At 42.8% G+C, this 1153433-nt stretch overlaps 2 protein-coding genes, 2 long non-coding RNA genes and 1 pseudogene across 6 annotated transcripts; 1 reads left to right on the top strand and 4 right to left on the bottom strand.

Annotated features, from left to right (window-relative positions):
• The first annotated feature begins 65142 nt into the window (after positions 1 to 65142).
• TAFA4 (TAFA chemokine like family member 4) lies at positions 65143 to 175980 on the top strand. 3 transcript variants are annotated; one of them, XM_028129178.2, is made up of 5 exons: positions 65143 to 65198; positions 67861 to 67976; positions 159840 to 159995; positions 170291 to 170415; positions 175573 to 175661. In XM_028129178.2, exons 1-5 carry the CDS (start codon positions 65185 to 65187, stop codon positions 175582 to 175584), a joined length of 423 nt encoding a protein of 140 aa, XP_027984979.2. In that variant the 5' UTR covers positions 65143 to 65184; the 3' UTR covers positions 175585 to 175661. The 3 variants fall into 3 exon arrangements, with proteins under 3 accessions (XP_027984979.2, XP_027984978.2, XP_054585631.1); XM_028129177.2 differs by lacking the exon at positions 170291 to 170415 and having other exon boundaries at positions 175573 to 175980; XM_054729656.1 differs by lacking the exons at positions 65143 to 65198; positions 67861 to 67976; positions 159840 to 159995; positions 170291 to 170415 and adding an exon at positions 114750 to 114793 and having other exon boundaries at positions 175573 to 175980.
• Positions 95098 to 95687, bottom strand: LOC103297457 (60S ribosomal protein L22-like 1; annotated as a pseudogene).
• On the bottom strand, positions 108242 to 109695 carry LOC129152137 (uncharacterized). The gene is made up of 2 exons (XR_008558858.1): positions 109394 to 109695; positions 108242 to 108533 (listed from the first exon to the last, which is right to left on the bottom strand). It is a non-coding gene; the product is annotated as an uncharacterized LOC129152137 (long non-coding RNA).
• LOC114227300 (uncharacterized) lies at positions 112917 to 114413 on the bottom strand. Its single transcript, XR_003613346.2, has 3 exons — positions 114350 to 114413; positions 113635 to 113765; positions 112917 to 113020 (listed from the first exon to the last, which is right to left on the bottom strand). It is a non-coding gene; the product is annotated as an uncharacterized LOC114227300 (long non-coding RNA).
• Positions 175981 to 346139: 170159 nt separating the features above from the next.
• TAFA1 (TAFA chemokine like family member 1) lies at positions 346140 to 857249 on the bottom strand. Its single transcript, XM_008146267.3, has 4 exons — positions 857132 to 857249; positions 458441 to 458581; positions 351626 to 351750; positions 346140 to 346157 (listed from the first exon to the last, which is right to left on the bottom strand). The coding sequence occupies exons 1-4, from the start codon at positions 857247 to 857249 to the stop codon at positions 346140 to 346142; spliced, it is 402 nt and encodes a 133-aa protein (XP_008144489.1).
• Positions 857250 to 1153433: the final 296184 nt, after the last annotated feature.

The following is a 1153433-nucleotide window of genomic DNA, read 5'->3' as shown; positions in this document are numbered from 1 at the left end:
CAACGAACATAGGGGTGCAAATATCTTTTTGAGTTAGTATTTTTGTTTTCTTTAGAAAAATAACCAGAAGTGGAATTGCTGGATCCATACAATGTTCTATGTTTAATTTTTTGAGGAATTTCTATACTGGTTTTCATAGTGGCTATACCAATTTACATTCCTGCCAACATGGTTCTCTTTTCTTCACATCCTTGTCAACACTTGTTATTTCTTGTCTTTTTGATAAAGATTCTAACAGGTGCGAGGTGGTGTCTCATTGGGGCTCTGATTTGCATTTCCCTGATGATTAAAGATATGGAGGATGTTTTTATGTACCTGCTGGCCACCTGTATATCTTCTTTGGAAAATGTCTATTTAGATCCTCTACACATTTTCAAAACCAGATTTTTTTTTGCTAGTGAGTCGTATGAGTTCTTTATATATTTTGGATGTTAGTCCCTTATCAGATATATGATTAGGAAATATGTTCTCCCCTTCAGAAGGTTACTTGGAATTTTGTTGATTTCCTTTGCTGTGAAGAAGCTTTATAAATAGGTCCCACTTATTTATTTTTCTTTCTGTTGTTTTTGATTTTACTGTCAGATTAAAAAAAATCATTGCCAACACCTAGGTCAAGGAGCTTACACCTATGTTTTCTTAAAGGAATAATATAGTTTCAGATCTTATGTTCAAATCTTTGATCCATTTTGAGTTAATTTGTGTGTGTAGTGTAAGATAGTGGTCAAGTTTTATTCTTTTGCATGTGTCTGTCCAGTTTTCCCAACACTACTTACTGAAGACACTGCCCTTTCCTCATTGTATGTTCTTGGCTCCTTTGATATAAATTAATTGACCACATATACATGGGCTTATTTCTGGGCTCTCTATTCTGTTACATTGATCTGTGTCCGTTTTTATGCAACACCATACTGTTTTGATTATTATAGCTTGCAATATAGTTTGAAATCAGGGAGCATTATTTTCTTTCTTTATCAAGATTGTTTTGACTGTGTGTGTGTGTGTGTGTGTGTGTGTTTTGCGATTCCATACAAATTTTAAGATTATTTATTCTATTTCTTTAAAAATGCCATTGGAATTTTGATAGAGATTGGATTGAATCTGTAGATTGCTTTGGGTAGTATGAACATTTTCACAATATTGATTCTTCCAATCCAATAAACTTGCTTTCCTTTTTATTTGTTGCTGTTAAAAAGTCTTACTAAAATGTTAGAATGTTCTGAATTCCCCAGGGGCAAAACAACTCAACGTGGAATCTTGTTGATTAAGACCTGGTGGAAGTGTCGCCCTGGGAAAGTCACCATTTCCAGCCTCACATCCACTTCTTGATACTCTCCGCCTCATTCTCTGCAGCCTGGCCCTATAAGCCAGTGCTAGTTTGTTTAGAGATCCATATGTAGAAGAGAGATACTCTTGAATTTTTCAGACCGATTTCAATGTGAGGATGATGCAATCCAAACATGGCAGGAAATTGCCAAGTCCTAGAAAACAAACAATTTGAAATCTGTTTCATCTCATGGCACCTAGAAGCATGGCCACTGCTCCCTCACATGTTTTACCTCAGTCTCTCTCTGCTGACAGAGCACATCATGTGCAGAGCTGTAATCCTCGCTTGGCAGTCTCATTCCCTGCCATGGCTTTAATGAGTATCTCCCGGAGTCTAACTCGATGGTGATCATATCCATGCCCCAGCATAGATCTTTCTCTGATACCCAAGGTTCTGAGGTAACTTCGAGCCAGGGAGGATGCAGTCTCAAATTAGAGACTTTCTAGCTTAAGGAAGATCAGATAGGTTCTCTGAACCTCGGGTTTTCATCCATAACATGGAGAGAATGAAGGTATACTAATGGAGTACAACAACGAGGAACTGAGATAATGTAGGTAAAAGCCCAAGATGTGTGAGCCGTTTCTTAGTTGGATGCCCTTCTCATACCACAGCTTTTCCAGGCACTGGAACTCCCAGTAAACTGAATCAGCAACTCACTGAGCCGCTGTGAGAGGTGGTGTGGTCTCAGAGCCCAGCTTTCTCTCTGCTCTGACCTCCTGTCTCTGTTGGCCGGCTTCTTCATCATTTCAGCTGCACATTGCCACAGTGTCTGTCATGTCATGTTGTCAGCTGCCTCAAGTAAATGCTCAGTCCCTGGAGCTCCCATTTTTAATTCCATGAGAAAAAGTCTGAGCGGCCCAGGCCACAGTCAGAGGGATTGGATGGATGGACAGATCTTGGCTTAGGAGCCCACAATAACCTAATTAGCTGTTGTCATATGGATTGCTCCATCAGGGCAATGGGGAGGCAGCCTCCTGAAATGTGCAATAGGAATTTATAGCCTGTGATAATGGCGGGACTGCATTCACCTCCCCTGCCCCACCTGGGCATCTCAGACGGGCTTGTGAAATAAGCTGGGACAGATTTCTTTAATTTGAAGCAAGAGGATGGATAGTTCTTGTTGCACTTAGGGTCACATGGCAGGAGGATATAGCTTGGAGCTTTTGAAGGGCATCTTCCCTACCTTACGGAAGAATTCTCCTCTTAGTAAGAGAGAATGAGGCCAATCAAAAAAAAAAAAAAAAAAAAAAAGCTAGGAGATGGGGAAGGCGTACGTACACATTCATGCCCTCCCTTGTGCACCAGTATCCAATGACACATCTGGAACATCTCGGTGACATGAACAGACAGCTCTTTTGGCCTATGTCAATTTGTGTTGAGTTTCTGTCACTTACAATCAAGGATTCTGGCCAGCACACCTTTTCACAATGGGGTGTTTGGCAGACAGGCAAATGTCTTGTACTGCGACTTCCTTGAAATCCAGGAGATTTGAGGTCTACTGCTTAGATTTGGCTTCCCTAGTGCGTAAGTCCCGGATCAAGAGTATTCCAAAGGTCAGATGTCCAAGTGAAGCCTCTTAAGCCCTACTTGAACATTAATGACCGTTTACTAAATAAAATTGTTCCAAGGTTGAGGCAGAAAATTCACGTCCAAAAGTAAAAGTTCAATGGCATGTGGTTTTTGTTGCCTGCATTAAATAGGGCAGGTGGAAAGAATGTTGGAATAAAACCAATACTTACTTTCTGCTTTCGCCAAAGGTCTGCACTGGAGGCCTAGGGAGGAAATGGTACAGGCACGGGCTGAAGGCATAGCTGCTTTCCTACCACTAGTTGGCTACAATATCAACTTGGCATGATACAAATTCAGCATGTTCAAAACCCACGTCCAAAGACAGTTGACTGTTTCCCCCTCTTCACTACCATCTTTCTCCAGGTTGAGTTTTTTCAGGGGAAGCTGAGTTGGTAAATGGGAAGGAACCTCATCAGTTACTGTGATGTCAGGCGCTGCCCCTAAGAGTTGCAAAGTTTAGAGGGAAGAGAAAATTAACAGTGGAGCCAGGCTAGGCTCATGGTGGGTTATGAAAATGATTGCAAACCCCACGTTTCATCACAATGGCATTCTCATCATCCCAGCGCTGGGCAAGCATTTCTGCCAATGGACTCACTTCTAATTTCACAAATGTCAGCCCCTTCTTGACTTGTTGTTCCCCACCTTCCTGATTTTGCCATATGCCTAAATTATTACCACAATATATTTTTTTAATTGGAACCCAGGAAGTCACTGGTTTGATGTTGTTGTTTAACACCCCCCCAATATACATTAAATAAATTACAACTATTAGGCAAATTCTTCTGTGTTTCAGCTAAAATTATTTTGTAAACCATCTATGGGATGCAAACCCCAGCTTGGAAAAGACTGAGTTACCATATTCTTCCTTGTGTTGCTTCACGAATGTTTTACAAGTATGGGAGGGTTGCCGTGGAAGCTCTGTATCTGGATGTCATTAGCAGAGTTCAGAAGGTCTTGTGTCCGAGTCTAGAAGGGGAGAGCCAGTAACTGTTGGTGGAGCACAGGGGCTAAGAAACAGCGATTTCTTGTTTGATATCCCCCCTCCCCCCCCTGCTAGACTGGCAGCCCTGTGAGGGCTGGGTCTGTGTCTGTCTTGGTCAGTGAACCCTAGCAGGACACAGAGAGCCTGGCCCACGTACACCCTCGTAAGTGTTTGTTGGAGGAGGAAAGTGTGAACTGAATCAGGTCCCATCTGGGTCATCCAGGCGCTCTTTGTAAGTTCTTTTTAAAAAAATATATTTTTATTGATTTTTTTACAGAGAGGAAAGGAGAGGGATAGAGAGTTAGAAACATGGATGAGAGAGAAACAATGATTAGCTGCCTCCTGCACACCCCCTACTGGGGATGTGCCCGCAACCAAGGTACATGCCCTTGACCGGAATCGAACCTGGGACCCTTGAGTCTGCAGGCCAACGCTCTATCCACTGAGCCAAACCGGTCAGGGCTGTAAGGTCTTTGAGTTCAGGGATTACGAATGTCTTTTAAAACTGCATCTCAAGCGCCTAGCACAGTGTTAGCACACATAAACCAAATGTAAAAATGTTTTTATTTATACAAAAAATGTTAAGTCTAAGTATGGTCATTTCTGTACAAATTAAATCACATCTCACATGTTAAACTTTAAAATGTTGCCACTTGAAATTGATTTAGAAGAACTTCTGTTGTTTCAGAATTTTAAACTATGGTAAAATACACATAAAATTACTGGCTTAACCTTTCCTAACTGTACAGTTCAGTAAATTCCCGGTCCTGTACAGCCATCACCACCATCCATTTGCCATACTCTTCTCATCTAGCAAAACTGAAGCTCTGGCCCCATTAAACAGGGACTGCCCATTCTGCCCCCCCTCTCTCCCCACATCCTTTGGCTACCACCATTCTATTTCTATAGCTAGGAATTTGGCTCTTTTCGGGACTTCATATAAGAAGACTCATACAGTGTGTGTGTGTGTGTGTGTGTGTGTGTGTGTGCGCGTGTGTGACTGTGACTGGCTAATTTCACTTAGCCCGATGTCTTCAAGGTTCATCCCTGGTGTAGCATGTGACAGGACTTCCTTTTCATTCTTACTGTTCCATTATATGCACCCACCGCATTTTGTTTACCCAGTGGGGTCAGTGGACACTTGGGTTTCTTCCACCTTTTGTGCGTGCTGCTGTGAACAGATGGAAAATACCTGTTTGACAAAATTTTACAATGAATTCATACAGGAATCAGTGACAGGATGATGTGACACAGGACACTAGCAGTCTTCTGTGTAGCTGGGGAAATATGACCCGCGGGGAGACGGGAGGCATGGGGAGCTGAGGGACAGGACGGAGGGAGGAGCATTGCCTGGGTGGTGGCCCAGGCTGGTCTGGCTGGAGCTGGCTCCCCCGCCCCGCTCGGTGCAGCAGCTCTGTGTGACCTCTGCCCCAGGGGTTCACAGTCCTCCCATTTGCACTGGGCGCTGTTCTTCCCGGGCGTGCGCTATTGAGGCCGTTGTGGTCAGCGAGGGGAGGGAGTGAACCCACCTGCGCCTTCCACAGTGAACTGCGGGCACCTTGTCTGAGTGCAGGCGGTTAAAGGAGCCTGGCTGCGCCCCCAGGCAGGAGGCGCTGACAGCACAGCGAAGGCTGCCTTCCTCCGCAGGCCGCAATCGGGTCCAAGGAGAGCTACCTCCCGTCTTTTCTCCACGGCAAGTGCCTCAGCTTTCTCCCTGGCCAGGCTGTGGGGAGCCACCAGAACAGAAAGTGATTCACCCAGACAAGCGGAAGCCATTGGGAGGGGCACCCTCTCGGGGGGAGGTCTGGGGGTGCCTGTGTGACCGGTGGTGTGGCCCGGCCCCCAGCCTTGGTCCGGCAGGGGGTGTCGCGTTCCCGCTATTTGAGGGGGGGCAGGGCGCTTGTGCTGGGAGCTGCCCATGGATGAGCTTTGGGGGTATGACAAAGGAGGCGAGCTCTCGCTTGACCCACATTTCCTCAGAGGCTGCGGGAAAACAGGCTGAAAAGCAAAAAATGTAGCCGTTGTGTCATTTATCAAAGTTCTCCCGGCTCCCAGTTTGAAGCAAGGGAAAACCTAGTGACTATCTGGGTGGAAAAGTGAACTTGAAAGCCAGAGGGCCGGGGCAAATGAAAACAGTTAGAACACAGCGCTCTGAAGATTTCAAAGACAAGTGCCAGGGAACAGACCAACGCTCTTTGCTGTCGCTCCCGACCCTCGCCCAAGCCTCGCAGGCACAGAGATGGGCTCTCGGCATAATTCTGCCATTGGATGGTGGTTTCAAGCGCGGGCATTTTACTTACCCTCTTTGGAGACCCAGTGTTCTCATCTGTAAAACGGAGATTCTAGTAAGAGCATTTATTTTGCCGGGTTATCCGGATAAGAGTCCATGCGAAACTCTGAGCATAGTGAGCGCACACAAGCTCCCAAACAATGTTAGCTATTCTTCCTGTTAGTCTCAAGTCAAAAGCACACGCAGAGTCAGCACATGAGCACTGGAGAGTTCAGCACTGAAGCTTCACTTGCTAAGAGGCTTATACCCAGGCCTGGGAGAGCTGCAGTCAGCCGTCAGTGTGCTGATGGAGCCTGGGCCACGCCCAGGGGTGTTCTGGCTGTTACACACGTGAGGAAACGAAGCACAATGTCCATGTCACGTGGTGTCACTATCTTCAAATACAGAAGCACATCAAGGAGTGGTTGTGTGTGTGTGTGTGTGTGTGTGTGTGCGCGCGAAAAATCCTGTTGGCACGACCTTCACAGGTTCTTACACAAGAAGATAAATAATTTGACTCCATTTTTATGAAAAAGACATTGATTGATTTTGCACAACCTCAAAGGGTGTAAAATGGGTGGCACAGAGAGAAAGAAAGGGTGTTATGGAATGAATGGCAGGATATTGTCTTGCAAGAGATTGTTGTCCTGCCTCACCAGGTGGGCCACCTCCCATTCTTTTAATCCTCTAGCCTTCTTTCCTTTCCTTTCCTTTCCTTTCCTTTCCTTTCCTTTCCTTTCCTTTCCTTTCCTTTCCTTCCCTTACTTTCCCTTCCCTTCTCTTTTAAGTATGTATTCTGCTTTGAAATCATCTTGTTCCTGTATTCGTTGATTTGTTTACGGCCCACCTATCCCATAATGACACACAAAAGTCTCATGGGAGCAGGGCGCACACCTGCCTTGTGTGTCACCACACCCCAGGGCCTGGCACACAGCAGACTTCTGATAAATACTTGATGAAGAAATAATTGAATAATTGGGGCTCATTAGTTTTTTTTCTTATATAAAATTTGTTTTTTTTTCTTGTGGTGAATAAAGGTTAGTACATCTCAATTCATCACAAAAGCCATCAGGTCATTGGAAATGTGTAGATGAGTCACTTAACTGTACCATCTTACCTTAGAAACATGCTTGTGTTAGTCTGCGTGGGCTGCTGAGACTAGGTAACACAAGCTGGTGCCTTGAACATCAGAATGTATTGTCTCCTAGTTTTGGAGGCTAGAAGTCCAAGATCAAGGGGTGGGCAGGGTTGGTTCCTCCTGAGGCTGAGAGACAGAAAATCGGCTCCATGCCTCTCTCCTCTGCTTGTGGTTTGCCTGCAACCTTTGGCATTCCTTGCCCGTAGCAGCAGCTCCCTGATCTCTGCCGTCACCTCACATGGCATTCGCCCTTTGTCTGTGTCGGGCTCCAAATCTCCCCTTTTTATAAGGACACCAGTCACCTTGGATTAGGGCCCACCCTCATGACCTCATTTTAACTCGCTCACCTCTATAAAGACGCCCAATCAGGACAAGAACGTTTTAGTGCAGGAAAACTTGGAGCTAAGAAACTCAAGTCACACCGAGACCAGGCCAGAACCAGGCCTGACTCAGTGTGGGATCACCACATGTTTGGTGAATGAATGAATGTGGAGTTCTGCACGACCCGCTCCCTGAGCTCCTCCGTCTTTGTCCACATGTTCCCTCTCAGTGAGAAAGGGCCCGGGCACCAGGTTGAAGACCACAGCCTCCTGCACTCTCCTCCTTCCGCACTTGATTTCTCCCCGGGACACGCCCCCCACACTCTGTGCTTCTCCCTGGGAGCAGGAATTCCTACTGTTTTGTTTTCCTCGTGTACATCAGCCTCTGTGGCAGGGCCCGACACAGAGTAGGTCCACAGTTCCATGGAGTGAACCGGGTCCAACGAGAGCTGTGCACCTCCTGCGCCCAGCGGCAGGCCTGCCCGGGATCTGCCCTTGTCCTTCACAGCATCTCCACGCCCTGCCTCTGAGGTTTCATTCCCTCCCAGACTGGCGACAGCTCGGGAACAGGACTGTGTCTGGCTGCAGAGCCCGCTTTGATAATAAAAGAGGAAAGGACTGGAAATGTTAGATGATAAACAAAATAAGATGGTGTGTGTGTGTGTGTGTGTGTGTGTGTGTGTGTGTGTGTAGGGAGAGCAGAGGGGAGGCCTGCCATGGATTGTTCAAGCAGGAAGCTCAGAGAAGGGCAAGTAGACCATGGAGTGCAACTAGGGCAGGATGACGAGGAATGTCATGTCAATTGGAGTGAAAGATGACAAGGCAACCAAGGACAGTGCATAGCAGGTGGTACAGGGCAACGCCTCTCGAACTTCATGCATGCCCTAGCCACGTGGGGATCTTTCACAAGGAATTCTGATTCCAGGTGGGGTCGGAAAGTCTGCATTCCTAGCAAGTTCTCAGGGGATACCGCAGGGAATGCTTCCTGGGTTCAAATCACACACAGCGACCACTGATTGACTGCGCGACCCTCAGTCAGTGACGGCAGCTCTCTGCCCTCGGCTTTGTGATCTGTAAGACGGAGGTCAGGTGAGGTTTTCTCTTTGGAGTGAACACTATTTAATGTCACCGATTAGTAGTACTTCACTCGGGGAAAGGAGGAAAGGAACGAGGGTTTGGCATGAGGTGCCAGCCAAAAAAGGCTTAGCTGTGTTTTTATAATTTTTGGAAGGCGAAAATACTCAGGCACAGATGAGTGCGGGCTTTCCTCCTCTCCACGCAAACGAATTACATAAGAAGCCAGAGGAGTCACGCAGGTGCTCCGCTCAAGGGCGGCTCAGGGAGCCTGTTTGCGAACGGCTTCGGGTCCTCAGATGGAGACCGGGTGCACGTGGATTTCTTTCCGTTGCGAGTCCATGCTCTCCCTCCTGCAGGGCTCCCCGGCTCGCAGGCTTTCAGAAGGAGCACCGGCACCTGCGGAGCGGCGGCCGGGAGAGGCGCGGGAGCGGAGGGTGGGTGCGCAGCCACACGGCGGGAGCAGGACGGGCGGGGGGTAGGGGGGGGGTGGGGGGGGTGGGGTGGGGAGGCCACGTGGACCACCGGCCGGGCGGGGGCGGGGCCCGCGGGTCCAGCCAATCAGCGCGGCCCCCGGCCGGCCGAGCCCCTCCGGAGGGCTCGCTCCGCACTGCTCGCTGCGCGCTGCCCTGGACGGGGCGCCCGGCCGCGGTTGCCTGCGGGCTCCGGGCGTGGAGTCGCGGACGCCGCTTCTGGAGACGCCGCTCGGGCGCGGCAGTTTCGGACTTGTCTTCCCAGAGACGCGGGAACTTTCTGCCCAGGGAGCCTGGAGGCGACGGGCGTCCGCGGGGAGGCGGCACCGGCGCGGAGGTCAGTGCCTCGGCCTAGAGCGCAGACTGGGCTGCCGGGTGAAGCCGAGCAAGAGGGCTGGGAGGGGGAAGGAGGGTCGAGAGGAGGGGCTGGGGGCTTCGGACCCCGTGCTCATCCCTGTCCCTGAGGCAGCAGCTGCCTTTAGGACCCAGACCGCCTTGGCTCGGCTCAGGCAGCCCCCCACCCCGTCCTTGGCGTGCGGGGAGCTGTGCCGGAGTTGGCGCGCACCCCGAACTTGGGAGCGGGGCTCCGAAGTGAGGAGGTGTGGCTGGGGACGGCGGTGGCTGCTTCCAACCTCGGGGGTCCCGCGGGCCCTTGGCCCACTCCGGGGTGCTCCGCGGGCCGGTGGGAGAGGGAGGGCACACTCGCTGTAGCGCCTGCGTTGGCGAAGCCGCCTGGGCTGCTTCCCTCGGGCTCCACCCGTGGGCCCCGTAGGAACCGGCGGGGTTAGCGGCTCAGCCCCCCCCCCCCCCCCCCCGACCCTGGTCGCAGGCTCTCGCCGCGGGCGCCGCTGGCCGCCGGGAGCGCACAGCTTCCGCGGGTGGAGAGCGGGAGCGTCTGGAGTTCTCTTTCCCGGGTGCCCGCCGGCCCGGGTGTGTCTGTATTTCTTTCCCTCTTTTCCAAACCTGTTTGCCTCATTGGCCCTGCCCACCCGACTCTTGAACCCGAAGCCCCGCGCTCACCCTCGGGGAAGATGGGACGTGGGAAGGCTGACGTCCCGCCGCTCGGGAGGCAGCCCACGCCAGACGCTGCTGGGTTCTCTTGGGTCAGTATCATTGAACGTTTTGGGGCACACGGACCCCTCTGAGGACCCTCTCCGAGCCGTGAACCAACTCCCCCGCCAAGATGTGTAAACACGGGTTCATTGACTTGCTGAGACCTACTATGTGCCTGCACACCCCCTGCCAGGGGTAAGGGACCCCACTCCCACCGGGAAGCGTCTGTGTCCCTGAACCTCACAATGGCCGTCCCTCCGAGACGGGAGAGGTGACTGTGATGTGACACCACCCCGGAGCGTGGGGATGGGCAGGCTCACAGCCTCCGTCCGGTTCTTCCTCCAACTCCCGGGTCCCAGGACTGTCCCCAGCCGGAGGCCCGCACCTGCAGACACGGCTGGCCCCCTCGGCGCCACTTGCTGAGTGGTGACAAGCTGAGGGCAATTTGTCCATGTGTCTGAGCCCTGTTCAGGCAGGGGCTGGAGTAGAAAAAACCGCTGAAATCATTTAGGAACTCCCCTTCCACAATGGAATAAATCAGCGTGTCCACTGAGTCATCCGAGAACAGATGTGTGTATGACTAGAGAGTCTCCCACAGCTTGTGTGGGTTTTACAGCGAGACGCATTTCTGCTAAGTTTGGGTCATGAGTCGGTGCGCAAGCCCAGCATCCCTGTGGACTGGCAATGCAGCCCCTAACGAGGCAGCAGGAGAGCAGCCTTCAGCGCCTTGTGACTAACGGTGACGGCGGCCTTGTGACTAACGGTGACTAACGGTGACGGCGTCCTTGTGACTAACGGTGACGGCGTCCTCCAAACCGGCCGCGTGAGCCGGCATTGCGCGTTAGGGCAAAAAGGGCTCTTCGTTTGTGTGGATGTTGCGGGGTCAGTATTGTCATAGTTGAAGCTGTATTTGGTTTCCTTTCTCAGTCTGTCTCAGTTCTGCGTTGCCTGACTTCACTGTCTAGACTCTAGACCATCCTCATTACCCTTTGACACTTTAAAGTTTATTGAGATTTTAAGTCATGATTTGGCTTGGCTAGTTTTGCTCATTAAAGAGAAGAAAGTTACCCTTCCCAGAAAAGCAGTGACTGCAACTCACTTTTTTTTTTTTAGTGGCTTTATTTATTTATTTATTTTACTTCTCCCTCAACATACAAAAACTTAACAAATATTTCTACTTGATTATTGAATATTTCTTATTAGAAGTCATCTCTCCATATTTCTAATACTGGAATGTTCTAGGTCACTTGAATTTCAGTACTCATTTATTTGGCCTTTTTAGAGACGTGTATTGTTTGATGACCTAGTTATGTTTAGTCACACACACACACACACACACACACACACACACACAGATTCTTTGCTTTATCCCATTACTACCCTTCCACAGCTCATTCATTGTTACACTTAATATACTTTGTTATGTAAATGATGAGCGGAGGCATGATATTAAAACTACATTCACTGGGGATTTCCCAGGCCATGACATCATCACCGGCCAATCCTCACCTGATTTGAAGTGCATCGACAAAAGTCACATATCGTATTGAGCCAGGGTTTCTGCATTGCCTGTGATGAATGAACACAGGAGGGAAAAGTCTTTTTGGCTCTTTCCAATCCTCAATTAGCTGTCCAGTTGGAGAGTTTTGGGGGTTTCTATACTAAGAAGCTTAGCTTAATAATAAAATTCTCAGATTGCAGCTTTTTAAAGATCGTTTTAGACTTTACATGAACACATTTCCCCTCTCATGCCTTCTTCCTCGTTGGGAGTTTTCACCCTGCATTTGGCTCAATTTGTTTATGTACATGAGGAGCTATCATAGTACATAGACTGGCCTTTTGATTTTTTTGTCCTTAATAGATGGAACGTCGAGGGGACGGACTAATTTGTTTGTGTACATGTGTGGGTGCCGTCAGGTGTTGGGTGTGAAGCTGCTAGGATTAGCAAAAGGACTTCAGCTCCTGAAGCCACTCATAAACTGGCCAGGCAGGAGGTCAGGCAATAGGAACATGGTGTCCACAAGGGGTTGGTGAAGTGATCATATTAACCACGTTATAATTACTTGTTTTGAAAATGTTATGAGGAAGCTCAAGCTGGTCCTAGGTGGCCGGTGGGCTCGGCTGTCCACGGAGCTGTGCTTTGTAAGTGACACCACGCGGCTGGTGATCTCAGCAACCCAGCTCTCACAAGTAATTGACTTTGGCTCCCATCCTATATAATACAAGCCTAATATGCAAATTGTCTGTCCGGGAGTTTGACCAGGAGTTCAACTGCTCACTATGATGTGCGCTGACCACCAGGGGGCGGTGCGGAACATGGCAGGCGTGGGTGACACGACGCTGGCAGCGGGCAGCAGTGGAGGCGCTGCTGGCCCCAATGGGTCCTGACGGGAGCGGAACTGTGGCAGGAGGGTGGAGCAGGTTAGCGGGCGGTCCCAGGCCAAGGCGGGAGTGATCAATCACCCCGCAGATGGTGACCAGGGGTAGTGGTGGGGGGCGGGGTTGCTGCCCGGCTCCCAGGTGCTGAGGGAGCCGGGGGGGGGGGGGGGCCCAGCCCCGATTGATTGCCCCGCAGGCAGGATGGTGAAGCAGGTGAGGGGTTGGCGCCAGGCCATGGCAGGGTGCCAGGTGGGAGTGCGGGGCTGCGAGGATGGGGGCGCAAGCTGGGGCCTGATCCCCGCAGGCCACCCCGAGGGACCCCACCCATGCACGAATTCGTGCATCAGGCCTCTAGTCTATTTGATATTTGTGGGGACAAATAAAGGTAACTTCCTGTTTTACAGTTGCCATACAAATTAAATCCATTTTCTTCCCTAAAGTCAGTTAAAATGTTTCTTTTGTGTTTCTTTTAAAATTAAATTAAATACAAAAATTAAAAAATTTATTTATTGATCCTAGAGTGAGAGAGCACGCGTGCACACACAGAGAGAGAGAGAGGGAGAGAGAGAGAGAAACATTGATTTGTTGTTTCACTTATTTATGCGTTCATTGATTGCTTCTTGTATGTGCCATGACTGGGGATCGAACCTACAACCTTGGCATATCGGGACAATGCTCTAACCAACTGAGCTACAGGCCAGGGATTCTTTTGTGTGTGTGTTTTTTTAAAACATGAATTTAATTGCATAATCTGGTTTAAAGAAAGACTCAAAGACTTGCAGAATTTTAAATCTGGAAAGTCCCTTAAATTCTAGAAGATGCAGGGTAGGAGGTGTGACTTGAATCACGTTGGTTGTAAATGAGCTGGGCTTTAAACCTGGGGTCCTGGATCCTCGCCCAGCGCCTTTCCAGTGGAGACCTGTGAGAATGACTTGTGATGGGCAGGGCCCTCATTTCAGCCGGCTCTGCAGGGGGCGACAGCCTCCACGTCTTTCACTCTCAAGGCTCAGCGGAACCCAGCTGAGGATTTGAGGATGGTACGCAGCAGCAGCTCGCTTGAGTCACCTCCTAGTCGCTGTCTCCTTTGCAGTTACAACGGAGACATTTAAAGGGGAGGCGGCTTTGGGGGAGGACTGGGAGGAATGACTCAATTTGGACCTTTGAACACATGGAAAGACACAGATGTTAAAATAATGGGGAGGCAGTTTTAGGTAATGATTTAATTTACTTGTGAAAAGAGAACGCAGAGTTAATTAGTGTGTGATAGCCTCCTTTTTAACGTTTGTGCTTTTTAGTTGCTGTTAACCCAAACTAATGATTTGGAGGAAAAGCCTCTTTACTGCATGGTTGTGAGTAATAGGAATGGTGTCCTCCATTGTTTAACACGGCGTGTACGCCAGGTGTAGGGTGTTGATGTTAATGAAGCATCCTGGTCCCTGGATGGCTCTCTCCACATGGGAGATGAGATACTGATTTCCAGTCATGAATCTGAAAGCACATTGAATCTTTTTAAATCACTTTTTTTTTAAATTCAGAAGATGTCAAATTCAAAATTATTTATGCTCATGCTAATGGCTTATTTATAATGAGCATAAATAATTTTAATTCAGAAGTATGCTAGTGTCAAATATTAGGGAGTTCTTATTAATAAAGTGGTAAATAAAAAGACATTATATTTAGGAAGATAGTAAAGATGTGGCTAATTTGTCTGCTTTTATGAGATTGTTTGTAATATTGCTAGTGCAGAAGAATAAAGTATCCCATTTAGAAGCTATGAAGATACCCTTGTATTTCTTATAAAGAGGAAACAGTGAAATAAAAATGTGGCATTGCCTACGAAACGAGCTGTGTTGGCTGTTAGTGCTGTAAGTTCATTCCAGACTAGACAGCAGTTGAACATTCTGCAGCATTTGAACTGTCTTAACTAAAACTGTGAAGTATGGTAGCAATCAACTCAGGTAGAAACTGCTGTTTGGCTTCTGTACTTATTTGTTTGCTAAAACAATAGAAAGTTATTTAGATTTTCTGAACTTATGTATGCTATCCCAATCCATTGATGATGGTTTGAATATCCCATTGATTGTGATCTCACTGGTCATCGAAGCACGTTCTTCTGGGACCCAGGACAGCTCAATTATCCTAAATTGTCTCAGTAGCTACAGATAACGAGTTTCGGTTGACTCAGTGGTCCCAGAATCAGAACAGACCCTAAATTGCCTCAGTAGCTACAGATAATGCATTCCAGTTGACTCAGTGGTTCCGGAATCTGGACAGCACAATTATTCTAAATAGCCCCGGTGGTCCCAGATAATGTGTTTCTGTTGATTCAGTGATTCGTAGATACTTTAGATAACTAACTTGCTCAATTTCGCTTCTGTAACTGCTTTGCATGAACCAGGTTCCTCATTCTAGATCCAAAGATGTAATCCATACCTTTGTGATATTCTGCCAATATAAGCCAGATGTGGCAAGCTGTTCGGGACTGCGAGATTTGGAGTGCTGAATTGCTCCCTTGTATGCAGCCGGCTTTTAATAAATGACTCCATAATTCGACTTCTTGAGGCATCCTTTGTAAGATGGGGGTACACTACAACAAATGGAACGGTCAGAAGCGGGAGTTATTATTAGCACTAGTTTTTCAATGACCACTGTGACTGCTTGAATTCTCTTAGCGTCACGTCTATGCCATATGTCCTAAAATGTTCTCTGAAAACTCATGGTTTTATTTCTTTATTTTCATTTTCATACCACTCTTGGCTTACTTAACCAGGAAAATGTTGGTGAGTCCTTGGTATACCATAGGTACCTTTGGGTCTAAAACTGGAGACTTAGATACAGCTTGTAAACTGACCCGAGGGTCTCCAGCGGGGCTTCGCAGCGGGGCAGTGGGCTCCCTGAGGGTGCCCCGTGGTGTGGGGAGGCCCTGGGTGGCTCTCTGGTGGGCGGAGGCCAGAGATGCTGCTAAACATCCTACAGGCCACGGCCCGGCCCCCGCAGCAAAGACTGTTCGCCACAGCGTCCGTCCTCAGTGCTGTGGCTGAGGCCCTGCCCCGGGCAGCGTGTTAGGCGCCCAGCCAAGTGGCTTTTCCAGGGTCTGCAGCCCTTGTTTCTGGCAGGGAACCTGCCTCCGATGCGTAAGCCAAAGCCCTCTAACACTCTAGGCTTCTGTTGTGCAGCCACGGCCAGGGTGAAGGCCCCTCGGTGGCCGGGGAACCCCGCGGTCATGCAGGCGGCCTGCACAGTGGGGACCATTTTCCGTGCATTTCTGTGAGACTCAGGTCTGCTCTGAGCCATTCCCTGAAGGATGACTAACTAGTAAAAAGGGCTATATGCCATTCTTTTCCATGGCTGTGTGTTATTCTAGTTAAACATTTGTCTTAATATTCATCATAAAACATCCCAAAGTGAAAAGGGTTGTGAGTTCCTTTTTAACGCATTCCTTTGTGCCAGAGACAGCCAGTGTCCCAGTGTCACGCCGGACGGAGCCCGCAGTCCTCCCTTTTGCACTGTATGCAGTTTACACTTCCAAGTAGCTTGGAAGCCACAGGTAGTTTGCACAGTAGGGTGCTTTGTTAGGGCCACCCCAAGGACATGTGACTGGGTGCATTCCCGCAGGTATTCGTGGGCAACAAACCTCTGCGGTCTCTGCGGTTTAAGTCATCTGGCAGCCCCTCCGGAAGCAGCCGATTGTAATGTGAACATCTGTCACCTCTTCTCTGCTTCCGAACTGATTATGCGGCCCGGCTTCGCGCCGAGACACACAGCTTTCTTCATCTATAGTTTTGGACTAATTCCTTCTCAGCACACGCACACACACAGACAGACACAAATCAAAAGAGCCTTAACATTGGTCAGCATGGCCCGGTCCTCCCCGCATCAAACTCAAGCTTTCGCATTCTGTCCTGCCCTCTGTGCTCCGTCTGCTAGGAGCCTGGCTCTCCATCAAAGCTGGCGTGGCTGCGAGTCTGCCCCTTGGTACCAATGTTGTTCTCAATGTGCTGAACTCCCACCCACCTCAGAGACCTAGGGGCTGATTGGCAGCTGAGGTTTGGGAAACTAGCTGGTTAACATCCCCAACGAAGCCACGTAGTACTAACAGGGGCGCGGTAGGGGGAAAGCGTGGGTGGGCAAGGAGACATTGAAATGGAATTGGACCTTCTGTAGCAAATGTCTATCTCACTAGAGTTTTCTGCCGGTACTTGCTGTTTTTACATTAGGGGATATTTGTCCATATTTGCTTTATTGACCTTGCCAAATATTATAGGAGCACCAATAGCTGTCATCTGTTGACTAAGGTTATTGTTGGGTCTCGCACTAATAAACATTCGAAAGCTGTGGTGAAATATAAGCAGCATAAGATTTACCCACCCAATCACTGCCAAGTGCACAGCTCAGCGGCAGGAAGCACCTGCACACTGCTGTGCGACCGTCGGCAGCATCCAGCCACAGGACTCCTTCATCTTGCAAAACCAGAATTCTGTTCCCATTGAACAACAATTCCCCATCCCGCTCCCTCCAGCCCTGCAGCCACCATTCTGCTCTCTGTCTCGGCCAGCTGAGCTGCTCTAGGCCCCTCATATGAGAGAAGCCACACAGTATTTGTCCTTTTGCTTCTGGCGTATTTCCCTGAGCGTGTCTTCAGGATTCATCCATGCTGCAGCGTCTGTCAGAATTTCCTTCCTTTTTAAGGCAGGATCAATTCCCGTGTGTCTATTTATCACACTTTGTGAATCCATTCATCCATCGATGGCTACCTGGGCTGCTGCTACTTTTTGGCGATTGTGAATAATGTGGCTATGCACACAGGTGAACGCTTATCTGTTTGAGTCTCTCTTTTCAGTTCTCTTGGGAATATTGTCATAAGTGGAATTTCTGGATCATATGGTAATTCTATTATTACTTTTTTGAGGAACCACCATACTGCTTCCTATAGTGGCTGTATTATTTTACTGTATGTTTAGGTACTGTCTAATTTACCCTCCCACCCCGGCCCTACAGGGTGGACTCAGCCGCCTCTCCTGTGCATGGGGAGGGTCAGGCACCAGGATGGAGACACACAGGTAGCTGTGGCAGAGCCATGATTTGAACCCGGGCAGTGTGGTCCAGAGCCAAAGCTTGTACTAGATCATTCATTCTTTCAATTCAAGAAATACTGACCTAGAACTGCTCATGCATTTGGCTCAGGCCTAGGGGCGGGGAATAAGAGATAAATAAACATGTTTATCCCAAGGAGAAGCTCTACAAGTCCTCGTCTTGCCATACTGAGGAATTTGATTGAGACCTGGAGTTCCCACGAGTCAAACACTCATTGTGAAATTGGTATTTTATCAAAATAAATGTACACTGTGGTTATTTTGGCTGCTGATATCAGTTCTGTCTCTAATCTTCTGCAGTTAATAGCCATGCAACCATGGTTTTTAAAATGCCATGCCAATTTCTGCTTCTCTTTGGAGTTGGGGGGATGAGACAGTTCAAAGAAAGAATCAAGATCAAGATCAGCCTTAGGTGAGATCTGAGTGAGCACTGCGTTTTTACTTCACAGAGACAGGGGGCATCTTTCCCACCAAAAACACAGAGCGGTGGCGTTCTTGCCGAGGATGGCACGCTCGGTCACTTTATAGGATGGACAGTGGACCGATGTGGTGGTGCTGAGTCCTTCCCAAGCGCCTGTGTGTGTCATTGCTGTGACTGCACAGCGGAGCAGGCTCTGCTGGATGCGACGCACAAAAGCACGATGTGAAGACATTTCCTTAAATACACTCGAAATTAACGTCCGCACAAATGGGTATCGGATGGGTGTTCTAATTGGATTCCGAAGGCCTGGAAGTAAGCCCGCATCCTGTCTGTCAGATGTGTGCAGCTCATGTGCAAGGTTTCTGTGTTACTTAGAGGAAAATGGCCAATGCTTGGAACACATCATCCCATGTTCCTCCTGGGTGAGGAGGGGGAGCAGAGAATACATATAGGTTAGCTCACCATTGGTAGTGGCCTAGCATATTGGTCACCCTTTTACGTTGGTGTTCTTTTTTTTGGTTTTTAATTTTTTTCTTTTCTTGCCCCTCAACCCCCATGGTGTTCTTGATAGCAAGAAAAAGTTGGCTTGTCTTGATCTATAAAGGAACAAAGCACACTAATCATCCTACAAAAGTATTAACCAGGAAGGAAAATAGTCCTCAAGTCTGAAAGGTAAGGTCACCCTGAGAAAAAGGACTGGCACGATTCCTAGAAAACTGCTTCTTCAAGACATTTTGATTCTGAATTTACTCTTCGCGTTTACAAAGGACTCAGGATCCCAAGTGCAAACCAAGATTCCGGTTTGATGTGCAAATATGTCTGAACCGTAATGTAACTAGACATGAACTTACAAGCAGTTGACTCCATCTATGTTTGAATTTCACAGTCCTCATTTAATTAGAAGTAAGTAACAAGGGGAGACGGATGCAGGATTTATACCGATTGCAAGTTTCTTCTGCATAGTCTGGATCTTTAACATCTATTTCATGTTGTCAGTCTGGCTTGGCATGCGTGTTCCCCAGTTCCAGTGTTATTGCAATTCTTAATGTTGTCACCTAGACCAGCGCATCAGAATCCCCTGGGGCTCCCGCCAGCGCCCCTGCTCATTAAGTCAGGAGGGAGTCCGAGGATTTACACTTATAACAAGTTCCCACACTCTGCCCAGGCTGCCGAGCCGGGAACAGACTTTGCATAACTAGTTCATTGTTCAGAGGTAAACATTTTTAATATGGAGATTTTTGTAAAACAATATTGTTTTGAGTAGCTTGTGAGTTTCTCATTTTGTAATATGCCGAATGCTTGTCTAAATACTATGATTCTGAGGATAAATTTAAATGACTCAGCCAAAAATACAAATTACATATTGGGTTTTTCAGTGTTAGGTATGAGAAACTGATTTTGAAAATGTCCCTAAGTCTTATTTATTTATTTACCCCTTGCCTGATGATATTTTTCCATTGATTTTTTGAGAGAGTGGAAGAGAGAGGGAAAGAGAGAGAGAAACATTAATGTGAGAGAAACACATCGATTAGTTGCCTCTTGCATGAGCCCTGACCAGGGCCTAGGCCAGGGAGGAGCCTACAACCAATGTAAGTGGCTTTGACTAGAATCAAGCCTGGGACCCTTCAGTCTGCAGACCAATGTTCTATCCACTGAGCCAAACCAGCTAGGGCCCTAAGTCTCTTTTAGAGTATAGGGCGCATTTTCTGTAGTGGAGGACATTTAAAATAAGAATCACACAGCTGATTAATTGGACATTGAGGCAGTTTTGCTGCACATCTATACTAATAAAGGCTAATTAGACTGGGAGACCTTCTGGACGTCCTTCCGGACAAAGCCATGGTGGTGGGGCTGAGGCAGAGGTGGTTAGGGGCAATCAGGCCAGGAGGGGAGGGCAGTTAGGGGCGATCAGGCTGGTTGCGGGGGGGGGGGCAGTTGGGGGTGAGCAGGCCAGCAGGGGGAGCAGTTGGGGGCGAGCAGGCCGGCAGGGGGGGCAGTTGGGGGTGAGCAGGCCGGCAGGGGGAGCAGTTGGGGGTGAGCAGGCCAGCGGGGGGTGGGGGAAGTTGGGGGTGAGCAGGCTGGCAGGCAGAGTGGTTAGGGGTGATCAGGCAGGCAGACAGGTGAGTGGTTAGGAGCCAGCGGTCCTGGATTGCGAGAGGGATGTCCGACTGCCCTGGGATCGGGCCTAAACCAGCAGTTAGACATCTCCCAAGGGGTCCCAATTTGGAGAGAGTGAAGTCTGGACTGAGGGACAACCCCCCCATGCACGAATTTTGTGCACCGGGCCACTAGCAGTACATAACCAGCATTGCCTTCTTTAGTCATATGGCTAATGTCTGTATTGACTAGGAAAAAGCATGGCTTCTGTTTCCATGTACTTTTAAGTCTGATGTAAATTTTAATCTGAGCAGCAAGTGACACAGGAATTTTGTTTTGTTTTGAGTTAAGACTCAGCAGATGTTAAAAGCTGATGTGGATTTAAGGTTTCATCCATTCTGGGAATAATTGAAGATTTAGGCAGGACCAGAAGATGGAGTTGTAGATAGAATTATAGGACTTGAGGAGGTATGGTAAGTTTTTGCACAGATGCCTGGCTTATTGAATTCTCCTGATGTATGAAGGGATACATTATCTTCTGTGTTTGCTTAAATGAAAAGCTTTTAGTGGATATTAGTTTGTCTTGCTATTTAAAAAATGTGAAGTTTGCCAACCAAAATCTCTTCGGAATAAAGGCAAATATAAAGAGTTTGAAAAATCTTTACTCATTTTTAAAAACTGAGGTTTGCAAGATTTTTAAGAGATAGAATGACTAATAGAAATGTGTGGGTGTTGGCAGGAAGGTGGCAATTGCCAATTACCAAGAGCAATGGATGGTCAGTCATGAACCTCTGCGGTCCCAGAGCTGAGTGTTAATTACACGGCTGGTCTGCGGGGCATGTTGTCAGGACTAGGTTTGCACTAACAATCTGTCCCTGTTGTCCCTTCAGCAGGTTCTCACTGTGGTCATCTCGGGCCAACTGTCAGGATGCTGCAGATCTCCTCCCCGCGGCCTGCCGTTGGCTCTTGTCCCCCAGCACTCAACTCCAGACACTTAGAAGATGAGGCTTCCATGTTGAGAGTCAGACTAGGGCAGGACAGGCGAGAGCTTACAGGGAGGACTGAGGAGAGAAGCATCCAAACAGCAATACTGCTCTAATTTTATTTATTATGTATGTGTGTATGCATTTTTAACCAACAAAGGATATTTTTTTCCATTGATTTTTAGGGAGAGTGGGAGGGAACCTGCAACTGAGGCATGTGCTCTTGTGCTCTTGACCAGAATTGAACCCGTGACCCTATGGTTCGAGGGATTGTTGGGGATGGGCAATGCTCTAACAACTGAGCCACACTGTCCAGGGCTGCCCTAATATTTTAAAAAATATATATTTTATTGATTTTTTACAGAGAGAAAGGGAGAGGGATAGAGAGTTAGAAACATTGATGAGAGAGAAACATTGATCAGCTGCCTCCTGCACACTCCCTACTGGGTATGTGCCCACAACCAAGGTACATGCCCTTGATTGGAATCGAACCTGGGACCCCTGAGTCCGCAGGCTGACACTCTATCCTCTGAGCCAAACTGGTTAGGGCTGCCCTAATATTTTTTAAAGAACAAATATTGACTTAAAAAAACTTCCATGGTATTTGACTTAGAGCACAGCCTGCTGTGTATGGATGGTGTTCTCTGCCAGCTTGGAATGGCAGGTCAGTGTTATCATAGCCGCTTGCATCAGTCACAGTACAGGATCACAGTCACAGTACAGGAGCAGCTTTGTGGAAGCCCCACTGGTAACGTGCAAGTTCTAAAAATAATAGTAAGATCAGAGTTATAAAAAGTAAAGGTCCCTTAATTATCCTTCCAACCCATATATACACTGAGTGGCCAGATTATGATGATCTCTGAACGCATAATAATCTGGCCACTCAGTGTATATCCTATATAATAAAAGGCTAATATGCAAATTGTCCCCTCGATCAGGAGTTTGACCAGCAGGCAGGCTGGCCAACCGCCCATGTTCCCTACTCCTGGCCAGGCTGGCCGGACCCCACCCATGCATGAATTCATGCACTGGGCCTCTAATAAACAAACAAACAAACAAACAAACAAATAAACTATCTAATAAAAGAGTAATATGCAAATTGACCATCACTCCAACACACAAGATGGCTGCCCCCATGTGGTTAAAGATGGCTGCCCCCATGTGGACACAAGTTGGCTGTCACAAGATGGCCAGCAGGGGAGGGCACTTGGGAGGGACCAGGCCTGCAAGGAAGGGCAGTTGGGGGCGATCAAGCCTGCAGGGGAGGGAAGTTAGGGGTGACCAGGCTGGCAGATAAGGGAAATTGGGGGCGACTGGGCCTGCAGGGGAGGGCAGTTAGGGGCAAACAGGCTGGCAGGGAAGCAGTTAGGCATCAATCAGGCTGGCAGGTGAGTGGTTAGGGGGTGATCAGGCTGGCAGGCAGAAGTGGTTGGGGGCAATCAGGAAGGCAGGCAGGCGAGCAGTTGGGAGCCAGCAGTCCTGGATTGTGAGAGGGATGTCCGACTGCCCGTTTAGGCCCGATCCTACCGGGATCGGGCCTAAACGGGCAGTCAGACATCCCTCGAGGGGTCCCAGATTGGAGAGGGTGCAGGCTGGGCTGAGGGACACATCCCCTGCATGCACGAATTTCATGCATCAGGCCTCTAGTATGTGTGTGTGTGTGTGTGTGTGTGTGTGTGTGTGTGTGTGTATATATGCACTGAGTGGCCAGATTATTGTGTGTTCAGAGATCATAATAATCTGGCCACTCAGTGTATATTTATTGTTGACAATATTACAGATGTCCTCTATTCTCCCCACCTCCAACTCATTTCTAACACTTCCTCCCCAGACATTATTAAGAGTTTGGCTAATATCATTCCAACACATATTTAATTTCTTTATCCTTTATTATGTACCTTTGATGAGTTTTTAAAAAAATCTTTATTGTTGAAAGTATTACAGATGTCCCCTTATTTTCCCCTCATTGTTCCCCTCCACCAGTTCCTGCCCCACCCCAGACCTTTACCACCCTATTGTCTGTGTCCATAGGTAATACATCTATGCATATAAGATCTTTGGTTAATCTCTTTTTGCGCCTCCCCTGTACCCCTTCCCTCTGAGATTCGTCAGTCTGTTCCATGTTTCCATGCCTCTGGTTCTGTTTTATTCCTCAGTTTATTTTGTTCATCAGATGCCTTGTTCATTTGTTTTGATTTTTAGATTCAACTGTTGATAGATATGTATTCATTTCCATTTTATTATTCATGTTTTAAATCTCTTTTCTTCTTCTTCTTCTTCTTGTTCGTCTTCTTCTTCTTCTTCTCCTCCCCCTCCTCTCTCCTCCTCCTCCTCCTCCTCCTCCGAAAGAATATTAATGAATACTCAAAGAATAATCTTCTTAAAGAATACCTTTTTCTTGTCTTTGAAGCTCTTTATCTGACCTTCATATCTAAATGATAGCATTGCTGGGTAAAGTATTCTTGGTTGTAGGCTCTTGCTACTCATCACTTTGAATATTTCTTGCCACTACTTTCTAGCCTACCAAGTTTCTTTTGAGAAATCAGCTGACAATTGTATGAGTGCTCCCTTGTAGGTAACTATTTTTCCTCTGCTGCTTCTAAGATTCTCTTAACCTTTGGCATTTTATTTATTTATTTATTTATTTATTATTTATTTATTTTTAAATAAATTTAAAAAAAAATATATTTTATTGATTTTTTTACAGAGAGGAAGAGAGAGGGATAGAGATTTAGAAACATCAACGAGAGAGAAACATCGATCAGCTGCCTCCTGCACACCCCCTACTGGGGATGTGCCCGCAACCAAGGCACATGCCCTTGACCGGAATCGAACCTGGGACCCTTCAGTCCGTAGGCCGATGCTCTATCCACTGAGCCAAACCGGTTTCGGCAACCTTTGGCATTTTAATTAGGATGTGTCTTGGTGTGGGCCTCTTTGAGTTCCTCTTGTTTTGGACTCTATGTGCTTCCTGGACTTTAAGTCTATTTCTTTCACCAGGTAGAGGAAGTTTTCTGTCATTATTTCTTCAAATAGGTTTTCAATATCTTGCTCTCTGTCTTCCCCTTCTGGCACCCCCATAATGTGAATGTTGCTATGCTTGCAGTTGTCCCAGAGGTTCCTTACACTATCTTCATGTTTTTTTATTCTTTTTTCTTTTTGGTCTTCTGATTGGGTATCTTTTGCTTCTTCATATTCCAAATCATTGATTTGATACTTGGAATCCTCTACTTTATTGTTGAATTCATATAAATTATTCTTTATTTCAGTTAGTGTATTTTTAATTTCTACTGGTCCTTTTTCATGTCTTTGAAATTCTCACTAAGATTCTTGAAAGCCTCACTTCAAGTTCTTTGAAGCTCTCATTAAGATCCTTGAGTAACCTTATAACCATTGTTTTGAACTTTGTATCCAGTAGTTTGCTTGCTTCCATTTTCTGGAGATTTCTTCCATCCTTTCATTTGTGACATGTTTCTTTGTCTCTACATTTTGGCTGCTTCCATGTGTTTGTTTCTATGTATTAGGTAGAGCTGCTATGTCTTCTGGAATTGGTAGAGTGGCCTTGTGTAATAGGTGTACTGTAGGGCCCAGTGACTCAGCTCGCCACCTCCCTCCCCGGTCACCTGAGCTGGGCATTCTAGTTGCGCCCTGTGTGGACTGTGTGCACAGTCTTATAGTTGAGACTTGATTGCTGTTGGTATCACCGGGAGGAATTCACCCCCAGGCCAATTGGCTGTGAAGACAAGCTTTGACTTACAGTGGAAGAGATGCTGGAGACACTCCTATGGAAAAGGCATTGCTGCAGTGAGGCATTGGTGCTCACTGAATCTTCCCCTTGAGTGTGTCACTTGTGGATGTGTAGAGTTGTAATCTGGTATGGTCTGAAGCTGTCCACTGGGTGCACTGGCTCTGGGGCCTCCTGGAAGGTACAGAGTCAGCCACTTCCTGGGGCCACCAGGCAGTAGCTTTAGAGAGATATGTAGATGTCTGCTACTTGTATTGGGCTTGGAAGTGCCCAAGTGAGGCCCCACTGTGAAGCAAGGCAGGCTGCTGCTGGTGCTAGGTCTTGGGCCTTTTATTGATAAGTTTGGGGCATGCTGACACCAGTTGCTGCTTGTTTGAGAGATTTTAGGAATTTCTGAAGCCTGAGCCAGGACAGGCCATTTGTGTGGAAAAGCTGCTGCAAACATCTTGGGTGGGGCTGAAAATTGGATGGGGCTGGATTTTTGGGGAATCACCAGGCAGAGTGAACAGTGTGGACTGTACCCATGGAAACTCAGATATGGCTGCAAGTCAGCTCTTTGATGTGGGAGGTCTCAGCATAGGAACAACGACCCTTGTGAGCACTTCCATCTGGGACAATGCAGTCCCCAAGTTCCTGGGCCAATGTCAGAAATTTCAGTTCCACCCATATATCACTGCATTCCCCAAAGATGTCACTTGGCGCTGGAGCTCAGAGGAAGCAAGCAGGACCATGTAAGTTTGTGTACCAGCCCTTAAGAGGAACTGCCTGGGACTCCAGCAACCTCAGTGTCACTCAGCCACAATCCCCGCTGGTTTCTACAGCCCGAAGTTATGGGGACTTTAATTCCCAGCTCTCAAACCATGGGCTTGGGGTCTGGTGTGGGGATAGGACCCCTTGCTCCTCACGTGAAGTCTCCACAGCTGAGATATTCCTCCCGATTAAAAAAATGCTACACATGGGTGTTGGAACAGCTCGTTCCATGCCTTCACCCCTCCTACCATTCTCGATGTACTTTCCTCTTTATTTTTCTAGTTGTAGGACTTCCATTTAGCCAGTTTTCAGGTGGTTCTGAATGATGGTTCTGTATTTTAGTTGTAATTTTGATGTGGTTGTGGGAGGTGACAAGTATCAGCATTTTCCTACTCCACCATTTTTTTCTCCTTCCACACATATTTAAAATATTTAATATACACATGTCTCAAAGAAATCCAAAGGGGAAGAATGGACTAATGGTGTCTGCTGGACCTTCTCTAACCATTTGAAGGTGATTTGTCATTGCTCTCTGATCAGCAGAAGTAGGAAGCACAGCTGGCACGAGGGTTCCTTTTTCTCCACCTCCTCTCCAACACTTGCTGTTTGTTGATTCTGACAGGTCTGAGGTGGTATCTCATTGTGGTTTTAATTTGCATCTTTCTGATGATTAGTGATGTTGAGCATCTTTTCATATGTCTATTGGCCATCGTATGTCCTCTTTGGAGAAGTGTCTATTCAGGTCAGAGGGTATGTTTTAGAGTATCAGGCTGCTTTGGCAATGCATCCAGAAAATGGGGAGATGCTGACAATCTCTTTCATCATTATGTTCTCTTGGAATTAAGAGATATGAACTCCAGAACAGGTCAGGCCCTGAACATTATAAACAAGCTTATGAGTCCCAACAGAACTTTCTGTGATGGGGGAAATACTCTAAAATGTGCGCTGTCCACTGTGGTAGCCACTGTTCCATCTGTGGCTGTTGAGCAGTTGAAACTGTTAGTGATCAAGGAACGAATTTTAACTTTTATTTAATTTTAATTGACTTAGCTTTAAATTTAAATAGCCATGTGTACATAGTGGCTACCATGTCCGACATTGTGGGTGGAAAGTATACACCATCATAGAGGCACAGCTGCTACCTAACTTCAGTCCCAAAGTATTTCAGAAAGTGGCTTGTGGAAAGTTGGAAGTGTATGTGTTTTGTTCAGTAAAAGGCCCAAGAGACTCTAACTGAAAAATAGAGAAATAATCTAATGAGAACAAGACAGCGTCCTTACGATTGATCAGAGACTGTGCTCTGCCCTGGCCGGGCTGCCTGATGGGACTGCACAGTACCCAGGCCCATCTTTGTAACGTGAATTGATGGCTATGTAAATACAGCCATTAACCTGAAGCGCCTCAGACAGCTCCTTGAGCGCTGCGGTTTTCTTGCCCTTGAAAATGCTGGTTGATGGATGCCAAGATATTAAAAGATTTTTTCTTTTCCTTTAACTCATTGAAGAAATGTACCTTCTAAGTTGTAGGCCAAAGGAGCCAGTGAAGTCAAAGGCCCCAGGGTGTAAATACTGTGGCAGGGTTTTGGGCTCCCACTCTTGTATTAGAGGTATTTGGAAGGTTCACTCTTAATTAGGAGAAACGGGATCCTGTGTATTTGGAGGTGTCTCTTATTTTAAAGAATACACAAATGGAGTTGTACTTTGAAAGCACTGATTAAAGGAGGTTTGTGGAAAACCTGCTTTTAAAGCAAAGGGTGTTTTATAATTCTGGAATTTTATTTATATTTTAAAATAGTGCACCTTGCCATTAAAATAACACATTTTCTATCTTTTCTCAAAATGCAGTTTTAGAAGTGGGTTGAGTGGGGATGTCGAGGCAGGCTAAAGACGTACGATTCCTGTGTTGAAAATGCTTTGGGTAGTAGGAGAAGCGGAAGTGGTATTATAGGAGGGTTTCCGGTAGGCAGATTTTCTCCCTCATGTCCTCTGAGTCACTCCCCTGTCACTCCCATGATCACACTGGCCATCTCTGGTTCCATAGAGCCCTCAAAACCCCTTCCTTCGTCAGTGGCTGTGTACTTGATGCTCCATTCCTTGGAGCATGGGTCCTCTGTTTGGTTTTTCTTTTTTCTTTTGGTTGCCTCTTCTCATCCTAAAGTCTCAAATGTTACCTGGAGTATATATATCCCTCACCTACTCAGGGCAGCAGTGATGTGGCCTCCTATGAAGCACCGTAGGAGTTTCCCGTTGCTGACAATGTGGAAATGCTTTGAAAACTGCAGCTCAGTGTATACGTGCGTGTTGCAATTATTCCTGAGGTTCTGCCAACGTGCAGTGATCTTCCATAGGCTGGGCATCGGTGTGAAAACACGGAGGTGGGAATTCGGAGTTGGAGCTGCCTTTTGTGATCCTAGGGAAAATGCCATCATTTCTCTGAGCTTTCATTCTCCCTCACTGACACTCAGGGGTGGAAGGCTCTGATTCTGCTCGGGGGTTTGGATGAGATAGAAACGCCCATTGTTTTATAATTAAAATTCACAGAAAACAAAACCTGAAAACTCAAACCACAGAACACCTCAGTCTCATAAGTGCCGTTGAGGTATTGTTTACATCTGAAATACGTTATGTTCACATGACGAGGAAGCGTGATGAGGAAGTATTATGTGAACTGACCTGTCTGAGAAGAACTGTTCAATCTGAGAAGTCCATGTAGTGAGGAATGGGACCTTCCAGGATGTTGCAGTGGAATCTTCTGGGGGGTTCCCGAGGTGATGGGAGACACCATGTTGGAGAATCTACCTTTCTTTCATCTTTGCTGGTCCATCTCTGCACAAAGTGGATATACACACACAGGATTGTGGGAGAGATGCTAGAGATCCCTCCCCTTCCTTCATAATGGAACCCCGATTTCTAGTCACGCACATACTGCACAGAATCAGGACTGGGTTTTACAACCTCTCTGGCCCTAGGGTGGCCATATGAGATATATGTAGAGGTGTTCGGTAGTATTTCTGGGGAGTTTTCCTAAAATTGAGGGTGGAGCCCTCTCTAGATCTCTTAACTCCTGGAATGTGAAGTGACATTTGGTGCTTCAGCAGCTGTTTTGGACTATGAGATGCCCCTGAGGATGAGAGGCTGATGGGAAGAAGGCAGAGCAGAAAGATGGAAGCAGCCTGAGGCCCCGATGACTGTGTGGAGCTGAAGTACCTCCTTGCCTGCCTACCACTAGACTTCATTTTTTTAAAAGAACAAGCCAATTCGTGTTGACACCTTTATTTTGTAGGTGATTGCTACATGCAGTGAGGTGAAATGATACAGGTGGAATGCAGAGACAAATGAGGTTAGGACCTTACCCTTAATGAGTTTCTATTGCGGTGGAAGGATTTATAGTCTGTCAGCTGGAATCTCCTTTGGGTTATGTGTAGACGTAACCTGAGTGTTGGGAAGCAAACTCACAGCACATTTGGAATCGGAGGTATGAGTACTACACAGGTAGAAGCTGAGGGCCATTCCTGGAGGCTCAAACAGGGGCAAGAAGTGGAGAAAACTGCCCAGGTTAGTAAAAGCCATCAGAGAATTCTTCAAATTGCCAGTATTGACGTTAGTTGCAACTTATTTTCAAATAAATTGAAGTCTTTTTCGTTTGATGTGTTTTGACAGGAAATGTATATTTACTGCCTGAAATGACCCCAATTGCTGAGCTCTGAACCACAGTGTTTCATAAATGATTAACATTATACAGAGCCAATAGAAGCCTCCCAGCCGATCTTCAGCGGCCTTCCACAAGAAAGAATTTCTTATAATTGCAACGTATTTACCCAATTTCCAAAAGCACACATTTTCCCTGGTAGGTTTTGAACTTGTCTGTCAAAAATAGTTATTGCTTCTGAAGATAGAGAAATAGTTATGTAAAATCTAAGGAGATGAACAGATAAATTCAGTATATCTTGGTCAATTTAATATTTATTGAATGAAGATAGAACTTTCTCATAAGTTTCTTCCTCTATATATTTCTCAAGTGCCTATTTTGCATAAGGCGGTGGGCTGTGTACGATTCTTGATTCTAATATGGATTTCATATTCAGTGAGCTTTCTGTCTAAGGGGAGATTCAGCTGCAATGGATAGAGGAGGAAGGATATTCCATGTGGAGGAAATAAGCCTATTGAAAGTTCAGAGGTGGGGAAATTCACTTTCCATCCCCACTTGACAGTTAAACCTTCTCATTAGCTAGTTAGAACTGCAGTTATTTTCTACTGCTACCTTCCCAATCATAGCCTAAATGTTTATCTTTAAAGACACACTAGTGGTGTAACCAAACCCAAAACACACCAAAAAAAACAAAACAAAACACTGGAGGTTTGGCTGCCTGCCACAACAAATGCCAAACTTGTGAGGCAGGTGATGGTGCAAAAGGAAAGAGGTTTATTCAGGTCCCACAAGAGAATGGTGGTCTCCTCTCTCAAAGGCCATCATTCCTGCTCAAACCTGGGTTCTTATAGGGATAGAGCCGGGGGGCGGGGGGCGCTTTTTTTCTACCCAATTACCTTGTTAGCTTCCAGTGTGCTCAGGCACCTTGCTAGCTGTTGGTGCACCCAGGTCCTGTCCATTCATTTTCTAGCTTTCGGCTACTCAGTATAAGAAACTCCTTGGTGCCATCTTGGCCAATGGGGTAGACTCCTGGGAGCCCCGACTCCAGGGTAACAGTGGTTTGAAAATAGAGCAGGATTCTACAATTGGTTGATTTTAAGCAAGACCTAACCTGAGTTCAGAATAAACATTCCAGAAAAAAAAGGACAATTTTACTATGTGATACAGGAACTAACTCATGATGCTTGCTCATGATGGTTCATGGTTGTGTTGTCTTCTGTGGCAGGGACCTCCTGATCAGGCCGAGGTGCTAGTGGGTCAGTGCACAGAACTTGCACACATGCTTGCTGTGTGCTTTGTAAAGTCAGAATTTGCAGCTAAGGGGCTAATCATGGTGGGTATTTGAGAACAGCCTCTCAGTGAGAGAGGATTAGGAGAGTAAGGAGACTTTATAACAAGACAGGGTTTATCTGTGAGAGCTGGTCAGCGCTCTTTCTGTAAATGGCCATGTGGCAAATATTTTAGTCTTTGCGGGCCACATGGTCTCTGTTAGAACTACTCACCTCTGCTGCTGCCACAAGAAAAGAGCCAGATACACCCATAAAGGAAGGTGCAGGGTGTGCTCCGATGGCCTGTGGTTTGTGGACATTGAAATTTGAATTTCATATAATTTTCATGTATCAAGAAATACTATCCTTTTGATTTCCCTCAAACATTTAAAAATGTAGAAACTGCCGAAACCGGTTTGGCTCAGTGGATAGAGCGTCGGTCTGCGGACTGGAAGGTCCCAGGTTCGATTCCGGTCAAGGGCATGTACCTTGGTTGCGGGCACATCCCCCGGTGGTGGGGGGTGTGCAGGAGGCAGCTGGTCGATGTCTCTCTCTCATCGATGTTTCTAGCTCTCTATCCCTCTCCCTTCCTCTCTGTGAAAAATCAATAAAATAAAAAAAAAAATGTAGAAACTATTTTTAGGTTATAGGTTAGCTGGCTTCCCTGTGCCCTCTGTTCTCGTCCCTGCTGGTCAGCGTTGTTTTGCAGCTCCCTTGGGCCACCAGGAGGAGGCAGAACTGGGTGACTTTTAGAAAGTGGGGTCTGGAGTCACGTGGCTGCAGCCCTCACTGTCTGCGCAACCCTGGGCCAATAACGGGAGCTTTTTCAGGTGTGCTCATCAGTAAGCGGGAAACTGCCAGGTAAGAATTAGATGGGAAATGCTGTACAGCACACCACACAGTGCTCAGTACAGGAAGTTGCCATTAGATACAAGCAGCCATTGCATTTATTACTTACTAGAGGCCCAGTGCGCAAAATTTGTGCACCGGTAGGGTCCCTAGCAGCTGCTGATTGCTGGCTGGGGTCTCCTTCCCTTCCCCAGGCCGACCCCACCCCCTGGTTGAACTCCTGGATGAACTCCTTGTTGAGGGGACAATTTGCATGCTACGCTTTTATTATATAGGATTTTGGTGGTTGCTACTTAAAATGAGTGTCATTAGGCAATTGAAAAATCACTGAGCACTTGAAAGTCTCCCCATGTTAATTCCTCTAGGGCAGACAGTTCCTTAATAACTCAGCTGCTGATCTCTGCGAGTATAATCTGGCTGGGGACATATTTTGGGGGCAAGGCTCCTTCTCTAAGGGCCCTCAATGTCGCCTTTCCCAGCAGCCTCCTGTGCTAGGGACCTATGCAAATACCTGGAACCCGCAAAGTGAAATCACAGTGGTTTAACATCCACCCAGAGAAAAACATAGGAGAACCCACAGGATTTCCTTTGATTTTGTTCATCTCTAGTGGCTTCCTGAAGCTTGGAGCGGGTATTTTTAGGGCTCCCCAATTTTTAGGCTGTAACAGAAGAACAGCCGAGTTTGATCTCTGGGTCTAAAAAGAACAGCCACGAGTCTGAGAACACTTGAACCGGAGCCAGCAGCACTTGGGTCCTCCGGTTCCCAGCTGACCCCGTTATCCACTCTCTGAGTGCAGAGTGCGCGCATGAGTAAGAGTGGATTAAGGGCATGCTGCTTGCTGGCTGGGCCCAAATGCTTTGAAAATGCATCGATGGTGAGGAGGGAAACCAGGGGTGTTCATTGTGCGAAAAAAACCAACCACCCAATATAGTGTTGCTCATCCCACTTCGCATTAATGCTATCGTTTTGCATTTAATTAGTGGCTGGTAGTTAGCCAGGCATCAAACATTCTGGCCCTGGCCTTCATCACGCAGTCCTGCCCCCTTTCTTTCTTTTGATGTGCGATTCTGCCAGCAAACAAAAAGCCCGATTCCGTGGGGCTGCTGAAGGTGGAAGGGGATTTTGGTTTGCAGATCTTTCCCCGTTTCATGATTAAAAGGGCCCTGGCAGGTGTAGAAAAGGAAATTGGCTCATCTGCTCTTTAGGAGTGGGCTTCTCTTTAATGTCACCGGAAGTGGGAAACAGACAACAGGGCAAATAAGGTGATATAGGTTCGGGAAGCTCTGAGCCCAGACCCAAAGAACCACAGAGAAGGATCAGCAACTCGCTTGAACGTGGTGGATGAAACATTGATCCAAGGGGCTTAGGGGAGGAGGTGGGGCCTCCGAGGCTCGGCTCGGATAGTAGAATGACCACACAGCACTCGTGGGCTGGCAATCTGTGCCTGGCTCTGTGCCTCTGCCTGGTATTAAGCCCTTTCTTGCTAATAGGGCCCTGAGCCGAGGCAGCCCACCCGCTGACCTGCAGCCCAGCACACATACCCTCCCTGGAGGCTGGCGGTGCTGCATTTTTCTGTTTACTGAGGTAAATTAAGCAATCTCCCCTCTCTATGTCCTACCTGCTATCCCAGGATTACAAGTGAACTTGTATTTTGCCTGTCTTTGGTTATTGGTTTCTGGTTTATTTATAAGCTGTGCAGTGGCTGGTGGTGTTCAGCACATATTTGTTGAACAAATAATTAGTTTTGGGGATTCTGCTGTGCTGGAGACATGCTCTCTCTTAGGCGATCCCTCTCTGAAGGTCTAGTTTCCAGTTCTGGTTGGGGTGTGTATGCATGAGTATGTGTGTGTGTATGCACGTGCATGTGTATGCATCTCTGTGTGTGCATTTGTATGTGTATGTGTGTCCTCATGTATGCACATGTGTGTGTGTGTGTGTGTGGCTTTAGGCAAACCAGTTAGCTTCTGTCCCAGCTTCTGTTCTTCCATCTGTAGAGCAGGGTTGACCCACCCACCCTCTGGGAGGCTTTTAGTGTAAGCGAGCCAGCATGGGCACCTTGTCCAGCACAGTGCCCGCCATGCAATGTCTCTGTTAGGTCTCTCTCTTTACCCTTGCAACTAAGGTCCACGGGGAATGTAAATCTTTTAAAAAATAACACTTGGCTCTAATTCGATAGCACCTTTTAATTGTTGATATTTTTTCTTAAAAAGATGATAGAGATGGGGGAAAGCAGTTGAGAAGTCTCCCAATGCAGTCTCTTATAGGGAGAAATGGATTATGGGGGATTAATCTTCACAGTTCACATTATCGATTGGCGTGGCATAATTGCTCTCCTCTTGAATATCGGCTGCAACTGCACTCAGCAGCAAGCTGCTCAGAATGGGAACAGGGCCCCTACCCTGTTCGGGCTGCAGTTACTGAAATGTGAATTCAGCAGAGGAAAAAGAGACAGTGTCTGACCCTCTTGTTGGGAATGCAAAATTAAAATGGACAAATATTTCAGACAAAAACGATCCTCAAATTATTTTTACATGCTTAGCAATTTAATAAGAAGTAAGAGTTGATATCAATATATGTAATAGCCCAAGCGACCGTTATGACTGGTCGCTATGATGCACACTGAAAACCAGGGGGCAGATGCTCAACCCAGGAGCTGCCCCCTGGTGGTCAGTGTGCTCCCACAGCCAACCTCCCACGGCTGGCCAACCTTCCTGGTCCCTCCCCCTAGACTGGGCGAGACGGCCCCATCGCTGGCCAGGCCAAGGGACCCCACCTGTGCACGGATTTGTGCACTGGGCCTCTAGTTTATCAGTAAGTGCTAAGCACTGTGTCACCCTTTTAATGATTCCTTTTTAAGACAAACCTCTGAGGTTGGGATGATGGATCTGATTCACATAGGACTGGGTGCTGGATTAGTGTGTAAAAGAAAAATCATATATGGTGAGAATTGTTCCCTGAAAGATCCCATAAAGTATTTGTGTGCACAGTTCTGTGAGAGAATCCGCATCCCCAGGGCCTGGGCATTGCTGAGCTACTCCACAGGAAGGAACAAAGGAGCGCTTACATGCAGGAGTCCGGTATTCAGATTTGTTGAATAAATGAATGTTGAATGAATTCTGCTGATAACTGACCATGTTCTATAGAGTGGATGACTGGTTGAGAATTCTTAAGTATTTCTCTGGCTTAAAGTGTTGCTTGCTTCTCTTTTAATATTAAGCCTCTTTAACCTAAATCTATCCTACTAGATTTGTTATTTTGAGGTTTAAATGTCATTGTGGAGACAAACCGGATCCTGGTTAAATTCTAAAGTGGGTTTGTATGTTAGATGCGCCTCTAATGTTTCTATTGAAGTATCAGTGGCCTCATCCTACATAATAAAAGGGTAATATGTAAATTACCATCACTCAGCTATGCCCACGATTGGGCCAGCGGGAGGCGCAGGGGGCGGGACTCGGGGTGGCCGATTGGGCCGGCGGGACGCTGAGCTCGCGTGGCCAGTGCGGTGACGTGAGCTCAGCGCGGTGACGTGAGCTCAGCGTCTGTGCCATGGCTGTGCTGTGGCACAGAAGGGGCCTCTGGGGCAGCATGTCTGGCGGTCCCGGCTGACGAGGCGGCGTGGGTGGGCAGGTGGAGCGGCTCCCGGGGGAGGAGTCTGGCGGTGGTCGGGCCACAGGAGTGCGCGGTGGCGTCCGCAGAGGACGCGGGTTTCCGTGCAGCCCGGGCCGGCTGAGGGAGGGCTCATGAGGGAGCCGGAAGGCAGAGGAGGTGGCGGCAGCCCCAGCCTTCCTTGGTGGGAGACGAAGGCAAGACCCCGGCCTGGGCTCCGGATGCCGGAGGACCACGACCCTGCCCTGTCGCGCCCTAGGGGCCCAGGGACTTTGGAGCCGCCGGCCACACTGGGTCCTGACCAGTGGACAGACAGCCAGCTCCCCCGCGATCGAAAGCGGGGAGCTGTGTGTCTGCTCCAGCACCAGCGGAACCCCTGCCATCAAAAGCAGGGAGCAGGCTGCTAGCAGTGTCCGCGGAGCGTGCTAGGCTTTGCGGGGCAGTGGATATGGGGATGGCAGGTTAGGGGACCCTACACGTGCATGATTTAATCATGCACTGGGCCTCTAGTCTATAATAATAAAAGTGTAGTATGCTAATTAGACTGGACAACCTTCTGGACGAAGCTGGGGCTGCGAGGGAACCCTGGGTCCCGGGTGCCTGCCGGTGGCCAGAGGGAAGCCCGGTCCTGGGTGCCAGAGGGAAGCTGGTGCCAGCAGCTTGGGGAAGGAAGGCCTACTCTTGCATGAATTTCGTGCATTGGGCCTCTAGTTTTCATAGAAGAGAAGCTGGAGTGTGCTGACTTGCTAAGGTCATTGTCACAGACCGGCACCAGGTGGCTCTGCATGATCCCCCCCACCTCCTAGAGTTCATACCTCTGTGGAATGGTCTTCCCTTGAGTGTGGGCTGAGTATGGGTGGGATCTGACCTGCTTCTGACCAGTGAATACAGCAAAGGTGGTGGCATGTCATGTGTGATTGCTTCCTTATGTAAACACTACTTGCTTGCAGGCTTGCTCTGGGCCAGTGGTCGGCAAATTCATCAGTCAACAGAGCCAAATATCAACAGTACAATGATTGAAATTTCTTTTGAGAGCCAAATTTTTTAAACTTATACTTCTTCTAATGCCTCTTCTTCAAAATAGACTCACCCAGACCTTGGTATTTTGTGGAAGAGTCACACTCAAGGGGCCAAAGAGCCGCACGTGGCTTGCGAGCTGCGGTTTGCCGACCACTGCTCTAGGGCTCTTCTTTTTTTTGGTGTTTTTTTGTTTGTTTGTTAATCTTCACCTGAGGATATTTTCCATTGATTTTTAGAGAGAGTCGGGGGGGGGGGAGGGAGAGAGAGAAACATTGATGTGAGAGAGACACATTGATTGGTTGCCTTCACACATGCGCTGACCAGGGCCAGGATGGAGAATGCAACTGAGGCATGTGCCCTTGACCAGAATCGAGCCCAGGACCCTTCAGTCCTTGGGCCAACACTCTATCCACTGAGCCAAACTGGCTAGGGCTAGGGGCTCTTCTTAAAGGCTTGGAGACTTGAGTAGGCATGCTGAGGAATCAGGTGTGGCAGGGAATGCAGGTGACTTCTAGGGACTGGGCCAGCTCTGCTGAGAGCCAGCACCCCCCCCCCCCAGAGCTCGCAGCGCTGCAACCACAAGGATGAAGGTCTGAGTGTGGCCAACAGCCATGCCAGTAGGGACACGGACTCTGCCCAGTCCAGCCTCCGGGTGAGCACCCAGCCCTGGCTCACACCTGGATCGCAGCCTCATGAGACTCCAAAGTAGAGCAGCCAGCTAAGCCAGGTCCAGACTCCTGGCCCACAGGAACTGAGGTAATAAGTGTCTGCTGTTTGAAGTCATAGCGATTTGTTTTGCAACTGTAGATATCTAAGACTAGAGGCCCGTTGCAGGAAGATTCCTGCAATAGGGCTTCCTGCTGTGGTCGCCGCCCCACCTGCTTTCCTCCATTCTACCCCGGCCCGCCTGCTTCCCTCCCTTCTCTCTGCCCCATCTGCTTCCCTCCCTTCTCCCCCGCCCCACCTGCTTCCCTCCCTTCTCCCTGCCCCGCCTGCTTTCCTCCCTTCTCCCCCGCCTCACTTGCTTGCTTCTCTGCAGCTTTGCTCCCTTCTGCAGCGCTTGGCTTCTTTCTACGCTGTCTTCAGTCTTTGCTCTGGCCTGGATATGCAAATTAACTGCCATCTTGGTTGGGTTAATTTGCAAACTCTCCCTGATTGGCTGGTGGGCATGGCTTGTGGGCGTAGCAAAGGTACAGTCAATTTGCATGTTTCTCTCTTTTTTTATTTTATTTTATAATAAATCTTTATTGTTCAGATTATTACAGGTGTTCCTTTTTTGCCCCCGCCCATAGCTCCCCTCCACCTGATTCCCCACCCCACTCCAAGCCCTTACCCACTGCCACTGGAGTAAGATTTTCATCCATAGGTGTAAGATTTTTGTCCAGTCTCTTCCCGCACCCCTCAGACCCCCTTCCCCTTGAGAATTGTCAGTCCACTCCCTTTCTATGTCCCTGATTCTATTATATTCACCAGTCCATTCTGTTCCTCAGATTTTTTATTCACTTAATTTTTAGATTCACTTGTTGGTAGGTATGTATTTGACATCTTTTGGTTGTTCATAATTTTTACCTTTACCTTTTTCTTCTTCTTCCTCTTCTTAAATAATACCCTTCAGCATTTCATGTAATCCTGGTTTGGTGGTGATGAACTCCTTTAGTTTTTTCTTGTCTGTGAAGCTCTTTATCTGACCTTCAATTCTGAAGGATAGCTTTGCTGGGTAGAGTAATCTTGGTTGTAGGTTCTTGCTGTTCATCACTTTGAATATTTCTTGCCACTCCCTTCTGGCCTGCACAGTTTCTGTTGAGAAATCAGCTGACAGTCGTATGGGTACTCCCTTGTAGGTAACTAACTGTTTTTCTCTTGCTGCTTTCAAGATTCTCTCTTTGTCTTTTGCCCTTGGCATTTTAATTATGATGTGTCTTGGTGTGGTCCTCTTTGGATTCCTCTTGTTTGGGGTTCTGTGTGCTTCTTGAACTTGTAAGTCTATTTCTTTCACCAGGTAGGGAAAGTTTTCTGTCATTATTTCTTCCAATAGGCCTTCAATATCCTGCTCTCTCTCTTCTTCTGGCACCCCAAAAATCCAGATGTTGGTATGCTTAAAGCCGTCCCAGAGGCTCCTTATGCTATCCTTACACTTTTGGATTCTTCTTTCTTTCTGCCTCTCTGGTTGGGTGTTTTTTTTTTTTTTGCTTCCTCATATTCCAGATCTTTGGTTTGACTCTTGGGGTACGTTGATCTACAGTTGAGTTTTTGTATATTCTTTATTTCAGACAGTGTATGCTTAATTTCTGACTGGTCCTTTTCCATTTTTTTTTGGCATTCTCATTAAGGTCCTTGAAGGTCTCTTCAAGTTTCTCAGCGGTTTTTAGAAGATTCTTGAGTAACCTTATAAATGTGGTTCTGAACTCTGTGTCGTCCAGTAGTTTACTTTCCTCCATCTCTCCCATTCATGACATGCTTCTGTGTCTCTGCATTTTGGCTGCCTCCCTGTGTTGATGGAGTGGCTTTGTGTGGTAGGTGACCTATAGGGGCCAGTAGCTTAGCTTCCCCAATCACCCGAGGTGGTCGCTCTTGGCACACCCCTTTGTGGGCTGAGTGCAAAGTCTTGGTGTAGTTAAGCCTTGATTGCTGTTGGTACACTGGGAGGAATTGACCTCCAGGCCAATTAGCTGTGAGGACCCGCTGTGTCTATAATGGAAGAACTGCTGTGCTGGAGACATGCTTATGGTGCAGGCCTTGTTTCAGTGGGGCTTTGGTGTTCACTGAGTCCGCCTCCCGAATGTGTCACTTATGGATGTGAGGAGTTGAAATCTGGTGTCTCATACTGACCACTAGGTACACTGGCTTCTGGATCTCCAGTGGGGTGCAGTTCAGCTACTGTCTGAGGCCACCCTGCAGGAGCTACAGCGAGAACCACAGTCCTCTCCTCCCTGCTTGGAGCTTGGAGGCTTTGGAGCTGTCTGCACTGTGTTGCAAGTTTGCTAGGTTAAACTGCAATAGAGAAGGCCATCATATGCAAAAGCTGCTGCTTGGAGCTTGGGTGTGTTTGTAGATTGTGTGGGGCGGAGTCTCAGGGCGTCACTAGGCTAGGGCATGGCAAACAGTGATGGCTGGCAGTGAGCCGTCTCTGCCTCTCTGACCACGTCCCTGCGTCTTGTGCCCCAGCACAGCAAACAATTATTCTTGCATGCAGCTCTGCAAGCAAGCCAATCTCACTTTCCAACCCAATGGCAGACAGTCCAGCTTCTCCCCAGAAACTGGATTTCAGAGAGATCGGGAGCTTGTCTCTCTTCGGGTTGAAGAAAGCAATGCCCGCCACCAGCCGGGATCCGCCACCAGCCCGTATCGCGCGTGCGCCCCCGTACCTCAGTTTTTCAGCACTTGTGCCCTGAATGCTCTTTCCTCTTTCCATCTAGTTGTCGAACTTCCACTCAGCCAGCTTTCCCGTGGTTCTGGGTAATAGACGTTTTGTCTTTTAGTTGTAGTTTTGAAATTGTTGTGCACGGCAGCAGTTTAGATGTTTACCTACGCCGCCATCTTGGTTCTCTCTCCTCTCTCTTTCTAATAATCGCATGTTTCTCTTTTATTAGATAGGATAGTCACACAATAGTGAGTGTCCGATTTCAACCCAATCCCAGCTGATGGTGGATGCAAGGCTCTGAGCAGATCTGGAAGGACGTTAAAGGCCAACTGGTCCAGCAGCCTTTTGGTGGATGCCCGTATCTTCCACAATATCCCCCGCAGGGGGGCAGCCAGCTCCCAGGGGACTCCTCCAGACTGGGGAGTCCACTGTCTTTGGAAGCATTTGTATGCCATGTTTCATTAATTGACTGATTGATTGATTGATTCCTGTTTCATTGATTGATTGATTCATTTCCTTGTTCAATAGAAGTGCGTCCTGAAGGCCTCCTTGGTGCCAGGCACTGTAGGTGCTGGGCAGTGACTACAATGGCCATGGGCCCTGCCTATAGAGGTGACATTGTCACAATTATGAATAATTATTTCTCCACGGCCATGACTTGTATTTTACTGTAACTTCTCCAAGTCCTAGTTATGCCCAATGGGCTTCAAAGAATATTTCTAATCTCATTTCCACCAGACAGCACTTTTAGCTGTGCCCCTGAGTCTTCTCTTCAGGCTGCTGTCCTCCCAGTTACTTCCACTATTTGGCATGTGCTGCCTAGTGCAGTAGCCAGAAGTAGCCACAGAAGTTTCAATTGATTAGAATTAAATAAATCTAGAAATGTAGCTCCTCAGCCATATGAATCATGTATGAGAAGCTCAGCAGGCATGTGTGGGTGGAGGGCCTGGGGACTGTGCGTCTGGGCTGGGCCAGCATCCTGGTCACAGATGCTGAGCGAACCCTGGTGTGTCCATGTCATCCTTAAATTGAACTCAACAACATAATAGCCTTCATTCTGGTGGAACTGTTTCAGAGCATAACTGAACAATCCCTTCTAGTGTTAACTAATATACTTTCATTAATAAAACATAAAGTCAAAGTAACCTTTTGAGCAGCCATATTGTATTCCTTTTTTTTAAATTCAAAGATAGTTAAGATGTTTGCAAGCATTTTTTCTCCGTGGGCTGCCAGAGAGCAGTGTCTCCTCAAACCTCCACTCTCCCACTCCTGTTTATAGACCAAAGCTTAATATTTTGCATTTACCTCCAGAGAATTCCTTCTGTTACCTTTCAGTGGATTTGGTCCCTTTATTGGAACATTTTCTATTTTGCTTCTGACATGTCAGAATCGTTTTCCTTTCTAGCTCAGGTCATCCCCAAATTTGAGTGGAATGCTGGCAACATCGGCATCCAAGTTATTGATAAGAGGATGAGCAGGCGGGGCTCTGGGCAGAGCCTGGTGCCTACCACCGGAGGCTCACACTCTGCATGGACTTAGCCAAAATTAATGAGCACTTGGGAAGGAACACTGGTCCTGGGAATTTCAGCCTACTTATTTTCATTATGGCTAGCTGGTATTTCTTTTTATTTTTGCATCAGAATGTTGTGAAAAATTGAGAATATCTTGCTAAATTTCAGATTTTATGATCATAATGGCCCACGTCAGTGAGCCTGAAGAAAGGGAATGAGCATTGCCTGCTGTGAATTATTCTTGGTGACTTTGTGCTGTTTCCGAGTAATCACTGCTGCCCCATGTTCATAATGACAGTCTAGGATTCTTTCCCCGCGAGAGCTTGGCACTTCCTATGGATTTATGATGGGCAAAACCTCTATTTTTATCCCTTCTCCAGGTTTCTTCAGAGTTTGCTAACGTTCTTGCCACCTCACCTCGTGCCATCAGTAGCAGGGGCTTAACTCACCGGGCGGGAGCCTCAGACTCATTTCGAGGCAAGGCCCTGGCAGCTGAGCACGGATTGGGGATCTCAATTCCCGCCACAGCGGCTCCCTGACCCTTCCTGGGAAGTGTCTCATCCCTCAGACAGAACAGGGGCGCAGCGGGCGCTGAGTAATCTGCTTGCTGTCACCGCTCCATCACAGCTCCCTCTCTGCGCAGTAGACCTTTGTCTTCTTGTTCTCCTTGCCCTGAGCACAACAATAATAGCCTTTTGTAGTTCTGCGGGTTTCTGCTGGGCTCAGCTCACTCTAGCCCTTGCCTTCCTGACACTCTGTCAGGCTGAAGGCTCTGCATTTGAGGATCCAGGCGTCCGTTCTGCAAAGCCGGGTGCGAAGGAGCTGCTGGAGAGGAAGCCGCTGTGCTGAGAGCGCACTTGGTGAGTATCTTGGCCTCCACCTTCTGTTCGGAGGCTGCGCGTTGGTTTCTTTGCCGACTTTGGGTCTTAGAGGAGGATCAGTTTCTCTAAACCTTCTCTCCCTTGCCTCTTCTCTCTCTTGGCTAAAACAGCTTTATGGAGACCCTTTCACGGTCAGTGGAACACACCGTGGGAACGGGTTTTCACGTGGCAGAGGGTTCTGAATAAGATTCGGGGGCCTCTCTGCAGGCACCGTGGCCGAGTCAGCTGCGCGTGAACACGGATTTGACAGAGCCCTGGAGCTTGTGGTGAAGAGGACTCTGGAATCTGGCCTTTGCTGGTTCAAACCGCAGCTTCCCTGCTTTTTGGCTTTATGGCCATGGCCAAATCGTTAACCTTGCTGTGTCTGAATTCCCACTCAGAAGGCTGTTGCAAGACTTGAATGAGTTAATTCATGTAACAAGTGTTCAGCATAGTTGATGCTAAATAAAAGCTCTCTAATAGCAACGATTATTATTTGCATACCGAGTCTCTCCAGGCTAAAGGCCCCGGATAATTGAAATTAAAGGGCAGTCAGCTGGCAAGATCTTCAATGCTAACGCCCAGGGAGGGACATGTGAAATCAATACCGGCTTTTCTCTTACGCCAATCAATGTATCATCGTCCAGGACACGAGAAAGGCACGGAGCTGCAGAACTCCCTGGCGTCTTGAGGAAGGACACTGGTTTTTGGCGGAGCATGGAGCCTGCGCCCTGTATCATACCTGGCCTGCTGTGCACACAGAACATGTCACTTCTCATGTGCCTGTGCCACTTGCCCCTCGTCAGCTCTTCCTCTGACGTGGAATGACACTGGTTTACTTTTGTTTTGTCCTTTTCGAATTGCCCTGGGACTGCAGGCAGTTGGGGGTTTTTGCTTTGGTGAACACTGTTAACCTCCAAGTTCAATGGTCTGTGGATGAAAAGGTGGTGAGAAAAAAGGAAAGAAATCCTTTGGGTTAGTGAGAAGTCGGCTTGAAGAGATGGCCCTATGCATTGTACAGACCCGTCCCCATCTGGAAACCAAGCCCACATTCTGCTTACTCCCTGCCGATGGGAGCTCCCGGCCCCAGGGCGCGGCACTGCCAGCTGGCTCCTCGGCCCCTCAGGGCGTTGCAAATGTTCCCTCTAAAAGCTCTTCCTCACATGGCCCACAGCCGGCCCCTTCTCACCATTCAGGGGCCAATTTAAAGCAATACTTCCTGATGCCCCTTGCTAAGTCATCCCCTCTCCCTCTTCCCTTTCTGCATCCCTCTTTCTCCTGTTCTTTTTGTCAGGATCTCGAATACGCATTTGTCAGCTGGCTGCCGCAGGTGCAGGCGGGCAGGGACCTTGCCGTCCTGGCCATCGCTGTGTCCCAGTGCCGAGCACAGAGCTGGGGCTCAGGAATAGTGGGTGAGTGGGTGAATTTTAAAATTCAGGGCAAGCCACTCCAGAAGAGAAAAGCTCACATTTCTCGTTTGCCCTGGGTAGCAGGTGCCTGTGGCACCTCGAGTCATGTCTCTCAGTCCCCCACAGCTGCAAGGACCATTGCGAACAAGTCCCGCGGTTAACTTGGGGCCGGGGGAGGGAGGCTGGGGGTCCAGCACGAGGCAGCAGCTCAGGCTGCCCAGTTCTGCCCCTGGCGCCCTGGTGTAGAGCAAGGGCAGCCCAGAGGACCTGGGCTTCTTGTCTTTGCTGGAAACCGATGAGCACATGCCCTCCCCGCCTTCCCTTCGGTGGACAATTCTGTGGCCCCTCTCTACGTTTCTTGGGAGGCCCTAGTAGTGGAATCCCATGGCCCCCTCGGCGTGGCTCACGGCAGAGACCTCGGTCAGGCGCCCCGACATCCTGGTCTGGCTGTGCTGCGGGAGGACCCGCCCAGGAGCCCCGGTCATGGCGACCACTTCACTGGTTGCTGCCTGCCCTTCGTCAGCGCCTGCATGGACATGTGTGGTGTGACTTGGGACCCCTTTATGAACCTCCTTATGAACGGTTGCCTGCTTATGTCTTCTATCTTTCTCGGGATGACCAGGCACTCTGGGTTAACTCTAGGATAACTCTGTTATCCTAAGGAGCTTTAAAGGCAGGCCCCTTTCCTTGCTGAGCCTCAGCCTCCGGCCTCTCTCTTGCACACATGGTCGCGGAATCCGTCTTGCTGTTGCTTTCCGGGGCCGAGGGCATTCTCAGCCCTGGCTCTCAGATGGCAGGAGCTTTCAGAGGTGCTGGCTTTGGAAGAGACTTTCTGTGGGGCAATGAGGCCATCTCCTCGCTTGCAAGTCGGAATACGTTATAGGTAGTGGCTGCGAGAAGGACTGGAGGCAATGGTGCTTTCCGGATAGGGAAACCTGTGTTTCGTTTTGTTTTTCTTCAGCCTTCCAAAATTGTTCTGCAGCTGTTTTCTGGTGCTTTTGTGATTGGTCTATGCCTCACACAGAAGTAATCGCATCATCTGTCAGTTCTCTTCCAAACTGCTGGTGTCAGAACCTGCAGAACTGATGGGCGAATGGTCTGGCTTACGCAGGGTGGGAGGGCAGAGGGAGAAGGCCGCCGTACAGTGCACATGAAGGCCAGCTCCTAGCATGTGGCTCCTTTAACCTCTTCTGTGCCGTGGCCCCACGCCTTAGGTGGAGCTGTGGGTCCTGTCTCAGAATAATGTTTTGCTACACCTAAGCGTAAGTGTAGAGGATGACAAAGGAAGCCAGCTACTGAGATGGAGTGGTCAGAACATTAAGAAGAGCAGATCCATGAACGGAATCACTTTGAGGCTGAAGTATCACAAACGGTACCGTGACCGGAAAATACCAGTGGTTTCTAATTTTGACCAAGTCACAGGGACTCCAGAACAGCCTGTGGTTTGTCGCTGACACTTACCATGGAAGGAAAGGATGCGTTTCTAATGGAGGTCGGTGACAATAAATATGCCAGTTTTGTTCTCATCCCTGTGCAGGGACTCCTGAGTGTACGTGTCCAGAAAGCCCAGATTTGGAATCTGTTCTTAGGGTGGCAGTTGTTACGGGGGTGCTGACGGTCTTGTTTATAGGTGGGGGGACCCTCTGCTCAAGCATTTGCCTCATGAGAGATGCTCAGCCAATGTTGGTTGGAGGAAGCGCTGCTAGCACCATGCTTGCCCTTACCACACACCAGATAGATGTTACGGATGGGGTGAGGATGCTGGGATGTTGTCTCTCAGGAGTCCTGCCTCTGCTTTTTTCTTGTTCTTTCATCTGTTACAGAAATGACCATTGATTGGGAGAAGCAATGATGTCTGAAATTACTTATTAGATTGCAAATACTTTGCAAAGTGATTTTACTGACTTGGTTTGCTGGTTTCTCGAGTAGGGGCTGTTTGTGGATGACTCCTTTGCATAATGTTGTGACAAGAACAAGCCTGCTTTTTGTTTTGACATCACGTGTTTGGGTCCAGTAAGGTTCCCATTCCCATATACAAGTATATGTGCACACGAGGTAAATCTCCTAGAAGAGAAAGCCCCAAAGACAAGGGTATAACTAGAGTTTGCATACACGAAGTGAATGTACAGGCATTGTCTGAAATAAAGTGGTGGGGGTAAAAGAGAGGGCAGTGAATGCCCATGTTCAGCTGAGGAGAGGCGGTGCTGTGCAGTGGTTAGGGGGGCAGACCTGGAGCCCGGGGCCACGTCCAGGTCTGCCACGTGGGCGAGGCGCATCACTTCCCTGCATCCACGCTTCCTCCTCTGTGAATGCGTAGTGACTGCAGCTGCCTTAGAGCAGGTGGGCAGGATGAACTCTGTGATGCGGTCCAGAGCCAGACATGTGCATGGACTCTGGAGGTGCTGGTGGGTGCTGCTGGCACTCATGATAGCTGCTCATATTAGCAGAGGTGCCGTTTGCAGAGGCCTTCCTGGCACCCCAGAGTCGTTCATTGATTCAATAACTATCTATTGAATGCTTGGTACATGCAGGCTCTGTGCTAGGTCCTCTGCTAAGGGCTCAGATGAAATGAGGTGCTGAGAGAAGACACCTGATCCACACCCTCATGGAGCTTAAGGTCTTATGGGGAAGACCCACACATGTGTAACAATGCAATTGTGAAGAATCAAGAGAAAAATACTAAAACTTAGAGATTTTACTTAGTAATTAAGAGAGCTTCTTTGAAGAGCTGATAGTTTTCTTGAGATATGAAGATTGAGCCAGAATTATTGGGTGGAGGATCAGAAGAATGTGTGTGCCTCTGAACAATAGGAATGGCATGTGCAAAGGCCCTGTGGCAGGAAGGTTATAAAGGACTGGAAGAAAGAAAGAGCTGGGTAATATTGGAATTTCATTGTTTCGGTTCCCTCTGGTGCCAGTTACTGCAAATAGTTTGGAAGTGATTATATGGTAGTGTCCCCTTATCTGCAGTTTGCTTTCCACAGTTTCAGTTGTCCACAGTCAAATATGGTGTGAAAATATGAAATAGAAATTTCAGAAATAAACAATTCCTAAATTTTAAATTGAATGCTGTTCTGATTGGTGTGATGAAATCTTGTGCTTTCCTGCTCTATTCTGCCCGTGACGTGAATCATTCCTTCGTCCCATGTATCCATGCTGTATATGCTTCTTGGCTGGCACTAGTCACTTAGTAGCCATCTTGGTTTTCAAATGGCTGTCGAGATATTGTGGAGCTTGTGTTCAAGTCACCATTATTTTACTAGTACTTCACAACAGCCTCAAAGTGTAAGAGTAGTGATGCTGACAATTTGGACACACCAAAGAGGGATATGCTTTCTTTAAATGAAAAGGCATGTACATAGAAACAATACACAGAGGGAGAACCAAGACAGCGGCGTAGGTAAACGCCGGTACTCACTGCCTCCCACAGCCACTTCAAAATTACAACTAAAATACAGACCAACCATCATTCAGAACGGCCCGAAAGGTGGCTGAATGAAACTCCTACAACTAGAGAAGTAAAGAAGAAATCACACTGAGACTAATAGGAGGGGCAAAGGGGCTCTGAGTATCAAATCAATGATTTGGAATATGAGAAAGCAAAAACACCCAATCAGAAGACAAAAGAAAAAAGAATCCAAAAATATGAAGAGAGTTAAGGAGCCTCTGGGACAACTTCAATCATACCAGTATTCACATTATGGGGGTGCCAGAAGGGGAAGACAGAGAGCAAGATATTAAAAACCTATTTGAAGAAATCATACAGAAAACTTCCCCTACCTGGTGAAAGAAATAGACTTAAAGACCAGAAAGCATAGAGAGCCCCAAACAAGAGGAATCCAGAAAGGCCCACACCAAGACCTGTAATAATAAAATGCCAAGGGTTAAAGACAAAGAGAGAATCTTAAAAGCAGCAGGGGAAACACAGTTAGTTACCTGCAATGGAACACCCATATGATTGTCAGCTGATTTTTCAAAAGAAACTTTGTAGGCCAGAAGAGATGGCAAGAAATATTCAAAGTGATGAATAGCCAGAACCTCCAACCAAGATTACTTTACCCAGCAATGCTATCATTTAGATATGTGGGTCAGGTAAAGAGCTTCACAGACAAGAAAACGGTATTTTTAAAGAAGAATATTCTTTAATAAGGGTATTCTTTAAGAAGCAGATGAAGAAAGAGGAGGAGGAGGAGGAGGAGAAGAAGAAATAAAAAATATGAACAATAAAGCGGAAATGAATACACATCTATTGACAATTGAATCTAAAAATCAAAATAAATGAACAAGGAATCTAATGAACAAAATAAACTAAAGAATAAAATAGAACCAGAGGCATGGAAGCATGAAATAGACTGATGAATCTCAGAGGGAAGAGGGTAGGTGGGGTGGAAAGAGATTAACCAAAGATCTTATATGCATACTAGAGGCCTGGTGCACGAAATTCATGCACAGGGGTGGGGGGTGTCCCTCAGCCTAGCCTGCACCCTCTCCAATCTGGGACATCCCTCTCACAATCCAGGACTGCTGGCTCCCAACTGCTCGCCTGCCTGTCTTCCTGATTGCCCCTAACCACTTCTGCCTGTCAGCCTGATCACCCCCTAACCACTCCCATGCCAGCCTGATTGATGTCTAACTGCTCCCCTGCCAGCCTGTTTGCCTCCAACTTCCCTCCTCTGCCACCTGGTCACTCCTAACTGCCCTCCCCTGCAGGGTTGATCGCCTCCAACTACCCTCCCTTGCAGGCCTGGTCCCTCTCAACTGCCCTCCCCTGCTGCCATCTTGTGGTGGCCATCTTGTGTCCACATGGGGGCAGGATCTTTGACCACATGGGGGCAGCGATATTGTGTGTTGGAGTGATGGTCAATCTGCACATTACTCTTTTATTAGATAGGATAGAGGCCTGGTGCATGGGTGGGGGCCAGCTGGTTTGCCCTGAAGGGTGCCCCGGATCAGGGTGGGGGCTCCCTTGGGGTGTGGGGCGGCCTGAGCGAGGGGCCTGTGGTGGTTTGCAGGCCGGCCATGCCCCCTGGTGACCCAAGCGGAGGCCCTGGTATCTGGGATATATTTACCTTCTACAATTGAAACTTTGTATCCTGGAGCAGAGCCAAGCCTCCTGCTTGCTCTGTGGCCAGCAGCCATTTCTGTTTGGATTTGTTTACCTTCTATAATTGAAACTTTGTAGCCTTGAGTGGAGGCTTAGGCCGGCCAGGGCAGGGGAAAGCTTGGCTTCTTCTATCGCCTTGGAAACCCAAGCCTTCCTCCTACTTTCTTCATGACTGTAGCCATCTTGGTTGGGTTAATTTGCATACTTGCTCTGATTGGCTGGTGGGCGTGGCTTGTGGGTGTAGCGGAGTTAGGGTCAATTTGCACATTACTCTTTTATTAGGTAGGATATGCATTACTTATGGTGCAGACAATAGCATTGTATAGGCCTGGGGCAGGGGGGGTAAAGAGGGACATCTGCAATACTCTCAACAATAAAGATTAACCTTTTGCACTCGGATGTCGAGTGTGACTCGACACGGTTAGCATTAGAATAAAGGAATCGAGAAAAAAGCAAGAGAGTGCAAAGGGTTAAAAAAAGAAAATGCTTGTATGTATAAGGAAAAACCCAGCATGTATAGGGTTCAGTACTATCCATGGTTTTAGGCATTCACTGGGGGATTTGGAACATATTCCCTGCAGTTAAGGGGAGCTACTACTATTGTTTTCTCTGTGATGCAACCTCATCCCATAGTTTTCTTATTCATGTATATTTTCTTGTTTGTCTGTCTCCCTGTGCTAGAATGTAAGCCCCAGGATATCTGGAACCTTGTCCATTGTTTGTCCATGCCCAGCACCCAACACAGGGCCTGATGCAGAAGAGTTGATAAAGGATAGTTGTTGAGGCTTAAAAAATGCCAGCAGAGTAAGTGGAAGCTACACTGTCACTCTCCCAGGACAAAACTGGAAATATAACTAAAATATAGAAAAACCATCCTTAAAAATCAACTGAAGACTTGCTGTAGAGAACCCTATAACCAAGAATGGAAAGTGGAGACCTCATAGAGACTGGTAGGAAGTTTAGAGATGTGAAAGGTCTGGCTAGGCACCCACATACAGCAGCTGAATGTCTGGAGGGATAGCTCAGCTGTGGGAGATTCCCACTAAGAACTCTGAGGAATAAACCCCAAGCTGGGCTCCCCAGCTCAGAGCACCAGAACTGAGAAACAGGCCCACAGAACATCTGGCTGTGAAAAGCAGCAGGGTTGCTGTCTGCCAGCCAGAGATGGCTGGGAATGCAGGCACCCTCTTAAAGGCCCAACTCACAGAATTTTGTGTGCAGCCACTCACCTTGGGCTCTGGCAGAGGGAGTTCAGAGTGGACTGGAGTTGTGTTTGGGGTGTCCAGGGTTAGGGGCTCTGGGGTTGGAATTCTGAGGCCAATTCCCCTGTTTTCCTGTGCTGAGTCATTTCCTCATGCTGCAGAGGACATCTTTCCCCTGTGGACCTTTGCTCTCCATGTGCTTTTTGCCTGGGAGGAAGGCACTTGCTCCACCCTGTGTCCAATAGCTTGAGGCAAATCAAGTGCAGGTAGAGACAGGTGTCTGGATGTGGGGGCCTGATGCGCCGGGGGCCAGACATGGCGGGGATCTCCCTTTTCCACGTCCCGCGAACCGGTTCTAAATGGAGGCGGCCAGGGATTGAGAAAACAATAGAAATAAAGAAAATAAGACGCAGAAATAGATTCATGAAGCTGGGAGCCTGGGTGGATCTTTCTGTGCCTGGCTGAGGCCACAGAACTGATCCAGACTGCAAAGCTGAGGCTTTTTTATAATCAGGGACAAACAAGGCAATTTACAATGTTCTTGTAAGTTTCACTTGTTTTGACAGCACTTGCTGCCCCTCCCACAGCCCACTAGCTACCCAGGAAAGATCTAGGGAGCAGTTACAGGATCAAGCTTAATTATGCTTAGAGGACTGTGCCCTCCAAGCTGGGACTTGTTTGTGACTTTGCCAGCAGGTCAGTCCGAGGCTTAACCCTATAACTGCTTCCTACATCTGGAGGCTTTGAGTCTTTGCCTGATTTCCTTCTGGGCCCAGGGCTAGGAAAAACAGAACCTGGTGCACATCTTGGTTCTTTCCAAAGACACCCAGCCCCAGTAGAGGGAGCCACAAGCTGTGGATTGCTGATAGCTCCAAACAGGATACTCAGGGCCAGTCACAAACAGCGTCTGACATTGTCTTGCACTAGAGATTGGGAGGCATGACAGATCTACCCAATACATAGACACAAACCAAAACAGGTAGCCCAAATGGGAAGAAAAAAACCCCCACATAAAAACCCCCAAAACAATACAACTCCAAATGAAAGAACAAGAGAATTCTCCAGAAGAAGAGCTAAACACAGTGAAGATAAGAAACTTATCAGATATAGAATTCAGAATAATGATTGCAAAGATGCTCTAATAGCATGAGAAAAGATATATTAACTCTGAAAATAAACCAGTCAGAAATAAGGAATGACATAGCACTAATAAAGAACACATTGGAAAGAATACACAGCAGAATAGGGGAAGCTGAGGATCGGATCAGTGAATTAGAAGACAGGGTAGAGCCTGGCTGGTGTGGCTTAATGACTGAGCATTGACCTATAAATCAGGAGGTCATGGTTCAATTCCAAGTTGGGGCAATTGCCTGGGTTGCAGGCTCGATCCCCACTGTGGGGCATGCAGGGGGCAGTTGATCAATGATTCACTCTTATCATTGATGTTTCTATGTCTTTTCCTCTCCCTTCCTCCCTAAAATCAATAAAAATATATTTAAAAAAAGAAGATGGGGTTCTCAATCAGGGAAGAAAAAAACAATATAAAAAAATCAGGAGGACAGCTTAGGGGAGCTGAGGAACAATATGGAACTTAACAATATTTGCGTTATAGGAGTGCCAGGAGGAGAAGAAAGTGAATAAGGGATAGAGAATGTGTTTGAAGAAATAATGGCAGAAAACTTCCCTAACCTGGTGAAGGAAAAAGTCACACAAGTCCAGGAAGCACAGGGAGTCCCAAGGAAGAAGAACCCAAACAGGCCCATGCTGAGACACATAATCATTAAAATGCCAAAAATTAAAGCCAAAGAGAGCATCTTAAAGGCAGCAAGAGAAAAAGCAAATTTTTACCTACAAAGGAGCTCCCATAAAGCTGTCATCTGATTTTTCATGAGAAACTCTACAGGTCAGAAGGGAATGGCATGAAACATTCAAGGTAATGAAAAGTAAGGATCCAAAACCAAGATTACTATACTCAGTAAGGCTATCATTCAACAGAGATGGTGAAATAAAGAGCTTTCAGACAAGAAAAGGCTAAAGGAGTTTATTACCACCAAACCAGCACTGCAAAAAATGCTAAAGGGACTGTTGTAATGAGAAGAAATAGAGTGATAGAAATGTATGCATACAGAATTAAAATGGCAATAAATAAATACCTATGAATAATAACCTTAAATGTAAATGGACTAAATGCTCCAATCAAAAGGCATAGGTTAGCTGAATGGATAAAGAAACATGACCCAATTATATGCTGTCTACAAGAGACCCATCTCAGAACAAAAGACACACACACAGGATGAGAGTGAAGGGATGGGAAAAAATTTTCCATGCAAATGGAAACAAATAAAAGCTGTAGTAGCAATACTCATATATGACAAAATAGATTTCAAATGCAGGCCATCACAAGAAACAATAAAGGCCACTTTATAAAACTAAAGGGATTGATCCAACAAGAGATTATAACTCTGGTAAACATATATGCATCCTACATAAGAGCACCTAAATATATAAAAATCTTCTGGAGGACTTTAAGGGAGAGATCAACAGCAATACAGTCATAGTAGGGGATTTTAACACCTTGCTGACTTCACTGGATAGATCTTACAGACAAAAAATTAACAAGGAAACAGTGACTCTAAATTACACAGTGGATCAGATGGGTTTAATTGACATTTTTGGAACACTAGAGGCCCGATGCATGAAATTCATGCAAGAGTAGGCCTTCCTTCCCCCAGCTGCTGACACTGGCTTCCCTCTGGCACCTGGGACCTGGGCTTCCCTCTGGTCACCGGTAGGCATCTGGGACCTGGGCTTCCTTCTGGCTGTCGGCAGGCATCTGGGACCCAGGCTTCCCTCGCATCCCCGGCTTTGTCTGGAAGTTTGTCCAGAAGGTCATCTGGAAGGACATCTGGTCTGATTAGCATATTACACTTTTATTATTATAGACTTCACCCCAAAGCTGCACAATATACATTCTTCTCAAGTGCACCTGGAACATTCTCAAAGATAGACCACATGCTAGGGTACAAAACAAGTTTCTACAAGTTCAAGAAGATTGAAATCATATCAAGCACTTTCTCAGATCACATAAAATTAAAAATAAACTACGGTAAAAACAAAAACATTAAAACATATGGAGGCTAAATAGCATGTTATTAAACAATTAATAGGTTACCAATGAGACCAAGAAAGATATAAAAAACTTTCTGGAAACAAATGAAAATGAACACACAACAACCCCAAACCTCTGGGACACAGTGAATGCAGTCCTGAGAGGAAAGTTCATAGTACTACAGGCCTACCTTAAAAAACAAAAAAAAATTAATAATAAACTATTTAACCCTACAACTTCAAGAATTAGAAAGAGAACAACCCCAGAGTTGGCCAGAGTAAGTAGAAAGGAAGGAAATAATAAAGATTAGAGCAGAAGTAAATGACATAGAGACTAAAAGAAAAAACAGTACAAAAAATCAATGAAACCAAGAGTTGCTTCTTGGAAAAGATAAATAAGTTTTTTGAACCATTATCCAGATTACTCAAGAAATAAAGAGAGAGGACCCAAATAAATAAAATCAGAAATAAAAGTGGAGAAGTAACCCCTAACATCACAGAAGTCCAAAGATTGTAAGAAAATAATATGAACAACTATATGCCAACAAGCTGGATAATGTGGATGAAATGAACAAATTCGTAGAAAAATACAATCTCCCAAAACTGAATCAGGAAGAATAAAAAAACCTGAATAGGCCAATAACAACTGAGGAAATAGAGGCAGTAATAAAACAATTCCCAGCAAACAAAAGACCTGGTCTGGATGGCTTCACAGGGGACTTTTACCAAACATTCAAAGCAGAGCTAACACCTATATTCCTCAAACTATTCCAAACAATCCAAGAGGAAGGGCCACTTCCAAGCTCTTTTTAAGAGGCCAGCATTATCCTAATTCCAAAACCAGATAAAGACACTACAAAGAAAGAGAATTACAGGCCAATATCCCTGATGAACATAGATGCTAAAATCCTCAATAAAATATTAGTAAATATAATCCAGCAATATATTAAAAAGATCATACACCATGACCAAGTGGGATTTATTTCAGGGATGCAAGGCTGGTATAATATTCACAAATCCATAAACGTGCTATATCACATAAACAAATTGAAAGACAAAAATCACATCAATACAGAAAAAGCATTAGATAAAATTCACCCATTTTTGATAAAAACTCTCAGCAAAGTGGGAATAGAGGGATCATATCTCAACATAATCAAGGCCATATATGACAAACCTGCAGCCAACATCATACTCAGTGGTCAAAAATTAAAAGCATTTCCCCTAAGAACAGGAACAAGACAGACAGGGATGTCAGCTTTCACCACACTTATTCAACATAGTATTGGAAGTCCTAGCCACAATGATAGACAAGAAGAAGAAATAAAAGATATCCGAATTGGAAACATGGAAGTAAAACACTCATTATTCGCAGATGACATGATATTGTACATAGAAAACCCTAAAGACTCCACCAAAAAACTACTAGATTTAATAAATAAATTTGGCAATGTAGCAGGATACAAAATTAACACCCAGAAATTGATGGCATTTTTATACACCAATAATGAATTCTCAGAAAGAGAAACTAAACAAACAATCCCATTTACCAATGTAACAAAAAATTTAAGATACTTAGTAATAAACTTAACCAAGGAGGTAAAAGACTTGTACTCATAAAACTACAGAACATTGAAATAAGAGATAGACAGTGGTTCTCAACCTTTCTAATGCCATGACCCTTTAACACAGTTCCTCATGTTGTGGTGACCTCCAACCATAAAATTATTTTTGTTGCTACTTCATAACTGTAATTTTGCTACTGTTATGAATTGTAATGTAAATATCTGTGTTTTCTGATGGTCTTAGGCGACCCTGCTAGCGGTAATATTTACATTACGATTCATTAACAGTAACAAAATTAGTTATGAAGTAGCAACGAAAATAATTTTATGGTTGGGGGTCACCACAACATGAGGAACTGTATTAAAGGGTCGTGGCATTAGAAAGGTTGAGAACCACTGAGATAGAGGAATACTATACTGTGTTCATGGATTGGTAGAATTAACATCATTAAAATGTCCATACTACCCAAAGGAATCTATAGATTTAATGCAATCCCTACTAAAATACCAACAGCATATTTCACAGGTCTAGAACAAATACTCCAAAAATTTATAAGGAACTAAAAAAGACTGAGAATAGCTGCAGGAATCTTGAGAAACAAGTACAAAGTTGGAGGATTACAATACTAGATCTCAAGTTATACTACAAAGCCATTATACTCAAAACAGCCCAATACTGACATAAAAACAGGCATATAGATCAATGGAACAGAACAGAGACCCTAGAAATTGAACCAAATCACTATGCTCAATTAATATTTGACAAAGGAGGCAAGAGCATACAAAGGAGCCAAGACAGTCTCTTCAATAACTGGTGTTGGGAAATTGGACAGATACATGCACAAAAATGAAATTAGACCATCAACTTACACCATACACAACAATAAACTCAAAATAGATAAAAGACTTACATGTATGTCATGAAACCATACAAATCCTAGAAAAAACCATAGCCGCAAAATCTGAGACATCTCTTGTAGCAATATGTTTCCAGATGCATCTCCTAGGGCAGTGGTCGGCAAACTCATTAGTCAACAGAGCCAAATATCAACAGTACAACGATTGAAATTTCTTTTGAGAGCCAAATTTTTAAAACTTAAACTTCTTCTAATGCCACTTCTTCAAAATAGACTCACCTAGGCCGTGGTATTTTGTGGAAGAGCCACACTCAAGGGGCCAAAGAGCCGCATGTGGCTCATGAGCCGCAGTTTGCTGACCATGGTCCTAGGGCAAGGGAAACTAAGGAGAAAATATACAAATGGGACTACATCAAAATAAAAAGTTTCTTCATAGCAAAAAGAACCATCAACAAAATGAAAAGGGGGCCCACTGTATGGGAGGACATATTTGGCAATGATACATCTGATAAAGGGTTCATATCCAAAATATATATGGAACTCATACAACTTAACAGAAGGAAGACAAACAATCCAATTACAAAATGGGCAAAGGCCCTAAATAGACATTTCTCCAAAGGGGATACACAGATGGCCAAGAGGCATATGAAGAAATGCTCAAAGTCACTGATCAGAGAGATGCAAATTAAAAAGATAAGTTAAAACCTCACACCTGTCAGAATGGCTACCATCAACAAATCAACAAATGACAAGTGCTGGTGAGGATGTGGAGAAAAGGGAACCCTAGTGCACTGCTGATGGGAATGCAGACTGGTGCAGCCATTATGGAAAACAGAATGGGGTTTCCTAAAAAAATTAAATATGGAACTACCATTTGACCCAGTGATCCCACTTCTTGGAATATATTCTTAGAATCCCAAAGCACCAATCAGAAAGAATGTATGCACCCCTATGTTCATAACAACACCATTGTAAAGCTAAGATCTGGAAACAGCCCAGTTGCCCATCAGTAGAGTGGATAAAAAAGCTGTAGTAATTTACACCATGGAATACTACACAGCAGTAAAAAGAAGAACACTTTGAGACAGCATGGAGGGACCTGGAGAATATTATGCTAAGTGAAATAAGCCAGTTAGAGAAAGACAATTATCACATGATCGCACTCATATGTGGAATCTAATGAGCAAAGTAAACTGATGAATGGAGTGGATCCAGAGACAATGGAAGCATGGAACAGAGTGGGGAGTCTCAGAGGGAAGGTAGAAGGTGGGTGGGTGGGAAGAGATCAACCAAAGAACTTGTATGCACATATGCATAACCCATGGACACATAGGGTGGAGAAGGTCTGTGCCAGGGTCGGGGGTGAGCTAGAATGGGTCAATGGGGGAAAGGGGACATATGTTATACTTTCAATAATAAAGATTTAATTAAAAAAAGGATATTTGTTGAGGGAAAGGTGCCGTGGTGACCAGGTGAACACGGAGACAGAACGTGGAAGATTGTGCTCAGCTCTTCTGTGTGTCTCCCACGTGTGGGCAGCCCCGCCTCCTCTGTCCTCTCCCTCCTGCCTTTCTCCAAGTTTAGTGTGGGTTCCTTCAGTATCTCTTCCACCTCCTCCACTAAATCAAATCAGAACAGAAGAAAGCAAACCCACACACGTACAGCTCTTTGCCCTTTGACAACAAACCATGAAACAAGTGAACAAAAACAAAAGAAAAAAATCCCAAAGCACCTTTACTCCTTTCCCCACACACCCCTCTGCTTGTTTCACTCGTCTGCGTTGTTGTCTCTGCCAGGAAGTTCTCCAGGGTTACAGTGGTCCTTGCAGATCTTGACATGATTAAAGGTCTTTATTTTTATTATTCCAAACGGCAGTGCCAAATCTTATTGACTGACTTTCTTTGTTGCTCCATGTATGTTTGTCTTTTCCAGTTCAATTGTCACTTCTCGATGGATATAAATTGGTCGTATTGATTCTCCCCAACATGTCCTGGTATAAAGCCAGTGCCCGAATGCTTTCAGTATATACAGGCTGAGTATTCTGAGCATCTTCAAATCGCCTGGGAGCGTTGCTAGATTGTAGCATGGACTTGTGCTACAGAAGTAATAGGGGAAGCCAACAAGTACGGAATCACGTTATGCTCTTGTGTTTATTGTGTGTAGTATTCATATAAACAATTACCATTTCATTTAGAAGCTATGAGTATATTTTTAAAAATTTAAATGCCACCCAGGGCCGGCCCGAGGGACAACCAAATGTCTGAACAAGCAGGCTGTGTGGGGCGACCAGGTCGGCAGAGGGGTTAGTGAGGGACATTTAGTGTGATATTGTTATTTAATTATATAGTATCTTATGTTTATGTAAGGATAGTTATATTTTTATTCTATTTATAAATATGGCTTTATTAAAAAATTAAAACATAATAAAAATGTAGTTAATGTTAATACTGTCAAAATACTATTTTTTTGCCACAGGAGGGCACTGTTGTCAAACAAAAGATGATTTTAAGTTGAAAATTTAATAAAGGTTTAAATTAAGCTTTTAAGAATCATTTATGCCATTAATGGATTAATGAATTAAAATGGCTAATATTATCTGCAATGGGCATTGTCTTCTTATTTAATCCTGCTGCAGCTGAATTGACTGTGTATGTATGTCCATGAGCTGTGTGTCATTAATAGCTGAGTCACACTGTATTTTTCCTAAAGTGCTCTGAGAGTTACAGCTGGAAGGTGGGCATTTAGCTGAGCCATGTTAGTTCACAGGTGAGGAACTTGTGGAGCATTGTGGTAAATGGGAGTGAAACTAGAGACTACTTAACAAACACATTTACACCCACGTGTGCAGGGCATCATGCTGGAGGTTACGGCACAAGAGAAATGCAGTATCTCCCCTCCCTCCCGAGGCTTGTCTGAATTCTGGTTATGCAAGCGAAATGATGAAAGCAGTAGACGTGCTGTTATTGGTTTTTATGCACAACTTTATTTTTTATGAATATTCTTTTTTCTTTTTTTTAATATATTTTATTGATTTTTTCACAGAGAGGAAGGGAGAGGGATAGAAAGCTAGAAACATCGATGAGAGAGAAACATCGACCAGCCGCCTCCTGCATGCCCCCTACTGGGGATGTGTCCGCAACCAATGTACATGCCCTTGACCTGGAATCGAACCTGGGACCTTTCAGTCCGCAGACCGATGCTCTATCCACAGAGCCAAAACGGTTTCGGCTGAATATCCTTTTTTCTTTCCATTTTATTTTGTGTTAGTTTTGGTGTACAGCTTAGGGGTTAGACAGTCATACTTTGCATAGTGTTCCCCTCAATATTTCCAGCACCCCAACTGGGACTATACATAGTTACTGCAATAGTAGTGACTCTATTTCCTTTGCTTTACTTATATCCCCTTGACTTTTGAATATTCTTTATGTGGAATTAAATGATCACATAAAAACATTTTAGATAAAAGTTCAGGTGCTTGGCAACCTGTGGGAAGCCTCTAAAATATGTTGGCTATTATGTTAAATAAAATCCTTGAACACTGTGTTTTGATTATTTGAGTAATGAGAAATGAGAGGAAATTTTCCAATTAAAACCTGGTCTAGTGAAAAGAAAGGAAGCCTCTGCAGTGAGGATAATTGGGCCTTGAGAGACTGATGGCTGAATTGCCATTACCGCTCACATTTGTACAGCCCAGAACGGGGCAGTTCCCCTTGGACCACAAGCTGTGGAGTCGCAGGGGGCGTCCCTGGGTTGGGTGAGTGCATTTGACTTCCTGGAACTTGCTCTTTTGTATGTAGGCTCCCAATGACCATGGCCACTCAGGGATGATTGCTTTTGGGCTCTTCATGGTCAGCGGGAGGCTGGGGCTTTTCCTTATTACCAAAATGCACTGTTTGCCCATCTGCCAAAAGAAAGCAATAGCTCACTGCATTGAAACTAGTGCAGTTTTAGGACTTTTGCTGTTCTTAAAGTGACAAGAGTGTGAATCTTATAAAAATGCAGTATGCTTTTTAATTTATTGAAATCATCGCCGACTGGAAGAGCCTTTTAAAAGAACTCTCTACCACTAATTTAGATGAGACGGCATTGGTAACACTTGAGATGCCATTTACAAAATTCTTTGATATTAATAGACACGGTCATCTTCTTTAATGGCTCATTTATAACAGGCGTGTTGTAAAGTGGTTCAGTAGTAAATTCTTCATAGATGTTTTCACGCAAGCAATAAAAAAGCAATTTATTGCCCTTTGATGTGGCTCATTGGCTGAGCGTCAAACTATGAACCAGGAGGTCATGGTTTGATTCCCAGTCAGGGAACATGCCGGGGTTGTGGGCTCAATCCCCAGTGGGGGGCGTGCAGGAGGCAGCCAATCCATGATTCTCTCTCACCATTGATGTTTTTTATCTCTCTCTCCCTCTCTCTTCCTCTTTGAAATCAATAAAGATATATTTTTAAAAAAGAGCAATTTATGACAGGTATGTACCATATTCTGGCAGAAAAACGTGCATGCTTTAACATGTGATGTGAGTGTGCTGTAAATTGCAAAGCAATCCATGTGGATGATGTGAGAGCTGAGTGGGGCTCCAGCCGCGTATCAGTGCTCGACAGACAGGCACAGCAGCAGCACGCTCTCAGTACGAGGAGCTCGGTGGTCCTGGTCTTATTTCAGAACAAGTCTGTCGAGACGGGTTGTAGTGGGTTTTGCATACTTTCCTGGAAAAGCTGAAAATTTCCGGGAGACAATTCACTGTGGTGGTGTTACTTAAGCCACTGGAGATGGACACACCTTTTCTCGTTTCCGTCTGAAGAAATGGTGAGTTATCTTACGTAGGCAGCTTCCAGTTGTTGGGTACCACATTGCTTCGTGAGACCATCGTCTCACCCCTTTCCACTCACGAACTCTTTTCCACTCCCCAAATGCAGGAGCTGGCTTATTGAACGGTTCTCACTTCTAGCACCTGTGTCTTGATTGAGTAGAAATTAGTGTGGAGAAATGACAGTCTCTAAACTTAGGGGCGTGACTGTCACCTCATTAGCTGTTCGAATTATTCCTGCTTGTGACCTGAAGTCACCAGGCATCCCGGTCGGTCCTTCCCCGGCGGTCAGATGAAGTGATGCTGAGTCGGGCAGTAGCTGATTATTGACCCTCTGAGGCGGTGATGCCAGCGGAGCCTGCGACCTCCCCGAGAGGCGGCCGGAGGGCAGCGCTGTTCAGCAGCGTGAGGTCTGTGCTTTGCCTGCAAACCAGTCTGCTGGCTGTTTGTTGCAAAAATGCTTCTGAATGGGAGTTTGGGGGAATGAGCGTGAGTGGACGCACGGAGGAAAGTCCTTTTCCTCTTTGTTCCAGTGTTGAATTCCTTCCCGAGCTCAGCTGCCTCGCGCTCTGCCTCTGCGTGGTGGGTTTTCACGGGAGGATACTTTTTCTGTTGATCTTTTAGAGTGGAAGGGAGGGAGGGTGAGAGAGGCAGAGTCACACACCGCTTGGTTGCCTCCTGCACGCTGACCCCGAATTGAACCCGGGATCCTACGGTGCTTGGGCCAACACTAACCAGCAAGCCACATGGGCCAGGGCTCTAGAATTCTTGCTTGTTTGGTCTTCATTAGAAAAATGATGTAAACCTTTAATGAATCTGCAGCAAATCAGAACCACTGTTTTTCACCAGCTTTTCAGAGATGGCAAAACTTATATAGAAGTTAATATAAAATATCTTAGGTTCCAAGCCAGAATCTGGTAGCAAATTCAGCCCAGTAGCCTATACACATTTGTCCACAGAGAGAAGTTTCATCTATATGATCAGCATCTTGAATTCCAGAAGGAAGATAGATTTATTTTCAGTTTATTTACTAAAGCATGAAAGGGGACTTTGGAGATAATGTCTACAACTGAAACGGTAGGTGCCTTGTGCTGGGTGGCTTGAGTTTGAGTCCTGACTTAGGCACTTGCTGCCTGAGTGACCCTGGGCAGGTCACTGCTCTATGCCTTACTTTCCTCATCTGTATGTCAGCATATAAATAACTCCTACCTTTTAGTGAGTTAATATTTTACAGTGCTTAACACAGTGCTTGGCCCATAGTAGGCATGATGTACGTGCTTTCTAAATACAAACAAGCCTTCTCTGGGGCTTGGTGAACACTCAGAGAATGAATTAACCAGAACACTCCAACTCTCACCTCTACTCCTTGTTTAGCATCGGATATTAATAATCATTTTAGAATATCTTATCAACTGACGCCTTATAAGTAAATATTTAATATCTTATTGTGATATGATTTCCAACTTAATGAAAAGTTGAAAAAATAGAAAAATAACTCTTATATACCCTTCACCTGGCTTCAGCAATTGCTTACATTTTGCTCATTTGTTTTCCCATTAATGAATTAATGAATTAGTTAATTTTTCTCTTTTCCCTTCCTTTACTTTTTCCTCCCTTCTCTCTCTTTTCTCTCAGAATCATTTGAAAGTTGGAAACATTTGACCCTTTATGATTAAATATTTCAGGCCTTTTTTTTTCTATTTTAATTTTATTTTATTGTTTAAAGTATTACACATAGTAGTATATATATCTCCTTTTTTCCCCCCATTGACCTTCCCCCAGCCTCCCCTACCCCCTGTCACATGCCCTCATCCCACTCCCCCCAGTGTCTTGTGTCCATTGGTTGTGCTTATGTGCATGCATACAAGTCCTTTGGTTGATCTCTCCCCCCGCCCCTTCCTATCACTCCCCAGCCTTCCCGCTGTAATTTGACAGTCTGTTCAGTGCTTTACTGCCTCTGTGTCCATCTTTTTGTTCATCAGGTTATAATGTTCTTTATTTTCGATAAATGAGTGAGATCATGTGGTATTTTTCTTTCATTGCCTGGCTTATTTCACTTAGCATTATGCTCTCCAGTTCCATCCATGCTGCTGCAAATGGTAAGAATTCCTTCTTTTTTATAGCAGCGTAGTATTCCATTGTGTAGATGTACCATAGATTTCTGATCCACTCATCTGCTGATGGGCACTTAGGCTGTTTCCAAATCTTAGCTATGGTGAATTGTGCTGCTATGAACATAGGGGTGCATATATCCTTTGTGATTGGTGTTTCTGGTTTCTTGGGATATATTCCTAGAAGTGGGATTACTGGGTCAAATGGGAGTTCCATTTTTAGTTTTTTGAGGAAACTCCATACTGTTCCTTTATGATTAAATATTTCAGGTCTTTTTTTTTTAATAAGAAGGACATTTTCTTTCCTAACTACAGAATAATGATCAAAATCAGAAAATTTAATGTTGACACAAAACTAATTTAATCTATCATCTATATTTAGAATTTGTTAGTTGTCCCAATAATGTCCTTTATAGCTATATCTGTATGTATTTGTTGTATGTATTTATGTTTGTGTGTATGTATGTATATGATTGTGTGTATGTTCGCATGTGTGTTTGTGTGTATGTGTATGGGTGTATGTGTGTGGTGTGTGCAGTTCATTCTAAGGATAACTCTGTGTGTGTGTATTTTTCGCCCAAGATCCAATGTAGGATCAAAATTGCATTTAGTTGTTATTTGTCTATCCTTTATTTGAGAATATTCCTTACGTGTGTGTATATACATATGCATATATATATATATACATGCATGTATCTTAGTGTATACACACATATCCTTCATGAACTTGACACTTTTTAAGAATATAGAGCAATTCTGTTGCAGAATGCTCTCAAATTTGAATTAGTCTGATTTTAATTCATGATTGGATCCAGGTTTAAGATTATTGTGTCTTACAATTTTGAAAGGAACTGGGATATTTCATCACTGTAGGCTTTTAGAATGACAATGAGAACTTGATGCTGTACGGATTGGTGTGTGGAGGGAGGTGGGTGCAAGAAAATGGACATGAGCGAGATTCTGAGGGTGCTCACCTATACCGAGTAAGTAACTATGTCCCCAAAGAGTAACCCTCTTAGGGAGCTGTCCCGCTGGTAGTGCAGGCAAGTAGAGAAACAGAAAAGAAAGGTGAAGCCTCTGCATTTGTTCCTTGGTCAGAAACCCGGTGTGCGCAGCGACGTAGATGAAACATCCGAAGCATGGTCCCCGCCTCGGCAGCTCAGAGTCACTTGGTACCAGGACACACGAACAGGCATTCGCTCCTGTGGCAACAGAGGGACCATCTCCACACAAGGTGGGAGATGCAAAGCGTAGCCCGCCTCCACATGCTGGTCTTTTTAATTCGTTCTGAGAATTAGTGGACACATGAACAGTTTTTTTCAGTCTCGATATGGTCAGTGTCTCTCATCATTGAAAATATTAGACAAGTGACTTCGGAAGCAGACTGGTAGGAAGGGCAGTGCTATTGCTGGGACACAACAGAGAGAAATGAAGTGACGGGAAGGGAATGCTTTTGGTTTCATGCACAACATTATTGGCGGTGTTGGGCGTGCTAACATTGGGAAATGACAAGAAAGAGTTACTCCTTTTCCCTAAGTGTCAGGGTCTACTGTGGGAAGTCTGACTGAGTGAGTTACTGCTCAGCCTAAAATTAAAGTCCTGCTTTTGTGTCTGGCATATGAACCATTAGGTCACATTTCTTCTCACTGATGGATCCATGTTTTAATGAATTGAAAAAAGAATCCCCAGTGGCTCTTTTTGTGTGAAGAAAACAAGATAAATATTAGGTAGGAAAGGTCAATCTGGTTTCCAATATTGTGGGGAGTTCATTATGATGGGTTCTGATAAATTATACTGTGTATTTCTTTCCGATAAGAGAAGGTCACATTGTGCTCTTGGGTGGACATCAGGACAAACATATTTAATAAAGTTGCGGTGTCTGGGAGATGAACACTTGCAGTGTTTTTGAATCCCTTATATTTATACAGTGACAGCCACTTTCCTCTGGCTGAGCTGATCACTCACGGTCTCTCTCCTGCAGTCCCAAAGGCCACCCGCCCGCTCCTGAACGTGTTCTCTAGGCAAACGTGCGTTTATCTTCAGGGATGTCTACAGAAGAGAAAAATCTCAGCTGTGCTTTGGGGAAGATTTGTAACGGGCTAGGTGCACGAAATTCATGCATGGAGTGGGAGGTGTCCCTCAGCCCAGCCTGCACGCTCTCCAATCTGGGACCCATCAAGGGATGTCCAACTGCCCGTTTAGGCCCAATGGCCTGGTCACCCCCAACTGCCCTCCCCTGCAGGCCTGGTCACCCCCAACTGCCCTCCCCTGCTGGCCCGGTGTGGTAAGAATAATTTTTATATTGTATTTGCAACTTTAATATCTACTGACACACATGATTATTTCTCGTTGATCTTCACCATGGGAGGGACGTATTTAACTTAGCAACGTTAAAAGTGGTATAGTTTCACGGTCCGTTTTTTGTTGTTGAGATGCCTTTGGTTTAGCACCATCTGAGTTCTCTTTGTGAGGATGTTTTTGCTGAGGAGCAAAGGCCTTTTAGGTCTGGGCACTAAAGGGGCGTGCCGAGTGTCAGTTATGGTACTGACAATGCCCTCTGGATTTTGGTATGGTGTTTTCTGCTGGAACCACTTTTGCCCTCTGCCTCCCATCAACACTTTTCCAAAAGCGTTCTTGCTGATGGTTTAGCATCATCTTTGGGTTTATGTCTCAGGCAGCCAGGAGGTCAGATCTTCGTGCTGGCTCTTCCACTGCTCTGTGATCGTGGGCAGGTTGCAGAGCTCTTGGGAATGGATCATCCCCAATTCCATTTTCAACCCTTGGTTAAGGAAACGAGAGAGTGGAAATTTGCATCATGAATGGTTTTGGAGTCTCGGCCAAATTTTGAATGTCTTTGCTGTTGAGGAAACTTTTACTTTAAAATTGTATTCTGTTACTAATATGTGGCTCGTTAGTGAGTGTGGGATTTTGTATACTCCCCTTCCCCGCCGTGTACTTAGGACACTTCACAGACGTATATGTGCTTGGCTGTGTACCACTTGCCTGAAACTGCAGTCGTAATTGTAAAAAACATTACTTTGCTACTGGAAATTTGTATCATTTCAACATGAAAATGCTAATGGCTTCCTGTTTTCTTCTTTTTGAAATAGGTCTTCCAGCTAAGATAACTGCAGAAATGGCTGGTCCTCGCTACAAATGGGAATTGTAGTCGCTCCGAAATACGTCCTGGAATAATTGTGTTCCCTGGAACCAAATCTTATGAAGTGTCCAAGGTAAAATAATTCTACCACTGTCTAGAGATGACATCGTTAGAAGCACTAAGAATGCAGCAAAAGGGAGTATCCTGGAGTTGATGATTCTTTATAAAAGCCTTCCTTTGCATTTAATTTTTGGAATTTGGGGAATTCTAGTTTTTTAAATTTTAGTTCTCATCTTTGAAATTATTTCAGTTTGAAAAGCAGTGTTCTGGCTTTCAGTGGGGTATGATGTGCGATTTTTAAGATAAACCAGTTTTGTTTTACGTTTGGAGAAAATGTTCAGTGGAGAGAATTGAAGCTGAAGAAGCACAGTAGGTGAGAGGCCAGGAGCCCTTTATTGGGGGCTGGATTATTGGATGAAACGAGGAATTGCTCAATTGTGGCCCCTCCTCCCCAGCTCTCTCCAGGAATCATGGCTTTATGAAGTCACTACTTGTTCTAGGCCCTGGGCCTTGCTGCTCCTCAGGAAGAGTCACCCACATAAGAAGGCGGAGCAGGGCTAGCTCCTGAGACCGGAATGGCTGCTCTTGAGACTTTTGATTTGGGGTTTGTTGTTAGGATCTCGCTGGGAAGACAGAGCCATTCTGAGGATGTGGGGCAGAGAGAACTGAACCCAGGGAACTGCTCACACATGTGGCAGGAGAGTCAGGGAGGTCAGTCTGCAGATAGGGGGCAGCCCCAACCTTAGCAACAGTAGGAAGCTGCTCCCATCCAGGGCTGGAGGAGCAAGGAAGGAAGTGTTTGCGCTCCTAGGGAAGGGACCTTCATCGGGAGCTGGCACATGGAGAAGAAACGGCCGGCTCCGTAGGTGCTGCCCAAGACAGAAGGCTGCTTCAGAGGTAAACTGAGTCTCAAACCAGTGAGCAATATGATACCTTTTCAATAAGATCTACTTGACTAAATTATGAGAGGGAGGGAGGAAGGGAGGGAGAGAATAAGGGAGGGAGGGAGGGAGGGAGGGAGAGAGAGAGAGAGAAGAGAGAGAGAGAGAGAGAGAGAGAGAGAGAGAGAGAGAACGCTTGGCAGAGTGGGCTCCTGTAGATGTGCCCCCCAGCCCCAAGGCTGTGTCCCCTGCAGTGCAGAATCAGGGTCCTGGTTGAGGCTCTGTGCACTGGCAGGCGGTTCCTAGACCCGTCCTTCCTTCCAGGGCTCCCTCAGGACCCTGCCCCAGGGTTACCCGGACAGAGTCCAACCCCATGAGCCATGTCTTGGTGGAGTTTGTACATCTGCATATGAAGAGTGGGTTCCTTGGACCCACGGCGGTGGATTACATTATCAGGGACCCCATGGGACCCAGGCCAGGCAGAGCCTATACCGCCGCAGTCTCTGATGCCAAGTGCCCTGACTTTTACTTGAAAAAGCTAATTAAAAAAAGAGCAAACAAAAAGCTAATCAAGTTCTGATTTCCCTATAATATAAAAAGGGGCAGGAAATTAGGGGGTGGTGTGCATTTTTTCCCCAATGGGTTTATTTTTAACTCTTGGTTTAAATGTTGTTGTGTGTTTTTTTTGTGTGTGTGTGCATTTTTTATAATTTCTTTTTATTTACTTTTCTGGGTTTGTTTTAGAATAGACCACACAACCACATTTGTGAACTGAATTGTCTTTGAACAACTGTTTTGATGAAATTAATTGAGTTTATTTATTTATTTTGTCAGGTTTATTGAGATGTATTTATCACATAACATTGTGTATGTTTGTACAACGTGTCCACTTGATGTCTGTGAGCTGCAAAATGATGCCACCGTGGCATCAGCTGCCTCCTCCGTCCCTCTCGCAGACCCTTTTATTGTGTGTGTGTGTGTGTGTGTGTGTGTGTGTGTGTGTGTGTGGTGAGGACACTGAAGACCTCCTGTTTTAGCCACATTCACCTGTATGAGACAGTGTCATTAGCTGTAATCCTCATGCTCCATATGAGATCCCAAAACTTGTTCATTTCATCACTGGAACTTTAATCCCTACATCTCGCCATTTGCCCACTCCAGCCCCTGCTCTCACCCCTCTGCTCTCTCTTTCTGTGGGTTGGTCTTTTTTAGATTCCACATATACGTGGTATCATAGCGTATTTCTCTTTCTCTGTCTGACTTATTCACTTAGCATAATGCCATCAAGGTCCATCCAAATTGAGGGCCTCAGGGCTGAACAATATTCATACATATGTACACGCTCCGTCTTCTTTATCCATTCACCTGAGATGTCCATATGAAGTTCATTTCTATTCACCTGTACTTGCCCATATTCCCACCAAACTTTGAGATTCGTTTAATAAGCTACGAGGCCAGTCTTCTAGGATTCGTAAATAGTTAACGAAACCAGGACAAAGCTCTTGGGCTGGGTGTGAACATTCTGTGGTTTCTTTCAGGTGCAGAAACCTGTGTAATTGCTAGTATTTGAATTCCCTCTCGGTGTGCAGCTTTCAAATCCTGTGATATAAAATGGTACGTGACCACCTGCTCTGTCAGGCAACCCGAGCTGCACCAGGGGGATCCATAAAGAGACTTCTCACCCAGGCATGTTGCTAACTCGGAAAACTCTTAGTAATAAAAGGTGTTTGTTGAAGATTGGGTTACTGCACAGCGCAGCTGAGCTGTGATCAGCCCTCAGCCCTCTCCCCTGCACTGTGCTTGCCACAGAGCCGGCCTCACGGGCTCGCCCTGCCCTCTGTCCTTTCTCTCTAGGATGAGAGATTCTGTGAAGGCAGTGTGGCCGCTGCACTGGCTCCTTCTGGCCTCCGTGTTGGTCGTCTGCTGTGAGCTGATGTCCGCCTCCAGCCTGCACCCCCGGGGACTCGCAGGTAGGCCCTTTAAACCTTACGTGCTGATGAGGCCAATCAAGAAAATCCTTTCAGAGTCAGAGTCCACGTTGGACCAGGTCATGGACAGGAGCTCTTGGTGGCACGCAACTCACCAGAGGGAGCGGGAAGCCCAGTGGAGTCAGGCGTTTAACGGTTCGGTGCCAGAGTGTCCTTCAGGCACCTCGGCGCTCCAGGCTCGCCTCTCTTTGCCTTTCCTGAGTACACTTCCATTTTTGTAGTGATTTCAAAAAGGAATCCAGAAAAGCAGCAGCACTTTATTACTTTTTTAGTAAGTACATGAAATTCATCTTTATTTTTCTTTTTTAAACAACTCATAAGTTTATTTATTTTAAATTAAAAAATTTTTTACTCTTTCAATTACAGTTGACACTCAAGATTATCTGAGTTTGGGGTGTACAGTATAGAGGTTAGACAGTTCAATAATTTAAGAAGTGGTCCCCGTGAGTCTAGTACCCACCTGACCCCATACACAATTATGACAACATTACTGACTGCATTTCTTATTACTTCACATTCCTGGCACTATTTCGTAATTACCAATTTGTTCTTCTTAATTCCTTCAGCTTTTTCACCCAGTCCCCCAACCCCCTTCTCTGGCAGCCAGCAAAAGATAGTTTGTTCTCTGTCTTTTATTTGGTTTTGTTTGTTTATTTTGTTCTTTAGTTTCCAAATATAAGTGAAATCATATGACATTTGTCTTTCTCTGTCCAACTTATTTCACTTAGCACAATACCCTCTAGGTCAGTGGTTGGCAAACTCATTAGTCAACAGAGCCAAATATCAACAGTACAACGATTGAAATTTCTTTTGAGAGCCAAATTTTTTAAACTTAAACTTCTTCTAACGCCACTTCTTCAAAATAGACTCGCCCAGGCCATGGTATTTTGTGGAAGAGCCACACTCAAGGGGCCAAAGAGCCGCATGTGGCTCGCAAGCTGCAGTTTGCCGACCACAGCTCTAGGTTCATCCATGTTGTCACACATTCTTTAGTTATGGCCGAGTAGCACTCCGTGTGTAAATGTACCACAGCTATCTTATCTCCTCATCTACTGGTGGGCCCTGGGCTGTCGCCATGTCTGGCTACTGTAAATGCCGCTTCGGCAGCACTTCATTTGTGTGCACGTGTCCCCGCAGCCTCATCTGAAGGCAGAACATCTTTATTATGAACTTAAAGTGTACAGGGCTCTAGCAAAGGGAGCTTCCAGATAATTCAAGGCCCTTTTCAGATGTGAGGAAAGATGATGGATGGTTGTTTTTTTTTTTTAAAAAAAGAAAGTAAAGCAAAGAACAGGACTGCCCCTTTGCAGGGGACCTAAATGGAATGTCTAAAATTGTAGAGACTCATTCTGAAAATTTCTAGTGAGACCCATGTTTATACTTTGCTTATTTCTAAAGAAAGATTAATAAGTTATGCATCTCTCTGTGTTTCTCTCTGCTTTTTCTTGTTACATATATGTTTAAAGTGATACCCACTTGGAAACGCCCTAATGAATTGCATTTTCCTGAATAACTTACATTTATCAGTAGACTCATTGCCAGACAATTAATTGTCTCTGCTTTGGTCATTTGAGGTGACAGTCCCAGGCACGTTTTGACTTCTTAGTGAAAGAGTGAAGCTTGAACCAAAATCCATGTAGGTGTCAAAACTATAAAGTCCTTCAAAAGGTCTTGAATATGGAGTTTATTAGGTATCCTTACCCTCAAACATAGCTTTCTCCTCAGTTATTGTGAGAAATGTTCACCTATCTGAATTAAAATAACAGACTCGGAGACAGAAGTATGACTAAAACGAGAGCGCATTAGTTCTCGAGAGCCGGTGTCGGTCTGGTTATACAGGCACCTTTGGGGCAGCGATCACAGCCTATTTATCCCCAAGGTGCGAGAGTCCCTCCTCCGGCTCCTCATTGGCTGAGTACTACGGGGTTAACAGTTTCCTCATGCGTCACCTAGGTCTTGCTGTCTCCCATTGGGCCATTGAAAAATGGGCGGATGCCTTTTCTAGTTGTCTCCACCTCCTCCTGTCTAGTTGAAGCGGGTGCCTGAGGTGTGGGTGTGTAGGGGAACGGGAGAGGGGGGAGTGAGGGTGGGAGGGAGGGGCAGGTGGTGGATTTCCACCATGATGCTGGCCCACATCCACAGTTCTTTGTTCTTCCATCCTTTTCCCTCCTCCCTACATTCTGTTAGCCCTGGGGAGATTCAGTAGCAGTTTCCATTAAAAGTTGACTATGCTGGAGATGGATCCCAGAGGCCTATTTCCTATAGTTATTCTTATATTTTAGGTTAAGACATACTTTTAGGCTCAAATGATTTTTAAAATCTCTCATGACTCAATTTTCATTCCTCAAGCTACAGTTTCAAGAAGACAAGAAAAGTAATGGTTGACATTTTAAGGAGTCAGCATACAGTCCCTACCATTTGGCTGCTGGAAGGCGCCCTAGCTGGTACTGTGCTGTGTATTTCCATGAGCTGCTTCTCCAGGATGGATGCTTGGTGTCGCCAGTCTTACCTGTTCAATACACATCTCTTTCCTTGGTGCTGCTGAGAGTCAGGCTGGCAAACAGGCCAATTCAGTGGGAAGGTTATCAACGGCAGGCTCCCGAATTCCCAGGAACTGGGCTCGAGAGATTGTGCTGAGAGTGACTGAAACTTGAAAGAAACAGGGGACATGGTTTTAAGTTTTATCTGTGTGGCAATCTTCGTTTCATACCATAACCCTTTGGGTTTGGAAAGGTAGAACTATAGGGACGGATACAAATGACGATTAGAATGATATACACTAGACACGTGGACTATGTAGACTATGTCTTCCATGTAAGCAAATACTCGACAGCAGTGGCGGGGAGGAGAGGGGGTGAGAAGTCAGGAAAACCTGGCAAAGTCCTGCTGAAGAAATTAAATTTCACCCCCGAATCTCTAGATGATTTTGTTTGGATGGTCATTTCATGTCCTCTGGTTTTTGTTTTTTCTTTGGCTTTTGGGGGGTTCTTCCTGCTTTCATCTTTGGAATGTAAGTCCCTCTCCTTTCCTCTTAGCAACCATCAAAGCAACCAGGACAGGTTCCTGCCTGCAGGGGCCCTGCTCTCTCACTGGCTGCGGCTGCCCGGGCCTCCTCACTGCGCTGGGCCTTCTGCTGACAGTGCACCTGCTGGGAGGGAGGGTCCCTGATCCCACTGGGAAGTCCTGCTCCCTTACACGTTTCTTAAGCTATGTCCCTGACGCCTGAATAAAGTGGTGCCAAGTGAATACTTACATTAGGCTGATTAATGTGGTCTATTTGTCACTATGTAATCAATCATGTCCTTTTCTGCTGGTGGTATAAACGCCAAGCAATATAGGCAAGTGTGGAAGGTACCCTCTTAACTCTCTTTGATAATGTTTTAGGGTTCTCCAGAGGAGACAAAAGGAGATAAAGGCATATCTCAGACACATTGTGGGGTCAGTTCCACACCCCACAATAAAGCAAATATCACAATAAAGCAAGTCACACGAGCTTTAGGTTTCCCAGTGCGTGTAAAAGTTATATATATATACATACATATACTATACTAGAGTCTGAGTGTGCAATAACACTATGTTTAAGAAAGCAGAACATATCTGACTCAAAATGGTAACCATCATCCGAGCCTTCAGTGGGTTGTAATCCTTTTGCTATTGGAGGGTGTTGCCTGGATATGGAGGAGAAAATGAGTTACCTGCAAAGCACAGTAAAGTAAAGCTCAATAAAATGAGGCTCATCTGTGTGTATGCGTGCATGTGTTTTGTATGTGTACATGTGCACACACACATGTGCACGAGTCTATGCATGTGCATACATTTGTCCATGTGCGTTTATATGCATGTTTGCATGAATGCGCATGCACGTACACACATGTGCACATGTTTACATATATGGACATATATGCACACATATATGCACACATGTATATGCATGCCTACACATTCATGGACGCATATATGTTTGCACTGCGTGTATATGTGTATGTGTGTATGAATGTGAATGTATGTGTCTCTGCATGCATGTGTGTATGTGTATATGTGTGTATGTGTACATGTGTATGTGTGCAAAGACATTGTAAGTCTGGCTCACACAACTATGGAGTCTGGGAAGTCTAATGATCTGCAGTCTGCAAGCTGAGGACCCAGGAGAGCCAGCTATGTGGTCCCAGGGCCTGGGAGCTGGGAGTTGATGGTGTAGACTCCAGTCGGAATCTGAAGGCCTGAGAGTCGGAGCACAGAGCTCCACCATCAGAGAGGTCATCCTTCTTCCACCAGGTCCTCAGCGGGTTGGATGAGGCCCAGCCACACTGGGGAGGCTCATCTGCTCACTCTCTCCACAATGCAAATGCTCATTTCTTTCAGAAACACCCGCACACACACCCGGAGATATTGTTTGAGCAGATATCTGGGCATCCCATGCCCAGTCAGGTGGACACATAAAATTAACCATCACCACTATCCTTCTAGAAGAAAGGAATGTGTATACACATGTGTGTGTATGCACATGTATGTCTCCTTGCATCCTGTTTTGTACCTTAGTTCCCCCCCCCCCCCATTTAACAATGGAGTTTGGGGATCTTTCCAGTTAGTACTTATAGATCTGTCACTCTCTGACACTGCATAGTTGTCTGCTGTGTGGATGTGCCATGAATTACTAGATCTCTCCTACGTTTGGTGGGCGTTGGGCTTGTTGCCAGACTGGTACAAACATTTATGTCCTGGCTTCAGTGAGGTCTCAGGGGTGAAGCCCTGAGTTCAGGTGCGTGGCAATGTGTTCGGAGAGCAGGTGGATTGCGGTAACAGACCAAATCCACAAAGTGGCTTAAACAAAAGAACTTGTGTTTTTCACTCTAGAGCGCGGGGCGGGGGGGGGGGGTGCCCCTGGGAGGTCCCCCGACTGCAGTGCTTTGGGAGCCCACACGGGTGGCAGCTCGCTCATTTCCCACCTGTGGCTTCCATGGTTGTCCTGAAGTGGTCTCCATTCTAGCCAGCTGGGAGGGAAAGGAGAAGGGAGGGCACACCTGGGAGTGTTAATGAGCCATTGGCCACACCTGAATGTGGGCGGATGGAACACAGCTGTGGGCGCAGGGGAAGGGGAGCGCATGGATGTTGGTGAGTATCCCGGCACCTCTGACACAGCACGCTAACCTGTTACCAGGCCAGAGTGCCTGCAAAGCTGTTGAACTTATTTATACTTCCACCAACGGTAGTACATTAAACCCTCAATTTTGCAGACCTCACTTTAACAGACTTTGGATTTAATGGACAAAATTTCTGGTCTGTAGGTCATGTGTGAAAATTAATACCCTGTTAATTTTAAAATGCTTTTAATCAAGATTTGCATATAATTAAATTAGCAGGGTTTTTTGTTTTTAATTCACTGTTATTTTTAACACACTTTAGCAAATAGGCCATATGTTGGAAAAAACTTATAATTTCACCGACATAAATAAATATTACATATCTACAACTATATCTGCATATTTAAATCCAAGAGTCACCACTTGTAAACAATGTTCAGTGAATGATTAGCACGTGAGTACACCACATCACGTGCATGGTAATTGGTTCTGTTGTCATATTGCGTGACTTTGCAGCAGTTTTAACGCGTGCTAGCTGATGTTACCACATGTGCTAAGCCCCAGGGAGTGCATTCGTTTACTCGCAGTGATTGGTGAGTGCACAAATTTAATAGAACTATTCAGTATAAATTTAAAACGACTGTAATGCATGTAGAAAACTTTTGTGAAATTAAACTTTTCATACATACTTCATTTAATTACACAAACATGTCAACATAAGTAAAAACAGGTAAACTAGTTTATTAATTTTTTAACATGTGCATTTGGCAAACCTACTTTATTACATAACGGACTTTCATATTTAATGGACACCCCTACCCCGAATTAGCCCATTACATCGAGGTTTTCCTGCACTACAATGCCGGTCCCACCATCAGCTCTGGATGCTGTCATGTTTAATTTTTGTATTTTTTTGCCAATATAGTAGTGTTTGATTTGTACTATTATTATTTGTTTTTTACTGAAAATTTCTTTAATGTGCTGGTGAACTGTTTGTTCTTCTTTGAGCTATTTATCCTGTATTCATTTTTTCTCTTGGCTCTATCCATTGTTTACTTATCATCTGGCCAAAGCTCTGTACATGGAGGACAGTAGAGCACCTTGACCATCCCTTCCTGTGCTTCCTGCCCCTCCTCCCACCACTGCATTCCTGGGAGGCTGCCTGTGTGTGTGAGTGTGTGTGTGTGCGTGTGTGTGTGAGTGTGTGTGTGTGTGCATGTGTGCGTGTGTGTGTGAGTGTGTGTGATGGGAGAGAGTTAGGGGTGCTATAAATTTCCCCGAATGACCTTCAGGAGAAGAAGGTCGTGACGCTTGCAGTGGCCAGGTGGTTTTCTTCCTAGTGTAGCGCTCAGCTGCTGGGAAGCTCAAGCGCCAGAATCCATGGGAAGCCGTGTACCAAGACGCTGAGAAACTCAGATTTTGACTTGACCGTGGTCGTCTCCAAGGGAGCAGGACAGCGGGAGCCAGCTGCAGAGTAGTTACCTGTGGAAGCTGGCGTGTGAGTGTGCAGAGGGCCTCACACTGTCCCAGGGCTTTGTGGTCATGCTGGTCAATTGAAGGAGCAGTGGCCCAGGAACCCTAGGTGGAGGCTTGTTGGAATCTTGGATTAGACCAGGGGTCCTCAAACTTTTTAAACAGGGGGCCAGTTCACTGTCCCTCAGACCGTTGGAGGGCCGGACTATAGTTTAAAAAAACTATGAACAAATTCCTATGCACACTGCACATATCTTATTTTGAAGTAAAGAAACAAAACGGCAAAAACACCCGCATGTGGCCCGTGGGCCGTAGTTTGAGGACGCCTGGTCTAGAGGAATGGCTTGTTGATGGTTGTGCATAAACGAGATATTTACAACCCACCCCCTGAGACAGAGAGAAGGGAAGAAGGGGGGTTCCCCCTCAGCGTGAGGAGATGGAGGTTAGGTATGGATTGGTTTCATTCTAGGTCAAGCATTAAAAGGCAAAACCAAAGCAAAGCCTGCCGAGTTTCACAGGTGGGGTGTGGGAATCGTTCTTTAAGGTAAATGGCATTGATAAACTTGCCCAGGAGTCCAGAGGTGGTATTTGTAAGGAGTGGGAAAACACAGTAGTCTCTGTTGTTTTTAAAATTCTACCAGACATATGACTGGTTTGGAGACCACATGGACTTCTTAGCCTCAAACTATCGATAAGGTGAAGGGGCCAGCTGGCAGGTTAATTTCTTTTAAAGGAAGCCAGAGCTAACTCATTTCCTCAACTAGCAATTTGCCCTTTATTCCTTTCCTCCCTTTCTTTTCCCTGTAACCAGAGTATTTCCCCGCAAGAGGGCAGCAAACATAAGCAAGTGAAAAGATGCTGGCAATTTCAGAACCTTGAGCCACGTGGAATCAGTCGGTTAGGGATCTATCTGTGTGAAAACTTCACTTGACGTAGACCTGATGAGTTTTGGACATGATGCACCCCACATCCCTGAGATCTATCCCTAGGAACACTGGCACTTCAAAATCTTTCAGTCCCTCCTCTCCCCCCACTCCCCCCAGAACAGAATCGAAGCTACTTTTCTGATGTGGCTGAGAGAGCTGGGGACTTGGGTGCTCTGGTTTACAAGTTCCTTTCAGTAGTTCCGCTTCCCAGGAGCCTTCATGTGACTTGGTCTGGCATGCTTCAATTCCACCAAATGCCCTGGTGCCTCGCTACTATTTAGTATAATCCATTTTGGGGTAAAGTCTCCCATTTAATATATTCTATTCAGGTGTAAAGGCCCTGTAAAACGGGAGACACTTGGGAATGAGGCAGTAAATGGAATCAGGCAGTGGACCTCAAGAAACAAACATAATCCTGCTTCTGCACATCCTGCTGTGTGTCCTTGTCTAGGCCACTCAACCTCTCTGAACCTGCTTCATCTGTAAAAACGATCTCTCTATGTGCTCTGCCTTCTGCTTTTGATAGAGGCTCTGTTTCTGTGCAGGTTCTGTACTGTTTAAATTCATGGACACTTAGGTTTTATATTTTCTCTATTATAAATGATAATGCAAAATATGAATGCTGTGTTGGTGTGTTTTGGTGCACTGTGTTATTTTGAACAGGATAAATTATTTGTAAAGTGGTTTTGCCTCAAACTTCAGGGCCATGTTTCTGTCCCATCTAATGGCTGAAATTTTGTAGGAATCTTGTAGATACTTTTGATTGGAATGATTATTTTAGCCCTAATTTTCCATAAGAAACTTCTATTTCTTTCAAAGACAACAATTGGGTGGGGAACATAACTTCTACTATAGGTTTGTGTGAGGCTTAAATGTGATGTGCTATTTGTGAAAACTTCAAATAATAAAGCTGCATGTGTAAGCTGCTATTTTACTTAGCAGACTAAAATGAATTGTACTGTTACAGATGGTTTTGAAAAATTATCTGCCTGCATTGACTGATTTCTGGCAGCAGGGGGCGGGCAAGGCTTGGAAGAGCTAAACCACAAGGGCCCTGGTGTATTGCAGGGTTGTCTGGAAGGAACCTGGGCACCACACATGTAATTTTAAGTGTTCTATTACCAATTAAAAAGGAAAAGGAAAGAGGTGAAGCTAATCTCACTAATATATTTTATTTATCCTAATCCAAAATATTCCAGCACTTGGCACTAGGCCCATGCAGCTGGAGGCTGCAACACCAGCTAACAATTGGGTTTTAGCATTACTTTCTGAAAGACTAGAACGAGTTATTTGATTGGCCAATCATAGGGCACAATGTCTTATATCCCTTCATTTTACTTCTTTTTTTATGTTGTGTTTAGTTTTTTAAAACTAAATGACAACTAACACATTTAGGGAAAGTGCAGGTAAGTGGAGTTTGTGGTAATGTTTCCTAATGAACTGCCCATGCGATCATTTTTTTGCAAGAAGGTATTTTTAGAGAGAAATGGCAAAATAGCTTGAAATAGTGTGTGTAATCTCCGTGTTTAACAAGAAGGGAAAGGAAAGAGTATCCGAGGTATTAATACTCGGCCTCTCAGCTCAGCTGCAAGTTCAAGGCCCGGTGCTGTGGCAAGGCCGGGGTGCGGCACATCGGACAGTGAGCTGCGCTGTGGCTTTCCCCCGGGAAGGAAGGGAAGGAAGGAGGTTTCCCGGCAGGAGTGCTGAGCCCCAGTTACTGCCTGAGCCTGAGCCTGAGCCGGAGCCTGAGCCTGAGCCGGAGCCGGAGCCGGAGCCTGAGCCGGAGCCGGAGCCGGAGCCGGAGCCGGAGCCGTCCTGCAAGCCCATGTGCCTCCGCCCTCCCTGAGTGAGAGCAGGCCTTGGAGAGAGTTCTGGGCAGTTAGGAAAAGATGCCCTTCCCCTTGAGAAGAGCATTCCTCTTTCTTCTCTCAAGCCATGAACTTCCACTCCCGTAAGCAAAGCCTACAGTTTGGGCTTTAAAAAGCCATGGCCAGCCCGGCCGGTGTGGCTCTGGTTGAGCATCAACCTATGAACCAAGAGGTCATGGTTCGATTCCTGGTCGGGGCACATGCCTGGGTTGTGGGCTCAATTCCCAGGGCGGGGGGCATGTAGGAGGCAGCCAATCCATGATTCTGTCTCATCTTTGATGTTTCTATATCTCTCTCCCTCTCCATTCCTCTCTCTGAAATCAATAAAATATATTAAAAAAAAAAGCCATGGCCAACATCACATCTGAAGGTCAGCGTGGTACAAGGAAACCAAACCTCTGTCCCACGCCAGGGAAGTAAACTCATAGGCAAAATGATGCAGGAGGGGTCGTGGGGCAGGAAGAGCAATGAGGTTTGGTGTTGTCTTAGGTGTTATCTGGATGCTTACAATATTTCAGCCCATATGGTGGTCTCAGAACAGCACCCTGCAAATTCTTCTCCTTCTTCCTTCTTCCTTCTTCCTTCTTCCTTCTTCCTTCTTCCTTCTTCCTTCTTCCTTCTTCCTTCTTCTTCTTCCTTCTTCTTCCTTCTTTCTTCTTCTTCTTCTTCCTCCTCCTCCTCCTCCATTATTATTATTATTACTAGAGACCTGGTGCATGAAATTCGTGCATGGGGGGTTGTCTCTCACCCCAGCCTGCACCCTCTCCAATCTGGGACCCCTCCCCTCGGGTGATGTCCGACTGTGGGATTGGGCCTAAACCGGCAGTCGGACATCCCTCTCACAATCCAGGACTGCTGGCTCCCAACCGCTCACCTGCCTGCCTGCCTGATTGCCCCTAACCGCTTCTGCCTGCCAGCCTGATCACCCCCTAACCACTCCTCTGCCAGCCTGATTGCCCCAACTGCCCTCCCCTGCCTGCCCTGATTGCCCTAACTGCCCTCCCCTGCAGGACTGGTTGCCCCCAACTGCCCTCTCCTGCTGGCCTGGTCAACCCTAACTGCCCTCCTCTGCTGGCATGATCGCCCACAACTGCCTTCCCCTGCTGGCCATCTTGTGACCACATGGGGGCGGCCATCTTATGTGAGGGTGTGATGGTCAATTTGCATATTACCTCTTTATTATATAGGATTCCTCACCCAAAGAAATTTCTCCATTAATTTTTAGAGAGAGTGGAAGGGAGAGAGAAAGACATCAATTGGTTGCCTCCTGCATGAGCTGCAACCAGGTTCCCGGCTGGGGAAGAGCCTGTAATCGAGGTACGTGCCCTTGACAGGAACTGAACATGGGACTCTTTGGTCCACAGGCCGATGCTCTATCCACTGAGCCAAACCAGCTAGGACTGGAAATATTATTATTGAAGGGGCACTCAAAAACCGAGTTATAAGGATTAAATGATTGTGCGAAGACTATGCACAAGTTAAAAACAACCCCTCCGAATGCTGTGTGCCATCATACTTATGTTTTAGGGGCTGTCTGCAATCAGATAAGCACTAGAACCAAGTTAAACTGGGCTGGGAGGGCTCAAGGGTGGTGGGCCTCTCCAGCTGGGCTCACTCTTCCATCTCTCACCTGCTGTGGAGAGAGTCCTAGGACCCCAGAGCTGGCAAGGGGACAGTAGAGAACATAGTTGCAGGAAAAAGAATATGAGCATGAAATGAAATGAGTGGATCCAGTGTTGTCAGGAGCTGCTCACTTCTCTGTAGTTTGTCCCTCACTTTGCACAGCAACCTGCAAAAGGTCTGGCCCTTAACACAGTAAGCAGGGCTGGGGGTCTTGGACAACTTGAACTTGGTCGGGAATGGAGCACAAGGTTAAGATTTGTGTCTTCTCCCCCTAAATCAAACACAGGTATAGACTTCATTATTTGGAAAACATTTGCAAGGGATGGTGGGAGTCATTTCTTTCAAGAGGAGTTTTTTTTTAAAAATACGTTTTTATTGATTTCAGAGAGGAAAGAAGAGGGAGAGAGAGCTAGAAACATCAATGATGAGAGAGAATCATTGATGGACTGCCTCCTGCATGCCCCACACTGGGAATGGAACCTGCAACCCAGGCATGTGCTCTGACTGGGAATTGAACCCGTGACCTACTGGTTCATAGGTCGATGCTCAACCACTGAGCCACACTGGCCGGGCTCAGAGGAGCTTTGAAGCCTGGTTGGATTTGAGTCAGAGAAGTTGCTATTTTCTCGCAGGTGTCCTGCAGACCAGGGGCGGGCAGTGACTCCTAACTGGGGATTTTGCATGTGTTTGACCTGTTGCTGGTCAGTCACTTCCGATAGGGAGCAATAACCATATGTAAAGTGACAGAGCCAATTAACCATTTTTCTAGTGTGTGTACCTTTAGGGCACCGTGTAGAAATCTGAATTACCCTGACTACTTCAGCATTTAGGTCTCCTGATGTGTGAGTGTGTGTGTGTGTGTGTGTGTGAGTGTGTGTGTGTGTGTGTGTGTGTGTGTGTTGTGTGTGTGAGTGTGTGTGTGTGTGTGTGTGTTTGTGTTTGTGAGTGTGTGTGTGTGTGAGTGTGTGTGTATGTGTGTGTTTGTGTGTGATGTGTGTATGTGTGTGTGTTTGTGTGTGAGTGTGTGTGTGTGTGTGTGTGAGTGTGTGTGTTGTGTGTGTGAGTGTGTGTGTGTGTGTGTGTGAGTGTGTGTGAGTCTTTTCCTGAAGAAAAGATCAGTCTGTGCCTCTTGAACCTGTGTCCCGCGAGCCTGGCGTTTGACTCCGCGTCCTGCATGGTGGAACTGGACTGTTTCCTAAGTGGCTGAAACCACAATTAGAACCCTATTAATTTTAGAATTTGTGATGATCCTGTGATGATAGGGCTGACATTTACCCATGTGCTGTCTGTGAAAAGAGACTTGCTTTGCAAATAGACAGTGTAAACATGTTTGCCTGGGACCTGTTTAAGTTATCTTAAAAAACTGTCAAGTGCCTTAGAAGCATTTATTTAACATGAAATTAAAATGCTTGTGCCTTTGTCTGTGAAGTCCTATCTGTGTGAGCTAGTGAATAACAAAATTATTTAAGCTCTCTGGGCGCCACCCCAGTCTGTTTATCCTGGAAACTGGTGTAACAACATCCCCTATTGGTGTAAAAACATCTGAAAGTGTTTTTGTGAGGTTAAAATGAAATAGTTTATATGAAGTGTTTGGTGTTATGTTTGGGACTTAATACATTGATTTTAATTAATTAACTAATTCAAAATTTTATCTTTATTATTAAAAGTATTACAAATGCTCTCTTTCCTCCCATTGACTCCCCCACTCCCACTCCCACCCCCTCTCCAGGCCCTCACCACAGTATTGTCTGTGTGCATGGGTTATGCTTATATGCATATGACTTCTTTGGTTAATCTCTTCCTGCCCCCACCTTCCCTCTGAAATACATCTGTCTGTTGCATGCTTCAATGTCTCTGGTTCTATTTTCTTAGCTTGTTTTGTTCATTAGATTCCAAAAATAAGTGAGATCAGGTGATACTTGTTTTTCTCTGTCTAGCTTATTTCACTTAGCATTGTACTCTCCAGGTCCCTCTATGCTGAGTCTATGCTGTCTCAAAGGGTAAGAGATCCCTCTTTTCTACAGCTGCATAGTATTTCATTGTGTAGATGTACCACAGCTTTTTTTTCCACTCATCTACTGATGAGCACTTGGGCTGTTTCCAGATCTTAGCTATTGTGAATTGTGTTTCTGTGAACACAGGGGTGGGTATATTCTTTCTGATTGGTATTTCAGGGTTCTTAGGATATATTCCTAGAAGGCTGGGCTGAGGGACACCCCCACTCCCCCGTGCACGAATTTCATGCACCGGGCCTCTAGTTGTAGTATAACTTGATATCTAGTATTGTGAACCCTCCAACTTTGTTTTTCTTTCTCAAGTTTGCTGTGGCTCTTCGGGGTCTTTAATGGTTCTATATAACTTTTTTGAGTATTTGTTCTATATTTGTGAAATATGACATTGGTATTTTAATCAGGATTGCATTGAATTTATAGATTGCTTTGGGTAGCATGGACATTTTAATGATGGTAATTCTACCAATCCATGAACATGGTATATTCTTCCACTTGTTTATATCTTTTTTTCAACATCCTGTAGTTTTGTGGGTATAGGTATTTTACCTCCTTGGTTAAATTTATTTCTAAGTATCTTAATTTTTTCGTTGCAATGGTAACTGGGATTGTTTTTAGTTTCTTTTTCTGAGATATCATTATCATCATTGGTGTATAAAAATACCATCAATTTCTGGGTGTAATTTTGTATCCTGATACATTGCCAAATTCATTATCTCTAGTAGTGTTTTGGTAGAGTCCTTAGGGTTTTCTTTGTACAATATAATGTCATCTGCAAATAAGGAAAAGTTTACTTCCTCCTTTCCAATTTGGATGCCTTTTATGTGTTTTTTTCTTGTCTGATTGCTGTGACTAAGACTTCCAGTACTATGTTCAATAAGAATGGTGAAAGTGGACATCCCTGTCTTGTTCCTGTTCTTAGGGGGAATGCTTTTAGTTTTTGCCCATTGAGTATGATGTTGGCTGTAGGTTTATCATATAGGGCCTTTATTATGTTGAGATATGAGCCCTCTAGTCCCCACTTGCTGAGAGTTTTTATCAAAAATGGGTGTTGTGCCTGGCTGGCGTAGCTCAGTGGTTGAGCATTGACCTATGAACCAGGAGGTCACAGTTCGATTCTCGGTCAGGGCACATGCCTAGGTTACAGGCTTGATCCCTAGTATGGGGGGTGCAGGAGACAGCCGATCAATGATTCTTTTTCATCATTGATGTTTCTATCTCACTCTCACTCCCCCTTCCTCTCTGAAATAAATAAAAATATATTTTAAAAAAATGAATGCTTTTTCTGCATCTATTGATATGATCATGTTATTTTTGGCTTTCAATTTGTTTATGTGATGTATCACATTTATTGATTTGTGAATATTATACCAGCCTTGCATCCTTGGTATAAATCCCACTTGTTCATGGTGTATGATCTTTTTAATATATTGCTGGATATTTTGTTGATGATTTTAGCATCTATGTTCTTAAGTGATATCTGTAATTATCTTTCTTTGTAGTGTCTTTATCTGGTTTTGGGCTTAGGGTAATGCTCATGAAAAGAGGTTGGAAGTGTTCCTTGGAATAATATGAGGAGGATAGGTTTTAGTTCTCTTTGAATGTTTGGTAAAAGACCTCTGTGAAGCCATCTGGTCAGGGTTTTTTTTTTTTTTTTTTTGTTTGTTTGTTTGTTTTATACTGCTTCAATTTCATCAGTTGTTATTGGCCTATTCAGGTTTTCTGATTCTTCCTGATTCAGTTTTGGGAGATGGTATTTTTCAAGGAGTTTGTCCATTTCATCTACATTGTCCAGCTTGTTGTTCATAGTATTTTCTTACAATCCTTTGTATATATCTGGTGATAGTTATTACTTCACCTCGTTTGTTTCTTTTTTTTTTTTTTTTTTAAATATATATATTTTATTGATTTTTTACGGAGAGGAAGGGAGAGGGATAGAGAGTTAGAAACATCGATGAGAGAGAAACATCGATCAGCTGCCTCCTGCACACCCCCCACCGGGGATGTGCCCGCAACCAAGGTACATGCCCTTGACCGGGATCGAACCCGGGACCCTTGAGTCCGCAGGCCGACGCTCTATCCACTGAGCCAAACGGGTCAGGGCGTTTGTTTCTTATTTTATTTATTTGGTTCCTCTCTTTTTGTTTCTTGATGAGTATAGCTGAATGTTCACCAATCTTGTTTATCTTTTCAAAGAACCAGCTCTTGGATTCATTCATTTTTTTATTGTTTTTTGAATAGTCTCTATGTCATTTATTTCCACTTTGATCTTTTTAAAAAATGTATTTTTATTGATTTCAGAGAGGAAGGGAGAGGGAGAGAAAGGTAGAAACATCAATGATGAGAGAGAGTCATTGATTGGCTGCCTACTGCACGCCTCACCCTGGGGATTGAGTCCTGACTGGGAATTGAACTGAGACCTCCTGTTTCACAGGTTGATGCTCAACCACTGAGTCACGCCTGCTGGGCTCCACTCTGATCTTTATTATTATTTCCTTCCTCCTACTTACTTAGGGTTTTTCTTGTTCTTTTTCTAATTCTTTTAGGTATAGTAATAGTTTATTAGAGCTTTTTTTTTTTATTTCTTGACGTAGGCCTGTAATGCTATGAACTTCCCTCTCGGGATTGATTTTGCTGTGTCACATAGATTTTGGGTTGTGTGTGTTCATTTTCATTCATTTCCAGGAAGTTTTTGCTTTCTTTCTTGATTTCATTAGTAACCCATTCATTGTTTAATAACATGCTATCTAGCCTCCATGTGTTTGAATGTTTTTGTGTGGTTTTATTGTAATCAATACCTAGTTTCATGCCATTGTGATCCAAATAGATGCTTGATATGCTCCATGTTCAACCCTCTTGAACTTGTAGAATCTTATTTTGTGTCCTAACATGTCTATTTTTGAGAAGGTCCCGTGTGCACTTATGAAGAATGTATATTCTGCAGCTTTGGGGTGAAATGTACTGTAAATGCCAATTAAATCCATCTGTTCTAGTGTGTTGTTTAAGGTCTCTATTTCCTTGTTTATTTTTTGTCTGGAAGATCTATCCAGTGATGTCAGTGGGGTGATAAATTTTCCTATGACGGTATTGCTGTCAATCTCTCCCTTTAAGTTCTCCAAGAGTTTTTATTTATTTATTTAGGTGCTCCTATATTGGCTGCATATATGTTTACCAGGGTTATATCCTTTTATTTTATCTATCCCTTTAGTATTATCTACTGGCCATCTTTGTGTCTTTTTATGGCCTTTGCTTTGAAGTCTACAGTATTTTGCCAGATAGAAGTATTGCTACCCCTGCTTTAAATGTCTTAGAACTCTTTGCCCCTAACCCAAGGTCACAGAGGTTATTTTCTATTAAATGTTTAGTTTTTGGCTTTACATTTAAGTCTGTGATTCATTTTGAGTTAATTCTTATATATTATGTACTAATGTATTTTTAGTAGGTAAAAAACATTGCCTGTTATAAATTCTCCATTTGTTATTTAGGTGAAGTTGCTGAGGGAACTTGAAAATAACAAAATCATAGATTTACTTTTAAATAACTTAGGTATTTTAATAAGCAAGACTGATAGTTCCACACTAATTAGTGTGAGTTAGTGAGTTAAAATAAAGGTATTCGCTAATTTAAACAATGCAGCTTTTCAGATAAGACTATTTTAAACAGATCACATTTGTGCATCTCTAAACAATGAGAAGAATGTCAGTCTGGAAGCCAGGAGACCAGCTCTTCTTCAGACCTAGACAATCACTAGTTCTGCAGAGCATGACAGATTACTGTGATAAGCTGTTTAATGTCTTGGCCTCAGTTTGTACAGGAGTAAAGCATAGCGATTTAGGTAGTGTTTAAGTTCACAATGTGTAGATCTGCCCTTGACGGGTGGGGAGATTCTTACAGTTCCTCATAGACACCTTGGTACCAGCAATTGACTAGATTGTCCCTCATCTGTATTTGTCTCATTTTTCAAGCATGTGTTGTTGATGGCATTTTGATGGAGAAAATATAAATGAACTTGAAAGGGCTTTGATTTCTATTAATGCTGTGTCATTTATGCATTTTTGTAATCAAAGAGTACAATGGTGCAACCACTATCTGATTGAAAATATACTGTGAACTTTATTCTTTTTTAATTTTTTTATGTATTTTGTTCTTTATTGATTAAGGTATTACATATGTGTCCTTATCCTCCCATTGCTCCCCACCCCCCACTCATGCCCTCATCCCCCTGTTGTCTGTGTCCATTGGTTAGGCTTATATGCATGTATACAAGTCCTTTGGTTGATCTCTCCCCCTTATCCCCACCCTACCTTCCCTGCGAAGTTTAATGGCCTGACCGATGCTTCTCTGTCTCTGTTTTTGTTCATCAGCTTATGTTGCTCATTATATTCCATAAATGAGTGAGATCATGTGATATTTATCCTTCTCTGACTGGCTTATTTCTCTTAGCATAATGCTCTCCAGGTCCATCCATGCTGCTGCAAATGGTAAGAGTTCTTTTTTACAGCAGCATAATATTCCATTGTGTAGATGTACCACAGATTTTTAATCCATTCATCTGCTGATGGGCACTTAGGCTGTTTCCAAATCGTAGTTATGGTGAATTGTGCCACTATGAACACAGGGGCGCATATATCCTTTCTGATTGGTGTTTCTAGTTTCTTGAGATATATTCCTAGCAGTGGGATCACTGGGTCAAATGGGAGTTCCATTTTTAGTCTTTTGAGGAAACTCCATACTGTTCTCCACAGTGGCTGTACCAGTCTGCATTCCCACCAGCAGTGCATGAGGGTTCCTTTTTCTCTGCATCCTTGCCAGCACTTGTTGTTTGCTGATTTGTTTATGATAGCCATTCTGACAGATGTGAGATTGTACCTCATTGTCGTTTTTATTTACATCTCTCAGATGATAAGTGACTTTGAGCATGTTTTCCTATGTCTCTTGACCTTCATTATGTCTTCTTTTGAAAAGTATCTATTTAGGTCCGTTGCCCATTTTTTGACTGGGTTATTTATCTTCCTTTTGTCAAGTTTTATGAGTTCCCTGTAAATGCTGGAGATTAAACCCTTATTGGTGATAACATTGGCAAATATGTTCTCCCATGCAGTGGGCTTTCTTGTTGTTTTATTGATGGTTTCTTTTGCTATGCAAAAGCTTTTTATTTTTATGTAGTCCCATTTGCTTATTTTCTCTTTAGTTTCTATTGTCCTAGGACCGTGGTCAGCAAACTGCGGCTCGTGAGCCACATGCGGCTCTTTGGCCCCCTGAGTGTGGCTCTTCCACAAAATACCACATTCTGGGCGAGACTATTTTGAAGAAGTGGCATTAGAAGAAGTTTAAGTTTAAAAAATTTGGCTCTCAAAAGAAATTTCAATCGTTGTACTGTTGATATTTGGCTCTATTGACTAATGAGTTTGCCGACCACTGCCCTAGGAGTAGTATCGGTGAAGAAATTGCTTTGGCATGTGTCTGAGATTTTGCTGCCTTTGAATTTCCTAGTATTTTTATGGTTTCCCGTCTTATGTTCAAGTCCTTTATGCATTTTGAGTTTATTTTTGTGTATGGTGTAAGTTGGTGGTCTAGTTTCATTTTTTTTTTTTTTTTGGCATGTATCTGTCCAATTTTCTCAACACCATTTATTGAAGAGACTGTCTTGTCTCCATAATATGTTCTTGCCTCCTTTGTCAAATATTAATTGAGCATAGTGATTTGGGTTGATTTCTGGGTTCTCTATTATATTCCATTGATCTATATGTCTCTTCTTGTGCCAGTACCAGGCTGTTTTGAGAACAGTGGCTTTGTAATGCAGCTTGATATCTGGTATTGAGATCCCACCTACTTTGTTCTTCTTTCTCAGGACTGCTGCAGCTATTCAGGGTCTTTTTTTATTCCAGATGAATTTTTGGAGCATTCTTTCTAGGTCTGTGAAATATGCCGTTGGTATTTTAATGGGTAGTGCATTGAATCTATAGATTGCTTTGGGTAGTATGGACATTTTAATGATGTTGATTCTACCAATCCATGAACATGGTATGTTCTTCCATCTGTTTATGTCTTCCTCTATCTCTTTTTTCAGTGTCCTGTAGTTTTCCGTGTATAGGTCTTTTACCTCCTTAGTTAAGTTTATTCCTAGGTATCCTAATTATTTGGTGCGATGGTAAATGGGATTGCTTTTTTAGTCTCTCTTTCTGTAATTTCTCTATTGGTGTATAGAAATGCCACAGATTTCTCGGCATTAATTTTATATCCTGCTACCTTGCCGAATTCATTTATTAAGTCTAATATTTTTTTGATTGAATCTTTAGGGTTTTCTACGTACAGTAGCATGTCATCTGCAAATAAGGACAGTTTTACTTCTTCTTTTCCAATTTGGATGCCTTTTATTTCTTCTTGTCTGATTGCAATGGCTAGTACTTCCAGTACTATGTCAAACAGGAGTGGTGAGAGTGGGCATCCTGTCTTGTTCCTGTTCTTAGGGGAAATGGTTTTAGTTTTTACCCATTGAGTATGATGTTGGATGTGGGTTTGTCATATATGGCTTTTATTATGTTGAGGTATGATCCTTCTATTCCCACCTTGTTGAGAGTTTTTATCAAGAAAGGGTTCTGGATTTTGTCAAATGCTTTTTCTACATCAATTGATATGACTATGTGATTTTTATCTCTCAAGTTGTTTATGTGATGTATCATGTTTATTGATTTGTGGATATTGTACCATCCTTGCATCCCCAGGATAAATCCTACTTGGTCATGGTGTATGATCGTTCTGATTTACTGCTGGATCTTATTTGCTAGAATTTTGTTGAAGATTTTGGCATCTATATTCACTAGGGATATTGGCCTGTAGTTCTCTTTCATTGTGTTGTCTTTATCTGGTTTTGGTATTGGGGTGATGCTGGCTTCATAGAAGGAGCCTGGAAGTGTGCCTCCCTCTAGAATTTTTTGGAATAGTCTGAGGAGGATAGGTTTTAGTTCTTCCTTGAATGTTTGGTGAAACTCCCCTGTGAAGCCATCTGGCCCCAGGCTTTTGTTTGCCAGAAGCTTTTTGATGACTGCTTCAATTTCTTCCATAGTTATTGGCCTATTGAGATTTTTAGGTTCTTTCTGATTGAGTTTTGGAAGGTTGTATTTTTCTAGGAATATGTCCATTTCCTCCAAGTTGTCTAATTTTTTGGAAAAGAGTTGTTCATAGTATTTTTAAACAATCCTTTGTATTTCTGTGGGGTCGGTTGTTATTTTGCCTCTTTCATTTCTGATTTTATTTATTTGGGTCCTCTCTCTTTGCTTCTTGGTGAGCCTGGCTAGAGGTTCATCAATCTTGTTTATCCTTTCAAAGAACCAGCTCTTGGTTTCATTGATCTTTTGTATTTTTTTTTTTTTTTGGTGTCTATGTCATATGTTTCTGTTCTGATCTTTATTATCTCCTTCCTTCTGCTCACTCTGGGCTTTTCTTGTTGCTCTCTTTCTAATTCTTTAAGTTATAGAGTTAGATGATTTACTACCATTTTTTTCTTGTTTTTTTGAGGTAGGCCTGTAGAGCTCTCAACTTCCCTCTCAGGACTGCTTTCATTGTGTCCCACAGATTTTGGATTTTTGTGTTTTTATTGTCATTGGTTTCCAGGATGTTTTAAATTTCTTCTTTGATCTCTTTGCTAACCCAATCATTGTTTAATAGCATGTTATTCAGCTTCCAAGTGCTTGTAATTTTGGATTGTTTTTATTGTAGTTTATTTCTAATATTATGCCATTGTGGTCTGAGAAGATGCTTGATACGATTTCAATCTTCTTGAATTTGAGGAGACTTTGCTTGTGACCCAGTATGTGGTCTATTTTTGAAAATGTCCCATGTGCACTTGATAAGAATGTATATTCCATGGCTTTGGGGTGAAATGTTCTGAAGAAGTCAAGTCCATCTGCTCTAGTGAGTTATTTAGGATTGCTGTTTTTTTGCTGATTTTTTGTCTAGAGGATTTATCTAGTGATGTCAGTGGTGTATAAAAGTCCCCTACTATGATTGTATTGTTGTCGATCTCTTCCTTGATATCTTCCAGGAGTTTTTTTTTTAATGTATTTGGGTGTTCCTGCATTGGGTGCATATATGTTTATCAGGGTTATATCCTCTTGTTGTATTGATCCCTTTAGTATTATGAAGTGGCTTTCCTTATCTCTTGTTATGGCCTTCACTTTGAGGTCTATTTTGTCAGATATAAGTATTGCTGCCCTAGCTTTTTTTCATTTCCATTTGCCTGAAGGATATTTTTCCATCCCTTCACTTTCAGTCTGTGTGAGTCCCTTGTTCTGAGGTGGGTCTCTTGTAGACAGCATCTATATGGGTCATTTTTTTTTTTTTTTTTATCCATTCAGCCACTCGATGTCTTTTGATTGGAGCATTTAGTCCACTTATGTTTATGGTTATTATTGATAGGTACTTGTTTGTAGCCATTTTTATTTTTTGTGCCTGTGTTCCTTCTTACCTTTTTATTTCTTCTTTTTACACCAGTCCCTTTAGCATTTCTTGCATTGCTGGCTTGGTAGTGATAAACTTCCTTGGCCTTTTTTTGTTTATGAAGCTTCTTATTTCCCCTTCAATTTTGAATGATAGCCTTGCTGGATAGAGTATTCTTGGATTCAGTCCCTTGCTTTTCATCACTTTGTAAATTTCCTTCCATTCTTTTCTGGTCTGATGTGTTTCTGTCAAGAAGTCATTTGATAATCTAATGGGAGATCCCTTGTACGTAACCTTCTGTCTCTCTCTTGCAGCCTTTAAAATTCTCTCCTTGTCCTGAACATTTGCCATAGTAATTATGATGTGTCTTGGTGTGGGTCTTTCCGGGTTCATATTGTTTGGGACTCTGTGCTTGTGTGACATTTTTCTTCCCCACATCAGGCAAGTTTTCTGACATTATTTTTCATATAGGTTTTCTAACCCTTCTCTCTCTTCCTGTTGTTCTAGCACTCCTATTATTTGTATGTTGCTTCGTTTCATGTCGCATAGCTCCCTTAGGCTCTCCTCCTGTCTTTCAATTTTGTTCTCCAATTGCAGTTCAGTTTGGGTGTGTTTTGGTTCCCTGTCTTCTAATTCGCTAATTTGGTCCTCCGCTTCTCCTACTCTACTGTTGAAACTTTCCATGGTGTTTTTTTTTTTTTTTATTGCAGCTATATCATTCTTCATTTCTTCTTGATTCTTACATAAGTTGTTGATTTTTTCATCCATCTGGCTTATGAACTATATGACCCTTATTCTGAATTCTTTTTCTGACATATTGCATGCCTCTGTTTCACTTAGCTGCTTTTCTGGTGATTCCTCCTTTTCTTTCCTTTGGGGTTTCTTTGTCTACTCATTTTTGTTCTCATCGATGGATCTAGACGTCGAGTCGTGCAGGGGCTGTTTCTTGGGTGGCAGTGGCTCCTTGGGCTGCTGTTGCTCCTGGGGTAGTTGTGGCAGAGGCTGCTCTTCAGTTGTCAGCAGCTCCTCTGGTGGGTCCTGTTTGCAGCAGTGGTGGTTCCTCTGGCTGCTGGGGGTAGGCTGCTCATGAGGCTGCTGCTCTTTGGACGGGGGCAGGCTGCACATGGTTGCTGCTCCTCGGACAGGGACAGGTTGCTTGCATGGCTGCTGCTCCTTGGATGGGGGTGTACTTCTCACATAGCTGCTGATCCTTGGATGGGGGCTGGATGTATGTGTCTGCTGCTCCTCTGATGGGGCGGGCTACTCATGAGGCTGCTGCTCCTCGGATGGGGGACTGACTGCTTGTGTGGCTGCTGCTCCTCAGGCATGAGTGAGCTGCATGTGTGACTGCTGCTCCTTGAATGGGGGTGGGCCGCTCACCTGGCTGCTGCTTGTCGGACGGGTGTGGGCTGTGTGTTGCTACTGCTCCTCGGACTGGGGCAGGATACTCGGGCAGCTGCTGCTCCTCGGATGGGGGCGAACTGCTCGCACAGCTGCTGCTACTTGGACTGGGCAGGATGCTCAGGGGCTGCCACTCCTCAGATGGGGGTGGACTGCTCGTGCAGCTGCTGCTCCTCAGATGGGGGTGGGCTGCTCATGTGGCTGCTGCTCCTCGGACTGGGGTAGGCTGCTTGGGCGGCAACTGCTCCTCGAATGGGGGCAGGCTGCTTGTGGAGCCATTGCTCCTCAGACAGGGGCAGGATTCTCACACAGCTGCTGCTCCTCAGATGGGGGCAGGCTGCTCGCGCAGTTGCTGCTCCTCAGACAGGGGCGTGGGGCAGGCCACTCACACAGCTGCTGCTCCTTGGACAGGGCCAGGCCACGTGAGGCTGCTGCTCTTCAGCCTGGGGTGGGCTGCTTGCAGGGCTGCTGCTCCTCGGCTTGGGGTAGGCTGCTCACGTGGTGGCAGTGCCCTGGGTTTTCTCCAGGGATCCTCTGCCCTTCCCAGCTGCAAATTGTCTCACCAGCTGAGTCTCCTTCACCAATTTGGGGTGGATGTTATTCGTTTCAGCTGCTCATTCTATCTGCTCCGGGACAAGGCTCGGGACACATCTGTCTATTCCACCACCATGTTGTCCTCTGTGAACTTTATTCTTACCAGGAAAATGTCTTCTTACTCATGTGAGCTGGGGAACCTCCAGCTAGATGAGCTTCTGCTAAGGTTCGGTCAAGCTTTGAGTTCTGACTGTGGCTAGTGGGTTTCAGCATTGCTCAAATGTCAGTTTGTTCAGATGGTTCTAGCCCAAGATGACTAAATGACCGGCCTTTGCCCCATGGCTCCTATAGTGTCCCTCACTGTGCTCTGTCTGTGCTGCTGATGGCTTGGAGGGGGCACGATGGTAGAGTGAGGATATCACTATTAGAATATATTTGTAGCTCAGGCCCTCCTTGAAGAGTAGAGCTAGAATCCTTCTCCATGAATATCCTGTAATATGTGCTAGCTTGGAAACCCTCAGGAACATGTTAATAAACATGTTGATTATGGCAAAAAGAAACATTCCTGTAAGGACTGCCATGGTCCATAAGCTGCTATGGCCTGTTTTCAGTAAGAGCTCTATGTCTACATACACACATGCACACTCCATAAGTGACATTTACAGATTGCTTGGGTTTAGACTGTTTTAATATAATTGATTTCCTCTGCAATGTTTTTGAGTTTTATTTTATGCATTTACAATATTTGTTTTGAGAGGAAGTTTGTAGGTTTCACTATGACATAAAAAGATGAACATTTGCTGTGAGTGTTTGCAACTACATCTTAGCCAACCTGCCCTTAACAACTACCCTAACTTCCTAAGGTGGGCATCTGGTGGCATGGTCAGAGCCTATTTCCCCACAGGGAAGTGACTGGATGCTGGTCTGCCTTGACCTCAGGTGTCAACAAAGATAAGGTTACCTGTGGCCAGCTGGGACAGGGATAAGAGGAAAAGTAGGTCAGCAACAGGCAGACGTGAAATCAGTGACATAATATTGCAGTATTGGGACATGGAGCTTATGTGTGACCAGTTTGGAGGACATGAGTAACATTTTTGTTGCAGCATCTCCCAATGGGGTGCCCAGTAAACAATCTCCATTCCTCACATTTGTCTTCTGAATTTGTCCTTCCAGTACATGGGAATCGATGACAGTCACAGATGCCATGATTTTCTGGTGAATCCCACCCCTTTGGGGAGAGAAGAGTAAATGAATACTTGGAAGCTTCCAGGTGTGGTGTCTTGGCTGAGGACATAGAGGTGGGCCCAGGAGAGGTGGGCGGAGTCCTCTAGGACGGGTCCTGGCACAGGTCCTCTCTCCTGTTTGGGTCCTGCGTGGAGCCTGTGCATCAGTCTCTCCCCACTGGATGTGCATGTCTTTTGTAGCCTCTATCATTGGGTAAGAAAATGACTTGTGTCTGTCTTTCTTCCAAGGCAAGAGTTTCTAAAGGAAGGCACAGGGTCTTATTTTTGTATTGTAAGGACCCGGCACAGTATGATTAAAAATGCATACACACACTGAATTACTGAAATGTTAGAGTATTTTTTCTCCTACAATAAAATTTCCCAAGGTCTTTCGTCTTGGCTTTTCAGGATACAAGTGAGAAAGATTTTCCCATTAATTCCTGATAGTGAAGGACAAACCACCAAGACGCCAGTTGCTGTGAAAGATTCCACAGTGAACACTCACCACAAGGGAGTCCATTCTGAGGACTGGACATGTAGGTTGCTCAGCATCCACTCTCCCAGAACTGAAACAAAACAAACAGCAGAAGAAATATGTTGGTGATGCCGTGACAGTGTCCCTGCATGGGCCTGGCCAGGAATTTTCCTGGATGTAGGGATGGGTGGCGGGTCGTGGGGGGAAGGGTGCATATGTAACATTACAAAACTAACAGCTCCGGCCATCTGCCTTTCTTCTTTACAGTCCCAGAGCTGAGTGAAATGCCTTCTTTGAAAAGGAGGAATTTGAAGGAAAAGATTTTTGAAAATGGTTTCTGTGCTTCGCTTGAGTATGTGATCAGCGTCAGGTGTGGGACCCACTGCTAAGTAAGAGCTGTGGACTTGAGCTTCTTTCAGAAAGCGCGTTACCCACCAGGGATTCAAGCGTTAGGCATACAATTGTAATTTTGTAGCTTTCTAAGAAAACCTGGTGCTAGGAGGCCTAAAAGGTGGGTATTTTCACTTACAATTGAAATACTCGATTCTCCTTTTGTGAGTTAGTGTTCATCTGGTTGGTGAGTGCTCCCACTAAACCATGGTGGCCACCATGCTGGTGCTCCTGCCATTGCTGCAAAGCCAGGCAGTTCAGGGTTGGTGTGTGGTTGGGAAGTCTCAGCCGAAATTATTTTCATTATTTCCCAAGTCTCAGGCCATTAAACAACTTGGTCAAGAGGCCAGGAAGAGAAATGGCATTCTCGAAATATTATTAGCATTTTGCAGTGAATGCTAACATAGTACATTTACAGCTGATTAAGTTTTCTCTCTGTTTCATTATGGATTATGACAGGGATTTTGAGACTGAGTTCCATTAAATAGTAAATAGAATCAGCAAGGTCATTTTCTTCCTGACCAAGGGAAACTTTGCAGGAAGAACACATGAATTGGGAAGAGGTTTAGTTCAGTGTCTCACGGGGTATGAGGGAATCAAGTTTTTTCAGAATTGAACAAATATCAAACAGATATTTGCAATGAAATGTGGATATTACCAATTACTTATTGCCAGTGATTTCCCACCCCCAGGGAAAATTTGATTAAGGTATGGTTTAGGGCAGAGGACCAAAGCAGTGGTCCACAGATAATTTAGAACCACAGATGTGTTTTGTTTGGCCCAGACTATGTTTAAAAAGTGTTTTTAAAAATGATTGCATTGTTTGAAAAATCACAGGATTTTACATAAAAAGTCAGATTTGGGGAAATACTGTCCCCTCCCCCCTCACTTTGTAACAGTTTGCTGCAGCTGAGTGTTGGCTGCCCCCAGCAGATGGGGCAGTTTTCGTTCTTTATGTCACCTGCTTCCCTCCTTTATGTTGACACCCTTTACCTTGCAGTATAAGCAGTTAACTTTGAGAGACTTGACTCACGTGTTCTGGAATGAATATTGAAAAGAACTGAAGATTTTATTTCAGATTTTGTGCATCTTTGTCATTTTATAGCATAACAGTTCAGTTTTTGGAATCAAAAAACAGTTCTGGAATCAAAATTTCCTGGAAACAAGTGCTGGTTTCTTTCAGATTAGTTGTGTGACCCAAAGCAGGTTACTTAACCTCTCTGAAAACTTGTTTTATCAGTTAACTATCAGTTGTATTTACCTTATAAGGTTATTGCACGGATTCCATTTGCATCTGAATGAATGTGTATCTATTAACTACTGACACACAAACATACACACACCAGTTAGAATAGTGCCTTGTTCAGGCTAACACATCAAATATTTTTATAAACAAGTTGATTTAAAAAGAAAGTTTAATTGGTAAATAAAGGGTATTTCTCTTCCCTTTCTCATTGGCTGAGAAAGGCAAGAAGTAATGTTTTTGCTTCACACAGGTGGTCCTTAAATGGCAGGTACACTAGGTTGATAGCATCTTTTTGTTTACAGATTGCTATGTTTTTTATTCACTGATAAACTGAAAGTCTATTTCTAGATGATTCTTTATCTTGTACACTTCATTTGTTTTATTAGTAACCAAAGCCTGTAAAGAGTGGCTTCATCTAGTCCCCAGACTCAGATCCATCTTCATCCTGACAAATCTGAAAGTAATGAAGTTCCTAAGTCTTCTTGTCAGATGCAACCACATGAAGGCAATTATGAAGACTGTTCTTAAGGTATTTCTTGGTAATATATTTAAAATACCTTTTAGAGAACTGTTTCTCAGAAACAACTGTGATTTTATTCTTTTTAAAATATTTTTATTGATTTCAGAGAGGAAGGGAGAGGGAAAGAGAGATAGAAACATCAATGATGAGAGAGAATAATTGATTGGCTGCCTCCTGCATGCCTCCTACTGTGGATCGAGCCTGCAACCCAGGCATGTGCTATTGACCAGATTTGAACCTTGGACCCTTCAGTCCACAGGCCGATCCTCTATCCACTGTGCCAAACTGGCTAGGGCTGATTTTATTCTTGAAGTATTCAATGTAAACAGCATTCCAAAGATTTCCAATTTTTCCATTGACTTTAACCTTCTCCCATAGAAAGCGTTCAAGATTTCAATAATTAAAATGCCATATTCTACTGAATGAGTAAGGTCCAAACCAAACTTCCAAGTTGTCCTCTTAGGATTCTTGACTTTTGGAGCCATCTTGAATGTAGTCCGTGTGATCAGGCTAGGTTGATAGTATTATTCTATTTTCACAAAGCTACAACATGGAGATTTAAAAGTTCATGGACATTGTCCTGTTCTTGATAACCTTCCAAGCAGTAGGACTTGAGGGGATGGTACTTGTATAAAGGATGCCAGGTATTCCCAGGAAGCACTTTGCATGGTGGTCTCCATACTCCACTTGAGGATCTGGAGCTCATGCTATTATGACTGATAAAGTGAGTGAGATCTGACCATCTGCAGAGGGAAGAAATGGCATATTGTGGTGATGTTTGGTGTTTGATAAGCAGGTGGCAAAACAGAAATCAGATTTAAATTTCTGGATGATGGAATGCGATGGAGATAAATAGGCCTGCTCTAGTCTTTATATCCTCTTTTGACTATAATCAGAGGTTAATATATTGTAGTTTTTTCAGCTTTACCCACTCCCTCCTTTCTAAAAAAATGTTGTTGGCTCCCAAAGATATTTAGTGCTAAAACTCAGTGTTGTTTAAGTAGTTTTTGTGTCTGGAGCTTTAACTCAAGGAAAATTAATGACATTTAACTATTGTATGTGTGTGTGTGTGTGTGTGTGTGTGTGTGTGTATAATATAGTTAATATATTGCATTACTTATATATAAACCATAAAAAAGGACCAGTCAGAATGAATAATGACATTTAACTATTGTTATTAATAATTAATGACATTTAACTATTGTATGTGTGTGTGTGTGTGTGTGTGTATAATATAGTTAATATATTGCATTACTTATATAAACCATAAAAAAGGACCAGTCAGAATGAATAATGCAATATCTGAAATGAAGAATACACTAGAAGGAATCAACAGCATCTTAGATGAAGCAGAGGATCAAATCATTAATTTAGAGGACAAGATAACAGCAAGTACTTAAGCAGAGCAACAAAAAGAAAAGAGAATTTCTTTTTTAAAGTAGGAAAGTCTAAGGGACCTCTGAGACAACATCAAGTATAACAACGTCCACATTAGAGAGATACCAGAAGGAGAAGAAAGTGAGCAAGTATCGAGAACATGTTTGAAGAAATAATGGCTGAAAACTTCCCTAACCTGATGAAAGAAATATTCACACAAGTTCAAAAAGCAGAGTCCCTATCAAGATGAACCCAAAGAGGCCCACACCAAGACACATTATAATTAAAATGGCAAAGAGAGAATCTTAAAGCTGCAAGAGAAAGACAGTTACCTACAAGAGAGCTCCCATTAGCTGTCAGTGGATTTCTCAACAGAAACATTTCAGGCTGGAAGGGATTGGCATGACATATTCAAAGTGATGAAGAGCAAGGACCTACAACAAAGACTACTCAGCATTAAGGTAGGCCTGTAATGCTATGAACTTCCCTCTCAGGAAGCAAGTTGGGTTGTGTGTTCATTTTTGTTTGTTTCCAGGTTACCTTTGATTTCTTCCTTTACCACATTGTTGACTGTATTAATTCATTGTTTAATAATATGTTATTTAGCCTCCATGTGTTTAAGTGTTTTTGAGGTTTTTTATTGTAATTTTCACTAAAGGTGAAATAAAGAGCTTCCCAGAGAAAGCTAAAGGAGTCTCTTACTTCAAACCAGTATTGCAAGAAATGTGAAAGGGCCTTTTTTTAAGAAGAAGAAAGAAGAAAAGAAAAAAAAATACATAGAGAGAAACATAAGTATAAAGAATAAAATGAGGGACGGGGGTGGGAGTGGCCAGGGAGGGGTCGATGGGGGAAATAGGAGACATATATAATACTTTAAACAATAAAAAAGGAATAAAATGGTATCTATCAATAATAACTTTAATGGGGGGGGCAATGGGGTGATAAGGACACATATGTAATATCTTAATCAATAAAGAAAAAAAACTTTAAATCTGAGCAGATTAAATGTTCCAAATAAATGAAGAAATCATGACCCATATATATGCTGTGTACAGGAAACTCATCTCAGAACAGATGATTCACACAGATAGAAAGTGAAGGGATGGAAAAAAAATATTCCATGTAAGTGGAAACAACAACAAAAAAAGCTGGGATAACAATGCTTATATCAGACAAAATAAATTGTAAAACAAAGGTTATTATAGCAGACAAAGAAGGACATTACATAATTGTGAGAAATGCTCACCTGTCTGAATTTAAATATCAAACTCAAAGACAGAAGTATGGTGAAAACGAGACTTTTAATACGTTCTTGAGAGTGAGTGTCCATCTGGTTGTACAGGCTCACACAGAGTAGCGATCACAGCCTATTTATTCAGTCCCTCCTCTGGTTCCTCATTGGCTGAGTACTAACAGGGGTCACCTGTTTCCTTATACATCACCTTATTGTCTCCTATTGGGCCATTTAAAAAAATTGGGCTGAGGCCTTTTCTAGTTGTCTCCACCTCCCCCTATCTAGTTGAGGCGGGGACGTTGGGGGTTTCCACCATGATGCTGGCTCATGTCCACAGTTCTTTGTTCTTATATCTTCTTTCCTCCTCCCTACATTCTATTTGTTCTGGGGAAATTTATTAACCATTTCCATGAAAAATTGACTATGCTGGAGATGGATCCCAGAGGCCTATTTCCTACAATAATACTACAGAGATTAATTCTAAAAGAGGATATAACACTTGTAAATATATATGCACCCAAAGTAGGAGGGCCTAAATATATAAAGAAAATTTTGGTGGACATTAAGGCAGAGATTGACAGAAATACAGTCACAGTAGGAGATTTTAACACCTCATTGAGATCAATGGATAGATCTTGCAGACAAAATAGTTAACAAGGCAACAGTGACCTTAATTGACACATTGGACCGGATGGATTTAATTGATATTTACAGAACATTTCATCCCAAAGCAGCAGAATGTACATTCCTTTCAAATGTATGTGGAACATTCTCTAAGATAGACCTGATGATAGGACACAAAAAACGCCTTGATAAATTCAAGAAGGTTGAATTTTCAAACATTTCCCCTGACCACAATGGTATGAAACTAGAAATCAATTACAATAAAAAACCTCAAAAACACTTAAACACATGGAGGCTAAATAACATATTATTAAATAATGAATGAATACATTCAACAACGTGGTAAAGGAAGAAATCAAAGGTTACCTGGAAACAAACAAAAATGAACACACAACCCAACTTGCTTCCTGAGAGGGAAGTTCATAGCATTACAGGCCTACCTTAAGAAGCCATAAAAATCTCAAATAAAATTCTCAAATCTATCCCTACACATAAAAGAACTAGAAAAATAACAACAAACAAAGTCCAGAGTAAGTAGAAGGAAGAAAATAAAGATTAGAATGGAAATAAATTATATGGGAACTAAAAAAATTATAAAATGATCAATGAAAACCAAGAGCTGCTTTGAAAAGATAAACAAGATTGACAAAACTTTAACCAGACTCATCAAGAAAAAAAAGAGAGAATCCAAATAAGTAAAATGAGAAATGTAAGGGGAGAAGTAACAATTGACACCAAAGAAATATAAACGACTATAAGAAAACATTATGAACAACTATGTGCCTACAAATTGGACAACCTGGAGACATGGATACATTTCTAGGAACATATACTCTTCCAAAATTGAATAAGAGAATCTGAATAGAGCAATTACAACTAATGGAATCAAAGCAGTAATAAAAAAAACTCCCAGCAAGCAAAAGTCCTGGACTGGATGGCTTCATAGGCGAATTTTACCAAACATTCAAAGAAGAAATAATACATATCCTTCTCAAACTATTAAAAAAAAAAAATTCACGAGGAGGGAAGACATACAAGATCATTTTTCAAGGCCAGCCTTATCCTAATTACAAAACCAGATAAAGACACTACAAATAAAGAAAACTATAGGCCAATGTCCCTGATAAAGATAGATGCTAAAATCCTCAAGAAAATATTAGTAAACTTGACTCCATTGTATATTCTTGCCTCTTTTCTCAAATATTAATTGAGCATAATGTCTTGGGTCAATTTCTGGGGTCTCTATTCTGTTCCATTGATCTGTATGCCTATTCTTGTGCCAGTACCAGGCTGTTTTGATTATGGTGGCTTTGTAGTATAACTTGAAATCTGGTATTGTGATCCCTCCAAACTTGTTCTTTTTCAAGATTGCTGTGGCTGTTGGGGTCTTTTTTGGTTCCATATAAATTTTTGGAGTATTTGTTCTAGGTCTGTGAAATATGCTGTTGGTATTTTTAAAAAAATATATTTTATTGATTTTTTACAGAGAGGAAGAGAGAGGGGTAGAGAGTTAGAAACATCAATGAGAGAGAAACATCGATCAGCTGCCTCCTGAACACCCCCCTACTGGGGATGTGCCCGCAACCAAGGTACATGCCCTTGACCGGAATCGAACCTGGGACCTTTCAATCCGAAGGCCGACGCTCTATCCACTGAGCCAAACCGGTTTCGGCTGGTATTTTAATAGGGATTGCATTGAATCTACATATTGCTTTGGGTAGTATGGACATTTTAATAATGTTAATTCTACCAATTCACGAACACAGTATATTCTTCCACTGGTTTATATGTTCCTCTATCTGTTTTTTCAACATCCTGTAGTTTTTGGAATACAAGTCTTTATCTCCTTTGTTAAGTTTATTCCTAAGTATCTTAATTTTTTTTGTTGCAGTGGTAAATGTGATTGTTTAGTTTCTCTTTCTGAGAATTCATTATTGATGTATGAAAATGCCATAGATTAGGGGGTGTTCATTTTGTATTCTGTTGCATTGCCAAATTTATTTGTTAAATCTAGTAGTTTTTGGGTAGAGTTGTTAGGGTTTTCTATGTACAATATCCTGTCATCTGTGAATAATGAGAGTTTTACTTCCTCCTTTCCAATTTAGATGTCTTTTATTTTTTCTTCTTGTCTGATTACTGTGGCTAGGACTTGAATAAGAGTGATGAAAGCAGACATCTCTGTCTTGTTCTGTTCTTAGGGGAAAGGATTTTAGTTTTTGCCCATTGACTATAATGTTGGCTGCAGGTTTGTCATATATGACTTTTATTATGTTGAGGTATGATCCCTCTATTCCTACTTTGCTGAGAGATTTTTTATATATATACTAGAGGCCTGGTGCACAGAATTCGTGCACAGGGTGTGTGTGTGTGTGTGTGTGTGTGTGTGTGTGTGTGTGTATGTCCCTTAGCCCAGGCTGCACCCTCTCCAATCTGGGATCCCTCTCACAATCCAGGACTGCTGGCTCCCAACTGCTTGCCTGCCTGCCAGCCTGATCACCCCCTAACCACTCCCCTGCCAGCCTGATTGATGCCTAACTGCTTCCCTGACAGCCTGGTTGCCCCTAACTGCCCTCCCCTGCAGGCCTGGTCACCCCAACTGCCCTCCCTTGCAGGACTGATTCCTCCCAACTGCCCTCCCCTGCTGGCCATCTTGTGGTGGCCATCTTGTGTCCACATGGGGGCAGCCATCTTGTGTGTTGGAGTGATGGTCAATTTGCATATTACTCTTTTATTAGATAGAATAGAGGCCTGGTGCATGGATGGGGGCCGGCTGGTTTGCCCTGAAGGGTGTCCCGGATCAGAGTGGGGGTTCCCTTGGGGCGTGGGGTGGCCTGGGCGAGGGGCCTGTGGTGGTTTTCAGGCCAGCCATGCCCCCCGGTGACCCAAGCAGAGGCCTGGGCAGGCCAGGGCAGGTGGGAAGCTTGGCTTTCTCCATTGCTGGGGGCAACCTTAGCTTCCTGCTCTCTCCAGCTCTGTGGCTGCCTCCATTTTTGTTGGGATTTATTTATCTTCTATAAATTGAAACTTTGTAGCCTTGAGTGGAGTCCAGGGCTGGTCAGGGTGTGTGGGAAGTTTGGCTTCCTCCATTGCTGGGGAAACCCAAGCCTCCTGCTCACTCTGTGGCCTCAGCCATCTTGGTTGGGTTAATTTGCATACTCACTCCTGATTGGCTGGTGGGCGTGGCTTGTGGGTGTAGTGGAGGTACGGTTGATTTGCATATTACTCTTTTATTAGATAGGATTTTTAAAATTTTTTACAGAGAGGAAGGGAGAGGGATAGAGAGTTAGAAACATTGATGAGAGAGAAACATTGATCACCTGCCTCCTGCACACCCCCCACTGGAGATGTGCCCACAACCAAGGTACTTGCCCTTGACTGGAATCAAACCTGGGACCCTTCAGTCTGCAGGCCAATGCTCTATCCACTGAACCAAACCAGTTAGGGCTTGCTGAGAGATTTTATCAAAAAATGAGTTTTGAATTTTGTCGAATGTTTTTTCTGTGTCTATTGATATGATCATGTGATGTTTGTCTTTAAATTTGTTTATGTGATGTATCATGTTTATTGATTTGCAAATATTGTACCAGCCTTGCATCCCTGGAATAAATCCCACTTGGTCATGGTACATGATCTTTTTAAATATATTGCTGGATTTGATTTGCTAATATCTTGTTGAGGATTTTAGTATCTATGTTCATCAGGGATATTGGCCTGTAATTCTCTTTCTTTGTAGTGCTTTATCTGGTGTTGGAATTAGGGTAATGCTGGCCTCTTTAAAAGAGCTTGAAAGTGTTCCTTCCTCTTGGATTTTTTGGAATTGTTTGAGAGGTATGAGTGTTAGTCCTTCTTTGAATGTTTGGTAAAACTCCCCCGTGAAACCGTCCAGACCAGGGCTTTTGTTTGCTGGGAGCTTTGTGCTTACTGCTTCCATTTCCTCAGTTGTTATTGGCCTATTCATGTTTTTTGATTCTTCCTGACTCAGATTTGGGAGATCATATTTTTCTAGGAATTTGTCCATTTCATCCATATTGTCCAGCTTGTTGACATATAGTTGTTCATAGTATTTTCTTACAATCCTTTGTATTTCTTTGGTGTCAGTTGTTACTTCAAAATTCTCATCTGTTACACTGAAGATGATATTCTCAAACTCAGTGTATTGTTTTGCCAAGTACAGCATGTTGGCAGTATGGTTAATGGGCTGGGCACAGTCATGGTTCCCCAAAGCGGCAGGTCCACGTCCTAATTCCTGGCACCTAAGAATTCGACCTGGAAAAAGGGACTCCACTGATGGGATTAGTTTAAGGGTCTTGAGCTGGGAGACTGTCCCAGATGATCCGGGCGGGCCCAGGGCAATCAGGATCCTGCGGGTGAAAGGGGAGGCGGGAGCGTCAGGACCTGGGGATGCCATGCCAGAGCAGGGGTGGCAGTGTGAGACCTCGGCCTTTGCCGAAGGCAGGGGAGCAGGAGCCAAGCCACGTGGGAAGCTCGGAGAAGCTGGCACAGACGTGGAGGTGGCTTCTCCTAGAGCCTCGAGAAGGGGCACAGCCCTGAGATGCCTGCTCTCTAACCGGGTTAGAGCCGTGTGGACTCCTGAAATCCGCACGTAAGATAGTGATTGTAATGTTCTCAGCCACCAGACTTGAGGTGATTTATTACAGCAGCAATAGGGAACAAATACAGTAAGTATTTAAAAAATGATCGGTATTGTGGTTATTTTTTGAGAACCTTGGAGCAGCCAGGTAGCCTCTCTGGGCTGGGGCTTCCTCCCGCGCTGCAGGCCTGCTCTCTGCAGGGAGTCGTTTCCCAGCCGCTCGCCCGTTGCGGGGTGTCACATGAAGTTTGTGGACTGATTTCATAATTAGGTTTTTAATTCATGAAAGAAATTGTATTTCAACAAAGGAAACCCATTATATTGACATAACAGTTATCAAATAGTTTAAAATTGTGTGATTGTGTTAAAATGATTCCTCAGTAACACATTAGAAACGATTTTGTGGCAGGCCTGGCACCTACTGTCACTTTGCAGTCATAACGCGCATAAATGGCATCTCAGCAGACCTGCAGACACCGAGTGTGAGATGGCATGTCCCCGCGGCTCCTGGTGCCGGGTCGCAGGCGCTGCTGCTCTGTCGCGTGTCGTTGCCTGTGTTCATCAGCAAGTGCCGGGCTTCAGCTCCAGGTTAGTGGAATGAAGATGTAACTCTTTCCGCATCCAAGTTCCACTCACCACGCCCTCCCCCACCCCCGCCTCTCAGATCTGACAGTGGACCCTTTGGGGCCCCAGGACCTCAGGTCTGACTCCCTGGGAGGGGCATTGTGGAAAGATCACAGGGAAGTATAGCGACACCTTAATACATATACTGGGAGTCAGTGTGCGCTGTCTGTCAGCCCTCAGGGGGACTGTGGATGAGGAACTGACTGCTTGGCGTCCTCTGGGAGGGGCCAAAGCCATTCCTGTAAGTCTCCACTTAGCTGATTTGGTCCTCATGGTTTTTGACATTATTTGTAAAGATAACTGGCCAGGAGAGAGAAGGTAGCACATAAATAGTTTTAGGCTAGGGTAGGGTGGTAAGTATGAAATTAATTCCACATAAGCAGAGCATTAAAACACAGTGAAAGGAACAAGCAGTGTTATGAGAATTCCAGTGAAGTTGTTTTTTTGGAGATAATTTTGGATAAATAACAGTAGTTAGGGAAATTTTCTTGCCTACGAGTGAGTAAGAAGGTGCAGTAAATTGGCTGACCTTTGTCACTGAGCAGTATAGACAGCTGAGTTTCAATCAGGGTCCATAGACGGCGGCTTGTTAGCATATCAAGGGCTTATTTGGTGTTAGGCTTAAATCTGACATGTTGCCTTGCACATAGTAGGCATGCAAATGCTTGTTAAATTAGTTTGAGTCAATAACAGTTTGCATCCTATTCACTTTGTGGATTACACTTCCTTTAAAAGTCGATATTTGTTTTCACTGGATACTTTAGAAACACAGCTAAGGCAGCCACAGCAAACAGGTAGCTTTCAAAGCTGCCCTCACCTGCCATACACATAGAGTGAGCATCACACATGCTTCCTTGCTAACACGAGGCTCAATAGGAGCAGAATTACCAGCAGAGCTGTCTGTAGGCGGCTTCCCCTGCAGATTTACCAGGAGGCACTTGCAAATATCTTTGTGATGATGGATTTGACAGATGTGTCTTTAATTAGAAGACAGAGAGCTGTTAGGTCTTTACATGGCTTAAACATGTCAATAGTTTTTCATTTTTTCTTTTGATAAAAAATTATATTTGGGTAAAATCTCCTTCATGAAGTGTAGTTGGGAGTGTGGCCAGGGGTGGCTAAAGCCCTCACGTGGTTCATAATGCCCACCATCCCGGACTTACATCCCCAGAGAAGAAATTAAGTGGGTTGTCCCCATGGCCCATAAATCTACAACTGCCAGTCTTCTAGCGGCCTTGACGCTGTGTCTATTTCCTCAGCATTAGTTTTCATAGCTCTGACTTTGCACCTGAATTAACAGCATGGTATTTTGCCAGTGGTTCAACAGTTATTGATTTTTGGCACACTTTTCCACCATCAGTCATTGTATGAATGACATTATTAGTGAACTTAAAATATATTTCAATTTTTACGGATTGGCTGTTCAAACAAGAGCACAATAGTGAGTGAAACTATTGGCTCCTACGTGCTCACGAAGCCCAGAGGTTCCGCATACCAGCTCAGGGCCCCTTCACGTGACGGGGCAGTTTGTAATGCCCGTGTCTCACCGACTTTGAGGTCAAGTTCCTCACATTTTGTTTAATTATGGAGGGTTTACATTGTTTCTACTTTTGTACATGAAGTGGGACTTCAATAATATTGCATGTCTCATTATTTCAAATCTGTATGTTTCAAAACTACAAAAAAGCTACCAAAGGATATTGGTGACAAATGATATTTGTAGACAAATAGCTATAAGCTGCATATTGTTATAGTGAACTTTAAATTTGTGTCCAGATTATTTTGCTGCTCTGGGCTTTCACTGCAGTGGTGAACTAAATCCGGAACTCGCAGTTCAAACAACATAACTGATTCTGGCTCGTACTGATCCAGAGTGCTGCGTGTCCAGGGTTTTAATTTGTTGTTTAAAATGTTCAAATCCACACGACTACCCTATTAGAGTAAAATACCCACAACTGGCTTGTTCCCGTGTTCTCGTGGTGAGGGCATTCCTGGGAAGTGATCGTAACTAGGTAGGTTGATCCAGTTATTGCAGGTTTGAATAGGATTTGAAAATATCTGCCGCCCCTCCCCGCTGCCTCGCTGACGTCATGCTGGGTCACGCAGCTTGCTTTGGCCCGAGTGGAACTGACACGGGCGCCTCCTGAGCAAAAGCTTCACGTTAGTGGGGTTATTGTGTTCTCTATTCCTCTGTCATGATGAGGGTCAATGCTCCAGATAAAAGCCAGCCCCTCAGCGTGTCCTGGGATGAAAGTGACCGGAGCCCTACGCACTGTCCCTGTTCACCTGGGCCGTGTGCTTCCTTCTGTGGGAAGTTCCAGTTCTGGCTGCGGAGCCACACTCAGGTGCTCCCTCCAGGTGTTGAGAGGAAGAAATGATCGCTTGGGCTTGTGAAGATGGGGTTGGAACTGTACCATATGGGAAAACGTAGAGTTTGGAAATAGAGATGAGAATGGGCTTTGCCACAGGGAAACCAGAGAGGTCAAAGGTATGAAGATGCGACTGGGACTGCTCATGACCTATTTAGGGGAAAAACGTAGATTTGGGGTGGCTCACCCAGAGGGCTCGAGAAAGCAATACATGATCCTGGGAGGTTGGTCTGGATTGGGAGCACTGGAAGGCAGCTGGAACTTCACAGGGCTTCTGAGAGGAAGACATCAGTGCGGTTGCATTTCAGGGTGGCGGCTGCAGCAGCGGGATGGATAGAGGGGCTTCAGAACAATGGGGGCCTCTTCTAGGGGAGGGGCTTGCTCGTGGGTGTGGGTGGTTCTCGGCTCTGCTTCCTGCACAGAGGCTCCCTCTCCCCCATGATGGTTCCTGAACCTCTTCCTTTCCTCCCTCAGACCCGTCAGACGCAGCCCCCTTTTTCCTCATAAATACTGACTGTACTTCTATACTGTCCCAAGTCAAAATTCACAGGGAATATAATCTCCTTATACCCATAATTAAAAAACCCTTCGATATGATGCCTTGCCCTATTATAATGCAGAAACGAAAAGGCAGTGCTAAAATGCTCTGTGGTTCAGTGTGCGGACACTCAGGCAGGACAGTGCCAGGGGACACGAGGACTTCACCAGATCATCTGCAAGTCGGTGCAGAAAAGAACGAGGCTCAGACCTGCAGCCCAGATGGACTTCTCATACCTTCTTCTCCACCTGAGTGTCTTCCCTGGGACACACACACGGCAGAGCAGTCACCCACTAACCCGCCGACCCACCACGGCAGATTGTTGTCTCTGTTATAGCCCTGGAGTGCAGGACGGCCACATCTTTGTGACTAAGTCAACTTTGCCCAGGACAGACAATTATGGACAGGAATGTCACACTCTCATCATTTCACCTATCAAATCAACCCCTCCTCCTCTCATTTGGAAGAGAGACTGTGAGAAGGCAGCAGTTTCAAACCAGTTCTGTAGAAGCACAGGGAGGGGAAGGCTGTCCTCTGGATTATCCATCTCTGCGTTTCTAGTCATCTAGCACAGGTCATAATGCGCATTGCCACCAGACCCATGGAGCTCACACACATGTATTTATTGAAGCCTGTTAAGTACAAAATATGATGACAGGCTGCAGTAGATATAAAATAAGCTACCTTTGTAGTTCACAACGAGGGGGATTGTCAATAAAGACATTTTTATGTTGCTAAAGATCTTTATTATGTTATCCTTTTACATGTACCTATTTCAGGTACAAAAATAGGTACCAGGGAACGGGGGAAAGGTCACAGGACCTAGAGAATCGTGGAAAGTTGCACTTGGGCTTCAGCAAACTTCGCATCCGAGTTCTCACCTGCATTGCACAGCTCTTCATCTTAACAGTGAGCTTGGTTTTTGACAGCACGTTTCCAAAGAAGAAAGTGTCAGGTCCAGCCTGACGATTGAACCGGGCTGAGGTAGGGAGGTGGGAATTGAGAAATAGAAAGAATAAGAAATAAAAGCAAGAGAAACAACAGCGGGGTCAGGAGGTCCAGAACTCTCAGGGAGCTCTGGCGACTTTTATTAGTAATACAGTGCTTTTTATACAAAAGACACTAAGCAGGGAATCACTCACAAGGAAAACATTCTTTGTTTCTCTAAAATCACTACTGGAGGGATAAGTTGAAGGACAGGTTTCTTGTTACAATAAATCTCACTGTTGGATACATATTTCTTGGTAAGCCATGAAAGTAGCTCTTATCCTACTGATAGTAGTCATATAAACAAACCCTGGGAAAGCTCTGTAGGCAGGGGCTGCTCTCGTTATACTGATTAAATTGTCATCCAAACAGGCCTGGGAAATCTGTGTGGGTAGGGTGCCAGCCTTGCTAGCCCCTACAGGTGCAAGGACTGGGTCAACTTATATCTGGCTCCCACAGATCCCCCTTCTCTGTTTTTTAGGCTACTAATAATAAAAGTAAAATTTAAATATTAATAACAAAGCTCTAATATTAAAACAATGCCAATGCAAAATTAAATTATATACATGTTACTATTTTTAAAACTTGAATGTTAAGAGCAAAACTATGGCTATTAAATAATAATAAAACAATAAGAGAGAAATTAAAACTATGGACATATTAATATTTTTAGCTACTAAATGAAAGAAAGTCTCTTGTGTTGCTGGTGTCCCTGGTGTATATTTATTTAGAGTCTTTTGTTTAGCTGCATAAAACTTTGTAGAAGACTGGCAGCTAATAGATGCTAGTATGAGCAGGAACATGGTTGAAGAAGTAGCTTTAACTTCTTGCTTCTCTACAATCTGCTGCACTTCAGTCGTTAACTTCTTTAGATGACTCTATGTTGGCACCTTAGTCCTTTTGAGTGAAGGGTCACAGGAGCTTGTCTGAGTCCATTGTAGTGATACACGTAACTCTCTGGCACCCGAATTGGCTGCATTGCTCCTTCTGGAAAGATATAAAACACAACCCCTTGCCCTAACTGGTTTGGCTCAGTGGATAGAGCGTCGGCCTGCGGACTCAAGGGTCCCAGGTTCGATTCCGGTCAAGGGTATGTACCTTGGTTGCGGGCACATCCCCAGTAGGCGGTGTGCAGGAGGCAGCTGATCGATGTTTCTAGCTCTCTATCTCTCTCCCTTGCTCTCTGTAAAAAATCAATAAAATATTAAAAAAAAAACACAAAAAAAACCTCTTCCCCTTTTTTTGTTTTTTAGTAAATGATTATAAGAGTATGAATGGTTCTTTCTATAATTGAGTGACATTCTTCTGCTAGATATGATTAGGTTTAAGTCCTTGGGGATTTACCCCTAAAGTTGGTATAGGAAGGTGGATAATATACTGAGAACATTGCTTCTAATAAAATATGAAAATTGTTATTCTCAAATAATATTTTAAAGACTGAAAATTAGATGAAAAGTTCCTTTGAATTAGTATGCTCTATAGTAGCTATTCTAATAATTTTGTTATACTTACTACATAAGTACTATTACTATAGGTTGATGGGCTTCGTAGTAAAATCTGTTAAGGTATAAATAAGAGCTTGTATTTCTACTAAAATATAAGGGGTTTGAAGGACTTTCGTTTTCTGCTGTAATAGATCTAGCCTTTCTAGAATTGGATTTATTTGTAAAAATGGTTAATGCTTGAGGTAATGATTTTTTTTTTTAATGTGGTAGTTAATACTATTCCCTATGTTAGAAATAAAGTAAGCCCGTAAGCCAGGGTTCCCGGTAGAATATAAAATATTAAATATTTTGACTTTTATGTAGAAGGGTGTGTACACATGATCTGGAAGTACGTATACTGACCTTCCTTGTCCTTGGTCCTGGGTAACTTGTAGTAATTTACAGCTGCTGACTGCTAGTATGGTAAGGCGTCTTTACTGTATTTATTTCTGGACTATTTTACCTTTGTTCTTGTGGGCCACTGCTTACTCTGTGGCTGGAATAGTTCTATTAGGTCTTCTCTGGGATCCGTTGTTGTAGGAATCTATATGGGCTTTTCTGGAAATATATAAACATATTCTCGACCAAAGGTTAATAAAGAAATATTTTTTTGTAAATTAGATTTGGGATCCTTTTGATTTTTGTCTAAACAATTTTCTTTTGGCTTATTTTGATACTATAAGATTTTATGGGTGTTCTGTTATTAATATTATAAATGAGAATTAATATTTGAGTAAAAATTTTAAAGTAATTAAGGCGTGATGTAATTTAGGGCTACAGTTTGAAGGTTAAGCCTATAGGCGATTAGCTAGCTATATTATAACTACTTTTATAGTAAGGCTGACTACTAATTTACTTTTAAATTTAACATTTTAATAACAATCTTAGTTTACTCTGTAAATATTAATGGAAAGGATTATTTGTATCCCTGAGAAAGCTATGAGCATTCTTGGTGTTAGGCTGGATTTAGATATAGGGCAGCTGCTGTTAGCTACGTCTCTGTTATCTGGGTGCTGATCTGAGCTGGGAGCTGGGCCAAGTCTCTGTCTGTTACCTGGGTCCTAATCCGGGCTGGGCATGGGAAGCATGAAGCAGCCATGGGGCAGGAGACCTCCCTCAGAAGGGGCTAGAGTTCAGGCCCCTGTAATGTTGGGGGGGTGAGGTTCTGTGCCCCACCTCTGTTGACCCCCAAGTTCTCTCCTGATGGCCCCTCTGCGACTGTGCCTGTCTTAGGTTGTTCCTCCCCTGAGGAATCTTACCCGTCTTTGACTAACCAGCCATCCTCCGGGGCCAAGCAGGGTGATGTGAGGTTCAGTTCTGTCTCCTTGGTAGCCTATGCCCCCGTGGCCTCCACGCCCAGTGCCTGCCTTGGGATCCCCTCGCCTGCTGGCGGGGCCCTGGCATTGATTACATATCTTGGGGAACCCAGGTTTCTTCTCTAGAGAGGGCCCAGCTTACACCAGTGGGCAAGTGACAGATCTATGGTACTAGCCACTATGAGCCTTCAACCTCAATATGAACAGAGAGCTCAGGCAACAGCTGCGGGCAATTGCATTGTGAGAAGAGGGTCCCTCTTGGCAAAAAGGGCAAGAGAGGCCAATATAGAATGCTCAAGTGCCTTTCCAGGGGGCCCTTCACACAGTGGAAGGGATTAAATCCTTTTATGTCCTTTTAAATTGCTGCTAAATATTTAAAGAATTAGATTGTAAGTTTGTTCTGGATAAATGTAAAATATGCCGTAGTAAAATATTAAAAATTGTAATGATATTGTAGAATTATATTTTGTAAGGATATACTTTGCTCTAGGTATGGTAATTTAATTTTAGACTGTTAATTTCTTTTAAGAGAGAACAGACTTTTGAACATTTCGGGGCCCAATGAAATATCCAAAAGTCACTTTTAGTATTGAAATAACTTGGAAAGATCAACCAAAACATAAGACACAATCAATCAATAGATTTAATTTTTTATGAGGTAAATTTAAACTTTACTTTTTATTTGCCAGTAGCTTTGCTGGGGGAAGGGTATCTACCCCTTCCTCTATTAACAAAGGGTGTAGCCAGTTATCTGGGCTACTTAGATCTTTATAATTAATATATTATTTATATTTTAACTATTTCTGAGATTCAAATCTAATTCTAATTATTGTAAAGCATTTACTTTGGACAAATTCTATAACAGAGGCAAATTTACTTATATTCTTGAAGGCTTTAAAAGTTAACTTTTTAACACCCTTTATTAGTATTTTAAAAATAACTATTTATTATGGAAATGCGAATCTTGTTGCTGGAATTAGCTTGAATTTCTTTTAAGAAGACTTTTTCGCCGTTTTTCTTAGGAAAAAGAACCAGTTCTGGGTTTTTTATTTCTGTAGCCCTTGTAAAGAGTTAAGTCTAGTCTAAGACCTATCTAATATCCGAAATCGGATCGTGTGCACATTTTGCCTTATACTAGCTTTTTCTTTACACGTGTACAGGTATCCTAGATGTATTTCTAATTTTTTTAAAAACTTTTTTTTTTAATGGCAAGAAAGAAAACTTTTAATTTAATATACTAGGAGAGTGGGCATCTATATTGGATCGTTACATGTCTCTCCCTTCCCCCATATCCTGCTTACTTTAGGGGAAGCATTAGTAACAGATCTGGCCGAATTTCTTTTTATGCTTAAAAGATAGATAAATCTTAAATTTTTTCTTTCTTTTATGCTGTCTGAAGTAATAACTTATACCTAATTTAGCCAAGATTTGTATTTCCCTGTAAGTTCTTTTATAATTCTTAAATGTAACTTTAAGTAATCTTATTGTAAGTAATCTTATTGCGGGAGAGCAGATAGCTGTGCCCTCTCCTGCTACTCCTGGTGTAATCCTTTTATAGTTAAACTGCTTTTACCTAGTAAAAAGCCAAACGTCCCTTTAGGAGTAGGTCTATATACCCCTGTAGGGATGGCTTGTGGTCCCAATTCTGGAGTTAATATATCTTGCCCCATGGATCCAAGGTCCAAGCTGGTACTTCTAGGGGTTGCTCGGAATAACTCTTGTATCCGTTTTGCTCCCCGGGGCAGGCTGGATGCTGCGCAGCCAGCTGGCCTTGAGGCGGCACAGGGGCAGGAGGGTAAACAGATAGTGCCCCTATTATTTGCCGGGGCTGAGCTGGCCCCTTTCAGGAGTTTCCTGACTGCTGCTGAGGCAAGGGATTTCCCTGGATATCTGTCTTAGATTTACACACATTTGCCCAATGTTTTCCTCTTTTACATTTAGGGCACAGTCCAGGTTGTTTGGGACCTCTGCTATTTCTTTTATTAACCCTTTTATTGGAGGGACACTGCTTTGCTATGTGTCCTGCTCCTCCACTAGTGAAACACTTGTGTGTTTGACTTTTCCCTGTGCTGAACTGTTGCTGAAGAATTCCTTCAATGGTGGTTCCCTTTAATGCGGCCGCAATGGCAACTCCTTGCATATATGAGGGACCAATATCTGCACAAATGCGGATATCTGAGAGTCCCTTTCTTTGATAGGGCAGCAATGCAGCTTGGTAGGCAGCGTTGGCATGTTCATATGCTAGCTGTTTAACTGTTAACATGCCAGCCTCTCTATCCACCACTACTCGGCCAACAGCCTGTAATAGCCGAGAAACAAAATCCTGATACTTTTTATCTGGCCCTTGAAGATGTTCATGCCTGAGATCTAAACAATCCCGTATCAAATTCCATAAGGAAAATGCATCCTGAATGAATTGTAAGAAATTTTTTACTTGCTTGTCATTAACTTTAATTCCTTTACTGTTGAGCATAGACTTTAACATTTGCCCATAAAGGGCATTTTCTCTAGATTCTAACTGCCCGATTTTACTCCCGATTATCAAAAAGTTGCTCCTCCCTTACCTTATCGAGTGCACTCTTTATCCGGAGGAGATCCTCACCGTCTGCTTCCCAAGTCCTCAGGTCCCTGTTCGCGCGCCAATTGTCAGGTCCAGCCTGACGACTGAACCGGGCTGAGGTAGGGAGGTAGGAATTGAGAAATAGAAAGAATAAGAGAAATAAAAGCAAGAGAAACAACAGCGGGGTCAGGAGGTCCAGAACTCTCGGGGAGCTCTGGCGACTTTTATTAGTAATACAGTGCTTTTTATACATAAAACACTAAGCAGGGAATCACTCACAAGGAAAATATTCTTTGTTTCTCTAAAATCACTACTGGAGGGATAAGTTGAAGGACAGGTTTCTTGTTACAATAAATCTCACTAGTTGGATACCTATTTCTTGGTAAGCCATGAAAGTAGCTCTTATCCTACTGATAGCAGTCATATAAACAAACCTGGGAAAGCTCTGTAGGCAGGGGCTGCTCTCGTTATACTGATTAGTTGCCATCCAAACAGGCCTGGGAAATCTGTGCGGGTAGGTGCCAGCCTTGCTAGCCCCTACAGGTGCAAGGACCGGGTCAGCTTATATCTGGCTCCCACAAGAAAGCACCTGAAACTCTCCTGCAAGTTCTGTATTGTGAGTGCGGTCATTTAATCGGAAGAGAGGCTGGCTCCTGGCCGCGTGCTCTGTGTTACTCTGTGTTACTGTGCAGAAAAGCTGCGGGATGTCCCACTTGCTCAGCACTCACTGTGGGAAGAAGGGTTCCCACCCCTCTGTGTGTGTCAGCAGGTTCTCCCTCTGGACTGGGCTGGTCAGCACTTGTGTTTTGGCTGCTCTTCAATGCAGAGCTTACGTATTTATGGTAACTTCAGCCATCTGCTGCTCTACCACCATCAGAACAAAGAACAATTTTCAATTCAAACGAAGCTCATCACACAGAAGAACGGTCACAGTCTTTATCTTCCAGTGCACTAGATTTTGTAGTTGTAAACTCACACTGAGTTATTACACACACACACATACGCACACGCACACACACACACACACACACACACACACACACGACCAAAAACCAACGTGCTGCCTTTTACTTCTGGGCCAACGCACAGGGCTCTAAAGATGACAGAGATTCATTTTGACCTTCTGATTTAGCATGTAAATTAGGATACTCGAAGCAGAAGGCTCCATATTTTTTTCCAGTTCATGTGTAATGCCAACAGATTGCTGTGAATCAAAATGGGACACTTAGAAGCAGATAGCATTTATAAAATGTTAATTAGAGAAGGCAAAACTGCACATCAAAGTTAGCTAACTGGTGATATCAATTAGCATAGTTTTCACTATTGTTTAACACCACCATTACCATTTGGTACCAGGGTAACAATGTAATGTACCCTCCATCCTGGTATTCTGAAGAACTTGGGGGGCGTTGGCGTGTATCAATATTCCCCAATTGCCTTTACCGGTAGAGACGCTGAAGCTCCCCGTGCTGCTTGGCACCTGCCTGTACACAGTAGGTTCGGGCTCTGGCAGGCAGCTGCAGTCACGTGCCACTTAGCAGCGGGGATGCATCCAAGCAGTGTGTTGCTAGGCAGGTCCATCATTGTGCGAAATCACAGAGGGCACTGACACAAGCCCAGGTGGTCTGGCCTGTTGCTCCCAGGCTACCAGCCTGCCCAGCGTGTTGCTGCACAAGACCACGAGGTGAAGTCAAGAGATGATGACGCCATCTGGACTCAGTAAGCACGAGATGTGTGAGGCCGCTGCCTGCGCAACACAGCGCAGTTTCTAAAAGTAGAAATAACCATAAAAGTACAGTAAACACATAAACCAGCAGCATAGTCATGTATTGTCATGATCAAGGATGATGTATGTGCTGAACCTTTGTACGACTGGCGGAGCCGTAGGTGTGTTAACACCAGCATCACCACACACCCGTGAGGAACGTGCTGTGCTGTGGCGCTGGGAATTCTTCAGTCCCATTGTAATCTTATGGACCCACCATTGTATATGAGGTTTCTTGTTGACCAGAATGTTGTTATGAGGCGCATGACTGTGCATGGAATTTTTTGTAAATAATTTGAATGACTGGGGAATAGTTCAAACTGTTGGGTTTTGCTAATAGCTCAAAACCAAATGGGTTTCTCTCCCCATTTATGATTAGGTTTTCTTAATTATGTAAATCAGAGGTTTGCAAAGTATGGCCCTTGGGCTAATTCATAGCATCTTTCCATAGGGCCCATGAATTAAGAATATTCTTTTACATTTTTAAATGTTCACATTTTATCCCTGGCCGGGTAGCTCAGTTGGTTGGAGCGTCGTCCCAATGTGCGGGGGTTGCAGGGTCATCCCTGGTCGGGGCATGTACAGAGGTCAACCAATGAATGCATAGATGGGTGGAACAACAAGTTGATGTTTCTCTCTCTCTCTCTCTCTCTCTCTCTCTCTCTCTCTCTCTCTCTCTCTCTCCCCTCTCCCCCTCTCCCTTCCTCTCAAATCAATAAAATAAAAAATTTAAATTAAATATTCACATTTTTTTGTTTTGTTAATCCTCACCTGAAGATATTTTCCATTGATTTTAGAGAGAGTGGAAGGAAGGGAGGGAGAGAGGGAGGGAGGGAGGAAGGGAGAGAGAGGGAGGGAGGGCGGGAGGGAGGGAGGGAGGGAGGAAGGGAGGGAGGGAGAGAGAGAGAGAGGGAGAGAGAGAGAGAGAGAGAGCGAGAAAGAGAGAGAGTGAGAGAGACACATCGATTGATTGCCCCATGCATGCGCCCTGACTGGGCTTGGGATCAAACCTGCAACCCAGGTATGTACCCCTGACTGGGATTCGAACCTGCAATCCTTTGGTGCATGGGCAGATGCCCTAACCACTGAGTATACTGGACAAGCAAATGTTCACATTGTAAGTGATTATTTAAGCATGGATATAATAGCCTTGATTGTGCTGCTTGGCCCTCAATGCCTACCATATTTACTGTTTGGTCTGTTAAGGGAAAGTTTACCACCCTCTGATCTAGATCATGGTGATAAATAAGACTTGGCCTAACTGAATTGCCTGGCTAGATAAGTGGAGGCTAAAAATGCCTGCTGAGCCAAATTCACATTCAGTCCTCAGACATTGGTCGGCAGAGCCCACCACAGGTTGTGCTGTGAGTGCAGAAGCTTCAGGAACTAAGAAGCTTCTCAATCCAGCTTCACATACACGCCTCTGAAAAGAGATACACGTGGTTCCCAACCTGGACCTTATGTTCCCCTTGTGCTCCCCTCTCCCCCCGTCCCCCTCAAGGCTGCAGCAAAATGCACAGGGACTCCAGACCTCATGCAGAGCTACAAGGTGATGGTCAATCAGGCAAAGACAGAACACAACAGGGATACGTCAGCAAAACAGCCATTCTCCTACTATTCTGACCAGTGGAGGACGGCGTGGCGGTTCACCTGGAAATCTGCATGCCAGTGACCCTCCCGCAGCAGGTCCTTGATAATGTCCTTTCCTTCAGAATCGTTTTATGTGGGTGTGAGGGTGATCTGGCTGTCACATCTGTCACCCCCCTGATCGCCAGGGCTGGGCTGGCTGGCGAGGTGGGTGTCCCCCTCCTCCCTCACCGACCCACCCGGGTCCCTCCCGAGGCTGCCTGCTCACCTTCCCCGAGAGGAGAGGCCTTTTCTTCAGCCCTGGGTACCCCACAGCTGCGCTCCCTGCTAGAACCTCCCAAGAAGCTCTCAAAATCGTGTATGATGTGGATGCAGTGTCTTCAGAACGTAACTCTTGTTTATGTGAATTAGCCTGTGGTAAAGCTGGTTTCATTATGCGTCCTTTCTCTCAAAGTCGCAGAATCTACCAACAACGCTCAGTGAGGATTTACTGTACATGGAAACAGGATGGATTACATTTCCTGTCTCCATAAAACTAAAACCAATATTCCTGGCATGGCCAGTGACCTCTCCTGGGACTTAAACCAGAGCAGGTCTGGCTGTGAGACTCCAAAAAGGGCGTGGCCACGCGGCTAACGGGGCTCCTTCAGAGCAGGCCCCTGTGGCCCTCAGATACCGGAAAGCCCAGTTCGCTTTGCTCCGTGGAAGCGGGGGCACCTGCTCTGGGCCCTCGAGGCTCGCCACACACCCATGGCCCTGGTGACAGAGCTGATGTCCCATTGTTGTGATCTCATGCCTTTGCCTTCTCCGTAGCCTCACTTGCAATCCCGTGTCTCATTAGTGATGATTCCAACTCACTTCTTCACGTGCTTCGGCTCTCATTAAGTGCGTGGAACATGTACCTGGCAGAACAACTCACCCTCCTTTCTTCCTTTCCACTCTGACAGACTTTCTCACACGCCTTAATGCGATTCTTCAGAAGCAGCCTCCTCATTCTGGGGCCAGGCCCCGGAGAGATCAGAAGCAAGCGTGGGCCAACCCGTCAGCTGACTGTGAGCGGGAGGCAGAGCCACTGGGCGGCTCAACCTTTTCATACAAGCAGGAGGACCCACCCCATGTTTCCATCGGTTTTGAAAAGTTTGATTCTACAAGTGATGCTAGGATAGTATCTACAAGAAAACTGGCTTTATACCACAGACTTAATTGTTTAAAACAACACCAATTGACCAGTTTAGAGTTGTTGAGGCAAGAAGTTCTACGATGCGGTGTCTGCACTGCTGGGGAAGATTCACTTCCTGACTTCGTCTCTCCTGCTTCACTTGCCACTCTCTGACTCAGCATACTGCCTCCCTTGTATAAGGACCCTTGTGATTACATTGAACCCATCAGAATCATCCAGAATAATTGTTTTGGTTCCAGATTTTTAATTTAATCACACCTGCCAAGTCCCTTTGCCAGGTGAGGCAGCATATTCATAGGTTCTGAGGGTTTAGAGGTGGACATCTGGGAGGCGGTGGGGGAAGAGGTGGCTTTATCCTGTCTGCCAAGCATTCCTAACATGGTTCTGTTCAAAACCCTTGGATGGCTCCCTGTTGCTTAGGAACTATTTTCAAGATTTGTCTTCCTTTAAAAGAAAACAAACAAGGACTACAATAAAACAGACTACGTTCCCTTTGTACCCTGATTATCAGGAAGCTCAGTGACATGTTTAAATTTAATAACAGTAACCATGTTGATATTTAAATGTGCATATTTTATTTTATTTTTTCAAAATTTTATTTTTTAATTACAGTTGACATACAATATTATGTTAGTTTCAGGTGTGCAACATAGTAATTGGATATTTGCATAACTTACAAGGTGATCACCTCAATGAGTCTAATATTCACCTGGCACCCTATATAGTTGTTATAATACTAGAGGCCTGGCGCATGAAATTGTGCATCGGTAGGGTCCCTAGGCCTAGCCTGCGATCAGTCTCCAGTCCTGCCCCACCGCCACCCACCCCGGTTCCCCGTGGTTCCCTGTTTGCCATCAGCAATCAGAGCCTTCAGGCCATGGGGAGGGACCAAGAAGTCTGCCTTCCACCTGCTTGCTGGTCCCCAGTCCCTCCCCCTCACCACCCACCCTGGTTTCCCCTGTGGTTCCCCATCGTCCATCCAGTGATTGGAGCCTGCAGGCTGCGGGGAGGGACCGAGAGGTGGTCAATGCATCTCATAGTGACTGGGCCCAGGTCAGGGCTCCTGCAGGAGGCAACCAATTGAAGTGTCCCTCTCACATTGATGTTTCTCTGTGTCTTTCCCTCTCTCTTCCATGCTCTCTAAAAATCAATGGAAAAACATACTCAGGTGAGGGAAGAAAGAAAGAAAGAAAGAAAGAAAGAAAGGCCATATCCTATGAAAGACACATCTTGAAAATGCCTAAAGAAAGTTGTTATTTTTTTGTGCTGAAGGGACTGGACTCTGTGTTGATGAAAACACCTTGGTGGCTGTGGCAGCTGGCAGTGGCAGCAGCAGCGGGGGGATGGGGGCGGTGCCTTTCCCTGATCAGCCTGGTCGCCTCCTGCAGAGGGAGGTGAGACTGCGGCTAAGCCTTCAGTAGGACATCCCCTGAGGGCTCCCAGACTGTGAGAGGGGACAGGCTGGGCTGAGGGGAACCCCCCTCCCCACCCCCAGTGCATGAATTTTCATGCACCGGGCCTCTAGTTGTAAATAATGCTGCAGTGAACATAGGGATGCATTTTTTTTTTTTTTAATTAGCATTTTGGGTTTCTTCAGATAAATACCCAGAAGTAGAATTGCTGGGTCCTTCTTTGTTGCTTGCCTATAGCCTTTGTTTTAAAGTCCATTTTGCCTGTTATAGGTATTGCTACCCCATATTTTTTTCATTTCCATTTTCAGAAAATAGCTTTTTCCATCCCTTTACTTTCAGTCTGTGTCTTCCGATCTGAAGTGGGTCTGTTGCAGGCAGAATATGTGTGGATCTTGTTTTCTTATCCATTCAGCTACCCTGTCTTCTTATTAGAGCATGTAATTAATTTAGATTTAAAGTAATTATTGATAGGTATTTAGTTACTGCCATTGTTATTATTCATATATTTTTTCTAAGTCTGGTACCCACCTGACACTATACATATTGTTGACTGTTTTTCCTATGCTGTACTTTACACCCCATTGACTGTTTTGTAACTACCAATCTGTACATGGTCCCTTCACTTTCTCACACAGTTCCCATCCCCCGCCCCCCCCCCCCCCCCAAACACACACCTTCCTTCTGGAAATCATCAGTTTGTTCTCTGTATATATGAATTTGTTTCTGTTTTGGTTGTTTGTTTCTTTGTTCTTCAGATTCCACATATAATTGGAATCATATGGTATTGGTCTTTCTCTGTCTGGCTTATTTCTCTTAGCATAATACCCTCTAGGTCCATCTATGTTGTTGAAAATGGCAGTATTTCATCCTTTCTTATGGCTGAGTAGTATTCCCTTGTTTATATGTACCACATCTTCTTTATCCAGTCATCCATCAAAAGATACTTAAGTTGTTTCCATGTGTTGGCTATTGTATAAATTGCTCCAATGAACAAAGGGGTCCATATATCTTTACAAATAAATATTTTAAAATTTTTAGGGTAGATACTAGAAGAGGAATTGCTGGGTCATATGGTAACTCTAGTCTTAACTTTCTGAGGAAGCTCCATACTGTTTTCAAAAGTGGCTGTACCAGTTTACATCCCACCAGCAGTGAAGGAGGGCTCCTTTTTCTCCTCAGCCTCTCCAACACTTGTTATTACTTGTCTTACTGATAATAGCCATTCTGTAAGGTGTGAGGTGGAATTTTATTGTAGTTTTGATTTGCATTTCCCTAATGGTTAGTGAAGTTGTACATCTTTTCATATATCTGTTGGCCATTTGTATGTCTTCTTGGGAGAAGTGTCTGTTCAGGTTCTCTTCCCATTTTTTTAATTGGATTGTTTGCTTTTTTGCTGTTGAGTTGTATGTGTTCTTTATATTTTTAGATATTAACCCCTTATCAGAGGTGTTGTTTGCAAATATCTTCTCCCATTTGGTTGGTTGCATTCTTGTTTTGTTGATGGTTTCTTTTGCTATGCAGAAGCTTTTTAGTTTGATATAGTCCCACTCATTTATTTTGCTTTTTTTTCCTTTGCCTTTGGGGTCAAATTCGTAAAATTCTCTCTAAAACCAAGGTCCATACATAAGTTCAGACATATGTTTTCTTCTATGTAATTTCTTGTTTCAGGACTTATATATAGGTCTCTGTTCCATTTTGAGTTCATTTTTGTGTATGGTGACAAACTGCAGTCTAGTTTCATTTTTTTTTTGCATGTGGCTTTCCAATTTCCCAGTACTATTTATTGGAGAGGCTTTCTTTTCCCCATGGTATATTTTTGGCTCCTTTGTTAAAAATTATTTGTCCATATGCATGTGGGTTTATTTATTTCAGGGGTCTCATTTCCATTCCATTGGTCTCTCTGTATGTGTTTTGTCAATATCATACTATTTGGTTAATGTAACGGTAGTAAAACTTTAAGCCAGGCAGTATGATACCTCTGGTTTTGTTCTTTTTCTTCAGGATTGATTTGCCTTTCGGAGTCTTTTGTAGTTCCATAAAATTTGATGATTTTTTTGTTCTATATCTTTAAAAAATGCCATTGGTATTTTGATGCGGAATAGATTAACTCCATGTATTGCTTTGGGTGATATGACCATTTAAACTATGTTGATTCTTCCAATCCATGAACACAGAATATCTTTCCATTTCTTTGTGTCTTCTTTAAGTTCTTTTAAAAATTTTTTACAGTTTCCAATGTGTTGGCCCTTTACATTCTTTGTTAAGTTTATTCCTAGCTATTTTATTCTTTTTGTAACAATTGCAAAAAGGAATTGTTTTTAATTTTTTTCTGAAATTTTATTGTTAATAAGTAGCAATGCAATATATTTTTGTATATTGATTTTGTATTCTGCAACTTTACTACATTTGTTTATTGTTTCTAGTTTTTTGGTGGAGGGTTTTGTATAAAAGAATCATGTCATCTGCAATTTTACTTCTTCCTTTCCAATTTGGATGCCTTTTATTTCTTTCTCTTGCTGATTGCTCATTAGAACTTCCAGTACTATCCTATATAATAAAAGCCCAGTGACCATAATGACCCGAATGATCAGAGACCAGAACCGCCATGGCCCCTCGCTGGGCTGGCCCCACCCCCCAGCAAGCTGTTAGGGTGGTCAGGTAGGCAGGAGAGAGGTTTGGGGTGATCAGGTAGGCAGGTGAGCAGCTGGAGGCGATCAGGTAGGCAGGCGAGCAGCTGGGGGCAATCAGGTAGGCAGGTGAGCAGTTGGGAGTGATGAGGCAGGCAGGCAGAGCCCCACGATCGATCACCTCTAAGAAGGAGACCCAGGCCACAGCCTGCGGAGGGACGCAGGGCGGCTGCCATGGGAGGCACTGGTGGCAGTGGACACTGCAGGGCGGGGCTGGTGCTATGGCGGCTCCTGAGTGGGCATGGCACCTGCAGCCTGGCCCAGATCCCAGGGTCGCAGCCTCTCCCCGCAGCTTCTGCAGGGCTGGACTGCTACTCCTCCTGCTATGATGCCTGGGCATATCCCGGACCCTTCCATGACTGTGGGCTCTCTGCCAGGGCTTGGCCCCCTGACCGGACTCTCCAGCTCAGCCCTGACTGCAGAGGAGCTGAAATGCGCTGACATCCACAACATTGGGACCATGATCACCCCTTTGCACTTCCTGGAGGTGAAACTGGGCAAGAGGCCTCAACCTGTGAAAAGTGAGCTAGACGAGGAAGAGGAGCAGAGGAAAAGGCACTGGGGAAAGAACAAAGTGGTGGCAGCCCCATGCCAGAACAAGAAGGAGCAGATGGAGTTCCTGTAGCGGGTATCTGAGTGCCTGGAGCTCATGAATGGGGAGCTGAAAACCCAGATGGAGGAGCTGAAGCAGGAGCAGCAGCAGCTCATCCTGATGCTCAACCAGTGTCGCCCCACCTGCATCGTCAGGACCGACAGCGTTAGGACCCCGACTTAGAAGGCAACCTACTGCTGAAGTAGCTGGAGAAGAAGTGACCATGGGCTGGGAGGAGCAGAGGAGGAGGAGGGTCCCAGAGGGATCTTCCTTGCTGCATGAAAAACTCTTCAATGAGGCTCAGCACAGCGAGCATCGGCCAGGTTTTTTTGTGAAACTCAGATCAGCCACACCAGGGGAAGAAACCCAGGCTGATGAAACCCAGGACCAAGTGCTGAGACCAAAGTAGTCCTGGGCGGGGGGCTGTTCTGCCTGGAGCCAGGCTTGCAGGAGGCAGGACAGAGGCTCTGGGCTGGAGAGACGCCCAACTAGGCAGCTGTGGGCACTTCTTCAGCCTCTCCACCAGGGCACCCACCCAAAGGACCTCCAAGCAGCCAGGAAAAGCCATGAGTTGCAACCAAAATTAGGCTGAGTATGGAATTCAGAGTGAAACTGCAATCTGCTTACCCCAGCCCTGACCCTGACCCTGACCCTGATGCAAGGCTGGAGAAGGGCACAGTGCCAGGCCCTGCTGAAACCACCCACTATGGTCCAGCTCAGTCCTGCCCGAGTGGCAGCCGGGGCGCACCCTCGCTGGCCCTGCTGGAGTTGCTGTGGGTACGAGGCACGGGTGCCCTTTCAAAGCACATACTCACTGAATGTTTACAGACTGGCTGTCCTGGCAGGGCTTTCAACTGCACATGTTTTTTATACTTTCTTTTTAAAAAAAATATATTTTACAAATAAGAGATTTTATACAAGCAATATATAAATCGATTTCTATAATCACTCAATGTGATACAGTATAAATATGCTATGGTTTGTTTGTTATGAACAGATATTCAGCAGTTATGGCCATTGCATGTAACTTCTAAGTACTGTAGTCTCTGGGTGTTGGGGGTAGCAGGGGTGGGGTGCGGTGCATTTCCATCATGGTAAACCCTTCATACTACTCAGTTCTGTATCACTCAGTAAATATTACTCTTACTTAAAAAAAAAAAGAAAGAGGGAGGCCCAGGCCGGCCAACCCATCGCACCCCACGCCTGTTGCCTGCAGAGGGAGGTGACCAGTGGCAGGGGATGGGGGGGGGGGGGGCAGCGCGGCATAATGGCAAGCAGTGGCAGCAGTGGGGGCGGGACCAGAGGCCTGCAGCCAGGGGAAGGAAAGCCCTGATAGGCCCTGATCTCAGGCCAGGCCTAGGGACCCTATCCAAGGGGTCCTGGATTGTGAGAGGGTGCAGGCCGGGCTGAGGAACCCCCCTGAGTGCATGAATTTTCGTGCACTGGGCCTCTAGTGTTGAATAACAGTGGTGAGGGGCATCCTCATATTGTTCCTGATCTTAGAGGAAGAGTTTCAGTTTTTCTCCACTGAGTGTGATATTGGCTGTGGGTTTGTCATCTATGGCCTTTATTATGTTGAGGTACTTTCCTTCTATACCCTTTTATTGAGTGTTTTAATGATAAATGGATGTTGCATATTGTCAAATGCTTTTTCTGAAACTCTTGATATGATCACATAATTTTGTCCTTTGTTTTGTTAATGTGGTGTATCACATTGATTGATTTGTGTATATGGAACCATCCTGTGCTTCTGGAATGAACCCCATTTGATTGTGACATGTTTTCTCTTTAATGTTTTTGTGGTATTTGATCTGCTCCTATTTTGTTTAGGATTGTGGCATTTGTATTCATCAGGGATATTGGTATGTATTTTTCTTTTATTGTGTTATCCTTTCCAGTTTTTGGTATCAGGATAATGTTGGTCTCATAAAATGTATTAGGAAGTATTGACTCTTCTTCATATTTTGGGAAGAGTTTGAGAAGGGTAGGTATTAATCTTTTTTGAATGGTAGAATTTATTTGTGAAGCCATCTAGTCCTGGACTTTTACTTTTTGGGAGATGTTGTTTCAGTTTCCTCACTGTTGATCAGTGTATTCAGATTTTCTAATTTTCATGATTCAGTCTAGGAAGGTTGTATATTTCTAGGCACTTTTCAATTTCTTCTACGTTATTATATTTGGTGACATGTCTTTCATAGTATTCTTATATGATCCTTGGTTTTTCTCTGTATCTGTGGTAACTTTTCCTCTTTCACTTCTGATTTTGTTTACTTTAGCATTTTATCTTTTTTCTTAGTGAGTCTAGCCAAAGGTTTGTCAATTTTATTAATCTTTTCACAGAACCGGTTCACAGTTGCATTAATTTTTTCTTTTGTCCTTTATTTCATTTAATTGTGCTCTGATTTTATTACTTTCTTCCTTCTGCTTACTCTGGCCTGCTCTTGGTCTTCTTTTAGGTCTTTAAGATGTGATGTTAGGTTGTTTATTTGGGATTTTTCTTGTTTCTGGAGATAGCCCTGCAGTGATAAAAACTTCTCTCTTTTTACTGCTTTCACTGCATCCCAAAAGTATTGCCATTCTCCTTTGTCTCTATGTATCTTCAATCTTTTTTCTTCTTCTTTGACCCAATCATTCCTCAGTAGCATGTTGCTTAATCTCCACGTATTTGTGGTTTTCATTGTTTTCTTTTTGCAGTTGATTTCTCATTTCAAAGCATTGTGGTTAGAGAACATGCTTGGTGTGATTTCATTCTTCTTAGATTTGTTAAGGCTGGTTTGTGCCCCAGCATATGGTCTGTCCTGGGGAATGTTCCCTGTGCGCTGAGAAGATGTAGAATCTGGTGTTCGGGGACGAAAGGCTCTGTAACTGTCGATATGTCCATTTGCTTTAATGTGTCAGTTAAGGCAGATAATTCCTTATTGGTTTCTTTGTTGGTTCACATTCAGGAATGGGGTCACAGCATGCTTTCTGAGGTGTGCCATGTGTGTTACCCCGTCTACATCTGCTGTCCATTGCTGGCACTGATGTCTGCTGGTGCGCTTCCCCTGCCTCCTGTGAGATCCACACACGGTGTAGAATTCTGGGAGCGATGATGTGAGGACAGGAGGGGGCCAGAGAGGCGGGACGAGCTCCAGAGCGGGGAGAGCAGACCTGTGGTCCGTCAGGGAAGAAGAGAAAGTCGTCTGAAGGACAGGGCTGTCCCTGTTACTTTTATTTTTTTTTTTTAAAATATATTTTATTGATTTTTTACAGAGAGGAAGGGAGAGGGATAGAAAGTTAAGAAACATCGATCAGCTGCCTCCTGCACACCCCCCACTGGGGATGTGCCCGCAACCAAGGTACATGGCCTTGACTGGAATCGAACCTGGGACCCTTGAGTCCGCAGGCCGACGCTCTATCCACTGAGCCAAACTGGTTTCGGCAGTCCCTGTTACTTTTATTTGAGGATGAGGGTGTTTAAAAGTCATTTGTATATTTAACTTCAATAAAATACAGCAATCTCTCATACCATCTGGTTTATAAATTACAAGAGAAGAAATGAAAACAGCTAGGTTAGAAAACGCCTGCCCCTTTTGTTCATGATTCGACTCCAGGAATGGGGAGGTGGGGGGAGTGATGGAAATTACTTGGTGTCACCTTCCCTTAGCTCGTGTTCATGGACCCTGACTCCTTATCACAGGCGTTCCACATTTTCATCAGTGCCCAAATAAATCATCACCTGCCCACCGAGCTTAGTAAAAGACACACAAAGTTTCAAGAAAACCTTTTGTTCCAAAGAGAGGAGTTTGGTCAGGATCCTAGCAGCTCTCGGTGACTAAAAGGTGCTTATGTCCCATTGATTCTGACAACCACCCACTTTTTGAAAAAAAAAAAAAAAAAAACTTAAAAAAAATTTTCACCTGAGGATATGTAATATTGGTTTTTAGAGAGAGAGGAAGGGATAGAGAAAGAAAAACATCAATCAGTTGCCTTCCATACCCGCAACCTAGGTGTGTCCTGACTGGAATCGAACCCGCAACCTTTTAGTGTACGGGAGGATGCTCCAATCAGCTGAGCCACCTGCCAGGGCACCTGCTGTCCACTTTTAATGGTGGTTGGGGATGGTGTGAGTGGAGCAGCTGTAAGTTCCAGAGTCTGACATGCCGTTGTTGACACCGTCAAACACTGTGCGGCTGCAGCCCGAGTTTCCTGATAGATCGGCAGGTGAAGAGATGGTGGTTTCTGAATTTCACGTTATCTGATTTGGAATCCCTCTTTATGTGCCTGCATTTGATTCATTGTTTCAGAGTGAATTAAACTTGCATGAGCGATGCAATTTTTATTTTTTTGTTCAGACCAGAGTATTGGATCTCATTTGCTTTTCAGGAAGCAAATTGCTTTTATTATTTTTATTGACAATTTAAAAAACCCATAACTCAAGCACAGCAATAAAAGCGGCAGCTCGCCTTTTAAAGAACTGGCTCCAAGTCTCCCTCATACCTTTCCTAAAAGATCGTAATTGTTCTCCCTGAAGTTCCGCTGTCACAGGACAGAGAGCATTGGTTCATGCTAAATGTTTTGAATGTTCTCTTGCTCATATAAAAACTCAAAATTAAAATGCCAATTTTGCCATTTAGCTTTATGACTAATCATTGCATAAGTGGAATTGGATTTCCGAATTGGACTGCCTAACTACAAACTATCAAATAGGATTGCTTATCTGAAACAGTTTGCTGCAAACCCCAACCCTTGAACCAAACTTCAAGCAAGCAAATCCAACAGAGGGCATTTTTCAGTAGAGCAATGATCATCTGAGTGCAGTTCTCAGATGTTCTCTTACTTCTGCAGTCTCCTTAGTTGAATTTAAAAACAATAGTCCATTCTCCTTTTCTATTTAGTAAATGTTGGGGTCATCTTTTTCTGAATTGAATCAGATGATCTCATTCGAAGGTCTAGTTCCCAGCGTGGGATCGGGGTAAGTTGGTTCCTCCTCTCGTGCAATCAGAGAGTTATTAACTGCCTGTATTTGCCTGCCAGCGTTGAGATGCTTTGTGAAGTCAAGAATAATAAAAGCAGAAACAGGGAAAATGTAATCCCACTATTAAGAGACAGTATAACCCCTTGATCTCCCAGAGCAATAGCGCAGCTGTACAGGGATAATGAAGAGAATGAGGAGGCTTTTTCCTGTGTGTAGATGGCCATCCATTTAATAGAAATATGAAAGTATCAAACTCATCTTATTCAGTGTTTGAGATTTGCTTGAATTCAAGATGAAAGGTCTGAGTTTCATTAGGAATAGAAGCGAAATTGTATCTATCTTCAGAGCACATTTTAGCCGCAGTAAGTGGCATTCTTTTAATCTAGTTAATTTGAAAACATTTTAGATGAAAATTATTGCTGTACAAAGAAAAATAATTACAAAATGATATGGGCAACTTTAGACCAATTTAGGAATCCAGATGATATTCATCAACCAAAAGAGGTCAAGAGAGCATAAATCAGTCTGATTTTTTTTTCTGAAGCTCTGAAAGCTGAAAGGGGATTATCTTTGTGATATGAGTGTCATATTTTGAATTTGAAATAAAGTTATACTAGTGTTAGGAAAAGTCCTTCATCCTACTGTCTCTTGTACAGGTTTGCAAACTTTGCTGCATTTCCCAGAGGAGCTTTGAAAACTCCTGATGTCCAGCCACACCCCAGACCATGACTCGGCATGTGTGTCACCAAATTGCAGACTTTAATTCTGTCTCTCCTAAAAATGTCTCCTTGGTTCATTGATGAAAATAATGATTGCCAATGAGTAAGTCCATATAAGTAATGATAGCTTATGTGCGCAACTAAAAATTACAAATAAGATTAATAATTGATGATGATGAATTAAGGATTCTTTATCAATCTCTTTCCTTGATAACTAAGTACTATTTAATAATGTGGTATTGGTCCAGCATTTCATTTTATGAGTAAAATGAACTTACAAGAATAGATATTGATGGCATGTTTCTAAGTAAATTAATATTGTTTAATAATTTCAGAAAATCCAGACAACAAGCGAAATCCATTGGTAGGCCATTAATGTTGAAAGTGCTATGGCTTTTCTCTCAGTTGTAGGGTTTTGTTAGAATCTACATCTCTGCCTTGGGGTACTGGGGTGTGATTGACAGCAGGGATTGTAAGCTATGGCTTGTGGGTTATGTTTGGTGCTCAGCCTGCACAGTGTTTTGGTGTCTGGGAATATCACATCAGAAATCCCAATTTTGGTTTCTAAAGCAGATTAGCATCCCTGTAGCTGAGAAACTTGCTCACCGAGATAGGACTCTTACTTGTTTCGGTGCCTGGTTAGGCCATATGGTCACTTGTCTCATTTACTTTGTAGCCTTTGAAGCTTGAGATCCCTGCTTCACACAAGGGAATGAGGCAGAATATGGCTTACTACTTGGGTGTCTGGTCCTCCTGATGGATACAAGCCTTATCTTTTCTCCCCATCACCCTCTCTAAATGATGGCTTCTTCCAAAGGGCAGTGTTGTCCTTCACTGTATTAGTTTCTTTGGGCTGCCATAACGAAGTACCACAAACTAGTGGCTTAAGACAGCAGAAATTCGTTCTCTCCCAGGGCTGGAGGCTAGATGTCCGAAATCAAGGAGTTGACAGGGTCATGCTCCCCACTTCAGAGCTTTAGGGGAGGATCCTTCCTTGCCTCTCCCGGCTTCTGATTGTCCCAGGGGTTCCTGGCTTGCTGCTGCAGCGTCACAGTCCCTGCCTCCATTGTCACACTGTTTGTCTCTGTCTTCACATCACATTCCTCTTCTTATTTACAAGGACACCAGTCATACAAGGTTAGACTTTATTTGAACTTTATTATATCTGCAAAGATCTATTTCCAAACACAGACACACCCATAGTCACTCTGGTTTAGGACTTCAACATATCTTTTTTTTGGGGGGGGGCACGATTCAACTCATAGCACCTGCATTGAACATAGAGCAAGACCAGTGTGACCATTGGCTCCTGGGCCATGTATTACCAGGCGGTTAGGGTGGAGCCCTTTTGTGGACCATGCGGCCCACGATCAATCCATATTAAGGCGATGACTCCAGCCATGGGAACCTGTGTTAGTTCTTTACCAGGTTTCTTCCTCTTTCAGTCACATGTCTCTCTGAGTTTCCATCCATACGTATCTGCCCTCCTCCCACTAAGTCACTAACACATCGGACGTTGTCATAAATACTCGAAAAGAAATCATTATGCTGGTTGGCAGGGGGCATAGATGCCAGAGAACTACAGTTACAAGCAGGTTCCGAGGCTCACTTCATGGCTTCATTAGTGCTGAGCTGGTACACAAGGAAGGGAGATCCTTTCAGTTTTTCACTGCTTCTGGGTAATGCTTTTTCCACTTTGCCCAAGTTTGCAGACCAGTGGTTGCAGCTATTTTGCTTCATTGCTGTGGCATTGTAACAGATGTTTCCTGCTTCTGAAGCTCTGCATTAGGTGTGATTTAAGGTCATTCGCACAATTACTTCAGGGAATTCCAACTCTATCTGAATGTGACACGGATCTTCCACCTGATAATTTATTGTGAGTCACTTAAGTATACTTGGCATGATCCTTTTCTTCAACACACAAAGGGTTCTTATTTGTTAAATTATGAGCATTCTCACTTTACCCTATCTGATCATTTATTTTAATTGGTGTGTTTAGATCATTTATATTTAATATAATTATTGATATATTTTGAATTTAGGTCTATCATTTTATTTATTTTTATTTTTTGTTTGTCACTTGTGCTTTTTGTTCCTTTGTTCCCCTTTCTTGCCTTCTTTTGGGTTATTTGGACACCTTTTAATACTCTATTTGCTTTAAAAATTCATACATATTTTTTAAACTTTATTTTATTTAATTGAGGATGAGGGTGGAGAAAAATAGACTATAATTCCCAAATTATTCACCCCTTATGTTGCTTCTCATTGATAAAGTTCCAAATTTCCCTCTAATATAAGTTCCATTTATCCTGAAGAATAGCCTTCAGCATCTCTTGTAGGGAAAGTCTGCTGCAGATAACCTGTGATCTCATTCTATCGGTGTGAGGTCACCATAGTTTCACTGATGTGTGTGGGTATGTGTTGAGTATATGTGTTTCTTTTGCTTCCTGATCAAAAACAAAGTTAATTTTTCCACTGGGTATTTCTTTGGTGCCTACTATGTGCCTGGCACTGATATCTATCACATAATTGATAAAGCAGTGAACAAAAAATCTTTGCCCTCGAGGCCTACATCAAGTAGGTTGGGAGATCGCCAACAAACAAACAAATAGGGCAGAGTGTGACAGATGTCATGAGTTCTATGGAGGAAATCGGAGCAGGGGCCAGAGATGGACTTTTCAAGCATGTGCTCAAGTAGGACTTCTCTGAGAAGGGAATGCTCAGTAGAGACTTAAGTCAGGGGAGGGAGCTTACCCTGATGACAGCTGGGGGAGAAACATTCCAGGAGAGGCAACAGCAAGAGCAGATGCTGAGGCAGAAGGTGGCTGGCATGTTGAGGAGCAGCAGGGAGAGGCCAGGTGGCCATGGTGGTGAGGGAGAAGGGTGGTGAGGAATGAAGTAAGGCAGCAGATGGGTGAGGCTGGGGCCACAGGGGTGCTGCCGTGAGGAGGTGGAGAGAATCTGCATGGCATTTCTGTTGGGAAAGCTGTGTTTGATTTTAAAATGGTCACTCTTCTGGGGCCATAACAGGGATCAAAGCACCTCAAATACCTAGGACTCATCTCTAATTGAAATTGTAAATGCCACCTAGCACTGTCAGATAAGCTTGAGACAGACCAATGAGTTACATCTTTTGGCTTTTAAATATTGATTACTAAAAATTAATTTTCAAAGGCACCCTGATTCAACTCCCCCTCGACCCCCGCCCCGTGGGCCAGAATCAGGTTATAAGTAGCCAGTTTCTGAGCACAGCATGGAAGCTTACAACATCATATTTTAAGGAAAACAATGCACTTGACCCTTGAACAACAGGGCTGGGGCGCTGACCCCTGTGCAGGTGAAAATTCGACTGTAACTACAATCTGCCTTCGCCTCACGGATCCCAACCATGGATTGAAAACAGTAGTTTGTGTGCAGATCGCTTTAAGGTGATTCGTGCCCCTCTGGCTCTGTTGTTTAATTTGAAGTTGTCGTCAAGGACTGTGGGCCACAGTGCATCACTTGGTGAAAAAACATTCTGCTTGCAGGTGTGGCTCCTGTGGTGTGGAAGAGCTGTGACCTGCTGGGTGAGGCACGGGGCTCCAGTTCTAAGTGGCTCAAGGGCGAGCCGCCGTGTCGCCGGCCATGCAGCCTCCGCCCTCGTGTCCCCTGCACGCAGGCTTTGGACAGTCTGACTTTTATTGCGGGAGAGGTTTATTACACTCCGCACAGCTCCCTCCACAGCCTGTGATATAATTATGATTGTTATCTTATCATTTGACTCGCTCCCTTTCCCGAGATGCAGCCTCCGGTGGAAATACGTGACGGGAGGGCGCTGGCTCTTTCTCCTTCTCAGCCTAATGGATGAACAGCTGGGAGTTAATGAGCTTTTAATAGTGAGTGCAGGGGGTTAGTTTGTTGCAATTTTAGTCTCTGCTGAATACCCTGAGGTCTCATTGTTTTTCTATCTTCCCTTAACATTAGCTTTATTGATACCTGCAAACACCTGTTTAAAATTCACCCAGCATGGAGGGAACATCTTTCTCTTTGGATCACCTTGGCCTCAGCTGGCTCTCCTGTAATTAGGAGGCCTCTGTGGAACTTCGTGTGAGATTTGTGTCTTCATTTTTAAGAATCTCAAAATATGTAATATTAGATTAAATTTTTATTTAGCACAGAAACGTTAAAAAAAAAGCATTTGCACAAGCTTTTGTATATTTTCTAGACCCATTTTATTCTTTCTGCTTTGATCTAGGGAAAAAATACGACAAAAGCCTTCCTCCACTAATACATTTTATAGCAATGTTCTTAGCTTTTATCTCTCATTTACCTTTTCCCCCTAAATTAAATTTTCATCAGACACATTTGTTGTAAATTCTGGGTCACAAAATGATTTCTTATCGCTAAAAGGATCATGATTAGCAATAATGCCTAACTGTTACACAGTTTATTACCACTCTATGGAGCTTACAAATCACTTTCATGTGGCTGTGTTTTCTCAGTATTCACAATTCTCTGGGGAGGGGAGCCGGGCAAGTAGTATTACCATTTTACACAGCAGAAATCCAAGGTACAGTAGATTATTAGTCAAGGTGAAATGGTGATAAGAGCTAGTCCATGCACATGGTAACATTGAAACGGTTCAAAGGTTATCCAAAAGTTCCCCTACCTTGAGGTTAGCCATAGTTAACCTGCATTTTTTCCAGTAGTTTTCCATGTATATCCAAACTTTAAAAAAAAAATTAAATTCTTTACTGTTTAAAGTATTACATATGTCTCCTTTTCCCCCCATTGACCTCTCCCTGGCTGCTCCCACCCCCCAGCACATGCCCTCACCTCCCCCTACTGTCTGTGTCCATTGGTTATGCTCATATGCATGCATACAAGTCCTTTGGTTGAACTCTTAACCACCCCCCACCCCTGCCTTCCCTCTGAGGTTTGATGGACTGTCCGATGCTTCTATGTCTCTGGATCTATTTTTGTTCATAAGTTTATGTTGTTCATATTCCACAAATGAGTGAGATCATGTGATATTTATCTTTCTCTGACTGGCTTATTTTGCTTAGCATAATGCTCTCCAGGTCCATCCATGCTGTTGTGAATGGTAAGAGTTCTTTCTTTTTTACAGCAGTGTAGTATTCCATGGTGTAGATGTACCTCAGTTTCTTTTATTAATTTAAATTCTTTATTGCTTAAAGTATTACATGAGTCTCCTTTTTCCTCCATTGACCTCTCTCCAGCTGCTCCCACCCCCCAGCACATGCCCTCACCCCTCTACTGTCTGTATCCATTCGTTATGCTCATATGCATGCATACAAGTCCTGTGGTTGATCTCTTACCCCCTCACCCTCCAACTTCCCTCATAGATTGGATAGTCTGTTCAATGCTTCTCTGTCTCTGGTTCTATTTTTGTTCATCAGTTTATGTTCATCATATTCTACAAATGAGTGAGATCATGTGATATTTATCTTTCTCTGACTGGCTTATTTCGCTTAGCATAATGCTCTCCAGTTCCATCCATGCTGTTGCAAATGATAAGAATTCCTTCTTTCTTACAGCATAGTATTCCATTGTGTAGATGTACCACAGTTTTCTAATCCACTCATCTGCTGACGGGCACTTAGGCTGTTTCCAAATCTTAGCTATGGTGAATTGTGCTGCTATGAACATAGGGGTGCATCTGGTTTCTTGGGATATAGTCCTAGAAGTGGGATCACTGGTCAAATGGGAGTTCCATTTTTAGTTTTTTGCGGAAACTCCATACTCTTCTTCACAGTGGCTGAACCAGTCTGCATTCCCACCAGCAGTGCACAAGGGTTCCCTTTTCTCCACATCCTCGCCAGCACTTGTCATTTGTTGATTTGTTGATGATAGCCATTCTGACAGGTGTGAGATGGTACCTCATTGTCATTTTTATTTGCATCTCTCGGATGATAAGTGACTTTGAGCATGTTTTCATATGTCTCTTGGCCTTCTGTATGTCCACTTTCAAAATGTCTATTTAGGTCCTTTGCCCGTTTTTTGATTGGATTCTTTATCTTACTTTTGTTAAGTTGTATGAGTCCCCTATAAATTTTGGAGATTAAACCCTTATCAGAGATAACAATGGCAAATATGTTCTCCCATGCAGTGGGCTTTCTTGTTGTTTTGTTGATGGTTTCTTTTGCTGTGCAGAAGTTTTTTTGTTTTGATATAGTCCCATTTGTTTATTTTCTCCTTAGTTTCCATTGTCCTAGGAGCTGTACTGGTAAAGATATTTCTATGACATATGTGTACTGCAGTTTTTTAATCCACTCATCTGCTGATGGGCACTTAGGCTGTTTCCAAATGCTAGCTATTGTAAATTGTGCTGCTATGAACATAGGGGTGCATATATCCTTTCTGATTGGTGTTTCAGATTTCTTGGGATATATTCCTAGGAGTGGGATTACTGGGTCAAATGGCAGTTCCATTTTTAATTTTTTGAGGAAGCTCAATACTGTTTCCCACAGTGGCTGCACCAGTCTGCATTCCACCAGCAGTGAAGGAGGGTTCTTTTTTCTCCACATCCTCGCCAGCACTTGTCGTCTGTTGATTTATTTATGATAGCTATTCTGACAGGTGTGAGATGGTACCTCATTGTCCTTTTGATTTGTATCTCTCGGGTGATTAGTGACTTTGAGCATGTTTTCGTATGTCTCTTGCCTTCTGTATGTCTTCTTTCAAAAAGTGTCTATTTAAGTCCTTTTCCTATTATTTTTATTGGATTGTTTATCTTCCTTCTTATTTACATCTAACTGTCCTTTACAGTTCTTTATCATGAGTTCCCTATGCACATCCAAACTTAACTACTTTTTTATTTTAATTTTAATATATTTTATTGATTTTTTACAGAGAGGAAGGGAGAGGGCTAGAGAGCTAGAAACATCGATGAGAAAGAAACATCGATCAGCTGCCTCCTGCACACCTCCTACTGGGGATGTGCCCGCAACCAAGGTACATGCCCTTGACCAGAATTGAACCTGGGACCTTTCAGTCCGCAGGCCAACGCTCTATCCACTGAGCCAAACCAGTCAGGGCTCCAAGGTTTTTTTTTTTTTTTAATTTCTTTATTGATTAAGGTGTCACATATTTGTCCTCATCCCCCCATTCCCATCCCACACCCCTCCCCACGGATGCCCCCACCCCCCTGTTGTCCTTAACCATTGGTTAGGCTCGTATGCATGCACACAAGTCCTTTGGTTGATCTCTCCCCCCCTACTCCCACCCTCCTCTACCCGCCCTCTGAGGTCCGACAGTCCGATCGATGCCTCCTTGTTTCTGGGTCTGTTCTTGTTCATCAGTCTATGTTGTTCATCATTTTCCCCTAGATGAGTGAGATCATGTGTTACTAGAAATATACTTATAAGAACCGAATGTGAGATGAGCAATAATAGTTATGCTGACAGGCAAATGAATCAGTCTGTAGTGAGTTTCTTTCTGGACCAACAGTTCTTTTGAGACCCAATTTCAATGTAATTTCAATTACCACCAGTTCCTTATGTGTACATGTCGGCACTGACTTTTCAGTTCTGGATGGTGGACAAATGGTGGTAATGCAGGTCCGACTCCCTCTGGTTTGGTCTCGCCTGGACCCAGGGGCGCGCGGCCTCACCCAGGCCCAGGACCTAGCCTCACCCGGAGGCAGGGGCGTGTGGCCTCTCCCGGACCCAGGGGTGCGCGGCCTCACCCGGGCCCAGGACCCAGCCTCATCCAGACCCAGGGGCATGCGGCCTCACCCGGACCTGGGATCCAGCTTCACCTGGACCCAGGGATGTGTGGCCTCTCCTGGACCCAGGGGTGCGCGGCCTCACCCGGACCCAGGGGCGCACGGCCTCACCCGGACCCAGGGGTGTGCAGCCTCACCTGGACCCAGGGGTGCGCGGCCTCACCCGGGCCCAGGGGCGCACGGCCTCACCTGGACCCAGGGGTGCGCAGCCTCACCTGGACCCGGGGGCGTGTGGCCTCATTCGGGCCCAGGACCTAGCCTCACCTGGACCCAGGGGTGTGTGGCCTCTCCCACCCAGGGGCATGTGGCCTCACCCAGGCCCGGGACCTAGCCTCACCCGGAGGCAGGGGCGTGTGGCCTCTCCCGGACCCAAGGGTGCGCGGCCTCACCCGGGCCCGGGACCCAGCCTCATCCAGACCCAAGGGCGCGCGGCCTCACCCGGACCTGGGATCCAGCTTTACCCGGACCCAGGGACGTGTGGCCTCACCTGGTTCCAGGGATGCACGGCCTCACCCGGACTCAGGGGCGCGCAGCCTCACCCAGACCCGGGGGCGTGCGGCCTCATTCGGGCCCGGGACCTAGCCTCACCCGGACCCAGGGGTGCATGGCCTCTCCCACCCAGGGGCATGTGTCCTCACCCAGGCCCGGGACCTAGCCTCACCCGGAGGCAGGGGTGTGTGGCCTCTCCCCGACCCAGGGGCGCATGGCCTCACCCGGACCCAGGGGCGCACAGCCTCACCTGGACCCGGGGGCATGCGGCCTCATTCGGGCCTGGGACCTAGCCTCACCCGGACCCAGGGGTGCGTGGCCTCACCCGGGCCCGGGACTCTATGTTTTTTTTAAACACAGAGGAGAAAGCTATCATTCTGTCCTGTAATTTGCTTTATTTATTTATTTATTTATTTATTTATTTATTTATTTATTTATTCCTGCAGATGGAAATGGAGCATATCTGATGCCAGGCCTTGCAGGTCTCCATCCTCAGTCATGGGGACCTTGCATAGTTTATCTAACCTATTGATGGATAGTTAGGACAGTCCCTATTGATAGACAATTAGGTGACTTCCAGTTTTTTGGTGCTGTGGAAGAGTATTGGCCTGACTAGCCTTGTACATGATCTCTATGTATTGCAAATATTCTTGTTTTTAGACAAATATGCAAACTACTAGAAATAGAATTGCTGAGTTATCAGGTATGCACATTTAAAATTGATACATATTTTTTAAAAGTGTCCTAATACTCAATTACACTATATACACAGTATAACAATGTATATGAAAGATTGTGCCTTCCCTCACAACTGTTCTAATACTTTACATCATAAAGCTTTTTTATTGCCAATATCAGTTGTTTTAATATGCATTTCTTTAATTATTAGTGAGGTTGAACTTCTTTGCATATGTTTATAAGCAATTTGTATTTTATTTCCAGTTCTCTGTTCATTCATGATTCTTTGGGTTTTCAATGATATTTTCTTATTGATTTTAAGAACTTACTAGATATTGAAGAACTAATCTTTATCTGTCCTGTTGCAAATATTTCCCCCAATTCATCATTTGTGTTTTGACCTTTTTTTCATTAAAATTTTTTTTTTTAAATTGCAAGGGTGAACTTGGGAAAGTTTGAAAAGCAAAATGAAGAAATTTTAAATCTCCATAATCCTGTCTGTTATTTAGTGACAACCACTTTTGTTATTTTGATCCTAGAGGCCTGGTGCATGAAATTTGTGCCCTTGGGGGTGGGGCTTAGCCTGGTCTGCACCCGCTTGCCATCCGGGAGCCCTCTGGAGATGTCTGACTGACTGCCACGGAGGCGGGAGAGACTCCCGCCACCACCGCTGCTCTCGCCAGCCATGAGCCTGGCTTCTGGCTGAGTGGCACTCCCCCTGAGGGAGCACACTCACCACCAAAGGCAAGCTCCTGCATTGAGCGTCTGCCCCCTGGTGGTCAGTGTGCATCATAGTGACCAGTGGTTCTGCTGTTGGGTCGATTTGCATATTAGCCTTTTATTATATAGGTTATGTTCTTCATGTTTTTTTCCTGTGTGTGTAAATTGGTTTTCAAAGTTTATTTTATATTGCCATTTCTGCTGCCACCTGGAGTGGCAAATAACTAAGTGGGAAGCTCTGAGACTGATTCATCCACCTGTTTGTGTCATCTCCCTCTTTATATTTTCTTTAAATAGGCAAACCCTGAAGTCCCGGCAAGGATCCTTTTCTTGTTCCTTTAAGTTTACTCTGGAAGGTGGCAAGTGGGCCTCTCTTGTTTGGTTTTTGGTCACAGTTTTTAAAGCTCCCAAGCTGGATGGAGCACCTCTGTCTGTGTTTATCTGTCTGATTCTGACATTGTCTGCTTTTTAAATTTTTTTTATTGGGGGTATAATTACTGGATCAGTTATAAAGTATCTCAGCTTGCATTTTATAAAGTCAGGTTTATTAAGATAATTTACAAAACACAATCCCCTTTTAAAAATGTACAGTTTGATGAGTTTTGATAAATGTATACAGTAAGTATAATCATCATATTTAAGATACAGACATTTTTATCATCCCCAAAATTTTCCTCAGGCACATTTGCTTCTTGCCACCGCTGATCTTATTGCTGTTCTTATAATTTCATGTCTGGTTTGACATATAAATGTCATTCAGCAAGTAAACTTCTGTCTCAGGTTTCTGTAGTTAGCACAAGGCATTGAAGATTCGTCCATGCTGTTGTGTGTGTCAGTAATTCATTTTTATTGTTGAGTAGTGTTTCATTATCTGGATATACCACATCTGTTTATTCACCAGGTGGTAGGCATTTGGGATGTTTCCAGTTTCTCAGTAATAGGGGAAAAGCTGCTATAATCATGCACACACAAGTCTTTGTGTGGAAACCAGCTTTCATTTCTCGGGTTGCTGGGTTGTATGGTATGTGTATGGTTAACTGTCATAAACTGCAAGCTTGCTTTCCAAAGTGGCTATTTTGGATTTCCACCAACAATGTCTGAGAATTACAGTTGGTCCACATCTCACCGGCAGTGGGTTTTGTCACATCTATGACTAGCCATTCTCACAGTACCTAGTAACATCTTGTCACACTTTTAATGTGCATCTCTCTGACAACTGTTGATATGTTTATGTTGGCCATTCATAAATTTTCTCTTCAAATCTTGTGCCTATCATTGTGGCAGGGGGAGGAAGTGTGTGGGGTGTTGGTTTTTTTTCCTTATTATTTATTGATTTGTAAGAGTTCTTTATATATTCTAGAGAACAGTTCTTTATCAGATATGTTTTATTTTTCCCAGCCTGCTATAATTCCATTTTCAAGTGTCTTTTGATGAGCAGATATTTTTAATTCTGATGAAGTCCAGTCTATCTATTTTTTTAATACTTATCCTGTCATATACATTTTTTTATTAAGGTATTATATGTGCACATATCTTACCATTGCCCCACCCCCACTCACCCCCCAGTGTTTTGCGTCCATTGGTTATGCTTATATGCATGCATACAAGTCCTTTGGTTGATCTCTTATCTCCCCCACCTCTCCTTAACCTTCCCGCTGTAATTTGACAGTCTGTTTGATGCTTTACTGCCTCTGTATCTATCTTTTTGTTCATCAGTTTATAATGTTCTTTATTATCCACAAATGAGTGAGATCATGTGGTATTTTTCTTTCATTGACTGGCTTATTTTGCTTAGCATAATGTTCTCCAGTTCCATCCAGGTTGCTGTAAATGGTAAGAATTCCTTCTTTTTTATGGCAGCATAGTATTCCATTGTGTAGATGTACCACAGTTTTCTGATCCAGTCATCTGCTGACGGGCACCTAGGCTGTTTCCAAATCTTAGCTATTGTAAAATGTGCTGCTATGAACATAGGGGTGCATATATCCTTTCTGATTGGTGTTTCTAGTTTCTTAGGATATATTCCTAGGAGTGGGATTACTGGGTCAAATGGGAGTTCCATTTTTAGTTTTTTGAGAAAACTCCATACTGTTTCCCACAGTGGCTGCACCAGTCTGCATTCCCACCAGCAGTGCATGAGGGTTCCTTTTTCTCCACACCCTCGCCAACACTTGTCATTTTTGATTTGTTGATGATAGCCATTCTGACAGGTGTGAGATGGTACTGCATTATCATTTTGATTTGCATCTCTCGGATAATTAGGGACTTTGAGCATGTTTTCATGTGTCTCTTGGCCTTCCTTCTGTCTTCTTTCGAAAAAAACCAAGAAACAATGGTAATAAATTACCTAACCCTACAACTCAAAGAGTTAGAAAGAGAGCAACAAGAAAAGCCCAGTGTAAGCAGAAGGAAGGAAATAATAAAGATCAGAGTGGAGATAAACGACATAGAGACCAAAGAAACAATACAAAAGATCAACAAAACCAAGAGCTGGTTCTTTGAAAGGATAAACAAGATTGATGAACCTCTAGCCAGGCTCACCAAGAAGCAAAGAGAGAGAACCCAAATAAACAAAATCAGAAATGAAAGAGGTGAAATAACAACAGACCCCACAGAAATACAAACGATTGTTAAAAAATACAATGAACAACTCTTTTCCAACAAACTGGACAACCTGGAGGAAATGGACATATTCCTAGAAAAATATAACCTTCCAAAACTCAATCAGGAAGAATCTAAACAGCTCAATAGGCCGATAACTATGGAAGAAATTGAAGCAGTCATCAAAAAGCTTCCAGCAAACAAAAGCCCGGGGCCAGATGGCTTCACAGGGGAGTTTTACCAAACATTCAAGGAAGAATGAAAACCTATCTTCCTCAGACTATTCCAAAAAATTCAAGAGGAAGGAAACTTCCAAGCTCCTTCTATGAAGCCAGCATCACCCTAATACCAAAACCAGACAAAGACAACACAAGGAAAGAGAATTACAGGCCAATATCCCTCGTGAACATAGATGCCAAAATCCTCAACAAAATTCTAGCAAATCGGATCCAGCAGTATGTCAGAAAGATGAAATACCATGACCAAGTAGGATTTATCCCAGTAATGCAAGGATGGTACAATATCCACAAATCAATAAAAGTGATATATCACATAAACAAATTGAGAGATAAAAATCACATAGTCATATCAATTGATGCAGAAAAAGCGTTTGACAAAATCCAACACCCTTTCTTGATAAAAACTCTCAACAAGGTGGGAATAAAAGGATCATACCTCAACATAATAAAAGCTATATATGATAAGCCCACAGCTAACATCATACTCAATGGGCAAAAACTAAAACCATTTCCCTAAGAACAGGAACAAGACAGGGATGCCCACTCTCACCACTCCTGTTTGGCATAGTACTAAAAAGTATTAGCCATTGCAATTAGACAAGAAGAAGAAATAAAAGGCATCCAAATTGGAAAAGAAGAAGTAAAACTGTCCTTATTTGCAGATGACATGATATTGTACATAAAAAACCTGAAAGACTCCCATAAAAAAACTAATAGAGTTAATAAATGAATTCAGCAATGTAGCAGGATACAAAATTAACACCAAGAAATTTATGGCATTTCTATACACCAATGGTGAACTTTACACAAAGAGAGACTAAAAAAGCAATCCCATTTACCATCGCAACAAAAAAATTAAGATACCTAGAAATAAACTTAACTAAGGAGGTAAAAGACCTATACGCGGAAAACTACAGGACACTGAAAAAAGAGGTAGAGGAAGACGTAAACAGATGGAAGAACATACCATGTTCATGGATTGGTAGAATCAACATCATTAAAATGTCCATACTACCCAAAGCAATCTATAGATTCAATACACTCCCCATTAAAATACCAACAGCATATTTCACAGACCTAAAAAGAACTCTCCAAAAATTCATCTGGAATAAAAAAAAAGACCCCAAATAGCCACAGCAATCCTGAGAAAGAAGAATCAAGTAGGAGGGATCTCAATACCAGATTTCAAGCTGTATTACAAAGCCACTGTTCTCAAAACAGCCTGGTACTGGCACAAGAACAGACATATAGACCAATGGAATAGAATAGAGAATCCAGATATCAACCCAAACCACTTTGCTCAATTAATATTTGACAAAGGAGGCATGAACATACAATGGAGTCAAGACAGTCTCTTCAACAAATGGTGTTGGGAAAATTGGACAGATACAAGCAAAAAAATGAAACTAGACCATCAACTTACACCATACACAAAACTAAACTCAAAATGGATACAGGACTTAAACATAAGATGGGAAAACCATAAAAATACTAGAGGAATCCTCAGAGAGCAAAATCTCAGACATATGCCGAAAGAACTTCTTCACTGATACTGCTCCTAGAGCAATGGAAGCTAAAGAGAAAACTAAACAAATGGGACTACATTAAAATAAAAAGCTTTTTCACAGCAAAAGAAACTATCAACAAAACAACAAGAAAGCCCACTGGATGGGAGAACATATTTGCAAATGTTATCACTGCTAAAGGTTTAATCTCCAACATCTACAGGCAACTTACACAACTTAATAAAAGGAAGATAAATGATCCTGTCATATACATTTTTAAGAGTTCAATTCATTGCTCAATCTAAGTCATTCAGCTTTATCCCTATTTTTTTTTTCTAAAAGTTTTATAATTTTAGCTCTTATTGATTTGCCTGTTTTTAAGTAGATGTTTACATCTATGTTTATGAGAGATAGTGGTTGGTAACTTTCTTTGCTTGCAATGTTTTAGTTTGGATTTAGCATCAGGGTAAATAAAATGAGGTAGTAAATGTCCCCTCCTCTTCTTTTTTATTTCCTGGAATGGTTTATGTAGAGTTGGTATTAATTATTCCTAAATATTTGGACAATTTCAGGAGTGAAATCACCTAGCATCTAGTTTTCTTGGTGATCATAAGTCTGGTGCTGCCTTGAGTTGTGAGAGTTGTTCTAGTGAATTATCCAAGCTGAAGGGCTTGTGGTAACCTGTGAATCTGAGCCCAATTAGTAAGTGTGGATGACCTGGGATCTGAAGTGGGGGCGGCTGTGTGGAGGGTTTGACCCTTAACTGTGAGGTGCACTAACTCCAGGTAGTTAGGGGCAGAATTGCATTGCGGGCCACCCCAGGCGGGTGGGAACAGAGCAGCTGGTCTTCCAGGGGCCACTTCCCTGCAGCAGGAGATCCAGGTGCTTTGTTGGGAATGACTGAGCTGAAGTCAACAGGGACTTTTTCTTCTTGTAACTGGTTTCATTTAGTTCTCATCTGAAACTCTTCCTCATTTGTAAAACTTTATTGGAATTTCATCTCTTAATGAGATGAATATTGGGAAGGGGCCTTTCATTGTCACCACATTTCGAACTTCCTTTTGTTAGGTATTGCTCTAGACATGTTTCTCCTAGTGCCACAGTGAGATGATGGGCTGCAGAAAAATTACTCTTCTTTATAAAGTGGGAGAAGGTGAGCAGGGTCTGAGAGCAGGCATGCATGTGCCTCTATCATAGGAACATCCTCTATGTTTAGGTACAAAAAAATAATGCATGGAGAATAATCTGGAAAGTGATTCCCTTGGCAAGTCTGTGTATTCCAGAGGTTCACATCCCCAGTTGGAAAGCCTGTGTATTCCAGGGGTTCACATCCCCAGTTGGAAAGCCTGTGTCTTCTAGGGGTTCACATCCCCAGTTGGAAAGCCTGTGTATTCCAGGGGTTCACATCCCCAGTTGGAAAGCCTGTGTCTTCCAGGGGTTCACATCCCCAGTTGGAAAGCCTGTGTATTCCAGGGGTTCACATCCCCAGTTGGAAAGCCTGTGTCTTCCAGGGGTTCACATCCCCAGTTGGAAAGTCTGTGTCTTCCAGGGGTTCACATCCCCAGTTGGAAAGCCTGTGTCTTCCAGGGGTTCACATCCCCAGTTGGAAAGTCTGTGTATTCCAGGGGTTCACATCCCCAGTTGGAAAGCCTGTGTCTTCCAGGGGTTCACATCCCCAGTTGGAAAGCCTGTGTATTCCAGGGGTTCACATCCCCAGTTGGAAAGTCTGTTTATTCCAGGGGTTCACATCCCCAGTTGGAAGTCTGTGTATTCCAGGGGTTCACATCGCCAGTTGGAAGTCTGTGTCTTCCAGGGGTTCACATCCCCAGTTGGAAAGCCTGTGTCTTCCAGGGGTTCACATCCCCAGTTGGAAAGCCTGTGTATTCCAGGGGTTCACATCCCCAGTTGGAAAGTCTGTTTATTCCAGGGGTTCACATCCCCAGTTGGAAAGCCTGTGTATTCCAGGGATTCACATACTCTAGTTGGAAAAGTCCTGTTTCAGTACATTGGTTAACAGAGCTTCTGCTTCACTTACTTTCATGTTTATAATTGCTTTATTTTCTTTAATTATAAAACCAGCCCTTGCTTATTCCAAAAATTCTTTTCCTTGCTCTCATTTCTCAGAGATAGTTGCCGTTAGCAGTGGAATGTTATACTAGATTTTTCCTGGCCGTTTCATAACATTCTATCACCAACTTGTCCTGGGTGGCCGCAGATTTTCCTGTCAAATTACTCAAGTCTGGAAGCTGGCGTTCAGCTCAGCCATTCCCACTCCCAGTCCAGGTTCTCCCTTTGTGACAGAGCAGGTGGGAGAATCCGTTTCCTCCCAGGAGAATCATGAGAGTTTCCATTTGGTGTTTCTGCTTGTCGAGCCCAGAGGCATCTCTCCTTTCCTGCTCTGTCCCGAGCCCCAGCAGAGGACTGGGCACCTCATAGGGCTCAGAAGATATTTGTCTCTACAACTAAGGTCCCAAGTTTGTCCAGCTGAATGTCCTGTGGCCACAATGGTCTTAATTTCTATATTGTGACATCTCCATTGGTGACTAAAAGCCAAGGTGGGGCAGGGATAGGGAATTCTAAGGGAAATGCTAGGAATACAGGGCATGTTTTCCAAAGGTGGTGACTGCTCTCATCTCATGACATCTTGTTTTCAGTCTTCTCCATCCTCTGTTCTGTGTCTGTGCAGCGAAGGCCTGAGGATGCCATAGGGAACACCACGCAGACAAAATCAATGCCTTCTGAGATGAGCACGGGGGGCGAGGCTTCCCTTTGAGGGGGGTATTTTATTTATGTGTATTTTCTGTGCTGTGCAGGAGGGAGGGAAGAAGGGAGTTGAACCAAAGGAAAAGGGAAATAACAGCAGGAAGAAAGTCACTCCAATCTGCTGCCTTCTGTCTCTCTATGGGCCGCCAAGTAGTTTCAGCTGCAGAACTGTTGCAAACGTGGTTTTGTAGTCTATCCCTTTTATAATGGAAAGGCTCTGGCTGGCTGTGTCCTCTCTTGTTTACAACTTTCTTAAAAGCATATTGAATAAGAATAAAAATGTGAATTTAAACAGTTACTCTCCAGATAAAGTTACTCATCCTCTATGGCGATCCCACGGCAATCAGTTGTTTTAGGAAAGAATTACCAGAAGGCTTGGAACCGTGTCCACGTGAGCTAATTGGGGAAGTGAGGACCCAAGGCCAGCCTCTTACATCTTACAATCCCGTCAATATTTTAAGTCATCTTTTTGTAAAGAAAATATGCAACCTGATTGCATGTTCAGAATGTAGAAAAGAATTAAGAAACAGTTTCAAATTTCCCCACTTATGAAATACTAGAGGCCCAGTGCATGAAATTATTTGTGCATGGGGGGAGGGCTCCCTCTCCACCCTCTCCAATCTGGGATCCCTCTCACAATCTAGAACCACTGACTCCTAACTGTTCCCCTGCCGGCCTGATGCCCCTAACTGCTCTGTCCTCCTGGCCTGATCCCCCTAACTGCCTATCTGCTGTCCCCTCCTGGCCTAAACCCCTTAACTGCTCATCTTCTCTCCCTCTCCGCCCCTTCAGACCCCGATACAGGAGTGCTAAGAGCTCTCCGCCGAGGAGGTCCTGCTCTGTCCTCACGCCCCCACCCCCTCCGGGCCGGGTGGCGTGGCAGGCCTGCATGTGCCTCTGTCAGGAGCGGCCTCCACCTCTAAGGCAGCATGATGTTAGCACTGGGAAGGCCTGTGCACACTGTCGCTGGGGGCGGAAGTCCCCGCCCCTGTCCCCGCCTATCAGCTCCTATGCATGTGCAGCCTGTTGACCAGTTATGACTAGAACACCATTAGGACCAATTAGCATATTACTTCTTTATTATATAGACTAGTGACCCAGTGCACAAAATTCGTGCACATTAAAAGGGAATTAATTAGAGGAAATATTTTAATATTGCTATTTACCCTTTCTCTATAATAGAAGTGTCAGAGATGAAAGAAAATTAGTAAAATGTATATGAAAATCTTCCTCCTGTCACTAAAATGTATATGAAAACCTTCCCCCTCCTGCATGCGCCACGGGAACCAGAGTCAAGTCCCGCCCACTCATGTGCGCCTCAAAATTGTGTGAGACCCAGACCCGGCTGGCCCCACCCCCGTCAAACCTCGCCAGGTGGGGGGCGCGGCCTCAGGTTGCCTGGACCAGCGTCGGGGCGGGGGACACAGCCTGAGATCTCCCGGCCCGGGCCAGGGGATGTGCCTTGAGGTCCCTCGTCAAGCCCTTCCAGGCGGGGGGCGTGGCCTTAGGTCCCCTGGCCTTGCGCTGGGGCTGGAGGCGCAGCCTCAGGTCCCATGGCCAGCGCTGAGGTGGGGGGTATAGCCTGAGGTCCCCCGTCAAGCCCCGCCAGGCAGGGGATGCATCCTGAGGTCCCCCGTCAAGCGCTGCTGGGTGGGGGGGCATGGCCTTAGGTCCCATGGCCCAGAGCTGGGGTGAGGGTTGTGGCCTGAGGTCCCCCGTCAAGCCCTGATGGGTGGGGAGCACGACCTGAGGTCCCCCAGCCTGGCTTTGGGTTGGGGGGATCAGCCTGAGGTCCCCTGTCAAGCCCCACCAGATGGGGGGCACAACCTCAGGTCCCCTGCCCTGGCCCAGCTCTAGGCAGCCTCAGGTCCTGCTAATTGCACGTTAAGGCTCATTACAGGATCCCCACCTCCGCTGTGGGTGCAACCATCTTGTGTTATGGAATCCCTGCCTCCGCTGTGGGCGCAGCCATCTTGTTATGGCATGACGGTCAATTTTCATATTCTCTCTTTATTAGATAGGATGTCTCCAAGGGCACTGAGAATGGCATCTGGCAGAGAGTGCTCTGTATCTAAGTGCTGGTTAAATAAGTCAAAATGAACACCTTCCATCTACCTGCCCAGACACAATGGGAAAGGAAATGATCAGCCACTGACCAGGATTAACAGACAGCACAGGGGGCAGTGTGTGCTTTTCTCTCTGGCCCATTTCTCTCTTAGCCAGCTCCACTCTGGGTAACCCAGTCTCATCTACTCCAATCCATACCTTGAAACTCTAAAAGAAACTCCCCATGGAAGTTTCAGCTACAACCTCCCACTCATTGCATGGGTCTCATGTATATAGATTTAGTTTTCAAGATGGAGCTTCAACAAAAATATTCCCCACTGTTTAAAATGGAAATGGCCTCTCTCGGGTACTAAGCTGTTGAACAAGGCATCCTCCTGCACCGAGTTAAAGAAGTAAGTTTGCCACAAAGCCACTAGTTCTTTATCTGTTCTCAGCTTTCACTTTTTCCCATCTAGCAACACTATATTGCAGTTGTGATAATTGTGATGGTTAATTTTGTATGTCTGCTTGACTAGGCCATGGGAATGCCCAGATATTTGGTCAAACGTTATTCTGGGTGTTTCTGTGAGGGTGTTTCGGAAGGCATTTGAGTAAAGAAGATTGCCCTCCCTAATGTGGGAGGGTCTCATCCAATCAGTTGAAGGTGGGAATAGAACAAAAGGCCTGACTATCCCCTGAGTAAGAGAATTCTTCCTGCTTTAGAACTGGGATATCAGTCTTTTTATGCCTTTGGATACAAACCCAAATAGGCTCTTGCTGGTTCTCAAGCCTGACAGCTTTTCAGCTGGAATGACACCAGCAGTTCCCTGGTCTCAGACCTTTGGGCTCAGACTGGAGCTAAACTGTCAGGTCTTCTAAGCCTCCAGCTTGCAACTCACCCTTTGGATCTTGGGTCTTGCCAAGACCCATAACCAATCAATCACAATCTCTCCATCTCTCCTCTCTCTTCCCATCTCCTTCTCTCCCTTCCCATCCCCCCTCCCCAAACCTCCCCTCTCCTCTATTCTCTCCATCCTCATTCTTTATATCTACTTACATCCTATTGGTTCTATTTATCTGGAGAACTCTAATACAGTGTTATAAAATGTGCTGCTCAAACAGGTATAATCAGTGTGTAACCTGTACTGGATCCTTATCTTCTGCCATCATGCTTTGGACATTTTTAAGTACCCGCTTCTGAGTTCCTATCTCCTAGGCCAGGAGCTGTAGACTACAAAGAAGTAAGGAACACGCGTGTTCAAAGATCATAGTCCAGTGCCAACAGTACACACATCTAGAAAAGGCCGTTTATGCAGAGCCCCATAAACACTCGTCAAGTGGGAGAGCGGTTTTCAGTGGGAAGCTGAGCCGTGTCATGACCTGCCAAGGGGGAGACACCACATTGGCTGTAGTTGGGGTGATATTAGCTACATCACTCCTCCTGCCCCTTGTTCTGTGAGAATATGGACGCTGTCTGGGTTCAGAGCTCACCTCTTTCTAATTTCTACTTGTGCGACCTTAGGTAAGTCGATTTGTACATTTTGTTAAATGTAAAACAAATAAAAATAGCACCTGCATCGTAGCACTTTAGTAAGATTACACAGGGTAATATTTGTAAAGAATTTAGAACAGTGCCTGCAAGTTACCATATTTTATTAAATCCCAGATGCTGTCAGTTGTGAGACAAATTGCTGTTATGTGTATTTCTAACAAAAAAAAGCAATGCCAATTGTGGTAAGGTGCTATCGGTTGTGACACCTCCCAACAGGTTAAAAAATGAACAAATATGTACCTTAAAATCAGTAAAATACCATAGTGGGTGCTGTAAAATGAATAAAACCCTAGACCAGGCAAACTAATTATTCAGAAAAGTTTGAATAGAAAAAAAAACACCACATTTAATTTGCATTTGTCAGTGGTTATCTAGATAACAACAAAATTCTAAGCAAACTATCTCGTATAATTAAAGGCTAATATGCAAATTGTCCCCTCCACCAGGAGTTCGACCAGGAGTTCGACCAGGGGGTGGGGCTGGCCAGCCAACCACCCACGTCCTCTCCCCCTGGTCATCCCACCCCCATCAGCCCTGATCAGGGCAGGCCAGCTGGACCCTACCCATGCACGAATTCATGCACTGGGCCTCTAGTATTATTAATAAATGTCCCAATCACTTCTTGGCTATTCTAGAAGTTTCTAAAGCATATTTCTTTTATTTTTTAAATCAGGTTTAAAGCTGCTTTCATTCTAGACTCCCTGGGGTCACTTAAAATCGAATTAAGGCATGATGGCAATTATGGACTGAATGTTTGTGTCCCTACTCCTGCCCCAAACTCATATGTTGAAGCCCTAACCCCAATATGACTGTATTTGGAGACACGGTCTGTGAGGAGGTGAGAAAGGTTAAATGAGGTCATGAAGACAGGCCTAATCTGATAGGGCCGGTGTCCTTACCAAAAAGGGGAAGTGACCCAGAGCCCTATATCCCTGTGCAGAAGGTTAGAAGGTGCGGCTGGGAGCCAGGAACAGAGCCCTCACCAGGAACGGAATTGGCAGTATCTTGATCTCGGCATCCACCCACCAAAATGATGAAAAATTAATTACCTGTCGTTTGAGCCACTTGGTCTGTATTTTGTTATTGCAGTTTGAGCAAACTGAGACAGTGGCTGCAGGGAGGGCTGTCGGTGAGACAGGACCTGGGATGAATTCCCGCTGCTCCCCCCCCCCCCCCCCCCCCCCCCCCCCCGTGGCTAGTCAGCTGTCAGGAATGTTACCTCAAGTGCTTATTTTCAACTGGAGGCCAGAAAAGGATCTCCCACCAACTCTTCCCAGTCCTTGCTTTTCTGCTTACTCAGAGCTAAAGCCCTGGGTTACTACTGACATTGGAATTACTATTACATTTTTTTTACAGTTGCATACAACTACCTATGGGAAATCAACACTCTTGTTGTGAACATTTGATTAAGTTTATATTTTAACCAGAGGCCCGGTGCACGAAATTTGTGCACTTGCGGTGTGTGTGGGGGGGTCCCTCATCCTGGCCTGGGTCCTCTCACAGTCTGGGAGCCCTCGGGAGATGGCTTAGCACTGCCATGGAGGTGGGAGAGGCTCCTGCCGCTGCCGCTGGGCTCGCCAGCCGTGAGCCCGGCTTCTGGCTGAGCGGCGCTCCTCCTGTGGGAGTGCACTGACCACCAGGGGGGCAGCTCCTGCATTGAGCGTCTACCCCCTGGTGGTCAGTGTGTGTCATAATGACTGGTCATTCTGCCATTTGGTCTATTTGCATATTAGCCTTTTATGCCTCCAGGATCATGCCAAAACCGGCTCTCCAACATCCCCTGAGGGGTCCCAGGTTGCAAGAGGGCACAGGCCATGCCGAGAGACCCCACCGGTGCATGATTGAGGCCAGGGAGGAGAGCGGGAGGTTGGCCAGCTGGGGAGGGACCATGGGAGGACTCCAGGGCATGTCTGGCCTATCTCGCTCAGTCCCGATCAGCCGGACCCCAGCAGCAAGCTAACCTACCAGTTGGAGCATCTGCCCCCTGGTGGTCAGTGCACATCATAGCGACTGGTCAACTGGTCAACTCTCTGCCCCCTGGTGGTCAGTGCACATCATAGTGAGCTGTTGAGCGGCCTTAGCATATCATTAGCATATTATGCTTTGATTGGTTGAATAGACAATCAGACACTTAGTATATTATTCTTTTATTATATAGGATTACTTCTTTCACATTTATGCTTTCTTGTGCAGCAGGTTGAACCTCTCACACTGGGGTTGCTTCTCTGGGAACTGGTTCTTCTCTTATATGTTTTACAAATGGAACTTCCCCTTAGTATTTGTTTTCACCAGTCACTGAATTTTGCTCCCACCAATATTTAAGATAGTATGACATGGAAGGGCCAGAAAAAAATTCAGAATAACATAAAGCTTATTTTGTGGAAGGCCTGTCTTTATGGATGGAAAGTCAGAATTATGGAATATTTCTAAACTGGTTATGTGAAACACATTACCAAACAGCAGGCGCCAAGGAAATCCTTTCCCAGCGGGAAACCCTGCAGAAACCTCTCCTAATGAGTGATGCGATTGCTTGTAATTCACAGAATCATTTATATGTAAATGGTGTATCTGAGAAGCGTGAGGGTGCTCAAAAAGGTTGCCTTTTATTAATCATTTCTAAACCTTGCCTCCTCTGCAGTCCCGTTTATGTTGCTTTTATCAGAGCAAAACTCAGTCCCTGCATCTTGGTGCAGCCAGAGTTGGTAGTTTAGTTATTTGTTGTCATGCAACAAATTAGCTGAAATGTTAGAAGCTTAAAACAATCCACAAGCTATTTCACATGGACTGTGAGCATCAGGATCTGGGAGTGGCTCAGTGGGGTGGGCCTGCCTTGTTGGTTGGATTCCAGTTGAGCTGTTGCTGGTGGTGCAGTCTTTGAAGACTCAGTGGAGGATGGTGGTAGGTTGCACCTCCATTCACTCCGATGACTGACTGATGGCAGTAGACTTCAGTTGTGGGCCCAGCGGCCTCTTCATAGAGCTACACACAACATGGTTTCCCCAGAGTGAGTGGTGAGCAGGCAAGTGAGTGTGCTGCTGTCTTTTATAATCTAACATGGCAGTGACAGCCACCACAGAGCAGCACCGGCCAGTGGGGAAGGCAGTCTGCTTACCAGCTCACTTCCGGGACGTTGGCTGCAGACCTCAGTTTCTTGCCACACAGGCCTCTCTCCAGGGCCTCTCTTGCCATGCTTTCCCTGGAGGGCGTGATCTGAGGTGCACCAAGTGGCCACCCAATCTGGAAGTGACGTGCCATCACTTCTACTGCCTGCCCTTCATCATAGAGACAAGCTGTTTCCATGTGGGAAGGGATTGCACAAAGCTGTGGATACTAGGAGGTAGGATGGTTGGGGGCTGAGATGGTGGTTTCACAGCTGACCTTGCCTTGAGCAGTATGACAGACTCATACAATGGAATGATTCATTCAGGGTCAGCCACGAGGAACATTCCACTTATTAAGATAAGTTCTCTCTTGGTTCTGCAGTCTCCTTTTCCAATAAATTCTCTTTGGATTAATTTGGCTCGGATCAGTTTCTGTTGTTATAACAAGAGACCCCTAAGTAATAAAATGTATTGTGATATAAATTAAACAACCTGCTCCCTGTTACAAAGTGACTGCCCTGGAAGTTCAGGACCTCTCTGACAACACATACAGGTGTTCCTCTGTTATTGACTGTGTGTTCTCCACACTGCTTTACAACCCCAGGACTCTGTTTATAACTGGTCATTGTACTTCTTAATCCCTTCCCCCTTTTCACCCAGCCCCCAACTCACTCCGATCTAGCAACTGCCATTTTGTTCTCTGCATCTCTGAGTTTCTATTTTCTTCATTTATTTTGTTTTTTAGATCCCACATACAAGTGAAATCATATGGTATTTATCTTTCACTGTCTGACTGATTTCTCTTTATTAAAATCAATTAGTAACCTTCATGATATCTGCAAAATCTGTGCCATGTGAGTAATATAACATAACCATGGGTTGAATCTTTTGGGGGCCGAATTTCTTTCTACCACAGGCTCATAGAAGTTATTTGCACTATTCTTGAGAGCTTTAAAAAATGTTCAAACTTACCTTTGTTGTTTTTATATGGAAAACAAAACATAGCCACTGTAAAAAATATCAAACAACCCTGAAAAATGCATGCTGGAAGAAGAAATGATCAAATGATCACTGAAGTATCATCTTCCTCACTGTGAATTCTTTCTTTAAAAAGTTTTAAAAATTAAAATATAGTTAATATACGTAACATTAGTTTAAGTTGTACAATATGTTCATTCAGCATTTATATGCCTAATAAGGTGATCACCACAATAAGTCTAGTAACCACCCAACACCCTACAAGGTTATTTTTATATTATTGACTCTATTCCCTATGTCTTACATTATAGTCTGTGACTTACTGATTTTATAACTGGAAATTTGTACCTTTTATTCCCCTTCATGTTTCTCACTCTTCACCCCATCCCCTTCCCCTCGGCAACTATCAGTCTGTTCTCTGTCTATGCGTCTGTTTTTGTTTTGTTTGTTTAGTTTTTGGATTCCACATATTAATGAGATCATATAGTATTTCTCTTTCTCTGTTTAAATTCACTTAGCATAATACTCCATTCATGTTGTTTCAGATGTTAATATTTCATTCTTTTTTATGGCTGAGTAATATTCCATTGTGTGTGTGTGTATGTGTGTGTGTGTGTGTGTGTGTGTGTGTGTACCACATCTTCTTTATCTGTTCATCTACCAGTGGCCACTGAGGTTGCTTCCATATCTTGGCTATTTTAATAATGCTGCAGTGAACAGAGTGTGCATGTATTTTTGAATTAGTTTTTTTATTTTTGATAGATAGCCATAAGTGGAATTGCTGGGTCACATGGCAGTCCTATGTGAGGAACCTCCATACTGTTTCCCATAATGGGTGCAACAATCTACATTCCCACCAACAGTTCCTGAGGATTTCCTTTTCTCTACATTCTCAACAACACTTTTTTTTTTTTTAATAGCCAACCTGACAGGTGTGAGGTGATTTCATTGGGATTTGATTTGCATTTCCTGATGATTAGGGATGTTGAGCATCTTTTCATGTGTCTGTTGGCCATCTGTATATCTTCTTTGGGAAAATGTCTATTCAGGTCCTCTGTCTAATTTTAAATCAGATTTTTTAAAATGTTGACTTGTATGAGGTCATTATATATTTTGGATATTAAACCCTTGTTGCATGCGTCAAAATTGCAAATGTATTCTGCCATTTAGTGGGTTGCTTTTTAATTTTGTTGATAGTTTCCTTTCCTTTGCAAAATCTCTTTAGTTTAATGCAGTCTCATTTGTTTATTGTTGGTTTCATTGCCCTTGCTTGGGGAGACATACACAGAAAATTATTACTAAGATTGATATAAAAGAATTTACTACTTATGCTTTATTCTAGAGTTTTATGGTATCTTGTCTTACATTTAAGTCTTTAATCCATTTTGAGTTTATTTTTTAAAATAGTGTAAGAAAGTGGTCTAGTTTCATGTTTTTGCATGTAGCTGTCCAGTTTTCTCCACACATTTATTGAATAGATTGTCTTTTCCCCATTGTATGTTCTTGCCTCCTTTGTCATAGATTAATTGACCATGTGAGAGTGGGTTCATTTCTGAGCTATTTATCTTGTTCCATTGATTTATGTGTCTACTTTTTTGCCAGTATCAGACTGTTTTGATGACTATAGCTTTGTAGTATAAAATCAGTGAGTATGATACCTCCAACTTTGTTCTTCTTTTTCAAGATTGCTTTAGCTATTTGAGGTCTTTTGTATTCCATATAAATTCTAAGATTATTTGTTCTAGTTCTGTGAAAAATGCCATTGGTATTTTGGTAGGGATTGCATTGACCCTATGAATGCTTTGTGGGCAGTTCAGACATCTAACAATACTCTAAGCATGGTGTACCTTTTCATTTATTTGTGTTCCCAGTTTCTTTCTTCAATATCTTATAGTTTCCAGTCTTTCACCTCCTTGGTTAAATTTATTCCTGTGTATTTTATTATTTTTGATGCAATTGTAAATGAGATTTTTTTCCTTGATTGCTCTTCCCAATGGTTTGTTATCCTATATAATAAAGAGGTAATATGCAAATTGACCCTTACACCCTCGTGTCACAAGATGGCCGCCCCCACTTTGTCACAAGATGGCCACCACAAGATGGCAACCCCCACATCATCACAAGATGGCTGCCCCATGTCATCACAAGATGGCTGCCCCCATTATCACAAGATGGCTGCCACAAGATGGCCACCCCCATGTTGTCACAAGATGGCCACTCCCACATCATCACAAGATGGCCAGCAGGGGAGGGCAGTTGGCGGTGACCAGGCCTGCAGGGGAGGGCAGTTAGGGGGGACCGGGCCTGCAGAGAAGGGAAGTTGGGGGTGATCAGGCTGGCAGGGGAGCAGTTAGGTGTCAATCAGGCTGGCAGGGGAGCGGTTAGGGGGCTATCAGGCCAGCAGGCAGAGTGGTTAGGGGCAATCAGGTAGCCAGGCAGGCGAGTTGTTACAAGCCAGCAGTCCCGGATTGTGAGAGGGATCCCAGATCAGAGAGGGTGCAGGCTGGGCTGAGGGACACCCCCCTCCCCCAGTGCATGAATTTTGTGCACCAGGCCTCTAGTTAGTGTATAAAAATATAACTGATTTCTTTTTTAAAAATATGTTTTTATTGATTTTAGAGAGAGAAGAAGGAAGAAGGATAGAGAGATATAAATATCAATGAGAGAGAAACAGCGATTGGCTGCCTCCTACACCCCCCCCCCCCCCCCTCCACACACTGGAATTGAACCAGCGACCTCTTGGTTCTTGGGTTAATGCTCAATCACTGACCCACACTGGCCAGGCCACAACTGATTTCTTTTTTTTTTAAAAAAATATTTTTATTGATTTCAGGGAGAGGGAGAGATAGAAACATAAATGATGAGAAAGAATCACTGATCAGCTGCCTCCTACACACCCTACACTGGGGATTGAGCCCATAACCCCGGGATGTGCCCATGACCTGAATCGAACCCAGGACACTTCAGCCCTTCAGTCCACAGACTGATGCTCTATCCACTGAGCCAAACCGGCTAGGGCCACAACTGATTTCTTATATGAATTTTGTGTTCTGCAACTTTGCTAAATTCATTTTTTAGTTCTCACAGTTTTTGGTGGAGTTTTTTAGGGTTTTCTATATATAGTATTATGTCATCTGCAAATAGTGACAGTATAATTATTTGTAGTAATCTCTTATGATTCCTTGTATTTCCGTGGTGTCAGTTGAAACTTTCCCACTTTATTTCCCATTTTATTTATTTGAGTCCTTTCTCTTTTTTTCTTATTATTCTGGCTTAAAGTTTATCAAAATTTTTTTTCTTTTCAAAATAACCAGCTCTAGTTTCATTGATCTTTTCTATTGTTTTCTAAAGTCTGTATTACATTTATTTCTGCTCTGATCTTTATTATATCCTTCTTTCTAATAACTTTTGGCTTTGTTTTTCCTTTCTTTTCTAGTTGCCTTAGGTGTAAGGTTACATTTGTTATTTGAGATTTTTCTTATTTCTTGAGGTCGGACTATATCGCTATGAACTTCAATCTTAGAACTGTTTTTGCTGTGTCCCATATATTTTAGAATGTTGTGTTTTCACTTTCATTTGTCTTAAGATATTTTTCTTTTTCTTTGATTTCTTTGTTAACCCATTAATCATTAAGTAGCATATTGTTTAGCTCCATGTGTTTGTGCTTTTTCATTTTTTTCTTATAATTGGTTTCTAGTTTCATACCATTGTGGTCTGAGAAGACACTTGATATTATTTTATTCTTAAACTAGTGACCTGGTGCATGGATTCATGCACATTGAAAGGAAATTAATTAGAAGGTGGCTGGTGGGGTGGGACTGGGTGAAACCAGCTGAACACACCCTGGTGCCAACCTCCCACTGTCCCTCCCTGGCATCTGCGGAGTGAGTGGGGTCCCTCTGGCAGGTGGGGCCCTCCACCTGGCCTGTGGGGATTGGGCCAAAACTGGCTCTCAGATATCCCCCAAGGGGTCCCAGAGTGCCAGAGGGCACTTTGCAAAGTTGCCGTCGTACAGGGTGTGGAACACAAATGCAAGTGTGTAGTAAACCAGATTCGGGGCCAACAGTGCCCCAGCAACAACATAACCCACGGCCGAAGGTGGAATCACGCGGCCCCATGAGGAATCGGGCTCCCTCCTCTCTCGTTTTGGGGTGCGTCACCCAAGAACCACTGCTGCCGTCACTGCAGCTCAGGGGCTCCTGTGTTGAGTGTCTGTTCCTGGTAGTCAGTATGCATCATAGAGACTGGTTGGATAGTAGGAGGGACACTTAGCATATTAGCCTTTTATATATATAGATTAATTGAGAATTGTCTGTGGCCTAATGTGGTCTATCTTAGAGAATGTTCCAGTGCTTCTTGGACTTGGATGCCTATTTCCTTTGCCAGGTTAGGGAAGTTTTTGTTTCTGTCCTTTTCCCTCTCTTCTCCTGGGACTCTATAATGCCAATGGTAGAATGCCTAATTTTGTCTCAGAGGTTCCTGACACTCTCCTCATTTTTAAAATGTATTTATTTTTGGTTTTCCAATTCGGTGATTTCCACTATTTTGTCTACCATGTCGCTGACCTGTTCTTCTGCCTCATATTTGCTATTGATATTCTCTAGTATATTTTTCTTTAATTATTGTATTATTTAGTTCTGATGTTTTTATCTTTGTTGAAGTTCTCCCTGTCTTTGTCCACTCATCTCCCAAGTTTGGTGAGCACTCTTATGACCATTACTTTGAACTTTTTATCTGGTTGATTGCCTGTCTCGACTTCATTTAGTTCTTTTCTTAGGGTTTTGTCTTGTTTTCTAATTTGGAAGAAATTTTGTGTCTCCTCATTTGGCCTAAGACAGTGGTCGGCAAACTCATTAGTCAACAGAGCCAAATATCAATAGTACAACGATTGAAATTTCTTTTGAGAGCTGAAAATCGACTTCTGCGCATGGGCCACGAAGTTTCAATTGCACTGTACATGCGTGCCCGCACGTGGTATTTTGTGGAAGAGCCACACTCAAGGGGCCAAAGAGCTGCATGTGGCTTGCAAGCCGCAGTTTGCCGACCACTGGCCTAAGACTCTGTTTCTGTGTATTAGGTATGTTGCACGGTATTGGAAGAAGGACCTTTTGTATAATGTGTCCGTGGGGCCAGTAGCGCAACTCCCTGGTCACCAGGGCCCGGTTTTCCAGGGCATCCCCTGTGTGGGCTGTGTATGCTCTTGTTGTGCTTGGGCTGCAACTGTTGAGGGCACTGTGTTTGGTGGGCTGGTCTGCAGCTCATTTGTCTGATGGCCTGGCCTGCTGAGGGGTAGTGGGGGGTTGGGCTAGCCTCTGGCCTGGCCTGCTGCCACTGTTGCTGGTGTACAGAGCAGCCTCCAGGGTGGATGGCTGAGGCCTGGCACTACTATTGTGGGTACATTGGTGCACAGGGTCTGGCCCCTCAACCCCACTTTGGGGATGTTCCCAGCCATCTCCAGGAAGTGGGGACAGAGCCCCCAGTTTCCAGGCCGCCTGGGCTGCCACTGAGTTCTAGGGTGGGGAGCAGAGTGCTGCTTTGGAAGGTGGTTGGCTGGGTAGGTCCTCAGGGGAATTCTGGGTGGAATGGTTAGGAGCATAATGGAGAGTGTCAGGCAGGTTGGAGAGCAGAGAGCAAACAAAACAAACAAGGAGAGAAAGCCACTCACTATTGCCTCTGTTCCCAGAGAGAGCCTACCAAATCCCTCCAGCGGTCACCCTAAAATTAGTCAATATATCTCTTTCGCGAATGACCCCTGTGCTTTGACTCAGAATGAGTGACTTGTGCACAGACCCTGGGAGGGAGGGTGCTCATTTTCCCAGAGCCCTCAGTTTCTGGAACACAAGCCTTGCTGGTTCTCACAACCAGATGTTAGGGGCTCCTCTTCCTGGAGCAGGTTCCCACGCTGGAGAGCCCGAGGTGGGTCAGATGCCTCACTCCTCCAGGCGGCCTCCAGGTTGTGATATCCCTCCCACTGTGGAATGCCTCTCTGCTGACCCCTCACCCATCTTAACGTGGCTTTTTCTCTATAGTCTTGGTTGTAGAGAATCTGTTCTGCAGTTAGTTTTGATGTGTTGGTGGGAGGAGGTGAGCCCAAGATCTTCCTGCTCTGTCATCTTGACCTCACCTCCATCCTCTGACATTGTTATATACAGCCTATATAATAAAAGCCCAGTGACCATTATGGCAGAATGACCAGAACAACCAGTCGCTATGATGCGCATTGACCACCAGGGGCCAGATGCTCAATGCAGGAGGAGGGGGAGGTGGGTGCAGTGAGGCCTGGAGGCACATGCTATGGCCCAGGGATCCCAGGAACCGCAAGCCCAGAGCTTGCTTTCCAATAAAAAAAATAAATTGGGAAAAAAAGCAGCTGATGCTGCCACCCTGGGAAGAACGGCTCCAGGAGGGAAAGGCCTCCCCAGGATCCACCCAGCCTGGCTGGTGCGCCGCGGGCTTGTGGGGACTCACTGGTGACGTGCACGCAGTGCAGCCTCTCCGACTCCAAAGCCGGTCACACCGACAGGTGCTCCCTGTCCAGCTCCATGGTGGACGCAGCGCTGCAGGGCCACCTCAGCTCCGACTTCCAGCTTCTGGCTTTCTGCCCGCCCCTTCATATACTATGTGTGCTTGGGGTCGTGGCTTCGGCCTCCCCAGCCAGTAGCACTGCAGCACAGCCTGAGAGGCAGCAGGACACAGCCACCAGGGCTGGCTGGGCATTGATTTGGCCACTGACTGACGTCCATATGCAGTTACACTGTGTGTTTACATTTGTAGGGAAGCAGGGAAGCCCATTCCTGCCACCCGCCTCACCTTCTAGGCTAAGAAAGGCCTGCTGAACTCCGTGTTTTCCCCCGTCCAGAATCAAAACCTCTTGGAGATGCATGATCCCAGCGATGGTCCCCAACATACACTCGGTGTCACTGTCACAGACATTCCCAGTCATTACAGCCATTCCTTAGCCTGCAGTGCCCTGCTCCACCCACTGCCACTCCTCACCTGTCTCCCCCTGAGGACCACCTTATGTTACCTTATCTGAAATGTGAGCATGATCTCAAACGCCTGCTGTCAATAGCTCCCTTGCCCTACCTTTCTTCCTCTAAAAACCTTGCATTTTAAGATATTTGATTGATTTCAGACATGGAAATAGAGATAAAAGTATCAGTGATGATAGAGAATCATTGATTTGTTGCCTCCTGGGATTGAAACCTCTCCTGGCCTCTCCCTCTACCCCTCCCCCGGTCAGCAGGCCCCCAGTGGTGGCGAGGCACTGAGGGAAGGAGGGGGGAGGGGGGGAACTGTGGGGTGGTGGGGTGCTAAGGGCAGCGTCGACGTTTGGCGTCTGTTCCTTCTGCACCCGGCCCGGTGACCATCACCTCCTCTCCTGACTCTGCCAGGGCCTTCAGGCTCTGATCGGCCTGGCCCTGATCACCCGCCAGGCCTAGGGACCCCACCTGTGCACGATTTCTTGCACCAGTCCTCTAGTTTGCATGTGAAATTGCACCAAAATAAAAAGTTGCAAAGATTCTTAGGCAGCATAGTATGTTGGAAAATGTAGCCATGGCATCATTCTTGTTCTTGGTGATGTCCTTTCCTCTTAATGGCCTTGGGTTTGTTTTTCTCCCCCATTACCTACCAGGTCAGCATCAAGTCAAGCAGGGGACCTGTGAGGTGGTTGCTGTGCACAGGTGCTGTAACAAAAACCACGTAGAAGAGCGATCACAAACAGTCAAGTGTTCATGTTTTCCGGGACAGGTTGCCGGCACCACTCGGGCTCAGCCTTCCTGTGTTGAAGGTAAGACCTTTCTGGTCTGTTAATCTAATATTGCAGGAAGGGCCTACAACTACCAAGAATCTCCCAACTTTACTGTCTTTGCAATGCAAAGAAAACTAGGTTTATTCTAGGTCAGTGTTACCTCAAAAGTGAACATAAATATAACTCCACAAATTTCATAATTAGTAAGGTAGGTTAGTAATGATGTCTCTTATGAGGTACCAGTGGGGAGTTCCATTACTGGACAGTCAGGAAGACGTGCTTTGATTTCTTCTGACCCACTATCCCATCTGCTTCCTTAGGCACTCTTCTTCCTGCTCTCAAACCCTGGACTCAGCCTGGTTTTCTCACCTTATATTAATGTTATAGGCAAATATTTCCTTAATTTCTAGTTTATTATTATTTTAACAAACATTATAAAGCATCTTCTTTGGTGCAACTTCTCAGAGAACAATTTGGGATTGTGTATTACTCATTTGTTGTTTCCAAATCCTAGCAGAATACTATGCCTAGCAGAGTGAATGATTCCTTTTGATGTCCTGCCTTTTCCCAGGAGACACCTTGTTAGAAACATGAGTTCCCAGGAGAACAGCTATGAGCTTAAGTCTTGTAGAGTTTCTCTACAGTTGCATGAAACCTCCCAGAAAATGAACTCTTTCTGTCTTATCTGATGCACATGTAAAGGTTGGCAGTTAAAGCACATATGCACCCACACACAGACACACACGCACACAGACACATGCCCACACATACGGACACACGCACACAAACATATTCTTTTTTTAAAAAAATATATTTTATTGATTTTTTAGAGAGGAAGGGAGAGGGATAGAGAGTTAGAAACATCGATGAGAGAGAAATATCGATCAGTTGCCTCTTGCACACCCCCTAATGGGGATGTGCCTGCAACCAAGGTACATGCCCTTGACTGGAATCGAACCTGGGACCCTTCAGTTCGCAGGCTGACGCTCTATCCACTGAGCCAAACCAGTTAGGACCATATTCTTAACTGCAGATCTATTGCACAATCGAAAATAATAGCTGACTTCCTCACCTCTATCCTCCAGGCACATCTTTATGGGCTGTTTGCTCACCAGTGGTGTTGTATCAGCGTAATCTCAGTTACTCTAAAGCTGGAGAGGGAACATGGAAAATTTCCCCTCAATGTTTCCTTGTCAGAAACCCTGAGAGCCAAATGTGTTGCCAAATTCAGGTGTCGTCAGATTTTTATGAAGGTAACATAGTGCATATACCATCTATTACATAACAAACCCTCTGTCTTCTCCAGTTGCACCCCATAATCACAGATATTAATATTTCTACAGTGAGGTGCATGAATAGTCATGCAGAATGGGGCAGGTAGGATGAACAGCTTCATGCTAATTCAAGTCAGGTTTTGCTGCCATCTTACAGAAATCCTTTTCATTTTCAGAGCTTTTTGGATTTGGGGATTATAGGTAAAGGATTGTGTACCTGTAAAAAAAAGGTAAATAAAGATCTTTAACACTAAAAATGCATTTAAAAGAAATTTGCTAAATTCCTATATCCCCAACTGGGACAGTGTATTATGTATTTCCTCCATCAACTGCAGCCAAGTCATAGCCATTCTGTCTCCTTGCTCTCTCAGGCCAGTCCACTTTTCTCCACCCCACTGTCACCCCCACAGTCGAAGGGGCAGCACCACATCCTGCTGAGCTTACTACCCCCCAGGTTCCATTCCCCACCCTGTAGCAAGAAAGATGCTTCTAAAAAACAGAACTGATGATGTCACTGTTATTCTTGAAACCACAGTTTGGTGACTTCCAGCTGATTGAAGAATAAAATCTATCTTTGGCTACTAAGTCTTATATATCTAAATCATGTTTTACAATAATCCAAGTATTTTTATTTTAATCCTCACTTGAGGATATGTTTATTGATTTTAGAGAGACAGAAAGTGGTGGAAAGAGAGTGAGAGGGAAACATCGATGTGAGAGAGCAACGTGGATCTATTGCCTCCTGTACGCACCCCAGCAGGGTATTGAACCTACAACCTAGGTCTTGCCCTAACTAGGAATCGAACCCACCTCCTGTTGGTGTATGGGCAATGCTCCAATTAATGGAGCCACCTGGCCAGGGCAATACTCAAAGTGTTGGTACCTGGAAAATAGGAATGGCATAGCAATTACTATTAGCATATTTCTCTTAGTAAAGGGAACATTAATACCTTACCCTAAACTAGCTTGTTTTATATTTGGGCAAAATGCCCTTTGGCCACCACCCTAAGGCTACATTTATCTGTTTGGACAATATATTTTTCTGTATATATGTGTGTTTAAGATAGATTTGTGGAAAATGTGGTAGATTTTTAGATGAATGTGTTGTACACAAATGGTATCACATTGGATACTTCTTAATCCAACCTGCTTTAGTCAATAGATAGGCCATAATGTATACAGCCGTTCTTATACTGAAGGGATGTTTTGGTTGTGTCTGTGGCAAATCAGCAGCCTCACCAGCTAACTGCCTGATTTCCCTAATGTCATATGGTCAGGAGGTGATGGGGACCGATTATTGGGTGTCTGAGCTGAGTGTGTGCAGCAGAACCTTCTGTGATGATGCACGTGTTCTCCTTTGCATCTCTGCACCCACATGTCATGATGTGCGTGTGTCCAGGACGATTGGTAGTGACTAACCACATGTGGCCACTGATTATTTGAAGTGTGACTAATTCAAACTGAGCATTTGAAATATGACTAGTACCAATTTAAATGGAAACTTTTGACTAGATGTGCCTAGTGCAGGGTAGGTTTTATGTAAATATATAACTTCAGAGCAACGTTTGTGGCCAGAGAACACCCAAACTCTGAAAGCTGGGTTGTGATTTTGTCTGTGTATTTCTGTTCCCTGCACCTGGCTTTGCCTGGCAAACAATTGGTGCTCAATAAATGTTTACTGGATCAAAGTCACTGAGGAGGTAGGAAGTTGTAGTTCAGGCTTTAGTTAGGATATATTTCTGTTTTCACATGCCCCTGATCTTCTAGTCCTTATCTGAATATATTTCCATTAGGGCTTTTTAGTTTTACCTGCTTAATCTTTATCCCATAATAATTATGCAGTATCATGCTGCTAATTGGCTTGTGGAAAGACCTGGTCTCTGCTGATAGGTTCCTCTTCTCTTATTTGTCAAAGGAATAGAGAGTTCCTCTGATCTTATTTGTCAATAAGAATAGAGAGGATCTGAAATATAAAATTCATTTCAATTTACATTTAAATTAAAACAAAGGTGAGAACATGTTGGAGCAGGCACTAATTAATGTTGGCATAGAAAGTGGAACAGCCTCATGCATTTTTATTAATCCACACCTCATTTTTTTTCATTGCTTTTACATAAAATTATAGCTTTTATAAGTTAAACAAGGAGAACAATTAGTTGCCCCCCATCAAGCTTTTTTATTATAATGAATTTATGAATCTCCCTGAATTATTGAAATGTGTCTTTAATACACATTTGGGATTTGGGAGAAGGTCTGGGAATTACTTGATTGAAGCTATGCTTACTTGGGTCCTGAAGCAGACAATTGTTCAGCTGGCCAGCATTTCCCCCTTTGAATCTTCTCCTGCACTCACAGGCTGTTCAGTGGTGGGAACTGCATTCTACACATTTATCAAAATACAGCTCTACAGGGATCATGCTGAGTGGTTTATGATAAAATGAGATAAACGAGTAGTACAATGAAGCTTAATTTATTTTTTCAAAGGGAATGCTTTCTAAACAGTGAGTTTAAAAAGATTAATAAGACAGGCTTAAGAATGGGAGGCAGTTACTTTATAAACTTTTTTATTGTTTTTAAATATTTTTGTTGAGCCGAAACCGGTTTGGCTCAGTGGATGGAGGGTCGAACCTCAAGGGTCCCAGGTTTGATTCCGGTCAAGGGCATGTACCTTGGTTGTGGGCACATCCCCAGTGGGGGGTGTGCAAGAGGCAGCTGATCGATGTTTCTCTCTCATCGATGTTTCTACCTCTCTATCCCTCTCTCTTCCTCTCTGTGAAAAAAAAAATATTTTTGTTGATTTCAGAGAGGAAGGGAGAGGGAGAGAGAGATAGAAACATCAATGATGAGAGAGAATCATTGATTGGCTGCCTCTTGCACGCCCCTACTGGGGATCAAGCCTGTAACCCGGGCATGTGCCCTTGACCGTTATTGAACCTGGGACCCTTCCTTCAGTCCGCAGGCTGATGCTCTATCCACTGAGCCAAACCAGCTAGGGCAACTTTTTTCTTTTTTTTGATGATACCTGAATTTTTCTGAGATGTCGGAACTCGCTTGCTTTGTTATGAGGGTTACTGTTCGCACTGGAGGCGATGTCTATAGCTCTGACTGTGTGAGATCCAGGTCTGTCTTACAGCTGTAATTTCCCAGGGGTTTCTCATTGCGTGTGGTTTCCCTGGCACTTACGATGAAGCTGGGTTCTGGGCTTTCTCCGGTCATCAGGTGAATGCCAGCAAGGTGTACTTTGCAAAAGCACTTTGTGAGCTGAACGAATGTATCTGGCATGTGTGAGTTCATTCATCAACTTTTAATTTAGCACCTTGGTGCCTGGCGTGTCCTAGATGCCAGGGGAGGATGGTAATTAGACTCAGGTCCTGCTTTCAGGGAGCCCACACTTGACTCAGAAGATGGACAATTGAATTCTAGACGGTGAAGGGCTCTGGGCAGCGCAGAGAAGGGGAGCAGTGGTGAGACTTCACCAGGTCGGAGGGCTCTGGGCAGCGCAGCCACGTGAAGCACATGAGAACAAGAGGGGCCACCTGGGAGGTGGAAGAAGTGCAGTCTGGCTTGGACATGGCAGGGGACAAGCCTGGAGGTGTAAACAGAGCTGTGGGTATTCGAGGCCTTAGATACAATCACATTTTAAAATTTAGTGGCCACCTGCTGGGAATTTGTATTCTGGGTTGGATAAAGCAGTGGGTGCCAGTAAAAAAGGGCATGAAATGCTGTGAACAAAGTTCATTAAAACAGTCCAAGATTTCTGAGAGCGTAGGTTTCCAAGCGTTAGGCTTGTGGCGTTGCCCACGGTGGGGGCATGGAGTAGGCGTCTTTTAACGAGCCCCAGTTTAATGAGGTCTGATGAACAGCTAAGCCTCTCATTTGGGCTGAGTATCCTATATAATAAAAGGCTAATATGCAAATTGAGCAAACAGAGGAACGACCGGTCACTATGACGTGCACTGACCACCAGGGGGCAGACGCTAAACACAGGAGCTGCCCCTGGCTCATGGCTGGAAAGTGCAGCAGTGGTGGCAGGAGCCTCTCCCGCCTCTGTGGCAGCGCTAAGGATGTCTGACTGCCAGCTTAGGCCCGGGGTGTGGGCCTAAGCTGTCAGTCAGACATCCCCTGAGGGCTCCTAGACTGTGAAAGGATGCAGGCCAGGCTGAGGGACCCCCCCTACTTTTCCTCCCCGCCCCCCCCCCCCCCCCCCCGCCCTCCAGTGCACGAATGTCATGCACTGGGCCTCTAGTATCTAATAACCACAAATAATGGTTTTCAACCAGGGTTGATATCCGACAATGTCTCGAGACACTTTGGGTTGTTACCCTGGGGTAGAGGGTGCTACTGTCATTGGGGAGGTGGGGGCCAGGCAGGCTGCTCAACATCTAACAAGGCACAGGATAGACTCTCGCAATAAGGGATTATTGGCCCCAAATGTCAATAGTGCCAAGGTCAAGATACCCTGCCATAGAGGTCCTCACTCCAGGGGTATGTACTTGTGTGAGGGGGCACTTGGCCGAGGAGGACAGACCTGATCACAAAGGGTCCGGCTCTGCTTCCCACCATGCCTCGCAGCGCTCCGTGCACAGTGTGGAATGACAACAGCGAGTGTGGAGCGGGAACAAGTAAGATTCCCGCAGCAACATCGTAGTGCTGTCACGACTGCGTTTGTGCTTGCTACCTGTCAGTCAGGTTGGCATGGCTTTTTGTCTTAAAAAAGAAAAGAAATACACATCGGCAGGGCTTGCCACCTAGCAATCCTAAACATTAATAAATGGCTTAATTTTTTGAAGAAGATTGTGAGTGTCTTGAAATAACAATGGTGACAGCAAAATAGCTAAAGCAGAAACACAGAACCTCAGAGAGTATTCTGGTGGCTACTTCCATTTTCCAGATGATATATAATCCGGGAAGATGTTTTCTGCATCTTCCTGTCCATGTGTCAGTGTGGAAATACATCTTTCTTTGGAAAAGCCTTAACTCTGTGTAAGTACAACTGAGCTAAGTCAACAAATGGGAGGCCAGCCCTTGAGCAGCGAGCCTGTTCGCTGTTAGTCTTATTCAAAGGTGGGCTTATCTAAGTAGCTACATAAACACATATTGTAAGGTGTGTTTAATGGGATGATGTTTGAGATAAGGGATTTAAAACAACCCAAACCTTCAATGTATTTGATCCATCAGAGAGCAAAGAAAATGCACCCGAAGCAAACTACCTGATTGGACACATTACTTTTCCCCCTGGAACATTTATAGAAAGTACCAGTCACTTCCGCAAAACCAGGGTCTCACTGTCTTTTTCTTCCTTTCTGCATAAAATTTGAAACTTACTGCAGATTGGCATCTTTATGGTTTCATAAGTAAGGAAGGCATGAGGCTTTTAAAATAATTAAAAAGAAATGGAAGTGGCAAGACATTCTCATTTAAAGTATGTTATGATATCAACAGAAAAAAAAGTAAGCCTCCTACAGATGTATTTCCTGTGGGCACAGGCTCAGGTAAGGGGGCGGCGCTCTGCGGTCCTTTTAGTGTAATCCTACTCCCTTCCTCGCCTCAGCCTGGCCCTGCACAGTGTGCCCAGACCTTCAGCCCAGGCTGTTCAATCCCCTGCTCACCCCCAGGGCACACTCTTGGTTGGTCCGCACCTAGTGAGCTCCTTAGTCCATCTTTAATTCATAAAGGAATGTGCAGCTTTCATTTTGGCTCCTGTGGTGGCGCTCATGCCTGTCTTTTCTGAGAGAACATTTGCTCCGAGTCTTGCACATGAAGCTCCGTCGGGGAGCAGGCACCTGCTCGGGCACCGCCCTCCGTGCGCCCTGCCGGTGGCAGGACAGGGCTTGGGCAGCGGAAACACGCTCTGTCCAGGGGAGCTCGCTCTCTCGCGGAGGCTCCGTGAGTCTGTCTCTGGAAAGTCACTTCATGTTTTCCAATCAAATGAAAGAAAACTGGTGAGTAATTTCATAAGAGCTTGATCGTATATACTTCCTTCTTTTATTTACTTAAATAAATTCTATGTAAATCTTTAAACAAAACACTAGGAAAACAATATTCTTTTCTGTAGTTAAGAACTGGTATGTTTTTTCTATGCTGAATGCCTGAATCAATCCATCATTTCTCCTCCTCCCGCGCCTTTGCGGGGGCCGGCATGAGAGTGTTCCTGGTCCCCAGGAGTCAGCAGGAAGCACTGACATTCCTCTGCCGCGAAGTGGAGACAATGTGATGCACTCTGTTTTCCTCTGCAAAGGATGGATTCCCAGATTCCTCCCCGCACTCACCCCTTTGGACTATACAGCGCTCTGACAGTCCTCGGCCTGATGACCCTTCTGAGACTCACGCCTCACCTGTTCTTCTCTTCCACACCCCTTTCCGCCCACATCCTTTCCTACTGCCTGCCAAGCGCACTCTGCTTCGGCGCAGGTTTCCTGGCTCACTGCCCTGCCATCCTCACACACTGCCCGTGGCTCCCTCCTGCGTGGAGAACCCGGTTCAATCTAAACCCGGCCTCGGAGCCCTGGAGATGGCTTTCTAGACCACCCTCCTCGGCTGAGTGCCCGGCACGGCCTTGCTGACCCCTCCCTTCGGCCGCGTGGTCTGCTGGCTTCCAAGGTGGCCACTCACTGTCCATCTCTCCTCCTGCCCACAGGACAGGTCACTGACCACGTGCTCATCCAGGCTTCTTCTGACTCGCCCACGTGGCTCTGATTCCTCTGAAGAGGATAGAGTCCCCTGCTGAGGGAAAGCCAGGGGCTCGGGAACAGTTTTAAAGATAAGATAAAGTATTTTGGATTCAGCTTTAATGCTATATAAATATAACTGAGCTCTGTCAACATTTATGGAACTTCTCCAGTCCTGCGGATGGTATTTTAAGTTGAGGGTTGAGAACCATCTCTTACTTGTCTTTATATCCACTTGGGACCAACCCAGGGCATTCAGGAATAATGACTCAGTGGCAGCTCTATAAACTTGGCCAGACGCTGGGGAGCACTTGTTAATCTAAGCTGTTGTACAGTGTGGCCTAGGAGACAGATGGGTGGAGAGAGAGCACCAGAATCGAATACCTCCTCTCTCATTTAACTCACGTACCAAAAGCCCTGGTGTTTATTCCTGCAATCTTCTGCTTCCACTCCCTGCTTCTGACGGTTGTTGGGACAATAGAAAGAGGAACAGTAGGCAAAAGTGCTTTGAAATGACAAAACTCCATCTAGTTTGAAGATGAGAGTATTGTGATATCTGGGGCTGGAAAGAATACATGTTCTCAGGTTCCCCCAATGTGTCCAGTGGCGGTCTCTCTCTCAGAAAAAATAACCCATTCAGCTACGTTCCTTCTCAGTGTTGGCGCCTTCTGATTTAACTAGCAAGTGGTTATCCCAGATCGCAAAACGGCCTTACTCAGGTTATTGGTTTTGATGGGACTGATGGGATAGGAGCTCAGGATTTGGCCAGAATCAAGAATGGTGGCCACTTTTCTGCATCAGGGTAGACGCAGTGTCCGGCCACCACAGCTGATAATGAAACCGTGCTGTGCCCTCATCACACTGCACTACAGTCGCCTGACAGAGGAGCCTGCATGTACTGGCTCGCTGGGTCACCTACTTTCATCCCTGATTCCACACTAGGGCTTGTTTCCCTAGAGATCCCTGGTGTGAGGGAGCGGCTGTATACAGTGGTGGGCAAATGGAAGCATACAGTTCATGTGGAAAATAATACAGTAATTAATAAATAGCAATACAAGAATAAGCTCTGTTTCATGTACTCACACCTGTAGACCTGCTTTCGCCCACCTGTATTTCCAGGTTGGAGCATGGGTGCAGGGTCAGACTGCCTCCATTCAATGTTGCTTGACTCTCTTCAAACTATGTGACTTTGGACACGTCAATATCTCTGGGCCTCAGTTTTCTCTTCTCTGTAGAATGCAAGAAGATAATTTTTAACTTCAGAGGTACAGCTATGTTGAAATTAGAAAATGCAGGGAAGCCAATTAGCATGCCAGGCCCTCAAGAAAAGGATTTATAAAGATTTGCTTGAACTTGAATTTCAAACTTCTCAGGCAGCAGTAGTTTAAGTGAAATCCAATGGAGGATGTTTTCTATTAGCGTTGCTGTTTCAACAAGAAAAACAGGGCTAAGATCCTCTCTATTTCTTCCCCCACCCTCCCAGCTTCCCGGCCCCAGCACCCTGTCCGGTACCAGCCTATTGGCTGGGCTCACCCTTAAAAACCAGTCACAATCCTTTTGTCCTTTGATTCTGTGGGAACAACCAGCCAAGTTGATGGTACTTTCTTCTTCTGCTTCTAAACTCAGAGAACTGGGGTGCTACTTTCTGCTCCATGGGCTTAAAACACAAATGCTTTTATTGGTCGATCCCTGCAGGCATGGTGAGGTAAAAGGAAATGAACTCACAGGTGAGCTGGCTAGTCTAGAATGTGGGCATTGAGGGGCTATTGGGGCCCCCTGTGTTGCAATGCTCAGCACCAGCTGGGAAGGATGAGGAGATGAGCACCGCGTGGGTTGGAAATGTTGACTGCTGTTAGTCTTTGCTATTGACAACAAAAAAAGGGTATGTATGGGAGTGGGGTGGGGGGCAATGGGAGATATGGACACATGTAATACCTTAATCAATAAAAAAAAACTTGAAAAAAATGTAAATCTAAACAACAACAACAAAACCATTAAACATAACTTTGCACCATCAACATACAACCTACCACCAAAGATGAGGACCGCAGTAATAGCTATCGCCTTCCGAGAACGTAAGGGACTGCCCCAAAGCCAGCCAAGACTCACATGAATTAGCTTTATCCTTGACATCCTGTGGCGAGGTTCTATTTTCACCCCCAGTTTACAGATGAAGAAAATGAGGTGGAGAGGAGTCAAATAACGAGTGCAATGTCACTTGTAAAAAGTGTCACAGCCAGGTTCAGACCGAGGCAGGCCTGCCCTGAAGCGTGAGATCTCACTAACTCCACATGTCAGTGAGGCCGGTGTGCTCCTCTGTATTGAGCTTCCCGTTATCCACATCTGCAGGAAGAAGCAGTGTCACACGCATTATTCGGCCTTTGTCTTCCAGCGTCCATCGTGGTTCAGAAGTGGTGGTGTCACATGGATCCCTGTTTGGAAGGAGAGGATTGCAAAGTGCTGCCAGATGACTCAGGTTGGGCCTGTAGCAGTGGCAATAAAGTCAAAACTACAAAGGCAAGTACAGACAAAGCAGCCGCATGGGGCAGCCTCAGCACTATTAGCCATGGCCCCCTTGGTGTTATCTGGCCATTGGTTAGATTGGCAGACTTGTATGGGCAGTGCCACCCCATCTGTGACTTTGGCCTTTCTGGAATGTCCTTTCCCCAGCATAACTCTTTATGTCAGACTAGAGGCCCAGTGCATGAAATTCGTAGGGTCCCTAGACCTGTTCGGCGATCAGGGCTGATGGGGCCTTCTGGCTGCCTGTGGGGGCTTCCCTTTCCCAGCTGCTGGCTGCTGGCTGCTCGCTGCTGGCTGGGGCCTTCCTTCGTTCCGTGCCGCCCCCTGGTGGTCAGCATACGTCACAGCGAGTGATCGAACTCCAGTCTCCCGGTTGAACTCCCGAGGGGACACTTTGCATATAAGCCTTTTATCTATATAGATCATATTGAACAGTGACTAGGACAAATAAGCTGATGTAATATTTTATATCCAGGGCAGTGGGAGGTCATGGAGTCATTGTTGGTGGCGGAAGGAGGTTAACACTCCCATCATTTCTAGGGCTCCACCTCTAAGCCAATCCCAATCCACTTCCAACCTATGTAAACTCTGTGTGCTTGCCAAGCACACCTCACCTTAAAAGAATTCCATTGTCCTTTTCCAAGCAGCCCCTTTCAGCCATTTCCCTAACCCCTTCCTAAATAAAAATTTTGGAGTTACTGATGACCTAGGGTCGTACATCCATCAATGGTAAATTTTTTCCTTCACTGTATTTCTTGTAGACTAAGAAATGACATTTCAGGAGATTATACATGTATTGATTTTTACATTTAAATATGAAACAAGACCATGATCATAAGCCATGTTCCAGAAAAGAATGTTTCTAAGTAGCCTCTTGCCACAGCACTCCCTCTCTGTTTATGTGCGACCAGGGAGGGCATTTGCAGGAAGCGAACCTTCAGGGGCATTTTGGCTGTGTGTGGGGGAGATGAGTTTGCTCTCGCTAAATCCTCAACGGAAGTGACATTTCATTTGGCTCTTCAGAAAGTGGTAGAAACATAATACAGTTCCCTAAGCTATCATGATACTTAGCTGCTTTTTTTTTTTTTTTTTTTAGTGATATGCCACCTGAGAATAATCTCAAAGTCGTAAAACTTTGTTTCCTTTATTAATCCAAGTCAGTGCGACTTGGACTGCATAAAACATTTTATGTCTTTTATGGATCTTATGCAGATGCAGTAACTCATTTGTGGAGCTGTGGCCAGCTTCTGTGCAGAGCGTGGCACCCACAGAAACGATTTCTGTTTCTTAAAATCAATGCTGACCTCACGCCGCAGGTGAGACAGGGGTCCTGTGAAGGCAGAGCTGTGGCCTCCCTGGAGGAGGGGTATCAGCTACCTAACAACATGGTTCCCACTTTCCTTAGGCGGTTCATCCACGACAGCGTCAAAACAAGGAAGGGCTAAAAAGTAGGCTTGTCTACAGTAAGCGGCCTATGTCAGAGTTTTATTTTCCTTTAAATGCAAATAAGGAAAGAGTAAGCAGTTGAGACATTAACAGCCTTAGGTGATGGTATGGGAATGAGAAGGGATGGTTCCCGAAGCCGTCATCTGTTCTTTCCCAAGCACAAAGGTTGGCATTCAGTTTATTCTACCCGTGGGATTTTCAGGGTCCCGAGAGATGGTGCTTTATTTCTTCTTGTGGGAAAATATAACTGTCTCTGCAATCCCACCTCCATTGTCATTTTCTTTATTCTGAGTTGCACTGCCTTCTCGGTGCCATATTAAGTGCCCGATGTCCGCTTAGCACCAAGGCCAGCCATTTGCCAGGACTTTCTGTTATTTGAAAATAGAAGTAAATCATACTGAATTTGGAGAATTTTCAGATTTTTACAACATCTACTAAGGGTGAAGTCATCTTTAGAGCAATAGTTCTCAACCAGGGGCTTTTGCCTTCAAGGGGGATATCTGACAGAGTCATCTGGTCCCAGGGTCATTAGTGCTGAGATTGACGACTTCTACATTAGAGAACAGTCTATATTTTCAGTAGCTCTTTGCAAGCATCCTACCTGATCCTCCTACTTCATTTTGATGGTTTCTGCTAAGTGTCTAAAGGTTTCCAGTATTTTACATTGGACAGCCAGAGGTAGGAGTTAGGAATTTAAGCAACAGGGGCATTCTCCAACATCTCTGTCAACCTCACCATCCAATCTAAGATGACCAGGTCCTCCTGGTATTGTCCTCAGTGGCCCTTTAACGGGTGGATCCCTTTCTCTCTGTCTCCTGGGCTGTCGCCTTGGGCCATCTTCATCCTCTTTTGCTACCATGTTATAATAGTTTTGGTATCCATTGCTATAGAAAAGTCATCTTGGGAACTTGTTAGAAGTACCCTGTTTTGAGCCCCACCCCTCGGATATTCTGGGACAATCAGCCTGGGTCGGGCCTAGAAAGCCACACTAGCAGAGTTGTTGGGGTGATTCTGATGAACAAGCTGGATGCAGGAAGCACTGCTTCTGTGAGCTCCCCACCTGCCCACTGTTCTCCCCTTTATTTGGCTTCTCCTCTGCCACCCAAGTTACCTCCCTGCCCAGATTCTTCCCTGATGAGAGACCATTAATGGGTTCGTAGGTAACAGGTGGAAAATACAAAGTATAAGCATTTTGGGAGGAACCTTCATTTCCACCCACCCAGTAGGCTGTGTGTCCATGCCCATTGCTTTTTTCTTCACCCTCCTCTAATCCCCCCCACCGCCACCTTCTTCTAATATTCCTCTTGTCTTTCCAGGTCCAGCTGAGATGGCTTCTTTCCCCTGGGTCTGGTCTTCCCTCATCCCTACGGCCAGAGCGTGAAACACTCGGTCCCCTGTCACAGGACAGGGGAGCTGATGTTGGCATGCTAGCACCCTGATCCACCAACATCCCAAAGTCACATGGACCTTCCTTGTTCAGTCAGCAAAACCAAGGTTTTACAGGAAAATAAGTCCTAAAGAATCTTCCCACCCTCAGTGTAGATGGGCTCCAAGATGAGCTGGGCATGGAGAACGAGCTTCCTTAAGGAGGATGCTTTTGAGAGTTACATCCTAGACATAGGTCAGCTCTTGGCTGTAAACACTGTTAGGTCGTCTAGAGACGATGGGGCCTGGAAAGAGCCATTTCCCGGTGTCAGCCGCATGCCGGGCACTGGGCCTTTCTCTTCAGGTCACTGTCTCCACTCTTCACGGCACCGGAGGCGAGCAGGTGCAGTTCCACACTTAGCAGACGAAGAAGCGAAGACAGACAGTCCTCCCCATCTCAGCAAATGACCAACTCAGTCAGGATTTTCGAGCCAAAGACTGATTCCTCTTTCTGTCACATCCTTTGTCCTATTCGTCAGAAGTCCTGCTGGCTTTGCCTTTCCTCATTTCAGTCAAAGCGAGTCCTTTAAGTTGCATCTGGCCGTGCGCTCCTGTGCCATCTTTGAAGCACAGTCAGGGGGAGGTCACATCCCGTGCCTGGACTGGGCTCCTTGCAGTCACCTCTGTCTCCACCGGGAAGGCTCTTCCTGCAGAGTCGGCACTCCCGCCCCTCCTGCAAGCGCCTCCCGACATCTCCTTCCCTGACCACCCTCTGCACAGCAGGCGCCTTCCACCCTCCTGCCCAGTCTGTCTTCCTCACCGATCGACTGTCCGCCATAGCACATGCCACCTTCTGACAGACCATTTGTTTGCCTGTTTGTTCAGTACTTTCCTCCAGGAAAGAAGTCAGCGAGCTATGGCTTGCCAGCCCTGGCCTCTTTTTGGAGGGCCTCTGAGCTAAAAAGGGTTGTACATTTTTTAATGGTTGAAAAAGTAGGAAAGAAGGAACATAATATTTCACAACACATGAAAATTCTTGAAATCCAAATTTCCGTGTCCATAAATAAAATTTTATTGGAACGAAGCCATGGCCGTTAGTCAATATCATGTTGTCTGTGCTGCTTTTGTGTATGAAGGTGGAGTTGAGAGCTTGTGACAGCGACTGCGAGGCCTGCGCAGGTGAGCATGCTCACCGTGAGGCCCAAGGGGAAAGCGAGCCAGCCCTGCTCCGGCGGCTCCGGGAGGACGGCCGGTGTTTGCTCCGTTCGCTGCAGTGTTCCAGCGCGAACCTGAGAGCCGTTCTATTGCTGATGCATAAACAAAGGCCTCAGTCAGTTAACCGGGAACCTGGGCTTTGAATAAAACCTGGTTGGATCTAAAGACCAGCCATGGTGACTATGCTATCAAATAACATAATTTACTTTGAAAATATTTTCCTGGTGGAGGCATATTAAAGTCCTAAGGTTTTTGCCTTTTCCTTCTAGCTGGTGTATTGATTAACCTGATTAACCTGTAAAATTTCTTATCTAAAAAAATCAAACTATAGAAACTGCTGGTTTGTTTTCTTAGATTTCAAGTGATGAGCCTGGGTGTTTAAATGAAAAAACAACAACAAACTTTATATATATATATATGTTTATATATATATATTTATATATACATTTTTTATTGATTTCAGAGAGGAAGGGAGAGGGAGAGAGAGATAGAAACATCAATGATGAGAGAGAATCATTGATTGGCTGCCTCCTGCATGCCCCCTACAGGGGATCGAGCCCGCAACCCAGGCATGTGTCCTTGTCCGGAATCGAACCTGGGACCTTTCAGTCTGCAGGCCGATGCTCTAGCCACTGAGCAAAACTGGCCAGGGCAACAACAAACTTTTTAATGTGTGTATCTTTCCAGTAACTACAGCAGTTTCATAAAATAACTTCTTTTTTAAAAATGCAAGTTAACTACATTAAAAAATAACAAAGGCAACATTTCGGTCTTGACATATGCTGATTTTCATCGGCATTCATTAGACAAAATTCCAGCACCATTAACAAAGCACGCTCAGCACGTGCGAGTTAGCCCCATGGGCCTCGCATGGGATTTTTGTAGCTCCACAAATACAAAGCGAGGACACATAATAGCACGCGTGGGAACCTTTGTGCATGTTGTCTTTGCAACCTACAAGCAGGAAGCGTAAAGGATTGAAGAGCTGATTTGGGGAGGTTGGTTATGGGTGAAGGCGCAACCTGCTAGCCTGCACACAGTGGCAGACGGGCGTGGCGGTGTGGGCAGGAAGGAGTATGTTCGGGGGCATGGGGCATTGAATGCTTACTGTTTAATTTGTTTTAGGTCACCCGGTAGCAAAGGGAGGTGTTTCCATCTCGGAGGAGCGACAGCAGGCAGAGCTTGCTTGGGTCACCGTCCTGGCCTCCTTGTGGGAAACTGTCTTGGATTTCAGCAACTTCATCTGGGCCTATGTGTGCTGCGAGGAGTGCACTCAGTTTCCTGCCTCTGCCCCCTCTCTGCTTCATCATTTTGTTACATTGAATTGTGACAGGGGCTGCTGCACAAGTGACAGCCTGCTGGCGCTCTGGGAACGCACCTCCACGGAGCCCGGGGAACGAGGAATGCACCAGCCGCGGAATGGGCCGCCCTGGAGGACGAGCGGCCTTTACAAAGGAATGTGGATATAGGTTCCGCTCAGCCTCCTCTCTCCTCTTTGACCTGTTCCGTTAGCCCTTGCATTAAAGTGGTTTGAAAGGGATCTAAGTAACAAAACCTACTTGCAGATGTAGGTTAATGAACGCTGATTCACTAGTGACGAAGACTTATTTCATAAAACTTGAAGAATAGCAGGACTTGCTGGGGTTATTGTGTGTGCATTTTACTTCTGCTTTTGATGATTGAAATGTTTTCTATTTTAAGTTAGATTAGCAGAACTGAAATGTGGTATTTTAACTTCAGTGCACCGTTGTGCTGAGTGCTAAGGAAGCAGAGCGACTCTGATGTTATATTGCCAAAGCTTTATCGTGACATATTCACCAAAGAAAGAAAACCTCCTGGGCTTTGTATGGCTAATGTGTAGTCACAGAGGTAAACCATTTAAAATGTGAAATAGGCTCAGCCGGTGTGGCCCAGTGGTTGAGCATCAACCTATGAACCAGGAGGTCACAATTCGATTCCCGGTCAGGGCACATGCCCAGGTTGTGGGCTCGAACCCCAGTAGGGAGTGTGCAGGAGGCAGCTAATCGGTGTTTCTATCTCTCTATCCCTCTCCCTTCTTCTCTGAAATTAATAAAAATATATTTCAAAAAATAAAGTAAAATGTGAAATAGTCTCTGTTTAGATCCAGAGTGACTTCTTAGATCCAACTTGTCAATCATATTAACATATTTTAACTCCTAGACAGGAATCTTGAAATGCTGAATTTTTAGACTTTAAGTGATTTACTCTTAACATAGCTCTTTCCCTGCTTGTTAGTCATTTTATTTCTTTAATTGGAAGTAAAGCCTGATTCATCTTTTTCTGGTTTGATGATTTTGCAGCAGTCGTGTCCCCACATATTCCCAGAAGCTGTTGTGAGGAAATAGACTGCAGGTGAAAGAACTGACCCAGATTTTAAATGCATAATGTTATAAGAACACACATACTACTATAATGACATGGGGTAGGTGGTTTTATATATTGAGAAATGCCAGAAACATACTTTCTGTACTATTAGTGATCCCTGTACTCCCACAATTATGGGAAAGTAGCACTATAATGTTTAAAATAGTAACAATTGCATACATTTAATTATATTCTTGCAAAAGGAATCAAAATAGATGATATCCATTTGTTCACTAAGTTTTGTTTGAATTTGACTGACTGAACGCTTACCAGAATTGTTACTCTGATATTAGTAAATTCATTCTGCTGATGGCTTATGGCATATAAGTTTTTGTGATTATTTTATTGCCTTGTGTTAACATCATAGCCTTGCAAATTTCAAATGTAAAAGTGGAAAATAACTTTAAAAATAATATTTAATGTTGGGTATGTGAACTGTATGGAAAACTTCAGACCTAAATATAGATTACCATTTTATTTCTTCTCCAAACCTATGTAGCATTAAGGAGATAAAATCTAGGGAGATTAATTAAGTTTAGGCACATTTAGGATGTTTTATGCATACTCCGCTGTCTTCAGTATAAGACCGCCCCCACCCCATTGCAAAAGAGAGAGTTAAAAAATAACTACATTTTATAGTACATGAAACAACGTCAGTCCTTGCCCACACATTAGATCTTGTGCCCCAAATAAAAGCAAGTGAAAATGGCACTGCCTCACCCCGAGGCACATTTCCAGGGTGGAAACTACTTCCAGGGGATAAATGGTCCATTTGGGAAAATGGCAGGTATCAAAGTGGCCACTGCATCCATTATTGCTCCAAAGCATGCTGTTTGCCTCTTTCGTAAGTTAGCCCTGAAATGGGGCTTCATGAGGAGCATTTCAATGTTATCATTTCTAGCCCTTTTCTCTTGGGAAGTAGAGAGGACACTCTTCGATGTTTTCCAGAATTTAAAGCAGAGATAAAGGGAGTCAGGAGGCTTTCAGTGCTGCTGGCATTAGGCCCTCTAACTGCGGCCCAGGTGGTCTCAACACCCCAGATGCTTCCATTCTTACACTTGCAGGCCTGAGCTGCCCAGCGAGAGCCATCAGCTCAGTCGGGTCTCCCCGTAGGATCGGGGCCTCCCAGACCCCTCACCTGCCCCTCAGTCCAGGTTTTCGGCTCTTCCCCAAGGACACCTGCCTAGTGCCTGTCCTTAGGGAGGCGGAACTCTGTTCACACATCACATTCAACAAACACTTCATGAACCTTCCCAAGGCCCCACTAAGTCGTTGGGGAAGTTGTCTACCCTCATACACACAAGTCCAGTTTTCTTCTCAACCGGGAGGGCTTATGAATATTCCTATTGTATAGAAGAGAATTTAGGACCCAGTAAGATGAAACCTGCCCATACTCATACAGTTACTACTGGAAGTTACACAATGAGGAATCATGAAAAAAGGAAGTTGTAGATTTACCTTCCTTCGAGCATTTCTTAAATGACATACACGGCCCTGTGTTCTCAGTGTCAGGACAACGGGCTAGCCTCGCGGTCCGGCCAGTGTCTGCCCTGCTCCCTCAGGTCGCTCTGTGTATGTCCAGCACCTGAACTCTTTGCCAGTACACCCAGGAGGAAAATCATGCTGACAGTATTTAAAATTGAGTAAAATACACACTGTTGAATTTCGACATGAACTTAAAAGAGTAGCTGTATTTTTTACTTATTAAAGGAGAATATTGGCCTGGGGTAAAATGAAAAAGCATCGAACTGCTCAGCAGTTGGACTTGGACCAGGAGCAGCTCTCAGGTTGGATGCACCGCTGTGTGTGGACAGAACCCGGCCCTGCTCTCTGGAGCCTCTGCTCAGAGCCCAGCATGCCACATGAGCATCCGAGGTCTTTTGAAGAAATGCTGTAGCAATAGTGAGCCCTGTTCCCCAGGTCGACACCATCAGAGGGAGAGGAGACAGCAGCCCCTCCAAGGCCTGAACTCCCAGTCCAACAGGATGACCACTGGGCCAGCTCCCGCATTTGAACTTTTGCCCACACTGTGGACTTTTTGGAAGGAATGTGTTGGTGCTCAAGGGTGATAAGTGACTCCTGAAAGTGTCAGTGGAAATAGCCTATTTCACACATAAATTCTCAAAGATTGGAAAAATGTGTGCACAGAATTCTTTGTGATGGGCTTTTAGGGACCCACTGACCAAGGATGAACCCAATGCTGACTTCACCACTTCGGGTCTCTCTGAAATAGACAAATCACTAGTAAGAGCTGCATTAGGGGATGCCAGACCGCAGCTGTAGGTCAGGACTGTCCTGCCATTTCTGCAGACAGGTTCATAAGGACACAGCCATGGTTTGTTCACGTGTCGTCTCTGCTGCTTTGGCAGTACACCAGCAGGTGGGTTCTCTCAGCAGAGCCACATGGTCCTCAAGGCCTAAATACTCTCTGATATTTTACAGAGAGGTCTGCTAATTCCTGTTCCAATGGTGGCAGGACATGGAGGTCTTCATGAGTTCCTGGGAGCACTGCAAGATAGTGACTGAGTTCAGGTGCCGAGGCAAACACTCTCCAGAGCTTTATGAAATAGGCATAATGATATATATACCTCACGGGAGTTTTTCTTTTTCATGAATGCCATTAAAAAAATCTTTATTGCTGAAAGTATTACACAGGTCCTCCTTTTCCCCCCATTAACTTCTTCAGCCCACCCACCTAGCCCCTCACCACCCCATTATCCATGTCCACCAGTTACATACAAGTTTTTTGGTTGATCTCTTCCCACCCATTCTCCCCTGCCTTTGAGAGGTTTCTCGTTTTGATTTGCTTCTCTCAGATGATTAATGTCTTTGAGCAGTTTTTCATATGTCTCTTGGCTTTCTGTATGTACACTTTGGAAAAGTGTCTATTTAGGTCCTTTGCCCATTTTTAAGTTGGATTGTTTGTCTTCCTTTTGTTAGGTTGTATGAGTTTCCTATATATTTTGGAGATTAACCCCTTATTGGATGTATCATTGGCATATATGTTCTCCCATGTAGTGGGCTCTCTTGTTACTTTGTTGATGGTTTCTTTTGCTGTGCAGAAACTTTATATTTTCATGTAGTCCCATTTGTTTATTTTCTCCTTAATTCCTATTGTCCTAGAAGATGTATCAGTAAACATACTGCTACAAGAGATGTCTGAGATTTTGGTGACTTTTCTTCTAGGACTTTTATGGTTTCATGTCTTACATTTAAATCTTTTATCCATTTTGAGTTTATTCTTGTGTATGGTGTAAGTTGGTGGTCTAGTTTCATTTTTTTGCATGCACCTGTCCAATTTTCCCAACACCATTTATTGAAGAGACTGTCTCTGCTCCATTGTATGCTCTTGCCTCCTTTGTTAAATATTAATTGAGCATAGTGGCTTGGTTTGACTTCTGGGTTTTCTGTTCTGTTCCATTGGTCTATATGCCTGTTCTTGCACCAGTACCAGACTGTTTTGGGCACAGTGGCTTTGTAGTATAACTTGATATCTGATATTATGATTCTCCCAACTTTGTTCTTCTTTCTGAAGATTGATGCAGCTATTTTTGGTCTCATCTAAATTTTGGGAGTGTTTGTTCTAGGTCTGTGAAATATGCCATTGGTATTTCAATAGGGATTGCATTGAGTCTATAGATTGCTTTCAGTAATATGGACCACATAACACTACAGACCTACCTCAAAAAAACAAAACAAAACAAGAAAAACTGGTAATAAGTTATATAACACTACAACTAAAAGAATTAGAAAGAGATCAACAAGAAAATCCCAGAACAAGTAGAAGGAAGGAAATAATGAAATAATGAAGATCAGAGCAGAAATAGATGACATAGAGCCAAAAGAAAATATACAAAAGATCAATAAAAACAATGTGCTGCACCGGCATGGCCAAGGGTGAACCTGAGTGGGGGTGGCTGAAAGGCTTAGAAAAGGCAGACAAGAGAATGAAAGCTGGGTCTCGGTGGGACACTGCTTCTCTGAGAGACAGCGATGACACCCACAAGCCGTGTATTTTATAGCAGATGCCACGAGGCAAAGTAAGGGCGTGATCAAGATGTTTACAACATTCTCATGGGTTTCTATCCTACTTAACTACATGCACCGGAACTCTATCAAGCCTACATTACTCAGGCACATGGTGTTCGGACCATAGGTTCAAGCTTACAACTGTAGCTGTTGGCTATAATTGTGCTGGGAGGGCTCTGCCCTCCAAGCTGGGACTTGCATATGGCCATGAGAGGACTGTGCCCTCTCATTAGTCCAAGGCTTGAACCTGTCCAAACTCTGTAGCTGCTCTCCACAAACAAGAGCTGGTTCTTTGAAAGGATAAACAGGATTGATGAACCTCTAGCCAGACTCAACAGGAAACAAAGATAGAGGACCCAAATAAAAAAAAAATCAGAAATGAAAGAGGTGAAGTAACAACAGACACCATAGAAATACAAAGGATTAAAAAAATACTATGAATGATTTATTCCAATAAATCGGACAACATGGATGAAATGGAAATATTCCTAGAAAAATACAACCATCCAAAACTCAATCAGGAAGAATCAGAAAACCTTAATAGGCCTATAACTACTGATGAAATTGGAGGAATAATACAAAAACTCCCAGCAAACAAAAGCCCTGGTCCAGACAGATTCACAGGAGAGTTTTACCAAATATTCAAAGAAGAACTAAAACCCATCCTCCTTATACTATTCCAAAAAAATTTAAGAGGAAGGAACACTTCCAAACTCTTTCTATGAGTCCAGTATTACCCTAATTCCAAAACCAAATAAAGACATGACAAAGAAAGAGAACTACAGGCCAATATCCCTGATGAATAGATGCTAAAATCCTCAACAAAATTTTAGCAAATCGAGTCCAGCAATACATTAAAAAGATCATACATCATGACTAAGTGGAATTTATTCCGGGGATGCAAGGATGGTCGATTATTTGCATATCAATAAATGTGATACAGACAAACATATTGCAAGACAAAAATCACATGAGTATATAAATTGATGCAAAAAAAGCATTCAACAATATCCAACATCCATTTTTTATGAAACCTCTCAGCAAGTGGGAATAGAGGGATCATACCTCAACATAATAAAAGCTTTATATGACAAACCTACAGCCAACATCATACTCAATGGGCAAAAACTAAAACCATTTCCCCTAAGAACAGAAATAAGACAGGGATGCCCTCTTTCACCCTCTTGTTCAACATAGTACCAGAAGCCCTAGCCATAGTGATCAGACAAGAAGAAGAAATAAAAGGTATCCAAATTGGAAAGGAGGAAGTAAAACTCTCATTATTCACAAATGACATGATACTGTACATAGAAAACCCTAAAGATTCCATAAAAAAACTAACAGATTAAACAAATTAATTTGATAACATAGTAGGATACAAAATGAACACCCAAAAATCCATAGCATTTTTATATTCCAACAGTGATCTCTCAGAAAGAGAAACTAAAAAAAAAAAAAAAAAATCCAATTTACCATTGCAACAACAAAAAATTAAGAGACTTAGGAATAAACTTAACCAAGGAGGTACTCTGAAAACTATAGGACGTTGAAAAAAGATAGATATAAACAAATGGAAGGATATACCATATTCATGGATTGGTAGGATCAATATCATTAAAATGTCCATATTCCTTACAGGAGATTTTTAAAAGAATTTTGTGTCAAAAAAACTGTTGGCCTGGTGACTGGCAGTTAATAAGCTCTTGATAAAGTTGTGCCTCTTATGAGAATTTGTAGTCTGCGAAGTCACCTCATACAGAAAGAGAACCACATAGCGGAGCATTGCCTCAAAACTTGAATGTAAGTTTTAAGTGGACACAACTGACAGAAAATTGGGGCCACATAGGACTTGATCTTAATATTTTCTCCTTGTTTGCAACTCAACAAGAACTCTGACAAAGCAGAGCTAGGACAAGCTCAGCAAGCAACTCAAGGAGCATAGCCTCCCCTTGGCCTTGGCTGTCGGTGCGGTAGCATGTTGCAGATGCTGCACTCACTTCATGGACAAGTGGGTGTCCTGGCCCATGATACCCATCAGGGAAGCTGGAGTAGCACTCGAAAGATGAACAGCTTGAAGGCCTCCTGACCTGACTCTGACCTGGGATGAGAAAGGCAGCACATCCCCCCCAAACACCCTTCGTTCAAGTTTGTCTTGTAAAGTAAGCCCCATCCTGCAGTCATGTGCAAGGAAGTGATCATTTCAAGCTACAAAGTAATGTTGTAAAGAGAAGCTTTGAACAAAAGAGCCCCTTAAATAATTGATGAACAGCTGCTGAAGCATGGTGGGAAGTCTTGGCAATATTGATTTTGGGCTGTGAACACAAATGTCTAATCACTATGATGGGCTCTGAAAGCTCATGCTTTTGGGTTTTCCTTTTCTGTCTGGTGCTGTGGATATTCATAGCCTGGTTATATGTCAGGAATACGAACTACTGTCTTCATGTTCATTTGGACCCCTGCTCTCTGTGAATAGGGTCCCTGACCTACCCTTTAATTATCAGCATTGATTCTCTTAATGAGGAGTTATCAAAATAGTTTAAGACACTGAATAATTAATTGAATGACTGCAATTAGCGATCAGGGAGTGGGAGCAAGCAAGTGAACGGTGGTCTTCTACTTCCAAACCTGAAATCCTAGTCTCCGTAGTTCAGTTTGGGTCTGAACTTCCCCGCCCTCTTATTGAATTTCATCTTCACCTTTGCTTTGTCCGACATCTAGTATTTTATAGCCATTCAGAGACCATCATAGAAAAAATATCATGCCCTTGCTTTTTTAGCATTGCAGTAACTGGTAAGAAAACATAAACAATAATCCATAGCTTCCCTCTCGAACACTCTCACACAGATCAATCGAGTGGACTGGTCAGGTCAGTGGCATGGCTGAAATAGGAATCAGGATAATACTTTGGAATGTTTAAATATTTATGAGTGCCATCTATCTGACAGAAGACTGAAACTGATTCTTAATGCCACAGTAGAGACACTGCAGTGGAACCACTAAGTCTCAGCTTGAGAACAAGTTAGTGACAACTCTTGCAACTGTCCAAGTCAGAAAAAATGGTATTTGATGCTGCCATGTGCTATTTCAATCACTGTCTTTCTGATTCACTACTTGAGCACAGCTGAAGAGCAGGGATGGGAGGAGATCTTTAAAAGATGCTGTGTCTGATATACTCACGGGAAAGGGACTTTGCCTGCAGAAAAGCAATGTAGATGGCTCTGATTGGGTGATATACACACTTGGCTGTAGTTAGAGAGAGGGAAGTAGATCGAGATTTCAGTGTGATTTTGGAGGGCTCTTGTATCACTTCTGATGAGACAGAAGACTAGTGTGGCAGGTTTCCCCCACTTGTTACTCCATTCATCTTCCTGTGGTTTAAAGAGACATGTGTTGGTTTCTCTTTTCCCTCCTTTCATCTCAAATGCCAAAAGGGGTCCAAAGTGCAGAGCATTCTGCTCAAGCTGAGAGTATGGCCTGGAAGGCCGATCTACTCAACAGAAAAATATTTCAAAAAATTAATAGATTTGACTATATAAAAAGCCAAACCTGTACGTGGCAAAATCACACAAACCAAACTAAAGGTCAAATTGGAAACCATATTTACAGCTTTTATGTCAGGCAAAACCTTAATAACCACCTAAACAAAGCTTTTACAAACCAGTCGTCAAAAGATGAACACCTCAATAGAAAAGTGAACAAAAGGAATAATAATTCACAAAAGAATAACTACAGAAAGGCCAGTTTGCAGTTTTTGATGACTAGTTGGGGTTGAACAGTCTCCTATGTATCAGTGTGGCCGATATTAAAATGAAAGAGAACACTAAACAGCAGTGGCAGGGTTAGGGGTACACTGCACGTATTGCGTATCAAGAGCCGTAGGAGTATAGTGTTTCTTAACTCAAGATTTCTACTTATAAGAATTTAGGAATTAAGAGGCCAAGTGGCATGAGCAAGAATATAAATCACAGAATTGATCGTAAGAGCAAAAAATTAGAAATCCTACACAACCATCCGAAGGGGCTGTACCTAGGTTCTGGGCAAGGTGCATCCCATTTACTGCTGCCAATCACGAGATCCCTGGGCACAGCAATCAGTCACCGCAGAAGCCTCGATGGTGGTGAAGGCAGACTAGCTGGAGACCTTAAGACTTAAAGAACCAGCATGAGGGCCTGGTTTTTGTTTTTGGTGTTTGTGTGTGTGTGTCCTGTGTACCCAGCTGGGGTGTTTAAGAAGCCTGCAACCCAGGAATGGCAAAGTGTGCAAACCAAAAAATAGGTTCCCTAAAAAGCTGCTTTCTTTTGCACGAATTGCTAAAAAAGGGGCAACCCAAGAGGTCATGAACCTTTAACCATATCTACCTGTTTGAGAGAACACCATCTGCAGCCCCCCTTTACCCCAGTGGGTACGGCAGCAGGGGAGTCACGCTCCTCGCACACAGTGAGTCTGTCCACCCTTGCAGGGCCTGTGGGTGAACTTGGGCTTCATCCCCTCTACAGGAACAAGGTGACACCTCCAGGTGTGTTAGTGCAGAAAACCCCATCTTCCGTCCCCATTCTGCAATAAAAAGGCATGTTTCCCCCTTCCTGCCCACCCCAACCACCGCTGAGGGTTGACTGCTGTCATCTCTGTGACAAACAGCTGGGGTAGAGAGAAGGGCACTGCCAGGCTTTATAAACCGACATTTGAACCATGATATACAAGAATGAGCCAGGACATGCATTTTGAACCTAATAGGTTGACTAGCAGATAAAATAGAAGTCTTAAGTAGGAACCAGAATGTGATAAAATAATATTCATTATGTCCAGGATATATTCCAAAATTGCTCACCATATCAAGAAAAAGAAAAATCTTAACTCAAATAAGAAAAGAGGTTTACCGGATGCCAACACTGTGATGTAAGATATTATTATTGGAAAATCAGGCAGAAGTTACATATAAATAAACACTACTATTATTGTAATTTCTGTGAGTCAAACTATTTCAAAATATAAAATCTTATAAAAGAGGGAGTGGATAAATATGTTATGGCATCTCTAGGCTTATTGTTATAAAGACATTGAAATGGTATTGGTTTATATTGAAACTACCTAATATAACCCCATTTTAATAAAAACACATGCATAGATCTCATATATGAAAGGGGAGGACAATGTGTGATTTTAAATTCCTTCTTTACAATGTCCTTCTTTGAGACAAGTTCACTAATATATATATCCTAAATAATAAAAGCCTAATATGCTAAGTGTCCGGTCGTCCAGTCATCTGTTCAACCAATCAAAGCGTAATATGCTAATGATATGCTAAGGCCACTCAACCACTCACTATGACATGCACTGACCACCAGGGGGTAGACACTCGGACCGGCAGGTTAGCTTGCTGCTGGGTGCCCTCTTGCAATCTGAGACCCCTTGGAGGATGTCGGAGAGCTGGTTTCAGCCCGATCCTGCAGGCCAGGCCAAGGGACCCCACTGGTGCACGAATTCATGTACTGGGCCTCTAGTATATACTAGTATATAATCTCTTATTGGGCTCCCTTCAGAAATTCCCTTGACTTATGTAGTCATTTTAACCTAAACTGAGTTATTCCAGGGCAGGAAGGACAATCCAGATAGCTAGGAATGACATTCTGTTTGACAGTTAAAACTCTTTGGAATGATTACTCTCTTAACTAGGTTTTTCAAATGTAAGTCCCACCAACCCAAAGATGTCCTGTATTAGAATGTTTGGAAAGAGATTTGTGTAGCCATCAAAACAGACCTATTTTCTAAGGGATTCCCAAGTTCTAGGTTTTGATGCAAGCCTGAGATATCTATGGCTCTACTGTGTAGGAATTGCTAGAGATTAAGGGAACTGATAGTTATTGAGCACCCACTATGTGTAAGGGACAACCTAAGAATGTGCCCATATTTTCCAGAGGAAAATACTGGGTCTTAGGAAAACTGAACAACCATCTCTAACACTCACAATCAGTGTGATAGCTGAGATTCACACCCATTCATACCTCCCTCGTCTTTCTCAGAGGTTTGCAATCTGAGAGAAAATGTTAATGCAGAAAGCATAATCATCCTCAGGGCCTTACAGCTCGAGCAGACCCCACCCCCAGGGAAGCCATTGTAAAAGTAAAGCCATACCAGGGTGGTTATGTTAGAAGTGAAAAGGAGACTATAATCAACTTTGTAATTACAGAAGACTGTCCAGAACTGGGAGTTTGAGTTCTTAGAAAGTAAATAAATTTAAATGAGAGTTACTTAACTGGAAATTTGATAAGCTACTAATTGATTTTTGTAAAAAAGACATTATGTGAAGTACAGTCAGCAAGAATGATAAAACAAAGAAGTACGCGTCTCAGCGTTTAATGGAGCATTATCCCAATTGCCAAGACGCTGTCTCTAGCAGAAAATAGGAACCAGCAGGATGCTATTAGACAGAAGGAGTTTGTTTTTCATGGCTAAAAGGAGAAACGGGCAGGGCCCCAGGGGAAATGGCTTCTGGTTTTGCACAGATGCAAGTGATGACCCATTGCCTTCTGACCTGACTGCCAAACACAGGATTTCCTTGGCCACTCCGGGGTTTCTTCAGGGTGAAGAAAGACGTCCCTTAAAGCTGGGCCACTGCTCTAGGCAATGGTTCAGAAAAAAAAAAAAGAAAAAAAGAAAGGACCAAATCAAGGCCTGGGAGAAAAAGAGGCATATCTCTAAGAGCCTGGAAGCCATATGTTTTTTCAATAAATATTTTCGTTCTACTTTCTTACAATCTTTCTCTAACAAAGGATAATTTCCTTTAAGTTTCTATCTGAAAAGGTCTTTTAAAAAAGGTAGGAAGTATTGTGTTATCATGAGCAACATCAAATCAGTTCTAATGACTGCATTTGGAATGAAAGTATTGGAAGTACAAATTATAAACCAAGAGTGGTTTTATGTCATCCCCATGAAAGGATCCTAGCGGATGTTGATTTACTGAATCAGAGTCAAGCCTTTGTTTGTAAAAGTACCTAACGATAAAATTGGACATTTGATCATATGTAATGTTTGAGCCTTGTTTTAATTTTTCAATGAATATGTAAAAAAATAGTAACTCTTTGGTTCACAGTTAAAAAACAGATAAAAAATATATTTTAAAACAAACAAACAAACAAACAAAACCCAGAAGGGGTCAAGAAACACAAAAGTTTCCTCTGCCTTTGTTTTCCTCTGACCTTTGGAATATCTGTGGGTGGTACAGTCAGTTGCAAGAGTTGCCTTTCTACATCAGATGTGTTCAGTAGGTACATTGATTCAGTCATTCAGAATACTTCTGTGCGCATCTAATTGGAGGTTAAGGTACTACCACACATCAGCTTCAATTTTCCTGCTGTTTTTATCTTCCCATTGTATCTGAAATTTAGTTGTCCAGACAGTCCCAAGATACTGAAGAAGATGTTAGAATCTAAGATGTTTTGAAGGAGAGGAAGATCATCCCCACAAAACTTAACTGTTAAATGACAGTGACCATGTATATGGGAGTCTATTTCTGGATTCTCTGTTTTATTCCATCTATGTATGTGTCTATCCCTCCACCAAACATATAGTCATTATTACTATACAATAAGTCTTAAAATTGATATCATTATTCCTTCTACTTTATTCTTATTTATCAGAATTATTTTTAACTATGTCATAATGGAATGTTGAAAATCTAGTCCCACCAGGGTTAATGGTTCACTTTGGATTTGCTTTTTAAACCTTTTATTTAGAAACTAGAGGCCTAGTGCACAAGATTCGTGTACTGGGGGCGGGGGGGTCCCTTAGCTCAGCCTGCACCCTCTCACAGTCCGGGACCCCTTGGGGGATATCCGCCTGCTGGCTTAGGCCCAATCCCCTTGGGCCTAAGCCAGCAGTCAGACATCCCTCTCACAGACCGGGGCTCTTGCAGTCTGAGCCCATTGCTCCTTACTGCCCCCACCACTTCTCCCCCCTGCTGCCACAGCAGAGGTGGGAGAGGCTCCCGCTACCACCACTGCACTTACCAGCCTTGAGCTCAGCTTCTGGCTGAGCTTTGCTCCCCCTGTGGGAGTGCAGTGACCACCAGGGGGCAGCTCCTGCATTAAGTGTCTGCCCCCTAGTGGTCAGTGTGTGTCATAGTGACTGGTTGTTCTGCCGTTCGGTTGATTTGCATATTACACTTTTATCATATAGGACTAGAGCCCCGGTGCACGAATTCGTGCATGGGTGGGTCCCTTGGCCTGGCTGGTGACAGGGGCCAATAGGGGCTGTCTCATCCAGTCTGGGGGAAGGGACCATGGGAGGTTGGCTGGCAGGGGGAGGTAGGCTGTGGGAGCACACCAACCACCAGGGGGCAGCTCCTTCATTAAGCGTCTGCTCCCTGGGGGTCAGTGCATGTCATAGCTAATGGCCAGTTGTCCGGTCATCTGGTCATCCAGTCGTAACAGTTGCTTAGGCTTTTATATATATATAGACTAGAGGCCTGATGCACGAAATTCATGCAAGGGGCTCAGCCCTCGCAGCCCTGGCTTTGTCCAGAAGGTCTTTTGTCTGTCTGGTCTAATTAGCATATTAACACTTTTATTATTATAGATAATTACAGGACTTGCAAATTTAACACAGAGAAATGCAGTCCTTTCACCCAGATAACCCGCTGGTTCTGTTTTACATAATTACATCACAATCTCACACCAAGAGAACATAGCCTTAGTACAATGTTTGTGTGTATAGTTTTAGATATAAACTATGCCATTACCACAAAGATCTCCCTCACGTTATTCTTTTTTTTTTTTTTTTTTTTTTTTTTTTTTTTTTTAAGTTTTTTAATATTTTTATTGAGGTATTATATGTGTACATATCTTACCATTACCCCCCCCCCACCCCACACCCACACATGCCCTCCCCCCCCCAGAGTTTTGCGTCCATTGTTTATGCTTACATGCATGCATACAAGTCCTTCGTTTGATTTCATAACTCCCCCACCTCTCCCTAACTTTCCCCCTGTAATTTGAAAGTCTGTTTGATGCTTTACTGTCTCTGTATCTATCTTTTTGTTCATCACTTTATACTGATCTTTACTATCCCTAAATGAGTGGGATCATGTGGTATTTTTCTTTCATTGACTGGCTTATTTCACTTAGCATAATGTTCTCCAATTCCATCCAGGTTGCTGCAAATGATGAGAATTCCTTCTTTTTTATGGCAGCATAGTATTCCATTGTGTAGATGTACCACAGTTTTCTGATCCAGTCATCTGCTGACGGGCACCTAGGCTGTTTCCAAATCTTAGCTATGGTGAATTGTGCTGCTATGAACATAGGGGTGCATATATCCTTTCTGATTGGTGTTTCTAGTTTCTTCGGATATATTCCCAGGAGTGGGATTACTGGTTCAAATGGGAGTTCCATTTTCAGTTTTTTGAGGAAGCTCCATACTGTTCTCCACAGTGGCTGCACCAGTCTGCATTCCCACCAGCAGTGCACGAGGGTTCCTTTTTCTCCGCATCCTCGCCAACACTTGTCGTTTGTTGATTTGTTGATGATAGCCATTCTGACAGGTGTGAGATGGTACCGCATTGTTGTTTTGATTTGCATCTCTCGGATAATTAGTGACGTTGAGCATGTTTTCATGTGTCTCTTGGCCTTCCTTCTGTCTTCTTTTGAAAAGCTTCTATTTAGGTCTGTTGCCCATTTCTTTATTGGATCATTTATCTTCCTTTTATTAAGTTGTATAAGCTGCATGTAGATGTTGGAGATCAAACCTTTATCAGTGATGCCATTTGCAAATATGTTCTCCCATGCAGTAGGCCTTCTTGTTGTTTTGTTAATGGTTTCTTTTGCTGTGAAAAAGCTTTTTATTTTGATGTAGTCCCATTTGTTAATTTTCTCTTTAGCTTCCATTGCCCTAGGGGCAGTGTCAGTGAAGAATTTCTTTTGGCATATGTCTGAGATTTTGCTACCTGTGGATTGCTCTAGTATTTTTATGGTTTCCCGTCTTATGTTTAAGTCCTGTATCCATTTTGAGTTGATTTTTGTGTATGGCGTAAGTTGGTGATCAAGCTTCATTTTTTTGCATGTATCTGTCCAATTTTCCCAACACCATTTATTGAAGAGACTGTCTTGACTCCATTGTATGTTCATGCCTCCTTTGTCAAATATTAATTGAGCATAGTGGTTTGGGTCAATATCTGGATTCTCTATTCTGTTCCACTGATCTATATGTCTGTTCTTGTGCCAGTACCAGGCTGTTTTGAGAACAGTGGCTTTGTAATACAGCTTGAAATCTGGTATTGAGATCCCTCCTACTTTATTCTTCTTTCGCAGGATTGCTGTGGCTATTCGGGGTCTTTTTTTATTCCAGATGAATTTTTGGAGAGTTCTTTCAAGGTCGGTGAAATATGCCATTGGTATTTTAATGGGGAGTGCATTGAATCTATAGATTGCTTTGGGTAGTATGGACATTTTAATGATGTTGATTCTACCAATCCATGAACATGGTATGTTCTTCCATCTGTTTACGTCTTCCTCTATCTCTTTTTTCAGTGTCCTGTAGTTTTCCGTGTATAGGTCTTTTACCTCCTTAGTTAAGTTTATTCCTAGGTATCTTAATTTTTTTGGTGCGATGGTAAATGGAATTGCCTTTTTAGTCTCTCTGTCTGTAAGTTCACTGTTGGTGTATAGAAAGGCCATAGATTTCTTGGCGTTAATTTTGTATCCTGCTACATTGCCAAATTCATTTATTAAGTCTATTAGTTTTTTGACGGAGTCTTTCGGATTTTTTATGTACAATATCATGTCGTCTGCAAATAAAGACAGCTTTACTTGTTCTTTTCCAATTTGGATGCCTTTTATTTCTTCTTCTTGTCTAATTGCAATGGCTAATACTTCCAGTACTATGTCAAACAGGAGTGGTGAGAGTGGGCATCCCTGTCTTGTTCCTGTTCTTAGGGGAAATGTTTTTAGTTTTTGTCCATTGAGTATGATGTTTGCTGTGGGTTTATCATATATAGCTTTTATTATGTTGAGGTATGAGCCTTCTATTCCCACCTTGTTGAGAGTTTTTATCAAGAAAGGGTGTTGGATTTTGTCAAATGCTTTTTCTGCATCAATTGATATGACTATGTGATTTTTATCTCTCAATTTGTTTATGTGATGTATCACGTTTATTGATTTGCGGATATTATACCATCCTTGCATTCCTGGGATAAATCCTACTTGGTCATGGTGTATGATCTTTCTGATGTACTGCTGGAGCCGATTTGCTAGAATTTTGTTGAGGATTTTGGCATCTATGTTCATGAGGGATATTGGCCTGTAATTCTCTTTCATTGTGTTGTCTTTATCTGGTTTTGGTATTAGGGTGATGCTGGCTTCATAGAAGGAGCTTGGAAGTGTTCCTTCCTCTTGAATTTTTTGAAATAGTCTGAGGAGGATAGGTTTTAGTTCTTCCTTGAATGTTTGGTAAAACTCTCCTGTGAAGCCATCAGGCCCCGGGCTTTTGTTTGCCGGAAGCTTCTTGATGACTGCTTCAATTTCGTCCATAGTTATTGGCCTATTGAGCTCTTTAGATTCTTCTTGATTGATTTTAGGAAGGTTATATTTTTCTAGGAATATGTCCATTTCCTCCAGGTTGTCCAGTTTGTTGGAATAGAGTTGTTCGTAGTATTTTGTAACAATCCTTTGTATCTCAGCGGGGTCTGTTGTTATTTCACCTCTTTCATTTCTGATTTTGTTTATTTGGGTCCTCTCTCTTTGCTTCTTGGTGAGCCTGGCTAGAGGTCCATCAATCTTGTTTATCCTTTCAAAGAACCAGCTCTTGGTTTTGTTGATCTTTCGTATTGTTTCTTTGGTCTCTATGTCATTTATCTCCGCTCTGATCTTTGTTATTTCCTTCCTTCTGGTTACAGTGGGCTTTTCTTGCTGCTCTTTTTCTAGCTCTTTGAGTTGTAGGGTTAAGTAATTTATTACCATTGATTCTTGTTTTTTGCAATAGGCTTGTAGAGCTATGAACTTCCCTCTCAAGACTGCTTTCGCTGTATCCCAAAGATTTTGGATTGTTGTGTTTTCATTGTCATTTGTTGCCATGATGTTTTTTATTTCTTCCTTGATCTCTCTGGTGACCCAGTCATGGTTTAATAGCATGCTGTTTAGTCTCCAAGTGTTTGATTTCTTTGGATTGTATTTATTGTAGTTGATTTCCAGTTTAATGCCACTGTGATCTGAGAAGACGCTTGATATAATTTCTATCTTCTTGAATTTGAAGAGACTTTGCCTGTGACCCAGCATATGGTCTATCTTTGAAAATGACCCATGTGCACTTGAGAAGAATGTATATTCTGTGGCTTTGGGGTGAAATGTTCTAAAGATGTCAATTAATTCCATCTGGTCTAGTGATTCATTTAGGATTGCTGTTTCTTTGCTGATTTTTTGTTTAGAGGATTTGTCCAGTGGTGATAGTGGGGTATTAAAGTCTCCTACTATGATTGTATTGCTATTAATCTCTCCCTTGAAATCTTCCAGGAGTTTTTTTATGTATTTGGGTGCTCCTATATTGGGAGCATATATGTTTACCAGAATTATTTCTTCTTGTTGGATTTCTCCCTTTAGTATTATGAAGTGGCCTTCTTTATCTCTTGTTATGGCATTTACTTTGAGGTCTATTTTGTCAGATATAAGTATTGCTACCCCAGCTTTTTTTTCATTTCCATTTGCCTGAAAGATATTTTTCCATCCCTTCACTTTCAATCTGTGTGAGTCTCTTGTTCTGAGGTGGGTCTCTTGTAGACAGCATATATATGGGTCGTGTTTTTTTATCCATTCAGCTACTCGATATCTTTTGATTGGAGCATTTAGTCCATTTACATTTAAAGATATTACTGAAAGGTATTTGTTTGTGGTCATATCTATTTTTGTGTCTATATTCCTTCTTACCTGTTTATTTCTTCTTTTTACAGTATTCCCTTTAGCAATTCTTGCATTGCTGGTTTGGTGGTAATAAACTCCTTAAGCCTTTTTTTATCTGCAAAGCTCCTGATTTCCCCTTCAATTTTGATTGATAGTCTTGCTGGATATAGTATTCTTGGATTCAGTCCTTTGCTTTGCAACACTTTGTATACCTCCGTCCATTCACTTCTAGCTTGTTGTGTTTCTGTTGAGTAATCATTTGACAATCTGATGGGTGTTCCTTTGTAGGTAACTCTCTGTCTCTCTCTTGCCGCCTTTAAGATTCTCTCTTTATCATTTATATTTGCCATTGAAATTATGACATGTCTTGGTGTGTGTCTTTTGGGGTTGATCCTGCTTGGGACTCTCTGTACTTGCGTAACTTTTATCTTTCCCATATCCGGGAAGTTTTCTGTCATTATTTCTTCAAATAGATTTTCTAATCCCTGCTGCTCTTCTTGTCCTTCTGGCAGCCCTATTATACGCATGTTACTTCGTTTCATGTTGTCCCGAAGCTCCCTTAGGCTTTCCTCCTGCTTTTTAATTTTTTTCTCCAATTGCTGTTGAGATTGAGCTTGTTTCTGTACCTGATCTTCTAACTCACTAATTCGGTCCTCTGCTTCTTGTAGTCTACTGTTGAAACTTTCCATGGTGTTTTTGATTGTAGCTATATCACTTTTCATTTCTTCCTGATTCTTACATAAGTTGTTGATTTTCTCATCCATCCGATGTATAAATTCCACGACCATTACTCTAAACTCCTTTTCGGTCATGTTGCAAGCTTCAGTTTCACTGATTTCCTTTCTTGGCGACTCCACATTTTCTTTCCTCTGTGAGTTATTTCGTTTCCCCATTCTGGCTATCACCAGAAAGCTCAAGCTTCCGTTTGCGTGGACCTGGGCCGTGTGCTGTGGGGACTTCACTCCACCCAAGTTTCACTGAAGTGCTCTGACACTAGGACGTGTGGCTGCCTTTGGTTGGTGGGAACCAGACTTGCCCAGGGTCAGTGTCCCCAGTGTTCCGTGTGGTCTCGTGTGCACACTTAGATTCAGGGGCCCTGTCTGCACCACACTGTTGGTATGTGCCGAAAATGAGATCCTTAGCAAGTGCCAGGAGTCAGAGTTTCCCTTTGTCTGCACCAGGACTAGAGTGTCAGAGTCTCTGTTGCCTTGTGCGGTTTCTCGTTGAGACTCAGGGTCCCTGTGTGTGCATGCACCAACAATTGGGGTCGCTGGCTCTTAGTGTGAATGCGCTGTGAGTCAGGGATCCCAGGCAGCTGTGTCCGGCGTGACAAATTCCCTGAAGTGGAGCTGCGACCTGTGTGTGCTCTCTCTACTGAGCCAAACCGGCTAGGGCGCACACTCTTGATTTCCTGAAGGTGAGCTGGCTCCGTGCACTCTCCCGGAGTCCCGGAAGGGGGGCGGAGTCTGTCCTGCGCGCCAAATTCCCCCAAGGGAAAGCCCCTCTGTGCAAGCACTAAGATTCCCTGAAGGGAGAGCTGTGACCCGCAAGCCAAATTCCCCCAAATTCTCCGAAGGGGTGCCCTCTGTGCGCACTGACAGATTTCCCCAACAGGGAGCTGATTCTCTCCTGTGCGCTCTCGCGCGCGCCAAATTCCCTGAGGGGGAGCGAGTCCCTGCGCAAAGCTCTGCGGCTTGGGCGAGAGGCGGATCTATCAGTTAAAATGGCGCTGTCTGCGCGCCTGCGGGGAGGGGGTAGGCTCTTTGACTCACGGAATTCTGCCGGGACGTCTGGATTTTTGTTGTTTGTTGGTCTGAAGCTGTGATAGCAGTTCTCTGTCCCCAGTGGCTGCAGGGTCCTGGTTTGTGTCAGAAGCCAGGATCCGAGTCTCAGGCAGCTCTGTTTCTCAAGATGGCGTGGTCTCCGCGTCCGCAACAGCCGCGGAGATGTGTCCGCTTTGTGCGCGGGGCTCCGCTGTCTAGGACTGCCCGGTTAGGCAGCCCCTTGGAAGACGTGCAGAATCTAACTGACCCTAGCTCATACACACACACACCACACACGTCTACACTCTCCTCTATGGGTTCCTCACTCACACTCTCTCTCTCCCTACCTTCCTGCCGGTCGCCATCTTTTTTTTCTCCACGTTATTCTTTTTAATGACATCACTACCCCAGACATCCATCATTCTTAACCCTTGGCAACCACTGATATACTTTCCATCTCTATAAAAATTCAGCACGAAGCCCTTGAGATCCACCTAAGTTCATGTGCCAATGGTTTTTTCCTTTTATTGCTGAGTAGTATTCCATGGTATGAGTGGACCACAATTTGTTTAGCCATTCTCCTATGAAGGTACAGATTGTTTCCAGTTTTCAGCTACTACAAATAAAGTAGCCATGAACAATCATATATAAATTTTTGTGTGACCCTTAGGTTTTCATTTCTATGGTACAAATGCTCAGGAGTACAATTGTTGGGACATATGGTAAATGAATGTGGTTTTTTTTTGAAACTGACAAATTATTTTTTGAGAGTGACTGTACCATTTTACATTCCACAGGTAATGTATGTGAGATTCAGTGTCCTCTTCAGTACTTTACCAGTATTTGTTTTTAATGTTGAGTTTTGAGAGTTCTTTATATATTCTAAATATGAGATCCTTTGTCAGATATCTGATTTATAAATATTTTCTCCTAGTCTGTAGCTAATCTCTTAACTGGATCTTTCATAGAGTAAAAGTTTTAAATTCCGATGAGGTCCAATTTATTACTATTTTCTTGAATAGGTCATGCATTTTGTGTCATGTCTGACAACCTTTCATTAAACCATTTCATTTGTCCCAGGCTGTCTTCTGTAAGTTTTATAGTTCTGTACTTTCCATTTAAGTTGATGATCCATTCTGAATTATTTTTTCTATAATGTGTGAGGTTTAAGTCAAAGTTAATTTTTTGCCTATGATGCAAACTATGTGTTGAGAAGACAACCCTTTCTCCATTGAATTGTGTTTGTACATTGTAAAAAATCAGTTGGTCATGTATGTGGGAGTCTATTTCTTCATTCACTGTTTTATTACATCTATCTATGTGTCTATCCCTCTACCATATAGTCATGATTACTATACAAAAAATCTTAAAATTGTTAGCATGATTCCTTCTACTTTATCAGAATTATTTTTAACTATTCTAATTCCATTGCCTTTCCGTATATATTTTGGAGTATTCTTGCCTATCTACAAAAATATGATTGTGTTAAGTGTATATATAGGGTGTCCCAAAATATGTATACACATTTTGAATAATTAATTCCCATGGGTTAAATCTGAAAAGAAAGAAACATCAATTGAGCTATCTGCTGTAAAGTGTGTATACATTTTTTGGGACACCCTATACTAATTTTAGAAAATTTGACTTTTGCTAATTGGTGTCTTCAAATCTATGAACATGGAATATCTCTCCACTTGTTTAGGTGTTTTTTATTTCCTTTGTCAACATCGTATAATTTTCATCATTCATATCCTATACAGGTTTTGATAGATTCACATTTAAGTATTTCATGTTTTTGGAATAATTTTAAATGGTATTTCATTTCAAATTTTATTTTCCATGTGTCTATTGCTGGAATATAGAAATATATTTTTTTGTTATGTTGATCAAGCGTTCTGAGACCTTACTGAACTCACTTGGAAGTTCTATGTTCTAGGAGTTTGTTTTTTGTACATTCTTTGGGATTTTCTACGTAGAAAATTTTCTACGCAAAAAGAAGCAATCTTATTTCTTCCTTTCTGATACTTGTCTTTCCTTTTATTTTCTTTCATTATTACGTTGGCTAAAATTTCCAGTGCTATGCTGAATAGAATGATAAGGGCTTGGTCCTTGCTTGGTTCTGATGGTAGGGGACACACTTTTAGTCTTTCACCATATAGTATAATGATATTTGCAGGTTTTTTGTAGGCACTCTTTATCAGACTGAGTTTACCTCTGCTCTTTTTTTTCTGAGGGTTTTTATCACAAGGTTTTTATAGGTATTGAATGTTGTCAAATGCTTTCCCCCACAATGACTGATATAATTTTGTCCTGTTTCTTCTTTAACCTGTAATAGGGTGAATTATATTGATTGATATTTGAATACTATAACAATCTTAAATTCCTGGAATAAACCGCAGTTGGTCATCGTAAATATTTCTTTTCACATAGTACTGAATTCCATTCATAAACATTTTAAGAGGACTTCTGTTTTGCCTTCCTGAGTGATGATGTGTAGGTTCACTTTTTTCTATTGCCTTCGTGGGCTTGGTATTAGAATAATAACTAGCTTCATAAAATAAATAGGAACGTGTTCCCTCATCTTCTGGGAGAGGTTATTTAGAGTTGGTGGTAACTCTCCTTTGAGTGTATGGTAGCCTTCTCTAGTGAAAACATGTGGGCCTTGGATCTCCTGTGCACACCCATTGGCTTTCCCAAGTATGGCTTTCTCCGGCATGCGGTCTAAGATGCAGATGAGACAGGAAGAAAAGCCCGGAACTCACTGCCTTGTTCCCTGGATCACAAGCTTCCTGGCTAGTTGGCCTTCTTCTTTATGCCATACTTTTGCCATGTTTGTCCAGAGTTTTTATCTGTACTGATAGGGGTAAATAAGGAAAAGTACGTATATCCAATAATACCAGGAGTGGAAGTCTCCAAAAAGAATTGAGGCTGGTGGGTAGCCAAGAAGGAAAACGTTTAGGAGAAAGGGGACAAGATAGCAAATTTTCTTTTCTTTTTTTTAAAATGTATCTTTATTGTTGAAAGTGTTACAGATGTCCACCTCCCCCCCCCCCCCGCCTCCTCCCCCCCCCAGTGACCCTCTATACTCTACACCTGCTCTCCCCTGGGACATCTCACTTGTCTGTGTCCATGGGTTGTGCATATATGCATGTAAGTTATTTGGTTAATCTCTCCCCCCAGACCCACCCCGCCCCCACCTTTCCTCTGAGATTCATCATTCTGTTTCTTGCTTCTATGTCTCTGGAACTATTTTGTTCATTAGATTCCACATATGAGTGAGATCATGTGACACTTGTCTTGCTCTGACTGGCTTATTTCACTTAGTGTAATACTCTCCAGGTCCCTCCAGGCTGTCTCAAAGGGTAAGAGATCCTTCTTTTATACAGCTGCCTAGTATTCCATTGTGTAAATGTACCACAGTTTCTTTATCCACTCATCTACTGATGGGAACTAGGGCTGTTTTCAGATCTTAACTTTTATAAATTGTGCTGCTATTCATGTGTGTGTGTGTGTGTGTGTGTGTGTGTGTGTGTGTGTGTTTATTGATTTCAGAGAAGTGAGAGGGAGAGAGATATAGAAACATCAATGATGAGAGAGAATCATTGATCAGGTGCCTCCTGCATGCCCCAATCTGGGGATTGAGCCCACAAACCAGGCATGTGCCCTGATTAGGAATTGAGCCATGACCTCCTGCTTCTTAAGTCAATGCTGAACCACTGAGCCACACTGGTCAAGTGCAAATATTCTTTCTGATTGATATTTTTGGGTTTCTTAGGATATATTTCTAGAAGTGGGTTCACTGGGTCAAATGGCAGTTCCATTTTCAACTTCTTTGAGAAACTCCATACTGTTTCCTTAATGGCTGCACCAGCCTGCATAGCACACTAGCAGTGTACTGTGGTTCCTTTTTCTCCACATCCTCGCCAGCACTTGTCATTGATGGCAGCCATTCTGGCAGTTGTGAGTTGATACCTCATTGTGATTTTTATTTTAATCTCTCTGATTATCAGTGACTTTGAGCAGTTTTTCATATGTCTCTTGGCCATCTGTATGTCCACTTTAGGTCCTTTGCCCATTTTTTAATGGGATTATTTGTCTTCTTTTTGTTAAGTTGTATGCATTCCTTATATATTTTAGATATTACCCCTTTATCAGGTATATCATTGCCAAATATGTTCTCCCATAAAATGGGCTCCCTTTTCATTTTGATGATGATTTCTTTAACTGTGTAGAAGTTTTTTTATTTTGATGTAGTCCCTTTTGTTTATTTTCTCTTTTGTTTCCCTTGACCCCTAATAGGAGATGTATCAAGTAAACATATTGCTATAGAGATGTCTGAGAATTTTATGCCTATGGTTTTTCTAGGATTTTTATGGTTTCATGACTTACATTTAAATATTTTATCCATTTTGAGTTTATTCTTGTGTATGGTCTAAGTTGGTAGTCTAGCTTCATTTTTTTTTTTTTGCATATACCTAATTTTCCCAACACCATTTATTGAAGAGTATGCTCTTGCCTCTTTTGTCAAATATTAATTGAGCATAATGGCTTGGGTTGATTTCTGGGGTCTCTGTTCTGTTCCATCCACCTATATGCCTGTTCTTGTGTCAGTACCAGGCTGGTTTTTTTTTTTTTTTAACACAATGGCTTTGTAGTGTAATTTGATATCTGGTATTAGGATCCCTCCAACTTTGTTCTTCTTTCTCAAGATTGCTGCAACTATTCAGAGTCTTTTTGGGTCTATATAAATTTTTGGAGTATTTGTTTTAGATCTGTGAAATACGATGTTGGTATTTTAAAAGAGACTGCATTGAATCTATAGATTGCTTTGGGTAGTATGTACATTTTAATGATGTTAATTCTACCAATCCATGAACATGGTATATTCTTTCACTTGTTTATATCTTCCTCTATCTCTTTTTTCAATGTCCTATAGTTTTCTGAGTATAAGTCTCTTACCTCCTTGGTTAAGTTTATTCCTAAGTAAATCCCACTTGGCTATGGTGTATGATCTTTTTAATATATTCCTGGATACGATTTGGTAATATTTTGTTGAGGTTTTTAGCAATTACAGGGATATTGGCCTGTAATTCTCTTTCTTTGTAGTGTCTTTATCTGATTTTGGAGTTAGGATAATTATGACCTTGTAAAAAGAGGTTGAAAGTATCCCTTCCTCTTGGAATTTTGGAATAGTTTGAGGAGGCAAGGGTTACTACCTCTCTGAATGCTTGGTAAACTGTGAAGCCATTCTGATGAGGGCTTTTGTTGTTGTTAATTCTCACTTGATATTTTTTCCATTGATTTTTTTTTAGAGAGAATGGAAGGGAGGGTGGGAGACAGAGAGAGAGAAACATTAATGCAAGGGAGACACATCAACTGTTTGCCTCCCACTACACCTGAACTGGGGCCAGGGATCAAGCCTGCAACCACGGTACATGTCCTTAATGGGAACTGAACCTGCAAATCCTCAATCTGTAGGCCAACATTCTAACCCAGGCGTCCTCAAACTACGGCCCACAGGCCACATGTGGGTGTTTTTGCCATTTTGTTTTTTTTACTTCAAAATAAGATATGTGCAGTGTGCATAGAAATTTGTTCAGTTTTTTTTTTAAACTATAGTCTGGCCCTCCAACTGTCTGAGGGACAGTGAACTAGCCCCCTGTTTAAAAAGTTTGAGGACCCCTGCTCTAACCACTGAGCAAAAATGGCTAGAGGTCTCAGGGAGTATTTTATTGCTGCTTCAATTTCATCAGTTGTCATCAGCCTATTCAGGTTTTCTGATTCTTACTGATTCAATTTTGGAAGATTATATTTTTTTCTAGAAATTTGTCCATTTCATCCACATTGTATAGCTTATTGGCATATAGTTGACCATAGTATTTTCTTACAATCCTTTGTATTTCTGTGGTATCAGTTGTTACTTCACCTCTTTTGTTTCTGATTTTATTTATTTGCATTCTCTCTCTTTTTTTCTTGATAAAGCTGGCTAAAGGTTTATCAATCTTATTTTTCTTTTCAAAAAACCAGCTCTTGGTTTCATTGATTCTTTTAGTCTCCATTTCACTTTTCTCCTATTATCTTGATTATTTCCTTTCTTCTACTTATTCTGGGCTTTTCTTATTGTTGTCTTTCTAATTCTTTAAGTTGTAGGGTTAGAAGTTTATTAAAATCTTTCCTTATTTTTTGAGATAGGCCTGTACTGCTATAAGCCTCCCTCTTAGGACTACTTTCCTTTTGTCCCATAGATTTTGGGTTGTTGTGTGTTCATTTTCATTTGTTTCCAGGAAGTTTTTTTCCTTCTTCTTTGATTTCATTGGTATCCCATTCATTATTTAATAACATGCCATTTAGCCTCCATGTATTTGAGTGTTTTTACTGTGGTTGATTTCTAATTTCACTTTGATCCAACAAGATGTTTGATATGATTTCAATCTTCTTGAACTTGTAGAGACTTGTTTTGTGTCCTAACATGTGGTCTATCTTTGAGAATGTCCCATGTGCACTTGAGAAGAATGTATATTCTACAGCTTTGTGATGAAATGTTCTGTAAATGTCAATTAAATCCATTTGGTCTAGTGTATCACTTAGAGTCTCCATTTCCTTGTTCATTTTTCATCTGGAATATTTATCCAGTGAAGTCAGCAGGGTGTTAAAGTCCCCTACTATGACTGTATTTCTGTTGATCTCTCCCTTAAAGTCCTCCAGAAGTTTTAAAAAAATATATTTAGATACTCCTATATTGGGTGCATATATGTTTACCAGGGTTATATCCTCTTGTTATATCGACCACTTTAGTATTATGAAGTGGCCTTTATTGTCTCTTGTTATGGCCTTTGTTTTGAAGTTATTTTGTCAGATATGAGTATTACTATTACAGCTTTTTTTCCCCATTTCATCTGCATGAAATATATTTTTCCATCCTTTCCCTCTCATCCTGTGTGAATCTTTTGTTGTGAGGTAATCAAGGCGTGACCAGGGTTGTGGTCCCTCTGGAGGTGCAAAGGGAGAATCCATTTCTTTCCTCTTCTAGCTTCTGGAATGCTGCTGGCATTCCTTGGCTTATGATCGCATCATTTCACACTCTACCTCAGTGTTCACATGCCTTAAGTCTTCTGTGTCAAGTCTCTCTCTGCCTCCCCCTTATAAAGTCACTTGTGATTACATTTTGGACTCACCCTGATCATTCAAAATAATCTCCATATATCAAAATCCTCAATCACATCTGCAAAGAGCCTTTTTCCTAATAAAGTAACATTTAAAGGTTCTAGGGAGCAGGACATTGTTCAGGCTACCACCGTAGGATAAAACACTGGTTTTGCATGTGGATATCTAGTTGTCTCAGCACTATTTTGTGAAAAAGCTATTATTTCCCTCACTGAAGCACAGATACGATTCCTATTTTCATCACCAGGCCATGTCTGCATGACTGAAAACTTGAATATTGATATTTGACAAATAATAAATCCAGACAATATAATATTCTCATCCCAAATTAAAATATATTTATGAGCCCTAGCTGGTGTTTGGAGCTTTGAACTACGCACCAAAGAATATGATTCCCAGTGAAGGGCACATACCTGGGTTGCAGGTTAAATCTCTAGCCCTGGTCGAATGCATGTAGGAGGCAACCAATAGATGTGACACTCTCGCATCAATGTTTCTCTCTCTCTCTCTCTCTCTCTCTCTCTCTCTCTCTCTCCCATTCTCTCTAAAAATCAATGGAAAAAATATTCTCAGGTGTGGATTAACTAACAAAACAAAAACATATATTTATGAGTGGAGTAAATCCCTGCAAATCAATTACAAAAGAGCATCCTAAGATGTATCATATTTAGCTGAGGAGGCATGAAATTATGTGTTAGAAAACATTTGACAAGTATTGAGTTTTCAAGATTCTAAGATTACTCCTGAGGTCTCAGAGTGCAGGGCAGGGAAACTGGGCCCATTCCAACATACAGGTCTCACAACAGGAAAATTGAGTGTTAATTGATTACTTGCTGGTCCTGGCATGAAGCAGTCTGTAGTAGAGTCCAAATGAATAAATAATCAAATCCCTGCTATAAAGTAAGGAATGATAGATTGTGCAGTAATGTTGAATTATCAAGAAATGTTGTTGTAAGCTTATCTGGTGCCAGGTCCTGTGCAAAAGGATTGACCTATGTTATTGTATTTATTCCTCAGAAATGACACCATGTAGTGATTGAAATTATCCCTGCTTTAAATATTAAGAAACGGAGGCTTTGAGCAGTTAAAGAACTTGAACAAATGGAACATTCTCTCTCTGATTCCAAAACTCTTCTTTAAGTACATTTTGCAGTTTCCTCTGCCAATACCACTGTTTCGGTTTGCCTGGAAGTTATACTGTGTGTCGAATGCTAGTGATGCATCAGGCTTACTGACCAGTCTCTTGGGAACCTGGGAAGCCTAATGATGCTCCCAGAACTGAATGGATGATCATATTGAGTTGCCAGAAATGAGAGACTGTGGATTCTTTGACCACATGAATTACTGGTTGTTGTGGGGCGGGGGGAAGCAATGCCTCCCTGCTTCTTGCCCCCTGACCCCTGAGTATAGACTGTCATTGCTGTGGGAGGTTCTGGGAGGCTAACTGCTGTATGAGCTCAGAAAACCAAAAAAACTGTGCCAGGAAGAATTCTAAAATGTCCTCCAAACCACACTGCCCCCCATGTACTCACCCTGTACATTCCCCTCCCTGTGTGTATGGACAGACTTACTGTTTGCTGAGAAGAGCATATGTAAAGAAGCTGAATGATGCTTGGTGCACAGGAGGCTGTCCTTGTTCAAGAGTTGTGGCTAAGGCCACAGCTGAAGAGCTATCTGGAGGGATACTATGCACTAAAATCAGGGGGAAGAGGGTGCTACCTCCCTGCAGCACTTCACAAAGGCCCTGCTGCGGAAGAACCAGCTCCTCCCCACTCAGCCTTGCCATCCCGCAAATAAGAGAAGTTCAGCAAGAACAGCTCTGGCCTCGACTTCTCCCAGGGGTATGTGGTGAGAGGTAGCCCCTCTCTCTGGAGTCAAGAAAAGCCACTTCTAAAGCTTAAGAATGACAGGACTGCTTTGTTCATGTTGGGTACAGGCTGGAGACAAGAGATGCTCTCTTAATGTTGATGAGATTCAGGACTGAACACTAATGGGGCAAAGAGGAAAAAAGATCAGAATGACATTTAAAAACAATACAACCAGGATTGAATTGCAGTACAAATCCAAAAATGACCATTGGACTAAGTAGAAAAACATCTAAAACTCATGGAATTGGGATGAGAGACTCAAGGAAATGTTATTTAGCTGGGAATGAGTGGGGGAGTTTTACATATGCTCCTTGAAAGAGTATTATTAGGAAAAGACTTCCCCCTAAAAGTCACCCCTAAACTTGACTCTTTAATTGAGCTGGTCACACCAGGACGATGCTTGGGATGTAGCGCTCCCTGATGGTCTTCCCAGGTGCTGCAGCTGGTGAGGTGTTTCAAAAATTGGCTCATGAATACTCTTTGCTTCCATCCTTTAAGCTCAGAGTTGATGAAACATAAAGTTATCATTAAAAGGGAGTGTGGGGGATGCATTTTGATATTCTTAGAGTATTCTAGTTTTATAATTAATTCATGGATGAGAGACCATTATTCAACAGCATCCAGAAATGTGGGAATTATTCGTTTCAGACAAGCATCCCTGGTCCTGTTATAGTTTTTTATTAAAATGAAAACTTACCAAGTTTTATTCCTTAGTATATGATAGCTTCATGGGCATTTAAAATCAGCTAGTTCCATTGTTGGGTTTCTAATTCCAGGGCTTATAATACTATTTTTTTTTTTTTAGTCAAACATGACATAATGCTAGAACTCTTGGAGCTAGCAAAGATGATAAAGTGTTTTAGCCACAGCAGGTGCTCTGCAAAATCCTTTATTAAAAAGAGCTGCCACACACTGGCTCAGAGTGTGATGGATTATACAGAAATTAAGAGTGACTCTCTATGAATTTACAGCATTAAGTTTTGTCTCCTAATTAAAGCAACAGGAATGGCCCCCAAACACAAGCTGACTGGTGCTGGACAAGAGTGATTGTGTTCCCCAGGAATCCAGAGGAAGGATTCTTGACCCAGGGTTCTCACGATGAGAGCGCTTGAATTAAACCATGAGCTGACAGCAAACGGAAGCTGGCAGCATTTAATTAAAAGCCTCCCTTTTCTATTATACTTTGACTTCTATTTTCAGTTTGATATGTGGACATTTTCAATTTTTTATGTGTGTGATTAGACTTCATATGGTAGTTGTCCTGTTGTCAAAGTAAAAAGTTGGGGTGGCCCCTTCCAGGCATCAGGAGGGCTCACAGAGTAAGTGCAACTGTGATGCGCTTGCTAGAAGGGAGGCCACGTCTCAGAGCTCCCCATTTGCTGGGGAAGGAACCCCATGATGTCACAGCTGACCCTTGAACGACAGGGATGGGTGGTAGGGTTCAGGAGCACCAACTCCCTGCACAGTTACATACACTTTTGACTCCCGCAAAACTCAACTACGAATAGCCTATTACAGGAAGCCTCACCAACAACATAATCACTCGATTAACATTTGATTTGCATGTTATGTATATCACATGCTGCATTCTTGCAATAAATAAGCTACAGAAAAACACATTTTATTGAGGAAATCTTAAGGAGGATAAAATACATTTGTAGTATTGCACATATTTATTTAAAAAAATCTGCATATAAGTGAACCTGTGCAGTTCAAGCCTGTGTTTTTCAGGGTCAACCCTACCTTATTAAGTTCGTCCTTGCACAGAGGAAATGAAGGTATGCGTATGTCTCCTGTAGGAGGGATTTAATGAGTCGCAACTGTGATAGAAAAACAGACAAGTATACTTTTCTAATCCTTGGGAGATAAAGAATGGGGGGGGGGGCATGTCAAGTGGATCACGTCTGGAATAGAATTTTCAGAAAAAATAATGTAACCAAGTGATTGACTGTGCTGCTACACAAGCTCACTTCTGATGTTTGTTCTCCTCCTAACTGTCAGTAAGGTCTTCCCCACACGGACCCAAGAGTGGGTCCATCATCCAGCAGATTTATAGCCTCCTTTTCCCTTCCAAACTCTGAGCAGGACAAGAACAGGAAAACGCACACACACACAACTCATGCATACTTCATACATCCCCATACACACACACAGCAGACTTTCTCACTGTTCCTTAAATACATCTGTATTTCCCATCCTGATAAATTGTTGTTTTAATTACTTTTCTCTATTAGGGTGAGTAATGTTATTAGTAACAGCATGGACTCAGAGCCAGGAAGCCCGTGTGTTCGAGCAAGGTGACCTTGGGCAAGTCACATCACTAAATCTTTTTTGCAAAAGGGGGAGGTCAATAGTGTCTCTTCTCAAACAGTGGTTCTGAAGATGAAATGAAGCTATGTATGTATGTCTAGCATATGGAATACTATAGCTTACTACAAATGTATCTCATCATCCTTAAGATTTCCTCAATAAAATTTTATTTTGTCTAGCTTATTTTTTGCAAGAATACAGCATATAATACACATAACATACAAATCAACTGTTAATTGAGTGTTTATGTTGTTGGTAAGGCTTCCAGTAAACAGTAGGCTATTCATAGTTGAGTTTTGGGGGAGTCAAAAGTTAGCTATGAATACTATCATTATAATTATCATTGAACTGGGACATGAAATCACTCAAGCTAATAAGAAATTACATTTGCAGAGGAGAAACCAAGATGGCGGCCTAGGTAAGCACCTAAACTGCTGCCTGGCATAACAATTTCAAAACAACAACTAAAAGACAGAACAGACATCATTCAAAACCACAGGAAAGCTGGCTGAGTAGAAATTCTACAACTAGAAGGAAAGAGAAAAGCTCACGGATCAGAGGAGCCACAAAGTGCTGAGGTACGGAGATGCACGCACGCAGACAGGAAGGGCGGCTGAGTGCCTGGATGTCGGGAGGGGAAAGGAAGCCCCCGACTGCACTGAACCCCAGTTCCGACTGCACTGAACCCCAGTTCCGACTGCACTGAACCCCAGCTCCAGCCGAAACCCCGTGGACCCAGGCTCATACAGGTGGAGTCTAGAGTGTAGAGAAAGGCACATGGAGACTCGGAGACTCAGAGACTCGGGGGAGCCACAGCGGGCAGGGGTCTGGAGGCGTGCGTATGTGAGTGCGCACAGAGAGGTCTGACTGTGGAGGTTGCCACAGGCTTTCCATAGCGGAAGGAGTTTGGAAGCTCCTGACTGCACTGAATCCCAGTTCCGACTGCACTGAACCCCAGTTCTGGGCAAGCCCCTGGGGGACCCACATTTTTACGGGGGGAATCTGGACTGTCAGGGGGAAACTCAGGGGATCTGTGGAAGGCAGAGGTCTGGAGGCACGTGCGCAAGGGCAGGGCTGACGGGAAGCCAAGACTGTCTGCTCAGCCCTGAGACTCTGCCCCATCCAAGCTGAGCACAGAGGCTTTTGCAATTTTGCAAGTCTGGTCCTATAAAGCTGTCTCCAGCACAGAAGGTCTCCTGGCATAGACACAGCTGATATTCACAGCCAATTGGCCTGGAGGTCAATTCCTTCCAGTGATACCAACAACAATCAAGACTTAACTACAACAAGGCTGTATACACAGTCCACAAAGGGGAGCACCAAGAGTGTCCACCTCAGGTAACTGGGGAGGCTGACCCACCGGGCCATATAGGAAACCTAGCACACAAAGCTACCCTACCAACTCAGGGAAGCAGCGAAAATGCAGAGTCAAAGAAACAGACCACAAATGAAAGAAATGGAGGAGAACAAACGATTGGATATAGAATTCAAAACCATGGTTATAAGGTTTTTCAAGAATTTCCTAGAAAAGGCCGATAAATTTAACGAGACCCTCGAGGATATGAAAAAGGACCAACTAGAAATTAAACATACACTGACTGAAATAAAAAATATTATACAGAGACCCAACAGCAGACTAGAGGAATTCAAGAATCAAGTCAAAGATTTGAAATACAAAGAAACAAAAAACACTCAACTGGAAAAGCAAAAAGAAAAAGAATCCAAAAAGTTGTAGATAGTGTAAGAAGCCTCTGGGACAACTTCAAGCATACCAACATCAGAATTATGGGGGTGCCAGAAGAAGAGAGAGAGCAAGATATTGAAAACCTATTTGAAGAAATAATGACTGAAAACTTCCCCCACCTGGTGAAAGAAATAGACTTACAAGTCCAGGCAGTGCACAGAACCCCAAACAAAAGGAATCCAAAGAGGACCACACCAAGACACATCATAATTAAAATGCCAAGGGCAAAAGACAAAGAGAATATTAAAAGCAGCAAGAGAAAAACAGTTAATTACCTACAAGGGAGCACCCATATGATTGTCAGCTGATTTCTCAACAGAAACTATGCAGGCCAGAAGGGAGTGGCAAGAAATATTCAAAGTGATGAATTGCAAGAACCTACAACCAAGATTACTCTACCCAGCAAAGTTATCATTCAGAATGGAAGGTCAGATAAAGAGCTTCACAGACAAGAAAAAGCTAAAGGAGTTCATCACCACCAAACCAGTATTATATGAAATGCTGAAAGGTATTCTTTAAGAAGAGGAAGAAGAAAAAGGTAAAGATAAAAATTATGAACAACAAATACATATCTATCAACAAGTGAACCTAAAAATCAAGTGAATTAAAAATCTGAGGAACATAATAAACTGGTGAATATAATAGAATCAGGGGCAAAGAAAGGGAGTGGATTGATAATTATCAGGGGGAAAGGGATGTGGGGGGTGCGGGAAGAGACTGGACAAAAATCATACACCTATGGATGAGGACAATGGTGGGGAGGTAAGGGCAGAGGGTGGGGTGGGAACCGGGTGGAGGGGAGCTATGGGGGGAAAAAGGAGAAACAATTGTAATAATCTGAACAATAAAGATTTATTAAATTAAAATAAATAATAAAGTAAAAAAAAGAAATTACATTTGCAGCAGCAGAAATTGGTAATAAATTACAAAACTCTTTCAGGAAGTCAAGGAGATGCCTCTTTCTTCATATTATACTTCTCTTTTCAATCGTCTTAGTGTTAGGAATGGGTGATGTCAGAGAGAGAGGGTAAGACAAATGGGAGGAAAAGTGGAAAAAATGAAACAGTGAGGAGATGAAATAGAGGGGGAATTCCAAGATGTAGGGAAGGAGAAAGAAGGGGGTATGTAATTCTAAAACTACATTCTTATGTTTTCCCTCAAACCAGCAGCTTCTCTAATGACTGTTCCACTAATTTTAGTGAGGCCCCCAAATCCTGCTCACATGCTTTTGAAATCTCCGAATACTTTCCTATCACCATGATTTTAACGGTGTCACTGCTGGACCTAAAAATTCTTTCTCGCTATCAAAATCCCACCTACTAATTAACCTATTCTCTCCAAATCACTGACTTCTCAGAATCCATAGTCCAAGGATGAAAAATAGAGTCAGACTCAGATACTGACTCTCCTGGAGTGGTGATGGCCACCTGCATTTCTCTGTGGAAAAGATTTCTGAGGCCACGTCTGGACTCAGACCTGGCACATGTTGAGTCTGTTTGAAGCGTGGGGAGAGGGAGTAGAGGAAGGATTGCCAGGCACAGCTGTCCCTCTCTGGACCATCACTGTCCGTGTCATCACTGTAACTAGTTGTGAGTTCCATCCTTCATGAGTTCACTCTTGTGTAAAATCATGTCAACTATCACTCAGACTTTTTGAGGAATTCACTGAAGAATTCTCTCTCTCTTTTATTAACAGTTCCACAGGAATGTTGCACATGCAGGAAATATTTGTATGTTGAGTGATTGACACCCAGGAGCAGAAATTAAGGTGTTTTGAGTGAGTATAGGCAGCCACAGGACAACGCTTCGTTTCCTCTAGAATTTTTCCCCCTCTAAACACGCAGAGTGTGAAACCTCCCCAGCTCCCTTGGTGCTTTTCAAAGGAAGATTCACATATATGGCCCGTGTGGGGAAAAGAAGACGTGTCTGCAGCAGGCTGTGGAATTAGTCTCCGGAACACAGAATTACTGAATCTGTCTCATTCTGCTTTAATGGTCCCTGCCCTGAAAGCCACTGGAACAGAGGCCAGGGAAAGGCAGGCCTCTTGAAAGGGAGTGCACATCACTCATCTACACAAGGGCCTCACCACAAAGGCTGTGAAAGCCGGCGTTCCCAGCTCAGCGTGGCAAGACTCGCAGCTCACCTGGAAAGCAAGCCACTCCTCACCAGGGTGCCATTTCACCTGCCCTGTTCCCCAGCGCTTCTCTCCTCGGGTTCATTAAAAGCCACAATGAACCAACAGGGCAGGGGCAAGCTGTCAAGTCAGAATAACTGTGGCAACCTTTGGGCTGCCGGATGTCTGTGAGAGAGAGACAGGCGCTAGGCTGGGGTTCACAAAGTGAGTGTGTGTGTGAGTGTGTGTGTGTACGTGTACAGTGAAGGTGCAGATGGGATCAGCTCAGTCCCCTTATCTTCTCAGGATCAAGCCGGAGAGGAATGCATTCATCAAATTAATGACGGAGATGTTGTTTGGGCAGCTCTGACAGGCTAATGGCTAGAGAAGTGTGGATGTTCACTCCTAAGGGCATGAAGGCATTTACATTCTTCAGACTAGATCAGGGTTTCTCATCCTTGGCACCGTTAACAGCCTGGGGCCGAGAACTCTTTGTTAGAATGGGGCCGCCTTGTGCATTGTAGAATGTTGAGCTGCATCCCTGGCCTCTCTACCCACTAGATGCCGGTAGTACCCACCCCTGACTAGTGATAAACAAAAGTGTCTCCATATATTGCTAACTGTGCCTGAACCGCTGGACCTGACCTTTCTCTTTGATCTGGGGGTGAGAGAGACATCAAATCAACACAGGATGGCTTGGTGACATGGCTTGACAAATTACATACATTGCATTTTATCACTCCGGCATTGCCTTAAGAGAAATTTGTACCTGTCCCAAACGTTTGTATTTAAAATGTCTTTAGTGTATTAAATACTTGCAAATAACATAGGATTTTAATTTTGAAACATATCAGCTGACATCAATCAGAGCATTTTCATGCAGATAGAAATATGTATTCAAACACAATGAAGTTATAACTATAAATCATGGCAAAGCTGGCAGCATAAATTGGAAATGAGTCTACAAAATAAATGAAAACACAAAAAAATTATAAAATGAGTATGTCCCTTCCCACATCCTTTTTTATTATTATAAATTGGAAAAAAGAGAAATGCATACAGTGGGAGTTGGATATTCAATACATTCCACCTGTCAAAATACACTAGCACAAATAAATTTATGAGCAGGTGTAGCTAACTGCTATTGTCATTAATCTGGGTTTGTAAACATCTTGACTTTCCAATGAGAAGGTGAAAAATAAATAAATGAAATCCTTATCATCATTAATTGAATGACAAAGCAATGTCAAAGATGTACTATTTGACAAGCTTTCTATCAAAATCTTCACACCTTTCATGACCAGGCATTTCTTCAATTTGTTTCCGAGTTGGCTACTCATTAATGCATTAGATAGACATGATGTGAAAAGAGGACAAAGATGGCCCAAGCTGTCAAGAAGCTGCCCAGATCACTGATGTAGTTTCTCCTGACAAAAAACAAGCCGCTAGTCAAATTGTTCTTGCCAAGTAAATTGACTGTTAATTTGGCAGACGTGGGCTTGAATAAAGGTTGCTTTAAGTATAGTTCTTATCACTAGGAAAATAGGCTTAGAAACTCACAGTCACCTCAACATTATACTTAGAAGATTGGAATTTGAGTAAGTTGTCCTTTTATCAAATTCAATCATTACATTTATCTTTCCCATTCTAAAGCAGGGTTATTGTCTCTCCAAGTTAGATGCGTTTGCAAACTTCCACCAGCTCTCTTGTGCTCACAGTTGAAGTCTTCAGTTCTTTTTCATTGTAAGGAAAGGCTTTCTACTTCAGTGGAAGTTAACTGTTTTATTAATGCATTTTATTATTTTGCTTGATAATCAGACACCTACACCAAGCAATTCTGCACTAAATTGGCGCTCTGCTCACACTACTATTGTAAAAGTCAAGCCTCTGTTTGCTGAAGTATCACCCATGCCTTTATTCCAAGTGTCAGTCGATGAAGATACTGATGGACTTGCCTTCTTTACAAAACACAGCCAGCTAGTCCCGCTCATTGCTGCTAATAAGCTGGGGACAATGGAGGGTGCTTTATTTTGCTGGCTGATGTTAACGTGAACCTTACAATGATCAAATGACGAGTTAAAACTAGTCCATCTCCCAGGTTTAGCTGAGAGAACATGGCCCCTATAAGCCACCTGGCAGTGAATCCACTCTTCCTTGTGCTGTAGCTATTTGAACGTAACTCTTATTAGTACTTAACCAATGGCATTTTTATTATTTGTTTCCATATCTTTCTCCCCTAGCTGATGGTGAATTACTTGAGGACATTGAACACATCTTATTAATTAGTTTATCTCTGAGATTTCATAACACTTAGCATAATTGCTAGTATAGTCACTTGTCCAGTGTCTGTCTTCCCTGCTAGACTGGTACTAACGAGAAGACATTGGTGATAATAACATAATACTTACATGTACTTAAAGTGTGCTAGACATTGTTCAAAACAGTTTCTAAAATCAATGGCATCCTATTTAATCCTCACAACAATAAATGAGGTAAGTGCAACTGTAACCTTTCTGCTATCCTGGAGAAGCCCGGCATTAAGTAACTTGCTTAAAGTTATCCAGTGGCTAAGTGACAGGGATAGGATTTAACCCATGCAGTCCAGCCTAGCGGAAATGAGTCTTCATCATTACATTAAAAGGCCTATTAGAATCCTCAACAATATTTGGAAAATGAATACAAGAAGGAAAAAGGAAGAAAAAAAGTGAAGGAATGAAGAAATGAGCAAATGAACAAGGAACAGTTAGGTTGTCATTAAATGTTTCTAAGAACTGAACAATAGAATCTAAGATAAATTAAGTATCATGAAAATGGAAAAAAAAAACAGAAAAAAAGGTTTTTAAAACAGTATAAATTATAGCATCCAAATGATAAAACATTATATTGCTATTAAAAATGATATTCTTGAGCAACTTTTTATGGCATGCAAAATTGCCTATGCTATATTGTTCAGGGAAAAAGAATATAAAACAGCATATATCAGCTCTGTTCAATAGAAATGTTATGAGACACAGATTTGAGTCACATAAGTCATTTTAAATGTGCTGGAAGCCATGTTTAATTTTAAAAAAGTTAAAATGGCTCAATTTTAATAATTTATTTAACCCATCATATTTTCACTTTAAACATGTAATCAAGTTTAAAATTATAAATGAGATATTTAATATATTTTTCATAATAAATCTCAGTCTGGAGTATATCTTTAAAAAAAAGACTATCCACACTTCAAATGCCCTGAGGCCACATGTGGCTAGAGGCTACCACACCGGACGGTGCAGGTATAACGGTATGATTCCCACTAAACATAGTCAGTTGGTCAGCCCATCCATATGCCTGCATAGGACACTGTCGGCATGAAATGCATTAATATATTCACTGCACTTATCTTTGGGCTGAAGAGATGTGGGCACTTTTTCTTCATCCTTTTTGATTTCACTTATGCCAGTTGCTTAGAAAAGCAAATTCAAAGAGATAGAAAGTAGAATAGAGGATACCAGGGTCTGGAGGGAGGAGACAATGAGGAGTTATCATTTAATAGGTACAAAGTTTCTGTTTGGGGTGATGAAAATTTCTCCATATAGAGAGTAGTGATGATTATACAACATTGTGAAATACCTCATGCCTCTAAATTATACACATAAATGGTGAAAAATACGTCATGCCTCTAAATGGTTAAAATGATAAATTTTGTATACATAAAATTATATATATAAAATATAAAAAATATAAATACTCCCTCCCCAGTAAATCATCTTAATTAAAGGTGAAAGACTCAAATGCTGTCCTCCTAAACTTGGATACAGAAAATGATGGCTTTCATACCATTCTATGAAACAATGTGGTGGAGGGCCTAACCAGGGCAATAAAGCTAGAAAATAGGGTAAAGGCATGGGTGCTAAAAAGGAGCAAGTGAAATGTGTGTCAGCAAATTACAGACTGAGTATGCAGAAAATACTAGCGAATCCAAACAAAGGCTACTGGAACTAGTAAGTTAATGTAGCAAGGTCAGATCCCAGGTCAATGTACAAAAATTAATCGTATTATAATATCGTAGCAAGAATAATCGAAAATAAAAATTTAAAAATAACATTTACTGTAGCATCAAAAACCATGAAATACATAGAGCTATGTTTATTAAAATTGGCACTAGGTATGTATACAAGATATGAAAATAACAAATTTTCCTGAGAGAAATGAGAGAATACCTAAACAATCAGAAAGATATACTATGCTCCTGAATTAAAAGAGTCAGAATTTTAAGACATTCTCATTAAACAGATGCATGGAATGCACTCCGTTAGGCTAGATTCCTTTCCTCAGTGCAATGTTTGTGAGATTCCTCCACAGGGTAGCCATATGTTTGTACTTTGTACCTTTTTGCTACTGAGTATAAGTGTGTGACCACATGTTTCATTTTTCTTGGGTAAAAAACTAGGAATGAAATTGTTTCATATACATGGTGGGGCAAAAGTAGGTTTATAGTTACAAATATGCAAAATATACAAATTATACTGTGTTATTTTTTAATACAAACAACTGTAAACTTACTTTTGCCAACCCTGTAGTATGTGAATAATTTTCTTTAAGAATTTACTGCCAAACTGTTTTCCAAGTGGTTTTACATTTTGCCTTCTATCGGAAATATTTCAGGATTCTAACTGCTCTATATTTTTGCCAACACTTGATATATATGAACATTTCTTTGTATGGAATTCTTGAGAAGGTAAATTTAATGGTGACAGAAAACTGGTAAATGTTTGTTTTGCTTGAGGTGGTAGAGGCTGAGTGTAAGGGACACAAAGGAACATTTGGAGGAAAAGAAATAGTTTTTATCTTGATTGTGGTGGTGGTTAATGGGTTATGTTGGATCAAATCTGATCTAAGTGTACACTTAAAATATGTGTATTGTAGTGTATGTAAATTTACTTCCAAAAAGTCATTTATTAAGAACCCAATGAATGTTTTTTTACTCAAGCACTGTATTGGAGAGTAAAGCATTATTGCAGCAGACAATTGTGACTCATTTTTGGTCATAAGTGAATGTCCCCCTCTCCTGAGTTGATAAATTCCTTCACCTGGTAAATGGCATCCTCCTAGCAGAGGATCCTCACCTGCAGTGTGGGTACGGGGTGGACGGGTGTGGCCCAGCACGGAGTCCTCTAACCTCCCACTTTGAATTCGAAGTTTGCCATATGATGAAGCCAAAGCAGCGCAGAAACCCTTGGAGAGGTGGCTGTGGACCAGTTGCTCCCAGTGTCCGGCACTGATTTGGTCAGTGGTGCAAAGCGCAGTGTGTCTGTGCCTGGCACTGAAGCACTGAAATCTTTGTGTGACAATCAACCTAGCAACAGAAAGCCGCCAGGAGGCGCACTGTCTCCTGGACCAAAAGGAAATAAATACCTCTGACAACATCAGGAGTCCGGATAGCACTGGTCAGGCAGATCTACTGGGGTCCCTATCAACAAGTGGTCAGGGAAATGGCTTCTTTTTCTCACTGTGCTAGAGACTTCATCCATGCCAATGACACCTGGGCGGGCTGGCAAGAGGAATTCAGCCATCACAAGCACTCAGCTTGGGAAGCACTCTCAGTTCCCCACCGGCAAGGAAGATCCCACCACAATAAGTGCTTTTAAATATTGTTAAAGTAAGTTCTTCAAACAGAAAGAAAATGGACAATAAAAGAAATCTTAGTAAACTAGGAAGGAAGAACAACAATGGCAACAGTAGAAACAACAGACATACGACATACTATTCTTTTATTTACAAGTCACAGAAATCTTATTTGAAGAATGAAACAAAAACTATAATGCTATTCGTTACTCACAACAATGAAAATTTAAAATGGGAAGGTAAAGGGACCTAGATGGAAGTAAGTTTTCCACAATTCACTTGAAGTGGCAAAATGTTCATTCCAGTAGACTTTGATAACTCATATATTGAAATTGTAATACTCTGCACAAACACTACAAAAAATATACAAAGGGATATACTCAAAAACATTATAAATAAATCAAGATTAAATTCTAAAAAAATTCAAATGACCCATAGGAAGGCAAGTAAAGAGAAACAGAGAAATGAAAGCCAGAGGAGACAAATATAAGAGAAATAACAGAATGGCGGACTTAAGTGCTAGCATATCATTACTGACCTTAAATATAAATGGTCAAAATATACCAATCAAAAGACAGAATGACAGAGTGCATTTTAAAAATGCACAATTCAACTATATGCTGTTTATAAGAAATTCACTTCAAATTCAATGATATAGGTTGTTTGAAAGTAAAATGGCAAAAAACATATAATATAAAACTTTAACAAAAAATACATGTGGCTATACTAATATCTGAGAGTGTAGATTTTTAGAGCAAAGAAAATTATTACAGACAAAATGGATATTGCAAAATGATAAGAAGATTAGTCTATCAGGATGATATAATGATCCTAAATGGGTACGACCAGATGCCAGAGCCTCAAAATACCCGATTCAAAACTGACAGGACTGAGGAAGAGAGAGAAATTCACAGGAGACTTTAACACTCTCCTCTCAGCATCTGATAGAACTACTAGACAGGAAATCTGCAAGGATGTAGAAAATTTGAACAGCTTACTCGACAAAATGATCAAATGCATACATCAGCAGAATATACATTCATTTAAAAATATATTTGTATTGACTTCGGGAGGAAGGGAGAGAGAGAGAGAGAGAGATAGAAACATCAATGATGAGAGAGAATCATTGATCGGCTGCCTCCTGCTCGCAACCCAGGCATGTGCCCTGACTGGGAATCGAACTGTGACCTCCTGGTTATTAGGTCAACATGCAACCACTGATCCAAGCTGGCTGTGCTATACATTTTTTTTCAGTATCATGGAGAACTCACTTAATGTCCCGAGCCATAAACAAACCTCTATAAATGTGAAAAGTTGAATTACAGAGTGTGCTCTCTGACCATAATGGGATCATTAACAGAATGAAAATGGTAAACAAACACTAAAAAGTGTAGAAACACTATTAAATAATCCATGCATCAAATAGCAAGTTTCAAAAGCAATTAAAAATTGCATAGAAACGGATGAATATAAAATGCAACATATCAAAATATGTGGGATAAAGCTAAAGCAGTGGTGAAAGGAACACTTATAGCACTAAGTGCTTACACAAGAAATGAAGAAAGGCCTCACAAAGTAATCTAACCTCACACCTCAAAAACTAGAAGAGGAGGAGCAAAACAAACTCAAAGCAAGAACAAAGGAACTACTAAAGAACAGAGAAAGGTAAACAGAAAGAAGTCAATGCAACAAAAAGATGATTCTTTGAAAAAAATAGTGTACCTGATAGCCTCTAGTAAGATTAACAAAAGTAAAAGGAGGGATGATACAGGGAGAATATAAAAAACGAAGCGGCAGACAGATATCACTGAAGACCCGCAGCCATTAAAAAGATAATAACAGAGAAGCAATTATAGAAATGGTGGCAGAGTAGGTGGATCTTTCCTGCACCTCCTTCCAGAACCAAGCTGGAAATAAGCCTAAACTGGGGAGCATCCACCCTGAATGACAACTGAAGAGGAGACTTAACAGGAAGGGCAGAAACCACCTCAAGGCTGGTAGGAAGGGTGGTGTGGCAGGAGGGGCTGGATCAGCACCTGTGGGAGGCAGGCCAAGGGTGAGGAGTAATATCTCGTGTGTGGGGGGTTGTTTTCCCTGAGAGGAGTGAGGCCTGGACCCCAGGTTGGCACCAGAGCCGAGAACAGCAGCCCCTGTAACATCTAGCCATGGAAGGCGAGAGGCTTCTATCTGCCAGGGAGAGGAGACTGATGGAGATAAAGCCACTTTCAAAAACCAAAACGAAACAAACAACAAACAAAAACAGAGTGCAGGATTTTCATATGCAGCACCTACCTGAGGCTTCAGTGAGCGAGATTGGTGGTGCAGACTGGAGTCTCCTGATAAGAGTTTGAAGCGGGAGGCATTGGGGGCGACATGGAACATCAGTGGCTGGGAGACCTGCACTTGGTCATCCCCTTGTCACAGTAGCCATTTTTCTGAGAGGCACAAGCCGCTTCCAGCAGGAACAGCTGAGGAAAGACAAAGATATCACCTTCAGGGATACAGCTCACCCCACCCTCCGGAATCCTGCTCACCCAACCATGCATCTCACCCCTGCTGAGGGGAAAGCAGCAGAGGCCAAGCCTACAGGTCTGGGCATTGACAGGGGGTGTCAGTGCCTGGCTTTGGTATGGGGCCTTTCCCTCCACTGCTCTGTGAACCTGACGCGTGCTTCCCCCTCACATGAGCGCTAATAGAAACTCCTGGCTTCCAGCAGACCCCACTGGACTGAATGTAAGGGGCTCTGCCCTGCCAAGGTCAGGGAAATATTCTGGGGCAGACTCAGACATGTGGCTCTGGGACAGGGGAACACATCTCCCATCTTCCACAACATCTGATCAGCACCCACCCCTCACGGGAGACCCAGAGATCTCATCCTCCTGATTCTGCCAAAGGTCCTGTTAGAAAAAGTCAGTTTTAGTGACTAAGTCTGACAGCTGGCCTGCAGGTGGAGGCGGGCAGAGGCAGATCGTGAAATGCCATGGGATGTTTGCTGCCATGTCTGTGGGCCACATGCTATTAACAAGCCAGCCTTACAGCTCAGCTCCTCCCATGTACAGTCCAGCCCTATGGAGGCAGCCACAAACTGTGGATCACTTGAAGTTTAGAATAGGTTGCCAAGAGCCAAATGTGGACAGCTTCTGAGAGTGGCTAGCACCGAAGTCCCTCCCAAGAGACCTAGAGCCGGCATATGAAACAGTGAGAAACCTAAGAGCAGGATCCAAAGAGAGCTCCCAGCAGGCAGTAAACTCTGCCAAGACAAACTCCACTTCATTGTTTTTTTCATTATTTTCTCTTTTTTATTGCTTCGTTATTATTTTTGTCTTTTTTTCCTTCCATATCTCTTATTTTTCTATTTCCTTTTCTTACTCTATTTTTCACTGTTTTTCCTTTATTAAATCCTTTCTTTCTTATTTCTCCTTTTTTCTTCCCTCTTTTATACATTTTACTTTTCTTTATTTTTATTTGTTCTCTTCCGTGTTTCCATTCATATTTTTTCTTTCCCCACTTCTTCATTTTGTATTTTATTCTTTTATATTTATATTTATTCTAGTTCTTTTTTCTCTTTCCTAATTCTCTTTTCTTTTGTGGTTGTTGTAACTGTTGGGGTGTTTTCTTTTGTAAGTTTTGTTTATTTCTTGTTTATTTTGTTGTGTTTTATTTTGTTCTGTCAGCTGTGGCACAACAGCTCACACGATGTGGTTGGGGTTGAGCCTCACAGACAGCCAACCTGAGAGGAGATCCTATCCATGAACCAGACAAAATATCAAGACTCAGTTACAACAGGTGAGCCCAAAAACTCACACAAGGGACATTCCAAGAACACTCAGCTCAGGTCAAAGAGACTGCACCACTGGCTCCTACAGGACACTTGCTATATAAGGCCACCCCATGAAGACTGGGAGGCATAGCAGTTCTATCTAATACACAGAAACAAACACAGAGACAGTAAAATGGAGAGATAAAGAAACAACCCCCAAATGAAACAAAAGGAGGAATCTCTAGAAAAAGAGCTAAATGAAATTGAGGCAAGCAATTTATCAGATATAGAGTTCAAAATAATGGTTATAATGAGACTCAAGGAATGTAGTGAGACTTACAAGGAACTTAGTGGGAACTACAGCAGCATGAAAAAGGAAATAGGAACCATGAACAAAAATCAGTTGGAAATAAAGAGTACCATATCTGACATCAAGAATACACAGAAAGGAATTAAAAGTAGATTGAACAAAGCAGAAGATCAAATCAATGACTTGGAAGACAAGGTAGAAAAGCACCCAATTACAGCAGCAAAAAGAAAAAGAATTAAAAAGCATGAGGATAGATCAAGGGAACATTGGGAGAACAAGAAATGTAACAACATCTCCATCATAGGGGAACCAGAAAGAGAGCAAGGAATCGAGAACCTGTTTAAAGAAATAATGACAGAAAACTGTCATAACCTGGCAAAGGAAAATGTCACACAAGTTCAGGAAGCACAGAGACTCCCAATCAAGATGTACCCAAAGAGACCCACACCAGGACACATCATAATTAAAATGGTAAATGTTAAAAACAAAGAAAGAATATTAAAGGCAGCAAGAGAGAGTTACCTACAAGGGCGTTCCAACTAGACTGCCAGCTGATTTCTCAAGAGAAACACTTCAGGCCAGAAGGGATTGACATGAAGTACTCAAAGTAATGAAAAGCATGGATCTGAAGGCAAGACAACTATATCCAGCAAGGCTATCATTAAACTTGAATGCAAAATAAAGACCTTCCCAGAAGAGGGGGAAAAAAAGGCTAAAGGAGTACATTACTACCAAACCAGCATAGTAAGAAATGTGAAAGGGACTGCTTTAAGAAGAAGAAGAAATCAGGAGAGAGAGGAGAGAGGGAGAGGGAGAGGAAGGGAGAGGAAGAGGGAGAGGGAGAGGGAGAAAGAGGGAGGGAGGGAGGGAGGGAGGGAGAGGGAGGAGAGAGAGAGAGAGAGAGAGAGAGAGAGAGAGAGAGAGAGAGAGAGAGAAATATAGGTATAAAGAAAAATGGCAATAAATAAGTACTAATGAACAATAATAAATGTAAATGGAATATGAAATGGCTGGGGAGTAAGTGGATGCTGTATGGACATGCTACCAGAACCAAACTGGAATTACAGCTAAAATACAGGAAAACTTCCTGAATAATCAACAGAAGATTCGTGGGACAGAACCCTGATAACTGAGGACCAAAAATGGAGACCACATAGAGACTGGTAGTAGGGGCGGAGGCCCAAAAGGGCTAGTGGGCTCCCACAAACAACTGAAGTTCTGTAGGGATATCTCAGCTGTGGGGGTTGCCACTGAGAACTCTGGGGTCTAATCCCCAAGCTGGGCCCTCCAGCAGAGAGCACCAGAACTGAGAAGGGTACCCACATAATATCTGGCTGTGAAAAACAGCAGGGTTGCTATCTGCCAGGGAGAGATGGCTGGAAAATCAGTTATCCTCTTAAAGGGCCAATGCACAAAATTCCCTGTGGAACCACCCAACTTATGCTCTGGTAGAGGGATGGCAGAGTGGACTGGAGCTGTGTGAAGCCAGGATCAGGGGCTTTGGGGTTAGAGCTCAGAAAGCAGACACTCCCGGTTTCCTGTGCTGGATCATTCCCTCACTCTGCGGAGGTCATCTTTCTCATGCAGACATTTGCTATACAGGCACCCTTGCCTGTGGGGAGGACGGTTGATCCACCCTATTGTAAAATACCTTGCCCCATTGGGGCAAGCCCTTTGAGAGACTGAGAATAACATTTAGCCTCCAGGCAGAAGCAATTGCCCTACCTTGTTGAAAAAAACTATTGCCACATCTGTGGATGATTACCTGAAGGCAATTCAGGACAAAATCCTATTCCTCTGTAGAAAGAGGGGGTTTCTGGAGGCTTTGAATCTTTGTCTGATCTAGTCAGAAATAGCGTTTGACACTAGAGATTGAGAAGCATAGCATTTCTACCTAATACATAGTCACAAACCCAAACAAGCAACCAAAATGAGGAGATAAAGAAACAACCCCCAAAGGAAAGAACAAGAGAACTCTCCAGAAGAAGAGATAAATAAAATGGAGTTCAGAATAATGAAGGTAAAGATGTTCAAGAGCCTGAGAAAAGATATAGTAACTATGAAAACAGAAATAAAGAATGACATAACACAAATAAAAAATACATTGGAAGGGATACACAGCAGATTAGGGGAAGCTGAAGACTCAATCAGTGAATTAGAAGACAGGGTTGAAAAAAATCACTTAATCAGAGAACCAAAAGAAAAAAACAATTAAAAAACAGGAGGACAGCTTAAGGGAGCTATGAGACAACATGAAACGTAACAATATTCGAATAGCAGGTGTACCAGAAGAGGCAGAAAGGGAGAAAGGGATAGGGAACGTGTTTGAAGAAATAATGGCAGAAAACTTCCCTAACGTGGTAAAGGAAAAAGTCACACAAGTTCAGGAGGCACAGAGAACCCCAATCAAGAAGAACCCAAGCAGGACCACACCCTGACACATCATAATTAAAATGCCAAAAATAAAGGCAAAGAGAGAATTTTAAAGGCAACAAGGGAAAAGCAATTTGTTATATACAAAGAAGCTCTCATAAGACTTCCAGCTGACTTCTCATCAGAAAATCAACAGGCCAGAAGGGAATGGCATGAAGTACTCAAGGTAATGGAAAGCAAGGATCTGAAACCAAGATTACTATATCCAGCAAGGCTGTCATACAAAAGGCTGTCAAATAAAGACCTTCCTGAACAACAAAAGGCTAAAGGAATATATCACCACTAAGCCAGCATTACAAGAGATGCTAAAGGGACTGCTGTAATTAGAAGAAAAAGAGAGAGAAACCTAGGCATACAAAATAAAAATGACAATAAATAAGTATCTATCAGTAATAACCTTAAATGTAAAATGGATTAAATGCTTCAATCAAAAGACAAAGGGTAGCTGAATGGATACAAAAACATGACCCAACTATATGCTGTCTATAAAAGACACACACGGGATCAGAGTGAAGGGATAGAAAAAAATTTTCCATGAAAATAGAAAAGAAAAAAATCTGGAGTAGCAACACTCATATCCAATTAGAGAGACTTCAATATGTAGGCCATCACAAGAGACAACAAAGGTCACTGCATAATAGTAAAGGGATTGATCCAACAAGAGGATACAACCTTGGTGAACATATATGCAACCAATATAGGAGCAACTAAATATATAAAAAAATTTCTAGAGGACTTCAAGGGAGAGATTGAAAATAATACAGTCATAGTAAGGGACTTTAACACCCCACTGACTTCACTGGATAGATCTTCCAGACAAAAAATTAACAAGGAACAGTAACTCTAAAGGACACACTGAATCAGATGGATTTATTAGACATTTATGGACCATTTCACCCCAACACTGCAGATTATACATTCTTCTAAGTACAGATGGATCATTCACAAAGATAGACCACATGTTAGGACACAAAACAAGTATTTACAAGGTCAATAAAGTTGAAATCATATCAAGCATCTCAGATCACAGTGGAATGAAATTAGAAATCAACTACAGTAAAAACACCCAAAACATTAAAACACATGGAGACTAAATAGCATGTTATTAAACAATGAATAGATTAACAATGAGGTCAAGAAAGAAATAAAAAAATTCCTGGAAACAAATGAAAATGAACACATAACAATCCCAAATCTCTGGGAACCAGCAAAAGCAGTTGTGAGAGGGAAGTTCAGGGGCGCAGAGGATGGGCACTACAGGCCTACCTCAAAATCAAGAAAAATCAACAATAAATAATTTAACCCTACAACTTAGAGAACTAGAAAGAGGACAATGAGAAAAGCTGAGAGTAAGTAGAAGGGAGGATATAATAAACATTAGAGCAGAAATAAATGACATAGAGACTAAAAAAACAACAACAAATACAAAATATCAATGAAACCTACAGGTGGTTCTTGGAAAGGATAAACAAAATTGATGAACTGTTATCCAGACTCATCAGGAAACAAAGAAAGAGGACCCAAATAAATAAAATAAGAAATGAACACAGAGAAATGACCACTGACACCACAGAAATACAATAGATTGTAAGAAAATACATGAACAACAATATGGCAACAAGCTGGACAATGTGGATGAATTGCTAGAAAAATACAATCTTCCAAAACTCAGTCAGGAAGAACCAGAAAACCTGAATAGGCCAATAACAACTGGCGAATAAAAGCAGTAATCAAAAAGCTCCCAGCAAACAAAAGCCCAGGTCTAGACAGCTTCACAGCAGAGTTTTACCAAACTTTCAAAGAAGGACTAACACCCATATCTCTCAAACAATTCCAAAAAATCCAAGAGGAAGGAACACTTCCAAGCTCTTTTTAAGAGGCCAGCATTATCCTAATTCCAACACCAGATAAAGCCACTACTAAGAAAGAAAATTGCAGGCCAATATCCCTGATGAACATAGATACTAAAATCCTCAACAAAATATTAGCAAATCAGATCCAGCAATATGTTAAAAGGATCATGCACCATGACCAAGTGGGATTTATTCCAGAGATGCAAGGCTGGTACAACATTCACAAATCAATAAACATGATACATCACATAAACAAGTTGCAAGACAAAAATCACATGTCATATCAATAGATACAGAAAAAGCATTTGATAAAATCCATCACCCATTTTTGATAAAAACTGTCTGCAAAGTAGGAATAGAATGAACACATCTCAACATGATAAAGGCCATATAAGACAAACCTACACCAAACCTTATACTCAATGGAGAAAAACTAAAACCATCTCCCCTAAGAATAGGAACAAGACAGGGATGTCTGTTTTTATCATTCTTATTCAACACTAGGGGCCCAGTGCATGAATTTGTGCACCTTGAAAGGAATTGTGGGCTGTGAGGCTGTGGTGGGCATAGGGGTGGTCTCGGCCCATTCTCTGCGCCCCTGTCCAGTCCCTCCAACCGCAGGCCCCAGTCCCCTGTCTGCCGGCAGCCATGCTCCCGCCACCACTCTCATGCACTGAAGGCGCCGGCCCTGCTTGCATCTGCTGACAGCACGAAGTTATTGGGGCCGGCGCCAGCAGTGGGTGTGAGTGGGGCTGGTGCTGTCAGCAGGTGTGAGTGGTGGCTGCTGCCCCAATACCCCCTCAGGAGCAGGGGGAGGTGGAGAAGCCCTCAGGGCAATTGGGACCGGCAGTCGCCACTCGCACCTGCGATGGTGCCCAGCGATAAGGACCGGTGCTGGGTGCCGGCAGCAGGTTCAAGTGGTGGCTCCATCACCGGCAGTGGGTAGGAGCAATGGCTCTGGCACCAGCAGTGGGTGCAAGCAGGGCCTTTGTTGACAGCAGGTCCGAGCGGGGCTGCTGGCCCCAATCACCCCACAGGAACAAGGGGAGTTGGAGAAGCTTTGAGGGGTGATTGGGGCCGGTGCCAGGTGCCAGCAGCAGGTGTGAGTGGTGGCTCTGATGCTGGCAGCAGGTGCGAGCACCCAGTGGAACTGCGCTGGAACAAAGAATTTTCAGTAACCACCAGAGGCTCACCCTGATGACAGCGACTGGTGCCCCTCTTTGGTCTGGCGCCGCTGGTCACCTGCTCCACCATTCCGCTGCGGCCAATGCCTGCCATGTTCCACGCTCTGCACCTGCTGCTGATGCCCATTATGTTCCACTCGTGCCCCCTTGTGGTCAGCACACATCATAGCGACCAGTTGTTTGGTTGTTCCGCTGTTTGGTCTATTTGCATATTAGGGTTTTACATATAGAGATAGTACTGGATGTCCTAGCCACATTGATGAGACAAGAATTAAAAATAAAAGGCTTCCACATTGTAAAGGAGTATGTAAAACTCTCATTATTCACAGATGACATGATATTGTACACAGAAAATCCCAAAGACTCCACCAAAAAATGACTAGATTTAATATATGAATTTGGCAATGTAGCAGGATACAAAATCAACACCCCAAAATTGATGGCTTTTTTGTACATCAATAATGAATTCTCAGGAAGAGAAATGAAACAAGCAATCCCATTTACCATTGGAACAAAAAGATTAAAATATTTGGAAATAATCTTTTTTTTTTTTTTAAATAATCTTAACCAAGGAAGCAAAAGACCTGTATTTGTTTAACTATAGGACATTGAAAAAAGAGATAGAAGAAGATATAAATAAGTGGAAGAATATACTGTGTTCATGGATTTGTAGAATAAATATAATTAACATGTCCATACTATCCAAGGCAATCTACAGATTCAATGCAATCCCTATTAAAATACCAATGGCATATTTCACAGATCTAGAACAAACACTCCAAAAATTTATATGGAACCAGAAAAGACCCAGAATAGCCACAGCAATCTTGAGAAAGAAGAACAAAGTTGGAGGAATCACAATACCGGATTTCAAGTTATACTACAAAGCCATCAAAGCAAAACATCCTGGTATTGGCACAACAGCAAGCATGTAGATCAATGGAACAGAACAGAGACCCCAGAAATCTACCCAAGCCATTATGCTCAATTAATATTTGATAAAGGAGGCAAGAACATACACTGTAGTCAAGACCATTTCTTCAGTAAATGGCGTGGGGAAAATTGGACAGATACATGTGAAAAATGAAACTACACCATCAACTTACACCATACACAAGAATAAACTCAAAATGGATAAAAGACTTAAATGTAAGCTGTGAAACCATAAAAATCCTAGAAGAAACAATAGGCAGAAAAATCTCAGACATCTCTCATAGCAATATATTTACAAATACATCTCCTAGGGCAAAGGAAACTAATGAGAACATAAACAAATGGAACCACATCAAAATAAAAAGCTTCTGCACTGCCAAAGGAACCATCAACAAAACGAAAAGAGAGTCCACTGCATGGGAGAACATATTTGGTAATGACACATCTGATAAAGGGTTAATATCCAAAATATATAAGGAACTCATACAACTTAACAGAAGGAAGACAAACAATCCAAGGAAAAAATAGGCAAAGGACCTAAATAGACACTTCTCCAAAGAGGACATACAGATGGCCAAGAGGCATATGAATAAATGCTCAGAGTCACTGATCATCAGAGAGATGCAAATTAAAACTACAATGAAGTATCACCTCACACCTGTCAGAATGGCTACCATCAACAAATCAACAAATGACAAGTGCAGGCGAGGATGTGGAGAAAAGGGAACCCTAGTACACTGCTGGTGGGAATGCAGACTGGTGCAGCCATTATGGAAAACAGTATGGAGTTCCTCAAGAAATTAAATATAGAACTGCCATTTGACTCAGTAATCCCACTTCTAGGAATACATCCTAAGACAGTGGTCGGCAAACTGCGGCTTGTGAGCCACATGCGGCTCAGGAGCCGCGGTTTGCCGCTCTGTTGACTAATGAGTTTGCCGACCACTGGGATAGGGGCTTAATCACAAGGAACAACAACAGCCTGTAATTATTGGAATCGAGAGTCTAGGTCAGTGGTCGGCAAACTCATTAGTCAACAGAGCTGCAGTTTGCTGACCACTGTCCTAAGAAATCCAAGATACCAATCAGAAAGAATGTATGCACCCCTATGTCCATAGCAGCACAATCTACAATAGCTAAGATTTGGAAACAGCCCAAGTGCCCACCAGTAGATGAGTGGATAAAAAAGCCATGGTACATTTATACCACGGAATACTATGTAGCAATAAAAAAGAAGAAGCTCTTATCTTTGAGACAGCATGGAGGGACCTGGAGCGTATCATGCTGAGTGAAATAAGTAAGTTGAACAAAGACAAGTATCACATGATGTTACTCATATGTGGAATCGAAGTAAAAATAAACTGATGAATGGAATGGATCCAGAGACATGGAACAGAGTTCTGAATCTCGGAGGGAAGGCAGGGGAAGGTGGGTCGGTGGGAGATAAATAACCAAAGACCTTGTATGCACATATGCATGGTCCATGGACACAGACAATGGGGCGGTGAGGGCCTGCACCTGGGAGGTGGAGTGGGCTGGAGGGGGTCAATGGGGGAAAAAAGAGGATATATGTAATACTTTCAACAATAAAGTTTTATTTAAAATATACATAAATGGAATACTACATGGCTATAAAAAAGAAAGAGTTCTTACCCTTGTGACAGCATGGATGAACCTGGAGATTATTATGCTACACAAAATAAGCCAGCTAGAGAAAGACAAATATCACATGATCTCACTTATATGTGGAATCTAATGAAAAAAATAAATGGATGAATGAAATAGATCAAGAGACAAAGAAGCAAGAAAAAGACTATCGAATCGCAGAGGGAAGGAGGGGTGGGTGAGAAGAGAGTAACCAAAGAACTTGTATGCATATATGCATAACCATGGACACAGACAATAGAGTGGGGAAGGCCTGGGGTGGGGGCTGGTGCGGGCTAGGGGTCAATGGGGACAAAAGGGGCTGTCTATAATACTCTCAACAATAAAGATTTAAATTTAAAGTAAAAGAAAAGAACAGGAATAAGACAGGGAAGTCTGCTTTCATCTCTCTTATTCAACATAGTAGTGGAAGTCTTAGCCACAGTGATCAGACAAGAAGAAAAAATCAAAGGCATCAAAATTGGAAAGGAGAAAGTGAAACTGTCATTATTCACAGATGACATGATAGCATATGTAGAAAACCCTAAAGACTCCACCCCCAAAAATAAAATACTAGATTTAATAAATGAAATTGGAAAAGTAACAGGATACAAAATTAACATCCACAAATCAATAGCATTTTTATACACCAATAATGAACTCTCAAAAGAGAAACTAAAAATAAAAAAAATCCCATTTACCATTGCACAAAAAAATTATGATACCTAGGGGTAAACTTAATTAAGGGGGTAAAATACCAGTACTCCAAAAACCACAGGGTATTTTAAAAAGAAATAGATGCAGATAAACATTATATCTCATGTTTAGCTTATTCTAGAGCTCAACTTTAAGCCTCTATAATTTAATACCTTAATAATTATTGACATATGTAAGATGTTTTGCATACATTACACATTTAGAGTAAAAAAGACAAGATTAAAAAAGTCTGATTTTTCTTTTCTGATCTTATGCTGAGGTGACTGGTTCAGTGGTGGGCAAAGTTGGTTTCGTAGAGAGAACAATTATAAGCCTCTAAGGAATCCGTAAATGGTAAAGTTGGTCAAAAAGTAAAATACTACAAAGGCAGTTGCTATTAATTTTTAAATAATTGCTGGATCCCAGTTCCATTAGCAAGAAGCGACATCTATAATCTGCCTTATTTGAAAGGGCTGAACTTCAAAAACAGATGAAGTCTTTTTAGTTTTTCATCTCAAAGATAATTAGCTTGAAATATAGGAGAAGAGAATAAATCACAAATACTGTTATTTCAAAGACATTTTCTGTCACTTGTTCCTGATTTGGTAGATGTCTTGATGCATAAAAAGTAATGTTCCATCTGTGTGCAAGTTTCGCACATTTTATTCAGAAATACCATTCTTACAGGGTAGCCCCCAGGTGATCATTTCCAAGGTTCATCTCCTCTCGTGTGGCCGTTATTCAGTGATTACTTGGAACCTCACGAGTATAAACAGCAAATAAGAAAATGTGGTAAAACTGAGAAATATCAGGAGGTCAAAGACGAGGCGAGGGACTTTTCTATACAAGCTTGAGTGATGGTTACTTCAGTTCTTCTTGCTGCTTCGAAAGACCAGGAGCCACTCCTGAGCCTTTCACCCTGAGCTCTCACCCCCCCACTCCCCCAGAAGGAACCTCAAGAAGATATATATGTCTGCCTAATAGTTTTAAGCAAGGTTTTTAGCCAGTATAGCAACATGGACATCTGGGCAGTACTTGGAAAATTGAAATAAACATTTGTCCACTAAACCCAAAGTTTGCCTTAAAAGATTATGCTTCATCTTACCGTTTCTAGCAAAATCTCTCTCAGGGAGACCCTGAACAAGGTCCAAGTCCATGTTCCTCCTGTGGCTTCACCTGGCGTGTGCATGTATCATGTCCCTTCCTAACTTGCTCACCCTAAACATTTATTTCAGCCATCTAAACAACCACTTCTAACACCACTCACTAGCAATCACAAAATACCAAACGGAGTAATTTCCAGTTTGTCACGCCCATTGTGCTGACAGCCACCCATGGACAGAAATGCTGGTATTTGAATCCTATGATGGACAAGGAAGGGAAATAGTAGCATATGTTATTTACTTTGGAAAATCATCTACCCTTTTCAAAATTATGGACTCTGGTTGAACATTTTTTAATAAAACATTTCTAAGCCTGATCAAACTTCTGGAAAGTTGCAATAAAAGCCTGCCTTTTGTACTGCTTCCCATGTTTGCTTCATTACTATGAGAAAAAAAATGTTAGTCCGAACATCTCATCGGTCTGAGAACTGTAGCCATAGACAGTTCATAAAATGCAAATTGCTTCCTGGTTGGATTCCTTATTTGCATGTGTACCACACCCACAATTGTTCAATTTGCATTGACTCTGTACATTTTGTGCTCAAATCTTATATTCACTGGGCTTGGAGTGGGGGTGTCAGTAGATGGTGGTGGAAGGAGTTGTTTTGAAATAGTTTGAGTTAATTTGAGATTGCTTATTCAGTAGGTAAAAAAACTACGGCATTGCAAAATATTAAATTATTAAAAAACACTATCTTACATGTCCTCTTCTTTTTTTGAGGTGTAATTGACCTATAACATTGTATTAGTTTCAGGTGTATAACATAATGGCTCGATATGTATATATGTTGTGCAATGACCACTACAATGTCTAGTTAACATTCATCATTCTACACAGTGACAATTTTTTTTCTTGTGACACACATGTCCTTTTCTGACATCACTGGTACTTATATTCAACCTTCCAAATTCACTGTAAAGGCTGTACCAAGTGAATTCTCTCCCTGTATGGATCAGATAGAATCATTGCCTAATCACCTATTTGAGGTGTCTGTGTGAAATGCAAAACTGATCTGTCAAGGTGAAATTGATCTGTGCAAATCATGGTGGCAACTCCAAAGCAGTTCAGTTTTTTCTGTGTCAGAGCTCTCACCACCATAGCACTTGCCCAACTTGCTCTTAGCACAAGGTGTCTTCTTGACAAAGGTTTTCTGTGGGTGGCAGGTTATCCTCTTGATATCTACACGATCTGTTATCTCCTATATGAGATAGGCCTGCAGACTGCTAACACGACAAACACCCACATATCCAAACACAAGCTTTGGCATTCCCTGTCCTGAGGCTCAGGGTAGAGTGTTCACCCTGACTTGTACACTAATAAGTGGACCTACATTTAGAACAATCTCTTATAAATCCCAAGTGATTATGGAGCAGGGTCTCAGGACACGGATGTATTCCCGTGTTCTTTGTTCCTTGACTTCAAACCCATGGCACCTTCTTAGTTTCTATACCAATTGTCATGTTAGCAAAGCTTGCCAGGGCTTCAGTCAACCTCAGCTGTTGCCAACCTCTAATGCTCCCCTTAAAGTGAACTTCCCCCTACCCCCATCACCTACAGGGGAGTAAAGATGCATTGCCAGCTCCCAGATCCTCATGCTAAGCACAGTTAGGGAAGGTATTTCTGGGAATGCAGGAGCCATTGTGAACACCGGAGCCAATTCTCAGAAATTGACTTACACTAAGAAACTGACCAGAGTCACCTGGGGCAGGCACTGGCCTCCTCTGCTTCTCAGGGCAGCTCAGGAAAGTTCACTGGTTTTGTGTTCTTTTTATTACCTTTTTAAGTATGCATTTAAATTTTTTAATTGAATGTATTGGGGTGACATTGGTTAATAACATCATATAGGCTTCAGGTGTACACTTCAACCATAGATCATGGTGACAGAGAGGGTGCGCTCTGAGCCGCTGTGATCTTCACCATGACAGATGAGAATAAGATGGATGGATTGGTGATAATTCTGTTGAAGAAAATGATGATTGATTCTGCTATGTTTGCTTTAGCAAACCCTCAAAAGGAGAAAAATCCATCGCAGTAAAAGGACTTCTTAAATACTGAGTTTGGGCTAATCACCTTAAAGCGATTGGACCAGGTGGATTCATGTTTTGATACAAACAACAACCTACTATTTATCTTGGTGTTCAGAAAATACACTGTTTTTTTGTTTCAATATGATTCTGTCTTTATTTTTTTCTGCCTGTACCTTAACAGAAGCAAAAACTTATTTTTTAAATGGTCAGCTGGTTCCCAATTACTGGCTGACTGAGCCTTATGTAGACTAGCTTAGTCTCTCCAAGGAATACAAAATGATCCCCTAAAGGATTCAATCTAGATGAAAAAGGAAAAGTTTTATGCTTAGAAACAATTAGAGAACAATTGTTTCATGAATATTTTAGAATATCATTGCATTGTAGGCCAGCCAAAAATTATTTCATAGAATGTGAGGAATTGACCGTTGAAAGCTAAATAAAATCTAGATAAGCATTTTACTTATGTACTTATTTTAACATTTGGCTAGTTACACCTTAATTTACCTGGTCACATGCCCCTCTCCCCGCCTGTAAAAGTGAGCCTTAAACTTTAGGAGTATTAGAGTCATCTGGGGAATGTACTAGAAGTAGTTTGGGGTACTGTCAGCTATTTATGTGCCTTGTCACCTTCAGAACCAGGTATGAGCCTTTCCTTGAGTTATATCATCTTAAGAAGATAGGCAGGAATTGTAAATAGCAGCAATTTATCTTCAGAAGTATTAATTTATCTCTATTTATAACAAATTAATTGGAAATCTATTATTCAGATAAAGGTCCTGACTCTGGGTTGTTCACTTAGGATAGCTGCATAAGGGTCTCTGATGAGTTGCTGTTGAGAAGGGAGGAGATGCAGGTATGTGATTAACTGGACAGCTGGGTCAGGGAGAGAGGGGGAAGGGTCAGGGAAATTGGATGGGACCAATTTATGGTGGGAAGTGCGAATACTGTAGTCTCTGTGGGGCTCAAGTCCTGACTCTGCCACATCCCAGCCATGTGACCCTGCACGAGGTCCTCTGCTTTCTGGATGTCAGTTCCTTAGATAACTGGTTATTAGCACTGCTTATCTGAAATCAGTGTCAATATGAGCAACATTTACTCAGAAGGTTTGCTATATATGTTAAATAGGTGGAATAGAATGAAAGTCAATTAGACTTTATGTATTAAGCTTATTTTTAAATTTTCTAATATCTCATATCATTGTTTATATTTCATTGTATCATTAATAATGCTTACATGCAATACATAGGTAGCATTTTCAATATATTTTTTTAAAATTTTAAAAAGGGAAGAAGTGAATGTAATTTCTCGTGCCTTATCCTGAGGTTTTCTAGATCAGGAGTTGCCATATGTGCCCCAGGAACCTGCATTTTGGAAACGCTCCAGACTTACAACATAGATGATGCCTGAGCTGCCTGTTGAGAACTAGTGTATATGCTCCACATTTCTTACTGCAAAGAAAGTACCTTTCTCTTCTGGATATCCTCAGTGGCTAGTATAGAGCATACCACAGAGTAGTTGCTCAGTAAACATTTGATGAATGACTAAAAAGATGAACAGTTGAGTGAAAAGGAATATTAATCCAAATCAGAGCTCTCAGCCTCAGTGGTATTGACATCCTGAGTCACATAATTCTTTGTAGTGATGGTTGTCTTGAGCATAGTAGGGTGCTTAGGAATATCCATGACTTATACCCACTAAATATCATTGGCCCCCTCCAGTCGTAACAACCAAAAATATCACCGGGCATTGCCATATATCTCCTTGGGGCCAAATCATGCCCAGGTTAAAACCACTACTGTAGACTGATGCAACAGCATAAGAGAAAAGCCCTCGCATAGTATGTGGCACTTAACGTATTGAACGAACACTGATGCCATTGCTTAGTACTATTTTGGATGTTGAATCACTGCAGATAAATTGGAGGAAGCTCATATTTATACTTTCTAAATGAAAGGGTTATGTGGTAGTTCTGCAAACCTTCTTGTAAGGTTTGATAATTATTTTCTCCTTCAGAATGGTTATCTGAGAATGGTCATAAAAATTAATTTGATTTTGAGCATCTCTAGTGGGTGTCTGATCCTTAATTAAAAAAATGGTATGTGGCCCTGACCGGTTTGGCTCAGTGGATAGAGTGTCGGCATGTGGACTGAAGGGTCCCAGGTTGGATTCCAGGTCAAGGGCATGTACCTTGGTTGTGGGCACATCCCCAGTAGTGGGTGTGCAAGAGGCAGCCGATCGATGTATCTCTCTCATCGATGTTTCTAGCTCTCTATCCCTCTCCCTTCCTCTCTGTAAAAAAAAACAATAAAATATTTTTAAAAAAATGGTATGTGTTATAATTTATCAGTGTGATTCCTATTAAATCAGTGGGGGCGTCGATGAATAAATCCATACACAGGACTTGAAAATGTAACCTCGGATGTGATCCACTTGTTATATTCATGAGAATTAGAATTGATTGCCTGTGTATGCACACATTAACTTCTCCCTCTTCTTTAAAAAGTTAGTCACACATGTTTTGCAAAAGGAAACCACTTTGTCAAGAAAGCAAATAGCAGCCCTAACTGGTTTGGCTCAGTGGATAGAGCATCAGCCTGCGGACTGAAGGGTCCCAGGTTCGATTCTGGTCAAGGGCATGTACCTTGGTTGCGGGCACATACCCACAAGGACATGTACCTTGGTTGCGGGCATATTCCCAGTAGGGAGTGTGCAGGAGGCAGCTGATTGATGTTTCTCTCTCATCGATGTTTCTAACTCTCTATCCCTCTCCCTTCCTCTCTGTAAAATAAATCAATAAAAAATATTTTTTTAAAAAAAGCGAATAGCAAAATGAAATATAAAGCATTAGTGTTATAAACTTTACTAGTAGCCCGTTTGCACGAAGATTCGTGCAATAGACCTTCATTCACCTGGCTGCCTGCACCAGTTTTCTGCCGGCACTGGGGACCCAGGCCTTGGCTGTGGCCACCGCCTTCTGCCTTCTTTCAGGGTCCGGGCTTGGCCCTGGGCAGTGGCCTTGGGCTCGGCTGCACCCAGCGTCCCTGCTACCCGATCTCAGGAGCCAGCCGACCCCCAGGTCGGCTCGCTCCTGCGATCTGCGAAGGCACCCCGCTGGCGCCCAAGGCCGGGAAAGCCTTGGGCTCCGCCACACCCCAGCGTCCCTGTGACCCGATCCCAGGAGCGAGCCGACCCCCCAGGTCTGCTCGCTCCTGCGATCGGAGCAGGCACCCCGCTGGCGCCCAAGGCCGGGAAAGCCTGGGGCGGCTTTCCGGGCCTTGGGCTCTGCCGCACCCCAGCGTCCCTGCGACCCGATCGCAGGAGCGAGCCGACCCCCCAGGTCGGCTCGCTCCTGCGATCGGAGCAGGCACCCCGCTGGCGCCCAAGGCCCGAAAAGCCTGGGGCGGCTTTCCGGGCCTTGGGCTCCACCACACCCCAGCTTCCCTGCAACCTTTTCCTGGTGGGCGTGGTTGATGGGCCTGGCTTGGTTGGTGGGCGTGGCTTGGGCGTAGCGAAGGTGCGGTCAATTTGCATATTTGTCTATTATAAGGTAAGATTTTCACTTCATTCTTTAAACAAATGGTCACTTCTATAGTTTCAACCTAACATTAGACTTTCTCTGAGGTCAAGGGCAACTGACAGCAAAGGCTATGATTTGAACTACAAGTAAATGTGACTTTGTACTCTCCTCCTTCATGGGAAAAGCGAGGATTAATATCCTCATAGAAGCACATGGATCTCCAGTTCAAATTCTAAAGCAGAATTCTGACTTTTACCTGGTGTTCAAAATAATGAGTTGGGGGCTTTAGTATGGTAGTTATAAAGAAATACTAAATAGAGAATCTAACTTGAGTTTTGCCCAAATTCTACCGCCACAACAACTCCTAACGTAACAGCATTAACAGCAGTTAACAACAATAGATACAAGACCACAAAACACCCATCTCTACTACAATAATGATCATTACAAACTTCTTCTCTAAATTGCTATTACTACACATACACAATAAGCACTATTACTACTGCACAGACACAATAGCAATAGCTATAAGGACAATAACAACTCTTCTATTATTTCTACTATTCTTCTACTACTGTTGAAAGACTGTATTGAGAAACCACTACATTCCATGGACTTTAAACAATCCTATGAGGTAGGCATAATAACTCCATTTTCCAAAACTGAGGCTCACTAGTAGAGTTTGACTAGTGTGCTCACTGAATGCAGTTAATGAGGGTCCCACGTAGTCCATTCAAGGTGTGATTCTGGATCTCCAGTTCAATGATGTGCTGCTATACACCACTAGGGCATCATCTTTCTGCAACTTGATCTCTGTTTACTGAATGCAGAAGACAATCAGATGATGTGTAAGCAGTTCCCTGTATTCCTTCTCAGACTGACTCTTTCACTGCATGATGTGAGCTCGGAGCAGCATGGAATTCCATAGTGACATTAACTGAATGTTCAAATGTGTTCTCTGGGTTTACATGGGGACAACTGGCTATAGCTATGACTCAAGCCAACAGTTGCTAATTAAATTTGTCCTCTCTGGCCAACAGGACAATGTTGAGATCAGGATCCCCAGTGTCCATACCAAGGCTGGTGATAAAATAGGCCATTTTGTTTGAGTTTTTAAAAATGATGACTATGGAACCCCCCATAATATAGACATTGTTGAAAAACATGTGCCCTCAGGAAGAAAGCTTAGGGAGGATTAGAACCAGGAAGAACAGGATCAAGCCTGTCTAGGAAGAACAGAATTGTGAATGACAGCAATAGTCCTCCTAGTGTTGTTTATAATAGCAAAACATTGGATGCCATTTACCCACCCATCAGGAGGGGGCTGGTTAAATTAATTATGAAACCTCTTACAACGCACTGCTGCACAACCACTAAAAGGATGTCTAGGGGACTTCTGATCAAGATGGCAGAGCCAGTAAAGGCTGTGCTCGCCTCCTCCCATGACCACATCAACATACAACTAAACTACAGAGTGACCATCTCTGAGAACCAGCCAAGTCCAGCTGAACGGAAGTCCTATTACAAAGACATACAGAAGCAGCCAGGTTGAGAATGGTAGGAGGGTGGAAACGTGCAATGGGCTGGCTCCACACGTCCATGTGGTGTTAAAAATCAAGCGAGCTATCTCGGCGGTGGAGGTCCCCTCTGAGGAGCAAGGGGACCTATACCAAGCCCCACAGCCCCGGGTACCAATGCCAGGAAGAGAAGTCCCCATAACTTCTGGCGATGAAAATGGCAGGCGTTGTTACTAAGTGAGACAAAGGGCATTCCAAGCATTCCTCTAATGCCCATGCCAAAACTGAGACTCACTCACTCTGAACTCCAGCACTCAGGCCGCAGCTCAAACAGCCCCAGGGATATATGGGGAGAAACTAAATTGTCGGGCTACAGGGTGAGGGCTGGAGAGGCAGCTTTCTCCAAGACAGAAGTGCTGGCAGAGGCCATTCTGGCAGTGCGAGGTTTTAATATGCATCTTTCTGATGACTAGTGAAGAGAATTTTTTCATATGCCTATTGGCCATCTGTATGGCCTCTTTGGAGAAGTGGGTCCTTTATTCATTTTAAAATTGGATTGTCTTCCTTTTGTTGGATTGTATGAGTTCTTTATATATTTTCGAAATTAACCCCTAATCAAATGTATCATTGGCAAATATGTTCTCCCATACAGAGGGCTCCCTTTTAATTTTGAGAATGGTTTCTTTTACTGTGCAGAAGCTTTTTAGTTTGATATAGTCCCATTTGACTATTTCTTCTTTTGTTTCTCTTGACCTAGGAGATGTATCAGCCAAAATCTCACACGTAAGATGTCTGAGATTTAAAATTTTTTATCTTTATTGTTCAAAGTATTACAGATGTTCTCCCCCCGCCCCCGCACACACACACATTGACCATTGACCTCCTTCATCCAGATCCTGCCTCCTCCCCAGGCCTTTCCCACATTATTGTCTGTCCATGGGTTATCCATATATGCGTATAAATTAATTGGTGAGATTTTACTGCCTATGTTTTCATCTAGGATTTTTATGGTTTAATGCCTTACATTTAAGTCTTTTATCCATTTTGAGTTTATTCTTATATGGTGTAAGTTGATGGTTTTATTCCATTGTATGCTCTTGCCTCCTTGTAAAATATTGAGTGCAATGGTTTGGGTCAATTTCTGTTCTGTTCCATATATCTATATACCTGTTCTTCTGCCACTACCAGACTGTTTTGATTACAATGGCTTTGTAGTATAGTTTGATATCCAGTACGGTGATCCCTCCAACTTTGTTCTCCTTCTCAAGATTTCTGTGTCTATTCAGGGTCTTTTTTGGTTCCATATAAATATTTGTTTTAGATCTGTGAAATATGCCATTGGTATTTTAATAGGAATTGTGTTGAATCTATAGATTGCTTTGGGTCATGGACATTTTAATGATGTTGATTCTTATAATCCGTGAACGCGGAATATGATTCCACTTGTTTGTATTTTTCTCTATTTCTTTTTTCCAAGTACAGGTCTTTTACCTCCTGGGTTAAGTTTATTCCAGGATATCTTTTATGTTGTTGTTATTACAATGATAAATTAGATTGTTTTCTTAGTTTCTCTGAGAGTTCATTATTGGTGTATACAAATTCTATTGATTTTCAGATGTTAATTTTATATCCTGCTACTTTTCCTAATTCATTTATAAATCTAGTAGTTTTTTTTGGTATAATCTTTAGGGTTTTCTATGTACAATATCATGCCATCTGCAAAGAATGAAAATTTTACTTCCTCCTTTCCAATTTGATGCTTTGGATTTTTTCTTCTAGTCTGATCACTGTGCCAATACTATCTATACTAATAAAAGCCAAGGTGGCCCTCGCGCCCTCGTGTCATCACAAGATGGTCACCACAAGATGGCCAGCAGGGGACAGCAGTTGGGGGTGACCAGGCCTTCAGGGGAGGGCAGTTGGGGGCCATCAGGCCGCCAGGGGAGGGCAGTTGGGGGAGATCAGGCTGGCAGGCAGAAGCGGTTAGGAGCAATCAGGCAGTCAGGCAGGCAAGTGGTTAGGAGCCAGCAGTCCTGGATTGTGAGAGGGATGTCCAACTGCCAGTTTAGGCCTGATCCTGCCTAAACTGGCAGTTGGACATCCCCCAAGGGGTCCCAGATTGGAGAGGGTACAGGCTGGGCTGAGGGACAACTCCCCCTACTGTGCATGAATTTCATGCACCGGGCCTCTAGTGTTGAATAAGAGTGGTGAAAGCAGACTTCCCTGTCTTGTTCTTATTCTTAAGAGAAACACTTTTAGTTTTTGGCTATAGAGTATGATGTTGGCTTTAAGTTTGTCATATATGGCCTTTATTATGTTGAGATATGATCTCTCTATTCCCACTTGCTGAGAGTTTTAGGAAAATTGGGTGATGGATTTTGTCAAATGCTTTTTCTGTGCCTATTGATATGATCATGTGATTTTTAACCTTTATTTTGTTTATATGGTGTATCCCATTTATTGATTTGTGAATATTGTATCAGCCTCGCATCCCTGGAATAGAACCCATATGGCCATAGTGTATGATCTTTTTAATATATTGTATTCAATTTGTTAATATTTTGTTGAGTATTTTAGCATCTGTGTTCATCAGGGATATTGGCCTGTTATGTTCTTTCTTTGTAGTGTCTTTGTCTGGTTTTTGGAATTAGAATATTGCTAGCCTCATTAAAAGAGCTTGAAAGTCTTCTTTCCTCTTGAATTTTTTGGAATAGTTTGAGGAGGATAGGTCTTAGTTCTTCTTTGAATGTTTGGTAAAACTTGCCTGTGAAGCCAACTAGTCTAGGACTTTTGTTTGTTGGGATTTTTTTTTAATTTCTGCTTCAATTCATTAGTTGTTATTGGCTTGTTCTGGTTTTCAGATTCGTTCTGATCGAGATTCTAGCAATCTGTTCATTCACTCAGGTTGTACAATTTATTGGCACAGAGTTGTTCATAGTATTTCTTTACAATCTTTTGTATTTCTGTGGTGTCAGTTGTTGCCTCACCTCTTTCACCTCTGATTTATTTATTTGGGTTGTCTCTGTTTCTTGATGAGTCTGGCTAGTGGTTCATTAATCTTGTTTATCTTTTAAAGAACCGGCTCTTGGTTTTATTGATGTTTTGTATTGTTTTTTTTTTTTTTTTAGTCTCTATGTCATTTATTTCCCCTCTTATCGTCATTATTTCCTTCCTTCTACTTACATGGGCTTGTCTTGTAGTTCTCTTTCTGGATCTTTTAGTTGTAGTGTAAGATAGTTTATCGCAGATTTTTCTTTCTTTCTTTTTTTTTTTTTTAGGTAGGACTGCAACTTCTCTCTTAAGACTGCTTTCACTGCAACACAAAGATTTGGGGTTGTTGTGTGTTCATTTTCATTTGTTTCTAAGAAGTTTTTGATATCTTCCTTAATCTTATTTCTAAGCCATTCACTGTTTAATAACATGCTATTTAGCCTCAATATGTATGAATGTTTTTGAACATTTTTTATTATAGTTGATTTCTAGTTTCATGCCATTGTGATCTGAGAAAATGCATGCTATGATTTCAATCTCCTTGAACTTTTGTGTCCTAACATGTGGTCTTTCTTTAAAAGTGTTCCATGATGCACTTGAGAAAAATGTATATGCTATAGCTTTATACATATAAAAGCTATCCAATCACTTCCTCTCTTTCCCTGGGCTGTGCTGGCTGAAATGGGCTTTCTTTCTCCCTAATGGAGCCAAAAGGTCCCAGGACACACTTTTCTCTCTCCAAGACAGTAGCCCAACCCAGAGACATAGCCACAATGCCTTTGCTCTGCCTTGCTCCCTTGCACCCCCTCACCACTACACCAAGTAAAAGGGGATAAAAAAAGCAACACTACTTGACACTCCAATCTCTCAGCAGGACAGATTTAGGGTTTTTATTAATTTAGGGTCTAATGTCCTGTAAATTAATTTAGGGTCTAAATTACATTAGACATTAATTTAGGGTCTAAATTATATTAGCACATTAATTTAGGGTCTAATGTCCTGTAAATGTCAATTATATCCTTCTGATCTAGTATGTCATTTAAAGTTGCTGTTTCCTTGTTGATTTTTTGTCCATTGATGCCAGTGGGGTATTAAAGACCACTACTATGACTATATTGCTGTCTATCTCTCCCTTAAAGACCTCCTAGAGTTTTAAAAACATATTTATGTACTCCTATATTGGGTGAATATATATTTTCTAGGGTTATATCCTCTTGTTGAATTGATCCCTTTAGTATTATGTAGTGACCTTCTTTGTCTCTTGTCATGGCCTTTGTTTTGAAGTCTATTTTGTCAGATATACGTATTGCTATGCCAATTTTCCTTTCTCATTTCCATTTGCATGGAAAATTTCCCCCCACCCCTTCACTTTCATCCTATGTGAATCTTTTGCTCTGAGGTGGGTCTATTGTAGGTAGCATATATATGAGTAATGTTTTCTTATCCATTCAGCTATCCTTTGTCTTTTGTTTGGAGCATTTAATCCCTTTACATTTAAGGTTATTATTGATAGGTATTTATTTTTTGCCATTTTTTTCTTTATGCCTATGTTTCTTTTTCTTCTTAAAGCAGTCCTTTTAGCATTTCTTGCAATGCTGGTTTGGTGGTGATACAATCTAGCTTCCTTTTTTGTCTGGGAAACTCTTTATTTGCCCTCAATTTTGAATGGATAGAGTAGTCTTGGTTTCAGATCCTTGATTTTCATTACTTTGAATACTTCATGCCATTTCCTTGTGGCTTGCAGTGTTTCTGTTGAATAATCAGCTGATAGCCTTATGGGATTTCCCTTGTAGGTAACTGACTATATCATACTTGCCTGCCTTTAAATTCTCTCATGTCTTTAACCTCAACATTTTAATTATGATATGTCAGGGTGTGGGTCTTTTAGGGTTTATCTTGATGGGGATTCTCTATACTGCCTGAACTTGTGTGATTTTTTTTTTTTTTACTAGGTTAGGATGTTTTCTGTCATTGTTTTTTCAAGCAGGTTCTCTATTTCTTGCTCACTTTCTTCTCTTCTGTATACTAACAACAAAAATTCATAAAAAGAAATGAAATAAACCACACAATTCCTTTTGCAATTGCAACATAGAGAATAAAATACCTATGAATAAACATAACAAAGAATGTGAAAAACCTATATACTGAAAATTATAAATCATTATTAAAAGAGATTGAAAAAGATACAACAAAATGGACAAATATCCCGTTTTCAATGGATTGGAAGAATCAACAGAGTAAAATGGCCATATTACTCAAAGCAATATACAGATTTAATGCAATCCCCATCAAAATTCCAATGTCATTTAAAAAAAATAGAATGAGAAATCATCAGATTTGTATGGAATCACAAAAGACCCTAATAGACAAAACAATCCTGACAAAAAAAAAAAAGAAAAGAAAAGAAAAAAAGAACAAAGCTGGAGGTATCACACTACCTGACTTCAAATTATACTACAGAGCTACAATAATCAAAACAACATGGTACTGGCAGAGAAAGAGACACACAGATCAATGGGCATATAATTGTTGGCAAAGGTGTCAGAACATACAATGAATAAAGATAGTCTCTTCAATAAATGGTGCTGGGAAAACTGGAAAGCCACATGCAAATGAATGAAACTGGAATACAGTTTGTCTTCCACTTACAAAAATTAATTCAAAATGGATCAAAGACTTAAATATAAGGCCCAAAACAATAAGTGGCATGGAAGAAAATATAGGTGCAAAACTTATGGACTTGGTTGTAGAGAACATTTTATGAACTTGACCCCAATGGAAAGGGAAGTAAAGGCAACAAAAATTAATGGGACTATATTAAATTAAAAAGCTTTTGCACAGAAAAAGAAACTGATAACAAGACAAAGAGGCAGCCAACCAGATGGGAGATGATATTTGCAAACAGTAGCTCTGACAAAGATTTACTTTACAAAATATATAAAGAACTCATGAAAATTAACACCAAACAAATGACCCAATTAAAAAGTGAGCAGAGGACTTGAAAACACACCCCTTCCTTCCCCCATGGAACTATTCTCTGTGGGGGTGTTGGGTTCTGGCTGTAGTGGTTTACACCAACATGTGTTGAGGTATTGCCCATTGCTTGTAGGAGGGGGTATGGTCACTTCCTCTCTTTCCCTGGGCTGTGCTGGCTGAAATGGGCTTTCTTTCTCCCTAATGGAGCCAAAAGGTCCCAGGACACACTTGTCTCTCTCCAAGACAGTAGCCCAACCCAGAGACATAGTCACAATGCCTTTGCTCTGCCTTGCTCCCTTGCACCCCCTCACCACTACACCAAGTAAAAGGGGATAAAAAAAGCAACGCTACTTGACACTCCAATCTCTCAGCAGGACAAGTGCCTGAGTCCTCTGCACAGTCCATAGAAGCACAGATTTCCAGCCCAGAGCAGTTCCTCTTACCTGTGGTTACATCAGATATATGAACAACAGAAATTAGAATAATAACAAATGAATAAAGTAGATAAGGAAGATCAATTTAAAAAAAAGAGAGAAAGAAATGAAGAAATAATGACAGAAAACTTCCCTGACGGTGGGAAGAAAAACCCCCACACAAGTCCAAGAAGCATATAGAGTCCCAAAGAAGAAGAACCCAAAAAGATAAACACCAAGACACATCATAATTAAACTGGCAAACATCAACGACAAAGTAAGAATCTTAAAGGCTGTCAAAGAGAGACAGAAAGTTACCTACAAGGAATCTCCCATGAGAATATCAACTGATTTCTCAACAGAAACACATCAGGCCAGAAGGGAATGGAATGAAATATACAAAGTGATGCAAAGCAAGGGACTGAATCCAAGAATACTATACTCAACAAGGCTATCATTTAAAATTGAAGGTGGAATCAGGAGCTTCACAGACAAAAAAGGGCTAAGAGAGTTTATTACCACTAAACCAGCAATGCAAGAAATGCTAAAGGGACTGATGTAAAAAGAAATAGAAAGGCAAGAAGAAACACAAGCATAAAGAATAAAAATGGCGACAAACAAGTTCTTACCAATAATAACATTAAATGTAAATGGATTAAGTGCTCCAATCAAAAGACATAGGGTAGCTGAATAGATAAGAAAACATGACCCATATATTTGCTATCTACAAGAGACCCACCTCAAAACAAAGGATTCACACAGACTGATAGTGAAGGAATAGAAACAAATTTTTCAGGCAAATGGAAATGAGAAAAAAGCTGGGGTAGCACTGCTTATATCTGACAAAATAGACCTCAAAGTAAAGGCCATAATAAGAGATAAGGAGGGCCACTTCATAATACTAAAGGGAGCAATTCAAAAAGGAATAATTCAACAAGAGGATATATTAGTAACTCTGGTAAACATAAATGCACCCAATACAGGAACACCCAAATACATAAAAAACTTCTGGAAGATATCAAGGGAAAGATTGACAGCAATACAATCATAGTAGGGGACTTTAATACCCCACTGACACCACTGGATAAATCCTGTAAACAAAAAATCAGCAAATAAATAGCAAGCCTGAATGACTCACTAGATCAGATGGACTTACCAATAATTGACATCTTCAGAACATTTCACCCCAAAACTACAGAATATACATCCTTCTCAAGTGCACATGGGGCATTTTCAAAGATAGACCACATATTAGGACACATGCAAAATCTCTTCAAATTCAAGAAAATAGAAATCATACAAAGCATATTCTCAGATCTCAATGGCATAAAATTAGAAATCAACTACAATAAAAACAATGAAAAAAATCAATCACTTGGAGGATAAATAACATGATATTAAACAATGATTAGGTTACCAAAGAGATCAAAGAAGAAATAAAAATCATCCTGGAAACAAATGACAATGAAAACACAACAATCCAAAATCTATGGGACACAATGAAAACAGACCTGAGAGGGAAGCTCATAGCTCTACAGGCCTACCTCAAAAAACAAGAAAAAAAATGGTAATAAATTATCTAACCCTGCAACTTAAAGAATTAGGAAAAAAGCAACAAGAAAATCCCAGAGTAACCAGAAGGAAGGAAATAATAAAGATCAGAGCAGAAATAAACAACATAGAGACCAAAACCAAAACCAAAACAAAACAATACAAAAGATCAATGAATCCAAGAGCTGGTTCTTTGAAAGGATAAACAAGATTGATGAACCTCTAGCTAGGCTCACCAAGAAGCAAAGAGAGAGGACCCAAATAAACAAAATCGGAAATGAAAGAAGTGAAGTAACAACCGACCCCACAGACATACAAAGGATTGTGAAAAAAAAAAAAATGCTACGAACAACTCTACTCCAACAAACTGGACAACCTCGATGAAATGGACATATTCCTAGAAAAATACAAGCTTCCAAAACTCAATCAGGAAGAATAAAAAAACCTTAATAGGCTGATAACTACTAATGAAATTGAAACAGTAATCAAAGAGCTTCCAGCAAACAAAAGCCCTGGACCGGATGGCTTCATAGGGGAGTTTTACCAAACATTCAAAGAACTAAAACCTATCCTTATCAGATTATTCCAAAAAATTCAAGAGGAAGGCACAGTTCCAAGCTCTTTCTACGAAGCCAGCATTACCCTAATCCAGTGGTCGGCAAACTGCCGCTTGCGAGCCACATGCGGCTCGTGAGCCACGGTTTGCTGCTCTGTTGACTAATGAGTTTGCCGACCACTGACCTAGACTCTCGATTCCAATAATTACAGGCTATTGTTGTTCCTGGTGATTAAGCCCCTATCTCAGTGGTCGGCAAACTCATTAGTCAACAGAGCGGCAAAGCGAGGCTTTCGAGCCGCATGTGGCTCGTGAGCCGCAGTTTGCCGACCAGTGCCCTAATCCCAAAACCAGATAAAGACACTACAAAGAAAAAGAATTACAGGCCAATATCCCTGATGAACATAGGTGCTAAAATCCTCAACAAAATTCTAGCAAACTGGATCCAGCGTTACATTAGAAAGATCGTACACCATGACCAAGTGGGATTTATTCCAGGGATGCAAGGCTGGTACAATATCTGCAAATCAATAAATGTGATACATCACATAACAAACTGAAAGACAAAAATGACATAATTATATCAATTGATGCAGAAAAGGCATTTGACAAAATTCAACACCCCTTTCTGATAAAAACTCTCAACAAAGTGGGAATAGAGGGATCATACCTCAACATAATTAAAGATTTATATGACAAACCTACAGCCAACATCATACTCAATGGGCAAAAACTAAAACCATTTCCCCTAAGAACAGAACCAAGACAGGGATGCCCTCTTTTCCCACTCCTGTTCGACATAGTACTGGAAGTGCTAGCCATAGCGGTCGGACAAGAAGAAAAAATAAAAGGTATCCAAATTGGAAAAGAAGAAGTAAAATTGTCATTATTCATAGATGACATGATATTGTACATCAAAAACCCTAAACATTCCATCAAAAAACTACTAGACTTAATAAATGAATTTGGCAATGTAGCAGGATACAAAATTAAAACCCAGAAATCTATGGATTTTTTATGCACCAATAATGAACTCACAGAAAGAGAAACTAAAAAAAAAAAAAAAAAAATCCCATTTACCATTGCAACAAAAAATTAAGATACCTAGGAATAAATTTAATAAAGGACTTGTACTCAGAAAATTACAGGACGCTGAAAAAAGAGATAGAGGAAGACATAAACAAATGGAAGAATATATTGTGTTCATGAATTGGTAGAATCAACACCACTAAAATGTCCATACTACCCAAAGCAATCTATAGATTCAATGCAATCCCCATTAAAATACCAATGGCATATTTCAAAGACCTAGAACAAACTCTCCAAAAATTCATCTGGAGTAAAAAAAGACCCCGAATAGCTGCAGCAATTTTGAGAAAGAAGAACAATGTTGGAGAGATCAAAATACCAGATATCAAGCTATATTACAAAGCCACTGTTCTCAAAACTGCCTGGTACTGGTACAAGAACAGACATATAGATCAGTGGAACAGAACAGAGAACCCGGAGATTGACCCAAGCCATTATGCTCAATTAATATTTGACAAAGGAGGCAAGAGCATTCAATGGAGTCAAGGCAGTCTCTTCAATAAATGGTGTTGGGAAAATTAAACAGATACTTGCAAAAAAATAAAACTAGATCACCAACTTATACCATACACAAAAATAAACTCAAAATGGATAAAAGACTTAAACGTAAGATGGGAAACCATAAAAATCTTAGAAGACTCCATAGGTAGCAAAATAGCAGACATATGTTGTAGCAATATTTTTACTGATACAGCTCCTAGGGCAATAGAAACTAAGGAGAAAATAACAAATGGGACTACATAAAAATAAAAGCTTCTGCATTAGCAAAAGAAACCATCAACAAAAGAACAAGAAAGCCCACTGCATGGGAGAACATATTTGCCATTGTTATCTCTGATAAAGGTTTAATCTCCAACATTTACAGAGAACTCATACAACTTAACAAAAGGAAGATAAATAATCCAATCAAAAAATGGGCAAAGGACCTAAATACACTTTTTGAAAGAGAACCTACAGAAGGCCAAGAGACATATGAAAACATGGTCAAAGTCACTAATCATCCGAGAGATACAAATTAAAACAACAATGAGGTCTCATCTCACACCTGTAAGAATGGCTGCCATCAACAAATCAACAAACAACAAGTGCTGGCGAGGATGTGGAGAAAAAGGAACACTCTTGCACTGCTGGTGGGAATGCAGACTGGTGCAGCCACTGTGGAGAACAGTATGGCGTTTCCTCAAAAATGCATCCCAAGAAAACAGAAACACCCAGCAGAAAGGACATATGCACCCCTATGTTCATAGCAGCACAATTTACAATAGCTAAGATTTGGAAACAGCCTAAGTGCCCATCAGCAGATGAGTGGATTAAAAAACTGTGGTATATCTACACAATGGAATTTTACACTGCTGTAAAAAAGAAGGAATTTTTACCATTTGCAACAGCATGGATGGAACTAGAGAGCATTATGCTAAGCAAAATAAGCCAGTCGGAAAAAGATAAATATCACATGATCTCACTCATTTGTGGGATATAATGAACAACATAAACTGATGAACAAAAATAGAACCAGAGACATAGAAGAATCGAACAGACTGTACAACTTATGAGGGAAGGCGTGGGGTAAGGGGGTAAGAGATCAACCAAAGGACTTATATGGGCAAAACCAATGGACACAGTAGGGGGGGGTGAGGGCTTGTGCTTGGGGATGGGGGTGGCAGGGGAGAGGTCAATGGGGGAAAAAGGAGGCTCATGTAATACTTCAAATCATAAAGAATTAAAAAAAGAGAAAAAAGAAAGGAAAAAGGAGAAAGTGAAGCATAGTGGTCCCTCCTTTGGAAAAACTGCCGTTTGAAACTGCTGTTTGAACTACTCTGTTATTCTTAGACAGTCTCTTATTCCGAAGGTCAACTCTGTTATTTTTAGACTGTAAAATAACTTCGTTTTTTGTTTGAATAGAAAAGACAAACTTAACTGTCTGACCTTGCAAGCTAGCCATCTAAAGGGGCTGATACACTCTATTAATTCACATATTCTGCCAAGTGTTTGTTCATCCAAGGTTATAGGAGTTTGATTAGATATAATATGTACTCAAAGTTACAAGTTGTCTGTATAGATATTACAGGTGTTTGTTAGATATGATATGTATTCAAGGTTACAAGCTGTCTTACACAAAGAACTAGAAGGATATAAAAAGGAAATACTCCCTTCTGTGTTTGTTCAGAATTTGACAGAGGTAATCTGCTCTGAACCTGCACGCAATAAAGATGACTCCTGACTAATTGGCTCATTAGGCGTCTTGTCCAGCTCGCTGATTTGCAATACAACAAAAGGAGAAGAAAACAGGAGGGGAAAAGAGAATTGAGGAAGAAAAAGGTGCAAAAGAAAAATAAATAAAAAATAAAACCAGCCGAGTTTTAACGCTGATGGGAGCTGGCTTAGAACCCCACTCTTCTGTTCTGTCAACTCTGGGCTTCCTGTTAGGTACTTAGGTGCCAATCACTGACCAGCACTGCCTTTTGGCTTTTAGCGCCTGCTTGAAGCTCCAGGCGATCCACCGGCCCTCTGCTTGTGTGCCTCCACAGGCCTTGGCTGCAAGCGGGCCGGGCCATCTGCCCTCTTTGCCTGTCTGCCAGATGCCAATCTAATCACTCAGGCGTCTGTTTCTGACAGGGCTTTAGGTGGTGGTACGGGGCGGGGGGTGCTGTTTCGCTTTCAGGGAATAGGAGGGGTGTGTTTTTTTCTGTCCCAGAGCTATGCGTCCACCAGTGGACCAAATATGACTCTGCCCTCGGCTGGACAGAGGTGCTTGCATGGAGACCGGTGGGGCCAGCTGGGACCCGGAGTTTTCATCAGAGTGGTTGCTAGAGTAGTGGGCTGGATGGTCCCTCCTCCCGCCGGGTCCCTGAGGGCTCCTTGGGACTGTTCAGACCCCTAAGCTTGGCCTAGCCCGATTCCGCAGCTAAGCTCTCAGTGCAGGGAGTGGTGGGCTGTATGGCCGAGGGCGGGCGGGTTTGATTCCTTCACCTGGCCTCTGGGTGTTGGGAGCAGGTACTCCTCGCAGGGAGAATGGCCATTTGGGTTTGGAACCCTATGAGCGACCCGATGCTGGTGTCCTGGCTACTGCTTTTCCCAGTCTCCCGCCCTGCTCCCCACCCTCTCCCCCTGTCCCCAGACACCTCTGCGCCTCCCTCCCTGCGCCAATGCCTCGGTGTGTAGTTTCCAATGAAAACTCCTGTGCTCTGGGTTTAGAGATAAAAAAGAAAAAAAAAAGGATAGAAGGGAAAAGGCAATGGAAACTGCGGCGCCCTCAATCCCCGCCACCAGCAGTCTGGCTGCCGGCCCAGCTGCTTGGATGACACTGCGCTGCGGGTGGCCGGGTGGCCGCGCAGTCTGGGGTCGCGCCTCCCGGGTCCTGAAGTGCTGACCACCCTGGTCCGGTCACCTCCGGGCAGTGTCCGCGCTCCTGGAGCAGTTCTCCCAGGGCTCAGCCGCCTCCTCCCCGCTCCCCACCTCTCGGGATCTCGCCCTCCTACCCGCCTCCAGGTGCCTTCTGCTCCTCCTCCTTAGCAGTCACCTCCTCAGCGGGACCCCAGTTGGAAATTCCAGGTGCATGTTCCCCAACGACCTTGCATTTCCAGCCGGGCCCTGGGGCAACGTGCCCGGCAGGCTGGCCTATTCGCTGCCATTTCTCTCACGTCCTAGTCTCTATGTAAAATGCCTTTCCAAGGCAGGTGTCACTACTCTGACTAACGTGGCAACAAGAAGTAGAGCAACAAAGACACCTGCCCACCATCACGCAGCTAGTGAGAATCAAGCTCATCATGTTCACGTGCACAGAATTCAAACGACTCTCCTATTCGGTGGAGACGTGAGTGAGTGTTGTCCCCAGAGACTCAGAATATATTTTGGTATATTTTCAGTTCTTGATTAAATGTCGGTGGTTTGATTGCTCATCTGTTTTAGTCTGCTCAGGCTCCTATAAAAGACAGCATAGCCCGGGTGGCTTAAACAACAGGACACTCTCCTGGCCTCATCTCAACCGAATTACCTCCCAAAGGCCCCGTCTCCAAATACCATTACACTGGGAGTCAGGGCGTCAACGTATGGATTTTGTGGGGACACAAACATGCAGTTTATAACATTGTCCTATCCTTCCATCCTAGTCTCTGGCTCTCATCTGACCTCTCCTGAACCCAGGCTTCCTTTGGCAGGCGTGTTAACCCCGAGAAGGGAGAACTGGCTTTGTGGAGGGGGTTTTGGCTTCCTTGTCCAGCAGCGCCCACCTCTTGGAGCCAGAGGCACGGAGCTACCCTCTCCTTACTCACCTTCCGCACACTTCATTCCAACACATCCCAGCACATGTCAGCTAGCAACTGCTGTGAGCTGGATTCCCAATGAACTTTCCCCGGTGAAGAGGAGGGGCACGGCGCCTCCTTACTCAATTTGCTAAAACGCCTCATTTGGTGTCTACTGAGAGTAACAGGCGTAAGGTGCTGGCGAGGCTGAGGAGATTAACAACTTGCCTTGGGTTATCAGCTGAATTTCAGCCAGAAATAAATCCTGTCCTGATGTCTTGGTCCAAGCCATGAGATTACTCCATCTAGTCTGGAGGCGAGGATTTTTTGCCTTAGTGTCGTGCAGCAAAATGACTCTGACGAATGCATGTTTTGTGTGTTTCAGGGTTTGGTGAATTTATGAGTTAGGATTACGGGAGAAGGATGGCTTGCTCACTGTCACCAGAAATTGTATAGTCAAGGAGAATACGATGGAGCCGGAGCACGGTCCTCATCCTGAGGGCAGGTTGCCACCCTCCTCCCGCCAGGGGACCTTTGGCCATGTCTGGAGACATGATTGATCACCAGGATGGAGGGTTAGGATTACCATTGGCATCTATCTATTGGGCAGAGGCCAAGGATGCTGCTAAGCATTCTATAATGCACTGGATAGCCCCCTCCCAACAAGGAATTTCCTGTCCAAAATGAAACAGTGCTGAAGTCTAAGGTAAATCATAAGTAGAAAAAAGATGCCACATGTGCTTCTGATTGGCTGGAACGTTCCTTAAGCTCACACAGGAAATGCCCCTCTCTCTGGCAGAGGCTGCTGACAAGGAGCCGAGTCCTGTGTTAGTTTCCGGTGGCGGCTGTAACAAATTGCCACAAACTCGGCTTAACCAACACAGGGTGTCACGTGACACGTCTGCGCAGAAGTCTCACTAGTCCCTCTGGAGGCTCTGGGGCAGAATCTCTCCCTTGTCTTTCTCAGCCTCCAAGCCGCCTGCATCCCTCAGCTCTTGGCCTTCTGAGTCAGCCACCTCATCCCTCTGACCTCTGCTCCATCGTCACATCCCTGACTCCATCTTAGAGGACCCTGCTGATTACCCTGAGCCCACCTGGATAATCCAGGAAAACGTTTCCATCTGAAGACCCTTAATTTAATACCATCTGCGAGATCCCTTGGCCATAGGAAGGTAGCATATTCACAAACTTGGGGGATTTGGATATGGTTATGTTTGGGGAACCATTGTTTTGCTTCCCACAGTCCCCCTCCTCTGCTAAGAAGATCTACAGACTCCCTCTGATTTCTGAGACACCTTTGCCCCAAACTCCCTATATTACGAGAATCCTGTGACTACAACAAAAGCAGTTCTAGGAAAACAAATCAAAAACACACCCCTAACCCCTCCCCTCAAAAGACGAATCTCCTAAAGAAGTTTCTGGCCACTTGTTCAAGTTACTAAGCACATAAGAGTGAATACAGCAATAATTATAATTTTAAGATTCCAAGAAGGTGGTAGAGTTGAACCATTGTTTTTGGCTTCCATTATTTCTTCTTTATGTAGATTTGCAGTAAACATCCTTATTTTTAAATTTGAATTTCTAGTAGTCTTTACTTACTCAAAATTTCCAGGAAAACAGCTACTATTTTGGTCTAGGTTGGTGTCAATGTCCAACTCAGTCCTTCAGGGCCTCCCAAAATGCAGATGTTGAATTTCAAGCTCACTACAACAGCGTTCCCTATGGGGTCTGTATTAATTTAACTGATCTGAGCAGCTACATGTTCACCATTATGCTTTGGAAGGCAAAGTGGGTACCAAAGACATGCCATTCTCCCAGTGGTCAAGGAACTTACCATGTCTTTACTGCCACCTATGGAGTTTGGAAATTAGAACAAAATTCAAGCCAATGGAGTGAATATTTATGGAGCATGTACTCTACACCACCTTGGCATAAAACCCCAAGATATGAAGATAAACACACTAATGCTTCTCCTGACTTGGTGCCCAGAAGAGGTTTGCCTTAGTCTTTCTCATGAGTCTGTCTTTGCACAGGAAGTCCCATACAGCAAGCCTTCAACTTGTCTCCCTTCTACAAAAAGTTACATCTCTACCTACACATGACATCGTGCAAAGAAAATAGTCATTTCCCCGGCAATTGAGCTTTCAAACCCTACGATTTCTCTTATGCTCCCTTTTAAGAAAATGCCCTGGCTCTCAAAAGCACAGACCTCAGTTTGAACCCGAGTTTGGCCCCTTAACCTAAAGGCAGCCAGACCTTGGGCAAGGCCTTTACTATCTCCCTGTTTCACTTTCATTTATAAAACGGGGTTAATAAGGTTCCAACTAGAACACTTTAGTAAAGACCAGGACCAATGCTGGGAAAGTGTCCCCAGGAGCAGACACCTAGCGGGTGGCAGGTTAGTGACACTTGTCACATCGGCCCCCTTCTGCCTCTGGTCACTAGATGGCTGCTCACCTGTGACTGACCCATTGGAAATCAGCTCACAGGCATTTCTCCCCCATGGGCTCCAAAAAAGATTAATATGCAGACCCGTTACAACCGCCAGCCTCCTCAGTTCACATGTGGAATAATATTTTTGGATACCTTTAAATGTAACCCACTTGTCACATAATTGAAGGCTATAAAGCCTCCACTTAAAAAAAAATTATTACCCAACTGAGTGTTTTCTGGAAGGTGCTGACTATAGTTTTTAAAGCTGTTATAATGGGGTCATTCTTCACTTTGGACATGGTCCCTCATTTCCCTACAGCCACGGGGCTGGCCACACAGCTCACTGGGAGCTTCCACCTCTCTCCCTTCCATGCCGGCACCTCCCGTTTGGTATCATTTTGCCTGGAGAAAACAATGATATCAGCATTGTTGAGCCACCCCATGCTTCTAGAAAAACTGAACATTGGCATCTTCATTTTACGATGCAATATCTATATGGTTTTGAGTTGGTGAGAAATTGAGGGCCTGAATTCCAGCTCTGCCACTGACTAGTTGTGTGGCTTTGGGCAACATAGTTACCCTTTCTGCACCTCAGTTTACCCATCTTCGGAATGGAGATCATGGTAGAACCTCGCTAATAAGATTTTGTGAGATTAGACATAGTACTATAGTGCCAAGTGCATATGCTATTATTATTTTGCTGCAATTATTATAAATAATATCATTATTTATTATTACTATCACACTACTATACTTTATTGATTTATGGTTGGAAAAAATTTAGCTGTTCAATGTAAAATGCTCAGCATAAAGTCTGACAAAAATAAATTCTTAGTAATGCTTTATAAACGTTTTTATAACTTATTTATAAACATTAACTAATTATGCACCCCTATGTTCATTATAGCGTTCCTAGTAATAGCGAGAATATAGAAGTGGTCTAGACATCCAGCAATAGACAAGTGGATAGAGAAGATGTGGTACAATGTAGACACAATGGAATATGACTCAGCCATAACAAAAACGAAAGCTTGCCTTTATGACAACATGGCTGGACCTAGAGGGTATTATTCTCAGTGAAATAAGTCAGAGAAAGGCAAGTACCATATGGTTTCACTTATATGTGGAATAAAAAAAAAATCAATGAATAAACAAAACAGAAGCAGACCCATAGGTATAAAGAAAAGCTGATGGTTGCCAAAGGGGAGGGAAATGGCGAGAGAAATAAAAAAATAAACCAAAAAAATAAACATTACTACCTTAAAATATTTTAAAAAATCAAAAGGATGGAGAGCACTGGCAAAATAATTATTTTTAACCTCATGTCTTTTTCTATTAGAATGAGACTTAATTTAAACATGCTTTTTCCTGCTCTTTTTTTCTTGTTTAAAAATTATTTTTTTTAAAATTTATCTTTATTGTTGAAAGTATTACAGATGTCTCTTGCTCCCCCCCACGGACTCCCTCCACCACACTCTCGCCCCCTCCTCAGGCCTTCTACCCCACTATTGTCTGTCTATGGGTTATGCATATATGAATACAAATTCTTTGGTTAATCTCTTCCTACATGGACCCCTCTCCCTTTGAAATTAGTCAGTTTGTTGCATGCTTCAATGTCATTAGATCTATTTTGTGCATCAGTTTATTTTGTTCATTAGGTTCCACATCTAAGTGAGATCATGTGATACTGGTCTTTCTCTGACTGGCTTATTTCGATTAGCATAATACTCTCCAGGTCCTTCCATGCTGTCTCAAAGGGTAAGAGATCCTTCTTTTTTATAGCTGCATAGTTTTCCATTATATAAATGTACCACAGCTCTTTTATCCATTCATCTAGTGATGGGCTGTTTCCAGATCTTAGCTATTGTAACTAGCACTGCTATGAACATAGGGGTGCATATATTCTTTCTGATTGGTGTTTCAGCATTCTTAGGATATATTCCTAGAAGTGGGATCACTGGGTCAAATGACAGTTCCATTTTTAATTTTTAAAGGAACTCCATATTGTTTTCCATAGTGGCTGCACCAGTCTGCATTCCCACCAGCAGTGCACTAGGGTTCCCTTTTCTCCACATCCTCACCAGCACTTGTCATTTGTTGATTTGTTGATGGTAGCCATTCTGACAGGTGTGAGGTGATACTTCATTGTCATTTTAATTTGCATCTCTCAGATGATCAGTGACTTTGAGCATTTTTTCATGTGTCTCTTGGCCATTTGTATGTCCACTTTGGAGAAGTGTCTATGTAGGTCCTTTGCCTATTTTTTAATTGGATTGTTTGTCTTCCTTCTGTTAAGTTATATGAGTTCCCTATATATTTTGGAGATTAAACCCTTATCATATGTATCCTTGGCAAATATGTTCTCCCATACAGTGGGCTCCCTTTTCATTTTGTTGATGGTTTCTTTTGATGTGCAGAAGCTTTTTAGTTTGATGTCGTCCCATTTGTTTATTTTCTCCTTAGTTTCCCTTGTTCTAGGAGATGTATCAGCAAACATATTGCTACGAGAGATGTCTGAGATTTTTCTGCCTTGGTTTCTTCTAGGATGTTTATGGTTTAATGATTTATATTTAAGTCTCTCTTTTTGATTAAAAGAAAAAAGAGAGAGAGAGCTCATTGGTACCTGCTCTCAGGTCTGGTGGGACAACACTGATATAAATGGATCATAATCAAATACGGGTCAGTGCACTGAGGACAAGGGCTCATGTAGTATGTAAGTGTGGAGGGGAGTCACAGGCTCCCAGGCATCCTAACTCCAGCCATAGCAACATTTGTTCTTTTCTTCACTTTTTAACAAGCTATTTCCTGTGCCAAGAATGCTCAGATCCTCTACTGCCTGGCAAACTCATGTTTATCCTTCAAAACCCAGTGAAGCTCCAGCCAGTTTGGCTCAGTGGATAGAGCATCAGCCTGCGGACAGAAGGGTCCCGGGTTCGATTCCGGTCAAGGGCATGTACCTTGGTTGCAGGCACATCCCCAGTAGGAGGTGTGCAGGAGGCAGCTGATTGATGTTTCTCTCTCATCAATGTTTCTAACTCTCTATCCTTCTCCCTTCCTCTCTGTAAAAAAATCAATAAAATATATTAAAAAACAAAAAACAAAAACAAAACCCAGTGAAGCTCCAGCCAGTTTGGCTCAGTGGATAGAGCATCAGCCTGTGGACAGAAGGGTCCCGGGTTCAATTCCGGTCAAGGGCATGGACCTCAGTTGTAGGCTCCTCCCTGGCCTGGGCCCTGGTCAGGGCTTGTGCAGGAGTCAACCAATTGATGTGTTTCTCTCATATTGATATTTCTCTCTGTCTTTCCCTCTCTCTTCCACTCTCTCTAAAAATCAATGGAAAAATATTCTCAAGTGTGGCAAACTTGGGATTTGAACCCAGGCAGTTATTAAACAGAGATGATTTTTTGTTGTTAATTCTCACCTGAGGATATTTTTTCCTTTTTTTTTTTTTTTTAGAGAGAGTGGAAGGAAGGGAGTTGTGGTGGGGGGAGAGAGAGAGAGAAAGAGAGAGAGAGAGAGAGAGAGAGAGAGAGAGAGAGAGAGAGACACATCAATTGCCTCCCACATGTACCCTGACTGGGACCAGGGATCAAACCTGCAACCCAGGTATGTTCCCTTGACCAGGAATAGAATGAACAACCCTTGTGTGCAGGCAGATGCTCTAACCACTGATATCACTGGCCAGGGCTAACCAGAGATCATTTTGTACATTTGGCCACAGGATTCCCCTCCCTCTAAGATCTATCATGAAAATGCCTCTGGTGTGTCATTGGCCATGCTGAAAGGCCAGCTAAATTATCTAGAGCCAGGCAAGATAATAAGATTATTAAATGTGGTCCCTCTCCTTCCAGGTAGCACCCCATCTGGATGGCCCAGAGAAGATGGGAACTCAAAATCCTTAATAAACGGGATCCCTCAGCCTGGAATAGCCATGCATTAAGCATCAGTGGAAAGGAGTGAGACACCTACTGATCCACACAAACTGGCCCTTTAACAAGAATAACTAAACCTTTGAATTGTTTTGATGGCAATTTAAACAACTTCTATTCAGCTGCAGCCTCACTCCTTTCAGAGGGAAGGTCTTACTCATACAACTTAACAAAAGGAAGATAAACAATCCAATCAAAAAATGGACGAAGGACTTAAATAGACACTTTTTGAAACTACAGAAGGCCCAGAGACATGAAAACATGCTCAAAGTCACTAGTCATCTGAAAGATGCAAATCAAAACAACAATGAGGTACCATCTCACACTTGTCAGAATGGCTATCATCAACAAAACAACAAACGACAAGTGCTGGTGAGGATGTGGAAAAAAAGGAACCCTCATGCACTGCTGGTGGGAATGCAGACTGGTGCAGCCACTGTGGAGAACAGTATGGAGTTTCCTCAAAAAACTGAAAATGGAACTCCCATTTGACCCAGTAATCCCACTTTAGGAATATATCCCAAGAAATCAGAAACACCAATCAGAAAGGATATATGCACCGCTATGTTCATAGCAGCACAATTCACAATAGCTAAGATTTGGAAACAGCCTAAGTGCCCATCAGCAGATGAGTGGATTAAAAACCTGTGTTACATCTACACAATGGAATATTACGCTGCTGTAAAAAAGAACTCTTACCATTTGCCACAGCATGGACGGACCTGGAGAGCATTATGCGAAGTGAAATAAGCCAGTTGGAGAAAAATAAGTATCACATGATCTCACTCATCTGTGGAATATAATGAACAACATAAACTGATGAACCAAAATAGAGCCAGAGGAAAAAAATATTTTAGAATATAATAGAATAATACTGTTATTTGCAGATTTTTAATATTTCCTACAAGTTTTGTGATATACTATGTTAGTACAGTTTTGGTAATATTGTAATTAAAATATTTTTTCTTGATATATTAATTTTTATTGCATGTAATATATTTAAAATCATTTTTCTTGAAATAATGTTTATTGCATGTAACATTATTATATTTAAAATAGTTTTTCTTGAAATGTTAATGTTTATTGCATGTAACATTATTATACTTAAAATCATTTTTCTTGAAGTATTAATGTTTATTGCATGTAACATTATATTTAAAATAGTTTTTATTGAAAATAAACAAAAAGAAAAAAATAAAATAACTAATAAAAAAGAAGGAAAGTCTTAAAGGGGAGAACACAGCTTCTTATATGAAGCTGAAGTGAGAGATTACATTCAATTTCTGGCTGGAGCTGCTTTAGTTTGGGGGACTGGCTGAGAGAATTCAGGAGCTCCTAGAGCTCAGAGGCTGGGCGACTCGTGCAGTCTGCTAGGTGTGGAGAGCTGCTGTAGCCAGCTCCATAGCAGGAAAGATCGACCATATTATTCTTAATGGATACCGTTCACTGAGCATTTACTAAGTGCGTGGCCCTTTCCATACTAATTCTCACTGAATCCTCACACCAGTTATCTAAAGAAACTAGACCCGCTTTCACCATTTCCCAGATGAGGAAACTGAGACACAAAAGCTTGAAAACTCCCATGAAACAGTGTCCTAACTCCATCATTGCTGGTCTAATTACTCAGACGCAGCAGCTAACCATGGTGGAAAGAACCAGATCAGAGGATGTTAGCTCGCTGGGGAGGTTTAAGAGATGGCTTTCTGGTGTTCTCACCTCTACAACGAGGAGTTTGTATAGAAAACATCTTTGTTTAGTCACTTTGTCCTTCATCGAGGTGTCCTGAGGAGCAGAGTCATCATAAAAGTCACTATGCTTGGAAATGTAAGGAAGAATTCCAATTAAGGCAACTCCTCTGATTTCTCAACTATTTGACTGAAAAGATTAAAGCTGGAATAAATACTATAAAATACAAATTCAGACCGTCTTCACTAAGAAAGGTATGTCAGCATAACTATTATTGCTCGTCTCACATTCAGTTCTTATTAGTATATATCTAGTGACATATGATCTCGCTCATCTAGGGGAAATGATGAACAACATAGACTGAGGAACAAGAACAGAACCAGAAGCAAGGAGGCATCGATCGGACTATCGGGCCTCAGAGGGAGGATAGGGGAGGGTAGGGGGAGGGTGAGGGGAGGGGGAGAGTTCAACCAAAGGACCTGTATGCATGCATATAAGCCTATCCAACGGTTAAGTTCAACAGGGGATTGGGGCATGCGTGGGGAGAGGAGTGGGATGGGAATGGGGGGATGAGGACAAATATGTGACACCTTAATCAATAAAGAAATTAAAAAAAAAAAAGAAAGGTATAGATTGGCTTCTGGCACTGACAGTTCTAGAATAATTGTACACGAGTTACAACAGCTGATGTTCTATCTGCGTACTACTGTATCATCAACAACAGAGCTGCTCAAACTTTGGTGGGCACTGAGTCACCCAGAGGCCTCGGGAAAATGTAGATCATTGGGCCCCTGCAGAGTTCTGACTCAGGAAGTCTAGAGTGGAGACCCCACACTTAGCGTTTCTAACTAGTTCCCAGCTAATACTGCTTCTGCTGGTCAGGGACCAGGCGTGGGAAACCACTCCTCTTGAGGCTGTGGTATTTTCCGGTGAGGCTGAAAGGCACACACATGTCACCAGAACCAGAATGGTCTCCTCTGTCTGCCATCTACAGAATTGCCTTCCTCTTCGGGCTCTGCATTGTGCTTAGCTGCTCCTCTCTATATCGGCAGCCAGGACCCCACTTCCTCGCACCCCACTTTACAGGGGCTAAGAAAGCAGAGCTGCTCATTCTCCCAGAAGTTTCCTGTATGTCTGTGGCTCTCATCTGGTCAGATGCTCATCCTTGAGCCAATCTGATGTAGGCCAATCAGAGTCTCTGGAAATAAAAGCTTGAGGTGAAACACATGGCTGAAGAGGGCTGAGGGCTGAATTCTCCAAAGAAAAATCAGGGACCTGTTTTTTTTGGGAGTGCGGTGGAGATAGATATTGAAGAAATAATCAATACATTCCCACATTTTTGAGACATGGTTGAGGTCCCTTGAAAAGCTGGCCTGGGGCCAGAGCTAGCCCTTGCCCTACAGGTGACTTTGGAATAGAAATTCTTATGGGAGACCCACCTTCCTCCTCTGAGAATCCAGCTGTGCGTGTGTGCACTCTGCTCTATCTGCCTCACTTATGAAGTGGTGTCCTGTGCTCAAGATATTTTTATCTCTTCCTGCTGCCATGGCTCCCTAAGCACTAAGATAGAAAGAGACCTTACGGTCAAAAGGTACAAACTTCCAGTTATAAGTCCTGGGGATGCTGTGTACAGTATGGTGACTATAGTTAATAACACTGTATTGCATATTTGAAAGTTGCTAAGAAAGTAGATTTTAATATTTCTCATCACAAGAAAAAAGAAAAAAAAACTGTAACTATGTGCAGTGATGGGGTAACTACACTTATTGTAACTATTTCACAATATATACATTATAAACTCATTACCTAAAATTAGTACAATACTGTCCTATATAATAAAAGCCCAGTGACCAAAACAGCAGAACAACCAGAGACCAGAATGACCATGGCCCCTCACCCCAACCAGCCCCCCCCACCCCCCCAGCGAGTGGTTAGGGGCGATCGGACGATCAGGCAGGCAGACAGAGTGGTTAGGTGTGATCGGGCAGGTAGGCGAGCAGTTAGGAGCCAGTGGTCCCAGATTGCAAGAGGGATGTCCACCTGCCAGCGTAGGCCCTATCTGCAGGGATCCCTGTGGGATTGGGCCTAAACCGGCAGTCGGACATCTCCCAATGGGTTCCAGATTGTGAGAGGGTGCAGGCTGGGCTGAGGGACAACCCGTCCCCATGCACAAATTTTGTGCACCGGGCCTCTAGTATCTCAATAAGAAAGAAAAATACATTAAAAACTGGCAGTGCAATCAATCTATAAGGCTGCAAAAAAGTCAGTTATTTAAAAATTTTTATTTTTTTCAATTACAGTTTAAATTCAATATTATTCTGTATTAGTATCAGGTATGCTAAATACAGCATAGTATTTAGACAATCATGTACTCTACAAAGTGGTCCCTCTGATATTTTCAGTACCCTGGCCCCATACATAGTTATCATAATAATATAGACTATATTCCCTATATCAGTGATGGGCAACCTTTTGAGCTTGGTGTGTCAAACTTCGCCAAAAAACTGAGCATAACTCGAGTAGTGTGTCACTTTGAGGAAAAAACTAACTCCAAGACTCTAGTTGCAAATGTTTCATCCTCAGGAGCAGCAAATGTTTCATCCTCGGCATGCGGCCGCCTCAGCGGCCGCGTGTCATCAAAATGGCTATGCGTGTCAGTGCTAACATGCGTGTCATAGGTTCGCCATCACTGCCCTATATTGTACTTTACATCCCTATGACTGTTCTGTGAGTACCAATTTTTATATCTTAATCCCTTCATGTTTTACACTCAGTCCCCCAACCTCCCTCCCCTCTGGCAGTCTGTTCTCTGTATCTATGAGTCTGTTTCTATTTTGTTTATTTTGTTCTTCACATTCCATATATAAGTGAAATCATATGGTATTTGTCTTTTTCTGACTGACTTATTTCACTAAGCATAATACCCTCTAGGTCCATCCATGCTGTGTCATAAATGGTAAGATTTTGTTCTTTTTATGGTAGAGTAATATTCCATTGTATATATGTGCCAAGACTTTTTTATCCACTATGTTGATGGGTGCTTGGGTTGCTTCCATATCTGTTGTAAATAACACTGCAATGAATATTCTTTCAAATTAGTATTTTAAATCCTTCTAATAAACATCCAGAAGTGGAATCACTGGGTCATAAAGCAGTTCCATTTTTAATTTTTTGAGGTAAATCCATACTGTTTTCCACAGTGGCTGCACCAATCTGCATTGCCACTAACAGGGCACGAGGGTTCCCTTTTCTTCATATCTTCACCATCACTTGTTGTTTGTTGATGCTAGCCATTCTGACTGATGTGAGGTGATATCTCATTGTGGTTTTAATTTGCATCTCTCTGATGATTAGTGACTTTTCATATGCCTATTGGCCATTTATATGTCCTCTTTGGAGAAGTATCTATTTGGGTTTTCTGCTCAATTTTTAATTGGATTGTTCTTTTTTGTTGATGTTGAGTTTTATGAGTTCTTTAAAAAATTTGGATACTTTCCCCTTATCAAATGTGTCATTGGTGAATATTTTCTTCGATTCAGTAGGTTATCCTTTTGTTTTGTTGATAGTTTCCTTTGTGGTGCAAAACCTTTTTAGTTTGAAGTAGTCCCTTTATTTATTTCTCATTTGTTTTCCTTACCTGAGGAGATATATTAGAAAAAATAATGCTAAGAGAAATGTCAGAAATTTTATTGCCTATACAAAACTCAAAGTCTTAAAGCAGTAGCCATAGCCCTGATATGATTGGGTGTAAAGATAACTCATTTCTCAAATCCAGGTAATAATTTCAGCAACAGGTATCTTTATTATCATGCAGCGCTGAAGGAGCCACAGACCTCTAACCCACTGTCAAAGCTAGAAGGACAAATGCTTCACTGTAGACAGTGCTTTGGTAAAGGGAAGATTGCAACCAGCCTCCACTGTTTATTGCGCCTGAGGTCACCTTCTTGGGAGGCAGCCTTAATGGTCACAGATCATGCTAGGAAGGGTTTTATATGTAGCTTTTTACAGAGGGGCAGAACATTCCTGTCTGTTATGTCTCCCAGTTTCCAGGTCTCCCAGGTAGACCCATGCCAATACTGGGAATTCTTGATATTATTAGGTCCTAATTCTCCAGGACCTAACATATTGCTTGATAAAAGTGAGAGTTCAAAATGAAAAAAACAAACACTTTTAGAATATTTGTCCATTGTGGTTGGACTTGGGTTTCTACTTGACACTCCTGTAGACTTGTTATTCATTCATTTCTATACATGAAGTGTTCAGTCAGCCTATTTGGCAGCTGCTGAGTCATTGACCACCAAATGTCAGAAAGCATTTTTGGGGCATTCGAGTGACTGGAGGATGGAATGGCCCCAAGGAGGGAAGAAAGACGTTGTGTCTCAGAGTCATTTCATTTGTATAATAAAAGTCATGACCTCACTTTGGACCACAAACTGGTGAAATTAAAATTTAGCAAAATAAAGATAACAAGAACAACAATAATATTTAGTATTTTTGATTATATACTTTATACATTTTAGCACTTTGAGTGTTCATCATAACAATGATAAATAATATTCCTATTCCTATGTCATAGATGAGCAATTAAGCAGAGTTTTGGTGACTTGCCTACAGTTGCATAGCTAGAGCTAGTAAGTGGCATATGCTGCTTTCATCTCACATTGGCAGTTCTCAAACTTTAGCAGGCAACAGATTCCCCTGGCATGTTTGTTAACCACACAGATGCTTAGGCCCTGTCCTCATGTCTCTGATCATGTAGGTCTGGGATGGGACATGAGGATTTGTAGTTCTAAATTTACAGGCAGGGATGATGGATTTCCAAGGGCCACACTTTGAGAACCATGGTCATAGGTAGATAGACTCTGGAGTTTACACACTTAACAAATTTGAGGTGAAAAGAATATCCATTGAGAAATTGTGACGTGTGATTTGAATTTTACACTTTGCACTGCTGGCATAGAACCCATGTTTGTGCCCAGGTACAGGTCATTTTCTCTCTCACTTCCAAGACCACAAGCATTCAAATTGTGCACTACCTGATCACTTTGTGTAGATTTCTCACAGCTGTAATGCAATGTTGACTTTTCTTTCTAGATTATTCATTCCAAGAGTAATTTGTTACAGAAGCCTAGGAGACCTATCTCTGGTGGTCATCAATCACGACTGGTTAAGTAGAAGTACATGCAGCTTAAACGAAGGACAACTACAAGCTGGGGAAGGATGGTGGCCCTCTGAAATCTGCTTTCCACTTTTTGTTGGCTGTATGGCTGGTCAGTTAGATAAAAACTTTCCCAGCAGGGGCTTAAAAATGGTGGTGGAGTAAATGGCAACTCACAGACATGCTCCCAGAACCAAATTGGAATTACAACTAAAATACAGAATAACCACCCTGAAAAGTCAACTGAGGACAGGCTAGAGAAAACCCTGAAAACCAAGGACGGAAAGTAGAGACCACATAGAGAATGCTAGGAAGGGTGGAGGCATGGAAGGGCTGGCAGGGCTCCCACAGAAAGCAGCTGAATTTCTGGAGAGATATCTCAGCTGGGGCGGGGGGGGGCGGGGGCGTTTGCCACTGAGAACTCTGGGGTCTAATCCCCAAGCTGGGCACCCCAGCAGAGAGCACCAGAACTGAGAACATATATCTGGCCGTGAAAAGCAGCAGGGTTGCTGTCAGCCAGGGAGAGATGGCTAGAAATGCAGGCACCCTCTTAAAGGGCCAATGCACAAAATTCTTTGTGTAGCCACTCACCTTGTGCTCTGGCAGAGGGAGGGCAGAGTGGACTGGACCTGTGTGAGTAGAAGCCAGGGTTGGAGTATTTGGGGTTAGAGCTTGGAAAGCAGACACCCCAGTGTCCTGTGCTGAGTCATTCCCTCAAGCTGTGGAGGTCATCTTTCTCAGGCAAACTTTTGTTATCCTGCCATTTTGCCTGGGGGGAAGACAGTTGACCCACCCTATTGGAAAGTCCCTTGCCCCACCCTGTGGAGTTTCTAAGACCCATTAGAGACTGAGAATAATAACTAGCCTCCAGACAGAAGCAATTGTCAAACCCTGCTGGAAAACCTCTCACCCCACCTGTGGACAATTGCTTGGGGCTACTCCAGACTTAATCCAATCAGTCTGCAGGCAGAGGTTATTCTAGAGCAGTGATGGCAAACCTATGACATGCATGTCAGCACTGACACGCGTAGCTATTTCTGATGACACGTGGCCGCTGAGGTGGCCGCATGCCGAGGATGAAACATTTGCTGCTCCTGAGGATGAAACATTTGCGAAATAATGTTTTTTTCCTCAAAGTGACACACTACCCGAGTTATGCTCAGTTTTTTGGCGAAGTTTGACACACCAAGCTCAAAAGGTTGCCCATCACTGTTCTAGAGGCTTTGAATCTTTGCATGATCTCATTAGTCAGAAACATCAATTTGGGTCCCTGTTGTGGACATCATCCCAGACTGCTCAGCCAGGCAAAAGCCAGCGGGATCCCAAGCACCTGCAGCTGACACCTGTGGAACCAGCTCCTTGGGGGAAGGAAGTACAACTCAGAACAGGGTCAATCAAGGTGTGAGACACAAGGCAGACCCAGCCTCTGGGCTAAGGAGTCTCTGACCACTGGACAGCTGGCATGACAACATTGGGGTTGAACCTCACTGGCAGCAAGTTGTAGGGGAGATGTGCCTCAAATGGCACATCAACAATCAAGTCCCAATTACAACAGGAGAACCCAAACATGCACACAAGGGGCATTCCCAGAGCATCCAGCTCAGGTGAACAAAGAGACAATACCACTGGACCCCTCAAGACACTTTATACATAAGTTCATCCCCAAAAGACTGGGAGGCATAGCTGTTCTATCTAATACATAGAGGCAAATACAAAGAGACAGCTAAAATTGGGAGACAAAGAAACAATCCCCAATGAGAGAAAAGAAGGAATCTCCAGAAAAAAAAAGAACTAAATGAGATGGAGGCAAGCAACCTATCAGAAATAGAGTTCAAAGCAATAGTTATAAAGATGCTTAAATAACTTAGTGCAAGTTACAACAGCATGAAAAGGAAAATAGAAGCCACTAACAAGAACCAGAAAGAAATGAAGAATGATATAACTGACATGAAGAACACACTGGAAGGGATTAAAATTAGCTTGGATGAAACAGAGGACAGATCAGTGATTTGGAAGACAAGGTAGAAATAAATACCCAATTAGAGCAGCAAATATAAAAAAGAATTCAAAAGCAGGAAGGTAGCTTAAGGGAGTTTTGGGACAACATGAAATGTAACAACATCCGCATTACATGAATACCAGAGGGTCAGAGGAGGAGCAAGGAACAGAGAACCTATTTAAAGAAATAATGACAGAAAACTTCCCCAACCTAGTGAAGGAAAATGTCACACAAGTTCAGGAGGCACAGAGAGTCCCAATCAAGATGAACTCAAAGAGACCCACACCTAGACACATAATAATTAAACTAGCAAATGTTAAAGACAAAGAAAGAATCTTAAAGGCAGCAAGAGAGAAACATAAAATTATATACAAAGGAGCTCCCATTAGAATGTCAACTGACTTCTCAAGTGAAACACTTCAGGCCAGAAGCGAGTGGTATGACTTACTCAAAGTAATGAAAAGCAAGGGCCTAAATCCAAGACTACTGTTCCCAGTGAGGCTACCATCTAAAATTAAAGGTGAAATAAAAAGCTTTCCAGACAAAAAAAAGGTTAAAGGAGTACATTACCACCAAATCAGTAATGCCAAAAATGTTAAAGGGGCTACTCTAAGAAGAAGAAAAGGAGAGAGGATCATAGACATCCTATATAATAAAAGTCTAATATGCTAAGTGTCTGGTCATCTGGTTGTCTGTTTAACCAATCAAAGCATAATATGCTAATGATATGCTAAAGCCTCTCAATCACTTGCTATGACGCGCACTGACCACCAGGGGACAGACAGTCGACCGGTCGACCAGTCAATATGACGTGCACCGACCACCAGGAGGCAGATGCTCCAACCAGTAGGTTAGCTTGCTGCTGGGGTCTGGACCATCGGGACTGAGCAAGATGCGCTGGACATGCCCTGGAGCCCTCCGGTAGTTCTTCCCTGGCTGGTCAACTTTCTGCATCCCTCCCCAGGCCCAACTGTGCACCGGTGTGGTCCCTCGGCCTGGCCTGTGCCCTCTGGCAATCTGGGACCCCTCAGGGGATGTCGGAGAGCCAGTTTTGGCCCTATCCTGCAGGCCAGGCCTAGGTATCCCATTGGTGCATGAATTCGTGCACAGGGCCTCTAGTAAAGAAAATAAAAATGCCAAAAAATAAATACTTATCAATAATAACCTTAACTGTAAATTGATTAAATGCTCCAGTCAAAAGACATAAGATGACTGAATGGATAAGAAAACATGACCCATATATATGCTGTCTAAAAAAGAATGACCTCAGACCAAAAGATGCACACAGACTGAGAGTGAAGTGATGGAAAAATATATCCCATGCAAATGGAAAGGAAAAAAGAAGCTGGAGTAACGATACTCATATCAGACAAAATAGACTTCAAAACAAAGGCCATAACAAGAAACAAAGAAGGACACTTCATACTACTAAAGGGAATGATTCAACAAGAAAATATAAGCCTTGTAAACATATATACACCCAATATAGGAGCACCCAAGTAAATTAAGAAACTCTTGATGGACTTTAAGGGAGAGATTGACAGCAATACAGTCATAATGGGGGACTTTAACACCCCATTGACATCACTGGATAGATCTTACAGAAAAAAAAAATCAACAAGGAAGCAAAGGCCTTAAATGACACACTAGAGCAGATCAATCTAACTGACATTTATAGAACATTTCACCCCAAAGCAACAGAATATACATTCTTCTCAAGTGCACATGGAACATTCTCAAAGTTAGACCACATGTTTAGGCACAAAACAAGTCTATACAAATTCAAGAAGATTGATATCATACTAAGCATCTTTTTGGATCACAATAGCATGAAGTTAGAACTCAACTACAATAAAAAAAACTAAAAAAACACTCAAATACATGGAAGCTAAATAGCATGTTATTAAACGACTAGAGGCTCAGTGCACAGAATTCATGCACGGGGGCGGGGATCCCTCAGCCCAGCCTGCACCCTCTTGCAAGCAGGGACCCCTTGGGGGATGTCCAACTGCCTGGATCAGGCCTAAACCGGCAGTTGGATATCCCTCTTGCAATTTGGGACCACTGGATCCTAACTGTTCACCTGCCTGCCTGCCTGATCGCCCCTAACCACTTTGCCTGCCTGCCTGATTGCCTCTAACCACTCGCCTGCCTGCCTGATCACCCCTAAGTGCCTCTGCCTCGGCCCCCGCACCCAGGATCCAGGCTTCCCTCCCTCTGGCCGGCCGAAGGCAACCAGGACCTGGGCCGGCTTCCCCCGGGCCGGCTGCAGGCACCCAGGACCATAGGAGGCTTCCCCTGGGCCAGGCCCAGCTTTGTCAGGAAGGACATCCAGTCTAATTAGCATATTACCCTTTTATTAGTATAGATGGATGGGTTACCTATAAATTCAAGGGAGAAATTTAAACCTTCCTGGAAACAAATGAAAATGAACACACAACCACCCAAAACCTATGGGACATGGCGAAAGCAGTCCTGAGAGGGAAGTTCATGGTACTACAGGCATAAATTAAGAAACAAGAAAAAGGACTAATAAACTATCTAACCCTAAAACTAAATGAACTAGAAAGAGAACAGCAGGAAGAGCTCAGAGGAAGTAGAAGAAAGGAAATAATAAAGATCAGAGGAGAAATAAATGCATAGAGACTTTAAAAAAGTACAAAAGATCAATAAATTCAAGAGCTGGTTCTTTGAAAAGATAAACAAGATTGATGAACCCCTATCCAGACTCACCAAGAAACAAACAGAGAGGACCCAAATAAACAAAATTAGAAATTAATAATAATGGACACCACAGAAATACAAAGGATTATAAGCAAATACTATGAACAATTATATGCCAACAAACTGGACAACTTGGGTAAAATGGACAAATCCCTAGAAACATACAATCTTCCAAAACTCTATCAGGAAGAACCAGAAAACATGAGTAGGCTAATAACAACTAATGAAATTGAAGCAGTAATTTAAAAACTCCCAGCAAATAAAAGTCCTGAACCAGATGGATTTACAGATGACTTTTACCAAACATTCAAAGAAGAACTAACACTTACCCTCCTCAAACTATTCAAAAAAATTCAAGAAAAAGGAACACTTCCAAGCTTTTTTTTTTACAAAGCCAGCGTTATCCTAATTTCAAAACCAGATAAAGATACTACAAAAAAAGAAAATGACAGGCCAATATCCCTGATGAACACAGATGCTAAAATCCTCAACAAAATATTAGAAAATCAGGTCCAGCAATATATTAAAAAGATCATACACCATGATCAGGTGGGATTAATTTCAGTGATGCTAGGCTGGTACAATATTCACAAATCAATAAATGTGATATATCACAAAAAAATTGAAAGATAAAAAACACATGATCATATCAATAGATGCAGAAAAAACGTTTGACAAAATCCAGCATCCTTTTTTTTGATAAAAACTCTCAGTAAAGTAGGAATCATACCTCAACACAATAAAGGCCATATATGACAAACCTACAGCCAACATCATACTCAATGGGCAAAAACTAAAAGCATTTCCTTTAAGAATAGGAACAAGACAAGGATGTCTACTTTCACCACTCTTATTCAACATAGTAATGGAAGTCCTAGCCACAGTAATCAGACTAGAAGAGATAAAAGGCATCCAAATTGGAAAGGAGAAAGTAAAACTGTCATTATTCCCAGATGACATGATACTGTCCATAGAAAACCCTAAAAACTCCAGGAAACTACTAGAATTAATAAATGAATTCGGAAATGTAGCAGGATCAAAATCAACATTCACAAACTGATGGCATTTTTATACACCAATAATGAACTCTCAGAAAGAGAAACTAAAAAAAGCAATACCATTTACCATTGAAACAAAAAAATAAGATACATAGGAATAAACTTAAACTTTTGCACTTGGATGTCGAGTGTGACTCGACACTGTTAGCATTGGTAGCAGCTCGAGAAAAAAAGCAAGCGAGTGCAAAGGGTTAACCAAGGAGGTAAACAACCTGTACTTGCAAAACTATAGAACATTGAAAAAAGCAATAGAGGAAGATGCAAACAAATGGGAGAGTATACCATGTTCATGGATTTGAAGAATTAACATCATTAAAATGTCTATACTACCCAAAGCAATCCATAGATTCAATACAATCCATATTAAAATACCAATGGCATACTTCACAGCACTAGAACAAGTACTCCAAATATTTATATGGATCTATTAAAGACCCTGAATAGCTGCAGCAATCTTTAGAAAGAAGGACGAAGTAGGAGGGATCACAATACTGGATATCAAACTATACTACAAAGCCATTATAACCAAAACAGTCTGGTACTGGTACAAGAACAGGCATATAGACCAATGCATCAGAACAGAGACCCCAGAATTTGTCCCATAACATTATGGTCAATTAATATTTGAAAAAGGAAGCAAGAACATACAATGGAGTAAAGACAGTCTCTTCAACAAATGCTGCTGGGAAAACTGCACAGGTACATGAAAAAAGATGAAACTAGACCACCAACTTACACCATAAACAAGAATAAAATCAAGGTGGGCAAATAATTTAAATGTAATGCATGAAACCATTAAAATCTTAGAAGAAAACATAGGCAGTAAAATCTCAGACATTTCTTGTAGTAATATGTTTATGGATACATCTCCTAGGGCAAAGGAAACTAAAGAGAAAATAAACAAATGGGACAACGTCAAAATAAAAAGCTTCTGCACAGCAAAAGAAACCACAATCGAATTGAAAATGGAACCCACTGTATGAGAGAACATATTTTCCAGTGATATATCTGATAAGGGGTTAATATCCAAAATATATAAAGTGATTATACAACTCAACAAAAAGAAGAAAACAATCCAATTAAAAAATGAGCAGAAGACCTGAATAGACATTTCTCCAAAAAGGACAGACAAATGGCCAAGGGATGCATAAAAAAATGCTCAAAATCACTAATTATCAGAGAAATACAAACTAAAACCACAATGAGATATCACCTCACATAAATAGTCAGAATAGTCAGAATGGCTACCATTAAAAAATCAACAGACAACAAATGCTGGTGAGGATGTGGAGAAAAGGAAACACTAGTTCACCGCTGGTGGGAATGCAGACTGGTGCAGCCACTATGGAAAACAGTGTGCGGTTTTCTCACAAAATTAAAAGTGGAACTTCTGTTTGACCCAGTGATCCCACTTCTAGGAATATATCCTAAAAATCCCCAAACACCAAACAGAAAGAATACATGTACCCTTATGTTCATAGCAGCATTATTTACAATAGCTAAGATTTGGAAACAACCCAAGTGCCCATCAGTAGATGAATAAATAAAAAAGCTGTGGGACATTTACACTATGGAATACTATGTGGCTGTAAAAAAGAGGGATCTCTTACCCTTTGGGACAGCCTGATGGACCTGGAAAATATTATGCTAATGAAATAAGCTAAACTGAGAAAGAAAAATATCACATGATCTCACTTATTTGTGGAACGTAATGAACAAAAGGAATTGACCAACAAAATAAGACCCGAAGCAGGGAGGATTGGAACAGACTGACATACCTTGATGTGGGGCTGGAGGGGAAAAAAGAGATACACCAAAGAACTTATATACTTAATATAGGCCTGCAATTTGTGCACTGGGGGTGTGTGTCCCTCAGCCCAGTCTGTGCCCTCTCACAGTCCAGGACCCCTTAGGGGATGTCTGACTGCTGGCTTAGGCCTGCTCCCCCCAGCCAGCAGTTGGACATCCCTCTTGTAGTCCGGGACCCCTCGCTCCTTACCATCCACAAGCCTCCTTACCGCTCGGCTTGCTGCTCCTTAGTGCTGTTGTGGAGGTGGGAGCCTGGTATCTGGCTGAGCGGTGCTCCCTCTGTGAAAGTGCACTGACCACCAGGGGATAGCTCCTATGTTGAGTATCTGCCCCCTGGTGGTCAGTGCACATCATAGTGACCAGTCGTTCTGGTCATTCCACCATAATGGCTGTTTAGGCTTTTATTATATAGACTAGAGGCCCGGTGCATGAAATTCGTGCACTCGGGGGGGGGGGGGGGTCCCTCAGCCCAGACTGCACTCTCTCACAGTTCAGGAGCCCTCAGGGGATGTCCAACTGATGGCTTAGGCCCACTCCCCATAGGGAGTGGGCCTAAGCCATCAGTCAGACATCCTTATTGCTGCCGCAAAGGTGGGATAGGCTCCCACCACCACTGCTGCACTAGCCAGCCATGAGCCTGCTTCTGGCTGAGTGGCACTCCCCCTGTGGGAGCACACTGACCACGAGGGGACAGCTCCTACATTTAGCATCTGTCCCCTGGTGGTCAGTGCGTGTCATAGCAACTGGTCGTTCTGCTGTTTGGTCGATTTGCATATTAGCCTTTTATTATATAGGATAATGTCTTATTATGGGCAAGGCCTCTAATTCAATTTTTTCTTAGGTAGTTAAAAGGAGGGGCAGAATTTTCACTTGAGCCTGAAGCTAAAATTTCCCTTAGCTCAAAAATCTGCATGCCACTGAGACACATCCTGGTGAGGCTCATTCTGAACCCCCACACTGTTCTATTACGTGTATAAGTATTGGGAACCATCTTATCTCTTTAGTGAAAGAAACCTTTTGTTATGTTACAATGACCAACTTTATCTCATGAGCTGTGTTTTGTCTTCAAGCCTGTATCCAGTATTCATGCAGCAACTTCAGCTCTTCTGTTCAATATTTACCTGGCATATCTTTTATTTTATTTTCTCTAAATCTTTCTAGATTTTTATGTATTAGATAGGAATAGCAAATGGACACAGTCTGGCGAAGGCCTGGAAGGGGTGGGTGCAGGGTGGATGAGATCAATGGGGAAAAAAAAACTAAAACAAAGGGACATCTGTAATACTTTCAACAATAAAGATACATTTTAAATAAAGGAAAATATCTTAGTTGAAAAGAGTTTTTATGTGAAATAATATAAGTAATTACTCTACACTGTACTTTATATTCTCAACTCTCAAAGAGATATTAATTGACCCTATGTTCACTGACTGCAGGACTGACTTCTGCCACACTGACCCAGCACTGACTGTCACGGGGGCTGCGATCAGACCTGCTTTTCTCTCCTGGCCTCTGTCCGGGTCTGATCACAGCCCCCTCAGCAGTCAGTGCTGGGTCACTGAGGCACCTGCAGTGTGGCAGTCAGTGCTGGGCGACCCAGCACTGACTGCAGGACTGACTTCTGGTGTTCGGTCAAGCCTTCAGTCGTTTTGGACGTTACAGACCCTGGCTCTTTATATATATAGACTAGAGGCCCAGTGCATGAAATTTGTGCATGGGCGGGGAGGGTCCCTGTGGAATTGGGCCTAAACTGGCAGTTGGACATGCCTCTTGGAATCCAGGACCGCTGGCTCCTAACTGCTTGCCTGCCTGCCTGCCTGATTGCCCCTAACCCCTCTGCCTGCCTGCCTGATTGCCCCTAACCGCCTCTGCCTTGGCCCTGCACACAGGACCAAGGCTTCCCTCCTCCAGCTGGTTGCAGGCACCTGGAACCGGGGTGACTTTGCCCGTGCTGGCTGCTGGCACCCAGGACCAGGGGCAGGCGGCTTTGACCCGGTGGCAACTGTAGGCACCTGGGACTGGGGCGGGTGGCTTTGCCTGGGCCGCAGTTGCAGCCACAGGCGCCTGGGACTGTGGGTGGGCGGCTTCTCCCGGGCCCAGCTTTGTCAGGAAGGACGTCCGGAAGACGTCTGGTCTAATTAGCACATTACCCTTTTATTAGTATAGATATGCGTAGCCCATGGACACGGGCAATAGGGTTATGAAGACCTGGCAGGGCGGGGTTAGCAGCTAGGAGGAGGAAGGGAAAGGTGGAGAAAATGGAAGTTATCTGTAATACTATCAACAATAAAAAATGTATTAAAAAATAATTTCCCAGCTTTCTTTGCAGCTTGTGTGGTGGCCATGTGATGAACTGCTTCCCAGATGAGATGAGTGCAGCTTTCCTGTTATTTTCCTTAGAAGAAGCTCGCTTGCCTTGAACGTCCTTGTGAGGACGTTCCCTTTCTGTGAGCTGGGCTGTAGACAGGATAGCCGCTGGCTTTGATCTTACAGAGGATGACAGAACACAGGGGAGGGCACAACAGGCAGAGGAACCTGGGCCTGAAAGAATGTGGCGCAGAGCTTTCCTGTTGCCTGGGCCTCACATCACTAACAATTTTATGGGAGGAAAACAATCTTTATTTAAGTCATTGTGCTTTAGGATAGTTTTGTTGTTGTTGTTGTTGTTACCAGTCTTTGTAATCACTAACAATAATGATATATTATGGTATATATTAGTTACCTAAAATTACCCAAATGTAGTGAGTTAAAGCTAGGAGTAATTTATTATCTTACATTTTCTGTGGTCAGAGTTTGGGAGTAGCTTAGCTGGATGGTTCTGACTCAAAGTCTCTCATGAGGTTGTAGATACGATGTTGACTGGGGCTGCAGTTATCTGAAGACCTTCTTGGGACTGAAAGATCCCTTTCCAAAATGACTCACTCATATAGTGATGGGCAGGATTTTTCCATTCCTTGCCTCTTCTTAGGGCTACTTGAGTGCCCTCCCAATATGGTAGCTGGCTTCTCCTAAGGTGAGTGATCTGAGAAATATCAAGAAAGAAACCACCATGCTTTTATGAGCTAGTCTTGGAAATTGTACTTCATTTCTGCAATGTCTTGTTGGTATACAGGACAGCTCTACTCAATGTGAGAGGGACTGCACATAGGAGGGGTTCACTGGGGTCACCTGAGAAGAGTGCCATCACTGGCATGAAACGATCTCCAAGATAAACTCGGAGCAAGTAGGGCGTGAAGGGCAGGCACAGTCTGCTGCCCTCTGCTGTGGTGTGGGCGACATATACATAATGCCCGGACACACACACACACCTCGAGGCTCTGAAAGGACACCTAGCAAACTGTCGCTGTTAGGGGACTACTGGTGCGTGGTAGAAGATTATTATCTTTTATATCATTTTGCACAGTTTGATCTATATATTTACTTGTAGCCAAAGTTTAGCAAAAACATTTTTGTTAAAAAGTCAAACAGTACCAGAATAAAATAACAAAGCAAACAAAAATTGCTGTTCAAACCTAAGTCCAACATACAACCATTCTTAAAAAGCAAGCTAATATTAGATTTTGATGTTATTCTTTTTCCCCCTCAGACTAATAACTCACTATGAGTTAACTAGTATGAATTTTTCTATGTAAAAAGCAGTTTTTCAAAGTGACAACTTCCTTGGAGTTATTGTCTTTGCTGTAATGAACAAATATTTGGAAGTAGAAGTTGGAAATGCAGGAAAATCCATAGCATCATCAATAGCAAATGTGTCCAGTAGGCGGAAATAACAAAGGAACGTAATGAACTCCATATCTCACTTTTAGAAAACATTCTTTTATGTCACCAAAGCCATTTAAAATGCTCCTAATTGATATCCTTGTGTCTTGAAACAAAGCAGCCCATGTCTACAAAATCACAAAGTTGTTTGCAAGCAATGAACACACTCTGTTTCCTGGAAAGTTTTACTGGAAGTTTATGTAGATTGTATTATTCAAAAGAAAAAAGGGAAAATTTTGCCCAGTTGGTGTGGCTCAGTTATTGAGGGTTGACCTATGAACCAGAAGGTCACAGTTTGATTCCTGGTCAGGGCACATGCCAGGTTGTGGGCTTAATCTCCAGTAGGAGCCATATAAGAGGCACCTGATGTTTCTTCCTCTCCCTCTCCATTCCTCTCTGAAATCAATACAAATACATTTTAAAAAAGAAAAAGGGAAAATTTTTAAATTTCTAGAACAATTAGTTCTAGACAACAATTCTGTGTTTAGGAGCCAAGGGTTGGAGGGTGATTGGGGTTCACATAAAATGCATGGGGAAAAGTGGAAGATGGTCAACTTTTTTTCCCCATTTGTGACCATTCACAGCCTTTTAGCCACATCAGTGCATCTCAAATGATCTGTAGTGAGCAGAGCTTTTAAAACTTTCTTACCCATGCTGTGGCCAATATACAGCTCATGCCACATGTGACTCACCATGTAAGTTAGACAGCATTCAACCCCACCTGTTTCCTTTAGAACAAAGTAAGTCCAGTGAATACCTGCTGAGATGTCATGGCAATGTCAAATTGCTCTGGAAGTTTCTGAAAGCATACTTGCCCCTTCTGTACTGATCATGGCCCAGACCTGGTCAGACAGTGCACGAAAGACATCAATCACCGTGCCAGACATTGAATGATATTGAGCTAGATCACAGAAAGTCGGTGGGTAGGGTTTGGTCCAAATAAAGTATGGGTGGACCTCTTTGTCTCATATATACTGGGGACACATTTTGGGTTGAATTATATCCCTGGAAAGATATGTTCAAGTCCTACCCGCTGGTGCCTGTGAGTATGACCTTATTTGGAAATAGGGTCTCCTCTCAGATGTAATCAAGTTAAGATGAGGTCATACTGGATTAGAGTGAGCCCTAAATCCAATGACTTGTGTCCAAATAAAGAGAGAGAGAGAGAGAGAGAGAGAGAGAGAGAGAGAGATGAGCTGAAGAAGGCCGAAGAAGACATAAATTGTTGCTATGAGCTGCAAGACAGAGAAGACCAAGGATGCTGGCAACCTCCAGAGGCCATGAAGGGGCAGGGCAGGGCCCTCCTCCTCCACAGCCTCCAGAGAGAGTCCTGCCAACACCTAGATCCCACACTTCCAGCTTCTGGAACCATAGAGAATACATTTCTGTTATTTTGACACCAGTTTGTGATACTTTGTCACTAGAGTCCTAGCAAACCAACACGTATACCAACAGTGGATCCCGTTAAAAAACATTTTAACATGAATTAGGTTAAAAAAAATTATGGCCAAATAACTAACAAAAAAAGTAACAAAGTTAAAGATTAATCTCTATAACATTTCTCAGGGCTTTTGACATAAAATTAGCAGCTCCAACTGACTCTCTCTTCCCAGAAGGTCTGTCGAAAAAGTTAGGCTCATTAACTCGACTGACATAGCAACTCTATGAATTAGGACTATTGCTCTCCCCACTTGAGAGATGATGAAACTGAGGCATAGAATGGTTGGATGACGTAGATAACTGGTGAGGAGTGATGAAGCCAAGACTCAAAGCCTGGAAGTCTGGGGCCGGAGTCTGGCCTACCCTGCATGTCAGGGGGCCCCGGGGGTCTCTGCTCTTCCAAGGTAAGGGCAGGGTTTTGTGTGCAGAAGAGTCATAGGATGACTGCTCAGTGGGAAATGACTGCAGACTTGTCAACAGACAAACGTGAGAGTATGTTAGGATTCAAGCCTGGCATGTGCCCCGGGAAACTAATTTCTCAGTGGCCTCCAGTGGGCAAACATTTAGAGAGCTGAACAAGTTTTTTAGTATCTAGATATTCCCATTTGGATTTGAGCTCTGAACAGGGGGGCACATTGGTTAGTGACAAATACAGCCTGTCATAAGCCTAAGAATAAACCAGCCCCAGCAAATGGAAGAAGAAGCTAAATAACTGGACCGTGAGAACTGAAGAGAAACGGACTCAGCTGTGAAGAAATGGCACGATTGTGAGTCACACCACGTAGCCCAGAGAGGGAGCTCATTTTAAAAAATGAACAACACAAAAGGAATCAGGGAGACCCTGCGGGGAAAGGGAAGGAGAGTGAGATGTGGCCAGAGAGAAGCATTTCAAAGTTCACTCTTCAGAGAGAGTGACATGGGGATGATGGCAAAGGAATAAATGATTATGCTGTTGGTGTTAGAAAGTCAAGATCAGTTTCCCGCTCTCAGACGATGACCTTGCTGCTTATTTCATTGAGAATCTGGGAGCAACCAGAAAACAACCCTCCTGTCTCACCCTGGAGCTACCCCTGCCTGCAACTGACCCATTGTTTTTTCCTTTTCTCCTGATGTGGGGGAGGAGCCATCCCCTCTCACATGTGGTCCCTCCATCTGCCCCAGAGGCCTTCCTTCTCACCCACTCCCACTCCGGGGTTCTCCTCCTGTCACCTTCCTCCTTCCATTTTGTGTCATTATTATTATTACTAGAGGTCCAGTGCACAAAATTCGTGCACTTGTGGGGGAGGGGTCCCTCAGCCCAGATTGCGAGAGGGCGCAGGCTAGGCTGAGGGACCCTACCAGTGCATGATTGGGGCCAGGGAGGGACACAGGAGGCTGGCTAGCTGGGGAGGGACCATGGGAGGGCTCCAGAGTGGGTCCAGCCCTCTCGCCCAGTCCTGATTGGCTGGACCCCAGCAGCAAGCTAACCTACCGGTGGGAGTGTCTGCCCCTGGTGGTCAGTGCACATCATAGAAAGCAGTTGAGTGGCCTTAGCATATCATTAGCATATTACGCTTTAATTGGTTGAATGGCCAACTGGACGACCAGACACTTAGCATATTAAGCTTTTATTATATAGGATTATTTACTCTCTACAGGATCACACCAATGAGATTATAACCATACTGAAATATTGTCATCCTTAAAATGCTTTCCCTCAGCCCTCTCCCTCCCCTAGCCAGAACCCCATTTCTCTTTTTCCCCTTTAGCACAAGAATTCTTCATGCTCCCTTTTCCCATTTCCTTATGTCCAATCTATCTTGAAAACACTCCGGTCTGGCTTTTGATCCAGACCATTCCACCAAATTACCCCTGTCAAGCTGGCAATACTCTGTCTTGCCAAATCTAACAATTTCTTCTCTGTCTTCATCTTGCTCCACCTCTCAGCACATTGCCATGACCGATCACTTCTGTAAGCACTTTCTCTGCTGGGTTCCCGGAACACCCACCTCCCCTGGTTTTTCTTCTGTGCACTGGCTGCTTCCTTCCAATCCCTCTTTCCTCTGACCTTGAAAAAGTAAGGCTTAAGCCTTAACATGTTCCTCTTCACCTTTATACTTTGCCCCTTTGGGCTCTCATCTAGTCCCATGGCTTTAAATCCCATCTGCAAGTTGTTTTCTCCCAAATCTGCATCTCTAGCCTTGATCTTTCCCCCGAGCTCTAGGCTCATACATAGAATCACTTCCTTGACATCTCCCTTTGGCTCTCTAACGGATACCTTGCCCACAACCTGTCTACAATAGAACCCTTAATCCCACCCCCCCACCCCCGCCCTCACACCTGCTGGTGCAGGCTGGGTCCTCTGGAAGTAAATGTTGAGCTGGAGTTTGGGGAGTAGGGGGCTTATTGGGGATCAACCTCTGTTGATGGGAAGGGGGAGTGCAGTGAGAAACAGGATTGAGAACACCCTTTGGGGAGTTGTGGAATGCACATGACCCATTAGAGTTGCCCCGCTTTGGGCCCGGCCTTTATCAGTCACTGGATTTGGGCCATCGCAGAAGGGTGCACTCTTGGAGGAGGCAGCTGTCTGGGGCTGAGCAAGCCACTAAAGCAAGGTGTACCTCGGACGCAGCGCCTTTGTCATCCCTACAACCACTCTGCGTCACCGGACAGTTTTCCAGAGCATGTCGCCTTTGTGTTGGAGCTTAATGCAGCCCACTGGGAGTCCAGGCATTTTGCTAATTTTGGATACTTTAACCCTTTCCACTCGCTTGCTTTTTTCTCGATTCCTTTATTCTACTTGGGATTTAATTTTTTAAATACCCAGATTTTACAAAGCGCAGCAGTAGAATAAAAAACTGGAGTTTCTTTTCATACAAACTTATTTATTTGGATTTTTTAATATTTCAAATTATTGATACATTCAAAGAGTAATTTTAATCTCAACATCCGAGTGCAAAAGGTTAACCCAGGCTACAAGTGTTCTTTGTATAACATTAGGACACTATTTTCTCCACTCACTCTGCACTGGTTGTGTTTGTGATCTCCCCGCTGCCACTATCTACTCTATTTTATTCTAAAGATATTTTTAAAGGCCCATTTATGACACAGAAGCTTTGCAGGTATAAGGGTCATATGTCCAGAAATAAACAATCTGTGTATACAGGCAAGTGGACATTAAATGTAAGATATTAATTCTGTACAGGGGCCTTTACAAGTACAAACTAGAATTGATTGAGGATCTTTCAGGTTAGGTTTTCCCCAAATTATACTTGGTTGTTCAAAATGAAGTAATTAAGAAACTTGTAAGGACATGTATATAAGGAGATTCCTTATTTTCAGAATGGTGAGTTTTGAGAAAAATACCTGCCTTATATTCAGGCACATGTTATTTAAGACTATGTCAAACCAGATAAGATCCGTCACAGCGGTTGAAGGAAACCCTACTCTGTATACTGACTGCAATTCCTCTCAGGCCCAAACAACAAACCACTTCGCTTCAAAGCAGCGCATCTTGAGAAAATCCTGCATTTCTGTTTCAGCTCTATTTCATTTTCCACATCAAGTTCCCCTTGAAAGCAAGTACCTTGTGGAATAAGTGACAGACCCTTATTTCAAGGCACAGACTTGAGGGTTCTACAATATGTGGGCCCACATCACCAGTTTCACATTTTACCGCCTGCTCCTAGAAAACTTGGCCTGTTCTCCTCTATTCCGGGGTTGCATTCCCAGGGAAATTATGGATATTTCTGCCACCGCATCCTGGTACCTCATAATTTGTCAGACCCTCAGGACCATATGAATATAGAATTGAGAGGTGCACATGTAGAGTAGGCATTATCCCAATTAGTAAGTTTTATTTTTAAAAAGTTCAACAAATGAAAAATTTTAAGCCATTCCATACCCTTTAAAGCTTTGTATCAAAAGTGATGTTGTTTTCTGCTTCCTTCCTGCTCTTTCCCCAGGTTCACTCTGCTGCCTCCTCCTGAGTGGTTAAATGAAAGTAGCATCACAGCCCTAACCGGTTTGGCTCAGTGGATGGAGCATCGGCCTTCGGACTCAAGGCTCCCAGGTTCGATTCCGGTCAAGGGCATGTACCTTGGTTGCAGGCACATCCCCAGTAGGGGGTGTGCCGGAGGCAGCTGATCAATGTTTCTCTCTCATCGATGTTTCTAACTCTCTATCCCTCTCCCTTCCTCTCTCTGTAAAAAATCAATAAAATATATTAAAAAAAAAAAAAAGCAAGTAGCATCACAAATGGGAACTGGTAGGATAGTTCATCTTTCTCCCAGGATCTCCCAGGATGGCCTGATCCCGTGGCCCAGCACGTGGACTACCACGTGGCATGCTGGGCTCACCACCACACAGCCTCCTGTCACATGACTTGCTCCCCACTTTGTTACTCTTCCTTAACACCTTTTGGCTAAAAAACTAGCGCCCCCCTCCCACCCCCGGTCATTATTACAAAACAACCCAAAGAACATGAACTATTTATTTATTTTTTAAAAAATATATTTTATTGATTTTTTTACAGAGAGGAAGAGAGAGGGATAGAGAGTCAGAAACATCGATCAGCTGCCTTTTGCACACCCGCTACTGGGGATGTGCCCGCAACCAAGGTACATGCCCTTGACCGGAATCGAACCTGGAACCCTTGAGTTCGCAGGCCGACGCTCTATCCACTGAGCCAAACCGGTTTTGGCATGAACTATTTATTGACTACATATTATGCTTCAGGGTACTGTATCTAAACTAACTTCTGTGAAGTGGATACTATAATTAAGCCTATCTTAAAGATAAAGAAATGAGGCTTAAGGAAGTTAAGGAATTTCATAGACAAAGCTATTTAAGTGGAAGGCTTGGCCTAGCTGCAAAATTTACACTCTTGACCTCTGCATGTTTCAGAGCTAAAATACACCCAGCAGATTCACTCTTCCTGGCGCCTCGTTTTCAGGACAACACAGTGGCTGACCAGGGAGGCAGAGTGACGCATCTGAGGTTACAGAATAGTTGACCAGGATCATGGCCTGGATCCTTCTCATTTAAGTTCAGTGGTTCAGGTACATTACGATGCTGCCTCCAATGTAATTAGGATTCTAGGAAATAAGGGACTCATCGCTCACACGGGCTTTGATTCAACAAAACCTGACTTGAAATTGTAGTAGTGTTATGTACATGCAGACACTTAGGAGAGAAAGTAGTGACTGTTTAGTTCCAGTTACTTTTCAGCTGCTTTTCATTCATTGCTGTCAGGCTAAATTGACACCTTTCAGTGATGCCCATATCAAATGCTTTCATTGACTTGGTGTCGTGGATGTTTGAGAACGACTAGGAGATAATCCATTTCACTTATCTCATCTTCTAGGACTTGACTCTAACTCTACCCATCATATCTGTTTAGAAAAAGAGACCAATAGTCACTAACATGAATTCTTGACATAGTTTGCATGTCGCATCTTAATGCTAGTTTTTCAAGGATAAATAGAACATTTTCTCCCTCCAAGCTTCATCATTCTCTATATAATTATCTATCTATCTATCTATCTATCTATCTATCTATCTATCTATCTATCTATCTATCTTCTATCATTTCTGTAATGGTCAGGTAAGAAAACAGATTCATACACTAAACCAAGTGTGGTAAAAGAATTGCTTGTCTTATATACTTAACTAGGCCTGGCCAGTGATCAGGGCTGATTGGACCCTTCTGGTTGCCAGTCAGGGTGTTCCTTCCTTCCATGCCACCCCCTGGTGGTCAGCGCACGTCATAGTGAGTGATTGAACTCCCAGTCTCCTGGTCGAACTCCTGAGGGGACACTTTACATATTAGCCTTTTGTATATATACTAGAGGCCCGGTGCATGAAAATTCATGCACTGGAGGGCCAGCCCCTTCTCGCAGTCTGGGAGCCCTCAGGGGTGGGAGGCGACCCAGCAATCAGGGGAAGGCGATGCCCGCATCGCACCTCTGCTGTTGCCACTGCCGGCAGTGCAAGCCTTGGCTGGCCCTGGTTACCTGAGCCTCTGGCAGCCCTGGGCAGCAGGGAAGCCACCATCGGAGGCTTGCCTACACCTCAGGCCTACCCTGGGCAGCTGGGCAGCTGGGCAGCCACCATCCGAGGCTTGCCTGTGTTTCAGGTATTGGCTGGGCAGCCGCCATCTAAGGCTTGCCTGCACCTCGGGCTGGCCCTGGGTGGCTGGGGGGCTGAGGGCGGGTCTGGCTGCACTGCATGCCTGCCACCCCCCTGGCAGGGCTGAAAGGACTGGTGGACTCCAGAGGGGTTTAGGGGATTGAGTGCTGCCATCTTGTGGCTAGGGGCACTGCCATCTTTGTGAAGGTGTGACGGTCAACTTGCATATTCCCTCTTTATTAGATAGGATAGAACTAGAGGCCCAGTGCATGAAATTCATGCATGGGTAGGGTCCCTAGGCCTGGCTGGTGATCAAGGCCAATCATTTTCCTCCCTCGCCCTGCCTCCCTGCCTCTTCCTTCCCTCGCCACCCGTGTGCCACAACCATGTGGTTTCCCCCATCTGCCACCTCCTCTTTCCCTCACTCCCTCAGCACCCCGCTGCTGCCGCTGGTCGTCCGCCATAGTGAGCAATCAAACTCCCGGTCTCCTGGTCGAACTCCCGAGGGGACACTTTGCATATTATCCTTTTATATATACAGATAATAGACTTTCTGTGCACTTTGATTCAACTACATTTTTTTTTTTTTTTAAATCCTCACCCAAGGATGTTTTTCCATTGTTTTTTTTTTAGAGAGTGGAAGAGATACGGAAAGACACAGAGAAATATCTATGTGAGAGAAACACATCTCTTGGTTGCCTCCTACACGAGCCCTAACCAGGGCCTGGGCTGGGGAGGAGCCTGCAACCGAGGTACATGCCCTTGACCAGACCCTTCAGTCTGCAGGCCGATGCTCTATCCACTGAGCAAAATTGGCAAGGGCTGATTAAACTATGTTTTTGTTAGGCTTTTGTTAAAACATTTTATTGAGTCTAATGCAGAATTTCATAACCACTTCTGAGCTTCACTGCCAAACCTACAAATTAAAAAAAATTAACAAGGACAGTGCCTCCATGCAGTGGTGGCATTAGAGGCAATTTCACAAAGTATGCCACAGATTTTGATCTACAAAACTTCACTAACAGATTGCCTGGCTGTAGTTTCAATTCTTATTTGCCATGGTACTGATGCATATTCTTTTCCATGGAGGAAACAAATGATTGTGCTGAAGAATAATTTGCCACCTCTTCTAGTGGAGTTTGATAGAACTATTCAAGGCCATGTGATTGATGCATTATTTATAAACTACAGCACTAATGTCTGGCAGCAATGCTATTGTTAAGGGTCTATCAGCTTTTCCAATAGATTTTATCCTTTTTCCTTCCTGAGTGTGGATGACTTGCCCATTTTAAATTATAATAAGTGCAAACTTGGTGATGAGAATGACATTTTACTAAAAAAAAAAAATTACCAGTGTCTCAGTAGATAGCAAAGAAAATTGTCCTCTCCCCAGTCATGTTTAAATTCCCAGGCATACAAAGTTTGGAGGCAAAGGAGTTGGAATAAGCATATATTTTCTCAAAATAAAACCAGATAACTTATTACCAAGGAGAATGATACAATATGTTTTTCTATAAGATTTAAGGTAAGATGAATGCACAAATAAAATCCTGAGCAAGCTTACTCTCTCACCACCCTTTGCACATTTATAGGGATCATGGTCCATGTCAGACCCTTTAAACTACCCTTTAAACTCTCTCTAAGGAGAATTTCCTAACATTCCCTTTACCAACACCCTGAGCTGCCCATTATTAGGGTGGGAAAATGTGGTGCTCCTATAGGCAGCATGAGTCAACCACAGTGTCCCTCTTTGCTGCTGAACCTGGCTTGGTCAAAACATACGCACCCCTTGTTAGTTGTCTTGCATTGATGTTCTTTGAGGATGCAGTCAGCTACTTCCATTTCATAGGAAGGGCAAGCCATTTTTTTTTAAAGTTACATGATCAGGACTGTAAGCAAGGTCTAAATTCTATTTCAAATCAGTTTCAAAACTGTCCTAAGCTCTGTGGAGATGGTGAGGAAGATCATTTAGTACCCCAGTGCTCAATTAGCTCACTAGACCAGATCTCCTGCCTTTTTAGAGGACAGTGCCTTGTTCATGACTTTAAAGATGCTCAGTGAATTGTAGGAACAAATAGGATTTGGACAGACAGGCTATGCCCTGGGATTTTGGTTTAAAAAAGTAGCTAGATTACATCAGAATTACTTGAGTTTTCCTCATTGTGTCCCTAATCCTACTGTCACCTAGGCCATCATCATCTTCTACCTGGAACAAGGAAATAGCATCCTAACTCATGGATTCTTAACATGGGTTCGTGCATAGAAATCAGGGGTGGAGGTGAAGGGGGTCGTCCATAAACTTTGATGGAAAAATATACACCTTCACTTTTACTAACCTTTTTATAAAAAAAACAGTATGTTTTTATTGATTTTAAAGAGAGAGGAAGGGAGAGGGACAGAGATGACAACATCAATGAATCGAACTGAGGACTTCTTGGTTCATGGGTTGTCACTCAACCACTGAGCCACACTGGGTGGACCATTTTTACTAACTTTTAGTTGAACTTGATCATTTCCTTCAATTATGTCTGTATGTAGCAAACCACAATACTTCAGGCAGAGTCTGTAACTTGTTTCCAACAAAAATCACAGAACTTTTTACACGTTACAGATGTTGAAAATATCTTGAAATAATCTTTGTGCTCACCACATCTTTGAAATTAGAGTGGATCCCAAGAGATTCAGTTATTTAATGTCATATATATCCTATCTAATCAAAGAGTAACATGCAGCCCTAACCGGTTTGGCTCAGTGGATAGAACATCAGCCTGCGGACTGAAAGGTCCCAGGTTTGATTCTGGTCAAGGGCATGTACCTTGGTTGCGGGCACATCCCCAGTAGGAGGTGTGCAAGAGGCAGCTGATCGATGTTTCTCTCTCATCGATGTTTCTAACTCTCTATCCCTCTCCCTTCCTCCCTGTAAAAAAATCAATAAAATATATTTGTTTTAAAAAAAGAGTAACATGCAAATTGACCATACCTCCACTAGACCCACAAGCCATGCCCACCAGTCAATCAGGAATGAGTATGTAAATTAACCCAACCAAGATGGCTGCAGCCACAGAGTGAACAGGAGGCTTGGGTTTCCCTGGTAATGGAGGAAGCCAAGCTTCCTGTACACCCTGGCTGGCCCAGGCCTCTGCTCAATGCTACAAAGTTTCAATTATAGAAGATAAATAAATCCCAGCTATCAGGGCCTCAGCTTGGGTCGCCAGGGGGCGTGGCTTGCCTGAAAACCACCATAGGCCCCTTTCCCAGGCCTCCCCATGCCCCAAGGGAACCCCCACCCTGATCCCGGACACCCTTCAGGGCAAACCAGCTGGCCCGCACCCGTGCACCAGGCCTCTATCCTATCTAATAAAAAGAGTAATATGCAAATTGACCATCACTCCAACATACAAGATGGCTGCCCCCATTTGGTCAAAGATGGCTGCCCCCATGTGGACACAAGATGGCTGCCACAAGATGGCCAGCAGGGGAGGGAAGTTGTGAGTGATCAGGCCAGCAGGAGAGGGCAGTTGGGAGGGACCAGGCCAACAGAGGAGGGAAGTTGGGGGTGACTGGGTCTGCAGGGAAGGGCAGTTGGGGGGGACCCAGGTCTGCTGGGGAGAGCAGTGGGGGGGGGGACCAGGCCTGCAGGGGGGGGGGACCAGGCTGGCAGGGGAGCAGTTAAGCATCAATCAGGCTGGCAGGGGAATGGTTAGGGGTTGATCAGGCTGGCAGGCAGAAGCGGTTAGGGGCAATCAGGAAGGAAGGCAGGTGAGCAGTTGGGAGTCAGTAGTCCTGGATTTTGAGAGGGGTGTCTGACTGCCCGTTTAGGCCCAATCTTACCAGTATCGGGCCTAAACGGGTAGTCGGACATCCCTTGAGGGGTCCTAGATTGGAGAGGGTGCAGGCTGGGCTGAGGGACACACACCCCCATGCATGAATTACATGCACCGGGCCTCTAGTATACACACACCCACACCCACCCCCCCCACACACACACACTGAGTGGCTAGATTATTATAATCTCTGAACGCATAATAATCTGGCCACTCATTGTATATCCTATATAATAAAAGGCCAATATGCAAATTGTCCCCTTGACCAGGAGTTCGACCAGCAGGCAGGCCAGCCAACTGCCCATGTCCCCTCCCCCTGGCCAGGCTGGCTGGACCCCACCCATGCACGAATTCATGCACTGGGATATATATATTAGGTAAGATATATATATATATCTTACCTAATAAAACAGTAATATGCAAATTGACCGCACCTTCGCTACACCCATAAGCCACGCCCACCAGCCACGCCCACCAGCCACGCCCACCAGCCATGCCCACCAGCCAATCAGAAGCAAATATACACGTTAAACCAGCAAAGATGGCGGGGGAGAGGGCAGCACCCATGCCAGTGAGATCCAAGCCATGATGGTGGACTGGGGCAGGCGGTTAACGCCCGCAGCTGGCTGCCCAGGTCCGCCATCACCGATCGCAGTCGGGGCAGGCAGCATAGGTTAAGGCCTGCAGCCGCCTACCCAGGTCCACGATCAGGGATCACGGACCAGGGCAGCTGCCTAACCAGGTCCATCACCGATCATGGACGGGGCAGGCGGCGTGGGTGGATTAACGCTCGCGGCTGGCTGACCAGGTCCGCCATCACCGATCGCAGACCCGGGCAGGCGGCGTGGGTTAACGCCCGCAGCCGCCTGCCCAGGTCCGCCATCACCAATCGCGGACGGGGCAGGCGGCGTGGGTTAAGGCCTGCAGCCGCCTGCCCAGGTCCACGATCAGGGATCACGGACCAGGGCAGCTGCCTAACCAGGTCCATCACCGATCGCGGACCGGGGCAGGCGGCGTGGGTTAATGCCGGCAGCCGGCTGCCCAGGTCCGCCATCACTGATCTCGGACCAGGGCAGGCGGTGTGGGTTAACGCCTGCAGCCGCCTGACCAGGTCCTGGATAAGGGCTTCAAGTCAGCCATCGCCAGTGGCAGCTGACTCAAAGCCCCTATCAGGGATCATGGACCAGGCAGGCAGCGTGGGTTAATGCCTGCAGCAGGCTTCCCAGGTCCCCGATCACAGATCCAGGTGGCGTGGGTTAGCACCCACAGCCATCTGACCAGGTCCACGATCACGGATCACGGACCAGGGCAGGCGGCATGGGTTAGCACCCGCAGCCGCCTGCCCAGGTCCCCGATCGCCTAACCCACAGCCATCTGACCAGGTCCCCGATAGGGACTTGGAGTCTAGCATAACGAAAAGAATAGTCAGCAAAAGCAGGAGACAAGGTTTCATAAGTTCTCCCCCAGGTCACCACTGTTCTCTTATACATTTTAATTATCCCAGACTTTGCATGATGGGATTTGATTTGAATTATGCCTGATAGAGATTACATGGCATGAATTGTAGGCTCATTCTTTCTTTTTGTGGTTGCCTGACTGAGAAAGGCCTTGGAATGAGAGAAGGCACTTTTATTTTCCTTTTTCATTCTTTAGAGGCTGAGGAATTACAGTTATATGAAGAACTTAGTGAGAGAATGAAAGTCTCATGCTGTATTTTTCTGTAAGTTTTATCATGTGGACTATCAAAAACTTGGTGGGATCCTTTTCAAGAGGTGTTACAAAAATTATGTTGGAATTAACATTCAAGAGTAAAAGGAGAGAAGTGAGTGGTGGGTAAAGGAAAGAACTTTGTCCTAGAAACCAAATAGAAGCCACATAAACCTTCAGATTCTTACTCATTGTGCTTTGGAGGTATTAAAGGATAATTTTTAAAAAAGTTAAAATCATGACTTACAATCTGTATAGATAAAAGGCTAAGTGACCGACATTTGTCCATCCGTCCGACCAACTGGTACATATGACGCACTGGAAATATAAAAATAAACTTTGACTCGCACACGTGCCATACATATAAAGCTCTCGCTGGCGCTAATTTGAATGTTGCATTTGGTGGGAAAGTTCTTTTCAGAGGGGATTTTTGTGTTGCCATGCTATACGATTGGCCATAGTACAAATAAGTTTTAAAGTACTGTAGTGTTTGGGGATGTTTCAGACAGTTGTCTCTTAAAACAAATATGAGATCAGAGGATTCTGCTTATAGTGAATGGTTAGTAAAACTTGGAGATGGCAAACTTGATAGCAGTTTTCATTTAGGAATGGATATTATTGAAATTCCCCATTAAATGATTTTTAATGGATCTATTATTTAAGCCATCTTTGGAAATAGTATATCTATAGATAATATTAAAAATATATCTAAACATGCAATTCTTTGTTCAAAAAATGAGCACGTTCAAAAATTAAATGAAGAAATTTTGGATATACTTGATGGAGATTTTCACGCCTATTTGAGCGATGACTCCATTGACTCAACAGATGATGCTGAAAAGGAAAATTTTCCTATTGAATTTCTTAATAGTATTATTCCTTCTGGAATGCCGTGTCATAAATTAAAATTGAAAGTGGGTGCAATCATCATGCTATTGAGAAATCTTAATAGTAAATGGGGTCTTTGTAATGGTACCAGATTTATTATCAAAAGATTGCAACCTAATATTATCAAAGCTGAAATATTAACAGGATCTGCAGAGGGAGAGATTGTTCTGATTCCAAGAATTGATTTGTCCCCATTTGATACTGGCCACCCATTTAAATTAATTCGAAGATATTTTCCTGTTATGCCAGAATTTGTGATGACTATTAATAAATCACAAGGACAAACTCTAGACAGAGTAGGAATATTCCTACCTGAACCCATTTTTGGACAAGGTCAGTTATATGTTGCTTTCTCTCTCACTTTTTTTAAAAGTATTTTTTAAAAATATTTTATTGATTTTTTTTTACAGAGAAGAAGGGAGAGGGATAGATAGTAGGAACATCGATGAGAGAGAAATATCGATCAGCTGCCTCCTGCACACCTCCTACGGGGGATGTGCCCACAACCAAGGTACATGCCCTTGACCGGAATCGAATCTGGAATCTTTCAGTCCACAGGGCGACGCTCTATCCACTGAGCCAAACCAGTTACGGCTGTTGCTTTCTCTTGAGTTCAAATAGCATGTTACGTTAAAGTTAAAGCTGTAAATACTTTATCTCAAGGGAAATTAGTCAAGCACTCTGAAAGTGTTTTTACTCTTAATGTGGTATACAGGAAGATATTAGAATAAGTTTAATCACTATCAATCATTATTTGCATCAATGTTGTTTTTATATTATGAGTTTGTTATTGTTATATCAGTTTGTTATTGTTATATCATTTTGTTATTGTTTACTTATTAATAAATTTATGTATTATTTTCATATACATTGCACTCATTTCCTTTTATCTCTCACACTTTTATTATAGAGAAAGGGCAAATAGCAATATTAAAATATTTCATCTAATTAATTCCCTTTCAATGTGCACGAATTTCGTGCACCGGGCTACTATATATATATACTGAGTGGCCAGATTATTATGCTTTCAGAGATCATAATAATGTGGCCACTTAGTGTATGTATGTGTGTGTGTGTGATATATATATATAATTTATACTAGAGGCCCAGTGCATGACATTCATGCACTCGGTGTGGGGGGGGGGTAGTCCCTCAGCCCAGCCTACACCCTCTCACAGTCTGTGACCCCTCAGGGAATGTCCACTTGCTGGCTTAGGCTTAGGCCCACTCCCCGCAGTTAGACATCACTCCAGGGGTCCTTAGCGCTGCCACAGAGGTGGGAGAGGCTCTTGCCACCACTGCTGTGCTCGCCAGCCATGAGCCTGCCAGCTGTGAGCCCGCCAGCTGTGGTGAGTGCAAAGGTGGTGGCAGAAACCTCTCCTGCCTCTGAGGCAGCACTAAGGAGCAGCAAGCATGGCTTCTGGCTGATCAGCGCTCCCCCTGTGGGAATGCACTGACCACCAGGGCATCTCCTGATTGAGTGTCTACCCCTTGGTGGTCAGTGGGTGTCATAGCGACCAGTCGTTCTGCCATTCAGTCAATTTGTATATTATGGTTTTATGATATAGGACCGTGGTCAGCAAACTGCGGCTCGAGAGCCACATGCGGCTCTTTGGCCCCTTGAGTGTGGCTCTTCCACAAAATACCATGGCCTGGGCGAGTCTATTTTGAAGAAGTGGCATTAGAAGAAGTTTAAGTTTAAAATATTTGGCTCTCAAAAGAAATTTCAATTGTTGTACTGTTGATATTTGGCTCTGTTGACTAATGAGTTTGCCAACCACTGATATAGGATATGTATACACACACACACACACATATATGTATATATACACTGAGTGGCCAGATTATTATGATCTCTGAACGCATAATAATTTGGCCACTCAGTGTGTGTGTGTGTGTGTGTGTGTGTGTGTGTGTGTGTGTATGAATTCATGCATGGGTGGGGTCCGGCCAGCCTGTCCAGGGGGAGGGGACATCGGCAGTTGGCCGGCCTGCCTGCTGGTCGAACTCCTGGTTGAGGGGACAATTTGCATATTAGCCTTTTATTATATAGCATATATACTGAGTGGCCAGATTATTATGTGTTCAGCGATCATAATACATAATAATCTGGTCACTCAGTGTATGTGATATATATATATATATATATATATATATATATATATACACACACACACATATATATATATATATATATTTTTTTTTCAGCAGCAGTTTCTGAGATATTCACACAGAGCTCTCAGTTCTACTTTGCCCTGGCTCTTTCCTTGGGGTGGAAACTTGTCCTCTGGTTATTTTCATGACTTCCTTCTTACTTCCTTAAGGTCTTTGCTCAAATACATCTTTATCAGGGGGTCCTTCCCTGACCACTTTATTTAAAATAACATCTCCAACCCCATTTTTTTCTTTATTGATTAAGGTGTTATATATGTGTCCTTATCCCTCCATTGTCCCCCCACCCCCGCTCGTGCCCTCAACCCCCTAGTGTCTGTCTCCATTGGTTATGCTTATATGCATGCATTCAAGTCCTTTGGTTGATCTCTCCCCCTCCCCCCCATTTTTAACAATTAATTTTATATTCTTTAATTTTTCAATTACAGTTGATGCACACCATTCTCATTCTACTTAACTTGCTCCCCCTCTGGACTTCAGGAACTCGAGTTTGTGTCAATATAATGGATGGGTAAATAATGTGTCAATATAATGGATGGGTAAATAATGTGTCAATATAATGGATGGGTAAATAATGTGAGGAAAATGCACAGGTAAGACAAAGCAATGGGATGCCCAAGGGCCAAGGGAATGAGTCTTACTATCTCTCCAAAGTCTCCTCTTCCCAGCAGGAAAACTCCGGTGTTCTTTGTGGTCTGACAATAAGCCAGGTAATTTTACCTTGGTCCTCAGCAAGGGGAATTCTGGGAGGTCGGAGAAAAATGAGCATGTGGCTTTGGAGAATGAGCCCTGAAGTAATTGAGCTGGGATGAGCTACATAATCTTATAGGCCCATGTTTCTCAGCTGCAAAAAGGGGACAATAACATTACCTAATCCTCAGGGCTGTTCAAGAGTAAAATGAGATAAGGCAGATAGGAAGTGTAGCTCAGGGCCTGGCATGAGGCAAGTGCTCAGAAAAAGGTTAGTTGTTGCCACTGTTATTGTTGTTTTTATTATAGAAATAAATCATTTATCTACTATGCTGTAAGCTTTAGACCAGGAGCCTGCAAAAGTCTTCATGAGGGTTGTGAAGGCCAAATACTTTCAGCACAAACATATCTAGATTTCTCTAGAAAGGAGAGTGTGATAAACTCCCTCCACCTCCCATCCCATCTTCAGTTATCAAGGTGAAGAGCAAGGGGACTGTGAGGTCTGGGGTGGTAAACAGGCACATAGCTGTGGCTCAGCACAGCAGAGAATTGTCAATTTCACTGACAGACTAGGGGACGATATTTGTCCTCACTGGATCAAATGTATTGTGGAATAGAATACATAGAATTTAACTATTCATAAATTTTAGAAAGAAAACACTAGAGTTCAAAGAAATGTCTTGCCATGAAGGTTTAGAATGATGCGCCAATGTTCCTTGACATGGCTTTGACCTGAAAGAAGACTGCTCATGGCTGCTGATGGGTGGTGTTGAAGGGTGCAATTTCACATAAGTGGAGAAGCAACAGTTCTGCTTACAGTTAACTGGACATCAAGTTTTTCTGCAACGTGTGCTGAAATGCCCAGAGATTCTGACTCAGTGGGTGAGAGGTGAGACCCAAGAATCTGCAGATGTAGTAAGCATACTAAAGGATTCTGATACAAGTGGTCCAAGGCCCATTCTAAAAAAGATGGAGTGAAAGGAAAGAAGTTAAAAAGCAGGCCTCTCAGCACATCTCAGCTGAACTCTCCTGGACCAGAGAGCATCAGGATTTAGTGCAAACTCCAGAGGTAACAATAAAGAGATGCATTCCCATGGTGTATCTTTGTATCTCCAGCCTTGGAAACCTGTGTAGTGATGGGAGGCTAGTTGAGGTTTAGAGATCTTTACTATCTCCCCATTTGGAGTCTAGCTCAGATCCACTGCATGTTCTATGATTAATTCATAGTCCTTTGTATCTTGGAACACAGTTTGTTCTATCCAGTAATCCACAAGTGAGTACTGAGTTGTCTCTTGGAATTCTGGAATTAGAAGGATTCTAATCTTGTAATCTAGTGTGCAAATGCTAGCAAAGAAACAAAACAGAGTGTGGTAGATTAGAATATTATTAAGTAAAAATCACTTGTTTTCACCCCTCCTTGGAAATAGTATATTTTCCAGCCATATAAATGTTGGGTTTGACCTGGTGACCTTCTTTAGCTTATGTAAGGTGGATAGATGTGTCAGCATGTGAATTCTAAGCTTATACCCTAAGATCCTGTATATTCCTATCTATCACTCCATGATTAGTTTTCTGCGGTTGCTGTAACAAATTACCACAAAATGAATGGCTTAAAACAGCAAAATTTCCTTTCCCCGTTCCAGAGGCCAGAAGTCTGGAATCAAGGTGTCATCAGCAGGGCTGTACTCCCTCTCGAGTTTCTAAGGGAGAACCCTTCCTGCCTCTCCCAGTCTTGTGGCTCCAGTGTTCCTTGACTTGCAGCTGCATCACCCTAATCGCTCTCACCTGCACATGGCCTCGTCCTCTATGTGTCTTCTTCTCTTCTGTCTCATAATTATAAGGACCTTTGGTCACTGGGTTTAAGGCACTTCAGGGCTACAAATCATAACCTCATCTGGATCTCCTTAATTATATCAGCAAAGACCCTTTTTCCAAATAAGATCACTTTCATAGGTTCAGGGGGTTAGGGCATGCACATGTCATTTGGGGTTGGGGGTCATATTCAACTCACTATATTCTGGGAGCTTCTGGTGAGAAGTACGTGCCCTGTTCTCCATACGTGGGCACAACTCACAGCATGAATAAGAGCACACCAGCTGATCTACAGAAACTTGAACAAGAGGTAATGCTGATATACGTGAGCACAACTCACAGAATGAATAAGAGCACAACAGCTGATCTATAGAAACTTCAAGAAGAGGTAATGCTGATTCTTGTGTGCCACTGAGAATTTATGGTGGCTTGTTATGCAGCTAAGGCTGACTAATACACCAGGTATGAAACATGCACCCACTTATTTTACTTTTGGAGAAAGGGAATTTGTAAACTATGTCACAGACAGAGAAACAATAAGAAGTGACTTTGGGTCCTGAAAGTTATTAGGGAGGCTGGATTTTGGCTCCCGTGCCAGATAATTTACCCCCAGAGTGTCCTGAGAACATTTATTCTGCCAACTTGGAGGTTGGGGACAGAGGAAGTGATTTTTGTTCTCCTTACATGCTTGCTTCTCAATAAAGCAACCTATAGTTGCAAATAGTGGTATAGCTCCTTTGGATAATTTGCATTTTTCTTTAGAGAGAAACTGACTTTTGGAGATCTGATTAAATGTATCTTGCCACAGCACACTTTTAGTTGAATATATACCAGCCTTGATTCAGCCATAAGAAAGGAGTTATTAGTCAGATTAGGGAAAGTAATGGATAAGACTGTGAAAAATGTGTTTGCCACCAAGCAAACACAAGGCAATAATATATAGGAATGGTAGAGGCACTCAGCAGTGGAACAAAATTACAGCCTCACTTACAACCCATGGTCGTTGCCCATGGACTGAATTAAATAAGACATTTATGCATTTTCATAGCAACCTGTATAAATAGCTACTGCAAAGTCTGTGCACTGAAAGAAGGGACCAGATTCTGTTCAACTTTGTGTTCCAAATACTTGGCCTCAAGCTTGATACTGGAGCATATGGTCCCTAAGTGATAAATGGACACACAGAGCCAGAGTTAACTTCTTAAAATGTAAGAACTCTTATGTCACCCCTCTGCTCCCACTTAAGCCAGAGATAAATTCAAACTCCTTTTGATGATTTTCAAAGCCCGACATAGTCTGACCCTGAGCTCCCACTCAAAAGTCATCTGTCTTCTCTTACTCTACAAATCACTCAATCTTCCCCAGCCCCACAGTCTTCCCCCTGTTTCTCAAACTCACCAAACTTGCTTCTGCCCCAGGACCTTTGCACTTCACAACTCTACCCTATTGCTCATCCCTGGGATATCTCTCTGGCTCATTCCCCACTTCCTTGAGGTCTATATTCAGGTTCCCCTGTTGGTTTGGCTTTCTGTGGTCACCACCATATATAATATTTCAACTACCTACCTCACTCCCCAACACATCTCTTCCATTTACTGCTGTATTTATTTAAATTGTCATTGTTCTTAACTAATATAACAACGAACATTGATATATTCACCTCTCTCTCTAGCTAGGCTGTAAGCACCCCCAATAACAATATTTTTATATTTTTTTGTTTATTGCTTTATCCTGAAACAGTGCCTGGTAGAGAGCAGTCATACAACACATGTTTGTTAAATGAGTGACAGAGAAGCCGTTTGTACCACACAGTGGGTAATTTCATAAACAAAGAATGTGCCTTGGCAATGAGTTCCATTGTCCCCACGCAGGACCAGGATGTCTCTGCAAAGCTCACTGGAAAGCAGCTAGTCTTAACCAGGTGAAAGGTGCGCAGCAGATAACTCCTCCAGTTGTTTGTGAGGATCGGACCTGACAGCTGGAATAATAACCTACTTGGTGCCAATGTGCAGCGTTGAGGCAGCACGTGTGTTTTAGCTCAATATTGCACATCAGTCTACAACTTTGTACTGGTCAAGAAAACAGCCAGGTGAATTTTGTGAATTATTTATTTATGTATTTATTTAGTTAATTCTCACCCAAGGATAATTTTTCCCCATTGATTTTTAGGGAGCGGGGAGGGGGAAAAGTGAGAAAGAGAAACATCGATGTGTCTCACATCGATCGGTGGCCTCCCGCATCCGACCAGGTGGGGATCGGATGTGCAATCCAGGTACATGTCCTTGACTGGCAATTGAACTCATAACCCTTTGGTGCATGGACTGACACTCTAACCATTGAACCACACTGGCCAGGGTGAATTTTCTGATTTATTAAATGTGTATCCTTAAGATAAAATAATGGATGCATTAGAATGTTTTCTGCCTGCTGCCTGAGTCTTAAGAAGAAACCTCGTGAGAGATAAGCCCTCCTTACCTCCATTCCAATACATTGCCTTGGGAAAGGGACTTTAAAAATCTCATTCTTTCCTTGTAGGAAGAAGTAGAAAGAGAAACTCTAAATGTTCTGAGCTTTGGAAGAGATTGTGGCTGCATGTTTGCCAGACTAACCTGCCATTAGAGCAAGGATCTAAGAACCAATGTTACCTCTTTGGCTTTCCCTGGATGGAAAAGATGGGGGCCCAAGTGGTTCAGAGAGTGCAATGAACATAGACTTCTCCATAGGTCAAACCAAGCCCTGTGGGAAGGAGCCTCAGAGCCTTGTCTACTTCGAGGGTCTTCTATCTTGGGTCAGGGTAGGAGAAGTGAGGGGGGCTGAATATTGGCAATGTGTGGGCAAGATGCCTTAGGCACATTTCTGGTGTAATTCTCATTACAACCTCACTAGGCAGGTAATATTATCCCAATATGCTGATAAGCATCAGAAGGTTAATATAACGAATTAATTATTATAATTTCATTTTTACCAGTTGGGAAACATTTGTAGTGAATTTAGATAACTTGTGCAAAGCCAAACAATTGGAAATGACAGAGCCATCGTGTGAGCCTGGCTCTTTCTCTTCCCTAGTCCTTGTCACTACACCCCACTGCCCCGCTGGCAGCATGAGAGGAGTAAATTTATAGCACCTCAAAGTAATAAGTTATTACACAGAATATAGCACATTGTAAAAGTCGTTGTATAATAATGCCCTTACTGGAAAAAAGTTTCAAAAGAGGTTCTGGATAAATTCTACTATGTAATAGTTTCATACTTCTTTATTGAAACTATGTGTTCTATTTTATTTACCTCTCTAGCTGAATATTCTTCCTCTCCATGCTTTGCATGGACATTTAATCCGAATCCTACATATTTTTCAACACCTGCACAACTTCCTCTTTCCTTTGAAGCCATCCTATTTTTACTCAGGAAATTAGATACTTACCTCTTTATACATGCCTTTGGGAGCCAGGGTTCTTCCTGATTTACTACTATGGTTCACAGTATACACCTAGAACATGGCTTTAAAATAAATTTATGAAAGTAGTTTGCAACCTTATGCGCTAGACTCTCGATTCCAATAATTACAGGCTGTTGTTGTTCCTTGTGATTAAGCCCCTATCCCAGTGGTCGGCAAACTCATTAGTCAACAGAGCTGCAAACGGCGGCTCGCGAGTCGCATGTGGCTTGGGAGCTGCAGTTTGCCGACCACTGTGCTAGAACAAACAGGAGCCAGAGCAGCTCTGTGTATATCAACAAGCACCCAGATCAGCACCACGGAGAGCGGCCAGGCCTGCTAAGAACCTCACCATGTGTGAGCCTGGGCTTCATCCCTCTGACAACTGTGTATGCCCTTCTAAAAAACGGTCTCACTTGTTACTAAGAAGGTACAGGTTAAGTATAAGAGATAATGTACAAGGCTGGGGATTTTTACCCACTGAGAATATCAGATGCACTGAGCAATGCTTTGGCTGTCACAACTCACATCAACACCTGACATGGAATTCAAAGAAATGCCCTCTCCACACGGCAGAGGAGGCAGCTTTGTAGAAGTGAAGTCACACAGGCGTCGGAGTCAGGAGATCGGGGTTGTAATCCAGTTATGCTGTTCTGTACAGTCAATGTCACTCACTGGGCTCAGTTTCCTCATGTGTAAAATAATCACATTTTCTTTGCCTACTTTGGAGGGTTATTCTGGCAATCTCTCTCTATATAAAACCCTAATATGCAAATAGACTGAATGGTGGAACGACTGAACAACCAAACAACCGGCCACTATGATGTGCGCTGACCACCAGGGGGCACGTGGGGAACATGGCAGGTGTCAGCAGCAGGTGGCAGAGTGCAAAACATGGCGGGCGTCGGCTGCGGTGGGATGGTGAAACAGGTGAGTGGGGGTGCCGGGGAGAGCCTCTGGGGGTTACTGAAAATTCTTTGCTCCCGCATGCCGTGGCCCTGCCCCGTGCTTGCACCTGCTGCTGGTGCCAGTCCCACCCGTACCCGCTGCAGGTACCGGAGCCGCTGCTTGCACCTGCTGCTGGTGCCCAGCGCCGGTCCAGATCGCTCAGCGGGTGCGAGCAGCGGCTGCCAGCCCTGATCGCCCCTGAGGACTTCACCTACCCCTGCTTCTGAGGGGTGATTGGGGCAGCAGCTGCCACTCGCACCCACTGATGGCGCTGGCCCCAATTGCTCCGCCCCAATCGCTCTGTGCTATCAGTGGGTGTGAGGGGGGCCAGTGCCATCAGTGTGTGGGAGCAGTGGCAGTGGGAGTGGGGCTACTGGCAGACAGGGGACAGGGTCCGCAGTGGGAGAGGCCAGGCGGGGCATGGAGGATGGGCTGAGACCCACCCCTGTGCCCACTGCAGCTTTGTGGCCCACAGTTCCTTTCAAGGTGCACGAATTTGTGCACTGAGCCCCTAGTAATATAATAAGCATATTATGTATGATTACTGTATAAACATAGTTTAAACTTTTTTGAAAAAGTAACAAAATTCCATAACTTTTGTTACAACAATCTTAATCCTATAAAGCCCAGCATGGACTGACCAACCAGCTCATTAGACAACTGTAATTGTGTGGGCAGAGGATATTTAAATTTACCACAAATCAGAATTCTTTTAAATAAGTCATTATCTTATTTCTGGTTACCTACGTACTGGCAATACTATGAGAATAAAATTTATAAAGGTTCTTTTTTTTTTTACTTTTTTTTTTTTTAGGTGAATTGAGAGGAAAAATGACTCCATGTTTAATGTGGCTACTTCTCAAGTCAGCATTTAAGATCCTGCCTTGAAAACCTTACTAGAAAGTGAAAGTGAAACCATGCTAATTAGAATAATGGGGATTTATGAGAAAATGCTTCCTGGGACAGCTCCTCCGTGAAGAATGCACCATGAAAGTGATAAAGGCTTTCTTCTCCTCTTGGGGAAGATGGAAAGCTGTGCTGAGGACTCTGAAGGATTTATCAGGGACTGATATCAAGAGACAGTCCCCTACCCTTCAGTCTCTGTGTCACTCTTTCTTTTCATGTGTGTGTGAACACACACACACACACACACACACACACACACACACACACCTCTGCAATGCCCTTTGGGACACATTTCCCCTTTAAGTGTGCCTGCATGGGCATGGCCCTGCCTGTCAGACAGAGCTCCCCAGCCCTCTTTATCACCCTTTTTGTTGCTCCTCCTGAGAAAAAGGAACACTCATTTTATTGTCAGATCCTAGGATACTTTAGGACAAATTTACCAGTGGATGGAGCCACTGCGAATTCAGAGTTTATACACAGGTTATTGACTACAGTATCCAGCTCAGGAAGTTGAATGTTAAAATGGACTTTGAATTAAAGCAGATTCTTACTCTAGAATTTCTCTCTAATATCTGTCTCGTGTCTATAAAACTAGGTCTCCTCTACTAGTCAGATGATGGCATAATACATTCTATTGGTTCACCCCCCCGCCCACCATGCTGGGTTTGAGTTTCTCCTTTGTTCATACTTTGGGTTCTGAGGATCACTTGCAGCCCTCAGGAAGCAGGGTATAGGTGAAAAGGTCTAAAATACAAAGTGATAACCTCTCCCACTGTGTTGTGGAGACACAGCATTTGCAGTCTTTGGCTGAAGGAATTAGTGGGCGTGAGTCTGTTACTTATCATTTTGGACTTTATAAAACCCTTGTGAAAGCCCTTCTCTCCACGCTGGACTGCAACTGGGACTCTATGACATGGGCTATGCCACATGAGAAGAGAAAATGCCAAGTTCTTCCTCCCCCTCCCCCCAGTGGCCTCTTCCTGAAGGACACTGACTAGGAGACAGGGCCACATGCGTTTCATCAGCCATAACCGTTGGGTGCGGTTCTCTCTCAGCTTTTCTTCTTCATCTTACTTCCAAGATAAGCACACACCATCACTGGAGGAATCTGGTAAAATGTATATTCTCACTCAGTAGTTTTTTGGGAGACAGAGAATCTGTGTTTCTCACTGGGTCTAACGTCTGTGGCCCCCACACAGGCAGCCCTGGGTTTCAGCTCAGTCCCCAAGGGTGCAGTCCTTGCCAGGAGCTCAGGCACAGATCCACCTAAAGCCAATTGGTGTTTTGCTTTCTTCCGCTTCCATCTTTTGTATATATAACTCCCTTAAGCTCTTTTTGGGGATGGTTGATTGGAAAGGTAGGTAGGGTCTCCTTGTAAATACCACATTGATACCTTCGGATGTTACCACTATTCTTGTATTCCACTATTCTATTTGATATTCTAGATTTAAAATCGCAGTACTTACTATCCAGAGGATGATGGCCAGTGGCCAGAAAGGTGTCACTGTAACTTTTCTTCTTTTTCTTGAGTTATGTTTACGTTTCTGAAGACATCCAGTCTCCATGGAAGCCATTATCATTCAGTTGCTGATATTTTTGGAGCTTCCTGTGCAGAGACTGGTAAGAGCTTTTTCAAACTAATGGCACCTGAATTAGAATAACACTCACAAGCACAGCTTTAAATACAAGTGGGAACTCATCAAAACTACAGAGGCACATTCGCTTGCTTACTCAGGCAAGCAGGGCGATGGAGGATTATTTCTCTTGGGCTGAGGATGTTAGCAGCCTCTCTTGAGTACCTGTTCTTTGATACCAGTAATACAGGATAGTTCTTCCATAAACATTACTGAAGAGTTGCTTCATGTCAGAGACCCTACGGAAGTAACAAAGACAAATAAGACAAGTGCCTATGTTCCAGAGATCTAAGGCAGGCCAGAACTAACTCATTAATGCCATGAGATTTTAAACAATTTAGTTGGCCCTTAATGTATTCATCTAATAAGTATTTATTAAGCCACAACCATGTGCCAGGCTAAAATTGTGAAAATAATAAATTTAGTCCCTCCTTCAGTTGAGCTTATTAGATAACCAATCGCAGGAATAAACATGTGATGGCAAATTCATATGTCATGAAGGATAGATGGGCTTCAAGGAAGAAAAAAGAGGAATGGGGCACAGGGAGCTGCTCTGAGGAAGGGACACTTCTTTCTCCGGAGACTTCAGGGTGAGGGGTTTGCTAGGTAAAGAGAGGGCAAAAGCAGTCCAGAAACAAAGGAGAGAAGGTACTGAGGCCCCCAGGCAGGAGCACACCTGTCTCATCTTAGAAATGAAGGCAGGCCAGTGGACCAGGGGCTGCGAGGGGGAGGAAGAGAGCAGAGAGGTGAGGCTGGGCAAATAGGCAGAGGCAGCTTGCATCCAGCGCCTATAGGACCTTCTATGAGTCTACACTTTCTTCTAGGTGCAGTGGAGAACCACACGATCCATTCTGCATCTGAAGATGCTGACTGTGACCACAGACAGGAGAGAGGCAAGGCTGAGGGGCCCGTAGGAGTTGTCAATGGGGTCATGTTCATCTTCTTTAAGAAGTTTCAACATTGAAGTGCTACAAGTCAACTTGGACACAAGCGTGGTCAGAATGTTTCATTCATTCATTTGATAATCTCTCTATATAAAAGCCTAAGCAACCATTTGACAGTTCAACTGGTAGCTATGATGCAAACTGACCACTAGGGGGCAGACACTCCAACCAGTAGGTTAGCTTTCTGCTGGGATCTGTCCAATTGGGACTGGGCAAGTTGGGCCGGACATGCCCTGGAGCCCTCCTGCGGTCCCTCCTGGCCCCAATCGTGCACCAGTGGGGTCCCTTGGCCTGGCCTGTGCCCTCTTGTAATCTGGGACCCCTTGGGGATGTTGCAGAACTGTTTTGGCCCAATCCCTGCAAGCCAGGCAAAGGGGCACCAACAGTGCATAAATCCATGCACCAGGCCTCTAGTTATATACTAAGTATCTCATATGCTGGGCACCAAGGAAACAGAAGTGATTAAAACAGACAAAAATTTCTAGCTTCTCCCCTCATTTCCTTCCTTCCTTCCTTCCTTCCTTCCTTCCTTCCTTCCTTCCTTCCTTCCTTTCCTTCCTTCCTTCCTTCCTTCCTTCCTTTCCTCCCTCCCTCCTTCCCTAGAATGTTAAGTGGTTCTGTGTGCTACACAGCCTATTAAGAGCTTGTGAATACTTCTTTGCATGGAGATTTCTTAACTACACATACCCATGGTGAATCAAATCCATTAGTGATTAACAATTACACTGGGGTATAAATGTTACTTCCTATAAATGTTTATTATTATTATTAATTATTACCAATTCCTTGCTGTCCTCCATGCTCTACGATCAGGTCTTCTGAGTGGATGTGAGTTGGAGAAAGAATTTTAAAGCATGTCCTCCAGTGAAGAGCATGGGGTTTAGAAATGACCTAAATCTATGCAATAAATCTTGTTATCCTTTTGGACAAGGGCAACACCCTAGGTGCTGGGGGATTTGAGTTCCCATTCCCATTCACTATTTGTAAATTGTAACCTTGGGTAGCATGTTTATTTTTCTCATGTATAAGGTAAAACATTGAATTGTATAATCTCCAAAGCCCCATTCACCTGTAAATTTCTTCTGTGGAAGTCAACATGGGATTTGGAATCAGAGGACCTGATACTGCTCACTAACCTGTGACCAGTTTCCTCATCTGAAAACACAGAGATAAGTGATGCCCTCTAGAATTGCAGACCTAGCACAATTTTAGCACAATGCCTGGAATTCAGGAAGAATTAAAAGCTATTTTTTTAATGGATGACTACTTTCTATCTTGTGAAAATTAAATGAGATCAGGCATAAGAAATTTGGAAACTATATAGCACTGCTTCAGTAATAGTTCATATACTTATTATTAACTTAAATTAATATACATATACATATATATAACATATATATGTGTGTATATATACTAGAGGCCTGGTGCACAAAATTTGTGCACTGAGGGAGGTGTCCCTCAGCCCAGTCTGTACCCTCTCCAATCTGGGACCCTTCGGGGGATGTCCAACTGCTGACAGTCGGACACCCCTTTTACAATCTGGGACTACTGCCTGCCAGCCTGATCATCCCCTAACTACTCCCCTGCCAGCCTGATCAATGCCTAACTGCTCCCCTGCCAGCCCGGTCACCCCCAACTGCCCTCCCCTGCAGGCCCAGTCACCCCCCAACTTCCTTCCCTCCCCTGCAGGCCTGGTCGCCCCTAACTGTCCTCCCCTGCTGGCCTGGTCACCCACAACTACCCTCCCCTGCTGGCCATCTTTTGGCAGCCATCTTTGACCACATGGAGGCCACCATCTTGTGCAAGGGCGTGAGGGTCAATTTGCATATTACCTTGTTATTATATATATATATATATATATATATATATATATATATATATATGAGCTTTCTTGTGTTGTGGGCTGAGTATGGATCTTTATCTAGCATTATTTGTTAAAATGAGGGTATGTCTCCAAATTCCTCAGCATGCATTACAACAGCAGAAAGTAAGGCTAGAAAAAATGAGTGGGTATGCCAGTTAATGAGCTATTAAACTACCCATCAGAAACCCAGAAACTCAGAGGGAGTCCAAAATAGCAACTTCTGCATAACCAGCCAAATAATAAGCTACATTTAAGAGCCAGCAATCCATTCTTAACACGCCTGCAAAATAAACTAAACAGAAACAAAGCCAGCATTGGCTCAGACTTCCCTGTAAGGTAACTTTATTCATCATCTTTAACATTTCCAATTTCCAGGCAACAGCCTCCTAACATGGACTTGCAGGTTTGATATGAGAATGACAAGTAGTTTAAAATATGAAAAGTTGCTTCTGTTGCAGAGTATTTGTCTTAGGTTGGAATTTCTGTAAAATGGTGGCTTGGTTTCAACCTGCCAATATTATTATTATTATTATATTATTATTATTATTATTTAAATACCAGGGTGATGGTTCGCTTTTGTCCCCACCCCTATCCCTGCACTCTAGTTTTTCAACTTTTGCTTTCCCATTCTCGAAAGAGTTGTAGGGGGACCCACCATAGTTTGATTTGGTTTGATAATCCATAGAATTCCCATGTTTTCCATGAATAATTTCTCTCATTGAGAATTACTTTGAGTTTGAGGTGGATTTCAATGTTCTCAAAAGACTAAAAAATCCTTAGGCATGTGATATAATGAAAGAAAATTGCCTCCTATTTCTGCTCCAGTTCTTCCAACTAGAATGCAGGCCAGTGGAAAAGCTGGAACAAAGGCTAAGCTAAGTAACACTCCGGTTCCAATATTCACTATTTCTATATTGCACCAGGAAACTTGCTGTTTGCCTCACAGAGTGGCTGGAAATGAGAGAAGGGAAAGATGCTGTGTAGAGGGACATGGAAATAACAACTAGTATTTTATCAGGGAGCGGTGGGACCAGATATTTTATTAGTAAGAACAGCAGCAAAAATAGAAGCAACACCAATAACAAAGTGACTACCATTTAACTGAGTGCCTACTAGGTGTCGGCTACTATAGAAGGTCAGTCAGATACATCAACTTGCTTATTGCTTACCAAAACCACGTGCGATTATCACAGGCGAGGAAGTGGAGGTAAAGAGACGTTAAGTGATTTACCCAAAGTTATGTAACCAGAAAGATATAAAACTGGGAAACAGGTATGATAATGGCACCTACTTAATAGGATTGCTGAGAAGAAATAATAAGATGATGCAGCTAAAGCACTTGTTACAATAATTTATCAATAAATTCTTTTCTTGCTACTAATGTTAGAACAATTATCCTCCAGATGGACAAAAGAGGGCGCCTCAGAGCAGGTTGTATCAAGTTCTCAAGTTGATACAATTTGAATGGTGCTTTTAAGTGATATTGTTTGAAAACAGAACAAAATGATATCAAACTACAGGGGCTCAGTTTATTGTGGCTGCTCCTCAATTCTGCTGTGCACTGTTTGGTCGCATGTTGGTCTCATGGTCACTTTAAGAAATGTTGAATGGGCCATCATGGTGTCACCGGAGGAACAAAGTGCCGTCCGGAAGTTCTGTTCACAGGACCTCTCAGCTCATACTTGACTTGGCCATCCTCCAAGCATGAGGACCTGGATGTGCTCATTAGTCTGGATTGGTAATAAGTATCATTCCGGGAAATCTTTTTGTGAGTCCTAGACCTGTCTGGATGCAATAACTTAGGACATACATACGGCTCTCAGGAACTATCAGAGCTTTCTTTGACTGTGAAATTTTGATCAAATGCTAGGCGGGGAGTTTTGTACATGACAATGTCAACGCCCAGGTGGTATTGTCCCAGGAGCAATTACTGCTGTTGGGAATAAAAACAAGCCAGTGGCACTCTTTATTTCAGCAGTTCCCAGAAGGGATGTCAATATTCCTAGTGTACTGTGAGTTCTTCACACGTTTCCCTTCACATTTTGGTCAGTGTGTACGATTAATTGTTGCCACAGATGGGGGTCCATGACATGATGGTGATTTCTGCCAGATGAGAGGCTGTGCTGACTGAGACTTAGAGAAGAGCCTGGGGAGCAGAGAAAACCTGCTGACAGCGAGGAGAGGCTGATCATGGTGGCAAGTCAGCATCAAGGAAAAGTGTGGTCTCCTCAACTCAAGAACTTTGCCGTGTGGATACTTTGCTACTTTAGGGAAGTACACTGGTCTAAACCAGTCGGCATGGGATTGAAGGACAACCAATGTTATTTCTGTAGACACTGTGAAGCATTATTCTATTTTAATAGAATTGTGCTCCTTATTACAGGCTTATCTATTGTTGCTTTGAATCTCTTGATGCTTTCATATGTGGCTAAAATTTCTGACACTTTAGTTGTTGTGAATCATTATGTTAGCACCACAAAACCTGGTGTTTTAAATGTTGGAGGGAAAGAAACTCAGTGTTTACCCCGTGAATGAAGTCTAGGACCTATGCACTTACATATGGAATGGGCCAGATTCTCAGGAGAGCTTTGCAATTTGATGAAGCACAAAAATATCTGAAGAGTGGCAAGTTTGGAACTTCCTTATATTAAAAAGTGATAAGAAATCAAATGCCCTAAAATAACAAAGAATAATATGCAGCTAATACAAAATGGCTAGACACAGATTTGAGGGGTAGAGTACCAGTGGTTGAACACATATTTGTTGAATAGACAAACAAATGAATGAATTAGTCAATGAATAACCCTTACCATATATTGTGGATTTATTATGTATCATACATGTATATAATCTTATTTAAGAAAGCAGGTATTATTATGGCCATTTTGCCATTAAGGATATAAAGCCAGAAATTAAGTAACTTGTTCAAGGTAAGATAGTAAATTATACCCAATCATCAAAACCTATTCTATAAAGCCAAAATTTAACCTTTGGAAAAGTTAAACCTGGTCATGCCATTCTACCACTAAAGTCCTAAGATGGTTTTCTCATCACACAGATAATAATATCCAACTACTGAGCAGGGCCGAGAAAGTTCCACATGATCTGGCCCCTGCCCACCTCTGGGTCCTTATCTTTTCTTGCTTTGGCCTCTTCCTGTTTTTCTAACCATCCAAGCCTGTTCCTGTCTATGCTTGCATTTGCTGTGCCATCTGTCTGGAATATTCTATGCCCAAATCTTTCCAATTTTATGCACAAATGCCACCTCTTATAAAGGCATTTAGTGGACACCATATCTAATTGTATGTTTTATTTCCTTGCCTTAGTGTTAGTCACTATATGAAATTTGGTATTTTGTTTACTTGTTTATTGTTTCTCACTCCCAGTAGTATGAGAGCTTTAGATTCCCTCAGTTTTATCACTGCAGCCCTAGGTTCTAAAATAATGCATGACACATAGTAGGAACTCAATGAATTTTTTAAAAAATGAATTCATCCCCTGAAGCAAAGACTGAGTGCTGGTTGTAATCCTAAAAATATTTTTTTTGTCTAGAAGATAGATTATACCTTGAAGGGTTAGGGAGGTGAAAAATAAAATGTTGTTACTTTAAGGAAGCACAAGATTGATCAAGGAACATAATACCCAGCCTGTAAGAATAAGAGAGCGAAAAGATGACGTTGAAACAGAATTGAGAGGGCTGAAAATTTGTGGTTATATTCCTGCTGGTCGGGTTAAACTTCATGATCTCAAAATGGTGCTGGTAAAAATGGATTTTGGTCAAAGTGAGCTGATGACAAATTTGGCCACAGGGTCACAAGGCAGACATAATTTTCATGTAAACAACCTTTCATAGCAAGGGCAGTATCTTATTTGTGAGTGTGATGCCAATAAAATATCTTAAAGGGCTGCAGAAATTTTGGCCAGACACAGAACTATACAGTCCCTAGCTAAGTTCAAGCCACCACAGAATTCAGAATGTGTCTTCTGAGTGTCAACTTGTAAACCCACTTCTAAAGTTTTAGAAGATGACAAATCAATTCCCATTCAGCTACTCACCCCAAGGTTAATGTATCTCTGCAGCACGATCTCCAAGATTCAGATGTAGTTTGGGATTTTAACAGTTATTGTTTTGGGTTAGAAGTAAATCTAATGAAGTGTGAGTTGGATCTCATCTGATTTTGTCATTTACATTGAATTTAACACTCCCACTAAACGCATTTCGAGTAGCCCACCTTAAATGGATGTGATCTATTTCAATGCTCATTCTTCCTCCTGATGGTTTAATACAGCTGAGTAACTCCCAGGGCTGTGGTACAAATCATCAGTGTTGCTCCCTGCTGCCAGTGCTGGGCTGTGCATGATGTAGCTGGAAATTGACCTTCTTATACACCTCTCCACTTCTACCACTGATCCTTATTCCAGAGGTGATCGGGAAACCCAACAGTTAACTCTCCCCTGAGGGTCTGCCCCCATAGCCCATGGAGGGGAGGGTCTTGGCAGAGGTAGGATGTGTGACAGATGGGAACTAGAAACATCTGTTTCCTTTTATAATTAGAGCTAGACAGCTGTGAGAAGTCATTTAATGCTGCAGGGTAACATTATGCAGTAGTTTCTGGTTTCCATATTGGGTAGAGCATATTGGCTAGAGCATATTGGCTAAGGTATAACTCACCCTGATCACTTCCATTTTCCCAGGTGAGCTGGTTACTGCCAAAGGATAAGGCAAGGCTTTTATTTTACGTTTTCAGGATATTTGCATGGACTTGACTTCAATAACCCATTGCTGTCACATCCAAAGCATGGGAAGAATAGCTTTTTTCTACACCCATCCAAGTAAATGTTAGAGATCATTATTTACCTAACGTTATTGCATAAGCAATTGGAGAATCCAGATCTCTGTTGAGAATGAATGTGCCAATTTAGAAAGTGGAGTGAGTAACTTTGGGCAAAATATCCTCTTTAGATTTTAGGAGATATGATATTCTCTTTGTATAAATCAGATTAAACTATATTAATTACAAAGCTCTGTTTCTTTCTGATGTAGATTATATAGTTTGCTCTTCCAGGAAAACAACTACAGTTTACTTAATCAAAAAGACAGCAAAAGTGGACCAAATGTCACCCTAATCATTTATGATGAGTCTGCCATGTGCTGGGTCCTGCACTAGGTATTATAGGGAAGTCTCACAAAGTCAAGTCCTTTAAGAAATGAGACAGCTGAGTGCTTTTGCCCATGTCCGACTGCTGGCAGGAGCAGCACTAGGACTTGAAACCAAGTTCTTTCTGACTCTGAAGTCCAGTGTTTTCCTGACATCCATTTGCAATCAAGTTCTGGGATCCTATCCACCAGCAATGGGCTGGTTCCCTGAATAGAGAAGCCATTACTGAGGTGTGGCCTGCAGTATCCTTCTCAGGGACTAGGGCTTGGTGCAGTGGGCACCAACATACTCTGAGGGCCATCTTAATGCCCATGAGTATACTCATGTCTATTTTATTTACTAAGTTATTCCTAGCATATGGCAAGTATTAGGTGTTTGATACATAATTGGTAGCATAAGTGAATGAATGAACAAACAAGCAAATGGCTCACACAAGCAGTCTAAAATACTCTCCTCTGTAAGAAGTTAGATGACCAGTTTTGAGGCACATACATGTCAAAAGCAAGAAGCAACAAGAATACTGTTAGTTCAGGTTATTGTCTGCCTCAGTAATTCTACAAATCTTTGCATAGTTGGCTCATTCTTTCCCTTTAGAGTTCATCTCCAATGCCCACATCCTCAGAGCTGCTTTTCTCTACCCTGCCTAGAGTTTGCCTCATATCTGGTCACTTTTTGTCTTCCTATCCTGATTTATTTTTTACTAGAGGCCCGTTGCACGAAGATTCATGCAATAGGCCTTCCTTCCCCTGGCTGCCATCACCAGTTTTGCTCCAGCACCTGGGACCCCGGCCTTTGCTCCCGCCGGAGTCTTCAGTCTTCGCTCCAGGCGGAGCACCACTCCTGTAGCTTCCTCCACCCCCTGTCCTCCCCCTAATAGCAGGTGTCCCGCCCCTCCCGGCTGCTCCACGCCTGCATGCGTGCTGCCCAGAGGCCCAGAGAAGCTGGGGGCAGGGCTGCCGCCATCTTGGTCAGGTTGATTTGCATACTCACTCCTGATTGGCTGGTGGGTGTCGTGAAGTGACGGTCAATTTGCATGTTTCTCTTTTATTAGTGTAGATAGAGCTCATCAGCTAGGCTGTCCTGATTACTCATTCATTTCCTTCCTTGTGTGTTGTTTGTTTTCCACCTTTAGAAAACCAGCTGACACCTTGCTTGTTTTCACCACTGTCTCTAGGGCCTAGGCACACAGTAGGCACTAAATTATATCTTGAGTCAATGAAGACAAGTCCTGGAAAATGGGTTCCAATCAGGATTTCAGAGGTCAGAGTCTAAGAGGAGGGGCAAGGTCTAAGAAGCTGAAGGTTAATTAATACAACAGCACACAGTGGATCCCCTGAGGCCTCTATACCCATCCCACTGGGAGTTGGGGTCCTGTATCTCATTACCAAATCCTCTTTTAAAGCTATCCTGCTCTCCAGTGTCTCCTCACCACAAGACGGATTGGATGGGACTGTTTCCATACCTTGACCTTTCAAATTATTAATCCCTAATTGAACATAGGGGTATGCTGGAACAGATTCAACAACATTGACCTCTCCTGACCACAGATCAAAGGAGATAGTGTCCAGCTGACCCTGGCTGGAGAGAACTGAGCCTCTTGGAGATACAGCATTGCTCCTGTGTCATTCTTTGAATCAGTGCACCCACCATCATCGTCTTCTCTCTGACCACTGCTACCATTCCGAGCCTTTCGGTGTCCTTTTATAAAATCCTTACAATCACCCCCATTTTACAGAGAGAAAACATGGAGGCCCAGAGAGGTGGGAGAGCCTGGCCCATGGTCATCCCGCCCAGAAGCAGCACTGGAGGAATTTGAATGCAAGTCCATCTGACGTCAAGGATCATCCTTCTCCACGTGGACACATCCATGAGCTGCTGCACACTGCCGGGTGCTGAGCTCTTCACTCCAGCCCCAGGTGCACCCAGGGACAGAGGGTGGCCTTCAGCCTGCTTCAGTCTGTCCTTTTAACACCGTCATCACAGTTATCTCTGCCTTTTCCTTTAGCTGTAAGCTCCCTAACAGCACAATCATTATATCTAACTAGTTTTGAGGCCATGACACTGTGAAGTGGGGGTTAGATGATGAACAAGCCCCACCTACTATCGCATAGTGAGATGGTCATTTGGAAATGTTCTCACTCCCCTATGCTGTCCCCTCAGTTGATGGCTTCTTCTCCACTTCTGGCCCCGGCGCCTGTCTCACCCCAGTTTCAACCAACGAGTTTAAGCAAAGTAGGTCAGAGGCAGCCACCAGGCTGGCTCAGTCCTGGGCTGGGGATGCCACTGTCCATCACCGCTGGGCTTTTGCTGAGAAATACTGCAGGTTCAGGGGACGTCTGGCATTTTCTCAAAGGCACAGTCTGTTTCCCAAGGCAGGAAGGGGGATTTGTCTGAACCCAGATAGCCCTTGAGATAGTCTGTCTGGAGCCTGATGAGCTAGGAACAAACAGGATTGTGTCAGGAGCAAGGTGAATTGATAATAATCACTGCCGACCTCTGCCAAGTGCTCATTAAATGCCAGTGTGCGCTTTATTCAAGCTCCCAACATAGATTATTATTATCCCCATTTTCCAGCGACTCGGAGATGGGAGGCATTTTCCCAAGGCCACACAGCTGGAAAGTGGTAGAGGTAGGACCTGGGTCCAGATACTCCTCAGTAGTGGGTCTCAGTTGGGACAGTTTTGTTTCCCAGGGGACACTTGGCAATATTCGGAATAAGATTAGCTTTTTATTTTAGAAAAGTTTCATATTTATATATTTCAAAGATACTGAGAGAGTTCCCATATATTTATGTCCAGTTCCTCCTATTAATGACAGCTCTCATCTTAGTAATTAGTATGGTACATTTGTAACAATTAATGAGCCAATATCAACACATTATTATTAAATTATATACTTTACTCACTTGTCCTTTGTTTTACTCTGACATTACTTTTCTGTCTCAAGACGTCATAATACATTCACTTCTCCATCTCCTTAAGCCCCTCTTGCTGGGACAGTTTCTCACACTTCCCTTGTTTTTGATGACCTTCGCAGTTTTGAGAAGTGCTGGTGAGACATTTTGTAGAACATTCCTACGTTTGGATTTGTTTATGTTTTTCTCATGATTGGACTGGGGCTGTGGGTTTTGGAAAGAAGATCATGAAGGGCAAGTGTCATTCTCATCACATTGTCTCAGGGCACGTACTGTCTACATTACTCATCGCTGTGGATGCTGACCTCTGCCACCTGGCTGGGCAGTGCTTGTCAGGTTTCTCCACTGTAAGGTCACTCTTCCTACCCCCTCTCCAGACCATATTCTGTGGAAGGAAGTCGCTATGCACAGCCCAGACTCAAGGAGTGGGGATTACAAAGCCTCCTTGAGGGCTGGGTAGCTACATACATTTCTTTGATTTATTCTGCACAGGAGATGTGTCTACTATCCCCATTTGTTTAATTATTCAATTATTTATCTATATAAAATTGGACTCATGAGTATTTATTTTATACTTTGGGTTCCAACCCAATACCACTTTATTTTGTTTCTCAAATTGTTGCACCTTGACCACGGAGAGCTCTTTAGTGACTCCTGGCCCTTTTAACATCCTACCATTTTGATGTGTGTGTGTGTGTGTGTGTGTGTGTGTGTGTGTGTTTTGATAACTTCCCTTTTTTTTTTTTTTTTTTTTTTTAAATATATTTTATTGATTTTTTACAGAGAGGAAGAGAGAGGGATAGAGAGTTAGAAACATCGATGAGAGAGAAACATCGATCAGCTGCCTCTTGCACACCCCCTACTGGGGATGTGCCCGCAACCAAGGTACATGCCCTTGACCGGAATCGAACCTGGGACCCTTGAGTCCGCAGGCTGACGCTCTATCCACTGAGCCAAACCGGTTTCGGCTAACTTCCCTTTTTTTACAGTAAGTGATGCCCTGGACTCACCTTGTGTGTTACCTCCCCAGCCATAGATGCAGCCATTTCTCTGGAAATATTTTTGTCATGACTGGCGGAGGGCGCAAGTGGCATGTAGTGGGTAGAAGCTGGGGGAAGCTGCTAAACAACTTGTGATGCACAGAACAGCTCCCCCTCCACACACCCAGCAAAGAATTATCTGATTGAAAATGTCAAGAGTATTTAGGCTGAGAAACCCTGGTCTATTTCCAGAAGTTAATATGTGTCATCTTGACTCTTTAACCAAACCTGAGTGAAAATTAGGAAAGGTGGGGACACAATCCATGGATATCATACACTGTTCCAATAAAAATGAAACTATCAGGCTGATTCTAAGATTGTTTTCTGTTTGCACAAATTTTTATTGAATTTGAACAATGAGATATATTTGACAAAGGAGGAAGAATTTTTATTGTTATTTTTAAAAGTAATTTCTTTTTTAAAAATTCAACTTTTAGAGAGAGAGGAAGGTAGAGGTAGAGAAACGTCAATGTCATTAATCAGCTGTCTTTGCAGGTCCCCTCCTGGGGATCAAGCCTGCACCAGGGCCTGTGCCCTGACGGGGAATGGAACTCATGAACTTTTGGTGCACAGGATAATGCTCAACCAGCTGTACTACACCATCCAAGGCAGAAGGATTTTTAAAGTAGAACCCATAAGACAGAATGAACAATGAATGAAAACATGAATTTAGCATTTGTTAAATTAAAAATAAAAGTTTATTTCTTTGGGCAGCTCAATTACCTCTCCTTCTTTCCCTTCTAGAAAATTCTCTTTTGTAGGGAGAAGTAAGACTTTTTTTTTTTAATTTCTTTATTGATTAAGGTGTCACATATTTGTCCTCATCCCCCCATTCCCATCCCACCCCCCTCCCCACGCATGCCCCAACCCCCTGTTGAACTTAACCGTTGGATAGGCTCATATGCATGCACACAAGTCCTTTGGTTGAACTCTCCCCCTCCCCTCACCCTCCCCTATCCTCCCTCTGAGGCCCGATAGTCCGATCGATGCCTCCTTGTTTCTGGTTCTGTTCTTGTTCCTCAGTCTATGTTGTTCATCATTTCCCCTAGATGAGCGAGATCATATGTCACTAGATATATACTTATAAGAACTGAATGTGAGACGAGCAATAATAGTTATGCTGACAGGCAAATGAATCAGTCTGTAGTGAGTTTCTTTCTGGACCAACAGTTCTTTTGAGACCCAATTTCAATGTCCACCAGTTCCTTATGTGTACATGTCAGCACTGACCCCTCAGCTCTGGATGGTGGACAAATGGTGGTAACGGAGGTCCGACTCCCTCTGGTTTGGTCTCGGCCGGACCCAAGGGCACGGCTTCACCCGGACTAAGGGGCACGTGGCCTCACCCAGACCCAAGGGGCGCGTGGCTTCACCCGGGCCCGGGACCCAGCCTCACCCGGATGGATCCAGGGGCACACGGCCTCACCCGGGCCCAGGGACCCAGCCTCATCCGGGTCCAGTGGCGCGTGGTCTCACCCGGACCCGGGGGCGCGTGGCCTCACCCGGGCCCAGGGACCCAGCCACACCCAGAACCAGGGGCGCGTGGCCTGTCCCAGACCCAGGGGCGCATGGCCTCACCCGGATCCAGGGACGCGTGGCCTCACCCGGACCCAGGGGCGCGTGGCCTCTCCCAGACCCAGGGGCACGTGGCCTCACCCGGACCTAGGCGCGCGAGGCCTCACCCGGATCCAGGGACACATGGCCTCACCCGGACCCAGGGGTGCATGGCCTCTCTCAGACCCAGGGGCACGTGGCCTCACCCAGGCCTAGGCGCGCGAGGCCTCACCCGGATCCAGGGACACATGGCCTCACCCGGACCCAGGGGCGCGTGGCCTCTCCCAGACCCAGGGGCACGTGGCCTCACCCGGACCCAGGGGCGCGTGGCCTCTCCCAGACCCAGGGGCACGTGGCCTCACCCGGGCCTAGGCACGCGAGGCCTCACCCGGATCCAGGGACACATGGTCTCACCCGGACCCAGGGGCGCGTGGCCTCTCCCAGACCCAGGGACACGTGGCCTCACCCGGACCCAGGGGCGCGTGGCCTCTCCCAGACCCAGGGGCACGTGGCCTCACCCGGGCCTAGGCGCGCGAGGCCTCACCCGGATCCAGGGACACATGGTCTCACCCGGACCCAGGGGCACGTGGCCTCACCCGGGCCTAGGCGCGCGAGGCCTCACCCGGATCCAGGGACACATGGTCTCACCCGGACCCAGGGGCGCGTGGCCTCTCCCAGACCCAGGGGCACGTGGCCTCACCCGGACCTAGGCGCGCGAGGCCTCACCCGGATCCAGGGACACATGGCCTCACCCGGACCCGGGGGCGCGTGGCCTCTCCCAGACCCAGGGGCATGTGGCCTCTCCCGGGCCTAGGCGCGCTAGGCCTCACCCGGATCCAGGGACACATGGCCTCACCCGGACCCAGGGGCGCGTGGCCTCTCTCAGACCCAGGGGTTCGTGGCCTCTCCCAGACCCAGGGGCACGTGGCCTCACCCGGGCCTAGGCGCGCGAGGCCTCACCCGGATCCAGGGACACATGGTCTCACCCGGACCCAGGGGCGCGTGGCCTCTCCCAGACCCAGGGGCACGTGGCCTCACCCGGACCCAGGGGCGCGTGGCCTCTCCCAGACCCAGGGGCACGTGGCCTCACCCGGACCTAGGCACGCGAGGCCTCACCCGGATCCAGGGACACATGGTCTCACCCGGATCCAGGGGCGCGTGGCCTCTCCCAGACCCAGGGGCATGTGGCCTCTCCCGGGCCTAGGCGCGCGAGGCCTCACCCGGATCCAGGGACACATGGCCTCACCCGGACCCAGGGGCGCATGGCCTCTCTCAGACCCAGGGGTTCGTGGCCTCTCCCAGACCCAGGGGCACGTGGCCTCACCCGGGCCTAGGTGCGCGAGGTCTCAACTGGATCTAGGGACACATGGCCTCACACGGACCCAGGGGCGCGTGGCCTCTCCCAGACCCAGGGGCACGTGGCCTCACCCGGGCACGGGACCCAGCGTCATCCGGGTCCAGGGGCACATGGCCTCACCCGGACCCGGAATCCGGCTTCACTTGGACCCAGGGGCACGTGGCCTCACCCAGACCCAGGGACGTGAGGCCTCACCTAGACCCAGAGGCATGTGACCACACCCGAGCCCAGAGGCGCGCAACCTGGCCCGCACCCGGGTCCCAGCAGGGTTTCGTCTTCTTGATCCCAATTCCTGTTGGTCAATTCCCTCTCAGCAATTCCTTCGGCCATTTTCCCAGAGCTCCAGGACGGCCGCTGTAGAACTCGTTGGGTGGCGGCTCGGCGAAGCTCCGGTGTGCCTGGTGCACGGCGGCGGGCTGGTCCGGTGTCGCTGCGTCGGCCCTTGGGTCTGCAGCGGTGGCCGGTCGCCGAGCTTGCGCACCTGGCCACTTCCGGGGCATTGAGATTCTTGAAGGACTTGGAGGTCAGCAAGCGCGGAGTCTCCCACCCCATGTCTCATAGGGGCTTGTCTGTCCATGCTCGGCAGCCAGTGGAGCCGTCCCCTCAGCTGGAGACCGCCGGGGGAACTGCGCCGAGCACGTTCCAGGCCGCCATTGTGTCGCCTGAGCCGTAGTTCTTAAAGTGTGGTCTTTGGGTCACCGGCATCAGCATCATCCCGCATACCCCTCTTTTATTCTAGTTGTAGAGCATCCACTCAGCCAGCCCTCTGGTGGTTCTGGATGGTGTCTGCTCTGCTCTCCTGTCGTAGTCTCAAAGTTGTTGTGGTAGGCAACAATCAGGCTTCCGCCCTATGCCTCCATCTTGGTCCTCCTTTGTATAGTTAAGTCTTGATTGTTGTTGGTGTCACTGGGAGGGCCCTCTTTGTCTATAAAGGAAGAGTTTCTGTGCAGGAGACACGTTTATGGGCCGGGTCTTGGTGCAGGAAGGCTTTGGCGCTCACTGAATCTGCCTGTTGAATGTGTCCCTTATGCGCGTGGTTGAAATCTGGTGTCATCTCCCACAGACCACTAGATGCCCTCGTTTCTGGGTCTCCAATGGGGTGTAGATCAGCTACTGCCTTAGGCACTCATCAGGGATTACAGCAAAAACTGTAGTTTCCTCCTCCTGTCTGAGTGGCCCTGGAGCAGTCCGACTAGAACAGCAGATCATCTGGTCAAGCTGCCAGAGGGCAGGCCACCCACATGCACAAGCCATTGCTTGGAGCGCAGATGCGGCTGCAAGACTTGCGGGGCGGGTCTTCAAAACGTGCGGGGCGGGTCCCAGGGCGGGGCGGGTCCCAGGGCGGGGCGGGGTCTCAGGGCGGGGCGGGGTCTCAGGGCGCCAACAGGCCATGGCAAGCACTTAACCTTTTGCACTCAGATGCCGAGTGTGACTTGACACGGTTAGAGATTAAAATTACTCTTTGAATGTATCAATAATTTGAAATATAAAAAAATCCAAATAAGTAAGTTTGTATGAAAAGAAACTCCAGTTTTTTATTCTACTGCCACACTTTGTAAAATCTGGAGTATTTAAAAAATTTAATCCCGAGTAGAATAAATGAATCGAGAAAAAAGCAAGTGAGTGCAAAGGGTTAACCTCTCTGAACTCTGAACACTCACTTGTAAAACTGGGCTAATTTAGCTACCTCACAGAGTTGTGAGAATTAAATAAAATGACAACTATCCTATCTAATAAAAGAGAAACATTCAAATTGACCTTATCTTTGCTACACCCACCAGCCAATCAGGAGTGAGTATGCAAATTAACCCAACCAAGATGGCAGTGGCCACGAAGCTGGAGCGAGCAGGAGGCTTGGGTTGCCCCTGGCAATGGAGGAAGCCAAGCTTCCTGCCTGCCCTGGCTGGCCCTGGCCTCACTCAAGGCTACAAAGTTTCAATTATAGAAAATAAATAAATCCCAGATCCCTGCTTCCAGCTGGCCCTGGCCTCCACTCAAGGAGGTGCTGAAAAAAGAAAAAAGAAAAAAAGGAGGTGCTGGGAGCTTGGGTCGCCGGGGGCCGTGGCCAGCCTGCAAATAGCCATCAGCCCCTCACCCAGGCTGGCCAGGCACCCCAGCAGGACTCCCACCCTGATCTGGGACACTCTTCAGGGCAAACCAGCCAGCCCCCACCCATGCACCAGGCCTCTATCTATACTAATAAAAGGGTAATATGCTAATTAGACTGGGAGACCTTCCAGGAGACCTTCTGGATGTTCTTCTGGACAAAGCCATGGTGGCAGGGCCAAGGTAGAGGCAGTTAGATGCCAAGAGGGGAGGGCAGTTGTGGGTGATCAGGCCAGGATGGGATGGCAGTTGTGGGTGATCAGGCTGGTGGGGGGCGGGGCCATTGGGGGTAAGCAGATCAGCACGGGGGGCCAGTTGGGGGCAAGCAGGGCAGCAGTGGGGGTCAGTTGGAGGTGATCAGGACAGCAGGAGGGCAGTTTGGAGTGAGCAGGCCAGCAGGGGGCAGTTGGGGGTGAGCAGGCTGGCAGGGGAGGCAGTTGGGGGTGAGCACACTGGCACGGGGGACAGTCGGGGGTGAGCAGGCCAGCAGGCAGAATGGTTAGGGGCAATCGGGCAGGCAGGCAGGCAGGTGAGCAGTTTGGAGCCAGCAGTCCCGAATTGCGAGAGGGATGTCTGACTGCCAGTTTAGGCCCGATCCCTGTAAACCAGCAGGACATCCTTCGAGGGGTCCCAGATTGGAGAGGGTGCAGGCTGGGCTGCACCGGGCCACTAGTGTAAATATAAAGCACTTTTCATAATACTACATGTTATAGATGACCCATAAATTACACTGATCAAACCTACCTCTCTGTATACATTATACTGATATGGTGAGTAATAAATTTCTGAGAAAAGGTCAAACTCAGATAAGTTAGTCCATGACTACTGATCTTGGTTTCTTTATTTATAAAAGATAGCAGGACTAGATGATCTTTAACCTTTCAGAGGTGCTAAAATCCTATGATTCTATTAAATATGCAGTTAAATAATGAACATTAGGTACTTATGAGTGATATACATACATACATAAATGCTATTACTATTGTTTATTATAAGGATGGTCATAAAACTTATCTATTCTCATAGCTCCAAAAGAGAATGCACAATTTCCAGCCCAAATTTTCTCTTAATCTCCCCTCTTTGTAAGCCACTCCTTGCTTTGTCCCGCCCTAGCCAGGAGACCTGGGGATGCAGATCTGGTAAAGGACAGAGCAGAGCAGACCCAATGAGCACAGGCGGAGGAGTAGGACTTGGTGAGAGGCTCAGTGAACCTCCACAATGAAGCCATGTGGGAAGACGGAAGGCTGGGTGTGCAGAAGGTAGAGAGAGGGTGGATAGTAGGCAAATGAGAGCTCCAAGGAATTTCAAGCTTGTGGAGAGAAAAGGAAAGGGCATATAGTAAATGTTGAAAGTTTTGAATTGGATCGCTTGGATTATCTTATGAATTTAGGTAAACGATGAACCTTTAGTTTGAATTTCCAACAAGAAGATGCAACTGCTTGCTCTACTGTCTTAGTCCATTCAGGCTGCTATACCAAAATACCACAGACTGGAGTGAGTTATTTTTGCTTTTGTGTAATTTTAATTTTCATAGTTTTTTTGCTTAAAAATTTCAAACAGCTTAGAAAATGAAATTTTTCATAATATCATCACAGTTATAGTGTGGTGTGGATTTTCCAATGAAATATCTATATCTATATCTATATCTATATCTATATCTATATCTATATCTATATCTATATCTAATCTATATTTATCTATACACATACAAACACACATATAATAGTATCACACTACACAAATGTTTATCAACTTACTCTTTTCACTTAACAATAAATCGCTCCTGGCCATCTGATTTCTTTTTCTTTTTTCTTTTTAAATTGAATTTATTGGAGTGACATTAGTTCACAAAACCACACAGGCTTCAAGTGTACAATTCAACAAAACATCTGCACACTGCATTGTGTATCCATCGCTCCAAGCAAAGTCTCTCTCTGTCCTCTTTGCCCCTAGCCTCCATCCCCTTCCCTTCTGGCTATCACCACACTATTGTCTGTGTCTGTGTGTTATGTATATACTAGAGGCCCAGTGCACAAAATCATGTATGGGTAGGGTCCAGCCCACCCACCCCGATTGGGGTGTGGGGGACTGACTGGGGACAGGGCCGGCCAGGGGCAGGGGTGGGGGGTGGTTGGCCGGCTGGCCCCACCTCCTGGTCACACTCCTGGTTGAACTCCCGGTCAAGGCGACAATTTGCATATTAGCCTTTTATTATATAGGATACTTTTTGGCTATTCCCTTCACCTTCTTTGATCCAGTCCCCCACCCTCTCCCCTCTGACAGCTGTCAGTCTGTTCCATGTATCCATGACTCTGTTTCTATTTTATTTATAAATTTACTTTGTTCATTAGATTCCACACAGACTGAGTTTCTTATAAACAGCAACAGTTCTTACAGTTCTGGAGGTTGGAAGATCAAGGTGCCAGTATTGATTACTTTTTGGTGAGAGCGCTCTTCCTGTTTCATAGCTGGTGCCTCCCCATGGTGGAAGCGGTGAGGGAACTCTGTGGAGTTTCCTTTAAAGGGCTCTAATTCTGGGTCCTGGCCAGGAAGCACAGCTGGTTAGAGCATCAATCCAGTATGCCAAGATTGTGGGTTCCATAGCTGGTCAGGACATATATGGGAAACAACCAGTGAATGCATATGTAAGTGGAATGATCTCTCTCTCTCCCTCCTTCCCTCCCTCCCTCTCTTTCAAATCAATAAATAAAAATTAAAAAAATATTTTAAAGGGCCCTAATTCCATTCAAGAAGGCTCCACCCTCATGAACTAAGCACCACCCATAGGCCCTGCCTCCTAACACCATCACATTGGGGATTCAGATCTCCACATAGAAATATGGAGGGGGGCACAAACATTCAGCATCTACTTTGCCACTCAGATATCTAATAAGCATTTTAACATCACCTATCTAGAAGTGATGTTATCTTCAGAATATTCCCCCAAACCAGCTTTCCTCACTACTGAAAGATTTCCTGTATCAGCAGTAGGCAACTTGATTCTCTGAATTGCTCAGGACAAAGTCTTAGAGTCCACTCTAAGTAAAAGGGCTGGGTGTAACCTTTCTCCCACACTAATATCACATAATCAGGACATATTTTGACAGTCCATTCTACTGTCAGAAGCCAACCAAATTACTTCTCAGAATAATCAGAATCTGATTATTTCACACCACCTCCACTATGACCACCTTTGTCTGAACCATCATTGCCTGGAATAAAAAAAAATAGCCTCATAGCATGTTTCCTTGTGGCTGCCTCAACACACTAGAATGAAATGGCCAGCATGTAAATCAGGTTATGTCATTTCAGAGCTAAAATCTTTAGTAGCCCTCCACCATGCAAAGTAGGATAGTTAATATTATGTGTCAACTGGGTCACTGGGTGCCCAGGTAATTGGTCAGACATAATTAGGTATGCTTCTGTGGGTATTTTTGAGTAGGGTTAACATTAGTATTGGTGGACTGAGTAAAGTGGGTTTTTAGCCCTCACGGAGGGGTCCTCATCCAATCCATTGGAGGCCTCAATAGAACAAAAGAGCTGACCTTCCCTGAATCACAGAGACGTCCTCCTGCTGGACTGCCTTCGGACTGAGTGAGACCTCAGGCTCCTCCCTGCCTTCATATTCAGACCAAAATGTTGGCTCTTCCTGGGTCTCGAGCCTGCTGGGCTTGAGACTGGAACTGCACCACTGGTCTCCTGGGTGTGCAGCTTGCCAACTGCAGGTCTGGGCACTTAGTCTGTACAATCACATGTGCCAATTCCTTATCATCTCTGTCTCTCTCTCTCACACACACACACACACACACACACACACACACACACACACACACACAGCTAGTTCAGTCATTTCTATTTCTCTCTAGAATGCTGAATAATGCAGAAAGTAAAAGCCCTCAGTAGGGCTTCACATATGTATAAGGCCCTGCACAACCAGCCTCTCTACCAGCTGCTCAGCCCTTTAGAGCAGGGTCAGCCACAGGCCTGTTGTGTGTGGCTGCTTTCACACCACAGTGGCTGGTGGCAGAACTGAGCGGTTGACATGAAGACTGTATAGCTTTCAAAGCTGAACATCTTACCACCTGGTCCTTTACTGGAAAAGCGTGCTGACCCTGCTCTATTCTCACACTGGCCCCTTGTCATTTTAAGAAAGGTGCAGCACTCTCCCCCTCAGGGCCTTGGCACTTGCTCTTCTCTCTGCCTGGAAGTGTCTTCCCACAGATACCTGCATGACTCCCCGCCCCTCCCCACCCGCCCCCGCCTTCCTCAGGATTTTGGCCAAAAGTCATCATCTCAGAGAGGCCTTCCCTTCCCAATACTCCCGAGTCCCTTTCCCCCATCTCACTTATCATCATCTAAGTTAGTAAGGATTTATTTATTTAGATTCTCACAGGCTCTTCTCCACTCAGTGTAGACCCCATGTGACCGTGCTTTTGTTTTTCACTGTCCAATCACTAGTGCCGTGAGCAGGGGCTGGCAGAAATATCCAATAGAAATGCTGAATGAGCTCAGGAACCCATCTTCATCTCTTCCTAGGCTGCTGAACTTTGTCCCCTGAATAAGATACCACAGCTTGAACCACATGGTCACAGACTCAGTAGGGCTTCATATGTTAATTAGCCCATGTAAGTGCGGATCAGCACTGAATCACATGGAATGAAATAGCAGTCTGAACAAATAGATATGGAAACATATTTCATTTCCTCAGAGAACACAAAAAGGGCAAATGTATACTTCGGGCATCTCAAAAACTTTTCTCTTAACATTTTTTTTTTTTTTATCCTTCTCCCACTCTCATAGCATGTGTCATTCCTTGCTTACTCCCCGACTTGCCCTGAAATGACTACATTGGCTTTTCCTGTTCTATTATCTTCAGATCCTCTTCCATTTGTCCAGACCATCTCAGCTCTAATCCTTTAATTCCATTTAGCAAGCAGGAGTGGCAAGAAGCAAAACAGAGGTAAACCTCAAGCACAGAGACTGTGGACAAAAACGAGTCTCATGAGGAAGAGACATTTGTCTCTTTTGTTAAACAGCCACTCTGAGTCTGCCGGGCACCTTTGCATGGTCACTGCGCTTCCTGGGAGCAGATATTCACGAGCTTGCATATGGTGGATGAAGGAGGGATTGCCAGGATGTGGTGACTTTTCTCTGAGAACTTTCATTATATTCTTATTTAACTCTTTGCATATTGTTAAGAGCCAACATATTTATGTATTTCTTTCCTAAATGCAGTGCCACACCCTTCTCTATAAATATGGACACAGCCATAAATGATATATATGAGACATCTATATCTAATATACATAATATATATGAATCAAAATATGTGTATTGATACCTGTAATTTTAGGACTTCTACATAACCCCAAGTCAGAGATGGAGAGGTTAACTATAGAAGCAGAGTCAGAGAGAGACAGAGAGAGTGAGAGTCAGAGAGGCAGACCAAGACTCAGAGATGCAGTGCTGCCGGCTTTGAAGGCGGGGAAGGAGCCACAAGCCAAGGATTGCAGGCGGTCTCCAGGGGCTGGAAAAGTCAGAGGAGCAGAGTTTCCCTAGAGCCTTTGGAATGAATGTAGCCACTGACACCTGGATTTTATCCCAGTAAAGTGTATTTTGGACTCCTGGCCTCCAGAACTGTCAGATAATAAGTTCGCGTTATTATTTTTTTTAAAATATATTTTATTGATTTTTTACAGAGAGGAAAGGAGAGGGATAGAGAGTTAGAAACATCAATGACTGAGAAACATCGATCAGCTGCCTCTTGCACACCCCCCACTGGGGATGTGCCCGCAACCAAGGCACATGCCCTTGACCGGAATCGAACCTGGGACCCTTCAGTCCGCAGGCTGACGCTCTATCCACTGAGCCAAACCGGTTTCGGCAGTTCGCGTTATTTTAAGTGCTAAATTTGGTTGTAACATAACACAGCAGCAGTAGGAAACCGATACGGCTTCTTTGGAGTCAGAATGGCCTGGTTCGAATTCCCACTGCCACTTCCTGATCATGTATGTGTATCACTTGGCTGAGCTCTGTTTTGCCAAGCCTCAGATTCCTTCCTATGCCTAATAATAACACACGTCATAGGCTGCCTATCAGTACAGTGCTGGGCTTGCAGCATGCACTTAACAAAGATGAGCTAATTAGCCGATCCTTGACTAAAGCCCTGAGGCCTCCATAGGGACATTCCAGGAAAGGGGCATCACATCACAGCAGGTAGGCTACAGTGAAGACTTTGCTGTAGCTGTGATCAAACATGCAGGGTGGGGAGAAGTCAAAATGTGAGGCTGAAGGGGTGGGAGAGGAGCAGACTGTGAATGAAGTGTCCACTTCACCTGCTTCGTTAGAAAGCCAAGAGTGATCTTTAAGAGAGTGAGGGCTGTGGTGAGTTTGAGTATTTACAGAGATGGTTCTTTTGTGGGTACAGAGTATAGGAATGGAGATTTGTTTGAGGGAAATAAGAATGTAAAATGCCCTGAGTCTTACAAGTGAGGATGATTTGAGTACTTACATTGTGCTAGGTACTGTGCTAATTGTTTTCTGAAGTTTATCTAATTTAATGATCCCAACAACCCTATAGCATATTACCTTCGATGTACAGAAGGAAACATGCATACTTAGAAAGGTTAAATGACTTGTCCAAGGAGTAGAGAGAGAATTCAAGCCTTCTGATGCCAAGGATTATTGTTTTACCTACTGCAATTTTCCACTTCTGTCTCTGTAGTGCAAACTTAGGAGTAAAGCTATCTTTTGATGAAGTCCTTAAAAATACTAGGGCTCCATGAAGAACCCTCACTCTATCCATTCAATTCCTTTCTTTCTAGATCCATACAAGAGCCAGTATCCAGTGTAATTGTATTTCTATGAGCTCATTATTGAGTCTAGGAGACATATATGCTAGAGACTACTTAACAATGAACATCTTTATTGTTGCAAATTTTTGCCCTCCTCTGAATCTGGAAGATAAAATAATAACCACTTCATTAAAGTGCATCAGAGGGAGTATCTGCCTTGCTGGGTGCAGAAGATGTTGTGATAGTGACTTGAGATCTTTGCGAATGTGGAATGGGTGAGATACATATTAGTGTAAGACTCTTGAGTTATGGGAATTGTATGAGGTATACTTTATTAGGAATTGTTAAGAACTTGCCCACCTTCAGTAATATTCCTTAAACAGCAAATGTGCCAAACCCCAGATAATCAGGACAAGAAAGGAAAGTCTGAAATCTGATTTTGTACATTTAAGGCCAAAAGAAGTTGAAGAGTGACATTAAAGACAAGGGATGACACTTGTGATTCCTAATACCAAAACAGGTAGGCTAAGTTGAAAAAAGAGATAGGGAGGAGAGTAAACATAGAGGCAGAGCGATACGGACAACATTGTAATGGGAATTTAATGTCCAGTGTAATGATTAGAAAGAGTTCCTGAGTCCCTCGGGGCAGTAAAAGGGCTGGGTGTATCCCATATAGGTAAATTGGTAATACCAGGAAGAGATTTAGCTAGTTGGTAGCTAAGCATCTCACTTGTGAAAAATCATGTAGCTATCTGAAGCTTCTCTCTTACTAAGCCAATGATTCATCTTAATAAATATTTGGTGACCAAGATTTTACTGTTATGTATAAGCTAAACACAAAGTCAGACCCAGCTGGTGGAAAACCAAGCTGAATGAGTTGTAGGGCCTGCCTGCCTTCAAGAGCTGACAGTTCATGAGTTGCAGACATTTAGTCCCCACTTCAATCTTGCCTTGGCCCTAACTTTTTGGAGATTTCCTCAACACATTTCTAAAACTATTGTCTCATTTGGGCTAACCTATAGAGCTGTTTTTGAACAGAGAAAACACTTCTCGATCTTATGAGAAGAAATGAAATACTAGCACATAATTTATTATGATGTATTCTTATGAAAGACACATTTCAATAAAAGGTAAGAATGTCATCTGGAAAAAGCAATGTTTCCACATGAAATATATACATACAAAGTATTAAAACATTAAAATGTGGGCATTTTAACATGGAAAATCTAAGAAGGTATGTTTCTTATAGAATTAAGAAATATGGTTATGAAGGACACATAAGCTTTTGTCATCTCAGTTCCATACTCTATGGGGGACCAGTCCTCCCATTTTCTACATGATTTGTGCATGGCTGTTTCTGCTCTCAGAGCACAAGAAGAGCATGTAATCAGTTCTGGCCAATGTACCCTTCTCTCTGGCTGTACTGACTGGGGCTGGATACTCAACTCAAATAGGCCATTCATAGTTTTCCTTGGACATTTCTGCTGGAACTTTGGAGAACATGCATCCTCTTATACTTGAAATTAAGAAAGACTGACATACACATGGGAGTGCTGTCATCTATTCAATTATATGGCAAGAAAAATAAAAATGAGGCCAACACATATTGGAAGTAGAACTAGAGATGGAGAAATAAAGACAACTGACTGTCATCTAAGCCCCCAAATCTATAATTCCCAACATGTAAATATCTTCTATGCCTGTGTCCACTCGTGGACTTCCAGCTACAGGAAAAGAATTGAAAGACCAAAATCACATGATCATATCAATAGACCCCCCAAAAAGCATTCGACAAAACCCAACACCCATTTTTAATAAAAACTCTCAGCAAAGTGGGAATAGAGGGAACATACCACAACATGATAAAGGCCATATATGACAAATCTACAGCAAACATCAAACTAAATGGGCAAAAACTAAAACCATTTTGCCTAAGAACAGGAACAAGACAGGGACGTCCACTTTCACCACTCTCATTCAACATAGTACTGGAAGTCCTAGCCAATGAAATCAGACAAGAAGAAGAAATAAAAGGCATCCAAATTGGAAAGGAGGAATTAAAACTCTCATTATTCGCAGATGACATGATATTGTACATAGAAAACACTAAAGACTCCACCAAAAAACTATTAGATTTAGATTAGACTTAGTAAGTAAATTTGACAATGTATCAGGATACAAAATCAACACCCAAATATCAATGGCTTTTTTTTATACACCAATAGTGAATACTCAGAAAGAGAAACTAAACAAGCAATCCCACTTACCATTGCAACAAAAAATTTAAAATACTTAGGAATAAACTTAACCAAGGAGATAAAAGGCCTGTATTTGGAAAACTACAGGACATTGAAAAAAAAATAGAAGAAGATATAAACAAATGGAGAATATACCATGTTCATGGATTAGTAGACTCAACATCATTAAAATGTCCATACTACCCAAGGCAATTTACAGATTCAATGCAATCCCTATTAAAACACCAATTGCATATTTCACAGATCTAGAAAAAAATACTCCAAAGTTTATATGGAATCAAAAAAGACTCCAAGTAGCCACAGAAATCTTGAGAAAGAAGAACAAAGTTGGAAGAATCACAATATCAGATATCAAGTTATACTACAAAGCCACTGTAAACAAAACAGCCTAGTACTGCCACAAGAACATGCATATAGATCAATGGAACAGAACAGAGACCCCAGAAATCAACCTAAGCCATTACGTTCAATTAATATCTGACAAAGGAGGCAAGAGCATACAATGGAGTCAAGACAGTCTCTTCAATAAGTGGTGCTGGGAAAATTGGGCAGATACATGCAAAATAATGAAACTAGACCACCAACTTACACTATACACAAGAATAAACTCCAAATGGATAAAATACTTAAATGTAAGTCATGAAACCATAAAAACCCTAGAAGAAACCATAGGTAGCACAATCTCAGACATCTCTCATAGTAATATGTTTATGGATACATCTCCTAGGGCAAAGGAAACTAAGGAGAACATAAACAAATGGGACTACATCACAATAAAAAGCTTCTGCACAGCAAAAGAAACCATCAGTGAAAGAAATGTGAGCCCACTGTGTGGTAGAACATATTTGGCAACCCATCTGATGAAGGGTTGATATCCAAAATATATAAGGAACTCATACAACTTCACAAAAGAAAGACAAACAATCCAATTGAAAAAAGGGCAAAGGACCTAAATATACATTTCTCTAAAGTGACATACAGATGGCCAAGACACATGAATAAATGCTCAAAGTCACTGATCATCAGATAGATGCAAATTAAAACGACAATGAGGTATTACCTGAAACCTGTCAGAATGGCTACCATCAACAAATCAGCACATGATAAGTACTGGCAAGGGGGGGAAAGGGAATCCTAGTACACTGCTGGTAGAAATGCAGACTGGTGCAGCCATTCTGGAAGACAGTATGGAGTTTTCAATGTTGCAGCACCTATCAGTACTTCTTATCATACCAAAAAGAGTGAATTAAATTATAATGAGAAACTAGCAGCTTGTAGGAATTTTAAATGTGGCAAATCTTCAGTGCACAAAAATTTTCAGTGATTGTGAAAAGCAAAAGAATGGTTTGAACCTTGAAGCTTTCTCCCAACAACCAGATCAGACCCAAAACAAGCTGAGCATTTCATTCTGGAAGGAGCTTATTGAATTAATAGGACAAGTCAATTAATTCAATGCTCTGTTGCTTCAGGATAAAACACAAAATGGAAAAATGTGGAGCTCTTTACCGAATTGGGATCAAGAAGCCAAGGAGACTGAACAAAACATCCTTCTTTGTCTTAGTCTGAAAGAAGAACTCAGCATGGCTTCTGCTATGGAATAATGGTGTTCTTCCTGAAGTTACTTGTGAAAGGGCTTCATTTGGAGGTAGGGATTATAAGGGGTGATTATGTTTATATCTATATATACACTGAGTGGCCAGATTATTATGATCTCTGAATGCATAATAATCTGGCCACTCAGTGTATATCCTATATAATAAAAGGCTAATATGCAAATTGTCCCCTCGACCAGGAGTTCGACCAGCAGGCAGGCTGGCCAACCGCCCATGTCCCCTCCCCCTGGCCAGGCTGGCAGGACCCCACCCATGCACGAATTCATGCACTGGGCCTCTAATATATTTATATATACACTGAGTGGCCAGATTATTATGCGTTCAGAGATCATAATAATCTGGCCACTCAGTGTACATAAAAGCCTAAGTGACTGTTAGGACTGAACGACTGGAACGACCAGAACGACTGGAACGACCAGAACGACTGGAACTACCAGTTGACTAGTTGCTATGATGTGCATTGACCACCAGGGGGCAGATGCTCAATGCAGGAGCTGCCCCCTGGTGGTCAGTGTGTTCCCACAGCCAACCTCCTGCAGCTGGCCAACCTCCCATGGTCCCTCCCCCCAGCCGGCCATTGTCCCTTTCCCCCTGGCTGGCCCTGATCACTGGCCAGGCCTAGGGACCCCACCTGTGCACAAATTTGTGCACCGGGCCTTTAGTAAAGTCATAAGAGTGGGTCCCTGATCCGATAGAATGAATTTGCATCATGAGAAATGACATGAGAGAGCTCACTCTCCCTCTTTGCCATGTGAGGACACAATGAGAAGATGACTGTCTACAAGATAGGAGGTGGGCTCTCACCAGGAACTGCAGCAGGAGAACCTTGATCTTGGACTTCTAGCCTCCAGAACTGTGAGAAATAAAGTTCCGTCATTGAAGCTTCTCAGTCTGTGGTATTTGGTTATGGCAGCCCATGCTGACAAATACGAAGGTATTCTGTGTAGAGCTCTGGAGAGGAGGCTGTGGTGGAGACCAGCTGGGGCTCACCAAGTGGGTCCTTTCTGCTTCCTAGGCACCCAGCTGGACTGCATTTCCCAGCCTCCCTTGCAATTAGGTGTGTACATAAACAGAGCTTTGCTACATGGAATATGGGCTGTTGTATTTTCTGTCACTTCCCATAACACCTCCAGACCAGACCTCTGTGTTTACTCTCTCTTCCCTGCCTGCTGGTGGGGCTAGAGGCTCAAATGGAAGGTTTCATTGGCCAGACATGGCAGGGCCTCTCAAGTCCCCAAACACTTGGTCTATGGATAAAATTCAAGGAGTCCATGAGTCTGGTTAGAAAAACCTTACCTCTACATTTTCATGAAACTCGAACTTAAATTTAGCATTGCCTTGTATTATGAATGTAGTCAACTAACCACAATAATTTAAGCACTACCTATGACTTTGTCTCCTAGAGAAATTATAGATATTTCAAATCACATTATAGTTGTTGCACATATTTAAAATATTTTTACACCTAACATTGCTTTAAAATTACAATAGTTATTAAACCTGCTGCTAGATTTTGTGAATTAATGCTTTAATAAAAAGGCACATATATTACTACATCACATATAAAAATATTTTGATTAGTGAATTTTAATAACTTTCTTTAAATTTTTTGTTTTTTATTGTATGTGTTTGAAATGTATTATCCTGAAAAAGTGTTGACAGATGTCACCAGAATGCCCACAGGGTCCAAGGCACACAAAAATCTCAGTGCCACTGGGAAGGAGCCTGTGGCATGAAGGTGAAGGAAACATTCTTTGGGTTACCCACGGAGATTTTGAGGTGTTGGTTACATCTGTTAGTCTAGGGTCTACACTGTCCAAGACATGAATGCGCAAAGGCTTTGTGGAAAGGGTCAGTGAGTAAATATTTGGGCTTTGCAGGCCACACAGCGCCTGTTGCAATTATTCAACTCGGTCCTTGTGAGAAAGGAACCACAGACTATCTGTAAATAAACGGGCTGGCTGGGTTCCACTAAAAATTTATTTATAGACTTTGAATTTCTTATAAGTTTGATATGTCACTAACATGATTCTTTAAAACTTTTTTCAACCATTTAAATATGTAAAAACCATTCTTAGCTCACGGGCCATACAAAAACAGGCTGTGGGCTGTAGTTTGCCAACCCGGATCCAAGACCTGGGGCACATGCTACTCTTGGAAGGATTAGGAAGTATAATTGTGCTGACTGTTGAACTAGCTGGATCACTTCAACAATGTTTGCCTCACTGGAGACATCCCTGAATGGCAGGCAATCTGAAGCTATTCTGCATTTTCTACTCTTCATAAATCTAAACACCATCCTAACACCACACGCCCTTAATGTTTAGATGAGTGGTTCTCTACCTTGGTTGTGCTTATTCTACATACTTTTCTAAATAGTATGGGGGGCATTTAAAAATATACCACAGTTGGGCCTCACACGGGACCCATTAAGTCAGAATCTCTGGGCTCTGAGTCTGCACACTGGGACCTTTACAAAGCTCCCTACTGATCTCATGCACAGCCAGCGAGAGGACAGGACGCTAGTGCCCAGGTGCTGAAGCTAAAGCTGATCACGCAGTGTGTCCCACAGTGGGATGGGGTGGGGAGCAGGGCAGGGGGGGGGGCGGGGAGGGCAGGGAGAACAGGAACAACACTCCAGGGTCTTGGTCTTCACTTTATTTCATTTCTCTTAGGTTTAAAATAGCACATGTCATTTTGGTTAAATAAATATAAAGCATCTTTCTTCTAACACACATCACCGGGCCAGTGGTACCAAATATGAATGACTGGAATGTGTGGGGCCTCTTGCCCAGAGTTTGAAAACTGGTGGTTTAAGAAATGGTTTAGCCATTTGTCCTTTTCATTTTTTTCTGCTTTTTTCTATTTCATTTTTTCCTCTCTCTCAGCTTTTGCCTCCATCCTTCTTTCATCATTCCCTTCCTACATATACAGGGGGGGCAAAAGTAGGTTTACAGTTGAGAGTATGTGAAATACAGAGTTAATAAAGCCATTGTCATCATCATAGCCTGCGTTTCTTTTTTCATAGACCAACTGTAAACCTACTTTTGCCCAACCTATATTTATTGACCTACTTTTGCCCAACCTATATTTGTGTTCCTACTAAGATTTTTCTCCACGTCCCGAGGTTTGTTTTGTTTTGCTTGTGTATTGTTTTAGTTTTTCAATTATTTTCCAATGTTGAAAAAGAGAGATTTCACTGAGCCGTTAGAAGAGTTACCAGGCATCTCCATGTGGGGACAGCCAGGTATAGCTGAGTAAAAACACGTTGGGAGGCATGTTCTTTCTGCTCAGCTGCATTCATGCCACTTCCAAAGGTTTTCACCAGGTTGACATTTGAGCTTTAACCTCCTACCCGAGTCACTTTTTAAGAAAATTATCCTATAATCTGCACTTGTCCTCTCACACCTACAATTAAGGGACAGCTTCTCACATGAGAGTGAGAGTCTGCCACTCTCTGTGTCAGGGCCTGTGAACTGCGGCTCACATGCCACACCTGGCCCACGACTTCTATCTGTGAGTTCCTTTGTAAGTACATTCTATTGGTTACACCCTGTGCCTCTGTTCATGTGTTGTCTCTGTCTCCTTTCATTCTGTCATGGGAGTTTAATGGTTGACTTTGCAGGCAAAGGTTTGTTAACCCATGATTTACCTGTTTGGTGTAAGAAACTTGTATACCTATACATCTGTTAAAACCTGGCTGATTTCACTTTTAGCTTTTCATTCCGATGTTTCATACTATTGTGGCAGCCCGTTAGCAACCCAGCCAGTCAGCAACCCAGAGGGTCCTGCCTATCTGTCTGGAGGTGCAGCCTCAGGAATGGGGAACACATGCAGTGGTGTGTTACTAGCACCTATTGCTATTCTTGTAATGAAATATCTTTTCCTTTATATTAATTCAAGTCATGGCCATTTTTCCAGTCAATTGTTTCTTCAAAGTGTAATTAAAGAAACATTTTATTTCCTCTTATTATGTAAATGTTACCTTAGTCGAAGAATGAAATAATTGCTTGAGTTTTCAGCAAATTCCTACATATCCCCAACTTCCTGGAACCATATGTGTAATAGGCACTGTGATAGATGAAAATAGCTGATGGCTGAAGGGTATTAGACCACAAATACTATGATTGCAGCTAATTTGGAACATGCTTAAGATACTATGCTTATTTTATGTCTCCAGTCAGTAGGAAAGAGATTTAGCTTATTGGGTTAGTGCAAAATGCTTGACAGTGGCAAGATACCTACCATGTGGCTTAATCCTCTCCCAGGAAAAGCTAGACTGACCTGAAAAAATTTTTTTAAAAGTATCCTCTTTTATCCTCTCCTCTACCTCTGCTCAACCTAAAAGGACTTGTTACAATAAGATTTGTTCTCTATAAGGTTTTCATTTACTCTGTAATACCTTACAAATTTCCTCCATCCCAGAGAATCAAAATTTTGGTGGGCTTCATGAACTGTAGTTCTAATCAAGAGAAAATATACCAAGCTATAATCCATGTCCGTTCATGCCATGAAAATATTCTGTGCAAATATTCTGTTGATTCCATCCCACATTTGTGTTTTCAGTTATACCTAGAAGGAGCCTAAGATTGTTCTCAAGACTGTGATGGGAGTAATGATAAATAATAATAATAATAATAATAATAATAATAATAATAATAATAAGGCTTAGCTTTATTAAGCCTCAGTATTAAGAACCATGTAGTCAGAAGACCTAATATCTCATCCCAGCTCTACCATCAAGAAGCCCTGGGGACCTGGCAGATGCTTTACTTACCTGGGTTGTGTGTCCTCTACTGTGCTGTCTGAGAGCTCACCTCCAACATTACTGTGACTTTGGATGAGCCCAAATGAGAAGCAAGAGTGTTAGAACTTCGTAAAGCAGTCTACAAGAGAGAGAAGTTCTTGATTTACTGCTCAGGCAGCCCTTGGAATTCCTACTGAAGTTCCTCTCCAGTTTGCCATTAAAAGTCCTTGGCAAGACCTCAGTAAGTTTTAGTTGGCTGAAGGGCAGTTTGAGCTTAAATCAGGAAAATACATGCAAAGAATTAAAACACATCAAATGTGTTTACTTTCACAAAGTCTTAATAAAAACTCATTGGCCATTTTGGAGGATGTTGGCTAAACACCTCAATATTATGAAAGCTGATAAACTAATAGAAACAAGCATTTATCACACCTTCTTATAAAATCTGTTCCTGTGGATAATGATGAGGAAAATTCCTCTTTAGAGAACTATTCCAGCTAATAAATAAAAAAGGAATGGTGGAATTTAAAATATCACTATTTTTAACTGCTAATAAATTAATGAATCTGAGCATTGATCATCAACAACTGATAATCATTGATGATCAGTAACATTATAAAAACACACAAGCAGACATTATAAGCCTCTTAATGGCAAAATGCAACATGAATCTGATCAAGCCTCTTGATCTAACTACTAACATAAGAAATTCAAGAGACAGAGAAACATTTTTTAAAATACCACAGCCATGTAATCCATAAAATGATGACTGGGAAAATTCTAAAGGACAGAGACATCCACTTACTCAAAAAAAGTTTCAAGGAAAGAAATTAAAAGTTTAAGTGGAAAGAAACGTAGGAGACATATCAATAAATTGTCATGTGTAGAATATATTTGGATTTTGACTGAGGAAATTTACTGAGAAATTTTAAGATGATCAGAAGAGCACAAATATTACTGACTTGATATTAGTGAATTTTAATTGTTTATTACGTTTGGTAATCATATTATGATTATGTTTTAAAAATATGCATTATCTTTTACAGTCTGATATTTTAACAGATGAAATGAGATGACTTACTTCAAAATAATATGGGGTAGGGGTAGTTGAGGATGTGGATGAAGGAAGATGGGCTGTGTAATACTATTTGTTAGAGCTGGGTGATGCCTAAACAAGGGTTATTACACTATTGTATCTACTTTTGTTCATGCTTCAAATTTTCTATGTGGGGGGTTAATGGAGGGATGAGGACACATATGTAATACCTTAATCAATAAATAAATTAAAAAAAAGAATAAAAAAAGTTAAAAAATAAAAAAGAAGGAAAATAACTGCAGCCTGGAACAAGAACAGGCCTAGGAATCTTCATGTGTGATCGGGAGCTTTGGCCTCAGAGCTGGTAGTTGTAAGAGCAGACAGGGCAGGGTGAGGGCCTGAAAGACTAACTTTCCTATCAAGTGCTTAAATTAGTTTTAAATTAGATTTGGAGAAGCCAACTCTGAAACCCATATAACTTCACTCCCCCTGCGAAATCCCCGTGTCTCTCATACACACCCATATCTCTAATGTCAGTACAATCTGTTAAGTGTCTCAGAAGATATAAAACATAATGACCACTGTTGCCTTAAAATTGAAAAACTCTTCCTAATGGACTGTTAGCCTTCCTCGAGTTTCTCTAATAGTGTTTGATCTGACCCACATTTATTCTTTTAGATGCAACTTAAATGTGAAATGCTGAGTGGTCAATTAGAAAACCAGATTTCACTTTATTCAAAGAGATTAACTGTATGTTCAGATTGAAACATTTCACCAAAAGAGTTTTCTTTCCAGTGCAGACTTTGCAGTGCTTATGTTAGGAGTCAAATGGAATTATTATTATTGAAAAATACAGGGCATGTCTCTAAGCCTACTATGGAATTTAAAAATTTCCATGGTGTTTAGGAAGAGAATGGCATCCTATATAATAAGAGCCTAATATGCTAAGTGTCTGGTCAACCGGTCGGCCCTTGAACCAATCAAAGTGTAATATGCTAAGGCTGCTCAACTGCTGGCTATGATGTGCACTGACCACCAGGGGGCAGACAGTCCAACTGGTAGGTTAGCTTGCTGCTGGGGTCTGGCCGATCAGGACTGAGCTAGATGGGCCAGACATACCCTGGAGCCCTCCTGGGTTCCCTCCCTAGCTAGCCAAACTCCTGTGTCTCTCCCCAGCCCCTATCATGCACCAGTGGGGTCCCTCGGCCTGGCCTGCACCCTCTTGCAATCCAGGACCCCTCAGGGGATGTTGGAGAGCCGGTTTCAGCCCCATCCCACAGGCCAGGCTGAGGGACCCCACTGGTGCATGAATTTGTGCACCAGGCTTCTAGTTTTTAGATAGAATGCCTTCTTTTCTCCTCTCTTTGTTCTTATAGTCAATATTTAAGCTAAATAATTGTTTTATCAAAATCCCACCCCACAAATGCCGATGGCTCCAGTGGCTCAGAAAACATTCTCTCGCTGAGGCCGCCATGACCAGCGGCTGGAATACCACTTCTGAGAAAGGTTGGGTTGCACTGCTCTTCTAAGTTATTCTGGGAATATATTTTATTTTGAAAAAAAATTGCAAATAAACATGGAGTATTTTGAGACTTCCAGATTCTCCTTGGAACCATTAGAGACATCGTTGTGTGAGCCAAAACTTGGGTTAGAAATTACTTGGATCCTGGTTTTAAGCCTGGAGTTTGGGAGGGACCAGTTCATGAAAAGGAAAACTGGGAGGATTCTTTGAAGTTTTGGTGACACCAGCAGCCCATGGCACCTCCTCAGCTCTGCAGTCAGCTACCCAGTATCGCCTTTGAAGCCCTTCCCTTGTCTTGAGGCTCCCTTAACTGCTGTTTTTGATTAAAAATAAATAAGGATAAAATAAAAAACTTTTAGAGATGGGAAACATCCTAAATAGCTTGGAAGTTTTTGTTTTGTTTGTTTGTTTCACCCTTTACCTCAAAACGTCATTGAAGTCCTTCCTGAGAAACCTCATTATTGAACCATAAGGGATGCTGCAAATTCTGAACAATACTGCATATTTTGATAATATTTATTTAGAAAAACCCCCAACAGGATCCCTCTAATATTTCCTGGGTCCATGGACAGGAGAGCTTTGTGCGCTGCTATTGTAAAAGTCATGGGCAGGGAGGGAGAGGCAGGAGAAAGAACCAGCTGAGAGAGCTTGAATCAGCCTTGAACTGCTTAGGTGGTGGCTGATTGTCAGCTGGGAAATAGTAAAGCTGTGGTGCGAAGTATTTATACATTTAGATTATTTTTGCTTACACTTTCAACTACAGTTCTCCAAGGGCCAGGCCTTCCTCTCCAGGGCCACATGGAAACGTGTGGAGGGATTGCCTGCTTGTGACAGGCTTGTGGGATGCTCCGACCAGGTGGTGGGCTGCGAGCAATGCCATATGTCCTGGAATGCGTGAGATAGTTCTGCTCCAGGGGGAATTATTAATGATGTGCTGAATATTAATATAAGTAAAAAAAAGTGTTTAGAATGAATTATTAATGATGTGCTGAATATTAATATATGTCAAAAAACTGTTTAGAATGACCTGAGCCCAGAAGTATAAACACTGATACAAAAAGAAATTTTTGTATGTTTTTTTTTTAATTGGGGCATAATTAACATTCAATAAAATTCACCCCTTTAAAGTAGTGTAGAAGTCAAAGGGTTTTAATATAGTCACAAGGTTATGCAACCATCCCCACTACCTAACTCCAGACCATTTTCATCCACCTCAGTCCCTTTTCCTCTAACCCCTGGAAACTCATTTTCTGTCTCTATAGATTTGTCTATTTCAGAAATTTATATAAAGGGATCATATAACTTATACTCTTTTCCCTCTGGTTTCTTTCACTCAGCATGATGTTCTCAATGTTGCAGCCCCTATCAGTACTTCATTCCTTTATGCGGTTAAAAATAAAATATTCTATGGTATAGGTAAGCCACACTTTGTTTCACCCATTCGTCAAGCCATTTTGTGTTGGTATGATTTTGATATGTACTAAAATCACTCAGCAGTGCAACTAAAGTGTGAATGGGGGAAAGAGTGTCCTGTTTTGTTTTGTTCTGAGTTTTACAAAGAACACGTCACCATTATAGAAAAATCACATGATTGTGGACTAGAGTCAACAAAAAACTTGTATGTTTCAGTTTTTATTTACAGATGTTGCATTCTTTGTTTTAAATATACATGCCTATTCTTTTACTTAGTCCATATTTTAAGATATAATTTGTCATCATTGAGGTAAATTCCACTTTTATTAAATCTAAACTTAGTCATTATAAGTATGCTCTAACCTTTAAGTGTTTCATTTTATCTTCTGACATTATGTGCCAGAGTACTTACTTATTTAAAATTCACATAAGTATTATTTTATTATAAATTTATTTTATCTGTTTATTTGTGAATTATGTATATTTTTTGGAATTACATGTATGGAGAGGTTATATCACTTACGAATTTTGTTTCAGAAGGGTAACATGTTGTCCAAGGGGGTATGGAATCTCTCCGGGTTGATAATCACTGTATTAGGGGCAGGATTATCTTGTGGAATGATGTCCCACTACGTAGGTCACACTTTTTTAAAAAATGGATTTTGTGTCCATAGAGGCATTGTTCAGAACCGTACTTTATTTGGGACAAGTGATTTGTATTTTGCTGTCAGACTTCAGGTAAATTTCCTGCAACCATAAATTAATTACCAGAGGATGTGGAACCTTTTGGTTAGCTAGGACTGTTCTCATTTAATGATTTTCTCCCACAGGAAGAAAACAAAACTTGCAACAGAGCCAGGGAACATCTTATGGTCTGTTATCCAGACATCCTTGGAAGGCGTGTTGAGATCACAAGCAGCAAGTTAAAACTGAAATGTGAAATATAGTTGAGAAACTTTTGTCTAGATGAATTTTCATTTATTGATTATTCCACTACCCATACGTGTTATTGTCTTTTAAAATCTAGTATATAATTAAATGGCATCTATAATGTGGTAAAATATTATAAAGGAGGTGGAGACATCCTGGCTAAAATACTCAGTGACTTGCTCATTGTTACAATTTGAGCCAATTCCTACCTTCAACCTTTTTGTTTTTACCTATTTGTTTTTTATCTGCTTCCCTGTTAGCAAACTTCCAGCTGGTTAATTCTTGCGGTTATAGTTATTCCTGCCTGAACATCCTGAAGTCTTTGGCCAGGCTCCATGATGAAAAGCTGATACTTATTCTGAAATTCCTGAGACTCTAAGTCATTTCCATCGTCCTGCCGGGACTGCCATCCCTGGCTGATGAGCGATGGAGCTGTTTTGCTCCAGGTGTGGCCTACTTACTTTGAAGGTACAAATGCTGCTGAAATTGGGAAGGAAGACCTATTTTTGCTGGTGATCAATGCTTCTGGGGCATTTAAGGGACATCTCTAAGTCTGGTATGGATATAGGCAGTTTGAGTTGCTTTTTAGAATTTAAGAATTCGTTGCATCACAAGCATCTGACATTACAGAGTATCTCTAATTCTATTTTCACTGTATTGAGAAGGAATCAGACTCAGATAATCACACATTCTGAGTAGTACAAGATTCTTAGGCATGAATCCTTCTACATATGGCACTACTAAGAGTTCTGGTCTATCTTTGAATACCATTCATAACAAGAAACTCACTAATACAAAAGCCTACTGGGTAAATTGTTCTTATGTCAAATTGAAATATGTTTAGTTATTGCATGCACTCTTCAGAAACTAATTTAAATGAAGCTTTTTATTCTTGGATCCATTTATTCTTTTTCCATGAATCTAAACATTATATCCTTCAACCGTTTCTAACCCTCATAACTGGGTTGTATTGCCTATTTGTTTGAATTTGATTTAACCTTGCTAGGTAGTTGCTGATCATTTGACTGTAGATGATCTGAAAAATTGGTCTGCATACCATATCTCTCTCATACGGTTGATAATAAAACAATGCACAGGACACGGCTGGGGCAGAACCCAAGATTCTGCTACTAGAAATCTTTCTCCAGGATACAATTATTCCACGCATTAGAAACATTTGAATGCGGCTATTCATTATGGTTATGAGCCTAACCAACTCACATAACTTTTTACTATCATCCAACCTTCTCCATAATAGACCGGGGTCAGCAAGCTTTACAAAGGGCAGAGAGTAAACAGTTGGGGTTTTCTGAGCATAACATTTCTGTTGAACTATTCAGCGTTGTGTGTAAAAGCAGCTGTGGCCAGCCTGTAAACAATAGCACTTTATTCATTTACAAAAACAAGCCACAGGCCAGATTTAGTGTAAAGGCCACAGTTTGCCAATACATTGCTAAAGTCTAGACCTTTTTCATGAATTAACTTTTTAAAATCCTTCAAACCAGTTAAAGAAGACAGTGAGGCTAATGAAAAAGGTGCCTGGGATGATTTTTTCCCCAGTGAACCCAGGTGGGCTCCTGGTGATCACTGTTTCCCTAAGTATTTACACAAGTTTCTTAAACAATCCGCTCTGGAACCTTGTCCTGGGCTCACTTCAGGGCGGCTGGTCCACAATTTTTAGGCTCCACTTCCTCTTCCTTAACAATTTCAACTGTACTTGCCCACTTTACCGGTGAGTTGGATGTAAAAGGGGGCTTGAACGGTCGTAACTCTGCAGTAACAGGGTTCCCTGTGAATTTGGTTGGGCGATTAGCCTGGATGACAAGAGAGCTGGATGTAGGGAAAGAGTGGGCTGGTGACGACATCGTGTGTAGTTGCTGAAAATTGTCTTTCACACCAGCTGGCTCAAGCTATTAGCAATGCAGGTTCCAGATAAACATTTGGACACCAGCAGGGTAGGGTGCCTTCTCCAACATGCAGTTACTTGCTTGTGTCAATGGTATTGCTTAAATCTAGGTTATGTTGGCGTTTTCCAGTGGCTTAAAAACATCAGCAATGGTGATGGCAAATGGGGATTTCTACACAGTTGAGCAAGGATCTGTTTGGTCTTTGAGCTTTCTACAAAGAGACAATAAAATAATATTTTGGCTCCCCACCCCCCTAAGTTTGTTTTTATGTTTGCCTTGAGTGGGCTAGCAATGACACAGGGAGCTTTAAGTGACACGCAGTAGGAGTAATCTGAGAATAGTAATAATAACAATAGTTTACCCACTGCTTTCTATTTATAAAACATTTTCATTTTTTCCTATTTTCCTAGTCCTCTCATAACCTTAAACTTTGTACAATGATCTCTATTTTACAGACATGGAAACCCAGAGAGAGAGGTTACAAGCTGGTCTAGGTTGTAAGTGGAGGGCAAAGACTGGGACATGTGGTAGGGGGCTCTTTGGCTTATAATTGTAGGGCTCTTTTCCACAGAGCTTATACACAGAGCTGTCCAGTCCTGAACTGTGAGAGGAAGAGAGGAAATATGAAGGTGGGGTGAGTGGCAGGGGTGACTCGGAGAAACCTCACAAGCTTCTTAATCTGGCCATCTTGAAGAGGAGCCAGGTCAGGGACTAAGAAGTCAGCAATTCACAGGTGTGGAAGGGTGTGTGCGGTGTGTGTGTGTGTGTGTGTGTGTGTGAGGTGGGAGTAGAGAGAAGAGGCTGTCTTGATTGGGCAGCCAGTACCAAGCGTTCTTTTAACTAAGTGTACACACTTCTCACATGTTTCAGTACCTGCTGTGGGGTCCACTTCCTTCCATTCCCTACATTTTGCTCCCACACTAGCTTGGTGATTCAGAGTTAAAGTCTGTTGAAGTTTAATCCATATACTCTATTGCAGTACAGTGGTTGGCATTTTATTGCAAACTTAGCGTGCCCCCATTTGAGGACGGCTGATGTCCACTGATATTCCATAGCATTCTCAGTGACCTGCAATCTAGCTTCATCTCCATCACTTTTTTTTTTCTACCAGAGGAAGCATGTAAGAATGAAATTCATGAGAATAATGTAATTTTAGGCCAGGTTTGCAAACTGGTGTCTAGTAAGTAGAATAGAGTGTTCAGACATATCTTTTAATAAAAGTTCAGTGGGTTATAAACTGTAAAAGTTAGATATTTCATATAAATGTATAAGTTTCTGGTTTTCAAAGAAAAAAAACAACACAAAAACAAACCCAGAAGAATTGGGCCACACCGGCTCCCTAATGCTGCATGGCAACAATGGGCCAGGTCAGACAGTGGCAGCTGGAACCTTGCAGGGAGCTTGGTCTCTACCCTCAGCACTGTGTGCTGAGGCATTGCCAGGAGAATCTCACTAACTTGTGTCACCGGGCTATCTCCTGTAGGCATGTATGCCTTTTAGGCTTTGTTTGAGAACTACCCTTAACCGAGTACGAGCCCTTCAAAAACCCTTCCAACCCACTCCATGGTGTTTGGCACACATCCATGTATCATGGCCTAATCATCGAGAATGACTGCGTTCAGGAAGGTCTGGCCTCAGATCTCCCTCATGGCATGCATGTGGAACTATTGGGTTACAGCTTCTCTAAGCAGGTGGGAACTAGGATGGGATAAACATAACCTGGTCTATAAATATAGTCAGTTATGGTAAGGGTCCTGGCTTTCATATTTGGTAACCAGTTATTTTTAGTAATGCAACTAACTACCAAAATAAAGAAGTGGGAGCTTAACATTTTTGTCATAAAACAAAACTACCTAAATAAGTAAAATAAATGAGAACCACTGGTGGGCCACCGAGATGAGCATGCCGCAGCATCCAGTGATATGTCCCTGAGATCGCCTATGAGGAAAAAGTCCTGGCCTACTCAGCCTAAACCCTGTTACTAGCAGGGGTTTTGGGGTACTGTGTGCAGGCAACTGATAGCCCCCCTTTCACTTTGAAGAGTGAACATGGTCTATTCCTCACTTTTGCGCGTGCCCATGGCTACTAGGATCAGATACTAGTCCCAGGTCCCCAGATTCCTTAGTAGTGCCTTTTATTCTACTTTGTGATATTTATAAACTAGATGGATGTGATTTGAGCCCTAGAATTTTCTAGACACTAATAACTCCTTTATTTAGAAGGTAGAAAGCTCACAAAAGGAGACATGATACACTTCTTTTATCCATCAAGCCCTAATAGATCCTGAAATGGGGCTGTGAACTTAAAGAGAAACTCATATTTTGACATGATACGTAACTTTCCAGGAAGGAGTGCATATGCCAGGTAGGTGAGGGATGTGCATCATCATATAAACATTTTTTATAACTTCCATAACTTATTATATCAGTGACAATGGCGAGGTGGCATAATATACTGCACTATAAAATCACTATATTGCTTTCAGAAGGTTACATTAGATTTGATCAGAAAAAGATGTTGAATTGTGTATCAGTGAAAACATTCTTCATCGTTCTATCGTGGAAAAAAAGCCAAGCAGTAAAACTTCTCAACGTGCTTGCCAAGTCCATTAATACATAAATCTAATCACACAAAAAAGTAAAAAAATAACCTTTATCTTACTCAAAAGTCTTTGTCTTATGAAAATAAGTCATATTTTCCTTTTACCCAAGAGAAGGGCTCTGGGAGAAACCCTTTGCATTTGCTCTAAATTTGTCATAACATTATTCATAGTATTTGATGCACAAGCTCACGATCAACATCAGTCATACCACACTGAGTTCTTTATTACCAGAAATACATAGTTTTTAAACCATAAATGTTCAGATTCAATAGGCAGATGGTAGCTACTGAATTCCCCAAACTGGCGCAAGTTAAATTTAAACACAAGTTGATGGTTCACACATTTGTGTAAGAAACTTGGATAAATCTGAATTGAATTTGATGACAGTTATAAATATTTGAATTGTTTAATTGAATGGTTGCCTGATCCTGATGTGCTCTTTTTTATGCTTCTCCCTTCTTGAAGGTCTTTCCAAGGGTGACACTGCACAAGTGACCAAGAGGAAATGAGCTAACAGACCTGGACCTCTAGATTAGCTCTTTCATTGACTTACAGGCTCTGGTTACAGAATAGAAAAAGCTGCGAACTCCACGAATGGTAAGTTTTTAGGAGGGTCTGTATGAGTGAGGCCATAGAGAAGAGAATATCCTTTTTCCTTCTCCTTGGATGCTCATTCAGGACCAACACTTCTAAAAGGGCATTCCAGGAAACTCATATCATAGGAAAGGCCACTTGATCAGGGAATTCGGGGTAGTAATAATGCTTGCAGAGTTTTTATTTAGTAGAAATAATCTTCATGGTGGAGCAGTTAATCTTATTTAAGAAGGTTAAGAGATTTTATGTAAAAATTCACATTGATGGTTCTCTTGAAAAATTAAAGCTATAATAATACAGCTAATCTAGCCTAACACAGAAATAATTTCTTGTAGCTTCTCATTAGGCAGAAAATGAGCTCTCCATTCATCAAGTGGCCACTCAGCACTTCTGGGAGATTTGTGCTTGGCTCCTCTGGTCCAGGCTTTCCTGAGGACACACAATGTCTTTTGTGCATTACAGGCTCTGAAAATTCCCTCAGTAAACATGTCTATTTTATATTGTGTACAATTTTCCCAAAGTACATTTGATTATGTAATTTCTTGGAATGTCTGTGCTCTAGACAATTCTTTGAGTTTTTAGTTACAATTTATACTTTAAAGTGTCCAGATGAAAGTCAATTTCTACTATATTACTTGGTACTTAAATGCAAATAATTCTTATTTTCTGGTATCAGTTTTATGTTACCTTCTGACAAATATTTGTGAAAGCAATTAGAAAGCTTAAATTTTGCAATGAAGATTTCATTTGCATTTTTGGACGATTTTGTAAGCATTCAAGGTGTAGAATCAATCTGTCTAGTTAGAGTGTTTACACATTCAATCAGACCTCAAGCTACATGGCAGAGATGAAGGAGCTTCTGGATTTAACCCAAGGTTCAACATTAAAACGTCCAGATGAGGGGACCCACCATGCTGCTGATCTAATACGAGGCTCTCACAACATGCGTTGCAGAAAAGGCTTTGGAGAAAAAACCAGATATACTTGCATATGTATATGGTAAGTAATAGGAGTGTATAGTACTATTATGCTACCCCCGTAAACTAGAACTTAAGTAGGTATTTCCTTCATGTAAGCATCAGCTGAGTAACTTTCAAAGAGATGGGCAATAATTGCTTTTTTTGGAGGTGGGCCCCATATGTACCATTCAATTGCTCACTTTGAAAGCCCCCAAAATGGTATTTGACTTTTCATCTTGCTGGCTGAGGACACTGCAGTTATAATAATGGGTTTCTGGTTTTTCCAATGTTAGGGTTGGAAAGCATGGCTTTTATGGCTGCAAATATTTCATGGGAAAAATTCTGACTGACTACAAGTCTCTAAGTGGGGTGTTCTCTGGATTTGGTTGAAATGGATTCAGGAAAAATAAATGGCAAATAAAGAGGACAAGTAGGTTTAGAAAGAAGTTATTTATCATTTTAATAGGGCTGTCCAACATTTGGTCAACATAGATTATTCTGAAACCCAATTGCTTTAATGGTCTTCCTATCTAACCAGAGAGATCTGAATACTCTTAGAAAAAGCAAATCAAACATAGAAAAAGATGCCATGATGAGACTTGTTGCTACAGCACGGTATACTTAATGACGCCAGACTTTGGACTTAATCAAGGGCATTCCTGCAGTCTCGGACAGCTGTACAAAGCCTCAGGACACTGTATTTACAGGACTTATTAATACAGGGATCCATATTCCACCACAACTCCGCCAGTCTTAACAGCGTGGTGGAGCAGCAACCTCCAGCATCCTCTCGTTCTTATCTGTGTAAAAGTTAGTATTCTAAAAATATTTTCCTGGAAGAGGTTAAAACTGTTATTATATATCAATTGAATATAAAGTATGGTTATGTAAGCCAAGCTTGCATGCTACTATTGCACAGGGCAGACAGCAATAAAGCAGGACGCGTACTTCCTTGGGCATCTGGTACAAACAGAAGGAAGCTCTTGATTCAGTATTGTGACGCCTCAGATTCCAGGAGTCCACGGGGAGCTGGCCTTGCAGTGTGAGTGCCCTGCTGAACTCTCAAAAGGGCACATTTTCCTCGCCAACAGCAAAAGAAATGACAACAAAAAGCAACAAAGCAAAGCATCTAAAACTCAAGGTGATACACCAGCTGTCTCAAACTGTGGCACTGTTCATTTCTTGAAGATAATATATAATATTTCAAAATATTATATATACATATATTTCAAATGGTACAAAGTAACTATAGATCCATATCAGAAGACAGTTGCTCATTCTTCATAATCCCCATTATTTTCATTGAGAAAACCCTTTTTTTCCCTGGAACCCACTTTCCATGGTGTTGGCCAAAATCTCCAGGTCTTCCCGTTACAGGACACTTCATGATACGCAGTAAAAGCACTGTGATTATCTGGTAGCCAGTCAAAGTGCAAGTAAGAAATCCATTTGGCTTGTAATGTGCTAGATGTTTTAAATTCTTAAAATGTATTTTCCACAGAGTTGGTTTTCCTTTATTACTATAACAAATGCTTCTGTTAGGTTCTTGGGTGAATCTGAAACCAAAGAAAGAAATACATTTCAGGAATAAAAGAACAAAATGAAGTTACAAAATAAGGTGACCGAGCAGAAGATTGAGAACAACTTGAATTATTAGGATGTTGATTTTTTAAGGTGATCTGAAGTGCAAAATGTTAATGTTTAGAGCAGTAGTTCTCAAATGATCATCCCAGGACATTGACAGACCACCATATTTTTAAAAATCAACTTATTAAATTGATTTTGCCACAACTAAGGAGACAGACTCTCTGAGCCTGGTCTGACTGGCACTGGCTTTATGGGCGTGAGACTATGAAGTAGCACAGAGTCTACTGTGCTGAAAGGGCCCTGCGTTTGGTTTGATGACCTTTTGCTGCCATCTTGAAATTATCAATTTTTGAAAAGGGACCCTATGTTCCCATTTTGGACTGGACTCTGCACACTATGCAGTCAATCTGTGTCTGATTAGAATTTTAACCCAGTAGGTCATTGTCTTTATCATGTTGGCCTGTCGGAAGATGTAGAGGGGTATCATAAGGTGAAGACATTGCCAAGGTTCTAGGACAAAATACATTTTTCTTCATCATCTCTTAATTCTGTATAGTATTAGAAATCGAGTGTCTGAGTACAGGGAGTATATTTGGGAGTACTCTTGAAGCTTTTGAGTTAGGTAGGGACAGTAATAAAAGACTGTATTCAAATGTGGAATCTACAAGAAATCACATATTTATTTTTTTCATCCTCTCCATATAAATAACAGATCCTTCCAAAGCTTGGTTTCCTACATTCCAGTGGCATTTATCACTTTCTGTTTTCATTTATCACTGTCTTTTTTTTTTTTTAATCAAAGGAGAGAGAAAGTGACATTCACAAAAATAGCCTTTGTTTGTTTGTTTGTTTGTTTCTACCAACCCATCACCCTTACCTCCACCACCCAAACTTGGTTCCTATCCTCCATGGAAGACCAGGGGCTCTGCCATGTCCACCATCACATCCTCAAGACCTTTATACACTAACTTCAGATAGTGGAGGCTTAAATATACTTATTGGCTAAAGAAATGAATGAGTTCACTTGGACCTAGGGGTTATTGTGAATCTGTGTTAGGATAAGTTGGTTCATTCTTCCTTTCTGCAATCTCCAAACCTCCCCTCGCTCTCTCTCTCCTTTCTCTACCTCTTTTGCTACCTCACTTTTAAAATATTTAATACAAAAGGAAATGGAGATCAGGATTGTACAGGATTGTAAAGGCTCTCAGAGCACATCAGACCAGGTGGAATTCTGAGTGAGGAAGATGAACTATATCAAAGCTGCTACTTTATCTTTTCAATAATATAAAAAAACACCATGGAGATATGAATGCCGTGGGAGGGTCAACATTAGGAGGATGGGCCAGATTTGTGTTGGGCTGATCACATAAAACAGGCATTTGACCAGATGGCGATTGTAGTTAGGTGTGCAATCTGAGTTCTGTTCGCTTGCCCCTTTAGGGGAGGAAATTTGATTCTGCATTATGCTCTAGCTTGATTTTCTCACTGTTTGAAAGACATTAACATATGGGGTTGTAGGAAGCCCAAAGTTGCATGACACTTCCCCAGGTATTATACCAGATTATATTTTGCTGTTTTAATCCACTTATTTTTCTTTCCAAGTGTCTTTGATTTTCTCCCCATTTCTTTTCTTTCCTTTTCCTATTCCCAAACACCCAGTGTTCACTTTTCACCTGTGAATTATTACAGCGTTGCCAAACAACTTATTTCCTCTATGGAGAGGTCTGTCTTTCTAAATTAAGCTATTGTTCCTGCATACACCTTGTAGAGATTTGTTCTTCAATGTATGAGCTATTGCCTTTCCAACTTTCAAACTTATATTTTTGATATATGAGTTTAAAGAAAAGAAATAAACCAATAGGTCTCTGAAACCATAGGAAAAATCTCTAGTTAATATCTAAGTTGGGTATTCTTGCCATAAACTACCAACAAGTTAATTTTAATAAAGCAATTGAAGCAACGATCAAGCAGGGACAGGGTTAAAATTCCGCCCTGAGACTTCACCCGCCTCTTCAGGAGGTTGTCTATCACCAGCTTTCTTCTACTGGAGGCTTTCTATAGGCGGCATTCACTCAGGGAGCTTCCTCCTTCCTTAAGATTTATTATTTCAAATCTCCTGACAGGAACGCCCTTACATAATTCTACCCATCTTCCTTCTGCATTATATTGTCACCCTGATCTAATTTCCCCAAAGTTTTCCTTCAGCTTCTGGCCTGCTATTCTGGCTATTCTCAATCGGGGGTCTAGGGGTTTAAATGAAACAGTGAATTTCTACTCTATACCCTTTTAAAAAAGAAACATCATAAAAATATCAATTAGATTACACTCTGAAGCATCTATCTGCACTTCAAAGACTGCTGGGAATTTTGGCTTAGATGCTTATTTGGGAAGTAAACCCTCTAATAGGAAGACTTTGGCAAAAACAAAACTATGTAGGAAAAAACAATGAGGTACCAGCAATCTTTTTTGCAAACATCTTTAAATTGGAGTTACTTTTTAAAATTACATGTAAAGGAAACTCTCAGTTGTCATTAACAATCTGGGTATGTTTCTTCATTTTCCCCCCCGTAAGGGCACCCTTTTTGAACCAGTCTTACACATAAGAACAAAAATGGTGATTTTTCTTTATTTTCCCCTTCACTTTAATGAGAACTTGAATAATTTTTTATACTAAAGATCACTTCTTAGTTAAGAACAGAAAATAAAACGTGATTCAAATTAAAGTACATCTGTGAATTTACCTCTTTCAAAAGTTAGATTGCTAGAGTCCATAGTTGAAGTCTGTAGACATATCATTCTCTAATGGGGAATAATCCCCATTAGAAAAATTGGTACAAAACCTATTTCCAGAGCAGATGATCTGAAGACTCTTGTTGGCATGGCATTTATACACAATGGAGAGCTCCTGTATGCATCATCTGGGCTTAAATTATGCCTTTGTGTTTAAAAGTGTGGTGTGTTGTTTTTTTTTTTCGTTGTGAATTTCTTGATCAGGAAGGGAGAGAATTTGTAAGTCAGTAGGAATGTCTGAGTCCTCTCAATGTTTAAAAGTGCAGCCTTGCCCGGCAGGCGTGGCTTAGTGGTTGAGCATCGACCCTATGAACCAGGAGGTCACAGTTAGATTTCTGGACAGGGCACATGCCCAGGTTGTGGGCTCCATCCACAGTGGGGGGCGAGTGGAAGGCAGCCAATCAATGATTCACTCATCACTGATCTTCTGTCTCTCTCTCCCTCTCCCCTTCTCTCTGAAATCAATGAAAAAAAAAAAAGTGCAGCCTTTTTCTAGTGTCTTCTTTTTCCTTGTCTCCAGACAGACATGAGAATTCTCAGCTGAGTGGTGTGCCACGCACAGGGCTGCAGAGCTGTGTTTCATTTCCTCACTGGAGGTGGATTCATGTTGTGGCTCTGCTTTCCAACCCATGGCAAGGGCACCTGTTCCTCTCGTACACTCAGCTGTCTGGGCTGCACTGTGCCCACCCAGGGCAGTAGCAGGCACAGCGCGCCCCAGCCTCCATTATTACCGAGAGGATTCTGCGCTCTCTACCCTGATGCCCGGAATGTCTAGGATGTATTTACAACATGCCTGGTGCTTCTCCAACATACTCTACAGAAGGAGAGAAAGTCCCATGGGCACAGCAAGGTGGCATTCACAAGTTCTGTTTTGTTTGTTGTTTATGTTCTAGCTTCCAAAGAGTCTCCTACTTGGCACTCTTGGAATTTCCCGTATTTAAATCCTGAAATAACTTGACTTGCATTATTGCTCTTTCCTGAGTTCCATGTCTGGAGGCATCATGAGAGCAGGGCTTACCTTCAGTAAAGGGTCACCTGTTATCATTTGGGATTGGGACAAGAGATTTGCAGAAAATACAGGGTGGGCAAAGGTAGGTTTACAGTTGTAATGAAAGTAATGAACACAATAATTAATAAATAAGAATGTAAGAATAAACTCTGTGTTTTGTGTACTCACAACTGTAAACCTCCTTTTTCCCACCCCTGTACATCAGCAACATTTAAAAAATAATGGTGATCAGATTCCAGTCATAATTCTGCAATTACACTGGCCATATGCAGAGTAGCTTAACACTAACTTGTAAGGACATCTTCAAATTATTTGATAAAATCATTTTTCAGGCAAAATGTAACCAAAGGAAACCCCGAAAGCCACTCTCCACCAGGTAATTGAAATGGTTTCCATGGATAATTTGCACGAACCAGGTTTCTTTCTGTAGGTGTTTCTTGGGTAGATGTTTCACTGACATGAAATTCGAGAATCCAAGCTGAGCTTTTTGGGTGCTCAAAAATGTATGTTAAAAAGCTAAGATGGTTTAGAAATCTCTCCTGGCTGCAAGCCAGGGAGGTATGGCCATTTACTAGCTAATGTGATCAGTACAGGCAACTAAATTTGACAGGCAAAGCATCTCCACTTATTTTATATATGAAAAAAATAAGTGATTAAAATGGTATAATGTAGAATTACTTTTGTTTTCTGCATCAAAAAGCTGCAAGAACAAATTTTATTTTTTGAAAAGATAATGCTGAGAAGAAAGTTCAGGTAAGACTCACAATACAGGAATTAGATTCAGAGGTACTTTTAAAATTTGAGTCACCCTTTTGGAAGATTACAAGGTCAGCATCTTGGGATTTATAATTAGTGGAGATTCCTTTAAAAAATATCCAATACATTAAAATACACAAACACCTAACTACCAGGGCTGATATCCATGTAGTACAGATATATGTGACCATACTGGTTGTTAAAATAGTAACATTCCTTTGTACTGTAAATAAATAGATACTACCTTAAATGTTTTGAGTACCCACCCTCCCCTTACCCCCTTCAGGACTCCCAGATCTTATGGTCCAGGTTATAGTAGGTCAACAGCTGGCCTAGCTGGGCCTCTTCCTCTGCTCCAGCATTGTGACACCGATTCTCACCGGTTGGGTAAGCCCCTCAATACAGGTTGTTACATATTTTGAAGATAACTTCTGATTTAACCAGAGAAATCAAGGAATGATTATTCACATCACAAAAACCTTTCATTTCCCTATGAAATCATCATAGAATTCCTTTAAAGAATATGTACTTAAATGTAGACCTTTTCAACAAACTATGTGGACAAATTAAACATCCTCATTTCATTATCTGAGCACCATAGATGTTGGACGAATTGTCCAAGTAATGGCCTCATTGCAACCTAACTGTATTTATGAGCCAAGAGCAGAAACACTAAACTGCTCAGTATAGAAAAGTTAAGTTAAATCTCTAGCTTCTTGCTGATGGCTGGACACCGGTCAGAACAGTAAAGAATGGTTTCTGTCGGGGAAAAGGCTTCCCCCGCTCCCCTGTTCAAACCTTCCCTGGATGATATTTGTACAACACAAAGGAAGACAGCACACTTAGTAACATGCATGAGACATTTGAAATTAATGAACTTACTCTTGTGGTCTTAATTTTATTGCCTGTAGCGCACATCCATCCGGAATTATCAGGGAGTGTCTTACATTCTTCTCCCTCAAGACAAGGCTCCATCTCACACCACCATTTCCCAATCACTATGGAGGCTGTTCAAAAACAGGAAACAAGTGTTTGCAATTCACTCAAACAGCCTGGGCACTGCTGGGGCTCGCTCGCGGATGTAGTGCTCTCTGAACCAACCAGGTCTTCTTTACCCTTCCACGGTTGGCTAACAATGCTCTATTTAGAAGATAAGATTTAAATTTATGCCTTACAATGCAAATATAATTATGTCATATGGTTTCATCAAACAGCATTTGGTCAAAAATCCCCCAGTATGATGAAATGATATGGACTGGAAAGGCTTAATTTTTGGAAGAAGTTTTATCTTGCTATTTTTTTGTAAAATCAAAATCGTGTACTATTTCTTTCCAGTGAAGGGGACAAATTGCTAATTGCTGTTCAGAATGCAGCCATTTTTTTCAGAAAGACCAGTTTATCCATCCAGCTTTAGGGTTTATTCCCTGGCCTAGGGCCTGTGAGAATTTTAACGGCCTACAAAAGGGAAAAAAATGAATGGATGGAAAGTACAAAAGAAAACCTGCAGAAAAAGGAGTAATAATAAGTGAAAATATTGTTTACAGTCAAAAGTATATTTGATGCAGGCTGTGTTTTCCACTGAATATGTTTGACTTGATGTGGGTGAAACTTTCAAAAGTTGAGTCCATGATGGAACATCCCTACATTCCCGGCCACATCGGGATGGACCCGGGGAGGAAGCTGGCAGGGAATTTAGGGGATGTTGACAGCCCACTCTTTTAGATGATGAGGTTTTACACAAGCACTGGCTTATTCACTCAGCACAAGTGAGGAAGCTCCACATTTTTCTCAGTGCCTGGAGTGCAAGCCCTCTTGTGGGCAAGAACCAGTCATTTCTGCAGCTCCCCCAGGCACTGGCTGTCACAAATCCTGCTCAGCTTTTCTTTCTTTCTTTAAAAAAAGAAATATATATATATATATATATATATATATATATATAAATATATATATTGATTTCAGAGAGGAAGGGAGAGGGAGAGATATAGAAACATCAATGATGAGAGAGAACCATTGACTGGCTGCTTCTTGCATGCCCCCCACTGGGGATCAAGCCCACAATCTAGGCATGTGCCCTTGATCAGAATCCAACCCAGGACCCTAGAGTCCACAGGCCAATCCTCTATCCACTGAGCCAAACCATCCAGGGTCTGCTCAGCTTTTCCATTCAAAATCTTCAAAGCATCTGATTGGCTGATTTGCAGAACTTAAGTCTAGCCCAGGGGTCCTCAAACTTTTAAAACAGTGGGCCAGTTCACTGTCCCTCAGACCGTTGGAGGGCCGGACTATAGTTTAAAAAAAACTATGAACAAATTCCTATGCACACTGCAAATGTCTTATTTTGAAGTAAAAAAGCAAAACGGCAAAAACACCCGCCTGTGGCCCGCGGGCTGTAGTTTGAGGACGCCTGGAATCATCACTGTTAGGCACATTCTTGCCCCTCCCTGGGGTTTTCCTGTTATTCTCCCTGTAGGTTTCATGATTAAGGGTGTTGGGCTCCTAGGAAACAGCCTCACCCAGTTTCTAGTGACCGCCCCCACCTGGCCCCCACCTGCACCTGGTCCCACTGGCTACTCTGAGGGACCTTAGAAGAGACATAAATATCCTGCTCCCCCTCCTCTGCCCCGCTGACACCACACCCTGGTCTCCGCCCGCCGTGAGAGAATGTGATAAAATTTCTTAAACTCTCACAGCATCTCTTGGCATGGCTCCTTGGGGCAGGCACCTAACCGTCACTATTCACTCCTCGCATGGGAGTCTCCATCATGATGCTTCCTTCTCACAAAAACAGAGAAACCAGGCCCTCTGTTAAGGTCACAGAGCAGTAATAGAATGAGCAGAGAAGAGCCTGCAGGGAGGAGCGGGCGCTTGACCCCTCTCCCCAAGGTCATCATCTCCTGCTGTGGCTGTGCCCTCCTCCCAGCAGGCACTCAGGTTCCCTCCTTCAGTCTCCCTTCCTCCGAGTCCAGTCTTCCTCAGTCTTTGAGTGAAAGTGGCTGCAGGATCACATGTGTCTACCCTCTTACATGGAAAGTTACAGCTCTTTTCAAGGGTAGTGTATTTGTATTTGATTTGTGCTTTATCTGTGGGTTGGACCAAACCACGTAAAATGTGACCCATTAGACATGGCAGCCCAGGAAGTCAGACCCTCCTCACAGCCCTGTCCGCCCACATCCACCACACGTTTCCGGGAAACTCGAGCAGCAGCAGGATGTGAATCCAGGACCCCCTGCATCAGGACAGGGCTCAGGGACGACCCAGTCCTGGGGAAAGAGTTCTTATTGATGTGACTTACCAGGTGACGATCTATCTATATAAAAGCCTAAGCGACCATTGCAACTGAACGGACGACAGAACAGACTGCGTGGGGTGATCCGGCCAGCACAGGGGTTAGTGAGGGTCGACCAAACGACTGAGCAGCAGGCTGCATGGGGTGACCCGGCCGGCAGGGTGGTTAGTGAGGGGCGACCAAATGACTGAGCAGCAGGCTGTGTGTGGTGGCCAGGCCGGCAGGGGGGTTAGTGAGGGGCGACCAAATGCCTGAACAGCAGGCTGCGTGGGGTGACCAGGCCGGCAGGGGGGGCAGTTGGGGGCAACCAGGCTGGTGGTGGGGAGGCAGTTAGGGGCAATCAGGCTAGCAGGCATAGGCAGTTAGGGGTGATCAGGCCAGCAGGGGGCAGTTAGGGGCAACCAGGCTGGCAGGGGGGCAGTGAGGGGTGATCAGGCCAGCAGGCAGGTGAGGGGTTAGGAGCCAGTGGTCCAGGATTGTGAGAGGGATGTCTGACTGCCAGTTTAGGCCCAATCCCTGGGCCTAAACAGGCAGTCGGACATCCCCTGAGGGTTCCTGGATTGGAGAAGGTGCAGGCTGGGCTGAGGGGACCCTCCCCCACCCTGTGCACAAATTTCATGCAACAGGCCTCTAGTATTAAATAAGAGAAGCATATATGTTGGCAAGGAGGGAAACTCATGAGGTGCTGAAAGGAATACCCCCCCAACAAGGCCCAGGGGCGCAGCTGGAATTCCTGCCGACAGGGTTTCCGGGCGCCCACAATGTGAGCCCCCTCACTGTGCTGGGTCACACAGGCTGTCACCTCCACACTGTCCACTGAAAGCCCACCTAATATTTCAGCATTCCTGCCCTGCATCCTCGCCATCGAGAACGGAACCCCCTGATCTTACTGCCTCTCACAGCGCCATGGGGAGCCTTCGTCACCCCCTCCCTGCAGAGGCGCAGGGACACTGGTCAGAGGCTGCCCTCCTGCCTGCAGGGCCCTGCTCCCTTCTAGGCCACCCTCTGCCCCCTCTGAGCTGACCTGCTTCGTTGCAAGCTAACCAAACTGTTCCTCTTTCTCTGAAGAACACATATCTTCTCACTGATAACATAGACCGTGGGAAAAAGAATACGCAGAGCACACGTATCCCCTTCAACTCAAGACTGTGGAGACCCACGGGCTCATGGGGGAAGAAAGGGCTTTCTAAGAGTAAAAACGCCTGCAGGCCTGCCGTTCACTCTGAAATCCCGTTACTGCGCTCTGCACAGCGCGCTGCTTGGGCCCTGCCTCTGGCCTACCAGCATCCAGCTCATTCTGGTTTCCCTCAAGATGCCTTTGACACTCTCGTGTCTGATTTGTACATGACAGGGTCATCTGAATATGTCTCCTCATGCTCCAGGTCAAGTTGTGGTCTTCAATCCTAGTTATTTTCATAACTCATATACCCTGCACTATCTCTAAAAAGCTTCACAAAGAGAGGATTTCAAAATTCCTCCTCTTCGCCCAAACTGGAAGCTACATAAAACCTTTGGTTAACAAAAAGGAGCTAATATTCATGCTATTTAACCATTTTTGTAATATTTTTCTTATGAATATATTTATCATAATAAAAATTTAATATTAAAGAGTCTTAGATGTCTTGAATTATAATAAAAGTGATAAAATGATAACTGACTTTTTTGTAATCTTTTTATATGTTTCTGTGTTAGGTACTTTAAAAGAATTATTTCAGTCTTCACAGCAACCTCAGAAAGTGCGGAGGACTCTGAACCCATTCTGCAGATGAGAAAGCTGAAACCCGTGCCCTAGCCGACAGGGAGGAAGTGCAGAGTCAGCACTAGCACCCAGGCGTGCGGGACCACAGCGTTCCCGGTCTCATCCTTCTAAGGCTCACGCATCCTAGTCTTGTGTTTAGGGTTCACAGAGTTAATAAAGCATTTATTGACCGCTGGGTGGATGAATGAGCGCTCTCTGCTCTATTACTGTGGAAAATAAATTTCACGTCAACACACTTGTGGAAAAAGAAATACATTTGGTTTCTTGTAAAATTAAGTTAATTTAAAAATAATTCAGGCAAGAAGGCAGTTTATATTATGCTTAGTTCTTCCTAGTCTGAGTTACACATGGCTTAATTTCATTAGTTACAGCATTTTAATAAAATTCCCACTAGTGAATATGTTTGGAAGCCATGAGAAACTTTGGAGGTAGATGCATAATTCTGTAAAAACTTCCCTCCATGAGAAGAACCAAGTTAATGAAATTATCAGCTGGAAACCCCTCTCTCTTATCTGTGGCGATTACAAATGAGGGTCTTAAAGGTGCCTTTAACCCCGGGGTTCTGGGATTTGCTCGATGACTGTGCCATGTTCAGAAAAATAGCTGATCTTCAACTTTTTAAGGAATGCTCAGCTTTCCTTCAGAGAGTCTCAAAACCACTAAAGCCACGTTCATCATGAGACTCAATTTCACCGTTACACGGAGTCACATTGCTGTAGAGAAAAAAGAGAGACTAAGGGAGAATCAATCTGTCTTTCAGGGATAACCCTTAAATAGGCACAAATCCTTTCTATCTTATTGTTGGTCGCTTGGAGGCATTTTCCCGTGGGAACAGAACAGGGTACTAATAAGCAGTGGGTTTAATACATACAGCAAATACACACTGCATTATCTAAGAAGTGGAGTCCCTTTCTATAATTTCAATAGAAATAATGTTTGAGTTTTAATTCAGTACTTTCCTTATGTAAAGCACTCCCCAATTTGCAGAGACTATAAAATAAGAAACATGACCTAGCCCTGTCCTCAGAGCTTACACTTCAGCTCAGGCGTCTCAACATGGGCACTATAGGCTTTGAGGCCTGCGTTACCGTAGGAGGCATAAAGGAGCCAAGTGCTGGGCCAGCAGCAAGCCCTGCATTGTGCCAGAAGAGCCGGCTCCCAGTGGACAGCAGCCTGAGAAAACCTAAACAAGGGAGCTCTCAAAAGCAAGGTGCTTGAGCTTAATTTATTTTATTTTAAATTTTAATTTTTAAAGGAATGGTAAGTCACTAAAGATTCATATTTGGTGAGCAAAAGGAAGATCTGATTACAGGGGTGGTTGGGGAAGCACTAGCAGAACATCCGGCATTAGTATATTTACAGTGGATATTGCCTATCATCATCACCTTGGCAGTGACGGGCAAGACGGAAGGAGACAGAAGCTGGCCGCTGAAATGTCAGTAGGCACCACAGCTTCAAACAGAGAAGGGATAAGGGCTTGACTTTTGGACGCCTGCTCTGCAGTGGTGAAGAATGGCAGAGTTACAACTGAGGGAACATTATGGCCAGTAACTCAACCCCCCAACCACGTTGGACTCAGCCATTCGCTCATGTGCCTGCCTACTCGCCAGGCAGTGAATGCCTTGAGGATCAGGCTGCACTCATCTTTGAATGGCATAGAATATGTCAAAACTGGTTTGCAACTTATAAATGATTAAAAAATGAAACAAAACAAGAAAGAAAACATAGTGCCTGTATCAAAGGATGGTGAGGACCACATGAAAAATGCATGCGAAGCACCAGCAGAGCATCTGGCATTAGTAAATGTACAATAAATTTTAGCTATCATCATCATCATCAACAGCAGCAGCAGCAGCGGCCTCGTGGTTATTACTCTAAAGAACAAAATCACTCCAAAAGCTGAGAAGGCATTCATCACAAAGTTAGAGAGTAAACCACTGTTCTTCGATATTATGCCAAACTCTTAGCTCACTTCCATGACTTATGAAAGTTGCAGCATAAATTAAATGGTTGAACATACCATTTCATTCATGTTCCCAGAAGTAGGTTAAAAGTACATCAATCAAGAACAAGTTTAGGCTCATTTTTGTGCAACCTGTCATGCAATTTAAAGCAGTGGCTGGAACTCCACCAGCAGGGACTGGGCCGCTAGCTCTCTAGCCTCCCCTTTGCACAGGTGGTTGGAACAGGTGTTATGATGCTCTTTTCAAAAGACCTGCAGTGGCTCTCTGTGTGTTACTGTCTTCATCAAAGCAAGCAGAAAATCAAAGGCATTGAATACTACGCCTGCAGTCATTCCAAACTCCCTCTTTGCTCTGAGCACACATTTCAGGACAGGATTTATACAGAGGCACGTGTAAAGATTGAGGCTAAGCTCTTGGGCATGGGATAGAAGAACCTGGGTTGGGATGTTAACCCTATGACTTCCTGGCGGTATGTCTTGGGGAAATTCCTCAGTTCTAGTATCAGGTTCCAGAGTTATAAATGGAGTTGAAAATCACAATGGCTTATAGTGAATTGTAGATGAGATAAAGTACTTAGCATAGTACCTAATAAACTTGATACTCGACACATAGCAATTATTACTATGATTTATCTATACACTCTCTATCCAGCTATGTATGCATCCATACAATTACTGTTTTAGATAGCTAATGCCTTATCTTTAATGGAAGCTTATACTAATTCTTGGATGTATACATTATTATTTTACTGATTAGACTGTATTTCTTTGTAGGATTTACAATATATTTCTTTTTATTGAATTTATTGGGGTGACATTAGTTAATAAATTTATGTAGGTTTTGGCTGTACAATTCTACATCATCTGCATATTGTATTGTGTGTTTGCCACCCCAAGTCTAGTCTCCTTCCATCACCATTTATTCCCCTTTTACCTACAATATTTCCCAAAGTCGTAACAGCTGATGATGGGGTTATTGGCATTGCTCTCCTATATAGATTCAATGCTTTTCAAACTGGGACAATTTTATGTTGGTGAGGTTGCAGGTGAGGGTGTGGGTTGCAAACTGGGCAGTATTTAAAACCAGAAGATAAGTATGATACAATTTTCTTGAATGGTAGTTTTTTTTTTTAAAGTTATTTAAAGATAAAAATTATATTTTATTCATTCAAAAGTTATTTGCTAGTTGCTGTGCTGGGAATAAAGACAGTTTATATTCTAAAGTGGAATGCAGTCTCTTATTATACTAAATTTACTGATGCAATAATATATACTGAAGAATAGCGATACACAACAAGTTACAATGTGCTATAATGGAAACTAAAAAGCGTATGTGATTTAGGTTGTCAGGGTGATGGTGGTAAGAGAAGCTCTCATTGATAAAATAATTTCACAACTAAGTAATCAACAAAATAATTCCTATATTAAAGCATATATGCACATAAATAAGGAAAAGGCTAACTTCACAGGAATTGGAAATAAAACGCAAAACATAAAAGAAATCTCTTACTTGTCATGGGTTGTGCCAACCTGTCTTATCAGAAGGCAGGGGTACAGTTCCTTTTCTTTGACAAAAGCTGTCTGCTCTGGTGAGAAGGAATTTTTAGAGACTTTTTCCAAAATCAGGGAAGTGTTCTTAATTCCTGCCAATAACAATACTCTTCTTCTTAAACTGAACACCAGGGCTGGAGCCCCTGGCTTATTCTGCATTGTCAATACAGTAGTCCCTCCTTATCCATGATTTTGCTTTCTGTAGTTTCAATTACCTGGGGTCAACTGTGGTTGAAAATACATGAATGGTATTTATTGAAAAATACACATATAAGTGAGCCTGCACAGTGCAAACCCATGTTGTTTCAAGGTCAAACGTGTATTTTTATAATTGCTGTATTTTATTATTAGTTATTTTTGTTAATCTCTTACTGTGCCTGATTTATAAATTCAACTTATCATAGGCCTGTATGTATAGGAAACACAGAATATGAAGGGTTTGGTGCTAATAGTGGTTACAAGAATCCACGGGGGGTCTTGGAGTGCATTCCTGTGGGGAAGGGAGCTGTCTGTACATGCAAATTCTATCGCCCCATCCACTCATAAGTCAAACACTGGATGCTTGTCTTGCTTTCACTAAATTGATGATTTTATTTTAGAATTAAATTCAGCACGTTTTCTTGCATTTGTATAGGTACATAACTTTCACATATGGTCAAAAACAAAAAAACTATGCATATTAAGTAAGTACCCTACTTCACATTCCCTGTCTTTTCATATTTAACATTCTGTCTGTATTTAAAATATTTAAGTGTGACCTTGAAGTTTATAATAGATAGTAGTTTTTTTGTCGAGATACAAACATTTTGATGTTCTCAACCACAGAAATCTTTACATTTTCCTCCATAGTTCTAAATGTAGTATATATTCTTTTCTAGAATTCAAAGCATACTGATTGTCAAAAGGAAAATATACATCACCCATAATCCCATTAGGTGGAGGTAGACTGTTACATATGTTTTGCCTCAGACTTTCTCTCTGACTATTTTTGACGCAGCATCCAGAATGATCTTTTAAAATGCAAATAATTTCATATCACTTCTCTGCCTAAAACTCTCCAATGGGTTCCATCACATAGAATAAATTATAAACACCTTATTACATATCCTTCAAAGATCCATGCTATTTGAACCCTTCCATCTCTTCGGTTATGTTTTCTACCATCCCCACTCCACTCCACATTTTTTCCCAATCTCTCCACCCCTTGGAAAGGAGGAACTTTTTAAAATTTGTAAATTTTAAATTCATAAGATCTAGTAGTAACCTGTTCCTTTTTCTACATTTCCTTATTAAATTTCTTAACAAGTGATAAAACAGAAGCAGAATATTGCAAAATCAAAATCACTTTTTGTTTGATAAAGAGGTTTGTCGATCTCTTATTTGGCTCATGCTCTGACTTGGGCATGTTCTTCCAGAGTTGACATTGACCTAGCCTAAATTCAGTTGTGCCTGTTTAGAGTGTTCTTTCTTGATCATTTACCTAAAATAATCCACACCCACGTCACCCTGCTACTTTCTCCTTCTATCCTGCTATGACTTTCTTCATAACAGTACTACTACCTGAATTCACACATTTTCAGTTTACTTGGGTATTTTTCCTTCCCTCCCACTTGATTGTAAGCTTCATAAGGCTCGAACATTGTCTTCCCAAGTGTCTATAACAGTGCTGGCACATAGTAGGTAATCAATATTTATTCCTAAAACAGTTGAATAAATGCATAGACCAACACAATTTGTAATATAAATTTTTTATAAAAGTAAGATTATATAGCATACTGTACTCTAATTTAAAAACCTAACCACAGAATCATAAACATTTTTCCTTGACTATAAATGAATTAAATGCATCATTATTTTAACACCTGAATAATATCCATAGCAGGACTGTGGATTTATTTATTTAACCACTTAATTTAACCACTCCTTTCCTAGTGGAAATTTAAGTTGTCATTTTTGTGTGTATGGTTGGTGGTTAGTTGGTAGAAAGAATGCTTGTATAAACACCCTTGAACATATACTCTTTGCAAGTGTATTTAATTATTTTTCTCAGAATGAATTACAAGAAATAAAATTTCTTCAAAGGGTAAAAAGGGATATAAGTACTAAATCCCTTTTTACCCTTGAAGAAATTTTATTCCTTGTAATTCATTCTGAGATAGTAATATTATCCTCCAGAAAAATTGTACTAACTGCCATTTCCACCAAAAATACCCACTTCTCTGCACAGCTTCATCAACACTGAATTCCTAATGATGTTAGTGAGGTGTGGATTTTTCTTTTTCTTTTGGGGATATGGAAACATGTGGCTTAGCCAGCTGGTGAACCCAGCCAACTGCCAGCCTTCAGAGTTCATCTTGTTTATATATAGAGCAGATCTAATATAGCAATAAAATCTCAATTTCTTTGTGAATAATTTCTTCTCAAAGAAATTCAACTGATATGAAGGGAGAATGAAGAGGTCAAGCCTAGTGGAGGCTCTAAGCCAGGGGTGGGGAACCTTCTCTCTGCCAAAGGCCATTTGTATATTTATAACGTAATTTGCCAGCCATACAAAATGATAACTTAAAAAGTAGCCAGCTATATTTGATCAAACACATAATTAAATCACCTCTAATGCCTTGGCAGGGCCAGACCAATTGATTTTGTGGGTCTTAAATGGCCCGTCGGGCAGACCTTCCTGATTTCAAGTCTAAGCCAAAACCAACAAGCCAACCAACTAACTAAAACGTGCCATATTTGATGCCTTTGTGTAAATGAATGTTCCAACAGAATTCCTATCTTTTAAGTTTAGCCAGCTCACTGTGGAGAATCCTGCAATTTCAGAACAGAACTGGAATGCCTATCATGTGGTTGTCACTTCTCTTTTTTTTTTTTTTAAATCTTTATTGTTAAAAGTATTACATATGTCCCTTTTTTGCCCCATTGACCTAGTCCTGCCCGACACTCCCTCCCCTCAGGCCCTCACTGCTCCATTGTCTGTGTCCATGAGCCATGCATATTTGCATACAAGGTCCTTGGTTGATTACTTCCCATCCACCCACCCTCCTCCACCTTCCCTCTGAGATTCTGCACTCTGTTCCACATCTCTGGATCCACTCTGTTCATCAGTTTATTTTGTTCATTAGGTTCCACATATGAGTAAGATCATGTGACACTTGTCTTTCTCAGACTGGCTTATTTCGCTTAGCATAATACTTTCCTGGTCCTTCCATACTGTCTTAAAGGGTAAGTGATGCTTCCTCTTTACTGCTGCATAGTATTCCCTGGTGTAAATGTACCAGGTATTTCTTATCCACTCATTTACTGATGGGCACTTGGGCTGTTTCCAGATCTTAGCTATTGTAAATTGTGCTTTCTGATTGATGTTTCGGGTCTCTTAGATATATTCCTAGAAGTAGAATCACTGGGTCAAATGGCAGTTTCATATTTAATTTTGTGAAGAAACTCCATACTGTTTTCCATAATGGCTGCACCAGTCTGCATTCCCACCAGCATGCACGAGGGTTCCTTTTTCTCCACAACCTCGCCAGCACTTGTCATTTGTTGATGATAGCCATTCTGACAGCTGTGAGGAGATACTTCATTGTCATTTTAATTTGAATCTTTCTGATGATCGTGACTTGGAGCATTTTTCATATGCCTCTTGGCCATCTGTATGTCCTCTTTGGAAAAGTGTCTATTTAGGTCCTTTGCTCATTTTTTAATTGGATTGTTTGTCTTCCTTTTGTTAAGTTGTATGAGTTCCTCATATATTTTGGATATTAACTCTTTATCAGATGTGTCATTGCCAAATATGTTCTCCCATAGAGTGGGTTCTATTTTCATTCTGTTGATGGTTCCTTTGGCAGTGCAGAAGCTTTTTATTTTGATATAGTCCCATTTGTTTATTTTCTCCTTAGTTTCCTTTGCCCTAGGTCCCTAGGAGATGTATTGGTAAACACATTGCTACAAAAGATGTCTGAGATTTTGATGCCTATAGTTTCTTCCAGGATTTTTATGGTTTCATAATTTACATTTAAGTCTTTTATCCACTTTGAATGTACTCTTGAGTATGGTGTAAGTTGGTGGTCTAGTTTCATTTTGTTGCATGTATCTGTCCAATTTTACCCACACCATTTATTAGAGAGATTGTCTTGACTCCTTTACATATTCTTGCCTCCTTTGTCAAATATGAATTGAACATAATGACTTGGGTCAATTTCTGGGTCTCTGTTCTGTTCCATTGATCTATATGCCTGTTCTTGTGCCAGTACCAGACTGTTTTGATTATGATGGCTTTGTAGTAAAACTTGATATCTGGTATTGGGATCCCTCCAACCGTGTTCTTCTTTCTCAAGATTGCTGCATCTATTTGGGGTCTTTTTTGGTTCCATATAAATTTTTGGAGTATTTGTTCTAGATCTGTGAAATATGCTGTTGGTATTTTAATAGGGATTGCATTGAATCTGTAGATTTATTTGGGTAATATAGATGTTTTAATGATGCTAATTCTACCAATCCATGAACATAGTATACTAGAGGCCCGATGCACGAAATTTGTGCAAGGGGCTTGGCCCTCACAGCTGCGGCAGCCCTCATAGTTACACTAATCTGATTGTGGGTATAAAGAAGAGCTCCCAAATGGCTTTGAATTTTAAATAAAAGGGAAGATAAGGTTTAAAAAATGATATTTACAAGGAAGATTTGAGCCCCATGAACCTCTGTATATGTTTTGTTGCTAAGCTCTCCATGTTCTTACAACTTTAGAGGCATATATTTATATCCAAGTATTTCCCCAATTTGAAAAAAGTACTTTCTAAGGTCATTAGATTCCATAATATAATTTTTGCTATACTTGCTAGAGATTTGTTATAATCAATTGTCAGTTAAGTGCCCTTCCCTCTTTTCATATATAAATTAATAAATTTTATAGTTATTGATATGTTGAAATACCACTTTTTGTTGATCCCACTTTGCAACTGATCCCAAATTAAATTACTCACAGAAAACTCTTGGCATCAGGTTCTTTTGTGAAACCAGTGCTTACACAGTCATAGCAGCAATGGGAATGTTGTACACTGATTGTAAGGTCTTTCATTTTAATCTCACTTCCGCTAAAGAAGATTGACATTAATAAAATTTAAATAGAAAATGCATTTCAGATGCCAGCTGTTAAAAGGACTTTTTCAGCCTAATGAAGAGGTGTCAATTTTCTCTACTTTATTCAATAAATTGTGAGTCATTTTCTAAATGGATTAGATTAAAGAAAAGTTCAGACTCCCCATTAGATGCTCTTGGCACTGATGGAGACTTTAGACCAGGGAGAAAGAACAGGATCTGTGAAACCTCTTAAGCCTCTTCAGATCTATAAAAACTGTTAGCAAGTAGGAGAGAAATATCGCTAACCCTGAGCTCAACTATTGTCTTAGAAGCCATATCCCAGGGAATTGTTTCTCTTATTTTATTAGGATATTATGGTTGGTTGGCTGAATTATAACTGAGAACATGGGCATCTTAGGAGAGGTGAGGCCTGGGTGAAAGCTTATGGCTCTCAGTGCTTTGTCTGCCTCTCTCATAGGTGCTTGTTAAGATAAGAGAACAACCAGCTCTAAAGCCATTGCACACATGCAGTCTCTGGGGAGACTTTGATGCCTTCAGGTTTATTATAATAACTAGAGGCCTGGTGCATGAAATTCATGCATGGGGGGTGTCCCTTAATCCAGCCTGCACACTCTCCAATCTGGAACCCCTCAAGGGATGTCTGAATGCCCATTTAGGCCTGAATATGGGATTGGGCCTAAATGGGCAGAAGGACATCCCTCTCACAATCTAGGACTGCTGGCTCCCAATTGCTCGCCTGCCTGCCTTCCTGATTGCCCCTAACCGCTTCTGCCTGCCAGCCTGATCACCCCCTAACCACTCCCCTGCCAGCCTGTTTGTACCTAACTGCCCTCCCCTTCAGGCCTGGTCACCCCTAACTGCCCTTCCCTGCAGGCCTGGTCCCCCACAACTTCCCTCCTCTGCTGGCCCAGTCACCCCTAACTGCCCTTTCCTGCAGGCTTGATTGCCCCCAACTGCCCTCCCTTGCAGGCCTGGTCCTTCCCAACTGCCCTCCCCTGCTGGCCTGATCACCCACAACTGCCCTCCCTTGCATGCCTGGTCCCTCCCAACTGCCCTCACCTGCTGGCCATCTTGTGGTGGCCATCTTGTGTCCACATGGGGGTAGGATCTTTGCCCACATGGGGGCAGCCATCTTGTGTGTTGGGGTGTTGGTCAATCTGCATATTACTCTTTTATTAGATAGTATAGAGGCCTGGTGCATGGGTGGGGGCCAGCTGGTTTGTCCTGAAGGGTGTCCCAGATCAGGGTGGGGTTCCCTTGGGGCATGGGGTGGCCTGGGTGAGAGGCCTGTGGTGGTTTGCAGGCTGGCCACACCCCCTGGAAACCCAAGTGGAGGCCCTGGTACCTGGGATTTATGTATCTTTTACAATTGAAACTTTGTAGCCTGGAGCTGAGCCAAGCCTCCTGCTTGCTCCGTGGTGGTAGCCATTTCTGTTGGTATTTATTTTCTTCTATAATTGAAACTTTGTAGCCTTAAGTGGAGGCCTGGGCTGACCAGGGTGTGTGGAAAGCTTGGCTTCCTCCATTGCCGGGGGCAACCCTAGCCTCCTGCTCTTCCAGCTCTGTGGCTGCCGCCATTTGTGCTGGAATTTATTCATCTTCTATAATTGAAACTTTGTAGCTTTGAGTGGAGGTTTAGGCCCTCAAGGGCAGGCGGAAAGCTTGGCTTCCTTCATTGCCGGGGAAACCCAAGCCTCCTTCCTGCTCTCTGTGGCTGCAGCCATCTTGGTTGGGTTTATTTGCATATTTGCTCCTGATTGGCTGGTGGGCATGGCTTGTGGGCGTAGCAAAGGTACAGTCAATTTGCATATTATTCTTTTATTAGATAGGATTAGAGGCCAGGTGCATAAAACTTGTGCACTGGCGGGTGGGGGTCCCTCAGCCCAGCCTGCACCCTCTCCAATATGGGACCCCTCGGGGGATGTCTGACTGCTGGTTTAGGCACGATCCCACATCGGGCCTAAACCAGCAGTCAGATATCCCTCTCACAATCCAGGACTGCTGGCTCCTAACAACTCGCCTGCCTGTCTGCCTGATTGCCCCTAACCGCTTCTGCCTGCCAGCCTGATAGCCCCCTAACCACTCCTCTGCTGGTCTGATTGATGCCTAACCACTCCCTGCTGGCATGATTGACACCTACTTGCTTCCCTGCTGGCCCAGTTGCCCCAACTTCCCTCCTGTGCTGTCCTGGTTGCCCCCAACTGCCCTCCGCTGCTGGCCATCTTGTGATAATGTAGGGGCGGCCATCTTGTGACGACGTGGGGGTGGCCATCTTGTGACACAAGGGTGTGAGGGTCAATTTGCATATTACCTCTTTATTATATAGGATTGAACTTTAGAAAGCATAACCTGACTATCATGTGAGGATGAAATGTGTAAATCTTGATCATAGAGCATGTTTGGATCTAATTTATTTGTGTACATGTTTGAAATGGCAAGATAACTTTATAATTTGTTATTTTTGTAATTTCACAAGAACTGCCCAATAGCTCCTTGGCATATTCCTTCACCAACCAATGACCTGAGAAATAGAAAATGACAACATACTGCTTTCTCTATTTTCCCTCACACAATGGAACACAACTAGCATGGTTATTTTTGTGGAATTGTCTAGATAGTTTAGAAGAGTTTAGCTTTACTTATCAGAAAATATTAATAGACTATCTGCTCTATGTTTAGCACCACTTACTACAGGTAGTATGAACTACATAAAAGCATGCCAGGGCTTTTACATATGCATTTCAAAGTATATAAATAAATGAGAAATAATGTAAGGTCCTTATTTTTAAATACTTCACTTATATGTGGAATATAAAGAATGAAATGAACAAATAAAACAGAAATAGATGCAAAGAACAGATTGATAGATGCCAGGTTAGAAGTTGGGGATTGAGTGAAAAATATGAAGGTATAAGAACTAAAATTTGGGCCCTGGCCAGTGTGGTTCAGTTGGAGCATTGTCCCCTAACCAAAAGGTCATAGGTTTGATTCCAGGTCAGGGCACATATCCAGGTTGCAGGTTCAGTCGCCAGTTGGAGTGTGTACAGCAGGCAACTGACAGATGTTTCTCTCTCATATGGATGTTTCTTTTTCTTTCTCCCTCTCCCTTCCTCTCTCTTTAAAGAAATCAGTAAAAACATATCCTCAGCTGAGGATTACAAAAAAAAAAAAAAAAAGTAAAAATTGGCAGTGACAAAATAGTAATGAGGATGTAAAGTACAGCATAGAAAATACAGTCAGGTGGGTACTAGACATATTGGGGGAATCACTTTGTAAATTATGCAAATGTCTAACCACTATGCTGTAAACCTGAAGTTACTATAAAATGTCAACTGCAATTAAAATATAGAAAGAAAAAAAAACCTGCCAACATAGATGGGAAAAGAAAACTCATAATAGTGGCATTTCGAAAGTTATTTTGTTCATGTCAATAATGGTATCTGGAAGCTAGAGAACCGAAGAAGACGAGGAACATAAACACAGCAATGTTTCAGATGTATCCATTGCAAAAAGTTCGGAATTCTAGTTCTACTGCCTCGAGCTAAAAATCCTCTACTTTTCTGCCTGAACAATACTTCTCTTTAAAAAGATTATATATATATATATATATATATATATATATATATATATATATATATATATATGTAATATTTCAGAGAGGAAGGGAGAGGGAGAAACAGAAACATCAATGAGAAGAGAGAGTCACCCATTGGCCATCCCCCGCATGCTTTACTCTGGGGATCGAGCCTGAAACCGGAGCATGTGCCCCAACGGGAATTGAACGGTGACCTCCTGGTTCATAGCTCGATGCTGAACCTATAACACAACACTGGCCGGTACTTCTCAATCTGAGGCCTGAGGATCTCTGAACAGGTGAGGAGAGCTGTAGTTGTGATGGTTTGAAAAACTTCCTGCAATAGCAATAGTGACTTAGTTGTGCTGATTCATTTTTATTTTTAGTATTTACCTTCTATTTATGTCAGTAATACTAATTTCCCATTTTTGACTATATAAATGGCCACAAATTCTTCCTCTATCTCTATCCACCCCTTTGCACAGTGACTTTGTCTTTCCTCCATCAAGAAGTGAATTCTGTTTCCCCCTCTTTTATCTACGTTTGGCCACGTGGTTTGTCTGGCCAGTTAGGCATTAGCAAACATGTGCTGGGGGCTTGTTGCTCTTTGGAACCCTGGACTGGCTGCCATGGAAGGTCGCATGGAGCACAGTGTAGCTATCCCATCTGAGGCTCTCCTGCGCTAATAACCTGCCAATCATCAGACATGTAACTGGGGTCATCCGAGGCTCCAGCTCCACAAAGTTGATGTTGGCCTGATCCTCAATCATCAATCCTCCTACTTCCTGTCTCAAATACTTAAATGACAGCTGCACTTTCAGTGACTATCATAAAGGAAAGTTCAGGAAAATTGCTGCAATGCTGGCACTTATGTCATTGAACCGATGTCAATAGCCAATAACTCCAGACTTCTTATATCCAAGAAAAAATAATGACTATTAATCAAGGTACTGTAGCTGAGGACGCTTGCCTAACTTGCCACCTAAGTAAGACCAAGGGCGCTCAGTATACTAGTATGTATTTGTGGACTAACTGAATGGGAATGGATTTAGATATGTGACTGCCCCAAGGCCAGATCACTGCCATTTCTATCCACTTCTGTAAATATTCACTATGACCAAAGAATGTTTTTTGCTTATTTTTTTGCATTTGAATTAAAAAATTCAGATCACCTGTGGCCTATAAACCATCCTGAGAGTGGCTTTCTGCTCTCATTCTGTGTCTCTCTACTTTGCATGCACAACCACACTATCCTTTACCACACACAGATGCAGAAAGTACAGAACTGGCACAGCTGTATGTGAATTAGGCATCTCCGGAGCACTTCAGTGCCAGAGGTAATGCTGAGCTCCTTAATTACAATCCAGATATGCTCACAATGGAGTGACAGTAACTGTTATGGTCTAGAGAAGCTGAATTCAATTTTACAAAACGATTGAGATTCATTTAGATCTGATGCTATTGGGTCAGAAGAGGAGAACATGTAGAAATCTCTCTCATGGTGAAGTGTCTTCTGAGGCTTGCTGTAGCACAAGAAAGAAATTTGGAGAGGACTAAAAATCGGCTATAAAAATATAAAGGAATATATAGCAACTAAAGTAAAGGCTTTTACTACTTATTTATTTATTGTTTATTTAATATTGTTTTCTGCCCTAAATGTAGAAGCCAAAAATCTCTCTCTTCCTGAGTATGAGCCATAGGGTAATTATGAAAATCTTTTTGAGTTGGTAATATTTAGGAAGAAGACAGGTCTAAAGAACATTTTTTTTCTTTATAGAAATTCTGTTCTGAGTTTTAAGTTGACTCTAGCCCAAGTGGCCGAGTTAAAAAACCATTTCAGTTCACTTTCCAGATGACAACTTTTCTAAAAAAAAAAAAAAAAATCACCAATGCAATATGACTTAATATGAATTCTGCGTAAAGCCATACTACTTTGTTGGGTCATAAGACCCCTTTCTACAAAAAGAAATATATCATAATTACTTCCTTTTAATTATGAATTTGAGTACACACCTTTTCTTGAGTCATGTCCCCCTTTATGCAAAGAGTAAATCATATATAGTATGCACATATCCTAATATCAGCTCATTTCTGAAATGCATGATGGTCTGCAAAGTAGTTGGTGCTGAAGGATGAGGCAGCCGTCAGTCACCTTTTAAAGAGACCCTTCCTAAATTGTATTTTAGACCAAGAAGTCATGTTTTGTGAAACATATACTAGTACACACATGTATCAACTCATTATTTGGGACTAGAATAATTGATATTCAAACATTTTTTAGTCTTATATTAGTATTTATTGCTAAGCTTGTTGTCATGTAAAGATCCAAGAAGCAGCCTTTATAGACAAAAATTAATCTGAAACCAGTGTTGTTCTCATCTGTTATTTGTCCTCTCCAGCAACAATTCCACTTCCCCACTCCCCTGATAGTAATACTTGGATTGACCTTTAGGGAAACAATGTTTTCTCACCTTCTCAATTTATATGGTCCTGTGACCTAGTTCCAACCTCTGTGCCTCTCCCCTTCATTGCCTCAGTGATTGGTTCAGATGTGAATAAAACTAGCCAATGCGTTAATTCTAGGACTTTGATTGACTCCTTTGAGAAAAAGAAGCTCTCTCATGAGATTGCTAAACTGATTAGTCAGATTTGAAGTGTCCAGGTCTCCCACATAGAGTGGTCCTGCTTGAGAATAAGTACAACATATACGAAATCACAGTCAGAAGATGGTGACCAAGAGACCAAGTCTTGAGCTTTCTTCAATAGCCTGAGTCCAAGTGTATTTGCAGTTAACTTGATATTGGGACTTTTGATAGGAGCCCACTACATCTTCTGTTTTGCTTAAATCAGTTTGAATGGTACCTCTGTAACTGACAACTGTTAAGAACCCAGATTAAGCCCTAACCGGTTTGGCTCAGTGGATAGAGCTTGGCCTGCAGACTGAAAGGTCCCAGGTTCAATTCTGGTCAAGGGCATGTACCTTGGTTGTGGGTACATTCTTAGTAGGAGGTGTGCAGGAGGCAGCTGATCGATGTTTCTCTCTCATTGATGTTCTAACTCTCTATCCTTCTCCCTTCCTCTCTGTAAAATATCAATAAAATATGGTTTTTTTTTTAAAAAAAGAACACAGATTAACATAATTATACATGGTTTTGAAGAAAATAGGGGTATTGCGAGCCTTATTTAAAAGCTTATTATTTGAAATAAATTGACAACAATCTGTTATATATACTCACCCAGACATACACCTATTATATGGATTTCTTAAGCGGTGAATCATTACAGTGATGTTAAGAGGGAACTCTCTGGAGTCAGATTCCCTTGCTTCAAATCCATAGTCAGATACTGCTTGGTCTTGGAAAAAGGATTAATGTCTTTCTACCTGTTTTCTGATCTCTAAGATGGTAATAATACTAGGACCTAGCTTAAATGATTGTACAATTGGAGGGATTAACACACATAAAGCCCCAGACCAATGCCCAGTACAAAAACCTTAACTTTTGTTGCTATTATACAAGTAAGCATCAGCTGACCTCATCCAGATGTAATTCAACTAAACAAAACTGTATTGCACTCCTGGTACTGTGCTGGGGCGAAGGACCAACTGAATACATTTCAGTCCATGCCTTAAGGAGCTCCTAGGCTAATAAAAGGGATTATAATGTACTTGGAATCGATGTGGTCTGTGCAGCGGTTAACAGCCTGAGGTGGATGGTCTTAACCCCGAGCGACTTTGACTTGGGCCTTTCTGAACATGCAGACATTCAAATGGAATGGCCTCCAAATCCAGGCCGGCTGCCGTTACAGCAGGGCACAGAAAGGCCACCTGCAGGAGTCCTCGGGCCCCGCCTGGCACGACCACACCAGCTCTCTGACCACAGCTGCAGAAGATGCTCTGAAAAGCTCGAGGCGACGATGGTGCTGTTTGGAGCCCAACACCAACTATCTGGACTCAATGCTTTCCTTTCTCAGGCAGTTTTACAAGAAAAAGCCATGCAAGTGATACCAGCTGTGATGCCATCCTCCCCCTAAAGATAAGGACCATCTGAAGCAGAATGAACCCCCAGACAAAAATCACTTGGATAGCAAGAGTCAGTAGGAGAAAGATGTCCTCCCCAGCGTGAGGGAATGACTCAGCACAGGAAACGGATGGCTGCCCTCCAAGCTCCAAGCCCAGAAGCCCCAACTCTGGACTCTACTCACACAGCTCCAGGTTACTCTCCCCTTTTTCTCCCAGAGCCTAACGTGAGTGGCTGCACATGCCATTTTATGCATTGGCCCTTTAAGTGGGTGCCTGCATTTCCAGACATGTCTTGTTGACAGACAGCACCCCTGCTGCTTCTCATAGCCAGATATTCTGTGGCTATCTTTCTCAGTTCTGATTCTCTGGGCTGGGAACTCAACTTGGGGTTTCAACCCCAGAGTTCTCAGTGGCAATCCCCCCCCCGCCCCCACAGCTGAGATACACCATCCAGTCTGTCAGCTGCTGTCTGTGGGAACCTGGCCAACCCTTTCACGTCTTCACACTTCCTACCAGTCTCTATGCGGTCTCCACTTTCCATCCTTGGTTGTTGGGGTTCTCTCAAGCTGGTCTTGAGTTGATTTTTCAGGGTGGTTTTTCTGTATTTTAGTTGTATTTCCAGTTTGGGAGAGTGTCAGTGTGGCTTCCACTTACTACGCCACCATTTTTAAGACCTTGATTGCACTTTTCAGGTTCAAAGCGTGCAGGACGAACTTTTTTTCTGAGTTTTGCAGCTCCAGTCTCATTTCTGGAATGCCTGGTGCCTCCTCTGGGCAGGCCAGCAGCCACTTGGCTTATACAAAAAATGACACCATAGAGAGTCACTCACCAATGCATTCTACTACTCTTCAAGCCAGCACATGTTTGAGAAATGGTAGCCAGTTTGAAAAACTGGTCCCTCAAAAAGAAAGCACGGGCATCCAGATTAGAGGAAGAGAAAATAGCTTCTCAAAAGGGCTCATGGAGCGACCTCCACATTCTCTGTTGTTCCAGAAGCCAACTCACTGCAAGAGAAACAGGAACACATGCCCCTGAGGGCAACAGAAGGACTTGGGCTGTGCAGACAGCCCAGCAGTATAGCTCTTTTCCCAGCCAAGACTCAGAGAAACACAGTAGTTCTCCATTCAGCATGGTGGAAGACAGCCTCGAGTTTCCTATGAAATCACATGAGGAAGGAGAGAATAGTGGGCAGTGCTCTCCTGGTAACCTGCCTGTGAGAGATCCTCACCCAGCTCTTTGCTTCTGGATGATTTGTCCAGCTCAATCTCGGGGTCTACAGTAGTTAATGATGTTGGGGACAAACATTCAACCAAAGACATTTAACCACAAGAATCTTATTTCTACAAGAACAGACACTGGGATACTAATGGCATCAAGACAAAAATTATTATGATTTTTTTTAAATAAAATACCTGGGGTAGGAAGCATAAAGATAACCATTGCTAATACTAAGGACAACAAAATGATTCTGTTTATTGAGACCATTTGGCAAAAAAGTTTAGATGAAAAAATGGCACCACCTACCCACAAGTTTGGGAGGAATGGGATGTTCCTGTTGTGTGATTGTAGGGTTACCTGCAGGGAGAGAACACATCTTGGCTGTCAGGTCCTCCTCTGTCACTGGATTTGAATTTCCTCATCTCCGGAAGTTTCTACATACATTCATTCTAAATGATTCATAATTTACAGATAATTTATTTCATGTCCATGGACATTTATCCTCTCTCACCCTTAGAGGTTACACTGGTACACCTGAATTATCATCTTGCCAGCCAGAATGGAGGGGAAGAGTCAGGAATGGATGTACATCTTCCTTCATTTTAACTTATAAGAAGTCTCTTAGATCTCCATTGGGTCTCTTTAGTCTACCATCAGATAGACCTTTCTCCCACAAACTGGATTATTCTGAATTATTTTTCTGAGCTCCCAGGAAACTCTCATGCTGTCTTTCCATATTGTCCTAATGTTGCATTTTTCAGTTATAGGGTAAAAAAGTAATGTTTTCTGTAAGATATGAACAGTTTTTTCAGTATTAGCTACCGGTGATACCTACCTCTAGGGTACATGGCCCTGTTTGTCCTAAGCATTATAATTAGCTTTTAGAACTCCTTCATGGCTCTGGCCAACTCAGTCACAGATGTGAAGTAGATGCCAACTTGTGTCCTACCACTCCTGTAGTTAGACTCCTGCGTGTCCGCATGCATCTTGTGTGGTGTGTAAAGGCAGCAGGGATTTCCCTACCCAGGGATTTCCCTACCTTCAGCTGTCTGACTGGGAGCTGTGAATGAAGCTCTCCAGCCTGCGGGGCCTTTCTGGAAGAAATTTCTTCTCTACTTAACAAAATAATAGCTTGAACCCTTCTTTTTTTCTCATATTGATGAGTAGAAAATCAACTGCCCAGTTTGAAGCATAGAACATAGATGTTGAGGTTCTTAAATAACCACTTTCCTCTCTGTTTCCCTTAGATACTTGTGCGATGCTTCATGTGAATAGTTTGTTAATATTGTTGTAAAGTATTATATTGTATGATGTGAAGAACATGTCATTTTATTATACTCTGTTAACCTATAATATATTAGACTGCTACTTTATCTAAAATGCTTTGAGTTGCATAATATATCTTGGCAAATTTTAATACCATATGTTATGTAATAAGTGTGTAATTTTGTACTTGCAAAAGCTGCTTCTTACTTTTAAAGTTGGTTTTTGATGGCACTGATAATGGACATGTATGACGTCCACATTGTCAAAAAAATATCATTCTCCAATAGTTAATAATCAAATAAAACATTTATGGAATTCTTATTGTGGGCCAGGCACTGTGCTCCGTGAATTGCATTGATTCTATAATTGAATCCTGTAATGGTCCTGGGATGTGAGCACTATTATTATCCCATTTTAGAGAGGAGGAAATTAAACAAGGCTGTATAGCTTGCTCATGCTCACGGGCAGAATTGTGAATCAGAGAAGCAACTCCCTCCAGAGCTTATTAGAGGTTGATGTCTGAGATAAGTGGCGAAGGGTGCAAAGTAGAGTTGGGTGATCTCGGTGGAGACAAAGCTGTGCACAGCCCCGAGGTGTGGGCTGGAATGCTGTATTCTGGGAACTATTACTGATTTGGCATTCTGGAGCAAAAGTGCATGTGTGTTTGTGAGTGAGTGAGGGCAGGTGAGGCTGGGCGTATTTTAAGTATTGTGAAATTTTTTCAGTCTCCTTCATTAACTAGGCTTTACTTAAATGCAGTTGCTGTACCAAGCATGTCAAACTCAAAGGCTAACTCGGGCCAAATAAACAAGGCATGTAGCCTGTGGGCTGGAGTTTGACATGCTTGCTGTGGCCAATCAAAGATGCAACGAGGATATTGGAAATGATCACTTTTGACGAGAGCAAGTTCTCTCTCATCTCAAGTAATGCTGTTTCTCCATCAGATGAATTTCTCTTCCTGGGCCAAGGTTCTGTGTTAAAGTGCAATTTAGTAGACTCTGGGAGTGAATTAATTCTTTTGGCAGAAGCAAGCAGTCTGCCCTCACCAGACATTTCCTTCAGTTTACATCTCCATCAGAGGTAGCCCGGAGGAGGCTTGCTCAGCGTTTGTATCACTCCTCCTATTGCAGACTACTTGATTACAGGATTCGGTGTTATTTAGTGCTGTATCTGTAATCACCTCAAATGATCTTATTTATCATCAGTGCTGTGACTCCTACACACGGACACAATGGAATGATCTCAATTGCTCTCATTTCTTCCTCTCCTTCTCTGCTATTGTCTCTTCTAGGAGCAGGAGGGAGAAGAACTAGTTATGTCCCCAGAAGCCACACAATATCCTGGCTGCTTTCAATCTAAGGCCACTTTTACTTAGGTTCCATAACTAGACACATTAATTGAAGAGATAAAGAACTAGACATATTAATTGAATATGTAAATAAGTGAAACTGTAAAATATGAACAAGCTACAACATAAGTAGCTTAAGTTTCCCAGCTAGCACTCAGATTATAAAATGTATAAAGCAAGGCAAACATTACTTGAAGGACAGCTCAGTTTCAGCTGTGCCTCCATGATGAAAAAGCACAGACTGAGAAGTCATCTTTCTGGTATTTTAAGACACACTTAATCACTGAATTGGGAAGACAGCTTCCAGTACTTGAATGTCCAGGAAAAATATTAAGCAATCAAGTTTTATCAGTGATGACCAATAAAAGAGGAAAGCTAACTTCAGCCCTAAATTTCATTATTAAGATGGCTTGGGTGACCTCCAATATTCTTTAAAAGACTGATGGCCTTAAATGCTTAGGATTCCAAGAGAAATGAATTTTGAAGATAAAATAGGAAATAGTATATCATGGTAAAGATGCACAGAGGTACTCTCTCACATGAACAGAGACCAAAGTATATCTATCTGCTTTTATTGATCAAAGTGAATAATGGGAATTGCATTTTGAAAACGAATGGCCAGGGTAGCTTGTAAACAATGCTTGGTTTCGACATTTGAAACTCCCTGGGCTACTCCAAACTTTATAGATAAGAAAGGTAATGTTCAAATTTATGTAATTAGCTCAAGTTACTGACTGGCAGAGTTAGAATACAAATACAGGCCACAAATTTTGATGTATATTTTATTCTATCATGCATGTTTGAATCAAAGGTTTGGTGATACCAGCATCAATTTATAACATAGCTATTGTTTCGACATACCTAGCAACTATCTGCTACCTTGTCTTCTGGCAATAACATCCTAATTTTCCTTTGGGAACTAGGGGTCTCACAATGTTAGTCAGATGCTTCAGATGGAGCTGACCCCATCCCATGAAACAGAGATGGCACATGACGAGGCTTGTCCAATCAGGTCACTCCATCTCCATGTAGACTAAAGTTTGCTGCAAAAAGTTAGCTATTCTTCCCCTTGAGAAATAAAGTCTCACTTCCCTCGTGCTGAACCTCCGATGGCCCTGGTGCTTTGCTTGACCAAAAGAACGCAGCAGAGTGACATCTAGAATTCCTTAGAGTAGGTCATGAAAAGCCTTGCAGCTTCCACCCAGGCTCCTGGGATGCCTCTCTGGGAGTCCTGAGCCATCTCCTTAGGAGACACTGGTCTTCAATCGATCCATATAGAAGATGGCTATGGGAGTGAAACTGTACTTCTGATAGTCGGTAAAGGAAATTGCAGAGAGCCAATGGTACTAGTACCTAATTTTGTAAAGGACATTTTCTTAAGCTGGCTACTCATTATTCTTCATTTGATAAAATAGTATCTACTTTAAAAAGTTAGTGAATGCAGTTTTTGGAAGTGCTCAGTTCTATATTGTGAAAGATAAATCTAAGTGCAATAAATGATGAAAGAAGAAGAATGAAGTTTATAAGCAAATGGACAGGCCTGGTCACCATGGCTATGCTCTGAGCAGCGCTGTGAAGTGGGTGAGAGTCGCCTATGAAGTCAAATGTAGGATTAGTGAAGCTTTGACTAAGTATGTAACTTCTTAACCTTGGTGTCCACTCTCATCACATGGGAATAACCACAGTGTCCCTACCTCAGAGTTCTTATGATGATTATATATTAAACAGTTAATACAGAAGGAATGGGGAAGAGAACCTGTCATATAAAAGTGCTATATGCATATTATTGATGATGATGATGACCATCATTATCACTTATATTACTTAGACCTATTTCTGGTGTATAAGAAATGCTCAATTAAATGTTGACTAACACTAAAATTATCTACTGTAATTCTAAAATGATATATTTGATTTGAATTTGAGTAAGTAAACTACCAGTATATGGATAATAATAAAGGCAGACAAGTGATTTCAGTTAATTATCTATGCTAACTAACTACCAGGAAAAGGTTGAAAGATGATAAGTTTGGTAAATATTATTTGTATTTAATAAATAGTATTCTTTTAAAATTTAATATATATCCAAACATTCTTAAATTTAGAGGAAGAGATCATTAGAATCATTTTACAGCATAAAATAACCTCATGATACTTACCAAGCACACACCCTATTCACTCTATTCAATTAATTTAGGTTGTATGGTTTAGATATAAGGACAATTGTTACCTTTTCTATTGTATTTCTAATTGAGCTTTAGAATAAATAAGTTATTTCAATTTGTCTACAAGTAGAAATATATGATAAGAAATCTACTAAATCTATGAAGATAATTACATTAATAACATTTATGGCAACTGCATTTGCTAATAGTAATATTTTCACATTTGTCTTCATGTTTAAATTTATCATCTCAAAAGGCTGAGCCTTATTTCCATATTTATTGCTATCCAGATATTTATATTATATGTTTATTTAAAAAATAGCAATGGATATAATCTTGAATATGAAAAGCAAATGAAATATGATTGCAAACGCTCTAATGAGTTTTTTTCCCTTTCAGAGGCAAAGTGGAGAGATGCATTTACATCTGAGTCTTCTTAATATACATTGTGGAAAAGCAATACAATTGATACCTGGCCTTTCTCTTGTTCTTCTGAATAAGTAAGAACAGATTGAAATCAAAAGGTATAAAATCTTAAGAACTGTAATGAGCTGGTTTACACCAAGGAACACATTTTAAGTTTACATTTACCTGATAGCCAAAAAAGGAATAACTTGTCTATTTCTTTCCTTTACTCTTTGGTAGAGCCCAATAAATCTGTCACATTTCTGTATTTTTACTTTTGTTTTCTTTATTTTTCCCCTTTACTGTGCAAAATGGTACAGTAGAAAGAATTTGAATTGGGAGTCAAATTCTCCAGTGTAAGTCTGCTCTCTGTTGTTAATTAACTGTCACCTGATTTGATTTACTCAACTTTTTTTTTTTTTTTGGTCTCAGTTTCTTTATCCTTAGGAGTGTGTGAACTCTAAATTTTAGATGCATATAAATTGTGGTAATATTCTATGGATAGTAAGGAGCATAGATGGGGGAGGCTAATGCCCTGAGACATGCAATTGGGAAATGTTATGTTGCGCCCCGTCAACCATGGGTGGGTCTCTGGGTTAGCACGGATGCAAGCAGTTGTTCAGGAGACAGGAGGTATTGTGTTTCTCGAGGTGCTATAACTGAGCATGATTTCTCACTTCAGAAAACTCCACTTTTGAGTGGAAGGGAAAACATCAAAGCCGAGTGTGTGTGTGCATGTGTCTGTGTCTGTTGTGTGCACGCATGTCTGTGTATGTGTATGTGTATGTGCGCATGCACACTCTATCACTTCATCACCTGGAAACCTACTGGTACCAGGCAAAGCCCTAAGCGCTGGGGTGCAGAGATGGCCAGTGCATTGTCTGTTCTCTTCCCTCATGTTGCTCAGAGTCTAGTGGGAGAGACAACATAGTGAGTGAGCAGCTGTGGTTTAGTGTAGTAAGTCCTATTGCAGAGTGAGTGATGGACACTAAAGCAGCACAGGCGAGAAGCCCAGACTCAGCCTGGGAGGGTGATTTCAGAAGATTTCTGTTCAGAGACAGTAACTCAAAGCAGGACAGGAAAGAGCGCTGGAGGCAGAGGGCCAACCTGCGCAAATGCCCGACCATGAGAGGAAGCACGGAGCAGGCACACAGGGACAGATCCTAAGGGTCACATAGGCACAGCAACCGCATTGGACTTCATTCTGAGAGAACGGGGACTCACGGGTGCATACAGTATGGCTCTTTCCGGCCATCAGTCCAGAAGGGGGGTACACTAGTTGTAATAGCCTCAAGAGCCAGGTGCTTCAGCACAATGGGTCCAGTTCCCTTAAGCCTCATTTACTCTCTCCTGCCCTCTGGTGTCTCTTCTATCCTCTGCCTCCCAGGTGGTGTCCACATTCCGGGCCCTTACCGTGCTTTTCCTTGTGTATTTTCTATCTTTCTCCGAAAATGATTGAACTGATAAATCACTTTCATGGAGTAATGGCTGGTAATGATTAGATGCATTACCTTTTCAAGAGACTTTTGTTTTAAAAACAATTATGATTATAATAGTGATTTTAACTATGTATCCCATTTTTCATTGTCTTTACTAATCCTTGCTAATAGGCTTATCCACTTTTTACATGAGTTAAATTGAAATTCAGATAGTACTTGGAATCTTCTTTTATTCACATAAAACTAGGAATGTAATTTTTTGTCTTCACAGTGGCTTACCTAGTGAGAGAGTGAATGTGAAATTCCAGGAAACAGGGCTACAGGGGAGGTACACCTGGATTGGACGCTGAAGGAAATCTGGCCATTGTCCTTCAACTACATCCAAAGCTGCCTGTCCCTCTACCTTTGTGAGGGTAGAATGAACATGAAATGAACATTACATGTACTGGAGACATCTCACTGATTGAACGTGTGTCCTTTCTTTTCCCATAGGAGCACACAACCAGACTCTCCCAGGCTCCTTTGGTAACTTGTTTGTGTCAGTTAAACACAAGAGTATATATTAAGCACCTAGCACTGCACCTGAAATGTACCAGGTACTCAGTAAGTATTAGTTCTTCTCTTTTATGCACACAGACTTACAGTGACACATCACCACCTACACACCTATGTGACTGCGGTGAGGATGTTTGACTCTTGGGTCAGACAGACCAGAGTTGATTTTGGCCTCACGGCTGATCCTCAAACACACCCACTGCGCTCCTGTCTCCAGACCTCTTCCTTTGCACCTTGTGCTGCTTCCTTCACTTCTCCCATGCCTTTGCTTGGCCAACTCTCCATATCCTAGTTGTCACTCAACTCTCACTTGCTCTATGAGCTTTATCTCTACTACTTTATTTAATATTATTAATTACCTCCCTTTCCCCCAGCACTGGGGATCCAACATAAGCTATTCTATTTTTTCACTTTTAATTTCCAAATTTAATATAGATTATTATCAATATTGGGTGTTTTTTATTTATTTATTTTTTGGTCTGATTTCCCCCATTGGAATCCAAGAATTTCAAGGATGAAGGTCTTTTGTATTTTATTCATGGATGTATTTCAGGTGTTCAGGTCTGTTCCTGGCATAGAGGAACAAACATATTCTTGAATGCCATGATAATTAAATGAGATAATGAAGATCTTGACACCCAATGAAAGCTCAAGAAATGTTATGGAGTTCTTACCATTTGCAACAGCATGGATGGACCTGGAGAGCATTATGCTAAGTGAAATAAGCCAGTCAGAGAAAGATAAATATCACATGATCTCACCCATTTATGGAATATAATGAACAACATAAACTGATGAAAAAAAAACATATCTAGAGACAGAGGAACATTGATCAGACCTCAGAGGGAAGATAGGGGTGGGTGGGGGTAAGGGGGAGAGATCAACCAAAGGACTTGTATGCATGCATATAAGCCTAACCAATAGACACAGACCACAGGGGGGTGAGGGCACGAGTGGGGGGGATGGAAGGGGTGTAATGGGGGAATAAGGACACATGTGTAACACCTTAATCTATAAAGAAATTTTAAAAAGAAATGTTATAAAAGATATAAAGGAAAACCCAAGACTTCTTTCTGGACAATTTGGAATTTTCCATGTTGTTATGGACTGAATGTTTGTGTACCCCCAAAATTCATAGGTTGAAGCCATACCCCTATTGTGGTTGTATTTTAAAAAATATGTTTTTATTGATTTTTCAGAGAGAAAGAGGAAGGGAGAGGGATAGAGAAATAGAAACATTGACCAGCTGCCTCCTGCGCAGCCCCTACTGGGGATCTGTCCCACAACCCATGCATGTGCCCTGACCAGGAACTGAACCAGGGACCTCTTGGTTCATGGGTTAGTGTTCAACCACTGAGAAACACTGGCCAGGCTGTGGTTGTATTTTGAGTGAGTTATTAAGGCTAAAGGAAGTCATGAGGCTGGGGCCCTGATCTGATAGAATTAGTGTCCTTACAAGAAGAGTCACTGAAGAGCTCACTACATCTCTCATGAAGGGGCAGGCACAAGCCAAGAAGAGAGCCTTTACCAGAAGTCAGAGCCTTGATTGTGGCCGCCCAACCTGTATAACTGTAAAAAAATACATTTCTTTTGGTTAAGCTGCCCTATCTGCATATTTTGTTATAGCAGCATGAGCTGATAAATACATAGATGTTTAACATTTTTGTATATTTTTGCAAAAGGGAGCATACTTTTGAATAAATATTGCTTTGTAATAATCTGATATCATGTTCCTTGTGGGGTCAAAGCACTTTTCCATGACTTGGGTTATGTACCTTCACCATTTCCACATGCACTATAGGGGTCACACATTATTTTATATTTACTGCCATTTTGCATGTGGATAAATGGGCTCAGAGTGGGTAAGAGGTTCATATAAGGTCACATAATAAGGTAGTCTAAGAAACTGGTGTCTGATCCACAGGTGCCTTCATCACACCACAGTGCTTCACCAGGCTGAATCTACTCCTCCAGAAAATATAACAATTTTAGAGTTTAGAGAGTTTGCGAGCCCAAAATACTTTAGTCTAACAATATCTGTTTCTTATTATAGATACTGCAGCTCAGCTGAATGGTATGTTTAAAGGGTATGATAAAGGGAGAAGAGCTGAAAAATTCTAGCTATTAGTTTTTTGTTTGTTTTTATCCTCACCTGAGGATATATTTATTAATTTTAGAGAGAGAGGATGGAAGAAAGAGATGAAGGGAGAGGGAGAGAGAGAAATATCAATGTAAGAGAAAAACATTGATCGGTTGCCTCCCATAAGCACTCTGACCAGGAATTGAATCCTAGGTGTGTGCCCTGACTGAGAATCAAACCTGAAACCTTTTGGTGCATGGGATGATGCTCCACACAACTGAGCAAACTGGCCAGGACATCTAGCTACTAGTTTTCTGCAAATTTGTTTGCTCTGATGTGACTAACTGGTAATCATTGTTTATAATTTACAAAGAATACTACTGATCACATTTTTTCCATATAAATATTATTTCAACAAACCTTTTTCTTTATGTCAGTAACACCAGTAGCAAGAATATCTTCCCTACACTATCTCATCATTGCTATCAGCCTATGTTTGTTATTTGCTTTTGAGCAGATCATCTCATTTTTAGTGCAATTTTGGGACCCAGAGTTGGTTCTATGATGAGGTAAGTTAGATGAGTGACGGTAGGGTAAGTCCAGACAAAAGATGGTCAACAGGCTTTAACTCAATTTCTAACCCAGTCACTGTCTGTGACATAGAGTTTAAGATTTCAAAGCTCAGTCTCACCCCGACGAGAATGAGTACTGTGACTGATTATCCGTGTCTTCCATTGATGAGAAGGGCAGGATGGCAGTCTGAGAGCTCTAGATTTGGAGTGCATGGCCTAGAACTTCAAATGTCCAAGATTCTTCCTGGATCTCAGGCTTTGCATGCGGCCATAGAAAATACTGTATCAGTCCAGAAAAACAATGTAGAGTATTTATGGCCATAGCAATACATGTTTCTAATTCATTTTCAGTATGGCTGCCTTGAGGAATGATTCAAATGAAATCAATGGGTATATTTCAGTCGTTTCAAAAGTAAGGACATTTTCAGGAATGTTTCATCTGCCAAATTCAATGAAATGGTCACTGTTAGGTACTAAGAGCACGCTGAAAAATTAACTTCCATGAAGAATTTTCAAAAATGTATAACATTTTCTCAGTGTAAGAACAGTTATTTCACCCTGAATTTTTGGGCATGAGTAAGCCAATCAGGAACCAACCAGACGACAACCAAACACAGACCAGTGGAGCTCTGTATTGCTTTGATTATGTCCAAAGAGGGTTTAAACCAGCTCTCAGATACTGGAAATTACCCTGGGGTATAAATTGAGAAAGCATGTTTTCTACATGTGTGGTGTGTGGGGACACACCCTATGGTGACCGCCAATAATTCACATTCTTGTACAGCTCCCTCTGCTTGAGTGTGAGCAGGACTGTGACTTGGTTTTAAGAACTAGGATATGGAAAAAGGGGTGGAGAACCCTTTATGTAAAGAAACATGACGTTGTTTCTTTACATAAGACTCCGTTCCAGTAGACTGGGAGAGTCTCCTGCTGGTCTCGAGGAAGCAAGCCACCACTTTGTGAACAGCCTGTGGGGAGGAACATGTGGCAGGAACTGCAGGAAGCTTCTAGGACCTGAAAGTGGCTTTCATCTGGCATCCAGCAAGAGGCGAGGGTCCTCTGCCGGACAGTTCCCAGGAAATAAATGCTGCCAACAGCCTGAATAAGCTTGAAAGTGGGTTCTTCCCTCATCGAGACTCCAGATGAGAACACAGCCCAGCTGGCTCTTCGATTGCAGCCTGGTAAGACACTGAGCAGAGGACCCAGCTGAGTCAGCCTGAATGCCTGACACACAGAGACTTCGAGTGAACAAGTGTTTGTTAAGTTGCTAGGTTTGTGTAATTCATTACACAAGTAGAAATAGAAAAAAGAATATAAGGCGAGTAAGAGGAATTTAAAACCTGACCTTTGATTTTGAATAAGGTGATCATAAGGTTATAGCCATCCTCAAACGTTAACAAGTGTGAGAGAACCCGTTAAAAGACACAAGCAGAAGACATTGGATGGACACAGCCTGTGCCACTTGTGACCGTCCTCTGGGCAGTGCTTTCTAACCTTTTGTGTTTGCCGAACACTTTTAAACACTAGACATTTTGGCTAAACGCTTGAAAGGGTTAAACTGTTTTGTTTCTGCAGTTATTTCGTTGCACTCTCGGCATCCTCCAACCCTGTCGCTGTTTGAGTAGATCATTTGCTGCCCGGCTCTGCTCTCGCACATGCGCAGGAGGAAGCTCGGCCGTATTTCAGGGACACTCTCTGGCCTTTGCGGCCTGCTTGGCAGAAGGCAGTGCTGCTTCCCTTTCACTTGCATCGACATGCACTCTGACTTTTTCACCAGCCCGCACATTTTATAACCCCACAGCTTTTTCGTGTAACCTTTGTTTTGGAGGAGGTAAGTTCAGTCTTAGCAGGAGTCATTTTTATTGCTTGGTCACATTTTGATCCTTTGAAGGGACTGTGTAGACCCCTGTGGAGTAGCACAAGTCTGGAACCATTATCCCTGCTACCCTTGCAGAGACTCTCACTTTTAAATAGCCATTGATAGTTTTGTTGATCCGATGGGGGACATTTTAAAGCTTATTGGCTTACACGTTAAGGGTTGGATGGCAAATTGTAGTAAAAGGGTAAAGAAAGGATTGATAACAACAATTCCAATTTGGTAGAAGATTCCCCCCCCTTTAGACTCAGATGTGAGAACATTTGGAATATAATCAGCTGACAGGGAAAGCTGCGGGTCTGTGACTGCTTTGTGTGGAGCAGGTGAACTTAAATCCGTGGGCAGTCCCAGTGGCAGGCGCTGCAGGAGCAGTGTGTCCGCCAGGCTTGGATCCGGTTAAAATCCTGGTCAAGATGCTCAGGGATGCACCCTAGTGCAGGGATGGCCTCACAGGGCTGCAGCAGGCTGATGAGGACTTTAAGAACAGTTTATGCTTAGAACAGCTCCGGGTAGGATGGCAGTGCAGGAGCCTGCCATAGTTCAAAACCAAGGCCGAGCAAGCAGCTTCCCTCCAGCTCAGCTGGTGAGCCCCGCAAGGACTCCTGGCTGCACAGGAAAGATCCTTATTAAAAAAATAGAGGCCCATGCACTGGTAGGGTTCCTAGTGGCTGCTGGCTGCCCGCCAGAGCCTCCCTCCCTTCCCCCGGCAGGCCTGGCCCCTGGTTGAACTCCTGGATGACCTCCTGGTCGAGGGGACAATTTGCATACTATGCTTTTATTATAGAGGATAGGATACCCATGCTAAGGGAAGTAAAGGCAACGTTAAATGAATGGGACTATATAAAACTAAAAAGCTTCTTCACACAAAAGAAACAAGACAAAAAGGCAACCTACCAAATGGGAGATGACATTTGCAAACGACAGCTCCAACAAAGGTTTAATTTAATATATAAATAACTCATAAAATTTAATACCAAACAACCCAATTGAAAAATGGGCAGAGAATCTGAACAGACACCTCTCCCAAGAAGACATACAAATGACCAACAGTTATGTGAAAAGTTGTTCAACTTCAGTAGCTATTAAGGAAATGCAAATCAAAACTTAAAATGACACCTATTAAAATGGCTATTTCCAACAAGACAAGTGATAAGAAGTATTGGAGAGGTTGTGGAGAAAAGGGAACCCTCATTCACTGCTGGTGAGAATGTAGACTGGAACCACTATGGTGATTCCTCTAAAACTTAACAATTTTACCATACAACCCAGCAATAATGCCTCTCCCGAGTATCTACCCTAAAAACTCAAAAATGTTTTCATAAAGATATATGCACCCTGTGTTCATTGCAGCACTATTCACAGTGGCCAAGACATGGAGACAACAAAAGTGTTCTGTGATGTGATGATTGGATAAAGAAGATGTGGTGAAATGGAATACTACTCAAGCATAAGAAAAGACCAAATATGCCATTTGCAACAACATAGATGGACCTTGAGAACATCATGCTAAGTGAAATAAGTCAGGCAGAAAAAGCTAAGAACCCCATGACTTCACTCATATGTGGGATATAAAACTGAAACTCATGGACACAGACAACAGTGTGATGGCTTCCAGAGGGAAGGGGGGTGGGGTTTGGGGGTTGGAGAGGGCCTAATAAATGGTGATGGAAGAAGTTTGACTTTGGGTAGTGGCACACAGTTCATTATACAGATTTTATACAGAAATGTACACTTGAAACCTACATGATCCTATTAACCAGTGTACCCCAATAAATTTAATAAAAATAAATAAATTAAAAACATGTCTGTGAGACTAAGGGGATAGTTGAACTCCACTTGCAAAGTTCACCCTCTGCTGTTAGCTTGGTTGCACATAAATAAGGCTAAAATCTTTTCCTTGTCCCTTTACCACAAACATGCATATATAACCCTTCAATAAAGACAGCAATCAATTACGTATGCACTGAAATTCAGTTTGTTGTGCATTATTTTTTCCTGTGATTGTCAAGTTCATTAAGATTATATGATGGTTATGCTATAATAATGATCATGGCTATCTTTGACATGATGTCATCATCATCATCAACTATTTACTTAATCATTTTAGCAGCATTGAACATTTAGTTCAAATACAAAAATAAACCCATTATTGCCACTTCACTGGCTTCTTTTCCAAAATATGTAATATTAGAAAATGATGCTTTCTTCTGGGAAAATGGACACACATTTGTTTTTGCCAGAAAGGCCTCCCTATGAAGAATGATTTTTAAAAAATTGTTATGGTAATATTCACACAACTAAGACATACTATATTAGTCATTTAATTTTTAAATATGTTTTTATTGATATTTTAGAGAGAGGAAGGGAGAAGGATAGAGAGATAGAAACATTGATGAGATAGAAATATTGATCAGCTGCCTTCTGCATGCCCCCCCACTGGGGATTGAGCCCCAAATCCGGGCATGTGCCCTGACTGGGAATCGAACCTGTGACCTCTTGGTTCATTGGTTGATGCTCAGCCACTGAGCCACACCAGCCGGGCCATATTAGCCATTTTAAAATGTAGAAATCAGTGGATTTTAGTGCATTCACAATGTGCAGTTATCACCATTAACTAACATTTTCATGATCCCAAAAGGAAAACCTGTACCAATGGGCTTCCATTCCCCTCCATTTCCCTCGTAAGAACTATTCCATTAGAACTATTTTGTGTTTAAAGACAGTTCTTATTTCTGTGTATTCTAAACCACAAGAAGACCCAAATTTATTTTTCTAGCAGACAAAGGAATAATTATAATCATTATCTGTAAAATGGAGTTAATAGTAGGGTTACTGGGAGGATTGAGTAACTTAATATGTTTAAATTGCTTAAAATATTGTCTTAAATATTTCTCAGTCAGTGTTGTTATCGTTACTCATTAATGCACAGCAGTGAAAGTGATGGTTCAACAATTAAATGAAGCCATGCTATCCTCTGAAAAGTCTTTCTACTTTACTGACTCAGTAAAGAATTGGCATGTGTAAAGGCCCTGCCTGATCAGTTAGCCTTCTAATTTCCTAAAGATTTTCAGAGTATTTTTCTTCTTGCTTACTCTGCTCCAACCATGTGGGTTTCTTTTCCTAGAACTGATCAAGATTTCCCTGCAGCTGGGATGTAGTGCCGGCTTTTCCCTCTGTGGGACTGTATCCACACTTCCCCTGGCTGCTTGCTCCTCTCCTGGTGGAAATTTGCTTCAACATCACTCGCTTGTGGATGCTTTCCTTGCTATATGAGACCCTCCATTATTAACTTCCATTTCCACTCTTTTTTGCCACACAGTGAAATGCTAGCCTGGTTATAACCTGCACTTACTTATTTAATTCCCCATGGACTACCGTTTGTTCATCCATCAGTCTCTGGAAAGAACTGATGTTTAGCCCACTGTTTTTCTATCATGGTATATATTTATTAAATATTTTCTAAATAGATATAACCTTCAAATCGTATCAATTTCCATTTCTGGAAAGTTGAGTTATGTAAGTATTTATAAATACAACTAGAGGCCCAGTGCATGAAATTCATGCACAAAGGGGGGGTTCCCTCAGCTCAGCCTGCACTCTCTCCAATTGGGGACCCCTTGGGGGATGTCCGACTGCCGGTGGGATTGGGCCTAAACCAGCAGTTGGACATCCCTTTCGCACTCTGGGACCACTGGCTCCTAACTGCTCACCTGCCTGCCTGATTGCCCCTAAATGCCTCTGCCTGCCAGCCTTATCTCCCCTAACTGCCCTCCCCTGCTGGCCTGATCTTGCCCCAACTGCCCTCCCCTGCAGGCCTGATCTTGCCCCCAACTGCCCTCCTCTGCTGGCCAATTTGGTTCTGATTGGTCGGTTTCTATGCCAGCTTCAAAAGCCCCACCTCCTAGGCAACCATTGGCTCCCCACAGCACCCAGATTTGGTTATGATTGGTCGGTGTCTATGCCAGTCAGCGTCAGAAGCTCTGCCTTCTAGGCAGCCATTGATTGTTCACAGCACCCACATTTGGTTCTGATTGGTCAGTTCCTATGCCAGTCAGCATCCAAAGCTCCACCTCCTAGACAGTCATTGGTTCTTCACAGCACTCACATTTGGTTCTGATTGGTTGATTCCTATGCCAGTCAGCATTTCTGGGCCTATCTCTGGGCCTGATCAGAGAGGCGGGGCTTAACAGCAGCCCCCCCGTAGGGGCCAGGAGAGAAAGAAAAGTCCAGCTGCTAGTGAAGCTCAGAAAGAAAGAGGGAGGGAAAGAGAGAGGCAAGTACTGATCAACAGCTGCCACTGAGGCTGTGGATCAGACCCTGACTCTCTTTCTGGGTCTCAGCCCCCTGGGCAATCAATGCTCGGTCACCAGGCTGCAGCTGAAGGACTTCCGGGTTGGTCATCCTTGGTCGTGATTGGTTGTTACAACCCTGATCTTTTATATATTAGATTACACACGATTATGTTTTATACACTATTACAGTAGGTGCCATTAACTCATATTATAGTAACACTAGTGACCTGGTGCATGAAATTCATGAACAGGGGGGCGGGGGTGTCCCTCAGCCTGGCCTGCACCCTCTCCAATCTGGGACCCTTCGGGGATGTCTGACTGCCGGTTTAGGCCCAATCCCAAACCAGCAGTCGGATATCCCTCTCACAATCCAGGACCACTGGCTCCTAACTGCTCACCTGCCTGCCTGCCTAATCACCCCTAACCACTCTGCCTGTCAGTCTACTTGCCACCTATTCTCGCCCCCTGCTGGCCTTCTCACCCCCAACTGCCCCCCCCCACTGGCCTGATTGCCCCCAACTGCCCCCCCTCCATCCTGCTCATCCCCAACTACCCCCTGCCGGCCTGCTCACCCCCAACTGCCCACCCCCACCAGCCTAATCACCCCTACTGCCCTCTCCTCCTGGCCTGATTACCCCTAACCACCTCTGCCTCAGCCCCACCAACATGGCTTTGTCTGGAAGGATGTCCGGAAGGTCTCCCGGACTAATTAGCATATTATCCTTTTATTAGTATAGATTGTAAAATTATTATGTATTCCTTTGCATGTTTTATTCCCCTTTCTTCTTAAAATTATTTGAAATATGAGTCCTATTGTGTCTTGGTTATGGCCTGAATTCACTTAAGGTGAGTTTTCACTTTGCAGTGTTCATTTTATATAGTAATTCAATTTTAAGTAGAGTCAAGAAAAAAGGAAATTAAGAGTAATATATCTAAATTCTGTACTAGACACTTGAAGGTTCTGAGCTTCCTAAAATAATACCCTTTTCTTTTTATAGCTGAATCTCCATTTCCTTTGGAGAATCATACCATCCCTACTCCTCAACCATATGCTTCAGGAGTGGACCTGTGGTTCCTCCTTGCCAATCATGAATCACAGTCTTGGGGTTACAGTGATTGCTCAGATTAGGAATTGGCAAACTTTTTTCTGTAAAGGAACATATAGTAAATACTTCTGCCTTAAAGTTCACATAGTCTCTGTCCAACTACCCCACTTTATCATTATATCACAAAAGCAGCCTAGAGTCTAGGCCTAGACAATACGCGAACAGTGGGCGTGGCTGAGTTCCAGTGCAGCTTTCCTGGCCCCTGGTGGTGGACCGGACATCTGTGTGAGCTGGAGTCTCTGTCCTGGCTGAGAGCCCTGCTCCACAGGTTGGACTGGCATTGCTTAGCAACAAGGTAAGGGCAGAGATGGAGAGACATTGGGTAGATAATTTTATGCCAATTTGGCAAGTCATTTTGTGCTGTGAAATGTAATCATAATTTAGGCTTGTATTGTGTAACTCCCTTTCACTTTTATGCTAATTCATTCTTAATTGTATTCTATAGAATTGTTGGTCCATGACAGATTGGCTATTTTAAGAAATAATTAAAAAATCTTTCATGAAAGAGAATTTGAAAAGCACTGGCATAGGAAATAACAAGAGAAGCCAAACTCATCAGCCCAAACCAACCTGATCCCAAGAATTATATAAAGAGACTCCTTTCCCCCATCGCACAGAGACCCAGGAAATGTGAGCCGGGCACTGTCCGGAGCCTCCTCAAAGAGCCTCGAAGGCAGACAGCGACAGCGTGTGGGAAGGCACGACCCAGCGGTGGACAGGGATTGAGCACAATGATGTCAGTGGACGCTCCGCCTTGATAAAGCCTGCAGTTGACTGGTTACTGGTTGCTTGTGTTTTGTCTGTTTTCCCAACAAAGTTTTACCACCTGCCTCTACTTGTATGTAAGCCAACAAGTGTCTCCTACCCCTTTTTTAAAAAGCCAGTTTGAATTGTTCTCTGTCACTTGTGACCAAGAGATTCCTGACAAGTACACCTTTTCTTGCTTTTGCTTCCATTAACTCACTGTAAGATATTGGAAAGTCACCTCCCTTATTCATATATTCATTTCTCCAAATAGAAAAATCATGGGGTTTTGCCAAATAATACCTTAGTTCTATTAGAACTTTAAACGTTTTTATTACACTCACATTTTTATGGTTACATTGAATATATTTATGTTATAAATTTAAAATGCAATTAAAGAATTTTAGTTTGTGTGTACTCTAAAAAAGAAAACCACTGAGTAATAAAGAAAAAAAGCAAAAATATCCTCCCTCTTGAGAATTCAAGATTTGGTTGTCATGTTGTTCCTAAAATATACTAAGAATGATATGAATGCTTCAATGAACAGTGATTTTAAAATCAACATACAGTTTCCATGGAAAATACTGCCCAGATGGTCCTGATGCCTCTCAGTTTGACCCTGGCAAATAGAATTAGTATAAATGAAAATTCTGCGTGGATCTCAAAGGATATTTTAATACCCAGGCTGCTTTATGAGCTTTGGGAGAAAATATATGTCTTCGATGATTTCTAGTTTCCAGTTTAATGACATGGAGTTGGCCACTGTGGTTTCTATCAGGATAAAGGAAAAAGGTGGTTGCAAAAGCAGAGAGGAAAGGTACTTCTAGGCTCCAACCAGTACATGTCAAAAATGCTGTTTGCTGAGACAGGCTTCCTAGCTCTGTTTCTCAGTTAGCGTTAAAACACCTCATGGACTCGTAAAAGTCCTGAAGCCCATTTCAAAGTCAGTCGCCCTGGCGGTGCGCCCCGCAGACAAGGCAATGCTTCAAATGTCCCTTCTGCGTGGTGGCTACTAGAAGAGTTTTCTCTTAAAAAAAAAAAAAAAGAAAGAAAGAAAGAAAGAAAGAAAGAAAGAAAGAAAGAAAGGAAGGAAGGAAGGAAGGAAGGAAGGAAGGAAGGAAGGAAGGAAGGAAGAAAGGAAGGAAGGAAGGAAAGAAGGAAGAAAGAAAAGAAAAGAAAAGAAAAGAAAAGAAAAGAAAAGAAAAGAAAAGAAAAGAAAAGAAAAGCCACCAGAAAACTTTGGAGACACTATGATCCAAATAGTCTTTTGAAAATCCTCCATTTGAATCAGGTGCCTCTTAAATCACTGTCCACAGAGATCACCTTTCCCTTTAGGGTTGCGCTTTTGAAGGAAAACTCTCTGGTGCCCTCAAGCTGTCTGGCATTTTCAGTGACATCTTGGGCTCTGCAACTGCCACGCTTTCAGTCAGGGGCCACCTTGGGCCTTTTTTCTGAAAATAATAAACATCTCTGCTTTAGAGGGATGCAGCCACTTGGAACCCTGAGCCACACTGCACCTTTTCTAACTTGGTGCTCAGATTCTGCACACCTGCAGACCTGTGGTTGGCCCCCAGCACCTGTTTATTTCTATGATTTATAATCCAACTCTGTAGATTACAACTATCCTTGAGAGTGGGGGCATTAACTAATTCATCCTTGAATCCCAGTGCCTGGCTCAGTATGTGTGGAACGAAGGATTACAAAATAATAAGAATTATCATGGACTATTCTCTTGTAGGTGTTGTCACAAGTACTTTTCATACTTCTAAACCCCATGAATAAACCCTATTCATATGCCCATTTTACAGATGAGAGAACAGGCACAGAGGATTAATTTTTCCAAGATCCAATGACCACCAGTAATTGCTGAACCAGGATTCAAATTCTGACTCTGAATCTCTAAACTATTTCACTGTACCGAGGACTGACCCTCACATCTCTGTTAGAGAAGTGTACTAACTACCAAGCAATGGATTGGTGATCAGAGTCAGCGACAGGTGATGCTCTCTAGAGTAGCATCAGACCCAAATAGATCCTTAAATTATTTGGCTACCAATTGAGGATCCCTATCCAATGGTGGGTGACTCCTGAGTATTTCTCCACCCCTGCACCACACCCTAGCCCAAGCTATTATCCTCTTTCTGCACCATAGGCATATCTGCTCACATGCATACCTCTCCAATCCTTTTTATACGCAGTAGTCAGAGCCATCTAAACAAAGACACACACAAACACACCATTCTATGTCACTTACTTACTTTAAAACCTTCACTGTATTCTACATGCCCTTAGGAAAATGTCCCAATACTCCCCTGAGTGTGGAAAGTCCTTTGTGAGTGGCCCTGCTCACTTTTCCAGGCTCCTCTCAAGTGTCTTCCCTGTGGCCAGCACAATCTTTCAATTCCCGGAGGAGGCACACTTTCTCCTAGCTCAGGACAGATGCTCAGGCTGAGTCTTCTGCCAGGCACACTACCACCTCATGCTTCTGCTGCCCAACTGTGTCACTTTGACCTGCTGACACACTTCTACTCATCCTTCCTTTTGGCCTCAGCTTAGCCCTAAAGGACTTTCTGGGTACATCCCAATCTCAGATCACATTAGATACCTCTAATTTATGCAGCATAGCCTTGTCTTGCTTTTCTATTTTTAAAACTCCCATTGTACCCTTAAAATTACTCATTGAATATCTGCCTGCCTTCTCCATATTCCCTTTTCCATATCTATCAGAAGTTCTGTCATATTGCTGACACTCATAGTTGTTGAATGAGTTAATGAAAATATGATAAATAAGTAAACTTTTATTACTTCTAGGACCTTTACCTTAGAGATGATAATGAGTCTAAAGCATATCTTAAAAATCTAAATAGTTGGTAGCATACTGGATTAGTATATCCAAGAACATTCCTAAATGGTTTTATAATAATAGCTAATATATGCTAAGCATATACTATGTAAAAGGCATTGTTCTAAGCAGTGTACAAAGTGGCCATTTTTGTTTTGGGTTTTCGTTGGCTTTTTCACAATGACCAAGTCAGAGATCTTTCTACTTTAAAAGCTGGTAAGAATCAACAATGCTACCAACAGTAGTGACAGTGTTATTGCTGGTAGTAGTAAAGATAATGGTGAAGACGATGGTTGTGACAGTGGCATGTTGTGGTGGTTTACTGTATGTTATGTCCTTCAGACGCAGCATAATCATATGTGGTTCTAAGGACCACGTTATGAGATAGCTAACATTGTTACCCACAGCACAGAGATGAAGAAACTGTGGAACAGCAGGGTTAAGCAATTGCTTACATTTACTTAGATAATAAGGGCAGAGTCAGGATTCACATCAATCCACTCTTTAAATTTCTTTTTTATTTTTCAATCACAGTTGACATTCAACATATTAGTTTCAGGTGTACAGGACAGTGATTAGACAGTTCTGTAACTTACAAAGTGATCCCCATTAAATCTAGTGCCCATCTGTCACCACCACCACATCAATCCATGGACAATCAGAGCACATACTCTTGACCACTGTGCTTGACAATATCTTTTCCAGTTTCCTATTGTTCAAAATTTGGTAGCTGAAAACAAGAGAATATCTCAGTTTTATGAGTTGACTGGGCTTAGCTGTGTAGCTCTCGAGTGGGCTTTCCCAGGTGATTGCAGTTGATTGGGGTCTCTAATCATCTAACGCTTGGCTGGGCTGGATATCCAAATGGCTGACTTACAAGGGCTGACATAACTGTTGTCTGGGAACTCTTTGAGACTGTTGACTGGAGGACCAACACAGAATCTCTCCTTATGGCTTGAACTTCTCCCAGCACTGAAGCTGGATTTTGATATGAATCATCCCAACAGGAACTTTCCATGTTACCATGGAAGCTGCAGGGTTTCTTATGACCTGGTCTTGGAAGTTCTGACTGTGACTTCTCTCACACCACTTACTGGTCAAGCAAACACTAAGGATACTCCAAGTTGAAGAGGAGAGGAATTAAGCTCAACATGGAGAGCGGCAGATGTGCACTGAGAGGGAAGGACCGGATGAAGGTTGGCTCAACAACCATCTACCTCAACATGCTATCTTTTCCTTATTTACACTTGGTGCTAATAATCTTTAACACTGGTCATGCCCAGTACATTGCCTGCCTCCTTCCAGGGCTCAAGGGAGATCAACTTCAGGCATCCTTTAGACAAACCACAGACACAGTGATATTTGATTTTAGAAAATCTATTGTTTGTCTTTTTTTCTTTTTTCTTTTTTTCCTTTTGCTTGAGGGAAAGAAGATTCACTCTCATTCTATTTCAAGAGGCAAGTGGGAAAATCCTGCAGAACAAACAGGAGCACTTCAAAGAGTGCCTCTTAAATCACTGTCCACGGAGAGCACTTTTCCCTTTAAGGCTGAGCAGGAAGTTCCAAGTTGCCTAACTTGTTTTGATGTAAATTTCTTCATCCTTTTCCTTTCTTTCTGCATCCACATGGGAGCCAGGGGAGCATGTGTCTTTCTGCACCCCCCAATCAACCCGGGTTGCTTTAGATATCTGTCCTCAGGCTATGCCTGCAGCAATGTGGACTCTGGATGGCATTGAGAATGTGCCCTCTAATCCAAAGAAGTTGAGGATGGCAGTTGGTGAGTTGAGAAATTCAGTGAAAGCAACAAATGAGAAGTTGATATACACACCTCAAACACATTTCAGTGAAACTTAAAACAACTAAATGTACAATTATTTGCTAATTTTTAAATGTAAGGCCAAGGACTTTCCCTGGATTAAGAGTCCAGATTTTGAGGTTCCAATTAGTCAATCTTTCATGACCCACATTTATTATGCATCCTCCTTGATGTCCAATTTTGTTTATTTTAAAGTAAAATGAGAATTTTAAGGCAAAGCACAGATTACTTCCAAGTTTTTAAATGATTTTCCCCACATGCCAAAAGATGTTTCTCTCTTATTTAGCTTTTCTAAATATTAAATTACACACTTTATATACAATTAAATTATGTATTTCAATAACATATACAACAAGCATCAACAGGCTTGGACACAATCTTGCTAAGTATACAATTCAATTGGTGAGAACAGAAGTACTCAGCTGAACTGAAAGTGGTCTACTTGTGGGGCTGGTCTCCATCGGGGCTCATGGAGGGTAAGGAGAGTACCCGCTCCCTGTGCTTTGGCTTTTCACTCTGTCACTTAACCTCACTGAAAATCAGTGTCCACAGCCCAGAAAGGAACCAGCATGGCCCTTTTGTGATGTCCTGTGGAATCCAAGCCCAGTTTAAACAAAAATTATCATTTTTAAAGCAGATTCTATGTGCCAGGCACTGTTCTGAGTGTTTGACATGCTTTTTTTAAAAAAATGTATCTTTATTGATTTCAGAGCGGAAGTGAGAGGGAGAGAGAGATAGGAACATCTACACTAATAAAAGAGTAAGATGCAAATTGACCATACCTTTGTGACACCCACCAGCCAATCGGGAGTGAGTATGCAAATTAACCAAACAAAGATGGTGGGTTAATTTGCATACACAAGCTCCGAGCAGCTGGGAGCAGGGAGGGATGCTTGCATTCCACACCGCCCTGGGCCACTCCGGGCCTCTGGGTGGGAAGGTGAAAAGGTGGCTCTGGCCCGAGCGAAAGCGGTGCCAGCAGCCAGGGGAAGGAATGCCCATCCTTGCACGAATCTTCATGCATCAGGCCTCTAGTCAATGATAAGAGAGAATCATTGATTGGCTGCTCCTGCACATCCCCTATGGGGGGATGGAGCCTGTAACCCAGGCATAGGCCCTTGACTGGAATTGAACCTGGGACCCTTCAGTCTGCAGGCCAATGCTCTCTCTACTGAGCCAAACCATCTAGGGCTGACATGCTTTATCTGACAGTATCCATATGAAACCCCTAAGAGGTAGTGCATCATTTAGGACCTGAATAAGCTGCTAGTGCAAGAGTAACAGAGGCTTAGAAAGACATTTAGTTTTCTTGTAAGGAAATAATAAAATCAAACAGCCCAGGGTTTGGGTGGTGTCATTAGGAGTTCATCCATCACGTGTGACTTCCCTTTTCAAGATTATTGCATAATCCAAGATGACTAGTGGTGTCTTCACATCTGTTTTCTGGCAGCAAATGGTAAAAGGGAAGAAAGTTCTCTGGGAGATTTATCTAAGATCTACAACTTACATTGAAAAAGCCACACTTCTGTGATGGAGTTAGTGTATTTGTTAGCTGTGCAATTTGATACTTGACATAGAAACTGATTGGGCAGCAGCTACAGACAAGGACCCAGATGGTCCTTGTGACTCTCTTTGTTTTGTGGAGCAGGGAAATGAAGTTCATCAAGGTAAGATCTTGATCACCAGAGTAGTGACAGATCTGACATAGAGACCAAGTGTGGTGTTGTTTAACCCTTACCACCAACCTAGCAAGGTTGATCATAGCTGTCCTAATTTTTAGGAGACTCAATTTTAGAGAGGTTAGCCCACAAACAATTACATGTAAAGTAAGATTAGAGACTGTAAGGGAATCCTGGTTTACCAGATCCCGAGGTGGAAGCTCCAAGCCAGTATACTGTTGTGGCTCCACTGGGTGCTTCTGGGAAGAGTGGACAGAGTCCAGATACAGCCTCATCCTTCTGTGCGTGAAGCCCCCAGGCATGTTGCTCAGTGCCCTAAGTATTACACATTTACAATATGCAATTAGCAATATGGCTCATCCCCCTTAAACCTATTTTCAAGCTTTCTAATCACTAAGTATTCAAATTTGCCTGATCATAAAAATCACTAAAGTATTTGTCAAAAAATAAATTCCCAGGTTCCCTCCTCCCCCCTCCTCAGGATTATAGTCAGGAGATCTGGGGTAGGGAAATCTATATTTAAAAAATGCCCCAGTTTATCCTTATGATAGGCTAATGTGGGAAATATTTACATGGTTAATCAAATTCTGTCTCTGTTAGTGCTGAGTTCACAGGGAGCTTGAAGGTTTTTTGTTTTTTTTTTTAATGTTTTTCCTTCCAACAAAAACAACAACAGCACATTGTTGCTTATTATTTATCTACTGTTTTACCAGTAGATAAATGTGGAAACATCACAAGCAAGCTATAGTTCCAATTCCAAAGTCACTTATGTTGAAACTTCAGGATTAAAAAGCCATCCATGAATAAAATAAAACATGAAAACCTACAACGAAACAACAGAAAACTCGAGCAAACCCTCTTTTCTGATTCATTCATGGGTTTCTTCTTTCATTCCCGGAGAAACCAGAAGGACCCGGGAACAAACTAGGAACCGCAGACTTAAGCACCACTTCACTCAGGAGTTCTCCCCGAAGCCTGGCTTCCCTGACTCACCGCCTTCCCTTTGAGGAGAGGGTCCCAGCGGCAGACACCTGCTCTGAGGGCTTTGGAAAAGGCTTCATGCAGAAGAAGAAGGCTGCTGGTCGGAACAGAAGAGGGGCGGAAGAGGCAGCACTTAATTCATCGAGGCTTAGTCACCAGAGGAAAGTTAGTTTTTACACCTTTCCAGGGAGCAATGCAATTGTAACAGGAGGCCCACGTGGACCTGGCTCTACAGAGCAGGCAATACACAGAACAGAAAACATATCGCCCTCTAATTTTATCTTTTGTGCATGTTCCTGTTTTTTTTTTTTAATCTAATGTTCATAAAATATTAGTACCAAAGTATATAGTCTACTAAATGTAGACTGAGTAAATGAGGAAGTGTATGTAAATTGAGAGTATGCTCTCGAGTTTGCTAACTGTGATGTAGGTGATCAACTCAGTTGGATACAGAACAATGCTTCATCTTTGAGGAGCTTCTGAACCACATGGAAGGCTTGTTAAAATGCAGATTTCTGGGACCCACATCCAGAGATTCTGATTTGAGAGGTCTAGGGTGAGGCCCATGAAATTACATTTTTAACAATTTCTCAGGGGTGTTCTCACTGCTCATCCATAAACAACACTTAGAATAGCAGGATTCTGGAGCAGTGCTTACCATAGGGTTTGTTCTCAGGATCCTTTTCTATTTTTAAATTGGTTGAGGAACCCCACAACTTTATTTATCTACTGAAATCTATTGATACTTACTGAATTAGAAATTAAAACTGAGAAAGTTAAAAATATATTTATTTGTTAATTCATTCAAACATAACAATAATAAACTCCCTATGTTAACATAAATAACATATTTTAAATGACAAATAACAATATTTTCCAAAACAAAATAATTAGCAAGAAGAGTGGCTTGTTTTGAAGCTTGTAAATCTCTTTAATGTCTGCCTTGAGAGAAGAAAGGTATTGTTACATATCTGCTTCCATACTCATATGCTTTGATATGTTGTTTAGCGTAAGGTATATGAAGAAAATCTGGCTTCCCATAGATATGTAATAGGAAAGAGAGGGAATATTATCTGATGATATTATAGTATCGTAGGGCCTTAAAGGTGATTGTGGATATTCTTTGATGTTCAGAATGCAACAGGGTGTCGTTTCTTAAAGTTTAATTGCAATGTAGCTGTGAAACCATATCAATAAATTTGAGAATTTGTTCAATGTCTCACTTTGAATGACCTCTTCATGAAAAATTCTGTAATATCATGAATCATTCACTGGAAAATATTGGTTCACTGAGTTAAAAAGATTTTATAAATGTTGACTTACTATACTATACTATATTAAAAAGCACAATAGTTAATATCTATACTAATAATAGAGGAATATGCAAATTGTCCAGGATGCTGTCACAGTAACAGTAAAGACTGAACAGCAGGCTGCATGGGATGACCAGGTCAGCAGGGGGGTTAGTGAGGGATGACCAAATGACTGCAGTTGGGGGCAACCAGGCTGGCAGGGGGGCAGTTAGGGGCAACCAGGCCAGCAGAGGGGGGCAGTTGGGGACAACCAGGCTGGCGGAGGGGGGGGGCAGTTAGGGGCGACCAGGCTGGCAGAGTGGGGCAGTTGGGGGCAACCAGGCCAGCAGGGGGGGCAGTGAGGGGTGATCAGGCAGGCAGGGGGGGGAGTGAGGGGTGATCAGGCAGGCAGGCAGGTGAGCAGTTAAGAGCCAGCAGTCCCAGATTGTGAGAGGGATGTCCGACTGCCGGTTTAGGCCCAATCCCCAGCAGTTGGACATCCCTGAGGGGTCCCGGATTGGAGAGGGTGCAGACTGGGCTGAGGGGACCCCCCTCCCTTCCCGTGCATGAATTTTGTGCACCGGACCTCTAGTTGCATACCATAAAATCTTTTAAGTATTGGAAATCTCTCAAGTTTAAGTTTTCAAAAATTTTAATTTTTCACTTGAAACTTGAACTTTGTCATGGGCAGAGTGTTATCAGTTGTTTTCCTTGGATGTGGTAGGCTCACTTTTTTTCTGGAGAAAATGTCTGCCCAATACCAAACCAGAGTAAGCATGGTTTGTGAACTTATTGCTTAAATAAAAATGGCATTCCATAAAAAAGGTGTTACTTCAGTCCTTCTCCTAGAGAATAAACTTTGTATAAACTTACCGTTTTATCACACTTAAAAGATGTATGTTCAAAGGTTTAGATTAAATAAATGAAAACTTTTTACTGCTTTATTGATGGCATTCTTAAATAAAACTGGCATTGTTTTATTTTTACCATGAGAATGTGGTAGTGAATAAAGCAAAGGTTAGTGATATATTTTGGAAAAACTGCCTGAATTTATGCTAAAGCATCAGCATTTCTACCCAACATTGCTTTTGCATCGTTGGTGCAAATGTCAACACAACATAAAACGTATTTTGTTGTTATTGTGAAATTAGTGTTGAACACGCAGAAACACATAGTCACCATGAAAGGGTCGTAGGAGACATCAAGGATCTACAGATCGCACTCTGACAACCACTAATCTAGAGAATAATAGTGAGGTGACATTGTAAATTGAACTTGGCTTGTAGACATTTGCTTTGGTTATCACAGTATTTAAAAATAAACTGAATTAGCTATAAACATTTACTAATCAGGAGGCTTCCTATTAAAATCTGGGTTCTAGACTTTTCTTCATAGATAACACAGCTGATACCATTGGTTCCCCGTTCCTTCATGGTGATGAGTGTTGGCTACCACTTTACATGAGGCAGGCTCTTCCAAGGTGCCATTGTTTCCACTCAGCTTATTTCATTTATTACATTCACCTCCCCGGCACAATGCAATCTGAGTCTGTAAATCTGGTATGATGATAACATGGTGAAAAGCAAAGGCTTTGAGGTTAGATATACAAGAATTAAAAACTCAACTTTTCTACATACCATATTTTCTGGCGTATAAGACGACTTTTTAACCCAGGAAAATCTTCTATACGCCCAGTTGTCTTATACGCCGGAAAATACGGTACTAGCCATGTGACTTGTGAAGTTAGCTCACTCTTTCTTAGTCTCAGTTTTCTTATCATCTAAATGGGGTTGATAATATGATAACATGAAAGTTGTGAAGATAAAAGGAGATTAGGAAAGTAAAGAATTTTCTCAGTCTGTCAAATCCATAGTGCACACTACATATTAGTTATGTCACTAATGCCACCTTTTTTGGTAGAGAAAGAGAATAGTTTGACATTGACAAAAGTTTCAACATATAAAGGAATAAACATACACTTCTACCTTCACAAATATGCCATAATTTGTGAACCTTTTATAAGAAAGCATAGTTAATTGGCTGTGAAAAATTAAAACCATGGACATAGTTATGTTCCTTTTGTCAAATTTAGAGGTTTTAAATAATAAAAGAAATTCACAGTGTGTTAAAAAAAATCTTGCTGGTTTCTGACTGTAATTAGAATAACCTGAACTTTTCTGTAGAGCACTATGAAGCTTCCAAAATCTTCCCTGACATTATAATGTTTTGGATTTAGGTCACATTTCTGGGCAATTGACATTCTCTCTTATTTGCAATTAAATTCTGAAGTTTTCAAACACTCTGTGTCTTCATAACATTTCCATCTTTTCATAAGTTTAAGAATGACCTTGCTTGGGTTAATTGGATCCCAAAGGGCTGTGATTTCTGGTATTAAACCATTTCGTCACTGGTTTATTGTCAAAACTTATTGGAAATAAAGCACCACAATAACCTCATATTTAGTTTTACTAGTAAATGGCTTCAAAAATAAACATACCAACAACACATAAGATGATGCCAAACCGCCTCTGCAAAGCTGTGTAATGCATGGGCTATGATGCCCAATGGCAGTCGGATGAGACACAGGTAACTCAGTTGTCCAAATGCCCAGATGTCAAGACACCTGGGTATCTAATGTACTGCTTACCTTTTATAAGGGTTGTTGCTATGTTGACAACATTAAACAAGGGTTCGTTGCACGGATTTGAGAGGTCACCATTGTTAAGTGCTTTGCTATGTGCCATGCATTGTCTCTGACAACAACTACCATACAAACAGCCTATAAAAAGGTGAGTTACTATCCTCATTTGATATATGAGAAAACTGAGGCTTAGAAAGATTAAGAAAGTTTCTGCAAATCACTGAGCTAGTAAATGGCAAGGCTGAGATTTGAGCCCACGTCTATTCGATTTCCAAGCCCAGGCTTTGGTGTGGCTTAGGGGCTGTAAATGGGAACACTTCCAGGGGTGAGGCCAATGGCTTGCATTTGTGAACTGTGTTCTGTCTCAAACCACAGGGAGAGGCCAGACTTGTATGAGGAACTGGAGGTTGCGTGCCTTGACTGACAGCTTTCAAATCCAAAATTCTAAAAAGCACTGTGTAGGCAAAACAAAACAGAATCTCCTATTGTTCCCAGTTTTTTACTTTGCTGCTCTGATATAAATAAAAACAGAGCAAAAAAATACCATACATATAGGTTTCTCTTTTCATTTAGCAGCTAGTTGTTTAGGCAGCTGAAATCTGTGTTAATAAGAACTTAGTAAAGGAAGGAAGGAAGGGTTTCTGGTTACTGACTGGGAATGTAACACAGGCTCAACTTCTTAAAGCAGTGCCTGGAGTGGAATCAGTGGAATCTCCTCTTAAATTTTTACACTAGCTTTGCACTGTCTGAAATGCGCATCTCAGTATTTAAAGTTTCCCAGAAATTATAGTCCAAGGTGCTAACCAGTGGAGAAGTGCCCTCAGGCAAGCGGCCAAGGTGGAGGTCTGAATCATCTAATGAATGAACAATTGGGCATTAAAATTTAATTGACTTGATATACAATTCTTTATGAGATAGACACAAAGGCCTTTTACAAAGCTATCATTTGCCTACATTTATTGGAGTGTCAAGAGACAGAGAAGAATAAAAATATCTTAGACACTAACTGGTAAATGTGGGGAGTACAGACTGGGTTTTCACATAGAACCTAAGAGTGGTCCAGTAATTTTCACCAGGTAACCAGTTTTGTTATTCAGACCCTAACTTTGTCAGTAGGGGAAAATGGATCGACTGACTTTTTCTAATTCTCTAAGGAAGCCAGTGGCAAAGTAGGAAAAACATTCAGATTTATTGAGGCCACTGTTACATATGTACTGTGGTTTGGGATAGAGCAACTTAATTCATACAAGTGGTTATTTCTTAAAAAAACCCCACAAAAAACTGTCTAGAATTAAGTTAAACATCTGGTAGAGCCAGCTGGTGAGTTACAACATTTACGTTCTTCTCCAGCTGGCTTCTGTGTGATAAGGTCCTGGAGTTGACTATCAAGAGAGCTTTTGTAGCCTGTGGAAATCGTTAGGAGAGGACAGTTATTGGTTCTGGGTGGATTAGAAGCCCTACAGGCTGGGGCTGCAACCAGTGAGCCTTTCACTGCTGCTTCTTCAGTGTACAGAGAGAGCCTCCTTCACCTGGAAATTTCCACAAGCCCTGGCTCTTTGCAAGAGCATGTGTTCTCAGAGAAAGGAATGAAGGGAGGGGTTTAATGACCCGGGGTATAATTTCTGCCTTGTAATGAAACCCCAGCAAACAAATTGTTTCTCTTTCCCTGAGATTTTAAATCCAATTTTATTTGTGGTTTCTATTTAAATTGAAAATCCTGTAGCATCTCTTGCAAAGTGAAATCAATCTCTTTAGAAACAGGAGGAGGAGAAGGGAGAAGGGGAGAATGGGGCCAAGTATATGTAGATTAAAACTTGTTTCTTCAAAGATTTTGAAATATGAAAATGTAATACTGCCTTTAAGATTAATGATGGTTCATTGGGACAGACCCACGCTATTTAGCTGCTTTCCTGGGTGTCTAATAGGCATCTCAAACTTAATATATCTAACCCCCAAATTCCTCCTCTTGCTTCTGCCCAGCTTCATTCTCTCCTCAGCTTTGCTCACTCAGAAAATGAAACCAACAATCTGGTTGTTTGACGAACCCAATCCAATCCAGTAGCCCTTTCTCCACCACACACCCTAGATTCATCTTGCTGCTGCTATGACCCTGGGCCATGCCCTTCCATCCAGATCCCTGAAATGGCCTCCTGTCTGGTCCCCTTGCTTCCACTCTTACTTTTGACCAGCCATTCCCTACCCAGTAGTCAGAGGCTCTCTCTAAAACTGCACTGTCCAGCATGGTGGCCACTAAACATAAGCGACGACCTAGTCATGGAAACGTGGCTAGTTCCAAATGAGAAGTGCTGTACTCATAAGTATAAACTATCTACTGTATTTCAGAGACTTAGTGCAAAGAAAAAGTAATGTGAAATATCTCATTAATAATTTTTATACCAATTACACGTTGACATAATATTATGTATGAGTTTGGATGAAAGAAAATGCAAGGTGCAGCAAAAGTAGGTTTACAATTGTTTATATGGAAAAAATAATAATACATAATAATACAATAATAAACTGTGTTTTGCATACTGTGAACTGTAAACCACTTTTGCCTCACCCTGCATATTATTCAATTTCACTTACTTCTTTTTGCTTATTTCTTTGGCTACTAGAAAATTGAAGATCTTGGGTATGACTTACATATTTCTATTGGACAAACATTATTATAAAATATGTCAGATCATGTTACTTAAAAATCCTTTAATGGCTTTCCATGGCATGAAATCCAAGCTTCATACTACAGCCCATAGACCCGTAAGTGACCCATCCCCTCATCCTGTTCTCCTCTACAAGCGCTAGGCTCTAGTCACACTGGCCTCTGGCTTGGGTTTTCAGTATGTGAAAGACATGCTCTTCTTAATGTCTTTGCTTTGCGATTCCTTCTGCTTAAAAGGCATCTCTCCCAGGCATTCACCTCTCTCAGGCCCAAAGAACTTTCTTTAGAGAGGTATTTTCCATCCCAACTATAGTAACCCCTGACTCCTCCAATCTCACCACCCTGCTTATCCTTCTTCATAACAACCCGCATTATCTCAGATTATCCTGTTGATCATTTGTTTTATGTCTTCTTTTCCCACCCAGTCACACTCCACCTCAACTGAGTCAGAAAGCAAGGCAGTGTGTGCTAATTAACTTCATATCCAGAGGCTACACCACAGCCTATTGTGTGGCAAGTGATCAACAAGCACTAGCTGAACAGATTAATGGCCAATCTGTGAGAGAGGCCTGTGCCCCTGAAGCATTATAGACCAGGTGTGGGCAAGCTATGGACCCCACCTACCCATTTTGTATGGCTCCCCCACACAGACATGCTTATTTGTTTACATATTATTTATTGGTTACTTCCATCTTACAAAGGCGGAGTTGAATATTTATGAGAGAGACCATATGTGGCCTCTTGGCTGATAAAGCTGAAAATATTTACCATCTTGCCCTTTAAGAAAAAGTTTGCTGACTTACAAGATCCTTTATGAGCTAGACATTGTCTCACCAATATCTGCTTAAGTCACTTTCTCTGTCCCATTGTGTGCTGCAGCCAAGCCAGGTCCCAGGCTGAGCACTATACTCACCATCTTCTCCCATGTTCCATTCACTGGAAATGTTTTTCTTTCCTACATCTGGCAAAGTCCTATACTCATTGCAAGAGACAACAGAAATGAACCAAACTAGTTTAAGAAAAAAGTTGAATTCAGTGATTTTGTTAACTAAAAACTTTGTAAATAAGACTAATATTTGGTACCACCAGGACCAGGGTTCAAACTATGTCAACAAGATCTGGTTTCTTTCTTTCCATTGCTGTATTCTTCCTCTGTGTTGATTCCAACCTCAGGTAGATTTTCCACTTGTGCTGCAAAAAGGCTTCAAAGAGATCCCAAAGCTGTGAGGTTCCAGAAGTCCAAGGAAACTGTACTTATTGGTTCCAGTTGGACTATATGTCCATACCTGATCCCATCACCCTGGCCAAGAACTAGGTTAAATGGCTCAGAACTAGGTTAAATGTCAGCCAGCTGAGTGTAGACAGTTCCACCAGAAGGCAGAGAGTAGGGAAGGTGATCCTCCCGAGGAAAGTCAGGACTTTGTAACCAGGAGAATCAGGAAATGAAAACTGTGTGGCAGAAATCATGGATGCCTACTCCCTTGTCCTCTAAGTCTTAGTGGAAAGGTCATCATCTTCTCTGGGTTCTTCACTGATTCCTTCACCACTATTGTAGCTGAGTCCTACACCCATTCTTGTCTCCCGAGGCCCTGGACCTTCCTCTCCATCAGGACGGCTCACACTACATGCTAATAACTGGTCAACTTGCTTCTCTTGAAACACAAACTTCCAGCTTCTTGAAACAGGACTTTGCTTTTTGTATTCACAATATCCAAACACAGTGCTTGGTTAAAAGGAGTCTGAAAAATTCTGAACAAATGTTTATAAATCTGTACTTTATCCACTCTTTTCTTGAGTAAGGAATAACTCAAAGGTGTTACTTTAGGAAGGTTACTATGGTAGTGATGTGTAGGGTAAATATGGGAAGATTGCAGCTACCAGGCCATTACTATGTTCTGGTGTGAAATGAAGAGGATGAGAGCAGGGGTTGGGTCATGGCAATAGGAAAAGAGATGAAGAAACTTGATGTCTATAAATTTAGAAGTTAGTTTCTAGATCAGTGATACACAGAGAGATTTTCTAGACATCTTCTAAATCATTGATCAAAAGCTTAGACTAAATGTAAAATGCTACTGTTTATTGATAACTTGCCTATGGGCTAGCCACTATGATATATGCTTTATATAAATTAACAAATTAAAGTCTCTTGATACCCTTCAGGTAATTGTTATTCTAATTTTAGAGATAAGGAAAGAGTTTCAGCAGCATTAAGCAAGCTGTCCAAAGTCATGCAGTGAGTTCGAGTAGAATCTAGATCTGAATGAATAGCTGTCTCCAAAGGTTACACTGTTGATAAAGCCAAAAGAAGTGTGTATATGTAGTCACCCAGTTCTTCTTAAACTCTTTTAGGTCCCAAAATGAGTGGCTTTGGAATTAAGAATCCATACTAGTTTTAACCATTTGAGCAAGACATCAGTTGTTTCTGGTAATATTTTTCAGAAAAACCAACTGACTAAGACACACACTGTTTATAGACTCCAAAAGGTCTATTGTCATATTAAGGTCTCAGGAGATCTCCCTGATGGCAACCAGTAAAATCAAATTCAGATCTGGTCATGAGTTGAATAAAAAGTCATTACTTCATTGTCATGGGACATGAAAAGAAGTATTAGGTCCAGCAATCAAAGAGATATTAGAACTCAATCATGAAGATTCAAAAACCTAACTGTTTATAAGGTGGACAAGCTTATAAGGGATTCTTATACTAGTAATACTTATGTCCTCATTATTTGCTATAGGACGTAATAGTTACTGTCCATTGATTGGATTTCTGACTCATTTATTGTTCTCAAAAAGTTCACAATGTAAAAGGAAGAAAAGAGATATCTGGAATCTTGAGGATTTCACAGGTTCATAGAATGTAAGAGCTGGAAGGGGCATTCCAGGTAAGTTATGTTCTCAAACTTCAGTCTGCTTCAGAAAGACCTGAAGGACTTTGCTGAAATATAGTTTACTGGACCCTAACTCTAGAGTTTCTGACTCAGTTGATCCTGAGCAGACCCTGAGAATTTGCATTTATAACTACTTTCCAGGTGATGCCGCTGTCACTGGTATGCAGAACACACTTTGAGAGTATCTTTTTGCAAATGAGAAGTAGAAAACTTGTCCTAACCACGTTAACTAATGTCACAGCTGAAAATGAGGCACATGATAATTTGTGGGTTCCTCTCTAAAGTGGACATGAGTCTGTATGAGCTCGTGTGTATGTGCACGTGTGTGAATGTCTATGTGTGCTCCTAAGTATGCATTTACTTATGTTTTTGGCCTGTGAAGCATCCTTTACTCCTCTTTTCATCACATGCTTCCCCTCCTCTTAGTTCCCATGATTTGAGTGGAGGTGATATCATGCCCACCTGCAGAGACAAGCATGTAAAAAAGCCTGGAAATATTTTCAGAATTTATGTAGCCCCTCTGATTGAGCATGTACATTTTTCAGAATCTATCCTACAAATATAATCTCATGTTATATAGTAAATATATTGAGTATGGATGTTTATTCCAGCATTGTTTTAATAAGAAAAAACAGCAAAGAACCAAAATGTTCATCAAGAAGAGAGTGTTTAGCTGAATTATGGTTGATGCTCCTGATGGAATTTTATGGAGCTTTTTAAAAAAAATAACAAGAGATGAACTGACATTGAGTCCTGAAAATCTTGCAGATGCTGAAAGAGCTATAATATCTAAGTGAGAAAAAGCAAGATATAACACAATGCATAGAACTGCCATTTATATAGAGTACAGCAATAATTGTATTCACATAAATATATACATAACACAAGCATACATGTGTGTATTGCACTGTGTCCTTGTAGGGTTTAGTAATATAGATCTTTCTCTCTATATATATGTATTATACATATATAAACATACATACACAATGTATGTGGTTGCATATTTAAATACTTCATAAAACTATTTTTTGGACTCACTCATAATATAGAAATACAGATTTTGGAATTTGCATATATGACATGTATGTATTCTTCAGGAAATCATTCACTCACCTAAATGATATGTTTAAACTACTCTATACTTACATGTTATACTTACAGGTTGTCCTGGGCTTAAAAAGTCTAGTTGCTTCAAAGTGGAACAGAAGTTGAGGACCACTTGTAATAATGTCTTAGAATGATAGGGACAATCTACGTAAACTTATATTTATTAATCATTTATCATAGCTTATAAACTACCATGGTACAAAGATGATAACAGAATTTGAAGGAAGAATTATTTTTTCAGCTTTCAGCATTTTATAGGAGGTGATTAAATATTCATTGAGAAAAAATTCCATGTTTTGCAGCCTCTAAACCTTACTGAAAATAATTTTTACTTGTCTTTCTTTTTACTTCCCTCTCATTCATGTTATAGACATTACTAGATTTTTTTTTCCTCAAACAGATTACTGAAAGCCTTGCCAATCTGTCCTTTAGGAAGAGACTGCTGACTTTCTGATCGAAGAGTGCGAGAACACCAAAAAAATATTCGCAAGTGTCCTGACCTCATTATATGCATTGCTGAGAATTTGCCTCCACTCCTCTGCCAACTTGCCACACCGCATTCTGATTTGTTAAACCAAGACAGCAACAAAGTGGGGCATATATATGGAATTACCAACTGCTGCCACTGTCATCTATGGGAATTCAAGAATCAAAGAGAATGTGCTCATACCTCAAGGACCAGCTTCAGTCTTGCTTCCTATGAGAGCCCTTCTAGCTCTAAATTCCATTCTATGATTGAACCCCCCCACCCCCCCACCCTTTTCTTGTGAATAAAGCATAAGATCCAAAGCTCATGAATAGACAATCCCCAAGCCACAGGCAGAACTGTTAAAACTCAAATTAAAATGAGACATAGACACAATCATATATCAATAGGATTAAAAAGAAATCCCAATCCTGATAATACCTTGTATTAGCAAATTATGTGGAGCAATTTGAATTCTCATTCATTGCTGGTAGGAGAATAAGTTGGTAGAACCTCTTTGTAAAATTATCTAGTAGTGTCTTCTAAAGTTAAAAATATGCATATTCTTTTACTCGGAAATTTCACTCTTAGATTTATATCCAACAGAAATACTCACATATGTTTGCCAAAAGACATGTATAAGAATGTTTATAAATGTATGATTTGTAATAGTCCCAAACTAGAAGCTACTTGAGTCCCCATCAAACTTATAATAAATCAATAAAATATGCTATGCTTTTTCCTGTGGAATACTATGCATAAATAAGAATAAAGAAAAAAAATTATTATGCATAACACTAGGGATGGATCTCACAAACAAATTAAGTTTAAAATGCAGACATAGAAAAGTGTATAGTATACATATTCATTGATATAAAATTCAAAAAACAGTAAAAAACTAATATATGGTGTTAGCAGTCAGAATAGTCAATGTCCTCGGGGACAAGTAGAAGTTGAAAGGACACATAGAGGGATCTGGGATGCTGATAATGTTTCTTGCTGTGAGTGCTGCATAAGTGGGTGTATTCACTTTGTAAATGCCAGCAGCTTTTTAGTATGTATGCTATACACTGATGACAACCACACAACACAAAAACAACAATAAAACAGTAGCTATTGCAATAGAATTTATTCATTTCACCATATTTCCAATATTTAAAATTCTAAAAACTATAACTATTCTAATAGCTATAACAATTTCCAGGTTAGAAATGTTTTACACCTCTTTTGCAAACATGCGATCCTCCCAATAAAATCCTATGAATTTGAAAAGACAGATGTTAGGAAATAGTTTACTCAAAGCTAATTTAGGTGGGGCCCCAGGTTATACCATGTATTATAGCCTTAACTATCCAATGAACATCGGGCATGTAAGCTATCCTAAGCCAACTTAGAAAAATTGCATTTATTGGGTTTCATTAATTATTTGAAAATATTCATTCTTATGCCACCTCTTCAGATATGTAGTGAATGGGGAATAGATATAAAATTTAAAATGGTTAAACCTGAGTTATTCACACATTTGCATACCACTTCAACTTCTCCAGTGCCTGGTCTCTGTATTTTTAAAGTCTAGTTGAGTTACATGCTCCCTTTTTGTAACTTTTATGCCAATAGGACCAGTTCCAAGCACTTTCTCACTGAGTAAAATGGCTATTGGTTTCTGAAGCCCATGGCTATCAGACTAAACAGCTTAAGACCAGACCCTTCAAAATGATGAGCCAGTTGCCCAGTCCAAGTGGCTCAGTTGGTTGAGCATTGTCCTGTATAACAAAAGGCTGCTGGTTCGATTCTGAGTCAGAGCACATACCTGGGTTGTGGGTTTGACCCCTGGTTGGGGCATTTATGGAAGGCAACTGATCAATGTTTTTTTCTCTCTCTCTCTTCATTCCTTTCTCTAAGCATGCCCTCAAGTGGGGATTAAAATTAAAAAATAAATAAAAAATGACAAGCCAAACTTAAAAAGTTGCTCTAGAGGGTTAGCTAGAACCTTTACACATTTGTTAGGGGATTTTCAATTCCAACGTCAATGGTAAACTCAAAGGAAAAGAGCTTCTTTGATACAAAGTAGGACCTTGGCTAGTCAGTTCAGCAGAACTCCCAGCTGCGAGAAACTCTCCACGTTCCTAATATTCAACAGGACAAGTATAGTCATATTGACAGAACAGAGCCACACTAATGTGATAAACAAGAACTTTGTCCCAGGAGTCAAAGTTACCTTTGTCATTTTCAATGCTTCTCTTTCTTGTACTATTTTCCCCCTCTGCTGGAGACGGTATCTTAGTGATGATTTATTTGGCTCCCTGTGTCTTAATCTCTTGCATGCCTTTCTATTTATGACCTCTTTCTAAAATTTTTCCCATAAAAAAGTCATAGTAATGATTGGAAATATAGTTAGGGCAATAATTTTCAAGGATTTATGAAACCAAATGCCAAAGCTGCATTATATCTATGTAAACTCGGTTCACTTGACAACCGCTGCTTTCCAGAATCTGCCTTGAACTATTTCTAGTTCTAGAGACCAAGTCTGCACAATGAGTCCAAACCTTACTTAGTGTGACTCTGGTGGCTCCTGCCAAATAGCCTCTAAAGCATCTGGATGTGGAGAGCCTTCTGACCGCTGAAGAGCTCTGTCTTGATTCCATGGATGGTGCAGCCAAGCTGCCATAATTGTCAGTAATGAGGCAGGGGTGTGGACAACCCTGAGGCAAAGCCTCAGGTCCTCAAATGATGGAGCAGACAACCCCTGTTCCTAGTCCCTTCCGAGAAGTGAAGCAGCTTGGAAAAGTGATGAAAATACAGTTTCGGGAACCATGTAGATATAGATCCTAAGTAATTTTGTCACTTAATCTCATTAGCTTTTGTTTCATTGTCTATATATCAGATCAATAATACCTCCATATTAGCATTATTATGTTAGAAAGCACCTATGTCAAGTGCCTAGGAAATGGTTTGGCACTTAAATTGCAGTCCAGGCTTGTAATGATAGATCGGCATTTTATTTCTTTAGGATGATACGTTTTCTTGAAAATGCACCATTTCATGTTAGGCTATAAGCTAATCCACTTGCCCACGGTGACTTTCTTCTCCATTAAACCCTTCTTCATTCAACAAATATTTACCCCACACCCTCCGTGTTTCAGATGCTTTATGTCTGGAGGTTTAGAGTAGAACAAATTAGAAACTAGTGGAGAGGAGGTAAAGAGTAAATAAGCACACAAGTAAATAAATGAAATGATTGAAGATTATGATAAACTCAAGGAAGAAAATAAATAACAACAATAGCAAACTCTTTGATAGAGTAACTGGGGTTGAAGAACGAGTATGCTAACTCAAGTAGGGAAGATCTTTCTAGAGTCTGTTCTGTGCCTGTAGCAAACTGGAAGCCAAGCGATCAAGACTTAGAATAACATTTTCTTTGCTTGGCGTTACTTGCTCCCCTAGCCTACCAAGGCAGACAGACTGCAGACCTGATCTCAGGTCACCATTCTACCTTTGGTCACTCCTAGTTGATAAGGAGGCAAACCAAACAAGTGAGGCTGATGCCAGCTAGTGGCAAGTTTCATTATGGAAACAATGCTACCCAGTAATAAGATCACTGGATCCTTAGTGTGAGGTGATAAATGCTTTACATGAAAATAGATGGGAAAATAAAGAAAATGCAGCTGAGAGTTGTATTTCCTGGAACCCCATTCCCCATGTGTTTCCTGGTTAGCTACAGTCAATGAGAAGCATTTGAGAGAGTTGGGGAAAGTGGAAGAGAAATAGAAGCCAAGGTTCTCTGATGGCAGTTTCAGATCAACAGCTTTCCTGGGATACTGGGATACTGAGGGTCCCATGCAGCACGATCATGGACAGTGGGTTTCTTTATTGTCTGTGGATTCTTCTGGACATCAGCAACATTGATCTTGAAAGCAGCTGGTATCATTGGCTCCTATATATATATATATATTATTTTGCAATTACTTTATGATTTCCTGAAAGTGGTCTCCTAACCATTTCCTCACTTTTTCCACATGAACCCTCTTGTCAGTTATGTAAGCCTGTAATTCCTGTATGAAATGACCAGCTAATCAAAATATCTAGAGTGGCTTTTCTTTTTCTTTTCAAAAATTGAATGATATACCATTCCTCATTTTTATGCTATTGATTTCCATAAAATTTTATTATTGAAAGTAATTTATCAGATCAGTAGGCATTTGCTTAAGAGTAGCTATCATTCATTGGGGATATACAATGTCCCTAGGCATTGAACTACTTGCTTTACATGCATTTTATTATTTTTTAATTGAGATAATTACATATTAACATACAGTTGTAAAAAACAATATGGAGAGATCCCATGTACCTTTTAACGTTTTGCCAAACTATAGTACAACATCACAAACAGGATACTGATGTTGATATAATCCATTGATCTTATTTAGATTTTCCCCAATTTTACTTGTATCCGTGTGTGTGTGTGTGTGTGTGTGTGTGTGTGTGTGTGTGTGTGTATTTTGTTCTCAACCATTTGAGCATGTTATAGGCTCATGTATCCACCACAGCCGTCAGGATACCAAACAGTTATTTCCATCATCACAAAGACTTTATATGCCATTTTAAAGTTCGACCCTTACAGTGGATCTAAAGATGCTATTATTATCTCCATGTTCTAGGTAAGAAAACTGAGGCTTAGGCAGCATAAATCAATGATCCAAGGTTATGTAACCAATAAGTAGTAGGGCCAGAATTTCAATCCCAGTTCTTTAACAGCTGGCCCAGTAGGAGAGCTGACCTGCTTCTGTAAGACAGCCAGAGAAGCTTCTAGTATCTCGCTGAATGTCTCTGCCTTTTCAAAACAGAAAATAGCAGAAACGGCCTTCAAAAGCAGCCAACAAATGGTGGATGAATTATGCTTCCCCACGGTTAATCTGCTTCTTTTCCGTTTGAAGAGCAATTGAGTCTCCTGACCATGTCTTACCATTTTTTTTTTCTTTCAACATCCTATAATACTAAAACAAGTCAATACTCCAAATGCATTCTTCTCTCTGACTTCTTAAACCTTGGCCAATTCTTAACAATTGCTTGGAAAATAGCTCTAATTTGAGGCATTGTGGCATATTTCTCCCTCCCTCTTTCTTCTATGCTTTCTAATGAACCACCACTTTGAAAAGCAATAATTTGACACCTTGTGGAATTAATTTCTTACTAGAATGATATAGCAGTTGATGAGTTGGCAGTTTTTAAAGTCACGTAGGCAGCAAACATATGTCTTTCTTAGAGACCAGATCTGAAGATAATAGGAAAGTGCTGATAATGTGGTCCCATGCTGGATGTAGCTAACCAGTGAAGACGCCTCATAAATCTCAACAGTGTTGCCAACTCTCAGCTATTGATAGTAATAGGGGTCTAGAGAGCACAGATACTGTAATTGAAATCCACTGATAATCTAAAAACTTCATTTTATCCAATAGTTTCAATGCCCTCTTGGGCCAAGCTCTTGACAGGAATGGATACTAAGAGATGTGAGTTTCATCCCTTTCTTCCTGTCTTGTCACAGCTGGCAGTGGAGGCACCCAGCCTGGGAAAATGCAAAATTCAGGAAGCAGAGCCTGTCATTGAGAAGATGGGAGTGTAATTTGGCTCATGTCTCATAAATACAAAGAACCTCAATTTAGACTTATGAAAACATCTCTAAATAAAGTTTTATACACATAATCACAGAGGCACAATGTAGGATTGAAAGAAAAATATGTTGTTCATACATAATTACACTTATATGCCATTCCTAAATCACCATCTCCCTAATCTAGATACCATGCATTATTTTTTTTTATATTTCACATTGTTATGGTGTGAATAATGCAATTTTACTGTTTCTTTCATTTTGCATCAAAAACTAAAATTTGTTAAATATATCTTTAAGCTATTATAAATATTTGAAACCCTGTTTTAGTATCTCCTGACTTTTTTATGTATCAGGGATATCAAAAAGTGGCAGTGGCCTGTAGTGCTAGGAGAAAATGTAAGAGAATTTATGAGGAACTGGATAATCATTTCTTAACATCACAGTAAGGTATATAGTTATTTTTACTTTTCAAAAGATAGAGGATATCCATTATATCTTTTTTTTTTTTTTTATATTTTTATTGAGGTATTATATGTGTACATATCTTACTATTACCCCCCCCACCCCACACCCACACATGCCCTCCCCCCCAGAGTTTTGCGTCCATTGTTTATGCTTATATGCATGCATACAAGTCCTTCGTTTGATTTCATAACTCCCCCACCTTTCCCAAACTTTCCCCCTGTACTTTGAAAGTCTGTTTGATGCTTTACTGTCTCTGTATCTATCTTTTTGTTCACCACTTTATAATGTTCTTTACTATCCCTAAATGAGTGAGATCATGTGGTATTTTTCTTTCATTGACTGGCTTATTTCACTTAGCATAATGTTCTCCAATTCCATCCAGGTTGCTGCAAATGATGAGAATTCCTTCTTTTTTATGGCAGCATAGTATTCCATTGTGTAGATGTACCACAGTTTTCCGATCCAGTCATCTGCTGATGGGCACCTAGGCTGTTTCCAAATCTTAGCTATTGTAAATTGTGCTGCTATGAACATAGTGGTGCATATATCCTTTCTGATTGGTGTTTCTAGTTTCTTCGGATATATTCCCAGGAGTGGGATTACTGGGTCAAATGGGAGTTCCATTTTCAGTTTTTTGAGGAAACTCCATACTGTTCTCCACAGTGGCTGCACCAGTCTGCATTCCCACCAGCAGTGCACGAGGGTTCCTTTTTCTCCGCATCCTCGCCAACACTTGTTGTTTGTTGATTTGTTGATGATAGCCAATCTGACAGGTGTGAGATGGTACCTCATTGTTGTTTTGATTTGCATCTCTCGGATAATAAGTGACTTTGAACATGTTTTCATGTGTCTCTTGGCCTTCCTTCTGTCTTCTTTTGAAAATATTCTGTTTAGGTCTGTTGCCCATTTTTTTATTGGATCATTTATCTTCCTCTTATTGAGTTGCATAAGCTGCCTGTAGATGTTGGAGATTAAACCTTTATCAGTGATAGCATTTGCAAATATGTTTTCCCATGCAGTGGGCTTTCTTGTTGTTTTGTTGATGGTTTCTTTTGCTGTAAAAAAGCTTTTTATTTTGATGTAGTCCCATTTGTTAATTTTCTCTTTAGCTTCCATTGCCCTAGGGGCAGTGTCAGTGAAGAAGTTCTTGTGGCATATGTCTGAGATTTTGTTGCCTGTGGATTCCTCTAGTATTTTTATGGTTTCCCGTCTTATGTTTAAGTCCTGTATCCATTTTGAATTTATTTTTGTGTATGGTGTAAGTTGGTGATCTAGTTTCATTTTTTTGCATGTATCTGTCCAGTTTTCCCAGCACCATTTATTGAAGAGACTGTCTTGACTCCATTGTATGTTCATGCCTCCTTTGTCAAATATTAATTGAGCATAGTGGTTTGGGTCGATATCTGGGTTCTCTATTCTGTTCCATTGATCAATATGTCTGTTCTTGTGCCAGTACCAGGCTGTTTTGAGAACAGTGGCTTTGTAATAAAGCTTGAAATCTGGTATTGAGATCCCACCTACTTTATTCTTCTTTCTGAGGATTGCTGAGGCTAGTCGGGGTCTTTTTTTATTCCAGATGAATTTTTGGAGAGTTCTTTCTAGGTCTGTGAAATATGCTGTTGGTATTTTGATGGGGAGTGCATTGAATCTGTAGATTGCTTTGGGTAGTATGGACATTTTAATGATGTTGATTCTACCAATCCAGGAACATGGTATGTTCTTCCATCTGTTTACTTCTTCCTCTATCTCTTTTTTCAGTGTCCTGTAGTTTTCTGCGTATAGGTCTTTTACCTCCTTAGTTAAGTTTATTCCTAGGTATCTTAATTTTTTTGGTGCGATGGTAAATGGGATTGCTTTTTTAGTCTCTCTTTCTGTAAGTTCATTATTGGTGTATAGAAAAGCCATAGATTTCTTGGCGTTAATTTTGTATCCCGCTACATTGCCGAATTCATTTATTAAGTCTATTAGTTTTTTGATGGAATCTTTTGGGTTTTTTATGTACAATATCATGTCATCTGCAAATAAGGACAGCTTCACTTCTTCTTTTCCAATTTGGATGCCTCTTATTTCTTCTTCTTGCCTAATTGCGATAGCTAATACTTCCAGTACTATGTCAAACAGGAGTGGTGAGAGTGGGCATCCCTGTCTTGTTCCTGTTCTTAGGGGAAATGGTTTTAGTTTTTGCCCATTGAGTATGATGTTTGCTGTGGGTTTATCATAAATAGCTTTTATTATGTTGAGGTATGATCCTTCTATTCCCACCTTGTTGAGAGTTTTTATCAAGAAAGGGTGTTGGATTTTGTCAAATGCTTTTTCTGCATCTATTGATATGACCATGTGATTTTTATCTCTCAGTTTGTTTATGTGATGTATCACGTTTATTGATTTGCGGATATTGTACCATCCTTGCATTCCTGGAATAAATCCTACTTGGTCATGGTGTATGATCTTTCTGATGTACTGCTGGAGCCGATTTGCTAGAATTTTGTTGAGGATTTTGGCATCAATGTTCATGAGGGATATTGGCCTGTAATTCTCTTTCATTGAGTTGTCTTTATCTGGTTTTGGTATTAGGGTGATGCTGGCTTCATAGAAGGAGCCTGGAAGTGTTCCTTCCTCTTGAATTTTTTGGAATAGTCTGAGGAGGATAGGTTTTAGTTCTTCCTTGAAAGTTTGATAAAACTCTCCTGTGAAGCCATCTGGCCCCGGGCTTTTGTTTGCCGGAAGCTTTTTGATGACTGCTTCAATTTCTTCCATAGTTACTGGCATGTTGAGCTGTTTAGAATCTTCCTGATTGAGTTTTGGAAGGTTGTATTTTTCTAGGAATATGTCGATTTCCTCTAGGTTGTCCAGTTTGTTGGAATAGAGTTGTTCGTAGTATTTTGTAACAATCCTTTGTATTTCGTCGGGGTCTGTTGTTATTTCACCTCTTTCATTTCTGATTTTGTTTATTTGGGTCCTCTCTCTTTGCTTCTTGGTGAGCCTGGCTAGAGGTCCATCAATCTTGTTTATCCTTTCAAAGAACCAGCTCTTGGTTTTGTTGATCTTTTGTATTGTTTCTTTGGTCTCTATGTCGTTTATCTCCGCTCTGATCTTTATTATTTCTTTCCTTCTGCTTACACTGGGCTTATCTTGTTGCTCTCTCTCTAACTCTTTGAGTTGTTGGGTTAGGTAATTTATTACCATTGTTTCTTGTTTTTTGAAGTAGGCTTGTAGAGCTATGAACTTCCCTCTCAGGACTGCTTTCATTGTGTCCCATAGATTTTGGATTGTTGTGTTTTCATTGTCGTTTGTTGCCATGATGTTTTTTATTTCTTCCTTGATGTCTTTGGTAACCCAGTCATGGTTTAATAACATGCTGTTTAGTCTCCAAGTGTTTGATTTCTTTGGGTTGTTTTTATTGTAGTTGATTTCCAGTTTTATGCCACTGTGATCTGAGAAGATACTTGATATGATTTCTATCTTCTTGAATTTGGAGAGACTTTGCCTATGTCCTAACATATGGTCTATCTTTGAAAATGACCCATGTGCACTTGAGAAGAATGTATATTCTGTGGCTTTGGGGTGAAATGTTCTGAAGATGTCGATTAATTCCATCTGTTCTAGTGAGTCATTTAGGATTGATGTTTCTTTGCTGATTTTTTGTTTAGAGGATTTGTCCAATGGTGATAGTGGGGTATTGAAGTCTCCTACTATGATTGTATTACTGTCAATCTCTCCTTTGATATCTTCCAGGAGTTTTTTAATGTATCTTGGTGCTCCTGTATTGGGTGCATATATGTTTACCAGAGTTATTTCTTCTTGTTGGATTTCTCCCTTTAGTATTATGAAGTGGCCTTCATTATCTCTTGTTATGTCCTTCACTTTGAGATCTAATTTGTCAGATATAAGTATTGCAGCCCCAGCTTTTTTTTCATTTCCATTTGCCTGGAAAACCTTTTTCCATCCCTTTACTCTCAGTCTGTATGCATCCTTTTTTTTGAGGTGGGTTTCCTGTAGACAGCAGATATCTGGGTTTTGTTTTCTTATCCAGTCTGTTACCCTGTGTCTTTTGATTGGGGCATTCAATCCATTTACATTTAAAGTTATTATTGATAGGTACTTATTTGACGCCATTTTTATTCTATACCCCTGTGTACCTTCTTTGCTTCCTATTTCTTTCTTTTTTTTTTTTTACAGCAGACCCTTTAGCATTTCTTTCATTGCTGGTTTGGTGGTGATAAACTCCCTTAGTCCTTTTTTGTCTCTGAAGCTCCTGATTTCACCTTCAATTTTGATTGATAGCCTTGCTGGGTACAGTATTCTTGGATTTAGGCCCTTCCTTTGCATGACTTGGTATATTTCATTCCATTCCCTTCTGGCCTGATGAGTTTCTGTTGAGAAATCAGTTGCTAGTCTGATGGGGGTTCCTTTGTATGTAACTGTCTGTTTCTCTCTGGCCGCTTGTAAGATTCTTACTTTGTCGTTGGTGTTTGCCAACTTAACTATAATGTGCCTTGGCGTCGGTCTTTTGGGGTTCATTTTGCTTGGAACTCTGTGAGCTTCTTGGATTTGTGTGGGTTTTTTCTTCCCTATATCAGGGAAGTTTTCTGTTATTATTTCTTCAAACAGGTTTTCTATTCCTTGCTCAGTTTCCTTTCCTTCTGGCACCCCTATTATCCTGATGTTGTTTTGTTTTGTATTGTCCCGAAGTTCCCTTACGCTCTCCTCAATCTTTCTAATTTTTGTTTCTAGAAGCTGTTGTAATTGGGTATTTTTTTCCATCTTGTCTTCTAGCTCACTTATGCGGTCCTCTGCTTCATCTAGTCTACTCTTGATGCTTTCTATTGAGTTCTTTACAGCAGCGATGTCATTTTTCATTTCTTCTTGGTTCTTCTTCATTTCTTCTTGGTTCTTACTCATATTGTCGAATTTGTCTTCCATCCTTTTCAGCCACTTTATGACCATTTCTCTGAATTCTTTCTCTGATAGGTTGTTTGCCTCTAAATCGTTTACTTCCTTTTCTGGTGATGCCTGCTTCTCTTTCCTGTTTGGGCTGTTTCTTTGTCTCCCCATGGTCTCTCTTCTCCGGATGTCTGGTTATATAGATTTCTCTCTCTGGCGTTGATTTAAAGGTATAAAATACAACACAACCAGGCACAACAGACAAGGCACTGAACAGAATTGTATTCACGATATTAATAACCTCCAATAAAGGTAACCACCAGAGAAAGACAAATTAGGGAATAGGAGTGGAAGAGGGAGAGTAAAAAGAAAGAACAACAACGAAGAAAAAAAAAAAAAAAAAAACAAAGAGTGTGAATCTGAACTTGGGAAAAGAGCAGAAAGAAAGAAAAGAAAAAACAGAAAAGAAAAAGAAAAGAAAAAAAAAGTAAGAGAGACAAGAATGATACTAAGAGAGAAAAGGGGAACAAACTATATATATGGGGAGTAAACTCCACTAGAACAACCACTATTCCCAGCAAATTCCAGCAACACGAGCCTGGAGATTAATACAAACTGCAACAGCAGCTAATATCAAGTGAGGCAAGGGAAAACAAAAGTAAAAAACAAACAAAAACAAAGCAAACAAAAGAACCAACCAAACCAACAAAAAGAATAATCAAAACAATCTCATAAAAAAGCATAAAAATTCAATCTAATCAACATTCAAGCAAACAACAACAAAAGGCCCGAGAGAAAAATAATTTTTTAAAGGTAACGTAGAGAGAGGTTTGTATGGATTTGGAGCAGGGGGTTGGGAATTAGATATATAAGTAGGGTGAAGTTTTAGCAGGGAGTAAACTGAAAAAGTAGGGAAAATCTAAAGCCAGAAAGGGTTAAGATAAACTGGGGACCAAAAGGGGAAAGGTTAGGAGGAGAGTGATGGCATAATTTTAGCTTTGAGATAGGGTAAAGCGATTGTAAGGGAAAGATGCAAATCGAATGTAGGACACTAATCCAAAAATAAAAGAAAGGGAAAATCTAATGACATTAAAAAAAAAAAAAAAAAGTAAAATAATAGTAATAATAGTGCTGATTGAAAATAAAAATGTAATAATTAAAAAGGTGAAAATCAAGTGAGGAAAAAGAAAAAAAAATATTAGTTTCTTAAGTAAAAGATGCAAAAAATGAAAATAAAAAAATATGAGAATAAAAAAATTAAAAAATTGAAAAAAGAATTGAAAATTAAAAAATAGGAAGACTAAAATGTGCTAGTAGCGGCTGTCATTCACTTCCTCTATTATTCTGTTTGGTACGCCTTTTTCCCAGTCTGGGCGGTATTTCAGTTCAGCTTCATTCCAGGGCTCCTCAGTGTTGGAAGCCAGTCCTGCTTTTTAAGCCAGCCCTGTCTTAATTTCTCGTATTTATTTTTGATTACACCAGAGACAATTAGCGTTTCAGCCCCTGGGTGGCAGTGTTTCTGAATTGACTTCCGGGCCTCTCTAGCTCTTTTTTCTTTTTTTTTTCCCCCTTCTATGGCACTCACTACCAGTTTGTGGAGGTGTGTGCCTCAGAGCTGCCTCTCTGATGGTCACATGCAGCTCTGGTCCCCAGGTTCCGAAAAAACACCTTCCCCCTGCAGTCTTTCAGGGTTTCCACCTGGGTTTACCTCTGTATTGGGCTTAGCAATCAGAGTCGGAAAGAGCCCAGGTGTGCGGACCATGGGTCTGTGCCCCAGACTAAGGAGCCTGCGCTCCTTTGAAAATTCTTAGTCTGACCCTCCTCGTCAGATTAAAATGAGTTGCTTTCAAGAGGTCACTTCTGTTAGCAGCTCAGAAGACCCCCCTCCTCATTCACGGATCACGGCAGTTCCAACTGCCGCCGATTTTTCTAGGCACAGACCTCCCGGCTCCTGCCGGTCCTGTGGCTGCCGCACTTCCCTCACCCAGTGCTTCCCTCACCCACCGCGGGGATCAGAAACCGCAGCTTATTTCAGACAAAATCTGACCTTTCCGTGGTGCAGTGAAGAGTTTCTTTGAATCCGAGTGTTTGCGCTGATAGGGGACCGGTGGTCTGGTGCTCCCAGCAGTTCAGTGTTTGCAGTTGTCGCGGAAAGTCAGGTTTCCCCTAAAATCCTCCTTTCCTTGCAAGATGGCGAGGCGCCCGGCGAGCCCTCAGCTCCAGGAGGGGACCCAGCCCCTGTGGGTGCTGCGCGGTCAGAGGAACACTGCCCAGCACTCCCCCGCCTTCTCCTGGAGTTTAGCTGTCCCTTGGCTTGCCCACATACACTCCCTCTGCGAGCCTCTGCTGCTCCGACTCTCCGCCCCAGGAACAGACTCCAAACCCGACTCTATTCCGTCGCCATTTTTTCCTCTCCCCTTTACCCGCTTTTCCATTATATCTTTACTATGATTAATATAAAGTTTATGGACATCTCTAGATTTTGAAATATTTACCCACCTATAAGCATGGCATTAGTATGGTTGTTTAATAGTCAAACAGGTAGTGTTAAAATAAAAATATTGAAATTAAGGCATGTGAAGCTTTGGTAAGACAAAAATATAAATATATTTTGTTCATCAGTATTTATCAATAGGATAAACAAGTAGCTCAACATTTTGGATTGAAGTATGAAGAACTGGGAAGACTCAAGTTTTCATCCTATATAATAAAAGGCTAATATGCAAATCGACCGAAAAGTGGAATGACCAGTCGCTATGATGTGCACTGACCACCAGGGGGCAGACGCTCAATGCAGGAGCTGCCCCTCTGGTGGTCAGTGTGCTCCCACAGGGGGAGCGCAGCTCAGCCAGAAGCCAGGCTCATGGCTGGCGAGCGCAGTGCTAAGGACCCCTCAGGGGATATCCGCCTTCCTGGAGTGGGCCTAAGTTGGCAGGCAGACATCCCTTGAGGGGTCCCAGACTACAAGAGGGCACAGGCCAGGCTGAGGGACCCCCTCCTCCGCAGTGCACGGATGTTGTGCACCAGGCTTCTAGTATTTAAATAAGATCCAATTTTCAAGGGTTGTGGTCTTTGCCATGTCATCTACCTTCTCTGACCATATGAAAAGTAGGGATCATAATATTTACATTTCAGGGTTGTAATTTAAGAGACTGCACATGTATTATTATATCAGTGAGGATTCCTGGGTTGCATAATAAAAACACACAATCTCCAAATCTCAGTGGTTTGAAAAAAAGGTTTATTTTCTCCCTCATGTGTCCACTGCAGGTGGCTGAGGTACCTGCTCCATGTCATTGGGCATTAGACCAACAGGGCAGCTACCACCTGGAACAGTGCCAGCCACAGTGGCAGAAGAGACACTCTCTGTAGAGTTACCTATCAGTAAATGATACTTTTCTGAAAAGTGAAACATGTCACTTCACTCACGCCTTTCTCACTTTGAGAGTACCAGGAAGTGCATAAACCTCCTATATACCCAGAAACAGAGGAAGAAGTGGAATATTTGGGAGCCATTTCAAGTGGAGAGCTTGACACACTCAACAAATGGTAGCTATTACCATAGCAATACACACTACAATCAATTCTCAATTCTATATAATAAAAGCCTAATATGCAAATTGACCGAACTGTGGAATGACCGATGGAACGACTGGTCGCTATGATGCACACTGACCACCAGGGACAGACGCTCAATGCAGGAGCTGCCCCAAGCCTGCAGGCTCCAGGGCAACCAATGCGGGTGCCAGCAGGGGCCCCCCAATTGCCCCACAGTCACCCTGCAGAGGGAGGCAACCAGCAGTGGCCATGGGGTGATGGGGAGGTGGGGCAGGCAAGTGGGAAGTGCCAGTTTGGCCAAGGCAGGTGCCAGCGGGGGCCCCCTGATTGCCTTGCCAGTTGCCCCACAGATTGGCCCTGATCACCAGCCCAGCCTAGGGACCATACCTGTGCAAGAATTTCATGCACTGGGTCTCTAGTAACTAATAATTGCCTGTCTTTTGATATAGTTGTCTATGCAGAAAGACTACCTGCTATTTCCCCCTCCACCAAATAGGTTATCCTCCTCTTCTTTTGGTAACCAATTCTCCAAGTCTTAATCAGCTACATAGCTTCCTAGCCAAAAGACATTTTCCAGTCTCCTTTGCAGCTAAGAGTATTCATCTAAGGGCAAATGGGATACAGTTGGAAATGGTTGTCCTTAAAACAAATGGTCATATCCTTCCCCATCTTTCCTCTTTCCCGCCGGGTGGACTATAGCCCTGGTGGCTGGAGCTGGAGCTGTTCCCTTGTCTCACAAGGTAACTATGTTGTTTTTAAATCCTCACCCAAGGACATGATTTTATTGATTTTAGAGAGAGAGGAAGGGAGAGGGAGAGAGAAAGAGAAACATCATTGTTCCTTTCACTGTCAATTATGAAGAACTGGACCAGTCTTAGCAAATTTACACACAGGTGCATCAAATTAGAATGCATTTGGCTGCAAGTAACTGAACACTCAAATTAATAGTGACTTAAACATAAAAGACACCTAGAGATGTCTAGACATCAATTTTGATGCTTTTTAAAAATCTGTAATCTCATCATTTTGGATTTGGTAACTGTATGGTTACTAGATGGCTGCAGCAATGCCAGTTACCCCTAATGGTACTCAAGGCATAGAGAGGAGATAGGACTCCCATTAGCTCTATTTTTTATCAGAAACCATTATCCTTTATAGAAGTTTATCACTGGTCTCTGCTCCTTTCCCTCTCATCCCACCCCACAAGGAATTTTCTTTAGTGTCTAGAAAAAAGCCACATGCCCTCCACCAAGCCAATAATTAACAGAGAGACTGGAATGACTATGGCTTAGGGCCTCATTACTCACCTCCTGGGGCTGGGGAATGAGTAGCCCTTCCCTTAGCAGACTGATGTAAAACCAGGCTCCTATAGATGAAGGAAGAGGGGGGAAGCAGAGTCTGTCTCACAGCTCACAAATCTGATTTATACTCATCCTGTACACTCAGCAAGTCATGTAGCTCCATGTTTAGTCTAAATACAGCAAGTCCTCACTTACTGTCATCAATAGGTTCTTGAAACGGGTGAAGCAACATATAACAAAACCAATTTACCATAGGCTAATTGACATCAACAAGAGCTAAGTTCCTAGACTTCTCTCAGCACTGTAATGACAGGACTTTGAACAAAACCATGTCAAGGACTTCTTGTATATAGAACCACATGAGGAGGTAGAGAGAAAGGATACTTCATAGCTGCTCTGCCAGACGCTGTCCATTTCTTTACCCACACAGCTCCAGCAAATAGACCAGTGCCTGGCACAGGGTACGGGCGCAACAAGCGAACAAACAGTTGGGTGATGGTCATGGTATTTGAAGCTCATCTCTACCTGGCTAAAGGAAATGGCATGGAATCATTTCCTTTGCCCATGAAAATGAAATGACATCCTACCTCATCCAGAGTGTGCTGGTCAAATTTATGAGTCAGGTAAAGCACAGTTGTTGAAATAAAGTAAAAAGCATAAGCCTATCCATTTACTGTTTTAATCCATTTAGCTCACTGAATTTGTCTTAAAGCCAATATCCTCCCCCCCTTTCTTTTGGTAACAATATGTATCTTATTCATGATGGCTATTCCAGAGGCTATGGAATTGCCTGTTAAGCTGTGGCCCATAATTCACCAGACATGGCTCAAAGAAATAAAAACTGAGTATCAATCCTACAAAAAAAAAATTGTCATCAGATTTTAACTTCACTTAGCATGTTACCCGACATCACCTGGCAAGGCTTGCTCTTGGGTATGAGGACATGCTCAGTATTTTTTATTGAACTCCTTCTATATAAATCTGCAAGCAGATTCAAACATGGAAATAGAAAAAGAGTTTTCAAGTGACAAGGATGGAGAAGATAAGTAATATAATTCAATTGGCAAGAGTAGTTGGGGACAAATCCAGGGACAAAACCAAAGTCATCAGACAACTAAAATTCCCATTTGCTTGTCAAGAAAAAGTGCTAATAAAAAAGCTAAGGAAAATGAAACCTTTGATAGAAACCTTGTAAATGTCTGCATTTGAAAATGCAACTTGTTCACATCAACCCCTGGATGACACAGAGGTTTCTCCATTATGCTCCAGGAAATAGATTCTTGCTAAATAACTTTAACTTTTCTCTGGCATCTATTGATTATATCCATAGAAATTAAGAGGAGAAGGCAATTAAGTTTAAAATTTAATAGTGCTCTGCTGCTGTGAATTTAGTGGCTGACTCAATCAATGCGTCACCCTGGTTGGAAATCTATGCTCCTTTCCATGCGATAGAAAGCTTTACGACGGCCTTCCAGCTAAAATTATAATAATCACAAGAAACCGAAGAACTAAGAAGCAGGCACCATACAAAGATGTGAGAGAGTGACTCCCACTGCCTGCAACAGTTTAATCCATATTTTTAAAGAGGCCACTTAAATGGAAAATTACAAATCTTTGTTGTTTTGTTTATCTTAGTACTTTCCAATTTTGGAATTAACTAAATGGTACATAAGTCACACTCATAACAAAAGGTACGTTTTCAGACCCATGAGAGCTAAAGTATATATGTGCTATACAATTTCAACTTGCTTGTCAGGCAATGAACAGAAGTTCTGGGTATATGCCATGATTTAATCTGAAAAATACATGGTTCTTTAAAGGGAGATTATTTCATTTGCCCTAAGATGTTAGTATATTAGATAAGCCCAAAGCTTAAACAGTTCAATCTATGACAATAAACTTTCCTCATGATACAATTCAAGACAAAACTAATGGTAATTAGATGTAAGTAACTAGAATATCTTACTTTTCACAAAATGTATCTGGAATCTGTTATCTATTAGATTTACCTAGCTTTTCTTTTACATTATATTTTATTAAAATTAAATTTATGTATATAAGGAGTCCCCCAAAATGTATACACACACTTTGAATAATTATAAAGGCAGTGTTATTAAAATAAAATTCATTTTCAAAATGGAGCTATCAGCTGTTAAAGTATGTACACATATTTTTGGGACACTCTGTGCATGTACATGCATTTATTAATATTCCAAAATACAAGAAAAGAATAAAACAAGAATCTTCTATTTCCTTAAGTTTCCATTTTTACCTACCAATGTATTGAGCGTGTTCCCAATGTCTTCACAAGTTCCCTTTAATGGCCAAGACCTCTTCTGCTATTAGTGCCTCATGACCCCAGACTCTCCTCCTGCAGCGCCCTGTGATCTGCCAGCTTTTGCTCCATGAACCTCCTTGTTGCAACCCAGAAAACAGCTTGAGGAGTGAGTGGTTCTTTCTTTTCTCCAAAGGCATTTGCCCATTATGCATTTACAGCCATAGGTGTCCCCAGAACAGGCTGTCACAGCAAAATTCACCAGAAAACCAGCAGAAGTGGGTGCATGTGTCCTGCCTGAGCCACAGAACAACACCCTGGAATTAGCACCATGTTTCCAGGGGAAGGAAAGCAAATGGGACCACAAGGGCGACTGCCTCCTGCTTGAGAACAGGTGAGCAGAATAACTGAGAGCGGTTTTCGTTTCTAACGACATTGTGATGACATGCTGTGGGAGGTGTGTGCTCTGTCTTGCACGAGAGTTCCACAAAACCACAGAGGCCATTGTTACGAAATGGGGATGTGGGGGTCAAGGCCTTGGTCCTTCTTCATGCTGCCACCCCCACCAAGACTCAGCCTTGAGTGGGAACAGCCAGGGAAACTGAGAGCAGACTTAATTAATGGTGATAGGAAAACAAATTGGGTCACAGCCAGGCCCCCTAGCTCCTATCTTCACTTGCACGTGTACATAGTGCAGCATTGCTAGCAGGGCCCCTTCAGGATATCCTGGCCGGGGTATTTGTCTTCTTTCTCTTCTCTATTTTGGGCCCTGGAGCAGCTCATCTTTTTGTTTTATATCTTGAATGTTGGAGAAAAATTTTATCTCAAAATGTCTCCCTCTTTTTAAATATCTATATTAAAATGAAAAGTTTCTGGTATGGTGGTTCTCCAGGTGTAGTTCCCAGACCAGTAGCATCAACATCATCTGAGAACTTGTTGGAAATGCGCATTCTCAAGCCCAGCCCACTCTACAGAGTCAGGAATTCTGGAGGTGGACTCAACAACCTGTGTGTTCCCAGCCACTCAGGGTGCTGCCTCCTCTTGTTCCTGGCATCTGTGTGTGTGAGTATCCATTCTCTGTTTCTGGGCTCCAGGTCAGGAAAGAGCAGGGGATGCTTTGAACCTAGAACGTGAGGAGGAAGTAGACATTCTCCCAGAGATCTTGCCTTTGAATGTTATATTTAAAACTCTAGGTCAACTTCCTTTCCTGGGCTGGGTAAGCTCCTGCTGCCATCTACCCTGTCCCTTATTATGCTAAAGGTCTGTGTCTTCTCTGGACCTGGATGACAATATATTATATAATAAAAGCTTAATATGCAAATTGACCAAATGGCAGAATGACTGATGGAATAACCAGTCACTATGATGCATACTGACCACCAGGAGGCAGGTGTTCAATGCAGGAGGGGCCCCCAGCCCGCAGGACTCAGGCCAGCCAAGGCGGGTGCCAGCGGGGGCCCCCTGATCGTCCCACCCTGATCGCTGGCCAGGCCTAGGGACCCTACCCGTGCATGAATTTTGTGCATTGGGCCTCTAGTTGAAAAATAAAACTCCTTTATTCATGGAGAAACCAGACACCAGGAAGAGAGTGGTGAGGAGAAATAAAGCCACCTCGAACCGAGTTCTTCCACAAGGGGAGAAAGTAGAGCCTTAAGTGCATTTATTTATACCTATGGTTAATTATTGTATGATCTTAACAATCAAATATTAAAAACACGGCCCAAATGGAAAGAGAACATCACTTTTCCGTGCTTTCTAGAGTTCTTGGTATCTCTAATTACACATGACAAGTTCACCGTTATTTATCATGTTCTTTTATTTTTATTACTTTTTAAAATCTTTCTTGTTGAAAGTATTACATATGTCCCCTTGTATCCCCCATTGACCCCTTATAGCCTGCCCTGCCTCCTGCTCCTGGCCTCCACCACTCTATTGTCTGTGTCCATGGGTTATGCCTATATGCATGCAAGTTCTTTAGTTAATCTCTTCCCACCCACCCACCCTCCCCCACTTTCCCTCTGAGATTCCACAGTCTGTTCCATGCTTCTATGTCTCTGGATCTATTTTGTTCATCAGTTTATTTTGTTTATTAGATTCCACATATGAATGAGATCATGTGGTACTTGTCTTTCTCTGACTGGCTTACTTTGCTTAGCATAACACTCTCCATGCTGTCTCAAAGGGTAAGAGATACTTCTTATCATTTTCTTTTATTTCACTGGGGATTATATTAGTTCTTGAGAATTTGACTGGGGCATCTTAAAATGAAAGTCTTATATGAGCAAATAGAGAATTAGGGAAAGAGCAACAATGAGATTTCTTTGTATTGATCTTATCACTCATTTAAAAGATGAAATAATACTTTCTATCAACTGCAAACACTTTCATTTAGCTCCCATAAAACAGTATTAGTTCCATTTATTTTGTCCTCAGAATCGGGATATTTATTCAATTCTCAGAACTTGCATTTTGTAAAAATGAACAGTCAAGGGTGAAGCATTGCTTACTTCTCTTGCATGCATTTAGAAATAAAGAGAACAAAAAAGTAATGTCTTTGAACTCAGTCCCTGTTTAAAAATTCTCATTTCTTTCTCTCTAAAATATAGATTCTGAACCCAAAGTCAAAGTATAATAATACATAAATTTTCCTATAATTTCAAGTACTCTTAATATTCTCAAACATGTCTATTATTTTTCGTGTGTTCTTATCGATTGTTGTCCTAAAGGGTGGGGACTTATTTCTTGTAGTGAATACTATAATGTGCCTCCCAGACCCCCTCAGGACCAACACACTCATACTCCCAGGTCTGTGCTGGCCAAAGGCTCACGGGGAACTTACTGGGAATTGCCCTCAGCTGAAGAGAGTTTCCTTGTCCAAAGTCAATGTCTGGCAAATGTGGGGATGAATGGGCCTGGTTCCTTGCCTAAGGGAGAACAACCCTGAAGGGCCCCCTTGTGGAATGGCTAAGGCTTTGTTCTTTCTGTACACAGCCCAGCTCCTCCCTCTGCCCACCTGGCCCCACCTCTCCCACAGGTGTTGATCCTGAGGACATCACCCATAGACATCCTGAAAGCAAAATTGCCTTAGAGCAGTGGTTGGCAAACCGCGACTCGAGAGCCACATGCGGCTCTTTGGCCCCTTGTGTGTTCTAACACCACTTCTTCAAAATAGACTCGCCCAGGCCGAAGACCGACTTCTGCGCATGGGCCACAAAGTTTCAATCGCACTGTACGTGTGCGCCCGCACATGGTGTTTTGTGGAAGAGCCACACTCAAGGGGCCAGAGAGCCGCATGTGGCTCATGAGCCACGGTTTGCCGACCACTGCCTTAGAGTATGTTTCCCAGGGAATCCACCCAAGATATTACTAAATATCAGGATTTACCCTTTCCTGTAGGAGAAGTGAAAGTTTTTAAAAACCAAACAACACTCTTTAAAAATGTCTCTACTACAGTTCTATAATATTCTCATGCTAGTGACCTACCTATAGAGGGTTGGCACATAAGACATCTGGAAATGTCCTCAGAGTAGTTTCCATTACATTATTTATTCCCAGTTGAAAAATCTATAGAGCCTCTTAGGAAGACTGGGTGAATGATAAACCTAGAATCAAAATCCTGATTCCTAATGTTGGATTCTGAGTTAATGACTTTGGACAAACCACTCAACTTTCCTGAGTCATCTTGGAAATGATAAAACTGTGAACAGGTGAGTGAATCTCTGTGCAAAGCAAAGCTGTAACTTTGGCTTAGCAAACAAATATCCATCTATTAATTCACACAGCGTGCTGCTGTTGTAGAATAAGACCAGATCATTAAATGCTTCATGGAGTCCTCTCCTTACCCAAGAGTGATAGGGAAAACTACTTTAAAGCACAGTCCATGGGAAAACATCACTCAGCCTGTTTGTTAAAAAGTGCCCACTGAGCCAGGTTGACATAGCTCAGTGGTTGAGCATTGACCTATGAACCAGGAGGTCATGGTTCGATTCCTGGTGAGGGCACATGCCCCAGTCGAGGGCTTGACCCCCCCGTGTGGGGTGTGCAGGAGGCAGCCGATCAATGATTCTCTCTCAGCATTGATGTTTCAATATCTCTCTCCCTCTCCCTTCCTTTCTGAAATAAAAAAAAAAAATTAAAGTGCCTACTGAATCTGAATCACTGGGAGGTGGCATTAGGGATCCAGCATGTTCAGTACACATTCTTGGTAATTCTCACTCACCCTGCATTGAAGAGTTGCAGAACAGGTTGGGTGTCAGGGCTCAAGGAGGGAAAAGAAGGCGTGAAAGACCACCTGTTTGGATTACCAACAATGGCAAAGGATCGCCACTAAGAGCTCCTGTGAGGATGGATCAAATTGTTGTACACAGCATGGGAACAGCCAGAGATTTACATACTTAGAAGCTCAGGAATGGGCTTGGAGGTAATAAACTCTATTCATTCAGAACTGGGGCTGTGTCAAACAGGATCCAGTGAAGGAATGCAGGTATTGGCTGCCAAGTTCACAGTAATGCAACAGCTGACATTGTGATCTAAGGCTGGGGGAAGGGCACTGAGACCAGTTGGAAGCTGATAGACTAGTGGAATTGGGAGGGACCAAAGGGGTCACAGTGGTGGTAAAATCAAGTTCAGTAGAAGTGACAAAGAAGATAAAAGGAACAAAAGTTTAAAGACAGACAAGAACATTTAAGAGACAAAAATACATATGGCAACTCAATTTCTTGTAAAGATAATATAATGTTAGAAGCCCGGAAAAGCTGCCACAATTCTTTTGCAATTCCTGGGTCAACTACAGTAGATCTCATATTTTGAAGCTGCAGAATATTCATTTAACAACACAATTGCAATCACTGCTATAAATTTACAAGTTGCAATATGTGCCCCATTGGTACCGAACATCTGTTAACCTGCCTTTACTTCTATGAGATGTGCAGACTTAACTTTTCATTTCAGTATTTCTCCTGAAGCTTTATTTACTCAGAGGCTCCCGAAAGTGAACATCATGTTTCCATCAGAGAGCCAAGGTGAAGAGCCACAGAGTCAGTGCATCTTTATCAACAAAGAATAAGCCCCAGGGGATTATGGGGAATGTGAATACTTCAACTGCAATGTAAACCTTGTAACTAATTATCATTTAAATCATGGGGTTGATAAACAACATCCTAGGAATAACGAATATTCAGTTTGACAACTAGTTCATTACATGTTATCTAACGCAATGTTGACATATTGCTTTTTGTCAAATTATTCGTATGCCAGATGCTTACTAAAAATCTGTTGCCCATTGCCAAGTGGCCTAGCAGCACATTTTTCTCATGCTAACTATCTGGTTAGCATTGGTAGTCTGTGCAGAGAATATATCATGTATAATGGAGGACAAAGAGATGCACCCACAATGCCTGTTGCCACCCCACACTTCCATTCACTTGCCTGTTCAAGCCAGCCCATGTACACCCCAGCCTCTCATTTGGGGAATCAGAATGCGCCCGTCTCTGAGTGTAGGACTGCAGCTTGCATTTGATCAGATGGGAATGAACAGTGGAGTGAAGAAGACTTACGTGTATAATGCGCACCCCTTTTGCCATTTTGGAAACATGCTGTATTTTCTGATTGGAGACATTTTCACATCCTAATATAGGACTTGGCACAAATTCTGTGAGGGTCTGCAATTCTGAGAGGAGTCTGCAAGGACTTTCCTGTCAAGACAGAGGGCTTGGGTCATCACCTCTGACCCACTCAAACCCCAGCATTCTTAAAAAGATTTTGAAAATCTTGAGTCCGGTAGCTCTCAAGGTTAGCAAGTACTTATGTCTCTAGAGATGAATGCAATTTTTCAATCGTAGTGAAAAAAGCAATGCCATAGCTGTGAGGAGAAAAAAGGGAGTATCCAGCTACATGTAGTATTTCAGATGAATTACATTATTCAAAAAGGCGAGCAGCTGAGCCCGTGATTGACAACTACAGTATTTGACATTTACAATTCCCTCCGCAGGGATATTCAGAATCGATTGAAAAAGAATGCAGTGTGTAGGAACTACTCAGGGGTACTTTCAGTAAAACGCTTTAAATAATGACTGTCTAAAGCTTGTGAAACACTGTGTAAATGTCAGAAACACATTAAATATGTTAAATGAACATGTTCGATATCTAGAAAAACACACAAGTGATTTACAATCAATTTCCCACTTGCGAGGAATGTCTCCTGATGGAAGACGAAAAGGTCCTTTCTGATGGGCACACCAACACAAAGCCTTCATTTTGGCCCAGGATTTAGACTCACATGGCTGCTCACACACAATGGGGCCATTTTCTAGAGCAAACTATGTGCTGTGGAGCTGAATAAGCATCGTGATGAGGATGCCTCCTCTGGCTGCGTGAAGATGGTGGCAGAGCATCCCACTAAAAGTGGGTGAGAGAAAGGAACTGGCTTCTGGAAGTTAAGTTTGGAATCTCTGCCCACAGTCTGTTGTCTTTCGGGCTTTCTCTGCTCTTCCTTCCACCTCCAGACTCTCCACCATCATCCATGCATGCATGCATTTTGTCCCTTTATTTGTTCCCAGCCCTTAGTCCCTCCTCTGGCTTCTCGTTCTTTCTTGGGTGACCATCTGAAGTACTCTCTCATAGGCCACCTGGAATCCTTCACAGTTCTCTCTGCCATCATGCGTGGCCAGAAAGCTGCATTAAATGCAGAAACAGCATTAAGCCCATCTTTTCACCATAAAATGTCTGTTCCCACCCCAGTTAGAGCTGTCCTTCAGTCTTCTTATTGGTTAGCAGCCTCTGCCTCCTTTTGGAGTGATCGCTGCGTATTCCATACCTCCCCCTCTCTCCTTCAGCCCTCACAACTCTCTTGACAGCTGGCTCTGACCTCTGTCTCATGAAAAGTGTGCAACTCTTTTGTCCTCTACAGAAAACTTCCTTTAAGTCTTATTAATATGTTCAAGTCTTTACCATTGTAGGTCCTAGTCAGTTTCTAGTCTCCCTTCATGAATAACATTTTTCATGTATTCATTTAAACAATGCTTCTTGAGAGCTTATGAACAGTGAGGCACTGTAGCTCAAAGAGCTATTTAGACTCACAATTTGTATTTCCCGACTGTCCATTCATTGCATGAATGGAGTGATCAGATATAATTTATATTTCAATCTGGAAAGGAAGTGCTCCTGGGACAGGATTTGGAACAAGAAATATAAACTTAGTCATCCTGTTTACTACCCACTGCAATCTGGAATGATGGTCTCAGAGCAATGAAATCCAGAGCCGGGACTCTGCAGCTCGAGTGAGATCAAACTGTGGCTCCATCATTTACTCGCAGTTTTTTCCTTGGGAAAATCATATAACCTCTCTGTCCCTCAGTTTCCTCATTGTAACCTGGTGATAGCCATAGTACCTATTTCATAAGGTTATTGTTTAAAGTAAATTAAAATGTAAAGCACTTTAAGCTCTGTCTGTCTATAGTAAGTGCTATAGAATTATTATTATCTGGCATTGTCCTTATAATTATACTATGATTGCTTTCAGAAAGATTTTTAATGAATCCCAAATATCCCAGTTGAATGGACTTTCTTCTCTTCATCTCTTATTGCATTTGATACTTTTTAAAAATTGACTTCTTTGACTTCCATTCTACTCTCATCTCTGGACTCTCTTCATTCATTCTGTGTTTCTATCCTGGCTTCATTTCATGAGTTCTACTCTTTAAATGTGCCATTCCCTGGGCTTTTGCCCATGAACCATTTTTGAAACTCGGGCTCTCCACAGTGATGGAATTCACTCTCATGGCTTCACCTACCAACCATCTGCTGCTGACTCATTAAATCTGAGGTTTAACTCAGATCTCTGCGGATTTCACACTTACATACTCAACTTTCTGCTCAATATTGCTACTGTGTGTTCCAAATTTTCCTCCAACTCAACATGTCTAAACCTGATATTTTCTGTACCATAAATATGTCATTTCTGTCCTATTCCTTTAGCTGATTGAACCACCAGCAGCCTCCCAGTACTAAGGAGAAAGCAGGGACACCATCCTTTTCCTGTTAGCCTCAGAGTCAATAAGTCATGAACCCTGTTATTGCATCGCCGGCGGACTGTGGAAATGCACCCCTCCTTTGGCATCATAGTTTCAACTCTCTAATTATTTCTTGCTTCGATCATAGTAATCACTCAACTGTTCTCCCTTCCTCCAGTTTTGCTCCAAGAAATCTGTCTCCATGAGTCCACCAGTCCATGCTGTCCATGGCAAGAAGAGCTATACACTCAAAATCAAGCTTCTGGTAAGTACTATGAGTGAGTGAAGCTGGTTAGAATAAGAAGTGAAATATTGTTTTTCCTATTTTTTCTCTAAATATGTGGTCTGACTTCTACTTTCCCATTTTTAAAAATATATATTTTTATTGATTGCAGAGAGGAAGGAGAGAGAGATAGAAGCATCAATGATGAGAGAGAATCATTGATCAGCTGCCTCCTGCACCTCCTACACTGGGGATCCCAGCCACAGTCCAGGCATGTGCCCTGATCAGGAATCAAACCGTGACCTCCTGGTTCATAAGTTGACACTCAACCACTGAGCCTTGCTGGCCAGGCCACTGTCCCACTTTTGACACAAATATGAGTACAGAGAAATGTTTATTTTCTCTAAGAAGAATGTACTGTAAGTCTGATGATAAATGGGCACACTCTTATAATTCATTGGGCATTGGCAAGGAAACAGAGAGTAGCGTAACTAAAGCTAGGTCCAGTCAGTCAGCTAGGCCAATAGATGCCACTCGGACTATAACTCCAAGATGTTGAATCTTTCTTTCTTTCTTTCTTTCTTTCTTTCTTTCTTTCTTTCTTTCTTTTCTTTCTTTCTTTCTTTTTCTTTTCTTTCTTTCTTTCTTTCTTTCTTTCTTTCTTTCTTTCTTTCTGGAAAGGTAGTCACCAGCTTTTTAAATATAGGAAGAATTTTTAAAAATTCAATATAATGGCCAAATATACGTAACCTAGATTTTTCCAGATGGTCACCAATTTGTAACCTTTTTCTAAAACATAAATTTGCACATATAAATCACCTAATCAGAAGGTATTTGGGCCTCCCATCTCCTATAGAATATGGTACAAGATTTTTAGCACTTCAGGTCAGAATTTTCATGTTCTGGCTCCTATCTCTCTCCTCTTATCTCTCAAAAATGTCTCTCATCTCTAGTACATCATGCTTTGGCAATGGCAAAATGAGTCTCATTTTCTGCATACATAAGCCTGTATCTTATTTCTATGCTACTTGTTATGCTGTCCCCTCTACGTGGAACATACGTATTCTTTCTTTGCATGACTAATTTCTATTCAACACTAAGGGCCAGGTGCATCACCTCCTACAGGAAGCCTTCCCTGAGTCTACCCTGTACATTTCCCTCTCACTGTGCTTCCCTCGTGATTTTGTAATGTGCTTGTCTTTCCCACAGTAGACGTCAACCTTCTTGAAGGTAGGGTCCTCTCTCATTCATGTTTATACCTTAGTATGGAACCTATCCCAGTATAGGCACATAATAGGCAATCAATAAAATATTGTTTTTAAACAGTATGAATGAAAGCTGAATAACAGGCTACTTAAATTTTTATACACTATTTTGCAGCAGGTTTTCAAATAATAATCAAGTTATCCTAGAATTAATCATGGTTTTTACACCTTATAGAATCATTTCCAACAATGTTTTTTTTTTTTCTGCTGCTTTATATCATCCCTGTAAGAGGTCTATTTCTATTTTGCAGTGCGAAAATGAAAACTCAGGGAGGGTAGAAGACTTGTTAAGGTTATACAATTACAAAGAAGTTAATAAATTCTACTTCTGCCTTTCACATCCACTTTTCCCTCTACAACATCAGAGCCACTCTTACTATAATTCAAAGATTCAGTGGGTAGACTTCAGAGGGTCTGTGACCTTAAATGGGAAAAATTACACCTTTACTTTCATTAACCTTTAACTAAAATTTAGCATTTCTTTCAATTATGTGAGGAGGCAACAAACCACAGTAGAATCAATAGAACCTATGACTGTCACCATGGAAATCACAAAGATTTTCGTATCCCAGGAAAAGGTGATGCAGTCTTTGAAATAGTATTTATGCTCTTCATTATTTCAAAACGATGGCTGCTCTCAGACTCACTGATGAATCTTGTTATTTGCTTCATTAATGAGGAAGCATGCATCTTTCTCTCTTAAAAATTTACTACCAATATATTTTAAACACTGGATTTCAATATATTTGACTTTCTACTTACCCCAGGTCTTTGGGTTTATACATTTACAACATTATTCTGAGAAGGGATCTGTGGGTGTTACAAGACTGCGAAACACTCTGCACGAAACACTCTGTAGCCCCGAGACTTCTTGTTGCGGTGCCGGTGCCTTCACCAGGAGTTGCCCCAGGGAGGCCGAGGCCTGTCCCACTCCCCTGCTCTCTCTCGCCCTCCACATGGGCTGCAGGCTGCGTGGGCTCCCGTCGAACCCTGCCACGTTCCCGTACTGAATGTGTGTGCCCGGCAAATCACTGAGCGCTGTGGGTTTCCTTCCCTCATTTGCACCTGTCTCGTAGGATTGTTGCAGAATTGGCCAAGTTAATATATTTAATGTGTTTAGGTCTGTGCCTGGCAACTTGTGCTATATATGTTGATTCTTCTGATTACTATTTATAACATTCTTTCCTTCCGAGGCAGAGCGCGGCTTCAGAATCCTGCTTAAAACCGCCTGCAACAGCCGCCAGCCCCTGAACAGAGGTGGCCGGAGAGGAGGACAGGGTTGTCAGTCTTGTTTTCATTCAGTTTTCGGCCGGGGCCTGCTGCTAGGTTTCCAGTTACACCACCCTATGCAAGCATACACGTTTTTATTCTCAACTACCATACACACTCATCTACCGTCGCCTCTATCTTTGAAGTGGACTTGGGCCTGTTAATGCTCAGACCAGAAACTAGAGCGCTTAGGAGCGCTGGTCGCAGGCACCGGAGCAAGAGCAGACCAGAGCCTCCCTGGGAACAAGCGCTCCAGAGCCAGGGCTGCATCGTGACTGGGTCCAGTGGTCACACCCAGAAAACTCTGGGGCCTTTGCGGAGGGCAGAGCAGAGCAGCTGGCAGTTAGGTCCTTAGTCCACAGCTCAGTCCTGGCGCAAGCGTTCATGAGTGGGTGAACTTAGGGAGTCCCCTTAGCTCTCGAAAGCTCAGTTTCCCTTCCCATCGAATTAAATCAGCCTTCTGGTACTGCCACAGGCGGCCAGGATGTGCTGGAGGTGGCACGCATCAATATAAGACCCTCTATTGCACACTTAGGGATACTCGGCAAATGCTCGTTCCCTCTTCTTTACCTCACCTTTAAAGTAGGGGACATTATTCCAATACCATATACACCCTTTAAAAATGTCTCATTTGATGGGACAGCAAATGACCCGCCACCACCAAAGAGAATCTAATCCGATTCCTCACCCTTTCCTCTTGGAGAGGCTCAGAGATGCAATAGACTGTGCTGAGTGCCGTGCAGTCATCAAGCCGAGAAGTCAGCGGAACGACACAGACCTCGCCCCGACGGCTTCCCTGCACCGGAGGGACCTCATCCAGTAGCGACTGCATCCAGGCACTTTGTTCTGTGCCATGGACGCCCGTTTCCCTTCTCGAGCTTCCGCGGCGGATGAGCGGGCATGTCTACCCAACTGGACACGCAGGGAACCATTCCTCGCCTTGGTGGAGCCCCTTTGTCATCGCAAAAGGGAAAGCTAACCACTGTGTCTTTTCGAAAGATTCGAGGTAAAAATTGACTTTGTGATTCTTTTTTAAATAGAAGTCTTCTATGTATCTAGTGGAAATTACACTGAAGTGTGTCATTCAATTCCCTTTAATGTTCAATCTTTAATGACAGAGATATATAAATTATTTGTCCTTATAATTGTGCTGCTGGTGAATCCCTAACTCAAGGCAATGAAGGGAGCTCCTAGGAGGTACAGATGGGAGGGAAGGGGCCAGGCCTCTTTCTGTTCCGTTTCACATTCGCTTCCCTATTCTTTAGTCAGGGGCCAGCAAACTTTTTTCCTGTAAAGGAAGATAATAAACGTTGTTGGCTTCGCAGGCCATATGGTCTCTGTTGGGATGCTTCATCGCTGCCACTGTAGTGTGGAAACAGCCACAGACATTGAATAAACAAATGAGAGTAGCTGTGTTCCAATAAAACTTTATTTATAAAAACAGATGGTGAGTCAGACTGGGGTGCAAGCTGTAGTTTGCCAACCTCTGCTTTAGGCTAGTGGATCTCAAGGTGGGGTCTCAGGGCAGCAGCTCATTTGGAGACTTTCGTAGAAATGCACATTCTAAGCCTCGATGTACAGAATCACACACCTTGGTGAGGAGGCCCCGCGCTGGTGGACTAAGAAGCCCTCTAGGTGAGTCAGATGCATGAGAGCCACTGCTTCGCCTGCAGGACCACGTGTTGGATCCAAATATAACCCCCTCAACCCAGTTTACAGCTAAAACTCATTTCAAAGGGTTTTCATGCTGAATGCTAATTTTAATGTCTGCGACTGCATCAGCATTTATATGTTTGTTCAATATAAATTATCCATGGATAATTCCTCAGAGAAAATTAGTTTGCCCATACTTCACTGCATAGATCACTTGTTCATTTGTTGACTAATTAAAACAATAATCTTGTAAAGCAGATAATCCTTCAGTGCTAAATCCTACAAAGGTGCACATAAATTTAGGTCAAATTATGCACTGTTTGGTACAGTCAGGCTTTCTTCCAAATGGATTGGGGTGGTTGCTATTACTTTCACAAAAGGCACAATTAAAAATGGCAGAAATAGATGATGTATTATACATATATTTTAGTAAATCAGCTACTTTTACAGTAAAGGAAATAAAATGCTCAAATGCAAAGTTTATAAAGCATAAAATGCCTTAAAGATATAAATATAAGCATGTCCAAGTCTTGTCTAATTATCACTCAATGACTAAAAAAACTAGACACAGATAATGACTACAATTATCAAAATAAATTTTAATTCTCATTTTAAATTACTGCACAGTTATTGGCTAGATAAACACATTATTTAAATATATCATTCATTATAACAACTTCATTAAACAGGTGCTCTCTCAATATCTTAAACATAATAAACTGAGAAGAAGCAGCATAATGTTTGAGATTATAGGAGCTGCAAATAATAAAGGTGGAATCTGAACCCAGATTCATCTTAATTAAAAAGAAGAGCTGACAGCAATAGCATTTTATACTATGTATAGATAGCAAAATATTTATATTCTTCCAAATATTCTCAGGGAGATGTAGTTCATTGGTCAGCTCCTCACTAAAGATCGGTACTCCCTTCCACGGCTGGCATTGTTACTGGGAAGCCCAGACAAGGACCACATTTCCCAGGCTCCCTTGGTTTTGGGCAGTCATGTGACTAGTTATGGTTTATGCCTTGTGAGCTGAAATGATGTTTCATATGAGGGTGAAAGCAAAGAAATAAAGCCGACTTGAAAATAGCTTCTAGGAAATAACACTGAACTAGATTAGTGGTGGGTAAACATTATGGGGAAAATAGGTCAGGAGTCTTTAGTGTTTTAGGAAACTGTATTGCCCCAATGACAACAAGCTCAGATTAAAAAAAAAGGATTTAGCTGTCTGAGCTACAAACTACCCTTGTGCTCCCAGTTCAGTATGAGGGAAAGGTACGCTGTGAAAGGTGCAGCACCCCGAGGAGGGCACAGGCCTGAGCCTCCCTTCAGATGAAACCAGGAGGTTATGGATGAGGAAAACCTACCCGAGGGCAGAGGCAGCTCCATGGAGGGCATGGACCCGGAGTTCCTCCCACACACAGGGCAGGGGTCCCTACAGTGTCCTTTGGGCAATATTTCAGATTGTTAAGAAATGGTGACCACTGTTTCTTTTCTGCTCTTTCCTGCTCTGAATGGGAGTTTTTAAACTTGATTCTGCCCTGCTCCAACACCCATCTAGTTAGTACTAGTATGTGGGTGGGTGAGGGGTGATTCCTCATGCTATGGAGGCCAGGTGAGGAGGAGGAGTCTCATCTGCACTGGGTGGGGAAACGGTCTGCCACCTGGAGAGCCTGGACTTGGGGCTGTTTTGGGGGAAGGGGAAGGTGTGTTATGTGCACACGAGATATTTGGTGGCTGGAGACAAGTCCTGTGGAAGAGGCAGTGTTCTTATTTCACAGAGGAAGGATGTGACAGGGAAGCAGCTGCCTTGCACAGACTGTTTTTCAGCTCCCTTGCAAAAAGGTGGGGCCACTCACCACTGGGTTGTGAATAGAAGTGATGTGGGTCATTCCTGGGCCCATGTGGATAAAGGTAGATGGGCCTTCTCCCCTGCCTGCCACTTGGTGTGGATGCCTCAGTAGCCGTATAGAGTCACAATACAGAAGGGTCATGGTTCCCAGAGCATCACATGGAGGAGAGCCACCTGCCATTCAGTATGCGGGAACCAGTTCTCATATGAGCAAGAAGTACACTTCTATTATGTTCAGTAACTGAATCAAGAAGCTGGGGTTTACAGGAGTATATCATCAAATTACTGCTCCTCTATCCTTAGCAGATGTCTGGTGGAGAGAAAGACTTTAGGAAAGATTGCCTGTAAAATACCTAATCATTTCCCTTCTATAGGCACTAAAATCTATTGCTGGTTTCAGTCAGACTAGCTGAGTACTGATTCCTGCACCAAGTAATTCTGCATACACCATCTATAGAATTACTTTTACTGAATTGTGGGAGGCCATCAGCCCACTGCGAGGAATGTTGGCAAAGTATCCCATGAATTTTGTGAGACAGGTTCCCCTCCCCCATCTTTCTCCCTCTCCTCACTCATTAAATACTAGTGGCCCAGTGCACAAAATTCATGCGGGGGAGGGGAATTTTGTGCACTGGGCCACTAGTATTGCCCAGCCTGCACCCTCTCCAATCTGGAACCCCTCAAGGGATGTCAACTGCTGGTTTAGGCCTGATTCCTGTGGGATTGGGCCTAAACCAGCAGTCAGACATCCCTCTTGCAACCAGGACTGCTGGCTCCTAACTGCTCACCTGCCTGCCTGCCTTATTGCCCCTAACCACTCTGCCTGCCAGCCTGCTCACCCCCAGCTGCCCCCCTGACAGCCTGATCACCCCCAACTGCCCCCCTGCTGGCCTGCTCACCCTCAACTGCCCCCCTGCCTGCCTGATCACTCCCAAACCCCCCCCCCCACTGGCCTGATCACCCACAACTGCCCTTTCCTCTTGGCCCCTAACCGCCTCTACCTCAGCCCCAACACCATGGCTTTGTCCAGAAGAACATCTGGAAGGTCTTCTGGAAGGTCTCCCAGTCTAATTAGCATATTACCCTTTTATTAGTATAGATAGAGGCCTGGTGCATGGGTGGGGGCCAGCTGGTTGGCCCTGAAGGGTGTCCTGGATCAGAGTGGGGGTTCCCTTGGGGGGTAGGGCAGCCTGGGCAAGGGTCCTGTGGTGATTTGCAGGCTGGCCACGCCCCCATTGGAGTGAGGGACACCACTGGGGACAGTGCTGGCCTGGGTGAGGGTCTGGGGCAGTTTGCAGGCCAGCCATGCCACCATGGGGTAAGGGTCCTCATTGGGGGGGCATGGCCAGCCTGGGTAAGGGGCTGAGGGCCATTTTCAGGCTGGCCACAACCCCTTCAGAATGGGGGTCCCTGCTGGAGGGCCTGGCCAGCATGGGTGAGGGGCTAATGGCTGTTTGCAGGCTGGCCACACCCCCCAGCAGGGACCCTCACCCCATGGGGGCATGGCTAGCCTGGGTGAGGGGCTGAGGGCCATTTTCAGGCTGGCCACACCCCCTTCAGGGTGGGGGTCCCTGCTTGGGGTGCCTGGCCAGCTTGGGTGAGGGGTTAAGGGCCGTTTTCAGGCTGGCCACTGCCCCCAGTGAGGACCCTCACCCCGATGGTGGCATGGCCAGCCTGGGTGAGAGGCTGAGGGCCATTTGCTGGCCCTTCCCTCAGTGGCCGGCCCAGGCAACCCAAGCCTCCCACTCACTCCGGCCTGCTCCGTGGCCACTGCCCACAGGCCCCTCCTTCAATGGCCAGCCTAGGCGGGCAGGAAGCTTGGCCTCCTCCATCGCTGGGGTCAACCCAAGCCTCCTGCCTGCTCTGGCTGGCTCCGTTGCCGCCACCATCTTTGTCCTGCTAATTTGCATATTCCCTCCTGATTCGCTGTAGGTGTCATGGAGTGATGGTCAATTACCATATTACCCTTTTATTAGATAGAATGTATTTAGCTGTACTAATATCATGCCTGCTATTGGGGTGCTGGGATGTGATGAAGATGCTACTATTTTACACAGTGTCCTTTTTATTTCAATGTGGGAGACTTCTCTTTGGCATTCTCTCTCTCCTCACCAGTTGCCAGAATTAAGCTGAGAACCTTCTAAATCTTGTAACCAACCTTGTTTCCCTCTGTATTGTCTACTACAAGGCTTAAAGTCAACCTGTGGCCCACTGCTGGCATATTCACAGCCTCCATGTGTTCGCATCCCTCCAGCCTCTTCTTCTGTCTCCTCCCCTATTTTCCCTGTACTCACTCCTTTCAGATCTATACTAGTGGCCTGGTGCACGGATTCATGCACATTGAAAGGAAGTTAATTAGAAGGTGGCCGGTGGGGCGGGACTGGGTGAGACAGGCTGGACAGGCCTTGGAGCCAACCTCCCCTGGTCCCTCCCCAGGCAGCTGCACCTGGGGCACAGCTCAGCAGTAAACCAGATTCAGGGTGGACAGTGCCCCAGTAACAACATAACCCATGGCTGAAGGTGGAATTGCACGGCCCTGCGAGGAATCAGGCTCCCTCCTCTCTGGTTCCAGGGTGCACCACTCAAGAACCACCGCTGCCAAGTCACAACAGCTCAGCAGCCCCAGCATTGAGCGTCTGCCCCCTTGGTGATCAGTGCACATCATACCTACTGGCCAGTTGGACAGTCAGATGGTCACTTAGCCTTTCATATATATATAGATAACATTTCATCTTTCCTTGCTGGGAGGGTTGCATCCTTGTAAGTTACCTTTAATCTCTTCTGGAATATTTATAAGGGGAAAATGAAAAGAACAAAAACAATTTTCAGCACTATTTAGAGTTTCCTGATGAAGTGGTCTTGGCTCTCCCTGTGAATGAGCCATTGGGTCAAGTCGCAAAGACAAGCATCGGTCTCTCTGAGTCCCAGCATTTAGTAACACCCAGTGCTTTGCTGTTCATTGTCGAAGCTCTATGATTATTTAATTTCAACTTTTCAAAGAGAGGCCTATTTGTTCCAATCTTTGTGTTAAATTCAAATCAGAACCCGAATTTGGAATGTACTCTGAGCAATTCTGTAATTTATTCTATATTGTACACTAAACACCTGCTTGCCTCACATTTGGAGACTACGCTATTAGATCATCAATTAATGAAAACTTGGCTCAAATTTTAACATTAGCCTGGAAGGCAAGAAAGCAATTTGGCCCCAACTTGTCTTTCTAAATGTTTTTCCCCATTATTCCCCGAAGCACCAGCCAAACTAATTGGTGCCCTTGAAACATGCATTATGGTTTTTATCTCTATGCTTGTTTCTCTTGTGAACTGCATCTGGGTTAAGAACAATAGCTTACATTTACGGAGCACTGGTCTGCCAGGTATTGTAAATCCCTTTATTGCACTGATCCTATCAGCTAGATATTTATTATTTTTTCTCATTTTACAGATGAGGAAACTGAGGGCAGATAAAAGCTGAATTTCTTTTGTGTCTATATTACATGTTATCCTTATCTTGCTGTGTGGGATGTATCCATGTAAGCCAGCATTTATAAAATGTTTATAAATGGAAAATTAAAAGACCAAAAATAATTCCATTTCCAAAAAGAGCTGTAATTCCAACCCACCCTGCTTATGCTCCCCAAATAAAATAAAATCATAAATAAATAAAAATTGAAGAAAAAAAGAGATAATGCTAATAAAAAAGAAAAGTACTTTTGTTGAAATGTATCCATTTTATAGTAGGATGGCCATTCATAGAATATGGTCTGCAATATTACCAAAATAAAGTACCCATTATTTAAAAAAAATTATTATAAACCTGAACAAAATTTGTCTAAAGTTTATTCTTATACATAAAGAGTCAAGTAGTTATAAAATAAAGCAGCCCCTAACTATTATTCCATCTCCCCTCTCCAGAAAAAAATCTCTTGGCTTCTTCTAGCTTATTCTTGTGGAATTCACTTCCATATCTCTAAATAATATACTTCTTGATTTTTTTCCAATTTTAGGCATGCTATTAACTTCCTGCTATGGGATTTATTTCTGTCCCCACTATCACCCTATCCCCACTATGTGTGAGCCATCGCTCAGTACAAGTATAAGTAACTTTCATGAGATTAGTATTCAGTGTAAAAACTATTTAGAGTTGAACTATGTTGTAATAAACTGATTACATTTCCTTTTCTGCCAAAAAAAAAAAAGATGAGATGTCCAATAATAACCTGAAGGAAGAGCCTGGTGTTTGGAAGTATGGATTAGGTTAGATAGGAGCTGTTTGGGTCTCTGAAGCCATGAGAATAAATGAATGAAGTCACCTCCAGAGAGTGTCTATAGTAAGAAGAGAAATGGCAGCCCTTATGTGAAGGCTGAGAGAAGACCAAAGTCAGAGGTAAGCCAGTTTGTACCTGATCTTGAAGGAAATGTACCCTTCTTGTTCCATTATAAAATTCATCATCCATATGAGATCTTTCAATCTTAGAGATGCTGTGTGCACACCAAAGAGGCACTTGAAAAATGAGTGTTTTCTCTTACTTGGACTGGCATTAGAAGATGATGTTTGTTTTTAATATCTTCACTTTTGAATAGAAAACAAGCACATCTCACTGAGAGCGTGAGATGTTCAGGCGACAGCAACCATGTGGATAACAGTGTGTGCGGAAGGTAGTGCTATGAAAAAGGCAACCTAATTTGCTTTGCATTGGCATTGTCTGAAGTGTTAGCATACTGCTTTAAAATCTGCTTTCAGACTCCACATAGGGAGAGTTTCTTCTCAGTAGAGGGCTCTCAATGCTGTCTCATCACACGTACAATCCAAGTTGACTTACCATCCAATTTCCCACAGCAGATCCCAGCACTGCTGCCTTTTCTAAGTATTTTACTGAAATATCTCACTTTTAAAAACTATACTAGGAACTGGAGATACACAGCTCAGTCACAACACTACCGCTTGGCCCCTGACTCTTAAGCCTCCTCTTGAATATGATCTTACTGTTCTTTGGATGTCAGCCACAATGGCTTTCTCCCAAAGTCTCTATCAAAACCCAAGACTTTCCCCGAGGCTGTTCTCTTTCCTGGAGTCTTCACCAGCTACCTTGAGTCACACCTCACATCTCAGACCTTGGTCACTTCTTCACAGAAGTCTCAGCTTTCCAGCCTCCTTCAGATTCTGTTATTACATCCTTTCCAAAGCCCGAGTTCTTTTCCTTTTGAAGTACAGTTTCTACGTGTACATCTTTATGTTTGATTAGATTAAAGTCTGTCTGTCCTGCTGAGCTGTAGGCTCCACAGGTGCCAGGGGCTATCTCTGCTCTTCGTTATGTGATCAAGTGCTTGGCACAACTTCCGGCACACAATCCATGTCCTGAAGATAATAGTTGAATAAATGAACATTTTTTTTAAAGGTGAGTCTCTTTAGCAGAGAAGATCACAAGTCAACAAACTATTATAGTACTTTGTGATCAGTTACGATAAATGTTGTTCAGGAGGATGTTGCTCTGCAGAGGAGAGCATCTATTAGCTTTAGGCATGGTGGGTTGAGGGAGGACCTCTGGAGTTGGAGATGCAAGTTGGGAAATAAAGTCAGAGTTAATTGAGGACACATTTTAATTAGATAAGAGTCCAAATTATGGCAGTATTGAAATTCAGAAATGGTGAGAGGTCGATGGGTTTGAGATATATGGGACGTGGGTGATGATGGTATGTATGCTGAAGGGGGTGCTTAAGTAAGAGTCTAGCATACCTGAACAGCACTGTCCTTCTGCAAGGAAGGGAATACAGAAAGTGAACAGGTACTCTGCACCTTTCCTAGCCAGGCTTCTGATGCTGTCTCCTACCTGTCTTGTCTAGAAGTTCTTCTTTGGGGCCCCAGAACTACTGCTACTGTGTCCTGGATGAAATAACGTAACCTCTCTAAGGCATCAGATTCCTTCTCTATAAAACGGAGTATTAATAGTACCTATCTGTAAGGCTGCTGATGTGAGAAATGACCTGGAGTAATAATACAAGCAATACACAGGGTCAGCACACAGTAAGGGCTCAATAATTATAACCCAATACAACTAGTAGTTTTAAACTAGTACTTTAACTATAGTTGAGAAGACCATTGCCAGCTGACCTGGACAGACTTCATCTCCCTAGTTTCTAGAGAGAAAGAGAAAGAGAACAAGGCAGTTAACTAAGGAGAGCCCAAGAGGAAAGGTGACATTATCAGCGAGACAGAGCCATGGTGAACACACATGCCTGACCCAGTTGCAGCTGCCTAGAGGCCTGCTATGAGCCACATCTGCTCTTGGATTTTGAGGCCCTAATACATTCTCACATTAACACTCTTTTTATTTGAGCCACGACCAAAAAGGCTTAGATTCCTCGCATCCTGAGAATGTTGATGAGAGCAGCATTAGCATAAAGCAAAATTATTTTATAGTAAGAAGGAGAGCATGAATGACAACTTCTAAGTTGGCACATGTAGGCAATTCTACATTTGAAGGAAAATGACCTACCTTTAAGGGAGTGGCTGGTTAACCCCCAATCATTTTACCACCCTAATATTAGTTGACATTGAAATTAAGTTCATTGAATCTTACCATTAATTTTTTAAAATAATGCAATAATGAAAATGTCAAATAACACTAGGGATTATAAGTGAAATAGTTACATTGGGGAAAGTGAGAATGTTCCACCAATGTCCTAGTTCCATTGGAGATCTTAATTCCATCTAGCCTTGTGTAATTGGCACATGAAATTTCCTTTCGATGTCCATCCCACCCAATAGGAGCCCAGGTCTCTCCTCTGGCTTCCTGGGTTTTGTAAATGTCCTGGGGTCACCTATTCAGGATGAAATGTGAAGGGGGCTTAGGACACTGGTGGTTATGATTCCTGTTGGACAATCAGTGCGCCATTTGCTATATGCTATTCACGGGTGGTCTAATTGGAAGACAACCAAAACGATATGAAGAGGGAGTGCTGAGCTATCACACATAGTGCTCTCTTGGCTGGCAGCTGGAGAGGTGGTCTACCAGGGGTGACACGTCTCTCTGATGGTGGTGGCAGAGAGCCTTTGCTCCAGTGGGCCACACTTCTCCTACTCCTGTGGTCCCTGCTCCCTCACTCACACATCCGTAATAGTCTGAGGGTAGGAAAAAAGTAATTCTTCAATTTATGTCTAAGTATTTAAATGGGTTTGAACTTAATCACCAAATATTTGGGTCTCTGTTCTTTGGTTAGTGGGTAACTAATGTTTCATTGTTTTGGCTTGGGGTAGACCCTCAAAAAACTCAAGGAGCTGGAAAGGATGGAGGAATACACCATTAATTTTCAAAATAGTATCCATCCTCATGAGTGTCTACACAGCCTTAGCTGAAATGACCGGCATCTTCCACATAGAAATATACTGATATTCTCAGCAGCTTCCAGTGCTATTGCAGGAGGACAGGGCTATAAATTTACCTAGAACTGTGAAATAACAACAAGCCTCACTTGTTATTCGTATGGAAAGAACATAAGTAACACAGGGTCTGAAATCTTGCCTTGTCTAGGCTGGAGCCCAGCTAGAGGGCTGGGAACTGACTCCTTAGATTTAGAACAACATTTCCCACCCTTTCTAAATAGAAAAAAAAAATGAATGAAGTGCTCTCATATCAGACAAGAGCCGGCCTTTGAATGGAAACCAATTGTTATGAATGTCAAGTTCCTTGGATGGAAACCAATGACTTAGGGGATACTTTAGGGAAGTTTTCTTGTTGATGAATTTGGAATTATTGTAACCAAGTACATTGCAGCTATATACATGACAGGTTTTGTGTGTGGCATGCCATGACACCATGATATCTCTCTGTCTCTCTCTCTTCACACACACACACACACACACACACACGACAAACACATCATGACAAATATTTGTACAGAGAATTTTATACCTCCCAAGTGACCAGAAAGATGGGCTTATGATGGAACATACTGTATTTAGGCCTAAGTATATACACTAAATATACTTTTATATATAGTTTCCTCACTGAAGTGACATCAAAATCTTTATATTTCTTATATAATATCAAGATTAATTAATCTGATCCTGCTAAGGAAATTCAGGGTATTATACATCCAATAACTGTTGCTAAATAAAGTTACTACCAATAGATATAATGCATGTAATTTGTATTATGTTCCCCAAACATCCAGTCTCATTACAAAATTTGGTATTTCTCTTCTCTCCTTTTAGTGAATCAAATAAAGAAAAGTAGCTGAGTTTGCATGTATATAGATACTTTCTGTAATATGCACAGAAATATGGGAACAGTTGTTCCTTCTGATAGTTGAGATATGAGAGTATTGATGGGGGAAGGAAAAAGAGGGGGCTACTGATATTTTTATATTTTCTTTGCTATTTTTGTATACATGCTTTTATTTCTACTTATACCCAATTATGTGTATTATGTTTATACTATACAGAATTTTTTTCCAAAAAAAGTTAATTTGCTTATTAACTTGAGAATAATAGGGGGGACTGTGAGTCAGAAGCTATCCATCCTGCTGTCTTCAGGAATCAGGCAGGTAGCATGCATGTGCCGGAGCCAGGTATGGTCATAGGAGTGGTGAGCCTGTGGGAACGGAGAGGCACACAATGTAAAATTTCCATCACTCTGCTGCCCTATGGCACAGGCCTGAGGGTGGTGTCTGCCAGTGGGCTGTGAGCTGGCAATGGCTGCGCTACCCTATAAAGGAATGACATCCACTCTCAGAGGTAGGGGACCAGCTGAAGATGGAATTCGCACTCTTTTTATGATGCGAAGGAACAGGTACAGAGACTGACGTTTAGTATGACAAGCTGTGTCCGTTCTTGCATGTCCTTCATCTCATTCCTCTTACTAAAGCAGGCTTCCTAATTCCTCTTACCCGGGCAGTGTTAAGTGTCAGGTAGGAAGCAAAAGAAAATTCATATGTAATTCAGAAATTATGCCTGAAAAATGCCACTGTCTTCTAATAAAAATGACTGGATCTCCTTTCAGAAATGCCTCCTGATAAAGCCAACTGAGCTTGGCATTCATAACAAGCTAGAACCTTCCTTGATAGAACAAAGCAAGTGTCAAATGAAGACCGTAGGAAGGGAGCAAGGAGCACTGTTGTGGCCCATCCCAGACCCACCTACATGATTCATTCCCTGGTATTTCATTGTGAGGGATGGCAAGTAACAAATGGCAGAACCAAAGCAGGCCCTCTTCCCTTCCCCGAAAATGTGTCAAACCTGCGACTAAAAATAAGGGCTTAAGCTTCTCATGTTGTGTTTGCTCAGGAAGGTCTCTAGATGGTTCCAAACTACAGCCGAGTCTGCCATGTCACTGTGACATGAGCCTGCATGCAGTGTCTGGTCAGCCAGCCTGAGGGAAAAGCACTGAGCTCTTGGCACATCGTTAGCAGCCAGCCTGGGAGACGTACAAAAACACTTCGAGAGACGAAAACAGAATGTCCTCTATCTGGTCGGTACCAGCTTGGCCCAGAGTCTTATGCACAGGACACTGGGTCTGCAGGATGCATTACAGAAAAAGGCTCTATCATCAAATATGTGTACTTGATATATTGGTGGATCACTTAGTAAAATATCTGATTATCTAACCACCATGCTGTACCCCTGAAACTAATACAACCTAATATTTAATGTAAACTGTAATTGAAAAAAAAATTAAAAAGAAAACAACGTTTGAAAAATACTGTGTTCAAACTCCTCAAGCTTCTTATCTGTGGAACATCTCAAGTCCTTATTTGCGATCATGGTTTGGAAGCTAAGAAGGGGTTATTTCATGCCATATTCGTCATACACATTCCACAGTCTTTTACAGAGAACTGGGGCTGAATTTCAAGTTTCCTCCGATTCCCAGGCCTTTTCTCCACCACATCTGTCTTTAAGGAATATGATGGTATGTGGTCAAGAAATTTTTGTCATGGTATTTCCATGGGAAGGAATGATCTCCAGAAGCATTTTTTTTTTTTTTTTGCAGAGATTTTGGTTCTTAAATTGTATATAATGTACTTGAAAAAAGTTGCAGTCTCCTCTACTAAATAAAAATTCATTATAAGCTGTGAGCCTGAGTACAAACAGTTGTTTGGAAGGATGAATGAAGCAGTTTTATGGATAGATGCTTTAATATGTCTTCTCAGTGTCTAGTCTCTTACTTCTCCCTTTTGTTATCCTTCTTTCTGATCTTTCCTTCCCATGTCCCTGTCTGTCTTCTTCCTTGTGTGTCTGTTTGTCTTCCTGGGTTTAGCCTTGTGCATCTTTATTTCTGTCTCTCTTGCTCTGATCCTGGAGGCTAAGTATCAAGAGCAAGGAGAACAGTGTCTTGACGTATTGTGGGTTTGTTTATTCGTAGAAATAGGTAGGATGGCTTTCTCATTATGTCAACTGTACACTAATAGTTAAAATCAGAAATCTGGGGTTTCCACAACTGAAAATTAGAAAGTACTGTGCTGTAAGTTGACCTCTTCTTATGGTTGCCTTAGGCTGGTTACCCAGTATAAAAAGACAAGAACACCAAGGAAAGTTTGCTAGCCATCAGAGTCATTAAAATGGTCATAATTTACACTGAATGGGAAAGAAAGGCCTATAAACTTATCATGGGGATTTCTCTTAATTAGGTTGATACTAAAATCCACCATTGAACAAAAAGACCTCCTTTACTAACCAGTAGTTATAATCATTTTTTCATATATTTCTCTAAGTTAGAAATAGACATAAAAACTGAAATCATATTTACTAAAGTGCTTCTAATGACTTTATGTAGGGTAATCAATCAACCATCCTCAAGGCACAGAAAGGGAAGAGGCAGGTACTGCCCAAAGTAAAGCATGGTAGTTCCGGAAGTGTCCACGTGGTTAGACTTTCTTCCTCTTTTCAGAGCCCCTGGGATAGAACCTGTGGATGTTAGATCCCGGTCTGGCTGTGATTGATAGTCGGAGACCCTGGAGTCAGGGAGCCCAGGCGACCTCCTGGCTCTGCCACTGCGGCTGCATGGTTTTGAGCAAGCCTCCAAATCTCTGTGCCTCGCTTCTTGATGGGTAAAATGGAATAATGGAAGGATATACCACATGGGCTTGGAGTTAGAATTAAGTAAATGTACAGACTTTAAGGACTTGGAAAAGTGGTAAGCCTTCAAGAAAATGTTAGCCATTATTTTTATTATTGTTATCATTATTGTTATTAATTATATTCCATTATTTTTAAAACTTTGAGATAGATATTCTATGCCATTACAGATCAATTAGAATAATAAAGCATATTTTTAAAAGCCTCCTGGAAATTTATGTTTGTTTGTTTTCCGTATCTGCTTGGAAAAGGTCTTCCCTAAAGTAAATAATTATGTTTTGAAACACAATCTCTTGTTTGTGAGCTTTTATTTTATTTTAAGTTTAGTCCTTGGAAAGTACAACTGACCTGGGAACAACGTGGGTTTGAACGGTGTGTGTTCACTTATATGTGAACCTTTCATATCCATCAGTTTCACATCTGTGGATTCAACCAACCACAGATCGAAGAGTAGTTTTGCATTTCCAACCATGGTTTCCAACCATGAATCTAAAATACAGCTTTTGGTTCTTGGTTGGTTGAATCCACAGTAGTGAAGGGCACACTGTAGAGTCAAAAGTTATACTCAGATTTTCAGCTACTTAGGGCTGGGGTGGGGAAGTGGTGGTGGCACCCCTAACCCCAGCATTGTTCAAGGGTCACCTGTAATTGGAGATTAATAGAAGGCTGTACATTATAGTTTGAGTTGGTCTCAACCAAAGATATTGAGTAAGGTGTGTCCCACCTCCATTTTGGGTTACAGAATAATTAAAACACAACAAGGTGTGAATTCTGTATAATAAAGAGGTAATATACAAATTGACCATCACTCCAACACACAAGATGGCCACCCCCATGTGGACACAAGATGGCTGCCACAAGATGGCCAGCAAGGGAGGGCAGTTGTGGGAGATCAGGCCAGCAGGGGAGGACAGTTGGGAGGGACCAGGCCTGCAAGGGAGGGCAGTTGGGGGCAATCAGACCTACAGGGGAGGGCAGTTAGGGATGACCGGGCCTGCAGGGGAGGACAGGTGGGGGGAATCAAGGCCTGCAGGGGAGGGCAGTTAGGGGTGACCAGGCTGGCAGGGGAGGGCAGTTGGGGATGACCAGGCTGGCAGGGGAGGGCAGTTAGGGGTGACTAGGCTGCAGGGGAGGGCAGTTGGGGGCCACCAGGCCTGCAGGGGAAGGCAGTTAGGGGTGACCAGGCTGGCAGAGGAGGGCAGTTAGGGGCAATCGGGCCAGCAGAGGAGCAGTTAGGCGTCGATCAGGCTGGCAGGGGAGTGGTTAGGGGGTAATCAGGCTGGCAGGCAGAAGCAGTTAGGGGCAATCAGGCACACAGGCAGGTGAGCAGTTGGGAGCCAGCAGTCCTGGATTGTCAGAGGGATGTCCGACTGCCTGTTTAGGCCCGATCCCGGTAAACGGGCAGTTGGACATCCCTTGAGGGGTCCCAGATTGGAGAGGGCGCAGGCTCGGCTGAGAGACACCACCCCCCAGTGTACGAATTTTGTGCACTGGGCCTCTAGTTATACTATAAAGACATATTCTTTCAGTATTGTACTAGACCCAAGTCCAAGGTATATTGCTTTTTATAATATTTACCATGAGTACCCCCAAATTTATCTTGTTGAGTATGCTTTTTGCTATTTTCAGTCACTAGCCAATAGAATATCATTTTAAAACTAAAATTCACTACTTAAAAATTTCTCCAAATATCATAAATCACACTTTTAAATAAGTTGCTAAGATTGTACTGCAGAATTTATGTCCCATTTAAAATAATCTGGTTTCAGGTTTAGAATCTTAATCCAATATATGCCTATTTTAAAATCTTTGCTGTTCCTCTGCTTTTGAAAATACTGTAGAAATTGCCACTGACGTACGATTTCAGAGGAAAGCGAGTAACAGCAATCAGAACCCTTGCCATGGGAAAGGCACCAGGTGTGACAGATTATGTTCCGGACAAATGTGCTTCACGGACCAATAGCTGCTGTCAAGGGCAGCGGCTGGGTCTATGCTTCCTGGGCTGAGGAAGGGAAGCGCACAAAGCCCTGTCTATGCACCAAAGTGGGACATAGATAAACGGTGGTGATCCTCCCTGAATCTATGTGGCCACTAACAATCATGTCTGAAGAGTGTGTATTAAGTTTCATCATATAGTAGATGAAACAAGCTGTTGATAAAACAGTACTACAATATTTTAGTTTAATAAAATACATAGTATATGAGTTTCTCTTTAATAAGGGGTTAAGCCTGGAAAGAGGTGTACATGTTACCTTATAAAGCAATGATAATCTTTGAGCAACAGTGTTATGGGTGATTTTAATGTACAGATGCATTTTTTTTTTTTTTTTTTTTTTAGTTTTCAAGATTCCTAAAATGAACATGCATGTATTCCTGAATATGGCATTCACTATATCCAGGGTAAATGGTTAGAAGCAATTCCAAGAAAATATGATGACTAAAATGCCACTGTGTTGAATTAACATAAAAACAGGACTTCGTGAAGCAATGCCTCCTCCTAAGCATGACCAGCATGCATTTGTGAAATGGGAAACAGAGACCGCCACTTAGCGAGCACTGGATGGAACCGGCCATCATGCAGAACACTGTGTACACATGACTCCCTTAATTGCGTGAAGTAGGAACAGTTATTATCCCCATTTACAGACCAGGAAGCAGGTTAGAAAAGAAATGTAACTTGCCCACGGTCATGGCTGTTTACTTTCACAGTTCATGATCTTAATTACTGTACTAGAAATATTAATTTACATACACACTTCAGCTTTAACCTGCATGTAGAGATCTAGGCCGTTAAGTCCATTTTGATCACAGCAACACACAGACTTGCCATACATGCCAGTGGATTCCAGGAAACGAGCCAGCTGGAGACTGGAACACTTTATTCTTTGACTTTCACTTGGAAGATAGAGACTAATAGCCCTCGTGCCCGAACCTACCGTCCTAAGGGTTCAGAGTTTCCCAAGTCAAACAGACCTGCTGTGAGAGACAATGTTACCATGACATGGCTTAGCTTCCACAGAATGAGGGCCAGCGGCCATTCCCTCTGCCAGCAGACACAGGCATCCCTCTTGGAGCCTGGCATCCAAACCCTGAAGGCAGTTATAGCTCTCGGTCATTAGAGATAAAAATGAACTGAAACAAAATGGGATTTATCGTTAACAGTCTCAGGGCTTTCTTTGGCAAGAACAGGAAAAAACCATCATGGTTTTATGTTTATTGGCTTCTAGGACCAAGAGTTTCCTGTGGTGAGAGGGTGAGACAGCTTTTCTGGTCTAGCCGTCTGCCTTCCCTGCACTGGAGGTGCCTCATCGTGTTGACTGGGAGCTAGAAATAACCGTAGTGCAGGTTCCTCAACCACAGCTCCACTGACATCTGGGGCTAATGGTCTGTGTGGGGGCTGTCCTCTGCAGTGTAGGATGTTCAGCAGCATCGATGTCCTCTACCCACCAGATGCCAGTAGCACCCCCTTAGTTACAACAAATGTCTGGACTGAAATGTCTCCAGACATTGACAAATAAACCCTGAGGATCACCCTGATGGAGAACTCTAGTTCACAGTGTGTTTCCTCTCCTCACTTTTTTACATCCTTAAAAAATAAATAAAAGCTTGACCTTCCCATAGAAGAGAATGGACAACTGCATGCCACATAAGTTTGTTCATTTGGCTGATTGGGCAAAGGTTGGCATGTGACCCACGCTGGGCCAATCATATTTAGTGTTTTTAGAGAAAGCATTTAAGACATAAACTGAGTCAAATATATTTGGGTTATACCATGATGCTGAGGGAGGTCCGAGTAGGCACAATGGAATAAGAGCCTCACACTGTCCTTGAGTTATGGGGAGGCAAAAGTTAAAATCCTTGAAGAGGGAACCGGTCCACACAAAGGAGAATGAAGGAAGCGGGTCAGAAACAAAGCAAACCAGATGGAGAGTTTTTGAATTCTTCAGGCAGCTGAGGTTTGGCTGAATTTCCTGTGACTGGGTCCCCCCGAATTTATCTATTTTCTTAAAAAATAACTTCATCTTTACTTGGCCCAGTTTGAGAGAGTTTCTCTTACTAACTACATCATGATTCATAATGAAAATACGTAACATGAGCCCATCTGGAAGGTGTTTGTTACCATCTCTCTCTGGCGGTAGAAGAATGAGCCTTGAGCCAGAAAAGTCAAGTTCCAATTCCTGCTGTGTGACCCTGAGCATGTGACTCACTGCTTTAATCCCGATTTTCCGACTGAAGTTTGGAGATCAACTCACACGTGGCTCCAAATTATAAAAGCTGAAGCTATGGTCCCTTTGAACCTTGGACTCACGGTTTGATAGACCATATAAAATTGCTTTAAAGATGGTGCTCAAGACCTAGTATTTTTAGGTCAGTTACTCAGAGATCAAGAGTTAGTTAAGCCCAGCTGGTGTGGCTCAGTGGTTGAGCGTTGACCTATGAACCAGGAGGTCATGGTTCCATTTCCAGTCCGCACACATGCCCAGGTTGTGGGCTCCATCCCCAGTGGGGGTTGTGCAGGAGGCAGGCGATCCATGATTCTATCTCATCATTGATGTTTCTATCTCTCTCCCCCTCTCCCTTCCCCTTTGAAATCAATAAAAAATATTAAAAAGAAAAAGAGTTAGTTGAGCTACGACTTATCAGCCATGAGACGCTGAAAATTACTTAACCCTTCTAAGCCTCAATTTCTTCATGAATTGCATGAAGGCAAGTGTACCTGGCCAAGGGGTCTCTGTCTCCTGGTCTCCAAGCCCTGGCCCATTTCCACACTGAATGCAAGGGCTGATGTGCATAACCCATAGGTTATCATGGGAAATTTTGAGCTTAGATTGTGGCCAGAAAGGTCATTTCAGCTTCTGTATTGTTCTCTTGGATCACGCACTCTGGGGGAGGCCAGATGCCATGTTGTCAGACGCCAACCTTCTACAGAGAGGTCCCCTGGCAAGGAGATGGGGCCACCTGCCCGCAGCCAGGCGAGTGAGCTGTGTTAGAGCCATCTTCCAGTACCAGGCGGCCGTGACTGCAACTCCAGGAGAAACCGTGAGCCAGAACCAGCCAGTGAAGGTGAATTCTTGACCCACAGAAACTGAGATAATGTCTGCTGTTTAAAGCTGCTAAATTTGGGGGTAATTTGTTGCAGAGCAAATAAACTACTGCATGAGAAGTGTTTAGGACAGTGCTTGGCACACTTCTATCATGAATGTATGTGAAGCACCCAGCTCATAGTAAATGCTCATTAAATATGTGTTAAATGAATGTTAGGTATTGTTTTCTTCAGTACCATTATCACCCTCACCATTGTATGCAACCTCAATCCAAAATCACTTCCCAAATGAGCTGGACTCTCAAATGTCTTCTCTAAAGTTGTTAAAATAAAGCTATTTAAAAATGTGATAGCCCAAGAAACAAGAATTCAAAATCTATTCTGAGGGCTGGCATTTACTCTGGAAGCGCCTTGTTCACTATCCTGAACAACACTGAGGTGAAACAGAAATATATGTTATGCCCAGTGAGCCCACCCGAGGTGAGCACCGGGGAGAGAGGTGACACCAGCGACTCACCGTCGACACAGGAGGGCCGGTTTCTGGTGGTCCCGGCCACTTTCCCAGGTAGACAGGAGCACTTGACCGTCTGCGACCGCTCCTCGATGCGGTTCTTATTGCAGCATCTGTGCGCAGCGATCACTTCACACGTCCCTCCTTCTGGCGAGAGAGAAAGAAGAGGGGATCTGATGAGAGGATTCAAGCGGCCAGGTATGCCCATGGGGATCCCTGAGGAAGGCTGGGGAAATGATGTAAGGGAGAGAGATGATAGAAATAGCCACCCTGAGATCCAATTCCTAGGAGATTCTTTCCACCTGCTCCATGTGACATGTACAGGTACATGTAGACACAATTATGTACAAGGTCTGTGTGATCTTGGCGAGGACAACAGCATTGCAGCAGTACACTTCAAATGCAACAAAGGCACCATGCAGGGCCCTGGGGAGGGCGACTGGGCTGACGCGCTGAAAGGCCAGCGCAGGGAACGCCTGGGGCTGCCCCAGAGGAAGGGGGCCTGACTTGAGTGCATGACACGATGGAGCTCACTCCTGTGTTACTCTGATGTGCGATTCTCTGCGCTCCCGTTAATGGCCAGCACCTGCTCCTCCAGGGATTCGCGCCTGCAGAGGTGGGAGAACTGCCCAGCATTTGTCTCTCCCTCCCACTGCCTGCCCTCTCTCAAGGGGGCTCAACAGAAATCTAACTGGGAGTCATTTCCCAAACCCAGGTCCATTCCAGAAATTATGGGAATAATCGCTGGGGAATATAGGTCTATGCTGTGAATGGCACTTCAGACCACAGACCGAAGCATTAGCTTCACCGGTTGCTGCAGGTCAGCCAGGCATTCATCAGCGTTTCTTGGCACCTAATCACGTCTGTCCCTCTCCTCTGGCTTCTGCAAGGCTGCGCTGCCGTGACTGTGGGGTTTGGTGAGCCTTCAGGTGGGCCTGTCCAGCCTGCAGGGCAGCCAGTTCCCAGGGGACATAAAAGTCACTCCAAGTGACCCAGAACCAGAAATTATCTTCCCCAACATCAAGCTTTGCATTTAGAGAAACTGTTTTTCTTTTGACAAGAATCGGCCATAACATTTACGATTCTTGGCATTTAGGATTCAGTTGGCAGAAATGCATCACGCATTTGCTAAGCAACCATTATATACAAGTTACTGTGTTTTAAACTGTATAGGAGCACTTAAAAAGAAATAAAAAAAAGAAAAAAAATCATTGATAAAGGAGGAGGCAGGAAGAAAGGAGCGAGGACTGAAGCAGCTCCACCTGTCCTAAAATGTACAGTGTAATCAGTGCTGCTCAGTGCAGTGTGGGGGCTGAGGTGGTCTGACTATTTGTCCTACCCACTAATGATATTCGACAAAATCTGGAGACATTTTTAATCATCATGACTGTGAAAGATGGATGACACTTTCCATCGGTTGCCTCCTGTACATTCCCCAACCAGGAATCGAACCCACAACCTGGATATGTGCCCTGACTGGAAATCAAACCGTGACCCATCAGTGGATGTTCCAACCAACTGAGCCACACCAGCAGGGGCACATCACTATTTCATTTAATATGTTGCTCAAAATATTCCAACTTTGGCCATTGTGAGCTCTTTCAGGTGATTTCTGTGTATTCCTTTTTCCCCTTTTCTTGAGCACTTCCTTACTTTCTGGTCCTACGAGACCCTCCAGATTTACCTCATTTATGTCCAATCCTGGTCCTAGAATCAGCCATTTCTCTAAGGAGACTGTCATTTAATAATATTAAATACATTATTTATATTATTAAATTATTAACCAGGGGCCTGATGCACAAAATTTGTGCAAGGGGCTCGGCCCTAGCAGCCCCGGCTTCATCCTGAAGGTCGCCCGGAAGGATGTCCGGAAGGTCGTTCGGCTGCCTGGTCTAATTAGCATATTATGCTTTTATTATTATAGATATTTAATAATATATTATCTTATTAATATATAATAGTATTAATATTAAATAACATTATTAATTTAATATTATTAAAATAATTTATAATTTTTCAATTAAAGTTGACATTTATTATTATACTAGAGGTCTGATGCATGAAATTAGTGCCTTGGCTTCGTCCAGAAGGTCATCCTGAAGGACATCCAGAAGGTCATTCAGCTGTCCAGTCTAACATATTACCCTTTTAGTATTATGATTAATTTCAGGTGTATAACTCAGTGATTAGACATTTATATAATTTACAAAGTGACTCTCCCAATAGGTCTTGCACTCACCTGACACCATACATAGTTATCATAGTTATTAAGATACTACTGATTATATTCCCTACACTGTGATTTACATCCCCATGACTATTCTGTAACTGCCAATTTTTACTTTTTAATCCCTTCACCTTTTTCACCCAGCCCCCCTAACCCTTTCCCATTTGGCAACCATCTGTTCATTCATTCTATCTATGTGTTTGTTTCTGTTTTTTGTTTTTTTATTTTGTTTTATAGATTCCACATTAAGTGAAATCATATGGTAGCTGTCTTGCTCTATCTGACTTATCTCATTTAGCATAATACCCACTAGGTCCATTTATGTTGTCACATAGTGAGATTTCATTCTTTTTTATTACTGAGTAAAATTCCATTGTCTCTATGTACCACATCTTCTTATCCAATCCTTTTTCAATTGGAACATTTCATACATTTATATTTAAGGTAATATATAGTTATATAGAGATATGCCTAATCCATTTACATTTAAAGTAATATATAGGTATGTAGTTACTGCCATTTTATTAATTGTTTTCTGATTGTTTTTATAGATCATCCCTATTACTTACTAGAGGCCTGCTGCAAGAAATCTGTGCAAGAGTAGGCCTTCCTTTCCCCAGCTGCCAGCACCAGCTTCCCTCTGGCACCCGGGATCCAGGCTTCCCTTGCAGCCCTGGCTTCGTCCAGAAGGACGGAAGGATGTCCGGAAGGACATCTTCTCTAATTAGCATATTACACTTTTATTATTATAGATTCTCTGCTTTTGCATGTTGATGACTTTTTATAGTGTTGTATTTGGATTCCTTTCTCATTATTTTTTGTATATCTCTTGTAGATTTTTGGTTTTTGGTTTCCATGTACTTCATGTATACCAAGCTACATCTATAATAGTCTATTTTAAGTTGATCATCACTCTAAAATTGCTACCACTTTAACTCACCCCTTCCATGTTTATGTCATTATTTTTTACTTCTTTTGTGTGTATTTGTGTGAATTCTTTAATTTACTGTTAAAATTATATGTGATCTTCTTACATTTGCCATTTAAAAACAATGTTTTTATTGATTTCAGAGAGAGGAAGGGAGGGATGGAAACATCAATGATGAGAAACATCATTGATTGGCTCCTCCTGCATACCCTCTACTGGAGATCGAGCCTGTAACCCTGGCATGCGTCCTGACTGGGAATCGAACCATGATCTCCAGGTTCATGGGTTGATGCTTAACCACTGAGCCACACTGGCTGGTCCCTACATTTTCCTTTTAAGCTTTGTAATAGATTTAGTATTGGTTGATCCACTGCTTTTGTCAGTGAGAATTATTTTTTTTTGCGATATTTTCTTATTTATAGTTTAATTTTTTTTCTTCTTAAAAATGTCCCTTTAAAAATATTGGTTTGATAGTGATGAACTCATTCAGCTTTTTCTTGTCTGTGTAGCTCTTTATATGTTCTTTGATTCTAAATGATAGTTTTTCTGGATAGAGTTATCTTGGTTGTAGATCCTTGCTTTTCATGACTGAATATTTTGTGCCAATCCCTTCTGTTCTGCAAAGTTTCTGTTGAGAAATCAGGTGATAGCCTAATGGAAGCTCCCTTGTAGGTCACTGCTTTTCTCTTGCTACTTTTATGATTTTCTCTTTGTCTTTAATCCTTGGTATTTTAATTATGATTTGTCTTGGTGTGGGTCTCTCTGTGTTCATTTTGTTTCGGACTCTGTGATTTCTTGAATTGTGTGTCTATTCTTTAACTGGCTAGTGGAATTTTTTGGTCATTATTTCTTCACATAGGTTTTTCAATTCCTTTCTTTCTCTCTCTCTCTCTCTCTCTCTCTCTCTCTCTCTCTCTCTCTCTCTCTCCTCCTTCTGGGATCCCTATGATATGAATGTTGTTACACTTAGAGTTGTCCCAGAAGTCCCTTAAGCTATCCTTATTTAAATATATTTTCTGCTACCTTGTCTACCAAATTGCTGATTTGATTGTCTATTTACTCTAATCTGCTGTTGGTTCCATATGATATATTTTTAATTTTAGTTATTGCATTCTTCATTTCTGACAAGTCCTTTTTTATGCTTTCCATCTCCCTTTTTATGCTTGCTATCTCTTTGTTGAAGTTCTCACTGAGATCACCTATCCTTCCTCTAAGTTCATGGACACTCCTTATTAGCTGTATTTTGAACTCCACCTCTGGTAGATTGCTTGTCTCCAGTTTGTTTAGTTTCTTTTCTGGAGTTTTGTCCTGCTCTTTCATTTAGGGCACGTTTCTTTGTCTTATTTTGGCTTTCTCCCTGTCTTTGAGTCTATGTCTTAGGTAGATCTGCTATGAGTCCCAGTATTAGCAGAGGAGCCTCACGTAGTAGGTGTCCTGTGGGACCAGTGATTCGGTCTCTCTAGTCACCTGAGTGAAGTGCTCCAGGAGTGTATCATGTGTGTCAGACTTGATTGTTGCTGGCATATCAGTGGGTGGGATTGACCCTTAGGTTGACTGTCTGTGAGAATGGGCCATCACTATAGCAGACAAACTTTTGTGTGGGCGCTTACCCCATGGAGTGGGATTCACTTTAGCAGGCTCTGGTGTCAAGTCTGCCTTTGGGTGTGATGTTTGTGACATTAATTGGGTGGTCTTCTTGTGTGGTCTGAAGCTTGCCACCAAGTATATTGATTCTGGGGCATTGGGGTAGGGACTCTGGTTAAGGCCAAGTTTAGCCACTGCCTGTGTCCAGTCCAGGGCCACCTGGCAGGAGCTACAAAGTGATCGGCACTTGCTAGATGCCTATGCTGGGCTTGGAAGTGCCTGGGAATGGTTATGCTGTGAACTGAGACCACCTGACACACTAGTACAGGGCTCAGGGTCGCTTAGCAAGAGGTATGGAGCCTGCTGAGGCCAGCTGCTGCTTGTTTGGGTTCTGGGATCTTTGAGAAATTTAGGAAAGTCCACAGTGTGGGCTCAGGCTATTTGCTTGTTTGGATTAACTCTTAAAGAGAATCTGTGGATTGTGTGGGGCAGGTATTCAGAGAATTACCAGGGTGGGGCAGAACAGTGTTAATCAGGTTAATGCAGACTCAGATTTGGTGACAGCCTGCACCTGCAGGTTGTGTGGGGTGAGGGCTCAACAGAGAAACAATGGTACCTGCCTGAACCTTGGTCCTAGAGAAAACAGCCCTGCCAAGCCTTCCCTTGAAACCAGACAATTTAGTTCTTCCCTGTATGTTCCTGATGCTTTGTGGATGCTTTCCCTTCACTGGAGCTTAGGGCCAGTGTCTGTGAGCTAGTGAGTTTGTGTGCAGGCCCGTTAAGAGGATGCCTGGGTCTATAGCAGTCCTCTGCCTCATCTGGAAGGAATCCCTGGTTTTCATCTTACTGTTGTGGGGACTCCTCTTCTTGGCATTGGTGCTCTGAGCTGAGGAGCCCAGTGTATGACTACTGGGATCTTCCCAGCTGAGATATCCCTCCAGATTCTTAACTGCCACATGTGGGTGAGGGACCAGCTGGTTTCATGTCTTTACTCCCAGGCCTCATGTTGCTTCTTCTTTATATGCTTACTTATAGAACTTCTGTTCAGCTAGTGTTTAAGTGGTTGTTCTATAATCTACACTAATGAAAGAGAAAGATGCAAATTGACTGTACCTTCGCAATGCCCACCAGTCAATCAGGAGTGAGCATGCAAATTAACCCAACAAAGATGGCAGGTTAATTTGCATATGAAGGTGCCAGACAGCCAGGGGCAGGGCAATGACATAGGCATTCTGCACCGCCCCAGCAGCTCTGGGCCTCTGGGCAACATGGGGAGGCAGAAAGGCAGCTCCAGGCCCAGCAAAGGCAGAAAGGCAGCTCTGGGCCAGAAGGAAGGCAGTGCTGGCAGTCAGGGGAAGGAAGGCCCATTCTTGCATGAATCTTCGTGCATCAGGCCTCTAGTTTAGTTATAATTTGGATGTGGTCATTGGAGGAGGTGAACCCAGTGTTTATGAAGTATGCCATCTTGACCAGAAGTCCTAGTCAGGGTATTTAAAAAACACACACATTAGAATAGATGGAACTGAAATAGCATTTAATTTGAGCAGGCTTCCATCTCCAGAGAGATACCTTATTCTATGTTGCAATGCAGCACAAATGGGTATTTTAAAGCCAGTAATTGATGTGATCTGAATATTGCTCTAGTGTGACCAACTAGGCAACTGTTTTCAGTAGTGGTTAGACAAGTGCAAGGTGCCAGAGGAAACAAAAGGCCAATCCATGCAAGATTCTGAGCAGGAAGTAAGGAGGCTTGAACTGGATGGTTGAAAGAGAATCTCAGTCTCACCACATGCCCATCATTGGGATTAGAGTTAATGGAACAACAGTGTTAATCACACATTACACTCTTTAACACAGACACCTACAATTAGGTCACTTTAGCTTGTTATTGTCAGCTGCAAGTTCCCTCAGTCAAGTCAGTAATAGCTGGTTCTCTACTTCATGAAAATACCACTAATTTAGAAGTAACCATTTGACTTCAATACAAGACTAAGCAATGTTTATGACTGAAAACAGCACAAAGCTTATGAAAGGTCCAGCTCATATCTTGAATCTTATTTGATTTACAGTCAGTCCAGCAGACCCAGTGATAGACATGCAAGACTGTCTGAGTTACTGCACTGAGTTAAATAATATGAACAACAAGGTGGCCACGGAAGCCCACAGTCAGTCCCTCCCAGCACAGTTGTGAATGAAGAAAAGGGGCAGCTCTGTGTCATCGCAGTGCCCACTGCCATGTAGGGAGCTCAGAAGAGGGTGCTGGGCACTGCGCTTGGCACTTGACCGACATTATTTATAAACCTCACAACAATTGTACAGCTATTGTCCCACTTTACAGCTAAAAACCTGATGCTCAAAGGGATTGAAAAACCTGCTCAGTATCACACACATGTGACTCTGGTGTGTTTGACTCTAAAACTCATACTTTTTTTGCATCTTATCACAACTAATCAGTCTTTGTTGATGAAACATTCCAAAAGGAAGTCTGACACTTTGCTTAGAATGGTGATCAAGGTTAACTAACCAACCTGCCCTCCCCAACCCCCCAATCAAGTTTTGACCTCATTTGCTACCACCCTTCTCTCTGCTCCAGGGACATGGGTTTGTTTGAAGGCTATGGCCTAAACATGATGGGCACGATCCCTTTTGAGGGTTGCTCTAAACCCATGAGGTGTTGCTCTGAATAGTAGGCATTTTGGTCTTGACAAGTTGAACCCTGCACCTCTTGGGGCACCCTTCTCACAGATCTCTGGCTCATTCTCTCACTTCTACATATTTGCCCAAATACCTTAGTATCAAAGGCACATTGATCACCCTATTAAAATCATAATTCTCCTAGCCAGCATGTTGTACTATGCCTCATCTGCCCTCCAGGGTACCCGTAACTCTCAAATATAGTGTATAATTTATTTATTAATTATACTTATTGTCTGTGTGTTTTTCCCCTGGAATATAATCTTCTTAAGGATACTGCTGTTTTCTTTATTAAACATTGTCTGGCATATTATTAATAGGGTTTAAAAAGTGCTTTTAATACATATTTCATTTAATCTTCAAAATAGTTCCAAGACAGAAATGGGACTCTTGTTATCCCCATTTTCTAGTGAAGATGCAGGCTAAGAACAGCCAAATGGCATGGCCATATAAGTAATGATGACAATAATAATATTATAGGAACTAACCATTCATTGAATATTTACTATGTGTCTGACATCATGGTAGGCACGTTATAAATCAATGCATTTTTTGATCACATAAGCCCAACGAGGTTATGATTACCCTCATTTTATAGAGGAGGCAACTGAGGTCAAGAATAGCTTAATCATTTGCCCACATTTTACCTTGTGAGTAGCTGGCCACATCCAGACCAAAACCCAGATCCTCTGACCACATACACGGTGCTCTTTCCCAGTCCCACCCTGGCACTCATGCTGCCATTTCTCTGAAAGGGAAGGAGAGCTCAGTGACTGGGAACTGACAAGTACTCCATTTTCATTAAAACCTTGTATATAAAATCAATGACGCCAGACCACATTTTCCTCAGGCTCATGAATGATGGATCTGCCCACTGGAAGCTAGAGAGGTATTGCTCTAAATAACAAGCTCATGTGGTCATGCCAAGTTGAACCATGGCTTCAATTATACCTACTGCGCAGGTATGCCAATGTGGAGTCCAGACCAGTTCTCAGAAGTCCATGGGACCCTCACATTTAGAAAGTCTGATTAGAGCCATCATACTCAAATCTCCTGATCCCCAAGGTTTACATTTGTGACTGACATAGCCATAGCTGATCAGAGAAATTTAACCTTTCAGTCTATTCTGATGGTGAAATCCAGTGCTACTGATTTGTGTTGACAAAATAAAAATACCGGATTTCAATAGGACAAGGCTCACATCTTTGGTCTTTGATCAGAAGTTTTCAAGTTATGCTTGTGGGGCTCTACAGATTATCTGAGGGGGTTCAGTTACATCCACGGGAGGAAAGAACAAAGCAGCTCTAGTTATTTTATTATTGACCTTCAGTATAATAGTCTATTCTTCTGTGATTGCTCTGCTAAGGAAAGTGAAAACAACTGTACGCAGCTGATGTCAGCCCCCTAACACACTGACAAGTATTTGTTGGATAGATGGATGAATCAATGGATGGATGGATAATTGAACAAGATGAAAAATAAATTATAAATATGTTCTGGATCTCTGCATATTCAAACAGTATGGAACTATTTCTTGAGAAGGTTGAATGTCTTTGGTATAGCAGTGTAGAATTACTTTGTAAAATACATTCCCCCTCCAAATTCTATCTGAGTTTTACTTCTTGGCTATATCAACAGCCCATATTTACTTTGTCTACCTAAGACATAGTGAGAAGCTAATCAAATTCTGTAAAAAGAAATAAAATTCTGGACTTCTATTATAATCACAGGGATATAATTTCTCAAAGACACTTTGGAACAGACTTTTTAATTTTTTAAATATATTTTTACTAGAGGCCTGGTGCATGAAATTCGTGCATGAGTAGGGTCCCTAGTCCTGGCCGGCGATCAGGGTCGATCTGGGCCTTCCAGCTGCTGGCTAGGGCCTTCCTTCGTTCTGCACCACACCCTGGTGGTCAGCACACATCATAGTGATTGATCAGTGTCCTGGTTGAACTCCCACGGGGACAATTTGCATATTAGGTTTTATATATATATATATAGATGGATTTCAGAGAAGAAGAGAGAAGGGGAGAGAGAATGAACATCATTGATGAAAGAGAATCATTGATCGGTTGCCTCCTGCATGCCCCCTCCTGGGGATTGAGCCCACAACTCAGGCATGTGCCTTTGACAAGAATTAAATCCAGGACCCTCAGTCCACAGATTGATGCTCTATCCACTGAGCCAAACCAGCTAGGGCTGGAGCAGACTTTTAAGTCTTACTTACCCACTGTCCTCATTTGCTGGCTGTTTGAAAAGGGGGACTAGAAACCAAAGCATTCTGTAGATTTGTCCCCAATAAAAGCAAAGTAAAGTTAGGTTTGTCATAGCTATTTCTGAGAACTAGAAAAATGTCCCTTAAACATATTTTATCAGCATTTTAAAAATTACCTAGGTAACTGTTCTTTGGAACCTAATTGTAAAGATCATTGTAAAATCATAAAATTATTTGTCATGTAGAATCCTTTCAGACTTTTCTTTGGCACCAATGTCAGTCTATTCCCAAATTTTATTTCAATCTAGAAATAAAATTATTTCAAGATGATCTGTGACCATCAAAGCAAAAATCATTTAAGTGCTCAGGAAATTGAGCTTCCTGTTTTTGCTTATGGATTATCAGTAAAATGGCTTCCTTTCTGGATTTTACCCAGCATCCATAGATCCAGCAAACAAGACAGTGAGGTAACCTACAAGCTAATGGCAGAGAATGTGTGCAAAGAATAAGCCAGTATGGAGGTTGTCCATACTATTCAGAGTTTTCAGATTATTGTTTCTGTTCTCACCTTCCTTTGTCTATAGAAAACACATCTCAGATAAAATATAAGAAATTAGTTTTATACCCTAAAACTAGCCTTATAAGGGGTCCCATTGTTCTTTCATATTAGAAGGTAAGTATAGTAATTATCTGGCCAATGCAGGCTAATCTGAAAAAATTAGATGTGTTAGATGGACATCAGTTTCCAAGTTCACCCTCCACCACACATTTTAAGAATGATTGTCTTGCTTCTCCTTTGTCCATGTTCCCCCAGGCAGTGATGGGAAGGTTCCCTGCAGGGATGCTCTGCTAGGCATCTGTCCACGTCCCCTTCTTTCTTTCTCTTTGGTTTGTCAGAGCTCTGAGTACATTATGAAAACCTATTTTTAACAGGAAAGAAAGTTTCTAATATCCAAAAAGGGGGAAAAAGACAGCATTTCAAGATTATTCCTGGCAGCATCAACTCTCTCAGAGCTGGAAAAGTTAAGAAAAATGCCAACCCCAATATGCTTCTAGCACTGATACCTCCTTCCCAGCTCAATGTATCATTGTCTTGCCCTCTTCAAGTGAGGAAACATAAAGAAGATGAATTAATAAGGATACTATTTTCTTTAAAAAGAGTCAACACTGATGAAAATTATATATCACAAGAGCCCTGGTTCACCGGTTTGTGCACCAGTGGGGTCCCTCAGCCTGGCCTGCAGGGATAAGGCCAAAACCAGCTCTCTGACATCTCCTAAGGGGTCCCAGATTGCGAGAGGGTGCAGGTCAGGCTGAGGGACTGCACTGGTGCACGATTGGGGCTGGGGAGGGACCATGGGAGGGCTCTATGATGTGTCTGGCCCATCTGGCCCAGTCTTGATCAGCCAGACCCCAGCAGCACGCTAACCTACCAGTCAGGGCACCTGCCCCCTGATGGTCAGTGTGTGTCACAGTGACTGGTCGAACGGTTGAACAGTCGGACACTTAACATATTAGGTTTTTTTTATCCTATATAATAAAAGGCTAATATGCAGATACACCAAACAGTGGAACGACCAGTCGCTATGATGCACACTGACCACCAGGGGGCAGACGCTCAACACAGGAGCTGCCCCCTGGTGGTCAGTGCACTCCCACAGGGGGAGCGCTGCTCAGCCAGAAGCCGGGCTCATGGCTGACGAACACAGCAGTGGTGGCAGGAACTCCCACTAAGGACCCCTGGGGGATGTCTGCCTGCCTGCTTAGGCCTGGTCCCCTGGGAATGGGCCTAAGCCGGCAGGTGGGCATCCCCAGAGGGGTCCCAGACTGTGAGAAGGTGCAGGCCGGGCTGAGGGACTCCTCCCCGCAAGTGCACGAATGCCGTGCACCAGGCCTCTAGTATAGGATAATGGAAAGGAAAGATGAGGTTAGGAATTGGCAGGCAGATGGCTAAAAACTTGAAGGTTGGCATCATGAAACAGAGTTTGCCCCCCAGAATAAACATCTAATAGAAATAGCTTATATCAGCCAACTGAATTGCTCAGAGCTACAAACTGGATCAGCCATTGAAGAATGAACACTTGTGGGAAATTGCTAATATCTAATCCTTTTCATCTGCCAGAGAAGTTGACATTCAGTAGTATATTTTGGTGTTGATGGTTTCATGTCCATGACTGAGCATAGCCAAGCAATTCAAAATTATTACAACACCAGCTTTTCTGGGAAAGAAGATGCTAGAGAAGAATGTAAAGTATGAATCAAAGAAAATTATCTTTTAAAAAAGAAATAACATAAGTCTGTACATTTTTTTTGGCTCCTGTATTCACTATATAGGTTTTCTTTAGGTGGTCTCCTTGAACCCCCATTATATGACCCTATAACTTCTCATAATTATACCAGAATAATAATCACAATGCATTATTTTAGCATTTTTAATAGTGTTTTACTTTACTTATAGAGGGTAAGGCCAGCAATTTTTCTGTTTCATCAATTTATCCCAAGTACTGGGTCCAGTTCTGTTCTATAAATTTTGTTGAATGAACCCATTTCCTAAAGAGTATCTCTTGACTCCCATTGTATGCTTTCAACAAGCTGACCTTTTGTGGTGTGCCTTCTGGAATAACCGGTACACTGTCTGCCTGTCCTGTTGGGCTGGACTCTTCATGATAGTAGAGACCACATCCTGTTTACTTCTTTATCCCTAATGACTGGCATAATAGTAGACAGGCACATATTTGTAAATGATTAAATGATTGGTTGATAAGAGAAAGAAAGAAAGAAGAAAGAAAGGAAGGAAGGGAGGGAGGGAGGGAGGGAGGAAGGATGGAAGGAAGGAAGGAAGGAAGGATGGAAGGAAGGAAGGAAGGAAGGAAGGAAGGAAGGAAGGAAGAAAGGAAGGAAGGAAGGAAGGAAGGAAGGAAGGAAGGAAGGAAGGAAGGAAGGAAGGAAGGAAAGAAGGAAGGAAGGAAGGAAGAAAGAAAGAAAGAAAGAGGAGGAAGGGGCCCTGGCCAGTGTGGCTCAGTTGGTTGGGTGTTGTCCTATGCACCAAAAGGCTGCAGGTTTGATTCCTGTCAGGGCATATGGCTGGGTGGCAGGCTTAATCCCCAGTGCAGGAGGCAGCCAATGGATGTTTTACTCTCACATGAATGTTTCTCTCTCTCTCCCTCTTCCTTCCTCTTTCTTTAAAAATCAATTTTAAAAAATATTTAAAGAAAAAGAAGGAAGGAAAGGAGTGTGAGGGGAGAAAGAGGAAAACAAGAAAAAATAAGAAAAGGAAAAAAAAGAAATATTGTGGGAAGAGATCAACCAAGTAACTTGGGTACATGAATGCATAACACATGGACACAGATAATAGTGTGATGAAGGCCTGAGATGGGGGCAGGGCCAGGCTAGAATGAATCAATGTGGGGAAAGAGGGTAAGTAATGCTTTCAACAATAAAGATTTTTAAAATATTTTTAAAAAGAAAAGAATAAAGCTTAAACATCAATTAATTATTTAGGTGGAACTTTCCCTGAGTATCCGTATGTAGTCTTTTCAGAAAACAAACTTGTAGCTTTTAGAATGAAATGACCTTTTGCACCTTCAAGAAAAATCAACTTGAACATTGGTTTGGAGCAGAGCCAAAAGGTACAAATAAAAGCATTTTATTCTAAAAAAAAAAAAAAAGACTGGAAAATGAAACAGCAATTAAGAGAAATCATAATGAGACTTCAGTCTTTTCAGTCCTAATTAATAGTTAAGTCAGAACATACCTACTCATAGACCAACTTTTCAAGGAAATGTATAAAATGTGACTAAGGATGTTAAGCCTGACATGATTATTCAGATGCTTGCATTTTCATTTTATTGCAATGGTTCCTTCCTTTAAAAGCTACTACTTGTGAGACAAAGCACAGATTTCTGAGATTCACTTTTATGGGATTTCTGGATCAAGGCTTTATAAATAGCTCTCTTAGAATCTATTCTAGCAGATGTCAGGAATGCATATTTAAGACTGTGTTAAAAATGCTTTATTGACCCAATGGACTAGAAGGCAGCTCCAAGTGTCTTTGTAAATCATCGGCAAGAGAGACACTAATGAATATTTAAGCATGTTTTGGTCGAGGGGGGCAAAAATGGCTGCTTGACTTGTTTATGCTCTAGATTAAACAAATCATCATCTTCTCCTTTCCAGCGTTCTGGGATACATAGAAGACAGACAAAAGTAAAAAAAAAAGAAACAAATTCTGGGTCGGACAGCCATGTGGGAGGCAGCACAGCATAATGAATAAGATAACAGGTTCTATGATCTCTTTGGTAACCCAATCATTGTTTAATAGCATGCTATTCAGCTTCCAAGTGTTTGAATTTTTTTATTGTTTTTGTTGTAGTTTATTTCTAATATGAAGCCATTGTGGTCTGAGAAGATGCTTGATATGACTTCAATCTTCTTGAATTTGAAGAGGCTTTGCCTGTGACCCAATATGTAATACCTTAATCAATAAAGAAAAGAAAAAAACAGGTTCTAGAGCAAGGCCATCAAGATTCAAGGACTGGATCTGCTGCTTCCTACTGTTTTCCATTCTTCGCCTCAAGGATCTCCTCAGTTGGTCAAATGTGGGTGATGATAACATTAACTTCACAGAGTTGTTTTGAGGACTAAATATCTATGACAATTAAATAACTATAGGCAATGATTATAATAATATCTGCTTCAGAGTAGGCACTAAAAGATATTCTGCTGTTAGTAATAATACTGGAAACATCATTTTTGACTAGATCATGAACTTTTTCTCATGCCCATTTCCCTACTCTCACACCAGGCCGATGGCTGGGGAACTGTATTTAGACCTCACTATCCCTCTAAAATAAGATTGCTAAAAGTAATATACACCATAATACACTCAACACACAATGCCTAAGTCTCTTCTTTATATTTTTGAAAAAGAAAATGGCTTACACATTGGATATCTTAAGCTTTACTGCAGAAACTCTTTTTAGTAACTGCACTAACAACATGGAAATAATTTTTACTCAAAGATGCACTAATGAGGTTACAAAAAGAATATCCTTGATTTTTTCTGGTCTTTAAATACTTCAGAACATTTGCTCTTTTCCAGTAAGGATGCCTTGGATAGTATAGGGAGGGGAACCCAAGTAGTGGTTTGAGTATCAGACTACTTTTGTGCTATTCTCAGCTCTGCCTGAGAATTTTGTTAAAATAATAACATAACATCTTCATCTGGCTATTTCTGCACACAGATTTGCTTGCCTGAACTAGACTTGCCTTCAGTACACTACAAATCAATACAACCACAGAAGTGACTTATTGCCCAGTAAGAAAAGTCACTCAAAGGCTTGGTGGTGGCCGAAACAATGGAAGGGGGAGCTTCTACCTCAAAATGCAGTATTTACCTGGATGTAAGATCTGAAAACTAAATCACAGCAGTGCCTCCAGCTTCTTTGGGCCATGGTCTAAAATAAGTCTGTATTCTCTTATTGTGATTATGGAAAAAGTTGGAATGAAATAAAGCTAATAAAATATCTGCGTCCATTATTCCCCTCTAAGGTGCAAGGTTCTCAATCTACATCCCTCTTGGATCTCGCCCAACTCTATGCTTCAACCAACATCACTGGTCCAGCTGGCGATAGTTTATCAAGCTTTACTTCTTCGTCACTAGCCTTTAAGGCTGGGAACAATGTGGAAACGTTTTCTAGAAAAGAGGCAGGCCATCCATCCTATTTTATATAAGCCACTCCTCAGGTTAGATTAATTTTCCTAAAATTATCTGAAACACTGCCATGAAAGGTTAAATATATTAATATATAAATAGTATTTCAAATAATCAATATCATTTGAGTTGCTAGCTGGGTGACTTGGAGAAATTTGTAATCTCTGAGCCCTGGTCCCTTGTGAGTAAAATGCCTAACTTAAAGGATGTTTTGAGCATTATATATTGTGCATTAAACATAATTAATACATCAGGTAGCACACAGTAGGTACACTATACATGAGAACTGACATTCTTATTAACATAAAAATGAAATCCAATTTCAAAGACGACACTGGAGGCGGTTACAGTCTGACATGAGTTTTGATGGAAGGACTGAATTTTGAAAGCTTGGACAATGGAGGAATTTACTGTAAGGCCTCAGGACCTGTGAAATGTCTGCACTATTCCTGCAATGATGGGTCATCTAATGTGCTTTCTACATTGCATCCTTGCCTTATCTGCTCTATGTCTCTATTCATTTTTGTTCTATGTTTCTTGATGACATCTATGTAATGGCATATGAGCAGGGATACACTAAAAGAAGGAAGCCCAACAGTAATTATAAATTTTTAAAAATTCTTTTAAAATGAGATTCTTCTATTATCTTCTACTGCTGACTCATAAACTGACCTCAAATTATAAGTCCTTTGGTTTCGCTTGTAGGCAAACCACATGAAAATTTACAAATGTTAGAGTTTCCTTCTATCTATGGGCTAAATTACTTGCAAATTCCTAAGTAAATTGTTAAGCATTATGGAAATAGGTTATGCAAACACTAAAATTAGTATTTTGCTTATAGCTACTGAATTCTATAATTAAAGGTTTTGTGAAGAAAGTCTCTACAGTATCAACGGCTGGGGTTTTCTAAGTTCCAGAGAGTCCACATGTGGTAGAATGGTTGAGTATAGTGTTTGAGATTGGATTTTGGAGCCATACTGACTGGGATTAAATACTATCTCTATCCTTCATGAAAATCATTTAAATTTTCTGTTCTTAGCTTGTTCATCTGGGAAGTGGGAAAATAATAATACTTTCATAATGAGGTTGTTATGGGGATCAGTGAGCGAACACTGGCAAAGTCCCTAGACGCATTCCTGAACTATGTTTGCTCTTCATGTTCTTGCTATTATTAATTTTAGCTGTGGTAGCAGTTAGGGCTTCTAAGTTATATCTCTGGCTCTCCTCCTCCTGGGCTGTGGCAGTTGCTAGTTGTCTTAAGGGATGTTGGGCCACATGATTATTGTTAACAGTAGTAACGTATCACTCCCTTGCTGAGCTTTGAATTCCCTATGCAAGGACCCTCTAGGGCTCTCTTCCTGCTGGTGTGGCAGCCAGTCATTCTGTAGATCAGGGCTCAGCAAATTTTGTCTATAAAGGTCCAGACAGAAGGTATTTTTGGTTTTGTTGGCCATCTGGTCTTTGTGGCAACTACCAAACTTTGAAGTTGTAACATAAAAGCAGACATAAAAAATATGTAGACAACTGAGTGTGCTTGTATGCCAATAAAGTTTTATTTATGGAAACTGAAACTTGAAGTAATTATGTGTCACAGATATTCTCCTTTAGTTTTTGCCAGCCATTGAAAAAGTAAAGACCATTCTTAGCTCAGGAGCAGTACAAAGCAAATGGTGAGCAGATTTGGCTGATGGGCCCTAGTTTGCCCACCCTATTTTAGGGCCATCTGCTCCAGCAGTTCTAGACTAACTCCTACAAACACAACCCCACTGTTGAATCAGAATGGGCATGGTGCATGTTCAAAAAATAGACCTTTGTTGTTTTAAGCTAATTCGATTTGGGGTGGTTTGTTGTTGCAGCTTAACACAGCCTAATCTGACTAACATATTACTCTTTAAGATGATGAGAACAAAAGAGGTATATTACCTCCTTATGAGTGTTTAAGTAACTTCTGTTAATATGTTTAATAATAACTAGGGAGGAACCATCTCCAAAGCTATGACATACAGTTATTCCAATCTATGCCTTCTGTGAAAAAGTAGAATGAAATGAAGCTGCTTAATGTCCTCCTTCATGCATATACCTCACTGAGCCAAGTATCTGGCTCTTGTCATCTTGGCATCTTATCGGTTTAGCAGAGAGGTCATAATGAAAATATATATTTATTTATGTCATGAGATTATGCCTCATAGCCAGGGAGATCAGAAAACACACAGTTAGGGGGAAAGAACGTGAACAGAAACTGATTTGTGTTGCACACTGTAGAAGTCATTAACTATGACTCAGGCAGAAAAACTTATTAGTTCTCTTTTTGACAGTGATGACAATTTAATAGTATTTGGCTCTACCAAGTAACATAAAGCGTCCGGAGGCACTGAAAGGGGCTGTTTGTCAAGATGATAAACAAGGTTTCATTTTCTCCCTGGCTGCCTGGATGTGATCAGAAGTGTAAGGCCACCAAAATCACTTAGCACTTAGTCTGGCCACCAGCAGACGCTGAGCCACCCAGGACCATCTGTGCTTGCATGAGCTTCACTTAATGGACAGGCTCTGTGTAGGCCGGCACAGTGGAGGTGTGTTTGCATGAGTGCTGGAGCACTGGGCGTTCTGTTGGGACTTGGGGGCTGAGGGAGGGGTGTTCGTCCTTCTAGAAATCCTGCTCTCTGGGAATCTCATGCTCACTCATTTCAAACCAAAGTGCTATTCAGCCTTCTGGGTTGGATAAAGCAGACTGGATAAATTCTCAGCATGCCAGGAATGGAGAATGAGAATTTTTAAGAATAGTAAGAAACACTTAGATAAGTGTGAGTTCTTACTATGGTTACTATTGTTATTGCTGGCTGCGGCAGTCATTAATGCCATTAATCATTTCTACTCTGTAGGAGGCTCCTGTTTTTTTCTGCCTGCCTAGCAAGCACTCCCACTTCTCCTGGCGACTGTTCTGTGGATTCCTTTGGGGAACCTTCTTCTCCTTTCTCAGCTCATGGCTTTTGGATGGTGCTGTCCCTGATGCAGGAGAGGACACAAGACTCAAGACTAGCTAAGTGGATCATGCATTCTCCAGTGGCCATGTGATTGCTACAGGGGCTGGTATCTGGCTCACGTCAGGCACAATGAGATCTCATGGTAAAACATGTATTATTTGGAAAATGTAATTTTTCTAGAAGTGTTTCTAATGAAAATACATAAATCTGAAACTTGCCATTATCATAGCACCAGGACAGAAAAGCTACAGATAAATAGCGTCAGCAAAGAGGGAAGCCAAGCGGAGACATGCAGCACTTCCTGGCATCGTTAGTAGGGCTACTTGATGCAACTTCACCGAAGCTAGACCGGAACTTTAGCCAGTACATGCTTTTGTTTTTTTAATTGACTTTGAACTAGATTTTCTGCACTTGAAATAAAAAGAATCATGCAGTACACTTATACGAAGGTTTCAAGAAGATTCTCTGCAATTATCTTTCCTTTTGTTCTATGAATTGTGTTATAGGCAGGGCCCTATGGGAGGTGCCAAAATTAAGCCAGATATGCCTGTGTACGTGCCACCCTTCCACGGAGGCCTCCTTAACGTCCCTTAGGTCACTCACTTCTCCTCCTGCCCACTTTAGACTCTCAGAGCCTTTTCCACCTCAGCACATTAATGACGGTAATTTTACATGTGTTTGTCGAATATTTTTTATTATTGTCTACTTCTTCTACTAAGTAAAAAGCTCTAAGAGGCAGGGACCGTATCTGCTTGTAATGACCATGTTATCCTGACTGCCGAGTGCAGTGCCTAACTTGGGGAGGAATTCTGCCAACTCAGTACTTCCCTTCTTCCTTTTCATAGATCCAGAACAATCGTTTTGATCAGAGTGGCTATATGTTCACACATTCAAAATAGGATTCTGTTCCCCTTACAGCCACAGATGGACACGTGACGCTTGTCCATGGGACATGAATGGAAGTCTGCTGAGGCTGTCTAGGAAGACTTTGCTTTCCTACATAATAGCAGCTCCTTCCTATTTACTATGTCCTGCTTCTTCCTGCCTCGCATGCAGGCATGGTGGCTAGAACCACAGTAGCCATCTTGTGCCAATGAGAGAAAAGAAGGTCAAAGAAAAAGGCCAACAGGATCATAGCACCCTCTACCTAAGAGTGTTGGGCCACTGAGTCAAAGTCACCAAACCTATACCTCCAAACTTTTTTAGGTGGGAGACACAAAAACACCTGCCTGCCCATCTGTTTAACTCACCATTCACTTTGAGTTTCTATTACTAGCAGTCCGGATATATTGGTACATGCAATAAATACTTTTAAAATGTATGAATAAATAAAAGGGAGGAAGTGTCCTTGGCTTCAAAGATCTAGTCAGGGAGTTAAGACAGAGAGAGAGAGAGAGAGAGAGAGAGAGAGAGAGAGAGAGAGAGAGAGAGAGAAATCAATACTTCAAAGTAGAAAGCCCTCCTGACACATGTGAGCTGGCAGCTCTAACACTGCTGGCCGTACCTCTGAACTTCTTATCTGAGGGTGTCAGTGTATTCTGTTCCTTTCATTGTGTTTGCTTTAGCCACTTAGAAGTCTGTGGCTCTCTTCTCATGCCATTCTCCCACTCCCTGACACCAACTGGCATCCAAAATCTCGCTTCCATTCTGGCACTCGCACCTGGAGTTAGGCACAACACTGACCTCTCCTCAGAAGCCAGCTGCAAACCGGGTGCTCAAACTGCCCACACCTCCATCTGAGTTGGTGATAAACTTGGGGTTCTCATGAGCCCTCCTCAGGATCAACCATTTGCTTGAATGGCTCACAGAATTCAGATAGGAAGTTTATTTATGCTTCTGCTTGATTACAAAGGATACAACTTGGGACTAGTCAATGGCAGAGATGCATGGGACAAGGCATGGCAATGGAAGGGGGGGTGTAAGTGCAGCTTCCATAGTCTCTCCAGGTACTGCCACCCTCCCAGCACCACAATGCACCAGCCCAGCAGCTTTCCAGCTCTCCAAAGCCTGTTGTGTTATGGAGGTTTCATTAGTAAGCACGATTGATTGAATCATTGGTGATTAACCCTCCTCTCCAAAGGGGGCGGGTGAGGATGATGGTTCCAACCTTCTAATTATGCCTTGGTCTTGCTGGTGACCAGCTTCTATCCTGACACTCTCTATGAACCTCTGGCCACCAGTCACTTCATTGGCATAGAAAATATATTCTTATTACTTCAGAGAGTCCAAGAATTTTAGTAGTTTTGTGCCAGGAACCAGGGACAAGACCAAATATTTTTCTATGATACAATAGGAATGAAGCTTTAGTGTTCTAACATTGCATAGTAGTGCCCCTTCATCTGTGGGAGATATGTTCCAAGACCCCCACAGATGCTTGAAGCCTCAGATAGTACCGGACCCAATATATACCATGTTTTCCACTGTACCTATATAACTATGATAAAGTTTAATCTGTACATTATTCACAGTAAGATATCAAGAACAGTAACTAATAATAAAATAGAACAATTACAATAATATACTGTAATAAAAGTTCTATGAATGTGGTCTCTCTTTCTCTCAAAATACTTTACTGTACATAATGTGTGCATAGCATAGATGCACTGGACAAAGGGATGATTCACATTTCACCCAGGATGGAGAGCGACAGGGCAAGATTTCATCACCGTATTCAGAATGGCTTGCAAATTAAAATTCATGAATTGTTTATTGCTGGAATTTTCCATTTAATATTTTCAGACCACAGTTGACTGGGGGAACTGAAAGCTTAGAGAGCAAAACCAGGGATAAAGGATTGAATTTAAAAAGTCATATAGGCTCTGGCCAGGTAATTCAATTGGTTGGAGCATCCTCCTGGTACACCAAGGTTGCGGGTTCAATCACCGGTCAGGGCCCTTATAGGAATAAACCAATGAATGTATAAATAAGTAGAGTAACAAATCTATGTCTCTCTCTCTCTTTCCCATCCTCCCTCTTTAAAATAAGTCAATAAAAAGGTCCCATAAAGAAGCATTGTCAGCACATTAATGACAATTGTACTGAGAACTACAATAAGTTCTCAAACTGGTAGTCATTTTTGTTACTATTATTGTTACTATAACTAACCATTATTGCTCATATCCTTTATTATGAAGTGAATGGAATTTTATTATACTAATACACATATGGGTCTGCAAGAATTGTTGAATGTCTCTAAATTTACTGACAGCAGTTGGGAGAATCAATTAGATCCTGATTTTCTGAGATATCTACTGCAGGCGAAGTCCAAATTATTCACCATATTGATTCCTAGCAATGTATAGTTAAACGATCAGTTGAATTGATTCATCAACAACTGGATGGTCGTGTCTGTGTTGTTGAGAAATCCCAAACAGCTAAGCCATGAAAGGATTGACAAAATACTCTAGTGAAGTCTCCTGGGTTAGTAATCTGCCCAACATGGTTCAAATCCCAACTCCACTGCTTATACAGGTAAACTGGATCCATTTCTTAATCCCTCTGAGCTTTGTAGAACAGGGAACGGCTTCTTCATAAGATAACTGTAAAGAACAAACGGAGCAATAACATCTCAGTACAGCCTGACCCAACTCGTAAGACTGTGCAGTCCTCATCACTTTTGATGTTTTAAATATATTGACTGACATGAATAAACTCTTCCAACTCTAAAGTGATATAAATTAGACCTTCACATTTTGGCCAAACAATATTGATTAATTATGTCTTTTGAGCAATGTAGAAGCAATGTGTAGAAATAGATTAATTTAGATTAAAACTAAAATGAAAATAGATTAGGTTAGACTGAGATAAATTTTCCTACCTAATGTAAAAGAATGAAGTCTATAGGATACATGTTAAACTATTCCTTTAGAAAAGTCATATATAAAGAATAACCCTGCACTTGAGAAGCCAATAAGAAAAAAAAAAAGATGCCAATTTGGTTAGATGCCAATTTGTCAGCAAACATTTTATGAGTGATAATCTGAGAAGTGGAATATGGTTACTGAAGTTTTAAAATCCCTGAAGAAAAGTCATGTAAGTAAATGATGAAACAACATTATGGAAAAGCTGGCCAAAAGGTACATAAATATCATCCTAAAGCCAGAGTTTTCTTCTTCACAGCAAATCGTTTTCAGGTTAACGGGGCCAGCGTGGGAACTGAAGCTATTCAGGAGGCTGCTCTGCTCGTTCCCCATTCCCACTGCAGTCAGTGGCGCAGGAAACACTGGGGCGCTGTGTCCAGGCAGCATTGTGAGGACCCAAGGTCTTTACGGAACGTCCTATAGAAGGAACCTTTTTCTCCTTTGTTCTCCATAGTTTCGCTTTGTCTCAGCCCAGGGTGTTTTCCTTCCTACTCAACCACTCTTCGCCTTCTTGTCTTCCACCTCTAATCCCGCTGCTCCCCTTCCCTTTACTCAGCGCACCTGTTTGGGCAGTTACATTAGCAATATAAAACAGCAGCCAAGAAAACAGAATCTGATCATTCAGGGTGCAGTGTCACACTAAGTCCTGGGGTTAATTTAACAGAATCTTTGAATAAATACACTTCCCTTCAGTTTCCTTACCTGTTAAATGAAGTTGATTTTTAAAAGCTTGTAAAGGAGTAGGGAGAGCCATAGCCAGTTTGGCTCAGTGGATAGAGTGTTGGCCTTTGGACCCAAGGGTCCCAGGTTCAATTCAGGTCAAGGTCATGTACCTCAGTTGCAGGCTCCTTCCTGGCCTGGGCCCTGATCAGGGCTTGTGCAGGAGGCAACGAATTGATGTGTTTCTCTCACATCAATATTTCTCTTTGTCTTTCTCTCTCTTTTCCACTCTCTCTAAAAATCAATGGAAAAATATACTCTGGTGAGGACTGAAAAAAAAGGAATAGGGAGAAAAGAAAAAGGTAATCAAAATTAGCCTAGAAAGAAAATCATTAATTCTATCGTTGGACTGGAGAGATGCTGACAGTGCAGGAGGCAAGAGAATGAAGACTACGTGGGGTGCAGTAGACACAGGACAGCCCCCTTGCTCACTGCAGGGCATTCCTGAGAAGAAAGGTGGGGTCCCTCCCTGTGAACGGCTCCTCATTTGCTATTGGCGCTAGCTCCCTCCTTCCCAACCATATGTGTTTGAATTAAGTTCAATGCATGCGGAGAGGCACATCTGTTTTTTGTGTCCAGAGATTAGAGAAACAATCAATTTTACTCTATTATTATTATATTTTAAATTTTAGCAATAAAAATTGTGGTACTTTGCTTTCTATCTGACATGTTATTTAAAGTACCTACATAACATTCTTAATTTTGCCTTTTGACCCACAAAGTCTAAATCCTTGCTATCTTGCCCTTTACAGAAAAAATTAGCCAATCTCTGTTCTGAATTCAATGTCTATCTTTGTCCTTAGGCACTGGGTAAGGGGTGACAGACAGAAGAAAATGAACATTTTTGTTGCTAAGTGAAAAAAGCCTGATGTGTCCCACCCTTCCTCTGCCTCAGAAGGTGCCTGTAGCCATGGGAGCAATGGTGACCACTGACACTGGACATCAGAATGGTTCACTTTTCCAGACTCCAGTTCTCTCAGTCCCACAGCAACACTAAGACTTAATCACTGTTATCGTCCTCATGTGACCGGGACAGCTGAAGCTCAGCAAGACTTAGTCAAGGGCACAGTTCGTGAGAACTGGAACTGAGGCCTAAGGCAGGTCTTCCATCTACAACCATGATGGCAGTGAAGTGGAACAAAGCCATCCTCTGCTCTGGGCTAAACTTTTTAGCACTTATTTATTTCATGCCGGGTATGTCTGGTTGCCTGGGAAGAGTTTTGGGAATTACAGAGCATAGTTAGTAAGCCACTTTGAAGTGGAGAGTAAGGTAGAAGTGAATATATAAAAAGAGAGATGCTATGTGGAAGTTTTTAGAAACTCAAACAGAAGAATGAATATTTTATTAGTCCTTAGCTAGTAGTTCTAGGTACCCAGGCATATATGTGGCTTTCATCTGTGTTTTAAACAATCATTGCTTCCTTCCAAAAATAGTTTGATCATTTGCCATTACTGAGTTAGGCAGAATGCAACAATGAAATATCCTCAGTTTAGCCAGAAGGACAGACAAAAAAATTCAATACAATGATAGGAACGATGTAACTTGAGATGCATCTGAAAGGGAACCTAACTCCAATTTAGTGGCTGGAAGAAGACATCTAAATGCTTTAACCTGAAAGAATAGCAACATTTCTCAAAGAGGACAAAGGAAAGTTGAGGATTTCCCAGGGGTAGCATTCAAAGAGGTTTTGCCCTGAGCAAAAGGGCAAGCAGTTGGTTTGGTTGGAGACTAGAGGGCTGAGGACAGTGTCGAGGTAGGTGCTGTTAGAGATGAGTACAGGGGAAGCATTGAAAAGACAACCTGGCGCTGAGCCACCAGAATCCATGTAAAATGCTCTCAGTGTATTCTAAGGACATTGAATAAAACGCGATAAAGGGAGCAGTGTTTTAATAGAATTCTTTCAACTTCTATGGAAAAGTGGGGAAATGTTAACAGCCATTTTTTTTAAAAAAGAATATAATTTGGCAGTATTTACCTATATTTAAATGGATTCCATTTAACCCAGTATTATTCAATTCTAAAAGTCTCTTCTACCAATATTCTTGTAAAGTGTTACAAAACTCTATGTACAAAGATATTCAAAGCAGCCCTATTCATAATAGATAGAAAAATGGAATAGTTGTTAAAGATGATATAAAAATGAATAAAATATCTTTAGTTACAAAGAAGCCACCCTGATGAAAGTCTTTTCCTATGGTAAAAACTATAAGCTTTACAAACCCTGTGACATACCAACTAAGTTGAAGCTGTTGGAATAATTGAAAAATCAAGGTGAACCACATTATAGTTTTAAAACTAACTGCACATAAGATCTCCTTGATTCAAGGGAGAGATTGTCTAGGTAGATTTTTCAGGATTTCTACCTCCAAGTATAATTTTTAAAATATGGACTTGTCTTAATCAACATGTATCATGTGTTAATTAGCAGACCAACAATTTTATTTTTAATTAAAATTTAACCTGTATCTTTTGACCTATGGTCAGAAACAGTTCTCTTATTTTCATTGTAGAAATAAGTTCTCACGAAAAGTACAAATAGAGTGACCTGTATCATGGTTCATTAACTTTGCAATAAGCAAACCCTTTCCCAAACCACCAATATGCAATGACACTCTTGGGTAGTTTCCCAGATAAGTATCACTTAACAGTAAAAAAAATTATAACCTAATTTTCTACAAAACAGATTTTTGAAGTAAAGCTACAGACTGATGGCTAATCACCTAGAGATCTATACTATGTTGTAATAGAATTGTGGACTAACTATTAAGGTTTAGAAAGACTATTTCAAAGGCTCCTTTTGCCCCTTAAATTTATATCCCCACCCCCTACCTGCCACACAAAAGCAGATGGCCATAAACTCTTTAAAAAGAAGCACATCTTTATTAAGAACTAGAGGCCCATTGCATGAAGATTCGTGCAAAAATAGGCCTTCCATCCCCTGGCTTCGCTCCTGGCCGCCTGGGAGCCTGCAAGACCTTGCTCCCAGCGGAGCACCGCTCCTGTAGCTCCCTCCACTCCCCGCCCTCCCCCTCATAGCAGGCATCCCACCCCGCCTGGCTGCTCCACGCCTGCATATACAAATTAACCCATCTTTGTTGGGTTAATTTGCATATTCACTCCTGATTGGCTAATGGGTGTCATGGAGGTGTGGTCAATTTGCATATTTCTCTTTTATTAGTGTAGATGATTTGGTTTGTAGAGTTGTTTGCCAGTTCCCTATATTTTTTTGGAATATAGCCCTGCTATCTACATCTGAAGATGATTGAAATTTATTAGGGAGAGCAAACAAATAGGATGCTGGTGGTTGCAATCTACAAAGAAATTCATAGTTGAGATAATTGCTGGATTCAGCAAGAAGTTAGTGATGGAGGTAAATGTTAGATATGACATATTAGAAAAAAGTGCACGAGTGCAGGTGGAGAAGAGGCTAAGCCACACAACAGTTTACAAAAAAGTCTTACACTGACAGTGCATTCAGAATGAGGCCTCTGTGTGACATGTTTATTGAAAATGCTAATGTGCTCTTAGGCTTGATTAATAAAAGTTTCATATCAAGTTTAATGAGTCCAACCTGTTTTTCTTTACATCATACTACCTTTTTATAAACATAAGGTTTAAATCCAGATTGTAATGTGCATTCATTCAGTGGGTGTCCCTCTCCCAGCTGCTGATCAGCATAATTTGTTCTCTGCATATCTCAACATTTTGTAATGTGAGTTAAGATATCAGGAATTTTATCTGCTTTCTAAAAATAACACTATATTAAAATATTGAATATACCTTTTCAAACTATAGAGAATATGCTTATTATGTGATTAATGATTCATAGTCATTTATAAAATAACACAAGTTCCTTTAGTAGAATGAAAAATTGTGAGTTTGACTCTCAGAAATTAGTGATAATGATATAGTCAGAAAGGTTTTAGATACTTTAATGAATACAATGGTAATTGTCCTAGACCTGAATGCAGTCCACATTACTAAACACCTTCCAAAGCTGCTGTGGTCTCAGAAAGCAACCAAGAGCTCCTCCACTTAAAAAAAAATAAAAAAAGGGAGAGAGAGAGAGAGAGAGAGAGAGAGAGAGAGAGAGAGAGAGAGAGAGAGAGAGAGAGAGGAAGGAAGAAGGAGAGAGAAGAAGGAAGGAAGGAAGAGAAGGAAGGAAGGAAGGAAGGAAGGAAGGAAGGAAGGGTTTTTCATGTCACTGTCAGAAGTTGCAGGTACTACCGATGAGCCCCTATGGAAACCCTTCACTACAGCAGAGAATCTACAAATGATGTTCTGAGCGAGAGGAGGAGAAAGACTCTAAAAAACCCAGAAAATCTGAGACAATAGATCAACCTCATGCACCTTCATGCTTTTTTTTTCGCCAGCACCCATCATAATGCCAGGCACAGTCACTGTGGAGTAAATGTTTGTTGAAGGCTGAACACAAGGTGAAGTCAAGAGTCTCCAATGAGACATAATTTCTGTGGCATGCTGGCATACGTCATCATGCACAAAAGTTGCCTGAAGGGCACTATTTAACATAAGAAATCATATATAAATACAAGTCAATACAAATTAGGCTTTATAAACATTTTATTTAAAAGAGAACCTTAAGGAGATGCTTTTATGTAACTGGGAAACTCCAAAAACCACTTTACAATCAAACAATGTTTTTCTAGTACAGAGAAGATCAGATCCATAAGGAACCTAATTATCACTGCAAGTGCACAGTCTGGATTTATAGCCACCAGAATTTTTAGTCCTGCTTTCAGCCAACAACAAAGATGGCTTTTGAAGTTGTAGATTTAAGATTCATGCCATCACTCTTCTTGTGCTTAAGGGATTCACCCGTAAGAAAGTTTATGGAGTCTATATGCAGACAGCAAGAAAGAAACATTAAGGCATAGTGTCTATATTTAATTTCTTACTTTGCAAAGAAAATTCTGAGCACAGTAGCAATCTAGATGTAGGGCAACTAAGTGTATGTATTTCCATATCAAACCAACACTAGAGAAAAATCTTTCATTCTAAACTAAAGAATCTTGCAAATTGATCTCATGGGAGAATTTTCCTAGGATATAATTCTTATGCATATAATATATTTCAAAAGTGAATCAGAGAGAAATGGTACCTTCTAAAGCCAAGTAAACTTCTGGCAGTTAAGCTTCAGACATGTGGCATTCAACGGGCTCACGCCTACTAGTGGCAGAGCAGTGTGCCAGCATGCCACCGTAGCGGCAGAGGAGACGTCTAAGAGGCCGATAGGAAAGAAGGCCAGTCTACAACGCTAATTCACCAGCTACACAGCTGGCCTTCTGCACGCAATACTGTTGGTGAAGTCAAATAGTTCCATCCTGGGAAGAGGAGGATGGTTGTCAATAAAGATGGCGGTATGAAAACATACCTGTAGCCAGGTCAGCCTGTCCTGGGCTTGCTGGGCTAGGTCAAGTGCAGAGCATCCTGCATGAGTTCTCAATGCAGGCGAAATAGAACTGATTGGCCTGAATATGGGCTTTTCAAATATGTATTCTTTGTGCCATCTGCATATGATATTAGATACAAAGTCCAACAGTAACTAGTAACCACCACAGTTACTATACACCATCAAAGAACTATCTAGCCTAAGCTGAGAAATATGATTAGAAATGTGTACTGTGGAGTCTAATAAAAGAGGTTCAGGTTCAGCTTTGTCAGTTATTGTGTGAATTTAGAAATTTTATATAATAACTATGAGCCTTTGCTGCTTCTGATGCACGGAGGTCCAACAATAAGAACTACCTAGCATTCTCCACATAAGTGTTTAGCACAGTGCCTTGCTTATAGCAGAGGTCAGAAAACTTTTTCTGTAAGAACCAGACACAGTAAATATTTCAGCTAACCCTCAGCAGCTGTGGGTTCCCCCCACCACTACTCAGCCTGGCCATATAGCGCAAAAGCAGCCAGAGACAGTCTGAAAATGAATGGGTCTTAACAGAGCATCTACAAAACTAGTGAACTGGATTTGGCTCTGAGGCTCTAATATATAATGGCCTGTAGACATGCTTAATAATAATATATGAATGACCCTAATGATACCAAATATTTGAATTTGCTGACAGTATGGCATATACTACGCTGAGTGCTTCACATGAATTAGCCTATTCAGTTGTCATAAAGTAGAAACTATTACTGTCTCCATTTTGACGAGATGAAACAGACCCAGAGACATTAGGTAACCCACTCACAGTTCCACAGCTAAAAAAACAAAGGGACGGGCTGCGGACTCTGTCTTCTTAGCCACTGGCTATGATGTTGACTATTATCTACCAGCTTCTCTATTAGAATGCAATGAAATGCCAGGTAAGTGCCAGCTTGTAATTGCAGTTCAAATAAAACACTAATGTGTTTCAATTTTGAAAAGATCCACTATTTATGATCATGATAAAGATTAGGCAGGTAGCAAATTTAAAAGAATTTCAACTTAGATTTCTCTTTGATTTCTACCATCACTATGTAGTTTTCTTGAGAATGTGTTCTACTGATAAGTCATCATGTAGATTATCTCAATGTTGTGAAGTTATTTAAGAAAATTAACTCATGGTGCCATTAATAAAGATGGACGGGGCTACTCTAAATTATTTAGGCAAAAGACAGCTTTAAGAATAATTTGTTACGGAGTACACAAACAATGTGTAAGTGATGATTCAGTTAAAAACACATAATAAATTGATTGACAAAGGACTTTACTGGTTGGCCAGGATTTATCCTAGGGAAACACCCTAGTTTTTACAGTCATTGGAAATGCTTTCAAAATAACAAGCAAACGATTTTACCTTCTACAGGAGACAATGCGGAGGGCAGTTCTTCCTCTGATCCTCAGAACAGACTACGCACACATTAGCTCCTTTCATTCTCGGGGAAACCCTGATAAGGTAGGCTCCACCGTTATTCCATTTGCCAATGAGGAGTGTGAGGTTCAGAGAGGTTAACTTGCCAAAGCGCACATAGTTAGTAAATTACAGCATTAGGAAGCAAACCTGATATTAGATTCCAGGTATAAATGTGAAGACACCTAAACTCTGCACATGTCATATAATTGATAGAGATTGAGAACAGGGGGCTCAGAGGTGCATGTCCTGCTTCAGAACAGAAGACAAACAAGAGAAATGGAGTGAAAGGTCAGTGAATCACATCATCTAATTTGGAAAGTAGTCCAAACAGTCACTGGGCAGTGCCTTTAAAAATTGATAGATGCGTGGGCTGCTGGTCCAGAGCTTCTCATTCATTTTGGACTGGGGTGGTGCTAAAAGCAGAGACTTCACCCTCACCTGGATGAAATTGCATCACCGGGGGATCTTTATACATGAGCATGTAAAAAATGAACTACAGCACCGGTCTTAAACCTGGCCACACATTTGAACCACTTGTGTCTGTAAAGTATTTCACACAGAGCCTGATACATAGAGAACACTAAAATGAATATTAGCTGTTATTGTTAGCTAAGAATGTTAAAAATGATAAAGCAGATTTCATAACTGTTTTACTAAATTGAGTTAAACAAGGAAAATGATTCATAGTGGTCCTTGGAAGTCATTTCAAGTTGTTCTGACATTGACTTTTCCCAGCCATCAGAGTTGATTGGGCTTATTTATATACTAGTGGCCCGAAATTCATGCATGGGGTAGTGGGGTGTCCCTCAGCCTGGCCTGCACCCTCCAATCTAGGACCCCTCGGGGGATGTCCGACTGCTGGGGATGGTCCCTGTGGGATCGGGCCTAAACTGGCAGTCGGACATCCCTCTTGCAATCTGGGACTGCTGACTCCTAACTGCTCACCTGCCTGCCTGCCCAATCGCCCCTAACCTCTCTGCCTGCCAGCCTGCTCCCCCAACTGCCCCCCCAACTGGCCTGCTCACACCCAACTCCCCCACCCCCGCACTGGCCTGATTGCCCCCAAATGCCCTCCCCTACCAGCTTCATGGCCCCCAACTGTCCTCCCCGGCCAGCCTCATGGCCCCCAATTGCCCTCCCCTGGTGGCTTCATGGCCCCCAACTGCCCTCCCCAGCTAGAGGCCCTCTGCTGTCAGGAGGCCCTCCCTCTGTGGCGGGGCACAGAATGCTTGCCTCATCGCTGGGGCGATGACGCAAACGCCCCGCCCCCCTCTCCCCGGCCGCTCCATGCCCGCTGCCCAGAGGCCCTCTGTGGCTGGGGTGGAACGCTTGCCTGGTCATCACAGCAATGAAGCAAGCATTCTGCCAGGCCCCTCACACTGCCCGCTCTTAGCGGCCGCCTCCCCTGGGACTGAGGGACTCCAGCAGGGCTGAGAGGACTGGGCACTGCCATCTTGTGGCTATGGGTGCTACCATCTTTGTGATGGAGTGATGGTTAATTTGCATGTTACCCTTTATTAGATAGGATACAGAATATATATATATTGTAACTACCTAATGTCAAGGACAACATCTAACTTATCTCCTTTTTGCTCAGTGACTTGTATGGAATAAGTACCCAATATTTTCTCACCAAGTTGACTGCCAATGTGCTTTATGTAGGTAAGCCAGAACCTATGATCTTAGTGAACTACATTTTAATCAAAATAGTTTTAGAAATTATTTGCAGGGCAATAGAAAGTCCTGACAGACATCATCATATGGTAACATCACTGTCTGGAGTAGGGTACCCAATGGAAAGCAGGCCTGTTTGGAATAAGAGGAAGCTCTTGAATTCAATGGCAATGGCTGATCAGCCTGCAGAGTGGGAAACAGGAGGCAAGAAGGCTATTCAGATTTGGGAGGTTTAGAGTTTAGTTGGGAGCACTGACAAAAAATCCATAGAGTCATGTCAAAAGAGGATCTTCTACAAAGATTTGGTTTGGATAAGATCAGTAATAAATGAATTTATCCTCAAATACAACTATTCTGGAATGTGATTAGCCTAAGGAGAGTTAACAATGCTATTGCCAAGAGAGAAAGATGATTGAGATAATGCGTTCCTTTTACTTTTCCACTGGAGGATAATTTTGCAGGCAAAGAGATAAGGGATGTTCAAAGTAATGGGATCCATAAAGAAAGTAGAGAGACAGAGCTCCTGAGATCCTTGAGATAATAAAAAAAGGCCAAGCAGAACTTCCCAGCAGGAATGGGGACTTTTACCTTAGAAGAAAGCATAATAAGTAACTTAACCAGAAGACCTGGAAGTAAGTGATTTTCATCAATACAAAATCATAAGGTGAATGCTAAACATCATGCTGACATGCCAAGGTGATTTTTGGAAATAGATGGGATGCAGCTATATAATATGGAATGGTTATAAGAATTAAGTAATGTAATGCATAAAGGCATACTGAATTATTGAGTGCTCAGAGTCAATTTACTGTAATAAATATTAGTCTGTTAAAACCTTTACAATCAGTGACCTTGTACTCTAAATTCCACTTTGTATTTGCTTGTATACAGCAGGGATAGTTTTCTTTTTATAAGTACACTAGAGGCCTGGTGCACAAAATTTGTTCTCTCGGGGGGGGGGGGGTACCTCAGCCCAGCCTGCACCCTCTCGCAGACCAGGAGCCCTCGACTGATGGCTTAGGACCGCACCCCGCAGGGAGTGGGCTTAAGCTGCAGTATGGCCTCCCTCTGCAAGAGGTAACCTGTTCACCGGCCAGCCCTGCCCCCCATCACTCCGCCACTGCTGCTGGTGGCCTCCCTCTGCAGAAGGCAACTGGTGGGGCAATTGGGGGACAGCACCAGCTGGTGAGTGGCTGGCCCCACACCCCGATCGCCCCCCCCCCCACCGCCGGTCACCGCCCCCTGCCCTCCCAATTGCCATCCCCTCCCTCTGCCTGCTGGCACCTGCTTTGGCTGGCCTGGTGCCACCCACTTGCCAGCCCCACCCCCTGCTGACCCATCATTACGCTGTTCTGTCGATTTGCATATTAGGCTTTATATAGGATATAAGATAGCACAATGGAGAGTGTTTACTCTGCTGAGAACTCGCACTCCTTTACTCCCTTCTTTACTGAGACAAGTCCCTTCTGCTCTGCTCCTTTCAATGTTTACAGTGCAAGCAGCCATATTCCTAGAATCTGCCCCTGCTCCACTAGTTCAGTTGATTGGCAGGACTGAACAACTGACCCACTCTGGACCAAAGGGTCCATCTCCACCCTCTGGTTGGTCTCCTGAATAATTGCATTTAATCACAGAAATGGTGGATGGCTATGTCACCATGTGGGGTGTGAAGGAGAGAAAGCCAGTCTGCAGAGTGGAGAGATGCAGGGGAGACTGTCTTGGGTCTATTTCTGAATCTTAGATGCATTTCTGCCCTCTGGTCAAGGAGACACTGTATATCTTTATAATAAATTTCCCTCTTGTGTTTTACTCTTGCTCAAGTGGCTTTGCATTCCTAGCAAACAAGACTGAAATAATACAGAAATGGCTTTAGCTGTTTGCAGAATCCATTTACTTTTACTTATGAAAAAGAGTCCTAACAAATGAATGTTTCCTCGGCAGTGTGACCCAGGTTTTCAGTTGGAATTCTGATAAGCATTTCCCTCACATTGTGGTTAGATTTGAAAGCCTGATCTCAAATGAAGATTGGCATAGCTGGTCTTCCAGACGGTGATTTGTGTCTCGGTATAAAATGAAATGATTTCTGTCTGTTATGGTAGCTCTGACACCCAGATTTATTGCACAGCCAGAGTGTGCTGGTGGCTGCTGCTAAACTGTGCTCCACAGGTATTGTTGGCCAGGGCTTCAGCGGGGAAAACAGCGGGGCTGGGGACTATGGTATAACGGCAAACAGGTTGGAGTAGATTGCCTGGATTTAGGCTTCTGCTTCTTTGAATAGCCTGAGCCACTCTTCCTAAGCTTATGTGCATGAAAATAAACAGAATGGTATTTTTTAAAAAGAAATATGCCCTGAGTGAACTAGTTACTGGTTCAAATCTCACCTCTGCCACTTACTGGACTTTAATTCCATTCCTCACAATTTCTGAATTCCAGTTTCCTCATCTGTGAAATGAAAGTTATACTATTTTCTTCCCTTACAGAATTATTATAAGTAACACTGTAAGGGCTGGGTAACTACTGGGAACACAGTTGTTACTGATTGTTATTAGGCCAGAGGGAGTTGCTAGATTTAATTCATTTTTAATGCATGCATTTATTCATTTATTCCACAGACTGCTTTCTATATTAAGGCTGGAATTGCATCAGTGAAAAAAAGTGACACCCATTTCTTTATTTTTTAAAATATATTTTTATTGATTTCAGAGAGGAAGGGAGAGAGAGATAGAAACATCAATGATGAGAGAGAATCATCAATCCATTGCCTTCTGCCCTCTCTTCCCCTCCTCTGCCCCGGGAAATTGAGCCCACAACCTGGGCATGTGCCTGACCTGGAATCAAATCGTGACCTCCTGGTTCATAGATCGACGCTCAACCACTGAGACATGCCAGCTGGGTGCCCATATCTTCATGGTGTTTATAATTCAGTGGGTAGGAGAGACATTAAACAAACATAATGGAAGATCAAGCTTCTTGGTTTTTGGAGACTCTATAAGATAAACACAAGGTCCTATCTGAACACTTAGTGGCAACTGCTTGCCTTCATTTTAAATGCAATGTGTATAATCATACTTTTTTTTTTTCCTTCTCATGCTCATTCTTAACCCATCTGTATGAGGGTTTAGTCATTTGGGTCATTTGCTCTTGGCCACGATTTGCAAGGCACGGGTCTGTATCTTCTTTTGTAGGCAGCACCATGGTACTCAGCAAATGAGAGTGGAAACTTATAATTTAAAACTGGAAAGATAAATTACCTGTGAACTTTACATTTTGAGGGAACATTTTTTTCCCACTGAGATTGGAGCCAAACAAAACCATCTCCAGTGGGAGATTTGCCCCAGAACAGATTGGAGGCCTTGAACACTGGCTTCCTTTATAAACCTGGACAGTTTTTCAAATAAGTTTTGTACTTTTCAACAGATTCCTAGGTAGAGCTTCTTGTTGAGGCTATTCCCTTGTGCGTTCCCTTTGTTTTAATCACAATTTTCTTCAGTGCTGGATTTATTTTTTCACCTGATTGGTTGTGCTATTTCATTTTATTAATTCAACCTTTGCTGTATGCAGGTCTTCACAGGCATTCTCCAAATTGTGTTTTTCCAATTCAGCTTTCATTTGCCACTCTGACAACAGGCTATGCTCCTTTATGTCCTGAAATTTCTTTACTCTGCAATTTTGGATCACGTGCTGGTTCTATACTAGGCCATTTGTTTTGTGATTAGCAATTAGTAAACGTGGCATTTTGGGAACATGCCCAGAGGAACACAAAGATTGGTAGTCCATCTCCAGAGCCACCTGGCTCTCCTCCTCAAAGTGCTCATTAACTCGGAGTTTGGGCTTCCCTGCTCTCAGTTTCTGGGACTGAATCTTCCTCATTAGATCGGCATCCATGACAGTCTTGCTCTGTACTTATATGTACATTTTCAGCTGTCCCTAACTGTCACATGGCCACCAGGGTCCAGCGAAGCCCCAAATAGTGCACAGTTCTGTTCTTCTCCTTGGGTTTTCCAGACCAAAAAGTGTCAACACTGCCTTTTTTATATTTCAAAAGCAAACAGATGACACCTAATTTTTGGGTTTCTTTGATGGCTTATCTTCAACCTATGGGGCATCTTAAATAACCTAAATATTATCCTATCTTATCTAATAAAAGAGTAATATGCAAATTGACTGTCACTCCAACACACAAGATGGCTGCCCCTATGTGGTCAAAGATCCTGCCCCCATGTGGACACAAGATCCCACCACAAGATGGCCAGCAGGGGAGGGCAGTTGGGAGGGGCCGGGCCTGCAAGGGAGGGCAGTTAAGGGTGACCAGGCCAGCAGAGGAGGGAAGTTGGGGGCTATGGGCCTGCAGGGAAGGGCAGTTGTGGGGGACCCAGGCCTGCAGGGAAAAGCAGTTGCAGGGCACCAGGCCTGTAGGGGAGGGCAGTTAGGGGTGACCATGCCTGCAGGGGAGGGCAGTTAGGGGCAAACAGGCTGGCAGGGGAGCAGTTAGGCATCAATCAGAATGGCAGGGGAGTGGTTAGGGGGTGATCAGGCTGGCAGGCAGGAGAGCAGTTGGGAGCCAGCAGTCCTAGATTGTGAGAGGGATGTCCCAGATTGGAGAGGGTGCAGCCTGGGCTGAGGGACACACACCCCCATGCACGAATTTTGTGCACTGGGCCTCTAGTAATTTAGATAAAAGTGAGAGAAATAGATGACACATTTATGAAATATCATATATGTTACACCACAATTTCAAACTGCCTACAAAGTATTAGTGCATCAGATATTCCCTTGCCTCAAGCTTTTTCAAAGTTTGAATTAGTCACAGTCGAATTTCACATAAGAATCTAAATATCTGGCTTGGCTGGAGTGGCTTAGTAGGTTGAGCACCATCCTGTGCAGTGAAAGGTTGGTAGTTCGATTTCAAGTCAGGGCACATGTCAGGGTTGTGGGTTCAGCAGAAGGAAACAGATCAATGTTTCTGTCTCCTTTCCTCTTTCTCTAAAATCAATGAATATATCCTTCAGTGAGAATTTTTTTAAAAAATAATCTAAATTTCTAGTTTCTCTGAATAATATCAGAATTTTTGGAAACAATGGGTCTCTATACCCCAAGGGGAGTAATAAACTTGTGTTGAAGATGACTAGTAACCCCATCTTAAATAAAAATTTGGGCACTTTGGTTATTTTTTAATTTTCTGCATCTTGCAATATCTGAACTAGATGATTTTAAGCATTTTCATTAAAACCCTGAAAAATAGTACTATTTGTAGTTTACCAATGAAGAAACAAGATTCAGGCTTGGTTTCTAATACAAATGAACTTGTGCTTAATTTTCTCTTAACAGAGGACTGGATGAGGAAAAATAGTGTTTCTAGCTCCCTTGGCCTGTTAATGTCTCTTTTTCACTTATTTCTAGATTATTATACTACTTTAGTGTTTTAGTTAAAGGTAAAGTAGCCAAAAGCTAAAGGAAGGAAAAGGAAAAATGGTGTTCTGAAGATTATATCTCTCAATATCTTCTTTAATTAACCCAGAAGATGCAACCACATAATGGCAGTCAATTAAGTTGATAAATAATTTTCTCTCTCTGCAGGACCAGGCTGGGCTGTTGGTTCCTTCATTGGCCAGAAATTTGAACTGACTGGTGGGTATCTTAGCACCTATGTACGGAGAACGGTGACAGCATCCATTCTAAGTGCTCCCAACTTTCTCCCTGGCACTCCACTGCTTACTCTCTGATTATGGAGTCAAGACAATTAAAACACAAAAAAGGAAGAGGCTTAATAAAAAAAGCACACAGACATTCTCCAATTTTCTAATAATATTGTTGTGGCTTGGACAGAAAATTTTATGAAGGCAATATTTAATTCTTGTAAGGCTTTGACGTCACTTGCCTTCTACACCCTTAAAAAAATCACACCATTCCATTTATAGCATGTATTTCTTTAACTAGTCAACAATTCATTTAGATTTTTGAAATAAGAGTTCAAATACTTTTTTTTAAACTTTGGTTGGTTGAATTCAGGCTGCAAAACTTTCTTTTAAATCGATGCTCTATAATTTGAAACAAGTATTTATTAAACTATTAAATCTCTTGAATGTTTTTAAAACATATGGGTTGTCCTATTTTCTTTTTTATTGTCTTAAGGGAGAATTTCTCTGGTATTTTGAAGGTATGATACCTGCAAATATTTTGAGAATGAACCTGGTTTTGTCTTAATAAGAAATCTAGAAATTGGAGCTCTTGTTTAACATGAAGAGTATTGGAGAAATAATGTAAGAGGCAGAACCAATTTATATTGAGATTGAAAACAATGTGAGAATGAATGATGGCAAATCCCTAAGTAATGGAGGATTTAAATGGAACAAGAGCTATAAAAATAGAATTGGTAAGGGAGAAAGATTATTCAGAAAGCAGATAGGACAGTCCTTTAAACTGCAACTATTGTTGGCTAATAACCAATTGGATGAAGTGGATGACATTAACAATTTTAAAATTTGGGTCTAAAACATTCTGTCAATTTTAAACATTTGTTTAAATACATATACTTTCATTGCAGGGATGATTTTTTTCAAAGAATAAAAAAAATCACTTTATTTTTATACAATTAGTTGAACTTCAGCATTAATGTATTTGCATGTAATGTAATCCAATACATCACCTTTTTAATATCCACTATGAGAGATATCCTGATCAAAGGATTTGTCAAAAGTTCATCTCAACTGTTACAATGGTTGCTGGTCTAACAGCTTTCCATAACAAAACAATTTATATACAAAACAACTTATATACTAGACTCTAGCTATATTTTTATTTGGTACTAGAGGCCCAGTGCACAAAATTCGTGCACTCAGGGCGGAGGGGTCTCTCAGCCTGGGCTGCTGGAGCAGGCCTAAGCCATCAGTCGGACATCCTTCATGCTGCCGTGGAGACAGGAGAGGCTCCCACCACCGCTGCTGTGCTTGCCAGCCATGAGCCCAGCTTCTGGCTGAGTGGCGCTCTCCCTGTGGAAGCACACTGACCACCAGGGGGCAGTTCCTGCATTGAACGTCTGCCCCCTGGTGGTCAGTATGCATCATAGAGACTGGTCGTTACACTGTCTGGCTGAAACCGGCTCTCTGACATCCCCTGAGGGGTCCCAGGTTGCGAAAGGGCGAGGCCAGGCCGAAGGACCCAACTGGTGCATGATCAGGGTCAGGGAAGGACATGGGAGGTTAGGCAGCTGGGGAGGGGCCGTGGGAGGGAACCAGGGCATGTCTGGCCCGTCTCAGTCCCGATTGGCTGGACTCCAGCAGCAAGATAACCTACTAGTTGGAGCATCTACCCCCTTGTGGTCAGTGCATGTCAGAGTGACTGGTTGACCAGTCAACTGTCTGCCCCCTGATGGTCAGTACACATCATAGTGACTGGTAGACCAGTGAACTGTCTGCCCCCTGGTGGTCAGTGCACATCACAGCAAGCAGTTGAGCAGCCTTAGCATATTACCCTTTGATTGATTGAACAGTCAACTGGACGACTGGACACTTAGCATATTAGGCTTTTATTACATAGGATGTGTGTGTGTATTTGCGCATGTACATGATAGCCTGATGTTCCAGAATGTCTTTTCTCTGACTAGGCATGTGGCATTGAAGTTACAAAACCCCCTTTAGAGAAGGAAAGTCTTTGCCATAATGAAACACACATTATATGTTCTGATATCCGAAGTTAAGATCAAGTAATAGAATGAAACCATCAACAAAACAACAAGAGAGCCACTGCATGGGAGAACATATTTGTCAATGTTACATCTGATAAGGGATTAATCTCCAAAATGTGTAGAGAACTCATACACTTTAACAAAGGGAAGATAAACAATCCAATCAAAAAATGGGCAAAGGACCTAAATAAACATTTTTCAAAAGTGGACATAAAGAAGGCCAAGAGGCATATGAAAAAATGCACAAAGTCAACTAATCATCTGAGAGATGCAAATCAAAATGTCAATGAGGTACCACCTCACACCTGTCAGAATGACTATCATCAACAAATTAACAAATGACAAGTGTTGGCGGAGATGTGGAGAAAAAAGAACCTTCATACACTGCTGGTGGGAATGAAGACTGGTGTATGGAAAACAGTATGGAGTTTCCTCAAAAGATTAAAAATGAACTCCCATTTGACCCAGTAACCCCACTTCTAGGAATATATCCCAAGAAATCTGAAACATCAATCAGAAAGGATATATGCACCCCTATGTTCATAGCAGCACAATTTACAATAGCTAAGATTTGGAAACAGCCTAAATGCCCATCAGCAGATGAGTAGATTAAAAAACTGTGGTACATCTACACAATGGAATACTACATTGCTGTAAAAAAGAAAGAACTCTTACCATTTGCCATAGCATGGATGGACCTGGAGAGCATTATGCTAACAGAAATAAGCCAGGCAGAGAAAGATAAGTATCACATGATCTCACTCATTTGTGGAATATAATGAACAATATAAACTGATGAACAAAAATAGATCCAGAGACATAGAAGCATTGAACAGACCATTAAACCTCAGAGGGAAGGCAGGGGAGCGTGGGTTGAGGGGGTAACAGATCAACCAAAGGACTTATATGCATGCATATAAGCATAACCAATGGACACAGACAATAGGGGGGTGAGGTCTTGTGCTGGGTGGTGGGGGTGGGATGGGAGAGGTCAATGGGGGAAAAAGGAGACATAGGTAATACTTTCAATAATAAAGAATTTTAAAAAATGAAATAAAATCTGGATCTGTAGTTACTATGTGTGTGATCCTAGGAAAGTTAATAAGAATCTTAGGAAAGAATCTCAGTTTCCCCACCTGAAAAATGGCCCTATACATACTTCACTGGGTAATTCATAAGACAACACATAGGAAGTAATAAGTGTAGTGCTTGCCTAGTATGTGAGAACTGCTACAATGCAAATAACTGCAATTATGATTTCTCTTCCACCCCATCCCATGTCAGCTTTGTGGCATGGTTAAGGGCATGACAAGCCGATTGTCATCCAAAATAAAGGTTCTATGTAGCAGAGACTCCACAGCCAGATGTCTCGGTCCAATGTCCTGCCTCAGCTCTTTCTGTGTGACCTTTGAGAAGTTACTTAAATTTTCTGTACCTTAGTTTTCTCATCTACAAGATGAAATTAAAAATAATATTTACACCATAAGGTTGTTGTGGAGATTCAGAAGTTAATGTTAAGGTTAACATCTGTGAAGTCCTCCAGTTAACACCTGCATTAAGCAGTAGGTCAGTGTTATTTTTGTTATTTCATTTAATTCCACCGCAAATTCATTCTAGCAATACAGAATTAAAGACTACCCTAGAAAACTGTATGTTTATAGGTTACAAACTCATATGCCTCAGTTTAAAAGATAAAACATTTCCTTAAAAATACATGTATCACCTGAAATGCATTCTTCTCCTCATTATCCTTACCCTCTTTATTAAATTTTTTGTTCTAAATATCTCTTTATGGTGTTCTTCTTATCATTTGGTAACTTATTTCCTGAAATTTTAGAGACGCGCCTCTTGAATCAGATACAACAGGTAAACTGCAAAGTGCATGTTAATTGCTATGGATCTCTGTTTCTTAAAGATCTCTGCTGAAACCACTACAAGTGCATGGAAAGTACTCAGATCACTCAGCCTCTCCCTGGAAAATCTGAACTCTGCAAATTGGGCCAGAGCCCAGGAATCTGAATTTTAAGGGAACAGTGCAGGGTATTCTTCCTGCTGGCTCCCTCTGTCCCAACAGCCGACTTGGAGCTGAGGAGAGATGGCAACAAGGCCTCCAGTTACACTTCATACATGTTTCCCCTCCTGTTCTTACTGGTACTAGTTTCATCCCCAAGGGGACAATTTCCTGTGAGCAATTACCCTCAAACGCACTGAGAAATCTTCATTTTCCAGATTCCTGACCTCTAGTAGCTCATGTTTTCAAGCACCCAAAATCCATCAGCTGGAAACAGTTTCCGTGGCTTGTTGAACAAGACAAAGGCAACGAGACTCCCGAGATTGCAGAGAGGAGGAAAATAGGTAAAAATCTTGTGTTGCCATCACTGTAACCTTGAGAAATGCAGCGAGGCCACCTGTATCTTAGTTTGGGTGGCCATAAGGAAAAAGCCAGCACTTTCTTTCCTGTTTGGATGCATTGGAGAATTTTATTGTTTATACCAAGCAAAAAAAAAAAAAAAAAAAGAGCCAATACTTTAAAAAGAAGCAGGATTGCCCTAGCTGGTTTGGCTCAGTGGATAGAGCATCTGCCTGCGGACCAAAGGGTCCCAGGTTTGATTCTGGTCAAGGGCACATGCCTGGGTTGTGGGCTCAGTCTCCAGTAGGGTGTGTGCAGGAGGCAACCAATCAATGATTCTCTCTCATCATTGATGTTTCTATCTCTCTTCCCTCTCCCTTCTTCTCTGAAATTAATAAAAACATTTAAAAAAATAAATAAAAAGAACCAGGATAAGAACCAAGGTAGGTCTTCTAAAGAAAACCTGGCAAAGGCTCTTTATAATTATAAACATTTTTCTTGTTGATGTTTCCTTCAAATTGCTTTTTCTCAGGAAATACTTATGAGGAGTAAGGATTTCTTAGACTTGGTCTGGATAGAGACAACATAGCCTAGAGGTCAGGAGCAGGCCATGTTTCCATGACCTTGTTATGAGACCATTATGAGAAAAGCCACTCAGCTTCTCTGAAAATTTTTTCCCATCTATCAAGGGGGAACAATACCATCAACCTCATAAGACTTAGTATAAATTGATTTTAGATTTGTATCCAAAATCTGTATCTCACTCACTCTGTGAACTCATGTTTGCTCTCCTCTTTCAGACCAGGTTTCATGTGTAAAAGGCATACACCAGATGCGGGGAACCAATTCCAACATGTCATATAATTACAAGAGTTTCACCAAAAGGTTGGTGAAGCTTGGGGGCTCAACAAGGGCTGAGCCACATATGTAGTTTACCTGTTGAAATGGCTAAATGGCATTTCCCCCAAACCTGAATAGGATTATTGATTGCTGCCAGACAGCTCAGGGCATCTTAAATCTGCATGTTATTGCCTCCTGTTGGCCAAACACCTGAACAGCGGTAGGCTATTCCCCAAACTGACAATGCTTCTGTAAATTCTACCCTTTGATACTTTACCTTTGAAGTGTATGTCTCCACCTTGCCTTAGGACAAATTGTGTTAATAAATAGCATGGGGTCCTTAGACAAGGGGTAGTCGGTAGTCTTCAGTTCCTTTAGCTGAAGCTCCTCTGACCCCCAATGCCTTTCAAAATTATCTTTTGTCTTTGGACTCCTTCTTAATCTATGCATCAGCTCCTTTCTCCAGATTGCTGAACACTTTGTAATGCTGGGACAAGAACCCCAGCTTTTGCATGACAAATAAATGAAGTGATGTACAAAATCACCCAACACCAAAGGACTTGTATGCATGCATATAAGCCTAACCAATGGACACAGACACCAGGGGGTGAGGGCATGAGTGGTAAGTGGGGGGTAATGTGAGGATAAGGACACATATGTAATACCTTAATCCAGTAGTCAGCAAAATCATTAGTCAACAGAGCCAAATATCAACAGTACGATTGAAATTTCTTTTGAGAGCCAAATTTTTTAAACTTAAACTTCTTCTAACGCCACTTCTTCAAAATAGACTTGCCCAGGCCATGGTATTTTGTGGAAGAGCCACACTCAAGGGGCCAAAGAGCCGCATGTGGCTCGCAAGCCGCAGTTTGCCGACCACAGCCTTAATCAATAAAGAAAAAAAATCACCCAACACGGTAGGTTACCAACAACGCATGCTCACAAAATGTTGGTTCTTATGCTCTCTTGCTTGTGTCTCACCCGAGTCTGGTGGGTTACTGTTTATTCTTGTGCAGCACTTACTGGAGACAACCAAAGGATACTGACTACCCACCTACACTTATTTAAATACTTGGAGACTATTGTGAAATCCTTCTTCAGACCTTAGTAAATAATTTGAGTTTTCAGTGAAACTGTAATTTGTCATATTACTTCCTTAGCATAAAATTGTACCACAATTTTATCCATCATCATAATAGAAAAGACTGGAAACAACATTTATTTCTTATGAACATTAAACTTATTAATTTAAAAGGCTCTTACCAGCTCTTTCTAATATTCAGTGAATAATAACTGATATTAATACATTTTAGTTTTTATTAGAGTACTATAAAACTTTTCCCATGGTTGCGGCATATTGCCAACATGCTAATGTATGGTATAGTCATTTCTGTTGTAGCATAAAATGAAAGCATTTCCATATGAGTCAGTGATTTTAGCATGGTTGTGTCTTCATGGGGCCAAGCTGTGAATGTAAATAGTGGCATGTGTCATGCTTACATATATAGACAGTATTTCAAATGACTAACTGCTAGAATAGTACTGGTACCAATTTGTGAAATTTTCAACATGCTGAAGGGACACTTGTGATTTAAAAAAATCTACATTAAATGACATACCCACTGAGTAACTAACAAGGTGAATTTTGCCCTTTTGTTTCTTCTCACAGCCCCCTTGTGTGTACATGTGTGTTGGGTAACAAGTGCAGTAGGCACCCTGTTCTGGGAGGAACACCTGACTTCGTTATGCCAATAGTACTTCCAGGATGCCCTAATGCAGACCATGTCCCATATGATGGCTTCAACTAGGCAAGCAGCTTCCCAGGGGAGAGACACCTGTGCTTTACTAAGGATGGACATTGCTGGCCATAAAAGTGTCCTGTTTGTTAAAGTGGTTGCTCAAAAAGGATGCTGTTAGTGGTACTGTCAATGGATTCTCCTCCGGGTGTTGTAGGCTTCTATCGGGATCTGTTGAGTAACGTTGTCTGCCAAATCACCATGGCATTTAGTGTTAAGAGGCATGGGTTTGAAGAGCCTTTGAAGATGGTTATTTACTCTTACTGTTCAAGGGATCAAATCCACATCAATTCTGCAATTATAACTGTGAATAACAGAGTGACACTGATTGAATATGATTTGGGGTCTAAAAAACATACCCAACTACCAACAAGAATGTTGAACCCATGAACCCTCTTAATGTAAGAGTTTATGGGCACAAAGAATTGAATTTTCTTATTCAATTTATCCATGTTTTGTTAATGTGTCTCAATTAAGGTCCCTACTAATGGAGTCTACCCATGGCTCATTATGAACATAGAAAGACTGTCCTTTGATGGAAAAAAGTCCCCTGCTATGACATTGAAATAAAGTTCAGCACCAGCCATGATTTGTAGTCCATGAAGACATATTTGGTGGCTGTATTTCTTCCCTATTGCTGTTGTAACAAATTACTGCAAACTTGGAGGTTTAAAACAACACGCACTTATTATCTTCCAGAAGTCCAACCTGGGTCTCACCAGGCCAACATCAAGCTGTGGGCAGGCTGTGTCTTCCTGCAGCCTCCAGGGAGAATGATTTCCTTGCCCTGTTCAGGTCCACCTGGACTCCTGGACTCATGGCCCCTTCCTCTGTCTTCAAAACCAGCTGGGCGTTTGAGTTCTTCTCACAACATATCACTCCAATCTTCTCTTCTGCCCCCTTTTCTGTTTTTAAAAACCCTTGTGATTACACTGGGCCCACCCAGATAATCTAGGACAACCCCACCCCACCATTTTAAAGTCAGCTGAGCAGTTACAAAACAGACATGTGGATATAAAGCACAGCATAGGGACTAAAGTCAGTAATATTGTTAATAACTATGCCAGGTGGGTACTAGACTTACCAGGGGATCACTTTGTAAATTATATGAATGTCTAACTACTATGCTGTATACATGAAACTAATGTAATATTATCAATTGTAATTAATTTAAAAAAATTAAAATTAAGTCAGATGGCTAGCAACCTTAACCTTACCTGTAACCTTAGTTTCCCTTTGCTATGTAAGGTGACGTAGTCACAGGTTCTGGGGATTTGGAGGCAGACATCTCTGGGGAGCCATTATTCTGCCTACCACAGTGTGAACCCAAGAGCTACTGGGAACTATTCTGCAATTTCTGATGACTATAATTTTAGAAATATTTGCTTTTTGCCAAAGAACATATAAGAAGAATTTTACATACTAGCACCACGTGTGAAAAGTAAAAAAGGAGATGTGTCATGGACAAGGATCCCATAATTGATATGTATCTGGCCCAAGTGTAGGTAATGGTATTATTTATGTTATCAATCAGATTCATGCAAGAAAAATACTTTTTGATAAAGTGGTGAGGCCCAATTATATTTCAGTGGTGGATTGGCCATACTTTGATAGGACTCCCTAATAGTTCCTTATGTTAAAGCAAATTCTGCTTTAGGCAGGATTAAAGGTGAATGGAAGTCTGAAAGCAGAAAATCAAGCAGACTACTCAATGGGTGCCAACACCTTGAATGAACAGTTATGGCAAGGTTATTGTCTCCCCCATAATGTTATCACAAACTTTCTACAACTATACCTAAGAACCATAACAAATCACTATTGTGCCAAAGGAACTGTGATTCTGAATATCTAAGTTTTATTTTAAAGAAGGAACAGCATTCACTCTTCAGCAATAACTGCAGCTGAGGCCTGTGGTGGCTGCAGGGATGGGGACAGAGAATTGACAGAGTTGTGGGTAGGGAATGAGGGTGATCAGGACAAAAATGGGGTCAGTCCATGTTGTGGGGGAAAAATAACATATCCATATGATGGAATAATGTCCACCATTTTCTAAATGAAGCCGTATTCTGTAGTGTTTGAAAGAATCCCTCAGTTACCAGCTGCATATCCTTGAGAGAGTTACTCGACCTCTCTAAGCTTCAGCTTCCTTGCCTAAAAATAGGTAATACCTTGGATTTATTAAGATGTTAAAGATATAACTGATGTAAATATCTTCACATGGAATCTGAGACTTGGTATGTCCTCAATAATCACTGGCTGTTTTGGGCATTATAATTTTGAATGTCATTATCTTCTATATATATAAAGAGGTAATATGGTAATTGGTCCTAACAGCGTCCCTGTCATGACCGGACAACAGGCTGTGCACACACAGGAGCTTCTGCCCCTAGTGAAGGCATGTGCAGGCCTGCCCAGTGCTAATGTCACGCTGCCTTGGAGGTGGAGGCCGCCCCCGATGGAGGCACGCACAAGTACAAGCTGGTGGGCAGGGACACAGACAGGGGGGCCTGTTCGAGCCGCCGCAGTGCAGCTTGAGCAGGCCCAGAGCAGACACAGACATTTTTTCATGGTGAAGGGACTGGAGTCCGTGTTCATGAAAACACCTTGGTGGCTGCAGCGGCCGGCAGTGGCAGCAGCAGCAGGGTGATGGGGATGGCACCTTCCCCTGATCAGCCCAGTTGCCTCCCACAGAGGGAGACCAGACTGCAGCTTAGGGCCACTTCTCAAGGGGAGCGGGCCTAAGCCATCAGTAGGACATCCCCTGAGGGCTCCCGGACTGTGAGAGGGGGCGGGCTGGGCTGAGGGAGCCCCCCCTCAGTGCACAAATTTCATGCACTGGGCCCCTAGTCAACTTAATAAAAAGATATAGAATGATATCCAAGATTAAAAAATAAGAAAAATTAACATTAGAGCTAGAACAATTCCATTTTGTTTTGTAAGAACAGCTCAAAATTCTATATACAGAATTGATGTAAGTATAGGAACTGTCTGAAAATACACACATCTGGTAATCATAATTCTGTCAGTAGGATCATATACACATTTGATTGATTTTCAGATTGACCATGGTAAGAATAAACAGCTTTGCTGGTTGATGGCTCCCTGAAAATATCACCAAAACTATCTGCTAATAAGACAATTTACTTAAGAAATAACATAATACTTCTTTAAAAACTACAATGAAGCACACAAACCAGCACATAAAGTGTGTCTAAGTAATTTGTGTAATATTTCAAGCCTTCATCATCAGATATATCCTATCATCTTTCAAAGGAAAATCCTCTCCCCAGTTTCAAAGATGTAAAATCTAAAACGAAATGGAGAATATTCCTCATAATTCCTTGGGAATCTGAACCAAAACATTTGAAAGTGCACAAGCAGAAGGAACATTTACATCTGCAGCAGGGCCCTTCCTCCCTCGGGCTGCTGTTTGCACACCAAACAAGAATCAGAACGCTTGGAAGGATGCAGTTGCCAACAGCCACTTCCTCCCCTGGTGCTCGGTCTGGGTACGTATCTTTAACTAACCAAGTGTTTAGCTGATTACAGTTTCCTACATGGTTGGCTTAGCAGAGACACTTACAGCGACTGCTGTGGGGAGCTCTATCTTCAGAATAGCAGGGGTGGAAATGACCTAAAAGTAAACAAAGCTTATCACAGCTTCTAAAGGAATTAAATGACAACACAAAATTAAAAAAAATAATGTCAGGTTCCGAATCAGCCAAGTGTTACCTACCTTTCATATATAGATTCTTACTTATCTTTTAAAGAACAAACAGACCTTTTCCTCCTTGGCAATAATTAGAGTGATAGCCAACATGTACGCAATGAGCACTTGCTTTGCTGCATGAAGATGGACAAGGTCCACTGAAGTAAGTTGAGGGGGAAAAAAGTTATTGGTCAATTTGTACTTTTTGAAGCGTTAACTCAATTTCATTAAGTAAATTGTCACTTAATCCTTGTGTGTTCTTGGAGACATTAAGAAACAAATGTTATAGCTATAATTCTTATCTACCAAGAAGTGCCAGTATCATTGGGAAGGGATACACTGGGCATCTTTATCCTATATGACTGTGGGGAGATTTAATATGGCTCCAGCAGCAAAGGCGTCTGGGAAATGTTGGACTCTGTTTAACTTTCTGTGACTGTTTAACTCTCTGTAGCCTCAGGTTTGGCTGACTACCCAGAAAGCCAGAACGCCACCCTAATAAACATCAGGCCCAGGAAGGAGGTACAGAGTGTGGATAACTGCCGGGCGTTATCTGCTAACTTAGAAATACATTGTTCTTTCTGGTGGTCTACGTGACCACCCACCATGTGCTTTTACTATCAACCCCTACAGAAAAGAGAGCCCATCCAGGGAGGGGTGCGGGTCTCCTCCTGCCCGGCCACCACCGGGAGCAGCTGCCCTGCCCATGTATGGAAGTTGGTGATAGTTTTGGTGATATTTTATGAATTTAGAGGATGCGACGTGTCAGTTCTTCAGACTTGATCCTGAATTTAGACTTTTGGGGCTTTCTCCCAACAATGACAAAGGCCATAGTGATGTCCACCCTTAACTATTCCGCTCGCTGGTCTTATAAGCAAGGAGACTAGGCTGGGAGCACAGTTTCAAACACTGGGAGCTAGAGGTGCAGTTTCCAACACTGGCCGCACCAGCTTCTACATCTGAATTGTTAAGCAGGTTAAACTAAATCTTCAAAGAATGCTCAACCTAGTAAACTCATAAAGAGGGGGAAACAAAACAGAAAAGTATTTAAGAATAAATAAAGTGGCTACAAGAGTTCAATGAGATGGTGCATTGGTGTTCTTAGCAAAGTATCTGTCATATGTAATAATCCGTATTATTAGGAGTTATGAATTACAATCAACCTGAGTAAAAAAAAAAAAATCTGTATTGGGATTCTGTATGAATCCCCTTTACAACCTCGGGCAGCTCACACAAGCTCTCTCAGCTTTGGTTTCCTCAGTACGAGGCCGGTGTGAGTAGCCTCCCCTGAAGGATGGAGCTAGGAGCTAAAGGAGATCATGTAGGCAAGGCATTTAGCTCGAACCCAGTACATGGCTAAGTGCTCACCGATGGCAGCTCTTGACATTGGAAAGAGGCTGCTCTTTGGAAGGTGGGCACTACGTGGCTGCTTCTCTGGACTGTGTCCCCGGCTCTGCTGTGTCTGTCCCTCAGCTAAAGCATGGCCCCGAGCATCTGTGCGTCCTGGTTTGTGCCAGACGCTGAGCTGAATTTTGTTCCCTTACACTCACAGCCACCCTCTGGGGCAAGTTGTAATTGTACAGCTGGGGAAACTGAGCCTCCAGAACAGTGCTTTGCCTGGGGCTGTGCGTGAGGCTGAAATCCAGGAGACAGTGGCAAGTGAGCTTCATACCACTCATCTCAGTTTCTTCTGTTTCCTGCTCCATGCTTCCTGGATCGACCTTTCCCAAGTACCAGATTCAGAAACACGGTGCAAAATATCCCCTTCCATGCTTTGGCCATGGGGCTTTCTGTGATGATGGACGTTCCACGCATGTCCAATAGAGTAGCAGCTGGCCACTCATGGCTATCTATTGCTGTTAGCACTTGAAGTGTCGCTACTGTGGTTGAGGAGCTGAATTTTAAATTCATTTAATTTTAAATAACAGAGTGAAGTACTGACACAAAGCTCACGGCTACCAATGCGGACAGCCAGTCTACAGTATCTCCAGTGGTCAATCATCCAGTCTTGGCTGGGACAACGTAAGTGACAGGTAGCTCCTCACCTGACCAGTGGCCTGTTCAATTGTTTTCTATCTCTGGATGGAAGGAAGACCTTCATTATGCTGAGCCAACATCGGTTTCTCTCTAACTTTTACTTACTTGGTCTAATCCTACTCCTTCCCCCTCCCCGAGTGCTACATGAAGTATGCTCAGTCGTTTTCATACAACAGTATCCCCTGACACTCTTCACCATGTACCGACCTTCAGGGCTGTTTTTGCAGGCTGTGGTGGGGATTCAGCATACTGGGGTGGTGATATTCTAATGATGGTAATGGGTATCATCATGTACTAAACTCTTACTACAGGCATTGTTTTGAATCCTTTACATAGACTAGCCTCCTTATCTGGTAGAGCAACCTTATAGACTAGTTCCTATTACTTAGCCTGATTTGAAGACAAAGGAACTGAGACAAAGGGAAGTTGAGCGAACAAAGTCATTGCCCTTCAGGTGGTAAAGCTGGAATTTGAAACTGTGTAGTTAGAATTCTGGCTTTTCAAGGAATCAAAGGAGCGTGACCATTACACTGCATTGTTTGGGGACTTGGGGCTTAGAACTCCTACATTTAGTAAGAGAGGGTTTAAAAAGAAAGCATGATAGGCTCAGCCTGCAGGTGCCTTATGTCCCCCCAAATCCTGGCTTGACCACAAACACCACTTCTTCTAATGACCACAGTGAGAGGACCTGGGGAAGTGGCTCTTTGTCCAGGGATTTCAAAGCAAAATAGCTCCAGAGGCCGGAAGTCCAGGGACCTGGGTAAAGTGGGCTGGTTATTTAGATGTGTCTATTCTCTCACACTTGGTCTGCCCCTTATTTTCTTCCTGGAAGCATGCTGTCCTTTCAGGGGCTTTTGCTTTCTCACTTTTCACAGAGATATGAGCACAATGCATGTTCCGTAGCCTCTTGACGGTATTGCTATTGGAGGTGCCGGAGAACTAATGACTATTGTCACTTGGCCCTTTGTCTGGGACACAGTGGACGTAGGAAGACTTTGGCAAACTGGAGGGCACGTGCTTCGCCAGCTGTGCGCACACACGGCGCTTGCCACCTGAGTTTTCCAGGGAAGTGTGAAATGCAGATGTTTTATGTGAAATATTTCCCATTTTAAATATTGACAGTTAATTTAATTAAAATGACCCTGTACTAAATGCACAATGGTATCCTAGATTAGATCTTGGGATAGACAAAGGACACTACTAAAAAAAACAAAAAAAAACTAACATCCGAATAAAGTCTGGAATTTAGTTTGTTAAAAAGTCAAAAAAGAAAAAGAATGACACAACTTGAGGGTCAGTTAACCTTTTGCACTCGGATGTCGAGTGTGACGGTTATTGAATGTATCAATAATTTGAAATATAAAAAAATCCAAATAAGTAAGTTTGTATGAAAAGAAACTCCAGTTTTTTATTCTACTGCCGCGCTTTGTAAAATCTGGGGTATTTAAAAAATTAAATCCCGAGTAGAATAAAGGAATGGAGAAAAAAGCAAGCGAGTGCAAAGGGTTAATGCATATGTGGACTATGGGCTGCCCGTTGGTCATACCTAATCCGGCCCAAGGACCACATGTGATGGGAAGCCGAGGCCCAGGGAGTAAAGACACTTTGCTCTCCCTGGCCGGCTGGCTCAGTTGGTTGGAGCATCACCCCATACACCAAATGGTTCAGGTTCGATTCCAAGATGGGGCACGTAGGTGAGGCAACTAATTGATATTTCTCTCTCACATTCATGTTTTTCTCGCTCTCCCTTCAATAAAAACATACCCTAAGGTGAGAATTAAAAACAAAAACAAATAATAATAAAAAAAAACTTTGTTCAAAGCCATATGAATCAGTTGCTGTGTTCTATCTTGAACCTCCATTTTCGTACTGCTCAGGCCCGGCCTGATGATTCTGGGATTATAAGAGCACTGTCTCTTTTTCCATCCACCCTGGGATGAAGTAAACGTATGGGTTTCGCCTGGGAAGTTCCTCACCCGAGGTAAGACATTATGTGACCAATATGCTGTGTCACTGGCTATGATGAAGACGTTTCCTTTTCTTGCCCACTGGCCTTCCTCCCCGCACTGCCCTGGCTTGGTTCTCCCCTTTACTGCCTTTTTCTGAATAGTTACACTTTTCTTTTACTGCTCCCACCTCCCGCAGCCACGCTGTGAAGCCAGCTAATGAGGCAGATCGTGGCTATGAATACAAAATGATGTGCTTATCCACAAACCTAGTTCAGAAACAGGCTTCCATTAAAGCAGCAAGCGACGTGCAAATCACCAAACAGGAACTGTTCCTAGAGTGTTCACGCCACACTGGCCACATTACATGCCTGTGCCTCTGAGCAGAAAGCGGTTAGGCGAGGGCCACCTATACATGGAGAATAAGACATGTGTGTCTTCACTTAAACAAATGGTGCAGGCTTGTGAGCCCATCCTGACAATGTGATTCTGAGGGACCTGAGGGGACTTAAGAGAAGAGCTACAGACGTCCTGTTTGTCCAAAGCGGGACCAAGATGCTCAGGTGCATCGCATTAGCAGTGAGACTCAGAACTGAGGGAAAAGGCGGAGCCAGTGAGGGACAGTTCCAGCCCAGGAGAGCGGCCCGCAGAGCGCGCTTTGCTTCCACTGGGCTCAGTTCAGGCTGCACTGAGAAAAGGCATGGTTTTCCGGACAAACCAGCCAATTCCGGACAAACCAGCCGATTCCGAGTGTGCGGTCACTGCTGCTCCCTGGGCCCAGCGCGGCTGCCCCTGCACTCTCCTTCACTGCGCACGGTCAGACCTGGGAGCAGGCGTTTGAGTGAGGTTCTGAGGCTGCCTAGTTGGCGATGGTCAGAAGCAAACGTGGGCCTCTGGCTGTCCTCACTGTCCCCTGTGCCGCCTCCAGGAAGTCTTCCCAACTGCCGGCTGTGCTGCTCCCCAGTGTCAGGCTCCGCAGCCTTCCCTGGTTCCCTGCGGGGGTGGCAGCACCTGCCTGCCCATCCTCCATGCAGGCGCCTCCTGTGTCGCCTATGCCTAGTATACATCCTTTCTCCTTAATACTCAGGAGTTCCACTGTCCACACTGAACTCCACTTCATATACTCAGCCATCCTCTGGGTGGCGTTTCCTCTGATTTACCTGATCACAATAATCACTGCAATTGCTTAATGAAGGCCCAGATCCCAGGGCCACCCTAGATCCTAAGGGTCGTAATGTTCAGGAGAGGAGCGTTCATAAGCATCCGAGTGGACCCCTGCCATCAGGGAGCTTCGCCACTTTACAGCCACACAGCTGCCGGGTGCCAGGTCCAGGGATTTGGATTTAGTTGATCTGGAGCACGGCCTGGACATCAGGATTTTAAAGCTCCTGCGTGGTGTGGCTGGGCAGCCACGGTGAGAAGCCCTGCTCTCCGGGCATAGGGGTGAGCCATCTATTGAGGAGGAATGCTTTTCTTCCAACTCACTAGCCAAATCTGACAGGGACCACGCGCCGCAGCACGGAATTCTCCTATGGAATTCTAGAGTCAGTGCTCCGCTACATGGGCCTACTGGTCCTTTATCAAAGTCCTCATTTCTGCCCTGAGGTGAGAATGCTGAGGCCAGAGAGGCTAAGTGGCTGGTCCACGACCACCCAGCGAGTTACTAGAAGGCCCAGCTCAGCGTTCTTTCTGCCACAGATAAGCAGCCTTTTCCTCAATGCTTAATTGTGTCTGGAATAAATGTTCTTGCATTTATTGACTGTTCTGAAGGGGCACCCTGCTGCTTTTCTGTTAAAAAGAAGCTTAAATTACATCCAACAGGTAAACAGAAAGAGCCATTCTTGTTCTTGTTTTATGGGAACAGTTTTGCAACTTCTACCCACAGAAGAAATACCTTGGGACCTGTTACGAATGCAGATCCTAGAAGATTGGCTCAAGAAATCCCGTGGCCTAGGAATCTGCAGTCCTATCCCATCATAAGCATGTGTCCCGCCCACCCCATAATTCTGAGAAGGTCTGTCTGATCATTTGATTCCAAATAATGGTTTAAAATGAAACATCATCTAGCTCTCTTCATATATAGCAAAACATTTGACATTCATATTCCCCAATTTGTGCGAATATTAAACTCTCAGCTCTTCTAGATCAAAGATGAGATCCAGAGCTTCTAAAGTGATGCTCGGTCGGTCAGTCAGTCTAATCACTGGCTGAGCACATACAAACCCTTCCTTACTGCAGCCTTGCCAGCCATACTTTGGCGCACCAGAGTTTAGAAATAAGGTTTGCTAATTGTGTACCAATATTTTTTGTATATACATGTGATTCAGTTTACGTCCATTAAACCAGTCACAGACTCCAAATCCTACCAAGGCCAGAGAAATACTGCAAATGAATCAAGCTGACCAGGTTGGGTTTCCTAGGCTGCACTGAGGACCCTGGCACATTGCTCGCTCATGCTGTGTCTGGAAAGAACAACTGGTGTTTGTCTCCAGGCTATCTGATGCAGTGGCAGTATGAGCTTATCTTCTGGTCTCGCCCAAGAGAAGGTGATAATCTAAATGAAGGGTCCACAAACTAAGACCTGAGAGCCAAACTAACCCCCATTGCTTTTGCAAATAAGGTTTTATTGAAACACAGCCACATCCTTTATGCACATGCTAGAGGCCCGGTGCACGAATTCTTGCATGGGTAGGGTCCCTCGGCCTGGCCAGTGTTGGGGCTGATGGGGATCATCTCACACAGTCCCGATCAGGCCAATCAGGGCTCGGTGGTTGGCCAGCCAGGGGGGAGGGACCACGGGAGGTTGGCCGGCAGCAGGAGGTTGGCTGTGGGAGCGCACTGACCACCAGGGGGCAGCTCCTGTGTCTGCTTTCTGCCCACTATGGCTGAGATAAGCATTTGCAACTGGCATAAGGGTGAGCCTAACGCATTTCCTTTCTTTTTCTTTACAGCTCAAAGTTGTCTGAAATTTTAAAATGCCAGTTCAAATTTAAAAACACTGCATGTCCAAATAAAACAGATGCTAAAGAACAAACAATCATTACTGTCCACGTTTCCTCTTGTCTGCATGGATGGGGATATGACTCTCTATGGTAGAAAAAGGTTGTTTATTTATGTAACACCCTTTCATAAGGGAATACATGAGCACAGAGTACTGTGATACTTGGAAATTTGTAGCAACTAGAAATTATTTTCTTGCAGAAACAAAGAAAAAAAGTAGGCACAACAGACTTTGAATTTGAAGACAATAGACTGATTTTTTTAAAAAAATCCTTTATAATAAAAGCCTAATATGCTAAGTCTCTGGTTGTCAGGTCATCTCTTCAACCAATCAAAGCATAATATGCTAATGATATGCTAAGGCCGCTCAACCTCTCGCTATGTCAGGCACTGACCACCAGGGGGCAGACGCTCCAACCAGTAGGTTAGCTTGCTGCTGGGGTCTGGCCAATGGGAACTGAGTGAGATGGGCCGGACATGCCCTGGAACCCTCCCGTGGTCTTTTCCCGGCTGGCCAACCTCCCACATTCCTCCCAGCCCCTATCATGCACCGGTGGGGTCCCTTAGCCTGGACTGCACCCTCTCGCAGTCAGAGTGCCAGTTTCAGCCTGATCCTGCAGGCCAGGCCGAGGGACCCCACTGGTGCATGAATTCATGCATCGGGCCTCTATTAAGATAAAAATGTTCAATTTAGATAATAGAACCTGTCGGAGAATCTACCTCAATTTTTATGATGCCCTGGGGAAAAAACAGCAAACTTTCCTGAATACATAGATACAAATTCAAGAAGTTTCCACGAAAAAAATCAGTCCTCTATAAAGGAACAAGAAGTAGGTTGGCATCAACCTTCTAATAAGGTTTTAACATGAGAAATCTGGTTTGTTTCAGAAGCAAACGCCTTCTAGAATTCTTACCACCTGTGTTTTACAATTATTAAAAGCCATTCCTCTTGCTTTCCCCCAACCCTCTGTTTTATATGCGCCCTTGGTCCTTTGCCTTCAGTTTTCCAACCATGCTGCTTCCATCAAGGTGCATGGTCCCTGTGCTGCTGGGATTGCTGTGATTCACTCTCACACTTCACGTTGAGTTCTTGGGAAGAAAGCAAGTGTCATAAAGAAGCTTGGGTTGAAATATTTCAGAATTCTACCAAGATGGAAATCCTCTACAATTCACCAGTGTTTCAGGAGCTAAACTTCAATCTAACTTATTAGTTCAGAACAAAAAGCCTGATTTGGGTCTTACTACCTACATTTCCTTTTCTAACCTCTCAAATGTACCCAAGTAATAAAATTTGCAAGATAGGTGTCAAGTAGCCTCAAATGGTGTTCCAGCCCTTGATTTGTAACTCAAGAGACTTAGAAATTAGTCTGACTTAGAATTGATGAAGCCTTTTATCATCGTAAGCATAGGGGTAAATAGAAATAATACCAGTTTCTATAGACTTACTATGCACAAAGCTCTGTGTTGAGCATTCCACATACATCACCTGATTTAATTCTTACAGGGGATTAGCCCCTCTTCTAGGCAATGGCACCGAGCTCTGCAGAGGGTAAGTAACTTGTTCTAGTTGATACAGTTTTCCAGGAGCCCCGTGGGGGTCTGTTTTACAGACAAGGCATGTAAACGCTCTGAGGCAAGACCATCCTGGATACCTGGCAGCAGTGGGACTCGAACCCAGATCTCTGGACTCCGGTGCCCTCTCCATAAGGCCAAGCCATTGCTCACCTGGAATTCCAGCCAGCCATTCCAAACAGAGAGAAGCAGAAGCACCTCAGCTGGAGCGCAGCTGTGGGAGATGCTCCCGGGAACAAGTCTCAGGGAAGGACAGCAGCGGACCCTCCCAAAGGCAGGGCCTGGTGGCTGTTCTAAGGCATGGAATGTGACTAAAAAGTGCCAAAGCTGGTGATTTGAGTGCAGGGATCACCAAGCTGTGGTCCGATGGGCCACATCCAGCCCCATGGCCAAATGCATCCTGAAACCTGCTGCTGTGAATAGTTTTATCGGAACGCAGCTGCAGTCATTTGTTCACACGTGCCTGTGGCCGCTTTCATGCTGCAGTGACAGAGCTGTGTAGTAAGTTACAACAGAGACCATGTGGCCGCAAAACCTAACATATTTACTGTCTGATCCATTACAGAATAGCTCCCAAGCCTGTTCCTGGGGCAACGCTGACTGCCAGGAGAGTGGCATGGTGCTGTGCCACAGGGCACCGCTCCCAGCGTGACCCAGCGGGCAGCGAGCTCCCTGCTCACAGGAACACAGTCCCACCTCTCACCCGGGGGCCTGGAGAGCCCTCCCTCCGTGGATGGAGAGGGAGAGAGCGGGAGAGACGGAGGCTGAGTGTGGGGCTGAAGCATCACTCCAGGAGCCCACCGAAGGGTAAAGCAGACAGCTAGGATTTGCAGAGTATGTTCAAGGGAAGGAAACTTTGTACAGCAATCCACAGTGAGGACCGTGCTTCCTGCAGAAGCACAGCGCTCAGAACACTGCCTGTGAAGATGATGTGTAAGAACAGCCCTGACGCAGTAACTGCATGCCTCCGTGCAGATGCAGGAGAGGAGAGCCAGGCCCCGCTCCGGGGAAGCACACGCCCTGAGGTAGCCCTCCCAAGGCAAGGGCAGGCCCCTTCTCTCAGAGATCTGGAGAGTTCTACTGGGATTTGTTGCCTGCTTCCCACAGTCTAATCATTTTTGTGCAAGGCTATCTACACCAAAATGTTTCAGTTCTTTTATTTTCTCGCAGCCTGAACTCAGAACCCGGGGAGTTACCTCACACAGATCTTATGTCATGACAGCAATGTCACCAGCCCCCCTGCTGCCTTTACCGCTTGCACGGCTTTACCCCAGCACGCTATAAAAATATATGCGACATATAAATAAATGATACATGCAATTTTATATTTATAGCATATGTCATAATATAATGGAAATACAAATTGTTATATAAAATATATATTGTAGGTATATAATACACATTATTCTGTATTAAATGTATTTTAATACATATTATTCATATAATATATAATTCATTTATAATAAAGTAAAACATAAAGTATACAATATTATATTACATACAATAGAATAAATATAAATAATAAATACATAAAATATTATGTAAAATAAAAATATAGATGTCTGTGTCTCATGGAGGAAAGGAGTTGGAAAGCTGGGAGAACACATTTAAGACTACAGAACACTGGTCAGAAAACTTGGACTTGCACAAGTTATTCTGTGGATTCAAAACTCTGCAAGCTGCTTTGGTGTTTAAATGAGATCATGTATATCAAGTGCTGTGTACAGCAATGGTCAGACAATAAAGTTTCAAAATGTTGGATACCATTCTCAATGACTTTTCTGCTGTCTTTATGAAAACCGTAAGTTAAGGACCCCTCCAAGCGCTGCCCCGGAGACTGTGACTGTGGTGGTGGAGCTTCTGGGCTCACAAAGCTGGCTTTCACTTGGGGGCCACCCCCTCCCCTCTACCTTTAAAATAGCTTCTCAATCAGACAAATCCGGTCTGTGTGCAGCAAGCAAGGCCCCAAGGAAACTGTGTAAGAAGAACAGCAACCAAGCAGCCAGCCATTCCCTCTAGAAAAATCCCAAGCAGGCTTGGCTTGTAGAGCCAGGTATGTACTCAGCAAGCTGTTTTCTCCTGCCCACTTCCCCACCGCTGTCTCTAAGAAAGAGAATGAACATTTCATCATCAGGTATCCTCAGTACCTCTTCTCACACCCTTTCCTACCTCCCTGCCAATTGGTACACATTTCCAACAGGTACTACTCTTGGTTTTCCAAAATCTTCATTAAAAACATTACAAAATTACCACCTGGAAAACACACACTTTTTGCTGAGGCCTACTATTTTCCCCTCGCTCTCATATGATTTCCAGGCAAGAGCAAAAACCTGAAAGAGAGGCTAACCTCCTGGGCCTACTTGCCAAGCTTCAATGTCACCCCACTGTTCATGTCAATGTCGTGCTGATTCCTCACATCCTCCTCTGCCTTTTAACACCTCGACTGCTCCTCAACACGCTTCTCCTTTCCTCAAGTTCGAGGAGTCTCCTGTGTAACATAGCAGCTCTCAATGTTCTTGCGGATATGAGGGAGGGAGTGGTGATGAGCCCTGGATTCCGGTTTCTCCTTCTATCTGGCCCTGGTTGCCCACTTTGTGTCAACTCACTGTGGCCCCTGTCTTTCTGGTAGGTCTGTGGGAGGAAGCAGGACACAGTGTGTCTCAAGGAGTCACCTGTTCTTCCGGTCCAAAATGTGGCTCGTCCAGACCCTGGATGGAGCCTGTTCATGAAGGCTAACATTTTATAAGAGTCAACGTGACACCAGTCTTCTGAGGTCTAAATATGAATGAGCAATTGATTTCACTTTTTTATTTTAAGAACGGTAAAAGAACTTAAATTATTTCTCACTCTCGTAGTCAATGATTCAGAGCACAATTCCTACTGTTGAATAGCCTGTGTTACTTCACCTCCTTATATCTCAGTTTACTCATCTGTGAAATAGGAACAAGTAAGGAACCTAACTCAGGGCTATTTGAAGATTAAATAGAAGTTATGACAGAAAACGCTTCGTGAAGTGTCCTCTAGGTAAAGGCTCTGTAGATGTTTATTACTGCCTTCCTCCAGACCTCTGCTACCAGGTGGGCAGACTGGACTAAAACCTAGAAACACAGACAAGAAAACTGACCTAGCTCAAGTGTCACAGCTAGTTAGGGGCAAAGTCAGGGCTAGAATAAAGGTTACCTGATATCCAGGTGAATCTGACCATTTGTAGTAAGAGGACAACACTTATGCCAATGGATCAGACCTGGAAAGCCTGGCACATTAAGCTATCTCACACACACACACACACACACACACACACACACACACACACACACACCTATACTCCAGAATTCCTTAGTTGTTTCTTCAGGGTGTGTGCTGGGCCCAAAGAGTACTTAACATTATTAAGTAGTTAGTACAAACAACTTAGTAGGTATTTATGTCTGAATAGCTTAGCAACCATTTGAAAATATAATATATGTAGTCTCAAAGATAAAGTATTATAAAATATGTCATATTTTGTATATATTAAAATAACACAAATATTTTACACATTTATGTATTTAAAATATTTACATACTTAAGATACATATGTAACATATATACATATAGAATAAATATATAATATGTAAATATAAAAGATTTCAAAATAATATTGCTGCACAACTGTTTAGACATTGGAGTCAGATTAGACACAATCACTCTTCTTGTTCCACATTGATTTTCTCATGGAACGTGCTTTTAATCTCAGCAACTGCTGACAACCCAGCTGTATAAAGATTAGACATCATCAATAAGCAGCAAAATTTATAAAAGATATATAGTTTGAATTGAACTACCTTGAGCTAGCAGTTGCCCTAGTGTTCAAGAGATGTCGAGTGTCATTGATCCTGTAGCACTCTGTACAATTAGTGTAGTGCCCAGGGGGCCCTCAGCACACAGTTTGAGAACCTGGACTTAAGCACTCTTAGCCTCATTGTTTTTACCTGCAAATATGGGGAGGCTACTATCTATGTGAGAATAGAATTAAATAGTGAAACTGCCATGCACAGAAACCAGTGGGACGCAACCTTCAGCGTGCATAAGAATCACATGAGTTCACTTTTCTAAATGAATTACTGGGTCTCTCTCCCCAGAAACGCTGTCTCTGTAGGCTTGGGGATTGCCTTCCCAGAGTCCGCATTTTAATTCTCACCAGGAGAGTTATATGCAGGTGATCTAAAGACTACACTTGTAGAAAAACTGCTTGAAATCTAAGATTGACTTATTTATTTGGGATGCATGAAAATGCCAGCAATTTAGAGAAGAGAGTTGAGTTATGACAGTTTCTTCTTAATGGGTAATGAGAAAGCTCAGAATGACTCCAGTGTCTTGGTAAGGAAATCTCTCATGCAGTTCCCTGGGTAATCAATTTATAGATCCTCACCCACTTCTACACGGGCCACCTGATGGCACTGTGTTTAAACAACTAACCTATAGGAAATCTGGTCCATGAATAAAGAAAGCCCATGAAAGGAGAAATGACACTTGGGGTGTATGAAGAATCTATTATTAAATCGTAAAGGCTGCACTGCATAAAGGGAAATTATTGTTATTAGATTCCCCACAGAGTACACGGAGCAGCAGCTCAGACTGTAAAGGGAGGTTGGGCCTTTGTGGTGCCCGGGCGCTGGGCACGAGGGAGGCCGACTTTGCCTCTGGAAGGATATTTGCCGGCAGCATAATGCCAATAATGGGGGCACTATCAGATCAGATGAAGGGGAGGCTTTTATTCTCCACAGAACTGAGCAGTGATGAGAGAAGCACTCTGGGAATTTTCCCTTTAGATTAAATATTTGAATCACAACTGTCTGAGACAATCATATTCAGCTCAAAAATTACTTTGCTATCTCAAGCATACTGAGAATAAAAAACACTTTCGATATCACAATTAAGACATGAAAATCTCCTTTTCTGTGGAATTTCTATAGTTATGAAAAGAAAAACATATATTTGAATGGCACTTAAAGTTCTAGCTGAATTTCACTAGCTCCATCTTGCTGTAAAAACCAGGACTGAACAAGTTCGCAGCCTTTGGAGCTGATTAAAGATTCTGCCAAGCTCACATCAGCTCTCAGCAGGATCGGGAGAGAGAAACAAAGGCCAACGGACCACCACTCTGTCGTTCTGCACGGAGGTAGCGAACATTAGGTTCCTGGAATCTTCTTACGTTCACTTCCCGAATGGCCTGGACCTCAAATTCCACTGGCATACTGTTACCAAGCCTTGGAGGCCAGAGGCAGCATTGTTTTGTGGGTTTGCTACCTTTATCTTATTTTTGCCAGGATCAGATGTCATTTCTTTGGGGTCCCCCAATGCCCCCAGCTTTTAGAAGAATTGGTTAAGAGGATGGAGACATTCCATGCTTCATAGCTCAGCTAGTCTCCCAAGTGCGGCAGCCTTAGGAGAAGGTGGTAACCATTTAATAATGCATTTGCTTTAGCAAGATGCCCTCACCCAACTCTCAACTCTCATGCTGTTCCTTCCCAAACCACCTTGAGACTAAAGGCCTGATATCGGGTAAACTGTCACTTCATGGCTCCTCTTTGCCCTTTTAAGCCCCAGTCAAAGTGAACAATCAGAATTTCTTGCTATTACACTCTGGTCTGCCATCTCTGGACCTTGCCCCTGTGACTCCTTCTACTCTTGAAGACTACTCCAGTCTTTCCCAACTTCTACATGTTAACATCTTACTCATTGTTAATGCCCCCTCTTCCAGGAAGGCTCCCCTGACTCCCCAGCACCTCCACTGAAGAAGTCTCTGTTGTCTTGGATCTGGACCCATAGCACTGATCTCAATGTGCCCAGCACTTTCTTCCTAATAGGATGGAAATATGGATATTTCCATATTTCCAAGAATTATGTCTTCCCCATTAGATTATAACTTTTCAAAAGGTCAACTTCACTTTGCATCCTTTTAAACATATGAGACAGGGCCCATACCATACTATGAAGGAAGACTAAATGAATTAATGAATTAGAGAAAATAATTGATATGCAGTTAGCCCTAGAAATTCTTCCAAGGCTCTAAGGAGTCTAAAGTGTACATGATTGAGCGCTCCTGTTTCTGTGCAAGGAAATAATAAGGGAAAGGACTAGGCGGAGAACACAGCATGTGTGGTTACCACTCAGTCCTGAGCTCAGGGGCAGTGGCTATGAGAGGAGACCAGTGCAGAGAGATAGTTCTGCAGGAAACTGTACCTTGTTTAATTGCTTTGCTTAATACTTGACAAAGAAGGGACTCTCTTTCTCCACCCAATTCCGATCATTTTACATGGAAAAGGCAAGAAGCCATTGCTATATATCCCATTGACCACATTACTTAATGTAATCAGCACAGTCAGATCCTGGTTTCATGTAGCCCGTAGTCCCCTCAGATGGAAGTCGCAGGCAGAAAGGAGACATCCTCTTTGGCCCTTGAAACCTTGGCTGTGCAAGTTCAATGAGGACATTCATTTCTTTCTTATACCATGAGAAACATGTAACCGGTGATATGTGGTAATATCATTCTAGACAAGTTCTCATGTAGAATATGTAATTTGCATGGGCAGCGAAAACAGTGCCCAGTGCCTTGTTTTCAAGGCTTTAAGCATAATATTTTCATATTGGTCTCAGAAATCACTTAAGCCTGAAGCATTGTTTTGATGCTATATGAGAACAAACTCAAGAGATATGAAAGAATAATAATAAAAACCTAATATGCAAATTGTCCCCTCGGGAGGTCGTTCCACCGGGAGTTCGACCACTCACTATGACATGCGCTGACCGCACTCTAGACAAGAGAAACAAAGGAACATGGTGGGTGTCAGCGATGCGCTGCAACCTCTCTCCAGCTACCTGGTGGCGGGGGTGATGGGGACAGAGATGCAGTAAGAATGTGGGGTGTCTGCCAAGCTCACTCTCACTCCCCCTGCTACTCTCCCCCAGGATGCTAGGCCTCCCATGCTAGGGAAGCCCCTGTGTTCAGGTGTTGGGCGCCCGCAAGGAGCCCGCCCCACACCGTGTGGATTCTTCCGGGTGATCTGGGCCACAGCCACTGAGACCACAGGGGCTGGTCGGGCTCCCCATGGGTTCATGCAGGAGTCGGTCTGTGAGGCTGGTTGGGAGAGAGAGCACACTGCCTGCCTGGCTTCTGTGCAGTGCTGCTGGGAGGCCCACACTGAGCCCCGGCCCACCACATCTGGCTGCATTCATAGCATCTCCACATGGGACTCGGGCACTGTGACTCAGGCAGAATGGGGGCGGGTGGGGGCCCAGTGGCCCTGGTGCTGCCTAGGGGCCAGAGGTCAGCTTGGACCTGCCCTTCCACACCAGATGCTTGCATTTTGATCGCCGGCCAGGCCTAGGGACCTACCCGTGCACGAATTTCGTGCACTGGGCCTCTAGTGAAAGAATAATTAGAATAAATGGAATAAGAAACTTCTCAATGGGACAAATATTATTGTTATGTTAGGAGAGGTTTCTGGGAGCTGGCTCATAGCAGAATTTTGTAAGCTGGTTGGATAGCCAGCTTGGTTGGATACCTTGGTAAATTGAAAGTGCCATGGTGGGAATATTTATACCTTAGAAATTGGCAAACACTACAAGTCAAGGCCTTTCAAAGCCTTCTTCTTTCTGTCTGTCTTTTTTTTTTTTTTTTTAGAGCTGGTTTACCAATACACCACTGAGTACAGGCCAGGACAGTCATAGTTTTTGAAGAAAAAAAGTAGATATATATTTTTATTGATTATTTTTTCCTGAAATATCTACATTAAGAACAACATTGGTGACTACATATTTAAAAACACTGATCATTTTTCAAGCAGACCTATACACATTGCAAAAGTATGATTCTATTTAGGACAAGAGGGTTAAAAGTCACAGCTCTGCCAAAATAAAGCATCAGAAATATTTTTAATAAAATGCCTTTTTAAAAAATTATTATTTTTTTTTAAATTTCAGAGAATAAGGGAGAGAGAGATAGAAACATCAATAATGAGAGAGAATCATTGATAGGCTGCTTCCTGCACACCCCCCACTAAGGATAGAGCCCACAACCCAGGCATGTACCCTGACCAAGAATTGAACCATGCCCTCCTGATTTAGGTCGATGCTCAACCACTGAGCAACACCGGCTGGGCTAAAATGTGTTTAATACACAAATTTCCTCTTTTTATCTTGTAGTATATGTAATATCTTCAAAGAATGAATGAACCTTAAATTTACTTTCTCTGTCAAATTTGGTTGGACATTATCATTCATAATGTCATAATCATCTGTAAACAGTAATCGACTGAGCCCCTGTTTCTAATAATACAATTCTCTGTCTCTTTACAACTAAGTTTTCTGGGGTAAAAATGCTATAAAATGATAAAAGAGATGACCAAATAAAATCCTGGTCTGTTTTGTAGATAAATTCAGGTCTTTTAATGCTTTGCTCATTAGAATCAAATCACATGTCTTTGACAGTGAGAAAAAAGAAAGACTGTTTTGATGTATTTAATCATTGCTGTGATGCGTCCCACCCCTGCCCCTCGCCCAGGATTCACACTCGCCTCCACACTTCCCAGCACCTCAAGAGCCATTGTGAGTTTCTCTTCTGTCCCTGACCCTGCCTGTGAGGACACTGTGCCCTAGGAAGCCTTCATCCTTTAGCCTGAGCCCCAGAATGAGAAACATGCACAGGCTTGAATGCAACCTCTGGCCTGGATCCACGCTCGGACAAGGCTAGCTGAGATCACTCACCTACCCAGGCAACTCACCTATCCAGGTGTGGACAATAAACACTGATTTTGAGCTCTGGACTTCTGTTTGTGGGTCTGTTTGTTTTTTATTGATTATTAGACAGAGAGGAAGGGAGATGGAGATAAAGAAATATCGATTAGCTGCCTCCTGCATGACCCCTACCAGGGATCCAGCCTGCAATATGGTGGGCATTTGCCCTGCCTGGGGAATGGAACTAGCAACCTCTGGTGCACAGGGTGATGCCCAAAGCCCTGAGTCACATGGTCAGGGCAAGCCCATGAGTTCTGACATAATTTGTTATGCAGCAGTATAGTAGCAGTAGCTGATTAATATAGTTACCAGACATCAGGCAGGAATAGAAAGTATTTGAACCTTTCTTTGTGACCGTTTACATGAATCAGCCTTGTGCAGGTTTTGGAATAAGGAAGCAAAGGTTTGAACCCTGGTCAATTATTTACAAGCACACTAGCCTCCATTTGTCATCCATAAAGAGGACAAGAACTTCACAAGTTTCTGGTGAGGATGTACTGAGAATCCTCACCACAAAATGACCCATTGCAAAGGGCTTGACCTGGAATCTGGCACACAATAAAAACTCAAAAGTTGAAAGCTATAAGCATTATTTTTATTAAACGGCATTTATTGAACATGTACTATTGACAAGAGCACTAATACTAACTGAAATCTGATAAAGAAAGCAAAAAGCATATTTGGTTTGGAGTCAGAAATCACTAATAAAACAAAATCCTTTGCACGGCAGCGTATTCGATATTGACCGTAGAACAACCAAAGGCAATTGTTTTGGGATTAAACAGAGGTTTGGAACAAAACCTTATTTTTCGAATGCCACTAGGTAGTGATCATATCAAAAAGTCTGTGCATAATCTAATGGATGAGTTCCACAAGTAAAATTAACGCATGGCCTTATCTGAGTGTTGTTAACAGCGGGCACTACAGATCCATAACAGGTCACCCAGAGCTCACCAGGGAGGAGAGTTTTCAACCTGAGCATGCACAACAAACACAAGTGCCCACATCATTAAATGACTCCAAGCCAAAGACCTTAAGCCTTGTGCTTGAACTCAGGCTAATCTAATTTGACAGCAACGCCCTAAGTGATTAGAAAACTCAACCGTGCTGTCTTCCGTGAATTAATGGAGTTGCTGGGGACTCGTCTCAGGCATACCCTAATGCCTTTTTTTGGGTGGAAGAGAGAAGACGGTAAATAATAAAGAATGTAAAGTTCAGGTGGATGCAGACCTCACTTCAGGTAGTAGCGAATCCCCTCAGAAGCCACAATGTCCCCACCCATGTACCTGATACCATTTCATGATTACGTTCAAAAGGCAGGACCTCCACTGGTCCATGTTGTCAGACATTAGAGGACACAGACTTACGCAGAAGCTGATTTAAAATGCATATCCCGCTCAGCAGCCAGGTGTCCTACTCCTCGAGGCTCGGGGCTGGAGTGAGCCTGGGACCGTGCTTCCCCGTGTGGTTGTCCAGCAGATAGCCTGAGGAACGTACTTGGAGGAACATTGACTAAGCTTAGAAACTAGTCGTCTGTTGGCCGAAGATGTGTTTTCTTTGACTCACAGATTTGTTTTATTTGGTGGTTGCCAAAAGGTAGGAAATGTCACATGAGTAGATTTCCGAATTTTCTTTAAAGTTAAGTAGATAGGGCAATTCCTGAGCCAGGTTTCTGCATGACAGAAACAGCCTGAAAGTGAGTAGTATGGCAAGAAGGTCAGTTAGAAGGATCTGAGAGCATGAACATGAGAGATTGAAGGTACTGCCCTCGTAGGGCAGGATGCCAAAGCAAAGACTTTCAGGCTAAAAGCCCAGATCACTTGGGATTATAATAATCATAGTCAACGTTTAAAGCAGACATGCAATGAGCTAGACCTTCTGCGAGATGTTTTACACACATTGTTTCTAATCCTTACCCCACCCTGAAAGACAGCTATTACGTTCTTTATTATAAGACTAGAGGCCCGATCACGAAATTCATGCAAGGGGCTCAGCTCTCACAGCCCTGGCTGCATCCAGAAGGTCATCCGGAAGGACGTCTGGAAGGTTGTTTGGCTGCCCAGTCTAATTAGCATATTACACTTTTATTATTATAGATTAGACAGTCAATAGTCAGAGAAATGAAGTGGTTTACCTAAGATGCACAGCTGGCCAAGGGTGGTGCCGGCTGCACGCCCAGGTCTGCCTGCCTCCGGGGCTCCCCTGCCTTAATGATCCCATGCTTTTGGGACTCAGTATATTAAGGAAGAAGAGACGTGCGGGACAAATGTTGAAAGCAGTGGGCTGGGACTCAGTAATTGTAAAGGAGGTTTACAAATCTTAATTTGACAAAGCAACTAAGAAATGTTTTCCATTGCCAGCAATATGTGTGTGACTTTCTTCTTTCTTCTTAAGGGCATTTTTGTTTGAGCAAATAATTAAAAGACAACTTGGTGTTTGCTCTGGCTATTGATACCATCCATTATTTATCCTGTAATTTTTAGTATTAATGGAATTTCTTACAAATTTGGAATATGATTATGTGTCTTCCAGTGCCATTATGTGTGTTTGTATGTGTGTGTAAAACCATATGTCTTAAATTTTGTAGGATACCCTCAAGTTAAAAAAAAATTGGTATCATTGTGCCCATAAACCATTGGAATGACCTAGAAATTTTAGTCATTCAATACCTAAATTCCATCCTAAGTCAACTGTTTTAAAACTAAATGGTGCACAAAATTTTTAATAAGATTATGTGCACTAACCACAGGTACAGAAAAGTCAGTCTTTTTGGATAATCCCTTCATTGTTTGCCATTTCTTAGAGTTAGAAATGGGAAGCCATGTAAAAACCCAAAGTGGAAGCCAAAATAACTGAGTTCTAGACTTGATATTCCTGTTCTGGAAAGAAAGTGATTACCTTATTTTATGCCACTACAAATAAGAGGATTGGAAATAACTTTCACAATCGTTTTAGCTCAAAACTAATCAATTTAAGAATTATTAGCTTATTCTCTGAGGAGAAAGACATATCACTTGGAACTCTCTTGTAAATAGAAAGTATGTAACTAAAGCTTTGAGGGAAATATATTTTTTGTGAGACTTGTGAATAACTATGTTCATGCCCTCCTTTTTAAAAAAGATTATTATTTTTTATTACAGTTACATTCAATATCATGTTCACTCCCTTGAAATTAGGGATGCCCATGGGACTAGTTATGGCTGATGAAATATGATTAAAAAGTGCTCAAGGTGCTTAACTGATGGCACTCAGTGTCCCAGCCTCTCACTTCCTGTCCCTTGGATGGCTCAGCTATGACATGGTTGATCCTCCAGTGACTAGGGGTCCCTAGTGACTCACGGAGCTGAATATCTCAGTGCACTCGCACCAGGCATATAACATGTGTAAGACATAAAACAAGAGGAAGACATGCTTCTGGGATTTTAGAGTTAATTTCTTTCCAAAGCAAAACACCAAAGTGTGGTATATGATCTAGCAGTATTGGTATCCTTTGGGAAGTTATTAAAAATGAAGAATCTCACTTATAAAGGTTACACTACGTTGTACACCTGTAACTAATATAATATTACATGTCAGCTATATTTTTAAACTGTGAGAACTACACAGATGAAATTGCCTGTCTTCAAAAATTCAAATCTGGTAAGGGATAAAGATATTTAACTATTAAAAATAGAAAATGTCAGTCACTTTGACTAAGACTATTAAGGCAGTCTTTCAGTTAAATACCTCTGAGCCAAATATCTCCTAAGTTAAATAAAACAGACAAACAAAGCAAAGTTGGGAGGCTTAGTAGTGAGTTACACCGGATTCCAATCCCAGTTCTAAGGCTCACTATGTGTGACCCTAGGCAATTTACTTAATTTCTCCAAGGCTTAATCTCCTCCTCTGGGAATAACGATAACATATCTTGTTTCATAGGGTTGTTTTGGGGATTAAATGTGATAATGCATGTAAAGCATTAGAAAGGCTCGGTAAGTGGTCATTATTATTATACTAGTAGCCCGTTTGCATGAAGATTCGTGCAATAGACCTTCATTCACCTGGCTGCCTGCACCAGTATTCGGCTGGCACCTGGGACCCAGGCCTTGGCTGTGGCCACCACCTTCTGCCTTCTTTCAGGGTCGGGGCTTGGCCCCGGGCAGTGGCCTTGGGCTCGGCCACACCCAACATCCCTGCTAAGGATCGCAGGAGCCGACCCCCAGTGGTTTCCTGTGATCCGTGCAGGCTCCCCGCTGGTGCCCAAGGCCGGGAAAGCCACCGCCCGAGGCTTTCCCAGCCTTGGGCTCCGCCACACCCCAACGTCCCTGCAATGGTTTCCTGGTGGGCGTGGTTGGTGGGCGTGGCTTAGTTGGTGGGTGTGGCTTGGGCGTAGCGAAGGTGCGGTCAATTTGCATATTTGTCTATTATAAGGTAAGATACACTTGAAAGGAAAATGAGATTTAAACAAGGTGAAGTAAAAACATGTGGAGAAGACCTGAGGTGTTCCTTTCTCCAGAGCCCCTTCCTTCCTTCCTTGGTTACTGCTGTTCTCTGCTCTGTAAGTAATGCATTTTCTGAGGTTTGGTGAGGCAGGCTCCCTTGCCAGTCACTGGGATGGGCACCAGAGTCAGCCTGGTCAGTCTGAGGACTCTCTCGGGGTCAAAGGGATTGCTTCGGGGAATGGCATGTGACACAAATTGAACTGGAATCTAATATGATTTTTTTTCTTATAAGACCACTGGTAAAGAAAGGCTTCTTTAGCATCTGGAACCATAGGAGGATGTACCATTCGCTTCTTTGTTCACCTTACCTATGCTGTAGGAACAAAGGCAGTTGCAGTCAGAAAGAATTAGGCCAACACCCACACATGAGTTGAGCTGAAAGGTGGAGAGGGAGTCTATGGCCAACCTTTGTTTGAGCCTCTGCACCCAGCTGTCCTGCAGTTAGCTACTCATGATGCGTCAGTACTTGAGTTCATATATGTATGTATTTACCTACGTATTGATTTTGCTTAAGGAAACTTGAATTGGGATTCTGTCACTTTTAACTTAAAAAGCCATGACTAATGCAAAATTTAGCACAGAACCAGTTAAATTAACTCGTTTACACAATTCTAGACTCACAAGGCATGAGAACCTGCTATTTCTCCTTCTCTCTGCACAGTCTCATCATAAACACACTGGCACAGGCTGTCTATGGTTCCCATTCCAACTTACACATGTCAAACTCTTCCAAAAGAGTATAGGCCTTCCCAGCAGCTAGTCCTGAAGATGTGTGCCTGGGGCTCCTAGAGAGACGATAGTCAACACCTGAGACTGAAGGCATTAAAAACCAAACAAAAATGGAAAACAAATGGTTTTGTTTGAATACAGCAAAAAAGCCCTGGTAGTCAAGAACTGCATCCCTGAGCTTTCTAGCCAGTCTCCAAGGTGTCATTAACCACCACCACCTAGTGCAGATTTATCCTGTGGCAGAACTTGCTTTGAATGGCTTTGTGGCTCAAGTGATGCATGAGGGGCAGAGTGTGGAGGCTGATGGGCCAAAAATGGTAGAAGAGTCTTTAAGAGTGGCCACAAGCAAGATTCCGTTCTACTCCTCCAAGGGGGCTTGAAAGAAGTGACTAAGGGCGTAGATAGCTCATAGTGCTTAGCAACATCAAGATTATGTTGTATTTTTTCATTTTGCACAAATCTGGAACAAACTTGCATTTTGTTCTTGACTTCCTACTTGCTGTCACCCCCTCCACTTCTTTGTCATTGTTTCCTGCCATTAAACTCTATTTATTTGGTACAACTTGATTTTATTTCTTTGTTCTTTGGAGCTGTAAGGATATGTACACATTCATTAAATATACATATAACTTGTTCTCTGAAATGAACAAAAAAAGAACGTATAGAAACCAGGGTTATCTGTGAGTTGATGCTCAAGCAGAGAGAACTCCAAAGTGAAGGGCACAATAAATACTGGGTACTGAATCCAGGCCTCATGTCAGCTTGCTGGTCCATGCAAGTCCCTGGGAAATGTCCTAAACAATTTGTGATAATCCACTGAAGTTGAAATATGTGCAGGGCAACCACACAGTGCTTGTTAATACCTCTCAGAAAACAACCAAAATGCTTAGACTAGCAGATACTTTCCCCAGCAATTTCAGCTCAAGGGGCTTCAAAGCAGTAGAGTATCTACTTTTCCCAAACACAAATCGGAGCCTAAATAGGATCATCAAGAAGAGACTGTCCTTCTGAAACTGGGGCAGCAATTGCCATGTTCAATAAAAATAGCATCTTACCCAACATCAAAAGCAATTTTATGAAATTGGTAATTTCAACACGCCACATAGCCCAGGCCAGACACAGAAATGTGTTTGTGAGAGTAGCACAAAATCTCGGTTGGTCTCCAACCAGCTGATTCATGAGAACTGCAGACAGGTAGGAAACAGAACAGTTGAGGCTAGATTTCCAGGGGAGCCAGATGAGAAAAATCAGATTCTAGGCATCATCAAAGATTAATATATTTTTTTTATTTCTATTGATTTGAGAGAGAGGAAGAGAGAAGGACAGTGAAACATTAATGTGATAAAGAAACATTGATCAGTTGCCTCCCATAAGTGCCCCAACCGAGGATCAAAACTGCATCCTACGTATGTGCCCTGACTTGGAATTGAACCTGCAACCTGCTGGTATATGGGACAATGCTCCAACAATTAGCCACCCATCCAGGGATGAAGAGTAACATTTTTATATCAATGGATTTATAGTTCAATAACATATGTTAGGTAAAATAAGCAACAAACATGTCCTTGAAAATATGCCCTACTTAAATAATTAGCACCCCTATAATCAATTAGTAGTTTCAATACCAGATGCATCCATGTAAAATTTGTCTTATATTATAAAAATCCATCGTAATAATTCTCAAGGATTAGGAGAGTGCCTAGTTTGTAGATTGGTCTACTTATTTCTCCTTATGGAGACGAATGGTAGAGTAAGGCAGCCCTACATCTTGCTTTAAATGACATGATTCATTTGAAAGACTTCTTCAATGAAAATTTCTATCATTAATGAGAGGTTAGAGGTTTTTGTGCATTTCAGTTAATTGCAAACAAATAATATGGAACTGTATACAGAACAATAATAATGCCCAACCTTACTCCCTTTTGAGTTCAGCATTGTACCAAGGGTTTATATAAATTAACCAATCTAATCTTCTCAACAAGCCTATGAAGTTATTATTGATATCTCTACTTTACTGAAAAGAGAATTAAAGCATATTGATGTTAAATTTTTTACCACAGTTTAATGTTGCTAATAAGCAGTTAAATCAATACTTGAACCCAAGTTGGTCTAATATCAGAGCTAATACTTAACTCATATTGCCTCTACTCAGTTATACATTCACCTTAGTTTCAAACTTTGGTAAAAGTTGTTTCTTGATAAAACTCTAGATGGTATCCTGAAATAGTCACCTTGTTAATATCCAAATACCTTGAAAGAGGTAGCAGTTTGGGCAACATGGTCTATAGTCAGAAGTTAGAACTATATGTTTGAAGATGTCTAACTGTTTTAAAGCTTTGGGTTTGTCACATAAAATCTCTTAGCCTCCATTTCTTCATCTTTTTAAAAGGAGATGATAATATATATTTACCAGATCTGTGAGGATTAAATGAGATAATATTCACAAATATCTTTGGAATTGTATGTATCCAGCAATAAGAGCTCTTTTAATTCTAATATTTTTTCTTTCTGCCATGAACACTCTTTTATACTTCATGATTAAAACTGTATATATCAGAAACCCAAGATGACATTAAACTAGGTGGAAATTATACTCATTTCTTCCCAGGACTAAACTGGAATTACACTAAATTATAGAAAAATCAACTTGAATAACCATTTGAAGACTAGATGAACAGAAGTCTTATAACTAAGGATTTACAAATGCAACAAGGGCATCTAGCCCTGCACCCACCTGTGGCAGTTGTGAATCCAGAGGGATATCTCTGCTGCAAAAATACCTCCTGAATAGTGAGAGGTCTCAACCCAATGCTGGGTTTCCCAGCCCAGAGCACCAGAGCTGGGAAGAGGAGCCCACATCTGGCTTTGAAAACCATCAGGGATTCTGTCTGCCAGGGAGAGACAGGTGTCTGCTAGACACACTCTAAAAGGTAGGTGCACAAAATATTGTTCATGGCTATAAATCCTGGGCTATAGTGTAAGAAAGGTGGCTCAGAGTGGACTAGAGTCATCCTGAGAGAGACTGGTTTGCGTGGCTTCAGGGAAAGGGTTGAGAGGTAGCCACCAAAGTCCCTGTGCTAAGTCCCTCTCTCACGCGCTCACAGATGCTACCTTTTCCGGATCCAACACTTCCCTTCATACAGTATCAGTGCAGTAGCCCTACCTTCCCAATGCTCTGTGGTCCTGTTCTGCCAAGCTTATCCCTGTGGAGGAATGTGCAGGCTGAGGTCATCCTAGACCCACAGTTCAGACCTTCTTGGAGGGTTCTTAAGGAGGCTTGGACTGACACAGGGAGCATTACAGATGCACAGAGAGACTGAGTTTTGGGGCTCTAAGGCAAGGATTATTTTTCCCTCGCATTATCTACAGGACCAACCATTCCTATGCAAAGCCCTCCCTCCACATGGCCAAATATTGGTCTATTTTAGGCTGCTAAACTCTGCTGGCTTCCTGTTGAGGATTCCCTGAGACTTCACCCCACTACAAAGGACCACAGGCTATAGGCAGTGGCAGCTGGCATTGGTGTACAGTGGAACTTTTGCTGAGTGGCCTCAGACTCAACACTGGTGATGAGTTTGAATCTGTATCAAACTGGCAAAAACTACTCAACCCTATCTGGTGACTGAGAACCTCACACAACTTGTATACTACCAGAAGCTCTTTCAGGGAGCCTTGGGTCCTTTGCTGACTTGACTCTGGGCTTCATGCTCATGAAAACCAGCCTTTATGTGAAGCTTGGCACTTCCAATGCATACCCAATCCCATCGGAGGAAGTCACAAACTGTGAACTGCTTTGTAGCTCCAAATAGGTAGCCTAGGGCCAACCACAGGCAGCATCTGACATTGACCTGCACCTGAATTTCTCCCAAGAGGCCCCAGCACAAAAACACTCAGTGGCAAGCTTCAGACTATATCAGAGCATGACCCAGTTAGCTGCAATAGTGGCATATCCAAAGGGGGGATATCAACAGACATCAGATCCTGCTGGGATGAATTTCACGTTGTGGGGTCAGCCCCCACACAAGAGATCACATACTGTGGTAAGGGTCAATCCTCATAGTCAGCCTGCCTGTGGGTCAAACCAAGGATGAGCCAACAGCAATCAAAACTCAACTACAACAGGAGGGCTCACATAACCCTCACAAGGAATATTCCTGGATTACCTTGCTCAGGTGATAAGGGAGACTGTGTCATTGAACCCCACAGGACACCTACAACATAAAGCCACCCTACAGGATTGGAAGACATGGCAGATCTAAATATTTACAGAAAGAAATATAGAGAGGCAACCAAAATGGGGAGACAAAGAAACATACCCCAAATGAAAGAATAGGAGAAATCTCAGAAAAGCACACAACTAAATGAAATGGAGGCAAGCATTCTACCAGATAGAGTTCAAAAAAATGGTTATAAGGATACTGAAGGAACTTAGGGGAAGAATGAATGAACTCAGTGAGAACCTCAACAAAGAGATAGTAAAAATTTAAAAATAACATAAAACCATTAAAAAGGAACCAGTCAGAAATGAAGAATACAATATCAGAAATGAAGAATACACTGGAGGGAATCCACAGCAGATTATATGAAGTAGAGGATCAAATCAGTAACTTGGAAGAAAGGAAGCAAATCAGAGCAGAAAATACCTACTCAGAGCAGAAAAAAAAAGAATTAAAAAAATGAGACCAGTTTAAGAGATCTATGGGATAATATAGAATATAACAACACCTGCATCATTGGGGTATCAGAAATAGAAGAGGGAGAGAGCAAGGGATTGAGAACCTAGTTGAAGAAAAAATGACTGAAAACATCTCTAACTTGGTATAGAAAAAGGCACGCCTTTCTGCCTTCCCAGGCTGCCCAGAGGCCTGGAGTGGCTGGGGCAGTGCATAACACCTGCATTGTCGCCATGGCGTATGCAAATAAACCCGCCAGCTTTGTTGGGTTAATTTGCATACTCACTCCTGATTGGCTGGTGGACGTTTGCAAAGGTACAATTTGCATCTTACTCTTTTATTAGTGTAGACTAGAGGCTTGGTGCATGAAATTCGTGCATGGGTAGGGTCCCTAGGCCTGGCTGGTGATCAGAGCCAATTGGGGCCTTCCGGTTGCCGGTGAGGGCCTTCCTTCCAGCTGCCAGCTGGGGCCTCCCTTCCCTGGCTGCCAGCTGCCAGCTGGGGCCTTTCTTCATTCTGTGCCTCCCCTGGTGGTCAGCACACACCATAGTGAGTGATCAAACTCCCAGTCTCCCAGTCAATAGATGACATGTTAGGCCACAAAATAAGATTCAATAAATTTAAGAAGATTGAAATTATATCAAACAGCTTCTCCAAAATATGTATATATATATGCCAATATCCCTGATGAGCATAGATGTAAACATCCTCAACAAAACATTAACAAACTGAATTCAGCAATATATTAAAAAGAGTATACACAATGAACAAGTGGGATTTATTCCTGGGATGCAAGGTTGGCATAATATCTGCATATCAATTAATGTGATATACCACATAAACAAAATGAAGGATAAATATCATATAATATCACTGATGCAGGAAAGCATTGAAAAAAATCCAATACCCACTTATGATAAAAACTCTCAGGACAGTGGGAATAGAGAGGACATTTCTCAACATATTAAAGGCCATATATGCCAAACCCATAGTTATCATCATACTCATTGGGCAGAATCTAAAAGTATTGCCTTAAGATCAGGAACAAGACAAGATGTCCATGTTCACCACTCTTAGTCAAGATAGTACTAGAAGTCCTAGTCACAGCAATCAGACAAGGAGAAGAAATAAAAGGCAGTAAAAAGTAAAGCTGTCATTATTTGCAGATGACATAATACTGTATACAGTAAACCCTAAGGACTCTACTAATAAACTATTAGAACTGATAAAGGAATTCAATAAAGTAGCAAGATACAAAATTAATATTCAGAAAATTGGTTGCACTTTTATACACCAGTAATGAACTATCAGAAAGAAAAACTAAGAAAATAATCCTATTTGCAATTGCCTCAGAAAATAAATACCTAGGACTACATTTAACAAGGAGGTAAAAGACCTGGGAAAATTATAAGACACTAGAGAGAGAGAGAGAGAGAGAGAGAGAGAGAGAGAGAGAGAGAGAGAGAGATTGAAGAAGATAAACACTTAAGTGGAAGTATATACTGTGCTCATGCATAGGAAGAATTAACATCATCAAAATGTCCATACTATCCAAGCAACATATAGATTCAACACAACTCCTATCAAATTCCAATGGCATTTTTCACTGAACTAGAACAAATAATCCAAAAATCCAGAGGGATATCTCTGCTGCAAAAATACCTCCTGAATAATGAGAGGTCTCACTATTTATATGGAACCATCAAAGACTCTGAATAGTCACAGTAATCTTGAGGAAAAACAAAGTTGGCAGTATCATGTTAGCTGATATCAAACTATACTACAAGGCTATAGTAATCAAAACAGCATGGTACTGGCATAAAAACAGACACATAGACCAATGGAACAGAATAAAGAGCCCAGAAATAAACCCACGCCTATATGTTCAATTAATATTTGACAAAGGAGGCACAAACATGCAATAGGGTAAAGACAGTCTATATTAATAAATGGTGTTGAGAAAATTGGATAGATGCAGATTAAAAGAGTGAAACTAGACCACCTTTTTACACTATACAGGGTAGGGCAAAAGTAGGTTTACAGTTGTTAGTACACAAAACAGAGTTTATGCTGCATTTTACATCTCTGTGACTATTTTGTAACTATCAATTTGTACTTCATAATCCCTTCACTTTTCTCACCCAGTCCCCCAAACTCCTTCCCCAATTAATAATTGTTTTATTTTCCATATGAACAACTGTAAACCTGCTTTTGCTCCACCTTGTACACAGGAATAAATTCAAAATGGATTAAGACTCAAGACCATTTAACTCCTAGAAGATGGCATAGGTAGTAATATTTATGCAATTAATCTTAGCAATATTTTCTCTGATATATTTTCTGGGACAAGAAGAACAAAAGCAAATATGAACAAATGGGACTATAACAAACTAAAAAAAAGTTTTTGTATAGCAAATGAAGCCATCAACAAAACAAAAAGAAAACTTACTGAATGGAAACAGATATTTGCCAATGCTAGATCTGATAAGGAATTAATATTTAAAATTCATGAAAAACTCATACATCTCAACACAAAACAAACAATCCAATTAAAAAATGGGCAGAGAACCTGAATAGATATTTCTACAAAGAGGACATACAGATGGCCAATAGACATATGAAAAGTTGCTCAAAATAATTAATCATCAGAGAAATGGAAATTAAAACCACAGTGAGATACTATTTCACACCCATCAGAATGGCTATCATCAATAAATCAACAAACAAGTGTTTTTGAGGATGTGGAAAAAAGGGAACCCTTGTGCACAGTTGGTAAGATTGTAAAAGAGTCCAGCCACCATGAAAAATAATATGTAGGTTCCTCAAAAATTTACCTTATAGTTCCACTTCTGATTATATATCCAACAATTCCACTTCTGATTATATATTCAAAGAAACCCCAAAGACTAATTCAAAAGAATATAGGCACCCCTATGTTCATTGCATCATTATTTACGATAGCCAAGCTTTGGAAGCAACCCGATTGCCCATCAATAGAGAGTGGTAAAAATGTGGTGGTACATATGTACACAATGGAATATTACTCGGCCATAAAAAAGAATGAAAACTTACCATTTGTGACAGTGGATAGACCTAGAGGATATTGTGCTAAGTGAAATGTCAGTCAGAGAAAGATAAATGCCATATGATTTCACTTACATGTGGAATCTAAAGAACAAAATAAATGAACAAACAAAACTTAAACAGACTTAGAGATATAGAGAACAAACTGATGGCTGCCAAAGAAGAAGTTTGGGGGACTGGGTGAGAAAAGTAAAGGGATTATGAAGTACAAATTGGTAGTTACAAAGTAGTCACAAAGATGTAAAATACAGCATAAGAAATATAGTCAGTAATACTGTAATAACTATGTACAGTACCAGTGGGTAATGGAAATATTGGGGGGGGGAATACTTTGTAAAGTATATGATTGCCTAACCACTATGCCTTTCACCTGAAACTAATACAAAGTAATATTGAATGTAAACTGTAATTGAAAAATAAAATTAAAAAAGAAGAAGCAGCACAAGAGCAGACATACAGATCAATGGAATAGAGAATCCAGATATCGACCCAAACCACTATGCTCAATTAAAATTTGACAAAGGAGGAATGAACATACAATGGAGTCAAGACAGTCTCTTCAATAAATGGTGCTGGGAAAATTGGACAGATACATGCAAAAAAATGAAACTAGATCACTAACTTACACCATACCCAAAAATAAACTCAAAATGGACACAGGACTTAAACATAAGACGGGAAACCATAAAAATACTAGAGGAATCCACAGGCAGCAAAATCTCAGACATATGCCAAAAGAACTTCTTCACTGACACTGCCCCTACGGCAATGGAAGCTAAAGAGAAAATAAACAAATGGGACTACATCAAAATAAAAAGCTTTTTTTACAGCAAAATAAACCATCAACAAAACAACAAGAAAGCCCACTGTATGGGAGAACGTATTTGCAAATGTTATCACTGATAAAGGTTTAATCTCCAACATCTACAGGCAGCTTATACAACTTAATAAAAGGAAGATAAATGATCCAATAAAAAAATGGACAACGGACCTAAATAGAATCTTTTCAAAAGAAGACAGAAGGAAGGCCAAGAGACACATGAAAACATGCTCAACAGTCACTAATTATCCGAGAGATGCAAATCAAAATGACAATGCTGTACCATCTCACACCTGTCAGAATGGCTATCATCAACAAATCAACAAACAACAAGTGTTGGCGAGGATGCGGAGAAAAGGGAACCCTCGTGACTGCTGGTGGGAATGCAGACTGGTGCAGCCACTGTGGAGAACAGTATGGAGTTTCCTCAAAAAACTGAAAATGGAACTCCCATTTGACCCAGTAATCCCACTCCTAGGAATATATCCTAAGAAACTAGAAACACCAAGCAGAAAGGATATATGCACCCCTATGTTCATAGCAGCACAAATTACAATAGGTAAGACTTAGAAACAGCGTAGGTGCCCGTCAGCAGATGACTGGATCAGAAAACTATGGTACATCTACACAATGGAATACTATGCTGCCATAAAAAAGATGGAATTATTACCATTTGCAGCAACCTGGATGGAATTGGAGAACATTATGCTAAGTGAAATAAGCCAGTCAATGAAAGAAAAGTACCACATGATCTCACTCATTTATGGATAATAAAGAACATTATAAACTGATGAACAAAAAGATAGATACAGAGACAGTAAAGTATCAAACAGACTGTCAAATTACAGGGGGAAGGTTAGGGAGAGGTGGGGGAGATAAGAGATCAACCGAAGGACTTGTATGCATGCATATAAGCATAACCAATGGACGCAAAACACTGGTGGGTGAGGGCATATATGGGAGTGGGGGAGGGGGGCAATTGTAAGATATGTACACATATAATACCTTAATAAAAAAATTAAACAATTAAAAAAAGAAGAAGCAGATTCTGAAAAAATAAAAGTGTATATATCTTTTCAAACATCAGATTCTGATAACACACTGGCCATGTGGATGCGGCTGGTAGCTGAGGGTGGCACTACTGAGCAGGTTCATTCAGAGTAGCAGCACGCGTGTGTTGAGTGCAAGCTCTCAGGCAAACATGCCCTTGACTGGTATGAATAGATAGATAATCCGAATGAGAAATAACTATCTGGCACTGATATGATTAGTGAACCCAATAGATTCTCAATGGTTCTTATTCTGTCTGTTCTCTTGTAATACCTCCCACCTTCCCAGGCTTAATTTCCAAATTAATTATCAGCAACACAAGGCTACTGAAAGAAACCAAACCTCACTTTAAACAACCACAGATACTTTTAAACTCAACCGTGCTACAAGGGACACGTCACACTTGGCTTTACTCAACACCAGCAGCAGCAAACAGGATCACCAGTGTTCTCTATTAGCCAGGACCCTCAGCTCCGTGTTTGTCATGTGAAAATCAGTCACTTCAGGAAAACAGCATTTGGGATTTGGGAGCATAGTAAATTTCACTAAACCCTTTACTTACATTTTCTTTGGAATTTCCATTTTCTTGGATTCTCAGACATTTTAACTTGTTCTCAGTCTATTTTAAATGACCTGTTTCAATAGTTAAGACAAAAAGTTATGGCATCTATTGCCTTATCATGAGCCCCTCTTCCTGCAGGTCCCCGGCCAGAGGAGTGATTGAGAGCTTGGGATCTGGGGCGAGGTCTGTTTCATCACTAACAAGGTGTGTGTCATTAGGCAGATTACTTAACCTTGCTCAAGTCTGTTTCCTCACTCAAAACAGGGAGCTCCAAAGAGACTTTAGGAGCCTCACAGCCTTATGAGAACTGAATAAAGTGATGAAGAGCTCAATACCTGTCACTTATTACACATGGTTAATATAACTGTGGATCTCAAAACTGCAATTGTTTTATCCCAAAGTTTACTGTGGTTGCAGCTCAAGTGGAGCAGATCTGGCCCTAACTATTAGGTCCTGTGTATAAACAATTTCATGGGACACCAACCAACATCAGATATAGCTACTCTGTGACCATGGTGGAGATAAAGAAAAAGAAACCACTGTCTAACCGTATCTGAGCACAGACTAAAACAAGAACATGACCCAGGCTCCCCTTTGCCTGCCTAATATGAATTACTGTTATGTCTTTACTAATTACTGCTTTAGCCCCACTTTGTTATTCCCACCTACTTATAACAATTGTCAAGATACCCAACCACAGAATTGTTTCTACTTTCTGAAAGTGCCTAATCTAGAACAAAATCAGGAAACCTCTCCCAGATACTTAACAGCCAAATCCTGTAATAAGCCCTTCCTCATGCCCTCTTGTTGCAACTCCTTACACTTCCACAAGGAGCGCTGTCTTCTCTGTAAAAGGTCAAGTGCCCAACTTTCATTGACCTCTGATATTCCTGATATTCTCGTTGTGTTCCTGGTGTTAGTTGATAGTATCTTCAAATATATATATTTTTTGAATTGAGGATAGTTTTAAAAAAATTACTATCATTTATCTATAGCCATAATCCCTGGGGGGGAAAAATGCATTTATCAGCACTTTCCCTCTCCCAGCAAATAAGCCCCATAAGACTAGAGTCAATATTATTAGGTTAGTGTTATGAAAAAATCTCTAAATTGTTCTTATTTTTCCTACTTTCTTTTAGACTAGCAAAATCTTATCCATGGGCCAGCACTGCCAAGAAGAGATGTGGATTTGGGGAACTTAAAGCTTATATGATTTGGGGGTGGGAAGCTACTTTAAAAAAGTACAAAATGCAGGCAGAAAAGTTGATGGTTCCTAAGAATGAGAAAAGAAATACAATAATTCCTTGGTCTTGGAGAGTTAGTTGCCCTTCTCCTGGTATCGTTTTAGACCCTTTATCTGAAATGCTTAGGTAGAAATGGCTCTGGCTGCAATCTGGCTTCCCATCCAGAACACAATGTAGGGGTGTGTGCACATGGGGGTCCCGAAGCTAACGTTTCATAGGAAATTCACCAAGTGCTGGCATTGGTAGGCATTGCCTTAGTCATGCAGCTTCTGCGAATTGTTTTGCAAGAACTGAATTCCAACTGATCTCACAGATTAAAGGACTAAACCAATATTTGTATCATTTGGTTCACCTTCACCAGGTGACAGTTGGTGATTCTTCCCATTTCCTTTCAGCTTAAGACACCTATGGGTATGTTGGCCTTGGAAAATGATAGCTTTGATGGCCAAAATTACCTAGTTTCACATACAAAGACAGGCAATTCAATAAAATTTGTGCAGAGAATTGTCAGACACAGGCCTGTGATTAATTCAAAGGTTCTCACTTCCTTTCTTTATAAAACTCAATATTTTATTTTGTTTGGTTTAGTTTCTAAATCCCCTCAGTTTTTCTTTACATTTGTGCTGGCTCCTATTTCTTGACTCTTAACCGGTTTCCACGTTTTGGCCAATTGCATCTATTCATCTCAGTGAATTTTACACAGCTGGGTAGGTCTGCAGGTGGCAGCTAATGTGTTATGCAGGTGGCTGCATAAATCCAGATTCATTGCTTTTGGAGGAGACAGCATCCCTCCCTGAGGTAGATTTAGTTCACCTGGATCTTGGGCAGACAGCCCTGGTCATACTGAAGCCAATGTTTAAGGTGAGATGATAGTTGACAAAACTGCATGAGGATTTTATAAAATATTCCGTTTTCAAAACATCTTTCAATATAAGCAATGGAACATTTTCCCAGGAATTATGAAGATTACAAAGCCCAAATGGCCCCGATTTTCCTGGAGGTGGTGAGCTGTGTGGTGTAATGGGAAGGGCATGATACGAAGGGCCAGATTCTTAACTCTTGTTCAAACTCTATAACTATATGAACTTGATTGTAAGCCATGGAACTCCTCCAAATTTGGGGTCTCTAATACAGTAGAGACTCTTCCCCTGATGTTTTGGGATTGTGAGAATGAGCTAACATAATGACTCTCTGGATTTCTTGATAAAGGTGTATCTTTCTAGAGCATATGATAGTGGTGAGAGGAACAGGAAGACATGGGCACCAACTCAGCAAATCTTCATGAAGCATTCATTTTACTTTACTTAAAGATTGAGCTTCAAGTAATTTAATTAGGAAATACGTTAAAATATTATTTTTTGTATTAAAACAATTATAAAGTTTGAAGCAAACTGTGGATACTTTCAATAAAAGTATAATACAAGATTATGGAAAAATTTCACTTACATATGTAATTTTGGCTTATGGCCCCAGACCCATGAAAATTCCTTTGAATTTATAAAGTACTCTCTGAGGTTCTAGAACAATCCTAATTTATATATGTGACTGTAGATAAAGATCTCTCTGCTTTTGGGAATGGGCATGTAGCTGAAGTGCATGGGAACATATTTTAAGATGAAAAATATATCTTTTATGACTGACATTCACCAGAAAGAGAAGAAAGTGGTTATCTGTATTTAGTGCCTTTCAGAAAACCTTGACGATTGTAGTTGGCTATTTCCTTTCAAATGGCAGACAATGTCTTCCTGTGGTTTTCATGGCATCCAAGTCAAGAGTAGGTGGACAGAGGTGATGAAACGTAGAAGGCACAGTGGGAGGGGTGACAGGAATGGACAAATGATGGGTGGGGGCTGTCAGAGAAGCAGAGCCCAGGTCAGGGAAAGAGGAAAGGATAGATAAACAAGGGCACCAATGGTTTCCTTTCAGACAAATACTTAGAAAGGTTGCAGCCTTCTGAAAATCCCTAGCAATTTTTTATTTCAGTCTTGTTTTCTTACATGCCATTGTTTACTCGTGATTCTTAGATAAACCAGAACTGATTTCTTACATCTGCAAAGTATAAGGAGTAAAACAAATTAAATATTTGGTTCTTATGTGCTTAATATTTGAATTTACTTATTAACATAATTTTAATATATTTTTCTTCCTCTCCACCATCAAGGGGAATATTGATTAAAGAAACTCCCACATGAGATAACAGGAGTAACAGCTAATTTACTGAGCACTCATTATGTGCAGTCACATGCATTTAAATCTTGCATCTAACCTACGAAATAGGGGCCATAGTATCCCCATTTTATAGGATGACCAAGAAGGATGGTAATAATGCCAGCTAATGTTACAGGAGGTTTCCCTGGGTTGAGCAGTGCTCTCTCTAATTGCTTTTGTATATTAGAATACATCTATGTCATTAGACCTAATGAGGCAGATTGTATCATCCCCCATTTTGTAGAAAGGGATCTAAGTAAAGAGAGATTGACTGACTGGCCCACATAACACAGCCAGCGAGGGGCAGGGCAGAGGTTTGAACCCAGACTCTATGGCTTTGGAGCCCATGCTTGCCACACGGTCTATCTTGTCCCCAGTGTGGAAGGATGGGCGGAGGCAAACGGGGTCTCCCTGGCACCTTCTGTCCCAGTTCCTGCGGGGAAGGGCCGCTAGCTGACTGGAGACCTGGCCACTCCTGGACCACAGCCTCCGCTCAGGGGCACCTCCTCTGAGCGCCAGGCACCCGGACTTCTGGGTGAGTGTTAGCATGAGACACCTTCAGATCAGGCAGGCTTTCATCAGAAAGCTGGCCACCGGGGTGAGAGCCCAGGTGTGAAGGGAAAATGGAGGTGGGGATTGGCAGTAGCAGGAGGCCACCTCTGGCCCTGGGTCCGAGGCGGCCGGAGGAGGCGCTTTCCCGGGGCTGTGGGTGGAAGGTGGAACCATGGCAGCCCGCCCACCGGGTCTGGAAGCAGGAGGGGGTGGGCCTGTGCAGGGGCAGCGGGGAGAAGCGCCCATCGCCCTCCTACTTGTCTCCACGCCCCACTGTCTGATCCCAGCTGGGCAGGAGCGAGGGAGGCCAGCCCGAGGCAGACCACACTGCCCAGAGCAGAGCAAGGGAGGGGCGATGCCCCTGCGGGGAGACCAGGCCCCACGCGGTGGGCACATCCCCCTCAGAGGGAAAGACACACAGGAGCCACATTGTGGCCACGTACCCACGCCTGTTCTCAGCGTGGCTTTATCAGCAATAAAGCTAAAATACTGTTATAACCTTCATTTGTGTGATAGCTCTCAACTGACTTGGAATTTGGGCGACAAGAAAGAAAAGCTAAAGTATTCTCCATCCCCAACCCAAATGGTAAAACTAATCGTTAAATTGTAAGCACTGAATGATTTGTGTTGTTTTTACACACACGCGCACACACACACACACACACACACACACACATATTCAAACTGGACACAAAGCATTCAGGTGAAATCATCACTTTAGAAGAAACACTGTTTTATACTATTCTCATTACTTGCTTTATCAAAGCGAACAACCATTCTAATGTTGCTATGAAAATACCAATTATTTTTATGATAATGAGGACTTTAAATAGCTCAGTAGGATAAATTAGATCCAAACTATGGCTTAGCTGGTCCCTTCCATCTGTGGAATACTAAACTAGAATGAAGGATTTAATCCTTTTAATATGGAAACGTGTCTTTAGAAGTATAAAGAAGAGAAGATATTTCTCACTCAGTTTCACGCATGATGAATTACTTTGGGGAAGGGGATGTGAAAAAATAAATTTCCCTTAGGGACAACGCCCAGAACAGATGTAAGCTTACTCACAATCCTTAGTGGTAACAAGGGTAGACCCAGCCATGCATGTCCGTGTCATAGATTGGACAAAACGTGACTGCTTTGTTATACGCCACCCACCTTCCTTGAGGCCATGGAGCCTCTAGGTCAGGGCTTCTCAAACGCAGTTATTAACCTTTTGATCCGGATATTTGTGTGCTGGAGTGGGGTGCTGCCCTTTGTGACACAGGATGCTTCCTCACCCTGGCCTCTGTCCATGACATGCCACCAGCACTCCCGCCCAGGGCGGGCATCCATTTCTCCAGCCTTCATCCCGTGTCCCTGGGGCAGGAGGGAGGGCGGCAGAATAGCACCGCTGCGATGACTGCTCTGGAGATGCACAGTGACCTGTTTCACTTACCTTATTGTTGGCTGGACTGTTTGCTAGGTTTGTTGAATTAGTTCAACCTTTAGCTTTAAAAATCATAAACATTTTACTGGATTGTATTAGTATAGAAGTAATACCCAAGGACCAAATCTTTTTGTGGGATTAAATCGTTTTCTAACTACCTTTTAAATGTCTTTAAAGTGAACCAAATTTTAGTTTCAATATGCCTAGTGGGACCCAGGGTACCTCAAGCGCACAGTGGAGAGGATCTATGTGCTGAGAATGAGCAAGCAGGATGGGGAGAGGAGGAAAGAATAGTGTCCAGATAAGATGCTGGCTCTGAGCTTCCTGCATCAGAGTAATTCCTTTAAAAGGTGGGCGTTTGTTCATGTTATGAATCCTGTTTCTAGCTATGAATTTAAATATTGGGACCTGCTCTTTTTAATAGTAGGCGCATTACATGACGTGCCACGCCAGCCCTTGGGTGTTTTCAATGCTGCGCCATGATTACCCTGCCATCCCACCCCTGACTCTATGTGCCAGGACCCCTTCAAAAGATAATTTGGCGATAAATTATCAAAATCACTTCTTTAGATCGAGTCACTAGCTTATCGAATACTCTAATTGTCATCTTTGGGCGTCGCACGCGGGTCAGGGACATGCATCCTCTCCCTGGTGAACTCAGGAGGGCCCTGCAGCTTGCTCTGGCCAATGGAGTGTGGGCAGAGGTGTGTGTGTCACTGGGGTGGGGCTCCAGCAGCCAGCACATGTTCATCTGTTCTCCTTCCCTCCGCTGCAGTGGCTGGCCACGCCCTTAAGAGATGTTGGCCCCTTTACCTGGGTTGTGGGAGGGAAGCTACATAGAGTGAAGTGGCAGCTGACACGTCACCTGAGAAATGAACCTTGGCTGCGGCAGGTAACTGAGACATAGGCGTTGTCTGTTGATGCAGCAGAATCTAACCGACTCTCACTAACCTACCAATTTATGGCCTCTCCCTGGGGAGAAGAAACCCTATGTAACCCCCCAGTGATTTAGCACGAGAGATGGAACCTCTAAACACATGATGTCTGCACTACATCCAGAAACAACGATCTTTTCAACAGATGATTGGAATCCCTTTTTCTAATAATCAGCTTCTCAGCAACCATCTCTATAGCCATCCCCTCCACCACTCACCACCAAATTATTGCCTCTTCATGTGTTTAATATGACGAAGTTTATGTCTTATCTGGTACCACTTATTTGAAATGTTGACTTGGCTTTGTCATTTGCATACCACCATCACAATGTGATGGAAAAAATGAAGAAGGAAATATTGGAGGTATAAGGCAATTTTTCCATTAATCAAAACTTATAAGAAATATTCCTTCATTAACTATATTCTCTACTTTTCCCCATATCTCAAAAAAGCAGAGCAAGAACTGAGCCACTGAATTCCAATATAGACACATAGTTCGACTTCCCAGATTCATTCCAAATGTTTACAGAGACCTACTATGTGTCAGGCACTGTTATAGACATTGAATTCCCCAATACCTAGTGTAGCATCATCAGACATGTGCAAAGTAGTCAGTAACTAGTTTTTGAAAAAATTTGGAACTTAGTGACTCTGGCATGTACTCACCCCCTAAGAAAACCTATATCGTTTTCAAAATGATTTTTAGACCCATTTCTTTCCCTTCTTTAAAAGAAAATGCCAGGAAAAGGAGAAAAAGCCAGACCACTGCACGTTAGCGACCTAAAAGGCAGAACAGTATGAACAACCCAAACATTATCAAGGCATTTTTCAGAGGGAGATTTAAATCTAAAGCAACATGAAGCAGGATTGATAAAGAATTGGTTCTGTTTGCTTCCAGCCTGCAAGTAAGGCTAAGATATCTTAGGGCAGGTGACTTTTCCAAGCCAATACAATTCTGTGTAGCCATTTTGATTGTTTCTAAGGTCTCCATCTCCTCACTGCCAGGTATTTTCCGGTTTTGTCAGGTTTAGTAGCCAAGTAGTAAAATGCATATGTAAAATAAATTATTTCAACATGTGCATTAGTAGGGTTATGGAACAAAATAGTCTCTTCTCGGCTTAGATTAGTGAATCCCTCCTTTAATTACATGGGAGAGGTTAGAAAGTCCTTACACACACGCCTATTCTCTGGGGATTACCTGGCCCTGAAATGTAATGAATCTCCTCTCCGTGCCTTCATTCCACACTGTGCGCCCGAGCCAGGCTTCCTCCTTCTTCACTCGTGTTCCTCTGACCTCCCTCACTGTGACCACAGACCTGGGGGGAGTTTCCTCAGCTGCCAGTGATGGCTAGCTATTGTTAAACCATTCATCAAGCGCATTATCAGCTCACAAACATGAGATCTCTGCGTATGCTTAGCCTTTTCCATATACAGCAGTCCAAGTAGTACATGGATGGCATCTGTCAATGTTGACAAAAGTTAAATTTCAAAATACTCTGAACAATTAAGGCTATTCCTATGGAGCCTAAGCTACAAGTATACACAATTTGCATACTGGGCTTACAGCTGTTTCAACAGGAGCTGATTGCTGTGGTTCATTAAAATGACTTGATCTGTCAGAGACTATGATAATTGAAAGTTTGCACGTAAAATGAAGTGTAGCGAAATTTTTGAGTTTGAAAGCCGTGCACACATGGTGTAAGAATAAAGTGAGGTGAGGACTGTATCTTCAGGAGAAATCATCAGGCTTGTAGAGTGAGAGCTGACCATTCAGTCAGTTCCAAAGGGCTTCAGGGCAAACCCAGTTCCCGTCCCAGCAAAGCTGGCTTCCTTTCCACGCCCAACTCAGGGGCGTGGGGTGGCTCAGGTGCACCATTCTCAGCTGTCAAGTAAGTAAGAAATCATTGATTATTCTTCCCTCAAGATCATGAAAATCAAACTTTCCAACCATTTTTTAAGTGAGTTCCACTCTTCTTGTAGGAGAAAATGCCAACACATGTCACTTACCAGCTCCACTGCGCACCTAGCTTTTATGATTCTGGATTGCAGTGATAGACCAGCAGAGCTGTGGAACTGCAGAATCCATCCCACAGGAAACTGTCAGAGGCAAGTTTTAACACATAAAAAACATCTCATGTCTAACTGATGATTTTTCGATATATTTTATTCCCTTAGTCAATGAGTTCATATATCACCATCATAATCATCACTATCTGACTATCCTGAGACCCAAGAATAACTGAGACAGTCAGGTTTCAGCAACACTTTCAAAATACGGGCCTGAACATGCCTTTACGTGATCTTTGTGCTGAGCTCCTCCCATCTCATTCAAGTGCAGGGGCCAGGCTGACCTCTCGTCATATGTCATGTATTTAAGAACTTTTGAGACTCAGTATAAAAGCACCTGCTAAATGCACTTACGAATGCAGTTCTAATATCAGTAAAATGGGGCCTCTCATTCCATGACTGGTCGCCATCATAAGAAGGGGCTGTGTGTGCCCAGCCCGCACTTAGGCGACTGTAATGATTTCTCCTTCACAGATCAATCCCATCAAAAGAGAAATGTGTGCATTGTTTTTATTTTATTCAATGATATGTAGGAAGAATTATTTGCAGACAGAATTATTTGTGAACTTGAACAGCAGGAGAATCAGAGCGTGGGGGACTGAGGGAGAGACAGGAATGACTGGATGTCAGCAGTGGGACTTTGCTGGAATTGCTGCAAAAAGGCAGGCGTTCATTTCCTTAGAATCAGCATCCAAATAAAGCTCATCTTTCAGCATCTGACCAACTCCCCCATGGACAGGAGCAGGTGTTCTATTGGAATTTTCTAAGGAAACGGGCACACGCCTACTCTCCCACCTGTCAATGATTGCTATCTAATTGGACCAGGTGTTCAATACCAAGGGTAGTTTCTTCCTGAAGAGCTTCCATCGGCTATCAGAGGAGAGACAGTGATCAAACAGCAAACTAGACAAGCCCCCAACACCTAGGAAAGTAAACAGGAAGCCTGGATTTTAATCCTATGCACACACTATGCAGTAAAAATTGTACTTTCACTTAATGTTGGAAACAGATAAAAATCCCTTCCTACATTTCTACTTATTTCTGTAATCAAACAAGCAAGGCAGGATGGAGACTTCTGCAGGCTGCTATTCACAGCCTTTCTTAGAGCAGAACCTTCCTACACCCCCAGCCCAGAGGCTCCTATTGAAACGGACTTGTACACATATAATACCTTAATAAAAAAATGGGAAAAAAAAGAAACGGACTTAATCCAGCCCCTTAAAGTAAAGAAAGACCCACCAGAACAGCGCATGACCCAGCCACAGTGCCTGATGTAGGCCAAGCATGTCAAACTCAAAGGCTAACACGGGCCAAATAAACCAGGCGTGTAGCCCATGGGCCATGAGTTTGACATGCTTGATGTGGGCAAATGACCCAGGCCAGGCTATTTAGGGCCAAATAGAGTGAGTACAGGGGCTTTCTTTATACTTTTTTCAGGGTAGTTGTATATAGTTGTGCAGGTTGCACACTGAAAAATGGCATTAGAGCTGAAAAGGTACCATTCATATTGATTTATTATAATTGTTTTGAGATTTTTTTCTTATTTTTATCATAACTTTGTTAACTCCAGCATAAGTGATTTGTATATTGATCTTAATTTTTTGGCATATGATGCAAGGTTTTGTTGTTCTAAGAAAATTAATATTATGAGGACAATTTTCCAATAGACAAAAGCAAAGGCTGTTGTTCTAACAGTATATATATATATATATATATATATATATATATATATATATATATACTAGTAGCCCATTTGCACGAAGATTCGTGCAATAGACCTTCATTCACCTGGCTGCCTGCACCAGTTTTCTGCCGGCACCAGGGACCCAGGCCTTGGCTGTGGCCACCGCCTTCTGCCTTCTTTCAGGGTCCGGGCTTGGCCCTGGGTGGTGGCCTTGGGCTCAGCTGCACCCAGCGTCCCTGCTACCCGATCAAGGCTGGGAAAGCCTAGGGCGGCTTTCCCCGGCCTTGGGCTCTGCCGCAGCACCCCAGCGTCCCAGCGACCGGATCTCAGTAGCCAGCCGACCCCCCAGGTTGGCTCGCTCCTGCGATCGGAGCAGGCACCGTGCTGGCGCCCAAGGCCAGGGAAAGCCTAGGGCGGCTTTCCCCGGCCTTGGGCTCCGCCGCACCCCAGCTTCCCTGCAACGGTTTCCTGGTGGGCGTGGTTGATGGGCGTGGCTTGGGTGTAGCGAAGGTGTGGTCAATTTGCATATTTGTCTATTATAAGGTAAGATACACACACACACACACACACACACACACACACACACACACATACTAGAGGCCCGGTGCATGAAAATTCATGCACTGGAAGGGGGGTCCCTCAGCCTAGCCATTCCCCTCTCACAGTCCAGGAGCCCTCAGGGGCAGGAGGCGACCCAGCAATCAGGGAAGGCAACACCCCATCACACCTCTGCTGCTGCCACTGCTGGTAGCGCAAGCCTCGGCCAGCCCTGGTTACCTGAGCCTCGGGAGGCCTTGGGCGGCTGGGAAGCCGACATCCAAGGCTTGCCTGCGCCTCGGGCTGGCCCTGGGTGGCTGGGGGGCTGAAGGGACTGGGCGCCGCCATCTTGTGGCTGAGGGCGCTGCCATCTTTGAGGGCGGGGCAGTCAATTAACATATTCCCTCCTTATTGGCTGTGGGCACTGCCATCTTTGCGATTGCATGAGGGTCTCAGCATATTCCCTCTTTATGAGTTAGGATACTTCAGCCTATGAAGAATAAGCAATATTGAGAATTAAGAGACTGCACCAATTTAGCATCATCAAACATAGTGTGTGATTCTAAGCAAGGAGCTTAACAAGTAGATAGGTTCTGGAATGCAAGGCAATGGTATACTTCCAAAATTATTCACTTTTAAATGTATTTGTTTAGCATTAATTTGGTGTGATGTTTTGAACAAAATTAGTGTTTTAAGCAAAATTATGAGAAACCAAATTTCAGCACACAAAAAGCATTTAAAGCACTAAAAGAAATAAGAAATCCTATCTAATAGAGATGGAATATGCAAATTGACCATCACAAAGATGGCAGTGCCCACAGCAGAGGCAGGGTTTCCGTAACACAAGATGGCTATGCCAAGTTCCTGTAAGAGCCTTAATGAGCAATCAGCAGGGACCTGAGGCTGCACCCCCCGCCCAGTGGGGCTTGACAGGGGACCTCAGGCCATGCCCCCTGCCCTGTGGGGCTTGACAGGGGACCTCAGGCTGCACCCCCCACCCCGGCACCAGGGGACCTGAGGCTCCATCCCCTACCAGGCGGGGCTTGACAGGGGCCCTGAAGCTACACCACCCACCCAGTGGGGCTTGACAGGGTATCTCAGGCCATGTCCCCCACTCAGTGCTGAGCCGGGGGACCTGAGGCTGCACCCCCCGCACGACAGGGCTTGACGGGGGATCACAGATCATGACCCTGCCCAGCGGGGCTTGATGGGGGAATCTTAGGCTGTACCCCCCACCCAGCACGGCTTTACTGGGGACCTCAAGGCGTGCCCCCCAACTCGGCCCAGCCTGGGGCACCTCAGGCCATGCCCCCTGCCCCAGCACTGGGCCAGAGGACCTCAGGCCACGCCCCCCACCCTGGCGCCTGGTTAGGGGACCTGAGGGTGTGCTGGGGGACCTGAGGCTGCGCCCCTCACCGGGAGTCAGGTCTGGGGACCTAAGGCTACACCCTCCACCCAGTGGGGCTTGACGGGGGCCCTGAGGCTGTGATCCCCACCTGGCACGGCTTGACAAGGGTGGGGCTGGCCGAGTCTGGATCTCACCCAATGGAGGTGGGGTCAGCTGGGTCTGGGTCTCCAGTGATTTTGAGGTGCCAATGGTGGGGACTTGTCTCTGGGTCCTGTGGCACACCCCAGACTCTGACAGGTGAAAAATTTTCATATACATTTTACTAATTTTCTTTCATCTATGACACTTCTATTACAGAGAAAGCGCAAATAACAATATTAAAATATTTCCTCTAATTAATCCCCTTTTAATGTGCATGAATTCCATGCACCGGGCCACTAGTTCTATATAATAAAAGTGTAATATGCAAATCAACCGAATGGTGGAATAATCAGTCGGTGGGGGTTGGGGCCGGCAAGCTGGCAGTGCCAGGCCAGCCAAGGCACTTGCGAATGGGCAGAGGGAGGGGACGGTGATGGGGGGAGATGGCAGTGACCAGCGGCAGCAGAGGGGCAATGTGGGGGGGGGCAGAGGGGGCCGCATTGGCTGGCGCCACCCCCTGATCAGCTACCCGGTCATCTCCTGCAGAGGGAGGCAGGTGGTGGTGGCAGCAGTGGGGTGATGGGGGTGGTACTGTCCCCTGATCAACCTGCCTGGTCGCCTCCTGTAGAGGTAGGCCAGATTGCAGCTTAGGTCCACTCCCCATGGACATCTCCTGAGGGCTCCCAGACTGTGAGAAGGTGCAGGCCAGGCTGAGGGGTCCCCCCGCCTGGAGTGCACGAATTTTCGTGCACTGGGCCTCTAGTATTTTGAATAAAATGATGTGTTTAAAAAATATGTGAAATTAAAGGTACATAAATGTAAAATATTTTAGCATTAACATTGACTCCTCCAGCATAGAAAATATTAGATTCATTTCAAATATGAATACTGCGATTATACCTTCTATGTTCCAGAATTAATTTTAAAATACTTCTTACCCTATATTTTCCATTAAGTATATTACCTTTAAAATACATTTATAATAATTTATGATACTGTTAGATGAGATGTAATTTAAAAAATTACAACGAACATGACTACTCTGACAATGTAAAATATGAACTTGAAATTGACCTGGGAACATAGTAAGAAATGTGATTCTGAAGGGACATCAGTACATGAGGAGCTAAATTTAAACATAGTTTTCTAATATTTAGAATGTCTCTCATAACCTTACTGAAATATTCATAGTAATTATTCACCTGAAAATTTCCAATGCTTTTATTTTAAACCATTTAGGATATATTTCACTTAGTCAATATTGGTCACTAGTCAAGAACTTGACTTCTCAAAATTAAAATAAAAACAACTTAGAGTTTCCACTCTCACCAGAAAGATGTGCTGTCTGTGACAGGGGTGTGGGGGCATGTGTGGGGAGGGGTGTGGGATGGGGATGGGGGGGGTGAGGACAAATATGTGATACCTTAATCAATAAAGAAATTAAAAAAAAATAAAAGATGTGCTGTCTGTGATTAGATTGTTGGCACAGATAAGCTTTGACACTATCATATTTTGATTTTCTGAAAGGAAGACAAATAATTGTTTTATACCAATTAATATATAGTAGTGTCTTTGGATTCTTAATTTTTGTGATTAAAATTTACATTTTCTACTATGCAATTTTCGATAGTATTATTTGTGTTCCTTTCTATAGTGCTGTATGTATGTTCCAATAATTATTTTTTCTAAATCACATACAAACTTTGGCGATCTGTTTGAGAAAGGGCTACCTTGTCTGATTTTACGACTGTGCCACAGGAGCTGGCAGGAGCCTTGGCTACTAGGGACGCGAACTTCCTCCTCCGGTGACATAAAGGACAACACAGGTGCTGGTGCTGCCAGGTGACCCATCTGCCACGTGAACACCAAGGAGGTGGAGTGTGGAAACTGAGGGGAAAATGGGGCCTGGTGACATCATTTGAGCACTAGATCCAGCCTCTTTAAAGCCACCCCTTAATCTGTTCAATTCTGTGGGCTAATTCATTCATTTATGTTACTTTATATTTTCACTTAAGCAGATTTAAGTAGACATTTCTGTCACTGATCACACACACAAAAAAATATGAAGATGCAAGTCCCACAGGGAGTGTTTATTCACAAACAACCATAGGAATGGTCAAAGGAGAAAGGGATAGGGCAAGTTTAGCTTTGAATCCCCCATTGTGGGTAACCTGGTTTCTTTCCACATGTAGAGATGATGGTTAATGACATGGTTTTGCTGTAGGATAGGCATAGTTTCAAATGCCTCTTGGCTACTCACTAGTGCTATGGCACAGAGTCCATGTGAGAAATTCGCGAGATAATTTAAGCAGAATACCTTGCATTCAGTAGGTGTTCAGTAAACGGTCATCATTATTAGCGTTTATTTCTTTTTTTTCTTCAAGATACTAGGTATATTTGTACATATTATGATTGATTACTTATTTTATTATTGAAGTTGAAATTTATTATTACATTTGACAAATATTCCTTGAGTGCCAGCAGTCTGCTTGGTTGTCCTGGTGAATAGGGTGGACAGTGCTCATATTCCACTTTCACATAGCTTATGTTCAAGTGGGTAAAAATGAACAAAAAAGCAAATTAACAAATCAAACTTCAAAGATTGATAAGCACTATAAAGACAATAAAACAAGGTTGTGGATTCAGATGTACTGGGTAAGGCATACCTTAAACTGGGAAGACTTTTGAACTTAGATATAGATGATGAGGAAGGATTAGCCATGTGAAGATCTTTGAAGAGTGCATTCCAGAACATTCCAGAGAATACTCAAGGCTCTGAAGCAGCCCTGGCACTCTAGGGACAGGAGGAGAGTGACATGGCAGGCCGACGAAGGAATCCAGGTGATACGGATTAGAGTTGTGTCAGGAAGAAGATTCTTAAAGCCAAGGAAGCTAGGTACTAAATTAGGACTTGATTTTAGAACCACCAGTGCTTTTTGATCTCCTGCTACTCTCCGAGGTGCGTGTGTGCATGCGTGTGTGTGTGTGTGTGTGTGTTGTTGTTGTGGAGCGGATGCGAGTGAACGACCACTGGAGCCCAGACCAAATTAAAATTTAGGGAGCCTTTATTAGCCGGGCGGCCGGACGACCCGGCGACTGCTCTGCCATTCTCCATGCTAGGAGACCAGAGAGCAGCAGCGACCCTTTGTGTAGGACCGCTTTTAAGCCCATTAACCACATCTGGTTTTTGCAGAACAAGTAACCCAAGACAAAACAGTTTTTCCCAAGCAACGTCAGGATCATGCCAATGACGACCATGTTATTCACAGGATCATCCTGTTCTTCAGAAAGCTGACTGTGTTCTATGAAAGAAGGCTATGTGCTGGGAAGGGGCCATGAGACCATATCTCAAGGCTTGGCCTGGTGTCAGCACCGACAACTCTATCTGGGGCATAGTCCACGGCCTCTCTGGAAGCATGCTCAAAAATTCCCACTCTCCAACATTCCCCACTGGTTTTATGTACATGAGTCAAATCATTGACTCTTTTGGGTCATTGTTGGCAAGGGAGTTATATTGACCCATGAGGACTATAAGCTTGATATCTTAAGCTGGGTGTGATGAAGCCACGTCGGGATCCTGTCGACCTTGACTGCTGTGAGGGTGGTCCTTTCCAGGTAGGAGTTAGTCCTTGTGTGGCAAATTTCTTTACCCACACAGAGTCACCAGGGTGGAAGGATGGACCAGATCAGAAGTTGGTATACATGCTTCTGGACTGCTTTCTGGGTAGACTGTAAAGCCTGTAAGAACTTGAGTAAAGATTGGTTATGGATTTCAGCTTTTCTAGATTGGGTTTCTATGTAAGCTGGTGAGGTGGGTAGGTCAGGGTCTGGAAGAGTCACTAGAATCTGTAGAGGCCCCACTGGTTTTAGGGCAGCCTCCTGGGCTGCTTCATCTGCAGCCTAGTTCCCTCTTGCTTCTGGGGAGTCCCCTTGTCTCACATAGGTAGAGATGGAAAGACTTAATTACATCTGGTAGTTGGCCCATTGTCCTTGCTCTGCTCATATCTGCCTAACTGCCTAATATATTACCTCAAGGATCCTGGCTCTGAATTCTTTTAGGGAAAATGGACGTCGTTAGGCTCTTCTAGCTACTTCCTGCTGAGGCGGGTCAGAAGTTTCTCTCAGAGCCAAGAGATCCTTGCTGTCTGTCAGAGGGACAATGAGGCCTGGGCACAGAAGGAGGTGGGCTTGTGACCTGGCGGAGACAAACTGTAACAAATGGTCTGGTGGAAGGGAAAGAAAACCCTTCAGTTTTAATAACTAATATTGAAATAGAATTTTTCTCCTCAAAATTACCTCTATGTTTATCAAAAAAGCCAAATCAAGATTAATTTATCTATTGCATTTAATTTGGCCTGATTGTTTGCATAAACATAACAAGAATGGTAACTGACTACCTTTGCCGGAATTTCATGATTGAATCTTAATGTGCCCCATAGGGCCAGGAAGCCAAGCCATCCAGCTGCCGTCAGGCCTGCCTGTAGTACCTGCTGAGTTAGGTGAATCCTCACCTGTAGTGGCTCTACCTGGGCCCATGCCCTAGGCTTTAAGGCCCATCTCAGTAGCCCTCCTACTCATCGCGGCTCAGAGTGCTTGGGGGTCCCGCAGGGACGCAGAGGCGCCCTTATTGCTCCCCTTCTACTCTGACCAACCGCCAGTGATGGTAGGGTATGGGCCTGATGCTCCAGCACCAGCTATTTTCAGGGCTACCAAGCAGGATACCAGGCTTTCTCCGTGGCACTCTTATTGGCTTCAAGTCTTCAGAGTTCAGGCAGGGCTCTTTAAAACATGATAATCCAGTCAAAGTTTCTGGTTAATAAAACTACTATTGGAAACCGGTCTTATTGTATTTATGCAAAGAAATGTATTGCCAAATTTATTAAGTATTGCCAAATTTCGGAGGAATTGTATAAGGAGAAAAATATACTGACCTGCTTTAAGATAGAATTTTCCTTGCCAGTCCTTTTTACGGACTTTTCAAATTATAAAAAACAGTAATTGTTAGATTTCTTTTATTAGTCCCTCCCTAAGTACTTTGGCATAATTATTTACCCTCTGTTTAGGGAGGTAGAATGCAAATTATTTACTCTTCCTGGCTTACTGGCCTGTATTATTTGATTTCTTTACAACATATCTCTTCTCCTTCTTACACCTACACAACCTTCTATTGAAACAGATACTTCTAAATTAGCCTTTAAACCTTCTTTCTATGTCCTTTAAAAATGCATAACCATGCCTCAGACCTTCTACTCAGTATTCCTTATTCTTTGTAACCTCAATCCTTTAATGATTCCTAAAAACTAAACAGCCAGAATTTCTTAGGCCTTCTGTGATAAAACTAAGAGCTGGTAAAAATATTTCCTTTTGAGAGACAGATATTTTTAAAACTTAAATATTAAAGATATTATATCTTAAAGTTCCTTTGCTGAATATTCCAACACCGCCCAAGAAGTACCCAGTAACCCCACCCTGCCAGGCTCAGTCTTCATGTGCATTGGAAGGTTAAAGAGAAGAAAACGGGCAGAGGAAGATCCACTGTGTTTTGCCAGCAGAGTTCAGATAAGCAAGAAACCAAGGACGCCAGCAGAGCTGGTTGTACCCAGCAAAATCAACAAAAACCTATCTCTCCCTGCTCTCCCCCTTTTCTGCATTAACCATTTACTCTGTCCTTAGCAGGGGAAATAAGGCAAGCGGTCTGAGATTCTGTATAACTAGGCTTTTTACACTTAAGGAACAACTGTTCTCCCTCCCAGATTTTCCTTCTTTACTCTAAGGTCCCAGAGGATCTCAACCTTCACCACTTCTGATATCTCCAACCATCCCCTGTCGCCCAGCCTAGGGCTTCCCTATCTCAGCAGGCTGAGAGTGAATTCTACCGCCTCTACTCTTTCTGACATCTGCTCCGGAGAAATTGCAACCCAACAAGTTCCCTCTTGCTTCTCTGGATTGGCAACCTTCACAAATTAACCCTAGAATTCCAAAATTTCAATTTAATACAGCAAATTCACTAATCAGAGCAAACTGAAACCCTTACTTATACAAACATAGACAGAAATTTTTATTAGCTAAGTGGGCTGATTCCCTCTCTGACGGAGAACAAAAGACTCTGAGAAAAAGGTGTCTCAGCAGCTGCTAAAGACTTTTGCATTCTGTCAGAGCAGGTCCGCCCTATCTTTAAACAAATTAAACAACAGAAAGAGATAACAAATACTCTCACACTTACATTTATACACCAGACAGTCTGAGTTTTTGAATTCTGGGGAGGTGATCAAGCTCCCCCTTCCACTCACAGGGATATGGGAAAGTTGGCCATTCCCGCTCACAAAATTTCTGTAAATCAAAAGCATTAACGGAGGCTCCGTAATCATCCGCTCGCCGCTTGAATTCCTGAAAATTTTTCAAAAAACATTGCAGGGGAGTACAGACAGAAGAACATGAAGCAGACTGACCCATTCTAATGATAGAGACAATTAGACCACAATAACACAGAATAACAAAGACAATGACAACCAACAGGATCGCCGGGCACCGTCGTGCACCGGGATCTGGTCTCGGAAGTTGCGCTGCGTCCAGCCTTCCAGAGACCCCAGATGGGCGCCCACAGAACAGAACCAGAAATAAGTTTCTTACCGGTAAGAACCAGATCCAGGTGGCTCCTATCAGAGTCAATCAGGAAATTTAGCAGACAGGGTTTCCGAACTCTACCAGTCCTGGGGCTGAGGCACGTCTCTCAGAGATCTCCCCCTGGGTTGGAGAGTCCGGGGACCCCGGTGGGCTCCGGTCACAGGACCAGTCAAAGGCTGGTGATCTCGCTGGGGCCTCCAAATGTTGTGGAGCGGATGCGAGTGAACAACCACTGGAGCCCAGACCAAATTAAAATTTAGGGAGCCTTTATTAGCCGGGTGGCCGGACGACCCGGCGACTGCTCTGCCATTCTCCATGCAAGGAGACCAGAGGGCAGCATTGACTGTTTGTGTGGGACCGCTTTTAAGCACATTAACCACATCCGGTTTTCGCAGAACAAGTAACCCAAGAGAAAACATTTTTTGTCACGTAACATGATGATCATGCTAATGACCACCATGTTATTCACAAAGTCATCCTGTTTTCCAGAAAGCTGACAGTGTTCTGTGAAAGAAGGCTACGTGCTGGGAAGAGGCCATGAGAGCCTATATCAAGGCCTGGCCTAGTGTCAGCACTGACAACTCTATCTGGGGCATGGTCCATGGCCTCTCTGGAAGCATGCTCAAAAATTCCCACTCTCCAACAGTGTGTGTGTGTGTGAGAGAGAGAGAGAGAGAGAGATAGGGGGGTCTGGCTACTTACTACCTTGTAATAGCACCTTGTTTCTCCTTTTCTCCTGTGTGGCTGATAAGCATATCATTCGGTGGAAGTTTCCCATGAAGGTGTGGGGGTAATGGAAATTGTTGAATACAGGATACATCACGAAGTTTAATGAACAACCTGGCAAATTAGAAGCCTTTCTTTCCTGCATTGTTATAAGGGCATCCACTTAGTACACTATCCATTTTATGTGGTCTGCGCAGGAAATAGCAGATTTATTGGGAAAGGCAGGGGGAGTACATGGAAAGGAACAAAAGGAGGAAAAGTATTTCTATTTTACTACTAAATGCAATAAGCACCTCTTTAAAAAACAGGATAAAAACGCAGAAACTTGGAGCACGGCCACTCGAGGGGTGGCAGCATTTTAAGGAGCACAGAGTGCAGCAGAGAAGGTGGAATGTGGGATGTCAGACGATGCACGTGAGACAACCACCTTAGGTAAGAGCCTCCCTCGAGCCTCCGAGTCACATGACAGTACTGGTTTGTAAATCCTGAATGTTTTATCGTTCTGAGACTCATTTTCTTTTCTTTTTTAAAAAGGGCACACCAAACATTTATTTTATTTTAAAATGGCTATAAATTACAGATTGTATTTTTTATGTTTATTTAATTTATTGAGGCAATATTGGTTAGTAAAATTACACAGGTTTCAGGTGTACAACTCTATAATACATCACTTGTATATTGTATTTTATATTCACTACCCAAGACAAGTCTCCTTCCATCTCCATTTATCTGCCCTTTACCCTCTTCTACCTCCCCCACCTTCCTTTCCTTCTGGGAATCTATGAGGGTTTTTGTTTGTTTGTTTGTTTTTTGTTTTTTGCTTAATCCCTTCACCTTTTTCACCCAGTCCCCCAGCTACCCTCCCTTCTGACAGCTGCCAGTCTGTTGTCTGTATCTATGGTCTGTGAGACTCTGTCTCTTTTGTGCTTGTCAGTTCATTTTTGTTCACTAGGTTCTACATATAAGTGAAACCATATGGCACTTGTCTTTCTCTGGCTTATTTCAATTAGCTTATTTTCAAACTAGGAATTGAATATTCCATTCAGATCACCTATGATTACCATACTTGGTATTTGGGGGATGGATTACACATCTTTATTTAGCATTGGTAATATTAAAAATGAGCACTTTCTCTTAATTTTTTTTTTAACATTCTAGAAGGCTACCATAGTCATATTAGACTCCACTCAATTGACAAGGGCAATTATGAGTCTCGGTACAATGACTAGCCACTTCTTACTCGTCTTTACATATTCCTAACTCGAACCTCACGCTCAGCTTCTCACATCTCCTCGTGGCATCCTTCCAGTTTGGGGAAGCAAAGGCTCGTGAATTCTTCAACTGCCCAGATAAAACCAGCGGCTCAGTCAAAGGAAATGTCCGGGCACACTGCACATTTCCATCCCTTTGAAATGTTTGCCCTGCCAGCTAACGAGGTAAGAATTAGATAATAAAGTTAAAATGCAAAAATTATTTCAAGGAAAAGTGGAGGCAGGTTTCCCATTAAAGCCACTAATGAGGACTGGACACCGCCATCCATCCAGGATCTCTGAGACAGTTAATCATGTTGCCACGTATGGTGGAATGTTGCCGCTGAGTGTAGCAGATCATACCATCCAAGCATCTACTGTGGAAACTGTAGAATGTGCAGCTATCCCATAGTTACACTGGAGAGGACCTTACCCAGAGACCACGCTATAAGCAATGAGACACCAGAAAAGTTATCCAAGCTGCCCATCTTCTTTCTCACTTTGAACTCCAAGATTAGGCAAATATTTCCACCAAGCTAACTCAAATAATTCCTAACTTTTGCATAATAAGATACAAATAAATATACTACATAATTTGTTTTCTTCATTGTATTTTAAAATAGACTTTGGTCTTAGAAAATGTGAGATGAGAAATAATAGCTAAAGTTATCAGTGTTGATTAAGCACATTGTGATATGCTGGGCAATGTACTAAACCTTCAACACATATTATCCCAATTATACTATTATTACTAGCATTTTATAAATGAAGAAACAGAAGTTCATAGAGTTTCATGGTTTTCCAAAGTCATTTGGTGCAGCTGGCATTTGACCAGTCCCGGCTAGCTCTAAAGATCATGTTAATTTTTTAAATATATATAGATTTTTATTGATTTCAGAGTCGGAGGGAGAGGGAGAGAGAGAAAGAGACATCAATGATAAGAATCATCAACCAGCTGCCTCCTGCACTCCCCCTACTGGGTATTGAGCCTGCCACAGGGCATGTGCCCTGACTGGGAATCTAATCATGACCTCCTGGTTCATGGGTCAATACTCAACCACTGAGCGACACTGGCCAGGCAAAGATCATGTTCTTAACCACTATGTAATGCTGCCTTGGAATGTCACCAAATATTACAGAAAAAGGTGTGCAACTATTGGGCAGAAAGTCGTTGAAAATATGTGAAATAAGTCATCACTGGTCTCATGGGGAGCATGAGGTGAGGCTGGTGCTGGAGTATGGACTCGAGAAACCCCTTCTCCTGTCCAGTGAGGATCCAGCATCAGAATAGCAACCCAGGGAGTGTCGCTACTGCCCTGGGCAGCCTGGCCCACGGAAGCCCGAAACTCTGATCAGACGCTGCAGACACATAGCACTGTGGTTGGGATGGCTTTTCAAATTACGTGGTTCCGGAGACCAGCTGTAGCTCCCTGAGGTCTGGATCCCTCCAGTGGCAAGACTCAATGAATCTGTCTGAGATCGAATTTAAACTGTCCAGTCAAAATATATGTTTGATAGCATATAAATTCACACACACACACACACACACACACACACACGGATGTTTGTCAGGCCAACATGGGTGGTGTATTGCTATAACCCCCAGGGACCTAGAGTGCCTATTACTTCCTTGGAGAAAGTGATTCTTTCAAGGAATTTTCCTTTTCCCCACATCTTATTATAGGTGGGATTGTACCCCCACCCCCTCAAGAGGTGTTGAAGTCCTCAGCCTGGAGCTCCTAAGTGTGACTGCCCTTGGAAATCAGCTCTTTGCAGAAATGGTCAGGGAAGATGCGGTCATTGGCTGGGTTCTCGCCCGCTATGACTGTCCTTATGCAAACGTGACAGCCCAGAGAAACAGACGCACAGGAGAACCTCCGTGAGGTGACGGAGGCGCAGACGGGGAGCTGCGCAGCTGCAGGCCCAGGATGCAGACCTGGACGGCCGCCAGAGGCTGGGGGGAGGGGGGACTTCCCAAGTCCCAGAGGGAGAAGGCCCTGGGACAGGGGTTCCTCCTTCAGCCTCCAGAACTGTGGGAGGGTGGCCGTCTCTCATGCGAGCCCTCAATTTACGGTGCTGTGCATTGCAGTCCCAGACAGAATACAGCCTTTCGCCTTGTACTTTCACTCCAGTGTGCATGAAATGAGTCCTGATGGGATGCCCATGTCGTTACGAGATCTGCTCTTGTGAGCCTTTGCCTGGTCAGCCAAAACACACAACGGATGAAAATACCTAAACAAGGAAATAAACTTTCCTGGGCAAACGTTTCCCCCAGTGACTTCACTTTCACCTCCTCGTACGAACTGACCAATAATTCATTAGCTCCCAAAGTAATTTTATGTTCTTGGTTCTCCATTGTAAAACGGTGACCTTCCCGAATCACTCATCAAGTTCTTCAAGTAGGAAGTATGCTCTGTCATATCTCAGTGGCTGTTTGCAAAGAATACACTGTAACAATGTTACACCAGGTTCCCTCGCTTCCTGGGTAACCATGGGATTGGTTACCACTCCATTGTTAGTACAAATCCCCATACGAGGTATTTTCCTCCACCTTCATGTACATCCTGATGTGTGGAGGGAGCACAGGGCAGGCGGCAGACCCACCTCCCACCCTTCATTCACATTATTTAGAAAAGCTACATACCGAAAAACGAGCAGCAATACAAATATCTATAATAATAAAAGCGTAATATGCAAATCGGCTGAACGGCTGAACAGCAGAATGACCTTCTGGATGAAGCTGGGGCTGCGAAGTCCTGCTCTTGCACGAATTTTGTGCATCGGGCCTCTAGTAAAATGATAACCAGGAGTACCTTTTAGCTCAGTTAAGATGTAAAGGAAACTTCAAGAAGGTCTCTCACTGTGGTTAGGTATTTGCTTGTATTGACTTGGGCTTTAACAAGTAAAACGCTACGTGTGACATTTGAATAGCTTATTCTAAATGCAAACTTCTTAACATATGCTCACATCAGGCATCTATCATTTAAGTCACACAGAAATTGAAAACTTTCTACTTTAATAGGCGACAGGATGAAAACAGGGTTAGAATGCTCCCGTGTGCTTTCATTTTGCCATGTTTAAATATCCCATTTCAGATTTCTACATTTTGAATAGCTCTGCCTTACTCTTTGTGGGTAAAACTGTTACCGTACACTTCAATTTCCCACTAATGTAATGTCTACGTTTGTTAAGCAAACAGTATATTGTGGGAGCAGCCCTAATATTTGAAATTCTAATGGGTGTGTTTCCAGGGTAACACAAAGAAATAAAAAGCTTTTATTATTTTTTTCTTAAAAAAATTTTTTATAAGGAGGACTGTGGTTCTCTGTTTTTCAAATACATGTCTGCTAACTGCCTCTTTGTGACATATTTTTGAATTCTTCTTAAGAATTTCCATAACCAGGAGAATTGGACCAAAAGGTATTTTCTTTATCTCTCTTTAGACAGAGTAAGTGGCTAACTTTGAAGGATTAAGTGAAGGCCAATTAAAAGGCATTTCCCCCCAAATCTCACTCCATTTGGAAGGGTCTTCACTATGCCTATGAATTTGGTTAAAGCACTGTGATTCTAGAAGCTTCCTTGAGGGGAGGTGGGGGGGGGGGCTCGGGAGTCTGGAAATCTACCCCCGTGAGCTCCTCCTGCAACCATCGCCTCTCCTTCACCACGTCTCATTTGATTCTCACAATAATGCTGGTGACAGAAGTGGCTACATTGTATTGAGTAGTTACCAGGGACCAGGCACCTTGCTACATACTATGGAGGAAACAGGCAGTCCTCCTGTTACCGGAGAATTACACTCCCCACCCCTCCTGGGAGTGAGGTAGTTGAATTATCTTCAGAAATGAATTTTCTAGGACTCGCACAGGAGGGTGGGATGTGGGAGAAGGCTTTACTGGCATGGAGTTACATGTCCCGGCTTCCACTGGCCTCTGCCCCCGAAGCCAGTCCTAGAAAAGGTGCCGCTGGGGTTTCAGCAGAGCCAGAAACAAGGGAGGGAACCCTTCCACTCCTTTCCTCTTAAATAATAACCAGGTCAGCCCTAGCCGGTTTGCTCAGTGGATAGAGCATCGGCCTGCAGACCAAAGGGTCCCGGGGTCAATTCGGGTCAAGGGCACATACCTGGGTTGCAGGCTCTGCCCCAGCCCGGGCCCTGGTCAGGGCTCCTGCAGGAGGCAACCAATCAGTGTGTTTCTCTCACATCGATGTTTCTCTCTGTCTTTCCTCTCTCTTCCTCTCTCCCTAAAATCAATGGAAAAATATCCTCGGGTGAGAATTAACAACAACAAATAAATAAATAAATAAAATAAAATAAAATAAAATAAATAATAACCAGGTTATTACAATGGCATCTCTCCCAACAATCCTTGAGGTAGGTTATTAATAGTTCCTCACTTTAAAAATTAGAAAGCTGAGGTTCAGGGGTTAAGTAGGTTGCCCAAGATTATATGCAGCCAGTAAGCACTAGAACCTGCATTTGGGGCCTGAATCCTTAGTCCCGTTTTATAAACTGTAGCTAGAGAATACCATTTTCCCTGCTGGCTTACATGGTTAGCAAACGTCCGAGGGGAGATGGGGATTCAGGTCTCCCTGGCTTCCGCTCTCGTGGCCTTTCCTGTAGCCTAGACTGCCGCCTCTGTCCCATTCATTCCAAAGGGTTTATGGAGCCCTGGCCAGTGCGGCTCAGTTGGTTGGGCGTCATCCTGTGCACCAAAAGGTCATGGTTCAGTTCCTGATCAGGGCACATGCCCAGGTTGGGGGTTCGGTCTGCATATGGAAGGCAGCTGATCGATGTTTCTCTTTCACATCAATGTTTTCCTCCCTCTCTCTTTCCCTCTCTCTAAAATAAATAAAAACATTTAAAAATAATAAAAGAATCTAGCTTTTTTTTTAAAAATGTTTACAGAGTACTCCTATGTGCCAGACAATGACCTAGATGTGGGCATGTGACAGTGAAGAAGGCAGACAAGAACTCTACATTCTTGAAATTTATTTTCATGTGTGGGAGAAAATGATAAGTAAATGGATGAATGAGAAAACCAGAGATTTAAAAAAAAAAAGCTGTGAAGAAAGTAGAAAGGGTGATGTATAAGTGGCTGGGGAAACGTATTGCCATTGTCACCCACACCAGCACATAAACTCCACTCATTTTTCGGAGGAGCTAGCTGGTATGTGTTCTGCATAAAGAGGTCATGATTACCTCGGATGGGAGGGACCAGGGCATTCTTGGAGTAGAAAGTCCCTCTTGGGCGTGTGCCTCATGAGAGATGCTCAAAGGATATGCATTGAACTTGACTGCCTTGCTGGGGAACTCTGCCATCGCCAAAGCAGTAAGACCACTGGGCTGGCCTGAGGACCCACACCTGTGTGTTTCTAGTAGTTTCATTGAGTTGAGGTTTCATGTAATTATTATGTTGGCCTTTCGAACTCCACCTGAGAATATTTATTTCTTCCTTTCAATGAGGATCAAAGAAAACATCTACTCTTTGGTAATGGCCATCAAAAGTATCTTAAATGAATTTAGGTTTGTGTTAAAATATATATTTTTAAGAACAATTACAGAATAAATTCTGAATACATTTTGTTTATCACAACAGAAAGAATAACAAAACAAAAATGAGTAATTAACAAAAAATGGACTCGTATAAAATGAACTAAAAATACAAAGCTGAATAAACCTACCAAAAACATCTCTAAAATATGGCCTTGTAATTAATCCTATCATTAGGAAACATACTCTCTTTTTCAGCTTGGCCTGGACGGTGAAGTTATGGCCTCGCTTTCCCAAGTAAGCACCACGGCCAGTCACCTAACAGGCTCCCGCCAGTCTCCAGTGTTGGCTGAGTCTTCAATGCCCGTTTTTAACTGCTACGACCCCATTATCTTAAATTGTTCAGGCGATGCTCTCTTGGATTTACGTAAATAAATTCCTCTTTCCAGGGCGAGGTGTACTCCCGCCTTGGACTTGGCCGTACTTTTCCTGCTCGCAGCCAGGTGGCCAGTCTGCTCCCCGCCATCTGATAGCGACGCCCCAGGCTACTTGCACATCAAGCGGCTTCTCCAGGGCTTTCCCCAGACGCCCGTTTTGTGAGATACATTGTGTCTTGTTTGTTTTGGCGTAGAAAGCTGCTCAGAGATTGTGCAAGTGAATTAAAGCTGCAGCGTTCATACAACGGCTACTATGTGCCTGGGAAAGGAAGAGGAACTCGTGTGAGGATACAAAATGATCTTCACCATCTATTAAGTGAAAATAGAGAGAGGAGAAAGAGTTTATATAAGTGAGCTAACTTTTATCTGAGGTGGAAAAATTGATTTTAAAGTTGCTTGTATTTTGAAGAAGAATGAATGGAAGGAAAACACAAGAAAATAATAAAAGTGACTATTTATGGGGTAGGGAACAAGATGAATTGGGGAGTAGGGGTTGAAATGTCTCAATGAGTAGGTTTTAATAGTATTTTGGGTTTTTAACCATATGAATGGATTACCTTTTTAAAGGATGACAGATCTTGGTGGTGGTTACATGAATCTATGCATGTGGTAAGATTCCATGGGCCTGTCCACTAAAGAAAGAAATGTGTGCATGTGGAACTGCTGAAATTTAAGTCCAGGCTGCAGTTCAGTTAACAGCATCTCACCAATGTCAGCTTCCTGCTTTTGAGTGCTGTGCTACGTTGGGGTAGAAAGATTTCATTGGGAGAAGTTAGGTCAGGGCTATGTGGGAACTCTGTTTTATTTTTGCAACTATGTGAGCCTCATATTACCTCAAAACAGAAAGTTAAAAAGCCAATTTACAAAAAAATAACTAAGATTTGGAAACAGCCTAAGTGCCCATCAGTGGATTAAAAAGCTGTGGTACATCTACACAATGGGATACTACGTTGATGTAAAAAAGAAAGAACTTTTACCATTTGAACAGCATGGATGGACATGGAGAGCATTATGCTAAGCGAAATAAGCTAGTCAGAGAAAGATAATTATTACATGATCTCACTCATTTGTGGAATCTAATGAACAACATAAACTGATGGACAAAAATAGACCCAGAGACAGAATCATTGAACAGATTGTCAAACCTCAGAGGGAAGGCAGAGGAGGGGGGTGGATTAAGAGATCAACCAAAGAACTTGTATGCATAAAAGCATAACCAATGGACACAGACAATGGGGGTGGGGGTGGGTGAAGGCCGGGGAGGGGGGGCGGGGGGACGGGAGGAGGGCTGGGAGAGGACAATGGGGTGAAAAGGGGACATATGTAATACTTTCAACAACAAAGAATTTTAAAAAATAAAAAGCCAGAAGTTACAGAGTTAGCTCAGAATTTCAAGGAATTAGCATTAGTAAGAAATGAAATAAAACAGACTTCTAATGCAATAGGTAAGAAAAAATAGGTACTAACTAATATCTAACTAATATGTGCAAGAAAGGGGGATCTAAATAGGAATCCAGGAGAGAACTCAGGGGCAGGAAGAGAGAGGGTGGGTGCTTGGGGTATCCTCAGAGAGCCCCGAGCTCTGCCCCTTCTCCCAGGGGGCCCTCTCTCTTCCCCACCTCTCTCTCTTTGCCTCATTATTTCTTCCCGCTAGTGTCTCCCTGCCCAAGGTCTCTTTTCTGTCTTCTCTCTTCAGCTTCCTGTATTATTCTCAGGTTCCGTCTCTGTGTTTTGTCCCTCCTGCCTCTCCTTAGCCACCCCGCTACAGGATTCCATCACCACACAATGCCTCCCATTTCATCCTTGCTCTTCCTTCCTGCCCTTTCCATTGGGTTTCACTCGCTTGTCCTCCACGCTCCACAGTGCTTCTCAGCATGTGACATCCACAGCCATTTGTCCACGCTCCTGACAGCCCCTTGGTCCCCATCCTACATCCCCGTGGCCTCTCACTAATGGGATATGTTGGGTCCCACTTAAAGTTCCTGCAAGAAGCATCTGAGTGGCTGCTAGACTCGCACCCACCTCTGGCTGCTGAGATAGTTGTGTTTTTGTCTCACTCTGTGTATGTCAGGGACAGTGGGCCCAGGCTCTCAGGGGACAGGCCCAGCAAGAGCAGTCATCTCGCCTGGCAGATGGGAAGGACTCACAGAGAGACAGGGGGACGTTCGCCAGGTCTCATTTTGTCAGGGAGGAAACCTCTTTCTTACTTATAAACTGTTCAGAAAGTGTAAATAATAGGATTGCAAGAAACTATTTGGATTATAGCAATATCTGAAATGCTAGACTTAACTGAGCTTGTTGTAATTGATCCAATTAAGTTTCAGAGTAAATAGAAACACCACTTAGAAAGAATCAAAACTTTTCAAGGAGTAAAGCAAAAGAAGAGATATAAACTTCTAGAAACATTTTACATAATATATTTGAAGACTCAGAAACTTCAAAAAATAAGGATCCTCACAGCCAATTGGCCTGGAGGTCAACTCCCCCCGAGTGATACCAAAAGCAATCAAGGCTTAACTACAACAAGACTGCACACACAGCCCACAAAGGGATGCAACAAGAGTGTCCACCTTAGGTAACTGGGGAGGCTGAGCTACTGGGCCCTGCTAAGACACCTAGCACACAAAGCAACTCCATCAACTCAGGGAAGCAGCTAAAATGCAGAGACAAAGAGGCAGGCCACAAATGAAAGAAATGGAGGAAAGCAAAAGACTGGATATAGAGTTCAAAACCACAGTTATAAGGTTTTTCAAGAATTTCCTAGAAAAGGTCGATAAATTTAATGAGACCCTCGAGGATATAAAAAAAGATCAACTAGAAATTAAGAATACACTGACTGAAATAAAAAATATTATACGGAGACCTAAAAGCAGACTAGAGGATCACAAGAATCAAGTCAAAGATTTGGAATACCAAGAAGCAAAAAACACTCCTCCAGAAAAGCAAAAAGAAAAAAGGATCCAAAAAGTTGAAGATAGTGTAAGAAGCCTCTGGGACAATTTCAGGCGTACCAACATCAGAATTATGGGGATCCCAGAAGAAGAGAGAGAGCAAGATACTGAAAACCTGTTTGAAGAAATAGTGACAGAAAACTTCCCCCACCTGGTGAAAGAAATAGACTTACAAGTCCAGGAAGCACACAGAACCCCAAACAAAAGGAATCCAAAGAGGACCACACCAAGACACATCATAATTAAAATGCCAAGAGCAAAAGACAAAGAGAGAATATTAAAAGCAGCAAGAGAAAAACAGTTAGTTACCTACAAGGGAGCACCCATATGATTGTCAGCTGATTTCTCAACAGAAACTATGCAGGCCAGATGGGAATGGCAAGAAATATTTAAAGTGATGAATAGCAAGAAACTAAAACCAAGATTACTCTACCCAGCAAAGCTATCATTTAGAATTGAAGGTCAGATAAAGAGCTACACAGATAAGAAAAAGCTAAAGGAGTTCATCACCACCAAACCAGAATTATATGAAATGCTGAAAGGTATTCTTTAAGAAGAGGAAGAAGATGAAAAAGATAAAGATAAAAATTATGAACAACAAATACGTATCAACAAGTGAATCTAAAAACCAAGGGAATAAAAAATCTGATGAACAGTATTAACTGGTGAATATAATAGAATCAGGGGCATAGAAAGGGAGTGGACTGACAATTCCCAGGGGAAAAGGGGAGTGGGGGGGGGTGCAGGAAGAGACTGAACAAAAAGCGTACACCTATGGATGAGGACAGTGGGAGGGTAAGGGCAGAGGGTGGGGTAGGAACCTGGTGGAGGGAAGCTATGGAGGAAAAAAAGAGAAACAATTGTAATAATCTGAACAATAAAGATTTATTTAATTAAAAAAAAAGAAACTTCAAAAAATAAGATATCACAAAGCCCATTGAGTTCAGGAAGATCTCTCTATAAACTTTCTTTTCCATTAGATCATTGCTCAAAGTGACTGGCAATATTACCTATTCCACTGAGGAGGAGTTAGCGAGAATAGAAAGGTGGAGCACAAACCAAATTCCTAATGCAATAGTTCCCAGATTTACTGTCCATGGGAAAGTCTAACAGAAGATGTAAAAGACAAAGATGTCTGTGCCCCACCTTGATCTGTGGATCATGACCTTCAGGAACGGGGGTAGGGGGGGGGGGGGGAAGGAGGCCTTATTCTCGGATTTATCTTAAATTTCACCAGGGGTTCAGGGTGAAGATTCAGACAGAGACTGTTCTAGAACCATAAGGATGAGACCCCACATGAATTCCTGGCTTTCCTAAGAGAACTGAAGGTCTGAGGAGTTCCACAACCTCAGTTAATGAAAAGAAATACCCGATTAGAATGGGTGTTGGATTAAAGACCAGATCAGATTTCCATTAAAGACTTAGAATAAAGATTAAAAGGTACATATCTGTGGCAGAGCCTGCTGAGGCCTACAGGTCTGGCCCCTGCTGCCCCAATGCATTGCCCTGCTACACACCTGCCTGCCTTCTGAGTGTCAGCTATATGGCTGTACTTTGATTTATCTGAGTGCGCCATGGTACCTTCTATCTCAAAGCTCCAGCACATGCTGTTCCACCTGGAAGGCCCTCTCCCTTCTCACTCCTGCAGCCTAGTTAGCAGTACGTCATTCTGTGGATCTCAGTTCAACCCAAGCCTTCCTGACCTGCTCTCTAACTCCCCATGCTGGGGTTCTTGTCCTGGCATTATGAAGGGTTCAGCAAACTGGAGAAAGGCTGATGTGTAGATTCAATAAGGAGTCCAAAGATGAAAGATAATTTTGAAAGGCATTGGGGGTCAGAGGAGCTTCAGCTAAAGGAGCTAAAGACTACTCCTTGACTCAGGACCCCATGCTATTTATTAACACAAATTGTCCTAAGGCAAGGTGGAGATAATACACTTCAAAGGGTAGGGTTTCAAAGGGTAGGATTTACAAAAGCATTGTCAGAATAGCCTACAGCTGTTCAGGTGTTTGGCCAACAGGAGGCAATAACATGCAGATTAAAATGCCCTGAGCTGTCTGGCAGCAAATGATTATCCTACTCATGTTTTGGGGAAGTACCTTTCCAGCCGTTCCAACACGTAATTACATATGTGGCTCAGCCCTTGTTGAGCCCCCCAAGCTTCACCAACCTTTTGATGAAACTCTTGTAATTATGACATGTTGGAATTGGTTTCCGGCATCCCCACACACTGCCTTCCTCCCCAGCACATGCAACCTGTTTCCATTTCAGTATTTGATGGACAGGTCTCCCCGGTGACAAGCTCCCTAAAGACAGCAACCACGTGTGTTTGTTCATCTTTGTATCGTGAGCTCCTTGCACAGTGTCCTACGGACCCATTGTTTGTGTCCCCTGAGAACTCACATGTGGGAGCTTGAACCTCTCATGTAATGGCACTCAGAGGCGGGGCCCCTGGGAGGTGGTTAGGCCACCAGGCAGAGCCCTCATGTGGGAGAAGTGCTCTTGTAAGAAGAGGCGGAGGAGAGATGACTGCACTCACTGCTCCCTGCCCCCCGGGGAGACAATGAGAACACAGCCATCTACGAGACTGGAAGAGGGGCTTCTCCAGGAACTTGACCTTGCTTGTACCCCGACCTCAGGCTTCCAGTCCCAGAGCTGTGAAAACAAAGTCCTGTCCTTTCAGCCACCCATTCCATGGCTTCTGTGACAGCAGCTCACACCCAGACCGCAGACGCTCAGTAACTCTTAGGCATCTGCATGGGGAGGCTCACAGGTGGGTACTTGTATGTGGAAGCAGGAAGAACTTCCATCTGGACCATCAGTTCAGCAGAGACCTCGGGCAGGCTGGCTGAGAGCCAGTGCAGGGGAGGGTTGAGAGGGTGTCTTTATGAGCCCTTAACAATCGCGTGCTGCCGTGTTCTTTTCAAGAGAAACCTGAGTACATAAAGTGGACTCTATCCTTCTGTGGCCGTTGAGCATGAAAGCACCCACATGATTTTCATTACATGGCAAGGTAATGTTTGGGATTATGTGCCCTAAATAGAGATTATAAAAATACAACAGAAATTCATTTAGGGGTTCTTGGGAGCAATTCAAACAGAGAGGCTAAAACTGAAATACAAGAAGATACGCACGTGGAGAGACATGTCTTATTTTAAAAGCCGTAGAAGGGAGCAACAATCGTGGATGTCACATATGAATCCAAACAAAACGTTCTGAGGGCCGGCAAATCCAAACTGCCAGTGCTGACTGGTGCTGGCACCAGCTTACACCAGCCCTGCAGGGAGCTGCGTGTGATGGTGTGGAGTGGCTATGACTTGTTGATTTCTCCATATTAATTCCCAGAACCCTTTGCCTTGTATAAGATCACTTTTTTCACACGTATTGATTTTTATTATAAAAGTAATACATGTTCTTTGTTCAAAACTGAAATACTAGGGAAGCCTTTGAAATGAAACAGGGAAGTTTCTCTTCTTTACATCCCTCTTTGTGGGGTAAACAGTTTCAACAATTTGATGTGTATCTTTTCCAAACATACAGACATGCACACACACACACACACACACACACACAATATCTCACTTTCTACTGTGTCCATTTCACTTAATCTCTTCTTCAAAACATTTTAAAGTCTATTTTTATTTTAAGATATATATTGAGAACTTAATAATCAAAATGAAAGCATAGATTTTTATAAAATGATTCCTTTAAGGAACAGCCTAAGTGCTGAGTGGGTAAAAAAGCTTTGGGACATTTATACCATGAAATACTATGCAGCTGTAAAAATAAAAATAAAAAAGAAGGATTTCTGGCCTTTTGAGACAGCATAGAGGGACATGGAGAGTATTATGCTGAGTGAAATAAGCCAGTCAGAGAAAGACAAATACCATGTGATCTCACTTATTTGTGGAATCTAATGAACAAGATAAACTGATGAGCAAAATAGATCTGGAGGCATGGATACAGGAAACAGACTGACAGCTGTCCGAAGGGAGAGGGAGAGGGGGACTGGATGAAAGAAGATGAAGAGACTAGCCAAAGAACATGCATGCATAACTCATAGAACAGGCGTCAGTGTGGTCATGGCCAGAGGGAAGGGGGGCTGGAGACTGGGTGAAGGAGGGCAAAATGTGTGTGTGTGTGGGGGGGGGGAGGGGATGGGAAAATCTGTAATAGTGTCAACAATAAAAATAAAGTTAAAAAAAAGAAGGTAGCCACCCACTAATCCTAGCTTTGGAATTTATAACCATCAGTGGCAGTAGAGATGATTTCTGCCTCTACCAATGTAGAACCTGATTCAAAATCACTAAATAATTGACTCTCACCATATTATTAAATTATATATACATTAGGCTTATTTTACAGCCTTTTTGCCTACATTATCTCATTCAAATCTCACAATAAATTTATGAGCTCAGAGAGCTAGGTAAAGGGGGAAAACTGAGGCTCAGAGAAGGCAAGTGAGCTGCACAAAGACACAGTGAAAAACGGGAGAGCCCTGGCTGGTGGTGCGCAGTTGGTTGGGGGGCATCCCAGGCACCAAAAGATTGCTGGTTCGTGGTCAGGGCACGTGCCTGGGTTGTGGGCTCAATCCCCGGTAGGAGGTGTGCAGGAGGCAGAGGATCTCTGTTTTGCTCTCACATTGATGTCTCTCTCTCTCTCTCTCTCTCTCTCTCTCTCTCTTAAAAAAAATCAATAAAAGTCTTTAATAATAAAATGGGAGTGACAGGATTCAAATCTAGAGCTTCTGACTCAAAATTCACATTCTTTGCTGTAAACCTGGACTGTCTAACATGACAGCCACTAGCCACATGTGGCTGCTGTGCACTTGAAATGTGGAATCTGTGTCACCCAGGAACTAATTTTTTAATTTTATTTAATTTAAATGTAAAATTTTAAATGGAAATCTATATATATAAAAGCCAAGTGACTGGGACACTGGAATGACAAGAACGACCAGTCGCTATGACACACACTGTGGTGGCCAACCAGCAGGATCAGGGTCCCAATCGCCCTCCTCCCCCAACCTCTCATGGCCCTGGCCACCAACCTGGCCTGATTGGCCTCCATCGGGGTGGGCCGGCTAGACCCCACCTGTGCATGATTTCATGTGTCGGGCCTCTAGTATAAAATAGATTTCCTCTAAATACAACTTAATTGTTTTGGCAAAACTGCATTTTACTTTTACCATTAAAAATTTAGCATTAGAACATAGATGTATTGTGTCATAGACCCATTGGATTTCAAGATTAGTATATAATTCAGAATCTCATTAATACAATTTTATAGTGAGCACAGGCTGAAATAATGTTTTGGACATATTGGATTAGCTACATGATTACAATTATTTTCACTTTGTTTAACTTCTAAATATTTGATGACATGGAACTATAGTATTAACCATGTGGCTTGCATTTACTTATTTTGGGTAATGTTGCTATAAATTACACTGTCCTGTCAATTTCTTGGCCACTGGGAGAACCGTGTATAGAATATTGAAATGTGTGCTCTTGTTATTTGGTGCACCCTTCCACAATTAGAGATGTGCTAAGTGTTCCCTAAAGCAGGGGAGACCCAGCCAGGGTCAGGTCAGAGGCAATTTCCCTAACTCTGGAGGATGTCTGGGTAATGCTCCTCTGAATGTGTTTCACTGCAAATGAACACAAATCCTAAATCTGAATCGATAGCTTTGCAGATCGATCCTCGGTGCTTTGATCAAGTTCTGCTTCTTTGCCTTTTTTTGACAAGGTTCGCTTTTCTCCCTGACCTTGTTCATAAGAGGGCTGGAGGGAGCCGTCCCTCCGTCGGCCTCGAAATGAAATGAAAGGGCCTTTCCCATTACCATTGACCTGGAAATTGCTCTTCAGATCCCCTTAAAGTCTCCAAAGGTCAGCTTCTTTACCTTTGCTCCCATTCCACTGAAAAGCCTGAACCACTAAATAAACACAATGCTGTATGAAGAGAGTAACAGCTCACATCAGTGAGCCCATGTGCCGGGCACAGTGCTGTGTCCTGTCCTGTGCACTGTCTCATTGAGTTCTTCCGGAGACCGACCTGCCAATACCAACCGCAGGAGTGGGAACAGACAGTCCGCTGGGATCATTTATCCAGAAAGAGGCAAGGGTGGGGTCTGAGCGCTTGTTCACCTGCTACTGAGTATATTCTGTGAACCACTGCACTCCGGTCAGTCCACAGGATAACACGGGGTTTTAATCTGGGTCCTCAGATGCATGTCAGGCAGCACACGAAGCGCCTGAGGCTGTTGCTCCATTTGTGGGCGTGCTTGCGCCCTGGGGAGAGGACCCGTCGCTTCATGCGCTGTGAAAGCACCCACTCAACGAGGAGGCCTTACCCACCTTTGTCTGCAGAGCAGTGACTTCCGGGGAGCTTTCCTGGCTGTCAGGTGTTTGTCAGTACAAACCTAAGGCATGGGTAACGCCATCCTTTTGAACCAAGAGCTTAAAAAGGTACAAGATTGAATATGCGGCTCTTTGAATTCATGAGGGAGTGGAGGGAATTAATCAATGAAATGCCTCTTAATCCCACCTGTGGATGGGAATGAGGAGGCAATTATTTTTCCCTAGGAGCGCTCACAAGCTGGGAAGGAAGAGAGAAGCAAAAGATTATGCAAATCCTTACATATAACTCCAACTACATGCATATGAGACTCTCAAAAGTTTTTAAACACTTGGAAGCTGTACAGTAAAAGAGCAAAAGAAGACTGGGGAAAAGACATAGAAAGGATGGAATGGGGAGCACGGACAGATGTCTGGTCCTTCTTTAAGTCACTAGGTAGGCAAGTAACTAACTCCACATAGCTACTAAGAACTATATGTACATAGGTCAACTAAATGTGGTCTGCATATGCTTAATTGCATGTTTAGAATATATAACATTTAGAGTACATAAACATGCAATATGTGTGACAAAAAAACCACAGCTGATACCTAGGTTGATTTTGGCTGGGAGAGAAAATAAATATGAGAGTATATGACATGGATGAAAATTAAAACCATATTTGTACCAATACAGAAATAACATTCTCAAGATTTTAAAGGATAAATTTCCCTGAAGTTTTGCTGAAATCATTGTTAGAGTCCTTACAAAGTTACAAACCAAGGGAATCAGGCACATTTTCCAGAATCTCAAAGAGCCTGTTTACCATCAAGTATGAGCCCCCTATCCGGGGAACTGGACTCTCTATTATTTCCTCGTGGGCCTACCTCCAGCCGACTGGCTACCTCGATTTCCCTCAGAACAAACGATGAGTACATGCTGTTCGCATCCTCTTGTGTACACATGTAGCTAAACTGTACAATAAACTTAGCTAGTCTAATCCCCAACACATGAAAAACCATCTCTTCTAAAACCCCTTCAGCAAATGCTCCAGTTCTCCTTGTTCACCTCCCTGAACAATGGTTCTGCTACCTCATATTTTACCTCTAACTTGGTCTGCATTGGATTAAAATTATCTCATTTATGCAACCACTCCCATATATTTGTGAAGAAAATACTGTATGTATGACTCTATATTATCGCCCCACTAGAAAATTAGCTTTTAACTTGAAGAAATGCACTTTATTTCTGTTATTTCTTGTACGGCAGTTGACCCAGGATTCTCTAAATAAACATATGTTTATGGTAAGGAAATAGTTAGTCTATGGAACTTATGGCTTTAAGGAGATAAACATCATTTTGGTTTCTAATACTTTAAAATTCCTTGAACAGAATCCACGTTCTTTCTGTGGGGGATGGCCATGTTATGTAAATTTGCACTCCCTTCGGTGTAGATCCTTCTCCGCCTTCACTCCAGTTATGCAATGACTTCTTTTCAGAAGATTCTTTCAATACTGGCACTTAGGGTGGGTAAGAGTATGGGCTCCACAGGCAGACAGACTTGGGTCAAAATCTACCTCCAATATCCCACAGCTGTTTGGTTCTTGGACATCTTACTTGGAATCTATGGAGCTAATTTGTTGCTGTCGTAAAATGGGATCCACAATGTTGCTCACCTCCTGAAGCCATTGTGAAGGCTCTGGGGCTTAGCATACCACTAGGCAAGTGAAAGTACTCCCTGCGTGGAAGCTGCAGCACTGTCATCCAAAGCGCCTGCTAGATTGCACCTAGTTACGTTTTCCCCATTCTACAGGTGAGAAAAAGAACGTTTGCAAGAATATATAGTTAGGAAAGGAAAAGTGGAGGAAAAAGGAGGGATTGTTTTTAAAAGAGAGGTTCAATTCATTTTGAGTTGCAGTTTTAGATGTATCTGTTGACATAGTTGATAATGTAATTTTTTGTATAATTATTTCTCACATGCAGGTCATAGGTTACATATTAATAGTTAAACATACTGGGAAAGTGTGCATTCTTCATGAAGGAGCAATATAGATGTCAATTAAATAGCACATTAGGCATGCTTTTGACTTATGTGCACAGAAGAGAATTGCTACCATAGGAAAGAGCTTTAACTCCTGGAGAGTCAGGTAATTAGGGAGCTGTCAAAACTTGGCAGGTATCTTGTAGCAGTTGGTGTTCAGAATAGTTCTGGCTGCTCCTGTCTGAATGGGATGAGGTTAATATTCAGCTTCAATCAACAAAGGTTCAAAGGGGACAATTTAATTATGACTCTGTAACTTCTTAATTTTCAATTATTATGACATGGTGGTAACTGCCCTTGAGAAAGAGCTTTTAAAAGACATTTTTTTTCACTCACATAAGATTGCATAAATAGACACATTTGAATAACAAGTAAAGTTTACTGGTTCATGTTTTTTGAGTGTTGCAGTAAAGCAATAAAGTCTCTGGTGTGTGTGTGTGTGTGTGTGTGTCTGTGTGTGTGTGTGTGTGTGTTTTAATATATTAACATGGTAAATTAAAGACCCATTTTTCCTAAAGTTTATTTCATAGAACATTAATGAACTTGTGCAATCTTAACAGGTCTTACTTTGAGAAAAAATTTTTATGAAATAATAAACTTGAGCCCTGGCTGGTTTGGTTCAGTGGATAGACCATCGGCCTGCAGACTGAAGGGTCCTGGGTTAGATTCTGGTCAAGGGCACATGCCTGGGTTGTGGGCTCAATCCCCAGTGGGGGGCATGCAGGAGGCAGTCCATCAATGATTCTCTCTCATCATTAATGATTCTCTCTCACCTTTCCTCTCTGAAATCAATAAAAATATATTTTTAAAATATAATAAACTTGAGATATATTGGGTTAAATAAAGCCAAACAAGTATTTATTTCAGAACATCTTAGATTTAAGTAATGTATATAATAAATCATCAGGGGAGTTAGTATATAAACTATTCCAAATTACTTGATAGGAGTATCCTTACTTTATTTTTCTATAATACTTTGAAACTAGAGTTCAATGGAATATTCTCTGGGTTTGGTTTAATGAGCAAAAATCCTGAACTCAGGGTGAAAGCACCCAGGAACTCTAATTCTGACACCGACATATTTACCAAAGGCAAGTCCATTGGTTCATTCATTCATTTTCACTTAGATGAGTCAATCACACTCAATACAATCACTCACCCAGATGCTCATAAAAAATTAAAGGACATCCATAATTGATCTTTTTCTCTCACCTCCCATCAATAAAATTTTAAAGTTCAACTTCTGAAACATATCTTAAATCCAACCACTTCCCTCTATTTTCACTGTTAAAACTCAAATCTTAGCCATGATCATTTCTCACCTGAAATATTGAGGCAGAATATTCAAAGTGCTTTCCCTGCCTCAACTTCTATCCATCTTCCACATAGCAGCCAGGGAGGTCTCAATAAAGTATGAACTAGCCCATGGCCAAGCCTCTCCTAAGAGCATTCCAGTGGTTCCCAGTGGCTCCACACCATCACCAAAACAAAGTTCCGGGTGAACGTGATGCTAACAATGAAGGACAAGCCATAAATCTTCTAGGAAGTAGTAGTGCAGGCTATTGTCCTGACTTTGGGACAGGGAGAAATTTTTTTAAATAGGATTAACAAAAACAACACAGCAGAAAAGTTTGGTAAATTGACTACATTACAATTAAGAACTTGTATTCATCAAAAGATATATTAAAAGAGTGAAATTGCAGTCTACATAATAGGCTTTTGTCACCATATACACTAGACAGAGTATTCATATCTACTGCTTATAAAGAATGTGCATAAACAACACCTATAAATCTTATGAAAATGGAAACATCCCAATAGAATAAGGGCTAAAGGCATGAACAAGGCACCTTAAAAATATACTACTATCTTGGCCATGTCAGTGGTTATACACTTTTTGATATTTCATTGAGCTGTACACTTATGGAATGTGGTTTCCACTTCAATATATGTGACACAAATTTACATATCCAAATAGGTCAAGACAGGAGCTAACGTCCTTGGAGACTGAAGTAACTTGACCTAGTTTTAATACTTAGTTATCTCTGCAATGGTCTTTACAAAGCAAGTCATTCTTTTCTTGAAAAACATAAGACATATTTCATTTTTTCTATAGGGCAGTGCTAGCAGAGCCTCTGGAATAAGAATCGCATCATTATGTAAAGCCCTAGCTCTCCATCTCACGGAGCAGTCATTACTAAGTCATTGAGTCTGAACGTACAGTAGCATTTAATACAGATGGAGGGCTCACTGTTGTGTTTTGCATAAGATGAATAAACAAAGAATCAAAGAACAAGGGGCATTAATATTTAAGTGCGGTATTTAATTTGAGAAGCAGGACGGGGAGACATTAGCATTGAAAGCAGATAGGGGGAAAATGTCTGGATGAGAAATGGAGACGAGGCATCATAAAAACGTGGGCTAGGTAAGAATACAAAGACAAAGAATCCTGGTCTCCCTTGACAAACAGCCACTAGCTCAGTGCAAAGGTGACGTGGTCATCCCTGGGCCGATTCTCCAGTGAGCTGAGCCACAGGATAGAAGTTTCTGGAGTCAATCTGCATTTTAATTGCCTAATTTCTGCGTTTGCCAGCGAACCCAAGGATAGCTCCGTCTTGGCACAGCTGTTTAAGAACTGATGACTGTGGCGATGCCGGGGCTCACGCGTGGGCCTAGGCCACGCTCCACTTGGCAGGGTGAGCCGCAGCAGCAATGCGGGAGCAGGATTCCCTCGCGGGGCGTGGTCTTCGCTTCTGCTGATTCCGCGCTGGAAACCGCCAGGGACCCGCACCCCGCAGGAGGGGCCACCCCGACCAGAGGGAAAGGGCGTGGGAACGAGAGCAAAGCAGCCTGCGGACCCAGCACAGGCCTCGCCTGGCACCTGCACGGGCTCCAGCACATGGTCCCGGGAACCTGGTGTGAAATAAGCAATCGACCGCAGGCCTCCCACCATTAGGGGCCTCTAAGAAAAACAGACATCAGACCCGAAATCCACACCAAACCAAGACCTTCCGGACAGGGGAAGTGAGGCGAGATGGAAAATGCCCTTCCTCCCAAGGAAACGAGCAGGTATAACTAGATTTCACCAATGGCCTCGCCTCGGGGCGCGGTGGAGCGAGGGACGAATAGTTCTAAGCGGCAGAGTTAAAGGCGAGTGAAAATAAATAGCTGCGTGCTCTTAATCCTAGGAATGGTTTTCTGCTTTGTGGTGTGAGATATCCTGTAGGGAAGGGAAGTAACATTTGCTTAGTAATTGCAATGCACCAGGCATCATGCAAGACCTTTTACGTAGACAGAGCCCTGAGTCTAAGTAGGTCCTCACTAAAGTACTTCAAGGTGGCTTCCATTACTCCCGGTTACTGAAAATGAAACTGAGGCTCAGAGGCACTTAGGAGTTTTCACTGTAAGTGCTTAAGCCAAGAAGCACCCAGGAATGTAATAATGCCAGGGAGTTTTAGCACAAGGAGGATGGAGAACATATTAAATTTAGGAATAATATAAAAATTGTGTATAATCGATTCTAAAAAATCCTTGAATTACCCACAAAGTAGGGCAAAGTGGCTTGTTGCATATAACAATAAACAATAATACTTATGGATACCAAAGCTTGAGCATCATTAAGTTAGGCTAAAAGAGAGAACAAAAGGCATCATACGCAGATTTGGGGCTCTCTGTCCTTTTGCGTTTTAAGGTGATTATAAAGCCTCTAACGGTGAAATACCACTCCTGCTTGTGTGCTGGTTTACTCATTTGGTTTAAGGAACAATCCTCCATAATCATAAAACCCTTCACATATGTTTGTTCTGAGAATTTTACAAAATAGTGAAATCACTCACAGCTGCAGGGAAAACAGTCATTGTACAAAATCAACCAAAATGTAAAATGTGTATGCAATGCCATTTTTTGTATTCCTGCTGTTCTGTTCATGAAACTGAGGTTCCGAGAGAGTAAATGTGTGCCCAAAGCTCTAATACATGCCAGGCAAGGAAGTGAACCCGATTTATCTAGCATAAGCTCCAAGTTGAAGTCCCTTTCCACAATCAGGTGGCCAGTGCGTTAGCCACAGCAGACCTGGAATCAATTCACCTGGAATTGGACATAGTCTCATTAAAAAGGTGGGGGAGCTTATCCCTAAAATCACTGTGCACATTGGGCAAATACTTGACTCGCTCGAGAATGAAGGCCCACGATTCTCCTATTTACAGACAAGATGCTTTGGGAACGCTCTTTCCAGCCTCGATCCCACGATGATGCTCATAACATGGCTCTCTAAGAGAGCAGGACGTGCTCAGTCAGTTGTACTCAGGTGTGGATCCCATGAGTTTGTTCTAACTGCACCCCTTTCCTTACACTCAAGAGGCACACCGGAATGCCAGGTAGTTAAAATAGCATCACTTAGGAAAGCTTAAAAGTTCTCAGTTTGGATTAAGAAGCGAGTCTTTCACAGATGCCTATCTTTTAACTACTATTAGAGATTATTTTTTTGTGACACACCCATAACTTCTGTGACAATGAGACTCCTATATGGACTTTAAGTGGGCAAACATGAATCCTTTGAGGATAAACTAAAGAAGAGAGAAGAGTGTTGGACTTCTCAGGTTTAATCCCAAGTCTGTTTTTAGTTTCCTGTTAGACCTTGGGAAACTTAGTTCATCTTTCTAAGTCACAATTGTCTCATCTTGTAAAATGAGGATGAAAGTCATGCCTACTTATTAAGGTTGTGGTGAAGAGAATAAGATAATATACATAACAAGCTTAGAACACTTAGCACATGCTATTAAATCTGATGAGTATTTCACTTGGGATAATATTCTCAAGATCCACCTATGTCAGACAGAAAAAGTTAACCATATGATTTAACCCATATAGAGGACATATAACTAAAAACAACAAATAAACCAGTAAAACAAACAAAAATTCATAAACACAGACAACAGTATGGTGGTTACCACAGGGAAGGAGAGGTAGTAAAGGGTAAAGAGGGTCAAATATGTGGTGACAGAAGGATTTTGGGTGGTGAGCGGCAAATGAAATATATAGATGATGTATCATAGAATTATACAGTTGAAACTTATGTAATGTTATTAACCAATGTCAAACCAATACTTTTAATTTAAAGGAAAGAAAGAATAAAAAATGTGATGTATAAGAAATAGAAGATGGACAAGAACAATTAGAGAAATAAGAAGAAAATGTGAGTATAACTTGCCAATGTATACCATTAAGAGACAGCAAATTACAGACTGTCAAATTACAGCGGGAAGGTTAGGGAGAGGTGGGGGAGGTAAGAGATCAACCGAAGGACTTGTATGCATGCATATAAGCATAACCAATGGACGCAAAACACTGGGGGGTGAGGGCATGTATGGGAGTGGGGGGGGGCAATGGTAAGATATGTACACATATAATACCTTAATAAAAAAATGAAAAAAATAAAAAAAGAGACAGCAAATTTCAGCATTAAAGAGGCCGCCCATGCACTGACATGCTCTTAAAATAGTTTTATTACCCTGATGCACAAAGGTGTGCTTAGAGTCATTCTGATGAGAAGGAAAGGAGGTAACATCAGACATGGTCATAAGGTCTCACAGCATACTTGGGTCAGAAGAGATTCTTCTGTAAGTATGGGACATGCGTACCTTTGCTTTATATCGTATCAGGAGAAGCAGCATCACCTGCTCTCTGTGCGAATGGTGCTGGGACTGAGAAACAGGGCATGAATTCCAGTCCTACAATGTATTTGCCGTGTAAACTTGGGCAAGTCACTGAACTATCTCTGCTTCTCAGTTTTCTCATCTGTAAAATGGGGATTAATAACTGTAACTACCTCCTAAGGTAGTTGGGAGAGTTATGAACAAAGTACACAGGACAGTGCCTGATTCAGGTTCTCAGTACCAGTTGTCCATGATTATCACCACCAGGAAGAGGAAAGGAAAGAGAGCAAAGTGATTGCATTCCCTTCTGGGGATCAGAAACAGTGATATCTTATTCTAACGGAAATCAAAGAGGCAGAATAATGGTGCTACAAATGTATCCACTCTTTTACTTTCCTGAGCAGTATAAAACCTTCCCCTGGAAGAAAAAATACAGGCAAATACTCCAACAGATAAATCACATCAAATAGAGAGAGCACCTCCGTGCCTTTAACTGAATTTTAGAGCTGATGGCAGACTCTATATGAACAATAGCCCAGATAGTTGAAGATTCAAAATGTAAATTCTAAGTTGGCTGCAACTCACCTACACCACTGTTGTGCTATAAATAAATAGAAGTAAATATTATAATTGTATTCTCTTGGTCTTCTTTCTCCAACAATCACTATATGCTTCATTAGAATGGTTAATGTATACATTGGTGCCCAGAAAAATCCAAACATTAAATCACTAATTCTGGGACTTGATGTCACAGCATGTTTTTTGCATTTCTGATTTGAAAAACACTAAAAACATAATCTTAATAGGTATACAGGTAATATCAAGGGCAAAGGGTGTAGTGGAAAAAGCACTAAGTCAGAAAATGAGGATTTTATTCTCATAACATCATTCATTTTTGTGTAACTTTAAGTTGTTTTGTAATATATAAACCTGCCAATTTTTAAAGCCTCAATTTACTCAACTGCAAAACCTCATATGAAACATTTATTATGTCTATCATATAGTGCTATTGTAAGAATTTAAGCTGATAATGTATATAAACTTTAAAATACTAACATCTTATAAAATACTTTATTAGAAATTGTGTGGGTTTCCTGTTCCATAATTATACTACAAAATACTAAGAAATAAGTTGCATAACAGCATCAAAATATACCTCACCATGCCACTGAGCGCCAGGGAAGACAAAGCACGGCCACTCTGTCGACGCGGAGGTGGAGTTCTTTAGTAATGATGCGAGGCTGCCGGGTTTGTACCCTGTGTCCCTTTAAAAACACAATGTCCTGCTTAAGCTCACTCTTTTCCACCTGAGGACTCTCCTGATTCACGTACAAGGCTGCATTCATCACGACATAGAATGTTGAGGCTGCCTAACAGTGAACCACAAAGCAGGGCAGCAGGAATGCCACTAACTTTGTAACTTACAAAGAGCGATTGCCCGCCGGCGCTGTTAAAGAGATCAATGGTATTGAAAGAAAGAGCTGTGGTGAGCCCAGTATTGACCATTGAAAAGAGTGATGGACAATTACAGTCCTGTCCAAAACCAGTGTTATAAAGGTCACTGCTGAAAAAAAGTCTCAGTTCCCCCTTTTAAAAGTCCTTTTATGCTTGATTACATTTCCTTTTCCTCTCCATGATTCTGTTTTCTCATGTGGTTCCTTCAGAATATTAATGACAGTGGATAGCACCCTCCAGCAGACTAAACATATCACTTACATTATTAGCATTTTGTGATTTTCACAACCTCTATAGGAAGCTGAATAGAATGAGAAGTTGGGAAAACACGAATGCTGTGCAAGACTGCAGTTGGCCCATTACTTAACATGCAAATACTAAGTTGTACATCATTAAGACTGCAGTAGAAATTCCCCCAAACTCAAGCATGAAGCAAGTTATGCTTCTCAGGGTGGTGTTCATTTCCCCACTGTCACATGTGCTGTGTAATGGACACGTTATGTTATATTTACAATCTTAGCTAGTAATCAGGAATACAACCCACGTGCAAGTCCCATATTATGACTTCACTAGAGGCCCAGTGCATGCAATTTGTGCACTGGTAGGGTCCCTAGCAGCTGCCGGCTGCCGACCAGGTACTCTCTCCCTTCCCCTGGCTGGCCCCGCCTCCTAGTGAAACGCCCAGACCCCAGACGAACTCTGGTTGAGGGGATAATTTGCATACTGTGATTTTATTATATAGGATGTTACTTAGAAAAACATCACCTTGCTGTTTACATGCTTTAGTGAGATTTTTTTTTTTGAAATGGGAAATTTTCTATTAAATAAATATTTTAATTTAACTTCCCAAAGGAGAAAATAGAGAAAGAGAAGAAAATATGTTTTTCTCTGACTTCCTATAGGTGTTGATAGTGCTTTATTCTCTGTACGTCAGGTCTAGAAAAATAGGATCATCTCCGATTCAACTCCTGACTCACTCCGGCATGGCCTACAGCACCGGAGCAGCCATGTAAAAGGTCAGTGCAAAAGCCTGTCTTGATAAGGGGGGTGTTTTGAGGAGGGACAAGATGAATTCAAGTAAGAACACTGTGCATCACATCTATGGCATGTAATCTAGTGACTTCAACACTTACTTACGTTTTGACACAAGAACTGACACAAAAGTTGTCTGAAAAAGGTTCCCAGGGCCCCCTGAAAACTCAGTCATCAGAATTTATCAATATAGGACCTTGAAATGTGAATTTTAGGAAAAGTCTCAGTTCAATATTTTGCAGCCAGTCAGGTCTAGTCTGCAGAGTGACATTTATACATCTTTGAGAGCAAGGGACCCCTTGTTTCTAGATGAGACATAGCCAGTTAATTTCGCTTCACAAGCCTTCTCTGGCAGTGACCATTGGGGACCTAGATACTCAAATTTGGTCCTGGACCAGCAATGTCACCTGAAAGCTTGTTAAAAACGCTGCATCTCGGGCTCTCCAGCATGAATGAATCACATCTGCACTTCAACCCGAGCCCACTGACTGCCATGCACACTAACTTTTGGGATCACTAGTCTAGAACAACGATAGCAAAGTAGGACATGGAGACAGGCACGATCAGCATCACTTAGCTTGTTAGAAACCAGAATCATAGGTGCCATCTCAGACCCACTGAATGAAAGAGAACCTATGGGAAGGATCCAGGAATGTGTTTTCATAAAGCGATGCTTTGGCATGCTGCGGTCTGAGAACCGGTGGTCTAAAGCAGCGGTTGCCAACTGGTGGTCTGTGGACCACTGGTGGTCCGTGAGGTCCACAAGGTTGGCGACCACTGGTCTAAAGCACCGTGGTAAGAAGAGTTGTACAGGTACACCGGAGCTTACTGCACATTAACCCTTTGCACTCACTTGCTTTTTTCTCGATTCCTGCTACCGATGCTAACCGTGTCGAGTCACACTCGACATCCGAGTGCAAAAGTTTAATAGCATCTGCCCAGATGCAGAAGGGGAAACCTAAAGAGATCCATCCCACCTCCTCATCATCTCTTCTCTAGATAGAAAACTTGATCCATAGAGATGCAGCTTTAATACTAAATACATAGATTTGGGAAGAAATCACATTGATAGTAGGATGAGAAGTTAAAAAAACAACAACAAGAAAAGTAACAAAAATGAACAACCAAACCTTTTTCTCCTCCTTCCTCCCTCCACAAACTACTTAAGAATAAAACTCTGATAAAACTCAATATAAAAGTTGAGTGTTAGGGGATGGCAGGAAAAATAAGAAACTAATCAAACCCCATGCAGATAAAACAAGTGTGGCGATATCTTGGTAATTGTTGAAGCTAGATGATGAGTAATGGGAATTTATTACACTATCCATTCTAATCTTGCATTTGTGAAATTCTTTATAACAGATTTAAAAATAAATCCACCCAGAGATACATTATGGCCTATGTAGTTAGAATACATTAATAGATTGATAACTTCCACTGTTGATGAAAGTGGGAAAGAAGATTCTCATACACTGTTGGTGAGCATGTAAATGATTATGACCTTTTAAAAGGCGATTTGACATTTACTATTAGAATGTTTTAAAATGTTTCACACATATTGATCCAGTAATTCCATTTCTAGAAAGCTTATCTACAGAAGTCACCCCTTTGTGTATGGATACAGCACAAAGATGTAGTTTATTATATTTTGTTTAATTTTATTTTTTAAAATATATTTTTATTGATTTCAGAGAGGAAGGAAGAGGGGAGAGAGATAGAAACATCAATGATGAGAGAGAATCATTGATCCGTTGCCTCCTGCATGCCCCCCACTGGGGATCGAGCCCGCAACCCGGCATGTGCCCTTGACCGGAATTGAATCTGGAACCCTTCAGTCCACAGGCTGAAGCTCTATCCACCGAGCCAAACCGGCTAGGGCTACACTGTAGTTAATTTATAAAAACCTCAAATTGGAGAAAGCCAATGTATTTACAAAGATGGGACATTTTAATAAATATAATATGCTCATTGTGTGGTCCATTGTATAATTACCAGTATTACTTTTACCATTTATTACTGTACACTTTTTTATTTCTAAAAGACACATGTAAATATTGATCTGGAATGTTGTCAATGATAGACTGTTGAGAAAAGGAAAATGTCTATAATATACCCTTTTAATGGAAGAAAAAAGCAATCGTAATGCTCATACATGTGGCTCTCTGTATGTACGTAGGCAAACATCTGGGAGCCGAGTACTAAGTGGTTAATGGCTACCTTCGGGAAGGAGTGTGTCTACTTTTAGGAGGTTTATCTATCAGTTTCTACTGTACAATTTTGGACCAGTTTCAACTTTTGTGTCTTGGCGCATGTGGCACAGCTCCAGTCAATGAGGTAAGTGTCACTGGGAAAGCTGGCTTATGAGGGCACATTCAGGTGGCCTCTGCCTTTAGTTCTTCGCCCTTCCTACCCTCCTCCGTTTCTGAACCTGGATGAGGAATCCCTTCTGTTCTGTAAGCACTTCTCAGCAATGGTGCGCTGGAAAGCCAGAAGGCCGAGGGCCCCAGGGAGCTGCGGACTCCTGCATGGGCCAGGACTGGTTCTTTTTGAAAACTCCTTCTTAAGAAAACGTTGTTAATTTGCTTAAGTTAATGCTCTGTCACTCACAGCCAAACAATTCAGGACCAAAGCATTTCGTAGCTCTGCCGGTGCTGAGGTACACCTGTGGGATGTAGGGCACATAAATGCAGTCAGGCTGCCTGAAGACGCCCCTGGACATCTGGTCCAACACGAGCCCCCACCCGCAGCCCGGGCCGGCACATGGTCTCACAAAGGAGAAAATGCATCCACAAGAGAGTAATGTACATGGCTACCTCTAGGTTGTGGGATTATGGATGTTCTTAATTTCCTTTTGTGTACTTGCCTATATTTCTGAATATTTAAAATCAGGGAAAAAACTCTTTTGTAAAACTTGTTAAGCCTCTACAGGAAAGCTGTGTGGTGAAGCTGAATGACAAAGTGGGGCTGTGTTACTCCACACATCGCAACATATTGCAAATAAAGCATTTTTCTCCTCCCTTTTCCCGCTACCAACTACTTAAAAAATAGAATAAAATCCTGATAAAACTCAATATACAAGATGAGTATTAGTCTGATCACCCATCAGGATGATAAAGGAGGTTTACTCTACAATTATATTACATATTTATGAAGAAAAATTTTGAAAGTGGTTTCTTTTACATTGATGGATGTCTCAACACTAACCATAAAGAATAATAAAAAATTAAGCATCTTTGTTTTGCTGCTGCTAAGAACGCATATATGATGTACAGAACCTCAATCCCGGGGACGCATTTATCATTCCTCTCGGGAAAACCTTGCACACAAATCAGCGGAATCCCTCCGGGCTGCTCGGCTTCGGGAACCTTCTATTGTGTCCTGGGTTAATCCGTGCACAGCAGAGTCCCGGCCCGCGTGGCCACACAGGACCATTTGCGCGGTGGGCCCTGCCGGGCGCCTGGCCCAGGGGGCGGGCAGCGCCGCTCAGCAAGGCCCAGTCCCTCCGCCAGGAATTATTCGGCCCAGATGCCAGGTGATGAGGCTAAGAAACCTCTGCTTTATTTTATTTCTTTACTTTTTTCCTTTTTTTCTTTGAGAAACCTCTGCTTTCCACTTGTTTTCTCTGTCCTGTAGTTTTTAGGTTGTACCCAGGCCCATAAGAAATTGGACTGCGTTGACTTTCTGGACCTTTTATCGGGTTGGTAGCTTACTAATCGGCTAATTGAGTTTCAGCATCTGAACGGTGTTTTGTTTTGTTTTTGTGTTTGTAGTCGCAGGGCTTTCACACTACACACGTGGCTACTTTATCCCAGGGATCCCTTCACGCAGCACGTTTTGACTGGTGTCTGGGAGCTCCCGGACGTCGCCCAGGCGTGGCGGCACAGAAGTGGGTGACCCCGCACCCAGGCCCCGCATTGCCCTGAAACAGAAATGCCCCGATTCAGCAGCAGCAGGCCCTGACCGATGATGGGTGTGGGTGTGGGTGTGGGTGTGGGGCAGGCACTCCAGGGAGCTCCAGCCCAGGTCCCACTCCCAGGGCACCTTCTCCTGCTCACTGAACAGACCCGCGGTGCCCCCGGTCCCCCCCTCCCCGCCGCACTCTGCGCCCCGCACCCTGCCTGGGAAAGCTCTAGCGCCAACCTCCCTCTGCAGGATCTCCCCGCGCCCTTCAGTCCGGGCTCTGCTGGGCCACCTTCGGAGAGGACGCCTCTGACCACGCCCGCGGCTGTCCCCTCCAGGCTGCCTCCGCCCCCTGTCCTGCTCCAAAACCATCGTGTGTACTTGTTTATTGTTCGTCTCCACAACAATGACTTTTTATGGCTCTTCCAGGCCTTGGCTGGGGCGACTTCTGAGGAGGGGGTGGCCTCCTGGAAGCCCCCTTCCCCTCCCGCTTTCCAGCCGAACTGGGCGGCTCTGCTCCTCCTTCTGCGCACCTGACTCTGGGCCTCTGGACTCCCCTCGGCCTCGCACTGGCTCTGCCCACACCGGGCTGACAGCTCTTCACCCTCAGCATCCTCTCTAAGCCGTTCCTCCACCACCCAGGAGGCCGCCATGCTTCTCTCCAACCTGTTGATTCCATGTCAGGTATGGCTCCCTTGGCCTGCCTCTCCCCTTGGCTGCGCTCCTGTGAAGGAGGGCCCTAGTTTCCTGGCTCCCTGATACCGCCCCAGGGCCGCCTAAGACTCCCTTACTTGCCTTGGCCTGTGTGGCTCAGTTGGTTGAAGCATCCTCCCATACACTGAAAGGTCGTGGGTTTGAAATCAGGTCAGGGCACATACAGGAGGCAACAGATTGGTGTTTCCATCTCACATCAATGTCTCTCTCTCTCTCTCTCTCTCTCTCTCTCTCTCTCCTTTCCTCTCTCTAAAAACCAATAAAAAGCATGTCCTCAGGTAAGGAAAAAACAAAACAAAACAAGATTGGCTTATTCCATCCTGCAGACCTGAAACTGGTTTTTAAAAATTAAAATTTAGTAAAACCTTTAGTAACAATTTTATCATGTCTATCATGTCTGCTTTTCTGAAGAAATACTAACTTTATAGACCGACCTCTACTGTTTCTGCAAATTGCATGTGGACTATTGCAACAATAACAATAAAAATGCAAACAAGGTCTTTGCTAATAGAATAATTTCTAGAGAATATAACTAAACAAGAGAGAGAGGAGAGAGAGAGAGAGAGAGAGAGAGAGAGAGAGAGAGAGAGAGAGAGAGAGAACAAAGAGGCATAGGCTCATTAAACTGAAAGAGTCCACAATGGAACTTCTGGCTAAGGCGATGACACACCAACCACCACACCTGCGAGCCTGCACTTATATGTGACCAAGACGCAAACACCAGGCCCCTCACCACTTCTGTGAGGCCTGATGATAGGATTCATGAACCGTGTAACCGTTTATCCCCCAAGTCCTCCCAGTGGAAAAGGTTGCCTCCCACAGTGAGCCAGGCAAACTCCTGTGGCAGCCCAACAGGCAGGGCTTGTCCTTGAGAATATTAGTTGCAGAAGGAATTTTGCAAACCACACTGTGAAGCTCTTGTTGACTTGCTGGCATTGAATCTGCAGACAGACATGAACTTTAAGTTTTTTTCTTGGATGAATTGGCATCCCACACTGTTGTTCCTCTATAAATTCACCATTTTTATCTGAACACCAGAAAGAAAAATGTTGAAGGAAGTTTGGAAAAATTTCTCTTTCGAATCCCACATTTAATAACACTTGCATCATATTTCTTTGTAATCTTTTGCACTTCATGAAAACCATCAGCCTAAACACCACAGAGTGAAACTTAACATTCATGATCTGGATTTAGGAAATTCATAGTCTGGATTTGGAATTGACATTTCATTTTTGACTAAGTGAACCATTCTGAATGTAAAATAGAGAAAATAGCACCATTTCAAGGCCAGCCAACTCCCAGAGTTCTCTGTAAGACCTACACTACTTTCTCAATTCTTTGGCCCATCAATATCCCCACATTTCTGCCTTTGGGGAAGGGCTGGGAAACTGGGCAGAGCATCCTACCCAAGCCAGTGGAGGGGGTGGAAAGTTTGGTGTGGCTCTGGGATATTTATACACTAGACTAAAATGTTGACTCAGGAGAGTCCTAGAGATTACATTCTACATGCTCGTGTTACAGTGAAACTGAGTCTCAGAGATGGAAAGAAGTGTAAGCACATCGCATAGACAGGGGTAAGGCTGAAACACTTTTCCTGTGCATTAGACTGTCACCACCTAGGTTAGCCCACTAGCATCTCTTCTCTGGATTTCTCTAGTAGCTTTCTAAGTGGTCTCTCTACTTCTACTTTTATTTTTTTCCAACCTGTGTCTCTATAGTAGTAAGAGTGATTTTAAATTATAACTTACTAGAGGCCTGGTGCATGGATTCATGCACCGGTGGGGTCCTTTGGCCTGGCCTGCACCGTCTTGCAATCCAGGACCCCTCGGGGGATGTCGGACTGCCAGTTTTGGCCTGATCCCCACAGGCCAGGCTGAGGGACCCCACTGGTGCACGAATCTGTGCACTGGGCCTCTAGTATGGATATTAGATCTTTGGTTAATCTGTTCCCACCTCCCCTCCCCCTTCCCTCTGAGATTCATCAATCTGTACCATGTTTCCATGCCTGTGCATTGAGTGTCTGTCAGTGCGCATCATAGCTACCAGTCGAACGAATGGTCACTTAGGCTTTTATACATATAGATATCACTCTAGTCCCTTGCAAGAGTGCCTCAAGGCACAAAAGAATAATACAAGCTTTTAACAACACTACAAAGTCATGTAAAATCTGCTCCCTTCCTTTCTCCAATCACATATAATATTACTTTCTCCCACTCACTATGCTTCAGCTACATTATTGTGCAGTTATTCTAACACCAAATAATCCAATCAAAAAGTGGGCAGAGGACCTGAAAATACACCTCTCCCAAGAAGACATACAAACAGCCAATAGATATATGAAAAGATGTTCAACATCACTGGCAATTTTGGAAATGCAAATCAAAACTACAATGAAATACCTGTTAGAGTGGCCATTATCAACAAGACAAGCAACAAAAAGTGTTGGAGAGGTTGTAGAAAAAAGGGAACCCTCATTCTCTGTTGGTGAGAATGTAGACTGGTACAACCACTATGGAAAGCAATCTGGTGATTCCTCAAAAAATTAAGAATAGAGCTACCATATGATCCAGCAATCCCACTCGTAGATATTCACAAAGATATATGCACCCCTATGTTCATTGCAGCATTATTCACAGTGGCCAAGACATGGAATTAACCAAAGTGTCCTGTGATAGAGGACTGGATAAAGAAGATGTGGTACATATACACAATAGAATACTAGTCAGCCATAATAAAGGATGAAATGACACCATTTGCAACAACAAGGATGGATCTTGAGAACATTATGCTAAGTGAAATAAGTCAGACAGAAAAAGCTAAGAACCATTTGATTTCACTCATATGTGGGATTTAAAATTGAAACTTATGAATACAAACAGCAGTGTGGTGGTTGCCAGAGGGAAGGGGGTGAGGGGAGAAGAGGGTCTTAACATAAGGTGAAAGGAGAAGATTTGACTTGGGTGGTGGGAATATGGTGCAATATACAGATCTTGTAACATAGAAACCCACACATAAAACCTAAATGTTCATGTGGCCAATGTCACTCCAATTGGGAATATGGAAATTGACCCTCACGCCCTCACAAGATGGATGCCTACGACCAGGCCAGAAGGGGGGTTAGTGAGGGACGACCAAATGACTGTGTGGGGTGACCAGGCCGGCAGGGGGGTGGCATTTGGGGGTGACCAGGCCAGCAGGGGGGCAGTTGGGGGCGACCAGGCTGGCAGGTGGGGCAATAATGGGTGAGCATCCGGCTGGGGGGACAGTTAGGAGCGATCAGGGCAGCAGGGAGGGGGCAGTTGGGGATGACCAGGCCAGCAGTGGGGGCAGTTAGGGGTGATCAGGCCAGCACGCAGAGGCAGTAAGGGGAGATCAGGCCAGCAGCGGTGCCAGTCAGGGGTGACCAGGCGGGAAGGCAGGTGAGCAATTAGGAGCCAGTGGTCCAGGATTGTGAGAGGGATGTCTGACTGCCAGTTGAGGCCTGATTCCTGGGATCAGGCCTAAACTGGCAGTCAGACATCCCCCAAGGGGTCCTGGATTGGAGAGGGTGCAGGCTGGGCTGAGAGGACACCCACCACCTGCATGAATTTTGTGCACTGGGCCTCTAGTTTAATAAATAAAATGTTAGAAATAGTTGAGTTCTTCAAATATATTCATATCTAACTCACCCCAGGGCCTTTGCACTTGCTTTCCCCTCGTTCCTCTTTCTCTCCTGCACATGGTGAAATTCTTTTCATTATATATCTTAGCTTAGGTTGCTAATTTCACTCATTACCTCCTTTATAGTCCTTGCTATATGAAAACCAGACTGCCCCCATTAGTGTTACTTCTGTTTCTCTTGATTTCTTTCTTTACTTCATAACATGTAGCAGATTGTAATTATTTTTGTGATACATTTTTACTCTCTTCCCCCGGTGAAAATATAACTGCTGTGTGTAGAACAGAGCAAGGGACAGAGTGGCACTCAGTTCGTCCTTGCAGAATAAAATAATAATGTGACTTAATACTGCATAGCCAACTGCATGAAGATGAAGATATTAAAAATGCAATTTTAATATTTTATCAATTTCAGCCACTACCAAATCATTGCTTAGCCTAACACAAAGGTTAGCTCTGCTTCAAAAACATTCAGCAGTTTCTTACAGCACATAAAAACAAAAGCTACCAAAATGCTTTACTGAGAGTCTTAAAGTTTTAAAGTCTGAGAGCATCCTCAAGATCTTGTCTGAATCTTGTTTCAAGTTGAAGAAACTACATTAGCCCAGACAGTGCCACGGACACTGCTTCCTCCCCTAACCTAACATCTAGTCTGTTTTTTAAACCCAGTTTCTCAAAAACAGAATAAAAATACCACCTCTGACTTACCCTGAATTCTTATTCCATTCACTGCATTCGCAACATATACCAACTAGCCACACGCCGACTCATCACCAATTGTGCCCTTATAATATGCCAGGTCCAGAATTCCATGTGTGTTTGTTTTTATTCTTTATTGTTGAAAGTATTACATAGGTCCTCCTTTCCGCCCAATAACCTCTTCCAGTCCTTCCCCTCCCCAGGCCTCACCACCATTGTCTGTGTCCACGGGTTATGCAGCTATGCATACAAGTTCATTGGTTGATCTCTTCCCACCTATCCTCCCTGCCTTCCCTCTGAGGTTCAACAGTCTGTTCACGCTCCTATGTCTCTGGGTCTATTTTTGATCATCAGTTTATTTGGCTCATTAGATTCCAATTACATGTTTTATGGGTCTTACCTTATTTTGTCCTAACTCCTCATGCTTTAGATCACTTGTCTTAGTCACTGATGGGATGAGGAAACTGAGGTTTAGCAAGTGAAGCTGGCCCCCAGGTAAGACCTGGTCAGGCAGGAGTACAACCAGAGGGCAGGTTGGCGCTGCCATAGATGGTTTTAAAGTCCCATGCGCTACCTCCTTGAATGGTGCTCCAGTGCCCACAGGAGCCACGTAGTTTTTCAAAGTATTGTGCTTTTTTACAAAAAAGGCTGCTTTTTACCCAGTGAGAATAAGGCTCTTTTATGTAAAGTGATTTTTATCTTTGGCAGAAAGCAACTGCAATACAAAGTCAGATTTCACTCTGCTCCGAGCTTGGATCTCCCTGTACATCTCCATAGTCAATAGGATTGGGCGAGAGACTGTTTCCTGAGCATCCATTATAGTTATACAGTGCAAATGGCTCTGTACCTGAAAATCACTCACCCACATTCCCATCCTATGAGTAAAACATTCTGGCTGGCATCCCATCCATTTTTGAGGTGAGTTAGCTATTCTATATATTCAAAAAGTATGTGTGTGCACATGCACACACACACACACATACATGTGGAGTAAAAGCTAATATGGAAAGTATGAAATACAGGCAGGCGTTATCTGAACGTTTCCCCTCCCCATCTTCTGAACTACTTGCTCTTTGGAAGCTATAAAGCATTTGCCCAAAACACCTTGTTTCTGACAGACATTCGGGAATGCTGCTGCTCCTCTTTGTTGCAAAGCCTTGGACACTCCATCTTTAAAGGAATATACCACCTGTAGTTCCTTCTGGATCTTAAACATCAATTGTTCTCCCTACCCACAATTCATTCTTCTTCTTGGAACAGCACCCGGTTCTGCTAGGAAGTCACTTCTGTTGCTTTCTCAGTCATGGGGCTCCCATCGAGGGGCTTCTGAATATATTAAAAAATAACTGTGGTTCACATGAGATAACAGTCATATTTCTAATTACAAGTGTAGGCAATGCGAGAGATTTTGGAATATTTACTTACTTTCTTACTGGATACAACCATGCCACATGTGACAAAAATCACCTCAAAATATTAACAGCTCATGTTTGAAACTCCTAACTGTATTCTGATGCTTGCTAACCCCTCACTGAGGCCCTTTTGCAATCCCATTAGTTAATTACTAACTTTATCCCCATTATAAACAGGTTTAGTGAGGTTAAGTAAGGAAGTTATGGAGCAGAGATTGACCCACTTCTGCCTGCTTTCAGAGGTCTTAGCCCTCCATTCTGTATCACAGCAGCTGGGATTGGATGTGGTTCCAGCAGTGGGGAGAAGCCACAGCCTGCCCAGGGTTGGCACTGGATTATTTCTTAATGAGGATCTGAGTGCCATTTCCAGCAGGGCCTTCGGCTTTGTTAAAATTGGTTATGTCTAAAAGCAGCAAGAATGAATGGATCATTGTCTTGAGAATTCTCAAAGCATGGTTCTCGGGCCACCGTCATCATCATCTCCTGGAACACTGATGGAAAGGCAGGTTCCCAAGCCTCGCCCTGGATTTGCTAAATCAGAATCTGCATTTCAGGAAGATCCCTGAGTGATGCAGATGGACATTCCATTTTGGGAGGGACTGGTCTGGAACCGGCTCTCAAAGCCTGGTCCTTGGACAGCAGCATTTGTACCAATGGGATCACATTCTAGAGGTGGAAGAAGGGTAGGAGAGGGAGGGAAGGAGGGAGGGAGGGAGGGAGGGAGGAAGAAATATCTGCATTAGGTGGAAACTCTTACAGGCCTGATGCAATGGGTATTGGAATTAATGTTAGTTCAGTCAGGCAAGACAGCTTAGTGTAATGAGTTCGTGACAGCCGCTCTGAAAGCTTACATCTTTTTTAATTATCATGATTAGCCAGCTGACTGGTTTCTTCCCAACAGCCTGGGTAAGCCCCGTTGGCAGCCCTACAGCACTCGCATAGGAGAGCAGGGTGGAAATGCCCATCAGGCAAGGGGATATTTTTAGGTTTCTGAAAGAAAACCAAAGGGCTTCATTTGACCCTCTTCTCTGGGGTCAGGGTGTCTGGCCTCTCCTATGTTCATCCATTCTTCTTCTATCCCTTTTGCCTTTCATTTCCTTTGCCAGATTTTCTCCTAGTGGATGTGGGGGGCGGGGAAGGGGGCGTGGGGCGTGGGGCGGGGGGCGGGAGGTGATGACAATGCCCATCAAAGAGAGGTCAAGTAGCACAGGGAGAAAATATCTCCAGGACTCTAATATTTAGCTGACAATTGAACTGCCCTCCCCGCCCCGCTCCTCAGTACCCACAGTGCATTGAGTCGTGGGGGCCAAGCAGTTTTGATCTCTGGTTTGGATCTGCTAAACCTCAAAATGTCAAAGTTTAGGCAACACCTTAAAATATATTTCCTTGTGGAAACTGAAATGCTGCCGTCTCGCTTTTATTTTCTTCTATCCTGACCTGGCTGTCCGTTTTTAGAATATTATCTTTTGGAGCCAAAACTTCGGGCATCTCCTCAGAATAAGAGGGCCTATAATGGCAGTTGGATACCTTAGCACTTTATTTTGGGAGCTGGCGCTACAAAAGAGAACACCTGACTGAGTCTGCAAGCAGGCCTCCCTCCCAGCACCCCTGCAGGGGGAAGCTTCAGCACTGAGGACAGCGCAGGGCATTGTCTGCGGGGCCCAGGCCAACAGGCCCGCTCTCCTAATGAGCTCAGGAGCTCGGCCGGCTCCTGAAGGAAGTTACCTTCGCTGGCTCCTGTTCAGGCAACCTTAATCATATGTGACAATTGTCTAGCAGACATTTATCTCCTGCTAGCGGTTTTTCCATCGCAGACATAAGAGGAGTCACAGAAAAAGCACTCAGAGGGAAAGAAAAGGTAGAATTGAAAACCTCATACACAGAGAGGAATATGAAGCTTGGACCTCCCCACCTAATCCCTTAAATATGAAAAAAGAAATTTCTTCCACATCCAGTGCAGGTGGAACACAATTTCCAGGCGTCAATACGGAAGTCTTACCAGAACCAGCGGTCCCTCCATGCGGGACAAGCCCACAAGCGTGCTACCAAATCACTGAGCCAGGGGTGGTGGGAAGCCTGCCTCTGGAGGGGGGCAGTTCTGGGGCCACTGGGTACCCCAGCTCCAGATCCCACGGCTGCACTTCACACCCTGGCTTCACACCTGATTTCCTGTGTCACTTGCGCGAGTCACGAGAGCTTTGGGAGATTGGTTTCCTCGTATGAAAGATGCCCACCATCGCCCAAGACCGCATTATTAGAATAAAATCACACGTGTTATGTGTTCAGTGTATATATGTTCAGTCAGTCCGAAATGCTGTGTTCTGACGGTCCAGTTTGCATAATGGGTGGGAATAAACCTGTGCCATTCGTTGCCAGGGGAACTCAGCTTTCTCTCCTTAAGGCCCCAGGGCAGGAGGGTGATTTGCATGCCGGAGTCCATCCCTGAGAACTCGGTCTTTATTAGCACCCAAAGCCTCCACACCTCTGGCAGTATTCACGGATAATGTGAGTATATTCATCCATAGAAGCCTCTTTTCGCTTGACTGAGCCCAAGAGCAGACGTACCTCATTAAAGGCCAGCCAGGCAGGGCCAGTCAGAGCTTCAGACTATGGAACAAGCTAATGACAGCCACACACTTCCCCCCTGGGACCGGGCAGCATGCCTAGAGGGGGCTGCAGAAGACAGACACCTGCTGGCCAGGGCAGCGGATTCTGTGGCGTCCCTTTCCCCACCCTCTGCGGGTCCCGTCGTCCCCTGCACCTGGGATCTGAGCCTTCCAGGCTCCAGTGTGGACTCTGCTCTGTGTCTCTTGGGCCAGGCCCACTCCCAGTCCACATGCAATAGTTAGCAGCCGTATGTGCTAGAAATGCAGGTTTTCAAACTTGAAACAGGTCTTAGTGAAGGGAGAACAGCATTACTGTGCACACAGAGATGAAAAGGTTAAATGAGTTTTTGTCTGTGAGACACAAGCCAAATGTCAGCATCACTGATGATGACACTGAGGGGCCGAGGTTAACTCAGGCAGCCTTCTGGTAAAACAGTACCAAACCTTCACCTCCCCAGCTCTTTTTTATATCACAGTCTCATTCTTCTAAGCCAGAGATCAAACTTCACTCTCCACTGGCTGAGGGACACCTTTGTCATAGGGTGTAGCGGGACACCTTTGTCATAGGGTGTAAAGGCTTAGCGCCACGAGGCTGTCAGATTGCACTGCATGAGAAAGGTGACAGCCCACTCTGTCTCAGCTAAGCCCCCACGGGGCCACTTCCCTTTCAGGCCTTCCGTACCTTGGATGCTTGCTTTTCTCTGCAAAGGAGATGTCTTCTGTCCTGAAGCGCAGCAGCCTGGGCCATGCATGGGAATAAGCCTAATCTAACAGCACCCTTCAGTGCAGGAGCTCAAGACGCTAGCGTGCCACTGACCATGTGCATTTTCCCCTTAATATGCAGAACTTTTACTTCCAGGCGCACCCCTTTAAGGGACACGTGCAGCTGTGCCAGGCCCGAGAAGCAGCCCGGAGGCGGGAGCAATGTGCAGAGCTCAGGCTGAGGGACTCGGGGCTCCTGGGACAGTTCAGAAACCAGCCCCCCAGACAGCTCATGTGAACTGGCTGCAGAGACCGCTCTTCGGTTCCTGTGACTTTTCTCAGGCCGGAGGTGAACCCAGTCAGTCCAGGCTTCACCTGCATCTGTGCCCCAGGAAAGCCTCTCCCTGGCCAGGCAGATCAGAACATCTTTCTGAGGCTTCGGGACACACAGAAACCCCACTGACACACGGAGTGTGCTGGGGCCGAACCGTGCCAGGGGCAAGTAGAATGGCTCTGGTGGGAGGCTGGCCAGTGTGCTAAGCCATCTTTAATTAATCAGGGAGCGCCCTGGTGATGGGGAGTCACTTTCACATGACAGGACCTCCCAAATCAGCTGGAAGGTGGAAGCAGCAGGGCTGGGGCCCTCGGGAGTGCACAGCGAGAATAGCGCAAAGCCAGTTAGATTCCTAGCAAGAAATGAGTAAGACCAAGAACACGAACTGGGCAGTGTTAATAGAGCTGAGGAAAGTTAAATCTCCGTGATCAGAGCCTCAGGAAGGGTTTTTGATGATACTCTTTTAAAAAGACCTTCCGAGTTAAATAGATCCATGATGAGGTGAACATAAAAATTGGGATTATGGGAATTTTACTTAATTGAATGTTTCTTGCATTGCTAGTTAAGCAGCATATGATTTTCTAACTTCAATATGACATCAAAATGCTCCAAATTTGTATTACATTTTCATACAAATATGCTAATTTTATATGGAGAGACGTGTTATTAAAGCAGATCTTAATAATTATCAATAAAATCTTAACATCTTTTTTCAGTGTTTTTGTGGTATAACTAGCAAATTGTAAGATACTTGAACTATTCAACACAATGATTTGATAAATATCTATGCATTGTGAAAGAAGAGCCTGTGGAGTTAATGCACACATCCATCACCTCCCACACTGACAATTACACATACCCTGTTATCAGCTCCAGTCACCATGGTGTACATTCCATCCTCTCCTGCTGAGAAGTTGGAAACTCTGCCGCAGGGAGTGGGGTGGGGCCGAGAGTCTTAATTTCTAGGGAGCTCCCAGGCGCTGCTGGTGGTCTCTGGGCAGCACTTGGAATGGGAAGGTGCTGGGATACTTTTGAGGCTATTCCAAGGAAACCAAATGGACTAGGCTTCCAATTAAGAAACCAATCTCCTTAGCTGTTGTGTAATGCTGGGACCACACTAGGAACACTGACTTTCCTGTGCTGTGGCCTTAGCATTCATTATCTGCAGTTTTGATGGGAAAATATTCCCTGATCACTTAGATTCACCATGACAACCAGTTAAACAGAATGACTACAGTAACATAACAGTTTCTTATTCTTCTGAAAAAATATTTAAAAGGTAGTTTTAAAATATGTAAGAGTATTGAAATACTCTAGAGTGAATAGAAAGAGGCAGGCTAGCATGCTCAGCATATTCAGAACAGTCAACAGCATGGTACCTGACCCTGACCCTGGGAACCAGCACCGAGCGGGGCAGGGCGGGGCGGAATCCCTGCTGCCCCAGTGATCCCTGTGCACTAACCAAGGCCAGTCCTGCTTTCTGAACCAACTGAGCCACTTCAAACATTGTTTTAGTTCAAAATACTTTTGGATTTATAGAAAGGTGCCAACATAAGAGAGCTCTTGGATACTCTTTACTCAGCTTGCCATAATATTAGCATCCTAGATAACCACAGCACATTTGTCAGAACTAAGAAATTAACATCGACATAATACTATTAACTAAACTACACACTTCATTTAGATTTCATCAGTTTTTCACCTTTATCCTTTTCAGGATCAAAAGAAAAGGAGGAGGAGGTAGTAATTGTTGGGATAAAGAACTGAAGTTTGCAAGGATGTGTCTGGTTGGGGCATGGCAGGCTGAAGGGGTCAATGCCATACGCCCCCAGCCACTCCCCTCTTTCTCTCTTTCTCTCCCTCTCCATCACTTGGCATTGCTTTTTTCTGAATTGGTTTCAATTTCAGAAAAGATCTCTCTGGGAGGTAGTGACAATGGCCACCAGCCATTCCAGGTCTATTTCCCACCATGTCACAAAGTTCCAATGAAAAGCAGCATCCTGCTTCCCAGGAGGATCCACAGAAGTCCTGGGATCCAGTTCCTCAAGCCCAGCTTGGCCACCGCTCAGCCCTGCACCAAGTATGTGGTCCAGGAATGGCACGGCTGCCCTCTCCTTGGCCAGGCCCGGGGCATGGGAGCCCCATGACTGAGAAAGCAACAGAGGTGACTTCCTAGCAGAACCGGGTGCTGTTCCAAGAAGAAGAATGAATTGTGGGTAGAGAGAACAATTGATGTTTAAGATCCAGAAGGAACTACAGGTGTATGTTCCTTTAAAGATGGAGTGTCCAAGGCCTTGCAACCAAGAGGAGCAGCAGCATTCCCGAATGTCTGTCAGAAACAAGGTGTTTTGGGCAAATGCTTTATAGCTTCCAAAGAGCAAGTAGTTCAGAAGATGGGGAGGGGAAACGTTCAGATAACGCCTGCCTGTATTTCATACTTTCCATATTAGCTTTTACTCCACACGTGTGTATGCGTACATACCCACACATGCATATACTAGTACACTCCTCAAGTGTATAAAATAGCTTATTCACCTCAGAATTGGGGATGTGATCCCAGAGTGCCTTGCTCACTGGATTGGAATGTGTTTGAGTGATTTTCAGGTACATAGGGATTTGCAGTGTGTTTGTCATTCCTTGTTTTTCATGATCTAGAGCAGTGATGGCGAACCTATGACACGCATGTCAGCACTGACACACGTAGCCATTTCTGATGACATGCGGCCGCTGAGGCGGCCGCATGCCGAGGATGAAACATTTGCTGCTCCTGAGGAAGAAACATTTGCAAAATAATGTTTTTTCCTCAAAGTGACACACTACCCGAGTTATACTCAGTTTTTTGGCGAAGTTTGACACACCAAGCTCAGCTCAAAAGGTTGCCCATCACTGATGTAGAGAGTTGGAAGAGGCATTTTGTACAATGACCTTAAAATGGGGTTTGTCTGATGTTTCCTCATGAGGAGGCTGGAGTTATGAATATGGGGAAGAATATCCTCCAAGTGAGTTGTCTTTCTTACCACATCATGTCATCAACCTTTTATCATTAGTATTAACCTTGATTAACATGAACTGGGCTGTGTTAATAGAGCTGAGGAAAGTTAAATCTCCGTGATCAGAGCCTTAGGAAGGGTTTTTGATGATACTCTTTTAAAAAGACCTTCCGAGTTAAATAGATTCATGATGAGGTGAAAATAAAAACTGGGATTATGGGTCAGGTAGGGTCTTCTAATTTCATCCACTGTAAAGTACTTTCCACCATTTTTCCATTTTCATACTCTATTCTTTGGAGGCAAGTCACTACCTTCAGTCCATACTCCAGGGGGAGGGTAGCCACTTTTTAGAGAGATCAAACAGTCCCTTTTTATGTCCACTGTGTGATGATACATCATTTCCACATTTGTAAAATGGTGATTCTAATTGTAATTAACTCAAAAGGTTATTGTGAGGATGAAATAGGATCATGAGTATTGTGCACTTAGCTCAGTGCTTGGCGCATAGTAAGGTTTATTTGTTCATGCATTCATTGATTCTATAGCTATTTATCGAGCACCAACCATATAACCATGTCTGAGGCATTATCCTGGGAATCTGGATTAAAAAAACAAAACAAACAGACACAGTCCCTACACTTATGGAATTAACTGTCTATTGGGGAGAGGGAGAAGGGGATGTACCCACTGATAAACATAATTCACATCCAATCTCCAATCTTCTTTCCCCACATTACCTAGCTTGATTTATATTCTAATTAACTTTCCAAGCTTGCAACCTACAGTTGGATTTGCCATCCTCCTCTTCCACAGTTTCCAAACAACATTCTTCACAATTATAAGGGCATGTGCATTAACCTACATACAATACTATGCACATTAAATTTTTTTAAATTATAAATGCAATGCTTTCAATTATGTCTTTATGTCTTAGGGTAGACACCCAAGTTTTTTAACAGAGAGAGCTATTAATTATCTGACGAGAAATTATTCTCTCAAAAGGACAGTAGCAGCACATAAATGATACCACTGGTCAGCAGGATGTAGAATGTGACTTTATACAGGAGATAGATATAGTTATCACATCACCCCCACTGCCAGTGTGGTAACTGAGGTGCAAACATGTTAGGCAATGCACAGTCAGTCATGCTCTGAACCAGTATGACATATTTCAGTGCTCAGGGAGTTTTGGTCTGAGAGAACGCCTGGCATTTTTCCTGTGGCTAAAGGAAGATAGTTGAGGTTGAAGAACAATATTTAGAAAATGTGGAAACTCTTTTGCAACTGGGCATTAGGAACTGGGCCAGAGGTCATCCAAGACCAAATGAAAATAAAAAGTCCTGTATTTTACTCCACATTAAAAGAATTGTTATAATGCCCTAATTTAAATGTAGCCAGAGTAGCTGTCCAGCTTGATAGTAGAATCTAATATTTGGAAAATGTTTCCATGCGATTTTCTGGCTTTGATAAGTAGTGTGTATTGTGGCAGATAGACTACTATTCTGAAAGAAAACAATGCTAGTAAGTGGATTCATCAACAAATTGAATCACTAGTAAATGGATTTATTAATTCCTCTTCTGTTAACTAAAAGCATGTTTGTAAAAACTGAAATTTTAGGTTTTTGCAGATTAACTGCCTGTCAGCCACAGAAAGTGGACTAGTCTTTCACTTCCTGTCAGCCTGCCTCCAACCATCCCCTCTGCAGACACGTGAGATAAAGAAAATTCTAAGCATCTCCAGGTCCCTTTAACAGGTATGTTATTATCCCTCACAAATCAGACATAAAACAACAACAACAAACTACAAAGATATATAGCATGGCTTTAGTTTTACTTTAGCGATCCCCTGTGCTGAATGGACATATAGGCAATAGTTAGCTCACAATACCAAAAATACAGAGGGGTATATAGGCCCCTTCCCAAGAAATGTCACAATTAAGGAAAAATACTGGTGATTGCTGATCTTACATTGAGACCTTAAATAAGGCATTCAATTCACAATACTTCTTTGATACACTGAAGAGTTGGCAAATGTTTTTCACTATCCAAATTTAATGATTACTTGCAATCAGAACAAAGCCAATAAATGTAAATAGATTATGTTTTTCTCTATTAGACATAGATCAAATTTACAAAATATGGGTTCATAAATTGGAACTAGTAAAAGAAAGATAATAATATTTAATAGAAGGTCACTTGAGAACTAATGGATTCTCTTTGTTCCTTCTTTACCCAGTCAAATTTTATCAGATCGGATCACTCTATTTTAATAGTTTCCGATTGTAAAACCCAATATCTTTTAGTGACAAGTAATTCATTACAAAATGTATTTTCTCCCCACTTTTTCAATAAGGCCAAGTGATTGCCAGTTCCAGGATTACTTTTAGTGAGAGGATCAAATTAATATTTCTATTTATTTATTTATTTTTAAATACATACACATACACACACACACACTGAGTGGCCAGATTATTATGACCAACTGATGTTTGTAGGCAAATTAGCCGTACACTGCATCGTATGGGATATGGAAGCTGAAGGCATGTTCGAACACCTTTGCTGTCTGCAGTTACCAAGATAAAACGTCTCCAATTCACACAGGAACACAAGGATTGGACAGTCGAGCATTTGGAAAAAGGTCATGTGGTCTGATGAATCACATTTCCAGTTGCATCATGCAGATGGCAGAATGAGAATTTCACGGAAACAGCATGAAAGCATGCACCTCACATGCATGAGTACAACCTTCAAGCTGGTGGGGGCAGTGTTATGGTTTGGGACATGTTTTCCTGGCATGATTTGGGCCCTTTCATTCGTGTGGAACAACGTTTCAATAGCACAACATACCTAAGTATCATTGCTGATCAAGTTCATCCTATCATGTTGATGGCGTATCCCAATGGAGATGGCTTCTTCCAACAAGACAATGCGCCATGCCACGGTGCTCGTATTGTGCAGGAGTGGTTTCAAGAACATGAGGGAGACTTTACCTTGCTTAGGTGGCCCCCACCCCATAATCACCAGATCTCAATCCAATTGAGCATTTGTGGGACGAAGTTAAAAGAGCCATCAGGCAGCTGGTTCCACAAACATCAAATCTCACAGAACTGGACAGTGCTCTTCATCAGGCATGTTGTCAGATTCCTTGCATCACCTTTCACATCTCGTGGAATCAATGCCAAGAAGAATTGCCGCAGTATTAAAGGCAAAAGGGTGCCAAATGAAGTACTGATGGGGTGGTCATAATAATCTGTCCACTCAGTGTGTGTGTGTGTGTGTGTGTGTGTGTGTGTGTGTGTGTATGTTTTATTTCAGAGAAGAAGGGAGAGGGAGAGAGAGAGATAGAAACATCAATGACAAGAGAGAATCATTGATTGGTTGTCTCCTGCACATCCCCTACTGGGGATTGAGCCCACAACCCAGGCATATGCCCTTGGTCAGAATCGAACCCGAGACCCTCAGTCCACAGGCCAACACTCTATCCACTGAGCCAAACCAGCTAGTGCAATATTCCTATTTAATGCACTATGTAGACTAGCATTGTGGATTTGGCTTGCTGCAAGCAAGATTAATTTGGCATCTCTGACCCATCACAATATTTCATTACTTCCTTCTGGCTCCATGAAACCATGATCCTTGGTAGAGTTGAGTCAAACCTAACACTGCAGAAGATCACTTTCAGAAAACCGGGACTAGTTGTGGTAGACCCACTGATAAAATCTAGGGTTATTTGTCCCTACATATCTTTAGCTTTCATTCACAAAGGTAATAGCTAGCCATCATAGGGTCACTTTGGTTCCCATACGGTTGGATTTTAGCAGGAGTATATTCAGAAAGTGGCCTCAGTAATTGCAGCTCCTCTCCTCATCATGATGGCATATGGAAAAGGGTTTTACTTAAGGAATTTATGCAAATGATGGCTTTAAAAAAGTCTTTAGAGATTTGACTGAAATTTAGATAGGCACTAACTTACATTCATGAAAAAGTTCACTTTGAACCTTTCATCTCCACTAACAATTACATCAATGTTGATTAATTGATTTTCATACTTTCCCGTAACTATTTTCATTATCTCCATTGCATAACCCAATGTATGTTGAATTTTATATTTTGTCTTTTATCCATTTTGATGACCAACGCCTGATATGTATCACACTCATTTATATAGAGAATACAGATATAGATGTAGATGATATAGATATACAGTATCTTATATAACTTTCAGAGCCCCTGGTAATTTTAAAAATGTGTCTAATAGGTGTATAGCTTCTATAAGGTAGGAAGAACTAAATCATATCACAGTTGCCCCAGGATAATGAACTTAGTTTTGGAACTAGCGTCACACAGTAATGACCTTCAATCAACATCAACTGATATTAGAAGGGGTGAAAAAAGAGTTTCAGCCTCATAACTCTGTTATTTATAACTGATTAGACAGAAACCTGACATTCTAACTTAATATTGTTGGCCAAGAAAAGTATCATGATAAAACTTTTCTCCTGGGTTTCAGAAACTGCATTTTGTACTGGATAGCATTTGTGCCAAGTCTGCCAGGAAGTCGAGACACACCTAATCATCACCTGCCATGCTTCTCCAATCCGGTGAGAGAGAAAACATCAGCCCAAGCAAGTTCAATGGCAATGCAAAGGAATAGGTAAGCATATCATAAAATCAGAGCTAGAGGAATGGAGAGCAGTAAGAAATGATGTTGAGCCTGAATAGTCAGTAAAGGCTTCCTAAAAGGGTGAGGTTGGAGGTAGATCTCAAGGATTTGGTGATCACAGAAGACTGGACAGGAGATATTGGAAGGAGGATTCAGGCACACAAGAGCATGGAGACAGGATTATAAAAGATATGTTGATCTGATAAGTACAGCAATTTAACTGATACAGGGCACAACTTACAAATGGCAACCTCAAAAGTTCACCTTTATTAAGTGCTTTCTATGTCCAGACACTGCTCTAAACATTTTTACATATATTAATTCATCTAGTCATCACCCCAGGGATATGAGATGATCATTATTCCCTATACTTTACAGGCAGCCATAGAGATATTAAGTAAGCAGTCAGCATTATAAGGTTAGTAAGTGGTAGAGTGGGATTTTCAATCCCAGTAGTTTCAATCCCCCAATCCCCACTATTCTTAACTATTGCCAAAATATGTGTCAGCCTGCAAGGACAGACAGGTTAACCATGACACCTGTGGACGTCTGACCGTAGAGATTGGTGAAGACTGTACTGGAGCTCATGCTGCATAGAGAAAGGGCAGATGCTGCTCCGCTTCAGCCTTGTGGGAAAATGGGGCCAGTATTCTCAGATCTGATTTTTTAAAAAGAGAGTCCAGTCATCTAATTCATATGCGTTTTCTTTTAAGGAACATATGGTCAAAATGTAGCATGCAGATGACCAGCTAGAGATGTGGAGGAATAGGAGGGTTGAGATTGAAAAGGTAGGCTGTTACCCAATTACTAAGGGTTCCAAAATCTGGAGAAGATGAAGTGTGCACAGCTCGAAGTTCAAATAAGACCAATGGAAAAGAAGGACTTGGTATTTTCTACGGTCCATGGTATTTTATAAGAGACTAGGGGCCTGGTGCACAAAATTTGTGCACTGTGAAGGGGTCCCTCAGCCCAGCCTGCCTCCTCTCACATACTGGGAGCACTCAGGGGATGTCCTACTGATGGCTTAGTCCCGCTCCCCATTGGGAGTGGACCTAAGCTGCAGTCTGGCCTCCCTTTGTGGGAGGTGACCTGGCTGATCAGAGGAAGGCGCCAGCCCCATCACCCAGCTGCTGCAGCTCCTGCCAGTCACTGCAGCTGCCCAGGTATTTTAATCAACATGGACTCCAGTCCCTTCACCATGAAAAAATGACAACTTTCTTTAAGCATTTTCAAGATATGTCTTTCATAGGATATGACCTTTTTTTATTTTTATTTTTATCCTCACCTGAGGATATGTTTCCATTGATTTTATCCCTTTCCCTAAGATCGCAGGCTCAGCCCCTTCCCAAGCCTAAAGCTCCGCCCCAGGCTTGGGAAGGGGTTCCCCCCTGGCATCTCGGATCATGGGCTCCACCCCTTCCCAAGCCTAAAGCCTCCACCCCAGGCTTTAGGCTTGGGAAGGGGTTTCCCCCCCAACCCTCCAATCACAGGCACAGCCCCTTCCCAAGCCTAAAGCCTCAGCCCGATGGCTGGTTGGGAGTGACCTGGGTGCCGAGGAGGTTCCTGGGACCCAGGTATGTATGCAAATTATCTGCCATCTTTGTTGGGTTAATTTGCAAACTCACTCTGATTGGCTGTGGGCGTAGCGGAGGTACGGTCAATTTACATGTTTCTCTATTATTAGGTAAGATAATTAAGTGGATCTATGACAGAAAGGGAAGATTTAGGGAAAGTTGGATCAAGGAATAATATGAGAAATAAATCCAGCTGAGATTTTGAGTGTGGGGATCTCAATAGATGAAGTTAGTTTTAAGGGCTAAGCTTACTAATAAAAGCAATAACAGAGCATATATACTACATGAAATTATCTACTGAGTAACTGAAAAGCTGTGCTGTGGTTAAAAATAATTAAGGCTTCCAAATGTGTTATATCAATGAGCTATTTAACATCTCTTTAATTTCATTTTCCTAGCAGGTGAGTCATGTCACTCCCCTGCTGTCACTCATGCATGGCTTCCTATTTTCCTCATAAAGAAATCCAGAGTCTTTACTTGGCCTACAAGTCCCTGGACACCGATCCTAGCTCATGTCCTCCTACCCGCTCAGCACAGGCCTTTCACAGAGGCCAGGCTCTGTTCTTCACAAACACCGTTTCCTCCTCAGGACCTTTGCACATGATGGTTTCTACGCCTAGAACACCTCCCCCTGTGCTCACACCATGGCTTCATTTAGGTCTCTGCTCAGATATCATCTCCCTGGTGCCTTCTCCATCACCAACTGCTTCTCCTTTCATTTCCTGTCTTTCTCCCCCACCAGAAGCAAGCCTTTATTTTCTTCATTGCTATACCCATAGCACCTAGAATACTGCCTGGCCTTGAGTGGGCATTCAATGAATATTCACTGAAGGGTATGAATGAATGAGAAAAAAAATGCCAAAAGAAGGGAACAATACAACTTCTACTAGAGAAGTGGTATGTAGGTTAAATGACACTGTAATACATGTAAAGCACTTAGCACAATGCCATAGCAAGCATTTTAAAAAGTAGCTGAAAATGATAGGAGATATTAAGATGGAGGCAGGGAACTGGAGATGAGCCTTGGAGTTTGTAGTCTGAGATTGTGAACAGGCTTCTGAGCAGCTAACCTGTGCCCACTGCACCCTGTCACCACATAGACTCTCACTGGTCTGTCATCTGACTTGGGAGACTTTTAAATGTTATCCAATGAGAAGTTGATTGGTCATGACAGTGTGTCATAAACAAATAATCTATTTTGTTTTCTTTCTTAAAGATAATCTACAAACTGCCACTTGTTGCTACTTTGCTGATAAATTGGAGATTTGAGAATGGTATGGCATTAAACTAGAAGCAATGGGAAGTCTAAAGAAAGCAAACGCCATTCTATCATATGTACTGTGATTCTTCCAGAAATTACCATTGCATTACCATAATAAGATAAATAGGGTTCTTTTTCTGATTTTTATGTAATTACACCCTTTATGAATAGTAATTGACTTGAAAATAGATCCTTGTCCTACAGGGTCAAGCTCCAGGGAAGAAGGAAATTGCTAGAAAAAAAATGACAAAAGGATCATTTAGGTTTGCCCAATTTAGCTAGAAAAATCCTTTTCTTCTCAGAATTTCTAGCTGAATCCCCACTCAAGCAATTTTCATTTTGCCTTAGGGGCTGCTTGCCTGAAAAAGAAACAGTAGGTGGGAATTTTGAAGTATGCAAGGTATCTTGTAGCTGAGTCTGTGGATGTTTTGGGAACAGAATTAGTCTTTAGAGAAAAGGCAGTGCTATGGGTTATTCCTAGGAAGCCTGGACAGATGTGTTGGGGCTGCCCTTGGGATAAAATAGGCACCAGGACCCAGGTTGACTAGAAATGGAACTCCTGGTGTAGTTCCCAGACCCCTAACACTGAGCACTGGCGAATTGTACCTTTTGGAATACTATAAGCAAGTATGACTGATTAGTTCTGAGATCATTTTCAAATAAAGCCAAAATGCCCCAACAATAATTACAGACAACATGTGCTTACCCTCTGCCAGGTCCTGTGGTAGCAAGCCTCTGCAGGTATATCATTGTTCTCCACATTGGACAGAGAAGCGAACTGAGAGCCAGTTTTGCCCAGGGTTACACAGTTAGCAGGTGGAGAAGTTTAAATTAGAATTATGACACTAGACAATGAGGCAGGAATGTGACTACAGGTGAGGAAAGTGTGTAGTTATTCACTGAAATGCTTTTTCCCCAAATGAATTTATGCTTTAATATTAATAAAATAGCTTTGGTGTGCATTTGGGAGACAGAAAGCTGAGAGAACAATAAATGCTTAGAGAGCCCTTTTTCATTGTTTGATGTTATTCAGGTAGGTGGCCTTTGGAGGGTCGGTGACTGAGACACATACATGCATCATGCCAAAGTCCATCCTGGAAGACACTCACAAAATACCCCACAAATCTCCTCGGCAGGGCTCCACATGGGGAGTGCTGTGCTTTCTGCTTCTTCATGTCTCAGTGGAGCATGGGCCTCAAGAGGGCTTTTCCTTTTCAACTTTCTTTTTCTTTCTGGTTCCTTCTTGCTCATAGTCCTACCTCCTCCGACCCTGTGCCTGTCAACTCCAGCCTTGGAGGGTGGGTGGTGGAGAACAGCATGTGGATTTGTCTGCTGAGCAGCCATTTCCCCTTTTCCATGGACAGAACCACAATGTGCTCAGAGGAAACACTCCAGTGTTCACACAGGGGACAAACGACATGGAAATCAAGCCCTGGCAACTGTAATTCCCCCCCAAACCAGGGAACTGAGCCTCAGTCTCATTCTCCCAAGTAGAATTGCTGACTTGGTGGGAAGGTTCTGCCCAATAGTGAATCCCACAATCAGTGAAATAGGAATTTTTAGGGGGATATAGGCAGGTTTAGGGAATTTTTAGAATTGGGGTCCATGGAAAAACACAGGGCTACCGATGGGCGGAAGGTACATCTCCACATCTCCATAACACAAGGAAGCCAGGTGCAGGGAGCAGCAACAGTTGTATTTACATAAGACAAGGGAGCTGGAAGTAGCCAAAAGGTCTATATTTACAAAATAAAGAAGGAAGAAAGCCCAGAAAGAAAAGAACAACTAGGGAGGAGGTCATCACATGTCCCATGTGGTGTTTGACCTTTGAGTTCAGAAGTTGCTATAGTGACCAAATCAAAAAGGGGGATAGTGGCCAATCAAGGGGATATCAGGACACAGGAACTGCAGTCTCTATAAACCATGGAAACAAGAAGTTGGTGGGACCCTTTCCCCCTCCCCACGTGGGAGTCCATTCTGTGGGGCTTTTTCCCTCTCCCCACATGGGAGTCTGTACTTGTTCTTCAATAAATCTCCACCTTTGCTATACTACCCTCTGTCCCTGGATTCATTCTTTGACTTTGGTGGACAAAGAATCCGGGTTCCAGTCCAAAAATTCCATTTTATCAGGGCCTGGGAGAGATCAAGTCCTAACAAGGTCATGCAGCTCCTGGATCTGCATTGTTTCTGGATTAGTTTAGTAGTGAGTTACTACATTATTTTTTTTTTTTTTTGGTGCTTAGCCAGTTTGAGTTGTTGTTTTTTTAAAATATATTTAATTGATTTTTTTTTACAGAGAGGAAGAGAGAGCGTTAGAGTGTTAGAAACATCAATGAGAGAGAAACATCAATCAGCTGTCTCCTGCACACCCCCTACTGGGGATGAGCCAGCAACCAAGGTACATGCCCTTGACTGGAACCGAACCTGGGACCTTTCAGTCCGCAGGCCAACACTCTATACACTGAGCAAAACCTTTTTTAAGGAAGGTGGTTGGGTGGGGGTATCTTCTGACGGCATGCCAACATCAGGAAGATATTTACTCTGATGTCTGGATTCAGTCATGTGATAAATGATAGATTCTCCTTTCCCCAAACTGGTGGGCGGAGTATGACGTAACCTGCACCTGCGGCCTGTACATACCTGAGTACCTAACCAGGCACCTTATATGGACTATACATTGAACCACCAATCAAACCAATCAGCACCTGCCAAATACCCTAAGCCCTTGTCCCTAAGTACCTGAGTGACTAACTATGTACCTTATATGGACCATACATTAAGCCACCAATCAGCGCGTGCCGAGTACACTAAGCCCCCATTCCTTCCCATTCTTCCCCTCAAAAGGCGTGTTCACTTCTGCATGGATTGCTGTTATCCCCTTTCGAGACAGCCCGGCAGGTCTCTTTCCCCTAATAAAGCCTGTAATCCTGGATTTCAGCTCCTGATTGATTTTATTAATAAACTTTTTTATTTCCAAGAGACTTATCTCATCCTTAATCTTTTCTCAATAATTTAATTTTATTTATAGAAACATCAAGCCTAACGCAAATTGAAATCTTCTCCCACTAATTATCTCAATCATGTCGTTTTATCAAATGTTTTCACTGATTGGGTCTTTTTAGGGTTTTGTATTAACCAAACAGGGAATTCTTAGATTTATAAAACAGCCCACCCTCAAATGTTACAAATAAATCTTTATATGATACTAGAGGCCCGGTGCACAGGTGCACAAAAATTCGTGCACTGGGGGGGGAGGGTCCCTCAGCCTGGCCTGTGCCCTCTCACAGTTCAGGCACCACTCCCATCACCCCGCCACTGCCACGGGGCCTCCCTCTGTGGGGGGTGACTGGACGGGCTGATCAGGGGACGGTGCCAGTCCTCCCCATCTCCCCTCTGCTGCTGCTGGTCGCTGGCCCCCCTACTCCCCACCCCCCCATCACCATTCCCTTCCTCTTCCCGCTGGTACATGCCTTGGCTGGCCTGGCACTGCCTGCTCGCTGGCCCCGCCCCCGCCGACTGGTTATTCCACAGTTGGGTCAATTTGCATATTATGCTTTTATTATATAGGATTGCCACTGCATAACAGTTATTAGAAATTATTGTAATAAATATTTTAATATTTTACAATAATTTTAGTTTTTCTCTTTAACAAGCATGAATTGAAAATCAGTTATGTTCTAAAGGCTCACATTCACCCTAGTTTTAATATTCAGGTCCTAAAAGGATACTAAAATTAGACTTAGATTTTCTCCTCAATAGTTTTGCAACCAAGTACTTCTGACGAGGGTCATCCTTAATTCTACCCTTTAGCCAGTAGTGGTTCGATATTCAAATTATCTTCAGTTTATACAGAATATAAACCACAGCCTGAGAATTTGTCATTTTCCCAAAGTTACTGCATTTCTTAAAAAAGACAGATATTCTTTCCCCCACACACCAATGAAGAGAAAAAATGATCAGACCAGATGATGAGGGCTTAGTGTAGAACACCGCAGAGCTCAGAGCCCAGGGTGCCCACCAGAGTCGGTAGCATGAGCAACTTCAGGTGGCTTCAGGCAAAGATTGTCATGAAACCAACAAGGTTCTAAATGTATTCCATCTGAGGAGGTCAGCCGGATTTCAGGAATCTGGATCTAGGAAAGGTGGTAGCACTGGTGACATTCTGAGACAAGAAAAAATAGTCATTCTTGCACGTCTTTTTTTGTTTTTGTTTTTGTCCTTAAAGCCTATGAAGAAATTAAAGCACTCCTAGCGTAAAGAGAGTGAAGCTCCTCCTCAGAATACATGTGAAAGGAAGAGATTTAGTTAGTATCTGAGTGGGTATTCCAAGTGGACTTTCTTCAGGAAGATACACAACAAAATTTTCTTTGTTTTGAATCACTCCCATCTTCCAAGATCCAGGGAAGGGTAAGAAAGGAGGGAGAGATAAGGTAAGAGGTAAATAGGGTGATTGGAGGTTTTAATAATAGTAATATAACAACTTATATTTATTATATGGCATTTTTATAATAATCTTATGTAATTTCACTGCATTCTTACACCCTGAGGTAAGAGTCATTATCATATGGCACATAACTGGCAAAGAAACTGAGAAAGCAGCAATCTCAGTAACATCAGTGCCAGTAGTTGAACCCAAGGAACTTAATTCCATTTACCATCCTTCTGAATCCTTGGTACCTACACTTATCCCAGTTTACATATGGGAAAAACGAGGTTTTGCTCATTTTCCAAGTATTGAATTCTGGCATTATAGCTAAGATTCCAGTCAATCTGGGCAGAAACAAAGCTGTGGTACCACTTCATTGTTGTGCAGCAGTGACTCCTCCTTACATTAGGGGGAGTGCTCTGTCATTTGGGAAGTCTTTCACTGTAGAGTCTCATTTCATATTGACAACAGATCGGTGAGGTCTAGAGCTATACCTCATTCTACAAAAAAGAACACTGATAGCAAGGGTGGGAAAACAGACTGGGCAAGAGTATTCAAGACTCTTTTTCTTGGTTCAATTTCATTTCCTCAAGAAAGTCGGGACCACTTTGGAGGCAGAGATGCCTGGGGATCAGGAGCATTGCCTTAGGATGGAGTGTGAGATTCCAAGGCACACCTGGCTAATTTCATTATCTTATAAACTCCACATCAAGGTATGGAAACAGAAACCACAACAGCAGAGGAGAGTACCAGACACAGTTGTTGTCTCTGGAGATAGAGCAATAAAACACACAGACTCCCTGTTCTCAGAGAGCTTCCATTATGTAGACAATTCTGTGCTAGTTTTCATCCACGCCTCTATCTTGCCACCTGCCTTAAATGGGCCTGCTGTGGGTTTTTGTAAAATGCCCACATGTTTACTCTTGCTTCCAAAAGACCAGCCCATATAATTCACACAAAAAAACAAACAAAAAACAATACAGCCTAATCCTCAAGAGCAAAGCATTTGTTTTCTCTGTGTTCTGCACTCACAAGATGGCAGGGTGAGACTGGGAAGCTGCTCTGGGTCATTCAGCAAGTAATCAGATGCGGAAGCAAAGCCATTTATCTTCTGATTTTGCTCTATCCCCAAGATTTTCTATTTGCAAACAGTGACCAGATATTAAATGTTTATGAAAGAAAGTAGAACTATGGTTAAAAGCAATCCCCTACCAATTTCCTTCCAAGCAATGGATAGCACTAGGTGACCCTTTGGTTCACTTTGCTTTAATATGCAACATCTAAGCAATCCTCCATGAAATGGAAAGCAGCACATTAGAAATATATGTAAATTGAGGGTGTGACATGTAAATCACAAAGAAATCATTACTGCAGGGTAATGTCCGAGAAAATAGCCTATCAAGACTCTTACAAGCAATTAGATAAGGAAAGGCATCCTTAGCTACGTACATGACCTTTGTTAAAAATCAACATGGCTCCAGAAGTTCTGTTAAATAAAAACTGAATAAAAAAGAACAAAAATACCTTAGATGTTCTGTTTGTAACTATTGCATGACAAAGAATAACGTTAAAAAATTGATTCTGGCGGGGGCGGGGGCTGGAGGGTGGGGGGAGATGGCTACACTCTGAGGAAGTTCCGTCTGCTTGCTCCCAACACTGGACTGGACTGTGGCCATTCTGCAGAACATTCAACATGAAAAACTAGCTGAAAGAAAAACTGATAGGAAATACTGCAAGAGGGGGTCATGGAAAGAAGATAGGAGAAGACATGGAGTAGAGGTGGCGACAAGGGGGCACCAGTGACCCAGACAAGCTGAGGTGTTGGAAGGAGAGGAAGTGCCTGTGCGCCCTTCCTACAGCTACAGGTGCCACCCGAAGGCAAATCTGTTGAAACCACCTTGACTGGGACCAGATACCCCATAGAGCCCAGTTCCCGGGGGAAGGGAAAGCAGCCAGAACAAGTAAATTCAAGGCGTGAGCCCTGAAGCAGACAAGCCTCGGGGCTAGGGAGGCCATGCCCTCCAGACTACTTGGGGATCCACTCTGCAGGGCTTCAGCAAGGGCCAGGCAGAGACAGCAGCTGGGTGGTCTGCACCAGAGAACAGCCGGGGAAACCTGAGACCCATACCCCAAGGGACCAGATACAACAGCATAGAAGCAAAATCCAATAAGCTTCAAAAATAGCAGACCCAAGAGGGATTTTTGCTTGTTTGTTTATCTGTCTGTTTGTTTGTTTGTTTAATGTTTTTATTGATTTCAGAGCAAGGAAGGGAAGGGAGAGAGAGTTAGAAACATCAATGATGAAAATAAATCATTGATCAGCTGCCTGGCTGCAAGCCCCCTACTGGGGATCCAGCCTGAAACCCAGGCATGTGCCTTGACTGGGAATCCAACTGTGACCCTGAGCACACCAGCTGGCCAGGTCTTTTTTTTTATTTGTTTGTTTGTTTTATTTTTTTATTTGTTTGTTTTGCTTTTGTTGGGTTTGAACATTCTGTCTCTCTCTTCTCTCTTTTTTCTCCATATTCTCTAAATGCTATTGTTTATTGTAGTCTAATATTTTTCTTTCTCATTCTCTTTACTTTTTGTTAATTCTTATTTTTAATTAAATTTTTCCTTATTTTCTTTACCTATTCTATATTTTATTTTATTTACAATTTTTACTTTTTCAACTTATTATTATTGTTTCATTTGTTATATTCTGTCTTATATTTTTTATACTTACCCTATTTCTGGTCTCTTCCTCCTTTGCTTTCATTTTCTCTTTTATTTATTTATTTTAGTTTTCTTTTTTTCTTTTCTCTCCAAATTCTTCTGGTCTCAAGTCTTCTAGTATTCTTTTTTTTTATGTCTTGTTTTTCTTTGTTTGTTTGGTTGGTTGGTTTTTAGTCTTTTTATTGAGGCTGTTGTTTTATTACTGTTGGTGTTTTGTTTTTGTTTGTTTATTTTTTATTTTTTTCTCACTGTTCTTTTTGGCTTGGTATGGCTTTGTCTTTGTTTTGTTCTGTCAGCACCTGTATAATAGTTGGCTTGACATGGTCAGGGTCAAGAATCACAGTCAACAAGCCTGAGGGCTGAGCCCAACCACAAAGAGAACAACAGCAACCACAATGGATATATTGACAGCAAATAAGCAACGGAAAAGATGTCCACCATTATGAGCCATTAGGGAAATGCAAATTAAAACATAACACGATATAACTAGACACCTGTCATGATGGCTGAAATAAACAATCGTGATCAGATAAAATGCTGGTGAGGAGTCAGAGACACTGGATCACTCATACCTCTTTTGGGAATGTAAAATGGTACAGCCACTTGGAAAATAGCTTGGCTGTTCCTTTAAAAACTAAAAATGGACTCAGAAATTGCACACTTGGGTATTTTTCCCAGAGAAATAAAAAGCTCTATCTTCAGAATGTGCATCTCATCTTTATTCATAATAACCAATAACTGGAAACTACCAAAATGTTTCTTAATAGGTCAATGGTTAAACAAATTATGGTATATCTATACCATGAAATATTTACTCAGCAATATAAAGGTGTGAACTGTTGATATATACAGCACCCTGGACAAGCCTCAGGTAAAATATGCTGAGTGGAAAAAGTCAATCTCAAAAAGTTAAATACTGTATGATTTCACTTATATTTGTGGAATACCATAATTATAGAATAGAGAACAGTTAGCAGTGCGAGGGCTGGGGATGGGAGCAGGAGTGAATGAAGTTTACACATGATGACGTTGCATTGGTCTGCACTCACACACAGTTCTGTGAATCGGACTATGTTGATTTCCTGGGATTGATACTGTACTACAAACATGTACAAGGTTAACACAGGGGGAGGCTGGGTGAAGGGAGCATGGGGCATCCTATCTAATAAAAGAGAAACATGCAAATTGACCATACCTCCGCTACGCCCACAAGCCATGCTCGCCAGCCAATCAGGAGCAAATTAACTCAACCGAGATGGCGGTTAATTTTCATATCCAGGCACAGAGCGAAGACTGAAGACAGCGTAGAAGGAAGCCACAGAAGGGATTGAAGCTGCGGAGAAGCAAGCAAGCGGGGCAGCGGAGAAGGGAGGGAAGCAGGCGGGGCGGCGGAGACCTCTGCAGGAAGCCCTATTGCAGGAATCTTCCTGCAATGGGCCTCTAGTCCCTGTATATTTTTATTACAACTTCCTGTGAATCTATAATTATTTCAAAGTAAAAAGTTAAAAACTATGCTGACTTTAGTATTTTAGGTAAGTACTTTAAAGCCCTCCATTTCATGTAAAATCCCAGCATAAAACCTGTGCTGTTCTGGAGAAGAAATATCAACTTAAAATGCTTCCCAGGAAATAGGAGACAGAAATGGGGTTGTTTCATCACATTTCTCCCATTACACACATGGTTACTTAAGAGTCACCATATGCTGTGTTACACACAACACATACATCAAGAGATATTTTATGTAGCCTACATCAAAATTGCAGTTTATATAACAATATATGCCTGTACTCAATTCTCACCAATAACATTGAAATAGGAAAAAGAAACCACATTTTCAGTTCTATAACTACATTTGTGATGTTAGGCAAGTCACTTCAGCTTTCAGAATATCAGAATAGTTTTCAACATGGCAATTAAATGAGGTAATATTAGAGATTCTAACTATAATTAAATAACTAGAAATGAAAATCAATCAAGTACTAGAGAAATATATTTAATGTACAGTAAAACCTCATTAATTTAGGCTCCACTCATTTAGAACATGTAACAACTTAGGGTGGTTGCTTTATATATCACTACTTTTAATGTTTAAGAAAAGAAGAGTTTTCAATATAAACAAATTGTGGAAAGAAGTATCTAAGAAAAATATAAACAATAAACTTTACAAGCTCTCATGTGTGTGCAAGAAGGGAGGGGTTTATTGGGAATCCTTCTTACCTGTCCATGGGGTCCTGGGGGACTTAGGGTAGTGCTGAAGCAGGAACTAAACCTTTACACGAGATTCCCCTCAGCCCATTTATGCCAAGAGAATCCCCTACTAGCTCCCACCTGCTACCCTGGAAAGTGTCTCCAGCTGGCCAATCTATGAGCCTAGCCCTCAGCTGTATTACTGCACATTCAGACAGAGAAAGGGGTGTCAGGCCAAAACCCAGGCCTTAACAGGATTAAAACAAATTGACATGACAAAATGACAAAACAAACTTTCTGGACCCAAATTTTTATGGAGCACTACTCAGAAAATTTGCAAAGCTGCAGAAGTTTCCATTACCAATTTTGCAATGTCTTTTTCATACTCCATTCTTCCTGTTAGTCTTGCTTTTCACTTTGGCTCCAAAATCAATTGGGCTTTTTGGGCTTGGCACTCTAATGGGGAGGAGAAAATAAAACCTTCCAATCAAGCATTGCTTTGTGTCTGATGCCCGTGTGCTTACCACACTCTTTCCTCCATCCATTCACCTAGCCGTTGCTCTTCTAAAAGGAGTCTCAAAGAAGTATAACAACCAGTTCACAGGAAATTAATATACAACAATATCACACCCAAGTAATGATGGGAAAAGCACATTCATTTGGAGTTTAGGGTTGTGTTCTTTGTTTCACTCTAAAGTACTATCTCTCTTTGCACTGATTCACTTTTAAGCTGAAATTTTTTTTTTTAATTTATTGGTTTTGGAGAGGGGGGAAGAGTGGGAGAGAAAGAAACATCAATTTGTTGATCCACCTATTTATTGCATTCATTGGGTTGATTATTGTACGTGGTATGTGTCCTGACTGGGGATCGTACCCACAACCTTGGCCCATTGGGATAACGATCTAACCAACTGAGCTATCTCGCCAGGGTTTAAACAGTTTACTTAGAAGTCATGAAAAGATGACTGTGCAACATAGTTTCTTCCCCTAGGTGGTATTGTCCAGAGAGCCTTCAAAACAAAATCACAAGGAAATCATATTATTTGTCCAAAAACATCCCCACAATATAATTGTACCATGTCAGGGTATGCAGGAAAATAACACCAAAGATCACCAAGCAACTACTCTATTCTTTTTCCTTCCAGTTAAGTCTGTAGTAAACAGACTTAAATTATTTTGTGCTCTTTCCAATAGGATTAAGTATCAAAACTCTTTATATGAAATTGGCAATTTTATGAAGAATACACATACTAGTACTTATTTCACAACCCCAACTTTTTCTTTACAGCTGATAACTGATCCTGAGGAGGAAACTGGTCTTGCAGAATTTGTTATCTAAATGCAGAGGCCATGGAACTGTGAACAACGCACTGCCCTGGCGGGGGAGGGTTGTTATGCTGGTGCCAGGAAGGACCATGTGGCCTGACACCTGGGGGCCTTCCTGCAGGGCCACGAAGGGGGCAGGGGGCATATCTGCAAGACAAAGACCCCAGCGGGATATACATAGACAGGCTCTCTGCATGTTTCTTCACTCTGATTTGGAAATTATTCCCGGAGTAAACTAGTGTTACTAAACGGGGTCCCTCTCTTTCTCTAGGAAGCATGCTTGGTATCTCTTTGGTCTTCTGTAACAACCTGACCATTGTGAAGACATAGAATTTCATACTCAGACAAGTGACAACTATTCTGTGATGGTGTATAGCTGTGGAGACCTTTTCCCCTCTGTCAATCAGAGGAAGGCATGAGGCTCTCCACACCAGAACTGAGTTCAGAGCCTCAAAGCTTTCTTTGGCAGAGGTAGGTGTGGCCAAATCTCAGGTATTTAATACCTCTTATAGTTCTGTGTTCCTGGTTCAGTTGCTTTCTGTCCCTGCAGCAAAGCCTAGACTAAGAAACAGAGATGTGTCCACTTTTTCTCTTGGCTTTACAATTAATACAAGACTGTCCATGCGTCCTCTGGGAAAAGCTCTTTGTAAAGACGCACAGCAGCTTCAGAAAGCACGTTGAGGCTAAAGGAGGGATGCAACCAAGACTTGCCCTCTCCTGGCCTCGGTCTTCCTTGCTCCTTTCCTCAGGACAGTGCTAAACACTGGAGGCTCAGATTCTAGGACATACATGTGTAGGTCACAGAGTGGACCTTGCTGGCCAGAGGGCAGAGCTGCTCTGTAGTCAGAGGTCATGTACGGAGACACAGTGTGTGCAGCTGGAGTGAAACCGAAGGGCCCTGTGATGTTCTGAATCAGATGTCTCTGGCTTTCTCTTCTGTTTCTCTGCTCTCACAAAGTGCACCAATGGCAACAGCCTGAGACTGGTGTTGGCATTTAAGAGAAAGGGAAAATCCCTGGGCCCCTCATTAGTAAGAGTCCTCCTGCCTTGCTGTTTTGCACATGCTACCATGTTCATAAGCAACTTCGCCTGCTCATCTGTCTCATGAGGAGATACCATAAAGTGGGGTGGGATAATTGAAGAGAAGATATGAGTATTTCAAGATCCTTTGGCATAACATATACATGAGCACTCCATTGCCTTCATCATTTTTAAAAGCATAGTGGAGGGAGCACTGAGCTGGCAGTCAAAAGACGAGGCATTCTAATCCCAGCTCAGATGCAGACCTGGGCAACCACTTCATCTCTGTAACACTCTGTTGCCTCATTTGTAAAATCACCCATTTTACTCAAGAGCTGCTGTGAGCGTCAGAGTTCAGAATGCACAAGGAAGCCTTTTAGTGGTAAAGCACCCTTTATTTGAAAGGTGTTATCACATATTTAAAAGACAAGCTCATTCCCAATGAAACCATCTACTTCTATCTGTGAATGTGCCAATGAGGTGTCATGGGGATATGGGGGCTGCGAATGGTGCTGAGGCTTTGGGATTCAGTTGATCCCTGGACCAGTTGCTCTCAGTGGCACAAAAGAAGGGGATGGCCTGGTTCCTTTGCCCCTGACTAAGCCTGCTAACTAGGTCTCTGAGAGATTAGAAGTTACACTAAACACTTCTTGAACTCCTCTATGTGCGACTTGAGAACTAAGGCCTGGGCCAATTTTCAAATACAAGTAATGTGTCTTCATGGTGACTTGTTATTTAGGGCTGAGGAAAGGAGGAGTGCAATGCACACAGAATTTAGATGCTTCTCCTGGGGAAAGAGTTGAAGATTGGAAAAAATATCTTTTTACCAAACATTAGGGAAGAAATAATATTATTTGTTTTACTATAAATTGGAAATTCAGCACAATTAACTGAGAAATATAAATGTAAGCACCTTAGTTATAAAGTACCTCTCTTAGGAATTGTCTCGTTTTCCAATAACCTACTGGAAAATTCAAGGACCGAGGTCTAACTTCGACAGTTATATCTGGTGCTGTTTGCCATTAACACCTTGACACCCTAATCTCCTATTGAAGTTCATAAGTCTTTATATTATGAACTTCATACCTGTTCCAGTTACTGTGTAATTTCTTTTTTTCTAACTGGATCCTGATTAATACAATATCTTTGACTATACTTTTATTCTTACAATGAGAAAGGAATATATTTATGATTGAACAAAAACCAGCAAAGCAAAATTTTAAAGCCAAAAACATGTGTAAGTAGGATAAACACATGCCAATTATTTGTTTATTTTTATGAGATAGTTTGCCTCTAAAATGTCATTCCTCAGAATGTCATGGGTCTTATTCACGACCACATGAATTCATATATACATGCCTAGTTATCCATGTGCATCTGATGTGTAGGTAACATTTCAAACAAACCAACTGGGGGTCTACTAGGTACCTGAGGATCAATAGTCTATGTTATGTATCCTGTCTTACAATGCTAACATATCCCCTGTGATATTACTCAGTGATTTACTGTCTAGTGAACACACTCTAACTTTGATTAGAGCAGCTAATTCATCTCTGAGACTTCTGTTGAGGCCACATTAAATTCAGCACATGTTTTATGAGCTCCTATTGAGGTGCTGTTAACTATCCTCCACAAAGGGTTTCATGATCATGACCTCATGAGAAGATGCTACATTCTCAACTTAACTCCTCTAGGAGGTCCAAGGAAGCAGGTTAAGTGATGACATGATGGCCTCCTCCATGAAACCATATTTTGTGACCAGACAGGGAGAGTCTAATGCACACTTAGTTTCAGAAATAATTAAAATCCACTTTAAGATGTTCATTTTCTTGTGAATAATTCTAACTCATTCTGCATATGACAGACTGCAGTTGAAATATGTGGTGCAAAAGAGATGCATCGGCAACTGCACTCTGTGTCATTCTCCCCATCATGCACTTGGTGAGCTAATATCAGTCTCCTGAGTAGGTTGAGTCCATTAACATCTCCTTTCGGCCCATCTTGTTGTTGCTATGACCCTGTCACAGAGCACTTCAACCAATAATGAAAGGGAGTGAGTTCTATTGGTCTTAACACAATACTTGGATTTCAGTAAGAAAGCTATTTTCTAATTCTAGTAATGATAGTAATTTATAATTTCATTCTGAATGAACTAATTTATGAAAATATGTTTTTAAAACTATAAATTATTGAAATTAACCTATAACCAAAACAACATTGCCATATTTTTTTTAACAATAAACTTAGAATATTATCCTGTATGCCCTGAGGAATTAGAGGTGTGTCTAATCAAGCAGCTCTGGGACTCCCACCTTCTTATAAAATGATCTCCCCCTTGGCTCTGCTTCACTCTGAGCTTTCAGGTATTCAGGCTTTAGGGAGCACCAACCTTGTACAAAAGGATAGGTTGGTTAACGCGGCTATGTTATGCTGGTTTTACTACTAATAACTAGAGCCATAGTTATTAATATAATATTAATACTATTAATCAAGCCTCCCAGTTGCAGATGCCAAAAACCCAATTCAAAGCAACTTTAAAAAATGAGAGAAATACATAGTTGTCTTATTGGAAAAGTCCTGGGGTGGTTCTAGTTTTAGAAATGGCTGTAAGAGCTCTATCAGTGAATAGAGTGTCGGCCTGTGGACTGAAGGGTCCTGGGTTCAATTCCAGTCAAAGGCACATGCCCGGGTTGCAGATTCAATCCCCAGTAGGGGGCATGCAGGAGGCAGCCAGTCAATGATTCTCTCTCATCATTGATGTTTCTCTCTTCCTCTCCCTTCCTCTCTGAAATTAAATAAAAAAGAAAGAAATGGCTGTAAGATACCCAACCCATGTGATAAGGACTCCAGCTCTTGTCATATCTCAGTTCTACTTTGCTCAGCTTTATCTTGACTCTCAAGAAGTTTCAATGTGTGTGTTGGTTCCTGAAATCTCCACATTTATACTCTCCCAGCGTTCAGTGCAGTTAAGAGACAGTTCCCAGTTTTCACTGGGCTACTATGGGTCACAAGACGCTTGATTGATCAGTCATGCCAAAGCATAGGGTAAGGGCAGCAACAACCAGATCATAAAGACCCCCAGAATCTCTGGGGAAAATGGAAATAGGTGATGGACAGACATAAAAGTTCTCCATTTGTAGAAGTTGCTATTTATTTCAGCTAACAACTAACCTATAAGTAATATTTCATTCACACAGTACCACCTTTTTCTTAGAGTCATTGTATGTGATTTACAGATGAGACAGTTGGGGCTCAAAAAAATTAAATAACATGCCTAGGATTTTATAGCTGGCAGGTGTCAGAGCTGCTATCAACATACCTTTAGCTGCTGTCAATATAATAGAGACAAAGCAATTACTCCTGCAGACCCCGATCCATTGAGATATGATCTCCCAAATGCTTTTCATGACTAATGTGCTGGGAATAGGAGGGAAAGGTGATTGACTCAAAATGCTTCACTTAGCTTGATTTGAATAAAGTAAGATTTCTAACCTCACTAGCTGAACTCAAAGTCTCTCAACAAAGTTGCCTTATTTGAGGCAGTAAAATACTTAAGACTTTTGCAGAAGGAGTAAACACTCTTCACCTTGAACTAATATGATGAAAATGCATATTGGCCTGTAAGAGCGAGACCTTCAAAACTCCAGTATGTGTGTGTGCATGTGTGTGTGTGCGTGCGCATGCACATAAGCATGTACATATGTGCACACACAAGGTGGGATAGAGAGTCAGGAATGATTCAAATGTTTATCCTAGACAACTGAGTCTTCATCTGTGCTCCTCATCCATTCATTCCAGTGTGTTTACTGGGCATGGACACTATACCAGGAATTCAAAGCAAGTTGCACCAAATAGACACAAAATCTACATCACTTGCAATAAACATGACCTGCTCTGCTGCTTTGCCTTTAACCATGTGATTTTCAGGGACTGAATAGTCAGAGGAAATCCAAGTACATTTATTGGTAATACCAATTATGCTGGGATTTTGGGGGGAAGGGGGATGATTCCAAGGCTGAAAGTAAAATGTGGGAGAAGCTAACTGTTAGTGAAAAATGTAGTCAAGGATGATTCCATCTGGGGAAGCCGAGCAGAGCTCTGGTGGGCTGAGTGAAGTCATAAAGAGAGAATCCAGAACAGTGTCACTTGTGAATGAGTCAGGAGCCAATCATTTTGGGGAAAAAAAAATACACAAAAAACGGTAACTATGGCTTCCCAGCTTGTTGGAAGGACTGGTGCTTTTTTGTACTTTAATCACACCAGAGCTGATGGACCCTACATGCTGTCCTTTGAGTTAGCACTGACAGCTTTATCTCCAAAAGAGAAGGTACACAGCATGTGAGCTTTTCCATTCCTCCCTCCCATGCGTCTTCAGGGAATTTTAACGGGAAAGAAACCTAAACCTGTCTGCTTGGAAACCTGCCATAGAAGGAGCTTCCCTTGGCGACGTCTTACAACTTCCCTCATCGCTGGGGAGTCTGCATCTAGCTCCCTCCTGTCCGAGGCCAATTCCAAATGCAGTTTCCAAACACTTGCCACTGCTGTTCTTTGATTTCACTCTCCGATGCAGATGCCATAGTGGGGAATCTGTTCAAGCAATCACCACCGGCGGTAACCCGCAGAAAGCTCAGCTGCGGGATGATCTGTGTATACTCCCCTGCCCGGGGCTGGAGTGCAGAGGGTTGGTGCTCTTCAGCGAGGCCAGCCTGGCTCGGAGCAGCGAGCCAAGCGGCAAGCAGCCAGGGCCTGCTGCTGGATTCCACCACTACCCCGGCTTTCCAGCCCCTCTCGGCCTTTCCGCCTCCTCTTTCCTGCCAGTGTTTTCCTCATCAGAAAAATGGGAATGCCTTAGTGCTCTAGGCATAGGAGTTAGAGTGAGCATAATGATAAAAAATCACAGGGAGATTTTTCTGTGCCCTGTAACCTCTGTTTCGTCATCCTGGGAGTCGAAGCATAGAGCACCCCATGAACCCTTGTTATGTTGGTTAAGACGTACAGCCTTTCAAACATATAGTGGCAAAACCTAGAGTATCGTTGCCTGGGCTGAGCGTGAGAAGATAGAGGACTTCAGAGAGTCACAGGAATCTTTTGGGGATCATGACGGCAATGTTCTAAAGTTGGAGAGGGGTGATGGTGGCACACTCTATGAATTGACTAACAACCACTAAATTATACACTTACAACAAGTGGATTTTATGGTGTGTACATTATATCTCAATAAAGCTGTTAGCAAAAATAAAATGGATTAAGGGATGGATGGATTGTGTAATAAAATATTAATTGTGCAAGCTAGGTATTGGTCATGAATGTTCATTCTAGAATTTTGTAGTTTTATGGGCATTTAAAATATTTATAAAATGCCAGATAAAATATGTGTACAAAAAACTGGTATCTGAGCCCTGGCCAGGTGGCTCGTTTGGAGCGTCGTCCCATACACAAAAAGGTTGTATGGTTCGATTCCCAGTCAGGGCACAAATCTGGGCTGTGGGTTCAATCCCCAGTTGGGGAGGGTTCCGAAGGCAACCAATCAATGTATCTCTCTCACATCCAGGTTTCTCTTTCTCTCTCTCCCCACTCCCTTCCTCTCTGTAAATAAAGATCAATAAAAAATACATACCCTCCAGTGAAGATTAAAAATAAAATTGGTATCTGTGGGCTTGTTGGAAAGAATTGAGCCCTCCACTTTCCACATTTCTGAGTAAATATACAAACACATATATTTAAATAAATAAGGATGTGAACAAACCCTTACTGTCTTTGAGAAAAAATACACAATGTGGTAAGATACTTGTGATTAGAAATGGCCCGCACTCAGGAAGTAGTGAATGAATGATACTTAAACAGTTACTGCTAAGCCAGGACCACAACTCCCGGGCTGTTCCAAGGACTGCACAGACATCTTCACGTTCAGTGGTCGAGGCAGGCACTATAAACATCTTCATTACATAGAGGAGGACGCTGAGGCTCGGGGATTAAAGGACAGTGTAAGTGGAGGAGTTAGGAACGGGAACTTCTGACTTGAAAGAATACACATTGCAAACTGTTCACAGGACACTGATCACATTTTATGAGTACGCCTCCCGCCCCGACCAAGAAGTATAATTAACAATGTAAAAAAACAAAACTCAACTATCTGTGATACGATTACTTTGGCCATATTGTAGTTCCAGTCTAAGATTCTACATTTTCTATATTAGAGAAGTATTTTTGCATCATTTGAAAAAAACACGCACACAATATGGTGTTTTGTGCCTCTACTTAGATACTGTGGGGTATCTCCCTCTACCTCAGTCACAAATCAAGGAGAAGGGTAGATTGTAGAGCAGCAGGTATGTTTTCGAACAAGATATTTGAGCAAGAATTTGCATTTTTTTTAAGTTAGCATATAAGGATTTATTTTACATGTTTATTTTATAAAGTGAAACTGTTGTTTTTGAACCATGAAAAAGATAAGAAAGAGCAATTGAAAATCTTATTCACCTGTTTAGTTGCCAATGAAAAAAGCAAGTGAGAAAACATTTAGTATGACTTCCAAATCTACTCTAACATAAAATGTCGCTAAGACTATTTGGTTCAGAAATCTAAAGTTAATAGCCAAGCCCTGGCTGGTGTGGCTCAGTAGTTAGCAACCAATTGATGTCTCTCTTTCCCCCTTCTTCCTTCCCACTCTCTCTAAAAAAATAAATAAATAAATAAGTAAATAAATGAATGGAAAAATATCCCCAGGTGAGGATTATCAAAAAGGTAGCCAGTATTTCTTGAATTTAATGAATATTAATCTACTGGTTTATCAAAAGTTGAGTGGGTTGCCATATTTGGAGGGAGCAGGAAGTATAGGGGTCATGGGTTTAGAACAGGAGAAATGAGTGGGGAACTGTCTGGGGCCAAATGTGCTCTTCTGGGGCAATCCTTTACTTTTACCCCCTCGCTGGCTCTTTTTCTTTTTTCTTTCTCCCAATCCTGCTCCTTCTTTGACCTTCACTTAACCTCAGATCTTTGAATAAGACTCCATATAGGCAGAGGCAGGGTGCCACCGCGTCTGTTTCCCTTGCAAGTTTGACATCAGATCAGATGGTTTTATTCCAGTCTAGTGTATTTCCCAAAGCAGGTGTTACTAAGAAGCAAAGAAACGCTGCTTTCGTCAATGACTTCTGTGTATCCTGAGAACTAGTTAATGTTGTCTCTAGGCAGTAGGACTGGAGAGACTAGGAGAGACCATGGGAATAACCTTTGCTCTTGATACCTTAATAGGATAATAGGAGAGAGGGGCAGGTGAACAAGATACTTACCAACCAGTCCAGCCAGAACATATGAAAGAAGTAAAAGTACAGAGCCACATGTTACTGCTCCATAGGACAAAAAAGATACAGTAGGAATGTATTTATTTCCTATAGGAAGATTCTTGAGTCTGGTTATTAGGTAAGCTTGATACACTACTAGTTAATATTTTTGAGGGTTTGCCACCCACCAGGTGATGTGATGCTTTAAGTGCATGATCTCAATTCACTTTCACAGTTACCCAGCAGGTCTCTCCTTCTACGGTTTCCATTTCTACAGATGAGCAGACCTCAGCTACACCTGCTGAGTTGGGCTCTGTTCTACCTTCCATCCTGGAGGGAGGCCTAGCTGCGAAGTGGATTCTATGCTTGTCAGCGTGTCTCCAAGTTTAACCCTTTGCTGTTTCCTCAAAGGCAGCCTCTAAACTAAAGATGTGCTCAACTCTAAGTTACAGCCAGGGACAAGCATTTCCTTCTAGGGAATCACTTTTCATTATGATGCACAGACCTTGCCCCATGGAGCCTATGTGGAGGGGAAAAGGATCATTTTAATAAAGTGAAAAATCCCAGATGATCCAATACTGAGTGATAAATTCACACCCTATTTGGAAATGCACCAAAGATTTGAGCCAGATCTAGAGAGAGAAAGTTGATATTTCTGACCAAAGTTGGGAGGAAAAAAACCAACACAACACTTTCTTGTAGAACACAGAAGTGACCAGCATTATTATTTTTTTCATTCAGTCTTTCACTTAATTTCTTCCATTACATTTGGTGGCCCTTTATCATTCAATATTTTCGCCAAATTGCCACGCAGGGCCTTGCTGTGTGGGAGGTGGCATTCTGAGTTTGCAGCATTCCTCCTCCGGGTTCACCTGGAGGGGCTGTCTCCTCCTTGGCAAGGCTTACAAGGACCTGGCCAAATTCCAGCCCCCATAATTATCTTCTAATCTGCCTTCATTCACTCTCCTCATTTTTCATGTACTGTTCTTAACACAGTTTAAACCACAAATTCATTGCTTTTTAGCAGGAAGGGAAATTAATGGAGGTACTGTGAAATTGTCTGATAACATGTGATTTATTTTTAGCTCTACTCCTGTTTGATGAAACCTAAACAAAGATTTGTAGGATACAAGCTAATCCACATTAAAAATATTTTTATATGAAATACAGAAAAATTACATATAAGTTAAATATTATTCATTATATTCAATATTTGCATATAAGTTACACCTACTAGAAATGTTTGGCTCTGTTTAAAAAATATTGACATATTTAAATACTGAGCCTCAGCAGTGCATGACCTGACTCCAACTGGCAGCAGCTCATTGTCCCAGGTGTATGCATTTTTAAAATTTTATTTTATTAATTTCAGAGAGAGGAAGGGAGAGGGAGACATAGAAACATCAATAATGAGAGTCATCAATCAATCGGCTGCCTCCTACATGGCCCCTCACCTGGGATTGAGCCCTCAATCTAGTCATGCGGCCTGACCTGAAATCAAACCGTGACCTCTGGTTCATGGGTCAACACTCAACCACTGAGCCACACTGGCCGGGCCATGTGTATGCATCTTGACGCCCCCATGGTAATAATCATCCTCCAAATGATAGAGGCCTGGCCAGCTTTTCTTATCTGCCCTGCACTACCTTGGGCAGGGCTGGATACCCTTTGCTCCTCGGAACTTCTAGTCCCTGTCTGGTGGCACTCACTGGTAGTTGCTGCCTTTTCCAAGAATAGTTTTTTCAAGTGTGTGCAAGGGGTGTGATAGAATGAAAAACACTGGCACCGGGAGGGAGCTGAGCTGGGAGGGACCAGTATGGGTCTGGGACTTGGACCAAACTGGCCAAATCACTTTTGAGCTTTGTTTTTTCAGACTTTAAAAGAAAGATAATAATTCATACTCTGCCTACATCTCAGTTGAAAGTCTTACATAATATAATATACATTTTTATATACATGAAGGTGTCTTGCAAAGTGTACTGTACAATGGAAGTTAATGTGAAGAGGAGGGCAAGGCAGAGGGAAGAAATGAGTTGGCCTCCTCTCCCACTTAGATCACAAGGTCCTTAAGGTCAAGGAAGATACATCTCAAGTTTGATTGTTGTTTGACCTCGTGTCTCTTAGGTTGGGACCTCACAGAAAGGCAGATAGCGACTGGATTAAATGGCCAGGGTGCAGTGTGGGAGGGCAAGCAGACATCTTGAAATTTTATGCATATGCCCATATAAAATCATGTCCCTAAGAAGCACGAGAGTCATTCATTTGAACATGAACCAGAGGGACAGGGAAACCAAGGCTGTGATAACACAGTTATCGCTTATCCCTCTCTGTTGATGAGCATGAAACCCTCTGAGCACATCGGCTGCTGTGAGCAAAAGCACTGCGCCTGCCACGTATTTATTTCATTTTGAGCCACAGCCCAACCCTTATGTTCAGTTGTGTGGTGGAGAAGCACTAAGGGACATTGGGAAAGGCAGACCACTTGAGACCAAGAAAATCACCACATTTTCCCATCTTTGAACATAAAGTTGAACTCGGAAAACGGGACTCAATTTCAATTCTCCTAGTGACTGCATGCCAAGTGAGCGTTTTGATATAAACATGCCTTTTTGTGAAATTACTTTTTTAGTCATGTCTCTATTCTATGCTACAAATGCATACATAATAATATATTTTCTCTTCATATTGCTAGATGGTTTGCAAAATATTTCCATATGGATTATGTTTGTTTGATGCAACAGCAATCCTGAAAAATACAGGTCTCATTGTTGCTTTCCTTTCACAGAGGGGTTATCTGAGGCTTGGAGACATTAGGAAACTTGCTCAAGATCCATAGTTGCAAAGTAAGAACGCAGTCAAAAAAGAATTTAGGATGTGGAATGTGAGGCTTAGAGAAGTGAAACAGACTGCCTAGGTCTCATAGTCAGACACAAGACTGGAACCTAGGACACTGGTTCCGCACCCTCTCTTACCCTGTAGGGTGGATGCCTGGTACAGGGCCTGTCACATAGCAGGTGCTCAGGAAACATGTATTTCCTACCACTATAGGCATCCATGCCCTAAAGCAGAGAGAGCAGACATTCTTAGAGATGTGACCTCGTCAAGGTCGCCAGCTGGCCCTGCTTCTCTGGCACCATATTGCCACCACAGGTAGCAACTATAAGGCCATCTATTTTGACTGTGGCTTTCAATGGATTCCTCTAGTGTGAAGAAGTTTATTTTAAACAGATGAGTTCCTATTATTTGTTATGAATATATGGGCATAGGATCTACCTGTGGGAAGGTATTATAGGTTGTTGAAACTTCCTCCTCATACCTCTGCTTGCACATGAGACTACAATGGGTTAAACCCAGTGACATAAACTGCCACCCAAGGTTCTTTAAAGGACAAACTTGATGTAGCGCCACACCTCAAGGTTTCCGAAATGCGAACACCAAGGAGCAAATCACAGGCCCACTCGCTCCTGTCTTCTACCACCGCCCCCACTGCAAGCCCAAGATCCCCAATGTCTATTGTTGACTATTAACATGAGTTACCAAATCACTTGGGCTAAATGTCTCATTCCAGAGGTGGGGAAACTGAGGCCCAGAACAATGAAGGGAATTTTTAAAATTGACAGCCTGTAAGTTGGCCTCCTCTCCCACTTAGATCACAAGGTCCTTAAGGTCAAGGAAGATACATCTCAAGTTTGATTGTTGTTTGACCTCGTGTCTCTTAGGTTGGGGCCTCACAGAAAGGCAGGTAGCGACTGGATTAAATGGCCAGGGTGCAGTGTGGAAGGGCAAGCAGACATTTTGAATGTCAGGCTTAGAGAAGTGCAGCAGACTGCCTAGGTGGCCCGTCTTCCCCACACCGTGTACTGTCGCTGGTAATGACAGCCACAGGACACAGCGTTTTCAAGACAGCAGCACACATCTCACTACTGCTCTGATTCCGGATTCCGAGAATCAGGGTTTGCCACAGAAACTCAATATAAATCAGCATCCTCCTTAACTTAGATTACACTTAAAAAAAAAAAAAAAAGAGGATTAAAATGTGAAATACTGTGATTTCCTCTGTCCGAGCCTGGGCGGACTGGAGCGCGCTCTCTAAGGTCTGATGCTGGCTGAGCGAGTGGGGTCAGAGCCGGGGAGGAAGGAGCCCGTGGAGCAAGCGGCAGTGCTGGTCTTAGTCGAGTTCTTTGTACCGTCTTCGATTTGCCTGCATCTACCTTTGCTCACTAAAGGGGACTCAGATATGCATTAAAACCTTCCTCACAGGTTTCAGATTGTATGTGGAATGTGAGCAGCAAACCAGAAAGCATTGTTCTGTGGGAGACACAGGGCACCTACACTGCTGGCTGCTGGCCAAGGCTCACATGGTGGATGACTATGCAGTTAGTGCTTAGTGAATTTTACTCTTATTGACTCATTCTGGACAAAGAAAACAATGGATTAGATTTAGTCGAATTAATATATTGGATGCAGAGGCATCCACATGGCGCTATGGACATATGTATTCAGTTTTAATTACAGAAGTTAAAATAAAACAGATGAAACCCACAAAACTTTGGTCAATCTCAGGTTTCGGCCCAAGATCATTAATAATTACATTCTTTCTGACCGGCAGCGTCATGGTCCGGGCTAAATAAGCAGTATTTATGAGACCCTGCCATTTGTCTAAGTCCCCTATCCCGTCAGTAGGCCTCGGGGAAACCCTTAGATGAGTACATGTTTAAAATGTCTCTTGGGAAGCCTGGGGAGCTCTCAAAAAATGCAAGTCATCTACCTCTTTGTAGGTAAAATCTGGAAGAGCTAGGTTTTATGGTGATGATAGGAAATGTGCATGTGTCTTATGTGCATATATCTACACATATACATCCCTTGAAGAAAATTAGGAATGGTGCCCTAGCCGGTTGCTCAGTGGTTAGAGAATTGGCCCACAGATTGAAGGGCGGCAGGCTCAATTTTGGTCAAGGGCACATACCTCAGTTGCAGGCTCAATCCCTGGCCCTAGTCAGGACATGAGCGGGAGGCAACCAATCAATGTGTCTCTCTCACCTCTATGTTTCTCTCTCCCTCCCTCTCTCTCTCTCCCCTTTCTTCTACTTTCTCTACAAAACAAACAAACAAACAAACAAAAACTCTTTGGCTGAGGATTAAAAACAATAACAAAAAAATCAGAAATGGCTTTAAATTTGCTGTATTTCTATGGCCCAGCTATCCTGATTGTAAAGATTGCCTGACACTACTGAATAGCACCCTGGGTAGATAGCACTTAGTGCAGCGTTTGGGACCTTACAGCCATTTATTGGAAGAACCCTGTGAGTGGAAGTCCGGCTTGCTCATTGGCAGAGATTTCCTCTGAAGTGTACATGGAATGTTGAGAGGTTTGGTGAGCTATCTCACCTGGAAGTACTCTGGAGGTGCCTACAAATTATTCCACAGGCCCTGGAGGAAACCAGACTGACTATTTCCCATGGGAGGAGTCCCACCCACCCTGATCACCTATGTTAGCCCTCACCTCCAGTCTTCCAAAGGGACATCAAGCCTCAAAGAATAAAAAAATGCCAAAATGAAGGAAATTCCATAACATGTGAGTCATATTTTAAAAAGCGATACTCCCCACTCCTTAGAAAGAAAATTCCTAAAATGTGACTCAGAGCAATGATTCCCTTCATCACAATGAGGGTTTACTTCACTCCGTTGTAAGGAAACAAAGATCCTGTTCAGGTAAACTCTGGAAAGTTAATGCAACAAGTAGGTACTGAATACCCTCCAGGCTGTGGGGCGAGAGGCATGGAAATACGGAGCCAAGCAGCCCGACTTTTCGGACAACTCAAACTCAGCAGCGGCCGGAGAGGGAAACAATCACGTAAGAGACCAACTCTCGTGGCCTCACTTTAAACTCTGCAAGTAAAGAGATAGCGGGGAGGAGACAGGACGGACACTCCAGTGCTTTTCCACCTGGCCTGGGATTTATCTTGTGAAAAGAACAATTATCTAAAGGCACACTTTTTTCTCAATGACGTAGATAAAGGTTCTTTAAAGGACAAGATAAACTATGTCAACCTGTATTTCTTAAGCGTGTTGCAGTTCCTCTAAAAACACACAGCATTGCATGCATTAACTTTTCACTTGTAAAACAGAACTACGCACTTAAATAAGTCAGGTTTTCTCTTGCATTCCTTTCAGTCTCAATAAAATCATGAAAGTAAAATGAAAGAGTTAGAGGATTTTTGGCTTACTCAGGACCACCAGTTATTCATCTTGAGAGAATAAGCTCTCCACAGTGGCTCCCAAAGCACTTCCAGGTGTCATTCCCTATTATATTTTAGTTTTCAAAAAATACACCACGAAATCTCATTCTCCTAGACAAATAAGTAACTTTTTTTTTTTTTAGAGAGAGAGAGAAGGAGGGAGAGGGAGAGAGAGAGAGAGAGAGAGAGAGAGAGAGAGAGAGAGAGAGAAACACTGATATGAGAGAGACACCTGGATCTGCTGACTCCCCTTCACACCTGCCCAGGGACTGAGCCCACACCCTAGGTATGTGCCCTGACTGGGAATGGAGCCCTCCACCCTTCAGTGTATGGGACGACACTCCAACCAACTTAGCCACACCGGCTAAGGCATAAGTAACAATGTCTGTGTTCAAATTATATGAGAAATATTATGATTTCTATTCATACATCTTAAGAAATTAAAACAAAACAGCACAATCACATTGTATTTGTGTGTCGGATTCATTGAATCTCCTCACTGTTTGTTTGTTCATTCTATTTTTTCTATTTAGATACCCGACTACTGGAAATACTATTTAACATTCTTTGAAGTGATTTTCAAAAACATGAATATGCTTTTCCTCTTTCACTTAGACTCTTTTTTGCTCCCCCTCCCTCCCCCACCCTCCCACCCCCATTGCATAGTGGAATCTCTCTGTCTGGAGGTAGAGGTAGGAGGGTAGTAGGTGTGTAGATACAGAAGCAAGATAGGGAGAAAGGTAATGCTTTGCTTCTAATGTGAAAGAAAAAATTGATGTTGTTACAAAACAATTGCCTTACAAGCCCGGCGATGTTCCTGAGAAAATAGAACTGAAAATGATTTTATTCCTCCTTTAATATATCCACAGGCCAGCTAGTGTCTCTGTGTTCGGTCTTCAAGACAGATCCGGACAAGGAAAGGAGTAGGCCTCAGGAACACTGGGAAGAATAGACCAGAGGAGAGCAAACTGGTCCCAGTGATCTTCACTCATGGCCAAAGCCAGTTCCCGGGGAGCAAATGAGAAAGGGCATCAAGCCCTGGAAAAGATGGTCACCTGGACCATTTCCCACACCAGTGTGAGGACATCGAGTAGCAAGAGGGCAGGTGGAGGGAAGTCCTGGGGCTTAGAATTCCTGAGCCACACTTGACCTTCGTGTGGGAGAGGCTGGATTAGAAGCCGCTGAGGGGGTGAAGGGAGCTTTCTGACAAGGGTGCTGTAGCAGGAGGAAGGAAGCTCTGTGTCTGGGCTCTAAAGCAAACCATTGAAACCCGTCCCAATGAAGGTCACAGCCAGTTTGGAGCATGGGAAGGCAGACTCAGCCAGGGAACTCTCCCTAGAAACACTGTTTCAACTAACGGATCAGACCGGCCTTAGACCTGAGTGGACATTCCACTAGAGTTGTTTTTTCACTTCACTGATGGGTGGGTAAAGGACTTAGGAAGAAGACTATGTTAACTATAGATGAATTAAAGAAATTACACCTCCTCTGCACCTTGCAGTTGTAGTGAGTATTAAATCTGTTACTCTGCTCTGCTCCCAGCCTCAGCACAAATGCCCCACACCTGGGAGAATGAATCACTCCCAGTAACCACTTCCTCATCTGGTATTCACAAGATCACTTTCCTTCAGCACTGACTTCATTCAACCCTGTATTGCAGACAATATTTATGTATCTAAGTCAGAAAATTATAAGCTCTTTGAGAGTACCTAGCCCAGTGATCATATAATATTTTGTCTTATTGAGTTAATAAGTCACTGAATTTAGAACCTAATGGCATTCTTTTCCAATTAAGAATGTTTTGTTTCAAAGGTCTAATTGGTGACTTGCATAATTAAGTGAGCCAAGTAAAACTTACAAATCAATTTAGCATATTACATCCACAAATAATCGGAGAGGGAAAAAATCTTCCTATGCTTTGCTACCTATGGTACCTCTTGTTTTTTGTTTGTCCAGTTACGCACAAGGGCTCCTTTTTGTTCTGGTAACAAACTCTAATCCCCAGACTCATAGCCAGTGCTGAGCCACACTGGATATGTTAAAGGAGGAATAAAATCATTTTCAGTTCTGCCCACACTGTGATGGTGCCCACTCTGGTGCATACACCTGTGGAGTCTTCTCTGAGAGGGCGCAGGGTCCGTGAATACCCAGAAAGCATTCCCTTGATTAGGTCACTAATCCAGTGACTGTGAGATAATCAAAGGGAGACTGTCCTGGAGGAACTGACTGAATCAGGTGCATCAGAGGTGCTCTCTGGAAGCCCAAGAGAGCCACCGTCACGCGGGAGAAGAGGGGCCTCCTGTGAGCAGCCCCTGGCTGGCAGCCAGCGAGGAGCGGGTCACAGGGAATTGGCGTGTAGGCAGGACCAGGGAGAGCTCAGGAAGGCACCGTGTTTGTGCACAGCTGCCGCGGGCAGAGCTGAAAGAAGCATGAGAGATACTGCACTAGTACTTCTTCCTAAGTACCATGCTTTCTAGATTCTGTTTTGCTATTCAATAATGCGGGTATTAGTAAACTACATTCACAGGTGGATTTCACTCATTTAGATTTCATTTAACTATAGTTCTTGTCAAATTAAAATACTTTAAAAAGTGTCTTTCTGAGGAAAACTGTTCTGGAAAGGAGTATGAATTCATTTCTTCAGGCTGTGCTTAAGATTTATTTTTTAAAGATATAATAGCTACAGCCATACTTCCCTGGTGATAAAAAGAAATCCCCAGTAATCCCTCTGAAATCCTAAAGGGCTAACATGGAAGGTAGAGGATTTCCAATGGTAAGTTACAAATCTTTTAGAGAACACCTTGGGATGAAATAATGTCAGGAAAAACGAAGCATGCTTAGGAATTCAGTAGTACTATCAGAAAGCCTTCAGCGAGCTCCAGGATCCTTGGAAGGGTTTTACATCTGGGGTGGAGAAGATCAAATGAAGATGTGCTGGTGATGGTCGTGGGCAGTTAGAACTGCAGTTACCGGAGCTCATGGCTGTACACTCAAAGCTGGAGAGAATGCAGGACCCACACTCAGTGCAGCCCAAGCCTGCGAGCCCCACACACAGGCTGCTGCACACAGACCTCCCGGGTCTCGGGCAGCCACTCCTCAGGTTAATGGAGCAGAAACCGGCTCCGTGTGCTGTTGAGCTACATAAACTTTGCTCTCAGCCACTCCAGGGGGGAAGCCGCATCGCCCTTCTATCTGGATGCACTTCCAATACCTGAAACTGGATACCAATTGAGCCAACCTTGGAATTTAATGAAGACACAAAGACACAGGTACAAAGCTATGGGACAATGAGAGTGATGCACACGTGGCAAACAGCCTACAGCTGCTCCTCACGCCCCACCCACTCATGGTAACTGGGGAATTAATCTCTCCTTTGAAAACTGTGATTAATTAACCTATATGCACAGAAGTCACATTTGATCCCCTGAAACATGTCATTACATCAAAGCATGCTATAACTAAGACTTTGGAGCAACATTTATATCTTAAAGTCATGTGTCATTCGTTGTTCAGGACATGATCTGAAATCTGTGTTTATTTAAATACACAGAAATGCAAATCTTGGGACCCTTCATTGAGATTCTACAGTTGGGACCAGAAGGCCAGAATTTCTTACATTGAGATAGTGTTGGAAAATTGAAATGTCAAATCCTGTGGGATGCTGATTAAATCCCCCAGGGAAATATTGTCTAAACAGCCATCCACATGAAGACCTGAGCACGTGGTGAGTGCTTGGACGCTCTCCCCAGAAAGTCGCGTCACAGCAGAGCCCCTGGCATGTAATGGTAGAGGCTTACCCATCCCCTTGAAAGTTCATTTTTTCACAGCTAAATACCCTTCAAAATGAAAGTGAGAATGATAATAAGAGGTAACCTATCAGGCAATGCAGAGGGTTATGGTGAAGGTCACGTGAGATAATAAATACACTTATCTCAGGTAATTGTCAGAATGAAATAAATCAGTTCAGGTAAGATGTTTAGAATATACATTATCTGATCATACCAACTCTCCATTTTTTAACAAAACTAACTTAAAAAATATATATTTCTTTATTGACTTCAGAGAGGAAGAGAGAAGGAGAGAGAGATAGGAACATCAATGATGAGAGAGAATCATTGATCGGCTGCCTCCTGCAAACCCTCCACTGGGGATCAAGCCGCAACCCAGGCATGTGTCCTTGACCAGAATTGAACCTGGGACCCTTCAGTCTGCAGGCTGATGCTCTATCCACTGAGCCAAGCCGGCTAGGGCAAACAAAACTAACTTTTTAAATAGTATTAGATTAACAGAAAAATAATGAAGATAATACAGATTCTTACATACTGCACACCCAGTTTCCCCTATTATAAATATCTCACTTCAGTATGGCACACTCGTTATAATTAACTAGAGGCCTGGTGCATGAAATTCGTGCACAGGGGGGGGGGGTTGTTGTCCCTCAGCCCAGCCTGCACCCTCTCCAATCTGGGACCCCTCGAGGGATATCCGACTGCCTGTTTAGGCCAGATCCCAGTAGGATCGGGCCTAAATGAGCAGCTGGACATCCCTCTCACAATGCAGGACTGCTGGCTCCCAACTGCTCACCTGCCTGCCTTCCTGATTGCCCCTAACCGCTTCTGCCTGCCAGCCTGATCACCCCTAACCACTCCCCTGCCAGTCTGATTGCCCCTAACTGCCCTCCCCTGCAGGCCTGGTCCCCCCCTAACTGCTCTCCCCTGCAGGCCTGGGTCCCCCACACTGCCCTTCCCTGCAGGCCCGATCGCCCCCAACTTCCCTCCTCTGCCGGCCTGGTCACCCCTAACTGCCCTCCCCTGCAAGCTTGATCGCCCCCAACTGCCCTCCCTTGCAGGCCTGATCCCTCCCAACTGCCCTCCCCTGCTGGCCATCTTGTGGCGTCCATCTTGTGTCCACATGGGGGTAGCTATCTTTGACCACAAATGGGGCAGCCACCTTGTGTGTTGGAGTGATGGTCAATTTGCATATTACTCTTTTATTAGATAGGATATCAATATGGAGTCATGAATACATATTTTAAACTTTGGATTACAACCCCTACTACTTTATTTTGTTGCTCCAGCTTTCCTGTCTAGGTTTGGTCATTCAAAGCTCTCAGTTGGTGCCGTGTCTGACTCGGGCAATGTGGGGTGTTTTCTTGTTGTGTGCACATGCTTACTTTCTGGAACTGTGAGGTAATCCAGGCTCATCTTGTGTGTTTTCTGCCCCAGTCCTTGGATTAGCTATTTCTCAAGAGCCCTGGGTCCTTTTATTAGATAAAGACATTAGGAACCAAGAGCTGGGCCCTACATGGGCTCACGGCTCCTGCAGGAAGATAGATCTGTGCAGAGCAGCCCACGCACATACACACTTACCCACACTCCTGGGGGCACACCTTCATCAACCAGAGACAGTGTTTACATATAGGTTGTTTGGTTTTTTTTTACCATTTGTTTTACAAACTCTACTAATTTCCAAAATGACTTGTCAGAGTTGTTTTCCCCAACTCCATCCAATGAGACTGTTTTGTATATTTTAATATGGGTTTTTAATTTTTGTCATATTCTGCATTCATTCAGGATCTCCCAGGTCTAAAATGATTTTTCTATTTGCATACATTAAGATTTACTCTTTGTTTCTGTAAAGTTCAATGGGTTTTGACAAATGCATAGTGTAATTTATCTACAATTACAGTATCATACAGATTAGTTTCACTGCCTTAAAAAAAAAATCCCCTGTGCTTGACCTGTCAACCTGGTGCCCTCTCGAATCACCGGAAAACACTGATCTCTTTACTGTTTAAGTCTTACCTTTTCTAAAATACCATGTGGTTGGAGTGTGCAGTGTGTAGCCCTTTCAGACGGCTTTCTCTCACTGAGCAATATGCATTTACGTTTCCTCTGTGTCTTTGCATGACTTGAGAGCTCATTTTTTATAGCTGAACAATATTCCATTGTGTGGATATAACACCATTTGTTTATACATTCACTTGTTAAAGAACATCTTGGTTGCTTCCAGTTTGGGGGTGATTATGAATAAAGCTGCTATAAACATTTATGGGCAGGTTTTTGTGTGAACATAAACTTCCACATCCGTTGGGAGTGTGATTGCCGAATAACATGGTAAGATATGTTTAGCTTCATGAGGAACTGCCAAACCGGCTCTCACAGTGGCCAGCGGTCCTCAGCCCACAGCAGCAGGAGAGTTCTGGCGCCTTCACGTCTGGTCAGCGGTTGCTCTGGTCAGGTGTCAGGGTTCTAGCCCCTCTATGGCCTGTTGTCATTTATTGGCTATTTGTCTTGCACATATTTTCTCCTGGTCTGTGGTTTGTCTGTCCATTCTTTTAATAACGTCTTTCACTGAGCAGAAGCTTTCATCTCAATAAAGTCTAGTTTGTCAGTATTTTCTTTCATGGATCTTGCTTTTAGTGTTGTATCTAAAAACTTACCACCAAACTCAACTCCACCTAGATTTTCTCCAACCCTCCATTTCACAAGAATTATATATTACTTTTTTTCAGATGGCAACATTAGGATGTGAAGAATAACTTGGCCGAACTAACATAGCCTGAATTTCAACTCGGGTGGTCTGACCTCCAAATCCTGTTTGTCTCTTGAGGACCCTGTTGTTCAGTGTGAAGATTAAAGATAATTCGTGGACAGCACCCCAGGCACGTTGAGTGCAGTTCAATCTACTTTCCTCTATGATCATTGCTGTTTTGCTTTTGGTGTTGTAGCTCCTCTTAGGGGTGCACGCGACCTCAGGTTTGGATTTCAGTGATAGCTCACAGAGAACCCTCCTTGGCACACTAGACTAGCGACGCGCCACTGACTGTAAAGTCGTTTTATGGAGCTTTATACCGATGTGATTAAATAATGCAGAAATCTGAGTGCCCTTCATGTCACAGATCAGCAACAGTGCATACAACCTCAGAGCAAACCATCACTTTCTTCCTTTATCAGATGCCTTAGCTGAGGCTGTAGAAGCCCTGCCTGCTCCCCGAGCTCTCTCTTCCCTTACCTCCTTCAAAGGGAAACATGTGGCATTTATTATTTAAAAGGCAGGGCAATGGGTTCTCTTATGAGTGCCATAAATAATCAAAGACAGTTTGTAAGAGCAGGCTGGGAACATCCTGCAGAGCGTGTTTTAAGGGCAAACTGAAGCAGCTGACGAGAACTTCAGTCATTTCTGTATCTCTTGCTGTGTGCTAGGCACAGTAACAAGGACTTACTTAACACATGTTACATACTTAACCTCAGTTACTGTTAATATGTTTGTTTTAACCTTTTGCACTCGGATGTTGAGTGTGACTCGACACGGTTAGCATCGGTAGCAGCTCGAGAAAAAAGCAAGCAAGTGCAAAGGGTTAAAACCAGGAAACAGGCCCAGAGAAATTAAGTAACTTGGCAGGTGAGAAAGAGACTATGTGAGGATTTGAGTTCTGATCTCTCTGCCGGAGTCTGTGCTCTGGAGCACTGCTCTCCTGCCCCCGCAGCCGTGTGGCGAGAAGGCCAGCCCTCCTCCACACCAGCTTTCTTGCAAAGGGAAAGACCTCAGAGCACCTCAGGAAGGGAATGCGAGGATTTTGGAAGACTACTCCCAAAATGTTACCTATGCCACATGCCCAGGAGAATAACAAAGAATCATAGCCTCTATACACAGAGCTCGATGCCTAATCAGTTTAGCAAATAAGCTATAGTGTTCCAAAGATGCACGACAGGCTAAAGAAATTATTGTTTCCTACAAATTGGAATAAGAAGGACACAGAAGTGTCTGGATCGTTGAATGCTGAGTTGTCAATGTATGTCAAGGCATAGACCAATAGCCTAGCTAATCTATTCTTTCTAACAAGCTAATCTGAGAAATCAATGCTAATGTGTTTGACTGGGATAGTCACAATTGGTTGAGAAATAGCTTCAATGCAACCCACTGGTAGAAGAGCAGACACATAGATACCCAGCTGATATTGGGAACATTACCTATTTGAAGACAATTCTTTTTATATAGTTACATTTTTTTTCTGTATAATAATGCCCATCTAAGGTGAAGACAGGAAAAATTCAAATACTTCTTTTAAAAAATTAAAGTCAAGGTTGAATTGACTCAATATTGGTAGAATGTGCTAAGCAGAACTTTCCGGATGGCTCTAATAATACAAAGATTTAAGCTGCCACACTCTTTGGTTTCAAACATTTATTGTGGATATAATTCCTAAACTGAAGGTTATTATACAGAAAGATATGGCATGTGACTTTTCATAATTTATCAATCAAATTACCCTGGACCTGTAAGTTGGGCATCTTCTTGGCTGGGTGTGGGATTAATAGGATCTACAGGCTTGATGGCATTTCCCTTAACATTTCAATCTTTCATGGATCCAATAACCTACCCCCTTGCCTTGTAAGAACTTGGGGAGTAGAAGAAAGGAAAGAGAAAATATCACTTTTGATAACGACACCCTGACTTCCTTCTGGAGTATTACTTCTCCAAATTACACAGTGCCACGCTAGATCAGTGAGCTCTCAGCTGAGATTGTTTAATATTAAACAGAATGATGCAAAAAGGAAGAAGCAACAGGGGTGAAGCCCTTCATCCCACAAGTGGCGACTGGGAGAGAGTGTGAGCTACATGCTGCATCTTACATCACGGACACCTGCTGGTTTTTGGTTTGTTCTTCTTCCTGAAAGTTGTTTTTCCAATATTCCCTTTAACTTCCCAAGTCTCCGGGTAGTCAGTCACCCACCACATTCATTCTCTATTTATATTAGCTGGAGTTGCTTTCTTTTTTAGACAACAAAGTATAACTGATCATATCACCCAACAGAATCAGGTACCAATTTCGGTTGAAGTGCAGGTTTGTGTCATATTTTTTTCTGCCTAAAATGGTTTCATAAATACCACCATTTGCAAGTTAAGGCTGCTAACCCTGAGGAAGGTTACTGAGGGAGAATGTGGAATGAGCTGCTACAGATGACAGTTCCCCTCTGGCTGGGCTGTTGTGCTGCAACCCCATCTAGCTGCTCAGTGTATAATTCAACCACGGGGCTGAGTGCGCACAGGCACAACCAAGTAAAGATGCTACCTGGTGAGGGACAAACATCTCCAGAGCAGTTATCCCCTTTCTCCAGCCGTCCCACCATTGCCTCAACTTCTCACTTTGGCTGGCCTCAGTTAGACAGATTTTTAAAAAGTGGCTGACACATCATATGAATAACACTAAGAAAAGGAGCTCCAGGTACAGCACAACTCTGAAACAGAGTAAGTCTAAGAAACTGTGATCCATGAATAAATGGACACATGTGTATCACATCATGTAAGTGATTTGTGGTTTTAAAATGTTCTACCAGCAGGAGGAAGAAATAGTGAAGGACATGTGGACCTATAAAAAGACAAAAAGAGGAATGAAGATAGCAACAGTTGAAACTTACCATCCATTTGCTACCTGGTGGCAAGACTAATCAACCCAAAACATAAAGAACAGCATGTTTCTTTTTCGCTGAAAACTTCTTAATGGCTCCCACAGCATCTAGAAGCGACCCGGCACCCTGTGTGTCCTGGCCTCTCCCTCTCTCCAGTCTACTCTCTTGCACCTCTCCTCTGCTCACTGTGCTCAGCCACTCCCGTCTTTCTATCAGCTCATCAACAGGCCACTCTACTCCCCTAATGGTTCATGCCTTTGCTCTTTCATCTCACTTTCCCTCCCCCCAACCCAGCTCCCCATCTTTACAGCACAGGTTCCTTAGTCACGCTTTTTGGTCTTGGGTTAAAAGTTCATTTTTCATCTGTGGTTGCCTGATTCTGTGTAACTTCCACGTGCCAGTGATTTGCTATGTCAGTGATATTCATTTTCAAAAAGATGGTCATTGCAATGGCTTTTTACCCGTTACCATCTCTCCGCCTCGATTATAAGCATCACGAGAGCGTTGCTCTGTCCATTCAGTTACCACAGCATTTTTGGTAAATGACAGAATGATAACCAGCAAATAGTAGAACATCAGGAAATATTTTAAAATATACAGATTCAAGCTGATTCATGTGCAATCAGGCAGAATCTGAATGTGATATGAACTGATTAATATCAGTTCAGAATCTACTCTTGGTCACATCCTTCGAGCCAGGAAAATGATCTAACAGTTGAGAATAAATACAGCAAATATACTTTGTAAACTAAAATGATATCTCTACATCTGATGATCATGTTCCAAGATGGCCCCATTGATTCTCGCCACCTGTTCTTCATGCCCCTGTAAGACTGAATGGCATAACCAGTAAGAAATTGCCAAAATGGTGATGCGTGATTTCCAAGGAGAGGTGATCACATAGAGAGCTCTGGCTGCCAGCGCTGGCCTGGCTCACGCACTCTGAGGGAAGCCAGAGGCCGTGCTGCTGGGACTCCAGCAGCGCCCGGGGAGGCCCAGGTGTGCGAACGGAGGCCTTCTTCTCCTACCAGCAGCACCTCCCCAGCCAGCTGTGCAAATTATCTTAGAATCAGATCCTCTAGCCCCAACAAGCCTTCGGATAACAGCAGCCCAGGCATCATCTTGACTGCAACCTCCTGAGGCACCTGAGCTGCAGCCGCACGGCTCAGCCAGTCTCGGAGTTTTGAACAACAGAGACTGTGTGAGATAATAAATGTTTGTTATTGCTTTAGCTTCAGGGTGCTTGTCACACAGCAATAGGAACCAGTGAACTACCTCATGGTTTCCGAAACATAGTATATGGGCAGCACAGTGGCAGCACTGGCAGGGTGGCCACCTGAGTGGGACTGGGGAAGGAGGGGGCATGGGACAGGAAAAGGACTCTGGGCTGCTCAGTCCCGCTCAGTCCTGCTCAGCTGGGCAGTGAGGCTGGACCTCAGAACTGGCGCCCTCACTGTGCCAAGCCAGAGGCTAACTGAAGCTGGCACAGTGGAACTTCCAGGGGGTTCAGTCTCTGCTAGTTGGGTTGTCCCATGAGACACTGTCGCCCGCGGAGCAAGTCCCAAGACTAGACTCATCAGACGTCGCCCTTGTGCCTAAGGAATGTGTTTAATGTGGGGGGTCATGGAGACCACGCCCGGCCTCTCAGGATGGGCCTCCGAGTGATGTCTCTAACAGCACCTTTCATTTTAGAGGGAAGACCCTATGAAATAGGCGTGTGGCCACTTGATTTTCCAGACTGGAGTCGAGATATTTGTGATGAAACCTCTAAGTTAAACTCGGTTTCTTCAGTTTTTGATAACTGAATTACACTTCAAAGGTAAAACAGATGGAAGGTGTTAAATAATAGAAAAATCTTCAAAAATAGGACTTGGTTGTAATAGGACAGGTAGTTTCAATCATTTTCTCCTGTTTTCTTTCTTTCAGACACAAGCTCACTACAAACCCAGGGCAATAAAAAGAAAAAAAAAATAGATTTGTGATAGACTGCTGGTTTCAAATCATGTTTAAACATGCTTAAGAAAAAGCTAAAACTGATGTTGCTGCGTTTAAAAGATCAACCCAGAATTTCAGCTACTGTGGGTTTTCCGTCTAATGGTCTGGACTATGTATTTTTTGAATTTCAATCTGAGACAATATATTATATATAAATTGTGTTGGTTTTTATACTTTGCATTATAGCTGTATCTGTATTAGAAAACAAAACATTAAATTCTCTAGCACAGCAACAACATAACATGAACAATATAAAGAAAAATCTTAGAGATGTTGGAGTGTATGTTGATAGAAAGATAGTGTTCCAGCAATTCAAAAGGCAAAACAATACTGCAATTGTGAATCATCGTCCAATCAGGGACTGGAAGGGCAGGGAAGAGACGGCTGATACGATGCTGCACACGAAGGAGGCAAATGGATTGGTTACGAAGCAAGAAGGGGCAGATCGAGATAACACGATGTGCCATCCTCTGAACTTAGTTTGCCGATGAGAATCACAGCATTTCTGGGCTTTCCCTGTGTTATGGTGTAGGAGTCTTGAAAATGGCTGCTACACAAAGTAACATTCCAGATGGAGGGCCAAGTGTGCTCCTGGCTGTGAGTTTTCTATCGCTGCCTCACGAATTTCTCAGTTTAAACAATGCCAATGCACCACCCGCAGACTGTGTCAGGGCCTGGCCGCTTCCCGCCGGTCCTCTGCTCGGGGTCTCACACAATGTAGTCAAGGTGTTGGCTGGCTACGGCCTCGACGGGAGGCTGCACTGCACACATCTGCTCCCAAGCTCCCTTGCTGGCAGCAGCATGACTGAGGTCCCCGTTTTTTTTTTGCTCGGTGTCAGTTGGGGACCTCAGCACCTACAGGTCACTCTCAGGTCCTTTCCACATGGCCCTACTTATTAAATAGTATTAAAAACAAACAAACAGGAGGTGTCTTCAAAGCTGTGAATTTTTTAAGAATTTCTGTCTCTGACCAATGGACCCTCTTTTAAAGGGTTCACCTGATTAGGTAAGGCCCACCAATACTGCAGAGGAGGGGGTTGTTCCAGGCATGCTCACTGGAGAGGGGGAATCTTGAGGGCCATCTGGGAACTATGCTTACCACACAGGCATACAGCAGGAGAACATTCTGTGCAGAAGGGTGGTGTGAGCTAAGGCATATATGTGCAACCAAGAGAGCTGGCTTGGTCCTTTTTTGGCTACAAGGCGATGAGCTTCCTGGGACACTGAAAAGATGGAGGTTCTAATATTGATCAGGGCCACTGACACTGCTCTCTGCTCAGAACAAGAATTAGGCACTGTTGGGGCAGAGTTCAGCTCAAGAAGGAATCTAAATCTTTTGAGTCATTCCTCCCAATTGGTGACATATGAGTGACTACAAAAGGGCAGCGACTCAGAGAGGACTCTGGTTTTCCCCCAGATGTGGCAGGACCTCAGCTGCCCAGAAAGAGGTCTCTGAAACTATGTGCCCCGGAGCGGACTCGGGGCCAGAGAACAGCTGTGCCCGCAGACACTGCGCCCCCTCTGCTTGCTGTGACCGGCTTGCCGAAAGGAAGGTGAAGCCATGATCCAGTTCCTGGAGTGAGCTCCAATGTCACAAATAAACGCAGGCTGGGCCTCCCGAGGCCGCAGCTCCCCCCCGGAAAGGACCAGCTTTGTATGGGGCTGGGTCACGGGCAGATGGAGAGCGAGCTCCCTACCTCCGTGTCCTCTGCAAGGCAGTGTTTGGCAAACTGTCTCTCAGAGTTAAAAAAAAAATAACTCGATCTTTTCTTTTTACCTAAAAATAACAATAAAACAGACAAGGTTTACATTAATGTGGATATGAAGCCAAACAGAAAAGGGCCTGTCTTTTCTAACAATCTCTCAGTCTCTTGTTAGTCTCTGGCTGCCGGAGAGCCCCTTCCAAGTGCCCGCACTATGGGCTGGGCTGGGCTGGGTGCTAAAGGAGCGTCATTTACCAGCTGCGTGACCTCGAATAAGAACTTCATTTCCCTCCTTCGCCTCCTCCTACGTAAAATCAGGAAGATAAGAGTGCCTAACTCCTAGAGCTGTGATCATCACATGAGATGCACATCCATGGTGCCCGGGGGACAGTGAGAGCTCGGCGAGTATTAGGCACTGCAGCTGCTGCGGGCGCTGCTGGTGCGCTCAGCATGACATGCGACGGGATGTGTATGGCTGTAAAGTCATTGCCAGCAAATTACTTGTGATGCTCAGTTGGCGGTTCTCACACCTGCGACACAGAGTCCCCGGAAGGCTTGAGTCAACACAACTGCTGGGCTCCATGTCCAGAGTTTGGGATTCCGTGAGGAGTCTGGGAGGGGAACCTGAGCGCTGAGGTGACATGCTCATGTCCCAGTCTACTCTGTGAAATTTGTCATTTCACGAAGTGATCAGAAAACTAGTCAATCCAAGTGGTTGCCTGATATTTTACTGCTCAGGTAACCCTTTCATAGGGATTATATTTTTCACTTATTTGAGTCTAAGTGATGGTCTACAGAAACAGTACCAGTTTTAATTAATCGTGACATTTTAATGTAATTTAATTTGGAAAACACACAGAAAGTGTAGTATGTAGGATCTTGAAGTTCTGCTTCAACAATAATAAATTTATGGCAAAATAAGCCAGTCAGAGAAAGACAGGTATCCCATGATCTCATTCATATGTGGAATCTAATGAAAAAAAATAAACTGATGAACAAAATAGATCCAGAGACATAGAAGCTTGGTACAGGATGACAAATTTCAGAGGGAAGGTGGGGGTCGGAGGGTGGTTGGGAGAGTTTAACCAAAGAACTTTATTGCATACTAGATGCCCGGTGCACAAAATTCATGCACGGGGAACGGGGGAGGGTCCCTCAGCCCAGCCTGCACCCTCTCACAATCTGGGACCACTGGCTCCTAAGCACTCATCTGTCTGCCTGCCTTATCGCCCCTAACAACTCTGCCTGCCTGCCTGATCACCCCTAACTGCCTCTGCCTCAACCCCCACCACTGTGGCTTTGTCCAGAAGGACGTCCGGAAGACATCAGGTCTATCTGATCTAATTAGCATATTATCCTTTTATTAGTATAGATATGCATAACCCATGGACCCAGACAATAGTGTGGGGAAGGCCTGGGGAAGGGTGCACGGTGGAGGGGACCAATGTGGAAAAAAGGGGACCTGTGTAATACTTTCAACTATAAAGATAATTTTTAGAATAACAACAAATTTATGGTCTTGGTTACCAAAAAGTAACCGCATTTAGTCAATAGTGGGCAGTATGCTCTTTTTTGTTTTTTTCTAATTTGGGGCTGAAAATATACCTGTTTTCTAAAAACGATTAATCTTACAGTTTTGTAACTCAGGGTAGTCCTTACCAGGCTACTTGTTATTAACCTTGACCTCAAACCTTCAGTTTCGTACATACTACATATATAACGTTTCTGGATTTTATTAATGTCAAACTACTTGGCCTTCTTGGGAAAAGTACCCCTATCATTTGTCAGTGTGCTATGGATGTGACTGACCCCAGCTCCCACCATCTGTGGGGACCATGTGACCTGGGGTGACCAATCAGTGCACTCCATTCTCCTGACTACAGGGACAGGTTCTGGTATGGGCACAAGCCCAAATTGGTCTGATAAGATACAACATCAGCACTTGGGTTGGGACCACTCTAAAAAGTTTTCTTGGGCTCGAGGTGAGTCAGGAGCTGGGGAGAGAGACCTCGCCAGGCAGCAAGAGTGGCCAGGGCACAGCAGAGCCCAGAAACAGAGCTTGACCAGGGCCATGTTGGACAGCTGTGTCCAATGCCACCTCTGGCTGTGATATCATTTGATTCATATCGGAGAGTGAATACATCCTCTTGTTTTGCATAAGCTGATTTTTTCCTATGTGGGGTTGACAGAACCCTGAATAACTTCATATGGAAATTGTTGTATTTTTATAGAGCATGACTAACTTAATGTTAGCATATTGTTGATAATATTTTGTAGCATTTCATAACAAAATACAGACATATTAAAGAGAAAAAAGACATTTATTTATTTTAAAGCTGTCCACTGGTTGTCGTGTTATTTTTATTTTTTTATTTCCTGAGGAAGTATTGTATTTTCTGCAGTAACAGAGAAGTAAGTTCGAATCAGCCATTATCCTACTACCTTAAGAAGCACGGCATGTATTTTTTTGTGTGTGTCGTAATGTAAGACATGGTTTAAAACCTACCCACGATTTCTTTACTACTCACCAAAGACTGCTGGTTAGTCATGTGTAAATCTGTGATTTTAAAATAAAACGAATAACAAAGAATTAAAACACTTAAAATCACTCCACTCTCCATTTGACACATGGGATGAAGACGAAATCGCAGACCACTTCCTTAACCACAGGCTTGTGGGCAGGGTAGCTGTTCTCTCTTCCCCTGCAGAAGATTCCAGGCATTAGGACCCCAGAATGCGCTGGTGTGTCCCTGAAACTCAGGGCAGCTGCAAAGAGAAGCTACGCAATACTCCGTTTTGGCCTTGCTCCGGCTCATGCTTTACTACTTCACAGGTTTTCTTATGAGTGTGAGGAGGACCAAGTCTGTGATTAATTGCTCTTTTTATTTCATCTCTCCTTAGGTGAACAGCAATTTTGTTTTTCCAGGATACAGCTTGTAATAATTATATTTCACGTATAATCTGTTCCTGTGGAAATTCACATCAGCTACACACAAATGCAGTGGTTTGAAGAAAAGATTATCTTGGGACACTTTCCAATCTCCATGAGTCCAATGTCAAGGCTACGGTCACCCTGGCCCGGTTATAGGTACTCAGCGACCAAACACGGATAACAGCGGCCAGCACGCTGCTCTGAATCCCCCATTACGTCCCAGGGAGACGAGTGCTCTGCCCGGAGTCGGAGGGGAGGCCTGCTAGGCCCCGGGCGCCCTCGCAGTCACCCGCCTCCTCTCGGGGCCTGGGACAGCCTGGTCCCAGCGGGGCCTGGCTGCGATGAGAGGCCGTGAAGGGAACACAGCTGGGGCCTCGTGCCACCATGATTTCCACTGGGTTTATCGACTAAGAGTTTCAGTTCATAAAGCACAGACCCCTGTTACTGAGCTGGTTTAAATCCTCGCAGGAAGAGTGGTGCATCTAGAAATCACCCATGCCTTCTAGAATCTGGTAAAAGGGAATTTCTGTTGCATACTTTGCACTCCTGGGTCAGTAAGTCCCGGTTCACCTCGGGCCTGCCCGGTTAGGCCATGTCCGTGCATTCCATACAAGGTCAGCTCTGTACTGGATGTGGAGCCGCAATAGCCAGTCTACTTGGAATTCTGGGACGGGATAGGATTTACGAGATGGATAAGGTGATGCTAGAAGGGCAGGGGAAAGGAGTTGGGTTTGTAGGGCATCTTGGCGGCCAAATAATACAGTGGGGAGAGGCTCTAGGAAGCCAGATCCTAGTTACCCCAGGGATTGGTCATCAGCTCACTGCGCGGCCTTGAGCAAATCACTTCCGTCTACGAATCTGTTTGCTCTAAGGGACTTGGAAAAGTTTATCACTGGAATCAAACAAAACGCTATACAGGAAGCTCGTTAGAGGAACGCAAGGAGCATCTGGGCTTCTTGTTTTATTTGCCTTTCCTTCTGGGCTCTGCCGGGCCCCGGTACCCCTTCCCTGCCCCAGGGGTGGCACGGGAACCGGGCTGACCTGTCCGAGTATCTCTCCTTCCCTCCCTCTGGACACTGTTAGTGCTTCAGAGGTAAACAATATCACAAAAGAGCCAATCAGAGCCACTTCCGGAAATTCATACGGGTATAGGGGATGGAGAATTGGACTAATTTTGGGAGGACCACTAGCTATAAGGCCTCCTAATGACCATATTTACTACCAGATGATGAGAGTCTAAGAATTAAGCTAACACAGAGAAAAACAGAGATGAAAATGAAAAGACAGCCGGGCCAGTGTTGCCCAGTGGTTGGGCATTGACCCAGGAACCAAGAGGTCACTGTTTCAATCCCGTCAGGACACATGCCAGGGTTGTGGGCTTGATCCCCATCGATGTTTCTATCTTTATCCCTCTCATGTCCTCTCTCTCTAAAGATCAATAAAAACACTGAAAAAATGGAAAGAGAGAGGCAGAATCCAGGTTATATCATTAGGGTCTCTGGAGCCAGCTATACCTGAGGTCAGGTCTATCCCCCTAGATTTCCCAAAACATAACCAGATAAGCTTCCTTTTACCTCTTGAGATCATTTGAATAGGGTTTTGGTCACTTGCTACTGATTAAATTCTGATTACTACATCCAGAAATTACGGTATTTAATCTCTAGAATGGATTATGATGCTGCAACAAAGTAACTGCTCATTAAATAGGTATTGAATATATTAATACATGCTATGAATGTTTCTATGATTCTAGGAAATGTACGTATGTCCAATATTTCCATTACATTATTTACATTAATTGCATTTACATATTTACATTACTGCATTGCATTATATTATTAAGGAAGATGTAAAGACTTTCACGTTTAATGACTACGCACCATTCCTTTACTCATTCACTGAGTACTGACTGACTGCTAAGCCCTGAGATACAGTACTGAACAAAACAGACAAAAACGTCTTCACCACTGAGCCAATATTCTAGCAAGACCTGACTTACATTATATTTAATTACATCTAATTCAAGTCTTAGAAACATTCAGTCCACTTATATTCAGGAACAATTAGACCCAGAATGCAAAATAACACTGTGTAACTTATGGACCTCAGCTTTCCAAACGCTTTTCTTTTACCAGCGAATTTGGTAACAAGTTAAGTTTTGAATAAGAGCTCCTGCTGGCTATTTTGACAAAGATATCTTCATGCTTTGTGTGATTACACATTTCTGTAGGCTAATTTTGAGTAGCCCCTATGAACTACAGTTAGTTCACTGCCAGCAAAGCATTTTTAAAAAGAATCAACATTTCCTTCCCTATAATTCGTTGTTGCCCCTGAATGCAGACCCTGTCCTGAATTTAAGTTGTTGCCTGTTGCAATGCTCAGTGCATGTCCTGAAACCCTGTTATAAAGTCTCCCAGGCAACACGCAGGTAATTCCAAAAGATACACCTGATCCAGCAAAAGCACATCCTCCATACCATTCTCGTTTAGTTCTCTTAAATTTCACCATGTTATTGCTAAGAAAAGCAATCCAGGATGTCAGGGAAAGCTTTCTCCAGCAGAGCATAAATGTTCTCTTTAAGGGCTAGGGAATTTTTCATGCACTGTGCTGGCGCCTCATGCTAAATAAACTAGCGCGTGGCAACACCTACCTTATTAGTCAGTACACATTCATACACACTCACCAGTTACTGCTGGGGTGTAGGCATGAGTCCAGGCTTCCTGACTTCAGCACTACTGACATCTTGGGCCAGATGACTTTTGCTGGGTGGGACAGTCTTGTGCATTTAGGATGCTGGGCAGCATTCCTGGCCTCCACCTACCAGGTGCCAGCAGCATCCTCAGTTACAACAACCAAAATTCCTCCAGTCATTGCCAGTGTGCTCCGGGAGCAAATCTCCCTGGTTGAGAACCACTGGCCTATAGGTACTGATGTTTAGAAATGGAAAAGTTATAGCCTGTAGTTCCAGATAAGACACAGTAGTAAGCATCTACTGTATATACAGGAAGTTCTCAAAATAATTATTAAACGAGGATGTAGAGAAGCCCAGTAGCAGTGCCCGGGGATAGGGGCAGAATAAAGGAACAAGGAGCCTCATGGTGTGTCTGCCCAGGGCGTGGACTTCCTTTGGAGGATCAGGAGGAAAATAAGCAGTTTAGGTGGTAATCAGACCACCCATGTTTATATTTAAGCAGATGTACATGTATTACAGGGGAAACCCAAATTAAGGGGAAGCTTGAAAGGAGACTTCCGAATGCTGTGGGCTATTTTTGGAGCTCTGGCCCCAACCCCTTGGAGCACACATGCCCCTTCCCCTGCCATCATGAGAACAGAGGAAGCCCATGAGCACCCAGAGGTGACTAGCACCCAGGGGACCCGGCACTTCAAACAGGACTTCAGCACATGAAAGGGCTGCATTGAAAGTGACTACTGCAGAGAAGCCTGGGAGAAGGCAAGGACCACTCCACGAGGACGATGATGATGATGATGATGATGATGATGATGATGACAATGAGGACCATGATGGCAGAGCATCACGGGTAATGAATACTTCCTAGGTGCAAATCTCTATGCTATGCACTTTCAGTACAGAACCTCACAAGGGACAACTACTGGTGTCATTGTCACTTCAAAGGAGAGGAAACTAAGGTTTCAAACATTGAAGTTCTGTGTCCCGAGTTACACAGCTACCCTGTTAGTTTCCCAGGTCTGCTGTTACCACAAATTTAGTGGCTTATAACAATAAATTTGTTTTCTCACAGTTCTGGAGGCTAGAAGTCTAAAATCAAGTTGGTAGGACCATGTTCCCTCTGAAGCATGCAAGCAAGAATCTTCCCATCCTCCCTGCCTCTTCCTGCCTGCTGGTGGTGCCAGCAATGCCTGGCATTCCTCGGCTTGTAGCGGCAGCACCCCAAGTCCTGCCCCCATCTTCACACGGCCTTCTTCCCTGTGTGTCTAACTCCAAACTTTCCTCTCCTTATAAAGACACCAGTCCCCTTTGAGTCACTGGATTTAGGGCCCACCCCTAACCAATATGACCTCCTCTTAACTTCCTAACATCTAAAGATCCTGTTTCCAAATAAGAATTCCAAATAAGGTACTGGGAGTACAGACCTCAGCATATTTTTGGAGGGACACAATTCAACCCACAACAGCAAGTAAAAGAAAGAGCCAGGTCTCCCGATTATTTAGCAAGTGCTTATTTATTAAGAAACACTAACTATATGCTAACAAATTTCCTAAGTGGGTTCTAAGTATTCATTCTGCTGATCTCACATGCCTGAGCCCCAGGTACTATCATTATCCCCAATGTTCACAGGGGATGCCCGAGGCACAGAGAACTACAGAATTTAGCAAAGGTATCCCGAGTCTGAACCTTACTCACTCCACAATCCTGACTTCCCAATTTGCACACTGAGTTCTAAATTACAATGGAAGCATCTGATATAATTGGGGGTTCCTGCAGGTTAAAAATATATCTGTGAGTTCAATAATAAAAGAGTGTCTAGGTGATAAGATACAAGACTTATATCAAAACGCTTAATTCTTTTTGTTTTGTTAGCTCAGCTAGCCCATAAAGTCACATTTAGTCCTGATTACTCCATTACCATTTTAAAAAGCGGTATCTCTCTCTTAAGAATTTGAGGAGTGCATTTATTGAGTATACCCAGAGTCTACCTATGTTTCGCTCATCCAAAAATAATATTCTTGACCTCGTTTATTATTCTGTGGGAAGCCTAACTCAAGTCCTGGTAAAAGGCCTATATTAGTTACAAATGACAAGCCTATTACATTCAGTAGGCTCCTGGTTTATAGTATTTCTGAAAATAATTTATTTCTCATTTCATATTTCTAAATGATTTACTGCATACAAATATTCTTAATCCTTGAAATAACATTTTTTCTTGAGTGGACATTATGTGGTAAAATAAAATTATATTGCTTGATCATATGATTTTGATAGAATTTTTGAGCACAGTATATTTTTGATAATCATAACCCAACATTTGCTGTTTAATCAATAGTCATCTGCTTTTCCATTAGCACATCTATAAAGGTAATTCTCTGTAAAAGAAATTACCTTAGTAAAATCCTTTTAAATTTTTTATGGTGGTTAAAGAGTTCTAATTTGGACATTAGTATAAATCTAAGTGGCAGAGGCAATGGAGACTCCCATTTAAGGATACTTTAGCCATCAAGGTGGACTGGAATATCGCTCCCAATGCCTAACTTTCTCCCATGATACAACTCACATGCCCTTTGTCATGTGACATGGTAGTGACTCCCTTTACTGAGGCAGAGTAAACACCCCTGTCCCATTGACTTTGAGCTAGGCCACGCTGCTTGCTTTAACCAGTGGGAAGAAGTGACAGTCTTCTAGTTCCAAACCATGATTTTGGGAGGCACTGCAAGATTCCACCAGCCTTTGCCACAGGAAGACCCTAATTCAGATCTTTCAGCCCGAGACTTAAAATGAAGACATTAAAATGGCCTAAACTTGACTCAAAGCCTGACAGACAGCCTAGCCCAGACAAACTTGGCCAAGACCAGCTGAACCATAACTGAACTGCAAGCCCCTGAACCTGTGAATCAATGCTTACAGTTGTTAGAAACTGGGATTTGGAGATTGCTTGTTACACAGCATTAGGGTAGCAGAAACCTTCCTAAAACAGCCACCATTTCTAGTAGATATAGAAGAGAACTGTTCATTTCTTATAACCTAGCTTTAAACATCGGTAACCTGGGTAAACTGAAAAACGGAGAAAACAGAATTTCTGTAAATAAAATCATGTTTTCCTACTGACTTAGCTCATCATTTCAGAGATGTTTTTTGCCTGGGGAAATATGTGGCCTCCAAAATGATAATGAAAGCCACACTCTCAAGAATGCAGCAGATTCAACAAACAAAACTCTGCCTGGGTCCCATTCATGACTGCAAGAAATGGTTGAGCATCAATATGTGCTGAGGTGAGAAGGTTCATTGGAAGAAGACGTAGTCTGGCTTTTTTGTTTGTTTTAAGTTTCAAAGGTAGCTGTTTTAAACAAGTTTTCTTTCTATAAATTCTATTTAACTTGTGGGTCCCTTTCTTGACATTTTTGGTAAAAATGTTGAAACTAGAGCACAGTGCTTTACTATTTCTTTTACTTGACATTTAAAACACATTTTTTGCTTTGTTTTGTTTTGTTTTAAATACTCACTTGAGGATACACTATTTAAAATATATATATATATTATAAATATATATATACATATATATATATATTTATTGATTTCAGAGAGAAGGGAAAGGAAGAGATAGAAAGATCAATGATGAGAGAGAATCATTGATCAGCTGCATCCTGCATGACCCCAATGGGAAGTGAGCCCACAACCCTGGCATGTGCCCCAACTGGGAATCAAACCATGACCTCTTAGTTCATAAGTCAGCACTCAACTATTGAGCCACACCAGCCGGGCCTGAGGATATTTTTCCCTACTGATTTTTTTTTTTTTACAGAAAGTAAAGGGGAAGAATAAGGGGAGAAAGAGAGAGAAACATCAATGTGAGAGAGACACATTGCTTGGTTGCCTCCAGTTCGCACCCTGACTGAGGCTGGGGATCAAGCCTGCAACAGAGGTACATGCCCTTGACCTGGAAATGAATCCGCAACCAGTGGGTTCTCAGGCAGACACTCTGACCACTGAGCCAAACTTAACAGGGCTAAAAAACATTTTTTTTTAATGCAAAAGCATTATGGCTTTATGTGTTTGAATGATAGGGAAGAACCCAAAATAAAAATAAAATATCTGTCTACTACCAGATCCCATCCCCCAAGCACCACAGTTAATAGCATGACATACAGAATTAAGACTTTTTCAAGATGGTATTGTAGGTAAACATGGTACTTGCATCCTCCCACAACTACATCAAAATTACTGGACTCCAAGGATATACAGGAGAAGCCACTTTGAGACTGGTAGGAGGCACAGAGATGCAGAACAAACTGGTCTCACACCCACATGTGGTTATTAATAAATGAGAGGGATATTTTGGTTTTGGAGGACCCCCTGGAGGAGTGAGAGGTCTCAGTTCCACACCAGGTACCCAACCCTGGATTCCAGGACCAGGAAGAGAAGTCCCTATAACTTTGGCTATAAAACAAGGCAAGAATTGTGGCTGAGGGAGACAGAAGCTGCTAGAGTCCCAGGCAGTTCCTCATAAAGGGCCTGCACATGGACTTATTCGGACTCACTCCCTCTGAGCTCCAGTGCTGGGGCAGCAGAGACATAAAGAGAAGAATTGAATTGTCTGGTTTTGGGGCGAGAGTTGGAGAAGTAGTTTTCTGCCAAACAGAAGTGCTCGCAGAGGTTATTGTTGCCGTTCTGAGATCCCCCCATCACACAGAACAGGCAGGCAGGCACCTTATCTTAGTCTCTACCAGCCTGGTTATAACTGTTCACCCTGTCCTGATTATTCCCTGAGACCTGCCCCTCCAAAATTGCAGGCCCACCCAAGTCACTTCCAGTGGCTTTTCCAAACAAATGGCCTGTCTTGGTTATTCTTTGGACTTTCCTAAATTCTCTGAGCAGTTCACAAACCCCAAACAAGGACTATCTGGCTTAGACATGCTAAGTGGCCCCAGGCCCAGCACTAGTGGTACCCAGATGTGGTTTTCAGCCTGGCCTCTCTCATTCACCCTCAAGTCCAGCACCAGTAGCAACCATCTGCCTATCACTTTGTAGTTGTGCTGAGAGGCCCTGGCAGGAAATAGTCAGTGGCTGCCCTCAGCTGGCACCTTCTGGGAGACCTAAGAGCCAGCACACCAGGTAACCAGCTTCAGACAACACGGAAGCACCACCCAGTCTCCTTCCACAAGCAACACATTCAAGGAGTGGACTTGGCACTCACCAGAGCTCTGCTGAAGCAGGTTCTTCTCCATGAAGTCCTCCCCTGCATAGCAGATCTTATGCTGTATTTGTGGAGAGTCCTCATAGCTGATCTGCTTCGGGGTCAATGTCTCCTATTGAAGTACCAGCAGTAATCAAGGCTCAACCACAACAGAGGGTTCACCCAGTCTACACAGGTTGTGCCCATGAAGTGCCCAGCTAGAGTAATCAGGAAGGCTGTGCAAAGGGTTCTCCATGACCCCTACTACATAAGTCACCTTATCAAGACTGGGAGACATAGCAGACCTACCTAATACATAGAAACAAACACAAAGAGGCAGCCAAAAAGGGGAGACAAAGAAACACTCTCCAAAGTAAAAGAACAAGAGAAAATTAGAAAAAGAACTAAATGAAATGGAGGCAAACAAACTACAGGATACAGAGTTCAAACCCATGTTTACAAGCAGACTCAAGGAATGTAGTGAGAACTTCAGCAGCATAAAAAAGGACATAGAAACCATAAAAAGAACCAGTTGAAAAGGATGAATACAGTAACTGAAATGAAAAATACACTAGAAGGATTCAAGAGCAGATTAGATGAAGCAGATAATTTAATCAGCAATTTGGAAGACAAGGTAATAGAAAACACCCAATAGAGTAGCAAAGAGAAGAAAGGATAGTTTAAGGGATATCTGGGACAACATCAAACATAGCAACATCTGCATCATAGGTATATCAGAAGGAGAAGAGAAAGATCAAAGGATAGAGAACCAATCTGAAGAAATACTGACTGAAAATTTCCCTAACCTGGTGAAGTAAAAAGACACACAAGTCCAGGAAGTACAGAGGGTCCCAAACAAGATGAACCCAAAGAAGCCCACATCAAGACACACACGCATCATATTTAAAATAGCAAAGGTTGAAGACAAAGAGATCTTAAAAGCAGCAAGAGAAAAGCAGTTAGTTACCTACAAAAGAGTTCCCATAGGAATGTCAGCTGATTTTTCAACAAGAACTCTGCACGCCAGAAGCAAGTGGCACAAAATGTTAGAAAAATTATAAAAAGCACAAACCTACAACCAAGATTACCTAGCCAAGTTATCATTTAGAATCAAAGGACAGATAAAAAGCTTTTCAGACAAGAAAAAGCTGAAGGAGTTTATCACCATCAATCCAGTATTGCAAGAGAGAGAGAGAGAGAGAGAGAGAGAGAGAGAGAGAGAGAGAGAGAAGGACCCAGGAGTTCCATTTCAGGGTATTTATCTGAAAAAACCCAAAACACTAAATTGAAAAAAACACATGCATTCATATATTCATTGAAGCATTATTTACAAAAGCCAAAATATGTGAGCAACTTAAATGTCCATCAATAGATGAATGGATAAAGAAGAAGCAGTGCTGATATATAATGGAATATGACTCCATCATAAAAGAAATGAATAAAATATTGCCATCTGCTACAACATGGTGGACCTAGAGGCTATTGTGCTGAGTAAAATAAGTCAAACAGAGAAAGACAAATGCCATATGATTTCACTTATTAGTATATGTGAATCTAAAAAATAAGATAAATGAACAAGCAGAATAGAAACAGACTCAAAGACACAAAGAACATTTTGATGGTTGCCAGATGGGAAGGAGGTTGGAGGATGAGTGAAAAAGGTGAAGGGATTAAAAAGTACAAATTGGTAATTACAGAATAGTCATGGCAATATCAATTATAGCATAGGCAATATAGTCCATAATATTGTGATAATTATGTATGGTGTCTGATGGGTACTAGTTTGATTGAGATTATCACTTCATAAGTTATATAAATATCTAACCCCTGGGTTATATACCTGAAACTAAGATAATAGTGCACACCAGTTATAAATGAAAAATAAAAAATTGGTTAAAATTTTAAAAAGACTTCCAAATCTTTTGTTACTCTGATGTACACTGAGGTTTCTTTTTATTTCGCAGCGTGCGGCAGGCACTGTGACTAATTTCGCATGCTTAGAATACTTGATTGGCTCCTCATCCCCACAGGATAGAGCTCAGCATCTTTCATGAGGTTTAAGAAGCCCTGCACGAACTGCCTCAACTACCATCGGGGCTCCTCCCCAGATATGCTCTATTTTACTTCATCCTGTTTGCTTTGCATCCCTCCGGGACCTTTTGGCTGCATCCCTGTCTTCCTGAGGTAACTCCTAGGAAAGCTTCAGTTTTCAGCTAATCCATCACAGCCTCCAGCACCACACATTTTACTTTCTAAGACCAGATACAATTCCTTGCTATACTCTCCCAGGGTATCCTTTACTTCTTTACTAAAATGTTCATTATAATTTTAATCATATTGTGTACTTTTACCTCCAACTTTATGGTGGTATAATTGACAAATAGAACTATAATATATTTAACCTATTGCACTCGGATGTCGAGTGTGACTCGACACGGTTAGCATTAGAATAAAGGAATCGAGAAAAAAGCAAGCGAGTGCAAAGAGTTAAAGTATACAATGTGATGATTTGATATACATATACATTATGAATGGTTCCCATAATCAAGTTAATTAACATATGCATCATCTCACATAGTTGCCTTTTTAAAAAAGAATGTTTAAGATCTACTCTCTGAGCAAACTGTAGAGTGTACAATACAATTTTATTAACTAGAGTCACCATTCTGTACTTTAGATGCTCAGAACTTATTCATCTTAAAACTAAACGATTGTTGTTTATTTTTAATCGCAGTGATCCCCATGGCACATAGTAGTCACTCGATAAATAGTTGGGCTACAGTTAACAGAACTCTCATAGCCCAAAAGACCAATAGTTAAGAATTACAACTTTGAAAAGGAAAGGGAGGCAAAAGCAAAAGCACAAAAATGAGAACATGGAAGGAGTCCCTGCAATGAGAATTCACCTTACAACAGTTGAAGCAAAGGACATGCAAGATTCATTCAACAGCTCTTGTGACACTGAGGAGATTAATAAAACACCATCCATCAGCTTACATTCCAGATAATGACTATATCATCAGGCCTCCTAAAATGCCCCGGGTAAAGAACCAAGTTCCTGTTATTGTACTGATTATGGTCCTGAGAATATTTACACCAAACCTACAATAAATGGAATTTACTGATCATGTTGTCACCTTAAACCTTAAGGCTTAAGGCAAGCCGTGGCCCTATTGTGAAGGGTGTCTCTCCCATTTTTTGATTCTACTATATTTGCTGTAACTAAAAAAATTTGTGGCAACTATAGATTCAGACTTAGCTGATGAGTTAAGTCTAATTTATAGTTTGAAACCTGACCTATCCATATGCCTTTCCTCAGATATTTCACTCCATCAGTTCTGCAGGTAAACACACTAAACCCAAACCAACAGAGACACAAAGAAAGGGGAAAATAATTGGATACAACTTCAACTTAGCAACTTTAGTAAAACCACAAGTTTCAGCCTCAATGATTCACTTTATTTTGACTCTAGTCATGCTTTCCCGCTGCTTGAACAGGCTTACTAAATGCTTCCGAGATGATAGTTCTACATGTCCTGTGGGAGATGCTTTCAAACTCTAAAAGATGCTACATAGAGTACACACTCATCCCTTTGTTATTGGGGATTCCAGGGGAGGGATATCAGAAGAGAAAGTACCCATACAACTAAAATGTGTTGTTACATTATGTTTGCCACTGATTTTTTTTTAAATTGAAAAACAGAACAAAACAAAACAGAAGCAAGATGGACACTCCAGAGACTCATTATAAAACGGCATCGCTCCTCCCTCCTCTGTGTGTAGCCTGCGGACCGTGCACCTGGGCCTTCCTCTAGGGTGTGTTTGAAGTCTCCCCACAGGTGAGCTGAGCCAAATCTCTGAATTAAACAGCTGTGTTGATGAGCTTTTAAGTTTTTATAAATCGTAAGAACTATAGTACAGTGTGGAGCAAAAGTAAGTTTACATTGTTCGTATGGAAAATAATACAATAATCCTATATAATAAAAGGCTAATATGCAAATCTACCAAACAGCAGAATGACTGGTCACTATGACGCACACTGATCACCAGGGGGCAGACGCTCAACACAGGAGCTGCCCCCTGATGGTCAGTGTGCTCCCATAGAGGGAGCGCCACTCAGCCAGAAGCCGGGCTCACAGCTGGCAAGCGCAGCGGTGGTGGTGGGAGCCTCTCCCGCCTGTGCAGCAGCACTAAGGATGTCCGACTGCCTGCTTAGGCCCGCAGGCAGTTGGACATCCCCAAGGGCTCCTGGATTGTGAGAGGGCGCAGGCCGGCTTGAGGGACGCCCCCTCCCTGAGTGTATGAATTTTGTGTACCGGGCCTCTAGTTAAGAAATAATAATATAAGAATAAACTCTCTGTTCCATGTAGTCACAACTATAAGCCTACTTTTGCCCCACCCTGGGTAGGCAGTACCTGAAGTCACTAGGATGTCAATGTGAGGGAGAGTCATTTGTTAAGATTGTACCTTGGTTCCGGTACTTCATTTCACTCGGACTTTGGTCTCACTGGAAGTTCATATTACTTTGTATGAGGGAGAACCAGATACATATTAAACTGGGAATAAATGAAAATTTTGTATTTCCCTGGTCCATAAAGATGTATTAAGAAACATATTAACAGCCCACTGGTGACTTTCCTATTTGCTCTCACAAACTCCTCCCAGCACACACATTCACCCGCGGAGGCAGGGTGGAGGCTGTGGCTCCAGGTTGAACGTGCAGCAGGAGCCCAGGGCTGTCTGCGGACGCTGCTGCCTCCGCAGGAAGAGCCAGCCACCGGGCACAGCCACCGCCTGGCACGGCTGCCCGCGCCCAGCACCCCTCGCACGTGGTCTGCAGAACAGATTTTGAGAAACAGAGAGCAACAGGGTGACACTCTGAGAGGGGACTTTCCTCGCATCAATAGTTCATCTTCAGGAAAAAAACCGTGAAAATCCATTTCTAAGACATGAGTGAAGTGCTTCAGGAGACACCTGGAGGTGTTTTCCCAGGGCGCTGTGTGCCCTGCAGCGCCCCGCAGTGGCCAGCCCTCCACGGCAGGCACCGGCTGCAGGCAGTGAGGCTGGAGACCCTGCCGTGGAATTAATCACGCCTTTCACTGTCGGGCAAGGTGGCCACGAAAGAATCTTTTGGCAACCGACAAGGAATGCTGGAGGGGAAAACAAAAGAATGACAAAACGTTGGAACCCGTTGCATCTCTTTCTGACACCATCCAAAGGCGAGAGCAGGCTGGCTCTACATGACGAATAGCGGTTCTTTTGACAGAGTCTCCTCCAGCAGGAGAAAGACAGTCACTCACCCGCTGTGGCTGATAGAGGATCTCTGAAGCTCACCAGCCGCCTCTGTTCTAACGTATGCTCACCAGCCGACCTTCTCCCCTGTCCCCAGGTTTTCAGAGTTCACTCACACACCCGGAGCAATTCCCTGGCGCAGAGATGACAGTTCCAGCGGTGCCCATAGGAGTCACCATGGGGAGTGACGGGAGCAATGCGCATGGCAGCTCCTTTCATGCCAGGCCCTTACCCTGCACGGTCCCATTTCATAAGCCAAGCAGCCCCGAGGGAGATGTGATTATGATCTGCATTTTAGAGATGAAGAAACTGAGGCTCAGAGAGAAGGAATGATTTGAATGAAGGTCGCTTCAGGCTGTTCAATCTGACCATAGAACTTGCTTCCCGTGCTTTTCAGCTTTCTCCCCTTCCCTGAGCACCTGCTGCTGGCCCGCTCTGTGACTGTCGGAAGGGCCAGGCTGGGCGTGGAAGCTCCCCGGAGCCGATGGAACCAGCGAGCTGGCTAGAGCTCTGAGTGGCAGCCGTGCTGACATGCAGAGGGTGACTGAAATGGGTTGCCAACCCAGAGCTGATATTTAAGCTGGGAGGACAGAGTCCGGAATTGATGAGACTGATAGTAACAACAAGGGCAGGTTTGAATGTTATCACAGGTCAGGATGAAGCATTTAAAACAGAAGTTGCTGTGTGCGGCTGTATTTCCTTTGCCAGATAACAGTGACATGTGTGCGTGTGTGGAATTGGGAAGGCTAGGGAGGGGCAGGCCTGATACTTACTGTGTCTGCGCATTGTTTCTTCTTTTTTAAAAAAATATATTTTATTGATTTTTTTTACAGAGAGGAAGAGAGAGGGATAGAGAGTTAGAAACATCGATGAGAGAGAAACATCGATCAGCTGCCTCTTGCACACCTTCTACTGGGGATGTGCCCGCAACCAAGGTACATGCCCTTGACCAGAATCTAACCTGGGACCCTTCAGTTCACAGGCCGATGCTCTATCCACTGAGCCAAACCGGTGAGGGCTCATTGCTCCTTCCTGCTGTCGTTAGCTAACTGTGATTGAGCACCTGCCCTTGTGAATATGGTGATAACAGGATGAGGCCCCACCTTCAGAGAACTTCCCTTCTGTAAGTTTACCTGCCAAGACTTTAGGTCCCTCTCCAAGGATTTTATTTGGTGTAAACCAGCCCCTGAGAACATGATCGCCAGTGGTGATCCAACTTGCAGATCTGAGTGTCTAACACAGACTACAGCCTGGGCCCGGGAACACCTGGTCGTGGTCACCAGCTTTCCCATCTCGTGGCACACACCTGGCACCACCTCCTCAGGAAAGAGAAACAGCAGGCCACAAAGAATATACCTGACCAAGATTATCATGAATAATACAATTTAACCAAAAGCAGCCTCACAGAAAATGGTGGCCAGTGTTAAAAAGCCATCATTCCCTCCCCATCATGGGTCTGTCCTCAGTGAAAAATAAACACACACACACATGGAATTCAGAGTTAATAAAACCTACTGTGCTTTCCCTGCCGACCACTCAATAACTGATGGGAACATAAAGACTGCGTTGCAAGGTCAGGGCTGCACCTGCACATACTAACACAGGCATACGCCATGCTGTTTTCAAGTGGTTACATAGACTCTATTTAGAGAGATTGCTTGAAAACAGGAAAGAACTTTAAAATAAAACATGCAGAATAGGTGTAAAGGGAAAATAATCCATTTTAAAATATTTTATTAAAGCCAAATGACTAAAAAATAATTAACTTATCCAGTGAGGTGGGGAATCAACATTGCCAACTTGTTCTTACCTATAGTCAGGCAAGCAAGGCAGCAGAAAAAGCATTTGACAACATCTATTTATAATAATAAAAAATCAACAAAGTGGGTATAAAGGGAATGTACCTCAACATAATAAAGGCTATTTATGACAAACGCACAACAAACATCATGCTCAATGGTGAAAAGAGGAAAGCGTTTTCACTATGATCAGGAACAAGACAAGGATACCCACTCTCACCACTTTTATTGAACACTAGAGGCCCGGGGCATGAAAATTCATGCACTGGAGGGGGCGGATCCCTCAGCCTGGCCTGCCCCTCTCACAGTCTGGGAGCCCTCAGGGGTGGGAGTTGACCCGGTGATCAGGGGAAGGTGATGCCTCATCACACCTCTGCTGCTGCCACTGCCGGCAGTACAAGCCTTGGCCAGCTCTGGTTACCTGAGCCTCAGGTGGCCCTGGGCGGCTGGGCAGCTGCCATCCAAGGCTTGCCTGGGCCTCAGGTCTGCCCTGGGTGGCTGGGGGGCTGAGGGCAGGTCTGGCCACACTGTGCACTGCCACACACTCCCCCTCCCCGGCAGGGCTGAAAAGACTGGGGGACTCTGGTGGGGCTGAGGGGACTGGATGCCGCCATCTTGTGGCTATGGGTGCTGCCATCTTTGTGATGGTGTGATGGTCAATTTGCATATTCCCTCTTTATTAGATAGGATAGTATTGTAAGTTCTAGCCATGGCAATTAGGAAAGAAAAAGAAGTAAAAACATTAAAATCAGAAAAAAAGAAGTAAAAATGTCACTATTTGCAGATGACATAATACTATGTGTAGAAGCCCAAAGATGCTACCAAAATAATTGTTAGAACTAAGAAATCAATTGTAAAGTTGAAGAATACAAAACTAATATATGAATATATATGGAGTTTGTATATACTAATAACAAACTATCAGAAAGAGTAATTAAGAAAACAATCTCACTTACAATTGCATCAAAAAGAATAACATATCTAGGAATAAATTGAACCAAACAGGCAAAAGACCTACACACTGAAAACTATAAGACATGATGAAAGGAATTGAAGAAGACACAATTAGATGAAAATATAGTTCATGTTTATGGATTGCAAGAATTAACATTGTTAAAATGTCCTCACTAACCTGATTTAAAGATTAGATGCAATCCTTATCAAAATTTCAATGGCATTTTTCACAGACACACAATAGTGATGCTAAAATTTGTATAACGCCACAAAACTCTTGATTAGCCAAAGCAATATTGAGCAAGAAGAACATAACTGGAGGTATAACACTCCCTGATTTCAAACCATATTACAAAGCCATAGTAGTCAAAATAATATAATATTAGCATAATAGCAGACACATGGATCAGTTAAATAGAATAGGGAGCCCAGAAATAAATCTAGATATATATCAACATATATTGACAATTAATTATTGACAAAGAAACCAAGAACACACAATAGGGTTAGTCTCTTTAATAAATGGTTCTGGTAAAATGGAACAACATACGCAAAAAATAAAACTATCTTAAGTTATACACAAAAGAAACTTAAAATGGATTAAAAACTTGAATGTAAGATCTGAAATTATAAAATTCCTAGAAAAAAGCAAAGGCAGTACTCTCTTTGACATTGGTCTAGCAATATTTCTGTTCTTTTCTTCAGGATATGACTCTAAAGGTAAGGGAAACAAAGGCAAAAACAAACAAATGGGACTACACCAAACTTAAAAGCTTCTGTGTCAAGAAGGAAACCATCCTATCTAATAAAAGAGTAATATGCAAATTGACTGTACCTCCGCTACACCCATAAGCCATGCCCACAAGCCAATCAGGAGAGAATATGTAAATAAACCCAACCAAGATGGCTGCAGCCATGGAGAGCAGGAGGGAGGATTGGGTTTTCCCGGCAATGGAGGAAGCCAAGCTTTCTGCCTGCCCTTGCAGGCCTAGGCCTCCACTCAATGCTACAAAGCTTCAATGATAGAAGATAAATAAATCCCAACAAAAATGGCTGCAGCCATGGAGCTGGAGAGAGCAGGAGGCTAGGGTTGCCCCTGGCAATGGAGGAAGCCAAGCTTCTGCAGCCCTGGCAGGCCTAATTCTCCACTCCAGGCTACAAAGTTTCAAATGTAGAAGATAAATAAATCCCAGATACCAGGGCCTCTGCTTGGGTCACCAGGGGGCGTGGCCAGCCTACACACCACCACAGGCCCCTCGCCCAGGCTGCTCCACACCCCAAGGGAACCCCCACCCTGATCCGAGACACCCTTCAAGGCAAATCAGCTGGCCCCCACCCATGCACCAGGCCTCTATCCTATCTAATAAAAGAGTAATATGCAGATTGACCATCACTCCAACACACAAGATGGCTGCCCCCATGTGGTCAAAGATGACTGCCCCCATGTGGACACAAGATGGCCACAACAAGATGGCCACAACAAGATCGCCAGCAGGGGAGTGCAGTTGGGAGGGACCAGGCCTACAAGGGAGGGCAGTTGTGGGCAATCAGGCCAGCAGGGGAGGGCAGTTGGGAGTTTCCAGGCCTGCAAGGGAGGGCAGTTGGGGGCGATCAAGCCTGCAGGGGAGGGCAGTTAGGGGTGACCAGGTCGGCAGGGAAGGGCAATTGGGGGGACCCAGGCCTGCAGGGGAGGGCAGTTTGGGGTGACCAGGCCTGTAGGGAGGGCAGTTAGGGGTGGCCAGGCCTGCAGGGGAGGGCAGTTAGGGGCAAACAGGTTGGCAGGGGAGCAGTTAGGCATCAATCAGGCTGGCAGGGGAGTGGTTAGGGAGTGATCAGGCTGGCAGGCAGAAGAAGTTAGGGGCAATCAGGAAGGCAGGCAGGCAAGCAGTTGGGAGCCAGCAGTCCTGGATTGTGAGATGGATGTCCGACTGCCCTTTTAGGCCCAATCCTGGTGTGGGCAGTTGGACATCCCTCGAGGAGTCCCAGATTGGAGAGGGTGCAGGCTTGGCTGAGGGACACCCCTCCCCCCGCCATGCACGAATTTTGTGCACCGGGCCTCTAGTCATGAAAATAAAAAGGCTACTTACTAAATAAGAGAAAATATTTGAAGTTTATACATTCAACAAGAGTTTAATATAAAGTATATATAAAGAAATACATAACTCAACAACATAAAACAAACATTTTAAAAAATGGGAAGATGATCTGAATAGACACTTTTACAAAGAAGATGTACAGATGGCCAAAAGGCACTTGGGAAAATGTTCAACATCTCTAATTATAGATAAATATAAATTTAAAAAAAAACACACACAAAGAACTGTCACTTCACACCTGTTAGAATTGCTAATATCAAAAAGGTGAAAAAGTAACAAATGTTTGAGAGGATATGGAGAAGAGGGAACTTCTCTGGTGGGAATATAAACTGCTATAGCCACTATAGAAAATAGTATAGAGATTACTCAAAAAATTAAGACTAGAATTAACATATGACCCAGCCATTCAACTTCTGGGTATTTATCCAAATAATACTAAAACACTAATTCTAAAAGATATGTATCTTTATGTTCATTGTAGCGTTATTTAAAACATCTAAGAAATGGAAACAAATTAAGCATCCATTTCTAAATGAGCAGATAAATACACTAGAATAGGTTTCAGCCATAAAAAAAGAATCAAGTCTTGCCATTTGAGACAACATGGATATACTTGAGGATATTATGCTAAGTGAAATAAGTCAAATGGAGAAAGACAAATACCATATAATGTCACTTATATGTGGAATCTAAAACAAAAACAAACTCACAGAGAACAGATTGGTGGTCACTAGAAGAGAGGAGGGCTGGAGAGGATGAAGTGGGTGAAGGGGATCAATTGTATAGTGATGGATGGTAACTAGATTTACAGTGGTGATCACTATATAAAGTATACAAATACCAAATTATAGTGTTGTACCTGAAAATGTATGTAATGTGTATACCAAATTTACCACAATAAGAAAGTGCTCTTCTACTTATGTTGGTTGATACTGGTGTTGCATTTCGTAGTGATATGAAGTTTTCTTTTAAACTAAATTCATTTAAGAAAAAAAACAAATAGAGGAAAAGCAACATATTAAGGAAATATTAGTACAAGTGCTATTAAAGTAGGGCAAAACCAGGCAAAGGGTATGAAAACTCCAAAGACAGGTGAACACAAGTTTAGAATATATTGTAATTTTCACCCCCAACCAACCCCTTTCAGTCACAAACGCCTCCTACCCGCTTTCCCAGCCATTAAGGTTTCCCAGGTTTCAAATCCACTTGCTTTATTGACTCTGGCCCCACGATGAGTGTTGCTGTTTGGAAATGTCCCTTCTCCTTCTCCCTCTCCTTGACTTCCCTTGCTCAGCTCCTATTCATTCCCTAAGGAGCCCTCCAGTGTCACATCTCAGAGCCACCCTTCCTGCTGTCCTGATGCTGATTAGGGCATGTGCATGGCAGGGCATGTGCAGATGTGTCTTCCTGATGGCCTGGGGGCTGCACCAGGGCAGGGCCTGGGAGACAGCTATCTGGGCAGAGTCTCTGTCACTCAGCAGAATTACATATTTATTGATTTGAATTGAATGGGGGCAAAACAGCATCCCAAGCAGGAAATGGAGTTTATAGCAATGGTTTTTCACTTGGAGGGTGCAGAGGACTTCGTGGGTGCTGCTGTAGAATGCCCTTCCCCGGGTTTCTGCCCCTGAGAGCCTATATTACTACATTGGATTCAGGGGCCAATGATTTTTAAAGGTAAAATGGTGGTCCATGCGCCACTCTTAGAAATATTGACTATTCATATAATAGACAATATCTTTTGGGCCTGATATCTTTCTTTTTCCAAAGCAATTCCACATGAGTAAGTAGTTAATCTTTGTTCATTTACTCAAATCTAACATTTATTCAATACCTGCTTTGTTAGCAAAGGGGAACTTCATTGGAGTTAGTCAATGGTTTTGACTTAGGGATAGAAAACAGAGGTGTCTCTCCCCCCAACCCCCACCACAAATACCTTTGGAGCATTTTTGGATTATTTTCTTGGAGTAGAAAATAATTTTTATATTTAAAAAGTATAAAATCAACTCTCATTCTGTTTTTCTTATACACATATGCGCACACACACAGTTGTGTGTATACACACAGAGCTTATCATCTTACTAGTAAATGTGAAGAATATGTTGGTATTCCTTCCAGCTAATGTGTTTTCAAAATATGAACCCTAATCATTTTCCAAGCCTCTAGCTCTGCAAGGCCCATCGCACTTGATATCTGCTTCCATGTCTGCTTCCGGGCAGGATTTAGGATGAGATCGCTGTCATGTGTCTTGTGGAGGCAATCTATTTCATTGGCAAACCCATCTTTCATAAATCATCTGAGTTACAAACGTTAGTGTCGACTCCGTCATTTGGTTCCTTATTCACAGCAATTGATAGAAAAGTTCAGGAAGAACAAACATGTAAGGCACTTTTTACTGTCCAGTTCCTCTTGAGGCAGATGAATGCAAAATGTCATATTGACATCCTGGAGAAAAGCAGCTTAATGTTGGTGTTTGAATAAGATATTTAAGTTTATTGTTCAGGTAATGGATTAGAAGCAATTACATTAAACTGTGATGAAAGGCAATATCTTTTTGAGTATATTAGCTTTGCAATACAGAAGACCAAGATTAGCTCATTATCCCTCATTGTGGTTATCTCTAAAGCACATGGCATTATACTATACAATTGTGCATTCATTTTCCCTGACATGTTAACTACAGTTATGACTGTTCTGTCTGCACGGATTCCCGTTCTCAGAGAAAAATGAAAACTATAGAACTGACTTTGCTCTAAGTAGAATAATAGAACTGCTTAGTAGCAAAAATGCTATCTTAATCCCCTGTGTTACCGAAGTGGGGTTTGAAATCACCACATAGAAAATGAAGGAAAGGATAGGCCCTAAATTCAAAAGTGATGCCTGACCAAGGGGCTGTTTCAGGTGGACTGCAGAGGCTGTGCAATGATCATATCACCTTGTCTGTCATGGTTGAGGGCAGCTAATGAATAGTAATAAAGGATAAACAGGATCCAATAGAGTCTTCCAAATTATAACAGTTCAAATCAGAAAGTCTTCCTTATGCCAAAAATACAGTTCATTCTCAAAATGGGAATTGGACCAGGCTGTTAATATGCACCTCACTTAATACCTCACTTGAGACAGTGCATCTGAAACCTAATGACTTGCTGCAGTGCTCTAATGCATGGCGATGCTTGCCTCCTGGTTCATTATTTCCTGATGTTATGACATTACTGTCCGATCCCAGAGCGTAATGAGGAGCTCGAGATCTTGTATTATCACTTAATGAAGTCTAATTAAGAATCATTAACCTTTGATCTACTCTGCATACTTAACAGACAATCAGTGGTCCTGGAAAAACTTTAAAAGGTGAAATTGGGCAAAATTAATCAATGGATTTTTTTTTTTGAAGAGTGAAAGCTCTCTCAGACCACCATTTTCTCTTAAAACAAGGGCCAAGTGATAATACTGATTGATGATAAAATTACATACACACCCCTCAGGTCAAATGTACTGAAAATTGCAAGAATTTGATGACGGAATAATTATTTGAGAGGGTTTGTAGAACCAACAGATAATACAGAAATAGCATTTTGATGACTTATGTTTTTAGCAGTTCATCTATAAACTGGACCTAGATACACATTATATTTCTTTTTATTTTCAATGAGTTCCAACCCATATTTATCACCACCATATGCATTAAATGTAAACTATTTTCATAAAATGTAACTTTATTATTAAACAAGAAATTGAACTGGCCAAAGTAAATGTATATAATACATAAAGCAATGTACTTCTACAGTATAAGGTTTACAGAAATGCAAAGTTTATATAAAGAAACGGTTTTAGGTTTACTAGACATTACATTATGAAACACATTGAAGTATGCTTATGTAAATATCATTAAGCACTTTAAAAGTATGTTCAAGTTAATCTGGAAGATTCAGTATTCTATAGGAGCAGGGAAATTAATAACAGAGGTATAAGTTGAAGCAACAACCTCACACTAGTAATTCTTAATATCCATTTTGATATTTGAATATGTGAAGCTGTTAAAGTAGTTTTGAATAGCCCTGGCTGGTTTGCCTCAGTGGATGGAGTGTTGGCCTGGGGACTGAGGGGTCCCAGGTTTGATTCTGGTCGGGAGCACATGCCTGGATTGTGGGCTCAGTGCAGCTAATCAGTGATTCTCTCTAATCATTGATGTTTCTATCTCTCTTTCTCTCTCTCCCCTTCCTCTCTGGAAGCAATAAAAATATATTTTAAAAAAGTAGTTTTGAATAAAATACAACTGCATTGTATGTAGCATTTACAATTCCTACATCACAGCCTCAGAAGCTAAGACACGCTGCACAGCACTCTATGTCTTATTGAGCACAATAACTGGCTCAATGCAGGTGCTTCTACAGAGCTCGCTGACTACAGAAATGAACAGTACGCTGTTTCCAGCAGAAAAGGGGACAGTGAGCAACCCACTAAGGATTCCATAGCTTATCCTACAGAATCACATCCGGACCTTAGAAGATGTGGTAGCCCTGCTCTGCCCCTTTCCAACTCGTTGTCGCCCTATTTTACAGACCGAGGAGCTGCGCCCCCCTTCTCCCAGTGCTCCCGAGGAGCCCTCCAGAGTCTGCGTCTTTTAGCGGGCCCCTCGGGGAGGTGTGGTCTCAGAACTTACCATGTTAATAGTTCCCAACAGTTTTGTGTGTGAGACATACTTTTGATCATCAGACTACTTGGAAACACATCTGAAGGGTTGTAAAAAAAAAACAATAAAAAAAAACAAAACAAAAACTCAAACATCACTGAAAAAGTAAAACTTATGTAAGCAACATTTCAGTCTTACAGTCATCTCACCATAGGTCACCCTTTATTCATTTGATAGTTACTGTGCACCCCAATATCAGCCACTGTACTAAAACTACAGGGAATAGGAAAGTTCACTGCCTCAATTTATATAACCCCAAGGAAAGTTCCTTGGAAGTGCTAGTCAGTGCACCATCTTTCTCTGAAGTAATAAGGTGTATGATTTATCTATTGCGGCACAACAAATTACTCTGAAATTTCACAGCTTAAAACCACACAGAGTGGGTAAGGTGGGTGAAGAGCATGCAGGACGCTGTCCTCCCAAGTTTCAAGAGCCTACCTCAAGCAAAGTCGTCTTATTTAACCTAAAACCCAATTCAAAGCTATTCCTGCTTCGCAGATGCATATCATCAAGCTCATTCATCTGAAAACTAATAATGGAAAAGTCTGGCATTGTGGGGCTGCAGACTGGCTGATGTTACTTTGGAAACTTGACAGAGAAAGCGTTTCCAATGTTCTCCAGGGGCAGAGTCGTAAATCAGTCCTTGAACAAAGCACTAGATAAGTGCTTGTTATCACATAATTACTTAATAATTCAGCAACACGTGGCGTACAAAAAAGAAAACCCGCAGTTCAATGTTTACAACTTCAGTTACTCTAAAAGTCCAAGCCTAAGTAAAATGAGCAAAAAGGAAAGATAAAAAAATAAGCAGAAAAGACCTGGTGCATCCCAGACGCTCCTAATGAGACTTCACTTTCCCTCGGTGACACTGGTGCCCTTAGATGGCCTCCTGAAGGTCATTTAGTCTACAGTGTCATTACGGCCTAAAAATCTTCCCCCAGAGAGGGGAAAACCAGAGAAACATGATGATCTTTACATGTATTTAAATTTTAAAAATACCGTGTTTTCCAGCAAGGAAGGTGGGGAGATGTAAAATATAGTTTCCCTGAAAATACATTATGACCTAATGAACTTATGAATAAAGAGGTGAGTTTCAAAGCAGCAGTAAGTGCAATATTGAGTGATTCTGCTATAAAATGCTGCACTTACTACATAAGTGCCTTCTGAGCGTCGCCTCCCTGATATGTGAAAAATGAAAGCATCTACTACCTCAGAATTCGTCAGCTACACAGGGGTCCCCGACATGGAAGTCCAGGATGTCCCCTGTAATCTGGAAGGGGAAAATTCACAACATTCATTGGCTTTCAAGCCATTCTCCAGCGATAGCTTGAAGCACCTCCTTACAACATCAACCTTATAACATCTTTTCTTCTAGGGCTTCTCCCTACATTCAAAATGGAACCTAAACTTCTGTGTAAGCAGGGGAACAGAGCCCCATGCTAACCTGCCTTTGTTTCCTGCTCCAAGTCAATCCCATCAGTCTGCCTCCCCTCCCTCTGGTGTAGCCGGCTGGCCTTCTTCAGATCCTGTGAGAACCAAACTCTTTCTGCCTCAAGGAGCACACACGCACTCACCCTTCAGCAGGAATGCTGTTTCCAAGCTGGTCTTCCAAACACCCTTTGCCCCTATATTATCAACATTTTATTTTTTATTTATTTTTTTAATATATTTTTATTGATTTTTACAGAGAGGAAGAGAGAGGGATAGAGAGTTAGAAACATCGATGAGAGAGAAACATCAATCAGCTGCCTCTTGCACACCCCCTACTGGGGATGTGCCCGCAACCAAGGTACATGCCCTTGACCGGAATCGAACCTGGGACCCTTGAGTCCGAAGGCCGACGCTCTATCCACTGAGCCAAACCGGTTTCGGCAATTATCAACATTTTAGATGCTGCCTCCTTAAAACCTTCTCTGAACACCCTGAACTAATTATCACACCCCTCTCTCCATTGTCAATTTTCTATATTAATCCCTTGCTTGCTTCCTTCCTAACACCTATCATAATTCATGATTATTTGCCTGATGACTTCCTTCCACCAGATTATTCGCTTAATGAGCAAGGGACTCTGCCTACCCTGTTCACCATTGTACAGAGCATCTAATCAGTGTGTCTGAAATAATGAAAACAATGGCAAGTATGTGGAGTATGAGTAACTGAATGAGTAAATAAATGACAAATTGCAAGTCCATTATGATTAGTCTACTGAATAACTTAACATAATAACAGCTACCATGTACTAGGCATTGTGCTTTGCAGGGCTACCTTTTTACATTTGATAACAATCCTCTGAAGTAGCTACTATCATCACCATTGTGTTACAGAAAGAGAAACCGAAGCTCAGAGTCTTACAGTTATTTGCCCGAAGCCCAGATAGTGAAGAGAGAAGGAACATCGTTTAAACCCAGTTCATCTTACTCAAGAGTTCCAGCTTATAAACAGTCCCCACACCATTGATATTGAGTCCCTTGTTGAAAATCGGGAGTTTCTAATTATGTAGATTGGTACTACATTTTAGATAACTGCCTAAAATCATATTTGAACTTGTACCCATGATGACAATGCACCTAATCACAAATCGATTCTGATAGGAACTCACTCCTGGTATGTTCTTGATTTCTACAGCTGGAGGGCTCAGGATGCACTGCTTCTCTCTTCAAAATAGCAAAATGACAGTCAAGGAGCACAGATCCTTGGGATTTTTTTCCCCTTAGTGAGATTTTCCCTTTTGCCACTAGCTCTGTATCTATATCTAAGAGAAGTCTAACGTAAATAGCAGTTTTCTAAAAAACCTGAATCTAATATTTTCTGAGCAATGGTGTTGATTTACCAATTAAACAGCTCAGAGCAGTTTGCAGGAGCATACCTTGGCATCTCCTTGGTAGAAATATACTGCCAACTGAGGAATTCCCTGCATCCTACTCCAATGGAATGTTACCATTTATGCCTAATTAGAATTACTCTTTTTCCTTTTTAAATTGCATTCCTATGCAGATTTGTCCTCATTTATGTAATACTAGAGGCCCAGTGCATGAAATTTGTGCACTTGGTGGGGGGGTGTCCCTCCAGCCAAGCCTGCACCCTCTTCAATCTGGGACCCCTTGGGGGATGTCCTACTCCCGGTTTAGGCATGATCCTGGAGATCAGGCCTAAACTGGCAGTCAGACATCCCTCTTAAAGTCCAGGACAACTGGCTCCCAACTGCTCACCTGCCTGCCTGCCTGATTGCCCCTACCTGCCCCCCTGTCAGCCTGATCACCCCTAACTGCCTCCCTCTGCAGGCCTGGTTGCCCCTAACTGCTCCTGCCAGTCTGGTCACCCCTTATTGGACCTCTCTGCTGGCCTGGTCACTCCAACTGCACCCCCTACAGGCCTGGTTGCTCCTTACTGCCCCCCCCACTAGCCTGGTTACCCTCAACTGCCCTCCTCTGCCAACCTGGTCACCCCTAACTGCCCCCACCTGCTGGCCTGGTCACCTCCAACTGTCCCCCTGCCAGCCTGGTCACCCCCAAATGCTCCCCCACAGGCCTGGTTGCTCCCAACTGCCACCCCTGCTGGCCTGGTTGCCCCCAACTGCCCCCTCGCCGGCCTGGTCACCCCCAACTGTCCCCCCTGCTGGCCTGATTGCCCCACGCAACCTGCTGTTCAGTCATTTGGTCATCCCTCACTAATCCCCTTGCTGGCCTGGTCACCCCACGCAGCCTGATGTTCAGTTGTTTGGTCATTCGTCTGGTCATTTAGGTCGTGATGGCCCCTGGCTTTTTATATATTAGGATAAACAGTGGCACCATCTGAGTTACTGTAATATTTACAGTTTAAGTAAGGCCTATGAAGACATCAGTGAAAATACCAGTTCTCAATGATCTCTAGTCCATAAAACATCTTAATTCAAGAATCAGATGAGTAGGACAGCAAATCATAAACAACCATATAAATTTCCCCTCATATTCCTACCAAATCTGGCAAATAATCTACTCCCAGGTTGAGCTTTTGTGCTGAGTTTCATCCCAAGCACAACTTTACAGCCGAGTTATAAGCCCCTAAATTGCTGATACAACTTTAATTATCGCTATGCTGGCGACACCGTTCTAATGAACCCTGTGCTGCTTGATGAGGCTGGGATCCCAGAAGGAGCATTGTCTAAATATGCAAACGCACTGGTCAGGCTGTAGTGGGCTATCTGGGGGATAGAGCATTGGTAAATATGTGTGCATGCGAATGTGTGTGTGTGCAGCTTTTAGTGCAAATGTGAATTATGTAAATTGTAATGAGTATAAAATAAAAAAATGCTGATACCAGTTACCATCATAAAAATACACTTGAAATAATGCTAATCCGATTTAAAAATGTATCAAGATGAAAAAGGAGACAAAATGTTCTGTAATGGTATTTATATTTACACTAGAGGCCCATATGCATGAAATTCATACAAGAGTAGGCCCTCCTTCCCCCTGCTGCTGGCACCAGCTTCCCTCCAGCCCGTCTTTGTCTGGAAGGATGTCTGGAATGATGTCTGGTCTAATTAGCATATCACCCTTTTATTATTATGGATTATTTCCTCTGTTGGCATTGCCAGCAATATTTTGGCTTTCAAACTGAAATATCAGGCACTTCTCAATTCCTTGCAAACCAATGCTTTTCAAAATGTAATGTGTTCACACAGCACAAGCCGGTTAAATATCAGATCTGGATCCTGGATGCCTGGACTGGAGCTTTGCTTGATGCATTTCTCATAGGTGCTTGGTATGGGATTTCTACAGGAGACTCGGGTCACCACTGTACTTTTAAAAATAACATTCAAAAACCACTTTGAAAATATGTTGGGTGAGAGATTCATACCAGAAATATATATTTTCTCACAAGTCAGAAATATTATTTGTTTTAAGTTAAATCTCTCTAAGTTATTATCTAAACATTTTTAAGTAGTGATTCTAGTACTGTTTCATAAAACTGAAAAGCTTCTGAAAATTAATGGCTTTGGAAGTGAAGGGAATGGCTTAAAAATACCATGGGGAAAGGCAAGCAACCAGTATGATACATCACATTGCTAATTTAGAAAAAAGGATTCTAAGAAATATCAAAGTTAATGCTGAGGAGACAAAAAGCAGCATAAAAGCAAACACTTATAGATTTATAGGCCCCATTCCTCAAATGTACTCTCATAGGAAAATGAGTCTCAAATCCTGCAAGGTTCTGAAGTGTTGAGGTTTTCAAAATACAATCTCTGCATAAGTATGTGGACCCTTACATATTTAAAAGCAAGCTGAAGAGAAAACAAGGCACCCCACAATATGTATTTCCCTGGTTCTCTTTTTCACCTTTAAAGTCTGACAACTCAATACGACCACATTTGCTGTTTTGCAGCGTGAGGATATTCCATTGCCTCCAAGGAAAGTCAGAGGGGAATGGTTGGCTCCAAAGCTAGAGTCCTTAGGCTCAATATGAAAAAGCATTGCAGTCAGGCCGGTGTGGCTCAGATGGTTGAGCATTCACCCATGAACCAAGAGGTTATGGTTTGATTCCTGGTCAGGGTACATGCCTGGGTTGTGGCTCGATCTCCAGTAGGGGGTGTGCAGGAAGCAGCTGATCAATGATTCTCTCTCATCATTGATGTTTCTATCTATCTCTCCCTCTCCCTTTCTCTCTGAAATATATATATATATTTTAAATATGTATATATTTTTTTTAAAAAAAAAGCATCGCAGAGGAAATATTAGGCCATATTATGTGACCTCAGATTCCAATTTATACTCTGAAAGAAAATCCCAAAATAGTAAACACAGAACACTGCCATTAAGCTAGGAGAGTTTGCTCAAAATATGTACCTTTATTCCAATGCTCTGGGAGAATAAAAAATCAACCGCCACAAGAATGTGAAGAGGCCCTTCAGAAATGAATGTATGTTTCGTCCTATTTATTGGATGAATTACATCTCCAACTTGTCAGCAATCACATATATTTCTAGGTATGAACTGCCACTCAAGTATTTGCAAAGTGGCTTTTGAATGACATATGTGATTCATAACTTTGACATTAAATCAAATGAAATGTTAGTGATAAAGCAACATGCAGACTAATGGAAATTCTGTGCACTCAAATTTGGTGGTGATTCACATAGTTTATACTTTACCTTTCAGGAAGAGTGCAATTTTCCTAGGGAGAGGAGGAATGCAGAGGGTTCAGGGAAGATATTTAAAGGACATAGAGGACTGTATTGAAATAGGAAATCCTACACAGGCACAGCTCTGAGGTAGTGCAGGCTGGGTTCCACACCTCCTCAATAAAGTCAGTGCTGTAGAGGCCTTAGAGCCACGCAGCTGAAGAACACCATCCAGTTGGGTGAGTTTATAATATATAAAAAGATAAAGTCAGATTTGCTCCAGTTGGGGTCCCTCTGGTCTCTGTGCCTCTCTTCCTCCCCCCACAGTGTGACACCTGCTACACCTGTGACAACTCCTGAAGGTGACACCCAGGAGTAGGCTGTTCCACCATGGGTCTAACCCTCGCCCCCATACTTTACTCCAGACCTGTGAAATGATTTGTCAAATAGCACGCATGTGCTTGCTGAGAGAACTTCAACCAGAATTCTAGCTGGTTTTCCTCGGGCCCCAGCAGTACTGAACCAAAATACTGCAACACCCCCTTGACAACACAGCTAGTGAGAAGGTTGGGGAAAGCATTTTTTCCAATGTACACACCAGGGCAATGATTTAAAGACATATTACTTAGGAATTTGAAAGGATTTTTAAGAAAAAAAATAATAGCTTTATTCAGATATTTAAATAGCATGAAATTCACCACTTTAAGGTATAAAATTCAGTGGTTTTTAGTGTATGCATGGAGTTGTGTAACCATCACTGCTATCCAATTTTAAAATATTTCATCACCCCCAAAGGATACCTTATATCAACTCACATCAGCTGTTCCCTATTCCTCCCCAACACCAGCCCCTGAAACCACTAATCTATTTTCTGGCTCTATGGAATTGCCCCTTCTGGACATTTCATATAAGCAATATTATGTGGCATATTTTACTGACTTTGTTCACTAAAAATAATGTTTTTAAGGTTTATGCATGTTATAGCATGCAGCAGAACTTTATTCCTTTCTGTGGTCAAATACTCACTTCTGTGTATAAACTGCATTTTATTTATCCATAGAGCAGTTGATGGACATTTGAGTTGCTTTACTTATTGGCTCTTATGAATAATGCTGATGTGAACATTTGTGTACAAGTATGGGTACACAGATCTGAGCCCCTCTGCCAGGGGCTGGACCTTCTTGAACGCCAGGTGGTAGACAGAGAAGACATGAGAAGTTGTAGGTATATAAGGGAGTCTTTATTGTAGGAACCAGTAGCCAGGTAGCCATTGCTAACAAGGAGCCACTAGGCAAAACAGCTTCAAAGTAAAGTCCCATAAGTAGGTAGCTGTACACCGGCTAGGTAACAATACATCTTTCCTACATAGTAGCAGCCTCTGTACTGATAGCCATTATCTGAGCAGCCGAATGCTGCTGGCTGGTCAGTAACACATCTTCCCCATAATGCAGCTAGCCCCATACTGGCTGGTCAGTGGCAACTATATATGACTTAAACAAGAGAGGCTTTTTGCCAAATAGTAACCTCAGTCTTTTGGGTTATAGAAGGGCATGCTTGCACAGTCTAGATTGCTGCATCCTTGACCTGTGTATAGAATCTTAGCCTTGGACACCCTGATTAAGATTTCCACATTCAGAGTGGCCTTGAACATCCTGTGTACTCTGAGGAAGGTCTCTACACTTCAACTAGCCTTGAGCATCCAGTGAACTCTGACATGGTTCCCACAACAAGAATTTATATGGACTTATGTTTTTAGTTCTCTTGGATGGACACAGGGAGTGGAGTTGCTGGGTCACATGGTAACTCTGTTTAACATTCCTAGGGACTGCTCAACTCTTTCCACAGTGTCTGCACCATTTTACAATCCAACCATCAATGCACAAGTGCATGAGGGGTCTAGTTTCTCTACATGCTTCCCAACACTTGCTATTGTCATTTTTTAAAAGTTTAACTATTTTAGTGGGTATGAAGTAGACCTCATTTTGATTTTCATTTCCTTAATGATTAACGATGTTGAGCATCTTTTCATGTGCTTATTGGCTATTTATAAAGATTCTTTGGAAAAATGTCTGTTTAAATCCTTTGTCCATATTTAAATTGAATTATTTGTCTTTTAATTATTGAGTTGTAAGAATTCTTTATATATTCTGGATGCTTATTAGGTATATGATTTAAAAAATTTTTCACCCATAATGAAGTTTATTTTCACTTACGTGGTGGTATCCCTGGAAACACAAAAAGTATTGCTAATAATAAGTAATCATTGATAAAATCAAATCCATCTATGTTTTTCCTTTTCTTGCTTCTATTTCTCATATCATATCTAAAAAACTATTGCTTAACAGGCGTGTGGAATCTTTTTTCTGCCAAGGGCCATATGGATACTTATAACATCATTCGTGGGTCATACAAAATTATCAACTTAAAAATTAGCTTTCTATATTTGGTCAAACATTTAATTAACTCGCCCCTAATGCCTTGGCAAGGCCAGGCCAAATGATTTTGAGGGTCTTATATGGATCAAGGACTGGATGTTCCCTACCCCTGGACCTAACACAAGGTCACAAAGATTTACTCCTATGTTTTATATAACAGTTTTATAGTTTTGGTTCTTACATTTAGTTCTATTATTCATTATGAGTTACTTTTTTAAAAAAATATATTTTTTGTTGAAAGTGTTACATATATCCCATTTTCCCCTCCATTAACCTCTTCTAGCCCGTCCCCGCCCCCGGCCCCAGGCCTTCACCACACGATTGCTTGAGTCCATGGGTTATGCATAGGTGCATATGAGTTCATTGGTTGATCTTTTCCCACCCCCACTAAGGTTTGATAGTCTGTTTGATGTTTCTGTGCCTCTGGGTCTATTTTTGATCATTAGTTTATTTTGTTCTTTAGATTCCACATATGAGTGAGATCGTGTGATAATTGTCTTTCTCTGACTGGCTTATTACCCTTAGCATAATACTCACTGAGTTACATTTTTACATGATGTGAGGGAGGGGCCCAACTTCATTCTTTTGCATTAAGCATTACAGTTGTTGAATAGAAGGTCTTTTCCCCCATTGAACTGATTTTCACCCTGGTGAAAATCAATTGACCATAAAGTAAGGGTTATTTCTGGACTCATTACTAGTGTGTGTGTGTGTGTGTGTGTGTGTGTGTGTGTGTGTGTGTGTAATATTTTATTACATACTAGTGGCCCAGTGCACGAAATTTGTGCAGGGGGCGGGGGTCCCTCAGCCTGGCCTGCACCCTCTCCAATCTGGGACCCCTCTTACAATCCAGAACCACTGGCTCCTAAGTGCTCACCTGCCTGCCTGTCTGATGCCCCTAACTGCTCTCCTTCCTGCCTGATGCCCCTAACTGCTCCCTGCTGGTCTGATTCCCCTAACTGCTCTCCCCTCCTTGTATGATCCCCCTAACTGCCTATCTGCTCTCCCTTCCTCTCCGTGCCTTCAGACCCCGGTGCAGGAGTGCTGAGAGCTCTCCGCCAAGACCCAGCCCCCGTCCTGACACCCCCCTCTGGGCTGGGCAGCACTGCAGGCCTGCATGTGCTTCCGCCAGGGGGGTCGCCATGGCCCATCCTGACGCCCCCCTCTGGGCCTGGCGCGGCCTGCGCGCACCTCTGCCAGCAGGCCACCCCCAGCAGCAGCCTCATGTCCTGGTGGCGCAAGTCCCCACACCTGTCTCCGCCCAGGATCTCCTGTCTGCACGTGCCTCCATCAGGAGCGGCCTCTGCCTCTGAGGCAGCATGACGTTAGCGCTGGGCAGGCCTGCGTGCTTGCGCTGGGGGCAGAAGTCTCTGCCCCTGTTCCTGCCCACCAGCTCTTGCCTGTTGACCGGTCATGACTGGGACCCCCGTTAGGACCAATTAACATATTACCTCTTTATATTTATAGATTATATTACATTAACATACATATTTCCATCCTTACACCAGAAACACAATGTCTTCTTTGGGCTATTTTCTGTCTTTGCATTTCCATATGAATTTTAAGATCATCTTTTCAAATTCTGCAAAAGAGTTGCTATGCCTTGGCTGGGTAACTTGGTTGGTTGGAGTGGCATCCTGCACACCAAAGGGTTGAGGGTTCAATTATTTCCGGTCAAGGAACATACTTAGGTTGTGGGTTCAATCCTTGGTCGAAGCTCATAGAGGAGGCAACCAATCAATGTTTCTCTCTCACATTGATTAACATTAATATTTCTCTCTCTCCCCTTCTCCTTTCCCCTTTATCTAAAATTCAATGAATATGTTCTCGGGTAAGGATTAAAAGAAAAGTTGCTGGAATTTTTATAGAGATTATATTGAACCTATAGATCAATTTGGAGAGTATTTTCCTCTTCATGATATTAAGTCTTTCAATCATGAACATGTTAGGTATTTAAGTTCTTTCAATGATAGTCTGTAATTTTCTGTATATAAGTCTTGCACTTCTTTATTAAAATTTATTTCTAAGTGTTTTATTCTTTTTGTTGGTGGTATTAATGGAATTGCTTTCTTAATTTTATTTTGGAAGTTCTCATTACTAGTATGTAGAAATAAAATTGATTTTTATATTGATCTTGTATCCTGCAACTTTGCCAAACTCATTATTAGTTCTAATAGGTTTTTAATGATTACTTAGGATTTTCTCTATCAAGATCATGTCATCTGCATTTAGAAATAGTTTTACTTTCTCCTTTCCAATCTAGATGACTTATTCCATTTTCTTGCCAAATTTATCTGGCCATAATGTCCAATACAATGTTGAGTAGAAGTGGTGAGAACAAACATTCTTATCTTATTTCTGATTTTAAAGGGAAAAGCATTCAGTCTTTGGCTATCAAGTATGCTGTTAGCTATGGGGTTTTTGAAGAAGTACTTTATTAAGTCGAGAAGTTTCTATTTCTAGTTTTTTGAGTGTTTTTTTTGTTGTTGTTTTGTTTTTTATGAAAGGCCATTAACTTTGTCAAGTCTTTTTTTTTTTTCTGTGTCTATTGAAATGATAATGTGATTTTTATCCTTTATTCTATAAATATGGAGTATTATATTGATTAATTTTTTATATTAAATCAATCTTACATTTTAGGAATACCAGTAAATCCCACTTTATCATGGGATATAATCCTTTTAATACTTTCCTAGTTTCTGCTAACTAGTATTTTTATTCAGGATACTAGAGGCCTGGTGCATGAAATTCATGCTGGGGGGGTGTCCCTCAGCCCAGCCTGCACCCTCTCCAATCTGGGACATCCCTCTCGCAATCCAGGACCGCTGGCTCCTAACTGCTCACTTGCCTGCCTGATTGCTCCTAACTACTCTGCCTGCTTGCCTCCAACTGCCGCCCCTCCGCCGGTCTTCTCGCCCCCAACTGCCCCTCCTTGTCAGCCTGATCGCCGCCAACTGTCCACCCCACCAGCCTGCTTGCCCCCATCTGGCCCCCCTTGTGAGCCTGCTCACCCCCAACTGGCCCCCCTGCCAGCCTGATCACCCCAAACTGCCTTCCCCTCCTGGCCTGATCGCTCCTAACTGCCTCTGCCTCGGCCCCACCACCATGGCTTTGTCCGGAAGGACGTCCAGAAGGTCTCCTGGAAGGTCTCCCGGTATAATTAGCATATTACCCTTTTATTAGTATAGATTTGTGTCTTATTCACAAAGGATATTGATCTTTATCTGGTTTTGTTATCAGAAGGATACTGGTCTCATAGCATGAGTTGGGAAAAATTATTTTTCTTTTTATTTTTAGAAGACTTTGTGAAGGACTGGTGTTCTTTTGTTAAAATTATATTTCCTGGCATTTTATTTTAGGGGAGTTATTTGATTATTAATTTAATATGCTTACTTCTTATTGGTATATTCACAGTTTCTATTTCTTCTTTAGTCACTTATAGTACTTCTTTGTCCTTCTAGGAATTTGTTTATTTAATCAAAATTATCTAATTGGTTTGCATATTAATTATTGATATTATTTTCTTACTATCCTTTTTAGTTTTGTAATAAGGGTAGTGATAAGATGTCTTCTCTTCTTCTCTTGGTCAATCTAGCTAACAATTGGTGTATTTAACTTAGAACCACCTCTTTTTCCTTATTTTTCTAATCTATTTAAATTATTTATTCTATAGTTATTTTTTCCTTTTGCTTACTTAGATTTAGTTTTTCTCTTATTTTCCTTATTTCTTACAGTGGCATTTAAAATCTTATTTCTTCTTTTTAAATATAAGCATTTGTCACACCTGCTTTCATGGCATTCCATCTTTTTGTGTGTTACATCTTCATTTTGATCCATTTCAATGTATTTTCAAACTTTACTAGTGATATCTTCTTTGATCCATTGACTACTTAGGACTATGGTGTTTAATTTCCACATATTCGTGAATTTCCAAAATTTTCCAATGCGGTTGATTTATACGTTTATTCTCTTATTGTTGGAGAACATACCTTGTATGATTTTTATCCTGTTAACATTTTGAAGTCTTCTTTTATGATCTAATACTAGAGGTCCGATGTACGAAGATTCGTGCAAGAATGGGCCTTCCTTCCCCTGGCTGCTGGCACTGCCTTCGCTCTGGCCGGAACTGCCTTTCCGTTTTCCCATGCTGCCCAGAGGCCTGTGGTGCCTGGGGTGGTGTGGAAGCATCCTGCCTGGCAAGCATGCCGCCCGGCCCCCAGCCGCTCGGTGCCTGCATATGCAAATTAACCCTCCAACTTTGTTGGGTTAATTTGCATACTCATTCCTGATTGGCTGGTGGGCATCGCAAGGTATGGTAAATTAGCATGTTGCTCTTTTATTAGTGTAGATATAGACTATCCTGGAGAATGTACCAACTGTAATTGGGAGAAGAGTGTATTCTGTTGTTGTTGGGTGGCATGTTCTATAGACGTTTGTTAGGTCTAGCTGGTTTACTGAACCTTTCAAGTTTTCTATTTCCTTATTGTTCTATCTATTATTCATAGTGAGGGATTGCAATCTTCAACTGTTATTATTGAATTGTCTATTTTTCCCTCCAATTCTGTCAGTTTTTGCTTTATGTGGGTTGGGTTTCCATTGGGAGGTATATATGTATTTATTATTGTTCTGTCTTCCTAATGGATCTTTATCATTATAAAATATCTTTTCCGCCTCTGGTAACAATTTTTGCTTGAAGCCTATTTTGTCTGATATAGCAGCTCCAGCTCTCTTTTGTTTATATTTGCATGACTTGCCTTTTTCCATACAAACACCTTCAACCTATTTGTGTATCTTTGAATCTATAGTGTATCCCTTGAGAATATAATGTAATTGAATTACATTTTTCTCATCCACTTTGCCAATTTCTGCCTTTTGATTAGAGTATTACCTCCATTTGTATTTAATGTACTTACTGATAAGGTGAAATTTATGTCTACCATTTTGCTATTTGTTTTCAATGACATTTCATTTTATTTCATTTTGTTTTCTCTAGTCTTCCATTTCTGCCTCTTTTATGTTAAATAAGTATTTTCTGGTATACAATTTAAAACCTGTTGTTTCTTATATCACATTTTTAAAACATTTCTTCTTAAGTGGTTGTCCTGGGATTACAACTAACAACTTGACTTAATCTATACTGAATAAATATCAATTTAATAATATAGAAAAGTCTTACTCTAATCTCTTCCCACTCTTTTGTGCTACTATTATCACAAAAACATCTTTGTTCATTATAAGCCTGATTTTACACCAATTTCTTTTAAATCTGATAGAAGAAAAAGTTACAAAGAAAAATGCATTTATACTCTATTTTATATTTACCTATTTAGTTACCTCTATCAGTGTTCTTTATTTCTCCGTGTGGATTCTAGTTACTGTCTGTGTCTTTTTTTATTTCAGTCTGAAGTGCTCTTTTTAGTATTTCTTATAGGAAAGGTCTGCTAGTTATAGTTTTTCTCACTTTTTGTTTATTTAGAAATGTCTTACTTTTTTGTTTGTTTGTTTGTTAATTCCACCTGAGGATATTTTTCCATTTACTTTTAGAGAGAGTGAAGAGAGAGGGACAGCAGAGAGAAAGAGAGAGAGAGAGAGAGATCAATGTAAGCATATTGATTGGTTGCCTCCTGCATACACCCCTACTTGGGGACCAGGGAAGAACCTGCAACCCAGATTTGTACCCTTGACCGGAATCAAACCAATGAGCCGCTGGTGCACAGGCCACACTGGCCAGGGCAATGTCTTACTTTCTTAATGTCTTAATTTCATTTTTGAAGTATAACTTTTCTGGATATACAATTCTTAGTTAACACAATATTTCTTTCAACACTTAGAATATATCATACTGCTTTCTAGCCTCCATAATTTCTAATAAGAAATGAATTTTTTGAGCAGCTTTTATACATGATGAGTTGTTTCTCAGATTCTCTTAAGATTTACTCTTTTTATTTGTCTTCAGGCAATTTGACTATATGTCTATCTGTGGGTCTATTTGAGTTTATGATACTTGGATTTCATTGAACTGCTTCAATGTGGAGACTGATGTTTTTCATCAAATTCAGAATTATTTATGTCATTATCTTCCAATATTCTTTCTGCGTCTCCCCATCTTCTTTCTTTCTTTTTCTTTTATAAATATAATATATTTTATTGGTTTTTTTACAGAGAGGAAGGAAGAGGGATAGAGAGGCAGAAACATTGGTGAGAGAGAAACATCGATCAGCTGCCTCCTGCACATTCCCTACCAGGGATGTGCCTGCAACCAAGGTACATGCCCTTGACTGGAATCGAACTTGGGACCCCTGAGTCTGCAGGCTGATTCTCTATCCACTGAGCCAAATTGGCCAGGGCCCCATCTTCTTTCTTGACTTATTTATTCTTTTCTCTTTAATTGGCCAAACTGGATGCTTTCAATTGACCTATATTCAAGTTTGTTTGTTTTTTTCTGCCAGATAAAATTTGTTGTTGATCCCTCTAGTCAATTTTTCTTTTCTTTCCTTTTTTTTTTTTTTGGGGGGGGGGGACTTTTTAAATTAGGGATTTTTATTTGGCTTTTTCTTTTATAATGTCTATATCTCTTTATTGATTACCTATTTGGTGAGACTTTTTTATAGTTTTCACTAATTCTTTAGACATAATTTTATTTAGTTAAACATATTTTAATAGCTTATTTAAATTCTTCATCTAGTAATTCCAATGTTTGTACTTCCTCTGAAATATTTTTTATTGACTGGCCTTTTTCCTGTGTAAGGGCCATACTTTTGATTTTTTTTATAATTGGACATTTTAAATATATAATCTGGCAACTCTGAAAATCATGTGTCTCCCAATTATCCATATTATTTTCCTCTTGCTACTGAAATAAATTATCACAAATTTAGTAACTTAAAACTAAAATTTATATACTACATATATAATTTTACATTCCTGCAGGTCATAAATCCAAGATGGGTGTGATTAGGCTAAAACAAAGGTGTTGGCAGGGCTACGTTCCTTTCCGGAAGCTTTACAGTAGGATCTGTTGTCTTGCTTTTTCCAGCTTCTAGACATTGCTCAAATTCCTTCACTCATAGCTCTATTCCATCTTCAAAGTTATTAATAGCTGTTTGAGTCTTTCTCACATTTTATCACTCTGACACTGAATGTTTTTTCTTTCGCTTTCACATTCAAAGAACATTGGACCACCTATATAAATCAGGATAACCACTTTAATTTAAAGCCATCTGTTAGCAATCCATATTCCTCCTTGCCAGGTCACAAAACAGATTAACAATTCCTGGGGATAAAGGATTAACAATTCCTGGGGATAAAAGAGATGGACGAGTTTGGGGAAGAGGCATTACACTCTCTACCACAACTTCCTGGTATTTGCTGTTATTATTGTTGGTTGGTTGGTTTGATGAATTCCTGATCAAACTGCCTAAAGTCTGGTGTGTGTGTGTGTGTGTGTGTGTGTGTGTGTGTGTGTGTCTCCACTACAGTCTCTGCTTGATCTGCTTAGCTGTCAGCTAGTGATTAGACAGAGGTTTCCTTAAATGGCTTGAACTAACAAGTCTCCCCGTCTTTGCCAAGGGACAGTGTGTTTTAGGGACTTGCTTCCAGTGCTCTGGCTTTTACAACTCTGCCTTTGCTTTTACTTCCCATCTGTGCTGAGCCTCAGCATCAGCCAGAGATGAAAACTTAGGGACTTCCTAGTTTATCTCTGATATGACCACAGTCCTGTGCATGTGTGTTGCCTTCTAGACATTTGCTAGAGCATTTTAAAATGTTGGAGCATTTGAAATGCCTATATGGCTAGCTCTTTCCCCAGTTTTTCCTTTTAAGTTTTTGCATTAAATACTTGTATCACTGCCTCAAGGAGCTGCAATATTAAACAAATACAGATGAAGGTTAAACAAATACACCTTGGGAATAGAGCTGTTTGCACAGAGACTCAGGCTGTATAAAAGCTACGCCCCCCCCCCCCCCCCCCCCCCCCCCCCACACACACACACCAAAAAAAAATAGTGAAAACTCTCTAGGGATGGGGCTTTTCAGGGAATTCCAAAACTATACTTTCGCCCCCTCCTGTGGCTTACATACTGTTGGTTTTCACAAAAATCATGTTTGCAAGGTGATTAGTTGTCAAGGCTACTGCAGATCTGGGAAAGGAAGAAAGGAATGAGGCAATTTAAAATATCACAAAGCTTGCTTTTCCTACCAATTTTCTGCTGCTTTTCTTGAGTAAGTGCTCTTGGAATTGTTAACAAGCCTTCAGCTTATCTCCAAAGTTCTGTAAAATGTGATGTAAGGCGTTTTTGCAAGAGTTCTCATTGCCTTTATTGAGGAGCATATTTGGGAGGTCCTTACTCTGTTGTTCTGGAAGGACCTTCAGAAAGGTTTTCTTAACTTTCAGAATCTACGTTTTCTGCAACTAACATTATCTGTTATTACCAGGACATTAAACTTTCAGACCAATCATTGAAGGCAGCCAGAAATATAAGTTGCCTTTCTCTACCTCACCACCATAATCCTTTCTTCTAAAACCCAAGTAACAACTAATTTTTCTCTAAAATCCTTTATATAACCAACAGAGTGAGTGAGATACAGGTCATGATCATCATGGAGTTTTGCATGCATCCAATAATTTGAAATTCTTGCTTGTCTTTGACGATAAATTTTTGTATTTGTTATCTATGTTTGACTAATTACCACAAAAATGCATTGACTTAGAATAATAATTACCATGTATTAGTCATAAAATCCTATCTATTAAACAACTATTCAGGGCTGTGAGGCCAAGTAGCTATTGCTGCACAGTTTCTGTGGGAAACAAAAGAATCTACTTAGTTGGATGATTCCAGTTTGGGTCCTGCCATGTTGCAATCAGTGTTGACTGGGTCTGTAATGAGTCACTTCCAAGGGGATTCATTGCAAGGCTGATAACTTGGTGTTGGCTTTTATCCAGGGGCCTAGTTTCCCTTCCACATGGGCATCATAAAAGGGTTGTTTAAATGGCATCAGAACATGGCAGCTGGTGTCCGCCACAGTGAGTGATCCGAGAAAACGAGGAAGAAGAAAGAGCCAGTGCCTCTGATTCCCTAGCTTTGCAAGTCATGGATCAGCACATCGGTATAGTCGGTTGGTCACAGAGGCCAACTCTGATTCAATGCGGGAAGGCCACAGACATGAACACATGAACCACTGAAAACCATGGAGGCTAACTACTACAGTACCTAAATGCTTAAGACTCTGTACAGGACATAAACTTTTATAAATATGACCCACCCCTTAAAGAAGTGCAAATCTGTTGGCAGAGGAAAAGGTATATGTTTCAGTAACAGCACTACTACCACAGGTAAATGGGTAAATGTTGTGTCATAAGTGAAAGAAAGATGATGTACTCTGAGAATTCAGAGAGGGTAGGGATTGCATCTAGCACCCATTATAGGGGTATGAACTAAAAGAGACTCTTGGCTATGAGTGAGCTGTCAGAAAACAATTTTCTATGTTCTAGTCCCAATGAACCAATAAATCCCTTTTCCAGAAAATATATATATACACTATATATATATTCAGAAGCAGATTTAGACTCCTTGAACTAAACTGTTGTTAAATTTAAAAACAAAAACAAAAACAAAATACCTTTCATGGTGAATGAGACAACTTCAAAATATCAGGAATAATTTTTAGCTAAACCACTGATACCAGGCTTTATGAACCACAGTTATAAACACCCATCAGGATCTGAAGAAAACCAGGGTCTTGTTAATTTCATTCTTCCTAGACTGGAATAGAGATTAGTCAAATGTAGCTTATAACCAATCATCATCTAAACTGTGACTCTTTCCAGAAATGTAGTTTAACTACTTCCTTTGAAAACTGGCAAATGTATACAACAGAGAATGAAACTGTGATTACTATATTATCTGATTAACATTCTAAGTCTTCATTTCAGTGAGTAATTTGCTCTAACAATGTTAAGTCTGTTAAACTTGATTCGTAGGCACTTACTCATCATATTTTGAAAACAAAGATCCTATAGTTAGAGCAAATGCCACCAGGTGAGGAGGAATGGAGCCTATACAAGGTACAGTAGTTCCTATGATTTGCTGTTGAACAAAACAGATCAGGCCTATTTTTGTATCTGAAAAGAAGTATATTAGGACCGATAAATAGACAAAAATTTCTAAATTCATAGTAGTAGTCAGTTGTCCCTAAAATAAAATAAAAACCTAATTAAAATAGAAAAGAAAAAGAACTGTTAAAAAATAGAAGACATTGTCCCTTGACCAATGACAATGATAGTGACCTTTAGACCTACCTCCATGTTTGGCTTTTCAGTTTCTTAAAAAAAAATGTTTATGTGGATTCTCCTTAATTTTTAAGCTCAGATAGTTTTATTAAATCTTTCAACGTAGGTTAGGTGTACTTTTGTGTGCTGAGATTTCTCTAGTGCTCTTGTCAGAAATGCAGATTCCTGCGACCCTACCTCCAGAAAGGGTGACTAGGTGAGTCCCTCCAATCTGCATTCCACCTCCTCTAAGGTGACTTCAAAGCAGTTATTCAAGGCCACACTGAGCATTAGAGAGCTGCTGCATGGGAACTGTGCTCTCAGCGCAAAGAAGGAACATCCTACATTTTGCTCCAGCTGACCCAAGTTCATGTCCCAACCACTGACCAGCCAGGTGACCTTGGGTAGTTCCCCTAACCTTCCTGGACTCCTCTGAATCGTGGTAACACCCAGTCCTGTGTGGTGAAGACAGAAGAGGCCACATTAGTGAACCGAAAACCTCCACCAACGACAGTAAGGATCATCTCTCAGAGGAGGCATCTGCCAGAGGCGGCAGTGCACATCCTTGATCTTATTTTTCATTCAGAAGATGTTTCCTGCGTGTCTGCTCTGTGTGAGGCGCCAGGCGGGTGCACTTCCCCTGGCCTGCACACAAGCCCGCACGGGGCTTTCAGGACCCACAGATGGGCCGTTAAGTGGCCAGCTCTTCCTGAGGCCCTGCCCCATTTGATATGCAGGCCCCTCCTCTGACCTCAAACTGGCACCTCTGCAGGAAGAAGGCCGCTCCTGGCCATCCGGGAGGGTGTTTTCTGGCATCGTGGGCTTCACCAGGGAGGGGCGGGCAGATGGCTGCACACGCTCATTGTCCATGTCGGGTGGCCGGGCGCCCGGCTCTGCGCTGCGGGCCAGCGATGCGGGGCGATGCTGCTGGCCGCTCCCGCTGGCGGTGCCCGCGGCTGCTCCGGAAGTGGCTGCCTCCGGAGGTCCCAGATGGCCAGCTGTTTAGGTCCTAAGTCAGCGGAACACATGTCTTGCTCATGGGACGGGACTGGTCTGAAAAGGCTTCAGAGCGGGGCCGCCTGACAGGTGAGGGACACAATGCACTAACAGGAAGGACAAAGCGCCCTCAGGGTCGGTGGGGAAGTGACTCAGGAAAGGAGAAACTCTGAAGTGCAGATGGATTAAAGATCCCCTTGCTTAAAACCTACAGGTGTCTCCAGTCTCCATAGGCTACCCGTGGTCGGCAAACTGCGGCTCGCGAGCCACATGCGGCTCTTTGGCCCCTTGAGTGTGGCTCTTCCACAAAATACCACGGCCTGGGCGAGTCTATTTTGAAGAAGTGGCGTTAGAAGAAGTTTAAGTTTAAAAAATTTGGCTCTCAAAAGAAATTTCAGTCGTTGTCCTGTTGATATTTGGCTCTGTTGACTAATGAGTTTGCCGACCACTGGAGCCAAACCTTTTCCCCGGCAAATAAGACCTTCACGATGGAGTTCCACCTGGCCTATGTGGTCTCGGAGTGTGGCGCCCCTGGTGTCATTCCGGTCCAGCACACCTGCCTTTGCCTGGCTTTCCCTTTCCATCGGGCGTCGCTGGCCACTCCTCTGCTCCCACAGCCCGGCCAGGCTGGACTGCTGGCCCCTGCAGGCAGAACGGACTGCCCTCCTCAGTGCCCCCTCATTGCTTTCACCACGGAAATATTTCCCCTTAGAAGCACTGATAGCATTATTGTACTCAGTTATTTTATTTGTTTCCTAAATCTTTATTAAGCACATACCATGTGCCAGATACTGTACTGGATGCTGCCATAGAGCAGTTAACAAAACAGACACTTGCCTCCCAAGCTTAACTACCTGCCTATCTCCTGCCTTCCTGAGAGACAAGAGGACAAGGTCTTTATCTGGTTAGTTCATCACTGTGTTCCCATAGCCTTGAACAGTGCCTGGCACATACACAACACTTACTCAGAGAATGACTATTTGCTGAGTAAATAAACCTTTATTTTAATAGTAAATGTTACTCTAGGATGCTGGTGAGATACCTTTTTTGCAGAACAGACTGCAGCCAATTTGAGGGTAGAGGCCACATCGCCTTTGCCTGAGGCATGAAGCAGATGTACTTGAAGACATAAAACCATCTACACCTGTTGTTTTAGTCACATCCATGCATTTTATATTCTGAAGCTAGTTGGCCAAATTAGACAATCATTCTTCCTGAGACAGCTTAAGATTGAAGTGTTACCCTAAGAAGTCTTTTTCTAAATATAGGACTTAAGACAGACGTAGGAGTGGGCAGAATCTGTGTGTGTGTGTGTGTGCGTGTGTGTGTGTGTGTGTGTGTGTGTGTGTGTGTGTGTTGGGGGGCGTGGTCTCATTACTGCTGGTTAGGCAGCTTTGCTGGAGGCAGAAAGGGCTTTGGAAGTTCCCACCTTATAAGCATCAAGATGGCTGCTCGTTCACCAGCACTTTTCGCTGTTAGAAGTGATGGTTGATTCATGGCGTCACTCATCAGGTAGAAAGTGAGATTCTGAAATCCCAACTGTCTATGATTCTTGCATAAAACAGCATAGACTTGTGGGTTATCTACTTGTTTTCTTTGTCTTAAATTTATTTTTCAATTACAGTTGACATACAATATTGTATTAATTTCAGGTGTACAACATAGTAATTAGACCAAGTGATCACCCCAATAAGGTTAGTCAATATATTGACTATAGTCCCTATGCTGTACTTTACATTTCCTTGACTATTGTTATTTCCTTGACTGGCAACTTCTAATTCATAATCCCTTTCACCTTTTCACCCACCTCCACAACCTCCCTCCCATCTAGCAACCACCAATTTGATTTTTGTATCTGTGTGTTTGTTTGTTCATGTATTTTGTTTTTTGGATTCCACATGTAAGTGTAATCAGCTGGCATTTGTCTTTCTCTGTCTGACTTATTTCACTCAGCACAATTCCCTCTAGATCTACATATCTTCAACTTCCCTTTTGGATATTGCATGTGGCCTGAGCTTTATCCCCCTGATTCTCCATGATGAACGTTTGTGCAAAGAGTTCATGCACAAACAGCCACCCTTTGTTGATTCATAGTATGAAAAAAAAGGGATACAAATACTGCAAAGTAGTTGCGTATACACAGCAGCATTTAAAAAATTGACTTTAAACATATTTCATGGAGTTTAGGGGACAAAATATATTCCTAAAATGATATACCTCAGAGGATCTACAAGGACTTTTTAGTCACTCTGAAAGGAGTTTTTAGGGGTAAGATAGGCAGGTTTTAGGGAATTTTAGGAATTAAGGGGTCCATAGAAAAAGCACAGTGCTACAGAGCTGCAGAAGGTACATTTCCATAGAATAAGGGAGCTGGGAGCTGCAGAAGGTACACATTTACAGAATAAAGAGAGAGAAGAGGAAAGCCTCATGAACAGGAAAACAATAAGGGAGAAGAAGAGGACAACCTCATGTACCTCACCTGAGGTGTGAGCTCTGAAGTTGCTATAGTGACCAAATCAGAGGGGATAGTGACCAATCAGAGGGGATGTCAGGGCACAAAGAACTGCAGCCTTTATAAACTGTAGAAAAAAAGGGACTTAGTGGGGCTCTCTGCCCCTCCCCACATGGGAGTCTGTGCTTGTTTCTCAATAAATTTCCATCTTTTCCTATACCACCTTTTGTCTGTGGTTTCATTCTTCGACTCCATTGGACAAGGACCCAGAATCATCCTGCCCAGAGGAACATCACGGGTTCCAGTTCAGTTTTCTCATTTCAACTCCATGTGTATTATAATGGGGAAGAGTCAACTTGGTTAAATCTAAAAGGATGGAAAAGTAAAATTATAGGACAAATGTATCATAGATAATTTCCAAAGCGAGTATGCATCTGTGAAAATTTCAGAGCTAACCATAAACACTAAAAATTAATTTAATTTTCCATATGGACCTACACACAAACACACACATGTTTGTGCTGCAAAGAGAATGAACTTGGCGGCTGAGATGGTGAAGAAAAAGCTGAATAAGCAAAAGCCAATGGAAAGGGGAGAGCGAATGTCATAAAAAGGAAGAGATGCTGCAAAAATGAGAATTTGTTAAGTTTATAAAAACTGGGAATATTCTATAATGTAACTATGACAATCACCCAGAGGTGAGAAGAGGATTCATTCAAAACTTACCTGAGGCCACCTCCAGGAGGAAGTGTCAACATTCCAGGTAACAGGTAAATTACAAGGCCTTAAGGGCCCTTTTTAGAATTCCACTTGAATGTTTGTAACCTCCAAAACAGTCCACATACACTAAACAACGCATTTTAACAATCTGTTTGAAAAATGTAGCATTCAGAAGCAAGAGCTCCTGTGACAAGTTTCTACCCTGAGTGAATTTTTATGGCCAAATTAGAAAGCTGGACCTAGAGACTGCAGTGGAGGTGCGCACTCAGCAGTGAAGGGGAAGGGAATGGGCACTGCCTTAATGAGGCCGGAGCTGACATGCATCGTTCCTGAGATTAGCACATCTGTTAAAACATAAAAAATAAGAATACTCAGCAACTCAGCTTAGCACGCTGCCAGTGGTCAGCAGAGAGGGAATTTTTGTATCAATGGGAAGATGGGGAGATTAGGTCAGGAGACGTAAAAGGGATTAAGTAGTTCATGGACCGAACTGTCTGAACTTTAGAACTCCAGATTAGATTCAGTCTCTTTTTGCCTATTGTGTTCTGGAAGGATGTCCTTTAACGTAGTCCCTGGCAGATTTTGACATTACTTCACTGTCGTTTCCATCCTCCTAGTTGATTTTCCGGTTTTGCAGCAAAAATTGTCTCTTTAATTCGCTCATCTACCAGAAATGCATTTAGCATTCACCATACCCCAGGTATCTGGGATACCCTGATAATCAAGATCTAGCTCCAACCTTCAAGAGTGTCATAGTTTACAAGGGGAATACAGCCAGCACAGCAAGTAATTTTAGCCCACAGTGAATTATGCAATAATTGAGATAAGAGAGCAGACTTTCACAACACAGAGATGAGATATTTGACTCAGGTTGGAGAATGTCAATGAAATTAAAGCTTTAAACCTTGGCTTACAGATCTTAGGGCCAATTCAGCCTTTAGCACACTTTCCTATAGAGATTAACAGGTTCAATGTGAAGCATCAGCTTCTTCAGTCATTCAAACCAATTTAATGTCTTTTATGGGTAGAACCAGCCGGTTACATGAAGAGAGTAAGCACTGACCTTAGAATCATCAGGGCTGCAAGCTTGTTCACTTTTACTAGCTGAACGACCTTCACTGAGTGTCTTAGCCTTGAGTTCCCATGGATTAGGGACACCAATACCAACTCATCTGGCTTCTTTGATATTTGAAGTAAGTGTGTGTGATGCACCTGAGAGAGGGCACCCAGAATGTGATGGATGGAATGGTGACTGCAACATTACTCCTTCTGCTGCAGGTGCTATGCTTACCCAGCAGTCAACTGATTTCATAAACGGTTACTTATGAAGATGTAAGTAATTATGGTTCTTCAAGTTGAAACCACCAGGTATAGGAGAATTTTCATGGCTCTGCCTCTATTTTTTTATATATGATTGAAGGACACTGTTCATCAAATAGTATAAGGCAGTTCTTTGTAACAAACTTTGTTGTGATGAAAATATTTATATAGTCCAGTAGCCACCAGCCACATGAGGCTATTGAATGTTAGAAATGTGGCTACTGTGACTGAGAAATTGAATTTTTAATTTCATTTTATTTTAATTAATTTAAATAATCATGCTGTGTTGAATGTTTGTGCCCCTTCCAAGTTCATATGTTGGCACTGAGCCCCAATGATGATGATTTTAGGAGTTGAGGCTTTTGGGAGGTGGAAAAGTCATAAGGGTAGAGCCCTCTCGAAGTGAGATCAGGGCCTTCATTATGAAAAAGGTTCCAGGAAGATCCCCAGCCCCCTCTGCATTATGAGGATACGACGAGAAGTCTGCGCCCCAAATGGGTCCTCTCCTCAATGCGCTTCCAGCCTCCAGAAAGGTAGCAAATGTCTGCTGTTCATCAGCCACCCAGCCGGTGGCGTTTGGTACAGTAGCCTGTTCATCAGCTACCCAGCCAGTGGCGTTTGGTACAGTAGCCTGAGCACACTGAGACAAACCACGTGTAGCTATTGGCTACTGAATTGGACATTGAAGTTCTGTGACATAAAAATGCCCGTCTACTGCTGGAGACAGTTCATCTGGAAGAATGATGAGTTTTGCATATTTACTAAACATCCCAGGTGAATCTTAAGCATGCAGATATTGAGAGCTACTGCACTATTTCTCTGACTCTATGGTTTTGATTTCACAGCCAGGGGTTTGTAGAAGAGTCCTGAGCTTATTAATTAAATGAAATATATTTTCTTGGACGGTGTCTCTATGCTAGGCACTGTAGGCAGAACAGAACTTAGGTGTTAAGTTCTGTGTTCTATTTTAAAGGAACTGTTGGTGTTTTATAGCCTAGTTAAGACATATGCAACAATTATAAAAGAAAAACTCTTACAAGGGTGACAAATAAAGAATTAATTTGTCCAGTAGAGGTTACATGTGGAGGGTCACTGTGCTGTGGAGTTAGGCAGGGGCACCATGTGGTGGAGGCAAGCATGAAAATAGAAATGAAAAGGGCAAGAGTGAGGGTGATGAGAATGCACATTTAGAGATAACTGGAAAATACTAACAGCCCTTTGTTTCTCAACCTAAAAATGGTATACTAATTGTAGTGACTATTAATTGAGCATTTACTTAATGCTGACCAGGAAGTGGTGTTAATGTCAGCTATGGAATCCAGGGGTCAGAGGAAATCATTAAGTCTCAATTGAGCTGAATTAAAATACTAATTCTATAACTAGCCTAATATTCATTGCACAAGTTATATTTAAGACTCAAAAGATGGAATAGCAATATCAACAAGAAAAATAATGGCTGTTATTTATTGAGGCCGTACTATTGCCAGGTACTCAGCAAGGGCTTTACATTTATTGTTTGCAGAACGCTCCTAACAATCCTCCTAAACAGGCATTGAACCATGAGGAGATCCAGGAAGTTAGCAAGCCCCACCAAAACAGCCTGGGTGGGGCCACTGCAGACAAAGAGACTCCTCTCCCTCAGGTCACAATATGCTCCTTTATTTAAGTAAACTTCGTGCCCACAGGCCAAAATCATCTGGTCTGGCCCTGCTGAGGCATTAGGGGGAGTTCATTAAATGTCTGACCAAATACAGCAGGCTGGTTTTTAAGTTGATAATTTGTATGGCCTGCATGAACCAGTGAGACGCATTCAGTACTCTGATAAAGTGCCAACACTGTAGCTCCGTGCAAGCTTTTGCACAAATGAAAATTCTATCGATTCTTTAAACATGGAAGCTATGCCTTTCACCTCTGGGTCTTATCATTTAGTAAGTTCGGGAGTCTCTGCGGGCACCTTCTACTATGCTGACAGCTGCTGTGGTTTTCCAGTCCCTGATGCGAAGGGATCGCCTCCACACCACACATGCAGAAAACAGGGAATGGAAAAGAGAAATATGTATAAAGATTTAAAGTAAAAAGTATTTTTCAATAAGCACATAAATATTTGTCTCAGAATATGGTTTATATAATAAGAAAAACAATTTTACCAAGACAGCAATATACCTCAGGGCAGATTTCTTTATCCTCACCATTTTTTGAACCTTAGACAAGGTTCTCTAATATATTATGCACTGGGTTTCAAGCAGAGTATATCATGTTTAATCAGAGCGGCATGCAGGAATCATGCTTCAGCAATGATCAATGGCAAATGTATTTTAACAATTGTAATTGCTGTATCTCCCATGGCGCTCAGGATTATTTAAGGACAAGTTAAAACTTTCATTGTAATTTTCTTGTCCCCAAAGTAATCAAAGGGTAATTATTTATTCTTCTGTGTCCTATCCACTTCTTAACATGTGCAGTCTTTAAAACATAGGTGCATTAGCAGAAGATGACACTACAGAATATACATAGGAAAAAAGCCATGATGATGCTACACACCATCATAGAACCCAGAGAGAGTCTACTTGTTTATTGACAAATAGGTTTGATTTATACAGAAGCTCCTATTTCTTGGTATTAGCTACTCAGGACACTGAATGGAGGAAAATGTTGAGATTGGGTTGGTGGAGAATAATGAACAGAGATGGACTAGTAATGTCTGCCATAGTGAAAGCAACAAGTTGTGGTGCAAATGTTTTATATTCCTTTCCACTGATTTTGTTCACACATTAACTTTAGCAATTAAGAAAGTGAGTCCCACCTGGTATGTAATCTACCCAGGGTTCTACAGCAAAACCATGACAGAACTGGTATGAAGATGTCTGTTGGCTAACTCCCAGGTCAAGGGCTTGCCCACTGTATCAAGCTGCAGTCACCCTATATTCTTCATTGCTTTTCTTTCTTTAAATCAACAGTACTTTGTTAAAATTGAATCAAACACACCAGAAAAGGCTGAGCAATACATAGACAAGAGTAGTCCTTCAGAAAATTACACAGAAAGAAAAATACATCAGCATGCCCTTGAAATAAAAGCTAAGTTTATTAAAGCTAATAAAGCTTTATTTGTTCTCCAGACATTAAGTTTATAGAAATTAAAAGTCTTGACTATTTGTCTTTTGCCAACATGAATTCAAAAGTGGTTTTAAAAAATCTCATTAAGGCTCTGCCTCCTTTTTTCTGTCCCAAGCTGATTCAATACAAAACAGATCACCTCCTGTCTGCGCCACAAAGTGCACATAAATATTTCACAACCCAATTTATCTAAAAGTTTGTCATTCCTCATTCTGAGTCTGGACACAGAGCTCACTATAAAGCACTTTAGGTTTTTCAGAGAACATAATCCTTGAGGCAAGAGTATATTATATTTCCTCTTCTGATTCTTGCCTGGCTCAAAATATTCTTTTTTGTTTCCAAAATTTCACTAGGTCAGATTGGTACACACACAGTTAATGGGACTTCCAGAGAATGACTGGAAACTACTTAATTGAGGTCATTTAATAGTCAGAATACTGACAGAGCCTCCAGTACTCAGCCACAGGGGAAGGAGAAAACAAACAGCGTTTACTGGTTCAAGTGGGAATGGTGGTCCTGACGCCAGTCGAGTGGCTGAGAACACACGCACGGAAGCGTGGAGGCACCTCCGCTGCTGCAGAGAAATTAGGAAGCTGATGTCAACGGCCTCCCTTCTGCTACTTTCAATCAAAAGTTATGAGAGACATCTGCTGTCTCTACACCAGCGATTGGCAAACGTTTTCTGGAAAAGGTCAAATAGTAAAGGATTTCTGCTCTGTGGGCCACACGGCCTTGTTGCAACTGTTCAGTTCTGCTGTGGTTGTGTGAAAGCAGCTGCTCATAGACAACACAAACGGTGTGGTTGTTACAGTAAATCTTTATTTACATAAACAAGGGGTGGGCCGGGTCTGGTCAGCAGGTACCGGTGGCTGCCCGGGCTCCAGAGGACCGTGAGCTCTAGGAGCTCCTCTCGCACCCCAGCCTGTCTGCTGTCACCCTTTATCTGACCCTCTATCCAGATCCTTCTGGTCACATGGCTTCCTTACTGTCTACCAACCACTTCCTCCCTCGGACAAGACTGTGAGCTATTTGAGACCAGAGCTTCTGTCCTTCTCATCTCTGTCCCATCAAGCTGAATAATGCTGATAGCACGGAAGCACTCAGTTCTGCTTGTTGGATGAACGGGTGAGTGAAGGGAAGCAGGGCCTCTGCAGTGATTGTAATCTCTCCTTTTATTCAACCTCTGTCTCGGTGAACTTCAACTATGCAGATATTCCCCATTCAAACCACAAGATTCTCTCCCCTTACCTCTGTATATGCAAAATGCCTTCTCCTGATGCAGTTATATCTCTAGAGTTATAGCATACATTTATTTAAATTGCATGACATCGCCCTGTCTGGTTATACTCAGTGGCTAGAACGCTGGCCTGCGGACTGATTGTGGGCTCCATCCCCAGTAGCGGGTGTGCAGGAGGCAGCCAGTCAATGATTCTCTCTCATCATTGATGTTTCTGTCTCTCCCTCCCTCTCCCTTCTTCTCTGAAATCAATAAAAATATATTAAAAAAATAAATTGCATGACATCAAAGGCATTTACTTGGTAAAAAGAAAGAAGGAATGTGCGGATGGGAGAGAAAAAGAGGGGAAAAATAACTTAATTCAGTTGCAAATTCCTGAGATTTAGGCCATCTCATCTCAATGCACCAGGATTTCATGGTGTACTTTCCATATGACATGCCCTCTGAGCAAGCCAATGACTTCAGCTTAGATGCAATGGGAGAGAGAGTGCGGTTTCCTAGCCTTGAAGATTGGGCTGGGTAGGACTCCTTGACTGATAACTCCTCATACCTATCTCCAACCTGGGGTCAATCTGAGAACATTGTATCTAATATCAAGGTTCAATAAAAATACATTTAAATCACCTTTGAGCAACTTACACAGTTTTCACAAGCTGAATTTGAAATCAACACCTGAAAGGACACATTTCACTATTCTGTAGGTGCCACCTGCCCAGTGTTGGCAGAATTATGAATAAGTAGGGACTCCCATGGCATGCCGGGAGCTAGCGCCCGGCCCATGCATGACAGGGCCAGGCACTGAATCGGCCCCGCCGGAGCCGGGCAGCAGGGCGGAAGCCAGTGAGAGAGATTTGTTAACACCTGAAGCCTATTTCCTATCAATCTCGGCTTCCAGGACTGTCAAGGTCCTGCAAGGCATTTGACGAGGGCCTTGATACGAGATTCAGGCTGCTCTTCAGGGCCGACTTCGCGAGGAAATTGGTTGAAGTCTTATCACAGCTTTTAATTTCAGCCGATTCTTACAGGAGGTATTGCGCTCTGGAACCTGTTAAATCTAAGGGTGAGAGGATGCACCTGAGAGTGAAGGGACTCATCTGTGACTGCTGCCAGGTCTTACAGGCGCTCCTCTTGGGCCAAAACACAAGTTTTTATTATTGCAACCCAAGGCTTTCAAGCCAAGAAGCCTTATTTTCATTACTAAGGAAACTAAGTCTGGCTATCCACCTCGCGTGTCATTAGGACATAGATGTGTTACAATGAAATTTGCAGCCCAAGCTATTTGGAGATAAACTAAAGATGCCAGTCCAATTCAGAAATGACTTAAGAGACCACAGGTGAGTTTTTATTATATTGGTTAAATAAATGGAAACATAAAACCTGGGAGATGAGACAATAGGATTTCTTAGTCATTTCTATTGATTGGAAGGCAGCTCCAAAGGACCCGAAACTATTTAAAAACAAACAACTGTATTTTTTCCTGTTTGTTTGTATGCCTTGCAAGCAAGGCTAATTTTATTTTATTTTTTTCCTCCTCTACAGCAGTTGGGAGAGATTCGTTTCCAGTAAAGAAAAGCTTATTTATTATGTTCTTGATAGAGTGATAATCATCTTTATTGCAGTTATTTTTAATCTCTTGTGGCAATGGCTTTCTGATTTAAGATCATAGTCCTAGCAAGGTTTTCTACCTGCTGCTAAACATTGACCTTAGCATGGATTTCGACAGGGCATGGTCAAGAGCATGCTTGAAAGCACAAAGACAGCAAACAAAAATAGAGAAAAGCTAATAAATAATAAATAAATGTAATAAAGAAATATAAATAATACTTTCCAGGTCCTTTCTAAATATGCTCTAAACATATTTTCAAAACCGTACCAATTGCCGTGACATCACTCCGAGTCCATAGGCTAGGGTAGCACCTCAACATAAAACTTTGTTAATATAGCATAAAAAGAACCTAATCACATTTGCCCCAGGGTTTACAAAGTCAGAAAGCACAGTGGATAATGGTGATAGAATTGAAATAGCGGAATTCTAACTCAACTCCCACATTTGCCACCTAAAGTAGGTATGGCACTGGGGAAGGAACATCACCTCTCTGTGTCTCCATTTTTAATCTATAAAATAGGGATGTTACTATCTGCCTCAAGGTTAAGAATGGCTTAAATTAAAGCTAACAGCGACTTAATGTTTCCCCCAGCACATAATTCATAGTCAATAAACTGTGACTGTTATTGTTATGAAAATGAAGATGATAATGTTTAGCATTTCAAAGTTTATTAGTTGTGAATCATCCTAGCTCAAAATATAGGTCATCGAACTGTTTTCTTTCTTGGTTATAATAGAGGTAAAACGGATTAGCCTAATGGATTGATCATTGCACAGAAGACAATGTGCTAAGCAGTGCATTTTCTCATTTAGTGGGCACTACAGCCATATTATCCATTTCTATTTTGCAGATGAGGAGACTGAGGCCTAAGGTCACATTAATTTCCTAAAATCTCACACTTAAGAAGCAAGTCCAGGGATGGTGGGGGACAAACAGTCCAGCAAACAAACAACATTCTACCTGATTCCTTACCGAAGCTTCTGAGCACTACAGCACCCGCCCATAAAGCACATCCCGAGCTTCCCTTGAAGCTTCCACCCTTCCTTGCTTCCCAGAGACTCTGGTTAGGAGTAAGCTCGAAAGTCAACGCTCAGGTACAATGTCTGGTCTAACAGTCTCTCCCTTTCTCCAGACCTATCTCAGAATCCTGGCTCCTCTTCCCGATTCTGCCTCAGTAAGCAGTTTGGTACGTATGCTTTATTTCCCTGTATTCATAGACTAGTCTGTTCTGCCATTGCTTTTAGTTTCTTCAGAAGAACTCCAGAATCAGAACCGGTAACCTTGGGCCAATTGTAGCCTGCCTTGCCCTGGGGTTGGACCACATGGTACTTGAAGGGGGGAAAAAAGTAAAAGTTAATTATTGCAACCACCTGCCTGCCATCACTGCTGTGCTCACCATGGCTGCCAGGTGCTAAGCTGGCAGGTTGGATCAATTAGCAGTTGTAACTGAAGCTCAGTGCAATTAATTATATAGCATTAAGCTGTTCACATTTAATACCCAAAATTACTTCATGAAATGAATATTGCAGTAAATAAAGCAGTTATGAATAAGGTTTCTGTAAATACTTTCATCAGGTTTGGATCAAACTTAATTCTCATATATCATGTGCATGCCCATCATGTTCTATTTACCCATTATTGATGAAGTGATTTGTTAATTTCCAATTTGTGGCCTAAGACTGAGAAGGTGTGGCTATTCCTCTCATAGACCATGAGGGAGAATGACTTCTCCCCTAGGCAACTCTGTGATAGGTCTTCAGGAATGGGCAAGCTTCCACGGAGGCTCTGTCCCAGTCCCCCATGACCAGCCATGGCACTGTGATCTACTTGCTAATCACTCCAGATTTGGAGCCTGTTGTCTCCTAGAGATAAGTGTTCAGGAACCACTACTGTAACTTCTTCAAGTCTCAGTTTCCACAGCTAAGGTGAGAAATGTTACCTGATTCATAGGGTTGTTTTGATGATTAAATGCAATAAGGCCTGGGCCAGATGTACATAACCAATATAGGCAATACATTTTAACATTTGTTTATGACATGATAACTTTATTGGAATTATAATTTATATTTTTCATTCTTGGTATTTTTCCCATCTTCACTTCACAATGTTAGCCAAGCCTTGCATCTTGCTTCAAGGCTTCAGGTAGGGAAAAATTAGAAGCCAATCTAATATCCCAAGTACAGTGGAGAGATAATTTTAGGTGTGTGTGTGTGTGCACACGCTGAAGGCTGGGGAAAGAGAAGTTATTTGAAAACTAGAGGCCCGGTGCATGAAATTCGTGCACGGGGGGAGGGATCCCCTCAGCCCAGCCTGCACCCTCTCCAATCTGGGATCCCTCAGGGGATGTCCGATTGCCAGCACAATCTGGGACCACTGGCTCCTAACTGCTCACCTGCCTGCCTGCCTGCCTGATCACCCCTAAGTGCCTCTGCCTGCTGGCTTGATTGCCCCTAACTGCCCCCCCGCCATGGCCTGGTTGCCCCTTACTGCCCCTCCTGCTGCCCTGGTCATCCCAAACTACCACCCCTGCTGCCCTGGTCATCCCAAACTACCACCCCTGCTGGCCTGGTCATCCCCAACTGCCCCCTGCTGGCCTGGTCACCCCTTACTGCCCCCCCCCTGCTGGCCTGGTTGCCCCCAACTGCCCCTCTCTCTGGCCTGGTTGCCCCTAACGCCCCCCCTGCTGGCCTGGTCATCTCCAACTGCCCCCCCCCACGCCAGCCTGGTTGCCCCCAACAGTCACCCCCATGCAGCCTGCTGTGAAGTCATTTGGTTGTCCCTTACTAACTCCCTGCCAGCCTAGTTGCCCCACGCAGCCTGATGTTCAGTAATTTAGTCCTCTAACACCGTTCAGGTGTGTGCCACATTCTTTCTCTTTGCTCATTAGCTGACTGAAGGCATAGACTAAGTCAGGGACTCTGAAGATGTCTTAGAAATGGACGGAAGCATCTAGAACCCCTGAATCACCTCATGAAAAGTCAGTTGCTAAATATGCAATCAGACTTTGATAGGACTGAGAAATAACATTATATGATATTAAGCCATAAAGAATTGGATGCTATTTATTGGAATAGCTAGCATTAATTACTCCGATTGATAAAATGCCTGGCACAAAATTTTTCATCAGCCCTAAATGGTGGAGAATGGAAAGCAAAATTAAAGTAATTAAGGGAAATAAAGACTATACTAAGACTCATACCTAGGTTTGTGCATAGCTTTATTGTTAAAAAATTGATTTTCCACTCAGCAACATGTGCGCAATAGGAATTTCAAAAGGCAAGGACTTTCCAGCACGGGTTGTTCTGATAACTAAATCAGAAGAGCTGTATGACAGGATTCTCTCACTCAAGAAAAACATCAAGGTTGGAGTGGCGTGTCTTAGCCATCTCACCACCATAGACTGGTCAGACCAGCATCTGAATCTCAACCGACCATGAAGTCCTCTCTTCTAATATGCATGATGCTAATACCTAGAGGTTTAAATTAAGAAAAATAAACTTGTCCTTGTGAACTCAATTCCAAAGCCCTTCAAAGTTACGGGAGACCTTTTCAACTTAGGTCTAAGAAACACCCTCATCTCTACCCACTCTTTCAGCTTTCCCAACACAGTTCCCATTCTCTCCAGCCCTCATCTTGCCACCTTCTCAACTTCTAATCATGACCTTCCTGCTTCTCCTAATCATCAGCAGGTTCTAACTGCTCCTAGGAAGTGTCCTGAACCTGTCATAAACTACTTTGTCCATCAATGACTTGAATCATCTGGGAAATAAATTCCATCGGAACATTAATCAGGTCTGATGTGAATAGTTCACTGTTGATCTATAGAAAGATAAACCTGTCAGAATACTAGATCCCATTAGATTTGATAACATTTAAAATATTTTCTAAGACAATTATGCTACATGTAACTAACTACCGAGGAGAACATTATAGCTGGGCTATGAACAAAGAATATAGGCTCCTTTTATCTACTCATGGGTGAGAAGAACATTCATTGATTTGCCTGCCAGGCATTCATTCCCCTTACTTGGAGTATTACACTCAACCCCAACTTTCCTTCCAAAGTTTGGCCAGACTTGGAGAGCATGTCTTCTCCTGGCTTCTGCGTGGTTCATGGGGGTTTGATAGTAATCTGAAACCAAATCCATAGGACTTTTGAAGAAATTATGTTGAAAGATGTACTCTTGCTATTGGAAATTCTAACCTGGAGAATGTAAGCTTAGAATGGTGGTTAAGAAGTGTCTACTTAAATAATGAAGCCAAAATAGCCTTGACCTGTGTGGCTCACTTGGTTGAGTGTCATCCTGTGCACCAAAAGGTTGCTGGTTTGGTTCCTGGTAAGGGGTTATGCAGGAGGCAGTGACTGATGTTACGCTCTCACACAGATGTTTCTCTCTCTCTCTCTCTCTCTCTCCCTTCCTCTCTCTCTCAAATCAATAAAAATATTTTTTAAAGAGAGAGAGAGAGAGACTTAAAACAAGACTTCCTGCCCATCCAGTGGTGCACTACCTTACCTCCCTGGTGAGGACTCGACCTTTGCTGAGGACATGTGGAGCAGCAAGAACCCACCAGCACCGACCGTGCCTCTGATGTTAAGGCATCTCCAGTACAATCTCTCAAATACGTTTGTTAATGATTTACCTCTGCTGGCTTAACAGTTGCAGAAAAATCCATTTTACAATTTTCTCCTTTCCCAAAATGCCTGTGCTTTGGCTGATAAAGCAATGATTTAAGTCAATGGCTGAGGTGGGAATTTGAGTATATTCTTAAAGGATAATCACTGGGATGCATCTGTGTTTAACAGATATCTCGGTCCCTGGGTGTGGTAATTAAACAGAGAGGTGTACGAAACAAATGGTAGAAACTGAAAATCAGCTTCATTCGTTTCTGGATCTTAGGTAACTGCAGGTGTGTGTGAATGAATTACATGACGGGTAAAATAAAATTAAAGGCAGCTGCATGTGTTTACAAAACTGCAGCTGAAAATTATAGGGCTGCGTAGCATCCATAATTCACCCATAATTGACAATTTTCATATTACTGGAATAAAGAATCAAGTCAGGCAGATGATTACAGTGTTTGCCTTTCAGCACTAGAGATTTTGCTTCATCTTGTATGCAGCATCTCAAATGAAATAAATGACAGTTTTTCAGGTGGAGTCGGGCCTCAAAGTAAAGGACCAAAGTACTGTCAACAAGCCAGCCCCATCTCCACCTCCCACGTCTAACTTCTGGATCCCTGTCTGCAGAGAGCTGAGCTCGCACACAAGCTTTAGACACACAAGCTGGGTCGATTTTGACATTGCTGCCGAAACCGAGAAATCTGAGGTGAGTCTCTTAAAACCCTAGGTCTCAATGTCCTGATCAGTTACCGAGGATAACACCAGTGTCTGCTACGTGTCCATCAGTGGAACTGGGTTAGTCAAGATTGAGTTGATGCAGGTAAAGTGCTCAGAGCAAGGGCTGGCACCGAGTAAGCACTTAGTCATTGTCATTAGCATCTCCAAGCCGCCGTTTTCTTAACCATAAAGTGGGGGTAAAAACGTAGTCTGTCAGGGGAAAGAAAGGAAGAACAATAAAAAGCATTGCCTAGTGCCCGTGTGTCAGGACAGGGGAGGGAGATCACGCGTGGGAAGTGCCTGGTTGACTTTCAGGCACAGGAACGTGGGATCCTCCAGTCAGGAGCGGACACAGGAATAGCAGCCGCCGTGCCGATAATAGACACAACACCTGATACTGCTAATATTTAAAAAGCTTCTTTCACGTAAAAATCCCAAGCCCTGGGCTTGTAACTTATTTAGAACACTTTTGTTGTTGTTGTAAATCCTCACCGGAGGATATTTTTTCCATTGCTTTTTCAGAGAGAGTGGAAGGGAAGGAGGGAGAGAGAGAGAAACATCAATGTGAGAGAGACGCATTGACTGGCTGCCTTCCACCTGTGCCCCCACCGGGGGCGGGGAGCAAACCCGCAACCCAGATGGTGCCCTAGACCTGGAATTGAACCCCAGACCCTTTGGTGCTCGGGCAGACACCCTAACCATTGAACACCAGCCAGGGATCATTTAGATTTTTTTTTTAACTTGGGTATTCCTGTGCAGACACTAATAGGTACTAGACTTTTACAAAGCACTTAGGCCTTCAATAAAAGTAATCTTGATAAACATCCCTTGTATGAAGGGATGCCCTGTGCATTGCTAAGAGGCCCTCCATCCATCCACCTCCTCAAAGACGCCGACCAGACCTGCACACGGAGTCCTATGCGCCCGAGGCGGAGGCCGCAGGAGGCCGCTCAGGACGCTGCCGGAGTCGGGAGGAAAGCTGGACACAGCCCAGGGGCGACAGAGGCAGAGCAGGGAGGCTACCGGGACACAGGGCAAACGATTGTCTGAAATATCTGTGCCGGTCCCAGGACTGACTTCTCAGCGCCCTTCATGTCACAGATGAGAATGTGAGGGTCTGACGACGTTAAGTACTTCGGTTCCTATAACTGAAGTGTGGAGACAAGACAGTGCAAATCCACAGTATTGCCAGCGCAGTATTTCTTAGACAGACTGGTCTGAACAGGCTGATCTGTGCAAGTTTCCTGCCCGGAGGACCCAAGGAGAAAATGTTTGTAGAGCCCAAGCTGGTTTGGCTCAGTGGATAGAGTGTCAGCCTGCAGAATGAAGGGTCCCAGGTTTCATTCCCAGTAGGAGGCATGCAGGAGGCAGCCAATCAATGATCCTCTCTCATCATTGATGTTTCTATCTCTCTCTCACTCTCTAAAATCAGTAAAAATATATTTTGAAAAAAGGAAAATGCTTGTGGAAAATGCTATGCTTTGGAAGAGGGAGGTTAACTAGACAAGACTTCTAGCAGGGTTAGACCACTGTGCTACTTTAAGTGGGCATAAATAAGTAGGTGGGCATGAATGAGTAGGTGAGTGTTAGCATAAAATTGTGGCACAATATGGAGCCATCTTCAGACATGACTACTAATCAGAAACAACAGGTAATCTATAAGAGAAGCAAATGGTAAGCAAATTATCTGCAGCTATTAATTAGATATGCCAGGCAACACAGATTCTGCCTCTCCCGCGGAGAGCACGGGTCCTGCTTTCTCTCCGATTTCTGCAGCATACAACCAAAGACACCAAGCAAGGTGCCTCGTTCTCAGAAAGGGTGCTGTTATTTCATGAAAAGAATGGGTCCTCGCATTTGTCCATGTGTTCGGTACAACAGTGTACCGAGTGTTTTCTCTACACAGGGTCCTGTTTCATTTGCACGGTGGGTCTGGGAAGCAGGCAGGGCAGGTGTGAGCCGCATTGTGTACTCGAAGAAAATGACACCTCCGAGGGCTAAATGTCTTTGCTAAAAGTCTATCTACACGTGGATGAAAGAGCCAGGAGTGGAACCTCATGTCCAGCACGGCCATGAAAGGTATTTCTCTTTCAAACATTTCAGGATTGGAAGGGAATTCTCAGGTCAGAGCCTGCAATAGACACGGCAGAGACGTGCCTTCAATAGCCAGAGGGTGGGAGGCGCTGAACACTCCTTGTGCTCTTTCTCTGCCCAGTCTGTCACCCCCAGGGTCCCCGAAGTCCCAGCCTGCTTTAAGCCATTTCAGTGTGTTTAAACAAGAAACCTGTTGTAGACATGCAGGCCTGCCACTTCAGGAGTTATCTTCTTTGTCATCGGAGCATCAACGGAAAGTCAGGGGAGCTATTGCCACTACAGGGCTGTCTGTGAGCTCTGGGTTAGAAGCTCCTCCCTTCCAGTGATCCTCAGCTTCCTCTTCACTCTGGGGTCACCTGGGGGCGTTCAGACTGCTGGTCCTGGGTCCCCACCCAACACTGTGATGTAACTGATCTAAAGACACCTGTAGAATATGTAAGGAAAATTCTACACTAAGCCACCTAAAATGTTATTTGTTAGGTGTTTTTTTGTTTGTTTTTTTCTTATAATACACTGATGCGTCACATGGCTCTCCAAGAAGGGGAGTGACGTTGGTAGTGTTTTGCAAATTTCTTTCACTCGAGTCCTTTGCATGCTGAACATCTCCGGGAGCTCTAGTTCCGCGCCGACCTAAAGAATTCTGGGGCAGGAAGGGGGATGTTTGATGGCATCTGTATTCAGTAAGAGCCACAAGGAGAACTGTATCCAAAGAAAGATGCCGCGGAGACAGCCTTCCCAGTCTGGAGCTCCCTACGCAGTGCGGGCCCTGCCACAGCCCCAGCGGCATCACAGGGCGTGTTAGTTAGCAATGCAGAATCTCAAGTCCGATCCCAGACCTGTCACACCCAAATCTGCATTTTGATTGGATCCCAAGGGAGGCATGTGCGTTAAATTTAAGAAGCCTTGCTCTAGTCCATCTTTCTTTTTTCAACTCTTTCCCGGGCTTCATCATTTTGGCTTTGAGGAAACCATTCCCGAAGTGTCAACACTCAACAGAGGTGCTTCTGCAGCTCATCTTCCACATCCCACGGAGGCAAGAGAAGTCGGGTCGTGGCTGTAAAAGTCCAGCAGTTCCAGGCACGTAGACCTGAGTGTGGACGGCAACCCTAGAGTAATATTTTCAAATGGACACTATGCCGTATGGAGGATAGAGCCTCTGTATATCAGTTTTTCCATAGAGTTTAATTAGCTCAAGTTTATCAGTCCTTACTTTTGAGCATTTAATAGGGTCATCTCTATTTTTTTTAATCCTCACCTGAGGATATGTTTTCATTGTTTTGAGAGGAAGGGAGAGAGAGAGAGAGAGAGAGAGAGAGAGAGAGAGAGAGAGAGAGAGAGAGATCCATTGGTTGCCTCTCATATGTCCCCGACTGGGGATTGAACCTGAAACCTAGGTATGTGCCCTGACAGGAATCGACCCTGCAACCTTTTGGTGTACAGGACGCTGCTCTGACCAACTGAGCCACCCAGCCAGGGTAGGTCTAGTCATCTTGATGCCAGCTTACAGTCATTATTTTATGTTATGGCCATAATGCTGTAAGATACAATCTCTCATTATCCCCATTTTCTGATAAGGAAATAGAGGTTTCTATGGGTTTATTAAAGATATGCACAAGGTCAAAGAGTTTGAAAATGGCAGAGTTGAGATTTGATCCTAAATCTAACTCCAGAAACCATGCTCTTCACTACACGAAGAAATGAATTAAAAAATCCTGTAAGACATACTATTGAGATAGAAAGTCACAGGAAAATTGAGGGATCTTATTTGAAGAGAGAGGTTCATATGAATAGTGTAGCCAGAATACATTTTTAGGGGACATGGTCTTGGTTTTGCCCAATTTGGAATTAAGAACCCTGCATAAGTAAACAATGGTGAAACAGAAATTTGCTACATGGTTACAATGTCCAATCATATTGACAAATAATTCGCATAGTTCTTTTTAAATCGACAAACAGATATTCTCTTGTTTTATTCTCACATCAGTCTGATGGAAAGTTTCCCCTTCTACATTTTTAGGGACAAGGAGAGGCATAGAAATTTAAGAATCTTTTCTAAGATCTCAAAGAACAGAAGTAATGATGGTAAAATTCAAAACCAGCTCTTAAAATGTTCAGGCCATGAGCTCTCTTTATCAACCATCAGATAAAAGACCTTCAGCATAAAAGAGGATGAACACTTCTGTGTTGGCCTGGCCTGGGCAGCTGACAGACAGTGCATGAGAGGGTTCATGGAAATGAAATGATAAAACAATAACAACAAAATTTAGAAAATGCCTTCCAAGAATTTTTCACACTTTAGCAGATGTTCAGTTCTAACAAATGGTTGATTCTGGTACCTAAGAGCACAGAAAGTTATATTTTCCAAAGCCCTTCAATTTTTGTTTATTTTTTCTCTCTATTTCAAAAAAATACATTTCTGCCAAGTTTTCTTAAAAAAAAAATTATAAAAGAAAGACTCCTCCGTGCTTCCTGTGGCACAAAGGGCTGCCTGGCAAGCACTGTCGTTGGTCCAGGCCCGGAGAGACAGAGTGAGAGAGGGATGGGGTCAGCTCCTGGTTAGAGCAGCCCTAGAATTCGAGGGTCAGCAGGGATCCTGAGAAGTCAGTCCCTTCCTCCGTCTCCAGGAATGACTCCCCTTTGCCCATTAATTTGGGCCATGATAGAGCAAATTCGTCCTGTTGGAAATATTGGGAAGGTTTTCTGTGGGTCAATACCTGGAAATACCTGTCCATTCTTACACACCTACTCAACCTGGAAGTGATTCTGCCCTCATTCTGCTCTCAACCTGGAAGTGATTCTGCCCTCATTCCTCCCCAACTGCTCACCCATTCAGGGGTATTTGACATTTGACAAAAATTCTGGAGATCATTTTGGTTATATAAACTGGAAAGGAGGTCCCTACTCCCTACTGACACCTAGTAAACACCCTACAATGCCCAGACCAGCTGCCCCACAGTGGATATGCAGAGGTGAGAAACTACAACAGGGAAAAGGGGAGGGCATTCCTTGCATATTGCTGTCAGTGCTGGTGGGAGGTAGATAATGTGATATTTGTCAATACAAGGACCTATGTAAGTCGAGTAAGTTCCATGGTTCTGAAACACATTGCTTCATAAGACAATGTAGTTTTTTGGTGTGTTTTTTTTTTCAGTCAGACATACCTAACTCTCCACTGAATAGCTAGTCTTAGCTGTGGGACAGTAAGTTTTCTGAGGGCACAAGCCACTGTGGTTAATCTCAGCTCCTCCAGGCCCTGCCTGCCACAGGGAATGGCATGTAGCAGACGCTTCATATATACTTTGCAAATCTCTATGTACAAACTTAAACCATCTAGCTGTATACAAACAACTAGGTGGATTTTCACAAAATGCAGGGCACGTGCTGGAGGTGGTTTATCTTATGTACAGGCTATTTTGTATAGTACTTGAAATTTTGGCCGTCCCTGGGGGAGGCATCACAAAAAGATGGATGACCTTCCCGTGTATTTGAAACCAAGGAGCTTTTGTGACTGTAAATGGGGCATAGCATGCCGTATGTATGAAGATTTTGTAGATTAAAAATAACGGTGGTTTCCAAAGTAAATCCAATGAGAAAATTGTAGGGACAGATTCTCCAAATAGTGGATGTTGCTCTGCTTTCCATGAGGGCAGCCCTATTTGGTTAGGCACTGGTCCACGCCGTGGACATGAGCCCCTCTGAGAGGAATGTGTGAGAGAGCATCAGAGCTGAGCAAACCACGGCCTGGGTGTATTTAAAGTGCTCTTGGAAAGCTACCAACTACCAATATCACAGACACAACCCATTTCTGTTTTAACAGGAACTGCTTTAGCCCATCCTGTTCAGAGTAAGAGGTTTTGCCAATTTCCTTTTGACTTTAATTGATAACACACAAATCTGTTGCCGCAGATGGTTGGGTGGGCAGCATCTGAAGCTGAGGTCTGGAAAAAGGCTTCCCACCCCCAGCAAATATAAGAACGCTCTGGAACGTGGATGCGGGGTGCACCATGGAAACAGGATTGAGGGGAGAGCTCTAGGCTCAGCCCCGAGGCATAAGGGGTCTGGACTAACAGTGCCCTTGCATGAGGAAGGTTACAGGTTTCCAGATTGCCTTTGTCATGTGCAAATAATATTATATGGTTTTAAACCCCAGAGACACCAGCTATTAACTGCATGATCTAGGGCAACTTACTTAACTTCTCCACATTCTGCTTTTCCCTATATGCAATAGAAATTGATACTATCATCTCCCTTTTGAAATTGAGGATCTTTAAGGAGCTATAGAGCAAGTTTCTATTAATTATTAGTATTTCCTCATGCATGCAACAGAACTATCCTGAAGAGGACCTGTTCTCCTTGTCCCAGAAGACTTTTTACCTTTCCCACTACAACATGCAGGATCTAGGCATTCTGCTAACGGAGATGGAGAGAGCAGAACCCAAGAGTCGGGAAGCTGGGCCACCTCAGATCACACAGAATGAGGATGAAATCTGCTAGCCTGGTCTCTTTCAATGGCAGGTGAATAAAAGTCAACTAAAACTGTGTGAAGGAACAAACAGGAAGACATCTATCAACTCTCATCACACGTAAGAAGTCCAGTAGAAAGATCCAGGCCAGGCAGGAGCCCGTTGATGAAAAGAGGTCACGGGAAACCTTGTCTTTCCACCTCTCCACTTTGCTTTCTTTTATTCTGGCTTCACTCTCAGCAAGGCCACTGCAGCGGAGGCTCCCAAGAGCTCCAAGCACACATCCTTTCACCATCAAGGCCAACAGACCAAAAAGCACCTTTCCCAGTCACTCTGGGGAAAGTCTCAGGCCTGGGTCATGTGCCTACTCCTGCAGCTGGCACCGCACCTGAACCAGGTCAACTGGGAGGGCAGAGAAGAAACCAGAAAAGGGGAAGCAGATGCCATTCTGGCAGAATGGAAGCAGCCGCTGCACCTCCTGACCACCCAGTTCTCCTTCCCGATACAGGGCCTCCCTCCCTCCTTCTCTCCTGTTGCATTATGTGCGTGGCGATGGGGTGAAGCGAGCACGGATAGAAGAGAGCAGATTATGCACAGCTGGACTGGAATAACTTGCTTGTAGCTATTTAAGTCTCAATAAAAAAAAAAATAAAGTCTCCCTTGGAAACAGGTGCCACATGCCATGTTGCCTGTCTTCTGTACAGCAGTTTGGCTGCATGAGAAAAGTAGATTCTCCGTTTCCCGCCAGCCTGACCTTTATTTACCCCAAGACCCCGGAGAACTAAGATCTATCAGAACAAGAAGGGAGCCTTGTGTGGGTGTGAGATTCTCAGCATAAACCCATGGCTGCCAACCCCTTAGGCTCACAGAAATTTGAATTATTCCAGAACATTTCTGCCATCGTTTTCCCCAAGAACTGGTTTGGAATGTTCCTCCAGGAGCTCACTGGGATTTCTGAGCCAACACCACGTGGCTTTGAAGGATGGAAGGCGCAGGACTCATGGCCATGTAGGAGGATGCCAGGAGAGGGCAGGAGAGGAGCTAAGTCCTGGGACTCCGAAGGCAGGCAGACGGGGCTCCAAAACCCTGAGAAAATTGTTTAACTGTCCTGAGGCCATTGCCTCTAATGACATAAAATCATGGGAATCCTGGCTGCTCCGCACTGGGCCCTTTCCATGTGCCCCGCACTACTCTAAACACGTGCTTTATTGCTCAGAGTCCTCATGCCGAACTCCATGGGGGAGGGACATCACAGCGTCCACTTTTCACATGGTGGCTCGAGAGGGCCAGGACCTTGAGCCGGCGGCACCTCCGGGAGTGGCAGGACAGCATTCAGCACAGGGCCTTGCACATAGTAGCAGCTCAAAAGCCGCTCACAGAGGGCGAGAGTTAGAGACATATGCAGCTCCTCCACTAGAAAGGTACGGTCCAGAACTCGTGCGTACCATGAAGATTACTGAGAAGGAAAGGGCGTGATTCTTGATTGGAAAATGCGTTAGTTTAATCTGGAAGGACTTTTGGAAGAGGAAACGTGTTTGCATAATTTACTAATAGAGCATCATACTGAGCAATTCTGAAAAGGACCCAGGCCTCTCCTTCAAAGCTGTAGGAGCAGCTAACCGTCACATGCAATGAGCGAAGAGGGCCACTGGGCCACGGTGTGGCTGCATCTTCCAAATCAATTTTGATGACTGATGTCAAGTGTTGCTGTCACCAAATTTCCCTTTCACCTAAGCTGTGTCTAGACAGATGGTATGACTGGCTAGAAGACAAGTTGCTTTAACTCATATCTATTACGTATTATTCACAGCAATTTCAGGTGCACGAGTGAAACTGAGTCTAGTGTAAAGTCAAGTTGGATGACACCTAGTGCTTAAGGAGGACTTATTTAGAATTTCACGTGTGCTCAACCACCCCATTCAGAAGACAGGAAAAACAAAGTGGGGGACTTGGTCCAAGGTCACAAAGAGTAAGCAGAGGAGCCAGCCTATGATGCAGAGCTTATACTCTGAACCACCACATTCTCAGTTTCCCCTGTGGACATGGGTTGAGACAGAGCAGGAGATGAGTGCAGATAAGAAAGCAGATAAGAAAGATGTGCCTTTCTATGGACTAGAAGAGATTCCTAAACCAGACGCCAGGCATCACAGAAATGTAAAAGTTTGCTCTGTGGTAATTGCATGAGCTCAACTTTTTCAAGACCGTCCGGGTCATGTAAAAATTCTTGAGGCCCAAGAAATTTTCAAGTTCATCCTATAAAAGGAAGCAACATAAATGCCCCAGTTACAATAAGCAATTCCAGATATTTCACTTTTTAAAAAGAAGAAAATGAAAAAAGAAATGGCCACAGGCTGTCTTTTTCTTAACAAGACTCATTGTGCCCACAGTGAATCAATATTTCTCCATAATGCTACTTGTCTCCCACAGATTTCCTCACAAAATCCACAGAGGAGAGCAATGCTTGCAGTACATTATTACTTTGGTGTTTCAAGGGGAATTATTCATCCCCACATATTTTTGAAACAGTACTCAATTTACAGAACCTATTCCCAACTCTAATTTCCAATAGTGCGTATTTCTCCTCTTTACTGCTCTTTAAATACACAATTAATTTCTAAGGTTAATTGACCTGGTATTTGTATGTCAATGTTTGCATGTGTTAACATAAGTAAATATTACATATAGTGATGGATATAACAGTGCAGTAAAAATTCATTTCTCAATGGAAATCAACAATTAAAACATGTTGCTAGTTCCCAGAATTCTAAGAGTACCTCAGTGCAACTCTAAAATCTAGGACAAGAACAATCTGATTCTACATGGTCACACTCAAGGGTAGTGATTCCCAGAGCAGAGGAGTGGTCACATCCTGGTTCATTTGGCATTTTTCCCTTTGTGGTGGCATCCAGGGCCCCAGTCCCACCATCCTGGCGACTCCCAGCAATGTCAAACATCTCACAGTTCTATCCTAGAAAATTGCAATGATTCATTTCCATAATAAATGCAACCTCACTATCATGGAGACCAACTATAGATAATAACACAGTAACAACTACCAACAGCAGCGATTTTCAACCTTCTCCATCTCATGGCACATAAATTAACTATTAAGATTCTGCAGCATACCAAAAATACATGTTTGCCAATATGACAAAAAATAGGTATAATTTTGATTCATTCACACTGGACAGCTATTCTTGTGTTGGCTGTTGTCATTTTTTAAGTTGACAATCTAACAGGTCAGTGCCCCTGACTAGTCAGGTATTGCATGTTATAAAAATTCTCGTGGCACACCAGTTGAAAATTGCTGACCTGTAGTATTGAATACACACCACGTGGTCAGCACCAAGTGCTTAATGCTTTACCCTGGTTATTTCATGTGTGAGCAGCAGTCTCCTTTCCACAGGAAGAAACTGAGGCACTGAGGACCAACTTGCCCATGGTCCATCAGCTCATAAGTGCTTGAGTTGATGGACCATCGCTTTTTATAACTCTGAAATCTATAGTCTTAATCACTCTATCACCTGTTTTTTTATTTAAAAAATTGAAGAAATTCAAATTTGGTAACAAACATGCATGTTTATTAGTCAGGACAGAGAAGCTGTGCTGTGGTAACAGATGATCCCATGATCTCTGACTTAACAAGAGTCACAAGATAGACAACCTCCCTGGAACGTGCTTTCATGTGTGTGTTTTGAGGATGCACTTTAATATGTGTTCCACACTTGGACCTTGGGGTGCCACCATGTTGCATGATTCCCAAGGCCAGGGAGGTAAAGCTTGCAGACCTTGCACTGGCTCTCCGACACTTTAGCTCTCAAACCAACATCAGCTCTGCTCCGAGCCCGTCGGCCACTGCCAGTAGCGTGGCCCTGCCCAGTGCAGGAAGGTTGGACGGTGTGGGAGGTCACGTGGGCATTCGATGAAGAGCAACTGTCCCTACCACCTAACTCTCATCATGATTCCTAAATAGGAAGACTTGTAGGCAATGCAAAAGTATTTCAGTAGGCATTTTTAAGTAATTTGCCTTAATTTGGGGGAGATAAATAGCTGTTCATTGAATCCACATTTTTTTTTACTCTAAATAGTAACTAAGATTAGTCATAGGTTGGCCGAGAGTATGTTTGGCTCTGAGGAAACACCTTTAGTAAAGGGAACTATGAGGTGGCAAGAAATGGGTGTGAACATCTTTAGTATTTTGCTGCCAAGACAACAACTTTGCCATTTCTTGCTAAATATCACAGCTCCTATTTTCTCTCAATGGTTTTTATGAAAAATATCAAATTACAGTGCCAGCCAGATGTAATGACCTATTGGGACCTTTCTGCACATCCCTTCCCTTTCCACCACAATTTCCTGTCCACGCCCTCACACGCAGCTGACCAACACGATGACAGGTCCGAAGGCATCCACATCAGGGACAATGGCTTGTATGACAGGCATCCTTTCCCTGTATCCTTCTCTCCTTCACTCACCCCAAACCCGAGGTGTTAGAGTAGGAAGCCTCTGCATCCATGCCGTCACTGGTCTTAGTGTCTTTTGCTATTTGTTTACTCTGGGCACCCATCAAGTTTTTAGGACGTTCAACCATGTAGTACTGCACAGTCCCATCTGCTGCTGTTGTCACTTACAGGCATGCTGCAATGTGGAATATACTTTTCTTGATTTAAAAACAAACTCACTTTGGCTGGATATAGTCTGATGGGGTAAATTAAGAAATACACAGAGGCCCTAGCTGGTTTGGTTCAGTGGATAAGGCCTGTGGAATGAAGGGCCTGGGGTTTGATTCTGGTCAAGGGCACATGCCCAGGTTGTGGGCTCATCTCCAGTAGGGGGTGTGCAGGAGGCAGCCGATCAATGATTCTCTCTCATCATCGATATTTTTATCTCTCTCTCTCTCTCTCTCTCCCTTCCTCTCTGAAATAAATAAATAAATATATTTAAAAAGAAACAGAAAGCCACAGCGTTGAAGGAAGGCCAATGCCTAGTCAATGCTGCCTCTTCCAGTTAATCATAAAATTAAAAGAATAATAAAAATAGAAGATTTGGGAAGAAAAAAATCAGAGCACCTGTATGAAATAGTTTGAAGTATTTGTTTTGTTTTTCTGTTTAGAGGCATCTCTTCAGTTATTCCACGTGAACAGAGAGATTTTCCCACAAAGTACTCCTGTTTCCAGAGCTTGAGGAAGAGCGTAGAGAATAATACTCCCTGGCACGGCGGGAAAGTACCCCCGCTCTCACTCTGCTCCTGTGGAACTCACATCCTGAAAACACTGCTGTGAGGTCCCCTCAGCCACAGCCTCCCCCGAGGGGCTGATGGCAGCCCGCAGTGCACAGGTGAAAAGGAGGCTGAACCACCCTGTGAAATCTCAGCAAACCACTGGGCCAAAACTTAGCACCCACGGACTTAATTGGTCCGAGCCACATCTCATCGGTCAGCTCACCGATGGAAGGGAGAGCCCAAGGTACCAGGCAATTTCCAATCATTTCTTTTTGACCCGCATCCATCCAAGAAGGAGATAAATGAAGAAAAAGACAAGAAGTCCTCTGCTCTCTTCCCAGCTGCCTGCTCCCTCCCTCCCCCCGAGGAGTTCTTTTTGAAGGAGAAGCTCTGTGAGGGGTGGCCATGCGGAGGCTGTGCTGGGTGCAGAGTAGTCACCTCAGAAAGTGTCTGCAACTGGTCAGCAGGAGCCACGGCCCCAGAGCGCTCAGACTCTCCGTCCCACTGATGAGATGCAACAGGACCCGCTGCTCCCCGGTGAGAACTGTCCTTTGTGGGCGCCTGGCTTTGCGGAAGATCTGCGTCTCGACTATTTGGATTAAATCAAAGCACATTTCAAAAGCGTGTACAGTGTCACGTTTCATAGAATCCTAATGGCAATGCTTCCTTAAAGCCTTTTTGCCTCTTCCGTAGGGTTCCAGTGCGCCGGTTTTCTTGAAGTAGAATGAACCGTAGAATTCCGACCCTGACCCTCCCCAGGGTGAAGAAAACCCGGCCCAGCACGTGCTGCCTGAGCGGCACTGCCTCTCATTCTTGGAAAGAGGCATCAGCCAAATCCGAGGAATGCGCTCAGGTTCATCTCTCTGAAGTCCAATCTTTTTCTCTGCTGGTGGAAAATTATTCAAAGAATGTGGAAGCAAATTTAGGTTCAGATGCTAAAGAAAAGAAATGCATGCATGTGCACATGAGATACACACACACACAGCAGCATGTGTGAAATCTGTGATCACACCTGCGGCTGTTTAAATGTAACATGGAAAGAAAAGTCTTGCTAAATTGAAAGGAATGAGGAAACACTGTGATTCAATAGGACCTCTGTAACGACACGGCTACGTAGCGAGCAGCCCAAACGCTCTCACCCCCAAACAATGGGCTTTCAGCGCTGAGCACGTACACACAGAACCGACATTTCAGGGATCCATTATGCGGACTCCAGGCTGGGTCCTTTATATTCATCGCTGCATTTGATCCTCAAAGAAGCTGTCTGAGGCCGCGGTTACTGACAAGCACATAGAGGCTTACAGTGGTGAAGCCCCGTGCCCACACCTGTCCTTCCATGCTCCCCCTGGGGGGTGAACCTGGTCAGGCAGATTCTGGAGTCTGTACTTGTTCCTGAAATCAGGGAGTGCCCACATTCAAAGGCTGGGCCTCAGCCATGCACAAGCCCAGCACTGAGCACTGGGACAAGGTCAGAGGGGAATTACAGGCTATTCAGGCCCGATCGAGGTTCCCCTCAGATGTGTTCGGGCAGATACTGCTCCATGCCCACCCGGAGTCCATCCTCCCTCCTCTTTACTACCAGACGCCAGGCGCCAGCCGGCCCTGCCCCGGGCGCGCTCTCTACGCTACGTGTGGCTGCTGAGATGTAATGGGGAGCGTTGGGCAAGGTTTCCAGCAAAGCCTTTCAAAAGGGTCTGATTGGCGGGTACCTGCCCTTTAGGCTTGTCGCCGGCCCATTCTGCCTGGAACACCCACCAACGGCTGGGAGTGGGCAGCAGGGCAGGAGGCGATGCAGCGGGTGGAAACCGCACAGGGAAACGTCACCCCCCTGAAGCCAGTGGCTCTTCAATCCGCGTTCCTTACTGTGGACAAGGAAATTACTTTCTCCCTTATTTAAGCCGCTTTGGCTTAATGTTCTGGTCCCAATGAAACTTATATTTTGTTAGAATGAGAATGAAAAACAAGTCAGGATTCACGCTGCTGCCTTCCCCCAAAGACAGTCCTCTCCCGGAGATGAGAACTGCCCTGTGCACCTGCTTTTATGCACCTCCCAACGCTTAGGCCTCGGCCAGGTCACCGCAGGCTGCAGCCACTTGGTTACTCAAACCCGTAGCTGTTTGGAAGGCGTGCTGAGGAAGGTCTGGCTTCCTGCGTGCCATTGGGCACCCGGAGGGCCTTGCAGAAGCTCATCCCATTAAGACTCTTTCAAAAGTTACACGCACTTTACATACTCCAACCATAAGAAAATGTATCTGGACGGATCCCAGTTGGCCACTGGCGCTGACCAACAGCAAGAACCAGTGATTCCGCAGCCTGACAACAACACCCGGAATTAACCCTGTCTCCACAGGGCAGTGCTGCAAAGGAGGTGCGTGCATCTTCAATGACAGCTGACAAAGAAACAACTTCACACACACGTGTACACACACACACACACACACACACACACACACACAGGACCTTGCAGAAGCTCATCCCCTTAAGAATCGGAATGCGCTCTGAGTGCTGGTCCCCCGAGTTAACAACTCTTTCCTGCTGGAGCCCACCGCCCCCTTGTTCCCCTTCAGACCGCCGCCTCCCCCCTTCTGTTTGCGCTGATGTCAGCGAGGCTCCCCCGGGTGCCAGCTCCCTGCTCCCTCTCCCCTGTGCAGGCGCCACGCCACAGGCTTCCTCTGCAGCCACAGCTCCGGCCGGGAAGGGGGCCCCAAGAACACCAGCTCCTCTGGCTGCGAGGAGACCCTGTGAGGCCCTAGATGGTCCTCAACCTTCCTAATGCCGCGGCCCTTTAATACAGCTCCTCATGTGGTGGCTCTACAGCAGCAGTTCTCAACCTGTGGGTCTCGACCCACAGGTTGAGAACTGCTAGCAGGGGTCGCCCAAGACCATCGGAAAACACAGATATTTACATTACGAATCCTATCTAATAATAGACAAATATGCAAATTGACCATACCTCCGACACACCCACAAGCCACGCCCACAAGCCACGCCCACCATCCAATCAGAGCAAGTATGCAAATTAACCCAAACCAAGATGGCTATAGCCACAGAGAGCAAGGTTTCCTAGGTAACAGAGGAAGCCAAGCTTTCTGCCAGCCGTTGCAGGCCTAAGCCTCCACTCAAGCTACAAAGTTTCAATTATAGAAGGTAAACAAATTCAAACAAATGGCGGCAGAATGGAGCTTGAGAGAGCAGGCCAGGGTTGCCACCGGCAACAGAGGAAGCAAAGCTTTCCACACACCCTGGCCGGGCCCACCCGCTTAAGGCAACAAAGTTTCAATTATAACCCCAACACAAATGGCTGCGGGCCTCGGAGGGAGCCCCAGGCTTGGCTCTGCTCCAGGCTACAAAGTTTCAATTGTAGAAGGAAAATAAATTCCAGATACCAGGGCCTCCGCTTGCATTGCCAGGGGGCGTGGCCCGCCTGCAAACCACCACAGGCCCCTCGCTCAGGCCGCCCCACGCCCCAAGGGTACCCCACCCTGATCAGGGACACCCTTCAGGGCAAATCAGCTGGCCCCCACCCCTGTACCAGGCCTCTATCCTATCTAATAAAAGAGTAATATGCAGATTGATCATCACTGCAACACACAATATAGCTGCCCCCATGTGGTCAAAGATCCTGCCCCCATGTGGACACAAGATGGCCACCACAAGATGGCCAGGAGGAGAGGGCAGTTGGGAGGCACCTGGCCTGCAAGGGAGGGCAGTTGAGAGGGACCAAGCCTGCAAGGGAGGGCAGTTGGAGGTGATCAACCCTGCAGGAGAGGGCAGTTAGGGGTAACCAGGCCGGCAGAGGAGGGAAGTTGGGGGCAAACAGGCTGGCAGCAGAGTGGTTAGGGGGTGATCAGGCTGGCAGGCAGAAGCAGTTAGGGGCAATCAGGAAGGCAGGCAGGCAAGCAGTTGGGAGCCAGCAGTCCTGGATTGTGAGAGGGATGTCCGACTGCCCAGGGATCGGGCCTAAACGGGCAGTTGGACATCCCTTGAGGGGTCCCAGATTGGAGAGGGTACAGGCTGGGCTGAGGGACAACCCCCCTCGGTGCACGAATTTCGTGCACCAGGCCTCTAGTATAATTATATTCATCACTGCATTTGATCCTCAAAGAAGCTGTCTGAGGCTGTGGTTACGGACAAGCACATAGAGACTTACAGTGGTGAAGCCACGTGCTCACATCTGTCCTGATCGAGGTTCCCTGACGTATAATGTAGGAACTAGGAAGCCCAGGCAGCAGGACTCACAGACCACCCGGCTCGGCCGCTCAGTAGCTAAGACCCGCACTGACCTCCTGTATGGAGCAGTCACAGACTCAGCTGAAAGGCTTGCTTACTCCACTCAGAGCAGCAGGAGCAAGCACAGCAGCGGGTGGGAGAGGAGTGGGCATGGTGCCGGGGAGTGAAACTCAAGCTGCAGGAAGGGAGAGACTTGAAGGGGATTACCCTACGCCAGGGGTCCTCAAACTTTTAAACAGGGGGCCAGTTCACTGTCCCTCAGACCGTTGGAGGGCCGGACTATAGTTTAAAATAAAAAAACTATGAACAAATTCCTATGCACACTGCACATATCTTATTTTGAAGTAAAGAAACAAAACGACAAAAACACCCGCATGTGGCCCGCGGGCCGTAGTTTGAGGACGCCTGCCCTATGCTCTTCTTCCAGGGAGAACAGAGGTCAGCCACTGGGTCAGCTGAACAGTTCCCACGGCCACGCTGCAGCCAGACTGTCGTCGGGCCATGCCCGTGTCACCGACGGCTGTGGGTCACACATTGCATGTCAGGGAGCGGGAGCGTGTGGCGTCCCCCAGGAGACGCTCCAGCGGAGTCACTGACGAGCCATACAATAACTGCCACTCAGTGATGGCTTCAAACATCACCTCCGTGACCAGTCACGCATGATGCAAATGATCACCGTGGGAGAGCACAATTCACCAATCGATCCATCCCTTATGGACTGATTTCCTAAAATGTAGGAAGAGCCCACTCTGTGGCATGCATTCCAGTTACTAATGAGGCAGCGGTGAGGGCCAGAGGAGGGCTCTGCCTGGGTGGAGCTGGCCTTTCATGTGGGCGGGGCGGACAGCAACCAAGCCAACCGACAATGAGCAAAGGGACCCTGGGCCATGAAGGAGAAGGCGTGAGATGCGCTGGGAAAGGCCCTGGAGGCGAGGAGAAAGGTTGCGTGGGGAGGTAATGCGTGAGCTGAGACAGGAGGGTGGGGAGGGGCCAACCCTGCAGACCTGGCGTGAAGAAGCCTTTGGGAGGAGGGGACAGAGGTGCACAGGCCCGGAGGCAGAACAATGCTCAACGTGCCGAGGAGGAGGAACAGGACTGGGCAGGAGACCAGGTGAGGGAGACTGGAGTGGGGGAGCCCGAGAGGAAGAGCTTGTAGGCGGGGTATAAATTTGGGGTTTTATTCTAAGGGAAGGTCTTAGAGGGTCGTCAGAAAGAGCAGCATGCTCTGCCAGGGTGTATGCTGGAAGACGGTATTCAATGGAACAAGAGAGAAACACATACTCAGGCGGCTGCTGTGGAGGCCTGTGTATTGGGCAACTTTGGCAGCAGGAGAAATGGAAATAAATGAAAGGGGCTTGGCCTGCATCTCGGAGAAAGAACCGCGGTGCCTTTCGCCCAAAGGTTTCACTGCCCCCAATGTCAGCAGCAAACTGCTCACGCACCTTACATTCCTGGAATTGAAGAATTACAAAGATTACAGGCTACGTTCAAAATGAGCTTAAGATAGAGATTTTAGGTACTTTTGCTTCCAGCTTCAACTTTCTAAATGAAAGGGCAACTCTTTAACCTCCGTATGCCAGGGCAGCGTTAGCCCGGCTCCCTGGCAGGGCTGTTGTGATAAATTGGCTAATAAATGAAGTAAAGCCTTTAAGGCTCGATGCCAATAGTTCCCAAATGGAAACATATTTGCTCAAAGAAATATGAAAATAAGCATTTCACAGTCAAATACGTATGTAGGTTTTTATATTGCAGGACTTACCAGGGCCTTTAACGAACTAATTTGTATGGTAGCGCCAAGTAGCATACTGTAGTTCTCAAACTTATTCCAAGAAGAAATTATTTGTAACCAGACCACGCGATTACAACTCCTGTGGAACCCCGTTTGGCAAACATGGCATTACAGAAATGTCAAAGACTATTGGAGGCCTTTTAAAATTCAAAATCTTACAGTAGGGGACATATCTTGCATACTTACTTATAATTATTAGTGCTTTGCAGAAGAACGGACCACATCTTACCTAGGTCATGGCTGCGGAATGAAATGGAAAGGGATGCTTAGGTGAGATGTCTTGGGAACGCAGTCTCTCTTAATCCATTAAGAAATCTGTGACGTAGCCATTACAATCCCCGTTTAACAGACGAGAAAAGTGGGGTTTGAAGAGGTTGAGTAACCTTCATAAACTCACCCAACTGGAGCATAACTAACATGTTACCTCTCACCATGACACTGGAGGTCTCTTCTTAAATCCCAGGATTAGATGCAGCACCAACTGGGCTAGTGTGGCTTCTGTTCTAATTCTAACCACAAGGAGCAGCAGCGAGCAGAGCAGGCCAGGCATTTAAATCCCGGCTTTGCCACTTACCAACTGTGTGCTGTGTGACAGAGGCAAAGCCCTTACCCTCTCTGAGCCCTGACTAACTCACCTGCACCGGACAGATGACACAATGCCCCCATCCACCCACCCTGAGGTGTGTCATGAGGGTGAACTGGGAAATTACAAGTCAAGTACTCAGCCCAGGTCCTGGCACATTGGGAGTCCAATGAAATGTTTTTAGGCTTGCTGGTTATTTTGTACCATATCACATGTGTGATTTGGGATATTTTAGGAGCGGTGAACTCCTGAGGGGATGTCGGGTATGAAAAGATGAGGAAAAGTTTCACCCCTTGCAGCATTTTGATTAGTATCTTTTATTCTGATGCCAAAGTCCATAACTAAATGACAAAAAAAAAAAAAAAAAAAGCTGCCCATTGTCATTTAATTCAGGGAGACTACCTTTTCTAGAAACCGGCTTTAAGGAAAAGGTCCTTCCTTTCTTCCTCCCTTCCTTCTTCTTTCTTCCTTCCTTCCTTCCTTCCTTCCTTCCTTCCTTCCTTCCTTCCTTTCCTCCCTCCTTCCTTCCCTCTTCCTCCCTCCCTCCCTTCCTTCTTTCCTTCCTCTTTTCAGAGCACTGGGTTTGGAGTGAACTCAGGAGACTGAGTAATCTGAGGGAAATTAGAATCCTAGTGAGACAGACTTTAGCTGCTGTCTGAATGGTTCCCAAGGGGCTGCTTACATACCGCAGATTTCCTCCCACTCAGCCCGCCCAGGTTCCACCAGGTGGGGCGGAAACAGGAGGCCGAACATGACAAGGCAGGAGACACCTGGAATGGCCGTGCTGCGGCGGTGTGGAGGGGTCCGTTCTGACTACGCAAGCACTGCTGATTCAAATCACCCCTTATTCTCACCTTAGTTAATTCTACAGGAAACCACTGTTTGACCTTTCAAAGACAATATCCTCTTGCTCTCAGGCCCCCTGAGTGTTGGTTGTCTACTTAATAAAATTGTTGCTTGGTTAATAAAGCTGTGATTGAAGTCCTGCCTCTTAGCCATTAACTTCAGGATCTGAGTGCATTTTTCTATTCATTACACTCTTAGTCCCTTAGCAGTGGGGTGTAGGGTCTTGCTTAGAATTGAATGCGAATGGTCTCTGATCTTGATGCATTTAAATTGAAACACAAGATGTTAAATTAGTATTAAGACTGTGGAATTAAGTGTTGGCCTCTGGAGTCAGCCTGCCTGGGTGTGAGTCTTGGCTCCACTATGAACTGCGTAACCTATCCAAGCCTGTTTCTTCCACTTTAAAATCTGAAGAAAATAATAATAATAATGATACCTACCCTACATCAGTGACTGGTTATGAGGATTATAGGAGAAGCAGAGTGCCTGGACCATAAACACTCACTATCATTATTGTTGCCACTGTCAGCACCACCATCAACATCATCACCACGACCATCTCTACCACTATCAGCACCACCAACACCATAACTAAAGCTGCCACTAACACCACCACCATCATCACCACCACCATCAGCATCACCACCACCAGCATCATCACCACCATCAGCATCATCACCACCACCAGCATCACCACCATTATCAGCAGCAACAGCGGCAAAAAATAAGGTCATGTCTACCCAAATCCATTACCCTAATTTTTTAAATATATTTTATTGATTTTTTACAGAGAGGAAGGGAGAGTGATAGAGAGTTAGAAACATCGATGAGAGAGAAACATCGACCAGCTGCCTCCTGCACACCCCTGCTGGGGAATGTGTCCACAACCAAGGTACATGCCCTTGACCAGAATCAAACCTGGGACCTTTCAGTCCGCAGGCCGACACTCTATCTACTAAGCCAAACCAGTTTCGGCCATTACCCTAATTTTTTAAGACACATTTAATATCTCTCTCTTATTCTTGCATCCAGACATTTTTCTTTTTTCCAAAGTCCATTTCACCTATGCTCATGTTTTCCATATCACAACTAAAAGCAGCTTTAAAGCTAACAAGACATTAAGCAAAAGCCATTGTGGCAGCTAGCAGAGATCTTTAACACTTCCCTTTGTGTCCTCTAAATAGCTTAATTCCAATGTCCTGCACCTAATATACTAGTATTTTTGGTTCATTGTTAATGGCCTTTATATTTCACTAGAGTCCCGGTACACGAAATCATGCAGGGGTGGGGTCTGGCTGGCCCATCCCGGTGGGGGCCAAACGGGGCCTGGCCAGTGGGGGGAAGGAAGGGGCTGCCTGAGGGTTGGGGCTAGCCATGGGGAGGGGCTGTGGAAGAATGGGGGGAGCGGGCAATCAGGGCCCACCCAGATTGGGCTGGTTGGCCATCACAGTGCATGTCATAGTGACCAGTCGTTTCGATTGCTGGGCTTTTATATATATAGATTATTAGTCACTTAAATAAGACTTGTTCTCTTTTGAAACTTTATCTACAAATACCTCCTCCTCTTTAGTAGCCAAGTGAGTCACAGATATGCTCAGGACCTCCAGTCAAAAGTCAGTTAATCTGTACAATAAAAGCCTAAGTGACCATTATGGCAGAATGACCAGAACAACTGGTCACTATGATGTGCACTGACCTCCAGGGTCAGACGCTCAATGCAGGAGCTGCCCCCTGGTGGTCAGTGTCCTCCCACAGGGGGAACACCGCTCAGCCAGAAGCCAGGCTCACAGCTGGTGAGTGCAGTGGCGGTGGTGGGAGCCTCTCCTGTCTCCATGGCAGTGCTAAGGAGCAGCGAGCTGAGTGGTAAGAAGCAGCAAGAAGGCAGGTGGTAAGGAGCGAGGGGTCCTGGACTGCAAGAGGGATGTCCAACTGCCGGCTTAGGCCTGATCCCCATGGGGAGTGGGCCTAAGCCAGCAGGTGGACATCCCCCAAGTGGTCCCGGACTGCGAGAGGGTGCAAGCCGGGCTGAGGGACCCCCCCTACCCCAGTGCATAAATTTCATGCACCGGAACTCTAGTATTTTTATATTTAGACTTCAGTTGTGTTCATTCACCATAACTTAATTTCATGGCATGCACGTGTGTGCGTGTGTGTGTGCATGTGTGTGTGTGTGTGTGTGTGTGTGTGTGTGTTTTCATGACTCATTGAAATTTTATTGGGGTCTGATTCAATGAAATAGAAGTGAGGCTTTAGAACCTTTTCTTTCAAAAATATTTCTGTAGATTGCTTCCTACTTTCCTTCCTTGCTTCCCTCTCAACCCAGTCAGCTCTCCACAAGAGTTTCACTTGCCATAGAAAAATGTGTTATTTCCCCACCTTGACAATCCTCCATCAGGCCATTCTCAGGTTCTCTCCTTAGAGGCTGAGATGTGGTTTGAGTGCAGGAAAGTTGAGGCAATAAGGGCAAAAGGACTGACAAGAAGCCTAGGAAGAGTGGAAATCACTTAAAGTTCTGCCAAAGGCACCACTTAGTTTAAATATTTTCCAGATGCTCAGGGGGATGCAGTCTAATAGGAAGGATGGGAAGGATGCTGAAGAAGAAAGTGAGGAGCCCTGCCTGAGTGAATACAGAACTTTCCCTGTTGTATGCTGAGAGAGTGGTGGATAGGCATGGTTGCAGTGCTACTCAACTTACAAATAGTATCTCATGCGCCAGGCACTTGTCCAGTGAGAGCTTTCACTTCTCTGAAATGGCGGATGGGCTGTACTTTAGTTAAATGGTTGAGTCTATTTCAGTCAGCATGGGTTCATAGCTTCCCAATTAACACAGTGGCTTGGTCTGCAGTTGGTTTAATAACCAACTGGTTTAATGATTTATCCACAGGAAATATTTCTAATTTTATATAGTTAGCTGTTCACCTGAAATTTGGTTGTGGAATTTTATATAATAAAGAGGTAATATGCAAATTGACCCTCATGCCCTTGAACAAGATGGATGCCCTCATGTGGTCAAAGATGGCCAGCAGGGGAGGGTAGTTGTGGGTGATCAAGCCAGAAGGGGAGGGCAGTTAGGAGCAACCAGGCCAGCAGGGGAGGGCAGTTAGGGGTAACTGGGCAGGCAGGAGAGGGCAGTTAGGGGCAACCAGGCCTGCAGGGGAGGGAAGTTGAGGGGGACCAGGCCTACAGAAGAGGGCAGTTGGGGGCAACCAGAGTGGCAGGGGAGGGCAGTTGAGGGCAACCAGACTGGGGATTGGGCCTAATCCGGCAGTTGGACATCCCCTGAGGGGTCCCAGATTGGAGAAGGTGCAGGCTGGGCTGAGGGACACCCACCCCCAGTGCATGAATTTTGTGCACCGGGCCTCTAGCTCATAATAAAGACTGATATTTGTACTACCTTTGGTATTTGAACCTGCTGTGGTATGAGAATGCTTACACTGCTTTTAAACTTTGATAAAAACAACACTCTTTTAAAAATGTGTTTGATTGCCCAGAAATGTTGGGAATCACTGAACTCTTGGCTTTTGTCACAATATCCTTATGTCTGATCATTGGACAAGTCATGTCATGTGTGAGGGTCTGGATACCTTATAATGTTGAGATTCTTACATGATTTGCTAATTTTCTGACCTATCTTAATCACCATGTATAAAGCATATGTGGGGGGGAGGGTTGTGGAGTAAGTTAATGTTGCCTTTGACTTAATTAACTAAAATTTTAATTGAGCTGGTTGTAAGCTTTACCACTCACTGGTAATAGAGGTTTTTAATTACAGAGGTTAAAAAAAGAGAGAACCTTCTTTTTTCTCTCTGTTTCCACTGCTCTTAGCAAGTAATGCCATGTTTGGTCCCATGCACTTACTGCAGCACTCCCTTGGGTAAGATTTCCTAGGGGCTGGCTAACGTGGGCGATATCTTCAAAGGGTCTGCGTAGTGGGTTGTGATGTCTCTGAGACTGTGTATAGCAGCAGGTGTACGTGTGCATTTGTGAGGGAAGCCTGTCTGTTGCATCATGAACACATAAACAGGGCCACCCTCTAAATTAAAATCAGGGGCTCCTCCCACAAAGGGTGCTTGGCAACGAAGAAATAATGAAATGGCCAATGCTCTCCATGTGTAGGGCGCTGTGCTATAACACTTACAAATAGCACCTCATGCACAGGCACTATTGTGACGCCCATGTTGCAGCTAAGGGAGCCAATGCTTTGGAGAACTCATGTGAGTTAGTGTTTGATCCCAGGAAGTCTGAGCCAGAGTCTGAGCCCCTAGTCCCTTATTGAACAAGGGTTCCATAAACCGGCTTTGTCACTACCCAGCCATGACATGTCACGATCCAAAAGAGCCTCTAAGGAGTGAAGTTGAGAATGAGCTTGACAGAGGAATGTCCAGGTGGGGAAACAACACAGCTTTCTACAGCAAGGAGAAACTTGTGGAGAGCTGTCTGGGGTGGGGAGGGAAGCAAGGAAGGGAAGTAGAAAGCAACCTACAGAAATGTTTTTGAAAGAGAAGGTTCTAAACCTTATTTTCTTTACTTCTATTTCAGTGAATCAGTCCTCACTACCCAAGGAAATTTTAATGAGTCATGAAAATATACACACACAAGCACTGTGGAGTTAAGTTATGGTGAATGAGCACAACTGAAGTCTTAATATAAAAATAAATAAATTCCTTATTTATTTCAAGTTCTGCATATGGAATTTTAAACGACCTTTTTTTTATAGGCTTTGCATTTTACAATAAACACATAAACTATGGCAATGGCAAACTACTAGGTTTATCTTGATATTGGTTTTCATTAGAACATGCTTCTAAATTCACATTTAACTCATGTTCTTTCCTCCTACAGGAGCAAGTGTTGGGTCATGAGGATTGCTTAAGCGGCACATTATGTTCAGCTCCATATAATCAGTTCATTCTATTATCTTCATCTCGTTTATGATTCTTTTCCAATCTGCTCTTCTCCCGGGACATATGTGATTATTTAATCTTTTATCAGAGTTTGAAAAAAAGACACACCCTCCTCCGGGCCAGTGTGGTGATAAGTATTATGACATCTGTCCACAACTAGGATCGCTCCTCCCAGTATTGGTGTCATTGCCATGGAGGCAGGGAAGACTGGCTGCACACTTGGATGGGAAATCCTCAAAGTCAGTAGTAAAGTTAATTATTTAGAAAACATCAGAACTAAATGATAAACAGAAGAGTTCTATCCAAGGCCCAGACAGAATAGGAACATCATAAAAGCGTGACTCTGGAGTTGGATGAAATAAAGTTTGAATCCCAGATCCATGTCTTATTAGCAGACCTCAGCTTCCTTCTTTGTAAAATGGAGATAAAAATATTATCCACCTCATGAGATAGATGTGAACATAAAGGAACAGGGCTTAGCAGAGTGCCTGGTACATACTGAGTACCCTATAAACATTAATTGGTATTATTAATAGACACAAAGAACTCAATCTACACTAATAAAAGAGTAACATGCTAATTGACAGTACCTTTGTGACACCCACCAGCCAACCAGGAGTGAGTATGCAAATTAACCCAACAAAGATGGTGGGTTAATTTGCATATGCAAGAACTGAGCAGCTGTGGGCGTTCCACACCACCCCAGCTGCTCCAGGCCTCTGGGCAGCATGGGAAGGCGGAAAGGCGGCTCCAGATCAAAGGAAAAGGCAGCTCCAGCCAGAGCGAAGGTGGTGCCAGCAGCCAGGGGAAGGAAGGCCCATTCTTGCACGAATCTTCATGCATTGGGCCTCTAGTATAGTTATAAACACCATGCAATTAATCTTTCCTCTGTGCTTTCAAATGATGACTCTCTAGAAACTTCAGGCTCACATCAAGAATCATACCAGTGCTTCTGAAGGGAAGGATACTCCCTTTTGAGCTCATTATCATTTGTTGTTAGCAATCATAGCATATGCTGTATTTGAATTGATCTTTTTGACAAAGGTAAGATATTACACAAAATAGTAAATTATGTCCTTTTTGTTAGTGTTTTTATCTTCAACACAAACACTGCCTAATTTTGGAGGAACTGGAAAACACGTGATAATTGAATTAGGGACACCACGGAGAACTTGGTATCCCAGCTGGTTCATTCACACCCTAAATATGTCCTGTTCTTATTCAAGTACAGCCCGTACATTCAGTTCAAGAGCGTTCTTTAAAAACCTTGCTAGTGAACTTCAGATTTCTTGGAACACCAAAAATAAGCTTGCATGTGTACAAGATCCACAGACAGAATAATGAGTTCTTTTAAGCTTTTTAAAACCAGAGGGAAGTATTCTTATTTCCTCCCTATCTTTAATAATTATTGAGCCAGAATATCCTGAGTTCACTCATATGAGGCCCTCGTTGTAGTAAGGGAGATGTGTGTGTGTGTGTGTGTGTGTGTGTGTGTGTGTGTGTATTCATGTATAATATTTAAAAATTTTAAATCAAATTATGTCCTAAAATAATTAGAATGGAATGTATTATAAAAAATATGTTCAGCCTACATGGAAACATTATTAGCAAGGGAACTAAAATATACTCTTTTTTGTTAATACTTAGAGAAATTTAAACATTTCTTGGCTTGTCATTCCAATGCTGATGACTTGGTAATGGAGATTAGCTGAGACAAAACAGAAAGCTACCAGAAGAAGGAAGACGTTATGGTATTGACATAATGCAGGCTTTGGATTTTCCATTTAGCTCTCAATCCCAGCTACAGATAAAGTTCTTAAATCATCTTTAATTAATTTACAGGCATTTATCCATAAAAAATGGGGCCACACCCTCACATTCTTAAAGGTGACAGGAACTTGGGAAAGTGTATTAACCCTTTAGTACTTCATAGTCCTTTTTATTCTCTTAAGAGAACTCAGTTCCCTGAGAATAACTCTTATTCTAGAATAGGTTCTAGAATAATGATCCCAAAAGACTTGTGAAAAACCAGCTTCCTGCATGAATTGTCATAAAAGAACAATGAATTTCAGTTGCATAGAAACATGAAGGTATATATATATAACGGTGTCTTCAAATGGTCCTTTACCCCAAGATTATGAACCTCACCTTAGGTAAAATGAGGCTGTATCATCTGCGTATTCCTCACTAGGGTAAAGAGACCTAGAAACAAACGTCAAGGCTATGTGGGCTTACCATGACAACTGACTGGCACAGTCTTGTAGGCAAAAAGGGCTGCTTGAGTATTCTTCTCTCCATCTCCCACACCCACCAGCAGGAAGGGTTTCACAGTTGGCTTAAAGGGAAAATGGACTGACATCTCCTACCAAACATTTGCATATGGGCCTCCTTCCCCCCTTCTTTAAACCTAGGTCAATAGTCCTCTAACTGTAGTATGCCCAAATAACGCATAGGACTGCAAGAAACTGTGCATATTAAACTGTATGGGTGACCCCAAATAACCAAAATAATACTGAAAAAGAAGAACAAAGTTGGAGGTCTTACACTTCCTGATTTCAAAGCTTATTACAAAGCTACCGTAATCAGTGTGATCCTGGCGTGAAAATAGACATAGAGACCAATGGAGTAGAATTGAGAGCCCAGAAATAAACACTTGCATGTATAGTCAAATGATTTTTGTCAAAGGTGCCAAGATTATTGAAGGACAGTCTTTTCAATAAATAGTGTTTGAAAAACTGGGTATCCAAATGAAAAAGAATGAAGTTTAACACTAACCTTATACCATACACAAAAATTAACTCAAAATGGACCATAACTAAAGGTATGAGCTAAAAATGTAAAACACAGAATAAAACATAGAGAAAAGGCTTCTTGACATTGGATTTGGCAATAACCTCTTGAATATGACACCAAAAGCACAGAAAACAGAAGTAAAAATAGATAAATTCAATTGCTTGAAAATTATAAATTGCTCATCAAAGAACACAATCAACAGAGTTAAAAGGAAACCAATAGAATGGGAAAAATGTTTACCAATCATATAGCTGATAAAGGATTAATATCCAGAATATTTTTAAAAACTTAACAACAAAAAACAACTCAATTAAAAAATGGGCCAAATACCTGAATAGACAGTCTCCAAAGAAGCTATACAAGCAAATGAGAAGATGCTCAACATTACTACTAGTTAGGGAATTATAAATCAAAACCACAGTGAGATACCACCTCCCATTCATTAGAATGGCTAATATCTTTAAAAAAAAAAACAGAAAATAAGAAATATTGGCAAGAGCATCAGAACCTTTGTGCAGTGTTGGTGGGAGAGCAAAATGGTACAGCTGCTACGGAAAATGGTATGGCAGTCCTTTGAAAAATTAAAAATAGAATTCATATGATCCATCAATTCCACTTCTGAGTATATAACCCCCAAAATTCACAGCAGGATCTCAAAGAGGTATTTGTAAACCCATGTTATAGCAGCCCTATTCACAATAGTCAAAAGGTGGAAGCAACCCAAGTATCCATTGACAAATGAATGGATAAACAAAGTGTGGTACCTACCCACAATGGAACATTATTCAGCTTACAATGAATGAAATTCTGACATTCTACAACATGGAACAACCTTGAGTATATTCAGTGAAATAAGCCACTCACAAAACGACAAATACTAAGGGATGTCACTGATCTGAGGTGCCTAGAATTATCAAATTCATAGAAGCAGAATGTGTTTGCAAAGCTAGGAGAGGGGAAGGGGAATTATTGTTGAGGGTATGGAGTGTCCATTAATAATGCTGAATACTTAACAATACATAAAAATGGTTAAGGTGGCAAATTTTATGTGAAGTGTATTTTACCATTAAAAATGTATGGGTCACTTAAGAAAAAAATCATAGGTGATTTTGACTATATGAAATTAGTCATTATGAAGTAATGAAAACCTTTGAGCCTAACCCTTACATCAAGCTGTGATTCTACTGTATTTTCTTGCTACTTGTTATGAAGGTTTCTATAAGTAAAGCAATAGAATTATAAAGAACTATAAACATTAACTAGCCTAGATTTTTCTAATTACTAAAGAAGAAACTGAGGAACACTAACTTGGAGAAGTGGCCTACTGCTCAAGTTTATACATAGCTAATGGGATAACAAAACTAGAAACCAGTGCACTGTACTTTCCGTTAACTATCATAAGATAGAGTACTTCATCCCTGGGTGCTGACAACCTGTTATATCCAGTTAGGGGTTATAAGAAATCGTACTGGCCACTCTAATATACCACAAGCCATCCTTATTAATGTGGCTTTCCATTGAACTCCTCACCGGATACACTGCTACCACTCTTCTGAGAATGAAAGAGCTGGAACAAATCTCTCAGCATGTAATTAATGTGCTCCTGAGAAGTTATGCTGAAACGGCCTCACATATTCCCATCTTATTGTACTTGAGAATAACCAAAACCCCAAGGGAAAATGAAGGGCACATAATAACTCAATGAATGAAGTAAGTTTCCAAAGAAAACCACAATACAATAAAACAATTAATTAAGGGTAACATGCAAAAAGCAACGTACTTGGGCAAAGGAGAGCTGCTTAGAGACACTAATAAATGATTATTTCATTCCTTCACTGTTTAATAAGTACGAGAACCCGCGCTGCTGTAGTTACACTACTAGATCAGGGATCAGCACACCGTTTCTGGAAAGGGGCTGGCGTGCATATTCCGGGCTCCGCAGGCCAGACCTGAAGCAGCTACGGGTAATATGTAAATCCTGGGGCAATGCTGTGTTCCAGCACTTTGTTTATAAAAGTCGGCAGATGGCCTGGATTTGGCCCATAGGCCATAGTTGCAAACATCTGTCCTATATATTGGAAGACAGTGGTGACCTGGGCCCGAGGACTTGTTTTCATGAAGTTTATGATCCAGCAGAGGCAAAGGAAAAGCAGAAATTAAATAATTCATTAAAGATGCTATTAGGTGGCATGGAGTTATGTCCTTTTAGAGAACTGTTCCCAACATCTTCCAAACTAATTAATGGCTTTCAGGTCTGGCAATTCCACAGATTTTCAGATTTGTAAAATATCCAATTACAGGGCTTCATCAGAAAAAGTCAACAGTTTTTTTAATGAATAATTTTAAAAGCCTCGCCACCATGTGACACAACCCGAGGACCAGCTAAGCTAGCCGGGCGGCAGCTGTAGGACACGTTTGGATGAAGTGGGCCCAGCATAGAGGTTAGAGGGCGTTATTTAAAAAAAAATTCTCTAGGTGAGACCTTTGGTCAAACAACCTCTGTTTTTGTAAGTATATTTGAGAATTATAAGATCATTGTTCATTTACTGACAGAGAAACAGAAAAATAGGAAAGTTGAATCAATGGCCTACTAATGAATCAGCTTCCTCAACATACAAACCCAGCACACATATATATATAAACAGCATAGCTGACTCGGATACTTATACTTCTCTTACCTAAGAAATTTAATACATTCATATTTTGTGTATGATACTCACTCCATATTACTCTTTAAGAATTTCTGACACTGACATTTTTATAAGAAATTACTTTTTCACAACAATACCAGGGGGTAGTTCATCCTCAAATTTGTCTATACCAAAAATGTTTTTTTTTTGTGACAATAGAACACGTATTACACAAAAAATTCTAAATCACCCCTTTGAGCTGGCTCTAAGTTAAATAAAAACACTTTTTGTCACACACACACACACACACACACACACACACACACACACACGAGATAGTGGAGCCCCTCATGGGAACAAAGTGAAATGGTACAGGCTCCTCATTTGCACCTGCTGTGTTTTCCGCTGGCAAGTCTATAAAACTGAGAGACAGGTACACACCTCCTGGGTGACTGCAGCCACCCAGGAGCAAGGAATAAAGGGGTCCCTTAGCTAATGTGGTGCTTCTCAGATCACATCAAAACCTCCACCAGGCCCCTCAGAAGTCATTTCTCACTAATTCTCGGTCTTATTATTGGATGATGTGTCAGCACCACTGTGCTGGCATTATACTTTAACACCATAGTGTGGAATGCTGAAGGATGGCTTGAAGCCATCTGGTCAACCAGCTTATTGCTTCATAGATGCAGTGGTGGTGGTGAAGGCAGAGAGCAGTAACAGACTGCTGAAGGCTGTTGAACTTTTATGATGTTTTCTTATTTCTTTAAGAAATTCATTGACATATAACATGCTCACAGCAAGTACATAAAACATAACTGCACTATTTAATAAATCACCATACAGCAAACCTTCATATAACCTTCAACTTCAGGTCAAGAAATTAACTTTGCCAGCATTCCAGAAGGCTCCTGGCTGTCCCTGCCAATTACAAGCTCTCCCTTCCTGATAAATGTAACCACTATTCTGATTTTATAGTTACCACTTCCTGGCTTTTCTTTATGCTTTCATCTCCTGTGAACTACAAATTACAGTATAGTTTAGTTTTGCCTGTTTTTGACCTTTACATAATTGAAATAATTTATAATAATAAAAGCATAACATGCTAATTAGACCAGATGTCCTTCCAGACGTCCTTCTGGATGACCTTCTGGATGAAGCTGGGGCTGTGAGGGAAGCCTGGGTCCAGGATGCGTGCCAGTGGCCAGAGGGAAGCCCGGGTCCCAGGTGTCTGCCAGTGCCTGGAGGGAAGCCTGGGTCCCAGATGCCAGGGGGAAGCCAGTACAGGCAGCCGGGGGAAGGAAGGCCTACTCTTGCACGAATTTCATGCATCGGGCCTCTAGTAATAAAATAAAAGTTTATTTCTGAATTCTTTGCCTAGTAATTCAACACGTGTAATTCAACATGTTGCTGCTTTTTAACTCTAACTTTTTCTTTTTCATAATTGTATTCTAATGTAAGAATATATCACTATCCATTTATAAATTGCCAGATATTTGAGTTGTTTTCAGCTTAAGACTATTATAAATAATGCTGATATGAGCACTCCTGTATGTCTTTTAGTATAAAATTAAATGTTTCTTTTAAATATATACCTAAAAATTAAAGTGTTGATCCATAATATATTTGAATTTTCAGTTGTTAGCTGATGCCAATTGGTTTGTCAACGTGTTTTGTGTCAAGTTACAGCCCTACCAGCACTACATGAAAATCAAAGCGGCTCCATGTCTTTCTCATTGCTTGGCATTGTTACTCTAATTTTCTCCTTCTGGCAGGAGTCTTTTTGTAGTTTTGTGTTTCCCTAATGATTCATGAGATTGAACATCTTCTAATATGCTCATTGGTTGTTCATGCATGCTCTTTTACCCAGTACCTGTTGCAGTCTATTGCCTATTTGTATCAGTTAACTCACTGTGTGACAAACTATTCCACAATTTAGTAACTTAAAAGAAACTCAAAGGGAAAGTTTTCAGCATTTAACCATTAAGTACAATATATACTTGTGCTTTTGGTCAATATAATGTATTAGATTAAATAAATTCTCTTTTTGTTTTTCCTAAAAAAATTTTTTAAAAATCTTTATTGTTGAAAGTGTTACATATGTCCCATTTCCCCCTCCACTGACCTCCTCCAGACCTCCTCCACCTCCTGCCCCAGGCCTTCACCACCCTACTGTCTGTGTCCATGGGTTATGCACATATGCATACACAGTCTTTGGTTGATCTCTTCCCACCCACCACCCTCCTCCACCTTCACTCTCCTAAAAAATTTGTAAACAGTGGAATTACATTTAATTTTTGTCACTGTTCTGCATTAATTAAATTTACATTTCTTTTTAATCTGATAATGTGGTACATTACACTTAAAATCAGTCAACTTTAAATAACTTTGAATTTCTGAATAAACTCTACATGGAATGAGATATGGCTGGAATCAGTTTGCTAATATTTAATTAGTACTTCTGCACTTATTATACTTCTGAATGAGATTGCCCTACAATTTTCCTTTCCTGTAATTCCCTTTTTGGATTTTGGGGGATTATGCTGGCATCCTAAAATAAACTGGGGATTGTTGCCACCTTTATATTTTGTGGGAAAATTTAAGATTATTGTTACTTCTTCCCCAAATGTTTGGTTAAATTATTTGATAAAACAGGATTCATTATTCCCTTGGGAAGATTTATTTTTATTGAAAGTTGAATTTCTTTCATTGCTGAAGGGCCATTCATAGTTAGTATAAATATTTTGTGTCCATTTTAAGGAATTGTATTTCTATAGGATTTTTTTTTTAATTTTACTTACATTGTCAAGTTTTCTGACATAAAGCTTACATTTTTCTATATCTGTAGGATCTATAATGAGGTCTCTGTTTTTATTCCTGATATTATTTCCCTTTGTTTATAATTAACCTCTCTTGCAGTTTATCAATTTAATTAATCTTTTCAAAGAACTCACTTTTGATTGTACTAATTAATGTTCATTATGTTGTTTGTTAGTGTTGTTTTACCTTTATTAATTCTTTCCTTCTATTTTCTTTGGATTTATTCTGTTCTTTATTTTTGATTTTTGAGACAAACTCAGTGATCTTCCCTTCTCCCATGCATTCCTCTGCGCATGCCACAGTGGCACCTTCAACTTCCGATGCTGGTTTCAGTATCATTCAAGTAAAATTATTTCCCAGTTACCATTTTGATTTATTTCTTTGGCCAATGAACTATTTCGAACTGCATTGCTCAATTTTAATTTTTGGGAACTTTTAGTTATCTTTTTGGTCTAATTTCTAGGCTAATTAAACTCTGGTCAGAGGACATATGCTCAATAAGTTTAATTTTTTTGAAGTTTGTTGAGATTTATTATAAGATAATGTAAAATGTTATACCTGTACTATATGTGTTTAAAAATGTGTTTCTTACAATTACTGGACATAGTGTTCAATATACGCACTGGGTTTTTCAAGTCTTCTATCCCCTCGCTGAGTTTTGCCCTACTTGTTATATTAGTTACTGAGCAAGAGGTGTTGAAATGTTCCACTGTTCACCAGAACTCACTGAGCAATCATATAGCTCATGAGGAATTGTAATAAAAAGTATATGGCACCATAAAACAGCAACCAAATAAAGCAGGTGCAGCCATATAAATGACTCCATTGCTGGTAGGTTCTGGTCTCCAACTTTTCCCATCTCCCCAGCACTATGCAGTTAGAAGTACATCTCTGAAAACCTCATTTTCTCGATTGGAAGATAGCCACAATTTTTCTCTTTCTATTGCACTACACATTCACTTCATCAGCAAGTCCTTGTATTCTACCTTCAAAATATATACTCAATCCATGCCTGGTCTGTATCTGCAATGCCACCATCATCTCCCACCTGCATGACCTCAATATCATCCTACCTTGTCTCCTTGTGTTCATCCTTGCCTTCCATAGTCCATTCACCAAAAAAACATTTAAAATTAGCCACACAATCGAATAAATTACATTATGATGCTCCTAGTTTATAACTCTCCAATAGCTTTCCACTGAACTTGGAGTGCCTTGTTTTTCTACTAGTAACTTCCAAACTTCTTACCCTAGCCTTCAAGCGATTCTGTGGCTTAGCTCCTGCACTTTTCTCTAGACATACTAGAATAATTTTCATCATATGAATTATCCAAATTAATTCTTGCCTTTGTTGCTTTATATTCATAGTTTTCTTTACCTGAAGAGAAAAAAAAGGTTTTCATTGTCTTTCTCATAGCTGGTTCCTCTTCCTCTTTCAATCTCTCCTCAAACTTTACCTCTTCCAGGCCCTCACTCACCATCCCAGCTGAAGTTCTCCTTCAAAACTCTCTTGTGGATTACTCCATTTAATTTTGTTCTTAGAATTCACTACTCTCTGAAATTATTCTTTTTATTCTGTGCAAAAGACCTCAGTCAAAGATAATATAAAAAGACCTCTTTTTCATATAGAGAAGACTGCTTGAACATGTCAGGATTGATTACAAAACGAAGTCAACAAAAAGAAACAAGTAACACAGAAAAGCATGCGGCACAATGCTGGTACATAAAAATATTTTAAATATAGTACATTTGCTAGAACTGAGAACACAGAACTCTGGATATCACATATATAAGTCATTAATCCAATCATGGTCTTATTAATTTATCCTTCATACAGCAATCTGATTTCCTTCCCTTCCATCCTAAATTTCAAATCTGTCATTTGATATATACCCTTTTCCTTCCCAAGATAACAGCTTTTTTTTCTCAACCAAAAAATCTGCTCCTAGTAACATATCCAAAGAAATAGTCACACAAGTAAGCAAATAATTGGGTACAAAAATGTGAACTGTAATGGGAAAAAATGGAAAATCTAAGTAATCTTTAAGAGAGGGGTAGCTAATGTATCAAAGAGCCTAATTATATGCTACCTTGAAGAAGACCTGTAAGCATTTTCATGGAAAAAGTCAATAATAAATTTGTTTTATTAAAGAAATTATAGAAGTAGATGAATAATATGATGAATATTTTCTAAAATATAACTCTATGTATACACATATAAGTCAGTTATGTTTACAGAGGGAAATTGGCATTGAGAGAAGACTATTACTTTTCTATTTTTACATCTCTGCCTTGTTTTAATATTTCAATATTTTATTTTATGTATTATCCTATATAATAAAGGCATAATATGCGAATCCACTGAACGGTGGAACAACTGGTCGGCGGGGGGCGGGGCCGGTGAGCAGGCAGCACCAGGCCAGCCAAGACGTGTGCCAGCGGGCAGAGGGAGGGACAGCGATCCGGGCGGGGGGAGAGGGGGAGCAGCGGTGACCAGCAGTGGTAGAGGGGTGATGGGGGGCGGGGAGCGGCACTTTGCCCCAGATTGACCAGCCAGTCGCCTCCCTCAGAGGGAGGCCACTTGTGGCACTGGCGGCAGGGCAATGGGGGGCAGGGCCGGATGCTTGCTGCTGGCGCCTCCCCTGATGACCCCTCTCTTAAAGTCGTCAGTCGGACATCCCTTGAGGGCTCCCAGACTGTGAGAGGGTGCAGGCCGGGCTGAGCTCCCCCGCCCCACACACACACTCCGAGTGCACGAATTTTCATGCACTGGGCTTCTAGTTCTTTTTATGATAAAAAAGAACAAAGCTACTTAGAAATTTTAAAAATTAAACCCTGTTTAATGCTGATCATTTCATTTAGCTGTACTTTTGCATCTTATCTAATCAGTAATGATACTGTTCTCAAGGTGTCAAAAATTACTAATGCACTTTTAGCTCTATGCTGTCTAGATTAATTTGTTTTCATTTCATGTCTAGTCTGGCAAGCTATTCCAGGAAACACCACTCAATAACCAATGCCGTGATGTCACAAGTCCAGGAGGTAGACAAGACAGCCAGCAGCGGAGCATAAAGAGTGCTTAACTCCACTGCATTAAACAATCTTCAATAGGACATCTTTCCCACTACCTAGCATGGCTTTATTACACTGGAAATTCCAGAGAGAAAAGTTACCTAATTTGAACATATTTTGGTCTCCTTTTTTGGGGGGACTGAAATCTATTGATGCATTAGAAAAACTTATTACAATTCAGTTTAACTGGTATACTGTATTTAAAAACAAACCTTATTCAAGCAAGTTTCTACATTTTATGACATGACAAACACTTTAGAGGACAGAAATAATAAGCTATCATACATTATTTGCTGTATCTATCCCATAGAATTATACAATAATTATCTACTAAGGATAATTTTACTTTTAAGAATGCAAAAATCCTTAGAAAACTTGGTGAGAAATATTGGAACATATTAGTATTAGAAAAAATTCAAACCAGCCTGTTAGTCTTTGTATTTCCTCACCCAAACATTTTAGCATCAAATCACCAGGGTTAGACACAAATAGGTAATTTGGTTCTTAAGTGTTTAATGAAATTAATACCCTAATATTAACTAGGGCAGGACCTTCCAACTGCCCCTCTAAAACTGATTTAAAAATGCAAGTAGTAAATGATAATAGACATCAAATTATGTGGTAGAGGACTTTAGCCATTTTGCCTTTGTATTTAAAACTAGACTTTGTTATTTGATATTATTGTCCGAGTATCAGAAATTATTTGAAATCAAGCCACTCCTAGGAACTTGATCCAGAGGGAGAATTCTGAGCTCTTTAGTCTGATGTAAGATATGACATTTCTTTGAAAAACCCATTTGATGGATTAATAGCAACTATAATCTATGTGGTAATTCAGAATTACCTTTCACACTCTTAACAACTGGGGCAATGTGGAACCTATTAGAAGAAAATATTATGGATTCAGGTCCCAAGTAAAATATTAGCTTAATTCATGTTTGTAGCTTTATTTTTAAATGAGAGGGAGAGATTCCCCATTTCATTCTTATCACTGCGTTCTTTTACTATTGTTTTACCATGTAGGAGTAAGACAGTAGGGTTTCCCTTTGGCATTATTTTTATTCCTTCCTTTGGGGTGATAAAAACATTCTAAAATTCAAGAAGGACAGAAAACACCTGGAGACCCGTAGGAAGGGTGAGGTCTAGTGAGGCGCTGACCCAGCTCCCAGGGCAGCAGGCCAGCGGGGCCCAGAGCAGAGGGCGTGCTGTGCTATAGGAGGGTCCGTTCCCTCCGAAGACAGAGGCCCGGGCCCCAGGCTGGGCTGCACAGCCCGAGCACCAGAGCTGAGACCCGCGGCCCCTGCAACATCCAGCCCCCGTGCAACATCCAGCCGGGAAAGGCGGCAGGGCTGCTGGCCACGTGGGGTCTGGAGCCAGGAGACCGGAGCTGGTCGCAGAGAAAACCACAGCTTCCTTTGGTGTTTTGTTTTTGTTTTGTTTTTAAACCCAGAGCACAGGAATGTTTATTTGCAGCTACTCACCCGAGGATTTGGCACAGGGAGGGAGATGCCGACTCCAGGTGACTAAGGAGAGGCTGGGGTGGGAAGCTTTGCAGAAAGACTTGGAAAAATAGCAGCCAGGAGCATTTAGTCATAGGCCCCGCAAACGGAAAGGGCCATTTTTCCTGAGAGGAGCTAGGGGACCAGTAGTCACAGGGCAGGAAAAGCAAAACCCGCCCCAGGTGATGCAGCCGCCCTCCCCTCCCCCCCCCCCCCCCCCTCCTCAGGAGCCCTGCCTGGACACCCTGCCCTGTGAGCTTTTCAGAGGAGACAGAAGCAGAGGCCAGGCCTATGGGTTTGAGCAGTCTCAGGAGCATCAGAGACTGGATTGGGGAGGGGCCATCTGCCCCACTATTCTGGAAACCAGACTGGTATTTCCCCCCGCGGGGGAGAGCTGATAGGAACTCCAGGTCTCCAGCCGATCCCAGGGGATTGCATACAAGGATCTTTGCCCAGCCAAGGGCAGAGTAATAATTTTGGCCACTTGCAAAGGAGTAGCTCTGGGACAGGGAAACACCAACCACATTCCTGAAATCTGAACAGCACCTCACCTGCCTAGAGCCCTTTCAGAAACAGACTTTTGGGTGATGAAGATTGACAGCTGGCAAAGGTGGAGTCCAGAGAACCAGGAGAAGTTTGCTGACCCAGCCCTGGCCCCACGCTGCTAACAAACCTGCTTTAGAGGGCAGATTGGCCCCTCCTGCGTGCAGCCAAGTCCTGTGCTGACAGACACAAACTGTGGATCGCTTGAACTTCAAGCAGGTTGCTGAGAGCCAAAGGAAGACAATGCTGACAGGGGTCAGACCAAATAGCCCACAGAAAGCCCGGAATTTGCAGACAGAACAGTCAGCCACAGTCATCAGAAGAGGAGGATCCAAAGAAAGCTCACATGGGCACTAAACTCAACTGAAAGGAACTTCAATTCACCTCTTTTTTCCCTTTTATTTCTTTTTGTTGTGTTTCTCTTCCTTTATAATTTTTTTCTCTTTCCTTTCTTTTTTTTCCTTTTTAAATTTATATTTTTATCTATCTGCTGTATGTATTATTATTCTAGTCTATGTTGTTACATTCACATATCTAATTTTCCTCTTACCTTTTCCTTCCCCACCCTTTTTTTTCTTTTAATTTTTCTCTTTCCTTTTCTTCTGCTAACTCATCTTTTTTCTTTTTCTTATTTTGGGTCTATCTGCTTTCTTCTCTGTTTTCCTTTTCAAATTTTTCAAAATTGTTTTGCTTTTCTTTCCTTCCTCCTTTATTTTAAACTAGAGGCCTGGTGCATGAAAATTCATGCACTGGAGGGGTGGTCCCTCAGCCTGGCCTGCCCCCTCTCACAGTCTGGGAGCCCTCAGGGGCGGGAGGCAACCCGGTGATCAGAGGAAGGTGACATCCCATTACACCTCTGCTGCTGCCACTGCCGGCAGCACAAGCCTCGGCCGGCCCTGGTTACCTGAGCCTCGGGCGGCCCTGGGCGCCTAGGCAGCCGCCATCCAAGGCTTGCCTGCACCTTGGGCCGGCCCTGGGAGGCTGGGGGGCTGAGGGGACTGGGAGACTCCAGAGGCAGGTGCTCAGAGCAGCCGGGCCCACCTGGGGGTGAGCCCAGCCTTGCCACGCACCTGCAGCCCCTGTGGGGTTGAGGGGACTGGGTGCTGCCATCTTGTGGCTGTGGGTGCCACCATCTTTGAAGGCATGGCAGTCAATTAGCATATTCCCTTCTTATTGGCTGTGGGCACCGCCATCTTTGCAACCACATGAGGGTCAATTAGCATATTCCATCTTTATTAGATAGGATTGCTTTTTCTTCCCTTATTCCCCTAGTTCTTTATTCTTACTTTCATTATTTCAGCTCTACATCTGCATACTCCTTTCCCCCAACACACTTTCTTTTCGTCTTTTTTTATTTATTTTTTGTGCGGGTTTCTTGGTTGTTCTGTTATTTTTCTCCTCATATTTTTTCTTTCTTCTGTCATTGTTCTATTCTCTTTTTTCTGATTCTCTTTTCTCTGGTGGTTGTTTTTGTTGTTATTGTAGGAATCTTGTATATGTTTTCATTTTGTTTCTTTTGTTTGGCATTTTGTTGTGTTGCATTTTTTTCTGTCTTGTCAGCGCCTTCACAACATTTCACACAACATGGTCAGGGGTGAGCCACATAGTCAGTGAGCCTGAGAGGAGATTCCATTCATGAATGGGAAAATAACACTCAAGACCCAACTACAAAGGAAAATCCAAACAATTCAAGCAAGAGACTTTCCTAGAGCACCTGGCTCAGGAGGTCCAAGAGACTGCACCACTGAGTCCAACAAGACACCAACTACATAAGGCCACCCATGAAGACTGGGAGGCATAGCAGTTTGATCTAATACAAATACAAAGGGACAGCAAAGTGTGTGTGTGGGGGGAAGAAACAACCCCTAAATGAGAGAAAAGGTAGAATGGCCAGAAAAGGAACTAAATGAACTGGAGGCAAATAATTTGACAGATGATAAATTCAGAGTAATGGTAATAAGGGTGCTCAAGCAATTCAGTGAGAATTATAAGCAACTTAATGAGAATTATAAGGAACTTAATGAGAATTATGATGGAACTAGAGACCCGGTGCATGATATTCGTGCATAGGGGAGAGGGTACCCTCAGCCCGGCCTGTGCCCTCTTGCAATCCAGGACCCCTTGAGGGATGTCCAACTGCCAGTTTAGAGGTTAGAAAAAAACCTTGTGAGAGAAAAAAAAAAAAAAAAAAAAGAACAAAACAGAGGGCACTCCAGCGAGGAGCTAGGGTTAACTTTCTGCGTGAAGATTCACCAGGGCAGGGAAGAGGGGAGGAAGGAGTGTGTGTGTGTGTGTGTGTGTGTGTGTGTGTGTGTGTGTGAGAGAGAGAGAGAGAGAGAGAGACCCACCCCAAAAACTCCAGACTCTTTTGTTCTAAAGCACAAAACTTTGCTTTCCCCACATTTATCGCATGTCTAAACACAAACCATCGTGTACTTCAAGCAACGTTAGGGAAGGAGAATGCAGCCTAAAGCAAAGGGTGGGGGTGTCAGAAGTGATAACTCCTCTCGTCCCCCAGCTGAAGCTCCTCAGGGGCCTGCCTCTTTGCGAATCCACATTTATCTCTTGGTGCGTGGGAGGTTAGGGGGCGCAGCTTTATCCTGGGAGGGGAAGGTCACAGGGACTGCACCCATGGTACTCGCCCCAAGTCTCATTTCCTCACCTTCATGGGTCACTTTCCACCCACCACTGATCCAGTTAATGGGGTCAGAGGTCTGTAGCTGGACGCCTCCAGGCAGAGAGCATCCTGAAGGCCAGGTGGTCCAGCTCTGAGGCCCCTACATCCACACCCCACCCCCGCCAGCTTCCCACCTGTGGGCAGTGGCTTGGGGTGTTCCACCCCACTGCACACCAGACTCAATCTGACTGGGTGTGGGGAGAGATTGGGCAGCTCTGTGGCTAGCACCTTTGAATTGCATGCTGCTGGGGGGAAAAGAGAGCCTCCGCAGAAAGAGGTTTTCCAAAAGCCTCTGTGACCGGGAGGTTGGCCGGCCAGGGCCTTCCTTCCCCAAGCTGCCAGCAGCCAGGCCCACCCCCCGCCCACACGGGCCTTGGCCTGATGCCACCCACGTCCGCTGCCACCCACTCCTGGTTCCCTGTTCCCCATCGGGCAATCAGCACCTGCCAGCTGGGAGGAGGGACTGGGAGGTTGGCTGGCAGGTCCTGATTAGGCGATCGTGGTGGTCAGTGAGCGTCATAGCAACCGGTCATTCTGGTTGTTCAGTTGTTCTGCCGTAACAGTCGCTTAGGCTTTTATATATATACAGATGGGCCAAGACAGCCCTGTCTAAAGTTTTATGTGCTTGCATAGCAATTCTGTAAAGGAAAATCCATGCTACTAGTTAATGGACAATGGTTCCACCCAGTTCCCCTTCTAATTAGGGTAGTGGAGAAATCTTGTTATACACTGAATCGAATGGTTGGACAGAGCTACAGGATACTGAAAAACTGTAATATTACAGTTGCCTGAGAGGTAGGTAATTAAGTGGTAGCATAAGAGCAGCCTTTTAAGTCCTAAGCACATGATATTAAAGAATTCAAAAGCCATCTTGGAACTTTCATCTTGGGAGAGTTTACAATCTTCTAAACTTTAAGAGATCCCCTCAGCCTCACAGTGCAAGCCAACCCTGATGTTTCTATCTGAAATGAATCAGCAGAGAGGGGAAAAGGAAGCTTCCCACTGAATCTAAGCCAGGATAATGTCCAGAGTTGAAATATCAAAGTCACTAGTCTATATTTCTTGAAAAAGTAAAACAGAGTCTTGATTTTAAAATTGTCTGACCTACCCTTTCCCCAAAATAATCATCTGGGCCCCCCACTTAGCACTCCTCATGCAGGTTCCTCCAATCAGAGTCCTCCACTTTGAGATCCATGTTAACTGGGGCCCCCAGAAAGATACTTGGGGAGGAACTGGCCACACGCATGGAGAGCTGTCCAGAGCTAAGGAACATGCATGGATGCATGGATGTTGAGACTGAAATGGCTCCGCTGATATCCCCAAACTCCCACGAGAAACCACCCCAACAGAGCTCAGCAGCCGCACCAGGCTCGCTCATTCTCATCTCGGCATAACAACAAGTTCTGCTCTTGGTAGAACACTATTCATGTGGATTCATGTAATAGAGTAGATTATTATCCTATCTAATGAAAGGGTAATATGCAAATTAACCATCACTCCATCACAAAGATGGCGGCGCCATAGCCACAAGATGGCGGCGCCCAGTCCCCTCAGCCCCGCCGGAGTCCCCCAGTCCTGGGGGGACGGCCACTGAGAGCAGGCAGCGTGAGCATTCTGCCTCAGCCCCACAGAGGGCCTCTAGGCAGCGGGTGTGGAGCAGCCGGGACCTCTGGGGCATGGGGGCGGGGGGGAGGGCAGCCCACAGTCTTTGCAGTCGAGTGCAGGCCGGGAGAGGAGATGGCGGTCCAGCCTCCCACGGAAGCAGTGCGGCTCCCTCCCGCAGAATCGGCTCAGGTCCCTCCAGCTCCCATGGAATCAGCGCAGCTCCCAGCGGCACATTGCAGTTCCCGCCGGCTCCTGTGGAATCAGCACGGCTCTCAGCGGTGCACTGCAGTTCCAGCCAGCTCCTGTGGAAGCGGCTGGCGGCCTACTGTGCGCAATATCGCACAATGGGCTACTAGTCTATATATATATAAAACCCCAATATGCAAATAGACCAAATGGCAGAAACAACCGAACAACCAGTTGCTATGACATGAGCTGACCACCGGGGACACACACAGAACATGGTGGGCGTCAGCAGAAGGTGGCAGAGCATGGAACATGGCAGGTGTCAGCTGTGGTGGGATGGCAGAGCTGGTCAGCGGGGGCGCCAGACCAAAGTGGGGCACCGGTCACTGTCATCGGGGCAAGCCTCTGGTGGCTACTGAAAATCCCGCATGCCGCGTTCCTGCCCACCGCTCGCACCTGCTGCCAGCACCTGGCTCTGGCCTTGATTGCTGGGTGCCATCAGTGGGTGCAAGCAGTGGCTGCTGGCCCTGATTGCCCCTGAGGGCTTCTCCACCTCTCCCTGCTCATGAGGGGTGATCAGGGTCAGCAGCTGCCTCTCCCACCTGCTGCCAGCATCTGGTGTCGGTCCCAATTGCTCTGCGCCGTCAGCGGGTGCAAGCGGGACCCGCGCTGTCAACACATGGGAGTGGCGGCGGCAGGAGCGGGGCTGCTGTCAGAGAGGGGATGGGGGCTGTGGCAGGAGGGGCCGGGCAGGGTTGTGGAGGATGGGCCAAGACCCGCCCCTGTGCCCACCACAGCCTTGTGGCCCACAGTTTCTTTCAAGGTGCACGAATCTGTGCACTGGGCCCCTAGTCTATTTCATAATTGGATAGATGCATGTTTAGGAAATAGTCACACCTTAGAGTGTCTTGAGTTGGGAGGTTGTGTGGGTTTCTCTTTCTATTTAATGCAGTCAGTTATTGACTTCTTCGTGATTCTGTGAAGGCATGGAGTCCACTGCAAAGTTTCGTTAGAAAAGGGAACGTAATTCTGTGCAGTGAGAACCCAGCCAGTCCTTAGTAGTCTGTGGAGATTGCAGACACTGACTGATCAGCTTGCGCTAAGAGCATTCCACAAATCATTTGCCATTTTCCATGTAAGGACACTGAGGCTCGGGAGGGATAACGTGCCCATGCCTTCATGCCTAGAAGCGGGGCAGTGGGACCTCCCCTATTTATCAGAAAGGAAGCATGTTCGGGACCAGAGGTGCGGGGCTCTCTGCCAGCGGCCTGTCAAGAATGGCAGCGAGCGCTCCAGCCCCGGCCTCTGTTCCCTTCCCCGGCCATCGGTCCAGTTCTGTCCATGTCCGTGGCGCTCAGGCAATCCCGGCGGCATAGTCCTTACTCTATCCCACTGTGAATATACTCTCACAACAAGTACTTACTGAGCAATTGTAAGCGCCCGGCACAAGCAGTAACAACACAGATAAAAGTCTCCCCGGGGGCCCTGCCGTCAGACTGCAAGCCACAAACCAACAGGGACACGCCTGCCTTTCTCCCTCGCCTGTCACTCTTGAAGGGACGAGATACAGTGACAGGACGTGGGGTGAAGCCCCAGTGACCATCCAGAGGCCGCGGGAGGCAGGCTGGGACCCCATGCCCCTTCAGGACAGAAGAGGGAGCTCAGCAGTGGTGTGCCCGGCCTGGGAGCACTGAAGGGGAAGGAAAACCAGTGAGACAACAATGCATTTTGTTTACTCAAACATAAGTGGAAACTGATTGCTCTTCAACCTGCGTCTTCAACCTGCGTGTAACTGTTGTGGCCTCGAGGCGGTAAGGTGTTTATTTCAAATGAGAGTTATTCTGGGGAAGGAGGGTCGTGTTTTCACAGGACTCAGGTTAATGAAGCTGAAACGTAATTGTCAGCTGGAGAAAGCCCCCGGGTCATGCTTCCCGAGTGACTGCTGCTGTTTCAGACCCTCGTTTCTCTCGGATGTGCTGGTGGTGAACACAGGGCGGGAGCGCATCCAGGGCAACAGCTCACGGTGCAGGGCAGACAGCAAGGCACACTTCCGGAAAGCGGGGTTCGCCCAGGTCCCCAGGCACCTCCCACCTGCTGAGCGTGCCTGGGGGACACCTGCTATGGTGATTAGCTATTTTCAAAGCCCTCTAATCCATCTGATAGCTCTCCACCATTATCTCTGAGGAAAGCTCTCAGGAAAGCGCACTTAAGCGATGGAAAAGTGCTTTGGGATTACAACTCTCTGAAGGCGCAGGGTCTGTGAATGTGTTTGTACATTACTTACACATGTCCCATGGTAATGCTGGTGTCGTTTTTGTTAGACATCAAGCTCCTATTATAGTTTAAACTAAAATGTAAGAGTAGAGGCTTTGTTGTTCCAAATCCCAGCTCTGCAGCTCATAGGCTGTGAGACCTTGGGGAAGTTACCTCACCTCTCTGAGCCAAAATTGGGTCTCTGGATGGTTTGTCTCAAAACAAGAAAAGTTCTATTGGGACGGTATCCACAAATTACCTGAAAGATGGGGGAAATGTGTAGCTAGCGATGGACATTACTTTGAATAAAGCACTTCCGATGTTTCTCTTGAGATTATCGTGTTTTCTTTGATTACAAAATCTGCATTATTAACTGGTACACCTAGTAAATGCTCAATAAATGTTACCTCTTAGTACTGTTGTACTATTACTATCGTCAGCATCATCACCATCACCTTCATCACCATCATCATTATCTGATCATCTGCTGGAGGGCAGGGACCATGGCTTACAGATATTTCCTCAGCCCAGATCTTTGGGAGCTAACTATAGCTTAGTATTTGTGGATGGTTGTTGTGGAAATTTGGGGGTAAAATCTCTACAGAATAAAGACATGCAACCAGGGAAGGAAGGCCCTGATATCAAATAATCAGACATTAAACCCATAATCTGAAGGGCTCCGAGCCAGAGCTAATATAAAAGGCTTTTCCAGACTGAGTGCACAGGCTTGAACAGCACCAGGCAAAGGAATCTCAGTGTAAAATTATCTCTGAATGGTACTCCTTGAATTAATAAAACTTTTTTTAAATGGCAATACCACTTAAAAGAAACTCGGGCCTGTTTCCATTTGAACTAAGATTAAGACCCAGCAATCCCATCTCGTAGAAGGTCAGAAAGGAGAGAATCTGTAAGCAGCAGAGTTTAGAACCTCAGAGCTACATCAAGTGTGTGCAGGAGTGTCCTGGGAGCTGTAAACACATTGGAAAGCAGCCAATCAGATCACTCGCGCTTGAAGACGAGGGGGCCAGAATGCCTCTTGCCTGAGGCCAAGACGCTGAAGGGCCTCTGAGAGGGTCACGGCCCATTTCTGGTGATGGGTAGCCTTGCACACTCTGCTGAAGGAGTAATTCTCTGGGACTACCAACAGTTATTCTACAAGACGACTCCTCATTAACCTGAAAAAAATGACCCGTGAGAGCTAAAGCAACTCCAATTATGTCTGAGGAACAGAGCCCATGTTTAATTTCCTATTTCTACCTTCTTATCTCTAATGTTTCACATCACCCTACAGGCTAATAGCTGGGAAAGTATAAAACTAACATTCACTGAGTACCTGTGTTGTGCCAGGCATACCACTATAGGATCAGTAACCTATCCCCATTTTACAGATGAGAATACTGAGGCTCATAGGGTTAAATAACTTGCCCAGTATCACATAGCTAGTAACTGGCAGATGCAGGATTAGACTTAATCTCTCTCTTTTCTCCTTCCGTGAGAACTGGCACATGTTTGTTCTATATTGTAACCTCAATACTTGACACTTTCTAAGCATTCTTCAATGATTATTTTTAAAGAAACCTTGCTTTCTCACCTGTAACAAGACCTGAAATGAGCAAAATGGAGTCTATTGTGAAATGAGAAAAGTGGAGTCTGTTTCTTTTATTTGTCATTATTCATTCTTTCAACAAAATGTTACTTAGGATATTCAAGATGCATTGACTCAGAGAAGATAAATGATGCAAGCACACACAAACCCATCAAAGTTGGAAATCATGACTGGTCAGAATTAGAATTTTGATAGACATAATAATTTTTAAAATATAAACTGATGAACTTTTCATTCACCTTACATCACGACACCCTGGAGTCTCCTTACCCTAATGGACTTCAGTGACTCAGAGAAAGAGCAGGCATCACCTAGGGGAATAAAATCTAAGCTTCATGTTGACTGTCAAATTAGACAAATTGTGAATCCATAACAATAATATTTTTGACAGTTGGGCCTTGTCAAAGAGAAAAGAAAAATCCCAATACTCTCTTTCCTATCTCAAGAGACAAGTTTACTGCATGTACTCATGAGGCTTCTCTATACCCCATGGGTAGAGAAAACTCAGGATAGAACATACTGTAAGTTATCATCTGAGGGGGAATAGAGAAAGCTTCCAGAGAGGTCAGAACTAGGGTTCTTGTTTTTCATGACCACTCTCACTCTTGGGGACCAGTCCTTAAGGGGATAATAAAAACAAAAGATATGAGGTCCCATGAGCAACTTTCCCTCTGTAACTGGGGAAAATGATACTAGCAGTGTACATCCTCAGACATGGGGCAGCCGCCACAGAATATAAATGGAAGTTAGTCAGAACATGACTCCATCAGACGGCCCCACCTTCCCAGACCCCACCTTCCCAGACCCCACCCTGGAGCTTCATGGAAGGCTCACGACATGGGAAAGGTCTGCCAGTATCTCAAGAAATGCAAGCTGAGATTTAAGAGCCAGGAAGCACCTTGGGTCTGCCAGGGTGTTTTACAGTCTGTCTGGCAGTTGAAATGATGGGGGTGAACATCAGTTTAACATTATCATAGCTGAGACCCCAAAGGATCTTCTAAGCAGCAGAAACCAAGCGAGACCAAGTCATAGGATGAGAAAGGGGAAGTGGAACGGAGAGTCCCTGGAGCCCACTGTGTGGAGAGAACAGTCTCTCCAAGTGTGAGTGTGAGAGACATACAGAAAGATGTTCAGTCACCAGACTGGACAAGAATGACCTCAGTGGAGCCCAGTAAGAACCCGGTGACAGTCCAGCTCTCCTTCCTCCATCACCATGAGTATACAGAAACCATTTTCCTAACAACATCTTGGACTTTGAGAAAGGACAGGGAAAACTTTTGAGAGGAAATAAATTTACATAAAAGTGAATGTCAACCATTAATTTGTGAATATTTATCCCAAAGAGAGTGAGCTAATCTGAGAGCAACTATTTAAAACTAGCAGTAAATGGAAGACTAAAATTAAGTGGTTTCCAGCCAACCTGTTCAGCTAGGGACAATAAAGATGGGTTGCAGCGCATAAATGGTGATCGCTGGGTCAAAGGGCTACTGCCCCAGCTGTTAGGACTTACCCTGCCTTGTTCTGTTTGCAAGTGGCGCCAGCTGCGCAGTTGTTATTCTGGTAGGCGTCCAGGTACTCAGCGTTCCTGTCTGACTTCTGAGAGCTGCGTGTTGGGAGGAAGAAGTACTCTTTTGCCTGTTGATGTACCTATAAACTCTCTGAGGAAACTGCTCATAAGCCCCGTGAAAGATTTACTCGACACAGAAGGAAGAATTTACTGGCAGAACTTGGCTCGATCATTTTCTTGCCCATTTCTCACAAGAGCTTTCTCATCAGTCTGAAACACTTCTTTGAATGAGTTTACATCTGTCTTCCTGTAGGTCTCTATTCTTCGCAGCATCTCCCTAGACACATGCAGACCTCTTTCTAAACATGCACTGGTCTCCTCTGCTCAGAGCCTCCTCTCTGAGCACCTCCTGGGCCTCTAGACCTTTCTGACTTTTTCTGTGTAACAAGTTACTGTTGACTAAGCTATTTTCCTCTTCAAATGTATTTCATTTTAGTAGGTTTTATTCCAAATCTTGAGTCAGCAATTTAATCAGTGATAAATCTTTACCCACAGTTCTGTCTGTCATTCATTCGTCAATGCCTTCAAGTCAAAGAGCAACCGTGTGTCTGAGGCAGCTCTGGCCTATCAGAGCTGCTTTTCTCTTTCTCAGTATGTTCATTCATTCATTCATTTGTAATAGTTTATAAAAATTAATGATTATTAATTCATTGTCTTTTACTTGATATATTATTATTACTTATATTAAAAATATTCTCTACAAAGACAGATATCATATCTATCTGCTTCATCATTTTATCTCAAGTGACTGCTTAGTCTAAGGAACAAAGCACCTGGGAGACTGAGAAATCTTGGAAGGTTTCAAATCAGACACTGATAATTGCAATTAAATCTTATGGCTCAGAGAATTGAAGAAATGAGAATGGACAGAAAGTCAGCCAGCTTTTTCAGATTACAAAAAGCAAGCTTTTCAATAAAAAGTTGTTAAAATATACCATATGTTCTCAGGTAGCCATGAGGCATATCTCTTTATTAGACTATTTATTTCAGATAACCTGACAAGCTATTTAAAATGCCCAATTATCAATGTTCCATTATCCCTAGAGAGAACCTGTGGGTGTCCCGGTGACCACAGGGAAGGTTTCATGAAACATTAACTTAGATTGTTATTTAAGACGGGAACTTTTTCAGCTAAGATTGTCCAGCTGATTAGAATAACATTAGAGAACCAAAAAATTATTCTTTATTAAAAACAAACAAACTATTCTGAAATAGATGGTTTTTTCCAGGCTTGATTTCAAGACATTTCAGTAGCTGGATAATTGATATTTAACTCAGATTAGATTGTTTAGGAGAACAGTAATTTCCCTCCATGTGTTGAAACACATGTATTCTGCTTGTTTTTCAGACAGAAATCTTTCTGAAGAGGACATATTTGGGCTCAGAGAAGCAAAGGTCTTACTGACATTGATTTTCAGTAGCATCACCACTAACATCCCAGGAATCTATGCCCTGTGCTAGGTAGGTAATTGATTTGCTCATCCAGCCTCTTGGTGCCAGATGTTAGCCAGATGCCGTAGAAACAGTAGTGAAGAGCAGATGTAATTGTTGCCCTCTGAGGTTGTAGTCACAAAGGAAAGCTGACACTGAACACGTGAGCTGGGCATTAAAAGCAGAGGGACACAGCACAACGAGAGCACTTGCAGAAGGCCTGTCCAGACCCTAGGTCACGGCTGGAAGGGAACAGCATAGGCCACAAAACATGGAAAATAGATGCCTTTGCCTATCTCTAAAGTTATGGTTGCAAATCTTACATTTCTAATTTCAATGATTTAAATCTTAGTGTAATCTTAAGATTCCAAAATGTAAGGCAAAAATGAATTGTCAATATTCTGGCTGTGATATTAACTATAGTTTGTTTTTTTGTTTGTTTTTTAGGAATCACATGTCTGATTGAGACAGGATTTTATTTCATTGGGTAAATGTTGGGCTTTTTTTTTTTTTTTTTTTAGTTTCTGTCTTTTTTTAAAAAAATTCATTTCAGAGAGGAAGGGAGAGGGAGTGAGAAATAGAAACATCAGTGATGAGAGAGAATCATTGATTGGCTGCCTCCTCATGCCCCCTACTGGGGATCGAGCCTGCAACCTGGGCATGTCCCCTTGACCAGAATCAAACCTGGGATCCTTCAGTCCGCAGGCCAATGCTCTATCACCAAGCCAAACCAGCTAGGGCTTAACTATAGTTTTTTAAGGTGTTACCTTTGGGAGAAACTGGGTAAAGGGTACACAGGATCTCTTTGTATATGAATCTAAAAAAATTTCAAAGTACTTAATTTTTAAACAATGAAGCTTATATCATGCAGGGATTTGTCTGTTTACTGGGTTGGAGAGAAGACTCTTGAGTTGTCATCAACCAATGACAATTCAACCATCACACTCGGAAACACTGAAATCCTCAGCTAGTGTGATATCGGGCTCTTATGAATTGCTCTTCACAGCTTTCATGGTTAAATGAATGAGGCGATTCTCAGTGAGCAGATGGACTCCTACTGCTAACCTCAATTGCAAAGTCTTGGTCATTACAACGAAACATTCACTTAGTGTTTAAGAGGGGCTCTCCTGAGGTCAGCCAGACAATTTCCGTTAAGAGATCATACATATAGTAGCTTCTGTGAGTCATGAACACGTCTTTAACTAGAAATTGTAATTCAAGCCAGGATTGTTTATATTTCTCTCTTTAATATTTTATCCTTTACTCCTAACAAGGTCCTGCCCAGACATTGAGGGACCATGTAAGTACAGCTGGCTGAATCACTAAAAGGATTCTCTCTGAGCACCTCAAAGACTGCACCAGGCCTTTCCAGTTAACATTTCCATTTACGCAAGTGAGGGTTAGGACTGCACTCAGTTCCACACAAGGGTTATGAAACAAACAGTCCACCATGATAATACGGACTCTGGGGATTCATGGCTTGGTTTCTCTAGAAAGTGTAATTAACAGCCCATATTTATTCAACCTCTAATCTAAATAAATTTTAGGACCTGCCTTTTCTCCTGTGCTCTCTGTTACTTACACTGAAGCCAGATGAATACATATATTCTCCTTCTCCAAAATGGGCCAAGCCTTTGAATTGAGTTTTAAAAATATTCATGTTAATTAATTAGTTGATCAACAATCCATCCATCCATTTACCCATCCCTCCATCATCATAATGAGGAGGCAGAGCTAATGTTTATTCCCTTCTAAATATAAATATTAGGCAGTGTGCTATAATTTTTAAAATTCATATTATCTCATTATCTTTACAAAAAGCATTATCCATTTTGTAGATGATTAAATTGAGGCATAAAGATGAAACTAGACCACCAACTTACACCATACACAAGAATAAACTCAAAGTGGATAAAAGACTTAAATGTAAGCTAAGAAGCCATAAAAATCCTAGAAGAAAACATAGGCAGTAAAATCACAGACATCTCATGTAGCAGAATTTTTGCCAATACTCTCCTAGGGCAAGAGAAACAAAGGGAAAAAATAAACAAATGGGACTACATCAAACTAAAAAGCTTCTGCACAGCAAAAGAAATCACCATCAAAATGAAAAGGGAGCCCACTGTATGGGAGAACGTATTTGCCACTGATACATCTGATAAAGGATTAATTTCTGAAATATATAAGAACTCATACAACTCAATAGAAGGAAGACAATCTAGTTAAAAAATGGGCAAAGGACCTGAATAGATACTTCTCCAAAGAGAACATAAAGATGGCCAATAGACATATGAAAAAATGCTCAAAGTCACTAATCATCAGAGAAATGAAATGAAAACCACAATGAGGTATCACCTCACGCCTCTCAGAATGGCTATCAGCAAACAAGAAGTGCTGGTGAGGATGTGGAGAAAAGGGAACCCCAGTTCCCTGCTGGTGGGAATGCAGTCTGGTGCAGTCTCTCTGGAAAAGAATATGGAATTTCCTCAAAAAATTAAAAATAAAACTGCCATTTGACCCAGCAAGCCCACTTCTAGGAATATAAAAACCCCAAAACACCAATCAGAAAGAATATATGCACTCCTATGTTCATAGCAGAGTTATTTACAATAGCTAAGATCTGGAAACAGCCCAAGTGCCCATCAGTAGACGAGTGGATAAAAAGCTGTGGGACATTTACACAATGGAATACTATGCAGCTGAAAAAAAGAGATCTCTTACCCTTTGGGACAGCATGGATGGATCTGGAAAAATTATGCTAAGTGAAATAAGCCAATCTGAGAAAAACCACTATCACATGATCTCACTTATTTGTGGAATCTAATGAACAAAATGAATTGACCAACAAAATATGACTCAAAGCAGGGAGGCATGGAACAGACTGACATACCTCCATAGAGGGGTGGAGTGATGAGGAGAGATAAACCGAAGAACTTATATACTTATATGTATAGCCCATGGACATGAACAATAGGGTCGTGAAGATCGGGGGCAGTGGGGCAGTGGGTGGAGGAGGGTCAAGGAGTGGGAGGGGATTGTAGACATCTGTAATACTGTCAACAATAAAAAAGCATTAAAAAATAAAAATAGATAAAAATAAATAAATTGAGGTATAGAAATATTAATTGTTGTGATTAAGGTCACTTATCCAATGTTGACAATTTCCAAATTTAAATAGCCAGCTCTGCCCTCTCTTGAGTTTTAGACCAATATATCCCATTCTGCACGTGAGCAGCTCCAGCTGCATGTCCAACAGGCACCTGAAATACAGCATGTGCAAAGCCAAAATGCAGACCACGCTCCCCTCCGCCTCCATGAAACCCTTTGCTCCCTCAGGGTCCTCCATCTCAGTAGCTGACAACCAGCATCCATCTAGTCGTTCAGGCTTTGGCTGCAGAGTCGCCCTAAATGTCTCTCCTCCTCACCTCCATCAGCATGTCCAATCAGCTCTACCTTCCAAATGGAGCCAGTCTGTGACTCTTTCACCCCTTCTTCAGCGATACCATCATAATCCCTCACCTTGTCAACTGTAATTGCTTCCCATCTGGTCTTCCCACTTCCACATTTGGCTATCTATAGTCTATTCAAACACATAATAATATTAATCTTTCAAAATTTTATATATCAAATTACTCCGTGGCTCAAAGCTCTCATTGTATTTATTATTTCGTTATCCACATCTCTTAGCTGAGCTCTGATATATTGAATCAATATTCAGAGTAGGGTCCTAGACTATTTCAGTAGTAACTTGCAGCAGAAAAAATGAAAATCCCACAGGTTCAGAATTGCTAGAATGATATAAACTGAGAAATTATCTAGTAATATATTTTTATTTTACAGATCAGGAAACTGAAGCTCGGGAATATCTGATTACTTCCAAAGTTCAAGTGGCCGGTAGGTAATTGAATTCAATTTTATACTGAGGATTCCTGGCTCCTGGCCAGTGCTGCATACAGGAGAGCACCCTGTCTTCCCTGCTGGTGGCTATGAGTGGAAACTTATACATGTGTCAAAAGCACAAATGACTAATCAAATAAAAATTGATGGAAAGATAAATTTTGTCTACTTGCTGATATTAGCGGTTCACTCTGGCTGTGGAGAGCATCAGGTAATCTAATTGCCATGTAGTTTTTCTGTTAAATTACTGTAAGGCTACACATGCCCTGTGAGTCAATATCGTTATTCCCAAGTCTGTATTAGAGTATCGTTTATATAAAATCTTGTAATGACTTAGGGAAATAGTAACCACAAGTATTAATATTTTAAATGATGATAAAGACTGTCTCAACAAAAAAGAATGTTTTTACTCTAAAGTAAATTTAATTATCTCCTTTTATTTATTTAACATGGAAGCATAGGAAAACAGAACCATGAGCTGTGTCTAATATTGTTGTCCTCATGAGCTAGGACACAATCCGAGCTCAATAATGACTTATTGAAGAAATGAATGCTCTTTATCACAGAGATGTTTAGAATAGACCAAAATTAGAAAGAATATAAATACCCAATAGTAAGAATTTGAATATATAATTTATGAAAAACTTATACAATGAAATGAAATTTCCAGAAATAAATTTACTGACATGGAGCAACATAGTTTGAATGTGTTCCATGTCATTAAATATATTTCTGTTTTAAATACAGACTGGCCCTAGCTGGTGTGGCTTAGTTGGTTAAGTGATGACCCATGCACCAGGAGGTTGCTGGTATGATTCCCAGTCAGGGCACATGCCCATGTTAGCATATTTGAAGGATAAATGGATGAGGCCAATGTGATAAGGGATTATAAATTTACTAAAGGCCTGGTGCACAAAATTCGTGCACAGGGGTGTGTGCCCCTCAGCCCAGCCTGCACCCTCTCCAATCTGGGACCCCTCGAGGGATGTCCGACTGCCCGTTTACAGTTGGACATCCCTCTCACAATCTAGGACTGCTAGCTCCCAACTGCTTGCCTGCCTGCCTTCCTGATTGCCCGTAACCGCTTCTGTCTGCAAGCCTGATCACCCCCTAACCACTCCCCTGCCAGCCTGATTGATGCCTAACTGCTCCCCTGCCAGCTTGTTTGCCCCTAACTGCCCTCCCTTGCAGGCCTGGTCTCCCCCAACTGCCTTGAAGAAAATATAGGCAGTGAGGGTTAGGACTGCCTAACAATTGCTAGGACTGCACAGCAATCAAATGCAGGCCTGGGTCCCCCCCAACTGCTCTTCCCTGCAGGCCCAGTCACCCCCAACTTCCCTCCTCTGCCAGCCTGGTCACTCCTAACTGCCCTCCCCTGTAGGCTTGATCGCCTCCAACTTCCCTCCTCTGCCGGCCTGGTCACCCCTAACTGCCCTCCCCTGCTGGCCTGATTGCTCACAACTGCTCTCCCTTGCAGACCTTGTCCCTCCCAACTGCCCTTTCCTGCTGGCCATCTTGTGGTGGCCATTTTGTGTCCACATGGGGGCAGTCACCTTGTGTGTTGGAGTGACAGTAAATTTTTATATTATTATTTTATTAGATAGGGTTAGATAGGATAGAGGCCTGGTGCACAAGTGGGGGCTGGCTGGTTTGCCCTGAAGGGTGTCCCAGATCAGGGTGGGGGTTCCCCTGGGGTGTTGGGCAGCCTGGGCGAGGGGCCTGTGGTGGTTTGCAGGCCAGCCACGCCCCCCGGTGACCAAAGCAGAGGCCCTGGTATCTGGGATTTATTTATCTTCTATAATTGAAACTTTGTAGCCTTAAAAGGAGGCCAAGGCAGGCCAGGGCAGGAGGAAGTTTGGCTTCCTCCATTGCCAGGGGCAACTCAAGCCTCCTGCTCTCTCCAGCTCCGTGACTGCCACCATTTTTGTTGGGATTTATTTATCTTCTATAATTGAAACTTGAATGGAGGCCTGGGCCTGCCAGGGCAGGGAGAAAGCTTGGCTTCCTCCATTTCCAGGGAAACCCAAGCCTCCTGCTCTCTCCTTGGCTGCAGCCATCTTGGTTGGGTTAATTTGCATACTCACTCCTGATTGACTGGTGGACATGACTTGTGGGTGTAGTGGAGGTATGGTCAATTTGCATATTACTCTTTTATTAGATAGGATTAGGTCATCTGGATACCAGATAGGCTGAGCCCCAAATGGCACCAGCACCCAAGGATGGGAATCAGAAGTTTTAAAGGAATCTGGGTGGGCTTTTTCTGGGTGGATAATTCTCAGGGCAGGTCCAGATTCTAGGAAGCTCCGGTGGAGAAGGATAATGGTCTTAGCCAGTAGAATGTGATCTTAGCAAGTGGAATCTGGTCTAAGTGAAAGGGAATGCCCTTTGTGAAGTGGTCTGAAGGTCAGTTGATTCAATTATTTGATCAGACCTAGCACATGGGTACAAGCTCAATTCCCTGCAGGGGGCATGCAGGTGGCAGCCTGATGGATGTTTCTCTATTTGTGCTAAAATGGATCATTTGCATAGCATTAATAATTGTTTTAAGGACTTTTGGTCAAGATAGCAGAATATATAAACACTGTGCTCACCTTCTCTCACAACCACATCCAAATTACAACTAAATTATAAAGCAACCATCATTGAGAACCATCTTAAGACTAGCTGAACAGAATCCCAATGCTAAGGATATAAAGCCAAATGAAGACTGGTAGGAAGGGGAGAATCACAGGACAGACAGGTCCCACACCCATGGTGTGGCAATTAAGAAACAGGAGGAGGCTGGCCAATGTGGCTCAGTGGTTGATCATTGACCCATGAACCAGGAGGTCACAGTTTGATTCCTGGTCAGAGCACATCGCCAGGAGGGGGCATACAGGAGGCAGCCAATAAATTATTCTCTCATCATTGATGTTTCTATCTTTTTCCCTAAACAAATACAATAAAAAATAAAAGAGAAATAACAACTGACACCACAGAAATAAAAAGGATTATAAAATACTATGAACAATTATATGTAATAAATTAGACAACCTGGAAAAAACTGAATAAATTTCTAGAAACATACAAATTTCCAAGATTGAATTAGGAATAAACAGAAATTCTGGCAAACCAATAACTAATAACAAAATCAAATCAGAAAAACTCTCAGGAAATAAATATTCTGGACTAGATGTCTTTATAGGTGAATTTTGCCAAACATTCAAAGAATTAATACCTATCCTTCTTAAACTATTTCAAAAAATTGGTGACTCCCAAACTCATTTTATAAGGCCAGTATTATCTTGAAACTAAAATAAAAAAAAAGACACTACAAAAGAAATATACACGGGGTGGTAAACACTCAATAGAATATACAGATGATGTATTGTAGAAATCAATGCTTGAAACTTATATAATCTTATTAACCAACTAGTAGCCATGTGCATGAATCCGTGCACCAGTAGCTCTCTGTGGAGCCTGGCCGCTCCGCGCCCACTGCCCAGAGGCTCTCCGCAGCCCAGAGGCCCATCCACAGTTGGGCACAGAATGCTTGCCTCATCTCCGGGGTGACAAGACAAGCGTTCATTCCGCTAGGCCACTCACGCTGCCCACTCTCAGCGGCCGACCCCGGGACTGGGGGACTCCAGCAGGGCTGAGAGGACTGGGCGCTGCCATCTTGTGGCTATGGGTGCCGCCATCTTTGGGACTGAGTGACAGTTAATTTGTATATTACCCTTTTATTAGATAGGCTGTCACCCAAATACATTTAACAAAAAGTTAAAAATAAAATTACAGGCTAATATCACTGATGAACATAGATATAAAAATCCTAAATAAAATATTACCAAACCAAATTCAACAATACAGTGAAAAGATCATACACCACAATCAAGTGAGATTAATTCCTGGTGTACAAGTTTGGTTTAATATTCACAAATAATTTAACATGATAACACATAAACAAAATGAAGGTTAAATATCATATGATCATATCAATAGATGCAGAAAAAGCATTTGACAAAACCCAACATCCATTTATGATAAACACTCTCAGCAAAGTGGGGATAGAGGGAACATACCTCAACATAATAATATACGACAAACCCACAATTAACATTATACTCAACAGTAAAAAGCTGAAAGCTTTTTAATATCAGAAATGACACAGGGAAGTTCACTTTTACCACTTCTATTCAACACAGTACTGGAAGTTCTAGACACAGCAGTTAGAAAAAGAAAGTAAAAGACATCCAAATTGGAAATGAAGAAGTAAAACTATCATTATTGCAGATGACATAATACTAAAAAGAAAGAACACTAAAGATTCAACCAAGAATCTATTAGAACTAATAAATAAATTCAGTAAAGTATCAGGGTACAAAATTAATATTCAGAAATGAGTTGCATTTTATATACTAATAACCAACTATCAGAAAGAGAAATTAAGAGAATAATCCCATCTACAATTGCACCAAAAAAGAATAAAATGCCTAGTAATAGATGTAACCAAAAAGGTAAAATACTTATGCTTGGAAAATTGTAAAATTTTAAAGAAAGAAATTGAAGAAGACACAAGTAAATGGAAGCATATACTGTGCTAATGGATAGAAGAATTGAAATCTTTAAAATGTCCATGTTACTCAAACCAATCTAGAGATTCAGTACAACCCCTATCAAAATACCAATGGCATATTTCACAGAACTAGTACTCTTAATGTTTATATGGAACCACAAAATATTCTTAAGAGCTAAAGCAATATTGAGAAAGAAGAAAAAAGTTAGAGATGTCATTCTACCTGATATCAAACTATACTACAAGAGTGTATTAATCAAATCAGCATGATGTTAGAAAAACAAGCAAACAAACAAAAACAGATGCATAGATGAATGGAACAGAATAGAGAGAGGCCAGAAATAGACCCATGCCTACACATGCTAACCTCCATCAATCTGGCTCACACGGTTTGCTCCACCTTGGTGATTCCCTGAGATTATACCCCATCCAACTTGTAGCCCCACCCAAGCTGCTTGCAGTGGCTTTTCCATATGAATGGCCTGTCCTGGCTCAGGCTTCAGACTTGCCTAAAATCTCTCAAACAAGCAGCAGCTGGCATCAGCGTGCCCCATACCTCTCAATAAGAGGCCCCACACTAGCAGCAGCCCAGTTAGTGATACCTCTAACTGTCTCATCTTTCTCAATAGTGCTTTGGCAATTAAGGATTTTTTGTGGTTCCATATAAACATTAGGATTCTGTGAAAAATTCCACTGGTATTTTGATAGAGGTTACATTGAATCTCTAAATTGCTTTGGGTAGCATGGGCATTTTAATGATGTTAATTCTTCCTATCCATGAGCACAGTGTATGCTTCCATTTATTTGTGTCTTCTTCAATTTCATTCTTTAATGTCTTATAATTTTCCATGTATAAGTGTTTTATCTCCTTGGTTATATTTATTACAGATTGGCCTCTCTTGGGCATTTCCAAGCCAACACAAGTATCATCCTTTTGCATATCACTCTGTAGCTCCTGCCAGTTAGCTCCAGCAGGGCACAGGCAGTGGCTGATTTTACACTTCCTAGGAGGTTGCAGAGCCAGTGCATCCAGTGGAAAGCTTCAGACCTCACCAGATTACAAGCTTACACTTCCATAAGTGGCACACTCAAGGTGCAGACTCAGTGAGCACCAAAGCCTTATTGAAGCAAGTCCTTCTCTACACAGATGTCTGCTGCACACAAACTCTCCTATTATAGTTTCAGCTGGACCTCATAGCCAATTGGCCAGGAGGTCAACTCTTCCACCAACACCAACAGCAATCAAGGCTCAACTACATACAACAAGACTGTGCACACAGCCCACACAGGTGTGCATCTGGAGAGCCCAGCTCAGGTGACTGGGGAGGCTGAGTCACTTGGACCTACAGGGCATCTACTACACAAGGCCACTCTACCAATTCCAGGAGACATTGCAGCTCTACAAATAATACATAGGGGGGAAAACATAGAAGCAGCCAAAATGCAGAGACAAAGAAACATGTCACAAATGAAAGAACAGAAGAAATCTCCAGAGGAAAAAAGCAACTAAATGAAATAGAAGCAAGCAAACTATTAGATACAGAGTTCAAAACAATGGTTATAAGGATGCTCAAGGATCTTAATGGGAGCTCCAAGGGACTTAGTGAGAATTTCAAAGAGCTTAATGGAATTTCAAGGAAATTAGTGAGAATATCAAAGACATGACAAAGGACCAGTCAGAAATGAAAGATACAGTAACTGAAATAAAGAATAATTTACATGGGAAAAACAGTAGAGTAGAGGATGCTGAGAATCAAATCAGTGATTTGAAATATGAGGAAGCAAAAAAAAAAAATCAGATGAGCAAAAAGAAAGAAGAATTAAAAAATATAAAAATAGTGTAAGGAGCCTCTAGAAAAACTTGAAGCATACCAACATTCGCATCATGGGGTGTCAGAACAAGAAGAGAAAGAGCAAGACATTGAAAACCTATTTGAAGAAATAATGACAGAAAAATTCCCCTATCTGGTAAAAGAAATACACTTAAAAGTCCAGGAAGCACAGAGAGTCCCAAACAAGAGGAACCCAAAGAGGCCCACACAAAGACACATCATAATTAAAATGCCAGGGGTTAAAAATAAAGAAAGGATCTGAAAAGCTGCAAGAGAAAAGCAGTTAGTTACCTAGAAGGGAGTGCCCATGGGACTGTCAGCTGATTTCTCAACAGAAACTTTGTAAGCCAGAAGGGAATGGCAAGAAATATTCAAAGTGATGAATAACAAGGACCTACAAACAAGATTACTCTACCCAGCAAAGTTATCATTTAGAATTGAAGGTCAGATAAAGATCTTCACAGAAAAGAAAAAGCTTAAGGAGTTCATCACCACCAAACCAGCATTACATGAAATGTTGAAGGGTATTCTCAAAGAAAAGGGAGAGGGAGAAGGGGAAGGGGAAGGAGAAGAAGAGATAAAAATATGAACAATAAAATGGTAATAAATACATATCAATTGAATTTAAAAATCAAAATAAAAGGAATCTAAGGAACAAAATAAACAGATGAATAAATAAGACCAGAGGCTTGGAAAGATGGAACAGACTGACGAATCTCAGAGGAAAAGGGGGGTGGGTGGTGAGAAGAGATTAACCAAAGAACTTACACGCATTACCTATGGACACAAACAATAGGTTGGTGAAGGTTTGGGGCTGGGCAGGAACTGGGTGGAGGGGGGCTATGGGGAAAATGTGGGACATCTGTAATACTCAAAACAATAAATATTTTTTAAAAAATAAAAGCAATAGCTACCTGGAAAATAAAAAGAAGAGATGGTACATATATACAGTGGAATATTACTCAGCCATAAAAAGAATGACACATGATCAGTTGTGACGACATGGGTAAAGGCAATTATGCTCAGTGAAATATGTCAAACAGAGAAAGACAATTACCATGTGATTCCACTTATATGTGGATTCTAAAAAAAAAAAAATCAACAAACAAATGAGACAGAAACAATCTCATAGAGAACAAACTGATAGTTGCCAGATGGGAGGGGTTTGGAGCAGATGGGTGAAAAGATGAAAGAAATTAAGAAGTACAAATTGTTATAAAAATAGTCATAAGCACCTAAAGTACAGCGTAGAGAATACAGTCAATGATACTCCAATACTGTAGGGCAATGGTTGGCCAACTGCAGCTCTTGAGCCACATGAGGCTCGCAAGCCGCGGTTTGCCGCTCTGTTGACTAATGAGTTTGCCAACCACTGCGTAAGGCATTACCCTTACCCAGAAGTTTTGACTTCAGGTTAAAGACATTAGTACATTATTAAAATGTTTTTTAAGTGTTTTTCCCTAAGGCAGTGGTCAGCAAACTCATTAATCAACAGAACGGCAAACCTTGGCTAGGCTCACGAGCTGCAGTTTGCCAACCACTGCTGTAGGGGATCAGACGGGCACTGAACTTATCAGAGTGACCACTGTGTAAGATATATAAATGTCTAATAATTATGTCATATATTTCATTCTAATGTACATCAACTGCAATTAAAAAATGAATTTTAAAAAATACTGTTTTAAAAATATTTAGTATAGATCAACAAATTTTATTGGCAACCTCATGTCATCTACATGAAATGTAAAATGAGAGTAATTGTTTTATTCATTACTACAAATAACAAAAACCCTCTCCACCAAATGAACATCTGTTACCAAGCACTTTCAACTGTTGTCGCAAAAAGAAAAAAAAAATTCAACTAAAATATCTGGATATGAGAGCTTTATGGATTTTGCAAATTAGATTCAGTCCCTTTGTAAATGCAATTCCTGTATGACAATACGTATCCAATGGTAACTAAGCAGGACTGTTTGAACAATGCATAAATATTTGATAGTGTGCGAAAAGCCACAAATGCCAAACTCTAAAATGTCTGCAAACATGCAAGATTTCCAGTTCTAAGAATATAATGAGGTCTGTGGGATTTGTGGGGTGTTGTGTTAAAGACCCTTTTTATTTTGATAAAACATCTCATGTTAACCTGAATGGCCCTGATCAAGGGGCAAATTCTTTTTGTAAATCGTTTAATAGAACACTAACTAAAGCCTAATATCAAAGAACTAGAGGCCCGTTGCATGAAATTTGTGCACAGGGGTTGGGGGGCGGTCCCCTCAGCCCAGTCTGCACTCTCTCAGAATCCTGGACCACTTGCTACTAATTGCTCATCTGCCTGCCTGCCTGGTCACTTCTAACTGCCCACCCCTGATGGCCTGATCGCCCCTCACTGCCTCTGTGTGCTGGCCTGATTGCCTCTAACTGCCCCCCTGCTGGCCTGGTCACTCCTAACTGTCCCCCACTGCCGGCCAGGTTGCCCACAACTGCCTCCCCCATGCCAGCCTGGTCGCTCCTAACTGCTGCCCCCCCCGCTGGCCTGGTCATCTCATACTGCCCCCCCTGCTGGCCTGGTCGCCCCCAACTGCCCCCCCCCTGTTGGCCTGGTCACCCCTCATGGCCCCCTGCTGGCCTGGTTGCCCTACATGGCCTGCTGTTCAGTCGTTTGGTTGTTCCTCACTAATCCCCCTGCCGGCCTGGTCTTAGGCAGCCATCTTGTGAGAGTGTGAGGGTTAATTTGCATATTACCTCTTTATTACATAGGATTCCTCTTCACCAGGCCACTGTTTGGGAAAATGTGTTTATATCACAATAGGCTCTGTGGCCACAAGTCCAACAGCTTCAAAATCATTATTATTGGCAACAAGCTGCCATCACTCTTTAGGCTAAATTAAAAGTAAATAATGGTATATCTTGCCATACTCACATTCTCGTTACTGGGTAAGAATTTTTTTTTAAATAAACCAACAATTCAGATATGAATTTAGAAATCAGAAGGGGAAATGTAGTCAAAATGCTTTTTTATGCAGTTGGCTGATCTTATGACTTAATAAATGAAAAGGAGAAGCAAGAATGCTGCTCTAATATACAACAATCAGACACACCTACTACAATCAGGCAGAAGGGATCTCTAAGCTGAAATGAATGGGCACAGAAGAGGCTCTGCCAGTTGTGATAGGCCTTCCCCCAAAATAACCTGCCTCTCCAAGAAGCTCTAAACATACCCAGAGCTCTACCCAGCTATGGACACCTGGCCAGGTCAGCCCTCTCCTGCTCACCTGGCCCACATTGTGAGGTGTCTGTGACCACAGACGGCTATGGGAAAGGACAGGAAGCGACTCTAGGGGGTTTTCATTCTGCACCACTCATCACATCAGAACAGCAAGGAATCTTACATGTCCACGTGTGGGCTAAGAACTCGCTGCATTAGTATTTACAAGTGGGCTGTGCCTCTTGTGAACAGAGCAGATTCCCTCGGGGAGCAGGGAGAACTGCGTTTCAGAAAGTCTCAGAGGCTGGTTCTCGCCGATCCCCCAGGAAGGGCTCAGCTTCCGCGGTGGAGGTCAGGGCCGCGGCTGGAGCTGGCTGTGCTGGGCAGTCTATTTGGCCAGAGGTCTGTGCTGCCTTTTCCACAAGTCAATAGAGGAAAGAAAAGTGGGGGAACCCCGCCTCTGGAGGAGTGCTCCTGAGGAGAGTGAAGTCCTCACACTGGGGCAGTTTCCTGAAACCTGCTCAGACTGCAGAATACCGAAAATTGTCATATTCCTTTTGCCTAGTCACTTAGTGACAGGGAATTCTAAAGCTGTGACAGACACTTGCATTATGGGAATAGGTAGACACACGTTTTAGAATGGGTAAAAGCCAAAAACAAATCAATTGTGCTTCTGTGCTCTGCAGAGAGCAATGGGCTTGTTCTTCAGGTGCTCATGGGGTCAGGGATGGCATTGGCCATCAGTGGCCGTAGTTCACAGTGGGCTGAGGGCTCTGTGTTGGTGAATGAGCTGACTTACGGAAAAGCAGCGACCTCCAAACAGAAGCTGAGGGAGGAAAACATTGAACGAAGATCGCATGAAGGCTAGTTGATGAGGGACCAAAGCAGGAAAGCACAGGAACAGAAACCAAGGCAGACAGGAGAGCAGCCTGTCATCCGAGATGCCTTGCAGTGAGTCTGTCGCCTCATCTCATCCCCGTGTGGTGAGTCTGTCCCTCCATCCCATCCCCGTGTGGTGAGTCTGTCCCTCCATCCCATCCCCGTGTGGTGAGTCTGTCCCTCCATCCCATCCCCGTGTGGTGAGGCTGTCCCTCCATCCCATCCCCGTGTGGTGAGGCTGTCCCTCCATCCCATCCCCGTGTGGTGAGTCTGTCCCTCCATCCCATCCCCGTGTGGTGAGTCTGTCCCTCCATCCCATCCCCGTGTGGTGAGGCTGTCCCTCCATCCCATCCCCGTGTGGTGAGTCTGTCCCTCCATCCCATCCCCGTGTGGTGAGGCTGTCCCTCCATCCCATCCCCGTGTGGTGAGGCTGTCCCTCCATCCCATCCCCGTGTGGTGAGGCTGTCCCCCCATCCCATCCCCGTGTGGTGAGGCTGTCCCTCCATCTCATCCCCGTGTGGTGAGGCTGTCCCTCCATCCCATCCCCGTGTGGTGAGGCTGTCCCCCCATTCCATCCCCGTGTGGTGAGGCTGTCCCTCCATCCCATCCCCGTGTGGTGAGGCTGTCCCTCCATCCCATCCCCGTGTGGTGAGGCTATCCCCCCATCCCATCCCCGTGTGGTGAGGCTGTCCCTCCATCTCATTCCCGTGTGGTGAGGCTGTCCCCTCATCCCATCCCCGTGTGGTGAGGCTGTCCCCTCATCCCATCCCCGTGTGGTGAGGCTGTCCCTCCATCCCATCCCCGTGTGGTGAGTCTGACCCCCCATCCCATCCCTGTGTGGTGAGGCTGTCTCTCCATCTCATCCCCGTGTGGTGAGGCTGTCCCCGCATCCCATCCCCGTGTGGTGAGTCTGTCCCCTCATCCCATCCCCGTGTGGTGAGGCTGTCCCTGCATCCCATTCCCGTGCAGTGAGGCTGTCCCTTCGGCCCTTCCCCGTGCCCACAGCATGATCCAGCTGCTCGCAGTCTGCGGGGAGCCCAGCACCCACGCACTGTCCCAGTGTGTGTAAGTTGAGCCCATGCCACTATAAGAGCCTACATTTTGATGTATAATATTATTATAAATTATTTTCACATAAGTTCAGATAATTCACCCTGGCTGGGTGCTCATTGGTCAGATCATTGTCTTGTGTACCAAAAGGTTGTAGGTTAGATTCCCAGAACCTAGCTTGTGGGTTTGATCCCTGATCAGGGCACTTTTGAGAGGCACCAATCTATGTTTCTCTCACATCAATGTTTCTCTCTCTCTCTCTCACTCTAAAAATCAGTAAAAACATATCCTCGGGTGAGGATTTTAAATATCCAGATAATACAAGCAAATATAGAAGTGATTATCACCTAAAATAGTTAACTTCTTAGAAACTAATAGGTGAGGGTGGGGCCTGCGTGCAGTTACATGCTACAGTTAATTATCTGACAGCTCACAATGCCTTCCCTTCTCATTAGCACCTCCTCTGACTTAGAGGCACTTTCACTCAGCGTGACATACAGCATGGCCTTCGTTCTCTTTTTGGGCCCCTGTATGCTGGTAAGCACTTTGAAACTACAAAAGAAGGAGTGAAATGGAGGCTATGAACTTCATTAATATTGAATATTAATTTCTTACAAATTAAGCTACAAGTGGCCTTAAATGTTTAATGCATTTTTAGAGTATCTCTGAACAGGCACCTCCTCCTTCTAGATGGGAAAATGGATAAACCAAGAGGGGCAGTGACTTCCTTGATGTCAAACACACATAATCAGCAGTTTGTAAGGTAAGTCTTGATGGCGCTTAAGCTCCATTCATTCCGTTTAGTCCTACACTTACTAGATGCCTCCAAGACAGCCAAAACCAATCAGCCTCCGAGGACACAACATGAATACAATTCACTCCCACTTTCGTCCACTGGTTAACGGGACAGGCATACATAAAAAAATTATCACAGCACACTATACAAAGGAAATCATCATCATCATTGCCTTAATCAACAGCATAGAGTCCCTTTAGAACTATTTTTTCTTCACTATCAAAAGCCCCTGTGAGGAAACAAGACTTTGAGAGATTAATAACTTATTTTATGTCACAAAGCTAAACAATGTCATGCTTTAGAATCTGGCTCAGGCCTATAACCACTGTATTGATGTACCTCCTACACTTGAGGCTCATATACATTGCTTCAGGAACAAAAATGAGGACTAAGTTAATGAGGAAATAGGAATAATGCCAACATGCCTTATCGCTTATAGCAGTGGTTCTCAACCTTCCTAATGCCGTGACCCTTTAATACAGTTCCTCATGTTTGTGGTGACCCCCAACCATAAAATTATTTTCATTACTACTTCATAACTGTAATTTTGCTACTGTTATGAATCATAATGTAAATATCTGTTTTCCGATGGTCTTAGGCTCTACAGCAGCGGTTCTCAACCTGTAGGTCGCTAGCAGGGTCACCTAAAACCATTGGAAAACACAGATATTTACATTACTATTCATAACAGTAGCAAAATTACAGTTATGAAGTAACAATGAAAATAATTTTATGGTTGGGGGTCACCACAAACATGAGGACCTGTATTAAAGTGTCGCGGCATTAGGAAGGTTGAGAACCACTGGTTTATAGGTTTTTATAGTCTTGATTTCTTATCAAACTCTTAGCCCCCAAAGACAATAAGACCAAGAGTCAGACCCCTGGGCTCCAGTCCTAGCTTTTCCTGCGATGTTTTAAATGGCAGTAGACCACTGACAGAGAGAAACATCTCACAACATTGCTATGATTCTCACTTAATTCTGTTGATAGAGGTTTTTCTTAGATGACTGAGAGGGATGTTTTTCTATGAAAGTTAGAAAAAACAAAAGCTCCATCAGCAGTAATGTTGACATCGGCTTCATTTTTCTCTCCACTGAGACACTTGGATGAGGTCTAAGGATTAGAAGCTTCAGTTACATGGACAATATCCTAATTGCTGCTTCTCCACAATGTGCAACAAAACAGCATTTACTTTTAACAACCCCCTTGTTAAAGTCCTTAGGATTTAAAATGGTATAAAATGAAAGCAATCCATTACCATTCTACTGAGGCAATCTTTTATTTATGAGTTAAACGTAACATTCTAGTTAGGTTTTCAATATTTTTATCACAAACCACAAGTTGGTTTCTAAATCAGCTTATGGAAAAATAATAGAGAGTTAGAAAGCTCATTGAAGGTGACTAGTGTCTGTTAGCCCAGGAGTAAGAGTCAGAGCCACAAGGGATGCAGGGATGCCAAAAGGCAGCTAATCCCCCTCCCCTCGTTGTCCATTAGTAGGAAAGGCTGTAACGGTGCAGTCCCTGGAAAGTGGGATCCAACTGTGGCCAACCTCAATGCAACAGTGCATGCAGAAGCAGCAGTCAGGGGTACAGAGGTATACGCTATTCTAACAGCAGTATATTTGACTCTGGGTCTATCCTCTGCTACCCCACTTTGTCTAGTCTGCAGTCTTGCATGCTAAAAGTGCACCTTTTGTCAACTGTCACTTTCCTGGGAAGGGCCAATCACCCATGATCCGAGAGACAAATGTTTACAGCAGAGGCATCTCGCTGCAACGATTCCAGAGGATTCAGAATGGAACATTCTATAGGTTAAAAACTGTCCTTGGATAACAAAGACCAATACATATGCCTGACTCAGATGTTGTTTAAGATTTAAGAAGCAATTTTCAAGATGCAAGATTGAAGTTGTTTACTCGAACAAAATGTACATGGTGGTTATGAGACAAGCTTAGGAGACAAATATACCTTGATTGAAATCCCAGCTCTACCAGAAAACAGCCTTGTGGGTTATTTTACCTCCCTGAGTGTCAGTTTCCAAATACAGAAAATGGGATTAATAATAAGCTTACTTCACAGAGTCAGGATTATAACCTTTCCCAGATGCTTTCTATACTTTTTATTTTATTTTAGTCTAAGTCTCTTTCATGAAAGCACCTTTATTTTTCTTATTTTTACTGATGTGGAAATTGAGACTTCAAGACTTTGAATATTTGCTCAAAATCATGCAGCCAGAAAATGCTTGCACTGAGATCCATTCCCAGAAATTTGAACTTGAGCATTAAACTTCTAAAAAATCCTCATCAGGAGACATGCTTATTGATTTTAGAGAGAGAGAGGAAGGGGAAGAGCAACACTGATTGGTTGCCTCCCAACCTAAGTATGTGCTTTAACTGGGAATTGAACTTGCAGCCTTCTAGTGTACGGGACGGTGTTCTGTCATTATTACCTCCCCTACCACCACCTACTATTGTTACTCTACTGCTCCTGTACCACCTGCTGCTGGTCCTGCCAGCATTGCAGTCAGTAATCACATTTGGGTAAAGAAGGGTTGTGCAGGAGGATGTGACATTTGTCTTTTAAATATGAAAACATTTTAATCCAACAGAACTTTCTAGCCAAACTTCCTTGGATAGTTTGAAACCAGTATGCTGTGTTTCACTGGGGAGACTTTCCACACTGATACGTCCATCCTGGCAGTGCTACATGTACACATAGTTTATGTCCTCCTTGGCTGTAAGTCAGGTAGTAAAAGAGAAGAAAAGAATTGAATTAAGAGGCACAAATATACATCTTTCAATACTGAGAAATGAGAGCCTGCATGGAACACTGGCAAAGCCCGCAGCTGCAAGTCAGTGAACTTGACTCCTGGGCCTGGTCCCATCATGTATTTGCTGTATTTTCCCCACATATAGCATATACCAGGTTGCTTCTAACTCTAATATTCTTAAATCTATAAACAAATGCCTTTTTCCATGGGTATCTTCCATCCTACCTAATAAAAAGGTAATATGCAAATTGACCGTACCTTTGACACACCCACAAGTCATGCCCACAAGCCACGCCCACCAGCCAATCAGAGCAAGTATGCAAATTAACCCAACCAAGATGGCTACAGCCACAGAGAGCAAGGTTTCCCAGGTAACAGAGCAAGCCAAGCTTTTCGCCTGCCCTTGCCAGGCCTAAGCCTCCACTCAAGCTACAAAGTTTCAATTATAGAAGGTAAACAAATTCAAACAGAAATGGCGGCAGAACAGAGCTTGAGAGAGCAGGCCAGGGTTGCCCCCAGCAACAGGGGAAGCAAAGCTTTCCGCACACCCTGTCCGGGCCCACCCGCTTAAGGCTACAAAGTTTCAATTATAGAAGGTGAATTAACTCCAACAGAAATGGCTGCTGGCCGTGGAGGGAGCAGCAGGCTTGGCTCCGCTCCAGGCTACAAAGTTTCAATTGTAGAAGGAAAATAAATTCCAGATACCAGGGCCTCTGCTTGGGTTGCCAGGGGTCATGGCCGGCCTGCAAATCACCACAGGCCCCTCGCTCAGGCCACCCCATGCCCCAAGGGAACCCCCACCTGATCCGGGACACCCTTCAGGGCAAACCAGCTGGCCCCCACTCCTGCACCAGGCCTCTATCCTATCTAATAAAAGAGTAATATGCAGATTGACCATCACTCCAACACACAATATGTCTGCCCCCATGTGGTCAAAGATCCTGCCCCCATGTGGACACAAGATGGCCACCACAAAATGGCCAGCAGGAGAGGGCAGTTGGGAGGCACCTGGCCTGCAAGGGAGGGCAGTTGAGAGGGACCAGGCCTGCAAGGGAGGGCAGTTGAGAGGGACCATGCCTGCAAGGGAGGGCAGTTGGAGGTGATCAACCCTGCAGGAGAGGGCAGTTAGGGGTGACCAGGCCGACAGAGGAGGGAAGTTGGGGGCAAACAGGCTGGCAGGGGAGCAGTTAAGCATCAACCAGGCTGGCAGCGGAGTGGTTAGTGGGTGATCAGGCTGGCAGGCAGAAGCAGTTAGGGGCAATCAGGAAGGCAGGCAGGCAAGCAGTTGGGAGACAGCAGTCCTGGATTGTGAGAGGGATGTCCAACTGCCCGTTTAGGCCCGATCCCACCGAGATCGGGCCTAAACGGGAAGTCGGACATCCCTTTAGGGGTACTAGATTGGAGAGGGTACAGGCTGGGCTGAGGGCCAACCCCCCTCCGTGCACAAATTTCGTGCACCTCGCTTCTAGTATCTCTATAAAGCTATAGGTATAAGTAATCCTTCCAGAAGCCCGCAACAACTGGAAAGTCTACCCAAAGGAGGGCTCTTCTGCTGGTTTATCTTCATGTTTTGTAATCAACCAAAAATGAGCATGGCCTGTCTGAAAATGTCCTTTGGAAGTCTAGAATTTAAATGCATGTCACTTTACATAGTGTTTTCTCTTCAGAAATCTTACTAATGAGCTGGAGAAGAGCACATTGTTCTTGTTAGAAAAATTTCTTTGGAGTTCTTTATATTTTAACATAAACTAATGATTGCTGAAAACTGCAGGAATAGGATAACTCTGTCCCGAATGTCTTCCATCTGCTGTGGTCTTTTTAGTTTGCCAGAGTTTTCCTAAATATTAGGTTATGTGGTCCAAGCTTCAAACCACACCAATGACTCAAACTTAAGACCCCTAATGTCCAACTGCTTATAAGCATCTCTGTGTGGACATCCCACAGGCACCACCCACTCCACCGTCCAAAGCTGAACGCCCTGACTCTGGAAACACTCCCTGGTGCGTCATCTCAGTTAGTGGCCTTGCTGTTCACCCAGTTCTCCAAACAGAAGCCTGGCTTTCGACCCTCTCTTCTTCTCACAAAACTGGACCTGTCTACTTTATCTCCCTTCATTTATTAAATACTAGAGGCCTGGTGCACAGATTTGTTGACCGGTGAGGTCCCTCGGCCTGTCCTGCACCCTCTCGCAATCTGGGACCCCTTGAAAGATGTCGGAGGCCGGTGCACGAATCCATGCACTGGGCTGGTTTCAGCCCGATCCCTGCAGGCCAGGCGAGGGACCCCACCAGTGCACAAATCCATGCACCGGTCCTCTAATATGCATATAAGATCTTTGGTTAATCTCTTCTTGCCCTCCCCCCTCCTCCCTTCTCTCTGAGATTCATCAGTCTGTTCCATGTTTCCATGCCTGTGCATTTAGTGTCTGCCCCCTGGTGATCAGTGCACATCATAGCTACTGGTCTAACGGTTGAACAGTCAAATGGTCAGACACTTAGCATATTAACCTTTTATATATATAGATCCTTTCAACAACCCTGCACATGTGTCCATGTCCCATCTCTTCACCATCTGTCACCTGGATCCCAGCAGGTCTTCCTACTTGCCTTACACTCAAGTTCCACAGATCCTCCAGAGTGACAGAAAACACTGCTCTCAGGCAATCCTGGGAAGGTTCTGCATCACTTTAAAACCCACAATACAAACCCAGGGCCTGTGGAACTGACCCTGCCCACCTCTCCAGGCTCACATCCCAGACTGCTCCCCCAACATGGGGCAGCTTGTCTTTGCTGTGCTTTTGTGCACATCCAGTCTGCTGGGGATGCCACTGCTTTTACCATGTCTGACAGTTCACCTGGTGTACTTGTCATCCTTTAAGCTTTAGCTGAAAGATGTACCTTCAAATAACAAAAATATAACGAGAAGAAATAATTAATAGTACTTACAATGGGCCAGGCAGTGTACTAAGCAAATTACAGATATTAACCCATTCAATTTGTCCAATGACCATATAAGTCAAGTGCTATTTATATCCCCACTTTACATGTGGGGAAAGTGAGGCACAGAAAAACTAAGTGATTTAAGGTCACACAACTAATGGCAAATGGCAGAGCTGATATGGGAACTGAGGCTGCCTGGCTCCCAAGTTCTGTTCTTCACCACTGCACCTCACCTCCTCCAGTAAGCCTCCCCTGATTTACCAGTATCACCTCACCCGTCCCACTGGTAAGACATAGTTACTGGCAGAGCAAGGCTCTTGTTTCCATCCCAGCAATTTGTCAATGATAGCACATGTACACTATTGTTTCTCCAAGTGCAGTTCCAGCGTGTCTTTCATCAGAATAATCTAGCATGTGAGTTAAAATCTGTAGAGTTGAGTTACTCCCTTTCCTAAAACTATCCAAAGCTGCACAGTCCTCCACCTCACATCAGAGCTACCGATTGGCAATTTCTAAGGGCTGGGCTTGGGAATCTGCATTATCCACAACCTACCTGGGGATGAAATCACATAATGCCTGTGAGGAACTCAGCCCATGGCTTCTCACATAGCAAATACTCAAAGGTTAGCGACTATTATTGTGATGGTTTCCTTGAGTATTGCTTGAACCAAGAAGAATAAGCTAGAACCACTTTTCTATTTACTAAAATAGGAATAGGGTGGAAAAAGGCAGACAGCAAGCCATGATGCTAAAGCTGTTACACAAGATCTTTCTTGATCAGACAAAGAATAATTTTGAAGGAAATAAGAAGTTTGTGGTTTCCAGTTCTATGTTCTTTGGGGTTTGTTTTAGGTAAACCACAGGGGAAGAGAAGACACAGATACATTTTTATTTTAGCAGCTCTATTCCTGAGCATAGTGGCGCCTACTTAAGTAACATGACCCGAAGTACAGGAATTGGAGTGATTAAAGATTTAAAAGCTTAAAGCCATCAGCATTGTCATACTATGATGTCTCAAGCCTCAGAACAGCAGGAAAAGCCAGCTAACACCAAGACAAGTCTGTCTGAGCCAGAAATAGGTGTCTGATCCTAAAAGAGAAGATGTACAGTAATGTTAACCCTCCAAATCCTTGAATGACGACTTGAGCACAGTGGTTCACAGCCTGGGCATCTCGCTGCATGTTGCATTTCTTACTTTATGTGCATCACTTGTTGGAACCAGTTATTTAACTTGTCTGGTATCTAATAGTTTGTTTGAACTATTTTTAAGTCAGAGTGTTTGCTCAATGTGATAAGCTCTTCCCCCCCAGACCCCAGTGGTAGAGACAGGGGACCTGCGAGTTGATATTGCTGCCACCTGCAAGGATGGTGCAGATCAAAGGAAGCAAAAAGGAGGAGGATGTGGTCACAAAAGGGTAACCATGCGTATCTTTACACTTTTCTTTAAGCATTTCCTAATTCCTCTTTAGAATTACGTTCCTGATTACACTATAATTGCTTGTGCATCTGTCTTCCGGCCACTTCTTTGGCAGCAGGTCCGGTCTCAACTTTGTGTCTTTACATCTAATACAGAACAGACAATCAGTAAGTGCTTGTGGAATGAGAGAAGAGAGGGAGGGGAGATAGGAGGAAGGAAGGAAGGAAGGAAGGAAGGAAGGAAGGAAGGAAGGAAGGAAGGAAGGAAGGAAGGAAGGAAGGAAGGAAAGGAATGGAAGGAAAAGTTTATTTCTGTATGGTCATGATGCTTAGCACTTTATAATTAATGTTGGTGTAAAGTTTAGACTTGCAGCAACAACACAATAAAAACAATTTTGTAAAACTATTATGTCCACAATAATGGAAATGCCTACTGTGTGCCAGGCAATGTGCTAACCCTCAGTGCTTCTAATATCTATCAATCACACACTTTGGTTTCCAAATTCCACTGTTCAAGACTGAGACAAGAAAATGGCTCAGAGAAGCTCATTTATAAGATATTTAAGAACTTAAGTTGGCCACTAATTTAAGATACAAATTGGCAATAAATGTAAGGTGTTAAGTTGGACATAAATTTTAAAATGTGATTTTAAAAATTAGCAAACTCTTAGGTTGCATTGAGAGAAATATAAAATCTCAAATGAAAGATATTAGTTAGCATTTTTTCAAAAGATAGTCCATTTCTAAAGAATTGGGTCCAATTTTGTGTCCGGAAGACAGTGAGAACTTGCTAACTCATTCTTTGGTAAACATTTTTTGAGCATTCAGCATATGCAAGACACTTTGCTAAATGCTGTCAATAAAAAGAACAGGATAATAGCACCCCTTACCCTGATTATATATTACATTATATATTCTAGAAGTTTACATACATGAAATCAAAAAGTATGTATTTATTTTGGTGTGGCATAATTATTTTGAGATTCATCTGCGGTGTTGCATGTATCAGTAGTTCACCCTTTTTATTGCTGGGTAGCATCCTATTGTCTGGATGTTAAACAGTCTTTTTCTCCATCCACCTGGTGATGGACATTTGAGTTGTTTCCAGTTAGATGAACACATAGATAGATAGAGAGATAGATGATAGACAGATGCATATACATATACATATATGTACATCTATCTATTTACACATGTATGTATGTAGTTGTCTAGCCACCTGCACAAAAATAGATTTACACGGAGATTAACAGATTAAATGGGACACATCTATGTCTCCACTCACAATTTTCACTCTCCAGCATGCTACCTGGCTCTTTTGTGAGTTCTAAGTAGAAGAGAGTTGACAGTTGTGATACTGTGATATAATAAAACATATATACTTGGTCTTCAGGCCTGGCCCTTAAAATGCTTAGAATACCCAGGGTGATGGTGTCTTTTTGTACTGAGATAATTGGTGGCTCAGGGCCCTAGATACCTTCAGGATGAGGGGTGAGCTGGACACCACAAAAACCAAGGCAAGATTACAGGGTTGAAAATTTCAGTCCCAAACCCCAATTCCACAGAATGGAGAGGACCGGAAAATTGAATCCAATCACCAATAACCAATGGTTTAATCAACAATTCCAATATAATAGAACCTCCATAAAAATCCTTAATCAATAGGGCTCAAAAACCTTTAAGGATGATGAATGCATCCAGCATCCATGTGTCAGGAGAGTGGGACACCCCAATTCCATGCAGATAGAAGCTCCTGTACACTGCATCCTTGAATCTCACCCTATTGCCTCTTCCTCTGGCTGTTCATTGATGCCTTTTATCGTATCCTTTATAATAAACTGGTACTAGTAAGTCAAGGTTTTTTTGAGTTCTGTGAATAATTCCAGCAAATTGTGCAGCCTAAGTATGGGGTTGTAGGCACCCCTGATTTATACAGTCAGTCAGAAGCACAGGAGGCCTGGGACTTGGAACTGGCACATGAAATAGGTGGAAGTCTTGTGGGACTGAGCCCTTAACTTGTAGGGTCTGTACTAACTCCAGGAAATTAGAATTGAATTGAATTGAATTGAATTGAATTGAATTGTAGGATGCCCAGGTGATGCCCAAATTTTTGAGTGTTTATTGGTGTGGTAAAAAACATCCCACGTAGTTGGTGTCAGAAGTGTAGGTGAAAATACTTTCAAAAGTAATAGGTTTGGGAGACAGTGAGTAAGATCCACGCACTAGGCAGGACAGGTTGATCAATTTCCTCCCTGGCAACTGTAAACATAGAGGGCAAGACACTAGGGACCTTCTCAGGTGCTCATTAGATGCCCTTGCGTTGTGCTTCCCAAACACCCGGTACATCCCCAATCGTAGCCAATTAGTCTCATTCTAGTTTAGAAAATCTCCCAGAAAGCAAAGATCAGGCATTCACAGTTACACGATCATGTAAGAAACCAGTTTGCAACCATTCTTGGAAAGTCCTAAATAAAACAAACTAAACCCAAAATTCTACCACCTGCTAAGAAAGCAAATCAAAACTGAAAACTTCAACCAGTAACCATCAAAGTCACAGGGGACCTAGAGGCGCTCCCTGGCCCTGGGGGAGAGAGCAGGGGCCTGGCCTCCCTCATCTGGGGGTGGTTGTAATTTGGATAAGAGATAACACAACTGACTGAATACACAATCAACAGGAAGTCATTTGCAGAGTACAAATCCATAGCATTTTACAAGTTTCTGTTCGCGATGGGTCTGGATTGACTCATGACCCACAGGCCTGGGAGACAACACTGAGGGGGTATGCCAGACACCGAACATTGAGACATTGGAAGTTAAATGTGAAAAGGGAATCGGAATGCTTTGGTCAACCTTGATCTCTCTGAATGGTCAGAGCTAGTCACTCATTGTTAAGTTGAGACATTGGTAGTTAAAGCAACTCTCACCTGTTAATCATATGTAAATTCTTGCTGATTGTCTATTGTTGGAATTTCCTGCCTAAAGGATATGGGTGTTCTCAGAACCCTAATAAAAAAGATGGCAAGGCCAGAGCAGTGGCAGTCCTCCCCCTAGAGGTGGACTCCCGCCTGGCCCCCCATTTACCCAAATTAACTCTTTTCCAGTCTCTTTTCATTTTGATTGCGGCCTTCTCTAGAAAACTGGACCTGAATGGGATCTCTGAAACACGCGGGACGTGACAAGGGATTCCACAGGGGTACAATGGACTCCTTCCATGACGAGTGATAATTAGCTATCATCTACATGTCAAGGATTTTTTTCCCCAAAAATGCAGGTATTTCCCAGAAAGAGTAAGGGGGAATAATTCAATGAAGAAAAAAGACACTCCTAGAGTTTGCATCTTTGTCTCTTGTTAAATTTACAATGAGAAAGATTTTTTTTCATCTAAATTATATAGTAGCAGCAGATACGATGCTTCTCAGGCAGAAAATGGAAAACAAAAAAAAAGATGTTTTCTAAGGAGTTAGGAAGCTTTCTTCCACAAGTTATGTCACAATAAAATATTAATGTGAGCTCATTTGTCATGTGTTAATTAGCAGAATAAGCTGTAGGAAGTCCGGATTACCATGCAAATGTTAATTAGGTCATAATTTATGTTAAGCATTTCTAAGTTTAGGAGACTGTGTCTCATTTAGCAGCAGTTGAACTTTAGAAATAATTTGCATGTGCAACTGCTCGGTTTCAATTTTAATATGATAGTCACTTTATTTTAATAAATACAAGAGACTGCATTTAAATAATAGCAAATTCTGAGCTAATGTGGTCACAGTCAGTACATTTCCCTGATAGAAGAAACTGTCCTTTAATCACCAATCGGGTAAAAAAAAGGTTTCAGAAGACACTTTTTCTAAAAGAGCAGAGTCCTCCCAGCCCCCAGCCCCTCTCCAGAACATCCACCCCAGCTGGCTTTTGGCAGGAAACATGCTCCTCCCTGATTTTCACATGACCCAGCCTGACGCCGTGAGCACACGTGGTCTGCTTTTGTCTCTCCACCTCAGCTCTCTACAGACACAGCCACACAGCAGCACCCCTTGTCTGTTTTCCCAGAATTAAACTTCATTTCTCATTGATTTCTATTCTGTTCCAGCACGATGGATGGTCGCAGTGACGCCTGGATTCCTGTAAGCCATGGGAAACTCGAGATGGAAAGGGTGTCCCTGTCCCAGGCGGGACGCTTGCAGGAGGGAAGCCGCACTGGCATCCCAGGCGGAGCCAGCCTCCTACCCGCTCCCAGGGGCTCACCTGTCCCCACGTCATGGGCCCCTTGAAGCGCCTGTGGAAGCCGGAGGACCATGCGCGTTGTTCGGGGATAATGAAAACAAAGGTGTGATTATGCTTTGGGTCAGGTTCACATACCTGCTGATTGGGAAGACAATTTTTTCTAAACTTCTAATAAGATTTTTAACTACTGCTTTCCTAATTTAAAATTGTAGTCTTTAATTATAAAATATAACCTTTGAAAAGAAATCTATTTAACCCTCAAAAAGTATTTTCAGCCCTAGCTGGTTTGGCTCAGTGGATAGAGCGTCAGCCTTCGAACTGAAGGGTCCCAGGTTCGATTCCAGTCAAGGGCACATGTCCGGGTTGTGGGCTTGATCCCCATTAGGGGACGTGCAGGAGGCAGCCAATCAATGATTCTCTCTCATCATTGATGTTTTCTCTCTCTTTCCCTCTCCCTTCCTCTCTGAAATCAATAAAGATATATATTTTTTAAAAAAAGTATTTTCATTTTACACTTCTTGTCTATGTGCATGTATGTTAACATACCTGTAACTGTGGTGCATGCCAAGCTTATCATAGGTCCATGCTTTCGCACCGCCAGTGGCCGTAATATTTAAAATGTGCTCTCAGATGCGAGTCCCACCACCAGCTCAGCAAGGGGAAGGAGGAAAACGCAGGACTGGGCTTTGGCCCCCCCACCCCGCCCTAGCAGCTGGTGTTCATTTATTTCACACGTGGGCTTCCCAGTGAGCTCCATTCACACTTTCCTTTTGGAATGTGAGTTTGCTGCCCACGTGTAAAGCCCAGATTTCCACCTTCTCCTGGGCAATGTTGCATCTGCATTTCTCCATGGCAACCACCCACTGCAGCTAGCCTGCACTCTCCTAGCTGTAATAGCCCTCTCTCCAAAGGAAGTTGTCCTTTTAGGTTAGCTGCCTGGCTCTGTGGACACCTGAGTGGGCAACCCCTGCTAGCCCATGAAGCTCAGACTCCTTCGCCTGTCATCTAAGACTCTCAGCGAGTGCCTTCAACTAATGCCTTCAACCCACTGTCTCACAAGTTTTTGCTAAAATCAAAGTGATGTCACCTTTGACCCAAGAAAGGAAGCTTTTCAGACCAAAGGGCGTTTCTTCCCGTCCTCCCACTCAGTAGGGCTGCTGCTTCACTGTCTTTGCTCTTAACCAGGTCATGTTTATATTTAAGTCATTACTCCGCCACTCCCTCCCCTGGGAGCCCTCCTTTCCCGCTGCTAACTGGAAGGGTTTCCTCTAGGCTCCAAGTGAAGCCGGCAGAAAGCGCATGTGTGGGCTCATGGTGTAGCTTTTTCCACAGATAAACCCTAGGGTCTCACTCACGTCTAGAAAGACATGAATTACCAGCGGATTTTATTTGAATTGGTTTGGTCAAGAACCTGTTTTTCTGTTTTGTTTTGCTGATACTTTGTTATTGCTGTTTATTTATTTGGTGTTAATGTGCCCTTGACAGATGCTTCTCCAGAGGCCACAGTGTAGTGTTTCAGAGCTTCGATGGCATTTTAAATGACAGGAAATTTTGTTTCTTTGTCTATAGCTCTGCATCTCTTGAAAACCTTTGTACAGAATCACGACAGTGGGCCTGAAGCCTCATGTGGCAACTACTGGCTACAACTGAATAGCAAGTCTTCCTGAGCCCAGGAATATGCCCTCCGGGTTGCTGCAGTCCTCAGCACTCCCTAGCGACCCTGGTCCACCTCAGCAGCCCCCCACTTGCCTGCCCACCCTCTCGGAAGCACCTCAGTTTGACACCACCTAGTCCACACATAAGTGATAGTCAACCAAGAGATGTTGCCTGTCAGCAATAAAGTAGCACCAGATAGATTGACAGATTTCAAAATAAAATACCACTTTCTTATGCCTATACATTTGCCGGATGCATTGGAAACCTGCCAGGATTTGGAGAACACAGACTATATTATCGAGGCATCATTTTTCTACGTTGCCGTAAGGAAGGAAATCCCATTTGGATGAGGAATAAATGTAATATATCCAGGGAACACAAAACGAGAGACTCTGCTTTGCCAGTGGTCTAGCTCCCCCTCCTTCCTGGGGGGTATTTGTGGAGAAAGATGACCTCATCTTCAAAAATAGAGACGCTCCCTACCTGCCCTCCATGCACCGTTTGTCATCAGCCACAGCTTCACTCCCCACTCATGTGCCTGCTGTTGGAACCGACTTCAGGTTCAAGCTGCTGCCCAAGGTCAGTAGTGCTTACAGCCCGTGCAAACAATCCATGATCTGATCTTCAATGATCACTCTTAGGCTTCGAGCAAAACCCTAGTTTTGGGGGATGAGATAAACAAGCGAACTTTTTCGTGCCTGGCCCCTTTCTAACTCCCATGCCTCGTTCGATATACCATTCTTACTCAGACGGAGGATCCGAGTGGGAACCTGAGTCTCCTTAAAGCACACAAACAGAATTAAATGTAGAGGCCTTGGTAAGGAAAGCAGAAATGTATCAAGCACCATATTTTTAAAAAATATACGTATGTCTTTTTCGTAATCAAGATGCAAAACTTAAAGTAACTGAGACTTAATAAATGCCCTCAGATTCTGCTACTGACACACACCATGTGCACACAGCATCAATGAGAAGGGCCGGCGTCACATGCCTGTCTCAGACCCCCACCCCCATCCCAACTGGGAAGGGTTCACGGTCTCTTCACCAACTGTTCACGCGGTTTAAGCAGATAGTTACTTTCTCCAAATGCCAAAGTCAAAACCACGCAGAGAGACAGAAAGAAGGAGAGCGAGTGCACACACGCCAAGGAGGGCGGAGAGTTGGTACAAATCTGCACCTTGGTCAAACCACACTATGGGATCAAGTTCAATCATCCATCCCAGCAAGATGGTGAGCGACAGTGGGACTCGAAGAATCCAGGTTTTCATTAAATAGAGCCTGCCCTCTAAGAAGAGCAACCACAGCCCAGCTAATTGAATTACCCAGGAGCCCATTTAAGTAAAAATATTGCTCAATAAAATTACACAGCCTCCCTGAAGCCCGCCTCCAGCTCTTTGATCTTTCCTCTAAGACACATGTATCTGAGCCCAGGACGAAGGCTCATGGCTCAACCCAGAACTGGCCCAGGAGCACTGGAAGTCGAGCCAGCTTATCCACATCCACGGAGGCCAAGGGACTGTGATTCATTAGCCAAAAAAAAAATAAGTAAATGAACTATGAAAATGCACCGATTTGCCCTGAAGGGCCCACCATGTCCAGAATGTTTCCCCCACCCACCTACTTCACTGCTGAAATCCCACCGCTCTGGCTTTAGTCCGCAAAGTATGGTGTCCTGTTCTCACAAAATGTTTTTGATATAGAAATACCCTGCCAGGGGCATCAAATGAAGTTGCTTTCATCATCTGTACATGAGTGCGTGCTCAGCGGGTATGACAGCCATGATGAGGGAAGGAGGCATTTTGGGCTGCTGAATGTATGTACATACACACACATGCATACATGCATACATGCACACATGCACACATGCAGGTACACACACAGGCATGGGTGCAGTGGTGGGCTTTTTTTTTTCCTCACCCAAGGATATTTTCCATTGATTTTTAGGGAGAGTGGAAGGGAGGCAGAGAGACAGAGAGAAACATCATCGATGTGAGAGAAACACATCGATTGGTTGCCTCCTGCATGAGCCCCAACCAGGGCCTGAGCTGGGCTGGAGCCTGCAACCAAGGTATGTGCCCTTGACCCGTACATGGTCCACAGGCCAATGCTCTATCCACTGAGCCAAACCGGCTAGGGCTGCAGTGGTGGACTTTTGAGGCAGGAGAACCTGTAGGTTGAAGGACAATACAGAGGCAACAAAGACCCATGTCTCCGCCTGGGCAAGCCCTGGTCACAAAGGAACACGCCTCTTGAGCATTCCGAGCAGGTTCTCACTTCAGTCGCCTGAATGAGACGAGAGGAGCGGGTTCATTTAGGCCCCAGCTGAGGAAGCCAGGAACAAGCCCGTGGAGCCGCTGCCGCACGGAAATAGATTTATTTGCACCCAGTCACTTAAGCTCAGGTGCTCTTCTAAGTTAATAACAATTACGCTCACTCTGCCATGGCATTGGGTTAATAATTCCCAACTGAGTCAGTAAACCAAACAAGGCTATTTTTACAAAGACCTTATTTCCTCTGAATCCTTAATGCATTTAGTTAGAGCTGGCCCTCGGCTAGACTGGAGAATAGATCAAGCTTATGCATGGGGCCTCTTCTCTCAGTCTGCTTCCATATGTCCCAGGCCACTTCTTTTATTGCACAGATATACACCATTGGGTGTTTCATGCTGACCCCTGTGATCAGGGACCCTGTGATTGAACCTTACCTGCCTGTGCTCTCTACCCAGCCTTCTCCCTTCTTGCTCTCAGAAGTCCCCTATCCTGTCCTCTGCTCTCGCAGAGATGTTTCTTTACCTTCTCAGGTAACTTAGTGGGTAGGAATGTAGGCTCTGGGGCCAGGACACTTGAGCTCAAATCCCACTTCTGCTACTTGCTAACTCCATGACCTTGAGCAAGTTATCCAGCCTCTCTGTCTCAGTTTCTACATGTCTAAATCAGACAATATGGTTGTTGGAGAAATAAGAATATTTATATGCCTAGTGCAATTAGAGCAGTGCCTGGCAATTTGCAAACGCTCAATAAGCATTAGCTACCGTTTTTATAAAGGTCATCTAGTACAATATTCTTCTTCTCACACCGTCGTCTTCAAGCCACTAGCACGAATGCTCCCCAATATTTCTTCTCGGCTCCTGTAGAAAATATGAGGTTGCAGGAAAGGAGGCACTTGGATATCACTGAAACCCTGAAAGTGATGGAAACTATTACCTCTTACTCACTTAGCATGTGGGAGTTTATACATAATGGCAAACACCCCACTATTTGGTCCTATCTTCAACAATCTCTGGTGGCTTCCGATCCTGAAACTTCTCCATTTATGATACTTTTCTACCACCAGAATTCATCTTTCTAGATAGTCAGTGACTGAACTGAATGATAAACAGCACAGATAATATTATATACATATATTTAACATACATTAAATATATATATCCTACATAATAAAAGCCTAATATGCTAAGTGTCCGACCATTCATTCGACCATTTGACCAGTCTCTATGATGTGCACTGACCACCAGGGGGTAGATGCTCCGACAGGTAAGTTAGCTTGCTGCTGGAATCTGGCCAATCAGGACTGGGTGAGATGGGCCAGACACACCCTGGAACCCTCCCGCAGTCCCTCCCCGGCCTGTAAAATATTTCTTCTAATTAATTTCCTTTCAATGTGCACGAATCTGTGCACCGGGCCTCTAGTATACATATATAATTAAACTGTAAAGTTTCCCAAAGTCCTAAAACTTAGATATCAGTACATACCTCTGTTCAACAAAGGGAAGTGAATTGAGTTCTGAGACATTACTAAGTGTGGGCTCTGATGTGCCATTGTGTAAGCATGTTTGTTTTTCCTTTCCCTCTGGAATTTAAGACCCATTTGATTACATTCTCAATATCAATTCAGGACTGAAAGAGTGCTGGGTTCGGGGCCAATCTCAGCTGTGCCTGGTAATGACCTTGTCAATATCCATTAATCTCCAGACTCTACATGTTTGTCTAGAAAATGGGGAAATAATCTCACAGAACTGATTTAAGTTTAATACATATGGAAACACTTTGTGAGCTGTGCAATCAATACAAGCATAAAGACCATTATTATCGTGTTACAACAATAATAGCCAGTGTTTTTTAGTTCTTATTGTGTGCCAGGTACTCTTTTAAATGCCTTATACAGATTATCTTGTTCAGTGCTCAGAACAATAAAATAAGATGCCGTTAGGATTCCTGTTTACAGATGAGTGATAGAACTTGAATTCTTTCACTAGATTTTTAGCATATACACCATACTTCCATCAGAAATGCAGAAATTATTATCATCTGTGATACCCTATATATTAGACTAGAGGCCCGGTGCATGAAAATTCATGCACTGGAGGGAGGGTTCCTCAGCCCGGCTTGCCCCCTCTCTCAGTCCAGGAGCCCTCAGGGGTGGGAGGCAACCCAGCAATCAGGAAAAGGCAATGCCCCTATCACACCTCTGCTGCTGCCACTGCTGGCAGTGCAAGCCTCAGCCAGCCCTGGTTACCTGAGCCTCCGGCAGCCCTGGGCAGCTGGGCAGCAGCCATCCGAGGCTTGCCTGTGCCTTGGGCCCACCCTGGGCGGGTGTGCAGCTGATATCTGAGGCTTGCTTGCACCTCAGGCCAGCCCTAGGCGGCTGGGGGCCTGAGGGTGGGTCCAGCCACATTGTGCACCTGCCATGCACCCCCAGCAGGGCTGAAAGGACTGGAGGACTCTGGCAGGGCTGAGGGGACTGGGTGCTGCCATATTTGTGATGGCATGATGGTCAATTTGCATATTCCTTCATTATTAGATAGGATTCTTATTGCTGCTGTAACAAACTACCACAGACTTAAGTGGTTTAGAACAAAACAAATGTATTACCTTAATTTTGCAAGGTCAGAAGTCTGAAATGGGTCTTATGAGGTTAAAATGGAGGTGTTCACGGGGCTGCATTTCTTCTGAAGGTTCTGGGGGAGAATGCATTCTTTTCCTTCTCCAGCTTCAGGCTCCACCCACTGCTGGGCTGTGGGCTCCTTCCTTTGTCTGCAAAGCCAGCAATCCCAGGACACCTCCCTGCTTTTGTCACATCTTCCCTGACCTGGAGCCTCTCTCTTTCACTTACAAGGATACTTGTGATTACCTCAAGCCTGACCAGATAATCCAGAATAATTTAATCATGCTGTGAAGTCTGCTTTGCCAGGTCCGATACCATATTCATTGGTTCTGGGGATTAGGATGCGAGCATCTTTGGGAAGCCATCGTTCTGCCTACCACACCCTGCAATGGCCAAGTTATAAAATTACAATAAAGAATTGTTTTTAATACATAAAAATGGAAAGGAAGTAACACCATCTCTTCTGTGACAAAGACCCATGCTTCAATGTGGCGGGGACATGTATGTTGTCTCACCACGCTAGTGCAGTGGTCAGCAAACCGCGGAACTCGCGAGCCGCGGTTTGCCGCTCTGTTGACTAATGAGTTTGCCTACCACTGCGCCAGTGAAATGATTGACTTGGTAGCAACAGGAGGGCAAATGCACAGAGGGGAGGAGGCTGGCTGGGTGAGCAGGGGAGCTCTGTGTCCGGGCACGAGGCTTGGCTGTTGGATAAGGCTAACTGTGCCGTCTCTAGCAATGAACCATTAGAAACTATTTGCGGTATCACAGCGGCAAATCCGCACGTTATACTAGTAGCTCTCCATGCCCGGCTCCCAGTTCAGGTTGTGGGCTACACGTCTGCTCTGACCCAGGAAGGGACCCTGCACCATCCATGGGGGAACCTCGAGACCAGCAGAGCTGCTGGCCAAGGGTGAGAGGAGCCTACAGCTGTGGGAGAGGAGCGGGATCATGGACTTCGCTTGTGGCTCAAGCCCAGCAGCCATTCCACTTCCCATTGCAAGTTGTGCCCAGCCTCCCCTTCCTGTGACAACTTCACGTGGGTCATCAGTGGATCCGAGTGCGGCCAGGGGGAGGGTTAACAAAGGTCGCATTGCCCCACTCACACCTGCCAGATCTGTGCCGTCTCCAGTGAATCCTAGCTGCCAGTCTCCGCATCCCTGGGCCCGAAAGCCTTTCTTTCTGGAACTGATCAGGGCCCCCTGACCAAGGTCAACAGGCTGGACGTGCCTGGAGTTGACCTCCAGAGTCGCTCTTCCACGGTCTCGCAGGAATGGTCCTGGGGCGCACACTGCAGCGCCCTTGCTTCTCGGCTGGCGAGTCTGTGGTGAGGGGGGTATGCCCTACTTCCCAGTCTCCCTGAGATTAAGGTCTGAGAGCTCGCCGTGGTGTCTGGCTTATTCCTGTGGTCTTGTCAGGTCATCTGTCCTTTCCTGTGTCATTCTACGCTTCCTGCACCTCCCAGACCAACCTGGATCGCCGCGGGACCGACCGCTGGGGTCAAGACAGTGGGAGCAGGGCGACCAGCCACCTGGTTCACTCTGGACTGTGGGGGTTCTCGGAACCTGTGACTTTTTAAAAATATATTTGTATTGATTTCAGAGAGGAAGGGAGAGGGAGAGAGAGGGAAACATCAGTGATGAGAGAGAATTGTTGATCGGCTGCCTTTTGCACTCCCCACACTGGGGATCAAGCCAGAAACCCGGGCATGTGCCCTGACCAGAATCGAACCAAGACCTCCTGGTTCACAGGTTGATGCTCAACTGCTGAGCCCCGCTGGCCGGGCGGGACTTTTCATTTTAAAACTAAGAGTCCTGGGCACCAGATCGCAGCGGCCTGGGGCCGAGGCCTCTCAGGACGTGGGGCTGTCAGGGCTGCCTGTGCTGGGGAAAGCCGGTTCGCCTCCTCACAAACCTTTGGAATTGGTTTCTGCTGCTAGAAACTGGCAAAATGGCTGCGGAGTTGGCTTGTTGTGTCATGTACCACCAAGGGGCTTAACAAAGAAATAACAGGCGCCAGGGAGCTAGCACCCAGCCGAGGCGCAGCGGGCGCCAGGACTCTGGGCCTTCACTGAGAAGACAGTCTCTGCAGGCTGCGGGGCTGGGGGGGGATAGGAGGGGCGAGGGGTGGTGGTGGTGGTGGTGGTGAGGCGGGGAGCAGGGCCAGGACCTGGTGGGGAGAGGAAAGGGGATGTTAAGTCGCGGGCTCAGCCAGCCTGCCCGTGCAGGTGGCACAATGATGAAGACACCAGGGGACCCTAAGGCATGGGCCATCTGGTAAATGAACTCTGGACACAGGAACTCCCACATTCCTGCCAACCCCCTGGGACTGAAGAAATCACCCCCATCCCAGGGTCGGAAGATGACATCCCCTCCTTGTCCGCAGACCAAGCAGAAGCTTCACTTGGGAGGAGACCTTGCAAACTGACACTGTCCTTCTTGAAGCTCTGCCCCCGCTTCCCACAGAGGCCAGGAACGAGGGCTTCGGAGTGGCTTGCCTGGAGAAGTGCTAACTCTGCTTCCGGAAGAAAGGACTTGCTCACAGAGCTTCCGCCTGGCCAGAGGTACCTGCAGAACCAGGCCAGACGCTTGGCCATGGACCTTGAGGGTGCTGCACCTGGGGCAGGAGGGGAGCGAAATAAAACCCCAGATGCGGGAGATTTGACAGATATCAAAGCACTCCCATACAAGACAAGCCAGAAATGCTAAGAAATTAAAATGCCTCCTTTCTCTCTCTCTCTCTCTCTCTCTCTCTCTCTCTCTCTCTCTCTCTCTCAATTAGTGAGTCTTGGAATTGGTAAATAAATATGCCCATTCACTAGCCCCATAGATGGGCCATTTCTGAGGTGTGTGTTCTGCATATTTCCCCATGGGATTAAGCTCTAGTCATCCACAATGGCGGTTTAGCAATGTCCCTGCATAGACTACCCTCCCTTCCTTTCCCTACCTCCCACTCCTTGGGGTGTTTCCTTTACCATCCAAATAAAATGCTTGCATCCAAATGTTTGCCTGAGAGTCTGCTTCTCTGAGAACCCAGACCTGAGCATGGAGGCAAATATCTCACTATTAAAACTTTAAGCACATTCTTTAATCTACCATCTCAAAAATTAAAAGGAAGAGAAACATATTTAGTACCAGATTACAAACTTGAGGATTATAAAACTCTCTCCCATTATGCTGTCACCCCAGATCTTAGAAATTGTCTGACACATAATCACTACTTATTAAATATGTGTTCAATAAATGAATAAACAAATGAATAAATGAAAAGATTAACTAAAAGATTAATTGAGGAGTTGACAAAACGTAGCATGTGCAGGGCAAGACAGCACTGTCATCCTTTAGCTTTCAGCCTCGCAGTATCGGTCACTGCCAGGCAGCTCATCTCTGGAAAGGTGACAGTAGCCATAGAAAACATGTGAACAAATGAACATCACTGTGTTCCATCGACATTTCATTTACCAAAAAGGCAGAAGGCCGGATTTGGCCCATGGGCCATTGTTTGCCAAACTCTGGTGCAAACCAAAATTAAAACCATGCCGAAGTTTCAAATAAGGGAAGGGAAGCCCAGAAAATGTTCTGATTTACTGATATCAAGGCTAATATTGATGGCTATATTAACTGCATCATTTATCTATATTTATAGTATTTATGATATTATCATTATTAACTAAATAGTTTTGATAGCTATGTTGATACTTTTTGAAATAGAAAATTATTATGTTTAAAAACTTATTTTTGATGGCCCTGCTTTGCTTTGACTGTCCTTTGCCAATCTACTTTGAAATTCTGAGGAGAAGAAGTTAATTTGCTATTTTGGTAATTCTATACCACAGAAATGACTGTAAAAGAAAATTTCACAAAGTGCAGAACAGAGACAGATTCCATTCCAAAAATAAAACAGGCTGGTCCAAGCACAGTGGTGTCTACAACTAACTGATCAAAGCCAGGTACAGATTTCTTGCCCTGGCCAGTGTGGCTCAGTTGGTTGAGCATTGTCCCATGCACCAGGTGGTCACCAGTTCAATTCCCTGTCAGGACACATTCGGGGGCATGCAGGAGGCAGCAGATTGATGATTCTCTCTCCCTCTACCTTCCTCTTTTTCTATAATCCATAAAAATGTATTTTTTTAAAGTAAAATAAATACATACATTAAAATGTGGACACCACATTTTGGGAAGTAAAATGCAAAGAGATGGAATAAACCTGATTTTGTTTTTATTCCTATTTAGAAAAATACCAGCAGACTCTAGCAGTAGCCTGTACTTATGACTTAGATATTGACATTTTCACCTGTGGAATACGGCCTTTATCACAGGTGTTACTTTTTAAATAGGCAATTCTGCTGGAGTATTACTTTAAACTATTCACAGTGGTATCCTTGGCTCTCTATTTAAGAAGGTCCCACCCCCACCCAACCACCTTCTTTTAAATCACACAGCTTTATCTCTGTGATTTCACTCAGAGCTATCTGAAATGTTTGTGTATTTGAAATTTGCCCATGCTGATGCTGAAGAAGTTGTGAAGATGTTAACAAGGAACCCAAATGGCTGCTGTAGAATCCTGGATGATGTCTAACGGTTCTCAGGGATCCTCTGCTTGTGCAGAGTGTACACCTTTGACTGTCTTTTGCCAATCTATTTTGCAACTCTGAGGAGAAAAAGTTAAATTGAGGAGGTGCTGGTGAAATGAATGTTTTCTTTAGAGAGCAAGACAAATGACTCCTGCTTGTAGCAATGCAAATAAATATTGTCCATTAGAGATTATAAATCTTTATAAGTCCAATTTTCATTAGAATGAAATGTACAATGTTTCTGGTTAACTCGTAAATTAATAAGTTAAATAAAATCTTTGATGTGGTCATTTTGTACTTCATAGTTGAGATTCACAGTTTAACCTTTCTGAAACATCTTTTAACACTAGACACGAGATTCAAAAGTGAACCAGATAGGGGACATTGTCATGTTCAATGTGGTGCCAAGCTCATTGAAGGAACTCAATAAATGTTTGTTGTCTGAACGGATGAATGCTCAGATAGATGAGTAACTAAAATAAATGGAGATGCCCTACCAGGAGAGAAAGCCCAGGACTCTCAAGGCTGCCCTGGAGAGCATCCAAGCTGTTCACTGTCTGAGAGCTTCCAGCCCAGGCTCTGTGTCCTGGTTTATGGGGATGTATTTTCTCGGAGTAAAGGATGCCTTTCTACAATTAGCCCAAAGGTTCCACGTGGGCTAGGGGAGGGTCTGAGAACACTGTGAGGATGCTGGAAGAACCAGAGTGGTCATAGAAATCTGGAGATCTAGGTGAAAATTCAGGACCAAAACAAAACAAACTGTCATTGAGAAGGGATATTTTGATGGAGAAGAACTATTTAGGGCCTTTTAAATAAAAATTATCTAGAAAAGTCATCTTTCAAGTTGAAGGAAGACTCAGCATTTAAAAATAAGGGAAAGAGGAAGTCCTGGTGATTTCTCGACAGTGAAGAGCTATTAACAATCACTCACTGTGGTGAAATTCAGAACAGGAAGCGTTTTGAATTGGAATAGTCCATTTTAAAAATCATGCTGTCATAATATTGAGAGTTAAACAGGTATAAATCATAGCCTTGCATGCTTCTCATTGCCAGATACTTCAGTGATTTATGGAGAAAGTCTTCCTTGGATCACAGCAAAGATGAAGGATTTGGTAGGCTGTCTCCTGTCATCTCAAACTGTCAGAGATTGATAGAAAGATATGGAATGTAAAGAGCACCATTTGTATTGTTAAAAAGATTCTCCAACGGTTAAAATTATCTTAGAATAAAATAAAATAATGGTTTTGTCAACTAGGAACCTGGTACATTTAAAAAATAATAGGTTATTCAAAAAATTAACATTCCATGCCTAAACCTATTTATCTTGCCGAAATATGTCCATGCATCTTTCTGAAGCCCGTGAACCAGACAAGTCATGAGGACGGTTTTTAAATCATCTGAAATATTATAGTGCACAGAGTGCCAAATGTTAGAGGGTAAAAGTTCAGAAGTGACATATCCAATCTAAACCAGGGCTTCTCAACCTCAGCACGAGTGATATTTTGGCCAGAGAAGTCTTTTTGTACAGAATTATCTGTGCCCTATAGAGTGTTTAGCAGCATCCTTGCCTCTACCCATGAGGTATCAGTAGTCCTCTCTCCCATAGTTAGAACCACTAAAGAAATATCCAAACATGGCCAAATGACTTCTGGGGGACAAAAATCACCCCTCGTTAAGAACCACTAACCTAAACCCATGCATTTCTAATAAGTCATTTACATTTAACTAGTGCATATTTGTACCAGGTCCCAATCTTAGCAAGGTTATCAAGAACTATCTTGTTATCTTTTTTCCAACAGAATCCCAGTGTTTCCTCTAATGAAAAACAGAGGAGCAGTAGAAATCAAAGGGACTGTAGTAGAAACATTTATTGAGTTCTGATTATGTGCCAGACACTATGCTAAGACTAGTACATGGACTAACACCTCCAATCCCCACAAAAACTCTATGAGGCAAGTATTCTTATCATGCCCATGTTGAAGATGAGAAAGTGGAGGGTTAAAGAAATGCTTAAAATCACCAAAGTAGAAAGTGTACCAGCAGAGATTCAAAACCAGGCGGGATGATAAAGACTCTACTTTTTAAAAATTTATCTTTATTGTTGAAAGTATTACAATGTCCTCTTTTAAACAAAATAGATCCAGGAACATGGAAGCATGCAACAGACTGATGAATCTCAGAGGAGAGGAGTGGAGACAGGAAGAGATGAACCAAAGACTCTATTTTCAATGTCTATGTTCTACTGTCTCCATGAAGTACACAGTCTTACCTCAGTAGACAGTTATGGACAAAGGTACTTTGGCTCATGGGCCAAACAATGATCCATAAGTCAAATCCAGCCCCATTTGCTGTTTCAGTAGGTAAAGATTTATGGAACCACAGCCACGCCCATTCATTTACCTTTTGCCTAAAGATGTTTTCACTCAAGAAAGGCAATTGAGTAGGGGAGACAGAGACTGTAGGGCTCACAAAGATGAAAAAAGCCTTTCTGGCCTTTTACATAAAGAACTTTGTCTATGCCAACCTCTGTTTTAGAAGCTGCGAAGCTGGCCCCTCAAATGGTAACTGGTTGAGCCAGAACTTGAACCCAGCCCGATTGCACACCCAAGCTCTTATCCACAGAGCTCTGCTGAGCACAGGAGGAGTGGCACCAGCACTGAGTGGGAGCTCACTCTGTGCCAGGCACTCTAAGCATTCAGATGTGGGAACTCATTAATCCTCTGAAAAACCCAATAAGGGGCCAGGGAGTGTGGAAAAGACGTAATTGGTGCCCAGCCCATATCCCCCCAGTGTTCCCATCTGCACAATCAGGACGTTTCTTCCTTGCCTTGGAAGCACATGTGGCCCAAGGAGAGGGAAGATGGCAAGTCACCAAAGAATGAGTGATATAAGGAAGCTTCAAAGACTTAGTGACAAATGCCACAGTCTTGGTGTTGGATTGGGATAAGGTCGAGGTCTCTTCTACACTCCCCAAGGTCTCAGTCCCCCACAGTGGTAACTGGTGTAATAACACTTCCTTTATTGGCTTTCTCCCTTCCCTCTCTCATTTCCCTGTTTCACAACCTATGATTCCCAGAAACATTTCCCTAATAAACAACCTGTACTTGAATTCTTATCTCAGAATCAGTGTCTGAGGGAACTAAAACCAAGATATGTCATTTTTTAAAAATATACTTTTATTGATTTCAGAGAGAAGGCAGCGGGAGAGAGAGATAGAAGCATCAATGATTAAAGAGAATCATTGATTGGCTGCCTCCTGCACACCCCCTACTGTGGATTGAGCCTGCAACCCGGGCATGTGCCCTTGACCGGAATCAAACCTGGGACCCTTCAGTCCATAGGCTGATGCTCTATCCACTGAGTCTAACCTCTAGGGCAAGATATGTCATTTTTATAGGCAGAAAACTAAGGCCCGGAGAGGTTATGCAACTAACTTAAAGTCACACAGCTGGTAATTGGTGGTGTCAGGATTGGAACCAGGCCATCCAGCTCCACAGTCCACACTCTTCACCAAAACACTCCCAAGTAATAGTCAATCATGAGGCACCTGGATATTCTTCTTCTCCTTTCTTCACTGTGCAGGAAAATAGATAGCCATGAATGTATTTCAATTTATTCTGGAAGTGCTGCCAGTCATTTTGGGCAAACACATGCCCAATACCTTCTCTCTGCTTCTTCCCCTCCCTATCTAGGAGGGGCAGTCAATTTCTGTACCAACACCGAGAGAGAGGGACAGAAGCAAACTTTCTAGTCTTAGAAAGAAACATCCGCACACTCCTTTTGTTTGAGCTCCATTACCATCCCTGACCCAGCACATTCCCTCGAGCTCCAAGTAAATAATCAGGGTTACCATTTCCCCAGGCCTTATAATAGATATGAAACGCTGTCCAGATTCCATTACTGAGATGCAGAATCCATGTGTGCCCACCAACACAAATCACATTTCTAGTCCTCTTCAGGGTGGGAAAACAAATAGAATATCCTTCTCTTTTCTCTGAGGGATTAAAAAAGCACACATTTCACTGATATACTACTACAATAATTCCTCATCCACAGCCCCCAGTCCTCATGTAATGAGAGGCATTAAAATCATGCTGCCCTTCACACATACATCCTGCCTTGTGGCTGAGTAAGAGCTGTTTTCCAAGGAAAAAGTCTCTTCAATAGCCACCCTGACTTGCCCCTACCACAGACACTATAGGAAAAGAATTGGGGTTTATTTTCTTCTAAAAGCCTACGTGTTGTAAAAAGTAAGTTTCTGGTACCATAAGTGGTCACAGAAAGAGGAAATGAGGAATTAAGCCAGGGTTAATATATAGAGTTGTAGTGAAAATTTTGTCCAACTGTACATGCCACCATTATCTTACACTCATATCCAAGGCCCATGAAACTCATTTGGATCTGTCTTCCCAAGATATTCCTATAATCGTAACTATTATATTACTGAGTATTAATGATTTTCTGAGAGAATATCAGAATGCTTCTACTTGGCAGTAAAGAATACTCAACCAATGGAGGTTATATTTCATAAAGCAGGAAGAAAGGAGCAGGGTAATTCAAGGGTCCGTTACCTTAAATCTGGGCTCCGGGTTGATTTATCTGCAATTATCATGGCTCTGTTCTCTTGGTCACAAGATGGCTACCACAGCTCTAAGCATCATCCCTCATAAACACCTGGTCAAATTCACATGATCCTTGCAGGAATCGAGTACCCTCTATTGTATTAAAGTAATACAATCAGAAGTTTCCGAGTTTTGTAAGGCTATCCCATTCTAGAATCACCCAACAGTTATTTTCCTGAAGCCTAGGAGTTCCTGTGTTCTGTATATGTAAGTGTCTCTAATGTATCCCCATTCCCCATTACTTAATATAATCAAATTGCTAAAACAGCCCAGTTGTCAGCTACCAGAGAGGGATGTTTCTCCCACTATAGTTTAAATTGAATAGCATCCCAAAAGGAAGGATAGAATCCATTAATTCTAGCATTCCAGAGGTGAGGGCTTTCAGTCCTCATTAAGAGTACCTGCTACCCATGTAAAATAAACTTTCCCTTGTGGTCTCCCATGAAAATTTGGTGGGTTTCTGTTATTCCTTTGTGATGAGCCCCTCCTTAAATGTATTATTTTTTCTTATGTTTTCTGTGTGTTTTATTTGAACTGAAGATTGCCTCACAACTATTTCATACCTGGGCCCAGTTATGTGGTTTGATATCACCATCTGAAGAGGGCCATTTTGAATGTGTCATGAGCTTCCTATGCTGAAGGATGTGATAGCGCCCATGTCACATCCTGGACTTGTCTAAAGAGGAGGAAGGCTGCACTAAGTGCAGGCACTTCATGAAGTTGACGTGTGCAAAACCCACAGCTGGATTACCTTCATCAGGGTAGAGACTGCTGAAGAGAGAAAACTCAACTGTTTTCATTATTAAGACAGTTTTTTGTAGACATCACACTGGAATGACTAATGAGCAAAAGCCTTCCCCTAACCTTTAGGTACAGCACTTGCATAATTTCTAACAGCTTCTCATGCAAGTGGTGCACATGTAATTGTGTTTTCCTTTGAGAAATCAATATGCCATATGTGATACTACTTACCAAGGACACATTCATATCCTGGGGTTTTCCATGCCACCTACAGTAGCAACATCTACAGCACAGCTCAGATTCTGAGGTCAGTCTACCTATCTTCAGCTGCCACTGCCAGTCAACCTGCCTGAATCGTGGTTTACTTATGAATTCAACGGGTGGAACTACCGTAGAGAGAGTTGTATGAATTGAATGAGGTAAACCATGGACCACACTTAGCATGACGCTTGAACATAATCAATATTTATTATCATCAAAGATGCTCAATATTGATCTTAACAATAAGGTAATTAGACCCTAACTTGATCAATTTTCTAATTTAGTTCTAGAATGCTAATTTATAACCAATCTATTACTTAAATAATTTAATGTGTACCATTACAAATTCAGGGACAGTTATGGGAGACTGTTTTAATAATGTAAAAAAATTGTAAATAAAGTGAAAATTAAGTAAGTTCCAGAATTAAGGGAGCTACAATACTTTCAAGAGTCTTCTTAACTATGTCTTTGTTTTGAATATACATTATTTTATACTCTGCAATCAGAGTCACTTAAATATAACCTATGTTAGAGAAAACAACACAAAAATTTATCTAGACCAGTATTTCAATTAATTATGTAGTATAGAAACTAAATAAAGATGGATTTGTTTCAAATCTTGAAAACCACTTCCAAAGTAGTTGTTATCCAACACTGCAGTTGCAAAAGTGAGGATCCTCAATGGGAATAGGGCTTATATAAATAACAGAGATAGGAGAAAAATGAAGGCATTACTGTAAACATATTAGGGAAATATGCTGCCATGGGGCAAGATAATTAAAACATGCACTAAGCTAATTCCCAAAACTTTAGTAATTAATTTATTGCAATATCACTAGAATGCTACTTCATATTATGGTCATTTATGAATGAAATCTTCTTTAGGAAACAAGGTGTTCTCACCATAAAAATAGTCCCCTTTGTTAATTTTGACACTTCATTTTGAAAATGGAATAAAACTTGAAATAATAATGCAATAAATGATTAGAGAGCTGAAAACTTAAGAGATCATATAGAGGCTGAATACTAAATATTACATAATAAAATAATAAATACAAAACATCAGTGCCATCGCTCCCCTGTCCAGTGCCTGTGACAGACAATCAATGCAAGTTGGCTGGTCTCACAGCTCAAGCAATTCTTCCCATCCAAGATCAGCTGACTCCTCAGTCGCATAAGTGAGTCAGCTTTCCGTCATTATGATGCCCCCAATGGACCCACAGAAGCCTGAGGGGGAAGATGTTTCTGAGGTTATGTGAATATTTGTTACACAGCAGTAGCTGATTAATATAATTATGATGCACGTGATGATGATTATTACTATATCAAATAACTTCAATCTGATAGGCATTTTGCCATTTTATGTCTAATACTTACATTTCTGCAACAATAGTATTATTATCCCCACAGTAGAGACTGGGAAATGAGACCCAAAACGTTTTAACTTGCCCAGGGTCTAACATCTAGTAAGTGGCTGGTCTATGGTTTGAATTCTGGTATAACAGCAACATTCCATGTTCTTTGTTAAACACCCCACTTACTCTCTCACCTTCTCTTTATCTCCTATTTACCTATCAATGTCAATATATCAATGTGAAATAATCAACTTTCCTTGAAGATAATAACGGCTTAATCCCAAAGGCTGGAATGGCGTGTGCAAAGGGGAAAATAGCAGGACATGAGGTGAGGGGCTGGTCATCCAGGACCTCCCAGGTCACTGGAGAAAGTTCAGATTTTACTCTGAGCCAAATGGAGTGCCACAGAGTGAGGAACACAGCATGTGCTCACCCACATATTCGTTCGGCAGGTATTTCATAAACACTTTGCCGGACACTGAGGTTTCAATGATGATCAATAATATTACAAAAGTCCCTACCTGCATTGAGTTGACCGCACAGGGAATGAGAGCAAGATAGTACATGAAGAACCAAAATTAAACCTAAAATATATAATAACTATCATAAGTGCTGGAAGAGAGAAGTACATAATTCTTTGAGAACCCAAAGTATAAAGAAGTTGAGTGAATGAATGAACTAATAGAAAGGATCCCCGTCCAGGCCTAAGTGTGTGCCATGTTTGTCATAAATGCTTCCAAATGTGGGTCGTTAAAGAGTAAAATCCTGAAATTGAGGGCGATGGATTTTCTTACCTTTATGTCTGATACAAAGGGTGTCAGGGATCATGGAAAAGAGGTTCTAGGTCAGAAACCAGGCATGCGTTTTCTTACCTTAAGGAGCCCCCTAGGTAACCCTTAGAGGTCGTTTACTTCCAAATGAATGCCATCGGCAGCAGTGCAGGCAGGTTTTGACTCTGCCAAGTAGCACCCAGGAGCCTGCGTGGAATGACCCAGGAAAAGAGAAGTACAGGGGACAAAAAATGTCTAAATCATACAAGCTGCCAGGCCTCTTCTAGGATTCGGAGGCAGGAAAAAAGCAAAACTCCAGGCTCACCTTTAGATGCCAGAGGAAAAGAACTCATGGAAAGGAAAGTTCTATGAATAATGAACTCACATTTTTACTTTTTATATTGTAGATTCAGCTTTTTCTTCAGAAGAAAAAGCAATATCAACCTACTTTGAAGAATTTTGATATATATTAAGGGAAATGTGTTTAGTTTCTAAAATAAACAATGCATATGTGTTTTGACTTGGCCAATCTTTTAAAAAACTACATTAAAATAAGCATATATATACATATTCCACCAAAAATAAAAATTTCTGAGTAATGCCTTAGAAAATGAAAAACATTATAACATTGTCTATTCTATCTGGGTTCTTCTTTACTTTTGAAGAAAATCCATTTAGCAACTTACTCTTTCAATCAATTTTTAAAAACAATTCTTCTCCCACCTCAAATAGAAGAACGCAGAGGCTCATGGGACTGAGGTGGATTTCAAATAAACAGAAATGGGGAATTGTTGAGAAGACAGTTTTAACAGTTTCTCTCTCCCTCTGAATTCACCACGTCTCCCTCCCAGCCAGTAGGACCAGAGTCACACACCAAATGGGGAGGCAAAGACAGAACCTGCTAGTTGTTGGGGTTTTTTTTACATATGATGCGGCAGTCTCCTTTGGTTAACATACAAACTCAGAACAGCACCATATAAACGGTAATTTAAATGGAAATGAATGTGCACCTGACATTTGGGGACCTCAGCCAGAGTCACCAGCCCTGTGGACAGGGAGACTCGGTGCTGCTCTCAGCGTTGTGTGAGGTGCACCCAGAGGCAGGTTGGGCACCGCTGTAGCGGGTGTTCCATTTAAAGATGAAGAGATAAATTACAATGGTTCCATTAATCAAAATTGGGAACAATGTCTTCCCTGCAAAGCTCACAGGAATGTCATCACTAGACAAATGTAAAGGGTTACAATGATCTCAAACAACTGTGGAGATTACATGCTGTTTAGGTTCCAGAGAGGGAGTAAAGGCTAGACACAGAATACCTCCAGGCTCAAAGCAGGGGCGTAAATTTGGGAGAAAGAAGAGCAGTCATGAAACTGGGAGTGGTGGGGGCTATGGTGAATCCTGGCCAATCACAGGAAAATGAAGGCTTACTGTGGCCAGATCTGCTCATGTTTCCAGAGAAGCTGGAACTCTGGATTTTTATGAGTTTCTAAAATATTGGCAAATAATTAAAGAAATCTTAGTTTGGTGACAACATTGAATGTATCCAGCAAAAGCACTCTCTAAGATATGCTTGCAACGTACAGTCTGGGTCAAATATTTTCAAACCGTACACAGACACGATCAAGAGTAGATTGAAAGACCAGGAACCAGGACTTGTTCAACAGTCCATACCTCCCTGGGTCCTTCTCTGCTGCCTTTCACAGAGTAACTTAAATTGTGTCTTCTATATATTGAACTCCTACATAAGATACATTTTGAATGGACAGGTTCCACTCTTGTGAGAAGCTGGGAAAACGTTGGTGTATCCAGGGGAAGGTACTAGGGAGCGTGGTTTTGCCCATTTGGGACTGGGAGTTCCCCATGCAGCCCCAGCACCTAGCATGAGGCCTAACATAGGAGACACACAACAATAATGCAATGAGAAAAGTGTTAGGTTCCAAACCTTTCTACCCAGGTTCATTTTCTGAACTGCTCACATTTGCGTTATTCCAATGGGAAGATGGAGGAGAAAAGTGTATTTTTCACAAGGATAGAGCAAAGATGCAAAATACTCTATATGAGCAGCTTCATGTTCTAAAACTAAAAATAAATTTTAAAACATGTTCCCAGACAACGCAAAGCATGTAAGTGTGTTCCTTCACATGAATCCATGTATAAACTCTTGGAGAGCATGCAAACTAAATTTCGGTAAAACAAATCAGTTTGCTTCATTATTCATTAACCAGGTCATTTTACAAGCAAGAAGGATATGTTTTATGTAAAAGAACCTCAACAAAGAAACCCTTGGGAATGTGAACTATCACATAAGCTTTTTGGTTTTGGATTATAGTTGTCTTTACAGTGAGACACGTGCCTTTTTGTTACTAGCCGTGATACTTGCAAATATTATCATGTCATTCTATAAAAATAATTTGAAAGATATAATCATGAGATGATGTTGATTTGTATGATTGCCACGGTCGTTGGTGTACTGGAAGAAACAGAGGCTTTGTCTTGATACAATTTCCAAAATAAGATTCGGTTTCCGCAGTGACATGATCTATGAATGTGCAGAAGTTGAGGACACTAGACCTCCATTAGTGATGTGCTCTTAAAGAAAAAGTAAGTTTTCAAAACGAGAGGGAACTTGCTGTTTTACTAGAAAAAGGGTTATTGTATAAATACCAGTTGCCCGTAAATCCTGGGACAAATATAAATTGAAGATAATGACAACAGTGGCCACCAAACTGGAGTGCGTTCAGAATCCCCCGAAGGGCTTGTCGGAGCGGACTGCGAGTCCCAGCCCAGGGGCTCTGACGCGGGAGGAGCGGAGGAGGGAGGAGCGGAGGAGGGAGGACCCCGAATGCGCCCCTCGAACAAATTCCCAGGGGGCACTGGTGCTGCTGGCGTCCACACCCGCTGAGCCACTGGGCTAGAGGGAGCCCCGGCACCCTTTTGGAAGGAAGCTCTAGGGGCTGTGGGCAAGGCCACCCCTCGCCCTGGGAGCACCGACGGCAATGGCCTCCGCTACTCGGCACGAGCAAAACCCTTTCCTTGGACACCGTGCTGCTTTCCACTTCACGTCTTTAAAGCAGCGGCTGGGTTTCTGGACTGTTCATTTGGAACCCGCCTGTGGGAGCAGTGAGCTCCCCTGGGAGCAAGCTACAGAGTCAGATGCTGACCGGGAGAGCCGGAGCGGGTTCAAGACCCATGAATGGCTGCCAGCAGGTGAAGCGCAGGGAACAGAAAGGGCGGAGCGGCAGCTGACCGGGAGCAGGTGCGGAGGAGTGCCTGGCAATCGCATTTTCACGTGGGAACAAAACAAGCAAAGGCACGGGGTCCAGCTAAAAAGGTTAAAGTAATTATTTTTTCCCCTAGAATACTTACTAAAATTTGGACACAAGCACACACGAAGGCGCAGAAGGGTGTCGCAGCAGAAGTTGTTGGGTGCCCGGTTCCTGCCCACCTGAGTGAGACCTTTCCATGGCCCTGCATGCAGAGCACGCCCAGCACGCCCAGCACGCCCCGTGCACACTCCTGGGCGCACCCCGGGTGGCAGAGCGCGGAGGAGTCAGTGCCCAGGGCAGCAGCCACACCAACGACCAGCGGGAGTTGGCGGGTTCACACCTGTGCATTCACTCCCCGGGGACTTATCTGAGGCGTGTCTGCACAGCCCTGCAGGAGGCCCAGGTGCCCTAAGCAACAAGCTACCTATGGGAGAGACGGGCATGGGCTTCCATCCCTCCCTGGCTCCTTTCCTACCGCCTGCTGGTGCTCCCCGGGATCAACTAAACGATCTGCCCTCCAATTATTGTCTCAAGATCTGAAGAAACTCAGCTAGTCACTGAGATGTTTAAAATAGTAAGAAAGAAAGATGAATTATCCATTATGGTATATCTGTAAGATGAAACCCAATACAATCATTGAGTGGGAAGAAATTCGTAGAATAAGTAATGATTTGTAAAAATAATTTTAAAAAGTGTAATAATAATACAGATAGACAATAGCATATACTTTTATGACTACAGCTATCCTATATAATAAAAGCGTAGTATGCAAATGACCCATCGACTGGGAGATTGTCTGGGAATTTGACCAGGGGGCGGGGCCAGCCAGGGGAAGGGAGGGAAGCCCTGGCCAGCAGTGACAGACAACCAGGGGAAGGGAGGGAGTACCAGCCGACAGCTGGCAGCTACTTGGGACCTACCAGTGAACGAACTTTGTGCACTGGGCCTCTAGTATTGTATAGAAGCTGAGAAAATTACAATTAAACTGATAACTATGACTCTCCCTCCAAGGAGAGGAGGTTGGGCCTTATATATGTTTCCATTTTTATGTGGTGAATGTATTCATGTATTATTCCATAGCTAATAACCACTAAAATCATTTAAAGTATGCATAAGTCCTAATATTCATGTGAGAGAAATCAATATTAGGACTAATCAAAATCAGCTGCTCCTGTGGAAAACGTTTATTAAAAGTCTAAGATTTTAACAACAGAAGCGTAAACAAATGAATGGTGGTGTATTTAGAAAATAACGCAAACTAAACCGAACACTCGCCATCCATCAGCCAGTGCTGAATGCAGGGCCTGGCGCAGAGCTGAGGGCTGGAGGCACGTCTCCCGGCACCTGGGGTAACAGTCCGTGGAGGAAGGATGATGCTGACACAGAATCACCTTGCAAGTTACCTCTGAGTTAAAATGCAGATATTTGTGATAGATCAGTAGGAAAAAACAGGCTACTAAACAGTAGGTACAGAAGCATCCCATTTATAAAAAATAAATATATTGATGCGTTAAGAAGAAGATGGGAGATTATGTAATGAGAGAGTAACAGTAATGATTTCTGGGTACTGAGAATCATTCAAAACAATCTTCTCAAACATCTAGAAGGAAATAGAGTTGTTTATTTTTCTACCTTTAATGTAAACGTTTCCTACAAGCATTGACCCTTGTGTAGATTATACATGTTTTGTTTTGTTTTTTAAAGATGGCCTCTACTTTAAACCACTTGTAGCTGAGAAGATTTGGCCAACCTTCATCTCACCTCATATCAGATTTGAGCTTATACTTCCTTCACCTCAGCATTGTCTCAAAGCACTTGGAGGTTAGATAAATACTGCCGTCTCCAGGTGACATTCATTCATGCAGTGGGCACTGTCTGTGTCTCTGCTGGAGTCCATGCTCTATGCCGTGTGCTGTGGATTCAGTTCTAACAGAGAGACAGGGCTTCTAGCTGTATAGACATTACAGTCCGGGAAAGAAGCCTGATTAAGCAAAGCATTCCATAAACTAGCACACTGACCTCAATAGAGAACTTTGTGTTCATTATACTGAAATTAGACCTGCCCAACAACATTGGCTAAAGATTCCTGTGACACAAAAACTTGATTTTCAAAAGCTTTTAATTGCTTATCTCAATTTTCTAAGTCCTTTATTTCCCATTCCCTTCCCAAAGTGACTTATTAAAAAAATATAAGGAAGCCTTGCCCATGTGACTCAGTGATTGAGCATCAACGTATGAACCAGGAGGCCACAGTTCAATTTCAGGTCAGGGCACATGCCTGGGATGTGGGCTCCATCCCAAGAAGGGGTGTGCAGGAAGCAGCCCATGGATGATTCTCTCTCATCATTAATGTTTCTATCTCTCTCTCCCTCTCCCGTCCTCTCTGAAATCAACAAAAATTTCAGTATAAATTTCAACACAAATCTTATAATAAAAGGCTAATATGCAAATCGACAGAACGGTGGAGTGACCAGTTGCTATGACGTGCACTGACCACCAGGGGCAGATGCTCAATGCAGGAGCTGCCCCCTGGTGCTCAGTGCGTTCCCACAGGGGGAGCACCGCTCAACCAGAAGCCGGGCTCACAGCTGGTGAGCACAGCAGTGGTGGCCAGAGCCTCTCCCACCTCCATGGAAGCACTAAGGATGTTGTCCGACTGATGTCTTCCTGGTGGGGAGCAGGCCTAAGCTGTCAGTCAGACATCCCCTGAGGGCTCCTGGGCTGAGGAACCCCCTGACTGCATGACTTTTCTGCACCAGGCCTCTAATTACATATATATATATATATATATATATATATATATATATATATATCCTATCTAATAAGACAGCAATATGCAAATTGACTGTCACTCCAACACACAATATTGCTGCCCCCATGTGGTCAAAGATGACTACCCCCATGTGGACACAAGATGGTCACCACAAGATGGCCAGCAGGGGAGGGCAGTTAGGAGCAACCAGGCCTGCAAGGGAGGGCAGTTGTGGGCGATCAGGCCAGCAGGGGAGGGTAGTTGGGAGGGACCAGGCCTACAGGGGAGGGCTGTTAGGGTTGACCAGGCCTGCAGAGGAGGGAAGTTGTGGGCAACTGAGCCTGCAGGGAAGGGCAATTTGGGGGGGGGGGCGGGGGGCCAGGCCTGCAGGGGAGGGCAGTTAGGGGTAATCAGGCTGGCAGAGGAACAGTTAGGCATCAATCAGGGTGGCAGGCGAGTGGGTAGGGGGTGATCAGGCTGGCAGGCAGAAGCAGTTAGGGGCAATCAGGAAGGCAGGCAGGCGAGCAGTTGGGAGCCAGCAGTGCTGGATTGTGAGAGGGATGTCTGACTGACCGTTTAGGCCAGATCCTTTGGGTCAGTCGGACATCCCTCAAGTGGTCCCAGATTGGAGCGGGTGCAGGCTGAGCTGAGGGACACCCCCCCCCCCATGCATGAATTTCGTGCACCGGGCCTCTAGTATATCTATATATATATATATATATATATATATATATACACACACATACATACACACACACACACACACACACATACACACACACACACACACACACACACAGCCTATATATATATATATATATATATCCTATATAATAAAAGCCTAATATGCTAAGTGTCTGGTCGTCCAGTTGGCCATTCAACCAATCAAAGCGTAATATGCTAATGATATGTTAAGGCCACTCAACTGCTTGCTATGATGTGCACTGACCACCAGGGGACAGTCAATCGGTAGGTTAGCTTGCTGCTGAGGTCTGGCCCATCTGGACTGAGCGAGATGGGCTGGACATGTCTTGGAGTCCTCCTGCATCCCTCCCTGGCCAAGTGTGCACCATGGGGTCCCTTGGCCTGGCCTGCACCCTCTTGCAATCCAGGACCCATCAGGGGATGTCAGAGAGCCGGTTTTGGCCCTATACCACAGGCCAGGCCAAGGGACCCCACTGGTGCACAAATTTGTGCACTGGGCCTCTATTATTCTGCAGATTCTATTATTCTTAAATGTGACAATAACAGCCTTTAAAATTATGATAAAATATAATAAAGTATTTTACAAGGCAAAACAAGAGTACGTTAAACCAAATTTACAGTCGGCAAAATTCAGCATTGTTCTGGAATTTTTCTAATGCTTCTTCTGTGGTCTGTTAATGGTACAATCAGTTGAGAATCATGTATAATATAATAATTCAGATGACATCAGGCTTTTATGCAATTATATGGAAAGGTTCTTTGTGGTTTCCTTTGTATTTCTTTCCCTCTCTGTCTCAGGAGGGAGAGAGAGACCACACAATTTTATTAGGATTGCATTTCCAGTCGCAGAGAATGAAATAGAGTGAGAATATGTTTTCTTCCTCTGTTGTCCTGCCTGGCCATCAGATGCTTACAAAGATTTGCTTAAATTGAGCTTTCTAAGCAATAAAATATATCTTCCCCCTCCACGTTGCCTCTGGAGTGTCTTTCTAAAATGCAAATCTCACTGTGTCTCTTCCTTGCCTAAAACCATTTAAAAGGACCCCTTCCACCTACCACAGGAAAACAGTAAAATATGTACGAGCTGCTTTTTCCACTAAAAGGGAAAATAGTTTTAGCGAAGCCCATGCATGCACTGCACCTCCTCCGAAACGGAATTACTCGGTTACTGAATAGAAGAACGTAATGTCGCTGGAAATGACTGACGCTGCGGTTGACACCAGAAGTTAATTCCTTTTGAAAAGTGGGCATAAAAGGGTAGCTTTCTACTCTTTCAACCTGCAACCAGTCAGTGCACCCATAGTCACGTGGACCTGTGGCTGGGTCCTCGAGGACCACAGACTTCTGCTATAACTGCATGAATTCCTCCGCGTGACATGTGACATACTGTACAGGGCCCTGCACAGCTGGCCCTCGCGTCCTGGCCCCTCTCCAGAGGAGTCCCTGCCAGCAGTCCTGCGGGGCCACGTTTCCGAATACGCTGTGCCAGTCGGCGCCCCCTGCTTCTCTACCCGCTCTTCCCTCCACGGAGTGCCCTCCTCCACCTTCCTCTGCCTGGAGAAGGAGGTACTCATCCTCCAAGACTGCAGCTGCCATCATTTCTGTTCATTCTTCCCTGACCTCCCCCGGGGGGCGGGGGGCATCACTGCCTCCTCCTAGGCCCCCGCACTCGCTAAGGTTACTTTGCTGCATCTGAGCTCTGCCTGTCTGGCTGCCCCACCGACCGTGGGCTTCAGAGGGCCTGCCCAGGATGGGGCACTACGGGTGGCCATAAGTGATCAATAAATGAGTGATTGCAAACATGGAGTAGAAAAAGGAAGCCCAGTGTGACAGGAAAGTGTTCAGAGTCCTCTTGATGTCAAAGTAACCACAGACCAGGTTCTTCTTATTTAAAGCGATAATTTTATTCCTGGAATTCTGAGAACCTTAGTAGCAAAGCAATGGGAGGGATTGCTCTAGAAGTCAAAATCTTTGGGGGGATCCATAAGGTAGGCTTCATGCTCTAACACTTACTGGGAGGAAAGGGCTAAGATTTGGGAGCGGAGCAGATGAGAGGAAAAGTAAGTGGTCCGGCCTTGGCCGGGCGGCTCAGTTGGGCATCACCCCGCGCACAGACCGGTTGCCAACTCCATTCCCAGTCAGGTACGTGCCCGGATTGCAGGCTGGATCCCACTGATGTTTTGCTCTCACATCATGTTTCTCTCTCGCCCTCTCCATTTCTCTCTCTCTAAAAATCAATAAAAATATATATTTTCAAAAAGTAGGTGGTTCACCTTCACCAATATTTGTGCAACTGGCTTGACCTCACAAGGGTTTACTAGACCTTTCTACATCCAAATAGTGACACACCCAGGAAGTGGTAGGTTCTTCGAGTTTTACGCAACACCGAACATGGAAGATCAAAATCGAGGTCGGTGACAGGATCCATTACTGCCTTAGTAAAAAGGCACACAATCACTTATAAATGATGCCAAGGCATCCTTTTGCTTTATATTTTATTCACTACTTTCAAATGTACTTACTGCTAAATTCATTCTTTCTGGTGAATTGTTCTGTGAGTTTTGACAAATTCATAGTCATGTACCAATACCACAATCAAATATGGAGCATTTCATCACGCTCCGCCCCCAAACTTCCTCAAGCTGCCCCTTGTGGTCAACCCCGACTCCCAGCCCTAGCCCTGCACCAGGGTTTGTCTATAAGGTTGCCTTTCCAGGACGCCTGCAGGCGGAGTCATCAGGTGCCAGGCCTCCTGCACTTGGTCTAATGCCGTGGGATGCGCATGCTGATATGCATTTCAGCAGTTTGTTCTGTTCATCGCCTCTCCGTCCTGCAGCTGCACCACAGGTCAGTCCACACACCCTGGCCCATTAAAGGACATTTGAAGTATTTTCCCTCCGTAGTGACTGTGGAGAGAACTTCAGTAAGTATTCACATATGGTTTTTGTGTGAAGGTAAGTCTCATTGCTCTTGGGCAAATACCTAGAAGTGGCATTGCCGAGTCATATAGAAAGGATATGTTTACTTTATAAAAACTGCTAACCTGTTTTCTGGAGAAATCAAGCCGTTTTCCATTCCCAGACAGCGAGTTGCCCCACATCTTCACCAGCAGTTGGCACTGCCAGTGTTTTTGGATTTTGCCATTCTAGTCAGAGGATCTCTGAGGTGGGATTTTTATGAATAGAAGGTGGAGTTTTAAAAAGGTAAACAAAAATATGTATAATGTGTTTTTAAAAAAAGTAGTAATAGTCATAATACTATAGTAACAATGGAGAATGTTCTTTTTACCAAGTATGCTAAATATTTCACCACTACAAGGAAAACTGTGAGGAGATGTACACATTGTGAGTCTGGGGTTCTCGGAGACAGAGGAGATGAGTATAGGGACACGAAGCCTGTGCTACTGAGAGATGCCCCAGGATTACACGTGAGGAATAGCAGCCGCTGGGCAGACAAAGCACAGGCGGGACCAGAGCACACATTTCGGGGAAGTAGGTCTGATTTCTGATGACAAGTCAGAGCAATGCTGGTTTCTAAAAACCTGTCCAAGATGAGGCATGATCTTGGAAAGGAAAAACAATTAAAGACAAACAAACAAAAAGGAAAGCTAGAGTCCTGGTGGAGTAGAGGGAATGTCAAGGTTTACTCAGTGGCCTGATCCATATATGTTGGACAGGTGGCTTGGAGGCAAATCTTGAAGTAGAAATAAAGAGAACTGGTGAGTAAGCCCCTGATGCCTCTAACCTGGGCACCACTATCAGGATGGATGTATAAATAGTAATCTATATATATAAAAAGCCAGTGTCCATGACGACCAGGATGACAAAATGACCGGTCACCATGAGGTGCATTGAGCACCTCTCGGTCCCTCCCCCCAGCCCACAAGCAGCAGCTCGCAGTGGCAGGGCTGTGTACAGCGGTTCATGAGATGCGGCGGGATGGGGTGGCTGTGAGGCCCGGGGCTCAGGCAGCAGTGGGCTCGGGCAGCCTTGAGCCCCAGCAGCTGTGAGGATGGGGGGTAAGGCCTCCCAGCCACGGTTGCCAGCAGTGGCAGCAGCAGCAGTGGGGTGATGGGGACAGCGCCTTCCTCTGATCTGCCTGGTCACCTCCTGCAGAGGGAGGCCAGACTGCTATCAGTAGGACATCCCCTGAGGGCTCCCAGACTGTGAGAGGGGGGCAGGCCGGGCTGAGGAACCCCACCTCCCCTGTGCACAAATTTTTGTGCACCGGGCCTCTAGTAAATACATAATACACCTGCTTTAGAGGGTACACTTTTCCCCTTTCTAGGATGGTACCAGATATTGTTCATCCACTGCTCAGCAAACATTAACCTCAGCATTCCCATCCTCACCAGCCTGTAGTGCTCCCAGCTCCCAGCTCCCAGTTTCTCTCTCCTCCCATCAGCCACGTGAACTGCCAGGGCCTTGGACTCACATCCTGGGAAAGAAAGTGCTCTCACTTGCCAAGCACCAAGCGAGAACATGAAAGGATAATAGTGATGTCACACCCTCCAGTCCAAGGAAGACGAGAACTGAAGATGGAAGGACAGCTTTGTAAAGAAAATCATTTAGGCTTCCTGCCTTAGGCCAGACAGGCGTAGAGTTGATTTGAGGCCCTCTTTAAGAGTCTGGGGTCTGAAATCAGGCTGCTTGGGCTCAAAACCCCTCTCCCCACATAGAGCGTGTGAGGTTGCTGGGCAAGATCTGAAGAGCTGTGTTGCAGGATCCTCTTCAGTGCAATGTTTGTGGATTAAATGAATTTGCACAAGGACATTAGAATAGTGCCTGGAACATGATAAGCGTTGCATGTTAGTTATTACTTTTAAGTTGGTTATTATTAGTAGTAGCAACATTTGTCATATATCAAGTGAAGGAAGTATTCTAGGGGAGCTACACCTGCTTTTATGGGGAAATCACGTGGCTGTATTGTTGCTGTAAGCCCAAGGTACTATTTATGGGGCTCAATCTATAAATCAGGTCATGGACACTGGAGGTGGGTGTGAGTTAGCAATAGGCACTGCTATACTCAGCAGACACCATGTCTCTAGATTGTAGGTCAAAGGTGAATGGACAATGACTCTCCCAGTGACTCTTCTCGCTCCTGCCTGGGTTGCTTTGCTCCTCTTTAGTTTATTCCTGTTTCCAGTGGGTTTACAGCGATGCTGCCACCTATCCATCACGTTATTAAAAGGACTGATTTAAAAATTACCCCAAACCCCAAACTGAAAGGTGTTATCAGAAACCCAAAGATAGCGCCTATTTGTTCATCTAGTCTAACTCAATAGAGATGGTAAACTGTTATTTCCAGCATTTATACACGGATAAAGATGTCCTCTAAGAAAGACTTTTTAAACAGAGAAATATAGACCTATTACACTTTCTATAGAGGAGAATAATTACTGCCTACTTTAAAAAATTCCTTACGTACTAAATTTTGCATTCCATCCACTGCCTTAGTAAAAAAGTATTCAGCATCAATTTAATCCAGCAAATCATAAACTAATATTTGCCACATCATACTGGCTTATATGCGTACAAAAGTACTATGCTGTCATTGGGGGGTATTAAAATTGGATGGAGAATGTGCTTGTTTAAAAGAGAAATGCTGGACATATAATACAAAGTCAATATTAATGTCTGAAGCTAAACACTTGCGTGGTGAATGGATTTAAAATCATACATACAAGAGAATAAAACTAAAAATAGACCCCCAGTTCATCAATGCCCCTGGAAGAAAGGAGGACTCTGAGACAGCCTGTTCCAGATATGTCAGGTGTTGAAAGTAGAAGTACAGTCCCCGACTGGGAGAAGGGAGAAGGTGACGATTGGAACAGCTGAGCAAGTTGGCAGAAGAGAAAGTGAGTAGGTAAGCTCAGACACGGGAAAATGTGAGCCCCCATTCATACAGGCAGGCAGCAGCTAGGTCAGCACAGTGTGGAAGGTTACAGAATGTGTTATCAATGTTTGTTGAAAATTGAAGGCAATTCAGTCACATTTTCATTATTGTAAAAGTGCATCCTAACTAGGCATTATCTTTAAGTCACCACTGAGTATATATTCTTTCCTCCGACTTAATTTTGGGAACAATGAATGGCTATTCCACACAGGAAGGCAGGAAGGGACAGGAATGGAATGAAGAATTGGGAGGGGAGATAGGAATAAGGGTGAGGAGGGGAAGAAGGGGGAGTAACAGAGCAAATAATTTGCTTACAAATGCTAACATCCCCCAAGTTCTGAGGCATGTGGGTCCTAAGGAAGGCCCTTTTGTTTTACTGGTGTGAGTGTTCCGCTCAAGAGGAACAGGTTTCTGTCCTTGAAAATGGATTGGTTCCCAGGAGGAAACAGAGTCTAGAAGGGGAGAAGCAGAGCCAGAAGAGGGGAGAGCGGGGCGGGCAGGGAACGTGAGACAGAGGACTGGGAAAGAGTGGGTTGGGGCTTGAAGAAACACGAACAAGGACAAAGGCCGCTGCTGGGAGGAGTGGGCTGAAAGGGGGACTGGAGCCAAGTCTCACTCCATGTTATAAGGCGTAATTCCTTTTATATCACTTCCAGAGGCTGTCGGCAAAGGCCCGCCTTTCCTTCTAAGACTTCTGCTGTTGATTTGTGTCTTTTGGATCTGTTAGTGGGATGGAATGAGCTTTAGGGTGGGAGCTAGATGTCCACAGCTTACACTGGGCAAAGGACAGTAGAGGGAGAAGATGAGGAATAAGAGATAAAACCAGCCCTGGCCAGGGTGCTCAGTGGTTAGAGCTTCCACCCTCGCACCAAAGGGTCGCAGGTTCAATTCCTGGTCAAGGGCACCTGCCTGGGTTGCTGGTTCAATCTCAGACCCAGCTGGGGCACATGCAGGAGGCAACAAATCAATGCCCCTCTCTCACATTTCTCTCTCTCTCTCTGCCTCTGCCCCCTCCCTTCCATTCTCTCTAAAAATCAATGGGGGAAAAATATCCTCAGGTGAGGATTAACAAACAAACCAGAAAAAAAGAAGAGAGATAAAACCAAATAGGCCGTCATTTGCTCATTGTAGCACATCTTGCATATTTCCCCTGTGTTTCAGTGCCATGCCCATCTATAGAGATCTGTCTCCTGCTAGAGCAGGGTAACAATACCAAGTCTCTCAGAGCTTCCGCTAATGAGCCTCAGATGCAGACCAGATAAGCTCTGGGTTTGTTCTGCAAATGAGGCATCCCAAACTCAAAAATAGTCTGAAAAGCATGCCGGCACCTGCATGAGGCTAAAGATTAAAAATGCTAAGAAATCTCAGAGAAAAGAAAAATACCAAGACTCAATTTTCAGTGTATCCAGTAAGCAAATAAGTAAATAAACCCTGTGGCTTAGAGAAGGAAATTCTATAAGAAGATTCAAATAGGTATAATTTAGAGGTTGGGTATGAGAACCCTGTCTCCTCAATTCTGGTTTGTTTATCACAATGGGATAGGACTCAAGCAGTATTAGGATTAGAACTGGAGGCCACTGGAAATATAATAGAGAATACAAGTCATGGAAACTCACCCTTGGCAGAATAGTAGCTCTGCCTTATTTTTAATGCTTACACAGTGAAGCTAACATGTCTTTTAAGCCCAGCCAGTCTGGCTCAGTGGTTAAGCGTCAGCCCATGAACCAAGGAGTCACTGGTTTGATTCCTACTCTGGGCATGTGCCCAGGTTAGGCTCAATCTCCAGTAGGTGGTGTGCAGATGGCAACCAATTGATGATGTTTCTCTCTTGTGAATGTCTCTATCTTTTCCTCTGCCTTCCTCTATCTCTAAAAATCAATTTAAAAAGCATATTAATAAGAAAGAATTCTTAGAACATCAATTTAATTAAACTTGATTTTTTTTATTCCACACCTTTTGAAAGTATTAGCTACTCTGGGCGTTGGGATTTATACAAGCCCCTCAAATAGGAACCACCAGCAAGTGCAAATGATGCTTTTCCTCTGTCTTCAGGGCCCGTTGCTCTGCCGTCTCCTCCATGACTAAGGTCTCCCGCGCTGTTGGAACCATTCTCCCTCACACCTCCATCCAGCTGCTGGATTCCAGCACTACTTGTCCTTGCCTTATATCATCATTCATCCTTTAGGCATCGCCCGCTGCATCGTGAGAGCTTTGGGGCTAAGTCTACTTTTATTCTCTTCCAGCACCTAACAGTGTTAGCACAGCACCACATCCATGGTACCATTACACAAAAACCGGGCAGGACATCAAATTGGTGACCAGCCATTCCAAAAGAAAATTACACCAACAGCAGTTTCTCAAGATAGACAATTCCAGGCGCCAATACGTACTGACTATCCTTTTCCGATAGTGATTGTAATAAAATACTCCCAGCTGAGACCTGCAAATTTCTATTTTTAATAAGCATTTTCCCCTAGAATGTTCTGGGGACTGATTCTGGACAGGAACTTCTGAGTTGAGATAGAAAACAAGTTTGGAATGGATGCATGCCAGCCACATAGAAGCAACATGTTTTTGTAGCCTGACCATCTCTAAAGCCCTGGTATTTTTGTTGGTGCAATTTCCAGTATTGAATTTAATCTCACATAATGCAGCATAGTTGCTGGCTAGTGGTGTTTTTAAAACCACTGCAAAGGAGACATTTTCTCTTCCTAAGAAGGTGCGTGTGAGCCCAGGATTGCTGTTGGGAGCAGGCATCTCCTCTGGGGACCTCAGGCAGAATGCACTGGGGAAAGGATTAGATGGCTCTACTAAGCTATGTGCCGACCAAAAAAAACACATGAATTTATTGTATCTTTATAGCGTGTTTTACTGATGTGGCATTACTGTTTGCCATTATTAATAATGCTACCCATTTTATTTCCAGTTATATGTATTCTCTTGGCATTTAAGTATATTATTTTATTTCTTCATCTTACAAAAAATCAACTTAACATCCTGAAAAGCAGTTCTTGAGCGGAACTTAGGCGGGCATGCAGGTCATGCTCGATGGAAAGTGGAAACAGTCCCACCACGTTAGAAGCGCAGCATCTCTTTAGATCGCATTGGCATCTTAGTCAAACATTCTCAGGTGCATTTCCCATTGATTTTCTTGTCTGTCATCCCACACTAACTTCTGATAGCTGAGGCATCGGCCAAATAAAAAACCAATGTGAGCTCCAGGTCCTGACACACTACAGGTGCTCAAAAATACTCGCAGAGTAAATAAAACTCCGTGCCGCTTAAAGTTATGCCAGCATTATATACCAGAGTGCACCAGCTCTTCTACATGCTAATTAATACCTAATAATTAAAATGAGCTCTAGCACTGCATTATATGAGACAGTAGTCACTAGCCACATATGGCTACTGCGCACTTAAAAATGTCTAGTGAGACCAAGGAAATAAATTTTGAATTTTATTTAATTTATTTAATTTAAATTTTAAAGCAATTATTTTATTTGAAAATTTTAAATGTAATTGAAACTTGAATATGTGAATTGATTTTGTTAACTTTAAATATTATAAAATCTAAATACCTATCAGATTTCAAAGATTTATTATAGAAAAAAAGGAATACAAAGTATCTCATTAACAATTCTTTATATTGACTACATATGGGTATGACATTGTAGTGGGCTGAATGGTGATCCCCATAAAGATATGTCCATGTCCTATCCCCCAGAATCTGTGAATATTACCTGTGTAGTAAATGGGTGAATGCATGCTACCTTCCATGGCAAAACAAATATGATTCTTAAGAGGAAGCGCTTATCCTAGGTTATCCAGGTGAGCTCAGTCCAATGATGAGGGTCCTTTAAGAGTGATGAGTAGATAAAAAAAGATGTAGTACCTATATCAATGGATATTACTCAGCAATAAAAAAATGAAATCTTGCCATTTGCAACATGGGTGGACCTAGAGGGTAGTATAATAAGGGAAATAACTCTGATAGAGAAAGACAATACTGTATCATTTCACTTATATGTGAAATTAAAAAAACAAAACAAAAAAGTAGACTCACAGAAACAGAAATCAGATGTTTGCCAGAGTAGTGGGGCGAAGTGGCAGGATGGGTGAGAATGTTGTGATGTTTGCACAGTGACAGATGATTACTAGAATTAGTGTGGTGATCACACTGTAAGGTATAAAAAAGTTGAATCACTATTTGTACACCTGAAACTAATGTAACATTGTATACCAACTATATTAAACTTTTGTGTAAAAAGAGTGAGGCCAAGAGAGATGTGACAGGCAGAAGAGAAGAGGATCATGTGACTATGGGAGCAAAGCAAAGAGCCATGAGAAGTGGGAAGAGGAAAAGCAGGGACTCTGCCTAGAGCCTCTAGAGGCACTGGGGCCCTGCCTAACCTTGACTTTGAACTTCTGGTCTCCAGAACTACTGTATCCTATATAATAAAAAGGTAATATGCAAATTGACCATCACTCCAACACACAAGATGGCCGCCCCTATGTGGTCAAAGATGGCTGCCCCCATGTGGACACAAGATGGCCACCACAAGATGGCTAGCAGGGGAGGGCAGTTGTGGGTGATCAGGCCAGCAGAGGAGGACAGTTGGGAGGGACCAGGCCTGCAAGGGAGGGCAGTTGGAGGCAATCAGGCCTGCAGGGGAGGGCAGTTGTGGGTGACCAGGCCGGCAGGGGAGGGCAGTTGTGGGTGATCAGGCCAGCAGGGGAGGGCAGTTGGGAGGGACCAGACCTGCAAGGGAGGGCAGTTGGAGGCAACCAGGCCGGCAGGGGAGGGCAGTTAGGGGCAACCAGGATGGCAAGGGAGGGAAGTTAGGGGTGACCGGGCCAGCAGGGGAGGGCACTTAGGGGTGACCAGGCCAGCAAGGGAGGGCAGTTAGGGGCAATTGGGCTGGCAGGGGAGCAGTTAGGCATCAATTAGGCTGGCAGGGGAGTGGTTAGGGGTGATCAGGCTGGCAGGCAGAAGTGGTTAGGGGCAATCAGTCAGGCAGGCAGGCGAGCAGTTGGGAGCCAGCAGTCCTGGATTGTGAGAGGGATGTCCGACTGCCCGTTTAGGCCTTATCTGAGACCATATCCGGGTGTGCTTGTCTACGAAACGTAATGAGGATGATGAGTCACCAAACGAGCTCTCCACGTTGGTCACCTACGTATCCGTCACCACTTTTAAACATCAACAAACAGTTAATGTGGATGAGAACTAACTGTTGGTTGTATGATAAAGTTACAAAATCGCAAAAATATTTAATCTGTAGGTTTTCCTGTTCACTCAAAAACATTAAGCTGGGAAATCTAGTTAATATATTCAATGAGATAATTTTGAAAGTTTCCAAAAAGATGAAATGAAGGTTGATATCTAACAAGATAGAAAAGGGACAAATTTAAAGTCCACACTGAGGTACCAGGAGCCAGCTGTGAGAAACCTCGGGAGCTGTGGCTTCAGGCTGCATGTGTGAGAGAGGCCTGGGGGCTTTTGCTGATGATAAACTAATCTGAAGTGGCAGGCTGGTAGAGCTGCCCAGGGAGTTATTGTGACCTTGGGCTGTTTCAATAAAAACCAGAGTTCCACAGCGAGAGTGCCGTCCTAGCCCACGGCGGCACCATTTCCTGTGAAATCAATTAGACAGAAAAGGGATGACCTAGAGAAAGACCACCTTTACATCTGAATGGCTCCTGTACAGAAAAGACATTCAACTGGCTCTGTAACCAGCCACAAACTAAAGACACTCCAGATGTTCTTCTCCAGCCCAGGTCCTCGGGATTCCGCTAAGTATGGGGGGACAGTGGGTAGTGGCATCTAAGAATTTTAACTATCCATTCATGAATCAGGCTACCAAAAAAGTAAATAACTTCCCATGTCTTAGAACTGATTGAAGAAAATGCCTTTTATGAGGTCTGAGAATATAATTCATTTCCCTTAAGAGTGACATCCCAAGATAACTGTGTACCTTTTTTCTAGAAAGAAAATACACACAAATAAGATTACAGAACAGTGTTTAGGAGCATAAGCTGTGGATTCAGACTGCCTGGTTTTTAATCCTAGCTCTGTCATTTAATAGTTATGTGGCATGGACAAATTACTTAATCTCTCTGACCTTCTAATTTCTCACTTGACCAATTAGGATAGTTAAAGTTCCTACCTTCTCAGGTTATTGTTATAAGGTTTGACCATGGACTATGGGCCTCGGGCCCACTCCCATGGCCAACAGAGTCATGCCATGTCAGGGGGCCAAGACCACTGAAGCTAAAAAATTCATTTTCAGCAGGTCTACAGGTGTGTGGACATATGTAAACACCTATTATATTACACTTGATGGGGAGTAGAGAGAATGGTCTGTATGTCATGAGGTCTTAAAATTGTTTTATTTATTTATTTATTCAGTCAAAAATCTTTATTAAAAGCATTCTTTGTGCTCTATGATACATTAGGAACCAAAACTGATGAAAATATTTGCCTCTGTGGAACTTACATTCTATTTGGGAGAAAAAATAATAAATGTAATAAATAAATAAATAATATGGTGCAACAAAAGACAACAAATGCTATTGAAAAGCTGAGCAGGGCAAGGAAGATCTGAATTTGGAGAGGAGGGTGAAACTGAATAAGTGGTCAGGTGAGCCCTCCCAGAGGACACGATATATTTGAGTAGAGACCGGGTGGGGTGAGGAAGTGGACCATGTAGATATCTGGGAAAGAACATTCCAGGCGGAGCAAGAGCCAATATGCACAGAAGTGTGTTTGTCTCTGAAGGGACAGCAAGGAAGCCAGTGTGGATGTAGGAGCATGAGCAAAGAAGAGGGTGGCAAAGATGCCAGAGATAACGGGGGTCAGGGGAAGGCTTGTGTAGAGTCATTGTGAGGACTTTGCTACCTTGAGAGAAATATGAAACCATTGAGGGTTTTAGACCAATGAGTGGCAAGATCTGAGTCACCTTTCATCTATGGTTCTGCCTGTTCAGTGGAGAAGAGACTGCACAGAGAAAGGTGAAAGCAGGAGGCCCACCACAGGTGTCTGCAATAAATCACCTCAGAGGAAGTACTGGCTTCCTCCAGGGCGGCAGCAGGAGGTGCTGAGTGGTGTTTGGAGTCTGGCTGTTTTCTGAAGTGAGGGGGGAATATCTTCACTGACAGGTTGAGTTGAAATCTGAAAGGAGTGGAGTTGAGGGTAATACTAAGGTTTTGATATGAAGAATGAGAAGGATGAAATCACCATTAACTGAGATAAAGAAAACTATGAATGAAAGAGATTTTAGGCCAGGAGCAGATCAGTTTCTGATTAAGTAAATTGTATCTAGGCCAGAGAAAAGAGTCCAATTTCAGCAGTAGATCCAAAACAATATGGCAGAAGATCCAACCAGAGGATTCAATCCACAGTGGATATTTTGAGGCAAATGAAGTGTCTGATGTAATCTTGGTTTAGATGATTGCTAAAGTAATTTCTATCTTTCAAATTACCTAAGTATAATTTTAAAGTATCTTAGCAATATATGATGGCGTGTGTGTGTGTGTGTGTGTGTGTGTGTGTGTGTGTGTGTGGAGTGTCTTCCTGAACTCTCCATGGGGAAGCAACACCTGCTAATGGCGTTTGTGACAGAGAGGAGTGTTGACAGACCAAGCTAACCTTCCTATTTCCCTCCTCTTCCTTTAGACTCACAAGGTGAATTACAAGCTTTTCTTCTCATGACCACAGACTTGCTCAGCTAATGAGGGAAAAAACCCTGTTCATTAAATAACAGCTTTCAGGAAGCCTAACTCTTCCTAAAACAACTTTTTTTCAGCTGAGTTCACTATGGATTATGAGGGCACTTCATTAAAAAAAAGGGGGAGAGGGATCATAGCAGCATACTCCTAAAGTCTGAAAATAAGTCATTTAGCACTTACAACTGAAAAGTTTCTGCTATCACTGTTTTCCTAACTTCATTAATTTGTGTCTTCCAAAGTCAGCATCCACCCTTACAAGTCTTTGCCTCCTGCTGTCATCAAGGCATTTATAAGCATTAATCTATGACAAGTGGGTGCACTTGATCCTTAACTAATTACTTAGCCTGCCAAATAGAAACAGAAACGGTTATGAAAATTAAAAAAATATATAAAAATACCTAGGATAGTATAAAAATATTATCTACTTACTAAATATGCCCTGTAAACGTTTCATCTAAAGCAAACAGTAGCATCCCAGATAGTATAGCATTGAATGCTTTGACCTTTTATTCATAGGTGACAATACTTAAAAGTGGAAATCAGTTCACAGATTAGATTCACACAAGTGAGAGGATAGAATGCAGAAAGGAGAGTGAGTAAGCAGGACCCTAGGGGTTTTCTATAGGAAAGAGACTCAATGGAGAAAAGGGCAGGAACTCCCATAGTCCCACAGGTTTGCTGCACATTCACTCAAAAGTGGAGTTAGTCCTTATGACACTCATTCATTCAAAATTCATCTATGTGTCATTGGGGATAAAGGGGTTAGGGGGGGAACAAAACAAAATAAAACTGAATGTCTAGTGTCTTGTTTTGTTTTATTTTGCTTTCCTTTAAGTTTTTGCATTCACTAACTGGATTATCCTCTTCTTTATCAATTAACTGAAGTTTTGGAGCTTTTCCAAATACTGAAATAACAAAAGAAGCCACATCAAGACTGATAGGAAGGAGAATGGAAATAGGGCTGTCCCTGCTCCCACGGGTAGTGGATGAAATTCTGGAAGGACATCTCAGCTACAAAGGTCCCTCCTGAGGAGTATGGGGACTCAACCCCAAGCCACACTCCCCAGCCTAGAACACCAGAGCCAGGAAGAGGCACCCATGTAACATCTGGCTGTGAAAATAGTAGGAATTCTGTCCCCCAGGAGAGACAGAGTCTACTAGAAACAAAGGAACCCACTTAAGGGGCCAGCACACAAAATCTCATTTGTAGCCATTCACCCTGGGCTCCAGCAGAGGGAGGGTGGAGTGGACTACAGTCACTAAAGAGAGTCTGGGGTTTGTGGCTCTCGGAGAAGATGGGGAACAACCACCAGGATCCCTGTGCTGAGTCATTCTTCCATATTGCAGATGGCATCTTTTTGGGTGGAACACACCTGTCCGTACCACATCCGCCTGAGGTAAAGCAACAGCTCCACCATCCGGACTCCCTTCTCCCCACCCTGCGGAGCTCACACCCTGTTGAGGAGTAGGCTGCCTGGGTAGAATGTAGCCTGGGCAGACTCAGGGGGTGTCGGCGACTGAGTTGTGTGGCTTTCTCCCAACTTTCCTGTGACGCTGACTGGTGCTTCCCCTCAAAGAGGATATACTCTCCCCCTCTCAGGGTTCCTGGCACCCATGCTCCTGACTCCTGGTGGCTCCAACCTGTCAAGGTCTGGGAAGAATCTAGGACAGACTAAGTTGTGTAGCTCTAGGATGGGAACTGTTTTTCCCTGAAACACCTGACCAGTGCAGAACCTTCCCATCACGCAGCCAAACCGTGGGGTTCTTGAGACCTGATCAACTTTGCTTGCCTCATCCAGACTACTGCCTGAGACCTTGCCCCAATACAAATGTGTGTGAGAACCCAGCGGTGGAAGCTAGACTTGGTATACCTGGGACATTTCTAAGTAGCCTCAGACCCAGCACTGGCACCAAACTAGAACCTGTATGAACCTGGTGAACACTACTTGCCCATTCCTGGTGGCACACTGAGAACCTATCTCATGCAACTCAAATACCGCCAGAGGCACTTTCAGTGACTGAGCCTAATAGGCAACCAGCAGGCAGAGACAGGCAGAGGTGGGTCTCAGGGTGTCTTGGGCCTTTTGCTGATCTTCCCCTGGCTCAGTGGAGGTAAAAGCCAGCCTTAGTGCATAGCTTGGTCCTTCCTCTGCACATCCAGGCCCAGCAGAGGCAGCCACAAACTATGGATGCTACCTAGGGCCATGTTGTCTAGGGCCAGTCACAGGCAGCATTTGACATTGGCCTGCACCAGAGTCTCTCAAAGAGGCCCAGAATCAATGCACCTGGTGGCCAGCTTTAGACAACCTCAGAGCAGGATCCAATAAGCTTCACGTAAGTGGCATATCCAAAGGGAGATCCCAGCAGGCACCACAGCCTGGTGAAGCAAATTCCGTTTCATGTGGTCAGCACCTTCATAGCAGCTCGGACACTGTGGTCAGGGTTGATCCTCACATTCAGCCAGCCTAAGGGTGGACTTCACACATGAATTGGCCAATAGCAACCAAGGCTCAATTAAAATAGGAAGCCCTACATAACCCACACAAAGAACATTCCTGGAGCATTCGGCTGAGATGATCAAGGAAACTGCACCACTGGATCACACAGGGTACCTACTACATTAGGCCAGCCTACCAACACTGGGAGTTATACACAGCAGATCTATCTAATACATGGAAACCAGTATAAAGAAATGGCCAAAATGGGGAGATAAAGAACTATGCCCAAAATGAAAGAAAAATAGAAGACTCCAGGAAAGAAAGCTAAATGAAATGGAGGCAATTTATCAGATACAGAGTGGAAAAAAAAACAGTGATTATAAGGATGCTCAATGAACTTAGTACAACTACAATAGCATGAAAAAGGACCTAGAAACCATAAAAGAGAACCAATCAGAAATGAAGAATATAATTTCTGAAATAAAGTATACAGTAGAAAGAATAAACAGTAGGTTGTCAGCCGAAACCGGTTTGGCTCAGTGGATAGAGCATCAGCCTGCAGACTGAAGGGTCCCAGGTTCGATTCCGGTCAAGGGCACGTACCTTGGTTGCGGGCCCGTCCCCAGTAGGAGGTGTGCAGGAGGCAGCTGATCGATGTTTCTCTCTTATCGATGTTTCTAGCTCTCTATCCCTCTCCCTTCCTCTCTGTAAAAAATCAATAAAATATATTTAAAAAAAACAAAAAACACAGTAGGTTGTCAGTGATTTCAAAGGCGAGGTAGAAAAAAAACACCCAATCAGAGCAACAAAAAGAAAAAAGAATTTAAAAATGAGGATAGCTTAAGGGACCTTTGAGACAACATGAAGCACAATAACATCTACATCATACTTGTACCAGAAGAGGAAGAGAAAGAGCAAGAGATTAACAACCTATTTGAAGAAATAATGACTGAAAATTTCCCTAAATTGGTGAGGAAAAAGACACACAATTTCAGGAAGCTCAGAGGGTCCCAAACAAGATTAACCCAAAGAAGTCCAAACCAAGACACATCATAATTAAAATGGCAAAGGTTAAAGACAAAAAGAGAACTTTAAAAGCAAATGAGAATGACAGTTATCTACAACCGATCTCTCATAAGACTGTCAGCTGATGTCTCAACAGAAACATTTCAGGACAGAAGGGATGGGCTTGAAATATTCTAAGTGATGAAAAGCAGGGACCTACAACAAAGACTGCTTTACCCAGAAAGGCTATTATATAAAATTGAAGGAGAAATAAAAAGCTTCCTAGACAAGAAAAAGCTAAAGGAGTTCATTATCACCAAATGAGTATTACAAGAAATGTTAAAAGGTCTTCTTTAAGAAGAAGAAGAAAAAAAACAGGAAATAGTTATAAAGAATAAAATGGCAATAAATACATACCTATCAATAATCACTTTAAAAGTAAATGGTTTAAATGCTTCAGTCACAGACATGCAGTAGTTGAATGGATAAGAAAACAAGACCCATATACATGCTGTCTATAAGAGACCCATCTCAGAATGAAAGATACACACAGACTAAAAGTAAAGGGATATAAAAAGATGTTTTATGCAAATGGAATGAAAAAAATAGCTGGGGTAGCAATACTTAAATCTGACAAAATAGACTTTAAAACAAAGGCTATAGTAAGAGACAATTAAGAACACTACATAATGATAACAGGAATAATCCAACAAAAGGATATAATCCTTGTAAACATGTATGCACCCAACATAGAAGCACCTAAATATGTAAAGCATATTGTGATGGACATAAAGGAAGAGACTGACAGTAATTCAATCATAGTGGGGAATTTTACCACCCTACTGACATCAACACATAGATCTTCCAGACAGAAAATCAATAAGGAAATGTGGCCTTAAATGACACACAAGATCAGATGGACTTAATTAATACCTCCAGACCAGATCATTTCACTCCAAAGCCTCAGAGTGTACATTTTTCAAGTGCATATGGAACATTTTATCAATAACATACACACACACACACACACACACACACACACACACACACACACCTGAATATTGCTTAAAAACATAAAGATATGGAGGCTAAATAACATGCTACTAAACAATGATTGGGTTAACAATGAGATCAAGGAAGAAATCAAAAGATACTACTTTGATACAAATTAAAATGAGAACCCCCCCCCGCCCCGCCCCAAACACACACACACAATTTTGGAATACAATCCTAGAGGGAAACTCATAGCATTACAGGCTACCTCAAGAAACAAGAAATATCTCAAATAAAAAATCTAATTTTACACTTAACGGAACTAGAAAAAGAACAATAAACAAAGCCTAAAGTGAGTAGAAGAAAGGAATAATAAAGATCAGAGCAGATATAAACAATTGAGTCAAAAAAATACAAAAGATCAATGAAACCAAGAGCTGGTTCTTTGTAAAGATAAACAAGATTGACAAACCTTTAACCAGACTTGTCAAGAGAAAAAGAGAATATCCAAATAAGTGAAACCAGAAATGAAAGAGTAGAAGTAACAACTCACACCAAAGAAATAGAAAGGATCCTAACTATATGCCAACAAATGGACAACCTGGAAAAATTGGATAAATTCATAGAAACATACAATCTCCCAAAACTGAATCAGGAAGAATCAGAGAATCTGAATAGATAGATTACAACTAGTGAAATTGAAGCAGTAACAAAAAAACTCCCAACAAACAAAAGTTCTGTACTGGATAGCACTACAGGTGAATTTTACCAAATATTCAAATAACTAACACCTATCCTTTGCAAACTACTCCAAAAAAATTCAAGAGAAGATTTGCAAGCTCATTCTATGAGGTCAGCATTATCCTAATTCCAAAACTAGATAAAGACATGACAAAAACAAAAATTATAGGCCAATATCCCTGAGGAACATAGATGTTAAGATTCTCAACAAAATATTAGCAAAGTGGATCCAGCAGTACATTAAAAATATCACACACTATGATCAGTGAGATTTATTCCAGGGATGCAAGGTTATTACAATATTCACAAGTCAATAAATGTGATATATCACATGAACAAAAGGAAGTATAAAAATCACATAACCATATTAATATATGCAGAAAAAAAACATTTGATAAAATCCAGCACCAATTGTTGATAAAAACTCTCAGCAAAACAGGAATAGGGAAAATACACCTCAATGTAACAAAGACTACATACTAGTATGACAAACCCACAGGCAACATCATACTCAATGGGCAAAAACTAGAAGATTTCCCTTAAAATTGGGAACAAGACAGTGATTTCTGCTTTCACCACTCTTATTCAACATAGTACAGGAAGTCCTAGCCACAGTGATCAGAAAAGAACGAAAAATACAAGGCATCCAAATTGGAAAGGAAGAAGTAAAACTGTCATTATTTGCTGATGACATGATACTGTATATAGAGAAACCTAAAGATTCCACACAAAAACTAAAGAATGAATTCAGTAACATAGCAGGCCACAAAATAAACACCCAAAAATCAGTTGTATTTTTATATACCAATAATGAACTGTCAGAAAGGAAAACTAAAAAAGATAAATTCCATTTACAATTGCATAAAAATAAATAAACCTAGGAATATATTTAACCAAGTCTGTAAAAGACCTGTACTCAGAAAATTATAAGACACTGAAGAAAGAAACTGGAGAAGATAACAATAAGTGGAAGTCTATATTATGTTCATGAATAGAAAGAATTAACATCATCAAAAATGTCCATACTACCCAAAGCAATCTATAGATTCAATAAAATTCCTATGGAAATGCCAATGGGGTATTTCACAGAACAAGTACAAATATTCCAAAAATGTATACAGACCACAAAAGACCCTGAATAACCACAGCAATCCTGAGAAAGAAGAACAAATTTAGAGGAATCATGCTACCTGATATCAAACTATATTACAAGGCCCAGTAATCAAAACTGCATGGTACTGGCATAAAATCAGACATATATATCAACTAGAGGCCCAGTGCATGAAATTCGTGCATGGGGGGGGGGCGTTGTCCCTCAGCCCAGCCTGCACCCTCTCCAATCTGGGACCCCTCGGGGAATGTCTGACTGCCTGTTTAGGTCCGATCCCAGATCCTGTGGGATCGGGCCTAAACCAGCAGTCAGACATCCCTCTCACAATACGGGACTGCTGGCTCCTAACTACCCACCTGCCTGCCTGCCTGCCTGATTGCCCCTAACCACTCTGCCTGCCAGCCTGATAGCTTCCTAACCATGCCCATGCTAGCCTGATTGCCCCTAACTGCCTTCCCCTGCAGGGCTGAGGGGACTGGGGGACTGAGGTTGGATGAGGCTAGATGCTGTGAGGACTGGGTGAGATCTGGTTGAAGGGACTGGGGGACTCTGGCTGGATGAGGCAGGCCTGAGGGGACTGGTGGACTCCGGCTGGATGAGGTGTGTGGTGCCTGCCACCCCCAAGCAGGGCTGAGGGGACTGGGGGACTCTGGATGGATGAGGTGGGGCTGAGAGGACTGGGCACCACCATCTTGTGGCTGTGGGCGCTGCCATCTTATGAGGGTGTGGCAGTCAATTAGCATATTCCCTCTTTACTGGCTGTGGGTGCCACCCTCTTGTGAGGGTGTGATGGTCAATTAGCATATCCCCTCTTTATTAGATAGGATAGAACAGAAATAAACCCACATCTTTATGGTCTCTAGCCCAGAAATAAACCCACATCTTTATGGTCAATTAATATTTGACAAAGGAGGCAAAAATATACAATGGGGTAAAGATAGTTTATTTAAGAAATGGTTTGGGGAAAATTAGACAGATACATGCAAAAAAATGATACTAGACCACCTAGTACTCCATACACAAGAATCAACTCAACATGGATCAAAATCTTAAATATTAGACTCAAAACCATAAAAATCCTAGAAGAAAACACAGGCAGTAAAATAGCAGACATTTCTTGTAGCAATATTTTTTCTGATATATCTCTTTGGGCAAGGGCAACAAACAAACAAAAATAAACAAATGGGATTACATCAAACTAAAAAGTGTTGGCACAGCAAAGGAAACTATCAAAAAAGTTAAAACACAAACCACTGAATGGGAGAACGCATTCACCAATACATCTTATAAGGGCTTAATATCCAAAATTTATAATGAATTTATAAAACTCAACACCAAAAAAAAAAAAAAAAAAAAAACACCCAACAACAAAGAAACTAATTAAGAAGTGTGCAAAGGACTTGAATAGACAGTTCTTCAAAGCGGACATACAAATGGCCAATAGACATATGAAAAGATGCTTAAAGCCATAAATCATCAGAGAAATGCAAAATAAAAACCACAGTGAGATATCACCTCACACCTGTCAGAATGGCTATCATCAATAAATCAACAAACAAGTGTTGGTGAAGATGTGGACTGCTGGTGGGAATGCAGACTGGTGCAGCCACTGTGGAAAGCAGTATAAAGTTACCTCAAAAAATAAAGAAATGGAACTGGCTTATGACCCAGTAATTCCTCTTCTGAGAATATATCCAAAGAAATCTAAAACTCTAATTTAAAGGATATATGCACCCCTATGTTCATTGTAGTGTTATTTATAAAAGCCAGGATATGAAGCAGCCCAAGTGCCCATCAGTAGATGAATAGATTTTCAAAAGCTGTTGTACATTTACACAGTGGAATATTACTTGGCCATATAAAAGAAGGAAATCTTACCTTTTGCAAGAGCATGAATTAACGTGGAGAGTATTATGCTAAGAGAAATAAGTCAGTCAGAGAAAGACAAGTGCCATGATTTCCCTCGTATGTGGAATCTAACGAACAAAATAAAATAACAAATTAGAAACAAACTCATAGATACAAAGAACAGACTGACAGCTGTCAGGGGTAGGGGGTTAAGGACTAGGGCTAGGTAAAAAAAGGTGAAGGGATTAAGCACAAAAAAGGCCTCATAGACACAGACAACATTATTGTGATAATCAAAGGGAATGGGAGATAGGGGAAGTAGAAGAGGGTAAAGGCAAAATAAATGGTGATGGAAGGAGTAATGACTTGGGGTAATAAATACAGCATAATATATAGATGATGTATTATAGAATTGTACATCTAAAACATATATAATCTTGTTAACCAATGTCACTCCAGTAAATTTAATAAAAATAAAAATATAAAACTTAAAAATTTTAAAAACAAATACTAAAATAAGCTAAGATAGCTAAACTTGGATATTTAAAATAGGAAGACTATTGTAATAAAGAAAATATCATTTCCCAACCACTAAGGCATTTTATGGTTGTCATGAATGCTGTTCACCAAATGTCTCTCACTGCCTGCCTTCCCCACACATGGTCGCATTGCTCTGCCTGGGCCCTTGCAATTGGGTTGAGGCTTATGACATCTGGCCAATGAGTGGGAGCAGAAGTGAGATGTGCTACTTCTAAGCAGAAGCACTTATTTGCTTTGCTATCTGTGGAGGAAAGAGTTTGCCTTTTCTAGATATCATTTTCAAGAAACTAACTACTCAGAAAAATCTTAGAAACTGTCCCTTTATTGCCTGAAGGAATTTAGATAAAAGACCTGCTCCACGAAGGGAGGTATCATCAGAGACAACTACAGTTTAATATGAACTCGTGAGTAATAGACCGAGAGGAACCTAGCCAGGCCCCTTTGACCACAGACCCCTTTGTGTCCATTGTTACAGATGGCCCGGCCTTTCCATCTCTGTGTGAATCGCCTTCCTGCCCTTTGAAGTCCCAAACCAATGCCCGCTCCCCTTCTCCTTAGCTCAAGGAGGCACAGAAGCCTATCTGCCTGATCTGCCCTTGGGTCCTGTATTCTTAGGGAAACCCTTTTGTAAATACATAATAAACTTGGTCATTTTCTCCTGCTAATGTATCTCATGTTAACTTGAGCAGCCAGGGGAACCTAGAAGGGTGGGAAGAAATTTGTTTTTCCTCCCCCACAGTTTTGGCGAGCCAGCCAGGGGAACTTCCCAGCTGAGAAACCGCTTTTCCTAAGTGGACTGCAGCTGAGAGGACCTGGGTGTCTGACAATGGAACTGGCCAACAGGCCAGCTTTTCCTCACCTTTTTAGTCTCCTGGGATCTGTATCTGTAGGTACAGTGGGGAGGAGGAGGGAGGGGGGAAGGGGAGAGCAATAAAACTTTTGTATCTTTCTAAATTTAGATTAGCTGGAGAAAATACTGGTGAAACTAGTCTACTGGGGTAGTGTGACCTGGTAGAGATTTTGAGTTCTGTTTTCTGTGCATCTTTTTCCTCTTCCTTTTTCGGCCAGCTGGAGGAGGCATATGCCCCTGGCGCGGGCAGCTGAATAGGCTGTGGGTCCAAGCTCGGGAAATAGAAAATGTTATTCTGTTCAAAGGGGGAAACATGGTTCCTCATGTTTTGGAACAGCTGTTGAAAGACAGGTCACTTCATCTTTCTTAAGCTAACACGGGCGGGCGGGGATTTTTATAGATCCGTGGCACTGCATCATCTGCATTCTCTGTGGACACCTCTTGCTTCCTTAACTCATAAAAGGCTTGTTCATTTGAATTTCTTTTAAAAAATATAGTTTTATTGATTTCAGAGAGGAAGGGAAAGGGGAAGAGAGAGATAGAAACATCAATGATGAGAGAGAATCATTGATTGGCTGCCTCCTGCACACCCCATACAGGGGATCAAGCCCGGAACCTGGGCATGTGCCCTGACCTGGAATCAAACCTTGACCTCCTGGTTCATAGGCCGATGCTTAACCACTGAGCCACGTGGGCCGTGCTGAATTGCTTTTAAAGTCCTACTCATTGTCAGTGGCCAAATGATGGGTTCTTTGAATTAAAAAAACTTCTAACTTGAAAACTGTTCATCGAGCCCTCATTTGGTATAATGAATAGCCATTAAGACTCCTTCAACAAGATGAAAGGACTGAAATTAGAACTAAAATCAAAGTCTGCTCAGACCGCTTTCAACTGGACTTCAGATATCTGCAGATATCGTAAAGAAATAAATCAATAAATAAGTCAGGACTTTGGGAGTATAATTGCTTGGCATTTAAGAAGAAAAAAATAAGGTGTATAAAGCAAATATTAATAGATATGGAACAAAGAAGAAATATAAAAAGGGTAGTTACAGAACTAATCCCTGCAGGAGAGAAATATTTGGGTAGTTATTAAAAAATTGGATAAACAAAATGAACATAAATATCAAAATAAAGATTTTAAAACAGCACTACCAGAGGCTGGATGGGCCAAAGGGAGCCTCTACTTGTCCCCTAAAATCAAAGGGCCCCAAACAAGTCCTCCCTACTCACCCCCGTTTGGATAAATTTAAAAGGCTGGTGGCAGAGATGACAATGAAATATTTAACAGGATATTTTAAAAGGATTTAATAACTCTGTGATCAGAAGTTTGGCAAAATTTGAAGCTGATTTTTCAAAGTCTGATAGGAAATCTTTAGAGCCTCCTCAGCAACTGCCCAGACCCTCCTGTGAATAATCAGGGGTATAATCACTGTCCAAAGTGGGGGAGGGGGAAGATTTTTAATAGCACAAGTGACTAAAATGTCTTCCTGCCTTAAATCTACCCCCCCCAGCCTCCTTAAAAATTGTTTTTCAAAGGCAAATAAAAATCTTAAATGTCTTCTCTACAAATATTATAACTATTTGTGCTTGTGGTCTCTGTTTGTGTTTGCTTCTCTGCATGTTTTATGTATGATGTGCTATTTTTCTACCTGTGGATGATATCGCTAATTTGTAAAATAGCACTATTTAATCACTTAAACAGATAAACAGTTACATAAAAATTCTCAAATATATAATAGAAACTAACCCAAAATGCTCTTCAGGTTCCTGTGATTTGGGGAAAATATTCAGAATTTAATTTAATTTATAATTTGTTCGTTTAATTAACATAGGCATGTCATTAGAGTTAGACTTAAATATTATACTTTTATTTTACCTAGGTTTACAAAAATAAGTTCATATTATCTCTTACAAAATATATCAGCAGGGAAAATCTTGGAATGATAAATGATTTTGATGTCTCATGGAGTTTTCATGGGTAATCTAAACAAAATTGTTAAGGATTAATAAACTAAACAGTGTAAGTAGGATAAAAAGATTTTCGAAATGAAAACATTTTAGCAATAATTATATGTAATAGTATATGTACTTCAAAGTAGTTTCCAAAATCTTTTGGTAACTTGAAAACAGCATTTTACTAAGTTAAGTGATAGAATTTATTGACTATTTAGGTCAGCAATTTCCAACCAGTGTGCCACAAGAATTTTTAAAACATACAATGCCTGGCTATTTAGTCAGGGGTACTGACCTCTTTTCCCTTAGATTGTCAAATAAAGAAATAACAAGTAGCTGTCTGATGTGAATGGATCAAAATTATACTTATTTTTTGTTAAGTCAGCAAAAAATATAATATATTTTTTGGTGTGCCGCAGAATTTTAGTAATTAGTTCAAGTGAACCATGAAATGAAAGAGGTTAAAAATCTAGCTCATTATCAAATAAGATCATTTGATAAACATTAATTGTTAAATAAGTCTAAGTTTATTTTTTACTTCTTTTTAGAAAGACATTAAAAGATAAATTTGCCCCAAACTGGTTTGGCTCAGTGGATAGAGCGTCAGTCTGCAGACTGAAAGGTCCCAGGTTCGATTCCAGTCAAGGGCATGTACCTTGGTTGCGGGCATATCCCCAGTAGGGAGTGTGTAGGAGGCAGCTGATCAATGTTTCTCTCTCATCAATGTTTCTAACTCTCTATCCCTCTCCCTTTCTCTCTGTAAAATATCAATAAAATATATTTAAAAGAAAAAGATAAATTTGGATCTGTTAATAAAAATATCTTACACTTTCATTGAGGAAGCACATATTTCTAAAAATTATGACATAACATTTGCCTATTAATAAAAGCCTTTGTGTCTAAAGATCATGAAATGTATTAATGGTTTTGCCAATCTATAGAATACTAGCTGATTCATAATTGCTTACTTTAGTTGTCTTTAGAAATTAAGATTGCTAAGTGTTAAGAACTCTAATTGAAATGAAAGAAAAATAATGTTTTTAGTAATGGAAGGTATAAGTTATAGAGATACATTTTGGGGGGGAACTTAGAAGTGATTTGTCCTAAAATAAGCTGGTCTTCTATAATAATAAAAGTGTAATATGCTAATTAGATCGGACAGCCGAATGACATTCTGGATGTCCTACCAGACGAAGCCCCGGTGGCGGGGCTAAGGCAGAGGCAGTTAGGGGTGATCAGGCAGGCAGATGAATAGTTAGGGGTGATCAGGCAGGAAGGCAGAATTGTTAGGGGCATTCAGATAGGCAGGCGAGTGGTTAGGGGTGATGAGGCAGAGGTGGTTAGGGGTGATCAGGCAGGCAGGCAGAATGGTTAGGGACGATGATGCAGAGGTGGTTAGGGGCGATCAGGCAGGCAGGCAGAGGCAGTTAGGAGTGATCAGGCAGGCAGAGTGCTTAGGGAAGATCAGGCAGGCAGGCGAGCGCTTAGAAGCCAGCAGTCCTGGATTGTGAGAGATTGCAGGCAGGGCTGAGGGACCACCCCCCCCCCACACCCCGTGCACGAATTTTGTGCACCGGACCTCTAGTTTCTGAATAAGAGACTAACTAAATTTCATAAGGAAAGTTATAGATGGTTTGTGATTTAAACAAATTTCATTAAGCACATGGATCTAAATGGTTTTCTTCCTTTTTTAAAAAAGGAGAAAGTTTTTCTGACTATTGGTCTGGTCCTGATAACATATTATGAAAAGTTTTCTGCCTAGAAAGCAAGTATCTGTGTTTTATCAAAATAATTGTCTATGGTTTATGTTGTCTTAATCAGGTCCATGGTTACTTAAAAAACTGAATATTCTCAATAGTAAAAGCTAAAGTTTTGCTAACAATAATGTAACCTTATGTATTTGCGTTTGAATTTTTTTTGTTGTTGTTACTTTGTTTATATCAGGAGTGGGGAACATCTGGCCCACAGGCCATATAAGGCCCTCAAAATCATTTGGTCTGGCCCTGCCAAGGCATTAGGGGTGAGTTAATTTAAATGTTTCACCAAATATAGCAGGCTAGTTTTTAAGTTGATAATTTTGGCCCTTGCAGAAAAAAAGGTTTCCCACCCCTGGTAAGTGGATAGTTAAGTGTTATTTCATAATAATCTGTGATCTTTTTCATTAAATGTCTAAAGCTTTTCAACATATTTTGACCAAAAAGAAAAATCTACTTTCCAATATTCAAATTTTAAATGGTATTTTTCTTGACCTGAAAACAATTCTGAGGTATTCCAGAGGGCCCCTGGAACACCTCAAGAGATTTATTCTCTCTACTTATGAAAGGGAAATATTAAACTAATTAGCTTTATTGGGTGTGTTGAATCATTTTCAAATATCCTATCTAATAAAGAGGGAATATGCTAATTGATCCTCACACCATCGCAAAGATGGTGGTGCCCACAGCCAATAAGGAGGGAATATGCTAATTGACTGCCATGCCCTCAAAGATGGCGGCACCCACAGCCACAAGATGGCGTGCTCTGCCAGCAGTGGAAGCAGCAGAGGTGTGATGGGGCGTCGCCTTCCCCTGACTGCTGGGTTGCCTCCTGCCCCTGAGGGCTCTCAGACTGTGAGAGTGGGCAGGCCGTGCTGAGGGACCCCCCCCCCGTCCAGTGCATGAATTTTCATGCACTGGGTCTCTACTAGGATTATAAACTTCTATGGTATACTATATGGGTAATATTATTAATATAAATATTCCAAAAATTATATGAAATTTCTGAAATTCTCAAATGCCTGGTATAATGTTATCACTTACTAGAGGCCCAGTGCACGGATTCATGTACTGGTGGCGTCCCTCGGTCTGGCCTGTGGGGATCAGTGGACCTCTGTGCCACCGCAGCCTGGCCTTACTTGCCAGCTTGTTGGTGGGGAGGGGCGCACAGGGGGAGTATCCATGGGAGAGTCTCGCGTCTGGCGCCCGTAGGTCAGCTGAGCAGTGTTCCCACTGTGGGAGCGCACTGACCACCAGGGGGCAGTTCCTGCATTGAGTGTCTGCCCCCTGGTGGTCAGTGTGCATCGTAACTACCAGCAGGTCATCCAGTCATCTGGTCATCCGGTCACTTAGGGTTTTATATATATCGATAATTCTAGTCATTTCCTTAAAATGTTTTGTGTCTTAAACAAATTCCCTAGTTAATTGCATTATCTTTAACCTTGGGTATTTTCAGTCATTGTCACTTACAGAGAGCCATTGTATTACTGGGATGCTTTTGCATATATATATAATCTTCAGAGAGACTTATGGAGAGGACTCTGACACTACAACATACAGGTTTCTGATACACTTTAAATCATACATCGAACTAGGTAAAAAGTTACAGAAATCTAATGGGGGGAAATGATGGCTTTATAAAGCTACTGATAAAATATCAAGATAAATAAGAATTAATTATGTGGGACTGAATGAATTGATGAGGATGATTATAATTTTTATTATTTTTATTTGAAATATTACTGATTTTTAAAATCTCTGTTTGCCAGACTTCAAAAGAAATTTCAATTGTTGTACTGTTGATATTTGGCTCTGTTGACTAATGAGTTTGCCGACCACTGCCCTACCTGATCATTGAAGAATCTGGAAACTCTTAGTGAGTAACCTCATTTTTCATGGCATATAGTTATTTGCATAAGTTTAAGAAGAACAAGTTCTCTTTGTAGCAGGGCACAATTGGAAACAGGTCATATCACCAAAGGCTTGGTCTGGAATGTCATGTCTGAGAATGCATAGACCGGATATGACCAGACAGCCTTAAGGAACTGGGACGGACTCATGAAAGCCAATAAAAAAAAACCCTGGAAAACAGCCTGTTACCTTACTTACAGGGTTTCCAGAAAACTTACTTCCTGCCAGGTTCAGAAACCTCAGGATATTTGGGGAACCTTGAGAAGAGAGGAAGGAATTCACCCAAATCTAAAGGTACTGTAGGCGAGTTTGATGGCTAACAGATTAAAAAAATAATAATAAATAAAAAAATAAAATAAAATAAAAGAGCCTATAAGGTCAATTGCTATTCTTGTTGTATTTATACAAACACCAGGACCGGTTTATTAAAACTAAACTGATTTTGCAAATAAATCAGTGTTAGTTTGTCTATCTTTGGTACAATAGAGAGGATTTTAGATTGAAGAATTATGTTTCAATAGAAACTATAACATGCAAGTATGGATATTAAATTCTAGTTTTATTAACTTTCTTGAGGTTTTTATTAGATGCGTACTGGACTGGATCCTGAATTCTTCAAGTTCTCTCAAATATTTGTTTCCAACTTTCTAAACTAACGTTTCTAATTTTCTCTCACTTTTGACTTGGAATCATTGAAAATTAAAACTGCTTATTTCCCAAAGCCCTGCAAACTACAGCTCACCTTGACATAAACTTCAGAGAAATTGCTCAGTATCCATGCTTAGCCAATCTGGCCTGCCTGCTGTATAAGCTACTGAAAAGTTCGCCTGATACTCAGTGACATCATCAGAGACATTGGAAACTGCCAAAGACCATTCAAGCCTGCCATCCGACCTCTTTCCCACTGCAGCTCTCCGGACTCCGACGCTGGCTTATAACTCGCTCCAATGCGTTTGTTTCCATAATAAGAAATGCCTCTTCGTAAATACCTGAGTGCCTGCTTACACAGCGTAGGCCTGTTTGGGGAGCCCACCTGCATCACCCCTCCTGAAAAGGGACACAGCTGTTTAATGCAACCGACCGGTTCTCAGAACTGAGTCATCGGTTCAGTAAGATAGGGAGCACTCTACTAACTTCGCTTTCGGACATGGAACTTCTTATTTGAGGTTTCACTGTGGGGACTGAGGCAGAGCAGAATTTGCCACAAATACGCCTTTTCAAGATCTCAATTGTTTTAAACTTGTTATTTTCAATAAACAAAAGACTCATCAGAAAACGTCGACCTTCCCCCCAACTGCCAGAGGAGCTGCTGCAGGAGGGGAGCTGTCGCCACAGAGAAGCAGCTCAGCACGGACCGTGTGACAGCGGGACCCAGGGAGGCCCCGTGATCGGTCTCGCTGTGTCCCGCTGTGGAAGATGCCCAGCAAACGTTTATTCTGCTCTTCCTCTCCATGTGAATCGCCTTTCTGTCTCTGAAGTCCCACACCACCACCCCCATTTCTCCTTGGCTCATGGTGGCCTAGAAGCCTGAATTGCCTAATCTGTCCCAGGTCCCCTATTCTTAGGAAACCCCCATACATGCATGTGTAATAAATGTGGTCATTTTCTCCTATTAATCTGTCTCCTCATGTTCATGTGATTATTAGCCCAGCCGGAAGAACAGAGAAGGGTAGGAGGAAATTCCTGCTCCTCCTCTATCCCGTCAAACTCTCTTTTTTTCTGCCATGATGAACAGTGTCATTTCAAACAGATGCTGCTCCAAATTGTGGGCTGAAGCTAACCTGGCGCACATGCTCCACTCAGCCTCAGTGGGCAGGGGCCTGAGCAAGAACTGACTCTTACTGCCTTTAGCCATTGAGATTTGAAGCTGATTGGTTACCATAGCATCACCTAGCTGCGCAATTGTCAACTCATGGCACAATAAAGTAATTACTAAAATTCTGTGGCACACCAAAAAATACATTATATTTTTCCTGATCTAACAAAATAAAGGTATAATTTTGAGTCATTCACACTGGACGTCTATTGTTGCATTGGCTGTTGTCATTCTTTTTATTTGACAATCTAAGGGAAAAGAGGTCAGTGCCCCTGACTAAATAGTCAGGTATTGCAGGTTTTCAAATTTCTTGTAGCACATCAGGTGCAAATCGCTGACCTTGCCTATCATGAGGTACGTGTATTTCCATCTTAATAACGTCCATCACAAATAACACTAATGATACTGGCCGAGAAGGGGATTTCAGTATTATAGCCAGTAAGAGCATGTGATCTAGAACCAAATCACCGCAGTTCCGAACCTGCCTTTGCCTCTTTTAACTCTGCACTTTGGGCAGGATAATCAGTCTCTGAGCTTTACCTCCCTCACCAGGAGAAAGAAAAGAATAAGAGCAGCTGCCTTACCATGGTAAGTGTAAGGATTAATGAATTAAATCAAATCATTAACACAGTGCCAGGCATATAGTGACATATTAATAAAAATCTATATTTAGTGTATATATAAATCTCAGACACAATTGAGGAGTGCTAATTAATTTTTTTATTCCAATGTCAGCTTCCACTGTTTGTCTCCTGCTGTCTGCAAAACATCCTTTACCTGCATTCATTAATCCGTGTCATAGTTGTACCTTTTCCCTGATCTTGTGACCTTCCTCAGATTTTTCTAGTGTATCTTCCTTCCGCTTCCGGGTCTTCATAACGCTGTCAGTGTTGCCTAGAATTCTTTGCTGCCCCAAAACCAGCCTTAAGTCTTGTTTAGCCCTTCCTACTTCTTCAGGTCTCATTTGAAATATATATATTTTTAATGAAAGCCTTGACCAAGATCGTACCCCACCATCCCAAACAACCCCTCCAAAGAAGGAAAGAGGGGTGGACAGGTGGTCTTGGAGCTTCTCAGGAGGCACAGGAGAAAACAGGGATGTCTGTTTTGGCAGGAACCCCCCTGCATTTACCTAACACTGGATATATGTTACAGACACTATGTGAAGCTTCTATTAAAATGACAACTGCCTTGAATTAGCATTTTTATATTGCTTTCTGTTGATGAATAATGCTGTATCCAGAAGAAAGAACTTTGCACCAGACCTTATTCATACAAACAAGTACATCAATAGAGCCTTCTGTTTATAATAATAACAAACTACCCTTCTTTTCAACAATTTAATTAAATACAATTAACTCTGGTTTGTTGTGCCAACCTATTAATGTCAAATTGAATATAAAGAGACTTATGAAAAGATTATAATAAATTCTTTACACTACTGTAAAATTACTCCAATCCTCTGCTCACCAGAAATACTTAAGAGCATTTTTGAAGTGTGTTAATGAGGACAGTAAAAAAGACAGAGTTTTACCAACCAACTTGCAAGGCTTCTGTAAGGCTTTGACCTCTTCAGTGGAGCACCCTTGCCTGTTGGGTATGGTGCTCAAGAGACTTTGAAACACTAATTGCAAATTTATCATCATTTTAAATATCTTTAATCCATGCTTCTATCTGTAAAAGCTAGTCTCTCATGCTTAAACAAACTACCTAGACACTTGAAACATTGGCACTTTTTTTTTTTTTGCTAAGGTTAAAAATATTAGACACCATGATACCTAGGCAACTCTTAATATACAAAGATATCATTTTGTATTCAGAGCAAGCAGAAAATATGAGGTATACATAGGAATATACAAAAAATGGGACCCTAGGGTGCAAGCCATGGACATTTAGGTACCATTGGGTTTATCAGTATATACCTGGATTTCTTCCGTTAGTAGTTGGGTCCTATGATAAAGAGTTAATGTGTTACTATAAAAACAACACAGTTAGTTAAAAAAGCAGCTGATGAAGTATTGATGGATTTTATTATATTTCATTTGACTAGTAGTTCTTTGAATAGAGTTATAATAAACTTATGATCCATTTTGAGAATCATAAAGCACCAATGCTGACTTTTGGGCTGATGCTAAATTTTGGACTTTTTCCTATTAATAAGTTATTGGCCAGATGTTTAAATTAATTAGCCAAACTTCCCTATTATTTGAGGTCATACAGACTCTACCAAACTTATTGATTAGAGTGCTATTGGGAGGAAGGATGCTATAAATATTGGCCTGTTTATATTGACTTAGAACTCAAGGCTAGTCATTACGGATTCCGGAGCAGAGATTAGCCATAAGATCCCTATCTCTTGTCTTTTCTGAGTACATGGAAAAGTGTCAGAAAACTCGATGTGTTCATAAAGCAAGTAAAAAAAGCCCAAGTTGTAAAATTTCTATGTGCATCCCTTTAAACAATAAACCATTATGGGTGAATGTGTTAGTGTCAAGTAGTCCTTCTATAGCATCTTTGCTTTGACATTCATATATTTGTACTAGAAATTCATGCATCGGGGGGAGGGTGTCCCTCAGCCCAGCCTGCACCCTCTCCAATCTGGAACCCCTTGAGGGATGTCCGACCACCCAGTGGGATCGGGCCTAAACGGGAGGTCTGACATCCCTCTCACAATCCAGGACTGCTGGTTCCCAACTGCCCTCCCCTGCAGGCCTGGGTCCCCCCAACTGTTCTCCCCTGCAGGCCTTGTACCCCCACAACTGCCCTCCCCTGCAGGCTGGCAACTGCCCTCCCCTGCAGGCATGGTCCCCGCAACTGCCCTCTCCTGCAGGCCTGGTCCCCCACAACTGCCCTCCCCTGTAGGCTTTGTCCCCCCAAACTGCCCTCCCCTGCTGGCCTGGTCCCCCCAATTGCCCTCCCCTGCAGGCCTGGTCCCCCACAACTGCCCTCCCCTGCTGGCCTGGTCTCCCCCAACTGTCCTCCCTGCTGGCCTGATCACCCACAACTACCTTCCCCTGCAGGCCTTGTCCAGCCCAACTGCCATCCCCTGCTGGCCTGCGTCCCCCCCAACTGTCCTCCCTTGCTGGCCTGGTCTCCCCCAACTGCCCTCCTCTGCCAGCCTGGTCACCCCCAACTGCCCTCCTCTGCTGGTCTGGTCACCCCTAACTTCCCACAACTGCCCTCCCCTGCAGGCCATCTTGTGGTGGCCATCTTGTGGAGGCCATCTTGTATCCACATGGGGGCAGCCATCTTTGACCACATGGGGGCGGCCATCTTGTGTCTTGGTGTGATGGTCAATTTGCATATTACTCTTTTATTAGATAGGATAACAATATAAGGAGATGCCAAGTACTAGACGCCTATTCTATGGCAGTTGTAGAACAGACATCTTCTCTATTTCTCACTTAAGGTAGAGATTTTATAAACAGGAATCTCCACTTCACAGATGAGGCAGGGGGAGTGGCATTGAATTGCCCACACTTAGAGCATGATAAAATAGAGCTGATATATGAACTCCTGTTTTTACTTATATACCCACCTTCTCTTAGCTCTACAACTACTTGGCCCATAGTCACTGGTGACAAGGAGGGTGAGATCAGGTAAAAAACTCTTTAATTCCCAATGATGTACGCAGGTGTGACACAATGACGAGTACTTACCCTGTTTCGGGACTCATTCTAAATACTTTGTTTGTATCAACATGTTTAATCATTTAAATCATTATTTTTAAATGAGTAGCATGGTCCACTTTGAGGGGAAACCAGTTACCTGTAAGCACAGGCCAGCGGTCCTGAGGGTGGTTGTTGTTATTGTTTCTGAAATCATTCCCCTCTTTTTTACCAACTCAGGGCCTGAGCAGGGCTTGGAAGGACTCGGAGGTTGAATCTGGACTGAAATACAAAGGGCGCCATGTTGATCTGCAATGGAGTCCTAGGAAGAGTGAACTGTGTCAGGAAGCTGCCATCACTGGCCTTGGGGATATTGCAGAGGAGAGGAAGAAATTTATTTTGCTGATGAGAGGACTTGCAAAGGGAGACATCAGGCCTGATTACATAAGCAATTTCTACCTAACACGCTATTGGGCTACAGGTCTAGAAAGTTTTATCTGAAAGACAGCAAGTTCATATGTTTGCAAAAAGACACTGTTGCAAACGATCAAACCACTTACTGGAAAGGTCAGCCCACTTTACAATATTCTAGATAATTTATAAAGTTTCCACATGATAAATGCCAAAAATCTCATCAAAAAGTGAAATTGCAGTTACAGAGAATTTTTTTCCAGTGGAAATGAGTCCAATAAATGTAGATTCATTCTCTGCTGCTACTTCCCTGTCTGCAAGCACAAAAAAAGGGGCCTTCAAACTCTAAAAAAAAATGCACTGGGAGACAATAGCCTATTAAAAATACTTGAAAATGAGGTTCTGTTCATCCAATAAGAAAAGAAAGCACACTTCCAGCCAGACCTGTGGGCACACAAAATTAAGACTGAAGCATTGCTCAGCCACGGCACTCAAAATTATTGCAGGACATGGCTGAGCTAAGTGCCCAGACAGCTGCCTGCAAATGCAGAACTAGGCCCTCGCAGAGAAAGGCTCTGTGTGAGTTAGGCTGACCACGGCCAGCTGGCTGATGCTCCTAAAAGCAGGACTTGGTTGTGACGGAAGGAGCGCCGGCCGGGGAGCCTCTCAGCTTTATCATTATTGACCGCATTCTGCAGGGTTTTGTACACTGAGGTCACAGTACCAACCATGTAGGGTTGTGGTACAGATCGAACGTCTTATCTTAAGAAACAGCTTGTACCAGGGCCGACGCACAGCACAGACTCAATAAACGGAACCTTATTCAGAGATGGGAAGCTCTCAACTTGCCCTCTCAAACTCCATGTCTTAAAAAAGTCAATGATCTCTTTTTTAAGGTATTTTTAATCAGTAAAATGGGGGAAAAAATCTACAAGGTTATTGGGGGATTCAATGCAACATTAAATAGGAGCATTCATTCTTTAATTCACCCAGCAAGTATTTATTTGGCCTTGGCTATGTGCTCCAGAATTGCTGACTGCTGGTCCCTCTCACAGGGAGTGGAGATCTGGGAGGAAAGCAGTGGGAGTCTGCAGGGACTCGGAGTCTGGCCTGAGTGCTGTTGCTGCATTTTTGTTAATTAACTGACTTGCTCTTGATAGAAACTCTAATTGTAGACACTAGGGCTCTTTCCTTCCGTCTTACCTAGCTCTCTATCTGTGGTCATGTGTGTAACTTAGATTACAAAACAGTAAGGAAGAAAACAATCTTGCTTTCTCTTTCATTGGAATAATACAAAGTTTTTCTAATAGTTTAGGGCCTACAGCGATTCAGGTCTGCCCACACCTCCACCCTGGTTCTCCTCACCTGCTTCTAACCTTCCCTTGTTCCGTCCCCTTTGGTGGAATAGACCTCCCTTGATCCTTCGCTCCCCGCTCACTCTGTACCACACATCCGAAGCCCAACACAGCTTCACCCCCTTCACGAGGGTTTCCCAAACCTTCTCCGCTTGGAATGACTGCCTCCTGCTTTAGGGTCACAAAGCATGCTGTTGGGGTTGAGCTCATCGGGAAGTAATGAGAAGGATGCCTCAAACAGTAGTCACTAGACACGTGTTGCTATTTAAATTTAACCGCAGTTTGGTTCATTTTCCCATTTTCCAATGAAGTGTTTATGGCAGGCGTTTTGGGGGTAGGAGAGGGATTCTGGAGAAAGTTACGTCACAGCAGGGCTGGTCATAGACTCTCGACTGCGCGCCAGTGTCAGTCCGCCCACAGGTGGAGCCTGGAGAAGAGCTGAGACAGATCCTGCCATCACGTCGAGGCTCTGTGGGAACAATCACTGTGATTGATTGTCGAGGCCGGGGACAGGGAGAGGGCAGACGCCATCAATCTGCTTTTACTTCTAAACAATCCTGGAGGAGCTGTCAAAATGTTGTCCTACAAACGTTCACCCAGTGACCTAGATTCTCAAACACATGTCTGGTACGTAGCAACTTGCATTTTCATCAGATAAAGAGATACAAGAAGCCACAAAGACAATTGAATTTAACAAGACATCATTGGGAGGCTTTCAAATAGCATGGTTTCCTGTCTTGTACCTTATTATTATATTTCAGAAAAATGGCTTTATTTTATTTTGTATTAATTTGCTATGTCATATGTTTTAAAATTCAGAGTTCGATGATGGACTTGTCTCTAGTTACAGTTTCCTCATAGGACAGTGGTAACGTTCCTTCCCACAGCACATTGAGGAGGTGGGGTATCAAACTCCTACCTGTGTCCACTTCCCAGTGGAAAAATACGTAGGTAATAAATACCTGGAGGGTACATTTATGAATCACTAATTACTTTTATAAAATAACATAAGCCTATTAACATGCTCATATTTTACAAAATGGAGCCCTATAGACATAAAAATAAACATAAAATGTTACTTACCTTGGCTTACGTTGCTCGCATGGGCTCTTAGGCAGTACAGATTTGTCACCATTCAAATAAGTGTGAGACTGGTTTGTATATACATGTTTTACACAAGGATACCACAATTCAGGAATGTCTTAAAGTCCAATCTCCAACAAATTTAGAATCCAAAATATGTAAATATGCATCATTACAGACTACAGGGTTAACCAAATAGTCCACAGCAAACTTAATTGATAATGATGAAACTAGACCCACACTAATTTATAACTGAAAATCACTAACATCTCAAACAACACTCAGGACACACTGATAAATTGTGCTTCCCCAACTTGCATGAATTCTATTTGCATGCAGGCATTTTTAATGTTTCCAAGAGAAAAGTATTCTATTTTTTCCTAGTAAAATACTGAATTGAGAAAGCTTGGCCAGCCTTAGTTACATGTCCTTGCTAGTAGAATCATAATTCAGTTGGGGTACTAATAAGTAGTCTGTACTTTCATATACAAAATGAAGACACATGAAATCTTTTATTTTATGTTTTCTTATTCATTTCAAAGAGAGGAAGGAATAGGGAGAGAGAGATAGAAACATCAATGATGAGAGAAAACCATCAATTGGCTGCCTCCTACACGCCCCCTGCTGGGGATCAAGCCTGAAACCTGGGCATGTGCCTTGACAGGGAATCAAATTGTGACCTCCTGGTTCATGGGTCGATGCTCAACCACTGAGCCACACCAGCAGGGCAAGACACATGAATATTAAATCACTTGATCAAAAGAATCATGACGAAAAAAAAAAAAAAGTTGGGATTTAAGATAAATTACAACCTATTAGTGGACTTTAGAGAAGATGTTGAAAATTTTAATAAAGTGTTCAATTAAGGGTTATACCAGTATCACTATGAGGCCTGCTGCTTCCCTCTGGCTTATTACATTTGCAAATTAGTATTTCCCCCAAACCTTAATCTAGAGGAAAATTAATGGATTTTTAGCTAAGATTTAAATGAGACCTCTGTTCAGCCCATTGCCTTCATTCGATAAATGCTCACTGTTTTCAGCCCCCCAATGTCAGGCACAGGGCGCAGAAACCCAGGGTTTCAGCACACTGGGCGTAACTCAGGCTAGGACTAAACCATGGGCATAACTGTAAAGCAGACCAAGACAGATGTGCATAAAAATTCCTTTTGGGGCTCCATTGCCTTCCCTCTCTCCACCCTGCCTGCAAAGAAGGATTTGATAAATTCCTTAGGAATCAAACAATGTTGGAGCTGGAGATAATCTTGCCTGAGGTCACACACAGACAACCTTCAGGTAGGATATGGCACTGAGTCAAGTTTTGTTTGGCCCACCTGGCACTTAAAAGATAAAGAAATTGTACCCAAAAGTCTACGTTTCCATCTTACCTGAAAATATTGAATGCTCTGGATGTACTGAGCCCATCTCAGATGTGCCTTCTCCCAGTGCATATGCTTTTTAGTTGGCACAGTTCAGCATTTTGTATGTCTGGTCCTCCGGCTGATCTGATCAGTTTTGTTAACCTGCCTGGTCTATGAAGGTGTTTGGCTTGCTCATCAATGAAATCATCCAGAAAGTTTTCAAATAGTTTTAGCAGAAGGTTTTTAAACATATACAAAGATGAATTTATACTTGCTCTATCAAATGGGTAAAATCAATGAGTCAGTTCCTTGGGCAGCTCAGAGCTTCACTATTTGGCAGAATATACCTTACTGTTTGGGGAAGGCATGGCACCAGCAGAACCACAGCCTTGGCTGAGGACGCAGGAGGTCTTCTTCCTCCTCCCATACTCAGTGAGGATTGGTTTGCCCCCTTCCTTACAGGGATGCAGAATCCACTTCACGAATAGGCAGATGCTGCAGCATTCCTATCCATCTTCGGGGAGAACATCACTGTAATAATATTACTTCTCTTTTCTTTCTCTGCAACTTTATTATATAGAGACAGAGAAGGAGAAATAGTGGGCCAAGATGCCCCCTAAGTGCCTTGAAGACATTATCTTTTGAGAATTCTATTCGTTTACACAAATGATTATTTTTTAAAATCATCTTGCCCTGGCCAGTGTTTCTTAGTGGTTAGAGAGTTGGCCCACACACCAAAGTGTCTGATTCCAGGTCAAAGGCACATGCTGGCTTGCAGGTTCCATCCTGGGCCCCAGTCAGGGGCGAGCAGGAGACAACCAATCAATGTGTCTCTCACATTGATCTCTCTCTCTCTCTCTTCTCTCTCTCTCTCTCTCTCTCTCTCTCTCCTTCTCCCTCCCTCCCTTCCACTCTTTCTAAAAATCAATGAGAAAAATATTGTGGGGGGAAGATTAATCTTCATTTTACCCCAAATAAAGAAAAAATGCTTGTTTAGAGTTATTTTCTCACTGTTACAAAGATAAAGTAAATTTTTCTCTTGATATCAAAAAATTTGAAAGCAAAAAGCCTTTCCCTATTTGCTAAGTGAATTTTCTCCTCAGTCCCCCAAGACCAAGATTTTAAATCTCCAGAGGGAAAAAATCATGCCATGACTGAAAACCATAATTTTTTATTACATTTGTAAGTATATTCTTTGGGTTGTTTTAATTAATAGAATAGCTGTCAAATATGGAATAAAGTCAAATATCTACTCAAAGATATTGCACAGATACACACAAGTTCTACTGCCAATTTAATGTTTGCATCACTCTTCATTGGAGGTAGCTCCTAATTACAGACACACACTCACGCACAGGTAGTATCCAATAAGGAAAAGCTTAAGATTTTACCAGAACAGTCATCCCTTCTTTCCTTTATTATTTCACATATTTTCTGTGCACCTATTACATGTCGAGTTTCTCACCAGAAGTGAGAGATAAAAAGATGAACAGCACAAGATTCCAGAATTACCTTGGCCCACACTTCTCAACACATCTGTGATATGAATAGGCACTGTAGATGTTGACCAAATTAAAAATGTCTGGAAATATAAGTTAAACACAATCAGGTTTCCTATTGGCGAACTTTCCAGAACTTCTACACACTCAACACGCACTGCAGACCCCAAGAGAGAACATACCAGGAAGTAAGTGCCACCCCAGCAGCTGTCTCCAAGGGGCATCTTGAGGAGACAGTGTTTTGTGAACTGGGAAATGTTAGCCTAGACATTTCACTCAATATTGAATATTGGAAGCTCTTGAAAAGAAAAGGGCTTCATGATATTTCCCTACCGACCCTTCTTCCTGTTCTTTAAATTGGAAATATTGTTTGATAATATTTCTAATGTTGCCATAAAACTATCTGTAGGAAATATTTTGAGCTTTTCATTAAAAAGTAATATATACCCATACTAAAAACAAATCTAAAAAATAGAGAATTATAGAAAAAACTCATTTATTTTAGTTCTCCCACTGTGGTGAATACTTATAAAGAATGTTCATGTTCTTTCTGACATTTTTATGCATGCGCAAATATTTTTTCCACAAAAATTATTTCGATGCTGAGTCTTCTGTTCCTTGTTTTCTTCAGTCAACAGTAGATCATGGGCACAGGAATATGAACATGTCATCCTTTGCAGTAGCTACAGTGAGTCCCATTGCCCCATTGCGTAGATGTTCCAGAATTTGTTTTACCAATCCGCTTCTGAGAAATGAGCCTCCCCTCTAACTTTTTGCTATTAAGATCATTGTTGTAATAACTAAACCTTAACATATATCTTTTCATATTTGTCAAATCACTTTATGAGGATAAATGTCTAGAAATGCAATTGTTATGTTGCACATTTTACATTTTGGGAGACACTGCCAAGTTGTGGGGGGTTTTTTTAAATGTTGTATCAGTTTATACACTCAAGCTTTGAGAATTTTATATAGAATTTAAAATTGGAAGATGTTTTACTTTAAGAAATTAACAAATGAAGGCTAATGATCATTTGTGCAACTCCCAAATATGTGTTTGTAGTACGGTATAATATCTAGTTCCCGTACCTATGAATTGAGGGCACAGGGTTGAGTTCACATGAGTAACAGTATTTATATAGCACTGAAATAATTCTAAGTTCATGAGTTTGACAGAAAATATTTATTTGCATCTCTAACTTGGTTTTGAAATTTGGGGTCTTATCAAATGTTCATAGCTGCCCTCTGCCTCTGGGATGAGGTCAGTACTATCAAAGAGATGATCAATGGATTATCACAAGCATCAGCTCTCACCAAATAACAACCTGTCTGCTCTAAACTTCATACCAATTCACTAACTCAGCAGCCTTGTACTAGTCCAAATCCTTCAAAAGCCAATATGATGTCACTATTGTCCTCACTATTTCTATTTATATTACAATTGCTAAAACAACTCTTAATGCAATGTACCTTGGCGTTCTAATGCATAAGCCTTCGGCAGTTTTCAATAAAGTAATATGGAACAATGAGGTAAAAATAAATATGAAGCAATGCTTTTTAATATTTTAATTTAAAAAACACTTTAACATGAATGGTAATGTTTAGTGTGTAATAATTAAGTCATAAATGCATACCTCTAAATATAGAGTTTGCTTAATATAGCTTTAAATCAGGCTAAGTGCAAGTTACACAGATGATTCTATTCAGAGCAATCTTTTAATACATCATTTCCCTACATCCCTGTCAATAAAATAGCAGTGACTGCAGAATAAATGATTCATTAGGCTCTTATAACTTCTTGTCTCATGTAATTTATCTACATAATTTTAAATTACTAGAGACTCTCAAGGATCTTTTCTCACTAAAGTATTTTGAAATTATCCATATTTTATTAAGTTTCAAGGACAACCCTTCACACAGACACCCACACACCCTCAAATTTGAAATTAAGTAACCATTTAAATTGCTGTCATAATTCATATATTCATAAAGGAGGAAACTAATGCTAAATTAGAAAGTTACATTTAGCAAACCATTCATCCTTTTTTATCTGTTTCCCAACAACTGGTGATTAGAAGGACTTGAAGCTATTTTAACCACCTGGACAGCGGAACCCACTTTGAAGGATCCGTTGGTTCGGCTGCCTTTCTCAGTGGAGTGCCCTCCTTCTCGCTGTACTGTCTATAAAATAGGCGTGAATGATCTTCAAGTTGTAATAGTAATTTCCTACATTATTCCCGCAATAAAAATGCGATTTAGTCAAATAGTAAATTATTGCAATTACAAATCTGTTCATCTATCGCACATTTCACTCATTTGTGTAACTTCAAAATTCACTTTCATTTGATTGACTGTTTTAATCTTCCTTAACTAGTGAGTAACTGAAAATAAATGGTTCGTTCCTAACACTGTAAGGACGAAAAATAGGAAGGGCTTGGGGACTGCAGGGGAATATATTAAAACTGCCCGCTCTCCCGTTTACATATTCTCATTCTGTGTGTGTACAAACCCACTGCAGCGAGGAGGCAGATCCCAAATTCTCGGTCTCACAAAGCACCGCCCTGGTTCCCTGTTTGACAGCAGAAATTGGCCCAAATCTCAAACCATTTCCTCAGAAGACCCTGGCTGGCTGGTGCCATCAGGTGCCGCACACTCCGAACGGGCAGCATCGGAACAATTCCACTCATCTGTCAGCGCGGGGGCTTATTTCTTGAGAGGCTGAGATTGGCTGCTTGGGACCAGAGCGCCATCAATCTCACTGTGCAGGGCATGGCGGGGCCTGCAAGAGGCTGAGAGGGGCCAGCGGGTCCAGCACGGAGGAGGCAGCGGTCCAGCCCGCTGGCCGTCCGCTGGGGCCCTGAGTGAAAGATCTGTCATCTCTCACATTTCCTGGTGCTTGGTATGCACATGGTGTCCGCCTGCTCCTGCTCCATGAAAGGGGCGATTTTTCAAGCTTAGGCAAATGTGGCAAAGCGCAGGGTCTGCTGGGGGCTCATTTTTTCTCATCATGTCACTGGTTTGAACTGATTTGACAAAATGAGATTATGTTTTTCCTTTTTTGCTCATTTATCCAGCTATTTGTTTATTTATTTGCTCATTTAGAGGTGGGTTGTCACAGAGAACTGGCCTGATTTCTCTCTTGTTTTCATACACATTTCATTAGTGTCCCTGAAGATTTAAGACCCCAAAGGGAAACATCCCAGATCTCATCACAGAAAGCATAGATTTACTTTTAAAATCAAAACAGAAGACCGTATTAAAGAAGACCGTTTCTGAATGAAATAATCTAGAATATTGCCATGTCCAAGATCTATTGCTTTAATCTTTTCAGCTATTCTTAAAACCCCAAGGAAGTTGAATAAACATATTACATACATTGGACTTTCAATTTAATATCGTTTTAATCTTTCTGTAACTGGAAAGAATATTTATAGTTTCTTCATTTCATCAATGAGTCTGAAATGAGTCTCAAATGTAGAAGCATTTGGGGTTGAAATTGGTTTCCGCGCTGGTTTCCTGGGGTATTTGAAGTACAGACTGATGACGTCACACTATGCATTGGTGATCATCAGCAATCTCTAAGGGTAGACAATGAGAAAACTAATACTGAGTTTCATTTCAGCCAGAACCTAATGATGTGTTTCTGAGTTTAAAATTGTAACATTTTTATAATAAGCCTCATAAAGACACGAGTTTATTAAGTAGCATAGTCATAACCCCTCATTAAAAAAAAATAAAAACTCAAAGATTAACTGATTACCAGAGACAGTGTATGTGACGCTTATTGCAAACTGCGCTGTTTTTCATGACTGTATGCATCGAGAGTAAAGCAAGACACATCACATTTGGTGAATATTCTAGCCAGGTACCATATAGTTTCAAACAACAGCAAAAGTGAAAACCAAGTTTTGACCCAAGTGGATGGACTAGATGTGTGAACAGCAAATGTTGGTCATCAACATCCCTAGCATTCTGTCCTCAGCTGTTAAGTGGGACGATGCCAGTAATTCCTGATATTTGTGAAGAGCTTTACAATTTACAAAGCACTTTGGCGGAGATTGCTCCATTTACACCCCGAAACATCCCTAAAGGGGAAGGAAATGGAGCCCAGGAAGAAAAGGGACTGGCCCAAGGTCAGGGCACTGGTGTTAAATGGCGATGGCCAGTTCTGCGCTCTGCGTCATCATATGCCACCCCCCCTCCTACCCCCCACACCGCCCATCTGCCATGCCCCCTTCCAGAATGGCTTTGCAGTTCCAATGAGTCCATGTATTGACATAACTTGAAAGTTTTCACAAATTTTGCCAAGGGACCTCCAATTCCTCAGAGGCTCCTTGGCATTATCCTCTGCCCTGAGAGGCATTGCTGTGCAGCCTCCTTGGGGACCAGGCTCAGAGGGAAACAGACTGGCCTGACCGCCAAAGCCATCACTGCTGTGTGGCCTCAGTCACCCAGTCCCTCAGAACGTCCCTCTCCGAGGCCAGGGAAAGGGGGGGGGGGGGGGGGGGGGGGTTGCACCGCCTGGCTGAAGGGCCAAGCGGAACAATGGGAATTAACCTTGAGAATAACTGAAACTCACAACAGTGTTTGTTAAGTGATCCTGTTGTTCAGCGGCACAAGGATGCAGATCCCCGCGTTGTTTGTGTGACTATGTAACAAGTCAAAGACATTTTTGCCAGAACGGATCTGTGACTAACTGATTGGAGGCGACGTGTGGGCTCCCAAACCCCCGTCCGCGGCTCCTCCGCCCGGCGCCTGAGCCAGGACCCACGCGGCAGAAATGCGGGCGCGCCCCGCGGCGGAGCGCGCCCCAGGCCCACCTGCGGGGTCCCGGGCCCGGCCTCCCCTCCACCAGGGCGTGGGGAGGGAGGGTGGCTGCGCCCGCACCCGCAGCGCTGGCCGCAGCCCGGATCTCAGGCCGCCCCCGACCCTCCGCCCGCGGCGACCCGGCTCCGCAGGAGCAGCTGGCGCGCGGGAGGACCTGCCGCCCCCGCCCCGGCCGCCGCCCAGCCGGATGCGGAGCGGAGCGGAGCGGCAGGGGCGCGGGCAGGTGCGGCTGGAGGACAGGACCGCCCGGGATCCGAGCGCCGGCTGCGGAGCCGGGCGGCGGAGGAAGCCGGGCGGAGGCGGGAGGCCGGGCGGCGGCGGCGGATCGGGGAGGGGGTGCGGGGCCGGTAGCCATGAGAACTGGGGAGCGCGAGCTCGGGCGCAACTGGTCCCCAGAGCTCTGACCTGGGGGCGGCGCTGGGAGAAGGCGGGGGTGCGGGGAATGGATGCAGAGGCCGAAGCTAAACCGAAAATGGACGGAAGTCTTTCCGAGAAGCAGGGCGGGCGCGGGGGACCGTGCTGGGAAAGCTGGAGAGGCAAAGGAGGAGAGAAACCCCCAGACTTCAGAGCGAGGCCACGAAAGGGTAAAACACGTATTTTGAACAGAAAGACCAAGAAAGCAAAATGCTTCCAGAACTCAAAACCCAATACGGGGAAAAACCCAACCAGGTTTAGGGGAACTGGTCCCTGAAGCTGCCGGGAGAGGAGCCGCGGAGACTGGTGAACAGAAAGGGAAGAAAGGGAGAAAGGAGGGCATACCAGACCAGAAATAGTAAGTCACTTTTTAATTTCCTTTTCATTGGCAAACTCTTTCCAAAGTCAGTTTTGGCACGAATGTTCCATAAAATCCCTAGCCCCTTACACACCAAGATGATAATATCTCTATTAGATAAAAATGCATCCAAGAATACACACATTATTTTGTCAGTTGCAAAGATCATAGTTTGTCCCCCTATAAACAATCTCCAAGTCTTGAAAATTACCCCACCTTTTACAGACTATTCTATTTTTGGCCAAAGTATACAACAACAAAGGACTTTTCAGTGTGTGTGTGTGTGTGTGTGTGTGTGTGTGTGTGTGTGGTGGGCTCTTAGAGAAAACCCCATTTTTGAGAAGTTAATAGAAATACCTCCAAGCCATTTTAGTGACCCCCTTTCCCCAGAGCCTCCAGCCAACAGCACGTCTTGGAATTCAGAGGCAGGCTGCCCAGACCATGGCACTGGCCGTCTGTGACGGAGACAGCGGCGAGCCTGGGGGCTGCAGCCAGCCAGCGGCTTACCTGGTCTGTGCAGGTGGGGCTGCTGGAAAGTGTGCTGGAGGGCTCCGTGGCAGAGCAGCATGGCGCAGGCACTTATCCACAGGTACAGGGCCCAGGACATCGCCGAGACCACCGCCATGCTCTGAGGGGGACAGCAGACAGGGAGGGTCAGGCCCCAGCCTACTCAGTTCCACTGAGGACAGAAGGGGGTCTCGGGCGTCATGCCCCTTTGCTGCTAGAGCAGAAGGCCCAGCAGAGGTCATGCATGCAGCAGGACTGAAGCAAAGCACGCTCCAGAAGATCACGCATGCATTTGTGAAATTCAGCAAAACCAAACTCCAAGAATTGCCAAAATGCAAAAATAAATTAAAGTTTGCCTATGGCGTAGGCAGTTTGAAACATAGTATCCTAACTAACCGTCCTGTTTTACACCTTGATCTGTAAGGGACAGTTATTCCGGGCATTGGAAAGCTGCATACTCCTGCTCATTCTAACTTCATTGCCAGTCTGACATAATGAAAGGAAAGAGTGGATTCTTTTTTTTTTTTTAATTCTACAGTCATGAATTTTTAATCACTATGCTATCTTCTAAACTAAGTAATCATTTCTCAGAGGCATGTTGTAATCTCCTGATAGAATCAGTCTTTCTGGCTGGACTTAAAATCAGAAGGAATTGTCTTCAGCCAGAATGAGTTTCACATGCAAGATCTGTGCGTCTGCCATAGAGCAAGCCATAATTTACAATATTGCTTTGCCTCCTCGAATCCCACTGTGGCGTTTGATGTACAGTGTTGATGAATATGCATATACAGGTGGTGTGTGCGTTTATGGATGAGCACACACCTTTTCCCAGGCACCGAAACTTTGACAGTCTTATCTGCACCCATAAGGATCTTAGAGCTGCAAAGGTTCAGCTACGCTACAGAATGTCCAATTTCCCAAACAACACCTTCTGCTGCACTTCCTGTTGCCAAATTAATCAACTTGAACAGCATCCTCACTCAGCCAGTGATATGGAAGCATTTTCTACACAGGAATACAGTTAAGTGTATGCTTTTCTCTTAGGTAGAGAGAGCTTCGGAACCAAGTTTGCTTCTTTTTTTTCTTTTAATTTCCTATTGTCAAATCATACACTTCAAGTGTTTCAACTATATATTTAAAACCTTCTAGTGACCTCCCATTGTGGCTTTTTTTTACTCATAGAAATTTGTACTCTTTCAAAAAACTGTAATTTTAGAAAGCAAAAATATGCATTATATGTGTGTGCATACAGACATAATACAAGATAATTTGTGGGTTTTAAGGGAGAGATGTCTTTAAGAAGGGCTTTAGAACTATAACAGACAAATGGTGACAGCCATAATTAAGTGCAAAGTAGGAAAACATTATTTTCCACAGCATGGTGCTTTTCCTGCCCCAGTCTGGGATTCAGATGGACCATTCACTTTCTAATTGTTTCACTGCCCACTGTTTACTTTTGTACACAACAGATTTAGCTCATTGTCTCCAGAACTAACAGTGTAACACAGATTCAGTCTCTTCAGCAGTTAAATAGCAGTACCCCTCCTGGGAATCCTGAATGAATGCATTTTGGGGTCTTTGCAAAATATCCTTAAAATTATAGAAAGACAAAACAGAGGTGACTGTGGCATGCATTGACTGCTTGTGAATCTCAGCTAAAATGCAGCAGGAATTAATCTAAACTTGAAAGAAGCCTACCACAATCAAAATTTCACAGTTGTTCAGTGCCTGCTTTCTCTTGCTCGTTTCATCACCCACTTGATCTTGGCACTCAGAAAGATTACTGTGACTTGACCTTTACAGGATTTTCTCTCTTTTCCTTTTTTTAAAATTTAACTTTCTTTCATTCTCAGCATTACTTTCAAGGTCCCTACATATCGCTCCCATTGCTTACTCTCTTACCAAGAGGTTGTCTCTATGCTGATAGGTGCTTTCCCCCAAATAATGCATGCAGCCTTACCTAGTTCCCTAGAGATGACTGAATAGGTTACAAATCTGCTTTCTGAAGCTTAAATCCTTAAAAGAGGCTTCTTACCTGAGAAATCCAGCCAAGAGCAGAGCTCTCTGTTAGTGTTCATTGGAAAGCTCTACCACTTTCTAAAACCCATCTGTGCCACAATTCGAGATTTTTTTTTAAAGAGAGCTTCCACTAGTCTTCTTTATCAGGATTTTTAAAAAATGTTTCTTCTCTTCTGATGCTATTTCCACAATGAAGGAGACATCGGGTTCATTCAGACTGTATTGTCAAAAAAGGAGCCAAGGTTTGAAGGCTGAAAACCTTGTCATTTTCACCTTTAAATCATCTCCTGGCGTCCCCTCTGCCTGACGAGACCTTTGAAGTGATGGTGAGATAATGTGCAGTTTCCTGATGAGAATCAGTTATAATTAATGACGGACCATCCCCTCTCCGGTGCATTCGGGGCAGAGTAGGCAGCAAAATGTAGGAGCTGGGCTGCTACACGGTGCTGTAAGTAGCAGGAGTCTGTTTCAATACATCCCTCCTCTGTAAAGTATCACATGTCTTAAAGTGACATTACCTCTATTACAGCTCCAGTGGGTTGTAATACCTGCCCACTAACTCTTCCACAACTCAAGCAGCACTGTAACACTGTAGTGCCTGGTACGTGATGTTAGAGATTGTATCAATAATACTCATTTGCCAAAAGAATAAAGAAGGAAGGAGATACCAAAGCAAAAAGCATTCTGCAAAATATTGATAGTGTTAATGGGTATTCGACTTCTAACAGTAAATGGGAAAGTGAAATATGAGCCATTTCTATCCCCTTAATGTTCTTATAACCAATAAGTTAACAAAAAAATGTTGGTAAGTTTACATAAATTCAAGTCTCTCAAATGTTTTGGCAGCTAAATCTGAGAATATGGTATATCTGGAATACAATATAAATGTTTATCTGCATAAGGCCAATAAAAACCTTCTGAGCTTCTTTAACATGTTTAATAAATAGAAATATGTAATTTTCAGCACTGAAGTCTGGGTTTTGACAAATAAATATGCTGAAAGCGCTACTTTTAAATGTCCCTTCTTCTCAAGTAAAACGCTGGGATGGGAAGGGGAAACACTCAGAAGTTCAATATTTTGATTCTCGTACTCAGGTTTGAGCACTCTCTTCTTTGGAAATCTAGTGTGTCTGGATTTTACCTAAACATCACAATGTAAGATCACTGATAGACTGCATTGCACCAGCAGTGATCCTCAGAAATACTCATTCAATGCTTTCACAAACCCCTTATAAAGCACCAAGTGTGTGCAGATGCCTGGGGACAAGGCAGAAAACACGACTGATGTGATCTCCATGGTCAAAGACTATATCGTCTAGTCTTTCGTGTTGTTTTCAAAATCAAGTTAATTCTTATAATTTTCCTCCTCAAAAAGCCTTTTGAAATGCTTCAGAATACTCTCTTGCCTTTTTTTTGCAGGCAATATAAAGAAGGTTGGCTGCTGCAATGAATATTTGGAAGCCATTATCTCTCCCCGTTTTACAAACAATGAGAGAGTGAGGGGCCCTTCAGACTCATCAGTCTTTCCCACTGGTTTTTCTCCTTGCACAGTACACACATAATAGCTCTTTGTGACTTAACAACTGTTTAGTGAATCAGACCAATAAACAAATTTCAAGATAACAGTGACTACTAATCTTACAGTTAAAAGTAAGTCAAACACCAGAGTTCTACTTGGTATTGCATGTTTCCTTTCTGTGGTTCATTATTGTTGTATTGGTGAATATATATACAAAGTTGACACAGACTGGGCAATATCAAGACTAAATAATAATAACATCAGTGGCAGCAGCTAATGTTTGTTAAGCCTTCACCATGTGCTGGCACTACTCCATAGTATGTTTCCTGTAAGGTGTAATTCAATCCTTTTTACTGACCCATTATTAATCCTCTTTACTGACCCCAAAACATATTGCTATTATCTCCATTTCATGAACGGTGAACTTGAGAGAGGACAGAGAGATTAAGAAATTTGCTGAAGGTAAGTGATAGAGAAGGTTTCAGACCCCAGTGATCAGCTTAGGAGCCCATCTATTAAATACTGGGATAAAACAATTCGTGGGAAAAACAAACTACCCGAAGTTAACCGTTACATTATATTTTAACATTAAGACACTCTCAAAATTTATTCATTTTTTTAAGAGGCAAATATTGAGTTCATTCCAGGCATTTGGATATAGCAGTGTGGAGACTGGTCTTTGCCCTATGATTGTTCATGGTTTTGTTCTTGCTATGCTAATGAATTAAAATGAAAAGGAAGTTCACATTTGCTAATACAGGCTACCATTTTGAAAATCTGTAACCATTCTTTTCTTCATTTCTATGGATTTAATTAAGGCTTAATATAGTTCCTTATCTAGAATTTAACTCATTTTAACAAACCTGAAACATGTTCTATGGATTATGTTCAAGGCACTCAAATAGGAATTGTTGATAATTAAAATTTAAAAAAAATTAAAAAGATTGCAAGGAAGACTTGCCCTTTAAGGTTTAAGTGAATTTCTATGTATGTATGTAATAAAACAAGAATACCAACACTTCCATTTTTTTTCTATCAAATACATTGTAGTTGATTACATTGCAGCCAATTATCATTTATTGTAATAATATATGCATCAATACACATTGATATTCAAGACAATTTAGTCCATTCTCCCAAATAAAAGTGAACTACTTTCACACATCTCAAAGAAGTTTGGGCCTTTCTACCTTTGCAACTGTAAGCTTGCACTTCCTGATCCTTCATGGTTGGGTGGACCATAAACTTACAGCCAATGAGGTACTGCTTTAAAGTTGGAACATTTAAAGGTTGAAGCACGCCTCCTTCCCCAGATCTCTTTTTGTGTCTTGAACATGGACTAGCTGCACTCTCAGCCTGGATCCATGAATGGCTACAGAGAGGAGAGGCCGCCCATTTCCCATACCAACCCATAATGGATGTACATACGAATAAGCAATAGTTTGTTCTTTCAGCAATTGAGACTTTGGGGCTATTTGTTATTTCAGCATAACCAAATCTATCCTGACTGATGAAGATTTTAGCCCGTATTATTCATATATTAAACAATTTTTATGTCCTAGCCACTGTTCTAAGCACTGAGGAGATAGCAGTGTCTACATCTCACCAAGTTCTTACCTTCACAGAGCCCTCCACAATAGAAATAAAAACATTGGAGGTTTTTTATTAGAGCAATGTTAAGTCCAAAGCATTGATTGTTGCAGCTGGAGTATCTAAGGGTTCTCATAAGCCAGGAGTTATAAGCTGATCTCTTACGTTGTCCATGAGCATGCTCTGTTCAGCCATTTTGTTATGCAGCACAATATTTCAAAAGGCAAAAGCCCATCCAGTTTCATGAATTCAAGATACCCTAATGAGTTGGGTGTTCAAACCACAATCCAGCTTAATCCCTAAAGATACACATTTCAAATACAATGTCTACATAAATGCACACTTGTGTATACATAAAAGAAAGACAATCCCAATCACCAGAACTCCTCCCTATGATAAATCCACATTTAGTCATAAGAAAGGCTCAGTGAAAATAATGGGGTTGGGGGGGTGAAAGCTGAAACACTCAGAATCTATAGTAATAAAAGCATAATATACTAATTAGACTGCACAGCCAACCGACCTTCTGGATGTCATTTTGGACATCCTTTCAGACTAAGCCGCGGTGGCAGAGGTGAGGCAGAGGCAGTTAAGGGTGATCAGGCAGGCAGGTGAGGAGTTAGGGGTAATCAGGCAGGCATGTGAGCAGTTAGGACCCAGCGGTCCTGGATTGCTAGAGGGTGCAGGCCAGGCTGAGGGACCCCCCTTCCCATGCACGAATTTTGTGCACCAGGCCTCTAGTTCTTAAATAAATAAGATTATTTAGCAAATTGCCTGCATAGTAAAAGGCAGGGGGAGAAGGGAAGGGGTTCCAGTATGTAATAAGGTAGAAATCTTGAGGCAAGAAGAAAAATAGTGAGGAGTAGAGAGACAGAGATAGAAACACATTAGAGGCACAGAAATAAAAGCTCTGAGGACAGGAGTTTCAACTGGGGATATTTTGGTGGAAAAAGATATCCTGTGGAGTATGCCTCCTTCCTGTACCTCTCCAAATAATTATGAAAATCTAGGGGGGGTAGAAACCCTCACATATACTTTGTAGTATTAAGTTAGGGGGAAAACCCATTGGAGGGCCTGAATTCTGTATCAAGGCTCAATGTACCACCATAAACTCCCTCATTCCCATGATTACCACACTTCCCATTTCTTGGCATCTTTAGCTTAGTTGAGGAACAATCCACTTAATAATTTGGCTATTTTTAATTCACAAGTGTGCAGAAAAAATGAGATGTACAAGATTTTATGTTTGTGCATATTTCTAAACTGAAAAGCAAGTAAAGGAATTTAAATAAATTACATCTGGACTGAGAAACATGCCAACTTTCAGTGAAACCAAAGTGCCTTCTATGCACACCATTTACACCAGTTCTAAGTATTTCCTGAGGTAACACATTTTGGTTGGGTTTTCACAACCCTGATGTGTTCTCTTGTTCCATTTAATTGACTACTGTGAAAGGAGGCATGGATAAAAGGATCATTGTCATGGCACCTGACCTCTAATCTCTATGCCTGCTGTAGCATTGAAGTCCAACTTCTGTTTTCTGTAGTAACTGGGGCTACCCATCAGTTAGTTGACAGTGTCTGTTTTAAATCCCTGATGGCAATAGCCTTTGCTGGTCCTTGCAATAGACCTTTTCCCTTGGCTAAGTAATAATATTACCCTATCTTTTTTTCATAGCCCAAATGCATAAATCAATTATGTTATCACCTCTTTTATAGAACTCACCTGAAATATTCCCCTCTCATGGAATCCTACCTAGCATGTGCCCCATACCAGATATACAGCAACATCCCCAGCTTGTCAGTCTTCCCTTTGGTACCTAACTAAGGCACATATACTTCCCTTATTTACAGTGTTATTCTGTACCCTGCATTGTTTCAAAATATATTTAAGCTAAGAATTGGAAAAAGATGACAAATAGAAAACAGATGAAGTACATCAAGAAAATCTGAATTATAATAATATATAATATTGATGATAATTGATGATCATATAATAATGAAGAGGATTCTATTGTATTAATACTTACTTTGGGGGGCCTTTTTCTATGTGCCAAGCACCAGTTGAGCCATTACATGCAGTGTCTCATTTAATACTCACAAAAGTGCTAATGGGTCTGTATTACAGTGATCTCTGTTTTATGGATGAATTCCTTAATTTCAGAGAAGTTAAGAGACTGAACTAATGTCATAAGGTTAAAGAACTATAATTCAGTCTCGTCTTTGAGTCCCAGAGTTCTAAGCTCTAAGCAACCAATTTCTAGGCAAACAAATTAGAAATAAGTAATAAATTTCACATGATAAAGATAAAAGGCCAAGTAAGCAAAGAAAGATGAGCCTACTGTGAAGTTTGAACATAAAATACAAACCATCAAGTGATATAGTGGAAGCACTATTTGACTCTAAGCTTCCTAGCAGTAGAAGTGAAGAAGGTAACAATTATTTCTTTAAAATATATAGAACCCACAAAGTAAAAAAAAAAAAACATAGCAAAAGCAAACAAGACAAAACAAACAAAAAACTAAATTGCTGGTCAAGAAAAAATAAAAATCATTAACAATAAGAGAAAATGAACAAAAACTAAATCATTTTCTATCAAGCTGATGATATTCAATGCTATAATTTGGATCTGAAATATAAAGCAGAATTTTTAGTAACTGTGAAAAAGGGGAAATGGAAGACAAGATTTTTCTTAGGCTGGAAGAAAAGAACCTCCATGTAGGAGTCTCATTTTTCACCTCTAGCAGCCTATCTCTGCAATTACTTTATCAATTATAATTCCTCATTGCTTATCTTATCTGTCTCTCAGAAAAAAAAGAAAGAATAAGGTGATTTCTTTTGTTCTTCCACTTCTCTCTTTATTCCCCTTTTAAAACAGAAAGTTGAAACCATAAGAACTCCACCAACTTCTCTCTAATATAATAAAAGTGATAAATACATTGTTACATTAGACATCGAGTGGTCACTTTATTACAAGAGTATAAACATATATGATAAGCACATAAAGGTCATGAAAATGACTGTTTTGATGATAATAAAAGCAATAACATGATTGCTTTGGTTTATAAAACTCTCTGAACCATCACTGGACTCAGTCACTGGCCCCCACACTCACTCTATGACATGGCCCGTCACCCACTCACTGATTCAAGCCAGAAATGAAGACTCTCTTTGCCATCTTCCTCTCCATGAACTCCCACATACCATGTCACTTCCTATTAATTTGACTTCCTCTACATGTCTTAAATCTGTTAATTCTGTCCCGCTCCATTCAAACACCTAGGCTCCCATCATCTTTCACCTGAACTACAGCAATACTTTCCTAACTAGTCCACTTGCCTTCAACCATGTCTCCCACCCATCTCTGCAGCCACACAGAATATGTTTGAGGTGTATATTGATCATACCACTCCTGTGATTTAAAAACTTCTCAATGGTTTCCTACTAAGCTTAAAATAAAGCCCAAATTCATGACCACAGTTGACAGTATGTTGCATGAGCTGTGGCCCCTGTCTACTTCCTAGCCTCATTTATATATACAAAACCCTAATATGCAAATAGACCAAACGTCAGAACAACCAAACAACTGGTCACTATGACGTGCACTGACCACCAGGGGGCATGCGCGGAACATGGTGGGCATTGGCTGTGGCTGAATGGTAGAGCAGGTGAGGGGGGTGCCAGACCAAGGCAGGGCACCGGTCGCTGTCATCGGGGCGAGCCTCTGGTGGCTACATGGTCCCATTTGGCACTTACACCTGCTGCTGGCACAGGCCCCACTCACACTCACTGCCAGCGCCTGGCGCTTCCCCGATAGCTTGGTGCTATCAGCAGGTGTGAGCAGCAGTTGCTGGCCCCAATCGCCCCTTAGGGCTTCTCCACCTCCCCCTGCTCCTGAGGGGCGATCGGGGCCAGCAGCCACCTCTTACAACTGCTGCCAGTGATGGCACCACTCGCACCTGCTATTGGCACCTGGTGCAGGTCCCAATTACTCAGCATTGTCAGCAGGTGGAGTGGCGGCTGCCAGCCCTGATCACTCCTGAGTGTTTCTTTACCTCCCCCTGTTCCTGAGGGGTGATCGGGGCAGCAGCCGCTACTCGCACCCACTGATGGCGCTGGCCTGAATTGTTCTGAACCATCAGCGGGTGCAAGCGGGGCCGGCGCTGGCAGTGTGTGGGAGCAGCAGTGGTGGGATAAGGGTTGCCAGCAGACAGGGGACCAGGAGCCACGGTGGAAGGGGCCAGGCAGGGGCCCGGAGAATGGGCCGAGACCTGCCTCCATGCCCACCGCAGCTTCAAGTCTCACAGTTCCTTTCAAGGTTCACGAATTCGTGCACTGGGCTCCTAGTCTATAATAATGAAAAGGTAACATGCTAATTAGACCAGACACCCTTCTGGATGTCATTCTGAATGTCCTTCCAGGTGAAGCTGGGGCTGGAGGGAAGCCCAGGTCCCAGGTGCCTGCAGGTGGCCAGAGGAAAGCCAGCCTGGGTCCTGGGTGCCTGCAGGCAGCCGGAGGGAAGCCATCCCAGGTCCCAGTGCTAGAGGGAAGCCGGTGCTTGCAGCCAGGGGAAGGAAGGCCCACTCTTGCATGAATTTCCTGCATCGGGCCTCTAGTCTCTTATAAACACTGTTACTCTTGGTTCCTACTCTACTTTTTTCTAGAGTCCTTAAATGAGACAGGGAAACTTCCCCAATAGCCTTCTCTAATGCTCCAAACCAGATCATATGGTTTATACTCCTACGGCTCTCAGAATATCATCTGTGTAGCCTTAAATGCCATTGTAATTAACTACTTCTGGAATTATCTGTTTGATATCTGCTTTATCTCCTTATTAGAATCACCATGAGCAAGGAGAACCAGCATCTTGTTCACTGCTGTATCTTCAAAATCAAACATCCTATCTAATAAAGTGGGAATATGCTAATTGACCCTCATGCCATCGCAAAGATGGTAGCACCCACAGCCAATAAGGCGGGAATATACTAACTGACTGTCCCACCCTCAAAGATGGTGGTGCCCACAGCCAATAAGGAGTAAATATGCTAATTGACTGCCACGCCCTCAAAGATGGCGGTGCCCACAGCCACAAGATGACGGCGCCCAGTCCCCTTAGCCCCGCCAGGATGGTAGGCATAGGGCTAGGCTGGGCCCGCCCCTAGGCAGGCCCGGCTGTTCCACTCACCTGCCTCCAGAGTCCCCCATTCCCCTCAGCCCTCCAGCTGCCCAGGGTCGGCCCGAGGCCCAGGCAAGCCTCAGATGGCAGCCGCCCAGCTGCCCAGGGCCGCCCGAGGCTCAGGTAACCAGGGTCGGCCGAGGCTTGTGCTGCCGGCAGTGGCAGCAGCAGAGGTGTGATGAGGCATTGCCTTCCCCTGATCCCTGGGTCACCTCCCGCACCTGAGGGCTCCCGGACTGTGAGAGGGGGCAGGCTGGGCTGAGGGACTACCCCTCCAGTGCATGAATTTTCATGCACTGTGCCTCTAGTATACTATATACTCCCTGGAATATAGTAGACACTCAAATGTTTGTGTGAATAAATGAGGAATAATGAATGAATCAAAAGAAAATATGAGTTATCATATCAAGATGACATGCATAACGAACTGTTTCTCTAGAAATCAGTAGCTTTTGTGCACTCTCAACTCCCAATAGCCTTTGCTGGTTCTTTTGCTAGCCAGTAGCATGCATTTGTGAAGTGTGACACTTATTCAGGTGACCATCTTGTTCTGTGAGAGACTATTGCTATGACAGTAAGGAAAGGAAATTGGCCAATACATTAGTTTAAATCCATGCCTAGCTTCTACTAACCTTACGTTGGGTATTTTTGCTAAAAGAAGAAAAAAATTAAACTTTCCTGAATTTTTAGCCCTGGTTTTCAGTATTTGATATCCAAATATGACCTTATGGTAGAGCTCACAGCTCAGTCTTGAAAAATAAAAATTCTACAAATATTAAAAATCAAATGAAAACCCTTAGAATTCCATTATATTGAACTTAGAGGAGACCCATCTCCCAGTGAGTACCAGTCTCCTCCTCTGAGGTTCTTCTTTCTACTCCCTGCCCCCCTCCCTCTCTGCTCTCCTACAGGGCTGGGGAGTAGGCCTTTCTGTGACACTGAAAATGCTCTCTACCTCTCCAGGCCAAGACAGCAGCCATGGTGCACATGTGGCTATGAAACGTTTGAAACGTGGCTAGTACAACTAAGGAAAGTTATGTTTTATTTTATTTTAACTAATTTAAATTTAAATAGCCACATGTGGTTAGTGGATACTGCATTTGGCAGCATAGTTCTAGGAAATACCAGCTAGGTCAAGGAAAATAAAAACTTGTGACTTCAAATAATTTTTAGTAACCTAGAAGAAATACCTTAAATGACCTTTTAGTAACCTTCCAGAAGGTAGACTGTGGTTATAATTAACAGGAAAAATCAAACAGAAAAACAATTCAAACTAGAGTAAATAATGAGGAGGATGTATCGTTTCCTACAGGATGACAACAGGTGGGGCTCAGCTCCAGGAGGGTTTTATTCAGCATCTCCACTAAGCCATCAAGTCCAGCTCATTTCCAACTCTCTCTTCGCCTTTAAGGTGTCTATCCTGAGGCAGGATCCCCACCAAGGATGAAACATGGCTGCCGACAACTCTCTGGACTAAGTGTTTCTTTATCTACATAATGGCAAGAGAAAGGATCGCTTTGAGAATCTCTCTCAGATAAGCAAAGAAGACTCTTTCAGAGCTTCCCCCAACAAACTACTGCTCATGTCTTCTTAGCTTCACTTTGGTTACAACTTGAGCCAGTTACCTTGGTCAAGGGAAAAGATCACATTGCTTTTCTGAGAGCTGTATCACATGCTCATGAGTAAATCAAGAGGGAAATTAGCTTCCCCTAAAAGAGGTGCATGGAGTGAAAGAAATTAGGACAATAACAAGAAAGAGGGAACAAATATTAAACACATAGTCACAGTGTTGATTAAAGCATATGTACTTTTAGGACTACAGTACTCTGATATTTGTATAATTTTTATACTTATAAAGTAATATATTCACATTTTAAAGGGTAGACAACTCAAGATTTAAATAGCAAAAATGTATCTATAACCTACCACACAAAAGTTAACAGTATTCACATTTAAGTATACAAACCCTTAACACTTTTCCAAACATGCCTATTTGTTTCTGTTGTTTTTTCTAAAAATTATACTTTAATATGTAATATTATTTATGATTTGCTTTTTTAAATAAAAATATCACATTTTCCAATGTCAGTAACTATTCCTCTAATGGGGACCTTAATATATTTAACCAATTTATAGCACTTTGTTTCTCTAAATATCCTACAATTTATATTTGCTTATAAATTGTGGATGATCTTACTTTTTTGGCAGTAAATTTTCTACAATGCAAGACAGAAAATTAACAACGAGAACATTTTTCTTTTCTGTAGGTTTCTACAAGTTAACTACAACAGAAAAACATAAGTCTCCTTTGCTTGGTATAGGCTTCAATCCAATTAACTTTTCTTGACATCCTAGGTTTATATCTGATTTGCCTTCAAGTAAATTTTTCCTCTGGCTTTTGTCTTATTATCAATATGGCTGATTATCTGGTCTCTTTTATCTTGTTTGAAGTTCAATTACAGGAAAAAGATAATTTCCAGAAATAGAGAACATATAGGAAAATAGAAATACATATATATTTGAACCCACATGTTGGTGGGCTTCCCTCCTTTTATTTCTTTATTCCGTGACGTCGGTGAGGCAGTCAGCACAAGAGCTAAGAGCATGGACTCTGGAGTCAGACCGCTTGGAGCCTTGTTTCAACATCACTTACTAATTGTAACCTATGCAAGTAAGTCTCTATAAATTTTTAAAATTAAATTTGATTTCTCTGACATAACCAAGATTTAGCCTTAAAGTTTAAGATGCTTTCTTACTTCTCTATGCTTATGTAGATTCAGCATTTTCTATTTGCCACATCCTTGCTTCCCCTTCCATTTTCACTTACCTTGCCTCTACCTGCTTTCTTCTAAATCAATCCACTTTCTCAATTTGGTTCAGTTGTTTCATTCTCCAAGGAGTTTTTCTTGGCCTCCCAAGTCTAGGTTAGACAGCCCTCCTCTATTTTCCTATAAGATTCAGCATCAAATATACTTGCAACAACATCTACTGCTCTGTGCCATATCCATTTCCCTTTCTCTGCACTAGACTACCTTCCATCTCCTATCTCCAGGTAAAGCACAGTGCTTTTCAGTTCTTCAACCGTGCCTTTCTTGACTACAGGCTTTTGCATATCTTGTTTCCTCTTTCTGGAATATTCTTCCATCCTATTATTTGCCCAAATGGCTTTTTCTTATCCCTGTGGTCTCAGAGACTCTTTCCCTGACCTTAGTCCCTGTTTGAAAACATGCAATCATTTTTTAATGTACAGAAAATAATGTCTCATTAAAACAAAACAAAACAAAACACAACAACCATAGACCACAAGGCTTAGCATAACTATCTTCCCATTTTTCCAACCTAAATATAATTTCACTCCTACATTTACCATGCTCCAGTCACTCTGGTCTTCTCTCAGTAATATACTCAGGTAATACATTCATTCAGCAAGTATTCATTCAAAAAACAAGGTAGAGAGAAAAGAACTCATGAACAAGGTAATCATGGCCCTCTCACACACTTCAAAAACTTTCCAGATCAGGGCCCTTGTACAAGCTATAAGCTCCTATTCTGTTCACTGTTGTTCTACCATCTGGCAATGTACCTGGCACATAGTAGGTGCTCATTCAATATTTATAGAATAGATGAATAAATGAGTGTGAGTGAATGCATAAACATAGCCATTTCTCCTTTATTCATGTTTTCGGTGTCTTATGAAGTTGCAGCAATATTCTGAGCAAGTGGTTGGCAGTGGGCTGAGCAGGGAGGAGGCTAGGAAGACATTTCAGATGATGTGTCTGTATGTGTATGGGTGTTTGTGTGGGAATCTGAGTCTGAGGCAATGCCTAAATGTGCATCTCCAACCACATCCCAGTGCCAAAGAGAAAGACTCTTGCATTGCTTCGTGTTTTCTCTCACCACCTTTTTGTCCCTTTCTCCTAACACACCATATTGATAGTAGGCCTTCCCCGCTCTTGGCTTCCACCCTCACATTTAGTTTTGTGTGGTGTGTTTTTTTTTTTTCATACTGAAATGGAGAGGATGTGGTACCTCTGGGAGTCCCAGCGTAGAGGGGAGAATCTGGCAGTTACTAGTTTAGAACAGAAGAGAAGAGAATTATAAAAATGAGCTCAAGGGAAGCCCTGGACATGCCTGTCCGCTGCCCTGGGACCTGCCCATGCTGAGATCCCCTACGCCCGAGGTCCTCAAGCTTGGCTGTGACTCACAGCCACCTGAGGAGTTTTAAAACTCTAAAGGCTCCCATCCCAGATTCATCAAATAAGCATCTTTGGAAGTGGGGCGCAGGTGACAGTATTTTTCAAAGCTCCCTACGTGGTTCCAATTTGCATCCACATTTGAGAACCACTGCACAAAAAGAAAAAATTACTATAGGCCTCTGGTCCCTATGGCAACCCCAGAAAGACCTGTGATTTCTTGTTAATTAGTTGCCAACTAAGAGGCATGTTCTCTATGTTTAACAGATTTAAGGTAGCCCAATGTAGGTGCCTTTATTGAATGCTTACTATGTGCTTGATATGATAATGGCTACGATATAAAACCTCCATTTCATTAATTTAACTGCATAAGATTATGGGAACACTAATGTTCCAAGCAATGGTTAGTAGACTACGTGGTACCTCCTTACATCCCCCTTCTTGATTTTTAGTCATTTAGCCACATTTCCCCGTGCCGAGCTAACTGCTGGTTCCAGGGTTTTTGTGAGTTTTCTCAGATCAAGGTGGCCCTGTCCCCTGGCCAGCATCAGAGATGAGCACAAAAGTCAATTTGTGCCAACAATATCTGAGGGCAGGTCTGCAAAGAGCTCATGGAAAGACGCTTCCTCATTCATCTCAAACAGCTTCAAGAAATGATTTTCTCTTTTTGTCGAAACCTGAACAGGAAACCAGGTCATTGATGGAGCCATTAAAGGCATCTGGAGATCCTGAAGGAGTGCCAACCTTACGTGAGGCTGGCACCATGGAAAGCAGAGTGAACGGGGGCGGGGGTGTCTTTTTCTGACTCAAACCCCCCTAAAGTCCACTCAATACTAGGCTTTTCCTGTGATAGGTTCAGGCAGCTTGAGTTGGGCTTTCTGTTACTTGCAACCAAAAGCATCCTAATTAACAGAGCATTAAGAGACAACAATCAAATATAAAACAAAAAATATACCAAAGATCATTTATTCCGAATTCTCATTTTAAAAAGAAGATTAAGACCAAAGAGCTGAAGTGATTTGTGTAAGGTAACACCTTCTACCTGACCTCCAATGACCCAGAACTGGACTTTAATATCAGCTGTCCTAATTGCCAGCTCATTGTTCATTGTACTAAACTGTATTCATCTTCGCTGTGAACATTCACTTTAATTTTCTATTGTTGGTAAATCAGCTGTGAGAACCCTAATTTTTAAAATGTCATTAAATTTCCTTGGAAGAAACTCTCTCTAGAAATAGATATTCTCAACCCTTTCTCAAAAGACATACTCAAAGCCTATAGATATCATTTGATTTTTAAATGAAAGAATATGTAAAACTGTTGAAAATATATATCACACAACCCACCCCCAACCAAAAGAAATATTTAAAAGTTCTATCCAGCTAGGCTGCTTCAGTAAATGATGTTGCTGAGTATATATAAAATACTTGGATCTAAATTTAAAAATGTCCCCCCTCCCCTATATATAGGAACGCTATGTGCCGAGCCCACTCGCCATCTGCCACCATTCTCCAAACTTCTCTTCCACCCCCTCCTCTTACACAATCTTATCACATAAAATATTAGATTTCGGGGATTTGTATAATTTCATTAAATTTTCTGAGCCAAGTGAAAATAGAGGAAGTACTGGTATATTAGAATGACTCATGTTAGGGTGCCCAGCCAATATCCATGGTAGGTAGCCAGCAATGCCCTTTAGGCAGAATTTATATGGCCAGGGATAACAAAAGTTTTTTTGTCTTTTTATGGCATTTTATATTAGGAATTTGCAGGTGTTCCCCATATCGCAGAGAGGAATTTGGAGAGCTTCCAGAGAGTCCTGACTCATATGCCATCATATTGCTTTGTTTATTAACTTTTGTAAAGTTTTGTGAGTTTCCTCAGATTATTAGAAAAATACTTACCAGCCAGTTGGGGATTGTCCATGTTGCTGCCTTCCCTCTACAGTTTTGGAAATGACTTTTAACCATCTAAAAGCAGGGAGACTCTACTCACCCAAGTGCTTAGGACAGAAATTAAGAGTCTTCCTAGGTTGCTCTTTTTCCTGCATCTCACATGCAACCCTTCAGAAATCATAGTCAATGCTTTTGTTCCCAGATCCCAAGGGAGGTCTTTGACAAATGACCAGGGAGACTGGCTATAAAGCAGCAAGCCTACTACACAATGAAGAATTGTTAAGGATGGCCCCCTAAAGTAGGTTCTTTCCTGCTTCTCTGCATATGTAGGTGAATGGAGGCTTGTAATGAGCATCCTGTTTTACTACCAAGTATCCCTCTTTCTCTTATCCCCACCCCTGGTGGTTCTGAAGTGCTCATTAATCACAGTGCTTCAACCATTCTCTGATCACAGGGGCTGACCAATCAGGAATTTCCATGTTCTGTCAACAGAGACTGGCCCAGGTGTGGGCGTATTAAGCAAGAGGAACACTAGGGAGAAAGGGACTTACTTCCATTATAACATAGACTTGGGGCTCCTGGTGGCCATTTCTGCCTGCCATGAGGAAAATTAATGTGCCTGTGGCAGCAGAGAACACAGGTACACCAGGAAAAGAAACAGATAAACGAGGGCTGCAACATGTAAAAAGAGAACAAAGGAGGGAAAGAAGAATAGAGTCTAAATCAGGATCCATAAGCTAATGGTCTGCCTTTTGTTTTCATAAATTAAGTTTTATTGGAACACAAATACACCCATTGCTTATATATTGTCTGCATCTGTTTTCATACGGCGGCGGTAGAGTTTAGTTGGTACAGACACCACACCTAAGTGAGTACGCCTGATGAGGACACATGAGGTACCTTGTCCTCTTCAAAGATCGTACACTTTACTGGAGGGCCAGGAAGGCAAGTACATATTTACAGCAAAATAAGACAATGGAAAAAATAGAATGTGCAATAGAAAGAACACATAACCCTAATAAAATAGCAATGATGCTAATGATGATAACAGTGCTCCCGATAGTGGAAGCCACCAATTATTGATCGCATATTATGTTTCTACCTTATGCATCTTGTCACTCACTCTACAAATAACCTTGCCAAATAAACACATCAGTCAAAATAGGTTAAGTTTTGCTGCAGTAACACACAGCACTATCTCATGCTACATATTCATGGTCGATCAGCAAAAAAGCTCTGCTTATTGTACAGCTAAGATCCCAGGATGAGAGAGTCTTCTCAATACATGTGCCCATATTTGTCTCATTGAGAGAAGGGACCTCAGCAAATCACACACTGCCTCTCAAAGCTTCTGTCCACAGGTGAAGTGTACCACTACCAGTCATATTTCATTAACCAAAGGAATCACATAACCAGGCCCAAATTAAAAAGCACTTGCATGTTCAAGTGCTCAGAAGGAGACAAACTGAATATTACAGAATACCAGAAATGTTTGCCCAAATAAGTATTCATCTTCATCTTTCCACAGTAAGAGAATTTAGGAGGCTACCGCAGGGCCAAAAGCTAATAAGTAGCAGTGTTTGAATTGAACCCAAGTCAGTATGACTCTAAATTCCAAGCTCTTTATGCCAGATTATGTCAATTCCCTTTATCCTCAGTTTTGTGTTGGAAAATAGTCCAGATTACTGATTGAAGGAATAGCAAGTTCACATGATAGGGGACCAGGAAAGGGATGTAAAATATTTTGGCTTGATGAGCTTGAAATACAAAACCCTTTAACCTGTTTGTTAAGGACATTTATATTATGTAAGTAGATATAATAAAGATATGGATGGAAATTTTGACTAGAGAATTGGACATAGACAGGATAATTTGGGGAAAGGCAGGGCAGTATAGAGGCAGGAATAAGGTAATGCAATTAAAAAGAAAAGGAGGCATTGGGTGAGGGAGAGAGAGAGAGAGAGAGAGAGAGAGAGAGAGAGAGAGAATGATAATGTGAGAATGAATAGTTGGAAGGGAGATTTTAGATTGAGACCATTTCTGTTCTTGAATATCTTAAATATAATTCTTTCCTAAAAGGCTCAAGTTCAAATATTTATGAGACAGAGATACTGTTCCTTTTAGAGGCTTGTCAAGTATAAAAGAGGAGGGAAACTGTTGGTGAGGGGAGTTTACAGTATGCTCAAAGTTTATTTTAAAAATAAATAGGACTTGATAGATGGGGCAATAAACAACAGGCCTCACCAGTAACCTGCCAGGAGCACTAACAGGAAGCATCTGTAGGCTGCCAAGAGCCAGAAATAAGAATGAACAGCTCTTACTGTCAGTGAGTCACAGGAACATCCACAAACAAAGAAGAGAGCTGGGGTGCAGCATCTCTCAGCCGAGTGGCTCTGTCATGAACGCGCTCGCTCACAGTTTGGGGGGAATAGACCCACACAGGTGAAGTCACATCTGAATCAGGTGTCGCTGGCTCCCTTTGCCATGAATTCCAGGTATGGTTTTAGCCTTAACTGTGACATGGCATACAAAACTATGTAGAGAACTTTAGAGAAATTTAATATCACAGGAATATTAAACTTGGCAAGACCTCAGTAGTTAGGAAATTATTCTCTGTATGACCAGAGAAGTCCATGTGTTACCCCCAAATATTTACTTTAATGTTTATATATTTAAATGCACACAAGCATGATTAATATTTATGTGTGCCTACTGTGTGCTGGGCATGATTACAGGAGCGGAGGGTATAGACAGGAAGAAGGAAAACAATCTTTACCTTCATGGAATCCCCTAATTTAGTGTTAGAGAAAATGTGCAAACAAACAGGTGACTAAAGATAGGAATGGGTGACAGAAAGCGATGAGAATGATGATGTAATAGAAAATCTGGGGACAAGGAAGGACCGACCTTAGGCAGTGGTCAGGTACCACTTTGGAGTGGGTACCTTTGAGATTGATCGATAAGGTAATCAGCCAAATGATGATAAGGTATGATATATATTTGGGCCTTTTAAATCAATAAAGACTTTCTTTCTGGATATAAAATATAGTAGAGCTGAGTTATAACGCTCATTGAGTGAGGACTCAAGAGATCCAAGTGTCTTTTCTGCCACTTAATAGCTGTATGTATGCCCCGAAGCTGGCCACATAAACTTGATGAGTCTGGATTTCTCCATGAAATGTGTGGGCTGGGCCAGAGGATCTCTAGTCTCTTGGCACTAAAAGTTCATACTAATTTCTCTCCTGTTTCTACTGCATGTGTGTGCATATGAACATGTGTGCATATGAGCATGCAGGACATATAGAAGTCTTCTATTATTGTCAGGAACCGACTCATTGCAAAATAAGAAATGCTTGTTCAATACAATTTCACTATTGATGAAAGCCACCTTGCCCACATTTAACCTCTTCTAAAAACTCTGCCTTTGCTGAAATACCACGTTAGCCATTCCATAAAGACCTCTGGGGACAAATGTGACATCTTATCTTAGAGGACACACCCACACCCCCTCTCAAACGACTTGTTGCTCTTCATAACCTCTGCTACTCCCAGTGCAGGCAGATCTTCATCCGGACTCTCTCCCCAGTGCATCCAAGGCAGCTCCATCTGAATGGACCAGAAGGATCAGCCACAGGCTGGTCACTGACCTGGGGAGTAAGGAGAAAAGGTGAGCCGGGCCAGCCCATTTGCTTATAAAGAATTTGGTTTGGGAATTGGGAAACATTTGTTGGGTTGGTGGCAGAGCACAATGACAACAGAGCACTTGAATGAAGTCTGTGGGCTCTGTGACTGTGGTGGGACAGTGCAGGCTCCCAGCTGTGCAGATCCACACCCTCTGTCCAGTTCTACCTCCCATGAGTTCTGGCGTGACAGCATTCCAATCCTCATCACTGTGCAATGTTTCTGGGTCCTGTCAACAACCTCCATTTCTACCTGAACTAGCTTAACTAGAGTTCTGTCAGCCATATTTTATTTTTTTTAAATGTGGCTCATTCAATAAACAAGCTATCTCCATGGGAATGTTAATGTAACCAGATTTAGAAATCAGCAATAAATACAAATGGCGGAAAGGCCCTGTCCTCAGGAAAGAGAGGTCAGATGGCCATAGGCACAGGGAGATGGGAATGGCCCTGGAGCAGAAAGTGGATTCCAGAAAACATGCTCTAAATTTGCTCTGGGAGGACCCAGAAGAGATGACCAGGATGGGGGATATGATCTACAATGATGCTAATGAGAAGCGCTTAACAGTGTAGAAAATAAACAGCCCCGATGCTCTCAAACCTTTATTTGTCTCCCCCTCCTCCCATCTTCTCCCCAGCACGATGCGTAGTAGATAGTAAAAAATGGGTCCTTCCAGTGGAGGCATCAATTCTTTCAGGAAACACAAAGGAAGGCTTTTTCTCCTAATCCTTCTGTAAAGAACACTGTTTTCCTTCCCCTTTAACTCTAGAAGTTTTTCTTAATTCTATGGCTTATCCTCCTCAACTTAGGGAGCATGGGGACACAAATCAAGCTCCTGGTTTTTCAGAAGAGTTTGGTGAGGAGTGATCATGCAGTAGTCACTTCCAACTGCCATCTGTGACAAGTCTGTAAAACATTTCATTTGCATAATATACGGGAACTTTATTAAAATACAGCACACAGTTACAAGAAGTGGGAATATTCTAAGTCAAATTATGTCTCCTCATAAAACTGTCCCCATGGTACTGGCAACAAAACTCAGTTCTTCTGTGTTGCTTTAAATAAAAAATCCACTGCTCAAGGAAGTATTGAATAGACACCAAACCTGGCTTAATGCAATGCTGTAGACACGCCGAGAAGTTAGAACCAGAGGAAGACTGAGCAGAGGGCATTTAGCAGAAAGATCTCTGTTCTGAGTTCAGCAAGGAGAGAAGAACAATCAGTTTATCAAAGCAGGTGCTGTGAGCCATCCATAATGTAGACCTATATATCTGACCTAAACAGGCCACTGCTCGTATTTCCAGAATAGAAAAATGGATATCAATACCTTACCTGTAAGAAAAGACCTTTGTGTTCAGTCAGAAGTGGGCCAGCAAACTGATATCTTGACAGCGTGCTGCAGAATCTAGGAAAAGGGGCGGGGGGGGGGGGTTTGGAGGGCGTGGACTCTTAGTCATTCCCTGCCTTGGTCCCTAAAACACAGATGACATTCTAACTAAAGAAGTACACCTGTCTGTCTAGGTCTAGAATTTTTAAAAATATGCTATCGTTTGCATAGCTTTAAACCTGATTGTGGCTACCAATGGACATTTTCAAAAGCCACCAGGTTAGCAAAAGACCCCAGTTGTTCATTATTGATGACTAGAGACTCCCCCAATAAGCTATCCAAATTTTAGTGATCAATTGGGAGAAATCTGAAGGAGAAACAGGACAGGGAGAATGAACGGGGGGTTCTAACCTTCCGTGTTTTAATTAGCACAGTTTAATAAAGTAATTTGAATTACCAATGAACAGCTTAAACCTGACTCACTGTCAAAGAACTCCCATTGAAGTGCAGGCCCTGGAAAGAAGCTGAGGAGGCAGGCTTAATTGTCTGGTTTCAACTCTGTACTGAGTGTTCTTTCCACCCAAGGCCAGGACACTTATAAATGCTGCTCCTTCCCAAACGGTCTGAAGGACAGCCACTCCTGTGGCACACATCTTTCTAGACAGATGGTGGAGCAGCGATTACCGCTCAGCTTCCGTTCGCTGCTGTCTTCTGTAAGCAGCACGGTAAGCGCGCTGCTGAAGAGAAGGGCTCCACAGCCATGTTGCCTCATTTTCACACCAGGATGAAACCTCATGCTTTAGTATCCTGCGTAAGTTCCCTGTAGTGTTTACGAAATTTGCCTTAAATTTGTCATCGAAAACTCATAACTATTCAAGTTCAGACACTCTCCTAAAAAATAAATAAATAAAAGAGAAGTTTGTCATTTTCTGTGCCGTCCCTGACCTCATTGTCTGCCTCTTGATTTGTGGAGGTGTTTCCCTTTTTCCTCTCTCTGGCTCGTATTGTTCTCGGGGCTTCATCTCTTCTATCCCATGAAGCCACTAAAGAGAAGCAAAGAGCCGCCATGCTCTTGACTAGGCCACATCTGGATGTGTGTTCCTTTAATAAGTGTACTAGGTGCTCATTGCGAAACAGCCTCTGTGCTAAATGCTTTATTCTTTCTCTGTGTTAATCTCACAACACTGAATGATTAATGCCGTTTTATAGGTAAGAAAACCAAGTCTCATATAGATTAGGTACCATTTCCAAAATTACACAGCTCAGAAATGGCCTACCATAAAGTCAAACTTGGGTATAAAGTTAAAACGCCCATTTTCTGCCCTAGCCAGTTTGGCTCAGTGAATAAGGATCCTGGCTTTGATTCCAGTCAAGGGCACATGCCAGAGTTGCAGGTTCGATCCCCAGTAGAGGTTGTGCAGGAGGCAGCTGATCAATGATTCTCTCTCATCATCGATATTTCTATCTCTCTTTCCTTCTCTGTTCCTCTCTGAAATCAGTAAAAAATATATATATTTTTTTAAATAAACACGTTGATATTCTCACCTACGTTACTACTCAGCTCCTTTAATCCCATTCTTCAGGGGACGCTGGAACTTCGACTTCAGTATCAAGGCCTGAGCAACAGCCGCCTTCCCTTTGACGTTCCAATCCAGGCTTCTATTTTGGTGAATTTCCACCTGGTGACTAAACACTGATAGTACTTTGTACCTGCACTGGATGACAGGAAATTGATTTTCTTTGGTTGGATATAGAGACAGTTTAAGCAGGCCTTGCCCCTTAAAAAAGGGGCATGTGATACAACTATGTACTCACTAATATTTAATCCCTTACTGCAGTCCAAGTTCCATAAATTCAGAGACCTAATTTTTTAAAATATATTTTATGGATTTCGGAGCGGAAGGCAGAGGGAGAGAGAGATAGAAACATTAATGATGAGAGAGAATCATTGATTGGCTGCCTCCTGCACACCACCCACTGGGGATGGAGCCCAAAACCCAGGCACGTGCCCTCATTGGGAATTGAACCATGACATCCTGGTTCATAGGTTAACACCCAACCACTGAGCCACGCTGGCTGAGCCAGAAACCTAATTTTATATCCCAAGCTTGGAGCCCAGACCTTGGCACTTAGATACCCAAGTATTTATTCAATAAGTGAATGAATAAATGAGCATTGTCTTCATGACCCAGTTGCTTTAACCAACCACACTGCTGATATATGTCCATTCCCTGATTCCCTTTTGCCAGTTTAGTTATTAAACCAATTTGATCCCCAGCTCCAAAGCTTCCCTAGAGTCTTTCTTCCTGATAAAAAACTCTGCCCACCCACAAGAGGACCATAAGTTTCAGAATGAACTTAACTTTTCTCATGTGATACTTTTATATACCTCTTGATGCCTAGCCTACCAGGAGTAGATTTTATGCTTTAAATTGAAGACAAGTAATCAAACTTTTTTAGCAATGAAATAATTTTGTTAATGGTCTACCGTTTTCATTTATTCAAAAAATATTTATTGAGCTCCTAATATGTTCTAGGTATGTTATAAGAGCTGTACTTACTATGTGGATGAAAACACAGCAGAAAAGAATTCTTGACCTTATGGAACTTAGATTGCAGAGGCAAAAACCAGAAAGTAAACCAAATAAGTAAAACATAGGGTGTGTTAGGAGGTAATAAACAGCAAGGGAAACAAAGAACAGAAGTGGAATAGAAAGTGATGAGGGCAGGGAGCAATTTTATTTTTATTACTAGAGGCCCAATGCACGAAAAGTTGTGCAAGAGTAGGCCTTCCTTCCCCCAGCAGCCGACACCACTTTCCCTCCAGCACCCTGGACCTGGGCTTCCCTCCAGCCCCAGCTTTGTCCGGAAGGACATCCGGAATGACATCTGGTCTAATTAGCATATTACCCTTTTATTGTTATAGATTCTTTTTCTCCACATCCTCTCCAACACTTGTTTGTTGATTTATTGATAGTAGCCCTTCTGACAGGTATGAGGTGATATTTCATTGTGGTTTCAATTTGCATTTCTGATGGTTAGTGATATTAAGCATCTTTTCATGTCTATTGGCCATATCTATATCCACTTTGGAAAAGTGTCTATTCAGGGCTTTTGCCCATTTTTTGATTGTATTGGTTAGGTTTTTATGTGTTGAGCTTTATAGATTTTGGATATTATCCCCTTATGAAATGTATCAGTGAATATTTTCTGCATTTAGTGGGTGTCTTTTCATTTTGTTGATGGTTGCCTTTGTTGTTCAAAAACTTTTTAGTTTGATGTAGTCCTATTTGTTTATTTTTTTGTTTGTTTCTCTTGCCCCAGGAGGTATATGAGAAAAAAAATATTGCTACAAGAAATGTCTGAGGTTTACTGCCTATAGTTTCTTCTAGGATTTTTATGATTTCAAGATTTACATTTAAGTCTTTAACCAATTTTGAGTTTAGTCTTGTGTGCAGTGTAAGAAGGTGGTTTAGTTTTTTGTTGTTGTTGTTGTTGTTTTTGCACATATCTGTCCAATTTTCCCAACACCATTTATTGAATAAATTATATTTACCCCATTGTATATTCTTGCCTCCTTTGTCAAATATTAATTGACAATATAGGTGTGGGTTTGTTTCTGGGGTCTGTATTCCATTCATTGATATATATGTTTGTTTTTATGACAGAACCATACTGTTTTGATTTCTATGGATTTGTAGTATAATATGATATCAGGTAGTGTGAGTCCTCCAAATTTGTTCTTTTTTGTCAAGATTATGATGGCTACTCAGGGTCTCTTGTGGTATCATATAAATTTTTGGAATATTCCTAAGTGTGTTGATTTTTTTCATGCAATTGTAAATAAAATGGTTTTCTTAGTTTCTCTTTCTGATATTCATTTTTGGTGCATAAAAATGCAACTGATTTCTGGATATTTACTTTGTATCCTGCTACTTCACTGAGTTCATTTGTCAGTACTAATAGGTCTTTTTGTATAGAATCTTTAGGGTTCTCTATATACAACATCATGTCACCTAAAAATAATGACTGTTTTACTTCTTCCTTTCCAACTTGGATGCTTTTTATGTCTTCTTCTTGTCTGATTGCTGTTGGTAGGACTTCCAGTACTATCTTGACTAAGAGTGGTGAAAGAGGATATTCCTGTCTTGGTCCCAATCTTAATGGAAACATTTCCAGGTTTTGTCCATTGAGTATAATGTAGGTTTGTCATATGTGGTATTTATTACATTCAGGTATGTTCCCTCTTTGCTAAGAGTTTTATCATGAATAGGTGCTGTATTTTATCAAATGCTTTTTTTTCATCTATTGATATGATCATGTAGTTTTTAGCCTTCATTTTATGTATGTGGTATATCATGTTTATTGATTTGAAGAAATTGTACCAACCTTCCATACCCAGAATAAATCTCTCTTGATCATGGTGTATGATCGTTTTAATGTATTGCTGGATCTGGTTTGCTAATATTTTTAAGAGTTCTAGCATCTATGTTCATCAGGGATATTGGCCTATAATTTTATATCTTTGTAGTGTCTTGCTCTGGTTTGGGAATCAGGATAATGTTGGCCTCTTAAAATGAGCTTGGGAGTCTTCCCTCCTCTTGAATTTTTTGGAATAGTTTGAGAAGGATAGGTGTCAATTCTTCTTTGAATGCTTGATAATATTAACCTGTGAAGCCATCCAGTCCAGGACTTTTGTTTGTTGGGAGTTTTTTGATTACTGTTTCAGTTTCACTAGTTGTAATCTGTCTATTCAGATTCTCTGATTCTTCCTGATTTGACAGGGAACAATTTTAAATAGGGTGGGTGTTATGGGTTATCCTCCAAAAGATATACTGAACTCCTAACCCCCTGAACTTCAGAACTTGGCCTTATTTAGAAATAGAGCCTTTACAGATGTAATTAGTTGAGATGATGTCATGCTGGAGTAGGGTGGGCTTTTAATCCAATATGACTGATGTCCTTATAAAAAGATAGTATGGAGACACACAGAGAGAGTGCCATGAGATGACAGAGGAAAGACTAGAGTGATACAGTTACAATCCAAGGAATACCAAGGAATTCTGACCATCACCGGAAACTAGGAAGAGCTGAGGAAGGATTCTCCAATGAGCTTCAGAGGGAACATGGCCCGCTGACACACTGACGGTGGAACCTCTGGCCTCCAGAACTAGGGAGAGTACCTATCTATTGTTTTCAGCCACCAGTTTGTCGTACTTTACAACCTTAGCCCTACAAATATAATGTGGAGTGTGGGAAGGCGTCAACTGTGAGTATGACATCTGAAAAAAGACCTAACCTTGATGAGGTTGACACTCATGTGTCTATCTGTGGGGAGAGGGAACAGTAAGCATAAAGGCCCTGAAGTAGGATTGGACTGCATATTCATGTGGCTGCCAGGAGGGCAGAGTGTCTGGGGACAGGGAGAGTATTCCATGAAGTCCAAGGGGAATGTGACCTATATACCATGGAGTGGTACAGTGCAGTAGTGCTCAAATTTTAGCTGAGCATACTAACTACTTGGTAGACTTACTAAAACAGACTGCTGGGGTCACCTCCAGAACCTCAGAGTTTCTGATTTAGTAGATTTGGGATAAGACCTGAGAGTATATATGCATGTCTAACAAGTTTCTAATGCTGATATTGTTGGTCCAGCAGCCACACTTTGAGAACCATTGTTGTAGGGTATAATAATAATGAGTTAGAACTTTGTTCTGAAAGCTCTCAGAGCAGAGGAGTGACACAGCGTTACTTCTGTTTTAGCAGGACACTGAGCTTGTTGGGTTGAGAATAGACTATAAGGGATAGCAGGTAGAAGCAGAGAGACCAGTTGTGAGACTGTTGGAAGAAAAGTGCATGATGTGAAGCATCTATTTAAAAGTACACATGAGCTAGTATATGTTACATGTGACCCAGGGTGTTTTTGGAGGGGAGAAGAGCATTTGGGTTACTTCACAAAAAATAAGCATATAAATAAGAAATTTGAGCCCAGCTGGTGTTGCTCAGTGGTTGAGCATCAACCTATGAACCTGGACATCACAGTTCAATTCTTGGGGAGGGCACATGCCCAGGTTTTGGATTCAATCTCCTCTGGGGGGCATGCAGGAGGCAGCCAATCAATGATTCTCTCTCATCATTGATGTTTCTATCTCTCCCTCTCCCTGTCTAAAATCAATAAAAATATATTTTAAAAAATAAGAAACTTGAATTACTTAGTGCCTTGAAAGTTGGGCATTCTTAGAGAACAGCACTTATTTAAAATGAGTTATATTACCTCTGTGTGGCATTTTCTCCACATGTCACATCTTGAAATTTTTAGTAGGTCCTGTGGGCCATCCACTGGAGTTTTGATTTCTTGAATGGCTTTTGAAAGAGACAAGGGTCCCTTACCTCATCCTAACATCAACCCATAATTCTTTTAATTGTAAGAGTTTTTGTTTGAGTAGCTAATGAGGACTCTAGTGCATATGTTTTGTTAAAGCTCTCAGATCATTCTCAGTATGACCTTTAAGAAGGTCCTAAAATATATTAAGACATATATTATATTTTTATATAAGGCCTAAATCTTACAGTGGAAGAAATTTCAAATGTGAAGAATAAAACAAAATACTAGGGTTAAGGATAACCCAAAAAGTAATATTTAGAAGAGAATAATGCACTTAACCTTTTAAAGCATCTGATTCCTATTAACACATTCTCTTTCACTCAGTAAGTGCTCTCATCTTCCTGTCGATCCATCATCTTGACAATATACTCATACCATCTGCCCAAACTGCTTTAAACCATAAATGTCTGATTTTTTGGCTGTTTGAAAGAATTTCTGCATTTTGTGATTTGGGTTTTATGAATACCTTGATTTTTAAAAGGGTAATTATTTAAATAACCAAAACCCTGGAGGAGGACATAGCCTGTGACCTTTCTACTCCAAGAGCAAAAGTGAAGCTACTTCAAAATGTATTTAGACCACTTGAGTGCTGACATACTCTATCATTAGCCATGTGACCCTATGCAGATGTTAACTTCTCTGTTCCTCAGGATTCATATCAGTAAATTATGACAAAATCATAAAAGCCCCAGTAGGCTTTAAAATCACTTCATTTAAATTGTATCATTGTATCCTAGATTTACTTGGGCTTTAAAATAGGAAAGTTATTTTAAGTTGTGCCTTCTCTGATATTAAAACTGAGATCCTATTCAAATCTTAAAGGGGCTAGGCTGGTAATATAACTGAGGGAAGCAGATGAGGGACAAGAAAACCAAAGACAAGAATAAGAAGTGGCCACCTATGAGAGGACCATCGTGACCTCTGACTGAAGGACATCTTTCTGAGCTTCAGTCCATGTGTGCATTGCAGGAAGAGACAATGGTCTGTTAGAGCTTCCCATGTGTCAGAAGCTAGAAATATTCATTTTTGTTTAAAACTTCTTGATATTTAAATGACAACTTAAGAACATTACTATCGCTGTATTGGCCAAGCCAACATGTCTTCCAATAGAATACAATCTACGAGCTATTAGTTTGCATGGTGAAAGTCATATTGGTTAGCATTTATCCCTTAAGGGATTGTGGTTGCATGAGTCCTTAATCTTTATTAATTTTCTCTCTAAAAAATAACTGCTAATCTCATGTATGCCCCTCCAGGGAAAAGTTAAATAAAGCATTCATAATAGACAAAAATAGACCAACAATAAGGCAGACACGGGGAACTGTAAAATGCCTACAGAGCAACACAAACTGGTTTTGCAGAGGAGCATTAGCCAACTGAGATTTGAGCTATCTAGGCCTAAAGCAAGATATTATCAATATTGGTCAATTCCATTGACCAAGTGGTAAACAGCAGAAGTCATGGTTGAGCTGACTGGTCAATCGACCTGGCCACAGAATGAAAATTTATTTTCTTTTTTCCCCCTTCCTATTTACATTCCCCCACACACTCCCTTCACATTCAGCTTCTAAGTGAAATTACTCATTGGATGTAAATTACTAGAACTGCCCAATGCCTAAACCTATAAAATAGAGAAGTAAACACATAATTAACACTAAAATAGAATTGCTTTATAGAAAGATTGATAATTAAGAAGTAGGCAATAGGCTATGTAGGCTATCTTTAAGATATGTAAGTGTTTATTTACTGAGAATTCACTTAATATGAGGAGGCCCATAAAAATGTTTCAAAAAAGGTACTTAGATTTTTGGATTTTTCTATGTAAATAAAATTAGATTTCTGTCAGTTTGTCTCCCTATTACTGAATTACACAAAAACATATCTGGATGTATTTTCACCAATTTTGGAGAATATAATTGCAATGATATGTGTAAAAAATATGTTCTGCATCTAAAGTTGGATTTCTCCTCAAAAGAGCCCAAGATAAAGTATTAACTTACTTGAGAGATGATTCCAGGAAGCAGGAAGGATGGAAGTAGAAAAAGCCAACTAAGCTACATTATTGAACTGGTGATAAATGTAAGCACCTAGCCTCATTCCTAGTGGGGAACATCTGGAATGTGGAATGTGTTCAGAATGGTCTTTCCAAAAACCAGAGAGGTGGGGACATTTACACATAGACTCTCATCCTCAAGGTTAAGATTTGCCATGAATATTATCTTCCCTGAATATGAGAACTACTCATGGCTTTGGGAAAGGCTTAAGACAGAAGAGCAGAGAGATCCTAGGGGCATTTGAGGTAAAATGGCATCAGCCTCATAGAAACCATCTGTCACATCTACAGCTGTAATTACAGGTAGACTACTAGATAGAGAACTGTTGACTTACATATGCAAAAGTGGGACCCATTAGAAAGATAGGATGCTATCCTTCAGCGCAGCTATAACTGAACTGAGGTATACAGAGAAATGTATGAGTTTACCAATCAAAATAGAAAAGCCACGATCCTCATATCATGATTGTCAGCTCTGTTGGGTACTTCCTAGGTGGGGCACTGTTCCATGTGACTCACAGGTATCAGTTCATTTCATCCTTACCACAATTCTATGCCACGGCACTGTTCTTATCCCAATTTACAATAAGCAAACTAATAATCAGGAAAAGTATGTCACAGCATTTTAATATACCAAGGGAAGCAAAACTAACTGTAGTTCAAAAACACACCCAAATCAAAAGTCATAAGACACCTTAAATCTCAGGCACTGATTGGCTATGAACTGCTTTTCATGTGGGCAACCCTACAGAATATTCTCCAACCAGTGGCTGTAAGGATATTTTTTTAATTATAATTTCTGATTCTCTAAGCAATGATCAGCACACTAAGCAAGTAACAAATAAGAAGTTTTCTGAACAGTCAAATTCTCTGAGAAAACAGGATTCAAATTTAAAATATTTCATAGGTACTAATTTTCAAGAAGTACACCTACTGTATAACAAAAAGTTCACTCATATAAAGCAAGTGCTATGCAAGTGTACCTGAAGAGAAAGTTACACTAACAGGAATTATGTACAAAAAAAGTATTTTTCTCTCCTGCTGGGTATGCCCATTGTGGGGCTCTGAAACAGAAGCAGGCGTTTACAGTTTGATAGCTCAGTACCACCACCAGCGCACCAAAGACTGTGTGCCCCACGCAGAGATGTACTTCTCTTTCATGGGAACTAACTAATGACTCCCCCACCCTCTGCTTTATTGGCTTTCAGTACAGGTTTTGAATATCAAGGGGAAGAAAATGGAGAAAATAAAAAATAAACTGCTGAAAAATAATGGGTAAAGTTATATCATGTTACAATGAGCATTTTTATTCTGATTAATTTAACTTTATTAAGGCAGGCAAAGTGGGTAAATGTTGTGGGCTTGATTGAATGAGTCCCAGGAGGTGAAGTCATTAGACATCCATTAATGATATGGAATGAAACTGTTTTTAAAAGTTTGGTTGACAATTAAGACATTTATCCACCTAGATTGGTACAATTTTCTTCCCTGTTCATGATAGATCTTTCCATGATTTGACTTTCAATTTTGGCTCAACTAGAGGGATTTTCTAAAAACCTTATTCAATTTTATTATATTAGAAGGTTAATTCATCCATACCAAGCTATGGATATTACTGTCACATAAATCCTTTCTACCTCCCTTAAAAAATATAAAAGTGAACAAAATAGAAAGAGAATGCACTAGACAGTAAAGACATAATGGACTTAGGAGATAATGGACTTAGGTGGTATGAGAAAGTTGTCTTGTCCAACCTATTAACATACTGTTAGATACTAGTTTTTTTGCTTGATTTCTTAATTTTAATCAGATGGTCTTAATCTTAAAGCATATGGTTCTATTAATACCTCACCAAATAATATATGCATGTGAGTTTTTTCTTAAATCAGAGCAAATAGGAGTCTTCCAGTCAAGATGGCAGAGTAGGTAAACTGAGCTTGCCTCTTACCATAATCACATCAATATTACAAATAAATTATAGAGCAACTATAGTTGAAAACCAGCTGAAGATTAGCTGAAGAAGAATTCCTATAATGAAGGACATAAGGAAGAAGCCATGTGGAGACTGATAGGAAGGGTGGAGATACAGAATGGGCAGGTCCCACACCCATAGTGTGAAGATTAAGAAACTGGAGGGATGTCTCAGCTGCAGAAGTCCCTCCTGAGGGACGAGGACCCCCAGCCCCATAACATCTGGCCTTGAAAACCAGCAGGGATTGCTTCTGAGAAAGACAAAGGGCTACTAGAGACCAAGGTGCTGCTCTGAAAGGGCTGAAGACAGACTCACTCACTCACAAACTCACTCGTGCAAAGCTCCAGTGGAAGGGCTATAGCTCAAAAAGGGCCAGGGACGTGAGGGGCAAAACTACATTGAATAACTTCAAATGAGGACTGGAGGGGCGGGGTCAGGCAACTCTCTCAGATATGGAAGCCCTGGCAGGCACCACTGTCATTTTGTTGAGATACAACTAAATGGAGGCTACTGCACTAATGGATAGGAAGACTTAACATCATGAAAATGTCCATACTACCAGGAGCAGTCTAAGGATTCAATGTAATCCTATCAAAACACCAGTGGCATTTTCACAGAACTAGAAAAAAAATCCTAATATTTATATAGAACCACAAAATAACCCAAATAACCAAAGCAATACTGAGAAAGAAGAACAAAGCTGGAGGTATCATGCCACGTGATATCAAACTATACTCAAGGCCATAGGAATCAAAATAGTATGGTACAAGCATAAAAACAGACACATAGATCAATGGAACAAAGTAGAGAGCCCAGAAATAAACACAATACCTTTATGATCAACTAGTCTATGACAAATGAGGCACAAATATAAATGGATTAAGACAGTATCTTAAATAAATGGTGTTTGGGAAACTGAACAGATACATGCAAAACAATAAAATGAGACCATTTCCTTACACTATACACAAAAGTTAACTCAAAATGTATTAAAAACAAATGTAAGACATAAAACCATAAAATTGCTAGAAGAAAGCATAGGCAGTAAACTCTTTGACATTGCTCTTAATATTTTTTTGGGTATGTCTCCCCAGGCAAGGAAAACAAAGGAAAAATAAATAAATGGGACTACATCAAACTGAAAAGATTTGTACAGCAAAGGAAATCACCAACAAAACAAAAAGATAACCTACTGAATGAGAAAAGATATTCACTAATGATACATCTGATAAGGGGTTAATATCCAAAATATGTAAGGAACTCATACAACTCAACATACACACACACACACACACACACACACACACACACACACACACACAAACAACATGATTAAAAAACAGGCAAAAGACCTGATAGTCCTCCAAAGAGGACATACAGATGTCCAATATACAACTGAAAAGATTCCCAATATCCCTAATCATCAGGAAAATGCAAACTAAAACCACAGTGAGATATCAGCTCACACCTGTCAGAATGGCTATCGTCAATAAATCAACAAACAACAAATGTTCAAGAGGCTATGGAGAAAAGGGAACCCTTATGGACTGTTGATGAGACTGTAAAATAGTGCAGCCAAGATGGAAAACATTATGGAGATTCCTCAAAAAATTAAACTACTATTAAACCTAGTAAATTCAATTCTGGGTATTTAATCCAAAGAATTCCAAAATAGTAATTCAAAAAGAGATATGCAAGCTTATGTTCATTGCAGCATCCTTTATAGTAGCCAACATATGGACGCAACCTACGTGTCTATAGATAGATGACTGGATAAAGAAGAGGTGGTACACATATGCAATGAAGTATTACTTGGCCATAAAAAAGAATGAAATATTACAATTTGAAACAACATGGATGGACCTAGAGGGTATTATGCTAAGTGAAATAAGTCAGACAGAAAAAGATAAATACCATATATTTCAATTATATGCAAAATCTAAAAAATAAACAAAATGGAAACAAACTTGTAGATATACTAGTAGAGACCAAAATGATAGTCACCAGATGAGAGAGAAGTTGGGAAAATGGATGAAAAGGGTGAAAGGGATTAAGAAGTAAAAATTGCCAGGTATGCAAACAGTCATGGGAATGTGAAGTGCAGCATAGGGAATACAGTCAATAACATTGTAATAACTATGTACGGTGTTAGGTGGGTACTATACTATCAGAGTGATCACTTTGTAAGGTCATAATATAAATGCCCAGTCTCTGTCATACATTTGAAACTAATATAATACTGTATGTCAACAGTAATTGAAAAATAAATTTAAAAAATAAGAAATATTAAATCAGAGCATACAACAGTGAGCATGTTTCTCTCTTTTTAATGATATTCTAAGGGGAAAATGGACATCTTGGAATTCTTTTTTTAATCTTCAAAATCCCCTTAACATTGTCATTCTGTGTGCCAAATTACGGATGGATATAATCTGTGAACAGTGTTGTAGCTTTCATTAAAATCTCAAAGGGGTCTTAGACATTTTCCCACAGCGCGCGCGCACACACACACACACACACACACAAGCGCACACAAAACTCAACATACAGCGCCCCCCTAAAAAAACAAAACAAAACAAAAAAAAAACACAAGGCAAAAGAAAATGAATAAGCATGCTAAAATAATGTGACCTTTACTTTTTTTAATATATATTTTATTGATTTTTTTACAGAGAGGGAGGGAGAGGAATAGAGAGCTAGAAACATCGATCAGCTGCCTCCTGCACATCCCCTACTGGGGACGTGCCCGCATCCAAGGTACAGGCCCTTGACCGGAATCGAACCTGGGACCCTTCAGTCCTCAGGCTGATGCTCTATCCACTGAGCCAAACCAGTCAGGGCGTGACCTTTACTTTTGTTAAGCTGGTCATAGTGATGAACCACTGGCCTTCACTGAGGGCTACCAGAGTCCTCCCACTCTAGGGCATGGTCTTTGTTCCATACCAGCAAATCTCCCTGGGTCCCTACTGAGTGGAACGTTTTTCTCAGCAACCCCTGAGCAGTATTCATGTTTTGGAAATAGCCAGTCTTACAAAATGCTGGAATATTCCTCTTTGCTTTGTCCAACAGGCTTAGTGCCAAGTTTGTGGCTCACGTGCAGCAATTAGGCCAGGCCATAAGATCCATATTTCTGTGATCTAATTTAATCCTGGAAGTAACGGGTTCCCTAACCTTATGTCCAACTTCCTGGAATATTTGTGCAATTATTTTGTGCCTTTTGTATTTTTATAAGTTGCTTTAGATTCCTGTGCAAATAGAAAGCATAAGATTCTTGTGAGAAAAGCTAAACCTGGGGCAGTTAGGTCACATTCCATCATTTTTGTTCCTCACCTTGCTTTATTTTAGTGTGTAGCACTTGACGGTATATTACATACCAATTTGTTGAGGTTTTGTCTGTTACCCCAATAGAAGGTAAATGCTGTCAAGGGAGGTCATTGCCTAATATGTCCAGCACAGTATCCCCAGCACCTGGGACAAAGTGTAGCCCTGATAGGACCTCAGTGGAGATTGTCTACGTGAACTTAATTATCTGAGTTCGTGGAAAAGGTTAGTGACCAATTACTCCCCGAGTCCAGCCAGCTAACTCACCGCTCTATGCTGTTTTGATTTCTCCTGATGAATTCTCCAAAGTGTTCAAATAGAATCATGTTTCATTCTTGCAACCTCTTACATTTAGACAGAAATATGTTCTATATGCATGAATGTTTCCTATTTAAATAACAAGATAAGTCTTAGGACTTGTTTTAGGTGATTCTATAAGCAGGAAATCGTTGGCTTTATGAGAATTTAATAATTGGAAATGCGGGTACATCTTCGCCAAAGCTAATGGATACCTAGTTATTTTTCTGTGGAGCTGTTTATCTATAGTTCCTTCAGAGGAACTCTTATTAAACTTGTAAGGATATTCAAAGCAAGGTTTTCTTTATGTTTCTAAAGAATATTAACATGCTGTTTGTAGCCTTATGCCAACTTCACTTTCACGGAACTTACATCATCATTTATACACTCTCAGTGTTCAGCAAAGAACAAAATATGTGTCCCATAGAATTTGTGGGTTTGTTTTAAGGGTGCATGAGAGTACAACTGAGAGCCATGCAATTCACAGCAAATTCAATCCACACAAGACAGCACGCCATTCAGGGCAGCTCCACCCATTTCTCCTTTCCCGCGAGAGACCGAGAGAGGAAGTTATTCACTCGAATATGAAATTCATGAAACACTTTAAATCTAAGACAGCCAGAAAATCATTTCATCTCATAATGCTTTAGAGACCCCAGGCAAATGTAAACAGTAGATGCTGTTAGACATTAAGGATTCATTATGAGTACTAAAGAGCTAAACTGAAAATCTGGTGATTTACTTGTAAATACATGGGATTCTGGTAGGAGATTTATTACATTATTTACCAAACTTCAATGGGAAAAATGATCATTTATTGAATCTGAATATAACACTTATAGGCTTATTTCTTTCACACCATGGTTTATACTTAGTGATAAAATACATGGTAGAATTGTTACCGGGAGACCCCCGGTTGGGCTAGGGCTGCCTGTCGCTGTGTCCAATAACAAAGGCTGGGTTGGATCATGTGAGGCGTCTATTGAGAAGGCCAGCCAACCAAGAAGACAGGGCGCTTACAGCATCAAATCCTGTCTTCCAGCGAGGCGCAGGGGACAGGATTATAAAGGGAAGGGGCTGGGGTGCTACGTGCAGTCCTGGGGGTCCGCAGACGTCAGCTATTTTCCTTAATCACCAGGCCATGAGATGATATTGATGAGATGATGTTGATGAGATGATGTTTTGACTCCTGGGGGGTCAGCCTGACCATGCTTATCGGTTCTGCTTGTTTGATTCACAACTAAGTCACCTTCCTAATCACTTCACACAGGCCTTCAAACCCTCTATTCACATATGAGAAACTTAACCCCCTATTCACATAAGTACAAGTGTTCTGAGATTTAAAATAATACGATTATTTGTCAGATTAATTCAGGTGCTCTATCTATCAGATTGTAAGTCCCCCTATCAGAATAACATCTAGTGTCTACCATTAATTCACAAGTAGTGATCTGTGTCGATATAGGACTGCATTGCTTCTCTGAGCTGACTCATTGGTGATTAGTTATTCCTAGGATCTTGTGATAGGTTTTACCTTCTGTCAGTGAAACTTGTCTGGGTCCCAGAGACCAAAGTTTGCTCTTTATATATAGAGAATGCTCCTTTGTCAATGATTGCCATCTGAGAAAACTATTTACATAATTTCACCATAACTGGTTCCTAACTTTTTAAATAGATAGAACACGTACTGGATATTATTCTTCTCTTAAGTAAGTATGCTCTTACCAAAAAAATTTGTCCATAACTTACATATGTATATGTATATATGTATACATATTATATATCCTATACAATAAAGAGGTAATATGCAAATTGACCCTCATGCCCTCACACAAGATGGTCACCCCTATATGGTCAAAGATCGCCACCACAAGATGGCCGGCAGGGGAGGGTAGTCGTGGGCAATCAGGCCAGCAGGGGAGGGCAGTTAGGGGCGACCAGGCCAGCAGGGGAGGGCAGTTGGGGGCAACCAGGCCTGCAGGGAAGGGAAGTTTGGGGTGACCAGGCCTGCAGGGGAGGGCAGTTGAGGGCGACCGGGCCTGAAGGGGAGGGCAGTTAGGGGTGACCAGGCCAACAGGGGAGGGCAGTTAGGGGTGACCAGGCCGGCAAGGGAGGACAGTTGGGGGCAACTGGGCCTGCAGGGGAGGACAGTTGGGGGCAATCGGGCCAGCAGGGGAGCAGTTAAGCATCAATCAGGCTGGCAGGGGAGTGGTTAGGGGGTGATCAGGCTGGCAGGCAGAGCACTTAGGGGCAATCAGGCAGGCAGGCAGGCAGGCAGGCAGGAGAGCAGTTGGAAGCCAGCAGTTTTGAATTGTGAGAGGCATCTCTCCCTCTCTTGCGGGAAAGGGGGAAATGGGTGGAGCTGCATTGATTGGAGAGGGTGCAGGCTGGGTTGAGGGACCCCCCCCCAGTGCACAAATTTCATGCACTGGCGGGGGGCGGGGAGGTCCCTCAGCCAGGCCTGCCTGCTCTCACAGCATGATGCACGATGCTCTCACTGCCCTCAGGGGTGGGAGGTGACTCAGCGATCAGGGGAAGACAATGCCCCATCACACCTCTGCTGCTTCCACTGCTGGCAGTGCAAACCTCAGCTGGCCCTGTTTACCTGAGCCTCAGGCAGCTCTGGCAGCTGGGGGGCTGAGGGGATTGGAGGACTCCGGAAGCAGGCATGCGGAATGGCCGGGCCCACCTGGGGGCGGGCCCAGCCTTGCCGTGCACCTGCCACCCCAGAGGGGCTGAGGGGACTGGGCACTGCCATCTTGTGGCTGTGGGCACCGCCATCTTTGAGGATGTGGCAGTCAAATAGCATATACCCTCTTTATTGATTGTGGGCACCACCATCTTTGCAACAGTGTGAGGGTCAATTAGCATATTCCCTCTTTATTAGATAGGATATGTCCCATCTAATAAAGAGGGAATATGCTAATTTGTCCATTATGGTTTCCGAGTCCCAACCAGTTAAAGGGGCGCACACACAGGCGCTCAGGGGTGGGAATGGGGGCGGGGACTTGTGCCACCAGAATGTGAGGCTGCCGCCGGGGGCAGCCCCCCCGGTGGAAGCGCAAGCAGGCCCACACAACGCCCGGCCTGGAGGGGGGCATCAGAACGTGGCAGGGCCTCGGCGGAGAGCTCTCAGCACTCCTGCACTTGGGTCTGAAGGTGCAGAGAGGAAGGGAGAGCACATAGGCTGTTGGGCATTTAGGCCAGGAGGAGAGTGCAGATAGGCAGTTAGGGGCATCAGGCCAGGAAGGGAGAACAGTTAGGGCCATCAGGCCAGCAGGGGAGAAGTTAGGGGCATCAGGCAGGCAGGCAGGTGAGCACTTAGAAGCCAGTGGTTCTGGATTGCGAGAGGGATCCTAGATTGGAGAGGGTCCAGGCCAGGCTGAGGGACCCCTCCCCACTCATGCATGAATATCGTGCTCTTGGCCACTAGTGTGTGTGTGTATATATATATGCATACACACATAGAATTTGTGGGTTTGTTTTAAGGGTGCATCTATATACACACACTCAGTGGCCATATTATTATGCATTCAGAGATCATAATAATCTGGCCACTCAGTATATACATATATTAGAAGCCTGATGCACGAAGATTTGTGCAAGAATAGGACTTCCTTCTCTTGGCTGCTGACATGCCTCAAACTCGCTCAGGCAGCCTGTGCAGCAGCAGCGGCGGTGTCAAGCCCTGCACGCTCAGGCGCCGCTTTCTCCTCACTCTCCTTCTCCGGAGAGTTCCTCTGTGCAGTGCTGGTGCTCCCGGGGAGGCGTGGAGGGGAAGAGGTCGGGGGAGCGAGGCAGGTGGGGAGCACTGGAGAGGTTGGGTGCACTAGTGCGTTTCACTTTCCCATTGTACAAGTGGGATGCAACTGGCCCCCTTCCTCATCCTCTTTCTCCTCCACCCTCTGCCTTCTGCCTGCCCACCCTCCCTCCATGCCCATCGCCCCTCCCCTCTGGATTTGGCGAGATAGGGAGGAAGGAGATCTGGGTTACTGTGTAGGTGGCCTCTTTCATCTATTCAAAACAAAGCTGAACCAACTGCTGCTGCCACCAAGGCCACCACCATCGCCCCTTGTCTGGCCCGGGGCTCCTGGGGCGTGCTAACTGTGCACTGAGCGAGCTCCCACACATGTCCGTGCCTGCAGGGCTGCTCCAATGCTAGGGTTTTGTTTACTGGAGCAGCGGGGCAGGGGTGGGGTAGAGGGAGATGCCAGACACCAGGAGCGACAACCTCAGGCACCAGAGGGTTGCCTCTGAGGCTGGGGGCTGGGCCACAGGGAGGCTGCAAGGACGGTTGATAGGTGTGGAGCACGGCAGGGAGGCCCTGAGGAGGTTCGCTGCCCAGAGTCCCAGAGTGGCCAGGGGGTGGGGACACTGCCATCTTTGTCGGGTTAGTTTGCATACTCACTCCTGATTGGCTATGGGTGTCACAAAGTGACAGTCAATTTATATGCTTCTCTTTTATTAGTATAGATCTGTATAGAAATTCAGATATCATATGGGTCTGTATACACAGACATTGTAAGAAACTGTACACACAGCAAAACAGAAATGGAGAACAAGAATTAACCAGATAACTGCCTGAATACTAGGAATTATATGGTGAGGATGGAATGAAAAATATCAGTGTTGACACACAACCATAAGAGAAGGAATTCAAAGGCATGTTGCAAGATTCTAGGTTAGCCAAAAGTTCCATGAGGACAGATGACCAAAGAAACATCATCTTAGATAAATCTGTTTCCTGGTGGACAAAGCCTCTGGGACTCCTATCACTTGAGGACAGCAGAAGTGGAAAGAGAGGGATGGTCGGGGGGAGACAGCAGCAGCACAAAGGGACTGTCTCTCTGAGGTGAGGGCTGATTGTGCCAGGGTTCCAGTATGTGGAAAAGGGAGGTGGAGGAGAGAAAGCATGAGTGTGAAAGTCAGAGAAAGAGATTTGAAGATGCTATTTGGCTTGCCTTCCAGATGGAGGAATGGATCCACAAGTGCAGGATCCAGGCAGGCTCTGGAAGCTGGCAAGAAAAGAAATGGGTCTTCTCTGAAGATCCAGAGCATCCCAGTCACCCTCACCTTGATTCTGAGCCCAGTGGGATTTCTGGAGTACAACACTGTAAGGTGATGATCTTTATTGTTTTAAACTCTGAAGTTTGTGGTAATCCTCTATACTAATAAAAGGGTAAATGCTAATTAGACCGGGAGACCTTCCAGACGTCTTTCCAGACAAAGCCATGGTGGTAGGGCCAAGGCAAAGGCAATTAGGGGCAATCAGGCTAGGAGGGGAGGGCAGTTGGGGGCAATCAGGCTGGCAGGGGGGGCAGCTGAGGTCAAGCAGGCTGGTGGGGGGGGGGCAGTTGGGGTCAATCAGGCTGGCAGAGGGGGTAGTTGGGGGTGAGCAGGCCAGCAGGCAGAGTGGTTACGGGTGATCTGGCAGGCAGGCAGGTGAGCAGTTAGAAGCCAGCGAGAGGGAGCCAGGGATCGGACCTAAACTGGCAGTCAGACATCCCCCAAGGGATCCCAGATTGGAGAGGGTGCAGGCCAGGCTTAGGGACCCCCCCCCCCATGCACGAATTTTGTGCACCAGGCCACTAGTATATAATAAAAGGCTAATATGTAAATTGCCCCCTCTGGAGTTCGACTGACTGGGGTTTCGACCTCCCTCTATTACGTGCACTGACTACAAAGGGGCGGCGTGGAACGAAGGAAAGCCCTGGCCAGCAGCCAGAAGTCCCCAATTGGCCCTGATTGCCGGCAAGACCTGTGGACCCTACCCATGTACAAATTTTGTGTACTGGGCCTCTAGTTTATTATAATAGCAAGAGGAAACAACAGGACCATTCTTGCTACTTTTCATGTGAATTTTCTAGAACTATCTTATGTTGTACTCATTGGATCCATTAAACTAGAAAAATATTTTTGTCTGAGTAAATTTTCTTCATCCTTCATTTCTTCTTGCACCCCTCAATTTAGGATTGAGAGACGTATTTATTTGCAGAGAACATTTTTCAAGCTAGAAGAATCCAAAGAATCACTTCATCTCCAAATCAAATTTGGCTGTTCAAATCATTAAACCCAGTAGACCTCAAATGACTTTAAATAAATTACTTAAGATAAATTTTGAAACGGTTTAATAATAAAGGGAGAAGTTTGTTTTTTATTTAATTAATGAGCAATTAAATTAATTCAATTGTCTTTTACACAATTTTAAAGTTATTTTAATTCATTAATGCTAGGTCTGTCAGACTAAAGTTCCTGAGATCTGTTTGATTAAAGTTAAATTCTGTCTCTAAACATAGAAGCAAAAAGTCATTTTCACCACCTATTACACATTCTGTCTCGCTCTTTAAATGCATTCACATGTCCCTCCAGGAAGTGTGTCTGTATGTTTTATCCACCCTAACCCAGTTATTTCCTCATCCTGTATGTTTATTCCACTGAGATGAACAGACCAGGGCCTCCCAGGGCTGTGTGTCTGGGGCTCCATAACCATGAAACTTGAGCTGCCTCCTCTCCTTGTTGGCATTTGTCCCCATTGAGAGTCTAGATCCGTCAAATACCTTCCATTCAGCTTCATTCAAGATTGACCAGAAAGAGATCATTTGCTTGTGTTCCCCTTATGTTGTCACTTTGATTTTAAAACAAACCAACAAGAATAGCATGAAAAGCATCACACCAGAGGGTTGAGGGCACAGATTTGAAATCAAACTGGAGTTTACACACTGGCCCTGATCTCCCTGAACTCGGGCAGCTAACTCCACCTCTTCAGCTCTCATTTTCTCATCTTCACAAGGGAGAAGTGCAGTCTTTATTGTAGTTGCTTGTTATGAGAATCAAATGAGATACAATCTTCAAAGCTTTTACTTAGTCTTGCTGCTATTCCTCAATAAAGTCCCACTCTTACTCTTGCATTTCTTAACTATTTGAATTCCAGACACATTCCTTAAGTTCTTTGAGTGGCACCTTCTTAGGTTAAGTAGGGGATTTTACTTTAATAATCAATCCCTTCTCCTTTAGTAGTGAAATACTACAATTCTAAGAACAATTGAAATATTAGAAATATAAATTTCACAGTTGCAAAAGTGAGAGGATATTTAGGTGAAAGAATATGGAAGGACAATAATGTAATTAGATGTGTTTGTATAACTGCCTTTTATTAAAACCACTCCCATAATAGCTCTGAAGTTCTGTTGTGCCATAGGTCATTTGGGAATATTGATCTGTGATATTTCTTCAATCAAAAATTATAATAAAATAAAAGCTAGCACTTATTGTGATGGCAGGCACTGTTCTAGGTGGTTTATATGTGTTAACTCATCAGATCTGTTAGACCCTAATATACACATGAAGAGAAACAGAGAGAGAGAATGAGGTAACTCAGGCAGTACTTTCTCAGTGGAATCTTATATAATAAAAAGGAAACATGCAAATTGACCACAACTCCGCTACGTCCACAAGCCATGCCCACCAGCCAATCAGGAGCGAGTATGAAAATTAACCCAACCAAGATGGCAGGTGGCCACAGAGCTGGAGCGAGCAGGAGGCTTGGGTTGCCCCCAGCGATGGAGGAAGCCAAGCTTCCTGCCCGCCCTGGCCAGCCCTGGTCTCCGCTCAAGGCTACAAAGTTTCAATTATAGAAAATAAATAAATCCCAGATACCTGCTTCCAACCAGCCCTGGCCTCTGCTCAAGGAGGTGCTGGAAAAAAAAAAAAAGCAAAAAAGGATGGGCTGGGAGCTTTGGTCACTAGGGACCGTGGCCAACCTGCAAACAGCCATCAGCCCCTTACCCAGGCTGGCCAGGCACCCAATTGGGGACCCCCAACCTGAAGGGGCTGTGGCTAGCCTGAAAACAGCCCTCAGCCCCTCAGCCCCTCACCCAGGCTGGACAGGCACCCCAGTGAGGAACCCCACCCTGAAGGGGCTGTGGCCAGCCTGCAAACAGCCATCATCCCCTCACCCAGGCTGGCCAGGCACTCCAGCAGGACCCTCACCCTGATCCGGGACACCCTTCAGGGCAAACCAGTTGGCCCCCACCCATGCACCAGGCCTCTATCTATACTAATAAAAGGGCAATATGCTAATTAGACTGGGAGACCTTCCAGGAGACCTTCCAGATGTTCTTCTGGACAAAGCCATGGTGGCGGGACCGAGGTAGAGGCAGTTTGAGGCCAAGAGGGGAGGGCAATTGTGGATGATCAGGCCAGGATGGGACAGCAGTTGTGGGTGATCATGCTGGTGGGGGGCGAGGCCATTGGGGGTAATCAGACCAGCAGGAGGGCCAGTTGGGGGCAAGCAGGCCAGGGGGGAAGAAAAGTGGGGTTGAGCAGGCCAGCGGGCGGGGGTGGCAGTTGGGGGTGAGCATACTGGTAAGGGGGGCAATTAGGGGTGATCAGTTTGGCGGGGGGTCATTTGGGGGAGAGCAGGCTGGCAGGCAGAGTGGTTAGGGGCAATCAGGCAGGCAGGCAGGCAGGCAGGTGAGCAGTTAGGAGCCAGCAGTCTCGGATTGCGAGAGGGATGTCCGACTGCCAGTTTAGGCCTGATCACTGTAAACCGGCAGTAGGACATCCTTTGAGGGGTCCCAGATTGGAGAGGGTGAAGGCCAGGCTGAGGAACATCCCCCCCGTGCATGAATTTCATGCACCGGGCCACTAGCAATTCAATAAAATGTTAATTTAAGTTTAGTCTTTGCAGGATAAAATTATTTGTAATCAAAATCTCTCCATCTTGGTATTTTTTTAGAACATACCTGAAATTCTCATTTGAATGTCATTTCAAATAACTAAGAAGGTTTAATAAATGTTTAAGAAATGTAACAGAGTCTAGATTAAAGGGTAGAGAACCAAATACAGGACATAAACAGATGACTATGTTAAAATGAGGCTTACATGCTGGCATAAAAGTTTCAATCATTTTAAAGGGGAAAGTGTGCTAACTAAAGAGTGAAATCAGGGACAAATGAAAATTCTAGAACAGCATTGTCCAATAAAATACAAAGTGAGGCATACATGGGTCACATATATTACTTTACATTATCTAGTAACCACATTAAAATAATTTTTAAAACAGGTGAAATTAATTATAACAATATGTTAAACATGACATCTGAACTACTTTCATTTCAATGTATAATTAATATTAAAGTTACTAATGAGATATATTACATTCTTTTTGTCATACTAAGCCTTGAAATCTTGTGCATTTTTAATTCTTATAAAACATCTCAGTTCAGACTATATGCATGTCGTGAGCTCAACAGCTACATGTACTAACTAGTGATGGATAACAGAAGTTCAGGTCTCTCCAAACTGTGGCTAATGTTCAAGGAGTAGCAATGGGTTAATCTATGAAAATTATATATTCACTTATATTTTGAGATTTAAGAATTGCTTTAATAAGCTTCTATATAAACCATTTCTTGTTACAGGTGATGGTTTGGGCTTTCACAAATATTGGGATTGCACGAGGGAGGGGAAAGAACATGAGGCAGAGCTGGGAGGCCTGGAACCCAGCCGTGGCTGGACGAAGTCACAATTCATGCAGCTCATTGTCCTCATCTCTAAATTGTGGAATGTTGCATGCTTTTCCTACCTCCCTGCATTGTTTTGAGGACTGAATAAAAAACTTAAGTGAACTTGTAGAGAATACTACAATGTAAAGAATGGTAACTATGATTGTTGTTGATGATGATGGTGATGATGATGATGTCAGCATTGCTGTCCCTTAAAACCTAGATTAAATCATCCTTCCACAGGAACATAATTCTAAAAAATAGAGCTTTACTTAAATAATAAATTATCAAATTAGTAAAACTAAAATTACCAACCAGTTTTATAATTATTGAATTTGCTTAACAGTTGCCTTTATTTCATTTATGCACCAAAATTAAATATTTAGCTCTGAAAATATGTCAAGAGATAAAGGAGATAGGCATGCAAGCCATAGTGGGGATGGTAATTTATATTTAGAAGAGTACTATCGGCAAGGAAAACATTATTTTGACTATGTTAATATAATGAATAATGATGTCAACATTTGTGTCAATGAAATAGATAAACTAGAGAGAAATTATATTTTACCAGAAAGCATGAACTTTTAAGAAGAAACAGTTTAATTAAGTCATTACTATCAGCTAGATTGATAAAAATTTATTTATTCTAGACTGCTTTATCACAAACTGCAAATCCTCTTGTAAGTAAGAGTACATAATTGTATGCTAGAAGTAGTTACGTAATTTTAGGGAAAGCATGGGTTTTAAGTTGTAAATTACATTTAGCCTTCATTTGATGAGAGAAGTGTTAGGCATAGATTCATGAGGAAAAAAAATGTCTGAATTAACACACATTTTGATAGAGGATTTTTAAAAGCTTTACATCTACTAGTCAAAGTAAAACAGAATATTTACTCTTATTTAAAAAGAAACCAACAGTATATGTTAAGATTCTATATCCTATATAATAAAAGTCTAATATGCTAAGTGTCCAGTGTTCTGGTCATCCATTCAACCAATCAAAGCATAATATGCTAATGATATGCTAAGGCGAATCAACCACTCCCTATGACATGTACTGACCACCAAGGGGCAGATGCTCCAACCAGTAGGTGAATTTGCTGCTGGGGTCCAGCCAATTGGGACTGAGCGAGACAGGCCAGACATGCCCTGGAGCCCTCCTGAGGTCCTTCCCCTGCTGGCCAACCTCCTGCGTCTTTCCCCAGCCCCAATTGTGCACAATTGGGTCCTTCGGTCTGGCCCGCACCCTCTCACAATCTGGGACCCCTCAGGGCATGTTAGAGAGCCAGTGTTGGCCCGATCCCACAAGCCAGGCCGAGGGACCCCACTGGTGCATGAATTCGTGCACTGAGCCTCTAGTACATCCTTCCCCCTTGGTTTGGTTTACAGGAGTTGTCTTCTCAAATGAAATATTTTGAAGAACTCCAAGATGTAAAACAAACTAAAGTAATATTTTATTAATGAAAGTTAATTTTATGTTCATATTTATATTTTGTTATTAATGTCCATTAATAAGAAGGCAGTTTTGCTAAATTAAAATATTTAGTAAATTTAAGAATATTTTCAATTTCGGCATCTCATTCTCTCTGTTTGTAATTTTACATGTGAATAACTATAAATACTAGGATAAATCATATAAAAATCCCAATACTAACCAATTTTAATCAGCAAAAAGAACATCATATATTTTAACTAACAGTAATAATTGTGTTTATGTTACTTACCTGTGTCCACCTATGATCTTTCCATTCTCTTTGATTTACAGTATTCAGAAACTAGAAGTATGTTAAAATTTGTTTCAAAGTTTAATCATTAATGATATCAAGAATGTTCTCACTCTTACTAACATAAGAGTAGTGTCATACAACTAAAACTTAGTGTTTTATTGAAGGTTCTGACTCTCTCTAAGAAAAACTCTAAAGGATGTATATCAAGCAGAAGGATGTATTCCTCACACAAAAGGGCTGGGTTGCAAGAAGCAATGTGACAAAACATACTAGAAAATATATGGGTAAATAAAAAATCAGTAACAATATAAAATATAATATTGTCTAATTATGGAGAAATTATAACTAAAGCACTGGATGGTGGTAATATTTAAGGTCCTGTATTATTCTGCAGTATGTAAAGATATTGATTAACTTCAGATGTCTTTAAGATAGATAGGCATGTTACTATCGCTTACTAAAATAATGGATATATGACATAGATGTTCCCAACAAATAAAGGGATAAAATGGAATGAGAAAATATTCTTTATGAATCTAAAATAAGAAAAGAAAGAAGAGGAAAAAAATAAGACCTATGGCACATAAATGACAACAATAAATGCAAATTTTTAGAAATCATACAAATGTAAATGGCTAAGCTCTTTGGTAAGCTCTCCAGTCTAGTTTTTAAAAATTGTTCTACTGATTTTTTAAAATTCAGCCCTCTTTGGGGCCTTAAAAATAAAAAGGGGGAAAAGTCCAACCAGGAAATGATTTTGTAGACAGCTTTGTAGGCAGAGTTGAACAGTAAGTAGTAAGGTGAAAGGTGACAATAAAATTGGAGTCCTAAAGGAACAGACAGGTGGCTTTTGTGATTAAAGCATAGAATAAGAGAAGGTATCAGAGAGGCAGACAAGAACAGATCATAAGATCACATAAGACTCACAGGCCACAGTGGAGAGTTGAGTTGTGTTTTGCTAATGCTACACAAAGTTTCGGTGGAGACTCTCTGATTAGTTGTGGAGGACAAACTGTTTCTAGCTGGACCTTTGAAGGTGGAGAGCCCTAGATTTCACAGTCTGAGATGAAGACAGAAGTAGTCCTGGTACAGATGAGGGATCACAGATGGTGAAACCTGGCTGCACAGGAGTGCTATTCCAGAAGTGTCAGACCTGCGGGATCCAGTGCAGGCACAAGGGACTTTGGAGGGACATCTTCCCCTCCAACCACAGGAGCTCTCTCAAGGAGAGTGTGTTCCAGGCAACAGATTGCCAGCAGCTGCGAGCTGGGGGACCCACTGCGAGCGTGTGGACTCTGGCTCAGCCTCCAACGCGCCCCATAGGGAAGATGGGCCCGAAGCCAAGTGCAGGGTGAGCTACCCGACAGGAGCCAGAGACCAACAGCCCAGGACAGGTGACTCACAGCACAAAGATGACAATGACTTAATTCTAAAATATTCTTGTTAGAGGTTTGCGGAGGCAACCCTTTGAGACCATTGGAGACAAGGGTGATAACCTTGGGCTCTTTATTCCAGCTCCCTCATCGTCGTATCACTGCAACCAGTCTTTGAGTACTGGCATGTGTAAGGCCTTATCCTAAGCGTCTTGCATTCATTTCCTCATCCAACCTTCCGACCAATCCTGTAAGACAGATTACCTTATTTGCAGCCTTTTATTTTTTTTAAGGGCACTGGAACCTAGAGATGTGTTGCTTGCTGGTGGAATCTGAAACTTAAGCAGTCTGTCTCAAGTCTAATCTCTTACCCACCATATAACAGTCAGATAAAGCAATCACTTCCATGCACTGCTCAGGTGAAGGAACTGACAAAGATGAAATCACTTGCCAAAGTCACATCCAACCAATGCCTGTTTGAGGAACAACCAGTAATAAATTGCTGGCCCTGAACACCTACTAGTGCCAGTGATTTTTCTAAGCACTGTACATGCATTCTCCTGTTTAATCTTCAGGATTAAACCTGTGAGAAATGTCTGACTAGTTGTCTCAGTTTATAGATGAGAAGCCCGCAGGCTAGAGATCTTAAGTGACTTTTCCAAAGTCGTAGCACCTGCAAGTGGTAGAATTGAGATTGTAATTTAACATTCAAATGTGCAGGCCTTCTCTCCTAACACTAAACAATAGAACCAGCTCTCTCCCAACAACAGGGAACTGTTTTAGAAACTCTTTTAATCTTATTTGGTAAACACAAGATGTATTATTTAAAATCATACGACATTATTTGAAGAATTTTACAAACAAGTATATCTGATATTGTTCTAAACATACGCAACCCCTTGGGAAGCCTCCATTATTTTGTTTCTGTTTGTGCAGGAATTTCTTTTAAAAAATAAAATAAATTAATGTATCAATTTATTTCACATGCGATGTTAATTTTCAAGTAAGTATATGAAAAGAGGGAGTGGTTGTTGATTCTGCAACCTCTTGTTCATGCAGAGGATAGTTAATAAGTTCAGATCTTTCCAAGTTCCTTTAGGTAAAGGATGCTTCCTACCCCGCATGCACCCCCACCTACAGGTCTTCTAATCAAACACATTTGAAAAATCAGAGCAGGTCTAGAGTCCCAGAAGCTACTGTTTTGGAATCTGTGTATCTGTCAGCATTCCCGTGACGTGGGAATGACACACTGCGGCTCCCTGTGTTGGCACACTTCCCAGGGCCCCAGTTCGATGTAAGCGATTGGAACAAGCGGTTAGTGACCCAATCTGTTGAGAAGTGTGTGTTTTCATGAAAATTGGAGTCACCAAAGGCATCTGTGTTTCCCTTTTCTCCACATCCTCGCCAGCACTTGTCAGTTGATTTATTGATGGTAGCCATTCTGACAGGTGTGAGGTGATACCTCATTGTCATTTTAATTTGCATCTCTCTGATGATTGGTGATGCTGAGCATTTTTTCACATGTCTCTTGGCCTTCTGTCTGTTCTCTTTGGTCTGTTCAGGTCTTCTGCCCATTTCTTAATTGGACTGTTCACCTTCCCTTTCTTGAGTTCTATACGTTCTTTATATATTTTGGAAATTAACCCCTTGTCAGATATGTCATTGGCAAATATGTTCTCCCATAGAGTGTTCCGTCTTCATTTTGTGATGGTTTCTTTTGCTGTGCAAAACCTTTATAGTTTGATGTAGTCCCTTTTGTTTATTTTTTCCTTGTTTCTCTTGCACTAGGAGATGTGTCAGCGAAAATTTGGCTACATGAGATGTCTGAGATTTTACTGCCTATCTTTTCTTGTAGAGTCTTTATGGTTTTGTGACACATTTATGTCTTTTATCCATTTTGAATGTATTCTTGTGTATGGTGTAAGTTGGTGGTCTAGTTTCATTTTTTTTGCATGTACCTGTCCAATTCTCCCAACACCATTTATTGAAGAGACTGTCTTTCCTCCACTGTGTGCTCTTGCCTCCTTTGTCAAATATTAATTGACCATAAAGACCTGGGTTGATTTCTGGACTTTCTGTTCTGCTCCATTGAGCTATATGCTTGTCATTGTGCCAGTATCAGGCTGTTTTGATTATAGTGGCTTTGCAGTATAGTTTGATATCTGGTATTATGATCCCTCCAGCTTTGTTTTTCTTTCTCAATATTGGTGGGGCTATTTGTGTGGGGTTTTGTTGTTGTTCCATATAAATTTTTGGAATATTTCTTTTAGATCTGTGAAATATGCTGATGGTATTTTAATAGAGATTGCATTGAATCTACAGATTGCGTTGGGTAATATGAACATTTAATGATGTTAATTCTTCCAATTCATGAACACGGTATATTCTTCCACTTGTTTGTGTCTTCCTCTATTTCTTTTTTCAATGTCCTATAGTTTTCTGAGTTTTCTTTGGTTAAGTTTATTCCTAGGTATCTTTTTTTTCATTGCAATGGTAAATGGGATTTTTAATTTAGTTTCTCTTTCTGAGAGTTCATTATCTACACTAATAAAAGAGAAACATGCAAATTGACCATAACTCTGCTACACCCACCAGCTAATCAGGAGCAAGTATGCAAATTAACCCAACCAAGATGGTGGCAGCCACAGAGCTGGAGTGAGCAGGAGGCTTGGGTTGCCTCTGGTGATGGAGGAAGCCAAGCTTCCCGCCTGCACTGGCTGACCTTGGCCTCTGCTCAAGGCTATAAAGTTTCAATTATAGAAGATAAATAAATCCCAGATACAGCTTCCAGCCAGCCTTGGCCTCTGCTCAAGGATGCGCTGGAAAAAAAAAAAAAAGAAAAAAAGGAGGGTCTGGGAGCTTGGGTCACTGGTGGGTGTGGCCAGCCTGCAGCCATCAGCCCCTCACCCAAGCTGACCACACCTCCATGGGTTGAGGGTCCCCACTGGGGGGCTTGGCCAGCCTGCAAACAGCCATCAGCACCTCACCCAGGCTGGCCAGACACCCCAGCGGGGAAACCCACCCAGAAGAGGGTGTGGCCAGCCTGAAAACAGCCCTCAGCCTCTCACCCAGGCTGGCCACACCCCTATGGCCCAATCCCTGTAAATGAACAGTTGAACATCCTTCAAGGGGTCCCAGATTGGAGAGGGTGCAGGCTGGGCTGAGGGACCCCCCCCCCCCCGCATGCACGAATTTCATGCACCGGGCCTCTAGTTGTTATATAAAAATGCCATTGATTTCTGGATTTTAATTTTGTATCCTGCTACTTTGCTGAATGTATTTATTAAACTGAGTAGGTTTTTTTTGGGTGGAGTCTTTAGGGTTTTCTATCTGTGATATCATATCATCTGCAAATAATGAGAGTTTTACTTCCTCCTTTCCAATTTGGATGCCTTTGATTTCATCTTCTTGTCTGACTGCTGTGGCTAGGACTTCCAGTATTATGTTGGATAAGAGTGATGAAAGCAGACATCCCTTTCTTGTTTCTGCTTTTAAGGAAAATGTTATTAGATTTTGTCCATTGAGTATGATGTTGTCTGTAGGTTTGTTATAAATGGCTTTTAAGAATCAGAAAGAATATAGGCACCCCTATGTTCATAGCAATGTTGTTTACAATAGTTAAGATCTGGAAATAGCCCAAGTGCCCATCAGTAGATGAGTGGATAAAAGAATTGTGGGATATTTACACCATAGAATACTATGCAGCAGTAAAAAAGAGGGATCTCTTACCCTCTGAAACAGCATGAAGGGACCTGAAGAGTATTATGTTAAGTGAAATAAGCAAATCAGAGAAAGACAAGTATCACATGATCTCACTTATATGTGGAATCTAATGAACAAAATAAACTAATGAACAAATAGGTCCAGAGGCATGGATGCATGAAACAGACTAACAGATCTCAGGCGAAGGGGTGCGGGGGTGAAGAGAATAACCAAAGAACTTACATGCATATATGCATAGCCCATAAACACAGACAATAGTCCAGTGCAGGCCTGGGGTGAGGTGGGAGCTAGGTGGGGGGCATTGGAGACATCTGTAATACAACCTCAATAAATAGAAAATCCTATATAATAAAAGGCTAATATGCAAATCGACCAAACGGCAAATGACCAGTCACTGTGACACGCACTGACCACCAGGGGGCAGACGCTCAGCGCAGGAGCTGCCCCCTGGTGGTGATTGTGCTCCCACAGGGGGAGCGCTGCACAGCCAGAAGCCGGGCTCAAGGCTGGTGAGCACAGCCAAGGTGGCGGGAGTCTCTCCTGCCTCCGTGGCAGCACTAAGGATGTTCGACTGATGGCTTAGGCCCTCTCCCCCAAGAGGGCGCAGGCCGGGCTGAGGGAAGCCCCTCCCCCCGCCAAGTGTACGAATCTTGTGCACCGGGCCTCTAGTAAATAAATAAAAGGCATCTATGAAAGAAAGCCAGTGTTTAGCATCAGAAGTTTCCAATTTGGGTCCAGTTGTGACTTTACAAGCTTTGTCACCTTGGGCAAGTGACATCATGCTCGGAGACTAGGGCTCTTCACTGCGCAGGAGCAAACATCACTCTGACCCTGGCAACCAGGCAGGCTGCAGTGCACATCAGCAACACCATCTGTGCCCCGGGGTCTCCGACAGCAAAGGAGACATCGCAATGGCGATGTCAAACAGCTGGTCACACAGTTGACTGTTCACTGACCCAGGGACAGTGTGTTTCTCTTCTGTCTTCAGGTCTTTTAGAGAGCCACAGTGTGCTGAAACAGTGCTTGCACTAGCCTGTGTGTTCTGGAGCTAGTAGAGGAGGAGGCCGATGGGAGTAAGATGCTTATGCCTGAGTCAGAGGGTAAAAGATCCCTCTTTTTTCAAGATAAAAACTGAAAATTCTCAGTGTTTTAAGGCAGTGATTTTCTTTTCTTTTGTTAATTACTGATTTTTAGAGAGAGAGAAAGGCAGAGGGAGAAAAAGAAACATTGATGTGAGAGCAAAACACTGATCCGCTGCCTCCTGAACGCCATGGCAACCTTTTGGAGCACTGGCCGACATCCAACCAACGGTCACTTCTCGAGGCAGCGATTTTCAGCCGATGTGCTGCATGCACTGGTGTGCCCCAAGAATTTTTAAAACATGCAGCACCTGAATATCTAGTCAGGGGCACTGGTCCCTTTTCCCTTAGACCGGTGGTCGGCAAACTCAGTCAACAGAGCCAAATATCAACAGTACAACGATTGAAATTTTTTTTGAGAGACGAAAACCGACTCTGCGCATGGGCCACAAAGTTTCAATCGCACTGTACGTGCGCGCCCGCACGTGGTATTTTGTGGAAGAGCCACACTCAAGAGGCCAAAGAGCCACATGTGGCTCGCGAGCCACAGTTAGCCAACCACTGCATTAGACTGTCAAAAAAATAACAGCCAACACAACAATAGCCATCCAGTATGAAGGAATCAAAATTATATCTGATTTTTTGTAATTTCAGCAAAAAATATATTTTTGATGTGCTGCAGAATTTTAGTAATTAGTTTATGTGTGGCAAGAGATGGAAAAGATGGAAATTCGCTGTTTTAAGGCACTACTTCAACCCGTCTAGGTTCAACTTGAGTGAGATAAATTTTGAAACCCAGGAGCAACTATCTTTCAAATCTCTAGTACCAATAACAATAAGAACAATAATAATAGCATCTCATGTATAAGTCAACTGTTTTTGCCAACAAAATACTCTAAGAATCATAGCCTTAAAAACAATTACAGGGTGTCCCAAAAAGAATGTATGCACACTTTAACAGCGGATTCTGTTACATTTTGAAAATGAAATGCATTTTAATAAACACTGCCTTTATAGTTTTTCAAACTGAGTATAGATTTTTGGAGACACCCTGTACTTACTATCAACTAACTGCACCGTGGCTGGGAACCGGTTCGTCCAGGCTGGGCGCAGATGGCACATTGGCCTTGGCTTCTCACTGTGGTGCCTGGGGCCAGGCCCATGTAGGGCAGTGGCAGACATGCAAGAGACCATGTATGTGATCATATTCCAGCCCTCTGATCTGACCTATGAGGGTCATATTCACTAGGCACTTACCATGTGTTAAGCAACCACATCCTAAGAGCTTTACCTACATTCTTTCACATGATCTTCACAACCACCCTGTCAAGCAGGGGCCATTTTATTCCTCATCTTAAAGACGAGGAAATCGGGGTAAAGAAGGTGAGACACTTCCCAATATCCTGCAGCTAGCAAATGCAGCCAGGTTCCCACGCAGGCAGTGGGACTCTGGGGACAGCAGAGTTGCCAGTACATTCTATCGACGGCTGACATCCTAGTCCCTCAGCACTGCGATTAAAATGGGGCTGGTTTCAAAGCATTGAACATATCTGGGTTTTCATACCATGACACTTCAAAAATACATGCATTTTGTTTTATTTACATCACAAAATATTTGCTATGCACAGAGCATCTGTAGCATTCACCTGCCACATGACGCCTAATAAAATGAATGTTACCAGTGTCTGTGTGCTCTTCTCTGTATCAACTTCTGTGTCCCTCCTAAGGTAGCCACTATTTTGAATTTTATGTTTATTATTCTCTTGCTTTTTAAAATATAGATTATTCATATAGTTTTGCTTGGTTGAACCCTCAATTGTGCTGTCACATAAATCTATAGTTAATTCATGTTTTATTGTTGTAAAATAGTGCATTTAGTAAATACATCACAATATATCAATTATTCCACCAACAAATATTGGGCTCCTTCTAATGTTTTGCTATGAAAAATAATGCTTGTATAAACAATCTCACTGGCAATGTAGGAGTTCCTGCTATGCTGCATCCTTGCCAATATGGGTATTGCCAGGCCCATAATTTAGAGGAAGCAAAATAACATTTTATTGTGATATTAACTTGCATTTCTCTGTCTACTAGAAGGTCACCACTGAGAAGTTGCTGAGAACCAGGGATGCTACCAGCCTGAGATAACTTCAGACCTTTCAGAGGCCACAGGCTTAATTTAGGAAACTCAGGTTCTGGTCACCTAATTACCCTGGACAGTCATTTCTTGTGAAATGTGGAGCTAAACACTGCACAAGTATGTACATGCATAATCCTGCCAGTGTATGTGACACCTGCTCTACAGCACTTCTAAGCCCTGTCCCACCGCCCACCCCAGCCACTCACACGACGATGGCTTCTTCTAAGTTTTGACCAGTTTTGTGCTGGTGCAACCTCACAATGACTCACTCATTTCTAAGGTTGAATCCATTTCCAACCTTTTATCTTTGGCACTTTCAATGTCATGACACAGCTCCAAGAGTCCCTTTCATGTGAGGATTTGCCACACTCCATGTCCCTCTTGCTTTCTTGCCCCAAACCTAAGATACCGTGGCATTGGGTGCCTACAACAAGCCTGGAAGTGTGAGGTCGTTAATGTTCACGGGGCTACTCTGACCCCTGGGACTGGGAGCAGATGGACAAATGTGTCCCCATTCTTCAGATAGATAGCTTCGGTGGGCCTTCATCTGTTAGAAGAGGAAGAGAGAGAGACCTTTTCCCCAGGTGCAAGCACCAGACAAGAGGCCCAGTGCACACACAGGGAGAGAGTGGTCACCTGCAAAACAAGGAAAGAGGCACCAGAATGAGCCCTACCTTGCCAGCACCTTGGTCTTAGAGTTTCCAGCCTCCAGAACCGCGAGCAATAAGTTTCTGTTGTTTAAACCACACAGTATACGGTATTTTGAAATGGGAGTCCAAACTTAATAAAACGAGATGTTTTATTTATTCATAAAAAATAGTCATAGTGCCCAGCCAGTGTGGCTCAGTGGTTGAGCATTGACCCATGAACCAGGAGGTCAGGGTTTGATTCCAGATCAGGGCACATGCCCAGGTTGTGGGCTTGATCCCCAGTAGGAAGTGTGCAGGAGGCAGCTGATCATTGATTCTCTCTCATCATTGATGATTCTATCTCTCTCTCCCTCTCCCTTCCTCTCTCTGAAATCAATAAACACATATTTAAAAAATAATGGTATTAAGAGTAGTTTAAACAGTGTTTGCCTTCCTCTTCTCATCACAGACCGTGACACTGAGCCAGCATCTTTTCCATGCCTGGGCAAATTATCATACTCCTTTCTAAGTGTGCATCACCTTTCAACATTTTTTGAGCTTGAATGGCATGAAATATCTCCAAGAGTTCTTTTAATATGAGGTGTTTTTTTCTAATGTCACTTCCTTTTGGACATTTTCATACTTTTGTCACACTTCCTCATTTATGTAGATTAGTTTGCCTTCACTAAGTTCCTCTTACTGCACATCTAATTAGGTTAAAAGATGGTCTTTCTATTGTTTAATAATTCGAACTTTGCTTAAATCAGTTGCCATTCATTCACAAGTTTTTTTTATTTGGTTTTGTTTGTGTGTGTTTTAATATATCCTTATTGATTTTGGAGAGGAAGGAAGAGGGAGAGATAGAAACATCAATGATGAGAATCATTGATCAGCTGCCTCCTGCACACTCCCTACTAGGGATCAAGCTCACAACCTGGGCATGTGTCATGACCAGAATCAAACCTTGATCTCCTGGTTCAGATGTCTACCCTCAACCATTGAGTCACATTCATAAGTTATAAGTACACTGTTCAGAAAACTTATAACCTGCATATGAGTATGAATAGTCTCTTTATATGAGGAACAATGAAAATAATTAGTGATTAAACTGTACACAACTCAATATGACTTGTGTCCTTTCCATACAGTTACCAGAAATGAACCAATTCATATAATCAAGTCAAACAGCTAATAACATTTGCAAATGGCTATATAAAGCCTTTGGAAACATAAAACTTACAGTTGGAAAACACCAACTTTCAAAGTTCTATCACCATTGATTTTGTAGAGTGATAATGTCTTCTATAATTTTTATTTTAACCTTTTCTTATCTATTTATAGTTTATTGAGCAACTCATAAAAATGCTATTATTGACTTAATAAATCATGGCTCCCTAACCAAATACTTATAAAAAATTTAATTCTTTGAAAAGTGCATGCTCTCTTGAGACTTACTGTTTAGAGAAATACTTGTTTTGAGATGCAAAATGGAAACTTGTGTATAGAAGGGGTCTTCTTTAAGCATACACAGTGCTAAGAAAATGAAACCACGGGCTTTTCTTCTACGGAGAATTTTGTCTTAGGATTGTAATGCACAAGACTGCTTTGAAAGCAATGTTCTCTAACTCTAGTCAGACCTCAGTCATATTGAGGAAAGGAAACCAAAAGTCACTGGACACATGAGAAAAAAAAAGATTGTTGCATTAAAAATCTGTTTTTTAAAATTAATATAAAGCATGGGTTAGTCATTCCTAGCAGTTTTATAAGATAAGGGAGAAGGCCAAAAAATAATACAAACCAGGTACCATCACTTCAGTAAATCTATAAACATTCTGTGTTCTGTTTCCCTGAAGGTTAGTTTCAGTGTAACTCTGTCAACAATATCTTCCCTCTAAAAATCAAAGGCTTTTTATTATTATTATTTTCTTAGACTTGCTAACTTGGAATCTTTAGATTACCCAAAAATTTCACTCCTAGGTACATTCACAATAGTCAAGTGCACATGTGTTCATAAAAGTCATGTTCAAGGCAACATTAATTTTTTTCTTTATTTTATTTTATTTTTTGCCATCCCCATTTATCTCCCCATACCCTCTTCTAACTCCTTCCCAAAATCACACTGTTGTCCATGTCCATGAGTTCTTTCTTCCTTTCTTCTTTTCTTTCTTCCTTTCTTCCTTCCTTTCTTTTTTACAAATTGGGTTAAATTGTAAGGGAAAATTTTTTTTTAAGATTTTTTAAATTGGTTTTGAGAGCGAGAGGAAGAGAGAGGGAGGGAGAAAACATTGATGTGAACAAGAAACATCAATCATCTATCAGCTGGGATCAAGCTTGTACCATTGGATCAAGCAGGAAACCCAGGCATGTGCCCTGACCCAATCAACTGAGCCACACCAGCCAGGGCCCTTCTTTTCTTATTTTTTTCTCAACCCCTCCGCCCCCACAACATCCCAGACTTTCGCCAGAGCTATCTGCCTGCTCTCTATGAGTCTGTCTATATTTTGCTTGTTAATTCAGTTTGTTCATTAAATTCCACATCTGAGTGAAATCATATGGCCATGGGTGCTGGCTGCTGGCCCCCAATCGGCACCCCCCAACCCCAATCAGGGGTGGGCCAGCTGGCCAAACTCCCACCATCTCCTCCTCCCAATAGGCCCAGCCCTGATCCACCCCAATCGGGGCCAGGCCAACCAGACTCCACCCATGCACAAAATCGTGCACTGGGCCTCTAGTTATAAAATAAAATGCTTCTGGTAAGGTAATTTTGTTTGCTCCCTTCACTTTATATACTGTTTTCACATAAACTTTATGATGATCAGCAGTTATGTGTACTTAATAATAAGTCCATCATCTTCCTTGCAGAAGACTTTTTATAAATTAACTACTGACTCATTCCTAAAGCAGGATGCAAAGTCTAGGTCCACAGAGGGGTCTCTGCCTTAGTGATGTCACTGGTTCTGATAGGCTTACCTAGATGGACACACCTGATGATGACAGAATAAATCCTGTGCACCCCTTTACAAAGGCATTGTATACATAAACATTCAAATCTGTTGCTCCAGAGAATATGACATAGCTAACTGAATTTGCATCTTATTGAAGTTCAAGGTCAGAACTCTGCCCTTAAAACAAAAAGTATGTAGAATCAAAATTATTCTTGAAAAGTCACCAAAAATGTGGCACAGCAGACATTGAATTTAAACTCACATTCTATACACAAGAAGATTTTTCCTCTAACACTAATTTGATCAATTTTCTCTAATTAAACATGAGATAAAGGAGTTGGCATGCATTTAGAGTCATATTATTAAAAGGAAACAAAAATATCAGAATCACACCAGCCTCAGAAGCACCTTGGAACTGTAATTACCTGAAGTAACAGCAGGTCTAAAGTGTCCAACTCAAAGCTCCCAAAACATACACTCATTGGATGCCGTGGCTAGATTATCTTTCTTATTTAGATTATTTCCTGTTTCATTCTCTTCCAGCCCCCCTCCCTGGCTCCCATGTGGTGCACTCACAGTCGAATTTACAAAAATTAGCCCAGATATAGAACTCTACTGTGCTTTGAAAAGACTCAAACTTTATAGCCAAGCAGATCTGGAACCAATGGCTGGACCTGCCACTGAGCATTTAGTGATGAACTTTGGTTTTCTTGTCTGAAAAATGGAAAGAATACCTTCCATGTAGTGCTATAGATGAGAGATAAATGTATATGAAATACCTTATGGATTGTATACTCTCTGGCACAATGGAGTACTCAGTAAATTACAACCATTATAACAATGGGAGAATAAGAAAATAAACGACAGAATTATTATTACAAAGCTCATTTAAAATTAATTACTCTTTTTCAACTGTTTGGGAAAAAGGTTTTTTAATTTTAATTATATACATTTCCCCAATTCAGGATCCTTCTCCTAAAGTTCAAAGCCATGTGTCCACAGTGGGCTTCTTTCCGGATCCACCCCTGACACACGGCGGGGGAGGCCTCCAGGAAGGGCGAGTCTGCCCCCAGCCCCTTGGGCCCAGGCTGGCTTGGGGCGCGTTTGGGCAGCAGAAAGCAGACATTGGGGCAGAGGGTGCGTTCCCGGCTTGGGCCTCGAGTGGCTGTGTAAGCTGTCACTTTGTGTCTGGGGGCCCTGCCTGTCCAGAGAACCACCTCGGGCCAGCCTGCAGGAGATAGGGGACAGTGTGGGTCAGTGACCTGTCAGCCTAATTGTGCCCATTGAGCTCCCAGACATGTGCGAAACCCCAAACTAATGAGCACAGCTAGCCTGCGGCTCTACTGTGGTCACTCCCAGCTGGCCACAGAGACATGCGGGAGGCCAGCACACTGACCGTCTGGTGAACCATGAGCCAAGCAGTGCTTGTTATTCTAAGGCACCACGATGGGTGTTTTTTATAGTCATACCTACCCCGTGCAGACCAGGTAGTCTCTCATCAGTTCTTCAAAATGTTCTTTTAGCCCTAAAAATATTACTTGTAATTTGAGGCTCAGATACAGCATTCCTGCAGATTACATAACATGTTCAGACATTCCATAGTATTCCAGTGAGATATATGTATACACAAACCTGCAGTTGGTTTTATAAAAATGCCTCTCATTTACTTGAATCTTCTACATCTATTTCTCAGTGAAGTTCCTGTAGACCTACTGTGACAAAGCCAACATCGTGTGATCTGATCATTGTCTCTCTGTCATGTTATAAATAAATTATGTAATCGACATACGTATAAGAGATTCTTGTGAAGGTATTGGGGTAAGCACCTTATTTCAGTCTTGATGTATAATTAGGAGACATCTAACTGAGATCCGCTTTAATCTCCTTTTTAAAATTTAAGTAGGCACATATAATGAAAATTAATTTTAGATTCTTGCTCTGTCTCATTCTAAAAGCAATTTCATAGCCAATTTCTTATCTACCCTTTCAGAGATACTGAATCTGTGTGTATACATGTTAGGTACACACACAAGTAACATATGTGTGTTTGTGTGCATGTGTGTGTTGCTCCCCTCCTCGCTCCTGTGCATTTTGCATCAGTTTATTTTGGAAATCACATCATGCCAGCATATACAGACTTAAGGCGGACCTGAAAGGAAGCAAGCCAGTCAAGTGCACAGAGGTCAATGCTATCGAGCTGCTGTGGTGTCTGGAACATGGCAAAGCCCAATCTTCTATTCAACCTTCACTGTTTTTATTCTCTTCGCTGAAGAAGAGACAGGGTATGATTGCCAAAGTCGGGGTTAATTTTCGCCCCCTCTATTTAAACCAATATTTGATTACCTCATACGATGCTTAGCCATGCAAGAGTCACTGATTTAAATAAAATCAGTCCCCAAATTTGACAGGACAGAGAGAATGGGACTTTAATTTAGAGCAAATCCTTTAAATGCACAATTCCTTTTTTAAAAAGCTTTTTATTGCCATAATAATATTAGCCACTCTTATCATTTCTAAGAATGCCTATGTGAGGAATCAGCCTGCACCCTTAAAAGAAAATTAGATGCTCAGGGAGCAACTGTGCTAGTGAGTGGCAGTCTCAGGTGTAGACCCAAAGCCCAGACACAGATCATGCAGATGCTGGTGCCAGCCTTGGTTCCTCAGAAGCCAAGTTCATGTAGCGGGGACCCTGTATCCTGCTAGGGAGGTTCGCAGCTTGTTGATGGCCCTTCTCGAAATTATCCTTAAAAATAGTGTAATGCACCATAAATACATCTAAGTTCCTTTTAGCATCCAGTATAGAAAAGAATCAGTAATATAGTTCCTAAATTTCAGAAACAGTCTGTGAGATTAAAAAACTTCAGGTTGTTTGGGCTGTTTGGGCTTTTTTTTTTTTTTTTTTTTTTTTTTTGCTTGTTGGTTTGTCTTCATTTCACCACCTTCTTCAGATGATGTTAGCAAAGTCCTAAAGACATAAAGTCAATAAAACAGTAGCAAGTTATTATAAGAAATTGAATCTTCAGTTCTTTCTTTAAATAATCAGATTAAATTCTGGGTACATTTTCTATCATAACATTTTCCAAGATTTTGATATCTGGGACAGGTTTTTTTAGCAATGTTACAGGAACTAATGAGAAAAGGAAGAAGGGAAGATGGAAGGAAGGGGAAGGAGGGGGTATAGGAAGCAGGGGGCAGCATGAGGGTGAGATGGAAGGGGGAGAGGGAGGACAGAAGAGAAACAAGATACCTTACTCCCAAAACTAGTAACCCCAGGAAGAAGCAAGTGCGTTGGAGAGAGGTCCCCAGCTTGCTGCCATGCACAGGTGGACACCCTCGTCTGCACGGAGTCGGGCGATTGCTGTGGATGCTGGTTTTGTCCCAGATGGGGCAGCACATTTCCTTAGACACCAACAGATGGGCTTCCGAGAATTACTTACTGAGGACAAGGTGATTGCTACAAAAATAACAAAAGCTTCAGGTTGGTTTCTCAATAGACAGGAGCCTATAAAACACTGAGAGTTTCCAAAGAGAAATCTGAAACAAAAACTGCATGCAAGGAAGCATCCGGAAGGTGGGCGTGGGCAACAGCCTCACTATTTTTTCCCTCTATTATATTTCCTCTTCCTGATAATTTTGGGAATAATATCATGTCCTATATTCCTCTGGGACTGTGAATGCTCTGAACTTTCTGTTCCTGCCTGGCGGGGATCCACCCATCCACAGTCTCTCCACTATTAAATCTGTTTCTCAATATAGGCCACTTGAGTCAAAATTATTCAGTCCTGGATAAAATATAACCCCGCACTAGAGGTACACATTTTTATCTCAACATTCAAAGAGTTGGCCTCCTGCATCCCAGTGTTCACGGAGGTCCGCTCATGACCCTTGCAGAAGAGACGATAAGTGAGACTCTCCTCTCCCCTTGGCAACTAGCCTCACCTCCACTAACGGGAAACGAGAATGCGTGGAGAGGAGACCTGCACAGACCCCTTCGCTCACCCTCAAGGTGAGGCTGTGATGGGTCCTCGGGGTGCAGGGCCCCTCTGGAAGCACAGCCACACTTATAGGAACACCATTGTGACGCCCGCCCGCCACTGCTGCCTGCAGCCCAGACTGTGAGACAAACTTAGAAGAACTCTAGATCCAGTCTGTATGCCATTGTCATGGGACCTTCCTGCTTCAGAGGCCTGGTGTGGGAGGAGCGTAGACTCAGATCAGGGCTGGGGCCTCCGCAGCTCCTCCACTCCCACGGTGTCACTTTGAAGGCCCACCTTTTCTGTTCCCTGAGCTCTATCGTCTGCTCCTTCTAACCCTTAGACTCTAAGGGTTCTGTGAGCTGGTTTCAGCCCAATCCCGCAGACCACTCTCCTTGGGAGGGAGCCAGACAAGGGCTCATGGCTGACTGATTGGGCATGAGCCCACAGCAGGCACAGTGGGGCCAGGATGAACGGGAGCAGCAGGTAGGAGCTGCAGGCAGCATTAGACTGAGGGTTTCGGCCCGATCCCTGCAGGCCACCCAGAGGGACCCCACCCGTGCATGAATTAGTGCACCGGGCCTCTAGTCCTTTTATAATTTAACTTGAGTCATATTTGTCTCTCTATTTTTTGGTGTGCGTTAGTGGGTGGTTAGAAAGTTACCTCTATAATTACTAAATTATTTCAGCACATTTATGAGATTACAATTTTGGGTTTGAAACTACATGTAGGGTATACCTTGTCGTGATTCTGGAATACTCTGAGGATCATTGGTTTGCTTGTTTTATTTTGCTGTTGTTGTTGTAGTGGAAGGCAATTTACTTGCTCGGAGTGAAGCTATGAAGCCGTCCTCCCTGCCATGCCCAGCCGCTGGTGTAGGAGCCGTTAGCTTTGGCTTCCAGCGTTCCTGCTTTTCGGCTTGGCCCTTGAGTGGCCCCCTGTGCCTGCAGACTTTAGCTCCCAGCCGAAGACTTGGGAAAACTTCGCATTCAGAAGTTAGGGTTCACTCTCTAGGGTTCTTTTGTTTCTAGGGGTTTTTCTCTAAATTTCCAATTATATTTCCAGCCTCAACTTCCTGCCTCTGATACCTAAGATGAGGAAGGATTCTACTTGCTGGCACTTGGTGTGATTTGGGAAACCCACTCAGTCAAAAATGCAGCCAACGCACACACCTCGGTAGCAGCAGCGGTTCTGAGTGTTAGTGGGCGCTGACCCTCCAGAGCCCATTGCGTTTGTCCCGGGCTCCCTGGTCCAAGCAGGTGCAGCTGTGCTCAGGGAGGGTGTGGGAGGGGCTTAGACTCAGATCAGGGCTGGGGCCTCCGCGGCTCCTCCACTCCCACGGTGTCACTTTGAAGGCCACCTTTTCTCTTCCCTGAGCTCTATCGTCTGCTCCTTCTAACCGTCAGACTCTAACTGGGAGAAGAGGTCCGGGGAGTTTTCATGAGCTAATTCTAACGTCTGTGAGGTTGTGAGGAATTTATATGAAGTTGTAGGCATGTTTACTCAGTTTCCCCCATGATAACGTCTCTAACACTATAGTATGCTAAACAACAAGCACACAGGTGTTCCCCCGCTTTTCAAAAGTTCACTTTACACCACTTCAATTTTATGAATGACCTACGAGTCGCTGTCTTCACTAACAGAAATCCAGAAAGGATCTTTGCTTTCAGGAAAGAAGGTGAAAGTGAAAACATGTTGGGCATTTGCTTTGCACGAGCTGTCACAGAGGCAGAGCGCAGCCGGGGGGCCTACGCTCCTGCCCCGGGGCCACACTCAGCGTGCAGCACCGGCCTCCAGGGGGGTGAGCTGTCTGTGAGCACCTGGGCTGTCTCTCGGTTTATTCTGTGCATCTGTTAGCAACATCGTCCTCGGGTAATGGCTTCTTCACTTTCATACCTTTGACTTATAGAAGGTTTTATAGGAGCGCTGTACTTCGCCATTGCAGGGGAAGGTGTTGTTGACACTGGTGCACTACACTGTTTTGCTCACATTTCCTCAGTTTCACATGTGTGTGTATTTCATTCTATAACATTTATCACACATGTAAGGTTTTGTATCCACTGCCACAGTCGACACCCAACAGCTCCACCGCCAGAAAGATCCCTTCTGTTGCCCTTTTGTGACTCCATCCATCCCTTCTCACCCCCATCCCTTCTTCACCCTTGACATCCACTGATCTGTATTCCATTTCCAGAATATTGTTATTTCAAAATGTTCTACAAATGGACTCATACATTATGTAATCTAGGATTGGCTTCTTTCACTCAACACAATTCCTGAGATTCACCCAAGTTGTAGCATATATCAGTAGTTATTTCCTTCTTATTATACAGTGATAGTCCATAAAATAAACACTACTTACTGTTTAGGTAGCCATTCCCCTGTTGAAAAACACCTGGGATGTTTCCATTTTTTAGCTAACCTGATCATGCCGGAGGTGTGGTGGTGGTGGTGGTGGAGGTGGTATGGTGAGTGTGAGCACAGGTTTTCATTTCTCCAGGATAAATGCCCAAGAGAATAATTATGGGGCCATCTGGTAACTTCCTGTTTAGTTTCAAAACAAGCAGCCAAACTTTCTTCCAGAGTGACTGCACCATTTCTCCTTCCACCAGCAGGAGCGATCCGGTTTCTCCATGTCCTCACCTACATTTGGTGGCGATACTGTTGTGTATTTTAGCCATGCCTTTAGGTGTGCAGTGGCGGCTTCCTGGCGTTTTGATTTGCATTTCCCTGATCTATACTACACAGATAACCTTGACAAATACTCAGTTAGGAAATGGACAAAAGACATGAAAGACTTTTCACTGAAGAGGATATACAGATGGAAAATTCTAGAGATTATTCTTTTTAAACTTTTTTTCTGCAGGAGGAATTACCTGACATCTTCAGGCCATCATTGCCGAATTAAAATTACATAGAAATACATGGGTAGCATAAGTATAATGTAGAATGGAAGAATAGAATTTTATTTTATATTTGAACATAGCACTATTAAAAACACAGTCTGTGTAAATAAAAACTAAAAACAAATACATTAAAAGATACAATGATTATCTTTGATGACACTAACTTGAGTCATATTTGTCTTTCTATTTTTTGGTATGTGTTAGTGGGTGGTTAGAAAGTTACCTCTATAATTACTAAATTATTCCAGCACATTTATGAGATTACAATTGAATCATTGCTGAAAATGTGTTTCTCAAAGAGGTTAATGAAAATTTCAACTTGAATGCTTTGCTGAGATACAGGGTTTTCTACCTGATCCCTAGTGCATATTTTCCTAAATCTCCTGAAACCACAAGGAACTCCAGAGGAGAGCACATAACGTTTCTATTATTAAGGAAGTGTTCAGGAGTTCTAATAGACTTAGTAGTTTCATTCATACAAATAACATGTACATAACATATTAATGACAATAATGTCTCATGAATAATTTCAGCAAGTTTTAACCATATCTTCAAATAAGGACTTTAAGGTTAGTCTCCTAAAATATATAAATCAGTATGCAATAATTTGAGATAAAATTCATCTATGGAATGTTATCCAAATATGAAGTATATTTTAATGGAACATTTTCAAAAGAACTCCACATACAATAGAATAAATAATAGCTATGTAATGGACTATACGCTTATGGACATTTAGGCAAAGTTTCTCCGGATAAGCTGGGCCCCAGGCAACTCATTCTACTTTGCTAAAGATGATGCATTTACGTTATAGTAAGTCATATAGAACTGCCTACAAATGCAGCAGAACATTCTGGCTTTGCTTAGAGAGCTACACATAAGCCATTTAAAATTTATTTTGGCTCATTTTTCCTCCAGGACCAACAAAGAAATCGGTCTTCCCCCCCCAAATCTGTAAATCTAGCATATTAAATTGTCTTTTAGACTCAATTCTTATATAAAACATTCCAGAAAGTTTTGCTTTTAAATTTATAAAAGTTCATAAACACCTATAATTTAAAAAGAAGTAAAAATGACTTATTAGGTAATCAAGCCATTCTCAGGCCAAGATTACAAATTCTGCGATCCCTTGGTGGAGTGCATAAAATTTCATCTTCACCATAAGGCTGTTAACATTTAAAAATTGGCAAGGTTGGCATTTCATGTCATAAAAACCTTCTTAGAACACTATCATCCACATGTCAACGACAGTGGCCCATGTTCCAACCCGACCTGCCTGTTTATTGAAGTTGTCGAATATGACTTTTAAGAGTTTTCTTTTTGTCTGGAATAAGAATTGGAGAGAAAATCCTCAAGTACGGTACTAACAGTTAGTGAGCTGATGATTAAGTGTACCTTTAAGTGCTCATAAATTAGAAGTTCAAGTCATGAATCCTGCAAACACTCCGCTAACAGATATGCTCCTAAAAGCACAGTGGGCCATGATGAGGGAGTTGAAAAGGTTAGGTTTAAAATTTTATATATTATTCATTTCCCACTGGTCTCTTATAACAGACAACTACTCAAAGGAAATAAGCTGCCAAAGAAAAGTTACAGTACTAGTAAAGCAATCTTGGGGCTGGGACTAAATAGGGGAATAAGAAAATTTGTTATTAGTGCTTAAAAGTCTGCCCCCATACCCAGCCGCTGTGGTTTGGTGGTTGAACATCAACTTATGAACCAGGAAATCACAGTTCAATTCCCAGTCAGGGCACGTGTGCAGGTTGCAAGCTGGATCCCCTGTACGGGGCGTGCAGGAGGCAGCCAATCAATGATTCTCTCTCATCATTTATGTTTCCATCTCTCTATCCCTCTCCCTTCCTCTCTGAAATCAATAAAATATATCTTTAAATGAAAAGTCTGCCCCCAGCAGATAGAGCAGTGGCTGGACACGCGTGGGAGGTCTGGTTTGCTACCTAAGTCCACAGCGGCTGCAAGCTCGGGATTTAACCTACAGCTTTTGAAAGGCATTTTAAGTCATTCAACAGGAGTGAAATTTGGCAATGTGGTTATACTGATATCACATACCTCGGCCAGTCTTTCCAAGATTTTTCCACAGCTAATATCCTCAACTTACTTCATCTGGTAAAATGTTAGTTTGTGCTGTAGGACCTTATTTTAATTCAAAAACATGCCATTGAGAATTGAACATTTATGATATGATGAGTTTATGCCTGAGGACTTTTTCCTCTTGGTGCCATGTCCCTTTTGAAAAATATAGTTAACAGGTATATGATAACACTTGATAGAAATGCCCAGATGGCTATTTAGAAAATGGTATGCACCCTTATGAGGCACTGGTCTTCGTCTTTTAATAATTCATTTTGCAGACACAGATGCTAAGAATTGGGAATGCACAAAGTTCACCTCACTTCTACCAAAGAATGTATGCTGTGCTGTATTGAGCTGTCTCGTTATAAACACTTACGTTTATGCCCGACAGTGAGCCACCGACCTCATGCTAGCACCCTCCGACCACCCTCCACAGAGCCTTCAGCTACAGACAGAGGCTATTCTGGGCGTTCCCTCCCCACCAGCACGGCGACCTTGTAGGCAAAGTGCCGCCACTGGGTGTTCTGTGACAGTATCATTGCGGGTTTGAGGTGAAATCTGTTGTTTTTGCAATAATGTTCAGGAAAATATACTGTACATTCCTTATTTACGTTTTTGAAATTAATTAAAATTCAAAATGAAGAATTATCTATAACTATCCAACCAAGATTAATGGGACATGTTTTTAAAAGTGTTTTCCCCACCTTTTGGAGGGGTGCATGGTCCTAGGGAAGCCGAGTTGGGAGAGGGGGAGAGGGGGAGTGATGCAGGGGAGCAGGAAACCCAGGGCTGAGCAGGTGTGACCACCGGCCTCAGCTTCCCCCCGGGACCTGGGAGACCCGTCACCACAGCGGGGACAGCTGTTTCAGAGAACAGTCGGCAAGGCCACGAGTGGCTGCACCATCTGCTGGCTTGTTTCCCTCCCCGGTCACCTACTGGCCAGCGTTCTCCCGGGCACGCTGTCCCCTGCACCTTTGGGTCAGGGTGCGACGCCCTTCCAGGCAGCGGGGGCCCAGCCCTGGGCCCTGGGACCGCTGTGCTTTCCCACAGCGAGTGGGACGGGCACATGCCGGAGTCCGGCCCGTGTCCCCAGAGGCCAGGCCATGAAGACACCGGAACCGTCGGAACAGGAGCCTCCGCTGGGGCCGTTCTCACGGAAGCTGGGCAAGCAGCTCACACCTGCAGGAGCCCACAGCAGGCTGAGCAGGTGGGAGGAGGCGGCCCCTGGGGTCACATGGCCCCTGTGTCCACATAGAGGACACGTGGTTCTTCCTCGCATGGAAGACTCCAGTCAAGGACGATTTTGAAGATATCCTCGAGCAGCAAAATGTCATGATCACACGTGAACTGACCACCAGGGGAGTCCCTCAGCCTGGCCTGCGCCCTCTCACAATCTGGGACCCCTCAGGGGATGTCGGAGAGCTGGTTTCAGCACAATCCCGCAGACCACTCCCCTTGGAAGGGTGCCAGATGCAGGATTCATGGCTGACTGATTGGGTGCGAGCCCACAGCAGGCAAAGTGGGGCCAGGATGAGCGGGAGCAGCAAGTAGGAGCTGCAGGCAGCATTGGACTGCGGGTTTCGGCCCGATCCCTGCAGGCCACCCAGAGGGACCCCACCCGTGCACGAATTCGTGCACTGGGCCTCTAGTCCTTTTATAATTTAACAAAATATAAGAACTGTACCTCTTAGGGTACCACCACTAATGGTAAACCTTATAAAATACTGTCCTGGCTGTGGCAGAGTCCATTCCCTGCATGGAGATGCTCCCGCTGTACAGCACTATATGGCTTTCTAACTCTCAAGAACTGCCCACAAGCTTGATGGGCCTGGGAGAGACTCCTGAGGGGCGGTGCCGGGGGATTCGGGGGAATCATAGGCACAGCCACCTCTCAGGCTGCGCACCAGCTAGAGATTAATTCTGTCTCCCGACGCCGAGCCTGCTGTCCCGGGGACAGCAAGCCATGCTGGGCACCTCATTCCACATTCTTGCTCTGTAAAAGCATTTGAAACCTTCTCCCATTTTTTAAATCTTACACAACACAAAACCAAACAAGGGGATCCGAAGGGCTGTAGTGCAGGCTCTGTGATTTTATTTTTATTAACTTTATTGAGGTGACATTGGTCAACATGAACATTTAAGTTTCAGGTGTGGGTTTCTATGTTTCAAGATCTGCTTATTGTTCCATGCGCTCACCACCCAAAGTCAAATCTTCTCCTGTAGGGTTTTCCAGAGGCATTCATTTGAACCCCAGGGGACATAGGGCAAGATCTAGAAACCTTTTCGCTTGTTATAGCTGGGCAGGGGGCAGATGCTGTGGGCATCTAATGAGTAGAGGTGCAGCAGGCTACAAAGTACAGTACAGCCCCCAGAACAGGATGACTCCACTCAAAATGTCAGCAATAATGAGGTTGAGAAACACTATTGAAGGATATGAAAGAACAGGTCAGGAGAGTGGGAAACCGCATTGGAATGGCCAACTCCAGACAGGGCCAGGCAGAGACATCCGAAAATCACTGTAGCCCAGCCATGGGCCTCAGTGCCTCACCTGCCTCCTAGATGCACATGGCTAAAAAGACAAACAGCGCCCTCACCCCGCCTGAAACCAGTCTCATGATGACTCACTGAGGGTCCTGACAGACAAGTCCAGGCTTCCTCTTCGGGCCCGTGAGCAGAAGAGCAGGACTCGGGAAAGTGTGCCTACACCTCGTGTCTGCTTTCTGAACCTCCCTCTGGAGTTAGCACAACCTCAACCAAGGGATGCTGGGAGGGGAAGGCCTCACCCCCAGCTGTGCACTATCACAGGAGGATAGCATGGCATGGGCTGGACGGTGGCTGAATACTCCTTCCACCTAAGAGAGATTATTTTTAGATCTAATGCAACCAGTGCTCCCCGTGGGAACTTTATCATTCCTGACTCTGTCGTTGCTGAATTCTTAGTCTCTCAACTGGCTGACTTTGGTTTTCAAGATATTTCATCCAACAAAGGCTCCATCCCGATTTATGTTTGATAATGTCTCTCTGTAACCATCAGGAATAAAAGCCACTTTGCCAGGGAAATATTTCCTTGGGTGGTATTCTCTCTCCTTCAAATCTAGAGACATTGCTTTCTGTCTTCGCGTTGGGTGTTCTAAGGGGCTGTGTGGGGCCGGGCAGAGTCCTTCCTCCCGGACCTGGTTTTCTCTTTCTGCCCAGAAACCTGGAGAGTGGAATGTGCTGCTGAGTCATTGTGTGCTCGTTGATCTGTAATGTGGTTCTTTCTTTATTTCAGGAAAGTTCTCTTGTGATACATCTTTGAATACATTTTTTCTTTTGCTCCTGGAGGAATAGTACCTTAAATCAGCTATTCTTCTGCTGGTTGTTTTAGCCTTATTTATATCTGGTAGCACTTGCATTGTTTTAATCTCATCAGGATTCATTATGATTTTATCTACTTTACCCTCTATGTCAATAATATATGATAATTTAACTTTCAATGTTGTTTCTCTTACTTAGTATTGGGAATTCTGTATCTGTTCTATAATGGCATTGTTTTAGGACAGATTTGTTTCCTTGGGTCTACTAATTACTCTGTTGTTTAACTGATTATGGAAAATGCTGGACTCCACAGGATGCAATCATGAAAAAGTTGGTATATTTCCTCCTTCTGTCTCTCCTGATTTGTCCTACGTGCTAATCCTATCTTGTTCATATTTGAAAAGTTGGACAAGTCCTATAGCCTCTCCCATCCCTTTCAAGTCACAAGAGCTGTCTTAGTTCAGTGACTAAAATGTCCCGTCTAACTCTAAATTTTAAACTGTTCTCCACGCCAGGTTCAGATAGACTTCAGGCAGAGAGGTGTGTAGTTAGCAAAGGGGCGTGGCTGGCTTGGCATGTTAACCGGCCCGCCTTCCTCAGCTCCCTCCCCAGAGGGGCTCTGAGCCTGAAGAACCTATGCAGGGAGCTGTTGTGGTTCAGTGGTCAAGCCTGGGACACCCTCCTATGGGGAGCTCCCCCGACACTTTCAGCTTTCCTCCTAACCCAGTTTCCAAAACCTGGCAGAATCAGGTTTGCCATTGTTCTAAAATTATACCTGAGAGTTAATGTATAGCGGTCTGACCGAGTAACAGCATGGCGAGGCCAGTATCAGGGTGGAAAGGATGTATTATGGATATTTCTCAAGAAAAGGGGACACACCATGCCACACAGGACCACAGGGGGAGCAGAGGATGGTCAGGAGGCAGAAGACTGGGCTGAGGGGACATCCAGGCAGAGCCCTTAGCCTTTACTGAGGTTTCGGTGGAAAGGGCCAGGCAGGGCAGCGTAAACAGTTCAGGATGTGGATCATCCCAGCGGGCTTTGGGGCACAGGGGCCCTCCCTTGTTGTCTGGCCCTGGAATGCTTTAGGGCCAGAAACATGGCTCTGGGTGTGAGAGTTGGATGAGGAGGTGGCTGGGGCTGCTCACTTGGGATTGGATGGTTTGCATATGAGAGCCAGGCTCCTGGTCTTTGCCATCTCTAAGAATCGTCTAGCCCTGGGCTGTGGGCATCTCTCCCCAGGACCCCAGACACCAAAGCATTAAGAATATAGAAAATATAGTTCATTTAATTGGCCCTGTGATGGCTGGATTCCAAGTAGAGAAATAGAGAATCTAAGCAAACACAGAGCAGCCATCTCACAGAATATCTGCTCCAGTGATGGGCTCCTGGCTTCAGGAGGTGAGGGCACTTGGCGTCTGTTGTCTTTTGTAATATAGGTGTGTCGTGCGATAACTGGAACATATTTTTATACTAAACAATGTCTGTGCGAGTTTTCTGTGGATGCCATAACAAGTTACCAACAATATAGAGGCTTAATACAACACGCATTTATTATCTCACAGCTCTAGGTTAGGACAACATGGGTCTCACTGGGCTGAAATGAAGATTGTAGCTGACAGGGTGCCATACTTTTGGAGGCTGGTGGGGCTCCCCAATGTGGGAAACAGCTCCTCCGCACAGATAGTTAATCAAGGCGCCTTGTCCTCCTCTGGCCAGTGAAGGACAACTAGTTTCCCCCAAGTGTTTACATTTTAAATGAAAACATTCAAGGCTGGAACCTATTGGAGCTATTTCATTGCATCTGAGGGGACCTGAAAGGGCTGGTCATTCATTCGTGCGACCAGATCCCAGGCACTGAGGTCTGTCCCTGTGGAGGCTGCGTAGTCACCTGGCCTCTTCCCTCTCTGAGCCTGACCCTTCCATGCCGTGTGTGGGGTTTTTTTAACCCAACTTAGCCAGAGTCCCTTTCTGCCAAATAAATGTGATAGCTAGTGTTAATGTGAAGCAGGAACAAAGGGGGACATGCTTTAGATAGTAATTCTGCACTGTGGATTTCACGGCCAAGTCGTGTTTCTGTGTTTCCGTGACGTATTGGGTGCTAACAAGCACAGATCCATAACATCTTAGTAAAGTATAATGCTTCATTCACCTCACTCCAGGAGAAATGCCTTTTTCTTGGAAGAAGTCAACAACAGAAAGATAACTAATAAAACTTTAGTGTTTCCTTGTAGTGATTTAGGTTCTTGCCAAATTTGACATTTTATGCCACTACCTTATGGGTCACTGATTTAGACAAATCAAGGGCATAAATAACATGAAAGCTGTAATTGCCAGGGGGTTTGGTTTTCACTTAATATTTATAAAACCTGTTTGTTTTGCTCTATCACAGTGTCCCTGCTTTACCTGCTTCTGTTGTTATGCTAAGACAGTTTCTGCCTTGGATTGGCTGTTTTTCAGGCCCTGTGTTGAATCTGTCATAGTAGGGCATGCTGGACTCAAGCTGGTTGCCAAACAGCACTAAGGCCTTTAAAAGAAAGCCAGTTTCCTGCAGTAACATTAATGATATTACCCCTCCGTGGAAAAGTCCTTTGGGAGAGATCTGGGTTAATAAGTACCTAGCCACCATGTTACAATGTAGAATTATTCTTTTAATAAATGTGTTCCTTAATTAATAATTAATTATAAGTAATAGCTACTTTATTAATTTATTGGGCATTTGTTACATGCTAGGTAATGACAAAATTACATTTATTTTTCACAGCAACCGTCTGATTTAGGAATTCAGCACACTCCCTTCATAGATAAGGAAGCTGAAGCTTGCAGACCGCAGGCAGTGCTGCAGAATCACACAGACAGAGCCAGGATCTGAGACCAGCTCCGATGACTCAACACGTATCGCTTCCAACACCTCTAACATTTTGGCTTTTACTCAACTTTCCATTTAGCTCCTAAATGATTCAAAATGTGTGTATAATCATATATTACACTTTCAACAAAATGAAAGCACGGATATTTCTATGAGTTGTCATAGAGAACTTAGACATCTCAGCTGAGGGTCCGCTCTCTTAATCCCTGGGCCCTCTAACCCCGTTTAGGGTAGTTGTTTGGATATTCACTGTGGACACCTCAGAATGTTGTTGAGTCCGTAAATAAAGGGGAAGTGTTGAACACTCCCTTTGGCAATGATGCTGGTGAGTGCTGGCTTTCTAAGCAACCGCAGGTTTGAACCACTGGTGCCCCCCACTCTCCTGTAGGGCAGCAGGTGGGAACAGATGATGAGTGGGACTGGTCCTTCTCTTGCCTAAATCACACTCTTCTTATAGAAGAAAATAAAGTTCAATAACAGAACTTGAGATCTGGGGAGATTCTCGGTGCAGTCCATCCTTTCATTTTCATACCAAGAAGCATAATCATGTTCAACCAACGATGTGCATTCTTCTCAGCATTCCATAGGTGTTTGGGGTCTGCACATTGAGCACCTATACCTGTGACACCATTGAGCACAGTGGTTAAACCCAGGCTCTGAACTCACAGCGATGGGGCCCAGATTCGGGCTCTGCCACTCACCAGTGGTGTAGCCTTGAAGGATGTGATCTAAGTACTCTGTGACTTAGTTTCCTCACCTGTGAAAAGAGTGTTACCGTCCCTACTTGGTTTCACAATGTTTTTGAGGACTAAATGGTTCATACTTGCAAAATACTCATTAAAGTTCGTAAATTATTATAAATGATTGATAAATGTTAGCTATTATTTTTATTTTGTATATAAGTCCAGGTGTGTGCCTGAAATTATTAAGGGAGTATTGTATACTTTTAAAAAGTACCCTCAGAAAATTCCTCCCAAAAAGAATCACTATATACCAGTACGCTCTGATGAGCACTGACATAGGTCTGAGATATTAGTTAGGTTAGGCCAGTTTTTATTGTTGTGCAAAACTCTCCCCAAATCTCACTGGCTTGCAATGACAAAGTTTAATTTGTGGATAGCGCTGCCCACCTATGTCAGCTCAGCTGGAGCTGGGCTGCCCATCACCTCCGGCACGCTTCCTCTTTGAATGAGCACCGCGTCTGGACCTTGGCTGGCAAAGGGGGAAAGGGAGCCCTGAGGAGTCACTCAATGACTTTTCCAGTTTCGACTTGAAAGCAACACAAATCCCTTCCACTTGTATTTCGCTTGTTAAAACAAGTCACAAGGCCTAGCTTAAATTCAGCGGGTCAGGAATGTATTATCATCCCACAGGGAAGAGTAGAAAACATTTGAAGAACAATCCTATTGCTACCATACCTAATAATAACTAATATTTACTGAGCAGCTACTATATGTCAAGCCTTACTTTATATGCTGTTAGACACTCTATATCTCATGGTCTGAAAATCCCTATAAGACAGTTGTTTTTGTATCTTCTCTAAAATAAGGAAACTTATACACAAAAAATAAGTGTGATTCATTCAGCCACAGTTTGTACAGTCAGCTCTGTGATGGGCTTTGCGTTGCACCTCACTGTCGAGGGCCAGTGATGACGGGAGAGTTGTGGCCTTTACCACGGGGCACCTGCGATTAGCACAGGAGACTAGCTAACAAACAATTATTTGGTTGCCTTTGTGACAAGTCCTCCACAAAGAGGCACAGGGTGCTGTGTGAATAAATTCTCTGACAAGTCAAGGAAAGTTTCTCTGAGAAAATAATGTAAACATTTTTTTCAATTACAGTTTACTTTAAAAATATTTTTTATTGATTTTTAGAGAGAGAGGAAGGGAGAGGGAGAGAAACATTGATGTGAGTGAAACGATTGGCTGCCTCCTGCACACACCCCAACTGGGGGTCAAGCCTGAAACCCAGGCATGTCCCCTGACCGGAATCAAACCGGCAACCTTTCGGTGCACAGGGTGGCGCCCAACCAACTGAGCCACGCTGGCCAGGGCACAGTTTACCTTCAATAGTAGGACGGAGCCAGATGGCAGGATGAGTGTGTGGGAGGACTGTATGAGCAAATGGCCCGAGGGGAAATGACACGGTGCTGGGCTCTAGCAGCAGCCATAGGAGTGAAGGGTGGGGACAGGTCTGCAGTCACAGGCAGAGGACATGAGTTCCTTACGGGACATAGAGGGGAGTCATGGAGCAGGGGGTTAGGGGACAGGCTCTGAGCCTGCATTACTGGGTTGAAATCCTCATTGTCCCACTTACTATCTGTACAAGATGAGGCAATTTATCTAACCTCTGGCCTGTTATCTCAATCACAAAATGGCAATAGAAATGATAGTGACCTTAAACTGTGTTACCTGAGTCCATTTTTGTGAAGCACTAGATAGTGCCTAGTACTCAATTCACCATGCTCAGGAAAGTTTGGGGTCCCTTCTGCTATTACCAAAGGCACCGAACAGGAAACACTGGCATGTCTGCTGAGCCAACCAGAACATGAGCCCTTAAAGAGACAGTCACAATCAAGCCCTCACTCACTCACTGTGGCCAGCGAGGCAGATGCAGCAGAGAGGGCCGGCTCCCAGCTGTTCCATTTCCCCCTGGAACTGTCCTGGGCGAGGCTCCGGGACAATGCAGACTGGGGACCACCTCACCTCAGGCCCCTGAGACTCCACAGAGGCTCCTGAATGCTGCTGGGCCCATGGGGGAGGGGGAGGGGAGGAGAGGGAGAGAAAGGGTAGGTGTGGAAAGGTACCAAGTCCAGATGGAGAAGAGTGACTCAGCCGTGGCCCCTGGTCAGGAGGTGACAGCGCAGCGGCCTGGGATAGGAATGCAGATAGCACCGGCTGGAAGGCAGCTCCCTGCTGAACCCGTGCACAGCGAGCGCCCCAGGTCCGCGGTGGGGACCTACTCCCCTGGCCTGCGGACCCCGTGGTGGCCTGCGGTCGGGTCTGAAAGATCACCCCGAGAATGCTGGCCTGGAGCCAGACTTCCAGGATCCTGTCAGCGCTGTCCGTGCTTTGGGCTTGAATCGTCCCCCTGGCGTTTCCCAGCTGCTGATCAGACTGTGCTTGGGGCAGGCATTGCAGCCCATCCCCTGGAAGGGACTCAATTTGACAGTCTCGCTCTTTTTGATGTTTGTTTGTTTAATAACCTTCGGCCTCTCGCTGAAGACTGGCTCCAGCAGGTGGAAGTCACGGTCCACAGCCCAGCCCTGCGCAGGCCAGTCAGGGCCCAGTCCCAGCGAACACACATCCTGGTGGCTCATCTGCAGTTAAAGGCCAGTGTGACTGGTGAGACTCGAGGACAGCCCGGAGGAGGCCGGAGGACAGGCGGGGGCAGACCAGCGCCAGCGAGGGGCCCACAGGCAGGCCCCAGGTCAGGAGGAGTGGAACCCTGGAGCCGCGTGGGCCCGTCCCAGCCCTGCTCCCTGTGCGGCATCACCTGCCCTGTCCCAGCCCCGCTCCCTGTGCCGCATCACCTGCCCGGACGGTGGAGGCCCTTGTGCCCGGTGCAGAGGGAGAAGGTGGTGCGGCCAGCACAGGCCACGGTCTCTAATGGAGGAGAAGTTTGCTTAGGATCAGGAAACCAGTGTTTGACCTTTGGATCTGAACAGTGGGGAGTAAGGCTCACAGGGCTCTGGGGCCGCGGGAACTGGCAGGCGGAGGAGCGGCCCGGCCCGCCTCCCACAGCCAGGGATCGGCTCACCCTCCGGCCAGCATTTCGCTTCTCCCCGCAACCTAATGAGGGAAAAAGTCAGTCCGACTCCATAATACATCTGCTCATACACTTCCATTTGTTAAACAGGAAGCAGAAATCTGACAGCCATGAAGCAGGATGAACAGTTGTGTGTTTGTATTAAATATCGCCGAGAGAAGCAATACCCCGTTAGCCGAGCAAAGGAACATCTGCGCTGCGTGGCGCTGCGCGGGGCTGAGTCATCCCGAGCCGGAGGAACCACCGAATGGGGAGCCGCTTCACTGCTCTTAACGGAGCCGAGAGAGGCTGGTTTCATCTTCCCAGATGCCACAGGTGTCATTAAAGGAAGAAAAAAATGTAGCTGCTTGTTACAGTTCAGTGAAAATTAGGCCTTACCACCCGCTTAATTTATTTTTGTCCTGACAATTCCTAGACTAAAACCTGAGCACCTGAAGTATTGTGATTATATAAATCTGCCTCTAAATTTCGAGTTTGGGGGAGGATTTTCCCCAAAAAAAACATCAGAAACTCTCAATAATGCTGTTTTCCAGGCATGTGCCATGAGGAAGCTTAACTAATAGGCAAAGATCCCTCCATAACAGATGCTAATGAGGAGCTCAGTGATTTATTAACTGAACCCCTTGAATAAAGACGCTCATTACAGCGAATTACCTTCCATAGAAGAATATGAAACAAATGAAATCTGGGTTCTGGGTCGTTGGAAGAAGCTTTCAAATAACTGTGAATCCGTTAGGACGTGGGTGACAGACATGCCCAGAAATGAAACCGCCACCACGCCTACCAGTCAGCAGACAGGGGCCATCAGCTACAGAAAACTCTGAGGCCCCACCTTCCCAGATTTAAACACTGAATGTGTGTTCTTGAACAAATTATTCAATCATTCCGAGCTCCAGTTTCTTTGTCTATAAAAGGGGAAAGCATTACAGAGTCTTCTCAAAATGTTCTTGAATAGAATAAATCAGGCAGTATATTCGACTGAGAGCACAGCACTCTGCTCACAGCAGATACTCCATACATAGTTCTTATCAGCTCGAGGGGAAAAGTAGGACCCACAGTTCACTATGTCGTTATTTCTGCATATAGAGTAAAGAGAGAAAGAAAATGGGAGAAATATAGATTTGAAACACTTCATCAGTTTTTCCAGGTACATCTTCCAATCCCATGAGAAGCATGTGCTTCGGAGGGTTAACAATACACCCAAGAGTATTTAAATCACATGTTACTTAACAACATCTTCCAACCCAAGCGATGCAAAGAACAAAGCAAACATAGCCTGAGGATGGACTGCGTGCAAAGAGCTAACTAGATGGACGGGAAGATCCTGCCACCTAACTCTCTGTGGGAGAGAGGAACAAAGTATGTGCAATCTATTCCTGACCAGCGGAATCTTGCCAGCTGGCTTGGCACAGCTACGCTCTGTGTTCAGGAGATCTGATTCACGAATGTCCTCAACTTCCCCACATGCCTAGCGAAAGCAAAGAGACCAAACCCCATCAGGCTTTCTCACAGGCAAATGCAGTCATAGATATAATATTTTAAAGACAACGATCTCAGTGTACACAGCCTCCACGGGTAAGCAGAGCCCTTTGAACATCACCTGCCAACAGGGAAATACAAAATAAACAGCTGGCGACTTGAAACACAAATTTACTTTTAAGTAATACAAACTAGAGTCACCAACTTAAATGTGTGTGCAAAGCTGTAACTTTGTACAGTAGCTTTTCTCTCTGACAGCCCATGTAGAGGTGTAAGACATTAACTATTAGAAATACTGAGAGCTTAGAAGGGTTGTTGTACTGCTAGTGCATGAATCCTACTTAAATACAGACTACCTGATACAACCGTGTAATAAACATATACCTTTTTCCCCAAATGCTCAGTCCCTTTACCATCACATAGATCTGCACGACACCTCTCTCAGGTCTGAATGCATGCTGTTTCACCTCCACTTTCTGTACTGTATACCATGAGGATAATCACTTCCCAAAGTGAATGATGTTTGTTGGAGCACAATGGAACTGGCGCCCCCTGGAGGTGTGCAGTATGACAGTCCTATTTGCGTGCTAAATGATGGCTTCCTGTTAGGCATGCTATCCAAAATTACTCGCAGCTGTGGTTGCCTGTTTTATTTTTTCCTATAAGCCCTTGTTTTGAAGTGGACAGAACGGTTTGTGCGTCATTTCTTTCAGGTGTTGACTTCAGCTAACACCGGAGAGATGTCCACCAGCCCTTCAAGTTCTCAGAGCCCCACACACAGCGGAGGTCTCCCTGCCCGTCCACATGGCTGGTCAATACAGTAAGTGAATATCAAGAGTTGGCTAAAATGATTCGTCTGTATATGAAAACCTAGACTACCTTTAACATATTGTAGGACTCACTACCGGCATTTGCAATCCCATAACAGTTGTTGGTATCCATAAAAGTTTATATAGAAATTGGCAGGAATCTTACCAGCATGCATTCTTTAGACTTTGATGGTTTGGTTTTTTAAGTGTTGCTTTAGATATTTATTTTTATAAATGCATTACTTACCATCATACAAGAACCTATTTGCCATCCTTAATTATGATTTACATTACCATTTATATTGATTGGTTTTGATTGGCTCTGAACTCTTTGTCCAGGGACAAAAAGTAATTTTTATGAGAAGTTGCCATTAGTTACCGAAAGTGCTGTTTAAAATATGCTTTTTAAAATGTTTGCTTTTATGATGACTGGGGCAATAATAATTTTTAACCATCTAACTTCTACTTATTGGGTTATGTGGGTAAAATAATATAAAATTTTCATGTAATTTCTAAAATAATTTAGAACCTATATTTGTTAATTGGCACTGATATTTTGCAAAGCCTAACTGATTTTCCCAATAATGGAATTTTTCATTTATATTATGTCAAAATATTTAAGTTAGAATGTGTATCTAATGAAAAAGAAACGCGGACTAATGTTCCATTTCTCTCCCATGAATTGGAATTCCCTAGGTGAGCTTGTTGTAAATCATGGGCCCTCTCCAGGACAAATGAACCAGACACTATAAAGGTTATTGTGATGGAGTATGTGTGGTTTTAAAGCTGGAAGACAAATACGATGGTGGTAGTGATGATAATGATGACAATATCCATTTTAAAAGTACACGGAGGCTCAGAAGATTAAGAAACTTGTTGTAGGTCACTTAAATATTTAGTAACAGGCCCAGGACTTAAACCCATGGGTGCCCAACATCACAGTCTATACCCTTTTCCACAGTGCTTGAAGATATAGCCAACTTACATGATATTTACAAATTTATGTGAAAGAATGACAGAGAACATAGGTAACACAAACAAGGGAGAGAAGCGCAATATGAAAAGGCAGGAAGACAGAGGGAAGTTTTCAGGAGACTCTAAAGAATTCCTGCTGACCCCAACTGTGTGTCTGTTGTTTCAGGTTTACCTGAGGGAGCAAGCTTCATCGTGGGGAGCATCTTGAACGTCAGGTTGAGAAAAACGCTGTAAGCAATGATGTGGTTTCTGACTAAGGATGCTGGTCGGTCTGTTCTCTGGAAAACCTCAGTTCTGACCACCATCACCTCCCAACTGGACCACAATAGCATTCTAAGTGGTCTCTTTGCCTTCAGGCATCACTTCCCAATTTACCTGCCGTCACAGTGCTCCATCCAGAATGAAAATGTATGTCATTATTCTGCATGAAACCCATCTTGATTTCCCATTATTGAGGGTGATGGGACCCAAGATATTTACCAGGGTTTCCTCAGCCTTTGAAATTCAGGCCCAATCACACCTCCTTACCTAAGTCTTCATTCCTAATGATGTCTTTCCTCTGACTCCATCTCCACCAATCACACTCTGACACCAGATACACAGACCTTCTTTCATTTCTTCACAAGACCATGATCTTTTCTCCCACTTGGCCTTTACATATCCTGGTTCCTCTTCATGGAACATTTTCATCTCATTCTTGCATATTTCATTGCCACTCTTACCTATCCTTCAGGTCTCTATTTAGATACCATCCTCCCCAGCCCAGGCCCACCCACCCAGGCATATTTATATAGTATTCTCCTTACTTATTCTAACATTTATCCCACTATATCATAAAAAGCTTTAGATTTTACTATAAACCCCATTAGGGTACAATTCCTTTAGGGTGGGTTCAGGGTCTATCTTATTTACTAGGAATCCCTAGTGCTTGCTATACTGCCAGTCAGTAATTGGCCAACAAATATTATTGGTCAAATAAGTTGAAAGATGAATGGATAAATGAATTACCAGGGAGAATATGACAGGACAGATAAGAAAGGGTAGATATGAAAAACATGACAAAGCAGTTCAGTCACTTTAGATTAGGAAATCAAAAAATACTATATTTAATTTCATAATGTAGCAAAGCATACTTTTAAGAAAAAAATATCCATTTCTTCACATTATCTCTACAGAATTTCCATAAAGTCTGAAAACACAGATAATATTTTATTTTCTATCATGCGGAGATTTCTTTGATGACATTACATAATAACAGTGAAATATTTGCTTACCAGTAGGTTTCTAGACTTGGGGGACACCCAGGCATTATGCAGATGATTTTCACAATTATGCTGCCCCAATTCTTGCCTGATGTGGAGACACATGCAGCCCTCTGAAACAGGGAAAGGGGAGGATTCGTTGATAGGAGCAGGTTGATCCAGACTGTTCCGTTCATTTATCTGGAGCATGCTACCTATGGGATGGCCTCTTATACCATGTGCTCTTCCCACTCCAGCCTCTGGGGCGTTCCAGACAGGCTGGTGGAGCACCCTGGTCAAGAGGATAGTCTTTGGTGTCACACAGACCTACATTCAAAGCCCAGCAGAGCCAGCATGACCTTGGAACATTCTAGGCCTCAGTTTCTCACCCACCACTCTTCATACCCAAATGGCAGTTTGCAGCACCCACTCACTGGGAAGTGAACTCATTCCCTCATGTTGTGTCCACTGTAAAAAGGATCATCAGCAAGTCACAATTTTCCCCAAAGCCTCCTCTTGCTTTTTATTTTTTAAAATATGTTTTTATTGATTCCAGAGAGACGAAGGGAGAGGAAGAGAGCAATATAAACATATTGATGATGCGAGAGAATCATCGATTGGCTGCATCCTGCATGCCCCCTACTGAGAACTGAGCCTGCAACCCAGGCATGTGCCCTAACCTGGAATCAAACTGTGACCTTCCAGTTCATGGATTGATGCTCAACCACTGAGTCACACTGGCTGGGCCTCCTCTTGCTTTTTAAAAATCACACGTAAAACAAAGCTTTAAGTTAGGAGTAATCTGGAAGAAACCAAATTGAATGAAGGGCTTGCCTACCTAGAAATCAGAACAGTTGCTGATCACAGACATAGAGGCAAAAGGAAAAAAAGATCTAAAGTTTTCCAATAGTGAAAGAAAATACTGCATATGAAGAAAAGCATTCCTATGTGAATGCTACATATTCAATAAACCATCTGAATTACATACAAGTCACTGTCACCTGTAGTTATCCTGTGAGGGGGAATGATTCACACATTAGCTTCAGGTGCTGCTTGCATTTGTCTCTTTCACAATATATTACTCTTACTGAAAACACATGGAAAAGTACTAGGGTGAATTGTTCTGCAAAAGTAGGGACCTCAGTCTATTCTTAGTCCTTTTGCTTCAGGAAATCTTTCCAGAGTTCCTTATTTTTGTATTTTTGTGGCAAGATAATAACTTTGAGACATTATGCTGTATATTGGTTTCTTTAAAAATAACATCGCTCTATCAAATATTAAATTCTTCGGCTTTTCATGAATCTTTAGAATATATCAGGATTGTGGGTCAAACTTCCTTTTTTCAAAGGAAAATCTCTCTTTACATCTTTTGCAGTTAGAGCAAGAAGCATACTCCTCCTCAAATTGCCTTTTTTACTTTTTATTGTGTTACAGTACAACCTTCTGTGTACAGCATACCAATGATAGGTGGTCACCATATTGGAGGTGTGCATGCATAATGAATATGGTTTTATTTCAGTAGTTGGTGAGTAGTTCACAATGCAAGAGTAGGAAATGGGAAAATTTTAATATTTTTGGAGGCTTCAATACATATTCACTGTGCAGGCATATACATATTTACATACAATTTTCATCACTCTTATTTATAAGCAAGTAGCAAAACAGGCAATTATTTGTCTGTGGGCCAATATGATACAGCCAATGGTTTGGAAAATATAGCCTAGTTAAGTAGCTCATTATTGTAAATAGAAAATGCAAGTAAGTTATATCAGCTCTTTGAAACATAAGCCACTGAAGACAGAGTAGTTACCTTAGAATCAAATTTAGGCGATATATTTATATATAAGGCCTCTTATTTTTGTTATATTTAAGAGGACATGGAATTATGAAACATTTTGTGAAAGATATTTTAGAATAAATTATGGCCCAATACCTTTCTATAAAAGAAGCCAGCAAATCAAAACCAACATATTCCTTGTGCTTTACATTTTAATTCCTGGGAATGGGTTAGTTGGGCTGCAGCTTCAATGCAGTTAGTCACTTGAATTACAAACAGTGATACCTGTAGAGTGCTAACCATAAACCTAATGAGCCCTTATATTAGTGTCAGTCTCTTCTGAAGTCAAGTATTTGAAATTCAAAAGAACATTAAGAGAAGACAGACATACTACACACAGGGTTGTTTAGGCCAAGTAGGGGCCGTGTGTGCGGGGATGCAGCCCGCAACACCTATCCTGCTAAAACAGTGAATGAAAATGACTGATCTACAATTTGCATCCTCTTTTCAGTCCATCAAGAGAACATTATTAAAACCAGTCAGCCAAAGCCCATTAGAACAGCACTCACGTATGAAACAATGCCCAGGTCGGCTTGTTCTCCATTTTTATGCACTGCTACAGGACTATAAATATTCATCGTAATGTAACTGAAAATTATTGAAGTGAGAAAAAAGAGAAACAGGGAAGCCATTTGCTTCAATTCATAAACAGCATCTGTTGGGAAGTTATTCATAGATTGCTTCGGGGCCTGCTGAGCAGCAAGCCCACGGAAAAGGATACCATTGCAGGCAAATTGGCGCAAACTGCATGGAGATGCTATTAGACATGATTCTCCCACAGCCAGAGAGAGTGATCAGGCACCGGGCTGTTGTGTGTGCTCTTTTATCACTGGGACACAGAGCTACCCTCCAGCCAATGTCTCTCACAGTTCAAATTAGAAGCGCTACCTCGAAGTGTATTGAGGCCTAACTAGTGGCTTAGCCCGTGAGAAGCAGCAGCCAAAGTCCAGGTGATAGAACCTGTTCACCTGCCCACACCTTAGGCTCCCTTCACATTCTGCCTGCACAACCTGGCAGGTTCAAATGTCCCCAGTAATACGTTGTCCATCAAAAACAGAAGGTTGGAGCCAAATTGGTAGTGTGTTTTCCCTGAAAGGAATGAAAGTGGGTGCTCACGACTTATCAGATCTTGCTAACAAGAAAATTTTGCAGGAACGCTTTCCAATCTGCCATTGCTAATGAAGTCATATTCCATCAAAAACTGGATTTATGGCTTCCTAGTCAAAGCCCCAAATTCAGTTCAAAGAAAATAAACACAGCAAGAGTTTTCAAATATGAAGTGATCATGAAATAAAATAGATGGGTTGATGTAGTAGCTGTTTATACTTGTATATTGATTTATGTGTTTGTGATAAGAAGCCATCTTCAAGACTAAGAAAGTATTTATCTCAGATTTTGAGTGTTTCTTTTGGCAACGTTGAATGTCATCCATTTCATACTCAACCCACTGATCAATATTAATGTCACTAAAAGAGAGACAACCAGGCCCAATGTGCCCCCCAATATGAGGCAATGGAGAAGTTATACCCGTCCCATGAAAGACCCTTATGCGTGTGTGTGTGCACACACACACTGAACATAAATTAGATAGCCTTTAGGTCTAATTGCTGCTCTGTAGACAACAATAAGGGGCAGGAGGACACCATAATGGTTCAACAGCAAAATCCATACTGGAAAACTACAAGACATGTGGCCTGATTCCCCCAGCACACAAATTGCAAAGACAATACATGGGGTAGGGAAATGAGAAGGGAACCTATAGGTTAAAATAGACAAAGGATTCATCAACTAAATGTTAAGTGTAGATCCTGTTTGGATCTCAATTTGAATAAACCAAATGTACACCCCTCCCTAATTTGCAATCAGGCAAATTTCTACACTGAGTGAACAGTTGATAGTGCTATGAAATTATTGTTAGTTTTTTTTTGTAATGTGGGTATATTTTTAAAGAGTCTTTATATTTTAGAGATGTAAATTGAAGTACAGGTTTCAAAATAATCCATCTGGGGATGGAAGGAACAGGTGGGGTACAGATGGAACAAAATGTTGCCTTGTTTGATAATTACCAAAGCAAGGTAATGGGAAAATGGGGGTCTGTTAGCCAATTCTCTCTATGCTTTGAAATATTCTGTAATAACTTTTTATAACTTCATAGTTAACTTACCCAGTGTTTCACTGGAGTTGGCTTACACTGGCTCATGAGAACTGATCATTAAATTTTTAGAAGTTTTACACACCTGCTGTTAAACCATTAGTAGCTTAAAATCATCCACAGTGTCTATTTAGGTCCTTTGCCCATTTTTCAATTGGGTTGTTTGTCTTACTTCTGTTAAGTTGTATGAATCCTTTATATATTTTAGATATTAACCGCTTATCAGATGTATCATTGCAAATATGTTCTCCCATACAGTGGTCTTCCTTTTCACTTTGTTGTTGGTTTCTTTTGCTGTGCAGAAGCTTTTGTTTTCCAGTTTTGTTGTAAACTATTATTTTATTTTTTTAAAATCTTTATTGTTGAAAGTATTACATATGTACCCTTGCCCCAAGTCTTCACCACCCTATTGTCTGTGTCCATGGGTTATGCATATATGCATACAAGTTCTTTGGTTGATCTCTTCCCACCCACCCACCCTCCCCCACCTTTGCTCTGAGATTCTGCAGTCTGTTCCATGCTTCTGTCTCTGGATCTATTTTGTTAATCAGTTTATTTTGTTCATTAAATTCCACATATAAGTGAGACCATTTGATACCTGTCTTTCTCTGACTGACATATTTCACTTAGTATAACACTCTCCAGGTCTCGCCATGCTGTCTCAAAGGGTAAGAGATCCTTCTTTTTTTACTGCTGCATAGTATTCTATAGTGTAAATGTACCTCACCCTGAACCATCCCACTTGGGCTCTGAGCTTTCCTTCCTTCAGTCTTTATTGTGTCTCTTTCTATTAAAACTTATCCAGTCAGTGGCTCTCATGGCCTACTTTATATAGCACAGTGCTCAGATGATCTTTTTATCCACTCATCTACTGATGGGCACTTGGGTATCCCTATGTTCATAGCAATGCAATTGACAATAGCTAAGATCTGGAAACAGCCCATATACAGAAGCTTTTGATTTTGACGTAGTCCCATTTGTTTATTTTCTCCTTAGTTTCCTTTGCCCTAGAAGTTGTATCAGTAAACATTGCTACAAAAGATGTCTGAGATTTTGCCGCCTATGGTTTCTTCCAAGGTTTTTCTGGTTTCACAACTTACATTTAAGTCTGTTATCCATTTTGAGTTTATTCTTGTGTATGGTGTAAGTTGGTGGTGCAGTTTCATTTTGGGGTGGGTAGGGAGTGACTAACTGGGGAACTTAAATACAGATATGCATAGCCCATGGACATAGACAATAGTGTGGGGAAGGCCTGGGAAGGGTGGGTGTGGGGTACAGGGGGGTCAATCAGAAAAAAATAAAGGGGACATCTGTAATACTTTCAACAATGAAGATAAATTTTTAAAAACCAGTTATAGTGGGTGTACTTACACCATGGAAACCAGTTAATGTTTTTTTAAAAAAAATTCATTGTTAAACAGTAACCAGCACACAACTGCTTATGACCTCATGCCCAATGCACAGAACTCAGTACATAATGAGAAGCTCTCCACCCGTAGCACAGAAGCTGGCTTTCAGTGAGGCTCCTCCGCTCTCCCCCTGCCTACCACCTTTTCTTAGTTGCCTCAGGCCCCAAGGTTTGGCAATCCATGGCCTCCCACTTGGGCCCTGAACTGTCCCACTTGGGCTCTGAGCTTTCCTTCCTTCCGTCTTTATTGTGTCTCTTTCTATTGAAACTTATCCAATCTGTGGCTCTCATGGCCTGCTCTATATAGCGCAGTGCTCAGATGATGGTTGACTGGTTTGGGCTAAGTAGGAAGAAGCCTGGGTCCTTTAGAAATAATTTTCTTTGGAAATTTCTGATCTTTTGGCAAGTTTTATATTCCTGGGTAATTCTATGCCCCTAAAGTTCTTTCATACACTTTTTTTCAGTTACTTAGTTATTTTTTTAGATTTATTACATGACTGCTTATTATATACAAGATAAACTCTTATGAGCACATTGTCTTATTAAAACCTCAGAATAAATGAGCTAACTAAAGTTCTGGAATTTTTCTCCTCTGACAAGTTAGAATAAAAAAATATGAATGTCTTATCTGAGACCACCTGGCTACCTAGAAACAAACTCTAGACCAAACTTAAGCATATTTTCTATCGTGATGCAAGAATCTTTCTAAAACCACCAGCTCATTGATTAGTTGAACAGAGAAGATTTCCTCTCCTCTCCAAAGACAATTTTGTGTAAACGTGTAGAGCACAAAGGAAAGGAGTCCCAATGGCATTTTGTCTTTGCCACATAGATGAGTATGAAGACTACTAGCTACTTACGTCCAGGGCATAAGCATTTATTAAGCGCCTGCATAATGAATGGAGCACCTGCCACATGGAATCAGGAAATGAAAAGCTAGATTTTAAGAGAAAAGGATGTTGGCTGCCTTCATTTATAGTTAGCTCGGATTGCCAAAGGGGTGTATTTTGTTTGAAATACTGTGATTTGCAAAATTATGTGTTTGTCATTACTGGTTTCATTATACATTTCCACAGGAGCCATGCCAAGCTTGCCCAGGAGCTATTTAGGAGGCTAGTGCTGTTGGCCCATTAACATCTAAATTTACGGCATCTGTGTCCTTCTCAAACTAGATGAGTAAGACAAACAATTCCATCAACTCTGGCAGTTTCCGTCTGCTTTCCTATGACTATTAATTCTAACTTGAATCCTGCAACGGAGAAAATAGCTGGGGGTGGGGCAAGGTCAAAGTGTGGATCTCCATGCTAACATAAAAGACTTCATGTCGTTTCCTTCTGTGTTCTTGGCAGAAATTTGAGTAGAAATGAAGTGTTCCTTTAATTCCATTAACTCCTTTTATTTGTGCATTCATCTATTTTATTATTGACCACCACCTGCTGTACACCAGGGATTGTGACAGAAACTTGGAGAAACGGGTTCCAAGGAGCTCACAGGAATGTCAAAGGGAGGATTACAAGTGTATTGCAAATGCTAAACACCAATGAGCTCAATGAGAGCACAGAAAGCAAAGAGGAGCATTTCACCTTTAGCCTGGGGCAAAAAGAATTATTCATAGAGACTGAGACTTCTAAGCTAACACCTGAAACACAAAGAGAATTTTTCCAGTGAAGTGAAAACACTTTGAACAACATAGGCTGGATTTGGGAAGATCCCACCCTGAAATATTCTGATTCAATAAGCCCAGGGTTAAAAAGTGCCCCGAGAGATTCTGATGCAAGTGATTAAAAACTTTGAGAAGGTCGGAGCAATGTGGTAGTTTGAACACGTTCAGAATGTGGTCATCCTGGGAAATTTGGAAAATGTGTCCACGCAGCACCTTTTTTGCACCATTTATATCACCAACTCAGGCCACCTTGATTATGTACCTGCGTGTGCAAGCTCTGGAGGCTAAGGGTGTGGCTCCAGAGGTACACAAGGTACCTGCCGAAGTAGAGAGAAGTGCCAGGGAAGAGGTGCCCATGAGGAATATACCTCAAGGTGTAGGCCATGAAAGGAGGGCTCCTGGGCTGCAAAATGCCGAACTAGGACTTGTCGAAAGGGGAGGATCCATCTGAAAAGACCTGATTTCCAAATAAGGTCACATTCACAGGTACCAGAGGTTAGGACTTCAAATTAATTTTGGAGGGGATACAATTCAACCCACAATAGTGGGAAATGTTTGGAAGGCCATCCCAAAATCATTGCTTCCAGGAGGCCCTCAATAAATAATGGGGAATAACCTATTTTGCTCACAGTCTTCAGATAAGGCCATTGAATTTGCCTTGCTCACCAATCACAAAATCAATATAATGGAAATTAGAATTATGGTCAAATAATCCCTCAGAGGAGGAAGATTCTTTCTGTACAGCAGTGTCTCCCCAAATAGGGTATGTATGTGCCTTATGGCTCCCGAACCCCACAGATCCTTAAGACCTCACCCCCTATTTCTTTTACTTTCCCCCATCAAACTCACATCCTATCATGTTGCCTAGGGGCACCCCTAACTGCTCCCTGGGGGTGGGGCCAGCCTGGGCCAGGGGCCATGGTGTTCTGGTCTCTGGTCATTTTGGTCGTCACAGACACTAGCTTTATATAGAGAGAGATAGATGTGTTAGAGACCATGATTTTATAGATAACACTTACGATATGCTTAATACAAAGCTGACATTTGAAACAATTAGGTATTTAGCTGAACCAATCAATAAAAAGAGAAAGAGAAAAGAGTTAGTAAATGACTATAGCAAAAAATACTGCAGTTGTACTTGCGTGATCAAGTTTCAGAAATACTACCCGCCCACATGATGTTTCTTTGTTCATCCTGTCACACAAACTATCATTATTGCTGTGTGTCTTGACATGGCTCCAATTTCAAAGTACAGTTTGGGAAATTCCTCAGTTGGGCCATGAACTAAGGTTGTAATGTGTCTTCATGGCAGCTGCTTGTTTAATTATGATCATTTCCCTAAAATCAACTTTTTAATGTCTCCAAAGCTCAATTCCAAAACTTACTGTAAAGCCACAGTAATAAAAACTATGTGGTAATGGCAAAGGATGCACATAAAGATCAATGGGATAAAAGTGAGGATCCAGAAAAGGACCCATACATGTAGGGTCAATTGATTTACCACAAAGATACCAGGATAATTCAATTAGAAAATAGTAGTATTTTCAACAAATTGCACTGTGTCAACTGAATATACACATGCAAAACACCTCATACCATATACATAAATGAACTCATCATATATTGGAAAAGGGTATATTACCTTGTGTATGTGCACACACCAGTATTTTCTTCTATTCTGGGGTTATCTTTTAACTTTCTTGATGGTGTTCTTCAATATATTTTTTCTTTGGTTTGTTTGTGCTTTAGGTGTCATACCTATGAAGCCATTGCCCAACACAAGGTCAGGAAGCTTTAGTGTTTCATAGTTTTAGATCTTACATTTAGGTCTTTGATCCATTCTGAGCAGTCTCCATTTTTCTTTATATCAGAGTGTCTTAATTTTTCTGTTATTTTTGAAAGATAGTTTTGATGAATTTATTGGTTAACACTCTTTTTCTCTGAACACATTAAATAAACCATCTTACTGCCTTTGACCTCTATGATATCCAATGAGAAATCAGTTGTAAATCTTATGATCCCTTGTAAGTGATAAGTCACTTCTCTGTTGCTGCTGTCAAGATTTTTTCTTTGTTTTTGCCTTTCAATAGTTCAATTATTATTTGTCCAGGTTTAATCTCTTAGAATTTATCCTACTCAGAGCTCATTAAGCTTCTTAGATGTATAGATAAACATTTTCCTCAACTTTGGGATGTGTTAGCCATTATTTCTTCAAATATTCTTTCTACTCCTTTTGTTCTCCTCTCTCCCTTTGGGGATTCCGTTACGTGTATGTTAATGTATTGAGTGTCTCACAGGTCTCTGAGGCTCCGTTCATTTTTCTCCCTTCCCTTTTTTTCTGTGCCTTAGACTGGATAATTTCTATTAACCTATGGTCAAGTTCAATGGTTCTTCCACCCACTCAAATCTTATTTTGAGCCCTTCTAATGAGTTTTTTATTTCAGTTATTATGCTTTTTGACTCCAGAATTTCTATTTAGTTCTTTTTTGTAATTCCTGTATCTGTATTAGGAATCTCTGTTTGGTAAGAAATTATCCTCATATTTCCTTTAGTTTCATACACATGGTTTCCTTAATTTTCTGAACATTGTAAAATGGCTGATTTAAAGTCTTCATCTACTTTGTTTAACATTTGGGCTTCCTCAGGGTCAGTTTCTGTCAATTACTTATTTCCTGTGTTTGGGCTGTACATCCTTATTTCTTTTCATATCTCCTCATTTTTGTTGAAAACTAGACATTTAAATAACATAATGTGGAGACTCTGAAAAATGACTTTTCTCCCCTTTCCAGGGTTTGTTGTTATTGCTGATTGTTATTTGTTTGCTTAGTAACTTTTCTGAACTAACTCTGTAAAATCTGTATTTTTTGTCTTATTTGGTCAATGAAATATCTGCTCAGTTATCTTAGTGGTTGTTTATTATTAAACAGACATTTATTTAAGCACTTGAAACCAATAGGTGCCCTAGTCTTTGCTGAGGGGCTCTGTATGCATATTGGGGCACACCACAACACATAGCCAGCCAGTTGACAACTCTACCTAAGTTTTTACTTAATGCTTGCATAGAGCCTCAATCTCTACTAAAGGTGAAAGCTTAGGAGATGTATCCCAGGTATTTCCTGAACATGCACACAGCCCTGGGAATGTGTATAATCCTACACATGTGCATGGTTTTCTAAAGTCTCAGAAATGTGTTGAAGTTTTTCAAAGGCTTTATGAACTTCCCAGCTTTTTCCCAAATGTTGTCCATTGCCTCAGGCAGCCACAAAGTTAAACATTGGCCTCCATATATTTTAAACAAATGTCCCCAGGCTTCACTAAGGCTTGCTTTACTGGATAAGGTGTAAGTCAGGTTGAATAAAGACATCTTTGCAAGTAAGGTCTTCTTAGAAACCACTAAATAGGTCAAATATTAACAATTCTCTGGGAATGTGGCTTCAAAGAAGTTCCAGCTACATTCTGACCCTCCAGCAGATGCCAGCCCGATGGTTTTCACCATGATTATGATCTGTTGGTTTTCAATTTTCCTTGTGGAGCTGTAGAGAGGAATATCAGAATAAATTAAAATGCAACAAAGTTCATTCTTCTTATACAAATTAGCCTGTTTGGGCATATTGGGATTGGTGAACAGACAATACAATGTAGATGATGTGTTGTAGAATTGTGCACCTTAAACCAGTATAATTTTGTTAACCAGTGTCACCCCAATAAATTCAATAAAAAGAAAAAAAGATTAACCCATTTTTTGAATAAATAACTCCCCAGATTACTGAAAGTCTTTGTTAATTTCCACAGCTCTGAAAAGTTGATTCAGACATTCAGACAATTTTTGCCAATTTTCTCATTACTTTTAAGGAGGAGAGAACTTTTGGAAGCCCATAGTCTATCATTTGTAGTAATGTGTCCTTCTTTCTTCATCTACAAACGGAGGGTTGGCTTGCTGTGCTGATTCTTCTTTACTGTTTTCTTTTTAATTGTCCCCCTTATTTTATTTATGGAAAACACAGTGTTAGAGTTGGATGAAGACACCAGTGTCAAGTTTGGTCAGGGTTAAGAAGATGAGAATCATTGCAGGCTAAGTCATTTTTTATTCATTTTGTCTCATCCCAACTGATGATTATGCTACTAACTGTTGTTATTTGCACTAAAAGAAAACTATCTACTAAAGCACACACATTAAATGACATCTATGTTTTGGCATTGAAAGGTGATACATCAATAATATTTGACAAAGGAGGCATGGACATACAATGGAGTCAAGACAGTCTCTTCAATAAATGGTGTTGGGAAAATTGGACAGATACATGCAAAAAAAAATGAAACTAGGTCACCAACTTACACCATACACAAAAATAAATTCAAAATGGATACAGGACTTACACATAGGACGGGAAGCCATAAAAATACTAGAGGAATCCACAGGCAGCAAAATCTCAGACATATGCCAAAAGAACTTCTTCACTGATACTGCTCCTAGGGCAATGGAAGCTAAAGAGAAAATAAACAAATGGGACTACATCAAAATAAAAAGCTTTTCACAGCAAAAGAAACCATCAACCAAACAACAAGAAAGTCCACTGTATGGGAGAACATATTTGCAAATGTTATCACTGATAAAGGTTTAATCTCCAACATCTACAGGCAACTTATACAACTTAATAAAAGAAAGAGAAGTGACCCAATAAAAAATGGGCAACGTACCTAAATAGAATCTTTTTGAAAGAAGACAGAAGGAAGGCCAAGAGACACATGAAAACATGCTCGAAGTCACTAATTATCCGAGAGATGCAAATCAAAATGACAATACAGTACCATCTCACACCTGTCAGAATGGCTATTATCAACAAATCAACAAACGACAAGTGTTGGTGAGGATGCGGAGGAAAAGGAACCCTTGTGCACTGCTGGTGGGAATGCAGACTGGTGCAGCCACTGTGGAGAACAGTATGGAGTTTCCTCAAAAAACTAAAAATGGAACTTCCATTTGACCCAGTAATCCCACTTCTAGGAATATATCCTAAGAAACTGGAAACACCAATCAGAAAGGATATATGCACCCCTATGTTCATAGCAGCACAATTTACAATAACTAAAATTTGGAAACAGCCTAGGTGCCTGTCAGCAGATGACAGGATCAGAAAACTATGGTATATCTACACAATGGAATACTATGCTGCCATAAAAAAGAAGGAATTCTTACCATTTGTAGCAACCTGAATGGAACTGGAGAACATTATGCTAAGTTAAATAAGCCAGTCAAGGAAAGAAAAATACCACATGATCTCACTCATTTATGGATAATAAAGAACATTATAAACTGATGAACAAAAAGATAGATACAGAGGCAGTAAAGCATCAAACAGACTGTCAAATTATAGCAGGAAGGTTAGGGAGAGGTGGGGGAGATAAGAGATCAACCGAAGGACTTGTATGCATGCATATAAGCATAACCAATGGATGCAAAACACTGGGGGGTGAAGGCATGTATGGGAGTCGGGGGGGGGGGGGCAAAGGTAAGATATGTACACATATAATACCTTAATAAAAAAATTAAAAATAAAAAATAAGAAACAAATAAAAAAAAGAGTACATTACTAGTTTCAAGTTTAAACAATGGAGTGTAAAAATTTTTCACCTTATAAAATTATTTCACCTTATGAAATAATTTCATGCTGTATGATTTTTCTGCCAATGTGAGCATTTTCTGCCAATGTAAGCCTACTGACGAATAAATACATTCTAATGACAACAACAACAAAAAGAAAGAAAGAAAGGTGATACATTGAGACCATTACAAATGCTCAGGCTGATGAATACAGGTTGAGTTTGACCAATCACATCCAGAAACACGTATTTTCTCTGTATGACTTCAACCCTTCCAACTTTTACTCAAATTCACCTTCAGTTGGTAGCCATTTTCCCAAAGAAATACAGTTGCTGTTGTTACTGTTTTACTCAGTTGATAAATGTTACTAAATATGAGAAACAGTCAAAGATATCAAAGCCTCATTGAGATCTTGATGCTGAGCAGTTAGCTAAGTTCACTCACTAGCTAAGTGATTCATTATTTTACTTTACCTAAGAAAGTTGAAAATGATTACCATTATGAACCTTTAAGTTCACCAGTACAAACTTTATAATATGAATTTTTGAATAACAAAGACCAATACTTTTATGTAAATTTCAGAGATTTTTATAGGTGCTTTCTAATATCCTATATAATAAAAGCCTAATATGCTAAGTGTCCAACCATTCATTCCACCATTCGACCTTTTGACCAGTCACTATGATGCGCACTGACCACCAGGGGGCAGATGCTCTGACCAGTATGTTAGCTTATTGCTGGGGTCCGGCCAATCAGGACTGGGTGAGATGGGCCAGACACAACCTGGAGCCCTCCCACAGTCCCTCCCTGGCCCTGACCATGCACTGGTGGGGTCCCTCAGCCTGGCCTGCACCATCTCACAATCCAGGACCCCTTGGGGGATGTCGGAGAGCCAGTTTCAGCCCAATCCCCGCAGGCCAGACCCAGGGACCCCACCGGTACACGAATCTGTGCACCAGGCCTCTAGTATAAAATAACCAACAATTCATAAGAGCAAAAGTAGCCTTCACCAGCTGTTTCACATATCCTTTCCCATCAGACTTGACTTTTTCCTCAGTGCTTTCCAAAACTCCAAATTATTTTCTGCCTCAAGGAAGGAAAGGCATTCCCTCCTGTCGGAGATAGCCAAGATGCTGCAATAGCAACAGCTGGCCAGGAGTGATCCTGCCTTCTGTGAAGCAAGCCAAGTCGTAGAAGTAGATCATTCTGTTACTAGGTAAAAATCCCAGAACCGTCATTCTTTGGACTTTTTCTTTAAATTTCTTTTATTTGATGAACATTGGTAGTTGAAAAATTGGAACTTTTGTTTTAGTATAAGAACTAGTAGCCCGTTTGCACGAAGATTCGTGCAATAGACCTTCATTCACCTGGCTGCCTGCACCGGGGACCCAGGCCTTGGCTGTGGCCACTGCCTTCTGCCTTCTTTCAGGGTCGGGGCTTGGCCCTGGGCAGTGGCCTTGGGCTCGGCTGCACCCAACGTCCCTGCTACCGATCGCAGGAGCCCACCCCCAGTGGTTTCCTGCGATCGGTGCAGGCTCCCCACTGGTGCCCAAGGCCGGGAAAGCCTCGGGCGGCTTTCCAGGCATTGGGCTCTGCCACACCCCAACGTCCCTGCAACGGTTTCCTGGTGGGCGTGATTGGTGGGCGTGGCTTGGTTGGTGGGCGTGGCTTGGGCGTAGCGAAGGTGCGGTCAATTTGCATATTTATCTATTATAAGGTAAGATTATTCACTAAATGGGAACTTAGTTTTCCAAGCTTGACAACAGTCTCTGGTCACACTAGGGAATTCATTTAGCACATATTACCTAAATATTTAGGATTTAGAAACTTTGTGTATTTGTTTTTTATCTTGGCACCACAATGGAAACAAAATGTATTGTTTTAAGAGAGGGCCCCTACCCCCTATCAGAAACAAAGAGCAGCTCAGTCTCTTTCTAACTACTCAGTGAAGCTATTTTGTTCTGTGAAGACAAGGTCACCAGTACAAGTGGTGACTGCTCCAATGGACACATTTGTCTGCCTCTGAGTGTGGCCTGAAACATCTGGCTGGGACAGAAACTCACAGCTACCTTGCTCATGGTTGAAGACAGATCCTAAATAATATGGGTTTGGGGAGGAAACACACACCAAGGTCCTGGACACTTATTTTAAATCAAACAGAGATAAGGAAGTAATAACCTTGCTCCTAATGTAAATTCCAAGGAAGGAGCTAAATAAATTTTCCCTACTCTGTCCAAACCACGATTAATCTATACAAATACTGGTCAATTAAATTAGATTACACTTCTAAAGTGCTTAGCACCAGGGCCTGACACATGCTAAGGCTTCCAGTAAATCTTAATGGCAATTAATAATAGATCATATTCTAAATAATTCGATGATATTTTGCATGTATTTTAAATTCCAACAGAGAAGATGACCTCAGTGCAAACACATCAACCCAAAGTGCTCTTTGTAAACACATCTGTCATCGTGTAATCTTTTACACGTCTGGGGGCATCAGGTCTTCCGCTTCTGCACATGTAGAAACATTACGTGGATATGTTTGGGGAGGACAGATACAGCATCAGCAGCTATGGAGGGAAGGGGGTAAAACTGAAATGTGAAATACCTATCACCTCCTTTGTGGATACGGTATAGCCAATGAGCTAATAACATTTAAATCTTTAAACTACGATTAAGCAATGACATACTATTTTGTCTCAATATCCTTTGTGTAAGAATTATAAGTTAGTTTTTGTGTTGGAGAGTGGGAATTTTTGAGCATTCCAGAGAGGCCGTGGACTATGCCTCAGATAGAGTTGTCAGTGCTGACACCAGGCCAGGCCTTGAGATAGGGACTCATGGCCCCTTCCCAGCACGTAGGCCTTCTTTCACAGAACACTGTCAGCTTTCTGAAGAACAGGATGACCCTGTAAATAACATGGTCGTCATTGGCATGATCCTGACGTTGCTTGGGAAAAACTGTTTTGTCTTGGGTTACTTGTTCTGCAAAAACCGGATGTGGTTAATGTGCTTAAAAGCGGTCCTACACAAAGGGTCGCTGCTGCTCTCTGGTCTCCCTGCATGGAGAATGGCAGAGCAGTCGCCGGGTCACCCGGCCACCCGGCTAATAAAGGCTCCCTAAATTGTAATTTGGTCTGGGCTCCAGTGGTCGTTCACTCGCATCCGCTCCACAACATTTGGAGGCCCCAGCGAGATCACCAGCCTTTGACTGGTCCTGTGACCAGAGCCCACCGGGGTCCCCGAACTCTCCGACCCTGGGGGAGATCTCTGAGAGACGTTCCTCAGCCCCGGGACTGGTAGAGTTCGGAAACCCCATCTGCTAAATTTCCTGATTGACTCTGATAGGAGCCACCTGGATCTGGTTCTTACTGGTAAGAAACTTATTTCTGGTTCTGTTCTGTGGGCGCCCATCTGGGGTCTCTGGAAGGCTGGACGCAGCACAACTTCTGAGACCAGATCCCGGTGCACGACATGGTTGTCATTGTCTTTGTTATTCTGTGTTATTGTGGTCTAATTGTCTCTATCATTAGAATGGGTCAGTCTGCTTCATGTTCTGTCTGTACTCCCCTGCAATGTTTTTTGAAAAGTTTTCAGGAATTCAAGCGGCGAGCGGATGATTACGGAGCCTCCGTTAATGCTTTTGATTTACAGAAATTTTGTGAGCGGGAATGGCCAACTTTCCCATATCCCAGTGAGTGGAAGGGGGAGCTTGATCACCTCCCCAGAATTCAAAAACTCAGACTGTCTGGTGTATAAATGTAAGTGTGAGAGTATTTGTTATCTCTTTCTGTTGTTTAATTTGTTTAAAGATAGGGCGGACCTGCTCTGACGGAATGCAAAAGTCTTTAGCAGCTGCTGAGACACCTTTTTCTCAGTCTTTTGTTCTCCGTCAGAGAGGGAATCAGCCCACTTAGTAATAAGAATTTCTGTCTATGTTTGTATAAGTAAGGGTTTCAGTTTGCTCTGATTTGTGAATTTGCTGTATTAAATTGAAATTTTGGAATTCTAGGGTTAATTTGTGAAGGTAGTCACTCCAGAGAAGTTTAAACAAAGGCTTGTTGGGTTAAAATTTCTCTGGAGCAGGTGTAGAAAGGGTAGAGGCGGTAGAATTCACTCTCGGCCTGCTGAGATAGGGAAGCCCTAGGCTGGGCGACAGGGGATGGTTGGAGATATCAGAAGTGGTGAAGGTTGAGATCCTCTGCGGCCTTGGAGTAAAGAAGGAAAATCTGGGAGGGAGAGCAGCAGTTTCTTAAGTGTAAAAAGCCTGGTTATACAGAATCTCAGAAAGCTTGCCTTATTTCCCCTGCTAAGGACAGAGTAAATGGTTAATGCAGAAAAGGGGGAGAGCAGGGAGAGATAGGTTTTTGTTGATTTTGCTGGGTACAACCAGCTCTGCTGGCGTCCTTGGTTTCTTGCTTATCTGAACTCTGCTGGCAAAACACAGTGGATCTTCCTCTGCCCGTTTTCTTCTCTTTAACCTTCCAATACACATGAAGACTGAGCCTGGCAGGGAGGGGTTATTGGGTACTTCTTGGGCGGTGGTGGAATATTCAGCAAAGGAACTTTAAGATATAATATCTTTAATGTTTAAGTTTTGAAAATCTCTGTCTCTCAAAAGGAAATATTTTTACCAGCTCTTAGTTTTATCACAGGTCTAAGAAATTCTGGCTGTTTAGTTTTTAGGATTCATTAAAGGATTGAAGTTTCAAAGAATAAGGAATACTGAGTAGAAGGTCTGAGGCATGGTTATGCATTTTTAAAGGACATAGAAAGAAGGTTTAAAGGCTAATTTAGAAGTGTCTGCTTCAATAGAAGGTTGTGTAGGTGTAAGAAGGAGAAGAGATATGTTGTAAAGAAATCAAGTAATACAGGCCAGTAAGCCAGGAAGAGTAAATAATTTGCATTCTGCCTCCCTAAACAGAGGGTAAATAATTATTCCAAAGTACTTAGGGAGGGACTAATAAAAGAAATCTAACAATTACTGTTTTTTAAAACTGAAGGGTTTTCTTTCCCTTCCACCAGACCATTTGTTACAGTTTGTCTCCGCCAGGTCACAAGCCCACCTCCTTCTGTGCCCAGGCCTCATTGTCCCTCTGACAGACAGCAAGGATCTCTTGGCTCTGAGAGACACTTCTGACCCACCTCAGCAGGAAGTAGCTAGAAGAGCCTAACGACGTCCATTTTCCCTAAAGGAATTCAGAGCCAGGATCCTTGAGGTAATACATTAGGCAGTTAGGCAGATATGAGCAGAGCAAGGACGATGGGCCAACTAGCACTACCAGATGCAATTAAGTCTTTCCATCTCTACCTATGTGAGACAAGGGGACTCCCCAGAAGTAAGAGGGAGCGAGGCTGCAGATGAAGCAGCTCAGGAGGCTGCCCTAAAACCAGTGGGGCCTCTACAGATTCTAGTGACTCTTCCAAATCCTGACCTACCCACCTCACCAGCTTACATGGAAACCCAATAAATCCATAACCAATCTTTACTCAAGTTCTTACAGGCTTTACAGTCTACCCAGAAAGCAGTCCAGAAGCATCTCTGATCTGGTCCATCCTTCCACCCTGGTGACTCTGACTGACTCCTACCTGGAAAGGACCACCCCCACAGCAGTCAAGGTCAACGGGATCCCAACGTGGCTTCATCACACCCAGCTTAAGACAGCCCAGGCAAAATAGAGAGTCCAAAACTCTTCGGACCCTCTAAAGATTAGTCCTGGCCCTCATTCTGGGCCCTTATCTTATAAACAGGCCCACTGACTTTATTCAGCAGAGAATTAATTCTATTAAGCTTATAGTCCTCATGGGTCAATATAACTCCCTTGCCAACAATGACCCAAAAGAGTCAATGATTTGACTCATGTACATAAAACCAGTGGGGAATGTTGGAGAGTGGGAATTTTTGAGCATTCCAGAGAGGCCGTGGACTATGCCTCAGATAGAGTTGTCAGTGCTGACACCAGGCCAAGCCTTGAGATATGGTCTCATGGCCCCTTCCCAGCACGTAGCCTTCTTTCACAGAACACTGTCAGCTTTCTGAAGAACAGGATGACCTTGTGAATAACATGGTCATCATTGGCATGATCCTGACGTTGCTTGGGAAAAACTGTTTTGTCTTGGGTTACTTGTTCTGCAAAAACCGGATGTGGTTAATGTGCTTAAAATCGGTCCTACACAAAGGGTCGCTGCTGCTCTCTGGTCTCCCGGCGTGGAGAATGGCAGAGCAGTCGCCGGGTCGCCCGGCCACCCGGCTAATAAAGGCTCCCTAAATTGTAATTTGGTCTGGGCTCCAGTGGTCGTTCACTCGCATCCGCTCCACAACATTTTGCTTTGAGATTCATTTCAGGAACATCATTGTCTTTATAGATTAATATATCTGCTTTCTATTTTCAGAAATTACACTGACTCACTTGTTATCTTTCTTTTGTTATTTGAGCAGCTTTAGAGTTATACCTAACTTTATCACCTAGGTGGTAAAATCTGCTCAACCAAGATACAGAATGCTAAAACCATCAACTCCTTCTGCCTTCTCCAGATGGTTTGGAGATGTCTTACCCTACCCAGTGTTTAAAATTACCTTACTTTAGAAAGGTTTAAAGATCATCATAAAATAGCATTTATAAGAGAGCATTTATAAGAGAACAATGTGGCATAACGGTAGATGTTATTCATGTTCAGAAAACGGTTTCAAATTCTACTTCCACCAGTTACTTGATCTTTAGTTTCTCCATATCTATGGTCCTTTCTTTGTCTTTGCCCATGGAGTTTGCCTGGCTTGAATGAATTCCCCCTTTCTCTCCTCTCACCTTAGCCAAGTGATGAGGCAAAGCCTTCAAGTTCCGGGTCGTTTTATCTGTAGACAACTCTTGTCAATTGTATTTCTATCATTCCAATGACAGTGAACCACTCAAGAGAATATGTGACCCCAGAGAGTCTCATTAAAGCAAAGTGTTTTAGCACCTGACACTCATGCTAGAAATAATGGGGAGTAAAACCCTTTTCTCAATAAGCCTGGGGCTTTCTAGTAGCCATATTGGCACCCAAAATTCACACTAGCATTGGGGGGAAAAGGTTCAAGAGATGGAGACACCTCTTTGAGTGCTTAAGTCCAGTCATGCCTGCAGCCATGTACCAAGAAACTTTTCAGTTATATTGAGCAATAAATTATCTTTTATGCTACAGCCTGCTTGAGTTTCTTTTCCCTCACTTGCTACTAGAAGTCTACTGTGAATGTACCTACAGTATGCTCTGTGCTGTGCATTCAGCAGTGATGCCAACTCATTGAGTCAATGTCATAATAAACTTCTTACAGTGAATAACTACAGGGGGCTATGGGAACACTCAACAGGAACACTTGACCCAATTCAGAGTCCAACAGGGGAAGGCTTCTCAGAGAAGACAATGTCACCTGTTCTTTAGGGATTAAATCAAAGATGCTTCATTTTCATTTCAATCTGAGAGCAGTGAGTCAATAATGTTGACACCTAGCCATAGGTATTATCCCTATAACTCTAAAACTTTTGCTTTTCCTTAAAATTCCCACCCCATAAGATGTCATCCCTTCATTCTAAATTAATAGCTAAATTTACATTATTCATGATTATTGCCTCAAAAACATAGATTATCACAGCTGTTCAGCCACCATATATATAGCTTCCAACCCACCACCCGCTCCCAATCAGAATTTTGGCCATGGCCCCAGTTGGTACTGAGAGAGAACACATAAACGTTAAATACTATAACAATCTGTGGCAGAGGGAAAAAATTCACCAACTGACATGCTATAAAATTGTAACCAGGAAAACAAAAATATCTCATCCAAGTGCCCATTTTTTAAACTGATATATGCTGACACAGCAATTGTTTGATAGGTTTAGGAAACCCATCAAAAGGCTGATGGAATGGACTCAATAAAACCTTCCTTTTATGGCTCTTTTACTGAGAAAATAGTAGAGTTGGACAGGCTTTAAGCAGTAGGTTAAATATCAGTAACCAATAAAGGACATCATAAATTTCCATTCATTTTATAGATACACATGTCAGAATTTATAAGAACTGAAAAATTTCAACCCTTACAAAAAAATTCAAATGAAGGATCAATAATATTAGATTTCTCAATATCTGGTCATAGGACTTTTTCCCAATCCATTTGCCTTTTGGTAGTTAAGTAGAAAAGATTTTGTAAGGAATTGCGCTCCAAGAGATCCACAATGAAATATTGTCAAGCTGTCCTTCAAAACACCCTAATAGTGACTTAAAAATTAAAAAGAAATCTAAAACACAGAATTATGATGAAGCTCTTTTTGAGATATTTCAAACGTGGAGAAATATTTGAGAAATGAATCCACAAGAGTAGGATTGATCAAATGTGGTAGCCAGTCTCCAAAACCACCCCCAACGATTCTTGGCTCCTGGTATTTATGTCCTGTGTAGTCAGTCCCTTCCCACCAAGAAAGGGCTGGCCTGTGAAACCAATAGGATACAAAAATAAAGGAGTGTGACTTCTGAGGTCAGACGGGTGTTGTGGCTTCTGCTTTCTCTTGGATCAGTCACTGAAGGAAAAGTTAGCTTCCATACTGTGAGGGCACTCATGCAACCCTCTGGAGAAGGCCACGTGGGAAGGAACTAAGGCTTTTCATCCACCAACTTGCCAGCCTTGTGAGCAAAGCACTTTGGAAGCATATCCTCCAGACTCCGTCAAGCCTACCGACAGCTGCAGCACTGGCCAAAGACTTGATCATGACCTCATGAGACCCTGAGCCAGAACTACCCAGCTAAGTTACTCATGGGTTCCAGATCCACAGAAGCCATGAGATAATAAATTATTATTGCTGTTTCAAACTATTATCGTTTGGGATAATTTGTTATATAATGACAGATAACTAATTCACTAGACAAATGACCCATTAATTTCTTTATTTCTAGACAGTAAAGCTATTATTTATTTAATAGTAGGGTGAATATTATTTTAAATACCCATCAATGCTGATAACTATTAAGATACAAAGCCCATAATATTCTTTCAATGGTCTACGTATCTAACGTTTGGGATCTGGCAGATTCCTGAAACTGGAGGCATTTGCAACTCCTTTCTGTACATATCCAGTCCCAGGACACTTTGGCAAATGACAAATAACTGATCTATTCCATCTGCAAAAAACTGTGAACAGAAGCTCACACCTATCCATGAACCTAGAATGTCTCTCTGCACCTTGACCTTCAAAGATTCATCAAGTAGTAAAACTTGTAAAAGACTATAAATATCCTCAAATTCAACTCCTCTTCAACACACCAGCTATAAGCTCTTTATACTAAGCCTTTGGTGATAGGAACTCATTACTCATCATAATTCATTTAAAATTTCAAGCAAATTTATTCAAGAAAAATTCTCTCTCTTTTCTCTCTCTTCCTCCCTCTCTCCCTACCTCCCTTTCTCCCTCCCAAATACCGGTCTTAGACATATCCCACTCTGGTCGGTCTCTCAGATATCTGAAGAAAACATTGTCTTCCATCTGATTCTCTCTTCTCTAGGGTACAGTATCCACCTCCAACTGGGCCTCAAAACATACAATTGAACCTCTGACATCCTTGATCTTTCCTCTTAACTTGACCCAGTTTCTCTGTAATCAGAGGCCTAGCAGCCTACAGGTGTGTGGACCTTTTTTCCTTTTGTTTTAGAGATTTGATTTGGATACTTTTAGAGTAGCATGCCCTACTCAGTTCCCACAAACCCCACAACTCTTCCTAGCTTAAAGCTCAGTTTCCTTCACCCATTTATTTCCTATCTGGTTCCTAGCTCCCAGAAACAACCAGAATCCTGACTTTGAATGGGTTACACTGCTGCTGAGCCTGATCAGTAGACCACAGGTGGCTTGGATTCAGAAAGCCTCCGGTCGTTATTACCGGGACAAAATCAGGGCTTCGTCACCTTCTTACCTTGTCTGTAAGCATATCAAGTTAACAACTATCTATTAAGCATTTCCCAGATGGAGGAAAGCAAGAAGACCTGCTGCTCTAACTAGGAGAGAAAACCCAACTGCAAAATACAAGGCACAACTGCTTGGAAAATGTGAGCAGGGAAAAGATGTCTGGGGGAAACACAGAAGGATGTGTATTCCTCACTGGGCAGCTGTGAGTCAGCCCTGCCTCTTGGGCAATGACCTTGGGTGTTTCATCAACATCTGTCAATAGCTAAGTCTGCTTTTGCTCCTGTGTTGACAACTTTAAGGACTAGAAGTGGGCTTTTTGTTGTTATTTACTGTGTGATTTAGTGATGGTAGATCTAAGGTCTCTTTACCTTTCTATTAAGGAAAAAGTTATAGTGGGTCAAAAATGTAGGCAGGAAGTTATTCCCAGTCAGTAATATTAACGGTAACTAATCGATGGCCCACCTCAAGAGGTCGATCTTCATTGTTTGTTTCACAGAACACACATCCTAGCAAGCCTCAAGTGGAATAATTACTTCTCTAACTATCAGCTGAAGTGGGGACAAACACCAGCACTCAGTGGCACTAGACTTTTCATTCCAGTGACAACGAAAACACCATTAAACTATACTTCGCCTTTGAAGTGCTAAAAAGTTAAATCAAAAACTAGTAGATCCCACTTAAGAGCTAGTGCAAGTCTGTGTCTAGTTGAGAAGAACCTTCTCAGTATGAAAGTGTGGCGCTGGATGCTTTAAGGACCCAGAGTGAAGCAGCACGCCGTTCAGAACACGCTACAAGGAAGTGGAATCATAACCGCTCTCCAGAGTCGTTACCCTGCCCTATGACATGCCGAGCAGAGGATCAGATGATTGGTTGGCGGTATAAGCTTTCTCTGAGGTCAGAGGCCTGTTTTCCTCCTGCTCTGATATCTTTGCTCAACCACTAACTTCTGACACTCAATTTTCTCATCTAAATATGTAGGTAATAGTAGTACTGACCTCATAAGCTCCTTTGAAAGGTTAAAGTGGTATATAGTAATCACTGTAACTCTAAGCCACGATTTATGAAGAGCCTACTATGTATCAACCTCAGAGCTAAGTGGTAATTTTCTCTTTTTAAAAAAAAAATGTATTTTTATTGATTTCAGAGACTAAGGGAGAGGGAGAGAGAGATAGAAACATCAATGATGAGAGAGAATTGTTGATCAGCTGCCTCCTGCAGGCTTCTAACTAGGGATCAAGCCTGCAACCCAGGCATGTACCCAGACCAGGGATCAAACTATGACCCCCAGGTTCATAGGTTGACGCTCAAATGCTGAGCCATGCCGGCTGGGCTTCTCTTTTAATCTTAACAGTAGTATTCCCTTTCCCACATCACAGAAAGTAGTGAAGAAGGAGCAAATTTGAGAAAGAACGATCTTCAATTCCACGGCACGTTGTGTGGAGTAGGAGCAGGACATAGCAGGAGCAAGCATGGTCGTTACCTTGGTCTCCACATCTCTGAATAGCATCCTCCAGTCTTTCACACATAAAGCCATTCTAGAATTTTAGCCTGTTTCCATCTGTCAATAACTACATTAAGAAAGGAATCCAAATTCTAGATAGAACCTGACAATATTGCATATAGCGACTCACGGCTTTCACCTAAAGTCACATCATATATTTAAGCAGCTAAGTTAGCTAAGCAGTGCTCATCGCCACCTGAGACCTCTATGTTTCCCCTCTGGAGCAGATTTTAATCCAGGTGATCCTGAGTTGAATTGCAAGTGAACACTCACTCATATTAAATGACATGGAGAATTTACTGGCTGACCTAACTGAAATGGCTAAGATAGAAGAGCTTCAAACAAATTCAGATACTCAAGCATTATCATCAGGACTCAACTTCTCTATAGTAGTTTCATTTCCTGGGGGTTGGCCTCTTTGGGGTAGGTAATAATCAATGCAGCAGCCTTTGTTGAAGGATGACTTCTCTCTATAACAGTTAGAGCCAAAATTCCAAGATTGAGTGTCTTTGCCTATCTTGGACTTTGTGCTCCATCTCTAAGTCAAGCACAGTGATCAGAAAAACAGTCGATGTTGACTGGCCTGGGCTGGGTAATGTGGCCACCCCTGGAGATGAAAGAGTAGTCCAAATTGAGATGCTGTTGGGAGGAAAAAAGGAAATAGATGCAGGGCAATCCAAATCAGCAGATGTCTACTAAAACTGCTTTTATGACAATAGAGAGACTGTTGCTATGGACAAAACCCAAATATGAATTCCAAGTTCTTCAGGGTACACCATTATTATTTTCAAAGCACAGGCAACTGTCCAACTCATAAAGCACTGCATAGTGCAAAGGTCAGAGTTCTGCAGACTCTCGTCTCTCTGCATAGACTTAGAATTACTAAATCTAGCATTTATAGTTTCACTTAATGACCAGTTTAATGCATCAAATTGGTCACTCAATCGATTCTTTTCAGTGAAAAGGACGACCCCAAACTTCCAATTGATCTTTCTAGTCTAGGACTTTTTAAATGTCTTCTTCATTCTCATAAATGATTGTCTCATTCATTTTTTCTTCTGCCTTCTACTTTTCTACTCTTCTCATATACATCCTCATTCATATATCTGTTCTCATGTCAGATGCTTGAATTCAATTTAATGTTCTATTTTATTTTCTCTGAGTCAAATAAAGATCTTGATTAAATTCCACTCTACTCCATTTATCCAGCAAATATTTGAGTTGTGGACATTATTTTAGGCACTTGGATCAAAGCCGTAAACAAGTCAAATAAGATTCCTGTTCTCATGGAATTCACAGTCTGGTGGGGGAGACAGATAAATGCACCACTCCTTGTGCTTCCTTGCCTGCTGCTACCCAGCATGACCTAGGGTCATCATAAATTATGGGTAGTTTTCATGCACATGATCTGATTTAATCTTCCCTCTCATTGTGAGAGGGAGAGCAAGTCCACTGACCCATTTCACAGATATTACTGAACAGAAAGGTAAAGTGAGAGCAAGAATTTAATCATTCAGTAAACATCTATCTATAACATGCCAGATATTATGCCAGATATGTGTTCATAAGTATCCACCTATAACACTGTTAAAACAATTAAATTGACCTGGGTATTATCTCTATGAGTCTAGTGAAGGATGTCAATAAATAAAATGGCAATTAAAAAACATATGAAGTCAAACAGCAAGTTAGTGATGGACCCAAAATAGTTTTCAGCATTTCTGACTTGAGTCTGCTCTCTTCAAATATGCTAACAGTCATGTGATCCAAACCCCTTTTATTGGCACAACCAACAAAAGTTATCCTCATGTCAGAGTCTGCTACACAGGACAGGCCTAGAAAGGAATCCTATGGTCCCAGTCCAGACGATGCTGCTACTTCACACAGAACCTCACTGACGCCACCTCTGCCAACCTCTTCCACTGTCCAGCACTGCAGTGATGTCTTCCTGAATGCAATGTGATATGGCAAGATGCTAGGACAGGACAGGATAGGACAGGACAGAAAAGGAAAGGACAGCACAGGACAGGACAGCACAGGACAGGACAGGACAGCACAGGACAGGACAGCACAGGTCAGGACAGAATAGGATATGATAGGACAGGATATAATCAAATGACATCCCAGCTCCTATATCAGTCTTTTTCTCTCCAGAGCCAACTCTTCTAACCATCCTGCTTTGTTGCCTCTCAGCAAAGAAGGCTTTACTAAAGAAAAAGTAAAATTCACAAAAGCAAAACCAAGATTTGCCCAGATGAAAAGTATCAATTTATAGATAATCTATAATAATAAAAAGGTAATATGCTAATTAGACTGGACATCATTCCGGACGTTCTTCCTGATGAAGCTGGGGCTGGAGGGAAGCAAGCCCAGGTCCTGGGTGCCTGCAGGTGGCCCAAGGGAAACCCGCCTGGGTCCAGGTGCTGGAGGGAAGCCGGTCCCGGCAGCTGGGGGAAGGAAGGCCCTCTCTTGCACGAATTTTTGTGCATCAGGCCTCTAGTGTAAGATAATAGAAACAAGCGACAGAATACAAGTGGTTATTTGCATGCGTATACACATGGGAGACACTATTCAGAACAGATAAGAATTTCTATAAATGAGGTAGAAAAATGAGGCAATGATATAAATAGGCAAAGTACAAATACAATAGTACCCCAAAAATTATCTAGCAACCTAAGTACTGCAAATTAAAGTAACAATAGCATACCATTTCAGACTCCTCAAATAAGGCGAAGTGACCTCACAAAGCAGTGTTCATAGGGAGAAAAGTTTTAAAGTATAAAGTAGAGTCTGCTTCTGGAAGGAACTGGGCTGCTGCGAACACTTTGGGGAACAGTTTGGCGCCATCTCAGTCATTTTTAAAGAGAACACAATTCACACCCAACAATCCCATCCCTACCTGTACACCCTGTGGAAATTCTTGCACTTGTGTCCCAGAAGACTGCTTCGGAATGTTTACACCAGCATTCACAAAATTGTGTAATAAACACCCTAAAAATTCATTGGCAGTACGATCGATAATTAGATGGTATGAAGCAAAATTAAAATAAAAAAGCTATGCCTGTGTAGTTCAATAGGGACAGATGTCAAAACATAATTCCAAGTAAACTGTACATTGTAGCTGGTTACATATGGCATATTACAACTTCTAAATATTTTAAATGCTCAAACAATAGTATATGTATACATATATAATTATATACCTATGGGTATATATTTATATATTATATATCAGTAAAATTTTTCTGGAAAATAGAAAAATATTTTCTAGAAATAAAAATCTCACCTTCCCAACTAAGGCACAGGTAGGAGAGGAAATGGAATAGGGAGGGATAACAGGAATGTCAAAAATGCATGTTATATTTTGTTTCTTTTACATTAAAAAATATGAAACAAGACTGACAAAAAGTAAATTTTTATTAATGTGAAAATCCCAGTGATTGTTATATAATTTTCTTTTTTTTATTTTTCTACTAGAGGCCTGATGCACAAAAATTCATGCAAGAGAAGGCCTTCCTTCCCCTGGCTGCCAACACTGGCTTCCCTCTGGCACCCAGGAACTGGGATGGCTTCCCTCTGGCCCTGGCTTTGTCAGGAAGGATGTCTGGAATGACATCCGGAAGACGTCCAGTCTAATTAGCGTATTAGCCTTTTATTATTAAGATATTTCTCAAAATTAAAAAAAAACAAACACAACACCTCTCTATGTTTGCAACTTCCTCTCTCTTCCCCGCTCTGCACTTCGTGGCTGTGGACCGGCAGAAGCGTCATGGGAGAGCAGTGGGCTGTGGGGTCAGAGCCACTCGGATCCCAGCGCTGCCTTGCCGTGTGCCTGGGCTGCTTTAACCTCTCTCTGCCACAATGGCAGCTGTAAAGGGGGAAACAGTAGTTCCCACAGTGTAGGGATGTTGAAGGGGACAAATAAAAAGGTGCATGTAAAACACTGAGCACTGAGATGTCATGTATGACTAGGGCTCGGGAAAGAGGCTGGTGGGTGACTGCATCCCGGGGTCTCACTGCTGAGCCAGAGACCTCGCCTGCCTGACGATGCCATTCGGCCTGCAGCCCACAAGAGAGGTCCTCTCTCACTTATCCCTGCATCTCCCATGGTACCCTACTCATTGTAGCTGCTCAATCAGTTCTTAACTGAAAAGTTATATTCAGATAACCATAGGTGTCAGGCAGCAATAGGATCTCCAAAGAAAGAACTCACTAATATACACATCTTAGCAATTTCTTTCCTTGAATTATTTTATTCACTATTTTTTGAATAAACACTCACTAAATGCCAATCATGCTCTAATGCTACTCAAAGTGGAGTCCATGAACTGGCAGAACTGGGGCGCCATCCCAAGCCCCAGAATCTGCATTTTATCAGGATCCCAGGTGATACATGTTCAATTTGAAGCTTAAGAGGCTCAGGTGCAGAGGTCTATGTGTGCTCACAGGGAGAACTAATGTTGATAATGGGCTGCCTGAGTTTGAATTCTGGTTCTACCACTACTAACAATTGGACCTTTTCCCAAGTCATTGGGATTCCTGAGTCTGTTTTCTCATCTGCAAATGGGGATGTAAGTATGTACCTCACAGGATCATGGTAAGAATTAAACAAATGTCTACCTAGCACCTCCCCAGGTGGCTCAGTTGGAGCATCATACCATGCACCAAAAGGTTGTGGGTTCAATTCCTGGTCAGGGCACATGCCTGGGTTGCAGGTTCTATTCCTGGTCGGGTCCCATATGGGAGGCAACTAATCAATGTTTCTCTCTCTTGCTCTCTCTTGCTCTCTCACTCTCTCTTTCCCTTCCTCTCTCTAAAGTATCAATGAGCATGTCCTTCAGGTGAGGATTTTTAAAAAAAATTGTCTGGCCTTAGCTGGTTTGGCTCAATAGATAGAGCATCAACCGCGGACTGAAGGTTCCCAGGTTTGATTCTGGTCAAGGGCATGTCCCTCGGTTGCAGGCTCGACCCCAAGCCCTGGTTAGGGCGCATGCAGGAGGCAACCAATATGTCTCTCTCATATCAATGTTTCTCTCTCTGTGTATGTCTCTCCCCCTTCTTTCCACTCTCTCTAAAACCCAATGAACAAATAACCTCAGGTAAGGATTTTTTTTAAATTGTCTACCTAGAAGTGCTTACCACAGCCATGAGACCTTCAAAACGGTGTTTTTGTTAAGAATGTTAACATCTGAAAGAAATAAAAATTAGCCTAATAAAGAAATCAAAGGAAGAGGGGAGGGAGCATGGTCATTAGGAGAAGAGATTAAAGCAGAGAAAAAGGTACCTGGAGGCGCAACAGTGAGAAATCCGGGCAGGGGGAAGGAGAGAAAAAATAAATTCACCACGTACTGATTCTGAAATAGATTTACAGCTGCATTCTATTTCCACGTCTAGATCTTAATGCAACTGGACTTTTCTTCTTCATTCCTTAAAACCAAGTTGTTGGGGGCGGGGGTGTTCGTTTTGGTGCTCTGTATTTCATGCTTTATTGTTAATGCTTCAGCTGGGGAAATTGGTGTATGTAGAGTGAGGTTCTTTGCTCACATTGGAGTATTCTGTCTTCTCCTTTAAACTGCAGCATGCACTGAGCACTGAGCAGAGGCCTCCGTCTGCCCGGGCCACCTCCCCCTCACTAGTGGGGGTTTGGGGCACTGCGTTCAGGTTCCTCCCAGGGTCTAAGCCCATGTTCTCTCACCTGGACCATCCTCCACCCTTGCCCTGCTGCAGCCCTACCACACAAAGGGGCAAGAAGGAGGTTAAAATGGTAATTATGATGTCAAACCCTGCATAGTTAGTTGCCCACTGTGTGTTGGATGTAGATGACAATCCCGCCCCTAAAGGCTGGCCTTTATTTGCTGAGCTTTCGAGTCTTGTCCTGTGGTTTCCCTCTCACTCACTCCCTCCACCAGGACCCCAGACAACTTTCCCATGATCGGACTTCTGCTAGACTTGTCCATCCCTGGCCTCGCCCACGGCAGCCCAGCTCGCCCCAGAGCCCCCTCCAGCCCGGGTCCTAGGGCAGCTTCCACAGCACAGGCCAGTCCACTTCAGGCCAGACTGTGGCTCGGTGCCCTCAGAGGGTGCCCGTGCTCTCCTTCGGAACATTGCCTTGTTGGGGGCAGACTTTCCTGTCCATTGTCTGCCCATTTGCACTCATGCTTCCTGCCCCCTTTTATGTGTCCTCTGTGCGAATTTCGCCCTCTTGCTCCACAAACAAGGCAACCAGAAGTGTAGCGCACACTCCTCTCTTGTTTACAGTTTGTTCTTCTGGCTTCTGGAACCTTCCCTGATCTTTGAAGGGGTGCAGTACCACTTTTGAAATGTTTCTGATTGTATCTCACCCAATGTTCCAGCGTCTCAGGTATTCTGAAACGGGAGGATTTCTTGTTATCCTAGCACATACTATTACAAGAAATGTAACGCTCTCTCTCAGACTATATATGTGTATATTCCATTATTTAAGAAAACTTGTCCCTGTCACTACATTGTAATCTCCTGGGCAGAATGCAAGGAGTGTATTTGACTCATCACTGATTTCCGTTTTTTTAAAGGGTGCCTAGCACAGAGTAGGTCCTCAAAATCATTTGTTGACTGAATGGACAGACCAGAGCTGGAGGCTGGGGACATCCCTTAGAGCATCTTGCTGAGTAGCAGGCTGATAAAACAACCAGAGGTGAGGTGACCAAGTCTGAGATGTTCAACGTCCTCCCAGGCACTTGCAGATAAAAGCCTCAGCGTCTTTTGATCATCAGAAAACGTGGCTCTCCCGCTAGTCTGAAGTCATTCATCTTTAATATGGTTTCCACTCCATCCATCCCACACAAGTGTCCACAGTCTCCATTAATTCTCCTATCAGCAGCGGCATTCCCCTGCGCCCACGGCACGGGAGCTCTCCTCTCAAACACCAAAGGCACATTTTTTTAAAGACAGGCATAAATTTTGCCCACAAGACTTTGTGTAACGATATTACCAATTAGCCTCTTCTGCTGTACAAGTGAATCGCCTACTAGTCATCACTCTAAGGGATTAATTGACCAAGCAAATACTGAGAGGCAGACAATTCAGCTGCCAAGCAGAGACCTAGTTAAGGACTGTTTAAGGATTTTTCCTTGGGAGGAAAATCCTTTATATTTTAATCATATTGTATCATTTGTTCAAAACTTACACAGAGACTTGGTTTTTTGTCCCGAGGATCATCCTCAATTGATTTGTTCTTTGCCATCTGGGATTGGCCAGACTTTCTTCAAACTTTTACACAAAGGAGGCGGATGTTAGAAGGGAGATGTTAGCACTCCAGCTGGTTTCCATGTCTCTCCTTGTACCTCGGAGAGACCAACCGTGGCAGAATGCCCCTGACATAGCTGAGCTATGGACAGACTACTGGTCATGAAAAGTTTCTTGAAGATCTTCTAAGTCCAATGAAAGGTTGGGGAAGCGAATAAGGCAGTCGATTGGACAGGGTCCCAGCAGGAGGACAGGGGCACAGTGAAATAGAATAGCAAGGACATTTAATAAAGGAAATATTTACAAAGAGTGTGAGAAAACCATAAAAGCTGTAACAGTGCCCTGATGTTAGTGCCAACAGAGCTGTGCCCACCCCTTAGCTGGAAGGGGCACAGAGAGTTATCAGAACTTGGAGAGAAAAATATGGAAAGGTCACCTTCCAAGGAACTATAACTTTTGGTCAAAGTGACACCCAGTCCAAAGTGACCCCTTTAGGGGGAGCCAGGAAAATAAAATTCCCAGTCTTTCTCTCCTCCCCTCCTCCTGTATCCTGCTAAGGTTTCCCATTGGCAGTTCCCAACAGGAAGCCAGAAAGCTTTATTAAGGGAGTTAATAAAGGCAGTCCACAGAACCTGGCCTCCTTCCAGACAACCTTCTGGAAGAAGCCGGGGCTGTGAGGGAAGCCCAGGTCCCGGGTGCCAGAGGGAAGCTGGTGTTGGCAGCCTGGGGAAAGAAGGCCTACTCTTGCATGAATTTCATGCATCGGGCCTCTAGTAAAATAATAATAATAAAAATAGAAAAACACCTGGTAGTCAATCAGCAGATGGTTTGCCCCATGTTAGCAACAGTGAATTATACAGCTTTTCCCAAGATCAGTTTTTAATGTTGAAACCCAATAACTGTCAACCTTGAGACCAGGAACAACAGGAGTGTAAACTCAAGAGGATGGTATTTGCAATTAGACACCTGTGTTCAAATTCTGATCTGTCACAACCTGCTGGTTGACCTGGGTCATTATTTGAACTCTCCTTGTAACTTAAATATTTTTTACAAGCTTATTCATAATATTTCAAAATAGACTCCATGTTAGGAAGATCAAAGAAAGAAAGAAAAAGAAAACTTAAAATGAGCAGGAAAATGTATGATCACATAAATAAAACATCTGCCATATATAAAGCCATTATGCTTCACCAAGCACGCAATGGTGGCTTTACACACATGTAGTTCTCATGGAAGTCCTAGAGGCAGATTCTCAAACCCACTGCACTAATGGGGAGAGTAGTGCTGAAAGTAACCATTTAAGAGCACACCACCACAGACGCCACCTCCAGCTCTGGTTTCTTGGACTTTCAAGAGATGTTCTGACCTGCTACTTATGACAGTACAACCTTCAACTTATGGTCCCATTATTATAAACAACAACTTTAAAACTGCTTACCAACCAATCACTTACATCTGACTTCATTAGAAAAGAAAACATGAGAGGCTATTGGTTTTTAATGACAGACCCATATGAAACTACCATTTAAAGAAAGGTATGTTTTCTTTAGGCCTCTGGATTGGCTAAATTCTAGATTTCTAATATTTCAGAAAGGGTCAGTCTCACAACAGCTTTAGTGATTCATTTAAAAAGCTACTGATTTTTATGGATACAGACAACAATGTGGTGGTTGCCTGGGGACGGGGAGGTGGAGGAGGATAAAGGGGAGATAAATGGTGATGGATGGAAACTTGACTTGGTGTAGTGAACACACAATACAGTGTACAGATGATGTGTTATAGAATTGTGCACCTGAAACCTGTATAATTATATTAACCAGTGTCACCCCAATAAATTCAATAAAACAGAAAATAAAGCTATTGATTTCTCTTTCTGCAAATCTTTGTTTATATATTTACTACCACAATTGACATCCAAGTAACTCAAATATCAGGAATTCTACTTGTAACAAGAAAGCAATCTCAGAACTGAAAGTTTTAACCACATGACTTGGGATCCTTACAACTCTTTTCCATCACCAAAATAGGTAGATTTGATCTCTCTTTTTTAACTTTATTTTTACTATTGATACTATTACAGATGTCCCCATTTTCCCTCCCTTTGCCCACCTCCAACCAGCCGCCACCCCCACTTTCCTCTGGCCATCACCACACTGATATCTGTGTCTGTGGGTTATGCATATATGTTCTTTGGCTAATCTCTTCACCTTCATGCACCCAGTCTTTCCCACTCCCATCCCCTCTGACAGCTGTCAGTCTGTTCTTTGCATCCATGTCTGGAACTATGTTGTTTGTCAGTTTATTTTGTTCATTAGATTCCACATATAAGTGAGATCATACGGTATTATCTTTTGCTGACTGGCTTATTTCACTTAGTATAATAATCTCCAGGTCCATTCATGCTATCACAAATGTGGAAGTTCCTTCCTTCCATGTAGTATCCCGTTATGTAAATGTACTACAGCTATATTATCCACTCATCTACTGATGGGCACTTGGGCTGTTTCCAGAACTTAGCTATCGTAAATAAGACTGCTATGAACATAGGGGTGCATATATTTTCTTATTGGTATTTTAGGAGTCTTAGGATATATTCCCAGAAGAGGGATCTCTGAGTCAAAGGCAGTACTATTTTTAATTATTTGAGGAAACTGCGTACTGTTTTCCACAGTGGCAGTATCAGACTCCATTCCCATCAACAGTGCATGAGGGTTCCCTTTCTCCACATCCTCACCAACACTTCTTGTTTGGTGGTTTATTGGTGGGATTTATTCTGGCATGTGTGAGGTGATATCTCCTTGTGATTTTAATTTGCATCCAGTAACGTTGAGCATTTTTTCTTATGTCATTGAGCATCTCTATGTCCTCTTTGGAGAACTGTCTATTCAGGTCTTTTGCCCATTATTTAATTAGATTGTTTGTCTTCCTAGTGTTGAGTTGTATAAGTTCTTTATATATTTTTGGAACTTAAATCCTTATGAGATGTATCATTGGCAATTATGTTCTCCCATTCAGTGGGTTCTCTTTTCATTTTGATGATGGTTTCTTTTGCTGTGCAGAATTTTTTTAGTTTGATGTAGTTCCATTTATTTACTTTTCCTTTTTTTTTCTTGCCCTAAATATATATTGGCAAAACTACTGCTATGAGAGTTGTCTATGATTTTACTGCCTATGTTTTCTTCTAGGGTTTTCATAGTTTTGTGACTTACATTTAAGTCTTTTATCTGTTTCTAATTGAATCTTGTGTATGGTGTAAGTTGGTGGTCTAGTTTCATTTTTTGGTATGTACCTGTCCCATTTTGCCAAGACCATTTATTGAAGAGACTGTCTTTACTCCATTTTATGTTCTTGCCTCCTTTGTCAAATAATTGACCATAAAGATGTGAGTTAATTTCTGGGCTCTCTGTTCTGTTCTATTGATCTATAAGTCTGTTCTTATACCAAATACCAGGCTGATTGATTGCAATAGCCTTGTAGTATAGTTTGATATCAGATATTATGACATCTCAAACTTTGTTATTCTTTCTCAAGATTGCTGTAACTATTCAGGGTCCTTTTTGATTTCATATCAATGTTTGGAATATTTGTTCTAGATCTGTGAAATATACCATTGGTATTTTAAGAGGAATTGTGTTGAGTCTATAGACTGTTTGGGGTAGTATAGACATTTTAATGATTTAATTTTTGTAATCTAGGAATGAGACATGCTTCCACTTGTTTGCATTTTCCTCTATTTCTTCAATGTCCTATAGTTTTCCAAAGACAGGTCTATTACCTCTTGGTTAAATTTATTCCTAAGTACCTTACTTTTTGTTGTTGCAAGAGTAAATAGGATTGTTTTTTTAGTTGTGTGTTTATTTTCATTTATTTCCAGGTAATTTTCAATTTTTTCCTTGATTTCACCAGTAACCCATTCATTGTTTAATAATGTGCTATTTAAACTCCATATATCCTAATGATTTTGAGTATTTTTATTGTAGTTGATTTCTATTTCATGCCATTGTGATCTGAGATGCTTGATATTTCAATCTTCTTGAATTTTTTAAGACTTATTTTGTGTCCCAACATGTGGTCTATCTTTGAGAATGTTCCATGTGCTCTTGAGAAGAATATATATTCTTCTGATTTGGGATGAAATGTTCTGTAAATATCAAGTAAATCCATTTGATCTAGTGTATCACTTAAGGTCACTGTTTTCTTGTTGATTTTTTGTCTGGAAGATCTATCCAGTGATGGCAGTGTGGTGTTAAAATCCCCTGATTGCATTGCTGTCAATTTATCCCTTAATGTCCACCAAAATTTTCTTTATGTATTTAGGTGCTCCTATATTGTGTACATACCTGCTTACAAGGGTTATAACCTTTGTATTGCCATTGTTTTATTTATACCTATGTTCATATATATTTCCTCTTTTTCTTAAAACAGTCTTTTTAATATTTCTTGAAATACTTATTTGGTGGTAATGAACTTCTTTAGACTTTTTTTGTGCAGAAAGCTCTTTATGACCAACTTGCTGGATAGAGCAGTCTTGATTGTAGGCCATTGCTTTTCATTACTTTGAATACTTCATTTCAAGTGTTTATGTTGAGAAATCAGCTGATGGCCTTATAGGAGCTCTTTTGTAGATAACTTTACTTGCCTTTAAGATTCTCTCTCTATCTTTAACTTTTGCATTTTAATTATGATGTGTCTTGTGGGTATCTGTGGGTTTATTTTGACTGGGACTCAGTGCTTTATGAACTTGTGTGATTTTTTTTCCTCTATCAGATTAGGGAAGTTTTCTGCCATTATTTCTTCAAAGAGGTTTCTATTCCTTGCTCACTTTCTTCTCCTTCTAGTACCCCTCTAATGTGGATGTTGTTACATCTCATGTTGTCCCAAATGTGCCTTAAACTAGCCTCATTCTCTTTATCCTTATTTCTTTGTGCTGCTCTGATTGGTGTGTGTTTTTTTAACCTTGCTTTCAAGTCACTGATTTGATTATCTGCTTCATCCAACCTACTCTTTATTCCTTCCATTGTATTCTTGATGTCAAATATGGTATTCTTCATTTCCAACTGGTTCTTTTTCATGGTTTCTATATCCTTTTTCATGCTGTTGTAGGTTTCACTTAGTTCCTTGAGCATCCTTATAAAGATTACTTTGAACTCTGTATCTGATAAATTGATTGACTCAATTTCATCTATCTCTTTTTCTGGAGATTCCACCTGTTATTTCATTTGGAGCCTGTTTCTTTGTCTCTTTGTTTTGGCTGTCTCTTTGGTTGTTTCTATGTATTAGATAGAACTGCTATGACACACTGTCTTTGTTGAATGGCCTTATGTCCTGTGGGATGCAGTGGTGCAGTCTACTTTATCTCCTGACCTGGCTGCTCTAGGAATGTCACTTGAGTGGTTTATGTGGGTACTCCTGTTGTAATTGGGTCTTGGTTGCTATTAACACATTCCAGGGTGGTATAACACATTCTAAGGCTGGCTGACTGTGAGGCTCAAACTCAAACATGGCATGCAAGTTGCTGTGCACGTTCAGTGTCAAGATTTCTTGTTAGGCTCATTGACACAATCCTCCAGATCAGCGGTCACCAACTGGTCCATGAGGTCCAAAAGGTTGGCAACTGCTGCTTCAGATCATCTGAGCTCCATACTCCAGAAATGTTTTTTATGAGTTATGTGCACCCCCTGTTGTAGCTGAGGCTTGAGTGCTGTTGGCCTTTACATAGATGGAGTTAACCCTTTAGGTTGGGTGACTATAAGGGTAAAACTTGATCACCATGTGTGAGATGCTGTGCATTGGCTTCCCCCTGAGGTTGATTTGGTGCCTGCCAGGATTCCCCTTTGAATGTGCACTTTTGTGGCTGGTTGGGTCAGTCTCTAATGTAGACTGAAGCTTAACTTTGGTTGTATAGGTTGTGGGTCCACCTGAGTGGTGTTCAGGTACAAGTTGCTCTCAGACATTGTGTATAACCATCTATGGGCTACCTATCTGTAGCTACCAGGCTGATCACTGTTTTGTTTGCATCTACTAGACTTGTGTGCCTGAAGGGGGCAACCTGTATAAAAGGATTGGCTTCCTTAGAGCTGGGGGCAGATCTATTAAAGGACCCATGCTCCCTGAAGTCCACTTCAATATGTCAGCTACTCCTTTCCCCTTGAGGTTGCCTGGTATTTCTTTAGAACCTTCCAACGAGAAACTGTAGGATAAGCCCAGGCTAGCCAAGATAGGGCTAGTGGGCCCCCTACTTGGGGATCATACAGTCAGGTATTCATTGAGGGGAAAGTAGTCCCTGCCTCAAAGTCAAACACTTCAGTCTCTGCCAGTCTCCAATTCTAGTTCCCTCTGGGGGTCTCACTGCAGGTTTAGGTTGGATACAGACAGCCATCCCCTCTGCAGGAGCAAGCTCAGCTGCCCTCCACTTAGGTAATAGATCAAAAGAGTATCCCATTGAGGATGATGCCCAGCCCACAGGAGAGGGCCAACCATTTTGTCCCAGTCCCAGACAATACTATCCAAGTATCTCACACTTTGAATGCCCCCACCCTGAATCCCTGTTTTCCAAGCCACACAATTGAGTCACTGTATGGTCTCCACTAAAAACCTCTCCTCAAAATAGAGAGCCCCGTAAAGTCACTGCTAAGTGTAGCCAGAAGACCCCTCCACAGGACCTGGGGATGGCAGTGTGACTTTTCCAGGAGTTGGAGTCCAGAATGAATTCCCCAGGCTGATGCTATAACTTTAGGAATGCTCTTTCCCTAAGAGGGTGTGGTCTGAGTCTCCCAGGTACCTTGAATCCTCACTTATTGCCACCACCAGATGCTATGCTCCTAGGGTAGGGGTGGGGAACACCTGACCCAGGGGCCTTATAAGGCCTGCAAAATCATTTGGTCTTGCCCTACCAAGACATTAATGGTGAGTTATTTAAATATTTGACCAAATATAGCAGGCTAATTTTTAAGTTGATAATTTTGTATGGCCTGTGAATGATGTTATAAATATCCAAATGGCCCTTTGCAGAAAAAAAGGCTCCCCACCCCTGTCCTAGAAGGAAGGAGTTCCTCAGCCATGATATTTCTCCAGCTTCTCAGCTGCCGTACTTGCATGAGGGGCCTATACCTCCCCACATCTCCACCTTCTTACCAGTTTCTATGTGGCTTCTTCTTAACTCCTTCATTATAATATTTCAGATCAGCTAGCCTTCAGTTGGTTTTTTGGGTTGATTGCTCTGTAATTTAGCTGAAAATCCCATTTGGGGCTAGGAGCAATTGGGCACAGCTTCCAACTACTCTGTAGCCATGTTGGATTTCTAGGGCCAGTAGATTTTATCTTCAACCCCCTATCACATCTGGGAAAATGGCCTCATGGGATCTTTCTTTAAAATATATTTTTATTGATTTCAGAGAGGAAGGGAGAGGAAGAGATAGAAACATCAATGATGAGAGAGAATCATTGATCGACTGCCTCCTGACCACCACTCAATTGGAATTGAGCCCACAATCCAGGCTTGTGCCCTGACTGGGACTCAAAATGTGACTCCTGGTTCTTAGGTTGATGCTCAACCACTGAGCAACCCCAGCCTGGCCCATGGAATCTTTTAATGTACTGTTTAATAAAGACCACTATGGTAGGAAGAATGACATACAGTTCTCTGACTTTCAAAAATACAATAAAAGTTTTAAAAAAAAAACAACTCATTTTTTATTGTTGTTTATGAAAATATATTGACTTGATGTCCTATATCACTGAAATTGTAGAAAATGTATCATTGTAACTCACTTTCATCTCATATAGGGCTCTAAGGTTCCCAAGAGCTTTTGCCTCCTAATCTCAGACAATTCACACTGCAGCCATATAAGGAGCATGTTACTACTGCCCTCGCTTTTTAGTGAGGTTTGGGACTTTGTCTAAAGTGGGCTTTCTTAAGAATGGCAGCTGGTTTGAAAAGCAGAATCTGGAGCTTCACCCCAATCCCTAGAATCAGAAACTTAGGGGAGTTCAACAAGTTATTCAGGTGATTCTGATTCATGCTCAATTTAAGATTCATTGCTCTCTAGATCAAATTTCTTTAATTTGCTTGATGAAACTCACCTGGGACATTATTCTTCAACCAGAGCTTCCAGCTGGTGTGATTGATAAGCTTATAAAAACACCTCCCACAGAAATTGTCTCAGTGGGTCTCACATAGTGTTATGAACTGAATTGTGTCCACCACCCCTCCCCTGAAATTCATATGTTGAAGTCTAAATCCCCAGTTCCTCAGAATATGGCTTTATTTGGAAAAAAAAGAAAGAAAGTCATTTGAATAGATCATTAAGTTAAAATGAAGCTTTTACAGTGGGTCTTAGTCCAACCCGATTGGTGCCCTTTAAGGTGGAGGGTAACAGGACACACACAGAGACGCCAGGGACCCACAGGGTACAAGAAAGGTCATGTGGAATGCAGCAAGCAGAGAGCCATTTACAAGCCAAGGAGAGCGGCCACATAAGAAACCAAACCCCACTAGTACCTCGCTCTTGGATTTCCAGACCCCTGCTGTTTAACCCAGACTGTCTGTGGTATGTTGCTCGGACAAAGTATCTGTATTTTCATTTGGCACCACAGGTGACTCCTCCACTGCAGCAAGTCTAAGAACTCTTCCCTTCACCCTTCCACTCAGATGTGATCCTCAAAGCAGCAGCCTCAACATCACAGCCACGGAACCAGAATCAGCATTTCAACAAAATTCCCAGGTGACCTTTACGCATAGCAAAGTCGGAGAAGCACTTGTCATGCATTAAAGTCTGGCATCCCCATATTTAGCTAATAGATATTTGCAATAATTGTTGGGAATACTTCTTTATACATACATACATACATACATACATCAGTAGATATAGTTATAGAAAAACATATTTATTGTTTACCTGGAATCAAATTTACCTGGGCCTCTTGTATTGTATCTGGCAATCCTGCCACAGTGGCCTCTTCCAGGTACAGCAGAGAACTGCATCAGTTCACCAGAATGATGTCAGGGTAGGATAGTCAAAGACTCAGCTGCAGCTTCTGAAAGCATCCTTTAGGATTGTGTTTCTTATCCCCAAATTGAATAATGTAACAACACTCAAAAGGACTGACATTTCCATTAGTGGAAAGAATAGGAAATCTCAGTGATCTTGTCTAATCTTCAGTTTCTGAAATTTCTCACTGGAAACATCTATATCAATCCTTACCCTTAAAGCCGACAGCTTATTTTCTGGAAGGCAGCCCTGATTGCAGAGCTCCTGGCCATCCAAACAGCCTCAAAAACATCGAGTGATTATTTCTTGTGGTGGTGCCATAGCTCTCCAAGTTAAAATGGCAGGTCACTTACTGTATTTTCTTAAAAGCACAGAATGTTAGCACTGAAAAAAATCATTGTAAATCTCTTAATTTAACCTCGTGGTATAGTGATAATAGTCATAACAATTGCTGTTTCTAGAGTAGTTATAAAACATCAGAATAATTTACAAATGTTCTTTCAAATTCCCAAAAGGATAGGTATGATGACCTCAATTTCACAGCAATGACATGGCTAATGTTAGTGATTACTCACTGGGCACTGCACTAAGGTGCTTCGTTACACTGACTCATTCTGTCCTCACACTAATCCTTTAAAGTAAGTATTATTATTGTCCCCATTTTACAGATAAGGCAAGTTATCTTTCCAAGTTTATAGAGCTGATAAACAATTGAGCTGAGTTTGAAACATGGGCAAAACATTCCCAAAATATCACTACTACTTACTGACAATTTCTCCTCACTTGATAGAGGAGGCAACTCATAGTTAAAGAATTTAATCCTGCCGAAACTGGTTTGGCTCAGTGGATAGAGCGTCGGCCTGCGGACTGAAGGGTCCCAGGTTCGATTCCGGTCAAGGGCATGTACCTTGGTTGCGGGGTGTGCAAGAGGCAGCTGATTGATGTTTCTCTCTCATCGATGTTTCTAACTCTCTATCCCTCTCTCTTCCTCTCTGTAAAAAATCAATAAAATATATTTTTTTAAAAAGAATTTAATCCATTTCCCTAATGCCTGAATTGAAATTTGAACTCAGGCCTGTGCTTTTAAACACCGTCTTTTATGTGAGCAAATTAGAAGCCTTAAGTGACTAAGGAACCAGACTCTAGTTTCAGAAAGACCAGCAGCTCTGTCAGTATTAGAACTCTGCATTGAAGAACACCAGTCAAATGTGTACCCTCTCTATTAACATGGACAGGAGAAAATGAAGGCAGCAGTCCATGTCTGCCATGACTGATCAGCTGGGCCTCCAGTTGATGTGTGGATATAGCAGAGCTGGACCAGAAAAAAAAATCAGGTGTGTCCTTAGTGGGAGAATTCAATGGCTAATATTTGCAGTGTATTGTAACATATGAAGACACGTTTAGCCTTAGATGGTATTTCTCAGTGATTAGAGTATTGGCCCACACAAAATAAGGGTAGCAGGTTCAATTCCCAGTCAAGGGCACGTATCAGGGTTGTGGGTTTGATCCCGGCCCCAGTCAGGGTGTGTGTGGGAGACAACCAATCCATGTGACTCTCTCACATCAATGTTTTTCTCTCTCTACCCCCTCCCTTCTACTCTCTAAAAATCAATGGAAAAAATATCCTTGGGTGAGGATTAACAATAACAACAAATGTATTCATTAATTCAACAAGCATGTATTGAGTGCTATCTATTTTCCAAGTGTCCATCTACTCTCTAGAGAGTCTAGCTCAGTTATAATAAAATGACGAATAGTTTTTATACATACCATTTTGACCTTAATGGCAAATATTTCTTACACACTACCAAATAAAAGTAACATCGTAGCCCACTGCCATGGCTCAGTGGTTGAGCATCAACCCATGAACCAAGAGGTCACAGTTTGATTCCCAGTCAGGGCACATGCCCGGGTTGTGGTTTCAATCCCCAGTAGGGGACATGCAGGAGGCAGCCTATCAATGATTCTCTCTCATCATTGATGTTTCTATCTCTCTCCCACTCCCTTCCTCTCTGAAATCAATAAAAACATATTTTAAAATAAATAAAAGTAACCTCATTCTCTAAGAATTATTGAATTCCAAATCAATTTGAGTTTTACAGCCCCATATTCCACGTGTATTATGATATCTTGACTCCGCTATCTACTAGCAGTGTGAGCCTTGAGCAAGTTACTTAGTCCAGTTTGCTCATCTCTACAATATGGGTACAGGTACAAGCCACCTAGCTCAGAGGGTGGCTGCAAGAAGTGAGTTAGTTCAAATCAACCCACAACAAGTGTTGGCAAGGTTGTGGAGAAAAGGGAACCCTGGTACACTGCTGGTGGGAATGCAGATGGTACAGCCACTGTGGAAAACAGTATGGAGCTTTCTCAAAAAATTAAAAATGGAACTCCTATTTGACCCAGTCATCCAACTTCTAGGAATATATCCTAAGAAACCTGAAACACTCATCAGAAAGGACATATGCAACCCTATGTTCAGAGCAGCGCAATTTATAATAGCTAAGACTTGGAAACAGCCTAAGTGCCTATCAGCAGATGAGTGGATAAAAAACTATGGTATATCTACACAATGGAATACTATGCTGCTGTAAAAAAGGAAGAATTCTTACCATTTGCAACAGTATGGATGGACCTGGAGAATATTATGCTGAGTGATATAATTCAATCAGAGAAAAGTAAGTATCACATGATCTCACTCATATGTGGAATCTAATGAACCTAATAAATTGATGATCGAAAATAAACCCAGAAAAAAATTTTTTTAAAAAAAGGCCCAGAGTCATAGAAGCATGAACAGACTGTTGAATCTCAGAGGGAAGGTGTGTGTGTGGTGGAGGAGGAGGGGGGAAGATCAACTAATGAACTTGTATGTATATATATATATGCACTAGAGGCCTGGTGGGCAAAATTCGTGCACGGGGGGTGTGTCCCTCAGCCCAGCCTGCACCCTCTCCAATCTGGGACCCCTCGAGGGATGTCCAACTGCCCGTTTAGGCCCGATCCCACAAGACATCCCTCTGACAATCCAGGACTGCTGGCTCCCAACTGCTCGTCTGCCTGACTTCCTGATTGCCCCTAACCGCTTCTGCCTGCCAGCCTTATCACCCCCTAACCACTCCCCTGCCAGCCTGATTGATGCCTAACTGCTCCCCTACCAGCCTGTTTGCCTCTAACTGCCCTTCCCTGCAGGCCTGGTCACAACTAACTGCCCTCCCCTGCAGGCCTGGTCACCCCCAACTGCTCTCCCCTACAGGCTTGGGTCCCCCCCAACTGCCCTTCCCTGCAGGCCCAGTCACCCCCAACTTCCCTCCTTTACCGGCCTGGTCACCCCTAACTGCCCTCCCCTGCTGGCCTGATCACCCACAACTGCCCTCCCTTGCAGGCCTGTTCCCTCCCAACTGCCCTCCCCTGCTGGCCATCTTATGGCGGCCATCTTGTGTCCACATGGGGGCAGCCATCTTTGACCACATGGGGGCAGCAATCTTATGTGTTAGAGTGATGGTCAATCTACATACTACTCTTTTATTAGATAGGATAGAGGCCTGGTACATGGGTGGGGGCCAGCTGGCTTGCTCTGAAGTGTGTCCCAGATAAGGATGGGGGTTCCCTTGGGGCGTGGGGCAGCCTGGATGTGGGGCCTGTAGTGATTTGAAGGCTGGCCATGCCTCCGGTGACCCAAGCTGAGGCCCTGGTATCTGGGATTTATTTATCTTCTATAATTGAAACTTTGTAGCCTTGAGCGGAGTCAAGCCTCCTGCTTGCTCCATGGCCGCAGCCATTTTTGTTGGGATGCCAGGGCTGTAGAAGCTTGGCTTCCTCCATTGCCAGGGGCAACTCCAGCCTCCTGCTCTCTCCAGCTCCGTGGCTGCAGCCATTTTTGTTGGGATTTATTTATCTTCTATAATTGAAATTTTGTAGCCTTGAGTGGAGTCCAGGGTGTGCAGAAATCTTGGCTTCCTCCATTGCCAGGGAAACCCAAGCCTCCTGCTCGCTCCATGGCTGCAGCCATCTTGGTTGGGTTAATTTGCATACTCACTCCTGATTGGCTGGTGGGCGTAGCTTGCAGGTGTAGCGGAGGTATGGTCGATTTGCATATTACTCTTTTATTATATAGGGTAGCTTGTGGATACAGACAATGGGGTGGTGAAGGCCTGGGAATGTGGGGGTAGGACAGGAGGGGGCTGGAAGAGGTTAATGGGGGAAAAGGAGTATCTATGTAATACTTTCAACAATAAAGATTTTTAAAGAAATAAGAGAATTAAGTTAATGTGTGTAGTTAGGAGGGTGTCTAAAACACGTAATTGCTATAAAGTGTTACTTATTCCTGAGAAGTGAACCGAGGTTCCCAGATAAGATTTATTCAAATGTGGTCCTGGGACCACCAGAGTCAATGTCTCTCAGGATGTCTAGTAAGAAAAGTAGATTCCCAGACCTCCGCTGCTGAATCAGGGTCTCAGGGGATCTGTGGTAACTGCAAGCCCTGCCTGCCCCTGGTGATCCTTAAGTACGTGAGTGTCCTTGAGGCAGTATCTTTGCGCGCAGCAGCCAGTAAGACAGGCAGATCCCTAAGAAAGGACGCAGCTCTTTGACATACCAGAGTGCTAAATAGAACGGAATTTTAAGTGGTTTTTCCAAGATGACAAGTTACCTTAGTAACAGGCAGAACCAGAATTTCAAAACACATCTGTGACTGATACGGTGGGCTCTCAGCCTCTCCACCAGCAAGGACAGAAATGTATCCGGATGATGCTCACCTCTGAATACAGAGCAGAATGAGATCTCTCACAGCATCTCGCGTTTGATTTCAGGACACTTTCTCCATTAAACCAGAGTGCCATTTCTGCCACTAATTTGCAGGGGTCCCCTTACCCTTAGAAACTTTGTACTGAAGGGCAGACCCCTGAGCCCCTGCTGGAAGGGAGGGGCGTCCCCGGCGGTGGTGGGGAGGACCCGGCTTCGGAGCAGCCCAGGTACGGCGGTCCCTTAGGTGCTCACACCAGGACTGCCGACAGCCAGGATGGCCTTTGGGTCCCAGTTTCACTTTGGAGAATTTCCTTTCAAGGCGGGATTTTTAATGCTCATAAGAGAACAGGATCAACCAGTTTGGCTCTTCAGTAGGTCAATGTCAAAAGGGAAAAACAAAGACGGTACTTTAGATTCAAAGACCTTAAGAGATTGTAACAACCAAAGGTCATGTGGGTTCTTGATTGGGTCCTTATGTGAAAAATATACTGAACTCTAAAAGATGTACAAGTAATTTTGGAAAATTAGAAAATTTTTAAATACAATGTATTAGACAATATTAGGGAATTATACTTAATTTTGTAGTGTATGATAATGATGATTATATAGAAAATGTCCTCATTTTTATGAGACACACTGCAGTATTAGGGCAAAATGTCATAATAAATGTGCTTTATTTTCAAATACATAAAAACATAGGTTAAGCAAATATGGCAAAATGTTAAAAGTCTAAATATTGCTGCTAACCATATATGTAATCCTTTCTAATTGTATGTTGGCTTGCAATTTTTCATAATAAAAAGTATATATTTAAAAACTTAAATAGGGCAGTTTGGGCCTATCATAGCCACATCTAGAAATGTGTCGATATTTATTTGCTTGGTGAACAAAAGTGTCAAACAGAAAGAAAATAATTAGGCAAGTATTTAAGTTGATTGTCACAGTGTGATAGATAATAGGTGAAAATTAATATTTTAGAAAGCTAAATACCCAACCATTAGAAGCTAAGAAGCCAACTGTAGTTCATGTATGCAGTGGGAAGGTATGCATCTCATGAAGAATGACATAGGAGTCCCTTCCCAGTCATACAGAAAAATGTTGAAGATGAAATCGTGTGGAAAAAAAACCATATGTAACACATTTATGGTTTTTTGTAAATAATACCATTTTTGTAAAAATAAAATAAACCAACATTTCTTTACTTAATGGTGATTTTACAAGCTAACATGCATTGAGAACTTACTATTTCCATCGCCTGGGATACATTAAAGGATTATTTCATAATTATCAGCATTTTCTATCCTGGAAATCGAGGCACAGAGAGGTGAAGAAACTTGCCCAAGATTATCCAGCTGTAAGAGAATGTAAACCCAGGTCTGCGAGACTCCTAAACCCAACGCCCGTGTGCTCCGCACTGGGCCCCCACAGGCAGACAACAGGGCCCAGCCTCAGCGCACTTTCCTCACTGGGTTGTGTGGAGGGATGGTGGGTAACTGTTTTCCTGTTATATTTCCCTATAGCTTCTAAATTTTTTTCTATAACATTGTTACCTGCAGCTCTTTTTATAAGTTTAGGAACAAATCATAAAGGAAAAAAATACAGCAATGAGCAGAATTTCCCTGATCTGGGCCCAGACATCCATCATCATGTGGCCCTGCGAGGCTGTCTGCTTACTGCTGCAACCCCGGTGGGCGAGTCTAGCCCCTGCCCTGCATGCCTCTCTTTCCACTTGTGCCTGCCGCAAACCCGGAGCCCAGCCTGTCTAATCCTGTCAGGCCTTCTTTCCTGGACTGAACTTTCCTGGGAAATTATCTTCTACTTTGCCGTGGACTGTACTTTCCAAAGATGGCCATCACCCTGTCTCTCACCCCAAGCTTTTCCTAACATGTGACTTACCTGTGACTTGGCTACTCCCCCATTAAGCAGTGGTGTCTACCCCCTTCCTTGAATCTGGTGGAACTCTGTGACTCTCTTGGTGTGTGGCAGAAGTGATTCCACGTGACTTTCCAGGAAACAGAACAGCTTCTCCCTGGCTCTCCCTCTTAGGGAAGCTTGCTCTTGGAACCCAGCCACCATGCTGTGAGGGAGCCCAGGCCACATGGAGAGACCATGCGTAGGTGTTCCAGACAACATTCCCAGCTGACGTCCTAACCAACAGCCGGCATCACCCACCAGGCATGAGAATGAGGAATCTTTGGATGACCCCAGCCCGGCACTATCTGACCCAAGCCAGAACCACCATGTTGAGCCCGGTCAGCCTCCAGAACCATGAGAGGAAATAATAAATCATTGTGAATTTACATCACAAAGTTTGGGGTATTTTATTACATAATTATAGATATCATACATAATCGTGCAGTACATTGTAATTTATAAAGCATTTTTACATTCATTCTCATATAATAGTTACAACCCTGTGGGTATAGATAATATTCCTTTTAGAGAGGCAAAAACTGAGGCTTTGGGAGTTAGGAGTCTGGGATTATAAATATCAGAGACCTGGGTCTAAATCCCATTTGAGGCACTTACTGGTTAGTTACATGATCTTAGACAGTTAAGTTTTGAAAGACTCCGTTTATTCATCCATAAAGTGGGTACAATACTATTATGAGCCTTGCAGAGATGAGCAGTGGGTTGTTTAATGCATGTGAAGTAATTATTACCAGCCCATCTCAGTAAATGCTTCCGGTTTTCAGGCCCAGGACCTCGCAGTATCCTTTCCATCATGCCTCAAATCCAACCATCAGCACATTCTAGTAGTTACGGCTCCACAGTACGCGAAACCTCATCCGGTGTGCGCCCAGCATCCCGGGCTGGAGGCTGAGTAACCAGCCTACAGCAGCGCCGTGGTCTCCCTGGTCTGCCCTTGCCTTCCCCTGACCCTGTGTTCAGTACAGACACAGAAGTGACCCTGCAGTCTCTCCACACCCCCTCTCAAAACCCCAACGGCTCCTCCTTCCACTCTGAGCAAACGGCAAAGCACGGCCAGCCGTGTGCACAGGGCCTGGCCTCTTAGCTCTCTGACCTCCGCTGCTTCTCCGCTCCCCTCCTGCTCCCCTCCTGCTCCCCTCCTGCTCCCCTCTGCCTTGCTGGACTTGCTACTCACATCCAGCCTCGGATCCTTCGTCCTTGCCCCGCCCTCCACCTGGGAGACGTTTTCTCCAGGCGGCTTCCGGCTCATCCCTCCCCTCCTTAGAGACGTTGCTCCCAGAAAGCTTTCACTGAGGCTCCCCGGGGCATCCTATTTAACACCGCAGCCCTCCCTGCACCCAGCAGTCCCTGCACCTCCCCTAACCCTGTGTCTGTAGTGCTCAGCACCTCACACACCATGTCCTGCAGTTTATCGTCTGTCTGTATCCACCCTCTCCCCCTCCAGAGTGTGGACTCGGTGAGAACGAGAAATACGCCAGTTTAGTTTGTTACTAGAAGTCCCAGAATCCAGACTGGAACCTGGCACATAGTAGATGTTCCGCAAATGTGTGTTGATCATGACTGAGTGCCTGACAAATGGTAAAACTTAAAGTGTAGCTGTTATCCTATTATTAGTTGGGATTAAAATCCAAGTTTTCTAACTTTATATCTACTGTGCGGGTCCAACGGTGGCCCTAAAAAAAGACACGACCTACCCCGCAGACCTGTAAAGGTGGATGTAATTGAGAATCTCCAGATGAAACCATCCTGAATTTGGGGTGGCCCTAACCCAACGACAGGTGTCCTTATCCGAAGAGGAGAAGGTGATGTACAGGTGGTGGCCGAGATTGGGGTGATGCAGCTGAAGCGAGAGCACCACGGACTGCCGGCTGCCCCTGGAGCCTCCCTCCGACCCCGAAGGAAGCAGCCCGGCACCCCTCCATCTCACACCTCACCTTCCAGGCGGGGAGAGAGGAAGCTCTGCGGCCAGCCAGCCAGGCTGTGGTCATTAGTGACGGCTGCGCTGGCAAAGTCACACACACACGTACACCGGGGCCCCATGTCTCTTTGGACACTAAACGGGTCTCCGGTTTGGCCCAGCGATCTGGACTTGACCTTACTTTGGCAGCAGGCCTCATCGGAACGGCACACCCTTCCAGGTGGACAAGTGCCCTGGCTCAGCCTCCGCTCGGCCTGGGCACTGCTTCCCTGGCCCGCCCAGCCTGGCCGCTGGTCCTGAGCTCCCCGCCTGCTCCCAGCACAGCTGGTGCGGCTGCGAGCGGCTGATAAGGCTCCCAGGCCCGGCTCCAGACCCGAGGGGCTGAGGTGCTGCGGGATCGGAGCCAGGCCACGGCTCTCTGGCCCCGCCTGCCGGTGGCCTGGCTGGTACCCCCGGCTCCGACCTGCTGGTGCTCTCGCTGCCCTCGGACCCATCGGCCACGCTGCATTAACGCGCTGGCGGTCCTTCGGTTCCTGTCCCCGTTCCAGCCATGTCTGTGTGATGTTTAATTTATGCTGGAAGAAGTGGAAGAAGCTCACTCCTTCCTGCCTCCGGCGCTTGCTGGCACTGCTGGCCCTGGGCCCGGAGACCAAGTGCCAGGAGGAAGGTTTGCCGTCTGGATCCAAAAGGGTTTCACAGCACCCTCCTCCCCGCAGGTGGGAGCAGTGCACTCAGTTCCCCAGACCTCCCCCGGAGTGAGGCCCCAGGCAGACAGGAAGCCTGCTCTCCAACCCCTTTCTCCTTAGCCGCTAACGGGGATTGACAGCTAAGCAGGTGGCTTTCAAAATGTCTTTTGCTTCCTGTTAATCAAGCTGTGGTGCCCGCCTCCCCACCCACCCAATTTGTCAAGTCCTCCCTCAGCCCAGGCGAGGGGGACCTCCTTCCCACAGCTGTCTACACGCCCCCTGGAAGGTGAGCCGTCCCTTCACAAAAATACACCGCAGAGCACTCGCCAGGGGAATGTATCTCTGAATAGGTGACGGCTAAGGAAAATAGCTTCCTGTCGGCGCTGAGGGTTTTCCAGTCCAGAAAGGGCCTCCATTCAATGGAACAAAGATGTGTTGAGTACTTCCGTGCACCTAGAACCACAAGACAGGCCAGCCCTCAGCCTGTGAACTCTGAGGGGCGAGGAGCTGTACCTATGCTCAGTGGAGCCCTAGTGCTGCCAATGGTCCTGGCACATAGTAGGTGCTCCATCATGAGTAAGGATGAATGTTCAATTCTTAGGAAAGAAAACAACTGGAAGTTCTGGGAGAAACTTCCAGAAGGTGTGTCCTAAAAATCCAAACCAGCAAGGCCCCTTTGGAATCATCCTGCCTACCCTGAATGTTTATGAGTAATGACAATAGCCAGCACTTTCTGTGACGTGCCAGGCACTGAGCTGAGCACGTCAGATTTATTACCTCATTTAATCCTATCACTACCCTCATTACACATGAGGAGATGAAAGATCAGAGAGGGTAACTGACTAACCTGAGGTCACACAGCTGGTGAACAGCAGGTCAGGACTCATGCCCAGCTCTGTGAAGCCAGGGCCTGTCATGTTTGACTCTGTGCTATAATGTCACCTTTTATAATTTAACTAGTAGCCCATTTGCAGGAAGAATCCTGCAAGCGGCCACTGCAGCTGTGTGCGCTGCCGCTTTTGCAGCTGCCGCGCCTGCACCCACGCACCACTGCTGCCCGCCCCGCTCTGCCCCGCTCTGCCCCGCTCTGCCCCGCTCTGCCCCGCCCCACCCCACCCTGACCGGGCTTTCCCTCTGGCAGCCACCTTGCTTTCTGCTTTTCCTCCCTCTTCCTTCTAAGTTGTCTTCAGTCTTCACTCCTGCCTCCCTCAGCATATGCAAATTAACCACCATCTTTGTTGGGTAATTTGCATACTCACCCTGATTGGTTGGTGGGTGTGGCTTGGGCATAGTGAAGGTGCAGTCAATTTGCATATTACCATTTTATTAGGTAGGATAAGCTGAATCCAAGAAGCAGGAAGAGGTGACCGGAATTTGCACGGCTGAAAGTAACATTGAGGGCTTAAACTTGGCATTCCTGATCTCTCACCCCGAACTCCTGCTCCACACGGCAGTGCCCCTTACCACAGGCCAAACCAGCAGCCTTAAAACTTCAGCTCTTACAAAGAAAGACATCTGTCTGGCCAAGGCCTTTTAAAAAGATAATTTTTAAAAATAAAATAATTATTTTGGAAAAAGGCAACATGTCTGATCACCCTCCCCCCCCCCCCAAAAAAAAAAGACAAATAGAAAAAGTTAACCTGCTTAAAATATTAATATACTGCTTGTATACTGCCTTTTTTCCAGGAACTAAAAGAGTTTAATACAGGCCATGAATTCTTGGACTATTTCTGAAGGGAGGAAAGCAAGCATCAGTATCTACTTTTTAATACAAGGACCACCTGGAGAGCTGGGATGCAGAGCAAATTCAGGGCCAGCCAAACAAGGTGCCTTGAGAAGCGCACGGCTTCCCATCATTCATCAGTGAACCCTGTGGCTTATGGCATTGTTCTTGAAGCGAAAGTCCAAACAAGTGATTCTCACACTTGAACCTGCATCAGAATCACCAAGAGGGAGAGAGCACCCATCAGGGCAGCACCCCATGCCTCCCCTCCCCTCCTCTCCCTTCCCTTCCCCTCCTCTCCCCGCCCCTCCCTTCCCTCCCCAGTTTCTGATTCAGCAGATCTGGAGTGAAGTCTCCATTCTGCGTTTGCACAAGTCCTGCTCCAGGAACCGCACTTGAGAAGCGGCCGCCAGAAGGCCGTGCCGTTGGGGATGGTCCTACAGCAGGTAGGCGCTCAACCTGCAAATAAAGTCACGCAGCTTGGGCTCCTGGCTCTGCCAATTTACATGCTCACTTCTTTCATATTTCAATGTTTTTCTTTTGAAGAAATGGGGATGGTGATGGTGATGGTGACAACTTTACAGTGTTGGCAGAGTGTGCAGTAGTTGGCACCTTCCTTTTGTCCTGACGCAGGTGACCGTGCTTAGCAGTCTTCCTTGATGCTACAGAGCCTCCCTAACAAGGCATCATAAATTAGGAAATAGCCCTTCTGAGAAACCGGCGGTCCCCGAGAACTCTTAATTATGGGAATGATCGTGGAGCTCGCGGGCCCTGAAACTGTGATCAGCGGGTGTGCTGCTCTAGGATATGAACTTCCGAGTCCTGCGGTACAAGCCCATTAGCGAGGGTAGTGACCTAACTGTGATCCATTTCCAGAGAGTTAAGTAACAACATCAAATTTTAATGATGCTGGCAAGGTTAACTATGTCTGATGGCGGTATATTCAGCAATACTTAAGTCTGAGTTTTAATAACAGGGTTCTCTCCACCCCTGGGTTCCATTTGTTCCCCAGCTGGAAGAAAGGACCTGTGTACATGTAAAATGGCAAGAGTATGCTGAATTTTTACCCGTTTCCACAATTCTCCCAGTGAAATGGAGGGCCTACAGTCTCCATTGCGTGCCCCTGTGAGAGCATATGGGGAAAGTAAGCATTCACTGCAACTGTTACTAGGGCTCCTATTGTCCCTGGCATTTTAGGCATGTGAACAGGTAATGCCATGGACCTTTAGGAGCAGTTTGTCAGCTAGTGCCAGTTCAGCATCTTGCAAATGCCCCATCCCACACCTCTTATGGACTTGCACCCTGCCCCAGCCTGCAAGCATGGGTGCACACCCGTCCCAGGTCCCTGGGGCAGGGCCTCAACTTCACGTCTTTGCACACAAAGCTAGTTCCCAAAGGCAAGTGATAGGGTGTCCTAAGCCCGTGGTCGGCAAACTGCGGCTCGCGAGCCACATGCGGCTCTTTGGCCCCTTGAGTGTGGCTCTTCCACAAAATACCACTGGCCTGGGCGAGTCTATTTTGAAGAAGTGGCATTAGAAGAAGTTTAAGTTTAAAAAATTTGGCTCTCAAAAGAAATTTCAATTGTTGTACTGTTGATATTTGGCTCTGTTGACTAATGAGTTTGCCGACCACTGGCCTAAGCTATAGCACGCGGAGTGGAGCGGCAGACTGTACTGGCCCCCAGTGAATGACTCTGGGGACATTTATGCTCATCTGTAGCCCACTCCCCTGAAGCAGGGCCGGCTCTGTGACCAGCAAGACGAGGCCGGGATGCTGGTGTGTCTGTGGAGTCTGCTTTTGCACCTGCTCTCATGTAAGATCAGGCTACCTTACACCGCCATGCTGAGAGAAGTCCAACCTCATCACGTGGACAGGGACACATGGAAGAGAACCCAGGCCCCAGCCAGGGGCCCCATCAGACTCCTAGCGGCAGCCACGCCTACCTGCCAGCTGGTGACTGAGGCCATCCTAGACATGGAGTCTCCAGCATTAGTCCAGCAGCCCCAGCTGCAAGTTGGGAGCAAATACAGTGGCTATTGTTTACCTGGTGAGGCCAGTGGGTCTTATGCAGGTGCCCCACGTTGGGCTGCCAGTTGCAGGTGTCCCCCCCACATCCCGTGTGAGGTTCAGGGTTCAGGTTCAGGGTTCGGGCTCTGGAGGAGGCCACACACAAATGAAAGAGACAAGACAAGAAAATATTAATTTGGGAATTGGGGGCCAGGCAGAAGCCCAAGAGAGGACTCTGCTTTGCTCTGGCCTTGTGATTCCTTTTATTCAGGCTTGGGATCCACCCATAGCCCTTAGGCAGGCAATTCCAGTAACAGCTCCATGATAGCCCATCAGCAAGGATTTACATAAGACTGAAAGGTGGAAGTTGCTTCAGCTCCCTTTGTCTCCACCAGATAGTGGGTGTATGGCTCTGACCCTTGCCAGAGCCTCATGGTTGACGAGTCTTCCGAACTCCTTGTTCACCCCTTTCTGCTAGTGAAGGCAATGGGCAGCTTCCAACAGTCTTATTAAGCAGCAACAGATAACCAAGAGAGTAACTCAAAGAATAGCCAGGGCAGCTCAGCACGAGGATGCTGTGCAGATTGCAGCCTTAACGAGTCACAGCTGCCGCCATTAGGGTGCCGTGGAAAACACACGTCCTAAGGAGCGTGGTGCACACTTTATTTGATACCAGTTTCTGACCACAGCCTTCTTTTACTCTTCTGTTCTCACCCCTTTGGGTTTGATTTTTATATCAGGAAGAAACCCAAAAGGAGTATTTTTATTATTATTAGACTAGAGGCCCAGTGAACTGGGCACGGGTAGGGTCTCTAGTGGCTACCGACTGCTGGCAGGGGCCTCCCTTCATTTTACACCACCCCCTGGTGGTCAACACACATCATAGCAAGTGGTCAAGCTCGCAGTCAGTTGAACTCCTGCCCGAGGGGTCAATTTGCATATTAGGCTTTTATATATATAGACTAGAGGCCCGGTGCATGAAATTCATGCATGGAGGGGGGGGGCGGGGTGTCCCTCAGTCCAGCCTGCATCCTCTCCAATCTGGGACATCCCTCTCACAATCTGGGACTGCTGGCTCCTAACTGCTCGCCTGCCTGCCTGCCAGCCTGATCGTCCCCTAACTGCTCCCCTGCTGGCCTGATTGATGCCTAACTTCTCCCCTGCCAGCCTGATCATCCCCAACTGCCCTCCCCTGCAGGCCCGATTGCCCCCAACTGCCCTCCCCTGCTGGCCTGGTTGTCCCCAACTGCCCTCCCCTGCCAGCCTGGTCACCCCCAACTGCCCTCCCCTGCCGGCCATCTTGTGGTGACCATCTTGTGACGGCCATCTTGTTATGATGTCATGCGATGCCACCTAGGCTTTTATTATATAGGATTCTGACAGTCCAATAATCTAGGCCTGGCATTTAATTATGTCTAATATTCATTTTCATCATAAGAGCATCAGAAAATCTGGTCAAATATACAAAAGTGATGACCTAATTAACACGATGGTTCGTGTGCATTTAAAACTGTGTGTACCTCAGTGCATTTGGGGACTAGTGACAAAAAGAACTGACTCCACAGTGAGCCATTCACCCTCCAGCCGTATGTGGCCTGCCTTGAGAAACTCACGTTTCTGTCGGTTAAGGGGACAACTGTGCACAGTGAAGGTTTCTGGCACTTCCTCTGTGAGGCACTCATTTCTACCAGTAATCTTTCCAAAGTGAGAGGAAGCACACAGGACCCAAACCAATCAATCAGCAAATTATCATTTGTAAGTATTCCGTAAAACCTGGTTCCGTTCCCTTTTAACCCCTGAGGAAAAACTCTTAGATGTCTGGTGGTAACAACCAGAGGCTGATTTTCAAAGTCTTCATTCTGTAGTGGCTGTTTCTCCGGACCTCGCATCGTCTCTGAATCTTCCTTCTCTCCAGAGAATGGCAGTGGTTATGTGAACAGTTTGCTAACTCCATCCTGCAAGAGGGAGACTAGAACATGCATGAAGGTTTGGTGTTTACCTTTGCAACAGTGGGATTTTCTGAACTTCTGCAAACAGATACTTTAACCTCCTGAAATGTTTCCTGGGAATTGAACACAAATGGCCACAACCAGAAGGGAGCTAAACTGCCAGTTGGCACCACACACTGGTGTCTGCAGCTTCCAGGGAGGCAGGGAGCCCATGAGAAAGAGACTCACACAAGAGCCCTGGGATTGTGATCAACTCCACAGCTTCCTCACATGAATGTAGTGAGATGAATGAGGCGTCTACCAAGACAGAACTGGCATTGTTGCTATTATTACAGCACTAGAGGCCCAGAGCACAAAATCATGCAGGTAGGGTCCGCTAGGCCTTAGCCTCCTGCGATCAGGGCCATCTTCTGCCTGTTCACCAGTCTCCAGGCTGAACGCCGCCTCCACTGCTGGGCTGTCAGGCCGTTGGGATCACCAGCTCATTCCCAGATGCTTGGGGGCTCAGGCTTGTGGGAAAGCAGGTGCCAGTGACTTCACCTCCAAGCGCGTGCACCGGGCCGGCCGCTGATGGAACGTGCTGCCTGCTCGGGGCTGCTCACACGGGCGCTGCCGCTGCCGCTGCCGCTGCCGCTGCTGCTGGGGCTTGAGGCGCTGTCATTTGGTCGTCACGGTCGTCACAGACACTGGCTTTTTATGTATAGAGATTCTTAATCTCCGAATATTAAGAACAGCCACTATTTGTTGACTGTCATGCACTTCTTGCATGATCTTGACCAAGATGGTTTTCTTCCCCTAGGGCTGTGTCCTCCCCACCGGCTATGAAGGAGCTGTACTGAGGATTGAATGAGATCTCCTCAGATGCTGGGGTTTACTTCCCAAATAAACAAATTACATGTCAAGGTTTGTTCTTGGAAGATCCCACACTAAGAAACCGCAGAGCCCGGGTGGTCGTGCCTGATTTACCAGCCTTGGCCCTCACTGTCTGCTGCCTGGGACTGGAAACTTGAGTGCCTGGTGGTTTTAGCTCTCACCTGAGAGCAATCATGTCAGCTCCACCTCTGCAGCATCCTGATTTTCTATATTCTTTAAGCAGCTGACATCTTTTTAAATATATACATTAAAATTAACAAATAACTGCTACTCAATATTTCTTTTATCAGCAGAAGAAAGTACCCCTAAATGCATGTTCTTCTGGCATAGAAATGTGCTGGGAAGCTGTAAGCATCACTTTGTCTCTGCTGCTGTGGTTCTGAAATGTGCTTATGATCCACTTCCTTGTCCTCATGAGACTCCTGGGCCTTTTTATCAGATGTTAAATTCAGCCAGCAGACCCACTTTCGCTAACCCATAGACTGGGAAAAAAACGGAGACACTGACTTACACCCTCAATTTGCCTGCAATCAACTTTTGGAGACAATTATGTGCATAAAAATATTTTTACTTAAGATCGACTCTAATACTATAACGTAGGGTCAAGGGCAGGAAACTGGGGAAAGGATGGATTTCTTTCTATCAGAACATCAGAAAAAGCTTGAGCATCAGAGCTAAGCAACAGGACCAACAAAAGCATAAGCACTAACCTGAAAACATGCAAAACAAAAGTTTAGGTCCTGCAAGAAATCTGTAGCTGCGAGCTTGTTATGGATTTACAGGATGCAACTATGGACAATTGCCCTGAATGGTTACCTGACTTACGTCACTGATTAAGTGCAGGGTCAGGGCCCGTCCCAGTCAGAAGACGGCCCTGTACCTGACTCATCGCTACGGCTCTGGAAAGAGGCTGTTTACTCCGGAGGTTTTCACTGACGGCCAAACCCCTGCATTTCCCATGCCTGGGGAGGAGCAGCTGTATGGTTCCCAAAAGCAGGCTGCCTCACCTTGGTGTTTTCTCTTTTTCAATAACCATAGGTATGTACACCACATGAGGAGCTGGTTTTGCATAATGCTTGGGCAACCTTATATGTGCAGTTCCAGATTGAGTGCCCCATCATGTATCAATCAGTTACAAACTCATCTGTATTCTATCCCTACACCAAGTCTCTACCCATCATCTCCCAGCCATTGATGCCTTTCCACCCTAATTTTAGGTGTTCATGGATTGTGTTTTGGTTTTTGCCATCTGGTCTCCCTTCTCACATTCAATTTTTCCTTCCCAACCAGCCATTATCCCTCTGCCTATGCTACCTTCCTGAAGCGTGATTGCAGGTAGTATAATGGCGTGTTTAAGAGAGCGGGCTCCGGCACAGACAGAGTTGAGTTGAAGGCTTGCCTCTGTAGATAAAAAGACAGTAAATGGATGTTATCATCTACATCCAGTGTTGGCAAGTCTGGCCTGTGCCATAAAGTTTTGTTGAGATGAATGCATTCCCATTCATTTCTGTATCATCTAGGACTGTTTTCCACCACAGGGGCTAAGTTGAGTTTTTGTCACAGGGATTGTGTGGTTCTCAAAGCCTAACATATTTACAATATGGTCCCTACAGAAAAAGTTTGCCAATCCCAGATCTATATCTTGGAAGTGCTGAAAAAATTACATACAAAATTTCATGAAAAGAGGCAAAGGGATTCAAGATGACAGTGTGGGAAAAGCCTGAACTCACCTCCTCCCACAAACACAACACATCTACAGCTACATATGGAATAATGTTCTTGGAAAGAGACCTGAAAACTAGTTGAACAGTAAATCTACAACATAGCCTAAAAGAGCCACATCGAGACAGGTAGGAGAGGCAGAGATACACTCTTGCTCCACATGGGGCAATCCACAATTGGGAGGGACCTCAAAAACACAGAGCTTGTCATGAAGAAGCAAGGGTTCATGCCCTACATCAAGCACCCCCAAATCCTGGGTCCTGCTCTACAGAGACAAGCTGCCAAAATATCTTGCTTTGAAAGCCAGTGGGGATTACATCCAGGAAAATCATAGAACTCTAAGGAATGGAGAGTCACTTTAATGGGAGTACATGCAGACTCGCTAGCCCTGTTGACCTAGCGCAAAGGCAGCAGTTTGAAAAGCACCTAAAATACATGTGAACGAGACACAATTACTAATATTAAACCTTCTTCAGAGAGGCAGAAACCTGTTGGGATCCTCTCCAGAGACAGAGACACTAATGGGCACCATTTCTGCAATCTGATCCTATCTTGCTAGTCCTGGCTGCCTGGCACCATTTTAGAATTCTCCCTCTCTCCTCCTAGCAGCTGTGGGAGTGCCCCAGCAACTTCCATGCCACAACCATGTCCCAGCCAGCTGGGTGAGCACCCCACCTGCACCCACACAGCATCCTCAACCCCACCACAGCAGATGTGCATGCAGCCTACACAGGGAACACCCATGGGAGTCTGGCTCTGGTGGCCAGGGGGATTGTGCTTGTAATCCCCACATATCATCTCCTACACAGGCATCTCCTTCAAGACTGGGAGAGGTTGCTGATTCATCTAACATGCAGAATCAGGCAAAATTGGACAGAAATGTGTTCAAAACAAGAGAAAACAATATAGAACCTCAAAAAAAAAAAAAAAAAAAAAGACCCTCTAAAGCAGAGATAAGTAATCTGCCTGACAAAGAATTCAAAGTAATGATCATAAAAATGCTCACTGAACTTGGGAGAGGAGTGGATAAGCACAGTAAGAACTTCAACAAAGAAAGAGAAAATGTAAAAAAGAAAAAAACACCAAACAGAAGTCACAAACAAAGCTGAAGAGTAGCTGAACTGAAAAGTAACTAGAGGGATTCAACATCAGACTGGATGCAGCAGAAGAACAAAGCAGTAAACCGAAGGACAAAGCATGGGAACTCATCTAGACAGGTCAGAAAAAATAAGAAAAATTAAAAGTGAAGACACATCAAAAGATCTATGGGACATCATTAAGCAGAATAAAATTTGTATTATAGGAGTCCCAGGAGGAGAAAGGAGGAAGGACCAGAGAACTTATCTGAAGATATAATGACTAAAACTTTCCTAATCTGGGGAAGGAAATTCAAGTCCAAGAAGCCCAAATAAGAAAAACTCAGATCCACACTAAGACACATTATAATTAAAATGTCAAAAGTTAAAATTAAAGAGAGAATTTCAAAAGCAGCAAGAGAAAAACAACTTATTACACACAAGAAAAAAACCATAAGGATATCAGCAGATTTTTCAGCAGAAACCTTGCAGGCCAGAGGTAGTGGTACAATACATTCAAAGTGATGAACAGGGAAAAGCTACAACCAACCATACTCTACCTGGCAAGGTTATTACTAAGAACTAAAGGAGATCCTGGCTGGCATGGCTCAGTGGTTGAGCATCCACCCAGGAATCAGGAGGTCATGGTTCAATTCCCGGTCAGGGCACATTCCCCGGGTTGCAGACTTAATCCCCAGTAGAGGGCATGCAGGAGGCAGCCAGTTGATGATTGTCTCTCATCATTGATGTCTCTCTCTCTCTCCCTCTCCTTCCTCCCTGAAATCAATAAAAAATTTATTTTTTAAAAAAGAGTTAAAGGGGAAATAGTTACCCAGATAAGCAAAAACTAAGACTTCATCACCACTACACTGGCCTTACAAAAAATGGTGAAGGGTCTTTTTAAATTGAAAAGAAATGGTACTACTTAATAACAAGAAATCATATGAAAGTAAAGGAAATGTAATAAAGGTAGGGTATTAATAAATTATAAAGTTAGTAAAAATGTTAAAAGACAAAACTAGTAAAGCTACAGCAAATAGTTAAGAGACATACACAATTAAAAGATGTTAAATGTGACATCAAAAAACAAAATTGGGAGAAGAATTAAAATATAGCTTTGGACTATGTTCATATTCAAGTTGCTATAAATTTGAAATAGATTCTTATATTCACAGAAAGTTGTATGCAACCTCATGATAACCACAAAGCAAATACTTACAGTAAATATGCAAAAGAAAATGAGAATGGAATATAAACATACCACTAAATAGTCATTAAACCAGAGGGAAAAGAGAACTAGAAGAAGAAAAGGACAGAGAGGAACTACAAAAACAACCAAAAAAACAATGAACAAAATGTCAATAAGTACAAACATGCCGATAACTACTTTAAATGTATTGGATGAAATTTTCCAATCAAAAGGCATAAGTGGCTCAATGTATAAAAATAACAAGATGCATCTATGTGCTTTCTACAAGAGGCTCACTTCAGAAGGATAGACACACAGACTGAAAGTAAAGGGATAGCCAAAAATCCATGCAAATAGAAAAAAAAGCTGGTATAGCTATACTTATATAAGATAAAATTTACAACAAATATCATAATAAAAAAAAAACAAAGAAGGGCATTAATTACATAATAGACCACATCTAGGCAGAGACAAATAAATATATCCTATCCAATGGAAAGCATCTAGAACAAAACAAACAAAAAATTGCTACAGAGGAGAAAGAGTGAATGAGCAATATACCTGACTACCAATGTTAGAATTTGCTTTAATTATTCCTAATAAAAATTTAGTTCCATAATATTTATTGTAATTTTGCAGGGCAGGTATTGGGACTTATTCATTCTCATATCCCTAGTGCCTCACTCAACACATGCCACTTAATGATGCTCAATAATTATCAGAGGAATAAATGAATGATGAAGCAAGAAGATAAAGGAAGTGGAAAATGGATGTGTGAAAGAAACACTGTATCCATTCATCCATTAATGGACACTTAGGTTGTCTCCATGTCTTGGCTGTTGCATAAATGCTGCCCTAAACATAAGAGTGCATATCTCTTTTTGAGTGATTGTTTTCTCTTTTTTCAGGTATACCCTAAGTGGAGATGCAGGATCAAATGGTAGTTCTATTTTTAATTTTTTTACAGCCTTCCATACTGTTTTCCATAATGGTTGCACCAATTGAAATTCCCACCAACAGTGCACAAGGGCTCTCTTTCTCCATATTCCTACCAACAGTTGTTATTTCTTGTCTTTTTGATAGTATCTATTCTGACAAGTGTGAGGTAATATCTCATTGCATTTCTCTGATTATTAGAGATGTTGAGCATTTTTTATGTGCCTGTTGGCCATCTGTATTTCTTTGGAAAAATGTCTATTTAGATCTTCTGTTCATACTTCAATTGTATTTTTGTTATTAAGTTGTATGAGTTCTTTCTATATTTAGTTTATTGATTCCCCTGTCAGATAAATGATTTGCAAATATCTTCTCCAATTCAGTCATCTGGCTTTCATTCTGTTGATGGTTTTCTTTGTTGTGCAGAAGCTTTTTAGTTTGATATTGTCCTATTTGCTTATTTTTACTTTTATTGCCATTGTGGTCAGAAAGCATGACCGATATGATTTCAATCTTCTCTGATTTACTAAGACTTGTTTTATGGCCTAACATGTGATCTATCCTGGAGAATGTACCATGTTTACTTGAGAAGAATGTGTATTCTGTTGCTTTTAGATGGAATGTTCTATACATATCTTTTAAGTACATCTGGCCTAATCTGTTGTTTAAGGCTGATATTTCCTTATTGATTTTCTGTCTGAATGGCCTACCCATGGATGCAAGTGAGTTATTAACATCCCCTGCTAATACTGTAAGACTGTCTATCTCTTCCTTTAAGCTGTTAATATTTGCTTTATATATTTAGGTGCTCTTATGTTGGGTGCATAAATATTTATAAATCTTATATCCTTTTGTTGGATTGACTCCTTTATCATGATGTAATGCTCTCTTTGTCTTTTATTACAGTCTTTGTTTTAAAGTCAATTTTGTCTTTAATAGACATATTACCGGAAAGGGACCAGTCCTGAGAACAGGTCAGAGACAAAGGGGGCCTTGGAGACAGGTTTGGAGGTAAGCCTGGACAAGCTGCTGCTACCCATTGCTCCCCTGGTTGCAAGTCTCATGGGATCCCTTGGAGTTTAGGAGATGCACGCATGTGGGGGAAGAAGGGGAAGAGAATGGCACAGGCATGATCCTGGGAAGGAGGGTGTACGCTGGGTCCTTCATTTTGAGGGTTTTTAAAGGCTGGGAGTTTGGGGAAGGTCTTATGGGGGATCTCAATACAATATTCATCAGCTTGTTGCTGATGCACCAAAATGAGATTTATTCCCTTAATTTCATCTGTCCTTGAGTGTGGTTGGCACAAACAGCACTACTTAGATTTCTGCTATCCATCTTCCTGAGTAGGGTGATTTAAGCTATTTACCCTCTGGTTGGGGAGAAGTGTAAACTACTTACTCTTTTATTTTGGTGTTTTAATTGTTTGTTATTTTTTAAATGTGTCTTTATTGTTGAAAGTATTTCCCACATTGGACCCTCCACCCCTCCCTTATCCCCTCCCCCAGTCCTCACCACACTATTGTCTGTGTCCATGGGTTATGCATATATACAAGTTCTTACTCTTAAGTGTCCTTGATTAGGGAAGATAGGATTTTGTGATTTACTAGATGGCTATAAACTGCTTGGCCATTTAACTATCTGTCTCAACTTCCCTATTCCCCTTGTCCTGGCTTACTGGCCTGTCTCATTTCCCCCTCAGAGACTTGCACACCTGACATCTTTTAGGGGTGATGAGGCAGAGCAGCAGGTCTTCAGTAAGGGCTTCCTGCGGACAAGGGCTGTGGTTCCTGCCTACACGGGGTGTGGAAGGCTCTCCCTGCCTGACATAAGGGGGAAAGGGACGGGGATCCGAGACTGGGACAGAGGCTGTTAGCTGACGCTTCCAAAGTAGGGGAAGGCTGGAACCCCCAAAGCATCATCATCTGTGTTGTCAGTGGAAATAGGATTCTTCCACGGAGTTGCAAGAGAAGCATTTCGGGGTTCACACATAGGAGGATGTGAGGTGCAGTGGTAAGATTTATTGGAGCAAAAACTAAGGAATGCCCCCGGATGCCAGAGTCTCGCCCATGACCAGGTGGCTGGTGGATGGAAGTCCAGGGCCTGGTGAGCACAAGGGCCCAGCAGGAGGTCAGGATCCAGAACTGTAGCACCATCCCACTGGGCTCGGAGAGTCCAGCAGAGGCTGTGCCCCCACTGCGCTCCGGCCCCATCGGCGCCATGCTTCAGCCCAGGCGGGGGCCACACAGCTGCTGTGAAGAGAGAACACCAACCAACCAGCCTCAGGCCTTGTTAAGCTCTCCCCATATTTCCTTGGTTTGGGGCCGTGGTTGGCAAACTGCGGCTCTCGAGCCACATGCGGCTCTTCGGCCCCTTGAGTGTGGCTCTTCCACAAAATACCACAGGCCTGGGTGAGTCTATTTTGAAGAAGTGGCATTAGAAGAAGTTTAAGTTTAAAAAATTTGGCTCTCAAAAGAAATTTCAATCGTTGTACTGTTGATATTTGGCTCTGTTGACTCATGAGTTTGCCGACCACTGGTTTGGGGAAACAGAAAGCTTTCTTTCAAACTAACCAATCTTCTCCTAACTCTTCACGAGCTCGTACTGGGGTCTTCCAGGTCTCGTGCCCTCATCTTATTGGGTCTTTCCCCCAGATGTTTCCCAGGCTAGACTCCTCCTTTTCAGTCGTCATCTTGGCTCCTGCTACGCATGCCTCATCCTCTGGCTTCTACTGTGCATGTCTCAGCAGAGGGCTTTCCCCTGCCGTCTGTGCTTGTCTCCCAGAGACTGCACAGCTGGTTCTTCCTGCCCACGGCGGGGAGGGGTGCTGATCCCCTGGGCTGGGCAATGTGGCAGAACCCTGGAGTGTCCGGAAGCTATAGATTCCACACTTAATTACTCTTAGCCAGGTTTGCTCCCTCTCTTTGTTAATACCTGACTAGCTGCCTACTGTAACAATGTAAGTATCGCTACCCAGCTTTCTTCTGGTTTCCATTTGAATGGGACATCTTTTTCCATCCCTTCGCTTTCAGTCTGTGTGTCCTGATATCTGAAGTGAATTTCTTGTAGACATTATGTTGATAGGTCTTGTTTGTTTTTATCAATGGAGCAACTTCATGTCTTTTGATGAGAGAATTTAAATCCAATACATTTAAAGTAATTATTGACAGGTGTGTACCATCGGCATTTTGTTCATTGTTTTCTGGCTGTTACGTTGTTTCTCTCTGTTCCTTTCTTCTCTCGCTTTCTTCCCTTGTGGCTCAATGACTTTTTGTAGCGATGGGCTTAGATTCTTTTCTCACAGTCTGTTGCGTATTAACTATAGGTTTTTTGTTTGTGGTTGCTATAAGGTTTACCTATCACAGCCTATACTTATACCCGTGTATTTTGTGGATAACAAATTTGGTTTGAAGACATTCTAAAACTCCAGATTTTTACATTCCCCCAACATTTTGTGGTTTTGATGTCACATTTCACATCTTTTCATTGTATGTTTTACTCAGCACCATTAACTTTCACCATTCTGCTCTTCTGCCTTCTAACATTCTATATCAGTGATGGCGAACCTATGACACGCGTGTCAGCACTGACACGTGTAGCCATTTCTGATGACATGTGGCCGCATGCCGAGGATGAAACATTTGCTGCTCCTGAGGATGAAACATTTGCGACTAGAGTCTTGGAGTTAGTTTTTTCCTCAAAGTGACACACTACCCGAGTTATGCTCAGTTTTTTGGCGAAGTTTGACACACTGCCCATCACTGTAGAATCTATATAGTTTCCTCCTTTTAATCACTGTGAATTATCACTCACTCTTTTCTTTGATTTTTTAAAAATAGCATATGCAACAGTCCCTTGATTTTTATTTACTTTATTTTTTACTTGTATTTGGTTATTTTATTTTCTGCTTTTAACTAAAGATTCCAAATATATTTGCCCACCTCCCATGAATCTGTTAAACATACCTATATAATTAATATACCCTTAATACAATTTTTTCATCTTTTCCTTATTTTATAATCTCCTAATTCTCCTTACTTTCTATAGTGGCATTATTAAAAATGTGCTTCTTGAAATGTTAATAGCTATTCTATTTAAGAAAAATAAAAAAAGACTTGGTATTATAGGGTTGTTGTTTTTCTTAGAGGAGAAACAAAAGAGCAAATAATTTGAAATTTTAAAAAGTATATATTTTTTGAAAAAAATAACTTTTTTTGCTGAGGTTTTGTGAAGAACACTTCCAGAATTATTGAACTAAAATGTTATTACATTATTTTAAACTAGAGGCCCAGTGCACGAAAGTCGTGCATAGGGTGGTGGTGGGGGGATCCTCAGCCCAGCCTGCACCCTCTCAAAATCCAGGACCCCTCAGCGGATGTCCAACTGCTGGTTTAGGCCTAATCCCACACAGGATCAGGCCTAAACCGGCAGTCAGACATCCCTCTCGCAATCTGGAACCACTGGCTCCTAACCACTAGCCTGCCTGACTGCCTCATCACCCCTAACCACTCTGCCTGCCTGCCTGATCACCCCTAACTGCTCGCCTGCCTGCCTGATTATCCCTAACCACTCTGCCTGCCTGCCTGATTGCCCCTAACCACTCACCTGCCAGCCTGATCATCCCTACCTGCTCTCCTGCCTGCCTAATTGCCCCTAACCGCCTCAGCCTTGACCCCTGCCGTGGTGGCTTCGTCCAGAAGGATGTCCGGAATGATGTCTGGAAGGTCGTTCAGCTGTCTAATCTAATAAGCATATTACCCTTTTATTATTATAGATACTTAAGTAATTAAGAAGACTAAAATGTTATGTAATTTGTGGTAAGCTACTACTAAGCATTTTCTTGGAAACTAATAATTTAGTACCAAAGAGATAAGATGCATTAGTATCCAAGTTAAAGCTGTAGTCATCCAATGGAGTAGGAGGAAGATAAGACAGTATTAAAGCTGATTTCCTCATTGGGGTAGTGATGTCAGCCATTTAGAAATTTCCCAATGGTATTGATTTGAGACTACGTGCTAAAGACTGGGAAGCCACAACATGGAGAGGCCAGAACTCCCCTTCCCACACGCACACCTTAGACTGAAGTGAGTGAGAAAGAGACTCCGGAAATTTCGTGCTCAACCACTGAAATGTTGAGGTTGCTGTTATTGAGCTAGTATTACTGACCCTGAGAAAACTGAGGCCCCGAAATGTGAGAGCATGTCCAAGGTTCCACAGTGAACAAGGCCACAGCAGTCCTGTACTCTTTCTACCCAAAGATACAGCTTTATTTAGAGGAGACTTCATCATTTTATTCTTTTATTTTTAAAAACCAATTTGCAAGTAATCATTTGTATCCTCTCATAGCTTACCTTAGGTAAAGGTAAAAACTGCACTAAATGTCATGACATTAAATCAAGTCATTATATCAAAAAATTACAGTGGCAACTACTCCAAAACATTGAAGCAGCTCTATAATACAGCACATTAAGATAAATGAGATAACACTGCTTAAACTTTCTTCTGTTACCCAGTAATAGAATAGCCTGACATGACAGTGAAAGGTCTCCACAGCCTCAACAGTAGGATTTCTATGTACTTCAGGTAACTCTTTCCTCCCCTACCAATTGTTCTGCTCTAAATTAAATTATATGGGTATTTTTTACTTTAACAAGACTGCAATGTAGGGCATAGTGTCTTTAAACACAATCCTAAATAGAAGCCCTAATAAATCACTGTGTTTTGGATCTGAGCCATGTCTCCTCTATAAATTGGAATGGAAGATAAATGGTTCTGCAGAGGGACATTCACCTAAATAGGTTTATCCTCAGTAACAATGACAATGCTTTACAAAGATGTAAGAATCTAATGGAATCTCCGGGGAAGTTGGAAAGGTGCAATGTCAGTAGATTGAATCCAGGTCCTCCCTATTAAATAGCCATTCTTAAGCCAATCCTGACCAAGAGTTAAAGATCTCAAAAGCAAAAATTAAGTAGAGGCATTAGGAGCTACCCCCACCCCCCACTTTGTAAGGCTAAGACCAGGATAGAAGCAGAGAAATCTATATCTGGGCCGGGGAAACGTCAGTAAACAAAAGGCAAGAGCAGGGACACCAGAGGTCAAATTTAGGATGGACAAGGGCAAGCATAGGCTTGAGGTCTAAAATACTGACCAAGCCAGAGGAGAGAGAAAGATGCTTATGAGGGTAGAGGAGGGGGGAATTAGGACTTTAAATTTAAAACTAGATTCAAAACCTCATTCTACTACAATCAGAAGACTATTGGGAAGTCATCTCTTATTGCCTGTTTCTTCAAATGTATAATGAGAACACAGAATTGTATCTAATAGTACATCTTATGCAAATTCAAATATAAGTGCTCAGCAAAGAGGGAGAAACAATTTAAGTAGCTCACAGGTTCTGCCAGCCTTTAGGGCTGTGCTGTGTGCTCTGGAGGCTACATCCTTCTTCCTGTGTCTGTGCGCCTCTCACATGTATGAGGTCAAGAGCTCATTTCTCTGGCTAGTCACTGTATTTTCAGTCTCTAGAATAACACTTGAGATGTAGGAGTCCGTAAGTATTTGTGGGAGGGAGGAGGGAAGTAAAAAGGAAGGAAGAGAAAATAGAATCTTGTTGGATTGGGTGTGTCTCTATTTTTTATATGACATGACCCCAAAGAGAAGTCATTTACTTTACCAGGTGTGAGTGGAACAAACAGCAATGAATCCTAATACTTGTGTGAAAAGTAGCTGTGTTGAAACTTTGAAAGATAGAATTCTCAGGGGTAATTTTGGCCACATAAACAATTTCTGCTTATGTACTTTAGAACACAGCTGCCAAGTAAGATGCAACACTACTGTAATAATAATTGTAATGATGCTTGCACTAGGTTCATAGAACTAAGTAAGATTAAAATATAGACTGGCATTCTGCATAACAGTGTTGTAGTATGCAAATGCCAGGTAAAATAACTTAAATCATCTTCTGACTTCACATACTAGTATATCCTTTTATATGGAACTCTGTCACATAACAACTATTGTACATAGTTTCTATAGTTGCCTGGCAAAAGGAATTTCTACAGTTGAACTGCTAGATGATGATACCCCGGGGATAGGAAAATTCGCCAACTAAGGAGTCCAGCTACTCATTCCATCAGCCACCTTAGCCTTATAGCTCTATTGACATTCCCATCTTGGTTCTGTGGGGTTTGTCAATAGACATGCTCACAAACAATTAAAAGCTGTTGCTACCATTGTTAAACTTGCAAGCCTACATTCATTACTATTTGTGAGGTATTTTGTAATCTAATGACAACTCCATTGGTCAGTCAATGCTAACATGGTGTGGCCTGATATTTAAAGGAGCTACCTGTATCTTTGGGCAGACCTAAGATCAAGTAGAAGTTCTCTACTTATTTTTCCTATGAGTTTGAATAGGTCATTTCCCCTCCCGGTGCCTTCTTCCTCAACAATAAAATAGCATGTCTGTCGTGAATCTCAAACTTAATAGGTCATAAATAGAACTCTGCAGCTCCCACACTAATGCTCATACTGCTATCCTAGCCATGTATATGGCATCTCTCTACCCTCAGGTAATTGAGACAAAAACTTAGGAGTCATCATGTATGCCTTCCTTTCCTTTACCTGCTCCCAACATCACTGAGTTCTGTAGGTTCTTCTTTCAAAATACATTTCACTTCTAAAAACTTCTCTCAATATTCATTACCATCACCCTACCACACACCACTATAACTTTTTTTGAACTACAAACCCACTTAACTAGTTAGTTTTCCTCTCTTATCCCTTGTCACAATAATTATTTTTCAACCTCAAATCAGTCTTTTAATAGTTTTCCTTTCATTCCTGTTAATATAAAATCAGAACTTCCACACCATGCCCTAAGAAATATTTTCCATATTCTAAGGGTCACTTACTTCTGTGACTTCATCTCCTACCCTCTCCCATCACTCACTATTGTTCAAGTAGACAGCTCTTCTGTTCCTCAAACACATATTACAGTTTTCCAACTGAGGTCTTTGCCATTGTTGTTCTTCCTTCTGCCTAGAAGGTTCTTGGCCACTGACCAACAGATTAGTTCATTCTCATCCTTCAGAGCTCAGTCACTTCTCAGAGAAGCTTCCCCTGACTACCTTCAACAAGTCTCCTGCTCCTTATTAATCTCAATAATCTCAACCTTTCTAGAAACTACCCCAGTATATAATGAGCTCAATTACTTTTTTAATAATCTTCTCACTCATTAGAAAGTAAATTTTATGATATCAGAGATCTTGTCATTACTCTGTGCTGTGTTTGTAACACATAAAAGTTGCTCAATAACCATTTTGACTAATGGAATGAATGGTGGATGAGGGAGAAAGAGAGAGAGAGAGAGAAGAGAGAGAGAGAGAGAGAGAGAGAGAGAGAGGAAACTGACAACTGATGTATGGGAGCATGGGATTCCAAAGAATAATTCTGACTACACAGTTTTCACTCTGTATATTTAGAACCCATCTCCTGAGAAAAATATAATTCCACTGCAATCATCCTATCTAATAATAGACAAATATGCAAATTGACCATACCTCTGACTCACCCACAAGCCACGCCCACAAGCCATGCCCATCATCCAATCAGAGCAAGTATGCAAATTAACCCAAACCAAGATGGCTACAGCCACAGAGAGCAAGGTTTCCTAGGTAACAGAGGAAGCCAAGCTTTCTTCGAGCCGTTGCAGGTCTAAGCCTCCACTCAAGCTACAAAGTTTCAATTATAGAAGGTAAACAAATTCAAACAAATGGCGGCAGAATGGAGCTTGAGAGAGCAGGCCAGGGTTGCCGCCGGCAACAGGGGAAGCAAAGCTTTCCACACACCCTGGCCGGGCCCACCCGCTTAAGGCAACAATGTTTCAATTATAACCCAACAGAAATGGCTGCCGGCCTCGGAGGGAGCCCCAGGCTTGGCTCTGCTCCAGGCTACAAAGTTTCAATTGTAGAAGGAAAATAAATTCCAGATACCAGGGCCTCCACTTGTGTTGCCAGGGGGCGTGGCCCACCTGCAAACTACCACAGGCCCCTCACTCAGGCCGCCCCACGCCCCAAGGGAACCCCACCCTGATCAGGGACACCCTTCAGGGCAAACCAGCTGGCCCACACCCCTGTACCAGGCCTCTATCCTATCTAATAAAAGAGTAATATACAGATTGATCATCACTCCAACACACAATATAGCTGCCCCCATGTGGTCAAAGATCCTGCCCCCATGTGGACACAAGATGGCCACGGCCAGCAGGAGAGGGCAGTTGGGAGGCACCCAGCCTGCAAGGGAGGGCAGTTGGAGGTGATCAACCCAACATGAAATAATAGTTAGGGGTGACCAGGCCGGCAGAGGAGGGAAGTTGGGGGCAAACATGCTGGCAGCAGAGTGGTTAGGGGGTGATCAGGCTGGCAGGCAGAAGCGGTTAGGGGCAATCAGGAAGGCAGGCAGGCAAGCAGTTGGGAGCCAGCAGTCCTGGATTGTGAGAGGGATGTCCAACTGGGCAGTCGGACATCCCTTGAGGGGTCCCAGATTGGAGAGGGTACAGGCTGGGCTGAGAGACAACCCCCCTCAGTGCACAAATTTCGTGCACCGGGCCTCTAGTATTTGTATAACCTCACTCCTTAAGCTTATAGAAATTCACTGAGATTAAAATGCATAATAGGCACTTTAAAAAATATCAAGAACCATGTAAATGTGATATATAAGTATTTTTATTCTCATATTTTTATTCTTGGTGTATCCTCTTACATTAATACTGTACATAATATAACAAACAGTATTCATGTGAAGACAAGAAACAGAAAATCCATTTCAACTCAGCTCAGAGGATACAGAGAATGTATTGGCTCACATATCGGAAAAGTCCCACAGGTAGGGCAGACTGATCAGGGCCCAGTCTGTGTCTTTGTGACTCTCTTGCCTCTCCCTTTTTCTCACTGTTGGCATTATCTGTGAGCTGATAGTGAGAAGGCTGTGGACTCTGCCATGACCATGTCCACAGCCAAGGGAGGCCATCTTTCCATGGCTTTCTCTTTTCCAAATGACCCCAGCAAACATGCCAACCAGTCCTTCACATGCACTGAGTCACCTGCCATTTCTGAACCCGTTATTTTATCCAGGAAAGGTTGGTTGCCTTAGGCCTAAATTCCTAGCCAACCACTGTCAAAGAGATAGGAGACAACTCAGACTCATGTGAGAGCTGGAGCCAGTCTTGCTACCCCTGGAACACTGGTGGGGTCCCAAGGAGGACATGTAAATACCAAAGAGTAAGTCAGGCAGGAAGGGGCAGTGTGTCCACTACATTTATACAGAGTAAATGGCGAAGGCAGGTGGAGCACTTAGACAATGTCTGATATACAAAAATACTCAAGAACATTAACCATCCTTTTGTTGGGACTAAAACGAACTAATCTATTTTTCTAAATAAAATTCTAGAAGCTTGTGCAACAAAGAATTCATGTCAAACCAAGAGAAAACATGGGTTCATATAAAGTATTTTGTAGACTTTTTAACTTGACCTGAGAGTAAAAAATGTTCTGGTTAGACTTTGGTCAATGTTTTAGTATCTACACCATAAGAGATACAATTTGAAATGCTTTCTAAGCCCTAGCTGATTTGGCTCAGTGGATAGAGCATTGACCTATGGACTGAAGGGTCCCAAGTTTGATTCCGGTCAAGGGCTCAATCCCAAGTCAGGGGCAGGCAGGAGGCAGCCAAAAAATGATTCTCTCTCATCATGATGTTTTTATCTCTCTGTCCCTCTCCATTCCTCTCTGAAATCAATAAATATATATTTTTAAAAATAAAAATTAAATTAAATGCTTTCTAAGACATTAAGTCTAAAGTATAGTTTCATCCAAGAGCTTGGAGCTAACCCATGATGTGTTCTACAGCAACATTCAATGGCAATGTATGTTGTTGCTAAATAAGTGGAGCTGTATCAACATGAAATAATAGTATAAGTTAAATATTAATATTTGTGTGTAACACAAATATGTATACATAATAATAGAAATGCTAAATAATCGGTTCATTGCAGCAGTGTTTTTAAGAGCCTGTGCATTAGAGCCCTGCAGAGTACAGTTTGAATCCTTGCTTTAGGATTAGAATCTGAGTGGTACTTAATAATTTATTTCTCCTCCCCTCACTTTAGTCGCCTTACCTGTAAAATGTACTTCTCTCATTGGGTTGCTGTAAGAGTTAAACTGAGTGAGCTGGTGCAGATAAGGGCTGTCACTATATCTGGAATATCGTAAGTGTTCCATAAAGGCTAGTTACTAGTACTCTTAGAATCACCATTCTTAGTATGATTCCATTTTACAAAATTCCAGAAAAATAAGTCAATCAAAGTAGATGAAATTTGGTCTGTCTTAAAAGAAGTGTAGGATTCAAACTGGCAATGTAATCACAAGTCAAACTTAGGAACTCAGTAAATAGCCCACAATGTATAAGGGGGGATATGTAATAACAAATCATATTTGCACATCATCTTACTAAACCCTTCTATTTAAAATTTAAATAGCTATTAACTTCCCTCACCCCCATCTTTAACCCAACTCACAAATGCCTGCTTTTTAACAAACAGGGAAACTTAGGCCAGTAGTTAAGTACTTCAAATCTATTTTCACAATGAGGCGTGTTCCCACAGGAAAGAGACCTGTTCTTATTTACTCCTGAGAGGCAAGGAAGGAGTCGAGAAAGGTGCCCCACGAACATTGTATGGGTGATGAGGGGGCAAAAATAAATGAGTTAATAGATAACGTGTGTAGAGTTGTCTGACTAGGAAGCAGCAGAGATGGAGCTGAACAAGAACTTGGGTCTCCTAACTCCTGATCGTTTCTTAATTTTGCCTGTGACACCTGCCCTGCCCCACATACAGGAATTACTACGAGGAGGCTGGTCAGGAGCCTCTCTGGAGAGTGCAATGGTCAGAAGCTCAGATAAACACATAAGACCCATTAAGTCCCAAGAGCGGTGGGGAAGGACTCAGTTAAAACCTCAGTTCCTCCTTTTATAGCACCTTCTGTGACCTTGAGTATGTTACCTCACCTCTCTGTGTCTCGTTTCCCTGGTTTATAAAAAGGGGACAAGATAACATATTTATATCCTAAAGTGGTGAAAATTAAAGGAAACAATGCATGTAGACCCATAAAACAGTGCTTAGAATCAGAAAGTACATCATAAATGTTAACAATTATTACTTAGAAAGATGAAAGGACTTGTCTTTCAGAATACTGCTGTTTTCTCTGGTTGCCCCCACCCCACCCATGCATTTGAGTGCATGCCGCGGGAGGCCAGCTGCTCCCTGTCCGAGCTGGGGATGTTGGCTTTTCCAGCCCTAAGAGGAGCACTCTCAGGGGGTCAGTGGTCTCTGCTTCACTGGAATCATTCCAGCGAAGTGATCACCTACCTCAGTGGTCGGCAAACTGCGGCTCACGAGCCACATGCGGCTCTTTGGCCCCTTGAGTTTTTAGCAAAGGCCAGCTTAGGAGTACCCTAATTAAGTTAATAACAATGTACCTACCTATATAGTTTGTTTTAAAAATTTGGCTCTCAAAAGAAATTTCAATCGTTGTACTGTTGATATTTGGCTCTGTTGACTAATGAGTTTGCGGACCACTGACCTACCTCATCACGCAAATGATTCAAAGCAGGGAAAATGGCCAGTATTCCATGTCCACAGGTCTGAGGCTCAGCACTGGCCACAGCCTTTGAGGGACCCAATGTAAAATGACAACGTAGGGCTTTTTGTTTGAAATATACTAAGAATTTTCAGACAGCAACAACAGAGCATTAACATGAACAACAGTGTTGCGGGGAAAAGGGGAAGGGGATGGTTGAGGAGGGTATAGGAGGGATAAATGGCAATGGGAGGAGACTTGACTTGGTTGGTGAACACACACTACAGTGTACAGATGATCTGTTATAGATTGTGCACCTGAAACCTGTATAATTTTGTTAACCAATGTCACCCAAAAAAAAATCAATAAAAAGGAAAATAAACTAAGTATAGGACCCTGCTGAGCACATACGCAGGTTGAAGCCTGACCTACCAAAGCTTTAAACATCCTGTATGTCTCCTCATTTTCCTTTATAGTCATCTTTCTGCTGCTTTTGCTCCAAAAGCTTGGCAGAAAATGTTCCTCTCTCCCTTGATCTTCACATTAAACTTCCTTTGCCTCCTGGAATCCAACTACCTGGATTCAAATTTGGGTTCCACCCCTTATAGCCTGTTTGACCATAGGCATGATGCTTAACTTCTCTTTACCTCTATTTTCCGATCTGAAAGTTGAGAGTGATAATAGCAATCTTACATACCTATTATGAGGACTGCTTGAGCTACTAATTTAAAAGATTTAAAACAGCAGCTAACAATGTGTTCTCAACCATCGCTGCACATTTGGATCACCTGGGAGCTGTTAAAAAATGCCATTGCCTGGGCCCCACCATTACAATGAAACCAGAGTCTTTGGGGGTGAGGCCAGGGCAACAGTTTTAAAAAGCTCCCCGTGGGATTCAAGTGAACAAGAAGGTTGGGGGACCACTGTTCTTCTGCTCAGTGAGTGCTCAATAATAAATAATAACAATGAATAATAAATGTTATAGTAAATAATATAATAATAAATTATAAATGTTGGCCAGCTATTATTGCACAGCTTAGCTAAACAGAGAAGTAGAACATTCTGTATTTCAGTTCTTCCCCTGGATCTACTCTGCCTCTGGCTTCTTTCTCACTCTCTCATCTGCTTTGATACAGGATGTACTTGCAACCAATATAAATCAATACCAAAGATATCTACGGTGCTCCCACTGAGAAGAAGGTGGCTTTGAATACCAGTCTTCTCATTAACCCAGAGATAACAGGTCCTTCCTTTGATGTCAGGGTGGTGTATATTTCAGAAGCTCCTCAGTTTGGGGGGCAGTTAGGGATGATTTCAATCAAGTCACCAGAGATCCCTAAACAATGCAAAGCAAAGATAGGCCAGGGGGTTGTGAGAATGTTAATTTCTTGAGCTTGTATTTCTTTCCCATCATTGTGGATAATCATATTTCTGAAAATGTCCTTTTGTCATATATATGATGGTAGCACATCCATTATGAATACAGAAGCTCATTTGCAACATGACCTGACAAATATAGAATGTTCTAGGCTACATTTAATTTCAAAGTAACTAAAATCATTTGTGTTTCTTAGTAACCAGAAAAGGTGTTGATTACACAAAGCTTATGACGCGGTCTTCACAATGAATCTATCGATTGGGACCTGGACTGGGGCGGGGTAGGAGCTGGAGGAGTGGCCAGTTGAATCAATTTGGCCTCAAGATCCTGAGGATCTTCTTTTCAGGCTGAGGTTCATGGACGAGTTGTTGGAGGGGAGTCGGGTTTCTTAACTGAAATCCAGCTAACTCAGGAAATAGGGTCACAGACATGAGGCCCCTGGGACTAGGCGCACAGAAGCTGCCTTGCACAGACTCCCGGAGGCCCCAGTCCCACATCCAATTGTTGAACGCCTGCTGTTTGCCCAGATGTGGGTCTCAGAGAAAAGAGCACCTGCCAGAGCTGCTTGTACTCTCGCTGGCTCCCCGGTCCTAAATACCTGAGAAGGCAGCTCTTACGAGACGTTATACAAAACCATAGAGCGAGGGGCAGAGGAAGCAGCAGTGAGGACAGCGTTTTCCATTACTTCTCCTTTCAGTAAAGCGTTAGCGGTACCGATTCTGAAAGTTTGCTTCATTGCCCAGGTTTCTGTGTGTGCACATTAGGTTGTGATGTACAATGGAATATTTTGGTGTGGTTCAATGTCTAAAAAGAATGAATTCACCATATTAGGGGAAAGACTATCTTTGGGACAAAATTTACAAAGTGGTGGTGACCCATTGGGTGGATTGGTGGGGGAGGGGGGGTTAATATTATTTTATTTTGTTCTGTGTTTCAAAAGAGAGATTTTGAAAAATATAAATTAATAGCTAGTAGTTAACAGCCACTGTATTTCTTAGATTTCTTTTCACCAGCCTTGTAATTGCATTTTTAGTTTTCTGTGTGTGTTTTTTTCTAACCAGACTGTACATTCAATACCATTCTGCACCAGTTTCAGATGAACAATAAAGTGGTCAGAAAGCCATGTGCTGTACAGAGTGGTCCCCCCGCTGCCCTGAGCACCCATCTGGCCCCACACCCCTTTATCTCTACTTTATTGACTCTGTTCTCCATTCTGCAATTCACACCTTTGTGGCTATTCTGCAACTAACAATAAAGAACATACTTTTCAGCTTCTCCTCAAATAGCCACAGTATCTGGAAATAATGACTCTGCGTTCCACACACCAGGAGAGTCCATGTCTATTTTTTTTTTTTTTTTTTTAGTTTGATATAGCTTTACTTCATTTGTAAAATAGGTTCCTACAAATATTTTAAGTAATTGCAATAAAAACAGTAATGCTTTAATTGCTGGCATATCCTAAAGGCTACACATAATTTATTTTTTTTAAAGGAAATAGGCTGGTAGGTGAGTCGAGGGAATCCATTTCTATGATTTTCTACCCCAGGGTCCTTTGGCTTGACAATGGTTGGACCTGCCATCTGCTCCTACTCATTTCTGGCCTTTTCACTGACCCACCTCCTGTTCTAGCCAACTGGAGAGCTCGCTCATCCAGCAATAGTTGCCTCCATCCTCTATGTGACATCCTCTTCTACTCCAGCTTCTCTTCCAGTTGAATAAAAACTTTATCAAATCCCAGTTTAAATATGTAGACCTTCCAGAAGGCTATTCAGTGTCTTCTTCTATCACTTCCGTGATCCCTATCCCTGAATTCTACTCGCACATTACCCTTCTTTACTGGCCTTGCAGTATTCATAATTCCATATATGTCTTTCTTACTTATTATGATCTGTCTCCCTCAGCAGGTCAGGAGCTCCCTGAATGCAAGAACCATGTCCCATTAGTTTCTGCTTTGCCATCCATTGCTCAGACCAGTGAATTGCATGTAGCAGATACTCAATAGTGGTTTGACGAATTGGATTACAAAAAGACTTCAATATAAAATTATTCATTGCAGCATTGTTTGACATAGCAAAAATTTGAAAACAATCCAGCTGTTCATCAGCTGAGTATGAATAAATCAATTATGGCTCCTCCATACAACAGAGTACTCTGAGACGATTAAACTATTAAGATCTATATTTGATGATGTAAAAAGATGTCCAGGACACATTACTAACTAAGAGAGCAACTGGCAGAACTGTGGAAGGAGCATTATCCAGACAATTTCTAGGGAGACATTAGTGTGTAGAGAAAAGATCTGAGAAGATGTTTACTGATGCTTACTCTGAGCTCAGGACCGTTCCAAGAGCTGTACACAGAGCATTACACAAAGTCTCAATGAACATGGATTTAACATCCTAGTGGGGAGGGGTAGAGACAAAAACTATATGTAGGACAATAAGTGTAACAAAAAGAAATAAAGTAGGAAAACTGAATGAAGTGATAGGGCTGGTGTGGGGGACATTTCTGTATTACAAAAGTAATCATGAACCACTTCTATGATGAGCAATTATTTCCCCAGAAACATACATCACACAGTTATCTGGGGACGAGGATTCCAGGGAGAGGGAACAGCAAGTGTCAAGGTCCTGAAGTGCAAGTGTACTTGGTGTGGTGGGATAGAGTAAGTAGAAGGAGGGATGGGAAGAGATAAAATCAGAGAACCAGTGGGAAGCCACACTGCATAGAACAAAATGACTGTCAGACTTTAGGAAAAAATAAGAGTTTGGCAATGAATTCGTTGAGAAGCCTGTCAGAGCTCCAAGTGGGAGGTAGACCATTGAATATATGATCTAGAGTTCAGGAATAAAGGTTAGGCCAGTATTATAAATTTGGCATATGAATGGTATTAAAATCCATTTTCTATATAGGTAAGACTACCCTGAAAGTGAATGTAGAAGGCAAGAGGTCTGAGGACTGAGCCATGTGGCCTTCCATCATTTATGGATCTGGAAAACTGGAGAGTCTGCAAAGCTTATAAAGGATGGCTGAGGATGGAGGAACAAGAGAGAGCAAGGTGAAGAGAGCCGTGTGAACAGAGCTGGGCACTCCCAATGAGAAGGATGAGGGAAATGCTCTCAAATTCTGCCAAAAAGTTGACTGCTAGTAAGAGTAGGACTGAGAATTGACCATTGAGTTTTGTGACATGAAGGTCACTGGTGACCTGAATAAAAGCAATCTTAGGAGGATGATAAGGATGAAATGAATCGGCAGGGCTGGCAGTAGGATTATATAACCCTCTCAAAGCCTTTTAAACGTTAAGAAATACCAACAAATTGAGATGCATTCCAGATGAAAGCATCAATGTCATAAAAGATTTTTTTTAAAAGCTGAGAAATTGCTCCAATTGTTCCAGATTAAAGAGGTTAAAGAGACTTGATTACTAAATTCTATATCTGATTCTTGATTGAATCCTAGATAAGGGAAAATTGTTATAAGAAACATTATTGAAAAAATTGATAAAATTTGAATATGGACCAAAGTTTAAATGAAGGTATTGTATCAATGCTAAACTTCCCAAATTGGACCACAGAACTGTGGTTATATAATTGGAATGTCCTTGTTCTTTGCAAACATTTTCTGAAGCATATAGGGGTAAAAGATTCTGATGGTTGCAACTGTCACTCAAATGATTCAGGAAAAAAGTACATATACATACATACATATATGTATATAAAACAATAACTATGCATATAAAATATATACATGAAGAATACATAAAAAATATACTATATAATAAAAGCCTAATATGCTAAGTGTCCAACCGTTCATTCAACCATTCAACCAGTCACTATGATGCGCACTGACCCCAACCGTGCACACAGTGGGGTCCCTCAGCCTTGCCTGCACCCTCTCACAATCTGGGACCCCTTGGGGAATGTCAGAGCCTGGTTTCAACCTGATCCCCGCAGGCCAGGCCGAGGGACCCCACTGGTGCACAAATTCGTGCACCAGGCCTCTAGTATACATATAAAATTGGAGTGAGGGTTACATGGAAGTCCTCTGTGTTATTTTCACAAACTTTCTGTAAATTTGAAATTACATTATAATAAAACATTTTTTAAAAATATTATAGTGATATAATATAGTAAATTTTATAGTATAGTAAAATAGTGGAATAATAAAGTAATGAAATTTTTCCTATCTCCTTATCTTTATTTTCTTTTCAATGGGAAACAGTTCAATTATGTTAAAACATAAGTATTTTTAATAAGAAAATATATCAACCTATCAACCACTCAAAAGGGAGGTGTTTTAAATATCTGGGCAAAGACTAATTTTATGTGTAATATTTATCAGATTTTTTAAAATTATAGACAGATTTTTAATGTTGAGGATATAATCCCACATATGTTATGGGCCAGTGTTCACTTATCAAAAAAGAGGAAGTTCACTTTGTAAGTTATGTAAAAGTCTAATCACTATTTTGCATACCTGAAACCAATATAATAGTATGCAAACTATAATTGAAAAATAAAAAGATTATTTAAAAAGAACCCTAATACACTGCTGGTGGGAATGCAGACTGATTCAGCCACTATGAAAAAGTATAGAGTTTCCTCAAAAAATTAGAAATGGAACTTCCATTTGACCCAGTGATCCCACTTTTAGAAATATGTCCTAAGAAATCAGAAACACCAATCAGAAAGAATATAGGCACTCCTATGTTCATAGTAGCATTATTGACAATAGCTAAGATCTGGAAACCGCCCAAGTGCCCATCAGTAGATGAGTGGATAAAAGAGCTGTGGTACATTTATACCATGGAATACTATGCAGCAATATAAAAGAAGGAGCTCTTTGCCCTTTGAGACAGCATAGAGGGACCTGGAGAGTATTATGCTAAGCAAAATAATCCAGTCAGAAAAAGACAAATATCACATGATCTCACTTATATATGGAATCTAATGAACAAAATAAACTGACAAACAAAATCGATCCAGAGACATGAAAGCATGCAACAGACTGACAAATTTCAGAGGGAGAGTGGGAGAACGGGGAGCAAGAGCTTAACAAAAACAAAATATACATAGTCCATGGACACAGATAATAGTTCTGTGAACCTAGGGGCAGGGAGTTGGGGGCAGGAATGGGGTGGAGGTAGTCAATGGGGGGATAAAAGGGGACATCTGTAATACTTTCAACAATAAAGATAAAAATTATTTAAAAAGAAAGAGAAAATTAATAAATTGGGATATTGCTTTAAGTATTTTAATATTAATTATAATGATAAAGCACCAAATAAATTGATAATTTTGAGTTCTCTGTAACTCAATTGCCAGAGTTTTCTTTAGGGCTTAAATCATCATCTCTATCTTTGATGTGTTGGCTTGATCATCCACAGAGGAAGAGTCTCAAAAAGTAATTAACTCTACCCTTTAATCTCCCTAAGAGATTCCTAAAGGTTTCTGTAAAAGAAGGGGCAGGAATAGGGTGATAAACACAAAAAAATGTCTGTACAGTCAGATTTTGCCCCTGGGGAAATCTGGTTGAATACCCATGGCTATCAGAACAAGCTTGCCATTATCACATAACAGATTTGTGGTAGAAACTCAATAGCTATAGGTTGATTAATTGGCAAGAAAGGGAGGAGAGTTTACATCAGAGACGACTTGACTTGGCTAGATCCAGTGAGGCTGGCGTTAACTCTCCCTCTCCCTATCCACAGAATAAAGGCTGCAGTGGCAGGAGGCTGAGTCTTTTAAATGTCAATTCATCTAACAAGAAGGATAATATGGTTGACCACAAGCCTTAGAGCACTTTATTGACTTAACAGTCAAATAAGAAAGAAAAAAAATGGGGTGGGGGAGAGTAATCAGTGAAAGAGGGCTGAGTGACTAATTTTGCTACCAAGACTTGTAATTCAAATGGACTAAGTCATTTAAATTAAGCCTTAAAATAATGATAAAAATAATTATAGAGATATCTTTAGAATTATCTCTTTATAATTACAGAGATGTAGTTTTAGACTTAATTGTTTTGAAAGTGTTTAAAATTGTATATGTATTAATACATGTATCTCAATTTCAGTTGTTGGTAGCATGGCAGACCAAATACTCTCCTGACCCACTGGACTAAAACTAAATAAAAACATGAAAATCTATTTTATTGCATTGACAAACTGGCAAACAGGTAAGGATTCTCCAGAAATGATAAGGAAAACAGGAGCCCAGCGTGGTAAGGAGAAGACCAGAGCTCACTCTCACCCTGAGAACATCTGGGGGCAGCTAACTTTGGGCTTCACTTTTCATGGCCTCGCAGAAAGTGAAGAGATGAGAAAAATATTTCAGAGTGGAAAGCCTAAAAGGAGATTCTAAACATATACATGACCTAAAAAAAATATATCCTAAGCAAGCAAATAAGAAATAAAATTGTACCTTGTGGGGTTAAGAAATAAAACTAGCTATCGACATCTTGTTTCTGGATGGAAACCAGGAGGAAATATCTAAAAAGTAAAGAGCACACATATACAAAGAAATGTAATTTTTATATATGACAGAGTTGACATGTAATTTTTGAAAGATAGCATTTGCAATAATACTAACAAATGAATCTAACCAAATATGTACAAGACCTTGACTACATCAAAAACCCTTGAAACTTTATTGAAACATATTAAATAAAAGCTAAATAAATGTAGGGATTTACCATGGTTCATATAGGATGACTCAGAATTGTAAAGATGTCACTTCTCCCCAAATTGATCGATATATGGGTTTTACTTTGAAGCTTGACAAAAGAATGTGAAGTTTAAATAGCAGAGCAAAGACCAAGAATAGTCAAAAGCAGCCTCTAACAGAAAGTACACAGTGGAGATATTTGCCTTATCTCCTAATATAAGTTATAAAAACCTAATATTTAAGGTAAGGGGTATTTGTCCAGGGATATATGAATACACTAGTGGAACAATATCAAGACCCAGAAATATATCCATACACATGAAAGTTTGATTGACAAATTAGTGGGAAATATTGATTTTTCTATAAACAGTGGTAAAAAATAAATTTCATACCTAACTAAAAACAAGATAACTGCACATGAATTAAAAACCTAATTATGAACAGAAAAGGTATATTGTTTTTATCAGTCTTCACCATTCCATTCAGGAACTCTCCAATTGTTGGAGCTGATCTTGGAGTGGGGAAGGATTTCTTAAGTACAATAGAAGCAGAACCAAAAAAGAAAGAGAGTTAAGCTCAACTACATTGAAACACCATATAGTTGAGACTCTGAGGCCTCCCAACTGTCCATGTGCTTCTCTACATTCTCATCCTCCCTGTGGGCCTCATGAATAGATGCAATTTGCACAGCAGTGACAGAAGCCACCTCCGGCCTACAGTGCGAAGACATCCTATGCAGTTCTCCAGTTCTTCCCTTCCCCAGCCATGGCTTTTCTAAGCAGAGCCTCAAGATGGAGAACTAGCATCAGACTCTGTTATTCCACTGAAATTCAAGATTTATTTGTTACCCCGAGTTTAGTCTATCGTATACTGTCTAATAAACTCCAGAGCAAACATGGCAGCTACAAAGTAGAGAAGACATTTTCAGTATATCTAATTGATAAAGATTACTATCCAATATATTTTAAAGCTCCTCTAAATTAATAAGAAAAAGATAAATATCCCAATGGAAAATGGGCAAAAGATTTGAACAGCCTATTTCATAATGGCCAATAATGTCATAAAAAGGTATCCATTCTCTTTAGCAAATGGGAAAAAATGGTACCTCATCATTTCCACTCCCAGCAATATGGCAAACTTTAAAGCCTAACACTACCCTGTGTTAATACAAATGTAGAACGATAGGAGTTCTCTTCCACTGCTAATGGAAGGATAAATCAATATGACTACTTTGGAAAACATCTTAGCATTACCTAATAAAGGTTAAGACGCTCATTATCTTCAAGCCAGCAACTTTGCTCTTAGGTAGATATTTTTGGCCAGTGCTATCCAATAGAACTTTGATGATGATGGAAATATTCTATAATCTGGTTGTCCAATACAGTAGTCACTTGCCATATGTGGCTATTGAGCACTTGAAATGTGGCTACTGTGATAAAGACATATTTTGTTTCAATTTATTTTTATTATTTCAATCGAAATACCCACATGTGCTAGTGTCAAGGCCTGGTGGGGAGTGGGGAGAACTGAGTTAAACTTCTAGAAAGAAAAAAAAAAGATGTAGTGTTTCCTATTCCTCTCATGAAGTATAATTAAAACTCTGGTGGGGAAATGGGGGAGATATACATGATCTGAACAGTGGAGAGAAGGCAAACCACCCTTCACAAATGACAAAGCCTACCACAGGGATCAACAGAGGCTGCATGGAGAACCTTGACTTCTACCTCTGCCTGGTTGTTACAAGGCGGTGCCTCCTCCTCCCCCTGCCGGAGTAGTGTCAAGACAGCAGCTAAAACAGAATGTTTAAACAAGACCCAGAGCCTCATAAAATAATACAAAACTGCCCAGGTTTCAAACTAAATTCCTGATTCTTCAACAGGAAATGGTGAGACAAACTACAGTACATCCATAGGATGGAATATAGCTCAGCAGTAAAAAAAAAATAATAATAAAATAGTGAGCTACCGTTACAATCAAGAAGCTGGTAAGTTTCCAAAAAATTATGCTGAGTAAAAAAGCAGTCCTCAAAGGTTGTATACTATATGGTTATGTTTACCTAACATTCTTAAAAAGAGAAAATTATGAAAATGGAGAACAGGTTACTGGTTGCCTCCCTTGCGTTAAGGACAGAGATGGGGTCTGAGGGAAGTGCGTGTGGCTATCCTTGGGCTGATGGAAATGTTTTGTATCTACATTAATGTCAATATCCTGGCCGTAATATTTAGAGTTCTGTAAGATATTCTGGTAGTGAAAATTGGGTTTACGTGGGACCTCTCTGTATTATTCCTTATAGTTTCATGCTAGTCTACAATTATCTCAGAACAAAAACGTTTAATTTAAAAAAAAACACTGGAAAGAACTCAAACAGTATAATGCAAAAATTTACACATTGCAATGAAAGTAAATGCAAATGATAAATTAAATTTAATAGACAGTATGATCTAGGAAAGAAAGGAAAGAGATGATTTCAGGATGGGCACTTAATGGGATTTCATAGCAAAGGCTCTATTTTTCCTCCCATAAACTTAGTTGATGCACAGGTATTAAGTGTATCACTATTCTTTTTACCATACATATTTTATAAATATAGCACTTTTTTGAAAATACTTACTTTGAATTTTAAGTTCTTTTTAATGACCTTTCATTTTAATCTATTTTTAAAGGATACTTTCAGTGCACCAATAAACTAGAAATTTTTTTAAAAGCCCACAGCCCTTAGTAATAGGTGCTGAATAATTTCAATAAAAATAAGCAGTACATTTAACAATTAAGATTAAAAATGTATGTGCTGCTTCTGTACAAACTGTCTGACAACACAGAGGAATGACTAGAATGCAGTTCAAGACCAGGCAGCAGTGAGATGAAAGACGAAAGGGGAATGTGATTTAAGGTCAAAAGTGAGGCAGCCACTTTGTAAATGCGTGTGGCATCATGGCATTGGGCCAGGTGTGGGAACAAACACGACCAAAAGGCAAACCTGCCAGTGCCCCAAAGCAGTTGGGGCCTTTCCCGTTTGGGTGGAGAAGACCCACGGGGCACAAGCCATCAATCAGATGTGCTAACACTTCAGCGTGTGTGTGGCTTTAAGGAAAAGGCAGAACATTTTAGAATACAGCAGCACTCAATAAAGGAAAGGCCTAGAGAATTCTGGGAAAGTTGCAAAACCAAAGCTTTAAGGCACAGGATACATACAAGCAGAAACACAGTGCCAGTGTCTATCCAATTTTGAACAAATTTCCTATTGGAAGAGGGAGGATACGTCTCCCCACGGGCGGGCACTGCTCTCAGAGCTGCGTGGAAATCCGCAGGAACAGCTGACCCTCCTGAGCACTTGCTGTGGTTCAGGGATGGTGTGAAATGCTTTCCCTGCATCGGCTCATCCAACGATCACAGACTTCCTCTGCAATGGGACTGTTGCTTTCCTGGTCGTATAGGCGGGCGCTGAGTGGGTGAGGTTCAGGACTTACCTGAAGCCCTACGGCTAACAAATGACAGGTGAGCGGCACACACCCAGGCGTGTCCTCAGAGCCTGCGCTCTTAGCTGCCGTGTGCACCGTGTCAAGAAATGGGAGGGCAAATCAGTGAAAAGTAAGGGTGTCTTTCTGCTTAGGAGAGGAACGGAGGGCACATAGAACAGTCACATAAGTAACTTCATATTGGCCGACCTTAGTCAACTGCTAGAAAGTTCAACTGGCATAGACGTAACTTTTAAAGCGATCCCATTCCCACCATTTTCTCTCCGTCTATTTCATGTGCTCCTATCGGTGCAATGGTGCTTCAAACAAGCATGGAGGGGGCAGGGGGGCGCTGCAGGGACCTGAAATATAGTGTCCCCTGTGGGCTTTCTCCGGCTGCACCGAGAGGGCTGAGCAGGAGGGGGGAGTGCTGTCCCGGGGGTCAAGGAGAGACCGATCCCTGCAGCACGCACTGCACAGGCGTCTGGGCCGGGAGCTGGACCTCACTTCCCGGCCTATTTCGGAGGAGGGCACACACCCAGTTGGATCTGCTTATGTGGAGAGTGGAGAGCAATGTTTCCCGCAGCGCTGGCTCCCTGGCAAAGGAGATCTGCTTCCCCAAAGGCAAAGGCTCTCGGAGGGCCCAGAGCAGCCTGGCCTGGGTGACCCAGCAGCTCCTCCCCATGGGCAGGAAAGCGGCCTGGTTCCTGCAGCTCAGCTCTGCCATTTCTCTCAGACACTGGCGCGAGTTTTGTGTGTGCATATTCATAACATGAAAATAACTGATGTGCTGGCGCTCTGGGCCCAGAAGCTGAGGAGGTTGCAGGAGAAATATTTCTGAGTTTTCAAGAAAACGAGCAGGGCCAGAGAAGGCAGGAGGAGGCAGGAGGAGGGAGGAGGAGGGAGGCGGCCCTCTGGGAGGAGCGGGAAGGCACAGGTGTGAACAGGGGGGAAGGCATGCAGCTTTCCTGCTCCCAAACTCCAGTCAGATCTGAAAACCCGGGTGCCTGGCCCAGATGGTGGGGCTCTGGTGTCTGCCAGGGCCAAGCTGCCGGCGCTGTCTGGATGCAAGCGCCGGGCCTGCAGCCAGGGAGACCGAGGCGACGCTGGAAAGCGAGGAGGCTGCTGCTGTGAGCGGCAGAGGTGCCCTTCAGAGCCGGCTCCGGCTGCTTCGGTGGCAGCAGCTGGTAGAAGAGCAGGGAGAACATTCTGGATAGTCTTTGTCTCTCCAGTTCCATCCTTCTGTCTTTTTTAGTGGAAGCAGGAGACTTGGTCCCGTACGCCCTGCCTCCCTGCGAGGCTCCAGGCAGCAGGGCCACGCTCTCCTTCCACGGCCCGCTGACTGGTGTGGCAGGACCACGCCTGCTGTGGCCGCCCCCGGCTGCTTCCCCATCGCCCGTTTCTCTGAACTCTGCTGTCCCCCGGGTCCCGGGCAATGATCCCCTCGCAATACTCCCCCCATGGATCCCCGCTTGGGTGTTCTCTCTGCTCCCTGCCAGGCCCCAGCCCAGGCCGCAGTGGTTCTGGCTGGGAATGAGCTGCAGGAAGGCAGTCCGCAGAGGAGGGAGAGTGGCAGGCGGAGAAGGGAGCCGCTCCGGCAGCGTGCGGGTGGTCCTTGGCTGTCCTCTCGGAAAGCAGCTCCAGAAGCAGCCATCTGGCCACGGCGCTGCTGCTGCTGGGGAGATGAGGAAGATGGCACTGGGTGTCCCAGGGAGCTGGAGGGAGGAGACCTTGTGAGGTCATAGAATGAACACCGGTTTCCGGGGCCACAGCCGGGGCCTGGTACGTTTGTAGCCCAGAGTTTGAGGCTATCTCTGAGCCTCAGCTTTGCCATCTGTTCTAGAAGATGGCAGTCCCCACATCTTGGGAACTTTGTGTGATGGTTCATTACCACAGTGACAAATATTAAGCATCCAGGACAAGGATCTGGTCCATGTTCGTTGCCTTCTTCCCTCCCTGTCTCCAGGCGATGGGACAGTGATGGGAGGCCAAGGCCTGGGGAAGTGGATGCTTCTAGTAGGGGGAGGCGGTGATGGTGCTGGACTATGGCTTTGCCAATAAAAGGCTGTGGTACCCAATGGGAGATGCACGGCGCTGGCATCAGAAATGAATTCAAGGTTTAGATCATCCTCAAAGTCAGTTGGTTTACTCAAGACATTTCTCCTCTCTGAGCCCAAGTGACCTCTTAGGAAAGTGAAGCTTGGGGCAGATGGCCTCTTTCTTCCTTCCACGGCCCCGCTGTGTGGTGGCGGGGCCTCACCTGCTGTGGCCACCACCGGCTGCTTCCCCATCGCCCCGTTTCTGTTATTATGCCACAGCCCAGAACCGGAAGGCGTCCTGGGGATTAGGAGAGGAGGGTGTGCCCCTTCACGGAGTTATGGTCAATAGAAATGGGAATAGTGCATTAAATTACTTTGAGGCAGGCCACAGCTATAGATACATTCACAGGTTTATTTTTTTTAACCTGGTAAGGTGGTCTAAAACTTAACATTTTTTGACAACCTTTAAAAGTCTAGACATCACCTAAAAATGGAGATTACCAGCTTCTTGGAAGGTCTGGTTATATTCCACGCCCATCACAGCTTTTTCCAGGGTAGGGAGCCCAGGGCTGTAGCCTTCCTGCCGCCCTCAGAGAGAACTGCTCTCCAGGGGCCACAGCCTTCACCCCGAAACTTCACCCCCAGACAGGACATGCCAGCGTCTGGAGACATTTGAGTGTCTGACACCTAAAAAATGAAGACATATAAGTCCCAATATTAAAAGTTCCTGCAACAGCTTAGAAATTGCATTTTATTTCCATTAAAATAGAAAATAAAAACTAAGAGTACATTGGTATAATACAACTGATATCTGACTCGATGAAGAATTCATTGACACTGTTTTGCCAGTGAGAATTTGATTGTGTCGCCTCTTACGTGTTTGGTCACTTTTGAATTGGAAACAGCCACATAATTTTGAAAAGTGGTAAATGAGGGGGGAAATAAAAAACTTATTCTGTCTTTCTTGTGTAAACTCTATTTCCAGGTAACCAATAATTGATGAGGGGAAATTTCCCTTTATTGAAGCATTTTAGCTAATAATTACAGAAAGAATGATTGAATTAGAATATCATTTTGTAGCACCTGATAAAATACTAATTTTTATAAGCATCAATGGTCAGTAACTCCACAAAATAAGGCAAAATCAGGTTATTTTAGTCTCTTGATGGGTGGACCCAATACCACCTAAAGTATTTTTAGCAAAAAAAAAGAAAAAACAAAAAAACCTGCATCTAGTCAAATCTATAATTCTAAAAATCTTACCACCCACTCAGAAATACAAGGGGCAGAGAAACTGGTTAAATGGTACCATGGGAACACAATCAGCAAAATCTAGACCCAGGAAACTACTTTAATCAACAAATAAACACTAAGAAAAAAGTAAGAGAAGCAGAGGATAATCTACGAATAAAAAGATGATCCCAATCAACTAATGGCAGTGTGTGGGCCTTGTGTAGAACATGATTCAAGAAAACTGTAAAGGGGGGGGGGGGGGATGATGACAAATATGTGATACCTTAATCAATAAAGTAAAAATTAAAAATTAAAAAATAAAAAAAGAAAACTGTAAGAATTAAAAATAAGTTCATAAAGCAAGCAGGAACATTTAAATAGTGAGTAGAAATTTGATGTCATTTCTGTGGTATGAGAATCGCACTGGTACTTTTTGTTATTAATAAACTTTATTTTCAGAGCAGTTTTATAATCTCAATAAACCAGAACAGGAAGTACAGAGAGGTTCCATGTACCTCTGTCCCCACTCACATACACCTTCCTCTGCCATGCACACCCCGACCAGAGAGGACACGTCACAGTCGGTAAATCTACGTTGAGCCATTATTACCTAAATCCGTAATTTTCATTAGGGTTCACTGTTGGTGTTCCACATCCTGTGAGTTTTTGTAACTGCAAATAGCACGTCCATCTTTGCTGTACGCACAGAGCTGTTTCGCTGCTCCACACGTTCCTTGTGCTCTGCTTACTCATGTCTCTCTCCCCTCTACCCTTTGCAAACCACTAATTTTTTTTTACTGTCTCTCAATAGTTTTGCCTTTTCCAGAATATGATATAGTAGGAATCAGACAATATGGCTCCTTTCACTTAGTAATGTGCTTTTAAGGTTCCTCCATGCCTTTTGATGGCTTGGTAGTCCATTTCTTTTTAGCGCTGACTAACATTCCATTGTCTGCATGCAACACAGTGTACTTATACTGTCACCTACTGAAGGGCCTCTTGGTTGCTTCTAAGTATTGACACTTGGGAATAAAACTTCTACAGATATCCACGTGCAGGCTTTTGTGTGGACATACATTTTCAAACCGTTTGGATAAACACCAAGGCCCATGCTTGCCCAGATCATAAGGTGAGAGTATGCCCAACAGTCTTCCCCAGTGGCTGTACCATTTTGCATTTCCACCAGCAATAGATGAGAGTTCCTGAGGCCTCAGATTCTCACCAGCATTTGGTGTTGTCGGCGCTTTAGATTTTGGCCATTCTAATCAATGTGTGGTAGTATCTCATTGTTGTGTTAATTTGCATTTTTCTAATGACATGTGATGTGGAGCATCTTTCTATGTGTTTAATCACTGTTTGTATATCTTCTTTGCTGAGCTGTCTGTTAAGGTCTGTGATCCATTTTTTAAACAGATTGTTTGTTGGCATATTTCAGAGAACTAGAACAAACATTCCAAAAATTTATATGGAACCACTAAGGACTCTGAATAGCCACAGAAATCTTGAGAAAGAAGGACAAAGTTGGAGGAATCACAACACCAGACATCAAGTTATACTATAAAGCCACTGTACTCAAAACAGCCTGGTACTGGCACAAAAACAGACCCATGAATCATTGGAACAGAATAGAGAGCCCAGAAACAAACCCATGGCTTTATATCCCATTAATATATGACAAAGGAGGCACAAACATCGTTCACTCAATAAATGGTGGTGGGGAAATTAGACAGATACATGCAAAAAAAATGAACTAGACCACCTTCTTACACTACACACAAGAATAAACTCAAAATGGATTAAAAATTTAAATGTTAAGCTCAAAACCATGAAAGTACTTGAAGAAAACATTGGCAGTAAAATCTCAGACATTTCTCATAGCAATATTTTTTTCTGTTATATCTCCTTGGGCAAGGGAAACAAAAGAAAAATTAAACCAATGGAACTATGTCAAACTAAAGAGTTTTTGCACAGCAAAGGAAACCATCAACAAAATGAAAAGACAACCCACTGCATGGAGAACACATTGTTGAGTTTCAAAAGGTTTCTTTTCCATAGTGAAGGTACAAGCTGACATTCCCACCAGGAGTGAATGGCTGTTCTATTTTCTCCACAACCTCTCCAACACTTGTTATTACTTGCCTTATTGACAGCCATTCTAACATGTGTGAGTTAGTATCTCATTGTAGTTTTTATTTCAATTTCAGTAATAGCTAATAAAGCTGAGCATCTTTTCATATATCTGTTGGCCATTTGTATTTTTTCTTAAGAGAAGTTCTATTCGGGTCTTCTGCCTGTTTTTAAATTGGATTGTTTGGAATTTTGTTGTTGTTGAGTTATATGAATTCTTTATATATTTTGTATATTAACCTTTTCCCAGAAGTGTTGTTTGCAATTATCTTCTCCCATTTGGTTGGTTGCCTTTTTGTTATGTTGATGGTTTCTTATGCTGTGCAGAAGCTTTTTAGTTTGATATAGTCCTATTTATGTATTTTTGCTTTTACTCCCCTTACCTTTGAGGTCAAATTCATAAAATACTCTCTAAGACCAAGGTCCATAAGTTTAGTACCTATGTTTTCTTCTATGTAATTTATTGTTTCAGGTCTTATATTGAGGTCTTTGATCCATTTTGAGTTAATTTTTGTATACAGTGACAAGTAGCAGTCTAGTTTTATTTGTTGGCATGTGGCTTCCCAAATTTCTCAGCATCATTTATTAAAAAGAGGCTTTCTGTATGTTTTTTGGTGTCTTTGTCAAAAATTATTTGCCTATATACATTTGAGTTTATTTCTAAGCTTTCGTTTCTGCTCCTTTGGTCTGTGGATCTGTTATTCTGACAATACCATGCTGTTTTAATTACTGATGCTCTGTAGTATGATTTGCATCAGGAAATATGATACTTCCAGCTTTGCTCTTTCTTCTTAGGACTTCTTTGTCTATTCATGGTCATTTATGCTTTCATACAAACCTGATAATTGTTTGTTCTATTTCTTTAAAAAGGGGCATTAAAATAAACTATTGAACAAAATATATTCAGAGACATAAAAGCATGGAACAGACTGTCAAATTTCAGAGGGAAGGCAGGGCTGGGTGGGTGGGTGGGTGGGTGGGAAGAAATCAACCAAAGAACTTGTATGCATATATGCATAACCCATGGACACAGACAATAGGGTGGTAGAGGCCTGGGGCCTGGGGCAGGGATGGGTAATAAGGGGTCAATGGGAGAAAAAAAGGGGACATATATAATACTTTCAACAATAAAGATTTTTTAAAAATAAAAATAAAAAAGGCCATTGGGATTTTAATAGGGATTGCATTAAATCTGTATACTGCTTTGAGTAATATGATCATTTTAATTATGTTGATTCTTCTAATTCATAAATGTGGAATATCTATTATTACATAGATTAAGAATAAGGATATCTACTCTCACCAATCTTATTTAACACTAGAGGCCCAGGGCACAAAATGTGTGCACGGGGGTGTAGGGGAGTGTCCCAGCCTGCACCCTCTCCAATCCAGGACCCCTTGGGGGATGTCCCTAAACTGGCAGGCCCAAGATCGGGCCCAAACCAGCGGTCAGACATCCCTCTCACAATCCTGGACCCCTGGCTCCTAATCGCTCACCTGCCTGCCTGCCTGGTCACCCCTAACTGGCCCTCCCCTGCTGGTCTGGTCACCCCTAACTGCCTCCCGCTGTCAGCCTGGTCACCCCATGTAGCCCACTTGTTCAGTGGTTTGGTCGTCCCTCTTGTGAGGGTGTGAGGGTCAATTTGCATATTACCTCTTTATTATATAGGATAGTATTGAAAGTACTAGCCAGAGCAATTAGGCAAGAAAAAGAAATAAAAGGTACCTAAATAGGGACTGAAGAAGTAAAATCACTTTTCGCAGATGACATGATTTTTTTATATAGAAAACCCTAATGACTTACCAAAAAACAATTAGAAACAATAAACAAATACAGTAAAGTTGCAAGATACAAAACCAATTTTTAAAAATCCATTGCATTCCTATATACTAACAATTAAAATTCAGAAAAAGAATGAAAAAAATTTATTTTTGTAATTGCAACAAAAAGAATAATATACCTAAGAATAAACTTAACAAAAAATGTAAAGGACCTATACCCTGAAAACTACAAGATATTATTAAAAGAAATTAAAGAGTACCCTAAGTCTTTTGATTGGAGCATTTAATCCATTTACATTTAAAGTAATTGGTGATAGGTATGAAGTTATTACAATTTTATTATGCATATCTTTTTCTCTTCCTCTTTTTTTAAAGCAGCAATGCTTTCTCAATATGTATTGCATTGCCAGAAACAACAGCACATTTTTTAAATTGATTTTAGAGAGGGAGGAAGGGGGAAGAAAGAGAAACATCGATGTAAGAGAGATACATGAATCAGTTGCCTCCCATATGTGCCTCAAACACAACCTGACTAGGGAAAGAACCCACAAGCTAGGTATGTGCCCTGACTGGGAATAGAACTTGTCAACTTCCAGTGCACAGGACAACACTACAGCCAACTGAGCCATACAGGCCAGGGCTTCTTCTTCCTCTTAAAGAAGTCCCTTTAACATTTCATGTAATACTCGTTTGATGAAGATGAATTCCTTTAGATTTTTCTTGTCTAGGAAGCTCTTTATCTGTTATTTGATTCTAAATGATAGCTGTTTTGGATAGATTAATCTTAGTTGTAGATCCTTGCTTTTCATCACTTTGAATATTTTGTGCCAATCTCTTCTGCCCTGCAAAGTTGTTGAAAAATTAGCATCTATCTGAGAATCTGTTTATATTTTGCTTGGTAGTTCAGTTTGTTCATTAAATCCCCCATATAGTGAAATCATATGGTACTTGTCTTTCTTTGACTGGCTTATTTCACTTAGCATAATGTTCTCCAGGTCCATCCATGCTATTGCTATTTCAAATTTTCTTCTTTTACATCAGAGTAGTATTCCATTGTGTATCTTTAATCTTTGCCATTTTTATGATGTATCTTGATGTGGACCTTTTTGGGTTCATCTTGTGTAGGACTCCCTGTGTTTCCTGGACTTATATGTCTATTTCCTTCACTAAGTTAGGGAAATTGTCAAAAGTTCTCTCATTATTTCTTCAAATAGGTTTTCAATTTCTTGCTCTCTCTCTTCTCCTTCTGGTATTCCTATGATACAAATATTTGTACACTTGATATTGATCCAGTTTCCTTAAACTATTTTTATTTTTTAAATTATTGTTTTCTTTTGGCTGCTCCAAATGGGTGGGTTTTGCTATCTTGTCTTCCAGATAGATGATTCAGTTCTCTGCTTCATCTAATTTATTGTTGCTTCTCTATTGTATATTCTTCATTTCAGTTGTATTCTTTATTTCTGACTGGTTCTTTTTTATGTTTTCTATCTCCATTTTCATGTTTCCCATCTCTTCATTAAAGTTCTTAGTCAGTTAATCAATTCTTCCCCTAAGTCTATTGAGCACCCTTATAACCAGTGTTTTAAACACTGCATTGGGTAGATGGCTTGTTTTAATTTTATTTTGCTCTTTTTCTGGAGTTTTGTCCTGTTCTTTCACTTCATTCTTTGTCTCCTCATTTTGGAGGAATTGTTTTGTTTTGTTTTGCATATATAAGGTAGATCTGCTACATCTCCTAGTCTTGACAGAGTGGCTTTGTATAGTAGTTGTTCACTGGTGCAGTCTCCCTAATCACCTGAGTAGTATGCTCCTATGGTGTCCCTGTGTGTGTTGTGTGTGCCATCTGTTGTAGTTGAACCTTGATTGCTATTGGGACATCAGTGGGAGGAATTGACCCACTAGCTGACTGGCTGTGAGGAATGAGCATGATTATAGCAGACAAGCTGTTGTGTAGGGGCTGACCCCATGAAGTGAGATTTGCTTTAGCAGGGCCCTGGTGCCTGCTGAGTCTGCCTTTGCAGGTTTTGTTTGTGGTGCTAATTGTTTGGTTATCTGATTTGGTCTGAAGCTAGCCACCATGTGTATTGCTTTTAGGGCCTCTTTGGAGGGGCTCTGGTGCAGGTCAAGGTCAGCTGTTGCCTGTCCCTGGCCTGGAACCACCTGGTAGGAGCTACAGAATGACCTGCATTTGGATATGGTTGCCACTTGTGCTTGCTTGAATGCACCAAGGAGAGGCTAAACTGAAAACTGATGACTGCTTCCACTAGTCTGAGGCTTTAGACTGCTAGCAAGGAATATGGTACATGCCAAGGCCAGAAGCTACCTTTTAGGGTTTGTGAAGCTTTGAGTGATGTTAGGAAATTCTATAGAGTGAGCCAAGATAGACCATTGCATGGAAAGGTGCTGAAAAGCTTTGGGCTGGGCAGTCAAGTTGGGTGGGGCAGGGTCTCAGAGAATCACCCTGGCAGTCAACTGGCAACAAATTCTCTCAATTTTTGTTTGTGAAAGCTTTTAGTTCTCTTTCACATTTAAAGGGTAAATTTATAGGTTATAGAACTGTAGTTTAGTGAGGTTTTTTGTTTAACACTTTAAATAATTTACTACACTCTCTTTTAGGTTCCATGGGAGGAGAAGTTAGATATAATCCTTACATTTGGTTCTCTGTAGGTAAAGTAGGGTTGTTGTTGTTTTTAAAATTTGACTTTTTTCAATATTTTTTATTTATCTTACATTGTCTGAAAGTTGAATATGATATGCCTAGGTATAGGTTTTTTGGAATTCATCCTGCCTGGTGTTCTCTGAGCTTTCTGGTTTGCTGTCTGATGTCTCACATCAATTTAGTGGAACTTTTAATCACTATTATAAATATTGCTTCTGGGGTTTTTTTTTCTCTCTTCTCCTTCTGGTATTCTGATTATATGTATGTTAAACCTTTTGTAGTTATCTCACAGTTCTTGGGTATTCTCTTTTCTTTCCATCAATAGAATTCTTTATCTCTGTAACTGTTTTTGATATCTAGTATTTCTTTTGGATTCTTTCTTAAAATTTCCATTTTTCTTCTTACATTAGCCACCTCTTTTTGCAAGTTGTCTACTTTTTCCATTGAACCCCAAGCATATTAACTATACTGTTCTTATAATTCCAACATTCCTGTCATATCTGACTCTGGTTCTGATGTTGGCTCTGTATCTTCAACTGTGATTTTTTTACTTTTAGTAAGCCTTGTCATTTTTGTTGAAGAGTGAAGATCCTGTGCTGGGTAAAAGAGATTGTAGTGAAAAGGTTTTTAGTGACATAGTAATAAGGGGGTGGCATGTAAAACAGTCTGTAAACCTATGATTAGTTTTCAGTCTTTTGCTCAGCTTGTGCCTCTGACTGTGAACTGCACAAGAACTTCTCAGAATTTTCTCCCTCCACTTAGGTGGGGCAGGATGGCTGCAGAGAACTGGAGTTGGGTGTTTCTCTTCCCCCATGTTGAAAGCTACAGTCAGCTAAGGTTGCGAGTTTCCCTTGCCCAGATCAGCTAGGCTCTGATAAAATCTCCATAGGTTAGGCTCTGATAAAATAATTTCTCCCAAGGGCAAGCCTTGTTAAAAAGAACAGAGTGTTCTGGTATGTTTCAAACGCTTTCTTTTCCCCCTCCCTTGCCAAAAGCACATAGGAATTTTCTCCAGTATTCCCTGTGAAGGCCTGATACAACTCCAGGAGATAAAACAAAAATGTGAGAGGCCTCCCACCCCCCTTCATATGACTAGTCCCCCTGGAGATTTTAACTTCAAAATTGTCTACACGGAGCCTTCATCAATTATAGTTCGGGTATTCCCACCCAGCACTGGCTCCCAAGGAGACTGGAGAGTTGTGCTTCTGGGTTCCTGCGCCAGTGAGCTGAGATTTTCCTGGGTCCACTTATCTGTCTTTCCAGGTAGGGGCAGTGGTTTGCCTTGTGACCTCACTTTCCTGACAGATAAGAAGAGTTGTTAATTTTTTAGTTTATTTGGCTTTTTTCTTGTTGTTAGGACAGAGTGGCAACTTGCAAGTTCTAGACTGAGACTAGAAGTCTACTTTGTTTTTAAAGATTTCTCCTCTTTTAAGTATTCATGCAGAAATATTTACAGAAGAAATGATATTATATCTGGGATATTTCAAAATAACTGGAGAGAATGGAGATACAGATGAAACAAAATCAGCCTCGAGGTGATCAGTTGGACTGTGTGAGGGATACACTCCTGTTCAGTATATTATTCTGTGTACTTCTGTATGTTTTATTTCACTTTTCAAAGTACAGTTTAATGTTTTCTCCTTTTTCCTTTCTGATGAATTTCCAGTAGCTATACTTTTCCAAAAGCCAGGTCCTTTTTTCTCCTTCCTTTACTCTCATTCTCTCCTCCCACCCTCTTCTTCAAACATCTTATAAATGTTGAACACAGCTCACTGATGTCTCAAGAAAAATAACTACAACTTAGCAGTATTTCCCATACTTCAGTCCTTCACACTTGCGCCCTTATCTTGAATACCCTATTCCATTATTTTCTTTAACTTTATTTTAAATTAACTCTTTCTCTTAACTTTGCCCTAAGAAAATTTTCCATTAAATCAAAAGAAAAGAAGTTCTATCAATATTTTATTACATATAAAATGCATTGGTTCATATACCTCTTTTGCATTTTACCAATCTTTTGCACTAGATTGAATAATGATCACAATCATGGAGAGGTACATAAATACCTCCCACAGTACTCTCAAAAAAATTTGTCATGTTATTACCTTTCTAGTATTTAGAAGATAATTAAGTGGCAGAATTAGCGTCTCTTACTTCTCCAGTCTTAAATCTTTGTCTTAAATCTGAATTTCTAGGAGAAATTGCACCTACTTTATTATGCAAATGTCCAATAGGTTTATATAATTCAATAGTTGTCCTAGTTGTTCATCAGATAAGGGAAGTACAAACACGTTAGCTTCTTGAGAGAGGATTCAGATTTCTCACTAAAAGAGAGTTGCTGCTCTGGATTCACGTTGTTTTCAGTTTATCTGAGAAAAGAACTCTGAATGAATGGATCCCAGAGGATGGTATTTTGTTTCTGAATGCAGTTGTGTAAAAATCAATGTACATATAAAAGTGGCAGTCCATTTCAACTGTGCCTGGAGTCTTGGTTCTTTTTCACCTCCTAGATTGAGTTTTCTTTCATTTGATCAGTGATTTAGAGACCTTGAGGGGGAAAAAACAGAAGAGAGTAAAAGTTTGGACTCTGATTAAATCTTGCAGAATTTGAAAAATGACCATTCTTTGTTTCTTTGGTCATTGCGATGCAATAGGACCAACAGCTGAGTGATTATAAGAAAATAAATGTGCTCAAAAATTGGTCTGGTTCTACCACCGCCATTAAAACCTGAGCAATTACTCCTGGGAACCCAACAAAATCCATGAAATTCATGTAAGGAAATGCTTCTGAAAATTGAATATGGAACTTTATGAAAAGCAACCAAGAAAACTTCTATAAATGCACCAGGCTTTTAAATTAACTTTGAAATAATGAACATCAATTTTCAAACTTTTTAGGCTATTTTATATCAAAGAATGTGATGAATGTTGCAATATCACTTTTTACTCTGGTGCAAAGAAATATTATTCTCTCTAGATATTGCAACATAAAACAAAAAATGCTTTTATTACCAGTAGCCATGATGTGACATGCCTGGTAAGTGCAAGTTTAAATTTTCTTTGAGTTTAGGCTTCCCTTCACACTTATTTTCAAGTTACTAATAGATTCTGTGGGTTTAACTGGCCATCATTTAAGAGTGTCATTTAGCCTAAAATGACAGAAAAGTAAAAGGTTCTTAAATGTCCAATTGTTCTCTTTTCCTGACTGAGTTGCTAATGACCAAGACTTTTAGTCATGTTGTCTGACTGATGGAACTGTCATTGTCAAATGAGGCCTATCAAGCAGAGGTGTTTCATTTAACACTGAAAAAAAAAAAAAAAAACTAATGGAAACCCGGCTACCCAGTTCTGTTCTTTTGATTTGTTTGTTTGTTTGTTTGTTTTTAAGAGTCTTGAACTGACACATAAATATTTCCAATTTCTTGGGCCTTAAATATCCCTATAAATGAGTTGGCTTATAAGCCAATTAGTGCATTGAAGGCCAAAGCATGACTGTACTGTGTTCTCGTACACTAGGGAAGTTTCTAATGGTGACAGTTGGAGACCTGCATGTAAATAGTTAATGACAAAACAATCCATTGCTTTCCAAGCAGCATTTTCTTTGAAAGTTCAGTGATCATGTTTGAAATACTGCATAATCGCCACATTAGGATCTCTGGGCTGGTTCCCATGAATTTTGAAATGTAAATACCCAGCTTAGATCCCTCAGCATGTCTTGGAGGTTGAAATTTAACTAACTCAATATTTTGAATTGCCACTTGGCAAAATATTATTTTTTTCCTTCACAAACAGTTCCAAAGAAACATTAAACATGTCAAAGCTTGTACAAAACAGTGTTCATCATTGTTGGAACTTTTCATTCATTCATTCATTCATTCATTCCTTCCTTCCATTTCTTCATTTATATTAATTGATAACCTCCTTTTTTAATTTCAATTATATGCCAAGTACTGTGTGACACACAGAGGAATGATAGTAAACAATACAGATGTGTCTCCTTTCCTACAAAGACCATACCAATGGGAATTTAAATAAAGAACAATCAATATGGCAGATTCACACAGTGAGAGAGTGACAGAAAGGGACAGGAGAATGGGGTGGTGCTGTGCACATAAGGGCCAGCAAAGGAATCAATACCCAAGAGCAGCGATAAGCAGATGTGTTCTCTGGACCAGCGGCATCTACATCATCTGACATCATGATACAAATGCAAATTTGCTTAAGCAACACAATTTTACTTCCCATGGTCCCGGGGGCTGGAAGTCCAGGGTCAGGGTCTCTGTGGTTGGATGCGGGTGAAGGCTCTCTTCCTGGGTGCCGACTGCTGACTTCTGAGGTGTATCTTCACGTGTCAGAAAGGGGAGTGAGCTCTCTGAGCCCCTTTTATAAGAGCAACTAGAGGCCCAGTGCACGAAATTCATGCACGGGGGTGGGGGGGGGGGGGAGTGTCCCTTAGCCCAGCCTGCACCCTCTCCAATCTGGGATCCCTTGAGGGATATCCGACTGCCCTCTCACAATCCAGGACTGCTGGCTCTCAACTGCTCGTCTGCCTGCCTTCTTGATTGCCCCTAACCGCTTCTGCCTGCCAGCCTGATCACCCCCTAACCACTCCCCTGCAGGCCTGGTCACCCCTAACTGCCCTTCCCTGAAGTCCCGGTCACCCCCAACTTCCCTCATCTGTTGGCCTGGTCACCCCTAACTGCCCTCCCCTGCTGGCCATCTTGTGGTGGCCATGTTGTGTCCACATGGGGGCAGGATCTTTGACCACATGGGGGCAGCCATCTTGTGTGTTGGAGTGATGGTCAATCTGCATATTACTCTTTTCTTAGATAGGATAAAGGCCTGGTGCACAGTTGGGGGCTGGCTGGTTTGTCCTGAAGGGTGTGGGTGTGGGGCAGCCTGGGTGAGGGGCCTTTGGTGGATTGCAGGCTGGCCACGCCCCCCGGTGACCCAAGTGGAGACCCTGATATCTGGGATTTATTTATCTTCTACAATTGAAATTTTGTAGCCTGGAGCAGAGCCAAGCCTTCTGCTCGCTCCGTGGCGGCAGCCATTTCTGTTGGGATTTATTTATCTTCTATAATTGAAATTTTGTAGCCTTAGGCGGAAGCCTGGGCCAGCCAGGGCAGGTGGAAAGCTTGGCTTCCTCCATCTCCAGGGGCAACCCTAGCCTCCTGCTCTCTCCAGCTCCGTGGCTGCCGCTATTTTTGTTGGGATTTATTTATCTTCTATCATTGAAACTTTATAGCATTGAGTAGAGGCCTGGGCCGGCAAGGGCAGGTGGAAAGATTGGCTTCCTCCATTGCCGGGGAAACCCAAGCCTTCCTCCTGCTCTCTGTGGCCACAGCCATCTTGGTTGGGTTTATTTGCATATTCGCTCCTGATTGGATGGTGGGCGTGGCTGGTGGGTGTGGTGGATGTAGGTCAATTTGCATATTACTCTTTTATTAGATAGGATAACCCCATTCATGAGGGATCCACCCTCATAACCTAATTATTTCCCAAAGGCCTCACCATTTAAAGCCGCCACACTGAGGCTTAAGTTTTCAAAATATGAATGAGGGTCTGGGAGGCGGGCACAAACATGTTGTCCATAATAACAAGAAAGCACATAATAAACTGAAAGGCACTGCACCGATGAAGTGTGAGTGGCTATATATTCTTTCCCCGTAGAACTGCCCACAAGTGGGAGGGCAAACCCCTCCTTCAGGGACTGGGTCCTCAAAGTTTCTCTGATCTAGGGTTTCTTGACCTGGCTTTATTGACTTCTGGCTGGATAATTTTTTTTTTTTTTTTTTTGCTGGGAAGGGCTGATCTGTGCATGGCAGGATTTTTGCAGCATTTCTGGCCTCTACCCACTACTAAGCACCCTCACTATGGGTGTGGCCACCGAAAATGCTTCAGGCGCTGCCAGGTGTCCCCTGGAGGGCAAATGTATCTTCCTGTCTCCACCCCCACCCCCTCTCACAGGACCACTGAGTTGGAGGCTTGGAGTTCTGAGCTCGGGGACTCAGAGCTCGCCCCCACTGAGACCCCTCCCTGGGTCCTGGGTCACGGGTCCCTGGGTCCCTGGCAGCAGGCAGGCTCTGCAGGGAATGCTGGCTGTTACAAAACCTAAAAGAAAGTTGATGGCTATTGTGTTCAGTATCTCAACATTTCTGGTTTAAAAGCATTAAAGCCGGCTACAGCAAGAACCAGGCGAGTGTGCTCACCAGCCGGTCCCGGTCATGACATCGGAGGGGCTGGAGCGAGAAGAGGAGTGATGAGCTTTTTCTCCAGGTGCTTCTGCTCTGCTTGGCTTAGCAGGATGAACAAAACTTTTCCAAATACCTTTTCAAAGCATTTTATTGATTACAACTAAACAGGCAGTAAAAGTTAGTGCATCCATGGTGTGTAGGCCACGGAGGAGGACACCAGGATGAAGCACACAAAGTCGCCCAAAGCCACCAATCGCTTCTGGAAAGATCCGAGTTTTGAAACGCTGAGAGAGGGTTCTTGAAATGTTTTGGAATAATCTTGAGTATTCTAGGAATGGGCACTCAAGATTGTGGGTCCTAAAGCACAGCACTAAGTGGAAAACGAATTCTGAATACATCGTTGCCTTGTGTCCCAGCAGTCCCAAATCACAGGCGACAGGACTTTATTCTCGGTGTGCAAAGCTGGCAGTCGCTTCTGCCTACTGACTCCTCCCTCACTGCCGCCAGCCCAGGGCGGGGGATTCTGCCCTGAGGGAAAGCAAAGAGTTGCTGATGGTTTACATCCCTCCTTCCAACATCAGCCACTAAGGTTATAGATTCTTTGAGTTAAGGACTAACTTACTCAACTCTAGAAACCTGCAAAGACCTAGTATGTTTCCTAACTAGCTGAATAACTAGCTAAATTTAACTCTGAGTGTAAGGACACTGATGGTACAAAAATCTGATTTTCAGTAATTACTCGGAGAGATTTTTGTACAGACAATATAACCCTTTTCTACAGTATGCATTCAATAATATTTTAGTTGTTATAAATTGATTCAGATGAAGTCAAGTGAATCTTTCATTGAAGGCTGAAATATGAAGAGATACTGAGTTTAAAAGATGCAGGTTTTCCAAACTTGTCATTTCCCTTCCATAAACCTCTGTGATTTGGGTAAAAGCAGAGTAGCTTTCAAATAAGCATTCTAAAAGTCCTTTAGAAATGATATGACTTCAACATCATGGCAAATGGCTCCAGATTCCAATAGAATTTGGAAATTAAGTCTAATATCTGGACTAACTATTAGTCAACTCTATTCCTCTGAGAAGTGTTTGAGAGCAAATGATTATTAACAACATCACCAGAAGGTCATTTCATCCCCGTCCTGATTTCATTTTAGAGGATCTAAATTTCCTGCTCCCTGGATGTCTGCCTGGAGCAATCAAATCTTTGCCATGCCGCCAGCTGAAGGGGGCAGACATGGGCACATACATCTGCGGGCATCGAGCTTTCGCGTTTCAAGTCACTAAGTTCGAAGCCATGTTCTACCTCAGGAGGGATGTGCTGTCAATAATGACGTACAAGGAGCACAGAGCATCTCTTCAACCTACTCCTCAAAGAAGACAAAGACGGATGCAGAGGAGATTCTCAGCACTCAACAAACAGAAAGAAATAGGTTTAAAACAGTAAATAAACATTAATTAGTCTTTATAGAAAGGCTGTTAAATTAAATTTATACTAAAAGGATGAAATTTGGGGGAAATGGTACACTAAAGGCTTCATTTTAAATTATAAATTTTTGTCTAAAGAGCAAATTGTCTTAAAGGCCCCATTTTATTACTCAGCACTGTTTTCACTTTCTGAAATATTTTGCATTATATTTTAATTAAAGTTATAATTACAGAACTAAATATAATTAGCTTCTTTCTTTGCAAGAAATTGGAAGTGAACTTACTTTATTAAATTTTCAATTTGTTTCCAGCAGTGTTCCATAGTTTATTCTAATTAATTAAAGGAGAGCTCATAAATATTTTATCAACATGGGAATGTGATTAAAAACTCAAGAATTTTCCCCTTGATTTTTAAATTTTATACCCTTAATTTTGGGCTTGTGCAGATGGATGCAGATGAAGTAGAAAGGGGAGCCCTCGAAGTGTTCCCTCTTGACCTGATGCTTAGCAACAAGGCTGGTTGAAGCCTTTATTGCACCGTTTTCTTTCTGGGTCAGCATTTTGAAGTCAATCTGAAGTGTTCCCAAAGGGGAAAGGCGGCCAGCAGGCGTCCTTCATCCGTCCCCAGGGGGCTCCCTAGTGGATATTTCTGTCTGCCTCCCCCGCCCCACAAACCCTCCTGAAGTAGAAATTCCACAAGGGCCAGTGCTTCTTTGTTTTGCTGGTTGTCCATCCACAGCACCAAAAAGGGCACCCAGCGCGAAGGAAGTGCTCAGTAATTGTTTCTTGAGTGAGTGAATAGAACCAAACTCCCCAAAGTCTGTCCCTCTGAAGACCAGTTCTAAAAAAGATAAGTAAATATTTGTTCAAAGACACCCATGTCAAGTAAGGTTTAGTTTCTCTTAGCAGGCTTCATTTAGCAGGCTTAGTTTCTTTTTGTAGTCCCGTTTTATTAAAGTATAATTGACACATAAAATGTTAAGGCATTAAAGTGTACATCATGGTAACTTGACATACATACACATTAGGAAAGGGTTTCTCCCATCTATTTAACATATCCATCACCTTATATATATTTATAATTTTTTTGGTGGGAATGTTTAAGTTTTACTCTTTTAGCAAATTTTAGTTGTACAAATATAGTGTTATCAACTCTAGTTGCCATGGTTTACATTAGATCCTCAGACCTTCATCATCGCACTGTTGAAAGTTTGTACACTTCTACCAACCGCTACCTATTCTCCTTACCACCCGGCCCCTGGTAACCAATTTTCTTTTTATTTTATTTTATTTTATTTTATTTTATTATCACAGTTTGCATTCAACACTTTGTCATATTAGCTTTGAGTGCACAGCACAGCAGATAGACGTTCATATGGGTTACAAAATGTTCCCTCCGATAATTCAAGTGCCCACCTGGCACCACACACAATTATTACCATATTGTTGACTATATTCCCTGTGCTGTACTTTACATCCCCGGGACTATTCTGTGACTACCAATCAGTACTTCTCAAACCCATCACCTTTTTAACCCCATCCCCCAGCACCTCTCCCCTCTGGTCTCCACCTGTCTGTTCTCTGCATCTATGCTCTGTTTCTAGTTTGTTCCTTTATTTTGATCTTTAGATTCCACATATAAGTGATATCACACAATATTTGTCTTCCTCTGTCTGGCTTATTTTACTTTGGTAACCACTTTTCTACACTCAGTTTCTATGAGATTTTTTTTTTAAAGTCAAACTCATAGAAACATAGTTTCTTAATAGAAATTACTTCCAAGAAGCAGATCAGATGAGTACTTTTACCCATTCTTTGTGACCAGATCCATTTTTTCTCCTACTTGGTATCTCATGAGACTAGGGTTCTGCAAAGCATATATTGGGAAATGCTGCTGTATGTCTCCAGGGCTTTGGAAAACTTTTGTTTAACCTTAAGTGTGTGATCATGCAGTCAGTCATGTCTCTCAGTTCATGGTACATGATCATTACCGACCTGGGGTGCAAAGCCTCCATCTTGATTAATTGACTGATGGATCCATTCACCCCTAACTCTATTCCTTTCTTATTCCCACACAGGCAACCATATCACTGTGTTTCAATGCATGTGTTTTTGTTAATATATATTGTGTTGGCTGGAGAAGACATGGAGGTGATGTGGAAGGAAGTGACATTTCTGAATACTGGTATTCCTGTTTGTGTAGAGTTGAACTTTCTGAAGCCTTTAATCTTATACAGACAGACATATACATATGGGTGGAAATAAAGGGGGACTAAAACTGAGCCACATACGTTTAACTGTATTTCAGATAAATACTATAACCAACCTTAAGTGAAACAGAAATAGAACAAGAAAGGAGGAAGGAAAGGAGGGAGGGAGGAAGAATGGGAAGAAGGCAAGATAAAAGAAAGAAACTAATCGAAGTAATTGACGATACACACTCAGTTTGGGGCAGAATGGGGTAGGGTGAGGAGAGGGCAAGAATTTCAAACAAATTCTCAACTGTTTTTCAGAAGGCTTGCTTTTTGTAATGAATGAGCAAAGCAATGGTAAACAGTTGTAGATGTATTATAGGACTGAGCAAGTGAATACATTTGGGAGCCAGGTTTCTCAATCAGGAAGAAGGTACATAAAAGCATGAAGTGGGGAAAGACAAGAAAGAACCCTGCAGGGATGGTTTGGAAATTGGAGTTATTGGTGTGAATTCATAATTTCAAAGATTATGTGTGTGCATACACATGTGTGTGTGACTGTTTTAGCATATATGCATATAAGTGCATACTAACTGCAATGTATATTATATATAATGTATAAGAAATATAATGTATACTATAGAATAAATCTGTGTATGCATGCATTTCCTAGCTCTGTGCACTGAAAGGGCCAAATGCCACACTCCCCAGCAATGAGCACTCCTGGTGCCTTGAGTGAGGGATCTAATGCCATTGCCCACTAGAGGGAGCCACGCTCCTCAGAGCAATGGCTGATTCCAGGGCTTGGCTGAATGGGCACAAGATGATCTTGCCAGCTCTAAATTAAGTGCTCAAACAATTGATGGGGGCATGTGTAAGGACATAGAAGGCAGCTTAAAGACACTCCAGCTAGCCAGTATGGGACAATTTCAGCACCAAAATAAGTAACTATAGCAATTAGAAGCAATTTGGGTTGGGGGCATGGGGGTGGAATTCATTATTCCATATTGATAATAAATAGACAAATAAATATATTGGGAGAAAGAGAATGTTCTTGCTTACAGCAGAATGCCAAGTGCTACCGAATAAATATGGAAGGAGTAGTGGGTCAAAAAATCAGCATGTTGCAATTATTATAATAATATTGGGTCAGGCAAGATTTGTGAATGAATGCTGGATCCTGGGGGTCAACTTGGTGAGCAGCAGAATTGTGCTGCTCCTAAAGTGTCTCCCACAGGTTGGGGAATGCTGCAAGTGAAAAATATTGATTACACAGTGGAGAAATCAGACAGCACCCCAGTACGGGCAGACAGGTGTTCTTCCGCCAAACACAACACCTGAGGCACCATCGCCTGCTCAGTGTCTGGCCAAGAATGCGAGTCTAATGTAATCATGAGGAAATGGTCTCTAAAAGTCCAAATGAGGAGCAATCCATCGAAACAAATGGCCTGGAGGAGGAATGTAAGTTTTTACATTGTCCACATTGTAAGAAACAAAGAAAGCCTGTGGAAGTGCTTCCTGTTACAGGAGGCAGAGAGGAGGGACCACTAAATGCAACCCCTGCCTCTAGTCTGGGTCTAGTGGGAGGAAGACAGACTCCAAGACACCGCTGGGTCAGCCGAAACACTTGAAATAGAATAAAATTATAGCAATATAAATTATGAAAGTGATAACTGTATTTATAAAAGAGCATATCTTTATTCTTGAGAAATACACAGACACAATATTTTTTGTCAAATGGCCCCGATAGGTATAAACTCTGCTCAAATGTTTCAGGATTAAGAGTACATGTGCCGCTGAAACCGGTTTGGCTCGGTGGATAGAGCTTCGGTCTGCGGACTGAAGGGTCCCAGGTTCAATTCCGGTCAAGGGCATGTACATTGGTTGCGGGCACATCCCTGGTAGGGGGTGTGCAGGAGGCAGCTGGTCGATGTTTCTCTCTCATCGATGTTTCTAGCTCTCTATCCCTCTCCCTTCCTCTCTGTAAAAAATCAATAAAATATATATTTTTTTAAAAAGAGTACATGTGCCAATGACCAGAAAAAGGAGCAAAATATTGACAGGTGAATGTGGGTAAAGGGTCTTTGCACCTTCTTCACACTATACTTATTCTTACATGAAATTATTCTATTTATATTACACTAGTAGCCCTGAGTACGAATCCGTGCGCCAGTAGCTCGCTGCCACCCTCCTGTAGTTCCCCCTGTGTCATCTCCCCCCACCTCCCCCCTCTCCCCCCTCATAGCTTGCTGCCCTGCCCCCTCCTATAGCTCTCTGCCACCTGCTTGTAGTTTGCTGCCCCACCCTCCTGCTGATCTGTGATCCAGTCGTTACCCAGTCGGTCTTTAAGCTTCACAGCATAACGACCATTCGCATATTATGTCTTTATTATATAGGATTATTCTATCTATTTATTCTTATTTGAAGTTTTTTCCAAATAAAATGTTTAAAATTAACAAGAGTATGTTATTAAAAGAATGGTCTTTCCAGAATGATGATAACGTAATGTTAAAGCTGTGTGATGAATATGTAAGAGGATTACATATTCTCTCTCTCTCTCTCTCTCTCTCTCTCTCTCTCTCTCTCTCTCTCTCTCTGAAATTTAGAGACACTTTTTCTTTGGGGAAGTACATGGTGCTGAGATAAAATAGACACCTTCTGACTTCCTCTTTTTCAGACTTTTACACTTTTTTATAGACTTTTCCATCCTTAATTTATCACATTTAATACCACTTTATACCTCTACAGCATAACTATGCTTTGTTTGTTTGTTTGTTAATCCTCACCCAAGGATATTTCTTTTCCTTTGATTTTTAGAGAGAGTGGAAGGGAGGGAGAGAGACAGAGAGAGAGAAACATGTGAGAGAGACACAATGCACCCCATGCACCCCAACCAGGGCTAGGGATCAAGCCTGCAACCGATGTCCATGCCCTTGACCAGAATCAAACCTGCAACCCTTCAGTCCAAGGGCTGACACTCTAACCACTGAGCAACCATTTAGGGCAAAACTATGCTTTTTAAAAGCACTTTCACATACAGAATGCCATGTCATCTGTAGCCAGCCTGTGAACAGATATACATGATTACACCAATTTGACCAACAAAGAACCCGGAGAGGTAGATGGTGAGTCCAATGTCACCAGGAGTAGGAATTTGAACACAGCCCATTCTCTCTTATTCTACATACACTTGCCCAATTAACAGCATGCAACATCATGAAATGTGAACAAATGGCAAAATTATACGTGGCCCTGGCCAGTGTTGCTCAGTGGTTAGAGCATCGGCCCACGCACCAAAGGGACTTGGGTTCGATTCCCAGTAAAGGGTGCATACCTGGGTGCAAGTTTGATCCCTGGCCCCAGTCAGGGTTCATGCAGGCAGCAACCAATCGCTCGCTCTCTCTCTCTCTCTCTCTCTCTCTCTTTCTCTCTCTCTCTCTCACTTCCTTCTTCTCTCCCTCCCTTCCACTCTCTAAAATATAATAGAAAAACTATCCTTGGGTGAGGATTAACAAAAATAAATAAATAAAAATGAAAATAAGAATGTGTGGTCCATGGTTATTAATAATTCCTGGTAAACTTTTAAATAGCAGCAGAGGGCCTGTTTTTAGCTCGTGACCCACTCTGACACCTGCGTCTCTTTTGGCTGTGACTATGCATGGCCCAGCTTTCCCATTTTTGGAACTGTGTTTTGTATTTTTTCATATTTCACTTCCATATGAAATATTTACATATGTTTATCACTTTGTCATCATTTCACATGGCATCTGTTTGCCTAAATGAGTCAGGTCTCAGCCCCAGCAGCTTGTTGGATTGGCGTGAGGATCTAAAGTGAGTTATTTTATTAACTACTAGAGGCCCGGTACACAGATTCATGCACCAGTGGGGTCCCTTGGCCTGGCCTGCATCCTCTTGCAATCCAGGACCCTTCAGGGGATGTCAGATAGCCAGTTTTGGCCCAATCCCTGCAGGCCCGATCCAGACAGGAGGAAGCCCAATCCTGTTTGTTGAGCGTCTGTCCCCTGGTGGTCAGTGCACGTCATAGCAACTGGTCAACCGGTCGTTCAGTTGTCTGGTCATTCGGTCGCTTAAACTTTTATATATATACTAGGGGCCCAGTGCACAAAATTCGTACACAGGGGTGGAGGGGGTGTCCCTCAGCCCGGCCTGCATCCTATCACAATCCAGGACCCCTCGGGTAGGGTCCCTAGGCCTGGCTAGTGATCAGGGCCTATCTGGGCTTTCCTTCCCCCGCTGCTAGCAGCTGGCTCCACCCCCACCACTACCACTGCTTGCCATCTGTGTAGCACTGCTCCCCACCCTTGCCACAGGTCGCCTCCCTCTGTGGGCGACAGGCATGGGGTATGATCACTTGGCTGGCCTGGGCCTCCCTCTGTGGAGTGATCACTGGCCAGCCCCACACACCCCCCACAGCATCGCTGGCCAGAGGCCTGGGCCTCCCTCTTTGGGGGAGTACACGGTGCTGTGATAAAATAGGACACCTTCTGACTTCCTCTTCCTGATCTTCCCCCCTCCCTGATCGATCACCCAGCCAGCTAGTGGCCTGGGCCTCCCTCTTTGAGGCGATTAATCGCAGAGCCCCCTCTGTATTCCTACTACCTACCAAGGTACCTTAGCACACAGAAATAACTATGAACCAATGAATGAATGAATGATACAAAAGAATCATTCCCCCCATCGATCGCCCCACAGAGGGTGGCCTGGGCCTCCCTCTTTGTGGTGATCATGGGGCGATGGCGGGGCCCCCCAACCAGTTGCATTGCACCCTCTTTGGCTGGCCTGACACCAGTGCGTGTCATAGCATGGTTGTCCAGATGGTTGTTCTGCTGTTTGGTCATTTGGTCAATTTGCATATTATGCTTTTATTATTATAGATAAATTACCTGACATTTTACTATTTTACTCCCAAATACATTTTTGCATGTTACTCTCCATTTCAGACTTACAACAACTCTATGGAATATGTAAAGTAGCTTTATTATCCTGTTTGATGGCTGTGAATTCAAAGCCTTGGGCGGTGAAATGAAAAGAAACAGGTCACAGAGAAACAATGACCCAGGTCACAAAGAAAGAAACAGGTCACAGAGAAACAATGACCCAGGTCTCTTGATTCTTGACACCTCATCTTTTCATCAAACATGATGAGTTACATTATTAAAACAAACAGTAAGATATGATGGCTTTTCAAAAATTCTAGAAACTAAATCTATACTTAAATAACAGCTACCATATATTGAGTATTTAAGTATTTATTTAAATATAAAAGAATAATAAGCAGAATGTATTCTGTGGCTTCTGAATATAAACTAAGTTCCAAAGTGTCAAAAAGCAATAAGTAACCTCTTATTCAAAAAAGATGGTGTGGGAACCCTAATCAGTCAGTGTATGTTGGATGCTCAAGGCCAAGTTGCCGTAGGCAGGTGCAAGGACACAGCAGTTTCACTCTATACACTGTGCAGCATGCCTTACTGTAGCCCAATACTGGGGTCACCATTTGGCATAAAGCCTCTTTTGTTTGAGCTTGTGTGAAGTTGTGTATAAGTTTCCATTGACCAGCTTGGAAGTACAGGCTGACTCCTGAAGAGCTCCTATGTTGGGGGCTGCTTTGTAGGAAAGATGTATTACTGACCTGCTGGTGCTGGCTGTTTTAGCTAAGATGGCTCCTGTGTTTGCTACTGTGTTAGCAAGAACTGCTTTGTCTAATGGCTCCTTAATAGCAATGGCTACTTAAACAGAAATAAAGACTGTCTTATACCCCTGCAACTTTTCATGTCTTCTCTGTCTTCTAATGCCCAGCATCCAAGGAGGTCCAGTCCCTGGCAGAATGACTCAGACCCAACAGTTGGCATAGTAGAGCAGGATTCAAGGAGTAAGTACTCCAGAATTATTGCAGCGAGCAGGGTCAATGAGAAGCTTACTCCCAACAATGATGCAGTGAGCAAATTTCAGGAGTATGTGCAGACTCAGGAGCGAGTGCTCCCGACAGATGGTCAATCTGGTCCTTTGACTCCCACCCCATCACCTGTGCAGTCCATATAAGCAACAGACTAGAGTTAAGATAGATTGCTTGGTATGGCTAGTGTGGCTCAATGGTTGAGCATTGACCTATGAACCAGGAGATCACAGTTAGATTCCCAGTCAGGGCACATGCCTGGGTTTCGGGCTCAATGCCCAGTGTGGGGCGTGCAAAAGGTAGCCAATCAATGATTCTCTCTCATCATTGATGTTTCTATCTCTCCCTATCCCTTCCCCTCTGAAATCAATAAAAATATATTTTAAAAAATAGATTGGTTGAATCAGGACAACTGTTGGTCTAGTGGATATCCTACTAGCCAAGTGGGGGGGATTTCCAAGAAGAGATTGCAGTCTGTGTACAAGATGGGAGACGAACATCTCATTCCCTGGAGAGCTGCGTCAGGTCTACAGGAAATCTTAGCATTTCCCACCTCTCTCCCAGCTCCCCGCTAAGCAGAGCTTGGTGATTCTTGAAGTTTTACACGTGTCCCTGAAGTTTGTGAGCTGAAGAAGCTGATATTCATTTTCTGTTCAAAGTTCTCTAAAGATGGGAAGGAAGGCTGGATGGAGGCAACCCAACAGCTGGGAGAAGAGAGGTTGGCAGTGGGAGCTGCCAGCATATCCAGCAGGACAAGGTTCCCAGGCATCAAGGAACTTGGCTACCAGGCTCAAAACATTCTGATGAGACCATGCCCACAGTCACTCCATGGGGGGAGCAGGGAAATCCCATCAGAAACAAGCGGAGGTGTGGGCCCTGGAAGGCAGCAGCGAGTCAGTGTCACCAAACCGTCAGCCAATGGGAGGTGAACATTGTTAACAATTTCTGCCAATGTCCCTGTCTTAGAGCATGTTCCCTAGGAGCAGAGGTAGAGATGGATTCAAATGGGATTTAGTGACTGAGACATCTCAGGAGAGACCTGTAAAGGAGGAATGTAACAGCAAAGGGTAGGGGGAGAGTCAAGCCGGGTGTGGTCACAGGTAAGTCTAGCCTTGGCTAGATCCATGGGTGGAGAGAGTTCTGTAGCTTAAACTACCCAAGAGAATTGTTCCCTTTTGATGCAAAGGGCTGGTTTTTTGTATCCCCATGTCAGTCAATCAGTAGCTACCAGCAACTGGAGTTAGTTAATGGGCTAAACCAAAGACAGTTCTCAGGAGAAGGCAACTGTGAGCCATGCAATGCTCAGGGTAACTACAAGATATGTGCCCTGGACCAGTAGGGATCCAGCTGGGGAACCAGCAGGATCTACTACACTCCTCGTCCTCTAAAGAGAATGTTCTATGTTCCACATGGCATTTCAGAGACATTGAGCTCTAGTTACTCATAGTAGTGACCTGCTCATAACCTAGCATTTACTGACTTTGTTTTCCTGTCTTTCTTCCCCCGTTTCTTATACTACATGGATTCTTCACCTAGACAGACTAACTGCACTCAAATGTTTGTCTCAGGGTCATTTTGGGAGAGGAGAGGGGGGCAAACTAAGCCAGCTACCAGCATGAAATTATTATCACTAAATGTTACCTACAGCCATAGATTCCAACTAGACGGCTTTAAAAAGCAAAGAACTTGCCCTAGCTGGTTTGGCTCAGTGGATAGAGCGTCAGCCTGCAAACTGAAGGGTCTTGGGCTTGATTCTGGTCAAGGGCACATGCACGGGTTGTGGGCTTAATCCCCAGTGGGAGTTGCGCAGGAGACAGCTGATCAATGATTCTCTCTCATCATTGATGTTTCTATCTCTTCCTCTCCCTTCATCTCTGAAAAATATATATATTTTAAAAAGAAAGAGGAGGAGGAGGAGATGAGGAGGAGGAGGAAGAGGAAGAGGAAGAGGAGGGAGGAGAGGAGGAGGAGGAGGAGGAGGAGGAGGAGGGGGAGGGAATGGCCCTGGCTGTTGTGGCTCAGTTGGTTGGAGCATCATCCTGTGCACCAGAAGGTGGTGGGTTCCATTCCCAGGCAGGGCACATACTCAGGTTGCAGGTTGGATCCCCGGTCTGGGAGCATACAGGATGCAGCCTGTCAATATTTCTCTTATACATTGATACCTCTCTATCTACCTATTTATCTATCTATCTCTCTGTCTCTCTCTCACTCTCTTCCCCCTTCCTCTCTTTAATAAAAAATCAATTTTTTAAAAAGAAGAAAAGAATTAAAAATTGTCTTTGGAGAATAAAAAAATAAAGTTCTTTTCTGCTTATACCTCCATGAAATTTAGGTTGGTTAATGCCTTTATAGGCGTTCATTATCTCATTTAATTCTCACAGCAACTTTCTGAGGCAGGTGTAATGATCTCCACTCTACACATAGAAAAACGGGTTCAGAGAAGGTAAGCATTGTCCAAACTCCCTCAGCTGAGATTCTAATTAAAGTATTCTAATTTTAAAGCCATTACTCTGATCCACTAAACCACACTACCTTTAGGACAGACATTATTTTGCTCAGTTCTAAATTTAAACATAGGGTTCCTAAAACAACTCCTAAGGCCATGGTGGTGTGAAGTGCACTTTATATGTATGAAAGGCCGTTTCTCCTTTTCTAATACAGCCAGGAAGATGCAAAGAGCAGACAGCATGTTCTGTTGTTAAACTGACAACATTATTGATATTTTTCAAACTATTACAAGAAAGACCCAGCATTCACATGTTTTATTGAAGGCAGTTCCTGTATTGTTTGGACATCACATTATTTATGATAAAAACAGTATGTTGGATGAACATTTATTCACCCAATAACATTTATTAGTTACAACCAAACCATTTTAAGACCAGAATAAAAGATCAGGAAAAGGAGGGAAATCAACCCGTGTCTCATTTCCCTGCCACTCTCCTGATGTGTAGAGATTTTGTTCCAGTTGTAAACTACATTCTCAGGGCTTGCTCCACAGGGTGACACAACTCCCTAGGCATCGGCCGCTGGAATAACTATTAACTCAGCCAACTGAGTGGGACGATGTCACCTGTTTCCATGGCAGAGGCCATGCTGTATGATAACTAGAGTGCAAATATCAGTATCAATCTTTGATCTAAATTAGGCCTCGACACTTATTAACTATGCAATATTAGACTATTTATACTCCTTCAGACTCAGCTCCCCAAAAATGAAAACTGGAGACAATAATAATAGCTCATTTTGCAAAGCTCAGGCTACCAGGAAATGGCACAATGCGCTCTGGAATGGCTGCATGGCTGACTTTGTTCACCAGAAGCAGTGCCACTTACAGCATGCCCCATCGTGTGCCTTTTAGGGACCAACCCTCTCCCCTGGGAGAGCAGCAGAGATCACAATGCAGAGAGAATAAATGTCGAGGTGCATTTTCAGCTTCTTTTCCCCTTGTCCTATGACTCTGGGATTTATGCTTTCATTTGTAAAGAATGGGGAGCCAGGTGAAAAATAAATGTTTGTTAAACATCATGTGCAGTCACTCTCTAACAATACCATTATTTTATGTAAATTAAGAATAAATGTCAACTGATTTCATAGTTGCCACTTGTAAAAATGTTAATACTATAGCAAGGAAGGGCATACAGAAACTCAATAAATGATAGCATAATAAAAATATTAAACTTATGATCATTACATTTGTGTGCCCTAAGCCACTCTACCCCTACTCTCCATCCCCCAGCTCTTGTGATGCTCCTGCTGTCTGTGATGAGTCACCGAGGATGGAGGAGTCATTACGAGTAGGAGGAAAAGGGAACTGAGGGTGCCTTATAGTAATGTAATATGGAAATTACTGATATCTTTTGGACCACGCTCATGGACTAGTCTAATAAGTGTATGTAGTCTGACATCATCAGAAGAGATTTAAAATTGCCTCCTTTGACCTTGTATCATAGAAATGTACACTTGAAACCTATACAATCCTATTAACCTATGTCACATCAATACATTTAGAATAAATCGATAAATAATTTTTATTTTTTATTTTTTTTAATATTTTTATTGAGGTATTATATGTGTACATATCTTACTATTACCCCCCACCCCACACCCACACATGCCCTCCCCCCCCAGAGTTTTGCGTCCATTGTTTATGCTTATATGCATGCATACAAGTCCTTCGTTTGATTTCATAACTCCCCCACCTTTCCAAACTTTCCCCCTGTACTTTGAAAGTCTGTTTGATGCTTTACTGACTCTGTATCTATCTTTTTGTTCACCACTTTATAATGTTCTTTACTATCCCTAAATGAGTGAGATCATGTGGTATTTTTCTTTCATTGACTGGCTTATTTCACTTAGCATAATGTTCTCCAATTCCATCCAGGTTGCTGCAAATGATGAGAATTCCTTCTTTTTTATGGCAGCATAGTATTCCATTGTGTAGATGTACCACAGTTTTCCGATCCAGTCATCTGCTGATGGGCACCTAGGCTGTTTCCAAATCTTAGCTATTGTAAATTGTGCTGCTATGAACATAGTGGTGCATATATCCTTTCTGATTGGTGTTTCTAGTTTCTTCGGATATATTCCCAGGAGTGGGATTACTGGGTCAAATGGGAGTTCCATTTTCAGTTTTTTGAGGAAACTCCATACTGTTCTCCACAGTGGCTGCACCAGTCTGCATTCCCACCAGCAGTGCACGAGGGTTCCTTTTTCTCCGCTTCCTCGCCAACACTTGTTGTTTGTTGATTTGTTGATGATAGCCATTCTGACAGGTGTGAGATGGTACCTCATTGTTGTTTTGATTTGCATCTCTCGGATAATAAGTGACTTTGAACATGTTTTCATGTGTCTCTTGGCCTTCCTTCTGTCTTCTTTTGAAAATATTCTGTTTAGGTCTGTTGCCCATTTTTTTATTGGATCATTTATCTTCCTCTTATTAAGTTGCATAAGCTGCCTGTAGATGTTGGAGATTAAACCTTTATCAGTGATAGCATTTGCAAATATGTTTTCCCATGCGGTGGGCTTTCTTGTTGTTTTGTTGATGGTTTCTTAGATAAATAATTTTTAAATGTCTCCATTGTAGTCTTATTTTGAAGTTGCATCTAATGTAGATAATTTATCTAGCACAGCTCCTGGCACATAATAGATACTCAAAAATGTTGCCTTTAACTATAAATATTATAATTAACTAGAGGCCCATTGCACAAAGAGATTCGTGCAATAGGCCTTCCTTCCCTTGGCTTCCAGCTCCGGTTTTCCTCCGGCACCCGGGACCCAGGCCTTCGCTCCGGCCAGAGTCTGCCTTCTTCGTCTTTGCTGCAGAGTCTGGAGTCTTCACTACGGCCAGAGTGCTGCTCCTGTAGATCCCTTCACCTCCTCCCCTCCCTCTCATAGCAGGCATCCTGCCCTGCCCCGCCACTCCGTGCCTGGAGCAACTGGGCGGCTGCCATCTTTGTCCTTCTAATTTGCGTATTCCCTCCTGATTGGCAGGTGGGTGTAGCGGAGTGATGGTCAATATGCATGTTTCTCTTTTATTAGTGTAGATAATATTCATTTATTATTTCCAGGATAAAAGCAATTATTAAAATTTATTTTTAATTCCAAAGACTCATGTTGGAGCATTGTCTCCACCAAAGTTGCAGGTTGTGGGTTTGATCCCCAGTCAGGGCACATACAAGAATCACCCAATGAATGCATAAATAAGTGGAACAAGTGTCTCTCTCTCTCTCTCTCTCTTTCTCTCCTCTCTCTCTCTCTCTCTCTCTCTCTCAGAGAAGGTGGTGTTGGGAGTGGGAGTATTGAGCAAAGAAGAAAAAAGGAGAAAGAACACATGGACATGGACAACAATGTGGTGATCTTGGGGGAAAAGGGGTGGGTTGGAGGTAGAAGGTAGAAGAGGGTATGGGGGGATAAATGGTGTTGAGGAAAATAATAAAATAAAGAAAAAAATGTGCATGGAATCTCTGTTATTTCTTACTCCACAATATCAAACAAAAATATATTTTTCAATTACAAAATAAACTAAATAGAACCATTAAGAAAGTAAAGGTTAAAAATAAAACTTTACCTAATGTCAATGTTGAAAGGAAATTATAACGTTCAAATCCCTAGAAAATTCTTGAATTATTCGCTGGTGATTGGGTAACCTCTAATTACTTGAACAATGGGAGGCTTTGCCTCCTCCCAAGGTAATCAGTAACAGTTTCCTCCATCTAACACGCTATTTTCTGAAATTGAAAAGGGAATCTATTTTAAAGAAGCTCATCCACTGGTCCCACAAAACAACTCAAACCTCATATTCATGGTTGCCCTTTACCATAGTAAAGAAAGCCCAAAACTTCTGCTCTATGTTTGATTTTCTTTATGATTAATATTCTCAGTTATTTTTTCCCCATAAATATTCTTTTCTAAATATATTTTTATTGATTTCAAAGAGGAATGGAGAGGGAGAGAGAGACAGAAACATCAATGATTAGAGAGATTCATTGATCGGCTGCCTCCTGCAAGCCCCCACACTGGGGATCAAGCCCGCAACCCAGGCATGTGCCCTGACCAAGAATTGAAACCGTGACCTCCTGGTTCGTAGGTCAATGCTCAACCATTGAGCCATGCCAGCCGGGCCATAAATATTCTTTTATGGTCCTCCCCCATCCTCAGTAGTTCCCCGAGCACTGTCCAATGGCAGCAGGCTTTTCCTGATGTGATTGTGGTGTTCTAAGTGTGATGGAAACTGTGGAGTAGAGGGGCTGTGGTGGCCCAGGTCCAGGACAGGGAGTCGGGAAGGGAAGTAAGGGCAGTTGTAAAAGGACACCAATGAAGGCATAAATAAGAGGAACCTTCCTGTGAGGGCATTGCTTTCTATAGCTTGTCTGTATCAAGGTGAATATCTTGGGCGTGATGTTGGGCAGTTTTGGAGAATGTTACCATTTGGAGAAACTAAGTAAAAGGTCCACAGGATCTCTGTATTATTTCATGTGAACCTATAATTATCTAAAAACAAATAGTTTAATTAAGACAAGAAAGAGAGATTGAGAGAGAGGGGGAGAGGCAGAGCTTGACTCAACACTGTCATAAAAGGCTAAACGTTTGTAAAAACAAAATGAAGCAAAACAAAACTGCCCAGATTCCAACCACCTCTGGGTAGGTCACAACAAGATGTGAATGTCTGCAGGCAAAGAGTTGAGGTGCTTTCTGTGTGCTCCAAACTGCACATTAAAGGGCGTAAGTGCATGAGCTCCAGCATCTGAGTATTTGCAGACGTGTGTGTGTGTGTGTGTGTGTGTGTGTGTGTGTGTGTGTGTGTGTGTGTAGAATGCATTTGGAGAAGGATTGCATTGCCCTCATATTGGACTTTCCAAAATTATATTCAAACACACCACAATTCTTGGACTTCTCCTTTATTATTATTATTCTTTTACACCTCATGCCTAATCTATCAAGAAATTCTGTTATCTCTGCCTTCAAAATATATCTGGAATCTGACCACTTTTTATCAGCTCTGCTGCTGCCACCATCTCTCACCTGGATGAATCTCAGAGCCTCATAAATACATCTAGAGTCTCCCTGTTCCCCTCCGTGCTTAAGGGATTAGAATGACCCTGAACACATAAGTTAGATCGTGACATCACTCTGTTGAAAACCTTTGAGTGGCTTCCAAAGCCAAACAAACACCATCTCGGAAGAAGTCGGAGTCCTTGCCAGCGCCTTCCTGTCCTACCTGATCTGACTCCTGTTCCTGCCTCACCTGTGTCTTCTACTCTCCCCACCCAGCCCTTCAGCGCCACCCTTTCTGGCTCCTGCTGTGGCGCAAATATGCCGGTCAGACCCCGGCCTCAGTCAGACCCCGGCCTCGGGGCTTTGCACTCGCTGTCCCCTCTTCCTTGGATGCTCTTCCCTAAGATACGTGCATGACTACCTCTCACACCACCCCTGGGTGTCTGTTTGCATGTCACCCTCTTCCTTCCAGGGACATGGAAGGCACTTTACATTCATTGAGTGAATAAATACTGAAAAGAATGAATAGGGAATTTCCATAATAGAAATGTCGGTTAGAAATGTGGACGAAAGGAGCCACATGCTAACCTGACAAGCTCAGGGGAGGCCTGCGTGACAGTCTTGCAAACTCAGAGACCTAAAATAACCACAAAGGATGGTTTGAAAATTAAATATTTAACTACAAACAGGTTATAGTGGGTAGTCATGTCCTAGTCCGATATCTTCCCTGACAAAGATCAACTTAGATCTTCTTTCCTGAGCCCATTTGCCTTTTTGCCTCTAAGATAACATATCTGTGAGATGTCTGTGAGATGTCTGGGTAACTTGTAACTTCCTTTTTACCCCGGACCCCGCAGGGCACAACAAATGGCACCGGGACATTCCCTCATTGTTATTGTTACCAAGTTAATTGTCAACTGTTAATTACGTTAAAGTATCCTGTATCCATCTCTGTAAGAGAAGCACATGTCCATCATTTCGCTTTTCACCCTATCCCAGAGGTTTCCCCGCTTTGCTTTGTCCCGCCTCCCTAATCTATCACCAATGGATTTCATGTAACTCACCTATGTCCCTTTCCTTTGATTTCAGTGTATAAATATAGATGTAACCCTGCATTCTCCGGAGCATTATCTCAATTCATTGAGGTTCTGCTTCCCAGCATATGTCGACAGTTTGGCTCAAATAAACTCACTGAAATTCTTTACAGGTTTCAATGTTTTTTTTTTCGTTAACAGAAATGTTGATAGAATTCTCTCCCTTCAAGTCTAAGCCACAGTCTCCCTCTCCCCTGCCAGGTCCTTCCCACAAAACACAACTCCTTCACTGAATTCACAAACTCCTCCACAGCCACTGCTTCACTTTTGTTCTAATTGTTCCATAGGCGGCTTGTCTTCTCAAGTCACTCTGAAGCTCAAGGGTAAGAGCTATGTTCTAGTCTCATCCGCCCCCGTCACCGGCAGGGAACAAAGCACCCCTCAGGCATTCAGAGATAAACACGTCCTGACTTATTTCCATCTCTGGACTTCCTGATCCTTTCTATATTGGCCTTTGATCTATTTTATCGTGTATTTTAATCCTATGATGATTATGTCTCTTTTTCTAATGTAATTGAGTGCCAGCTGCACTGAGGCTGCTCAAGGCTTCCCGCCGATGTGCTTGAATAAGACCTTTCGGCACGCAGCCCGCTCACCGCCCCCAGCAGTAGAATCTGTCACTGTGACCTCACCATAGTGGACTTGGCAGGTGAAGGTTGTCACCAGGAATATGTAAGTCACAACTGAAAGGGATTTCACAGGAAGTTCATCATCAGGGAAGGGGGAAATATTTGTAGCTCACAGAAACAAGGAGATGTTTTTTATTAAGTCCTCTTGGCTGTGGGATTCTACCTTGCCACTGGACTCCAGAAATGCAGATTCAGAGAATTCATCTTACAGCAAATCAAAACTTACCTTTCTATCTGACTTCTCTCCTTAACTGTCACTCCAAGTTTAAAGCTCTCGGATATTATTTTATGTAGAGTCCTTAGAGATAACTTTGCATATTGCAAATTTGGCTCATATAGCATTGATTTTAAAGAAAAACTATAGGGAGCAAAAATTCATAAAGGAGAATCTATTGATAGAAAAAAAGGGGACAGGCAGGAAAAAACAAACCACATTTTGGTGAACGATACTGAAATACAGTAAGCCTGGGGAGCTGCATCTCACTCGTGCCAGCCTCTTTGTGTAAGGTAGGCCAGTGCTTCTGCCCCAAATGCTGAACTAAGCTGCCCACGGTTCCACAGAGTGGGGGCATCCCTAGGACAGCACAGCTCCCCTGCCTTCCAGTGCCTTTTCTTCTACATCACAGCTTAGTGACCTTGGCATTCCTAATTGGGGGGGGGGGGCAGGGCTCAGCAGCATCCTGGGTCTCTCTCCACTCATGACCCCCTTCCCAGTCATAACAACCAGAAGTGTCCACAGACATAGCCAGATGTCTCCTGGGAGCAGCAACACCTCTGCTCTAGCGAGGAGTGGTGTCCAGTCCTTTCTGACTCCATCAGTGAGGGAGCATGATGGAGAAGAGTCTTCATTGCCAGAGCCTCAATCTGCAAGATTCTATGCCCAATGGGCACTCATGGGGGTCAGAATCCTGGGTGAGAGAACAGGAAACCCCCAAAACTGCTTGAAACTATGCGGTAATCCGTCTGGGTGTGTGAGCAAAGCACCGAAGGCAGGCGCTAGGCCGGCTGGGAGCAGCAGCCGGGTCTCTCCGTGGCGGTTTCTCATTTCCGCTCTCTTGTCGGCCTTGTTCTCCCAGGCCCTTCATCTGGAAGGGACACAGGCCCACAGACGCCCTTCCTTGACCATGCCTGCCACTTCTGGTCAAAAAAGTTCTAGGAAGACAATGGTTGGGCCAGAGTGGGTCGTGCGCCTGACCCTATGGCCAGGGTATGGCAGCCCTGTTTTCACCAGCTGGGAACCGTGGGGAAGGGGCGGGAAGGCATCGTCAGCCTAAGAGCAGCAATGATAATAATAAGGTGCTTGCAGTGCTTTCAAAGGACTGAACACAGCTATGCTAACTGACCTTTCCAATTCCTTTAAAGCCATTGGACATCGCTGCTTAGGCTGACGGCTCATTCCAACCAGAAGGAAAGTTTACGCCACCCGTGCCCACTTTCAGTGTCCTTGCTCTCCACAAGGCCTCCCCTAACACTCACACCGTCCAGAGTAAGATCACAAATGGAGGCCCACAGGTCAGAGAGTTACTATTAAATCTCACATAGCCCACTAAGTGTTAAGTAAGTACAGTCTCTCTTCCTACATTGACAAATATATCCTCACTAGAGGCCCGGTGCACGAAATTCCTGCAAGAGTAGGCCTTCCTTCCCGTGGGTGCCCACATGGCTTCCCTCTGGCACCGGGGACCGGGGCTTCCCTCGTAGCCCCAGCTTTGTCTGGAAGGTCATCCAGAAGGATGCCCAGAAGGACATCCAGTCTAATTAGCATATTACACATTTATTATTATAGATACAAACTGCAAGGTCAGATGTGAATTTTGAATTCTCAAGGTCCTTGGTGTCCTGAAGCTGACAGAGGTCGCCTGGGGAGGCCCTGTCTCAGCCCCCAGCCGCCTGCTCACTGCCCCTCACCCTTTGCCAGGCCTCACACTGCGCAGGGCGGGCGCACCCAGCCATGATGCTCCCCGCCAATAACTGCCTCCCACACCTTCGGGGCTCGGCTGTCCTCCCAGGCAGCACAGTCTGACAGGGGCGGGAGGCATTCAGAAAGGGGCTGGAGCAGGCTCTGGAAGTGGAGCCTGCCCCTGTGGGCAGGAGACTCAGTTCTGGGTCCGAGGGCGTGTCCTGGGCGAGTGCAGCGCAGGTGACAGCTCTGGCCAAGGCCTGAGGGCGGTGCCTCTCGCAACAGGATAGCTGTGTTCTGAGCAAAGCTAGTGTCGTCTGTGAAATAGTGCGTTAAAAATAACGAACGCGTGGGGACATCTCGTTAAAGGCACTCCCAACCCATTCAGTGTTGAAACCAAATCAACAACAAACAACCGTTGGTACCTGCGAAGCGAGCGCCTTAGAGGAACAGAAATGAACAAGGCCCAGCACAGGCCGCGGGCTCCTTGCCAATGCGAGAGACGCAGAGGCAAAGCACGGCCCAGCCAGCGGGGCCGCTGCTGAAGGGGGGGGACCCCTGCCAGATCAGGCTCCGGAGTCCAGGTGCTGCTCTCGGGACTGACCTTTAACCTTCTCTTAAACAGACCTGGAGTGTGTCCACCTGCAGAGCAAATGAACTGAAGGCCTGGCCCTTCCTGCTGGGAATGCCCTTCCACCCGCCGCTCCAGCTCCCACGGCCTAAGGAAAAAGCGCATAGGACACCAACAGCACCTTTGTGTTAAAAAGACACCATTACTGTCCAGCCGGTGTGGCTCAGTGGTCGAGCATTGACCTATGCACCAGAAGGTCACCTTTCGATGGGTGGTTGCGGGCTCGATCCCCAGGAGGGGCTTGCAGGAGGGAGCCCATCAAGGATTCTCTCTCATCTTTGATGTTCCTATCTCTCTCCCTCTCCCTTCCTCTTTCTGAAATCAATAACAATTTTTTAAAAGCCATCATTTCCTATTAACAATTTGATGTGAAACATGTATTGTAGCAGAGTGGACTTTATAGTTCATTTATCTTTATTATTCAACTAATGATTTTATTAAAATTATTAAAATAATGAAATACAGCCTATCACCGAATTGAAAATTCCCAGTTGTGGACTTCCAGCTCAAACTTCATGCCACACGAATTCTACTCTTCGCTCAAGGCCCCAGTCGGATGCCTGGCCCGGGTGCTCTCTCCACTCTCACAAGTCAAGTCGCAAGTGATCCCACCTGCTCTGGGCCCTGTGGGCACCCTCACATTAACCAACACAGTTGTATTCTCTCTCTCAGGGCAACACTTACCATGTACTCATCTCTCCGTAGGTCACTGTACCTCATGGAGGGTTGGCTATGGGAGGTGCTCAATAAACGCTTAAGCAAATTAATAAAACTTGGGATCTGGAAGCTGCACTGCTCCAAATCAGTCTTGAGTGATGGAGATTACATAGTGACCTTTCTTTGTATTATCCACCCACTCTTCCCCGCCCTCAGAGGCTGGACAGGGCTGGAGAAAAACAGACAACAATCGTACAGCACAGTGGTAGTAGTGGTAGAGGTACAGCAATTTTAGAAATCAGGCAAGAAGCCAGTCCAGCTGAAACTGGTTTGGCTCAGTGGATAGAGCGTTGGCCTGCGGACTAAAAGGTCCCAGGTTCGATTCCGGTCAAGGGCATGTACCTTGGTTGTGGGCACATCTCCAGTAGGGGATGTGCAGGAGGCAGCTGATTGATGTTTCTCTCTCATCGATGTTTCTAACTCTCTATCCCTCTCCCTTCCTCTCTGTAAAAAATCAATGAAATATATTAAAAAAAAAAGAAGAAGCCAGTCCATAATGTGCATTAATTGGCTCACGCAGTAACCACCCTGCAGGTCAGGGGTCGCACCCTACTTTATAAATGAAGAAGCTGATACGCAGAGAGGGGAAGTGGCTGGTCCACGATGCCACAGTGGAGGTGCTGGACCTCCCTGGAAAACCCCCTGGATCTCACTCCCTCGCCTATAAAATCAAGACGAAGATTTTCCCCACAGACCTCCCAGAACCATTGTTAAAAGTGAACTTCAAAAAGCACAAGAAAATATTAATTTCTTACATTTGCAAAGAACATTAGAAGTTTTTACATTGTTTTCACGTGCATCAAGCTTTTAAAAAGCCCCAGGGCTCTGTACAAATGTAAAGTATTATTAATCTCTTATGCTGTTTTCCATTCCTTCCATGTTTTAGCTACTACAAGGTAATAATAGTATCAACAGCTAATATTAAAATATGCTAAGCTCAGTACTAAGAGCTTTATACTGATTGTCTTAACTTATACTAAAAAGAGGTTAGTACTCGTAATAACCCACTTTTAGGTAAGAAAATATTTGGAAGTTAAGCAATTTGCATAATTCATTTTTAGTATATTAGTAGGTCAGGATTTAAATTTATAAAGCTACTTTAAAAAATAACATTTCCTAACAGAACTCACCCAAAAGATCTCATGAGTACAACATTGTATAGAATTCAATATACATGTACTTGTTACTGATTATGATAACCTACAAGAATGGGAGATTGGGAGAGATGCTTAAACTTTGAATAAATTGTGTCCTTTAAAGCATCAAAAAGATAATACTTAGGCCTTGACTGGTTTGGCTCAGTGGATAGAACATCAGCCTGTGGACTAAAGTGTCCTGGGTTCGATTCCAGTCAGGGGCATATGCCCGGGTTGCGGGCTCAACCCCCAGTGGAGGGTGTGCAGCAGGCAGCTAATCAATGATTCTCTTTCATCATTAATGTTTCTATCTCTCCCTCTCCCTCTCTCTCCTTTCCTCCCTGAAATCAATAAAAATATATGTATTTTTTAAAAGGTAGTACTTAGCTGGAATCTCTTTTAAAATTCTGTAAATGTCAATCATTTTCATTCAGGAATGTCTCAATTTGCCCAACAGTTATAAAATTTTAGAATTACATATTTGCAAGTAAAATATCTGTAAGTAAAATCACATTGTTGATGTATGTTCTGGGTAGAGCAGTTCATCTTTAAAGGAGCCCTTAAAATAATCATCTAAAAAATAACCTAAATGAACATTGCTCTTCTGAACTGTACCATAAGTTAATATTATTATGTGTCAAATTTTCTCAATGGTAATCCATATTTTTATTAATATATTTCATTTTTTAAAATGGCTTTATATATACAAAAAAATTGATCACATAATTGAGTCCCTATATACTCTCCCCACTCAGCCCCTATTATTCATATCTTTCCCAATCCTCTCTAATAAAATGGTAATATGCAAATTTACCATCACTCCGCTACATAAGCCACGCCCACTAGCCAAGCCACGCCCACCAGCCAATCAGGGCGAGTATTCAAATTAACCCAAACCAAGATGGCTACAGCCACAGAGAGCAAGATTTCCCAGGTAACAGAGCAAGCCAAGCTTTCCATAGCCGTTGCAGGCCTAAGCCTCCATTCAAGCTACAAAGTTTCAATTATAGAAGGTAAACAAATTCAAACAAATGGCGGCAGAATGGAGCTTGAGAGAGCAGGCCAGGGTTGCCAGCGGCAACAGGGGAAGCAAAGCTTTCCGCACACCCTGGCTGGGCTCACCCGCTTAAGGCTACAAAGTTTCAATTGTAGAAGGTGAATTAACTGCCACAGAAATGGCTGCCAACCCGGAGGGAGCAGCAGGCTTGGCTCCGCTCCAGGCTACAAAGTTTCAATTGTAGAAGGAAAATAAATCCCAGATACCAGGGCCTCTGCTTGGGTGGCCAGGGGGCGTGGCCGGCCTGCAAACCACCACAGGCCCCTCGCTCAGGCCGCCCCACGCCCCAAGGTTATCCCACCCTGATCTGGGACACCCTTCAGGGCAAACCAGCTGGCCCCCACCCCTGTACCAGGCCTCTATCTTATCTAATAAAAGAGTAATATACAGATTGATCATCACTGCAACACACAATATAGCTGCTCCCATGTGGTCAAAGATCCTGCCCCCATGTGGACACAAGATGGCCACCACAAGATGGCCAGCAGGAGAGGGCAGGTGGGAGGCACCCGGCCTGCAAGGGAGGGCAGTTGAGAGGGACCAGGCCTGCAAGGGAGGGCAGTTGAAGGTGATCAACCCTGCAGGAGAGGGCAGTTAGGGGTGACCAGGCTGGCAGAGGAGGGAAGTTGGGGGCAAACAGGCTGGCAGGGGGAGCAGTTAAGCATCAACCAGGCTGGCAGCGGAGTGGTTAGGGGGTGATCAGGCTGGCAGGCAGAAGCGGTTAGGGGCAATCAGGAAGGCAGGCAGGCAAGCAGTTGGGAGCCAGCAGTCCTGGATTGTGAGAGGGATGTCCGACTGCCCGTTTAGGCCCGATCCCACCAGGAGTCCCAGATTGGAGAGGGTACAGGCTGGGCTAAGGGACAACCCCCCGCCGTGCACGAATTTCATGCACCAGGCTTCTAGTACATTATAATTATGTAAATGCCATACTTTATTCAGATTTCCTTAATGTTTACCTAATGTCCTGCTCTGCTCCAGGATCCCATGTGACATTTACTTGTCCTGTCTCCTGGGCTCCTCTCGGCTGGGATAGGTTCTCACTTTGTTTTTGTCACCTTGACAGTTTTGAGGAGTTCTGGTATTTTATAGAACGATCCTCTATTGGGCTTTGTCTTATATTTTTCTCACAATTATTCTGAGGTTATTTGTTTTTGGGGAAAAGACCACAGAGGCAAAGTTATTTCCATTACATTATATCAAGCATACATATAATCCACATGATTTATGGCTGTTGGTATAGACCTTGGCAACCTGGCTAAGGAGTCTTTGTCACGTTTCTCCACTATGCAGTGACGCCTTTCTCTCCCACCTTTCCATTTTGTACTTTTTGGAAGGAAGTCACTATGCACAGCCCACACGTTTAAGCCCATATCTTCAGAGAGTGTAATACATACATAATTTACAAGGAACTCTTCTGCATAGCTTTACCTGGTCATCATCATTTTATATTCATGGATATTCATTTTATACTTTGAATTAGAATCCAATACTAGGTTATTTATTTTCTTGTTCAAAGTTTTCCAGCATTGACCATTGAGAGTTTTTTCAGTAAGCTCTGTGTCCCTTTGACTCACCATCATCCTGTGGCATATATGTATTTTTTGAGCATTTGCTTACTTTCTGGCTCTATAAGGTGCTTCAGGCCCATTTTACATATTTTCTGCCATTTCTCCAAGGAGTCCTTGTTACTTTTATTATAAAATGGTATTAGAAACCAAGACCTGCATACTAAGTGTGTTCATTGATACTGGGGTATTATTTCTTTGGAGCCCTTTCAGCTTATAGAGCAAAGAAATATATATATGCATACTAACCCATGTACATATAGAAATAAGTATTTCTATATGTAACACTCTATATCTATATTAAGTTAGAGTTCCCCTGGTGTCTCCAATTCTAATCCATTGCCACACTGACCATTCTAGCCTCCTCCCCTAGTTTACCTGTAAATTCCCACCTAACTTATCATCTTTTGCCCTCTTCACCCAGTAAGGTCATTTTATACTTTACTAGAGGCCTGATGCATGAAATTCGTGCAAGGGGCTCAGCCCTTGCAGCCCCAGGAAACATCCTCTGGACTCAGGCCACTCCTAGCCTGTAGGCCCATGCTTAGGTCCTGAGCGGCAGGGGTCCCAGAACGCCCCCTGGCCACTCGAAGCCTATGGGTGTAGGCACCAAGCCACCTGGCGGATGTTCCCACCCCACCCCCAGCGGCTTGCAAAGGCTCCCACAGGAAGCGGCGGTTTGGGGCCACGCCCCCAGCCAGGTGCCCAGGACCAGGGGGCTGGCTGCTGGCCTCTGGGGTGTGCCAAAACCCTGGCGGCCACCACTGCATGCAGCCCAGGGTCCCTGCAAGCCCCGAGCCTGGGGCCCATGGTGGGGCTGGCTGCTGGCCTTGGGGCGTTTGGAGACGGGGATGTTCCCGCCCCGCCCCAGAGGCTTTCCAAGCTCCAGCACCAAGTGGCAGATTGTGTCCACGCCCCCAGCCTAGCGCCCTCCACAGGGGGATGACTGCTGGCCTCTGGGGTGTGCGGAGACCCCGGCAGCCACCACCGGGTGGCAGGGACACGCCCCTAGCCCAGTGGACACAACGCAGGAGCTGCAGGAGCTGCAGAGGATACACCTTTTTTTAAAAAAAAATTTTATTGATTTTTTTTACAGAGAAGAGGGGAGAGGGATAGACAGTCAGAAATATCAATGAGAGAGAAACATCCATTAGCTGCCTCCTGCACACTCCCCACTGGGGATGTGCCTCCAACCAAGGTACATGCCCTTAAGAGGAATCAAACCTGGGACCCTTCAGTCTGCAGGCCCACGGTCTATCCACTGAGCCAAACCAGTTTGAGAGTAAATACCTTTTCTGACAACTCATTGGCTAAGCTCCCTGTAGGCCACCACTTGCAGTGTTCTTGGTAATTTGGGTTATAAGAATCCAAGAAGGTGATCTAGGGTTTTTCCACCACACTCTTGAAGGAAAAAATGAAGGTCCCTTGAGGGTTCCCAGATTGGAGAGACTGCAGGCTGGGCTGAGGGACAACGCCCCCCACTGCCCCCCTCCCCGCCATGCACGAATTTCGTGCACCGGGCCTCTAGTTATAGATAATGCAGTCAGATTTTCTATTCAAGTCTGTGTTGTGCCTGAGATCCCCTGACAACCTCAATTATTTTTTTAATTTACATACATATGGTCACTTGTAGTGTTGTAATGTTCTATGACTTTTGACAAATGCATAATGTCATGTATCCACCATTACAGTTTCAGAGTACCCCAAATCCCCTGTGCTTAACCTGTTCTTCCCTTTCCCCAAAACCCTGGAAACCACTAATCATTTTACTGTCTCTTTATCTTACTTTATTCCAGAATATTATATAATTGGAATTATACAGCACATAGCCTTTTCAGACCAGCTTTTTTCATGCAACAGTATGCATTTAATTTTCTTCCATATTTTTCCATGACTTGATAGCTCATTTTTTTTAGTACCAAATAATATTCCATTGTATGGATTTACATCCACATGGTTTATTCATTCATTTATTGAAAGACATCTTGGTTGCTTTCAGTTTTTTGGTTAGTATGAATAAACTTGCTATGAACATTTGTATACAGATTTTTGTGTAGACATATGTCTTCAACTTAATTAAGTAAATATATATGAACACAATTGCAGATTGTATGGTAAGACTGTATAACCCTAACTCTGTAAGAAATTGACAAATGTCTCCATATGTGGCTGTACCATTGCCCTTCCCTTCCCACCAGCAGTGAATGAGATTTTCTACTGCTCTGCATTTTCAACAGCATTTGATATGTAGTGGCACTTCCCTGTTGTTTCAATCGTGTATTCCCTAATGACATATGATATTGAGCATCTTTTCATATGCTCATTTGCCTTTTGTATATCTTATTTGGTGAGTTGCTTGTTCAGATCTTTTGCCTGTTATATAGAGTTTTCTCTATATTTTTGGATACATGTTTTTTCAATATATGTTTTTCAAAAAGTCTGTGGCTTATCGTTTCAGTAACTTACAAAATATCTTTTACCAAGAAGTAATTTTTAAATTTAATGAAGTTCAAGTTAACAATTTTTTTCTTTCATAGATTATGATTTTGATGTTGTATCTAAAACCTCATTGCCAGATTTGTGGTCACCTAGATTTTCTCCTATGTTATCTTCTAGAAATGCTATACATTTGTGTACATTTAGAATTATGATGCATGTTAAGCTAATTTTAGAGAAAGTATAAAGTCTGTGTCTAGATTTAATTTTGTGCATACGGATTTCCAATTTTTTGATGGCCATTAATTAAAAAGAATATCCTTTCTCAATTAAATTGCCTTTCTTCTTTGTCAAAGATTAGTTGACTATACTTGTTGGGTCTATGTCTGGTCTTTTTTGTCCCATTGATCAATTTGTTTATTATTTTACCAATATCACATTGTATTTATTACTATAGCTTTATATTACTACTTTAAGTGCTCTATGTTTTTGTTTATTTTAGTATTTATTGGCTACTCTGGATTTTTACACTTCCATATAAACTTTAGAATCAGTTTTCCAATATCTACAAAATGCCTTTCTTGGAATTGATTGGGGTTCTATTGAATCTATAAATGAATTTGTAAAGAACTGATATCTCAACAATATTGCATTTTCCTATCCATGAACATGGACTATCTCTCCATTTATTTAGATCTTCCTTGATATTTTTCATTAGAGTTTTATAATTTTTCATATATAACACAGATCTCATATGCATTTTGTTAGGTTGTATTTCTTTTTTCTTTGTTTTTAAAGCCTAAGCGACTGTTACAACCGGTCAACCAAATGACCTGTTGACTGGTCACTATGACGAGCACTGACCACCAGGGGCAGATGCTCAAATATGAATTGTGTAATGTTTTTTAATTTCAATTTTCAATTATTCATTGCTGGTATATTCAATGGCAACTGACTTTAGTATATGAACTTTGTATCCTACAATCTTACTATAATTACTTATTAACTCCAAGAAGTCTTTTGTTCATACTTTGGGATTTTCTAAATAGGTATGTTCACATGTTGTAAACAAAGACAGTGTTATTTATTTCTTCCCAATCTGCATACCTTTCATTTCCTTTTCTTGTCTTCTTGCACTAGTGAGGATGTAGGATTCCAACAGGATGCCGATTAAGAGTGGCAAGACAGAGCATCCTTGCCTTGTTCCTGATCAAAAGAGGAAAGCATACAGTTTCTCACAACTAACTATGGCGCTATCTGTATTTTTTTAGATGTTCTACCCAAATAGAGGATGTTCCTTTCTATTCCTAGTTTATATATATCATGAATGAATGTTAAATCTTGTCAAATGATTTTTCTATATCAATTAATGTTCTATTGATAAAAGTCACATGATTTTTCTTTAGCTGATTAATGTGATGAATTACATTAACTGATTTTGAATGTTGAATCAGTCTTGCATACCTGAAATAATTCCTACTGATCATGGCATATCATTATTTCTATACATTGTTGGATTCAATTTGCTAATATGTCATTGAGGATTTTTATATCTAAGTTCATAAAATATATTGGGCTGTAGTTTTTGTTCCTTATAATGCCTTTCTCTAGGTTTGGTATTGCAATAATGCTTGTCTCATAAAATGAGTTAGAAAGTGTACTCTGTGGTTCCATTTTTTGGAAGAGATTGTAGAGAACTGTTATCATTTCTTCCTTAAATGTTTGGTAGAATTCACCAGTGAAACAATCTAGGTTTAGTGCTTTTCAGATATTCTGAATTTTTGCATGAGTTTTGTTGATTTCTGTCTGTCAAGGAAGTAGTCTATTTTATTTAAATTATCAAATTTTCCAGATAGTTTTGTTTGTAGTATTTCTTTATTATCTTTTAATGTGTATAAGACCAATAGTGATGAGCTATCTTTCATTTCTGATATTAATAATTTGTGTCTCTTCTCTTTTTTCTCTATTAGACTAACTGTGCGTTTATAAATTTTATTGATCTTTTCAAAGACAGCTTTTGGTTTCATTGACTTTCTCTACTTATTACCTGTTTCCAACTTAATTGATTTGTGCTCTGATGTTCCTGATGTCTTTTTATCTACTTACTTTAAGCCTAAGGTGCTCTTCTTTCTCTTTATATTGTACAAGCTTATATGATTGATTTCTTCTTTCTTAGTATATGTGTTAGATGCTATAAATTTCCCTTTGAACACAGCTTTCACTGTATCTCTCAAATATGCCATATTTCCCTTATATGCATTCTTTCTCCAATGCTCTTTTTTAATGTGGATTCAAGTTTCTGACCTATAGCATTTTTCTTTTTTCTGAGAAACTTCTCTTAACATTTCTAGCAGAGTGGGCCTACTGGTGAAATGTCTGTGTGTGTGTGTGTGTGTGTGTGTGTGTGTGTGTGTGTGTGTGTGAAAATCTTTATTCTCTTTCACCTTCAAAGGATAATGTCAATGGATATTGAATACTAGGTTACTTTTGTTCCCCCCCTTCCAACACTATAAATACTTTATTATATTCTCTACTTACATGTTTCTGATAAGAGTTCTGATGTCATTTTTAGCTTTGTTCTTCTATAAGTGAGGTTTTTTTTTCACTCTCCTGACCCCCATCATCTTTCAAGGTTATGCCTCTGTCTTGGTTTTTCTCCAGTTTAAATATAATATGCTTAAGTGCATACTACTTGGAGTTCTCTGAGATTTCTGGATCTGTGGTTTGGTGTCTGTCATTCATTTTAGAAAATTCTTGGCAACTATTACTTAAATATGTCTTCTGTACCCTGTCTGGTATAGCTCAGCTGGTTGGAGTGTTGTTTCATATACCAGGAGGTGGCAGATTTGATTCCCAGCCAGGGCACATACCCAGGTTTCAAGATCAATCTGCAGTCAGGGAGGGTGTGGAAAGCAACCAATTGATGTTTCTTTCTTACATTGATGTTTCTCTCTCTCTCCCTCTCTTTCCTTCTCTCTCTCTCTCTCTCCTTTGCTCCCTCTCCCTACCTCTCTCTCCCTTTCTCTCTGAAATCAATAAAAAATTTAATATAATTTTATTGATTTCATAAAGGAAGGATAGAAACATCAATAATGAAAGAGAATCATTGATTGCCTTCCTCCTGCATGCCCCCTACTGGCAATCGAGCCGGCCACCTGGGCATGTGCCCTTGACCAGAATCAAACCTGGGACCTTTTTTTTTTTTTTTTTTTTTATTTATTTTTTCTTTTTAAATTTCTTTATTGATTAAGGTGTCACATATTTGTCCTCATCCCCCCATTCCCATCCCACCCCCCTCCCCACGCATGCCCCAACCCCCTGTTGAACTTAACCATTGGATAGGCTCATATGCATGCACACAAGTCCTTTGCTTGAACTCTCCCCCTCCCTCCACCCTCCCCTATCCTCCCTCTGAGGCCCAATAGTCCGATCGATGCCTCCTTGCTTCTGGTTCTGTTCTTGTTCCTCAGTCTATGTTGTTCATCATTTCCCCTAGAACTCACTACAGACTGATTCATTTGCCTGTCAGCATAACTATTACTGCTCGTCTCACATTCAGTTCTCATAAGTATATATCTAGTGACATATGATCTCAATCAAACCTGGGACCTTTTATTCTGCTGGCTAATGCTCTATCTACTGAGTCAAACTAGCTAGGGCAAAAAGTATTTTTTAAATGTATTCTGGCTTCTATTTTTCTTCTCCTTCTAGCATTCCAATTATACCTATATTATACCTTTTGTAATTTCCCTACAGTTCTTGGATATTCTGGTGTTTGTTTGTTTCTTTTTTCTCTTTGTATTTCAGTTTGTAAAGTTTTGATTGATGTATCTTCAAGTTCACTTTTTCTTTTCTTGTCTGTGTCCAGACTCCTGATGAGTTCATTAAAGGTATTTCTCATTTCTATTATAGAGTTTTTTATTTCTATCATTTTCTTTTAATTCTACCTTAAGGTTTTCATCTCTATTTAAATTACTCATTTGTTATTGCATACTATTCATTCATTGCTTTTTTCATTAGACTCTTTAACATAATTAATAATAGTTATTTAAAATTCTCTATCTGATTATTCCAAATTCTGTATCAGATCTCAATCTAGCTCTGATGCTTTCTTTGTCTTTTCAGACTATGCCTTTTCTTTTCTTTAACATGCCTTGTAATTTTTTGTTGTTGAAAATCAAACATGATGTATGAGGTCACAGGAACTAAGGTAAACAGGCCTAGTGTGAGGTTTTATGTTAATCTGTCTAGGAACTGGGTTGTTCATAATGTTTTCTGTAGTTAGAGACACAAGGGTCTTCAGCTTCCTCTGAATTCTTGTTTGTTTCCTCCACTGTTGGATTTTCCCAACTCATTAAATAGAGTGTCTTGCAGCTCTTCTGTTGCAATCCACTGTTATGATCCTGGAGCCCATTGATGTGGTGGTAAATTGGAGGTAATACTAATCTTATAGTTCAGTCATTTAGTGAGTCTGAGTCCCTGGGCTATGACTTCAGAAGTGTTTCTTAGCTTTTTTTCTTCCCTTGGGTGACATGGAAGACTAGAGTGGGTCAGAGTGGGCTAATCCCTTTTCCTCCAGGTCAGATAAGGTTCTGATTAAGTTGTTGCCCTTGAAGAGTAAGCCTTTGTTATGAATAATGCCCTGGGGACATTTCAAAAGGGTTATTTTTCCCTTCCACCTGACCAAAACTTGAAGGTTTTTCCCTAGGATCAGCACCATGAAAATCCAGTGGGCTTCCTAAAGATAAAATCCATATGAGTGTGAGGGCCCCCTTAAAATTGTCCCCAAAAGTTTTTTTACTCTTAATTCTTACCAGTTTATGATTCCAATGCTTCTCCTCTAAATAAGTTGATCTTGATTCTGGTTCTCTGTCTTCCTGTCTCTCCAGATTTCACGATGGTGGTTTGCTTTGGGACTTCAATACTCGATGGGTCATTGATTTTCAGTTTGTACAGCCTTTTGTTGTTGTTATCAAAAGTGGACGTGGTTGGTGAGTGACTGCCAAGCACTTCACATGTTGGAGCTGAAGCAAGAACTTTTTGCATTACATTTTTAGATGACTCATTTTTTATTTGTTTTGAAATCTCTTGTATTCTTATTTTAATTTACAAAGCTGTTGATCTTTATTAAGGCTTAGTGAGGGTCTCTTTTAACTGAATTACTAAACTTTAATCATGTGCAACAAGTCTATAAAAATTATTACAAATGAGAATGCTGAAGCTCAAGAAGAGAAGCTACCTGCCCTCAATCACAGAATTAACCCAGAGAAAAACTGGAATCTTTATAATCCTCTGGACTCATTGTCCAATGGTCTTGTCTCTGCATACTTCCAACTGTAACTTTAGTTTATAATTGCTTTTTAAAACAATGAAAGATGATACGTCTGCAAATCTTGTGCATTTTCCCATAATACTTCCTTTGTGCAAAAAATATTTTTAGAATTCTACATGATCCAATACTATACACATTTATTTAGTCCTCTTTCTTGGCGACTCTTAACAGTTTATATCTAATGAGAAAACCATTTTAAGGTATAAAAGAATGCTTTTTGCTAGAGTAAGAATAAATATGATTAACAATGTAAAATCCCATTTTTAAAACTGAATAATCTTCACTTAAAATACTTAGAGTCTGACTTTATTTCATTGACTTTTAAATAATAGGTATATCCTAAAATACAACTGATTATTTATTTAGTCAGTCAATCACTAAGAAAATTGTTGAAATGATAGGCATTCATGCAAGAAATGTGTGTAGTGTTAGATAGAACAACAGAAAAGATATGGAAAATAATGTGAATTAATCCAGGGTGAGTCTTTGAAAAGGAGACTGTTGATTCGGGCCCTCCGATCGCTGTGTCATCCCATTTCTCTACTGACAGTAGAGATGTTCCTTTTAAGGCACCTGAAAGTCTGAACTATTAAGAAGCTGTACTCCAGAATCAATGTTGGTTTTGTCTCCCACCCCTTCACAGACAGCCTTTGTTTGAAATCAATTCCTCTTTGGGGCTAATTGTTTAAAAGCCATGACTTCATTTCTAAGTTAAATACATGTCTGTATTATTCTCAGAATATTAAGGAAAAAAACAAAACACAACAAAAGGAAATCAGTCTTTGAGTACTATGTTCAATTTACTGAAAAAAAAATGTCTAGAATGCTAAAGTGTTTCCAAAAGCAAATCTTTGCTGTGACAGATGCATGTAACGACCTCCACAGACGGAAGGGTCTTTCTCAGAAAAGCATCCCGTAGCTACTTGAACAAGCGTGTGGGTATCATCCATAATTCATGCAGGCATATTGAAGCTTTCTGCTGCCATCCAAGAAAGATGGTTTCCAAAGTTACAAGAGGGCAAATAATCCAATATGCCTTGTAAAGGGTTCCATATATCTCATATAAATTTTACACTGGAGATCATTTCCATGCTGGAGTCCTCAAGAACACAATGTGATATTTTCAGAAAACATAGATTTGGGCCATGCGTTCTTTCTGCAGGCTTGGGGGACGGCCATTAGATCATCACGTTGAGGGTGAATTTCTAGTTAGCTGTCATCAACACTGCAGTGGTCACTACAAAACGAACGGGTACCTAAATGCTCCAAGAATTTTACTTCTGTGTTCAATATATTTTTCAGTGGGAAAAAAAATGAGTTACATAATCAGAGTGTACTCCTACTGGAAGGCAAAATGACCAAGATAATAATTCAACCACTTCTTTTAAAATATGGGGCTTAGGAAATGAGAACAACTTATGTTCAATTATGGTTTAGGCCAAAAGGGGTGAGCTTCCTAAAGCGCTTGATTATTTGCCACTATCAAAAAATGATAAAGCCATAGTTAACCAGTAACAGGTAGTCATTGTAAGTTCTGAGTAACACTGCAGTGCATTGAAATACCTTGTAGTAAAAAAAAAAAAGTAATCAAAGCCATTTTCAATGAACAAGTATATGCAATATAATCTATAATCAGAATCCAATCGTGGTAAATTCTTCATCCACAATAATCTTTGAGCAACCATCCCTCCCTCTAATATTTCTCTTTTTTATGAATTCTATCAAATTGCATCAGTCTATGGCACTGCCCTAGAATTTTTGGACTACACATATGGTATACAATTTTCCTCAGGGATATACCAATCACTGGTATAGAGAAGATGCTCATTGTAGAGCTAAAAATTCCTTATGACCTAGGGCTACGCTGTCACAAAGTAGACATAAAAGAATATTTGTTGAATAATTAAGATATCGATGAATGAATAAATAAACGAATGAACAGATGAATTTATTAATTCATAAATAACTTAATTTTTTCTGGTTTGCTTTCCCACTTTTTATTTCAAGGATATAGGACTTTTAAAATAAAATTTGTATTATAGAACAGATTTAGATATATAGAAAAGTTACAAAGAGAATACAGCATTCTCATATACCTCATGTTTGTCTCCCATTGTTAATGTTAATGTCATGTTTGTCACTATATTACGTGTAGTTGTCATTTTTTCTTAGGCCCCTTTTGGCTGGGACAATTTCTCAGCCAGGTTTGTTCTGAGGAGTACTGGTCAGCTATTTTGTGGAATGTCCTTCTATTGAGCTCTGTCTGGTGTATGTCTCATGACTAGAATGGACTACTGGTTTAGGAAGAAAGACCACAGAGTTGAGGAGTCAGTCTCATCACATCACACCCAGGGGACATGCCATCAAATGGCTTATTACTAATGATGGTAACTTTGGTCACATGGCTGATGGGCTGCTTGTTGGGGTCCCCACTACAGTTGCCTTCCCACCCCCACACTGCTCCTTGGACCGCAGTCCCTGGGGGAGCCCCCGGGGAGGAGTGGAGTGTGCTCCAGCCCCAGGAGAGCAGTTCCTGCAGGACCCACTGGGCTCCTGCACAGGAGGTATGTGCGCTCTCCAGTGGATGCGTTTATTCTATCACTTATCATGTCAGTATGGGTTCCAGATATTTATTTTGCACTTTGAGTTATAATCCAATATTATTTCATTTTTTTGCTCAAATTATTCCAGTTTGGCCCCGGTTGTTTTTCATTTGACTTATGTCGCCTTGACTATTGTTGTGGGTGTTTCCTTTCTGGGACCGCTTGGTGACTCCTCACCTACAGCTGCTCCAGGCTCATCTTTGTTTATTTCCTACCCTGCTTCTAGAATCAGCCATTTCTCCAAGAAACCCTTATCCTTTTTTGTGGAAAATGGTATTAGAAACCGGGATCCTGGCACTGAGTTCTATCAGGTTTTTATGGTTGTTGTTAGTTTGTGTGTTCGTTCGTAAGAGATTTATAATGCTTCCTCCATGGTCACCATATATAACTTTGGCAAATTACCTAGGAAATGGGAGTAATAATTCCTACATCATAAGGTTGTTGTATATTTCAAATGGAGTTGCCAGCACAATGTATAGAGTAAAAACAAAACAAATAATAGCTCTTCACATTATGGTTAGCGAGATACCTCAGAGCATGACAAGTACTGTATGATATCACTATATGCAGAATCTAAAAACGCTCAGCCTATAAAAAACAGAGAAGAAAGTGGTGGTTACCAGGGGATGGAGGTGGGGCAGGACTAACAGTGATGATGTGGAAGGGTATAAACTTGTTATGGGTAGCAAATAATCCATACAGGTCAATAAATATTGACATAATATTGTACTCCAATTACATAATATAATAAATATCACTACATCAGCAATCAAATTATAATATATAGATGTAACACATTGTACACCTTAAGCTTATACAATGTTACATCAAATTTATTCAATTTAAAAAAAAACAGTAGCGCTAAATGATATTATCAGATTGAAATGAAGCAAATCATGTTTCCTCTAAAGTTTATTATAATTCTCCAGAGATTTTGTTTTTGTTTCGATGTTTTTATTGTATACTTTAATAGAACAGAAGTTAGAGTCCAATTCTATACTTAGGTCAGCTATTAAAGATAATTCAGTCAAATTGTCTAATGTCCCCTTTTCTATAATGGATATAATACTTTTTGCTTAGTCCAGTGATGGGCAACCTTTTGAGGTTGGTGTGTCAAACTTCGCCAGAAAACTGAGCATAACTCGGGTAGTGTGTCACTTTGAGGAAAAAACATTATTTCACAATATTTATAGTTTAAATAACATAAATGTATAATTGTTATATATAATTGTATTTAATAAGCCTCAGCAGCCGCATGTCATCAGAAATGGCTACACGTGTCAGTGCTGACACGCATGTCATAGGTTCACCATCACTGGCTTAGTCTAATGCCACAGGGTAAGTCTGTAGGTAAAATTGACATAAATCAGTGTTCATATAGATATCCTACCTTATAATAGAGAAACATGCAAATTGACCACTACGCCCACAGCCAATCATAGTGAACAAGATGGCTGTTAATTTGCATATGCGGGCGCTGAGCGGCCTGGGTCCAGGAAACAACCTCCGGACCCAGGCCGCTCCTAGCCTGTAGGCCCGTGCTTAGATCCTGAGTGGCAGGGGTCCCAGAATGACCCCTGGCCACTCAGAGCCTATGGGTGTAGGCGCCAAGCAACCTGGCGGGCGGGAACATGTTCTGCCCCGCCCCCAGTGGCTTGCAAAGGCTCCTGCACAAAGCGGCAGTTTGGGGCCATGCCCCCAGCCAGGCACTCAGGACCAGGGGCTGCCGCTGGCCTCTGGGGTGTGCCGAGACCCTGGCAGCCACTGCTGTGTGCTGCCCGGGGTCCTTGCAAGCCCCGAGCCTGAGGGCCATGGTCAGGCTGGCTGCTGGCATTGGGGCGTTTGGAGATGGGGATGTTCCCGCCCCACCCCAGAGGCTTTCCAAGCTCCAGCACCAAGTGGCAGTTTGTGTCCACGCCCCCAGCCTAGCACCCTCCACAGGGGGATGGCTGCTGGCCTCTGGGGTGTGCGGAGACCCCGGCAGCCACCACCGGGTGGCAGGGACACGCCCCTAGCCCAGTGGACACAACCCAGGGGCTGCATGAGCTGCAGAGGATACACCTTTTTTAAAAAAATTTTTATTGATTTTTTTTTTTTTTACAGAGAAGAGGGGAGAGGGATAGACAGTCAGAAATATCAATGAGAGAGAAACATCCATTAGTTGCCTCCTGCACACTCCCCAATGGGGATATGCCTCCAACCAAGGTACATGCCCTTAACAGGAATCAAACCTGGGACCCATCAGTCTGCAGGCCCACGGTCTATCCACTGAGCCAAACCAGTTTGAGAGTAAATACCTTTTCTGACAACTCATTGGCTAAGCTCCCTGTAGGCCACCACTTGCAGTGTTCTTGGTAATTTGGGTTATAATAATCCAAGAAGGTAATCTAGGGTTTTTCCACCACACTCTTGAAGGAAAAAATGAAGGTCCCTTGAGGGGTCCCAGATTGGAGAGACTGCAGGCTGGGCTGAGGGACAACACCCTCCACTACCCCCCCTCCCCGCCGTGCACGAATTTCGTGCACTGGGCCTCTAGTATAGCTATAAATGTTACTATCGTTTTTGGTAGGTATTAACTTCTGACTCTTTGGTTGCTACTTTTCCGCTTCACATTTTTATCATTTCCCAAAAAAATATTGACCATACTATCTTGAATCTTTCCCTTAATTATTAATTTGAATGATACCAGGTTTTTAAAACTGGTAACCAAATTTAGGTACGACAATTGCTTTCAAATAATATTACAATCAATCCATGTTGAGCATCTATTTTAGATGCTTAAGTTTTAGTTAACTTTTGTCCACAGGTAATATTTTTTTTAATCCTCACCTGAGGATATTTTTTCCACTGCTTTTTCAGAAAGAGATGAAGGGAAGGAGAGATAGGGAGGGAGAGAGGGAGAGAGAGAGAGAGAGAGAGAGAGAGAGAGAGAGAGAGAGAGAAGAGAGACATCATTGTGAGAGAGACACATTGGCTGTTTGACTACTGCGCATGCCCTAATGGGGACAGGGAATAAACCCACAACTCAGGTATATACCCTTGACTGGGTATCGATGCTCTAACTATTCAGCCACCTAGGGCAGGGCCACAGGTCATATTTTAAACAGATGAGTCCTCTTGTTTTTTTCTTGAGAAACTTTAATTAAGCCAAATGTAACTAAACCCACTGAGTTACCAAGTCATAATGAATATGGAAAGATAGCTGTTTGGCAGAGCAAGGGATGACAGGAAAGTGTAGCATTCAAAAATGCCCTCATATCAAATCATTGGTGCAAAACAGTTGACTACTGCCCTAAGGGGCAGGGCCATCAACTTTCTAGTCATGACCATGTATCAAAGTGGACAGGTGGTGCAATCTGACCATCTTGTTTTCTGTTTTCGAAGATAAAGGCAATGCACCTCGCCACACCTGGTAGCCTAAAGGCAGTACCAGTACACCCACATGAGTGATGCTGATCTCCTGGGGATGTGCCGACCTTGAGAGACGGAGGTAATGGTTGCTAGTCTGTTTGTTGGGGAGGATGAGTAAGGAAGACTGAATAATTCTCTCTAAACCCTTTGAGCTTCACTTCCTCCAAGATACCGGTCATATCCCATGTGAAAACTCACTCTACTTGATCTGAAGACTTAATGGCGACATGTTGAGAAGGAGAATTGAACTCGGTTCCCAAGGTTGATGTGTTAAAAGGCATTGCTCTCTCACTGATTTACTTTAATGGAGCAAATTCAAGTTTAACTATTTGTAGGCAACATCTAATGCTTTTTTTTATTGGTATAAAATTTATTTCAAGTCAGCAAGTGGTTAATAAAATATGTCCTGTGCATTATCTAATCTCTTAGCCCTTCGTATATCCGAATTCTAAGGGGCCAAATATATTAATAATCCTGAGATAGATGTGGTCATATTTATTGATGCATGTTTATTTTAGATTTGCCATTTTAACTGATTTGTCAATTTTTATTTCTTCCCAGTCTCTTAGCCACCTTTTATTATTATTATTATTATTGATAATGGATTCCCCTACCAGCTCCAAGGGTGAATTACTGTCAAGGCTGTGTAGTGAGAATAAAGTTCAAAAATTCACATTTACATTTTTTTACTGGAGATGAAGGTAGATTTCAGAAGAGAGTGAAAAAGACATTCCCCCTCCCCATGAGATATATATTGTGTTTGATTTACATCTTGGTGCTAAGGAAGAAAATAAGAAAGGGAGATTTTGAGAGTTTCTGAGAAGGTTAGGCAATTTCCTGACGTATCTGAGAGCCTGCGGTCCCACTGCCTACTCTTCCACCATTGGAACCAGTGGCCCATTGGTTTCTTCACGCTGGTTTCTGGAAGAACCAACTGGGGACCTTTAGCGATCCTGGCGGCCCAGGAGCAGCAGTGACGGTGCAGTGCCTCCAGGGCCACCTACAGAGAAGCTAGGAAATACAGGGATTCACCCAGGCCAACAGAGAAGCTAGGAAATACAGGGATTCACCCAGGCCCGTTTTACCTTAGCTATCTCTTCCTCCCCAACTCCCCTGTTTTACAAAGAAGGGAACAGGAGCTGCCACGCTGTGCTCGTGCCTGACCAAGTTGTAGTAGTGGCCAAGGCCACTTGGGAGAGCCAGAGGCATCCTCGGCTGTCACTCCGCCATGCCGTGATGTCTGTTCCTGCTCCCCCGGAACAGTAAGTGAGCCTGTGCCCACGCATGCACACTGAGTGCTGCAGCCAAGCCACGCTCTCTAAAAAGCCACAGTCTCAGTGACCACGTCCCCTTTCAGACACACGTCCTCAAATGCCTCGGCATATCTCCATCATTCCAAAAGGGTCCATGTTTGCAATACATAAAGAATTGTTAAACGTCAACAAGAAAAAGAGAGACAACTCGTTGATAAATGGGCAAAAGGCTTGGACACTTCGTCAGAGAGGGTTTCAAAATGGTCAGTAAACAAATAAAAGCTGCTCACCTCCATGCATCATCTAGGAGAGGTAAATTTAAAGCCCAGTGTGATATTACACTGCCCCTCCCGGGATCACTAAAATGGGCAAAACGAAAAGTACCCACTGCTGATGAGAAAGGGGACTGAGGATAGGAAGTCGCGTACACGGATGGAGGAGCATCACTAGGGAAAACTGTTTGTCAGTACCTAATAAAGCCTGGCAGATGCATCCCCTACACCCCAGGAGTTTCACCGGGAGCCACAGACAGGTAGAACTGTGGGCATAGAGTCACCGAAAGACACATGCAAGAATGAAACTGGAAATGTCCACCAACCATAGACTGGATAAATAAACTGTGTTAACATTCGCAAAAATTATATAGGAGTGTACATATCTAACTCTACATATGATAGCATGGAGACATCTCATACGCAGAAGGTTGGATGGAGGAAGTCAGATGAAAAAGAATACATATTATATGGTTCTTTTTGTAAGAAGCACTAAAAGAAGAAAAACTAATAGATGCTGTGAAAATTCCAGATTGTGGCTACCTGGAGGGCAAAGTTGAAAGGAGATACAGAGGCATGGTGTTTGGAAAGTTTTGTAAGCTTTAGTTTCTTGACCTGGGTTCTGGTTACATGGCTACATGGTTGTGTTTGATTTATTAAAACCAAGTCTGGCCAGCGTTGCTCAGTGGTGAGCATTGACCCATGAACCAAGAGCTCTTCGCTCCAATTCGCGGTCAGGGCACATGCAGTAGGCAGCCGATCAATGTGTCTCTCTCATCAATGTTTTTATCTCTCTATCCCTCTCCTTTCCTCTCTCTGAAATCAATGAAAACATATTTTTTAAAAATGCATCAACCTGTGCACTTATGACATATCCTATATAATAAACAGGGAATATGCAAACTGACCATCGCTCTGCCACAAAGATGGCAGTGCCCACAGCGGAGGCGAGGGTTTCCATAACACAAGATGGCTGCACCCACAGTGGAGGCCGAGTTTCTGTAATGAGAAATCAGCAGGGACCTGAGGCTGTGCCCCGCACCCACCGCCCCCATGGTGCTTGACAGGGGACCTCAGGCCGCATGCCCCACCCAGTAGGGCTTGATGGGGGACCTCTGGTTGCGACCCCACCTTGGCGCCAGGCCAGGGGACCTCAGGCCGCATCCACTGTCCAGCAGGGCTTGACGGGGGACCTCAGGTCATGACCCCCACCCGGCAGGGCTTAACAGGGGACCTCAGGCTGTGCCCCTGCACTGGTGCCAGGCCGGGGGACCTCAAGCTGCGTCCCCTGCCCCGGGGGGGCTTGACAGGGACCCTAAGGCCGTGCCCCCTGCCTGGTGAGGCTTGACAGGGGACCTCAAGGTGTGCCCCCCGCCCCGGTGCTGAGCCGGGGGACCTCAGGCCGTGCCTCCCACCCCGACGCCAGGCCGGGGAACCTCAGGTCCCGCCCCCGCACCCAGCGGGGCTTGACAGGGGACCTCAGGCCATGTCCCTTGCCCAGTGGGGCTAGACAGGGGATCTCAGGCCGCATCCCCCACCTGGCAGGGCTTGACAGGGGACCTCAAGGCACAACCGCCCCCCCCCCCCAGCCCCGGCCCAGGCTGAGGGACCTCAGGCCACATCCCCTGCCCCTGCGCTGGGCCAGGGGACCTGAGGCTTCGCTCCCTTGCCCAGCAGGGCTTGACAAGGGTAGGACTCACTGGGTCTGGATGTAGCCCAATGGTGGAGAGGGGGCCAGCTGGGTCTGGGTCTCATGTGACTTTGAGGAGCAGGTAGGTGGGCAGGGACTTGACTCTGGGTCCCATGGTGCGCCCCAGACTCTGACAGGAGGAAGATTTTCATATACATTTCACTGATTTTCTTTCATCTCTGATACTTCTATTATAGAGAAAGGGCAAATAACAATATTAAAATATTTCCTCTAATTAATCCCCTTTTAATGTGCATGAATTTCATGCACCAGACCACTGTATAATACAATAATTGGCTCTTAAAGCTGAAATACCCACAGTTAATTCTTAGGAATAGTTCGATACTCGTACCCAACTGATGCCATTAGTAATACCTCTCTCTCTCTCTCTTCTCTCTCTCTCTCTCTCTCTCTCTCTCTCTCTCTCTCTCTCTTCATTTCTCTCTCTCTGTCTTGGACAGGTTCTGCCTGTATGGGGTCAAAATGTCAACTAACAGCCCCAGGCTTACATGCTACCCTGTTAGAAATACAGCAAAAAGAGAGCATTTCCACTCTTTCTTACTATGAAGATCAAGGAGTTGGATCTCATTGGTTCAAATGGAGATACATGCCCATTTCTATACAAAGCAGTGTGGGCAATGACAGGTGAAAACTAGGTCATTTGTCCATCCATCATCTTTCAATTCTGCACTCAGCTAAGCTCTTCTTAGCGGGTCTCCTGCAATATGGTTGCAGTCAGGTAGGTGGTGGCTAGGTTGCACTCATCTTGAAGACGTCCTCCTCACACACACGTGAGGGGAGCCTGGACAGCTGGGCCTCCTTGGGCATCTCCACCGACCTCTATGTGGTCTTTCCTCGTGGCCTCTCCAGCGTGGTGGCTTCAGGATGGATAGACGTGGCAGCTTGCAGAGAGAGTGAGTTACCAAAAACGATGTGCCGATGGCAAGAAAGGCACACAAAAGACGATTCACATTGTATGTCTTCATGGAAATGCAAGTGACTACAGCAATGAGGTACCGCTGTGACCACCCCACCATCCTTTCAACATTGTTTCTCTGAATGATAAACTGTACCTGCAGATAAGCAGACTGTTTGCTTGCGAATTCTAGGAGCTAACTTCAAAAGGAGCCAGGCCCGTTTGTGTTACACACTGCAATGCTAGGGCTGCACAGTCTCAACCAGACTCTATAGAGATGGCCCAGAAAGCCAAAAGCATTTACTATCCGAACCCTTACAGGAAAAGCTTGCTGACCTCCAACCAAGTCTCCAATGTCACACAGTGTCCTTCCTGCTGCATTCTGTTCACTCGGAGTAAGCCTCTAAGCCAGCCCATGCTTAAGGAGAGAAGAGTATAGGCGCATGTTCTAAACCCGCCAGAGATGGAGCCGGCCCTCCAGTGAGCAGGGAGGACCAGGAGGGGGCTTTGTTGGCTAAAGACTCACAGGGCGCTGAGCTGACCCAGAGAACTCTCTGAGGTAAGAGGGCATGTGTCTAATTCTCTGGGCATTCTTTTTCCAGGTTAGTTCACACCATTGCCGACACTGAGTGGTAAGAGCAGAATTTATTCCTCTCCAAAATTATGCCTGTTGCTCAGGGATCCTTCTGCTGAAGTCCTTCTGAGCACTTTCACAATGCTCTAATTGAACTGCCTGGACACGGAAGAATTGCTTCCTGTGAAAGGAAAATAGCTGGGCGAATTGCAAAAATGGCATACCAGGAAAAATGCAACTCATTCTCAGGCTTTTGAAATGTCAGACTTCTGGGCACCAATTCATCTGACTTACATTCCAGGGCTACAAACAGTCAGCAGCTCTTATTTGTCCATTTTTCACAATAAAAATACATTTCCAAGTGCTATATTAGTTCAATAATGATTGTGGGATCTATTTATTTTGCATTTATGTGTGTACATATTGGGGGAGGGAGTGGTTTGCTAAGTAATACCTTGCCTTTGGCAATGCTGGGCAATAGAGGAGAATGCATTATATTAATCAGATCAGACCACTTGCTTAGTTAGACGAATGCAATCTGGATTTTAACAAAGTACAAAGCATTCAAAATCCACAGGTAGAATTAAGCAGCCGCTGAGTTCCTTCTGCAGGAATATGTCACTGACATCGTCTCTGCAGCTCCAGGGTAGTAGAGAAGGCCAAAGGCCATTGTAACCATGAGGCGATTTCTTTTGATTTCTTTTGATTATGCCCAGGGAGGCAGCTTAGAAGGTGGGTTGGAAATGGAGGGTAGGCTGCCACTGCAGGAGAATAGCAGAAGCCTTTCATCCGCCATGAATCTCACATCAGTAGATGCCTGCAGAGCATCTTAGGAGGGAATACTGGCCAGCGGAACTTTATGAAACAAGGCCAGATGTTGATACAAAAATGGTAATATCGTCACCTACACTTCAAGTGTTGGTGTGAAGAGGAGATTAAAAAGGAAATTACCTTTCGCCAAAGAGCTCATCAGTGAGAGATTTGGGCACAGGCACCGCCCATTATGATGCAGGCACAATGGGAAGAGGGCCTGTCAGAGAGTAGGTACTCAACAAATACAAGGTGGGTGAGAACTAACATTTACTTAGGGCTTATCCATAGCAAGCAATATGATGAGTGGTTTATACACATGCAATCCTCCAATAGCTTTACCAATTGTATAATACTAGTACATCTACTTTAGAGACAAGGGAATTAAGACTTTATAGAGCCAAGTCATCTGCTCAAGGTTACATAAATTTGACTTTGGAACCTGATTTTGAATGAAACAAATCTGTTTCCAGAGCTTGTGATCTTAATTACTCTGTATTACAGCCAATGGGTGGGTGGGTGGGTGGATGGATGGATGGATGGATGGACTGATAGATGGAATAACCAAAATACTGTGACCATGTAGGGGAAGGAGTACATAAAATCTGACTAGATATTAGAGAAGGCTGAGCAGAAAAGGTGACCTTTGACCTGAGTCCTGAAGAAGAAGACGTTTCCAAGCAGAGGAGACAGAGATGGAGTCCCAGCTGTAGCAGAGCAAAGACACAGACAGCCGAGTGTCCGTGAGTCTGGGATGACAGGTGGTCCTGCCGACCGGAACACCTGTCTCCCAGAACAGCAGCGCGGAGAAGAGGCTGCGGAGTGGGCGACGCGGTGCAGAGCGGATGCCACGCTGAGAGTGTGGGCCTTCTGCGGGCAGTAGAAAGCCTCAAGGTCACTTGTACGTGATGGGTAACATTAGTGCGGACCTGTGCAGGCAGGGTGAGGTTCGGAGAGGTCGAATGGCTTGCCTAAGGTCACCTGGTCGGGAACGGTTTAAATCTGCATTTGGACCGGGGCGTCCTCCAGAGCTATAGAGCTAAATAGAGCCACAGCGTGGCGTGAGTGTGTCTGCTTAAACGATGCCCATGGCAGCAGTGTGTATGAAGATGAAACTTAAGGTAGAAAAACTAATTAGGAGGGTGTTTGTGTTTAGACAAGAGTGTCTGGGGAAATAAGCTAGGACAGGATGTCCCTGCCTTGGCATTGTTAACGTTTTGAGCCGGATACGTCTTTGTTGTGGGAGCCTGTCCCGAGCATTGCAGATGTTCAGCAATAGTGCTGGCCTCTACCCAATACATGCCAGTGGTACCCCACTTCAAGGGACAACAAAGAAAACTGTCTCCAGACATTGCAAATGCCCCGCGGGGGGGACAAACTGTACCTGGTTGAGAACCAACGAGTTAAGGCATTGATGGGAGATTAGAAATGGGACGTTTCAGAAATAGAACCAACTGGAACAACTGATCAAAAGGTAGAGGGCTCAAAATGAGTCAGGCGTGTAACATGTAACAAGGCATGGGGTCCAGCCCCAAGATTCAGAGCTGGGGGTCAGAATCTGTCAGGCCTGGGTTCCAAACCCCGCCCTGCGAGCCACCCTGCGTGGGCTTGGGCAAATGACTTATGCTCCCAGGGTCCTAAAAAAACATCCTAACTGACCTTGAAAGCTGTTGTGAAGATTGAAAGGGAATATTAGGAGTCAAGGGCTTAGCAGTTTCCGGCACTGCGTTACTACTCAGTGAGTCTCTGCTAGCAGGTGAGGAACACAGGGAAGCTTCCTCAACCCGATGAGCAAGTCCATAGGCTGAGGGTGGTAGTGAATGGGCACTGTGACTCTATAAACAGGTTCCCATTGCACGGAACATTCCCCAACTCGTTCACATTAATTGAAAAGATGATAGTAACTGACCATTTGATTTGATACCAGTTGTGAGTGTCTAGTATGCATACATTTGTATGTGTGTCTTTGTGTTTCTGGGTATACTTGTGTATGTACATGTAAACATATACAAATTAGATCATTGGAATCACACCAAATTTTTTTTTAATATATTTTATTGACTTTTTACAGAGAGGAAGGGAGAGGGATAGAGAGTTAGAAACATCGATGAGAGAGAAACATCGATCAGCTGCCTCCTGCACACCCCCTACTGGGGATGTGCCCGCAACCAAGGTACATGACCTTGACTGGAATCGAACCTGGGACCCTTCAGTCCGCAGGCCGACGCTCTATCCACTGAGCCAAACCGGTTATGGCACACACCAAATTTTTAATACTTTACTGGATATGGGTGAATTTCATTTTCCTATTACCATTTGTATAAATGTTACTTTCATAAATATGAGGCAAAAGTAAGTGCTTCAAAATGTCTTCTTTAAGATATATTGATTGAGAGCCTAGTATTTGCCAGGCCCTGTGCTAGAAACTAAGGGAACAATAATGAACACCACCCCCCACCCCCCACCCCCCACCCCCCCCCCCACACACACAGGAACAACAAACAAAAAACACAATTAACCAAGTGTGCATACCAAAAAGCTGGAGGTTGAAAAATCAAGTTCAATGTAACAACAATACTCCAAAAGCAGCCTAGACAGTGGGTTTTGACAACGCCATTGCAATCGTGCTTTTAAGTTGGACAGAAGAGCCAAAAGAATTTCCTAATTCTCCTACTTTGCAGGTGACTCAATAGAAATCACCACCGTCTTCTCATTTTAAGACTTTGCTTCCCTTATTTAGTAATTCCCTGTCCTGAGGGGATGTAATACAAGGTTGCAATGTCCAATCAATCTTGAGTCTGATTAGTAGGGATAGGTCCCCTGGAAACTGTAATTTCCCACAGAAAGACTTATTTCCGTAACAAAGGCTTTCTTAGACAGTAGGTAAGGGGTTTCTATTTCAAAATATAAATCCTTGCCTCCCTGCACATTCAGGGAAATTTAAAACAGTATGTGCTTTTCTGAGCTCCCACGGAAAATGTGGGTCTCAGGACAGTCTCAGCATCCTGACTGTGTGTGGAAGCGCCTGTGTGGGACTCAGGGGCACAAGGAGATTGGGGGTCAGAGCTGCCCCACTCAGTTCAGCCCGTGCCTGTGCGGAGGGCAACGGAACAGCCAATTAGGGACGCTCACTGGCCTTTTTAATTAAGTGCATGCTGAAATGCTGGACTTTATGATGACACACAGGCATTCTCTTCTGCCCCTTGTCACACATTCTCCTGGCTACAGTTCTGGAACTGGGCTTCGTGTTCTGTCATCTTGAATATTTTAATGCTTTACCGATCTTGAACGTGTTTAGCCATAGGAGGACAGCAGTAAAATAAAATGTTATGGCCAACGAAGTCCTTTATACCTAAAGTTTATTGCACATTTTATGTTTTGTTTAACAACACGGAGCTCTTTGAGGCTGAAATAAACGTAGCTTCCTGGGGTTTCAGTTTGCTTGTGTTCTTTTACTCCTGGAGTCTTGATTTCCAACACCTGGATAAAAAGAATTCCTGACAACTGGCCAGAGTGGCTGAAATTCTATTGGGCAGGTGGTTTTTCTCCAAAAGTGCTAAGACAACCTTAAAGTTCTTCGATGCTAGAAAAATGCTCCATTTTTATCTTTGTTCCCAAAATATATGCATTCTCTCCAGTATTCCTCCACATGGTGAGGATTCCATCTTATTTCAATCAACAAGTCAAATGACAGTCAATTGATAAAATACAAAGAAGCCATCATATAGTTGGTATTTTTAGCAACAGCTTCTCTAATTGTTTGGCGAGGGTCTGTAAAGGTACTGTTTTATAATGGTGACAAAACTTGTGTTTTCTAACGATTTTTTAAAAGTAATTAACACTATCTTACTATTGCTCCTTGCTTTACAAAGTTGACATGATGGTCCCAGGAAGAATGGAAGAATTTTAATGTAGTGTAAGAACTTAGAGTAGTTTCTGGTTTTTCCAAGTTAAGCTAAATAACTTGTTTTGGGTGTTGATTGCTGTTGTTGTGTATAGGAATAAGAAGCAAGCAAACAAGAGAAACCAAGATGGCGGCATAGGTAAACACCTGAAATTGCTGCCTCACACAACCACTTCAAAACTACAACTAAAAGACAGAACGGACATCATCCAGAACCACAGGAAGGCTGCCTGAGTCGAAATTCTACAACGAGAAGGAAAGAGAAAAGCACACTGAGACTCAGAGGAGGTACGGAAATAAAGTGCAAAGGTACGGAGGCACGCATGTGGAAAGGGCTGGCAACTGAGGACGCGGTTGTCTTTTTCAATCGAGAGGGAGACACAAGCTCCCAACTGCTCTAAACTCCAGTTCCGGGTGAGACTCTGGGGACCCAGACTCATACAGGGAAAAACTGGACTGTCTGGCTTCGGGCGGAACTCCAGGACGGCTTTCTCTCAGAGGTGCTTGCAGCTATTACTGCAGGACACTGAGACCTTGGGGCCTATTAGGGCAGGGCTGATGGAAAGCCATTGCTGTTTGCCCTGCCCTGAGACCCCGCCCCACCCAAGCTGTGTGCAGAGGCTTTTGCATATGAATGGCCTGGCCCTTTGCAATCTAAAATTACCTAACAAACTGCAGCTGGGTCAGAGAGCGCCAGAACTTCCAAAAGAAGGCCCAAGGCTCCACAGCAGCTTGCATTGCTTCACAACTAGGCCTCATCTGGGCACCTCCAAACCATAAACAAAGAAGAGGAATCTGCAGATCTCTCCATAGCTCCTGCTGGGTGGCCTCAGGCAGAGGCTAAATTTGCACCTCCTTGGAAATCCAAGAGCCAGTGTACCCAGTGGTCAGAGTGGGACCATCCAGATTACAACTCCTCAGATCCAGAGGGACACACTCAAGGGGCAGACTCAGTGAGCACCAAAGCCCCAATGAAGCAAGTCTTGCCCCATCAGGGTGTCTCCAGCACAGAGGTTCTCCCATCATAGACACAGCTGATCCTCACAGCCAGTTGGCCTGAAGGTCAATTCCTCCCAGTGAAACCAACAACAATCAAGGCTTAACTACAATAAGACTATGCACACAGCCCACAAAGAGGTGGACCAAAAGTGTCCATCTCAGGTAATTGGGGAGTCTGAGCCACTGGGCCCTATAGGGCACCTAGCACACAAAGCCACTCTATCAACTCAGGGAAGCAGCCAAAATGCAGAGACAAAGAAACAAGTCACAAATGACAGAAATGGAGGAAAGCAAATGACTGGATATAGAGTCCAAAACCACGGTTATAAGGTTTTTCAAGAATCTTCTAGAAACTGCCAATAAATTTAGTGAGGCCCTCGAGGATATGAAAAAGGACCAATTAGAAATTAAGCATACACTGACTGAAATAAAGAATAATATAGAGAGATCCAACAGCAGACTAGAGGATCGCAAGAATTAAGTCAAAGATTTGAAATACGAAGAAGCAAAAAACACCCAACCTGAAAAGCAAAAAGAAAAAAAGAATCCAAAAATATGAAGATAGTGTAAGGAGCCTCTGGGACAACTTCAAGCGTACCAACATCCGAATTATGGGGGTGCCAGAAAAAGAGAGAGAGCAAGATACTGAAAGCCTATTTGAAGAAATAATGACTGAAAACTTCCCCCACCTGGTGAAAGAAATAGACGTACAAGTCCAGGAAGCACAGAGAACCCCAACAAAAGGAATCCAAAGAGGACCACACCAAGACACATCATAATTAAAATGCCAAGCTCAAAAGACAAAGAGAGAATATTAAAAGCAGCAAGAGAAAAACAGTTAGTTACCTACAAGGGAGTACCCATATGATTGTCAGCTGATTTCTCAACAGAAACTATGCAGGCCAGAAGGGAGTGGCAAGAAATATTCAAAGTGATGAATAGCAAGAACCTACAACCAAGATTACTCTACCCAGCAAAGCTATCATTCAGAATTGAACGTCAGATAAAGAGCTTCACAGATAAGAAAAAGCTAAAGGAGCTCATCACTGCCAAACCAATATTATATGAAATGCTAAAGAGTATTCTTGAAGAAGAAGAAGAAGAAGAAGAAGAAGAAGAAGAAGAAGAAGAAGAAGAAGAAGAAGAAGAAGGTAAAGATAAAAACTATGAATGACAAATACATACCTATCAACAAGTGAATCTAAAAATCAAGTGAATAAAAAATTTGATGAACAGAATAAACTGGTGAATATAATAGAATCAAGGGCATAGAAAGGGAGTGGACTGACAATTCTTGGGGGAAAAGGTGTGTGGGAGGTGCAGGAAGAGACTGGACAAAAATCGTACACCTATGGATAAGGACACCTATAGGGGGTGGAGAGGTAAGGGCAGAGGGTGGGGTGGGAACCGGGTGGAGGGGAGCTATGGGGGGGAAAAAAGAGGAACAACTGTAATAATCTGAACAATAAAGATTTATTTTTAAAAAAAAGAAGCAAGCAAACAAAAACTACCTCTAGGTTTTTCCATATGACAAGTTGCAGAGAACTGACATCCAGAAGAGAATAATGTAATGAAATCACCATTGTACTGAGTTAAATTCCCAGTTCTGATCCTATTATTCAGGTGGCTAAAAAAAATAAATAAAAGGACGTTATTTAGTTTCCCCAGGCATTTTTCAAAATACATTAGATTTCATTTCTGAGGTCCTTTTCTACTCCAATTTTTGGGGAGTTCTAAATAAAATACATTAGCCTGATTTCATCTTAGCTATATCATTGTCAAAATTTCATGTGTCCATTCACTCTTTCTTATCTTCTGCCCAGATTTATTAAGCAACCAACATCCATTAAGACCTCAATACCCTGAATTTGTCTTCACCACTAACACTTCCTCACAGAATGCATTTCAGAACATTCTTGGGAGAAAGAGTTTAAAAGAATGCTAACTGCCATACAGCAATAAGCCACTGATCTCCTTGGTCTTACTGAGCTCTTGACCTATTTTCTTGCCTGAATGGCCAGGAAAGAAATCCGAAAGCCTTCAGCCCTCCACATTCTTAGAAACAGAATCTAAAAATATGCCCGTCCAATAGAAGTCGCTCACCACCTCTTCTTGTCTCCAAGGAAGAGATGGCCGCGTCTTAGAAAGGGAGCAGTGCTGGGGGGTCACACTCTGGATGCTGCCTCGGGTCGGCAGGACGCTGGGGCCGCTGCTGCCGGGTGCTGCTGCTCTACGGCCTCCGAAGAGCTGGGATGCAGCAGAAAGGATGCAGCTTAGGTCTCAGGTTTGCAATGACTTCCTTCCCCTGATATCCTTGTGCTCAGGAAGTTCATTTGATTGTCTACCTTCTTTCTTTACCTTTAAGGTATTTTTTCCAGTTTGCTTCCTACGGAGATTAAATTAATTGCTCCTGTGCCCCTTCGCAGAGCCCTTCTTACCCTTGAACATGGTTGCTAGGCTCCCTTCACCTATCACTACAGAAGCCGTGTATCCTTTGTGATAAACATAATGAAAAGCTGCTCCAGGGTCTCCTTAAAGTAATGTGAGACTTTTTACATTTTTATGCCTGGCATGGGGGATGTTTTAAAAAATAGTAATAGAATGGGAAGGTAGGGGGGTGTCAAAAGATACCCTCCATCCTTACTGCTCCCTTGATGGAAATGGCAGTGTTACTTGTTTTGTTAACCAGTGCATAATTAAAAGTCAATATTCAAGATCATATTAAAAATCTGTTTAACTCCTCGTGTTGTGAGACTGAGGCTTGGAAGGAAAATCCATTAAAACACAACCATGTGTAATTTACAAGAAATCAGTAATAAAATGCTTCTCTTGACATTATCTGCCAAATGGCCTGTATATTACCGGAATAAATCCATATTACTTGGAGCTGTAGATAAACATCCATAGGCAAAGTTCACATTGAGGTTATCTGCCTCCTGCTCTGAACTGGGGAGTGCTGTTTAGAGGAGATAAATTGTGGTCTATTTCTCCAAGTCTCAAGCACATCATGCAGAAATGAGTTTACTTCCTATAAGGGCATCAGTCATATCCAAACAGGAAAGCATCCCTGTGCCCATGACAGGAAGAATACAGCCTTTGTCCTCGGTCAGAAACAAAAGGAAGATGCTTAACAATTAAAGTTCTAAATGCACCTTCTGCTCACGAAAAAGGGCGGAGATCACCAATGCTCTGTAAAACAGGGGCCCATTCAGCTCCGGTGGGGGGAGGGGGTTGTCTCTTCTCCTACAAGTCATGGGTTCACTCTGGGCCCATAGATGTGAAACTTCCTGAGGCTTCCTGGATTCTGTAGCAAGAATATCTTTTATGCATAAGGAAAAAATCTAAAAGCAACTAAAACACCCCAGCAGGGTTTTCCTGAGAGCGGCCATCCTTCCGGTGGGAAAAGGGCACTGACTACAGACGTCGCCCACGTTAACGTTAACTAAGGTAGGTTGCTTCTAGCCGCTGAGGTGGTGTTAGGGAGAGGCGAGGGTGTGTTCTCTCTCTGTGGTCATTTTGTCTCCTTCCACACCGCTTGTCACAGCAGCAGGAAGGACTTGTGTCTGATGATGCCACTCACATTCATTCCGGGGAAACCCCAGTTTTCGAACTCCAGGCTTGGCTTTCGATGTGGAAATGGAAGCTCTGAGGTGTATAAACCCCCTTTCTCTCAGGACCCTTGACTTTCAAGAACTGTTGACACTCCATGGCTGTGTAGTTCTCAAAGTTTGGTCTAAAAACCAGCAGCATCCGTATCACCTGGAAACATGAAAAGTGCAAATTCTTGATTCCCACTGCAGCTCTACTGAATCAGAAACCCTGGCTGGTTTCTCCAATGGGGCCCGGTACCCTGCTCTTAGCAGACCCTCCCGGTGACGCTGATGGGCAGTGAAGTTGGAGAACCATTGCTGTACGGGCCCCAGAAGATTGTCTCTGAGCCTCAGAGCCAGCAGTGACTTCCTTCTTCGGGGTGGTACCTTCCTTCTGCTAAGCCAACGAATGCTGTGGATTTGGGGGCAGGGGCGAGAGCAGAATCACAGGGCAACAAGATTTACTGAAATGAAAAATAGATCTATTTTATGTTTCAGAAACAACCCCTTTACACGTGTCCTGTGCTGAAAGAAAACTTTGGCGGGTCTATTGGGGTCTCGTTCTCACTAGGATTCCTTGTTCTCACAAACCTATGTCTCATCCCTTTTCACTACTGCCAGAAAGCATCACTATTCCAGTTATCTGCAGCTCACAGCTAATTTGACATTACTCAGATTAGGGAAATAGGGCCTTGTGTAGGTGCAGCTAGTATAAAACTGACATTCTGGTGACATAAATCTATAAACTGGCCCTGCCAAACTCTCTAGAACCATATTAGATGATCGTGTGAGAGCCTCGCGATTTGGAAGTGCTTCTGAATCATGGAAAATGAAATGCCTCGGGCTGCACCGGCTCTGGGTGTAAGTGGTCGGTGTGCTCTGTCATTCCCTCCAGACCTGACGGTTCATCCCCCTGGGCAGAGTGCAATGCAACATAATTGATGTTGATTCCGTTTATTGGCAATTTTCTGAGTCCACATTTTTGACTCAGCAGAACCCTCCAGTCCCTTCCAAACCTGAATACAAGATCTGGGCCTGAGGCCACAGCTCACGCTGGATGGAGGGTCTTGTAACAGAGCAAAGAGGAGAGACCGCCCAGGGCCAGCCTCTCAGACTGTGCGCAGGTACTGCGGCCAGCACAAGAGCGCTGCAGGTTATCTCAAATGTGTGGGAGAAACCCACCCAGACCCTGTCGACACGTAAGGAATTACCAGCTTCAACATCAGCTCCAGCTCCTTTTGCTGACATCCGACCTTTGCAAAGCTGGGCTTTCTGTGATAAAAAGCCAGAAAATGAGGTGGCAGTGCCCTATTTGATACTGAAGTTTGAGAAGTTGTGCAGCACCAACAGGCACACACAGCCTTCAGTAAATAACTGTGGTTCCTTAAAAATAAAGCAAAGCATATTTCTCTCTGTCTTGTGTATAATGAATTTTATACACCAGACTTCTCCATCTGACTATAAATCCTGAGATCTTTTCTTATCTGTTTCTATATCTATATTCTCTCACCAAAACATCTAGAACACTCTCAGAGAGCTTTCCTTGGACCAGCAGCCTTTAGCATCAGGTTGTGGATATCCTTTTAGCTTCCTATTTAGCTGTCCTTGGAACCTCAGATTTCAGGTGGGCTCAACATTTGTGTTAAGCATCATGCTATTCCCATGCACATTTGCAGCTGATCAGATGGCAGAAGTCGAAGTTTCTTTAAGCTTGAGGGTTAGGGTCCAATGGCCTAGATGGCCCCACCTAGAGTCCTATACACGTGTTTACTCAGTGAATGGATAGGTGAAGGATGGGCAATGGAGGATGGGTGGGTGGATGGATTCTCCTCAAAAGGCTGAATTGTGCTTTAACATCACTGTCATATGCCTTGTAAGTCAGGAAACCACAGGTAACAGACCAGGGTAGTGGATACCAACACTGCTTTTCTGCATTCTCAGAAAGTTCTGTTTTGAGAGTTCTATTCAAGAGCCTTCAACTCAAAGATCTTGCAAATGTTGAGTCATTAAAATCTTATTTTTATATAAATAAGATTTTCTGATAAATTCTCTGACCATGAGAGGATCTTTCTAACTCCCTCATATTCACCAGGAGTTCTGCTTAAATCATGGTCATCTCTAAGGATAAACATGACTGACTCCACTCTGTATGTCTGATTGTCTCTGCTGTGACTTTGCTGCAGGAAGATACCTGGATATTGGAGTACAGGAGGAAGACTAAGTTAATCAAAATGATTCCATGTAATTAAGGTTCATCGATGCATCTGCTAACGTTCTTAGCAGTATGTGCTTGCAAATGGATTGTATTCCAATGGCTTCATTTCTAAATCAGTTACATGGAACATGAAATTCATTTTTTCATTAAAAAAATAGTGATAAAAGGTGGTTAAGTTTCCAGCGTAGCCCCCAAACTTATTTAGCCTGAAACTTAGTTAGAATAAAGTATATTCATAAATGGGTTCATACTGCCTTGGTGATCATGATTAAACAAAGCAGAAGGAATAAAATTGAGTAATACGTTTCCTTTTTTGTAATGTGTCTTGAAGGCTCATGCTATAAAAAGGCAGTTTTAAATAAAATGGTTGAGATCAATGAAGACTTTTAAAAGACTCTGAAACAGATTCGGGGAGAAATCTGAACCTTTCGGATCTTATCCCCAATTCAGAAGAGATACTTGAGCCAGCAGTAGCAAGGACAGTCTTGGTGTTCACAAAATTAATTCTCCCGACCTCATTCTAAACTCACATGACTACCTCCTCCCTGGGGTATAGCTATGTAGCTATGCATTGCTCTATCTTCTCAGCATCCCTTTCCCTTCTTCTGGGGATAGTAGCTCCATATTCCTTTAGGGGAAAACTTTCGGCCTACTCTTAGTTCAGGAATTGTAAGTAGAGATCACTCCACATGGAGGCTAAGAAGCAGGGCCAGCTGGGCCAACTGCCTGGGACAGGCTCAGGAGCCACAGACTTCCTGGGCCCCACATCCACTGCGGTTGCAGCCAGCCCAGTGAGAACAGCTACCCAGTCCCAGTCCCCCTCTCAGATAAGTTCCACTTCAAGCCTTCCTGAGGATTCTGGGCCATGGGCCACTGGGGGTCCGCCCTGCTCACTGCTTTGCGGGGCAGTCCTGGGCTGGATCAGCTGTGCTGCCGGATAATAAAACAGAGTCGTGACAATGTAATAAAGGCAGATCATTTTCTGCTTGAAAAAAAAAAAAAAAAAAGAAGTTTACCAGACATTGAATCAGGGCCAATCAGAGCGTTCCCGCCCTGCCTGTGGATTGGAGGGGAGGTGAGCACCTGTGCTCAGCAGCTGTAGTCAGAAGGGTGTGCATGGCTCACGGGGGCTCCTGGGGAACCTTAACTCCCCTGGAGTTTCCAAGTGTGGACATGCTGGCCATGGGGCGGCTTATTTTTTAAAAATCGAGCCTACTTGGAAATTAAGCCAACACGGGAAGATGGAGCCAAGGGACGCAGAAAGGTAAACCCTAAGCACAAAGTTCACACACCTGTGCCTCCAGCCCGTTTCATAAATAGATGAGCGAATGATTTTTTCTTTATGTTTCAGACAGTTTTCGTTGGCTGTCTGTCACTTTCAACCAAAATAATTGGTTCATTTTATAGCGAATAGGAACTTACAAAGTATGTTTTAGACTATCTCTACAGGAAGACCAAGGTAGACCCACCCAGACTCTCCAGGATTTGATGCCAGGTGGGCTGGATTCCAGCAATTTCCAGGGAGTTTTGGGGGGGGATTGTTAACTAGGGAACACTGGTTATTTTGCTATATTTTATCTATATATGCCTTTTATTTCCTTGATTTGGGTCTCTTCCTACCATTGACTAACCATTGTTAGCAATGTTTTATTCCTCCCCCCCCCCCACAAAGAGATTATCTACTCTAATAAAAGAGAAACATGCAAATTGCCCATCACTCTGCTACTCTCACCAGCCAATCAGGAGCAAGTATGCAAATTAACCCAACAAAGATGCCGCTGCTGGAGTGTCCAGGCCTGTCAGCCTTGCCGGAAGCCACGGGAACCTAGCGGCAAAGCTGGATCCGCCGCCGGAGGGGGTGGATCCAGCCTCACCGCTCCACCACTGCTGGAGTGTCTGGACCTGTCAGCCCCTCCATGAGGCTGGATGCTGCATCCAGGGGGCACACCCAAATTGTCCCCTCAGGAGTTCGACCCGGAGACCAGGAGTTCTATCACTTGCTATGACATGCGCTGACCACCAGGAGGTGGTGCAGAACGAAGGAAGACCCCAGGCGGCAGCCAGGGAAGGGAGGTCCCAGCCAATAGCTGGCAGCTGGCAGCTGTGGAAGGGAGGCTCCAGCTGGCAGCCAGAAGGCCTGGATCAACCCTGATCGCTGGCCATGCCTATAGACCCTACCTGTGCACAAATTTCGTGCACCGGGCCTCTAGTTGAAATATAATAAAAAAGAAAAAGCTGAAATTATAGAAATGTAGCAAAGACAGAGAGAGGCTTTTGTTCTTGTTGTTAGCGATCTAAAGTTCTAATCTTCTCTTTCCACTAACAACACACATACCTTAGCAAAGCCATTTAATCTTTCCAGATCTTTACTCCCACATTTGTACAAGAAGAGACCATGATTCTGATATTCCGAAGTAACAGGAATTGAGAAAGAAAGGAATTGGGGGGCAGGTCTACTAGAGATGCCTAGGCGCAGACAGGAGGGATTTCCTGAGGTGTAACTGCCTGAACTGACAGCGGGGAGACAGGAAACTGGGCGCGCCCTGCCACCATTCCAGGACGGGCAGGACAGCGGTGGGAAGAGACAGAGGACACCCTGTGGGAGCCAGTGGCTCAGCCATCAGCTCAGACAAGGACCCATGCACCCACCAGGCCCCAGGTGCAGCCCATTCCCCGGAGCTGCCCATTGGCGGGCTCTGAGCCTCACTTCCCCGAATGCACCAGGAAGGCTCTGCTTAATATCCCTGGTCATTTGTGCAACTCCTGTAGTAAAACCCAGATGAAGGAACTCCTACCTTTTTATAACAAGGAGGTGGGAGGGGAGGAGAGAGATTTTATGACAGGATTTTTTTTCTTTGAAAAGGAACATAACCCTGGTTTAAAAGAGCAAGGATTTTCAACTTACTGGAGTAATTAGTTGACACTTGGTTATAAATAAACCAATTTTATAGGGCTTTTCCTGCTGCTATTTAATGTCCACAGAAAGGTTTAATTCCACTTGGAATGGGCTGCTGGTAGTTGTTAATAAGCTACTTAAGATATAAAAGCAGGTAGTATGCAGATTTAAATGCAGCATATAAAGTCAGCCCGGAGTTGTGTGTATAATTGTGTCAGCATATTCATTAGTGTGAACACAGCCATCTGCTAACAACAATGGGAGTGTCTACCAAATGAATGCTTAGTTCTAGTCAAAAATGAAATAAAGGACAGTGTAAATCTAAAATGTTCATATCTACCTGTAAACCCTGATGGTTCTGAGTATTTTCTCAGCTGTTTCCAGCACATATTTGAAATATCTGGATCCACAAGTCCTCAGCCTGCCATGCACTTAAAATTCTTTCATTAAGCCTTAGACCAGCCCCTCTGTTAAATTATTGGAAGTGAAACCTGTTTCCTAAATAATCTGTCATAAAAATGCGCGTCTAATATAGTCAGATAGTACATCTGACTTCCCCATAATGAGAACAACCATGACAAGCCTGTTCCTTTGACACAAACCTCAAAATTGCACATGATGGTAATCAGTCAAATGGGTTGAGTGACGAAGACGATGCAACGTTGGAACCCTGGGAACAACAGGCAGCAGCTTCCTCAAATAGTCCCACTGCCTGCCCCGGGGCCGCTGGCAAGGGAGAAGCCCCAGGAGGGAGCAGGTCTCTCCACCCCATGCTGCCTTGGATCCTTCGTATGCTCCCCCTGTAACCACCATCAAGCCCCCTTCTCACTCCAAAACTCTGGCAGTAGTAATATCGCTGATATCTTCTGAGTACATACACATGCCAGCACTGTGCTACGCATATATTTAATGTTAATAATAACCATAAGTGCCGGATACAATTTACAAATCTAAGAAAGAAGGGACGATGGAAGAAGAAAAGAACATGGGAGCTCAGGGAGGTCAAATAACACCCAGTCATATCATCTAGGGGACAAGCTGGACTTGAAACTGAGATCTCTCTAAACCCAGAGTTCGGCCTTTACCCAGTATCCAGTGGCTCTCAGTCTTGGCTGTGCATTAGGATTGACGGTGAATTTTTCAAAGTGTTAATCCCAGGTCCCACTTCCCACAGTGAAATCAGAATGGAGTGGAAGCCAGCTGCAGGCTTTTAAAAAAATATGTCTTTATTGATTTCAGAGAGGTAGGGAGAGGGAGAGAGAGATAGAAGCATCAATGAGAGAGAGAACCATTGATTGGCTGTCTCCTGCACGAGTGGAGCCTGCAATCTGGGCATGTGCCCTGACCGGGAATTGAACTGTGACCTTCTGGTTCCTAGGTCAACACTCAACTACTGAGCCATGCCAGCTGGGCAGCTACAGTCTTTTCTAAAAGATCCCCAGGTGACTCCAACGTGCAGCCCACCGGGGAACCACCGCACCATTACCTGGCCTTTTGATTAAAACTCTGGCTGCCCGTTACCAATCTTCAATCAAAAGCTCTGCCTATTCGGTGTTCAGGGTTCTGGATACACTTCACCCCATTGCATCCGCTCCTGTTGAGCCTGGCCCCTGAGAAACTGGTAAGGATTTCTAGATTATCCGGGAGACTCGTGGACAGTAGGGTTTAAGCTAATGAAGGCTCAACACCTTTCTGCCTGATGCAATGATTCAGACCGAGGCCTTTGATGCCTCCGCCCAGAGCAATAGGCGAATGCAGCCATCTGGGGCCCTGAGCCTTTCTGAAGCCAATCCCATAGAGTTAGCAACGGCACACCTGGCTAGATGTGCGGTCCATTCATGAGAAAGGAATACTCCAAATTTTAAATATGAACAGGTCCCCACCATGTGAAGCCCTGGCTTTCGTAAATGAAGACTTTAGCTATGACTTGCAGAGGCTCCCTGCGAATTGGGTATCAGTTAAGTTCCTCAAGTTGGCAGAACAGACTGCCCATAAGGAAAAGGGGGCTTGGACAGTAGAACAGCCAAGGCCACCAGCTAGCCAGGCGGGACGCTGAGATTATACTGTCCTGAAGGATGCAGTGATTGTGAGGACAGAGGGGCTCAGGGCTGGCTCGGTCATTTGTTTGCGTAGTACCTGCTCTTCACGTGTTTATCAATGACAGTCACCAACTGTCACTTGGGCTATTCGTTTCTTTATCCTAACTCAACAGGCCCACAAAACTGGAGGGGGGACAGATAGGTGATTGGGCACAAAAGTTGGTGGACAGAGCAAGAATAAAGATGGAAAAGAGCTTATAAATCCCACAAACCAGAAGCAAAGCGAAGTAGATGTGTGTGGCCCAAACGAGGTGAATATAGAGAAGAAAAGGAACGTAACTGCCACTCTGTCTGAAACCAGACTTAAGAACAAAGTCAACTGGGAAACATGCCGAACAGAGTGGTCCTCCTGCCCCTGCCGCCGCTCGTCCCCGCCAAGAACAGCTGAACTCATCAGTTTGATCACGGCTGGGAGGGACGTGGCGTGTCGACATCCTCCAGGACAGTGTTGGCAACTGTCCCTTCACAAACTACTCGGAAAGCTATATCTTGTCCAGCTTTTCTTGTCCCAATTAGTAACCATGTGCACCTTTTAAAACTTTTCAGAATGTCATTCGACATATTTTCTTTTAAATTTAAATAATGTTGAAGCCCCCAAAAGATGTCTGTCTGCCAAGAACTTAATTTCCCTGGGCCAGTGATAAGGGAAGAAAACTTACCCCTTCAAGCAACTGGTAGATCAACCCACAGACAGCAAGGTCAGCCAAGGTCAGGACTCACTGCCACACAACCTCCAGCGATGCTCCGTGGAGGCCCGAGGCTAGGAAACCCTGCCTCTGAAGCAGGTCCCAGCAGACACCTGCTCTTCTCAACTCGACCCCGGTCCTACCCAGGGCCAGGGAGACACGGCTGCGGAGAAGCGCCCCTTCCGTTAGGGAAGCTCTTTCCAAGGCACCAACCAGGGTGCTCCTTAAGGCAGCATGGACCCACGTCAGCCCTCAGCTGCCCTCCCTCCGGCAGTCACTACACCCTGCAAGTGGGCCCAGTTTCTACAGAGCAGAATGAAGAAACGTCCTTCATGAAAATAATATTAGGTGGATGTCCCTCAAGTCTCAATATCACTTGATGGAATTAGTAAATGTAACCAGTATCTTAGCCAGTAAATGTGCTTATTCTGAATAAGTGGAAATTTTAGTATAATACTCATATATCCTAAAAAGTGAAACCAATATGTATTAGTCATCTATGGTTGCATTACAAATTATCCCAAAACACAGTAAATTAAAATAACAGAACATGTATGTACTGTCTCGTGGTTTCTGAAGCTGGAGCATCCGGGCAGAGCTCCGCGGTGCCTCTGTGGCAGGGTCTCACCCCAGGCTGCAGTCAAGGTGGCCACCGCGACTCCCACCTCGTCTGTGACCAAGTCACTCACACTGCTGGTGGGCCCCATGCTCTTCGTCTCTGTTGGCTGGGGACATCAGTCCCTGGTCACACGGGCCTCTCTGTGGGGTTCCTCTCAACACAGCAGCCTGGTTAACCCAGACGGAGGTCTGCAGAAGGAAGTGAGAGAGAGAGAGAGCAGCAAAGTGGAAGTCAAAGTGTGTGGTACCCTAATCTCAGAGTCGATGACCCATCACTATTTTGTCCTGTTCTGTTTATTAGGAGCCATTAAATCCAGCTGACACTCAAAGGGAGAGGGTTCCATAAGGTCAGAAACACTAGCAGGCACAGTCAGGGGACCTGTGGACTGCCCCTCACACACCATGCTTCCTTCTCCCTGGGAAACAACACTCAGACCCTGCATTCTTTCCTGACCCCGTGCCCAACAATCCTGGGACGACCCGTTCCCTGCTTTAAACAACACTAAGGACAAATGTTTCTCGAGGCTTGGAAACACCTGCCCCTGGAAGATAGGAGTGTGAACTCACACAGCATGTGTAGCAAGACTAACTAACATCTTGCTCATCGCGGCTGCTTCCGGCACTCACCTCACTGTGCCCAACAGTGCAGAGCTGTGATGTCACAGACTCTACCCAAGCACAACCAGTTTCCTACCTGGCGAGATTCACCTTCCAATCGCTCAGCTTGTCCCCTCACACCTGTAAATGTCCCCCTTTGCTTCTCCTTTTCAGAGAGCACTAAGACTTTATGAAGGTGGTGTTCTCTCTTACAGGCTTAAAAATAGTGCTGCACGAGCAACAGATTTTCTGTGGGCGCTTAAGAGGTCAAGAGTTGCCGATCTGAACTGTAAGAATAATTATTTCAGTTTTCCATTGCCCGTGAAATCTTGGTATTCTACGTGACCCCCTGTCATTATAGAATGACAAATTAATTTAGTTAACTCACCCTGAAATTAAATTATAATTAACCTGTTCAAAAACAGGTATTGAGGCTTGCTATGCAATCAACTGTTATGCCAAATCATCTTACTTAACATCACAGATTGAATTGGATTTATGAATATTGAAATATTCAAATCGTCCATATTTTCTTCCTATCATTCTACTACTTCTTAACTCTGTATTGACGGTGGGGCCCATGCTGCCCTTCTCTTCTGTCCCTGGAACAGGGAAGTTGTAAAATTGCTTAAATTTGTTTTCTACAGAGGCAAAAATTCCACTCGATCCATCACTCACAAGATAATATTCTGTCACATCTCAAAATGTTAACTCAATGTTTCAGTTTTTTAAGCTATTCTTTAATATATTTAGAATCCTTCTTGACTTTTTTTGGATGAAACAACACATGAAGCTCTCTTTTCTGTATCCAATATAAAAAATAAATACCACTGTAACTCACAATACTTACCTCTATGGCTTTGATTCACAGAAAAGTGTTATGTCTGGTGAGGTTTTAGGTTGTCATTGTTAGCGCATAAAAATTATTGTTGTTGTCCGGCCAGCGTGGCTCAGTGGTTGAGCATCAACCTATGAACCAGGAGGTCACAGTTTGATTCCTGGTCAGGGCACATGCCTGGGTTGCGGGCTCGATCCTCAGTAGGGGACGTGCAGGAGGCAGCTGATCAATGATTCTCTCTCATAATTGATGTTTCTTCTCTCTCTCCCTTTCCCTTTCTCTCTGAAATCAATAAAAATATTTTTTTAAAATTATTGGTGTTACATGAAAATTATAGTTGATACATAGAATTTTAACATGATTGTAGTATTCAAAACAGAAATTAATCTGACTTCCTTCAAATTGTTCCTTATTTTTTCATTTTGTTTCAGAATATTCATCATGATTGAACAGCAGGTTTTATTCTACCTACATCTGTCCTTATTCCAAGCTCCAGTGTTCAGTGGTAACGATGGAGAAAATGTATTTAACACGTAGAAAGTCATCCTTACAGGCACTATTTGTCTTCTAATGATGATTGATGCTGCTAATCTGATGCTTGGTTGTATTTATGATTTCTAAAGTCTAGTTATTTAAGCAGCCATCTCGGCCACCACTCTAAAACCGTGTCCTTACAATGAGCCCCAGGGAGTGGAGGATCACTTGTCTGTAGATAATCACTCATTTGATGGGTTAAAGAAATACGCATTCCAGTGTTTGGAAGGGGAGCCTGGTTGTTATCTAAAGGGGGTACAATTGATTAAATAAGCTTATAAAAAAGAAGAGTTTCGTCACATTAGTATCAACTTAGACCTTCCTCAGATAATTTCCCTCCCATTTCAGCTCCAAATCATGTCCTTACTGCTCAGAATACAAACCCATTAAGACTTTCAGACCTAGCCAACCCGTTTAATGATAATCACTATATTTTTCAAGTCCTGGGGTATTTTTAGTCCTTGTATTCTAATGAGTAATTAGTACCACTACCAACCCATTAATCACATATATGGCTGCCTTAGTAAGTAATTTTTTGTGAATATAGCTTAAAGATTATGATTGAAATGAAAATGCCCCTGTTTTTATCAGTTTATTGATATTCTTGATGAATTAATTCAAGCCTCATGTTTTTATGTATCTGGAATTGGTTTCACAAAATAAATTATGTCATTTTTCATAAATGTTCATGCTCTTTAATGTTCAATATTCAATCTGATCAAGCATTACAATATGAAATATTAAGATCCAGTGTAAAGTCTGGATGACAACATGTAATGAGATAAATCATTTTAAAAGTATTAATCTTTATTTTCACAGGAGTCATTTGTTGATTTACAAATATGTGTCTAGACAGTGCTACAGAGATGTTAAATGTGTGCATGTGTATAATTCCTTCAAAGACAGAAATCTTGGCCCACCAGCCTTCATCCGGGCTCTGACTGAGGAACCTGACAGTCTAAAGAACAGCATCAAGTTCTGAGCTTAATTTTTTTTTTACAGAACTGAGGATCTAAAGAATAAAATATCCTCTTTTTTTCTCTGAGTTAATATGCGTCTGCTCGCCCATCCTTGGGAGGAGGAGGAATTGCTTTAGAAATGAACAACTTTCCATTATAATTTCCAGTGCCAAATCTCCAAATGTATGCATCTGTCCAATTCATAATTCTGATTCTAAATCATCATCTAATTATGATTTTAAAGTTGATTTTAAAATTCAAAGTAGGAAAACTCTGAGAAAAAAAAAAGATTAAAATTAGAAAATCTTAAAAGTTGGTTGATGTCACGGTTTCTTTGTAAATATTCTTTGATGTTCTGCAAAGTCTTCCCAGGAACCCCCTGCACCCTGCCCATGCCCTAGTAGTGCTCAGAGCAGAGCATTTATCACACCATGTTTACCAGTTGTGCACATGCCTTTCTCCCCATGGTCTGCAGGTGGAGCTGGTGAGGAGACCATGTGACGTGTTTTTGCGCTAAATACTCTCCAAGGGCTTTGGTTTTGCTGTCCGGTTGTTCTGTTTTTATGTGGGGAGTTAGGAGATTAATAAACCATGCTCCCCTGCTGGCATCTTCCCTTCATGATATATTTTTCGGTAAAAAAAAGTAACTTACAAACAGTATAGACCACAGAGCAGTAGGATACCAATTTCTGTAAAGAGCATCGATAACCCAAACACAGGTGTGCCTCGCTCTCATATCTGCTCCGTTCCTGGGAGCTTGCAGAGCACATTCAGACAACAAGGGATTCTGAGTTTCCAAGATCTGCTTGGTGATTGCAGTCTGGATAGTGAAGAAATTATCAGAAAATGTACTCAGACCTATGTCTCCTGAGTTCAAAGAGGGACAGTTTAAAATGTAATTAAATATTGGATGTTGTATTTTAATCATAAACAGTCAAAGTGAGATTTCAGGAGGCCAGGTGATTTTTACTTTCTTCTCCATTTCCTTATGTCTTCTAGAAATTTTCTAAATCAAAGTTGAATGTTTTGTTTTAAAAAATATTGAGTAGTGAAGTGATTCAGGTTTTAACTTTTTTTTTTTTTTTTTTTTAGGAACTGAAGCTCCACATCGATATGGATATGAATTGTGTGATGGACCGTGAGATTGTTGCCCAGTCAACACAAAAAGTAACACTCAGTTACTCCTGAGTCAAAATAAGCTAAGTAAGCAATCATCAGAATAAGAAAGAAATATTCTGAGAAATGTGTTTTCTCACTGCCCCAAACCATTCTGTACTAAATAAAATCCATCGTCTTCTTTACTTACTCTATTAAGCCAATAAATTTCTGAAAGGCAAAAAGAATCTGTAATGAAAGAGGAAGTAATATTATTTTTCTCATAACAACTATGTTGTTTAATCAGGTCACTGTGAATTCAATAAAAGCAATCTATTTTTGTTCTGTCTGCCTTGTTGAGATCAATTCTTCCATTGCCAAAAGCAATAAAAAAACACAAATTTAAAAGTCTGAATTAAAATCAATATAATTTATTCCAGAGCCCACTTACATTTTCTTGAATTGATATACTTGGCTTCAGAGGATCGCTGCATGCCCGCCGACGAGAGGGTGAAATAGCGCCCGTCCTAAATGCAGCGCTGTGAGTACAGCAGAGGCGGCAACGTGGTATAGTTGTGTTTGTGGTGCCGGGGACTTTATAAAAGGAAAGGGAAAGGCAAATTCTGAAATATGCGTGGAAGCTATTAACTCTTCGTCCCAAAAGCTTGCCCTCATATTATGTCAGGTGGAGCATTTGCACAAAAATTTATCATTTGGGATTTGGGGAAGATCATTGGAATAATGACCCCATCAGGAATCACATCCCCCGTCCTCATGATTCAGTGTCACTCTTCCCATCAGGAGGCCACGCCTAGCGCCCTGCACCCCTAAGAAGGCCAGCCTGCAGTAACGACCTCTTGAAGTTTGGCTAGCCATAGAGCTTTCTTTAACCGATAGAATCTGGCAAAAAGTGACCTTAGTGTTCCAAAACTTAGGCCTTAAAAGGCCTCGCAGTTTCTGCTCACCCCCTTTAAGCCCTGAGCCCACTGTGAGTGGAGGCATAAAAGAATCTGCGATGAAAGGATCCACAGAGAGAGGCCCACCCCCCAGCCCAGCCGCCCAGCCACACCCACCAGACCAGAGAGCAGCACAGCCTGACCACCCAGGACGTCCAGACAGAGAATTTCAATGTGGCTTGGGTCCAGCTACTTAGTTTGTGGGTAGTTCTTTATGCAGCAATAAGTAACGTTCTGCTCCATCTTATTCATCCAACAGCCAGTTGCTAAGTGTGAACTCTGCCTGTCACTAGCACTGAGAAAACAGAGAACATTAACAACGGCCCCTTTTCCACGTTGTCCACATTCCAGTGTTTATAGCAGGAATGTCAAACTCATGGCCCACAGTGAACATTTTTGCAGCCCAGCCAATATAAGGGTATGTAAGAAACATTTTTTAAAATATATTTTTGTATTGATTTCAGAGAGGAAGGGAGAGAGAGAGAGAGAGATAGGAACATCAATAATGAGAGAGAATCATTGATTGGCCGCCTCCTGCACACCCCCTACTAGGGATCGAGCCCGCAACCAGGCATGTGTCCTTGACCAGAATCGAACCCAGGACCCTTCAGTCCACAGGCTAATGCTCTATTCACTGAACCAAACCAGCTAGGGCTATAAGAAACATATTAATAAAAAATTTGTAACTTAATTTTTACAATATCCTGTTTTACAGAACCTATATATATATATAAGCATAAGCAACCATTTGACCCATCAACTGGTTGCTATGACATACACTCACCACCAGGGGGCAGACGCTCAGCACAGGAGCTGCCTCCTGGTGATCAGTTCGCTTCCACAGGGGGAGTGCCGCTCAACTGACCAATGGGCGTCAGATGCAGGGCTCGTGGCTGGCCACCACAGCCCAGAGACCACAGCAGAGCGGCAGCAAGCCTACTGAGCGGTGGCGGGGACAGGCTCAGCGGGCCGGGATGAGCAGGAGCAGCAGGAGGCGTTAGACTGCCAGTTTCGGCCCGATTCCCATTTCTCTCCACTAATACCAACAGCGAATATTTTAGCAGCCGATTGCCCTGTCATTAGTCTTGTACTGACTTGTTTGGTGTGCACAACAGGAAATATTTCACTTTCGGAGAACAAGAAAAATAGGTTTATTTGCGTTACACTTATTAATTTGTGCAGTTATTCACTGTCTGGTAAGTTAATGTTCAAGAAAAAATATTAAATTTTATTAAAATGTTCTATTATTTTATGTTAATGATTACTCATTTATTTCAGCCCTTTGTATTCAGCATGTCTCTATCGAAATAAACCTACATTTCTATGAAAATTGAAGCTTTTGTGGGGTTCTTTTGCGGCCCACATAAACTTAAACCTTGTTTATTTGGCCCATGATAGCCTTTGAGTTTGACATGCTTGGTTTACAAGTAGGGAGAGGGGAGACCAAAGATGAAAAAGCAGTGGAATAAATGATACTGTCACATACAGAGGTGAGTGCTGTGATAAAAACACAGCAGGAGAAACGGAAGGAGCTGAGCCAGGTGGGCGGGCCAGGGAGGAGGCCGGTGGCCAGGCTTCTCCGCTTCGGTGACATTTAATCAGAGACCTGCATGTTGAGAGGAAAGGAACCCGGCAAAGCTGTGAGGGAACAGGCTGTGGTGTGGGCTCAGGCTGCCATGCGTGGGGTGCAGTGGGGCAGAGGCAGGAGGGCAAGGAACTTGGGGTGGGCGATTTAAACGAGGCATGCGGCCCGCCGGCGCCGAGTTTGACATGCTCACAGTGAAGGTCCTTGTTCATCTCAGTGAGGAAGCTGGTGTATGGCAGGCAGCGAGCCCTTTCTTCACTTTTAACGTGCAGTTATCAGAGACAGGAAGCACCTGCTGCAAATAATCCAAGCGACGCAGCGGTGAACTCCCCTGCGCCCCCAAGGAGGCCAGCCTGCGGCCATGGCCTTTCTGTCCCCTGATTTAAAAATGAAATCAGCATCATTGTGAGCGTTGGCAGCTGTCTGTTCCCGGATCCACGTTTGATAAGCAAAAACGTACCGCTGGGAGCAAGGTCTTCAGAGAGCTTGCTCTACCCCAGGAATCGCTGACGCTGAAGGGAAAGGAACTGGAGTGTGCGTCCTAGGATTGGTTTAAAGCAGTGGAATAGCTTGTGGGACAGCCGGTACCGAGGCTGCTGCCACTGGTCAGGGACCAGGGAAATGGGCACGCGCTGCTCCTCCCGCCGCGCCCCAAACCAGGCCTGACTTTACAGCTCATAGAGGCTCTACACCGAATCTCTAAGCCGTCCATACTGACGGTAACTGTCATTGGATTTGCTAAAACAATGACTTAAAGAGGCAAGACGTGAATGTTGCCTAAACAAATCAAAAGATGACGCAGAACTTAAAGTGGTACTGAGACAAGTGGCCCGGGCTCTTCTGGATCTGCCCGCGGGGCGCCGCCTCCCCCAGCTTCGTGGGCAAAGGGGTGGCTGTGCGCGTGGCCATGCTCATGAGTCCCCTGGGAGTCTCTGGCTCCGGTGGCCCGTCATGTACCTTTCAACACTCTGACTCTATTGATAAAGATAACCGACCTTGGGAAAGAGCAGGGACACAGTAGCCCCTGGGGGCAGAGTGGCCCACTTCCAGGAGGGGAACGGGGTGAAAGGAAACGGAAAAATGTTTTGAAAAATGCAGTTATGAAGATGTGGAACCACGCTCAGGTCTGCTAGGGCTGCCATGAGAGCACCGCGGTCTGGGTGGCTTAAGCAAGAGCAACTTACTGTCTCACATCCCAGGCAAGGGGACGGCAAGGGGACCTCCCTCTGAGGGCAGCCGCGGAGAATGTTCTCTGCCTCTCTCCTGGCTTCCGGTAGTTGGCTGGGGTATTCGGCATCCCCTGGCTTACAAAAGCATCACCCCAATCTCTGCCGCCCTCTTCAGATACTGGTCCCCTACGTGGGTGTCGGTCTCCAAATTTCCCCTTTCGTAAGGACACCGGTCGTATTGGTTAGAGCCCATCCTAATGATCTCATTTAACTGGATCACCTCTGTAAAGACCGTCTCTGCAAATAAGGTCACGTTCGGGTTAGGATGTCAACATATGAGTTTGGAGGAGGAGCCGGTGATGCCCTTCAATCCATAAGAGTGACACATCAAAAGGGTAGGGAGCCCCTTGGTATTCACAGTCATGGCTGCGCCTCACCATCTCCTAAGGAGCTTTGGAGAGAGCCGTGCCTGGCCCCACCCTCGCTGATTCTGACTGAAGTCTGGGTGAGGGCCAGGCAGGCGATGCTAAAGTATCTCCGGGCTTCCCAAGTACAGGATTGGAAACTAACTAAAGGTCTCGCTCATGAGAATGTGTAAGCGTATGGTCTACTCTTATTCCGAAGGGAGCAGTTGTTTGAGCACCTGAGCAGAGACTGCCTGCAGTGATCACCAACATACCCCCTGGGCCTAACTGGGCCTGGCCTGAGGTGGCTGTCCAATAAATATTCATGAAGAAGGACAGAGGAATAAATTCAAGTTTGGTCATATTCGCCCCGTCTCTACTCTATACATGATAAGCATTACATTAAGCATTGAAGAAATATAAATATTTTTTGAGTGAGTGATGGCATGAGTTCTTAGTCAACATTCTCTCTGGTCCTCCTATAATATACTAGAGGCCTGGTACACAAAATTTGTGCACTCAGGGGGGTACCTCAGCCTGGCCTGTGCCCTCTCCTGGTCTTGGAGCCCTCAGGGGATGTCAGACTGATGGTGTAGGCCTGCTCCCCTCAGGGAGCGGGCCTAAGTCGGCAGTCAGACATCCTTAGCGCTGACACAGAGGCGGAAGGGGCTCTTGTCACCGCTGCTGCACTCACCAGCCCTGAACCCGGCTTCTGGCTGAGCAGTGCTCCCCCTGTGGGAGTGCACTGACCACCAGGGGGGCAGCTCCTGCATTGAGCGTCTGCCTCCTGGTGGTCAGTGTGCAATCTGTCATTCCACCATTCGGTTGATTTGCATATTAGCCTTTTATTACATAGGATAATGGGGTGTTGCAGTGTAGGATTTAGCATTTTCAGTGTACTGAATCTAAAATACTTTTTTAAACCACCTAAACAGTCTGCATTTTGCCTAGAAATTATTTACTGATTTACCTATTTATTTGTAATGGCTTTTACACAATTAGACCTCGTGGCCATTTTCTTTTCTAAGCATATAGACACATAACAGCTGTGTGAGTCTTTGTGGACGCATTGCCCATCCCTTCAGAATGTTTACAAGTTACTATTCATATGTAGGAGGGACAGAGATGACAGAAGACACACACAGAGTCCTCATAAGAAATGCCTGCATTCAGAATACCATCCGGATGCTGTTGCCCATAGAGTGGCACAATCTAAGAAACAGATGGCAGGAGAGATCGACCGGAATAAAGAGATGAACAATCACCTGTGGATCTGATCAGTTTGGAAACTAGACCAGGTGGTTTTAACCCAGTGAAAAAGCGTCTTTGCCTTCTGTTTTGGTGTTTAATAGCTCCACTACATTGTGGGAAATTTCAATCAGTTGTTTGTTTACCCATCCATCCAACTGGGAATGCACATACTATGCCAGTGGGAGCTGCAAAAAGGGGCTCTGCTGGGAAAATCAATTTCCAAAGAGATGGCCTTCTGTTAGGGCTGCCTGGGCCAACGCCAGGTATACGCTGTGCACAAAAAGGCCACATGCTAACCTGACCAGCTCAGGGAAGGCCTGCGTGGCGGCCTTGCAAACTCGAAGGCCTAAAGTAACCACAAAGGATGGTCTGAAATTAAAACTTTAACTAAAATTAGTTTATGGTGGGTAGTCACTCTTAGGCCGGTATCTTCGCTGACAAAGCTCAGTCTTCACCTTAACTGAGCCTATTGTCGTTTTGCATTTGCAATAACATATCTTCGGAATGTGAAGTAATTTCCCTTTTTCTGGATCCCTCAAAGCACAGGCACCACTCTGTGGAGACAACAAATCCTCTCGTTGTTACTGAGCTAATTGTTGACTGTTAACTATCCTGTACCCACCTAAGTAAAGGAAGTGTGTGTCAGGAGGATCTATGTAATACTTTCTACAATTAAGACTAAAAAGGGGGAAAATTTTTTTTAAAGAAGTATGTGTCTATCATTTTACTTTTTATCCAACCCCAGAGGTTTCCCCCGCTTTGCTTTCTCCCGCCTCCCTAATCTATCACCAACGGAGTTCATGCAATCCACTTCCGTCTCCTCCTTTGATTGTAATGCATAAAACAAGGTGAAAAACTGCCATTCTCTAGAGCAGTGGTTCTCAACCTTCCTAATGCCACAACCCTTTAATACAGTTCCTCGTGTTGTGGTGACCCCCCAACCATAAAATTATTTTCGTTGCTGCTTCATAACTGTAATTTTGCTACTGTTATGAATCGTAATGTAAATATCTGTGTTTTCCGATGGTCTTAGGCTCTACAGCAGCAGTTCTCAACCTGTGGATCGGAAAACACAGATATTTACATTACGATTCATAACAGTAGCAAAATTACAGTTATGAAGTAACAACGAAAATAATTTTATGGTTGGGGGTCACCACCACATGAGGAGCTGTATTAAAGGGCCGCGGCATTAGGAAGGTTGAGAACCACTGCTCTAGAGAACTGTCCCAATCCGATGAGATTCTAACAATGCCACGCAGGCTGGCTCACAGCACAGTGCCGCTTAGCCAGGTGTCCTTGTGCAACAAACATCTGTGAGGTGCCTCCATGCGCCAGGCCTGTGCTGGGCTCTGGGGGTACAAACACAACGGAATGAATAATTGTAGGACAAGAGAAATGGCGAGGGCGAAGGTGAGAGTGACCTGTGGAGGACCGCCAAGGCCTCAGAGAGGAGGGGATATTAGAAATGGATTCTAGAGCATGCGTAGAACTTTATCACATAGCAAAAACAAACAAAAAACAAGGACTGAGAATGCATAGCAAGTCTCAACGTGACATCTCAGGAGATATGATTAATGGAAAGCAAACAGCCGTGTGGAGGCAGAAAGGAGGATGAGTGCAGTGGGATTAGCTGGGGAATGAGCCTGGAAATGCAGATCATAGAGATGGGTCAGTTCATCTAAGACAGAGAAGACCTGTGAGGCAGGGTGATGGGAGGGAGCAAGGAGACAAGCAAACCCGCGCTGCAGAAAGAGGCACTTGCCCTGCTGCCCCTGAACCCGGGGAATGTCCCGCAGCGCAGGGCTTTAGATATTGAAGCCATATCTTAATATGGAAATTACTTAGCTTATCAGATGAGCAATTTTCAAATGTCCCATGTTGTATTTCACTTAAACTACACTTTCACTAAAAAGAAACTGAGGCCTCAACACAGATTGGTCAAGCCACTGTGGTTTTGATTTTTAAATCCAAGAGAGAATGTTCCAGCATGTCTCTTTCAAATAAAGAAACTGAACCCATGCCGCCTCTTCCGGCCACATTGCTGATGAGGTGAGGCTATTAATCCCGGGGTGTGCATTGCTTTGCCCGAAGCACCAGCCTTTTCAGCAAAGCTGGGTTACCCCACTCTGAGTCTTTGTTTTATGCCATTTCCTCCTCCTGCTTGATCTCTGCACCGCAATAAGGAGTGGTAATAATTAACAAACCCAGTTTATGGCCAGCGTCAACTTGCTATTCGTGGTAGCACAGCAATCGTGACTGCCCGTTTCCACGAAATTCCTAATTTGATCGCTTTTTGTGAGGCTGTCTGTCTACATTCTTTGTCTTTTTTCAGTTGCTTCTATTTTCCTAGTGCCTTGAGGCTCGGTAAGTTCCTACTCAGCTAAAATAACGTAAGTCTAATTTGAAAAATCCAGTGGAGTTCAACTATAAATTATTCTGTGTTATATTCAAAGGCTAGAGGTTTAGAAATTGATCACATCAGCAATGTTTGGTTCTAATTGCATTAGCTTATTTGACAATGTTCTAACATACAAATTTGCAGTGTTGCTTGAAAAAAATAATTCCTCAGAATGAATGGAAGCATCAGATGTTGAACACGAAAGGAAACTGTCAGACTTGACATCAGCTACAGTTACCCACAGAGCAAAATTAAGAGCCGTGTCAGACTATACCACTGGCCTGTACCACCGCACCTGGGTGGACTGGGAGACTGAGCATTTATCGTTTTTTAACATAATTTTGCTTTGTTATCCAAAAATATTTTATGGTGTTTTGTGAATTCCTTGAGGGTAAACTAAACAGGGCTCACTCACCTTTACATCTCCAGCACTTGGCCTATGTCCAGTACATGGTAGGTATTCAAAAGCCATTTAAGAAACAAATTAATAATAGGGATAACTTCTTCATATACACCAAATGCTACCCAAAATGTTCATGTGAATTTTCTCATTAATTCTTCACAATAACACGATAAAGTCATTGCCATTGTTAATTTTATAGGTGATAAACAGAGGCTTAGAAAGATCACACAGCTGGTAAAGCTTAAAGAATGGGTGTTGGTAGCTCTGTTCCCCATTCTTAACTGCTATGTGACACTAGAAGCGTGCATGAAAAGTGTAAGCAAATGCTGGCTGATGTGCACGACTCTCCATTTGTTCAGTGTGACCACAGTGTCAACATGGCCATCAGAACTTCTCAAGGAAAAGCACTGTGTGTTTCTTTTCTACTCATACTCACACCTCTGACACCAGACGTGTGGGGCTTTCCCCACCTCAAGCAATTCCCTGGGACACAGCTGGGTGTCCTACAATGCAACTCCATTCTGATACTAACTGGAGTTTGTGCAGACCCCACAGGTTAAAGGTTCAGTCCCACACAAGACCCCACCCACTTCAGATGCTGGTCTCAAGTCCCAGGTTGTCACCTATACGTTTGGCCAACTGACTATAACTAGGAGGCTCCCATGACCCTCTTCTGGGGTTTGATCATTTGCTAGGACAACTCACAGAACTCAGGAAAATACTTATAGTTACTGGTTTTTTACATAATAAATAATATGATAAAGGATGCAAATGGACAGCCAGATGAGGAGATATATAAAGTGAGGTCCAGATGAGGAGAAACATAGAGTGAGGTCCAGATAAGGAGATGCATAGAATGAGATCCAGATGAGGAGATGCATAGAGTGAGGTCCAGAGGAGGAGATGCACAGAATGAGATCCAGATGAGGAGATGCATAGAGTGAGGTCCAGATGAGGAGATGCACAGAATGACATCCAGAGGAGGAGATGCACAGAGTGAGGTCCAGAGGAGGAGATGCATAGCGTGAGTTCCAGAAGAATCCTGAGCCCAGGAGCCTCTGTCGCTGCAGTCATCCTCCCAGCATATGGATGTGTACACCAACCAGAAGCTTCTTGAATCCCATGCTATTAGGATTTGTATGGAGGCTTCATCACCTAGGCATGATTGACCATTAACTCAATTTTCAGCCCCTCTTCCCTTCACAGAATATTGGGGGTGTGGCTAACAGTCCTCAGCTTCTCCCATAAGATGGTCTTTCTGAAAGTCCCTATTCTAAAGTCATCCAGTTGCCTCATGGGAACAAAAAGCACACCTATCACCCAGGGTATCCCAAGGATTTTAGGAGCTCTGAGCCAGAAACCCAGGGCAGACACCTATATACAGGGTGGGGCAAAGGTAGGTTTAAAGTTGTGAATACTCAAAACACAGAGTTTATTCTGGTGTTATTACTTACTAATTATTGTATTATTTTTCATACAAACAACTGTAAACCTAGTTTTGCTCCACCCTGTATATATTTTTCTATTACTTCACAGAACTATATATCCCACAACCCAGAAGCTGTTATAAGATGCTGTTCGTGGAAGTATAGCTATTGAACAAAAAGAGACTTGATCCTGAATCATGCTAAATGTTGCTATTAATCATGAAATCATCAGTAAGTTGTGTAAACCTTAACTGACCATTCACCTTTCCTGTTAAAGGCATGAAAATTCACCCATCCACTCAAGAAAGAATAAATCATGTGAAATTATAGATTTTTCTCTCCAAATATCTTGTATTAAATAATCAGTCTTGAAGAAAACATTATTTTGAGTCAGTTTTTCAAGGAAATAAGCAAGTAGCTAAGACAAGTATAAAATTATATTTAATTATCAAAACATAACTTAATTATTCTTTCTTAGGAATCAGACTCCTGGAAGGCAAGAGCATGCCCTATGTAGTAACACGTTCTCCACATCAGGCCAGGAAGAGAGAGAAGAAATAAAATGGAGTCACTACAGTGAAGCTGCTAAATTACTAAAAGCAAGTAGGCATAGGAAACAATCTTATTCTTGTTTTAACTAGCCTGGGAACTTAAACTTTTGAACTTTCCAGCCCTACATCAATGCCTGGATATATATATATATATCTCCCTCTGGTTACTCCCTGAAGGAACAAGGAAAGAATGTCCATGTAGACAGACCACCTGACATCCATTACTGGGACCTCCATTCATTGGATTACCATCTTGGACCAATCCCAAGACTAAGAATGTGGGACTGATTCTTCTCAAGAATGTACTTTTTACTATTAGAACTCTCAGCTTTACTTTCGCCTTTGAACACTTAATTGTGTTTCTGATTTTCAAACCCTACAACCTTTGAATAAATTTTTATTATTTATTTCTAGCAAACCCTCCAGACTCCTTTTGAGTTTGTTGATCACAGGTAATTATAAATTTATTCAGAGATGATAGATAGATAGATAGATAGATAGACAGACAGACATGCAATTATCAGGAATTCTGCGACTCTTTCGTAAGAACAAAAAGAATCCTGACCACTTGACAATTTGATTTAAACATTAAATTAAGCTGAGTAGTGTAGAAGACTCTTACCTTGAAAACAATTAGGTCTGACCTTAAACCCTGGCTCTGCCACTTCCTGGCTGCATGCCTCAGATTTCTCAATAGCTCCACTCTAAACAAACTCCATGGATGTGACAATCACATTGGTCATAGTCACTGCTGTATCCAAAGAGAGTAGTAAGTAATAACAACAATAGAAAACAGTTTTGATTAGCTTCCATCTGCCAGAGACTGAGCCAAGTACACAAATAAGTACTTACCTCATTACTAAAGTGTACTATTATGCCCATTTTATGGGCAAATTTAGGCTCAGAGCTCAAGTAACTTAAATAAGGTCACACAGATAGGAAGTTATTGAACAGGGAATTGAACTCAAGCTATCAAATGTGCAAACTAATCTTCAATAAAGAAAGGTAGGAAGTGGGGAGAAGAAAAGAGGGAGAGAAGGAATAAGAAACAGTGGCATGAATGACCGGCCAGTGTTGCTCAGTGGTTGAGCATCGACCTATGAACCAAGAGGTCACAGTTTGATTCCCAGTCAGGGCACATGCCTGGGTTGTGGGCTCAATCCCCAGTAGGGGGCATGCAGGAGGCAGCCAATCAGTTATTCTCTCTCATCATTGATGTTTCTATCTCTCCCTCTCCCTTCCTCTCTGAAATCAATAAAAATATATTAAAAATAAAATAAAAGTTAACTTCATTCCTGTCCTCAAAACTCCCTAACACCCTTCCTGCTGTTTATTTTCTCTGTATCACTTATCACTATCTGACATACTTTAAGTTTTCCTAATGTATGTGTTCACTGTCTGTCTTTCCTGTCTAGAATATAAGCCTCTTGAGGAGAGGAAGCTGGTATGTTTTATTCACTGCTGTATCCACACACTTACAACAGTGCCTGGTGTATTGCAAATGCACAATAGATCTCTGATCAATACATGAATAAATAAATATATGAAAAAGGTCCTTGAAATATCTGTATTGGAATAAGCTGTGACTGTTTAAAATCCTGTTTTATGTTCCCACCTCCCACCTATTGAACTAGAATCCTTAGTAGATGGTGCCTGGGATCTTCCAGATTGGTGGTCATGAATGCTGAAGTCCAGGAATTGCTGGGTCAGTGTTGTCCAAAACCAGTGAAGGCTTTCTTCTGTGTTACACTCCATTGGACCTGCTTCCTCACACCCACCCAGCGTTTTCCTGGCCTCAGACTGAAGGCTAAAGCTCCTTGCCCTATTTCTCCTGTGAGATCCCTCACTGCCCCTGTCCCTCCATCAGTGTTTGCTGAATGCACTTCCCTTCATTTCATGTCTGTTTACTGTGATCTTGGTTGGAGAGATTCTCTACCCAATAATTTTCTAAAGACCCTGCAGAGCTTTTGGAAAATTAGTTTTTACATATGAAATTCTGCTCTTTTCCCCTTTGTCCCCTCCCTTGGGAAGAACTTCAAAAAGATTAAAATGTGCTGTTTAGGGTGTGATCTCAGAGTGGAAAATATACCCATGCTGTGTGCTTCTGTCCCATGTGTTTTCATCACGTTAGAGACCAAACAGAAATCCATATATGAACCTCCCACAGAACAACTTTAAGAAAAATGATGTGCGACGGCAAGGCAAAGAGTGCAAAAGAGCTTGTCAAGTAAAAAAAAAAAAAAAAAGATGTAAAGGAACTATTGTTAAAATAGGTATTGGGCGAGAGATAAATAAGAATACAAAGAATGCCTTCCATTAGAGCTCTACATAGCTAACAGCTTACACTAACCTGCATGGCCTGGGTTTTGTTTCAATCAACTGAAAAGGAAAATGGTGCTTTAATCTACATTTTCACTACAAGGCTATCTATTGTGAAGCTGATCCATGTTAGCTACAGAATTATGTTACTGAGCTTTCTTGTATTTTTAGAAATTGAAACGCAAAATGGAAAAATCCTGAAACTCAATTCCCTACAAACTAGGGTATGTGCTTGCTGATTGGCTCACAGAAGCAGTGTGTAGGCAGAATAACAGCCCCAGGATGTTCCCACTCTTACCCTCAGAAACTATCAGTATGTTACTTGGTAAAAGGCAGATGTGGTTAAATTAAGAATCTTGAGGGGATAGATGTCTTAAATTATCACTGTAGGTCCAATCTTACCACATGAGTCCTTAAAATCAAAGAGTCTTCCTATGGGTCTGGGCTCAAGAGAGATGTGACTATGGAAGGATAATCAGAGAGATGCAGGAAGGGGCCACAAGCCAAGGCATGCAGGCGCCTCTAGAAGATGGAAAGGCCAGCAGACAGATTCTCTTCTGGAGCCTCCAGAAAAGAACACAGCCTTCCTAAAACTTTGATTTTAGTGCAGTGAGACCTGTGTCAGACTTCTGCTCTGCAGAACTGTATGATAATAAATTTGTGTTGTTTAAGGGACCAAATGTGTGGTCATTTATAATAGAAGCAATAATAAAAAACCAATATGACCAATTTAAAAGGATATTCAATGGCATTGTGATAACTAAAAAAAGTAAATTATAATAGTAAACATATGATATGATACTAAATGTGTAAAACATACTCAGATATAAAATAATACCAACATAGGGAAAAGTCTGTACCTTAAATGTGTTCCTCAGAAACTCCAGTTCTGCAGAATGTTTAAAAGTGCTACATATAAAAATGATTCTATGGTCAAATAAGCTTAAGGACTTCTGGCTTAAAAGAAATTTTGAAAAGTCTCCTGAGGCAGAGCTCCAAAATATTAATGGTTTATAATCTCCAAAAGAGAGGTAGAAAACACACATCCTTCAAACTTAATTGATCATGAGATTAGGCAGAATGACCATCTCATAATCCCCAGGACCTGTGAAGGTATTACCTTACCCGGCAAAAGGGACTTTCTAGATGTAATTAAGGTTTTAGCCCTTAAAACAGGGAGATTATTTTGGATTATTTGCATTAGTCCAATCTAATCACATGAACCCTCAGAGAACTTTCTCCAGCTGGGTATAGGAATAATGAGGCAGAAAAAGAAATCGGAGATTCAAAGCATGACAAGGACTCGACCTCTGATGTGATGCTGACTTTGAAGATGAGGGGGTCACAAGCCAGGGGACAGTGGTGGCCTCTGAAAGCTGAGAACGACCCCTGGCTGACAGCCAGCAAGGAAGCAGAGTCCTCCATCCTACAACCTGAATGAGTCTGAGAACAGTCTCTCTCTCTCTCTCTCTCTGTCTCTCTCTCTCTCTCTCACACTCACACACACACACACACACACACACACACACACAAACACAAACACACTGCCCCCCCAGTACTCCAGCTAAGACCCCAGCTGGCCAACACTTTGATTTCAACCTGATGAGACCCTAAGCAGAGTTCCCAGCTAAGCCCATTGACTTCTCACCAGATGGACTTCTTTCATAACCATGAAGGACTTTGTAGAACTAAATATTATGGGAAACTCTATAGGACAGAAATCTACCAGGTTTAGTCAACAAATATATTTCAAGAACAAGAAATGCAAGAAAACCTATAAGTTAAAAGAGATTTGAGAACTATTGATCAATTTGTAATTTATGGACTTGCTTGAATCTCAAATCAAACAAATGTCAAATTAACTATATATCCTATCTAATAATAGATAAATATGCAAATTGACCGCACCTTCGCTATACCCAAGCCACGCCCACCAGCCAAGCCATGCCCACCGACCAATCAGGATGAGTATGCAAATTACCCCAACAAAGATGGTGGCTAATTTGCATATCAAGACAGCGTCGGAAGAAGCCAAGAGCTGCAGAAGGGAGTAAAGCTTCGAAGAAGCAAGCAAGCCAGGGGGAGGAGAAGGGAGGAGTGAAGGCAGGGCCGGGGGCGAAGGGAAAAGCAGGCGGGCTGGCGGAGAAGGCGGGGCGGGTGACAAGGGAGGAACGGAGGCGGAGTAGAGTGCAGCAGGAAATCCTATTGCAGGATTTTTCCTGCAACGGGAACGCTAGTGGTTATACATAATTACAGTTACATATAATGCTATGATGTTTATCAGGCAATTGGAAACTGAATTATTGGTAAAATTGGGTATGACAACAGTATCATGGATTTTTCATAAATGCGTCTTTATCTCCTAGAGAAACATCTGGAAATGTTTTGAGAAAATTAAACATTTTCTCAAAACGTTTGAGAAAATGTTTAGTCTGTGGCGGGCGCTGCGGTGTGCTCCCAGAGGCCCCTCCCAGGCTGCAGCTCCGCTCCCTCGGCTGCTGAGCTTGGCTGGAAGCCCCCTGCTCAGGCCTCTGGGGAAATTCTCCTGAAATCCTGCTTCTCCAGCTTCCCAGCAGGCATGGCTTCCAGAGCAGCAACCAGCGACCTTCCCGCGTGCTCACCTCCGTCCCGGTCTCTCTCTCAGGATCCAGCCAGCAAAGGCGTCAATAACAGCAAAGCCGGAGGAACCAAGATGGCGGCATAGTTAAACAACTAATCTGCTGCCTCACACAACAATTTCAAAAACACAACTAAAAGACAAAAACGTCTACCACCCAGAACCACGGGAAAGCTGGATGAGTGGAAGACTGACAACTAAGAACAGAAAGGAGCACAATCGCTGAAAAGCTGAGGTACGGAGGCACGCGAATCGGGCCGGCGGCGGGCGGCTGGGTGCGTGGCTTTTCTTCAACCCGCAGGGAGACAAGCTCCCGATCACTCTGAAATCCAGTTTCTGGGGACACTCGGGGGACCCAGACACCTACGGGGAGAAGCTGGACTCTCGGCCATCGGGTCGGAAAGTGAGAGTGACTTTTTTGCGGTGGTGCGCCCAGCAATCATTGTTTACTGCGCTGGACCGTGGGGCGCAGGGACTTGGAAACGGGAAAGGCAGAGACGGCTGACGGCAGCCATCGCTGTTGGCCACGCCCCAGCCTAGTGACGCCCTGAGACCCCGCCCTGAGGCCCCGCCCCACACATTCTACAAACCCACCCAGGCTCCACACAGCGGCTTTTACATATAAATGGCCTGTTCTGTGGCAGCTTAACCAACTGCAGCTCCAGTCAGACTGCTCCAAAACCGCCCAAGCAAAGGAGGAGAAAACTAGCCCTTGCTGTAGCTCCTGCTGGGGAACACACAGTACACAAGGGTACACCAAGAGTGTCCACCTCAAGTAACTGGGAGGCTGACCCGTTGAACCAATAGGACACCTAGTACACAAAACTACCCTACCAACTCAGGGAAGCAGAGAATATGAGAAGGCAAGGAAACAGATCACAAACCAAAGAAATGGAGGAAAACAAGCGATTGGACATAGAGTTCAAAACCATGGTTATAAGGTTTTTCAAGAATTTCATGGAAAAGGCCGATAAATTCCATGAGGACCAACTAGAAATTAAACATACACTGACTGAGATAAAAAATATTATACAGAGACCCAAAAGCAGACTAGAGGATTGCAAGAATCAACTCAAAGATTTGGAATACAAAGAGGCCAAGGACACTCCTCCAGAGAAGCATGAAGAGAAGAGAATTCAGAAAGTTGAAGATAGTGTAAGAAGCCTCTGGGACAACTTCAAGCGAACCAACATCAGAATTATGGGGGTACCAGAAGAAGAGAGAGAGCAAGATGCTGAAAACCTATTTGAAGAAATAATGAACGAAAACTTCCCCCACCTGATGAAAGAAATAGACTTACAAGTCCAGGAAGCACACAGAACCCCAAACAAAAGGAATCCAAAGAGGACTACACCAAGACACATCATAATTAAAATGCCAAGAGCAAAAGACAAAGAGAGAATCTTACAAGCAGCAAGAGAAAAACAGTTAGTTACCTACAAGGGAGCTCCCATACGATTATCAGCTAATTTCTCAACAGAAACCATGCAGGCCAGACGGGAGTGGCAAGAAATATTCAAAGTGATGAATAGCAGGAACCTACAACCAAGACTACTCTACCCAGCAAAGTTATCATTCAGAATTGAAGGGCAGATAAAGACCTTCACAGATAAGAAAAAGCTAAAGGAGTTCATCACCACCAAACCAGCATTATATGAAATGCTGAAAGGTATTCCTTAAAAAGAGGAAAAAGAAGAAGAAAGATAAAAATTATGAACAACAAATACATATCTATCAACAAGTGAATCTAAAAGTCAAGTGAATTAAAAATCTGAGGAACAGAATAAACTGGTAAACTTATTAGAATCAGAGGCATAAAATGGGAGTGGATTGATAATTCTCAGGGGGAAAGGGGTGTCTGTGTGGGGAGTATGGGAAGAGACTGGACAAAAATCATACACCTATGGATAAGGACAGCGGGGGGGGGGGGGAGGTAAGGGCAGAGGGGGGGGGGGAACTGGGTGGTGGGGAGATATGTGGGGAAAAAGGAGAAACAATTGTAATCTGAACAATAAAGATTCATTTAAAAAATAATAATAATAACAGCAAAGCCATGCAGACTGTGGTTCAGGGCACACCATCAGAATTCCATGGGAGATTTCCTTGAGTTTCTTGATGTTCACAGAAACCGGCACAACCGAAAGCCTAGTCTTGGAGCCAAGCTTCTCACCCAGTGTGCCAGCCACGTTCACGCCCGCACAATGTGTTTCCAGGGACCAGAGGAGAGTGAATGGGGAAGGGCTGGTACGGATGTGTGAACACTAGTGAGTGCGCACACTGCAGGCTCACAGGTGGGCTGCACATTGGGGTGGTGGATTCTGGGGGCTCCAGGCAGCTTTCTGAATGATAGCAGGCCGCAAACGCCAGCTATGTTTGCTACCATGAAGCCAAGAGTGCAGCTTCCTTACATGCGCTCCGAAGCAAAGATGTCAGCTGTATCCACTCCCTCAGGCCAGAAACTGAGATGATGGCGAGTTAACCTAGACCAGTGGTCGGCAAACTGCGGCTCTTTGGCCCCTTGAGTGTGGCCCTTCCACAAAGTACCACGGCCTGGGCGAGTCCATTTTGAAGAAGTGGCGTTAGAAGAAGTTTAAGTTTAAAAAATGTGGCTCTCAAAAGAAATTTCAATCGTTGTACTGTAGGAATCCCTTTCACGTCCCACATGGTTCAGGGTTCCAGTTCAGGGTTCGAGTTCTGGAGAAGGGCTGCACACAAATGAAAGGAGACTTGAAGAAATTCAATTTGGCGAAATGGGAGGCCAGGCGGTAGTCCACCTCTAGTGGGAGAACTACCCACTGCTCTGGCCTGCCAACCCTTTTATTGAGGCTTTGGGGAAAAACATCTTAGGCAAGATAAACAGAAACTTACATGTAGCCCTTAGGCAGGAAATAACAGAAACTTACATGGGACAAACAAAGGTGGAGGCTGCTTCAGCTAACAGTGTAAACAACTAAAGGGCTCCAAGCCCTGCCCTGCATTGGTGTGCGCTCCCCAAGGCATCGGGCTCCCCGCTTCTCCTCTCCCTCCGCTCTCTTTTCAGTAAAACCTCTTCTTCTGAATCTGTTTCGCCTCCCCCTTGATTTCTATTGTGGGGGCAGGAAGAGAGCCCCTTTGCCAGTGACAGTTTCAATATATACTTCGTTCTGATCACACTTTTAACACAATTCTCCCTGTCATTTTGTCATAACATCGCCTAACGTCGACCTTCCAAAGCTCTGTTAATACACTGTTTGTACAAAACTTGCTCAGAGCAGTATCTTCAAGAAATAGCCTCATGTGGATGAGAGAACACACCCTGCTTGTTTGTCATCACAGTATTGAACGACTGTGACAAAAATAAGGTAGAGCTGAAGTTAACGTTATCATTTTAGAGATTAGAAACGGAGGCTTAAAGAAGTTGAACATATCACTGACATTCATACAATGAGAAGCTTTGGAGCCAATGCTCAAAATCTTCTTTTTCTGGCTCTAAAGCCCAAACCTTTACCCATTCCTAGGTATTGCTCCCTTTGCGTGGAACAGCCAGAATGTGCTTAATGTGTAACCAGAAGTGGCACCAGGGGTGCAGATGCTGCGTTTATGCTTGATTGGCTACTTCTTTTCTGGACTGTCCATAACTGTGATCTTGGTTTTAGGGCAACTGATATCCATAAGTCTCAGGACCATCACACTTTATAGGAAGGACATAATCAAAAACTCTAAATGCAATCCTAGTTCGGTAATTCTAGAAATGTAAACATTCTGTAACAGCTCCATCACCCACACAGTGTCATTTGCAACCTGCTTTTACAGTCATCCTCCAGGGCTAGCCCTCCGGGTGACCATTGGCAGGTCTTCCCCCTCCTGGGTGTTCATTTCCCATCTGCACCTCAGGTCTCTCTATTAGCAAGAAGGCTATCTTTGAATTCGCAGTTCTAATTCTGTAACAATATGACGTCCTTGTTCTAAGGTTTCCACTCCTATGGAGACAATCCCATGTGTTTTCCATGGTTACAGAATGCACGCTCTGCTGTTGATACATATGTTAAACCAAATGTCCAACTTTATAGACTCCGCAGCCTAAAAAAATTAAGGAAAGACTCACTGCAAACAAGGATAAGAAACGAATGGCCAGCGTTATTTCTAAAGAAATAGTAAACTAAGCCAAAAATGATAAAGCTTTCAGACAGTTCACCTGTAATATTCTGAAAATGGGAGGGCAAATGAAGGCTGATAAAATAAGGCGTGTGAATCTGAGAATACGAACAGATCTGTACAGATGGGAACCTCAGTGAACAGGCACCCAGGTGATGTGTTCAGGTCGGATGGAGAGCCACTGCACAGAGCCCCGGAAGCCCCACAGCCTGACAAGGACGCATGGAGAGAGAAGAGTTTAAACTCAACCTCAGGGGGGCAACAAAGCTCGCCTTCACCCTGTTTCCCTCGGAAGATATGGCTCTGCCATGCTGGTCATTTAGAAAACAAGAGACGCCCGACAAAGGAGGGAAACATGGTTGTGAATACACGTCAGAGGGGGCCCCAGGCTTTCCTGAGGCCTCATCAGTTCAGCCAGTGCCTGCTTTGGCCATTCACAGTGACAAGAAAAGCATAAGAACTGTTTCCTTGAAACTGCACTTATTTTGTAAGAATCGTGCTATTTTTCTTGGACTATGTCCTTCCTTTTGGTTGTTGCAGAGTTTATGTCCTTTACATAAACTGAAGGAAATAGAGGATGGTTGGTTTGCTTTCTTCTTTGTTGTCTTCACTCAACAAGATAAACGTCTCTTAAGCGGAGCAGCCACTTTGGAAGACAGCTTGGCCGTTTCCTACAAAACTGAACTTACTTTTATGCAATCCAGCAATCATGCTCGTTGATATTTACTCAAAGAACTTGAAAACCTATGTCCACACAAAGCCTGCACACAGATGTTTATAGCAGCTTTATTCCGAGTTGCAAAACTTGGAAGCAACCAAAATGTCCTTCAGTGGGTGAACGCATAGAGAAACTGTGGAACATCCATACAATAGGATATTACTCAGAGCTAAGAAGAAGAAGAAGAAGAAGAAGAAGAAGAAGAAGAAGAAGAAGAAGAAGGAAGAGGAGGAGGAGGAGGAGGAGGAGGAGGAGGAGGAGGAGGAGGAGGAGGAGAAGAAGAAAAAGAAAGAGAGAGACAGAGCTATCAAGTCATGAAAATACCTACAGGAATCTTAAATGCATATGCCTAAGGGAAAGAAGCCAATCAGAAAAGTCTACACACTATATAACTCCACCTACGCAGCATTCAAGAAAAGGCAAACCTATGGAGACAGTAGAAAGATCAGTATTTGCTATGGGTTAGAGGGAGGGGATGAACAGGTGGACACAGAGGATTTTAGGACAGTAAAAATATCCTATATGATGCTATATTGATGGATAAATAGTATATATTCATCCAAACCTATAGAATGTACACCAGCAAGAGTGAATCCTAATGTAAACGCTGGGCTTAAGATGAGTCAATGTAAGCTCATCATTGTGATGTCACAAAGCATTGCTCTGGTGGGGTGTTCACTATGGGGGAGGCTGTGCATGTGCGGGGGGAGCGGATATATGGGAAGTCTCTGAACCCTCCCTTCAGTTTTGCTGTGAATAAAACTGTTATAAAGTATAAATTATTTTTTTTTAAATGACAGTTCCCAACAGCTCTGTCCTTTCTCATCGACAATGCAGCCTCAGATATCTGATTACAAATGACAGAAATCTCAGTGGCAGGCTATTGAAAATTGGCAGAACTCATTCTTACCTTCAAAGGAACACAAACAGCAATCAACAGATACACACTCATCCTGACGGGCAACCTCCATGACTCAAATACCAACATTTCTCCCAAACAGAGCAAGTTGTAAGTGATTTTATTTATTTTTATATTTATATAAAATTTATTTCAGAGAGGAAGGGAGAGATAGAAACACCTGGGCATGTGCCCTTAACCAGATTGAAAAGTCTACACCTTCAGTCCACAGGCTGACACTCTATCCACTGAGCCAAACCGGCTAGGGCTGTAAGTGATTTTAAATGTTTGTGTGTTGATGTGGCTCACTCTACCAGAAGGCTTGGTAACAGTTTGGACAGACTCCATTTTGGAAGAACTGGGGAAACAGTTGGCAGCAGTTTGTGCATTTCATTTTGATTGGGGGGATGGGCATTTGAGCTCAGTGATTAAAAATGGGGCTGGCAGTGATGCACTGATGTAATTTACAATTTAAACTGATTTGAGGGAAATAACAACAGTCACTTCTGCCAGGGAGGGCCTGGGAACACAACCAAGGGGTGGGGGCAGCTTGTTGCTGGTGCTCAGACCAGGAATCGAAGGGCAGGGCCAGCAAGCATGGGCAATCAGGCCATTCTATGACTATAGGGCGTCCCCGAAATGTGTGCACACTTCGAATGATTATTCATTCCAATGGGTGAAATCTGAAAAGAAAGAACATCAATTAGGCTGCCAGCTTTCAGTAATGGAGCTGTAATGGGGACACCTTTCAGTAATGGGGAGACACCTGAAGACTGAAGACTTTGCTGAGCAATATTTTCTAAGGGATTCATCCAGAAGCTAATGCTGACAGTCTGTGCGCAGCCACAGCAGAATGCTGGAAGGAGTATGGAAAGAGGGGACAGTTCATGCTGAATTGTTAAATTAAGAATGCGACCCAGAGACCCCAGTGACATGAAGGATGTGGAACCCACAATCCTAGAGGGGACCCCTCCATTCCACCCTTTCACAGGACAAAGCTCAGAATTCCTGCACTTTGAGATTTCAAATCCTGGGGAAGTTATAAATGGCTGGGTTTACTCAGTGAGTCATGCTGGGTCTGAAAAACTAATATTTACCCATTGAGTGGCTTTCAAGAAAGAAAGCCTATGTCCTTGAGATGATTACTGCAACATTCTCTCTCTCTCTCTCTCTCTCTCTCTCTCTCCCCCCCCCCACCCCCCAGCATTGCAAGGGAAGGAGACAGTGAGAAACGTGGGTCCCTTCCCTGCTTCAGGACCGTGACAAGGAGAATAAATTTAAGTGTTACTTCCCATGAGACCAACTCCAGCCATGACTTGATGTTTTACATTTGTATTTATTCAAACAACCAATATGGAGGGAATGATAGTTTGAAATATCAAACTGTACTTTCCTTCTTGGGAGAAAGTTGGTTTCCCCCACCTGCAGCCCATCTGCCACAAAGATTAGGCCCAGACGCTGAGGAATATGACCCCAGGGAAAAGACAGGGTGTAAGGCCAGATCTTCCCAAGAGTGAAACTTGGGGAACCCTCCAGTGCTGACAGGAGGGGTCTTGGGGGAGACAAGCAGAAGAGGGCAAGAACCTAGTACCTCGTGTCTCCAGCCATGCCCGGTGGATTCCGCCTCAGGACACCGAGGGACCAGTTGGAACACCCTAGACACAGATAAAGGCAGCATTGAGGCCTTTCACCAAAATACCAGAATGTTATGGAAGCTCCCAACAGGGATCGCTGCCAGAAGGGCCAGGGAAGTGGGAGGGGCAGAATCCAGAACATCACTGTCCAATAGAAACAGAATTTAAGCCATTAGAAATTTTCTAGTAACCACAACTTAAAAAGTAAAAAGAAGCAGGTAAAAATCGATTATAATAATATAGTTTATTTAAGTCAATATAATAAAATATCATTTTGATATGTAATTAATATGAAAGTACTAATCAGATATTTTATACCTTTAAATCCAGTACGTATTTCACTGGATTTTATTTGCAACACTCCTCAGCTCACACGAGCCTCATTTCATAGGCTTAGTAGCCATATGGGTTGCTAGCACAGATCTAGAACGATCTGAGCTTGAATCCTGGGGTACTTTAAGCCAGAAGAAACCAAATGAGCTTGACAGGACAGTTCTCTTTGCTTGTTTTTCTGCTACAAATCTGGAACAAAGGTTAGAGAAGGGAGAGATTGGTGTTGGGAAATCTTTGAAAACCATGGGATTGTTTCATGTTTATTGGATTCTTCTAAAGTGTCACATTGAGCCCTAGCTGGTTTGGCTCAGTGGATAGAGCGTCGGCCTGCAGACTGAAGAGTCACGGGTTTGATTCCAGTCAAGGGCACATGCCTGGGTTGCAGGCTCGATCCCCAGGAGGGAGTGTGCAGGAGGCAGCCAATCAATGATTCTCTCTCATCATTGATGTTTCTATCTCTCCCTTCCTCTCTGAAATTAATAAAAAAATATATTTAAAAAAAGAAGAAATTTCATTAAAAAAAACTTAAAAAAATAAATAAAGTGTCACATTGAAAATTCGATCCTACTATACAGAAGTCTGTGGCGTGTCTGCCGTGTGGGGGCCATTGGATGGGACTGAATTGTCCGTGATGCTCAGTGGGTCCATGAAAAGTAAAGACATGCTATAGATAGAGACAAAAGAGCAACACAGGATCCAGGAAAGGCAGTAATTAATTCCTCTGGATTCCCCTAGGCCCTGGGCTCCATGAGGCTGAAGCCATCCCTGCCCTATTCACTGTTTCCCCAACAGAAGGTGAAGTAGGGCTCAGTGGAACTGGCCAGATAGTGATTGCTGGTTAGAAGAAACAGGTGAGAAAATCATTTAACCTGGTATTTGAATTTGCTTTTGAAGAAATAACTGTCTTCATCTGAAAAGGTAGAACACTTAAAACCAAAAAATCTGAACGTCCTGAGAGAGGCATATTTGGGGCGTCCCCTGTCCATGGTATCTGGGGTTTTGAGGCAGGAGCGTAGATGGAGACAGAGGTGAGATGGAAGAGGTAGATGGGGCCAGATGGGGGAAAGGGTGGAAGAGTTTTCTGGATCATTTGCAGGATTAGTCTGCCCTAGCCCCCAGCTGAGAGCACTGGCTGGTGAGCACTCCCGCGGTGCTAAGAGAGACTTCTGCAGCAGTTCGACCTCCTGTCTTTAGAGCTTTCAGAAAGCAATCAACCGTCTGACAGCCCGATGGGGGAGAGCCACGGCCGCAGTCTCAGAGCCTCCTGTACTCTGCCATTGAACTTCCCATCCAGTCAACTTCTTACTCCCTCCTGAATAAAGTAACTGAGAGAGCAATATGATCAGGGAATAAAATAAAATAAAAAATGTGCTGGGTTGCATCCCACCCCAAAATAACAGAATGAGATTTTTCACTGGGGACAGGAGTGGCAATCTTTGTTCACTGTGATCATCAAGCCTGTCTGGAAGGATGCTTCATCTACTGAAATAATATTAAACACACCATCCGACTGGTGATATTAATGCATAAATCCCAGGGATACATCTGGAAATGTTTGTTCTGTAAAAAAATTGAATGTTTCTGACTAATACGGTATTTTATAATTCAATGTGCATATTGCAACAGCAACTTTAAAGTGGCAATAAACAAAGCACAAAAGGAGGAGGGGAGAATAGTTTATGAAGCTTATAAAGGCACTTATTCCAGCATCCGGGTAATTGGAAATGTGATTATGGCCAACACAGTTTGGGTTCCTGCTAAGGGAGCTGGTGCAGTGCGGCCGTCACCAACACGGACATTGAGCCAGGTAAGCAGTGGTGCCCACACTGGCTCGTTTTCTTGCTGGAAAATGACTTCCCTCTCTAATCCTCACGCTTTTCATTTGCAAAATAAAATGATAGAAATAGTAACGATGAGGGTTGTTATGAACATTGAGATTGCAAAGAAGTGTCTGATGCATGTTAAGAACTCAATAAGTGATACCTATTGTTTTATCATTCCTTGAACAATTATTGAGCCACTACTAGTACCAGGTATAATGCATTGAAGTCTGGAGATTGAGCAAGTTCACTATCTAATCTAACGACTATTTTCTAGGAAAGCACCCATTATTATCAGACTTCACATGTGCTCTCTTTGGTGAGGGTTTTTCTCATGCTGTTTCAGACAGCCGAGGGCCAGGGGTGCCTTCTGCTGGGGACTTGCCCAGGTTTAGCATTTTAGCATTTCAGAATCGGGCCACTGCGGGAGCCCTGTCCAGGCGAACGAGGGGGACGAGCCCCCACAGCAGTGAGCTCACTGTATTTCCAGACATTTCTGTGGAACTCCAGAATGGATCTAACAATACGAAGCTTGGGCTCAGATCAAGCGGGCAAAATTCTTCATACTTTGTTTGTATTCTTTAAAAAATAATTTGGCTTCATGTCTGACTTCTCTCACTTTCCTGGCTGTCCCTCCCTTTTGTAGGAGGAAAGAAACCCTCAGCCTAACCTGTGATCCACCCACATTCTCAGGGCTGAGGCACAGGGGCTGCCCTGGCTCCCGCATGCGTGGGTCCCAGGAAGCGGCTGGGGCTCCCCCTGGGCTGCCAGCTGCCCCCACGCCCCGTGCGCAGGATGCAGTCATCGCTGTGAGCCTTCCTGCCTCTCCTCCCACGGCAGACATTCAGGGCCTTAAGCCCTCGCTTTGGTCCCTTTCTTGCCCCCCAATCTGAAGGAATCTCCCCATTTTCGGGGTGGGGAGAGCCAGCTGCAAGCTCCCCCTGGCTGTATTAGCACACGTTAGTATGCCTATATATTTTGTTCCTTCTAATTTTCCGCCACCTCTTCACCCAGTTCTTCCAAAGTTTTGTTCAGGGTCCTAAGCAGGTGCCCCTGGGGCTGACTGGAGCCCACAGTCACGCTTTGTGTGCCTTACACAGGCTTTTGTTTGTGTCTTGATTCATTTAAGCTTAAATCTGAATTCTTTAAAAGAGGAAAGCCCTCTCCCGTTCAGGACAGACCTCGCCATGCCAGGTCCGCATGCACCCTCCCCACTTCATCTGTTCGCGTGACATGCCTGTGAGACCCCCCTGAGCAGCCCACCCGTTACCCAGGTTCCACCACTGTGAACCCACAGCCGTATCAGTGGGTTCCCCAGAGAAACAGAACCAATAGGAGGTGCATGTTTGCACATTATATTCACAAATATTTATTTATTATAAGCGTTACCGGGAAACCCCCTGTTGCGCTCGGGCTGCCTGTCGCTGTGTCCAATAACGAAGGCAGGGTTGGATCATGTGAGGCGTCTATTGAGAAGGCCAGCCAACCAAGAAGACAGGGCGCTTACAGCATCAAATCCTGTCTTCCAGCGAGGCGCAGGGGACAGGATTATAAAGGGGAAGGGGCTAGGGGGAGGCCAGCCTGCAGCTACATGGAGTCCCGGAGGTCCGCAGAATTCAGCTACTGTTCCGGGTCGGCAGGCGATGAGATCATGTCTTAACTCTTGGCCTGACCATGCTTAACGGTTCTGCTTGCCTGCTGGGTACATGGTACATTGTCCACAGCTGAGTCACCTCCTCAATCACTTTGCGGGGGATCAAAGGGAGTATGCCGGTGCACCGGCCTAAGAAAGGAAACTTAGAAAAACCTAACCCTCTGTTCCCACACAAGAAAGTTAACCCTCTGTTCACATAAGTATATGTATTCTAGGATTTAAAATTAATATGGTAATTTTTCAGATGAACTCAGGTGCTTTATCTGTCAGATGTGACCCGTTCCCCCATGTAAGGAATCGGCTCACATGATTTTGGAGGCTGAGAAGTCCAAGACCTGCAGTCAGCCAGCGGGAGACACAAGAAAGCTGAGGGTGTAGTTTCAGTTCACTTTCAAGAGCCTGAGAACCATGCGAGCCGATTGGTAAGTTCCGTGATTCTGAGCCCAAGTCCAAAGGAAGGAGAAGACGGACAGCTCAGCTCAGAGTCAGGCAGAGAGAGACAGTTCTTTCTTGTTGGACCTTTGGTCCTCCCAGGGGCGCGGAAGGTCCTGCCCGTGGAATCCTCTGGTCTGGCCCTGCCGAGGCATTAGGGGAGTTAATCAATGTTTGACCAATAGGCAGGCTAACTTTGAAGCTGATAACTTTGTGTGATGTTACAAATATCCAAGGATGTTATAAACACCCAGTGGCCCTCGGCAGAGAGAAGGATCCCCACGCTGGTTTAGGCCTTGAATTGATGGGATGAGGCCAGCCCACCCTGGGAGAGCTCTCTGCTTTCCCCAGTCACCAGTTCCGATGCTACTCTCACCTAGAAGTGCCCGCACGGACACACCAGGGAATAAGGTCTAATCACATTCTGAGCACCCTGGTCCGGCCAAGTTCACACATAAAATTAACCATCACACAAGCTAAACTTCGCCATTTTTCTTCCTACCTGGCCTGGCCTTGCTAATTCATCAGCTTCAACCCTCATCCCACCGGGAGGCCAGGCCAATGAAGGCGCACACACCCCTCCTCCTCTCAGTGGGAACCAGGTCTGCCAGTCCAGGAAGCAGAGATGGTCCTGACCACTCACCCTCCTCCAACGGAGAAAAGAAGGTCATTAAAATGCAGCACCCCAAGAGTTTACTGCAGGTCATACCAGTCCTGTAAGGTACACTGGGGAAAGAAAAGAAAGACAGGAATCCCTGACTGTTAAGTGTCCTATCCTTGTGCTGGTTTTCTATGCTATGGAAAATATCACCACAAACTCGCAGTTTCAAACAATATTTACTGTCTCAGTTCCCGAGAGTCAGAGTCTCTGCTCAGGTTCTCACGGGAGCGATATCAGTGCTGGCTAAGCTGTGCTTTTCTGGAACTCAGTCCTCTCCCAAGCTCATGCAGGTGTTGCCTGAACCCCGTTCCTTATGGAGGCTGTCCTGAGGCCCTCAGCGCCTAAGCTGGCCCTCTCCCCCGGCCATCTCACCTGGTGCCTGTGCTCCAGGGGGGGCAGGGGGGCTGCAGTCTTGTTTTAAGGGCTTTCACCCGAGTAAGTCAGGCCACCCAGATCATCTTTTTGGTTAATTCAAAGTCAACTGATTTGAGACCCTTCATATTTGCCATAGATGTAGCCTAATCCCAGGAGTGATGTATCATCAGCTTCAGCAATGCCGCCCGCACTCACAGGGCGGATATTGCGCCGGGAGTGCACACTGTGATGCACGGAACATTCAAACCTGTAGAGAACGTTTGTGAGTTTCTTTGAGCCAAATTGTCGCCAATTGCCAGGAAGCAAAATCTCAAGGGATTGAGAAAATTCTCCAGAGAATGGCAGTTTTGCACCTTATTTTATACTTCAGAATCCAAGGAGCCGTAAGTGGGTTATAGGAACAACATTGGTGATAGATTAAGGGAGGTGGGAGAAAGCAAAGCGGGGAAACCCCTGGGATTGGATAAAAAGTAAAATGATAGACTTATATTAAGGTGAAAATTAGCCTTTGTCAGGGAAGATTCTTGCCTAGGGCATGACCACACACCATAAACTGCTTCTAGTTAAAGTGCTTTCCTTTCAGATCATTCTTTGTGGTGACCTTAGGTCTCTGAGTTGGTAAAGCAGCCACACAGGCCTCCCCTGAGCGTGTCAGGTTAGCACGTGGCCCCTTTTCATCCACAACACCCAGGGGTCGGAATCTCGGGGGCTGTGTCACAATACTGCCAGCCACAACCCAGATTCGGTTGTGAATTAGAATGTTATGGGTCTGAAAAATCTTAGAGTAAGCTTTGTTTCATCTGTTTTTCTTCTGATAACTTGGTCTATGTGAAAACCTATTTTCACATAACACCTTTCTTCATCCCTGACATGAGTGTTCTGTGTCAGCCCTATTCCGGATGCACTGGAACAGAAACACCTGGACCCTGCAGGGAGTCCAGGCTCTTCCGCTCGTCACTTCCCAGGGGCAGGCTCTTCCGCCCATCACTTCCCAGGGGCAGGCTCTTCCGCTCGTCACTTCCCAGGGGCAGCTGCTTGGACGAGTTCTGAAAGGTTAGTGTGGTGGTACGCAGCCAGGCTAAATAGCCATCTCAGATGGTGATGAAAGTAAATTGAGTTTAGCCCTAGCCAGTCTGGCTCAGTGGATAGAGTGTCAGCCTGCGGATTGAAGGGTCCCAGGTTCAACTCCAGTCAAGGGCACATGCCCAGGTTGTGGGCTCAATCCCCATTAGGGGCCATGCAGGAGGCAGCTGATCAATGATTCTCTCTCATCATTGATGTTTCTGTCTCTCCTTCTCTCTTCTTTTCTGAAATCAATAAAAAAATATTTTTTTTAATAAAAAATGAGTTTACTTAGGGGAAATTGAGGGAAGGGGATGGGAGTGGGGGATAGGATTTCCAAAGGGAAGGGCTGCCCAGCCCCGAGCCAAGGGGACACTGGGCGATGCTGGCAGCCCCAGGAGCTGGAGTTTCATCCTCATATGCAGTCACTGGCGGGAAGCTCTTGTCCTCAGTGGGTGGGGGCTGAGCTGGGCTTGGAACCGGGTGGAATGCAGGTGTGCGGTCAGGGGTCTTCAGGACAGTTCCCATTCCTCCTATGGCCTGAGTCCTGGTGGCCAGAGAGGTTTTCCTGGCCTTCGTTCTCCTGTGGCAGGAAGCTTACAGATGGCCGTTAAGGATTGCATCGCCCTAGAGTCCGAACAAATTCCTTTGATACCACTGTAGTAATCTAGTTATTATTTAACAGGAAAGGAGGAAAGGGAAGACTAGATGTAGGCATGCCATTTATACAGCTTTGTCACAAAGCTACACTTACACTCCGAGTCTGTTCACTGCTCATCCATGGGGGAAGGGGCTGGCAGAGGCAGTTTAGACCCACGCCCAATAAGGTCTGAGTGACCAGGGAAAGTGCTTGCCCATCGATCACACCTAGAAACAGGTAATTGGCCAGGATGGGCATGGCCACTGCAAGTGCATGAAACCTAAATATTGAAACTTCCAAACAAAGGAAGACTGCATTCTTGGCTTTCTCTCGGCTCCAGGGCGCCTGCCCCCTTAGGATTCCGGCTACAGGGGCTGCTGGGCTCCCTGTGCCCACAGGACAGGGCCCGCGGCCACGCTGGGCTCCACATGTGGACTAACGGACTTGAGTCTGGCCTGAATGCTGAACCACACCGGCTGCAACATGGAACAGAAACCCTGGGCACCGGCCTTGCTTCTGACATTACTGCACTCCCAGCGGCACCTTTCCCAGGACTGGCTTCAGGGCTGGGAGGCTTTGGCACCCGAGGCATGTAACTCCATGCCAACAAAGCCTTCTTCCACATCCCATCCTCCTGTGCCAGTTTTAGAAAATTAATTTTCTGAAGATATTGCAAGAGCCTCAATGCCACTCGTGTCTGGGAAGCCTGGCCCATTAATTTCTCCAGCATCACCTTGACCTTGCAGAGCCCTGTAAAGTGGCTGTGAAATATCAGTACCTGCTTCCCAAGGCTGTAAATAGCACCTTGCAACAGGCCCGGCACAGGTCAGAGATCCAATAAGGTACAAATGCACGTCTGCTCCTTCCCTCTCCGTAAACAAAATGTTACTCCACTGATGTTAGACTGCACACGTTTTCGGATATCACACTTGAAGGTTTATAACATCCTTAAGCTAAAAAATCTAAAATTCAAATTTAATAAGTATACTTATTTATTCTGTCCATAATAATTTGTTTTAAACGGTCTTTCTTCAATACTGTCAGACCACAATCAATCCAGAAATGAATCATTAGCATATGGATGTCACATATGTGCTCTTAACCACCGCGCCGAAATAGGAAAAACATGAGAATGTTGATGTTACTATTTAAGTTAAAAAAGTGAAAATTAATTAAGATGTCACAAAAATGTGGCCATTCCTTTCACCAAGAAAAGTAATATAAAAAGCCTTCAATGCCCTAGACGGTTTGGCTCAGTGGATAGAGCGTTGGCCTGCGGACCTAAGGGTCCCAGGTTTGATTCTGGTCGAGGGCAGGCTCCTCCTGGCCCGGGCCCTGGTCGGCGCTTGTGCAGGAGGCAACCAATCAATGTGTTTCTCTTACATGGGTGTTTCTCTCTATCTTTCCCTCTCTCTTCCACTCTCTCTAAAAATGAATGGAAAAATATCTTCGGGTGAGGATTTTTAAAAAAGCCTTCAACCACATAATGTGAAGCATAAAGTACTTAATGCCTTTGAAACAAGTGCCAAGTTTAGGAGATAAAATATTTGACATTTAGGCTAGTATTTGTGTGGTCTTCAGAATTTACTTTTTTTAAAATATTTTTTTATTGATTTCAGAGAGGAAGGAAGAGGGAGAGATAGGAACACCAATGATGAGAGAGAGTCATTTATGGGCTGCCTCCTGTACGCCCCCTACTGGGGATCAAACCCCCAACCTGGGCATGTGCCCTTGACTGGAATTGAGCCCAGGACCTTTCAGTCCACAGGCCTATGCTCCATCCACTGAGCCAAACTGGCTAGGGCCAGAATTTGCCTTTCTAAGCCTCAATTTGCTTACCTAACAAAGGTGGGTACTATAATAGTACCTGCATCACAGGCATATTATAAAGATGAAAACAGATACAAACTACGTGTAATGTGTGTTACTTATTAAGTGTAAAGTTAATTATTGTATCAGTTTAGGCTCTCATTTGAGCTCAACTATAGTGTTGTACTTTAAATCTTTGAATGAAAAGTTGGTGCTGAATTCTTAAAAACTCAGAAAACTTAGTTCATGTTGGGCCTCGTTAAAAGGAAAAGAGTAGGCCTGTGTTGTTCACTGTCATTAGCCGTTAACAGAGAGCAGAAAAGTGCAGAGAATAAATTACGCATAAACAAAATTCTTTCTAAATGGAATCCTTTGCAATGTATCCCATGAGGCATCTGTAGGTCTTTAGGGACACAAAACAATTTATTGAAACTTCTGTGCAAATTGAAACCCATATTTGGAGCAATGCATTAAGAATCTACAGGTCATTTATTCATGCTCGTCGCTGACGGAACTGCAGAGGCCACTTTTATTGTACAAATGCTCCTTGATGATTAGCATTTCTTCTCTCTGGCACATGGATGGAAAAGGATAAAAGCAAGTGGATAAGAAATGTAACCTGCTCTGATAAATTGCATATATTCAAAACAAGGAAAATAGAGTATGTGTTATCATATTAAAAACTAAAATTTATCTGGAAATCCTTGAGTTTTCTTCCTCAGTAATGAGAAGCATAGAATGAGAATGTTCACTTATAGTATGTAATTTCATCAGCCACCATCAGTGGGGCCAGAACAAATGGGAGGCAGGAATGCGAAGAGGATATCATTTTGATATTACTTCTGCAAACAGCTAGGAGAGCGAATGCTCATTTTTAAACTGAATATCAAGGCTTCAAGAGTCCCAACAAAGAAAAAACATCCTTGCAATTTAACTTGTTTTTCCCAGAGCTGCAAGGTACCCGTCCTTTTCTGGGCGCCTTTAAACACGTCGGGAAGAGGTATTGGCCCTCCCAGGGCCGCTTGGTGGCTTGTGTTAACTGAGCACTCCACAACTCCTGGGCGCTGCCCGCCCCAGAGCTTCGACAGCGTCTGAAACAGACTGGGAAACCTGACCCTGGCACTGAATGTGAAATTCGGTTAATTTTTTAAAAGACTCCATTTCTTCGTTGTCAAATAGGAATAAAAACACCTACCTTTTACATTCAGTGCAGGGATTGTATGGGCTAATGTTTATAAAGCACTGAACTCAAAATGCTGTAGATGCACAACAGTGGTTGCTGGACCCGCTTTTCTAGTTAATGTCTGTCTGTGCTTGGCTTTTCCCAACAGCAGCCCCTAAGACAAGGATTTGGGTGCAAAACGTTTATCTGGGAAGTGATTCCAGAAAGCTGAGTTGGAAAGTGAGACGAAGCAAGGATGTCAATGATGTGGGATTTGCTGAGCTGGTGACTGCTGGTCACCGGGGCTCAGTCCCACTGGGGAACTCCGAGAGGCAAAGTAGACAGTTTCAGCCTCACCCGCACCCCAAGATGTGAGGGAGCTGGGGTCCGTATCCACCAGCTCTCCTATTGCTTGAGCACCCTCCCTGAGGGACTCGCCTGCCTGCGCTTCTGGCAGTCCACATGCTGGCTGCGCCAGGCAGAGCCGTGACCCGGGGCACAGAGTCAAAGGGGTTTCAGTAAGTGGCCTTCCCAGCAGCTGGAGGAGGGGAGGCCGGCCCGGCTCCTACGGGTTCTGCTGTGATCTTCAGCCCACGGCTTCGGGGGTCTTCCCCGGGGCCCTGCTCCCCAGCTCCTCAGCTCTCGGACTTGAGGAGGCTACTTTAACAGGGGTAAACTGTTTCAAATTGTATTCTCGGCATCTTTTCATCGGAAGAGTCTGGGCAGCCAGGGTGTGAGTGTGCCCTCTGGGTTGAGTGATTTGGAACCCTGAGGCCAGCCATCCAGACCTTAGGCAGGCTGCTTTGGCAAATGCTTCAAATAATTTACAATTGAATTGAGGCGGCTGCACAAACACAAGCACAAACTGTAAATTCAGAAATTTGAGGAGTGATTTCAGAGAAGGGAATGTGAGGCTGTCGCTGAGAAATCTGCTGCGCACCCCGAGCTTGTGTCCGACAGCACCTGCCTTCCCCTCGGAGCCTCGAGGCGTCTGAACAGGGCCCACTCTAGCCGTCAGCTCCTTAGCTCAGGAGTGAAATGGACAAAGGACTTGGTACAATAGAGTAAAAATGACCAAAGACCGGACAATTGTTTAGGAAACATCCTACCAAATTATTCTGTTTCATTCCAGTTAGAGGAAAGGGGGGCGGGAGTGGGTCTTTCCCGGGATGGCATGAAGAAAGCATCAAGCGGAAGGCGGGGCTTTAAGTGTGAGCATACACTGGAAAAGCTCCTCTGAATTTGTAAATTTCGCTAATTAGAATGGAGAACAATTAAGTAGTGAGCGTCTAATTTATGTTCTTAGAAAGGTGGGGAGAGTAGAAAAGTGTAGGCTTTCCTGAGGGAAAAACCCGAGATCTAAGCTCCACTAGATACGAGCGGAGATCCCAGGTACCGGAGTTCACCGCTCGGAGCTCACGTGGATGAAGACCTATCACAGTTCTGTGGAGAGCATGACATGTCCATGAACGAAGGCACGGAAAAGTGCTGGCGTCCACCACCTGGGGAACGATGAGCACATTGTGGGACATTTCTGCAATGGGATGCTCCCCGCCATACAACAATGAACTACTGATGCACAAAATATGAACTAATCTCTGAATAATTATGCCAGGCAGAAAACAGAGTATGTGCTGTAACAGTTCCATTTATATGAAATTCTAGAAGATATAAGATAACCGAGAGGGACAGGAAGCACATGAGTGATTCCTGGAAAACGAAGAAGGGGAGGGGAGGGAGGGGAGGGCAGGATGGGAAACAATGGGGAGATGGAGATGCTCATTATGTTGACGGCTGTGCTGGTTTCACAGGTGTGTACATGTCAAATATTGTCAAAGGTACACTTGAATATGTGCCCTTTATTGCATGTTAATTATACGTCAATGAAGCTACTAACAAAAGCAGCGTTAGTAGATTCTCAGTAAGTTTAATTTTTTTTCTCTGAATGTGTGTTCATCTGACCTTGACTCAACCTGCTTGGAGTCAAACTGGGTGAGTCCAAATCAGTTGCAGCCATGCAGAACTGACATTCTTTATTCTGTCTGCCCATCACCTCTCTCTTCTTCATGCAACAGAATCTTCCCTGTTTTAGTCAATTCCCCATTTTTGGCACAAAAACATGGTTCTGGTTGGGGTTGCCAATCAGAGACCCGACATTTGGCCACTCAGGGATGGGTGTGTGCAGCAGATAGGAGGGCTGAGTGCCCAGTCCCAAACTTTCTTGGATTTTGTTGCAAAAAGCTGGTATCTACAGCCTCCTTAGGGGTTAGCTCCTGGTTTGCTAGGGTTGCTTCACCTCCAGGGAGCTAGAGCTGGACGTGCCTCAGAGATCACAGCCCCTCAGGGCCAACTCAGCCAATGGCTGGTTCGTAGGTGCAAAAGCCCGGCTCCTTCCTTCCAGGTGGAGACAAATTCTGCAGTTTATGCTCCAGAGCCCCTCCCCTCCCCCTGGGATCAGATGGAGGCTGGAGGCCGGCTCTTCACCTGGAACTGGAGCAGTGACCCGTCCTTCCCCCGCCTTCTCCTGTTTCCCCCATTGCCTCTCCACGTTGCACCGAGAACTTCCGTAATAAAACCACTTGTACTTGAGCCTGACCCCAAACAGCATGGCAGGCTCTGGCCACAGAGATTTGTCCAGTAAGGATGAGCAGGAGAGTCCCAGCACCCAGCACCCTCATTTGGTTAAAAAGAAAACAAAACAAAACTGTTTTTGAAAGAAAAAGCCAAACTGAGAGAAACTCAGACCAGAAGAGAGAGACTCCCATGATGCTTGAGTTCCTGAAGCCAGTTATCTTTATTACAGACACTCTTTCCTTCTGGGATGTTTTATGTCGGCCAATAAATGCCCTGGCTTGGCTTCAGTTTCCGACATTTGCATCAGATGGAATCCTGACTGAAACCCCTAGCAAGCACAGGACTAGGACCCGCTGCTCTTGCCAGGTGACATGGGCCGACGGGCAGGTGAGGACAAACTGCATCACACAAGTGAATGCTCTTGTTCAGGCAGGCGCAGGAATAGCCAACATTGAAGGTTCAAAACCACCTTTCAGAATTACAGCTCAAAGAGATTCCTCTTTTTTCTGGCTTAGAAATACAACTTGTATTTTGAGTTATACTCAAATACTTTAGCAATATTTTCTATGTTCCTATGTCAGTTATTTTTAAAAATTTGAACTGATTTTCTTCAGAAGACCAAACTCTCCTTTTGCATAGACAGATGGTACGAAATCACATCGAGGTAATTCAGAGGCCAACCTTAGATTTCTTCCATTAAAAATTACACTTTTACCGGAGACTCAGAACAATACCAAAAACTTATTTTATCAAGGAAAGAAGGGATCTTAATGGCACACACATGCTGATAGTATAAAAATGCCTTCCTGGGAAAGTTTAGTTCACAGATGCTCTGAACCCTTCATCAGATGGATAGCAGGACCGTTAACTGCCTGCAGAACTTTCCAATTGAAATTTGCGATTTTGTGTAGGATATTGGAATAGTACTTCCTCAATCTGGCTAAAATCAGACTAATGACAGGAGAATTATTCTTTTAATTCATTTAATAATTTCTTGGAGACAAAAAAATCTTTTGCTTTTCGCTTACAATTTTTTTTTTAAATTCACCTACTAAAGGATCCTAATATATAAAAACCCAGGGTCTGTAATGTCCAAAACGACCGAAGTCTTGACCAACCGGAAGTCAGTCCTGCAGTCAGTGCTGGGTTGCCGTGGTGACCCAGTACTGACTGCCACTGCTGTGGGCACAGCGACCCAGCACTGACTGCTGAGGGGACTGCAGATCAGGCCCGGAGAGAGGCCAGGAGAGAGACACAGGGTCCATGGCACCTATTGATCAGCCCTTGCCTCTCTCTTTCTCTCCGGGCCTGGCCAGTAGCCACTCCTCTCCTTCTCTCCCGGCCTCCGCAGGGGCTGCTGATCAGCCCCACCTCTCTGATCAGGCCTGGAGATAGGCCCAGAGATGCTGACTGGCATAGAAACCAACCAATCAGAACCTAATCTGGGTGAACTATGAAGGCAGAACCTAAGGTGGGGCCTGAGGAGGGGTTTCAAGGGCAACAGCTGTTTGGTGTAAGGTGTAAGAAAGTGGTTCAGTTTTTTAATGACTGGTTTGGCAGTATAGTGCATATGGCTGGCTATCAGTCCAGATATAGGGATTATGTATTTTTGTCTGCCAAGAGCATCTCCTCCTGCTGAAAAAGGCCTCCCCCCCCCCCCCCCCGATTTAAGCAATCCTATCCTATATAATCTATTTATACTACTAAAAGGGTAATATGCTAATTAGACCAAGTCGACCGGCCATCTTCCGGACGTCCAACTTCCTTCCGGACAAAGCCATGGTGGTGAGGGCCAAGGCAGAGGCAGTTAGGGATGATAGGCTGGAAGGGGAGGGCAGTTGGGGGCAACCAGGCCAGCAGGGGAGGGCAGTTGGGGGTGAGATCAGGCCTGCAGGGGAGGGCCATTGGGGACAAGATCAGGCCTGCAGAGGAGGGGAGTTGGGGGTGACCAGGCCGGCAGGGGAGAGCAGTTAGGGGCAATCAGGCTGGCAGGGGAGCTGTTAGGGGTGATCAGGCAGGCAGGCAGAGGTGGTTAGGGGTGATCAGGCAGGCAAGCAGATGAGCTGTTAGGAACCAGCAGTCCCAGATTGCGAGAGGGATGTCCGACTACCAGCATTCTGACATCCCCCAAGGGATCCCTGATTGGAGAGGGTGCAGGCTGGGCTGAGGGAACCCCTCCATGCACAAATTTCATGCACCAGGCCTCTAGTCATAAATAAAATGCCTAAGGTTAAGGACAAAGAGAGAATCTTAGAAGTAGCAATAGAAAAGCAGTTAATTACATACAATGCAGCTATTTTTAACCATAAGAATGTCAGCTATTTTTTCAACAGAAACTTTGCAGGCCAGAAGGGAATGGCATGAAATATTTAAGGTGATGAAAGGTAAAGTCTACACCAAGACTACTCTACCCAGCAAGGCTATAATTTAGAATAGAAGGAGAGATAAAGAGTTTCCCATACAAGAAAAAGCTAAAGGAGTTCATCACCATTAAACCAGTATTATAAAAAATGTTAAATGGACTCCTTTAAGTAGAAAAGATAAAAAACATAAGTAAGGAAATATAGTTAAGAAAAAAATTCTTAGTGACAAAGGCAAACACTTAATAAAGGTAGTGGATCACCCTATTAAAATGCAAATATAAGTAAGGGTCACAAGACAAAAATAAGAAAATCATGCCCAGTTGGTGTGGCTCAGTGGTTGAGTGTTGACCTATGAACAAGGAGGTCACGGTTCAATTCCTGGTCAGGACACATGCCCAGGTTGTGGGCTTGGTCCCCAGTGTGGAGCATGCAGGAGGCAGCTGATCAATAATTCCCTCTCATCATTGATGTTTCTATATCTTTCTCTCTCTCCCTTCCTCTCTGAAATCAATAATAAATATATATTTTTAAAAAAGATCTTGTATAATTACCACAATAAATTAATGGATACACACAAACACACACAAAATAAAAAAAATGAAATAACTTAAAGATGGAGGGGGTGAGTAAAAATGATAGTCATTTCAGAATGAATTAAACAACCATAAACTTATAATAGACTGCTATTTTAAAAAGCTTGGATTTATATGAAGCACATGGTAACCACAAACCAAAAATCTCTAAGAGATATACAAGAAGAGAAATGAATCCAAACCTAACACTATAGAAAGCCATCAATATTCAAAAGAATAGAGCAAGAGAATAAGAAAGCTACAGAGAACTACAACCAGAAAATAATGGGGAAAAAATAGTACTAACTACATACCTGTGGGGAAGCACGGGACTTGGTTGGAAAGACTGTAAGGAGGAATCTTCAAAAGGTTGCGGGCCTTCAGGGGGACCTTGCCAAAGGCAGCAGACACTGCCTTAATTTTTCCAATCAAGTCTGAGCCCCCAAGCGTTTTACTGGAATCTTTATATTTAGGCTTTAAAACATCCTTGCTTAAAGGACACTATAGACATGTGTGTCTTCTCAAGGATACTTACCCTGCTGATAGTATGTTATAGTTCATTTTAGTTGAAGCTGTTGCTATAATAAAAGCCTAAGAAGGCAGGCGAATGGGGCTGTTTGGTTCCTATAGCCAAGCAGTCCCTTAGCCTCTCTTTCACAAAAAAATGTGTCAGGATTCCCTCCTCCAGCTGACCATTCATCCATCGCTCAGGATCTGCTCATCATAGCCATCAATAATTATGTTACATGTAAATGGACTAAATGCTCCAATCAAAAGGTAGTCTGAATGGCTGAAAAGCAAGGCCTATACATATGCTTCCTATAAGAAAGCCAGTTCAGATCGAAAGACACACACAACCTGAAAGTAAAGGGATAGAAATAAAAATAAAAAAACAAACAAAAAATATCTGGAATAGCAATACTTATATCAGATGAAACAGACTTTAAATCAAGGCTATAATATAAGAGACAAAGAAGGATGCTACATAATGATAAAGGGATTAATCCAGCAGGAGGATATAGGTCTTACAAATATCTACACACCCAATACAGGAGCACCTACCTTTAAAGAGCAAATATTGACAGACATAAAGGGAGAGATCAACAGTAATACAGTCATAATAGAGAATTTTGACACCCCATTGACATCATTGGATAAATCATTCAAACAGAAAATCAACAAATAAACAGGGCCTTAAATGGATAAATAGCCTGGATACAGTTGGAATTCATTGATATTCCTAAAACATTTCACTCCAAAGCAGCAGACTATACATTCTTTTCAAGTGTACATACAATATTTTCCAGGATAGGCAACATGTTAGGTCATCAAACAAGTCTCAATAAATTTAAGAAAATTGAAATGATACCAAGCTCCTTCTTCAATCACAATGGTATAAAACTAGAAAGCAATCAGAAGAAAACTGATAACACACACACACACACACACACACACACACACGAACATGGAGGCTAAATAGCATGCTAATAAATAATAAGATTTCAATGAGATCAAGGAAGAAATAAAAAATATTCCTTGAGACTAATGAAAATGAAAACATAACAACCCAAACTCTATGGGACATAGACAAAGCAGTTCTAAGAGGAAATTTATAGCAATTCAGGCCTACTTCAAGAAATAAAACCATCTCAAATAAATAATCTAACCCTGTACCAAAGGAACTAGAGAAAGAAGAACAAAGTGCAAAATGAGTAGAAGGAAGGAAATAATAAAAATCAGAGTGGAAATAAACAAAATAGAGTCTAAGAAAGAAATAGAAAGATGAATAAAAAGGTTCTTTAAAAAGCAATGTTGTTAAACATTTAGGCAGAATCAAGGAAAAAAAGAGATAGGACCCAAATAAATAAAATCATAAATGAAAGAGGAAGTGACAATTGAAACCTCAGAAATGCAAATAATTATAAGAAAATACTATAAACAATTATATGCCAACAAATTGGACAATATGGAACCCTATATAATAAAGAGCTAATATGCAAATGGTCGTCACACCATCACATTGTCATGCCTTGATGGCTCAGACACTCAACACTGGGGAGAGAGGAATGGGAACCAACTAGGCACAAATGAGCTCATGAGAGAGGAATGGGGATCAGCCAGGCTGCAGCCTGGGAGAGGGACAAGCCGCCCACCCCACTGTCCCAGGTGCCAGCGGCTGGTGCTGCGGCCCGGGAAAGGGACAAGCCACCCGCCCTGCGGTCCCAGGCACCAGCAGCTGTGCCTGCAGCCCAGGAGAGGGACAAGCCACCTGCCCCATGGTCCCAGGTGCCAGTGGCTGGTGCTGTGGCCCGGGAGAGGGACAAGTCCCCCACCCCACAATCCACTGTGCCAGCGGCTGTGCCTGCGCCTGTGGCCCAGGAGAGGGACAATCCACATGCCCCATGGTCCCCGCACTCCCGGGCACCAGTGGCTGTGCCTGCGGCCTGGGAGAGGGTCAAGCAGCCTGCTCCACAGTCCTGGGTGCCAACGGCTGTGCCTCTACCTGTGGCCCAGGAGAGGGACAAGCCGCCCACACTGCAGTCCCAGATGCCTGTGGCTGTGGCCCGAGTGAAGCCACCTACCCATGATCCCGTGTGAAGATGGCCCGGGTCCTGGGTGCCTGTGGCCAGCCAGAGGGAGTGAAGCCCTGGTCCTGGGTGCCTATGACCAGCCGGAGGAGGGAATCCTGGGTCCTGGGTGTGGGGCGAGGCAGAGGCGGTTAGGGGTGATCATGCCAACAGGGGAGCAGTTAGGAGCGATCAAGCCGGTGGAAGAGCAGTTAGGGGCAATCAGGCAGGCAGGCAGAGGTGGTTAGGGGTGATCAGGCAAGCAGAGGTGGTTAGGGGCGATCAGGCAGGCAGGCAGGTGAGCGTTTAGGAGCCAGTGCTCCTGGATTGTGAGACATCTCCCAAGGGTTCCCAGATTGGAGAGGGTACAGACTGGGCTGAGGGATACCCCCCCCCCCCCACCCCGTGCACGAATTTTATGCACTGGGCCTCTAGTGTGTGTGTGTGTGTGTGTGTGTGTGTGTGTGTGTGTGTGTGTGTGTGTATACATATGTGTGTGTGTGTATGTGTGTGTACACACACACACACACACACACACTAGAGGCCTGGTGCACAAAATTCGTGCACGGGCAGGGAAGGGTGTCCCTCAGCCCGGCCTGCACCCTTTCCAATATGGGACCCCTCAGGGGATAACCAGCAGTCGGACATCCCTCTCACAATCCATAACTGTAGGCTCCTAACAGCTCGCCTGCCTGCCTGATTGCCCCTAACCACCTCTGCCTTGGCCCCGCATCCAGGACCCAGGATTCCCTCCTCCAGCCGACCACAGGCACCCAGGATCCAGGCTTCCCTCCCTCTGGTCAGCCATAGGCACCCAGGCTGGCTGCAGCCACAGGGGATGGTGGAGAGGTGGCTTCGCTTGGGCTGCAGCCACAAGTGCTGGTGCCCAGGACTGTGGGGTGGGCGGCTTCTCCGTCTACCAGGCTGTAGCCAGCTGCAGGTGCTGGTGCCTGGACCGCAAGCGGGCGGCTTCTCCGTCTTCCCTGGGATGCAGTGTGGGTGACTTCTCCAGCTGTCTGCAGCCTGGGATCATGGGGCAGGTGGCTTCTTTGTCTCCCTGGCCGCAGCCAGCCTCAGGCACTGGGGCCCAGTTTCTCTGTCTCCCCCAGGACATGGGGCAGGCAGACGTGAGGCTTCTGTTGCTTTCTGAGGCCTCGGATCACAGGGCAGGTGTTTTCTTGGTCTCCCTGGCTGCAGCCAGCCTCAGGCGCTGGCGCCCAACTTCTCCAACTCCCACAGGCCCGGAGCGGCTGGGGGGCAGGGCTGCCGCAATCTTTTCAGGTTAATTTGCATACTCACTCTGATTGGCTGTTGGGTGTAGCAGAGTGATGGTAATTCGCATGTTTCTCTTTTGTTAGTGTAGATATGCCAATAACCATGATGAACAGAGATGCAAAAACCCTCATCAAAATATTAGCAAACCAAATTCAGAAATACATTAAAAAGATCATGCAAAATGATCAATTGGTATTTTTCCCTGGGATACAAGGTTCACTCAATATCAACAAATCTATTAATGTGATACACCTCATAAACAAAATGAAGGATAAAAATCATGTAATCATATCAATAGAAGCAGAAAAAGTATTTGACAAAATCCAACATCCATCCTATATAATAAAAGTCTAATATGCTAAGTTTCCAACCATTTGTTCGACCGTTTGACCAGTTGCTATGTTGTGCACTGACCACCACGGGGCAGACACTCCGACCAGTAGGTTAGCTTGCTGCTGGGATCCGGCTGATCGGGACTGGGCGAGATGGGCCGGACACGCTCTGGAGCCCTCCCATGGTCTCTCCCTGGCCCTGATTGTACACCAGGCCTCTTGTTTATAATAAAAATTCTGAACAAAGTGGGTATAGATGGAACATCTATAAAAAACACACAGCTGAGATCATATTCAATGGTGAAAAGCTGAAAGCTTTTCCTTTAATCAGGAACAGAAAAGTATGTCCACTTTCATCCCTTTAATCAACATAATGTTGAAAGTCCAGCTAAAGCAATTAGATAAAAAAAAAGAAAAGAAAAGGCACCCAAATTGGAAAGGAAGAAGTGAAACTGTCATTATTTGCAGATAACATAGTACTATAAAACCCTAAAGATTCAACCAAAAGGATTAAAATAAGTAAATTTAGTAGTGCTGTAAGATACAAAATTCATATTCAGATATGTTGCATTTTTATACACTATCAGAAGCAAAGTTAAATAAACAATCCTGCCGAGAACCAATTCCAGCATGTAATAATTACAAGAGTTCCGTCAAAAGGTTGATGGGACTTGGGAGGCTCAACAAGGGTTAGCCACATATGTAATTTACCTGTTGGAAACGGCTAAGGCACTTACCCCAAACCTGAATAGGATTGTTAGCTGCTAGACAGCTCAGGGCATTTTATTGCCTCCTGTTGGCCAAATACCTGAACAGCTGTAGGCTATTCCCCAAACTGACAATACTCTGTACCCTTTGATACCTTACCCTTTAAAGTGTATATTTCCACCTTGCCTTGGGACAAATTGTGTTTAATAAAAGCACGGGTCCTTGGTCAAGGAAGAGTCTTCAGTTCCCTTTAGCTGAAGCTCCTCTGACCTCCAATGCCTTTCAAAAATATCTTTTGTCCTTGGACTCCTTCTTGAATCTACACACAGCCCCTTTCTCCAGAATGCTGAACCCTTTGTAAGGCTGGGTAAAGAACCCCAGCATTATGGTGCCCTAATGAGGGACACCAACACAATCCAATCAACAATTGCATGAAAAAGAATAAAATGCCTAGGAATAAATTTAGCCAAGGAGGTAAAAGACCTGTACTCAGAAAATTATAAGACATTGAGGAAAGAAATTGAAGAAGATACAAAGAAGGATTAACATTTTTCAAATGGCCATAATACACAAAACAATCTACAGATTCAATGCAATCCCTAACAAAATACCAATTGCAGTGTTTACAGAAGTAGAACAAATAATCCTAAAAATTTATACAGAACCACCAATGACCCAGAATAGCCAAAATAGTCTTAGGAAAGAAGAACAAAGTTGGAGGTATCATGCTACCTGATATCAAACTATACTACAAGGTTATAATAACCAAAACAATGTAATACTGGCATAAAAACAAACATATAGATCAATGAAATAGGATAGAGAGCGCAGGAATAAACCCACACCTATATGGTCAATTAATCTATTACAAAGGAGGCAAGAGTCTACAATGGGTAAAGACAGTCTCTTCAATTAATGAGGTTGGAAAAACTGGACAGTCACATGCAAAAAATGAACCTAGATCACTTTCTTATACCATATACAAGAATAAACTCAAAATGGAATAAAGACTTAAATGTAAGACCCAAACCATAAAACTCCTGGAAGAAAACATAGACAGTAAACTCTCTGATATTATTCTTAGCAATAGTTTTTGGGGAAATATCTACCCAGAAAAGGGAAACAAAAGAAAAAAAAATAAATGAATTGAATTACATCAAACAAAAATATATTATGAAGGAAACCATCAACAAAATAAAAATATAACCTACTGAATAAGGGTAGATATTCACCAATGATACATCCAATAAGGGGTAATATCCTAAATATATAAAGGACCCATACAATGTAAGACTAAAAAAAAAAAAAAAAAACCCCGTACTGGCCACCAAAAAAAAAAAAAAGAAAAAAAAAAGAAAGGGGAAAAAAAAGGACTAAAAAAACCCAAACCGTCCAATTTTAAAATTGGCAGAGGATCTGACTAGACATTTCTCCAAAGAGGACATTCAGATGGCCATCAGACATATGAAAAGCTGCTCAACATCACTACTTACCAGGAACATTAAAAATAAGACCATAAGGAAATATTATCTCAACAAACAAGTGATGATGAGAATGTGGAGGAAGAAAACTCATGCACTATTGGTGGGATTGTAAATTTATGTAGCACTCTGGAAAACAGTATGGAGGATCCTCAAAAAATAAAAAAATACAACTACTTCTGACAAGCAAATCCACTTCTGGCTATTTATCTGAAGAAACCCCAAACATTAATTTGAAAAGATATATCTACCTCCATTTTCATTGCAGCATTATTTACAATATTCCAGCTATGGTAGTAACCTAAGTGCCCAGCGTTAGACAACTGGATAAAGAAAATATGGTGCATAGATACAATGGAATATTAATTCAGCCACAAAAAAAGAATGGAATCTTACCATTTGTGACAGCATAGATGGACTTGGAGGCTACTACGCTAAGTGAAATAAGTCAGACAGAGAAAGACAAATACCATGTGATTTCACTTATTTGTGGAACCTAAGGAACAAGATAAACAAACAAAACAGAGACTCATAAATACAAAGAACAGGCTGGTGGTTGCCAGAAGGGAGTGGGGTTCAGGACTGGGTAGAAAAGGTGAAGGGATTAAAAAGTACAGATTGGTAGTTACAAAATAGTCATGGGGATTTAAGGTACAGCATAGGGAATCTATACTAATAAGAGAGAAATATGGTAATTGACCGTTACTCCGTGACACCCACAGCCAATCAGGAGGGAATATGCAAATTAGTGGGACAAAGATGGAGGCAGCCATGGAGACAGCCGGAGCGGGCAGGAGGAAGCCAAGCTTCCCACCCATCCTGGCTGGCTGCTGAAGGAGGGGCCTGTGGGCGGTGGCCATGGAGCAGGCCTGAGTGCACCGGAGGCTTGGGTCACCTAGGCTGGCCGCCGAGGGAGGGACCTGCAAATGGCCCACAGCCCCTCACCCAGGCTGGCTAGGCACCCCAGCGGGGACCCCCACCTTGAAGGGGGTGTGGCCAGCCTGAAAATGGCCCTCAGCCCCTTACCCAGGCTGGCCATGCCCCCATGGGGTGAAGGTCCCCGCTGGGAGCATGGCCAACCTGCAATCAGTCATCAGCCCCTCACCCAGGCTGGCCAGGCACCCCAGCAGGGACCCCCACCTTGAAGGGGGTGTGGCTAGCCTGAAAACAGCCCTCAGTTCCTCACCCAGGCTGGTCATGCCCCCCCAGCAGGGACCTTAACTCCATGGGGGCATGGTTGGCCTGCAAACTGTCTCAGACCCTTGCCCAGGATGGCACCGTCCCCAGTGGGGACCCCCACCCCAATGGGGGTGTGGCCAGCCTGCAAACTACCACAGGCCCCTCGCCCAGGCTGCCCCGCCCCCCAAGGGAACCCCCACCCTGATCTGGGACACTCTTCAGGGAAAACCAGCTGGCCCTCACCCGTGCACCAGGCCTCTATCTATACTAATAAAAGGGTAATATGCTAATTAGACTGGGAGACCTTCCAGGAGACCTACCAGATGTTCTTCTGGACAAAGCCATGGTAGTGGGGCCGAGGTAGAGGCAGTTAGGGGCCAAGAGGGGAGGGCAGTTGTGGGTGATCAGGCCAGGATGGGACAGCAGTTGTGGGTGATCAGGCTGGTGGGGGGGGCAGTTGGGAGCAAGCAGGCTGGTGGGGAGGGCAGGTGGGGGTGAGCAGGCTGGCAGGCAGAGTGGTTAGGGGCAATCGGGCAGGCAGGCAGGTGAGCAGTTAGGAGCCAGCAGTCCCGGATTGCGAGAGGGATGTCTGACTGCTGGTTTAGGCCCAATCCCTGTGGGGTCCCAGTTTGGAGAGGGTGCAGGTTGGTCTGAGGGACACCCTCCCTCCCGCCCCCACCCCCCCCGCCCGGTGCACGAATTTTGTTCACCGGGCCACTAGTATAGTCAATAATATTGTAATTACTATGTATGGTGTCAGGGTGGTACTAGACTTAATGGGGCTCTTACTTTGTAAGTTATGTATCCAATCACTATATTTTGTACCTAAAACTAATATAATATTGTATCTCTACTGTAATTGTAAAATAAATATTTTCAAAGTTGTTCAATAAATGTGTGTGTGGGGAGAGAGAGAGATGGATCTCTAAGGCATCTAGGAACTCTGAGAGACAGTGTATAAATCCACCAGCCTAGTGTGTGATAATGGGCAGGTTATTCCCTCCAGGGGCCTCAACTTCCTACCTGTGGGGAGGTACTAACAGATTTCAAGACCTTAATTACTGGGAATTCTCTTATAAAGGGTGATTATTGCATCAGCTTCCTCTTTATCTGTTTATCCTTTCTGCTTTAGGCAATGTACCGTGAGCAGGATAAAAACATGGAAGAAGACACAGTCCTTCTCCTTGCAGATTTTAAAACCCTAAAGGAAGAGCAGACAAGAAGCTGATGTAGTAATTGACCTGTGATAACCACTGAGAGGGCCCAGCCTTGCTCTGAGGGAGGTTTCCTGAAGGGGTTGATATTCAAAGGATGAGAGAGAGCCTGAGGCTGGTGAACCACTGGATGGGTATTTCAGGCAGAGTGCACAGAGTGGAGACTTTGGACAGAAAGATTAAGGAGGGTAGTAGAAGTGGGTCAGAAATGGAAAGGAAAATGAGAAAGAAGGGCATGGCATGATGGCTGCCCTCTCCCTCCAGCCTTCTCAAAGTCCCCTTCCATGTCAATGCCTCTCCAGCCTTGGACCGTGGACCATCTACAATAGATGGTGGG

This window comes from Eptesicus fuscus, chromosome 18 (genome assembly GCF_027574615.1).
Source record: "Eptesicus fuscus isolate TK198812 chromosome 18, DD_ASM_mEF_20220401, whole genome shotgun sequence".
Lineage (NCBI taxonomy): Eukaryota > Metazoa > Chordata > Mammalia > Chiroptera > Vespertilionidae > Eptesicus > Eptesicus fuscus.
The sequence above is the reverse complement of the archived record's forward strand: the minus strand, read 5'-3'. Positions and strand labels throughout refer to the sequence as shown.

Coding starts and splice junctions, on each gene's coding strand:
- TAFA4 (XM_028129177.2), top strand. Junction 67,977..159,839: donor GCACCCCCGGGGACTCGCAG/GTAGGCCCTTTA, acceptor ATTACCTACCAG/GTCAGCATCAAGTCAAGCAG. Junction 159,996..175,572: donor TCAGCCTTCCTGTGTTGAAG/GTAAGACCTTTC, acceptor AATTTGTTTTAG/GTCACCCGGTAGCAAAGGGA.
- TAFA1 (XM_008146267.3), bottom strand. CDS start 857,249: ATGGCGGTGGTCTCGGCGATGTCCTGGGCCCTGTACCTGTGGATAAGT. Junction 458,582..857,131: donor GCCCCACCTGCACAGACCAG/GTAAGCCGCTGG, acceptor CTCTCTCGCCAG/AAGGAGGGACGTGTGAAGTG. Junction 351,751..458,440: donor CCGGCCCTCCTGTGTCGACG/GTGAGTCGCTGG, acceptor GTTTTTGAACAG/CCTCCATAGTGATTGGGAAA.